At 39.6% G+C, this 1,153,433-nt stretch overlaps 15 protein-coding genes across 66 annotated transcripts; 7 read left to right on the forward strand and 8 right to left on the reverse strand.

Moving 5' to 3' along the window:
- Positions 1 to 8,334: 8,334 nt before the first annotated feature.
- LRP12 (LDL receptor related protein 12) lies at positions 8,335 to 57,649 on the forward strand. Its single transcript, XM_064706333.1, has 7 exons — positions 8,335 to 8,659; positions 37,273 to 37,329; positions 44,138 to 44,273; positions 45,722 to 45,924; positions 50,026 to 51,127; positions 51,959 to 52,091; positions 54,422 to 57,649. Exons 1-7 carry the CDS (start codon positions 8,581 to 8,583, stop codon positions 55,274 to 55,276), a joined length of 2,565 nt encoding a protein of 854 aa, XP_064562403.1. The 5' UTR covers positions 8,335 to 8,580; the 3' UTR covers positions 55,277 to 57,649.
- A 7,666-nt stretch (positions 57,650 to 65,315) lies between these two features.
- DPYS (dihydropyrimidinase) lies at positions 65,316 to 96,326 on the forward strand. The gene is made up of 10 exons (XM_064703568.1): positions 65,316 to 65,741; positions 68,914 to 69,072; positions 71,190 to 71,369; positions 72,212 to 72,401; positions 79,036 to 79,192; positions 80,175 to 80,316; positions 82,175 to 82,317; positions 92,339 to 92,546; positions 94,046 to 94,151; positions 95,966 to 96,326. Exons 1-9 carry the CDS (start codon positions 65,472 to 65,474, stop codon positions 94,118 to 94,120), a joined length of 1,524 nt encoding a protein of 507 aa, XP_064559638.1. The 5' UTR covers positions 65,316 to 65,471; the 3' UTR covers positions 94,121 to 94,151; positions 95,966 to 96,326.
- A 9,937-nt stretch (positions 96,327 to 106,263) lies between these two features.
- On the reverse strand, positions 106,264 to 111,505 carry DCSTAMP (dendrocyte expressed seven transmembrane protein). Its single transcript, XM_064703569.1, has 3 exons — positions 110,480 to 111,505; positions 107,065 to 107,385; positions 106,264 to 106,335 (listed from the first exon to the last, which is right to left on the reverse strand). Exons 1-3 carry the CDS (start codon positions 111,503 to 111,505, stop codon positions 106,264 to 106,266), a joined length of 1,419 nt encoding a protein of 472 aa, XP_064559639.1.
- Positions 111,506 to 152,533: 41,028 nt separating this feature from the next.
- RIMS2 (regulating synaptic membrane exocytosis 2) lies at positions 152,534 to 598,963 on the reverse strand. 48 transcript variants are annotated; one of them, XM_064706375.1, is made up of 35 exons: positions 598,418 to 598,963; positions 536,343 to 536,375; positions 535,851 to 535,937; positions 510,158 to 510,368; positions 503,367 to 503,378; positions 483,277 to 483,584; positions 407,257 to 408,182; positions 364,791 to 364,999; positions 363,317 to 363,436; positions 361,379 to 361,478; positions 360,532 to 360,655; positions 355,774 to 355,820; positions 354,520 to 354,632; positions 348,880 to 348,927; positions 341,371 to 341,501; positions 338,527 to 338,698; positions 337,827 to 337,980; positions 330,110 to 330,136; positions 323,063 to 323,131; positions 312,515 to 312,671; positions 309,284 to 309,400; positions 284,922 to 285,101; positions 283,696 to 283,805; positions 282,832 to 282,864; positions 264,579 to 264,668; positions 255,991 to 256,023; positions 245,853 to 245,888; positions 240,774 to 240,874; positions 221,031 to 221,203; positions 205,288 to 205,529; positions 159,323 to 159,464; positions 157,883 to 157,995; positions 157,037 to 157,138; positions 155,940 to 156,079; positions 152,534 to 155,485 (listed from the first exon to the last, which is right to left on the reverse strand). In XM_064706375.1, the coding sequence occupies exons 1-35, from the start codon at positions 598,585 to 598,587 to the stop codon at positions 155,267 to 155,269; spliced, it is 5,049 nt and encodes a 1,682-aa protein (XP_064562445.1). In that variant the 5' UTR covers positions 598,588 to 598,963; the 3' UTR covers positions 152,534 to 155,266. The 48 variants fall into 48 exon arrangements, with proteins under 48 accessions (XP_064562445.1, XP_064562404.1, XP_064562405.1 ...); XM_064706334.1 differs by lacking the exons at positions 264,579 to 264,668; positions 282,832 to 282,864; positions 503,367 to 503,378; XM_064706335.1 differs by lacking the exons at positions 255,991 to 256,023; positions 264,579 to 264,668; positions 282,832 to 282,864.
- Positions 598,964 to 619,115: 20,152 nt separating this feature from the next.
- Positions 619,116 to 644,774, reverse strand: DCAF13 (DDB1 and CUL4 associated factor 13). Its single transcript, XM_064706385.1, has 11 exons — positions 644,641 to 644,774; positions 643,455 to 643,654; positions 641,250 to 641,357; positions 639,417 to 639,506; positions 638,375 to 638,530; positions 637,594 to 637,671; positions 633,669 to 633,751; positions 631,582 to 631,746; positions 628,337 to 628,472; positions 620,459 to 620,622; positions 619,116 to 619,661 (listed from the first exon to the last, which is right to left on the reverse strand). Exons 1-11 carry the CDS (start codon positions 644,708 to 644,710, stop codon positions 619,574 to 619,576), a joined length of 1,338 nt encoding a protein of 445 aa, XP_064562455.1. The 5' UTR covers positions 644,711 to 644,774; the 3' UTR covers positions 619,116 to 619,573.
- Positions 644,775 to 644,813: 39 nt separating this feature from the next.
- Positions 644,814 to 661,779, forward strand: SLC25A32 (solute carrier family 25 member 32). Its single transcript, XM_064706390.1, has 7 exons — positions 644,814 to 645,008; positions 647,755 to 647,905; positions 648,927 to 649,012; positions 650,226 to 650,386; positions 656,175 to 656,288; positions 656,831 to 656,976; positions 658,440 to 661,779. Exons 1-7 carry the CDS (start codon positions 644,834 to 644,836, stop codon positions 658,573 to 658,575), a joined length of 969 nt encoding a protein of 322 aa, XP_064562460.1. The 5' UTR covers positions 644,814 to 644,833; the 3' UTR covers positions 658,576 to 661,779.
- An 18-nt stretch (positions 661,780 to 661,797) lies between these two features.
- CTHRC1 (collagen triple helix repeat containing 1) lies at positions 661,798 to 668,296 on the reverse strand. Of its 2 annotated transcripts, XM_064706392.1 has the most exons (4): positions 668,127 to 668,296; positions 664,936 to 665,157; positions 663,360 to 663,576; positions 661,800 to 662,214 (listed from the first exon to the last, which is right to left on the reverse strand). In XM_064706392.1, exons 1-4 carry the CDS (start codon positions 668,265 to 668,267, stop codon positions 662,072 to 662,074), a joined length of 723 nt encoding a protein of 240 aa, XP_064562462.1. In that variant the 5' UTR covers positions 668,268 to 668,296; the 3' UTR covers positions 661,800 to 662,071. The 2 variants fall into 2 exon arrangements, with proteins under 2 accessions (XP_064562461.1, XP_064562462.1); XM_064706391.1 differs by lacking the exon at positions 668,127 to 668,296 and having other exon boundaries at positions 661,798 to 662,214; positions 664,936 to 668,078.
- A 9,094-nt stretch (positions 668,297 to 677,390) lies between these two features.
- Positions 677,391 to 745,014, reverse strand: FZD6 (frizzled class receptor 6). 3 transcript variants are annotated; one of them, XM_064706387.1, is made up of 7 exons: positions 705,292 to 705,349; positions 704,436 to 704,816; positions 688,011 to 688,207; positions 684,158 to 685,175; positions 681,672 to 681,820; positions 680,016 to 680,444; positions 677,391 to 679,521 (listed from the first exon to the last, which is right to left on the reverse strand). In XM_064706387.1, the coding sequence occupies exons 2-7, from the start codon at positions 704,613 to 704,615 to the stop codon at positions 679,365 to 679,367; spliced, it is 2,130 nt and encodes a 709-aa protein (XP_064562457.1). In that variant the 5' UTR covers positions 704,616 to 704,816; positions 705,292 to 705,349; the 3' UTR covers positions 677,391 to 679,364. The 3 variants fall into 3 exon arrangements, with proteins under 3 accessions (XP_064562457.1, XP_064562458.1, XP_064562459.1); XM_064706388.1 differs by lacking the exon at positions 705,292 to 705,349 and adding an exon at positions 705,194 to 705,256; XM_064706389.1 differs by lacking the exons at positions 704,436 to 704,816; positions 705,292 to 705,349 and adding an exon at positions 744,945 to 745,014.
- On the reverse strand, positions 718,356 to 745,290 carry BAALC (BAALC binder of MAP3K1 and KLF4). Its single transcript, XM_064706393.1, has 3 exons — positions 744,945 to 745,290; positions 727,233 to 727,402; positions 718,356 to 722,022 (listed from the first exon to the last, which is right to left on the reverse strand). Exons 1-3 carry the CDS (start codon positions 745,108 to 745,110, stop codon positions 721,918 to 721,920), a joined length of 441 nt encoding a protein of 146 aa, XP_064562463.1. The 5' UTR covers positions 745,111 to 745,290; the 3' UTR covers positions 718,356 to 721,917.
- Positions 745,291 to 764,228: 18,938 nt separating this feature from the next.
- Positions 764,229 to 783,642, reverse strand: ATP6V1C1 (ATPase H+ transporting V1 subunit C1). Its single transcript, XM_064706394.1, has 13 exons — positions 783,505 to 783,642; positions 779,593 to 779,775; positions 777,455 to 777,522; positions 776,292 to 776,377; positions 775,545 to 775,639; positions 771,758 to 771,849; positions 770,585 to 770,683; positions 769,203 to 769,271; positions 767,804 to 767,896; positions 767,622 to 767,715; positions 766,997 to 767,094; positions 765,752 to 765,878; positions 764,229 to 764,839 (listed from the first exon to the last, which is right to left on the reverse strand). The coding sequence occupies exons 2-13, from the start codon at positions 779,722 to 779,724 to the stop codon at positions 764,744 to 764,746; spliced, it is 1,149 nt and encodes a 382-aa protein (XP_064562464.1). The 5' UTR covers positions 779,725 to 779,775; positions 783,505 to 783,642; the 3' UTR covers positions 764,229 to 764,743.
- A 28,526-nt stretch (positions 783,643 to 812,168) lies between these two features.
- Positions 812,169 to 838,331, forward strand: AZIN1 (antizyme inhibitor 1). The gene is made up of 12 exons (XM_064706395.1): positions 812,169 to 812,484; positions 818,076 to 818,213; positions 824,929 to 825,126; positions 827,157 to 827,330; positions 827,592 to 827,764; positions 830,398 to 830,532; positions 831,998 to 832,079; positions 832,898 to 832,972; positions 834,034 to 834,199; positions 834,728 to 834,846; positions 835,021 to 835,235; positions 835,879 to 838,331. Exons 3-12 carry the CDS (start codon positions 825,025 to 825,027, stop codon positions 835,988 to 835,990), a joined length of 1,353 nt encoding a protein of 450 aa, XP_064562465.1. The 5' UTR covers positions 812,169 to 812,484; positions 818,076 to 818,213; positions 824,929 to 825,024; the 3' UTR covers positions 835,991 to 838,331.
- A 23,141-nt stretch (positions 838,332 to 861,472) lies between these two features.
- On the forward strand, positions 861,473 to 866,762 carry KLF10 (KLF transcription factor 10). 2 transcript variants are annotated; one of them, XM_064706396.1, is made up of 4 exons: positions 861,473 to 861,595; positions 863,142 to 863,381; positions 863,489 to 864,365; positions 865,274 to 866,762. In XM_064706396.1, the coding sequence occupies exons 2-4, from the start codon at positions 863,151 to 863,153 to the stop codon at positions 865,531 to 865,533; spliced, it is 1,368 nt and encodes a 455-aa protein (XP_064562466.1). In that variant the 5' UTR covers positions 861,473 to 861,595; positions 863,142 to 863,150; the 3' UTR covers positions 865,534 to 866,762. The 2 variants fall into 2 exon arrangements, with proteins under 2 accessions (XP_064562466.1, XP_064562468.1); XM_064706398.1 differs by lacking the exon at positions 861,473 to 861,595 and adding an exon at positions 862,946 to 863,010.
- Positions 866,763 to 898,938: 32,176 nt separating this feature from the next.
- On the reverse strand, positions 898,939 to 899,910 carry ODF1 (outer dense fiber of sperm tails 1). Its single transcript, XM_064703571.1, has 2 exons — positions 899,559 to 899,910; positions 898,939 to 899,370 (listed from the first exon to the last, which is right to left on the reverse strand). The coding sequence occupies exons 1-2, from the start codon at positions 899,753 to 899,755 to the stop codon at positions 899,058 to 899,060; spliced, it is 510 nt and encodes a 169-aa protein (XP_064559641.1). The 5' UTR covers positions 899,756 to 899,910; the 3' UTR covers positions 898,939 to 899,057.
- A 23,135-nt stretch (positions 899,911 to 923,045) lies between these two features.
- UBR5 (ubiquitin protein ligase E3 component n-recognin 5) lies at positions 923,046 to 1,007,882 on the forward strand. The gene is made up of 59 exons (XM_064706399.1): positions 923,046 to 923,361; positions 940,547 to 940,591; positions 941,058 to 941,139; positions 941,315 to 941,391; positions 942,181 to 942,300; positions 945,327 to 945,516; positions 947,238 to 947,397; positions 953,831 to 953,980; positions 955,960 to 956,171; positions 960,442 to 960,558; positions 960,638 to 960,748; positions 961,439 to 961,593; positions 963,440 to 963,557; positions 964,378 to 964,562; positions 965,364 to 965,473; positions 967,078 to 967,190; positions 973,799 to 973,942; positions 974,040 to 974,151; positions 974,357 to 974,511; positions 975,345 to 975,542; positions 976,650 to 976,860; positions 980,586 to 980,712; positions 981,635 to 981,786; positions 982,185 to 982,280; positions 982,695 to 982,818; positions 983,135 to 983,232; positions 984,032 to 984,180; positions 984,613 to 984,704; positions 985,625 to 985,771; positions 985,870 to 985,988; positions 986,086 to 986,212; positions 986,312 to 986,441; positions 986,666 to 986,826; positions 987,335 to 987,574; positions 987,727 to 987,850; positions 988,453 to 988,564; positions 989,617 to 989,748; positions 990,377 to 990,634; positions 990,956 to 991,224; positions 993,031 to 993,242; positions 993,614 to 993,844; positions 995,632 to 995,705; positions 996,264 to 996,436; positions 996,536 to 996,649; positions 997,199 to 997,419; positions 998,065 to 998,185; positions 998,290 to 998,388; positions 998,648 to 998,891; positions 999,473 to 999,584; positions 1,000,106 to 1,000,250; positions 1,000,545 to 1,000,675; positions 1,001,540 to 1,001,600; positions 1,001,890 to 1,002,065; positions 1,002,441 to 1,002,525; positions 1,003,435 to 1,003,590; positions 1,003,971 to 1,004,084; positions 1,005,360 to 1,005,504; positions 1,006,093 to 1,006,178; positions 1,007,273 to 1,007,882. Exons 1-59 carry the CDS (start codon positions 923,300 to 923,302, stop codon positions 1,007,483 to 1,007,485), a joined length of 8,397 nt encoding a protein of 2,798 aa, XP_064562469.1. The 5' UTR covers positions 923,046 to 923,299; the 3' UTR covers positions 1,007,486 to 1,007,882.
- Positions 1,007,883 to 1,013,320: 5,438 nt separating this feature from the next.
- RRM2B (ribonucleotide reductase regulatory TP53 inducible subunit M2B) lies at positions 1,013,321 to 1,035,249 on the forward strand. Its single transcript, XM_064706400.1, has 9 exons — positions 1,013,321 to 1,013,565; positions 1,017,990 to 1,018,142; positions 1,020,894 to 1,021,010; positions 1,021,918 to 1,022,051; positions 1,023,621 to 1,023,715; positions 1,025,693 to 1,025,826; positions 1,031,153 to 1,031,257; positions 1,032,353 to 1,032,466; positions 1,032,940 to 1,035,249. Exons 1-9 carry the CDS (start codon positions 1,013,455 to 1,013,457, stop codon positions 1,033,090 to 1,033,092), a joined length of 1,116 nt encoding a protein of 371 aa, XP_064562470.1. The 5' UTR covers positions 1,013,321 to 1,013,454; the 3' UTR covers positions 1,033,093 to 1,035,249.
- The last annotated feature ends 118,184 nt before the right edge of the window (positions 1,035,250 to 1,153,433 follow it).

The raw sequence follows: 1,153,433 nt of genomic DNA on the forward strand, positions 1-1,153,433 counted from the left end.
GCAGCATAACATAGCAGGACTAAAGCTTAAAAGGGAAAAATGGAGTGCCAAATTGCCTAGCACAGTGAAGAAATAAAATGTAAAACAACTGAGTCTAGTCCTAAATGTATTTTTGGTATGTTGAAATGCTTCTCCAAATCATTCTAATTGTAACCCACTGATATCTGTAGCTACCAGGAAACAGAATATTAGGACATCCCTTCTGCTGTGAATCTCCCACTGTCACTCATGGGAGATGCATTGAAAGGAGCAAATGGGATTCAGACACTCAGGCTTTAATTTACTCCTGTAGCTCTAATGACTAGAAGTAAAATGTTCAGTTGATATGTTCTCTGAAGAATAGGTGACAGAATGTGAATGTGATGATCTTAATCTTCCTTTCACATTTTCTTGTATATTAGTCAAAAGATGGGGAAATGCTAAAACAAAAATGTAATGCATCTTTCTTCACTACAAGATATCACCCTACCACAAGGTCCAATTAGAATACTGAATTACTACATTTAGGACATTTTATTTTAACTTATATTACTTGAATATACTAAGGTACATCTTCAGGGTCTTGAAATGCACTTGCTCTGTCTTATGAGTGTTTTAATACAGGTTTGCTTTTAGAAATAAGGATGTGTATGGAGTTTCAAATAAAGATGGTTTTGTCAGAGTGAACTAGGATAGTCTATAAAATACCTTTGTAAATGGAAACAAACTGCAAAATTAAATTTGTCTTGAGTTCTAATTTACATACATATTTTGTACATACTTCAGAACTAAAAAGTTTGTATTCACCTTGGGGACATCCAATGCTTTGTAAATCCCTGGCACTCCTAACATAGTAGCACATGGTTTATGTTTTAGCTCTACTGAATCACCAAGTTTTATGAGTCAAGTCATAGGCAAAGTTTTATTGAGAGCCTTACAATTTTTAATAGCCATGTAATTTGGGGCAAGGGAAGGTGAGAACTAGAATAACTCCTAGGATTTTTTGAAGTAGGTACTACTAAGATTAAAGTACCTAAGCAAGAATGGAAGGTGGAACGGTGTATTTTAATGTAATACATACACACACACACTCAGAGAGGTGTGTATGTGTCTGCTATAAATTTGGACTTTTGACAGAATAACTGTCATGCTCATTTGTTTAGGCAGAAAAATGTGGTACTCCTTGCAATGCTTTTGCTCAAGCCAGTAGCTGATAGTTGCTCCATCTGTATTTAACAGATGACAGCTTCTCTTGAGAGAAGCTCTTAGAAGACCCTCTCACCTAACCCTGGGTGTCCTGTTGCTTATATTAAGGTCTTACTATAGTTAGATTATCTGACTCAAAGTTCTCATGAATGTAAGAGATACAATTGCTTTTTGGATTTAAGACTGTAGTTCCTCTCGCCAAATCCAGTTCAGTCATGCCTTAAGACCCAAATTATGATTTTGAAGGATAGTTTCCACTGGATGGAACGATGGAAAGGATGAGCAAGACTGAAGTAATGTAATCCCACTCTGAATATCTGGCTCCTCTAGGTGTTCCTCCCTTTGAAGTTAGCAGTTATCCTACAGAATGCTTATCACCACCTCTACATTTTTAGACCCTGTGGTTTTCTCCAAATCACAAATCACATCAATAAAATGGCACTAGATATGGCTAAGTCAAACAAAATTTGGTAAGAATTTTAAAACAGCATAATTTCAACTGCCATCATGTAAGAAAAACAAACCACTTCATTCTTGGTCCTGGACAATTGTAGACATCAGTTCTGGCATCTACTAAGGAAGGAGACTGGATTAAGTTCCTGAATCATCATAGAATTGGATTATTGGGTTGGGTTGGAAGGGACCTGAAAGATCATCAAGTTCCAAGGCCCCTTCCATGAGAAAGGACACCTTCCACCAGGTTGCTAAAAGCTCCTTACAATCGGGCCTTAAACATTTCCAGAGATGGGACAACTTCTCTGGGCAAATGGTTCCAGTGCCTCACCATCCTCACAGTAAAGCATTTCCTCCTAATACCTAATCTAAACCAGCCCTCTTTCAGTTCAGATAAATTCTCCCTTGTCCTATCAATACCCACCTATGTAAAAAGGCCTCCCTCTTTTTTATAAGCCTCCTTTAGCTGCTGAAAGGTTGCTCTAGGGTATCCTTGGATCCTTCTCTTTTCCAGGCTGAACATTCTTACTTCTGTCAGCCTGTCTTCATAGGAGAGGTGCTCCAGTGCTTGGATGATTTTCATGGTCATGCTCTGGGCTCACTCTAAGAGCTTCACAGCTCTCTTGTGCTGAGGACTCCGATGTCTGGGATCCTTCCATCAGACTCAAAGTCTTCCACTTGGAGGTTATGGGTGCACAGTAGAAACAGATGGTCTGGAACCATGACCAAATACTAGCTGCACTCAACAAGATTAAAAAATCTGTTTGGGCAAAATATGAACATATTACACTTACTGCCTTTTCTTCCAGGTCTATCAACATGCAGAACATAACTATCACTATAAAACTACAATTTATTGTGCTTCTTCAAACTTTAATAAATTCAGTAACTTTAAACTGCCGTACTTCAGAAGTAGTTCACTACTTCAGACTTTGTGCTGTTTCTGCTTTAATGACCAGTGGAGACATAATGAGCGTGTGCAGGCCAGATAAAGGTTCTAATTTAACCTAATTAAAAATCAAGAATATTACCAGTGTCAGTATGGAGCTTGAAAAGATAATTGCTTCAAAAATTGTATGTAAGAAAAAATAAATTTAATTTAGAAAATGAAAAAATCACAAAAAAACAACTTGTGGGCTTTTAAATAGTTCTTTTCACACTAACTAATTAGCCTCTTAGGTTTAGAAAACTGCTCATGAAATGTTCTGTTAGTATTGAAGAGATTTTTTTTTATTTTCTATGCAATCATGAAGTCTTTTGCTTTAGCTTTTTCTTTCTTTCTTTCTTTTTCTTTTTTTGCATATTGAGGATTTTTTGCCTTTTTCTTCCCTTTGGTCTTTGGGCTTATTCTAAAATTAAAATAACAGTTTAGTTCTTAATTTCATCCATGAATCAGCAGAACAGTTGAACTCCTTCTGTGACTGCATAATTGTTAAAAGATATTTGAAATCTTTATACAAATATCTTCAGCTATAAATGCATTGTTTTTACTAGACTTTAAACTCAGGCCTTTGTTATGGGTTTATTATGCTTTATTCAGTAATGTGTAAAAATCAATCCGAGATTTCAGTGATAGAAGTTTCTCCAGGTATCAACAAGCAGATCTGGTTCCTTAATCCTGAGAAGATAAATTCAAAATATGAGAATGGCTGTGAAGAGCAGCCTAAGGTCTCTAACAACTGGAGCGAAAGACTAAATCTTCTGGGGTGCAATGTAACCATAGACTCTGATTATCTCCTATTTTCTGATACTGTTCAACCACTTGAGATAACCACTGCTGTTTGTCTAATACACTGGAAATTTTGTAGTAAAACAATGCTAATATAATGGTTCTTAAAGCACTTCAGGGGCTGTTATTCAGGAAGCAGGCAGAAGAATGAAGATATCACCACCCTTGTTGATCTTTGCCTGTCATTTAGGTCCACATTGTCACAGTAAGAGTTAAGCTGCTTTACTTAACAGTAAGGAATGCCCTAAAGCAGTTTTAATACCAGCGGTGTTACCACGTTGTACTTATCTAAGCAATAGGTTATGTGGTGTAATTGCAGGCTGAATTAGGTCACACTTGGTCACATGGCTTATTCCAAATTGATGTTACTTCTGTTTGATTGTCCTTTCAGGAGCAGCAATGTACTTCAATAAATGAATAAGTTTGGGCAACATTTCCAGAACTGTTTAAAACTACAAAATTAGGCAATTGCAATTCATGCAGCATATGACAGAAGTACTATAACTGTCAGAGAAACTACAGAATTTATAACCACAACTCATGATTTATTCTGCAGAGTTAGATGAACATAAACCAGTTGTAAAAATATTTAAAGTATAATATCTGATACATGTAAGAGAGACAGTCCAGATTTGGATGATGGGCAAAGAAAACCCAACTACTGTCATGTTAGGGAGATGAAGTACTTTTAACTGAAGTAAGAAATTTTGTAGACAGTTCTTAAAACTTGTTTGTACAAAAATCCCTTTCTCCTGAGGGAGATACAGCTACTTTGTTTAGCTTCTAGGCAAAGAGCTTACAAACTGTCTGCAAATAGGTCCTCGGTCCAGAAAGCATGGAAAAGGAGCAGTGGTTTGAAGAAACAAACGTGAATCCCAGAAGCAGCTAGTGGAGTATAAGTGCTTAAACTAATGTGCCCTACAGAATTAGTTTGGGTGGGTGCAAGCTACAAGGATGCAGCTACACTGTCACTGTCTCCAGGCACACTTCATTTGCTGTGAGCTGAACTATATTTGGACTACTTGCACTGCTAAATGTACAGCATGTCCTGTGTCTGTAGAGTCCTTAGCAAAATGGGACCCTGCTCTTGACTGACCTCTAGACTGCACAGTGATACTAATAATAAATACCAGGGAAATAAATGATGACTTAACACATTTGATATATTTCCCCCAGTATGAAAGAGCAATATGAATATGTACACCAGCACACTGTAAGCAGATTCTGATGTATGCTATATATTTTTAGCACAATGGCCTTGCTCCAGACATTTCTGACAACATCTCTACTGTCTTTCATCATTTTGTAGTGGAGTTATGTAGGGTGCTCTGGATTCTAGGTAGCTGTGGTCTGGTGTTAAAATTAAAGCTGTATAAAAATATAGTTTAGTAGCACCCTTTAGACAACTGCTGTGCAAACAATCATTCGTTAGAAAAAATAAATGACTGAATAGATGGCACAAATAACTTTTGTCCCAATGTTCATATGTTGTGCTGCAAAATAAGTCTAGAGGAAAAATTCAGTTCCTCTGCTGCCTATTTTCTATGCTTTACTGTTTATAAATAATTGGTTTTACAAAAACTAATAAGAATATTTAGAATTCCATTGCTGTCCCTCTTTGATAAACTTCTGCAAAAAACAGAAGTAAATTCAAGTAAATTCAGATGTGATACAGGGCTCACCAAAAATTTAAATACTGGTACTGATTACATCAATATTTCTTTTGGCTTCATGTAAAGGGAAGTTATGGGGCAGAAAATAATGAGATTGCTAAAAGAAGAATACTATTACTTTATTTAGCTGAGATCTAGTCAACATCTTAAATTTTCCTCATTCTCACTGTGTATTAAAATGGTGCTGAGAGGTTCCAACCAGGAGTTGACATTAGGGAGACACTGTAAGATCTTCTCCAATTTTACACACAGCCAGAGCAGGAATAGAGAGAAAGGAATTAAATATGGAGTAGTTTTACAATGGGCCATAAAAATGCTGTTAAATCTGGGGATGGCATTTGCTAACACCATAATCTGAACTGGGAGAACTGATGAGAAAAAGGGAAAAAAACAAGAGCAAGGATGGCAAAAAGGAAGTGCATTTAGTAGGAAGTAAAATGAAACTGAAGTGACTATACCTAACTGATCAGTAAAAACATAATAATGTTGCAAAGAAAAGTACAGGAGGAAAAAAAATCATATGCTGATATTGTCAGTGCCTGACAATTCTTGCTGAAGCTGCCTCAGTAACTTCATGTGCCAACCTAAAGCATCAGACAGAAGAATAACTGCCTGTAACAGCAATCTTGATTTGGTTCAAGGTGAAGCATGTGTGCTTTCTTTTATCTTCACCTGCCTTCAAATACAAAAGAAAGATGCTGTCAACATCTGTGCCAGCATTTAAAATTATTCCTAGTAATAAACTTCTATTAGTCATCTTCAGATAACAGCACAGAGAAAAATCCAAACAAAAATGCAGCCATGATTAGAATTTCACGTACATAAAGTTATGACTGTGATTTACAACATACTTTTCAGGCATAGGAGTAACGATATTCTCCCAAAACATCAAAGAGATTAAGAAAGCTCTCAGCAGAGACCAAAAAGAGTAGCAAAAAATGCCAAAAATTAATAAGACTTTTTATTTGGCTAGGAAAGAAGTTTGTAGATGTGGTGGACCTACTAAGGGCATTGTGTGAGTAGATGTTGGTGACATCCTGAGTGTTTTATCAGGACTTCCCTGGACTTAGAAGATACAGCTCATTTCATATGCAGGCAAAGTGCTCCTGCAGTTCTGTTGGTTTTTTTTTAATGGTGAGATTTTGGTATCTCACCATTAATTTGCCAAGCTCATTTAGGACTGTACTGAGGCAAGGCTATTTTGCATATTAGTCTTCACTCTGCATCTTTAAGAAGGATGTTGGAATTAAGCCCCTGATGCCAGGGGTAGATGCTCTGCTCTCTGTCATGAATCATCAACCTGGGTACATGGTAAAGCGTAGCCACTTGTTTGTGGAGTAGGCTGAAAGAAGTTTTGCCAACAGAGATATTTGAGTTGTTTAGAATTGCATGTATTCTTAAAAGATAATTAGTGTTGTCTTCTTTTTTATGCAACTAAAATCTATGGAAAGAGAATCATATCACACCTCTGTTTCAGCTGTAATTACTGTGGAAGGGTTAGAAGTCCCTGCATGTTCATAGGTTTTGTGTGGTGTCTGTTCATAAAAGCAGTAATGCCTCTCTCAGAAGCTACAGACCAGACCTCCTGAGCATCCCTTCAGTGCCCCCTTGTTAATAATTAAAAACAAATAAGAAATGGGATAGAGTGTATGAAATAAAGACTACCTGAGGTTTCACTGAAGAAGTTAGCCAGACTTGTGAGTAAAAAGAAACCTAAAAGATTGTTGGCCAAGCTACTGTGAATGCTTTACATATTTTTATAAAACTATAGGCTGTGTATTCTTCTTCCATGAAATGCTAATTTTGTGTGCAAAATCACGGCTTTGGAGAGATGAACACTCATACATTCAAACAGTGAGTAAAGGCCAATGTACTGAAGACCAATCCATTAAGAACTGTTAAATGCAATGATGCCACCTCAGGGTGTTTCTGGACCACAACTTCCCAGACCTGGAAAGAATTCATGCTTGGCTGGTTTCCCTTCCTTCTTTCATGGCAATTATTAATGCTGAATTTTCATCCCAATGCTCACCCTTAAACAAACATCTCCTCCTTTTCAAATGAGACATCCCCCAACATATTTCTCTTCCTTCCCAAATAGATGGGGATTTGGAAACAAATGCAGGAGAAATCACAGTACAATAAATGAAGGAAAGTGACATCAAGTTGTGACAGAAAAAGTTACTGTGTACTAGGAAACATTTCTTCACAGAAAGGCTTGTCAGGCACTGTAACAGGCAAGTAATTGACTCTCCATTCCTGGAGGTATTTAAAGGATTTGTAGATGTGGCATGTGGGCACATGGTTTAGTAGTGGACTTGGCAATGCTATATTTACAGTTGAACTCAATGATTTTAAGGGTGTTTTCCAACCAAAATGATTTCATGATTCTATAAAAAACTGAGATGAATGAGAAGAATAGCATGGAGTACTCTCCATAGCAATGACCATTTGTGGAGCAAGAACTCCGATCTGACTCAACACGTCTGCTTTCAAGGCGTAGCTGTAAAGCCTTACCAAAGTAAGTTTTGCTTTTCTCGGGAATGGCAATACTTTGTTATTCCAAACAAATGGTTCTAGTGGAACAGGGTCAATAAACACTTCTCACGGTCTGCAATAGGCACGGCAAAATTAAAGCAAAACATCAAAATTGTCCTGTGAATCCCTCTTGCTTTTGACAACAGGTAACTATGCAGCAGGAAAACAGGAACTGTAATCGAACAGGAAGTGTCACAAGGAATTTATATGGGGTCCATAATTTTGCATGTACAATTGTGCTTTTTGTGCTCCCACGGTAATTTTTCGGTCTCACTGCTGAAATGCAGATTTGGAGGTCAGAAGCACAGCAGCCGCCAGCTGCCAGAGTACCCCTGTGCTTTACAGACTGCGCTTGGATTCAGGCAGTTTTAGTCAGGGCGGAGAGCCAGGGCACTCAAACACGCACTGGGGTGTCCCGTGTGGGCCGGGGATCGGCGCTGCTCAGCAGCCGGCACATTCACCCTCCCTCCTCCGGATGCGCCCCCAACCCCCGCGGCTGGCGGCGGCTGCCTCGCTGGGACGGGGCGAGCCAAAACTCGGCGGCTGCTACCCCGACGGGGTGGGAGGGGAGGGAGGAGGTGCCGAAGGAGGAGCCGGAGGAGCGGGCAGGGCGGCGCTGCGCCGAGCGCCGCGGCTTGGGCCCGCCCCCGCCGTCTGGGGGCCGCCGCTCCGCCCCGCTCGCCCGCCCGGCCCGCGGCTGCCGGGAGCGGCTCCATGCGCTCGTGCCGGCAGTGCGCAGCCGCGGCGGAGCCCAGCCGGGAGGAGGAAGCGGCGCGCGGGGAGGGAGGCCGAGGCCGGCGGCGGTGGCGGCTCATGGCTCGGCGGACGGGCGGGCGGCCGAGGCGTGCGGGCCGCTAGCGCTCCCCGAGGCGGCGGCTCCGGCGGGCGAGGGGGCGAGGCGCCGCCGGCCCCTCCTGCGGCGGCGGCGGCAGCTCCGGCTCCGTGTCGGGGGCGCGGCGGTGGCAGCTCCGGCTCCGCGCCGCCTCCCCGCGGGCGGGTGTTATGGCCCCTTGGGGGAGCGCAGAGGGCTCCCCGGCTTGGAGGTCAGCGCAACTCCTGCTCCTCGTCGTCTCCTGCTGCGGTAGGTACCGGGCAGTGACGCCGCCTGTCCGCCGCCGGCTCGCGGGCCGGGAGGCGGCCGCGGGGGAGGGGGAACAAAGCGGCCTTTCTCCCGGCCGGCCGCGGCGGGGTCCCTGGAGCCGCTCAGGACCGCCGCCACGGCCGGCTGCTGTCCCCGTACTTCCCTGCTCTGCCCCCAGCCCCGTCTCCTCCTTCGAACTCGACTGCTCCAAAATACGCTCCGGGGGTTTTTGTTTGTTTTGTTTGGGGGTTTTTGTGTGTTGTTAATTTATTTATTTATTATTTGTGGGGATGGACGGAAATCTCCTCTGGGAAGTCCTTAAAACTGCGGCCGGGATTCTGGGATTTGGCCCAGCTGCCCCGGGCTTGTTCTCCCGCAGATGTGCGGTGCCGGGAACTCCGGAGTTGGCGCGGGGCCGCACAAACAAGCCAGCCCCAAATCCTCTGAGTCACGAGTAATCGCTGCCTGTGGATAATAGGGATGGATGCTTGGGAGATGTTCCACGTCCGGCCGGGACGGACGAGGCCTGGTGTCGGGGCAGGGCGGCCCCTCCGGGCCGCGGAGTCGGGGGCTGGCACTGGTGATGAGTTTGTGACACATCAGCACAGGCCTGCAAGACCTTCCAGGGACCTTTGCTTCTGCTCAGCCTATCCGCAGTTCATACCCGAAGAGGATTTCATTCCTGGAAATAAACCCATCTTTAAAGCAGAACTGCTAATGAAAAATATTTGTGTAAATGTACTGAGGTTGGTTTTTACAGTGTAAAGGTGGCCCAGTAACACATGACGGATCAAAAACACAGATGCTTGACAAAGAGAGTAGTCTCACGTTTTCTCAGGGAGTTGTGTTTGTTTTATGAAGTGGAGCATAGGTTGTGTCCATGGGCCTCCAGCAGGAGAAGCAGCCTTTGGCACAGAGCTGGGCATGTGCCTTGCCCTGAGGAGGACAGCAACAAGGGCTCTGCTTCAGCAGTTCCTGAAGTAGATGCCTTTGCCCTAAACAAACGATTGAACATCAGAAATTGGAATCTCTTTCACTGTTAAAAAAGCAAGCTTGTATTTGGAACATCAAGATAGTTCAGATTTGCCTTTGCAAAGTGTTATGTCCAGCACATGCCTGTGCTGTAACAATCAGTCCAAACTCTAAAAATGTAGATATACTACATAACCTTGTAGGATTGTTTACCATTTCATATTTACGTGAGTAGAAGAGTAAGGAAGGTTTCTTCAGACAGAGCTACAGCTATGCCAGTACCTGTAACCAAATAGATACACTGGTAAAGTTTAATTTTTGAGTGGGTATATTTGCATGAACAAAGTGGGGTACTGACTAGTCTTAAATGCATATTAAGTAAAGCAAAAGAATTTCATGTCAAAAGGTAAACTACAAACACAACTGAAAGGGAGTCAGCTAATGGTGGAGCAGGAAGCGGTAGCAAAAATATCAAGTTTCGATATATTAAGCTGTTCTTCTGTTTGCATACTTAATATACTTAAAAAATTAATTCCTGTGAAAAGATTTTTTAACAAACTCAGTGTTCTGGTTTTATTATATTCATCACAGAATTGAAATTAAAAGTCAAAATTATAAGTGTGATATTCCTCATCAGCCTGACCTAAGTAAAAAGTTTTGAACTGTGATACTGTAACTTAGGTGTTACTGTCAGCATTTCCCTTACAAAAACTTAAATCACAAGCATAATCTTTTGTTAGATAGAAACCAACCAAATTAAATTTTTTCTGGATAATGCTATTCATAGACCTTTAATGAAGACTTTTGAAAGTTCAGCCAAGAAGGCTTCATAAGTTTCTTCTGCCTTGCTAAGAAACACATCCCCATCCATTAGTGCCGCTTCCAGGAAGGAGAAGGTGCTTCTGATTTTGATCAGCATGCTGTGTCACTTCATCCTCATGAGGAATTAGTTTCTCTTAACAGGTTTTGTTAAAAATGTCCTAAGTTCTGACCAGTTTTACTGCTCAAAGGAAAGGAGCTTTATCGTCCCTAGGCTATAGTATCTGAAACAAAAGCAAGCATTTATTGTGTAGCTTTCTCTAGCTTTCTCTTTGATTTCAGCCATTTATTTATTTTGAGAGAAAAAAGTGAGACTGGGAGCTATGTCCTATTAAAGCATTTTGACTTCCTGTACAACTGCTTTTTGCTCTTCCAAACTGATTTAGTATTGACATGAATTTGATCGAGACTGCTGTCAGCATAGCTCTGGACTGTAATGTTGATGCTGAGCAGAGCCTTGCAGGTATCATTATGTTAAGGCTTTGAATGCAGTAGGCAGTACCCAAGGTAAATTCATGCTTGGGAAAGCAATGGTGCATCACTTCAGTTGCCTTCCATTATGTAGTTGCACAGCTAAAATGTCTAGAATTTTCTGCTAATTAAAATACTAAATTCACCAAGGTTGTTATGTGGGCATTGAGCTCTCCAGAGAATGTTTCTGTTTCCCTGTAGTTGGTGAATTTTCAAACCTTCTTTCTGATGATGACTGTAATTATAAAAATTTGAGAAGGAGGAATACTGATGAGTGAAATATTGGAATAGCACTGACTAACATGAATTACAGCTTGGTAGGGCATTGGGCAACAGTATTTTTTGGTTTATATTTCCAGCCTTCCTGTTGGCCTTGAGAGTTTTATATCCAAGAAGTAATTGATTTTATGTGTCTCTATATAATCCTGGCCTAGCTTTTACTGGGACAAATATTAAGGCATTTCTGCTTATCTCAAAGGCCATAACAGTTATCTGAGTTTAAAATAGAACCATATGTTGTGCAAGTAATTATTTTAGGGGAAAAAATACTGCTTTAGAAATCAGTCCTGTTCTTGAGGGAAGTATTTTTCAAACCAAAGTTCCATGATTGATCAGCTGTAAATTAAGTAAATCTTGGAATCATAGAATCGTGTAGGTGAGAATAGACCTTCAAGATCATAGAATCCAACTGCAAATCCAGCACTGCCAAGTCCATCACTAAACCACGTCCCTGAATGACACATCTACATGTGTTTGAAGTACCTCCAGGGATGCAGATCTTATTTCTTTTTTTTGCTGTAACACGAGCTTCAGTTAGAGAATTGAATTTGTAATGTTACCACTTTGTTTGATTTTTATTTAACTCTTGACAGGATGGTGGTTCATATCTGATTGTACTGCGATGGGGCACTTTTAGGAACAGTTTGTGAGGGATTGGTGTTCAGAGCAGAGGCTGAGTTATGAAAACTCTCTGAGCTGGTATAGTGCAGAAGTTAGGACATGCCTTCCTTTGGAATTGAGTCTGGAAACATGGATATTTGGCTTCTTCAGCTTTCTGGAAATCCAAACTTTATATAGTCTTGACTATATTTGTCACCCAGATATATTAATTTGAATTTCTGTCACAGTGAGCAGAAGACTATGGGCAATTTCTATTAAGTTTTGTACAGTTGGTAGCAGTCAGTGCAGCGGTACAGTAGATGAATCTCCCTGCTTCTGACTTCCAGGTGTAAATGTTAGTCAAAAAATATTTACAGTAATAGGACAGGGACACTAAAAGAGTTCCAAGGTAGAAATGGCATCAGAGAAGGTCAGTCTTAATTATCCTTATCTCTAGGTTGGTCTTTGGTTTGGTGGGTTCCCTTGGAAGCACTAATGACTGAACATTAGTAGAGATCATAAAGGAATTATTCCCCAAAATTGTGATTGAAACAATGTTTTATGTTAGACTACTGAGACTACAGTGCTACTGATATTATTTTACCCTGTTAAAGAAAAACACCTATATCAGCTTTAAAACATTTAATTTTGGATTAGAACCATTCCAGGTTTCTGTACTACAGATGTTGCTGGAAGTGATAACTATACTGTGTATATAACTCATACTTCATTTGGTTCTTAGGGAAGATAAGTAGAATTGTCATAAAAGTTCACTTGTCAGGACCCAAACTTTACCTGCATGTCAGTTTGTTAATGATGGTGTGAATGAGGAAGAATAAATAGTTTTTTGGGTTCATTCACCTTGTTTGAAATAACAGCCTGAATCATGTAAGCCATTAAAGTCTGCCAGCCAGTTTATTCAATTTTCCAAAGAAGTTGAACTCTAAAGCCAGAACAGACTGTCCTAAAGGAATCACTTGACTTAATAAATTATTATATCTTAAACTCTTGACTTTCAGTCTTTAGTGATATTTTGTGATATACTGAACAGATATTTTGCTAAGCTGTAAATCTTATTATTGGCAAAACCACTGCATTTAATTTATTAGAACAGTTTTGTAGTCCTTTAAGAGAACGTGTTCTAATTTTAACGCTGTAGAAATTTGTTGTCTAATAAGTTAATCATATGTCAACTTGTTCAAGTACATACACATTCAACTGACTGTTCAGAGCCAATATTGCATCTATAGTCAAAATGTCTATAAGGTTCATGTGGATAATATTTAAAGCAACTTTCATTCAAGGGGAGAAAAAAAAACATATCTTAAACAACGTCATAGCAAAAAGTTTGAAAATTGAATATAAGGTAGTTGGTGTAATTGTTATTATGCAGTAAATGAGAATACTGTCAGCCAGAGAAAGAGCAGAAGTGTACTTGTAACCAGAATCATGACAGAAGCCATCTGACTCCATTCCTGTCATCAGAGCAGAGCATGTAATGAGGATGGCTTTTTCATCTGTTCTGTCACTGCTAGGAGAGGAAGAGCTCTATTGCATTGGTGTTGGAAGGACCCTACAGGTGAACTTACTTGATTCATTTACTTCAGTCACTGCTGTTTTAATATCAAATAGATGTAAATTGTATCAGTATTATTTTCAGCTAAGCACTAAATATTTATTGTTTTGTACTTGGTCTGGCTAAAACTTAAAATTATTATCAGTGTTGTGATTTGTTAGCAGATCTCAAATTTTTAAACTTTGTGCCTTTGGTATATTAGGTACATTCCTTCACGCAAAATATACCTTTGACCAAATTCCTCAAGTTTCCCAAGGTGTAGACATTATTTCCATACTTACTAAGTATAATTCACTAATTTCCTTACAGGTTTTTGAAAAATTAATGGGTACTGTTTGTACTGTGTAAATAGTGTGGTTTTGTTTTGTTAGATGTCTCTTCATTTTCTAGTTTTAGTGTTCCATTTATACTGTCCCAGATAGTTAATGATTATGTTAAAATACTGGAACAGCTGAGATATCTAGCTAGGCAGTAATTGAGAGAGTGTGATTTGTTGACACCCTGGGATGTTTTTAGCTTGTATGCATTTCAGAATTACTAGCTGTGGTGTTTTTGCAGTGCCAGTTATTACTTGAGGTGTTTGTTGGTTGGCAAAATTGAGCCTCCATAGTTTACATGGTTTTAAGAAAACACTGAGTACCAGTGCATTGGGTACTAAAACATTTGGTTGTAGATTTGAGTTCCTGTGTTTATCCCCCCAGTAGAAATAAATGCTCAGACTGGTTTATAGTAGGCTGTATGATACCATACTCTGAAGTATTGAGAAGTATTTGTGTTGTTCTGTGTTACTTTTTTGTTCCCTATACTTGATTTTTTGATGCAGTTGTTACTTCACTGATGATTCATTATGCAAAGCTTTACAATTGCTTTGAAATATACACTATTGATTCTTGTGAGTATCTAAGTTAAAACTACTGAATTCAGCATAATTGGCAGATCAGTGCAAACACTTCAAAAACGCCCTAATCTAAGTTGTGGTTCGGACTTGTTTCTCTGAACAGCTGCTTTAAATTTGGATATACTGTTAACTTTTGATACATTGTAATCATGGTAGTGGTGTCTTCTTATCAAGGCTAGCATATTTAATAGCTATGTACTAGATTTCTTTTTCCTGCTATTCTATTTGACACTGAATTTTAGGTTATGAGGGAATTTCTGCATATCTTTCTCAGCTATTTAGTGAGGAGCAACTTTTTGTAACTAGTCAGGAAGTTAGCAAGCAAAATTAGAGCCTCCCCAAAATTAAGAAAGCTGACAAGTAGAGCAAGTTTCAAAGGGGGGAAGGGAGTCACACAAAACAGTTTGGTTTAGTACCTTGAATCAAGGTGGTCTCTCACTTAAGCATCTTGTGAGTTTTGGTACTTACAGGACTTTCCCAGATACATTTATTTGGTCGCGGAATTTTTTGTTGTGCAAGAAAGCTCAATGTGGTTACACTCAGTAAATCATAAATTCCGCAAAGCAATGAAAGTGAACTAGTGAACTCTCCTGGGCACTGTTTCTCTGTGAGGGGAAAGTACATTTGAACTAATATACATTGAAACTGCATGTTTCACCCATGTGATTGTGTGTAATTCATGACTACCCTTTGCTTAACCTTGCAGATGTTTCCTCTGTGAAGTGGAAGCCCCTGGGACTGGCTGTGGGTAACCAGAGCAGACATGCAAAGTCAGTTGTAGCCATATAACAGTAGAGTGATCCTCTAACAAGCAGTGTGAGCGCACTTTGGCACGTAGTAAAAGTGTCTGTAATGAAGTTCCTTGTATTTAAAAGTTAAGAAAAAAATTAGTCTGCTAGAGAGTCCTGTATCTTGGTTTTATTACTCCAGCTTTGTATGCATGTATTGGGAGATAGAGATAAGTCCCTCTGTAAGTACAGAAGGATTGTGAGAATAGTTACTTTGTGGAAAAAATAATATTTTCTTCTAATTTATATCTAGTGTTACTAGAAGTAATTTTGTTCTAGTCAATAGTGTATCTTGAAAATTTAATGATGCTACTCATTTAAGGAGCTGCTGCTTTAGAAAGAACTTTTCAATAACTGAAGGCAAGCAGTGTACCACAGAAAAATGAAATCTTGTTTGATGTGCCTTGTAGTGGGAAGGCGCACACATTCATATGCTCTGACTTCTTGATTTTAGCTGTATATGAATTTTCATAAGACTTTGCTTAATATCTTTTTTCCTATACTTCACAAAGTGTATTATCATTCAATGAATTAGTATTCTCTGGTAGGGTGTTTTCCTTCTAGAAAATTGTATGGAATAGCTCAAATAAAAGCTTCCATTGGGGATATTGTAGTAACTAGGGCTGAGATAATGAATACGTCACATGCAGTAAACAAATCCATATATATGTGCTTCTCTTATCACATAGATTTAAATGGAGAATTTAACCTTCCCTTTCTTTATTTCCTGCACATAGAGTTCAACAGAGTAATTTTCAAACAGAGATTCATTTTAGAGTCCTAATTAACGTGGATTTTTTGTTTGTAATATTGTTGTATTTACTTATAGTAAATACAACAATATTACAAACAAAAAAAGCACCTTCATTTTACCAAAGAATTGCATTTTTCCATTTGCTGTCTTCTAGAGAAGTGCTTAGGAAGAGTGCAGAGGGATTTAACTCAAAATGTGTGTTTAAACAACTTTGAAATATTTGTAGCTGGAGTTGAGAGAAGACATTTTTTCCAATTTTTAGTTTTTTAAAGGTATGGAGGAAGAACATATGTCCTTTCCATGATCTAAACATCAGTTAAAGTTACCTGAGAGAGATGTCTACTCCTAAGTCAGGAAGATGAATGACATCAGACACATGACTCTTGATCACAGCAACTTGCAGCTGGAAGCACTGACGGGGATGGATTTGGGTGATTGTATAATTAGCAGAAATAGCTTCCTTGTCAGGGCACCTCCCATTTGTCATGTTTCCTATCGAAAGGTACTGAACAAGCAGTCGATTCCATGGCTAAAGTTCAGCTGGTGTCTGTGGTTGGAGAGATTCATGATGACAGAAGAGCTGGCATGGCAAGGGAGGGAAAGATTGGGATATCTTGTCAAGGCACATTCACAGCTAAAGGTGGCAGAAATGTTTTTCAGAGTGGAATAGGAGGCCAAGATGTCTACAAGAACAGCTGTTTTGTAAGAGGTTGGGCAAATAGAGGGAAGGAAAGGAACCATTCTTTTATTTTGAGGGTATTATGGTGCCTGAGTGAGCATCTAATCAGTCTAAAAGGTTACTCTTATGGGCAAGGAAAGAAAAGGTTTTGAATGCAGAAAGAGCTTGGAAATTGCTTGAGATCTTGATCTCTGGCTGTCCAAGTATTCTCAGGCAGAGGGGTATTACAGGAACATTAGATTCCTGCATTTGACCTGTACTTTAGCAAATAAGTGAATAAACAACTAGTAGAGATCTTTGAACATTTTGTAATTCAGCAAATGGTTTTTGTCAATATTTTTAAGCTTCCATTTTTGTGATCCCTTTTCTGGCTGCTACTGGCATTTGGCATTTCTGCACTCCAGCAGCTTTACTGGAGGATGTGCCTGGGAGCTGCATGTTTATAGAGTCCAGCTACTAATAACCTACCTCCCTGTTGTTGCTCATCCAGCTAATGCTGTTTCCAGTGCCTGTTGCCTAGGTGTCGTGTAGTTTGTCTCACTTCAATTCCAGATTTTAAATTATCTGTTGTGTCTGTCATCTATGCATACAGTAACAAAGCCTCAGTGGATTCACAGTTCTCATGCACATGACAATCCAATATTCCACAGCTGAGAGATAATGTTACTAACTTCTTTTTAGGTCCTCAATACTAGCTTTCCAGTTTTCCTCATCTGTTGTGGAAATGTGGGATAGTACAGAGGCCATTTGCCTTTACACTGTAGATGAGTAAGGCCTGAGGGAAAGAACTATACCTTTGTTGTCTTGCCATACTGAGGAGCAGAGTCCACTTTCCCCACTGTCACTTGGAATTGCAAAGCTTGTGTGAAGAGCTGTAGTGGGCTGATTCTGACTGAATACCAGGCACCCACAAAAGCCACTCTTTAGCTCCCTTCTTCAACTGGACAGGGTAGAGAATGTATAACAAAGGGCTGATGGGTTGAGATAAGGTCCTTAAGAGAGCTCACTCACCAAATATGGTCATAGACCAGACTCGAGTTAGAGATATTAACTGCATTTAACAAAATTAGAGCAGGAAAATGAGAAGTAAAAACAGACCTTAAAACAACATCCCCCACCGTTCCCTCTTTATTAGCTCTACCTCATCTCAACCAGTGGCACAGGAAGACAGGGAATAGGGTTTAGGTCAGTTCATCCCTGCTGCTGCTCAGGGAGAGGAGTCCTCCTTCTGCTTCAGGATAGGGCTCCTTGCACGAGAGACAGTTCTCCATGAACTTCTCCACTTCTCCACAGGCAATAGTGGGAACTGCTGCATCATGGGCCATTCTTCATTGGGGTGCAGTCCTTAAAGAGCAGCCTACTCCAGCCTGGATTCCCCACAGGGTCACAAGTCCTAGCAGGAAACCTTCTCCAGTGTGAGCTTCTCTCTTCATGGGGTTGCAGATCACTGCCAGGAGCCTGCTCCAGCATGGGCCTCCCATGGTGTCACAGACTCCTCTGAACATCCACCTGCTGCAGTGTGGGTCTCCTCCAGCGGTGCAGGTGGATCTCTGCATCCCTGTGCTCCTCCATGGGCTGCAGGGGCACAGCTGCCTCACCCCGGGCTGGCTGCACCGTGATCTGCTGAGGAATCTCCTGGCTCCTGGACACAGTGGAAGCTTCCAGCAGATCTTGGGGAAAGCCAACTCCTGTAACCAACCCCCTGCTACCAAAACTTGGCCATGTAAACCCAATATAGGTGCTTTTAAGGTTCATGAGGAGTTTTCCTGGAATAAGCAATCCTAATCGTGCAGATTAGTAGGAGCAGCAGTGCAACTGTCCTACACAGTGATGACATCCTTGAAGTCAAATCTGCCCAGAGAGTAAAGTTAAAGTCATTGCTGAGGAGTCCTCACTCCTACAGAACAGAAAGTTTTATTGGGGCTTGATAGTGACTGTTTTTGAATTAATATCTTGAAATATTCAGCTGTACATCAGTCTTAAATGTTACATAACAGCATGAGAGCCAGGAATATGTATGTGAAAATTAGGTTAATAGGTCTGTGTTTGACTTCCTTTCACTAGTTTTCTGAAACCATCTGTATTTTGAAGCTTTACAAAGGAGGTCTATCTGAAGTCTGAGATAGCAGTTTCAAGTGTTGGTCGTGAAGGAATTCGGCATAAAATATGAAAGTTTTCAGAAATGATTGATGATTAAAATAAAGCTGAATTTAAGATTTTAATCTGAAGTCTTACTGACCATACTGCACATTTGAGAGCCAATAAAGTGCTCAAAGTATCTAATTTGAAATAAACATGTGCAGTTTTTCAGGCATGTGTGTTGCTCAACTAAAATGATCACATCAAACAATTTTTTTTGAGGGAGATGAGTTAATGTGGTTGCAAGGAGGTCTGAACTAGCTTTAAACTTGTTTGAATGTGGTGTATAAATTACTGAACATAAGGATCATGGCGTTAGATTCTTACTAAGCAGCTCCTTTATGCCTGTACAGAAATACATTGTACTTTGATGTATTTTTGAAGTGTCTTGATGATACTTAAATTTATTTAGACAGGTAATCAGAGTTTGATTTGCACTTTATAGAGTTCCATTGTCCTGGGAGTGCTTTTCTCCCAGATCTGGAAATCTGCTCTTAAACAGGAATGATATGTACTTAAATTAGCAATATACTTCATTATATAAAGGCAGATAAATAGGAATTTGAACGTGTAGGCATTATGTCTGACATTGATCTTGTACTTGTCACCATACTGTGTCACATTTTTTGCTATTTTAAAATACAGTGCCTCCCTTTAAAAAGGCCGTAGGAGCAAGTGCTGAATTTTGTTATCAGGTTGGCTTTTAATAGAGTGAAATGTATGTAAAATGAAAGTATTTTTTTACCCTTTATTTTACAGCTGAATTAATGCATTGAGGCCTCCTCTTCCAGCTACATTTCCTAAAAAGGAAAACCATAACTGTTGGAACCTTAGAACTGCTCAGATGCAGAATAAAGTATCACCTGTTGAGGCATTTAAAAAACCCAAAGCATTTGTGACACCTATACAGTGGTGAGGACAAGGGCAGACAGAAATGCCATCAGTGTGGCTGCCTTTAGGCACAGTAAGCCTAACCAGTTACCTTCCGGGGACTGAACCAGCTCAAGTACTTTGAATGAATACACAAATGTCGTGAGAAATCCCTAACACTGATAATGGCAGATGCCATCTAAAAGTTACCATGTAGTGTCAGTTCTTAGCCTCTGAGTACTTCTGTAGATGATACAGAAAGAAAGGGGAGTAAATAGTCAAGTGGATAACAAGCAGAGTGAAGTATAAACAGTGTAACAATTTGCAAGTATGCTGTCTTCACAACATCTGCTTTATCACAAATAAGCCTTACTCTTCAGTTTTGTAATCTCTATCAATTTGAAATTTCTCCCTCATTGTAGAAAGTTGTATATGTATCTACCATCAATAACAGATGAAGAATGAAAAACTCTGGTACAATGAAATATTCCATGTTTTCTTTATACTTGTTTCCCAGAACTGAACCTGTTCTTGAGATACCCTTTTTGTTTCTCAAAGAGCCAACACACAGCAAAGCCAATGCCCTTAAACTGTGACTTACTATTATTATTCATTAGACAAAGTTACCAGTAAGGAATTGTAAGGGATGTAATCTGCTTTCATCAATGCAAAAGTGTAACAGTGCTTTTCATGTGCATTGAAAAGACTCTGCATCCAAAAGAATACAACTGCCTGTCAAGTTTGGTAAATGGTATTAACATAAGAAAGTAATGTATTTTTCACTTAGCTCTTTTCCCAAAGCATTCTTCATCTCTTTCTTCAAAAAAACACACTTTTTTTTTCTTTTTTTTTTTTTTCAGTCTTACACAGGTTGAATGAGTGTCCCAACAAATGGCTGTTGTTTCTTTCCCTAGCTGGCTGTTAACTTCTCATGTGATCTCTCTTTATAAAGGAGTATGTATGTACCTAGTGGTGACTTGCTGGTACTGAGCTTTCTTCTCAAAAATAGGCTTACTCCAAAAGCATCCTATAAACTTCACTTACATGTGAAATTACTGTGCTCCAAGATGTGACACAGTTGGTAGCAAACCTTCAGTAAATATTTTTGTTTTGATATATTCTTTGCATAATCTTCTAAAAGCCCTTTACTATCTAAATAAAGTTTAATTATTAAAATAGACTAATACTGACAGTATTCCTGTAAAGTATGTTGAGCAAGGTAGAAATGAAGCACAGAAAATACGTAGCTGTTTCATGGTTGTGTGTGCATAGAGTTTGTTGCTCCACATTTCTGATCCTATACTGTGCGAGTGAACCGGGGAATCTTGATTTGGTGTAATTTAAGGCAGAGTCAGTGTGGGAAAAGACAGGCTTATTAAAGGAATGCGAGGCAACAGGAGCATGACTTAATGATCTGAACTCCTCTGCAGAGAAATCTCAATTCTCAGTGTAGGAAGATTAGTCTGGCCCTTAGAGGGAAGATAGAGAATGAAGAGTTGTCCTAAATTATTTAAATGCCAACAGCATCCTTCTGGGAAATACCCAGTTGCTGAGTTTTGTTATGGAAGTGGAAATAGGTTACTTTCAGAGCAGTGTCTGTTCTACTTTATTTAAAATTCCAGCTCTTGTCTGGTTTTACAGTTGTTACTAACAACTGATTTCCTCTCATCTGCTTGTTAGAAACACAGTCTATTGTATAGTTCAGCTGTGTTTAAGTGAGTGGATGCAGAGTGCTTTAAGAGTTCTAGTGATGATCTGCTGCTGCCGCTTAAAGAGCTCCTTCAGACCACAAACATTTTCTTGGAAGCAGAGGTAGAACATTCTTTATCATGGATTACTGTATTCTTTGTGGAATCTGTTACACTTAGTAACAAATCAACAATGAATCCCTATATGTTGGAATACATATAGAAATGTTTTGCCAAACGTAGAAATAGACCAAAGTGTTTGGAAGTTGTGGGGAGTGTGCAGATATGCACAGCTGAGTGATCCACAGGAAGTGAAGCTTGAATGGATAGTTAAATTGTTGGGTAACAGTGAATATACTCAAACAACTGAAGTGTCTCTTGGAGGATGAGGTGAACTGGATGGACAAAGGAGCAAGCAGTTATTACGTAACTTGACATTCAGTCGTCTGGTGTTTATCAGAATTCTGCTTGTCAGGGTTATCCACAGAGAGAGTTAATTTTTTTTTTAATATTATCCCATATATTTTAATAAGTTCTTTTTAGGAAGCTGGATTGCAGAAAGAAATAGTTGTTTTAAAATACCCTTAGGAAGTTGATGACTTGTGTAAACAAGTAGTGAGAATGTTTTTTGATCAAGAAAAGCATAGATCTGAACAGCTTGTGTCAAAGAGGTGAGGTGTAGTAGGTGTAGGGATAGCATACTGGAAGGTAATTATAAATATGAATGTAAGGGTATATGGTGATAAGCATTTTGGAAATACCTGTTAGATGGCATTCTCTTCTCCAAGGTGTTCATTCCTCTTACTATGTTTAAACCTCACTTCCTATTTGTGCTTTTGTCGTTGGAAGCCTGCCCTAGAGCAAATGTGTGTGTGTTTGTTTGTTTGTGTGTGTGTGTGTTTGTTATTCCTGGCTGCCTGCTCCCCCCCCCAGGAACTGATGGATGGTTTGGCAAGTTTCTTTGAACCTCCTTTCCTAGTTCTGCTGGTGGGATAGGCATGTGGGTGAACCTGAGAACAGGAGTATTAGAAATGGGCAGCCTCACGCTGGCCTTGTTGAAGCTGAGGGAGATGATATGGTTCTAAGTACAGCTGTGTTTCAGTGAAAGGAGGAAGCTTATTTCTTTGTCATTCATCTCCATAGGCTTTTCCGTGAAAAAGGGAGAGTGGGCCAATTCACACCTCTGTAAACCTATTTCAGCTATCTGACTCCTGAAAACCTCTTTGCTCTTTTGAATTGCAGTGAAATTGCCTCTAAAACATGATGGTTCAGTGTGCAATGTACCACCATATTTGAGTTAATTTTACCCTGAAATAAACATGTAACATGAATTTTATAGATGTTTCCAATTCTTTGCAAAGCACTTTGATAAAAATTATGGTTCTGCTGCCCAGGACTACGTGGATGTAGTTGACAGACAGATGGGAATATCTGTGCATATTTAAGAAGGAAATCTGGATGGAGTTCAAATTTCATGTTACAGAAAAGAATGAAAGATTCTTGAAGGCTTAGAGCTACTGTAATGTAATAAAATTTGGGGGTTTGTGGCCAATAAAATGTGAGACTTTCTCTTACCAACTACTGAGAGTAGGCACAGAAAGTGCTTTTAGGGTCATACAAACAAGCCTTCATTTGTAAGCGGTGGCATCTGTGAGTAACTGTGATCCTTAAGTTTCTGTGACAAATACTTGATATGTGGAAAGCCAAAACCAGAATCCATATAGCAAATTACTTGTGTGTCTACTTAAACACAGTTATAGATTTTCAGGGGTAATTTGTGAGTCTCAGGAATGTAGTTTGATAGTAGAAAATTACGTACTTAAGTGTTTTGAAACAGTTTGTTGTGTTCTCTTCAACCAATGTTAGGTATACTATGGCTGTCTTGAGCTTGAGCGATACTCTACTGAACTGCAGTAGAGTACAGCTCAAACTGTCTATCCAGTGAGATGCTTATCTAGCTCTACAGAAAGGATTTTATTTTTCTTTATTTTGCAATTGTGGAGTCATCGTACTATCCAACACTCATGTTTGTAGTGACTAATAATAGAAGATTATATTTATCTTTTCTAACTACTGGGAACCCCCATGGCAAGAGGCTGTGGTACCCTGCAGTCCTGCGCAATAAGAGAAACAGTATTCTGGCTGTCAGAAGTGCACTTGTTTTTAGTGCATGTAAAGGTGGTAATGTTAACTGTGCTTATCTTAGAATTACTGTATTAGAAGTGTTTTCACGTACTCTCTCTTGTCTCTGTTACTACCTCCAGGACAATCAATGTAATTCAGGATTTCCAAACGTTTCCTGAAAGGGACAAGCCTTTCCCTTTGGTGCTCAGAATTTTGTACTTTTTTCTCAGTGACTTGGGAGAGAGCGGGAAGGTGAAGCGCAATGAGGGGATGGTTGTTAGTACAGGATAGCTGTGTGTCAGTTCTGTTTCACTTGGCTTTACTCTGTTGTTGTTCTGTATTTCTTTAGTCCCGATAGCTTTATCACTTATGAACATTACTCAAGGCTAGTCATTCTTTCCTTTGTGCTTCCCATCACCTGGGTAGTTCTGTCCATGGGAAACACAAAGTCATCATATGTGCTTTCTTTAACCCCACCTATCTCTGCTGTGCTTCCTGTAAAGCACAGCCATTTGATTATGTTTTGGAACATGGTGGGCTGAGATTTCCAGTTTTTACAGAGCAATGAGGTCTGTGGAGCAAGAGTTGTTTTTCTTGTTTGTGCAGTTCCTGACACAATAAAGCTATAATAATGAGAAAAGCTTATTTTACTGTTACAGGAAAAATAGCCATGCAGTGATATGTTACTGTATCATGAGCCAAGTAAAGAAAACTCCAAATTTATCACAAATTTATTTTGAAAATTTATTTCTAAGATACTCCGTGGTGTTTGAAATAAAACAAGTGTACTCATGCTCATGTGTGAGGTACAGCACCAGCATTATTCTTGCAGGACAAGAATCACAGGATTTATAGCAAATAGCATGGAAGGGAAGGAGGAAGAAAGGAAAAGATCTTTTCAAAGAGAGGGAGAGAATTTGGGTCTTAGTGATATGCATCTATTTGTCTATTGATTTAAAATTTTTTTGAATACATATAGACAGTTTCCAGACTTCTAAAAAATTATCCATGAGGCTCTCAGGACTTTCCTATTTGGAATCAATGACTTGAATTAATGCAGTAGCTGTAGTGGAGTTTTCTCAAACAAGAATATAGATCTTGCATAAAACACTGCAGACAAAATAATTTTTACTAAATCATAAATTTTATTCGCCATTTCCCTTATCATGTTTGCTTTGATGGATCAAGTCTATTTGAACAAAAGAATCTAGGATGCCCTGCACAGAATACTTTCATGGGTGCTGAGTGTATCCATTTAAGTATGTGCACACATGTTAATGTTAGGAGTATGCTTTAGCAATTTCAAGATCTGATTCTTATTTAAAGAAGCTACTAATCTGGGTAAAATCATGTCTTGCAGGCCATCTATCTTCTATTAATGTCTTGTCTTTTTTTACTTGTTGCCATTCACAGTAGGTTTTGAGGAATGCAGTATGTTATGACCATCAAGTTGTAGCAAGTTCATCTCTAATTCTTCCTGAGTCCTGAGGATATTTAATAAGCAGCACTGTTTAGACAACTCTAGAAAGTTAGTGTAGCTAATTAATAACCTTTCCTATCATAGCAATTGAAATTTCCCAGCTGACACTGTTAGAGCAAGAGCTGTGTCAATTCAATGGCTTTTCCGTAGTGAGAACAGAAGCTCCTGTGGTTGTCTTTAAACTCAGTGACATCTCCACGTCTGTCTGCTGTAACTAGAGTAGATCAAATAGCTCGTAATAAATAATGAAATTAATTTTGCACAAGGTTGTTTGCATGCGATTAACAAAAAGTATTGTTTCTCACATGTTGAAGGGACAGGGAAAAAAGGTGCATTGCCTTAGATGCAATGCACTCCCTTTCCCCCTTTGGTTGTGCCTTTTACACTGGGTGCACAATGGGTGCAGGGTTACACTGTGCAATGTTACTTCTACATTTTAATTAGTTCAGTGAAGCATTAACAAGGGACCAAGAGTATGTCTTGTGTTACTGGAAGGGAGCTGGGCAGACAGCGTGACACTTGGTTTAAGTTCAGTTTCAGTGTCAATAGATGCGTGGGGTCTAAAAACTCCAGGTACCACACTATGCATAAACAAGTCTGCACAAGTGTTTGCAAGGTCTGTAATTTCAGTGAACTTTTTCATACATTAAAGGAAATGAGTTTTCTTGGGAACTTTACAGTGCTTTTTAATTCTATCAGTAAGAAAACAAAACACATTAAAAAGTAAAAAAGTTGTCAAAATCAAAGTTCTATTTTTAGTAATAATAGGAAGAAGGAAAGAAAACAGTTTTATCTTTCAAGTGAGGATATTTTTCTTCGATGCAATAAACATGCAGTGTTTTTATGATTTTTATATTTGATATATGTGCAAAATGTGCTGTAAATGTACTGTTGCTTCATTGCCCTTCCTAGTAAACTGCTTGCTTTCAAGTCACTTATGCCACTGCATTCATCTGGGATGTGTTGTAATTAATTCTAACTTATTGTTACTGTCATAAAGGTGGAGTTAAAGCTCAGCAGCACTATACTACTGATTCCAGTATTCCCTGGTTTGCTCAGGCCAATGTTCCAAAAAGAATATAGCAGATCTGGAAATTACGGTTTGATTTCTCAATCCCTTATTTTTGCCTCTATCAGAACTATGAAATTTTCTCCTTGATCTCTGTCTGGATTGTGATATCTTCGACTTTCTGCTGAATAAAGGCTTGAAATAAATTGATGTTATAACTTTATTTTATTAATCCACTTAGAATTCTGAATATTGAAACTATTATTCTCTAGATGTATCTTAGGCCTTTTTTTTTTTGGCACATGACATGTAGGCTCACTAGTAAATGTGCAGCAGTAGAGCAGTGTTTTCCTTCTTTTCAAAAACCCTTGTGATTCTCCCCCACCCTCCAATATCAAGTACTCCTACACTATTTCAGTCTTTTTTGGAAAAAAAATCAGTTGTAAATTTGAGTCATACTGTAGTCTGGAACCAGAAGCTTGGATGTTTTGTGGGTTCCTGGTAGAGATTCATGGAGTAATAGGAGATTATATTTTCAAGCTTATAAGTTTTTGATGGTTGCAGTTATTATTTATGAATTATTATTTAATTTCTTCTGTTAGCATTTTTTTCAGGATGGCACAGGCCCAGATTGTGAGAGGAAAAGAGGATAACCAGCAGTATTTTATTTCAAGAATATAGGACCTGATGAAGTCCTTTTGTTAGCATCTAACTTGGGACAGAGTAGTGAAATCTTCTTTTTGTTTGTATATGGTTATGGGGTTTTGATTTAATTTTTTAAAATACAATACACCAGCTCTGCATAGCTTGTGTGCTAGCATTTGTTCCTGTACTTACAAAGAGTCAAGATGAGAAATAATTTAGCATGATGTAAAAACAAAACCAATTTTTTTCACTGCAGCCGTAATTTAAAGAAACCAGTAGGCAAAAGTACGAAGCATGTGAAGAGTATGAATCAAATTTGCATTGCTCTTCCCTCTACTGTATAAGCACTGTGCAGCCCACACATCAAAATTTTCCCCTAGTCTGGCACTTCTCAAATGTGACGTAGTTTAAATTCTGAAATGGGGTTTTAGAAAAGGATAGCTATAGCCATTGAACACGTACAAGTGGGCTAAGCAGTTCTTTCATAACTGTGTTTTAATATTTTAAATAGCTGTTTAAAATAGCTAGAAACTTGGGGTTTTTCTATTTTTTTAAGTAATATAGCAGTGGAAGTTTCCAAATAGGAGGGCAAAGTGTTAGATTCAAATTAGTGATAGGGTCTAATCAATTAAGAATAGGCTTCTAACCCTCATAATGGACATAGCTCATTTAAGGATGGGTAGGCAGTATGGTCTCTCTTGCTTCCCCTGCTAGTTTGGATCTACTCCTTTCTCCTCTGATTTCCTCACTTTTTTCATTGAGATTTAGTTGTAATTTAGGTGACTGAATTCACTGTTTGAATTGTTTGATTTTGGTTTAATAATCTGGGTTTTTTTCTACTCTGTCTGATGCAAAGTTAGATTACCACCTGAGAACATGTAGAGCCTTCAGGCAGTGGTCAGTCAGGTAACCTCCCTTATACCTGGCAGGGCAGAAGTCGGGTAGGGTGTGACATGAATAGAGCTACTTATGTACTTTAAATCAGGAATCTTGTTGAAGCTGAGCCAGTGTCTCCGCTAGATTTTCAATTTCCACTGCTTGCTGCCAAGTATATTAGAGCAGCCTATAAATAGTTTGTGGAATTTTTGACTGAGAATAAAAAATAATGTCAGGTTGTTTTCTGTCTCTGCCTTTTAAAACAACAACTGAGCAGCCTTAACTGTTTTGTTTTGGGGTTTTTTTTGTTCTGAAACTTTCACACAAAAATCCCACAGTCAAATCAGTTTAGCTGCTACTTTAAAAGTATGTATTTTAATGGTAGCAGACTCAAAATACAAAGAAGAGTGGAAAGTGACTTAGACACAAGAATGTGAATCATTTGTAGACTGCAGCATCTTCCAGATGTTTGCATGATGTTTCCTGATGGTGCTTTGGACTCTGTTTTGAGACTTAAGCGTCATCTGGATGGCAGCATGTATGTGAAATTTGTATTATGCTAACATCACAGATGATAGGGAATTTTATACAGTTTCTTATGTGTGTTGCAATGGCATTCACAAATGGTGTAATATTGGTGAATAATGTATGCAGTGCCTAGTGAATCCAGAATGAGAACTTGTGTAGTTTACCCTGAATGGCTTAGAGGCTGAGCTTATTCCTAAAATTGAGCTGGAGCCTCCCTGCAGCTGTGGTGAGTAGAGGACGTGCTTGGGGTTTGTCTTGGTGGATCCCACAGCCTGGCAAGAGGGGATTTGAGGAGCAAAACGAGTTATGCTGAAGACACAAGTTTGTGCTAGGTATGTTTCTAAAGGGTTTTTCTTGGACTAGATCTAGTGTGGCCCAGAAAACTCGGTATCCCTTACAAATAGGAGCATATTCTCTAAAAGAAATCCAGTTTACTGGTTCCAGGGCCCCAGTGTAATGTGCATGAAAGAACAGGAAGTGGAGCAGACCAGGACATGCAGAAACATGTCCCTTACCTGAAACAAAATACTAATATAGACAAATCCCACGTTCACACCATAAAACTATCAGGAATAAAGAATGTATTATGTTTTGGTAGAGAAACTAGTAGATTTGTAATTTGTAAATTCAAAGCATTTACTGATGTACAAACTTAGATTTTTAGAGTATGGATTGTAATAGTCAATTTTCTAAGAAAGAATGCAGACTTTTTTTAGATTTGGAGGTAATTACAATGTTAAGAAACGTGAAAGTAGGAGGACATTTGTCTTTGTAGATTTTTAGTTCGGTGTTACAAATCATGAAATATCATCATAGAATGGCCTGTGCTATTAAAGGACCGTCTATTTCACCTGCTGTAGGCAGGGGACTTTCCACTAGACCAGGTTGCTTTAGGCCCCATCCAACATGACCCTGAACACTTCCAGGGATGGGGCATTTTTATGGAGAGAATACATCTCTGTTCTTCACCAGCCTCACAGCAAAGAATTTCCTCCTGGTATCCAAACTAAGCCTGCTCTCTTTTGGTGTAGTCATTCCCCTTGTCCTGTCACTGCAGGCCCTCTCCAGCTCTCCTATAGGCCAGCTTTAGGCACTGAAGTAACCACAGCTGAATAACCACAGCTCTCACTCAGCCTTTCCTCACAGGAGAGGTGCTCCAGCCCTCTGATCACCTTTGTGGCCCTGCTTATGGCAATAAAAGTAGATGTGATGTTCATTCAAGTGCTGATTAACTTTTGAGCTTAGGCTTTTTAGAGCAAATGTGGATTTGGAAGCTTCATGACTGTTTTATTCATCAAAAAATAAATTAAGACCCGTTTTTCAAAAGTGTCATGCAATTACATGTTGTACAAAAAGTTCCTCGGAGAAAAGGAAAGGACAAGGTGAGAGAGTGATTAATAGAAGACAGTGTTAGACAAGTTTTGAATGTGCAGTGCAGACTTTCAGCAGCACCATTCCTATTATTTTGTACCCAGGAATAATTGTCTAAGCACGAAATGGTGGATACTGGTTGTTGCAAAAGGTAAAAAAAAAAAAGTCTAAAATTATTCCATTGCAGAATTGATCCTTTAGTTTTTGTCTTAGTTTACTGAATAAAGTTGCATCACAGTTGGTCTAAAATGAAAATGGTGCCACGTAAAATAATAGCATTGAGTACTGTAAGCAAATTCTGTGCTTTATCTGCTTTTACATTGAAATTGTATGTGCTTATTTCTGGATTGTGTATTGTTAAACATTTAAATAAGCACTGTTTCAGTATTGTTTCATCTGTTAGTCATTTTTATTCTTAATTAGAGAAATTACCTATGTCACTGTAGTGTTTGCATATACAACACTTTCTCATTTTTCTGAACATTGGCTTTCACTCTTAGAAATTTTAGATATATTAACTGTATCCTCTTTGTGGCAAGTGTTCTTCTGTTACTGGAACCTGCAATAAAGGTTGTCACTGTTGCTCTGCATGCCTTCAGTAGAAAATCCTGACTGATGCCTATATGGCAGTGTTTCTGTATATTTCATGTGTAATTTTATATTAAAATAAATGGTTGTTTAATCCATCCCTCACATAAAGGATACTTGGCATCTTGCTCCACATTTGAAATTGATTTACAAATCATCACCTGAAATTCTGATAGCTCCAGTACTTAACCCTAAGGAAATAAGGGGAAAAAAAAGTAAAACTAACTAGTTAATGCCAAACGGTTGATTTAAAAATAAATAATATAAAATTTATCAGTAACTCTTCTAGAGATTCCTCAGCTACACTGGAGATTATTGATCAGTTAATTCCTGAAAGTACTATCCCTTCAGTATCATCCCTTCTCATGATACTTTTTAAATTGCTTTCTGTGATGAGTTGCATGTTGCCCTTTGTCAAGGAAATAAGCAGCAGCTGGGTGTAGGACAAAAACTAATGATCAAAGTGCAATACACAATGTAAAAAGTCAGTGAAGACAGGAAAATATGAGATTACTGTGATTTGTGAATCTTATTCCAAGTAGTTGATCCAAATACATATTGGTGCACAAGCTAATTTTATTTCATGCATATATTTAATGGAAGGGATGTAGTGATTGCAAACTAAACCGTCAGAAGGCAGAAAATAGTAGAATGGTGGTACCTGTAAAAGCTGGGACAGGTATTGTAGAAATTTGGGAATGATCCTGCTAATTTGCATTTCTATTGGATCTGGAGATATTACAAATAGTTGCCTGACTTGAGTGGACTGTATGTTCTGAGCTGTGCTCCACCTTAGTTTCAAGCATTCCTGGTAGCAATAACTCCATATTTCACAGACTGTTCTGGGGGGGGGGGGGTAAGTTTCAAACTGATAGACTGTTCTTTTTTTTTTTTTCCCCTTTTGCTCCACTGTTTTCTTCACTTTCAGTTCCTTCACTCATGTAAATTGAAGTGCACATGTGCTCTTCCTGTCTTCTCAGGAAGAGAAAATTTGAATTTCTGTATTTTGATTTAGCAGTGGTTGGAGAACACATGGTGCACAAATAGAAAAGAAACTACAGGAGAAACTTAATTTTATAGACTGAGTTATAAATGAGGGAAAAACACATCTAGTCCTTTTTGCATGCTCATGTCCATCTGAGATTACAGAAAGTATTTCTTTCATTTGGTACTTTCAGTATACTGAATACTGATCCTTCTGCAGTGCAGGAGAGCTTGGCAGCAGTATGGCCATGTACCGATGCATGTGTAGCTTTTGGCTGTGGATACAGCTTTAAATTCCTTCAGCTGATGCATTTTATTCTAAATGCACATTAGTTTAACAAATATAAGGAAAGTGTTCAAGAGATGAGGTTGTAAATAATGGGTCAAAAGACTGAGAAGGCTCCTAACTGATTGGTTTTTTTGGCTCATTAAATGCAGGTGGCCCACGAGTAAGTAATTCAATAAAGTATTTTGGGTTACACACCAAACTAAGGCTTTTATCATAGAATGGTTTGTGTTGGAAGGAACCTTTATAGATCATGTAGTTTATCTGAAGAGTAGTAGTACTTGTTTTTCTGTTGGTCTTCCACCTGCCCTGCTCTGAGCTGTAACATCATAACCATGGATTAACCTTAGGCGTGGTAGGCAGGCAGTGGCCTTTGCCTCTTTTCTCCCGCAGGCTTGGCAGAGGAGCCTGACTGAGGCTCAGCAGGACACATGGCATCTTCAGTGGAAGCTTGTTTCTGTTTCTGCTCAGCTCTGCTTAGGTGTTTGCAGGAAATGGGCCACTGGCATAAAATGTGCTATCAAAAAGGGTCATTCCAAGAAGGCATCATAGATTTACCAGCTACAGTAATCTGTAGATGAAGAAGGTTATTTTTATTTTTTGTACTCAGTAGTCAAAGTACCATTGCTAAGTGGTTTTTTAGGAAGGTGATATGGGAGGCAGCACCAGTTTGTTCTTGAAAGCATATAGTGATCTTATTTTGGTCAATAAGAAGCATAACTTAGTGAAGAATAATGCAGGGTAACTTCAGGACAAGGGACAGTTTTGTAAGGTACAGGGTGAGAAGAAATTTTGGGGTAGGATGAAGAAAGGATGTTTGGTTGTGAAATGCATTGTCTAAAGTAAAGCAAGTTGAACACTTATCATGATAAATGGTGTTTAGAAACACATAATATACAGGAACTGTTGTTGATCTCTTGCCCTTGATAATTGTGATTCAAGAAAAATACCCTGTCCAGACTGCTTATGTAGCATTCATTAAGAGGTACCACTGTACCTTTTAACTCAAGGTAGTTTAGAAAAAACTCTCTCCTCATAGCTGTTCAGTTACAGCACTTCTTCAATTTGTACAACTCTATTTATAGGGGGTTGTAATTTGGCTGTTGAGGATAATGGCACAGGCTTAATCTTGATACAGAGGAATTTAGCTTCAACAGAGATAGGTGTATGTGATTTTTCTTGGTGAACAGTAACTACTTAGTGTAACAGCAGAAATAAAGGTGACTTAAATAGCCTTTGCTACTATGATTTTTTTTTCTTTTAATTTTTTCATTTCAACAATCAATTTTTCTGTAAAACGCCATCTGGATTTAATTCAGTCTCAAGATACATGATGTTATTTCAAACTGAAGTTATAGAGTTTGATTTTACAATCACAGTGGACAAAGTTGCATGTACCAGATCTTTGTGTGTGCTTTTGCACTATTTATCATTTCAGTGTATTATATTAGTATCACTAATTTTAGCCAATCTGAAATCAAAACTGCTTCATTTAAGAGTCATTATTTGCTGTCTCAAATACATCAGCATTTAGGTAAACTTGTTCTTTGTTCAAATCCTTCAAGTTCACCTATATATATGTATTTATATATCTGGAGAGCAGAAGGTTGCCTTGTTTAATCTGAATATTTTGACTAAGGAACACTTAACTATAGGAGGGTGGAGATTAGTGGGGGTCTGTTTGGTTATGCTTTTTGTAAATGCATGAATTTGGATACAAATCAAAGGAGTAGCTCATATCAGGAGTGTTGGCTTAGTTTTATGCTCTGAAGAAATATCTACATAATCCTTTGAGTCTGATACTCATCCCATTTTGAGAGAGCTGTGCTGCATAGGCTGTGGGGAAAGATGGATGCAGGGGTGTAACACCCTAAAATGAAGGCTGCTGCATTGTGGTTAGCCTCCAGAGTGAGGCTCAGCATCACTGCTACTGTCTGGGTTTCAAATATATAGAACTTGGCAGTTGATTTTTTCAAACATGTCATGTTTTTCTAGTGTGAAAGCATTCTTTTCCTTTGCTCTTTAGTTGAAGTGTTTGCTGCTGCAACATTTTCTTTGCTGCCAGCCCACTCCCCAGGCCTGTATTTAATCTCCTACCTGTGATGAAATTCAGAAGTAGTTAATGAGTCAAATACCTTCCAAGGCTATGGGTGTTATCTTTTGCATAGTTCTGTTCACCTCTCCAGATTACATGTAGGAGTCTTGGACCAGGATATTGGGAACTGATGTTTTGACAGTGCCAGGATTTTCTGGGTGGGGTATGAGGTGTTTGCCATAGTTTCATCTGGATTTGTAGGGGAGAAATTCCCCAACTGCTAGAAAACCTGAAAGCAGACCTAGTGTAATCTTACTTGCTTCTGTGGTCAGTCAACTGTGAGACATGAATCAAAAGGAATTAATTCAAGTGTCTGTGAAGCTACTTGTCTGTCTCTGCCTGCTCCTTAGATGAGGTGACATTGCAGCCCAGAGGATTTGAGTGGAACAGAAAAAAGTGGTGGAGGTCAAAAGGTCTGGCTTTTGCCAGTGCTGTGCTGTGAAAGTAAAATAAAATTTTATGGATACATCTGTTAGAATGGGTGAACAACTTTGAACATAACCATTCTTCCTTTGAACATTTGGGAGATTTTTAAATTTGTTGAAGACAGAAAGGTACCTCAAATGTTGGAGGTTGTTCCATGCTGTAAAACATTCTATCAAGAGTCCAACTCATTTAGTGACAAGCTGGGTGTGTTTTTTTGTATTGCAGTCAAGCAGTCTTCAGAGATATTACCATGAATGGTGGCAACAAACTCATGTGCACCTCAGTAGAAAGCCATTAAAAGCACTTTCCATAATTTTGCTTAACCTATAGGCTACCAGTAGTTTAAAATTTCATATTCTGTTTATGAATTTATTTTGTTTTGTTTAGAAGAAGTATATTAAATGCTTGAATGCTTGATTTTATCTTGATCCTTATCCACTTGAATTTTTTTTAATTTACGTGCAGTTGCTGACCATATCTTAAGCTGCAGGGCTAAAGTTGACATATCTTTCTGTTTTGTATTTGTACTGTGTTTATAAAAGGATGTGAATAAAGTGGGTATAGTCCTGGTTACACAAGTGATGGAAGATGTTGATTTTAAAGAAAACAATCCTAGTTTTTCACAGGCAGCACAGAAGGCAGGATCTTTTTGGTGTGTAGCTTCCAGTGCTGTGCTGTCAAGACTCCTATAACTGATATGGACCAATCTAGTGCTGAGTTTTGTTAGGTAACAACTGCTTCAGTTTAAAACTTGAGGTTGAAATGGGCATAAATAGCAAATATTTCTTTAGGACATAAAGAAATATAAAAACTTACTGTTGACCTAGGAAATTTTATTTTATATATTCATATTCTGCTGTGTTAAGTAGATTAACAGGAATTTCAAAGATAATTATGTTCCCATGTCTTAATGGAAGTTACTGATCTGTTACCTGATATATTGGTCTTCTAGAAGGCTAACTTTAAAAGGAACTATGTGATTATTTGTTGAGATCATACAAGGATCACCGCCTAAAAATTTCATGAGGTTGTCAGCAGTTAGTAACATTTAAATGGCATATGAACACACTGTTTCAATGATAGTTTTCAATAAAAGAGGAAGTAATAATCTGAAAGATTCCTCATCTTTAATGTAATGAAAGTTTAGTGGTAGTTTATTTTTTTAAAAAGACCAAAGACCTTATTTCGATACTGTAGTACTTGGATCTGAGTTTAAGCTTCATCATCACACATTAGTGCCACTTCTGATTAGTCATTGAAGTTAGTTTGACAATAAATATGACAACTTTTTATCTCAAGAGATTAATTGTTTGATTGTAAAGCATATTTGGATGGAAAATATTCAAGTGTTCTCTCTAGGTATTCAAGATTAAATTCTTCCTTTGAACATTTGGGAGATTTAAGTTTTCTTAACCCATTAATTCTGAGTCAACACACAGAGGATTTCGATGCAAGTTCCCATTTTAGAATGCTTCTCATTATTACTGATTTATAGTTTTTGTCAGTCTTTGATACATATATACTTTGTTTTGTTTTCCATCACGTCAGTATTATGTCAGTCTTTTCATGTTTCATTGTATTTTTATCAGAACTGATTTCATTAGTATTCTGGGGTTTTTGTTTTACTGGTCTTTGCGTACAGGCAGCTTGTCAGGAATTCATATTCTGGGAGCATCAATGATGTGCTCAAATACTGACTGTCTTCAATGTAATTACTTCTGGGTTATTCATATTTCTAGATGTTTGTGAGTTCCTTCTTTTTTTGTCATGATACTCATTTTCAGTGTTCAATAACAACTGCAGATATAACTGTATGTGCTAATGCCCCTTTTTAAAAGTAAAAAGGTGAATAATCCCTGGTGTACTTGAAAGATGAAATGTCAGCGAGTTATTTTTAGGTTAGACAAGAGGTTCTGAAATGTGTTAATGTTTTCTTTATGCTGATGGAAATAGTGGAAAACAAAACAATCAGAAATATGCTTCTGTGTAATTAGTTCCAAGTAAAATAATTTTCCAGCAAAGATGTTTATTTTGTAAATTGAGAGCTAAGTGTTACTGTACACACAAAATTAGAGTGGCAACATCCTTTGGCATGTCAGTGATATGCAAAGCAGAGAAATTATTTGGAGAACAGTTTTTTAAAACTTAGATGTATATTTTACTTTGAAAATAGTTTAATTGAAAAATAGTTTCTCACCAACACAGTATTTGAAATAGCATTTGTTTTAAAAATACTTCAGTGTTTTGAACATTGAGGAGAATTATTGCAGTGTGGAATTTTTTAAATAACTGAGTCAAAGCAACTTGGTATGTAAATATATGCAGTAAAATTAGTACTTTGAAAATGGAGTAGGAAACATGTCACTTTGAAGAACCAAGGAATTTAGTTTTTAAAAATAAAAAAATTAAACTTACTATTTTTCTACAAATTATGATCATCAGGTTTCTAACTGTATTGTGTCTCTAAGAAGCTAAAACTTACAGCTGTCTGTATTTGGTGTCAACCTTGGGAGCAATTTCTTAAACATCCTGTGTATAATCACTGTACCGGGGGAGCACTGGGGTATACTCTGTTCTTGGTCAGCTTGTACAGTCTTTAAATTGGTATAAAAGGAATTTGTGTTTCCTGCATATATTTAAGGTTCTTGTTCCCAGACATAGTACCCTGACATTGCAGTGCTGGTAGAACAACTGACATCACATGCATGAAAATCTGTGTGGCATGGCAAATCTTAAGGACTACAAAACTTTGAAGGATTAAGAGTTGTGGGTTTTTTGCTTAGTGAAGTATTTTACATCTTAGATTCACTGCCTGTGTTCAAAGGAACTTATGTATCAAAGTAGCTGTTTCCTCCTGATACTTCTGAAAGATTTTACTAAAAATTTGTTGTAAAGGTTAAAAGAAAAGATAATGAATAAAGGAGGGGAGAAATGCACACAAATACAATTTGATGTGTCACGTCCTGTACCAGGACTGCCACCTGCCAGCAAGTATGTTGGCTTTACCAGGCTTCTTTTGCTTTGGAGAGTACAAAGTAGTGTGGTGTTTGGAGGGATACCCTTCTTTGGTCTCTTACTCTCGATGGCCACATGGGTCTTGTTCTTCTTTGCAAGTCTACTTTTTTTTACTGAACATTGTGGGGGAGTTACTCTCAAAGCTGGCTGGTTCCCTGCTGTATCTGAACTTCTTTCTGGACAAAGAGTGTAGGCTGCAGTTTTTCTGAAATAGATGGGTATAGTCCCCTGGATGTCTTATTTGCATAGCATTTACTAGCAATCTTGCTCTAGAAGGAGATGAGGAAGATGCATGGAAAGAGACCTTTCTTGAAAATAAAATAGCACTTGATGCAAAATACAAAGTCTACCATCTGACATGCATAAGGTTTCTCAAAAATGACAGTATCAGTCTCTGCTTTTTCCTTAACTTTCTAGTACATCTAATTGTTCCTAGTAAACTAACAATGCCTGGGTGGGGTGTTTTTTATTGTATGGTAACTTTCTCTCTAGTTTTTCTCTTTAATTTATGATAAAACTTATGTTGGACCTTTCATGTTTAATATTAATTAAAAGAACTTCAGGTTTGTTCATTCTGTTCTGTAAAAAGGTATCTGAAGAATTTTTACAAATTTTATCTTGGAAATTAGCTTATTCATTATGTTTAATTTTAGGAAATGGTGCTCTTGCAGAACATTCTGAAAATGTGCATATTTCAGGAGTGTCAACGGGTAAGTCATTTTTTGTAATGTTTAAATTTCATGCATGACTTAAATAGTAAATATTGAAAGCCACCTGGTATCTTATGAAGAGATATTTGGCTATAAAAATTATTACTGCCTTTTGCAGCATGTAATAAGGAATGAAGCAACTGGAACATGGAAAAATTCTCATAAGATAAAACTGATACCTGCATGCTCATGAACAGATTATGCCTTTCTAAGTGGACTGCTTAATTATTTTTCCATACAAACATTGAACTAAGAGAAAAGTTGGTTTAAGTTGAATTGATATTTTCTTTCCACAGTGAAGTTTTTGTGAAATGAAATTTACTGAAATGTAATTTTGGACACTGCTGCTATGAAATAACGTAAATCCAAGAGTTATGCATTTCACCTGATTAGATTTAACTGAAATGACTGTACACTTGGCTGCACAGTTTCTTTAATACAAGAAAAAAATTTAGAAGTCATGAAACTGAGAAACTGATGAGATGCTGGGAGCAGAGAGGGTATAAAAGCAGCTCAAAGGTTTCTATGTTCCCTTCCAATAAGTCCGTTTTAGGCCTTTTCTGGGCAGCAGCTGCAGCCACGTCTGTTGTGTGTTAGTGATGGGATGTGTGGCCATTGAGGCATTGGTGTGCAGTCTTTGTTCTTCAGATGCTGTGCAGTGTCAGCAGCTGCTGGGCGTGGTTTATCATACAGATACCCAGAATATGTGCAAACAGGGAGATAAAGGCTCCTCAGCAGGTAGCAGAATACAAGCCTGATTTTTTCCCCAGGAAAGCTGCCTCTAATCCCTAGAATTCAGACTGATTTCCATACCTCCTTCTCCTAAAATAAGAGTCAAAATGCAAAGTTGTCCTTTTTGAGAACAACTTGTACATTTCACTGTAGTTATCCTTGTGGTATTGCTTTAAACATTACGTTGCTACTTCTGCTTCAGTGGTTGAGTTCTTGGATAAATTTATGGTCAGTGGGTGGTCTCTGTTACACCTACTGCTTTCTATTTGCCTTTTATTGTTCAGCACTCAAGGACTGTTAAAAGTCTGTTTATAGAAGATCTTTCTTACCCATTCTTGTGCTGCATCGTGAAGAATGCTGTTGCCTTTCAGTAGTACTGGTTAACCAAGGATCATATGTACTGCATTTATGGCACACTGTAAAGAAAAAATGCCTACATAGCTACTTGCTTCTCTTTGAGCAATTATTGCTGGAATTGGAATGGATGAGAGACGCTAAGTCAACTTAAAATCTCGCTATGCAGCGTTCAGAGTATGTTTTAACAATCCCTCACACCTTTGTTGACTGCAATGGTTGTGTCAAAAGTCACAATACAGGCAGAAAAGCATCTGCTGGGCAAGAGGTGAATGGAATTTTTATTTTTGACTCTGCTTCCAGTACTTTGGCCAGCATGCTTGAATTGGCAGTGCCAAGAAGAGCAGAACACAACGTACTTTGTACGCAAGATAACAGCAGCTGGTAGATAGAACTTTAACTACTGAGAAGAAAGATCCATTTGGAAATAAATGATAAATGATAATAATAACAACAACCAAAAAACCCAAAACAAAACACCAAAAAAAACCCCAAACCAAAACAAAAAAGGTATCTCTGATATTCTTGTGTTTTTAAATAGCTTTCCAGATGGGAAAAGTACTGTACTCATGAGTTTGTTTCTTAATACAAAGTGCAACTTCTTCACTGGGGAGTTTTGAGGTAATAGGGAAGGGGTGATCTGTTGAGAGCAACCTCAAGAAAGCATATAGACTGACCCTGTAGCATTTTCCTTACTGCTCTTTGTATGTACATCTTAAATTTTAAGCTCATAGCCCAAGTATAAAAGATGGTGATGAATAAAATTAATTTTTTATTTCCTTTTAAATAAATTGGGTCTCCCAAATGTATTTTCTAACTTGCAGATTATATGTTTCATTAAGCATACCTGGACAACTTTATATTTAGCAGAACAATTTTAAGTTGAGTTTCTGTAAAATAGAACAAAAGACATCTGGCTTTTAATCTTTCTAAATCCAGCTTTCATCTGGTGTTGAAACCAAGCAAGCAATTGTCTTGGACAGTTGTACAAAGACAGGATTTAAAATGAAACTTTTGTCTTGATGGTAGATTTCCTGTTATGCTGCTGCTGTAACACTACATGACCTGCCTTACTAAATTACATTTTAATAGCACAGACCTTTGTGGCCTTCAGTATTTATGCTTCTGCTGGATATTACATTGCCAAGTTACAGGTACCCCTCTATATATGAGCATGCTTTTTCTGCCAGCAGCAATTAGTGGAATGTTGTCTCTTTGCATATAAGTGATCACTACAGAGCTCAGAAATATTTTCATGTCTGTCTTTGAGGTATGTTGAGCCATAATTGTCATGATTGCAAAACCAAGTCCCCATCTCCCCAACCCCTCACTCTACATTTTAAAGAGCTGCAGCACTGTCATATATAAATAAAATGATTTCTTTTTACTGCAAATGTCTCTGTATTGCAGAGCAAAGGGCATTTTAAATTAAAGCCTTTTGGCTTGACCTGGAGGCAAAGATTCCCATGCCTTCTTCCCCTGTAGTGCTTCACATAAGACTTTCAGTGGCTCCTGAGAGTTACAATGCAATAATTATCCTCTCTGTTCACGGTTTAGACTTTATCACAACATTATTCTCTTTTTACTCTAAGCTGTTTTAAACACCTTCAGATCATTTATCCAGCTGCATTCATGTCCTTACCATGTCCAATATAATGCATACCTTATCATCCTGTGGTTCACATTGAAAGCTAATTCTTTTATCTTTTCAACTAATCTCCTGGCATTACTGTGAAGATAAATCCCTAATCTCCCTCTCCCTGCTTTTCTGAAGTGACTTTTTTCCTTGACATGTTGTTCACTCTTAGTACAGGTACTTTACTTCTCAAGATCTTGCTACAGAATTTTTGCATAGGTTTCTTAATTATTTTCTTATAACTTGCTAGTTGAATTTGGTACAGTAAACTTTTAATTGGCTCCCTTCTGTTTGCCAGTCAACATCCTGTAGTTTACAATAATGTTCTGTAATCTGGGAGGGTAAAAAAATTTCAGGAAGAGGGAAATTAGAAGAATTGTTTTGTCTGTTTTTAAAAGGTCTACAGGAAAATCCATATACACTAGAAAATTACGTGCAAGCTCTTTTCACCATTATTTTACACTGTAATATGTGAAACATCCTCAGTCCTAATTGCAGTATTGCAATTTTCTGAACAGTTATATCAGAGTAACAAGCAGAATTGCAAATAGATTTTTTAATAGAGTAAAGGTTATCAAAGGAAAGAGTTTGAACCAGGTAGGAGATGAATGAACAGAATTGTGCCAGAGAATACTAGGGCATTGAAGGGAATGGAAGCAGACACAACACTCACGTAGAAATGGTTGTGCAGGAGGAATTTGTTCTCCCCTCCAAATATTACAGCCACCAGCATGAGATTTGAAAACATCTTGGGCGTGCATCATTGGATGTCTTTGCTTCTTTGTGATGCAACCTTCTCAATTTCTTTTGTGCTTCTGCCTTGATTGCAGACTCATTTCCTTTTATCCTGACTCGTCTAATTTTCATTCTGCTGTTCTCCTATGTATTTTTAATACTTTAAATAAATTATTCTAAACCTAATCAGTTTACCTGTAGTTTTAAGTTGTCCTAGACACAACTAACCTGTATGACAAATGCTTGTAGCACTGCTAGCAATCCAGATTAAAAGTCCAAGTTTTCCTCAGCTTAAAGTAAGGATGTTTGCCTCTATTGATGCATTTCTGTTTTACTGCCAGTTGGAATTTTTTAGTCCCATATCCTTCGTGATGTTGCTTGCATTCTGCATGTTTACAAATACGTGAATAAAATGTATTTTACACTATAGTCTACTATGGTGTAGGAGAAGCATCCTTGTTAGGCAGAGAGTCAGGAACTGATTTTAAAGGCTTGCTATTATCTTTAGAAAGTATATTCCTTTAAAGCTGTTCTATTTCAGAAGGTTATCCTTGATTTAAAAAATTTATCTGAGAAATTATTCTCTCTCAAAAAGACTGCACTTCTGAAGTGCAGTTTCTGCACAGTTATCTTGACCTTTATACACTTTTTAAGCAAACAGATTTCTGTTGTCTCTTGAGTAATAAGTAAGAGATTTTTAGTGCATGAATATATATCAAGTATGTAAATGTGTTTAGCGTGTCTAGCCAACTTGAAGTTAAGAAAGCTGTAATTGGCTTTTCAAGTCCCTTCCCTTTTTTTGACTCCCCACTGTCACAGGAATACTTTCTTCAGTGTTTTCTCCTCTACAGTACTTGTACAGTTTTGTTCACCTTGTGTTACTGTGCCTGTGGTCATTCTTGCTTCCTTGTGCCCTCCATAGTCTGCTTCTCTCTCCCCATGTTGGGTGCTGTTGCAAATGATCATCTTTTGCTCTCAGCTCAGTAGTGTGAGCTTTACTGCAAACAGAGAAAAAGACATCTTAATAAAAGCATGTAGAAATTACAGGGATAAGGTTGTTTCTGCAAAGGACAAAAAAATCCTGAGTTTGAGTAAAACTGGAAGCTTTCATGTGCTCTGGAAGTACTACCTTGGTTGTACAGGATTTCCATGTGAAATTTCTTCCATTCACACTTGTGTAGAAATACATTACTGTTTGTAGTGCTGTAGGGTTTAGCATGTAAATGTTTTTGGAGGTGAATGCTGTAAAACTGAATAAGCCCATGTTGAATGGATTTTTTTAAATGTATTTTAGTGCAAAGTTTCCTTTGTCAGGTAAACTTAATGGCTTTTTTAGAAGTTCTCAGTTACAAAATTTTGTCCGTCAGTTTGGAAATATCTGATAGCATGTGTATGTTGTAGTGTAAATTTTACTTTTAGGCAACTTCTTTGAAGTTGGGGACTATTTCAGTAGTAACCAAGTAGTATATGGATTTGTTGCCAGCATTTACAAGCTTGGTATAAAATGTCTTACGCATTCTTCTACTTTTTTGTGTGTTTTTGTTCTGTATGTTTTTTGGTTTTGTTAAAACTGCTATTTTACTTTTAACAACTGAATAACCAGCTTTTCTTTCAAGTCCTTACATTTATTGCCTGAACAAATGTTAAGTATCAAAAGATCCTTACACAGGAGCTGTGTTCCAAATTATCATGGTGTTAGAGCACCACCTATAGGGTTTGCTCAAAAGTTAAAAAGAAAGAATGATTGCATATTCAAATTAAATAATATCTTTCTGTATTTTGTGACTTTCATCCCAAGATATTAGGGCAGCTCCTGTGTCCTACAGTTAAGGTATGTTAATACTTAACTGTGAAGTATGACTAAAGCTCTAAAAACATGTGAAAGCATGTGAAAAAATATTTAAAGCATTTTTCTCTTACAGATATACAGGAAAATAGAAAATTTCCTGAGTTTTTGCTGTGGTATTTAAATTAATTTAGAAAATTCAGACATAACTCAGCATTTTTGTCTTTTAGTCCTTCTAAAATATATTTTAAAATGTATTTGTTATTCCATACAGAAGTACTTTAATAATAATTTAATATTATAACTTATTATAATTTCAGGTCCCTATAGTACTGCAAAATTATTTTAAAAGCTAAATAATTATTGATTATGTATACAAATCTATTTGATTATGTATACAAATAGAAAAAAGTAACCTGTCCACACATTACATTATTGCAACTTTTCCACTGTTATAAATGCAGTTCATTCTTCATCATATTTGTTTATTCATCAGTTCTGATTGAATATTTTAATCAAACAGGAATTCTTAAAGGTTTTGATGATCAGACAATACTGGGCTACCAGTAAGTTTGGCAGCTTGGCAGATTTTGGACTATCAGTGATAAAATTGAAAAATAAAAACACAGAGGGTAGTTATTTTTAATGTGTTTTCTCTCCACTGAGGCTTCCTCATAATTTGAAGCTCTGCAGTGAGAGTATTCCAGCCTTTCTATTTATGTGAAGGTTGTGTATATGCTCTATGACAGGTGTTGGATATGAGGCTGTTAAGAGGGGGGCAAAACAGGAAAAAAAATCCACAAAGTGTAAGTATGTACTTGAAATAAAATCAGAAGAATTAAGAACACTCCAGCTGTGGAAGGAGCAGCAGCTGAGTTAAGGCCAGTGCAGGAAGCTACACCTATAATAAAGTAAGAGTACAAATGACTGAGCTATTTCAGTTGCATATAATTACACCTATAAATGTAAGCTTTCTAGTCCATTATCAGAAATGTAGTTGTGCAGGTCTCTCTGCTGCAGTAAGTGCTCTTTTCCTTTCAAGCATTTGGAATCATGTATGGAGATCATTTCCATGCCAAGAGCTGGAAGGGGGAAGATATTTAATTGATGGTCAAACACTGGGTCTGCCCAAGAGAGGAAATCCCATCTGCTTGATTATTTAGCTTTAATTTGTTTTTCACCTTCTAATACACTTGTCAGTAAAAGGTGTTGATGCATGGTTAAATTGAACTGAATCTTTATAAAGACTAAAAATAAATTTTAAAATAAAAAAATCTTTAACCTAATAAAGTTATAAAAGTTCACATAGAATAATCTTTTTTAATCTGTAATGGTAATTGACATAAGTGCAAACTGCTGCACTGGCAGCATTGGAAAACATCTTTTGGCCGCCGTGTTCCATTACAAATTCCTTTAGAAGTTGTGGGTCTTTTAATTGGTATGTCATCTAACTCACTCTGTTCTCCCTGATTAGGTGATGATTGGTTGGACGGGGTTTTTTGTCCTACTGGCTTTTTTAAAAAATGAATTAATCAAGATGCTTTCAATATATATGTCTTTTTTAGCTTGTGGAGATATTCCAGAACAAATTCGATCACCAAGCGGGACAATCACAAGTCCAGGGTGGCCCTCTGAGTATCCTGCCCGAATTAACTGTAGCTGGTACATCCATGCCAACCCAGGGGAGATCATTACTATAAGGTAACAGTGCTCCTGTAATATCCATTGTGGGTGGAAGAAGTACTAACCAGACATTTTTAGCTGCCACTTGTACACATACCAGTTTTCTCTTCCTTCCTGTAAGTGAAGGATTTCAGTTCTGTTGGGGTTTTGCCTTTCTTTTTATCTGATTTGCCTGCACACAGTCATGTAGCATTTGTTTTTAGCTGGACAATCACTGACTAGAAAAAATTTTGGTGTGCTCATTTAATTGCATTTTTTCTGTGTGTCTGAAACATAGGAATTTTTCATTAAAAAGTATGTAAGTAAATGTGACTAAATGCTGTAATGCTTCATTGCTCTGAGGTTTCTTGATGTGTTTAAAAACGTTAGAGACAAATAGCAAGTCAATAGATAGCAGCTTAGGAAAGGCTGAATTTTAATGCAGGGAGTTCCTCACAGTTTCACATATCTTGTAACTTTTCTAGAGTAGTAATGAAAAAAACTTGTGGATTCAAGTTCTCATGAGTTCATTTTTGACTACTGATTTCTTTTAGCATCAACATACAAATTAGTAGTGCTTCATAGACTTGATTATGAAACTGCATTACCTGCATATTTTTTTCAGTTTCCAGTTCAGACTTGCTGACCTAAGAAACTGCTCTTCATTATGAAGTATTTACTTTGACATCAGTTACTTGTTTAAATTCTGCCTCTTAATTTAAACAGTCTTTCTACTAAATATTTGACTGGCATAAATGCAGTGTACAGTAGGTAAAACTGTTCAGCTACTAGAATGCTTTCTAAAGTTTTCATACTGTTTATTTTTAGTAAAACTCTTTTTTTCTTTCATGTTGTTTTCTTCCACTCATACATCCCACATTTCAGTTCTGATAGTGCTCTGTTGTCTGTACAGACCTGTTTTGCAGTCTCCTCCTCACGCGTCATTACCATGGCAGCTTGTCTTGACCGAGTGCTGCCATACCATGGCAGTCCATGACATAATGCTGGGATAGCCAAGTAGTGCAGCTGGGAGAAAGTCTTATCTGAAAACATAATTTTGAACAATTTAGATGTATTTATAATTTCAAATCATGCTACTGCCATAAGTGTAGCATTAGCTAAAATTCTGGTGAAAATTGAGTTAAAATCACTTAGTAGTGTATGAAAGTCATTAAATGGGACACATAAGGACAATTTCATTACCAGAATTTTAGATTAAGACAGTGTGTGTTTTTGTAGCAAAATTGTATTTCTTTAAGTGGTGGGTGCAATATTTTGTTAGACATAATAGATCCTTGCTGACCTCATAATATAAAAGTATCAGCACAAGGTTAAACCCTATTTCTACATGGGTGGAGAGAAGCTACTCTTTTTATTTCAGAAGAAGAAGTATTTATTTCAAAAAGAACTTCAAGCTAATTTTCATTTAGCATCTTGTTTCTGTTATATTCAGTTCAGTAGCAATTTTGACCTTTTCTCTTTTTCAGCTTTCAAGATTTTGATGTTCAGGGATCTCGACGATGCAGCTCAGATTGGTTAACAATTGGAAGCTACAAGAACGTTGAAGGCTATAGAGCATGTGGCTCTTCCATTCCCTCACCATACATCTCTTCACAGGATCATGTTTGGATAAGGTTTCATTCAGATGATAGCATCTCCAGAAAAGGCTTCAGATTAGCCTACTTTGCTGGTATGTTTCAAATGATACCTTGTATAATTTTATGGTTTCACTTTTTCTTTCCTGTTCCAAGAATTACTTTCTCCATCACTTCCTCCAGAATTAACAGAGTGCAGTACTGACTACGGGTCTTTCCTGTAGTCACCTCAAGGTCTATTGAAATCAGAGAAAATACAGATTAGGTAATGTATTTTGATCCCATGCACAATGTGAATATTCAAAGTAGGAGTAACAATAAGCACATTGAATAGTATTTGGAAAGAAAAGGTTAGCCAGTTGTTGTAGGCACCTGGAAGTTCTTTAAACATAGTAAGATTTGAAATGTTTTCACCAGACAAAAAATTAATTTATTGAAGAAGTTGGGTAAACTTCTGAGTATCATAAATACAGTGAGAGAGGAAATAAATGGCAGGATTTTTTTGTTTTGACATTTCTCACAGAATTTGCATCATTTTTCCCATCTCCAGAAGGCATACTATCTTTTAAAAAATAAATCTAAAAAAACTCCTCCCCATTGATAGATTCCAACCAAGTGCAGACATGGTTCTGTACATGCAAAATTTTTCTTATGTAATTACAGGATGTGATAAGAACTACTTATCAGTAGTAATAGTTTGAGACTGGTTTGTGGCCCAGCTTTCAGGGCAGTGTTCTACCTGGGTTTTGTGCACTGTCTCACCAAAAACATTTCAGGGAGCAGGGAAGAAGCCCCTGGCCAGTCAGACATCCTGTGCTGCCATTTCTGCCAGTGGCCAGGGGAGCACTGCTACCTGTGTCAGGCATCAGCTTCTGCCCTTTTCACCTCCCTCTTGGAGCAGGTGCAGAGGAAAGGCAGCATTCCTTCCTGAGGGGCTTTGAGAAGGAAAGATACCTTGGATAAAAGTGTGGAATGGGTAGGGAAGTTAAGCCATGGGCTTTGTAGAATTTTTCCTCTTTCCAAATCCTTTCCTCTCTTTTTCTCTGACCTTGAGACAATTACATTATGTAACCCCTCTTGGAAGAAGCTCTAACATTTCCAGTAACAAGCAGTTTTTTCTATTAATTGATATCTTCTATTTTGTGTTGTAGATTAGAGTGCTTAAGACTTTAATCCTATGTTTATAAATGTCTTTTTCTAAAGAAATAAGTTTTATTTTGGGGACATTTGTTAATTTTTTAGCAAGCAAGCTTGCTGAAACTTTGGCTTGAGTTTGCTCCCTATGTTTGATACAATACTTAGGAAGTATTTCACAGTTGAGGTGTAAGTATAGTGTCTCAGTGATCAGAGTGGTTTTTTTATGTTTTAAACTAACCTGTACATGGGGGAAGAGTTGACAGTTGCTTTAATAATCATCTGGTCATTTCTGCTTTTTAGTGTCAAAAAAGGCTCCTGAAATGCTAATGCATTTGCTATGCATTCAACTATGCCATTATGTTTGGTTTCTTCTCATCAGCATCATGCAGTAGTGCTCAGATTAACACCTCAATAGATTATTTGATTCAGTGTTTTTAAGGCTACTCTCAAAGTTGGCAAGTCATCGTAGAAAAAGGGGGAAAAAAATAATACATCAGTTACTTGGATGCAAGTGAGGCCTATCTGTGCTGGAATGATCAAAACACTACAGATTCCAAGTACAAAAGTGATCATTAGGGAGCCCCATGTTTAGCATCTGATGTGAAACACAGATCTTGTGAATTGTTTGAATTAATTCTTGCTTAAAAAAAAATAATAGGTAAATATTCATATTTAACTTAAACCAGTAATAGGAAAGAAAAAAGCTTTACAGGTAGTAAGGGTACTGGACTAGAAAGTAAATTTTGGGCCACTTTTATTTGTCTTTCTTCCCTCTATCCTCCTCCCACTACTTATTTATCAGCCTTTTAAATTACAGGAGTTGAAATGAGATAGAGTTTCCTAATGGTGATGTAGAGTGGAAAATAAAGTTACTTAATGCACTAAGAGGTCAATGGCCCCTATAAACGCAGGGAAGAATTGTGTTAGTCCTTTGGCTACAACTGTGTATAGGTGCTGCTAATCATCTTGTGCTATCCTGAAGTCTTTTGTGGTACAGCTCCCAAAGTTAGTACGTATTTAGTACGTCTCTTATCTTTTTAAGACTCTAATTTTTGATTCATTGGTAAATTTTCTTCATGTAAGGATTGCAGGATTGGTGATTAAAAATGCTAAACCGAGATCAAGTATCCCTGCTCTTTTCTGGGATGTTTAAAAGCTTGTTGAAGGAAGAGCTTGGGTTGAAATTGTATTTGTTTTGTTACTGCAATATTCCCATCCCAATATTTATAACTCTGTGTTACAGCTTTCTTCTCAACCTCTTCCAGGTTCTGCAATGCATAAGGACTGAGCTAGATTATAATCAGTACTGGAAGGTTGAACATGAGGTTCAATGATGCATCTTCTCCTACCTCTTATTCTACTACCTCCTACCTACTATTCTATTACCTCCAGCTATAGAGCTTAGTCAACCAATTTAGGTAGGACTAGTCTGGCAGTTCAGTTCTACAGGTTCTAAATTCAAGGTCAAGGTTCCAACTTTGCCATGCTAATATTGTCAACCATATGTATGTCTGAATGTACTATAAATACTTACATATCTATAACAGAACAAGAAGATGGTATCCTTTATACTGCATCTGTTCTTTGGATTTTTTTGGTGTGAAATGAACATATTCTGAAAATTAGTCACTGACAACACATACATTTTGCTCTCCTTTCATTCTTCAGTCTCTGAAAGCAAATTTGTAGACTTAAACATTCTTCAGCAGTACATAAAACATTTACCACTCTTGATGATTTCATTTTACCATGCATTCACTTTTTAAAAGCCTAAGCATTTGTGAAATTTTAAAACTGTGTTGTACTTGTCTAAAGAAAAATTATTATTTTAAGCTAGTGTATTTATTTTCAATGCTTTCTAAGTATTAAAGAAAGAAAAAAAAAAAAAGAGAACAAAAGTGTGATATGACTTGACCTATCACAGCAGATTAGTTCCAGCAAGAAAAACTCAAGCTAGCTGTGAAAACTTTTATCATGTTGTATAGCAAAGCACTGGAACTTTAAAAATACTTGATTGGAGAAGGCCCTGAAGAGCCTAATCAAACACCATTTGACCCTGTTTTGAGCAGATGATTTTATTAGATGGCCTCCATTCCAATCTGAATTGTTCCCTTGTAAAAAAAGATAAAACATGCTTCTTCATGGGCATTAGGATTCAGTGAGTTTATCATGCTGCCTTTCCTGTTTCCTTATTAAAACTTTAGGTAAAGTGTTCCTTAGAATGAATGTATCTTTGTCTAGTTTATTTTCTGAATTACTGTTGTGTAGGACCATCTGCATTGCAGACTTGTTTTAAATATTTTGACCATGACAGTTTGTTTTGTAGCAAATTTTACAGTCTGTACTGTGGTTTGTAGAAATAACTGAAAATTATGCAGCAGTGTTTGACTCAGCTGAATTGTTGCAGAGTTGAAATAACTTGGATTCCAGGTATGCTTCTGTATTCAACATAGCTGGAACTTTAATAAGTAAAGGCATGCCTGTGTTTTTGCATTTGCTGCACTCCCATCTTAGTTGCTGCAGGAGAGACAGGAACAAACAGTGGGAACAGGAGAGGGCAGAGGTTTCTTTTTGTGGTTGGTGATAATATGTAATCTTTAGCTGTCAGCTTCTCTCTTGCCTTAGATCCTTTGGTACAAAGTAGGAACCTCCAAAAGTAGGAGACAGTCTCTCTGCTTTTCTGGGAAAGAATTTGAGGTGATAACCAGTACTGCAGCACAAAATGTTTCTGTATTTTGAGTGATAGATGACAGAGTGTTTTTCTAACTTACGTTTAACATATTTGAAGTCAGATTTCTCAATAGCTATAAATGAGCATTGTTTTCTTGCTTGGGTTAAAGTTATTTGACTGAAATCAGCTAAGGATAAAGTCCATGCTGATGTGTTGATGGAATTTTGACTTGAAAAACCTGTTTTGTCTTGAATTTGCTAAAAGTTGCCATGGTTTAAAGGCACTTCAGACATTTGCTTTGCCCTTCTGGAGTACCTGGTGCAGCAAATAAACACAACACAAACCATAAAGGGCTAAACTCTAAGGAAATATTTTTTTTAACTTACAGGGAAATCTGATGAACCAAGTTGTGATTGTGACCAGTTTCATTGTGCTAATGGGAAGTGTATTCCAGAAAGTTGGAAATGTAACAATATGGATGAATGTGGAGACAACTCGGACGAGGAAATCTGTGCCAAAGCTAATCCTCCGACAGCTGCTTCCTTTCAGCCTTGTGCACCCGATCAATTCCAGTGTCTTTCCCGCTTCACCAAGCTTTACACTTGCCTTCCAGAATCTTTAAAATGTGATGGTAACATTGATTGTCTTGACCTGGGAGATGAAATAGACTGTGATGTGCCAACATGTGGACAGTGGTTAAAATACTTTTATGGTACTTTCAGTTCTCCCAACTATCCTGACTTCTACCCACCTGGCAGCAACTGCACCTGGCTGATAGACACTGGTGATCATCGCAAAGTAATTTTGCGATTCACCGATTTTAAACTTGATGGTACAGGTTACGGAGACTATGTCAAAATATATGATGGATTGGAGGAGAATCCACGGAGACTGTTGCGGGTACTGACAGCATTTGACTCTCATGCTCCCCTCACAGTTGTTTCATCCTCAGGACAAATAAGAGTTCATTTTTGTGCTGACAAAGTGAATGCTGCAAGAGGGTTCAATGCAACGTATCAAGTTGATGGCTTCTGTTTGCCCTGGGAAATCCCATGCGGAGGGAATTGGGGGTGCTACACAGAGCAGCAACGCTGTGACGGCTACTGGCACTGTCCAAATGGAAGGGATGAAACCAACTGCACCATGTGCCAAAGAGATGAGTTTCCCTGCTCTCGAAATGGTGTTTGCTACCCTCGTTCAGATCGCTGCAACTACCAGAATCATTGCCCTAATGGTTCGGATGAAAAGAATTGTTTCTTCTGTCAGCCAGGCAATTTTCACTGTAAAAACAACCGCTGTGTGTTTGAGAGCTGGGTTTGTGATTCTCAAGATGACTGTGGCGATGGCAGTGACGAAGAGAATTGCCCAGTCATTGTGCCCACTAGAGTGATAACTGCAGCTGTCATTGGGAGTCTTATTTGTGGATTGCTGCTTGTCATCGCACTGGGATGTACTTGTAAATTGTACTCACTCAGGATGTTTGAGCGAAGGTAAGTAGAACTCAGCTCTATTAAATATTGGGGTGTTTTCTTCTGTTTGTACTTGAAGCAGTTTTGTTGCCATACAGATATTGTTGCACGTGATTTGTAAAGACATTGCTCCTTTGATAGTAAAAAGAGGTTTGTTAATCATAGACTTTATCAGATTGGAAGGGACCCATAAGGAATATGAAGTCCAACTCCGTACTTCTTGCAGGATATCTGAAGCTAAAACTTGCTAGGACCTATGGCTGAGCATTGTCCAGATGCTCCTTGAACTCTGGAGGCTGGGGAGCCAATTTTCTGGGGAGCCTGTTCCAGGGACTGACTACTACCCCAGTGAAGAAAAGGGGATAGAAGTATCCTGATCACTTCGCTATAGAGGGTTAAAGCTCCAGATGGTGTTACCAGAAAGGAAGTTTGGGGAAACTGCAGTTAATGAATTTGCAATTGGTATCACAGTTCTGTATATAACAGCATGTTTCTTCTTTTGTAGGCTGGTTCACACCAGGATTACATATCCTTCAGTCCTTTACAATAATACAGGTGTTACTTGTGGTGCTTTTTATATTTAGCTCATGGGTTTGGGCTGGTTTGTTTATTTTAAAGAAATTTATTGTTAGGTTTGTGTTTTTGCTCTCATTTCAGCTGGACAGACTCACAGGAATGCCTTTATATTCTTTGCCAATTAAATTTCAATTAAATTAGCAAAACTTCATCTTCTGAAGTTTTTATTTCAGATTATAATAGTCTGATGTACTTTCATTCATTCATATATATATATATGTGTATATATATAAATCAGTGTCTTATGTATTCGGGAATTTCTTTTCTCTTTGAAAGGTCATTTGAAACTCATTTGTCAAGGGTTGAGGCTGAGCTGTTAAGAAGAGAAGCTCCTCCATCCTATGGACAATTAATTGCCCAGGGTTTAATTCCACCAGTTGAAGATTTCCCTGTTTGTTCCCCAAATCAGGTAAGATTTAAAGTACCAGGCAGACCCCTTGTATTTTAGGGAGACTGAAATAAAAATATTTTAACTTTCATCTGCTTCCTTTTTCTCTTTAGCATTTCCTTTTTCTCCTTTCAAGTCAATAGTGTTATACAAATGATTAGCCCTTGAACAAAATCAATGGTACAGTAACACCACAGTTTCTTCTGCAGGCTTTCTTTTGTTGGCAATGCCAGTAATGCACACTATAGAACCCCCTCTTGCATGAAAAATAATAGATTGGCAGATCTAATTGTATATTCTGTGTTACTGTTGTGAAAATAAAGATTGCAAGATGGCACTTTGCAATTTGGGAAAGAAGACCTAGACTTCTAATGTGGAATGGTAGTTCACATGCACAGTGTGTAGGTATGTTCATGCTTGCTGTGCATAACAAGATGATGGGGAAAGACAGGATGTCATATCATATAAAATTACCATGAATGAGTAATAAAGCAAAAGCTAGTAAATGGCAGTCAATAGTTTCTAGTCACCCAGATTCAGAGATGGATGATTAGTGCATTTCTTACTTGGTTGATAAATGAGTTTCTCTCAAAAAGCTTTTCAAGGAGTTAAAAAATGTCTTACAGTTATAAAGCTCTTGAGAGAAATAGAAGTCTTAGTCTGGGAATCCTGGTGTGTTCTATTAGAGTTGGCATTAATTATATTGTGTTGCAGTTAATACAGCAAAGTTTATGGTAAGAAAAGATTGCATTACTATTGCATGTTCTTTCATGCTCACATGTTCACAAGCAGCTGGGATCTGCCACAAAAGATTAGAGGAAAAGAGGAAAATAAATTGCAATTTGCATGAGAAGCTTTAAGGAAACATTGTAAAGATTTTTTGGATAGCTAAATTAGCACTGAACTTCGTTAATGAATCTAATAATTGTCTGTAGTGAACACTGTAGAATCCCTTGTTCTTTTTCAGTAGATTACTGTGGTTATAATAAAGATCAGTATGTTCCTGTTTCAAACCAGTTCTGTACTTTTACAAATTTGTCTTGCTGTCCTCTTTTCCAAAAAAATTAACCTTCACTGGTTTATGATGGATCTGTGTTCACAAGTCTCTTGAGGTAGGGTTAGCTTAGGAAAGTCTCTGGAGACAATGCAGTTGTCATGCCCAGATGTGTAAGTCCTCTAGTACAGATAACTTGGAACAAACCAGTGCTTCCTGAAGAAGCACTGTCTGAAGGATGGTGGAAGAGAGATGAAGGTGACAGCATGAGAACACTAAATTTCAGTTTTTATAAATTAAGGGAAGTACATGCATGTATGTTAAGGGTTTAATCAGGGAATGACTCTTCTGAAGAATATTCTAATTTTTTTGCCATAATCTTAATGAAAAGTCGTGAATATGGGCTTTATCCTCTAAATTAAACACATTTGTGAATATTTTTAGAATGATGGGCACCTGGAAGATCTTATTAGCTGAGGCAGTGCTTTCTCTAAGTTAGAGTCAGGGATCTCCAAGATAAAGGAGTTTGTGTTCTTATGCTTATGTTACCTTACAGTTGAATAGTTGTACAAGATTTTAAACAGGAAAATTCAGGTATGCATTCTTCTGTAGCTGGATAACTAGAAAATGTATACTGAATTTGGGAAATTTATAGTTTAGAACACATAAGGTAATTTTATTTAAACAGAAGCATTAAAGCATTTTGGAACTGGAATTAACTGATTACATCAGAAAGGGAGGAAAAAATTCAAACTATAAGCCTCTGCTGGAGAAGATACTTAATATAGTCCCTTTGAGGAAGCCCTATGGTAGTGGATAAAGAAGGTGGCCACCTTTGTTAAATCTTTCTGGAAGACTTTGTTTACAAATCCTAAACTTTTTGAGACACATTTCTCTGTGCTGTACTGTAAAATCCACAGTGACTATCTTTTTGGTAAGACTGTAACAGATTTTGTGTGCGTGCTCTACTGGCTGTGGTTGTATTTTTCTTTAATCTGTGTTCCATATCCAGACTATAGTGCCTTGTTTTCATATTGTCTTTATTTAGAGATCATTTTTTAGGGCAGAAATATACCTTGTATTGAAGTCATTGCTCTTTTATCGCCTTTGCATATGTATTTCCACTTAATTTGCCTGTTTATGTTTTTCCTCTAGAGCATCTAGACTTTTGTCATGACTTTTTTAAATAGTCTTTTTAAATAGCCTTTTGCTGCATATGCCAGATCCTTATTAAGAAGGATGCAACATTTTGTAATATTTAAGATTCTGCATTTAACTTTGTTAAATGCTGTTTTGCATAATAATAGTTATACCAGCAGACTATCAGTGCTTGATTGTTTCTTGTCTTCTTATTTAGGCTTCAGTTCTGGAAAACCTCAGGCTGGCAGTACGATCTCAGCTTGGATTTACCTCAATCAGACTTCCTATTGCTGGCAGATCAAGTAACATTTGGAATCGAATTTTTAATTTTGCGAGGTCACGTCATTCTGGATCGTTGGCATTGGTCTCGGCAGATGGAGATGATGTTGCCAGCCAAAGTACTAGTAGAGAAGGTGAAAGAAATAATACTCACAGAAGTTTATTTTCAGTTGAATCTGATGATACAGACACAGAAAATGACAGAAGAGACACAGCAGGAGCAGTTGGTGGTGTTGCTGCCACCTTGCCTCAAAAAGTCCCTCCTGCAACAGCAATAGAAGCACCAGTGGGAGCGTGTGGGAGTTCCTCTGCTCAGAGCAGCAGCACGGATGGTGGAAGAGAAGTGACAAGTGTAGAGCCCCCAAGCACAAGTCCCGCACGCCACCAGCTCTCGAGTGCACTAAGCCGTATGACTCAAGGCTTGCGCTGGGTACGCTTTACTTTAGGGAGATCAAGCTCAGTGAATCAGAACCAAAGTCCTTTGAGACAGCTTGATAATGGGGTAAGTGGAAGAGAAGAGGATGATGATGTTGAAATGTTAATTCCAGTCTCTGATGTAGCATCAGACTTTGACATGAATGACTGTTCAAGACCTCTACTTGATCTCAGCTCAGATCAAGGACCAGGGCTTAGACAGCCTTACAGTGCAGCACATCACAGTGTAAGGTCATGCAGTCGAGATGGCCCCTGTGAGAGCTGTGGCATCGTACACACTGCCCAGATACCCGACACTTGCTTAGAGGCAACAGTGAAAAACGAAACTAGTGACGATGAGGCATTATTACTCTGCTAGGTACGGATTGTTTAGGAAAGATTGTGTACAAGTTGGAGCAATATCTGTCATTGTTTTGTACTTCACAGTTAAAATTAGTTTTTAGTTTTAAAAAATCCAGGACAACATTATGTTAAAGCTGTTTTAGCCTGTGTGGTTGATTAGACTTTTCTTATACTGGATGACATTATGGAACTATAAGAGTGAACATTTTAATGGCTCTGAATACACAATGTGTGTATCCAGTATAATTGGATTACTCTTTAAACTGAAGTTTTCCCCGTTAGTTTCAAATTTAGTTTATCCTGGTACTATAGTTCAAACCCAAAACACGGCTGCTCAAGACTTAGTGGCTGCCTGTTTAACCCCATATTAACAGGTGAATTTGTACAGAATTATTTTCCTTTAGGAACTGACTCTGTTGTATTATTGCCAACATACTTGTAACTTAATATACTAAATATGGTAAGGATTGTTACTGTAAAATATGTACTTTTCTTTGAGTTTATTCAACACTTTGTCTAAATATTCTTGAATTTCATCATAATGTGAACTTACTTAAAGGGAGGAGAAACTTTCTTCAGGAGTATTCTTTTTCTTTCAGAAGTACAAAATGCAATGATATATGAAATTTAGGCATAATAGATAAAGTGATGGCAAAAGCTTTTTTAGCACTGACTTTCCTAAACTGCAATCTAATATGGTACAAGCCAAATAGTATGTAAAATCCCCAGTCATTAGTCTTTTTGATTTGAAGTAAAAAAGGGCCGAAGATATTACAATATGTGTTAGTTCTTTAAATATCCAATATGTACAAATACACTACAGAATAAGTTCCAACTGGTAATAGATCTTTCCCTAATACTGTAGGTTATAAAGCTTGTTTGGTCTCAAGGGATTTGCACTAAAATCATATTAAGGTCTCTAATGAGCTTAGTGCACAAGCACTATCACTTTAAGTACTATTATTGTCTAATATTGCAATGGCTATATATTTCCATGGCTCTTTTCTTGGGGTGTTGCATTTTTGTTGCAATTGAATTTGCTTTACTAATTCCCTATTTATTCATTGTATTTAAAAACTGGTTTACTCGGTTGCAGACTGGTTGTTTAAAATAAACCAAAAGAAAACCCTTTTAGTGTACTTTTTATGATATTACATGTTGGAGCAAAACAGATCAGTGAGGAAAAAAGCTCGTAACTTCCAATTTTGTGATAAGCAGGTTAATACGTGGCTACTAGTGTGACAACAAGAAACTACACCTTTTAAAAACAAAACTGTCAACTACTGTTTTATTTATTCTTTGCCAGTCTGTTTTTAGTAGGCTTAAAGATCCAGTATGAAATGTATTTGTGTGTGATTGTATGCTATTTATTAAATTTTAAATACTTTGTTGAATGTCATTTTAAAGCATGTTTAAAGTCTTGTGCATTTCTGTCGTGTTATGCTGTCGGGCAGAACTGACTAAAATTTTAATATGTATCAAAATTAAATTGAATTTTTGTTATGTTTTTGAGGTACTTTTAAAGATAAATCCAAGGTCTGTCTGGCTTTTTATTTTTTTTAAATCCTCATCTCTGAAGTACAAATCACATGCAGAAGGAACAAATAATTGAATGGATTCCAAAGTGTATATATCTTCTCCCTCTTCTCTTTATTCACAGACACTGGGATGAGAAAAATAAACAATTTTACCATCTGGTTGATTTTTTTCATGTGAGTTAGCAGGTAAATTCTGAGTTCAGGATGCAATGACATAGATTTGTGCTTTTGAGGAACCTTATGTGCAATACAATTGTAAAAGATTTTATTATAACAACCCATGCGGTTTCAAGTTTCAGAACAGATCACATCACACTGGTACCAGATCAGGTACAAGTTGGCCCATAATTACACATACTCAAGTAAAAGTCATCAATGGCCATTTTTATTCACATTGAATAATATCTAAATCTGTGGGTAAGCTCTAGTCTGATTTCAGTAGCATTGCTTATAGAGCAGACAGCTTTGCAATAGGAACATGGTAACATACCCTGAAGTATATGTGAACAGTATGTCCTGGTATAAAATACTGGGTTTTTAAACCTTCCTGATTAATTGTCTTTAGAAAGTGGTTGTGGAAATGCTTGTCCCTGAGGCAGATAAATTTTAAAGAAAGAGTCTTCACAGAATACCTTCAGTGTTTAACACACTAAATTTGTTCCATTTGTGATCTAAATTTGTTCCATTAGATGCCCCAAATAGCATGTACCTATGGACTCCATATTGCAGATGTAAAAAGAACACAATGTTTAATTTGTTTTAAAGGAAAAATGCTACACATTTAACTGAGAAGTTGGATTTGATTGATAATTTGAAAATTGTAAATAAAATTCATATTTGTATGAGGTGAATTTGTTGCAGTGATTTTTTTTTCTTAGTGATATTAAAGGGAGTGATTGATTTTTCTTTTGAGTAATGCATGAGTGATTGGTTGCATTTGTTTTGTTTGGTTTTATTAAGGGTTTCGATAAGACATTATTACCCTGTTTCTTTTTATGCTGGAGAGCTTGAATTAGTATTTTGTTTAATTCATTCTTGATTTAGCTGTGCTACAATACTAGGGCAGTTTGAAAAAAATGTCAGAAATATTTACTGTAGAATTATCTTGTTTTCTGTAAGAAATCACTTTCATCTGCCAGCTTTAAAGAATCTAGGTTATTGTGAGGCAAGTTTTCTCCTCGTGTAAAGTTATTTAAACATGGAAAGAGTTTGTCACCATTCTTTTTCACATACCACACTTTTTTTGTCATTTGAAACATTAGGGAGGGATGACTGAGCTTCAGATGGTGCAAGGGCTTATTTTGTTTCCAGAGTTCATTTTCAGTACAAGTTCAGCAAGTGTTGCTGATAACTCTTCTTTCAAAACAGGTTCCTGGAGCGGATGCTGGAATTAGTTACTGTATTATGTGTTCACTTTCTGTCTGAATGTCAAAGCATGAACTCATGCCAAAGCTTGGATTCAGTCCAGGGAAATCAAGTTCAGGTTGGGACACAAATACTGTTTCAGTGAAGTTTATATATTAAATACTCACTGCAGATCAAATCATGGCTTTTTCTGTTGGGATGAGGTTTTGCTTCCTTTCTGAAAAGTGAGTGTTTTATTCTCCTATATACATCTCCAGATATTCAGCTGTGTAGGTTGTCCTGAGGAAATGCTGCACATTTCCTATAAATCTTGGTTTAATTCAAAAGTTTTAATCCTCCTCCAGTTGTGATGAAGCTTTCTGTGAAGTCTTTTGTCAGTTTGTGGGGTTTTTTTGACTGTATCTCTTTTCTTCCTCCCTTGTGATTTTCTGAAAATAAGCAGTTGGTAACTGAATTCCTCCAGGACATCAGCTATAAGTCAATTGCCCAGAATGGGGTGTGTTCTGAAAGGACAAGGGAGAAGACTGTCTTGTCCCTTTGCCATGTCACCAAAAGTATATAGAGGTAAGCAGACTGATATTTAAAACTCTTTCCCTTCTATCCTCCACTGGGATTTCACTAGTTAGCTTTTGCTTCCTGGTGATGTCCATAGTTGCACTTGGACTTGATACAGAGAAGTTCTATAGCACAACATTCAGGTCAATATGTCAGTTGAGGTTTCTGTTCATGTGCTGTACCCACTATCTGGTGAGTAGTAACCTGGGGGAACAGAATGTGGGATTCACTAAACTGAGGTATTATCTAAGAATTCAGATGGACAAGACTCCCCACGTCATCAATGGAGGGAAAAAGAGACATCGCTCTGAGCAGTGTCAGTGATTCCTAATCACATTTTGAGAAAAGGCATTTACAGTAAACAAAATTTAGCTAATCTCTGTGAATATCTGAGCACAAATTAGTGTTTGTGATATTTTTACGTGCAAACTGAAAAGAATTTAGCAGATGAGTTTGGTTTCCAGCATTAATTTCTCCTTGTGACCAAGTGACATCCTTTTATCAAAGAACCAAATAAAAGACTCAAATGCAAGTGAAGTTTTTGCAAGATTGAGGTTATTTTCAGATCACAGTTACCTTTTATGCTGTTTGTGCAGGAAAGAAATGGGTGGAAAACACAGGAAGCAAAAAAGTCACTAGTTGAGTCACTAGATTTTGAATTTGAATTTTAGAAAGGTTGTAATAAAACAGACAAGACACTCTAAAGGAATATAATTATATTACATTGCACAAAGGTTTGTTAGTTTTTTTTAAGACACACAATTGCAGGAGACCTTCCTAAAAATAAGTCATAGTGGGTAGGACATGTCAAATCAGGATATAAGAGAAAGAAGGAAGGAGTTATGGTTTAGTGTGAACTTCCTTACAAATAATAAAGGTTTGTTATGCAAAATGTGAAGGACAAAGAAATAAACTTGCTTTAAGGAATAAGGACATGATCCCTGAAATAAGCATACATTGTACATATTATCTAAGAGGCAGGTGTCTGAATTCAGAGCAGAAATCTCAATTTCAGCAGAACATGATGACTTATGGTGTTAGAGAGGTTTAGTAGAATTGCATTTGTACCTTTGCAATGAAATAATCATGCATCTGAAGGTGTGCCAACAGAACTGAAGAAATAGATTTATCTGCTTCTCCAGGTTTGTAAAATTGGGGAAAAATTGGTAAAATACATTGGTTTAATCTGTTGTCTTTCCTGTGGTTAGTTAAGAACCACCTTGAACAGTCACAGTTGGAGGAAGAAGTTTTGGTGCACCAAAGGAAAAACAGGAGCAATATACAGGGTAGTGAGGAATGTCATAAACTGACAGCATATTTCTGCAGTGGCATGGCAAGGAACAGAGATGTTCAGTTTTGCTTTCTCTCATCCTACTCTGTTAGCCAGAAGTTTTTTTTGACTTTGTGTTCCTTCAATAGATGCTGAGTTTGAGAGTTGGAGAAAATACAACTAATATTTTGCAGTGGGTTTTTTTTTTTTTTTTGACAATGCATGAGTAAAGATAACAGTTTCCAAAGATAGCTAATCCCTGTGCTTTTGTGGTTATGTTTCTTGGAGTCTGGAAAAATCCCACCTGAGAACTTAGTTTCTTTGACTGAGGTTGTGCACCAGGAAGTAACTGACAGGTATGATGAATTGGTTTTTTTTTTTTTTCCATAGTACTGTGAGACTTAGAACTTCAATGCCTGAGTTGAACTGTCTCACACATATTTAGAAAGTGGACATTTCATTGGACCCTTATGAGCCAATGAATAGTGAAAAGAGTAAAGAGCACTTTGAGAGAGAGTATGAGGGTTTCTTAGTTTCTCCTCTGCTGGATTCCTGGTCATTGCTTTTTCTTTTTTGGTTGTACTGTCTGCGGTTCACCATTTGTGTTGATCAAAGAGGAGGAGGCACTTGGCCTTATGAGAATCAGAGAAAGTCATTACTTATTGTTTCTCTAAAAAGTAGAATGGTCTTCAGCACACACACACCTTTGGCTGCCTTCCCTTGTGTCACATGTACGGGACCCAAGGCTGGGTGCTGCTGGGCTTCAACACTGCTGATGTATTTGGGGAAAGACTGGCACTAGGGCCTTGGATGTAGCCTAGTATTTAGGAGAGCATATTTATAGTTTAGGTCATGTGGAACTAGAGGATTGAATTCCTTTCTTAATGTTTGTTAGCCTTGTTTGGTTGTAGAAAACCATGGGGAATGCTTGCTAGTTTTGGGAAGCTTTTACAACTGAAGAAGGCTTGGGAGCTTAGGTTTTGAAACCTCACCACTTGTTTGTGTCTGAAAATCCATCTCATGAAAGTAGCCAGCAGACTCTTCTGAAAACTTGTGAGGTTTTGACAAGGGCACCTGACTCATCTCACAATTACGAAGACTTTACAGGTGCCATTACATTTAGACTGTCTGGCTTTTTTGAATGTGTTAAATTCCCACTGCAGAGAAGAGTGTGAAAAATCCCAGGTAAACAGGCATTATGTATTTTTTAAGAGGAGTTGCAAAGAAATGCTTACTGAGTATTCAGTCCTTCTGATTTTCTGAATATGGCAAAAGATAACAATTCTTTCCTTTCTGCAAAGCCAGAGTGCACCTCAAACTCACCAATTCTCCAAAACCTAGTGCTTTATCCATCATTACTGAAAGCTGTTGATACTGGTTTTATTCATTTTCTCACATTGCAAATGTTCATGATCCACTTGTTCTTCCTTGGAGGAAAGTTGTCAAAAATAAGTAATACTATTAATCGCACATCTTCATTAGCTGAGCTGTCTTTCTGCTGCTCATTATCAACCTCTAGCTTCCTTCACAAAATGTCTCTGTTTGTTCAAAAGCCTATTTGTCTGCTGCCCCTGCATTTTGAGATACATTTCAGCTTCACCAACTTTAATTTGAAGGTTAACACCAGTAAGAGTCCTGGAGTTAAGAAAAAGCTGAAGACTGTGTGGTGGTAGTAGAGTTTTACAGCACTAGGGTATTGTAAGAAGAATGTGAAAATGGACACAAATGGAAGATAAGAGTAAGGTGTGATAATTAAAGGAGAAGTTAAAAATAAATAGTATTTTATGCAGGCAGGTAGCAATTAAAGGTTCCAGGATGAAGTGGGTGAAAGTATGTGTCTCAGAGGACTTTAAACTGATGGTTTCTGCATTATAATGACTTTTAGATGTCCTCAAGGTTTGCTGGATGTTCCAAACTTCAGTCCTCTGTTTCTTGCAAACATATTCCTGAATTTGCTAAATTATTTTCATTTGGTAAATCATGGATGTGGATTCTGTTTCCTTCAGAGTTGTTTAAATGGAATCAGTTTATCATTAGGCTACTGAGAAACCTCTTATGATTGTATTTCTGTGATAGTTACACTATACAGTCCATGTTTAGATTTCTAGGATTATTTGCTTTACTAGACACAAAAAATGCATTAGCATATGGTTCAGCTTCAGATTTGTGAGCTTGAGAAGACATTCTGCAATGGCTCTCGAATTGTTGAGCTACTGTGCAACATTTTAGGATCCGTAAATGTTTCCTAACAGGAAACTTCTCTGCAGGGTTATGGTTTTATCCCAGCTGGTATTTGATCACTGCACAGCCACTCACTCAATCAGCTTGGAAGGGAGATAGTGTGAAAACTTGTGGGTTTGAGATAATGACAGTTTAATAGGTAAAGCAAAAGCTGCACTTGTGAGCAAAGCAAAACTAATCCATCCCTCACTTTGGAGGGGCAGGCAGATGTTTCTGGAGATGTTCCATCTCCAGAAAAGCAGATCTCCACCATCCACTAAGGGTGACTTGGGAAGACAAATGCTATATATGCTGAATGTCCCTCCCCTTCCTTCTTCTCTCCCCAGCTTTATATGCTGAGCATGACACCATATGGCCGGGAGTGTTCTTGTGGTCAGCTGGGGTCACCTGTCATGGCTTTGTCCCCTTCCAGCTTCTTGTGCACTCCCAACCTCCTCACTGGGGGGGCACTGTGAGATGCAGAAAAGCCCTTGACATAGTGCAAGTGCAGCTCAGCAATAATGAGAACTTTCCTTTGTTACCAGCAGTGCGTTCAGCACAGATGCAAAACACAGAGCAATACCAGGTACTATGACAGAGTTGAACTCTTCCAGCCCAGACCACTACAACAGAGCAGAGTCAAACATTGATTATGGGGCAAAGATTTGTTTGAATCTCTGCAAAGAGAAGGATAAAACAGTAAAATGTTTTGTGGGTAAGTAAATACTCCAAAGTCAATTAGGAGCCAGAAGCCCTGTTGGAGCAGCAGTAGATATTCAGTGATTCCTAAAAATGTAGGGCCAGTTGTCTTCTCTGAGTATTTTAAGTATTATTTCTGCTCCACCAGTGGTATTTCAGGCTATTTTTTCAAGGGACAGCTGAGCTGTGAAATATTTACCAAATATACACAAATGTAACTGATGTGAGATTATCTTTTTGGTCCAAATGGTTTAAATAAAAGAGCTGCTTAGACAGAATCTTGCTATATACCAATATGTTGTTTAATGTGTTCAAAACCACCTGTGGGATAAATTCAGTTTTCCTAGGCACAGCATTGCAAGATGTTATGTTCCTGGTTTGTGGGCAGTTCTGCAATTTTGAGCTGGGCATAAAATTACAGATAGGAAGGTTTGGGCATTTAAGAGTAGGATCCACAAAGTCTAAATTACCCAGGAGGAAATCAGAGGAGAGGAAACAGAGTTCAAGCCTGTTCTTGTTCAGAAGCAGATGTAAATACTCTTGAGCTGTGCTACTCTTCATGCATTTATGTATGAAAGTTGTATCAGCTTTTTCCTGTGCAACGCACACAAAAAGGGAACCGGATATCCCAGTGCACACTGCAATCTGCTGTGATGTGGCTGATCTGCCTTCAGATCTCCCTCCCTCCTCCCAATCTGGCAGAAGGATTTGAGCAGAAAAGTTTACGACTGCCACTAGCCCAAAAGCATACTCAGAGATGACTGTCTAGGTCTGTCATGTCAAAACTCCTTTCATAGAAAATACTAAGTAATCATTGGCCAGGGAGAAATTAGAAGACAGTGACTATTTTAGGTTGGCAGTTTAGGCACTGAAGTGATGCTGAAAAGTCTCTTTGCCAATAAATACTGTAAAGTCTGTTGATGCTGTTCTACATCAAATCATTAAATATCCATTGGATAGGCATAGGAACTTAACTGCTGTATACCACATGATCAGATGAACCTCTGACTTTGCTACCCCCTCTCCTCACTTCACAAAGGTCACTTAATTTATGGAAAGTGAAGCTGCTTTCCCAAATGAGTTTTGACATGTTTTGTTGCTGTGTCAGGTCATAAATCCCATTAAGTCTCTGTTCCATTGCAGAAAGGTGAGATGTAAGACAAGATACTTTGGGATGAGCAGATAGAAAACTAAATGGATGGTAATTCTCTCTTACCCATCATAAGGGAAGGAACAAAGGTGACATGCTGATGGGAAGGTGAGATTTTCCATATCTTGTGTCCATTGTCTAAATGGCTTTTTGGTATCCTGTGTGTGCACCCTCTCACAGCCCACAGAGACAATGTTCTCTCTTGCTAAATCATCACCACTAAACTGGAAGAGGTGAGGGGATGAAGATGCAAGTGCTCAGCAGATTTGAGCTGTGCCATGTCACTGCTGAGTTTGCAAATCCAGGGTTATGGGAGAAGTGGGAAAATACCATAGAAACGAGTGCCTCTGAGATGGTACAGAGCATCTTTAGCTCATTTTCCAGTTGTCTTACTTCCCCACCTCTTTTTACAGGTGTATATTCTGAACCACACAAGCCCCCTCCTGCCAAGGTCACACCAGCCTTGTGTGAAACCCGCCACAGAGGACCCTGACTTTCCCCTGGCCCTCAGGAAGGGCTCCCCTGGGGCAGGGATGTTTGAGGGCCAGCACAGCCAGGCCGGCAGTGGTTGTGGGGGCAGCAGTGTGGGGTGTGGCGAGCACAGGCTGAGCCTGCTGGGTGGCACAGCAGGGCCGTGGGGCAGGTGGAGCATCAGGTACTGAAATGGGATTTTGGATGCTGACACACACAACCCAGCTTCCCCCTCAGGCTGGAGCGCTGTCTATGTTGCATCATTGCAGTAGCAGCAGAGAGCCGTGTTTGGATCCTGAGGGTGGTGTGTCCCAAATCCTTTGAGAAACAGCCTGGGAGCGGTGTGGACCCCCCCATCTCCACTGAGAAGGATGCAACACCTGGGTCACCAGAGCACTGCACTCTGCCTTTCCCTCTGCACAGGCTGGACCCATGGGCTCCCCAGCCATGGCTGCAGGAAGCTCAGGTCACCCCTGGGCTCTCTGGCTGCTTCTGTGGAGAGCTCAGGTCACCCTTGGTTTTCTCAAGTGTGGCTGCAAAGAGCTTAGTTTGTTTTTGGGCATCACAAGATGATAAAATAGCCACATTTTCAAAGCAGCTCAGCTAGCTGCAAACCTGCAGGTGCACAGGGCAGGCTGCAGGGTGTGCTTTGAGAACACCCAGACCCCCTGAAAGCCTGGCTCGCTTTGTCCAGGCAGAGTCCGCAGCAGGAGGGGCCCAAGGGCAGCGCTGCTCCCACCCGCGCCACTGGGCCGCACAGGAGGGGGGAGGAGGAGCTTCCGGGGGCAGAGGGGGCAGTTCCATCGGTGTCCGTTTAACGGGCATGGTGTGCGGTGCGTTTAGGCCCGTTTGGAGAGAGCTGCTGCTCTGGGAGGACAGGGCAGTGAACTACTCTGAGGCAAGAGCAAGTTTCTGAGCTGAGGCCTCGCTCTCACCTACTGGCATGCTACCCCAAACCCGGGCTCAGCAGAGACTTTTGATCAAAGGGGGAAAAGTTGTGAATGATGACGTCTCTGTGGTGGCTGACGTGTACGTGGAAGATGGAGTGGTGCAGCAGGTGGGCCCGAACATAAACCCGGAGCCCTCGACTGGACTTGTTGTGCTGGATGCGACCAACAAGCTGGTGATCCCTGGGGGCATCGATACTCACACACACATGGAGTTCCCTTTCATGGGTAGCAGGTCAAAAGATGACTTCTACACTGGAACCAAGGTGGGTGCACATGTGCATGTCTGTGTGTGCATCTGGGCTTTCTTTCTCAGAGAGGGGTGCCTGCTGGTCCTCCAGGATTATTTCTGAAAGAGAGAAGAGAATGTGAATCAAGCATGGCCAGTTGATCCTGTCCCTTTGTCTGGGACATTGTCATAAAGCAGGTGGGATACTCAGAGGTCCACCCCCAGCCAGAATGTTATTTGGGCTCCTCCAGAAACGATTGTGATTGCAGGGGTCAAGTGGGGCAGGCATTTACCCTGGCTGTCAGCATGCAGACTACAACCGGCTTTGGTGCTTCAAGCTTCATACTTCTCTGAGCAAAGGTTAACTAAAGCAACAGTTTAATTCCCCTGTGCTGTTTAAGCATTTCTCCGGTAAACTGATCTTTCTCCTCTGTTAGCATGAGGGAATGCAGGCTTTTCTTCTGCCATTCACTTTGGTGCTTACTGTGTGTCTCAATGAAAGTCCACTTCAAATACACTTTATGAAAGTACATTATTTCTCCCAGTCTTGCACTTGGAGTGGGGTTTTTTTCAGCTTTTTAGCTGATCTTATTATATACCCTGAATATGAAGAGTGTATCAGTTACTCATAATAGCAGTATTACGCATCATCTCCATACAGTTTCCATAACCAAAACTTTCAAGGCACTTTTCTAAGAGCTTTGTTGTGCAGACTGAAAGCCTTTGTTCACAGAAAGGATCACATTGCCCCGGTTGGTTTGTCTGCTAGCCATCACCTTCACAGAGATTGTTATACCCAGCTCCTCTCACAGGAGAACTGGGATTTACTAAAAAGCAGAAAATAAGTTTTTAAGGTTTTCTCAGTAACTCTGAAGTACTTAAAGGACAGGGAAGCTTCAAGACAGAGGCCGCATACACAAAACGGGATGGCCATATAGTTGCTTCAGTGCCTGCAAGAAAATTCTGGATCGACCTTAGCAGTCAGATGTCAAAAAGTTAGATATTGTGGCTATCCTTAACCCAGGTCAAAGTATGGAAAGTGTTCAGACCTATTCACTGAAGGTCATTCTCTGACAAATACTTTGGCAAGAAATTCAATGAGACAGAGTTGTATTCCAGCTATTGCAAAATATGCTACAATGATTAGCTAAGATTTACCCATTCAGTTGAATAAGTAAAGGCATCTCTCTTTACAGACAGAGGGGGAAAAAGATGTAGGGAATAAAAGGAGATTCAAGTGGAGTTGTGGAACCCATGACTTTTTTCTTTCTTGAAGTCTATAAATTTTCTTTAAATCCTGTTTAACAAGTAAGTCAATCAATCTTGTTAAAAAATATTTGACAGTTTGAACAACTTTTCTGGGAGAAAATGTTTTGCTCAATTCATTAGAGATTACAAATACTTGTGTCACTTTCCAAACTTCTCTTTTTGCAAAATATACTGACATATTTACAATTTTTCTTCTGAATTCTAAATGAGCAGAAGGAAGAAAGAGACAAATCGTCATAGAAAAAGGAAGAGTAATACAGTATGTGGGACCTGGACTGGGTGGATAGATGGGCTGAGTCCGACAATACAAGGTTTAACAAGTCCAAGTGCAGTGTCCTGCACTTTGGCCACAACAACTCCCTGCAGCGTTACAGGCTGGGGACAGGGTGGCTGCACAGTGCTCAGGGGACCTGGGGGTGCTGGCTGACAACAGACTGAACATGAGCCAGTGTGTGCCAGTGGCCAAGAAGGCCAAGGGCATCCTGGCCTGTACCAGCAGCAGTGTGGCCAGCAGGACCAGGGAGGCCATTCTTCCTCTGTACTGGGCACTGGTGAGGCCACACCTCGAGTGCTGTGTCCAGTGCTGGGCCCCTCAATTCAGGGAGAGCATTGAGGTGCTCAGATGCATCCAGAGAAGGGCAGCAAGGCTGGTGAAGGGTCTGGAACACAAGCCCTGTGAGGAGCAGCTGAGGGAGCTGGAGCTGGTCGGCCTGGAGGAGGCTCAGGGGAGGCCTCGCCCTGAGAGGAGGGTGCAGCCAGGCGGGGCTTGGTGTCCCAGAAAAGTGGTGACAGGACAAGAGGACACTGTCTTAATCTGAGCCAGGGAAGTTTGGGCTGGACATTAGGAAAAAATTCTTCACAGGAAGAGTGATTGGGCATTGGAATGGGCTGCCTAGGGAGGTCTGGATGTGTCACTTAATGCCATGGTTTAGTTGATAAAGTGGTGTTAGGCCATAGGTTGGACTTGATCTCAAAGGTCTTTTTGAATCTAGCTAATTCTGTGATTCTCTGATCCTGTGAATTTGGGCTGTGCACATTTTGATCTGAATTGATTTGTTGCTGTTTTGCAAAGGGACATTGTTCAGAGCAATAGAGAGGATTTCTTTTGCTAATCTGGAAGAAAGCAACAATTTCAACAAAGGAACTTTTGTATTAGATCAATTTCTTTTAGTCAAGAATCTGGCATCTGTGTAATCTGGCATCATTTTTTTCCCTCCAGAGGCAAGAAAAGTAATAATTCAGTTTTCCATTAAGAAGAGTGGAAATTATTGGTTAAAAAGCAATTTTTGATCACCATTCATCTGTTAAGTAAAGTTGTAGTTTATTACTTTGCAACATTTATGTAGAGAATGTAAATTCCTCATTCTATTTAAAACCCTCTATACAGTTTTACTAAATGATATTCTGTTTCTAATAAAAATACGTTTTTTAAACACTGTAAAATATTTTAGTATTAGTCAAGAGTTTGGGGGTTTTCATATTGTATTTTCAAACTCAATGGGGTTTTTTTGTTGTTGTGTATTTGCCCCTTAGTACTTGCCTGTCACTCAGGCTTGTTTTTTCCACTGCACAGACTCTGAGGCAGCACATCTCAAGCTGACTGTGCTCTTCTTCCTCAGTGATTCTACACATTTGAGGAAACTCGCTGATGCATAAACACTACAGACACATCTCCACTTCTTTCATAAGTTTTTGTACACAAAGAGAAGCTTCTCCTTCAGTGTGAGAATTTCACTTGGATTCTCCTGAACATGTTTTTGAGAACATTTTTCTCAAAGCAAATGAAATTAATCTCCAAAATAATTTTTCGAGTCTGGACTTCACTCAGGGGAACTCCTCAGTGGCTTTTGGCCTTTCAGTCCAGATGTAAGGGAGTTGGACAGGGTGGAAGGAAATCTGCATTATTTCTGATTGCTAAATATTAACTTTCTTCTTTTCAGGCAGCTATAGCAGGAGGAACCACTATGATCATTGACTTTGCCATCCCTCAGAAAGGTTGTTCTCTTATTGAAGCCTTTGATACATGGAAAAGCTGGGCAGACCCAAAAGTTTGCTGTGATTATTCATTGCATGTGGCAGTTACATGGTGGAGCAACAAGGTAGACACAAGAGCTTTATTTTAAATTCCATAAATTTGTACTATGCCTGTTTGGAATCAGTCTTCATGTGCTAAATACTGCTTGCTGGTTAGTGATTTTGTGATTAAAAACATTTTAAATAACCCGCACCCTTCTGAGAGTATAGGTATTTGAAAGAAGTCTGCAGATAGGCTGTGTCTCTGGATAATACTGCACAAAGTTAAAGGTAGGGATTGTGCAAGACAAAGACCGGGCAGGTCAGAGGGGGAAAGAGGTGTTCACAATAATTTTGTCTTTTGTTGCTTGAACACTTGATATTTTATGCTTCTGATGAGTTTTAGTGGTTTTGGTTGGTTTGTTTTTGTTTTTTTTTAAGTGCATACATAAAAAATATGGTACTTGACTTCATTTGTAGAAGAAGATTTATTTTCCTGGGTGGCTGCAGTAAAACCCATGTAAAGTAAAGCAGGACTGCAGCCAATAGTACATTGAATGTGAAATAATCTAAAAAACCTTTTTTGAATTTACATATGGGAGAATCATCTTAGCTGAGGGAATGTTTGCTGATACCCTGAAAGCTTCACTGATAAATTAATTTTTCAGGTGCTTGATATTTATCAGAATGAGACCCATGTTTTACAAGATGACTTTGGATTCTTGGAGAACTATGCATCAGTACACAGATATACTAAGTAAATTCCTATTTTATATATGAGTACTTTTTCTAATTTTTAAATTCTAGAATATATGTACCAAAGCATTCACTCTGCAAGCAACACATTTTTGGTATTCTGTGTAGAGTGCTAAAATAGCCTCACCACAACTTCTAACTTAAGGCAAAGGCATAAAATAAATTCTTCAATGAAATATGAGTAATGTGCATTTGAAACAGGCTCAGCAGACAATCGTGGAATTGTACTGACAAATCCAATAAAAATAGGGAGATGTAAATCAATGAAATGTTCTAGTTTATATTAAGAATGTAGCTGTTTTTAAAGGCCAAGATTAAAAGTTATAGGTTGGGCATTTTGTAGATGCAAAAGGCCTGGGTGAAAAAGACTGATATGCCATACCCATGTGATCAGCTCTCATCTCATCAGAATTTGAACTATTAATTAAAAGCATACATTCTTTACAATGCCTTCTGTTAGTTGTAGTAAACAGTGAAGAGGATAAATGACATGCCTCTATATTTGTGCCATTTTGTCAGGTACTTATTTGATAACTGCCACTCAAAATGTGCTCCCATCCCTCCTCTGGATAACTAAAATATTTCCTTGAATTTTTTATATATCTTACTCTTCTTGGGCAGACTCAACCAGATTATTAGAGAGAAGATGAAAAATAATATTTTACTTTTTGAAAGGAATTAATCCCATGGAAATTTTAATAGCATTACAGATGCATATCAATTACTGTAACCATCATTTTACTGGGAGGGGAGAACCAAAGTTATGTAATATACGTTTCTAGCTAACCAGTTGTGCAAGAAGCCTTGAGACTAGAATATGTGTCTTACTTTCTTTGTGATGCAATGTTTTGCTGGGCTTCATAGGCTCTAGCAGAACAGGGAATCCTATCAGAAGTGAATAAAAAAAAAAAAAAGAAAAGGCAGGCCTTCATATAGCATTTTGGAGCTGTTTTGTTTGACAACAAAATGTTTCAAAAGGCTCTGTGTGTTGTTTAGAGTCAGGACAAAACTCTGTACGATGAAATCTTTTCTGTCACTGTGTTGTTTGCTAGAAGCTGCAGCCCACTGCAATGCAATTTTGAAAATGGGTTTTGCATAAATGTCCATGTTGTGAGAGTTTGACACATTGACTGTAATATTAGAATGGGTGTTTCCAACACCAGGAGGTTTATTTGAAATAAAATTCTGCCTCATTACCTTTTGTAAAAAGCATTCCCTCCTGCAATTAGTTTGTGCTTCCAGTATTTGCACTGCAGTGCTACCCTTTTATATACTTTAAGAATCAATTTGATACAAGAAGAATAGTCTAATCCAGTCTTTAAATATGTGACTTGGGCTACTTGTACTGAACATGTGTTTGATGAGTGAGTAAAGGATCACCTTCCATACTTACAATTTCTTTATACAAAATTATTAATATGTAAAATACAATTGCTGTATTTTTCAGGTGAAGCAAGAAATGGAAAGTCTTGTTCAAAACAAAGGTGTCAACTCCTTCAAGATGTTTATGGCCTATAAAGATGTATACATGGTCAATGATGAGGAGCTGTATGAAGCCTTTTCCTGCTGTAAGGAAATTGGGGCAATTGCTCAAGTCCATGCGGAGAATGGGGAGCTAATTGCACAGGTGCACATTTGACATTTTTTCCATCCAAGTCAGTAATATAGATGGTCCTTGGTCTAGGTCTGTCCAGGCATAGTCAGCTCATGCAACAGAAGCAGATCCAGAAGTATGGAGAAAGCTCCACTGGCTGGGCACAGAAGTCTCAACATCCCTCTGTGCATAATTCATAAATGCTTCACTTCATACCTGCTTCTGCCACCCTAGTGCTGAGTGGAGACACTGAGAGCTCTGGGGCCCTGAGGTGTAACTCCACTGGTAATACTCGACATCAGTGGGAACTTGAGTGGCTCTACAGAATAGTTCCTATTCCAGTCAACAGCTTCCAAGTCCTGTATCAGAAATTAATTCTTTGCTAAATAAACTCAAATCAGCAAATCTTAAATTTAGTCCCAACATAGGGACCAAACCTTTTTGCCTTTTAAAACCTCTTTGCCTCTTGGAGTTTTCAGATGCTCTGGATATGCATCTTTGTATTTAGTAAGAATTTTTCCTTTTTTTTCCTCCCCAGTGAAGGTTAGTAGCATCATTGGACATCATTGGCCATGATATTTCAGTGTACGTATTGAGAGAGGGGTAGGATTTTCAAGAGCTGTGATTTAATCCTGCAAGCCAGTGAAATGTCTTCTCTGAATTTACTTAAGTATTCTGAGACCTGAATTTATTGAGAGATATGTTAGATTTCAGATAAAACTACAGTAACTTATTTTGGAAAAAAATCACAACTGCTTAGTTGTTTTTTTTCCTTAGCTGCAATGGCTGCTTCAGTATCCATTTGACTGGCAGCATGCTCATGACACTGTAGATACATTTTAACTGACTCTTACATGCTTGTGGGGGGTCTGCAGGGTGCAAAGAAGATGCTGGCAATGGGAATAACTGGTCCTGAGGGTCACGAACTGTGTCGTCCTGAAGAAGTGGAAGCTGAAGCTACACAAAGAGCCGTTACCATAGCAAATGCTCTGAACTGCCCCCTTTATGTCGTCCATGTCATGAGTAAATCTTCAGCTAAGGTGATAAGTAATGCACGAAGAGAAGGTAAAAGTTGTAATTCTTTTATGCTTGGACAGTGGCATTGGGGGAAGGGTCATGGAAAACCAAACACAGCATTAGTGTCTTACTTTTCATGGGTGTTATAAGCCTCAGATCATGGGTGAATTTCTTGGAGCAGGATGTCTAAATTGTGTGTGTGTGTTTCTGTCTGTCTGTCTGTCTGTGTGTTGTTGGGCTCAAGGGGAGCAGTGTGTAAGAACAGCAACCACAATTCTCCCCAGAGCAAATTTTTTTCTTTTCATATTGTACCTCCAAGGTCAAAGTGATGGCCAGAACAGCATTATTGCAAAAATGATGTGACCAGTTCAAGACAATACTCTACTGTTCTTCTCTCTTGAGTTTGTCTGCAAGGCTTTACTAAATATCTTGATGAGAAATTCTATAACAGAGACCACACCATATTTTTACAGACAGTGCCATGATGACTCCTATTCGCTGGGCATTTAAAAGTCATGGTGAAGATGACAGTGTTGAAAGCCCACCAGTGCAGAGCTGCTCAGGTTTGCACTGCAGTGTTCACAAATAACTCTGGTCAGCCAAGGGGGCCTGACTTTGCTGACCATCTGTTGGGTAGGCCAGAAGCAGCCTGAAGGCTGTAGGTATTCAGGATGCTTCATCTCCTCATCTCTAAATTCATCCAGAGCAGCACGTGGAACAACAGCACTGTGAGGAGACATTATCAAGGTGGAAGGAGCAGGATAGGAGCTCAAGATTTGGTGGATTTAAAATTATCTGTCCTCATTATCTTTTTGAATAATTTTTACTATGATTTTACATCTTTTGCATTAACAGTTTGTTTTCACCTGACTTGATATGAATTTCATATAGACCTCAGTTTTGCTATTTCTTTTCTTTAGATAATGCCTACACAGGAGGTATAGATTATTAATATTAAAACATAGAGTATGAGATCATGATAAATCAAAGCAGTGTGATGTCATTGTACTAATATAGATGTATATGTTTATGCACAATATGTATGACTGTGACTTCTATAAGATTTAGCAGTAATTCAAGTTTGTGAAAGAATTTACCAGAATATATTTTATTGGCACATTTTCTACTGTGCTATACTGGATTCCTCCACTAGATGCCAGTGCTGCCAGGAATGTGGATTATATCCCTGGGTTGGTTGTACATTCACAGGGTGAATGTGTACATTCACAGGGTGCACATTAACTATAAGTTATGGCAACAGTTGAAATACCCAGATTAAAGATGAAAAACATAGAAGAGATAAGATAGTGTTTTATAATACTGTTCGAGTAAAGAATTTTATGCTAACACTAAATACTGTAAAACATTGATGAGGCATGTGTTGTAAGAATAGTCTGCAGTGCCAGTTTGATTACTGAGGATGATGTATGCTTTTCCAATATGTATACTTTCCCAATATTGCTAAGAAAAAATTGGGACAATTGATACAGATTGGGGAGCAAATTGTATTTTATGGCCTCCTGGGCTGCTGCAGTCAGATTCACCAATGCTTTCCTTTGTGCACAGCAACATATAACATATCTTTATAATTCATGACATCTGCATAGAAGTATACTGTTTGGATAAATGAAATCTAAGATTGATTAAGAAATGTCAAAAGATAAGTAGGGTACCACAAAGGTAGTTACAGGAATTGTAGTTTTTAATGAGATTGATCTGTATGAATTTTGGTAATTGAAAATTCACTACTGTTGGTTTCAGTAGAAGTTATTTTTCATTTTGCAGTAAAGAGTGATAATAAAAAGCAAGGAATTCCAGACAAAAAAAAAATCTCAAAGTATTGTATGAATGGCATAAATAAAACTCAAATATTTTGATGAAAGACATTCAGTTTGGACAGGTTAAAAACCACTCTAAATGTGAAAGTTGTGTAAACTTTTAAATACTGGAAGCCTCTCAAGCATTTGAAATATTCACTCTAAAACAGTTTATGCATCTTTTCAAGATCATTTCTCCATGTCTTGATGCTAGCTTCCTGCTATTCACAATTGTGAAATTATTAATGTTCCTTTTCAAGCACTTAGCATGAAATACAAAGTGTGTGTACATATTCATCCCTGCCCATGTCAGAGGAAGATTGATATCCCTTCCAATTCCATCACTGACCTCAGAAGGGGAAAAACAGATTTTCAGTGAGTGAAATCTATTTTCTGGTTGACAGTGTGATACCAGAATTGAATTGCAATTGAAGAGCTCTTGCATTGCTTCTTGAATTCCATGAGACAGTGATTTTCCTAGTCAAAAATGTAACTCAGAGCCCAACTCTTCCTTGTCACTCATTTAGCTGCACAAGGTGAGAGCTAACATTAGAGGCTGAAGGCCTGATAGAGCTTGCTCTAGACACTAGGCATAATTCTGTTGTCTTCAGTGAGCTATGGCTCAGACCTCGAAGGTTATAAATCAGTCATACATTCTGTAAAGGACCAGCAGTTCTTATTCTAGATTAAGCAAATTTAAGAGAATGAGGTGAGCAAAAGTCTTTCCTTCTCTCTTCCGTGCCAGAGTTCACCATCTATGTCTCCTCTGATCTCCAGCAACACCACTCAAGGAAGGAGAACTCCAGATTATAGCAGCATGATTTTCATGTACATCTGTAATAGCTGCTGAATATTCAGCAGGGAATCCAAAATTCCACACTGTGGCCATGTTGGAGAGGGACAAGCTAACTCATGCCCCTATCCTGTTATTTCTGTGGGGTCCTACCAGCCTGTTTGCCAAAAGCAAGGCTCCACTGAGAGGATCAAAGACAAGCACCTCTGTGAGAACAGCAGTGTGTGACAGGTGTGACAGCACCTCTGTCCTTGCTTGTCTCAGTGGGCTGTTTCTTCATCCCTGTGCAAAATATAGCCTTGTCCTTGAATCTGGACAGAGTTGGTAGAGGAACTGTATTCTTCTACATAAGGGCAGTTTGATATATTTGTGTGCATGACACTCTCATTCCCTTAAGTGGGAAGACAAAAGGGATTCTCTTCCTGCTATTGTGTAAAATCTTCCCTCCAGTGAGAATAAAAGGCTGTAGAGCTCTCATGTCAGGCAGTGCAGCTCCTTCTCCTTATTAGGATTACCTGATGTGACCTTGTCAAGCACTCCTGCCACCAGAAATGCTTGTGGAGAGAGCAAGGCTAATAAAATGGGATTTAGGGGTACATGATTTGTACTGTCTCCTCCTAAGAAGTGCTTTCAATCTAAGCTAAATCTCAGCTAAAGGTGGAGACCATAGAATCATAGAGTGGTTTGGGTTGGAAGGGACCTTAAGGATCTTGCAGTGTGATGATTAAAGGTCAGGTCCCTTTTCTCATTTAATGTGATGCTACAGCTAGGAATGGAACTGTCTAGTGGAAACCTGGAGAGCACAATCTTACTGAAAAAGTAATTTTTAATAAAAGTTTCTCCTTTTTAAAAAGGTGCATAGAAAAATATGTCCTTGGCCAGATTCTAAGACGCTTACTTAGGCTTACAAGATTTCTTCCTGCAACAGTCACGGGTTATGTCTCTTCTTGGTGAGGGGAAAGGCATGTCCATTGCTGAGGGAATACAAACTCTCAAGCTGATTCTGAGCACAGGAATGCAACTAAAAATGTCAATTTTTAGCTGTCTCATGCGGGACAGCTCAGGTCCATGCTGTGTATAGGCTAATGGATGCAGTGCTATCTGTGATTCAGTAAACCCTGCCTTGCAGTTCTGCTCCTTTCAGAGCTTGTGAGTATCTTTGCCCCATATGACCTTATCCTAAGTGCTTCTGAAACTTCTACTAGAATAAGAACATATGGACCAGTTTTTCAAATCTGTCAATGTTAGTTGGTGTTTATCAGTATTTCAACTCTTTTTGAGTTCTGGTAGGTGGTACAAAAATAGCAATTGAATGCTCTTCTTTTTGATAAAGCAATCTATTAAAAATAGCCCTGGCTAGCCAGCTAGGGCATGTGATAAAAAGTCACCAAATATACAGATGTTTACCAGCTGCTCAGAGGTGTCAAGAAGACCAAGCAGCAGAACACTTAGTGGTTCCTTTTTTAATTGAATGCTGGAAAATATAACAAATTGAAAGACATGATTTATTACTGCATTACTTCACTTCTATGCCTATAGGCAGAAGTCAATCAAGCTAGAAGAACCTTAATGCAGAATTCCCTTGTTGCCAGTTCAGCTGAAAGAGCCTTAGTGCAGAATTTCCTTTTTACTAGGCTTAAAGCAGAATCTTGATATTATTGTATCCTTCAGGCTGGCTTGTCATGGCCCAAGTGAAATGCAGGAAGTTGCACATTCAGCAGAACTGTCCAGAGGTAGTCTGTTGAAACTGCAGTGTTCAGACTCAAAATCACTTGAGGGAATAACTTCTATTCCTCCCCACTCATGGGAACAAAGGGAGCTGGTCAGCTCAAACTCTGACTGCAGAAATACTGTCATCAGCTATGGTACATGAGCTAGAATCGGTTCAGCATATCCAACTGGGAGCTTGGAAACTTCTTTTCACTTTCATGTTGTGAAACTATGATGAGAAAATTATTTTTCTATTATTCTCTGAAGTATTTATTAAGCAAAAAATTATTCTTTTCCTACAATTTTAATTTTAATAATTTGTAGCTATGTCCTAATGATTTATAGCTCAAGTTTACTTTGGATGAAAGCTTCCTTAGCTTGTTTAAATGCAGAAGAAGAGACACAAACCACATGTCCCCTCCCTCCCCTCTCTGGTGGCTTTGAAAATGAAAAATCTGCCAAAAGACTAATAGGTAAATGTGACAGATTGGTTACATATACCAGACTTCTCTATATACATCTAGTTTGGTGGCAGCCTACCCTCAAATACAGTGTTTGGAGTTGGCCAGGGAAGGCCAAGGGTTCCTGCAAGAGTCAGGGAAGACCTTGAACTAAGGTGAACCAGGTTTCATCCTAGTTTCATCCATTCTCCTGGGTTTATCCATGTCTCTTCTTAGGTTTCCTCATTCAGCTCTGAATTAAGAAAACACTGATCTGCTCACATCTCCTCATCAGTGAGTGATCGTATCACTTCCATGCATGGCCTCATAGTCAGTGCTTTTGAGCTCCAAAAATAAGATGTAAAAAAACCAGTAAATATCTGCCTAAGTCATGTTTTCAAGTCTAAAAATGGTAGTCTCCCTCTGAGCCCAAGTATTAATCTATAACATATGTAGGTAAGTGGGACTGAGAACTTAGAATGCTCCAAGCCAAAGCATCAACATGAGACAAGCACATTGAGCATGTCAGAGTGCACTGACACCGAGGTGGTTGTAGCAAATTAGTAATGCTAGCAGGGAGGCTTTAGGCTGTGGACAAAGTTTTACTTGGTTGTACTTGGAATAAATGTACAGTTCAGTAGTACCAAAGCAGACCTTGAACCATGTAGAGATAAAGTTGTTTGAGGCCTTTTAGCAAATCTAGCAGAAAAGATTTCAGGAATGGCACTAGTGCAATGAGAAGTGTATTTTGAAAACAATTGAGCTCCTCAGTATCTACCTATGCCAGTGCAGGAGTTACAATCCAGTAGCTCACACAAGTAGCAGTCTAATGTACAGAGAGAGATCTGCAAAGCTTTGCTTTTTGTTTCCCCACAGTACCATGACTGCATGACTTACACCTAGAAGTCAGAGAAGGGTCACCAAGCAATCACCAGCTGTGACCTTGCTGGGACAATGCAGTGGTGGTTCCAATAGAAACTGTGTCTGGAGTGAAATCTGGCATTCAATGCAAAATATCCACTGTCTGTAGGGTTCAGAGGAGGGAGAAGGCTCTTGCTGGGACCCAGCAGAGGCTGCATTTTACCAGCCCCAAGTGGCCTCTGAATGGGTGTGGAAGGTCCCAGCTCATCCTGGTTCTTTAGTGACCATTGCAAATGCAGGCATTTCCACCTGTCTGCTGCAGAACTGCAAAGTGTCTGGACCACTTGCTCAGGGAGTGAAACATCTTGTTGTGATGAGTTTCAAATCCATGTTTCCCAGGATTAAAAAGTGGCTGTGTCCAAAGGCTAACAGCCAGTCTAGGTTGGTGTCCTCTTCTGAGGAAAATAGGATACTGTGCAGCAAAGGATAAAAGATTAAAACTTGGGAGATAATTTTAAAAATTAAGTTATTTATAGTTTCTGATTTGGGAAATCTTTCTATACTTTCTGGTTTATGTCTCCTGCCATATTGTTCTTCCTGACAATTAAAAGTGCCACCTTGCAAGATCTGTATGCTGTATATATTAACTGACACTGTTGTGTAGTCAGTAATTTCAGAGCACTAAACAGGTACTACCAAGTATATGAATCTTAAACATAATTAATGCAACTGAGGACTGCTTTCTTTTTGAAATCTCAATCACATTCCTAGTAAACAATGTGTAAAACCCATTATAGTATATCTATCAACATTTTAATTAAAAAACTTGCCCAAGCAATGTTCTTAGGAGAAAATATATTGGGAAATCACTAGCAGAAAATTCAGAACAAAGATGATGTGTTATAGCTTAGTTTATTATGTCCTTCCATATGTAGGTTTTTAATTTGAAGCACTCATTTAAATTTAAATTCATTGCCACCAAAAAAATCCTTAGCAGAGAAAATACAAGTTATGCATTTCTATGTTGTTTGATAATGATACCTTTGCTTTATATTTTTCAGGAAAGGTGGTTTTTGGGGAGCCTATTGCTGCAAGTCTTGGCACTGATGGCACCAACTACTGGAATAAAGACTGGGCTCATGCTGCAGCATATGTGATGGGACCCCCACTGAGACCAGATCCATCTACTCCTGGTTTCCTCATGAACTTACTGGCCAAGTAAGCAGATGAACAAACAGTCACCACTGATACCCAAATGCACAGCAAATTTTGTCAGGAGTACATAATAGCAGGCTGATGCTCTGGAGATTTTCTAAGTACAGAATGTTACATTATCAGAAAGGAGAAATGGGGGGTGAAATCACAGATTGAAAAAAATTTCTCATTTCATATTTTATTTCTCTGAACTCCTACAGCTTTCTATCCACATATGATTTTATTCAATAAACCTTGCCTTGCTCATACCACAGCAAAAATTGTAACATGACCAGGAAGACAGGCTGTAAGTCAGTGGGAAATGTGTAAAAGGTGAGGTCACAGCTAGATTTCTGGGGTTTGTTGTCTGATGTCTTTTTCACTTGAAATTCAACTGCTGCGTAAAACTAAGCCTGCTAACTTCTGAAGGTACATATAAGATATTCACTTCATAACATCTACTTAAGAAGGATGTAGAAAAAGAAGTATCTTTGGGATATCTGCACTTAACAAGATGTGTGGTTTGCTGATATCTCATTACCAGTAAGGGTTAACTGCACAAAAGGGTTGAATTTGACAGAACAGCTTGTAAAGGTATGCCTGAACACAGAATAACTGTTGTGCAGATCCATAGTAATTTCAGAGGTCATATAGAGTGACGCAGACTAAAACTGCCCAAAGTGAGGATGAAACCAGGCTGCTTGTTCTGGGCAAAGTGGACAGTTCCTCCATTTGTGGGATGTCTTTGACATATCCCGAGTAAAAGAGTCAGTGTTGGTGCTTGTTTTCTTCTGAGGGGTTTCTGAAGAGGAAACTGCTTCATAGGGTAACTGGCTGTTACTGTGGAGGCAGTCTTGGAGGATGGGACTGAGGGCAGGCTGGCAGGGTATATCAGTTTTTGTCTTGAAGGATGGATATTTTGGTCCACCCAGCCTTACAACAGGTTTTCCTCTGTGGTACTGTCTGGTACATGCACTGATTCATAATGAACTTTGTTTCTCTGCAGTGGTGATCTGTCTGTGACAGGGACTGACAATTGCACCTTTGACATATGCCAGAAAGCTCTGGGCAAAGATGACTTCACAAAAATCCCTAATGGAGTGAATGGTGTGGAGGATAGGATGTCAGTCATATGGGAAAAGGGCGTGGTAAGTAAATCAAAATGTCCTAACATAGAGGTAATTGATTTCTCCCACAAAACATGATCTCTCAGCAAGTATTAACTCTTCAGTTTTATCAAGTGTGTTTATCATAGGACAACTCATTCAACTGAAAATTATAATAGTTCTTATTAGCTCTCACTTTATGCTCATGGAACATGGAAGAAGATTCTTAGTGTCTAAAGTATTTCACTGAAGAATCATTTTGATTGTTTAGCATTAAGGGATTGCTATTGTTTCAGTGGTATTGCAAGTATATTTCCTTGAAGCATTTTTTTCAGCTTGTGAAATGAAAATAAAAGAGGTACCTACAGCTTCAACTCTATCAGCTGTGTATTTTTTCCTTTTTTGATCTCTCTCCAACTTAGCTATTGGAGGAGTTTGCACAGTGGTGTGCCTGTCAACTTGTAATTTATGTTTTAATAAATGTTTCTCAAATGTGATAAGATGAAACGAGCAGCTTCAAGTCCCACTGACTTCAGATTCTCTTGCCAACACAAGAATGGTCAGTGCTTCTCAGGCAATGTCTGATGAGGAGGGAGGTAAGGAAATCTCTCAAGGAATCTGCTGCATACTAGGTGTTATGATTGCTCTGGCTAATGCAAAACTGTGACGTTCTGGAAGTTCTAGTTCTATTGAAGTTCTCTTGCAGTGGTGATGTCACCTTGACAAGGCACTGTGAAACATATTCACTTGTCACGGTATAATTACCTACCTCACACACTTGGTAAGAATGTGGTTCATGATATCTCTTGCTTATCTGGGATTCAGCTTCAGTTGATATGTTCAAAACACACACTTGTGCCTATACTTCCTTGTGGCACAGCTCTAGTGAGATTTCTTATGGTGTAAACAGAAATCTAGCTTGTGGCTCACATGAAACTGAGACATGAATGTGCTCATCAGTGCTACTTTTGAACAGTGCATCCTGTTGGGCAAGTTCATTTTTTAAAAGTTCTTCAATTGATAATATCCTCCCTTTTCTCATTTGTAAAATATTACACAGTTGTGTGAGTTTGTTTGAGCAGCTTCTCTCTCCTCCCACACACTATTACTTAGAAAAGCAGTGTTCACCATTTTCATTATACTTTTCTTCTCAGATGACTGCTCACAGACCACCATAAACATGTTTTTATGGTAGTCTGATTCCCAGACTCACCTGTGCACAATATTACTGCCCGTGTAGTTGGCTTTCCAAACAAAAAACAGTCATGGCAGCTGGATTTAATTAGTGACACAGCAGTGGACAGTCTCAAGACATGTATATCCATTGTTATTTGCTATTTTGCTGAAATGTCTCGTCAGCAATCCGTTTTTTATACTACTTGATTGCAGCATTTGCTGATCGCTGTATTTGCAAATCAGTTTTCCTGTATTACACATTGTACCTTGCCTTGCCTTATCACCTTCTAGGCTCCCCTTGATACTGTGTCACCATTTTCAAAACCAAGATACTCCAGAGATGCTACATTTCCTGAGGAAATTGCTGAGCAGAACTACAGATTTAAAGCCACCTAAAACATTTCATTTCAGCTGACTTGAGGCTGGATCCACAGAATGTTTGGTTCAAAGTTGTCTTTTTTTTTCTGTTTGCTGTGGGATAAAGTAAGATAAAGTTACTGTATGTAGTGAAACATACAGTATGCATTATGGGCATCTGAGACAAATAGTTTTTACTTCTAAACACTTTTCCTTCTAAATTCTTCGGTATGACCTTTAAAAAAAATGATGGATGTCACTCATCCTAGTTTTTCAACAGAAAAAGTTTTTCAACAGAAAAACAAGAACATTTTTTCATTCCGTTTTTAAAAAAGTAACAAGTTTGCTTTTGTGTACTGTTTTGCAGCACAGTGGAAAAATGGATGAAAACAGATTTGTAGCTGTTACCAGCACAAATGCAGCAAAAATCTTTAACCTTTACCCAAAGAAGGGCAGAATTGCTGTGGGCTCTGATGCTGACATTGTAGTTTGGGATCCTGAAGCTACAAGGTATGCATGGGAAGTTGTTCTCCCCCCTCCCCCCCACCCCCAACCCTTCCAGCTTTTCTGCAGGAAAAAAGCAACACAAAGCCTTTGTACAACAAGAAGCCTTTAGTTGAGGTTATGGTAGTTTTAAATAGCACCTCGTGTGAATTAAAATTAAAGGGTTTTTTCTCCAACAATAGTGTAGGTAAGGAGAGATCTTTGATCTCTAGATGGATTAAAAGGCATTCTCTCTGATTGCTGACCAAGTACAAAAATTAAAAAGTCTGTACATTATGCAACCAGAGCTTGGTATCCTAAGAGTAAAAATAACTCCTTTGGGATTTTAGAGCAACTCTTTTTAGTGCAGGAGTATGTTTGAATTCCTCCACTGCAAAGGGCATGGAGAAGAGTCTGCTGCACCGTGACCCGTTACAAACTTGAGTTTTGAACTTAGAGCCACTTAAAGCATGATCAAAGGTGGATTGAACTTACTTCTGAAGCTCAATCTTTTCATGCTTATACTTTTATTTAAGGAGTTTTCTGATTGTGTGCACAGTAATTCTGCTAGAATAGAGCTGGTGGCACTGACAGATGCACAAACAGTGTCCTGGTGTGTCTTGGTTTGGAAAGACAGGAGTCTAATAAGGAAGGCAGGAGCCTCCCCTTAAATGGAGAATGTAAACCCCCCTTGCCCCTCCGAATCGCTATAAATTTTAAATTAAGGGGCTCTCAGGCAAAAAATATGGTACCAGGAAATAACAGTTCTTTAATAGGGAAGAAAAATAAAAGGATAAAGCAAACAATGCAGTACACTAAAACAGCTCTGAGTCAGAACTCAACCTGTCACCCTGTTGATCAGGGTGTTGGTAGCAGTCCAATTGCAAATGTGGCTGCAGTCCTCCCAGCGTGTCAGGGGTGGCTCTGTTGGAGCAAGGGGGTCCTGTAGAGAAGGATGTATTCTTCCTCCAAAGATCCAGCAGAAGAAGAGGCAGGTGCTGTTCCTCTGGGGAATCCAGTGGAGAAGCCATGCTAGTATGTCAGAACTCTGGATTATATCTGGGTAGCAATGCCTGGCTCCTCCCTCTGGGCGGAGCATATCACAGTGGAATATAGTTCTTAATAGCCATGCACTGACATCCTGATAACTGCCTGTTATCAGCAGATGTCCCCTCCCGAGGGAGGAGTGATTGTGAGCACTCAGAGAGAGAGATAAAGCAAACTGCCTACTTTACAAAAGACAACTGCCATACAGATGGTAATAGAATATGTCTTGCCTTGCAATCTGGAACATGGTGTCTCACCCTGCATGACTTGAAGTGAGCTCACACAGCATAGTGTGCATTACAGCTGATTCCTGTCCTCAGGTGTATTCACACCATCAGCCAACTCCATAGTCAGGCCTCTGTAAATATTTCGGGAATTATATCTTGAGTCTTGCTCTGGCTCCTGTGCCCATCCTGCTCTTGTTAAAGCTGCCTGGAAATGGTCTGAGGGCTGTCTGTCAGAGCCAGATCTCCTGGGGAGTTGTATCTCAGCTGAGCTGCCTAAGAGCTCTGTGAGTGCATCTGCACTGTCCCAGTGCTGTGCAGGGTAACTCAAGTCTGCAGGAACTCTAACAGCCAAGCCCTACCTCTGATCACCCGTGCACACAGCAGCAGCAGGTCAGGAAGTGTTCTGCAGTGGTGGTGTTCTTCATGGGCTCAGCTCTAGTGAGCAGTGTGACCACACAACTGTGCTTTCAGCCTTTGATTTTTGAGAAGGAAAAAGTTGAATACTCTTTTCATGGTGTAGGAAAGTTCTGAATTGTAACTGGACATGTCTGATTTTGGTAGCCAAAAAGATAACATGCTGCACACCCTCTGCCCTCCTAGATTTACCTTACACAAGCAAATGTCCTTTAACCAATCTTCTGGGTTTTTGATCTTTGATATGTAGTGCTCACTCATTTCAGTATATTAATGAGTACCAAAAACATGTGTTTTAAGCTACAACACTTGAGCATACAGAGGTTGCTATTCAGAAGTCCCATAAAAAATTGACAGTATCAGCAAAAGAAGTTTCAAGAGTGTCGACAACCCAAATAAACATAGAGGCTTGCCCAGTGCTGGGTCAGGGAGATTTTCATGTGCATTATGCCTTCTGGCATGTTGAGTAGGCATATTTTGAGATACCAGCACTGAGCTATTTCAGGAGAGTGGAGCTATGAACTCTGATTTAAAAAACCCCTGAAGGATTGTTTTCTGAACTCTCTTCTGCTCTGCCTGGGGACAAATTAATCTAGAGGGATAACAGAGTTCTGACAATGTTCTCAAGGTGCTTTGTCAGCTCCTGTAATTATTTAATTTTTTTTCCTGTCAAACATTTCTTCTGCTCCCCCCTTCCCTCTCTCCTGAGTGCTCTAATTGCCTTTTCACCCTCTTTAGCTGTGAAGGTGCAGTTTTTCTTTAAGCATTTTTTAAACATTTGAACTGCATTTTCTTATTGAGCAAGCTTATTTAAAGTTCAGCCAACATTTTTCTTTGGGATCTGGTACTGTTTCCATTGTTTATCCATTTGGTATTCCTGGGAACAGTCTCTCTGCAGGTACAATTTTGTGAACTATATGAGACAGTATAAATAAATCTCACTGGAACTTGTCTATTAATTTCACTACAAATCCTGAAGAGGGCATAAACAGCCCAGCAGAAAAAAGGGATCTAGCTCATGGAATTCAGCCATTTAATATGTTACACGAGGCACAGCCTCCTGTGCTTTGTTGATTCTGGGGAGTGATTTTTGGTTTCACAATAGGCTTGTTCCTCTTTCTTGCTAAGTTCTTCCTCTTTTGTGCATGATTTTTTTTCTTACTTGCAACCATAAGTCTTGCAATTTTCCCATTCTGGTTGGAGGTTGTTTTGCTGTAGTCTTAGAATTCTGATTGATACCAGCCTAATGAGTTAGGCAATTGCTGAGATATTGCTGTGAGGAATTGATCTTATCACTGTCTGTCAGAGGAAGTCTATACAGAAGATTCTAGAGTCATTTAGAAAGGTAGTGCAGCTCTTTCATACAAAAACTTGTATCCCCACAAAATCAGTGGCATTTCCCCACCCACATCATTGCCCAATAACGTCGGGTGCTATCTGAGCACTCAGGATTTTCTCTCTATGTTACAAAACCCCAGTGAATTCAACGTGACTGCTCTGCAAACTGGGAGCAATTGCAATTTAACGTTCTGCTTCCAGCACTGCTGCTCTAGCTGAGGCTTTCAAGTGTCAGCTTCATTGACTGGCCTATTTCTGTAGCATTTTCTGGTAATCTCTGCAGAAAATACTATATCAACAATTATATCATTTGCTACTCTGTTTAAAAGCATCTGAATATTGGTTTTAGCAGGTCTGCATGACAGCAAGCATTATTGGGAAGAAACAGTAAATGTACAAATTGGTTAGGAACTGCATTACAAAAGATGGGTTGTGAGTCATGCCCCAAAGTAGGTGTTTTTGTTAGCTTCTTTATACTTATTCCATTCATTAAAGGCCACAAAAATACAAAAGGGATCTGTTGGTTTATTGCAAGCCATGTGCTACCAAATATCATATTGCAGACCTCAACACCCTCATCCCAAGGGTACAGTCTGTGCATACAGAATTGTTCTGTGAAAACTCCTTGGGAAAATGCATGTAGGCAGCAAATGTGTACTCACTGTACCATCTTATTTTAATCTGTGCTTTGATCAAGACTATTCACTGACTTCTTTTGTGGCTGCACACAAATAATATAAAAGCCTCAAGTCTGAGACAAAAGCAACTGTAATGACTTTTTTAGGAGGAGAAAGCAGGGTAAGTAAGGGAAAGGGAATTTCACCTGTCAGCAAGTCAGTGTCCTCTGTAGCTGATGCCTTTAGCTATTTGAAAGCAAGAGTATAAAATCTCTAGGATTTGTTTCAGAAATGCTCAGCAAGGAATCCAAACACTGCAGTGCCCAATTCAGGCAGTGAAAAGAGCTGAGCATCCCTTGTAAAACAGGGGCAGAAGGTCCTAAAAATCTTGTAAAGAGACATCCAGCTCCCAGCAGATATTAGAGCTCAATTAATTCACTGTAGCCTGTCAGATCCTTGCAAGTAAACTCTGGATCAGGTCCCAAAGGCAAGATCAAACACCCATAAGGATAAAAATCCTGTCTCAAATAGAGTTTAACTTTCTAAGTCCAGCCACTTCATTATAACAACATGCAAATTGGGAAGCCACACTCCCCAGGGTTTTTCCCTCATTAAATATAGCTGAGAAGTTAGATACTTCTGATTGCAAAGGCAGGGCTGGCTGTGCAGGTAGCACCATCCTCTCTGGGCTTTGCTGGAGTGGCCCTTTTGGCAGGCCCAGGGTGTGCCCCACACCTGCTGGGGGAGCTGGGCTGGAGCCCTGAGCAGGGCAGTGGTGGCTGCAGCCCCAGTGCTGCTGCCAGAGTGGGGCCCTGGCCAGCAGGAGATGTGGGAAAACTTTAGTGGGGATGGGAGGAGGAAAGGGACACATCACTCTGTAATCTACCTGCCTGACATGACAGAGGAAGAGGTTTGTTTCTAGTTTGTTTCTAGTATTTTTGCATTTTAAGGGAAACAGTGACTGGATGTGAATCAGCAAAATGTCAAGAGTTCCCCTGTCTTGTGGCATATGTTCCCTCAATGCCTTTGCTTCCATGCAGATATGTTCATGGCTAAATCCTTTGCATTTGTTAGAACCAAAATCTGTAGCCTATGTCTGTCTCATTTGTAGTCAAGTCTTCAGCCTCAAAGGCTTAAGTGGGGACTCACAATGTTTAAGCACTCTGCCAAGTAACTGCCTGTAATTTTTAGTAACATAAGAGAGGAAGAAACCAGGATGTTAGCAGATTAGAATAAATAATGCTGTATCTATCTTACTCTTATGATGAATGAGCATAATTTTGAATACTGAATATACAGATGACTGCATCTAATCACAATGAGACAAAATGAAATAATGTGGTGTACAAATATCTATGCATAGAACAAGTATGTTCTGGCATTTTCAATAGCCCCATGTTCTGCACAAGTGAAAGCAGTGTGCATGCATGAATGTACACTAATTCACCAGAATCCTGCCAAAGACATCTTATCTCAAATTAAGAAAATGGGGAGAAGGAAACAATAGGCACAAATTAAACTATAGGAAATTTCATTTCAACATGATAAATAATACTGCTTTTCTGTGATGGTGATCAAACACTGGCACAAGTTGCCCATAGAGATTGTGGATGTCCCTCTTTGGAGGCACTTAAAACCCAATTTAACATGGCCCTGAGAAGCCTACTTTGACTGACCCTGATCAGAACAGAGGGCTTGAAATAGATGATATCCAGAGATGTTTTCCAGCCTCAGTGGCACGGGTTCTGTGGCCTGTAACAAGATGAGCCTCTCTGAGAGTGCTTGATGTTTGTTTCCCTGGTAACTTGCTGTCTCCAAAATGTCACTTGGTCTCTTCAGAGAAGCAAATCTCAGAAATGTTACCCAAAAAATTAAATAATTCTTTATTTTCCCTTTACATAATTCTGACTTTTTCCCCTTGTAAACGCTTCAAGATCTTCTCTAGTCATTGTATAGACTAATTTGTGTTCTTCTCTTTTTGTATGCTTTTCTGCAAGCTATTTTCTGCAAGCTATTTTTTCATTACTGCTTCTCTTCTGCCCACAGTTTTTCGCAAACGTTCACTTCCATTCTGTATCAGCTTGCAACAATTGGTAGGACCAGACTGGATAATATTGTTTACAAATGAGCTACGTACCATAATAAAAAAAATATTTTGTTGTCATTGTCTAATCCCCTTAAAATGATGAATTTTAGGAGATATGATTGCATGAAATAAATATTCCATTTCTTCAGATAAGTCACTTTGATCTGAAGCTCCCAAACATTAACTTTCTCCCTCTTCTTGCATCTCTTTTTATCTACAGATCTTCTCAATTCATATGACTACTCAAAAGTAATGTTTATTGAAGATATTTTTTAAGGGGCTAGGAACTTTACAAATAGTTGCCTGCCTATTTTTGCATATGCTGTTATTGCAATTCCTTAATATAAAGTAGGTCATAAGGTTTTTAATCCACATTATAGGCTTATAGCTAGAATTTTTACACTCAGATTTGAATAGTTTCTTATATTTCCTCTATTTTCTTTTTCCTGTTCTTTGCTTTTCTTTTTAATAAAACTCTTAATTCTCATTATAAATGAGTGGTGACTCAGAAAACACAGAAAGGCGAAAGGTTTGTTTTTTTCTAGATTTTAGTAAAGCAGGTTAAGAATATGTAGAGTTCAAAGGCATGTGAAGGTGAAGAGACAACTCACAAAGGCTGATAGTGTCCTCAGCAAAGTGGCTTTTCTCACCTACCCCCAGCTCTGAACAGCTCAGAGATACTGCACTATAAGCATTGAGAGAATTTACTTACAGCTCAAATACTCACTCCTGCATAAACTGGTTTTCTTTGGCAGCTGTCAACAAAGCAGCTGTTTTCAATTACAGGCTTTGTTATTACATTTTAAATTAGGTAATTAATTGATTATAAAATACGTGTCCTCCCTTTATTGAAATGTTGAACATCTATTCTTGCCTGAGGGCTGTCATCTACAGCATTCCTTCATATTCCTGTCTCTGAACTTTGTAAAGAAATCTGAGTGAGGTATGTAGCCATTTCTATTGAATGTAATTAAATTCTTCATTTGTTAGCTTATGTGACCTTGAAAATTCAAAGGACAATCCTTATGATAGTCAAAGTTTAGGTTCTAGAGCTGATGTAGCTTCATGTCCTATGCATTAGGAAAGGTGTAAGATCACTCTAATATCCAATGGTTCCCCTTCATCCATGCCCCCTCCTGCCCAGCTGTAACTCACTGTTTGCTGTTTCCATCTCTGACTGAAGCGTAGACATGTTTGTTGAGATGAAAACTGGTCCCTCTAACTCCTTAACAAAGTTTTAGGTCTTAACTTGAGCTGACTGCCTGTATAGTTTTGAATTTCATCTTATGTGTTGCTGCATTAGTCTAAGCTGCTGCTCTTTTTCAAGTTTCAAGCTGCAGTCTGTATTTAATTAGTTGCAATACTCTAGGAGTGGCTGTAAAGTCCTTTCCCATGTACAGCATAAATAAATACAGTACTGCTTGTCACTGCATCTTCATACAGAGCAAATCTGTCAGTTGTTCTTAGACTAAATTATTCTTTGACTCTAAATTAGTTGGACAGATGTATGTTGGTGAAAAAAACACAATTTCAGAAGCATGTCTTCCTCTTTGGTACTAGGGAATGGCAGTGTATATATTAATAACTTCAAATTGCTTTGCAAGTCAGGTGTATCAAAAGCGGCTGAAGTGAACTGCATGGAAACACTGATATAAGTAAGAGCAATATAGGACCTGATGTCTTTAGAGTATCCTCTTTGTAGAGGAGAATGTTCTTTGAAATGTTGAAGTAATTGTTCTGATCTCAGCCTCCATTTGAGAAAGGGTTGTTTGAAAAAAGAGCCACTGCAATTTATAACCAGAATTAGGTAATTTTACAAGTCTTCTTTTAAAAATACAATACAGAGTTTTAAAAGGAATCTGTTTTCATGCTGAGTAACCCCAGCATCACTTGGGATGCTGGAGACAGCTGTTAAGTTGTACTCTACCATGGTAGCAGCTTTGGTTTCTTGGATTATTAGTGGGTTACAACTGTTTTTGCCATTAGCTGAGAATAAACATCAGAACTTTGCTAAGCTGCCTGCTGCTGAAATGGGTGATACATCTGTAAACAGTCTGTTGCATCAGGTTGCTGAATTGTAAGCTTCAGACCCACACATACCATCTAGTTCTATTGGGTTGCTTGCTTGCTATCTGAAACTTTTACTGACATTGATAATGTCAGAGGGTTAAGTCACAGGCAAATTTTGGTCATTTCCATCAAGGAAAATGCACTTCACCTTCAGAAAGGGCAGCATGATCAACAGCTTGTTTCAACATAAAAGCTGTAAATGAATTCTATTGAGGTTTGTTGCTGAAGCAAGCTCTGGAAATGTGTTTTGTCCTATTGCAAAGTTTAGCTGTACAAATGGATATTACCTTAAAATGTGCCAACTTCCATTCATTTTGTTTCTTTAAATGAAGGACGTACTTACCTTGGAGGCATGGTAACCTCTAGTGGTCCTGTTCTAGCACATTTAAACAGCTCACATGTTGATGAAGAATCTTGCTTATTTTTCTGTGTTTCCTCAAATTACCCTCTTCATTTTTATTTTCATGTCCTGGTGCTATTGTGCAAGTAGATAGGATATATACACAGAGAATGCTGAAGATTATTATATTACATTTGTTCTTACTTACTGTTCTAGCAATTGCACCCATAAGGGCAATGCAATAAGCCTGAGGAATATGTTCAGAAACTCCTAATAGGGCTGTTATAACAACCATGGATAAATTTGTTTGATAGGACCAGTGAAAACAAGAGAGGTTTGATTTTTCCCAAAGTGAACCTACAAGGTGATGCTGATGTTGGTGAGCAGGCATGCATAAGTTTTCTGTTCAAGGTGTGTTGTATAAGACAAAGTTTTTACTCCTATGGGCAGACTGGTCATAGACAGTATTTACATATGCATATATATAGCCTTTGAAATGTCAGTTACCACCAAGATTTAAATGTAGCCCTTAGCAGAACCAATTACTCTTAGTTCAACAGAATGATATGAAAGAAAACTAAGTGTCCCTCCATGAATACTTTTTTCCTCTTTATATGTAATAATTTTGAATATTTAGTATGTTTGTTTTTGAAAATGGCTATACTTCAAGTAATATACAGTTTTTTGCATTTCTCATTTTGGTAAGGATATTGACAAAAGTTAAAAAAATTCTTCTCCAAATGGATCAATATATTAATCAATTAATATTTCATATTCCTTTTGACTTTGATAATTCCTTTGCAGAAAGATGCAGTCTCTGGAACAATATGTATGCACATATATGCATCATAATATATGCATGATAGATTTTTGATTGCATGAGCACCCATCCTGGAAAAAGCCTGATTAGTAGTCAAAAGCCTGATTAGTAGCCAAAGGAGGCATGAAGCCTCCTTCTTTTCAGAAACTATAAATGATGATAAAAATATAAACTCTCTAAATAATATATATAATCTGTAGCTTGGATACAGGAAGCTAATAATATAGTTAACTGAAACTCAGAGTCTGTTGTTGCAGTATATAGTAAGTAGCTTAGTAGGGAAAATGGACAATAAAGGAGGTATAAACAGCCTGGAACTTCCAGACAGTAATGTCATCTCTAGCATTGGCTCTGCCTTTAAAGTAGCCAGCTGGGATTGGAAAAATGGTCTAGAAAAATGGAAATCATATAGAATGAAGTCTATATATACAAAACCCAATAATACAATCAGTCAAATGAATACTGCTGAAGTCTGAATTCTAATTTACTTAATACCCTTGGAGGAAAGATAAATAGAGGTGTGATGTCTTTATTATTTAGCAGCCTTAAGATATTTGGGCTGTCAGTCATTGAATCAATTGAGCTCACACCAAGCATTACCAAAAATCATTACCATCTACTGACTTTCCAATGAAATGGTCTTTGTGTTATTTGTGAGACTCAATCTCTGAAACATTGCAGCCATGCTTTTCAAACTTGAAATTGCAAGTCATTCCAGCTAAAAGGTCAGAGCTTTTTCTGATCGAATTGTGCATAGATATTTGCTTGACAAGGCAAAATAAAATCATGTTATCCAAAGAAAATATTATAACCTGGGTTTTTTCCACTAATCTCTTTTGTAGTGGAAAATTTTGCATTTAAAGGCTGCTGAGTTCTGTCCTTTTGACTCCCTCTTCATTCTTTTGAAATGCAATTACTGTTCAATGAAATGTTATTGTGCTATCCTATTTTTACAGCTGCTCTCTGATGTACTGGGCTGTAGTTAAATAATGTTGCTAAATTTTCTTCCTATATCAATTTATCAACATTTTATAATGAAGTCAAATGCACGAATCATAGTAATTTTTGTGTGTTGTTTTGCAAACACAGGACAATATCTGCAAAGACACATCACCAGGCAAATGACTGCAATATATTTGAAGGAATGGTCTGCCATGGAGTTCCAGTTGCGACAGTTTCTAGAGGCAAAGTGGTTTATGAAGGTGGAGTTTTCAATGTCACAGCAGGAGAAGGCAAATATGTCTCCCGTCCACCATTCCCTCCATATGTCTACCAACGAGTCAGACAGCGGGAACAGGTTAATTAAACTAATAAATCTCTGAAATGCCTTGTACAGCATGAGGATAACTAGCTCTTGAGAAAAGAAGTTTGGGGATTCAATGGTAATTTTCCTTACTAATCAAAATATGCCAAGGTGGGAGGAAAGGAAACGAAGGACCCAAATTTTATTGCTCTTTATATTACAGAAAAATATTGTAGACTAGTTCCTGCTCTTACAGTAGTCTGTCCAGCTCGTGAACTAAGCCTCAGTACTTTTAAAAATAAGCATGTCCTACTTGCAATCAAAGTGGACAAAGCTTTGCTTCTGGGTAATCTGCTACATTTCATCACTGATTTCACTGAAAATCAGAGAGCCCAAATTTCATATGGAGGAAGAAATATTGCACCAAGGAAGAAATAAAAAATCTTCTAATTATTTCATGGATCAGATATTTTGATATAAACCCTGCAGACCACTGAACATTTTGCTGTGTTCCAGCAAGAATGTGTTAAAACAGAACATCTGCAAAGGGCACTGCTGGGCCAAGCAAGTAGCTCTGTTTAGGCTTTTGTTTTCTTCTATTTTTTAAAGAGAAATATTTCAAATACATAAAGATTGGATTTTCAGTGCCTATTTACTGTGCAAGCATCCATGGTGCTTTTGCATCCTTAGTGTACTGTGAATAGTAAAGCACACTGAGCAAGTACATTTTAAAATCACCACCTCAATCAGTGGGATTCATTGCAGGATCTAAAAGCTGAGTCCATGTGAAATAAGGCCCAGTGAAATGCCTCCAAAATAATTTTGTATATTTCCTTTTTTCTGTTGTCTTGATGGACTGAGAAGGGCATGTGAAAGTGGCTGAAGGATGCTTTCCTCCAAAGAACACAATTTCACAGCATGTAGTGAGCTGTCTGCATGTTTATACATACAATACAATATCAAAAGCAAACTAAACTGAAATTTATAAGAAATTTGATAATTACACAATTCTGAAAGACTTCCATGAATATAGTGGTTACCATTTCCGATCAAAGCTAGAGAGAATTTCCCCTTAACCCAAATATCAATTGCAGCATGTCTTCAGAAGTGATTTTTCAACCAGCTCAGCCTCCTGCAGCCAGCAACTGGAATAGTGAGTGATAGATATCTACACAAGGCAGAAGTTGCTTTGTTTCATTGATATTTATTTACCTCTCTTACCTGATATATTAAAAACATCACTGGAAAATGTGAATACTGTAACAAATAGAAGAATCCATAAAATGAGGTGGCACATGTTGTTTCTTAAAAATGGATTTAGAATTGGATTGCTGCAGTGTTGAGCAGATTTAGCCATCATCTCCTGATGAAAGCTGAGAACTGAACAGTTTAATCCCAGTGCAAGAGATCTTTCCCAGAGAGAAGTTAGATGAAAATATTGGGATGCTTTTCATAGAAAGACAGATTATCATAGGACTTCTATTTCAATTTTGTCCAATTAGTAATTGCAAGAGAAGACAAAATAGTGAAAGATTTAAAATATTTTATTGCAGGTATGTCAGCCTGTTCCTGTCAAGAGGGCACCATATACAGGCACGGTCGCAGGAACACCTGTCACACAAAAATAACAGGCTCATTCCTCAGTTTTGGCTGTTACAGGTAACCATCTCTTTTTCTTAGTAAAGACTACTTATTGCTTCTCTGAAACCTCAAGAAAAGAAAAGGGTAGCAGGCTGTTTATCTGGTGAAAGGCTTGTCTGAAATAAGCCCTCTCAGAAGCTAAGTTGTCTTGGTATCTGTAAATTCAACAAAAAGGTCTGGCATCCCAGGCATGGAGAACCTCATTTTGATTGGAGCCTTATTTAAAAAGTTCAGCTGAAAGAAACTGATAAGTTTAGCTGCTAGACTGAGACATGGGTATGAAGGCCCATACAAAACCTGGGTTCAGTTAGTAACAAGAGAACAAAATGAAGCATGACTGTTTGACTTGCAAATTTACAAACAGCTTGATGTGAAAAATTAAATTTGTTATTGTCCCTGTGTTACAGACAATAACCCCCCAAAAAATGTGCTGTTTGGGTTAAACTGACAGATTTGTTTTGCAAAAACAAAAGCTGTCTTCACAGAAAGAGAAGGCTCCAGGGAGACCTTAGAGCAGCCTTTCAGTGCCTAAAGAAAGCCTATAAGAGAGATGGAGTGGGATTTTTTTTACAAGGACATGGAGTAGATGGACAAGGTAGAATGGCATTACACTGAAAGAGAGAGTAGATTTAGATTAGATATTAGGAAGAAATTCGTTACTGTGAAGTTGGTAAGGAACTGGAACTAGTTATCCAGAAAATTTGTGGATGCCCCATCTGTGGAAGTGTTCAAGGCCAAGCTGGATGGGGATCTGAGCAGCCTGGTTTAATGGAAGGCATCCCTGCCCATGGCAGAGGGGCTGGAACTAGATGATCTTTAAGCTTCCTTCCAGCCTACACCATTCTGTGATTCCACAAATAAAGGTGCTGCAGGCAGTGCCAGCAGTGTTTGAATTAGTGTGAGCTCATCACTGCTAACAGGAGTAACACCCAGCATCTCCCTTTCCCTCCTCTGCAGTGTTCACAGTGTGTAACTTGGTATTGACAGTCGTTGTATGTGCCCTGGTGCTTGGCAGATCTTTCTGTGAGCAGAAATCAATTAGCTCTGTTTTCTGGGTTAGTTTTCTGTTGCCTTGGTGAGTTGAAGTGTCTCTTAGAAAAGCCAAGGAAAGACCCGTGCAGTGCAGCATGTGAGTGGGGTGAGGCACTGGGAACAAGGACTAGTGACAGCACCACACTCTTCAGCTGTTCAACAGGCAGAGGAAATACTTCAGGAAAAGGTGAAAACCAGGCAAGCCCTTCAGGAGGCACAGTCAGGCCATGCTGCTGCTCTGTGCCAGCTGCAGCTGAAATGATGTCTGCTACAGCAGGGGAGTGGGTTAGTGTGGGCAGGGGGAACAGTGAGTGGTGGGAAGCATGCCAAAATCCAAGCTGAAGTTTTGGGTGTGTATGTGTTTCAACAATGTTTCAACTAGTTTGGGAAATGATTTCCCAATAGGTGAACAGAAAGCCCCAGTTTTTACCTCAGATAAAATGAGTCTGTTCTTAGTGCTAATTAATATGGGACAGGAACAGACCTGCTATGGTAGGAGGGTGAAATTAACTTTTCCATATTTCATGATATCATTCTTTAAAGCTACCTTACAGTGAACCTCATCCAGGGCATCAGTAGCAGCAACAGAGTGCAGTATCCTATTTGTTTTTCTCTGTCCTAGGGGAAAAGCTTTTCTAATAGAGAGGACTAAAGGCTAAAGCTTCAGCAGAGTGAGGGAGCAATAATCATTCTTTCTAGCTCCTAGCACTCCTTCTCCATTATTACCTCTGAGTGACAAATTGCAAAGAAGAGATTTTCTTTTGAAAGATGATATTGTATTGTCTTTTTCTCCTCTGTAGATAAAAGCAAATGAAAATGACCTTGCTGCCCCCACCAGCAGTTCCTTCTGGGTCCAGCAATCCATCCACAATCAACTTCTCAAGAGCCAACATGAAACAATAGTAACCAAGAAGCATTATACTTGGTTTCCTTTATAAAATTGTCATTGAAATTTATCTTTAAAAATACTTTTGCTGTAAGAATTGGAAAATTCTTGTTAGAAAATGGAGTAATAATTTTAAAACCTTACAGTTATAATGTGGCAACAGTGCTGTGCATTCTTAAAATCTTGTAAGTTTTGGGATGGTATTTCTTAATGTTTATCTTTAGAAGGTATCAGCTACCCAGTAAAGTAAAAACAATGAACAGTGGTGTTTAAGAACATTTTTTAAACTCCTGCTCCGTTGGGTCCCAAAGGATGAATCCTAATCCATTAATTTTATATGTTAGGAAGGTCTCTGTTGTGCTTGGCAATGCAGAGAATTCTGAGAGCAAATGCTGGATTTTATTTTTTTAATTTTCCCTATCTGGAAGGGGTCAGTACAGAAAAATGCTGATTCAGAAGACTCACTGTTTTGGAGCTGCTGCCCCATCTCTATGTTACTATCTTTAAAGAACTGTATATACTATGTCCCTGCCAACTGCACAAGCTTTTTTTTGGTGGGTTCAGTTATTTCCTTTGTTGAGAAACAAGGGAAAATGGCAAACCTATGCCAACCATACTTGTGAACTCACCTACAATAATAATAGTTTGTGTTCTGGTTTTATGGAGACACAATCATCACCTAAAGGCTTATGAATTGAGATCACCAGAGTAAAACTACTATGCATTAGTATAAAAAAACCCTTTTAACTGAAAATTAGGTTTTTCCCCAATGTAACTAATAGTTTGTTTCTTGTAGGATAGGATTCTTAATTTAAAAAAAAAAATCTCTTTTGCTCAATTTATCTAATTCCCATTTTCAGAGGTTATAGTACTTTCAGAAGCACTCTTCTGCTACCATGTCTAGAGAAATTTTGATTTGGAGAACTGGAATGTTGTTTAAAGTTGCACTTTCATATGTAATAGCTCTTTTTAAGCAGCCGCCACTGGGAAAAATTTGAGAATGTCATGGGTTAATCCCAGCTGGCAGCTAAGTACTACACAGACATTTGCTTAATTCCCCCCCCTACCATGTAGGCAGGGAAGAGAATCAGAAGGGTAAAAGTTATAAAACTCTTAGGTTGGGATAAGGACGGTTTAAATGGTAAAGAAAAAGCTATGCCTACGAGCAAAGCAAAACACGAAATTCACTCTCCATTGTCAGGCATGAGCTCAGGCATCCCCAGGAAAGCACTCTGAATGTTCCCCCTGCTTCCTCCCCCAGTTTTACCTGCTGAGCATGAGCATATGGCCTGGAGTATTCCTGGGGTCAGTTGAGGTCAGCTCTCCTGGCTGTGTCCCATCCCATCTCCCTGTGCATGCCAACCCGTTGCTGATGGAAGGGGTGAGAAACAGAAAAGGCCTTGATGCTGTGTGAGCATTGCTCATTGATAATGAAAATATCCTTGAATTACCAATTCTGTTGCCAGCACAAATCCAAAACATAACCCCACACTAGCCACTGGGAAGAAAATTAACTCTACCCCAGCCAAAAACACCACAGAGAGAAATGAGGCCAACACAAAATCACCTGTAGAGTTGGCTGTCCTATGTGTATAAACAACATAACCTGTACTGTGCAACCCACAGGCCAAACAGGCACAGGAAGTGCTGCTTATTTTAAGACACATTAAACATATTAAGTACACATTAAACATATGATAATTAATATTATTTTTGACTGTGGAAAGCAGACTTGCAGTTTCTGCTATATTCATAGGCATACAGTGATGTATGAGCTTTTATAAAAAATAAGCTCCTATTAGGGCAGTAGTTCTTGTGTCTCTAAACAGAAAAAGAGGGTTTTCCTTGTAGGATGATTGAGGATAGTCATGGATATGGTTGAGAAATTCCCGTTTCTCAGGTTTATCTTTGGGGTGGCAGAGCAGCAGAACCAACAATCCAGCACTATTATAAGGAAACAGAGTTCACTGCTCAGTACAGACTTCTGTACTGTCACATTCTGCATCTCAGTTTGTTGTCCAGTCTCCCTTTACAATCAACAGAGAAAGAGATACTTCTGCAACTGTTTTTTTTTGTCTCTGCATCAAGATCTCACATAAGTTAGATAAACCTGTCTGGAGCTGTTCTTTGGGATGAGGGGGGGCAGTTTTCTTGCAATGCTGGTTTGTCTCCATTGATTATCTCCAAAGTCTGTGTAACTGTGGTGCAGGCTTCTACTCTGCAGCTGCCTTCCACTCAGCCCATCTTTGCCTCTCAGAACTGGAACTTCCTTGTATGAAAGGTCCCTGTCTTTTCTTATGTTTTGGCTCATCAACAGTGCAGGTCAACCACAAACCCATTCTTCCTAATTAATCTTTTGCTACATTGGAAGAAGAGCAGAAATTTGATAACAGTAATCTCCAAACTATGAACTTGTATTTTCTATGGAAAAATGTATAATTCCCTATGTTTGTACTTTAAGAAATACCTACTTTTTAATTCCAGTGAGTCTGAACTATTGTGCAGATGAAAGAAATTACTTGCATATTGTGAACTGAGATTTACACCAAATAATCTGCTGTATTTTTGCATCCTTGTGAACAACAAGCTATTGAGGCTGTCAGGTTTGTTATATTTATGAATATTTGTTTTGCCATGACACGTGCTGGCCCTAGTACCTGAATCCTGCCCCAAGCCACAAGGTTCCAAGCAATAGCCCTTGAGAAGCTGTGTGACATCAAAATAATTTCAACTGTGCTGTTCAGGCACTCCTACTAATGTTGAACTGTCAGATTGCAGATCTCTGTCATCCTTGTTCTTTTTCCCCTTACATGGGCTAGGCTGTAATGTTGGGATCTTCATAGGGATGTAATTTTGGGACTGCCCAGGTCTCCATTCTGAAACACCAGCAAGGAGTGATAGCAGAGCCAAAATAGTAGCATGGGATTTTTTTTAGTGGGCATATAGTTTGGGATTCAATGGGATTACAGTTATGTCAGCACCCTGAACTGGAGCACTTGGAAGAAGGACTGACTGGACTCTCAGTTGTATCTCAGTCTCTAGACCCTGACAAGACTTCTGAATTCATTCTATAATCCATCCTTGAGCTATCACTTCCTCATTACATTCTCAAGTCACTGCTCTGTTCTATAAATGTCTTGCTAAGACAACAGATGCCACACACCAGGTTGGAAAGGTGGTTTAGAGATGGCTTCTGCAGCCCACAGTTGTCCTGAACCTTTCATGGGAAAGCAAGACAAAAATTGCTTTCCCAGATGTTTGAATATTATCTTTTTTAGCCATAATCCTCAGGCTTCTCCACCCCCTACTGAGAAAAAGGTTTGCTTGCTTTGACTCTTCCTTCAGTCTGTTGGTCACTCTGATTGCTTTGAGAGGGGATACTGCTGCATTAAACCCCTTTTTCTCTGGAGCAGTGTCTGTGCAGAGGAGCCAAGGAACTGTTTTGTCAAGGCCAAAACACAGAACATCCTTTTGTTGCTTAGCACTCCTTGGAATGCTACTGGTTTCCATCTCTTTATTGTATGGAAAGGTTTGTCATCACAGGTCCCCAGCCAGGTAATAATTAGCATTGAGTCCATGATTCCAGAAAGCTGATCAAATATTCTATTCTATTCTATTCTATTCTATTCTATTCTATTCTATTCTATTCTATTCTATTCTATTCTATTCTATTCTATTCTATTCTATTCTATTCTATTCATTTATTAAGAGACACATCCCCTTACAGACAGTCCAATACAGCTTTTACCTTATTGGTCAATCAATCCAAACACCATCCAATTAAGAAATCACCCTTTGGTAAACAAATCTTCATAACACATTTCACATGTGCACAACAACAGGTGCAGCAAGTGGAGATAAGAATTGTTTATCATTTTTTTTTCTGACCTTCTCACAGTCTTCCCCAGGAAAATACCTGGGGAAGTCATGCCTGCTACTCTCTATGGAGAGAGCTGCAGCTACAAAGCTAAAGATTCAAACACTTTGTTAAAGTAAGGAAAATATTCTGTTAACCATATTTTCATCTCTCTCCCCACCCAGACAGAAATTTGGGCTCTTTAGTATTCTATTGTCCCCAGTGATATGGATTCCAGGCAGGAGCAGAAAAGCAGTTTGGGAGATCAGATCCCTGATTGCACAAAGTGCTTTCATCACCATCATTTGCCAGAGCAAGCCTCATATGGACGGTCTGTGCTTATTGCTGGCACTGAGCTCGCCACCCGTGACACCCACGGCTGCGGTGCGAGCACCCACACCTGCAGCATTTCTCTCCTCAGCTGGAGCATCCCGGCTGGGGCTCTGCAGAGCAGCAGTCCCTGGCCCTGTGGCTGCGCTGGGCCACTGGAGGGCAGGGCAGGAACGAGGCATCAGCTGAGAAAGGAGGAGGAGGAAGGCACTGCCATGCACAGCAGCACCCGTGAAACGCGTTCACGGCTGGAAATCCGTGCCCCTAGAGCCGACAGAAACATCCCTGTTTCCAGGCTTTGTTTTATCAGCAGCAGAGAGTGATCCTTTGATCCTTACTCTCCACTTTTGCGAGGAAAAACAGAATTAGAGGAAAAGCTTTGATTATCCATTTATTTTTTAACTGCATCTCTGGGCTATTTAAACTGGGATGAAAGCAGTGAGTCAATGTGATAATATTGACAGAGCAGAGATCACAGTGACAGCAGTTGTAACCCAGCACCTTCGGCACACCGAGCTGCTCACATGAAATGCTGCAATGAAACCAGCACAGAGGAAAAGAAGCCTTTAGCTTGGCTTGGCTTTACAAGCCAGCCAGGTTTGGGGTCTGGGGTGCTGATAAGGAGAGGTCCATAAACGCAGCTGCTGAAAGGAGATGTCCTTGTTTGTCAGGAGGGTCAGGAGCACTAGCATGTCTCTCTGAATTACCTTCACAAGACAATCAGGTCAGCCTTTCATTAATTTTACAAACCAGATTTGATCCAATTGGAGGATTTTCTTACAGTAAATCAAACAGCTCCTCCACCAGTGAAGGATGTTTAAAAAGGAAGTTGAGTTCTGCTGTGAGCTGAGAGAAGGACAGGGATGACTGAGTCAAAAGTCAAATCCAGATTTCTCAGACTCTTGTTCTTAGTGCTGAATGTGTTCCTGACAAGTCCTAGAGAATCATTTAGAGACATAACCCAGTAGCATGATATTAATAGACATAAAAAATTATATTACACCAACAAATGAATAAAACTCCTTCCTTTCAACTGCACCTATAGTTCCCTTGTGCTCAGCAGAAAGAGAAGCATTGTATGCTCTTATGTATGAGAAAGAATGATCTGTTGGAGGTGAAGAAAACATACTAAAAGAGGAAAGAAGACTATGAAGGCAAGAAGAGGAACAGAAATAATTGTGGGTAGAACACTGTTATATTGTAATTCATCGACTTTGTTTTTTAAGAAATAGGAACAACTGAATCCTGTGGTTGAGCGTTATGGTTAGCAGAGAAGCCAAGGAAATAGCTGAACAACTTGCAGAGGAGACAGCTGAAGATAAACAAACCCTAGACTTCCCCTGCTCATATGACATAAAGTAATAGAAGAAACTAAAAAGAAAATAACGTCTAGAAAGAAAGAGAAGTGTGCCTCTGTGTAATTTCAGGGGAGTGACAGACCTGCCTTTTCATCTGTACAGCTACAGAAAGACACTGGACAACTGAAGGAATAGGTCTAGTACTGTAGGTCAGGGTAAGAACTGTCCTGTTGCTGAGATAAAACTCCATACCTCTGAGGCATAGAAGGAAGATTTGATTTATTAAAAAATTATTTTAAAAAAAGGTGCAGAATGTGCCATTTTCCCTGATAAACCAGGTTTAGGGAGATGGGGGGAGAGCAAACTTACCTCTTTTTTACCTGCCATTTGGGTCATGTTAAGCATACAGGTATGCATGTGTATGATCACAAACAAACTGTGCATTAGTCCACTCAAATATGTGACTCTTTTCTGAGTGTAATTGTAACAATATTTGTCAGGTGGCACCCTTGATGCTGGCACAGCATATTCACAAATTAAAACAAGATTTTGCTGTGCATATCTAGTATTTTTCCTGAAATGTGCTGTGTTAAAATCAATACTCACAACATGGCTGAGTCTGTTGGGCAGCTCTAGAGATATCTGCTCCAGCTTTGCTGCTCTGAGGTGCTCAGAGCTATGTCTAGTGGCTTTTAAGTATCCCCAAGGCTGAGGATTCCATAACCTCTCTGGGCCTCCCATTCCAGTGTTTAACCACCCTCACACTAAAAAAGTTTTCTTGTGTTTCAGTGTTATACCAGTCAGCTTCCTGGCCTTTATGTTTGGAAGCAGCTACCAGGGGAAAATTTTCTATCACCTTCCCATTGAGATTGAGATGAGTCTGATAAATCTGTAGTTTCTCAGATTTTCCTTCTTGCCCTGATTGAAAACGGGAGTGACATGTCCTTCCTTCCAGTTGTCCGTAATGCCTCCTGATCACCAAGATGTTTTACAAAAAATCAAGATACCCTTCAGTGACATCAACCAGCACCCTCAATAGCCATGGATACCTCTCCTCATGTCTCATAGTGTTTGAGTGCTCCTGTGTGTTTGAATCATCTTTAACTACAAGGGGTAAGTCTTCCTTGCTCCAGCCTTTCCTTCAGGTCTGAGAAGTCTGTGGCTAAAGACCAGTCTTACCTGCAAAGACCAAGACAAAGAAATACCTTGGGCTTTCCCATGTCTTCTGTCACTGGTAGTGAGGTCAAGCATCTGGGTAAAATATTTACCAGAACTGAACGTGTTTTACAGAATTACAGTTAGTTGCCCCAGAAGGATTGGTTTTTAATCAGTTTGAAGTGCAAACTAAGCAATGTTTAATTGTCCTGACAGGTAGTGGGGTGAGCATCCACATTCAACATTGGCTGAATTTCCTTAAGTAAATGAAAAATGCAGAAATGGCACTGTCCTGAGAGTGTACTATGGAACTCAAAATCCTAATAGATTTAGGCATCTCTCCCAAAGATACACCAGCATCTGAGTAATTTTGGTGAACCATTCCCATGGGCTGCAAAGCTTTTATGTGCTCCTCATAGAACAACAGAGTGAAAAGGTATTCTGAGTGGCAGCACCATCAAACAGGACATGCAAGAAACTCCAAACCAAAGTTTTCCTCCTGATAATAAGTGCATGGTGTTCTGTGATAGTGCTGTCAATCAGATTTGCCCCTATATTGGGGCTTCTCACCAGCTTGTCCTTTGGGATTGAAAGGAGCACATCCAACTCCTGCCTGCAACTAGTCAGAACTCAGCCAAAAATATTTAGCCCTTATTGACCTGCAACTCTTCCCCTTTCATCTGCAATGATAACAAGAGTGCAATCCTCTTATCAATAGTACCTGGATAGCTATTCTGTTTTGGGTCCAAATTTAGAGCAACCTTCTAAATGCTTCTCTCACCAGAATGCTTCTTGCTACTGGTGCTTGACGGTAGCACCTAAAATACAAGCTGACATTCTGCTACTATTCAGGGCTGTCCCACTTTAGCAAAAAGGACATAGGCCTCTCAGAGACATTCAGCACAACCCTCAATAATGAATGGCTTTAGTCCAGCACTGTTTCCAGAGACAAATTGTTGTTACATCAGCAACCTGAACCACCTGCGTGCATGAGACTTTGGAAGGCCCAAAGAAAAGCAGTCTTTGTATTTTTCAGTGGCTTAAGTGCAAAATAACTTCTGACACTTGCTACTGGAGAGTTTTAAGTCTTAATTCATTCAGATAACAGAGACATTGATCAATGGCTGTTCTGAAACCATGCATGTATTATAGAGGAAGAGAGCAGAATTTCCTATTAATCAGACTAAAAAGGGAAGTTGGCTGTGGGTGCAAATCAGAAATACACTGCCTGTTGGGTACATTTTTTAGCTCTACATTAAATCTCTAAAGCTACATAAGTCATTCCTACGTCTTTAGGTGTTTTGCATTTGCTCTTGTATCATATGAAGGTCACATCAGCAATGTTGGTTGAATAGGTGAAGCACTTCAGTATTGGCTCCATTTAATTGAATTGAAGTAATTGGTGCTTATGCAACGTGATTAAGCCCATGATTAAGCCCATTATTGTCCCTTCTGCAAATTTTCTCAGTCTGCAAGATCTGAAACATTGTTCACCTCTACTTACATGCCTCATCCTTTAACGATACCTTGTTTGCCCCCACAGAACCTGATTCCTCTCCATCCTAGCTCTTGTGACCATTCTCACTTCTACCTGTTACCTGACCTTTGGTGTCATGGTTTAGGCCTGGAACAGAGCCAGTGCCCCCATGAGAATACCCTCTCCCTGGTGTCTGCTGTGAGATGTGACCAGGAATAAGCAAAGCAGGCTCCAGCTTAGAAATAAAGAAAACTTTATTAACTAAACTTCAAGAAAAGAAGAAAAAACTATAAGGGAAAAGAAAAAAAAAAATGAAAACCTTACAAAAGCACCTTCCTCCCCCCCCCACCAAAATTTCCTAATGCAATACATTCCCCCAAATCACCAACTCTCAGTCCGGCACCAGCCTTTAGAATACTCAATCCTCAGTTCATGAAGAGGAGAAGAGTCCTTCTTGCACCATAGGCTTCCTCTGGAAACACGTTGAAACCTCGTGTGCTTCCATGTCACTCAGCACCGCCCAGAAAGTCCTTTTGCCATTGTGACATCTTCCTTCCATGCCCAGTGCTCTCACCACTGTGCATGGACCAGAGCTGCTTTTAGGGTTGTCTTTCAAGGATGCCTTGTCTCACTCCAAAAAAGGCACAGTCTCTCCTTCGGGACATCTGTTCCCTCCCATTTTTTTCACCCCCTGGGGCCCAGGGGTACCCACACTGAACCCTCCCAGTTCTGAGGCACTGCCTCCCCCTAAATGCAGTCTCTGTGTCACAGGAAAAAAATGGTTCAGTCTACGGCCACACAAGAAAAGTCCAGCCAAAAGGCCACTCCATCATCTCTCCCCCCACTCAAGAGTCTTCTCCACTTCCCTCAGGCCTAGTCCTTGTTATCTCATCCCTTATCTCTCTTCTTATCCAGCTCCAGGAGGATCAGCATTTTGCAAGGTCTCAATCATGTAAGAAAAGGGTTAAAAATTTCAGTCTCTGCCTGTCCCAGAGCTCCGGAACTCCCATGCTGCCTGCCGGGCACCTTCTCGCCGCACTCCCCTCTTCTCCTCCTTGGCCGGCCGCTATCACATTCCGTCGCTGGCTCTCCCTCTCTCTCTCCTGGGGGGGGAGTGGCTGCCCGATGCCTCCTGGGGCTCCTCCACCTTTCCATCCTCACCCTCCATCTCTGTCCAGGCCCAGGCCTACCGCATGGCTGCCCCTCCCCTGCCCAGCAGCAGCAGCTGGACGGGGGAGGGCGATCCGACCTCTTTGCTTCGAAGTCCTAAGAGAGCCTCCCAGAGCCGAAGCTCTGGTTTTTAACCCCTCTGTGTTCTCAGAGGTGTGTCTGAACCCCCCTGGCCACATCAGGTGCCAGTATCAAAATCTGAGCACCCATTGGTTTGACCACAGCATCCCAGAATTCCCAGTTCTTCCTGGTCAAATCAGCACATTTGGTAATCACCTCTCATGATTACCAAAGGCATTGAACAATCTGCACTAATGATATAGTCTATAGATATGTGGAACTGGGGACTAAGACCAAGTAAGGAATTCTGGGTGGGAGACTAGATAGGAGATTAGAAACTAGGGATGGCAAAGATCCAGGCTGACGGGCTTGAGGCTTGAGAAATGGATAAAAACGTCTAGAAACATCTTAAGTCCCAGTTCTTGGCCATTCCAGAAGGCAATGGATGCACAGCCTCTGCTGTGTCTTCTATCTTCAGTGTCTGGCAAACCTGAAGAAGACAAACCTGCTGCTGTCACTACATCATCTGTTAGCTCAGTCCAAAGAGGTTTCTGTTGTAGATCTAAAAGGTCCAAACTATTTTATTGCTTTAGACAGAATTACAGATCATCCATGATTTTCTCAATACCAGATAATGCAAACCCCAAGCTGAAAAACAACTGTTAATGCAGTCCATAGCAATCTGTGGTGTACTGCACACTATCCACAATGGCATCTTTTCCAAAATACTGGTACACAGCCTTTGAGTGTGAAATTTTTACATTTTACAATTGACATTCTATAGGAAAAATGATGCAAAACACAGGTGGAGCTAAAGCATCTCAGCCATATCCAAAGATTCACTTGGTCTCTTTCACATCATCCTGTCATTCTGCTACACTCCTTTCTTTCTTCCTCACTGCCTCTCTTGCCTTGAGTATTGGAAACCAAAAGTTGACCTGAAAAGACAGAAATATGATCTGTAGGATAGTATTACTGAGTTAAGATCACCCAGATTGATACCCTGTATATTCAGTATTGAAGGCTGTTAAAAAAATGAACTTAAACAAACTATATGTCTGCAGCTTTCTGTCTGGATATGCCATAGGTATATGCATGTGTGCTAGTTATTTCCATTAGTGTGTCTGTGTGTGTGCATGTGTGTATATATATATATATATATATATATATATATATACATACAGGATAAATGTTTTTACAGGCAAAAGTTCTGTTTCCTAATAGTGTATGCAGTCATACTGTGTTTTGAAATAGAAATATACCACATTCCATATTGCTAAGCAATATCAGAATATCTCTCTCTACATTTAGGGCTACTCTTACTTCCTGGCACTTGCTATCTAGATTCAGGAATACTCAAAGTGCTTTTCATATGTTCATGAAAACAAAGTTTCTTCTCTGGAGGACTCTGAATCTGAGAAGTATTTTCTTGCCAGCACATAGTCATTTGAGCATACCAATGTCATGTCTGAGGCATGTGTGCTGAAGTACAGAATAAAACTATTAGATGATCTAATCTTACCATTAGGCAACTTGTGTCTGGCTCCTGAGCATTGGGGAAAGTCTATTAGCACATAATTGAAGTTAACAAGTGTTCAAGTATTTCCTGGATCTGGCTACCACCCAGTTGGAAGGTTTATTTTTTTTCCCCAGAGCTCATGGCTTACCGTTCTTGCAAACATGTTCTTCTCAGTTTTCTCTTGTAGCTTTTTTCTTTTTTTGAGTAATTTTGCATGTAAATAATATATCCGTTTCATCTCAGTATCAGGATAAAAGGAAGTTGACACGAGTATTTTAAGTTGGGTCAGGAGACCAGAGAATAACCCAAAAATTACTAAGAAGAAGATGATGACTCCAAGCTGAATCCATGTTGTGGAGAGAGCAAGCTCGGGATGAGGGATGCAGTTTTGCTTAATCAAAGGGATCTTGAAAGAATCAGTCTTGGCAATATGCTCTTTCATAGAAATTATATAGCTTTTCTCATTCTTCTGCACAAGAAAAGTGGAAAAAAGGTGTTGATTATAAGACAGATTCCCTCCTTTCTTAATATTTCTTGCACTGTACATTCAGATTTACAAAGGACTCTAAATCATCTAGACCATCCAGTGTCTGTATACAGTATGCTCAAAACAATATATATATTGGCTATTTATAAATGTTTTGGACTCTATTTTCACAATTTCTCTTGGTGGACAATGTCCAGCACTTTGGACTGTTAAAAACCTTCAGAGCCTTCTCAGTGGCTCTGACAGGGAAATATTTAGCTAATGTGGATATAATAGTTTATTATTTTTCCACTCCTATGACTCTGCTCAGATGCCCTGTTGGAGGGTCCTTCGTTGAGAATAAAACTTCAGAGCAGAGTGTCTGTCCCTTTGGTTTTGTCTCAGCACATGATCAGCAGTGCTTCCACACCATGGTGGCTCCACACCAGCCAGAAATCAAGCTCCAAATAAGCCTCTCCCCTTCCAGTGAGAGAGGGACAAAGGCAGAGACTATGGGTGGAGATAGCAAGTTACTGAAAGCAGCAAGCAATGGAATAAGACATGCACAGTAACAGCAGCAATATTATTAATGAAAGTACATAAAAAGAGAAGGTGGTTTACCTACAAAAGGTATTCACCATCTCGACTTATTTCCACCTGGCCCTGGGACAAAGCCAGGATGGTGGCTCTTCCTATGCCCGGCACCACGTGGCTGTCCCCCGACAAAGACAAGGTGGCAGTCACTCACCACAGCACTCTCTCTGTGCCTGAGCTTGAGACAGCAGAAAACAATGACAGACAAACCCCTGAAAGTATGAAAGTATGATTGTCCTCGTCACACTGCGCCACCGCTTCGGACACTGGACTCAACTCTGTGCAGCAGTTTCCAGTACTGGTGCTACTGACTGCTCCTCCCAGCTCCAGTCAGCTCCTCCCAGTTCCTTTCAGCCCCTTTCAGCTCCTCTCAGCTCCTTTCAGCTCCTTTCAGCTCAGCTCAGACTTGGCTGGGCTCAGGCTCACTTCTGCCGCTCTGTTCCCCACAGCAGCCACCCACATCATCGCTGCTTTCAGCACCGTGTGCCTGAGTCAAGTCTTGGATGAACAGGAGGGCAATGGGCAGCAGAGGAGCAGGGCTCTGATCCTGACAACCTTCCCAATGGAGAGAGGGAGGCAAAAACATTGCATGATCAGGGATGCTCACCTTTTCTTCCCCCTGAAACCACACCTGCAGTGATGTTGTAGGTGGCCTAGAACCGCAACCCAGCCATGCCCACATGGCACTAAGCTCTGTCCCCTCTCTGCAGCTGCACACTTGCCCAGGCAGTGCTCTGACCAAAGGCTGTCACACAAATGAGGCTGCCTGACCTCCTCTTGCAGCTGCCTCTGCTTAGCTGATGTCTTTCACTGCTTGTGGACTGAAATGCTCAATAAGAAGGGTAAATTAGACATGCTGCTGGGACCATACTCTCAAACAACTTTCTGTTCTGTGAATTAGAACACTGTAGAGTCACTGAATAACCCAGCCTCTTTTCTGATCATGTCAAAGGAATAATAAGGTCTTCCTTGTGGCTTTTCTAATCACCCTACAGAGGCCAAGCACTTGTGTTAGATGTTCATTGGACAAATGAAGTTCCCAAAGCATATTACCCATCTTCAGTCTGTTAGCCCTTCCTTGACATTATCCTGTTCCAAACTATCTCAGGCCATTTTATCCCTAAATTGAACTGATGTATAGGCAAGAAAAATCTTCATTAGGAGCTCAGTATGAAACAGGAGTACTAGTGCATGAAGAACTTTACTGTTAATGCTAATTAATAAACATCTCAAGTGTCTGAGTCTGTCCTGCTCACCCAGCTTCCTGGACTCCCTGGGATCAGCAGCCCTGAGGCATGATATAACAAATCTGTTGAGATTAAATTTTACATTTTAATGTAATTAGCTTTCCTTGGGGAACTAGAAACAATCTGATGATGGCATTTCTTTTTTGTTTTGAAGGAGTCAAGCAGCTTTCCACGTGAGTGAATGATGCACACAGAGAGAGAATATTCGTAGCGCAGGAGCCATGATTCAGCCAGACATGGTGCTCAGGACTTCTGTCCATGCGTAGTGGGACTAAGATACTTTGCCCTGACTCGGGTCACACCCAAGGCAGGTCATGAAAAGAGGCTGCCTTCAAGGTACAAAGGATAGAAACACAGGCAAAACCACACACAACACTACACAGCAAACAGTGAGTACACAGCAAAGTGCACAACAACAGGTTGATTAAGGTTGTGATCAATTGGCTCCTTATCTTCAGGAATGGACATCCCACAACCTATCTCAGAAACTTGTTCTGTTGTTTGATCAACTGAAGAGTAAACAAAAAAATGTATTTCCTTCACTTAGTCCTAATTTTCTCTTCTCCCTGAATAATGCACCACTGAAAGGTCACAGAATCATAGAACAATTAATGTTGGAAAAGACCTCCAAGATCATTAAGTCCAATCTTTGACCAAACAACACCATTAAAACTTGGTGCTATTAGTACCATTCTCTAACCAGTTGTCCTTGGTTTGAGCATGAGGTTGGTCTTGATGGGCTCCAGACTTATCTTCCAACCTAGCTAATCCATGGTTCTCTATGCTGCTGCTCCTGCAAGAGGAACCTGGAGATTTTGGCAACAAGTCATTATTTTGTGGTTATGCGCCCATCCATACAAGCAATGATGCATCCTCACAACACTCAGTTAAAGAAAGGTAGACACCTCTTACATCAGTGTCAGAGTGACTTTTGACTATAAAAAGTAGTGCTTCACAAATTTCAGTTCTGTGAGTTTCCAATTGCAAGCCTCTGGTTTTCTTCATATATATAAATGGAGGAATTAAAATCCGTCTTCTTAAATTTACCGTTCTCTAGAAATATGACAATGCTCTGGAAAGAACTGTCTGGTTCCATCCAACCAATGTATGTTGAGCAATGACCCTTTTTGAAATGAATGATATTCCAGGAAAGAATTGATGGCTCATTGCTATATGTTTGCTCTTGCAGCTGCTGAAGATGAAGAGAAATTTTTCAGCAATAAACTAAGAAATATATGGTACTGAAAAGTACTTACATTCTGAGAGAGTCTGAGTTGAATGTCTAGATCCGGTACTTCTTGGAGATATTTGTTCACAGAAATAATTAACAAATAAAACAAAGAGTCTACTGCAGCAAACAGAAGCCAGATGCAAAGATGAATAATTATAGGGAGAAAATAACGCAGCATTTTTTTCCTGTCCTTTCTTGTGAAGAAGAAAGATGGGATCATCACATAATCTTTCCTCTCTTTTCTGTTAAGTGGCAGAAGACAGGGTCTTTGCTGTTGCTTTTGCTGCTCATCAAATGCAATGAACTGTTTTGTGATATAAGCATTCTTAAATTTGATACTATGAGAACCCACAAATTTTTTGATAAAGAGTCCAGTTCCAAAAGAAACTAGAAAAACTCCAAATACAGGCAATATTTTCTGACCTATATAGGGCAGTATAGTCAACATAAAAGATATCTGGTTAGCAATTCTCTGGATTTCTTGCTCTGTGTCATTTAGCTCTTGTTTTAATACATCATCTAAAATTGAATAAGATGGTGTGAATTCATGCTTTAGGATCACTATATCTTTAAGTTCCTCAGCAGGAAGGTTGGTCACCTCATAAATCCATTTTATTGCCTCAATATAATATTTTATCAAGGCAAATTGCTCCTGCTTTAAATGACAGGTTATACTGTCTGCCAGAACCTTTAGATTGTGAAAAATATTTTGAATGTTGCTGGCCACAACAACACCTGTGCCAGCAGTAATAAGAGCATCCCTGCCATTTTTCAGTCCACAAGAAAGGAGGAACAGAACGCTGAAACAGCGCAGGTGCTTGAAACAAAAGAGCATGATAGAAAACAAAATCCAGATGAATCCCGAAATCAGTAAGGGCCCCAAGGAATGGTGTGCCAAGGAGAAGTGCATGCTAAGGAAGAGCAGAAAGCTGGAGAGGAAGCCAACTGCAGAGCAAACTGCAAATAGCTGCGTCTGATACTTCCAGCCAGGCTTCCTTTCAGATATAAAAATTTCCCATGCATTCTGAGCTATTGAGATGAATTTTTGCATTTTCTTCTGATTGTTGCTGACACTGCAATGGCTCAAACTAAAAGGAAAGGAAAAGAAAAACACTGTTATTTACAGGATCACACTAATGACAATAATGTGCTTTTAACTGACTCTCTGATACTTCTTCACACTGCAAAATCTGCAGGTCTGACTGACATGAGGGTGAACCACTGCACAAGACCAAAATATTTGTCTCCAATGTCACAGATATAAATATCAAGGAGGTGACTCTAAAAGGATTTCTATCTTTTGCCCTTTTATATTTTGCACACTTTGATTTCTCATTAGCTGTGTAGAGACCGTGGTTCACATGTGTATGTGTGTGTGGGTGTGAGTGCATGTATAAGAAAGAGACCAGCCTCCTGTAGCACCCACTGCTCCCCACAGATGCTAGCTTTGCCTTGTAAGCACCAAGAAGGGAAAGAGAGGCGCACAGAAAGTTCCTGTTGGTAGCCCCATGAAGGGGAGCATGGCTCAATCTGTGGGGAGCAGCTGGAGCAGCTGCCAGGGAGGAAGGAGCTGGCAAAGCAGCATGTGCACACTGCCCAGGGATGGGGAATGAAGCACAGCTTCTTCTGGTGGAGGTGGGTTAGTGCAGAGCAAAGGAAGAGTGCCTCAGAGGCACCATTCCTTCTTTGGGTCTCCCCTGGGGTAGCACCCCTGTCCATATCCAGCAAGCTGTCCATGAGCCAGCAGGGTGCCTCACGGCCAAGATGGCCAATCCTGGGGTGCATTAAGAAGAACATTCAGAGCAGGTTGAGGGGGGTGATCCTGCCACTCTGCTCTGCCCTGGTGAAGCACATCTGGAGTGCTGTGTCCAGTTCTGGGCTCCTCAGTACAAGAGACTCGGAGCTCCTGAAACAGGCTCAGTGAAGGGCTTTGGAGACGATGAGGGAACTGGAGCATCTCTCTTAGCAGGACAGGCTGAGGGAGCTGAGCTTGTTCAGCCTTCAGAAGAGATCACTGAGAGGGGAATCTCATCAATGTATACAAGGAGCTGAAGGGAATGTCTCAAGGCTCTTCTCAGTGATGCCAAGCAACAGGACAAGAGCCAATGGGCAGAAACTGATGCACAGGAAGTTCCACCAGAACTTGAGGAAAAACTTCTTTACCTTGTAAGGTCCCCAAAACCCTTGCTCAACATGGCTTTAGAAGGGCTTACACTTGTTCATGTAAGCTCTGAGTTAAATGCACAGGACAAATATGGACAAGATATTCTCAAGAGGTCAAAACAACTAAAAAATTTTGCTGGCAACTTTAGAAAATCAGAGAACTTTGGCAAAATGTTTAGTGCAACCTTCAATCAATATAAAACACTTCACAAAGCATTAACTTAGGAAATTATGCTTGATGTTAAGTTACACAAAAATTCGGAGAAGAATTAGAAACAGAAAGACAGAAAATACATAGATACATAGAAGAGGAGCCCCAAAACTCCCACTCTTGGATTCCAGTGGTGTGCAGCTGATAGAAATTCCAAGAGGCTGTAGAGTCAAGACATGCTTGCCTCATGTTCCCCTTTAAACACCCCTTGGCCCTTTCCCCAGGGGGACTCCCAGTCATTTGGCCACTCAGGAGGTGGGGAAGGGGCTCCAGGGGTGGGGGGTGCAGCTTTGCCTCTGGTGTGCCAGGGACTGGTGCCCCTGCCAGGCTGTGATACAGGCTCTGGGGTGGGGCTGTAGGGCAGGGCACTGCCTCGCCGGGGCAAGGCTCCACCTGACCCTTCCCCCGCACACACGCACCCCAAAACCTCTCCAGACATCAATCATTCCAGCCTCTCATAACTGTGAGGGTGACCAGGCACTGGGAAAGGCTCCCAGAGAGGTTGTGGGATCTCCATCACTGGAGATACTCAAGAACCAGCAGGATTCAATCCTGTGCCACGTGCTCTGGGATGACCCTGCCTGAGCAGAGGGTTGGAGCAGATGACTCGCTGTGCTCCCTTCCAGCCTTACCATTTTGTGTTTAACCCTTATTAAGCCTAATAGCTTGTGCTTGTCACCATCTGTCCTGCTTACCAGTAAGCTCGTTGTGTAAATTACAGAGTATTTCTGTGATTCAATTCTGTTTGATGGGAGATGTTATAATATAATATTTATAGTGCAATTTGTCCAAAGATGCAAGGTCAATTCATATGCATATTAGAATTTTAACATTCTAGAGTAAATGAGATATTAATTAAATAAAATAAACAGTGGTAAATTTATCTTAAATAGGAAACAGTTGTCTTTGTAAAATACATCCTGAAGATATTACTTTGTCTTTTGCTTTGCTTGAGCACAGCAGGTAGCCAGGAACTAAACTATAATTTTGTACACATACTGTATTTTATTAGCATTAGCCTTTATGAACCCTGCTAACATTCACTGCACCATTTCTCCCTCCTTCTCATTGTAATTAGTTATTACTTGTGTCATTATCTCCTTTGTGTGCAGCAGGAGCTGAATATTATGGGAGCAAGCATCCATCACCAGCTGGGACCTTCTTGTACTGATGTACTGCTTTTCCTTGGCCTTACTTGGGCTTGATCCTTTATAGTGCTGAGGACTATTCTGAAAAATGCTGAGTGTTTTTTGTGTTTAACCACTTCAGCACAGGCAAACAGTGGGCAGCAGGCCGTTGGGGGGTTTAATTCCTAGCACTATGACAGGGCCTAGGAAGGCTGAGAAAATTGCTCCCCTCCAGGGCCTAAGTGAACTCAGCTGTGAATGAAGTACAAGAACAATTAACAGCTCCTTCACAGAAACAAAATTAATCAATGCCCTCGAAGTAAGTAGAAGTCACCATGTTTGGGAAGGTGATGCAAGTGAAATGGGAGGAGAGTTAGCGCACTCCAGCTCTGCCATGAGCAGAGCCGCCCTTCTGCTTATGTGGATGGTCTGCTTTGTCCTTTTTCTACTGAAGGATGTTTTTAGGAAACATAATCAAAAAGCAGAGGTTTATGGTCCTGAAATCAAGCAGAACCAGACCTAACAGCCAGCAAACCTTGTCAGCAAATCCTGCACCTCCGTGATCAGATCATTAAACAGTGTGTGCTGCCCCAACTTCTTTGTAGATCTAAGAAAATTTGCCTTGCACAGTGAATACATCTGGCATTCTGTTCTTGATTTAAGAAACTTAACAAAATAAAAAGCAAGAAGGCTTTTACCTAATACTGTCCTAAGAAGACAGTATTACCTAATAAGAAAGCATTTACCTAATACTGTCCAAAACATCTGTACAAGAAAATAACACATTTTCAGTTTTCTTTAGCAGCACCAATTTCAGAGCTGTTCTCAGGCACAGTTTTTACATGGTTTTGAACATTTGTATGTATGGGTATGGTGAATTTGGGTTAATGCTTATAAGAATTCAGTAAAACAGCTGCAATATGTGACTGGGATTTTGGCATGACTGCATCGTTAGATTTAATAAAATACTTTAATAAAGAACTGGACTGGGAGGCTGGAGACTTGCAAAATATGGACAGAATTCAAAAAGAATCAAAAAGTCTCCTTTTCTGAACAGATTCAGTCCTGTTACATGAGATTCCTGCAGTATTCAGAACATACATGATAGGTTTGTCCTTAACCTGCATGAGCCCAGAGCTTTAAGGCAGGAAAGTCATTGTAAATGCACAGTGAGTTTTGGAGCCTGTGGCATGGATGCTCAGGTGTCTCTCCATGGTCACTGAAGGTCACAAAGGGAACATCCTCATCCCCTCAAGAGCCCATCTCTGAGCTTAAACCTTTCCAGGTAAGAGTCAGGCTCACAGTGTGCATTTCTCTGGCTTGTCTGACACCTCAGTTTTCCCCACATAAGGCATCAGCAACAGGTATAGATATTCAGCACTGAGTACAGAAGAACCACTCAAAGGATGAAAACTCCAAACCTGAAAAAAAATATTTGGAGGCTGAACATTCTTCTATCACTAGGCACTTTTACAGCTGTGAAAGCTTGGGAAAGGAAAATAATACTCTGGCTTAGAGGTAGAAATAAATTCTTGGCATCACTAAAGAGGCTAATTCAGAAGTTCAAGAAATAGTAAACTTTGCGAGCTTTCTGGAATGATTCTTCTTAAAAACATAAATCACAAAATTTTCTGAAGCTGTTTGGTGCAGTTAGAAATTATAACAGGAGGCTGACAAGAACAAAACCTTCGTTTCAATTGCAGTCTGAAGCAAAGTACTTTTTCTCCTGTCCTGTAACAAGAAATAAGGTGGGGGCTGCTGCCACTATTTATGTAGCATAAGGAAAGAATGATTCTTGGAAAGCTGTTTCTTGCTCTGAACTGCCAATTTCTTTCCACCATAGTTTCTAGTGATGAAAAACTCCCCCTCCCACAGAGGAGAGCTGGAAATTCTTGTGCTCTAGTTCTGCTTCTGTAACTGATTTTTTAGTTGAGTCCAAGGGGAACCTCTCTATGCTTTTGTTTGCCTCTCTAGGAAATATTTACTCAACTCTGAAAGCATGATATTCTTCTACCATATGGCATGCTGGCAGGAGTAATTATAAAAACAAATTCTTCAAAGGACCTTCTCTGGCAAGGAGGTTGGGCCACTGTTCTTAAGACTTGTAATGTACTGAATTTAATGCAACATATTTAAAAGGTGTTTTTCTAGTTTCATTTTAAAATAAACAAGAAAAATTAAAAAGCATTTTAAGTTCCTGTTTGGTTTTTTCAGATATGGCTACAGATTTGAGGAAGCAGAAGATAACTACAAAGCATCGAGTCCCTTGGAAATGTCCTTCCAGTTCAGCCATGACCCCTGTGCTAGAGCTATGTAATTTTTTAATAGCATGTGTTTGTGTTATGTATGATTTCTTCCCTGCCTTCTGTGGAGACTCCTCCATATTCATCCTCAAGGCAGTTGTGGCTGCCTCTGCTACCAGCTTTGTCCTGTCCTATTCCTTGCTCACCCTGCAGCTGATGATGGCCTTGCTACAGATAGAATGGAATAGAACAGGGCACTTGAGTTGGAAGGGGCCAACAACAACCATCTAGTCCAACTGCTATAGATTAAAACTCTAAATATTTTCAGAGAGTATTTGTGAAATCTTTTCTACATAGGTTGCTTGCTTAGAGATGAGCAGCAGGTCTACATGTCTAGTATGTGAATTAGTCACTCATGCAAACACCTTGCCAATTTTTAATATAAAGGAATAAGCAGGTATCTCCTAAAAATATATAGTGAATAAAAGGTTGGGATTTACTAAATAATTAGGGGTTTTGACAGAGACACAGCTGACTTGTATGACAAGCATGACAAAAGGAGTCAGATCTCTAAGTCTACTTTCTATGTTGATCCAGACCTAAGTCAGGAAAAGCCTGGGGATTACAACTGCCATTGATTTAGGACTGAACAATACCACCCAGTTTTTATACCTTCACACCAAGTCTGATATAACTTTCTCTGCCCAGCACTGTTGTTTGGGCTAATCTCAGGATCAGTATGGAAGTTTGGAAGGCCTTTTGCCCAGAACAGTGTGCAGGATCCTTATACATAAAAACCAAAATCTTATTAAGAGAAACATTAGATCCCATTGATACCCAGCTTCACAGTGATCTTTGCCTTCCTTCAGCGACACAGTGATCTTTGCCTCATAAATCATGTTGGGATTTTATACACGAATTAAAGAATAGAAAGCACACAATAAGGTTTTTAAAAAAAAAAAAAATTTCCTTTTTTGGCAGTTTCAGGAGCCTTCTTTTCTCGCCTGAATCAGTTACATTGAAATGCAAGAAAATTACTTCCCTTTTTTGGATGTCGTCAAAAATCCAGTGCTGAACTATGGCATAGTAAAAGCAAAAATACAGGAGGGAGTCCCACACTATTTCCTTTGGTCAGTGCAGGGCATTCAACTGAGAAATAACAGCCCAATCAAAAATCCAGCAACATTGCTGCAGCTATCCCCAGGACTTCATTGACACCCTCACAATTTCTCAAGTTCATATTATTTGCTTTTAACTGCATGAGGAAAGAAATTAAGTGGAACTAAACACATTACACAGAAGGGATGACTAAAATATCTAATCATGTATGTGCACATAGGAACTTGAAAGACTAAAAAACACAGCAGCGCAAATATTACAATTTATACACAAGGAAAAACAAACAAGCAAAAATAGCAACTGAGTGAGATCTTTTTTTCTTCATGTATTGAAAATAGCTTGGGATAATTCTGAGTACTGCACGAGTGTTCAAGTTCTCTAGGATACCACAAATTGATTAAATGTCATACATATGAGATGTCTATAGCTGGAGGTTGCACTTGATGATCTTCAGAAACGGTTCTAACCCAAGTCTTCTGTGATTCTGTGATGCCCACATCTGAGCTGTCTGTATGGCAATGAAGAGAAGAGGGTAGTCACCCAGAACCTTTACTTCAGACCTGTTTTAGAGGCCCACCCTCACAGAAGATGGATTGCATTGTATGAGAACTTTAGCTCAACTGTGAAAAGTGTCTGAGTTACTCAGACAGAGCTATCCAAAGCCTGGCAAGATGAACCTTTCCCTGTGTTCCCTAACTTCCAGCACAGGCTGCATTTCACTGAGCTGGGCACTCAGAGAAGGACACAGAAAAGGTATTTTGGGCACCCACAGAAGATGGACAGCTATGGAAGGGACATAGAACAAGAAATCAAATTTTCTCACAACCTTATGGGCTGTGTTAGAAAGCTGTGATGCAATAAACCCTCAGACATATTCTTCCCTTAAAACACAGCAAGGAATGTAGGCCCAGTTTGGGAAACCCAAATGGCAATTTGCCTATTGCCAAAAACACCTCTACAAAACACAGAAAATTCTAGTGTTAGGGAAGGGAGGGAACATATGAGATTACATAGTCCCTCTCCTACACAGAATGGCTCTACACATACTTTTGGGAGAGTTTAGGAGTAAACAGTTTCACAAACTTTAGGAATAGACTCTCCAATCAGTAAGGTAACAACAGTTAATTTAAAGCAAGTCCTTTTACCTTAGAACAGCTAGCTCAGTCCATGATCACTGTCCAAATTTCCTTATTAACCTTAAAGTGTTACTTACAGGCGCTGCTGTAAAGCACTTGAAGGTTCTTCCTAGTGCTGTGTGTTCTCTTTACTTTGGTGGGGAACCGAGACAGACAGTAGTAAAAAATCTCACATGAGTAATTTTTTTCCTATACCCTCCCCCAATGACTCAGACACACTACAATTTTGAAATTGTTCTGGTTTTGACAGAGATTCATGAGGAAGTAACTTATGCACAAGACCAGAATAGCATATAATTTGCAAGTTCCACTTTCTACCTTTTTTTCTGGCAGGGTAATAGATATCAGCAAATGAGTTCAGGGCCCAAATTTCAACGATTTAATATTATGTTGAGTAATGCCTTAGGTCTAGAACATTTTAGCTATTTTGGTACTTCCTTTGAAACTTGCAGAAATTCAGTACCCAAATAAATTTAAAGCTCTAATAATTTTCACCCCAAAAATGTTCCTACTGAGATCTGTGCAAATACTTTCGTAGACAGTCTGTCAGAATATGGTCCTTAGAATAATACAATCTTAAATATACAATGAAGACACAAGTTACATAAAATAAAGATAATTTATATACAGGAGGGTAGAACTGTTATGCAGAGGAACTTCAATTTTTATTTTAAATCTGCTATTGGCTTTTGCAGACACAGTTTTCATATGCATTTGTGTGTACAGAGGAGAAAGATAATTCTGGACACCCAGACTCCCCACTTGAAATGTGTCACACACATCCTACCAATTATTGGATTGATCTATTGAACCAGTCAGTCATTTTATTCAGTTGTCATCAGGACCATCTGATAAAGAAGACCACAGATTTAAAGCAAACCAAAGGCTTATACACAGCTTCACAAGGGCAACAGCAATGAAAAGAGTAAGAGGATTGTTACATACCTACGATACCTTTTCAATAACATCCTTCATACACTGCCTTTTCCAGCCATTTTCAGAACTAACTTGCAATTATGGTTTTACTGTTTATGTTTAACCTTTCAGATTCATTTTTCTCAAAAATGTCGTAGATGGTTTGGTCCATTGCAGAGATGTTACCTGCTACACGAAAGGAATTCTAAATTGGAAACTGACTCTCGTTTAGACTCTGATTTCAAAGATCCAGAGCTGTACACTAGTCTCAGTTCTGTCCTTGGACTCTTTGCAGAATCCAATCAGTAGCTACTGTAGTGCTGGCATGCATATTATCTATTTGCCCTTGGTTGAAATGTCCCTGCATGTAATTTTCCAAACAGCTGGTTTTGCAGCAGACACTGATAGTACACTGAAGTAGCAGGTTGAGCCCAGGTTTCCCCTCCACAGAGCAGCCATACCCCTGCTCTTCCAAAAGCAGCCACTGAACAAGTTCAGAAAGCTGGCAGACAGAATGGTGAACATAGCACAGTGTTCATAGCATCTAAATTATGCATAATGCAGGGCTATAATTAGATACAGTGGACCATCTATAACTGGAGAAAGTCTCATTATTATAGGTTGAATAGATGAAATGATCTTTTAGCAGAACATATTGTTCATATTATGAAATAAGGGAATATTCTGTTAAGCGATGCAGGTAGGTGCATATTAAATCAGACCAAGTCTCCATTGAACCCAGCATCTCAGCCTTAATAGCAGCATATAGCAGATGTTTACAGAATCCCACATGGGCAATATGGACCATTTGGACATGGTCAAGGTGACCCTGCATGGGGGGGAGGGAGGGGTGGAGGTAACCTCCAGAGGTCCCTTCCAACCTCAACTATTCTTTGATTCCATAATCATTGACATTCCTCTTCTGGTTTTTCTATTCTCTGAGGCCAATCCAAATGGCAGCACAACCATCTGGGATATCAGGCACCCCTCTTAGGTTATTGTCATCTTCAAAGCTTCTGAGGGTGCACCCCTTCCAGGTCAGGAATGAAGATGTTATTATTACTGTATTGGCCCCAGTATCTGCCCATGGCACACACCACTAGTGAACTTTGCGTGACTGAACTATGCGTGACTGAACTGTGCCTGGCCCCTGGGCTCATCCAGTTTCCAGTCCAACTCACCGTCCATTATCTACCCAATACTTTCTCAGCTTGTCTATGAGAATATTATGGGAGACACCGTGGAAAGCCTTTTGGAGGGTGAGGTAAACAGCATCCACTGCTCTCCCTCCCCCACTTAGTTAGTCACCTCGCTGCAGTCTGTCACACTGAGTAAGCATGAATTCCCCTTTATAAATGCATGCTGAATACTCACTGCAAATGATTCACGAGATTAGTTGCTTTGCATCCTTCCCAAGGATCAAAATGAGGCTGACCAGTTCCCCGGATCATCCTCCTTCCATTCTTGAAGATGGGAGTAACATCTGATTTCTTCCACTCTCCAGGAACGTCTCCCAAGCCCCATGATGCTTCAGAGCCAGTCAAAAGTGGCCTCACAGTGACATCTGCCAGTACCCTCAGCACCCATGTGTGCCTCCCATCAGGTTCTGTTGTTGCACACTTGCTTAAATGTGCCCCAACATGGTTCTCCTACACCAAGGTTAAGTCCTCCTTGCTCCATCCTTGGCCTTGTCTCAAAGGCCTGGGGCTCCTAAAGGCTGGTCCTCCTAGTAAAGGCACAGTTGAAGAAAGGCATTTTTGCATTCCCTTGGGCTATATATGAGAAAGAAAGTAGTTTATGGTCATGTGGATGGACTATTTTGACCCCTTGCATTTTCAAGAAAAAGGAGTTGTATGGGCAGGCTTTACGCATACCCACCGATTTGGATCAAGTGCTGGCAATGACTGGCAGCATTTCTAGTGTCTTCTAGAGAATCAAATATTCTGTAAAGTACATACAGGCAATGTAGAAATCAACCCCACAGTCCAAAAGCTACCTAAGGCCACAGCTCCCTTCAGAGATACAGCATTCTGATAAAGAGCTTCAGCTGGTCTTTCTCAACACATATGGTGCAACCAGATGTGCTGGTGTCACTGCATTTTTTTTCCCAGGTTTTTTAATAGAGAATATTTTAGTGACCCACTCACAGCATGCCCTCACACACTCTTGTTAGTACTACAATTTCTGGGATCAAGGTGGATGCCTGCTGGCTGGTGGTGGCTGAGGGGGCATAATATTCCCTCTGCTGGGGGAATATTATCTCTAGCAAACATCAGCTGCTGAGGCTGTCTGGTTCCTGGACTTCCCTGCTGACATTGTTGACTATTGGTCACTGTAAAATGGGAGGAACTGACAGTTCACAAATTTGAACAGTACAGTAATGGTGTCGCAGACATCTTTTTATGAAAATCCTTCCCTTAGGATTTTTTTCCTCCTGAGAAGCTGAGAGGCCTCAGGCACAAAATGTAAACAATGGTTATCTGCTGCTGTGGAATGCATCAGGTGTATCTGTGATTGGTCTCATGTGCCTCTTTGTAATTAATGGCCAATCACAGCACAGCTGGCTCTCTCTCTGTCTGAGCTTTGTTATTCATTCTTTTCTATTCTTAGCTAGCCTTCTGATGAGAACTTTTTCTTCTATTCTTCTAGTATAGTTTTAATGTAATATATATCATAAAATAATAAATCAAGCCTTCTGAAATATGGCATCAACATTCTTGTCTCTTCCCTCATCTGAAAACCCCTGTGAACACTGTCACATAATGGCTCCTGGTTTTTCTTCTGCTCTGTCTGCCAGTGCAGTGTAGATGCTTCTGCACTCAAAAAAGTGACAATCATTTCAAAATTAGTGTATTTATGACCATTTCTCCAATTTTCTTCTTCATCACCACAGAATGACTAGCAAAACTTGCTTGCACATAAAAGGTATTAAAAATGTCACTGCTTGAGATCCTACTGTTCTGGCAATTGCTCAATGCATTTCAACAGATAATGATGTGAGTAACACAGTATGTGTATTAATTTCAACTGTGATTAGCATAGTTTGGATAACACTGTGCTTCAACCATTGTAACATGCAGGCTGGATGAGTGGTTTTAGGGCTTTTCTTTAGGATACTAAGATTGCTTCCTTTTGTGGCAGCTGTGTGTGACAAAAACAAAGCAAGCTCAGAGCTCTGAACACCACATCTCATTGAAAGCACTCTCTATTCTGCTTTGCTTCCTCCTACCTAAGGAAGATTAGCTAGCATCTAATAGTCCTTCCTTGTGGCTGGCTTCCAGAGAGCAAGGAAAGAAACAAACATAAGCATTTGTAAATATTTGCACCCTTGTTTTTGAGTCATGGCTCTAATTACTGTTTCTGTTTTACTGCTACAGCAGGAATTCTGATTAAAAAAAGACAATTGCATTTTATTTTCTAAATATCTGAGGAAATGAAATAATGACAGTGGGTTGTTATTCCCAATGAGCTGCACCGGATGAGCAGCGTGTCTGGAGCCAGCAACAAAGCAGCTCTGAGTAAATGGTTCTTGGATTGAATGAGGAGTGTAGAAACTCAGTTCTGAGGGGCCCCAGTGAAAAACCCAATCCAAATACTGCTGAGCATGGGTAAAGTTTGTATTTAATGCTGGTAGCTGAATCTAATCTTTATATGATATACAAGTATTGTTTGAATCTTTGAAAACACTGACTGTTTCTTTGCTATAAGGAACTATTCCTGTAGGCAGAGCTGAGGAAGGTTCCTAAAAGCCTCCAGGAAAGCAGTTAAGCAGGGATTTTTCAGCTGATTAATTGTCATTGATAGCCACATAAATGCTTCTTACTTGGTCCCAGGAAAATGCGATATTGATACCTCTCCATGGAGTCTTGATTGAGTGTCCAAGAGGTATCATGAAGTGACTGCCCAAGGTGCAGATTTATCACATCCTTCTTTTCATGAAAGCTGGAAATGTCTCATTTTGCTGCTATAAGTTATTTTACTTTGCTTATATTTCATAACCTCCTCTATGTAGGAGATGCCACTTCCAACAAATTATAGAGCCAGCTGCAGCTGCTACCTCCAAATGCAGAGAGAATAGGCATTTCAAATGGAACATAAAATCAAAGATTAAAAAAGCACTTTTAGCAGTTTCACAGTTATAATTAGGAGCTGCACCTGCCGAACTAGCTCTTCCAAAAAACAGGATACAGCATCTGTGAGATCCTGGATTAAGGGGTCTGTAACAACAACCTTATTTGGAAATAAATGCTGGTTGGTTCATGGCTGCCTGTGGGATTCCTGCCTTCGCTCCACATACTGAACTGTTGAGCAGATTCATGGGCACATACTTTTGGGCTGGAGTTTTGCCTGGTGTAGTCATGTACCTTGTTTGGGACTCATGTGAGTCCCTGCCTGAGCATCCCCACCTTCCTTAGCACTATGTACCCAGCTGCTCACTCATTCCTGCTTTAACTCATTACAAAATCACACTACTTAGAAAAAATATTTTATTAAAACCTCTTAAAATAAGTGGTATCGCTTTAACACTGTTAGACTGGCTAGAGACTGAACAAGAGATTATTCCAGAACATTTGAGAGGGGAAGTGTTCTCTGCTGAGCCACAATAATGGGAATGGACTGGGAAGAGCACAGAAAGTTCTCAGTCTGAAGATGCTGTGTGCACTCCTGCTTGATGGGGGTACACCTGGGGGTACTCACAAGACACATTTCCAGCAGCAGCTTCTAGATTATTTTCAGCTTGAAGGGACCCTCAAACTATTCATACATTGATAACTGACTTTTCATTCCTTTTTTTCTCCTTTGTGCTCTCATCCAAATATTTACTTAATATCATATTAGCTTTTATACCAAAACAAAAATACAACAGACATAAGACCTGAATTCTTTAAAAGACCTTAAGGAAGTGCAAAAAAATAGGACGTGCACAAAAAGTTTTTACCCCAGACAGAGCACACTGTAATGAAATACCAAACAATTCCAATCTCATTTTTCTATAATATATGCTATTCCAGATAACTGAAGCCAGCATTGCTCCAGTGAAGATGCCCAAACAGCAAAGACTGACCTTTATCAAAAAATGATAAAGGAAAAAGGTTATATAGAAAATAGAGTAAAATATAATAACAGCATTTGTTGGACCATATCTTACCAGGAAATCTGATACATTACTAATAAATTTCTTACTGTATACAATGAAAAGAGTCAGTGAGATAAGAAAAGAAATAACATATCCAAGGAACAGCAACTAGATAGAAATCTTAGCTTAGAATAATGTAAGTTGAATTTATAAGGGATCTATCAAAGCATCTGGCAATGTTGCTATAAAATAGATCTGGCATTTCCATTTTTACCCCTCAGTTACTTTGAAGGCATTTATAACTTTGCTAACCTGCTTTAAACTTGCAGTAAAGTATTATTTTCCAGTCTTGCTTGGATGTTTGGGTACTGTTAGTGACTAATAAGAGAGTGCCTTCTGACGGAAAAAAAAAAAAAAAAAAAGAAGAAGAAATAAGGCAGACTGAGTGCTACAAGGCAATACTTGCACAGTTCTTTCCAAAGCCTTTCCCTGTGTTGCCTGCTTTTGACCAAAGACTTAAATTTCTGCCTTCTCTTCTCTGCCTTTCACATGGTTGTGCTAAAGAATGGCTTATTTATATTAAAAAGAAATTACAAGGCAGGAAATGGTTGATGCAATGAAGTTAGTTCTTGTCCACAATGAATATATTATACTAAAATCGGTATAGAAATAGTGTGATGAGAAAGAAGAAGTGACAAAACAAAGAGGAAGACAGAGAATGAAACCCACAGAGCATTATAAAACCAAACCTCAACACATATGAATTTGCAGAGTTATGGAAATAGTTACACTTCCATGAGATACTAATTTACAGGATCCCATCTGCCCTGTAACTTTACAGGACATGCTGTCTCCCTGGACTATTATTGCTTTGGGTTAAAAGGGACCATAAAGACCATTTAGTTCCACCTTCCCTGCCGTGGGCTGGGACACCTCCCCCTGGACCAGGTTGCTGAAAGCCCCATCCAGCCTGGTCCTGAGCACTTCCAAGGAGGAGACAAGGCATCCACAGCCCCTCTGGGCAACCTGTGCCTCACCACGCTCACAGTGAGGATTTTCTTCTTCATATCTACTCTAAATCTACTCCCTGTCAGTTTAAAATATATTATTCCTTATGGAAGCAAGCAGAGATGGCACACAGCCTCCTCACTGGAAGTTGCGGCTCATGGCAGTTCTGGTCAGGAGAAGGAAAACTCAAATATGGAGAAGTAAATGTGTATTTATAAATAATATTATAACTCTAGTAAAAATGAGCTCCCAGTGTGAAAAACTGAAAGGTGGAATCCTGCTTTTCTTCTGATCTGTACAGAAAGTTTTTGACCCCAATATTTACTAATAAAATCAGAGGATTTGCTGTATGACACCTTAAAAGAAATTTGGTGTAGTGAAAAAGTAAAAGAAAAGCATTTTCATATTGGTGATATAAATACTGCTAGTTGTCTGCAAAGAGTGGAAAATGAAAGAAATTTCCTGTGGTTATACACTTTTTTAAAAAATCTTAAGCTGATTCATTATAAGTTTTGAAGTAAGTCTCATACAGTGATTGCAGCAATTAATTATTTAAGTTGTTACAGGTAAACAGCATACATCAAATGAAGCAAAATATAAAACCCAACATTAAATGGTAAAGTATATGATTTATAAGAAAAGGGGCTTCTATTCTTGCAGATATACTTCCTTCTGCATTTTTATGAAAAGCAACATTCAGGCTTCCCATATATTATCCTTTCTTCAGTAATCAAAACTTCAATTAGCATTTGTCAACATTTGGACTTTGTTAGGAAGAAAACAGCTCATGAGCCATTTCCTTTCTTGCAATCAGGCAAAGATTGTGTTCAGGGTGGGACAAGCCCATTCGGAACTGCAAAATTTTCTGTAAATATGGGAAAGATTAGGGGGAAGCAGGTCGCAGCATGAAAGATTTCTCAGGTAATAGGGCATTTGACAGAAAACAGAGGAGTAAGGAGGCTTTTAGGAAAACAACTTTCCAGCTGAATTTAGGCAGTCAGAGCCTGAGCTTTCTACGAGCACTCAACACAGATCATACTCCAACACTAGGCAAACATGGTTAAAAACTGATTTTAACAAAAAGATTTATAGGACAGGTAGCTGTTTTGAGGGCACTTTTGTGTTGAACTGTAACGGCTAATGGGATGAATTACACTTTGCTGAAAGAGCTCAAGAATAGCCATGACACTGCTAAGGATTGTTTAGACGCCAGCCAGACTGCCTGGAAGCAGGACAGGGAGCGAGCCTGAGGCTGGTTCCTCCCTCCCCTTTGGGAACCCGAGGCAGTACAGAAGAGAGCTTGCAAAGAGAGTTAGCCTGGGATGTGCTCAAGATCTAAAATATAGGCTATACTACATTTTAAATGCTCTATAATTGAAGCAAATAATTCTTGCTGAAAAACTTGCTCCTAGCTGGTAAATGCCCTATTTCGTACTTTTCAGTGTTCCCAAAGAAAATATCAGTGCTATGACATAATTATTTATTTTCTTTGCTTTTGGCATGCTGAAATGTTTTACTCATTTGGATGAGGATGAAGAAGATGCTCAATACACTGTAATTACTTTCCCTATTTCTTGATTTACCAGTTCTCAATGGATCTTCCCTCTTCATCACCATTATACTGAAAGCTCTTTATTTCTATATCTTTTCCATAGAGATTGTTTAAATATGAATGAGATTAAATGACTGTAAAAGGCAGTGCAACCAAGCCTTTTCAGTAACAGTCAGTGAATGTCACCCTTGTTTCACTTAAGTATCATAACAAGATTTATATCTCAGTTACTGGAAAGAAAAAAATCTTTGTCATTTCTTTAGTCAAAATTATTTGCTGCCATTTATTCAGAACACCAGTGCCATGAAGAATTTAATCTTGCTCTAGCATAATAAGTAACTATTGAAGTTTGTTATGTATGAACCCTACATTTCATGTAGTTTGCTAAATATTCATTAAAATACAATTAGCTTGTTTCATTTTTTTAATGGAAAAACTTTTTTTTCCTAAGTGCCACAGCTCCAGTGTCCCTAGAAGGGAAAGACCTAATCCACATTAGTGGAATTTATGTAGATGGTAGTCAATCCTTTTGCTTTCTTCTTTGGCAAAAAACACCACCTTGGACCTTTTTCTACAGCTATAGTCCTCTATTCAAGCAGAACATCCAGGTTTTGATTTAGACACATGATGTCTCATAGCCACACAAATTATGATAACATTTCTAATGCACAAATGATTCCTTTCGTCATGCAACCCAAACAAACCATAATGCAAACAAACTATACAATGCACCTTTCCATGCCTCCATGCTTCCCCACTCCTGATTGTTCTTTGGGCTTTTATCTTTCTCCCTGGGAAGCAAACCCTATGTTCCACACAAGGCATTTTCTTCAAATATGGAGCATCTCATATCCTCTCATATCCTTCTCCCTTTCTAAAGCATCCAAACTTCCTTTCTGTATAGTTTATAATCCATATCAAGATGAAGCCAGGAATAAAACCCTTTTCAGATTATTGTTACTGACCCCACCAGACCTTTGGCCCCACCAGCCAAGCCAGGTGCCTTCTTGGTCTGGCCATGCCCTTGTCCAGAGATTCAAGCAGAAGTGTTTTGGAGCTTCACAGAATTCTGGCTTTAGTCCTGTGTCACCACTTCCAAAAAATTTCAAAGGTGAAGGCAAAAAATTTGCAGATTTGGCTACTTCAGTAATTACATAGCAGTGGCAGTTCATGTCTTCAACTGGAAATATCACCATAAATGGGCTGGAGATCACAAAATTGCAATGCAGAGCTGGTGTATTCAGTCCGGATACATTAGAAACTGGCTGAAAATGGGCTTGTCTCCAGTGCCCATGTGGAATGACCCAGGCCAGACCTGCCATGGTGGGCAGATTTCCTGACACCCTGCTGCAGGGTCAGAGCTGTGTCCTGCATCACAGGAGCACCCAGTGCTTCAGCTGGATCACAGAGGCTGCCAGCCCCCAGCCCAGTCAGTGGCACTCCTGCAGCACTCAGCCCTAGCAGCTCCCACACAGTGGGAGAGGAGATGTCTGTGGGGAAAGGTAGCAGGAGAGAGGAAAAACTAAATTAGATGGTTTTAAAAACTTTCTGGGGACAGGGGAGGAAGGAGAAATTTAATCTTGGCTGGTAGTCTTGGTCCACTCTCATATCATAGTCAATCACCTATGATATCACCTATAGCTCCCTCCTTAAACAGGACTGGAGGATCTCCCAAAACCACAGCTGGGCATCAGTTTGTCTGGGGATTTTTTGTGTTGATTTTTTGTTGTTGTTTTTGTTTGGTTCATCTGGGTTTTTTTCTCTTGGTTTTTTTTTCTTTTTTGCTTTATTTTTTCCCCTGTCCAGGATACATATCTCCTTTTTCATATAATATAAAGAAAACTCTCAAGCTGCCTGTACTTATCAACAGCTGGGCTTGTGGTGGGAGTGTGGAACTGGCTTCCCAAGGATTTTGCCCCACACATGTGTAAAGCTGGGTAACAACTCTATGCATATTTCAAGTTTACTTGACCTTGTGTCAATAAAACACTTGCCCAGTCTCTAGGGCTATTCTTTGATGGCCCTTTCTTATATGTCTTTGCATCTCATAGGTTGCTTTTCTGTTTAAGAGTGGCAGGGTGTGCCTGTGTGAGGGTGTGTGTCAGAAGAAACATAAGACTCTTTTAGAGCCCAACTAAAATGTCTTGTTTTCACTTGTCTAAGAGTTGTAAGGAATAAGAAGATCAAAACACAGCTGACCATACCTGGTGGGTGCCAGTGGGATACACAGTGTATGTGTATCCCATTTACATGTACATTTGAGTGGGCATACTCAGGGTCTTCCTGGGGCATCCAATGACAGAAGAGTCCACGGCACTTCCTATCCAAAATCAGGGTTACTCAGAATGTACCACAGAGCTTGCTGCTGATCCTTCACCCCAATGTGATTGAGAAACACATTCTTGAACTACACTAAACTGATTTAAAACCTCTGTGCAGGCAAAACTCCATGCAGCTGGTCAGGATGTGTTCTCTCCAGAACCCAGGGTTAAATAACAATTTCAGTATAACTGTGACGTTGTATTTTTTTGCAGAATATTGTGATTTTATTTATGAAGTGAATGAAATTATGACATAAAATACATAGATTATATATTTTTCTCCCTTCTAACTATAAAGCAATACTTGAAAGACCATGTAAATGGCCTGTGGATGTTTTTTCCTCAAAATTAAAGTTCTTTACTTAAAACAGGTTAGGATAAATGGCTTTGGTGGCACAAATGCAGCATATTAAAACCAGTAATTAGCCCATGTGGCAAAGAAGAATGGAACATGTTTCTGTTTCCCAAACTCAGAATGATTGTGTGTATTTTATTTTGTTTTTGTTTTTAATTAAAACTCCAGTACAGCATCTTTTGTGTTTGTGGTAATTACGCTGAACTTTGTATCCCAAAGGAGAAATGTGTAAATGGTTCACTCTTTTGTGGCTATTTGTTTGTGCCATTAGCTCAGGAAATATATTTTCCAAACACTGCATTAGTTTAGCCAACTGGTGACAAAAGCAGTCATTTGTGTAAACACAAGCAAGCAGAGTTAAACAACAGAACAGACTACATTTTGAAGTAATATAATATGACCATCTGAGGAAGCAGTAATTGTACAGAATGACTTAAGTTTATTCTTTATTATTCATATACTAGTTGTCAATGTGGATGGAGAATGGCTCATAAATAATTTACAGCTGTCTCTGGAAATGTTTATGTTTTGAGAATTTTTCAAGCTGTCCTACTGTCCTTGAAACCAGCATGGATACTACTCTTAACTTGCACTGTAACAGGGAATTTAGGCTTTATCAGTCAGACATAATACTGTCTTGAATTTGAAGGATCCACTAAAGATGCACCTGGACATGTGGCTTAGGCTCTGAGCCAGCAATGCTGCAGCACAGAAGCACTGTGTGAGGGCCACTTACCATCTTCAGAGGGGAAATAACTCAGTGATCCTTCACCGGCACAAATATAACTGGTAGGGCAGCATGGCACAGGCATCCATGAGCTACCAAACCAAAGATTTTGGAGAAAAAGGGGTGTGGATTCCAAGACAAAAGTATTGAAGTTGGTGCAAGTCCATCAACATACAGCAAGTTCCTATGGAGGTAAATATTACAGTACAGAGAGTTTGCACTCTTAGGGTCCATGGGGAATACAGGACAGATCTGGATTCCTGTGGTACAATGGAATTCAGGAGAGTGATACCTGCCCACTGGTGGTGAGCCACATCCAGAACTGCACATGGTTGCTGGAGGGCCCCACGGTGCTCCTTGGTCCCCACAAACTCACTGGGACACAGAGAGGGACCTTACACTGTTTTTACAAACTCCCACAGGGCTCTGGAATTACAGACACCTGCCAAGCTCACCTACTGGCCGCCTTCCTGCTCCCTTCCTCAGGTCCTTTCCATATCCCAGTTTCTCCTTTGGGGATCCCAGAGCTGTCCCTCCTGCCCCCTCCACTGTCAGCCTTCAGTCTTGGCTGATCCTGCTGAAAATCCAGCCTGAGTTTGGGCTGGCAGCACCCACATCCCTGCGGACAGTCTGCCACACCCTGAGCTCCCTGAGCTCCCTGCCCCATGCTGTGCCTGCCCACCCTGCCACAGCCTGTGCCTTATGCCAGGCAGCTGCCTGCTTCTGCAGAAACGCTCTGGAAATACCTTTCCAAAGAGCTTCTCCACTTAATATCAAGAGTTGACATGGAATAGTGCCAACAGATTATTTAGACTAAGACTGGCAAACACTCTCCCTGTAAAACACCACCACTAAACCCCTTCTGTTCTACAGTGTTTCAAATACTCCTGTTTCATGCTAAAACCAGGATGTATTCCTGTAGCAAACTATTCCATGCAATAAATCCTGAAAAACATACTTTTGCAGTAATCCAGTAAGTTTAAATTTCACAACAGTTTGCCCTTCAGAACTTGAATCTCAAAAATGGTGCATGTTTTCTCAAACATGTGCCATGTCAAACTGAGGAACCTCCCATCCAGCTCCCCCAGGTCACATCACCTGTACAATCATGTCCATATCCCCTCAAGTCTCCTCTCCAACAGGAGGCTGGACTAAAGTCCAGCTGAGGTCCCCTCCAGTCTGAATTACCCTACTGTAATTCTACTATTCCTTCCCAGGTACAGGTCTTTGCATTTGTCTTTGTTGAATTTGTGCTTTTGGCCCAATGGCACAGAGCTCTCAAGCATGTTGTGTGATTCCTGCCCCACAGTTGGGTGTTGAATACAAATTTGCTGAGAGCAAACTCCACTATGTCATCAGTAAAGATGTTTGAGTTGACAGGTCCCAGGACAGACCCCTGAACTCTATTCCTGCATCATCCAGAATTCAAAGGATTATTTCCCATTAACCACTGCTCTTTAATCCTGACTGCACAATCAGTTTTTTACCCATCTAGCTGTTTATCCGTTTAGATGGTCACATCCTAACTCTGATACTTGATGGATTTCATGTTTGCAAAACAGAGCACATGCTCTGTCAGCTCTTCTTGAGCTTTCTAAGAACTGCCATGAGGATCTATTGATCCATTTTTCACGTCAGCTCTACTGTCTTTAAGAGCTTCATTGAGTGTCCTTTCCTTGTCTTGGATCTGTCTCAAATGAGTCTGAATCGCTGATTATCCAAACTTTAACTTGAGTTTAAAGTCAGAGTAATCTTATGTGTCAACTACGTTTAGAAAACCATTACATTGTAAACACTGTAGACAATGGCTGTTTCAATGATTATTTTATGTGAGCTCTAGTTGACAGTTGAGAGCTTTCTCCTGTCTGACTGCTACCACTGACCTGCAATGCTTGTGTTTTCTGTAATGGCTCAAGGACAGGTGAACAAGAGGCTATTCTGTCCCTCACAAAATACCAGTCTTTGTAACACAGTGCTAAGTAAATCAGACATTTGAAAACTAGAGACAAGTAATGCTTGGCTGGTTGTCTGCTGCTCTGACAATGCAAGCATGGTTTTGCTGGCCAGTGAACTCTGCCTGCTATGGACTGTTCTGAATATTTCCTTAAAAGTTGAAAAAATTTGAATGGTTTTGCCATCAGACTCCATAACAGAAAACATTAAAAATAGCAAGGGATGTTGTTCAGTGTTTATTTATAGACTCAATGGTAATTGTTAAAGCCCAAAGACATTTCTAGACAAGAATGGAGATAAAGCTGCTCATCAGCAAGATAGGGGTAACAAAGACACACTCCAGATTACCTGCTCTGAACCCAAACAATTCAAAGTCAAGCCAACAGAACTATGCTAACTACTAGTGACACATCACTGGGACATCCACAAAAGCTTAATGCTTCCCAGTAGTGATAATGTGAAAGCAAGATTTTTTAAAGACAAGTCTTTAAAAAAAAAATCACAAAATCAGAGTACTTGAGGCTGACAGTCATCTCTGGAAACCATCTAGTCCAGTCTCTTATTCGGAGCAGGTTTGGCAACAGCAGGTTTTTGGGACCATGTCCAGTCAGGATCTGAGTATCTACAAGGACTGTCAGTCCACCACCTCTCTGGGAAATCTGCTCAGTTTGACCAACTGAGCAGTAAACATATTATTATCCTTATGGGGGAGTGGAATTTCCTATTTCAATGTACCCCTACTGCCTCCTGTCCCCACACTGGGCACCACAAAGAAGAGTTGAGCTTCAAGAAGAGGTTGGACTAAGTAGGTTGGACTCAAATTATCTCAGAGGTATTTTTCAACCAAAGTGATTCTTTGATCCTGTGATTATAAGTCTGAATCCTCTTCTTTATACCCCCTCCCCATCAGATATTTACAAACACTGATGAGATCTTTCTGAGCAATTTCTTTTCAGCTTCTCCTCGTATCACAGAGGCTCCTGCTCTTTCCTCAACTTTGTGAACCTGCACTGGGCTTGTTCCATTATGTCCTTGTCTCTCTTGTGCTGGGAAGCTCAGCAGGGGTACAGCTTTCCAGATGGGCCTCCCCAGTGCTGAGCAGAGGGGAAGGATCCCCTGCCTCGACCTGCTGGCAATACTTGACCTAATACAGCCTGGGGTACATTGGCTTCCTCGCCACAGTGCTGGCTCATGATTAACCTCTTGCCCACACTCATGAGGTTTTCTCTGCAAAACTGCTTCCCAGGCAACAGGCCCCCAGCAGCTGTAAGGGTGCATGAAAATCCTTTTAATCTGTCAAGAAAAAAATAAAGGTAACATTCACCAGATGACCAAAGTCATGTCGGAGGCCTCCTTTTAGGGTGCACTGAGTGTCTCAGACATGCTGACAACACATGGTACAAAAGCACAACCAAAGAGGTGTGATGCTGCCTCTTACTGCTGTGGCTGTAGTGTTCAGGGCACCAGAATGTGTTACTTTCCCTTCACTCTTCAGCCCTTGCCCACGTTGTCCTGTGCTGAAGGCATGTTATGGGGAAGAAAAATTATTTTTAATCACCTTAGGCAGTGCAAGGATCTGACACAAAGCCTCCTTCCACTGAGGCACTGGAGAAAAGATACATACAATGGCTTCTTTCTAGTTCACTTTTTAGGGAAAGAAATGTAAGCCAGTCATTCCCATCCAAAGAATATGACAGTGCAAAATCCAGTCCCACAAAAGGACCTCAAGGTTACAGGTAAGCACTTCTGCCCAAGAAAAAAAGAGAGAAAGAGGGAAAAAAGTCAGTTGCTTCTTCAGAATCATAATTCCTTTTTTCTCCCTCTCTTTGCTTTTCCTCCCTCTCTTGTACTATTGTCATCTCCCTCTCAAGACAAATGGGATGGCTATGGGATTTCGTCTTTGCAGAGCAGAGCCAAAGATGTTTGGATGTTCTAAGGATATTACAAGTTACTTCATCTCAAGTTACAATCTGGATACCATTTTCCAGGTTGTATAATTTTTAGTTATAACTTTCTGATGCTCTGTGCTTACTTTTCTTTCCTTTTCCTTCAATGCCATCTTAACATATCTGGGAGCATCAGCAAGAAAACTAATTCCAGTTTTTCTGTTGTTTTGCATCTCACTCTACAAGTTCTTCTATAGATACGTGTTCTGTACTACTGCTAGGAACTGCCCAAATTCTGACTATTCTTGTCATAAAGTATTTTTGTTCTTGTAGCTGTACATTCAGGAATGTCTAAGCTTACTGAAGCAAGGACAAAAGGTTGGAGGCTTTTTTGTCTGGAATATGTATGAGCCACCGGGCAGTGCAAAACATGAGGGCCAGGGTCAGGCTACAACAGGGCTGTACCCCTACAGAAAGTAGAAGTTTCCTGCACAGAAGCTGCAATGACTCAGCTGCAGGGTGCACAGTGACTGCAGGTATTAGGAGCAGCTGATTTAGAGTGATCCAAAAATATCGTCTGAATCACCAAAGGATCCTAAACTGCATTCTCTGTGATGCCGTGGCAAAGCTTTCTGTTTCTGTTTCAGGTCTTTTCTGAGAGTGGGTGAAATTCATGGTATGCCTTTGACATGCTGCCTGAGCATGTAAAGACAGTCTTTTCCTCTCTTCAACTACAAGCAAAGATACTACAGTCAATCAGAAAAAATATCACCTAAATCAGTGGATCATGCTGATGGATTTCTAAACTCTGTGTGGATTTCACTTTCACAGCACTTGATTCTGTTGCAATCAATGAATTTCATGTCAGGACTAGGTATAGAAAACAATATATAAAAAAAATATAATATATTGAATTAATATAATCAAATAATTGGTCAATGTGTTTCCTAAGAAATATAATATATTCATAATATATTATAAAACAATAGATTATTGATGAAATATTATTATTATTAATAATAATAATAAATTATAGAAATGTCACGTCAGATACTATGACTGAATTTTTAACAGAGATTGCTGAAGTCCTTGTCCTTGTGCTTTTTATGTGTGAGGCACAATGTAGTGATATAAATCAGCCACGTACCGGTGAGGTTATTTTGTAGGAGCAGTAAATGACTCTTTAATCACATCAGCCACTTCACAGGGACAGAAGCAATGCAAAGCTCTCTTCACAGCTGAACTTGCAGAGATCCCTATGCCAGGAAGATACAATTGTCTGGGACAGAGAATTCCCATCACATTTCTTACATATCTCAGTGTCCAGAATGGTTCACCTTCAAACCCATAAACCAAGTCCACTCCTTTAGGAGAATGCTGTGCATAAATTCAAGCACAGCATCAGTGCAGCAGTTGTCAGTGGGAAAAGTCCGTGTCCTACATTGACAGCGCTGCTTTTCATCTGTGTTGCTCAGAGCTTTCCTGACAGCCTCCTGACAACCTTGAGATATCCCACTCAAACAGTTCAGCTCCAGAGCACACAACCATACAGCTGGAGACCATCTTCTCTCTGGACTTAATTCTAGGCAGTAGGACCTACAGATGTGTCAGCACAAAGCAGAGAACAAGAAATTGTGTCGGTAGAGAGGATGAAGATGTGAATGGGAACAATTAAATAAGTGCAGAGGCAGAAGGAATAGTGGAAGGAGTGCAGGATGTGTGGAAGGAGTGCCTAAAGCATGAATCTTAACAGTTGTGTAGCAGTGCCATGGTCTGGTGCTTCTCTCTGGCCAGTGAATATTTGATTCTTATACACCAAAATGAGGATACCCATGCACTTAATAGTATGGGCAATGTATTCTGAAAATGCTTTTTAGTTTGTGACCCCTGCCAATGTACACAGAGAACCCAGGTAAGACTTGGTAACAAGCAGTTTTAACTAAATCATCAGATGGCAATGCAGCTTTATTTTTATATTAATATTTATATATTTATGTTATTATTATAACCTGCCTGCCCCCTGTTTTGAGTGAGGCAGCTGTGTGTGTTACTGTAGGCAGCTGCAGAATGGGGATCCAGTGCTAACAGAGGCAGCCAGCAGAGGCTCAGGGTACATGTGCACCAAGACTGCTCTGTTGCTCAGGAGGTCCAGGCAGGCTGCTCCAGTGTGTTGCCTGAGGCCAGGTCCCAGGACCATCCCCGAAACCCCTGAACAGAGCCACCCTTAGAGTGCAGCTCTTCAGCCAGAGTCCAAGCTGCTTCCAGGGAAGGTGATTCCTCCCTGCCCTTACTCTGTGCCCATGTATTCTCAACACCATCATCTGCCAGCCCCAGATTCACGCAACTACATGGTTACTGGATCAGAGAACTAATGAGATCTACTCCTGGGCATAATGCAGTTTTTATTGTCATATGACAGAGCTCAGCCTAACCTACCTGAAATCCCACTCAGATTTGTATGCTTTGCCTTGAGGAACAAGGGGTTCCATGTCAAACTCAATACAAAGTGTGCAAAGATGACCTGTTAGCATTCCAACGCATCACATGATGACTGTGTAAGTAATACCTGAACTCATCTTGTCCCGCTACCGAAATAATTACCAAGGAAATTTGCAGATTTCTCATGTGAGTTCTCTCTACCAGTCCCTGTCTCAGATTTCTGCTCAGTTTTTTTTAAGGCCTCTTCTGGGCTTATTTTCCCCCCTTTAATTTGTAAGAAAAAACTTAGCTTTAAGTTTAAAGGGAGCAGAGTAAGGTCCGTTTGGCAAATTTCCTCATGTAAACATAAAATTACAAGGGTGTAGGTAAAAAATTGCAGTAAGCCCTTCTAGTCACATCAGAACATGATTTTGAGTAGCATTTATCTGCTAATGATCCCTTAATGATTATGTTTGGCAAATAAGACAATGAGAGGAACTTAAAAAATGTCTCTGCTGCTGGTTATGATTTCTGTGGTGAGAGATACAGATCTGTCTCGGGTGAGTCAAAGGTAGGCTATGGGAAGCATTACAGTGACAAGAACTTGGGTTCAGATGTTTCTCATTGCTTATGGAGAAACACCAGTTATGGAAGTGTTGAATTTCATTTGACCCTGTAGGAAGACAAGCTTTCACAGACTGTGGTGAATCTTTGTCCCTCTGCTTTAAAACACAATAGCTGGCTCAGGCAACCTTCACATTTTTGGTCTGGCTACAGAACATGTTCAGCTGCACAACATAGCTGTGGTTTTCCTTCCTATTAAAACCAGGATAACATGTATTCAGCTATTACATTCCTTTATTTTTGTTATGTAAAAGCATAATACCAGGTATTACAAGAGGCTGTCCCCAGCCTACAGCATGAAACTCCATGCTATTCAGAAACCTTCCCAGCACCATGAAGAAGTGTTGATAGCCCTGCCAGTTACCTCCTGTATGCCACTGTCTGTCTGTCACCACCATGGTGCTCTCACAGCTCTGGGGGAGGCTGATAAAAGTAATTCCTTAAGCCAGGTACATTTACATAAAACACATGTGTGCAAGATAAATCATGGCTTTAGGCTGCTCAGAGCTGTATTTTAGAGGAACCTTTTTGTAGTCTTTCTCTAGTTTGTTTTATAGCATTTCTGTTTTCATGGCTGACTTAGCAAAGCAGGAAATCATGATTTATAAACATGGGAGGAAAGACTGGGAGCAAACACATATAAATATAAATAAATAAAATAAAAGTAACAAAATATAAGAAAGAATCTCCTGGATACAATCCTGTGTAATGCATTTTAGGTCAACCCTGACTGAGCAGGGAGGTTGGACCAAAGGACCCCCTGTGGTCCCCTCCAACCCTACCCAGTCTGTGATTCTGTAAATGGAAGATCTGGTGCCTCAGGGCTTTGTAGGCTTTGGTACTTAAGGTGATTTTCCAAGCTATTTGCTCTAGGTTATAGAGGCATTTACCTACAGACAATTGATAGGCATAATGTGGGTCACATATGTCTTACCAGGAAAAAAAATTCATGGCTGCTTCTGCAGTTGCTTTTGGTTTTGCACTGTTTTCACTAAAACAGGCTTAGAGCACCACACTTGGACATCAGGGAACAGTGTAAGCGCAAAGCCCTGGACTATCCTATTGCTACCCCTAGTAACAGACCATAAGCTTTGGTACAAGTCTGAAAGCCCTCAGGACTGAGCATGGTCATGCCTGCCTTGCCTGAACTCTTCCTCACCTGCCTCTAGCTCTGCTTACTTGGTTAAGAGAGCAACTCCTCTGACTGTTCAGATGTCTGTGGCTAATATCTTTTATTTTGTGAGACACAGTCAGAGTAACAAGCAGCTGCTCTGCCCTGGGTGAGATGCACCATTCCAGCAGCAGATGCAGTGCAGAGAAACACAGACCTGGGGCAACAGCAGAGATCTTGGGAAGCAGGGACATGGAATGCAATGTGGAGAAGCACAGGCAAGGCATGATAAGAGTTGGGGTGTAGGCTGTCACCAGAGACACTGTGGCTATAAACAGTGCTCTAATGGTCAAAGAAACAGAGAGATAAATCTGGAGAAAAGTGGGTTTCAGGGTAACAAAGAGACTAAAAGGTAGTACCTAACAAATGTAAAAGTACAGTATTATCTACATTATCTATTCATTATCTACAGTAAATATGGACACAATGTGAAGTTGCAGACTGGTGAAGACAGGACAGGTGCAAGAGCATGTTAGCAAAGCATGACCTGGGTGGAACTTGGAGAGAGGAAGAAGAAATTATAAACATGAACATTAAATTCCTTCAGAGAGGCACGCCAGGTGTTGAAATCTCCCCCACCAACAGCCACCAGCCTTAAGATCCATTGGAGCAGTGGAGGGATGAGAAGGAAAAAGGGTAGAAAATAATGTGTGTGTGTGTGTGTGTGTGTGTGTGTGTGTGTATACAACAATTTTTAATTTGATTCTTGTTTTGGGAATCACCCTCTAAGCAGAAAAGTGAGGTACACAGAAATCCTCTGTGTTCTGAAGTATGGCATTATTATTATTGTTGTTGTTGTTATTATTTTCTTCTAAATTTGGAACTGAGTTCCACAGGAATGTCTATTGTATTTACATATGGCTTCAATGACTACTTAAGGACTTCACAAAATGTCTGTGAAATGGAGGCATCTCAGAAAGGTCACTGAATATGGTCCTTCCAGTTGCAGTTCCACATCCATCCTATTAGATAACTCTGAAACTCCCCATGGTCTATCCAAACAGAATTACTTCTTCATTTACAGAAAATTGAACTAGTTATTCCTTCCTCTTGACATAGAGTTTCAGTTCCTTCAGTGAATATTTATACCCTCTGACTTGATATTAATATTATTAACACTATAAAATATATTATTGGCACTAAGGAAATATGGGGAAAATATGTTCATGGCTACTGTTTAGCATCCAGAAATCTTATGTTTTATGTCTCAGCCTTAACAATTAATGAATGCATTCAGTTCCTAAAAGAGTCCCAATAGGCACAAAGAGTTGTAATTATTTCTGGTGCATTTGGGAGGTCTGGAGCCAAGGTTTTAGTGCAAGACTGCTCATGAGATGTTTTCTGGAAACAGCATAAGTGATTTAAAGTCTACTAGCACTTAAAGGCCACATGGGGATATTTCTATTAGTGCTTTACCTACTACTTTAGTAGGTAAAAGGAAAGCTTCAATGCCCAAGGCTATTGAGCTGGCTCTAAGAATGTCTCCAGCAGCTTTGGTGCAGTGTTGGCCAGAGAAGAATTATTGAAATCAGTTTTAATTATCCAAGGTGATCCACCCAGATGATGCAGGGGTAAAAGCCCCTTGCATAGTGACTAGAAATACTCATGTAATTTTCAGTAATGAAAGTTGTGATTTGGCATTTGCCTTCTGAGTAAAGCTTTCAGGCAATTTCAACCAAGTAGGCACTGATATTATAGCCTAGGTTTTAATTATCTGGAGCATATAGAACATTGAATGCCCATACTTTGACTGCATTTTTGAGAGTTTTGATACCCAAACCCTTGGAAATTAAAAAACAGATTTGAAATCCAGTCCAGTATTGCACATGTTTTGTACACAGTCACCCTTGCCTCATAGGTGTCAGGGAGATACATCTGAGAAGTGAAACTGATTGCTGCAATTATTAGAGAGCAGTGACTGAAAAACAAGGACACCATCTTAACATCAGGGGTTTGTAGATCTTAGGATTTAGCTAGCACTGTGTGTGATATGAATAACTGAACAAAAAGTAGTGCAACCTGAGGAGGCTGCAAGAGTTTATCTTGTCTTCCTTTCTTCTTTTATCTAATTATTTCATGGCCTGTATTTGTAAGTATTGATTCTTTAATAAATGTTAATATGGGATTCTCCTCCAAGAAAAAGGTCAGAATATTAAACCATGTATTTTAGTGGTCACATAACAGGGTTAAGTGGGGCAGTGATACATCTTAAATCTACCAAAGGGAAAAAATGTCATCAGAGCCAGAGGATGGGAACAGATTCAGTGTAGTCTTCACTGTCCCTGTGTGTGCATGGCTGGCTTCTGTCTGTCAAATGCAGTACATGCAAAAGATAATGCTGAACAACAGGTCAAAGTAGAATGGAAAAAACCCACAGAGAAATACATAAAAGCCCATTGCTAAATAATGCCCTTTCCTAGCTGGAAAAAAAACAGTGCATGTAGCCGAGTTCAGCAGAAAGCATTTCAGAGAAGTGCTGTGGTGGCTGAGCACCTCATTGCAGCCACCCTGTCCATGGAGCCTTGCACTTGAAGGGTGAGATAATCTAACCTGAAGTTCATCTCTGTCCTGCCCACCACGTGCCTGGGAGTGTGACTGCAGGGCCTGGCAGGACAGGCAGCCAAGGGCTGTGTGTGTGCTGGCAGGAGAGGCTGCTGCCAGCCCGCGCCTCTGCTCTCGAGTGCCAGCAACGCTCGGCACAAGCATCCAATGTAGAACTCCTTCCTGCAATTTGAGTATGCTGTGATCTGCAGTGGAATAACCGAATCCTGCAGCTCAAATATGACAAGGAAAACCTGTTTTTCCACAGGCGGCGCAAAGCCCTTAGAACTAATTTGCAAAGAACAAACTAATGATAGATAACTCTCCACTTTTCCTTTCTTGGGCTAAGCAAAAATGTTCAGAAATGCAAAAATGCTCAGACCGTTAAAACTGAAATTTATTTTAGAGATCAAACCTTTTAATATAGGAAATGAGAGGTTTTAGTGAAAATGAAACATTTTACATTTTGGTTTCCTGTCACTCTTCATTGCACAAGGCAAGCCCATTATCTCCCACCAGTTTCCTGGGGCTCTGCAGGGCCCCAGGTGACTCAGAGCAGAGGCTGCAAATCTTTCTCCAGTCAGTCACCCTCAAATGATTGCTTCTCTCCGTGGCTCTGTCCTCATCCACACTGGAAATTGTCTCCCTGATCAGTGTGACACTTTATTTACCTTTGTTACATTCTGGAGAAACATTCAAGAAAGTATCTTTGTGTGTTGCTCATCTTAATAGTCACTATATTAAAACAACCAACCAACCAACCAACTAAAAAACATTGGATACTTTTCTCCACCCAGAGGTTCTAAAGCCCTTAAAAGTCAATAGACAGATGTCCACCAGATACAGTTTTAACCGCAACAGTCAATAGGAATTTTGTTGATGACCTTGATTAAAGAAGGAACTGAGACAGAGACAGTCTCAGGGTAGGCTCCTCAAGTTTAAACAGTAAATTGTTTTAAAACAGAGGGTACAATTCCTGCATGGCTTTCTGTATTCCCAGCTTGTACTGACTCGCAAGTTCCATTATCTTCCTTTATTCATCTTTTCTACAAGCTTGGGTTCAAAATAAGGCTCAAGTTATATAGTAGCCAGTTCAACCTAAGGTTAGTAGCAGAGGCATAGAATGGCCAAAGAGAGTGGCATAGGCAGAAATATGGCATTCAGCTTAATTTCATCTGCTTTAGAAATAATATCTAATATTACAAATAAACCTGCACAAATTTGCTCTCCAAGGTAACAGTTTTATTTGTTTACAAACATGCTTGCACAAATCTGGTTTCAAACAGATGATCAATTCCTCATCCTCTGAGTGCAGAGGAAAACAGAGGAATGTGAGAATGGGTGAGTACATTTAGGCCACAGAACCCCACTCTGAAGTTCCTGTATAAAGTCAGGGGTCTTCCCTCATGCTGAAGGTAATTTTTCAGTACAACAGCCAGGCCCTAAAAACTAACAGTAATGCTGAAAGCATCATGTCTGTAGGCTAGCAGCATATTAACCAATAATATCCCAGAAAAAAAGAAAAGAAAAGAAAAGAAAAGAAAAGAAAAGAAAAGAAAAGAAAAGAAAAGAAAAGAAAAGAAAAGAAAAGAAAAGAAAAGAAAAGAAAAGAAAAGAAAAGAAAAGAAAAGAAAAGAAAAGAAAAGAAAAGAAAAGAAAAGGCTACCATTTTGTTATCAGAAAGTGCTGAAAGCCGTACCACTTTGGTCTTGTTGAGCCTTTTCTGTGGGCCTGGAGACCTGTCAATTAGCAGACATTTTGTTCCTGAATAGACCAGGTTTGAAAATTTGGAAGGAAAGCCCAGGAGTAGCATACAGGGAGAACTTTAAGAAATACAAATAATGCATTTCCCTTAGTGTGTTCTGGCTTGCTTTCTTCCAGCACCTATTTGGTTGCATGCCTCTGGAGCAGCCTCAGGAAGCAGCACCCATCCTCTGACCGTGCTCTGGACCTGGTGCTGTCACCTCCTTGCGCTGGACTGGCCTGTTGTTGTCCACAAGACTCATAAAGAAATGTTCCTTACATGCCTGTGATTTTCTCAACCAATGTCATGTGTATATTTTAGGCTAAGCTCTGTCTTACAAAAATGGTCTGCTAAGATCAGGCTTAGCCCACAAGTGTAGCAGTGATTTCTGCAGCTCACACACAAACCAGATTCCCTTTAGCACAATACTTCCAGTCTCACAGCCCTGGAAGTGTCAGTCTGGACAATAACAGCACCTTCCCCAGCCACAGGTTATTTCAGCTGCTGTCCTACAGCACTCAGTATGTGTCTCCAGGGGCTCCAGAGGGGATGCCACAGTGGGGCCTCTTCAGTGCTAGGGCAACATAGCAGGCTTCAGTCAAAAGCCCATTTGAGTCAACAGCAAGACTCAGTTTATGGGTTCCAGTGGACTAGATGTGCATCTGAGCTACTCCCTTTATAGCCAGGGCAAGAATAGGCACAGCTAAGCTATGACTCATTTTCTTCTTAAAGGAGTGTGCTGGTTTGAATGTAAACCAGCAGGAGAAATGAACCCCACACAATTGCCTTGAGATTTCAGGTTGGAGTTACAATGCAATAGAAAGATTTTAAAGGAATTTTAAAGGTTTAAGCCAGGAAACTGGCTTAAACCCACTAAGTCAGAGTACAGCCTCACACCCTGTTGGTCAGGATGGTGGTTACAGTCCTGTTGAAGTGATGGTGGTTGCAGTCAAAAGTGGTGGTCTTGTAGAGGTTCTGGTCATCCTCTGGATCCATTGAGAGGTGGTAGTGATGCCCCAGGTTCCCAGTTATATATGGTCAGGTTCAGGTGGGAATGCTCAGTACCACTCCCACTCAGGGTGGGATTTTTACAATGGAATGTTGTAATCCAGTGAGTCATCTGCCCATTTTGGTGGTGCCATTGAGTCCATGATAGCCCACTAGCAGAACTGACCCCCTCAGGAAGGGTGACTGTGCTGGTGCTTCCCCAGAGGAAGTTATCACAGCTGAGCTGTTTGTAAAGAGAAAAGAAACACAGCCCTGCTTCGAAGGGTTGCCTCTTCTCCTTTGTCTCATTTGACACCCAGCTCGTAGCCTGTGTGTACTGGGCAGCTCCTGCAAAGGACCCAGGATTAACAGCTTGTCAGAAATCATACAGAGGGGAGTAGAATACACAGTTTGGGTTACACCCACATAGTGCAAAACTTTTCCTGTAACCAGGACAGGAGATGTCTAAAATATGTTTCAAAAGTACCAATTCCACTGCCTATACAGAGAGACCACAAGACACATGGCCATCTGGCTGACCACTGAAATTAGGTGAGATGAGTTCATACAGAAGTGCCAGAGGCTGCCAGAGGAGCAGCCTCAAGCTTCAGTACCTGGGTGAAGGCACTGCAAAACACAGGGGAGGTGTTGATACAGTTAAGGGGCATGCATAACCCAGGCAAGGCACTTGAGAAACCCACACAGCAGGGAATAGAATCTGATGTCAGGGCAGGCAGAGAGCCCAGTTTGTAACAGGGATCAACCATCACAAAATCTGTCCAGTGCCATTAGATGAAAAAGCTGGAAGAGTCCTTTCTCACAGGGGGACTGACAGAGGGAGGTAATGCACCTCTTTTATGCAGATACCAATGGATAGTTTATTTGCCTGTCATGAGGGGTCCCAGTCTTCCAGGGTAGTGGAGCACTTAGCAGAGGGCACTCCTCAGACCTTGCACAGAAAGGGTTTGGTAAGACAATAACATCATTCAGTGCTGACTGGAGCAGTGATGAGAGGGCAGGTCTTGTCTCAAAGCTACATGCTGATCAGCATCCAACACAGCCATGCCCATCATCCCTGAAGACCTCAAGGGATCTGTGTGGTTTCACAACCCCACAAGTGGTTCCTCTGAGGCTGGCTTGAGCTCTTCTCCCAACAAAGAAAAGTTCCAGAGAAAGCTCAGTGGGAGATGACTGCATCACAGCTTCTTCCAGCTTATTCTTCCCCTGCGGAGTTTTGGGTAATAGATCTTCACTTCCAGGGAAGATGATGTATGTGATTTGGCATCAATTGACAATGGCCTATTGTGGAGCCTTGCAAGGCAGGCACTTATTCCTTAACTTTCCTTTTCTGCATGAATTGTGTGCTGTTTCCATCCAATTTGCCATGTTCTTCTTGGCCCTTACTCAAGAAACCACTTTTTTTTTTTTTTAAGAAGAACTTGTCTTGCACAATTCAAGCTGTATTAACTGTTATGACCTGGGTACATGTTGTCAATAAATAATAGCATAGTAAAATATAAAACAAAATCACATTTGGATGTAAGGATGATTGAGAAAGAAAGCAGGTGTCAATTGATGACTTACAAACAAGTCATCTCACCTTTGGGCCATCTAATTTCACTGTTATTTGGCATCCTTAAAGACAGACCAGCAGCAAGACTAAAGCTGGCCTTGAAAAACATGGGAGTCACCACCCTGGATCCCAGTCTCCTGTTTCACTTTGGTTTGTCAAGTATCCTTGCTAAATGCTTCAGAAGAAAGTAAACAATATTCTTTGGATAGAAGCAGGATAATCTGACCTAACAAAAGAATTTATATTCTCTTGTGCCTAGAAGCCATATTCAGCCCTGAAACTTGGGTAATTGCATCACTTCCAGAAATTTGTCAGGAGTGGTTGTAATACTGAGATCAGTGAGGGCTCTTTATGAAAAAACCCACCAGCATGCTGCTTGGTTTTCACCTGTTGAAACAATAATGGGGTTGTATCACAGGTGCTGAACAAGACAAGACAACACCGTGGTTGTAGCCAAGGGATGGAGAGGAGACAATTAACACCTCAGCAGGTGTTTTGGTTTTTTGTCTTTTCCTGGTCTGCTTGGTTCTTTCATGTTATCCTTATTAATGATGACTAATTGACTGACCAAGAGTCTGTTCTCCTTTTGCAAACTTGTACAAGTAGGACCAATTTGAGCAAGGTAAATATTCAGCCAGGACAGCAGACTTCTGGAAAAGTGGAGAATAGATCCTGTAATTTACTTTTCCTGCAGCATCTCCTCAGGAAGCTTGTTAGTACCTTCTTCTCCTCCCAGACCTTCCATCTCTCCTGTGCTGGCAGCAGCACACTGCTGTCCTCAGACACCACCCAGATGTTTCACAATCACAGAATTGTTGGAAGGGATCTCTGGAGATCATTCAGTTCAGTACTCTGCCAAGGCAGGGTCACCTACAGCAGGTGACACAGGAAAGTGTCCAGAGCGTTTTTGAGTGTCTCCAGAGAGGGAGACTCCATGACCTTACTGGGCAGCCTGTTCCAGTGCTCTGTCACTCTCAAGGTAAAGTTCTTCCTTATGTTGAGGTGACACTTCCTGTGTTCTAGTTTGTGGCCATTGCTCCTCATCCTGTCTGGGGCACCACCAAAACCAGTCTGGCACTCTTAGCACCTGCCTTTGGGATATTTGTATGTATTGGTGAGATCCCCACTCAGTCTTCTCTGGACTAAACAGGCCCAGCTCCCACAGCTTCTCCTTATAAGAGAGATGCTGCATCCCCTCATCATCTCTGGGGCCTCTGCTGGACCCTCTGCAGTAGCTCCTTGTCTGCTTCAGACCAAAACTTCCAATTTTGCTCACAGTGCCCAGGAGCCTGGCCATCTTACAATAGCTTTTAATTTAAAAATTCTTGTTGATTTCAGCCTTTCTCCCTTAACAGACTTGCATTTATTTGCAGATTTGTCTAAGACCACATGGAGTGAAAGAACAGGCTTCAAATCTGGCAAAAGAAGTGCTGTGTTCCCAGTTTAAAAAGGACAGATTTACCCTTTGCTCACCCACTTGGACTCCCATCTGGCTCTGCCTCCCCACATGCCCAGGTGGCCAGGCTGCAGCTGTAAGCAGGGACAGGCCATGTCCTAAAGCCCTGCACATGTGCCTGTGCCACACTCACTGTGCCATCTCTGGCATGGCCCCTGCCATGGCTTTAACCCACAGCAGACAGCACTGTCCCAGGAAATGCTTTACGGTGGCATTGGCGAGCCCTTGCTCCCAGAAATCTGGGACAGGAAAAGTCATTTGGGGCAGGGAAGGAGCAAGAGGAAAGGAAGAGAGAGTTCAGGTGTATGGATGGAAATCACACCATTCTGCTGGGTCTCCAGGCCTGCAAAATGGAGCTGGCAAGCTTCAGTGAGCAGTGCAGATGTGACCCAACTGAACAAGGGCAAGAGGCTGGAGGGAGGTAGGGATGCCAGGACAAGGCTCTTGCAGGGCTCCAGCAGCCAGCTGATGCTTTGCTGTCTGCAAATGGATCTCCAGTTGCTGTTTGAGAGCAGGAGTATGACCAAACCTCATGCTGTGACCTCTCACTGAGGCCAAGGTCAGCCATGGTGTTGGTCTGAAGGGCTGAGGTTTGCATGAGAGGATAGAGAAGCTTCAGTGGATCCAATTTTGCTCTTCCCCACATTTTTGCTTTCACAATGTTCAATTTCATTGCAAGTTGATTCTCAGGAAGGAGATTTTCCCAGGTGTTTTCTGGGAGCAAAAAGTACTGAAGGGAATAAGGACCTGATATTCTTCTATGTCTTATCCATAGTGGCGTCCTCATTTTAGCAGCTATTTGCATTACCTACCCTGGAAGCTGAACTGCCTTAGACCTCATAGGCAGCTGATACTGAAAAGTGTTCACAATGGCTTTCCAGAAGATCCTAAATTAGGGTTACCATGGAGGTTCTCCTGTCTCTTTTCATTGAGTGCAGTTAAATAGACTATTAATTTTGGCCCTCTGAGTTTCACCTAAATTAGATGTCTGAACACAGCCTGAGTATCCATCTTGGACTGTAACTGTGGCTTGACCCAGCTGTCACAACTGAGTTTATAAACCCAACACTGGTTAGGAAAGCAAAGCTGCTGAGGGTGCAAGAAAACTGTGTTCTGAATCTGTTGCCTAAGGCACCTGCTCATATTTTAAGTATCAGATATGCATGAGATGTGGAAAAGTCACAAGGAAGCATTTTGGTTTTGGATCCTTCTTAAAGAAAACAAGGAAATAAAAACTGTGCCTAAACAGGTAAAGAAAACAATATAAAAATACATTCTTTGTTAAACATGTATAACTAAAGAAACTAGTCCTACAGCTGCACAGATACTGTGATTTCTACTGATGTCATGCTAATTGAAAACAAAAAATCCTGGGTTAGAAATGACAAGAATTAGCCGCAATCCAAAATGCGAATTCTTATGTTAATTTTCCTTAGTTTTTCATCTTAATGAAACTTTCAGAAACTGGAATTGTGCCAACACTGTTTTGTTTTGTTTAAGATTCTTTAAGGGCTGACAGGAATATGTCACCTCTGTATAAATGGAGATTCAACATTTCTTTGTCTATCACCTGACTCATGTGTTTGGGGGCAACTTAGAAATGCAGTTGCATTTTAAGTGATTTAAGTGGCCTTTTTCCCTTCATGCTACCCAAATACTTCTTGGCTCACTCTGAGATCCCCCCTTCTTAGCTCTCACTTTATTTCAATGGCCAAAGCGCATGAGGATATATAAAAAATGTCAATTCTCCAAATTGTATTTTTGCTAGCGAAGAATAAAGTTGTTGGTGAAGTGCCATCCTACCCCAGGGCTGTTCCTAGAGAGCCAGATCTGCTGGCTTCCAGGCTGTTGAGCCAGAGCAGTGTTTGTACAGCCAAAACACAGCGAAGGACAGGACTCACTTGTTTGTGCATGAGGTTGTGTAGCTGTGTGCACTGACACCTCAGGCATGTGGCAGATGGTCACTAAGGTGTCTGGAAGGCCAGGTTAGCAGATTTGAGAGTAAGCAGTTCCTGAGAACAAATTCCAAAACACAAAATCATAGCTCAGAATTTGGTAGAGAATCAGAACATAGGCTAAGAAACTGTTAGATAAAGAAAATATTTGTGTCATTTCTGATGTGTGGGAGACTGTAAGAGGAAACTTCATAAGTCCTCCAGCTTCTTAACTGAGTTTCTTGCCAAGCAGCAGAACTCGCAGTATGCTGGTCCCTGAGAGATGGTGCCTGATATAAATGATTCCTCCTCATCTTCAGGGATCTGTTTTGCCAGTATTCAGGAATGTTGCAGCAAAAATACTAATAAACAAGAAACAAAATGGGGGGATCAGAATACATATCAATAAAGTATCTGCTACTTTGATAATTTCACATTACTATTTAATGCCTCAGTATTACTTAAATCTCTTTTAATTCTCATCAAGGGGATAATAATTTTGGCTGCCATTGGCACTCTGCGCTGGCAAAGGTAATACTGGCCTTTTTCTTCATGTGCCAGTTGCACTATCAGCATAGCAGGACCTACTGGTTGAGATTTGGCCTATCAAGTTTTGGTGTTTTGGTTTGTTTTCGTTTCAGTGAATGGTGTGACCTTAATATAAATATCATCTTTAACATTCCTTTACCAAAACTGTAGCTAGACAGAAGGACTTTGACTAACAACTCTTACATGAGCCCTAACATCTGTCCAAAGAAATCACGGAATATCTCAAGTTGGAGGGGATCCCTAAGGAGCATCAAGTCCAATTCCCTGCTTTTCACAGGACTACCTAAACCAGGTGACTACGAGGATCCTTCAGACACTCCCTGAACTCATGACTGCTTCCCGGGAGAGCCTCTTCCAGTGAGTGATCACTCTTTTGTTGAAAAGCCTTTCCCTGATATTCAGTCTGAGGTTAGACAAATGCAGCTCCGTTCCATTTCCCCATGTCCTATCACCGCTCCCCAAAGAGGAGATCAGCAACTCCCCCTCCACTCCTCCAGTGGCCCCTGGGAGGAAGCTTTAGACTGTGGTGGAGTCACTCCTTATCCTTCTCCAAGCTGAGAAAGCCAAGGGACTTCAGCCACTGCTCGTGAGTCTTGCGCTCGAAACACTACCAGTGCCAAACCTGCTCCCACCTCAGTAAGATATCCTAAACCTCCATGTCTATAAAATTAATGGCATCCAGCACCACTCACCTATTCCATCTTCATGCCAACATCACTTCCATTATATCTACACTTTGGATAGCACTTGATAAACTGTTCTTGGTTACAAGAATAGTCACAGAAGACAAGCACTTTTGACAAACTTTTCCTTAGTCCTGTGCCCTGCACCCTCTGCACATCTAGGATGCTGTTTCTTTTCCATGTGACCTCATGGCATATTTTAGGGCATCAGTGCTCTGTGGTTTAATTAGTACAGCTGCTTCTCTTTCTTCCTGGGGCTGGGCTGAGGAGTGACCTGACATGACAGTGTGTCAGATCTGGGAAATTATTTCACACCCATTTCCTCCTTCATCAGTTATTGGCTGCCTGCTGCCCTCAGTCCTGATAATTATACAGGCAGCTCAGAAAGGTCTTGCTACTGAAGGTCTATGTAATCCTCATTCTTATTTCTGGCTATTATGCCTGGATCTGCTTCTCCTAAGCACAGCTGCTGTGAAGGTAGAAACTCAACACAAGCCAGTCATCACTTTCTGCCTCTGTGGCCAATGGAGAGAGAAGGAGAGAATCTGATGCCCCCAGCGTGACTCATCTCATCCTAAACAAGATATCAAAAACAGGCAGGTATTAAGCAAGTAATGCCAGAAGTTAATTTATCTTTGGTAATATGAGCAGATAGCTGTAATTTTTTTCTTGCCAGCTAAGCTAGGTTCCATAAACCTGTCCTTTGAAGGTGAACCATTCTTTGCTGGACACGTGCATCTTCTTTCTTTCATTGCTGTTTGCTCCTGGTGAAGCTTTGCTGTAAATACTTACCAAGGAAGGGACAGAGAGGATAGTCACAACTGGAAGCTGATTGTGACATCTACAGATGTGGTGTCTGCTCTTTGCTGCTTGGGTATCAGAGAGGTGAGATTTGCGCAGAAATTGTGATGGGAATGTGGCAAGGGAAGAAGTACAAACTGTTCTAGACTCCCACACAGTGTTATCTAACTTTGTGAGGAAGCAATGAAATCTATTGCTTTCTTATCTTTTATGCCATATTAAACCTCTATATAAAAAACTATAACATTTTAGGTATTATACAGTTGTGCACAGATATTTTATAGTAGTGGAAACTGTGAGAATGCAATGATGTGCTGGTTAGGAGGCACTGGCCCCATGCTCACTCTCAACATGGTGCCTGATATACCACTATGCCACCATGCCACTTAAACCTTCTAAAGCTGAAGCAAAGGCATGGAAGCAGAAAGCCCCACAGTTAGGGCACCATGGTGTTTTACTGCATTTTTTACAGGCACAAACTCTTCTCAGCATAACCAGATGAATCAGCCATCTGAGCCAATGTTGAGTAGTCATGAGTAAGGTGGTACTGTTAATATTAAAATGATCTAGTTTTGTTTTGAAATTAAGTGGATATAGACAGAAAGAAATTGGAGAGGGGAAACAGCAAGCAATCTTGAGAAATTGTCTCAGAGAATAGGACCCTTTAGAAAAGTACATGTTGTAGCTTTCTTGCTCTGTACAAAGGGCCTTTTCAAGGATTCGCTGAGTGTAATGGAGTACATTTCTAACAAAGACAGACACAGTCTTATGCTCAGCTGTGGGAGGAGGTGTTTTGCTGCCATCCCACCACAGGGCTGGAAGTGATGTGCTCCAGGGCATGGGGCAGCCTCACCTGCCCCCATAGTCCAGTTCCCACCCCGAGACTTGCCTGACATGCAACAGCAATGTCAGCATCAGCAGAAGAGGGACCTGCTGGGGTATTAGTAGTTTAACACACCAGAAACCTGGGTCTGTTCCTCCTGCAACCCACTGGCAGATGCAATGCAACAAATGGAGTTTGTATCGTCACAGTTCCCACAACTGCTCTCGGCCCGAAATACATTTGCTTGCTTTTTTGGAGGTTTTGTCTCATGACAGTACTGCAGTGCTTTTCTTTCACCTCATATCTAGAAATAAATACACACACTTTGCTGTGCAAACTGCCAGCCACTCTTCAGTAAATTTCCAAGTCATAAGTGCTTAAGTTTTGCCCAGTCACCACTGCCTGTGCTGATGCTGCCCCTGAAGGGTCAGGTAGAGATCAATCCTCTACTCTCCCACCTCCACCCACCCCTCTCTCATGGCCGCAGAGGTGTGGAACCCCTGCTCCCCTCTGCAGAGCCTGCGTGAGCCCTTGCAGGCACCACTGTCAGGTGGGCATTCTGTCCTCATTTGTACCCTGCTCATGAAGAAAAAAGGCAGCTAACATTAGGTGGTATCCAGGGATAGGGTGGAAGTCTGACTGGATGGTGCAGCCACTGCACAGCAGCTGAGGGGACCTGCTCATGGTCTCAGCACATTTAGTGCACTGGTTATATCAGAGCTGGAGCCTGTCCTGGCAGGTGGGAGCCAGCTCCATCCCGGGAGCCGTGCACTGGGCACAGCTGCTCCCACTGCTCCTGAGCCTGGCAGTGACAGTGGCACCTTGGCACGGCATTGCACCTGCAGCCCTGCGGGAGAGGAAAAGCACAGCGCTCTCCAGCTTGCTTTCCCGCTGCGTGAGCTGCTCGCACCAGCTCCACCGAAGGGCGCGGGAGGATGCTGCTGACCACCTTAGAGAAAAGCAACAGAATTCTGCACACAAATTCTGTAAAGAAAATGTTTTATTTAAAGTGTTAAATACCATCACCAGAATGAGTTTGATTTACATTAGTTGGTGTTCATTACAGGCCTAATCTGCCCTTTTTTTTCCCCAACTGTAATTCCTTTTAACTTTTTAAAACGTACTATTTACAAGACAGCAGTGATCACTGGAATAGTACTATTTACATGACTAAACCATAAGTAGAATTGCAGACGTGTGAAAATTAAAAAAAATACATTAATTTTTTTTAAAATAAATACTGCATAATGACAATTATGTACAAACCTTCCATGCGTCATGTCCTTGATTTTAAAATTTGAAATAATTTATAGAGGACTATGCATACAAGAATGTGTGAGCACATCTCACAGTGTCAGGAAAATGGTTATGTATTTCTGTTTAATATCCTAGGGGATATTGTAGACTGCATGTTAGTAGCATTTATTTGCTGCTGGTAGACAGGTGTCTAAATTATTTCAATAAATATAATTTTACCAGTCTGTCTATTAACTTAACAATAATCCATTATATAAACTCTGCAGACAAGACACAATCTCATTTTCTATGATATTGCACAAAGTAAAAGGCATTATAAGTGATACTGTTATTACTTTTTTCCTCTTATGAGGCATGTACAATTTGTTAATGGGAAACTTCAACAGATTTTCAAATAAAATCAGAATAATTCTGTGTGGCCATAAAGGTAAATGTAACATACTTCAAAAATTATTGCAAGATTTCAATATTAAACCTTAAGTAGGTATTAAAGGCATACAAAGACCCAGGAAAAAGAAAAAAAGAAAAGGATATTTTGTTATTAAACATTAGCCAGTTACATTCCCTTTAAATAACGAAACTTAATGAGAAGCTTGAAGTTGCAGCACCACCCAATGGTAGTTACTGTCTGCTACAAAACCCAGGGTTCCGAAGATCCATTAACTGCAGCGAGGTTCTGGCAATGGTGTCAAAGAGCTGACAGAGTGGTACTGAGAAGTTTTCTTTAAGGCTATTTTACCAACCAAAGACTGATACTTTCCAGACTGATATTATCTAATTATGTCTTTTGCAATGCAAATGTAATTTATGAAAATTGAACTTTACAGCAGAAGAACTGTATGGATTTGTAACCTTTGTTGCTTCTGTTATTTCAAAAATGTAGCAATCAATTTGGTTTAGTGCAAATAAAAGTGCTTAAATTTGTTTCCTAAAAATCAATCAGGTACTTAATTTTTCCTCTTTCCAAAAACCTTCAAGAAATAATAGTTCAGTCTTTGAATGAAAGATGCTGGTGCTGAACACAAATTTATTGAAGACATCTTACAATGGCCACATGATTCCAGTATTTTGCTGTAGAATTCAATTTGAAGGTGAGAAAAAACGAAAATAAGTTACCATGCACTGTACAATAAATTGCAAAAGTTCAAATATCTTCTTTATCAAATACATGCTGAATTACATTAATGTACTCCCAAGCCATGTTGCAAAATCCTTTTCAACATGCTTGAAAAAAAGTAAGCTCTTAAACAATATTTTTCTCAAATAATTCAGAAATGCAGAACAATCTGCAACCCTGAACCAAATATGGGCCATAAGACAGTAATAAGTCAAAAGGTAGCCATTTTAGAATATGCTGATCATCCTGGGAGGTAGAGGGGGAAAAGAGCAAAAGGAAGAAGGGAGATTGGGAGGAGAGATAGAGAAAGAAGGAGGTAAAAGAAGTGTACAATTTGCACATTATGTTGAACTTTACAAGGCTTGTACCTTTTACATTTAAATAAATTTAATATATTACACTTATTTCTTGTCACATAAACAGAATTTTAAATATTTGCTAGAAATTATTTTTTATTTTTAATATAAGTCTGCAAAAACACAGACCATGACTGGTTTAAAGAATGATAAACATGGTATGTCTTTGTATCACCCTGTTGCATTCTCTTCCCTTTAAAACCATGCACTAGTGAAATTTATCTTTAAAAATAATATAAACTGTTGAAAATGGCTGATTTATTCTTTTTTTTTTGTTTTGCAAGTTGCAGCCCCAAGAAAATAATTTAAGTGTTCAGCTAAATCTGTGTCCATGCAAAAAAGTTTCTTAATTTCATACAGTACAGTATATCCACAGAACTTTATTTTTCAGAGAGTCCATCATGTCTGGGGTTTCACCGTGTGAACAGCTGGAGGTATGAAGCCCACCACTTTAAGTCTTGAACCTTTTCAATATGAAGAGTTTTCAGATCTCAAGCAACTGCTGCAAGTGCCAGTTGACTTTTCCATCATCCTTAGATTCTTCTTTTCTTCCAATGTCTGCTAATCCGCTGACTTGTAACGTGGCTCCATGGGAGGGTAACTCCGTTTCTGTGGCATAACCAAACTTTAGGAGGGGAGGGCAGATAAATAAAGAAAAGGGAGCAACAAAATAGATATGCCATTGAAAAGGACTTTTGTTGCATGAAACAGATTGATTTTTTTTAGTTTAGTCCATGGCTTCAGATTGGACCAAAACTGAGTCCCTGAACTCCAAACCTATCAGTTCTTCATGATTTCAGTCCATCACCTGAGGGCCTTCCGTAGGGCACAATGTGTGCAACTTCCTTGAGAACACAGGATCGCGTTGCAGCCCTAGAAACAGGCTCAGAAGACACAACATTAAGCATGCAGTGTTACCAGGGTTTGCGACCTGTAATTTTATTTTTTTGTAACGCTGGTTGCTATGACAACAGTTTCACAGCTGCTATGAGCGAGCATACGAAGGTCCTGTTGAACTTTCAAGAGATGATTGGGAAGCTCTTCTAGTGAGAGGAGCTAAGGTTGGGTCTACTAGGGAAGAAGGAGGGAAAAGTTTGAACCACCCAATCACCATGTTGGACAGGTCCAGTTCATCTAAAAGTATCTGTGCCACTCCCATGAAGGATTTGTGATCCATACGTCCATAGTCTCCCCAAACAATTATCTGTTAGGTAAAGAAACACAAGAAAGTAGAAAAAAATTAGTGAAAATGTCAAAAGCTTTAATCTGATTTGTCAAAAATCTCTGGTTGTTTAATTACAGTAAGGAATGAAATATTCAACTGCTGCCATAGTTTAGTTCTGTGTATCCTAATCATGATGCAGTGACAGAAATGATCTGGGCACAAACAACAATTATCCACGATAGCAGGGAAAGCCCAGTGAGAGGAGCCCATACATACAGCAGAAGCAAAATAATCTATAACTCACTTTTGCTCCCTTCTACTTGCATACTCAATTTCTACTGGCATAAATAGCTATTACTGTAGTGTTTATTTGCTCAGCAAGTATGTAAAATATGAGCATTTACTGCCAAATGAAACCTGAAAGAAGTTTGAAACTCAGTGAAAACTGTACAGGTGACATTTTCAGGTTCAGAGGAACATTTATGCAAATTACCTGTAAAACTTTCCCTTGGGGACTTTCTTCAAACGATAGAAGTTGCTGATAAAGTGGTTCCAGCGTTTTTCTTGCTACCTTTGTTTTCTTTTTGGCTATGCAGACTCCATTTTCTAATAGATACACCTTTACATATGGTGCTTAGAAGAATGAAAATAGAAAACAGAAGGTAAAGAAGAAGTCCAGGTTTTTTTTGCATAACACACACACTTTCTATCACCATATAAAAATCTGCTTTTAAAGGATATATAACTTATAAGAAGAAATATCCACAAGCAATATTAACAATTATTCCCATACAAAGCATCCATGCATTTTCTTTACTGTTCTCCTTGGGTGTATTTTTTTCTTGACTTCTTTTTGTATGTCTCTTTTACCATGGAACAATTCAGATTTTGACCTGAACAAATCAAGTATTCCTATATATAGCATCCCTATACTGTACAATATGCAAAATAGGCCTATTAAGTAAATGCAAGACTTGCAATGACTTTGGTGAAATCTGGATCAACACTCCAAATTGTTAATAATTTTAAATTATCTACAAGGTGAAAATCAGTGAAGAAAGGACTCTGACACAATTTCTATTTTGGCAGAAGAGCTTGCTAAAAATATCATTATATTGTCCTTTTTACATAGCGTTACAGGACATCAGATTATAAAATAAGGAGTAAGTATCAAACTTTGGTCTACTTTTTGAGTAGATACCTATTCCACATCTCTTAATTCCCTCTTCATTCCTGAGACTTCTATATAAAATCTTCAGTATATACTTTTCTTCCTACCCCATAACTAAGGATGCCTTTGCTATTACCAAAATACTTTGAGGTCTTCTGGCAGCCTGATTTTTCATTTCCTCCTCAAGTAGGGCTGATTTCTGATTTCAATACAATATGCATTTCAGTACACAACATTATAACCTACTGGGACTTGAACTTGTTAAGAGTTGGCAAAGCTGAACAGAAAAGCCAGACTTTTTTGGTAGAATGCCATTCTCAGAATCATAGAATATGCTGAATTGAAAGGGACCCATTATGATCATCAAGTCCCAGCCCTGGCCCTGTGCTAAGATTGTTGCTAAGGTTTTTCTTCCTTACCTGGCAGTGTCTTTGAACCTGGTTTTACAACAAGGCCACGGGCTCGGATTATTTCTACTTCCAGTTGTCCTTTCTTATCCATCATTCCCACCTGAATATCTCCTAGATAACAAAAAGAAACCCCAGCATTGTAATTCAGAACTACTTTAATATGCGAAATGTTGAAAAAATTTCTAGGATGAATACGTGGTGACTTTTATCACCTGTTTTCCATCAATAAGTATGATCTGGATTTTAACACTACTATGTAATTTAAGGTTTACCCTCTTCACTGCTATTTATGTTAGTAAACAATTTAAAAACCTCTGCAATAACACCTTCTCTCCCATCTTCCATAGCCTCTATTACTTCAAAATAATTTCTACTTCCTGAGAGTTTCAAATTAAAAAAAAGGCAGCAAGGGAATTAATACAAAGCAGCTCCGTAAAACTGCTAGAAATCTCTTCACCATCGCTCTAGTTAAAGACAAATTATGAAAAGAAAACTTGTGAATATACAAGCCTCTAAACACAGTAATAACAAACATTTTGCACCTCAATTACCAATTTTTGTACAATATTATCCAAATGATTCAGAGAAAACTTTGGTCTCATTAGTCCCATTTTAAAGATGGAAAACTGAAGAAGAGGTAAAAGGCTGAACTTTTCAAAGCAACTTTCTACTTTTGCATGTCTTCATAAGCATCCATGATTACATTCAACTTTGGCTGAGGTTACAGCTTTGGTCTTAATTGAGGGGTTCAAAACCACACGAGAAATCCATATTTAAAGGGACTCTAGATAAATTTTATGTTCTAACTACCTGACCAAATAGAATATATCCTATCTAGAGAGCATAAACACTTACCCATTGATGGTGTTGCCAATGTCTGTCGTCCTACAAGCTGGGCAGGACCAAGTCCATCCAGAAAATCACTGAATTGGCTGTCTGCAGCCAACCTCACACCAGGGAAGATCAAACTAGAAATAATATTGAAAAAGAAACCAAACAAAAATACACTTAAATTTGCCCTTTCTTTGTGTTTTTATTTACTTGTTTGGTTTTTTGTTTTGTTTTGGCTTGGGTTTGTTTTTTGTTTTCTAGATGTTTTGCACTTAATGTTTGTGGGTTTGGTAGTACTGTAAGGAACTTACAAAACAATTACTGTAATTTTTGAAATCCCACAGTGTTCAACAAGCAGCAATTTAGCCTCCAGCACATAAAGAAACAGGTAAAGAAAGCACTCCCCTCAATAATTTCCAAATTTGTATTCTTCCATAATGTTCTCCTTTTCTAATGCATTAAAGACCATTCTTAATTAGTGCTGATATGAGACCAGTTCATTAAGATACTAACACACACCCTTACCAGTGATTTAGTTACATGAACGTTACATTGCTCACACTTCTCAGTTACTGTGAATTCAATGGTTAAATAGCAAATGTACACAGTGAAATGATGACATTACACCAAATACTGGTTGCTATTTTCAAAATTGCCATTCATTCAAAAGATTTTGTTGAAAATGTCTTCGAGAATGACGTCTATTCAATAATAGAACTGAAATCCCTTGTGGCAAAGGACCAAAGTAACTTAAAATTAAAATGCTTGCCATAAATTATCTGTTACCCATTACAGAGCAACAAGAACTAATGACATTTGTAATGACCAATCTTTAAGAAATGTCCATTTCAAATGCATATAGTGCACCAACTTGGAAGCACAATATATAATGTGCAGCACAGATGAACACCACTAATAAATCAACCCTCAATAACACTTCTCTAGGCAATGTCTCAGATACATCACTCAGAAGTTTTAACTTGGGCTTTTATGATGCCATGATAGCCATGATACATGACAGACTTGTACTGCTGCCCAGGTAATTTCTTCAGGTTAAGAGCAGCAGAATCTTTGAAAAACTCTTGTCTAGTTTCCTGGAAATGCTCTGGAAATGCTTTGCTCTGCATACTACTGACATATGCCAGGAGTTTTTGGAAGAGAACTTATCTGTATCTGTGTTTTACTTGGTGTACTGCACCTGCTTGCCCTCCTGACACACCTCATGATGATGATCTGCCCCCGATGTGCGCTTCTCATGGCACAGCAGAAATGATCCTCCTCCTTCCTGCACCAACACTGGGAGATCTTTTCACTCACAGGGGAAAACTTAGGCTTAGTCCATCAATGACACTGGTTTGTGGAGGGAGTTCTGACTGAACAGGACCTACAGCACTCACTGTGCTTCTCTCTAACAACTAGCTTCATGGAGAAACGTCAGGAAACCACAGTGTAAATGCTGCTTACTTTCCCTCGGAGCTGTAGCTGTTCATGCTCCCATCCGTTGACTCCCGGCTCGCCTGGCGAGTCATCCAGTTCCTCATCTCCACGGCCAGCCCTGTCTCCGTGCTCCTCTGGACGGTGCTGCGCAGCTTCTTGCCCCCTGCTTCTGTTGGAGACACAAGAGAAGCCCCCATGCCACTGTGCTGCCGCAGCTGGGCAGCCGTGCACACCCCTGCACCACGTGGCACCGACAGTCACAGCCACAAATTAATGACCTGTAACAAATCTTCCATTTAAAATGCATCAGATTTTTAGTAACAGGAAAACGGCAGCATAAATATCCTTACAGGATCTTGGCTCTGTCACCACGTGCTTTCCAAGGTCAGACAACACAAGTCTGCCCACAGAGGTAACCAGATTCAAACAATCCATAGTCTAGGGCGTTTAAAATATATTTTCCCTGGATGAATAAATCCCTCTTAGGAATTAAATTAAAATGTTACCATGATGTCAAAACCTGAAGAGAAATGTTCTAATTCAGATGCGTTATTGTTTTAAAAGCATTTGGTCATTATCTCCTAAATCAAATTACAAATATCCATCAGTGAGGATAGTAAACTAAAAATCAAGAAACCTTCCTATGCCTTCTTCTCTATTCATTAGCTGATAAATTTTAATTTATATTTAAAATATACAGTATTTATATGCACAATAAGAAACTTTATTACCACCTTCAAGAATAACATTTTTCTATCTAGTTGCATAGTTTAATTTTACTTAGACAAGGGAAAAAATACTCAAACAATATAATAGCATTGTTTAGTGTAGGAATTTTGATCAAGACCTCAATTGGATAAAATGAGTAGGAATGAAGCCTCAGTTTTTCTTTCATGAATAAGACAGATGTTCCATGTAATTTCTGATTTTAAACGCTGTTCCCTGCACTGGGACAAGGAATTCTGCATACCTATTTCTTTTAATCTGCTCTATGCACCTCTGAGTGCAGCACAGTTATGTGTAATATACTGGTATTAGAGAAAAAAAGTTTAAAACACTACAATAATAACAATTCTTAAATACTGATACAATGAGGGCAGAGTAATATCCAATATCTTAGGACATCAATGGACTCAACTTCCTTGTGCAATTATTTGTAGCATCTGTTACCCTTTACACCTTCTCTGCTTTGTCGTGTGCTAGAGGTCAGAAGAACTTCTGGACCTGTGAGGATGGTGAAGCATTAGGGATTTGAAAAAGGAAATGAGCAAAAGGAGGAGATTGTCCTGGGATGAGGACTATCATGTGTGAGCACAGGAACTGGCTTAGAGTAAGAGGATCTGCACCCTTGGCCAGGGAATGGGAGACTCAATTTCCATGAGTGCACTCACTGTCCTAAGGGCTGCAGCGTGGGTTGAAGTCTCCCAGGCCCCTCAGTCAGGAGGAATATTAGGTCAATAAAGAACATGGGAAATGTAGTGATGTGGGAACTAGACACCAAAAATACCTTGAAAACCACTGCCTCCTTGTCAAGGAAGATTAATAACTCTGCAATATAGCAGCAGTGAGACATTTCTACAGCAGGATCACGAGTGGTTCAAATAATATTGCTTATTAAAAGCCTTCCACATATTCCCTAAGACCATCACTTTGAATCAGTACATACAAATAGTAACAATAATAGAAGTAAAAGTTTTCCTCACGAATTTCAGCTACACAAATGAATTCAGTACACAGGAGAATGAAAAATAAATTTTATTGCATCAAAATTACTTCTAAAAATGCCCATCATCTTACATCATGTTACCTGATGTAAGAAATGCAAATAAAAGAGGCACCAGGCTACTACAACACACAAAAATGAAGATCAGAAATCAACAATTTCATTTCTTTTGGGTTGTATCATTCCAAATGCCTGCTGGTTTATTATTTAAATTCAACTAATGAAAGCTGGCATCTGACTTCCAACAGTGGTCCAGCTGTTCTAAAATACAAGCACTCATTTCAAAGACATATTCCCACAAACTGCCAGGAAAATATCATGCTGTAGTTTTGTAGAAAAGCTACACTGCATCATAGTATCACGTGAAAGGCATACAGCTCTGAAGCCCCACAGGACATTACTCCTCTGTTCTAGGAACTCTTTTGATGAGTAAGCATTAATTTTCATTCAGCCTCATTGAATGATGGTCATTCTCAATTCATTATTGTAAATATGAAGCCCCTAATGCAAATTTAAAAGAACATCTCCATCTTGCATGATTCTTCAGTATCTTCATACATCTTTCAAAGATTTGGGAATTAGAGAGAAATATATGTTTGATTATGTAATATGTGAAGGAGTATATAGTAATTTTATTAATTTGTAAGGCAGATTTTTTTTCTGAACTAGAAATGTAAGTCTTTATGCCTTCATTGTAAAAGAACAGAACTAAAAAATGAACATAACCATTGCACATCAATTTACCGAGAAATCAAGGCAGAACTCATGCAACTGCCAATCAAGTCTTCATAGAGACACACGCGTTTACAGCATCCTTCTAAACCTTAATTTAATGCAGTTTTACTTTCCCACATTCATTCCAATTGAAATAAGTGGTCTGGTTCATATGACAACAGGCACACAAAGATACAACTTCGATACAGCATGAAAGTTAGACAGTAATTATTTTGACCTTAACATGGAATTTAAGGAGGGCTGAAAGGAGGTTATGTGAATAATTATTTCCTAATTTTCAGTAGAAAAAGGCAGTGCTCTCGAATGGTCTCCAAAGAGAAAGATCTGACCTTTCATCAATAAATAATCCTACAATTCCTCAAACCATTTAAAAGCAAAGATGGTATTTGTCATCCATACTTTCTGTTTCATAAATTCAGCATTAAAAAATTAAAAAGGTTTCAAACAGCAATGAAAACACAAAGTAGCTGCTCAGCTTAAAGAAATAGCCTTTGGTGCCAGACTTCCAAGCTGTAGCTGGTAGAGCATCTGATTGAAGATCATATCACTCTACTAAAGCCAAACTGTTTTCCTCATTCCTGTCTGGAAATTGAAACCTCTTCTCTTGTGTTAATTCAACTACTCATGCAGCTGCATTCCATACTGGACCCAAATCAAAAGGAACAAAAAAAAAAAGATTTAAAGTTGTTCTTTTTCTTTCAAGACAGATAATTTTGGAAAAGATATTTGTCAAGACAAGCATTCGTCAAGACAAGCTGAAATGAACCCAACTACAGCAATACTAACCTCTAGCTACACAAGTAACTTGGGAATGAAACACTCACTCAGAAATAGCTATCTAACTAGTGTAACTGCAAAAGTGAGGGTTGGTTTTATAATCTCAAAGTATATATACTAATACACTCATGTTATGCATGCTGTTTTAATCTTAAAAAATGAAAATATATTGAAGTGAGAGCTTAGAAGTGTACTTTGTTTTTATGTTGCTGAGTACCTACAATCAAAATCATTTTACTTATCATTTCCTAAACTCTAAAAAGTAACATTGAAAATGTTCTCCTAATTAGTATAAGCTAATTGCCCTGGCAAAAAGAAATTTCCCTCAAGTCCCCCAACAAAATATGGAATATATTATCTGAAAAACACTAGCTCAGATTCTCGCAGCCATATCATAAGGAGTGGAATAAATTACCAGAAATAATTGCACTGGTATTTATGAAAGCACACTCATTCTTACAGTTAATCACACTGGTAATTTAACTAATATGGTTGCTGCAAATAAACTCTGCAGGCCACATTTTCTAAGTTATGCACAGAATTATTTGTTCCCACAACTTGGAGTGCAAATCACTTACAAATTAGGGATGCAAAACTACTGATACAATCTTCAGCAGCAGATGAGAAGTCAAAAACTGCAGTGAATGCAACAGATTACCTTCCATCATCTGGGATCCAGCCAGATGAAATCCACTGCTGGTGGTGAGAGTGAGAGCTCTCAGCTTGCTCTCGGCAGGAGCTTCCTACAACTGCTCCCCAGCAGGCACAGAGCCATGAGAAGACAAGGCACAGGCACAGGCAGGCTGGCTATGCCAGTCCCCAGCTGGTCTGTGATCTCTTGGTAGGATTTGTAGGGGGTACAGAGCAGCTGTGGCTTCAGAAACACACTGAAGTGCTTGAGGCGGCTCTTCTCTGCTCTCCCCACCTCATCAGAAAAGCTGCATAAAACCTCCTTCAGCCTTGTCATCTCAACTCAGGAGTTAGATCCACAAAGAGAACAAGCTGCCTAAAAAGTGCCCATTTTTTAAGACTAGAATTATTTACACACCTAGTTACCCACTCCAGATATGTTAACAACTGGCTAGATAAAAGATAGTCTAATAAAATGTGAACCTACAGAAGAAAAGGCAGACAGGGTAGGTCTCAAATTCCCTTGCAGCTGAACAGCTCTGTTTCTGGAGTAGCCCAAGTTTTGTTTGCACTGAAGAAGGCATTTAGCTCTTATTGAAGCACTAGGAAGCACAGCCAAGTTATTTCTTTCTCTGTGTTACCCACAGACCCCAAGCAGAAGACACAGTTTAGAATCTATTAATTTAAGCAGGATTTGGGCAACATGGATTCCATTGCCACTTGAGTTTGAGCTCATTTCACTGATTCTCTTGGGCCAGTGCCAACAATCAGTTTATGAAATTTTGGGTTACAGTCCTTCCAATGGATATTTTCACAGTGCATACTGTCAGCATTTCTGAAACTCAAAGAGCATTTCAGAGCCAGGGGAAACTTTTATCAGGGTCTTTGTCTTACTTGCAAGGAAGAAAGGAAGATCTGCATTCTAGTTCTTGCTTGTATACATGAATATCTGAATGTAAAATACTGATAAATTGTGACTGGGACAAGAATGGCCTGCACTGATATGCCCAAAGTAGAGCTGCCTTCAGCAAGAAAGCTCTTCAGTATGGGAGCAGCCAGGTCTGGAAGGTGTGAGAGTCTGGGCTGTGAGTGTCAGTCTGCCCCATGCGTTTTTAGATTTCTTAGTTTGTCATATTTGGTCAAGAAACACTTTTTCACTCTTGTCCTACTCTTTTTTTTTTTTTCTTCCTCTGGCCATAATGGAGGCATGGTTAATCAAGATAGCATGTAAGAAACTGTAAAATATAGAACTGAATTAAATAATCAACAATAATCAACTGCAAAACTGTTGCTTGCACTTCTGGTCAAAGGCTGGTACAGAAGATTTGGCATGCCATTCTTGATCAATTTCCTACAGGACCCAAGAGGCATCATGAACCTCATTTGCTCCTGGCCAGATTGCAGCATCCTTTGCCTGCATTCTGCTTCCCTGCCATGGCAAGTCGTATGTTCAGCCAACTCTGTGCCTTGGTGTGGCCATGTGATGTGAAGTCAGTTTGCCATGTGGTTTCTGAGCAATCCTGTGGTTTAAGGCAAGCACCTGCTCCTTATTCTCTCTCCCACATCTTAATTACATCTTCCACTGTAATTTCACTGTTGCTCTGATGCCCATTCTCCAGTTTTAACTGATCCTTCAGCAAATTGTTAAGAGCATCAGAAAAGAGAAACTGGTTTTGTGTGCGGCACCCATCACTTCAGGATCTTCAACTCATGGTTTTATGTTCCCAAAAAGGTTTTTGAAATATTTTTACAGGACCGAACTGTAAATAAAGAGCTGTTTTCCTGCATGCTTTAAGTACAATAAGTACTAAATGTTCCTAAAACTTTAGTAACCCCAGCATTATTATTCAGAATCACATGCTACATATAAAAAGCATAAATAACTATATTGAACACCCTATGGTTTGTTTTCAAGTACCAGTGCTAAGTACCACTCCTGGTAATCCCAGAAAAGTATATACAGCATCAGACTCATTGTAAATATATATACAGTATATGGAGCACAGAGGTCTGATGCTTGGCCATTCCCTTGACAAAGAATTTACCCCTGATAAGAGAGGCTGTCCCAGGGAATCAAAACTAATTAACCACAGCTGCAAGGAAAAGAACAGTTAGTGCTGATGTAATTCCCACTTTTGGTTATCTGACTCTGGTTATACAACAACAAACAGGCTATGCAGGTCTGGCTGGATCCTTTGTTTTCCAGGTGCTGATTACAGATCCTGACAGTGAGATGCAGATCAGGAACAGAACTACACACAGCCACTCAGGCCCTTCCAGCACCACTGCAGAGGTCACTGTTACTGATAAGGCCCTCAGTGTTCTAGGTGTGGTCTGAGGATTTACCTGCTAAAAGCCATTTACCTGCTGTAAACCTGAACACAGAGGTACAACAAAAAGCACACGTCTTTGTAGCCCACAGCTGTATCTCCCATGTGACAAGTGACCTGAATGAACAGTACTTCAAGAGCCCTCATTTAGACCAGTTATGATCTCCACACAGATAAATGTTCTTATCATTCAAATGTAACAGGCCTATAATCATTTGTACATATTTTGTGCATGTGTCAAAACAGAATGGTAGCATTTTATATCCACTTTGTACATCCTGTACAACAATCTATATAACTACAAAAAGTGCAAAGCAGTGGAAAATCAGTCTCATCCCCAATCTATTAAAATCCTGAAAAACAGAGAAAGCAATTTTGTGGAATTACATTCTAATTTTGTATACAATTTATATAAGGAATATAGATGTACAACTAGATAGGTGTACATCTTAACCACAGGAACTCTTTACATCCAGTCTCTGATTTTGCCAATGACAAAGGATGATCATCCAAAGCAAATGGAAACCATTTCTGCAGTTTCAAGAGGAAAGGATTTCTATGTTTACATGAACACTCAATTTTCTGGATGTATATACCATTCTTATGTATTTTTTAATAACCATTATTTCATGCATTGTCAAGAGCAGATTAAAAATGCTTAAGCAGCAAAGAGTACATATATTGAGGAGCTTAGAACTGCTTTTTTTTGTTCATTATATGAAGTGAGAGATACTTTCTAAATTTGGAATAATGGAAGTAACATTATTCTTTATCCCAACCTCTATTATTTTTATTGTAGCAAGGGTCATTGCATACACTATCAGACAGATCTAGGCAGCGTTTTTGAATGATGTAGCAAATGTGTTGAAACAATTCAACACCCTCTATTAAGGCTTAATGAGGTAGATGGTGCCAAGAACTTGGATGGCTACTGAGATTACACAAATTAGAAACAGCTCTTCCTCCATTTCTTTGTCTAAGATGAATAATGATCCTATGCAAATACCATTATTTAAATAACCACAGTTCACAAAAAACGGAGCAAATTTCACATTGTAACGACCTACTTTCAAACTACTGTTCTTAAACATTTACCTCTCCAAACTGAAACAATGACAACCCAGTGCATTGATCTTCTGACTACATTCTTGACCTTGACATTGAAAAATGAAAAGTACGGCACATAGATAGGAGATGGGTTTTTACAACTTTATGTAGGTACCACCAGAGATGCAACCTATCATGCACTGTAGCTCCACTACTGCTGCTACAGCCACATCCAAATTATCTGTCAGCTATTCACATACATGCTGCACTGTAATCAGCAGCTCAGAGGAGAAACACAACTATTAGAGAAATACAGCTTTAAAAATCTACTGGGCATTTCTAACTCAGTTTGAAGTATGCTGTGCTTTGAATGCCAATCTTTCTGCAGTTTCTTCCACTTTTCCCTTAGTTTTCCAGAACACATATGATTTTTTTTGTCACGGTCTTTGCTTTGCCTGCAACAGTATAGTTTTTTCTATGCTTATTTTTTTAAAGGTCTTATCAATTTTGGCATCTACAGCCACTTCATTAGTACAGTACCTGAGTATACCTGGTAAAAACACTTGTGACTAGCTTGAAATGCCTGCTATACTGCCCCCACCCTTGAACTCAGCCCATGCAGCTGCAGAAATGGGACAGACCCACCACCAAGATGGAAAGGCTGACCCAAGACAGCCCCTGAACTGGGCCCTAACAGCAAACAGAAAAATTAATCAACTATAAAATTAAATGTCATGCAGATTCTTACGGAACAATTATTATTGCATATTCAGAGTGCTTTTATCCTCCAAGATGAGTGACCCCACTGTTGCATGCAATGTGCAGCAGACAATCTCTGGTGTGTGAGCATCAGTCGAGCCAAGATCTTTAAAGGTTCATCTCTTTCAGGATAACCTGTCACAGGGCATTATACCCTTCTTTCATATCCTTCCTTGGCTCTGCCAATGAACATTCCACATAAACAAGGTCATCTTTACCACCAAGGCTAAAATGTAGGCCAATTCCCCCAAGATGATGTAGTTATTTTCGTTTTCTTCACTGCCTGATACTCCTGTATTACTTTATTCTTTTTAAGATGGTAATTTTAAAGGATAACTACTTAATCTTCAGAATTCTCTTCACTTGAGTAATTACTGTGCTAATGAATTTATTGTTACTACTTCCCCCATTTTCTATTTCTGGTCAAATTATTGTCTGCTTGTTATTGTCTACTGGGACCTCCAGAGGGACACTGTGATCTGGCGGTCTAACCACAGGAACAGAATCCAGGAACTGCTGAGTTTTATTCCAGCTGTACCAATGTGCAGTGATTAATCAGTGAGAAATGCCACTGAAGCCATTACCAGTGCTCAACTGAGCAGCTCCATGTACCTTTAAATAAAGTCCTGAGTCTTCACTCAGGGGCAGCACTCCCGCTGACACCTATGTGGGATCCAACAACCCTTCCAGCAAGTTTCCCAGCTAATTATCAGCCCGGTGACAGGAGAGTGCAATGTGCTTCTATTCCTGCTGAACTCCTGCAGCAACACTCAGATACTTCTTTCCGTAGACATCAATATGCAAAACTGTAACATAACTTCTCCTCAGCTAACGCAACTAAGTTTTGCTATTTTTGGCACGATTGTCTTGGACAGAAGAACATTCTCTGGCTTTTTTTTTTAATTGCCTTTTGTTTTTCTAACATACTGGGAGACCAAGATGCTTTCCAGCTCTTTCTGAATTAATTTATGTCTTAAATTATCATAAATTATCTGTTGAATTGTCTTCAGCACCTGCAAAGCATTTGGCTTTCCCCTTCAATCTCATAGCTTCACTACCACCCAAAAACTTCAGCAAAGGAAGATATTAAATTGAAATATACTCCCTTTTGGTAGGCACAGTTCTGCATGCAGACCTTGCCATAACCAGCAGCTCCACAGCTGCACTCCTGGCAATGTGCTATTTAACTGTTTATTACAACACCTCAGTGTAAATGCAAATCAGAAGTGAAGTATAAAAAGGAAATCATCGTGAAAATTTATTACAGTAAACAATACATAGTGTAATTTGAGGAAGCACTAAGTTATCAGTCCCATTCATAAAAACAGACATAGGCTTTCTAGTGATCCCATCATGCGACCTGAGCTTCTCTTCTTTTCTCTGCATGTTGGGTAACTCTACTTCTTCTCCAGTAAGCTTCTTGTACATAGGAATTCATTTGCTCAGTTGTTCACGGGAAAGTTTAGTGCACTCATGCACTACTTGTAAATATAGCACATGCATGAGACTTTGCACTATGACTACACAGACATCTAAAAGGATATCACATATATTTATAGTGGAAATTCTCTTATCTTTTGACAGTCACAAAATTTCTTTAACATCAATAAAGCCAAGATTTCAGAAAAAATATGAATGCTTCCAGAGCATTTATACAGATACTGATTTGCACTCTGTCCCCATACCTCTTCAACAATTCCACGTAATAAATTACATTTCCATGTAATTCCAAGTCTGTTCTAAGTGGTATTTGACACCAATTCTCACTTCAGTATGCAAGCCATACATTTTATCATTAGTGAATCTAACAAAATAAAATGCAAGACATCTCTTTAAAATCCTTGATACTTTGACAACATAAATTTCTGGTACCATGTTAGTCCTGTGTGTATACATGCACACATGCCAGAAAGAAATGGATGATACAAAGAATTTTTTGCTAACACCTTTTACTAGATGTGGTTAAGAATAATAAACTCCTAAATAATGAATGTGCATAAACTTGAAGGATTCATCCCAACTGATCAGCAGGTAAGAAATGCTATTTTAAATAGTAGCTCCCTGTACTGCAAACCAGGCCTACCATGACAAGTTAAGGCCTAGCCATGACAAATCCCCCTGTACTCTGCACTGGTGAGGCCACACTTTGAGTGCTGTGTTCATTTTTGGGTCCTCCAAGGACACTGAGGTGCTGGAGGGTGTCCAGAGAAAGGCAACAATGCTCTAAAAACAGAACTTATGAGAAATAGCTGAGGGAGCTGGGCTTGTTTAGCCTGGAGGAGACTCAGGGGGACCTCATCACTCTCTACAAGCACCTGACAGGAGGCTGTAGTGAGGGGAGCTTCAGTCTCTTCTGCCATGCCTGCAGTGACAGGATGAGAAAAAATGGCTTTACACTGAGACAGGGGAGATTCAGATTACATACTAGAAACAAAAATTCACTATTAGGGTGGTCAGGCATTGGAATGGGTTGCCCAGGGAGATGGTGGAGTCACCACCCCTGGAGGTGTTCAAGAGGTGCCTGGATGTGGCTCTGGGTGATGGGGTTGAGGTGCTACAGTGACAGTGCTGGGTGGGCAGCTGGACAGGATGTTCTTGAAGGTCCCTTCCAACCTTCTGATGATTCTGTGATTCAAATTCATGGCTACCAAAACCAGCAAACAGCAGCCTTTCCACAGCCCACTTCTTCAGTACACCACAGCTTGGATGCCAGGGCTTAAGAGATCTCCTTTAATCAGCCGACACATAAAGGGATCTTCTTAATCATCATGCTCAAAAATTGCTACAAAAATTATTAATTTGTTGTATTGAGTTACTTGCTAACAAATTACTTCTGACCTTGACAACACTCATATTCTTTCATACCAAAAGATACACCTCTGGACCAGTTCAGCAGTTAATAAAAAAAGTCTTCAAGGGAGTATCTCAAAGAAATGCCTCAACGAGTCAGATTTTCTAGATTTTCTATTTGTATTAAAAATATGACTGAGTGTGAAATGTAAAAAAAAAAAAAAGAAAAAGAAAAAAACAAAAGCACCCTTGTAACAGTTTATCTTTTTTTTTAAGCTATCCACTACATCACGAGGATAATTAACTTATGAAGTGGTTTTGACACCTTTTTCAGATTAAACTGTAAAAGAACATTTGTATGTGAATATGGGAGTATTACCACAACCACTTTAATTACATTTCATTAATATAATTGTATAAACATTCGTAAGATAACAAATTCCAATTTGAGTGCAGAGGTAACTTGCCATCCACAGAACACATCACAGTTTTTTCTTTCTAATCCCACTGAGGACACTTGGGAAATGATCTTTACTTCATGGCTGCCATTCCCTCTGTAACCTGGTATGTCTAAACTGAGGTAGCAGAAACTCAAATCCATAAAACTGCACAGCAGTTCCATTTCTGCTTTTTTCATGGGAATTAATGAAATGCATTTTCAAGTGTAGCCTACATCTAAATAGGATCAGATAACATAAATCCACACAATATGTGACATATTCATCATTATACAATCTTTTAACACTTTGAATAATTTGCCAGCACAAAATAAATAAATCATTACAATTATCCTTAAATTTACAGATATTTCTCTGCTGACTTCCATCTACTTTATATTTCTTTGAACCAGTGAACAGTTTTAAGCAAACACAGATTCCACCAAGGAATAAATTAAATGCTTCCTAGAGAAGTAAAGAAAACCAAGTAGAACAAAACAAATCACTACTCTGATTTCACACAGGATTAATGCAATTATTGTATCTAAAAATCAGGAGTAAAAAGAAAAAGCTTCAGGAATGATAAAGAAAAATAATCTCTAAAGAATACCTACACATTTAGTTTAGGATAATTTATGATCTTTTAAGTGTGTGCTTTCAGCCATAGTGTTTATTAGCACATCAATAGTATTAAAAATGCCATCTGAAGCCTACCCTGCAGTCTACTGGCAATATTTCGCAGTTCACTTCATTGTTCAAGGCAGGGAGCAGATGAGAGTACTGAAGGACAGCAGAGTTTGCCCCAGGGGGAAGCCACTTCTCTTCCACTGAAAGGGGCAAGCGGGCCAGCCCAGAGTAAGAGCAGGGAAAAGGTGAGGAACCATGCCTTGGGATTTAATCAGAATTGAGAGGTGCTTTGGAGAAAAAAAATCACAGACCATTGCACATGAGAAGATAAATCAAAACACACAAAGACAGACATTACCCACTGAACTCTCAGCCTGAAATGTGGAAAGTGATAAACAAACATGCAGATATTTTAAACAGATCATGAATGGTGTACACACACAGCTGATACATGTTTGCATGGCAGCACTGGATATTGGTTTTCTCTCTTTTATAGTGTTCAAATCTACTGAAGGTGCAATTTGCTCCATTAATTTTAATGGAATTAAAAATCTTGAATTAGTTCTGATAAAACAAGGGAAATCCCATCAGTTCATTCTATACATAAACATATTTAAACACAACAGATTGCTGTCTTTATGAAACCAGTATACTCAAAACAAACTCATGAAATACAAGTTCCGTCCTGGACACAGTTTGGTGCCATGCATAACTATGTATGTACATTTGCACATTCCAAATAGCAAGTCTCTTTGGGGGCCATGGCTACACACAAAATCCACTGTATTTCTCCTGTTAGCCTTCCACCTGCACTGCTACTCTAAGGAAAGGATACTTGGGGCCAGTATTTAATTGCTCAACTCTGGTGTTCTATAAAAATTCTGTTGTAATGACAGGCAAGGGATACCTGAACGACCCCGTAGATTGTCAGAAAAGCACCCGCGAGGAAGTGTGGTTTGCTTTTCGTATGAATGAGCAGAAAATGGAAAGAATGGAAAGACCCTCTATCCTTTACTTCTCCCCCCAACGTAACTAAAGTTCAGCTAGCAACTTCATTCTCAATGTGACGATAAACATCATCCGTTAAATCCCACCTCACTCTCCAGCTACAAGCACGGTGATACCAATCTCTCTCTCAGCCCAAGCCACTCTCCATCACTCGCGTCCCACATCCAGCTCCTCGCCCAGCCGACCCCCGGCCCTTCCCGGCGGGCGGCCCGGTGCGCCCGCGGTCCCCGCGCACACCTGCGGACACCGTGCCCCGGCCCTCACCTCCGTCCTCCTCCTCCAGGGAGTTCATGCAGGGAAAGTAGACGGCCAGCGCCTCGAAGGAGGCGGAGAGGCTGCTCCGGCTCTGCGACCGCTGCATGGCGCGCCCGCCGGCCGCCGTCTGCCGGCCCATCTTGGCCGAGCGGCACCCGCCTTTGGCGCGGTACAAGAAGCGCGGCGTCTTGGCGGCGGGGGCTGAGGGCGGCGGGGAGCGCTGGGCGGGCTGCGCGCCGCGGAGCTGGGCTCTGCCCCGCTGTGCCCGGCTCTGCCCCGCTGCCGCCGCCGCTGCTCTCGGCGGGGCGGGCCGCCGCAGCCGGCACGGAGCCGCCTACCAGCGGGGCGAGCAGCGAGCCGGCGGCGCGGGGCTCCGGGGCGGGCGGAGCGGGACGGCGCCGTCGTGCGAGACTCGCGGGCGGGACGGCCCGGCCGCGGCGGCTGTAAATACTGAGCGCGCCGGAGGCAGGACCGGGGCACGGCGCCGGCCGGTAGCGGCGGGACGTCCCGCAGGCACCGCCCGCAGACTTTGTTCTCCGCCCGGTTCCCGCCGGCCTGCGAGCGGCCCCTGCGCGGCAGCAGGCGGGAGGGGCTCGCCGGGGCCGGCCGGGGCTCGCAGGGATGCTGGAGGCGGGGGGAGGCCGCAGAAGGGGCGGCCCCGTGGCTCGGCACGGAGCGGGGAACGCAGCGGCGGCCCTGGCGGGGAGCGGGGCTGGGCAGCGCTGCCCCCACTCCCGGCCGGCAGGACACACCTGCAGCCTACGGGCGAGAGTCCGCTCTCGGGTGGGATCTGTAAAAGAGGGAACGAACCACTGGACCAGAGAATGGCTGAGCTGGGAAGGTGTCCCTGGATCATGAGGCAGGGTCACTGGGGCCAGCTGCCCTGACTGGGGGCCAGACGGCTTTGAGTCTCTCCCAGGATGGAGACTCAGCCTCCCTGGGAAACCTCTCTCAGCAATGCTCACTCATGCTCACAGTGAAAAACTGCTAATGTTCGGCATGAGGCTTCTGTGAGCGAGCTTGTGCCCATTGCTTCTGTCAGTGGCCCAGCGTTACTTGAGGAGCTGGCCCTGCAAGGCACAGGCAAATCCTTCATCTCTTCTCCACTTTAAGCCAAGCTGTATTTCTCTAAAGCACATCTGCCTCCTTAGCAAACATGAGTGTACCTTTTCTAAATTCAGTCCTTAGAGGATTTGCTTATAGCTACAACACATAATTTTGGGGCTTTTATCTAGTCTTACTTCCATATTTTCCTCAACGCCATTTAATGTTACCTTTTTTTTTTATCCAGTATGTTACCTTAATTGAGTATATAGCAATTGGCAAACTTTTCCCTAAAATGCTAAGAAATTAAAGCACTGGGCATGATTAAAAAGAGGTACCAGCTACTGTACCAACCTTTTGAAGCATCAGTGACTTATTCCACTATAGCTCATGGCAGTGCAAAAGTGCTATCAAACCTTACACATGCTTGTTGTTTCCTTACTTGCCCTTTGAACAGTAATGACAGTAAATGCAGGACTTGGGGTGCATTCAGTTTTCTTTCAAATAAAAAAAGAATTATCTCAAAATAATCAAATCCTAGCTCAAAATTATCAAGCCCTAAACATTAAATATAATTTTGCAGACAGAATGATGGTTTGAAGTGAAACTGAAACTCTTCATAAAGAAAGTATGTAGAGTGAAATACACTTCACACCCCTCATGTGTATTTCCTTGAGCTGATGATTGGAAAGGATAATAATAAGACTTTAAAACCAGCCAACACTATCACTGACATACTTTGCTGAGGAATGAAAACTAGTTGGAACTTTAGTATTCAGGGATGGAACCATCATCACTCAATTACATCACATCAACTACATCAAAGCAGTGAGTTTTTACAGGTATTTTTATGATTTGCCCAATAACTTGATTTCTAGATTAATATAACAAAGCAAGTCTCATGTAACATCATAGGAACTTATTTTAGAAGAACATAAATCCCTTTTTTCCTCTTTACGGGCTATAAAAGATGCCCAGGGCAGCTTCTCTAGGCTCTGACATCTTTTAGATGTCTCATTCAGGTCATGTTCCAAAATGTGTGTTTAGTTGCTCATCATGTTTCTCTGGCCACATGCCCAATTTTGTCCCCTCCCTGTGATGTTTTTCTGATTAACAAGAAGGTGAGCTGCCAAGACAGACAGACACCTCTCTTGTAAGCCACAGGCACTCCATGATGGCAGAGACCTGCCAAGGTCTGTGGAGGACACCTGGTCAGCCTGCAGTACCTCTTCCCCTAAAATCACCCTTTGCATTACATCCCTTTAAGGTATTTTCAAGTGGTAGAGTGAGCTTTTCCTGTTTACACTTCACTCTAAAAAGACATTATTGAAATACTATAAAGCAAACAACTCTAAAAGAAAGTGTAATGGTAATAATAATAATAATAAATGTCTAATATGCAAAATCATATAATTGGCAAAACCCAATAAAACGTGTTGAAATAATTGCTAAAGATATTTTTAAAAGACTTGGTGACTACAAAATTTTCTATCTATAAACATTAAAGCAGACAAAATAACTTCCCTCAACATTTTTATGAATGTAAGATTTCGCAGAAAAGTAAATGTCTATTAAATAATAATTCATTACTGCTTTTGAGAAGTTGGATGATAAAAATGAGTTAATGTTCATTACATTTCAGATGAACTACTGGTTTCACAAAAACAGTTGAATAAAACTGAAAAGACATTGAGAAAGCAGAGAAAGGCAAAACAACAGTTGGGTGACTTGGAGATACAAAAATATAAATAAACTCTAGAATATATATTCAAAAAAGAGAAACTGACTTGGAACACCTGTTTCATCTACTTTCACTCACATTTATAAATATTCTTGTGTAAGTACTCCCCTTAGAAGTATCTCTTGTAGAAGAAATAATACCTGGTTGGAAGCCAAGAGGCTTCTAAGCCATTAATAACAAATTGACATTTTTGCTAATGTTGTCAATATAAAAAACCTGTTACTGTCATTGATAAAATGAGCCTATACCAAGGAAAACACTTTAAAACCTCAACCATCTGTAGTCAATTACAAATTACCCCAAAGAGACACTGGGATAATAGGCACCTGTGCAAAAAAATCCGTAACAAAACACTGGATCACCATCCTATCCAAGCTTCCTCAATATGCTTCTGTCCTAATTTTCTTTCTTTAAAATAAATGTTTAAATGGAGAATGAAAACAGACACAAAGAACTGAGGTGACAAATCCATAAATTCTCATGGCATTTTGGGAGGCTGTCCTCAGTTTCTAATGATTGCACTATACAAATAATCTAATTGATGGCAATCTAGACACATCCTGAACTGCAGAAAACAAGTTTACTACTCTGACATTGACAACATCCCCCAGCTGTTTTGCTGACTGTTTAAATTTTAACTGACACTCATTGATTTGCTTCACCAGGTACAAGTGAATAAAAATCCTGTTAAAGAATAGCGCCCGAATTCCCATCTCAACGCTAAATATTAAGACAAAGCAAGAGACTCCCAGGTATGCTATTTTGTTAACATTTATATAGTTTGCTGAAAGAAACCATGTTGTTGGAATCGAGGTCAAACACCTTCTATAAATGTATGTACTGTCCTAAAGAAATGCTATTTGTAGGGTTGGATTTGTTATCAAATATTTTGGTGGCTCATCTAAAGAATTGTGGAAGCAATTGCTTACTAGTTGTGTTCCCTGAAAATTGCTGAAAGATGAATTTATGGCACTGGATATTTGGTGTCAATCTACTGTAAATACAGTCAGCCAATAATAGAATTCTGAATTTAATAAATGTACCTTTTTCTTTTTATGTAGATATGCTATGTGAGGTAATTTAAAAAGTAGCATGGAAGTTAATGTATTCCCCATGCTTTTCCATGTTTCTTCTGTAACTGGGTGCATGTCAGCAAGCTTGCTTCAAGTAAACACTAAATATTAGACTTAAAATGGGGATGCTTCAGAAAAATAATGCTTTGATGATTCCTTCATGAAACCATAACTTTTATCAAGGACAGCAAAATCAAAAGTAAAAACGAAATTTCTTCACTTCCCATTTCTACTTCTATATACTGAACCCAGAGGTCATAATTCCCTGGAGTGAAGAATTCAATAATTTCTATGGCAATTATTTTTTTATTATTGCCTATATCATGGAATAATTCCTAAAGCCTGCTTCATCTTCTGAACACAAGATAAAAGCATACATTGCCATAAAAGAGTTCCTGAGCCCTTGTGCACATTTTGGAGAGGATTCTTCAGGGCAGTCACTATGAAAGGGTGATCTAAAGTTTCTCCTTTAACCTGGAATTAAGGAAGGTTTCCTGGGAATGGGACTAGAAAGGAGTTATTGACTTTTTTTTTGTCACCTCTTCTGTCAAGCATTGCCCACAGACTTCTTTTGTTGGCTACAGAAGGGATTTATTTTGTTCATGATTGTCTTCAAAAAGAACCAATTCAGCTGCTGAGCTTTATATGCTGGTTAATTACCTCTAACTTGCACCACACCTATCAACTACTAGGCACAACATACTAAAATTGTAATTCAAACTCTAAATGTATTCCCACTTATAAGAAATCTTTGTGCAACATGCCACTACAAGAAGGGCTTCCTCTTAAAACAGGAGGGATAATCCTCCACACCTCCCACAGTGTTTTATTTCACTGAGTTTTTGTCTCCTCTCATGCCCTCAGTCTTCACTAATCAGAGACAGCAAACGTGAAAACAGAGAAGAAATACTTGACAAGGGCCTCAAAAAGAGTTAACTTTGAATTGTCTCCCACTCCAAAAAATAAGCCAGTTTGAAAACCCAGCATTTATCTGATTCTAGGAAGACACAAAAGGAAAAATAAATACCAGTATTGGTTGGAGGAAATGTTATTCTCCAACTGAGTCTCCAATTATTCAAGCAATTTCCAGTAATTTGTCCAGATTAAGTATCACTGGAATATACAACTGCTATTATTACTGAATTGAACCTTTTTTTTTTCCTTTGTGTAAAGCTAAAACAATACATGGAAAAGATCATTAAAACCATGGCCCAGTTAGTGTAAAACAGGGTTTATGTATAACAACTTGTAACATGTAGTAACAAGCTGCCATTGCCTATAATATGCTAAATGTTAGGACTGTGCTGGCTGTCCTCATTCCCTACAGAGATGGCCAAGTGCCAACTCCAGCCCAGCACTTTGAAAGGGCAGATTCCAGAAATGTATAAGGTCCTTCACAAAGTAATGGCTGCTTTTACTGAATCCTATCTTATAAAAATTCACTGTTCTTGACTTAGTATTTTTTTGATCATGATCAAAGAATCATAGAATGGTTTAGATTGAAAGGGACAGTTAAAGGTCATCTAGTCCAATGCTCTTGTGACGAGCCGGGACACCTTCCACTACACCAGGTTGCTCAGAGCCCCATCCAGCCTGATCTTGAATGTTTCCAGGGTTGAGACATCTACCTGTTCCAGAGTTTTTCCACACTTGTTATAAAAACCTTTTCCTTATATCTTATCTAAACCTACCCTGATTTGGTTTAAAACCATTACCCCTTGTCCTGTCACAACAGACCACGCTAAATAGTTGTCCCTGACTTGTCATGACCTTTGTCATGAACTCCATCCCAAGGGCCATAGCTTCCATGCAGCACTGACCTTCAGTGGTCTTGTACTCTTCTTAAATTTTCATGATATAACGATAATTCCTACATTATTTCTACATCTAGCAGTTAGAAATAAGTTTTCTAAATTCTACTTTATTTAAATCTTACATTTTGGGTTTTCTGAGCATCCCCTACTAAGCAGTCCCAGAGAATGCAGGTACACTTTTCTGTCTGCTTACATGGTAACAGTAAATTTTTCCATTCTCCCACTTCTTTTGGCATTTTCTACTGTAAGGTCAACTCCACCCCAAATATCAAGCTAGGTACACAGTACAGATTTATACCAAAATAGCTTTGCTGACTGACACAGCTGTTCTGGGAGAATTCCCTAGTTGTTAGTGCAAGTGCAGTTATATCAGCAAAACAGGATTCTCCTAGAACTGCTTGTTTTGCATGCCCACCTTAGGACTCATTTATTGGTACACAATTCCAGCATTCCTGCATGGGAATAGGGGTTCCACTGATCCCATCACCTTCACAGTCTCTGCCAATGGGACTCTACCTTCAAGTAATTCAGCCTGTGTGGAGATAATTTCAAAGTCTTGCACGTTTTCAAAGGATGCAGGTTTGAAGAGCTGAAAGAAATTACTTTCACTACATCTCTTTCAAACACTCAACAAATTTCAGTTTCTAAAAATAAAATCTGGAAATTTTAACATCAAATTTGTTTTAAAAGGTAGAAATAGAAAAGTCTTTTGGTTTTTTTCTTAGAAACAGGCTGCTTTCAGATGCATAAAGACACCAATTTTAGTTTCTTAAACAACATAGTTGGATTACTTGTCCTGCAGTTGGCATTCTCTTCTGCATTAAGCTCTCTATAATGAACATAAAGGAAATCTATAAAAGTAACACTTTTTCTTCAATGCTAACGTTAATCACATGTGAAAGCTGTCTGTTCTTATTTACACAAAATATATTTACTTTCCCCTTCAATATTTATGAAAAAGCCACAAAACCAAAATAAAGTAGTAATTTTTCTGGATAACAAAAGGAGTTTTTAATGGACTAGCATGAAGCAACACAATGTAGATAGCTCACAAGTAGCTAGGAGGTTGGAGAGAGAAACTCTACACTGCTATTTCTGTTTTGATTAAAATAATTTCACATCTTTATGATCACAAGGTGATCTGCAAATCACAAGGTGTCTTAGCGCTTGGCAAAAACTACTACTTCGTAATGCTTCATCAGGGAAAGAAACGAAGAGCAGAGAAATAAAAAGCTACATGGTTTTTTGAGGAAAGAAGTGTTGAGAAAAGAAACCCATAGGAAAATATCAAGCTGTTTGAAAAGCTAAAGGCAGGTGGTGGGGTGTTATTTGGTTTGGGTTTTTTTTTGTTATAAATACATACATTCTATCTGCTTCCTTTGTTTTGATCCCAATCCACCTTTTTGCCTCTGAGAATGACCTTCATAATTCATCACACCCATCAGCTTAAAACCAAGCTGTAGTTATTCATTTATATGCTCAAATTATATTATTGCAGCTGCCTGTGTACTCCACTGAAAGTTTTCAGAATGTCTTAGAGGAGGACAGTGTAATTAGTTTCAGACACTCTAATTTCATGAAACAAGATTTGTTTCCCTTATAATTCCATCTTCAGTAGAGATGGGACAAAGCTGGTACAGAACTATTGGCACTTGAGTGGCCTGTGGAGCACAGTGTCCTGAACCTCTGTTGGGAATGCAATCTGCTGATTCTACTGAAGAGGATGTACTGCAGAAGAACACTCTATGATCTTTATGCTTGTATTCTGCCAGAAAAAAAATACAAAGAGCATCCTGCTGAAATGAAATGTGTTTTGCAAACAACATGTAAAATAATGAACATGTAAACAACAGGGTGAAAAGCGAGGTGTGTACCTGTCACACGTTGTTCTCTGCACTCAAGAACCACAGTGATTAGAGAGAACATAGTTTGTCAAGGACAGAGCAGGTCTGGTTCAATATGTTTGCCTTTTAAAAGTAATATGTTATCATCAAGTGTCAAAAGCCTTGGGGAGTCCAAATGTCAGCGTTGAAGAGACATTTGTCTTGCAAGTCAGTCAGGTAATTTCAAAATACCCAGTAGAAGGTTAATATATATTAAGGTGGTGTGATGTTGCAAAGTTCTGTGCCCATTAGGTTATCTGTTTTCCTGAGACCACAGACTACATTCACTGAAAACACCGTGTGCCAGAGTCCTGTGCATGACTTCAGTGCAGAACAACAAAACAGGATTTTCTGAGGCTCCTTATGCTCTGCAAAGCTCTGCAGAGACTTGCCACACCTATTTGGTAAATCATGCTCTTTCAGACTGCCTGCACTGTGCAGTGCACAGGTAACCAGCTCCATCCATCATCAATGTAACCATCACATGGTTCCATCTATAACCTTATGGGTACCATCCATATGGTTACTGCTAGCTGGTAGAGTGGAATCTCTGAATGCCTCATACTTCCAGAATGTCAGTGGAAGCTACACCATTTTAATGATGTCATAAATGTCCCTTCTTATGGGTACAAGTGTATAGGGTGCAAATACTTTAAACCTTAACTAGGATTCTACAAAGGGACCATATTCACTAATGAAACACCTTAATTTTAATGGTCAGCACTGAACTCACTGTCTAGAATCTGAGTCAGCTGGTGGGCACCAGAATCTATCTAGAAATAACGATGAAAATATTTTCCAAGCAAAGTTGAAATATATTTTTATCTGCTGATGTCATTTTTATCTGACAAAATCACAGATTTCAGTTTTATTTTGTAAGTTTTCATATTATTTATAACTCTGGCAGAGGAATGTGTGCTGTTGTCATTAAATGTCTCTCATTTCCATGGTGTTTTAGTCATAGCAGCGTCTCTTCAGACATGCTCACACAATCCATGAATCTCAAAATGCCAATAATGAAAAACAGTTTTCTTTTTCTATTTCATTTGTTTATATCTGGTTATCCACAGCTATGTCTACATGAGCAAATACAATATCAGGACACATTCTGATGCACAGAATGTGTTGAGCTGGAAGGGACCTTAACAATGATCTGGTTCCAACCTGCCTGCTGTGGGCAAGAACACCTTTCACTATGCCACATTGCTCCAAGCCCCATCCAACCTGGCTTTGAACACTTCCAGAGGTGAGGCACCCACTCAGCTTCTCTGGGCAGCCTGTTCCAGTGCCTCACCATACTCAGAGAAAAGAATTTCTTCCTAATATCTAATCTAAACCTTCCTTCTTTCAATTTTAACCCATTACCTCTTGTCCTATCACTACATGCCCTTGTGAAAAGTCATTCTCCAGCTTTTTTATAGGCCCCCTTTTGGATACTGGAAGGCTTCTATTAGAATCTGGATCATTGTACTGCTACATTTTCAAAAGAGTCTCTAGCACAGTATCAGCTTAAAGTTGTAGAGCACCTCCAAAGGTGCTCTGATTCAGGAGTTCACATGGGCCAAAAATCACATCTAAAGTCTCTTCTGGTGTATCACAATCTGGATTTGTGTAATTGTGCCACCTGAACTCAGTGCCAGGGTTCCACCCTGTGTGATTTAGCACTGTAATACCATAGAACCTTCTCTCAGGTATGACACTGGCAGGGAGGATTTGAATTGCAGATGTAAAATATGAAGTTTTACAACAACTTATTTGACCCCAGAGTCACTGTGCTACAAAGAACATTTCCTCAGTTAGCTGTTTGAAAGGCAGTTAGCCATACTATCACCATATTAATGAGTTCAAATGGGATTTGAAACACCATATACAAAGGCTTAATGTGTGTGCATAACCTGGAACTCTTTGAAAGCTTTCATTCACATTTCATACATGTAAGGCCACACTGGACATCATTTCACAATCTTGCATTTCAGGACTGAGAGTAACAGATAGAAAGCAGTAAAATTTCATTGACTAAGATTCTACTACTGCTACTGTTGTTACTAGTGCACTAGTAACAACATATTGATTACAGACCAGATGTGCTGATACAAATTTGGCAATGCATTTGGTGTATCCTACCAAATACGGAATAACTTAAACTTCTTTACATATGCTGACCTTTAAGAAATAAATTTTACTTCTCCAGCCAGTAAGATGTCCCATCCAAGAGGATCTAAATATATCATACTTTCCAAAGATCCCTCAGATATGAGTTTCATTATCTTCCATGTACAATTTAGGCTGTTACCTAAAGAGTAAATAACTGAAACCAAAAGGTGAGAGGTGTATAATTGATATCAACCTGAAGATAATTTTGTTCATCTACAAAACCACTTATGAGCATAGGTCTGTGAATAATCTTCTCAATTTTGATCAGTTTTGCCAGGATTATACAATGCTTGCTATTTGTATTTCAGAATCTGGCTACTTTTTGCTGCATATTTAGTTAATGATAATGCTAGAAAAGCAAGAAAGCTTGGACATGAATATAGAAAACATTATATGAACTCATAATTTGAGTTTTTTCCTAAAAGAGTTTGCAATCTGGATGCTACAGTAGATAAAATCTTCAGGCTGCAGCATAGGAAGAAATGGCACCAAATTTACACTATCCCAAGTAAATCAGCAGCAAAAACTTCCTGCCATCTGGATAATCTCCATCAGCATAGAATATTTCAAATGTACCAGCAAATAACATCCTACAAATCTTTTCATATGTTTCTATATTAAGAGAGAGTTAGTATCAACTTCCTTTTCACTTGTTATTTCAGTTATTTCAGACTGGTGTATTGAAGTAAGGATTATGATTTCCTCAGTGGAAGGGACACTGAAATGTGTGCCTCTTTCTTTATCTCCTTGTATTAGCTTTTTAAAATAAAAACCAGCACCAATATAATTCAAAGAATTCTATTCTTTTCCAAGGGTCCTAGCAGTCCTCATTGTTAGTGATAACCTAAGGACTCACCTAAGGACAAAGGTGTTTCTCTAGTTTAGAGAAGAAAAGAGTCTCTTAACTAGAGAGAAAGGGAAAAAAAACAACTCCCAGTGGTTCATGCTGAGTGACATAATATGTTTACTTAGCACAATGGACCCAGTATTTTAGCCCCAGCTCAGGTACTGGAAACTACATCAGTGCTGGGTCTGGCCAGGCTAAAAAGCTTTGCAGGAAGTCACTTGTTTGCCTGGAGTTAGCTCAGGTATTTGCAACCCTACTGTGCTGTGTGGCCATGATATGCACCAGGAGTCATCTCATTTCACTTCTGCATACCAAAACTAGGAGTCTAGTCTAAACCAGCTGCCTAGGCTGCCTCTGTACACAATGGACAAAAATTTGAAACAACATGACTGCAATGCCAGAGTACCAACTATAGCAAATGAATGAGTTTTCAGTCCCAGAGGAGTTGACAGCCAATGCCAACTGAAAATAGAAAGCCTATGGACTCCCACAGGAACTACACACAGCCAAAAAAATATCAGAACCAAAAATGACAGAAGAAGATGACAGAACCCCAAAAATCTGACTCAGCTGGTGACTGCAAGCTGTGTAAAAGGGCTTCTCAAACGTTTTTGGACTAGTAAAGACACATCCTTCCTCCATAAATTTCAGCTAAACAGTACATAGGCTATTTCAAACAGGAGCTAAGAAATATTCCCCTTCTTTTGGAGTGATTTTTTCACGAACTCTGGGTTTTCAGAACCTTAAGAATCAAGCCAATAATTCTTTGCTTATTTCTTTCCTTCTATCCTGCTTCTTCTGTTTCAGAAAAAATACACATTTTGTTAATTAAAATTCCTTTTTTTTTCTGTATGAACACTGGCTATTGTTACTTTCTAAAATAATCCTTTGTGGATTTAACAAATGTCAGGATTCTGCACCAGCATTCTTGTTTAGAGAGCTCTTCAAAATTCAATTAGAATAGAAGCAACCCACTAAGTTGAGCAAATTAGTTATTTGAATACTTTTTTTACATCTGCCTATTATGCACTGCATTAAAAGTAGTTGACTCTTTTCTTAATTTTGTAATGCAACTTCTTAGTTAATGTTTGAATGAAGTTTAGTTAATAAACTTTAAACTTTCTCTATAGCTATCCTTATTCAGTCTGTCCATGTATAATAATCTTAATATCTTTTTATTTAGTTTGGGGAATATCTTTAGATTCAGGGTCATTTAATACACAGATGACTTCAGTTCTGTATGCATGGAAAGAGAGAAGAATGTTCTCCAAGAATGAATGTGACAAATGAGCATATGAGAACATTTTTTTCCCTGTAAATATTTAGAGAACATTTTAAATTTTAATTTAAGCCTTATTTTAATCTATGAAATGTCATATATAGCCAAAAGGTACAGACTGCACAGCTAAACTCTACTAAAGACACCTCCTGTCAGCGTGTACCCATGCAAATATGTAGCTACTCCATGAACCTCTCTAGATGATCACTAAATTTGAGGTTTCATAAACGTGTGTCAGGTAAGCACAGCAATCAGTTGAGTTATGCACCTATTTGATTTAAAATAATTTATAATTAAGGTAAGATCATAGTTAGAATATTGTTTGTAGGAGAAATATATTATTGAGCAGTAGTAAAGATAAAAAGCTTAATGAAATGTTAAGCTTTTTAACTGGGATGATGAAAACCAGCTTTGATATTAATTACTTAGACTTTTGCCAAAAGCCAACCAAAATTTATGAGATGAGGACTTCAGAGTGAGGAAAGAGATGTGACTTTAAAGACCTGAATCTACCATGCTAGATAAGTCACACAAACTTCTGGTTTCCAAAATCCACACAATCTAGCAGTCAGACTGCTTTTTTCAAGTCCCAGACCAGAGACAAATATGAACAAAACATAAGAAAATCAAAATGGCCCTAGCAGGAAAAAAAAAAAAAAGATCCAATTATTCAGTATCCTTTGTCAGCATGGCTAATACCAAAGCTTAAAAAATATATGTAAGAAAAGAAAAGTATAGGAAAGAACACCTTTATTTTGCTGACTGCTGATTTAGAGGCTGAGTTAGACCTCTTTGTATTTAATCGCCATTGCTAGATCAAACCCAGCTCACTGGTCTGATCTCTTTTTGAGCCAGTATATACATCAGGTCCATGCAGTATCCTATAGAATGGGTTCCTTAGTCTAAATTTGTGCTGTGAATTACTTCCTCTGGTAATTGTCTGCAATGCTCTAGTTCTTGCATTGTGGAAGCAATAAATAAATCATTCTGTAGTCACCTTTTTCACAGTATCCCTGACTTTACAGGCCTCAAATGTCTCCTTCAGTCATTTTTTTCCTGTACTGAAAAAATCCTGTTTCACATTCTTCATCATCCCTGCTGCAATCTCTTCCTACTTTCTTTAGCTCTGTGTCCTTTCTGAAGCTGTGGGGCCATTACATGTGCATACATCAGAATAATTATATTTTCTCTGCTGCTTTGTGATATTATTTTCGCAACAATTGTAACTTCATATTTTGGGGGAAAGAAAGCACATAGGAATTTGAGTGTGGAGACAAAACAGAGGGGAAAAACATTAAACCACATCTTCAGTTTGAGATGACTAAATAAGAAGTGAACTCTCTCATTTTTAAAAAACTTTTAAGCTGTAAAGAATGATGAAAATATTTCTTTTCTGTTTTGGAAAGGCTTGACACAAAAAAATCTCTGTTCAGACAGTGAGCAAACTCTGAGTGCTTGAACTCAGGGATCCATGCCTCTTTCAGCACACAGTATTTGACTCAGGTCCTATGCTTACTTCATATTGCATCCAGCATGACTGAAGTGTATCAGATAGATAATCCCATTTCAAGTCCATGTATAATTGACAGAGAGAAAACTATAAACTCAGACCATTTTACAAAATGAAACTATAGATAAAAATGGGAAACCTTTTGCCTTCCTAAATAGGAAAGTCTTTGAGTGTAACTAGAATTTTGTGATGGGATTAAGAAAAATAAGTGGCTAAATTGTTGCCAAACAACTAAAGAGATCTATGAGTAGCCAGCAATCATGTCTGGAGAGAGAAATGTTAGGTGATGATCATATATAAGTGAATGATAAAACAAAAGCATTTGCTTCCTAGGGTGCACCCCAAGAAATTACAAAAATCCAAATGGAAACTGGAAAACACTGTAAAACACAGGAAAATACCTCGGTCTGTGGTTTGACATAGATTGTGCAATTAATTTCTACATCAGATTAGGAAAAATCACTGATCCTCAGTGTCAAATTTCAGTTGGAAGGGGAAAAAAATTACCATTCATGCAGTTCAGGATAGACAGATAAAAATGAATTAAAAGAATGACTGTAGTCAGCTACCCAGGAAATCTGCGGCCCAAATAACATAAAGGAACCTGTGGACAAAATCCCTAATGCCTCCAGAGGGATGGTGATCATAGTGAAATGTGCAGGGACATAAGGTCAGAATAGTCATTTACTAGCTCTGCACCTTAGGAAAAGGATTTTTTATATAGGAAAGTACATGAAAAGACCACTCGGAAGACAGATAATTGATTCAGTATTTGGATTCAATATGTCCAAGGATGGGATTTCGTATGGAAGAGAAACAATTTAAAATAGCAAAAATTCACTGTGAAAGGAAACTTCATCAATCATATGAAAATTGGGAGCATGAGGAAGTTTGCAAAAACTGCAGAGGAAAATAGACTGAGGATACTGCTGAAGGCAGCTTCAGAAGATTGTGCTGGGTGGGTGACCTTGTGAGATTTGAAGTCACTGTAGGGTTCAGAATTTATCCTTTTGGATTGGGTGAAACCAGCAGAGAATTGTGCCTATTTTTGTTACAGAGAGCACAGAGGCTTTGATTATGTTTTGGACTCCTAACCAAATGTCCAGATAACACACATAACTCACATTATAGGAAATTTGACTTTGCTTTCAACTGGCTAAAGCATCAAGTAGTGTGGTCATTGCCTTTTCCACTGCCTGAGACCCCAGTCCATGTTCCCTGAGGTGCAAGGAGGCAGGTCCTTCCAGCTGGTACCCTGGCCAGCTCTGCCTGCCACCTGTGGCAAACTCTTGGGTCTGAGATCCAACTACTTCACTTTAAATCACAACCTCCAGTCACTTTGAGGCGGTAAAAGAGGGAGTCTTTGCTCAGTGGCTAAGGTTTAGCAGTTCTGACTCCAATCTTTTTCTTTTTTCTGCAGTGCTTTTGCAGGTATCCTGCCCATGGCAGAAGGCTTGGAATTACATAATTTTTAAAGTAAAAAACTATTTCAAACTATTCCCTCATCCCATGATTTTATGATTTTCAGTAAATATTTTCTTTTGTTTGCTTGTGCTTTCTCACTATGGTCCTACATATTGGCATCATATCCAAGGTGACTGCTAGAAGGCTGTTTTACCTACACATGAAGGCTGTTTTACAAGATGGCATCATATCTTTGATTCACAGTTTAAACTCAAACATACAAATGATCACACCAAAGCTACCTAAACACTCTCAAATTAGGAAAACTTAGGCATTTTGTATCATGGCTACCTCATGAACTGCTTCCTCCTTTTGTAATGACTCCACTAGAGAGTGTCAGCTGTACCTAATCTATCAAACAGAAAAGATGCCAAGAGAAGGTTACTTTTAGAAAAGAATTCTTCACTTTCTACTATATTTCTGCTTGAAGATCAGGAATGACTAAATTTTAGGGGAGTCTGTGAACCTTTCCTTCTTCCTTAGGATTTAATTTTTAGAAAAAACGCTATATGAAAAGAATCCTTTAAGAAAATGTAAGAAATTTGTGGAAGATCATAGTACTAAATAATGTTTGGTCTGTGAGATACTGCATTTATAAGTCAACTATTTCGATAGAGAGGATCCTTTAACCTCAGCTTATATTGGGTTCATTTTGAATAAAAAGTCTGATCGAGTGCCTTGGGCACTGCAGGGGGTGTCAGTCCAAAACACTTCTGGAAAGGACTTGGGTCATTGGAGCTGCAGGTTCTTTGCTGCAGGACTTTGGAATCCATGAGGTTTGAAAAGACAGCATTTACAGGCGGCCACATTGCTATTTTTCAGTCTCTCATCAAGATGCACTAAGTGTTTTGTGCCATCTGCCCTGCTTTCCTTGGACTTCCACAGAAGGGCCAAAGGTGCATTAAGCCTCAAGATCTGTTTCTTTGCCACAATCCTGTTTAGGAGGATTAACCAGTAAGAATATGGGAGGAAACAGTCAAATGCAGATTAATTGGGGTAAGAAATAATGATGCTGAGGTAAAATAATATTAGCATCATAAGTGCTGAATATGATGGATCTGGATAAACAGTCATATGAAAATCAGGTAGACAGATTTCTAAAAGAGCTTTGGAGTTCAATAGCAAGGAACACATCTGTTCTTCCCTGCAACTTAGGTACTTTTAGTGACCTTTCCTTTAAAAAGGTGCACTCTCAAGAATACACATTTATTATTTAACATTTTATTAAATACTTCTGCAAAATCAAAAGATAATGTACGTGCTCTGAATGTCTAAATGATGAATTTGAGAGTGGAATGAAGCTGCATTCCTGTTCCTTTTATGGTTCTCTGCACTGACAATTTATTTTCAGAACAATAAAAGTAACATTGCAATTACCCTTTTATGCTAACAGTTTTGGTATTGTATTAAAAATGTTTTAAAAGGAACACATGGTATTCACTGACATAAACACATGTGAAATTGCTCCATTCTGCTTATGCCTCCTTCTTCACTGATATAATTTTCTATCAGTCTGTCAATATTATATTTCTATTTCTGCAAGTTATCACTTTTATGAGCAAATACAGTATTGTTTGACAAAAAATAAGGAAATAGCGAAGTCCTGATCTACATTACTAAGATCATATTATGTATTTAATTGCCAATAAACTTGATAATTCTAATTTAATATGACCAGATGAAGTAAAATACAATAATGTTCAGAAAAGTATCAAAATATTGCATGTTAATAGTGAGGATACAACTCAAAAGGAGTGTGGTTTTCTGGCCTTGTAAGACAAAAGAGGGTGCAAAAAGAAGTGCATGAAAAATAAGTTTACTGGCATAATGTTAATGCTCATCAGATTATATGAATGAAGGTTCAACATTCATTCAGGAAGTGGGAAAAGCACCAAGTGTGCAGAACACCACATTTCTGTCAGAACAGCTGGGGAGCCAATGACATAACAGAGCTGCAGGTTTTGCAGAATAATTTTAGGCACTCAGTACAATCTACACATCAACCATGCATAGGACTAATCTTCTAATAAAAGTTAATTCCACTGAGCTCTACCCTGTCTGACAACCTTATATTAATTTCTCCATCACTGAACTAGTATCTTCTCAAAATTTCTTTTTTTGAATGTTCACGTTACCTCCCTTGTTGAACTACATTAATCTAAATATTTTTTCTATGACATATAGTGGTGTATATGTTTATGTAAACAGAGTGAAAGAGAGAGCAATTGTCTTCTCTTCCCACAATAAACCTTCTTCATTTCCTCTCTTTTTTTAAATGGAGACAAAACACTTTGTTCACATGCTGCATTGTTTTCTAGCCACTGAAAAACCATGAAACCCAAACCCGAGGGCCTATAACTGTAAAAGAGAGATTTTTACCTAAAAGAGAGATCATTTACTTCGTTTATAAATATGCAAGGCTGTTTTTTGTAATGGAGCAAAGGAACTTACTCAAAAAATCTGTATAAATAGATATTGATAATACGGCCCTTGCCATGGTCTACCCAACATAATTTTCTAGTTTTCTTCAGTCTAAACTCTATCTGTGCATCTAGCTTAGCTGTGAGAGTGAAAGGAAAAGTAACTTGCTGAGAAGCAAAACTCAGGACAAGAGGATGAATCATGAGGGATGTTGAAATTCAGGACACTGAGTTTAAATTTATGGACAGAAAAAGCAAGAAAGTCTGTCAGAGCAGTAGGTAGGGGAAATTATTTTAACTACCAAGTACATGAGGGTTTGCTGACAGACAGGAGAAACCAAAGCATGCTGGGCTGCAGGACAGAGCTGCATTTACAGCACAGAACTCTACAGTACAACAATAGAACTTGACTACTCTGGGAAAGGGTGTTACTGTAAAATAGTGATTGCCTTCAAAAATTAATTGTTTGCAATTTTCCCTACAAAAACTAATCTTTTTACACAATATCAAAGCTCATCATTCCTGTGTCTGTCATATTCTATCCTAAGAAAAATAAGTATTCTGCGCTTATGAAGCTAAGCAAGAATCTACAATTAAGTCCTGAAGGAAGTCACAGGAAAAAACAGCTCCAGGAATAATCAATGGTGAAGTCTTTAATTTAATGTAATTTAATTCAGTTTAATTTAATTTCAGTCATTCTTTCAATTGATCTTCTTCCTGCTTAGGGCTTAGGGCTTTTGCAAAACAAAGCTTTGTTGTGTTTTCAATCTGGCAAAGAGTGGGTGGAAGTAATAGTCACCATTAAGAAATCATTTCCATGCCTTCATGTAAATCTCAGTCTTCTTTCTTGGAGCACTTCTATGGCCTTCCTCACTCATGACTGAAATGTATTAAATTTTGCATATGAACTGCATATGGAGATTGATCAGTAGATGGTCCCTGAAGCTGTCTCTTGACAAATCAGAAGAAAAAAAATCCCATACCCTTTTAGTGCCAATTTATTGCAAAATGAACTGAAGACCATGGTGCAGACAAACTTGCATGGATGAGTCAGAAATTAAGCTGTTGCTTGGCTTCCAGAGAAAGCATAAGGACAGGTACTGTTTCTTTCTCATAATGGCTCAGTTTGGAAGATGGGAGTTCGGTTAGAATAATATCTATCACATATATAGGATATATCACTTTTCATCAAGAAAATTACAGAAATTAGAAACAGAGAACTCTCTTAATCCAGCTACCCACTGCCAAGGCCAGAGACAGCTTGTATACTCTCAGGAAGCCCATTCAGGAAAGGAGCAAAAATGCTATCAGCAATCGGTGCAACAACATTACTGTATGTTGCACCAATTACATTTTTAAAAATAACTCAGCCTTTCTACAATATACTATTAATTATGTAAGGAAGACATTAATTTCCAGGCTTCACTTACATACATTTGGCTTTAAATTTGGCTCAGAAACCAGTTCATGGCATAGTCCCTCAGAAAGACATTGCAAACTCCATGATCAAGCACCTGAGCCAACTCACACATTCAGCTGGCAACTCTGTGCTCAGCCCAGAAGTGAAAAGTGATGGTGACAGTGAGAAAAGCTCCCTTTCAGGACTGAAGTATGCCACCAATATTGGTTATCCTGTCCTGATGCGCCAAGAACGCAGCAGTGCCCAGTGCTGCAGCCAGGGCTGTAATTCCTCAGCAACCCCAGTGAAAGGTTCTCACACAGTTACCTGCCTGCCTACGTGGATGCTCCTCTCCTCTAACTAACTTTTCAACCCAAGTAACATTTTTGTTTACATCCATGGTAGATAGAGGTAACTTCCTAGGGCTTCAGTGAAACCAAGGAGCCTAAGCTCAGGCTGGACTGTGCCAGTCACCATTTGCACAGCTCATGTCCTGCCAGAGGGAGGGCGTGTGGGAGGGAGCTCAGGGACCTCCATGGATGTAGGAGGTTTGAACAAGAACTGTAGGCTGAATAAGAGATGTGATCTTACTGTTCCAATGAGAGACGGAACCTCCAATGCTTCTAATATTTGTAGAAAAACTGAAGTTAGGAAGAAATAAAAAACTTAAAATAAAATGTGTACGCAGATAATACATATGTATGTATATATGTGTATTTATTAAAAATCCATGACAGAAGTGTGTTCCACTCAAACACATTTAAATCTGGTAGGTATGCTTTGAGACTGTTGAATCTAATTTTTTTTTTCCAAGTAATCAAATATTTTCTATTTTTCATTATAAAATTAAAAGAGATACTTCAAAAAAAAACCACCTCAGAGGCATCTTAAGGTAACATAAAAATCCAAATGAACTTTTAAATCAAAATAAAAAGAGAATTTAACACAGCTGTCTAATTTTTTAATGTGTTGAGTGAGGATGGCTTTGTGAAACTATAATCTCATTTCCTGTCCCCAACAAAGTAGTGATTTTCAATTACAAAACAACAATTTTTATTATTTAATTTAATAGTAATTATTTAATAATTAATAATAAAACCAAAAGGGGATACATTAACAATATGTAAATATTTTTACTGAGCCCAAACAACAGCAGAAAGCTAATTAAGTCTTACAAGGAATGGGGAAGAAGAAAGCATAACACTGAGGAAAGAAAAGGAACTGCTTTCTGAGTTGCTCTTGTACTCTGCTTTCTCAGGACTGCCCTGGTCACTCCAAACTGTCCTACACAATTCTCCTCCACAAAAGCTTTTGTCTTTTGCTATAATTTTTTCCAGCTGCTAGTCTTCCTCTAACTGCCTTGTTCCTGATTCCCACACTCTAATGCGCAGCCAGAGCCATGCTGTCTTTTAGTCCCCTCCTGTGTGTGCCTTCTTCTCCCTCTTTCAGTGCTATAATTGCTGAATTTCTCCATACTCCACTTCCCTCACCTCTTGACTTTCTCTCACATTAAAGTCTGCATTGCTGCCTCCTGCTGCGGTTCATCCTCATCAATCACTGCTGCTCTCTGACTGTGGCTCATCTTTGCTGAAAATCTTTTCAACAGGCTCCCTGCTACAGCCACTGACCCTGAGCCCTTCAGCCTGGACCTGTGCACTTCTACTGAGCAGGTCTACCTTGCTGTCTTCCTTTGATGCTAGCATTATCCCACAAAATTAGCAACTTCCTTCATACTGATTTAAGGCCCACATCTTAAAGACCTGTTTTCACAGAACAGAAAAGTTTCTTCTTAATATTTTTAACTATTAAGGCTTTTTTTCTAAAATCTAGAAAATTCCTGGGAGGACACTTTTTTAATATCTGATACCATGTCAAGGATACTTACTTTTGGTGAGATCCAAACTGTCTGTGCTGAAAACAAAAAAGCAACCAAATATGCTCACTTCTTTCGTGTTTAGACACTGGAGAGACATGCCATAACTCAGGATGAGAGACAGAGAAAAAGCAGGAATTGATGGGCTGAAGGTTGAACTGGAAAACACAGTTAACTCTGCTAAAGGGAAAGTGCTTAAATTAGCTGCAAATGGCTAACTAACTGTCTACAAAGTATTTTCATGTGGAAACAGAATTCTTGGTGATATGCCAAAAATTTAAATGGAAAATAAGGTCAAGGATTTTAATGAGTTTTACCTGTGTGATCTCTGACTGATTTTGGCCACTTCTATCCTGTCCACACTTATATATATATGAGAGTGTGTGTGTGTGTGTGTGTGTGTGTGTGTGTGTGTTTGTTTGTGTGTAAAAGAAAAGAATTAGGAAACACAAAGCTATAAATCAGAATAAAAAATGTGGAAACAGAGACTGCAATAGGATTTATATGCAGGTACTTACTATGAGCACATTACTCTGCCATCTACCTTATTCTCCTCAAGTTATTTATTTTTGTGGTCTATTTATTCATATGTAGATGAAATTAACCAAGGCATTATAAAATTGTAAGGAGTTATGGACAGTGCATGCAGACAAATAAATCCTCCATCATGTAGGGATGGCTGCACAAAAATAATTTTCTCAGTCTGTGTTTAAAATACCAGAGACTGTGCTAATTTTATTTATCCTCACAGACAAAACCTTAAATGATCATAGGATTGAGAGCTTTAGTGGTCTTTCCAGAAGGAGACCTTCAGGTTCCTTTCCCCATATACTGCATATCTTCAAATGCCAGATGAGTATAGGATTGACACTAAGGTCAAATCAAATGACAAAAATTTTCTTTTTTAATCCTGAAGGGGTTAGGATATGCAACTTGAACAAAACTGGCACATGATAAGATTCAGCTCCCCACTGAGAAAAGACAAGCATGGTTGTAAAATCCAGGATCCAGCTTTAACCATCTGAAAAAAATTCATTTCAAAATTGCAAAGAATTCTTTTCCCAGTAGGGTTCTGTTCAACAATTCCTATAATCAGCCAACACGCTGCATGAAAGCATTTGCTTCAATTGAATAGCAAAAGGCATGCAAGTTAATGACTTCTACTGAGCACTGAGCACTTAAGGCTTCATAGGAAAGTTGCTGAAATTGATCTGTGTACTTCCATGCAGCCTGACCTCTGAGGGCTACCAGCTGCTGGCACCTGGCTTTGGCAGTGCAGAAACAGAATGTGAGGAGGCTCAGCCTGCTCACTGCTGAGAAATGCTGTGAGGTATTACAAAGGTAACTCCTACGGCAAAATGGTCTCCTTGCAAGCATAGGATGGATTGGCACCGTTCTGTCCAGACTTTCATGTGCATTATTTAACTGCAAGAAAACTGCAAGATACTTGACTGCAATTAATTTTCTAAGCTTCCCTGCATTTCTGTCCTTCTCCTGATGAAGACATGACTTTAGCTATTGATTGGGTGGTGAGGTTAAACTACAAAGCATAGCAATGGCAGCAGTGACAGAGATGAGGAAGATTCATCTAATTCTTGTCTCTTAGTGGTCTTACCAAAGAAAGAGAGAGAAGAGAAAGGGGGTTGCCTGTATGTGAAAAGTGGACTCATGTCTTCCTCCCCTGTGTGAGGGTCAGATTTCCTCAAATGAACTACTAACTTAAGTGGAGCTACTCATTTGCTTTTTAGTAATCACTGTTCATAGCTAATTTCCAACATAAATAAATAATATTCAAGCTCTGAAATAATACCAACATCAGAAATAAAATCAGAATGTCTGTAAAGCGGACAAACAATAAAAAGTCTGCCTAAATGTTCTTCTTCCTTCAAGTTATGCAGATTCATACAAACCAATTTTATTTTCACCCTCTGGATGTGAGCTCAATTTTCAGTCACTAATGCAACTCATGGCTTGCAGAGATTAAAACAGAAATTTTTCAGTTACCTACAAACTCAACCAAGGAAAGAACCAAATGCTTGCTCTGTAGGTAGGTCCAAGAGCAGCAGGGAGATCAGCACTGCTGGTGAAACAAGAGGACATAGCAACTGGGAAAGAGTGACAGATCAAGGAAATACAGATGGTAGCAGGGAGAAATTCTTTGTCCTTTTCAAGAAAAAGAATGCTTTGGTGAAGCAGGTAATGCTTCTCACTAGATCTTCAAATTCAATGGTATTTTTATGATGTTCATATATCATAGCATATTTCTATGCTGTATTGAAAAAAAAAAGTAGAATATTGCCTTGCTAGAACATGTAAGTTACAAATTTTAGGACACCTAAAATAGAAAGTTTCTATAGAACTTAGCTTTGTTTTTTTAATATGCTAGTATGTTAACTTTTCTATATAAATATTTAAATTGGCTGTGCCTTAACACTGCAGGTTATAAAAATGATATTGCATTAAATTAAAATTTAAAAAATATTAAACACATCCACCTTATGAAAAAAATCCATAATGCTGATAACTATGAATTAATTTAGTTAATCAGAGGGAAGTAATTTTTCCTTCACAGTACAAATTTGTTCTTGACAGGTCTTACTGCAGCAAATAGTAACAAGAACAGTACTTATTACTGTGAATATTTTCAATTAAGTCTCAACATGATTTCATAGACTGAGCTAAAAATAATTTTTGCTGGCACCAAATTCTAACCAGACAAGGGCAAACCCAAAATATTAGAGTACTATTGTTACAAAGATGAATAAAATATGATTGTAACTTTTGGAGCAGAAATTTAATTAGTACAAGAAAACACATATAATTTAACATTTCATTAAATTAAATTATCATGACAGTAAAAAAAATGAATGTCATTCACACAAGCACTTGCAAGCATAGGAAAAACTCTTAAAAATAAATATAAAAGGACAATCCACCATTAAGGAAACTATGTTTTGCTCACTTTACCAAAAATAATGTGAGACTGCTAAAAAAATATCTCCCAAAGGAAGACATAGAACCATGCACAAATTATTTAGGTGATAAGGAAAGAGGTAAATTTTGCATTTGTTAAGAGGCAATTAATCTTTTCCCAGGTAGACTGCATTACAAATGGGTTGCAAACAGCTTAAATGTTTTTGTCCTTCTATGAAATGTTCTCCGTGACAAGTTTTGGCTCCCTGAGCATGACAAGCAAGTTTAACTGAACCCACATATGCCTAACATATTAGAGAAAATTGTATCACTTTGTTCAAGCAAACTCAAAAGGCAATAACAAAACCTGTACTGACATATAAAAATAATATATGAAAAAATCTTTCAGTTGTAAACTGCCAGAATATAAAATACTGCATCAAAAATACACAGTTAGCCACTGCACTCCTTGAGCTAGATTCTCATGTTTCCACTTAATTTAGATGCACTTGGGATGTCTTTAATCTATCCATTTCCTAAGTATCCACTGCCAAAGCATTTGGTATTTGTAAAGTGTAAGGATATGTTTTACTTTCTCAAATTTAAAAAAAAATTAAACTTTAACCTGGAATTCTCCAATAGCATAGCTAAGAAGCACAATGTGCAATCCAGAAGGACAGAAAATATAATTTCACAAAATCTTTCTTGTTGTGCTAAAACAGAAAGTAGAGTATTGACGAGTTTTAAGTTTATATTATGGCACTCCATTGACTTCTGCTGGTCTCAAGCAATTTCTCTTTTCTGTTCTTTTCTTATCCTCCCCTGTGATTATCTCACTTCTCTATAAAGACTGCAAAATCACATATGAATGAAAAACAGTTTGGTATTGGATACAAATTCCTAAAATGCACAGAAATCAGTCATCTCATTCCAAAGTAAAAAGAAAGTTCCTCAGATTCAGCATTTTAATCCTAATTTTCCTTCTAATTTTCGTTCTATACTAGCTGAGAAACAACTGACTTGCCACCATGGAGATAGCAGGGCCCTACACATGAGCATTCAGAAAAAACAGGTCCTGCACATTCTGCCTCAGGGACAGGTCTGGCAAGCCTTCAAAAATGCAGCTGCAGAACTTGGCTCAAGAAATTTAGTTTTGACTGCTGCTTTATTTTATTATGTCTCTAGAGAAGCAGAGACCAAATGTCTGTCTCGTATTGCAAGTAACCAACATGTATCTGTGATTGCAGATCTGTGTTCAGAGCCCCTCCCTTGCTGAAGGAAAATAAAGTTTCCCAGTTTCCTGGGCCATAGCTGGCATACACCATCTGGCACATACCTGAGATGCACTACTTTGCAAACTGAAGTTTTTGCTAGCATCCAAAAAAAGAGAAAAAGGATGACCCAATATGACAAATAAAGCATGGATAAGAGACTTGAATGTAAACTAATAGTTAGGGTACCTTGATTGTGAGCAAAAGTTTCAGCTTCCTGATAAAATGGTTGCCTGTGTATTTATCAAAGCTGCACTTAAATAATTTTAAATTACTCTGTTAATTTAATTTCTCCTGTAGAGTTCTCTGTTAAGAGTTTACTGTTAGTTTTGGGTGATAGTATCATCACACTTGTTCCGTGGCTAAAGAGCCTAGAGGTGCACTGTGAGTCATAGCCCAGTTCATTACCCATAAAGTGCCTGCAAGTGTGAATAGCACAGCTGTGTGCTCAGCACCTCTGTGATTTCCCACAGGCTGCACATCCCGTGGGGTGTTTAAAAGCAGGAATTCTGTAACTTTTCCCTCCCTGTTTTATCCTACAGACCCTCGGATTGTTGTGCTGTAAGGCAGAGCCAGCAGCAGCTGAAAGGGGCAGTGGGAGAGTGCAAAGGAACTTCTGTGACACAGCAACATCCATTTAACTTGGATACCAGTCCAGGCCAGAGAGCTGTTCTGAATTAGTCTGCACAGCATGCCTCTATTACCACCTTTTGTTTTGAGGCTATTTTCATGATTTTTTTACTTCCAGGTAATTATTCTATAAATTCACTTCTATCCTTAGAAAGAGAATTCCATTTATCAAAGGGTTATTAATAGCATTGATAGCATGGGTGGTGTTAAAGACATAAATTTAAGATACCAAAAGATTGCCAAAAGACATTTAATACTGCATTTCCTTTAAGTACAAAGAAAGAATTCCTGTATTATTACAAAATGTTAAATTAAAAAAATATGCAGCTGTAATGAATCTGTAAATATAACTGTAATATTTATTTTTGGTGTGCAAACCATGTCTCTGATAACTGTTCAACAGTAAAGTACTGCAGCCCTTTTCCTGCTGGCCTTTGGAGATCTGAAGTAAATCTCCCTTCACAGCCCAGTGTTATTTAGTGACGATGGTTCACAGAGCAATGGATAAATTAATATTTTCCTTCTAGAATAATACAAAGAGTGTTCATTGAGGTGACTGTGTACAAAATTGACAAAACTAGAGATATTATTTAAACTGAGAAAAAAACCCAACTGAATTTTCTTTCTTGAAGTATAAACTACATATATACACAGAACTGTAACTTCAGATAAATATCACAAACATTTCAGGCAAAGTGAAAACTGAATAATTGCCAAGGTATGAGATTGCCCTATAAAGTTGTTTTTTTTGACTCTCAAGTTTCAGTAGACTGAAATCAGTGCCTTCTTTCACAGAATAATGAAAAAGAAATTTCATATATTATATCACATGCTAACTAAGGGATTAAAAAATCCCAGAAGGAGTTTCTAAATGGAAACTTTCTTAAGGAAAGCCTAAATTTTTCCTTATGTAACAACACAAAAAAACCCCAAATCTTGTTTACTGCAAAACCAGAAATAAAACAGCTTTATAGTTTGGGGTTTTTATGAGATGTCTATTTTTTTTAGCAAGGATCTTATGAGAATTCTTCCACTCTGAAAAAGAAAAATAGTTAAGCAGTATTCTTACCAGGAAAGATCACCCTACATTTCTGTCTATTTTTGCCTCTAATTATGGAAAGAAAGAAATCTTGTAGAAGGTCAAGCTAAATGTTCTGCTCTCACTTGGAACTTTCTCCTTTTTCCTCCCCTTATTAATGAGTTCAAGTAGTAATATAAGAAGCTTTCTTTTTAGTAAAGAAATGCAGAAAATATTTTTTAAATTATAAGTTAGGATTTTTTATATCATAAATGCCTACAGCTTGGGGGATTAGTTCTACTTCTACCACAGGCAGGAGAAACTCTTAAGGTGAGTACCTCACTGAGTTGATAACTATATTACAGAAAAGTTTGATGAGTTATTTGTGACTGAGGCAGTAAGGCTCAGCTGGTGAACATGATCTGCACCTTTTTTCCTGAAATAAAGTCTTTTATTCTAACTCTCTAGTTTTACCACAAGGATTCCTTCTCATTTGCCTGGAGTTTCTCCTCATATATGGTGTAAGGTGTCTCCCACACTGTGTGTGAGAAATGTCTTTCAGAGGACTTCTGTGAGATCACAGCTAGCATTGGCTGGAGTTCAGTTCTGGCATCTCAACTCTGTGTTTGTTTTCACTGCATCCATCTCTCAGAAAAGCTTTGTGAACATGTGAAGATTCAAATACACACCTACTTCCTTTACAGAAAATCTGCATAAATTTTTCACTGCCATATCTCCTTTCCTAGTGTTTTCCTACGTGTAGAGAAAAACAACAGAATTTAATGACATTTTAAAGCCTTTTTAGTTTGCAATTAGAGTCTCTTTATTTATTAGCATACTTTTCAGAGCTTATTTAGTAAAAGCTGATTAATGCTCTTGGTAATGTATTTATTATAATAATGCTTTCTCTTTGGTAAAGGATTCAGTTCACAATTCTCAACTAATGAGTAAGATAAATATGCCCTAATCTCTTGTCAACTGCTAATCCTATATTTCTATCAATGCATTATGTGTTAATTTTGAAAGTAAATCAGATTAGACATCAAGAATATTGATGCAAGTGTAATACTACACATTAAGCAATCTATTAAATTAGCAGTCTGTCTCTGGGATAGGAGAAGAAGCAAACCTCCAAACAAATAGCTTGTTTCAAATTGCCTGTATTATATATATGATTATAAAAAAATTAAAATACATTTCCAAATTAAAAGTAGTGGATGATAATTTCGGTTGCCATTTTGATCACATAAATTAATTCTAGGGATAGAAAATAACAATTATGTAAACATTGTAAACAATTATGTCTATTATGCAAACAAATACACTTTTATTCAGTAAATCGTATGCTTACCATATACTATCTAATTTTAGATAATGAAAGGCAGTCAGTTTCTCCTTTAGTCACCACAACTCCAAGTGATTAAGCACCCTCTTTTTAATAGGAACATTGACTCTAGGTGTAGTAGAAGACTATTTTTATATCAATCAAGTTTTGAATTGAGAAATGTGAAGTTCTATACCAATATTACCAATAGATTCCTCTCAACTATTCCATAAGTTGAGAAAATTCTTTTACAGGCTATGTCATTGGTTCCTAACAGACATAAGTGAGACTGTTCTACTTATAAGACTGCAGTTTCAGCTCTCTTCAAACCATCCAGAATCCACAATTTGTTTTTAAACACAAATAAAATAAAATTTCACTCAAATGTTTTGCTCTGAGACCTGGTTCTCTTACATTTCTTCTAAGATGAAGCCATGAAAGATCAACATTTCTAAATATGTTTATCTCTTTTCACGTGGGACCTCTCCAGAATTTGTTAAAATGGAAATACCTCATTTTGATAAAAACTATTGAGTTCACACAACATCAATCATCATTTTGTTGGCACAGAATCAACTGCTGTTTGTATTTTTCCCATTGAGAACTATAATTTCAATAATATATGGCAAAGTTTACCCTCAGCAGAATGATGAAGGATGTCAAAATATCTCCTAACACTGTCTCAAAATTCCAATTTCACAGCCCTATAACTTCATGCCACATTTGGCATCCTAGCAAGGGTTCTTAGGTGACATAGAGCAACATGTTGGCACAAAGCAAGTGCAGTTCATGCAGCATCAGCTGCCCCCAGCACCACCTGCTATGTTTACATGTGCAGGGCCCTCCGGAGCGCGGCGCCTTGCAGCAACGCTCTGCAGAGACACACGAGGGCTCTGATTTCTATGCAAACATAGTTACACCTCTCTGAAGGCATTCCTGCACTGGGCACTCTCAAGTTGTGCTGTTACTTACTTTTTTCATCTCTTTTAATAGATTCCATCTATTTGTAATTGCATTCCCAAAGACATGACGGGTCTCAGTCCCTGAGAGTGCGCTGGACATGTATGGGTCACCCAACACACACACGTGATGTTTTAGTATATGTGATCCATGGAGTGCCCCAGATTCTGAAAACATGCATTAAAGTGCTTTGGCTCCTGGCTATAATCAGCCTACAAACACAATAGGCTTTGGCTAACTGAAGAAAAGACAAAATATTTACCTCACTGAAAGAGAAATGTCAGCTAAATAAGGGCAGTGAAGGCACACAGGTATCTGCCTGCCAGAGACAGTGCGTGTAAATTGAAAGGGATGCCTAAGGTGGCATGATAAGAGGATGGCAGAGACTTTACTCATTAATGAAATATAACTGAGAATTAGGTCTGCATCTCTATAGAAGTCTGATCAGTTCCCTCAGGGCTGACCAGCAGGAAAACAATTTCATTCCAGATATGAATAGCTAAGCAGTTAAGTATTGCATTTTGAATTCTGTCTTCCTCAGTATAGAAAGCAGTCTTTTCCACAAGGAAAAATGCCTGTTACAACATAAACTTCTAACCCATCAAATTTTAGCTTCTAGAATTGATTGCTTGACTCAAGAATGTCGAGTATACCTTTAGCTATTTTTGGAGCCCTGGAAACATACAGGAACCAGAAATAAAATAAATTCTAATTTATCTTGCTGCTCTACTCTTCAGAATATTGTCATTTACTGAAGTCTTAAGTAAAAGCTACCGTATGAAAAATTACTTTAGTGTCATGCTCTTTACCCATAAAACAACTGTTCCTACCTGAAAAGGAATTCAGAGCAGAATAAAAAATAAATTTCTGTATCTATTTTGAGTGTCAACTTCTTAACACTATGAAATAAGAAGAAACATTATGAATATAATTTGAAAAGGCATTTAAAACTGACCTTATAAGGCATGTATTGTAAGTCTGATACACAGTCCTGAAAGCAGTTATGATGACCTACTTTCAGAAAAACTTCTGGCATAGATTTAGTTATAAAATATGAATGAAGAAAACCACTGAAGTAAAACTGTGCTTTACAAAACACTTGAAAAAACTTCAGAGATACAGATAGTATTGCTGTATGCTCATATGGAAATACTATCTGTATCTCAGAGATAGTATAAAAAAAAGTTATATGTATATATATATATATATATATATGTATATATAACTTTTTATAGAAGTAGTGTTATCTTCTGATACTGGTATGCTTTTTCAAGCCTGATCTGTAAGGAGATACTTAGCCAGTCATATTATATGATATAATATCTTCAGAAAGTACCTAGGAAATTTATATACTTAATCCAGTTTCTACATGGCACCAGTACTCTGACACCTGAATAATTCCTGCCTCTCCATTACAGAAAACTGTACTCACAAGACACCTGCAGGAAATTAGTGTTTTGGGTCCAGATTGTACCAATACATGATTCCTTGTGCAGTCACCCACCATCTGAGAAAAGGAACATGATGAGACAAGCCAGAGAAATTTATAAATTCATTAAACACCTTATTTGAAAGTTTTAATTCTCTGGTATCAACATACAATGCTGGTGTCCAGCATTTTCTGTAAGATGTACCAATGGATGGAAACAGAGCACTTTGTGTTGGAAGGGACCTTAAACCCCATCTAGTTACACCTCCCTGCAGGGGGGACAGGGACACCCTCCACTTGGGCTGCTCAGAGCCCCATCTAACCTTGCCTTGGACATTTCCAGGGATGGGGCATCCACAAGGCAACCTCTTCTGGTGTCTCACCATTCTATTTGTGAAGGATCTGAAGACATGCCAGGTATTTCTTCATGGTGTGGCCTCACACTCACCAACCCAACAGGCCATCACGTTGTGTCACTGTAGACACAGCACCATGCACACACCTCATCCAGGGCCTGACCTGTGGTCACAGGCCTGCTCAGCACAACCAGCAATGCTTGTGTGACCCAGCTATTGAAGATGCTTGTGCTGTCCTGCAGCAGCAGCTACATGTGGCCACCAGACAAGGCCCCTTGGAGACACTTGTCCAATAGAGCAGCAGGGGCACATGCGCAGTACCAGCTCTACAACACAACCCTCAGGCCTTACCTGCACCCCTGTTCCCAACCAACAGCAGGGGCTTTTCCAGGAGAAGGCAGCAGGAGCTGCTCTGGCTGCTCTGATCAGGGCCGGGCTCAGGCCAGCCCTGAGCACAGGCCAGTCCAGGGAGCAGCCAAGGGCCAGGGGCTGCCAGCCAGAGCCATGCCAGCTCCCCAGCTCCTGCCACTCCTCTAACAGCACCAAATTACAGCTCCTCACTCAAGAGTTTGTCTGAACACCCTACTCACAGTCAGTGGGTCTAAAGACTTTGAGTACTCTTTGAGACAGTTAAATTTCACATTTGTCCCTGACTGGAGCATCTAATCAGTCATTGGGCAGCTGATTGGATATAACAGAGAGAAAACTTCAGCTTAAAAGTACCAAATAGCAAAGACAGTGTGGTATTTAAATCAGATCTAGACCAGACACACAGTACAGATTCTCTCTAGTGCTGAGACATACTTGAGCAATGTACAAAGAGCTGATATCCTTCATTTAATAGCTCTTATGGCAAGAGAGACCAGATTAGATAATAAAAAGTAATGTAGTGCATTGTATATGATTTGATATTCAAATGTATCTGTACAGTTACATAGCTCTGTACTATCAGAAGACAAAATTTTAGACTTCTAGGTAAGCAAGAGATCAATTTTTTTTCTTGACTAACCAGACACTTTCCAGAATTGTCCAAAGGTGATTTCATCTTTTATCTGTCATTTATTTCAAAGAAAATAGAAATGTACATGGACCTGTCCTGCAAGTGAACTGGTAAAACACAAGGTTGCTGCAAAGTCTTGTCTATTAACAGACTACTAATGGAGTCATCAGTGTCTGCATGGTATTCTGGGTTTTCTCTATAGACATTGTTTTTCCTCTTCTTCATTCCCTCCTGTTCATACTGCATTCAATAAGTCACAAAGACAAGTTTGCCACCCTCTTCCACATTGTTGCATCTCCTTCTTTCCTTTATTTTTTTGTTCTACTCTTTACAGTACTTGAAATCCCATTCACAGCCCCCAAAAGTTTACCTGAAAAATTTACCACATTTTCTGACAGTGCAAATCATTGTTTTGCTCCATTTTGTTGTACATTAAAACTCTTATCACTTTGGTTTGGAAAGAAAATCTCTTATCTGTGTTTGAATGGTGGTTGGCACAATGGAGACCTTCAGATCGGACCTCACACAGCAGGGCACTGTAAACTTACATATGAAAGCATTACAACAGTTTTTTCTTAAACACTGAGAATACAACATATCTTCTGTATATACCTTGAAATATATATTATATATTTTTATATGCATACCTATATAAAGTGATTAAATACTTCTTTTATATTAATATTATTGAAACACAAGTAACTTTTTTCCATGTAAAATACACTTCTCCTATACACTGTCATTACTTGACATTGAGCTTTTCAGAGTGCATTATATGGATTTTCCCCAGAATAGGAAGAAATAGAAAAAAACATGTAAGATTTTAAGTGCTTTAGACATCAAAGCAGAAAAACTCTCCATTTTCCTAGGCAGCACATTGAAGTATCCAATTTTAATTGAGAGAAACAGAAATGAGGAAAATTTCTACGGATGACGAGTAGGCTTGTAGGCTGAAAAGAAAGTAATCAAAACACAATAAAACATTTGCACTAAAGTAATAGAACATATCATTTTGTTCAGGAAAATGTCTTTGTTTCAAAATAAGATTGCATGTTTAAAGGTGAAAAAACCTCATGTTGAAATACACAAACACTATCTGTGACAAAACCAAAGGCATTTTGCAGCATTTCAGCGACCCTTCACAAACTTCAGTAAGGAATCCCCCCAAATGAAAGTACAGCTCATGCTGGTTCCTGAAAAGCTGAAAAGTAAGGAATTAGTGTATTAAGCAGGTTCCAGCGAACAGAAGATAAAAGCTTCAGTCCAACCTGAAAAGGATCTTTGCTGAAAAAAAAAAAAATTAGCAAATGTTCAGAGGAAAAAAGATAATTGACCATTTTCTTCATTCCACAGAATATTGTTGATGAGGCAACTTCAACAGGATCTTCAAATGATTGAACTGTAATACATAAGTATTATATTATGTACATTTAACTGACTAATTGAGAGAGAGAAAATAATGTAGTTCCTACCAGTTTGGCTGAGTTGTGACGTGCTACGGCTCTTTCTGGACAGCCCCACGATGGCGACCATCTTGGCACCAATGCTGGAGCGCCTCTTTTTGCTGCCACCACCAACAGTGCCCACCGCCGTGTCTGACTGGCTGCCATCGTTCTTCTCCAGTGTGTACATCTCCCCGCTGATGCTGGTGCTCTTTGTCATGTTCTTTCCTGAGATGGCCATCTGTCTGCTTTGCATTTTGGATGTAAAGACACTGTCAGCCAGTTGATGGATAAACAGTGCAGACAAAGAGTAAAAAGGGGAAGACAGAAAAGGACAGGTTTCAGATGGAAGGTTTTGGGAGACTAGAGGGTAAAAGCAGCTAATCACACAGATAAGGTTTGATTTTAAGAGGTAAAAGGAGAAACTTTAATTCTAGGGTCTTGGTTGGTCCGCTGTAAACATACTTGACTCATCAAAATTGTGTTTTAAATAACAAGCTCTTATTAACTGATTGACTAAAAACTTATTACCAGCAAAAGCATACCAAAGAATTAATGCATCCATATATCATATAATACTTCTTGCTTGGGAAATTTAAGTTCTGGCTCAGTGCTGTGTGCCTCCTCACATATATACACACAAATAACCTATATTCCTCTGGGAAACAGACACTTGATTCTTTACTGAGTGGAAAAGAGCCTCGGTCTGAAGCCCAGTTTTGATTACTAGCCATCCAGACATTTCAAGGATGTTCTCATTAATCTGGTTTATCTCAGTTCATCATACAGTAATGAACACCCACAGGTTTTTCCTCCATCTCTGCATCAACAGATACAATACAAGTACTAGATATGCATTTCACAAAACACTTGACTGTTATGTGGCACAGATCATCAGTACTGATAAAATGGAATTCAATTCTAATGCATCTTTTGTACTTGTTTAGAGGCTCTGTAAACCTGTTCTATGTGGCTGCATCTGAACTGTCTGATGCAGCATTTCAGGTGTCCCAGGGGAACCTGATCTACCAGCAGGCAAAGAGACCTTTCCTTTCCTCAGAAATGGCCATCTACACTGATGACAACAGCACTTATCCAAATTTTGCCCTGATATCTAATTGGTAGGTATCTGAACAAATATCCAGAACTGGAAGCTCTGGGAGACATGTGGGGCTGAAAATATCTAGAGAATTTTCTATATCAATGAAGATCTTGCACAGAACTTAGACCTTTATTATTCTTTTCAGTACAGTACTTCTCACCAAAAAGTCCCCATGAGATTCCATTTTAAACAATCCACAAAACTGTGGAATATTTCTGGAACCCAGGGGAAATTTTTTTTGTTAAATCACCAATATATAAACGCTAAAATGAATAATTTTTTCTTCTTAAACAGATTTTCAAATGCATGCAAAAGCTGTTGCTAGAGCTTTAGTGCTCAGCAAATGTCTCTAGAACAAATTTTTCTGTGTATAGAAAAACATATATACTCCTTTTCCCTTACCTATAATGGCCTGAAATCAATTAATTAAAAGGAAGGAATTATTGTTACTTTATGAAGTTTTTTTGCAATACTCTCTCAGTTTTTTCCAATTTTCTGTCAGTAACTTGTCTATGGAATTAATGCAGTGCACTCAAAAGTAGATAAATACTTATAGCTTAGCCACAACCCAAAGGGAAAGCTAAGAGTTGGTTCACAGCAGAAGTAGACCTTTGCCATTGAAAAATGCTGAGTGTACTTCTCAGGGAAGGCACAAGGAAAAATATGAATAAGAGTTTGGGTCAGCAGATGGAGAAGCACAAAACAAAGCTGAGAGAGAGTCATAGTGACCTTGCCTGGATACACAATCACAAAATACTGAACACAGTGGTAACCTGAAAGCTTTTTTCTTGCTCTCTATTAGCTCTCTGTGTTGTTGTGTTAGTACACAGTGACTCTCATTTGTACATTTATCACCAAGGGACGAGTGGGATAGGATGTGGGTAAAGAGGAAGGCAGGGAAACAGTAAAAGAGAATTTGTATTTCTGTGTCTTATTAGCACCATGTTAACTTGTTTGTTAGATGATAGCTTCACATGCTGTATTTTTAATCAAACTAACACCTCTAAGAATTCAGTCAAAGAAAATACATGACACTGAAACCATTTCTCAGTTTCAACATTATCTTGCATGTAAAAATACTAGAGGTCTAGGAAAAACATGGCTGTGAAGACCTAGTATCTTCAAATTTATCTTAAGCAAAATTTAACTAAGAATCAGAACATTAGAACCCCTTATCCAATAATGCTGTTTATAATCCAAATTCTCAAAGGAAATATGATTAATGTGTGCTTTCAGTCAGGTCTCTCTCTTTTCAGTATTTTTTTAAATCAGATAAATTTGACGGAGAAGTAGGAAACGAAACTATTTAGTTTCTAAAACTGTTTTGAAAACAGATCCCTGGAGAGAGATCTTATGCATGTCTCTTCAGGGAAAGATGGCAGAAGAAGTCATAGAATCTCTCTTAGTGGAAGCTAATTCACACATGCAGGCTGGTGGAGGAAGTAAGTTTTTCACTGCTTGCAGAACAACCTATTTCAGTGATCCATTTTTTCAAAAATAATACCCAGAAAATCAGTGAGTTCCTATCATATAGCAAACAGTAATCAATGCATTGTTTTGTAAGTGTTATTACCATTCAATAAAAGCCCTATGTCATCAGTGGAAACAGAAATATTCTGAATTTTAGTACAAAAGTTACACTGAAAAGAAAGTCACCATTTCCTGTGTTGAATGTGTCTTTGAGGTGCTTTTTTGTGTCCTTTCCAAGATTTATAGTTCTATTTAAGTGGAATGGATTACAGTAGCTGCCCTTATTAAAGAAATCAGTGTCTTTAAAGAGGCTGGTTGCTATAGTTTCACTGTGCACTTATCTATGAAATTGTTTTGAATTACTAAATTTTGCTTCTTGGCTTCTGTACCACAAAACGTTTTGCTGTGTACTGCTGCCAGTAATGATGTAGGCTTCAGTCAGACACCTTCTCTTGGCCAGCTTTTTAAGAAAGGTAGGAAAGGGAATTCAAATGAGAAGAAAGGAAGGGATTTAGATTTAAGTGGATATACCAAATACTAGTACAAATGGCTGATATGAAAAATTCATTCACAAGCCTCTATTTTTTTTCCCAGTCGAACTCTAAAACTATTTTCTTCACTTAAAGGCTTGGGGGTTTTCCCCTTCTCTAAAAGCAGCAGGGAATACATCTTTGCTACAGTCCTAACCAGCAAACAGCCCTTGGGGAAAACCATCCCATAGCAGGGACTTTGGTTTTTTGCAATTCATCTCTTAGCAAAAAAACTTTGAGAAATACATACTAGGAGAGTTATGAGTGGTTTATAGTGCCTCAAAATAAACCTAAAGTGGTCATGAGCACTTCCTCCATCAGCACTTTGAATCCTTTCTGGCCATCCAAACCCTCATTTACTAATTTTTCTTGGCAGATACTTGATACCCTCTCCAGCAGAAACCATGCTTCTACCCAGCCCACCTTTTGACAGTGCCACAGATGGATCATTCTCAGAAAAACTGGGTATTGTATGTCAGATTTGGTTTCTTTCTGAACTAATAGAAATGTTGACCTCAGAGTATAATTTAGAGAGTAAATCATACAGTCTTTTTCCTTAACAGGAAACAGAAATTACTGGAAGTTTTCTTTGTATTACATATACACAAATCTAATCTCACAGACTTCCAGCTAAATACATGCAAGAGTATTTTAAAATAGATATTATATAAAAGTAATTTATGAAATTGTATGAGGTAATGAATAGATATGAAGTAAATATAGCGTTCTCAAGGTGTCTAATAAGATAATAATAATTTTAAAAATATCCTCAGCAAAGAAAATATGCAGCCAGATGCTGGGGGGAAGAACAAAATAAAGGGGGAAATAAAGCAATTATCCTAGTCCAAATAATATGTGCATAATGACATAATAATACTATTATTAGAATGAAAACAAGAACAAAATCAGCACACAACCCCAGCTATGTGGCAGCCCACAGCCTAGAGCAAGAGCAGAGTGAAGGTGGCAGCCAGGCCACTGCCTTTGGCTTAACAGGACCAAACAATCAACAAGAGTAGGATGAAGGACAAAGCTCACACAAGAGCGTTGCTTCACACACTATCCCAAAATCCAGGAGAACTCTTGAGGAAACCAAGAGCTGCAGACAGGTCTTAGTGTAAATATCTTTTCAGACACTTCAGTTTTCCAGTGAAAAAAGCAAAAGGAAAGATGCATACACTTTAGAGGAATATATTCTCAAAGATAAGGAAGAAAGTCCTTTAAAATATCACAAGAGAAAAATAAGACTTTAGAAAATAAATTACAATAGGATATCTATATAGATTTGTAATTTAAAGCCAATGGTGGAGTATGAGAGCCCTAGCCACTATACAGTATTCTTAAAAATATACTATGCTAGCCAGCTGAGGAGAGTCAGACTGACAGAGACCTGTGACGTCAAAGGTATTCCAAAGTTTGCTGATGATACTAGATTAAGAGAAGCTCCTGATTCCCTTGAACACAGAAAGGCTCAGCAGAGAGACTTTGACAAATTAGAGGTCTGGGAAATCACTAACCATATGAAGTTTAACAAAGACAAGTGCTGGATTCTGCACCTGGGATGGGGATTGTACATGCAGACTGGGAAACAAAGAGTCTGAAGACCGGCACCACCAAAAGGGACCTGGGGGTCACTGGCAAGCTGACCATGAGCCAGCAGTGCCCTGGCAGCCAGGAGGGCCAAGAGTGTCCTGGGGGGCACCAGGCACAGCATCACCAGCCAGGCAAGGGAGGGATTGTCCTGCTCTGCTCTGCTCTGCTCTGGGCAGTCTCACCTCGAGTGCTGGTGGTAAATTTGGGCACCACAATGTAAGAAAGATATAAAAGCATCAGAGGGCACCCAAATGACAATGAATAGTGAAGGGTCTTGAGGAGAAGCCATATGAGAAGCAGATCAGGTTACTTGGTGCGTTCACTCCGGAGGAGACTGGGGGGAGACCAGTTTTTACAGCAGTATCAGAAATCACAATTTGTAATCTCATTGCTCTGCCATAAACACATGTATCAGAGAATCAGATTTACACAAGTCATTTGGCAGACCTTGCAGGTTTCTTTATTTCTTTATTTCAAAGTCAAAGCAAAATTAATATTATTGCTTTCCAGCTTAGTTCTCTGTTAATGATCCCAAATGAAAATAAGGCATCCATTATAGTGAAAATTCAGGTTGCCAAGTACAGCTGTGGGCTGTGATGTCCTAGGGAAAAGATTTTAACATTTTTTCAGTTGTTGAAAAATATATTTTCTAATATATATCTCCTGTGAGACTGGAAGACCCACTGAAGACTTTGTTTACTGCTTTTTACAAGCAGGAGATGAATTTTAATGCCATTCATAATAGACCTGCTAACTCAATCAGAGATGCTCTTATTTCATTAGTTTACTGAAGAAATTTAACAAAACCAGCATTATGGGGACAGCTGTGATGTAGGAAATAACATTTCCATGGGAACAGCGCTTCCGGCCAATACTCGTACTCGTCTGCCAATTCACATCCAAGAGAGACACTGCAGGTTCAAAATTATAATGACTTAGTCTCTGGAGATCCATTTTGTCAAAAATTCTTCTATTAACTTATTGGTGGTATAAATCTCTAATAGCTACTGGACTGACTTAATTATTAGGTTCATTTTATTGAAATTATAACAAGAAATTTGGGAGGAAAAATAGAGCAGTTTTTATAATCTATTTTGTTATGTATATTGCTATTCAAATAAAACCAGTGGCCACATCTCAAAATATAAGTAGCAATATTTTGATATGAAATTTCTTTTTTCAAAACTCTCTTTCATTACTAATCAGGAATACCTCACCTGCTACAATACATAGGTTGACTTGAGCTGTATTTCCCCCTTTCTGGTAGATGTAAAGCTGTCCACACTGCTTTATTATTATAAATTAATGGAAGTATTCCATGACATCTCTGGCAATTTTTTTTCAAATAGGAATAAATGGCAGAGGCAGGGGTCAGAGCATAAGATTATTTCCAAATCATAGCCACAGCAAATGAATGATGCAGAAGAAACACTGTAACAGCTAGCTGTTTCCTAATGCTAGCAGTTGAATTATACACAGAGCTTCAGAGATTTTTGATATAATTTCTCTCCTTCTCTGATAGAATAATTGGATATTTTTAAAAGTAAAACATACAGTTGATATTTTCTGTTAATTTAAATAGCAATTGTAATAAGGATTATATTAATATTCGTCTAAAATAAAAATTTTCAATTTTTCCTCTACAAAGTTACAGAAGAGCTTTATTACCCTGCTAACAGTAATAAATCTTTGATGAAATCCCTTTTTTTGATACAGTGAACTAAACCAGTGATTTACTCTGCAAAAAAAAAGTCTAGCAAGAAAATTAGTTGAGGTCTAGAAGTCTTGTATTAGTCAGCTGTCATATTCATTAGTAAAAAGTCCATATGAGCTCTGAAGGCTTGGAAATAAAGTACATTGCAGTCAAAGACTGAGTGAACTTTGAATAACATCCTAATTCTTTGAGCTTAGAAAGCATCTTCTTTAACCCAGTCTGGCAAAGAAACAGTTTGTAAAAGCTGGGTACCAACTAGCTTGCTAAATTAAAACTGATCATGAGCAACCTGATTTAATCGAGACTGTTCTCTTGCAGAAATGTGCCTTGCACGTACTTCATCTGAAATTTAAATGTTGTGTGCCTGTTCCAGCCTGCTATTTAATTAGTCTTACAACAGGGAGGGATGAGAAGGCCCCGTTTTCTGTATTTACACTGCTATGTCACAATCTACACTGCAAACTTGCTTAGTGCTGCTCCGTGTTGTTTCTCCAAGGGCTGAATAGAGCTCTATGAAATGGAAAGCAAGCAGTGAATAGCTAAACCAGACATTAAATCCAGTATGTGTCCCAGACCTCAAATCACCAGAGAAATAATGTAAAATTAAGTCAGGAAAGTGAAAAAAAATTCAGACTTGAAGGCTGAAGTGCTCAAAAATATACAGAGGTAAGAGACATAATGTTTTGCCTGAGGGTAAGAAGTACTATGATTTATCATCTTGCTAAACTGAAATTGCTGTGAGGGAGATTTACTTATTTAGAAAACTCACTGACAGTTAGAAAACTTTGTAAGATAGACATAGGGGAACTAGACAGGATGAACTACTGAGATTACATTAAGAGAAAAATCACACACTACATAGGGAAGATCCAAATGTCTTGAAAAGGCTTTATTTAAATAAATTTCTGTCAGCAATATGGATCTCACCATAGCTGCATCTATACTTAACTCATGAAAGAATGTATTTCTTTGATTAGTACTGCACAAAGGGAATATGCTCAGGCTCATTTTAATGCTTATATGCATGTATGTGGAAGTGGCTGTCTAAAGAATAAAACAACTCTAACATTTCCTTCATCCTTGTGAGTGCAGGTTGCTTGAGGACTCTGAAAAATCAGGGTCAGAATAGGCACTGCTAACATCTCCAAAACTCAAAGCATGTCTCTGAATTGATCTTCTGGGACTGAGAACTAAATGGACACGAGCAAGAAATCTGAAGCCGTAATTACTTCAACCAAAGAGACATTATCTGGGACACCATGATCTTGCCTGTCTGACTTCTGTCACTTTGACAAAATGACTTTGAGTCACTTTTGGTCTCTGGGGGAAATTATAAAAGCATACAGAAAACTTAAGACCATCATAAAAAAGAAAATGTGAGGAAAGGTGTCTCACATGTTTCTGAACATGAGCCTGAAACCTTTGTTTTTCTGAGCTGGAGAAGGCAGGTCTATGACCAAATGTCCCTGCTGAGACAGTGTGTACATGGCACACCATGCAAGTTTGAAGCAGCTTTCCTCTTTTTTACCTTGGGCCTCCACAGGAGTCATGTTTATGCCATGGCTGCTGTCTGGGAAGTGCTGGGCTCTCAGTGGTATTTGTAAGGAAGTTTGATTTCCTCCTGGGGGCAACCTGATGACAAATCTCCCAGCTTGTTTAGCTGGCACCTTACGGGCTTTAGGAGAAGTATGAACATCAAAGAGGTGCAGTGAACTTACTGAAAATGTTAATATGTTTGGTCAGAAACCATTAAAAACAGATATATGGGCAATGCCCAACCCCTGGAGCATTATCTTTCCATAGCTATAAAGCACACAGTAGTAAGAGCAGCACTGGGCCCCTTATCCTTAGTCAAATACAGCACTTGCTAGATGGGCCTGGCAATGTGCTTCAAAGGCAATAGCACAAATCCAGCAACTGCATTTTAGAAATACTTCCAAGAAGTAACATGAAGGAGTTTATGTTTGCTTCTTAGAAGGCTAAGTGATAAGCATATTCATAATTTTTTATGAAGTACATTTTTAGCAATATGTATTAATTTTGCAGAATCTTATTCTTATTAGAATAATACTCAGGTAAAAAGAGTGAAAACATGCATCACTTAGACAGAGCTATATCTGTTCAATTATAATGTCCAAAAAAGAAAAGCCTTATAATCTTCAATATTCAATCCCTTGTTTTTATGTGTTTCTACACCACTTTTTGCTGTTGCTAGTCTTGTCACCAGATCTTTTGTGCTCAATCCTGTACAAATAAATATTTAAAAGTCTGTCTATTAAAAATCTTGTGATTCAATCTAGCTTTAAGCTAGATTTAAGCTTTTTAATAATAAATCTAGCTTTAAATATTTTTAGAAAATTAATCTTTTCATAACACACTTAAAAGTGCAAAAACTAATTTCAAAATTTATATTTGCTCCAAACCCACGTTTTAATTTTTTTCCTTCATCTCTGCTTCCTTGAGTGTCTACAGGGCTTTCTCCCTTCATTTCTTGTGGTTTTGTTTTCTATAAACTACTGATGCACTGTTTTAAAATAAAATTTAGTAACAGGAGTGCACCATGGATCAGGAGTGCTTTATGGATCACAGGTCTGAGCTGACTCAACAGAGGTAAAATTGCAGGCTTCATTTCATGGAGAGAGAAGCAGTATCAAAGATATTGCATTGCAGTCAAAGTAAAAATGTCTGAGTTCCCTGCTGGATGCCTTATATCAAAGCTGCAGACTGTTTCAAATAACTTATTTTTACTGTTCACCTGTTAATAATGTGTACTTCCAAATTCATTAATTTATGATATCTCAGCGTATCAAAATTATTTTACTAACTGTAAAGGAGCCTATATATCTTTTGTATTTACTCCAAACTAGCAGGAAAAAATAAGTCTCCAAGGGTTCTATAGACAGTGACAAATAACTTAGAAAGAGGCGACTTTACTAGATTTCTTAAATTATTTTTATTCTTTCCTCAGTACAGATGTCAAAACAAATATAACTGTTCATTTAATTCTGTTTGGAACCATTGATCTTCTGCATATTTTTCCATAGCATTTTTCTAGAAGATATAGATAATTTACTTCTAAATTTCATCTATGAAAATGTAAAAAACCAAATGGCCGAACTATTGTCCATGTGTGTTGGTACAGACCAAGCAGCTCTATGAATTTATAGCTTTTGAATATTTGCCCTTCTGTAGAAAATTAAAGGTAAAAATCTTACATTGAAAAGTAGTGGCCTTGAATGTAAGCTTTAAATGGGGAAGAGTTTTTTCATAAATTCCTAACAGAATCCACCCAGATGAATAATATGAGGAAAATTTTACTGAAAAAGCTTTTTTTGAGTCCTCTGTTTTTAAAGACACAGACTGGCAATATGCAAGCAGCTCTGCTTATCTAGTCATAAGAGCACAGAAGAGTTATGTTAGAGAGACAGAAAGCTGCTGCTTCTTGTTCAAGGACCCAGTGCATCACACCTGCCCCTATTGCCTGGATAATGCAACATTTTGCAGCTGAAAAGAGCTGGTGAACATTGTACTGCAAACTGCCATTCTCATCCCAGGAATGGCAAGACCACTTGGCTGTCACGTTAAAAAGTTGAAAAAGACCAACATCTGCTGAGAGCTGCAGGCAAGCTTTCCCTGAAAACTACATGAACATTGGCATAACTGGACCCAGGTTCTCTCTCCCTCCATGGCAGAAATGACACTGGGTGAACTTCATTTATCTATCTGTCTATCTATCTATCTATCTATCTATCTATCTATCTATCTATCTATCTATCTATCTATCTATCTATCTATCTCTGTTGGAGGCACAGACTACCTGTACTGCAATTCTGCCAAAAGACTGATCATGCAGTTTCTCTTCCAACCATGTGGCTACAAAGGTTAGAAACAATTAACTTCTTTCATTGAATAGTCTAGTTGAAGCAATAAATGAAACACTTTTGAAATAGCTTTAAAAACCAAACAGCCCATACAATTGAAAATGGATTCTTAGTGTCTGTTATCTTTTGTACACTTTTTAATATTTTTACCAGAATAAAGACTTTCAAAACCATTACTGGCTTCCATCCCTGTGAAGGAGCTTGCAAAGACTGCATTGACATGCTTTTTCTTCCAGAAAAAATACTGCATTTAACTGTTAATAGCTGCAGTCACAGTGGAAGGGTCATAAAACCTGAAATACTAAAATTACAATTTAATGATAAACTAAGGAACAAATACTCATCAGGAATCAGTTTTAAAACCTACAAATTAAATTCTCTAAAGTCTTTTTTTACTGAATGAAGTAGAACTAGAAAGTAAATTTGAAATTAATCTTTATACCTAACAGTGGAAGGGGCACAAAAAGCATTAAGAACCTTTGGAAAGAAATAAGGGTTCAGCTGAATAAATACATTACTTAAAGCCATGCATTGCACTCTGTTTCTTGAATTTTTAAGTGCTCTGCAAAATTACATCCCAGCTGAATTTTTCCACAACAAATTTTTCTTTCTTGGATGATTGGTTTTCATCTTCTTACTTAATCAGCTCTATTCCTTCTACTATCTTTTAGAATTTACTTTTTTTTTTCTAACAGAATATCAGCTCTATTCCTTCCAAATATATAGCAAAACTTTGTGACTTGCACATGCTTTTTATTTCCCATCTCTGCCCTCTCTGTCCACCCACATAGACAATTTCTTTGTCCACTCTCTCACCCTTTCAAATGACAGATACTGCAGTGCTTTTCTCCAGCCCTGGCAATTAACCCAATAACCCCTTCCAGGACACTAGAGAAAAGGTAAGTTTCATAGCCTTTCTATTTGGTTGTCTCATCTTCCTCTACATATCAGTAAAAAGTTACACTCTCTTTTACACAATTGTCTATAATTCATCCTTACTTCCTAGTATCTTGGCACTTGTTCCTTATCACATTTATCATCTCTCATTCAAGACTGAAAGATCAACTCCTGATCATCAAGCTTGCCCCTCATGCACTTGATGTATTTTTAGCAAGGACCTCATGTTTTGTCCTCATTGTCTTGAATGCTTGAAAATAGCTCTCCAGAGACATTCACAAAGATACCTTATTTTCTCTCCCCAAATCTCCCCTTAGTATTCATTCTCTGTTGTCAAGATGTCTCCAGCACTGTGTTGTACCTATGTTCTGTGGAACATCTCTTTGTTCTTCTGTGCTTCCCTCTCTGGACTCATATGTTATTTCATAATTTAGACTCTGTGTGCTTGGAACAGAAGTTGTATTTTTCTACTGTATTTCAGCAGTGAAATCCTGCTCTGTCACTACATTTGCTCTGTACTCTCATGGTAAAACAAAACTATTGTGACTATCAGAATTAATGCTTGGGATTGACATTTTAAAAAATATAAAGGGATAAAATTTAGGGCAGTCTAAATCAGATTGCCTTTAATAACAAGTATCGATGATCAAAGATTATAGATAAGGAGCCTTTATTTTTTGCCCTGAGATTATCAAGGAGATGGAATAAGAAAAAAAGTTAGTGAACTCTACATAATAAATACCCAACATCAAAGCTGGAGCCACTATTTTTTTGTTAACATGTACTGCAAAGAACACAATTATGATTTCCCTACATATCAAGTATATGCCAAAGTTTAGTTTTACAAAGTTTAATTAAGGCTAAATCTAATGCTGCAACTGGCAAAAAAAAATTAACTGATTTAATATACACCAGGGCTCCAAAAGCTAACGCCTTTTATTGTGCCAAGGTACTCTGTGAAATAGGCATGGGATGAATTAGTGATGAATGTCTGTGCTCACAGTCATTTCAACCCACCCATGATCTCAGCAGATTGAAGACCTCAGTGGGACTACTACCATTACTCCTGAAGTATATAAACACAGTAACATCAAGAGGTATGAGGTATCCTTAATAGGGTGATTTTTTTGATGATGGAATGATTGTGAGCAGCCCCTGCATTCCACAGTGCCCAGAGGAAAGGTGGCTGCTGTCCAACTACAGATGCACCTCTGAAGTAAAAAACATCTTGAAAATTCCCATCTGCAATATATCTTTCCTTGATGCCCAAGATCTCAAGAGCTACATTATAATTTACTACTATTCTATCAAGGGAGAATTGGCCGACTTTGTTCTGCTGGGCATCTCAAATACCTATTGATATGTTTAATTGATATGTTTGGTTACTTTTAATATTTGTGGTGTGTCTGAAAACATTCTTTTTTGGAAGCTGAAGTCATTACCTTATCTTATAAATTTCCAAGTATCTGTTATTTTAAAAATTGCCAGAGAAATGAGCAGAAGGCACTGAATTTTCAAAAACTGATCCTGCCTTTGGGCTTGTCCACTGAACACACAAGTCATAATATTTCAATATGCTAATGAGACACAGCTACGTGTGTATATAAATGTGTATACATATCTATACCTGCCCATATCCAGGAATGAATCTAGCTTTTCTGTTTCATTCTTACCCTAGAAAAATGCTCAGACAATGCTAAAACATGAGCACTGACTCTACCATAGTAAAGGAGGTGAATATTAACTTTTCTGTTCATTCCCAGCTTGAATACTAAAATGGTCAAAATGGGCAAAGTGGGGAAATAATATTAGAGACTGATTTCCATGAAGGGAGCCAAACTCTAACACAAACAAAAGTCACTACACAACAATCACTTAATAACATCTTGTTTCTTTATAGAGATCCCTGACTTATGTCACTTCTTCCTGAAGGCAGAGAACAGCTAGCAACCAGAAGAACAAGCTGGCACAGGAAACAAGAAGCTTTTCCTCAAAAAGGATGTTACTTTCTATGGGGGACAGCATATTGGCTAAAGACCAGCTTGAGTGAAATCTAGAAACCTGAAACAGTCATGCTGTTGAAAGGCAAGACTTTCAGATCCATTAGACTGGGAAATTAGTGGGAAATGGAAGAGAAAAAGGTCCTCAAATAATCCTTTCACACACCACCATACTACAGGCCCCAGAACACATATGCCAAGGCACTCTTAAAGACGGCTGGTTCTAAACAACTCTTTTTGCTAAAATCTAAAATGCATGAATATGAGTGAAAGGAATGATGGCACAATACATAAAGGCAGTAGTATGGCTGTTAGTTCATATACACTAGGCATCTTGATTCTCTCTTTGAATCCCCTTTGTTTTGAGTACGTTATGTATGTCAGTATCTACAAACATGCACATGTGTAAGTTTGTAGCAAGGAAAGAAAATGGATTTCCATGGATTGCTCTGCGCTTACCCTAATGTGTATGACCACAATATAACAGGCATGTTATTTAGAGGTAGTGCAGAATTGTCAGGCTAAAAGAAAAAGTATTTTTTTCTGAGATTTTCTGCCATTCTTGTGTGAAAGAGAATGGGTTCAAAAATATTCATCAAATTTGAAACTCATTTATTCTAATGAGGAAAAGAGGAATGTTGTATTTCTCTCAATGGGACATACATGGATTTTGCAATACAAAAAGTCAGACAGTTACATTGTTTTAAGGATTTGTGGCAAAATGTATAATTCTACAATATTATCTGATAAAGACAGAGCCAGTTGGGCTGCAATGTTTCTGGATACAACGCAGCAGCTGAAGTGCGTGACCCTTCCACAATACAGCAACCCTTGCCAATTATTCACATGGAACAAAAAAAGAAAAAGGAAGAATCTGCTTTATCCACATAGATTGTCAATCAGTATGCACCACAAAGAGGACTGAAACAAAAAAATCCAGATTTTCTTCTTTAGTATGGCCGTAAATATAAGTAAAGTTAATTTTGATATTGCTGAGTTTTCACTCAACAAAACATTTTTCCATTAAATAATAATTCAAGTAGGAAATCTAATAAAGAAGCTTACAATTTCTACTGTTTATTACAGTCAAACCCAAACTTTAGTCTAAACTAATTTAAAAAATAATATGCTGCAGTTGTATGCATATTAATGAGTCAAGTTTATGTGCTGCCTCATTTGGTATGCAGAACAAGTTCATTGAAGCTGAGAATGAAACTTGATTAAATATGAAAGCATGATGACTGAAAGCAAAAACAAACAAAAAAAAGAGCTGCAGAGAGCATAGGCAATATGCAAGCAAAGGGAATAAATAGGGAAGACAAGTAGGGTGCTGGTACAGGAAAAAGAATAGATCTACATAAACAGAAATATATTTTACCTGTCTTCCTCTTTCCCTTCCTCAGCTTGGTCTTCTTGAGCTTTTTCATCATGCCCTGATTCTTTGATCTCCTCCTTATCACAGTTCTCTGTCACCTCTTGCCCTTCCCCTCTTTCATTAATTTCTTGCTCTTTTCCTTTTTCCTCCTCCTCCTCTTTTTCTTCCTCCTCAGGAAATACTTCATCTTGTTCATCCCCTTCCAGCCCTCCCTCTTTTTTCCCCTCTATATCCCTTGTTCTTCTGAAGTCAACAAAATTGAAAAAGGCATGCAAAAAGGAAAAAGAAAAGAATAAATTAAAGTCAGGAGAAGAACATGCATGAAGAAAGGAAATGCAAAAGAAATTAAATAAAAACTAAAGGATAGAAGCAGACATAATGTAAGTCATGCTTGCTAGGAGCCCAGCCTACACTGGAGAGCTTTGGAGCATTTTCTTAGTAAGTCCCTATTCAAATAAAACTTGCATGGCAATACCTCACATTTAGAAAGAAATGTGTGACCGAAACAATGCGGACCTAACAATGTTCATATGAGCAGATGCTTAAATTTGCAAATACTTTCTTTTAAGAGGACAATTTTCTGAGAATTACTATAGGTGATGGAGGTGGTTTACACCTAGAAAAATTATCTTTCATTTGTGCACCAAATGAAACCCAAAGCTCCTCTGAGCACACACAGGGTGCAGGCAAAAAAAAATGCTGTGTTTTAGTCACAGATAACAATGTACATCTTGTTGAAGAGCAGCTCAATGATTGTACACCTACAGTTAAGTTGGACTAGTGTAAGTATTAAATAAATTGAATTGGTCTCTCTAAGTATTAAATAATACATCTATAAAAGTTCAGCGTTCTATTTAAAAGAAGAATAAGATGCCTCTGCTGGCACAAAATTTTTGAGTTAAACTGTCTTTTCAGTCATATTAAGTATATTTTACAAAATGGTTTTCAGAAAGCGTGTCTAATGCTTCCTGACAGCATATGTTTGTTATTTCAGTGTATGTTAGATAATCCAAGACAACAAAACTTCGCTAAAAACAAATTCCATGAAGACTTGAAGAAGCATTGGATAAAAAAGACATTTGAGCCAGTATTTTGCAAAATCCCTGCAAATGTCATTCTAGGCGAAATGCTAAAGTCAAAGACAATATTGATAAGTATTCCATTACTAAAGTTACACAGCTATGGCTGCCACTGCAGCTGATGGTGCTCACCTTATTTTCTTGCTGCCCCTGGGGCGCTCTGACTGCACAGACATGTAGCTGGTGCTGCTGAAGCGGGACGCGCTGCTGGTGCGGGACACGGCCGAGACGTCGCTGACATCGCTGTCCGAGGACTTGTTGGAAACGTTGTCCGAGCCTCGGTGAGGATCCCGCCCCGACCGATACTGCAGGAGCAAAGGGACAGAGAGATGGTGTTGTTGTGACATGCCACCACAGAGCAGCTGTGGACCTGGTCCCTCCTGCTATCTAAACTGCCTGAACTTTTAAAGGAAGTTTTTCCCTGATACAGAACAGAAGTTATGTCTTGGTATCTACTAATTATAGTCTGCTTTGCTACCCCGGTCCTCAGTTCCAACTTGTACAAAATTTCCAGCATGTCCAAAAGTTTCACAAAGCTTAGAAAAGACATCTAAACCCTCAAAGAATATTCTTACCACAACTGCTTCACCAGTGCAGAAAGGAAAGCAGAGAGATTAGTGACTTGCCTATGATTACTGAACTCATGAAAGATTAAACAGGAGACAGAATGTGCTGCATGCTATCTGTAAAGTACAAGTCTCTTTTGGGGCCTAGCCTGTTTACAAGAACTTCTAACTGACAAATATAAATTTTTTTCTTTTCCAAGTAAATAGATAGATAAGGTTATCAAATCAAAAGACAAAGTGATGCTGCAGCTGTGCAAACAAACCCTCACTTTGCTGAACTACTGGACTGAGAAGTCTGAAAGGATGGGAGTGTACTAGAGGTGATTCGTAGAGAAAATGTACACTTGCCTGAGGAACTAAAAGATTGCAAAGGTATTAGAGCTGGTTAACAGTAATATCAAACATAGAACTGGCAGGTGACTGGTGATCACCAGTCAGCCCATACAATATAAACAGTATCCTGCAGCAATATTCAGGTTAGATCTGAATAAAATATGATAGACATTTGTTTTTGTTACACATTACACTAAATTGATGTTAAGTCTGTGCCACTCTGCATGGCACTATATATAAATATAGTAAATACCAGAAAGATATTCTTCCTTCTCTTTATATACAGGCATGCCTGTGTATACAGAAATCTGATGGGCTGCTACTGGTAACCTTTTCAGGAAAATAGTACTTCAAGATGAATTGTCAATGATCACCAGGTGATTCTTTGGAAATAAGACAGCACAGAGCAGTACAGATGAAGAGCAGCACAGACAGGACTGAAAGAAAACAATAGGAAAAAATAATCTACCCAACACACCAGTGGCTTGTTAAACTCTTGGGAATAGCAACATAATACTCAGCCACATGTAGAAAAGAAATCATAATGTAAAATGGCAGAACTGTGTAGTACTGTGGAAGAGAAGGGTGTCCAGGTTTAGCTCTTAAATTGGTCCCTTTTTTATAGATTTAGAAGAACTGTCTTTTGTGAACTACGCAGATAATTTGTTTTTGTTCTCTTGCAAGGAATGTTACCCTGGGAAATAGTGTGAAAAACTGTGCAATATCTAAATAGGATTTCAGATATATTTGAATAGGATTTCAAAATATCATTTCAGTGCCTTTCTCAGAAATTACTTTTACCTGTAGAAATAGTAAGTTATTTTGCTCATTTTAAGACAGGGAAATGAACAAGACAAAAATGCTCATGCAAGTTAGACTGTACGTCTGCTGCAGAGAGTGACCAATCATAGCCCTAACTCCACACTTACAAAAATGGTTGCACATTCTATGCCAATCTTTATCATTTTTCCTGATCTGTACTAATTTACCATACTTGTGTTCATTAACAACCACTCAAGTCCCTCACAGCCTTTAAATGTAAAAGTGAACTTAGCCACCCATAAACTCAGAGTACCTCTGTGATTATAACATTCAAAAGTTTTAATATTTACTGACTGCTTCTATTGATGCCATTCATGTTTTTGCTTGATGAAGAAGACAGTGCATATTATTACCTATATATTCTATTGGAAATGTAAAAGCAATGATTAAACAGCTGTCCTGATCATCAGAGATAATGGAACATTATACCAGAATAAAAGGAGTATCCTTTTAAAGGAGCAACTATTTAGCTACTACCTATTATTACTTATATATTTTATTGGAAATGTAAAAGCAATGATTAAACAGCTGTCCTGATCATTGGAGATAATGGAACATTATAACAGAATAAAAGGAGTATCCTTTTAAAGGAGCAACTACTTTAGAGAAATAAAAAATAATATACCTAGAGAAATGGTCATGTATTGAGTCCTGTCTCCCCACCTAACCTTCCCAAGGATGATTCTTCATTTAAGACAAGGTTATGAATGTGGTTTCTGCTGATTTAGCCTAAAGCTACCAAGGCTGGGAAGTGCAGCCAGGTGTGCTGTGCAACCATCACACACCATGGAAAAGGCAATGCAGAGCTGCCCTCAGGCCTGCAGCACTGTCTGAGCCCTGGGCAGATGTCACTGCTGTGCCAGGCCCTGTGCTGCCATGGCCACGCTGCCACTGGCTCCCACCAAGCCAAGGGACAGCAGGACATGGATGCCTGTGTGAGCAGGGCTCCTGCTTTGGTGTGGCTTTGCTTGGGGGAAACACAGCACCACGAGTAAGCCATTGATGGAATTGTTAATCCTATCACAGTTGGGGGACAGACAATTAGGTGTGGTGACTCATAGAGTAACAGGACCTGCAGATCCTACACTGAGCTTGTCCAGCAGCCCATGGAAATGAGCCCTTCTAAATTGAACATGAAGTCACAAACAGAATCAGCATTGCACAAAGTTGTTCGAGAGTCATTCTGCAGTACACAAAGTATCAAAAATATGTGGTTTTGACTTTCTGTTTCATTTCTACACCTAGAGAATATCAGTTTTTAAACTACTACATAGCAATGTGATGTAGATAACAAATCAGACATTTCCATAAATAAAAAAAACTCTTATTGTGTTGGTTTGGGTTTTATTTTTTTTTTACTCATGCAATAGTAATAATCTAGTGATATAGAATGAAGACTGAGAATTGTTTTGGCAAGAAAAGCAACCTAAAAGTAAATAATTTTACAAATATAATGTGGAAAAGGTCATCAAATCATTACCTTGCCTCTTTTTTCTCAGTTGTATATAAAGATATTTCCTATTAAATGCTTTTTTTTTGAGACAGATGTCACTGAAACATTATTTCACTGTTACAGCTTCAGGATGTTTTAAGATTAAAACTGGGAAAGTTAATTGAACCTTTCCTTAAACTGGAATGTCTCAATATACAATATTTTTTAAAGGTTTTGTTTATACCTTGTCTGAATTACAGTGTCTTGTACCTTGTCTGAGTTAGAGCTACTGGTTCTAATATATACAAAAATGCTGCCCACCAAGGAAATGTAAATTAAATGTAAATGAAATTAAATTGTCTTTCTTGCTGGACAAAGTTCAGGTACCTCATATTCACTCATTAACTGCTCCTGATTACCCTTTATTCTGCTGCTGAGGTGTACTTTTAACCTTATATCTGACTTAATTTTGTTTAGGAAACTGATTACAGTAGGGTATTGCACATTAGCGTTTCTGTTACTCCAGCACAGAAGACCAAAGGAGCCATATTGCTTGTCGGAGAGAAGCTATGCTGCCACTTTAGTTTCGAATTTGTTTCTTAAATTGCAGTTCTATACAAGGCAGCTTTTGAAGTGCTCCTTTGCTGACTGCCTCAAGAGTAAAATTGCACTTTCACTGTGCAAATATTGATTTTTTCAAAAGCATTTGGTCCTCGTGTCATATACTTCAACTGTAAAATGCAATAATTTCTTTCAGTTTTGTGCTACTGCTTTTTCAGCTTTTGTGTGGTTAAAATTGCCCCAAGGCATCACATCATATATTTCACATGCAAATTTCTTTCTTCCTCCAAATTTCACTTTCCTTTTTTCCTAAATGTCACCCACTGTATGACAAGATCAACTAGTGGACTGAAAAAGTAATTTTTAACCAAGTGCTAGCCCACCATTATATCTGAAAAACAGATACCATTTTCCATCCCTCTCCACTGCTGTTCCTGTGTCTTGTGCTGTAGGATTTGCACAATCTGACTGCACATTGACAGGGGACTGCAGTGCCCATGGCTGGGTCAGCATGGCCACTGATTCTGATCACCCAGCAACTACCCGTGTGCTCCAGCATCCCTCAGCAGAAAACATGAGTGCAAGCACATTAATGAGCATCACACCTCCCCTGGGTTGAACAATCAGATTATCAGGGTGAGGTGACATGTACCTGCACACTATAAAGATTAGCTAAAATGTTTCTTTCAGATTCTTTTTTTTGTTTGTTTTTTAAATGCCAGCCATGACAGTAGGAAAATTATCTCCTGACTTTCTCAAGGCTGGAAATAGTGTTGGAATATGGCTAAATTTTCATTTCCACCCCAATAAAGACTCATATAATAAAGGTAATATTCTGGACTTTATGACCCAGTAAGCAGTCAACCCAACCTCTTCAAGCTGCTTCAAAAATGGGAAGTCTGCTGAAAGCAGAGGGATTGATTAAAAGCTGCTTTTGAAATTTTAATAGTAAGATGGTTTTGTCCTATTTTGCAGTGTTGAAGAATGAGAAAAATTTCATTATTACAGATTCTATTAAACAAGTATTCCAAAGTTTCTAAAAGCATTTTTATATGTGTTAGCAGAATAATCAGCTAGGGAGCCTAACAAAAGGACAGTTAGGTGTTAGTACCTATGGCTTTTAACTTCAAGAGGTTACTGTCCTTTAGTGAAAAATTCATTATTTTTAAAGCTGAAAAACAAATACTTACTCTGCTTCCTAATACAACAACCTCTTCAAACATTTTGACCTCCTGGTGAACTACCAGTAAATAGCTGACAGGACACATAGAACTGCAACTTCTCTGTCATTGATGCTCTTTTTTCTGCAAAGAAAATGGTTTGGAACTTCTAGTTCAAAGGGAGTTTTAAAGTGTTTCATGTTGCTTTACTCTATTGTTACCAGTCTTCTATCTTGGACTATACAGTCATGCAGTTGTCCAGACAATTGACATTGTCAGAGATTTCTAAATGTCTTTCTATTTTATTATCTTTTCTTTTTTTATAGTCTACTCATCAGGTTTTATTTGCTAGCATTTACATAGGGACATACAAATCTGGTCAATGTTTTCAGTGATCAAAATGTTGGGAAGATGTTTCAGACAATTGTCTGTTGTGCTACTACCAGAAGATTAAAGAACCATTCTGGACTATTTCAATAGTTCTTTGGCTCACTAACAAAAGCTCTCAAGCAGCCAGAGCACAGCAATTTGAAACACTGTATACCTCTTGGTGTGAATTCACAACCTCTAAAGGCACTGCAAATTTTAGTTATTACCACACATTATTTGAATAAATGTTACTGGATTGTTTGATTCTTTCTAAAACTTTCGTTAATGGCTGCCTAATGAAGTCTGCCATTAAAATTAAAGCCAAATACTTACTAACAATTACAGCAATAACATTAGACTTATATAAAGCAAAAAATTCAGACATTTTTACAAAATATCACATACAGATGAGTACATATGTTTATCTTTAGCTTGCATACACACAAACTCAAGATGAAGGCTATGATTAATCTGCCCTTTTATATAATTTATACATAGCCAGCTCAATAATCTGTGTTTACATTTGCCACTCCTGTCAAGATCAATCAAGAAAATTGAGGTACAGCCAGTCAGGTCTGCCTTTGCCAGTTCTGCTTTAGCTATCACATGGCACACAGCAGTCCCTCAGGACATTAATTCTTGCACTGCTCTTGCATTAGATGTTAGGTATATAATGAGATCCACAGTTGCCTTGGGCTTCTCAATATGGAGCTGCAGTCAGTCCATCTTAGACTCATTCTTGGCTGCTGATCCTGTCTTCTGCTTTGTAGTCCTGGATCCTATCCTATCTTCCTCTTTTTTATTTCTTACTCTTGGATCATACTTTTTAACCCTATAATTTACATCTGATGAGTCATTGGAACACTGGCATTGTTCCAACTTTTCTCCTTTCACCCAGTTCTTGCTTTGTAATCAGCACCCTCTGATCTCCTGAGCCTGTGCACCTCTCCTGGCATTCTTGCCTTGCACTAACATAAAGGAGAGAGCTATGGTGTGGCTACTTCTGAGCAGGACAGTGCCTGGACCATAAATCTAAATCTAGCTGGTTGTACAGTGGTTCTCTATACATTCATCCATCACTTCCATTCCTTATGCAATGACTTTTTTCCTCAGTATTCAAAACATTCCAATCCACTTCTACCTTGAAGAAAAAGAACTGACTGTAATCTGATTTGCAAACCCACCTTCTAAACCATCCAAATTTCCAATAAATTTAGACCACCAACTAAAACATCAATAAAAAGGAACATTCATATTTTTATTGACCATGTGAAAAAAACTTTCTTCAAAAGTTTTCACATCCTTTCCTTTGTTGTGTGGTGTCATCTATTTATCAATTTCACTAACCAATACTCACATATGCAGCCTTACGGAGTTCCTAAAACCTGACTTTATTATGGAATTAAGCAATGCTGCAAATAGCATCCTACAGCTAAATTAGGGAAGGAAAACAACAATGAAAAAGATCGAGTCAGCAGTGGGCCTTTGCAGGAGAGAAGGGAAGCCTTGGTTGTACTGACTTGAGCACAAATTGAACAAGAGGAGAGATTATTCCCCTCTATTCAGCAGTCACTAGCCTGCATCTACAATATTGTAAGCACTTTTGAGACCCAAAGTGAAACACTGACATGGATAAACTAGATTAAGTTTATTGGAAGGCCGCCAAGCTGGCTGGGGGTGCTGGGCTCGTTCTGACTGAGCAGTGATGGCCATGGAGTACCTAACAGCAGATTGCCAGGTCATTCTCAGGGAAGAAGACAAAAAGACAGAGCCAATAAATTTACAGCAGCTCTGAGTGGTATAAGGCCCATTTTTACCATAAGCAGAGTGAAGTAATGGATCAAGTTACCCAGAGTTTTGATCCTTGAATATTTTCAAGACCTGACCAGCTAAAGCCCTGAGGACCTGTATTGATGTCACGCTGACCTTGCCTTGGACCTCTGCTAAAGGTTGGGCTAGACAGATTTTGAGGTCCTTTCCAACCCAAATTACTCAGGCTGATCTAGGAGTTGAAGCTGAAACTTCAAGGGCAGAAGTAATACAGAAGTCCCCAACGTATCAGTGCCTAGGGACAACTGGAAATCTAGAGGGAAGTAGTCCAGAGGCAAGCCAAATCAAAAGACAAAAAATCATCAGCTTCACATATGTTTGCACATGGCGTAAGTTTTTTAAAGAACTTTCAAAGGGCACAATGTTATATAAATACAGGAGAGCACTAGAAAATATTCTGTCATTACTTCAAGAGAATTTACAGACCCTGTAAATATTTGTTAAAGTAGGAGCAGTAAGGCAGCTCTTCAGTATTTGTGTCTTTAAGTGAGCTTGAAAATTAGCTTGCCAACAAGTTTGTCTTCCTACAAAAGAATATGTTCCTACAGTAATTTTCAAACACCAAGTAGCTTTTTCTCTCATGGGTTTTTTTCATATATGACTTTTGGAATATCAAGGCAACCTCTAATTTCAACTGCTCTAATACTTGTTCTGAAATCAAGCTGTTATTGATGCAGAATTAATTCACAAAGATTCTTTCATCTAGTCTAGGGAGCTAAATGTTATTATTTAATCTTACTTTAAGTCAGGACCAAATTTAAAAAATTTTGGAGGGAGAGAGAACTGCAAAATTTCAGCTGGAATATATAAAGTTACCACTTTATTCCAGACTGTTCAAAATCACAAAGGCATTGTTTAAAATCCCATCTCTTCTTTGATAAACACAGTGGGTGAAAAACTGTTGCTTAAGATAAAGGACAAATCAAGAGAGGAATAATTATAATCATCACCACAAAAAATTCTTAAAAGGCAATCTAAGTTGTGCTACATATTGGAATGAAAATATAGGGTTTATGATAGCCAAGTTTATGATATTAGGTGTCTCCTAATATCTCATCAAAAGCTACCTTAAAATAATTACACATAGAGAGAGCCTCTACATCAAATCATAAACATAATTGAAGTGTGGGACATGACACCACAGCAACACTATGGACCCTTTTGGTGGTGTGCCTCATCTACTGGATAACCAGACATCATCTTTAAAAGTGAAGGTAACAGCTTTCTATTATTTATCAATGAAATTGAGATGCTTAGGAGGAGTTTTGACAGCTGGAATAATGGAGGTGATTCTGACAGATTAAGTGAGGCAAAAGAGAGACGCAGGTACAGCACATGGCTAGGGTGAAACATCTATAATTGATATAACTACAAGGAATAGAAAATCTCATGTGCCCTGTGGATGCACTTCATCTTGTTACAAGAGCTGATGCTTTGTATCAAGTTAAAAGTGAAGCACAGAATGCATTTCTCTAACCATAATATACCCAACATTTCTTGAAAAAAGGCCAAGATCTTGAAGAAATATGAGTCTACCTAATACGAAGGTGAACAAATAAGAGCTTCAAAGGAAGAACCTTGCAATCATACTTAAAGGTAGAAGGATATCCAACAGTTACTCCTCCTTTTCCATGTGAAAGGAATTCAGAAAAGTATACAAAATAGAAAATAAAACAAAGATCTTCCAATGATTTCTTTGAAACATTTACTATCCAATTTCCCTTTCATATTGCTGATCTCCACCAGAATTTTAATTGCTATTTAAAACAGGGCAAAGTCAGTCACCAAGTTTCACTTTAGAGAAATGGGTCCACAGTCTGGCTATGTGATGGTGGGTAATAAACTCTAAAGACATCTTCTCACACTTCCCTGAATCTTTTTGACTGCCACACATTAACTATTCTGCCTTACACAGAAGGCAGAAATTTTTTTTTAAATAGACACCAGCAATCCTTTAGCATTCCACAGCACCACGTCAAGACTCCTGAAGATGCATCACCATGGACACAATTCACTTTAAAAAGTCTGGGCTGTTCCAGTCAGGGCAATTGCAAAAGACAGGTCTCCAGGGACATCCCAATTTACTGTGCAATTACATTTGACAGTATCTCCAGTACTTTAAGTCCTGTTGAACTTCAGAATGTTTGTAGGACAGCCTGGTGAGCCTACACTTGCTCAATGGGTCCAGTTTGAGTGATAACTCTGTTTTTTCTGCTCCTCATTGCTCTTCTAACACTACTACATCCTCCTCACATTGGATAAAATGAATCAAAGCATGCTTCCTGTATTTGTTTCCATTCCTCAAGTGGTTCACATGCCATTTCTGCCACCACTGCACTCAAAATCTTTTGCACTTCATATAGTCCTGGAATGCAGTCAACAGCTTATTTTTTAAAGAGTAACAAGGCAGAATTCCTGTTTAAAAAAAATATAAAAACCACATTTTTGTATGGTTGTTATACCTAATTTGGGCTTCTTTGAGTTGTTACTTTGCAAACGCTAGCTAGGACATCAAATCATATGCAGTTTATGCAATTTTTTTATACATTAACCTGGATTTTAAAATCTATTTCCATAAATTGATTTCAGTCCTTTGGTCTCACGAAAACAAGTACAAATGAAATAAAAAAGATGGCAAGGCAACCATCTTTTCTTATCACAGAATTTCTATTTCATTGCATTTTATTTCAACCCACAAGCCTGTTAACTATTTCAGCATACCTGATGACTTAAGAACAGAAATAAGAACTTTCCCCTTAATCCCACCTTCATTATGTAACATTTAATATGCCTTTCACCAAATTTGTCCTGGGACAAAGCACCTTCAAAAGAATTCATGCTGAAGAGAACAGCTGGATTGACACATGGCCATCTGGTGAGTGCTTATTCCTGTAAGCAGAAGTGCCTAAGGCCACAATTGTTCAAGAACAGGATATAAATATATCTTTATACATCTATGATTTCACTTTCCAAGTCCTTAAATCCACAGATATCAGAGGATAGCCTGTAAAATCAAGCATGATTTGAGGGGTCATGACATAATCTTATTTCTTAATGTTTTGTTTTCACTGATTATTAGGATACATCTTGGAAAATCCATGTACATTAAGAAAATGCAAGCTCAGCTGATAACATTCCTGAAAATTTTCTGCTGATTCGTGTCAAGCTAAAGGAGGAACCAATCTGCAAGATAGATACCATAATTTCCTTATCAATCCATAAACAAGGTAAACTGCTTAGAAAACATTATTTTCCCTAAAACATATTTCCTCAGCAGCTTTACTCTTGTTTTATTGCAACTAGCAAAACAAAGGCTGCAGGGAGATCCTGAGCAAGCAAACTGCTCCTACAGATCAGAAAAACTGAACTCTCTTTTTCTCCCAGTCATTGTCCTTGAGGGAGTAATTAGAAAACATTTACTACTTATGTCTCCCATATCTCATTTTAAATACTGTGATTTACCTTTGCTTGTTTGTAAGGTTAATCTGAGTTCATTTTTACTGAAAACATGCAACATCTATTCGTATTATTTACAATTTCATCTTCACCACAGAGACCACTTAAACAGTAGGGCAATAATACGTAACATTTGCAGAAAAAACCCAATTTAAAAATATCAATTGAAACCACATGAAGAATTTATTTCATTTCAAAAGACAGGTACTTAGATTGGAGCTATTCTGAGATCAAAACTTCTGTAAATATTTTTGAAGGTTTTTAATGTCTATGAATTCTTAGAATAACTTCAGATCTTGAAGTTATTTTAATTTTATAAATGTTTCCTCAGAATAGCATTAACATAATATTTCCCAAATTTATGTGACTAGAAACTAGCTTAGATTAGGGAAAGGAAACATTTTAAAATGCTTCCTAAATATCACCCAATCTGCTTCTTTACAATTCTTGAAACTCAGAGTCAGCCAGAAATTAATTTAAGGTTTTGTCACTTACTTACAGAACTCTATGTCACAGTGTTTTGATTTTTTTAAAATAGAAAATCAGATGCTAATTAAAGTTCAGATGCTAATTTATTAATTAGCTGGTAGTTTCAGGTTAAACTGCAGAACTATGCAAATCACGAGAATTGTTTTTTACATGATGGTATATGTCACTCAAGAGAGAGCAGAAACAGAGCTATGTATCCTGGTTCTCTGAACTCAATGCATCTAAGATGCTCTATATGTTGCAACAAATATAACATCCTTCAAGGATTTTACACAGTTTGAAGAAACAAGATATATTAGAATAATTTTACCGTGATAGAACAAGCAGAACCTCAGACAAAATTGTGTTATTTCCTGCCATTATTCACTGACTCCAGCCTGTCAATGAAATCACTGGTAAAACAATGATTTCCATCCACAGGGGAAGGATAATACTCCTCCTGATAAATTACTAAAGAAAATATTCTGTTTCCTAGCACTAAAAAATACTAGTTCTTGTAAGTAAAGCCTTTATTTCCCAGAAACAGCAGTAAATACCACAGGTTAGAAAGGACACAGAGGTAATTTCATATCTTGGTAACATTCTCACTGTGAGTGTTGTTGAAGGCATTGAGGCTTTACAAGAACCTCCCTATGCTGAGCTGAGACTCCAAGGTCCTGACCCCACTTTGATTAGCTCCATTGTGCAGAACCAACTTTTCACAATAATGGCTCTGTGGAACACCTCTCTAAATCCTTCACATGAGCTACTTGCAGTACAGGTGCTTGAAGCCACAGTTATATCAATGAAAAATAACTGTAAGAGTTTAGATAGTTAAGGTACTTACTAAAATAAGAATCAAAAATCCACAGAGAAATCTGATAGACACACACACATAGCATTCTCTCCCATGTATCAGCAGGCAAAAATTCCTCAAAACCACAAACCTATTGCTTGGGAAAAAGTTGATAAGCTGGTTAAATTTTCATTTATAATTTTGGGGTTGCTATCAAAAAAAATCAACCTATTTAATAAAGAGGAGCACTCCCAGATGTGAATAAAACATCCGGACCACTAAAACATTATTATTATAGTCAGAGTTACAAATGATAACAGCAATCTCTGGGCAAATCCTTCCTGTAAGGATTCCAGCTAAACCACAGGAGCAGCTCTCCAGGGGCTGTCCCAGGAGGGCTGTGAGGTGAGGGCAGCCTGCAAATCTGACCGTCCCTTCCGAGCCACCCTCTGTGCAGCAGACAAAGGTCCTGCTGCTTCAGCCTGGAGAAGAGAACGCTCCAGGGAGACCTTACAGAAGCCTTCAGTAAAAAATGACAGCAAAGGATTTTTCTATAAGACTCTGTAGTGATAGAATGAGGGGTAATGGCTTTAAAATGAAAGAATAGATAAGATATTAGGAAGAAATTCTTTACTGTGATGGTGGTGAGGCACTGGAACAGGTAGCTCAGAGAAATTGTGGATGCCCCATAGGTGGAAGTGATCACGACAGAGCAGGGTGGAGCTTTGAGCAGCCTGGTCTAGTGGAAGGTGGCCCTGCCCAAAGCAGGGGGATAGGAAGCAGACGATCTTTAAGGTCCTTTCCAACTCAGGCCATTCTATGATTCATTCTATGGTTAATTTTGAATCCTATACATTTAAACAGGCTCTGTGCAAGCCCTGCACTGAGATTTCAGGTCTGTCCTTTCTAAGTGTGTGCCGCACTCTCCTTGATTTTTCAAGGGCAGCAGTCTAGCAGATTGATCTGGCAAACCTGTTTCCATCATGGAGCCACTGCTCTTTTGTACTTCAAAGGTGAATAATGACTTTTTTGTACACATTTGACATGGCACAGAATTAAGCAGCACAATATGGTGTGATTCACGTTATCACAGATTATTATTCCAGTTTCTTAGAGTTCCCTGATTGTTGTAGCAATTCAATTAACTTCATAGGTTCTCTATTTTTGAATCCCACACCTTGGCACCCAGATATTTAATACATATTTCCCAGTTAATTTTTTTCTTTTTTTTTCTGTAGATTTTCTCATGTATTATCAGCATAACAACAGTTTCATAAAAATTTAAATCATTAATTCAAGCATAGTCACAGTATTTTGCACACTAATTGCCACTTAGTTCAATAGCATCTTGGAACTTTACAGCTTAAATTCAGATAAAAACTGTACACAGAAATAATTGAGTTTACTATGAAAAGATAGTAGCTCTGAACCAAAAGACTAACAGTTTAACAATTCACTTGTCTATACAAAGCCATTCAGAAAGGAAAACACATTCTATTATAAAAAGGATAAAAGGATTTAAGATAGATTGCAGTGATTGCTCTGGATGGAGGTTGATCAAAACATCTCCCAGGTGAGTTTAAAATGTGATGATTAAAGCAATGGTTACAATGCTCAATTGAATTTGGCTTTTACAGAAAGCTTTTGATATAAATTTTGCTGTATATGAGAGATCTATGTGCTTACTAAAATATTTTTTTTCTTGAAAATACTTGCTCTTTCCAAAAGAATATTTAACTCATCACTATAAAACACAGGACTGTGTTACAATTAGAATTTGTGCTTTTTTAATGGAAACCCAATTCTCTGTGATTGAAAAGCCCTTTTTTTCCCTAGTAGACACCTATAACTGATGAAAATTCAGAGCCAAAATAGAATGATGGTTTTATTTTTTAATTTTGGGGTAATTTTTTCTCTTTGAGATTCATTGTGAAATTATAAGGTACTTCTTCAATAACATTCTATAAAGTATTTAACCTCTTCTTTCTAAACATGATTACCAATAGAAGCTTATACAAAATCTAAGAAAATGTGACAACAGAAAGTACCTGTTGACAGCTAAAGACAGCCAGCATCAGCCTCCTTTCAGATGTTTAAATTTCAGACACAATCATCATATGTGAATGCAGTATTTTTGGTAATCGCAGTACTAAATTTTAAAATACCAAAAATTTCAGATAGAGACATGGACACTCAAGATTAAAAAAAATTAATTGAAAAATTATCAAAGCCAAAATAAATAAAAAGAGTGCTTAAATTTAAGGAAAAGGAAAATGACAGCAACAGAAATATTTTCTAAGAGCTTGCCACAACTTTTACTGAAGAAGAAAATACTAGAAATCACAGCAACCCCTATCTATATTCAAAGTCACTATACTAGTTCTAACACATCAGCAAAATACAGTTTGATAAAAATAGAAATTAAAGAAGAGATATTTTCTACATTACCATGTATATAGAGTTCAGTTCTAGAATTCTGAATTTATTTCATCTAGATATATTTTTGAGCCTTATAACTGAGCTTTAAATCATGTACTTATAGGAACCAGAACTTCCATTTCAGCAATTTATTCCCAAAAATTTTTCTATTTAAAATATAATTAAATACTTGATTGAAAATATAAATGCTACAAGCACTATGGGCCAGAGACATGCTCTGCCACTGACCAGCAAAATTCATTCCAGATGACAGACATGAGTGATGGATTAGATGACCTGAGCACCCACAGGCTGTTGGCAGTGACAGGACCTGTCCTTCCAGACCAGCTGGTGGAGCTACCAAGTTTCTGCCCGAAGAACAATTCTCATTAGTCCTCAGGAAAGCACAAAAGCCATGGAACAGGCAATAAGGAAAATGTTTCCTCACCTGGGAAGTTCTCAGTTGGTGTAATTGGTGTTTGGTTTATTTTCTGAAGACAAGAGCTTATTGGTGCAGAAGAGGGCAATGGGAAGGAGCAGGGAACTACACAGTGCTCTTCCCTTTGGAAGCCTACCAAATTCTCCTGGCAGGGCCCTCAGCTGAATGGGCATTCTACAGAAATTTATTGCACTGAATATTTGTGGGTGGTCCTATCTTTGTTAGTCTTTGCTTTCTTAACTATTCTCCAGCACAGCTCCTTTAGAATTATTTTGTTTCTCCAAGTTTTATTCAGATACTTAAAATTTTAAAATTTAAACTGGTATATTAAAAAGAAGTATCTACAAAACAATTTATGAGCTGTTTTGAGGGCATCTGGATATCTAAATAGCCTCCATTTTGTATTTAGTATTTTGAATATTTCTAATTACATCCTTAACAGCATCAGTTGTAAGAAACAATTATAGATCAAATAGGTATATTCATAATTATCATAAATTTTCAAATTATTACTGGGTATCTCATGATCCTCCAAGAACTCTAAAACAGTTGTCAATATAAAACCAATATAAATCAAATACAGCTCATATGCAGCCAAATGTCAAAGTTCCCAATGTCCCTTTAGTTGAATGTTTGTTTAACTCCCTTTTCCACAAGAGTTTCAAGAAGAAATGTGGCAAGTGTTTCTGCTAGCACACTTTGCTGCTCTGTGTAAGGCTCTGCTTTGATTTTAAAGGAGAAGACAAAGGGATTTCCAAACCACCATTATACGAAATCTTTCAATTGACAGTAAAGGTCAAAGGATTCCACATGTACCGTACCCATGGCAAAACTACTTCCTGCAGGTTTCAGAGGGAAAAGGCAACTCTTGGCAGCACTTTTGCACTTTACAAGACCTTACAATTACGATCTGCTTCTGAGGCATTCAAATTCAGCCTCTTCCACCTCCAGATCTTACCTTTTCCACATTCTCTCACACAGGAATCCCTTAAGGTTTTATTTGATTCACTGCTGAATCAAAGTGTCCCATTCTGCAGAGCTGCAGCTGCATCTACACTACTCAAAAAGCTAAACACATGCTTGACTCTTCCACAGTTCAATTTGTCTTGATCTTGTTATCAGGCTAGAAGATCACAAACTAGCCTGCTAGTATGCCTTATAGTACACCAAACACAGAGAATTAGGCTTGTATCTAAAACTTGAATTGTGCTTGTTGATTATCAGGAAATTAAGCTTTACATATATCTGATGATGCAGAAAGTTCCAGTATTATAATCAATATGAATCATTAAAGGTGGAGTAGGAAATCCTCTTTGATGTTCTGTATTATTCTGTATTTGATGTAGTCTTTTCTACATTTGGCTAAATAAGCTTGTTCAGCAAAAAAGTGAAGTTTTTATCTGCTCTTTTACCTCTTTTATCCCAACTTTATTCCTTGGTTCTCTAACATACTCTTTTGCTAATTACTACATTACTGACTATTACTAATTGCTATATTATGTAACTGGATTTCTCTGCCTTTTTGTAGGTCATTTTTTTTCCTAATAAAACAAATAAAATGAGTCTCAAGATACTTAGAGGTTTAAATGTGTGTCAGCTAGTTGTCAGTCTGTTTTACCTTTGTTCCTAAAGAAAGACATAGTTTGTCACTGCTGCTGCTCCTACATAATTCCAGCTCCCTTTACTTTGACATCAGTGACCAGACTTTCTGTAGGGGCTAACATTAGCCCGAATTATTAGAATTCTCTCTTGATTTCACTCTGATTGCAAACACTTCTAGGGTTCTTTATACCAGAAGTATCTTCTCTCTTTTTTTCTCAGCAACAACACAGCTTTTAAACTCTCCTCAGCAGATCCACTGTGCACGATCTAGTCATGGGGCAAGGAGAGAGGAATGACAGGATTTCTCTCATCCCCCATCCTCAATTTGTCAGCAGGAATTCCTGTATCTGAGCACTGGTGGGAATGGCCAGAGGAAGATGCTGCTCACCAAACACAGCACCACCAATTTGTTTGCCAGAATGGTGGGAGTGAAAAGCAGGGAGCAAGGCAGAGAGGTTCAGAGAGATTTGATGAGGGAGTTTGGGAAGTGATTCCAGAAACCAGCTCTACAAAATGGGAACTGTGTGAGTCCAGCATGTGGCTCGCTCAGCTCCCATCTTGCCCTTCCCTCTTCAGAGTACATCTTGCTTAACAATTTAGAACTGGGAAGATTAGCTCTTATGCCAAACAATAAACTAGTCACAGAAAAATTCTTTTAATTGAGGGAAATTACACAAATCAGGCTGGGGTTGCAGAGGCACAGTATGGTAAAGGGCTAATTTTGCCTCTGGTGCAACACTCTTGTGCTACTGAGCATTTTTTCTTTATTTATATAGTTCAGGTTTTCCATTATGTCAGCATCTACCAGCACTGAAATTCAGACTTTAGTATATATATCCTATTTAGTACAAGTTTACTAGTACCCAATAAGCAGAAATAAATAGTTGTTCCAATACCAGAAATTAATTTACCTCATCCTTAATGCCTACAATGTTTTTCTCTCATCTGCTTAGCTGTAAATATTCCTATGAAAGTTAATATATTACTTGCTTTTCTTATGTCTGTCCTGAAACCACACTTCAGCAGCTTCTGAAGGAAGTTATTTAAGGAAATGTCTTTTGAACCCTACTAAACTAATGTATACAAAATATTATGGAAGCAGAATAATTATTGTTCCAAAAATAATGAGGAATGTATAAGAATAATAGAGATACAATCTTTATCAATCCTGAGTTAAAAATATAAGGAGAATAAATTTCATATTTCAGCAGCTTCTAAAAACACTGAGATCTGGAATTAAACTTTTCCCACAAACTTCTTAATGCATGACTATGCACCACAGAAGGGGATGTACCTTCCTCTAAAGCCTCTAGTACTGACTTCCAGAGGTAGAGCAAAGCTAGAGAGATACAACACTGGGTGCCTATTTTAATATTTCAATATTTAATAGAACTTATATTTTTATAGCTTTTGCCTTCTCAGCAAGGAATGATATTGGATATTTTTTCTTAAGTTAAAGTAATCAAGAGAGACATAAAGATGCTGTTGACCTGTTGACTTCTATTTAAAGGAGGAAATAGAAAAGTTAAAAGAAAATTCTATGTGCTAGCTTTTCTGAATGTGGCTTAATGCCTACTTAATGATAATTTTCTCAGGCATGGCACTCATGAGTGCCTGCTTGTGCCAGCTGAGAAGTCTAGAAAAATCAAAGTCACTGTGCACTGTACAGAACATTACAGTCACCATTCAACATACATGTTTCAGTTCATGATTTCCAAAGAATTTCTGTAGAAACCAGGTAGATAAATTTTACTTACTTGTTTTCTGTCTCTAGATAATATAGGAATTTAATTAAGGGGAATTGAAGTAGTGGTAGTAAAAAAATGAAGACAGAACTCTCACTTGGCTTATGAGATTTATGGTTCTCACATGGCTTTGAAACTACACAATGTTAAGAATGCATGTTGAATTACTACATATATGTGAAAATTCAGTGTCTAGTTCCACAGGTTCGTTGATAGAATAAAAACTCACTTTCAAGTACTGAAACTACACTTAAGCAGAAGAATAAATTAACTGTTTATTTCTGGAGACATTGTTTGATATGTGCAATAAATAAACCACCATATTCATCAAATAATTCCATTTATAATTTTCCTCTTTAATACATTCCGATAATACTGAAGGCAAAATTTTAATTAAAGAGATAAAAGATGTTGAGTGATGCCCAATAATATGGTGTAGGTGAAATGGAAAAACAAGGGTAATAAATACTTCCTTAGGTAGTCATGTTCCATCTCACTCCTTTACATGAGAACCAATTTAATCTGCACCAGTCCTACTTCTGAATCAAATTTCAGCTAAGCATTGAGGGAGCAGGAACATCAGCAGATTAATTCTGGTTGTACATACAATACATAAAGCCATATTTTTGTGGTGCATACAATCACAACACTTACGATAAAGGCCACTCACAGTGTTACGCTCACCTCTCAAAGGCAACACCTTTCACAGCCAACAATATAGAAATACTTTCCATAAGTGTCACATAGAAAACAGCTAAACACAACAGTACCCAAGTCCCTCTTACATGTTAATAAACATTCCTATGCTTTGTGCAGTTAAAACTACATTTGCAAAACACCCAAATAACCATGCAGCACATCTACAGAATTTTAAAGTATCTTAAGCCATTTTCGTGGTTTTGGTTTTGTCAATTCTATTTTCAGTAGTAGGGCTTTCCATTTGGACTTTGCTAAAGTGCTTCTATTTTCCCACACTGAAATGTACACTCTAGAAAGTAATTATATGAAGTGTATTAGTCTAAATTATCTGCAAAACAAATAATTAATTATAATAATAGTTAATAATTTATAATTAATAAATTTGATGGTTTATTTGCATTCAAATACTAAATGTCTCATTTTACAGTAGCTTTGCCAATCCTGGGAGCAAGGAAAAACAACCTGGAAATAAAAGTCTAAACCAGATATCATTTCCTCAGCCAAATTTTATAGGTCAGAAGTCTCGTGTTTTCCACTTAAAATGCGACCTCAATTAATGAAGTCTTTTAGAGGACATTAAATTATTTTTGCATAATAGAAATTTAAATTGAAAATATCTTGATTATTTTAATTAACATACTCTATATGACATGACCCTGTTCCAGATAGCAGGAAATTTGGATAGTATATTTAAGGTTATACTACTATGTAGATATTCAGATTCTTGGCAATCTGCCACAGCTGGGGTAAAAGCTTTTGTTGATGTATAAAATACTTTTCCAAGTGCTAAAAAGCCACTATTAAGCTAAGTAACACTGCATCTTCCAGTTCTCAGTGGATCAAGATAACTCTCTGTTCAACTATATAAGAGCCATGAGCAAGTTTCATTAGCTCTCATGCCATCTGTCACTCAATAAACATCTTTTTTTTCTTTCTTTGAGTTTTTAAATCATGGCACTATTGTTCATTCTGATAGACAATTACACTGGTTCTTTCATTTGCTTTAACTTATCCTTCTTAAATTTTAATAATCAAGAACACTGTATGTTAAGGGTTTTGCTGCACATTTCCAAAATTTTATTGAAGAAACAACCTGGCACTCATCTATTACTTTCTAATAGGATGTTGGATATTTCAGTTTAGCATATTTTGTTGCTTTTCAAAATAAAACTCCCTTGCCTTAGAATGATAATCTTGTTCCAGCCTGGAATCTGATCCTGCTACCTGTTTGTACTTGCTCATTTTCATTTGGCGATTCCTTTCTTCTACATCCAGTGCACCTGTTAAGTTAAAAACAGAAGGAAAAAAAGAAAATAAATACACATGCAGTCATCACTTTCAAGGTTAAAATTATGCTCATGGAAGTTTTAACAGAAAGAGATGAAATTTGATTTACTTAAGTTCCGTGCATGTAATTTTAGTTCCTGAATTATGATTTTGCAGAAAACCAAAGAATTGCAACAGGAGGAAAATAGCAGATAAGTATTTCAGCAGAATCTTAATAAGTGTTGTATTATCTACACAATTCAAATGAAGCCAACTTTGTGAAAAAAACTCAATATAAATGAAACACAGTGTTTCCATGGAATATAATTCTATTATTTTAAGAATATTCAAGAGAAATTGAGTCTTTTATTTAATAAGGAGGAATGCAAAGATAACCTGTTTATTTTGGGAAGAGATTCTGGTTCTGCATTTATCATTGTCTGACATATCAAATTAATAATCAAGTAACAGCCATGGACTAGCAGACCTTCCATTTACTATTTCAGTATATTCTTAGTATGCTCCAAAAATTCAAAGAATGACTAAAGGAATCTTAAAGAGCCACCCAGTGGCATCACTGTATTACATTCTAATGAAGCACAGCTTCAAGAACAATTCCAGGATTCACTCATCTTGGACAACACATGTGATTTGCTTTAGTCAGGGATGGGGTCTCACTACATGACTCAGCCAGTAGCTGCTTTCAACAAACTGATATTGTACCACAATTTACAATGTAAAATAATAAGGAAGTGCCAAAGCTGAGGTGGAAGATTGAGAAATAGAAAAATGAGAGGAAGACAACAGCTCAGAAAAGATTTTCAAACATAATTTAATTCGCTATCATACCCACATAAGTATGATTCTTTTCTACTTTAACCTGGTATAAGTCAAGAATAAATCATTATCCACCAAATGCTAAAAAGCATTACTTTTGAATGACATTTGTCCTAAAATATCCATAATTTTAATGCAAAAGTTATCTAGGATAAAAATTTCAGGATCCCGCTAATCATAAACAGAAGCTTCTGTACATTGTAAGTATTAAGCAATATGGATTGCATTTATGGAACTGAGATGGGAATGTTAGGTGCCAGTGTACTACAGAAACCTGGTGTAAACTCTAAACCTCAGTTGAAAGTCATGATCTAACAGCAAAGTGGGGCTTGGGACAGAACCTGGGCCTCTCAGCTTTGTGTTTTCTTTTGTGAGAACAATAGGGGTGGTAGCACATACTGTGAGAGCTGCCAGGTAGGGGTTGTGGCGCTTCATAGGAAATCTGGAAGGAGAGGAGGTAAAAGGAAGTGGGAATACAAAAACACTAAGCTCTTCTGTTCTCTATAAACTCTCTGGCTTCTAGTTTTTGTATTCTGACTCTCGAACTTTACACTCTACAACATGAAAGAAAAGACTGCATGAAAAATTATAAGAGAAATTAAAATGAAGAAAAATTAATGAGAAAGAATAAATGGTGCTTTATAGGAAGAAATAAATTGAAAGAGAGAGCAGCAGATGAAAATTTCTAAAATAAAATAAAATTTTTCCTATCATAATTTTCCTCAACCATTATAGAACCCATAGCCCTGTTTCTCAATTTATCATTAAGTGAAATTTTTAGGGTCTAGTTTTAAAAGCTCTATTTTTTTTCTCTTGAAAATAAAAAGTTACACTGGAAATTTTTTTTTTCAATGACAGAAGTAACACATATGTTTTTTGAAGTAAAATACTCCAGCCTCCTCTCAAAGAAAGAAATCATCTTTTGCTGAAATCAAAATCTTCTTGTCATTTTTCAGTAATGTAAGAAAGGAGACATTTTTCTCAAAAAGGGGCATTTTTTCAATTTTTTTTAATGTTTTATTATGAAACCGTGGCATTTTTTCTCTGTCTCCAGACATTCTGCCAAATTTCAGGAAAGTGCAAGTGAAGAAATAACAGGTCCTGAGCATAAACTAGAAACTTCACAATTACTTGAGAAAATATTCATTCTTATCTATGATCAGTTGGCAAAGTGAAAGTTAGATTTCCATAAATCCAATTGCCTATGATATGTACAAAATATGCCATTCAAAAGGGAAACAAAAGATATAAGGCCATGGTGTGAGTCCTCTGCAATAAAACAAACAAAATTTGTGGCTTATTTTTTCTCAAGAGAAAAACAAGACAGAAAAATATTGAAAAAAATTATTCAATTCCCATAAAATCTTATTAAAGGAAAATCTAACTTCCTTTGTATTTTTGAAACTGTCTTTAACATGTGAGAGGATTCAGTTATGAGCAAAAAGCGGAAGGGCCGAGGGCAGTGGATAGTTCATGAGGAGCAGAGAGCTCTGGCTCTGCTGTGCACGGAGCTGACAAGCAGAGAGTGCAGGGTTGCTGCGTGCCCCGGGCTGAGCTCGCTGGCACTGCAGCCAGAAGCAGCTGGGACCTGCATGGCAGCAGGAAAGGCTGCAGAGCATCCTGGCACTGCCCATTCCCCTGGCCCAGCATGAGAGCCTGTCACACTGAGCGCTGGGAATGCAGGGCTACCATCACCTCACTTCTGCTGGCAAACCTCTGCTCAGCTCACACCTACGTGGGAGGGCTTAGCAGGAGAAAAAATACTTCTAGAGGGCTCAGTAACCCTCTGGGTGCATTAAAGCTTCAGCTTTTAACATGAGTTTGGTAACCAAGGCAGAACATTAGTCCTACCCAAGGACTCCACTGCAGGCAGGAGCTGTTCATGGAGCATGAGTCAACAAACCAGAACTAACCTGAATCTAACCATTAGTTATAAACAGTGCTTTAAATGTAGGAGCATAGCTTTCACACACCTGAATTACAAGGGCTGACTGAGCCCTTGTGTTATTAGATCCTGAGCTGGAGCCCAGTACAACACATTTTCAGGGCTATAAAGACTGGCACTAGAAAAGTTAAAGCTGCTTCTGATATACTGAAGTGCTGCCACAATATATTGAAGTGTATGCAACCAAATTTTGGCCAGGTAAAGTGAGTTCATTTCTTCATGAACATCCTTCCAGAATTTTGCTTATAAGCAGTAGTTGTGCCTCCAACAGAACTATCCAATGAGACACTAAAATTCCAGCCATATGAATGCAAAAAATTAAGACTGAAGGGAAGAACAAAGCCTGGTGCTGCTCACCAGACATAACTGGGGGCATTGCACTGTAGGCAACACTCTGGAGTTTTGGTTATTTTGAACTCTCTAGCATTAAATACCCGTGGCCTGAAGGTTAGTTCAGTGGGGTTTCCATGGGCACAAGGCAATTCTTGGCTGACAGAGAGACAACTGCTGATTCATTACCAGCTACTCCCCATATTTTCAGAACAGAATATGCTAAGGGAAAGTAATATAACTACAGAGCAAAGACTCCTGAAATGCCAGAGTAAGCACAGAAGAACTGTGTAGTGCAGCCCTGTAATCTCTCAGATCCACAAGGACTGCAGTGAGAGGCTGCTGTGCCAGAGCTTAGCTCTGGTGATTACAGTAAATTAAACCTTGGGCCATGTGAATTTGATGCTTGCTTTTATCTATGGAAATGTAACCACTAGACAATGAACTGTAATTTCAACTTTAGCTATAGGATATTTTGTAAACAAAAGTAGGGATATTTCTCAAGACACAGACAAAAGGGTGCCTGGAGGCTGTGGGAATAAATCAGAAGAGAAGAACCCAGATACTGCAAACAGGATTGTATGAGCAGGAATGCAGTCAGAAAATGAAGCCACCTATAGAGACTATAAAATCCAGTAACAAGCAACAGGCAGGGCCCCAAATAAGAGGCAACCAGCTTGAACTCCAACTACTATTGCCAATTAAACATAGTAGAAAATGGAACTCTACTTGATTCTTTTATTGAACTGGAAGCTAGGGAGAAGTCCTATTGAGGTAAGGTCCACATAATTCCTACCATGGTCTAGGTGGTGGCTGTATAATTCCATTCCTGCAACAGGACTCAGTACAGGCACTAAAATCACTGCTCCAGCTTCAAATAAAAAACATTATTTTCATGTTTTAACTTGAAATAAGCTAAGATGTGACAAGATTCAGCTACTTCACCACTAAAGTGAAAGGCTGCAATCAGTGATTTGGTTAATACCTAACTTTTCTTAACCCCTGAGCTGCTCACTGAGTCATAGTTTTACAAGGAGATAAGCCATCATTGAATTCAGCCTAGAGCTAAAAACTGGTATTTTCTCTTCAGGTCAAATACTCGCTACTCTCCTGGGTAAGATTCTTCAGCTGATAGCCTGTGAGCTACACCAGAGACAACAGGGACAACAAACTGGCCTTATCATCCAGCTAAGGCAAACCTATCTGGTTAAAAATCATAACCAGCTGTGACCTCTGCTCTTTCATTCTTTCATTGTCTTCTCCAGTGGGACTTACTAAACCATTCTAGTTCCTAGAGATGCTGGTGATGGAGATCCTGATGCAGGAACTGAGTTTGGAAGAGGAGTTTGCTGTACAGTGAGGCATCTGTAGCACAAAGAATTAAAGGGAATCTGGTATGGGAGAAGAGTGAAGTTTCCCTTATAGTATTAGAACAGATTTAGTTTTGAATACATATGGGCAAAAGGGATAAAAAATTTAAGGCATGGGGAAAAAACTCTTGATGAGGGGACTAAAGTCTTATAAAGACTGATATTTTGGAAATCAGAAACCTCTAATAGAGCAGAAAATCATGTGCAGATGAGCATGCTCTATGTCTGGAGAGGGGAGGACAGAACAGAGATCTTAAAGTGTATGATATCTGCATTTAGCTGATTCTGGTCTCTTTCTTACCATTTCTCACCCTTATTCGACACCCTTAAAATAGCAAAGGAAATACATTTAGGAAAGTCCTTTCTTAGGTTCCATTTCCTAGTGTCTATTTTGAAATCTATAAAATACATAAAAATTGCACTCCAACTCTTTGCTACATCTTTGCTCAACATAACAGATCAAAGAAATTAAGAGAAAAACACAAAAATATTTTTAATAAGTCACCCTACCTGTATCCCCATTCTCTGGATCTGTTTTCTTTTCTTCTAAAACAAATGAAAGCAATATGTAAAGCAAAAAGAAGGGGAGAGAAAAAAAATGCAGAAATAATAATAATAAAAGTAATATAAAATGCATTAAAAAGGAAAACATTAACCAAACTCACCAAATTAATATAACATGAAGAATTTAGTCAACCAACCAAGTATGGTGCTCTGAATCTAGAGGCATATTTACTGTATGTTAGTGTATACATTTGTGTACTGATATTGAACATTTACTGAAGGGAACCCATGGATATTTTGTGCACTTCCAGAATCATTAACACACTCAAGAAAAAGAGAGCAAGGCAGGTGTCAGGTAGAGTTACTTTCCAGTTTCCTTAATCAGGATGACACAAAAATAGAAGTTAAAAAAAAATTTGCTTGTGCTGTAGGTTTTATGCAGTGCACACACAAGACACAGTCTAATGGTTCAGGCATAAAAATTGAATGTGTCAGAATGGCTTTTGGCAATTACTTTAAATCTTCTTTGGTTTAATCAATTCTCATAGCTTCTACAGGTTAAAAGGTTTAATAACGATATTACTGTAACTTGTCTTAGAGTTAAAAATTATGAAGAACCAAAGACACTACAATCAATACTCAGAAACCCAGTTCATGCACTAAAACTCAGCTGACTGATGCCAACTCTGAATACATATCAAAGGTTGTAAATGGCTCAGGGCATTCATCTGTCACAAAGAAATGAAAATATATTGGATCCCTATCAAATAATTTGGCAGCCCATAAATAATCTGAAATCCAGTTTTGGTAAATAATGTGAAAGAATTTTAAGTCAGATGAAATTTACTTAAATTAGAAATGCATTAACTTTGAAGTAGGTTCTCTTTCCTTTTCAAAACTATATTAAATTCAATTAAAACAATCCCATGAATATAGAACAGCCCCCAGGCTACACACCAAAAATAGTATGCATTAGTAGAACTAAATATTTTTCCAGTTATTGGTTATTGAGGACTGCTCAAAAAAATAAGATCTAATTTACAGTACACAGACTGAAGAAGAAATCAAGAGTTGTTGTATTTTAAGGAAATATAATTTTGTAAGTGGGTATCAAAGCAGAGGATGAAGTCAAATTCAGAGAGAAATCATACTCAAGCAAGGTAGAATCATGAGAAGGAAAAATGTGTTCCTACAGAGAGCATAAATAATATGCTACACTCCAATAGATCTGGCTTCCTATCACGTGTGGGTTCAAGTTTATTGTTCTGCTGGCAATTTCTAGTGGAACTATTAGGCAAATTAATGGGAAACAGATATGGCAGGTCATAAGCCTACACTTTCAGCAATCAGTGGCTATTGAATCAGTTCTTGGAACTTCTCCCATTCCCTGACCCTTCCTGCCCCACACTCTACACCATTTTTAAATAAGGCTTTTTGTGTTCTTCTGAGTTGGCCTTTGGGCAGCCTGGCCTCACTATCTATGTGGGCTGTGGATAGTGCTAGGAAAAAACAGAGAATGATAGATTATTTTGCTCTTCAACCTTTTTCTTCAACCAAAATATTTTTATTTTTCTTTCAGTTTTAAATTGCTGTTACCAAGATAAAATCTACAAATACAATGCCTTTTATTGCTGCATTACTTTCTAAAGCAGAAAGCAATTTGATAGCAATAGCACTGATCCAACATAATGCACAATAGAAGAAAGTGAATTGAGTCATTAAAACACCCATGAGCTTGAGCTCAGAGAGAATGATGACATTTCTAGGTTGGTCCATATGCATAGTGAAAAGAAATATTTACTTTGCCTAAATATTATCTTAACATAGAAAACTTATATAGAGTAATAATTTTTAAGAGGCTTAGAAGTCCATTTACCCTTATGTCTAGATGTCTTTTAAACATGTATCTTTAAATAAATACATTGTCAAAATAAAGAAGTTTGAAACCTGTCAGACTTTCACTCATTCTTGTTCTAGATATACAAAGTATATAGGAAAATATTTTCAAACCAGACCATAAAAATTAATATCATAGCATTTGCAAACATAGAAGTCTATTTGATTCTTGAATTTTAAAAGTGTGATTGAAGGGCTGTAACAAATCTCTTCAATAGATATAGTCTTTAGATTTTTAGTAGAAGGCTCAACAGAGTAGATCCGACTCTTCAAACTGAGGTTCCATATGTATTGTCAAGAGCTGCCTGAAGAAGTACTAGAAAGGACTGAAGATTGAATTTAGAAAGATCGGATTTGGGTGGAAGCAGCAGAACTGAACAAAACTGATATCATCCATTCACCAAATAAAGCAATATTAACATCACGGCAGCAAAGACCTTCACTGCAGCTATGGGCCTATACCTCACCTCTAAAGGAATTCAGAGCAGGTTCAGGATGTTGACACTAAAGCAATTAATGCTTTAGTTTGTAATGTGTTCAAAACAAAAAAGCTCTAAGGACCCTTAATGTCTTGAAACTGCTGAAAACCCATAAATCACTTTAAGATTATTTTAAAATGTCTCAAACTGAAAAATATGAGAAGACAAAGTCACTCCTAAAATATCTTGATCTGATTTTTTTTCTATATATGACCAGTATCATCACATTAGTCATTATTTTTCTACATTATCTAATTTAACCTTGATTTACAAAGTGAAAAGCATATATTGTGTCTGTGGTGTAATGTTCTCAATTCAAGAACTATTTTTTTTCAGAGCACTGTACTTTGAAGAAAATAAATCAATGCTCTCATGAAGGACATATTTCTGCACATTACAGAAAATAACTGTATGTTTTCTGCTTGATCAGACTACAGATATATTTAAGTATATGGATGAAATATAGAAATGAACTATAGATATAGAGAGACTGAAATGCTAAAATATTCTCTCCCACAACCTTCTTCTACCATCACAGCAGACATTGCTATTATAATGACCACTGACATTTTATTTAATGGTAGACACAGCCATGCTCCCATGGTCTAACTCCTTGTTTTTTCTAGCTGGTTCTAATATCTCTGAGAGAGATCTAATAATCTAATATGTATCTGGAAGATAAAATGAATGGAAAAGAATACAAGAGCAGACTTGTCAAGAACTAAAACTGATCTAAAGTGGCCTTGATTTTCTTGGAAATGCCTTAATTCAATGAGCTTTACTCTTCTGATGGGTACCTGGGGGTGCCAGGACTCCATCAGACTTCACCCACATCACACCAAGAAGTCTCATGTAGCAGGGACTCCAAGTTCCTTGGAACAGATGAGAGAATAGAATAACAGCTCCACAGAAGAAGCAGGATAGCAGGTTTCTCCCTAGTCATAGATACCGTGGCAGTATTGAACAATTTCTCAAAAATTACTGATGGCAGCATTGAACAACTGCTCAGACTTGCTGGCTTCCTGGTGGAGATGAGGGGCAACCTGATTGTGTAGCCTTCAGATTACACCTGTGAGGTGCTGGGCTTCCCAGGGTTTCTCCCTTCTCTCACAGCTGACTGCTCCAAACTTAAGGTTAGATCCTGGTTCTCTCTTGACCTTTCTCTTCTCATTCACCTGGGATCCAGGTGAATGAGATTTGCATAAACTGAACAGCGGTCTAAAATAAATATTGACCTCCTTGCTTTGATGGGAAAAAATGCAGCTTCCAATGCTGGAGGATACACGTGTCACTGCAAGAGACAGATATGGAAGTCCTAGTTTGTTTCTGAGTTTAGGCACAAGATATGACAATGACATAAAAGATTTTATCCTTTTATTTTTCATATTTGCAGACACTTAATATCAGCAATATGACTATGAATTCTATTTCTACAGCGGGTAAATTACCTCCTGTACTTATGTGCTTTATTAAAAATTGAGTCTCATTTCTCAAGGTAATTCAAATTATTAAATAACATTTTATTTTTAAAATTAAGTATATATGTAGTATCCTAAGTTTGGGTAAGTACTTCAAAAAATGCTAGCTGAATTTCTTACTAGAGATTTCTCTTGAAATGTTATTCATGAGAATATGGGAAAATCAATTTTATTCTGGGAAAAAAATCCCTGAAACATCACAAAATCACAGAATATTCTGAGCTCCAAGGGACCCATAAGGATAATTGAGTCCAACTCCTGGCCCTTTACAGGACAGCCCCAAGAGTTTCACCATGTGCCTAGGAGTATTGCCCAAAGATTTCTTGGACTCTGTCAGGTTTGGTGCTGTCACCCCTGGAGAGCCTGTTGCAGTGCCCAACCATCTTCTGGCTGGAGAACCTTTTTCCTAATATTCAACCTAAACCTCCCCTGACACAGCTTCAGGTTCCCTCAGGTCCTGTGATTGGGCACCACAAAGAGAGATCAGTGTCTGCCTCTCCTCTTCCCCTCACCAGGAAGCTGTAGACCTCCCCAAGGCCTTCCCTCGGTCTCCTCCAGGCTGAACAGACCAAGTCACCTCCCTGCATGGCTTCTTCTCAAACCCCTGCACCATCCTCATAGCCCTGTTATCAAATCAGGCAAAGGAAAGAAGATTGTCTCCTAAAAATAAATAATAACATGTAGAAGTATTTGCTTTGAACATCAAAACTTGCCACTTAAAGGTCTTGTACTCAAAGGATAACATTTCCTCCTGTTTGCTCAGCTATTAAATTCCAAGTCTACCTCTAAGGAGTTAGCCCTAAATTTTGTCCTTCTGGCTTTCAACAGTGTGAAAAATTAAACTGCCTAACTGGCACAGGTCTAGCAAAGTATCAGATGCTGAGACAAAAATGGTTACTGAACTTCACTCCGGGCGTTTTTGTCTGATGTGTGGCAAATATAAAAAAACTATTGCTGCAGCAAACAAGTTCTTTTCAAGTCTGTGATCCACATCACAGTCTGAATGAAAAGAAAAAATAATTAATGGTTGCTGAAGGGTTCTTCAATATATATTAACTTATATATTCTTGATACTTAATAGTACTGTTTAAATGTAACTTATTTCCCTTAAAAGGACATGCTCAAAAAAAGACTATTTCAGCCAGCCAGCTTCCTAGCAGGGAACGTGGCTTCATGTTCCTGTTTGCTATTTGAGGATTGCTTGACAGCTTTTTTCTTTCTAATTTTTTTCTTGTTGGTTTCAAGCTTGACGCACCAAAGAAAGACTAAAACCTGGGGGACATTTCTTGCCACTTAAATAAATTTTTATCACAATGCTAAAAGCATGTTAACAATGTTCCTTCGGATTATTTGCAGAATACATGGCACTGTTTAGTAAAAGAACTGAATAAAATCGTGTGGTAATCTAAACAGGGAAGTTAAAGAATCTCTACAATCCTGGTTTTATAAATTGACAGGGTCAGCTAAGCTCTTCATCATTAGGTACAGATCAGTGCAGATGGTAAAGGGCAAATATATTTTTAAGCAAGTTGGAAAGTTCTATTTTGCATATTTATTAAAGTGATGATTAGGGTTATGGCTAGCCCTTTTTTTTATGCTGCCTAGATCCTTTTCCATTACGATTTTTGCAGGGTAGCTGGTGATGTTTTTTTCTGTGCCTCATACAAAGGTGTACACACATTTTGGTGGCTTTCATAAAATACTGAGGTCTACATGGAAAATCATGGAAGAAAGAAGTAGTAAGTCAAATATTAGCTAAAACATCCCATTTTGCTTCTCCCAAGAGTTCTAGCACATCCTCCCTACATAAATGACATGAAATAGGATTTTGAAAGTGTAAAAGAACAATATCTCAGTGGCCAGTAGGTCCTTATACTCTGTACCCATAAAAATCAATTCAGATCAGCCACATTATAAGCTCTTCATTGTTTTCAGGAAAACCTGAGCAGTCTTATTATAAAGCTTTCCAATATCCTGCTTGCCAAGCATGCTTCTCAGAGTTCCCACCACTGGTACACTCCACAGCTTAACCACAGAGAATTCCACATTCTGATACAGCCACTTCCAATCATAGGCATAAACATTTGGTAATAACTGTGCCTCTGCTCTCAGAAAAGCTAACAGGTATTAATGAAGATTCTTCAGCAACAGAAGAATGCAAAACACCTCAATTAGCATCTCAATAACTAGAAAGACAGTCAAAGGTTTAGCCAAAGGACACAAATGATCACCTGCATTTAGAACTCAGAATAGTTACAAATTAAACTAACAAACATTTTGCAAAATTATGCTGTCATTTTAAATTACATAATCTGATGTATTTACTATTTTAGCTTCAGCAGACTGATCATCAGCATTTATTTTTGTGGTTTAGTACAGATGGCTACTTCAGAAGTCTTTGGTTTCTGGATTTAGTTCTAAACAAACTAAAAAATAAGGACAAAGAGCTGCCCAGCCATCCAATGTGATACATCTATTACTATGCTAAGTACCTGTAGATTGAATTCAGAGTTTAGAAAATGACACTGAATTTGGAGTTTACCCTTTGGGTTTTGTTGACCAAATACAGATTTAGATGCTTTAAATGTTTCTTTCACAGTCTAAGGCACCAGATTTTAAATAAGCCTGTCAAACTAAATATCACAGAAGTGTTCAGAGATGCACAAGTAATTTAATCATAGTTGTGCTAAAATGTTACAAATCCTACCCAGAAATGTTTTTTCAACATAGGGAAAATGGAAACAGAACAAGGCATCATCCTGTTCTATAAAGGAAAGTGTGTCACAGAATACTGACTGTAATAATAACTCAGAAGCAGAGGGGTGTTATGTTCTGTTTATAAAGGGTAAGTATATCACAGAAGATTCTCTTTTGGAAGACTTGAAATACCTCTCATGGTTCTGTAAGATAAGAATGAATCAACAGACCTGTGCTCCTTGTCTTCTACTGCAGTTGATTTCTTAAACCCTCTGAACTGTGACTTTTTTGTCCTTGTTTTCTCATACAGTAAATTTGCCACACCTGTTCACTGTTTGGCCCTTCACTGTCCAGGTTTTTGAACTCTTCCAATTTGGTCACTCATCCTCAGTAGGGTTTGTTAGTTTTTGTAGGCTTCATTTCCCTCAATCATGTTATTACAAAGAAACTTCATAATAAAGCACTAAAAAAATGGTATTTCAAAGTCCTTGTCTATTTGAATTTCACTCTTAAAGTCAACAAAAACTCTAATCAAGCCTTTGTGTGCTCTTAACATGACAGTTTTATGCCAGAGGTTGCAAAAAAGGACTTCAATATCTATTTCTATTCCTTTCATGGCCCTTTAGAAATGGAACAGTCCCCACTCTCTTCTAACTCCATTCATGTTAGAAAGTTTAGGATGGGTATCACTATGCCAGCCCTTCTCATCCTAGAATTACTCACTCAGCACTATTTCTGCTGTATGTGCCCTGACTGCCTTTGTACTGGCATGGATTTGCCTTTGCAATGCTTGGATGATCATTTTTTGGGTAGTTACTTGAGTCAGCTAGATCAATTTTTGGAATTCTGAAGAAATGTTCTCTGTATTTTATGTTTGAAGAACCCAGTAAGTATTATGTGCAATTGCCAGTAATTTTTGCCACGATGATAACTGGTTGTTCTCACCCATCTTAGAGATGAAAATAAAGATGTATGCTTCCCACTAAGGCTCTTGGGCAGACAAGGGCTCACTTCCACTTCTCCTGAATGGAAATACTCTTAGTGAAAACATTGTCAACAGTTTCGACAACATCTAAACCTATGAAACGTGTTAATTTGAAAAATATGAAAACCCTGCATCTCAAAGCAGGTTTGTGAAAGGCCTGGATCGCAAAGCTCCTCCTTCACCCAAGAAAAACAGGGTTTAATCATTAAGGATGCTATCAAGCTCTACTGTCAGATAACAAAATTGATATTAAAATTCTTTTGCTTCTTATCTTTCTGAACTCGTTTTGTTTTTTGTGCTTGAAATATACAGCAAAAGCTTTGCACACACTTTCATAAAACTTTTCAACAAAAAAAATCTAAGTTTTTTCAAGGAATTTTTTTTTTTACAGTTATAGATTTTCATATCCAGAGAGAGAAAATTGCAGCATTTTTCTATCAATGCAACTGTAACATATTCAGATATTTAGCTTTCACAAGACTTCTTGGTCTAATAACACCTCAAATCAATAGCTAATCCTCTGAAATACATCAATGTTTGATAGCATGAAAAATAAACCATGATAAATAAACTATGTGAAAACCATTTCCTAAGGAAACTTGTAAATTGATAATCCTAGATTCACACTTTTTAAAGCAAATCCTAAAGCAATGGGAAAACACTTTGTTCTAAAGTAGGCATTTGAAATGAATCCCTTGCTTTTTAGCTGCGCTCAGTGCCTTGTACTGAAATGTGTAACCTAATTTGTTACTAAGGCAAACATGGAAGAGGACCTGTTTCAAATGTGCATCTGAAAATATGCTACTATTCACACAACAATTTTCTCATGAGTTTAGGGGTAGTAATAACAATTATTGCAACTGCAGAGCTGATCATGCTTTTGCAAATGTATGCTAGACAAATTAATCAGTGCCAAATTACATTTACTTAATACTTTGAGCTAAGCAGTGTTTTGTAGAATTGCAATGTCAAAAAATTTAATAATAAAGTGTATTAACTACTTATATATGTTCAAGAAACACAGGTGGTGAAAATAAATGTTTTTTTCTGACCATTTTAAGGCCTGATTTCTTCCAGCACTGAGAGAGATATGGACAGATTCCATATTCTGATTTAATATATGGATTCAATAAATAACTCAGAGGAAGGTTTTGGAATAAAAAGGCCTACAGCTTTTATTATGAACAGATATGAAATGGGTCACCCAATCTTCGAAATTCATTTTTGTAATAAAAGAGATTCAGAATCATTGCACAGGAACTGGCAGTGAATCATAAGTACAAGATAAGTAAACTCAGTCTTTCCACAGCAAAATTTATTAATTCCTAATATAGTGATTTACAAAAGAGCACTTTCAGAAAATCCTGCCAGTTATCTTCCCTACCTATCCTCAACTTTTTTTAACCTGTAATTTTAACAATTTCTATATTGAGATTTGTTTAACATGAAAACCACAGCAAATAACATCTGCAAGATTCTGTAAAAAAATCTATGGTTCTAATTAGGACAAGACCAGTATGAATGGTAAAACTGAGCTCTGAAGGAGCCAGTCATAGTATAGAAAAGACAAAAATGTTTCACTAAATATCACCTAAATTTAATGGACCAGTCAATATACCCCCAAACTTCTCCAGATTTGCTAACCTAAATGGCATCCAAGTGGCTTCTCTAATTTGTTGGGATAATAGCAGATAAACAGGGAATTAATTAAAGCTTTTACACAGTAATTGTAAAATTTGAATTTTATACCTGAATTTAATTTAATTAAATTTGGGGAATTGTGGTATATTGTCCTACATACCCCAACTGAAGAAGCAGAGTAATGTGAACAAATACTGCATTTTCAGGGCTAGGATGCCTTGACAGATATTAGTTCTCTGCCAGTAATATAAACTACATGGAAAATTCAATTAAATGGCAGCTTAAAATTTGTTATGAAAGAAACCATAAGTAATGTACAATATGCCTCATAAACAATGCAGCTAAGTGAGGACTCCTTCAATGTTCTGACTTCTTGCTCTCATGCTATCATAACTTTTTGATTTGCACTTTTTGGCATGAGAAGAGAGCTTTTGTTCACTAAAAACTCTACTTCTAATTGAAACACGTTTTATTCAAAATCAAACACTAAGTTTGGAATTCCAGTGCATGAAATTTAACTTACTGAAATTATTCTGCTTTGAAATTATATCCTCCCAGAGTCAAAAAGAACTAGGTATAGAAGAGCTTCTGCAGTTTTTGTAGCAGTTTTCAAATGTACAGATAAAACAAATTATAGATTGTTTTCATGTGTTAGCTGGAACTGTAAGGGCTAATTTTCAAATTATTTGAGATGGGAAATAAGAACTGATGTGACAGAATTCAAATCAGTTTAAAGTCTTAAGGTATAGCCTATTTGTCATCAGCTACCCTTCATGACTTTTATAGAGTGCATGGTTTATAGGTAATAGAAATTACATAAGTGTCCTAAATTCTCAAACCTTGTCAATATTTTGCCAGTTTATTGAGGGGGAAGAGAGGGAAAAGTATGTGAAGTGAGCTGTGATAAAATCTATAGAAAAGGTAAAATGAAAAAAATAACACAGAGAAAAGCAGTAGAAGAGACAGACCTGAGTTTGTTCTCCTTGATGATTCCGCTTCTTCTGTGATCACATCGTGTAATGTACAGACATAGACAAAGGAGATGGGCGTGAGAGGATGTATTCAGAAGGTTAAAACTGACACTGAGGGAAAGGGCCAAAAATTGTTTTAGAGAGAAGTCTGCAGAGCAGAGTTAGTAAGTGGAGAAAAAAAAAAAAGACACTAGAAGAAAAAAGAAAGCTGAGAAAGAAGTGGTTAAACTACTGTTGTTGGAAAAGAACAGGAAAGACAGAGTTAGTATAGAAGCTGAGGAAATAATAAAAGTTATAATTGACAGCAAAGTCAATCCCTGTAATGATGCTGAAGAAAAAGCTGGATAGTAAAAGGTATGTTAACTAGCATAAATACTTTTGATCATGACTGTTCATTTTTTTGAATGTTATCTACTTGAATGCAAATATTATTTTTCTCTTTCAAGTATTGACCACTCAGTTTAATGTTCAAGGGACTTCTGTTGTTAGATTTTTCAATTATTAAATTATTGTAATTTATGCTAAACCAAACTTCAGATACCCAAAACAGAATTTATTTTTTTTTTTTTGCAAATGTATGTACAAGCTCAGACATTTCAGAATCCACATAACACACTCTGGAAAGGACTGCATTATTTAAATGCTCTGCCAAAGGCAAAATTATCAAAACCAAAATACAGAACGTGTGAAAAGAGAATGTATAGCTATTAACTCTCATGGTCAACTCAGGATACTTTTTCAGAACTAATGCTGATGTCATCTCACACAAGTCTAAGTTACCACAAATGCATGCAAGTCAAGTGCCAAAGCAACTATCTCATCACTTATATTGTTACTTTGCATTCAAAAGCACACTGCCATTTTAGACATGGAAAACATCTGAGGGACAGTGTCTGCTATGTACTGGAAATCTATTTGTAGCAAAAGAATGGGAGGAATTCATCTTGAAAAGTAAGAACAATTACAAAGAACTGTGAAGCCACAGGTGCTAGCAGAACAAATGCTTTCTCCCCAAATCATCAGAAATAGAAAAAAAAAATCTATAAGCTTGGTCAAATTTCAACATGCAGTTTTCTAATAAGTTACAAAACACTGCTCATAAATTATTAATGCTGAAGATACTAGATAAAGAAGTCCAGAAAGTTTTACACACTGCAAAAATATCTGTAATTTTATCATCGTTTTACAGTCAATATCAAGATACCGTTGAAAAAATGCAAAATTAGAATAAGCAACATAAATCAGTAAAACAAAATTAAAGACAACACCAAATTTTATCTGATAACCATTGTCTCCTGTACTTCAACAATTTTATATTATAGTGTTAGATTATATTTCAATCTACTGTCAAATGCCAAGATGCTACCAAAGTTGTTGCAAAACCAAGCAGCTTGAAATGTACATAATTAGAATGCATTTTTAGGCAATTAAATTTACTTGCAAAATGAACACACATTAGAGCTATGTATGAGAAATGTAGTGTGAAAGCATAGCAGCTGTAGTTTTGACAAAGGTTGCAAAGTTTTTGCACGTTAAAAAAACAATAATGGAGTATAAATATTTTTTTATCTGGGCAAGTACAAAGAATCCATTGGAAGAAATACAAATAAGCAAATAGAAAGATCTACTTCTCCACGTCATGTTACACTCATACTAATATAATGTAGCTATAATTGCTGTAAGTGCTAAATACATAAATAAATCATTTTTAGCACCACCAAAACACAGCTAAAAGTATTCAAAATGTTCTGAAAATATTTGATATTACTTATGTATAACCCTGAAGTGAGCATTCCTACTATAGCAAAAGCAGTTATTAGAAAGTCCCTACCAAGACCCCCACTCCTTGGTTTATTTTTTTTAATATCCATAAGAATTAGGAGCTTTGAGACATATACTGCAGTAAGAGAAATCCTTCTCTATAATTTTTCAAAGTATTGAATCATATTATATCCAAACTTGGAACATGTCTGGTAAGATAATGCAAGGTATTCTAGTAATGCCAGACAAACACAACTGAATAGCAAGAAAGCCTCTGAATATTTTAGGATCAAATTACCAGTATTTACATGCATATCACTCACGTATACCAATACTTTTTTAAAATAGCCTTTTTTAAAGTCCTCATGCAAAGTATTTGTTATGAAAAAAATTTACATTTCAAAGTGGAAAACAAAAACCATTCATAATTACAAATATTTTTCAGTTTTAGATTTTTACTTATCAAACATATTAGAAGAATATTTCTAATAGAAGCCAGAGGGGAAAAAAGATAATAGTTGTTGTCTCACTGTGGATACCTGATCAACTGCTACCTCATCTGTTGAGATAAATGGATTATAATATTTTTGTATTTATTGTTGGAAATATTAAAGAATTCGTAGAAGTTGTGGCATGGCAATGCACCAACTTCTTACAAATAATGATGTGAAGAAGAAAGTTCTAACAGAATGATTAATTTAAAAACAATTAATGAATGATTAATTTAAAAACAATTTAATTATGTGAATCACTTTTTCTCTTGATTAAGACACCATGCCATAAATCTCACACAATAATTTGAAAATTTTCTGGTTTTGTAGCTTTTAATCTACAAAATAATATTTTTGATAGAAATAGGTTTAAATGTAAGAATAAAACCATGTCACCAATTCTATTAAATTTACATCATGTATATAGTCAGTCTTCATTTGTAGTTATTGCTTTTTTTTGTGGAACCATCATTTATTTTCACCAATTGTTCATCTCAATGTATGAGAGTAGTATGTATAAGGCTATTATATGCAGATTTAGAAACAGATGATAATCTCAATAAATAAACATAAAAAGTTAACAAAAACTTTAAGTCTGAAACCTGCCCAAAATAAGTACCATCTCTTTTATTATGCTTAAACATAGAACTGTTCATCGTAAGTAATGTCACCCATTGAAAAGAGGCATTTAGGAACTCAATGTTCAAAAAATTGTTACATGGCAAACACACCCAACCAAAATTCTTAAAGCAGCAAAGGACAGAGAGATATAAGTTAATTACTGGTGCTTTTCTTTTTCCCTCAAGAGTTTTCTTAATTTTATTTGTATTTTTTCCTAAGAACCAACAATCTTGCACTGCAAACAGAAGCTCAGATTTGTAAAGTCTCATTTCTGGACACTCCTCATAAAATATGATCTGCAATAGTACAATCAAATAAGCATCATCTTAAAACATGGAAGAAGAGACTCTAAGAGAGAAATGCTCCATAGAGTCTGTATGTTCCATAATTATATGTCATTAATCTGGATGAGATTAGACCTGATGATTGATATAATACATTTAACTCTCAGGTAAGATATCCCCTGACATTATTCTAACTCTGCAATGCTAAGGATACATATATACAAGAGTACATAGAAAAGCTAAGAGTACAAATATTTGTTAGCAGAAGATGTAGATGAAAAGGCCATTTTACTACATTGCGATGTGAAAAAAATCAGTATTACTTAATGTCCTCCAAAAGCAATAATCCACAATTAGATACAGAGCCTGTCCCACACTTCTGAACTTTTTAATGAGGTAGTTCCCTCTTAGTTAGAGTTCTTTACCTTAAAGCATAAACATAAACACACAAAATAGCATCTGTATACTGGATTGATGCTGACATTTTAACTCAAAAATACAGCAAGAAAATAGAGGAAAGAATAAAGTAATACATTTAATTCTACAATTACATAATTTAGACTATATGTAATACACACTACATAAAAAACACAATAGGTAAAGACAGTAAGTATGAAAAATCTTACTCTTATCCAAAGACAAGGATAGTAGAGACAATAGTAGAAAATCGCAGAAGGAATTGTAAATATTTTCAGTATTGTAAAATCTCTAATTCAAATTAAACAAAGTAGATTGAATAACTTTCATAAATCTCAAAAGATAAACTAAAGGAAGAATCCAGAGAGAGCTTTTATTGTTTTGCTTCTCTGAGTAAAGTTCACATGGTAATTTTATAAGGGGGGAAAAAGACAAAATAGTAACACTTCAAAATATTAAAGCACTATAGTTACACATTGGATTGGAATTATTATGAATCCTGAGAAGGCAATTAATTCTCTCTCTCTCTCTCTCTGCCCTATCCTTACTTTGCCTTTTCCAGCTCATTTCTAACTCTTTCCCAACTCTATTTTCCAACTCTTTTCTCCCTTTCTATGATTTTCAATATCTCATACTGTGAATTCTGACTACAAACTTCTATTGAAATAAACACAATTTTGAATGATTTTGGACTACTGTTTTAACACTACAACTGAATTCATGGTAATGAATAAGCTACAATTAGTTTTCATTACATAACATCAGATTTGTGAAAGTCTTTGTCTGTTCAGGTGTCATGGCATAGTCCTACCCATGAGAGAGACTTAAATGGTCCACAGATAAAAATAAGCATGATTCCCTTTAAATGGAAAGCAAACCTACCCATATAAAGACTTATCATTTTTAAGCATACATTAACTTTATATTTTCTGATGTGTTTAACCTACCATTGCTATGATTTCTCTAAGACTTTCTTTTACTTCCATATTACAGAAATATGTCTTTCCCCAAAAAAATTACAAGGACACTCAATTTTTACTTAATTCCAGTCCAAGATTTATAAATCCATTTTAACTACCCTGTGTTCTTTTGTTCAATAATGTTAATATATGTTCAGCACTTTCTCACCGTTCTGTTCTTCAACTGCTCCTTGGAAATCAAAAGTTTCTGTTGTAAAGGTTGGATATGTGATGACACTGCAATGTGCTCAACAGCCAGTGATAATGAAACCATTACAGGAGTGTTTCAAATAATATCCATCAAATCCACTGCCTCTCTGTTGGAAAAACAAGGGAAAGCCAATACTGTCCTCTTTGCTATCCTACAAAGGCAGTTTCTGTATTGTCACCTCTGGATGGAGACACAGGTTGCTAGGCTGTATTCAGCTTCCAATATTTTGGATCGTGAAATGGAACAGAAATTAGTATCTCTGCCATGGTACCCTAAACTATGTCCTTTTCCCATTTTAATTACTTTCATGGGGTCAAAAGACACTAGTGATGATACTGATGAAAAGAATTGCTTTTTAAGAAAAACAGTATCCTGCCTAGTTTTATCCGTATCAGTACAGGACACATTCTCTACACACAACCTTCTTTTCCAACTTCTTCTCTTAAGGCCTCATATATAAAAATGCAAAACCACGTGAAAATGTTTGCCTCCTGTATTTTTTTTTTCCTTTTCTTTTCACTGAAAAACAAAATCTGATTAGAGGACAAGAGTTTTATTCACTTTCTTTCAAATACCATCTATTACAGCTCAGATGCAGTGGTGAGCGCTGAAGGTACTTAATAATCTCAGGGATGAACAAGGAACTGTTTCTCATGCTTTTTGATGTAGTGGTGTCTAGAATGCAGTATTCTGTGACATAGTACTGACATCAGATAAAGGAAGGGGACAGATTCAAAGTATAGCTTGAATTTTTATGCTATGCTTACCTATGAATCTGCAGTTTTACCCTTCCAATCCTTCAAAATCTTTACATAAATAAAACTGAGTCTTTGAAATATGCTTAACACTAATTCTGCAAATTTCATCAGAACTTAAAATTTTAAAACACTTTTAAAAAAACCCATCACTTTGGTTTCTGATATTCAGGAAGAGAAATCTTATCATCAACTTCTATTGAAAAGTCTGCAACACAAGAATAATTTTGCTATGTAATTTAATGACCTTCAACTCCCCTCCAACAAATTTGCTAATCCCGTTTCCAGTCATGCATATTTCTACAATATTAATGCTTTACAAGGTACAGTATTACTGCTATTTTGTCTGGGGTTTGAAATTACTTTTGTTATCTATTCATTCTTTTCTCCACAATTTGCTCACAGGTCTCAGTTCTGCACTCATGGTACTCGTGTAATCAAAGCCTATTTGTTCTCCCAGGTTTTCTTAGCTATACTACTGCCATGGCTATTTCCATGGCACTGGTTAGGTTAAATTCTTAACAGACAAAATGCACTTAAAGACAGTATAAGCTTTCATAACAGATCAAATCAGAAAATTCATCAACAGATGAAAAGGCAATCAAAACTGGGGAATATGAGGTGTCCCTATTCCTTCTTGCCTCCATTGCACCCTCTGAATTCAGGAAATAAGTTTCATTAGTATCTTTTCACTGTCTTCTGTGCAGACCCAACATTTAGAGCATTCACAGATGAAAGAAAGTGCAGTCCTGTGCAGAGGGTAAATCCTAAATTGTAAGGGTTCAAGGAATTTGAAGCTTCCTTGGGTAGCTTCTGTCAGGCTGCATCACGATTAGATCATGGTCATAGATACAATATAGCTCAACATCCAGACCTGAGTACAGTGTTGTGGCACCTTCTTCTAGATGTCCTGACTGCTATGCCTTGAAAGGTAACTGAAATGATACAGGGATGTCTGTAGGGAACAGTGGTGTGCACACATGGCAGATTATGCCAGTCCTGGAAGTTGCATTACTCCACTCCTACCACTGAAGTACATAAAGCTCTTTGAAAGACTCAGTTTGGAAAAGCATCTGAGGCATGTAGGGATGTGCCATTTGAGGCCTACTGCAGCTTGCTCAGAAGCACCTCAATGTCTCTGCCTTGTGTATCACCATCCCATGCATTACTGATTACAAGACATTACTGACAATGCAAATTAAAACAGAAGTTATGCTCTTATCAGGCATCAGCCCTCACAGAAAGACTTAAGACTGTAAAGTGAAGAACACAAGTTTTACTAAACTTTGTATCTATTCTAGATTTTGATAATGGTGGCTGTGGCTTTTCAAACCAATTCTGACTGGAGATCACTGGTTCTCTTCCAGACAGAAAAATAGGTAGAAATCAGATGACTACCATTTTAATATACAGAACACCTCTAAAGTGAGAATTTTTTGTTGCCATATTTGATTCCGATTTCTATTCTTCTGCCTGTTTTTGTCTTTCAATTATAAGATTTTACTCATGTTCCAAAATGTAGAATACCCCATCTAAAAAATATGGTACCTCTTTCTAAAATATGGAGAAGGTGGCCCTAAAAGTACTGCCAGTAACCATAAATGAATTATATGTCTAGATCACAGTCTTAAGCCCACCTCAGCTGGAAGATGGAGTTAATGTTCCTACCTAGATACAACATAAGGGAAAAGTCAGGGCAGAGGCACTATTGTGCTCAACTCTCCCTGGAAAGACAAGAGTGTAGACACTGTATTTTGAATCTATCATGCAACAGTTAAAACAGCTAGAAAAGAAGATATATGATATTCTGATCCTGACTGTTATAAACAGCATTTGTTTTATCCTGCAACTTCTTCTGATGCATCAAAAAGTTGGGGAACAGGAAATGCAAGGGCGCATCTGGGGTTGTCTAATTCCTAGGTTAGAATCAAGACAGATTTCACTGGTTTTCTTCAGTTCTGAGTCTGGTACTTTCAGCTGTACAATAGTTGAACTTCAGCAAAACATTTGGATATTATCAGTAATATATTATAATTTAGGTGAGATTACATTATTAATTTAGGAGGTGACACAGCCAGCCAATCTTGTAAATTTTAATTTGTGCAACTGGGAGAAGGGTGGTTATTAGAGTGAGACAACTAATATGCCCAATAGAGTTATTTGCAATACAAAACTGAACCAAGATATTCTTGCAACTGAAAAATCCCATTCACTTGAGTAGATTCGATCGATATTTAAATACAGGATGAAACCTGCAATATAAAGATCCCATTTCCCTTTCCTTTCCCTTCCCCTTCCTTCTCTCCTCCCGATCTTCTCCACTCCTAAAGGTGTACTAGCCCTTTGCAAGTGTATAAATTAATGTGATTAGGACCTTTTATTCTCTGATTGTGAAGACACAACAACACTATTGTTATCATCATCGTTATTATTACTACGTTTACATTTTATTGCTTTGCATTTGTAGGAACAAAGATAGCTGAATAATTGAACTTGCCATTTGGGGTGAAAAGAGTTTGAGATAGTTTTTAGTTTCAGAAGAAATCCATTTGTGTACAGAATGGAGGAAAGAAGAGATTTTTTAGATTTGAGAATTTCCAAGTATGAAGGTATAAACTGCAGCTTGCATAAAAAATTACACTGGAACATTATTTGTGCCTTGTGTGATGGTGAAAGAAGGTTTCAGAGATTTAAGCCTGTAGAAGATGATTTTTTCACCATACATGAAGTAGGTACCTTGGTTTGGTCAACTAAATAAGAATCAGCACAGATTATACTTGGATTCCTGAGGCTTGCACAAACTTATTAAGTCATAACAAAATTCAAAACTAAAAGCAAATTATGTCTAATACTGTGCCAGAACAGTTCTTTTCTAATGTATGTGCATTCTAACACAATTGTTTACAAAAGCAGATCTATTTTCGCTATTCTAAAACAAAACTATATCATCTAAATGGTCTCTACATGCTAAATATTTCACACCAAAGTGAAAAAATAAGGTACATAAAGCACACACGCATTACAAAAGCATGAAATGTGGTTTTATAGTCTCATGCTTTCATGTGGTTTTCCAAACCCTGACAAACCTGTCTCAGAATGGTGTTTCTTTTTCGGCAATGGTTTGTCATCAGTTATTGTACCATTCACCTTTTTCTGCTGGTCTTCCCATGTAACTTCTAGTGTAGATCAAAAAAAAAAAATCAGAAATATTATGTAACTTACATTGTAATACACCTAATATCATTTGGGGCAACTTGATCTAAACAAATGTATTATAATTAACAATAAAATTTAGATTAGTTCTTAGAGGCCTGGGGTGAAGAGAATAATTACACATCTTAAACATTCTGGAACAGAACATCTTATCCAAAAGTTAGTGCCTACGTAACTTTTCAAATATTCTGCTGTCTTTAATAATTAACAACTGACATACAAAACAGGGGCTTGTTTACACAATAATGTGGTCCATTTTTAAAAATTAGTGTTCTACATTCTATAGTGTCTTACTATAGATTATAATACATATATAGCTTATTGTTTATACATAGATTATAGTATATGTATAGCTTATTACTATGGATTCTTATTATCATTGTGTTTCTGTACATTATACAGGAAGTTAGAAATATTTTGGTGAAAAAGTCTATGCAAAGATATAATTAGCAAAAATAACCCACCAAACAAAACAAATTAACAAACAAACAAAGAAGCAAACAAACAAAAAACCTGAACAAGCAACCATGCATGCCTAATTTAAGTTGAAAAAGTGTTTTTAACAATTAATTCAGATTTATTTTCAAAACATGGAACTTGATTTAAATTAAGTTTTTAATTTGGGCAGATTAAACTACTCAATAAGAACTTTTGCACCAATTAGTCCTGTATCTGAAACTGGCATTTCTGATGTAACTGCTCAGGAAAAGAGCTACAGACAGAACCAAGTACACTGCTCCACAGAACTACATTCTCCAGACTTCAGAGCTGTTAGCATTTGGAGGTTGTCAATTTTTTTTACACTTTAATTCTCTTTCTTCTGACAAACTAGGTAGTTAGCATAAATACTATCAGTTTTAAACCCTTTGGGATCTCATGGCAAAACCAAATCTACACCAATTAATGGGAGAGATCCAATACTCCAAGCTCCATTTTTGCTTTGGGCTGTTAAGAATCCACTTACTTTGCGTATTGTGTAAAGTGCAAAGCTCCTCACAACCATTGCCCCCAGATGTTATCACTTTTACAGTCACAGAAATAGCCAGTGATGGAGAATAACATGACAGATATGGAAAACATTTTTAATCTTACCAATTCAAAGTAAACTGACACAAAGTATTTTAGATTATGACAACATTATTATTATTATTATTATTATTATTATTATTATTATTATTATTATTATTAATAATAATAATAATAATAATAATAATAATAATAATAATAATAATTTTCCTTTTGCAAGAAAATGGATGGATATCTAACATTCAAAATGTAAACTTGTGAAAGTGTTATCTGTGTGCATCCTGCAGCCTTTTCTCTGTGGCTGTTGATGGTCCATGACAGGCTGCTGTCCTATAAAAGGCTACTTGGATTTTTAAAATGGGTGGAAATGTAGGTTCAAGTACACTGCCACTGTAATGATTTCATGACACCACAGATATGCAAGTTGAAACAGACCCTATCATCTTTGAAGTACCATGTGTAGTGAGTACTAAATGAGAAATTTCAAACAGAACATTTTGTTACCAAACCATGGAAATAAAATCCTAATATGATTATTCCTAGTGAGAATGTGATTCTTTCTTTTTCTCTATGAATATACACAGTTCACAATAAAATATTCTTTTTTCTCAAATGAGTCCAGAAGTATCTTCTTAATTTGCAAATCAAAAAACTCAATGACCTTACTAAAACTACTTTTTAATTTAAGGAATAGTCACTGCTAGACAAAAATACCATTAACAGTAATTCAGGCCAAATAGTGGAGATTGTACTTAGAATAAGATAAAAAGTAGGCATAAAGTAATCCAAAGGAATTTTTCATAATATACAACAAATAATCTAAATACTGGAGAACACTGAAGAATATCAGGAAGTCCACTGTTTTCCATGCTATTTTAATGCAAATTTTAGAAGAGACTCTCTCTCTCTCTGACTCTAGGTGAGTGTCCTTTTCAGACTTCCTGGTTTAGTTCTGAACCTAAAAACTGTAGTTGTCTCAGCCACCAAAGTCACTTATTATAAAAAAGTTCCCTATCAAAAGAAAAGCTTTACTAAAGCTTGATAATTCTTTGAGAGCTCAGCATCTAGAAAATAGTAAACCCTCTCAGTAATACTCTGTAATAACTTTTGAACTGACAAGAGTGAGGAAATAAAAATCAAATAAAAATATAATTCTTTGAATAAATACTTTTGCTTCATGTTAACCTTAAAAAGAAAAAACAACAACATTACAAAAAGCAAGACAGGCTACTGTATGTTTTTGAGGAAAGTCATAGCATGACCGTGCAGACACTTCCAGAAAAGGTTCCAAATGACCTCTTTTCTATAGCTTCAGTTAAATTTATGGCATATAAGCATTACATTCAAATGGCTGTTTAGTTTTATCAGCAGTTAAGTACAACATTTAGATTGAGTATATGGGGTTTGGCAGTACTCCAGATCAAGTCAAAAACTTCACTAACTTCTAGAATATTGCAAGAGTTTTTCTAACAATGGTTATTGTTTCAACTGAGAAATAAAAATAAATCTACCCATTGGAATTAACCAAATTAACAAATTTGACATTTTCTTCAACATTTTCTAATTTCATTTCCATTTCTATGTTTTACAAAGATGAGAAAATATGTTTTAAGGAAAGCTTAAAGGACAGCTTTCTGTTTGGGAACTAGCACAAGATGCTGATGTTTATTCAAAGCGCCAAAATGTCAGTGTTGCCCTCTAACTCTCTGGTTAGACAAATAAGTTTAGTTTAAAATGTACTTTGCACAATGTAGTTTCTAAAATCTTTTTTTTTTTTCCCCAAGGCAAAGCGCCACCATCTATCCCGTTGTTGCTTTAACCAAAGACAACTTTGGTCAGATAGTAAATATTTTGAAAGAAACCATACATTTTCTAGATCATCAGTCTCGTATTATCACTCTCACTTCCCATAACGTAAACTTTATCCTATCATCTGTTGTGATAATCAGCTTTGACTCATGTATAAAGAGAGATGAAAAAATATTAAATATTTATCCAAAAAGATCTTATGTGGATTACATAAAATATGGGATTCTTGAGTCAGAGTATTTCAACCAGCTGGTGCACCTTTAGGTCTAGAAGGATTTGACAGGTGCCCACTGCAGATTTTTCCCACCAGGATGAAATGGACAATCTTTAGATGCAGTTGTTTCTCTAGATTGAATTATTGCACCTGCCCCTGGGCACAGCAAGTGAATAATGCAGCTGGGGTGACACTTGGTGTTGTGCCATTCCCTGTGAGAGTGACACTCACCTGTGCTGCCTGGGAGAGGGGCCTGGTGTGCTCCAGCACACAGTGTCAGGTACAACCTCAGCATTTCTTACACTTTTGTTTAGAATATTTAATATGAAAAAAATTTAAAATGTGGAAATAATATATTAGAAGAATAGTTGCATATTTCAGATTTTCTGAATTTCTAACCATGACAGCTTAGCACCAGGAATGTTGCAGTTGAATTGGAAATGGTGCAGCAAACTGCAGAAGTACAAGATGATGCAGCAAAATACCAGACACTAATGATGAGGTTTTCTCTTATGCCAATACTCACCTCCTCTCTTCTTTCCTCAATACTACAACCAGTAATAGTGTTTCTCACAACTACCCTTCACTCGAAACATATTTTTATATTTTCTCTTTTACTGGATTGTCTTTTTTTTTTTTTTTCAATTAAATCCACTTCAGGTTTTATCTTTTTTTCAGCACCTAACATTTCTGGGAACCAATTTTTATCAGTGCATTTCTAGTTTTAGACTTGAAGTCTTCTCTTTTTCATTAGGACATACTTAATTTAGTCATCTTTTTCTGCAAATGAAAAGTATTAAAAGTACTCAGAACTTCTTTCTATTTTTAATTTTATATGAAGAATGCTCAGAAAGAAATTATGTTATTAATAATATATGGTGACAACTACTGTAAAAATAAGTCAAAAGTGGATTTGGCTAGTGCTTCTTAAACCAATGCAGCACAATAGGAAGTCATTAAAACTGTGGGATAAACTGTCAAAAGATGAGAAACTGTTTTGAATCATATACTTAAGATCTCAACTCATGCATGCAGGATGCAAGAAGAAGAATTAATTAAGACTAAATTCATGGCATACAAGTCTTACATTTTGTGAAACAAGGTCCGTAAGAAAATTAAAGAACATCAGTCTCTAGAGCTCACACAGAGAGAAATATTTTCAGTGTGTCAAACCTCTACTAGGGGAAAGCAAATGGCTTCAAACCGTGATGTATGAATTGTCCCAGATGTACTGAATTGTATCTGGAATGAATCCAGGCCCACCTTGCAGCACCAGTGTGCTGTTTAATGGCACAAAGGCCAACTCGAAGTGACACAAAGTCAGCAGTCAATATTTTATGCCAGCTGCTGATGTTCCTACACCAGAGAAACCTTCAGGTGCCTCATTAAAACAGTGTTGAGGCTTCCCTACCCTGATGTAACAGGAACAAAACTCATCCAGTACCCAAAAACAACACACGTAGGAGCACAGGAGGAACACACGTAGTCTTTCTCTGACAAATACAGAACAAGACCTCCTGCCTCCCCAGGTAACCCACAGCCAACCTGAGGACATAATCTTTTAGCTTCCTCTTTTGTCACAGTAACAGTTGATCTACATTTTTTTCTCCAGCACTGGAAGAATACTTTACAGAATGTTTCTGTACCTTAGAGATCAAGGCATTTATCTGAGACACGATGATCTGTCTTTCCTTCAAAATCATAAATGCTTCTTAACACATTGCCCTCAGTGCTGATAAAGTGTGGACAGTATAAAGGCAGGGAGGCAGGGACACACATACACATATGTGCACACAACCTTCATGTGAAAATAGTTTACAAATTAGTGCCAAATCAACCAATAAATGCTAAGAAATGTTCTAAAATTTTAAAATAAAGAAATTGTTCAATAATGGCTTATATAATGATTTTTAATGAATAGAGTGTTCCGATACAATTTCTGACATATCTCAATTATTTATTGTTTTGATTTAATCTTTCTTACTAAACTACATACACATTCTTCAAAAAAAGTAAAAAATAAACAAAAAAAACCCCAGTACCCAAACCCTGAGCTTCATTTCCCAAGGCTGAAGTTGGAATACATCAAAAGAACTTCAATGTAAATCATCAGGTCAGCAATAAAAAGTACTGCAACATATCTACATTTCATATTGTTGTTACTAACATTAAAAACATAATAATGCACTGTAGATTATTCCTTACTCCAGAAATGTTTTCTTCAAGCTGACTCCAAGGCTACATTCATTATTTGTGACAGCATATCACTTAAGTCTAGTCCAGTAGCAATCTCTTCTTATAATTTTCTCTACCTGCAAATTCAGTCAATTATATTTTAAATTTATATTTTAAATTTTTTTTGCTAGTGGATTTCTCTGTATGGGCAATAAATTGATTTTAATCTTCTGTTCCTTATTTTTATAAAAAGAAATTAGATATACTCAACCAAGGTCTCAGAGAGCCCTTGTTGAAATATCAATCAATAAAGTCATAGCCTATCTTTAGCTAAAAATCAGAGTAACATCTTGCTACTTTTATAAATACAATGGATTTGTAAAACATGAAGAAACGCCAGAAAATAAATTAATCCTCCAGATGGCTGAGAAGAAAACAGTCAATTAAGGTTACATTAAACATGAGTAAATTAATATTTAGTAAAGTATATTTAAATAACACTAAGATATTATTTGTAAGCCACTACCAAGACTTTTTTTTTCCAGTACCATTTGGGGCACGGGGAGGAGTTGTTTGTTTGTTTCACATATTTTTTCATGTTTTTAAAATACGGCAGCTTTGCTCCCTCTTCTGGTTAAATGCCTGCACCACGGCAGGCTGAGCTGGAGGGAGGTCACTCAATTGGCTCCTCTGGGACGTCTGGAAGGACAGCTCCCCCAAGTCCCTCGTTTGGATAAGCACTCCGGGGGCATTTTGAAAGGACTCATTTAAGGAGGAAGAAACAAAACAGAGAACCTATGAGGGAGATGAAGACACCCTGCAAAGATACCACTGTTGTTTATGCCGATTCCTGAGGCACAAGGCATAGGAGACTGGGCAGACAGGATCCTGGATAAGCTTCACTACACATTTGAACAGAATTCACAGAATTCACAGAATGACTGGGTTGGAAGAGACCTCTGAGATCATCAAATCCAACTCACGCCCCAACACCTCAACTAGACCATGGCACTGAGTGCCACATCCAGTCTTTTCTTAAACACATCCAGGGATAGTGACTCAATCACCTCACCAGGCAGACAATTCCAGACATCACTCTTTCCATTAAAAACTTTTTCCTGATATCCAACCTATATTTCCCTTGGCACAGCTTGAGTCTGTGTCTTCTGGTTCTGTCAGTTGCTGCCTGGAGAAAGAGACCAACCCCCCCTGGCTACAGCCACCTTTCAGGGAGTTGTAGAGAGTGATAAGGTCACCTCTGATCTCCTTTTCTCGAGGCTAAACACGCCCAGCTCCCTCAGTCATTCCTCATAAGACTTGAAGAGTTCCAGACTCTTCACCAGCCTCGCTGCCTCCTCTGGATGCTCAGAATCGTCTCAAGGTCCTTTCCAAACTGAGGGCCCAGAACTGGACACAGCACTCACGGTGCAGCCTCACCTGTGCTGAGTACAGGGGAAGAATGACTCCCTGCTCCTGCTGGCCACACTGTTCCCATACAGGAATACTTGTCCTGCTTATTTCCCTTTCCCTCAGCATCCACACCTGGTCTACTGAAGACCAGACACTGGGCTACATGGATTTTTAGTGAGGAACTGGTATGGGAATCCTCATACTGCTGCAATAGATAAACACAATAAAAATCAAAATATCTCCAGAATTTAATGAATAATGAATTTTTAAAAAGAAAGAAAAAGAAAATTACAAGTAATGTCCAAAATAAATATGGATATAAATATGGAGCAAAGAAAAAGCTTCTGCTCTAAACCTCTTTTCCATAGGGCCTCCTCAGTTTGCATTTCCATGCCCTGGATGTCAGGGAATACTCTGTGCATACAAGAAAATGTGAACAGCCTACAAATTCATTCTGCAGAATGCAGAAGGTAAGGTTTAGCTTGATATAGGGTTTAGTATTTTCTTTCCATGTTATTTTTATATTTATTGAAAAAGATGCAATCTTATTGCAAATCCTCAAATATTTTCTGAGCAGAAAGATAATTTTGTATTATATGATTATGTATCTCTCACAAACACACCACACAAAAATAAAAGCTCTGCAAGGTGCTAAGATGCAGCTAAGATTGAAGCTTATGGTACCATTCTAAATTGTAAAAAAAGTCGTTCTGCTCACAAAAGGGGTCTGAAACTAAGCCAATAGATGTAAGCAGTAATACCAACCAATAAAGGAATTACAATAAATGGCTTACACAAAGATGAAAAATACATATTTCTTTCTTCAGAAAGATCTAGGTTTTTCTGAATGTCAATTACTACTACTTAATAACATGAAAGTTTTCTTATTGCTCAAATTTGCATGCAAATTCTACATGCACCTTTGCATGCAAATACTGTCTGCACCAAAAGGCCCGTTTCATTCTTCTGCATTACTTCTGAAACATTAAGTTAGTTACCAGACAAACTGTGTTTGTGTAACAGATAAAATGACATCCCATTGTCACATACCAGTCTCAGAAATGCCATGTGGTATTGCCATGTACTTTTGAAAGATGAAAACTCAAATTTGTTATAAGTAAAATTTGAAGGTATTTATGGACAAGTTAGTAGCTAGACTCTTTCACATCTGTAACATCTCCCTGGCAGTTTTAGAGCTAAATTTGTAAAATAGCCCCCTATATCATAAGGAATTTTAGCAGAATGTAGGTACTCAGTCTAGAGCATTTTACTGGTACTTCATTTTTCCTGGTTTTTGTTATTGTATTGTGGGGGTATTCTAATTTCACTCCTTTCCTAGCATGCAAACTGAAGTTATATGCCTGTCCAAAACCAGCACAATCTAACCAGGTCTTTACTTTATTTAAACCTTACTTTGCTTGAACTAGAATTTAATTAAAATGCAGTGTTTCTCTAGGTACTCATAACACATAGGAATATGTTAAGTATTCTTACAGCCCACGTAAAACACATCCAGTATAATTTCTCATGCAAAATTCAGAAGCTGTTGTGGTCTTTTAGTGAAGTCTGGAGTCAGTGAGCCAGAGAAAGAGAAAGCACCTAGGAGACTCACAGCAGTCATGTTCAGTAGTTCAGGCAAAGTGTAGGCCCCAATTCCACAAATCCAAATGGTTTTAGAATGGAAAAAGATGCTCAGATTAGCCATCAAGATGGGAATGCCCTCTGGCCTGACAGGAACCTGCTTGGTTTTCAAAAAAGTGTATTTGAACACTGCTTCTGCAAGTCAGTTAAGCAGGTCCATCTGTCATCATTTCTTTGACTGGAGCCCCTCTATTCTGCCTTGTTTGCCTTTCAGTCACCTAAATTCTTTAGATTGTGTCTAAACTGTACAACAGTTCAGAATAATCTGGAATACAGCACAGCTTCGATTCTATTCCTTCAGGCATCCAGACTGCTCACAGAGGAGTGGGACTCCCATGCATGGGGAAACCAGAGTGCACAGAAAGGGTAGAACTCAGATTCTTGGGTCTTGTCTTGCTATAAACTCAAGACAAAAATATGCTCCAGACACTTCTCAGTCTGGGACATGAGAACTGCAAAGCATTCTTAATTCCCATAATATAGACAAAGCTGTAATGTAATTCTATAAAATATTCTCAAGAGTGAGGGAATATGAAACACTTATAATTTTGCTTTGGTAACTTCATCATCTTCTATGCACCCTAAATTAGGACAGTAAAGGCCAGAATTACCTGGATCCTTTTCCCACAAACTCGAATGATTAAAAGAGATCATACAAAATACATGAAAGGGAAATGCTAAAGACCTCAGGAACATTGGAAAAGGATGACAGTTTAGGTAATAAATATTTGCAAATCAATAGTAGACACTGATCATTCTTTTGGAGAATAAGAGCTCTGCAGAAAAAAAAACTTCTAAAACATAAAATGGATGCCTTATAGAACTTAATAAAAGTATGAAACAAAATATCTAAATAGAGGTTAGTAGTTTATTGTGCAATCTACATCTTTCAGGCTTTATAAGTGTATAAAATAATGGTTTTGTTGAAGGAGTGGGAGATAAACCAAGAACAAAACCAACTTTAGCCAGACGAAATCACTGTTAATTGTTTTGTCAGCTTTGCCAGGTCAGTGGCAAAAGTCTTCAATCTTACTATGATTGGAATTTAGATCTTAAAAGTATGACACTGAACTATCTGGTTAGTAGCACAGATTGCAGTTAAAACAGCAAACCCTCAGACTTGAATTCATTCAGGACTGTGCTGGCACAGCCACCAGAGCAAGCAAGGTGACCCCTCAGGCTGGTGACATGGCTCCTTCTCTGCAAAGGCACTCCACTTGGTCGTCTACACTTGATATGAGAGACATTAAAAATGGTGTGGCTGTCCTTCCCAGACAAGAAACTAGCACAGGCAAAACAGAATGCCTGCTCTGCTGGTATCTGTATTCCATCTGCTAAGTTGTTCTGGGGAATAGACAGAAATGGTCCATGACAGTGTAACTGGGTCTGTACCCCTTGCAGGCTCCTGTAGAGATGGAACTGTGAGTACCCAAATTTTAATAAATCCAAAACACTAACTAGTTCATATTTCATTCACTGGCAGAAGACACCAATGACACAAAATATACATGTAATAGGGTCTTAGAAGTACATGGGAAAGTAATAACATACTTCTTCAAAATTATCAAAGCAGTTTAGAAGCATGAACTCCAATAAAACTTCAAAGTAAGCTATGGTTGTTCATTGTAACTTTCTTGTTCTAATTTTTAGATAAGAAACCTAAATCTCCATGTTAACATTTTAGTGCTTTGAATTAAGCTTATTTCCACAGAATTTGAAAAAGAACATCAAGCAGGACTACAAACTAGACAATAGAAATGACTGCTAATAACATAAGCCTTTCTCCAAAAGTATATGATAATTAAAATGGTCAATTTTTTCTAATCACATTAAAAAGTGCCAAGCTTGTAAAATATCCAAGCAATGTAAAAGAATATAGACCTGGTAAAAAGTGGAAGATAATGCAGACAATTTTGCAGCTGTCTGCAAACTTTATTTGGCCTCTTAGGGCAAGGCAGCCTAAGAATTCCAAAATAAGAAGAAATAGAAACCTAACCCCTTAGCTCTCCATAGCCAACCTGATCACATATCAGCCTAGTGCAAACTTTATCTTCAGTAACACAGTTAGCTGCAAAAACATAAACATCTGGAGGTTTTGATTCCAATAAATATTTTTAAACCTCAGTTGAAAATAATTATATCCAAGAAGTAAAACAACACACTGGAATTGAACATATGTGAACTTACTAATTTTGAGCTAGTAGAACTATGCAACACACACACATGCAGCAAAAAAAAAAAAAATTAAATTTCTCAAGCACCCACAATTCATAAGCAATATCATAATCAACTTGCCTTTTCGCCCATTAACAGGTGGGGTTTGATGTTTTTCCTCACAGTCTTTACAACATTAAAAACAGACAATGATGATTAACAGTTGGAACAGGTACTATGAAGAACAATGTAACTACAAGCACACACAAAACTGTTGCAAGCTATGTGAGCAAAACTCCATGCACTAGGCTAGAGTTACCACAAAACACACAGAGAGAACAGCACACAGCACACAGCCCACTGAGCACCACAGAGACAGAATCCTAACAAAAGCAATAAAAAAGTAAACTGTACTATAACAAAAAATGGGAAGGCAAAGATCTTAAAGGACAATTTGGATGCCTAAGTGAGAACTAAAATTCAAAAAAAGTAAACCTACTTTCCACCACTGAAATCGTGAAATTACTCTAGCATCCAGTGTTTTGAACAAGTAATAAATCCCATCACAGTAATTACTCCTGACTTTTCTTCATAGAAAAAAATACTAATCTGCATTTTCTTCTCTTCAATGGGAAGAAGGTTCTGGGCACAGGATTCAGACACACTTTTAAGCAGCATTTAGCATCTTAGGCATGTGAAATGTGTTTCTTGATCCACTCATCTTTTTTTTTGTGCACCGGGCTTCCACCACTTTTGGCAATTATTAACTGTTAATTCATTATGGACACCAGAATGTAACCTATTAACAAGGCATATAAATGCAAATGTATGCATTTATAATTCTTCCTTTGAAAAGGAACCTGAAGAACAGAGAAATTATATCTTTAGATCTCTGCATATCTTTGAACCAGTACTGGGTGTTTCCTGAAGTTAGAAGTTAAATTTATGTTTTAATCATATCGTATTTGAATGAAAAACAGTATTTGTAACTGTTTGATTTGATCATGAACTGTTGGTTGTCATCACACCACCAACTGTCTTCTAAGCAGGATGGAGGACATCATACCAAATGGTTGAAGTATTTCTACCTAATGCGGTTGCCTGCTATTTTTGTCCAGCATCAGTCAGCTAACACAAACTAAGGGAAAAAAACTGTCATGATACAAAATAATTTACTTCCCTGCATGGAAAAATTATTAATGCAAAGTACCACATCTAAGAGGTACCCACCCAGATCTGCCAAGGCTGGTACTTGAGCATAGAGACAGAGTAACTTCATAAAAAAGAATAAAAAGAGTAAAATAGTGGGGTACTTTTTTTCACATTTAATTATCTTAAGCATTCACAACTGGCAAATAAACTCAATTAATTTGTTTGTATTGTTCTTTCATAAAAGAATATAAATGATATAAATATTCTGTGGGGTTTTTTTTATGTTCAATATATTTACAAGCTAGCTGGTAAATCTTCCCTATATACTCAGGGGACAACATATCAAAAGGAGATAGGCACTTGTGGTCAGACAGACCTGCCTCAACCTCTGCCTCCTCAACTCCAGCATGCTTGTTTTCTTCAGCTCCTGCTGCATTAGATAAGCAAGGGATGGGAGAGGGAGAAAAAGCAAGACAAAACACGCATGCTTTGTTACAAGCTGTTCAAATAAAATAAAAACATCAAACAAAAGACATCCACAATAACATACAAACCCTCAGCCTGTGGCAGAAATGATATTTTTAGTGAAGCAAAGATGAAATAAATTGTTGTGCTATTTTTCATTTATATCTTTAGCTAATTCCAATGAGATCTTTCTGCAAGTAATGATGCTCGTATGCAGCCCTTAATGTTCTTTGTCACCAATTTCTTACTAAACTTTTAAGCACTGGAAAGCAGAAAATAACTAGCAAAGCAGAGAAAACAGAGATTGGTAGATAATTAGTTTAAATCTTCTGCTTGGCTTTATTTTAGTTTATCTGGGAAAAAAGTCCAAGCTTCCATTCTCAAACACCATATTTAGAATTGTATATTAATCATAAACTAGTGGACATACTTGGTACCTAAAAAGAGCAGAAGAAACAAAGCAAATGCTTTTTCAGCTTGGGAAAAAAATCCCAAATTTGCCAGATAATATGCTTCTTTATCTGGATTTCAGAGTAGTTAGAACACAAAAAGACAGTAGTACCTACAGTTGCCTAGAGCATATTTAGATACTGGAGAATACTCTTGGAAACAACAGTGAAAGTGCTATTAATGATAAGAAACACCAATATATTTTTAATGTCATTAATAAAGTACCACAGCTTTCTTTAGTGACAAAGCTCATGAGGGTAACAACAGTAATAATACTGAAGAGTGTCAAACTGAATTGCTGATATACCATATGCCTGCTTTAATTTAAATGTCAATTATTTATTAAACAGCTTTGATTTGATGCAATATAGTGTAGTTTTTCAAGGCTCAGATTTTGATTGCTTATTGATTTTTCATGTTTTCTGTTTCTAGAATTCTTTCCAGTTCTCTCATTACATGTATACGTTTATGTTCAATTAAATAGTTCATTGAATTATTTGACTTTAGGTTTAGCTAGCATGTAATAATAATTTTAAAATTACTGTTTCTAGTAGGGTATTGTTAATAGAGAAATTCAGGCTATAATCAATGCAGTGCAATGCAAACTACTCTGTGCTTAGATTTCTGTTCTCCAACTCCATGATAAAACCAGGACATTTAAATTCCAATTGAAATCAGGACATTGAAAATTTCTATTAAAATATTCAGCTGGGATGTAATCTATACAGTCAACCTTCTTTCATAAAAAAAAAAATATATATATATAGAAGATGTGCCTAAGATTTTAAAAAACCATTTTCAGTAGAGTTGAATTAAAATGTTTTTGGCATGTAGGTACCCTGAAAGGTAAATGAACAATGGCTGTCATAAGCACAGTTGTATGACTTCTCAGTCATTTTCCTTCTATGCCCTTTGTAGTCTCCGACCTATACAGCAAGATCTTCAGATTTCATAAAGCTGTTTAATTTCCTCTCTTGCCAATCTAAGAGAAATTTATAAGCTATTACTTCCCCTGAAAGATCAGAATTTTTAAGTAAGCACTTTAAACTCTAGGTTATAGGTAATGTTTGTTCAAGTTTTTCTATGGAAATTGTACCAATGCAGCTTAAATATTTTAATACTCCTCAAGGTCTGCTGCCTCTCAGGGCAGTGAACTGAGCATCCACAGTCAAAACCCAAAGGTGTATTTTTGCAAAATCGTAGTTGAAATCAGAACCCAAGAGTAGACTCAGAAAGTATCCTAAGGAAGCCTTACAGATGTTAACTAACCTATTCTGTTTACTTTGCTGTCAAGCACACAAAATGCAAGTTACACTGTCCAAGTATGAAGGGCAGTACCACAGAAGCAGTCACACAAAAAAAGGATAGTGCAAAGCTTTTTATTTCCATTTTTTGGGCTGCTGTGTTTGCCTAAGACATCAAGTCTAGATTACTTCACAGCCAAGTTGAAGTAATCTAAGATAATATCCTATATTTTATACATGTGATCAATCAGTTTTATAAAACAAAATATCCATATGCCATATATTTTTAAAACCCTGAAAAATCATAGCTGATAGAGTGTGACTGAATTATGACCAGTCTTCATTCCGGTTTTCTGCATTAGAACCACCTTTCTGTGTCTCCCATCAAACTAGGGTAGGGCAGTGTAAAACATAATAAAATTCCCTTTCATTTTGCAAAATGAATTCCCATTTAATGAAATTGCATTCTAAATGAGATAAAACCCCTTAAAATAAATGGCATGCACTTCTGTCCGTAGAATCTGTGCCTTCCTAACCATCAGAATGTCTCTGTAGCTTCCACTCCAGACTGCATGAGTTGGAAAGGTGTTTGCCACTATACATCTGTCCCTTTTAAAGATTTCAATCTCTATCTGAGAGATTCAAACCCTAACTAATGGCTTCTAGCTATCCCTGATTAAACTTAATCAAGTATTCCTATTAATCCCATATTCCTGCTAATTTTAATATCTAATTTTATTCTGGAAAAAGATTACCCACACCTGAAGTTAAGAGAGGACAGTTAATCAGCATTAATTTCAGGCCTAACAGGTTCTGAAATAATTTTCCCAAGACACAAGATTATTATGAGATCATATAATTCAAGTCTTTATGATAGAGCATAAATAGAAAGGCAAATCCTTACTGAGCTCTGTGATTTGTTAAATTTCTGAGTACTTCATTTCCAAGTTCTAAGGTTTTATTACATCTGTTTAGCCTAACATGATTTTCTATTTTTTTAATGTTGGGTGAATACTTGGGGGATGTTTTTGTGAAAAGAAGAAAGAAAGGGTCATGTTTGTTTTTAAAAGGAAAAGTAAAAACCTATATCAGGAAAAAGTACTCTCTCTCTCTGATTAGTAACTAACAATGAACTGAAAGGGTGAATACTGAATACTTTCACTTTATGGTGTTCCATTTTAATTAGGAGCAAGTGATCAGTGATTTCATCCTTCTGCCAAGGTGGGTAAGGTGAAAGAAATACATTGTAGCCACATATAAATAAAAAAAAAATAATGCTAGCCCATAAGAACTATAAATACTGCACTTTTCACTTCCTGTCAACCAGTGCAAAAAATACAGAACACTTGAGAGTACATCATCAACATGCTAGCACTAAAACCAAATTCAATTTAACAATACTTTCTACAAATGTTCATTTCAACAAGATATTTCTATCTCTCATGTAATTTAAAAACATACAAGCAAAAGTTTAGCTGAAAAAAAAGTCTTCTGGCATTTCAGTAGTGAAAATTTGTTAGCTGGTCCCAGACATCTTTTCAGAACTATTTTCAAGCCTCATAACATGAAAATACACCCAAGTAATAAACTCTAAAGCAAAACCCAGACTGCCTAGATGCTAAGGTATAGCCTGGGTACACAAGGCAATGACATGCATTTCAGAAATACCCAGTCATTCTTCTCAACAGGCAAATCTGATACTGCAATAAACACAGTAGTGACAACCTAAGGAATTAGCAAAAATATCACCACCATGAAAGGCTGTAAATGCAACATAACTAAGGATATTGTATGTTCTACTGAGCGTGTGGGACACTGATTAAAATGTTTGAATGAGTACAACACAGATAGGTGTGGTCCTTCACAGCTACTCCCAGGCAGCTTTCTTGAAAGCAAACAGTTTGGGCTATTTTGAAATAAAGTATTCAAGAGGAACCTTCTTGTCCTGAAGCAAACACTCCCAACCACATAACACAGCTCACATAACTAAATCTAACCCAAATCAATGTTTTTTACTTCTGATCCTAATTTGGAAAGCAATTACCCAAAGGATTAGGGTTTTTCCCTGTAGATTCCTTCCCTTCCATTTCTAGTCACAGCCATAAGCACACCATAATCCACATTCTAGTCAATGCTGCCCTGTAACAAAAAAATATCTCCAGCAGCAAATTACTCCCTTCTTTCTACTTGAGTTCTGGCATTTGTACAACATTTAAAGAAAAGGTATGCAGATACAACGTTGTAAGAAATACAAATTATTCAAATGTATGCAAACTAAATGAGCCCACGGTAGGAGTCTGCTACAGATAAGTTTTTCCTTCTTTCTTTTTCTCTTTTACAAAGCTAGGATGACTTCCAATTCATCATTGCCTATAAGGTACCTTTAACTAACTCTTTTCATCAGTTTGATTTTAACTTTATCTAGTTGACAATTAAATCCTTGATTTCAAAATACAGAAAGTTTAACCCTCACAGCACGTTCCCATGCAATATAGAAACACCTTTCTGCTTTGAGTCTAGTATGTGTTCTGTAAGACAGAAAGGACTACTCTGTGACAACATTTTTAGGTATGATCATACAGCCTCCCCAAACATATACAAAAGTTTTTATTATCACTGGGGCTTAATAAAAGGCATTTAAACTTACCCAAATATCTACAAAACTTGCAGGTTTACTTGGTGCTATATTTGCTAAATATTAACATAAGTTCCTTCTGTGATAGTCAGTGTTTCCAATTCTATTAAATTTCAGTTTTTGTAACTAGTACTTCATTTGCCTAAAATAACTTTCTGTAAAATTCAATTCTCCACAGTGAAAAGACTGCTATTAATCTTAATTATTTTTGCCACTGAAAAAAGTTAGGTAATCTGCTGTTCTTGCAGAGCACTATCCTTTTTAAAGAAAATTATTAGAAGATCCTAGAGAAGGACAGGGAAATCCTCAAAGAAAAACTCTATTGGTATTAGAATATGAGCTCTTAATTCATGACAGAAAATTACATAGAATGCTCTATGAAAGCTGTAGCTATGAATTAGGTTTTTAAGAGTGTTTACCATCTTTGTATGTGTAAGTTCAATATGAAATGCACCTTGTTATTGTATCTTGATGATACTTATGATGCTTTGGTTGTATACCAGAACATCAGAATCTGTGGATCTGACAATTTTCCATAATCCAGATTTTCCAAATAACTACTTTTTTCAAAAGAGAAAGTAAAAGGAAAATATTACTCAGTTTTCAAGTAAAAAGAGATTTCCTCAAGTCCCAGCAATACTTACCAGAGGAAACAATTCTATAATTCCTACAAAAAATAGTTATTTTACTATATTTATTACATTTCTCTCTATAGAACTCATGACATAAATAATAAATAAGAATTTTTGCCCTCTCTAATCAAACACAGCAAAAGGACAGCACTTCACAATTGCTGCTCTGAGGAGCTCACAGTCTAAATAGATATACTAAGCAAAGAGCAGGGAAGAGTAGTAAAACATAAAAGCATATACAGCAATGACAGCAAACATCATGTGATTAGACGTGATTATTTCCTGGAATATCTAGACTCTATTTTATATAAGCAATTCACAACACATAAGGTGACAAAGAAATTAATATAATAAGAGTGATGATCCGAGAAAACAAGAGTTTTCTTTTAATGAAGTTTTGTTTCCAAAATGGAAATAAATATTTTAAATATTGGAAATACTAAATTAAAAAGTCTGATGAGACAAACACAGTAATACTACATAAAGACCCTCAGTGGTATAACCAAGGACTGCAATTGATATCTTGTGGCTTGCTATTAAGCAAATTAAATTGTTTATTACTGTAAAATATAAGGAGATTTTATTTTAAGCAAAAATATTTTAACTTTTTGAAAGAGTACCTCAATTGAATATTTTTTCCCATAATATTTGCAAATTACCTACTAATTCGGCAAATCTATCACACTACAAAATATTTGGGATAAAAACATTCTGATTAAATTAATGGCTAGCATAAAGCATGTCAAATGTTCTCCAATGGTTATATAGAAACACGTGCCTGAATATCTGCTAATCCGGGAAATGTGCATACATAACTGCTGAAATGCTTTTATTTGCCATAGTGTAAATGCTAGGTTTTTAAAAATGGGTAAATGTCCAGGTACTTTTCTCATGATAATCATATTTAGATAGCATTATTTATATTGTCTTTTTTTCATACAGAATCCTGTAGAATTTATGAGCCACAGGTCTAAAAATAAAGACTAACTCATTATGACAATAATTCTGACTATGTCTGTGCAATCAAGTAACATCAATTGCAGCTGGGTTTGTTTTTCCCTATACAGCCTCTGAAAAAAGGCTTCCATGTGAAAAACAAGCCCTTCTTTATGTACAGACCTTCATAAGACTCTATCTCCTTGTCTCCATTGTCTACGGAAAGTCACAAAAACAAAACAAACAAAACAAAACAAAAAAACCAAACAAAACAAACAAACAAAAAAAAAAGGAACCAAAGGACAGGGGTTAAAAACAACAGAATTTTTTTAAAGATACAATATACATGTTAAGAAGGATCAAAAAAAGGAGTGTATATGTCCATTTAGACTGATTTTGTATAGCACACCTAGTTACTAAAAACAGAAGTGTGAAAATGTATTTGCTGTCAAGAATGCACTTGTATACCTTTGCTTCTAAACATTTCAGAAAATATCTCCATCAAGCAGTGCTTTTAATAGACATTAAAGGTAAGCAAAATTACAGTACCAGTAAAACATGAATCATGAAATATCTGAAATTTCTTATTTTAAAGATCATTACCTGTCTTCTTCCTCTTCCTGTTTCAAGATGCAGAGGTTTTATATCAGCATTCTGTAATACACTCCATGTGAGCCCACAAATTATCAACTAGGCTCCTGACTCCCAAAAGAGCCAGAAATTTGTCACTAGACACATACTCATTTCTTGTGCCTGTTGAAGTCAATGACCAAACACCTACTGACTTCAAAAGGAATAGGATCTTGCTAATAGTTCACCTTGTTTTGTGTGCATTATACTGCTAATTATTCATGTCAGCCAAGAGTACCGTAGATGTTAAAACATAATAGAAGAAAACAGTACAAAATGCAATACCATTACCAAATCCCAACTCTGTACACAAAAACTCGAGAGACTTCAACTGTAATCACGAAAGAAAAATAATGAATACAATCAACCTTCATGAGCAATTTGGCAACGTCATTAGGGAGAAAACCATCCACTTACTTCTCTCCAACGTCCCCTTTGGTGGGAGCTGCGGTAGCTGCCTGCCCCTTCGCCCTACCACTGGAGTACTTGATGGACTTGTCTGGACAGACCCAGTTCGAGGATGTGACCTATGAGACACATATCAAAACAAACCACAGCCATTAAACAACAAAGTCATTCTTAAATATCCTCAAGAACTGATAACGTAACTAAGTAGATTTTACATCACTTGGGACCCTTGCAGTCCCAGAGGGAAACTATTATCTCTATTCAGAAAAAGACCTGATTAAAAAGAGAAATCTCTCCATTAAAAGGAAGCCAAATTGAGGCTGAGGATGCTTCCATAAGATGCTTTTTCACACAGTCAAGCCAGAAAATATGTTGTGTGCATATTCATGTGCATATGGATATGATAGCCACATACACATAAATTTATTCACAAGTCAAATTCAATTATCTTTACTCAGCTTGTATTTTTTAAAATTACCATTGAGTTGCAGTGAGATTACATTAATTTTTCTAAACAGAGTAATGAACTGAGGAAAGACAATGATATTTGACTTAATTTTCACTGGGGATTTGATGATACTAACTCTAACTTTCAGAAAACAAAGGAATGTATTCTGCAGTTCTAAAATACAGAGAGGCTTTCCTGAACACGATCTAGACCAGAATGTGCTCATCTTTTTATTGTATTATGTTTGTTTAAGCTAAGACTTATGTATAGAAATCCTCAAAATATCAATAAGGGGTACTCAAACAGGAACAGTACAGACTATGGCACAGTAAAATGTAGTCAGAGAAAATGGTGGTTAAAATGATAAGTAATAGACAAAGTTAGTACAGTGCATCTAAAGAAACTTTTTTTAAAAAAAAAATAGTTTCATTTGATGTTATGATGATTGTTCCATAAGCAATGTCTGATGAACACAAATAATTTCTCATTCTGTAAGAGAAGAATATGATAGTTATGAGGTGCTTTATGTGGAAACCATCCAGGATTCCTGACAAATGAGAAATCATAAACAAACGTAGTTAAATACTGTTAGCAAGCAATTTGCAATGGTAGTCACACCATTATATCCAGAGTAGAATATAAATAGTGTGTTCACACTGAAAGGGTTAGTATCTATTGCTGCTAGTGATCGGCTAAGGATGAGGCGATACCAATCAGCTACTGGGAAAATAAAATGGTGAGCTGGTGGGGCAGAAGGGGTTTAGTCCGATTGATTTGTCTGTTTCACCTCGGTAAGGCAGGTGAAGGAGGGGCAGATCTTCCAGTCATTAATGAAGGCATCGACCTGATGAGGTTTGAGTCAGGACGCTCTGTGGATCGGGAGCGGGAGTTGGTCCGCTCTAGCACAGGACGTTGCTCTGTTGATCTGGATCTTTGATATGGCTGTCTATCTGCTGCTTCACAATTCCTGTAACGTTAGTCAAAAAGCAGCTCAGTTGAACTTTAGCTTTTCTATTAGTTATAAAATATGCTGCATGATACTGGTTTGGAGCAAATCATTTTATTACAAACATTTTTAGGGGGAATAAATTTTCTGAGATAGCTTCTTGATAACATATAGTTTGTTTACACGTATGATTTGACTTGCTCCATACTCTTGATAAATGGGCTGAAATGTTTCCAATGTCTCAGTAATGACTATCCATGCAATAGTCTGTTTCCTGACAATTTCTGGATTAAAATATTGTTATTTTGTCTATTAATGTATCAACCTGTGAATAAAAGAGTAGCTGACATAATATTAAGTCTCAATAAAACTAAGAACTCATTAATAGTGCAGTTTAATTGTGCATTTCTTTCTCATATGAATAGGTTTCTACATATTTCTTAGAGATAGCATTCTCTCTAGAGGTAGTACTCTTGTTTGTAGGAAAGTCCACAATCTGGATGTTATAATAACCATGTAGCACTGTTAACTATTGTTAGACTTGGGGATGTCTGTTATATAGAGGCTAGTCAATAACTGATAGATTCATGTGTGGTGCTGAGACTGTAACCAGGTGAAAATCTACATCATTAGTACTTACAGAGGTTCCAACAACTAGAAAAAAATTGGTTTGTAATTCAAAAATTCTTTTAACCCTCAGCCTATGGAACTGTACCAAAACAGCAGTGGAAAGAGTTATAGTTAGAGATGTAATGGGAAGAAATTAGACTGAGTTAAAGAGATTTTTTTGATCAAGCAGTGATATCTTCTACTATCTTAGGCTATTAATTAGACCATTACTTTCAGAAATTAATCAAGCCCCACCTTTTTTCCCAATGTAAATGGTCTGTTTTCAAGGAGTAATATTTGTTAGCAATATCCTGAAATCCATTAAATCAAGGCTATTTAAAAAGTAAAATCCATAGCCTAATGGAGCTATTTATTAAAACCACACACCTCCCAGCTCTCCTTGAGTAACTGAACAGATACAGAATACAAATGGGGAATGTGTACCCTTCAGGACTTTTCCTTGAGCGAAGTCATGCATTTTACAATGAAGTCAGTTAATACAATGAGTGGCTTGATGGTGATTAAGTGTAACAAGAAGTCAAATTTTAATTAGTATCAAAAAGGAGAGAGACATACCACAGCCTTCTTATGAAGACTTTTGTGTTAGTAACAGCATTTTATTTCTAAAAGCATTGAAAAAGAGTATAGTGGCAGACTTTGCTGAATGTGTTTATAAAATATGCATTAAAAACAGTCTTTTCAGGCCTTCCATGAGGTCATAATTGCACTCCTAGAGCATACAAAGGGCTTGCCACAGACAGATTCAGAATAATACCATACATCATGAACCTACATCTATAAGCTCCTAACAAGCAAACACACCACAGTGACACATAAATGGTAATTATAAGCTGAGGCACTAAAGATTGTAGGAAAAGTACAATGAGCCTGGCACAAAACCACAACAAAATTACCTCACTTCTTCTTCTATCAGTTCTGTTTCTGAATAGGAAGCTTCATCAGCAAAAACATCCACTGTCTCGCTTCTTTTACATTGTTGATAGACAGAGAAACACAACCTTAGCTTTGATAGGAATGCTGTTTAGTTTAAGTAACAGTTTAAGTGAGGTTTCAGTTTTATGGAAGGTGAGAAAAATGTCATCCATCTTCATGATGCCAAGAAATGACCATAGAATACATTCTTTGACTATGGGAATAAATTCCAAGAAAAAATATTCCTAAATTCAACAAAATTGCAAATAATTATATCCAGGTCTTGAAAAACCCACCCTTATCATGTTTATCCACATGTTTAAGAATATTAATGAGCTGAGACTTTTTTGGGTCTGTCAGCATTTCTCCTTTCAGTGAGTAGAGGACTGCTGGAGCACCCATCAGCAGGACATCATTCTCTTTAGCTCTACAGGTATAAAAAGTATTTTTTAGGATATTAGGGGTCTGACCTACTGCCTGATTAGAAGGAAAGTAGGCATTCTTACCATTGGGATCAATACTAATGTCTTAGTGGGCAGGTTTTGTGCTCTGCAAAATATCATTGAGCAAATGCAGCTAAATAGATAAGGCCTCAAAAATGTTGCACTCAGTAGCTAATATACTGTTTGCCACAATCTCCAGTGGGCATTTCCTTCAAGTGCAAAAACAACCAGTAGTTCCCTAAGTGAAGGAGAGGGTGGATTTTGGCAGTAAACCTTGGAAGCTGAGACAATGCTGTTTTGTAGACTGAAGGATTTGAAGGCTGAGTCCTGAAGCCAAACTGATTGACACCCTCAGGTTCCAGCCTACAGGCTGCAATCCTCCCAATAAACCACTACAGCAAACGGAGGGCTGTGTCAAGGGGGCAGCCTTCACCTTGAAATCTTCACTTTGTGGTTTTGCATCATACGCATATAAAGAGCAATTAAAAAACAGTTTTACTCTCTTCTCCTCACTTATTCTTTTATCCTTTTAACAGCAAACACATGTACTACATCATCCCAGTCTTCAGCAACAGTCCCTTTTACAGGAAAACCGTCTGATTACCTGCTTGTGCAGGGAAACCCCTTCCTTAGCACTGTAAGTCATTACAGTGGAACTCCTTCCTCACCAATTATGCTTGAATATCAAAACCCAGCCATACTTATGGGAGGAAGTTAAATTAAAAATGGAAGTTTCTAAATTTTCAGATATCATTCTTAAAGATTTAGGCTTATGAAATATCTAGATGAAACTTTCTTCTCTTCTCATTAGAGATCATATCATATGAATTACTGATTTTTAAAGAGGGAAATATGGTAGTCTTAGTTAAACTATTCAACATCCATATAATATTTTAATGTACACTAGCACTGTTTACCTTTGCTAAAAGACTTTCATTATGAAAATACAGTTAATGAAACATCAAATAATTACTTCCTCCACCTAATACTACCTATTGAAGCACTCTTCTGTTTTTGCTGGGGAAGACAGCCATGGTAGATGGCTAATTTCCATGCTAAAGTCTGCAAGACTTGTAAGCATAACAGTCCCTTACTCTGAGGAAAAGGTACAACAGTGTTTGCTTCTAAACCAAGCAATCCCTATGAGACTGTTTGAGCTCTCTGTGAGTCACTACACAGAAAGCTCTGTGAGTATTCACAGTTTAACTTCTTGTTCCAAACCCATCAAGTACTAGAAATAGAATCTAATATCATTTAGGTACCACTGTAAACTTTAGCTACTGTAGTACGTAATCAAAGGTGCTCCCAGATTTTATTTTATATACTGATTTATCTCCATTTATATATATATATACTCCAAATTTCAAATGTGAACTCTTTTCCCAACACAGTAAATAACTTTCTGATTTTTGGTTTTTCAGATTTGTTACTTTTCTTCACAAATAAAAAAGAATTTTCAGCAAATTACTATAGTCATTTATCTAAATTTATGGATAGAGAAAGCTTTGTAAAAGATTAAAATTTTCCAACAGTAAGCAATTGTAACAGCTTACATAACAAATAGAACATTTTTTCCCCCAAAATTACTGAAAATCATTTATTTAAAAGCCCATCTTAAATTTTTTTAGTCTGTAAAAGTGATGAGATCATGTCAATCACCATTTTAGCATTAGGTGTTTCTTGTAACAAAAAAACCCTGAATAAATAAAAATAGAATTGCTGTAGGATTACAGTACACTACAATTCAGCTCCTAGCATATCTTTTTCAGCTATAAACACTGCACAGAACAAGAAAAATACAACAACACACTTTCTACGTATCATAATTTCAAACTCCAGCTAATATACAATGGCAATACCTGTCAGTGTCTGTGGATGGCTGCTGGATTTCAATCCTTGGACATGTTATTCTTCTACTATCTATAGGAACTTTGCTGTTTAGTCACAGACACAAGATCCTCTGTTAGCATAACATAGATAAGCACATCTAAAAACAAATGATATTTCTAGTACCAAGAAAACTTAAATTTGAGTCATAAATATTGCAGTGGAAAATGGGAAGGAGCAGTACACTGTCCAATCTCTAGAAACTGGTGACAGGATATCTCAGCAAGTAACTAACTCATCTGTACTCATAAAGGAAAACTCATCTATACTCATAAAGGAACTTAATATAAAATCATGTGCTGCTATAGTTTTTAAAAGACAGGAATGTAAAGCTTTTAGTTACTCTGGATAAAAACAAAGAAGGTAAATAAAAATATTTTGGTTGCTGTAATATTCTGTAATGTTTTTATATATTATATGCACACGCACACACACACACACACACATATATATATATATATATATATAGATAGATATATATACATATATATAAATATACATATATACATGCATCCATACACTGATATGATCTGGTCACATGCATTATTAACCTGTGGTATATGGGATAACTACCACTATATCTCCATGCCAGTGACAGGCATGATTAAACTGCAGCATGGCAGAGTCTGAACTAATCTGCTAACTCAGCTAAGCAGACAAAGCAGGGAACTCTGCCATGATCCCAGGCACGTTGTGCTCCACTCTCCTGGGTTCTGCTGCAGCCACAGAATTGCAGTTGCTCCCAGCTTGCTCAGGTATCTGGACGTGACACTGTGGTCACTTCATGACCATGCTAACACATGGCATGGTATAATTATAAAAATGCTTAAGGAAAGCATATATATCTACACCTGTGGAGATTTCCTCTCCAAAATATGTGTCATCACTGATGTATTTGCTGAGGAATAGCAAAGTCATGCTTCACAGAGGAGTTAGAACAGACAGTGTTTTTTCCAACCCAAACTATTTTATGATTCTTCTGATGCAGTTAGAGCTTTATACTAGCTATTACAATCAAATATATACCACTAAGTAATGTAAATCCTTGGAAGACTGAAATTATATGTATTTCATATCATTTTTATCTCCAACAAAGTTGTAGAGTGTTTTTACTTTATTGCTTCTGGTACTTGCAATGTATCTTTTGACTTATATAGCCAGCTGCCTTATATAATATCTTGTATTTTGCCAACTACTTCTAACTTTCAACATCCTTAAAACAGACCCTCCGCTGACACATGTAAAAGAATCATCCTGCAGGAATAAGCATCTCTATGTTCATGAGATGACTCACTGAAGATCATGATAAAGCTGATTAGGATTGAAAAGCTGGGAATTCAAAATTCTCAAAGATGAGAGCTGAAATCCTCTCCTCTCCTTCACCCCAGCTCAGTTTTATAACTGAATCTACTGCAGTGATTCTCTCTAGATAATAATCTAAACTTCCATTAAAATACTGGAAATATTCCAAAATATAACACTTTCAGCTTTATATTATAAATGTATTACACAGTTTTTCCCATTTCAGAACAAAATATTTAACTTGAATATTATACTACAATGTATGAGCAAAACCAGGAACATGCCTGGGTTTTAATTAACATGTCTCATGACTGAAATATAGTGGTACATAAGACAATGCATAGAGGATCTTGAGAGGGAAGCAATGAAAAAGAAGAATTTCCTAGTAGAGCTTGAGTATTCAAATATAGTTCAGCAGAGCACCTAGACTATAGACTAATCCATTGCGGTAGTTGAAGGCTTAAAACTAAGCATGAAACTTAAATATGCCTTTTAAAAGTGCAGTACTAAATGCAAAATATGAAAAGTACTTGGTTCTTGATGGATTTTGTGAGATTTTTTTCCTCAGATCTTAAATATAACTTTATTTCTATATGGCACAAATACATGGTTGCCTTTTTTCCAGAAACATTTTCAAACACCAATAATATGGCAGATGTTTAAATAGTAAATTACCACAAGAGTTGTAACTATGCAGTTACTGTATATATACATGGCAGCTATGTATTTATCTTCTTCTTAACTTTTGGCAACAGATCCCTCTCTGATATCAAGGGTCTTCCCCTCTCTGATATCCAGGGTTTTGTCCCTTGATGAGACCAGGATTTCAATCAGATCATTCAAACAGGAGCAGCTATGCAAGATTTTATAATCTTTAGAGTTCTTAAATGATTAATGAACAAAATAGCATTCAGTTTTTGTTAAAGGCATTCTCTAAATCCATTGATCTGTACAGAATCTGATCCATTTCAGATGTCTTTATTAAAGTATTTTCTATGCCTTATGTTTTATTTAAAAGTCATAATGGCTCACAACAAATTATTTTATCATTTTTGTTTTCCACCAAACATTTTAGGAGCTAAATTTAAATGGAGAAAGACAGTAGTAACTAATAAGTTTCTTTTTCATGTTAAAAACCTATTTTTAGCTATTTACCCCTGATATTTACCTATGTTAGCATCTATTCAGCATAAAACGTAAGAAAAGACAGGACTATTTCACGTGACTATCAAAAGCAAAAGCTTTAGTTACACCAAGCACTTTCCAACCTCCTTTAACTGCTGTTCATTTTCAGTTTGCTTATGTAGTTTCCAGGATGAAGTAGTAAGTATGGCCTTTGCTGTGCACTTAAAAATGAAGAGCCAAGGAACAGTGGCACTGTGGTTCAAAAGCTAGAGAATATACATGGTCTCAAGTCTCTGCATCTGCACTAATGTTTAGCCAAAAGACCTTCACAAATCTCTCCTCTCTAAAGAGGAGAGAAGTCCACATTAGAATATGGATTAATTAATTCTGGGTTCTATCAGATTTTTTACACTTCAATTTAACAGTCTCTCATGTTCTCTGCTCACATTCACAAAGGAAGGAAGTGAAAAAAAAAAGAAAATTCTTGCAAATGAGGGAGAAGCAGTAAAATCAAAGAACTAAAAGCAAGGAAAAATTGTGTGCTTTCTTGATCAGAAGCCAGCACAACTGGGAAGAGCTACAGATTCTAAGGCACACAGCACTTTGCATGGGTTATGCATCAATCACAAAGGAAGATAGGTTAGACAGATAGAACTGGGGTTATTTCTAAAAGTAAAAATGTATTAGGTTTCAAAGACACCTTCTCCAACACTGCAGATGTAGGCAGGTATCACTAAAAAGCTGCTTTTCATTAAAGCAGCCCTGAACAGTGAGAACATGTTTTAAAAATAGTTCAAACATAATTAATGTTCTTTTTCTATTTGTAACTGAATAAAACAGTTTAATCTTGGAAAAAAGACTAGAACATAAATGCCTTAGTTCTGAGCCAAAAAAGAAAGACATCAAGAAAAAGACATTTATTAGGAATAAATTTGGTACATTTATAAAAGAACTCTTATTATAAAGATCCAAAATACATTTTAGCTTTATCTGTAACACTACACTCTTTACTTACCCATATTTTTCAGCTGAACCATTGACTATATCATCTGCCCATGAACTTGCACCATTGTACCACCTTTACAATGCAGTCAAAATAAAAGAAGTGTTATTAAAAAATTATGTATTACTATTAGCACTCTAATTCATGTGACATGACCACTTCTCAACAAAATAGGAAGATTTCCAAATGTTTTCAAATAATTTTGTACATTTCATATTTTCTTTCAGGTATGAAGAAAACCAACTTTTTCAAAACCAAACATCAAGAAAATTATAGGGCTTTTTTTCCTTATATAAATTTTATATTTTATCTCTAGTCTTTTCAGCAGTTAAGCCATAAACTTCAGTTACATAAAGACTAATTGATCTCTTATCTTTGCTTACATAAATGTCTTCATGTTTTCAATGGCCGTTGAACTTGTGGAATAATAAAAAACTAATTATGATGACAAAATATTAACAAAAGTAACATAATATCCATTAAGAGTTTAAAATATTGCTTTTAACTTCAAATACATGACCTTTCCAGTTGTGATCTTTTTTTTTCCTTATGATAGGTTAGATGGTTTCTCACAGGTATGTAACAAGCAGAAGAAAATTTGTTTCAATGATCAAACAATGAAAACTAATTAAATTTTTTAGTGGTATTGTTCTTCCAAGTACTGAATATGGGCTGCCCAAGCATCTGCAGCAGCACTTCAGCACATCAGTTGAAGAAAACATAAAACACATCTAGAAGTATTTTATCTTAAGAAAAAAATCGAGAAAAGAAATAATGCGACAAAAAGTTGCTTTAAGAAATCAGGAGATAAACTGCTTATGTGCCACTACTCCAGTACATTAAAAATAAATAGTAGATAAAAATCATCCACCATTTGGCTAAGGAGTTTCAACTAAATCTCTGGAGTTTTATACTTTCAGGATCTCACTAGGGTAAAGCCAGGGAATTCCTATGTATTCAATGATTTCCACATGACAGCGAGTGAGAAGATAGGGATTATCAGAAAATATCAAGACACCACTATATCATCAATTTGCTTGTCTGCCTTTTCTCCAAACTTCTCACACTGCAGAATCTGAGCATTTGCAGTATGTTTACAAACTTAATAACCCCACATCTCCTGCATATTATGTTGAGGGAAGACCATATGGGGTGCAATATATGTGAATGTCAATTAGCTGCCCTTGTTTATTCTACATCCAATTGGATGGTATGGGGAGCAGCTTTTTTTTTTTCATGGTATATAGCCAGATCAATGGCTGGATGAAAGTCATTTCAGTTAAATCTACTTGAGTTTTAGATTAGATTTAGACTTAATGCCATATAAATCAGAATAATGCTGAAGTATGACAGGTATATTTTTATACTCTCCCTGATAATCCATATCCTCAAAAGCGAAGCCAGTCTCTCCAGCTAGCCAGTATTTTAAATGAGTTTTTGATAAAACTACTTCATAGCAGACACCATAAATACATAAATATGGGTTTAAAATTGCAGTGCACTTTATTTTTTCTTAAATATGACTGTATTTATTTATAGCAATCAAATAAAAACAAAATTTCTCACTATTTGTTAGGAAAAGATCCTTGCTTTACCTGTTCCCATAACATAGACAAAAATCAGGCATTTAAAGAGGGAGAGGAACATTGATTTGCTCTTTTCTTCAGATTTCCTTCTCTTTTGGCCTAGCTCTTTAAACATGAACGGCTGTTATCAAATAACTATTTCCAGAGACACTCCAAAACTTTTCAGATAACTTGTCAGATTTTAGTGATATTATGCTCATTGTGACACATTATACACATAACAAAATTTAGGAAGAACAACAGTACTTTGGTTCCTAGCTTGGTAAACACTCAAAACCAATTTGAAAGCATTTGGGTAGTCCTTTTTTAAGTCAGTGTGGGCAGTACCGTGCTAAAAACTGAGTACCATCTTAGGGTACTCAGGTTACTGAAAGAATGAAATTGCCCTAGCATCACTTCTAGTGACAGAAAAGGTTAGCCATTAGAATTATGGTGCAGTTAAGTTTAGAAAAAACCTTCAGTTGTACCTAAGCTCCTCTGTACTATTCAGTTTTCCTCCCACATCTAACGAATAAAAAATTTTTCAAGCTAAGAATTATGCTTTAAAAAATCCAAAGTCAAATTAATGGAGGGCTAAAAAGAAAATGAGGTACTTAAAACTATGGAGATTAGTTGTTCTGTATTTAGAGAAATATGGCATAAAGTGCACTGTAAATTTAAATATCATTAGTCTAGGTCAATTAGAATTTTAGACTACGCTTCATAAAAATTTATTACTCAACTCTATCTATTTTTACTATATAAATTAAAATACCTTTCAGGAGTATAGGCTGTGTCATCATAATATGAATTAGGCACTCTTCTCTCCTGCCTAGTCCTCCTGAATGTGGAATAAATAGCACAGATATTTCAGACATTTTAGAGCGTGCTTTTTTCATTATGTATTCCCTTACTGTATTATTAAGATGTGATGAAGATGGAGCTCATTTATCTTCAATTCAGCTATATACTCAGAACATATATTTTCATATATATATATATAAATATATGAAATTTAAAATCCTGCTTTCAAATTCGATTCAGAAATAATTAACAACTTACTGAGAACAATTGATCAATGCACACATATTTCATGGAAGTAAAAAGTTACATTGACAGAAAACTGGTACTTGAACAACAGAGAATGTCCAATAAAAGTAGGATTTTGATGTTAGAAAATATCTGCCAGGTAAAACAAAAGCCAGGAAAGAAAATGGAAGCAAAATCTAATTTCCTTAAGTGAAACAACAGAAATTCTGACTGAAAGAAACCTCACATCCTGCACAAAGCATACACAAATCAGCTTTTATTGACCTAAAAATGCTAAACTCAAAGGCTAAGCGTCAAAAATAAATTGCACAGTGTGGTGTTCTTGCTGATAAAGCTGAGCTCTTAGGTAGGGAAGTTGAGAAAGAATTTCATACAGTGAGGTTTTCAACATAATTTTATTTGGAATGAACTGCTAATATATTTTTACACACAAGAAAAAGGTCAAGAATAAGAACCTGGAGAACATTACTTTGTTTTTGAGATCAATGGTGTGTCAGACAATTTAAAATGTTACTGTCCAATCATGAATTGGCCCATATAACTCTGCAGGATTCTGAACAGGGGGATATAAATAAGTGTGAGTACAGCTCAGCACATCCAGCCATGATGCCTTGTGCACCTGCAGTGTGAGTAGCTGCTGCAGGGTGAATTGATCCCTGCTGGTGCTACCGTGCTGACTGGAACTCTGAACAGCCAAGGGACCTGGGGTGTGGCACAGAGCAGCAGGATCCTCCTGGGAAGACCCCAGCTCCTAAGGGCTCTGAAGTCACTGAGCATGCACAGGTGCTTACTGCCTTTCTTAGGCATATGTTGGAGTAATTATCTTGTCTATGCTGCTGTTCCTTTTGGGAGGGAAAGAGCTGGACTTCTTCAAAAGGGGGGAGCTATCAGAAAAAAAAAAAAAAAATAACCTAAGAATGACCTCAGAAATTAAGGTTTTTGATAATGTAAATGTGTCCTAGAACCAATGAACTGAAGTCTGTCATGTCAGATAAACAGTGACTGACACAAACATCAGCAGAGAAAAGACGAAAGAGAACGAAGTAGTCACTCTGTGGGGAAAAAAAAAAGGAAAAAATGCTAGAAGAGACCACAAGAGTTAATGGAGTGGCTGTGAATGACTACAAGATAAGCAATAAAAGGAGCCATGAATAAAAAAGGCAATTTTGACTAATATGTTTATATCATTTATTTGCCTGCAGGACACAGACACTGATGGATTCAGAGTGACATGAGATAAAAAATCTCTCTGTCCCCGATGAGAGACTCTTTCCTGAATGCTGAACTGTACAGAGCAATATTTGCTATTTTGGTGAATGGTGGAAACTGGAAAGTTGCTTCATATGCATGATAAAGTGAAAGTAAAAGACAGGAAGAAATGTGGTTGCTTGATATCAGCAAGACATTGATTAAGAAGACAGAACAAAGAAGACAGGAAAAACACCTTGGCCTACAAAATAATGTATTTTAGAGTAACCACTGAACTGGGAAAACTGTAAAGATAAAAGAGGAAATACTGTTTAAAAGTAATTATTCATATAATTACAATGAAATTGTGGAATTGAAAATTACTTAGTGTTTTTCAATGTCTAAGGAGAAACTGGATAATGATTACGCTATAAATTGTTCTTAAATTGCTGTTAGAGTACAGGAAGACAAAAAAGATGAAAAATCCAGGAACTACAATTGTGGCTTTGAGGTATTGAGAAGAGTTCATATCTGGTAGGATGACTCAAGTAACCTGAACACCAATGTTACCCTCAGGCAGCCTGGATTCCAGAGGATAGAATCCAGGATCAGTTCCTAGGCCCAAGGAATCTCGAGATACTGTTCTAACAGTGAGCTAGAAATATTCCACTTCATGTCGGATTTTCATTTCTGATCCAGGCAGAATTAGCTTTAATAACTTTCTGTTCCATAAAGCCCTGGAAAAGATTTTCCCGCTCCTTAAATCCTAGCTTTTTCATCTTTATTAAGTACTATAAATTTTGTTCTTTATTTTCATTGACTTTATTTTTGAGAGAATAATTTCAGAATCAAAGATAGAAATTTACAGTCAAGAACCTCAAAGTAAACCAATTTGAGAATAGCTCCAACTTTCACTATTATCTGAACAGTCACAGACATAACCAGTAATCTGAAACAGGTTCAGAGAAACTAGTGCAAATCAGAGTATATTTCTGAGGCAAAAAAAAGTGTATAAAAATTCATTCTTGAAATAGCATTCAGATGAACACACTTCATCATGCATTTTAAGAAAACAAACAAAAAATCCCTCTCCTTATTGAAGTTTTTACATGTGGACAGAAATATTATACATTTCCTTTAGACTAGGTTTCATGTAAAACAGAGTCATTTCAAAACAAATGCTTGACTGAGTTCTAAATGTTAAAATGTTTAATATACCATGGCTTTGGAGAATTTTAAAAAAGAAATATTTCTTTCAAAGTACTTTTCAAATCCTTTTTTGTTTCTGCATGCAAAAGTAATTTCACATTCACTTAAAAATATGGTGACAAATGATCTGAATACAGAGCAGGAATTAATGAACTTCTCAGACTCATATCCAGAGGGCAGCCATGAAGTTAATATATAAAGAGTTCTTTACTTGCTTTGGAAATTTTTTACATGGCCTCTCTTTTAAAGCAACACCTCTACCAACCATTGTATCTGATCTGAAGTCTCCACTTCCTTTTTACTGGCTCACAGTTTTCAGTTTGATATTCTTATTTCCATTTACACGCAGCTATGTAAACTTTTTTGGTTTGCAACATCTTTGAAAATATCTTAATTACAGTACTTGAGCAGCATAACTTAAAAGCCACTGTATTTCAAGTGGCAAGTTATTTCAGAGAAATTGCTATGGGCTCATATTCTCTCTCCATATATTTCATGTGTAAATTGGAACTATGATGTTCTGCGATCACACACAGGTATTGTGAGTGTGTACAAGTATTCCTAAATCACAGAATATGCATTATACAAATATAAACAACATAAGCTTACATAAGCATACATTTTTACTTTTCACTCTATTTTTCAGTTAATCAAAGTATAAGACTTCAGCAGACACTCTTTCTGTGTACTTTAAAGTAGATAGGCTTTTCCTTGTTATTTCAAAGAGAATAATAAATACTACAAGTGCTCTGGAAAATTCCAACAAAAATAAGGGTTATAAAAGACACAGATATATAATATCCATATAATCTATTTAAAGCTGGCTTCTGCAAAGCTGTTTGGTACCTCTTGGGATTTACCCATGGCCCCAAGTAGTCAGTTCTAAGATGCATACATACTCATCGAGTACTATAAAAACATATTGATTGCATGTGTTTATCTCTTAATACACAGATCACATTCCCAGTTTGTAAATCAAACATGGCAGTGTCAGTGGCAGAGCTAATGGCACACTCCACATCAGTTATACCTCTCAAGATCATAGTAAGCACCCTCAGAATAGGTACGGCACATCGTACGGGAGCGGAGCAATCTGATTGCATCTTCGCAAAACAGAGGATACATTGTGTGATCCTGGCTGCCAAAACAGAATGGGTGAACACAATGAAAAGCAACAAAAAGATGAAACGAGGACAAAACAACACGAAAAGCAAGCAATGTCAGCAACAGAACAAAACACTGGAACAGAACATGACTGGAACTTTGGTGAACTTTGCAAAACTACTTTTAGAAATTTAAGTATATTGGCTCACAGCTACAAGAGCTACTAGAGTGCGAAAGGTACCACTCTCCAGCTTTATCATAACCTTTAGCACAGCCACTCATATATGATTTTATGCATACTAAAATCACGGTATTAGCAGGTATTAGTGTTTGCTGGTTTAAATTATTTTCTTTATGTATTCTCTAAAAGACATCAGAGTGATGTAAATAAAGCATTATCTTTGAAGACCATCAATTATAGCCTATTGGAAGTGATAAAATATTCAAGTGAAGCACAGGAAGAATTACCCAGTGTTTGTGTGCACACTATATTAACAAATCTAAGGATGATACTAACTCAACTTCTAAGTTTTCTACCCCTATACACAGACAAATAAAACCAGAAGGGAACATGTAGGTACACAGAAGTACATGCATTACCCACACATAGTCACACAGAGGAAAACATATACCTGACATCCCTGTAATGGTGATCTGAGGACTGGGTGTACCGGGAACGAGGTAAAGTAACATAATGACTGAGGTGATGGCAGAAAGAAAAATACAGATATGAGACAATAAGATGGAGAAGGAATGATATACAACACAAAACAGAAAACATTATAATCATAACATTATGGTTAAAGAACACTGGACTTATTAACAAAATAATATGATATATGGTTATAAACATAAAATTATCTAGATGATTCGCATATTTATTCTGAGAAGCCAGTTTATGGAGATTATGGATCACGGAGATAGCTAAAATTTGGGATTTTCTACAGTAAAATGAAAGCAACTCAAGAAGTTGGATTGCTTATTTTTTGAAGGCAGTCATAACTGTAGTATGAATAATATCTTTGAAAGGGATTTACCTAATCTGTCTGAAGGGCTGCCACCATTTTGAAATCTGTCCCCACATAGCTCCAGAGCTTTCACATTTCTAAGTTCTCCTAATACTGATCATATTGTGATAAACGGTGAACTTAGATCAAAATGTTTCATTATTTAAATAAATAATTAGGAGATGTAACATCAGTATCAGAATATGCCAAAAAACCCAAATGCAATTCAAATAATAAAACTAAGTTATTTATATTTTGTATTATGAAACAATGTCAAAATTTATAACTTTTAAATATATTGGTTACTCTACATATCTCCAATTAGCAAAAATAGAAGAAAGTAATTTTACTTTTACTACAAATATAAGCATGCAGTACAGGGAAAAGGGTTTGGAAAAGAGAGGGTTTTACCATTAACAAGGAGTAAGTGACTACAGTTTCCATGAAGCTGGGATATTTCAAAGGGAAGTCTAATCACAACTGTCCACATTGGAAGTGTAAACTGACTTCACAAGAAACATGGAAAACCTCACTCTTCATTTTTATTTCTCATATCTTAATTTGCTTATGATTACTGTTTTCCCAGTAATCAAACACACTGTTACCAGTAGGCGTATTACATACACTTATTATATTTTCCTCTTTTGCATGAGGATAAAATGCAGCATCATCCACATGAAAATATTCCTTATATTAGGTCAATTATATATAGTATGAGATGTCTTTGTGTTCACTTCTTGCCAAATAAATGCAAAGGAGTTTCCAGTATAAACAACTAACTTTAATCCCTGATTATGCAATTTAAACTTCGCGGCTTGTTACAAGAATGAGGAGCTGTAGACAATTCAACGGGGCCCAATTTAACATGGTGTAGTTAAAATTTGAAGAAGAACTAATAATTATTAAAATAGTCACAGAGTTTACACTGCAAGCTGTGAAAAACTATGGATGTTTCTAAAGTAATATAACGATCTAAGTATCAAAAGCAGTCTACCCATAACTGCCTGTCAGTCAGCATGTTGTCAAGAAACATTAAAAAAATTCACCATGATCTTAAAATATTCTTTGGAATATATGCACACCCACAGGAAGAACAATCAAATAAAAATCTAGGAGTCTACCCCCCAGGAGCTAAATGTAGGATGATGGCAAACAACTGCACACCAGGTTATTCTCTCCACTACATGGATACATTGCCAGGCTATGTCCACATCAATATGGCTTTAAATTATGCAGGTGCAACCCTGGAATTAACATCTCAAAACTCTTGCTCTACTATTAATAAGCAATGAAGGGTTTCCAGCTGGTAGATGACATTTTAATTTTAACAATTCACTTTATCTTTCCAGCGAACTGCTGACAAGTTTTCCTGGTAGTTTTAGAAAAATGTATGACATAAATAAATGCAATATATTTAACCATTATTTAAAGAACAAAATCTTAAACAAAACTAGGACTTTAGGCAGAACATGTGCTGCAGAACATGAGTGTGCACAGAAATGCACATGCTATTTCAATAGATTACTTACTGCCCATAAGGAACACCTCAGACTGTTCACTTCTCTGATTTGGACATGAATGAGACACCATCAGTTGATGTTCTGCTTAGGATTTCAGTCCTAACAACTTTTCATATCTCCACCAAACTATGTTGATTGTCCAATTTCTGGTATTGAGTTTTGTTGTAATACTTCTAGAAACTCAGAACTCCAGCATCCTTACCATGTTCTGGGAATTTTTCTTGGGAATTTCTGGTAGGAAGTTCAACCTTTTCCCTTTTTTTTTATTTTTCATTCTGTTCAGGATTTCAGAATCAGTATGATAGCATTTAGATGGCATTTAGATACAACCACTTATGCAATTTGATATGCAATAACTTGCAACAAGTTTAAAATAAGCTTCTTCATCACCCAGAACTTTGTCTATCTATATATAGGAGTGGGGTTAGCTGAGCTTATACTTGACCTGACCCTCTGGAATTACTGTCTATTCATACTTTCCCTTTTTTCTCAGAGCCCATGTTAACCATGCTATGTAACTTGACAGAATCATAGCATCACTACAAAAGATCATTAAACAAAACCCTTGAACAAATACAATAAGCCCACTAAACTATATTGTAAAGTGTGACTTCTACTCATTTTTTGGACACTTTCAGAAATGGTGACTCACCCATTTCCCTGGAGAGTGTGTTCTAATGCATAGACTGTCCTCTCTTTCAGTGAAAAAATATTTCTTAATATCCAACCTGATTCAACATGCAGAGCAAAATGCTTCAATGCCATTTTTCTTCTGAGCATCCAGTCAATACCATACTAGTTGATTTTTACCATTAAACATAGTATCATACATTTTTATCATTTTATATATTTAGGTTCAAATAAATTCCTTTTGCTTTTATAAATATGTTAGCAACACCAAAAATGCCCTTGACTTATTCTCAATGTCAAAAACTGAAACATACACCATATTTATTTGGCTAATCCCCAGTACAAACTGCTTAACATTATGAAGTAAATGTATTATAATGTAGTAAAAACATTAAGCTTTGCATTGCCTAAGTGCAAAAGAGCTCCAGTAATGTTCCAGATCTCCATCTCAACTAAATATATCATTTGAGCTGTTAATAAAAATCATTACCTTATATGCACATATACATGGGAATGCTCAGAAGGCAACGGAGACTATGACAAAAGAACTCCAGGATACCTTTTATTCTTTTTTTTTTTTTTTTGCAACATTGATTTAGATTTCTAGCCTCTTATTACACATTCTTTACTTCCTACATTATATTAGTTCATGGCACTAGTATGTAAAATGATGGCATGGCCAAATGAGCCTAACCCACATCCTAACAGACTTATGAAACATTACCTATTTTGTCACAGATAGAATAGAGAGAAAATTTGAAGCAACAATTAATTTTACTTAAAATAATGAAGTTATTCTAATAAGGCAGCATTATAGGTTTTGCAATATGATTATTATTATAACACCCACACAACCATCTCCCCTTCGACACCATATCAGATGAAAAGTGATTTCCACTGTTCTGACAAGAAAATTCCAGGTACATAGGTAAACAAGGTAGCTTTCCTTTTTTTAAAGCTGAACAGAAAATTACTTAAAAATTTTCTGGTTTTTCTCACCTATTTGTCCATTTTCTTACAAAATTCAGTGAACCATTAGGGTAAGAAATCAGTGATTCAGCAACTGATTAGATTGCCAAATTGGAAGTACTTAGTATCCAGGATCAGGCTTAGAAAACCAGAAGAGTCTCAGAAGCATGCTTGAAAACACTCACACACAGAGTACCTCACTTGAGCCTCATGGAATACCTTTTTGTTCTTCCTATGCAGCAAGGGGAGTTTAACCTGCTCTCTATTGCTTGGGATATTGTATTTAATCATGGAAAAGAGGCATTTAGGAGATAATTTATTCCATTCAATTTTCACACTCTGTGACCAGGTCCTAAAATTTGACTGACATTCCACCTTCACCAGTACAGTGGGCAGTAGAGGCCCAAATGTTTTTGTGGAAAGGCTAAAGTGCTGTGCATTATTACACCCTTGTGCTTATTGGAATATCCTTAAATAATTCTGAATGCAAAACAAGCCTTTGTGTTCCTTTCTGTTAAAGCCTGCATGAATGAAACTCAGTTGATACATGAAATTTCTCTCATCCTATCACTGTTTACCTATTCTCATATTCAACTCTTTCCAATGTATTATCTAGTTGCAATTAAAGCAATATATTGTATCATTTGCAATAGTATTATCCCCTATTTTCAGTAACACTTCTTTACATTTTTTCAATTGAAATAACAAATTAAATGTAGGGAAATTATAAAATTCTTTAATTTGTTAAAAAATAAATACTATTTTTTACTGGTATGAACTTGTCTTTAACCAAATACTCCCCAATTTCTCAAGTTACAATTTTCTGAAAAAGTAGCAATATGATAAAATAGAAATTAACTTAATCAGACTGCAGAGCAAGAAACAGGTGGCTCTTGGGGTCAACCAGTTGGAAATTTAGGGGAAAAAGAGCCACTGAAAGTGGTAGAAAAGAGAAAACTGCCGTATGAAACTTAGGGAAAGTACTATGGTAAGGAAGGAAGTGCAAATTTGTGCTTGGGGTCACATTGACTGTGAGGTTGAGCACAAAATTTTTCAAGGGAAAAGGAGCCAGGAATAATAAAGTGATGTGGATTCAGAGAAATGGCACAGCTCTATGAGGAGCTTACTCATTTCAACAATGGAAAGCAACTACTAAAACTAGTTACTTTTTCCAGGGTCCACTTATACCATTCTAAAAATTATATTCTCATCTGAATAAAGCAACACTTAATATTCTCTGTGGTAGAACGTTTTCCATGCTGCTTCCCAAACACCTGGCAAATCACATCAACAAACTATGTGAACAAAATGTGAAGTCAAGCTGTTAACTCTTAGAAAATGTCAAATGCCATTCAAGAAGAAAGCACTGGTTATGTAATTTCCCCTGCTACATTTCATTGAATACATTAATAGAATAGTTTTATTTAATAATTGGTTTTTTAAAAGAAAACAACAGATTTTCTTTACTTATAAACATCAATAATTTTTCCACCAATAATGGTATGGACGCTTTTTGCTACACTGATTCTATAGAAATTTCTGCTAATCTCCTGGAGTAGATGAAATCCTAGAAATGTTCCATCTGAATGTAACTGAAAATTTGAAGACCTTAGTTGTGAAACAATAGCAATTATCAGCAGGAAATTATCAGCTGACACACATTCAATCAAGATGACTTTAAATAAGAAAATCAGTATCACATTATCACAGTGCTCCCCATACTGCATTTCAAATCATTGCTCCAAAGGTGCAACACTGAATTCTTTTATCAGAACTGCATTGTTTTTAACACAGGCTTGGGTTTGGTTTTTGGGTTTTTTTTTTTTGGTTTTTTCTTTTTGTTTTGTTTTTTGGGGTTTTGTGTGTATGTGTGCATTTTGTGCATTTTATTCTGAGGAATATATCTATGACACTTGGTGGTGGGGTTTTTTTAAAAAAATCTGACTCAAAGCTGCTTCTTTACCACCTTCCTACTCTGCCATCCCTGTTGGAGATAATCATCCTTCAGCATACTCATGGAGGTACCAGGTGGGTGGTGCAGATAATTGTGCAATTAAACAGTGATTTGAAAGGAGAAAAATAACTTAAAGACACACTGCAATTATTGAGATTCAAACTGGTGCAAACATTTTATACCATAGCTATAAGCAAATTTTCAGTAATGCATTTCTTTTACTTTACTGGGTATTTGAAGAAGCAAAGCAGTGACATTACATATCCCCATCTGAGCATGTTACCCACACAGTACACACAACTGAAGCCTGAAAAAATTGTCCCAAAATTTCCAAACAAAACATCAGGAACTCTTTATAATATCTTTGTATTTCAATTTGCATTTGAATGATTTTGCAGTAAAATTTAACTAAATAATAAATAAATGGCTACCTAGTTACCTATAATTCAGATCTGTATTTAATAAAGACTGGGGGCAAAAAAAGAGTTCTTTTCAGTGTTTTAATATGGAAAAATGTATCAAATACACTTTACCTACTTTGACCTAATCTGGCATCTATTTAATAACAGTATTAGATTAGGAGTCTGCTACCCATAGATGAAGCAACTGCACAGTTTAAGATGACATTTAGAGATGTAAAATTTCTGTTGCTCTTGCACACCTTTAACTTTGTGTCAAATAATAGAAGAAGATCTTTACACTGTGTTTTAGCTAATATTTAACAGCTCATTGTAGTGAATTATTTTGATCCTCACTGGTTTGATTATAGTAAATGGAATTGTTTGGCATGTATTTCAACATTCACTTTATGTTAAAAAAATCCAAGTCACATGGCTTCAACAGAATAAAAAAACAAAACAAGTGTGTATTCAAATATGTGAATGAAATCTCCTCTCAGTCACAGGGTGTGATAGTCCTGCTAGTCCCAGCACATCCAGATAACATCTTTAAAGTGATTTTAAAATAATGGACAATATTTCTCTAAATAACCATGCTTATGACTAGCCAATTAGTTTAACAAAACAGGTAGCAACTTTTCTTCTTTCAAATGGTAAGTGTGCAATAGCTTTGATGAACAAATAGTAGTTGGATAATTTCCCTTTTCTCTTGTTTTCTTGGAAGTGCTTCTCAGAAAAAAAACTTACTCCATAAGCTTTCTCATACATTTCTCCTGCAGGACTACTTGAGTTAGGCATTCTCAGAATGCTCTACTTATGCTAAATTCCCCATAGAAACATTATTCCTCAGGGAGAAGCCATCTTGAACATCAAATACAGTTAAATCCATACTTGTTAAATAATATCTAAGTTTGTTGAAGTTGTGGGCCTGAGTACAATTTTCCCACACTGTCTTGGTTAACAGCTGTTAATTGCTATTAACAGTTGTTAACTGTTGATATATCTTGCAGAAAAGAACACATAGATATAGTTAGGTGTTTTTGTTGTTGGTTGTTTTTTTCTTTCTGTAACTATGCTAATATTATCACATTTTTCCTCTAATTCACCTAATTATATTGATTGTTTAAATATAAAACTCTGAGGTCAAATCCAGCTGTTTCCAAAATTTTCTCAATAGTTTCTATAGTTTCAGTTTCTCAAGGGAGGTAAAATCAGTTTTAGAAAATTTATCAAAACATGTCAAACTGACATTTACAAGGTTATTCCATTACAGAAAATATTCTTATGGAAATTGGGTCCATATTAGGCCATAAGCATTCATATTTCTTTACATTGCAAACCTTGGCTATTTTATAAGAGTGTGAGTACCCACAAAAATCTTCACATTTTGATAACAATTAACTAGTAGATCTATATTAAATATACAGGTAAAAATTTGACATGGTTTCTCAATTTGAGTTAGCAGTATACACAGTGCAATTTCACACTTTTGTTAATATAGCAACAGATACAAATCTAAACTGTTAATTTACCGTTACAGTTTACAAAAATAATTATATTATATGGCCATATTTTACATAATTAAGGGTGTCTGAAATTAAAATTATCTCCAAATGTGTCTTTCAGAGTTTTTAAATTTTTTTTTTTTTTTCTATTCTAGCTATGCATTCAGTTTTGAAAGAATGTTTCATTGCCATTCGACTTAAGGTCAATAGACCTTTTTGTGTAGTTTCAACTAACTCCTCAGTGCAATATACTTTAGAGAACATAATGCTGAATTATCTAGAAAAGGAAGGAAAGAATTTTCTTACTCATATTCTCAGTCACACTTTAACTCAGCACTGAGCATGTCTACAAGACTATTTCAAAATCCTCTTTTTGCAAGCAGCTTCAAAAGCTGTTTCATGGAAACAAGAAGCCATCAGAGCTGTGGGAAGGAAATATGTGATTTGTTCTCAGAGCCAAGTGCGGATAACATGTAGACAGATTACAAACCTGGGCAAAAATGCAGTTTTTCAACTTCCCCCAACTGCCTGCCATTCTAGAAGTTTTCAAGAGCAATGCCATTAAAAGCTACTTTAGGGATACCATTGGGTTTTTATTATATAGCAGAGACAGTATCATAAATACTCGTTTAAAAAATTGAAATATAATAATTTTTCCATGCAAAAAATCACTGTCAAATTAAAAATGAATATAAAAAATATAATATTTGGAAATAGTCTTTTCCTGTTCAGAGATTGCATGTTGCAATAGAGGCATAGCTAGTCAATAATTTGCTTGCACAGGCGACCACTCACCATGTGAGAAGAGGGGATGTTACAGACAATATATGCAGTACACAGACAATGTATAAAACTGTGTTCAGAGACTCAGAGCACCCCTCTCAAGCAAATACCTATTAATCTAGAACGGTCATGAAAACTCAATAATCTCATCCCCAACAACCTTCTGACATTGTTTTTCTGATGTGTTCTAAAAAACCCAGTTATTTTTCTCTAAATCAAGTCAGTCCAGGAGGGATTATTTGACTGAAGGGATGGAAAAACATTGTGGTACTGAAATTCAAGCAGCCTTTCACAGCTACGTATTTATCTGGGAGGCAGAAAATGAACTTGCACAGTGAGCAAAGGCAGAGCATTCCATAAGGCATACACAGGCTGCAGGGATGAGTTTAGATTCTGTTTCAAGGATGACTGGTCTAAAAATCAACATAACATTGCATCCCAAAAGGATTCTGTAACCATCTTTTAAAGAAACAGCACAGAATCTTCAAGTTATTGCCTTCTGTATGAAAATCATATTCTAATGAATCAAGTGAATAGATTTTTTTCCATAATTTAAACAGAAATATTAATTATTTTAATGCAAAAAAGAAGTTGACTTATGATCTACCCTACTTGTGGTGAATACACTTCCTGTTCTAGATGGTAAACATTTCACTGTTTTTTCATTAGCTCTATTTTTGCCCATTTAACTTTTTTATTCACCAAAATAAATTACAAATCACTTTTAATAGATTTGGGTTTTAATTCCATTTGATACTTTTTTGTAACATGTCTTTGGGAAAAATCAATTGATTTTTTAATCTTATGAAATTAAGATATTATAATATTTTGAAAAGTATTGTCTTGCATCCCATACTATCATTGAAGATCACATTACTTAGGAAATACAGTCTCTTAAGAAGTATTTATCTTTTCTGTTCAATATTGCTAACAAAAAGCCACTGATTTCTCAAATTCTTTGTATTACTGTAAGAAACCCCAAAGATGTGTTTTGATGTCACTTGAAGAATAACCTGTGATAGCTATCTGTAAAAGCATTAACTTCAAATGCAATTCCTATATTCCTCAAGATTACAAAACATATCTGTATTACTCCTTGGTATATGCAATTATGAAATAAGACAAAAGCTAGCATTATGCCTCTCATTATAAAGGGCAGGAATTTCAACTTGGTGCAAAACAGCTGAAATATTTTTAAAATTGAAGATAATAAATGCTTCCTGTTTTGATTTTCTACCTGAAGACAATGAAGCAGAAAAGACCAATATTTTTTTTAACGTAACAAAGTCATTGCCACAATTAATTCAGCTAAATTAACTATATTGTTCAATTATTGCTGCAATTCTTTTTTAGATCATTAAAATTCATAGAGGTTGCTGAATCCCTGTTTACTGTTTGGGAAGTTCCATTAGGCAAAACATTATTCATAGTCAGATGTGCTTCTAAACACAAAGACTCTGATTTCATACATGCTGTCCTAATAATTTTTTCCTTTTCTTTTTCACCAAGTGTTTCAGAAGGTTGAGCAAAGACAAAAACAGAACACAGTACTAGACTACACTTTTGTTACATATGTGAACTGCACTGTATCCAAAGGGAGCATTACATTTCTACTGAGCTGAAATTATCTACTTTTATGCCTCTTTATGCAGCAGCAAAAACAATCAAGTCTACCAAATTTTTTTAAAAAATATTTGGTACTTAAAGAATTCACTATATAACACACAAAACAAAAATATTTTATATGAAAAAGGACAACTACACTATTCAAATTTTATATTACACATTTTCTCATAGATTTTTTTAATTCCCTCCTGGCAAACATACACTCACTGGACAGTTTTGTCAGCCTTATGTGCACTGATATTTTGTAATGTATGTCATGCGACCAGTGGATAAAGGAGAAATGCTAATCTCTGGGATTAGGTGTGTAATTTATTTTAGCAAGCTACCATAGTGAAGTTACTCACACTGATGCCTGTAGGCTGCAGCTGTTCCTAATTGCAGCCAGGTACTTACCTCTCTCTGTCTGGGGAGTAGTGGTCGTCCACGGCTCGGTGTCTGTCCATGCGGTTCAGGGTGTTGTAGTGCGCAGGGGTGGATCGAGTCCCTCGCAGTCCCTGATCCACATTCCGACTGAGGATAAAACACATCAGATCCTGAGTTTTTAGTGTGCCTGCATGAGATCCTCTCACTGCTTTGTACAAACAATTATCAGCAATCATGCTGGTAACAAGATCTGTTAGCTGAACAGACTTTTCTATACATCTAAAGGAAAATAATTTTAAATCTTAAAGTAAAAAAAAAAAAGTCTCGTTTAGAAAATGGCACCAAGTCCATGATAGGGATAGAGTTCTGGGTTTTGTTCCAATGTGTTTCTTCTGGAAATATAAGGAAAGCTTTTTCATTTCCTTCATTAAAAATGTTAATCTCGCACAACATTTCATTAGTCTTTCCAGACTTCAAGCAAAAATTCATTTCTGATGGAAACATACACTGTAAATCATTTTTCATGAGTTCTTGATTTTGGCTTTACTATAAAGATGTAAACTGTAGTAGGACACAATGGGGACTTGTGGCTGTTACAGTAGAGTGCAGCCTGATGAAAACATGGTCATCTGAATTTAAAAATAGGACTGTATGTGGTACCCATGTAGAGGCTTAGTGCAGGCCTGGGTAAAAATCACCCGTACTAATTGAGACCAAAGCTTTGCCAATCGATTGTTTTGCTCAGTTTATCCATCAATACCTACTCACACACTTTACTTTTTGTGCTCTGTAAAACAAATCCACAAGAATAGGAAAATAGGAGACAATGGTTAACTGTAATAATTATTGGATAATAAAAACATAATTGTTTTGTATCGAATTCAAAATAACGAATTGGATGCTTCCCTCCACACAAGTTCAAGACCAATAAATTCTTCTGTCTCCTGCCCTTTATTACAATCTGCTCTAGTGTGAGTCTCAATTTCCTTTATTGTTTTGGTTTTGTGTGGCTCAGTTCCCTTTTCCTTTCTTGCCACTTTGTCTGCCCTTTTGGTACCTGTCATATTTACCCTTTGTCATTTACCACTTTCTGACTAATGTTAACTTGTACATGTATCCTTCACTGCTGCTGCCATGACATTATTTATTTCTGCATATAAGTGCTATACAGATGTTGCATTACACATAAATTTTTGCCTTCAGCTCTACCTCATTTGTCATAAAGCATTTTCCGCTCTGGCATTCATGAATCCAAATACTGGGTTTACTCTGGCTAGTAAAGAGTAACAAGAGCAGCAACAAGATCTTGTCAGCTGCAATGAAGTGGACCTTTGGAGGAGTTTATTAAAAAACTAAATAGAATTGAGGACTGCAAAATGGTTTCTAAGAAATAACAGCAACTTCTGTGGCCCAAAACCTCCTACCTACAGAGATGTCAGCAGTGGGAAATTTCTGGGCATACAAAATGCTCACTGCAGTTTGGACCTCTATAGAGTAGCACATGTATAACAAATTCACCTGATCAGGGTGCAAAATGTGAAAATTCTTATAGATTTCCTGAGTAGAGCTGCATTTTCAGTAGAGCTAAATAAGATATTTCTGTAACCCATAGCTTATACTTCTCTTCTGCAAATGCTCAAACTCTCATAACGCAATTTTCTGAGCTCAACAAGTCCTCAAAGAATTTGTTTGGTATGTGGGCAGGGAAATATTACTCAAATAATGCCTTTGATTCTGACATTGTAGGAAACAGCTGCAATAATTTCAAAACCATATTTAAAAATTTAGCTTTAGGAAAGTTAAAAAGCAAGAGATTTTCAACATGTAAAGAAATCCAAGACTACAAGAAAATGAAAAGTGGATTTTTCAATGGTGTTAAACAAGTGTTAATCACCAGCTTGGGTAAAAATTCTGCCAAAAATGCAGACAGCATGCATGCAGGCAGAAAAACATAAAAACACAAACACACACACAAAGAGATTTTGCTCATATTTATGTCTATATCCAAGACAAATAGTGTAGGCAATTACTTAAGCTGAAATCAGTAGATTAAAAATCAGAATAGGCCCCTTTGTGTCTACCACTTATGTCTCATTTCAAGTCAGGCTGACTTGGTTTTAGATGGGTTTAGACTACAAGTAGAAACACACAGTTTCTGCCTCTTAGCTGTATGAGATGATGGGGGATAATTTGAAAGTCTAGTATCTCACTAATGCAAAAGGCTATCATAGAGGCTACATCCATTAGAGGAAATGGTAAGTAAAAACATAATTATTATGAAGCCAAGAGAATTTTAACTTAAAAAAAAAAGCAAAGATAACAGAAGGGAAAGCAGAACAAAAGAGAATTAGGATTTCTGAAAGAAAGGGAGATGAACATGGATCTGCCAGAAAGTATTTCATAACAGATCTTCAGTATCAAAGGGGAATTGTGAACATTATGGGCAAAACAGAAAACTTCCACTTTCATTTCAACTGAATTACATCATCTGGAAACCTACCCATACACAGCAACAAAAGGGCTGGAAAACAGGTTTCATTCCCATTTACATCTATCTCTCTGCTTCCTTTCTCTTAAGAAAGCTTATCCTGCAGAGTACTAAATGAATTATTACATGTTATCCAAAAGTACCAGATTGTTGGAAGAAATTTCCTGGTCTAATTTTCTCAAGATAAATACTTATCAGAGATCTCCCAAGACCAGGAGTTCATACCTTTCACTATAAAATTGTATGTCTGTCAGTTTATTCTTGGTGATTTAGAAGTATGAAAGAAATAGTAGAAAGGAAGCTACTCTGGGCAGCAAGGGAGGCTCCCCAGAATCCTAATTCTACAGAAACAAAAGGGTTGAAAATATTCACTGTCATATGAATGTTAAGGTAATGTCAAACTATCACATACTATAAAACATGGCACCTGTAAATAGCTCTAGGAAATGAAAATGTGGAGAGATATTTTTATTTTCTTAGATTGGACTGTACTGAATTTTTATGAAAAACGAGATATAAATAGGCAGAAGTAAGATACAATTGTGAAATCATATAAGAATATTAAATAATGTAGTAAAAATAAACCATAAGTAACATAGAATTAAATATAAATTAGGCACATGACTATAACGTAAAAAAAAACATTATTGGCTTTATATAATTTTGTAAGATCTAACCAATTCATTTTCAAAAGTCTGGAGATTATCTCCAGTATTGGTACAAGATGAATACCAGTTTAATTTATTTAGCTGCATAGTTGAACAAGAGTTTACCTTTGTGGGGGAGGGACACTGGGAGACCACGATCTAGTCCGTCCTATACTATCTCCACGGTGAGGGGACCCTGATCGAGAACAATGATTAGATGACATTACTTGCTCAGGCACTGACAGTGTTGAACTTTGAAGATCTCTCCCGTTATGTCGGTAATCTAAAAAGAAATGTAAATATTCAGTGAATCTGAAGTTGCACTTTCCCACTTCCTGCCGTATCTGTAGTAATGAGTTTCTCAGTAAAAGATAGGATTTGATCAAGAATGTTATAGTGTGTTCTTGGGTTTTATAATAAAATATACATATGTAAGTTGACTCCTGCTGTTATGCTTTTTTTAAGTACAATTACAGTTCCTATAGTTATACTTCAAAAGTATAGGAATTAATACCATGCACCAAACTGGGGACTTACCATTTATGGTTAATACAATGTATTAATAATAAAACAAATTAAACTGATTTTTCCTCAGAATAAAAAACCTAATTGTTGCATTTTTAATTAAAATTATATTTCAAATGTTGTGTAAAATGTTTTTCAAATAGAAATGTCCATAATTAAAAATTAATCCAAAATTTAGTTTAAAAATTTGGGATAGGAAGCCACTATGGAGTTAAATAGTGAGACTGAGTTCAAGAAAGATTTGTATTTCAGAAATATTTAAGGTAACAATGACTCAATGATATCAGATTTCACTCACAACTCTGAATTAAAAAACACTGTTTCTTCACAAATAGCTAGCACCCTGGACTAATCTTGAATAAGCCTAAGAGAAGGCATAAATGGTCTAAGCAAAAGCCTCCAAGTTACACTGGCCTAAAAGGCTACCACATGGACAGTTAACACAAGCTTTTAATAAAAATCTTTTTAAAAGCTGTATGTGTTAAAAATTATGGTCTTCATGTAATTGAAAAAGTTGAATTCACTGTCCCATGGTGCAATACTCTCTGTGGAAAAAAAAATACTACATATACAGCAATTTCAAGTAAGTTTCCCAAATTTTGTGATGATGAAATTAAAACATAATGATAAGAAATTGAAGATTTGCAATTGTTAACCTGATTATAACATTTAACAAGAATAGGTCTTCAGAGAGTTCCTGGTGGCTATGACAACTGATAGAACTGATTTCTTTGTTCCAAAGACAGTAACCAAAAAAAGAATACTTAGAGAGATCCACCCGGCACTGGAAAAATTCTGGCTCATGCAACTGTTAAACTTTTCCCATGAGAATCTTCCAAGAGTAGAATAATCTTCTGCTCATGATTTTCTTATTTTTCTTCCTGGAAAATGTTCACTAGAACCTAAACAAAACCTTATTAATTCATTCCGCTTTATGGTTCCAAGTATGTTCAATACTTTCACCTGAGTACTCATATTTACTATATGGCCTTACAACCAAGGATATATATAAACAATTCTAATTCGTAAACAACTTCTTCCTTCTATGTTTAGTATAAATGGCTTTGTGTGTATCTGCCATATGTACTAAAGGGGAAAAAAAAGCACATCACCCTTACATTCCACTAATATAATGATGCTGAGGATGACATAGTCTCTCCTCACTACATCACAGTCAAATCATGTTATGTGTACCTTCAGCTAAGAGTCAGTACTGCAATACCAACTTTTATCTTATATGCAAAGTAAATTTATTATTATAAGCACTGAAAAAATATATAGGGGCCAGTGGAACATAATTCTGAGATCATCAAAGGCAAGATGGGAAATTTTATGTGTGTTTGAAACGCTGTTATTCACTCACTAGTAAAATGTAGGAGATAATTTAATTTTTTGCAATTTGGAAATTAATACAGTCTGCAATTCTGCAATTCTTTAAGTAAAAGAGCTAAAGTAACAGTAGTGAAGAGCCCACCCTGCAGCAGACTCCTGGCAGGACCTGTGGAGAGAGAAGCCCCCCCTGGAGCAGGTTTGCTGGCAGGACTTGTGACCCAGCCTGGAGCAGTGTGAGGGGCTGCGCCCGATGGAGGGATCATGCTGGAGCAGTTTGTGAAGAACTGCAGCCCATGGGATGAACTGACACTGGGGGGGTTTGTGGGGGACTGTCTCCCATGAGAGGAACCTCCCTCTGGAGCAGAGGGATAGAGTGAAGGGAGCAAGGAGCAGCAGAGACAACGTGTAATGAAGGAACTGCAACCCCCATTCCCATCTCCCTGTGAGCTGAGAGGGAGGAGGTCGGGAACCAGGGGTGAAGCTGAGACCAGAGAGAAGGAAAGGATAGCGGCAAAGCTTTGAAGTTTCAGGGGCTTATTTTCTCATTATGCTACTCTGATTTTATTTGCCACAAAATAATATCTCTGAGTTGTCTGTTTTGCCCACAACCAGAACAAGGAGTCATCTCTTCCTGGCCCTATCTCCACCCACAAGTCTTCTGCTGTATTTCCTCTCCCGTTTCCAGCTTGTGAGGGCAGTGATGGAGCAGTTTTGGCAGCCACTTGGAACCTAGCCAGAGTCAATCCACCACACATAAATGAGCAGCAAGTTATTATAAACTTCTAGATATTGAAATAAAAAAACATTTACAGTACAAGAACTGAAAGAAATATTGTCTTATTATCCTAATAATGCATATCTATTGACAGAAAAGATAGACATAGTGTTCTAGATAGACTATCTCTATCTTTTCTGTCAATAGATCTCCTTGCATACACAAGTAGAATTTGTTGAATTTGGAGATGAAATGCAATGTAGAGTAGTAACATGAAGAAATAGGTAAATCCTTTGAAAAAATCAGTAGTTTATATAATATTTGGTATGTACAGACATCAAAGTATGAGGGGAATGAGCAATACTGTAAGATTTTCTAGGTGAATAAACATAATGAAGGGTAAGGTAATCCATTAACAAAACACAAACAAAAACTGCCTTTAAAATTCTAAAAAAATGCTTAAAAAGTCTAAAAAATTCCTAGAAGTGAGAACAAGTAAATCAAAATTATTGAATTTATTACATATGCACACAGAAACAAATTAATTACTTTGGAACAAAAAGCCTCTTCCAGCTCTAATTTGTTATTGCAGTTGACCAAATGAGCAGTATTGTTGCAATAAATCAAAATATATAACTTTGTAATTAATTGTCAAGTCTAATCCTGATCAAATATGTGCTTTACATTAATTTTGAGGTAGTCATGCAGTGCTTTCTGGTAACTAACACTGGTACTGCTTCCTTATAACAATAACAAAGGCAGAAACAACCAGCATTCCTAGCAATTTTGCTAAATCTTGATAAACTTTTGCTACGTTTTTTGAAGAAAACTAGAGGTGTTTAGCTGTGATCAAAAAAATAGATTAATGTTGTCTAATAATATTGTTACAAAAAAATTGACATTTATAATCCATTTACCTAAAACAAAAATAATTATATTTACAAACTCCTCTTTTTCCAACAGGCCACACATTGAAAAGCAACTGTTTAAGTAAGACAACCCACCAACATGGGTTAATGAGGTAATTTCAAAGTTATCCTTCAGTTTTGTAGAGTTAATGTAGCTCTGATTTAACTGCCTGTACTGTAGGTAATTTACCTTCCAATTTCAAAAACTATTGCACATCCTGAAAATAAGGTTAGAGAAGTTAAGTAAAAAACATTTTCTTGTGAAAAGAAATTATAGACAGAAAAGACAGGTCATAAGGGCAGCTTGACCAATGAGTTGCTATTGAGCAAAGCAGATATTTATAGCAGTAGTAAAAATAGGATAAACATTATCCTGCTTGCAGCTATAAATATTGAGTCATTACCATAGAATCAAAGGCTCTGTAACTATGGCAAGCCTCTTAAATCAACATAGAGAGTACACAGAACCTGATAATCAGTGTAGACATAATCAGTGGTAAACAACTGTGAGCTGCAGACACCTAAAAGACAGACACATGACAAGGATAACTGCAATGCCACCACCTTCTTCTGTCAGGGGAAGGTCTCTTTAAAAACTGATACATGTGAAAAGAGGGATTTTACAAAGTACATTAAATACAGCTTCTTCAGACCTGAAGTTTTAGTTTTATCTGATTTAAGAGAGACTATTAATATATTTGACTTAAAATATTAATCTACACAGTATGTACTGTGCTAATATTATGCTATGCAGGTTACATATTCAGTAAATACTGACAATTGAATTGTTATTAAATTATGAATCTTTCAGGTCCAAAATTGCAGAAAATCACAAACTTCCAAATATTAGGTTCATATCAACAGCCCTAAAATAGGCCTAAAAAGAATTAACTGAAGTATATTAATATAAGATTTTAATTTAAATCTTGCTGCTTGATTTACTTGAAAGAAACTCTTAGCATGAAAATTGTTCTAGAAAGGCAGTACTAGAATGGCTGCTCATCATAGGCAATGTAATTGACTTGCTTCTGACACTGATATTAAGTGGTGTTTTCTCCACTTTAACATCTGTATTTGATTGAAGCATCAAGCTTTCAGATTTTTAACTTTTTAATACTCACAGTGGTTGGGCTTTGAACAAGCACTAATTAAAAACAATTATATAATCAAATTGCCAGAAATGCTTAACATACCAACATTTCACATATGGGCACTTTAGAGAGAGTTCAGTTCTTTCATACAAATGTGCTCGGCTTCTGGGATGATTTGCACATCTAAATGAAGATTTTAGATGTTCTCTAAAAAATTGCTGACAGTCACTGATCAAATAAATTGAATTATTGATATCTGAATGCTTTATAAGTTGAAGATACATTATGGATTGCTTTGGGAAATTTTTCTGTATTAAATATTATTCTGAAAACATAGGAAGGATGAATGTACAGTGAAAGGAATCAGTAAACATTACAGTGGGAATAACTGGTTACTTGCTGCATAGCAACTCAGTTCCTCACAGGTATATTTAGCTCTCCAGCACTAATTGTATTTATGGGCCCATTACACTTAAGACAATTCTTTTCTTATGGAAAAGCATTCCCACACAGTCACTAGAGCTAGCTGAGTTTTCAGTGCTGTTCCTATACCCAGCATGACATGAAAAGCTTGGTGGGAGGGGAAATACCTAAACCACCACAGGCACTAAAAAGATGTTTCTTCCTAATTGAGCATTCATCCATGTATATTTGCATCTGTCCAGTAAGTCCCTCAAATTAGCCTCCTCTTCACACTGTTGATTGGAATTTATCAGTCTTTCTTGCTATATTTCCTTTTTAGAAGTGCTCTTCTAAATTGCCACAATTGCAACTCATCCCAACCAGTGATCTCCTTATGTGAGAAGTATCCACAAAGAGCATGTCTAATAGGAATGCAATATTATTGCAATTTTCATTGCCTTTTAATCCCTTTGTTACTTCACAGATATAGGACTATGGCAAAATATAAACTAACACACCAAGTTCATATTTCCTTAACTTTCTTCAAAGAGGAGAGTTGATAATTAGTAATTATCTGAAAACAAAACTTGAATCAAGTTACGTACTTACTTACAAACTGAAGTGATATAGCTTATATTTAAAAATAGTTTTGACTAGTTTTTACTAGTTTAAAGAAAAGCATTGAGAGAATTTGGATGTTTGAGGAGAAATATGATTTTTCAGCTGAGGAAATTATACTGAAGAATTTCTTTATTTTGTAAATAATAGAAGTACTACATTCAAAATTTAAATAAGATAATAAACATGAAAAATGGAAAGTATATATTAGGAAAGAAAACTAAAATGAAAAAAGCTTAAAGAATTATAATAATGTGTAAAGAACTTTAGGCAAAAAGTTATAAATAATATATAAATTATTTGTTTGGAAAAAGGAAAATGGTTAAAGATCCATTGATCAAGGCATTCAGCATAAGGACTATTTAACATGGCTTGATTTTCAGTTTGGAAGGGGGATTTTTGTGACACGCAGACTAACATTTTTAAATCAAGGGAGAGCCTAGAAATAACAGATTTTAGAGCAAGGCATTTGGTATCAACATACAATAAAATAAAACTCTTGTCAGTGTTTAGGTCTGAAGTTACTGGGCTTTTGGGTCACAACAGGTTCCCATTTAGGGCTAGCTGGTAATCTGGTAATACAATGAAATCTGTATTTTAGTAGGGATAAAAGTAATCCACTCTGTGTGCTAATGCTGTAAGATATCTTTCTATAAGCAGTGGTAAATTCTAGTCGATTTTAATCTGTAACCAAAGTGTGTTTTCTGCATCTGCTTTGAGAAGCAATCATCCACAGGATTCAGGCATAAAAATTCAGCCCACGTTATCAACAAATAGAGAAAAAGACATTTCCTCTGCAGCAAAGGCTGCAACATGACAGTGAAAGTATTCTTTTAAACAAAGAATTCCTCAGGTGTTTTGAGAGGTGAAACAAAAATTGATAATTTCTTTTCATTCTTCTTCAAACACAGAAATATTTTTGAAGGTTTAGTAATAACTGCTGTACTGATGGTATTCTGTACTATTTTTTCATAATTTACATGGACCCAACTATCTGAATAAGTATCTTCTTTGCATTCTTATTTCCTCCTGAAACATACAGCTATCTTCTGCCAAATGACAAAAACTTATCGCTATAAATGTTTTTCTTCTCAAAGCCGGAGACTGTACTCTTTTACTCAGAAAAGTTCTTCTCTACATAGGCTTGTAATGCAGTCTGTGCAGAATTCACTGCCTTACATTCTCCCATAATTCATTTGTCGCTTCTGTTGAAACATATTTCAGATTGCAAGTGTTTCATAACACATAATCTGTTGTAATGCAGATGAGATATGGGTGTAGAACTGAATTTTAAACATTATTATCTTACTTAATATTTTAGTGTTACAAAAGCAATAGGTGAGAATTTTAAGATTAAATGGTCTTGACAATACATGTCTCTGTTCATAAAGTCAGACTCAGTAGGCTGCTTGTATTCCCTAGGTTCAACATACACTAGAAAATATCTGGGAAGAAAACTATTTAGAAATTATAGTCCATATTCCTTGGATTTGTTAACTGAAATGCATGCTTAACTTTGGACACTAGAAAGAAAAATAAAACACCCAAAAAGCCAATCTGCCTTTCACTGAGTTGTATTTATTGTTGTAATATAAATGATGTTTTGTAAGGCTTTCTGGCATTAAAAAAAAATCAATATAAAAATGCTGTATAGCTTTTATCAAAAAGGACACAAGAGCATTCCAAAGGGCAGGTGTAGATGCTGATGTAATCTCACACAGAACTGCTGGTGACAACTTTGAGGGCCCAGGTTTATTGTTCAGGACAGCAAAATAGATGCTTCAAACTGTTTGAGAGCTATGTATAGCCAATCTAAAGACATAATCTGGAACTGCTAACGCTGCTCATTCCACTTACCTATGGTAAGATTAATGCTAGCAAAGATGAGATATTAATAGAGATTCTATTCTAGTGCTTTCCAAGATGAATGTACATAATATTTGAAGACAGATATTTTAGAATCTAGTAAAAATTTTCTTTTTAAATGAGTAATATGCTATAACTCTTTGTGACAATTGGTGTTGGAGAAAACATGTAGCCAGAAAAAAAGACATTGAAGTTTTTCAATCTGTTTCTCACTATTTTTTAAAGGCCTTTCCTGTTGACCGAAACAACAGACTGAAGTTTATTACATTTGTATAAGAAGGCTAAGATCCAATCCACAAGAAGTGATAGATTCGGTAAATAATTTTTCCAAAAGATCATAAAATGACAGAATAGTTTGAATTGGAAGGGAACTTTAAAGGACATCTAGTCAACCATTATGAATAAAAGTAAATTGAAGAGGAGCAAAGAGTTAATTTTTCTTCCTCTTAAAGGCTTCTGGAGTTTTGTTCACAGGTGTGATACTAGGAATTAATTTTATGGAAAGGATCACTGAGAGTACTTGAAAGATGTTGGCAAGCTTACTTCATGTAATGCACTATTTATATAGCAGACAGAAGAAGAGCAAAGTGTCATGTTAAATAAAACCTGAAAATACAAAATGAAAGAACTGGGGTAAGTAAGAAAGAAAGAAAACTAAGAGAGACAAATGGTGCATAACAGTGCATATATTCAAACCAAGATTGTGATGAGTTTACAAATGAAGAGAGGAACTTCAAACGATTGAGGGAATCATAAGGAGAGTGGATGGTAAGACAAGACAAGACTAAACAAGAAGACTTACAAACATAGTGGCAGCAGCACAAAAAAGTAAGGCACTAAAAATTTCAAAACCTAAAACCCATCAAATTTCCTACCCACACAGCCCAGCTGAATTAAAATGCAAATAAGTTGTAGAATTCTTCAGCAAAAATTCAATAGCTTAAAGATCCTAAAAAAACTAAAGGTATGTCAGAAACTCAGGTAAGGAAAGTACGCTCATGCATAGACCTGTAAAGATCATAATTTTACAAGTTGTCAAAAGATAAGTTTATTGAATCAAAGTTGTAAATCTAGATGCTCCATAAGAATCCTGCTGATGTTCAAGCACCTGGTAAAAAAAAATCTGCAAAACTTGGTACCTTTTTCCAGGACAGGAAAAACATTTCACTTTCAAAATGATGCTATACTGGGCACTCTAGAAATATATCCATTAAATCCAGTTATTTCCAATCTTATTTTTTAAGCTCCTAAGTTAGATTGATACATTTTAATTTAACTGACCCACAGCAATATGAAAGCTCTTATTTTTGGAAGGACAGGCAATTTGAATGTCTCAGTGACTACTAATTACAGACAGCAAGCTCATCAAAGATTGAAAGTACAGTAAAGAGGAACAAAGGGCTTCTGAGGATGGTTGCCTCTTTGGCTCCAGTACTTCACGCCACTCTGGCTATCTATCCTTCCTGTGTTCTGACTGCAATAAAGCAAACAGGGGAGTGGGAATATAAAAATGCTGTAAATTTTCCTTAATAGTTTTCTAATTAAAGTAATAATCTGAAAAAAATAGCCTGTTACTGTTTGAAGATAAATGTTTTAAGGAACATAGAAACTTTAGTGGTTTTGCAGGCCTAATGTTCTTTCTTTTTTTAATCTGGTAAAACTCCTGGAATCTTAGCACAAATATGACTTGCCCTGTTTATATCACAAAGTCTGTAAAATTTTATCAGTTATTGAAAATATTGAAAATAATAAATTTTAAATAAAATTTACATGTTGTTTATCATAAAAAAAATAAAAAGTTATCTCTTTATCCCAGCAAGTGCAAGACCCATAGCACGGAATAGTAACATACCAGGGTCAAAAATGTAGCACAGCCTATGAGCTAACCACGAAATAGCTGGAAATAAAAGCATGACTATGTAGACAAAACAGAAATGCATCTGAGCTCAGACAGGTAACCGATTTTAAAACAGGACCAGGCAAACTCATATAATTAGATAGTTCACTAAATGTCTGGATTGATCAATACTTGGCTTCACACCATCTCACAATATTCAGGATTGCCTACCTCACCTCATTTATTCCCTCTTAGTTCTGAGGTGAGCTGTACTCCCCTCACTCCCCTCTCCTGTGTCCCCTCCCTCAGCCTGAGCAGAAGGCCCTGCAGCCCATGAGCTGATGGGTGCTTGGGCTGAGCTGAGCGGATCACGCTCCCACAGCTGCTGTGTGGAGCAGACAGATTAAACTGCTCAGCCTTTCCCAAACCCCACTGTCTCACACTGGAGCTGGACCTCACCCAAGAGAACCAGAAGCTGTCTAGCACAGAAAACGCTGTGTGTTAAAAATCTCAGAACAGCAGCAGGGCAGCAGAACACACACTGGGAGGAGTATCCCACTCTGTGCTGACAGTAGCACTCAGTACTGGTTAGAGTTAGCACAGCTGCCTCCTTTGGACTGGATACTGGGAAAAATCTTCCTGAAAGAGTTGTCCAGTAATGGAACAGGCTGCCCAGGGAAGGGGTGGAGTGACCACTCCTGCAGGTATTTAAAAGACGTGTGGCTGTGGGCTCATGGGCAAGGTTTAGTAGTGGATTTTGCAGTTCTAGCAGTTGGACTTGATCCAACCTAAAAATGTCTTAAATTATAATTCTTAAATATATTATCTGTTGTATTCATCAAAAGTATATGGTTAGGATTTTATTGTTTTCAGCAATGATTATTTTTATTTGGTATTGTCTTTTCTCTTAGAAAGGGAGACATACTCTTTGACATGATAACTTTTTTCTCCAATGGGCTCCATTCCAATACTTAGTGAAACAGATTATCTGCTATCTCCTGTCCTGCCTTAAAATGCTCATGTTTCAGACCTTTGGCAGTGTTATTAGTGCATCATGAAATTTTACAGGATATATCAACATATGTCTGTTGAAAAAAGAGAAATGTTCATTTCTGGACATTTATTAAAAAAAACTACCTTTAAGCTATTTTTATCATTATATAAAAGCACTAAGGACATTCACACACTGAATTTTTTCCCCCATTAGTAATTTTTGAGATTAGACATGCATTATGCACAATATTTATTCTGTGTCTCTTAGAAAAATATATACTTAAGTTCCACTTATATTTCATCAGAAAAATATTGCAAAATTCATAACAAATTATAAATAAGAAATATTTCTACTGAACTTGGAGAAATAAATTTAAACATTAGTACCTGAAACAACACCAATTCCATCATCACAGTCATAATCAGAGACTTCACTGTCACTGATTCTTTTGGATCCTGGAAAAAGAAAAGACATGTGTCATCTTCCTTCCTGTAAGTTAAAACTATCCTCTGTCAATAATACCTAAAATAGTGTATGAATTTCATACTATACCATGAAGCATTACCATCAGCATACAAAGGTAATTATTCATGTTATAATTGTTGAACATATATGACTGCATCAATTATTTCAGCTAAACCTTAAAAGTAATATAAAATGAAATGCTGAAATACATCTCTACAACATAGCTTTTATGAAATATTTTATATAGTTTATATTAATTCCATATACACCGATATTTGTATTCATTCTGTACTGAAACTAGCATCACACTGTTCATCTTCCAAGTTTTCATATACAAGGCACCATTCCTCCCCAAAGTCTCTGAATAACAGAAAGATTATTAATAGTAATAATATTAAATGCATGTAGTACTTTCTTCAAGTTCTTAATAAGGATTATCAGGAGAAAGGGCAGTTCACACATATAGCGTGCCATGGAACATAATCAAACTATTAAATGTATACCTGCCAAAATATCTAGAGCTGAGTTGGCTAAAGCAGATTCCACTTCCACAATTAGAACCCAAATGTAGGTCACACAGGAAAAGTAAATATGTCAGGTTTTGTTCAGCCTAAATTTACTTCAGTCTTCTGTGGCATATTTAAACAGTATTTTATTGTTGATACCAGGGTTAAACACTGGCATGTGACTGATAATTATTCATTCACTTCTTTTAAAAGTGAAAAAATCCCTGCTCTTCAGCAAGATGGTGTGTTTATTTTAAGTTTCTGACCATCTAAAAATGGGTAATTGGAAGGCAGAAATTTTAATTGTCACCACACCTCCAATCACATGCAAGAATTTTTTCCTGCCTCAGGACAATTTTTCTGAAAAATGTAGACACAAAAATATCAGTAAAAAACATTGAGTAAACCTGAAGAAGTCCAGGACAAAGCAGCCTTAATGCTCTATCTGAGTGACTAGCACAGAAGGATGTCTACACTCCTTTCCCAGCAAAAAATGGGAGAACATGTACTTAGAGTGGTTTTGACAAAAAATGAAGAGTTTTCAATTTAAAGAAACTTTAGAAATTATTTTAATTATAAGAAATGCTGTCATTTTAGACTGTTGAACATCTGTTTACCTACCCACTAAAGGATAGTGGAAGGTTTTCTTTAGCAGAAAGAGTGTGCTTGCAAGATCTGAGACTTCTCCTAAGCCATCCTTATACAGTAATTAATCATCTTATTCTCTACAAATTCATGTAATTTCATTTTTAGTCACAGAATTCTCTTGGCCTTTGCAATATTCTATATGAGTAAATTCTGCAGTTGGAGTATGCATTGTGTGAAATCAACTTCCCTATATTTTATATCCATTATCTCAGACAATGCCCTCCAAGCTTTTGTATTCTGAGAAACATGAATCAGCATTCTGTGTTCTGCTGTAGTTATCTCTTTGGTTTGCACTTTTTTTGAGCTGCAATATCAGTCTTTGGTTCCTCTACACATGCCAACCTCTCCAAATTTCTGATTGTTCCTGCTGTATTTGTTTGTACATTTTCTATTTCTTCTCTGCCTTTTGTGAGAAGTCAGAAGTCACTGCAGCATTTGAGATGTGGGTGTATGAATTTGTAATCTGGACTGCAGACTATTTCTTTGAGGATTTTTATTCTTTGAGGATAAAAAGTTCTCAGTTTAAAACTTATTCAACTAAAACAAGATGTGTGATATGTGCTAATTATTAGAAAACAATTTAGCCTGCCAATACATTATGTAATTTCAGTAAAGAAATTTTAATTGTCTTTATTTAATTGCACTAAAGGCTGATGTTTTCCTCACAAATAGGAAATTAAAGCTCAGGGAAAATCATGCAATTCTTATATGGTAGCTCAATTTATTATAAAATTTTAGAAATAGCCCTACTACAATGGGTAGGGGAGAAATATTTTTGAATTCAAGAAATAACAAGTCTTTCTCTAAAACAAATAAATTACAAGCAAGTGATGACAATTAGCACTCAGGAAAACTTAGATGATGAGAGCAGAAATGAAGGAAAAGGTTTCAACCTCCTCTGATTATTTTCTTAATTACAGTATTAAAAGGCCCACTCTCTCTTTTTCCCCAAAGAAAGGATCCATTCCACCTGTGATGCTGTCCCTGTTGCCATTTTCAGGAGAAGCTTTTGATGGTATAGTGATACATGTGCCAGTGAGCAAGAAGGATTAGTCTCCATTCTCAGCCGCTGATTCAAATCCAGGTCCATTAAAAGAGGGCGATATTTGTGACCAAACACTAAGCAAGAGAGCCCTACTAACTGGCTGGGCTTTGCCTGGGACCTGGAAGGCAAAAGGCCCAAAAGGAGTGCAAAAGAGTGGGATTCTGTCCTTTGGTAGCCCTGACACTGGTGTTGCAGCAGGTCTGTGGCTGCTGTGCAGAAATGCCAATAAAGTCACCCAGGCCCTGTCGAGAGGGGATTGTGGCATGGGAAGATGAGGGCAATTGAGTTTGCTGATGCTCATCACATGGCTGCTTGGAAAGGTTTCATCATGAAAGATGTAAAAAGGCTGAATCAACTATGATTTGAATAGATGTCATTTACTCATCAACTAATTCATTCTTATGAATGAATCTAATTAATTACAACTGAGGTTGCTTTTTATTTATGTTTATATTTACAGCTAAGTACATCTGCTTTAACATATTTTTAGAATATTATATTCTGTATTCAGGAGGAGATATTTGCATCTTTGAGGATGAAAATAGTCAGCTGTTGTCACAGTGGGCTCTACACTTCCCAGCTGTGTAGCTAAAATTATATATTGTTGTAGTCACAGGATACATCTGGCACAAAAGAGAGATTAGGAAGCTTCAACAGAGCACAGGTATAAAAGACAGGGTTCTCTCTCTCTCTCTGTCCTCTCAACCACATCCACCTGTTCCAGAATCTCCTAATACTTCAGCTCCACATCATCTTCCAGGATCTAGAGATCTAAGCCTCAGGAAAGAGCCAGTGCAAGAGAAAGTGAATGGGCCAGGATTGAGACCTGCCCGAAGCATAGGAGTAGAAAAAGAATAAAGTAAAGGAAGAATCAGATTTCAGTGATTTCTCAAACTGTCCTTGCCACTGAAAAGAGGAGAGTCTCTTGTAACACCTGACATCCTTAAAATATGAAACTTGATCTGTAAGATGAGATATGAAGCTTGTTCAGCTCAGATCACCCACTCTATATCCTCAAGCTGCTACAAGCCAGCTCTAACTACTAACAGAATTAAACCAATTGAAAAAATAATCACGTTTAAGGAATATTTTTCATTTCCTTACAAATGTAAATTTAAATAATAGTAAAGAAGTCAGAAGAAATTTAAAGCAGAATTAATGACTTGGTTTTATCTTTGGCAATCAATTTTTTCAGGAAGGGGGAAGGAAAGCAATGCTATGTCAATTAAATGTGTAATATCTAGAACTACTGCCTGGAATACATAATTTCTGCAAAGGAATCAGATTATACCTATTTAAAACATTTTCCATTAACTTCAGAAATGGAGCAAACTAGAAAGTGCACAGGTCAAAACCTTTTATTGAAGTAAGTATTTGAAATGTCAGTATAATTACTAGCAGAATAGTTTAATAGTTCTTGGAATTTTTGCAAGAGTGATTTCATCTGCTTTATATTAATTTTAGATGGTACTTTCCTTTTTAACCTATTGTCAATGTAAATGTGAAGATTTAGGCATGTGTCCCACCTTAGCCATGTCTTTTCAAAGTACTACTTCACTAAGTAATTTGGAACACTGATTACAAAAAAGAGAAAGAAAAATTCATATCTTATCTGTGAAATGGGACATTGAAGCCTCTCACAAATTATTGCAAATTAATATTGTGAATGAAACTGTTATTTAGTTAATATCTTAAACTCTTTGACATATACATTATAAAATATGGTCCAAAAATCAAGAGCAAAGAGTTTAAATCCATTCTTGCATAAATTCAGAATTCAGTAAAAATCTTATATTCCAGGATACTGTCTACATTAAATGAATGCATTGGTGCCAATGGTTTGCCTGTAGTTAACTTTCTCTTTGATGCCATTCCACTAGTATGTAGTTTATTTATAAAACTTTATTGGAGGTATTATTCACCTTTTGTCTAATAACTGGGCAGTAATAGATGGTGAAGACAAACTTTCAAATCCCTTCCACCCAGATTAACAATTATTACAGTTATGGATTGAAGGCAAAATAGATCCCAAGATACTGTAACCCTCAAATGCCTTAATTCAGCATAGCCCCAGGGAAATAAAAATGTATTTTTTTATTCCATTTATCAAGTTTGGGTTTAACAGCCTTAAACTATCAATAAAACTTTTCAGGGGAGCGTTGATATTGGGGACAATGGAAAACCTCTCCAACCAGAACTTGCCAACGTTCAGCATCCTCCTGACCTTCCACACTCCCCTACTCCTTCCCTGCAGTGCTGCTCAGGCTACCACCTCACCCAGCACGAGAGCTCTGTGAGAACATGTGCACAGCAGGACTGGAGGTTCACAGCACTTGCAGGGTTGGGAAAAAACCCTGTCACCTAAAAACCATTAGAACCATTATTTTTAATTTCAATTTAGCAAGTACTTTCTATTTAATTTTTTACTATTTGCATTTTTACTTTCTCTTACACAGAAAAGGAACTTATAATACAGTAGTTTCTTAGTATAAAAGCATTTCCATTTTTCATCCTCGGGGATGAAGTAATAGGAAGTAAAGAAGTAATAAGAAGTAAAGAACAAAATGAGGTGTTTCATTCAATTTCATTAAGGAAACAGTTATTTATTTTTTGTAAACTTTTAATGGGATGCAGTGTTGATGGCCATGGAAAGCTTTAACAACTTCTAAATAAAAAAGAATATGGGGAAAATTGAAAAAATGTTTACAGAATATTCTTTGGTTTTCCCAAAGCTGTCCATGTTTAAAAAGCATTCAGACCATGTATTTAATAACTTGCTTTAGATTTTGGTCAGAACTGAATGGTTGGGCTCTTGGACTAGATGATTGTGGTAGGTCCCTGCCAACTGGAATATTCTATTCTATTTCACCAGAATCACATTTCCCTACATAACAACATTCTAAATAATTGGAACTCTCTCATATGAATGAAACAATATGCAAAAAAAATTATTTTCTTACAAAGCAACCAAAATCTGTGGAGGGTTCCAAAAAACCTTCTGCCTTCCACATGACAACTGCAGTTGGCACACAGCTTTTCTTTGCTCTCTTTTTAATATACAGAGGAAATAATACAAAATACCTTCTGCACTTCATAAATTCCCCACAGACATTTCTGATAGACCTCAAGAGAAGATTAACACAGGAGGTTCAAAGCTCTACTCAAGTGCATTTGACCAACCAACATAGCTACCAAAATGAACTAGGACAGGGGGTAGAATGAGAAATAAAATTAGTGTGCATCAGCCTAAATACAGAAGAAAGTGGCAAATTTATGGCTCCGTAATTCTGTGCTTTTCTTGTGGAGACAGGAAAAAAAAAGGAAAAAGAAAGCAGACCAGGCTCCCAGTCCTGTCCCTTACAATGCAGGAAGCTTTTACAAGGTTTTGTGGACTCCCTGGGGCAACCAAGGGTAGTGAAGCATGCTTGTAGTTCCTCCCTGGAGCTCACAGAAGGCCTTCACAACCACTTAAAGTCACTTAGCATAGCCTGTATTTCTTCTGTGTTCAGAGCTGACACACAAGTACCCCCAAAAGAGTCTCACAACAACTGTTTTAAGAATTTGCTCTCTGATATTCATCCAGCCTGTGCCCGAGGGTCCTTAGTGTGAGCTAATTTCTCATGCAGTCCTGCTGTCTCCATGTCAGTCTGTCACTTCATCTTCCTGCACATAATGGTGGGGTTTAGAGGCTTTAGACCAGTTTCATCTACACTGACAGAGGAGTTTAAATATAAAATTCTATTAAGTTCCTACAGGTCTTTGAAAATCGTTAGACTAGGATAGATGAGAAAGATAAAAGAGAGAGATACAAATTGGAAGTCTTTAATCAAAAAGAAACTTTATCCATATAAAATTTTAATCTAATCTACATGTGTGCAAGCCCACAGATGCCACACCAAACTTGGTCTGTCCCCATGTGAAGATATTGTAAAACATGAGAAGAATTTGGGATTATTTCAGGAGAGAAGGGAGTAGAAGAAATATAGGAGATTGACATTAGATGTAATCAAAAAAGGATTTTATTAGTACTACTCTCAAGAAACTTCTGCCCTAAGGGGCTTTTGTTTCTCTCCATCATGGTATGGATCTATTTTCATAACAATGTGAGTTTCATTTTTTAAACATAACTAAAAGATAATTAGTTGAACCAATTCTCAAAGAGATTCCAATAATTAAAACTGCAAAAACTGCAAAAAGTCCCACATGAAATGCACTACAAAATTTAAGTTGGTAAAAACTGTATGTTATTAATTTACTTATATTTAATTAAGGCAAATTCCTCAGATAGCGCTGGATTTGTAATGGGGATTTATATCAACAAGAAACTGCAAAAATATATACCAGTGTAAATACTGATTTTGCCAGTACTTCACTTACCCCACATCTGTATTCTAAATATACTTACACTAGTTCTCAAACAGCTGTAATATAATAGCATTCCTTTTAATCCAGTTAAAACTAGATAGCATTTTCCTAGTGGAGTTAATAAAGCTCACTACAGCTTTCCTACCATATCTCTACCTAAAATAAAGGCAAGCAAAGCAAGTGTGGTGCTACAGTATTGCTCCAATATCAATACTGAGACATTAACAATAGAGAAAGAAAGCCAACAAAAGACCTAATACTCAAAAGCAGACAAGAAAAGCCAAAGAACTTTTATGCAATTTAGTATCTGCACAATAGGTAGCAAAAGCACACCAACAAAATATCAAATTAAATTTTGCACATATATGGAAGCAATAAGCATTTATGGCATGCTGAAAATTTACCTGAATTATATGAATATAAGCCTTTATCTGGAAAAAAAATATTGAAATGAAGTAGCATCAGGGAAAAAAATATATGAATCAACACATGTAACAGGGATGATTAGAACCTTAAACTTTTCTATAATTGCTGCCAGAGATGCAAGAATTTGATAGTGTAGCCACACTACTTCAAAATTATAAAACTCAAGCAGCTAAGAGAAATTAAACCACAAAAATGCCAATCACTTCTGGATCAACAGTTATATACAACAGCCACAGAGATCTAGTAGAGCAATTTCAGTCATTTCCAATTTTGAAATACAGTTGCACATTTTTATTACAAGTGTTTAACTTTTTAAGGGCAAAATGTATATTCAGCTGGGCATACAATATGAGCTGCTACCCTTAAAAATATTGCATGCTTCTCTTGGCCCTGCAGCACTAGCAGAACTTTCCCAAGGTGTAGTTTTGAATGCTCCTTTAAAATTAACAGACTCTGAAGTGATGTGCCAGTCAATCTTCTCCCTCCTGCTAGGTCTTGACCTGGTAAATATGTACATACATGAGAACCTTAATTAGATACTGTTGTTACCACTGAATTTTAGAACCCTGATATGAGCTGAATGATAAAATGCTTGCCATAACTGACTTATTGTTTTCATTACTTAAGTCTGACTGGTTTATGTATTTTAGCTTTCCAAACAATCATACCAAGTTTTCTAAACTGAGCCAGGGAATAGGATGTGGATATCTGGACAATTCTGGAAACATGAAATGTTCAGTGGATTTGTAGATTTTGAAATATGACTTCCATATTAAGATGCCATAATACAAAGAAGGCAAGAAGCCAGAATAACATTAACAATATCTTGTCATTAGCAAGATTTTGTAAATATTTTTATTCCTTGTAGTTGAAAAGCTCACAGACAACTTACTAAACAGAAGAGTGCCAGTCTGTAAGTAAATTATGCACCTCAGATTATATGATATGACAGTGTTAGAGAAAATTTCAATTTCTTGCCAAATGATGCTGTTAATGGATTCACTGGATGACTAAGTGCCTTCTGGCAAGTCACACTTTTTCTGACATCCAGGTACTAGCCATTTTAATATGTGGATCATATTACTAAATCACCTACTACTTACAATTTCTAACTCTCTATATTTTCAGCTTTGGTTTCTTGATAAATGTAATACCTTTTTATGTCTCAGAATTCCGTTAGTCAATGAAATTTCAAAGTAAATTATAGGGTTTTTTTCAGAATCACTTACAACCTTTTAGATGGGATTTATTGTGTAAATTCTCTAATATTTTTATTCCTTAATGCTAATCTCTTCTGGTTATGGACTTCATTAAAAATGATACTTTTTTGGCTACAAAATTATGAAAAATGCAGTTTAGAGACTTTGTCTAGCTTACCCTGACAACATCAGGTGTTACCTGAACACTAAAGGTGGAAGCGTGCCACGTGCCCACAAAATAAATCTATTAACACAGTGTAGAAATTATTCATCTAGTTAAAAATTAGGGACTTTCTGAATTTAACTGCTGGATAGATCTTCAAAAACATACAGTTTCTTGAAGAGAACATGAATATAAAATTAGTGAGATTATAATGGGATTGAGGACTAGGAAAGCAATGTTTGTTTCTATATGGTCATAACAGAGGAAGAAGTCAGAATAGTATTAAAACCATCTGAAAACTTCATTGCACAATAGAAGAGTAGTTTAATAACAGGATTTTGTCATAAACTTTTCAAAAAAGCTTTTTAAGTATTTTTGTAGTTTAATTACAATTTAGTAAATTAATATTCTAAATTAGTTTCTTTTACTAGAAAAAGAAAAATATTTTGATAGTTTAAGGCCTTTTTAGACATCCCTGTATCATGTTAAATACCTTTTAATTAAAGTATTTAAGAAACCATAGATGTACAATAAAATATAATAAATAAATAATAGATGTACAGTAAATACAATACTGGTATATATCTCCATATTCTGTGAACAAAATATCAATGCATGCAAACCAAGATAACATGCCCAAGGCCTATGCTTCATTTAAAGAAAGAGAAAAACTAAGGAAGAAGCATGAAGGAGAAAATTAATTGTCATTTTGACTCTCTGGGATAAAATGCATATAATAAATTAAACATGGCCTGTGCCACTGACCATAAAATGCTCCATATTATAATTTGGAAAAAAGTCTCTGACGCCTGTGTCCATTAGGTACAATTCACTTACCTACAAGTGAACAGCATTATTGTCATTTCCTCAGGTCAGGTTCAGTGACATTCATTGAAAATTATGGTGCTGACTTCCCAAACTCACAACAAACTAAAGGAAATTGCTGAGACAGCAAGATCCTGATTCTGCAGTGAAATGAGCCCCTACAGGGCTCTAAGGAAGTGAATAATTTTCAGTGGAAGAAGATTGGCCATCATTTCACAGGTGCTCATATTTCACAGATTAAAGTTTCAGATACATTTGTAATTAATTGTTGTTAAACTTTAATGATTTTGGTACTACGAAATGTATATCTTGATGTTCTACAATATAGACTTGATAGCTTTACCATTTAAATAATGGAAGAGAGGGATTAAATTAACAGTTATGACATTCCTCCTTGATCAGATGGTAGAGCCACAGAACATTTAAAAACTAAAAGCTGTCAGCACTCAGCATTGATGAGTCCCTCTGAAAATGTTTTTCAAAAATTAATAAGCAATGGGATTATTAATTTTTTAATTCAGTCTATCAGTTTGATTTTTTTCTAGTCGGATTTAATAATTTTTATCATGTTAAGGTCTCAGCATTACTGCAGAAAATACAGCCTGATGGAAAAATGTAAAAAGTAAAAAATTGAAAAAATTTTTCATGTTACTCAAAACACTTTGTTTACACATCATAGCTTTTCTTTATTCCCATTTAAAGAATGAATAAAATTTAAAGAAAAAGAATTATATATAGCTTTTTGCACACTATACGCAGATTTTTTTTAGAACATAACTGCAGTCAGATTTTGTCCCGACAGTTTAAACTCTCATTATTGTAATTTGTCTCCTTCCAGATTTTTTATGGACCTGGTGAATCATGAAATTCAGTGAATGGAGTCATTGATGAATTTCATTCTAAATGTAATGAAATTCCTTTTACAAGAAAACTATTCCAAAGTATGTTTATTTACATTTACTTTAATTTTGATTTATTTTTTCTGGTTTTCAGATCTTGGGAAAAAAAAAATTGACTTCTACATGTTGATTTTCAAACACTGTAATTTCTAAAATCTTTGAGATCTTGTTCAGAGCAGAATTTATCTCCTGTAGATTTATTACTTTTCCCTTACTGAGGATGTTCAAAATATAATTTTTTATTTTTCAAACCATATTGTGAATTCTCATGGTATTCAAAAACTGTAGAGACCTGCTGCTGTACAGACCTATGCTGCAGCAAGAGATCTGAAAATGTCTGGGTTTATTGCTATATTCACATTTCTTCTCATTTGCACACTTAGCTGTTACCTACACTGCACATTGCACTCTCTGGGGACTGCAGATCAATAATTCAGACAGTTTCACTTTAAAGCTGCAGAATCTGACTTAGAAAACAAGTGTCAGTCACTTTTCAATCCTAAGTATTTGGGAAAGTCTTAAAACACTTGGAGTAAAACAAAATCTGCTTCTGAAACAAATTCAGCATTAATAAAAAACTAAAATACTGTTGTTCTTCAAAACATAAAATATCCCCATATTCTTTCTCAATTCACAATACCAGCTCACACTTCAAAAATGCTCACATTACATAGATAAAAGATGGAATAAGAATGCATCATATGCAATTTGATTTCTATCTCTATATTCTGGGCTCATGGAGAGGAACTAATTTTAGATACATATCCCATGGTATAAACCTTGTTTTATTTCTGTATCATTTCTCAACAAACAGAAATAATAACAATAACTTGCACATCCTAATAACCATGGACCCAGCACCCAAAGCACATTAAATTTTGTATGTATTCTCCAATAAGATTCTTAGCTAATGTGAGATGGAAAAACAGCCTACCAAAAATGGGAATTCCTAAATAGTGTCTAACATTATTTCAAATTTTCTGGCTGCAATCTTTTTCAGAGGCAATATAAAAAGAACTTCAGTTTGGCTGTAATTCTAATTAATGCTGGAATTCTGGGTGTATGGCTGATTTTATGGTAAATATTAGAGAAAATGAATTCTAAAAACTCACTTTTAAAGCTGAGCACAATAAGTAAAAGAGACCTACTCATTACCCCACATTTCTCATTAGAAAAAGTTTAAAATATACTCATTGGATCAGGTTATGAAAATCTCAAATATAATTAGCTGAAAGAGCTAGTAAGTCATAATCCTATGTTCTATATTAGTTCCAGTTTCTAAGTAGATGTCTGTCAAAAAACACAAAGGAGAAAGTATGGGAATGATTCTTTATCACTAGGAAATTAATGGAATGTATGGATCAGAGGACTGGGAAAGAGAAGGTGGACAGCTGACTTAGATCAGTGTGTACCACAACACACTGCCCACTCAAAGATATTGAGAGATAAATATATGTAGAAACGAAGCTACTGGCTCTGAAAGCTGGCTCCTAAAAAACCAGCATATGGGGCTCCGTGGGAAGCTTGCACTTTGCTACTGGCAATCTGTAAATACAACTTCACTCTTCAGGGCTGACAGTCTGCTCTTCTTCAGGAACACTGCATTCCAGGGATATTAAAAAGAGAATAGAAGTGCTAAGCGTAGGTGGTTCTTTTAAACTACCTTTAGAGAGTAACACTTAAGTATTGTCTTCAAATAAATATGCTTATCCCTACTCGACAATCATAAAGATAAAAAAGCTTAGATGTGTAATGTGTATTTATACAAACAAAAAAGAACCTTGTAATTCAAAATATCTCTCCTGTCATTTCCCACACTAGCAATTTTTGAGGGTAAACAATAAATTCTTTCATCACTAATTCTATACATAGAGAGAATGCAGAAAAAACAAAAGGTAGGAGGACTGAAATGCTGAGATTTTGCATCCCCAAAAATTGAAATCAGCCTGCTTAATAACAGCCCAGTACATGTTCTAAGAAGTGCTTTGAAAAGCATTGACAAACATGCTAGACATGCCTTGTTCTAAGACATTTTCTGCACGTTGTCATAATGTGCTGCTGGATAGCATCTTCTGTTTCATCATATATAAGAATGTTATTGAGAGATAAAATATCTTCAGACACAAGAAACTGATCTATTGACTTCATACTCTTTTGACATCTCAAAAAAAGGTAAAAATCCTAGACTTGTATGTGTTATTAATATAGTATAAATATTTTACTTAGTGAAGGCAAACAGTCTTCAGAGTGCTGTCTGCCCTTCACCAGTCCCTGGTGATGACATTTAGATTGGGAAGAGCATTTTTGGAGCCCATCTGGTGCAATGCCTGTCTCAGGCCTGGCCAACTTACACTGCACTGTTTACAGCCTTGTTCAGTTGGGTACTGGACCTCTCAGTAGGATATTGCATGACCTCTTTGGACACCAAGAAGTACTTTTATTTTCATTTCAGAGGTGTGACAGCAATAAAAGAAAAATTTTATTTTCCCACTGCTAAATGGATTCTCCTGCCATAGCTGAGCTCTGATCAGATGCTAAATTTCCAATTGTATACTCTTTCAGACCCCAGAAAGCAAGGATTTTAATTCCAGGATAACTTGTTCTGTACATTTAAAACTATCTGTTTAAACTGCAAAGTATTTATGACAAACAAGGATTCAAGACATTAATATATTCCTAGACCACTAGACAAAATCCTTCTTTTTCAGGTTCCTATATCTGTACAAAAGGAAATAGGATTATTTAGTGTAGGAACATCTGAATTCTCCAGCAATAATAGTGAACATCTGAAATTGCTTATTTGATCGGAGTTTTTAAAACCAGAGGCTGAAAAACTAGTGCTCTGGGAACAGCCTAGCTAAACCATCTTCACTGAAAAGCAGGATTTTTATACCAAATCTTAGTATTTCACCAAAAAAGAAGATTTGCTAAGTCCTTTCCTTTATATTTACAGGCAAGCTTGTACAATTGTTCAGTTGAGCACATTACGAGTATTAGTATTTATTAGTTTTTTTTATTATTTATTAGTACATAGTAAGATTGCTATGTAAAAAACCTGAATGTCTTTCAAATTGTGAGCCAATATCATCCAACAGAACTTTACTCAAATATCACTAATATTTGTTAAAAAACAAATCATAAATTCATTCTTAATGTCAGTTATTTATTGCACAGACAGAAATTCTGACAGAAAAATAGTGTTTGTTTGCAGGATTGGATATTTCCTGAAAACCAGAATTTTACTAACTTCACACACAAAGAGTCCAATTGGTCTGTAAAAATAGTTGTAGATGGAAACATCTTAAAATGTATTAAAAATGGCATAGACCATATGAGAAATATAATTTAAAAACTTTAGTTAAATAACAGTTGTGTCATGTAAGACTGAAGAGGATTGAATTGCAATAGAACTCCTTATCTTTTAACTATCTCTTCTTTCAGCTTTTTGGGGACAAGTATAATCTTAAAATATCAAGGCTACGCAGTGTGAGTCTCTGACAGTGTGTCTATCCCAGAATATTATGATATGGAGCATTTTAATCCTTCTCACCATCAAGTGCACAGAAGCAAAACAGATCAACTGCTTGAAATACTTGTAGACAATGGGTTATGTAATAAAAACTCTACATAGCACATATGAACTATCCAAGCTTGTTTTCACGACTACACGCAGAAGTTTTTGTGAGTTTGTGTGAAACATGCACACACACTCACATACAATGACTCAAAGAAACTCCAGGTAAATCTTAACAATTACATTTGGGCTGTTGTCGTGTTGTTAGGGGTTTTTCTGTTTGTTTTGGAGTTTTGGTTTTGTTTTGTTGGGTTTTTGGAGTGGTGGTGGGTCTTTTGGGGTTTGGGAGTTTTATTAATTTGATTGGTTCATTTGGTTTGTTGGGGTTTTTAAATAACTGCCAACTGGTATTTTATAAAATTTATTCAGTGAGGAAGAGCTTTAAATCACTGGCAGTATTGAACAGTTAAACTGGAGAAACCACGAAGTATTGAAGAAGCAGATTTTTCCCCTTTACTGTCTTACTCTCATGTATTTATTTTTATTACCATACTTCATATATGCTAGTTTCAAAATAAAAACTGATAACTACTGCGGACCAAGTATAAAAAAATCTACAAAGAAGAATTTTTAAAGAAATTCCATTTGTGAATCTAAGCACATAATATAATATCAAAGCAAGACAACAGGCCATGGTATTAATTTATCTACATATAATGTTAAATACACGTTACTTTAAGAAATACGAGCTAAAGAGAGAGGTCCTGCAAATCTACTTTTGCTTAAACAATGAAATTATGAACATAATACAAAAGAAAGAGCTTCATTAAAAAAAAAAGCCCATTGCAAAAAACAAGATAATTTGCTCCAACTGAGAATCTGAACTGAGTTATAAGAAAAAAATGGTGCAATGCACAGTGGTTGATACCATTTGTAGCATGTCACTCTCATCAGTAACCACAATGATCTAATTCATAACAGCTACAAATTAACATAAAAATTCTGTCAGCTTTCCATTTGCAGGAATTTAATAGATTTTATTATGCATTCATTCAAATGAACTATACACAGAGTGAAAAACTAATAATAACCTACTTTGTAACCTCCGTGTGGGACTCTCGCCATGGAGTTGTCTGCGTGGCAAATATGGTGAGGGATGGGGAAGTGGCAATGAAGAGACATCATGTGTTTGAAGTTTGTACCAGTGGGGTTCATCATCTAGTAATGCTGTCTCTAACTCAATAAGAATCTAAAAAAGAAAAAATGGTTAAAAGCAGGAAAGCATTGTGCAACAGAATATTTTAAAATAGATATACCCATGAAATTTATTCTATTATTCTTTTACTGCTAAGGACTTTGTCTGAAGTTATATAAAAACCTTGCTTTAATATGCAAGAATCTTCTGTGCCTTTTAGAACACTAAATATACCCAAAAATCGTTCACAAAACCCTTATTACCTTATGAGAGCTTTTACAGCTTTCAAATAGGTAAATGAGCAATGTTCCAAAGCTTTAGTAAAATATGACTATGGATAATATAGATTTGAATGAGCAATTAGAAATTAAGAAACCACATTCATGCTGTTACTAAAACAGAAAAAATGCAGAAAGAATCTCATATCAGGATTATGTAATTTGTGTGAGATCACTGTTCGTTTACTACTAAGTGAAAGAAAAAGTAAAACAATAAAACCAGCTTTGCTTTGGGCAGTTAGTAATTTTTTGAAAATAAGTATCTATACATAAGTATGAGAGAGCAACTGTATTTCTATAGCAACTACCAATACTTGTATACCTCTCCTAAAAATTCACTTTCTTCCTCTCGAACTCGTGCTTGGTCCCAAAGAGTGATTTCTAACATTCGTTCTCTAAACTCTCTCCGATGAACTGGAGAATAAATAAATGTCTGATTCCACTTAGGTTCCAATGTTTTCTTTACTGTTTTTGTTCTTCTTTTATTTTTATCACTGAAAAAAACAGTTAAATATTAAATATGTTCAAAACAACATTAAACTGCATTAAGTATATAATTGGAAAATAGGAAATCTTAAATCAGCAGTTCAGTTTGTAGGATCAGGGGTACTATAATCTACATCACGTTATAATGGTCAGTGCATATATTGAGGATAATTCATAAGCTCACATTAAAAACTCAGGTTAGGTGATTTCAAGTTTATGTGCCAATTCCAATTTTAAGATGTTTCCCAAAACCCACAAATGTTTTAATATGATTTTGCATGTATTCTCTTTTATTTTGGAAACAGCATTTTATAAAATAAAATGTACTTCCATAAATGGGATTTCCACAAGGCACAGCCTGACAGTAGAACATCTCTACAGACAACATTGGGCATTGAGCTGCATTTCAAAAAAAATGAGCCAGCTGGTTCACTCAAGTTCCAGTCCTACAGCGGCTCCCTCCAACTGCAGAGCAGGAAGGAGCAGCTGGCCCACATGAAGGATGGGCAGGGAGCTGGGGGCAGTGCAGGGCTTTCCTGGCTAAGGGCTCCTTATCCACCTGGGAAACCAGAAGCCCCAAAAACAAGTTACATGTTCTTTTCCAGCAATACTGGAACAAACAGCCTTCTCAAAACAGCTTCCCAAATCCTTTGGTCACTCCAGTGAATCACCAGGCCGAAGGTGGGCCTCCACTGTGAGGTGAGGTCTCCAGGCAAGGCTACCCTGGCAGCCTTGGCTCTGGCTCCAGGGTGCCGTTGAAAGCAATGTTTTTGCAGAATATTTCTGATAGAAACATTTTTTGCTGGAAAACACCCACACTGCTCCTACTGAGAATACTGACAAGAGTCCTCATAACAATGCTTATTCTAAACCTGCTGATTGCTGCATAATGCAGCTGCCAGACTAATTTATAAGGATTTTTTAATAGGCAATGCAGATGCAGTCCATTCCTTAATACTTGCAATTTTAATAAAGTCATTGTATTTCTGAACTGTTACTTGGAAGTTGGATCAAAAAATTACCTAAGTAATAATACTTTTAGACACACTGTTAAAAAAGACCATAAATTATTTCTAGCATACTAAAGGTTTGTTTACCCTTGTGAACTAAGTTACATTGTACAATATTTTTCAATTAAACTTCTTAATTCAAAGAGAATTCAGCATCATCATCTAATTAAATGCTTAACTTACTTAAGTGTATTTTACCTCCAGCATGTTTCTTTCTACTACACAAGAAATATACTGTTGCTTACTTAGCTTTTAAATCTAAGGAAACAAAATGAATTTCCACACCAGAAAAAAACCAAAATTCTGTAAAAAAAAAACAAAATTGCTGATCATAAACACATGAAACAACTAAAGAAAAGTTCTGAATGTTTCTCATAAATGGGAAAAAACATAGATTAATAAAATTTAATGTCAATATATTTTAGTTATCACAATTTACATTGTAAAACATTGTGAACACACTTTTGTTAGCCTATTAATAACTCATTATTATGGAAAAAGCAGGTAAGATAATTGGAGCAGACCTGATTCTCAGTTTAGCACAGCTTCAGCAGCTACAAACACACTACAGCGTTTTGAATAAAGTAGGGATCTACACCAACTGTTCAAATACTGGTGAGCCTGAGAAAATCTATCCTTTTAATCATCAATGACACAGCAAATTAGGTAGTCACATAAAATTTGCTTGTCAACATACGGTATACAATAAAAGTGGAAAAGCCACTTGGAAAAGTCTTCCAAAATACTAAATAGCTTTAATTCCTACTGGACTCAAATGGTAATGGAGATAGCTAGCATCTTCCCAGTTTAGCAATTTGAAAAAGCAAAGGAAGTAAAAATACAAGTTGCATTCTGTTCTACAGATTCAGTAATCCAATGATCTATTATTTTGAGTGGCAGTAAAACTTTGGATTATTTGGTTAGTACATTATAAAATAAAAGTAAACATGTCCCCCTACTGACACAATCTGAGGAAACATCAATTAAAAAAATAAACTGGAAAACACACTATCTCTTCTGCTGGTCTTCCCAACACCTAAATTGAAACACAGAAAATCATGGACTAAGAAGTGAAAGTGCTTTTCAGGAATAGGGGTCCTACTACAGTTTAACTTTTCCTAAGTGCATCTATGATACCATCCAGATTTACACGAGTCCTGTGCTCTAGGGAAAGTTTTCAAGGTGCAAATGTGAACTCTCAGTTAGGTCCCCTTCAGCCTTACCTCAATTATACTGTGAACAGGTATCTGTGTGTTTCAGATGCCAAACCTGTTACTGCCTTAGTGTGTAAAGGTGGGGCAAACCAAACTGCTGGACTCATCAGTCCAGAAATTTATGAACCCAACCGTGTAGCAGCTTCTTTGCTCTAGAGAAGAATAACTGGCATAGGAAATACAGGCACTATAAAACACTAATAACATTCTTTGCAAATAACAGATCCCCATGTTTACCTTTCCTTTTCTTTTCTATTCAGTATTTTATAATACAACCAGGGAAAGCAAGTTTGTACTTAGTGTTCAAAGACACCTTGCTGTTACATACTATGTTCAACACAAGAGCTCAACACTGCAAGCCATTATTCATTGTAAGCATGGCTGACAAACTCAGCTGTGCATGTCACCTGAGTATCAGACTAATTCAAATATTCCTTGTTTTTGTGTTCACCCTACCTTCTGTCTGGAAGAAAGTAAATTTTAACATAAGGATTCCTTGGCCTTCCATCTTCCCTTGAAGGAAGATCCTTTGCTCCCAGTATGGTCACTATTAACTGATGACCAACCTTGTCATACCACAGTTTTATCTGTAGGAAGAAAATATTAATTAGTGAACTCATTTCCACAATGAAGTTGTATAGTAATCCTTAAAAATAATTTTTCTCATGAGCTTCTATTTATACTGGTTACTTAAACAGAAAATATTATATTCTACTTTTCATTTATAACAAAGAATAAAAATAAGTTAATGCTGTAATAGCTTCAGTATATACCAGGAGTTACTCTTTTTTTAAAACCCTGTACTATAAGTACCTTACTTCACACTAATTGTTTTTCACATGGTGCTCTGGTTAGGATTATTCTCCCTTGTATTGTATTACTTGCATTATTAATGTATAGTATTCATATATATACATCTCTGAGGAGTTTATGTACAATGAATTAATTTTTCATCGGCTGTTGTGCTAAAGAGACTATGGGATAAACCCATAAATATTTCATATCACTTAATGTTTTTCAACATATATACGCTTATTCTGAAATAATACAAGTCCTCCATAAATACTGAGAGGAAGGCTCAGTAATCCAACCCTCTTCATAGTCCAACTCAGTAACAAGATAAAAACCACTATTATTCATTTGTAGAAATTGTTATTAACCAGTGTAAGGCTTGATTTGCTATCCTTTTTTATTACAGTCATTACAAGCTGCTATTTATTTCAGTTTGAATTCTATGACTGCAAGTACATCAGCCAAGAAAGAGATATAACTACTCCAGAGCAGTCACTGCAGAAGGGGGAAATGGTGCAGTTAGGGCAAAACAAAGCCTTCCAAATAGCCAGGAAGCCACCGCATGCTGGTAGCACTGCAGTTCCTCTAGCTGCAGCTTACTGAGGAGCCTCTCCTCATGAGGACTTTGCCCGAGACAGGACAAACCAGGACATTTAAAGAAAACAGTGACCCTGCCTGAACTTAAGGGAATCAGAGAGGATAATGCCCAGCTCTACACCTACCCAGGCAATACACCTTTAGGCATGAATATACCCTAGCACAGGTAGATATAAAGAGGAGAAGGTGCATTTTCTGTGGAAACAATCTCACTTAATTCCAGCGACAGGGTTTTCTTCTGCTATCAGAGCTCCTCATCTTCAACATTTCAGTCTCCTAAAGAAAGGTCTTGATGTAATTCTCAAGACTTTTAACCCATAAAGAAGAGGCTAATTTAGCTCTCTGCCATTCCTAATACCTCACTAAGTGAGATTACACTAAGACACACCAACTCAGTTATTGGTGGCAGTGTACTTCTTCCTTCACTGCTTCAGATCTTGCAACTCCTGTAGCCGCTAACCATTTGAATCGATATTAAAAATGGGATATTTGTCCTCCATTACCCTGTCATTAGCCCTGCTACAGACTTTAAATGTTTCTGGTACTAATAGTGAAAGGGCCCTGTGGCTAATCATCTCAGCGTGAATTTTAGATATTGTTTCTACATTCTTACAAGCCAGGGGCTTTCAGAGTATTTTTTCTACACTGAGAATTATCTGGACTTCTAGCTATCTACATCCAGCTACGGATGAAAAGCAGAAAGCTTGTATCAACAGTACACCTTTAATGACCTCTGAAGTGCAAGTCAACTTAAATGTTCTTTGACACTAAACCCACAGGTTTCCTTGGGAGTCCTGAAGCAAAAGACAGACTTGGCTAGTCCCACATCTCAAGGGGAATAGCACTGAAGAAAATCTTCTTCATTTGTTTTTTGTGGAAAAATATGCTTGCTTAAGGAGAATGAAATATATTTGTGATACAGATACTATCAAAAACTGTGACTGATGAATGTGAAATAATCTAGATATAGGCACCAAGAATACAACCAGAATTATGTGTTCATATGCAAGCTAAATATATTTGTTTCAGACTGATTTTTACAGGAAAACTTCAGTCAAAATATTTAGAGAATTACTTAAGCAGAAACTGAAATAATCTGACACCACTTCATTGAGATGCTTTAACAACTGCAGTTTGGATCAGGAGCTCAAGATTTGCATTGACTTGTACCTTCTACTTTTCCCTTGATGTTCTGAAATAAAAAATTGGAAAAACTTGAACTTAATGGGCATATTTTCCCTGTAATGCTCTTTAATTTGCCTTGTTACAGGAAAAGCCAGGAGTCAGAATTAAGACCAGAAAGCTCTCTCTCCTCTGCATTCACACTACTAGCACTCCAATACACAGCACAGGTACTTGTGACCCAAGGAGTCGTTTGACTAGGATGCAAGGAGAAGAAGGGAAGAAACTGTGAGAGAATGGTCAAAGAAGCCCATAGAGGGGAGAATGGGATTGCATTCTTATGGGATTAGAAGAAGGAAGAAGGGACAAATAAAAAGCTGCTTTATAATTACAGTGAAAGTAAAATAGACAGGATACTTCTTGGTGAAACACGGGAAGAATGAAACCTTCAGGGACCAGAGATTAAAAGAAGGGGAAAAATAAAATGAATGAGAGAAATGCTATGAGGTGACAAAATAACTAGCCATGCTAACTGGCACAAAATTTGTTGAAAGACAGACTGGGATGAACAAGAATCTAGCAGGATTTTTTACAAACACACACACTTGTATAATTTTAGAACATCTAAGAAACTTCAACAAAGCAATCCTGATCTAAATGAAGGAAAGGGAAAGCTAAACTAACAACACATAAAATATGCTATATAAAAAATCATGCTAGCTGATGCTAATGTTGAGACTAACACCTGAACAAAACCTTCTTGAATGGGATTTTGTCTGTCTGGGTTACTTATGATGTAGGCACCTAAGATTTGCTTGGAAGTGGTGCAACCTGAATACTTTCCCACTTTGCACTGAAGTCCTGGAGACAAATGAGCCATACACATGCTCATATACTTTCCTTCCCTGGGCTCCTTCAGCAGCCAGACATGCACCTAATGCTTTATTAAGCTTTTGCTGTGACCTACATTCAGGCAAACAGGCATCTAAATTCAGAGCATCCTGATACTGAGATGGTCTGTTATTCACGGAGGGGTGCATCTGCTGCAGACAGGCTGCCAGGTAGGAATAACTGCCACAGAGTGCAGGAAACAGGAACTCTTCTGCAATCAGAGGATTGAAGGAAACAGAGATGTGGGTCTGACCCCAGCTTCATTCTTTCTGGTTTTTAACCACTAGTGTTCTAATACAAGAACAATACATGTCTGGAACCAGCCATGCTAAACTGAAGCATGCTTTGGTAACACCACACACTCCCATTCCCAACCAAAATGTGTCTCAGCTTCAGATGAGACTTGGTACTCCAGAGAAGAATGCAATGTGGCATAGCTTGATAATAAAGGCACTATTTTGATACACAGGTTCAACCTCTTCAGTCTAAACAGTATTTAAACAGCAGTATATGTCCTGCTTCTGGAATAAGCTTCCTACACAAACAGTATATAAAAGCTGACTGCTGCTGCTGAATTTTGAGAAGTGAGGATGCAGGTATCTAGTACATCTAGCTAGCATTCCTGGTTCACAGAGTCACAGAATAATGGGTAAGATTGGTCCTCTGTAGCCTCAGTAGAAGGTGCCTCCCCTGGAGAATCAACTCACTCTCTGGAGCAGCCTTAGTTTCAAATAGATTTAATGGGCTTAGGTGTCTTTTATTTGGGTTAATCACCCACTGCAGGTATTGAGGTACTTAGATCTTTCCTTCAACTGTACAAGTGAAAGATCTTCCTCAAGGCACCTGTCCTGGGTTGACTATATGATGCTTTTATCCCCAATCATCTCATTCTGTTTATGTTGAATAATAGGTTTTGCACCTTTATTTGAAGTTAGTATAAGTTATATAAATTAAGGGTATAAATTCAGTTTACTAGATTTCATCTTTTTCTATTAGATCTCATCTTCACTAAAATTTTAGAGCACTGACTGAGGTCAGAGATTAGAAAAGAAGTAATCATGTATAAGAACCCCCTACTCTTATTCACCCTGATAAGGGAATCAGTTAAGAAATTCTAGAAAGTATTATTGTTGCACTTCCTATACTCCTATCTCATAAATGTTTGACTGTTTCCTCAACTATGCAATTCTATGTAGTTTTATACACAGGACATACAGGCAAAACATATCTTCAGCCATAATTTAGATTTAGAAACAGAGAATATTTGAAGTTTTAAATCCTATGCTACAGTTATATCTTTGTTATATAAGGGTTACTTTACGAATCTCATGAAAAGAGATGAAACTTGTGCCACTGGGAGAGACCATCTGCCCTACAGCTGATTTTTACCACACAACCTACTCAAACATCTCTGGCTTTTAGAGACAGCTGGCCAGGCATTTTTTTTCCTTCTGTTGCTCATTATAATTTTTCATGTAACCTACACAGATGTTTATTATGTTTATTATTATTTTAAAATTATATACTACTTTTCTTTCTCACATTATTCTAAAACTAAAAATATACCAGCAGGATCTGTTGTTTGACAAAAAAAATCTCAGTTTATTTTAAAAAATACTTGCAATAATCTTTTTTTGGACTTAAGCTTATGTAGATGCTGAAACTGCCCTGAGGTGTTGATGTCCGTGGCATAGCTGAGGCCAGTTTTGAATGTTGTTAAACACACCTCTAAAAAATCCTGAGCACTGAGGGTTGCTAATTCAAACTACTATTGCTTTCTGCTTCAGCTGCTGTCTAATATGCTTGAACAATTACAAGAAAAGCCTGTCAAATGGAAAAGCATGTAGGTTATAAAGGCCAGGAAATTATAGAAGTATTTATGCTGCCCTAATCTATGTTTCTTTTTTAAATCTCTTTTTTAGTAGTTTCACCTTTTACATATTTTTATACATGATCAAATAAATTGATGTTCTGTATTAAGCCAAAAGGATGGCTGAAATTTTTGAAGTTAGAAAAACCCAGAGGCAACTCTAGCTCAAAAGAATGCTTTGCCAAGTAAACAAGAGATACTGCATAGAAAACACAATTTTAAGAACAGATTTTTCCCTACAGAGATTCATAAAGCATCAGTCTGCAAGTTTGAAAATTACTGGTATGGCAAACTGAATCTAAAAGTTCAGGAAATAAAGATGCACTTTTACAAGTAATGTAAAATTAGTAAAAGCTCAGTGGGCATTTGATAGGAAAGAAACTGAATGTCTTTCTTCCCAATGAAATAATGATGATTGTATGAAATCACCCAGTGAGCTAGAAGATGAATGCAATGTCATGGAGGGAAGTGTGGAAGATAAGCTTTTGCCAGAAAGGATCAGTTTCAGAATAACAAGTAAAGAAGATGCAAGCAAGAATAAAGATACACATTTCCTGTTTAGAGTGATGAAACAAATAAGTATAAACAGAATGTTTGGAGATTTTCATTCTTGTAAGGAGTTCTACAGGCACAGCTATACCTCAGCCCACAATGAAATGTATACTTCCTGACAACCGTAAACAGCAGCTCAGAGCTCTGATTTAGTGAATTTGTCAAGCCAAAAAAGCAACCAGAGTTCTGCACTGCTGCTGGACTGCTCCTAATACCCTTGTTTGAAGACCACTGGAGAATTCCTGTTCTTTCAGCAGCTTGCATGGTGACTATATCTAACATTAATCTTTTTATACTATCTACTATCACCACTAGAAGTGGGCAGATGGATCACTTTTTGTTTCAGAGTAGATGCAATGATTTTGCCAAGGTCATAATTTTGAGCTCTTCGGGAACTCTTGTCAAAACCCTTATGTTTAGCATGGACTGTTACTGGGCTCTGCAAAAAAAAACTTAGATATGTCCACAGGGACTCTACAGGCACTGATTGTTTAGACAAAACCGGGGGTAAGGACAATTATTACCTACAATATAAAAAATAATGCATCCAAAGGGTGAGCAAGTAAGCCTTAAACATTTTCACCTCTTGTTAGATACTTTCTAGCAAACGAATTTTTTTTCTTTTCTCAACTACCATAATCATTTGAGCAAAGTATTTTTTTGTTTCATGAGATGATATTAGTCTAAGTGGAACAGACAACATTTATGCCTTTATTTTGTATAATGGAATTAAAATATGGAACGACTACATGTTATTTCTACATTACAGTGTTTCATGAAACATGCAGATTTCAGGCAGAGATTTCCTTTTTAACTTGAAGAATAAGCTTTCATATAATTTATAATTTATTTAGCACATATATAAAAAGAAATAAATATTAAAAAACTACTTATATAATATTTACCTCTATGAACTACTTAACAACTTGTAATTGTACCTCTACAAATTCATTATCATGAACAGAATACAGCTTTCTTAATCGTGCTAAAGGAGGTTTTAAATTTTTCATACAAAGCCAGCTTATGTCAATAGCACATAAATTAGCTTTAAATCATACAATCAAGGCATTATTTTATAATCTCTTTTTTCTTTGGAAGTTCTTAATTTTTGAATTTATATTTAAGCAGTTGTAAGGAATACTCTTGAGAATACTGCATTGTGAAAAAAGTGTACTTAATCAAATATGAGTCATATCTGATGTCTTAATTACAGTCTTATTTAGAATTCCTTTATAAAAAAAAATTATCTCTTTTCCATTTCATAATGAAATTCAGTCATCTCTTTCTGATCACTTAGGTCATCCTTTACATTTTGGTCAATTAATCAAAGAAAAACATTTATAAAACTGCCACACAAAAGATTAACATCTCCATAAAGATATTTTGTAAGAAAATCAGATAATATTCTGGTTAAAAAAAAAAAAAATAAAAACATGCAGCAAAGCAAAAAAAGCATTGTGAAATATTAGTAAAACCTATTTTTGCATAAATCTATCATACCTTAGAAGCTTCCTAATGAAAAAAAGGCAAACAACTTGTACCTAAACAGAATATCAAAGCTGAATAAATTCAGTAAGACAATGGGAGAATTTTTTTTTTATTCAAGTAAAGTTTTGGCTATATTGATGTACTTAAAAATGCAAGAACCAAGTTCCATAAACAACAAATTTGTTTATTTAAACAAGGTACAATTTTTTTGCCCATCTTCTACTCAAGGCGCTACTATTATGAGGAAAATGCAAAAAAAAATATGTGTTAAGTAATGATAATGAATTATTTAAAGAGACATTCATCTTTACATAATAAACTCAAGCACAAAATTATTTATTGCCTAAACAATGCACAAATATTTTATGTGGGATGCATAGTCATCATCACTATTGAAACCTGTTTAAGTTTAATATTGGGCAACTAGAAAAAACTAGATGTCTCTTTAAATTAAATTTAATATTTTAATCCCCATGCAGAATTTTACAAGCTGATCACAAGATGACATGAAAGTTGTTAATATGGTTTAAAGCAACACACTCAAAATATGGGAAAACGGACTATAATGTAACGTTTTCCTACTATGCATTTTCCATAACAAACAAAAGAAAAACCCACAACTTTAGTTTCTGTCAGGCAGACGAAGTCTTTACCTGAACCCTAGGAACAAAAGGCGTTGTTCTTCTACTAAGGCTTTGGCTCTGGTAAGCAAAATTAAAGAAAAAGCAATAAAACAAAACCAAAAACGACAACACGCTGGAAACTAAAAGACCAAAAGTAAAAACAAAGACACATAACTATTACTTTAAACACAGCTTTACACCAACAACATATTTATCTAACAAAAAGTATTTTAATGCAATGCATAAATTAAATCTGCAAATCTGTTACCAAATCATATCAAAACTCTTTTGTGGAAATTCTTGCCGTAGGGAAGTCAGCAGGAATTTTGCCACTGATTCCCCACGAGCAAGGATTTCTCTTTGCAAGTCTATAGACAACATTTACAATAGATTTAGAAATAACATGTAACAGAAACAAAAGGTAAGCAAAGTGTGATTTAAAAGTGGGGTTGGAAACATAAGGTTGATCATCTCTTTCAGGGAGATTGTACATGCACATTCAGAGAGAAACAAGTACAATTCACATACTGACAGCTTTGGTTACTTAGGAAAGTGAGTAAAATAAAAGGTTTCCTCTTTTTTGCAACTTTAAGAGTCATGTCTTTGATAAGTCCTCCTAAATACTTAGAAAACAATTAAAGAAAGTTTGTGCTCTCTGGTATTAACTTTACTTGAGGGAAGGTACAATGTATTTATATTCTCTAGTAATCACAACAGAAATGACATATGGTATACACACAAAATCCTTGCATGAAATGGGATCTAGAAAATTTAACAAACTGCATGTATAGATGCATTTATAACATATTTTTGTGCTGTAACACTTCAGACCCCATACAGCCTTGTGGCCACCAGTAGGTTCATCAAGACTACATTGAGTACAGGCAACACAAGTTCCTGGACTAGCTGCAAATTCCAAGCAACCACTCCCCACCTTCAGCTTAGGGCAATAGCTAATGGAGTGGCACAGAATTAGTACAGAGTATAGGGCATGGACAGGAAAAGGAGCATCTGTTGATACCTCAGAGGGCTGGTGAGTGGGAGAACAGGAGCATGGAGTAGGTCACAATAATCACAGCCATCTGAAAGGTTGGAATCTCCTTTACTTATGCTCAGTTTTCCTGATATTATTGTTCTAATTCAAAATGATAGAAAAAAGCTACTACTCAATATTCACTTCCATTAGAAATGTACTCAAAGCATGGAAATAGGCACTGTGCTGATGCTTCTGCCACCTTCCTTGCTTATTTGGCATGCACAGATGATCAAGAAATCTGTTCTATAAAATGTGTGAAATAATCTGTTCTTATACCAAAGAAAGAGGATACATAATAAAATTTGGCAGTCTGGATCACGGGTTTTGTCTGATGTGCTCCCTGCGTTCTGCAGGGTGCAGCAGCTGCACTGTACCTGCCACTCTGCACAGGCAGGACTGCAGAGCCCGGAGTTAAGGGTGTCAGAATGTGACCTAGTCACAATAAAAGTAGACCTTCAGCTCGTTTCAGTTCAATTTTACAAGGGAAAAAAAAATATCACAGGATATTGCAATCCCAAGAGGGACAGAATCTCTCCCACCATGTACCAAGGGCTCTCACCTGTCATATTCTGCCTTGGAAATGGAGGAAAATCAATACATTGTGTGCACCACCTAGAACTTTCCAGGTTTTGGTGTTAGAGCAACAGCAATTTAATTTTATAGAGGTACAAAGGGAAGAAAGGAAAGGAAAAAGAACACATGAAGGGGGGGGGGGTAGCACGTGTTGTACTTGATCTCATCCCCTCAATGTGCTGACATATAGGCCCTTATTAATGTACCATAAAGGCTTTCAATTATGTTGTATATATTACAACCATAATTACTATAACTTTATTTTTTATTGCTTTATAAACTGAATATGTATGGAAAATCCATTGAAGTGGTTCTATGGTTCAAGTGTACAGGGATATAGATTAATTTTACAAATGATACCCTTTTTCTGCTAGAACTTCCACCAGCACAAAAATTTAATACTGTGATTTTATACTGGTATTCATTTACATGGTCTTATGTTGTTATTCCCCAAACCTAACTATTGGAAAAGAATTTCAAGTTATACTTTTCATACGGTATCAAAAATGTAGATAAAATTCAGTAGTTAAGCTAAGAGCACCAACATACAAGGAATACTTTTACTTTTTCAAAATTATATTAAAGGAAAAACAACTCAGTGAAAAAATACAGAAACAGAAATGAGACAAAGCAAATAATAGAAAAACTATAATTGCAATAACTATCAGATACTCCCCTGAAAAACAACATGAATAAAAAGTGCTATAAAATAAAACACAGATAATATGGATAAATTATATGAGCAAGTTATAACACACAATAGTTTACTGTAGTTGCACATAATTTGTTCAATTACATATGTACTTGACCAGAATAATTATTAATGTAAAGAGGATTTTCTGTCTATGTGCAATGGTTTACTTTGTGGTCAATCCTATTAGTCAGCTCTAGACTGACACTGTGACCTCCACAAAGAAAACATTTACACAGACCAGTGCCAATACAGAGGAAAACACGGAAGACTGAACAGACAAAGACATCCCTGAATGCTACAGTGGCATTGCTGCAGCTAAACCAGCCAAAACCATACTGAACATAAAGAAATAGATTCCAAATACCAACTTATATATAAAAATGCTTTAAGCATCTATAGTACTGTTTGAATAAGCCTATACTCCAGTATTCATTCAAATACTTCAGACTTTCATCCAAACTGTTATTTCCATTTCTGCCTACAACTTTTGTATTTCACTGCCTATGCCAGTAACCACAGTTGCACTAACAGCAATCCCTCAGGATACATGCTACTGTTCAAAGGCACAGAAAATACAGAAAACACTTCCAAAATCTTGCCTTTTATCTGTTCCCCTCAGATCCATCACACCTGCTTGAATTCAGCCACCATCAACCAAAATATCACTGACCCACCACTTCCACAAAAAACAACATCCTCATTTACTAATTTACAGCTCGTTTGTTGCCAGGATTCTGTAGTTATTCTCCTGTCTAGGCACTCCCCACATAGAGCACATTCGCAATTACATTCAGAATTTAGTATTTCCTTTCATTTCTACCTTACTTAGCCATTTTTAATGAATATATGATCCATCAACTGTTCTGCTAGAAAAGAGACGATTAAGACATGGAAAACAAAAATACTGAAGCACATCCATTTTGAAGCAATCAAAATAAAATATTTTTTGTAACTTTAAAATTCAGATTTACCTTACTACTTCACTTTTGTTAAAGATCTAAAATTAGAAAATCTCATAGTTTATTCTAATTTTTCAAAACATCTCTAACTTTACAAACAGGATTTTTTCACTATCTTTTCTAAAGTTTCAAAACTTCCAAAAATGGTAGAATGATAAACCCAAATACTAAAAAGTGAAGGAAAAACTATTCATCATACTACTTTCAAGAACATAAACACCCAAATCTGATGTCACAACATTTTTAATTTTTCAAAACTATCTTAAAGGATCAGACCAAAACGAAACTACATTGATTGTTTTGAAAATACTCATCCTGTAGAATACTTCAATTCTCCTGAGGTCCTCTATTTCTAAAAATGCATATTAGCCTATACATCGCCATTTGCTCACCTAGACCCCATGTTGCCATCTATGCAGAGCATCCTCAGACACTATGACAGCCATCTTTGCTAGCAAAGCAAAAAGTTTAGTACTTCTCTCCCAAAGTCTTGACCCAACAGCAGCAGGAGCTGGTTTGTGCCCTTAACATGATTAACATGAAATACAGCTATTTCCATTGTTTCATTAGCTGGGCAGACAAGGCCAGCTTCCAAACTTTCAAACTGCCTATTAATTTTAGATGTCTAAATTGCAACTTTAGAGAGTTACAGAGGATTTCTGACTTCAGTTTCATCCAGCTGGAGCTTTGTGTTCTCAGATAGATATCAGCTGCTCTCTGAGGGAAAGAGATAATATGAAGTAGGGAGTATTGAACATAATTGCAAACAGTAGATAAGAAAGTACTAAAAAAAAGGCAAAGATTTTCTAATGCCTTGTAATGTTATTGGGTTTCCTTAGATGGAAAAAACATTTTAGAATAGGCATTTATATATTGAAACACTAAAAAAATAAATAAAAATAGGAATTATGTCTTCTTGAGTTAAACACTGAATTTTTTATGCCATTCTGAGAAATAAAACCTTTGGATTTCTGTTACTCTCAATAAAATAGAATATACCTCAAAATTTCCCAATACTATGATTGTATACCTTGAACTTCAGAATCCTATGAAGCTCCTAAATCAAAAGACTTACTGACTTTACTAAAAAAATCCTAATCTTAAACTCATGATTTTGATCTGAAACTGAGAAAGTGAGAAAGTCAGTTCTATGTGGTTTCTATTTGGATAATTATTCCATTGTGTGTGTGCACTGGTCAACTGAGCAGCTAACTCTGGCTCTTGAATTTCCTGCTGGGAGCTAGACGCCACAACTTTTTGATAGCCTAATCTTTTATGAAGTTTAGAAAAAAGGAATTTCTTCCTTGTCTCCCCTATCAACAATTTTTACTGTCTTGTAAAAATAAGGTTTTTAGGAAGTTTGTTCATTGTATTCTGACAGTTCATGTTCCCTTGTCATTGTACTTTTGCAAAGCACTTTGAATTCTGCAATCAAGATTTTTAGTTTTCCATTTATCCAAACGATTGAATATTTGAAAGTAGTTAAGTACAACAACTACAGAAAATTATGTATTGTAAATGTTTCTTCTGATGAGCAAACAAGTAATGTCTCATGCACTGCAAGATGGAGCCAACAAGGCCACTGAAGAGACAAAAATATTCTCTGTCTCCTCTATCCATACCATAAACCATTTCTGTGAGACCTAGAAACAGTCTGCTTGGATTTTATGCATATTTTTATGGCACACTCAACATATACAACTTGGAAGTAACATGAATGTGACATTTCCAAACTTCTTAAACACCAGTTTTGCACTGCTTCCCTTCCATTTGCCTTTCCTTTTCAATATGTCGGGCTTCACCTGAGCACTTTTAAAAAATCACACTTTGGAATTTTAAATAACATGGAAAGATGCACAAAACCCAACTTTTTCAGTTTATTACAAAAAAAGTATCCTTTAAAAGAAAATATTCATGTAATGAACTTTCTTCTCAGTGAGAGTGAAGAACAAAACTGAGTAACATCAGTACAAAGAATACAACATGAGTAAAATATCAGAGGGATATCTGGGGAAGTTATATATGAAAGTTAGTGCATAAGAAATAACAAGTTGTAACATCCAGGCACACAGGTAATAAAATCTACCAACTCTACACACAAGTATGACAGTTGAAAAAATGTTTACTCTCAACAGCACAAACATAACTGGAGGCCAAGATAAGACCTTTAGGAAAATTTGACTCTACATGTCTAGCTTACCAGATACATATACATGTATATATCAAATTTTCAAAAGCTAATAAAAGGAATATGATTATGAAATTCTGTTCCTGCCTAGACTGAGATGTATAGCATTAAACAAAAAAATGTAGCTAGTTTAACAAGAAATTTCTGTAGCTAGCACTACAGTAAGAGTTGTATATGCTGCAAAAAGTACAACATTAAAATCAATGAAATGTTTACATACTGAAAGTTGTCCAGACAAGAACTGTGGAACATCCCTTAACATGCCAGGACTCATAGGAGAAGTCACTGAAATAGAAGGTCGGTCCATTTTTTGAGATTCAAATGAACTAGAACCTGTAATTATAAACAAAAATATTTTATACATAGTAGAAGTTATGCATATATTTCAACACTCTTTAAACAGAAATGGTAGAAATATAACCAAACATGCAGTAACATTGTGAAAAATATCAGTTTTTAAAATCTATTTTAAATTACCCAACGATGATACTCAATCTTTTGGTGATCAGATGCAATCAGGAGCTTTTATTTATAGAATGGAATATAGATTATTCAGATATTTGTGACTGTAATTATGTCAGTAAGTTGAAGGTCCAAAAATAAACACTTCACTGTGGTCAAATGAATTCAGTCTTCTGAGTTATTATCTCATACAATCAACTAATTTTTAATTAGATTTTTACAAAAATATCAAGACGTACGCAATGGTTTTGTACATTTTGTTTCAAATCTACAAGGTCTGAAAATGGTCAGAGGACAAATTTTGACAAAACATAGAGGAAAAGTGAAGTATTTTTGTAAATACAAAAGACAATCCACATCTCACAAAACATAAAATTAATTTTAAAAACTGGGCAATGAGTAAAAACTCATTGAAGGAGTTTTTCATATTATTATAATCAAGCTTATGCCATTTCATTTATTCATGGCTTCTATTATAATAGCGTTCTGAAACAATGATAAAAAATAACTCCAGGCTGAAATCCATCTTATCAGATCCAAGCCAAAGAACAAGTTATTCTTCCCTACATGAAATATGGGTTTAGTCAATTTAAGTACCAGTGATTGGCTCTAATAAAGTAAGGGTATTCTGAGTTCAAAGTAGCTATCACTCAGGCTGTAAGCAAAAAGCATTTCTTTCCCATTTTTAGTTTATAAGATACTATTGAAATGCAAAGAAAGAGAAGAGGAATTTAAAATTGCTATTAATGTTTTTTTTTATATTATTTAGAATTACATTTTCTTCAATCAAAACTCATCTTATCTTATAACCAATGTTGAACCTAAATCACAATATTCTGTTTTGATAGCTTATTATTAAACAAAGGTAGATAGATAATACAGTAAGATGACATATGGAGACAAATATAGACAAAAAGACAAGACCTATACTGATTGCAGAGGACATTTTTCATTCTATTTGTGCTTACATAAAAGAGAGAGAAGATTTTCCTACCCCACAATTGAAACTTACTGGACTCCAGCTGTGCATGTGTGCTGTCGGGTATTCTGGGAATGTCCCTGAAATCAGGAAAATTAAGACAGGCTGATCCTTCATCTAACAACATATTTAAATTTCAGTTACACTATAACACTTCCCAATCCATCATGGAATGCCTCAGGAATGGTGCATGATCTGCTGGCTGCCTTCAGCTACTGGGATGATTATCTGTTATCCAGTATAAATAATTTCAGTGTCAACTTAAATCCTACAGAAAAGATTTGGTGGAAGTAGGAAACAGGCTGCACAGTCATAAATAAAATAATTCAGTAAATAAAAGAACAGTCTCAGAGTTAATTGTAGACTAAAACTGTGAGTAGTAGCTTGACAATGACATTATACATTAATTAAATTTACTGGACCCTCATCAAAAGATACTTGGCTGCCAATCATGGCTATCCCAGCACATTCTTTACTGAACTTGAACCACAAATTCAATCTATCTTACCTTTTCCATAACCAAATAAAATGTATAAATTCATCTGGCAAAATTGCATTCGTTCATATACAAGACATGTTGCAGCACGTGCATTAAATTGTGTGCAGAGCCACATAATTTTAAATCACTCAATCACATCCCCCCAAGCAAAGGAACATATTATTCCTCTGGAGGGGCAAACATTACAGTATGCTAATAAAAATGATCAATATGCTAATAAACAGTTTCAGAGCTATTTGAGCAAAACTGAGCAAGATGAAGAGCTTCAGTTCTGAGTCACAGCAAAACCAATATTTACAATCCTGTTGTGTGTTTCAGTGCAGTTGGTTTCTCCAAGGCCACAGCCAGTCCTGAGGGGTGGCCATGGCGAGGAGAGGCTGTGGCTGCACCGTGCTGGGCCCAGCTGGCTCCTTGGGTGCCTCTGTGATAACATATTTAATAAAGGACAAAACAGCTGTGCAGCAGCTGTGAGAGAAAACAATGAGGAAAAAAAAGGCCATGAGAGAAAAGTCATTGCAGACACCAAGGTCAGGGAAGAAGTGGAGGGGGAGGACTGGCTGCAACTCCCTTTCCCCATGCCATGGACTGCTTCGTGGAGAAGGAGGCAGAAAAACCAGGGGGAAATGAGTGAATTTGATCCTGGGAAAAAGAGAGGTAAGGGTAAGGGGGCTTCAGTTTTGGTTTTATTTCTCACTATTCTTTTATTTTATTAATTCCTAGAAATTTAATCTTCCTCAAGTTTGTTTTGCCCACAATGGTAACCACTGAGTGGCTCATAAACATTTTCATCTTATTTCCTCCCCGAGTCCTGCTGAGGAGGGAAATGGAGAGAGCAAGTCTTTGGTGCTCAGTCAACCCACCACAAAGGTAAATGAAAAGGAAGGGGAAATGAAAAAAGTTCCAGTGATATCTACTGTTTCGTACAATGAAAAAGTCAGTATGATACATAAATAACTTATCTATTTTCTTTAATATCTATTTGGTTTAGAAAAACTTTTCCAGAATACTTTCAGTATATCTTTTCCAAATGTTTTTCAAGACTCACTAGAAAGACAGCTTTACTAAGTAGACGAGGAATCTTTCCAAGTGAGTTGATGCACAGTATCCAATAATTGAAATAAACCAGAAGGCATGAAACTGCTCTAAGTGCTCAGTACAGACAAGAAAAAAAAATCTCTGTTGTTAGTACCCAAAATTTGTGAGAAAATCACAAGCACTGTTGAAGAAGCAAATATTTAAGTTTGTATATAAGGAGAATTTATAACAGGATCCAATACTTGCCTAGTAATTGACTCAGAGTTACACTCTCGAGCTTAACTCATAAATACAAAAAAACTTCTACCATATGAGTCTGACAAGAAAACCTTGGGAAAAAAAGATACATATATATTACATAAATCATTCTGAACAGAATGAATAGGAGTTTTCTATAGATAGCTAAAAAAATAAACTTGAGAGCTTTGAACATTATCATTTACACTCCTAAAGCATACAGATCCCCATATTTCATGATAGTGTGAATGGTTTTTCTTATAAGGAACTCTCATAGAGATAAACAGATGGAGGAGAAGTATAATTAGTTTCATAAAGACTCTTTGCATAGTAAGTCATGTTCCACTGCAAGCAGGTTGTATAGAGTAATTATTAAAACATAGTGCATTATTTCTTCCAAATGCAAAACTGAAGAAATCATGAAAATAACATGTTCCCGTGCATAAGGGACAGCCAGCTCACACTGATTAGCAATTTGGCCATCAATTTTATTCTAAGATTTAAAAAGTGATAAATTGCATGATAAACTGGCATGTTTTGTTTTGTTGGGATTTTCTCAGAATGGCTTTCAATTTTATCTGCCTTGTCAGCTTAGCTTGTCATCTTCAGTTTTCATAAAACTCAGCCCGTAATAAAGAGAAAAACAAATAACTGTCTTTACTTGAATTGGGTTTTGTTCTCAGAATATCAGGATGTGTACAGGTTTTCAGCTAAGTTCATTTCTGGTAACTGAAGATTTCTTGCACTATTTAAAGTGTTGCCATGAAACCATCAAGAAATTCTCCTTATAAATAATAGGATTTATCTCAATCCAAAAGTAAAACCCTTCAACTGGGCATTGATAATTCTAATAAAATAAATATCACTTCTGATATCTAGGAAATAAGAACTTTTAAACATTGTGCATACACTGAAACTTTACTTCCCAGAGCAGAAGAAAATCTTATGAAGTTATGGTTCCTTGGACAAACATAACTTATTAATTTTTGTTGTGCATTTGATTCTGAACATAAATCTTCTAAACTGAAAAGAGTAATAGTCTTTCTAGTTCACCAGCTCTAACCTCATGAAAAACATTTCTGACATTATGCTGTTAATATCAAACTCCTAAGAGTTACACACACCTAACCAAAATCTAAAACCTAGCAATTTGTAGGAAGTATTCATCACTGAGACTCTTTTACATATACTGCAAACTGACACTGGGAATCAAATACACTGATCTTTTATCACTGATCTAGCTCCGTTCTTCAGACTATGAGGTAAGTGGTTATGCAGAAAAAGGCATCTTGAGAGCCAACAACACTTGGTTTAAGGAATTATAGATGAGCTGCTCAAGTGACAGCAACATAATGGAGGGCATGATGATAAGGAAGCTGAAAAAGAGACAGCAAATATAAAAGCACAAGAAATAATACAGGAGATTTTACACAATGAAAAGAATGCAGAAGGATTTTTAAAAATAGGTTTTTTCAAGATGTGAGTTGTTCTGAGAAACTTTTGCTCTAAACTTCTATTAGAGAGATACTATGGAAGATTTGTGCATGAAATTAATTTGAGACCTTCTTTTCTGAGACAAGTAATGTAGTCTGTCCCTTAGCATTACTATTATATCCACACCTCCCAAGTTGTGCAAAGACATGACAGATGATACAGTCATTACCCTAAAGGGGTTGCAATTCCATATGTATACAGGACATAACCTCTCATCTCAGTGACAACATAAAGCTAGTTTTTGTTATTATCAAGTTTGTTTAAAATTGTCATACCAAATTAAATTCCTACACCTTAAGTTCCTGATATGTCCAACCCAATAAGTTCCTATTATAGCTGAAACTCTAACAGTGTCATCCTCACTGAAATGCCATTCTCAGATTATATAGTTCTAGATTTTTTTTAGTACTTCTTAATTTTTAGACATGTTTTCTTATATTAAGTTAATGTGCGTCTTATACAAAATAAAGGGATACATATATTTATTTAAATGTGATTATAAAATCCTTAAACAGTCCAGGTTGGAAGTGATCTTGAAAGATCACCTGGTCCAACCTAAAATGGAAAAGGGAATCTAGATGATATTACCTATCACCCTGTCCCATATATCACAAAAAAAGTTCTATGTCCCATATATCACAAAAAATTCTGGGGAAAAAAAAAGAAAATTCTTAATAACTGTAAATATCTTCAAAATCAGTGATAATCATTCCCCTCTTCACAACCCTGATGTGACCACATACGGAACTTCCAATGGAGAATTAAAAACATGATACATATGCCTTTAGGGTCTAGGAATTTGGAAGAAAAAGAACAGTTGAAGAAGAGGAAGTACAGTCCAATACAACAAAGCAGCTACTGCTATGCAAGAAAAAATAAAGTTTAGACATTGAGAGGTAGGTTTGAAGCTTAATAAAAATGGGCAATGTACAGCACTAAAGAAAAAGTCCTATACAATTCTAACTATTCATTAAGGTGTGTTCTGTATTGCATAACAAGCGATAATTTAATAGTTCCATAGATGAAGGTGATGTAAATGTGGATTAAGGCTTTCCAAAACATATTGATCTTTTCATTAGCATATTATATTTCACACAAAATTCTACATTGCAGATTGTCAATAAATGGAGTTCATCATCAGTTCATAGACTAGTTATGATCTCATAATTTTACATATGTATTATAAAAAATGGGGATAGAGAAATAAAAATCAACAGTCAAGAATCCCAACAACCAGTATAACCACAGTTTCAGTGCCAATATAGGCTGGCTTACCAACTGAAAAGCCAGAGAAGGGAACATATTTTTAACCATAACAGCAGATGATGCCCGAGACTCTGAGAACACAGGATTTCACACCAGCTCTTTTTACTCACTGGCATGATCTATCATTCTAGCTACAGTTTTGGTTTACAGAATTTTGCGTAAGATTTTTCTTTTTACAATGTCAATGAATGTTTGATATACTCCATCCTAAAAGTGAACAATTTTATAATATTTAATATAAAGCACATGAAATTACTTACCCTATTGGTCTTGAAACTACAAGCTCTACTTGTGGCTCAGGTTTGGATTCTAAAATGATATTATACACCTCCTCAAAGGTGGCTCCTTGTAGTATCCTTCCATTCCATTCTAATACTTCATCACCTGTAAGTAATAACACCTTGCTTAGGAAGTTTGCTGTGGACAGCACTTACAAGTACTATTTAACCCATTCTACTCTCAGTTTATTGGATTGTGAAACCTGTATTATAGAACAAGTTTGGAGGCCTTCATGCAGGAAAAACCTGAGTATTAAAGGTTTTCTGCAGCTCAGCCTCAAACATGTAAAGTTCTGTGAAACAATGATATAATCAGTAGGACCCCTACTGACTCAGATGGTGCTCTTACTTGCTTTGGCAGCTGTGGCTTACAGAAATCCCAACATGCTCTTTAGAAAATTCATAACTAAAACGTCATATCTCATCAATTTGGTTCAGATTGTTCATATGCTAATATTTCTTGAACATCCAGCGTAGCAATCTATGGTTTGTATGTTGGAACAGAAGCAGCTTCCTAGGTAAGGTGGTTCTGCTCATATCTTTGTCATAGCTTGGTTTGCTCTAAACAAAATATACACCACAAAATGACTGGGGAGGGCATCAACAGAATATTACTTTGAGTATAAAACTGAGCAAAAATATTAAAATATTTTTAATAGCATGAGAATTTATATTTTATAAAAGCAACCATCTAGTAACAGTGTCAGGTCGAATTCTGCAGTATTTCATCACATCTATTCAATATAATTTCACATGTAATTAAACTTGCTCACTTGTTATCACCTTCAGAAAAGAAACTCAGCAGTATAGATCTGTAGTAGATACATACCTGGTCTAAGATGCCCCACTGTATCAGCTAAGCTTCCTTTTTTAACTTTGGTGATAAATGCGCAGAGTCGACCTGATTCAGTCATCTTTCCTCCTACTACCTGTTTCAAATAGGAAGTATTTTCACAGTATGAAAATTACTTTAGATTTTTTAAATGTTCTGGCAATAGAAAGAATTCAGCTTTTTCCTTGGGTTTTACATAGTCCAGGTAATACATATACACTTGGAAAAAACACCACACAAGTTTGGCTATGGCAGGTTATTTTTGTAGCTATTCTGGCAATTTGTACAATTGAAAAACAATGCAAACAGAGAATCCTAAAGCTCTTAAATTTTAGCAAATACATGTATAGTATCTCATTGTATTGTAAATTACCACCCAAAACAATGTAAGTTATTGGTCATTTAATTGCTCACTTTGCTATTTTTTTAACTGGGAAAAGATATATTAATGTAACTCAACTCAGGATGTTCATAGTAAGCAATGAAATTCCCTTTGGCTTGGCAAGTCAGATGAAAACACTTGTCACACTGAAAGTCCAGACAGGACGTGGCTTTCTCTACAGGGAACTTCAACAGGTTTGACCTTAATATTTATCTTACAATCAGACTTACATGTCAGAATCAGTAATAACTAAATAATCTTCAAATTCTTGAAGTTTCTTAATGGCCTTCATACTGGGATTTAAAATTTGTAATACTAAATCCAGTTTAGTTTACTTTCAATATGTGAATACTTGAAAATTCAGGTCAGGGATAACTGTTGGAAATCACTCTTTCCAGATGTCTATTGAGATTAAAAAGTAGTAACTCTTGAATCTGAACTATTAATAAATCTCACTGAAGAGTTCATCTTCATAATATGAGATTTGAGAAATTTTAACATAGATGTTTAAACAAAAAGTGCTTCCTAATGGCACTGTTAATCTTTTCTCTTGCATTTTCTGACAAGACAGAAATAAACATTTAAAACTTGATGTTCAACTGGCTTCTCCATTGACTTCAAATAAAATTATTTATTAATTAAATAAAAAATTTAAATCTTTCCAAAATACGTTAGCATATGTAATACATAACCACACTGATTCAATCCTTACTCACTGGGTGTGACAATAACATAATCTGTATACCTGAGGTGAAGTAGGACTCATGCTAAAGGAGAACAGAAAATTTAAACTCCTTTATAATTTCTCACAGCAATTATATGGAATCAAAATAAATACATGTTTGTTTCTTTCACTGTTTATAGTTTGTTCTCATTCTTGTACTAGCATTTCTGGGACTGCAAATAATAATATCACAAAAAATTGAGATTAATATATGAGCTAGAAATAATTAATAACATATTTAAAGAGCACTGCATCATGAAAAAGATGTTAACACATTAAAAAGAGTACATTTTGTGATAAAAACCAAAAATATTAAACAATTTTCCTTTTTTTGTTTTTAAACTGTGGCAAATCCAACAATCATTGGAGAGAAAAATTCAAACAGGAAGTTCAATTGGCATACTCTGATCTGGACTGAAATGTCATTAACTCACAGATGGCCCCCAGGTCTTCAAGAGGGAAATTTTTTTTTTCACTTCTCTTTCTTGGGAAATAGAAGTAATACCATGGTGCAATGCTCCCTACTGAAGAAGACAGACAGGACTTGGCTTTCCTAGCAAGGGTGAAATTTGCACTTTGCTGAGAAGACGTCCTCAGAAAACATCTAAAAAAATGTCTGGTCTTTCAGAAAGACACAATTTTTTAGTTCTGCCAAGGACCCTACAAAATTACTCTAGGTAAATTAATATATTATGTCTATATTGTAATTTTGAGAATGACAAGGCATTATCAATATTGGTATGCAGGCACTATATAGTATGAGAATACTTTAATTATGAAAGTAGCTAGTTTAACTGAGTTGTTAGTTTCAATATTGTTCATCACCAACCTTCAATCCAAGCATTGCTCCTGAATCTCTAGGCACACTTCCATCTTTCAGTCGCTTATTTAACAAAATCCGACCAATGAGACGATCCCCATCTTTGGATGGCTGCCAAGTTACTGGATGCTATCATATGGTGTTAATGGAAAATACAGTGAATAGCATTTTAATGAAAAATATTTCAGTAATACTTTTCATTTGCTGATATATTTTAAAAATGCTATGAAAGTATTATGATTACGCTAAACTTTAATATAAAAATGACAGAAAACTGTGCAGGAAAATATTTATTTGGACATATCATTCATCAAAATGGATGTCTAATATTTAATACCATTATCTATTTTACTAAATCAAATTTGTAAACATCTAGAATGATCTTTCAATCTTGATTTTACAGATATAGACAAATACCCAGAGTTATCTAGACACAATGAGATTTACACCTGAGTACTGAGAAAAACTTTGCTAAAAGTCTAGTATAAGAATAATACTGAAAAAGAAGTTTAACTCAAACTGAAAGTTTGATATCAGAAATATCTTATTTTTCCATACTTCAAACATTTCAATTTTTATCCAAGACCAACAAATATTTTTAGTGTTTTACTTTCTCTGAGTAGTAGCAGATTCAAATTTAAAAATACTGGTAAAAGGTATATTCATTGATTAATTTGAATACTTTGTTTCTTTCTTGGAATAATTAATTCACACATGAAGCACAGTTACAGTGAGCATTATTATTCCATTACTATACATGGGCACAGTTATACTTGTCTATTGGCCTAATTAATGAATTGTTCAGATTTTCTTCTGTGTAATCATAGTACTTTCTCACAGAAAAATATTATTTCATGCTCTATTTCATGCAAAATTAGCAGGCACAGATAAATTTGCTCCCATTACAACTAATAACTCTAAAAAGATTTATCATAATCTCCACCAAACAGAAAGCAAAAATAAAAAATACAAAAGCAGATGGCAAAGCCTTTAATTCTGCACAGTACTGCACAAAAATTACATGGCAACAAAACAAATGAACAACTATGACAGTGAAAGGGAAAAAAGAAAAACAACTTTTCTGTGCAGAGAGACCCAATTTTCTCCCTTTTTCACCTGGGGTTTAAGCTATTAATTTAATTTCAGCCCCAGGAGTTTGGAAATAGTAAATCAAATAAGCCAATTGGTAGAATCCTTATTGTTAATTACTTTGTTCTTGAAGGTAATATCAAGATATGCTAATTTGCAACCATAAGAACAATATTCCTTTATGCCTCTCAATTTTTTTTCTTAGTCTGCCAAACAGTAAAAGCTGCAAGCATGCAAAGACTTTTCATTTGTTTTTCTTTTCTGCACCTTAAGAAATGCTATATTGCCTCTAGAAACACCCTATCTTTTATTTTATGCGCTATTTTAATGAGTGACAGAGAGCAAACAAAGACCAAATGAGCAGGTTAAAATGCAGGCTCCATAATCTCAGTACCTTCTCACTATGGCTATGTTCCTCGTTTAGAGTGGTGCTACTACACGTATCTACCCCAGAGTCTTTTATCTGAGGCTCAGACCATTCCAAGTCCTCTTCCAAAGAGTGGCCACCAAAGCACACCATTTTCTTTTGCCTCTCGGATAAGGCGTTAGAATCCGACAAAACTGCCTGCTCACTAGTTTTTCTTTTTCCCCTTTGACTGTCCCCTATAGGTGTGGGATAAAAAAGGATACAAAAAAAGAAAACATGCAAAGGTGTAAATAAAACCAAGGAAATGTAAAATGATAAAGGCAACTAAATGGTAAGGCTCCACATGTCTCACCAAAGACATTGGGGATGCCTCACTGCTATGCCAAGACGTATGGTCCAACCAGTTGTAATCCATGTCTCCTGCGAGAATCAGACAGACAAGATAGTGCAGTAAAGGAAAGGTGAAAGAAAGGACAAACAAAGATACAGTAAAATTGTAAAGACTTCTGATCTTTCTATCTGATTCATAACCTCTGCCAGGAGGACTTGCAAAGGGCTTCCAAGAAAAAGTTAAGGCTTCAACAACAGAGTACATGGAATATGAAAAACAGTGAGGAAGGAGATATATTTGTGTGCAAAGAATTATGTACAGAGCAAAGCATTCTTGTGCCAGATTTATTAACTGCCTTGATAAAATTATAAAATTAAAAGGCAAATTGTATTTCTAATAGAATATCCAGAAGGGGAAGCATTTGAATACAGAATATCTTAAGGAACTTATTTCTTTGCTTTTCTAACACAAATTAGTATTTATTCTAATCACATCAATAAAATACTTAAAACAATGGCACACTGCATTCCTTTTGCAGTAGATGATGTTAAGAAAGGTTAAATGAAAATAAAAATCTAGAAACTATATTGAGAATAAAAGCATATTAACTTTGCTTTGTCTACTGGTCAAATATAAGGATGAATTCTAGTAAGTGCAGGTACCCCACAAAAGGGAGTGTTTAGGTTTTTGACAAAACAAATATTTCATAGAGTCAGAATTTAACCTCCATGGCAGACACACAGTAGAAAGAAAAGTTTGAAAAACAGTTTAAGAAGAGAGCTAAATTAATGCTGCTGTCCAAAGAATTAGGGAATGACTCATGTATTTTAATAAAACATTCTCTTTTATGTAGGTACTTTAAACTGTAAATTATGCCCACACATTCTGCACTATTACGTTTATCTCCTTTTTTTCCCCTCACCATTGTTACTACATGTAATATGAAAAATATTTTGTTACTGAATGTTGCATAATATTTTTATATTACTATGTACAGGAAAAAAATGTTTCATTTTCTAGCAAATTTGACCAAACTAAAGCAAAGTAGTTCAGGGTTCCTTAAGACAGACCTCAAAAAACATTTTTCTATTTCTGTTACTTCAGATCCTGCTTCAACATTGCTCAGCCTATTCCTCTGGAACTACATCAGTAGGGTAGTGAAATATAACTAACAGGTCTTAGCACTGTCTTAATACTTGTCTAGAAAACTTTACAGAAAGGATGTGAAGATACAGCCCCATAAAACTACAAAAAACAAAAGAGACTTCAGTAAAGTAAAACATTCTCCTTGGAGAGGCATCCCAGAATTAACTGGGTTGGAAAAGCCCTTTGAGCTCATCAAGTCCAACTTAGTATATTGTATATGTACAATAAGAAATACAATTTTTCAATTGTTTCCTCTGAAAATAGAGACTTGCAGATACTGTATGGAAATAAAAAATCAAGTCTCATTTTCATTTTAAAGGAAATATTCAAAATACAAAGGCTTTGTTTTCAAAAAGATACTTTGAACTTAGTCCCTTACACATTGCAGAAATCTTGTAGCATATTAAATAACCTCTTCTTTCATAAAAACAATGATAAAGTAACTTCATAGAATTATTTTAAGGCATCAAATAATTAATATTTTCTAAATAATAAATAGGCTGTAAATCTTTAACTATGTTTCTTGACTTTTGAAAGGAAGATAACACTTAAAAATGGGAAATTCTTACCAAAACTGCTTTGCCATGAATGTTAATATCTTGCCTGTATTACAGATAAAAGTGTGGCTATCCTGCCAAAGGGGAAAGAAATACTCTTTTGAAAGCTAGTAACATTTTGCTAAAGCTACTTCTGCAAAGCAATTTCCAGGTCTCCTTTTGCCTCCAGACACTGCTTTGAGGGGTACTGAGTGAAATCATCAGTGAGCTCATGAAGATCTAGCCCTTACTCACAAATATACATTTAGAGATGCTGGAAATCATCAGAGGATAGCAAGAGTTCCAGCCTACATATTCCCTGTTTTACAAATTCCCTGGGGCCCTTAAGCATTTGTCCCAGGCTCGTCTGCTGGTATAGCTGTTTTCTGCTTATTCCAAATCCTGTTACCCATTTATTACTGTAGGGTGCATCCACAAACAGTATGTGTCCAAGATTAGATTCAGTCATTTTGCAAAAATAGTTACTCTTCATCAAATGATAAACTCTGGAACTAAATCTGCACAGAGGAACACTTGCAAAATTGAGCCTGTTACCTGATAAAAGCACTCCCTCTTCTTGCTCCACCATTTTCCCTTCCCCTTCTCAAACAAGATGTAGAAGGCTTTTTTTATTGTAGTTGTGTCTCACAGTAAATACTAAATAACTGGCATTTATAAAATAAAAAATTAAAATAAGCAACAACTCCACCCAAATACTGTTTTGGTTTTATCTGTGTAAAATATGTAGTTACATGTTTCCAAAAATTATCATATAAATTAGAAGTTGTAAAGCTACTGTACATCTTATAGGTTTTGCCCTTAATACTGTATTAATTGATCTAAATGACAGGCATAAATACTATGCAAGTTAATAAAAGGATGACTGTCTGGAAGCCCTGTAGTGTATTACATTTCTATGACAGACATGTATGGCTTACCATACCTACAACTTTTTGAAGTAAAACTAATAGCTTGATAAAGTCACTGGACATCAGTTTTTTAATGGAAGTTCTAGAAATATTAAAATCTTGACAAGGTAAATGATTTTTGAAATCTTATAAAATTTAAAGTAATATATGTAAAGCACATAGGTCTTTGCATACAAGAAAAAAACTATAAGTAAATAAACAAAATAAAAGTAAAGAATTAAAATAAAAGTTAAAACATGATCTTTTGTAATATAGACACCATAGCTGTAACTCTGAGTACCAGAAAATACACTTGCTGCTGTCTTAGAAATTAATCATCCACCATAGAAAATGCTTTATTATTGAGAATATATACATTTAGGGTATGCAGCAGAAATTACACAGGAAAAAATGTGACTTCATTGATAAATTAAAAAGGATATAATATCAAAATCATGATTCATGGAAGAGGAACCTAATATATTACTAAGGAAGATACAGTCCTAGTTTATGCCATTATAACAATATTCAGATGCTTTTTGAGTTCAGGAGTACAGCTGGATATAGGAAAGGACATATGTGAGGTCTGCTCTTATTAATGTCAATGAGTTCTATGTGTATATGGAGAGCTTCCATGGACTAATCAGGTTGGGAGAATCACAACATCGGTAACCTTGCCCTTCTGCAGAAACAGGGTTAAGCTGAAGCCTTTATAACCTTACTGGTATTCAGTGTGCTTTTCTTATTTTCTCTTTACAAAGCCAAACAGGCAGTGGAAAATATTTTTTTCTTCTACATTCATTCAGGACCCCCCAGCAATGGGACCTTCCTGTAGCAACGGGAACTTAGAATTTTGATTATATTTTAAAAGAAATTTGGTCAGTTTCTGCTTTTTGTTTACTATAATGACTTTCGCACACAGAAATACTCATAATTGAGTATTTTTTTATAAAGCATTAAGGAATTTGTATCTAACATACAAGGTGCATGTGTACTATTTTTTGAATGCTGTTTAAGTTCATGGTCAAGTCCAGAACCATTTATCTTCCAAACAGGCTAGACATAGAGCACTCCATATAATTGGCTGTTCTACTCATACAGAGTTATTTGGATGCTCTAAAGTGCCCAAAGTGTTCACATAGGATATAAGCATAACCCAGGCCCTTTCTACCTAAAGCAAGACCTCTTTAAACTGTCAACTGTTTCCCTTGGTAAACTAAAGACATAATCTTGTTTTGAACCAAAAACTTGTCCTCAAATTCAAATCTCATCGCCAAAAAGGACAGGTCACATAACTTTAAATTCTTCAGGCTGAGGAGACTACCTGACTACATGGTGTATACTGAACACATACTTCTGACTACTTGAGCCACTAATGGTACATATATGTCATTACTCAAAACTGCAAATTATTTAACCTTGCAATTGAGTATTTTCCTCCTCAAAGCTTATTTTCAGCATAAGGTACAGTGAGCTGAACACATCCCATGTGTCTATATCCTTCACCTAACTGCACAGCTCCCAGTGCAGCCCTGTACCAGAAGGTCTCTGGAGTGAAGTAAGAAGCGAACTACAGCTATTAAGAGCTTCCATTTAAGCAGGTTACTTTCTGTGTTTGCAGTACTATCCATCCAGAATGCCCCACAGTGTGTGACTCCAAAGAGGAGCTACGCAGCTAGAACTGCCTGGAGGTGATTATATGAGTGCTTAAACAATTGCTTTGTCAGCTCTGGACATTTCAGGGACATTCTAGCTTTTGGTGCAGGAGCAAACGTAAAGCTGCCTGTCACACAGCTGACTGTAAAGTACAGAAATATTATCCAACACAGTCACTGATAAAGTCTGAGTGCTGATTAAAAAAGAAGCACCTTCCTGCAGGGCTTGCAGCAGGCTTTGAAAATTCCTACCATGCATTTCAACATTTCTTCTTGGAAAACTATTATTTCTCTGGATTTGTCAATTTTCAACATGGAACAGCCTAGGAAAATGTCTGAAGCATCTGATCGTAGCAAAGAAAAAAAAGAGAAACTGTTCTTTATGTAACGGATATGAAGTATATTTTGACTTCTAATAAGTGAAACACAGAGAAATATAGCAATTAAGAGAAAAATGCATAAATCTCCATTAGTGAATAGCAGAGTGCTGCATTCCACAAGGCAGGTGAGAGAAAAGACTGAGGGAGGTGGGAGCAGGTAACAGTGCATACCCCTGTGGCAAGAATGATGACATTGACGCCGTATAACTATTGAATAGAGATGCTGCACCAAAGAAATGTATCAGGACCTCATGGGCTAGTCATTGAAAACTTAATTTTTGGGTTTTTTTGGTTTTTTTTTGTTTGTTTGTTTTAAGTGATACTGTTCAGGGGAAGATCTTACTAAGAGATTTTATTTGAAGAACCTGGTTTACCCTCTACTACAAGAACTGCTTAACAGAAAAGTTATTACTCTTGAAGTAAAGATCACCTAATGGAAAGGTGAAAGGGTTTCAGCATGTCTATTTCATTGTGCTTCTCTTTCTGAAACTGAGACTTAGGATCACTATTAATAGAAGAATATTTACTGGAAGTATTTTTTTCAATTATGTTTTGCTAGAAGGATTTAAATTGCTTTTCTCAAAATTACATGTTCTAAAACAAAATTATGCTCAGTCTGTTCATCAAACATATTTTGACAGATGTTTTTCCTTGGAATAAATTGAAAGAAAGCATATCAGCATGGCAAATACACTTGGTCACAGCTCAGTACTCAAGCTGGATGACCTTAGACACTTACAATTATGTCACTCATATGACACCTGAAGTGTGACACTGTATGCCACACCATGACCTCTATCATATGATTCAGTACAAAAACTTAATCAACAAGAAAATGGACAGGTACAGTTTAGTTATGGGAGACAGCCAGACATTTTATACTGTGGTTGCAGTCTACCACGGCCAGTTTGTTTCCTAATTAGGATTCAAATTTTTCAGGTTTGCACACCTTTGTTATATATTCCCTGCTACTCTAATGAGGAAGGGAATATATAACAAGATGGGGGAAAACTAAAATGAATTAAATATAATTTTCTGTGGGTTTCTCTCTTGCTTGATTATCTTTATAATTTTACCTTAGGAAGATACTTATTTCAAATTATGCTTTTGACCCTACTTGTAGTATTTTCATTTTTTCTCTTCTTCCTTCTGCTGTTAGGAAATTTAGAGCCTGTACCCAAAAAAAGGAAGTTCTTTTGGCAGAATGCAAAGGAAAACACACATTGAAAAGTTTCAATAAGACAGTATTTTTGGATCCTGCTCAGTGGTAAGTAATCAAATGCAATTTACTACTCTTTCATTATTATTTTTAAAATATTTCTTTATCCCTTTTTTTTCCCTGTTCACATCCACAGAGACCACAGGTGTATTCCTGGGCTGACCTCACACATCTTCCCTGATTGTGTGTTATAACCATGCATCCTTTCACCTTAGGGTTGCAACTGACAGCTTGATCACAAGTTCTTCACCATCTCAGGCCTGCAACCAGTATCAGCAATACCAGCTTGCCTTCATCTGAATGACGGATTCATATAAAGAGGAAACAATGCAGGGGAGAATAATCCTATTAAAGAATCTCATATCTGGCCCTTGTTTCAGCATCTTAGAGTTGTATATTACTGTGAAAATGTTCTCATCATCTAAAACCAGATAGCCTATTTAGGTGTTCCCAATGAGCCCAACCTTTTTCACAGACTAGTCTGCTGAAAGTCAACAAGTTCTTGGATATAATGCACAGAGGAATTGTTTGGTGTCTAGAAGGTGAGGAAAATCCCTGTATTTCCTGAATCACTGAAATCCTGATTCAGAAAAATGAGCCATCTTGACAACTGCTAAGGAAGCACAGAATCCAACATTTCTGTGATGTGCTGGAGCTGCTGCACAACTGGGAACCAAATGGCACATGAACAAGAAATTCTGTCCTCAGACTTTGAAACCAGTCCAGGCAAATTCAACTGTTTTGCTGCCAACAGGAAGGTTATAGTAAAACCTGACAAGCCAGTTGGAAACAAGCCTTATAGCCCCCTGGAAGTGAAGACAGTTCATAATTGGAGCACTTTGAAAATTTGTGAGAAACAGCTGCAAAGTTTAGGAAACAGGTTTGGGGTTTTGTGTGCTCTCAATACCTATTTCCATTAGACTTTTCATTACCATTTTATATACACTCACTGAAGAAGGCTTGGTTAAACTGAAGAAATAAGTAGCTTGATGAAAACTCTATTTAGCATTAGTAGACATATTTGCTTATGCAATTCACTTCGTGCTGGCTTACCCTATACCCAGCTTTCTGCAGATACACACTCTTTCTACATCCTGAAGTTGTGACTGTGCCAAAATCACTGTCAGAGTAGCTACAAAAAGGCTGCCTGGCATCTCCAAGTCTCAAGGCCATAGGATTTAATTCACATGAACTGAATCCTAAATGCAACCCTATTTCTATTTGGACAGAAATAAGCTCTCTACCTTCGAGAGGCAGTGTATAACCGGGTGCATTTTCATTCCTTTTAGTAATGGACATATGTTGACAGGGAGCCTAGAATAATGTTTTCTATATGCATAGTTCCTTCTAATACTTATTAACAAAAGAAAAAAGAAACCAACAAAAAAACCCAAAAAAACCCGTCCTCTATATTGTGTACTTATTTACTTTCAATCTTTACTGCTTTGATGCCAACACTAATTACTACAGAAAATACCCCCAAGCTACTTTGAATCACTATATCTTAATTAATAAGTAAGCTTCAAATTTGCAAAATTAAAACAACAGGAGACCAAGAAAAACAGCAAAGGAATAGATTCTTCATGAGGCACAATATCAAATTCACAAATAAGGACATGAACTTAACATGCGTGCTGTACTCATGACAGAGCTGTACTGTCATAAGTACAACTGGCATGTTAAGAGTTCATCAAGAGAACTATCAACCATGAGTAAAGCTGAAACAGTGAACATGTCAAGAAGTCTCCTTAGCTCAGGTTTAAAGAAACATAAATATATTTATTCATAACAGTTTCCTATCTTTTATCCCATATAGAGCTATTCCTAATGAAAGGAGACATTACTAAAGTAGAGATGCCTCCTCTCAGAGGCACATCATTATCTAGAATCAATTTCCATCACCAGCCCAGCAGCCACCCATATATCATGACTGAGGACCACCCAGTTGTTTCACTGATCACATCATTTTCCTTTCTCTCCACTACTTCCAGTCAAGATCACTGACATCTTGCTACCAAAAGTGATATTAGGAGTAACTTATTTTGTGATTTTTTCAGTAAGAGATAAACAATATAAAAATAAACTATACAATTATTTTTATCTAATAGAAAAATTCATCATCAACAACAATAATAATAAATTTAAAATATAAAGACTTCTACATTTTTGAGGTGAAACAGTTTTCTAAAATAAATCAAACCAGTATCTAAGTTCCAGATACTTTCTGCCTTTTTCTGTTAAGTTCTTAGATTTTGTTTGGGATGAAAAGACATTCTTACTTTTACCCTTAGACATGGCTGTTATCCTACAAGGACAGCTGAAGGGAAGGAGTAATGCAAAAAAGGTCCAGTTCATGTTTTTAAGCATAGCATTAACAATAATTTCTTACAAACTCTCAGTGGGTACAGAACACTCTAAATTCACTCTAAATGTCTTGATAACTGATGAGGAAATGCACATTTCAGAATAAGAATAAAAATTATTTTTAAAACAATCCTCTGTATTACATACTGGTATTCAATAGTAAATCATCATTCAGAAGTTAAACTGATTTTCTTGTCTGTAACTCTCAGTTTACATTATGCAGAAAGACATGGGCAAATTTCAAAATTCTACCTAAAAATCAGGTGGAAAGTAAAACTGCTGTGGCAAATGTCACCTTTTACACTGTGCATAACATAAAGAAATGCAGCATTTCTTTACAAGTCATAGCAGTTTTTTGGGTTTTCTTTTCTTTAAACCTGACCTAACATTTCTCATGCAGACTACAAATAACTTTCTGGTTGTCTAAACAAGTATAATTTTTATCCTTCTAGCTTCTCAAAACTGAACTGCAGGAGACACAACATACATTCACTTTACTTTTAAAATTGTTTGCTTTAAGACACAAGAGCTTAATGGCAGGTGTAAGTCCAAAGCATCATCCACCCCTGGCAGCACACATGCCATAAATGATCTACAAATATGCAGTGCATCTGCTGATTCAGTTAGCTGTAGTGGAAGCAAAAATAAAAACAGTGCAGGAGGCTCTTTCATCACCTTGACACTGCAATAAAAGCCTTTGTAAACTAGTAATTGGATCATTAATTATTGATCTCCCCTTTAGCAGTCATGATGAAGAAAGTAATTTGGTATATGTAAAAACACCTTTTGTTTTGAGCTTGCTTACATGTTATTTTTGTCAAACCATCTTCTTTGAAGAAAATTAATTACCTCTTTAAAGAGAAACAGAAATCTGAAAATGAAACTCAAGTGGATCCCAGAAGTAAAAATCATATCCAACTGTCTTATTACTTTCATACCTTCTGTGTATAGGCTTGACAGTGTGATACTGTATAATCAAATTAGTTTAGAGCAATGATCTGTTACACCTGGGTTACAGCTTAAAGAACAGATGTGCAAAAATAAAATACCAATGATGGTAGTTGGTTTTTAAGACACATAAGCACAATGAAGGTCATTTTGCTAATGTTCACATGTTTATACATACATGCAGGAAAATTCCCATACAGGAAGGGCAGGTTGAAAAATTAAATATTCAGAAGGTAAGGGTGGTACAAGACTTAGCTTGCCATGGAGCATTTATTTAGTCCCTATACAAATGTCTTTACATATAATATTTCATAATACTATGGTAAAGTCCCCCATCCTCTCAATGGATCTTCTGTGCACAGAGGGAAAGGTGTAACCTAAATAAGGAACTGGTTCATACCATTGTTTCTTCAGTTAATGACCCCTTTCATTAGTTACTGAACATAATCTAAATGCAAAATTATTTGTCTCCTGAGAGCTCTGGTGCTGTGAGAATATTCTCCAGGAGTCAGGGTTAAATTCAAGGAATTGTTCTTTGTGGACTGTCTGCATAATGAAATGAGCAAGATGCTACAATTAACCTCTCAAAATGAGCTGCTGACATGCAGATGTGCCATCAAACACTTTGAAATGTTCCAAACAACTTTCAGTGCCAAACATGAGAAATACAGGGCATGTTTGGCTTTTTTTTCCCTCGGATTTTAGTTCTGCCTTTTCCCTGCTCTATTATACCTATTCTTAGAAAATGGAAAGAATTTACACAAATCTACTCACAAAATTAGCAGCAAATTTTATTATATGATTAAAACTGACAGAAAAAAAATCATATTCCCAACATTTATCCAAGCCTGCTCATGTCTACGTATACAAGCTGGATGGAAACCTCCTTCAAACAGAAATTCCCTAAGAAAACCAAAATGGTTTAAAAAATGTTGTGGAGATTTAAGGGTAAGATTGTTAAAGTAATAAATAGAGAGAAACAGATGCAATTTGCATTTTAAATTAATTTAGAATCCTAACGTAAAAAGGTATATTTTTTCATTGTAATTTGCACTGACTTCATTATTTCAGAAGAATATAGAACAATGGAAGAAGTGTCCACAGAAGAATAGGGGATGTTAGCTCTGCAATTATTTCATTTCTCTGAATACATAAAGAAGCACATTGCTCAGGGACCTTTCCACAGTCAACAAGAAGTACACTCATAATTATAGCCTTCATGGTAGCTGAAGCTGTAATAAAAGTTACATAAGGGATTTAATCTCAGTCTCTTGTTTTTCTATTACCACAATTACCCAAAAATATATCTCCTGAGGCTAAATATTTCCAGAACGAGTTTAAGTAAAAGGTCAGTGTTTTCCACTACTTTTCAAGGAAAATTCCCTCACATCCTCTAGTTGTTCATGTTCAAATTTCTGCAAATTTGTGATAAGAGAAGAAAACCATCAGGGTTTTCAGATGTATCATCAGATGCAAAACCATCAGGGAATTCTGCCTCATAAATTGGACCAGGCCCTACACTATGGAGGCTCTGATTGCTCAAAGCAGTTCTTCAGACAATGTAATTTGTGTGGGTCACACAGAGGTTTTCAGAAGCAATCACATTGTGTAGCAAAGGGTGGACCAGTCTTCTCTTCTTCAGGTAGAAGAGCTACATCACAAAATAGAAGGTGAATAATTGTGATGCAAACACAGAGGCTACTGCTTAAAGGGAGGTCAGTAACTTATTCTAGTTACAAATGTATTTAAGACAACAAAACAATATACTCAAAAGGCTTCAGTTGACTTCAGATAGAGTAAGATACTTGTAGGTACAGCCAGTTTGAAGCCATCCTCTCCCTTGCTTCATTTGCTCATTTCCTTAGGTGTGCACCTTCCTTGGTAATATAATTTATCCAGATGAACAACTCTTCAAACCAAAGTTTTACATTTCCCTGGTGACTGTCCAGTTCAATTTCATTTTCAGATAATCTGCTAGCAAACTAACTTGTTACTGCCTAAAGAAGACTACCAGAAAAGGCATCATGTTATCTCCATATGGCCAAACACTTATGCACTTCACTCATGAACTACTTATTCATCTCTATGCAGTATGAAGCTGAAAGTCCTTAACAAGGAAATATAGCAAGAAATATGAAAATTACATGTAAACATTTTTGATTGATTGGAGGATTTTGGTATTTTTTTAACTTTAAATTAAAGAGGCTGCCTCTTTTCATTATGTGTTCTTAATCTGAATGAATATAACACTCAGATGTGAAAAAAAACACGTGTGGGATACAGCTGGCACAGGTGTCAACACAATGACCGTACCAGATATGGCCATCTGACTGTTAAACAACAAAACAATCATTCCCCTGATTTAAATCTGGTGGTGAACACTTGGAAATGCCTCCATTAGACCCTTGGAAGACTGCTCAGCAAATTTTTCTTGGAGTTCCCAAAACATTCTTCTGCCCCGTCTGCTCAGCACAGACAAAATTGCATCGAGCATCTTCACTGTACTGTAAGTACTGCTGACTTGTCAGAGTGAAGGTTTTATAAAAATGCAGAGCATGAATAAGCTATAATAAATTTATGATTAGACTATGTTATTACCTAAATCTGCCATTTTTTAAAAGTCTGTGATATTATTTCACTTATTTTATAGTGATTAGAAATAATTTTAGCTGTCAGTATTTTTCTTTGCTGCTTATTATTATGCAAGTAAATTTGGGCTATTCATATCTATCAAAAGAAAATAAAATTGTATTCAAATGAGATTTTGATTGGTAATACTGAAAATCTACAAATATTAACACCATTAACATTTATTATTTTACATTTTACAATGGACTATGATTTGTAATTCCCTTTCTCGAATTTGTTGAAGTAAGGAGATACCACAGGATTTTGCAAATGTAGAATTAGCTATGCTCACAGATATACACTGTATACAACACAAGTAAATGACTTTTTAGGGTGACATTGCTGTTCTGCTTTTCTTTTTTTTTAGATCATATTCTGTCAAATCTGATAAAGAACTGGAAAGTACGATATGCTTTGGGAATAACAACTTTGGCAAACTACTCATCTCAATGTGAACAGTTACAGATTTTGACTGCTTTTCTGCCACAAGTCAGCATCTTTTCTTTTTTATTATTGATTTCAAATGAGATCTTATGCCATAAAAAACCAGTTTCTACATTTCATAGAATCATAGAATTATTTGGATGGGAAGATTCTCTAGTTCCAACATTCAACTTCATAAATGACTGTGTTATTAAGGTGTTTCTTGGAACTTTCTTCTTTGCTGGTTTTGCAACATCCTTTCTTTTATAAGGAAAGCATAATAAGGAATTATTGTTATTTCTTCAAGTAAAGTCAGAAGCAACAAAACTGTACAATTAAAAAATCCTATTCCCAGCTTCATGTATTTCCAAGTATAAAAGTATTCCAATAGGGAGAAACGAAAACTTCACAGCACTTTGTCTTTCATTTCAGCTGCTGCACACCCCACTAACTTTGTAGGAGATTTGCCTGTTCCTAGGGAGCACAGAAGTTCAATAGGGATCTTTCAAAGGGACATTTAAGTGTCCCTTGCAACCATAAAATCTTTTCTACTTATTTTCAAAATTTTTTCTACTTATTTCCATATGCAATCAACATAGTGTGATCAGACATGGGAGTTAAAAAAATAGGTGAGTGCAATCCTAGAGCAAGACAATTTTGGATGCAATTTCTCTCAGCTACTTGTCCCAACCTACATCAAACCAGTACAATGCCATAGTCTTCTCACTGGCAGCTGCTGCTTTCATCCTTCATTCCTTGTGTCCCTGAACATGACAAGGAAGCATTCCAGGTGACACCTTAGAGTAAGCCATAGCTTACGAGTTACCAATCCACAGCGTAACAGAGACCTACATGACCATTGACCTCATCCTGACAGCTTGGGTACGCTGAGGAATGGGAGCTCTGTCGTCTAAGACAGGCATAATAAAAAAGTTGACTCTGCAAGATTCATGCACTTTTTAGCTTCTGTGGAAGCTGTCTACTCCAGCAACAAACACTGCAGAACTGTTGTGTAACCAGCAAATGGGGTATGGTGGATGTCAGGGCTGCAGTTCTTTCCCTGGTTTAAAGGCACCCGTCAGGAGAATGAGCGGGCAGACGGCACAAGGAGGCACCGGTGTGGGCTGTCCTTCCTCAAACGCTGTGTAACAAAGGCAGACATTCCCCACTGGAGACTTCAGGCCCTGTTCCCAGCCCTGGCCTTGTACAATGCCCTAGTTACTTAATCTGCTAGAAGAGATTAATCATAAAAAGAGCAAATTTGGGAGAGCTTTGAATGCAGAAAAAGGGTTATGAAGTTGATGCACAGGAATGAACAAATGCTTATAGAAGAGAGTGAAATGCATATCACAGTTTGAGAATTTAGAGATTTTGATTTTTGCAAATTTTACAAGACCCAGAAGAAGGAAGAGTGTCATGCAGAAAGTGGACGGAGCAAGCCTGGCAGTTAGAGGGAAGTGAACTGAATGAAGGAAAAAATTGATCTTTTGCTTTGTTTAAATGCTTTGTGCCTGAACAGAACCCAGATTTTAGCAAGCAACCCCAACTGAAATCTAATAATTATAAAAATAGTTAGCTGAAATGTGGATCTTCAGTTCTTCATAAAAGAGTAATGAGCAAAGGACTCAAAATACAAGGGATTTGAATGCTAAGCTGAGTTCTGACAGTGATCCATTGATTTGCAATCCATAAAACCAAGATAATAAAGCTTTCTTCCACTTATGGAGATAAAGGAATAAATGCAAGTCATTCAAACACTACTGTGATAAGTGTTCTGCAAAGGACCGTTAAAAGACTGGACCATTAAAACAATCCAGGCTCTCTTAATAAGAATAAAAAGAATAAGTATGTCTCATTTCTCCAGATACCATCCATTTCCTACAGTGAAAAAGGCAGATGCTGAAAAAGGACCATGGGGTAATAAGCAGAAAGAGATTGGTACAAATGAAATATTTCAAGAAGCAAAATATAGCTGACCATGCAATCTACTTACTTACATTTTTTAATTCATATGTGATTCTGAAAGACAACAATGTTGTTCAAGGGAAGTAATGAGAGATGGGCTCTGATTCTGTACAGAAAGGAGCAAATACCTTCTCAAAGGTGAATACTCAGAGTTTTGATTCATCTGGCTGATATGTAGAATCTTTTTTTGGCACACTGTGAATTTAGTTTTCAAGAGTAACCTTAATTTTTTTGCACCAGTAACTTTTTTTAAAAGCTCTTCTTTACAGTTCTTGTTTGCTTTTAAGTCACATTCTAGAATGATAACTTGGAAAAGAGAAAGAAATTACATTAAAAATTCACCTAGTTCAGCTATTTCACAGAAAGCTAATGTAAATTAAATTAGTCTATGTATAAATAAAATAAAAGAATAAATAAATAAATGTGATCACAGCTATGATGCTTGGGAGTATACACACACACTTTTTTACTCAATTCAGATATTGTTAACTTCAATATTATAATAGCATTAATTATACCTCAGCAAGTATTATGCTGTATTTACTAACATCAAAATACTGTTCTTAGTCCATATTTGACATCACCCAGAATGTTGTCAGATTGCATTCCAAATACAGATGTGAAAATAATTTGGTCAGCATTTCTTGCATTGTATTTATGGAGTAGTTTATTTCTTCTGGCTTAAGAAAATACTTGGCTTTGTTTTATATAGATATAGCCTTTTAAGTAAGTATTGATGGGGATTTTTTTATTTTGCTTTCTGCTAACATTACAAAATTGAGGATCATTGAAAGAGAAGTATGTCCATCATTAAACCACATTAAATAAACTGTATTCATGGGCACATTTTTTTTAGAATTGAGGGGAAAAATGTGTTTCTTCATATACAAAATTCTCATTTTTGAATTTATAATATAGAGTAAGAATTAAATACATCACTTTCATCTGTCAAGAGTAATTACTTTTGTAGCTTGAAACAATTTGCCTTTGGTGACTAGGGTCACATGAGGTATATTATGCCAGAATGTGCATTGTTACAAAAGCCTTATGTGAAAAGTTGCAAACTTTTGGTCTTTCTGTAAGCAGCTAATGCTGTATTTAATGGAATTTTTCCAGGACCTCACAATGAAAAAGATCTGATTGCAGTAAAACAATACTCATTTTTCAGATGTTGAATACTGCTTTGTTAGTCAGTTCTACATCAATTGTTTTCAGTATTTAGCCCTTCTGCACACAATGAACATAAATCCCCAGCCTCTTTCTCATTAGAACTTCCTCCAAAATCTGCACTACACTGTGCACACTATGGAGAACACAATGAATTTGATAAAGAAAAATTATAGTATTATGTCTGCTTCAACATTACTATAAACAGTCAACATTTTAAAATATTACCACAATGCTCCAATACTTATTCCTGTTTTTTCATATAACCATATTATTTCACATTGTTTCTGCTGGGACAACCGAGTAAGTTGCAGATATAAACAAGCTCACTAGATTTGTAGCTTTGACTATGCATGAACATTATACTTAGTAGAAAAGACAACCATAATCAGTATAAATGCCTCCAAAGGAAATAGAAAAATTCTCAGCTGACTTCTGAATTCATGACTTGCATGTTTTGCCCTTTGCTCTGCCTTGTTCATTATTCATGATTCAGGATAACAGATACCAGGACACATTAACATTTAAAATTGAAAAGAAAATTCCATTTTTGTACCCTTTCCTACCAGTAGAAATACTTCTCAACTACAGGCAAAAAGTATCTTTCAGTGCATATTAAAATCTTTCCCTAAAGTGAGTTCCATACTTTAATGAAGAGCTTTCAGTCTGCCAGCATTAAGTATCACATGCACTTGCCATGCTGCATTTCCACGACCAATTGCTGGTACTTTTCTGCCATTTTCTTTGCAGAGTTCTAAAGGCCTGATGCTGGGTAAAAGACATGTAATTTCTTAGAAGCTGGCACAAGTGGAAATTCATATAACTTAATTTTCAAAACAAGAACTTCAGAAAGTCACCTTCGCTCAGACAAAACGCAAAAGTTGCCAATGAACATCACAAATAGGACTACGAACAAATTGAACTAAGATTTCCAGTCATTGTTCAGCTAAAAGGAACAATAAAATGTGAAGCTCCATACTGAAGTCTGGTGATTTCTCGATGAAATCTGCCCCTACTGCAAGCTTAAAAGGCACTGTTTCCACAGGAAAATCTGCCTGTACCTCAAGACCCTCTTCAAGCTTGTACAACTCCAACTGGAACTTGCTTTGCAACCAGAACTTTTCTGATTTCTGGAATTGAGAAATAAGCCATCTTTTCCTCCCACATCTCTGGGGTGTTTACAAGGACACAGCAAAAGAACATTAGTGAAGAGATTTGACAGGGATGGCAGCTTTTTTCACTAAGACACCAATTTTAAAGTCATCTTATAGAGGAAATGAAACACTTTCAGCTGTGGCTAAAGAAGGAATAATACAGTTGTTATTAAACAAATACATTGTGCCAAGAATACAATCTCATAAGATTAATGACCACTTCGCTTTTCTGAATTTCTTCATTGAATGAGAAAGTAACTGCAGAGTTTATTTGTTCCCCATGTTTTAATTTATTTATAAATTTGCATATAAATCAAATAATAATAGGACTCACCACTAAGACTAACATAATGAAATACATGAAAACAATTTTTGTTGTAAATAATGACAGTCACAAAACAAATTAATAAGAAATGGCAAACGCTTTGGTAGTGTCAAGTTCTCTGCTTTGTCTCTAATTTCTATTTCTTTAGTTGTGAGTTCTGTGTAACAATGCAGAGATGTAAGCAAAACAGGTGAAGTGTATAGCAAGCTTAGATTATTGCATAGTATCCAATCTGCATTTTTTTCTAGTGAATTGACTGTTTAGGAAACATTTCTAAAACCATGGATTTTTCTGGATGTTCATGAATTTACTGATGCTAGTAAACATTTTCTTTTGAAATAATACAAAAATATTCATATTGCAATTCAGAAGGCAATGAGGGCCTTAACAGATAAATCTCTCTGGTATAATGGACTCATTTCATGTGTTTTAAAAATTGTTTTAAAATGCTGGTAGCATGCAACATGGATTTACAGCATCACCAGGGCCACTGTCATATACTTGCCTATTTTCTTCATCAAATACCAGTATAGCAAATTTCACCCTTAAATCTCAGTATACTTTGAATATATAAATCTGTAGATTCATAGAATAGTTTGGATTGTAAGAGATCTCTAAAAGTCCAAGTCTAACTGCACTCCCCATTCCCATCTATCACACCTCTGGACATCCTAGTTCTAGTGTTTTACCACCCTCTTTTTAAAAACCTTCTTACATCTAGTTTAAAATTCTCCTCTTCTGCTTGAAAACAATTCCCCCTTATTCTATCATTACATGCCCTTGTAAAAAATCCATCTCCATCTTTCCTGTAGGTGCCTTTTAGGTACTGGAAGGTGCTCTAAGGTCTCTTCAGAGCCTTCTCTTCCCAAGGCTGAGCAGCTCCAATTCTAACAGCCTCTCTCCACAGGAGAAGTGCTTCAGCTCTCTGATTATCTTGGTGGCCTCCTCTGGACTTTTTCCAACAGGTCCATATCCTTATTTTGGGACTCTCAGAGCTGGGTGCAGTATTACGGGTGGGCTCTCAGCAGAGCAGAGCAGAGGGGCAGAATCCCCTCCCTCCCCTGCTGCCCACAGGATCTGGATGCAGCCCAGGACAGGTTTGGCTTTCTGGGCTGTGAGTGACCATTGCTGGGTCATGTCCAGCCTCTCACCCATCAGCATCCCCAGGTACTTTTGGGCAGGGCTGCCCTCAACCTGTTCATCCCCCAGCCTGGATCAATACTGATCTGGTGTAGCACAAGCACTTGGCTTTGTTGAACCTCATGGTGTTCCCATGGATCTCTTCTTGAGCTTGTCCCGGTCCCTCTGGGCAGCATCCCATCCTTCAAGTGTTTCAAAAGCACCACTCAGCTTGCTGCTGTCTGCAGACTTGTGAGAGTGCACTGGATCCCACATCTCATTCACAAAATATTTCAAATTAGAAAGATTAGGTAAGGAAGAGCAAAACAGTGGAAATTTGTATAGACTTACTTAAGACTATAGAATCTAACAGCATTGAAGGGAAATAAACTGCAAATTTTGCTTCCTTAATTCTCTCAAAATTTATCTTTTCAACTTTTAAAAGTTGAAAAGAAAGAAGGAAGTATGCCTTTAATTTCTTTGTATGCATAACTGCTTATTTGTAACTCTCTTTTAATTGCTGATCTGTCAGTGGGATTATTTTGATCTGATACGCACAAGCAAAAGAATAAATGTTCAGAGTAAAACATATGCCTCATCCCCACTGCAATTCACTTTCTCTTCAAAAACATGTCATTCCATCCTGTTTGTTGACCAAACCAGCACTGAACTTCAGGAAAACAGAACAGCTGTTTCAATAAGCTGAAACTGCTAAAAAAGACACAAAGTTCCAGAAACAGATCATTTGAATTGTGTTTCACAAGGGCCGTGCAGTAAGCAGCCATGAGAGAACTTGGAAGATTTGCATTAGAAATGCTTTTAGCCGTTTTATCAGTCTGACTCATGTCAATGGCAGGCATTATCTTCATGACTGCTCTGTTTGCTGCACTGCAATTCAGCGCTCTGACGTGCGAATCCAGGGTGTTAGCCTGGATTTACTGCCCTCCTGTCCTACTGCAGAGACCTACATCAGCCCCGTGTCCCAGTTCTCTGTGCTGCAAATGCCTCTTGCCAGGTCCACACTGATCCATTCTCCTCCCTTTTCCTTGCTACCACTATTATTTTGTTCTTCTCTCTGCTCTCTGTTCTTTCTTTACTAGGATGCCAGAAAATGCAAAGACAGATCCTGCTTTGTGATTCTGATTCTCCAGGTTGGCAGATACTTTCTGACTATTTCATTATCCATATTTTTTCATATAATTAAACCATCACTGTTAGGAAATTACTTGCCAAGTGTTTTACCACCAAAGTACCATGGGAATTAATCCATTGAGAACAAATCACAAGCAAATGAACATAATTTTTATCCATAATATAAAAGTTCTAAGTTGTTTGTTTCCTAATTAAATTTCTTATGTGAATATGATTACTTTGTTTGATCCAATCTTACCCTGTATCAAACTGATGTTTTTTGACATTTAAGTCACAAAAGCCTTCTTCTTCCCCTCAAACTAACAAAAGTCCTAATTTCTCTGTTTGCTAAGAAGTAAAAATATTCATATAAGAAAAAAATATTAATATAAGAAAATGGTGGTGCTTACATCTTCCAAGACAGTTATTACATTAAAAGTCTCTCTTAAGGGCAATACTTTCACCAAGACTAGCAGGGGAAAAAGGCTGGAACATGAAAAAGACTAAAGACTAGACACAGAAATATGGTTGGATAAAAGGTGGTTAATCCCAAAGACTTGAATTAGAGGATTATAGGGCTTCTGTAGGGCAGATGGTTGTTTATTCATGTCACAGGACATAAAAAGTAAACAGAGGGAGGAAAATGAATAATCTTTCACTGACTAAAGACTTCAACATCCTAGATACAACTAGTAGTACAGGCATTCTTCAAAACCACTCAACAAACTCTGGTTTGCCTACAGACTGCAAAGGCACTAAGGAGTTTTGTTTGTCAGTTTTCAGTTATATCCCCCATCTCTTTTCAGCAGTTTACAGCTGGCACACTGCAAGAGTCCTGTGTAGCAAATATTCACAAGACGCATTCATAGGGAAAATCATTAACACTCAGAAAAATTATAGCATAGAAAGAAGGTCACAACAATCCAGTCTGCCCTTTAAAGTTCACCTCAGTGAATGAACACTACATTATAATGATTGTATTCTCTCATCCTTTCTATTCTTAACAAATAATGTGCTGCATTGTTCTCCTCACTGGCTTAGGAGAGCATTCCATCTCAAATGAACTTGTTCTGCAAATGTGAGTAATGTCAAACTAAAGATAAGAATGTGTAGGTTGTTTACTAATAAGTTGAATCAAGAAGCTAATTATGAAAAATTAAACTCTCTGTAGATATAAATATCTACAACTGCAAAAATAAAATCTGGGACAGAAAACCTTGAGGTTAATTTGGATTAAACACTATATTTTATTGTCACTTTACCTGAGCATAGTATTAAAAATTTAAATTCTGAAATTACATTATCTCAGCCTTATAATACATAGGAATTTGTAGTGCTGAAACACTTTTTTATTATTTTCTAGCTGAAGCACCTGGCTAAAAGCAACATATGACTTAGATTTTTTCTCATCTATCATTTATGCAGACTGTGGGCCTTTTATTTTGTGAGGAATGCACATCATGGAAGCAAAATATGCCATATGCACAATTTCAACTGCATTAAAATCCCACATTGTATCATGATATAAATCAAGTTTTACAGCACAACCTAGTTTAGAAAAAAGAATGTAGATTACATGCTTTTTACTGCTTAGTCATATGTGTGATGCTATAAAAAGATGTAATCCTTACAACCTTCTTATCAGAGAGATATTTTAACCCTGGACTTCAAAAGTCCATATGCTATTCATCACCATTCAGAATTCCCCTGGTTTGAATCTTACTCTTCCACCAATACAATTCTCTTTTGTATTGCTGAAACTATATTCATGATGATACTTTTTTCTATATTTGCTCATGAGAAGAAACTTTCATAAAATCATAAAGATAACTCACCAGCCTTCATATTGAAGTTTTTGTATAGATGCAATTCAAACACCTCCTCAAAAAAAATCAATGTATTTGGAAAGAAGACTAAAAATTTCAATCAATGATGAGGCAGAGCTTTGCAAAAACATTGCAGTCTTGGCACAGATGCAATTAATAATTACGTGCAGATGATTTTCACAGCGGATGTATAAGTACTTTACTTAGTCACATCTGCACAAACATTTGAGAGCAGACCTTATCTGGTGTGCCAATACATTATCATAGCAAAGGTTTACCATACTAATAATTAAACAAAGTTTTGGTTTCCTCTTAAAGAAATTAATTCAGGCTTTCTTAAAGGCAAAGAAATATTTAATTCAAAATTATGACTCCCAGGCAAAACATGTTTGACTTTCAAGACTTTTCCCAAATAAAAATTAGGAAAATATAAATACTGTCATTGAAAGTGCACAAGCAAGCAAAATACTTTCTTCTTTATTTCTTTTTTAAAATTTTGTAGTATATAGCAAGCAGAAGTTGTTCCAGGTATTTTACAGGTCCTCCACATAAATGTGGATGTGTTTCCAAGTCAGTTATTTAAGTATTTATAACTTAACAATGTTTTTTATTCATGCTTGTGCCTGATATTAAAATTTTCTACCACTTTCAATTTTTATGTTGTTTTACTTGAGAAGACTTCTTAAGAATTTTGAGTCAAATGATCCCTTAAAACTTACACAAGCTGTCATGTTCAGCTTCTATTGGCTTCTAGCAGAAAAATCTAGTCTGCAAACATTAGTCTCTGCAAAAAAGCTGCTGAGCATTAGCATTTGTTAAAATAGGTTATCTTGTGTGGTGGTTTGACCAGGAAGGAGTGGGAATTCTGGGAAGCTGTGGTCAAACCAATGAAGGTTTTGGGTTTGAGACTGGCACCCGGTGTAGCCAGTGGGGTTTGGACACACCTCCGAGAATACACAGGGGTTAAAAGCAGGGCACTGCCCTTGGCACTCTCTCTTGGGACGTCGCTGTGAAGAGGTCAGATCTCTCCCCCGTCCAGCCCAGCCGCTGCTGCTGGGCGGGGGAGGGGCAGCCATGCGGTAGGCCCGGGGCCTGGACAGAGATGGGGGTGAGAAAGCTCTCAAGGATGGAAGGGTGGGGGAGCCCCAAGAGACATCGGGCAGCCATTCCCCCCCCCCCCCCCGGAGGGAGAGAGAGGAGAGCCGGCGTCTGAATGTGATAGCAGCCGCCCAGGAGGAGAAAGGGGAGGGAAGAGTGCAGCCTGGCCAGCGGAGCAGCAGCACCTGTGGGAGTACCAGCATTCTACCAGCATTCTGAGATAGACAGAGACTGAAAACTTTTAACCCTTTCTTTCATGATTGGGGCCTTGCAAAAATGCTAATCCTCCTCGAAGCTGAATAAGAAGGGAGATAAGAGATGAGATGAGACAAGGACCTGGCCGAAGAACGTGGAGATGATTGAATGGGGAGAGATGATTTGGAGTGGCCTTTTGGCTGGACTTTTCTTGTGGCCATGGACTCAGTTGTTCCTGTGACACAGAGACTGCATTTAGGGGGAGGCAGTGCCTCAGAACCAGGAGGGTTCATCGTGAGGAACCCCCGGCCCCAGGGGGTTGGAAAAATATGGGGGGGACAGATGTCCCAAAGCAGAGACTGTGCCTTTTTGGAGTGAGACAAGGCATCCTTGAAAGACAACCCTAAAAGCAGCTCTGGCCATGCGCAGTGGTGAGAGCACTGGGCATGGAAGGAAGATGTCACAAGCGGCAAAAGGACTTTTTTCCGGGCGGTGCCGAAGTGACAGGGAAGCACACGAGGTTTCAGTGTGTTTCCGGGGGAAGCCTATGGAACAAGAAGGACTCCTTTCCTCTTCATGAATTGCAGTTTGAGTATAACTAAAGACTGGGGCCAAGGCTGGGCAGTTGGTGTTTTGGGAGAATGTATCGGATTGGGAAAGTCAGATAGTGGGGAGGGGGAAAGTGGTTTTTGTAAGGTTTTCAATTTTTTTTTTCTTTTCCTTATAGTCTTTCCCTATTTTCCTGTAGTTTAGGTAATAAAGTGTTCTTTATGTTTAAGCTGGAGCCTGTTTTGCTTATTCCTGGTCACATCTCACAGCAGACACCAGGGTGAGGGCATTTTCATGGGGGGCACTGGCTCTGTGCCAGGCTCAAACCATGACATCTTGAAAGTGCTCAAGTTAACTGAATTCATTTTTTGTAATTAAAACACAAATCCTCACTCCAATTGATGCATTTCAGAAACTTCCTACTAAATTCAGGGAAGTCAAAAATATTCTGACCAGGTTGATTCTACAGAAAATAATCTCATTGTCTAGGTCTTTGTGCAAACCCTTCAAATACACATTTAAAATATAAATTGATGTTAAATGTAGAAAACACATTTTGATGGTTTCATTATCAATGATAATGCCCCTCTCAACAAATAAACTTGGTTACATCTAAAAAAGGAACAAAAACTCCCACTGACTGCAGAGCCTAGATTCCTCTACTGCAGAGCACCGTGGAGAAGCCACTGGCCATCAGGGATCTGCAGCTCCCACCTTGTCATCCTGGAGACCAAACCTTTGCTTTCAGGCTGCTTTACTCACCATTCCTGATGGCACTGCTCTTCCTGCTGATTACCCATGTGGGCCACACCAGAAACCTGTGAGGGGGCTGGCTGGCTGAAACAGCCTTCAGCAATACACTCACAATCACTATTACACTTTCTCCTTCACCATATTCAATTTCCTTCTCCGACATTTTCTTGACTTCTATATAAGCAGTTCCAAAACTGCCCAGTTTCTGAATTGACTTCATGCTATCACCACCATCATAACTAGCATGAGAAACTCATATGTAGTTGTAATATTGTCCAGACTGATAGCAAAAGTAAAGGAGGAGAAAAGCAAAGCAGTTAGTATAACCCCAAACTAAAGTCTGGAGATTAAAAGCCTGCCTATTCTCAAATATTATGTTTTCATATTCCTGTAACCTATTGCACCAGAAAAAAAATTAAAACCCCCAAAAACTAATGGGAAAGAAGCTTCCTTATTTTTTTATGAGTAATAAGGTCCTAAACTGAAGAAACAAAGTTAGCCAATACAAATGAGCCCAAAATCCTCATTTTATTACCTCTCCTTTTCCCCAGTAGTAACAATTTGCTCTTGTGACAGTCCCTTTAACAGGTAGGATTTTTTCCTTCTGAGGATGTTAGAGAATATGAAAGAAAAAGAGTCATTCATTATTTCACTTTAATATTCCAGTCATCAATTCATCTTCTGTTTTTGACTCGAGATATTATAGATGTCAGTAGCAATAACTTTTAAAAAAATTCTTCCTGTGGAAGAAAAAACTATTTTTAAGGGCCCATCAAACATAAAGAGTTGTTCTGTTGCTGCAACAGTACTTCTGCACATATTTTTCCCATCCTTATAATAGGTATCATCTATAGAGACAAAGGGAAAGTGGTCAATGTGCTGGGTTAGATTATGATCTGAAAAAATTAATTAGAAAGACATCTACTCATCCTTTGATCCCCTCTGTTCTGCAGGAGACCAGAAATGTTAGCAGACACATACAGAGCCAAAGAAAAGTTTCTCAATTTTGTAGAGAGAAGTGAAATTTTCTGCACTGAGGGCTAGTGGTGTCCTGTATTTTGGGAGAAGGAGGCAGAGGACATGGAGGTGAGGGTTAAGGATTCAGGATCAGGTTTGTTGTTCCCGCTTCCTTCAGGCCACGGCTGTCACTGCAGCCTGAGGCAGCCACTCAGCTCATCCTCTCCCTGTCTTCAGCAGCAGCCACTGCACCAAGCACAAACCTCTCTTACAGCATCAACAGCAAGCTCAGCATGCAAAACAATCAACTGGGCAATTTCACCAACCCTAATTATTCTGGGCTGCTGCCTACTTAGATTAGTACTGAAACTCATCCAAGACATTATCTCCACAATCAGCTGCAAAGTCCGACCTGCTTTCTTCTTCTACCACTTCTGCCAAAGATGCACAAACAAACCCCCAGTTGGAAAGGGCATAATTGTATTTATGCAAACTGTGATCATGCTGCTAACCCCAGCCACTCTATTGAGTTTATTACTAGTCACACACAAACGTGTAGAAATGTCTGATGGCAAATGCTGCTCTAGTTCAGAGCACACAAGGGGATGGCACTTACCTCTGAGGATACATTCAATTGCTAATTTTACTCATTTGCATCTTGTTAGAAATTCAAGCCAATCCAAGTAACACAATACATCAGTCTTAGAGACACAGAAAATTCAGTTCTTTTCAGTAAACATGAAATACTTCATTTGTTTTAATAGTCTCAATATGTCACTTCTACATAAAAAGGCCTCATAGGGCACATGACGCCAGGTTTATTGAGTATCCACAGTTTACATAAATATTTTTGCTTTAATTCATTGCAAGTACTTTAAGGTAGAAGTACCTTCACCAAGCATTTCAACCTGCTCCTTCAGGCAGATGTCACCTGCTCACTCTGTCAGGAAGGAACAGTTTGGTACAAACCCTCCCTGGCATCAGCCTGCTGCAGGATCCCCCGTGCCACCAGGAGCTCAGTGTTTGCCCCATAAGAGCTGGCAAGGGACAGTTTTCCCACTTCTCAGCCCATCCCACCAGCAAAGAGGCTGAGGGTGCATGAGAAGCTGGGAGGGGACACAGCTGGGACAGCTGGCCCCAGTTTGACCAAAGGGGTGCCCCACACCACACAATGTGTTGGTCAGCAATAAAAACTGCAGGGGAAGATAATAAAATCTGAAAGAACAAAAGTTCTGCAGTCCAGAGGAAAAATACTTCATGTCTGTTCTCACTCTTTGACAACTACATTAATCAGAAAATAGATGATAAAATTGACCTATTTTTCTTTCTTTCTTCAATATTTGACTTTCAGTTGTCATAAAAACCATTTTTTCTCTTTTAAATATGATCTGTTTCATCAAATTAATACAGCTTCTAGATTTGATGTAGTAAAATATTGTATTAAACTTCAACAGTCATGAATTCAACAATTCCAAGTAAATTTCCAGTTTTCAAGTACACAAAAAATGAATCATTTGAACCCAACTTATGAATCTCTACTTTGTCCTCACATAATTTTAGAACTGCCTCCTCTCACTGATTTTAAATTCACTAAGCATCTTTTTCTAATAAAATAAATAGTTAAATAATTACATCATATATCTTATTCTCTCTTATTACTGGAATGGTAATGATAGAAATAACCATTTTCTTGGATACTCATTTTAAAGAGCAAGAAAGCTGTTACTCTAAATGCATTTGTTTTTGAAATTTTCTTCCAAAGAAACCTATTGTTCTCTGCAGGTCTTTTCCTATATAAACTTTTATACAATTTTGATATTCTTCCTTAAATAATATTAATCTATTTACAGGTTTTTAGCTCAAAACATCTAGACTATCTTGAAAACATAAAACAAATCAGTCAATTCATATGATGCACACAGCAATGTATATTCTCAAACATAAATATAATTCGATAATTAAAATACCATTTAATCTGTTCTGCTTATTTCTTCACATCTTTTAAATTCAAAACTTCTCATATTAAAAGATGGAAAAGACATCTAGCTGAACTCCAGAGCACAGCAGTTAGGAGATCTGTTTAGGCATTGAACTAAGGTTATTTTGTCTTTTTTAGATAGGCTCAGTCCTCATAATTATTAATGAAGATATATTCAAGTTTGATGAGATGAAGTTTTACCATTTGCAACAATCCTAGGAGCCCAAATTACATGTAGTTATGAGTGTTGCTCTCTATTTCTGTTTACACACAGTCTTGGGCAAATGCAGAAACTTACATTTTAAGATTAATTCCACTGACTTTACCAGGATGCTTTAGAATGCATAAAATTAAGACTGCATCTTTCAAGATGAAGGTTTAAAATACATGCAAGGCTAGATTAATGTTTTGAATGTAAATTCTCACCTTAAATGGCAACAGAAACCATCTATTTAAATGAACTTTTAAGAGATATCATAGATTCTCATCTCTCCTTCACACAAACGCTGGATGCCTTTCAAGAAATGCCCTTTGATCAAGTACGAGATGTTCTTCAGTAATACAAGTTATTGAGCTCAATAGCAAATTAACAGCATGTCACTGAATGGACTGTGATAAATAGCAGGCTGCATTAGATGTTGTAATGGTAATTATTCATTCTAAATTCTGTGAAGCTATAGAAACAGTTTAGAAAAAAGCAGCAGAAACACTCCACAAGTCCTAAAGCAGAGCTCTCCTGCTCAATAAAGCATTGCCTGTTCACCAAGTTAGACTCTGGACAGCACTATATTGGTTCTATTGCAATAGTAGCTAAAAGCAGCAGTCAAGGATTAGGACTCTCTTGACTATTCCTCAGCCTGTAATTTGGAAATGCAGCTACAATTTTATGCTTATGTTTTTATCATAAATAGTTTGCAAGTACATGATCCGATGGTGCTGTCTAGTTCAGCAAAATCTGCTTTATTTTTACAGGGAATATAACAGCCAAAGCATTTGGTGGATTATGCTATGTAATACCAAATTTAAACCTCTGATAGGCAGGCCAGATCCCTGGCCTTGAAAAGGACCTACTGTGCACTCCTAAGCCATCCAAGCAGGCTTAGCCAGGCTTCTGATGAGCCAGAGGGGCTGAGAAAGTTTTGGGGTAGGTAGCATGGAAATTAGAATGCCAGCTGCTTGGCATATACTTGTGCAACCAAAATATTTCGGCACCCCAGCAAGGCTCAGCCTAATAAAGAATAAATTGGAAAGGCAAAAGTATGTATCTACATTTCTAGAGGACACTAGGACATCACAAGCTGATGTGACACAGTCCAGTCACAGCTGTGCAACACTCGAACTGCAGCTGTATCCTCCAGGAGTCACACTGACACCCTACCCACTCTGTTCTCCAAGAACAGTAAAGCTTTTGGGAGCTGTTGTACATGTAACTTCAGTGACAGATAAAATCAACAAACCTCATGAAGTAGGATCAACAAATGAATACAGATCCAAAGCCTAAAATGCAAGGGAAAACTCAAATCCATCAATCTTCTACAACTGAGTTGAATTCCCTTTTGTCACTTGCTATTAGGCAATCCATTTGAAAATTATTTACAACCCCTCTTGACAAATATGATTAGAAAAGATTTGGCAACTGTACTAGCTGCAATCATACAAAGATAAATCTTTAATAACTTCTAACCTTACAGCATCAGAGTTTTCAAAACAAAATTGGAGAAAAAACATTCAGCTAGAAAGATCTAAAGAATAGCAAATACTGAGAAAAATATAGAGCAGCTAAAAGAATGATGAAATATATTAAAAACTAAAAATTTATTGAAATTTGTTTCACAAATTGCAATTCCTGAAGTTTTCTTTTTTGAGCTTGCTTATCCCATTGCAATTAACTGACAAGAACCATGTAATAGAGAACAGTAGAGACAGTTTCCATGGCTTGTTATCGCCAAAGAAATCACTTAATATTGTATTTTAGTGCATCTCTGCCAGAGGTCTAGACTGCAGGAATTTACTTAAGGAACAATATTATTATAAGTACAAATAACTTATAAAAATGATTTTAATTAAATTGCAGAGACTGCTATCTGAACAATATTTAACATAATTCTCACCAACCAACATAAGGAGTCCCGGGGTCAGCAGGATGTAGAAGACATATCAAGAATACAAAATACATAGTCTTTAATTTGTAATCCTGTACTGCCTTGGTTCAGAGCACTTAAAGGGAAAATGCTCTTGTGGCTATGAGTATGCAAGACAAAACAACTTAATTCCTTAGGAAAGGTCCCTATGTATTGCAGTTATACATAGCAGCCTCCAGAAGTTCAGCAGAGCCATAGATATGAGCAACCAAACACTAACAATTCTCTCCTAAGCCTCTGTGAATTATGATTTTTGTTCAGAGGTTTACAACAAACTCTGCCAGTTTTCCTCAGTGACATAAAATGCACACCCTCAGAAGGAAGATTATGCACCACTTCAAATTAGTGTCTTAAGTATTTCAACATGGACAAAACAAGACATTTTCCTGAAGATTCATGCTTCAAAATGGCTGAATTACCTTTACTGAATTGTTACGGGGATTAAAAAAAAAAAAAAAAAAAAAAAGAAGAAGAAAAAAAATCAGCCCACAGCACAAATCCAGCACATACAGCCAAGTCTCACTGATATAGAACCTAAAGACAAAGCAAGTCACGGACAGTGCTACAATCTGAGGTTTTTTCAAACAGGTGACCTGCAACTGTTATCTATAATTAGGAACAAAATTACATAAATACAATATACTTTCATAGTACTTCTTACAGCACAATTTACTGTCAATAAAAAGGGAGCTTGAGCTTCACACAGCTCTGTCAAATGCTCAGCGAGCTGAATCTGCACAGTCACTGAAGGTCAGCACCTTCAAAGCGTGATGGGATTTCACACTCACAACACAAATGTAAACCACTCAAAGAGACAGGGCACTGTGTACAAGTCTCTTTCCAGATATTTAAAAAGAACAAAGGTGTTGACTAAAGCATTCTGTGCTTTCACTGAATTTCATAGACACACTGAGGCTTTACCACTTCTGAAAAATAAAGCTTTTATCTTCCCCTGCAATGCATGTTGTGTAATCATCTGATCTACTGTGGAGTGAACACAAGGAAGGTGTTAGTGTTAATGCTTGCAAATCAGAATATTAATTTTTTACACCCACTTTTTAGTTACTTTGTACAGATAAAAAGAGAAGGGAGCAACACTAATTCAGGCTCAGAAAATATTGAATGAGAATCATGTCAAGATTCCTTAATATGTATCTATTTTTGGTGCATTTTTCCTTTCTTACAAAAAACTATTAATAAAAAAGGCAACAACATTAAGTAGATAATACATTTTTCTGGTACAAAGTTTGCCACAACCATATATTTTGTGAACATATCCTACAGTAATAACACAAAGTACTGGCATTTTCCTAGATGCTTGTTCTCATCTTACACAGGTGCCATAAAGGACTCTTATTTGCACAAGCTTACTGCTTAGAGTAGTCATCCTTTTCCAAGAGGCCAGGGTTGAAAAGCTGCTTATCACACAGGGTATCTGTACACCAGCAGAGCCTCTGTAGTAACAAGGACATGGACACAGCAGCTCAACACACACTCATCACGTGAATATTCACCCAGGGTCTCAGCAGTCAGCACTCTGCAGCTCCAGACATCAGCATTGTAACTGCTGCCCCAAAAACTGGTTTGCATCTGCCAAGATGAGCTGCAGTCATGCTTTGGGCTGCAGTGCAGACCTATCTTTAGATAAGATATGTGGTTTCAATTTTAGGAAAATAGGAATACCAAGAGGTTCTCACCTACTCTGTCACTTCTCAAGCTGTCACTTACATCAGCCTTTATAATTTGCAATTTTGCCTGTGATGTTGCCAGTGTTGCTTGAAAGTCACACTATTATTTACTGCCCAGTGGAAATGTGGTCCATTAGGCAGCTGAGTTATCTAAGAGCTCTTTGTCCCTGGGCATGGCTCTCGCTCTTCTCCATGCTGCTCCCAGCAGTGTGACTGTGCTCTTTTGTGCCAGTGCTGGTAAAGGTGATATGCCATAGGAATTCTTCAGCTTATTAAGGTGAAAGGAATGTGTTCATTTGTTGTAGCAGCTTAGTTTCATACCAGTGTAGTCACCTAAAATGGCTCACTAAAAGTCAAGTAAATTATGGATTTAGTCCAGATAAGCAATCATGAGGTAAGATGAGGATGATAGGATGATTTCCTTCCAGATGACAATGAGCTTCTGGCTCACCACAGCTCACCTTTTTGAGCCACACTTCAAGAAAAACCTTGTGTTCTCAATCTCTTGAAGTGACACCCTAGCACTTGGTAACTTTACTTTTTACAGGGTCTTTAAATTGGTTCACTCACTCAACTGGCCTGAGTTTGCATGACAATTTTATACATTTACAATGAAATTCATGGGTTTGAAGAGATTAATTTTTTCTTGCAATACTACAAACACAAAGCAAAGAGCAGAAAACCTTCTCCAACTACCTCTGGTTATACTGAATTACATCTATGAAGATTTCAACTACTGATCAGCTTTGGGTTTTGTAAAGGTTCATAATGATTGACTTGAGGCAATGGACTACATATGCCAGAAAAGAACTTTCAGCCTCATAATTATACTTTGTACACTAAAAAAAAATTTAAAAAGTAGCCCTTTAAATTGTGCTGGGATATTCTGATGACCTTCCTCATTCAGAAGCTTTCAAGAATAAATTCAATTTCTTCAACACATCGATATCCTAGCTTTAAAAAATGGTGACTTTGTAATATTCTTTTTTAAAGTGTGTTTAAATTGTGTGATTAAAACAGAACATGAAGACTTCTCAAAGAAACTCATCTTTTAGAAACTTTCAGTATGAACAGATTTTCAGAGTTAATCTTAGAAAAAAAATTAAAACAAAATGATACTATGAAGAAATGGCAAAATTATTAGAAATTATAAAATCTAATGAAACATACTGCATACATTCACTTCCTAGGACTAGTAAGAACTGTGGTATCTAAACATCTTTCATAGTGCATCACAAGTTCAGCCTTTCCTTGTTATAGATGTATATAGAAAATGGCCTATAAATAGGGAAAACAGTAAATAGTCGTGGAGGTTTGTGATGAAAACTTTTATTTTATTCTATTTAGATTATATAACTAATGCCCATATATTTACATTTTCCAAGTAAACAGATTATATAACTGGGAACCTAAAAGATATTCATAATCTAAATGTTCAGAAAGGCAGAAAGTATGAACACAGGAACTATCTCTTACAGAATATTTCTCTAGAATAACACTGATCTGAGTACATTTTCATAAGAATTGGTGCCTTCAGTCTGGTGTGAACCTCAGTGTGTGACACAGGTGTTTTTTATGTGCATATTCATTCAATTCATCTGCCTTTACACATTTCAAAAGAACATCTTAACACAGAATATAGTGTTGCATGAATACAGGCTACTAGGTTCACTTTTCTATTGCAACAGATGAGACAAAAACCAGGAGCTTCAATACCACACACTTCTTCACAATCTACTTCTCCATGCTCATAAAAGCTACTCAAACATTCCTTGGAAACAACTTAATCAGTGAGGTGAAATGGAGAAATCAGATGTACCTGACTTCTACAGCACTTTTGACAATTTAGCAAGTTAAATATTAACTGAAATAAACTTTCAAAAGTATCTTCAAGTCTGAAAGCCTGTTAAGTGCTGCAGCATGATCAATCAAATCCTTGCCTAAAGTACATGGCTTCAAAAAAGAGGGAAAGGTGAAAAAATTATAGAAGAGGAAAATTGAAAATTCAGTAAAGGGAAGAAAAACCACTGAGTAATGTAAAGCCTTTGATGGGTTATACAGAGGGACACCAGGCTGCAGTGTGAGTATTGGGGTAACTCAGTGAAATTTCTGAGAGGTATTTCTCCATTTTCCCCCTTATTTTTTATTATGTAATGGTTCTGTAAACATGTGACAATGACCAACTACGTTCAGTACTAGTTAGGACCAAAAGCCTGCTTTGTCCTCAATACAGCTGAATATTATAAGATGCCACTATTTTAGTGGAAAAGCATGATATATTTTGTGTGAAATATTTTCCAAAGTAAATTAGAAATTATTTTTTTTTAATCCTTTCACATTTCAAAGCCATTTAGTTTATGGCAATAAAAGTTATGATTTACACCCAAGAAAAAGCAATGGGGGCTAAACATTCTTATTTTCTTTGTGCAATAGTCTTTACCTTTTCCATGAATTATGAGACTACTTCAGTAGAAAAGGTAAAAATATTATTATATATGTTAGCATGAAACTTCACTCTTAAGAGAGATGAAGATACCTTTTATTTCAAAGCAAAACAAGTTGCGCAACACAACTTTATAAAAAAAACAATTAGCACTAATTTGATAGACTGCAATGACCCAATCCTCTTCAAAGAGTTTCATTTAATATTTTCTTAATTATCATAAATTTCATTATCATTACATCATTTTTTTCTATCTTCCCCCTAAAATAAGGATTTCATCATCAGTGGACCATCAGAGTAGAAATGCGTTAATAATTTTTTTATGTTACTGACAAACACCAAAAACTTTAAAACACATGTATAGGGTTTTAAATATACTTTTGACAGAATATTACTATTGGAAAAAGCTAGCTAGAATTTTCAACTTAGCCAGAAATAGGGTGAAATTCCACTGCTAAATCAATAATCAGATTCCTAGGCAGATGGCCTGATTCTTGAGGCACTCATCGCTCGGCACCTGCTGAGGCTCTGGCTGGGAAGGGTTTCTGTGGGACTGCCCCAAGTGTCTGTCTCACCCATCACCCTTGTGCCAGGCCCTTCCCCCAGGAGCAGCTTCACTGTTGCACAGAGCTCCTGAACAGCTGAAACTACAGCCAGGCAGAGGAGGACACAGAAATTGACGCCACTTTGCCCACATTATGTATATAAAAAATATTTCTTCCTGGTGCCCAGATTGTGAACTGCAATGGATGAGACTTGGATGGAGTGAGAACTGCGAGAAGATGGAAAGAACATGCTTTCCTCTGACAAGCATATGCTTCCAGGTCTCACCCTTGACAATATTTAGTTTAATCTCAAGCAGTTTCTGTGAACAACTCCAGGTCCTGAATGGTTCATTTTGGGGAGCTTGGGACAACAGGGACAAAGGATAGAGCATCTCAGGAACAGTTCTCACTTGAATGACATATGCCAGTTCTGCTCATTTCCCCTTCACTTTGGTTTCTCTATTTCTTCCATACTGATTATCCTATCCCTAATGAAATATACATCAAAATAAAAACAGAACAAGAAAGACATGTTTTTACATAAAATGAAGAAAAAACCAACCCAAACCACACAAATGATAAAATACAACCAACTAAATAATCATTTTTTTATTAATTAAATTTATTTGACAGTGACCCATTTAGTTTATGACAGTTAACAGAAGAAGTAACAAAATTACCTGCAAAATCAATTTAAATATGCCATAGGAAAGCACTAACATAATCTAAAATGACACAGAGTATAATCTGTGACAGATAGATTTGTTTTGTTTCATTAGAAGAACAATGATTTCATCAAAGTATGAAGAAAATTATAATTTGAAAAATACACCATGTATTCTGGAGACAGTACATGTGGGGTTTTTTTTCTTTTTGTGTTGTCATTATTTCTGTTTGTTGGGACTCTGTAAAAAAGACTAAAAAATCCAGTATCTACATAAATATTCAGAAAACTTCAAAAGAAAAACTCCATGATGTTTTTTTGTTCTAGCATGGCATTGTAAAGAACTGAAATGTTTCACATAGAATCCAGTAGGTCTTCATTTTGTCTTATATGTGCCAAATCTGTATTAATTATTAGCACTTAGTCCTGATGCAAGATTTGATTATCAAGTTAAACTTTCTAATTTAGCTAAAGTGTAATTGCAGTTTGAAATAAGTGGGGCGGGTTGAATAAGATAAGAATTCCCTACATTGGAAGCCTTGCATTTCATAGGATGACTCCCTTTCCAGCCATGTTTGTATAAAAATTTCTTTCATCACTATTAAAAAGTTTATGGATATTTATTGATTTTATTCAGCATATATTCCACCTGCCACAATGATAAAGGATAGTGAAAAAAGAACCTTGGAATGATAATTCAAGTTTCTTTTGTTTTCTATTTAAATTTCAAAAAGATAAAAAAGGGTTACAGAGAAAGCAAAAATTGTTTATGATACTTTTAATATTGGTCACTCATATGATTCAGTGGTCTACAGTTTCAACTGAAAAACAACAATCTTTACCTTAAGAATAGCATATTTTCATAAATTCCAGGGGAAACTACATCTTGCAGTTAGTGTTAAAAGGTAAACTACAGCTAGGTTACAATGATCCATAAGTTAAAAATATTAAAAACCATTTTGTTTTGTTAATAAAAAACTTAATCTCACCTTAAACCACAGATAACTACAACAAATACCAAAAATACTTTAGTAATAATTCATAGTTCTTGTGTTACACTATCTCAGAAGATTATTAAACTTTTGCCCAGACAATATTTCACCTACACCATAGTTCCAGCAAAGTCACAAAGTAAAAGGAAACATGATTAAGGAATTATTTTTTAATAAGTTTTAATTATTCCTGTACATTTGTATACAGAAGGTTCAGATTGCAATTTAGGCAAGGTTTTAATCAATAAAATTGAATATTAGACATTTTTGTTTGAATTTACGTGCTAGGAAATTATTCAAGTTCATTTAACTATGATAAAATATTCTGTATGTTCTGATTACTACATGAAAATATTTCTTCTTCCTGACTTCAGGAAATCCCTCTCTATCCTCAGATTCTGAGAATGCATAAGTTACACACCATCTTTTCAGCATGTATTCTACAATCTTAGAGGACAACCACCATTTTATAAGGAAGCTTCTAATGGTAATATTTACCATCTTTTCACCTAGTTAGAGTTACCCCCAAAGGTTTCCTGGCTTGATGCAGTGTGCACCTGCCAGAATGCTTCTGCCAGCAGGAGTGATGATAAGGATGTGAATATGCAGCCAAGAATAGGGAAAAGGCAGGGCTTTTTTCAGTGAGGGATGTTATTGTCTTACACCAATATTTTAAATTACTGCAAATTTAAAATATGTTACAGTAGAGTCCTCTAAATGGCGCAAAAGATCACACCCTTTTCATATATTCTAAGTACCATGGAAGTGTGTAAGTAGGAGAAGGTTTAGCAATACTTTATTTAAAAACTCTCTACAATTAGAAATTTCTGTAGCTTTAAACATTCTAGTTCTATTCTCATCTATACATCTGTGAAAGATATTTTTCTATAAAAAATATCATAGGCAATACTAAGATTTAAAGGCATTAGGTACTTCTTAGTCAATGTTATAAGAAGTACTTTCTAAGCAGTGACTTTTTATTACTTAAAAATAGACAGAGAAAAGTGTAATATTTCTTATCTCTCAATATTTCTTATATTTGCACTTAAAATAGAGGTAGTTCATAGGAGTAAGATTAAAAAATGGAATAATAGCATTCTGAATTTCCAGTCAAAACTCTTTATATATTTAAGTTATATTTATCTTACATAAGAGGTAGAGGTGTCTATAAAAATAAAAGTTATTTAATCACAAAAACAAAACACCATCTCCTAAACTACTGCAATATTAAGTGAAATAATAAAAGGAAATTTTGTGACTCTCTGAAATCTGTTTTAATAAAACATGCCAAACATTTCATCATTTTAAATAACCATTTTTCTTTGATCATTTAAAATCTGTACTTTGAATTGCAAGATATTTCTATACTGAAACTGTGTGAAAATTCAAAGTCTTTTTGTTCAACTGCTGCAGCTCAATCCTGAAATTTTGCCTTCTAGTATAATTTGTTCCAGAGAAGTTAGACTTTCAGGAACTCTCTAACCTGAATGAAACAAATTTTAGAAACAATGACCTCGTTCTGATCTAATTTAGCTCAGTGTAACTTTGAAGCCAAAGTTGTTGAAAATGTATGAAACTGGCACAAGCGAGATTGAAATCAGGTCCCTTATCTCTCTGAATTTAAAAGTGAGAGCTCTCTGATGGAATCCCACTTCCTTGGCATTTCTGCTCATCTAAGACACGCACTATTCTTGCAGTACCACTCAGGAAATGTGCTTTCTGCTTCTCACACCATGAGCTACCACAGTTTTTCTAACTTGTGACAAGCATATTGTTTTCAAATAGACCTAATTCTCCATCAAAAACTAAACTGGATGTCTACCAGATTGGTTTCAAATCTGCAATAAACAAGTAGGCCCTGGAGGCTATTCCAGACACGGGGATGTTTTAACTTCTATCACAAAAAAGGGCAGTTCTTCACAACTTTGTAAATGACCACAACATAGCCAGTGCAAGGTTATGTATTTATGTTTTAATGTGCTTAGTGACAAAGTGTATTTTCACCTGGTCCTGCAAGCACACATTTCTGCTCAGACAGCCTGCACTCTGCAGCTTTCAATCAACAACACACGGATGTTTAATGTTTTAAGATTGCTCGAGTCTATCCACATGTTTTGTTAGGGGGTTGGTGAACAGCTGGCTGAATATGAGCTGGCAGCATGCCTGGATGACTAAGAAGGCCCGTCACATCCTGGCTGGTATCAGCAAAAGGGTGGCCAGCAGGACCAGGGCAGTGATCAGCCTCTGGTACTCAGTACTGGTGAGGCTGCACTTTAAACACTGGGTTTGGATTGGGGCCCCTCACTACAAGACAGACATGGAAGGGTTGGAGCGAGTCCAGAGAAGGGTAACAAAGCTGGTGAAGGGTCTGGAGCACAAGTCCTGTGAGGAGTGGCTGAGAGAAATGGGGGTGTTTAACCTGGAGAAAAGGAGGCTCAGGGAGTACCTTATCACCCTCTACAACTACCTGAGAGGAGTTGTAGCCACGTCGGCGTGGGACTCTTCTCCAAAGTAACAAGCAACAGAAAGGAGAGAAATGGCCTCATGATGTGGCAGGGGAAATTTAGACTGGATATAAGCAAAAAAATTCTTCACTGAAAGGGTTATCAAACACTAGAACAGGAACAGGCTGCCCAGGGGACTAGCTGATTCACTAGTCCCCTGGGTAGCCCTGGAAGTATTTAAAAGGCATGGATGTGACACTGGTTTAGTGGTGACATTGTCATTCTTAGGTTAACAGTAGGACTTTACCCCAAAGATCTTTTCCAACGTAAAGATTTCTATCTTTCTATGCATGTGAGTTTCTTTGACAATAAAAAATAACTAGCTATGATGTTTTAATTTAATAAAATAAGAGCGAAAGCAAACACTAAATTTAAGAACTGACAAAACGCAAACACATTTCACTTTCCCACCACAGATTCCACCCACATTAGATGTCAGCCACCATTTGTGCAAACAGATACCTTTCACAGGGTGCTCTGAAAAGTGCTGGGAGCATGGTTTGCATGTATGCCTGAACTGTTTACCATCATTGGAGAGTCTACTATGTCCTACTTTCTATTTAGAACAAATTAGGGCAATATTTAGAACTATCACACACCTAGATTTCCTTGAATGAATTCTCTTCTCCCATGTGGAGATTGTCTCTTGCTGAATCCCTAGAGTTTGAGAGATTTGTAGAGACTTGTTTTTAAGACCCTCAAGTGTTTGGGGAAGGTGCAGACAGAACCCCAGCTTCAGCGCAGGTTGCCTCTCTCGTGCCTTTCCTCTGAGTGGGGGTAAAACAACCCCAGAGATCACAAGCTTTCCTGAGTCTCTTCAGATTGGTGCTTTGGCAGACTGCAGGTGTGACAGTATTGCCACAAGGAACACATGGGCAGTGGTACTGTTTGATTTTCTAAATTTATCTGTAAAGCCTGTGGACACACAGAATTAGCCACTCTGCTTCACATCTGCTTCATGCTAACTAACAAATTATGGAGGCCCTTTCAAACCTCCCCTCAAGGCCTCCTCCTTAGAATTGCACTGGAAAACATCTAACTGAACATGAAGGTAAAAAACTACTCTAATTGTCCCTCACAATAGAAGACAGTTAAATTGGACAATCAATGTAGAAAGGTTGGCCTGACTTGCACACCACAAAATTCAGCTTTATTTGGACCTCTGTAGGTGACATAGTTGACTCTGCTACAATACCATCACAACTGTTCTCTTTTTATAACTCACATTTCTCAGAGCCTTCAAACTACACCATGTAAACTGAGATGGTTTTGGGAAAGAATTGGTGATTTGAACAGTCTAGAACATTTATAATATCATTATAATACCTGGGTTTAGTGATGGAGGAGGCATTTTACAGCCATTTAAAATTCACAATTTCATAAAAACATTGACATTTCAATAATTGTTTTTCTCTAACATTTTAAGCAATTTTGATCTTTCATTATTACAGAAAATAGCAATATACCTGATATTTTTGTCCAAAACGTATAGGCAACTTCTTTTTTTTCCTCCAAAGTGTATTTCCTAAGACAGCCAGGAGGTCCTGTCATGGAGATACAGCTTTGAACTGTCTGCTACACTGATCTCAGGACTGGCAATAAGTGTTGTAAATTGAGATATCTTTGCAGTTACAGAAGCCTGGTATTCACAGCAAGAGTGAAGAAGGGTCTCTTACATAATGCAGAGAAAATATTATTCGTTTCAGAAAAATTTGAATAACACAATAGGAAAGAATTGTTCATCCTATTCACAGAAAAAGGCAGAGGCCATCTATTAAATTGGTGCTCGTTTGTGTCACTAAAGATAGTTTCAATGTCTATGAAGATCTGCACAAATTCTCTCTGAAAAATATGTCTAATTCTGGCACAACCTAAGTTTCAGGTAAACTCATTTGTAATCTCAGCTATGTCCATTTAACACTGTTCTCATGTGTTGTTTCCTGAGCTTCTAAAGAATGAACTCAGCAGTCAGTGTCAGCTCCTGACCATGGTCTTAGCACATCTCATCCCACCAAACACCATGCCAGCCCTTCATGTCAGTGCTGCCAGGTCCACGTTTCTTGCACAGGAGACCCAGTCCCTCTTTGCAAAAAATGCCAGTCCAGTGGTTAAAGAGCAGGGGAGAAGTAGGAGGGTCTGAAGATATTATTTGGTTGTGTGACATGGGCTGCTGAGCCTGGCACAGCTGGCTCTGGTTCCAGTACAGGAGTTACTCCTGGAATGACTTCCTGTGCTATGCATGGTCTCTTCCCCCAGCCCAGGATCCCCAGCACAGGCTGGGAGCAGACACAGTCAAAGCAGTCACATCCTTCCCCAGTTCAAGCAGTTGCCCTTCTCCTTTATGAAAAACCAAGGTCTTCTCCACATTGGTTCCAGCTGCAGGCCACCACTAGGCCACTTTGACACAGTTATACTCTGTATGTCATTAAAAAGTGCTTACACTAATTTAATCAAGATGAACAAAGCATAGTAAAGAATTTTTTTTCCCTGCAAAATCTTTGCAAGTTTTTTAAATTAATTTGTATAACAAATATCTAGCTTCATTCATTCCCTCAGAAATCAGGACAGACACGACACTGTCATTATTATTTACTATTGTTATCAGTAAAAATGTTTTCTTTGACACCTAAAATGAAAAATTATTTAAGTGAAAGCTGTAAGTTTCGTAAGATGACAAAGAACCTAGAATTTATTACAGAGAACCTAGAATTGTTAGAATTGTAGAGGATGTTCTAAACTCTCATCTGAAAGGAGCAGAAGGTCCAATATGTAGACCAGGCCCACTTCTTGTCAAAGTCCAGTGGATCCCTGAGACCCAGACATGAAGGGAAAGGTTCCTATCCAGGCAAGGCCTTCAGCAGTTATGGATTTTTCAGGTGGGCAGAAAAGTGGCAATAAGAAATCCAAGGGCAATCAAAGAGAGACATCAGTGCTTTAGGATGACAGGTAAAGGAACCAGGAGTACAAGTGGGCTTCTACTCTGTTCTCCCAGTTGCAGGAAATGAGGAGGGAAGAGAGGGAGATCCAGCAGACCAATATTTGACTCTGAGCCAGTAGAATTTTGTGGGGTTTTGATCATGTTTACAGTTTACATGACACCACGCCTGCTGATGACAAATGGGGATCGCCTGTCTCAAAAGAGGAAAAGGATTTTTCTCAGGCATTAGCAGGGTTCATGGACAGAGCTTTAAACTAGGTCTGAAGGGGAAAGGCATGAAACCAGACTTGTTCCAGATAAATTAGGCAGCACCCTTCCAGTGTCTGAGAGACGTTGTGCCAATGAGGTCCTTCATTCTGCTGTCTCCATGGAGGTAGGGGATAGAGAGCCGTGCAGCAGCAGACACAAGGGTTATTGATGTGTTAGAAGCCATGGAAGTGCTAAATTAGTGGAAATCAATAATCTTGTAGATCTTTTCCAACCTAAATGATTCTGTGCTTTTATAATCCTCAATGTATATGCTTTGTTATGTGTACAAAAAATATATTGTCTATATTACCTTGTATAATACATTTCCTGCACTGAATTGCATTAAATAAACATTTTGTTACTACTTCCCCGGTATTGATTGGTCCTATCTTTCTCAAGGTTGCTTCTAAGACCAAAATCATGAACACCATAAAGTTGGTATAAGTTTTTTCTACTAATCAGGAACACTAAGCGGGTCAAGATTTCAGCACAGTTGTTTCACATAAGTACATGCAACTGTCTACTTTGACATGGTGAAAATTCCTTCCATTCTACACAATCTTGCTTCTTACTTATCAGACCATGGTTGTGGATATTGACATATGAAAATTCAGAGTTATTACACTTACTCAAGTTAATTACTTGCTTCAGAACCAACTTGATAGCAATATTAATAATAATAAAATAAATAGTAGTAAATTTTCTATTCACAATCCACAACAGCAGATAAACATTTAGAGGAAGTAACAAAGGTTCACTGGCATAAGAATATTAACTCAAAAAAAGCTTAACATACATGAAGGTAAGTGAACTCATAATATTAATTTCATTGAGTTTAAATTCATGGTCCCCAATACTTTCATATTTAATTAGAAATTATCCTTTTATAGGCTGGGAAGTAATTTCAATCAATCTTAGTCTTCTTTCTGAAAGTAATTCCAAAAGTACTTCTAAAAAGCACTAAAATCAAAATTTATCATAGCACCACAAGGAAAAGAAACCTCTATTGGTGTAAACAGCATCAGTCATTTTAAATTTGTCTCAAAACTTCAGTGTGTTAACCTTACACACACAGATCTTTTTGCAGATCAGACATTCTTTAACCTGCAGCAGACAGCATGAAAGTGGCATAAGGGCTGTATCATGTGCTCCAGTTAATTCAACAAAAATGCGGTCATGCGCCCACACTTGATCCAGATCAAATATGCACTCATTGTGATCGAGGAGCACGCAAATCTGGTATTAAATAACATGAAACCGTGGCCTTATATGACAGCCCAGCTTTAGATATTTTGCAGATTTCATTGATAGGTTTTTCAGTAGGCATGTTTTTTCCTTTAACTAATCCAAACACTTATAGGAGCTGTGATGATCTTTTCCACATAAATCATCACATTTATGTAAATGAAACACAAAATCAGAAAAAAATCCCGATTCCCATCACAACAAAGTTGAGTCATCTGTGAAGGGCTGTAGATGTGTGGTTGCAACCATTTTAAATAGCTAAATGTCCAAAGCAGTAGAAACCAAATAAAATCTATATAGTGAACCAATAAAAAAATTAGAAATCTTACCTTTTTCACTAACACTTTCACTTTCAATCTCTACATCATCACAGCTTGTATATTCTGGAGTGGATGCCAATTCTTCTTCTGAGCTACTTAATGAAACCTGGCGCATTTTACCTCCTTTTTTCGTTTTATGGGGCTTTGGTGGAGGAGGTCTGACGGATTCAGACTGGTCCGAGCTGAGCGAATCATTCCGTAACATGGTCTCCATCTTTTCACGCTTTGTTTTCCGAACAGCAGAACTGGGATCCAAATGGTGCTGTTTCCTTAAAGAATCAGAGCGCCTCATGTCTGGTCTTTCCAGAGGAATTGGACTCCTCCTAGGTGTAGGAGGGCTATGATTTGTGGTCCTCTGACGATTGGGACTTGGTCCCTGAGCCTCTCGAGTTCTTTCCATAGAGTATGAACGTTGGTTTTCCATGGCGGCCCTGCGCTCAGACACTGATCTTTGTCTTGATGGCCGTTCCATCCTGAGCATGGACATCCGAGAATCTTCCAGCTCTGTATTTGCCAGCGAGACATCGCTATGCCTGCGTTCGTGACGTGCGCGGGACACTTCAGCGTGGATACGCATTTGTTCCTCATATGGCTGTGGCTTGACTGGATAACGAGCCAAATTAGGATCACTCCGGTATCGTGCCTGGTATTCCTCTTCCCTCCTTTGCCTCTCATATTCTTCCCTGCTTTGCGCATCTTCTTCTTCTACCGGATACTCCTTGGAACGCCTGCGGCTCCTCCTGTTGGAATCTCTATAATCACCCAGTTCAGGCTCTTCGTACAACTGGGGCCCACGCTGTGACCGCCTATCTGAATAATCTGATGGTGACCTGGGCATCGCACTGTCTGATGTAGCATACTGTGAGTATTCGTCTCTCTCGTCCCTTTGGTCGTATCTTCTGCTCTGTTCTCTTGATATTGAAGGGCTTCTTTTCCTAAATAATCATGGCAAGAAAGCAGAAAGAGAATCCTGTCAATATTTTATGTAGCACAAATATACAGTTAATGCTAGTTAAAAGATAAAATGACCAGCTGATGGAAAAAAAAATCCGTTCATTGCATTTTTTGTGAATATGCTCCCACATTTTCTGTACCAAATTAAAGAAAGGATGTCATGCTATAAATCTGCTTACAGTGCGCAGTTTGAATAAAAAACAGCTTTGAAGGAAAAACGCTGATGTGACTTTATAAAATATAGAAGACAAATACTTAGGCTACTTTGTAGTCATGACTGCTTTACTAGTACCAAAATTTTATAATCCTTTAAATCATTTTACAGCAATATAACTTGACCATATACTTCTCTTCAATGGAGTTTTTTAATCACCATGAAAATTAGGGCTAGAAGGATCATTCAGTTAGTTTACTCTTTTAGCAGCTGTTATTGCTCAAAAACACACATTTCAGTTCCCACAAAACTATAATTTGTGCCAAGGGCAGAAAACAGACAAAGATTCAATGGCAGCACTTTTCTAAATCAGATGAACTCAGAAGTCCTGAACTCAGAAAACAAACCACATATTTTGCTGTGAAGGGAAAGAGTTTCAAAGTGCTGCCTCTGTCTATCTGATAGGAGAGAAAATATTATTTTCACAGCCAGGAAGGAAATGTAGTCTCTGCTCAACAGGGAAAACCAGCAACTGTCAGTGCAGAGTGTGCATGGCCTGTGGGGTGTCTGGCAAACTGGCATCCTGTTCTGTTTTAGGTACCATACAGAATTATTAAACTGTGCTTGATAGATTTGGACACAGTATTGCCTTGTAAATAGTAAAGTACTTTAGCTTTGCAATGGCATGTAAAAATGAGGAAACTAATTAAATCTTGCAAAAATGAAACTCTTTGCGTGAAGCATGACAAGTTCTGTAAGCATCATGCAAATGCCTATTTGCTTACAGTGGAGCTAAGACATCCCATCTGTGTTGTTACAGAGGTGTGTTAGTACCAGCAGAAATTATAATCTCTGTATGTTTTGCAAAATCTCTACAGACTCTGCTACTGGGGACTCAACTTGAATCATTCTAATGTAACATGAACAGAGTTTCAGAAGGCTGAAAACCAGAATAGCCAACAGGAAGGGACAATTAGAACAACACAACTACCCAAATGCAGTTTGCAAAGACATAGAAGCTTCATTAGGACAACAGCAATTAGATGCAGAAGTGCTTTAAGGAAGATAAATATTTTTCACTTAAGTACTTGAAATGATGAAAAATTATGCCACATCCCAAAATAAGTTGTTCCAATAGAAAATTACCCAATTCCTGAAAATTTCTGTCATGGCTATAGCAAAAGTGTGCATAACTTCCTCTCCCCAGTTGTGTCCCTCATATAGGAAAAATCTGCATTCATCAGATACAGGCATTAATCCATGTGAATCTCATTGCAAAATCAAGACAAATACATGTACACATGAAATGTACACATACTATACTGCCAATACTCACACTGTCTATACTCAGTCTATATAACCTTCATGTGTCTTTCGAGCTACATTGTTTACATCAATTTGATCCTCCAAAGCATTCAAACTCTCTAGAACATACGGTTTGTAGGATCAACTTCATGATGAACAGTGCAACACACAAAGTCATACAGATTCTAGTTTGACAAATCTCATGTGTGCCTTGGAGCAGCCTGAGTGTACACATGCTCCAGCATTAAACTTCTACACACTTGTATCTACAGCAATACAAACAACACAGCAGTAAGAATTGGTTTAGCTACAAATAGAAGATTATATAAACCGACAAAAAACATGCACACATGTTTATATACATAAAATAAATAAATATATCACTCCATGTCACAGCAACCTCATATGGATACAATCCTCTTCTGATGACATTACAGCTATAATGTCATGGTGGGGAGGCTGAGAGGGATAAAAGATATGGATTTCTGTACAAGTGAAAATATTGTTGTAGACTTGCTGCTGAGGAAAATGTGTTTCTATTAAGGAAACACATCATCAGATGAACTGCCACAAGACTTACCAAAAAGTACATCTGTTTTTTCTATGTTAATGAGAGGAGAATGTGCCGATTTAGCATTTTATTTTTATGCATTTATACAAACATTCTCTAACCTCATGTGCTACATTTACTACAAACAGTAATTTTCCTTCCTCCATTTAAGATATAAAAATAGGAAACCATCTATAGCTGACAGTAATGTGAAGAGCAGCTGGGTCCTCAATCTACTCTAACCTTTAATGAAGGAAAAAGCTTTGCATGGCTGGCCTGTGTGTGGCAACTACTAGGGCACATGCAAGAAAAAGGACTTACCTGCAAATATAGTGCTTTTCTTCAGAGAAAGCAGCCTAATAGAAAAAAAGTAGCTAATTGAATTCCTGGCCTAAGTTGACTGACATCATCAGGCCCTCTTTCTAATTAATTTCATTCCTGTTGAAGTCAGCTTACTTCACTACTGAAGTTACTGAACTAACCAGAAGCTGTAGTACTGTCCATCAGAACTAAATTAACTGTACTGTACACCTGATCAGCCAGAAACCTTCTGCAGGAGAGGGCTCATCCTGCCCCACAGTCCCCAGACCCTTAGCACTAAAGTCTGCCATTCTCTACTGAACATCAGCACAATTTGCCTCCCTTTAATATTCAACAATTTTTAAATTTTAAAAATACCTGCTATATACAGAGTTGTACAATGAATGCTATACATTTCAAATCAGAGTTATGAAATCACAGTAAGAGGCAACTAGTACTGATGAAAACTTATGGCCTGTCCCTACTATTAAAAATCTGCTGCTATTTTTAGATCACTAGCTAATTCTCACTCACCTTCGTCTGTCTAAGCCATTTCTCACCATTAATTACCTTAAGGATGCCTTAATAAAACCCTTCCATCAAGTACCTCCAGCTGGATACACTATGGAAAATGACTACTCCTGTCTTCCCAGGACTTCCCTGAAACCTTAAAAGCTAAGTGAACTTTAAGGGTGTGATATGCACCCTCCAGCTGCCAGCTGAACTAAGCACTATATATCTCTTGTCAGAAGGATTACCACCTTTTCTGAAAAATCCTCCAGGCCATTGTGATTGCTACTTGTTTGAAACAACCATAAAATAAAATCTCTATTATGGTTTAAAAACGGCAAAAATGTCTTTGTCAGGCACATTCTATAAATGGGGTTTTTTTTCAGATACAGAATATGAAACTTATTTTTTCCTACTTATTACTGTGTATTTATTTTTATTGTAATTTATCAATACATGACATTTGGTCTTTTAATACACAACCCATAACCCTACACTGATGGAAACTTTATTTGCAGTGCACTACAGATATTACCAATATTATGGAAAAGCAAATAGCTTGACTGTAATCTGTACTCCTGCTCATGAAGTTAAATTATTCAACTCCCCCACATCACAATAGAACTCAAGTACTTAAAATATAGCATAGAAGAATATAAGACAGCTATTCAACTTTGATGGCTGTGATTTCCATAATGGAACTAAATATCTTGAAACTCTTTGACATTCACTTGGATTCTGCCTTAAAGAGAAAAACTCTTCTGCTTTGATTTAGGTTTTTAGAAAATTGACCCAAATGTATTGTAGAAAAGGATATTTTAAAAATTAAGTCTCCATCACATTTCAGAAGTCAGAGCCATTAAAAAACATTGTAATATGTAAAGTATTTATATCACTGTCAAAACTAGATATCAGACCCTCCTGCTAATAATCTTTTCCTCAGACTAACAAAATATACATTTGAACTGGAGAAAACCTTCATGAAGATATAATTCTAAAGTTGTATTTGACCACCTGAAGCAACCTGCAGTTACTTGAAGAGTATGATTTATCAGAAGCTTTGGGTCAATTAAAAAATGACAATTTGGGTCAATTAAATAATGCTCTCAGTGGGCCTGAGCCATCAGCTACTTGGAAATGAATACTGGCCATCTACTTGTAAGACCTAATTATCATTTACTAGAAAATACTTCCAAATTTTGTTCTCTCTTTCCTATAAATTATCAAGGAATAAAGTTGAATGGAAAATTAAAACTGAAAATATCTCTCCTGCATATATTGTAATTCTGCTTAACTCAAAATGTGATCCCTTCAATACATGAAAGAATAATTCAGAGAAGGTAAAAAATTGACATTTGCCACCAGAACTTTTTCACAAAAGCCATTCAAGATACAGAGCTCCTTGTTAGAGACCTCATCAAATACCCTGAACACAGCTTCATTTCTCCTTTACTGTATGGCTTCTGTCAGCGAAAGTGCATTTGTGGGCCCCTGAGCGATCGTTTAAGAATAGTTCTTCTACTATTTGGAATTTTGTATTTCTATGTGTTGAATTCAACAGTCAGGACACTTGTTTTAAAACAACAGTGACGGGGAGCAGATAATGCACTTGTCACACAGTTCCCAGGCTGCCAGGAGCTGAGCTGGGCACTCTCTGGACCTTGCACCCAAAGCCCCATGAGCACAATGAGCCCAGAAAACTTGCTGTGCAGCTTTAGAGTCTGCCTGCCTTTCACAGGGAACGTTCTACTCTCTCTTTTAGGAAATGATCTCCACAGACTTCCTTTGCCAGACTGAAAAATCTCCAATTTTTTTGGCAGTGGTTTTAAGAGGCTATCTGGTAATGATTTAACTTCATTCTCCTCATAACTTCTGCCTCTGCTGAGTCATACTGTGCAGGACAATTCATTTTGCACATTCTACGAAGCAGCTATGGCTCCCTTGTTGAAAAAATATGTATTTTTTGACTTCAGAGTAGTTCCAGTTTTTACCAAGATCTCTCTTTACAGTTACTCTATGCTGTCTAGTTTTAAACTAAATTAAACTTGTGATTTATCAGTTCCCCTTTTCTTAGTTTCTCACCCCTCAAAAAAATGAAGAATGTAAGCAACCAGTGCACAATTCACAAGTTAATTAATTTAAACAGCCTACTTTGATAAATAGAAAAGGTGTTTATTGCATTTGACCAATATGGCTTTAAAAATTTGTTCCGAAGTACATCTAACACTCACATATCTAAGGAATCCACTAGGTAAAGCTCACGTGAGACAATATTTCCTTCTTCATTTCAGCCATGCCTTGCAATTTTACCTTATAGAAACCATACTTAAAAACATTATAATACATTCCAGCTAAATATCTCCAAAGAATATGAATTAAGCTTACAATGAATATGAGTTGAGTTTACAATTCAATAAATTTCCTGAAGCATGAGATTGGTAGAGCGGATGTTGATCTCTATTAGATTTTATCTGAAAATAAGAATTCACTGACTGCAGGCTTGTATCAACAGAATGAAAGGAAATCTGTAGTAACAAAATGTTAATATAATTAAAGTCACCACTGATAACAATTTTGCTTTGAACTTGACATGATTGCACAGACACATGAAACAATACGTTTTTATTCTATACAAGAAATTCAGCAAAAATTCAGCATTGCAGCAGGGCTACTTTCAATTTGTATGAGGAAAAGAGTTACAACATGGGAAAAACTGCTGAACAAAAGAAGTGATTTAAGTATCAATTGCTAATTTACAAATTTTTAGGTAATACATTTGTTTCACTTTTATTTTCTTTAAATAAAAAACAACACAGATAGGAAAACTGGACTAACATTAGAAATTATTTTGTCCTCCTTTATTTTGCCTGAGTATTCAGCAGTTCTCAAATAATATAATATGATTTTAGAGAACTGCAAGCTGAGAAATAAAGCAACAATATTTTACTGAGTCTTCTTTCAGATATATTAAAGAATGCTTACCTCTTAAAAATAGGTTAAACATGCCAAGATTTTTCATTATTTCTACTTCTGAACATTTTCAAAATTAATATTTTGCTAATTATTTCCACTTAATAGATAAACAAGCAATATTGCACCTTTTCTTTCAGTAAAAATTTTGTCTCAAAAAAGATAATAATAAAAACTATACTAAAGAGCAAATTGATTAGTTTTCAAGAATTGGTAGGAATGGGCATTCTTGTTATCTGCATCAGTGCTAACACTACAGAAACCATTTGCAGAAGGGTGGAATCAACATCTGTCTAACAGCAGGATTTAAATTACTTTAAAACACAGGGTGTTAAAAGAATAGTAGGTCACAAAAACACTAACATAAGAGTGAGTAAATATAATACTGAACTGTTACTAAAAAGTACAAATAATATAAAATAAAAGAACATTTCAAAATTCTACATATACTATTTTTATTAAATTAAATATAATGTTTCAAGAATTATTTTTATCACAGAAAATAGAATACAATTTAAGAAACTAAATTATAGAGTAGCAAAAGATTTTTTTTAAAGATAATATTTGCATATACTTGAAGCAAAAGAAAACGTTTTTCAGTGCTACCATTGAGTTTTTTTACTAAAAGTAAGAATCTCCCTAATCATCCCCCCAGAAGTACAAGAAACGCTGAGCTGAGACACTGTTTTCACACAAGACATTCGGCATCTTTCTTCCCTGCTTTACCTTTTGATCAGCCACTGCACATCTGGGTAGTTGGAAGCCTCGGGTTCATGAGAATACATCAATTTCTGCTCTCGCTAGCGCTTTCATTTAATCCTCTAGGTTCAGTGAAATCACACAAACAGTCTCTTCATTTCGAGACACAATTTTTTAGGCATGTATTTTGCAAACCCTTCCCTGGCACCAAAATGCACTTATAAAATATAAGGCATCTAGGAAAAAAATAAAGTTCAGTGTCTGCAACAACAGCAATTCAAGTCAGAGAGCTGACCCAATGGGAAGCTATTGAGAGCATGAGGGGAGTGTTATAGTTTAATGCTGTTACCATGTGCTGTATATAGCTGGAGGTCAAGTAAGAATTTACCCTATAAGGAGGATTATGGTACTTAGCTGATTAGTGCCTTGCTACAGTACTATTGCCTACAAATGTACATGCTGGTCAGGACATTTCATTTAAAGTATTTTTAAAATTCGGCAGGTCCAGTATTTCATATTTTGTGATATTAGTTCCAGCATTTTCTTTATGTTCTAGGTCTTCAATAAAGTTATGTATTATCATACTTTTAGTTTGAAGTTTTAGTTTTAGTAAGAAGTCAAATTTTGGCATAATTTTCAACTATTAGGCTAAAATAGTTGTGGCATCTATTCCAGTCTGATGTGTTGCCCATACTGTAAATCTGAAAATGTTTTTTCTTACACAGTTTAAAAAAAAATGAAAATCAATTAAAAACAGTCATCAAAACTCACATTAAAAATATGTTGAAAATGTGAAAATAATAGAAAGCAAATGTATATCTTCATTTGCCTTAAACAGCTTATAAATACATTTTTGTACAGTTTTCCACAGCATTTTCTACCTATGCAAACTAGCTTATGAATACATTATTTTAATATAAAGCACCAACCAAATCTGACTGCAATATATTTAAGTCAGGATAAAGTAGCATGACATGGAAAAACTAAAGACTTAGCAGAAATCTAGATTTTCTTCACCTCAATAAGAGTTCAGATTCCAAGGAAAGCATGCTGCCATCAAAGTTTATTTGTTCAGCCATCACAGAGAATATATTATAATAGACTTAATAATTTCATCTAATTTTGAGTCTAATCTAAGTGTTTCAGTTTCTTACCACAAGGATTGTTCAGCAGGTGCTTTTACCAGCAGCTGGAAGTATCCTGGTTCTTCAAAGGAAATCTTTAAGTTTGATGACAGGGAGAATTTTCTTTCAAATAAACACTGCATTATTGTGTGGGCATTATTACCATTACATAAAAATTAAAGCTATTTCAATAATGACCAAACTAAGAAATATCAGTGACATGAACTGTCACTTGAGAATTGTTTTTCCTAATAACATTAGGAGGCTATTTTGGACTGTTGAACTTTTAAAACTCTAACTTTACTAATCAACTTGAGTCAGTACATATTCTGTTTTTTCTCTCTATCTTCATTGTGTCCACAATTACAATATCAATGTGATATCATACAATGAACATAAGTCTTAAAATATCTCTGTGATTCATATTTCAGTCTGGAAGAGATGAAATAGATCATACTGAGCTGTTTTGATGCCTCCATAAAAGAGCAAGCATAAAATAACCGCTGTGAAAACGTCCAGTTGCCTCAGTAATGGGAGGTAAAGACCCGTTATTAAATCTTGTGAATTAGATCAGTGGTGGCTCATCAGTGAATGATGGGCTGTCTGCACCAGCTTCTCCAAGACCAAGATGTCAGGGTAAATGTGTTCCTGCTAGGGAACATCAGCTGGACCACTATGGAATGAGACAAGTGCATTAAATAACTCTTGGAAATTACCTTGGCAGATAAAACTTTAAATTTCTGGTTCAACTGTAATTCTCAACATACTGCTGAGACAAGATTAAATGTCTGTATTTTAAAGTAGCACCTAAGTCTATCATAGAAGCAGACCACAAGTTTAGATGAAATTAGATTGTATTTCTGTAAAAACTATAGCACCTGTGTTATGTGTTGTTAGGACAGGATTTTACAATGTTTTTTAAGCAAAAGAACTTTCCCCGCAGTAGTTTAAGCAGTGGGCTCACAATCCACAGCTGTTATTCACCAAAATGTTCAGGATCAAATGGTTATGGCTGCCTAGACAGAACTCCTTCAGTTCAGAGCCCCTCAGGCAGGAGGTTAGGATGGAAATCATGTCTGTGTTGTTGGGTTTTCAGAGACACTATCTGAAAAATTTCCTACCACACTACCATGTAGTAACAGCCTCACAGGGGATAATAACAGCCTGGTTTTTGAAACATCAACAGGTCAAAGAGCCATCCTTAGATACTCAGATCAGATCTCTGATGTAGGTATTTCTACCAGCATTACTTTGTTTTTCTGCAGTGCTGAGACCAGCTCTGGATATTCCTCCCTTTTATTCTCTTATCATCTGTTAGAGATGTCTGCACTAGAGCAAGCCTTCCCTAAAGAGGCTCAATACAAAGCTTTCTAAAAAGAAAATATATTCATGGATGCTTGCAAAAATCCATATGGAAAATCACTAAGTACTCTAGAAAGTGTGTGGAAGTGAACACTTGGAAATGAAAAGGGTAACATGGCATCTTAGCAAAGTCTATACAAAAAGATGGCACTCAGTTAACAGCACAACAGTACAGACCACATAGAGGAAAATAGCAACCACTTCTAGCGGGAAGCAAAACAATACTGAATAGTCTTTATAGAACTACTAGCAACAAAATAGCACTGAATAAAATTCACTGAAATGTTGACTATGTTTCTTCCAAGAAACAAAGAAACGTGTGGAAATCTAAAGCAATTTAAAATGAAACAACTAAGATAAACTTCATCTTGTAACATAAACAAGTCCACGGATGTATTCTACATTCTACTGCAATGAAGGTAGACTTAGTTACTCTAGTTTTACTTCTAAAATGACAGCTTTTTATATTCCACAGGAGAAATGAATACACATTTTGTAACTTCATGTATTTATAAACAGCCCAACTCATTCATGTTTTACAGTTCCTGTCACCAACATTATCTGCTTTACCCAATAAACTTGTTTCCAGCAGGATCCTACAAAGTCGAATGATGAAATTCTGACTGAAGTTCAGACTGTGCTATTAGCGGATTTTTGACATAACTTTTTCCATCAATTACAGAATTACTGTTATTGTCAGATTTTAGGGACCAGAAGTATGTTTTAAGTTAAGCTTTACTTTCATTGTTGACCCGAGCATGAAAGGTTAAATGTTTGCTCACTGAAGCACTTTTCAAGAATGAGATCAACTGGATAACAGGCTGGGGAGCCAGGCTATAAAAATTATTCAAGATGCTTGAGTTGACAGAGCAGAAAATCACAATCAAGTTTCAGTAATTTAGTTACTGTAATTTAAACAGTAGAAATGGATAGTTGGACAGATCTGACTTTTGCAATTAGCACAGAATATTTCATGTATATAGTAATTTTGAAATGCTTATTGAGGTGAACTAACACAAAATAGTTACAATATTAATAGATTCATATATAAAAAAGAGAGAAGAGAAACCATGATCAAGTAGTTTGATTTCCTTCTTCCTGGATACTTTTACAGAAATGAGATTTATTCCAGATATAAATGAAACTTTGCTGACAAGGAATAAAAAAATCAAATTAAAATCCTTATATTTGGCCTTACAGTGGCACCAAGCTCATTTACCATTATCACTAGAGAGATATATCTCAAAACAATGGATTCAATTATTTTGGATGATTACATGGATGATATGCTATTAAAAGCACAACCTGAAGAACTATTACATTTCCACTAGCTGGCCATTTTCCTACTGCTGTAAGTCTTGTAGCAAGGTGAGAAAAACCAACACTACTCTGTTAGAATTGAGTTTGATTCATAAATACACAGAAATTTGGAGTAGAGGGTGGAGGGAGAGGCAGAGGAGAAAAGGAAGTGAATAGTTATAGCCATGTTAGAATGTTCTTGCAGCATATAAAAACACTTAAAATACAGGGAAATTCTTAAAAGAATTATCATTATCATCATCAATTCCTCATAGAAAAGAAGAGGCTTTCTAAGGTCAAGTTTTTGTGAAAAGTGGACTGAAATATATCACTGGGGTAGTGGCTGTGGACATCACTTCTTTGGCCCCTTTTTGCTTTTTTTGACTAGTTTCAATATCTTCAATAACATATTAGAAACTGACTGTGAGTGAAGATCTCAGGTGCAGCTGCTGATCAATAGAGTGAAGGGTAAAAGCTGACATTATTGATATAGAAGCATTTTCTATTCAATGTTAGAAAAATACAATATTAAAACACAAATTTTGTTTCAAAAATAGAGAAATATTATGACATATTTTCTCTTCCTCATTCCTTTAAGCTAAGAGGAAGAACTTTATGTATGTTTTATGATGTAAGAGTGCCCTGCCTGGCTGATTGTTTATTCTGCACTTGCTCTTGTGCCTTGTGATGTCTGTTCCACAACAAAGTTACACGGCACCAGCATTAGTTGGGAGAGGATAGTTCCTCCCAGTGCAACATACCCAGAGACCTCCAGAGACAAGTGCCAAGGCAGATTCACCTACTCTGCTCCAACATTAAGGTAATGTCAAGTGGAAATTTTTTACACTGAAATACGAAAAAAAAAGTCAAACTTCTAAAGCCATTAGGAATAATACACATTTCTGCAAGACAGAAACTTAACATGAAAAACTCTTTCATAGCCAAGAGATTCAACATTTTAGCAGACACTCTGAACAACGTTTGTCAAGAATCATCAAAGATTGAGACCCACAGGCTAGTACAGCAAAATACCTGAGGACTTTGCAAGACTGACAAAAGTGGGCAATTATGTAATTCATCCTAATTCAACTTAATGCAAAATTCTGTTTTCTCTCTTTCTCAACATTTTCAGGTCAGGTCAACCTAACATTAGAAGGGCCATGTTGTCTCACTGACTGCAAATGGTAATGTTTTCTTCAAAAACTCTGGATTTGAAAAAGAGCCTTTAACTTGTACAAGAACATGGAAGACTTTGTTTGGGATTATCAAAGATAATGGATCTATTTATCACAAAAAATAAAATCATGAAAGATTTTAATAAAGACAATTATATGATTGGCATTTTATGCAAATTATGTATAAACAGAGGAAATACCTCAGGGGCCTGGAAATGCTGCAAGAACCTGGACTGGGAACTGCTATTATCTTAAAAATACAGGGAAGCTACAAACAAACATAGGCATAAGCATTTCAGTGAAGTGGAATAAAATGTTTGCATTAATTATTTTATATGGAAGGCGTATGTCTTGCAATCAGTATTGATCACCAGTTGGTACAATAGGCAAAGGATCTCATTAAGGTAAATTCTTAATCTAAGGAAGTTGTACTCAAAAAGGTAATGAAATTGTCATTAATGGTGATTTGGAAAAAAAAAACCAAGAACAGTAAATTGAGACTACAGCTTTTCAAATACTGCCTACAGAAATCAAAAAATAAAAAACAGTGCCTTGGAAGACAGATACAAAATAAAATATAAACCAGGATATTTCTAATCTGATAAGTTTCTGTCATTTCATCCTCTGTAATAATAATGCCAGCTAGAAACAAGAAGGAATGTTGTACATTCTACAGGAGCTATAACTTGCTCAGTGTAAGTACAGGCTAAATACCTGTGCAGGAACAAATCGTGATACTCTTTTTTATTTAGTTACCTAAAGACATGCTCAGAAATATTCCTGCTTTCAAATGTTTCCTATCATTCCCACTCTCAAGTTTTCAAATATAATTTTGTTAGGCTTTATATGATTAGGAATGATTTGTCCCTTATTCTTCCTACTTGGAATGGATATTGCCCCAAAGAATCTTCTGGTCTGGAATGGGACAGCATTTCTTCCCAATGGCACCTTCTTGTCTATCAACTCAAAGGAAAGTAGGGAGTTAACTGAGAAACTTATGTCCTAATCAGCCTTAAACTAGCATCAAGATGATAATAATTTACTTCTCATCTTAAAAGAAAAAGGACAAACAAAGCACACACACACAAAAAAACCAGCCCTTTGTCTCTTAAAAAATATGGGGGTGGCCAAGATTAAGAATTCAAGATCCCAAAGGTCCTTATGATATATACTCACAAACTCTAATTTTCAGTAAATCTCCATGATAGAGTTTAACAAGAAGGAGTACAAGTCTCCATATTTCATTGTTTATGGCAAGCTTGCAGGTGCCTGAAAATGTCTCTGTGGCAATTATCTTATAAAAAATAGGAACAACTGCATGACTAAAGTTAGGATAAATATACCAGCACTAGGAACCCCAACAGAAATGCTCACATGAACAGCCTTCAGAAGTGAACAACAACAGGTAATTTTGATGAGGACATGTGAAAAATCAGTGGTATAGCGTGATTCCATGACCAAGCTCAAGCCCTAGCTTAAGAGGGGTTTTTAATATATATTACATCCAAAGATCAAGTGACAATTAATCCCCTGAACTTCTTTCTTAAGCTCGTTGACTATTAAAGGGAGCTTCAAGTCAGACTTAATTTCCTTTCCTGATCCCCTCTGCTGTCAAGCTACCTGCTGTCTAACAATAATTATGCTAATTTCATATACCACACCAAGACACAAATACTCCAAATATTCTAACACAGAAGTTCATTTGTTTTGATGCCCAAGACCCAAATATAGGTCTCTTCCAGCAACACAACCTGAACACATATTGTATTGCAAAACTTGTTTGCTGCTCATGCATTTTTTAAATGTTCCAATTCCTTTTATGTCCAGTAGTTCACTGGCATACTAAGGCACATAATGCCAGGTGGCAAAAGAGATAATTAAAAGAAATCCACTTTATATGAACACACTTTTCATATTTCAGTTAGCCTTCCTGAATCCACATGTATTCTTGTTCTTTGCCATCAAAAGTATCTTGTGACCTTGGTTAAACCACAACATTACCAACACAAGGGATCCAGGACCTCTACGATCTTACACCATTTTTTACAAAGGGGTAAAAAATGAGGTTTCAGATGCAGTGCAGTGAATCAATTCTCTTCCATCAGAGAATCTATTTGCAAATCAGGTCTTTCAACAAAATATATTTTTAAGCATTTCTCTTCAGACCATTTTTCTGACAAATGCTACTGTCTTTCTGGGTCATCTTTTTTCTGAGGTAGGCAACAAAAAACCAGGTGCTGGACTGAATGGTATCCCCTCATATGAACAGGAATATGCAGACTTTTTTCAAGCAATGATTCAAGATCATCATGGGGGATAAAACTGAAACACATTCATATAAGAAGTGGATAATAAGCAAATAGAAAGATTAAAATCAGCAATTTAAATTAGAAAACTCCCAGAATTCTTGGTTTGAGGTGACCTGTGTGATTATACTACAGTAACTAGTACACTGAGGAATAATTGTACAATTACTCTCCAATTTCTAGCAATTACTCTTACAGCTAAAATTATTTAACACGCTATCTTCACTATTCCTATTCAATATTGTGCAGAGTGGTGCCTAGCCATGAACACAATTTAGGTGAAACCACAACACTTAAGCAAAGCCTCCAATGCTGCAATTGTATGAGGGAGTTTCAATGCTCATTGCCCATTTTCTCCTGTATGGAAACCAAGATGCATAGATCAACACACACATACTCTGATTAGAAGTAACACTTCATTCTTCTGAATTTGTTACTTTAGTAATGGATCAAAAAGTAGTAAGTCCATGGGAAATTTAAAAGCTTTATTTGGAATTTAGATGGAAAATGTAAAGTATAAGAATATATGACTCAATCTTCACAAGCTACTGTGGTGTCAGAACAAGACCACAGATTACTCCTCAATGCCTTCAGCACAAGAAGAAATGGAGAGAAAGAACAAAGAGGGAAGAATACATCTGCACAACTTCAAAGAGGAGGCTGTAGAAAAAGAAATAGGAAAAGAAGCCAAAGAGCGTGTGCATCATAATCTGCACCTACTGTAAATGGCATTCTCTTCATTACTTTTGGAAGCCTATTTAGTGGCTCTGATATCAACAAATTTAATACAGCAAGTAGTCTGAGATTCTCAAAAATGCCTAATATCTCAGTCCATATTTCTTTACTTTTCCCAAAACCATTACATTAAGACAGATAATCTTCACCAGAAAAACTATTTTCCTCTTATTACTTTTATCTCAGTAGAAATGCTGTAGGGGATTTAAAACCTCTTTATAGCTGGTCCATAACACTCAGCCAAATAGCACTGTGAACGTCAGAAATCTAAGCAAAAAACTGTTTAAAGGCATGTTCTTTAAAATAATAAGTCCTGACTATTGACCAGACCATTTTTTCTCTCAAAAAAACTTTAATATAGAAAAACATTAATAACTCTAAACATTCTTTGTGAATATTCAGTATAAAAAATTTATCTTAATAGTGACTGGTTGAAACAAAAATTTTTCTTCTATCCAGACTACTGCTTTAAAAAATATTTTTTTAGACTTTATTATACCAAAGAGTAAAAACTACTCTAGGATCACTAGCAATTTTCTGTGACTGCAGAACATGCATTGTCTCATCTTTGAAGAATTAGTCACCTACTCCTTGAAAGCTGATGTTCCTGTCACACATATTGTAGTGGTGGTTAATAACACAAAATTTATTCAGTCAGGACAACTATCAGCAGCCAGTAAGTTTCAAAGCCTATTTAAAATGTAAGTTATGAAATCAAGTCCACTTAGTCATATCCAGAGAATTCAAGATATTTCAACAATATTTAAAACAGAACTTTTAAAAAAGGAGGACTGGCAACAGGAAATAATTATTCCATCTGTCATTGGATGGTTTATTGTACTTGACTTTACTAAAACTTTTCATTTTCTCCTTCTTTTTGTTGTGATAAAAATAAGACAAAAATAAAAGTATTGGTTGAAATTCAAAACGATGCATTTTAACAAAGCTTAATCTGACATTTGTTGAGTGTCATCATCTCTTGCTGATATCACTATTAACAAAAATGTGGCATCCTCTAAAGAGTCCAAACCCTCTACATCTGGAAAAATAATCCATTTTAAAAAATCTCATACTAGGTTAGATTTTCTGATGGAAAGCACAATATCAGGGGGAAAAAATTTCTATATGGATAACCTCAGCCTTTATTGTAAGTGGCTAAAAATAAGTATTGGTGGGAAGCCTGATTTTGGAAAGACAGAGATGTCCAAGTAGACATAACTTGAATTGCAATTCCAGGCACAACAAACAGATATTGTCAATTTTTAATAGACGTCCAGAGCTCTGTCAGGATGATGAAAGCTGGCTGAGACAATAGGCAATCATGCCATAAGTTTAATAAAGTTTCAAATCTTTTAACCAGCAGAGTGTTGACAATTCCATCAGACAGTTTGGTTTCACTGTAAACCAGTTTTCAGGGCTTAAACAGCTAACATCAAAACATTGAATAAGTGCATGTTTATGAACTCTCTGGACAACTTTATATAGATTAAGATTTATACTTTTATATAAATCATAATATTGCTATTTTACCGCACCCTGATCAGATAAAACAGAGTAAAAGAAATATTTCTGTTATGTTTTCATAATGAACACAAAACCAAACGCAGCAAGTAAATGTCTTTATAATTCAAATCTTTTTTCCTAAATCCCAGATTACATTACTTCTGAAATACAAAACAATTTACCAGTGCTTCTAAAACATTTTGAAACAAAGGACAGTAAAATTAAACACGTTATGCTGTTGTAGTTAAAACTGCAGCTGTTTTTCTTCTCAGGATCTAAGGGGGACATTATACAGGATATAAAATGACTGCTGGATCAAAAATGTGAGAGGGAGAGATGCTTCTTTATCTACTTTGCAGTATTGCACCTACATTTGTCACTTTTCCAAAGACATTTGTATGGAAATTTCTCAATTATCAAGGTTCAACATGCCCCTGAAGTATGCTCCTCAGAGTAAGAAAGCCCTGGAAATTTTTACATGTATTTTCTCTCTTGAAAATCATACTTCAGTGAATTCATTAACTTGAGGCTTCTACACATCACATCTTTTTAAATCCATAGCATCCCTTGCTTCCAAGACAATGACATTGGACCATTTTTATTATCAGTTTAGAATAGAAAATATATCAAAATACAAGTAAATTATATTTTTCTAGTATTCAGAATCAAAATTATTTTTTACAATAAATGCATTAATACATTATTAAAATTTCCATCCCTCTGGCATTAAGTATTTAACTACTTTTACCTATCTTTCCCCAGTATTAATTATACAATGAGATAATTATATCAAGCAACTGGCATAGTGTCAAGGTGATTTTCTGTTCTGCTAATGCATGTATTTTTTGAGCCTTTAAAGGGTTAGGATTTTTTCCAGACAGTTTCTAAAAATCACCATAGTATTTAGTCTCTAAATATTCTCTAAAACTCCATACTTTTCTACTGGAGAGTACATGCTGGGGCTGTATTGTACTTTCCAGTTGAAAGAACAGCAAAAGGAGAGAACTGCACATTTATTCTGATATTCACTAGAAAAAAACTTTAATCCCTGCAAAACAAAAAACATGTTCACTCTGAGAAGCACAATAAAAATGCGAATAAAAAATCCTTTCAGCAAATAATGACTCATGCATTTAGTCTTTGTTCATTCTCTCTTATGGCTCATACGAAATGCTACAAAATATTGGGTCACTGAATATATAAAATGTAACTGCACACTAGTATCACAAAGACATGTTCCTTTACAGACTCCTTTAATAACAGGACATAGCTAACAAATTCAAAATATGCAACACAGTCTACTGAATAAACCATAAAAGTGATATGTCTCAGTTTACATTTGTGGCTGTACTTAAGAAATGTGATTACATGATGAAGAAACAACAGAATCTAATCAGAGATGGCTTTCTGAGAGAATTCAGTGCCCGGTACAAACAGAAATTTTCAGAAGAATTCTTAGAGAAAGTCAGTGAAAACAAAATCATCAGAGGAAAATATACAGTAATACATAAGCAGTATGATTTTGGTTTATTTTCCAAAGAGCAAACACCAAAAGAGAAGAAATATCTGCAATAATTAAGGTTCTGAGTCACTTATTTAGAAGCATTATATTACAAAAAATGTAAGATGACCACAGAATTTAAAACCTCAAAAGGAGACTGAAATCTTTTAAAAACTATTATCTTTACTCTTCTGTGAGTCACCAGATATTATGCAACAGCTCTGGATATTTGAAAGCATACTCAGTTCTTCCACCTGTGTATGCAATAAAAATTTCATTTATCTACTCATCATTTAGTCACTGCAGATCAGGGAGATCCATAAAATTTCATGGGAAGAGGCAGACTTTTTGGTAGTTTATTTTTAAAACTAAAGGCTAAAAGAAACTAATTCAAAATTAGTTTTACAGAGAGCTTTTGCAGCCATCATTTTTTCAGATAAGCCCTTTAAAGCACACATAGAGACTTAATCAGTTTGCCTGTTTGTAGCAATAACCATGGGAAGAGGGAAAAAAAGAAGAACAAAAGAGAGAATAATTCCTTACCTTACAGTAACTGGAGCTCTGCAAGATGAATGGCTTTGGTGCACAGACACCTCAGGCACTCACCATGGAATCCTAAGGCCATCAATACGAGTGGGGGCTGCACCTGGCTGATCACACCCTGCTCCCTACGAGCACTGAGAGCGTGAGGTGTGGTCCTGGGAGATCCCCAGTGGGAGCAGGGAGGGAGCACCGTGCCTCCACGGGCACAGGATGCCTCTGGGAACCACAGGTATTGACATCTGCTCTCTTTGGCAAATGACAGGTCATCAGCAACTCATTTTTGCTGACTCACCAACAGTAACCTGATATGCAGAGCCTAGATGCTCCAAGTCCATCTAAAAATGACTCATGCAATTCTGCCAAAATGAGCAGCATACCTATAAGCCTTTATAGAGGAATACTATCCCACAAATGTCCATATTAATGCCAGAGAGAAGCGTTTTAAGAAAACCTGCAATCCAGTTCAGAAAGTAAAGACTCAAGTTCCAGCATGTTCATGTTCCTTAAAAATAATTCACTAAAATAGTAAAAAACAAACAAATAAACAAAACCAGAAAACTGCCAAGCAAACAAAAAATCCCTGCCCCCAAAATACCAAATCACCCAATGATTCACTGTGTTGTATTCTAGACAGAGTGCCTTCCCAAAACAAAAGACTTAAGAAGGGGGGAAATGCTGAATTTCCTTCTGTAAGTTTGTTTAAAATTAACTACAGGGAAGCATCACTGAAAGCTTATAACTCAGGGTTTCATAAACCTGTACCATAAAAGTGATGAAAGGGTTAGTCACAAGCAAAATCTTTCTTGTCAAATTCACTACAATTTTAAACTTGAACATAAAACTGATACTGTCAAAGGTACATTAAATTTCAGTATTGCTAACAAAGAAGGAGTGATTTTCAGGACAATTTTGCACATTGAGCCTTATGTTGCATTCACCCTGTTATCCCTACCAGTTTAAAATAATTTAATTTCTATTTTACTACCAAATGACATCAGAAATACACAGGAATTATATTTTTTCTTTTACTTTGAGGTATCTATATAATGGTATTTTAGTAAATCGTGTTTATCTATTAAAAATGAATAAATACTATGGCTAACATTATTAAGACTATATAAAGATCACATCAGATAAAAGTCATTAAATTCAATAAATATATTTTTGCTGCGTTCAACAGCAATAAAATTTGATCTGTCAGATAACGAGTGTGTGTATGTATATTTGAAAGCCCCTATCTGGAATTCAGAGTATAAAGAAAAAAATCAGAACTAGAAAACTAAACAACACATGCACTCAAACCACTATCATTCTGTATCTTAAAATAAAAATGAAGTCTATTATATTTCACCCTGGAATTAACAGATTTTACTCCATCTGACATGCTACAGTGTGATACTGCATTTAAGGATGCAAAGAAAATTGCCTGTGGTTCACTCCCTCTATAAAATATGGGACAAGAACCTTAATTCCCAACATACCCCTCAAAGGATGTACAATGCCTGTAAAGCTTCCAGAGCACTGGAGCCCCCTCCCTGTGTGCTTACCTGGGGATATTCACACAGAGTCACACCTGAGAATCTGCTCTCCCAGCTCCCCACTACAGTCAGGGGAGAGGGAGGCACAAGTTTCCAATGGGCAATTAAAAACAGAAAACTAAGTTTAGTTTAGGTTCTCTGAATGATCCACTCAAAACCCTTTCCCTTGACTATAAAGAGAGCCAAAGGAGACAACCTTCAAGCTAGAGTTAACTTTTATGAACCTGTTGCATTTTACCACATTGTGTAGGGTCTGAATGAACTACCACAGCTGTCATGGCTAAGAGCTGATATCTACATCTCTTTTGGATGATGTTTTGTGAGGAGAAAAAAAAAAAAAAAAAAAAAAAAAAAGAAGAATCATTCATTTACATTGGCAGTTTCCAAAACTTCAAAATGAAATTGAAAGTTTTGCCTGATATTGATCTTTACATGTTAAGATGTCCAAACTAGAAACCATCATCATCATTAAGACTCAATTGAAAATCCAGAAGGAAAGCAACCTAAAAACATAATCAATGTTGTTTTCAATAGAACTAGTGACCGTTTTACATTAAAAAGAATGAAAAATTTCATAAAACAAAAGGAAAAAAAGAAACTCCAGACCCAAGGGACCAGGTGATTTTACCTTGTTGGAAAGAACCAGTAGTTTAGGCACTTCAGAGCAAGCTCCTTAAGTCATCTGTGAGTTTCTTAAACTAATAAGAAAGAAATGGCACTTAGAGAATCTAAATTTCATCTCTTTCATAGGAAGAGATGACTTTTTTTCCTAGACCTGCTTATTTATATCCTTCTAAAGGAAGACCAGACAAGATACAGACTTCTACACTGTAGTCTTATAATGTCAAAAGAGAAGAATCTAAACTGAAGCCAAAAGCATTAAACTATCCCAACCAAAAAAATATCCTAAACAAATAAAAACAAATCAATAATGTAAGAAAACAAGAAAAATAGAAATAGAAAAGCCATGTTCTAAGATATAAAATAAGTTTATAAGAAAAGCAAGTTTTACTAGGATCAGAGTACAAGGGAAAAAAAATCCTGTTCTTAACTTTCACACTGTGTAGGTGAGGTATGTGTGATGCAGCTTCTGCATCATGAATTGAGATGAATGGCATATTGATCTAAAACTAAACAAGTCTGACATGTAGTCATACCTGATCTGGATGTTGTTTAAGAGTCTACTTTTAATACTCTGCCAATGATTATATAACTTTTCATTACATGAAATTAAAAAATATTAAAATAATTTGTGTAATAGAACCCCTGTGCATCTTGGTCTCCTTTTCCTCGTGTTTTCACTGAGAAATAAAAATTATATAAGCAGGTTATTTACTGCTGGAACAGGGAGCATTCCACAGCAACACTGAAATTTTTGGGTAAGAGATCTTGAAGATCTTCTCGTTCCATTCCCCCTGCCATGAGCAGGGACACCTTCCACCAGACCAGGTTGCTCAGAGCCACATCCAGCTTGGCCTGGAACACTTCCAGAGATGGGACATCCACAACATCTCTGGGCAACCTGTTCCAGAGACTAATCACCTCCTTTTTTTTAACCCTTTCGTGCAATCTACCCTATTTAGGTTTAAAACCATTTTCTCTTGTCTTGTCGCTGCAGGCCGTAAAAAAAGTCTTTCTCCATCTAGCATGTAAGTCCATTTATATATTGAAGGCCCCGATCAGGTCTCCCTGGAGCCTGCTCTTTTTTATTCTTTGATATTTCTCTAAAATCTTTCAAGCAGCATTAGAGTCCTTGAAAGCAGTAAAATCTCTCGTAGAACAAGAATTAAAGTTGAGGAAAATACAGTGTATTTTTGCATCACTATTATCCTAGTGTTGCCCCTTTATATGTTGTAAAGCCCAGAATCAACATGTATGTGGCTTTTCAATACACAAAGGATACCTGCCCTGCATTGGTCTCTATTCCATTGTTCTACAAGACAAAAGATTTAAAGTAAATTTTTGACATCTATATTTCTTGCCACCGTTCTTGTTTCTCTTCTTGCTGCCCAACTCACATGCTGTCTATCACCATGACATACCTGATAAAAGGATGAGACCATCTGGCATGAGTGTTCTTTTCTCTCTCTGAATAACTGGCAGACAGGATGACAACACTGCCCTCCAAATGTCCAATGTGAATTTTGAAACAAAAAGAGAATGGACTGAGACCTCATCAGGTTTAAAGCAGGATCTGAAAGCAAGGCCTTTTTCATTGATAGTGCCTCACTTGGTTTGTTGGTTTTGGCTTATTTTCCAAAACAGTATCAAATAACTTTTCAAAACAACCTGGAGAGCTTTAAATTTATTTTAATAAGTGGCTTCATGAAATAATTTAAATGTCAGGAAACAACAAAGGACTAATAAACAGTTGTTATAGGATTTATGTACCTTGAGCAAAATTTTTAAAATTTAAAATATGTCTTTTTAGTTGATATTAAAAAGAGTTCATGATTTTTGAACAGGAAAATATTCTTTTATATATTTTAATCACAATTTCATTAAAATTTACAGGGAAAAGGCCCTAAGTCTAAAGACGTTTTGTAAACTGAGAAAAATTGGAGTATTGATTAGTTAATCAATAGTGTTCCTGAAGGGTTCTGATTTTTGAGTTGATATTAAATAAAACTATTTCACATTATTCAGTTAATTTTTCAGTTGCTAACCCTGCATTATGAGTATCTCCAGGCTCTGCCTACAAATATAAGAACAATGCTATTTTATTTAGTAAAAAATTAGTGTTCTATATAGGTTACAGAGCTTTAAGTAACACAGAAACTGAATTTTAGGGTCATAGATATCTTCCACTACACCAGGCTGCTCAGAATCCCATTCATCCTGGCCACAAACAGGGATGGGGCATCCACAACCTCCAAGGACAACCTGTGCTAGTGCCTCAGCACCCTCCTCATAATTTTTCTTTCCCTTTTGTTTTATCTTAATCTAGCCTCTTTCAGTTTGAAACCATTGTCTCTCATTATTACTGCACTCCTGATAAAGAGTCCCTCTCCATCTTTCTTGTAGTTTCCCTTTAAGTACTGGAAAGTGCTATAAATTCTCCTGAAGCCTTCTCTTTTTTTTAGTTTTCTTTTTTTTTTTTTTTTAATGCAAACTCTGCAGAGCACTGATTTTTTGTCTTTCTGGCTGTCCTCTGGAAGAGGTTTATGGGTTTCTTTTGCTGAGAACCCCAGAGCTGGGCACAGTACTGCAGGTGGGGTCTGTGAGAGCAGAGTAGAAGAGCAGGAACATTTCCCTTGACCACACTTCTCTTGAGGCAGGACAGAACAGGACTGGCTGTCTGAGCTGTGAGCCCGCATTGTCTTGACTAGAAAAATACATATTCCTGAGCTGTATCAATGCCTCGTGAATCAATCCGTATTGCTGCAACAATTGATACCAGTTTAGATAAAATTAAGTGAATCTTATTGCATCAAATTTTACAAGAAATTCTAAATTTTTATTAAATAGAGAAGACATTGCTGCAGTCTGTTGTGTTAGACTGACCTGCCAAAAAAACCCCAAAGAAATAAACTTTAATAGTCAATGATTTTAGATAATGTGCAATTTTCCTGCCAGTATGTGTTTTTAAATAGTTTGTTGAAGCACTATATTATTATCCCAAATATAATAGCCAATCCAACAGAACAGTTCTAGCCAAAGCTCTTTCTAAATGCTGGTGAGTATAAAAATTTTCTTAAGGAAATGCTAGTGAAGTATATATTCATTATTCTTCTGAGAGACATTCAGGCACTGTTCGGTATTATCTGACTTGAGTAGGGAACTCTTGCAGTCAGTCTTGAAAACCCCATTCCCTAACAGGGTCTGAGCTTGGATGCCTTCATTAAGATATTTTACTGAGTTTAAGCATTAATGTGAGCTGACAGAGCAACTGGCTCATGCTCACAAGGTCAAAATGCAGGGCGATGTAAAATACACACAGTTAAACAGTGCAGGGGAGAAGAGGTTCTTGTGGGAGTTAATTCCATTTCAATAGAGCTTGTGTTGTTTTGCTACGAGATCTGAGCTCCTATATTTCCTAAGAGATTCTCAACTGGTGAGACAAGAAATGTCCCCTAAACAAACAATGTTTAAGTGTACACTTGAAAGTCACACATGGTTATTAAGGAACCATTTTTGTATTGGCATCTATAACTGTTATTTGCTGAGATTATAGCAAATAACACTCACAGCTCTACCAAAAATCCAATTTTCTGTATCTCCTCCTTAATAAGCATTCTCAATCACCTTTTTTTTTCTCTTTATTGAAGATATTTAGTAACAGGAAATACCTTTAAATTTTACTAAGGAAAAAAAAATGCAAATCACTTGCAAACTTTTTGTGTATGATACAATGCAAAAACCAATTTTGTATCATCTAATGTACATCAAGTCAAATCACTTTGATAACGGTTTTTAAATTGTTAAACTTCTATTTACTTTTCGCCTTTCAATCAGACTGCAGCACCTTCTTTCCCAGTTTCGACACACTCTCACACTGGGAAATTATGGTACTACTCTAGTTTCAAAAGGACTACATGGAAGCTTGTGCTCTTACAAAGACCTTTGAATCCAAATTTAAATATTTTCTTAGATTTTGAAAGGTAAAATGGGAAGTTATGTAAGCAGCTAATGTTACACCCAGCAGGTATAGGGATTAGAAGTGCAAATATTCAGAAAGCTGTGAAACAGCTTAGATAAACATTCCTTTCCTCATCCTAGTCGAAATATACCCCAATATTATTTGCCCATAGACCTTCACAGTAAGAAAAAAAAATATATTATCTCAAACGTAATTCACATTTTTATGGGAATCTAAAGCCAAAATGAAAATTAAATCTCCATACTAGTTCATTTTTTAATGCTAAGATCAAAATACAGAACTGTAATTTTTAACCTTCATCATAAAAAGCTGTGGAAGCTACAATAATATATATTTAGAGCCCATTATAAAAGAAAGTAAATGGACTTTGTGTCAAAATTAAATAAAACTGCTGGAAACTAAAGGCTTTTATAATAGCACTAAAAAAGGAATAAGAATATTTTAAGAGCAAATCATTTCTTAAAGACAAATGAAGGCTCAATTTCTAGTAGCACTTGCAGCATGTACAGTGGTTCTTCTGTCATTTACTGGGAACAGGTACATGTTCTATTGTAAATTTCAAATACGCTACATGAATGTTCTGGTAATACAATTCAACTTTGTTCAGAGACAAAAGGATGTTTCAGTAATGTACAGCCTAATTTCAATACAGTATATCCAGATTAGCTGGGCAAATAATGCAGGCACTCCAAATAAAGAAAAACTTGTAGTTACGGTATAATGAAATCTGAAATATTTTGCATTCTGATCATTCTTGGCATTCTCAATTGTGCTTTCACAGTTCACTGCAACCTTAGTCAGCTATTCATCTCAAAATAAAATCAGCTTCAGCTAAAATTTTAGCATTTACATTTTGTTCATTCAAGTTACTGTAATAATTCACTTTAAAGCAATTGACAGGGGGAAAAAAATCCCAACACTAAAAACTTGATTAAAATTCCTTTTTTCATGTCACTACAGAATAACCTTCACCTTTTTGGTAATGGAATATTATACTGTATGCAATATTATGATTTGCAACAATCTATATGCTGTTACATGAATATTAGCATGCTTGTGCCCCACATAGAAAACCTATTCAACCATTCAGTATTCAAAAATAATGTGTGGAAAATAAAATGTCTTCATAAAATATGCTTTATATCTTTGGTCCTTTATACTGCAACTTGCCAAGTAAAAAAAAAAAAAAACTTGCTCTGCAACCAAAAAGTAAAAGAATAAAAAGATCTAATTATGCTTTTCTTCTAAAGCTTCTTTTCCTATGTAGGAATAGCCCATTTAAGCCAGAGGCTACAAGAATACCTTACCAAGCAGAATACATGACTAACTAATTAATTTACAGTGTGATCTCATTTAAAAATTTTCTTCCCAAAAATAATACTTCAGCAAGTAAGGATCATTTTTGACACATTTACTTAAGAGGTATAACTATGAGGAGCTTGTTATTAGTCAAAGAAAAAAAAAAGACAAGTAACAAGAGAAGGCAAGAGACGCCCATTTTAGCTGTGTAAGCATTATATGTATAGCAATTCTTAACTCAGCCAGAAAAATTAAATTAAAAAAAAAAATACAATGGTTCACATGGGATTTTTCTCCTAAATGAAGCTTCAAACAAAAGCTCAAGTTGCCTATGGGAGCTAATTACACAGCCTTCAAAGACAGTTGGTATAGGTGTTTAAGGGCATTGAGGGTAAAAATAGAAGTCTGAACAACTAGTAAAGTATCTCTAATCCAAACGTTTTTCAAAGGGGAAAAAAAAGTCACTGTATAATGTACAGCTGCATAACTAACAAATTATCCCTAAGCACTACTACAGAGTTACAATCTATGAGAAAGAGCAATGTAAAACAAATTTAGTTTATGGGGTAATTGCATGAAAATAAATAGAAGTCCAGCAATGTATAAGCAGACTAACACATTATCTCTGAATTTTATTTACAGATATTCTCTTTACCATGATCAATATCAATACTCAGTACCAATAACAAATAATGGAATAGAAAGCCATGGTACTGCAGGACCCCAGTGAGAGCACAGAAAGTACAGGGTCCCCCATATCTATGCTTTCCTTCTGACTTAACTACTGGTTTTTATTTATTAAGTATCTATAAATTCCATAGGAAGTGGTCCAGCATGCTGCTCAGGGATGCACCACCTAAAGTGAAGGAGCAATGAATGAGCACTTGCAGCACATCTGTCCAAAGGGATGGCAAATTGTGCCTCTAGAGCTGGGGATGTGTGAGATGGGATGTGGGACTGATGAGAACAGACCAAAAACTCTTCAGCTATCAAAGACAATGTGTCATCTAAACTATATTCTGAGCAGACTAGTTGATGACTCACATATTCAAACTTAGGCCAAACACTTTCTTATGTTCCTGCACAAGATAGTCACTTGCATTTTTAAAGCTGTATTTCATCATATTTGTTTCATTATAAATGGTATTTTACTAGGAGTCATCCTATTTCACTCCTTTTTTCCAAACTCAGGTGTTAGCAATTTCTCTCATTTAGCATTATCAGCATATTTAATTCACATAATATCAATCTCAACATACTTTAATAAAAATATAGCACAAGATCAGATTACACATTGCTATACAATGACCCTGCAATAATGTTTGGATAATAAGCTGGTTTATAATGGTAAATGCCAAAAAGCATAAAAGGGCAAAAAAACCAGTAAGCAGATTTAACTTCTAGAAAACCATAAATAAGCTATTATCTCAAAAGCCTGAGACATTGTGGTCATTTTTCTGAAATATCATCTTAGTGGTCAATAGTGGTCAAAAGCATAGAAATAATGCTTTGAAATGTTGAAAAGAAACTGTAGGCTGATGGAAGAAGCTTTCCGTTTATAAAGTCATGTATAAGAAGGAAAAGATAAACAGAAAACACATCATCTCACAAAACTGAAAATACCAGATGAAACTGTCAAATTACAGATTTCAAAACTAGCAAAAAGGAAATAATTTTATTCCACAAAGGATGTAACTCACATGTTGTAGTATTAGTCTGTGGGTGCTAAAACACTACATGGAATAAGAAATTTGTTTAAAAATGGGAGAACAGATCTACCAGACACCATCTATGTATAACAATGCCTCAAAAAGTCCCCGAATTTTTTGTCAGTGAAGCTGTTCTCCACTTTCACTGCTGTTCATATTCCTCCCTAAATATCTGTTGCTCGTCCCGGTCAGAGACAAGACATTGTATGGAAATCTCTGACCCATATGGCCTCATTTACATCATGAAAATGCCAAAGGATGGGAAAAGAAAAAAAAACAGATCATTCTTTAACAGGCACAAGGAACCAGACTTTTTATACAGCATGGTCCTATGGCATTAGAGTAGGAGCACAGTTATAAGGGGAACTATACAGCCAAGATAGTTTCTCTATTTTCTCCAAATATGTTTGCTTTCCAACATATCTAATAAATTTTTTGTGACTGAAGTATCAGAAGGTGATTTCTGTGTAGTAGACCATGTTTTACCCTCTATTAAGTGATGGAATCATTGCTTCTTAAAAAATTCATGTAAGTTGAATATTACTTAGATGATCTATTTATTTAGCGGGGGGGGGGGGAAGAAAAAGAAAAAATAAGGAATCTCAGCTCTCTTATTTAAAAATCAAATGCATAATTTTTAAAATAAGTTTAAATAGTTCTTACAGTGGACCCTGAATCCTAAAAATACCAAAATGAAGATTTATGACATTCACTCTTGGGATCAGAAGAAAAAAATCCAAACCTCTGATTTTACAACCAACCTGAACTGAGTCCTTAAACTTTAGTTTTGCTTTTCTTAGTCATAAAACTTGGTTGTGCAAGTGTTGTTTTATAAAGTTATATAGAGTCTGGCAACAACTAAACACAGCAAAGTGCAGTCCAGAATGATTCATGTTTACCAGCCAAAATTGAGAGTTTCCAGATATGAAAGACAATCATGGTCCTAGGAGTAATCAGAAAGTTACTTCTGGCAACAGAATGAAGTTTGGTAACATTGTATGATGCATTGTAAGACATAATTTAGAGTACCTCATATACTTTGAGTCACCTTTAAAAAATAATAAGTCACAAAACCTACTGGAATGACTTAGAAAATTAAGGATTTCACTAAAAATTATTTTAAAAATAGCTTGGCTTATCTAGCTATGCAAAATGAAACTCAAGAGAGACTATTATGACTCCAATTAGAGATACATATTGAGAGAAAGGAATAACTTTAGCAGGATAATGCTCTAGCAAGATGAAATACATACACATTAGTCATGAATAAACTAACACTAAGAACCGAAATGTAACCTAATCATATAAGAATTATTTTTCTGTGACTGTGTTCCAAATAGGGTAATAGAGGCATGAATTCTGCATTGTTTTACAAAGAAAAAGTACTTTTAACTAAGGTATCATCTGACCAAAGTATATGAATATGAGCCTGAATTTTATGCACATAGAAATCAGTTCAACATTCATAAGGAAATGTTGAAAAGCAAGGCTTGGATCCTGCTTGTTCCACCATCTTAATTAACTAGTCCTGCACTTCATGGCTTTCAGTGATCTAATTCTTGTTTCCAAGAAGCATAATTTGATTTTAGTTTTGCTAGACTTTAGTTTTCACCAATGTGTGAGAATCTGGCTCTATCTAGCAACAGATTTTTGAGAGGAGGACAAGCATGCTCCAGATGGTATGAAAAAAAAAATCTCAGCTGTCTTATTGTTGCATCTTCTTTACCCTTTCATGGATAGCCTAATGGATGCAATTGGGGTCAAGAATGAATTTTAGGTATGTCAGTCTACCAGGGACTTGTTTATTCTTTCTCTAAAGTATTGTCTACTTTTAGGGTTGTCATTTGGTATTCTTATCTATGAGTGTTTTCAAAAATATCTGATACTGGTAAAGCTCTTGGTCATTCCTTCCCTTTCCTTGAAATCTCACACAACATGTCTCATTTTTTTAAGTGTAAAAAGAAAAGACAAGACAAAGAAATAGAAAAAAGCAAGCCACAGCGCTTTGTGGCATGCAGTATCTTGTAAACCTTCCAGAAGTATCAGTTTGCATCCTAAACAGCAATGAAAGTGATTGGACTCAACTACAATACCCTACGTTGTATTTGAAGATCTATGATCTCCTTTGAAAACCTTTATGCAATTCTGAAGGTAAGACACTAATTAGCAGCACAACCCAGCTGAGAAGGGCCAAAGGGTTCTCATGCAAACAAAGATGTACCACTGAGTCAAAGTGTATTTATTAAATGGGTGAATTTGACTACAAAGAATTGTTTCATAGGCTGCAATATTGAACGGGTCTCGAATAAATGTGGCCATAGCCCTGCTTGGCTGAGCTCTTTATACAGAAGAATGTTCTTGTAAGTTTCATTACATGATCTCATTGATTTGGAAAACTTTAAATGCAATCACCTTTGCACTTTTCCCCATAGGGTACATACATTCCATTTTAGTTTTTAAAGGTCTTCTCTCTCTTTCTCTCTCTCAAAAAGGATTCTTTTTCACATTAGGGGCATGCAAAGGTTGGTAGATTGTTGCTTTGTTGGCTTTTTTCCTGAGTAGACAGGAGCCTACAGGAAAAGGACAGAAAGAAAAATAGGCCGTTTGACTTGAAAGTGTGCAAATAATAGGGAAGTAGGAAAGTGACCTAAGGGACATTTTGTTTATATGTCCTGTGGCAAGTAGTAAAACACTACAAACCTCAGTCTTGCAAAATATCTGCCAGATGCTACTATGGCTATCAGAAGGCAGCTTTAAGTAATAATTGTGCAAAGGAACAGTGTTTTGGAGAAAAAAGTGCTGCTTGCCTTTGCATTTTAATCCACTGAATTTCATTTCAGATAAAGGAGTGCTTTTCTCACTAGTAGGAAAGCATAGGTAAGGTATTTGGAAAGCGTCTAAAATTTTTCAAGATGTCAGTGAAGTGCTGAAGAACGAAACCATATTTTGTTCACATACTTGTTTAAAGGTCTATTCAGCCCAAAGAGCAAGCCAAACAAAGATGTCCAAAGAGAGAGAGGAGCAGGAAATATTCAAGAGATAGATATGGTCACTGATGATCTCTGCTGATAGAATATAATGTAAACTTTTTTTTTAAAATCAGTCAGAAATGAATACACTACTGGATGCTATACTGCCTTCTAAAGTCAACTTACAAGTTAAAATTATTGCCTGATGGACTTCTGCCACTAGTAATGATATATATTAGAATTAATGACACTGCCAACACAACCCCTTCATAGGTTAGAAGAGTGCAGAACACTAAGAACTAATGACTAATTTTGAAGACATTCTTGATCACATTTTGGAATTGAACATTGGTCTAGATGTGGATTTAAAGAATAAATACATCATCTCATAAAAGACTCATTTCTTCATACAATTCATGTCAATGAATGGGGGTCAGATAATTTAAATAATTCACTTTTCTAAATTACTTTCCTTTAATTCCTTCACCTGTTTAACATTCTCTGAATAACTTTCAGTAAAATTATGTCAAACGTTTTAGCATATAAAACAAGAGACAGAGTACAAGCTTGCGATAATTTCCCAGTCATGCATGAGCATCATCATGCACATGCTTTGTGAAAGGGCATCAATCAGTTGTTCCACTTTCATGTAGCTTCAGCCTATCTACAAAGCACCCAGTCATACCAGCTGAGTAAATGACAAATTCATTAGGACTATAGACTATAACCTACAGAGCAACAAAATAAAACCTTTTCAATAATGGGGAAACATTAGAATAAGCAAATATGCCACATACTGGACATCTCAGGCTATCAATGCCAAAATGTATTTAGAATTTTTTAGAACACTGTCAATATTGAGAAAAAAAATACTTCATCAACAGAAGACAGATGTCATCCTGAGAGGATGATAAAGAACAGGAACTAAGTCTGAGTAACATCCAAGGTACAACTGATCACAATTACTTTGTATGTGTTACATGATTGGCAGTCAAATCCTAGTCTTAAATACAATGGGGTTTAAAGTCATCTGCACTCCAAAGCTCAAAACAATTACAAATCAGGAACCAAATCTAATGATGGAAAAAAATATTAACTGAAATGATCTATTACTCTCAACAACATTTTAGCACCTGACCTTTACTTGAATGGTTAGTGAAAGCAGTTACACAAATATAACACACATAAAAGAGGAAAATATGAGTAATTGACATAAACCTAGAAGTTATCAAGAACCTAGTAATTGAGCCAACAAACTATAAGGAAAGTCCCTTGTCAGATGAGATTAGAAAGGCATGAAGTATTTCTGCAAGTACATTAAGAGCACAGGAATTCTAACAATTATACGAGCCTTGTTATGAAATAGAAATTTTTTCGGCTGGCAGAGAGAAACACCCAGCAAGTATTGCTCTGCTCTCCTGTAGTTTGGAAGGAAGTCACATGATTTATAGATATTAGGTACTATTAGGTGGCATGATCACAGTATTTCCCATTACATCACTACCAACATTACCCTAAGGTTTGCAATGATTGGCTTATACTTTTTAATGATACAGAGTTTATAAGTTTGTACACAGTAGCTTCAAATGGGGTACACAATGAGCAAGGTGATGTGTTAGCTGTGATTTCCTAGACCCTGAAGCACTGGGGGTGTTTTGCCAATAGTTACTTACACATTGGCATTTATGTATCTCCCAAAAAGGCATGTACTTGTCAGGATGACACTAAGTGAATGACTAAAGGGAGGAATAACTTCAAAAATCATGTTGCAGAAGAGCTAAAAATGCAACTCTTAGCAGCAAGATAAAACAGGCAAGTCACAATATTAGAATGGAAGACTCCAAACTGGGAAGTGGTCACTTCAATTTTCAAGAAAGAGCAGAGGGACTGATACAATCCTTGAATTTATAACAAAGAACTGAGGAAATTTAATTTATTACAGAAGTTGTATTATTATATTAAATTTTTATTGCAACTGCCTTTGAAAATCAGGTCTTCATCTAATGATTGAGCTCCAGGAAGCACAGATAGGCACAGTCCTACCCCGGGAATATGTCACTTAAGAAAGACTCCATCAATGCAGTGTGTTTTGTTTATCAAAAGAAAAACAAATTTCCTAGGTTTCCCTTGATTTAAGAGAAATAGTAACATGATCTAATGCATGGAAATAGAAACCAAATGATGAGTTGTGTTTCTTTAACAATAACCCCGTTAGAATTGGAATGATTTGGAAAGACTACAATGGATTGTAATGAAAGCTGTTGCTTGCAATATGAATATTTTCTGAACAATATAAAAGCATGAGTCCCATTGAGCTTCAGTATTTATGAGATTAATAAGGACAAATAAATTTATGAGTATCATCATAAATACTTTGATGGGGGCTACAGGAAACAGCAATACACACCCCCTTGGAAAAGCTTCTTAAAATGCACAGAAACCTACTACTAAATCTACTACTTAATTTATACATAAGGCATGCAATAAATACAATTAAAAACATACATATATTTAAGTAATACATAAGATATAAAATTATATTTTCAAGTAAGATTGCGATGCCTTAAGGCTTGTTTTAAAACAAAATTAATGATAAAATTAATACTATTTGAAATGTCTGCTATGGAAAATTTTCTTGAATTAAAATATATGTTCTTGACTGCTGGCAGCTACAAAACACATTAGTAAGGATGTCAAAAGGAGAGCAAAATTTTCTGAAATCCAATAGTCTTTCACTGGAAAAAAATGGATGTCACACAAAGCAAATGTCTAAGGAGAAAAAATTAAATTACATCATTGTGTATAATATTTTATTATCAAGATGAATTCTTGAATTCAAAATAATTTCTTAAATTCAAAAATTTTGCTTCAAAAGTGAAATCATATTCACCAGTTTGTGCTCAATCAATATTGCTGGTTTTTCATGTTATTGTTGATACTGTTCTTATATATAGACAAAGTAACAAAATAGAAGGAATATTACATTCACAAAAAATAAACTTAGTGACCATTTCTCACAGGAATATCTTGGGGAAAAAGATCTATAAGATGACCATGCTGACTGATATATCTCCAGCTGTGGAGTACCATGTGCCCGTAGGCTGACTGCACTACTGCTATGCCCATTTACACTCTGCTCCTATACTAGCACGGTTTTATCTCCACCCAGACACTTACTCCCTTACATTTACTACAGACTTCCTTATCTTTCTTTGTCTCAAATCTCTGAGGATATAGATTTTTGTAGGTTTATAGCCTCCACTTGGTCTTTAGTTACTATATAAATTATATTGTAAGGAAATTATTCTTATCAACATCTGAGCTCTCACAGATAACAAAGACTAGAAGATTTCTTACACCACGACCACAAATTGCATTCCAGTTGAAAAAAAATTTCTGAAAAATATTCAGTTGTTATTTAGAGTATTTTGATGTCAAATCTCTGAATCCAAGAACAAAACTTCCACCTTATTCTAGTCTGAGATATTACTTTCCTTGCAGATAATGGATTGTGTTGCACCTAAGAAAACTTTTCAGGGAGCAGACACTTATCAACCATTGCAAAGTGAATATTTCACCTTCTTTAAATATGCTGCATCTTTAGCCTCTTAAATTTTAAGGTAGGTTTTCCAGACTTTGAACTCAAATGTAGAGCTTTCTTAAGCTCTTCCCAGGAGGGAAAATCCCTATGGAAGATCTGAATCTAAAACTGGCTGCAGGTAATGATCTTACTCACATTTTTCACACTTATCTCCCACATGGGTGAATCTGGTCATACTTGATTTATATTCACTTCTCTCAGAAAAACAGAATTTTATCTAAATGAATAACTAAGTCATGAAACACAAGCCAAAAGTCACCCCCAAAAGAAAGGTACTGACTCATCAAGCCATTACCCCATTGTCAAACTCATCCATTTGAAACTCTAATTGTTCCTTTATTAGTATTCTACCCAACTAATTTTCCTTGAATTTTACCCCGATCATGAGTGAACTTCAGAATTGCAACATTCCTATGAGTAGTTCCTGAAATGTTAGTAATTCATTCAATTTTTCTGATACTCATGTTCTTGCTCCGAACTGTACCTCATCTCCAATCCTGATTGAGCATCCTCAGTTCTTTCTCTTTTCTCACATGTAAAATTTAATTACAGCAACCATAATAATTTAGCACAATAACCATAATGATGATAATAATAAGTCACATACTGCTGAGAAGATGACAGAGTTTTTGCACTTCACTTATGATATCCACAGAGAGGCTTCTTCCTATGCCAAAACCATGGGAAAGAGCCTTGTGACTCTGAGTCCTGCCTCTTTCACTCCCCTTCATTAAACCCAACACATTGACTGTCTTGACTGCGCTGTTTGGAGGCCAGCTGGATATCATTTAACCACTTCCACAATATACTGTACTGGAAGATGGTCTGCTTTATTACTCTTCTCCACAACTTGTAAGTGATTATTTCTGGTAGGGTTTGAGCATCTTGGAGCTGCAGAATTGTACAAGGCTACAGTGAATGCAGTAGTGGGTCAGCAAATCTATACAATAATAATCTATCAATTTATTAAGTAATTAATTATCTATTTATGGATGACAAAAATAGTAAAATATTTTTTATGCTGGACCATTATTATTATTATTATTGTGTTGTTAATACAATACTTTTATTTAAAATAGAGAGCTTCATTGACATTTTTCACTTAACTTATGTGTACAATTAAATGTTCACAAAGCAGTTTAGATCAAACATCAGTATCTGGAATCTTTCTAACCTAGAAATTAATCTTCTAACAGCAAAAATAGAGAACAGAGTTTCTTTTAAATAAAAGGATATATTTGCACGATACAGCTTTGTAGTTGCCAAAGCTTAACTTGTCATCTGTAACCTATGGACAAATGGTTAATACATAACTGATAATAATAACAACACATACTCCTTTTCTGCTCCTTAGGAAAATCTCAAATGCTACTAAGATATCAAAACCCAAAAATATAGAATTGTTTGGATTGGAAGTGACATTAAACACCATCTAGATCCAATGCCCCTGCCATAAGCAGGGACACCTTTCATTACATCAGGTTTTTCAGAGCTCTATCCAACCTGGCCTTGAAAACTTCCAGGTATGGGGCACCTCTCTGGGCAATATATTCCAGTGCCTCACCATCCTCACATTAAATTACTTTTTTTCTAATGTCTAATCTAAACCTACTCTCCTTCAGTTTGAAGCCATTCCCCCTTTCCCTGTCACTACATGGCCTCATAAAAAGTCTCTGTCCATCCTTCTTGTAGATTTCCTTCAGCTGCTGGATGGCCTCAATTAGATCATCCTGAAGCCTTCTCTTTTCCAGACTGAACAATCTCAGTTCTCTTAACCTAACCTCCTAGAAGAAGTGTTCCATCCCTCTAATCAACGTGGTGTCCCTCCTCTGGACTGGCTCCAACAGGTCCATGTCCATCCTGTGCTGGGGACCCCAGAGCTGGGTGCAGTGTTACAGGTGGGCTCTCAGCAGAGCAGAGCAGAGGGGCAGAATCCCCTCCCTCCCCTGCTGCCCACAGGATCTGGATGCAGCCCAGGACAGGTTTGGCTTTCTGGCCTGTGAGTGACCATTGCTGGGTCATGTCCAGCCTCTCACCCATCAGCATCCCCAGGTCCTTCTGGGCAGGGCTGCTCTCAATCTGTTCATCCCCAGCCTGGATTGATACCAAGGGTGGCCTTGATCCAGCTGCAGCACCAGCACTTGATCTTGTTAAACCTCATGACATTTCCACAGGCCCATTTCTTGAACTTGTGCAGGTCCCTCTGGCTGGATCCTGTTCTTCATGTGTGTCAGTCAGTGTCAGCTTGATGTCAGCAGCAAACTCCCTGAGGGTGAACTCAGTCCCTTCATCTCTGTTATTAATACATTTTATTACAGTCTGAGAACACATTCTAGATAAACCACTTCATTTAAATGAAAGTATTTGAATCAGTCCTGTCACTCTCATACTGCTTCTGACAACAAACCTGTTAATCAGGTTATCAAGATCAATCTCATACAAAGAATTTTTACAATTATTCCTTCATCCATCCCACCATTCCCCTGCAGTAAATAACCCAGTAAACAGGAGAAAACAGAAAGAAGGTAACTTTTCAGTATCTCTAGGTAGAGCCTGAACTAAACACACTACCATCTAGAGCGAAAAATTAGGAAAAAAGCTGCTGATTACACAGAAATTACTAACGTTGTAGATTAAACTCTAGCAGGTATCTTTAAACTTCCCTGATAACATCTTTAACTATGAGAATTCATATAAGGAGATTCCACTGGTAGCTAAAGACTCCACTGGTAGTTTAGGATTCCTTTGAGCTCTTTTGAGTAGAAAAGAGGGAGAAAGAATGATTAGAAAGGAGGGAGAAATAATGATTAAATCACTCACAATTTATCTATGTGACCTGCTGATATTCTTATGATACAACACTTCGCCCATTTGCTCAAAAACCTGGACTTATCTTGGTATGATAATTTTTTATCCCATATCTTCTTTGAAACTGCCCTTCAGTAGAGACCTGGCATATTATGTATTATTGTATCTTCCTACAATAACTTATCTACAACCTATTGCTTAATGTGCTTAGCAAGTAAATTTCATGCAGTCCATATCAACAGTTTTTAATTACAGTTACCAAAATCTCAGTTACAGTAACCAAACTATTTTATGTAAGAGGGAGTATATAAAACAGTGTATCAAAGTAAAACAAAAAAAACCCCAACAAATTACTCATCAATCACTTGCTATTAACCGATACAGATTCCTTTATTTTCTCCAATTTCATGGGGTCTATCTTCATCAACAGCCTGCTTTCAATATAAAATTTTTTGCTTGAAATTTTATAAGCTTTACATTCACAGGAAATGAACTGAAACAGAAACATTTACTTGTTCTTACTCTACGAGATAATGATATATTTTTACATGTGCTGCTGTCAGATTTTATTGCATATGTGCATAAATATCCATTACACATAGGAGATAAAAATACATGCAACTGTTTGTCCCACCTTCTAATAAATCATATCTTAAAATCATAAAATAGGGTCTGACTACGCTAAGGTTGCAGAATCAAAAAGGAGAAAACAAGACAATCTTCCGTCCTTGCAAGAACTTCGGTATGAGAACAATAACAACTTCTTCCTAAGTAGTTTATGAAGTGGAAGTAAAATGCAAAGTTAATCATTAACCACTCTTATATTGCAAATTAGAAGATTAAGGAATCTGAGAATTTGGCTCTTTGACCAGATTCCTGGCCCTAATGAAGCAGGTCATATCACCAGCAGAGAAAATTCTTTGTAGGTTTTGGCATTTTTGGTATATGCTTTCATTCCCTCATCTCCTGCTTCCCTTGCCTTGAGCATCCTCCACCTCCCTGGTGCTTCCAGGAATAGTGACCACTGCCTGCAGAGCTTTGCTTCGTGTCTCTCAACTCTGAGCCTTTGACTGTGGTCACCTTCTGGGATGTCCTTATTCTTTCACTAACAGGGGGACAGAAGATGCCAGCCTGCAGCTGTGCACTTCTCACTGAGCTGTTATGAGGGTTCTGTGAGAGTTTCTGTCAAGGTCAGAGTGCCTTGTGCTGCCTGCAGGTCTGGGAGTGTCCTCTGCCTCTGAGCACTCCTACTGCCCCAGAGTGCTCCTCTTGATGCCTTGTCAAGGCTGACAGAACAGAGGCTAAATGGAGTTAAAGAATGAAGCAGGTATTTGTTAAAAGGCCTCAATGGACACACCTTGGGCAGTACAAGAGCCCAGCCAGGGCTACACCCAAGATGAAACCAAAATGGTCACAAAATGACAACAAGTCACAAGGTCTCACACTTTTATAAGTTCTGGTCCATTAGCATATTGGAGTTAATTTTCCAATTATAGCTTCAGGTTATGAAGTCTCATCCTTCTTGTTTTTCTCCCTTCAGTCCACAGTTGTTTATTCTCTTGGGCCTGAAATTTGGATCATTTGTCCTTGGTCCCAAGCTAAAGAAGGAATTGTTTTGTCCACCTATTCTGTGAAGAGAGCTTACCATCCCCTAAGATGAAGCTCAGCACTGCACACTAAAACAGTAAAGAATCTGAAAAATATAAAAGCTAAAACCTGAGGCATCACCCTCAGGAACCTCATACAGTACTACCTGCTTGTTAGGTGACAAGCCATTGCAGAACTGGCAGGAATTTCTCAGAACTATTTCAGAATTATGCAAATTGATTCATAAAAATGTAGGTGTCCATGATCTATCAACTACCTACGTACTTATCCACAGATCTCTTTTAACCTGCTTGATTTACAAAATGCACACATATTTATTTTTCAAAATGTATTCCAAATATTTTAAAAAAAGTAATTCTTCTTTAGGATAGTCACAATTTTTTGTTAATTATTATATCTATTTTAAAAAATGTGTACTAGTGTATGCATACATATTCTGAAAAATATCCTTGATGGATTTTTACAATCATTTACAGTCTAACATTGCATCTCTAAATGACTGAAGAGAAAACTTATCTGGAACCAGACAGTCTGGCAGTGCAGTTGGATATGTGTTCTGAAGCATTTGGTGAAGTATGCTTTTTGTTTGAGTGAATTAATTGCATAGTGTTTCAGAGCTATTAAACTAAATTTAATGCTGCCTCTACTTTATAGAAAAAGCAAAAAAGGAGAAATTTCTAGAAACTATAGCTCAGGAGATAAAATGAAGTTAAAACAGAAATAAACAGAAAATGATAAGTTTAATTTTAAGCACTTATTACATTTTTCTCCTGTGGCTATTCTTTAAACACGATCAGAATCAAGGCAAACATCTTCTTAGAGAAATAACTATTTGACAAGCATTGCTTATCACTTTTAATTAATTAGTAATATTATTTTTCTTTTGGTGCACAGAGCCTAAATTAATATTCTGTAAAAAGTGACTATATTTTATGCTGATTCTTTTTCATTTCAGTCTTTGCACCAGCTACTGTTGACAGCCATAAGGAAAGCAAAGGTAGGCAGCACTGTAGTTATCTTTAGGTTATCATGGATGTAGAACATATTTAAAAGAAATTTAAACAAGCTGAAATAGACTCATTTAAAATGTATCTCATCGGGAGTATGATGATTTTTTATGAGTCTGAAATATTTTCTGAGAATTTTTTGTGCAAGATTATATTTGAAGTTTTCAGTTTAGAAATCAATCTCTGTAAAGTGCCGGAAGTTGAATGGTGTTAAAACAGTGAAGGTGTTTCAAAAAATAACTCTGAGAGTTACTACTCTGATATGTAGTTTAGTTGAAAATAATCTGCTTCTATGGCAAGTATTACAGTATAGAGCTCACTGTTGGAAAACCACATGAAATTGTGGTTGCAGTGATAGATTTGATAAATTTACCTTCTGTAAAGTTCCAATGCTCTCAAAGCATACAAGGATAAACAAAAGTTGCTGCCGGCTTGGATCCCTCATAAAAAGAACATTCAAAGATTATTTTTGGATTTTAATAGATATATTTGAGTAGCCTCAGTCAGCATTTTAGTTTTCACAGACTCAGGCTGTGGTAATACGAATTTCATTATTCTTATATTATGTATTTCATTTAACTGTTACATAATAAAATTTTAATGTTTATTCTCTAAGCAGCATCATTGCTCTTATCAACAATCATAGTAGCAAGAGAAAAGAATATGAGGGTTTTTAATAGACACTACATATCAACTACTAAGGAAAAAGATAGCATTTTTCTATCACACTATTTGAGACATGATTTCTTTTCTCTGTATGAATCCTACAATCTAAGTAGAGGCAATTGCTTTACTTAAGCAAAAATACAGAAACTATTAATTTTATAAACAAATATTTATTCATTAGCAACTTCAGTTTTCTTCAGAGTTTACATTATCATTTAATATTTCCATGCATTACAATGCCAAAGCAACCTCTCAAATCCCTATAAGGAGGATACACTGACCTCATTTAGACGACTGATTCAAAAGCTGGGTGCATCTAATGGTCATATTCATATGAGATAATTAATATTTGTGTCACAGTCCTTTTCTCAGATTACTCTGAGTTTCATTATAATTGCCATTAACTGGTTAATTATCTTCAGCATGTGAAATGCTAGATGGCAATGTGAGCCAGGAGCATGAAGTGGGGATCTAGGCATCAAGGAAATTTTCAAGGAACAGTAATTGCATCCCTTGCACCCACATCCCTCTGTAAATGAGCTCCCCAAAACAATGAATCTACTACTGCCTCCCCTCTTCAGGTCAGCCAAACACTTCAATCAATGCAGCTGCCTAAAATACGGCACGTGGCTCTGCCCTTAAACACTGATGTGTCTCCACTGATTTCTCTGGAGGCCTGTGGTGCTTCCAAGCAGCATGGGATGTCAGGTGAGACAAAAGCCTCATTTCCTCCTGGGTACCTGATACCAGCCCCTCAAACACTGTGCTAGCTTTTGAAATATTCCTTCTAGATTTTGAACTTTTAATATAAGCTCCATTTCATGTGTTGGTAAATACACTGTCTGACTCATAAAGTTTATATAACTGAAAATTATTTTAGCAATGCAAAGGGTAAAACCTTTCTACTGAAAATTTAGAAACTGCAGATAAGTGTAGCAAGCACTAAGAATGGCTTCATAATCTCTACATTCTGTCCCTGGATTTTTTTACTACTTCTTTATATAGATATTTGATTTCAGAATTAAGTTGTGTGAAGATAGACTAAATATACAATTAGAATTTAAGCAAACACAACTGCTGATGATGTCTCAACTACTGGTATGACCAGGTGAAAGTTCCCTTTTTGGAAGAAAGAGTGTTAGATTGGTGCTAGGTCAAATTAATTTTTAACCTCATGGGAAGAAACACATATTTCATCTGCAATATTATTCTTTAGAGAATCCTCCAAGCAAATAATTTACGTTATAAAATCTTGTGTAATGGGTAACATGCAAACATGATAAACACATTTTTCTGAAAACTAGGTCTTTCTTGTCAAAGGGATAATTTAGATAAAGGATAAATAAAAATAATTAATTTTCATTTCAGGTCTTTGGCTTGCCTTGCATTGGACTGAGAGACAGCACAACTAGACAAATATAACAGAACTCACAAATATAATTAGATGCTCAGATAATTAAACAAATATAATAGATGCTCACATGATGCAGAAAAAAACAGGAATAATAGCAGCAATATTTGACCTATTATTAATGAGATTTAGTTCATGTATTTTAATTAGGCATTTATGCTTTGGAAACAATAATTCCTAGCTTATGTTAGTGAAATATAAACTTCCTGAGATAGCGCTTAAATCTCAGCTGTTGTATACTATCCTGTAATGCCAGACAGTGAAAATAATCAAAAATACCTCCATTTTCTAAATTCACCTGAAAGTGAATGGCAGAAATAGAACACAGCTAGAGATGGAAAACATTTATTAGATCATCTAGTTTGTTTCCATGACAATGAAAGCTCTTTCCCCACAGTACATTTTCTAGAATTTACTCAATCTAATTTAAGGCTTATACCATTTCCTATGGGATGAATTTTATACTGTGGTAGGTTAAGAAATTTGCATGGGCATTCAGTGTAAGCCTTCCACTCTTTACACCACATTCCATGTTTGGTTTTTTTAATATCACCTAAATAAATCTTTTTTCTTCTTGTGGTTCAAGTAATTGCATACATATAGCTGCTGCTACTCTGTCTCTTTTAAATGCTAGCTAAACTAACCTGGACATATTTCCGCCTCTCTTTACAATTCTCTCCTGAAATTTTTTTACATTATGCTTTTTCTGAAGCCCAGATTTGCTAAAAATGCATGTCCAGAATTATGCACAGTGATCCAAATATCAGGGTCTCAGAGACGTGTTGGACAGCATATTACCCCTTATAGCTGACAATTAGAAATACTATGCAAAACCAAAGACAGTCTTCAAATCTTTTTATTTAGTTGATAACCCACCAGCCACGGTCAGCCCCAGTAGGCATCTGTGGACTTTTTGTGGAAAACATTAAATTGCCATGCTACAAATTATGTTTATCTAAAGTTCACTGTTGTTTCAAAAACATATTCCATTAGTTTCTAAGTGATATACAATAAACATATGTTCATCTCTAAGAGTTCAGATACAAAGTTCCTTTTTCCAACTAGTTCTGTAGAAGCCAAAATTTTCATCAACATATACAAAGACAGTTTACAGAAAAATATAAGGCTACTTGGGAGAGGTACTGATTTTATGGCAAAATGTGCACCTACTTTGTTGAATTATGTTTTCTGAGGACAGCAATACTTAGGTACATTGAGGAACCTGATCAAGTGGAAGGTGTCCCTGCCTATGGCAGAAGAGTTGGAACTGGATGATCTTTAAGGTCCCTTCCAACCCAAACCATTCTATCATTCTGTAACAATAAATATTGAATCCTCTTTTATCAAATAAATTATTTCTGAATATAAAAATTAAAATAAAACTAACCTCCAGAGTGAAAAAAAAAATCTGAATTGACTAATCAAGGTCCATAATGATTCAGGGAAAGCAGCCTTAGCCAGCGACATTTTTTCAATTAGCAAATCGTATATTTAGAAAGAAATTGGGAAAATTTATCCTAATACCTTATTCCTTTTACTGTTTGTACAGAGTTTAAAATACAAAGAGACCCAGTTTATATATATCTATAATATTATTTTACAGGATTAAAGATGAGATTTCAAAATACTCAGATAAATTTAACTTTCCTGAGAGAATGTTAGGAATACCTGAGAATGTTTTCCTTCATACAAGTAACAAAGTTAAATATTCTCATTCGGAGGAAAAAAAATATTACATTACCTATGGAACCATAATTAATTCATGATAATTTATGGATACCTGCATTAATGTAGTGTCATTACTGACTAAATATTCAAACAGCCTTATTTATTATACATGATTATATAGCACAAATAAAATGCAGCAGCCCTGCAGCAGAAAGTAGAGCTAATCAGCACACAGTGCATCACAGATAGAAAATATAATCATGTGAAATGAAGACTATGCTTTCACTGCAGAGTTAATACAGACTTCTGCTGTGATACTGCCGTTATTCTCCATCACAGCAGCTCTCAGAATCCCCTTTTTCCTGTTTAGTAATGCTTCTAAATTGGACTTCACAATAAGTTTAAAGTATAGCAAAGTCTAGGTCTATATGCTAAGGTCCTTACTATGTCTCTTTTTGTTCTGTAGATGTATATAGGTATATAAACATAAAATCAGATTCATGCTGGCATTAGTCAATTTGCAATCAGTATAAAGTGCATTCAGATTGATGATTGTAGCATTTCTTTATTTAGTAGATCTAGTTCAGTCTTTCCTAAAGCATGCTCCAAAATAACACCGTATGAAGTAATTAAGTATAAAACATATCCAAATAATAGAAAATAAAATTTTCTTCCTAGATCTGCTCAGTATATAGACTAATCCAGTACAGCACTGAAAAAAAAAATTGAAATTAATTTATTAGGCTGAGAACATGTTACCTTCTCTTGGTTTTGGTTATATAACTTAAATTAGTGCATTCTCTTCTGGTAAGTTAAAAGATCTACCAATGGCCATTAGTGCAAAATCATTTCAAAATTTTAAAGAAAGGTAAGTTATTAGGTCGTGGTATGAGCAAAGAAAGACACTGGACTTTTAGTTCAGTGCTTTTATGTAATAAATTCAGATTCAACCGCATACAAAGTAATAAGGAGAGAAATTAGTTTCTGTAATATCTTATTTAGGTACATGGAGATAACGAAATCTTCCACTCTGTTGCTGTAGTTTAAGTTCTGCATTGCACAAGGAACACATGACATAGGATTTAATGAGATATTCTATTACTTTGAACCTTTTTGTCACCAAAGCAGGAGAAGAAAATAATACAGAGAGGCAAGAGACAGAAATAACTGCAACTCAGTGAATAGGTCTATACAATAAATTCTGTTTCCCATCTTACCTCTGCCCTGTTGCACTCCTTACATTGCAGTCTACTTTTTCTACACATTTTCATTTGAGTTAACATCACGTTCTGGAGAAAAAACCATATCACATAAATACCACATCACTCCATATTTGGAATTGCTATAATGAAACTCCCGGAATTCAAGTAAAGCTGATGTCCTCCCAAAGATGTATTAAAAGAAATGTAATTCTTCCCTTTAGTTAGCTCTTCTCACTTGAGCTGAAAGAGCAGTAGATTTGAGATTAGTTCTCAACCTGATCTGAGCTCTGGTTTCAATATCCACTTGTTCCAATCAAGGTGAATATATGCGTCAGACTTCTTTCTGTATGCCAAAAGTGCAGGTCAGATATCACCCATATGTGATCAAAACTAAATACAACTAATGGATTTTGCATCATTTCCATGAAAAAAGTGATTTTTGAGACAGCATTTAGACACCAGTGATTATTCTAAAACCTTACCAAATAAAGGTAAGTAGGAAATGGGTTTATTTCTATATTCAGCCATGAACTCCAAGATACAGACTTACTCATAGTGGATTACATCAGAAGACCAAAATCCAATAAAAATCCCTTTGCATTAGTTACATGGAAGTAATAATAAAATCCACAAAAATGTAGATTTGCAGTTTTTCAGTTTTTTGACCAGTATACTGTCAAGAGGCCGCACAAAATTCTGTGCAGAATTAATAACAAATAAATAATTATTAATTAATAATTAATAATAAGTTTTTGTCTGTGCTTAACAGAAGAACAGAGTCTATTTGTACACTACTGCAGAGACTATACTCTTGTGAGCATAGTCTCTGAGTATCTTGTATGGTTACCCAATTTTTAGTGCCTCCATTACACTCTATATTTTATATTACAATGTTTATAACATTAATATGTGTTTCATATATTGCATGTGATATAATAAACTTTACATCATGTTATTATTATCTTTCAGGGACATGACTTAGTGGTGGACTTGGCAGTTCTGGGTTAACAGTTGCAATTGATGACCTTAAAGGTCTTTTCCAACCTAAAGAATTCTATGACTCCACAATTTTAACGTGCTTACTGTACATTCTCACAATTGCTACAAATTTCTTTGTGAATTGCTTTATTTGTATATGAATAATGTTCAATATTTGAAATTAAAAGTTCTGAAAGACCTATCTCAAGAAAAAAATCTCACTGTATTGAGGATACATCAGCCATGTAGCTGGCAGTACCAAAGGAAACAATCTGGTTAGTAATGTGAAATAATGTGCAGCTGCTAAGACTAAGGGAGCAAATGAAGGGCAAGGCACAAAATCCAGTATCTCTAAGGTACATAAGTTACTCTGCCACATGTTCTAATGCCTAGAGATGTACCTAAATTCCAAAAGAAAAGGGAAAATTTAATTTGTACCTTCATTTGTATATACTCACAAATTCATGATCATAAGACCTCTACAAATATTTATAAATTAAAATTCATAGATGCACACGGGGCATTAAATAAGACATATATTCCTGAGGCATTAAATAAGATATATATTCCTGGGAACTCCAGCTGTGAAGTTCACATGATTTTCCTGGCACTACAAAGGAGATGTTGACAGTGGCAAGGGTAGAAATCAAACCTCTGTACTTGCCAGAGTACAGTTCTTTGACTGAACAACACTATAATTTCTACTCATGCTTTATTAAAAAAAAGATTTGGATTGATTTCAGGTAGTCCTTCTACATTCTGATTATGCTGTGTCTTACAAATTAGCAACTTCAAGATGAAATATATCTGTTAAGCACAAGCAAGCTTTTGTGGACATAAATAATTTTAATTATTCAGGTTTTTATATTGTAAGCCTTCCTGCATTTTAAAATATTTTCTGTCCTCCCTGACACTTTTCAAAATCTTGCAAAGTATGACAGGTAGATGAAGCATGTCTTACTGGAAGAGTTTTTACGAACAGGGCACTTAGAAGATTTTACTGTAGGTTATTTGAATAACGCTTGAACTGTATTAGAGTCACTGTGATACAGAAGAGCAATAAAAAATGAGCTTTCTCTAAAACACTCATTGTTCTGGTAATTTTGTAGCAGAACAATGCCACCATTAGCAGGGGAAAAATGAAGGTCCTTAAGTGAGTGAAAGACTGACTGCCCCTGGGGTCCTCAACTCCACACAAAATGCACTTGCTCTGAGTGCCATCTGAAGACACAGGAGCAACAACCTAAAACATAATATTAGGAAAATCAAGAAACATGAAGAGAAGCATCATTGTATAGAAGAGGAGAGGGTAAGAGGGGAGGAGAGATTTTAAACATCCTGTTTCAGGCAAAGATTTTAATGTTATTTTAATTTAGTTTGTATATCTATACTTGAAAACATACTTTGTAAGATAAGAAATAGTCAATATTCCTGAAATTTTGAGGTTCCATCCTTTACTAATGTTTTATTCATCATCTCCTTTGGTCACTTTAAAACTATTTTTAATATCTTACATAGAGAAAAAAATACTAAAATTTGCAAAAAATATTCTTATTTCATTATTCTACCATTTATTTATTACTGAAACGATGTGTTATCTATGACATGTAATACATGCCAAAAGGTCTTATATTTGGTTCACAGTAGTCAAACCATAGACTAAACTTTTTGATTTAGAGCATTTCTCTTTGACTATATGTTCTATTTTAAAGTTTAATAATGAAAACTATCTTAAAGGAATTATAATTGCATTACTTGCTTGTCAACTTAGTTTTGTATACCTTTAGCAATCAAAGTTTATTATTCCTATTATGATATATGTGACTACTACTTTCTAAGGCACAAGGTTTAAAACTTATTTATTCAAATGTTGATGAAGTTTCATGACAAAAAATTGACTTGAATACCAGAAGATGTGAATTTGGAAGTATATCTTAAACATAAAGGTGACTCAAATATTGCAGCAAGGATAAAGTGTATTAATCAAGACATATTTTCATTCTTATAAATACAGACACCATGCAAATTCCCTCTGACTTGCACTATATCCAGCTCAATTCTTATTATAAAACAAAGTTAAGGTTTCAGCATTTCAATCTCTAATCTCTTTCAAACTTAGGCAACTTTGGAACAAATTTCTCCAATACATAACATTTTTATTTCATTTCTCAATCTCATATTTTTCCATCTCAGGTTCAGAACCCAAAAAGTAGCTTTCAGAAGGCTGATTTTCCCTCCCGATCACTAAGCACATGCTGAAGTGAAGCCAAGGACTTGAAATACCTCCAGCTTATGCTTCAAACCTTTTATCTCAGGGTAAAGTTAAAATTATGCCATTACCTCCAAACTTATCTCAGATTTCACAATTTTTCAGGGGTCGATATCATATTCATTGATTCCTTTCTCAGAACCCTATAAATCATTTGGGGCTCAATACCTATCTTTCTTGAACCACTTTGAAACACAGTGTTTCACACAGTTCTATGAGTAAACCTTCATTCTGCTTTTATAGTGAAAAATTCAGAGTATATTCCTGAGAAATATAAAGGGATGATGGGTCCATAAATAGTGACTGACAGTCCCATCACACCTGACAGGAAAGGAGCTGAGTAACTGCAGTACTCCTCCCTTCCATTCTCCCAAGCTTAGCCAGACCTACACAGCCAAACATCCCAATGTTATTTGTGCTATTCTGTCCATCTGTGCTTTCTATCCAGAAAGAAATAATGAAGAAATGTCCAAACTCACACCAGCAGAAGTGGTCCTCTTTCCACTGCTTCAGTAAATAAGTAACTGTGGTAGGAACAGCAGCAAAACTTCTCAATCAAGGAACAAAGTGAAGACATAGCTTTTTTTTCTGGTAAAGAAAGTTTTGCTTTTCAAAGCCCCACATTTCTACCATGCAGTATAATTACTGCTCCTGACCTGCTAAAGGGATAGAGCCATTAGTAGGCACATCTTACCATAAATGTGCATGTGATTACTAACCCAAAATGGAAAAAGCTAAAAGGATAAAGGAGTGTAAAGATGGTGAGGGCTACACGAGTGCTGTTAACCATCATTTTGTGCAGTTTTGGACCCAAGAATATAAGAAAGATTAAGCTCTTAGCATCCAAAGGAGGGAAACAAAGACAGTGAAGGGCCTTGAGGGGAAGCCATAGATATGAGGAGCGGCTGATGTCACTTGGTCTGTTCAAGAAGAGACTGAGGGGAGACCTCATTGCAGTTAAACTTCCTCATGAGAGGAAGAGGAAGGGCAGGCACTGATCCCTGCTCTGTGGTCCCAGTGACAGGATCTGAGGGAATGGACTGGAGTTGTGTCAGAGGAGGTTTAGGTTGGATATCACAGAAAGGTTTTCCCCAGGGGGTAGTGGGGCACTGGAACAGCTCCCCAGAGAAGTGGTCACAGCATCAGCCAACTTCAAGGAGTGTTTGGACAATGCTCTCAGACACATGGTGTGATTCTTGGGGATGGAGTTGTGCAGGGCCAAGAATTGGAATTTTATGATCCTTGTGGGTCCCTTCCAACTCAGAATATTCTATGATTTTTTTAACATACTTGGTAACACGCAAAGAAGGATTGGTGAAGACTCTCACTAGAAGCTTTTGACCATATAGTTGGGGAAAATGAAATATTTATGCATATGACTCTGACCCGTTACAGGAAACAGTCTGGGACATTGACTTTGCTGCACACCAATACAAAAAACTAACTCCCATCTGAGGCAGGATTTATTTAGCACTCATGCCAGTTTTATCAGAGTGACAGCACCCTGAAGAAGAGTAAAATGGATACATAAGGCTACTTATTGTTGTAGTCACCACAGCTCTGCCCTGCTCTGCCCTAGTCTTGACTCTTGAGTGGATAATAGGATGCACCTATTATGCACTCAAGGGTCAAGACTAGCAACCTTGATTTCTGGATGTTGGAACATGCAGTTCCTATAAAATACTGGGCTCTTGTCATTGAACAAATCTCTTAAATGCTTCAACTATAAAATATCATAGTCATTTTTAATATTGTGCTCTCTGCCTTTTCTTTTTCCAAAAAAAGAAGATAATACCCACATCTTACTGGGCTGTTCTGAGAAATGACAGGAATCATCTGAGTTATTCAAGAATAGAAAGAGATTTTTTTTTACATGTTCTCTTCAAAAAGTTGTACTTGGTAACTCAGCTATTCCTTAGATTTCTGTTGCTCTCACCCAGGTGAGGAAAAAAAATCAAGTTTTAAAGCATATTTAATCATTTCTAAATTTAGGATTATTTAAATTTCTGAATTTAACATACTAGCTGAATTGAGACAAATTATCCACCTCTGATCCATCCTCTTTTTTCTTCCTGGTGGGAGGTTGGTATCATATGCCAGCTAGGATTTTATTGCCATCATCAGATAACAGCAGTTGATGCACAATGAGAATAGAGAGAAACCTGTTATGGCTGCAAATATCCACAGCTCTGCGAGATGCATGGAGGAAGCATATGTCACCTTATTAAATCTGTAGCAACTGAGGTGGAAGTAACAGAAGGTATCTCTCCCCAGAGCTGGAAGAGATGGGAAAAGAAATGGCTCTGCAAGGAAATCTCTTACTTTTCTGTCTCTGAAAATATCTGTAACAGAATGTTACAGGGATGGTTTTTCCTAGAAATAGGGACTTAAAAACAAACCCAAAACCCAACAGCCACCTAGATGGGATGGAATACACAACTTCCTGTGAGAAAGAAATAGCTCTGAGGCAAGCTAGTACGTTCAGCTGCTTCCTCCAAAGAAAACAGAAACATGAGAAGATGAGAAAAATCATACTACTTGTCCCACTTTGTCCCAAAGGAGCTAATCAAGGGCCAAAGGACTGATGAAGTTAGATACACTTATTCACAGCACAAAGAGGACATAAGAGTTCTCGGTGAGGAATGTTTGGCAAAGGTGCAGAAAAGACCAAATACACAGCTGTATGAGTTTCTCTCTGCCTTTTATACACAACTTGCTGTCCCAGCTGCCAGTCTTCCCTTTGTGTTCAGAGAAGTTCACATAGATATAGATGTATATGCACATAGGGATTCACCTGAATATGGCTTATTTCTCTAATTTTAGGAAGAAAATAAGACAGAGGACTATTTGACATGGACAAGTTTCCTACAGTAATACAGAGATCTAGAACTGGAATCAGCTTAGTTTTGGAATTCTGTTTGTGTCTGAGGCAAGACACAGACAGTTAAGAACAAGAGGAGGAAATAGCTTTGCTATGTCTTTAATACATTACATGGAAAAATTACATGGTAGGAATACAAATAAATGTATTTACGAACACTGTGTATGTTTTACTTGAGAAACCACATCAACTACAAATTTGAGGAATATACTTAAAGCACGATTCTATTAATCTAGTATGGAGGTAAAAAGGAGCAGATGTGAAAATCCCAGCAAACTAAAATTTTAAAGGTAGCTATAGACAAGCCAGTTTTGAAAGGGAGGAGAGGCAACTTCAATCACAGTATTGCACAACAGAATGTGGACAATATACTGTCAGTTCTAACACCATTATCATGGTTTTCTTCTTGGCTCTTAGAATAGTAATACTTGAAAATGCAACATTCTCTCAGAGTATTAGAAAACCTCTTGCTATGTTGAACCAGTATAGTCAGGGAAAAAAAACCCTCAAATCTATTCTACAGAAATAGTCTGACAATTTTTTTTCCCAATAGGAAAGAGAAAATTATCTTTTTCCTTCAATGTCAAAGTAATAATTGTCAACACCAGAAAAAATAACAATTGCCTGTGACAGTAATTCCAACATCATTTGATGGCTTCATTATAAAATGGACCTTTGGTAAATAGCTACTATATATATTGGTTAGATATATTGGAGGAAACAAAACAGAAAATTAAATAATGAAAAGAAATCATATGTTTCTGCTAAAATGAAACTTTCAGTGGAAATGTCTAGTTTTGCCAAGTAACTAATTTATTTTGTCATTTTATTCATCTTTTAAAAATCAATATATATATGTAAAAGATGCTTATCAAGGCATTTCAAAAGTGAAAACTCTTAAGAGTCTTCAAAAACACTGGGGTTTAATTTAATGAAAGAAAATACAATTTGTTTTTTTAAGCTAGGTGTTTCTAATTTCAAAATGAGACAATTCCTAAGTCTCTATTGTACACAGAATTTGATGAACAATCTTTGTACTGGTTCTAGGCTCAATATATTAGTTATCTTATGCCCCTGTGTGGCCAAGCTAGACAGTAAACTGACTTTCACAGAACTGTAAAAAAATCCTAACAATATGTCATGTGAGAAACCAAGTTTAGGTAAATTGACCGCTTTCCATTTGATGAGAAAAGCTTCTAATACAAACTGCAATTGCAAAATTGGATTGATAGTCCTCTGTACATTTTGTACCAAGTTGAGTCACAAAAGATGCTTGCCATTATGCAGTAATGTGTTAATCTCAATACTGCCCAAAGCAATAGTGACTTCTCAAAGCATGTTGCTACAAATAGAGCATCCAACAGCACAGTATTTGTACACTAAACACAAAATGAAGAATGGAAATCTGAAAATCCAGCTTACTAATTTACTAAAGGTTTAAAATATATTTTAAAACTTTATTTCATTGTTTTTGTCACTGAAAGTAATCAGAAAAAAATTAGACTGCACAAAAAGCAAACCTCCTTTAGATGCTGCTGTAAAATCTGGATGTAATGCAAGTACATACTGTGTTTTCATAAAAGATCTCTTGGTTTCTTTTCTGGACACATGATGAATTTATTCCATAAACTAGTTATTTGCCAAATGCTCAAAATACAGAACAATTCTTATGGTTTCCCAACATAAGGCCATTCTAATAATTTTTCCATAAAAAAATAACTTATTACCCAGGAAATAGCACCCCAACCCCCAGCACAATTTTGAGGTAAAATGATAGGTCTTGCTGCTTCATCTGGCTGGAGCTGGTAATGTCAGACAGAGCTGTGCAGGAGCAAGAGAGAGGCCCAGCAAACCAGCTTTCTCTTTTACACTCACAATAGCATCTTACAGCAAAGTGCTGCCCTGCAGCTGGCAGAGGAGAACTCAGCAGCAATATTCCTCCATTAGAGGCTGCTGGGAGGGGACAACGAAACCCATTTAAGTACTAAAACCAATCTAACTCACAAGCACCTTAATATCATTTGGGCCCTCTCGCATCAGCTACTGCAAAGCCAGAACTATGCAAATAAAAACCCAACTCAAAGTTTTTATGGGAAATCATAAAAAACAGTTTAATGTATGTTTCTGTCAATGGTTAGCATAGCTAGAGAAAGCAAAGCCTAAGATCCCCATCTTTCCCTCAAGAAAATCTCAGTATATCTAAACTTTCTGAAGAACTGAAGAACAAGAACTCCAAGAAAAAATGATGTGAAACTTAAGAGGAATGTCTATTCAATTAAAATTATCCGTATACTACCTCCTCTCCCATGACTTTGTTTTACACTCCATTATCTACTGTACAATTTGTATGCATGAAGCTGTTTTCTTGACATTATTACTTCGTGGCAGTAGCAGTTAATCACTCTGTGTGTAATGTCAGCCGTTATCTTTCTGGACTCTGACTTGTACTTTTCAGATGTAAAAACAGAAAAAACCTTATTCAAAAGAGAAAGGATCATCAAAGGACAAAATATATAACTTTGAAGACTAAAGAGATAGAGCACACTATACCTCATCAAAGCAGACTCTGACATGCTGGAGGTACACCACAGTTCTGAAGCATTAACTCTTAATGCATGAACAATTAGTTTTTAGCAAGTGCCTTACATTTATTGTGCAAAGCTTTAAATGAAAAATCTATCTAAATTATATACTACATTCATTTAATTAAAAAAAAATAAAACAGAATTTTTAAATCAGTAAGACAATCAAAGGACTACCCTCTGTAATAAATGCCAGTGAGATTTTTTTAGTGACTAATAGATGACTTCTTCAAAAACATTTTATCAAGATCAGATTTAAAATACAAATAGTTCTTTGGAAGAGGGAATCTTTTTACTCAAAACGTTAAAATACTTTCACATAACTTTATTATCAGAAAACAGAGAAACATGGATTAGTCTCTCACAATTACTGCTGCATATTTTTTAAAAATTGCACAATGTTTTCTTGAGGCCAAAAGCATTGATACCTAGAAAAACACAACATTGCTCCTTATAAACACAGGAATATTTTCATCCTAAGCAAAACAGCCCATACTAGGTAGGAGGCTCTATTTCCTAAGAATCCTTTCTTGTTTGCCAGTCTTCTACAATAAATATACTCCTAATCTAAGGCACAGCAAATGAATAAAATAACTCTGTCTTTTTATCTGATACTGTATGCAGCTTTTGCCCAGGTCTCACAAGCAAAATAAACAGCAAAAACCACCTTGTACATGTATCTTTAAAAAAAAATTCAAAAAGCATGCACCTTTATCTACAAAAAGCATGTACTCTGATCTGCAAAAGCAGATCCAGGGAATCAGGACTGGGATGGTGGCTGATAAAAACAGTTGCTAAGGGCTTTGCTGGTTGCTGCAGGCCTGAAACTATGCACTTGGAAATATGCAGTTTTACAATCCCAGCTGATAATACGTAAATTATTGCTCCATTTTGAAGAGCTTCAAATATTTCACAGTGTACCAAAGGGATATAAGAAAAATCTCATTGAATACAGATTTCATATATACCTAAAAATACCTTAATTCATAACTGTGATTATGATTGCTAAAACTACCTACATAATTTTACATACCTAATTAGAAATTCATAACCAAGATAACAAAACTTGAGAACAGTAACATAAAATAAATATCAACAGATTTTAAAAGGAAATATCAGCAGTAAGGGAGAGAATCTTTACAACAAAATTATGGGAAATAAAATTATAACCATCTTCTGAAGTATCAAGTGCAAATATCCCTGTAGTTAAGAAATTATATCCCATTTAAAAGAGATTTCTCCCACAGAGGCAGAGAAGAAGATTAAAATGCTGGATATAGTCTCTGCCTATTACTTCCACCCTTTTTCCAGAATGTTTCCATCAGTGCACTATCTTTATAAAAAACTACAGGGTTCTTTTGCTTCCTGACCTGCACTTCCACTCTCTTAGATAAAATTATTAATATTTTTATGTTTAATATTTAATAGCAGTATGAAAAAGTTCTAAACATCAGCACTATAATATGTTTACTGAATAATGACACAGAAATGTGGCATTATTAATTCATTATACCCCCCCAAAAGTCCTAAGAAACCTATTCAAAAATTCTCACACCAATAAACAACAACTTCACACTATCATTTCTAATTCCCACAAAACAACAGCTATTCACAAAAGGATACCCTACAGGGCTGACTGACCTGCTGCAAAGCATCCACTAATCAGCTATAATTTGACCAGTTAAAAACATTATTGAAAAGCATTACACATAGGATCTAAATCTTTTAAAAATAAGGAACTGCTTTCTATTTTGCAAAAGGTATGCAGGACTACTAATTTGCATCTTCCAATAAATTATGCATGGTTAAACAGACACATCTCTGAGCATTTAATCTTTTCACTGCCATATCCACATAGAAATCATTTTCTCTGACAAATTTGTTTATGAATATTTAATATGCTTTAAGGATTACAGCTAATAATGCTAGCTTCTAATGGCAGCTAATGTACTTGAAAGATACATAACCATCTTAAATATTTTATTCTATCTTTGCTAGCTTTATTTCTGCAGATTGAGTTCTCATGTAAATCCTTACATAAAACATAAAAACACTAACAGACTCACTGCTACCATGAAAATATTAATATCTAGGAATGTAGTTATAAAAGTACCCCACTGAAAAGCATGCAGATAGATTGCCATCAGCATAAAAGGAGAAATGATAAAGCAAAAATACTTCATTTCTACTTACCTAGTGTTGTTCAACGTTTGTCCAAAAAGATCATTTTGTAAAATATTTGGAGGGGATGAGAAAACCCCATGAAAATGAGATAAAACAGAATTGCAGACCTGGCGCAGTGTTTCAAATTGCATTTTCTCCCTTTCTTTCCCTTCTATTTTTCTTCACCACCTGTCTCAAAAGTCATCTATTTTGTACACACCATCAAATACAAATATGCCAATCAAGTTCCATATTTCTCCTGATCTCTGTAAAAACTGTGCCTAAATGAGCAGGGGCTGATAGTTAATTGTACAGTCATTATTCTTCTAATTCAGTCGTAGAAGATTTAGTACCCGAGCAGCTTTCTCCTGACTGTAGCAAGAATTCTAAACAGCAGTAAGCTTTTTGGGCATTCCCAGCTGAAGTGTGAAGCTGAGCTGCTTTCATGTACTCTACTCATATTTCTCTAAGCCTATTAAAAACACGCAGTGAATAGATGCTGTCGTCAGGAGTTTCAGCACATCTGGCTGCCAGCAATAAAATCTCAGAAGTAAAAAAAAGGAGGACAAGGCATCCTCACACTGTTACTACTATCTAAAAGGAGGAGGATTTCTGCGTCTTCCCCTCCTCCTTCCCTCCCCTGTAAAAATGACTAATATCCGTGACCATGTATGTAGAATTCTTAATTTTTTCATAATGTAATGGCAATTCTAAAGGACCAAAAGACCACTTTAAAAAAAATCTGCACATAATAAACAACATGTAGCACTGAGACTGTAACAATAGATCTTTTGTCTCATATCTGAAAAGCTATACTGTATCTGAGATAACAGGATTTTAGTGCAAACATTTAAATGTAGTATCAATTCACGACTGAAGCAAACAGTATACATTCTATACCTACCCACTCTGTCAGGGATTGTACATACAGCATCGAGGCAATGATTTGCCATGCAAACTTGAACAATTACTAAAAGGAATGGCTGCATTATATATAAGCACTGCATTACAAAATGAAATGTCTTCAGTATCTTTTAAAAGTTTATTGCACTGAATCAGCCATGACATAGCCGAGAAAAATCAATCACTTCTTAGGGTGCTCCAAACCCATCTGCTTCCAGGAAAACCCACTATTTTAGGAGCCTGTGTACTGGTACACAGAAGTATCAGATATCAAAGAGCAAGAAGCAGAATCAGTCATCTAACAGAACAGAGTGAGCTTTTGCAACACAGTATGCACTGTGAATACCATGAAACGTACAGAAAATAAGTATCCCTGACTAAAAACCATTTTTTCTTTTCCTTCAATGCTTGTGCCAGAGGATGACGTTACATAACAATACAGAAAATAGTTTATCATTGTCAAATAAAAAAATAACAATTAAAAATATTTTCTTTATAATACCTCATTTTTTATCCACAGCTTTTAACATCTTAGCACTAATTACAAAATCTCCAAGTAAACAAACATCAAATGAGGTCTATTATTATACCTCTTCCACTGAAAGCAATTTGAATCTCAGATGATATAGGAAAGAGCATCTTTCCAGCTAATTCAAGTGTGTTGATGTGCTCAGGAGGAAGAAGCCATCCAGGCTTCTTTGGCCAGAATGATGGCAGCTAAAACACAGATTTTATAAGAAAAAAAAAGAAATGGGAACAAATTCATCTCCTGGCCCCTGTAAAAGGGATATACTTGTGGCTCCCACCTTCCACCGAGGTTAAATATTTTTTTAGAAATCATGAAAATATCTGCTAATAAATCTGTTTGCAAAACTCATGTGAAACCCTACAAAGTACTACCCAAAATAGCTTTAATACCTATTTTTCTGTCCATAGCATACTGTGCATTATGAAAGCATTTGTATTTGAGCAATGTATTACAATTTATGATAAAAGTAATAGGCTCTATGTCTGCCAAAGCTGGTAACTTTTGAGATCCTAAAGTAGGAACCAATGGATATTTGTGGCTATTTTACTATAATAAAATGAAAAAGTAATATTTGGTAACCACCTTACTTATATTACAGAGAATTCATGTATGTAATGCAAGAAAATTTGCCTTTACATTCATTCCACCAAAAAACTCAAATTTTCTAATCTTCTCCAAGAAACAGTGGTCTTGTCACAAAAGTTCAAGTCATTCCAATCAGTATAATATGCACCACTTCACAAGTCAGAGGCAATGTTGGCCATGGAGTAGGTACAAGACCAGTGTTTTATCATCCATTTCAAACACATTATCCTTTTGCTGCATGCCTTATAAATGGGCATCACAGTCAAAATGCTCTTGTTGTTGCAACAAAATGCTGAACATTTGACATCCATCTTTCTACATCTTTATTCTCAGATATTTAAAATGGAAGCTAGGGCATACACTCTTTTTATTTTTCTCTTTCTTATTTTTTTTAAGATTTGTCCTAAAACTACAGAGAAAAGAAACATATTTAAAACTTTAAGTTTTCAAGTTTTATTTTGGAGTAAGGAATAAAGAGTACCCTGCAGATGCTCATGCATGTAAAATGTTTTATAGAGAAGTAAGAATACTTTTAAAGGCAAATACTTCAATTTTGTGGCTAGCAGAAAACTCAGCTATAAAGAAATGGCATTTGTGCAAATGCATATGTTTTTGGTCATCTAGAATGTTCATCAAAATTCACTGTACTACTGATTTAAAAAACTATTTTTTATTTCAAAAAAAAGAATGGAACAGAATAAAATAGAATCACCTTTCTCTCCTGACCCTTCTAACGCACTCCAAGAGACCCTTTAGCCAATAAGCAATTGTTTCCTGTATTTATTATGTGGCCTAGAGTAGTATAGTGACCCTACTATGTGGACTTCTACTAACATCTCTTTTAGGTACTTCCACCTTTTCCAAAATGTCATCATTCATCTGGGAAGAATCAAGGAAGTAAGGAGACCTAACAAGAAGAGGCTGGAGGGAATGGAATGAAGGAGCAGGAGCAAAGTAGGCTCTGCCCACTGAAGTACCTGACCTTTGAGAACCAGAATGAAATTGACAATCAAAAGAAGTCAGTAGAACCACATATAAACTTTATTCTCTGTACATTGATATTGTTTGTGAACAAAATGGAACAGGTACTATTTACCATATTTCAATGCTTTTACAGATCTTCAAATGTGTCACTGTTTCTTACACTAAAAAATTCCTGTTGGGAAGGGCAGTGATTCAGCGTAATTTCTAAGGCTCAGGAAATTATACCCTCAGCGTTCCCAAATTAAAAGCTTCAGATAATAATGTTGAAAAAGACAGGGATTACTTTTCTGCCTATCTGATATTTAACTTGAGATCTCCTTTTATGTTCTTCAGGGCCATCAGTCTATACTCTCCAATATCCACACTAGAAGGAAAAGACGTCTGATATGCACAGGCTTCTTTCTTTTGAAACACCCCTATTTGTGTACTTAATGAGCATCAGGTAAGCCAAGTACTGCTTAAACACTTCTGTTTCTAGCATTTCCTATCCTTTGAGGGCCTCATTAAAATAATTTTGACAGTGATCTTTATCATGGTATTTGGTGTATTTATACTTGCAAAAAGGTATTTGTACATGCTCTTGCTATTTATGGTTTCATAATAATATATTTCATTTTCACACAAATTTTATCAAGAATTTTATGGAAATGAAGACCAAGTACTTTAAAGATACTGCAGAGAAAAAGTAAAATGAGTACTAGATAGTCTGAACAACTACCTGACATGGTTGACAGCCTATTTCAAAATGAAAAGACAAGCCTGAGAAAGCATCATTGGATCCATTAAACCAAGCTACATTGAGGTCCATACAGATACCTGCCTCTGTAGCCAAACTGAATCTTAATAAAGGTCCACCAGATACAAGCTTTTAAGACAAAAAGTTATCTAGAAATCTCCCAAATGTGAGGTTTTCAAATTTATATAAAATATTTCTATTTCAAACATAAGATTAAACTTCCTTAAATTGATTCTAGATTTCAGAAATGTAAATCTATTATACAAGTAAGTTGAAAATATATATAAATATGTTATCTCAAACATTACTTACATGCATCACTTATTATAGGCATACAAAAAAGATTTCACAGGACATTGTAGTTTAAACAAAGTAGAGTCATACAGACTTAATAAAGCTATACATTACAGCTTACAGGACAAAGACTTTTCTGGGATTAAAGATACTATCAAGAACAATTTTGGTTTCAATTCCATTCTAATCTACTGGATAGTATGTAAGTATAGTTTGATGGAAATGCAGAAGAAAATTGTAGAGCTGAGTCAATTGGAGTTTGGGGATAAAATTGGGATTTTTGAAATGTATAGAAAGTCTAATGTCTACTGTTTTTTCCATCTAGATACTGCATAAAACTTTGTAATTAATAGCACATAAGTACCTGTATTACATCACCATCGCTCGCCAATATGCCCTTATTAAAGCACTTCGTTAAATACTCATGATCAAAAATTTTTGACTGACATCCATTATGAAAAGAATAAACCTCTGAACAAATTCTTTTCAAAGCGGTAAGTTAACAACAGTGGCCTTGGACATTAGATAGTGTTGTATTATTACTGTTTATAAAACCACTCCTTTTGGTTCAGCAAGCTGATGCTCCGAGGTGGGACACGATTTTAAGGACTATTGGAAATTCCATTCAAGGATGGGCATTTCCCTTCACTACTGCAAGTGAAATGCAAGCAGACTTTCTTTTGGAATAAAGCACACACCCATTTGTATTTCATCACATCAATGTTCAAAGGTTCAGTTTCACAAGAAAACTTTATCTAATGCAAAATCCATAACAAGAAATTTAAACACATAACAACAGGACTCATAAAAGACAGCATTCTGAATACTTACTATAGAAAATAATAAAGAAAGGGACCCTGATAAAGCCTCAAACCCAAAAAGATAAAAGTACCTAAATCCAGGCTACAGGGGAGCATCAGTCTCTGTCCAACACCTGTAAAAATGAATCTTCTTGTTCTGCAGTCATTCAAAATGCACCATTCTTATTGCAGGTAGCTGGGCCGTTAGAACAGTGTGAGGAAGCATGGAAAACTGAGCCCCAGGTTTCTCTACTGGCTTCCTAAAATATGCCCACAAAGTTCTTATCAACATGCCCCTGGTAATTCCTAAGGGAATTTGTCTTTGCTGTTGACACTGTTCTCTCTCCCGTAAAATAATTAAATATTGAAAGAACTATTTAATTCACTGAGTTAAACATTAATCAAGAATGGAAAAGTGATACTGATTTTAATCCTTGGTAGTCAGGTCACAGATCTACAACGGAAGATACTGAAATTCCAGCTAAGAGAGCAAACCTCGTTACAGAAAATATCCACTACTAAAGTATAGTAATGTAAAAAAAAGTAAATTCATCCTCATCTCACACCCTAACATATTGGGTTTTCTTCTTGTGTTTTATTCTCAGCATCTTCGCATTTCTTTATTTCCTTTTTGAGGCACTCCATTTAATTCTTCTCAGTATCCCTCTTCATAATTCTCCCATGTAGCCATTTAAATTAATCATACTCTTCCTTTAGTGTAATTTACACTGTTTGGGCCAATACACTGTTTGAGTCCAGAACTCAAATCTGGACAGTCTCTTTATCCCCTTTTTCCTCGATGCTACCATCTACCATGACTAATATGCTTGAGGAGACTGGGTAATTTCATAGGGCATAAGTATTTATATAGTTAAATTCCAGCAATCTCTGTGAAAATTTGTGTCATCACAGGAGGACAAAGACCCAAGTCAGTGTGCATGGAGTATGAGTGGGTAGAACTGAGAGCCATTACTCATACAGCAGAAAGACAGAGCATGGTCAGCAAATAGCCACAACACTGCCATCTGAACTTTGGCAGAATTATCAAAAGTGATAGGAAAAGTTGCTGAAGTTATTGTTGTCCTCCACCATATCACAGAAGAATTAGGATGAAAAAATATGATATTCCATTATAGGCTATACTTATTCTGAAGCTCATGGAACTGCCTCCCAGGTGTATTTAACTCTCCCTTCTTCATTTTTTATCAGATTTTCTATTAGAGGCATCCCATGCAGAAAGAACTGACAGAAGTTTATCTCCTGTTCCACCAACATTAATATTGAACAATGAAATAATAATAACTTATTCTTAGAATAAGTTTCAAAAAAGAGTTAATTATTACAAACCTTGTAAGCACATTCTCCATTAGATGCTCTAGGATATGAAGCTTAAGTGATGTGATTAAGGTTGCAGGTAAGAGTAATGTCAGTAATCCACACAGGAAGTGTGGAACTCAAGCCCTTGCCTAACTTGCTGTGTAGGATACTAGAACTTTGCCATTCCAAAGTCTGTTGAAATACATTCCTTGTAGCATCAAGTGTTAAGTAGCCTGATTCCAGTGAAATCAGGGATAACACTGCATGCCAACAGCCTTTGGATTAAGGCCCAAAAGCGCAGTTCAACACTGTGCCTCTAGCACGTTCCCAGATACTGGGAATTGCTCTAGTGCCAGCGGAAGCAGCCTGTGCTCTGCTCCTCAGTCAGGAACTCGCCCAGCAAGTACAACAACAGCCAAAATGGTAAGGAGGATGCTCTCATTAACCTACTTACATTGAGGATAAAGTAAGCTGTCAGTTTACCTTTAGCACTTTTACAGGTATCTGGATATTCCCATCTCTGAAAATTCTCAGTACTTATGTCTTCAACACACAGAGAAAAAGGTAAACAACTGTCTATTTTTTAATAAAAGACAAAACTAACCTTGAAATCTATAGATTCTCAAGGAAGTCAAGTACACCAGCCCAAAAAGCGAAATCTTGACAGTAAATTCCAGGCCAGCTTAGGACTCCCTAAGTAGAGAAGTGCCAGCTGTCCTTCATTAGATGTGCTGAGTTCTGTGAGGACACAACTCATTTCCCTGAATCTCATCACGGTCTAAGTAAATGAAAGAAACAATCATGATCCACTAATCAGGACGCCTTTAAAACTTCCTAGAAAGTCGCCAACATGTTAAACATCATCTTTTGCCTGCATACTTACTACTTAGGAAAGAATATATTCTACAAATAAAATACTTGGAAGCTGATATTTTGTATTTTTAATCATTTTTTTAATAAAATTTTAAATCTGTGAAATGAAAAAATGAAGACTTGTGAAAGTTAAATGTCAGATGACTTACAATAAATACTTTTACTGATAAAATAACTCTACATTTTTTAAAACTCAGATAACACAATGGTAGGTCTAACTTTGTTCCTTACACAGATACTAGGAAATGTGCCATATGTTCACTTGGGAAATCCTACTGTTAGGGCTGGTATGGACACATACAGAAGCTGGCACTGACCACACACAAATTGCGCATTTGAGGATGAGTAAGACGGGAAACAAAACCAAACAAATTAGACAAAGGATATAGGAAAATTATAATTTGAAAACCTATTGTTATTTATTATGATAGACCATACCACAACATTACTAATTCTTGAAATGAATAAGTAAATATGCCTCACAACTGAGTATACCTCCCAGTATAATTATTTTTGAGACATCTCTAACATGAATATCTTTGACTTATTGTTTAATTTCCTTACCTCAGTATAGATTATGGCTTCTCAAATCTCTCTGTGGAATTCTCTTTAATACATGAAAGGCAGCATGGAAAGTATTATTTAAATATGACAAGGCATAGAATACTTGCAAATAATTACATAAAATGTATAATTTTAATTATTCCTCATATCTTTTTTCTTCTGAATATTACACAATATATACAGCTTGCTTGGTCTGCAATAAAGTTCCAGTGCTGCCTTCTACCTCATTTGCCAATTCTGGGCTTTTCTAAGTATTCCTTGCTTAGGGAAGTCTATGCTTAAAAATGAAGATGTTACTGATTTTAGAAAAATTCAGAGGTTGAATTTAGATTGTTAAAGACACCCAGATTCATCCCACCTAAATGTAGATGACTAAGGAGTGCAATTTGGAAAGCTAGCCACCTTTTCCTTCCTGTATGATTAATAGAAAGAAAGAGGAACATGTAGGGGGGAAAAATCATGTGACCCAAAATTGCATGAGCACCCAAAAACAGATTTAATGAAGTGTTCCTCTGCTTGTCTAATTACTTTATTTTTGGTTTCATTTCTATTGCTATATCTGAGAACACTTTCCAGTTCCTGCCTTAGCTGTGTTCTAACACCAAAAAAATACAGGTGTGTGCATCCTCTCCCTTTTTCCAACTCATGCATTTTCCCCACATATAACACACGTGTTTTAGGGATCTTCACAATTTCTAGCAAAACTCCTATTGACGGCAGATGTCATATATAAAAAAGAAGCCTTCCAATCTAGGGAAATGGGGTTTTTCAAACTATCCTGACCTAAGACATAATTTATATAAAGAGCTACTGAGGCAGAAATTGCATTTGACAAACAAGAAAACTAACCTGTTTTTCTAATAAATATACAAATCACTTCTTCAATCTGTAAGAGCATGATTCTACTTTTTACTAAAATAACTCATAAATGTTACTAATTTTTTTTCTGCAGGGCTGATCAGCTTCCTACAGGAGAAACACATCTCCACAAAATAAATTTCTTGAAACTCTGGATCAAATTATGGTTCTATAATCAGTTCTCTGCTTTCCCAGACTTCTGATAGTTTACTGAAATTGCTAAGCATCCTACCTTTTGTGTGAATGTATACACTTGTCCATGTCCATACAAGTAGTATACAATATATAAATAATATTTCTAAAAGTATGGAAGGGGTACTATTAAGGTGAAAGAATCAGAGTTAGAAAAGATCTAAGTGAGACCTCATTCCCCTTGCTAAAGCAATAGCTCCTTTTCCAACAGGAACATCAAATTTTCTATACACTGGTTGAAGAAGTAGAGAAGTCTGTGCAATACTCAAGGATGCAAAAGCTCGATATTCAGTAGATGCTACACCTTGTAGAACATGTGGTTTAGAACAGTATATTTCAACCAGTTTTACCTTCAGCTGACTTACAATCAATTGATATTTTCTTGCACCTCATTATAGTACATGAATCCTGCTTTATGCCTCATTTGCAGTTCTGGATGGTTCACCAATAAGATGTGTCTCACTAGACAAGAACTGCTGGCCTAGAACAGAGATTTGATTGATTTTTGAAACAGTGCACTGAAAACTTCATCTGCTACAGAAGATATTTCTGTTCCTCACTTTTATAAAAATTGATCATTTTTCACGTTTCAAAAACACAAAAGTTGATTTAAACACTACTAAAAAAGTATTATGCATGATTAATAATGTAAAATACTAAAAACAGGACCTGAAAATACACACTCACTAACAGTTTGCAAACACCTGTCTTTTCTCTCCATTTCAGGATGAAGTATTTAAGGTGCAAGTTAATTTATTCAGTGCTCACAGGCAGATTGTACTTATACCCATTATTCTCCAAGTTATAGAAATTCAAGCAAACAGTCAGCAAAAACTAAATCCTACAACAATCCAACGATGATTATCAACTATGTAAATGCCCCCAATGGAAATGATTCCAATATATACACTCAGATGAAGAGATAATGTTTTCTTCATTAAAGACACAGTTCCACAGTTAGCACATCCTTTACACCAGCGCTTTTTTGGTGAGCAAGCTGATCATAAAGTTCCTTGTTATGTAAAGAAAATAACAATTGCATTGATCCTGAAATCCATGGTAGGTATACATTGCAGAAATTATTTCTCACTCACAATAATTTGGGAGTTTAATAAATTTTAGAAATTACTTTTTTTCACTTGGAAAATATCTTGAGATTTATCACCATATCTATTTTCAGATGACTGATTTGGTCCTTAAAGGTCCAAACTTGTGTTGGATGTCAATGTGTCCAGGTGATCTGTGATGGAAACAAAGACTAATATATGTGCAAACTGAAAGATAAATCATTGTCCAAATGACAATAAGATTAAAATCAGTCTTTTTATTTAGTATAACAGAGGCTATGACAACACATCTATGCACTGGATTGTGCATTAATTTTTGCTGCTCAGTCCACTGGTTAAAAATTCGAGCCTTCCATATCTTGGGGATGAGTTCAAAGAGACTAATTTATCTTCCTTTCATGTTATTATGAGATTTATGGTCTCCTGGGTTGCTCCTATATTCAGCTGATTGGAAAACCAGAAGAATATTTTCCTGATGATCACACACTTCTGGAGTTCAATTCCTTTGACAGTGCCATGGAGCCTGGATTTTATAAGCATTAAGGCTGTATAAATATTTTACTTTGGAAAGATTTCCATTTCGTACAAGTTCTATTTTAGTGGAATAAAGGCATCATTGGTCACTTGGGAAAGGAGTAGGGGTTAATTTCATAATTGATTGTTGTAACTGTAAGGTTTCATGATACTTGGTGACATACCACAGAATACATTCCTAAATAAATTTCATTTTCAGACAGAAAAAAAAAGTGCTTCTGAAAGAAATATCTGTATGCCACATAGAGAGTCAAATTTCAAATCCTTGTCTTGAACAAAATCTCCTGGTTGGCTTTGCCAAGCTTAACACTGAAAACAACTGACAGCTTTTGGGAATCTCTACCAAAAGGACACTAACATTCTTATGTATGCTCTTAATCACCTGAAGGAGAAGTAAAGCAAAGTAGGTGAAAATTATCCAGATCTATGTTAGGGCATCAATCATTACTGCAATGCAGTTTATCACCATCCAAAGCGATTTTTTTGAAAAGTTGAGACACTATAAATACTGTACTTAATATCCAAAGCTCGAGAGTTTGGGTTCCATCTACTAAATATTCCTATCTTTTCCATTATTTAAGTGACATATCTTCCTCTTTTCCTTCTTACTCTGGTTCTCAGGGTCTTTAGAAGTGACATTCTAATTTTGGAAAGAATATCTGCATTAAAAAAAAATCTGCTGAGTAGAAATTAATTTATACTTTACTTCAATTTTACTTTATTCAGAAGATCAAATTTCTTGCTTCAGATATTGATATATATTTTTAAATGAAAGTCAGTTCTTCAGTCTTCATTGCATGTACTTGAGACACAAGAAGCACCCAAATTATACATTTTTTTATAAGAAATGCATATCCAAGTTAAATTTGGTTTTTTCAAGAATACAGTTTTGTTCTAGACCCTGTTAATAAATGGTACAGGAAGATTAATCACTACAGTCCATTTTAGGAATAAAATACAATTATCTGATCCTAGTGAGGAGGTGGAATTACTGAACTAATCTTTGAGTTGTCAAATTTCTTATATTCAAGGGTTGACATTGTTGAACTAATTTTGACTCCTCTTCCAGCTTAAATATTTTTCACAGTTCTAACTGCAGCGCAAAGATGCAACTCAAGCAGGTCATTTTTTGTCAGCCCAGCACCTCATGCCAGGTTCAAAAAGATTCAATTAAAATTAATCTACCTCTTCAAAAAAATCGGGTTTGTGCACTGATTTGGAACTTTAGAAGGCAATGTCCTTCTGAAGCTTAGCAATTTATTTGGCATTATAAAGCAAATCAGATGTTTTTTGCTTTAATCTCCTTGGCCTTGCTAGGTATTTTTAAAAATTTTTTAAGTGATCATCAAGAACTTATTTAAAGTCCAGTATTTTCACAAAGTCATTACAAATGTAACTTCTTGCAGCTAAAATGCATTTCTTTCTATCACAACCTTAACATAAGAACTCTTCTTCTTGCCATTTTCTTTTTACAAAGAAAATGGGGTTTCTGCAGCAAAGTTCATGGTTCGTCCTATTGCATGCTGCATAATGGAAACTTGCTTAGGCAGATAAATTACATCTGGGGGCCAATTCAAGCAGATAATACCAGCTGACAAAACAGTGGAGCAGAAATCTGGAAAGCTGCGTTTGGAGCAACTTAACCTCTTGATATTCTACAAAGATGATAGACTTTCTGAGGTCCCTAATAGCATTTTCAGGAAGCTCAGCGCTGCAGAACCGGGCACTTGCTGAAGTCATTTTCTAAAAACATCAGGGCATGGTTACAGGGAACAGAGCTGCATAGTGCAGGAAGTCAGAACAAGTTGCACATATACACAACCCACTGCATATCATATACAGATATTACACTGGATTTTAGAACACCACTTTAAGAGTCACTGACTTCAGGTCACCTACATTTCCTACTTAACTGGAAATGACATTGCACTGCACTACTTTGCTGCAACTATTCCCTTAAAATGTCTGTGGCTGTCTTATTCTTGTTAGTAAAGAATGGAGACCTCTGTTTTTCTGAAAAGCACAAAATTATGATTTCTCAAAGCTTGGGAGAGAAGTATCCAATTAGTTCACCACGAAACTGAAAGGACACTCAGGAATGGTCTCAGAATTATTGGTTGTGAAGTGAGGAAAAGAAGCGAACTACATCATGGAGAAAGTAAAAGAAGCAGCATAGAGAAGAAAAGAATGTCTGTCTTTAGGGTGAAAAAAGATCATGGCTATATCTTTGAAACCACTTTCAATGTCTAGCCAGAGTTTGGTTTTGTTTCTCACACTGGTGGAAAAGAGATAGTGATACACAAAAAAATAAGTTAATAAAATAACTAACTAAATAAAAAATTCTATAAGGACATTCCAGAGTAGGCAAAGGGATGAAAGGATATCTCTTGAAGAAGGGCAGAAAAAGAAATGGAATAATCATGCTAAAGAAAAGATATAAAGAAAATTGTATGGCTTAATAATGTAACTTTGAATTATGAAAAAATGGTCACCCTGGTCCTATTACATTCATTATTGTTACTTTTTTTCCTCAAATCTGACTTAATAAAATAGACTGACAGGTACTAAAATTTTTAATCTTACCATCTAAAAGACAAGTGACAACTAAATTGCACTACAGAAGTGATTTCTTTATCATTTGTGACTTCTAGAGACACAAAGGAAAAGCCAAAGAAATTGCACCAGTCCATTTGGACCAGACCATTTGCATGCCATCTCACAGTTCTAGATTTTTCCTTTTCTCTTTCTCTCTTTTACAAACAGATTATCTTTCTCAAAAATAAAAGGATCCAAAATTGCAGCTGACATTGGTAGGAAGCCCAATGTTACTCAGTATAGGTTCTACAGCTAGATAAAGGTTCTGCTTAAAATAATGATAAAAGGGATATTTTAATAAATCATAATCAGTTAGAGAAAATAACAGGGGAGGAAGGGAAGCAAGGCACAGCTCAGACAAACCCCACAGAAGTCACAGGGTGGCTGCACGTCCTGAACGCTGTGTGAGAGATGACACTGCCCATGCGAGCAGGAGATCCACAGAACCACAGAATATTAGGAGACGAAGAACTGTACAAGGAGTTTCATTTCTCAAAAAACAGACAGTTCTGCAAAGGTAATGGAGAGAAAAAGCTACGCCTCTTTTTCAGAAGTTAGAACAGAATGAATATGCTACAACCTGCTGCAACCTAATAATGACAGGTAGAAACAAAGTGTACCCACTATGGGTAGTCTGGACTGTTAATGGACAATGTAAATATCCTTCAGGAACTCCTTACAGAGACCTTGCCTTACAAAAATTATCAAAATCCTTACTCATCTTCATGAGTGGGTGTAGCTTAATCCTTGTCGTAAGTGTCTAATTATTTAATTAAAATTTCTGCGCTAAAGGATTTCTGACTTTCTTAGACCCAAGGTACTTCTTCTCAAAAATTAAATACTGTACTTTCTCTGGCTCTCTTTCCACAGATTTCAATTGCTTCCTCTGGCCATAGTTATTATTAAATTATTTTTTAATGTCATGTGAGATTGAGACTGCAGATCAACTTAACTTCAGTTTCTACCTAAAAACTGGAACAGCCATGAAATGCTGATCCACACCTATAATCCTTTGTGTAGATGAATTAAATAATTAGAAGAGCAGTTCTGTGAAGAAAAACCTAAATTATTATTTGTTATAAACTATTATCTCAAGAATCATAGAAAGTCTACAATGAAATGAAAGCACAAGAAACACAAGAAACAAAAGTAAAACTACTGAGAGTAGTTTTCAGATTGACATTTTACTTTACAGCTCTAAGGACTACTAAAGTGGTAAAAAATGCTGGATTGGGAGTAGAAAAATGAAAATAAAACCTTATTCAGATGCAGTTCCAATTCTGTAAAACTTAAATATTTAGTCAATATGTTAAAAATACTGTAGAGTACCTCTACAGACCTTTGCATCCCATTCTAGCACCAGGGAAAGTCATTGTGAGGCCTTTGCAGTCATGCATGGAAAAGAATACCGATTCAATTTTAAACACAACCTGCAAATTTCTTGTATGGAGTATTAGACTAATTCATTAAGTGAAAGAATATAATTACGCTTATCAACAATTGTGGGGTTTTGCTCCTGTGGTAGTTAAAATGTCTAAAAAAAAATCAATTTTTTTATGCCTTACATGAAGGATTCTAAAAGGTTTAGAGACACTGTTGTCTGAGCATGAACAAATCTGCACACAGCTTTATCAGTCTGACTCTTGAATGACAACACAATTTAAATACTTTCTCTGCATAATTATTTAAATATTTCTCACTGTATTTAAATATGCCAGAAGCTAAAAGAAATAGGTTAAAAAATTTTAAATGCCTCTATTTTATTTGAAAATCAGGTATAATACTTTGTTTCAAATATGCTTAGTCTCCACGGGTCCAAGTAAAGGGGTTTTGATACATCTGGCCTAGAAATCTATCAACTCAGGTACTCAGAAATAGAAACAATCAAAACCAGAGGTTGCACTACAGCGATATGTCATAAGTCTTGCAGCAGAAAAATAGTGATAATCTTGAGAAATGGGCAGTTTTCAGCTTTTCAAAAATAAGCATAATTGACTGACTTTAATGTTACACTGCCATATTTTAAGTTGCAATAAACTACCATCAGTGCTATTCTCAGTGTCAGTTGTTCATGATCCAGCAATTAAAGAAGAATCATTTTAAAAAGATATAAACATGAAACAGATGGACACACATTTTCATTTTCAAATTCATGCTGCTCTTTCATGTTTCTTGTCTCACTTATGCCTGCTTTTTTCCTCTCTCCTTCTTTTTCTCTCTTGTTTTGGTCTCTTTTTTCCTCTCTATTCACACCCTGACATCCCCAACTGCAGTCCCCAAAGACAGATCCTACGCTGCCAGCTCATACTGGCATTCCTCCCAAGAATGGAAGGAAAGGGACACAGGAAACCACTTCCAATGCTGCTGCTATTTGGTGACCCAACAGAATAAAGCCTTTATATGTGGGAAGCACATGTATACATTTCATAAAGAATACATGCACAAATCCTTCAGACCCTAGTAGCCTCTTGTTTGCATTTCTCACTCAGAATAAAATACGCCCTCCAAGCCTCCTATATCGTGTGTGGAAACCACCCTAAAAATCCTCTTTTTTTTCTGAAGTAAGAGGGTTGATAGAATATAATAAACCCCCAAATACATATGTATCACTGAAAGGAGAAAACAAGGGAGAGGGAAGTAGGATATATCTTTACTGTGTCTGCTGGCCTGGAAAATAAATACCGCTGTTGTGCAACTCTGCAGCTGCTCACTCTCTCAATTTGTTGTTTTCGTTCTGGTTTTTATGATTTAATCTCATATCCTTACAGTTAATCTGAAAAGGGTTCAGGCAGCTTTATTTATTAGTCTTCCTTCAGATCATGAGCTTACAGATCATGATCTTTTCCTGTACCAAGAACCAATTCTCTCTTTGTGACAAGGCTCAACCTCTGATAGATGTAGCAGGAATACATTGACTCATAACACATTAAAATGAATATTTTCACAATATTTTAATTTTCTTTTTTTCATTGAATTTCATGAAAAATATCCTTGAGGAAGTTTTTCTTCCATTAATATAATGCCTGAAAAATATATATTGTAAAATTAAAGTCATCGTTTTCAAATTTTGAAGAACATTTTGGATTCTTAAAATACAGACTGGGGAAAATAATAATAATTTTTTAAAACCCTCAAAAATCCACATCTACCTGAACTACATAACACCACTTCAGATATATATTAATAGCTGTGTCATTGTAACCTTGCTTTGGGAAGATGCATGAGTCGTTTACTACTTTTAGAGAGCTATGTATATGTACAGAATAAAGGTTTGTGAAGCAATACTTCTGGAATGTCACAAAATATTTACAGTTTAAAACACTGAGTACATATGTGGAAAATTACTGAAATGGCTTTTCAATGGATCCTACTGAGAGGGAAAAATAATTATTTTAAAAGCTAAGTATGGCAACACCACATAAAGATCTAACAACTCAGGCAAAGAGAATGACAAATTAAAAAAGATTCATAGGTTCCTTGTTTCCCAGATTTTAATTTTAGGGTGTTGTACACATTTTAATAGGACATTATAAACATGGGCTTGGAATGAAGAAAACGACCATTTCACAAGCTGATTGCCTCCTGCAGAATGACTGAAGAAAAGAGATTATGTCTGCTCAAATTATTTTTCTGCTAGAAATAAAACACATATTGTATGATGAGTAGTGTATATCTTGGAAACAATAGACTACATGAAAGATCTTAATGAAAATATAATAAAATCAGACCCCTTTGCCTAATCCAGAATTAATGTGAATCTGCAAATCAAAGAACTGCAGCTACAAATCTACCATCTGTGCTCAGCAGACCTCAGAATAGACCTTATGAATCTATGGATTACTTAAAATAATATTTCACATTTCTTGGATTCACGTCATTTTGCAGTTTTCAGGGAATCTGGTGTTACACTGTATCAGCATTCATACAACCTGCACACAAGGTTAAGTCTGTGAAAACCACTACATATGATCACAGTTCAACTGTCCTTAGCACAAAAGATCCATGTGGGACAAATTCCCTTAGTCTCACCCCAAACAATGTCAAATACACCACGGGCATTTAGTGAATCATACCCGTGTGCCTGCTGGCCCTGCCCTACCCACAGGTTTACTACACAAAAAGCAGTAAAAGCACCATGGGCCAGATTGTAAACACTATGGTAAAGAATTTAAACTGAGAGAGGGTAGATATAGGCTAGACATAAGGAAGAAAAGCTTTACTGTGAGGTTAGTGCCACACAGGAACTGGTTATCCAGAAAAACTGTGGATGGCCCCATCTCTGGAATGCTCAAGGCCAGGCTGGGCGGGCTTTGAGCAATGGTCCAGTGGAATCTGTCCTTACCCATGGCAGGTGGGGGGGATCTAGATGATTTTAAAGTTGCAGTCTAAGTCATGCTATGATTCTATTATATGAACTAGAAAAAATAAAAATGTAATGGAAAACTGTTCTGCTCTTGTTAAGTACAACTTACTTCTGAACATATTTTTTTTTTACATTTTGCTTTTTTTCTGTTATAGATCCCATATAAGAAACATGCTCCTGGAGAATGTGTAATCCAAAATCATTCATTCCAGTCTTCTTCAGGCAAAAAAATATAGATCAGCCAGAGAAGAGCTATAAACAAGTACCTATCTGTCTGTCTAAACAGGCTGGTATCCATCAATTGCAAATGGGACTGTTGCTTACATCAAGGGAACAGAATAGTAGTCTAATGGTTGAAACAATAAAATTTTAATGAAGGACAATACTAGTAAAGAGAACAGGAAAAAAATATGGTGAGTACTATTCAAGGATGGAAAAACAAAAAAGCACAACCAGAAAAGACACAGTAAGGAGTGAGACAGAAAGGACATTGATGACCTTGAGATTAAAGGAGTGAATGTTGCCCTTTACTCTGTGACCAACATGTTTCCAGATGACCAAGATAAGATATATGACACTTGATTTAAACAACTTCTAAGCAACGATTGCTGCAACACCCATGGAAGCTACAAAAAGAGGTAAAAAAATTTGACAAAAAGAATATATTTTACCTTCATAGTCAAATCATAACCCAAATGTATAAAGTCTTAGCAATACCTTTCTTTTCACAAGTGGTTATTGATTTTAACATTTTTAAATTTTTTTTCTGTCAAAACTAACGTCCTTCTGATGAAAAATAAGGTAGAAAATACAGTTCTCACTTTCTACTTTTGTTTCTATTTACATACTTCCATTATTGTGATTATACAAGGCAAGCAACAACCACTTCTAAATACTTGAGATATTTTGTTTATTTCCTTATTATTTTGGACATTTTGAATGGCCAAGTTTTTCTCAAAGAATTCCTTCATGTAGACAAATAGTCTAACACTAGTTAGTGGCTCAATTTCTGCAGATACCTAGTTGAATTCTGGGACAGTCTTTCTCGGAACTGTCGATATTCTCTTCTAAAAGCCCATTTGACCAGTAAGACTTTGAATGGGCATCACAGAGGAATCTTTTAGACCTTCCATTAAAACCAGAAAAAACGTATATGTGAGGAGCATTAGGGAATAAAATTATTCAGAAGACTCTCTATCCTTCAGTAGCCTATAATATATATCATATTCTAAGCATATTTGTATATGTAAATTAGGGAACATCAGTATTATTATCCAAATAAAATATGAAGAGGCAAATGACTGAAAAAACTATCTGAACTTTAATAATATATCAAGTAGAAGTTATCACAATCAGCAAAATAGTTCTGATTTCAGGCACAAAGCCTACATTCATCCTGTTGGAAAGTATCATTTTATATTATCCATGTTTATCATTTAAGTCTGTTTAGGGTAAATACATATTGCATATCTCAATTATACATTTATTCATATACTACTCTCTACCTCCATATTTCTGTGTGCATATAATATAAAAACACTTTCAGAGTTAAATTGCTGCCAACAAGGGTTTGGGATTTTTTTTATTATCATGTTATCTATGATACCAATTTCCTGGCAAAATTAATGGGAAAAAATGAGCCACAAGAGAATCAGCCTGTCTCTCCTGCTCTCTAATGTCAGTTTAGGGTGCCAGTTGTGTTTTTCAGACACTATACATGTAACTGAGGAGCACTCAGGACAACTAAGTACTGAACCAAACAGCCAAAATCAGACCAAACAGCCATAGGCACAAGACATTAAACAAAAAAGGTTAGATTCATTACATTCAATTTGCTCTCATCTAAGACCAAAAATAAGAAATAAAATATGGGGGAATACAAGATGTAAAGAAAAACGGAAACTCTTTTCCTTACACTGAATGTAAAAGATACTATATATGTCTAACTTGTTTCAAGCTCACAGAATAAATGCTGTAATGAGGTCATTTCTGGGCAGCAGAGAAAAGCTGCCAGATTATACTGCTCTGGCTGCCAAATTCCGAGGCAGTTGGAGGTCTCTCACACACGCGTGAGGATATCATTTCCATGGAAACACCTGAGCAACCGCACTTTCCCTTCCCACCATATTTAAAGTTGTATAGCAGTGTGGTTTATGAAACAATTAAATCAGTTCGATGAAACCATTTTTACTTATGTGTTCCCATAAAACCTGGCCAATGAGCTTGAGAGTTTTCTGGTGCCTTTGGAATAATCACATTAGGAAAAAGAGAGGGAAGTTCTTGTTCCAGTCTCTGGCTAAACCAACACTTACTGCATTAGCACTCAGAGTTACAGTTTCAAACAACACAAGCAATACCAATTTAAATCAGGGAAGAAAAAAATATTTATACTAATGACAGTAGCTAACAGCAAGAAACTGAGAAACCATGAAAAGACTCATGTCATTACACAAGGATTTCACTATCCTCAATGCCATGTACTGCAGGTACAATCAGATGTCTTAATTCAGTAGTCTGAACAGATGCTGTCTTCCATTAACCTGCCTTTTTGAGTCCTATTTTGGGTTTGCTATAGTGACCACAAAAGAAATATGGCGACATTCTGCACAGCACAATTACTGTAATTTGACCAAGTCGGAAGCACATGGACAAACTGTCACACCGCAACTGTCATGCCCCACATTTTTTGAGTAAGAAGGAATGAAGAGCACACACTGGCTATGACCATCTGAAACCAACAAAATGTTTCTCAGTCCTGCTTCAAAATGCCAGTATGTATTTTATAGGCTACAGACTAAAAGCAAGGCAAAATTATAAAAGATAAAATCAATTCTGTAGCATAAATTCATCAGATCTTATCAGGATAATCATTAAATATTTTCTTACCTGTCTGATGTGTCACTTGTTACTGGATGCTTTACTGTTGAACCATTCTTAATTGAGTCTTGTCTTGTGAGCCCTTGAGATCTGTTTTTGTCCAAAGCTTGTGTGGATATGTCACCTGGAGGTCCCTGGTACTGTGGATGCTCCTGCAGTTTTGCTTTTTTCTCCTGAGGTGCTTCCTCGTTCCTCAGAGCTCTCCCTCCCTCCTGGTCCGGCGGCTGCGGCGCGTGCGAGCCGCTGTTGTAGAACCAGGCTCCAGATTTCGTGAGGATTTCCTGTTGCTTTCGGCACAAGTTACAGACCCACATGACCTGTGCAGACACATTTAAATGCAAAATCCGTTAGCTCCTGAACACTGTATGCAACCTTTCCAGCAAGCACACATCAACTGACTGTTACCATTTCCCAAAGCAGAAAGACTACAGCTTTACTTCTATTAAAACTACAATATCTTAGCTACAATATAATAAAATATGTCTGTACAACCTTGGAGTAACTGGTTTTCAAAAAAAATACAAAAATACTTTTAGTCTTTTTTTTTTCCATTATTGGTAATGCAAGGAAAAGCAACAGGTAGTAGCAACAGAAATGAAAACGTTAATGCAATAAACATAAGCTTTGAGAACTAACACTATAACTTGAGGATGACACAAAAAATGAATTAAAAGTTATTGAAATTTTAATCCATTTTAATTCTCTCACTAAGGAAGGAACTTCATAAAAAGTCATTTGCTGTTGCAAACAAGTCATTTTATAATTCTCCAAAATGCTCTGCTAATTTTCTTCCACGTTGCTCTATAGCCAATGCTTACTTGAAGATGCTGACTTCAAGATGCAACTTCAATTCCATAGCAATTTTAATTTAAAGCTGTTTTATAACTAAAATAACACAATGTGTAAGGCGGTGTTTTTCTCCACTTCCCACCCACAATTTAGCTTGCACTATATGCTTACTAAATTATAAAAGTACTACAGCTTCCCAGTTGTGTGATCCTGCATATAGTAATGAGATTTTTTTAATATTCTAAAATGTACTTCTTTGCAAAGCTTTTTACTCTGATCACCCTAAGTCACATGGCAGTTCAGGAAATCAACACCAACTATCTGTAAGCTAATTTCATAATAACATACAGTTATTATGCTATATGAGAATAAATCAGAATGCAGTGAATCAAAAACAACACACCAGCTACGAACACATTCAAACTGATTACTGTGTTACTCTAAAATTTGGATTGTAGACAGTATTAATTCACTGCAAGTTTCCTCCTTCGCTCTTTAATCTTCATTTTTCTTAATCCTTAGTTTTCTTTTCTTTTTCTTTCTCTTGCCTTTATATATTTTTGTTTAAGTTCACAGACAGAATTGTACTAGTTTTACTACACATTCCTTGATTGTCTATGCTCAGCCTTCAATCTAGTTATGCCTCCAGTTTAAATTCTACAGCAAACTGCCTTTTTTCCAGTAGTTTAGAGTTTAGGACACGCAAAGGCTTACATCAACATTCATCACTCTTTTAAATGCAGCTAACTCCATGGAATCACATGGAAGATGTAGTTTCTACCTCCACCATAAATCTAGCTCAGTCCTCCAGGAAAGATTTCAGAAGTTGCAATCTGCATCTTGCTTTCATTCTCCAGGCTGTTATCTAATAGATAATTTGGGCCATGCTCTCTAGCCAAGTCTCACAAAACACCTTTCAATGAGAGCTTCATGTGGTTATTTGGGCGCAAGGGTCAGACTCAAACTAAAGTCACCAACGGCCTCATTCTCAAACTGTCGGGCTGGGGCAGGAAAAGGAGGCGTCACTTGCCTGTTTAATGGTGGTGGTATATGCCCCATCCTAGTAAACTTCCTTCGTATCTTTTTACGGGGCTGTTATAATTTATGAGAATTCATGTCTGCTTACATCAACAACATAGAACAAATCACCAAAGCACTGAGGGCAAAAACAAGAGACTCCTCAAGAAGCAGCTTGCTCTCTGAGGTACATTTGATGTCCTTAGGGGACATTCAAAGGACAAAAATGCATTTGCTTCAGGCCTGAACATCATTCAAATACACATTTAAGAACAGGTCTGTATTAGCTTTGCTAATTAAGCTAGAAAGTACATGAGAAAGCAGCAAAGTGAAATTTCAGATCCCAAGACAGAAGTACTTTTGCCCTCTTTAATCAATAGCAATTAAAAGGCTTTAATATTTCTGCTAGGTCTGTACACAGCTGAAAACAGTTCTAAACTTTCCATGTATGTGTCAGAGCAATGAAAGGAACAGATGTCATACAATTATGTAAGTATACAAACATATAACAACTTGAGTAACAATGAGATAAAATCCCCTGAAGTTCTCATTTGCTATTTTCACTTCTTTTAGTAGATGTTAAAATATCAGAAAAGCTAGATACTACAGTCAAATCACTTGGGCAACATTTTCCTTGGCTGACAGTCATAACTTTGTCCCCAGACAATGGACTCCAGGATGACCGGTTTTATTCTCCTTTACCAAACAGAATAAAAGTTCCCTCTGAATTTATATGATTTCCTATCCCCTCATCTAAAAGCAGAATCAGGAAGAGTACTCCTGATCTAACCTGATTCCTGAAAAGTTTGTTTAGGGTATTTCAGATTGAAAAAAAAATCAAACACATGGCATTTAAAATACAAAGATGTATGAATTTTGCAGATTTTTTTTCTGCTTTTCTAGAAGCGCTTAATAATTCCAAGTTACACTTCTGATGAAGCCTTATTTTCAACATAACTTCAACATGCAGGATTTCATAGTGTTGACCCAAACATAATTTTAGCTTCAAATATCACACACAGTGGGAAGAATGGGAACTGTCACAAAGACACAAATGTTTGTGCTTTCAGTGAGCACAAAAATTACAAGTCCACAAATAGCTCTGGACAAAACTGCCTTCCCCATCTTATTGCAGCATGTAGAAGTATTCTCACAATTTAAAAAGTACTGGTAATTTATGGTGCAGACCTCTCAATTAAATCCAGACACACTTGTAAGAGGGTGTCAGAAGAGCACAGAGGGCACAGTGGCATCATCCTGGACAGGATTTCTCTGCCTGGGACACAGTGCTCAGCAGCTCCCACATATGCAGAGCAGCTCTGTCCCTGCCCAGTCCCTGCCAGGCCTGAGACTGTGACAGCAGCACTGCAGAGAGGCAAAGGCCACACGAGTGGACTGCATGCTCAATACAGCCATTTTGGCAAACCTGGGAGGAGAAAACATAGAATTTTCCCTTCTAAAACTGAAATAAAAAAGGACTAACCCCTTACATCAGAAATCTGCACTCCAGGGTAGGCACGTTATCTATTACACACATTTGCAACTCCGCTAACCACCCTCCTAAAAACTGTCATAAGCACATTTTGTACACAAAAATCAGTGTTGCAATCTGTGGGTGTCAATCGTCCACACGAGAACAGTGCCAATTTGAGAAGGAAAACATGGGGGGAAATCTCCTCTCCAACGCTAAGTACTAGTTCAAAACTAGAACCTCAGGTGCTAGTGGCACTGGATCGGGATGTTCTTCTCCATAGGAAAGGCTGAAACTCCACCTAGTGCATACATGAGGCATTGCTCAAGTTCAGGTAAACTTCTCATTGCTGAAAAGAATGCGCTAAACATACCTGACATTTCCACATTACCTCTTATATCCATTTTTTTCAAAGAATAATTTGTTTTTTCATATACAACACTGAAATAAGTATTCCAAATTTGGATTAGACAGATTTACCTTAAACCTTCCATCTGCTTTCCATTCTCAAAGGTTAGCTCTATACAGTGAACTAATAAATTCTAATTCATTTTTGATTTCTTCACTGTTTTTGGTAAAATTATTCATAATATGTTCCCATTTCTAACACTGCCCAGCAGCTTTCATCACATTATTAGCCCTTTTTATTATATTGGCCCGTAAAACAAATTCTGCAAAACCTACAGTAATCAGCCATTTCCATCTACATGTCAGAAATAAATAATGCCCAAAATATCACTTCTTTGTATTGTCCTAAAAAAGATACTAAAATTTTTTGTTCTTAGATAAAATTCTTCAAAACAGATTTGAGATACCACTTCAATAAATGTGAAATATATTTATCAGGAAATCACATCCACAGATATTTCAAGAGAAAACCAAACACAATTTAGTAAAAGGATATAGTATGACACTCATTTTAGTATTTTCATATGGATCATGTGAAAAGACAGCTATCTTAAAAAACACTATTCACTATCCCTGTAAGTACAGTTATTGATGGTCTAACCCTAAATCCTGAGAAGAAAATGGAAGCCTTATTTTATTGAAGATGAGATTAAAAGGCTCAGTATATTTGATTACGGATAAGCTTGAGTTTGATAGCTGTAACACTACAACCTAAGAAATAATTACACCAAATCCTCATCAGTCTTTGGAACATTGCTTCGGATTACAGGTGTGCTGAGGTGAAAAATCGTAGTGCAATGCTTGCACAGTATTTCACCAAATGTATTAGAGTCACCTGCTTGGCAGAAGCATCTAACATATATTAGCATTATATTAACTGCTGCACTTGCTGCTAGTAATCTTAAGCAAATTTCATATGTTTTTGTTGGTTTTTTGGCTCTCATATTTCACATAGGATACAATTCTTGAAAAATCATATAAGGTAACAAGACTGCAGCACTGAAAGCAAGAAGGGCACAAAAGGAGGAGTAAAAAAACTCTGCTTGGGTCATCAAGGTAATTAATCATGATTACAAACACATTACTGGTTTTTTTTTTTAACTAATTTGTCACCAGTACAAACCTTCATTGCATCATGGAGCAGTGCAATGTTTGAAGCCACCCTGTACTAAGTTTCTTCAGGGGCATATACATCTCTCCATTAGGCACTATGTTGATGACAGGTGCACAGAATCGTTAGGGTTGGAAGGGACCTCTGGAGATGATCCAGTCCAAGCCCTCTGCCAAGGCAGGGTCATCTGGAGCAGGTGACACAGGAACGTGGCCAGGTGGCTTTGGAATGTCTCCAGAGAGGGAGCGACATCCCTGGGCAGCCCCACAGCAGTTCCACTGCTCTGCCCCCCTCAATGTTAATAAGCTCTTCCTCGAGTTGAGGTGGAACTTCTTGTACTTTACTTTGTGGCTGTGGCTCCTTATCCTGTCCCTGGGCACCACCCAAAAGAGTCCACATGCCAATGTGGAAGGGACACTGCCAAACCAGCACCACCACAAAGTAACCTGAGTCACCCTCCTCTGTGCAGTCAGGGAAACCACAATTTACTGTAGCAAATCTGTCCATCTTCAGGGAATACAGACCCAGTATCAGTAGGGGTCAATGGTATCTTCTTTACCTCCAGCCCCCATTTCTGCTAATCTTTCTTCATTTTGCCTTTTTGAAAGGCAAAACTGCTTCCAAGGAAGTGTAATAAGTGAGCGTCCTGGGTTTAGGACTGTGAGGATTCCTTTGAACACCATCTCCCCAGAAAATTAGATGGAACTGCTTTTCTGGTTTTTGGGTTTTCTTCAGAATACATTAAGATCTCCCAAAATTTTTCAGTAAAATAAGAGCATTATTAGTTGTCCCTGTCAGAAGTAAAACTTTCTAGTACCCTACTTATTACTTAGATTTCAATCTACCTCAAATCAGACTAGAAAACTTCTAGAAGTTAGCTAAAACTTAAAATCTTATCTACTTGGTTCTATATACCACGAAAACATGCTTCATGTTTGCATTAAAAACACACTTTTGCTCTCTGAAGTCTTTGTTCTCTCTTACAGCCAGAAGTACTGATTTCCACTACTGCTGGAGGAAAATTTGTGCTGTTTTCTATAAAGTGTTTCCTTTAAAAATTTCTGGGTTGACATTCTTTTTTAATGAAAGTGTCTATGACCGTGGAAGACTTATATATAGCATGTGTTATCCATAGCCAACATTTACATTTTTGGAAAACACAGAGCCTTTTGCAATGTCTGTACGATCTCTCTATAGAGATATAATTCTAGAGGTTTGGGTCCAGAATACAGACGCATCTTTTGCAGCTGCTAAGATCTATTTTAAAGACACAAAACCATTATTTTGAAGTTATTGGAATAAATCTTTATGCTCATATACTCTAAACAGCAGAGTCTGGTTATAACTTTAATGAAAAAGAAAATCTTTCATTTTACTGTTCTGACTGTACAGACAAGTCCCCTTCACATTTTCTTCTGTTACTTTAACACATTTAGTCAGTGAAGTGCATTACATAAGCAAAGTTAATCTCTGAATTTGTGACTTTTATAAAAGTTGATAAAGATTACATGCTTTTTCAATATTTTTCTATGCCACTAGTCTGTGCTATGCTACTGACTTTCATGTTATAATCAGTTTGCCTGAATATCAAAACTGCTAGGATAATTATTTGTCTTATATCTGTAATGACAAACAGATATCTAGCGCTCAAATTTGTATTAAATACCACAAGAATTCCAATACCAGCTAAGAAAAGTGAGAATGTTTATAATACTGGTATGAGACAAACACCTTTACATATATTTTAAGAGATACGTGTATTTGCACTACGACAATTCTTTGTACTGGGGGAGTGATGAAATTTGTTCTTGACTTTGTAGTGAATGGATACATCATGTATGAAAAGTTATAATGGCTGTAAACAACCAAGTCAGAGTGAAATAAGCATATCATATCTTGTGCATGCATGTGATACAGTATATATTTACATGACACTACCCTTCCAGCAGAAAATTATATGACTAAAATTTTTAAAAGGTACACTCTTTGGTACAAATGGTGACCTTATTCTAATGGACAGTGTATCTCTTTTGTATCACTCTTTTACTATCCTTAAAACATATGCTAGTAATTTTGTTCATACTTTTTTTCAACGCCTCTACACGCACAGTAGGACTAGAAACTGTTAGAATACTAATCTAGCTGGGTTAATAAAAGTCAAAGCACATCCTTGCTAAAAAATACTGTATTAAATGAAGAAGTTCATGTATAAAATATTTGATATGCTTCAAGGCCTGTAAAGGCAGCAATTTGGGTTTTTTCATTATGGCACAGGCACAGCTCAAAACTGTCCAGTGCATGCCAATGAAGACAGTGCAAAATTCCTACACAGTGCCATGTTTACCATACTTAGTTCCTTCATGAGCTTTCATGATTTCATTAAGAACTAGAATGCTGTGCAGACTTCCAGTGAGAAAATGGCTATTGTGACATGGGGTGTGCTTTGGACATAGCACAAACTGGTCAGTATTATGTCTCAACAAATTCTGCTGCACTTCTTCCAAAATGGAATCCATTAACCTACACAGTAGTCCAGAGGGCCATGAGGGTTTATTAAATTAGTGCACTGGGGTGGGTTTGACATGAAATAAACCTGCTCTAAGTGAACAGAGTTTACAGCATGGTTCACAAAGAATGTCTTTAACTTTGGAAATTAAAATAATTACTTAATATACTGAGAATGTACAGTTGACCAAGCTACATGTTTACCAAACTTTCAGATTTGTAACAGTCTCAGAAAAGCAAAAGAACTGAGTACACAGTTCCTGCACTTTTCTTAGTAGACTTAAGCTCATTAAGTGTACTGAATAGGAAGAAACCTCATGGATTGCTCCCAGTTGCCTGCTGCTTCAAAGAATTTTTTTAAAACTTCATAATGTAATAAATTTTCTTAAAATTAACTATAAATAATGAGCCCAAAATCTGTCAAAACACTTTTCCAAGTCCTACCGCTACAATGGAAAGAATGCCTTTCAACTTCCAGTGCTCATGTGTTCCAAACTAGTTTATTGCTATTTATTCCTGTACCAGTATTGGCACTGGCATTTCTCTCCTGTTTGCTGCCTGATGTTTTTACAGTTACCAATCACATACCCTCTCTGCTTTCATTTTTCAAGACCAAATAGATTTTGCTCTTTGAGACTACACCTATATGAGGAAAACATAACCCTGTCACAGGGCCAGGTGCTGGCCCAGGATTCCTGCTAATTCTTGTGCTTCCTGGCACAGACAGGCCTTTGCTAACCAGCATCCCCCAGACAATGCCAGCACACAGTGTAGGAGAACAGCATGGAGCAAAAACTGCTCCTAACAAGCAGCTTGGACTCAGTTACCCTGCTATGGAAAGCAGAATTCAGGACTGTTAGTCAAGACTGAGCTACACAGGAGTCCCTGGCCTGTAGTTCAGAGAAGAAAACCTTATAAGACCTTAAATTCCTGATTTTACACTTAGTGGTGTTTTATTGCATTCATTTTCACTATGGGAGTTCAGAAGGTCATCTGGTTCTCTAATGTGCAGTATCCCATTGCTCTCCTGTGCTGATAAGTATCCAACTTTTTGTAATGTATTTAATTACAGCTTTCTTGTTCTCTATGCCAAAGCCACTAGTGACAACATTAAAGGTCTTCTCCAGTACTAAGGCTTGAAGAACTCATGTAGGAAGTTGATTACAACTTTCCCCTCTTTTTCTTTATTCAATTAATTCTCATAGTTTCCGTTTAACCAGTAATTACTGTTGGTCGTCTATAATTTAAGCTTCTGCAAAGAAGTTAGTTTTTTTACACTAACCCTTAGCCGTCCCTGCACAAAAGTTACTTAACTCCTCAGCCCAATTGTTTTTGCCTATTTGTTCCCTTAATGCCTCAAAAAATAATTATCTCTGTAAAGACTGTTTTCAGAGCAACTTTGCCCATTAGAAATTAGGATTAGAAATTTGTGATGGAGAAAAGGCAAATTTTTTTGGTAAAAAAAAAAATAGGCAATTATGATTGCAATAAGGAAATTCAAATAGGCATTAGAATTACTATTTTTCAACATTTTTCTAGCAAAGTAGATGCTACTAATAGCTTTTACACAAATATTGAATGTCTGAAAATATTAAGGGTTTTTTAAAATAAAATATTATTATGATGTTTTATTAAATTTTCAATAAAATTTAATTATTATGAGCTATTATTATACTAAATACTTGTTTTCCACCAAACTTGGGACACAGGAAACAATCCAAATGACATCTCCAAGCTGTTTTATTTTACGAAGACTTTTGCTCTCAAAGGCAATGTTAAATAATATTCAAGTATCATAAAATTATTTCATTCTGAGACTTTTGTTTCTTACAATTCTCAATTAATGTTATTTATGCATCTTCATGTTCAAAAATTCTGTAATAATGTCACAGCTTCATTAAGGGATCAGCTAATAAAAATAAATTATCTACAGCCCAGAGGTGCTGAGCATATTTGTTAATTAACACGTGTAAACTGTCTGAAGATGAATGCACTAAGTGTTCACAAGTTATTTATAAATAGAAGACACAATATCAACATCAACAAGGGACCAAAAGGGAGGAAATGTGACAGGACCACAATAAGCCTGGGGTTTGTATGCAGATGGCACTAAATTGAAATGAACAGAATTACACCATTTGCATCATCTGTGTCATCATTCATTACTGAAATTGTCTGAGAAAAATGAAAGATCCAACTCTAATGAAGTGTAACATAATGGCAATAGAAAAATTGAGATGCTTATCATGTAGTTACTGCTGTATTGAATCCCATATAAACATTCTTCAACTTCACATGAACTTGCTGCCTGAGCTCTAACGATGTAGTCACAGCAGCATAGCTCTCAGACAAAATGTAAAACATTTAAAATCATAGAATATGCTGAGTTGGAAGGGATCCATAAAGAGCATAGACTCCAACTCCCTGCTCCTCAAAGGACTGCCTACAACCGACACATATCACTGTGGGCATTATCCAGATGCTCCTGGAACAGGCTTGGTGCCATGTCCAGTTCTCTGGGGGACTGTTCCACTGAACACCCTTGCTCTGGTTGGAGAGCCTTTTCCTAATGTCCCATCTGAAGCCCCCCAGCCCACCTCCCAGTGCCTGTGAGGAAGCCATAGACTGCAATGAGCTCACCCCTCTGCCTTCTCTTCTCCAACCAGGACAAGCCAAGTGACCTCAGACACTACTCTTAAGGATTGTCACCACTTCACTCTCCTTCCCCTGGACTCACTCGAACAGTCTGATGTCCTTTGTACAATGTGGTACCCCAAACTGCACCCAGCACTCAGTGAGGCCACACCAGCTCATGGTATGGTGGGACAATCGCCTCCCTGCACCACTCTCAGTGCTGTTCTATCCAGCCTGGAAACCCACACCAAGCTGCATGCTACAACAGCTGCACATCTTATGCCTGCAATAGATCCAGCCATAGCTAACCCTGACACAACAGCAAGAAAATCTAACATTTAAAAAAATTATATGTATGTCAGTATGTTTGTTTCATGAATTTCGAAATAGAATAGACTACAGGTAAAAAAGCAACAGACTTAGTGACACCTTAGGTATATCTGCCTATCAGTATGCTGGACAGAACAATTGTATTTAACAAAAGGAAAAAAAGAACAATGAAATAAAGCTCTTTTTTTTTCTTTTTTTAAATCCAATGTCAAATAGTCCCCTTTGTTAGGAAGCAAATATGGTTAACTGCCTATACTTCTATTTCATTTCAATATACTATACAATACTTGTATTTCAGTTGTGCACTTCCATAATTACTTCTTCCTTTAAAATAGCTACAAATTCCACATATGCAAATCCTTCTGCTACTTCAGCAGTGGCAGATTGGTGAATGTTTCCCCTTCTCTGCTAGTATAAATTAGCAGGCTTTGAAAGCAGTAGTAGTGAGAATTATCACCTTCCCTAAATTTAGTTCTATTTTAACTTCTCTCAGATAATTGTATCTACAGTTTAATGACCACTTCTTGCTTTATAATTCTTTTGTATCATTCCCTCTGTCAGGAAAAGTTAAATATATCATGATAGAACTCTTCATGCACATATTCTGTGTATGTGAACTGACAGTCCAAAGGAGTCATACTTTAATAAGTCCTTCATGTTCTTCCAAACTCTTAGTATGAGAATCCAGATGAAGCAAGAACAGCAAAAAAGCCATGGACAAAGTGTCTTGAAGAACATCAATCACTGAATTTCTCTTCAAAAAACAACCCACACTACAATTGCAATTTGCAGCTAAGTAAGTAGTAGACTTTCCGAAGAATATTAAAGAAAGAATTTTGTCCTGAAAAACTTTGCATCAGTGTTTGAAGCTCTCACAAGAATAAAAGACTTTCTAGAAGTATATCCTGGAAACTATGTCTGTGCCTTAGAAAGGACATAGAATTTGCCTAAAAAACCCATGTAATTTGTTGGGAATTCTTTCTAAATAGGCTGTGTAGTTTTACATTCCAACTCACAGCTGGAAGCTCCTATCAATTTACCCTGTTAAACCACTGAATCTTACTATTTATACATCTCCATGTGGCTTCTGCTTCTCCATTTTTTCAATATTCACTACAGACAATGTCAAAGTCAGCTCTGTGAAGACACCACATGCAGCCTATATAATTGGGCTAGACTAAATGTTTGAGGCTTTAGAAAGAAAAGTGGTTAAACAGCCACTCTTGTTGAGATTAAATCCTGACACAATGGTTTCTTTATGCAAGAATTTTTAATCTCCTCAGAAGGTTAAATTATATATGGCTGAATTCTCAATTCTATTCAGTTCAATTCTGGACCAGACCTAACCCACACTTAAGTCCGTGGAAAGTGAAGATGGTGGTCTGCTGCTTCTCTGTTCCTTCCATAACTGCAAGTTGTAACTGGTGGCAGGCTCTCCTCTGAGTAAGGGTTTACACAGCAGGCAGCCTTTTGGTGGACTTGGGGCATGAACAAACCCTTACCTAAGATGGTATCAGAATCCCATTCATAATATTAAATATATCTACAGCATTTTTTTAAGCTTATGGCACAAGAAAATTACAGAAGTCATTCTAGGATCATAGCTATCCTATTTCAAAGTCTTTTATAAATAGCCAGTTAAAATCAATACATGAATAAGACATAAAACAGAAACAACCATATTAATCTAGAAGGAATCCGGAAACACAAATTATGACCAAAAAAATCTTTTGCAATGTGGTCAATATTAATAAAGCACTTTCTCTTGAACAAAATATAGCTTTTTTGACATTTTTAAATTAGTACTTGAGATTGGTATCTGAATCTCTACACTACATTTTTAACTAATTTTCACTTTTTGCTATACAACAATGTTAAGAACAATCTAAAGAATTATGCTCCTCCCGAGTTACTGAGGCCAGACATTCACTACATGGAAAGTTTTCTTTGGCCACCCACAATGATGTCAATAAAAAATAGAAGTCAAACAAGGATTAGTTAAAACTAAAAAATAATTTCAAGCAAAGTAGGAGGAATTTGCTTCACATCTACAGAGCAAAACCAATTTGTTAAAAAAATATAATCATCATGGTGTTATAATCTAAAAATTAACTAATATTGAATGCAAGGACACTAGGCAATTGCACACATTGGGAGAAATAGGCATTTGAATCCTATCTTAAATGTAGAGGTTAAACTATTCCAATCCCTTAGAAAGATCTCATACTTTGTCTACCTAAAATGGTAAGAAATCCAAATCCTCAACAGTAATAAATATCATCTTTCATAATCCCACGATCAAGTATCTGAGAGCAAGAACACCTTAATTAAACAGGTCATGACTCTGAAGTTATGTAGCAATTACACTGAAACTGAAAGATGAACAAGTTAAATGAACACTAGTGATTAACACTGACCAACTTTAAACATTTACAGATAAATGGGAGGTATATGTATACATAGGAAAAAAAATTACTCAGATGCCCACTTAATGAAGATACATCTGGATTCTATCAGTAATAAAACATTGTAGGGATTTATTTTGTGAAAGTATATTATCCCCCATATCAAACAGAAATCCTGTTAATATGTATTTGATTTACAAACCTTAGGTATTTTATTTCTTGCAGATCTAAAATGCTAAAAAGGACTTGTGAATTACATGAAACTAATTCTCAAAAAGCCACAAACATTAATACATCTAAATTGACTGAAATTGAATTAGCTACCTGAAATCCAGGCTTTTCTGTAGATCTTGATGCTGAATGATGGCATCTTTATAATAATTCAAACCAAGCTTTTGGTTTTAATTTTTTAATACCCCGTTTATAGCTCATAGGTGACATCTTGTTTTAATACAGAATTTTTCACATTTATTTAATGTTTTTGTGCATACAGTATTTCACATATCAACAGATGCTAGCCATGCAAATTCCCTTTTTCACACAGCAGATCTAGAGAGCAAACAGATATTAACCCGATGCAAGGCCTTTTTCATTTAATTCCTAAACCTACCACTAATCTGTTCCTTGAAGGCACTAGCTAAATAAAGCTCTAAATAAACACCTTGGGAGGTTTGCTGCTTTACTCTATTACTAGCAATGTCTTCATTATTTATATATATAGGCACTGGTTTCCAGCCACTGAAGCTGAATCTAGATAATTAAACATTTATACCATCCCCTGCTGTGCCATAAAGTCTAACTGTGTCCAAAGAGTCCTAGGTGTGCTGTTACACACCTGGGACTGAAATGACGAATTTGCTGAGCTACCTTTGATAAAGGTCTACACCTGGAACTTAATAGCACATGGTAATGTTTCTGAATATTGCAACAGGTGGCAAATAAAACTTACTGCTCAAGAACTGTTTCATCTTCTGGTTCCAGAATTGCTATTTCTAACTGCTCTTGCTCTATTAATTTGAACAAAAGTGAAAATTTATTGATGTGCTATAGTTTTTATTGTTATAGCAATGTTTCCATACATGTTTTAAGACAAGATTATTTTAGGATAGCTTGAAGAAGAATTTCAATGGAAAATTAATCTATTTTGAATAATTTGAAGTTAAAAGATAAAATTCTATTGCTACCAGGATGGGAAAAATAGCTAGCAAAACAAAAACAGGTCACTCTAATTTCACCAGACTCTCTCTAAATCACCCCTAGGGCTTTTCATAAATTCAGTACACCTAAAACCAAACCAGCTACTTCTAATTTCTGTACTGTAAAATTATACCACCATAGTATATATGTAAAGGACGAGGTTTATAGGAAGGACTAGCATCTTTTACACATTCTATTGTGAGTTAAAAAAAATTATTCAAATTTTTGGGCATTTAAACCCTTGCTCATCTAGTACAGAAGTACAAATATGCCTGTAAAAAGAATTTTAGACTCGCTGTCATTTTTTTCTGTATTTGCCTCTGTTCTTAAGCAAGAAACATATCTGAGTGTGTTCTTTAAGCACGGAGCATAGATAATGAAAGAAAAGTCTCCTTACATGGATCTAAAACCCCATGTACCTATTGGATTGACATAGCTAAGATCATTTTAAAGCTACATCACGTGAAGGAGTTGTCTTATTTTTATTCTCCAATTAAATTTCAAGCAGAAGCTGTAAAAGGAGATTGGCAGTTCCTAGGAAGACATTCCCCTTTCCTTGAACCCCTCCTTGGAGCCAATGATCTGTGCATGAGAAAATAGGGCAATGGCAATTGCAGAAAAAGCAAAAAGAAAAAAAAAAAAGGAAGAAAATAAAAAATTAAATCCTCCAACATCTTCAACTCAAAGAAGTTAATATTAAGTTGGACTATGGACTACAATGTAGTGTAATCTCCCTGTATTTTGACTGTGACGGCCAGCTGAGAATGTGTTTTGGTATGACAGTAAGGCCCTAAAAGTTAGCAACGCATTAGATCTAATTCAGAGAAAACATTTGTATGCCAATTTAACCATTAGTAGGAGGTATTTACTATGTATTGTCTTCACCAGGATTTCAGGCAAGTTTAAGTCTGCTACTTGAAGATTTAAAAATCTATGTATACTGACTACATTCTATCATGTCACATCATGGTAGTCCTGAAAACACTGAAAATAAAGCTGTATAACATATTTTGAGTAAAAGACATGTCTTGATTGCAGGATAATTTTGATAGGCAAAAGGAGAACCTAGTATTGAAATATGTTTGGCAATCCAAGTCCAATTTCAACGAAGAAGTTTGTTCACCTTCTGCTACTGGAGGTGCTTTTTGTTAGTGATCAAGGAAACAAGAGTGCAGTCTGAATGCAGTAAGATAAAGGAGAGCAACGTAGACAAATGGATATGTGAGAAACAGGATCAGAGAACAGGCTGGGACAAGTGGCCCAAGTGGATTCAGAAAGATCTAAGTTGCCAACTCTCTGAATGACTTTTAGAGATCCCAATCTGAAAGACAATACTCATGAGCTGAGGAAAATCATTAAGCTCCCCACAGCAAAGAGGTATCTCAGAAAACAATCCTACGTAATAGCTGGTACAAGAGACTTTTCTCAGAGATATTCTAAGTATAGGAAATATTATATATTTTATAGTGAGTCTCTTTCTAAAATATTGATTTTTTTTCAAATTTCAGTGATCTGTAAATTAACATATTTCTTTGTTAAAAAAAGATACACAGAGCATACACAGGCCACAAAAATCTTGAGACTCTGAGTCTGTTTCTTCATAAGACAGAAAATCAGCTTGAGTCAAGTGTCGAGAACAGGGCAAGAGTTTCCCCAAGCAGATATTTTCCAGAAGCAAGAAGGCAGAGGTAGGAGAAACAACCCATGGCTTCTGCAAGTATTTCTTGCATTCTTTCTATTCCAGATGAGAAAGTTTTCAGGTGCTGTGGAGGTACAGAACTACAACAGTGATGGTTTAGAAATAATACAGAGCTTGGTAGGGCCCAAGACCTCCTCAGAATGCCAGAAGTAAAAGGAGAAAAACTTTCTTTTTTAGCAGTGAAATTTTCACAAAAGTGACAGAAAATACCTAGGTCAACACCTAGGTCTCTCCTGACTGGAATAACAATGTTGATTACTTTGGAACATGGTGAAGTAAAGCTGGGGAATAGGAAGTTTTAACAGCAGTAAGATAAAGGGATAAAGAACAATGCCCTATGATAATTGCTTTTTTATTCTTTCTACTGTAATTTTATATAGAATTGTTTTAGGAAGAAAAAACAGTTTTTAGGACTGGTGGAGGTTTCAGAATAGATTTTTAAATACAAGTTATTTGTCTGTGTCTTAAGTATTTCAAAATTAATAACATTAGAAAGGTAGAAGACTTACTTCAAAGAAAGTGCCAAATATTTCACTTCCTTGCACAGAAAATAGAGACAGAACAAAAAACAAGGTCCCTTGCATTCTTCCTCAGGTTTATCCTGTACAAAATTATAAACAGTCTTGGTGAAGGCTTTGATCTGTAGCAGTTTAAAACAGATTCTCTAAAAACAAGATCCTGAATCCACTGGAAAAGAGGAATTAACCAAAAAAGTATCAGAAGTTCTGACAGCCATGCCACTACTGATTTCATGTCACTACAAAACTTCTCACTTGAAAACAAACATTCAAAAATATGAATCAATGAATCTAAACCTCAAATGTCCATAACAAAGAACTCCACTGGAATTTTATCAGCTTTAAAAAGCCAGATAATAACAAGCAAAGTGAAGGAACCCCATTTTCTCCTGTCAGCTCTTTCCAAAAATGCATTAGGTTGCTTACTTATTTGTTGTCTTCAGAGTACCAGTGGTTACTTTAAAGTCATGGTCTCCAATGAAAGGTAGTAAGTCTATAACTTCATTTAAATTCGAGATAAAATTCAGTAAAAATTTAGAAATTCTACTACTTTCGCATTTCCTACTATTTAAAGACATATTTGCCCAAACTGCATTGCACTTCCTAGTTCCTCATCAGTTTAATCACACTTTCCATGATTTTCAGTGATATCATCACAAAATTTCACTATTGTAGTGAATGTGTTGCTCATTTCAATAAAGTTATTAGATTAGGAATATAATTGTCAAAGTATAAGTAAAAAGGAAATTATTCTGTATACCTTTCATTTTAAATCAGCTTCATTTTTAAGTCTTAATTTACTCTAGTTTCTCAAAGAAATCTCTACCTCATAGTCACATTTTGACTGACAATTAGTGATTGAAATGCAGGAAACCTTTTTAAATGTACCTTTTTTTCTTAAAGAAAAAACATCCAAAAGTTGGAAAAAGTTCACACTATTTTTCAATTTTAAAACATTCCCTGTTTTCCTTCTCAGACACTATCTAACTCTTTTAATCTTAAATTATTCCTTTCTGGCACACTGGGGTCTCAATTTTGTAAAAGCACTTCTTTATATACCTGACTAAGGAAGGACTGAGACATGAATGAGTCACTCCCATGTTCTGTGTGGGAAGAGGAACAGTGAGCTGCAAACTCTGAAGTGATATTTAATCTCATAGAACCAAAGAATGGTTTGGGATGGAATGGACCTTTAAAGCTCATCTAGTCCAACCCCCCTGACATGGGCAGGACCAGCTTCAACTTGACCAGGTTGCTCAGAGCACCACTCCACCACCTCTCTTGCCAACCTGTTCCAGCATTTTACTTCCCACACTCTAAAAACCTTCTCCTGTACCTAAGTAAACCAACCCTCCTTCAGCTGAAAACCATATTCCCCTCGTCCTATAGCAGCAGGCCCTGCTAAAACTATTTGTCCTCATCTTCCTTGTAGGATCCTTTCAGGTGCTGGAAGGCTGCTATAAGGTCTTCCCAGAGTCTTCTCTTGGGATGTTCATCTTGGAGAAACATCTCAGCCTTTCCTCATAGGAGAGGTGCTCTGATCATCTTGGTGGCCTCCTCTGGACTCACTCCACGGTCCATGTCCTTCCTGCGCTGAGGACCCCAGAGCTGGATGCAGCATTCCAGGTGGGGTCTCACAAGTGGAATAGAAGGACATCTGGTTTAAGTTCCCTTCTGTGTGTGTTTAAGGGTACAACACTAAAACACAACCAGGATCCATGTCTAACTCCATTCCCCATCACCATTAATAGCACCAGTAAACTGCTTTATGGTTGTCCCAATTATTCAACTCCATGTGCAGTCCCAGCTTTACCCTGCAATATTATTCAAATGATGTAACAATTACTTCTACACTAAAATATATTTCTTACTCTTTACAGACCTGATGCTTTGAATACATCCCATTTTCCAAAGCTATTTTTTAAATTGGGTCAACAAACCATCAACAGTCACAAAGTATCTTCAGCTTTATCTAGGAGCATTTTCTATTGAACTTGCCATTCTATTGTTACAAAATACAGAATAGGCCTCCTAAGAAATACTGGAATTCAGACCTTCTACACTAACACTGGAAAATGAAGGACAAAAAAAAAATATTAAGGCTTCACTGGGTGTGTTAATCTCGTGGTAAGTGCTGTAGCATACAACAAAACACAGTTTATATTGAAGGTACCTATTTTGATACATTACACTGCATTCAATACACCAGGGCTTTTAACCTTACAGTTAGTACTAAAATATAAACCAAAATATCCCTGCTGTTCTTACTTTACAATGTTTATAGTTGAAAAAAAGTTGACTTAATGTATTTTTTGTTTTTTCTGCCTTCTAAAACATCTATTTCAAAATCAGCAGAATCAGACATTACATAATGCAACTTAAGCCACTGTCCTTTTCCATGGAAAAATCTAACTAGTTGATTAGCTAGAGACATTCCTGTCCCTTTCCTCCTTAACACATGCACATGGTAAAGCCAGATAATAGTATAACCTTCACATGTTTTTTCAAATTTTATTTTCCAGGTGAATTTAGTATTTGACATGGCTCCAGCATGGATGACATGGCAGTCATCAGTTGTTGGACTGACTGTGGGAATAAGCACTGTTAGCATGCATCAGTTACTTGCAAGGTTATACAGAAAGGGTACATTCTACAAGGAGAAAATTGTTCCTTTTCTTCATCTGCTTTTTCTATTCAGCAGCTACCTCTGTATTCTACAAAATGCTGTTACTTTACAGCTTTTGAACCTTCTCAGCCTTTTAACTGTGAGAAACACTGATGAAAAAGGCCAAAAGAAAGCTGTGTACCCTTCAACAGACTGGGCCACCAGGAGATGGCCCACCTCAAATGTCACTTGCCTGCTACTAAAGATATGTCCTCAATGGTATCAACAGCACATGGCTTACAACTTCTGTGTGAAGCAAACTATTTCTGCATGATATGTGCAAGTCAAATGTGAGCCTTGGCACTTCTATCAGGAAGAAAAAATTACATTTTATTATAGAAAAAGTCATTCTCTGTATACATTAACTAAAAGTATACTAACTTTAAAGAATTCCTTTACTCCATTTCAATCCGGAACTTATTTTTCAAGCATTACAGGGCAAATTGCTTTTGTAATTTAAGTTATTTAGAATGCAGCAGAGAGTTTGATGGACAAACAGATTTACACCAGCTCATGTAGTTTTCTCAATTCTCTTATTTAGAAACCATTACACTAATTTGGTGAAAATATTGAAACCTACCCAGGCTCATTCCGAAATTCAGATTTATACTACCATTTAAACCCGGCTAAACTAAAAGATAAGGGTAAAATATTTTTTCTATGTGTATTATTATCAAGACAAACAATGTCAGTGACATGCATAACATTTAACATTATTTTGACTTTATGCTGAACACATTATGTGCACTATATTTTAGGAAAGCCTACAAACCAGTTTGGAAAATAATTTATATTAGTGGATAACTCTGTGACATTGCTGGCATATTCCTAAACGCTTAAGATAGATATTTTTTCTTAATATTTACTGGTATCTAATTGTATTGTCATTGACAATCAGAACTGAATTACCATGCCAAAAAAATTACAACCTAAAATGTGGAGAGCATACATATCAGTGATACAGAGTGTAAAAATCATTTTGATCACTTTATGCCACTTCTACAGGAACACAAATGAATTTTATCAAAGAAACACCTGTGACACAAATGACATTTAACTATTTTAAGCTGTGCACATATATTGCAAAAGCAAAGGAAAGGCAGGGGCATGCTCACAAAAGCTGCAAACAGAGAGGAATATCATGCATACTGTTCACAACAACTCACAGGTTATTAGAAAGCCATTTGAAAAACAGTTAAGCCTTTTATGCCAAGCATTGCTTTCATTTTAATGACAGTAATTCCCCTCGCCTTCAGTGGGAATTACACCTGTGTAAATGAGAGCAAATGTAGGGCAGGAAATAATTTGACCATAAAAGAAAAGAACTTTAAACAGAAAAAAGGCTCTAACCACTTTGTCCTCCTGGAGTTCATATCCACGAAAGCAAGAAAGAAAGGACAGGGGGGAAAAAAAACACAAATAAGGAAAGAGTCACATCCATTTTAAAAGTAAGTACTAGAATTTTTTAGTAAGATAAACAAATAAATATCAAAGGAAGTAATGTATATATTTCTTATTTTCCCTAGTGGTGAAGGAGATATAGTGAAAATAAGTAATTTTAATAATTTTCATGATCTTTTCATGAGTGAAATTGAGACTATCTTATAATAAAAAATTGTAGAAAAAATGCTCAAAGGAAGTAATTTTCATAAAAATAATTTGTGAGTCATTCCTGAATTACCTTCACAAAAGAATGGGTCATCTCATCAAAAGGATGCAGCATTTAGCTCATACCTTGGACCCGAATACTGCAAATGATTAGCATTCATCAATCCTTTGCACTTGCAAAGAGTTCAGTGAAATTAAGAATGTTTGTTTACTACAGACAACTTGAGGGTATTCAAATGGCAAAACTGCATGTTAGTCACTCAAGATATCTGTGAAATCCTGGAGTTATAAATCACAAGGAGACAGACTTTGTCACAAGTGCTTGCTGCATGTCATGCCAGGTCTATAACACATATACTTTCCTTTTCATACCCATCAATATTATATACAAACATTCCTATTGGCTATTTTCCTCAAAGAAATTGTTGTCTTAGCTATCTAAATTGTAAATGGAACAATACTTTAGAAAAATAACTTTTAATATTTTTAGTCAAAAATATTCCCTCTTTCACTGAATGAAGAATGGTGATTTTTACCTGGTATTTTAATTTCATATGCCAATAGAGAGACTAAATGAAGGCACTTGGTTAAGCATTGACTGTGCTGGGAATACAACTGCTTACCAAAAAAGGGTGACAATTAATTTGTTTTTCCAATACCTGTATGAAATGTAACTTTATAACACCTAACTCTCAGAGAAGGCTTAGGTTCCCTCCAATCCTAAAGTTACAAACAAACAGGAGAGAACACAACAGAGGCCAAACAAGACAGTCAGGCAATAAAACACACAATATACAAGGAGAAACTGAGGGAGACAGGATTGTTTAGCGTAAAGAAGGCTGGGATAGGGAAGGATGTGGGAAGACAGGAACTACTTGCATCCCTCAACTATTTGAATTTTAGCTATAGGAAACACAAAGACAGAATTTTCTTGAAGATGCACAGGAAATAAACAAAATGTAAAAATTAAGGTATTGTACAGCATATAAGAAAAACAGAAAATCACAAGAGTTGTTAATCACTGAAAGAGGTTGTCTCATGGAGTTTGGGACTCACTCTCTTAGGAGGTTTTTACAATTCAGTCAAACGAGGTCCTAAAAACCTCATCTGACTGAAATTAATCCTGCATGGAGCAGGAGATTGGTCCAGAAAAACCTCCACGGGTCCCATCTGACCCAATTTATTCTATGATCCTATGTTCAGTGGCAAAAGATTAAAGCATTTTAAATATGCTATGGGTTTTAGTGGTATTCTCAGTTATACAAATTGTAAATAGCATAGGAAGCTATCTAAATCACAGGACATCCATGCATTATCACTCTGTGGGCAGAGAAATATTTTTCTGCTCAGTACCAGGTGGTCTCATACTTTCCTAGCAAGGTTTCCTGTCCCATTGCAGTAAGAAAACAAGCAGTGTTCAGAGACATTTTGTATGAAAACATCTACAGCCTCAATTTCTCATACTCACCTCTGAAGAAATACACTCTACTATCCAAGACAATTATAATCCATAAGCATAATTCAAAATACTGTCATTCATACTTTGATCATAACAGTAACCAAGACTTAATTCACACAATCAACTTGTGTTGAATAATGTCCAGGATAAAGAATCTCTTTTCAGAAACAAGCTACAAAATATAAAGATATGTGAAGAAGTTCAAGGCACACCATCACACTTTACCAAACACCTATGACCTCCTCCAGCCTCTCAGCTTCCTCCACACACACAGTCAAACATTTTTGAGTTCATAGCAGTACACTGCAAGCAATTACGTTATTTTTGAGTTCATAGCAGTACACTGCAAGCAATTACGTTATTGAGAATCTGAAAGACAGCCTCATCAGGCATTTCAATAGCAAGGACATTAGAGAAATCATTCAATTCAGTTTTCAAGGAACAGGGGTATTTTTCCTGTTCCACATGAAAATGCAGGTATATTTTAACAGTGGTTTTAAGGAGAAAGGTCTTATCTCCATGAGTATTCAGTCACACAGAAATGTTAACAAAATAAGTGGAATTCCATCCTATACTCAAAAAAAAAAATGTAGAATGAGTCAGTATTTATCCCTTATCCTTTTTTTAAAAGATCTATTACAAGGTCAATCTGGCATCTGACTGCATGAGCCAAAGCTACTCTTCAAGACTGTACGTTTCTCACTTTAATTGCCTAAAATTATAAGTCTTGGTAAAACTTTGTGTTCTTCACTGTATCAGGATCATAACAACCTCTAAGGTTTATGAAAGCTTTATAGTAAAGAATTCAAACATGAAGCTTCTGTTGAAATTCAGACCATCATTTGCTGTTTATTGAGATCAAAATAGCTATCCAATGTAAATAAATAAATAAAACTAATAACATAAATAGTTTGTGCAGTTGCCATTTGAAGGACTGATAATATCAACAAAGCTTGTATTAAAATCACAGGGTTTTTTAACAATCAAGAGAATCCAAAGAATCAGAACAGAAATGATTCTGAATATTAGTTCTGCTAGGTATAAGTTTGCAAGCAAAGTAGTTTTTAAGTAAAGTTTACAGACTAGAAAGGAGCAATATCTCTTGGTTCAAAATGGTAGTTTACGAACTGTTTAGAAGAATCCTTTCCTCATGTTTGCAGTGTTATGTGTCTTTTGTAGAGAAATGCAAACTCAAACCATATTTCCTAAAGACCAGCTTACTTGTATGCAATAACAAATCATGGAGTTTATTCCAAATCCTAGTGACTTCGAAAACCTGATTGTGACAGACTAATTCTTCAGTGCTTGCTAATTCTCCACAGAATGGAAATGATAATACATTACCACAAGTACGCTACAGTTTCGTGCTGCAACTCCACACAGATCACACTGCGAGTCCAGCAGTTAGAATCATTCAGTAAAGGGAGCTTGTTTTTTGCAAAATCAAACAACCCCAAGGAAATTATCAGACTGCAAAGCTTGCACTGAACCAGGGGAACTGAGAGAAGTTCCCTACCTACACCTTACATGTTTCTCATGTTGTTTTTGGGTCCTAGAAAATGACTGAAAATCTCTTACTATTGTTCTTCAAAGACAAAGAAATAAGGGTGTTTCAGAGGCTCCAAGTGCTAGTAAGTTGCCAAATACTATAAAAGAAGGTATTCAGCATGCATTAGGTTAACTTTCTAGATAAGCATTGTTTCCTTTCTGTACAAGTAAAAGGTTGGTTTAGTGAACTGCCATTCTGAGGTGCTAAAATTTATATTTGCTGCACAAAATGTTGTATCAAATCTCGAGGCTGTATTTTAGCATTTAGATTTCTCACCTGCCTAAACCTCATTCTGCTGTCTACTGACTCATTCAATGTGCATTTCCCTATAAAAATTAGCATATAATAAAAAAAATAACAGGAGTATATTTAATATTTCAGTGGTACTCTTATTACTAAGAATTATTACTGCTTGCTCTCACATGATTTATTATTTAAATTTTAATCAATCTGAAAGTGTTCATAAACAAAAAAAGATGACTGTTCAAGGTTTTTTTACTCCCTTGAAATTTAATCCCCATTTAGCTAAATACACCATTCACCAAGATAAAAAATTGTACAGAAGAAGTGCTACCATTATCATTTTTATTTGTTTGAGCTAGAAGGAACTCCCACATAATGATAATTTTGTACAGCTTGAACTGAATGCTAATGCTCGTTAGATTTAAGGCACGTTCCAAAACTAAAAAAGGAATAAATCATCCAAACATTTTGAGAATCCTAATCTAATGCTCTGACAACTGTCAAAACATTTCCACTCCCTGCTCCTACTCATGGCCATGAACCATGAAAGCAGTAGTCAGCCTTGAGACCTTTGAAAGAGGAGAATTCTTTGCAATTCTCCATCATCTGAGGTGCACGCTGCTAATACTGGTCTGTACTAAACAATTTAGGAGAAGAATCTGGAGTAAAAGGCAAGAGTTTTGCTTGAAACTTGATATTATGAAGATCTCAAACAGATCCACCAAAGAACACTTCAGACAGCATAAGTATCACCTTTTATAAGGTCCAAGGCAGACATTAAATATATATATAATGTCTACAGAGACCAAAAAAAGCAAATTTAAAATACAAAATTAATAGAATTCATCTTTTCAGAAACTGAAATTGTATTCAGAAGAGAGATAAGGATGAATTCTGGTAGACCAAAATAGTTTTAATAGAATAATCAGTGTAGGCATAAAGCAAGGAGACTGCCACACTCTTTCTGAATTAGATCTTTTTTGTTCACATTCACAGTGATTAGGAAGGTATTTACTCTACAATATTATTTTATGCAGAATAAACTGGAGGACATACCTTGAACTAATATTTCAGAAAGAAGCTATAAAGTGAGTCAACAAAAAACATTTTTTAAATTAAATTATAGTTAAAGAATCTCCAGTCTAAAATAATTAATAACCGTAATACAGTCTTTCACTGATAAGTATAAAAGTTGGCAAAAATCCCAAAATCTTTTTAAGGAATTTCAACATTATATCAATTGAAGAATAGACAATTGAGTCTGACGTCCACATTGGACAGAGTTTTAGAAACTCAAATACACAATAAAATTACCAGCATGTGAATAAATTATGATAAAACATGGAGAAGTCAGAATGGATTTAATAGAGGGAATTCACATCTATTACATGTATTAGAATTCTTTCAAGTTGTCACAGAGAAAGTAAGAAAATGGGATTTAGTCCTACTGCTCAGCTGGAATTACATGCTTTTAAAGAATCTCAGCTGCCATGGAATAGGAATAAATTCATCCACGAGAAAATTTAATTAATGAAAGGACAAGAAAAAAAAACAGCAATAAATGATCAGGTTTTTTTTAAGCAAAAATTTCAACAGCAAAGCCTCACAGGAGATCAGTCCAGAGATACTCTGTTCACCTTATTCACAAATTATCTAGAACAAAAATGAATGAGGTGCAGGGAAGCCTCACACTACATGAGCAAAAAGAAGAAATAGAAGAAAATGCCAGCTGAGAAGGGTTGCAGAACAGTCTCAGACTGAATGGAGAAGTTGACTTACTGAAAGACAGATTTGGGTTAGACATTAAGAAAAGCTGTCTGTGGTGAGCATGGTGAGTAGGAATTAGCTAAGACTCTGTGGAAGAATCTCATTGGAAATCTGTCAAGAGAAGTCAGACATATATCTGTCTGTCAAGTTCAAATGATCCCTCTCAAGGAGAACCTAAATGGTGTATCAGAATGTGTCATTAGGAAATGAAGCATTTTTCCTAATGCTATGTTTCTAAGGATGTAGGCATAATGATATGCCTACATCAAATATCTGTCCTAATTGGCTTTTGTAATCAGTTGAAATGAAAACAGAAATTCTCTCTCTTATTACCAGCAACATGACTTAGTTATGTAAAAAAAAATAAAATATGTAAACATATTGAAGGCACCATTTTTAAGTTACCTTAATGAAAACCAAGGCGATTTCACACATTTAGACAATCTCAGTTACTTTAATTATCAGGAACTATTATTAAATTTTTATAATTTTTTATTTTTTTATACTTTGGTAATCAAAAACTTCAGTCTGTTATTTAAACCTACTTTTCAATCTTAGGCCAAGAAATACATAACATGCATACTATTGTCTCCTACCTTACAAAAGATAATATTTACCAATTGCATGGTACTTGTAATGAGCATATTACTGAAAAAATTGACTTATGTAACCAAATTATATAAAAATATCACATGAATAAACATTAAAAATAAAATTGTATTGCTCACAAAATACATATTTTCAAAAAAGACTAGCATAATACTTCCTGAATATTGCCATAAGTCTTCTACAACTATCTGTCAGAATCTGAGAAAGATTCTGTGTATCAGATATGAACATTTTATCTAAAATGTTGAGTAAAATGATCTCAGAGGAGTTTTCCGTGATTACATCAGTTGTGCTGAATTTTATACTCTATCCTTCAGCTTTTTTAACAATTCAGATGGCTGTTTACCACTTGCTATACTATACTCTCCAGCATATACAGAACAATATATCTTAGTGCATTTAATTATTTCCCAGAAATAGGTTAACATTTGCATATGTATGCACATATAAATATGCATAATATGTGTGGATATGTACAATAGCTAATAAATATTTTAAAGCACAATATTATATTATATAAAATTTTCTAACACTAATTCTACAATAATCTTGTACAGAAGAGCCTTAGCAACAAAGAAACAAATCCTTGCTCTAGTTTGTAATAATCAATATCTCAATATTAGCGTCACTAGATCATTAGATATACTTCTGTTTCTCAAATAGAGATTCATTCTCCAATTAAAGAAATTTACTTGCTTGTTCGTCAAAAAAGGATATGTATTAACATAAAAGCCATAATCACAAACTCATATGCAATTGGAAATTACATGAAATGAGGCCAGGTATCTTAAAAGGCCCTGAAGTAGATTTCTCCATAGAGGAAATCCATTTCAGCAGTTATGTGATTTGGATTCATAAGCAATGAGTTTGGGAGGAGCCTGCTGCCCAGCTCTCGCAGCTCCATACCTTGTTGGACCGCAGGGACACTCTTCCTCCACAGCGCGCGCAGAATTTCGTTTGGCAATAGGAACAGTTATGGCCACAGCCATCAGCAAATTTGGTTTTGTGGCAGATGCCACAGGTTGGGGCATCACCCTTCTGCTCCTGGTGCTGCTGTGATTCTTCACCCATCTTCTTCACTTGCTCCTTATACATCTCAAACTGCTGATGTAATTTTCTGCAGAAGAGAAGACATCATTAGTTGTTGTTTACTTTTTCCCACAAATACTTCACAGTCACTAAATTATAATCATTTTTACAAATCAGAGAGAAATACTGCAGTAAAGAAAACATATTTAATGTATGGTGTTCCAGAAGTGCTACATTCAAGAATTACTTCTTTTTCATTATAACTTAACTCTAGGAGGACGCTCAACATTGATAACACTGAGCTCACAGTCCAGCTATTACAAAGAGATGAAACTTTGCTTTAGGTTGGACCAGATGTTTGCTATAAATACAACAGCTGGAAACACAGGATAAGTGATTCAAGACCTCAAGTGTTAAATAATAAACTAGCTTAGAGGAGGGGAAAAAAAATCTAATTAATTCTTTAAAGTATACCTTTATCTAATCCCACCAGATAGATGCAAATATCTTCTCTTGATCTAGCTTATCTTCATTTATCTAACAACACTGCATAGAATAATGATTCCAAAATTATTTTCAATGACTTTCCAATCACCAGGTTTAAGCTCATAATAAGTTACCTCATATTAACAAAATCATAAATCATTTAAGCCATTCATATCATTGGATAGGAACTCTCATCTCAAGTAAAATGTAAAGTAGAAGAAAGCCTTAGATGTAAAATCCAGGAAAAATTGCTTAAGATACACACATACATTTACCATCTATTTCCAGAACTAGAAACAAATGCAGTCAGTGGCCATGAGTGTCCAGAGCTGCAATGTTAATTTGTCATGTTAATCCATTCATATTTCTGAGTCCACAATCATCTAATCTCAATACATGATAATAGGAAGTGTCTCATGCTGACCAAACCTACAGACACATCTAATGCTCTATAATGGTAGTTTTTCTCAAAAGCTCTATTTCTAAAGGTAAATTATGTCATGGGAAATTTAATTTTCACTGCAAATAGCCATAATATTTTAGTTTTTGCAGATTCTGAAAAAGATGGGAAGGGTGGCATTGCATATCACGAGAGTTTCAAACCCATTGAGAAAAAAAAAAAACTTTTACTTCTTTTTTTTATCACTGTGATTAAAAGGGGTCTGAACAGTGATGTTTAAATTCTTAGCATGGAATTCAACTTGCCTAATTTTGCAATCAAGACTTTAAAGTTTAGTAAATTAGATGTTACTTATCTAATTTAGGCAGATTTTTTAGTTCCCTGAATAAGTTCACACAAAACCCAAAAAATTAAACACTTTTTATGAAACATTAAAAATGTAAAGTAAGACCAAAAAAAAATTACAGAAGGCATTTATTTTTCCTTAGAATTATTCTTCTTGAAAATATTGAGATTAAGTTAAGAAAAAATACACATGAATCATAAAATAGAACAAAAAACGACCTCCTAGAAAACAACAAAATCCAGGAGACCAACTTCCTTCAGCATAAATACGCCATTTATATAGATCACATAAATTAATGATGCAAAACTATTTCATCAGAATTTTCAGAGGTGCCTACCTAAACAAATATTACCCAAGTCAGTTAAAAATTAACTCAAGCAGTTATTTACCATGGATATTCACACATAGGGCAAGAATTGTTGGGATTCACTTTGTTTTTCAAGCAAACTCCCCTAAGAATGTACTTTACATTAGACCACAGAGGAATTGTAGGAACAGGCAGGCAGCTCCCTCTCTCCAGCAGGAAGGACAGGAGGCTGGAGTCATGCCTCTCCTCCATACTAACCTGCAGCCTGAGCTTCCAGCTGCCACCAGCCCTTTCCCCGGAAGGGGAAAAGAGGGTTACTTCACTTGCTGCTGTGTCATTTCAATGTGTACCTGCTCTTGTCACTTCAAGGTCAATCCTGAGTACAGCAGTGTGGACACCCGGCAGCAGTGGCTCCCTTTTCCCTCGCCTTCAGCCCTTTCCCACCCGCAGCAGAGAGAGGGGCTCACTTGGGACCTCTGCAGGAGGGATGGCAGGGCTGGCATTTCCCTAAAAGCCATTTGGGCAGTCAGGAGTGAGGAGCTTCCTCTGCCTTCTCCCTGCTTCCAAAGAGCTCACTGTGGAGTGCTCTTTGTTGAATGTGGCAAGACAAGTTACTAATAAGCAAGAGCTGAATGAAGTTGAAAAAACTGGAAGTCTGGAAATGTGGCACATTTCAGTTTTTACACTGACAACACTATATAATTGGTAGTTGGTAGTCTGGCCTGTTTCCATCAATAACACATGTAATCTCTGAGACCTTGCCTGCCTTTTAATTTTGCTTAACACTGCATTCTTCATTTAAAGCATATTATCTATGCTGAACTCCAAGTTTATTTTTAGGCTGCATTCAGTTTTGTGGCTTCCTTATAATCTACAGCCTTTGTTTGTATGATTACTTGCTTACCAGTCTCACTGATGCATAAAAAGCACAAGGCTTTTGCCAAATCTTAAGCCTCATGTACTGAAATAATTTCACTTGTATTTCCTCTTGGGCACAAGAATCTATGTAAAGGTCATAACTTTTCCTTTAAAGTATAAACTTTCCAAGGTTATACAGAGTAGTTTTCCAAAATCCTTGTTTTGTAGGAGACACATAATCTGCCAAAATTGTTCCTTATTACATATTTTTCTGTTTTGAGAAAAATATTACATGCCTTGATAGCTGTCAGAAAAAATTAAAACTGAGAAGACCAGAATCTATGAAATATTCAGTTAGACACAATATGTGTTCTATTTACTAAGCAGAACCACCTAAAATGAATATGTACCCAAAACAAAATACAGAGTATTCATTTTAGGAATTTCATTTTAAACATTTTTAAATGTTGATCTGTTTCGTAGATAAATATTTTTTTTTATCATCTAGCCTGTACAGGTTTAAGCCAAAATTTAAGCTGAAAACACATAGCAATAATTAGGTGCTTAGAATAGTACAGTATCTGAAACACATTTAGCAAAATATTTTCTTTTCAGAAAACATAATACAAAATAAAATTCCATTTTGTTCAAGCTGTCTGCAGTCGCTGCTGCCTGAGGGGCTTGGAAGTTCACTTACTAGGGAAATGAAAGTAACCAGTACCGAGGCAAACTTCAGAGACTGAAACCAAACTCAAGTATCCCAGGACTACAAGTTCCAGTCCCGATATCCAGTGAGTTACTCTGTAATGCAAGAGGTCAAGATGGCAAGAGCCATCCATGATAGCTTGGGTTGGAAGAGACTTCTAAGATCATTGAGTCCAACTGTCCACTCAGCACTGCCAAGGTCACTGCTGTTCTATGTCCCCAAATGCCACATCCACACATCTTTTAAATACCTCCAGAGATGGTGATTCAAACACTTCCCTGAACAGCCTGTTCTGATGCTTGAAAACCCTTTCCATGCCAAATTTTTTTTCTTAATATCCAATCTACACATCCCCTGGTGCAACTAGAGGCCATTTCCTCTCATCCAGCCACTGGTTACCTGAGAGAAGAGCCTGACCCACACATGGCTGCGCCCTCCTTTCAGGCAGAGAGCAACAAGGTCACCCCTGAGCTGCTTCTTCTCCAGGCTAAACAACCCCTGCACCCTCAGGTGCTCCTCATGGGACTCCAGACCCTTCACCAAATTCATTGCCCTTCTCTGAACACACTTCACCACCTCAATGTCTTGCTAGTAGTGAAAAAATGGGTTCTGACTAAGAGTTGTATTACAGGCCAAACTTTTGTTCCACAATGAAAGCCTTATTTTTAGAAATTATAGAGACTTTCTTTGTTAGCAAATCCTTATAGTTATATTAAATCATAATTAACTGCACATTTAAGTAGAAAACTCAGAAATGCGTATCCCTGACCCTTATATAAGTGTAATTTTGCAATGGCCCCTGTAGCACATGCCATCTAGCTATACTGACGCAAAGCCTCACTCCATTACTACATTTGTTTCAAAAACACAAGTATGTACTTTAACAGCTGCTATAAATTTTAGAGGAAAAGAAGAAGTTGGCATGAGTTTACACATACACCTAATGATACTCAAAAATTTAGTCTGGGAAACTGGTAATTAAGTTCTGTTCTTGTGAGAATTACTTCCCTGAGCCACACTTGTAATTGGCTGAGAGTTACAGCGGTGAAGTACATGAGGTTTATATGACTAGAAAAGTTTGTTTTCTTTAAAATAACATATCTAAGATAACTTCGTAAGAAGACATCTTGGTGTGAAAAGCAACTGTTTGTAAGAATTTGGATTGCTCTGCCAGCATCAAGATATAGTTCACATTGGAATACTTGCTTTGTTCTGGAATGGAGTTTATTTAATTCTGCTTTTCCTGATTGCCCACACCTCTCCAGAAATGAAAAATTCAATATCAGTCAAAAACTCAATATCAGTGAGTCTCTCCTGATCCATGCCAAAGGCCAGTAAGAAATCCAAGTTTATTATTGACATTTTATTACTGTCCTGAAATTTTAATTTTCTCCTCCCTTCCAGAAATATCCCTAAAACTTTCAGCATTTTACCAAAACTAAAAAAAATTTACTGACAAGAAGTTCTGAAACTATACCTACCTCCCAAAATTTCACATAAATGTTTCTGAAACTTCTAAATCTGCTAAAAATCTGCCACTAAAAGGGCAACTGTTAAGAAAGAATCCAGGATGTTTAGGCCAGATGTGAGTGTAGAAGCCGCTTCTCATTTCCTCATTTCTCTCTCAAAGTTTTATTACAGATGTAGCACTTGCCTCATTTCGTATTCCCAGGCACGGAGCACGGATGTGGCTTTAATTCAGCTTCAAAAAGGGTTTGTTCACTTTCAGTTCTGCCAAGTCCATTCATTTAACAATTTTTCTGCTGGTGGCAATGACTGGTAGCATACGACATTTTTCCTGTACTGTACTCTTGAAGTTCTTGTTTTTACAACTGTGCCAGCTAACCTGTCACTGCCTACACCCACTTCTTAATGGACATTACTCTATATATAGAACCCCATGTGTTGGTAAAGGTTGGGAACAGTAGGCTGAACAGCAGTTCTGCTGATAAGAACCCCTGGAATGGGTTGGAAATGGGCAATGGGTGGAAACCAGGCAAGGAGCCAGTTGTGTGTGTGCTTGCATTACAAATTGGACAAATTACATATGGTGCATATTAGCAAGAGTATGAGCAGCAGATTAAGGGAAGTTATTTGTTCCCTTTGACTGGCAGTGGAAAGGCTGCACCTGGACTATTGTGCCCAGGATGGTGTCTGCCTACTATTGATGGATGTGGAAAAATTGGACACATTTGACAAGTCCAGTTTGTCAACAAAAAAGAAAATTATCACATCTTAGCTCAATCCAGTGAAGAGGAATAGACTAAGGAGTGATTTAACACCTGTCTGAAACTAGCTATCTAATCTAAACATTACCTGAAAAGAAAAATTACAGAGCCAAATTCTTCCTAGTAATCAAAAATCCAAGTCGAGCAGCAAAAGGCACTAACACGTCACTTAGTGAGGAGGTTCAGGCTGGGCATTAGAAGAAGCATGTACATTTGGAAGGCAATGCAGCACCGAAAAAGTTGTTCCAAGACACTGTGGGATCACTATGCTTGGAGCTTTTCAAAACTTGCCCAGATAGAGCACCAGTTGCCTTAACTGAGTCTTGGCAATAACCATGCTCTGAGCAGGAGGTCAGTTCAGAGACTCTCTTCAGAGAGCATTCCTGTTGCTACATCTTTGGCAAGAGCTCAATGCAATCAGACAAGAGATATGAAGTATAAACCCAAGCAGAATCATAAGGAAAACTATTCAACAAGAACTATTTGGCTTAGCAGTTTGAAAAGAAAAAAGTAACCACTTTTACTAACAGAAAAACCCCAGATCTTTATGTTTCTCATAAACTACTGTGAGAATAGCTCTCTCAAAGTCTGACCAATGAACCCACATTTGCTTTAAACTCTATGAAGTGCAAAGGGCACAAAATCCTGGTTTTGCTTTATGCTTTGATATGGATATGCATAGGCGGTAAAACAGAAATGAAAACCAAAAAGCCCAACAATGTCCAGCAATGCAAAATAGGACATGTATTAATTGAAAAATTATCATTTTACCAGTATTCAACTGAAATGAGAAAGGGCACCACACAAAACTCCTCCTCAGAAGACTGTGATTCTGCTCTAGTTCTACCAGATAAAGAAAAATTATTCAGCAACCAAAGACTCAAATCTAACTTCAAACAAAAACCTTACATCTAATTCTACTTGAAATTAATGGGTTATCACACCCAGGCAGATAACACAACTAGAATATTGAAGCCATTCGCAATTCAGAGTTTTCAGCTTTCATATCAGTGAAAATGAAATATTGACAGAAAGTAGATATCAGCAGAGATCTCTGCAAACATTCACTCAATTCACAACACTTTAACTTTCTTGCTGGCAAGATCTCAACAATCTCATTGGAATTGACGTAGGATTTCTAACTGTCTGACTTCCTTAAATAAAAATTAACTATTTTCTACTGTCAGTAGGTTTAACTTCAGGAGCACCTAAGTGAAATATCTGAGCTTGGACCTTAGATTAAAAAAATATATTTCAAATTGAAAGGGCTTAAAAATACAACTGTCAAGTAAAAATGCTGCTTTTTAATCTATGCACTGGGATTTACAATACGTAGAAGAAATCTAAGATATTGAAAAGAGCTAGACAAGCGCTTACTTTGATTTCTGATCAAAGTACCAGTTTTAGCTAAACTTTCACAAACTTTTTCTTTTAAAACCAAAAGATACCATAAAATCCAATTCATTTGAATCTCTACCTGCCCTGAGTCCAAGAAATCTATTCAGAAACAGCAACTCCCAAGCTTATCTCAGAAGTGCACATAGTTTCTCCTGTGAGTTGTACTTGGCATAAATATTCTGATTTTCATCTATTTAAGCAAAGAATATAGCAGAAAATGAACTCTACTATTTTTTTTTCAGGAAGGAAATGAATTTTCCCTACTTTAAAAGTTAACAGGCAGATTTTTTCCTAGCATTTTCAGTATTTTGTTTAGAAAAAGAAGGTTAAAAGCCATATAATGACAATATTTACTGCTATTCAGCAGTCTCAAACAGTGAGATATTTCATTTTGACATTTTTTCTTAATAGATTAAATCCTCCTGAAAATTTCAGTGGAAACAAATCTGAAATTTTTAGCTTTTTCACCTATTATGTTTTGAGTTGGTTTACGGGTGGAGCTACCTAGGAAAAGACCCATGATTTTCATGTCTTCTAATCTCTAACCTATTAAGGAGTTATTCTTTACTTTAATTATTCTGTGATATTCATTAACATGAAAGAGACACAGAGGAACAGTGACGTAATTTTAAGTGCAGAACATCTTTAAAGAGCCTACAGATTTGACCACTCAGAGAAAAAGGCGGCCCTAAGCATAGTAAAATATTACTTACAAAAAATTAAATTTGTTCATGGCAAGAAAAATACTACCTGCCTCTCAATCAATGAGGTATTTATTTTTCAATATCATTCTTAACAAATTCACAAAAAAACCTTTAAGAAACCAAAAAAAACCTCAAAAAAAAAACCCCTCTCAATATGGCCAATGTCTGGACCCCAGGTAAAAGGGGCACAGAATTAAAATAAATTCACACATAAGGAACTTGATGTCTTCCGATAGTTTCCCTAAAAAAATACTGTAAAATTCATATAATTTTAGTCTAATGCGTAAATATATTCTAAATCTAAGTGAATTACACTGACTGTGCCAGAAATGCTGAAGAGTAGAAAAAGAGCTAAGAGAAGGGAAAGGAAGGAGTGGCTGCTAAATGATCTTGCCCTTGGTTCATACCAGTGCTGCTGCTCACTTACAACTCAAGTGGGAAAAGCCAACTATATCAGAGCTAACGAGCATCCAAAACTACCAGATCTCTCTTTCAGTGTCTCTTTTCCATGCAAGGGAGCAGATGTAAGGATATGAAGATGTAAAGAATGTAAAGATGTTCTGTTATGACCTAACATCACTTGCTTCATGCTGGAGAATGAACCCAAATATTCTCTGTTGGTGGGAACCTCATAACAGGCTGTTCTTAGAGGTAAAATACGCGGCCAATATGATGTCTTCAAGTTGGCCTGGCTCCATTCTCTCTTTTCCCCACTTACTAAGGCTTTCTGCAAAGGCTTACAGGTCACACTGCATCACATTTGTTCACAGTTTGACCTCCTTAACAAAATAGAAAATATTCTCCCATTGCATTCTTCCTGACATCAGAATGAATTACTTATTTTGGTATGATCCTAAATAAATTTTTGGCTACAGATGAAGTCACATTACTGACTCTAGTTTAACTTAAAACAGTCAGAAAGTCTTTAAAAAAAAAAAAGACAAGCAAGAATGTGGAAAAAAAGACCCTGCATTTTAATAAATGAGGATATGACTGTAAATGAATCAACAGAAAACACACCAGCTAGACAAACAGCCTACCTGGAACAGACAGGATTACTTTACCTACTTTTTTTTCCTCTTTATAATGCTCAGTATTGAATAAAACTGCAGCCTTTGTTTATTAACTTTGCTTATTAGCAGAAGTGAAACTGCTCTTTATTAACAGGGGAGCAAGGAACAATAGCTAAGTACAATAGTCCTGTGAACACAAGAAGAAGTGAACATGAAGAAGATTAACATATGGACTAAAAAGGACTGACATAATTAATGCTATCATATTTCTGTGTGGGTTTAATGATATTGAGATAAGCCAGACAAAATGCATAAAAAGGAAAAAGGAAGTGGGTAGCTCCTGGCTGTACCTGTTACTCCCAGTTTTCCTTAGAACAACAGATACTTGCTCCTAGCTTTCCCTCAGCAGTTCAAAGATTAAACTGCAAGATTGTTTTTTGTGTCTTTCTAATTGTTTCTTGTTTATTAAAATTCATCTTCTACTGAACCATTTATTCTACTTTTACAATCTATAACAGACATAAAGCTAGAAAGTTGCAACTAAGTTTTAAACAGACATAATAGAGTAAAACATCCAATTTATCAAGATCTTTTCCAACGCTTGTTTGGTGATAAGAAATAAGGGAATTTAAACTTAAAGACAATACCACATTGCTCCAAAAGTTTAATGGCCAAATCATTCAGACAAAGCTCCCTAATTTCTCCATAGCTGATAATTATGAGAGTAACCACCTGTAAATAAGTAAGGTTCCTTCATAAGTCCATATGGAAACTACTTTACACCTTTGAATATTTTCACACCACTCTGTTTTATTTGAATGTAACCGAGAAGGGTGTAATTATTCTTTTCTGGATCTTATTTAAAATTCTATGTTACAACAGAAATTTCCACAACTTTCATGCAAATATTATGGTGATTACACTGTGATATTTTTCCTCATGCTCCATAGCTGCTTATGCTGCTCATAGTTAAAAAGAAAATCAAAAAATCTTTTTTTAAACCATTGTGAGTATGTCTAGTGCTACCATGTTTTTCCTATTTGACTCTAAAATAAACATTCTTAGCTGCATTTTTGATTCTTTCTCCATAAACAAAGTCTTAATTTTTCCTCTACTGGATTTTTTCATCTAATTCTTTACCCTCTCCAGCTGTACTGGAAGTATCAGTGTGACTTTGGTTTTAATGCCTAAGAATCAAGAGGGTAAGCTAAATCCATACTGTTACACATAACAGTGGTAGTTTTCCTTCTGCTCTTTACCCTTGTAACAAGGCCAACACTTCCCAGGTAATTTTAGGTCTCATTTAAAGTAAGATTAACCATGCCAGTTGTAATTGAAAAAGTGCCTGACTCTCCAAGGAAACTCTCCAAGTTCATTCCACAACTGCATTCATGCAGTTAAAAATATGTTATCTCCAGTTCCATGGCCTCGTCCCTGTGTTTGTAATCCACACTATCCCAAAGGAGCTGCTTTGATAAAGTGCTGAAGCTGTAAGAACTGAACCTCAGCTGACAATGAAGATCAGGAGCAAGCAGTTGAACTTAGAGCAAAAGTAGGCTTCCAGGAACTGTAAAAATTACAGATAATTATGGTCAATGTTTTAACTAACCCATTACAAAAAAATATGTAAAAAGTCAGTCTGTACGCTTTACATATCCAGATACCTTCAACTTAACATAAATAAGTTTTGCCAATTCTGATACAAAAAAACAATTGTCTCAAATACAGCTGTGTTTCAAGTTTGGAAAAATAGTCCTAGTGACAGAAGGAACCTTTTAGAACTCTCTCATTTAACAGTAACAATGCAACATGAGCTCAAGCTTTACTGAATATTAAAAAGGGCTCCATCGGAGACACCTTTACAATAGGTGATACTCTTTGAATTTTCAGTTCTACTGATGCCATGCTATTATCATGTACCACTACTGCTAAGCACTTTGGACAACTGAAAGTGGAGTTTTCAAAAATTGTGCATAGGAATAGTGAACCTGTCTTTCTGCATTCAGTCTGATGACAACCAGCAGCTGTCCTTAATTTCTATAAGAAAAGGCACAATGGACAGGGAAGATCTTTAGCCTTATATTGCAGTAAAAGAAGCACATCAGGCATAGCATTATTCACATCCAGAATCATGACACTCTCAACTACCACCACTTGCAGTTGTCTATCTATTAGAAAATCCCAACCAGAAACCAAAATGTCTCTAGACCTACAAGTCAATCAACCACAAAAGATCCCCAGGTAAAAAAAAAAGCAGAAAGGGTCAGAGCTCCTTGCTGAAGAAAAAGGAAATAACATCTTGTGATTTTTTTTTTTTTAACAAAAAGACAGAAAAGTGTTTTATTTTCTAGAATTATGCTTCTTTTTCAGCTATTGCAGCACCCTTAATATGTTATGAGCTTTATGCAAAACTCAAGACTCCTACTTGGATATTTTTCACACACAGTTGAGATAGGATGTCTACAAACTTTCATACCTTATACAAAAATTCTCACCTGAAATTTAAACTCCTAGAAATACACTTAGCTCCCATAAAAATTTCCTTTTACAGTCTATTTTTATACTACCATTCTACTTTTTGTATCTATGCTGATAAAAATATGCTGATTTTTATAGTTAGAAGTTTCTTCCTGATTCACTTGAATGCTGTTTTGAAGCAGAAATATTACACTAATATAAAAGCATTAGAAATCCAGTTGTCCCTTAATTATCTCTACATTTTTGCAGATACTGCTTATTTTAGGAATTGTATTAATTTTAAAGAAACCTGAGGCACATTTATAAATACTTTAATTACTAGAAGTTATTTTTATACAGCCTTATTATTTAAAGTATACAAATTACTGTTCTAGCTAAATTATTCACTCAGAAGAAGTTTCACAGTTTATCTTATATTTTACTTGTTTGCACAAATGACACTTATTAACTTTATTCTAAATTTCCTTCTAAAGGGATACAGTATTTACCAAATGTGACAGAAAAAGAGGCTAATTCATATGCTGGCAATTAAGCACATTGCAACATTATTACATTTATAAATGGCATCTCCAGCAGAGATAGTATTTCTCATAGTAACTCGGGTTACTTTTTTTGGATCATCTGTTGACTTACAGTAGGAAGTCATTCACTTCACAACTGTAGTTTTAGAAGTGTCCAAAATAAGTAACGTACTGTGATCAATGTTTTTATCCTTACTATAAATAGAAAAATTACTTTTTCATTGGACAATTACACACATAGCCAAAATAAACACATGCTAAATAATAGGTCAGACTGTCTCGGCTCCGAAATGTAACACCTCTTGACATTGCAGTATCATGATTAGAATGAGTTCATTCCACATTGTTTACAACATTCATGAGCATTTTCAATTATTAAGTAGCCCCTATCTTTTTACTTCTGTGACAGGAGTGTTCCTATCTTGATTATTTTCCTTTTCTAACAAACAGGAAATAAATGTGACCAATGCTGGGAAAGCCAGTGTAAGCAAGTCTTGGCTGTGCTCAACACATGGTAGTCTCAACTTCACCCAAGCAAACTACACCAACATGTTTGATGCTGAATAATCACCACCAGAAGTGGAATGTGCAAATATTCCTGATGCATCTCAGTTTTGACTGTGTCAGAATTCTTACTGTAAAAGTAGCACCAATGAAGCCACATTGCCAGCAGCACTCTAGGGGGAGAGCCTCTTGAAAGCTTGCCAGTTCTGAACACTTATTTTCCATACTGTTCATATTTTTAAAGTAACAGGAAGTAAGGCCAAAACACAATTTCATCATGCTAATAGATATATATATTTTTTTAATGAGAAAGGAGCTCAGTGAGACTGCTCACCTGCAGAAGGGTCTTCTTGTAAGTGTGTGAACAAGGTGTGTAATGATTTTTGCCACACTAATTATATCTAAATCCATGCCTCCATACCTCCCCTTTACTGTAAAAGTGCACTGAACTCAAACTTCGCCTCTCAGAAGTAAAATATGTCAGTTTAGGTTGCAGCAGTATTTCTTCACTTAAGATTAAAAGTATTTGATAAAAAGTATTTTTTATTTTAAAAGATAAATTTTGGCACCAAAAACTGTATAAATAGTAGTAAATCTAATACTATTTCTGACAGATAAAGCTTGAAGTTAGAACTTTCTTCCTGATTCACTTGAATGCTGTTTTGAAGCAGAATGTAGTTGTACAAAACCACCCTAACTAATCAGTGTCAGAGAGAAGATCAGAATTTAATCCTATATTGAAATCCTTTAACCTCTTAATTAAAGCCTATTAATTAACCATTAAGAGCTCAGAGTTACTGGGTACACATGAGGGCTGTAAGAGAATGAAGCCAGGCCGCCAGCTGGCCTGATGCCCATAACCCCACAGAGTGAAGGAAGCAGCAGCAGCGGGCCTGGGAGCTACCAGAGGGAGCAGGGACACTGACAATTCTGTGAATATCTGTTTTCCTACAAAGCTTGAGTACTGCTGCAAATATAAATAAATTTTACTCACATTTGTATAAGCACAACTGCACTTAAACAAGAAGAGTAAGTCTTAGCCTTTTTTTTTTTTTTTGTATTTTTATTGCTCAGGACACATAGATTACTATCTTGTTATGCCATCATGTAAATTGCTGAGAAGCCTTTTTTTCCATTTTTTTTTCTTTTTTTTAATAATAATATCTGCAGGCCTAATCCCTGAGTGGGTTCAACGCAAATCAAACTTTGTAGACTCTGGCAGAAGGAAAGTCTTACTTTATTAGGTGATTTTCCTTTTGCTCTTTCTCAAAGAGATACCCTCAACTGCCATGACTTTGTAAAAAATCTACTATCCTAATTGTAGACATTGTGGAATAAAATCTGGGGGGAACAATATTTATTATCCTCCCTACTGCAGAACGTGGTCAATTCCATCCTGCTCAAAATCAATTGCCACTCTTATTTTGTATGTCTTTTGTATGCAGGACTGACCAGGCATCACTATTCAAAGATGAAACAATATCAGTACTGATACACTTCCAATTTTTTCTGCTATTATAACTAAGCTGCTACAACAGGATCTTTGTAACAGTCTGTTTCCAACCTTGGGAGAAAGAGCCTTCTTTAAATATGGACACCTGAAGAAGCAGTTTATTATACCTGCATCTTACTTTCATCTTTCCCTGGCCCCTAAAGGTAGAGCCAAAAGAGAAGCAAAGGCACAGCTGGGCTATCACAGCCAATACCTGAACAAATCACCAGAGAAGATAAAGTTGTGATCCTAGGATTATCACAACTTACCAATGTTGCATGTCTAAACAAAGAAAGAATATTCATTTAGTGTACATAGGTAACTAGTATTGTAACAGCTAGGAAATGGGAAATGTACACAATGGAGTCCCAAATCCAATAGTTAATCTTTCAAAGAATAGTTTCCAACAGATCCCACAGCCTAATATTTTCTTAATAAAATTCAATATAGATACTGTAAAGAGAAGACGGCAGCAACATCACTAGACATGATTAAATATGACTACAGTATATTTGCTAATTTAAATTCACATTTAATCCTGAAACCGACAACATGCTGCTGTTTCTGAAGTTACCTGTTCATCAGATTTTTGTCATACAAATATTAGTGGTTTTCACCCTGTTGGTGAACACTGCACTAGAAACAATAAAATGTTTAGCTCTTAGGTATATAACTGTGAGAAGGGGCATCCACAATTGTTCCAAAACTGTTTTCTGTATACATGGATAAAGTAGACCTGAGATGAGAGGCCTGACTCCTCCAGCTGACAAAAATCTAAGTTCTCGCTGCTTCATAGCCTCACACTGAAATAAGAAAATCCATTTCCTACAACAAACCTATCCTTACTAATCAGCAGTTGAAACAGAATATACACACGGATGCAAAACTTCCTAAAGGATGAGAAAAAGGTGACATGTGAAAGAGTAACTTGAGTTACTGACCAGTTTTCAAATTTTGGAGCAACTGAATCATGTCAGTGACAAATCCAAATTCCAAATATTCCTCAGTAAAAACTGGATTTTTGTTTCTGTGACCGTGCCTTTTTTTGCTCTGTGAGAATCTTCACCGTCTGTTAATGTTATTCATAGATGAGACTTTGTACCCAGTAGTATTCCTCCTCACCCCAGGCTTCTGATCAACTCACTCTGGTACCATCTGTCTGTGTTTGTTCTGAGTCCAAGATACTCCAGGAGCCACATCACTATGAATTTACTTTCTCTCTCTACAGAACAATCAGAAAAACATTTTTGGAAGACATAGGTAAATTTCCTACTTTGTAAAAATCTATATTAATTCTTCTATCATCACAGAAAGCACCCATGAGTGCACAAGTAAAAGCAAATGGGATGATGATGATGTTGAAAAAGTAAAAAGTACACTCATCTGGAAATAGAAGGGCTGGTGGAGGGTTTCATGATAAAAATATTCTGTGGACTGGCCTCCTTTTGGAGCACACCTGAATGTTCTGACTATCTGTTCAATTGTCCTTAAATCTCTAAAACCACAACTAGAGTGAAGACTACCATCACATAACAAAAATCTTCTCCTGGTGATAAAAGACAATTGTCTCATCTAGAAGGTCTTCTGTAAGTAAACATGGCAGAGCTCCACATCCTGTAGTCAGCCTTTCTAAATCAGTCCAATCCTTTCCTGCCTTAAATAAGGGAGAATAGACACTTTTTTCCTCTAGCCTTACTGCCCCTCAACAACACTTCAGTCAATTATAAAAAATATAATTAAATGTTCATTCTTTAATTGAGAAAATACTACAACTATTCCTTATCAAAAGAATAAAACAAGACAACAGTGATAACACTTGACTCATCTTCACTCTGAAAATTATATGACAACCACTGCAAATACACCAAAATAAAAGTACACAAAAGAGACTAAACCCTCCCAAAGACAAACACAGCATTAACTCACAGGTTTCAATCTAACAGAAAGGTTGTTGAAAGAAGTTGGGAATTTAAAAGCATGTAACCAACATTACTGAACTTTCACTTGAAAAGCTCTGCAGCTGGGAAGCCTAATTGTATTTTCAGCAAGCCTAATTGTGTTCCCTGACTCCAGGGGACAGGAATTCCCCAGATACTCTTGACTGACAGGTCTGGTTCTGCTTTCAACCTGCAAGTAAGCAAAAATACCCACTGCTAGTCAAACTAAGTATGAAAAGCATCACGGTTTCCACTGGTATCATTAGCAGCTGGAAGTGCCCATATCAGCATTCAGTACTGGCCACAGCTGGGTCATTTGTAGAAGTCATTCCAGAGATACAAACCAGTCTCAGCACCAGAATTTAGTAGTAAACCTTAATATATATGGCTTAGGCCACACAGGAAGACTTTGTGAAGTACCAAACATTTTCCGTATGAAGCAACTCCATAGAGTTAAAAGATATCCACCAGATCCACGTCTAGAATTACTGACATTGTTTCAGAACTTGCTTCCTGGTTCTGAAATTTGGTATTGTTTCATGAACCTAGTTGCTGATTTTCCAGGAATTCAATCCAACATCTTGAGGGTATTTATGCAGTTATGGTGTTATAATTGATTCAACCATGGTCACTGAATCTCTCCTCTTTCCTGAATATTTATTCAACATTTTTCATTATGCTTTGATCATGATATCGCTACCTGTGGTGCAAAATAGAAATATTTAGAATATTTTTAATATCAAATTACTGTCCATTAAAACTACCCGTTGAAAGTCTTTTTTATTGCACTAATCACTACTGATTTAAGAAGCCTGATGTATTTGATACAAATAGTTAAAAGTAATTAGTAAAGACAGATTGTTTCAGGAAACATATAAAAGTTTATTTAGTGGTAAAAATAACATCTCTGACTTCAAATCTGTGATCAGAATTGTCTTCAATTAATCTTTTTGGATGAATTTTCTTCCCAATTCATACAATAATTAAAAAACTTCTAGTTATTTCCAGAAATTTTTCAATCACTCAGTAGTATGCACAGCAGAAGAAATGAAGGTATCTTCTGTTCATGTTTTCTTACTAACAGTTTATATGGAAAAAAACACCCACACCAAACAAAAACTGGAATTACTCTGAATAAAGATACGGCTCTCCAAAAACTATACAAGTTAACACCTTTACATTATTCATACCCTTACTCATGTGTGATTCCTCAATAACCTCAATACCCTGGGAGGTTATTCCTCTTTGGTAAAAGCCATGCTGAGATTTTCCAGGTAAAATGTCAAAAGGATGAAACAGAAAGAATGAGATAAGGAGAAATATATTGAGGAGAGGAACCAAAGGACTGTTTTGATCTACAGCCTCATGCAAAAAGTCTAGAGAATCATCCCTGGAGAAAGTAGTTCTTAACTTATAATACCAGGTGAGCCTAATTACAAGTATTGAACACTAAAAAGCTCAAGTTAGCAATTTTCATAAAAAAAACCAGAAGCTGTATTGCCAAAGCAAGCCCAAGTCAGTCACAATTATTCTTCCTAAGTGATGAAAACAGACACTCATAACTCTGCTGTCTTGTGTGAGTGCATCCTGAACATACTCTTTACATTTACAGTACTATGAGGGTGGCTGCATGACTCACCGAAGCATAGCTTCAGGGAAGAGAGAGATCAGCTCCATTAAAGTCTGACTAGTTCCAACATCCTTTGATTTTATGATTCTGACTGCTAAGCTTATTATTTTCTCTTGGAAAATTCAACCAAAAAGAAGAATATTAACCTATAAGCAACTATTTTGGCATATTTTCAAACTAAATAATACAGAAAACACTATAATGTGTTGTTCTATTCTCCAAATCTAATAATATTAAATTAAATTTAAAATGTTTAGAATACAGAAAATACTGACAAAATAACAAATATCCATGGTGAGGAAAACTTTATCAGAATGCAGCAGCACAGAGAACCAAAATAAAATACATGGGAAACTTGCCAAAGGGAGCTAAGAAAATCTTTAACTAGGAAAACAGTAGTCTTGAGTTTGAAGAAGACAGTCTATGAAAACAATATTTGTACTATTAAAAGTAATTGTCTCAACTAACTGGCACCCAGAAATCCTATACACGAAGCACAGCCTGGCTGGACATTCTGGTTCTCTGTTAGGTTTCAAGCTAGGATTCTGTCTGTGCACAAAGGCCAGAGAATTGCTGAACTCTCAGGCTCCCCTTCAGCTTCAAGCACTCTAACTGCTGTTCTACAGCAGAAAGTTTTTGTGCTGGGCTGTTATTTTTAATGGGAATATTAATTCAAAATGCAAAATTACCAGAGGGCAAATACTGGCAGAAAACATCCCATGCAAAGTGATTCAGATAATACAAAGCCCACGGAAGTTCAGATTTTGGTATTTGCTATGTTCACAATGAGAATCGTGGACCTGACCACAATTCATCAGCATACTATCACACATGTGTTTTTTATTTTTCCTGAAGACAATTGTTCCCTGCTTGAAGAGAAAGGCAAACATATTCAAAAAGCTGATGAAATTTTCTACCAAACTAACAAAACATAAGAAATAGAAGATATTCTCTTTTTCTTTCCTTTTGCTTAGTCTCTGCCAAGTCATCTCCATGAATGTGACTAAGAGGTTATTTTATCAAAATAGAAACTTCATAAGAAAGCTAAGAATGTCACTTCTCACAATATTTCCTTTGTTAAAAGAAAAAACAGTTATTAAAAAGTTACTTCCATGAACTTGAATTTCCCTCAAATTGACATAAATAAAAATTGATGTACCATGAATGGTTGAAAATTTATAGATAGTCCATTAAAAAAACCTCTGTACATCATAGCAGCTGTTTGTGAACTGAATAGTCACTTCTCATTAAAGAAAAAAAAAGATTTCCTTTAGCAAGTCAAAACCATCTTATGCCACTTCTTGGAATAATCTTACTTGGGAATAGTAACATTCCATGTAAAATAGGGTTCGCATCACTTCCACTCACAGAATACAATATTTCCAGCCATTTTAATGAGAGTGACATTAAATTATCATGAATAATGTAGAGCCAGTAGAGTACAGCAGCTGGGGTCTGATTTTCTCTAGAAGTTTTGACCTTCCTAATATCAAGACTTGATAAACCATATAAATTGATGCATGATTTTTAGCATCAATTCTTCACAGAATGAAATGCATGATTCTTCTTTGGAACATAAAAATTTAAGCGTTCATTAGGGTTACAGTTAATGCCAAAATGAGTGTATAGAGCCTCTATGTCTTGCAAGAACACCTTTTGCTTCTGTCCTAAATGTTGCATTTGAGTTCACTGATTCAGTGGCAGGCTTAACATGGTTTCCTCTTAAGATAAGAGTATCATTTCTGTCTTAAGTTAAGCTTAAGCCAGCATTTTCTAAATCTATTTGCTTATCTCATTCAGACAACCTGTCATCCCTCTAGGGGTACTGTCTATTTATTTTTGAAAGCAGTTCAAATCAGGATGTTGTCAGCATATTAGTAGTGCCACAGCCTGTGACATTCACAAACCCTGAGAAATTGCAAAAATAAGAGTGAAAATATTTCCCACAAAGCTTTTAGGAGCAGTTCTATGTTAATATATTGTCTAGAAATCATCACCTTACACCTTTATGCATGTACATATGGAAACACTCCCTTCAATCATATTATATGTTGTACTACTTCTGTTATATAACACAGAACATCTAGAGATTTTAGTACACAAAATAGATCAGACATAGCTCCAATTCAGCCCTACCTTATAAATAAGTTGATATTTTCTCTTTTTATTCTTTTATCTAGTTTATTATTTGAGTAAGGTATACAAACAGATTATGTCATTTTGGGGGACTTCTTTCACCTTTTCCTTGCCCCTAATGCCAACTGCTGGCCAGGTAAGTACTTCTGATTGTATTCTTTCTATATGCAAGTCTGTTTTTATAACCCCAGATCCTCAAGGAATTCTTCATTATATCATACTACCTTGTTTTTGGTTCAAGTTTAGCTCTTTCAAAAACAGACAATAGGTTTCTTACATTTTCCCTGATCTTTTTAAAATTCTTTATTAAGTTTATTTATAAACTTCATTAATTTTTTAATGCAGCATCTATTCCTTTTTAATTAACCATATTCTGTGGTTCTACTGAATTACAAAACCATGTATGTTTCAGGATTTAAATAGATCAGTTGGGTTACAATAAGAAATATATTTCTTATGATTACTATATTTACCTGTACCAAGCATTTATTCTTTATATAATGTTTTATACATGTTTGTCAGCATGTCTGCTGATGAAACTTAGTTTTACTATATTCATAGAGTTGTTAAGATTGGAAAACACCTCAAATATTGAGTCCAACCTCTGACTGAACACCACCATGCCAAGCACCACATCCAGTCATTCCTTGACCACTTCCAGGGATGGTGAGTCCATCTCTTCCCTAGGCAGTTTCTTCCAATGCTTAACAAGCCATTGCTTCACTAAAAGGGTATCCCAACCTCATAAACATTGTGAACAATCCAAGCAACATAGACAAGTTTTTCTTGTATTGAATATTTTGAGAAAAAGGTCCAGAGCAACCATACAGTCAGGAAACTACCACATCATGTTGCAAATGGTAAATTTAATAGTCTCAGTAAGAGATGTAACAAGCCATCAAAACTACCTCAGAATGACCAAAGCAACAGAAGTTCTTTTGGTACCTCATATTTACTACATTAAGGAGACAAAACCAGTTTCATAGTTAAGAGGTATTTTGTGGATTTCTATTTTCATTTAGAGTAGCTACAATCTGCCTGTATTTTTTTTAATATACTGCAAATTATAATTTTAACTCATTTACTCTATTTTCTTTCTATCTTACGGCCCAAGAAAACAGAGCAGAATGTTAGACTTCTCATGACTCCAATGTCACGAGTATGGGCTGCAGAGACCTATTTTTCTCTTTCCTGAAATTATTTTTCAAGTAGAGTGTTTTTAACAGGTTCTATAAAAAAGCAGCCTGAACAGGAACTGCACTGACTGCAAATAAACCCACTGAGTATATATATAGCGTAAATTGCATTAAATAATGGTTGATGTGGGCTTGCTACCACATGCCCATTAGATAATTTGAAGACATTCAAAATTACCTTGTGGTTGGCAGACATTCTTTATGCAGTAATTTAGAATTCAAAATTAATGATCCATTGATTTCTGTTAAGTATGTGAGAAAAGTCAATCTAGTTGAACTAGAATTCATTAGAAATTCTCACAAACAGAAAATTTTACTGTTTTGCTGATGTAGTCTACCACGATAGAAAAATTAATTTAATTTACAGAAAAATATGCACAAAAAGGTTTTACTAGGTATCATCTTACAGTAATTTTCAATCTTCATTTCCTTAAGTGATAACATGACTTCCAGAAAAAACAAATATCTATTTATTTACAAGCCAGTTTTAGCAGAAAAAAATCCCTGTTGTGCTAAGCAATGTACATTTTTCAATCGCTCCTAGAATTAGTCTAGTAAAAGTACAAAAAGGCAATAAAATAATGTATTTATTTTGAAATCATTTGGCTACAAAAAGCATTATCTTTAATAATTTTTGATGCTGACTCTATTTTGTCTACTGTTCATTACTAATGTGCTCATCACTACCAAAAAAAAAGAAGAGAGGCTCAATTTCTGCTGTCAAATTGAATGATGGACCTCTTACAGTTCTTAGCAATTAACCAAACTTTCAGCCTGAAAATAAACAAAAATGTTTATGGGAAAAGGGATAAAACCCACTATCTTTTCAATATTTGGATATCTTTAAGCAGCAAACATTAGAAACTTTCCTAAATCACTACTTAAAAACACAGAGCTCTCATATCTTGAATGCTGTGACACTGATCACAGTTAACTAAAAAGATCTAATTGGGCTTTTAAAAGGAGATAAGAAAACATCAATGACCATAAGCAGTTCCTATCATAGAAGGAAAAACTCTGACTCTGCAGCTTAAAGGGATAACTATGAAATATAATAGACTGTGTGGAGCATAATAGAAATGTGGAAAGGTTGTCCATATTATAGATAAATTATATAACACTAGCACTTCCCATTGAAAATATCAGGAAGCAGTTTTAAAACAAAAAAGTGACAATTTCTCCATACAGATAATTAAGTTGAAGAATTCAGTTTCACCAAGTTCTGAAACCAAGAATACAAGTAGGTGTAAAACAGGACTGCAAATAACTGTGGCAAACAGATTCCTTATTGCCAGGGAATAAATCCAGCAGTGTGCATGCAGCCACTGCCTCAGGAAGTCACTAAAATATCTGTATCAGAACCATTCTATGCACACCCTTCTCCTTATGTGTGTTCTCAGGTATTCATTGCTGAATACTGCCAATATACAATATTGCAATAGTGGAATCTTCAGTGCCTTCTAGCACTGGAACTCCTTTATTGTGATTGGAGATGAACACCATTACACAACACTCCAAGATTCACTCAGAAGAAAGATACAAATCCAAGTCAAACAAGACCACCACATCCTAATGAGAAACAACCCGAATACACCTTTTACAAAACATACACCCTATAAATCTGAAGAAATAAAAATTGGTAGACTGATTGTTAAGCATCAAAACAGTTGCTTCAGAGGGCAACTAAATTTCTACTCTTTAAGGATTAAAATAGGGAAATATCTCCAATACTGCTGATAAAACTCATGATGAAGTACACACATGCTGGAGATAGAAGTATTCTTCATCAAGCCAAGATATGCAAGACCACTCTCAGTATCAGAATGATCACAAAAATTGGGAGAGGTGCCAAACATCTGTGGAAAGGAAAACGTCACTTCCATCTTGAAGAAGCATAAGGATCTACAGAGCCACAGACTGGTCAGACTCATCTCAATTCCTGGGAAAGTGATGGCACAACTAATCCTGGGAACTATTTCTAGGAACATGAACTACAAAGCAGTGATCAGGAATCAGTAGGCATTAACCAAGGGAAGTCATACTGGACCAACGTAATGACCCTCTACAATGAAATTACTGCAATGAGGGGAGAGCAGTGAATATTGTCCATCTTGTCTCAAATAAAGCTTGTCCCGTTGGCTCGCATAACATCCTCATAGAGAAGCTGATGAAGTACAGACTGGATGAGCAGACTTGAAGTAGAACTGGGACCTGGCTGAATGGCTGGGCCCAGAGCAGGGAGATGAGTGGCACAAAGTCTAGTTGGAGGCCAGTTCCTAGAGGGGTCATTATTGAGTCCAGTCCTGTTCAATAACTTACTTACCCAGACATTTTCTAGAGTCTGCATCTCTAGATATAATCAAAATTCAGCTACATGTAGTTTTAAACAGTGTCCCTAGGTGACAGCATGAAAAGAAAGGTTGGGCAAGATGACCTCCAGAAGTCTCTTCCAAACTCAACCATTTTGTGGTACAGAACTCATGTCCAAGAGCATCAGACTAATCATACCTCTGCCCATAGGCATACATGGTCAATGGGTCTACAAAAATACCTTTTCCAGAGCAAAAGTGAAACCTATAACATGATACCTTGTTTTCAGACACTACTTACTCCTATTCTGCTATTACTCACCACATTTTGTTCTCCCCAGATTCACTGTAAATAAGCTTTTTCATCAGCAAAGGTGGACAATCAGTATATCTCAAAATTAGACTCAGATTCTAACAGCAATTTCAAGTGGAAAATATTCTAATATGCATGAATAGCAGTAAAAGTTTCTACAGACATTTATTCTCCTCCCCAGTGTCCCACAGTGCTCCCCAGTACAACACTTTTTTGCAAACCATTAATGTCAGAATAAATAAAATTTAAAAGCTGCACCATTAGTATTTCTGTTCAATTTTCTCCCTGAATGTTTACAACAATCACAAAAACAAATCCTGATAATTAACACATTAATGAAATTATCACAAATAAACAGCGCTGGAAGACACTTTTAAAAGTCATTTAGTCCATTCTCTTGTTCCAGCACATGACCAGCTACACTTGGGTCTCTTCTAACAGCTATTTGCCAAACCTGCTCCTTAGGATTTTCACAGCTTCCAAACAAGGCCTAAACAAAGTATGCAAGCATTTTAAGTTTTCTTTCCACTAAAAAATTCTCCCTACCAAGTTCAGTCCTCCCTCAACTTAAGTTTACTCCTTTCAGCTTCACCATGAGATGAACATGGAAAAGTGATAATTTCCTTTCACTTGTCCATCTCCTTCATTCCCTGGGATTTTCTTTTAGGAGGCTAAATTAACTCATGTGTTTGATTATTTCCTAACACATACCATGGTTTTTAGACATCTAATTATTCATTCCTGTTACTCTCCACTGAATTACAACTGCTCCACATAAATTTTTGAAGGCTATGCTATTCCAGATGAGACCATACCAAAGCCTAGCAGTGGGAACACTTTTTCACAGTGCTTCCTGGCCAGTGTCTGGACATTCCTGTATGACATTAATCTCTTTCAGGATACGGGCTACAGCTCAACTTACGTACTATTAGGGCTCCCTGATTCTCTGCCAAAGATCATTTCCCTACACAATTTTTCTTTGTCCTATGTCAACCACATAAACTACCCCTAAAGAACATCCCTTTGCATTTTTCCTTTTGAATAGCATCATAACCATTGTTTGGGGTTTTCAGGATAATTTTTAATATAATCATGCCATGAGTTGTTAACACAAGAATGGGAGAAGTGTACCTAAAAATTCAGTGAGTATACCAATTAATTAATTTCTTAGTAACATAATAAAAACACTGAACAAAACTGGTTCCCAAAGAGCTCATCATTCAAAAAGATCCTTCCATTCTAACAGTAATAATTTTTTAATATTTTTGTTAACTATAACTCATCTGTTTACACTGCCCATATAGTATTTTAAGTTTCTTGAAAGCCATATGGCTTCATATTCACAACATTAGTGAGCAGAACAAACTTTTACTGTTAAGAAAACAGGGAATACAAAGTATTGTATAAAAAATGTAATATTGCCAGTTTCTAATAGTAACCAAAAAAACAACTATTAATATGTACACAATTTTATAAGCAGTTAAGTGAGAATATCAGAAAGAGAGCTCACAATAATACATTGCTTTACGGAACATCAATTTTATGTCCTATTTTTCCATTTTAATTCATGAAATGTTTTCACCATGTATACTCAAAAAAAAAATCACAGCTTTCATGACCCACAAGTATGAAGATCAATTTAAATACATATATTAAAAAATAAACAAAAATTAATTCTGCTTGGAAAGTAATTAGCAAGTTATACGCATGCTTTAAACCAGTTATGCATGAGTTCAAAAGTAAACATTTCTTTTATCACATGAACTCCCAATGTATAAACCTCTAGAAGAAAGAAGAGAGCAACTTAACTGTTTAACGCTCAAATAACATCCAAAACACATTTTAGCAATTTGAAAATTTATAATAAATATTTTTAGTTTCTCTTTATGAAAGGGATATTTTCCTCCCCATGCTTTAAGTGCTACTCTAAGACTCAATGCCCTAGCTTTGCCAGGTTCAGTTAAAACTTAAGATTTTCAGATAGCAAAAAAATCATAGAAAAGGTTCACAGATGAAATACTGGCTCAATCAAAGTCAAAATTTCTTCTGCTTTGATTGACCCAAGATTTCACCTTATATCTGTTGAAGTTCTGAAACATTACAGATATTCTAAAAGCATTAAAAAATGACATGATATGTTCCTGGTACTTAGAAAGCTCTTCTGACATTATGTAGATTCATATAGCATTCTATGCATGACTCAGACCACACATATGCATAGACATGCTATAATTAATGCTACATGTCTTAGCATTCCAGCTTCTCATGCACAGAAAACATATCACTTGACCAGAAGTTTCATTATAAGGAACGTTTGCCAAGAGGCAGACCAAAAAAAAAAAAAAAAAAACCAAAAAAAAAAATAACCACAGTAGCAGTAACTCCTTAAATTGTACTCTAATGCAATCACTTAAGTTACTGATAAGGAGAGTAAGACCCTGATTTTCAGTTTTCCCTTTGCAAATGAAGGGTTGGAAAGCAAATAGTGCTCAGCTTGTAGAATGCCCTCACCTGCATGTTCTAAAGGGGAAATTATTTTAAACATACCCTACATCATGTTCTAATGCTATACAGATGTTACTTAATCTACAGAGAGCAGCTTACTTACGTCTGGGGCTCCTTTTCATTTTGCTGTTTTTGCTGTGGTTGAAGAACGTTATTTACCAGCTCAGTGATCCCACTAAAGGGAAACCACCTGTTTAAACAAGCAAATAATGTGACTGAATAACCAACAAAACCACACTAGTTGAAATGTTTTCTTATCCAACATTAGTAGAAATAGACAGGCGGAAAAGCTAGAGCCAATGGGAATGTGAGCTGCAGAACTACAGAACTAAGTCAGCCACTAAGGGTGTAAGGAAAGTAAAGTTCTACAAGTCACCAGTTCACAAGCAGGCAGCAAGAACCTACATCCAGCTAACATGTGGATGGAGTAAGAAGCTACAGGCAGCTCTCTTACAAGCCAGTCAGGAAGCAGATGACAAACTACCTGCAGCCTACCAGGTATCAGTGAAAGCTAATACCATCAAAGGTGCAGAGAGCAGAACATGGCAAAGGTAGAAAAGTCAAGCCTAGTGCATCTTGAAGAGACTTTACTTACTGTGTCGGCTGTGGTTTTTGCTCTTCTTTGACCCTAAAAAGATAAGTTTGCACAGCTGAGTGCAACATGTTGAAAACAACTACCCTGAAGTACTAACATCTGTATCAAATGGGAAGGGAAAAGTTCCTATTTTGAATTAAAAGGATTTGCTTTAGTATTTGTTGCATGTTTATATTAAGTGGTACTATGGGTTTGTTTTTATTTCCACTTATTTTTAAAAATGGGGAGCGCCAAGAATAGAAAACTTTAATATGCAACTAAAATTAAATCAGTCATGTTACCTGACTTCCAATCTTTTTGCACATAATACCATATTAAAACATTTCCAGCAACACTTTCAGCAACAAATACAAAGGAAGGTGCTTTGATTATGTGAACTACAACCTATTTCTTTTTTATTTCCAACCAAACTGCCTGTCATTGTTCAAGGCAAATTTATAACATCTAATATGCTATTTAAAATACAATAGATTAAAGGAAAATCTGCATCATATTTATTAAACTACAGTGATGTCAGAACCTGAAGACAACATAACTAAAAACTAAGGAAGGAAAGCAAGGAATTTTACTCATCAGTGAACTTTACTAGGACTTGCTTAAAGAAATAACTGGATAATACATACAGTAGATCTGTTTTGTACTGATTAGTACTTGTCCACTGTCTTAGGCAAAATATTCCAACTAAAATACATGCTTTAACTTACATGAGCAAGCTGATGTTCTATACCAAACCTGTGCTGGTTTCAGCTGAAGTAGAGTTAATTTTCTTCCTAGTGGCTGTATGGGGCTGTAGTTTGACTTTGTGCTGAACACAGGGTTGATAACATAGAGATGTTTTTGCCATTGCTGAGCAGAGCTTACACAGAGCCAAGGCCTTTCCTGATTCTCCCACTCTAGTGAGGAAGTTGGGGGTGCATGGGAGGTTGGGAGGAGACAGAGCCAGGACAGGTGACCCAAACTGAGCAAAATTATATTCCAGACCATGTGACATCATGCTCAGTAAGTAAAGTTGGGAGAAGCAGGAAGAGGGGACATGTGGAGTGATGGAGTTTCCCTTCCCAGGTAACTGTCACACCTGATGGGGCCCTGCTCTCCTGGAGATGGCTGAACACCACCCTGCCCATGGGAAACACTGAATTAATTCCTTGTTTTGCTTTGCTTGTGTGACTAGCTTCTACTTTCCCTATTAAGCTGTCTTTATTTCAACCCTCAAGTTTTCTATCTTTTACCCTTCTAATTCTCTCCCTGATCCTACTGCTGAGGGAATGAGTGAGCAGCTGCCTGGGCCTTGTTTACTGACTGGGGCTAAACCATGCCAAAACCCAAGAAGAGAGACATTTACCCACAGGAATATTTACATCCTCTAATTGCAGGTATTGGTCTTAAATATCAAGTTAGGATGTACTTTCCCTGTATGTTCAAAAACCCAAGAAGGTTCCTATATAGATATTTTGAATGTCTCTCTATAGAGAATACTCTCACCTAACTAAACAGGAAGAACAGGCTCATAAATTTAAGTGGATGCTTGGTGTTGCACAGAAAAATAAAGCTCACCAAAATACCTCCATATCTTATCCACCATATGATATCACAGGAAATAACTTCATAAACAGGATTCAGTGACTAAATAAGATTTAAATAAGTGGATAATGAGAAACACTAATATCTTTCCAAAACTGAGTACCAAAAGGGAAAACTGAATATGCAACACACAGTAAAATGTCTTCTAACATGCTTTTGCCTCTTCAGCACTTTAGAAATGTATATTAAAATAACATTCCAGTACAAAAACCAAAATAAATAAATAAACAAGGCCCACAAAATCAAGCAGGTATATTAAACAAAAAAGAAAAACAAAAATGTCACATGCCAGGGCAATTCAACTCTACCATGCATCTTAATCATATTATTATCTACAATCAAGATAATCCACACTTGTTTTTCAATGTAGAAAATTCAAAGCAGGAGAAATGGGAGGGATAGGAAATCAAAGCATGCCCATACTTTTCTCACTAGGTAGCTCAGGACATTTAATTTAGATCCCCAACATTATGAGCCTTGAGGCTCTGCAGTCAGCTGTGAGGAGAAAATTCCTAGATAATGATTCAGAATACTTCAGTTGCCTACACAGAACTAGACACTGAAATGTGACCTGCCTGACAACTGGACATTGAAAATTGAATATATCACTAATCTAGACATTCCTTTCCATACATGATTTCCAAACCTTTGTACTCGACTCTTTTATTACTTCATTGTGAATTGTTCTATAGATCTAAACAAAGTAAGTCCAAGCCCTTCACATAATCAGATTACAACCAACATCCTCTTTTTGGATAGTGACCATGGTCAGTCATTTTTCACATGTGGAACTGAGATCAAATTACTGTAAGATCCTAAGTGTGTAGTTTGAAATCTTTGGTACACTTTTTTTCAACAAGATCTAGCATATTTACATCATAGTATATATATATGATGGCTTCAATTGCAGCTGGAAACCTTTAGTATTTTTGAAAATCTTACAATCAATTTTTAGTTTTCCATCATCAAATAAAATACATTGTCCATTATCAGACATGTTGAAAACCTACATTTAAAATTAATTTTTCAGCATTTTATAGAAACACTGTGCTCTAAGTCAGGATATGATATGACCCTAGAATTCAAAAGATCTTCCTTACAAATTAATCTTTTTGTCTCCTAGAATTCTGTCTCCTTCACTATCCACTTTCCAACACTGCAGTTATGTGAGGACAAGAGCTTCCATTATTATATAACAGTGACGCATTCCTCGAGCACTCTCCATATATCCTTCAGTCCCTGGATTGGGAAATTATCTTCCTTGACTTTATAACAAGCATAGAAGACAAACTACAATTTGAAAAGAAATTATTAAGAAATCTATTGAATTAATAGATTCTACCATATGATTTTAAATTAATATTAACCTTGTGGATCAACAGGCCTGAAGCCTTCAGGTGTGCAGCCAGGTATTTACCTTTCAAGGTCAGAGAACGGATACAGATTCTGGATCTAAATACAAAAACCACTGACTAATTTCTGCTTCTTTTTTTTCAGAAGACTTCATTCAGATGAAATTACAAGTTGTAGCAACTGATAGAAATAATTATATATTAGATGAAATGCACTGAATGTATTTTTAGCATTGCTGTGGTTTAAATATCTTTTTCTAGACAGAAAAGGACAAAAGAGACTCCATATAACTTGAACCCTGCCTTCATGTACACATACAGTCGTATTTCCTTTGGTTACAAGAGCTGGTTTGTGTTTCACTGGATTGTGTACTCCCATATTTATGCATTGTTTCTTCCCTCCTTTCAAAAATCAGCAACAAACAACTGCTTAAAAGAAGTGCCTTGCCAGGTCAGCAAACCTCCAGACCTTCATTTTCTCAACAGACCAACTGAAATACCCCAAGCAGTATAATTCTGCATTCTGTAGTTTCATAAAACTACATCCTGCTCCTTCCAGGCTACCTGTCTTCATTTAACCTTCTTACATCTTTCCAGCTCTATCCACTCAAAACTCTACCAAGAACAGTGCCAGTTCTCATTATTCACTAGAAACAAATTCTGCTCTAAAAACACCAAGGGCCTGCAGATAATGTGTCTGATCGACAGTAACTGAGACAATGTATTCCAACAATGCAGAATACCAAGTATTTTACCACCTACTCTAAAACATAAGAGGAGCTTGAACATTTTGTCACTACTTATTTTTTGAAAGATCACAACTCCATTCACTACTCCACTTGAAAAGAAGCCAAGATTTTGCTACTTGCCAACAATAAAGAATTTTTACACCTAGCACTTTGTTATGGGGAACCTCTGCCCTTTGAAACACACACAGCACCATTACTCTTGTGTTCCTCTGCAAGCCTACACAGTCCAAGTGCCAGACCCCTTTGATCTTTTCCAGTAGCTGGAATCATTAAGCTAAATCTCAAGTTACCGTGAACAGTTTTTGATGTTAGATCCTCTCTGTGTACTAAAAATTTCCTCAAAGATTAAGGCTATTCCCACTGGCACAGGGAATGAATATGAGAACAGAACAGAAAGAAGAGGGAAGAGAACAAGAAAAATGGAAGCAGAAAACTAAGTAATGAAAACATCAATATAAAAATTATTATCCCTTTAAACTCCTAATACTTTTCTATTTTTCAATCCATTGCCACCAGTAAAAGCTTCTCTCTAAAATCTACTATGGCAAAACCATAAAATAATTTTTCCACAAGGTGCTTTGGAGACAGGTAAACTAAAAAGCACTCTGTTACCAGAGCTCATCTGTATTTTCACATACTTCACATGAATAGCCACAAAAACATAGGGGAAAGCTCAAGTGCCTCAATCTATGAAAATAACACTTAAAACAGACTCTATACCTCCTAGATATTTCTATTAGTTCTTCTCAAGTGATGTTTGGGGAATCTGTATTTTAGAATCAGCCATCCTTGGCAGGGATAAACATAATATTTACCTCTAACCCAGTAATACTCACAAGATTCACAACTTGCCATCCATGGACCTACAAGCACAAGGAGATCAAATGTTCAGGAGTGTCATGGTTTGAGCCTGGCACAGAGCCAGTGCCCCCCATGAAAATGCCTCACCCTGGTGTCTGCTGTGAGATGTGACCAGGAATAAGCAAAACAGGCTCTAACTTAAACATAAAGGACACTTTATTACTTAAACTACAGGAAAATAGGGAGAGACTATAAGGAAAAAGAAGAAAAGAATTGAAAACCTTACAAAAAAAACCATTTTCCTCCTCCCCACCACCTGACTTTCCCAATCCAATACATTCTCCCAAAACACACCAACTGCCCAGCCCGGCACGACACTTTAGTATACTCAAACTTCAGTTCATGAAGAGGAAAGGAGTCTTTCTCGTTCCATAGGCTTCTCGTGGAAACACACTGAAAACCTCGTGTGCTTCCCTGTCACTTCGGCACCGCCCGGGGAAAAAAAAAGTCCTTTTGCCGCTTGTGACATGTTCCTTCCATGCCCAGTGCTCTCACCACTGAGACATGGCCAGAGCTGCTTTTAGGGTTGTCTTTCAAGGATGCCTTGTCTCACTCCAAAAAGGCACAGTCTCTGCTTTTGGGACATCTGTCCCCCCCATATTTTTCCAACCCCCTGGGGCCGGGGGTCCTCACGAATGAACCCTCCTGGTTTTGAGGCACTGCCTCCCCCTAAATGCAGTCTGTGTCACAGGAACAACTGAGTCCATGGATACAAGAAAAAGTCCAGCCAAAAGGCCACTCCAAATCATCTCCCCCCATCCAATCATCTCCACATTCTTCGGGCCAAAGTCCTTGTCTCATCTCATCTCTCATCTCCCTTCTTATTCAGCTTCGAGGAGGATTAGCATTTTTGCAAGGCCCCAATCATGCAAGAAAGGGTTAAAAGTTTTCAGTCTCTGCTGTCGGTCCCGGAGCGACTCCCACGCACGCTGCCCACACGCTGCCGCTCCGGCCGGGCAGTCTTCCTCCCCCTTCTCCTTCTGGCTGGCTGCTCTCCTGGGGGGGGGGGGGGGGGGCGCTGGCTGCCCGAGGGCCTACCGCATGGCCGCCCCTCCCCCGCCCAGCAGCAACAGGCTGGGCGGGGGAGAGAGATCTGAACTCTTCGCCGCGATGTCCAAAAGAGGAAGTGCCAAGGGCAGTGCCTTGCTTTTAACCCCTGTGTATTCTCGGAGGTGTGTCCAAACCCCACCGGCCATACCGGACGCCAGTCTCAAACCCAAAACCTTCATTGGTTTGACCACAGCTTCCCAGAATTCCCACTCCTTCCTGGTCAAACCACGACAAGGAGTAAACTGGGTGTACCTAGAAACACTTAGTTGAGTGTATAGCATATAACACTCTATATCACTGTCATTTAAAAATACACAGGTCAGTAATTTCACTCTTTTGCTCAATAATAGCCTATGTTTACAATATTTCCTAACTCCATGGATTAGGATGGACCAGGATAGAAGTTTTTTCTAGCCCTTTTGTTGAAATTGAGAAGATTGGAAAAGCGAGTCAATTTTTTGCTTGGAACTCATCCATGAAAAAAAATTCTATTTTATGATTACTGTTAATGCTGTAATGTTGTGAGTATCAATTTAATGAAGCTGTTGATGCTTCTAGAGTAGTTATTTTTATTAAAAATATCACCTAGGAAATCCAGAGAGTTGGAAACTCGTATGAAATGTTTAAGTTCAGAGAATGTAGATCCTAATGACAAAGCAGGATATATGTGCAGTAGTCTCAATGAGCAATGCATGTTACACTAAACTTGATTAAGAATCAACATGAGATTAAATATTAATGCACCAAACTATCTGGTTTTCCTGAAGCAAATCATACAGGAAGGATGAGGGACAGTCTCAGATCTGTATAAAGAATTGTCACGTTTTGCTTCCTCTGCAGATACCATACTGACATTGACCTCCAGCTTTGTTCACAACAAAGAAATAGAAATAGTTGAGAGAATACAGCAGCAAATAATTACATCTCAAACCCAGATTTACATTATACGAAATAAAAATGTGTAAAGCTGCTATTTTTCAAATAAAAACAGCAGCATGAATGCTAACTAGTTCATAACTAACTGTATTATAAGGTGAATTAAACTGAATACTATTCTCAGGATTAGTATTTTCATTTATTTGCATTCTGGACCACACTAACCCAGAGGAGAGTACAGAGACACAGCTTTCTCAAGAGTCAAGGCACCAACATCTTTGAAGCGTTCTCTCTCTCTTCAATAACTGTCCACAATTTTAAGCAGAATTTGAACTATTCCAGAATCACTTCATAGTTAGCAAATGTCTTTTCAATGCAGAACTAGTAAGATTTTAAGGAAGGGACGAAACTAGCTTCACCTGGAATTTATATACTCCCATTGTCATAGCATTTGAACATAACCTGTAAAAGTATTTACCATTGGCAATATTTCTTAATTTAGAACAACTTCCTCCCCTGGAACTTATACCCTTGAAAATGGCACTGAAAATAATATAGATTTAAAGAAACAATGATAAAATTCTAACCTCCCTTCTCTCTTGCTTCCCTGTGCCTTCCATTATTTCTGTCACAAAAATTGCATTCCATGCATAACTATATCCAAACCACTCTGAAGATAGCCATTCCCTCATTTTAATTTTTCTGAACATCAGCTCCAGCAACATTTAGAGGTTTCCACACCCTGTCTTAGAAGGCAAGGTCCATTAATCCATTTTCCTAGATTGCCTGCTGTGGACTCTTTCCTTTTTTAATTTTTCCTAAATCTTCATAACAATATTTCAATTATATGCCCTGGACCAAATGAACAAAAAAAAAGGGCTATTTGCAGTGACTACTCTCACACATTGGAAGTCAAGACACAACACAAGCACAGTATATAACTGTGCCTGCATCCACCCTTGACAGAACAGGGGAGTTAACACAGACATATATTCAAATACAACCAGCTATTTTCTTGAGAAGGCATCTCTACAGATTAATTATGTTAAATTACATAAGTATGCTTAACTCCCAGAAAGGAGGTCAAACATAAATCCATGGCAATTACATAACTTTAAAATACTATATATTACTGAATTGATTCTTTGCATTGATTATGATCATATTTAAGAACACACACATAATGACATGCAGTTTAACTAATTTGATCAAACAAAGTCTTTAATTTATATTACTGTTCCAAGCGTTTCATTAATTTAGGGAGTATCAACAGTTGAATTGAGGAGGATCATATTTTGGACAACAAAGTAATGTCTTAAGGAATATTTTCCTGAATATATACACAGGTGATTTTACCGTAATTTTGTTCTGTTTGTAACAAACATACCAGTAGTTTCCAAAAAAGCACTTCCACAATCAGTAGATGAGTGGTTATTGGATAGTTGATATAAGTGAACAAGCAGGTGGAGAAGTTGGGTACTTGGGCTAGAAACAATATTTTTTCTGGTACACAGAAAAAATATAAAACCTAACTAAATCCAAGCTTAAAAGGTTAAACATTGCTTGAAGTCCAAACTAAATTTACTTTGAAGATATATGACAAACAACAAGAAGGCACCATACATCCTTTACAGATAAGCACAAAAATATACATGCTCCTGTATAACAGTCTAAGCTGAATGAGGTCCCTGAATGAGCCTCAGATGAACATCATCCATAAACATAACAAGTTCTGTGAAATAAAGCCTACTCTGACATTTAGATGTTAATTAGAAATGGGATGGTTTAATCTAAGGTTCCAGACAAGGTGCAAAGTGATATTGTGACACTAATATTTTTATAAAATAGCTACTAAAATGTGGTTCACTGTGACCAAAACCAGTGCTCAACAGCCCTGTACTTTTAACTCTAAAACTGAAGAACTGACAGTATGTTTTGATTATTTCAGAATCAGCAAAACAAATCAGATTCTGCTTATCTTAGGACAAGAACTCCTCAGGGCAGAAATGTTTCCTACCATTCATTTCTGGGATGGGAAAAGGAGACACTGTGTTCTACAAAAGAAAGCTCCCTTGCTTCTCACACATCCTAACTCAGCCAGACTTCTTCCCTGCTGTTTGTTATGGTGTTCAGAGTGAAATGATAAAAATCAATGTCAAACTCACCAATCAGCACATGAGAAAGTTATTATAATAATATTAAATAAAACCTGTACTATTAAATAAGTAGTGCAATGAACAGTAGCCATTATATTATATACAGTTATACATACACTATGTATGTATAGTATATACACATACTATATATAGCTATACATATGTTATATACAATCCAAATAATTCATTCACCAATCAATGCTCTCTTTTGAAGGTTATACAAAATTGCAAGCAGGAGGCTTATACCAGGGAGGTGATATTAAGAGGTCTATGGGTTTGTCCAAACCTACCACAGTTGAAAGTGAACTACTGCAGCTTTTCCCTATATTTAGTAAGGAAAAAAATATTTTAGTTATCACATATTAAGTGGGAATTTCTAAGACAGATTTTTAAAGTCCTCAGCATTATAATTTGCTGCCCAGTTGCAGCAGGCCAGCTGCTTCCCACATAGACATCACGTCTGCTGAGGAAAAGAGGCATGTAAAACATGCTTCCAAACATTCTGGAAAAACTAAATTTTAAAGGAAGAAATAACAAAGTCATGGATCACACAAAGTTTTCAAAGAGGGGCAACAACCAGAAAACAATATAAACAACCATAACAAAGGAATTATATTGGGTGAAATTCTATCTTTCAATCCTAAAACGTCAGACGTTTTTTTCAGATTGTCACATTACTAATATTTTTGAACTAGTAGTCCCACAGATTTGCTTTTTTATCTGGGTAAAGCAACTGATATCTGTCAGCTGTTCATCTCTAGCATCATATATAATAGCGGCAAAATTGGACCAGCTAACTTGCAACACATAAAGCCAAAAATTAGCCTGTTTTAGAAATGCAGTAAGAACAAAAAGATCAAATTCATGCATAAGAAGCATGTCAAGAGCAGCACAAGTTTAAGGAACAATTAAACACACAAGTTTAAGGAATCCTTGAACCATAGTAGATATTTCTTTAAAGTAGTTTACCTGTTCAGTTTTTATCAGCTCATTTAAAGAGCAGGTAATGTTGTGTCATTCTTCACTATAATGAATTTCCAAATGCATTTCAAGGACACGAGATACGAGTAAATAACTCCTTGAATGCAATCAGTTTGTTCTGTCAGCAGACCCCTTTTCAGACAATTTAAAAAAAGGCAATGTTCCTACAAATAACTTTCCATTTCTGTCAAAAGTCCAAATTTGAGACAACAGTCCCTGTCCTGCTGTATATTTGGTCACACTGTCTCCCTCACACAATCTGAAAAGCTCTGACTTCTCTCTGATCTCAGGTCTCATATTTTAAACAGGCAGAAACACCTCCCATGGGAGCCTGACGCTTGTTCACAGCCTCTAGGTAAGCAGCAACTGCCTTCACTCTGGATGTTTGAGCTGATTGAACTTTAGGCACATGCATATTTCAATTAATTGGAGGAAAATAGTTTTATTTGGACTTAATTTTCTTCTCCAATTTAGTAAATGTTACTCTCCTAAGTCCTGTAGATATGTGGATATTTCAGGCAGACGACTTACAGTGAATGAAAGAAATCACTCTGAGACAGCAGGCATCAAATCTGAAAAAAATGTTGGACTTTCCTCTAATTTTCCAAGAAGGAATAGAGACAAAGTTGTCCAATTATCACATAGCATTTGTTATTAGATGCAATTTTCTGTAATTATGAGGACCTCATAGCAAGCCTTGGGTGAGATTTTCATTGAAAAAATGAAGATACAGATATCCCTACAAACTAAACTCTAGCAAAGATTCATTTTTAACAGCTAGCATTCATTTGACTGTATCTATTTTCAAAAAGTCAGGTTTCTCCAAGGAAGTGCTGGAATAGCACTTAGGTCTGCCACATATTTTGTGTAAAGAGGAAAAAAAATTCTTTACATTCTTGCCCACAGGATGTGTGCAATGTACCACAAGAGCTGCATTACAGTGAGCCATATTTTACTTCTGGAAAAAAGAATGACTGTAACAAGGTAAATTTTATAGTCTTTTTCATGACCAAAATGTAAACATTTCCCACTATTATAGTAATAACACATGCATAAATATATCCAAATTTAGCATACACATGTACAAGGCTATTCAAACTTTAGTAAATTATCTCCAAACACAGTTTTACCAGAGTGAACTTCAGTAATGGATAATCAAATACCAAATAAAGTTTTGTCCAACAACAGTTTTTCTTAGAAAACACTCAAAAAAGGCTTAAATATTTTAAATTAGAATTTTAATCATAAGGATTTCTAAGGGAGATTTATTTCAGTGTTGGGATCACAACTTCCCTTACTTAATGCAATTTTTGTTCTTCCTGTATTGGAAAGAGAAGACTTTATTTTTTACTTATGCTTCAAAATGTTTTGCAATTAACCAAAGTTCTCAAGGAATTCATAAAATGAAACAGAATCCTAATTTTAAAATTAATACAAAAGCTACAACATTGAAATCAAACACATTAGGACCTTTTTAGAACATGAGTTGAATTCTAATGTAATTAAAGTGTCCATTAATATAGAAATTTCTCCTAAGGGTTTTGAGTTGCTTTTGGATTGGATTTTTACTTTTTCAACAGTAGATGGCATTCCAAGCATCTCCTGCAGAAAGTGCTTTTATAGATGCTTGTTCTGTCACCAGCTGCTAGTGAAATATGCAACCCTGGGCTCAGATGCTAGCAGGTGAATTAAAAACAATTTATTTTAACTCTGTAATTAATTTTAAATGCTCTGGTAATTACTTTGGACTTGATATGTTATTTTGCCTGTTAAATAGCTATTTTATAATATCTCTGAGATATCCGCCAGCTGAATATCTTATACACTAGAGCTTAAAAACTGCACAGTACACAATAAGCTAGCATTTCTCAGACTGCGACATTTAATTGTGTGAAATAGATTCCAATTTCTTCCAGAGTTCAGGCAATCCTAGAGAAGGGTTATTGCAAAGGATGAAACAGGAATAGAAATAAAACAAAATCAATTATTTGCTCCTGTTCTCTTCCAAACCAGCTTTAACAACGACCCCCTTTTTGGAGCAGACTTGTGTCCTGCAGCCCCTCTGCACACGAAGCTCCAGATCACTATTGCAGAACAAACAGGGTGTTGGCAGGACAGCTTCAACTGTAAGGCTGGATTAGTAAATGGCTTGAAAAATTCAAGTTCCCTACCAAAAAAGAAACACAATATAACTTTTACTACCAAAAAAAAGATTACATTCCAAGATTTAAACAAGAAGTGAAAAACCAGGAAAAGAAAAATGAGTGAGAAACACAACAGTAATGCATACAAATTCAATGACAATACTTTCCAATAGTCTATTTATCAAGAAATCATCCATTTTTTCTGATTTGGTGGTGTTGTTCACATAAATCTTCAGAGTTAAAAAAACTTTTATCAAATATATTTTTTTAATATTTTATGAGGTAATCGTGCCTATGTTATTACCTTGTTCTATTATATATTCTATATAATATAGAAGCTATTATACATTATTATGCTGATGGTGGTATTATGATGATAATATCATTATAGTATGATGCTATTAAAGTATTAATACCTCTTTTGTGAGACTAAAACATAAAATACTGGAGTTTTTCCTGAGAATATATTTAGTTGAATAAAAATATAAATGGGAATACTTGCAGATAGCATTGAATTCTCTATTCACATATTCTATGTAATTTATATTTCATATCTGGAGGCCACAGGAAATTACTGTGATATAATCTTATCTGTGATGTAATGTCTCTGACCACATGAGATACTAGAAGTAAATACAATGCCCAGTTTACATGCTACTCAGAGAAAGCATGAGTGGTTTTCTTTAAAAACAGATGTTATCTGGTGATTCATTTGATGACTAGAAAATTTAGAATCATAAATAGAATTTTATTATAAACTGTCTGCATGACTAGTTATAGCAACATAGTTACAATAGTGGAAATGTTCTTTTCCATTGGTTTTATATGCCTGAAACAATGTTCCACTAAGAAAGACAATATTCCAGAATTGTTTACTATTTCTGTCTACATTTCTCTTTTTATCACTATTCTGCTGGGGTTTGCTTGCTATTTGCACCTTTATTTTGAAATGAACCAAAGTTCGATGATACTTGGAAGACCATTTTCCTAAATTTTTTTCTGATGCTTTGTTTTTTATGCCCTTGTCTTCTATTTTTCGCATGAGTAAGGCTCCCCTAGTTTGAAGAGTTTATTTTGATCATTTTTGTGCACATTTTTCCTTCCCATATTGTACAGACATATTTACAGTGAGCAAGCAAAGTGATTCTAGAGCTGCATCATGGATGCCAACTAAACTGGGGCTTGTGTTTGTTTTAGTGAGCAAACTTTGGGCTCCAGAGACAAACGTAATCCAAACCCATGAGCACAAACAGTTTTGAAACTACTGACAATTTTGCATACATTCCACTCTCTCTGCACTTAAAACATCCAACTCTTAAGGCTTTAAAAGACAGATGGTATTCTCTGAATATGGGTTTTAAAAAAAGGAACTACTTTAGAAAATGCCTTCTAAACAGAAAACAACTAATCAATAAAGGAAATAACACATACAAAAAAAACTCATACAGAACACATTGGCAAAATTAATCTTTAACAATTTTGATTTTTTTACCGGAATTAAAATTCTTTCAAATCATTTCTATGTCACAAATAACGCTGTATGCAGAAGCTTAAAAGCATTTAAATGACCTGCTATTAAAATTAATCAAAATATTTTCTTTCAATCTAAGCTGTAAGGGCTTCTGACCAAAATATCTTGTCTTGGCTGAAAATGCCAAGTTTTAGTTTTAAAAGCTAAAACTATATTAACAATCAAACTATATTAATCATTTTCATTAATTTGCGTTAGGGCCTGCCACATATAGGGCCTCTGTAGTGGCCAGTGGCTGAATCAGAGACATTTCCAGGTTGAAGGAGTTGTGGATTTACTCAGCCTATGAAAATCTTGGGGTTTTGGGTCCACTGGGTTTGACATTCCAGAGTACAATGCAGGTTGATGTATCAAACTGTTCTAAATTTCAACACTGCAGTGACATTATAAATTTATTTTTGCTTTGGGTGTTAATTTCCTTCAGTGTCTTTTTACAGTTTATTCAGAAAATTGCTTTAATAAACGATGAAAAAAAGCCTTAAACTGCACTTCTGCCTGCATCATAGAATTAAGAATGAAGTGAGAATCTGATCTGTGTAACTTCTCATTTCTCAGTGAAAACACAATATCTATTCTCTAAACAGGCTCCAGGAGAGACCTCTGGATTCAAAAAAGGCAAGATCACAATCAAATAAAAATGGTACTACTATTTAGTAAATTCCATGTTTATTTAAGCTTCTTTAACTGGCTTTCATAGGGCAACTACTCATAAATTACTGTAACTATTCCTCTGAGCAAACTATCTAACCTCTGAGGTCATACATAAATTACAGTTTAAATCAATACAAGTTGTTGGGACATTTCCTTCTTATTCTGATTCAAAAAGTATATCCCAGTGGTTCCTGAAAGTAGTACATTCATTTCTATAAATTTCAAAATTCTCCCCCGGAATAAAGAAAAAGATTGATTGTGTGATTACTTTTAACATAGATTCTGAAATCAAATACAGTATCCCTGAATTTGTAACAATCTTACCATTCTCTGACTTTTTTCTATATATTTACTAAGATTAACTTTCCTAGTCAGGCTGCAAAAAAACTTCAAACAATCTTCAAGAAACAAACTCAAGTGCTAACGTAAAGGTAACCTCTAAACCTTTTCACCAAAACTAATGGAAATTTTAAGTGTACAATTAAACTCCATACACTACTTAAGAGTACAGTATTCTCTCAAAGTTCAGCATTTTGATGTTGAGTCCATGCCTAAATTTCCTGAAAGGATGCAATGTCATTTGTATGACATTACAAAGTAGAATCTGAAGTTTTCCCCCTTTGTTTTCTATTTCCTGGGAATACATTTACTAACAAATTAAGAACTTAGAATGCTCTCCCTGAGACACATCTCACCTGAAATGCTCCTTTATAAGAGTGATCGGTCTGGGATTTCAGAAACTTGGGGCTGGCTATAATAGGTTAAAGGCATTTGTAACATGGGGGAGGCAGGGATAGAAAAAATAAACTTCAGATCTCAAATTCCTCCTTCAGAAGACTACACCTGTTCTAGAGGCATTAACAGAATGTTACTTGTAGAAATAGTAATTTTGTGAGCATCATTATTCCTAAACATATGTTACTCAAACTCTTATCTCAACAGAAGTTCTAAATGTTTAATAAGGGAATCCTGCATAGCAGCTCTGAATGATCTTGTAACTCCTAAATCTTTATTGTAATGCAGACACTCATTGTTCTCATTCCTAGTGAATTGCAAACATTCATTCATGTCTGTTTGCAATTAGAATACATTTAAAATTAATAGAACTGCCATTCATGAAGACAGCAAATATAAATGAAAATTAGTAAACAAAGTGACATCAAAACCAGCTGAGATGATAGTCCCATGATTTAAAATGGAGCACATGCTAAACACCCTTGAAGAACTCACAAGTTAACAAATTCTGCAGAGCTACAATACCAGCATCAATCTCCAGCTGGGACTATGAAACTAAATTTTATAGATTCAGTATTTTTTTATACCTATACCAATAAGTATAAATGAGAAGTAAAGGCAATCTACAGAAAACAAGTTTAAAAGCCATTTTCAAGTTCACAAATTGGTAAATGTCTGTGTTGCTGGTTTGTAACAAAAATACACAACCCTTTCTTCTGAGTAAAGATGTGCACGCATTTTTGTTTAAAGAAAATGTATTTCTTAGATTAAAACCCTATCCAAAACAAAAGGACTCAATTTCTCAAAACTGCAGAAATTAATGATGGAATGATGAGAAATGGGTATTTTCATTAGTCGTTGTCTACCCCAATCATAAGTTCAATGCACTAAGTTGTGTGAGAGGCAAATGAGAAAACAGTACATTAAATAGCTGAATATCTAATAAAACTTAGATCTTCTATTTTCTATCTTGTCTGAATCTCCCAAACTGCAAGTTAAGCTCAATACTTCTTGTCCCATAATCGACTCAGGGCATGAAAAACAGCAGCCTTTCATTTCTTTGAAATATTGAAGTCCCCCTAAGTCTTCTGTCCTAAAGCTTATCAAAGAGTTTAGCCTTTTCTCATGGCCTGTTTTCTAGAGATCTCACCTGGACTTACTGTCAACTTACCCACTGCTATTTTCAGCTGCAATTTTGAAAACTAAACTCGTTCTAGCTGGGCATTTAGTGATGTTCATTATTGCCTGACAGCTTTGTAGGACATTGTAATGTTTATGCAACTTATGATAGCAAGTATCCTTTCCATAACCACATGTGCAATTAAAGCTCATTTTCAGCATAAGAGGCAGTTTGGAGCCTAGATACTGAACTTGGGAATAGCTCCAGAGTCAGTAGCTAACTTCAATTTCAATGTATGATTACATGTAAGCATAGTACTTACTGAATAATGTCCTTGTTGAATATCATTCAGTAATTTTAGACCATATCTCTATTTTCTAAAAATAATTTATAACTTTTCTTACATGCTTGTAAGTGCACTCTATTCCATCATTCTTAACATTAATGGATGTGCTTGACAACTTCAGCAAAGTTTCGTTTGGTTAATCTTTGTTGAGACAGAAAAATCATCCATATATAGGAAGTAAAACTTTCTGGTTCATTACTCATGGGTAAATATTACTATTCTACAGTAGTTTTCTCTGTAGCACCTGCCCTGGATTACTTAGGAATGTGTTTGTCAAGAAGATATGAAAGCCTTCCTGAAGATACTCTATTACCACTTCTCTGTCTACAGAAGCTGATATATGTTGCAGAATTAAATCAGATTTTTCTGGCATGATTTGTTCTTGATAAATCCACATTGACTACTATTCATTTATTTCTTATCTTCTAGATACTTACAAGAACTTAGCTTATTTCTTTCCCCTGGCTTTCTTGGAATTTCAGTAGACTGATTCACTGCTGAACCTTGGCTCTTCTGCCACTCACACCACCCCAGTTTTCTAAAGGGGGATTCTGTTCTTGCTGTTTTCTCATCTTATATAAAAGCATACCCAGAAAAGTGATTCCATCACTTTTTCTGAACTCATAAAATAGCTTACAATAAAATCCACAGGACCACAATAATCAGTAATTTTATCTTTGGGACTTACAAATGAATTTAAAGTCACAATTTTAGAGACAATCTTAGCATCTCAATTAAAATACTACTTCAGTGTATTTTCCAAAGCCCTGTCTTGTTGTCATTATATTACAAGGGTTCCATATTGCTAGAGTTTCACACCTCCTTGATGTTTCTCGTAGGCAGCTCCTCCAGGCACTGACTCCTCCTTGTCCTCACAGCAGCCAACCAACTCCAGTTCCCTCAACCAACCAATCCACTCTTTTATAACACTCTTCTGATTGGCTGCAGCTGGGCCTGTTAACACCAGGCCTGCTCCTAATCCTTAATAATTGGCCCAGCTGCAACTCTTTAGGGGGTAAGATTATTTTCTATACTATCTTCATTTACTTTTATTGCATCCTCCTACACCGTCTATTCAGATAGATACCTTGATCTGAATAAAAACATTAATAGGACGCATAATCTTGACCTTCTAGAATAAGACAAAGTATAGAATACCTGCAACCACTTCTGAAATTTTTCTCATTCCCATTGCAGAAAAAAAATTGCAATGGTCCTGTGTAGGTACAATGTGCTCTCTCTGAAAACAATCATTAACCAATGAAAAAAATTTAAAACTGATTAATACTTCTGGGCAGCACTGTCTAGGAAAGCACAATGGTTTCATATTTTTACATATGATCCCTACTCACCAAAGACACAGCAGGCACATGTATCATAACCCTGTGAGGCCTGTCTGTGGCACTGCTGGCCTGTACAAACATTCTAGATTTCCTTTAACTTATCTGGTCTATTCCCTCAAGATCTCAGTATTCTTAGTCAAAGTTGAACTCTTACTTGAAAAGCCAGCCCTGATTGAGAATAGAAAATGCAGATTTATGGATGTGCTTGTCACAGGTGCAGAAATAACACATTTTGAAACTGATAGCCTCAGTTTTTTCATATAGTTAATAATGTACTTCTTTTCCCCTTTAAAAGAGATCTTAACTCTAAGAAAGACAAGGGCATCTAAGCTGAATCCCAAAATTCATGAACAGTGTACACAATTCAAAAATTTACTTAAACCTTTTTTTCCAAACCATGTACAGCAAAACAGGAGTGAAAACTGACAAATAACATTAAAGAGTTCAGAAAAGATGGGCAAGAGTGACATGAGAATTGGGAAAATGTGAGACCTGAGTTCAGAATTTTTTAACCTTATTGGAAAATTGATAAAAGTAGGGTTTTGATTTCCATCTTGTCAATTTTTATGTTCACAGGAGACACAGGCACTTTACCAGGCGTTTTGACTGTTGGTTCATTTTCTCTTTGGCACTGCAGCCCCCTGACCATTCAAAGCATGCACATAGCAGTTTGTAGCCAGCCCCATTATGACTGAACCAAGCTGCTGCCTTGACTCAGGAAAAGCAGCTATGGAGAGAAGATAATGCAGGTTGGTCTGCATGATGAATACAAGTCCTCGCTGGGTTGGATGCCTGGGTTTGTATCCTAACATATAGAACAGAATAGGATTGATATAAACTGAAATATCTGTTCGTGAGGAAGAGACATTTTGAGGAAAGAGGGAGGAAATTAGAACTAAAATGCAAATTTTGAAAGTTTAAGTTTTGTAAATTTTGAAACATTTTACTCATTAATAATAGTGAAACTTAAGTCAATATTGGTTGTATTTAAAAATATGTTCTATTTCAATCTCACGTTCCTGAGCTTGATGCAATTGCTCAAAGAGATTGATCACATTTGTGATGCAATCAGATCTTAATGGTCCCTCAACTGACTTTAAAACGTACTCAACCACTCTTTCCTCCTCTTACTATGAACTCAGAAAACTTCCTCTGTGGGATTTCAAGTATGCAGCCTTTTTCAATTCATCACGCCCTCTCATATAAGTCATATATGTCACTATCTATGTCCCAATGATAAATTAACAGCCATTTAACTGAAAAGTGAGATATATTTGATATTAACTGTATGTGAGTACTTTTCACAGCTGCTTAAATATTTAGAGGGCAAAAAAGATGCACTGAAAACAAAATAAAGATTGCATTCTACACATGAGGCATATGTTATGTTAATACAATACCACCACCACAAAATTTAAATCTATTTCAAATGCATACTATATAGATATTTTAAAAATTATAATTAATTAATAATATTATGTAAAGTTATATGGGGGTTTATGTGCCCATTTTTCCCATGAACTATCCAAACAAATCTCTGTAGTTTGCATAGCTAAAACTATGAGAGTCCTTTTTTTAGTTTGCTTAAAATTGTTTCAGCATTTTACTGATAATAGTAATAATTTTATTACTATCAGCATAACAATATGCTGATAATTTTCAGCATATTACTGATAATAGCTGTAATACAAATGATGTAATACAATGTAATACAAACAATGCCCTTCCCAAATAAATGAAATATTATCTCACTGCCTGCATTGATTAAAAACAGTAGCACTACACAAAAGGAAGGGCTACATTTAATAAGACTATAAAACTACAAAACTACTGAACTTCAGAAGGAGAAATTAGCAAATTCTTCCAAGTTATGAGAAAAGAGATCTTTTTACTTTCTGGAGAACTTGCATACAGTGGCTCCTATTGCAGCTCAAAGAAGAAACCACACCTGGTTAGCATATTACTTTAGATAATGGACCTGACTTCTGCAAAGAATATATGATCTATAAAAAGCACAAAAAATTACTACCTAATTAATTATACATAATGTATCACACTGCTAATACAATAACACTGCAGAATAACACTGATTTGCAAAATATTCTTAGAACAGAAAGCGGTGCTAGAAGTACTCTGCCATCTTCCACAGTTCTCAGAAGGAAATAGCAAGCTCTTTTGATTTCAATAAAAAGACATTCTATAAATAAAATGTATTTATATCTTTGCAAATAAGCAGAAGAGTTGCACTGATCATGGCTTTAGAAATCTTGCCTAATTTTTTAAGATGCTTCAAAGCTCAGCTTAGCATCTGGATGTGCTGATTTTTATCGCTTTTATAGTGATAACAGTGTTTCATTACTTAAACAAGATCACCTCAGGAATGAAGAACAGCTGGTGCAAGCTGAACAAAAAGTAAATGGGCACAAGAGACCACTTTCTGTATCTCTATTTTGTTGGACATCTATATTATTAAACTGTTAAATTAATCAATTTAGTCAATCAGAATTCAGAATTCTCTTGGAATTCCTCCTGACAATGGCTTACTATACACACCTCCAGCAGTTTTCTCCTTTCCTCATTTGCTAGGAAAGTTTGCTATTCATCTTTAATTGTGCCAGTATTTATCAGCTGCCATTATCATTACCTACCTCACCACAGTAATCCAAAATTCATCAGCAAGAAGCCATCAGCCATTATCACATTCCCTTTAACATTTTTCCACCATAAGCACTGTGGCCTACTTTTCTACTCTCTGCATTGATTTTTAAGATAAGAGAGCATCAAGTGGGACATTTCAATTCTTATGTTCAAAATGCTCAGCACCTTGTGTCCAACATGTCCAAGATAAAGATCATGGTCAGCAATTTCCCCCCTCAGGCATAATAATGGGTTTAGTCTATATAAATGGAGACAGAACTTTCCTACAACAATCCCCCACTCCTGAACCATTCTGTCTTTTGTTGTAGGTGCAAAGTGCACTGATCTCACCTCCTCTAATATGAACACAAAGAAATAGACATATTTTTAAAAACCCCCTCCATGTTATAACAAACCCCACTAACTGCCCATGAAATTCCTCCCCCAGGGAGAGAATGTGAGAGAACAAACCAAATGTAACAGATGTTAGTCATAGCATTTAATGCATGACTGAAAGAATAAAGATATATGTTGATGAGGACAGCATAAGAACCTCTGCAGAACAGAATGGGATCAGCACTTCAGTATCTGTTGTTAAAATAATGGAGCAGTATAAAATAGAAAACAAATCCAAACCTCTTTTTCACATTTAATTAAATTGAGAACTACAGAATGAGCAACAAAGGCACATCAGAACTTCTAATTTGCTATAAAGCCTGTCAAAACCCCAGAAGCCTATAATTCAAAATGAACATTAAATCTGCCACAGATGACTACACCACAACACTGTGGTCAAACTTACTGACACTAATAATACCCTTTGTCTTTTGCTGTTCCTGTGTATAGTTTCAGGATGTAAATGGGTAGACTTCATCATAAGCATTATCTTAATTAGTTACTGAAACAACAAGTGAATGCCAAAATTCCTATAATTATTGTATTATTAATTACAGATATTATTACAGCAGGTCAAAAAAAGGAAATTTGCTCTGTACAGCAGTAACAGTAGCTTTGAAAAAGCTATAATTAAATAAAAAACATTAAAAGCTATGTCTAAAAAACCTGTATAATAATTATATTTATTGGCAGTTACCTAAAAACATCAGAACTCAACATGAACACCCATGAAGAGAGTACATAAATTTTAAATGTCTTTAAATATCTTTAAGAATATTTTTAAATGCTAGCCATTTTCCAAATATTAGTTGAAGTTAAGAGAATTATTAAAGTAGGTGGTCAACTAGCAATTAAAAAAATATGTATTATGTCAAACATCCCTGTGGAATAGCCACAGTAGCCTTTCCTGTTATGAAACTTCCAATAGGCAGGAAATGTAAGCTATTTTCTATAAAATGGGTCAGAATAGTAGCATCTGTGATGACACTTATAATTAATGTATTTTATCTAAAAATGCACCTTCATGATAACTCTACAAAAATATATTCTGTTTGGAATGTCAATGACCACTTAAAATTTTTATAGCTCTTTAAATATAAATCAATTTTGGATACTGCAAGCCCTTCTGAAACAAACAAAACACAAATTATCATTCATTCCCCAGGAAAGAATGGCAAATTCCCTGTAATCATTCCTGGAAGGAATTCTACCCCAGGATTACTAGTCTTGTATACAATTGATAGCTTAGACCTTTTAAGCACTTAGAGACAAAAAATCTTACTGCAAGAGCCTTACACTTCTCAGGTTTCTCATTTAAAAATAATAGCATTATTTTATACATGTCTGGTATTTTTTACTCCATCAGGGGCATACCCATATGCTGTAGCCATAATACAGATATAGCTATCAGGCAAGCAAATACAAAAGTCTTACACAAAACAAGGCTAAATCAACCCTCAAGAAACAGAGCTAGAGCTCCAACAAAAAATATTATTTCTCTGCATAATGATACAACATGGAGGCCACAGGCAACTCCTTTCCTCCACTTATATGTTAAAGCCCATAGATACAGCAAAAAACTGCAAATATTTAGGAACATCCCTAACTTCACACAAGTGCCTTAACAGACAAGGACTAATAGCAAGATTTAGCACCTACTGTGCTGCACTCTTATGAGGCCTAAAGAGTACCCAAGAAAACTAAATTATGCACTAATTATAATAAAGGAAGTATACTCAAAACATAATGCAGACACCCAAAATCCGACAAATAAGCTTTATAGATCTAGCCAGCAGAAAGATAAGGACACTACTCTTCTGAATTTCAGTCTGAATTTCCATGAATTTGGATACCTGACTGAAGCCTCTCTACATGTATGAACTTTTAATTATTACCACAGATTATCTTTTCACAGAATATTCTTGTAGAAGTCAATATTTAACTGAAGAAATTAATTTGTTTTATAAATATGGTATTGATCCTTTGGCTAATAGCTTCTCTGGCCAGAAATAAAATTAATGGGACAGAAATCTGGATTGTTTTGCCCTCTCAGATGAAGTCTGTACTTGTAGGACTACAGAGCTTGCTTTCCTGTCAGCCTCTGCATTTTCTACATAATATCATAGGTTCAACACCTGGGAGAATGAAGGTGCTATCAGACACTCATGGAAGGTTTTGGGACATATCCTGGTGGATGCCATTTCCAAGCACAGAGGAGTGCAAACGTGTTTGAATTATCTGACTGCCACCTCTGGCTGTGTGAGGGGACTGCAAGGCCTCGTGACCTGGTCTCCCATGGCATCCTCCCAGACAGACTGGGGACACATGGGTTGGACAAGCAGATGAAAAACTGGTTGGACTGCCAGGCTCGGGGGCAGTGCACAAAGACTGGAGTCCAACTGGTAGCCCAGAACTAGTGGTGTTCCCCCAGGACCTTTTGTTGTCTGAGCTTGTATTCTGGTCACCTTCTTTCATTTCCTTATCAAAATACCTTTTATGACAGACTCAAAACCATAGGTTTTAGTAGGGTGAGCCTGCTGTATGTCTGATGATGCTCAGACAGAGTTTAGGAAATTTTCTGGCTGTTTTTTGATTGTGGCAAGCTGAATCTACTTTTTCTTCCTGTTAAGACACATCTGTGCACATGCTAAGACACGCAAGGAGCTCTAGAGCAAACACCAGGTTGCATGGTGATAGGTAGGCATAGGTCAGAAGATAAATTTCTTTGACGTCCTGATCTTGCAAATATTCCTAGGACTGTGAGTAACCTTAGAAATTTTGGAGATTATTCACTTTTCTCGAGTTAATCATGGCTGTTCAAAGAAAAGTAGTACATTCATTGTTTGCCTGCTAGTATAAGCATTGCTTTCATTCTATTTCAACAGAAATGGCTCATTCCACAAACAAGTATCAGCTCCACTTTTTAAATTAAATTTTTTTCTGTCATCATTCATTACACTACCTATCCATTTCCAAATATTATTACAGTCTATAAAACCAAATATTTGAAGGAGTATTCAAAGAAACTTCTAGAAAAATAAGATTGGCCATTTTTCTAAATTATAGATAAGTACTAGTGTAAAAAAAAGTTATTGTGCTTTTCATTTAAGTACATACTGTCCAAAAGAAAGAGTTGGAGTATCACCTTTACTTTTTCATCTGAAAAGCTGAAACAGCAAAATCTATGCAAGTTCAATTTTTTTGATTGTTGGAACTTATTACAAAAATGTACTAGCTGTAAAAAAAGTAAATAAGGTAATGAATATTTGTGCTGAAATGTGCAAACACAGTTCCTGTAACTGTTCTTACCTAAAGTAAAACGCATCTTAGAAATAGCTATATCCAGTAACGTGGCAGGTGGGTTCTAACAAATGCTGCTGATCCTTTTTTGTTTAATACAGAGCAAATTATCACTATGTGACAAAGTGAACATAACATTCTTAGAATCATTTAGGTTGGAAACGGCCTTTAAAATCATCCAGTACAACCATTAACCTAACACTCTCGAGTCCACCCCTAAACCAAATTCCTAACATTTGCTTTGCAAAAGATTCACCATAACTGACAACAAGTGGACTGGCTACTTCCATTTTTAAATTATTTTTATTTTCAAAATCTGCTGTAAAAAAGAGATAAATTCATCATCTTGATGTTATGGATATCAAACAGGCATTTCATCTTTGACTGTTCACAGAAGTTCACACAAGTTATCTAAGGTGTTTCAGTTAGTTGATATATAAAAGACATCTTCCTTTCTAATCGAAAACAAGAGATTTAGAGTTCCAACAGTTGTCCCACTATGAAAAGTTGCTCACACCTAAGGATTAAAATAAGCAGGCAAATGAAACATGCTAAGGAGATCTGGACAAATTTTTAAAGACTATGTTTCATGATTTTTTCAATTGACCAAATATGTTTAAAATATGGGCTTACACTAATACCCATTTGGAAGACAAGAGATCCTGTGATGTGTATTCATAAAAGTATGACTACTGGCCTTTAGCAGTATTTCTTTTTAGTTTTACAATGAAAGGACACAATTCTGCTAGCAATCAAAGCACAAAGTTCAATATCCAAAAAAAGGTGAAGATATAGAAGACTAGCTGTATAATTTTTAACTAGCTCTCATGGCCAAAGTTTTTACCACAGACTACTACAAAAATCTGCAATATGTTATACGGAAGTTAGACCATATGGTCATAATGACACCTCTTTAGGAGGGTCTTCTCATAGCTGTAAAATCGATGACCAAACACTTTAACTACGAAATGTTAGGATGCATGATGAATTAAGTTTACAGCAGCTTGACTTTTTTTGAGTAGAGCTGACTAGTGATAGCAATTTTGTATTTCTTTCTGAAGAGGGAGCCTAAAGTGTCACATGAAAAAAACTTAGCTATGTCCAAAAATAACTATTATTTCAATAGCGATTTTTTTTAAATAAAGCACAAAAAATTCAATTCTCTCCTAAAGTAGAAGTCATTCTTAATTTTCATTATGATTTAGTTAAGACACAAAAGGATACTGATCTTTCATTATGAATTTATTATAGAACCGAATTTTGAAGTAATAATACTGATAAGCAAAATATTTAGAAGTTATACTAAATAAATCAGTACAACTATTTGCCTCTAAATTTTGTTTGAATTAACTTATTTCTATCAATTTTTTTTTATTTCCACTAAAATATATTTCTTTTTGTTTTGTAATTTTTCATTAAAAACAATGGAAATCAGCAAAAAAATTGAGTCCCACCTTGATTAAGTAATAATTACACTATGTATAACTAATGTATACATTATTTTGTTCTTTTTTTATGTTGACTGGTAGAAGAATAAAAAGAAGGGACTCTGAAGGATGAAAAAGGTCTGCTTGCACCACTGCAAGCACGCAGTTTTCTCTGTCTTGAGTAGAAGGTTTATGTGACAACTGATACAATGACAACTTTAGAGTAAAAAAATAAAAAAAAAAATTCTAGGTGTAAGAGTAGTGTAAATATGAATCTGACAAGATTTGAAGACTTAAATTTCAATTTAAAATAACCAGTTAGGTTATTGTATTAGAACAGTGCTTCTTGAAGTCTCAGCTGTGCTGTCACTGTGCTTCATTCCTAATCAACTCAGGACATGAAGATACTGTACAAGAAGGAATCGTACATTTGCAATAAATCATAAGTCTTCCATGTTGAATTACTCTTAAAATTTCAACTGTCTTAGAACAATTGATATTGACAGGAAAAGATACAGTAGACAGAAAAAGCAAGTTAGCAACTGAAAAGAACATTTATTTCAAAATATACTTCTATCACCAAAGGACAATGTGTTAATAATGCATGGTAAACTAAACAGAAGATCAGAAACTAGCCTTAAATGATGGGAAAATACCAGCTGAAGAATGGGCTATGTTGGATTATGTCTTTAGCCATCATTTGCCAGAGGACTATTTGCATCCCTTCATCTCCTTCGACCCACTGACCAAAGCATCAGTAACAAGCATTAATTGGACTGATCCTAAGAAATATTCCAGCCAGTCCAAAATTGTCATAAAAGGCATCTCAAACAGGTGTTCATAAATCACAGAAAAAACATTGAGGAAAGACATATAACCTGTCCATCTCTTCTTTGCCTTTTACTTCCTCTTTCATTTCAGCTCCCATTGGCAGCAGGTCAGAAACCTCCTGCAGAGCCCCAGAGTCATGACTGGAGCACCCCCATGAGCCAGCACCGAGTACAACAGCGAGTACCACATACTCCAGGCCAATTGTGCTCTGCTCTGCTGTTAAATTATTTGCTAAACCCATTTACCCCCTCAAAACTGACTGAATATCACTCCTCTATGGCAGCTCAGCTAGTCTATTATTATTAACCTGAGCTCTGGCAGCTTCCTGAGTGCTGAATGCTGTATGAAGTATAAGACAGCATGACCCCTCCTACACCAAATCACAATTTTCAATCACTAAACAGAAAAAAAAGACAGGGGAAAGTAATACAATATTCAGTAATTTAGTAATACCATATGAAAACAGGGTGGCAAACCGCCACCAGATCAGAAACAAAACTTCCTAACGGAAGAACAAGCAGCAAACTGATTGGTTTCATAATTCCATTTGAGAAAATCAACACAATTTAGTGAACAAAAAAGTGAAATTGAATTTATTCTTCCAAGCAATTACATTGTGATGTAGAAGTTATTGGTTTTCTGTGAAGACAGCAAGGCCCATGAACTAAAGTTATTTAAGGCTTCCATTTTATCAACAACTACATAAAGTATTCAAATTATCTATTTTTACACTGATATAAGACAGTGTAAATACAAAATACATAGTATTATTTAATTTTTATATAAATACTACATATACTTCAGAAGGCTAAGTCCTTTAAATAAAATTTCCATCTCAAAAAAAAAAATATATACCTTGACACACTGCAAAAACTTTTCAATAAGATTTCAGAATTATTTAGAATCTTAGAAAGAAAATCTGGAAATACATTTAGCTGGACATAATGGTTCTTTGTGTGCTTTAAAGGCCATGTGCATCACAACTGAGATACAGCACTGCTCCTCTAACCAGGAGCCATCCATGGGAAGTGACCATTCCTGGTCCACATTCCATAGTGCATGCGAGCACATGCCAGGTAAAACAGAACCTCTGTAAGCACAGGCTGCTGTGAGAGTGACACTGATATGTGTCCTAAAAGTAAGAGTCAGAAAATCAATTATTTTATTCCATGTTTACATCAGTGAAGCTAAGTGCTCTTTTAACTTCAAATCTCATTATACCTCTCTCACTTGGCATTCTTTAAAAATCTGGCACACTTTCTTGCTTTGTTCTCCTTAATAAAACAAGAACATTTTATATAAACATAAAGAATTAATGAATGTAATGCAGAAATTTAAGTGTACTATCTTACCTACTCTCCATAACAACGTATTTCATTATGCAAAAGGTTTTCTTCAATGCACAATTGAAAAAAACTGCAATTCTCTTTTCACAAATGTACATTTCATTTTTGTAATATGTGAGGCATACCACGTTTGTAGTATAAGTGTACATTCACAGACAACAACCTCCCACAAATACATTTAGAGTGGGAAAAAAACTTCCTTTACAGTTGTGAGTTATTCGAGAGTTCTCCCAGTGTTGTCAGAGACCATGAAAATGGCAAATTTTTGCTAATAATGTATAATTTTTTAAAGTTAAAATTACTGTCTTAATATGTTTTCCCTCTGTTTTAAGTCACTTTCCTACATTAATAAGTATGTTTTCATGAATTTTTTGGCTCCACTAATTTACCCAGCTAATTTATTTCTGACAATGAAATAAATTCTATTTCAATTTACAGCCTAATTTTTCACTGTGCTATATTTTATAACCTATATATTTAATAACTGTGCTATATTTTATATATTTTAACCTCTATTCATTTTTAGGAAAATTATTTACTGACATTCCTTTTCCCGATACAGGAATTTTCATATGATAAAGAACATAAGTGAAAAAAGCCATGAGTTTAATTTAAAATTCCCAGGATTTCAAGTCTAGCAGCTATAAAGCACTAAGATTTTGTTTCAAAGGTTTTGTTTTGTCCTTTTTCTGTTTCCTTAAAGGTAACAGACTCCACCACACGTACGTGGAACTCCATACTGTCATTTCCACTTAGCCATTTTTCAAACATGACCACATGATCAGTTGCCTTTAGCCTCTCCTGTTCTCATTCACTGCACAAAAGAGATACTATTTCATACAGAGAACATCAGCCCCTACATCCTACCAAATGTAAAATTAATCTTATTGAGTGTTCAGAGTAGATCATGGACTCTTTTTTTTTAGCAACATCTGTGCCCTGCCCCTAAATTATTTTTCTGTGGTAAGAAATCAAAACTAATACACTATAATTTTAAAGGGAAAAAAAAATATATATATACACATATGAATTCAGGTATGTTTAGTTTAGCCAATTAGTTTAACAAATATTCTTCATTATTAATAGACAGGATTGATAATAAAGATTGATTGAACAGAATGTTATAACACTTTCTGTTATAAAATACTGCTTTCAATTGCATAAAACTTTATCACTTTTCAACCATTCAACCTGACATTCTACATCACAGGTTTTAATTCACCCTTTCTTTAAATACCTCTATAATGGCCTGCATTTACATAAATAAAACTGCAAGAGAACCAGCTGCTTTATTTTTTTTAATTAATTTTTTTTAATATTATATCATATTGAGCAAAAATCTCCTGTGGAAGGCCTTAATATTTAATAAAGGATGTTCCACTGGACATCATACAGAAACCAGGGGGAAAAAAAGTTACTCTGAGAGTAACTTCAGATCACACATACTAAAGAGAATTCTTATATTTTAGAAGACAAATCCTCCAGACATTTTGTCTGCAAGGAGAGGCTTCTAACCTGGGCTGAGCACAACCATATCCATAATGATAGGTCTGAGCTTCTGTGAGTCATATCAGGTTTTGATCCAGACAGTTGAAATAAGAACAGAAGACTTTTTCCTGAGCTCCCTGCTGGGTTCAGGCATCTTACAGGAGATGCATTATAATCCTCTATAAATCCTAATATGTGTTACACTTATTTCCCAACTCAGCTAAACCCAGAACCCACAACCCAGGGCATTCCTCTGCTAATACTGTTGAGAGTCACTGGCAAAATATCCCATCATATGATTTCTGTGCATTCAGGAGAAATCAAGAACAGCCAATGCTAATTCTTCATTAGCTCCTGTAACAGAGATCAGAGCCGACATTCTAAAGGTTCCATCCTTATGAGGACCAGTGTAAGGCAACCTGATGCAGTATCTTTGTACACCTTTACTTTTCTTTATAAAAGGAAGACCTGAAGAGTTAGAAAACATATTAGAAAACTGGTGGGTTTTCTGTGTTCTTAGTGCTTTCATACTAGTCAAGAATTTTTATGTGCTTTACTGTGAGGGTCTTTGTTTGCCTCCAGTTCAGAGACAGAAGGGCAAAATAGTTTTGTTTAATATATATAAAATGTAAATTATTCTTTACAACCCATATGGAAAATGACATCCAAGATGTGAAGCCATGTTCCAGTTTGGGAACAATATACAATTTTCAATTATCTTAATTAAACAAATGTTTAAGAACTTATCTTGGATCCTTTTCTAAATGAAATCTCATTGAGGAAAACCTATAGGGACAATCTTCTATAAGACTTTCTACATTTCAGACAAAAATTGCAGCCAAAAACCAAAAAAAACCGCACTGGTCCAGAGATGAAAGAATTACTGTATTGCCAGAGAATAAAACACAGTGAGGAACACGGGCACCAAATGAACCCACCATCACTGATACGATTTATCAATGTCTAAATGGAAGAGAAAGGTCACCTCAGGGTATAGTAAGGAAAAAAGAACTGTTGGGGAACTGGGAGTAGAACAAAGGAATGTTTCTTCACTCTCCAAACCACCTGAATAGCTGTGTGTCACACGTAAAAGGCACAATTTGTTCTACACAGCACTAGGGGATTCTAAATAATCCCCTATTCTCCTGTTCTTTTTGTGGAGTTTTTTTAGATAGGATCTCTGCAGGTGTACTGAATTTGGCTGGGATGGAGTAAATTTTCTTCACAGCAGCCTGTATGGTCCTGACATTTTTTGCATTTGTGACTAACACTGTTGATAACACACCAGAATTCTGGTTATTGCTGAATGGGGCTTGCACAGTGCTAAGGCTTTTTCCCAGTCTATCACTCCAGAAGTAGGCTGGCTTATCAAGAAGCTGGAAGAACACACAGCTGGAAGAGCTGATCCTATTGATAAAAGGATGTTCTATACCATACAATATTTTTCTGAGCCATAAAATCCTAAGAAAGAGGCATGGAAGCAGGGAAAGTCATGGTTACACCCTGAGGCCAAACTTACCAGAAATCGGTTAGATATCTGGCTGCTAGTGGAAAGCAGTGAATAAATTCCTTTATTTTGCTTGCAAATATAGCTTTTGCTTCACCTACTAAACTGCCTTTATCTTGATTCACAAATGTTAATACCTTTCTTTTGTTTTTCCCCCCATTCCACAGGAGAAGGAAGGAGTGAGCAGCTGTGTTTAGCTGCTGGCCAGGGTCAAACCCCAAAGCAGAAGAGGAAGAGTATCTACTAATGGCTATGTGCAATGGGAAAGAACGTGGTAGCAGGGTCAAAATTATGCTCTAAAGACTAGTTCTGTGCATGAAACACACTAGGTATTAAACTAATCTTGAAAATTCCTCACTTATTCAAGCAAAATTCCAGAGAGAAGCCCATATTCCAATTAATAAATTCATTTCCATTCTGACCTAAGCTGCCAGAGTGGAAAATATCTGCTGAAACTCTCAGACAAGAAGTTTTGAGATTTTTTTGCAGTTCTTTCCTATTTCTGAGCTCGAACATCTGGCAATCACTGAATTCTTCCAAACATGTCTGCTCCCAGACACACATCCAAGAAGGTAAGAATGGCTGTCTGACAGAAGGTTGCTGTACTGCATGCCAAGCAAGGCCAGAAGCCAGAGCACTTTTTTAAGAAGCAGATTTGTGAAGAAAGTAAACTAAAGTCCAGGGGAAAGTTGTAAGAAATGAACTTTCCAGGGAAAAGTTATAAGAAATTAACTTTCCCACTGTTTATGAACAGATAGGAAAGGAAAAAAGAGTAAATAAAACATAAGTAAATAAAGCAAATACAGGGGGGGAAAAAGTAATGAAAAAAAGAAAGAAAAAAAATTGTCAGAATTAAGATAAATTTTCCAGCTTAAAGACATGGCATCCAGGATGTGCCTCATTTATTTGGATTTCTGAGGAAAGTATATAAGTCTGAAGAGGAGTATGCTGCACATAAGTCACTAAGGATAACAAAGTTCTTGAGACCGTTATCAAAATTACTCATGGCCAGGGACACCTTCCACTAGACCAGGCTGGTCAAAACCCCAACCAGCCTGGCCTTCAAGTCTTCCAGGTGTGGGGCATTTACAGGTTTTGTGAGCAACCAATTCCAGTGTCTAACTTCCCACACACTAAAGAATTTCTTATTAATATACAATCTAAACCTGCCCTTTTTCAGCTTAGAACCATTCCCCCTTGTCCTGTCCCTACATGTCCTCATAAAAAGTCCTTCTCCCTCTTTTTTGTGAGCCTCGTTCAGATACTGGAAGGTTCTATAAGGTGTCCCCAGGGCTTTCTCTTCTCCAGTTTGAACTACCCCAAATCTCTCAGCCTGTCTTCCAGCTCCAGAGGTGCTCCAGCCCTCTGAACATCTCTGTGGCCATTCTCTGGACTTGGCCCAGCATGTCCATGTCCATCATATGCTGGGGACTCCAGAACTGGTTGCAGTTCTCCAAGTGGGGCCTCACAAGACAGGAGTAGAGCTGTTGACCTGCTGGCCACACTTGTTTAGTCACAGCCCAGGATACAGCTGGCTTTCTGCTCTGCAAGAACACATTGCCAGGTTGTGTCCAGCTTTCCATTCAGCAACACCTCAAAGTCTCCTCACAGTTTCTCTCTCTACAAGAGACTTCTTGCCCAGTCTACATCTTTGCATGGGGTTTTCCTGACCCAGGAGCAGGATCTTTCACCTGGACTTGTTGAATTTCATGGGTTTAGGAACTATAGAATCACAAACTAAAAGGAAATAACTGTTTCCTCAATCATCAGTATTATTCTGATGTGGAGCTGCTGGAGCAAGTCCAGAGCAGGGCCACAAAGATGATTAGAGGGATGGAGAACTTCTCCTATGAAGACAGGCTGAGAGAGTTTGGATTGTTCAGCCTGAAGAAGAGAAGGGTCCAAGGAGACCCCATTGCAGCCTTTCAGTATTGAGGGAGGTTTGTAAAGCAAGGAGAGCAATTTTTTGCACAGTAAGACAAGGGGAAACAGTTTTAAAGTAAAAGATGAAATATTTAGATGTTAGGAAGTTCGTTAGTGTATGAGTGGTGAGACACAGCAAAAGGTGAATTATAGAATTATAGAGAAATTATAGATGCCCCTCTCAGAATTGTTCAAGGTGAGGTTTCATGGGGCCCTGGGCAACCTCATGTGGTGGGTGGCACTCCAGCTCTTGGCAAGGGGGTTGGAGCAATATACCAATGATTTTGAAGGTCCCTTCCAACCCAAACCATTCATGACTATAATCTCTGCTCACAGGGGACCATGTAAGGAACTGTAGTGCTGACCCCCAGCTTTGCTCCTAGGCCTTGCCCTCTACCTGGTGGAGCAGGGAGGTCACAAAGTTCATTAACATCAAATATATCTGTGATCAAGTGTGCTGCTTGTATACAAGATCATTTAGTCTCCATGCTCCTAGTTCCTTCTCAAAGTGCTACAGCCACCTGTACCCAGGACAAGATCAAGTCTTTGGAAGCCAATGTACGAAAGTCATTCATACCAGAGAGCAAGCAGGAATGGCAAATAATTTGCAGAATAAAAGAGGAGAGCAACTGGAGAAAGAGAACTAATCCAGCCACTTATGGTAAAGAAAGAAACTAATCCACCAACACAGTGGTCCTGTAAAAACTTTGCCTTGAACACCACATACAGTCCTATTTATCTGTCTTCAAGAAAAATGAACTTAACACCTGGAGAGTTAGCAGGATGACTAGGGGATACAGAACATGATTTAAGAAATAGGAGACATCTGAATTGTAGCAAAATAAGAAATAAAAAGTTGGAGTAAAGGTACAGCCAAATAGAGAAAGAAGAAAAACAAGAAAGAACAGGCATAAATTGTCTGGGACTGGTTTAAGCAGGAAATTAGAAGATGGCTTCTAGCTGTAAAGAGAATGATATTCAAGTAAGAATAGTGAGAGCAGAAGACAAACTAATCAAGCTCTACCTATAAAATAGTTATGAAAGAGGCTATTAAGACTGCTTGACTGAGAGCTAGGGTTTGGACCTTATGACCTAAGAATCATCCATTCTGTCTGGGGATTCATCTTCCATTCATTCCATACATACAAAAAGAACAGAAATAGAGAATAATTATCATGTTTCCTCTTAAAATAAAAAAAAAAAATAAATTTTTATTTGGTACCAAATGTGTGTATACCAGTAGAAACTTGGCATTTCTCCCTTTTTCCTCAAACACTTCCAGATATTTTTAAGTACACATGCCCTCACCCACCCATCCCAAAAAATCTACATTTTCAAGAGTCAGCAATAACGGTGGCTTGGATATTTAAACATGCTGGTGAGACTTAGGTAATAGTCTTCAATAGGCATTTCTGTGTTATGTGGAATCCTCTGGTTGTACGAACCTTGTACATTTTTCAAGCACGGCTCTCACAAACTGCAGTGTAAGTGCAACACAGCAAGTATATTATAATCTTCCCAAAACTATCAGAAAGCAATGTAATGCCAAATTTTCTAAATGTTACCAAAGCAAACCAACCAACCAACCAACCAATTAAAAAAAAATCCTTGAAACCCCAGAGATGAAAATGGATATTAAATAAATAAATTTTAAAACCTTAACCTGAAAAGAACAGCACTCCATCTGTTCTGTTATCTAAATTATAGTCACATATATCATTTTAACAGGAATTCCAGCTAAGTAAATAAATCTTGTACTATGACCATATACACATATGTCTATATTCTCTAAATTGTTCCACTTAGTGGAGCTTTGCTCTTTTTAAGGCAAACCAAATACTTGGCAAAAATTCTAAACAAAAAAAGGGGTGAGTTTTACTGCATAAAGTCATATTTATGTTTAGACCATTTTTTCAGAATTTCCCTTACATTTGCATATATAACTAATAAAGTCTAACACTAATAATAAAATAATGTCTTGCAGTTCTGAGGTACAAAACTATTTATGTTCAGTAACTGGATCATTAGAAGGCAAGTGAGTAATATTTGTATTCAAATCTACTTCAGGTCATATCAATTTAATAAAATTATCAAACTACAGGAATTTCTCATCCAGACTGTACCTAGGACAAGAAAAATCTGAGAAAACCTTCATTGGGAGCATTACAAAGTTTTAAATTAAATATATGTGTTCAATTCCGTATCTAGTACATTCTTATTTCAAGAGGGTAGTTCTCAAAGCATGAATATTGTCATCCAAACACAAGGCAAATATGAAAATACAAGTTTTGGTGAATGAATTCCCCAATGGTACAGACTTGCTGTAATTTTGTAACTAAATGCTACATAACAGTCAGTGTGGGTACATAAAAAAGTAATACATGTGACTAAAACAACCCTAGCAACAGATGTGAAGCTCTCTGATAAATTAGCTATTATATTTCAGGGAAAAAATATCAGTTTCTAGTAGTAATCAAGAAAAGCAATAACGGAGCTTATTATGAAAGCCAATATACTACTATATTACTTGATAAATATGTGGTATTCTCATATCTTTAACCTTTCAGATCTACTTACCACCCCTCAGAAAAAAAAATATATTTAAAAAAACTTACAAGAAGGACAGTAAGGGTGATCAATGGCAGAGAATTATTTCCACATTAGAAAAATCTATGCGTGGTACTTTTAAGAACCCAAGATCAAACTGAGATAAACTGAAAATATCTAAACTGTAAAATCAAACAATTCAGGGGACATGTAGAAAATTCTCTTTAAACACAATGAATTTGGTCAAGGCAAATTTGTTTTCATATAGAGCAAAAAAGACTATAAAACTGCCTGGTGAGATATTCTTTCTTACGTATTTATGCATGGCCCCTGTCAAAGATATCAGCCTGTATATGGGTGCAGGGGACCAGTTTGGTAGGTTGGACATCTTAATCATTTAGTCTGTCATTCTACATATTAATCTTTTAGTCTCTCATTCACAAATAAAATTGTCTGTCTTTTGCATGACTGAGAAGGTGAGGCAAAACAAAGCATTTATTACAAAAATTCAATGAGGTTTACAATCCACAGGGCAATCCAGATCATTCTCCACTCTGTAATTGACTGTAACACCAGTGTAGATGGACTAAATGATATTTCATTCCAACTCTTACAGAAAAACTAGAAAAAAATTGAAAAAATATTTTTATTCCTGTTCTGTGGAGAGGGAGGAACAGACAGATCACCTCTAGTATTTAAAGATTTGTTCCTGAATACCACTGTAGGTTCTTACTACATCAGAGAAATCAGGGAAATTGGGGTTTCTCTTACTATTTCAACTCCTGATGTCTCTGTCCTTTGCAAAATGTACATCAGAAAACTGAGAAAGGCACAGTGCACCATTTGTTTCCAGCATATTTATTAATGAATGATCAATAATTACTTAGCACAGGACTTCAGGTATTTATCTACATAGTAAATCACATCTGTATTAACCTCATTTTCTTATTGCCCATCCATTATTTTCTCAAGAAAATGGCTAACTTAGCACCTCGTATTCCTGCAGAAGTTGACAAATTCTACCTATTTCTTCATCACTATTTGAGGTGAAAATATTAAAAGTCTAAGGATGCACTCACATGACATCCCTCATGTTGAAGGTTGTTTATCTTGGTGCACATGACTGTATCATTTACTAAATTACTGAAAGTCTCCTTTGGCCCCAAGCCAAAACAAAGTCATATCTGATTCTTCTGCAAAACCTCACTTTCTTCCCCAATACATCCGTTATATTCTATAGCATTTCTCTTGAATAAAATATTCCATAGCAAATAGCATCCCACTATTAATACAATATGTGCTTCAAAAATCATAAACAGATATCTATATTCCCAGCTTCAATCAAGAGGTTTCACATTATTTTTAATTCTATTTCTCACCAACCAGGGGAACAACAGGGCCTACTGTTACAGGCCTGTTACCAGATGATATTGCAAACTACATGACTTGTGCCCAGAAAAGAGATCTGTTGATAGGCATTACCGAACATAATTGGGTTAGAAACCCCTTCAGTTGTAGTGCCAAATTGTAAAGCACTGTAGGAAGTGAAAAGAGCAGTCTGGAATTAGCAAACTTTTTCTTAGCATGCATTTACACATCTGTGACTATTTTGGCCCATAAATTAGTGTTTTGAATCTCACCCATGTTAGCTTCTTCAATCCCCTTTACCATAGCATATCCTACAAAGTTTGAGAGATGTCATAACATTTCTTTGGTGTCATGTTCCTCAAAACAATGGCCTATAGTTTTCCCCTTAGATTCTTCAATCTCTGATTCTACTATATCCCTTTTCACATATATTTTCTAACACAGTCCTGGCAATATTAAACCAAGTTCCTAGCTTTGACAGCTATCTTGGGAATGCATACTAGCAAATGTGACTGCTTTCTCTATCATCTTATACCCTTAGCTTGGAAAATAATTACTTATAAAAATTAGAAACTGAAATTCCTAATGTTCCTGAGACACAGGAGCCTCATTAATTTACAATTTTAAATTTATAACTATTTTAGCAACTGAGGAAAAATTAATAGCTTCATTTTTCACAGGTATTACGAGCCTATGAAAGCAATCCCAACTCCTACATTGTGGATTTGGCAAACAGAAAGGATTTTCTGGTTCTGTAATCAGACAGAGGTAAAACAACACATCCAATCTGTCAAGGCTAGAACTTACAAGTGAAGCTACATCCATAGGGATCCCAGAAGTGGCAAAATAGCATTTAGGAAAGACCCACAGAGTCATTCAAACATGACTGGCAATAATATGCCAGTTGAGCTTTGGATCAATAAAGTAACATAAAGCAAACAGGTGAAAATGGGCTAAATATAGGCATAGCTATAGCAAATAATAAAAATAATTATAAAACGTGGTGGTGATTTTACATGGCCACATTACCAACAGACTTTCTGACCTATGCCACTTCGAAACACAACAAAACAAAACAATCCCAAACCAACAATCTCTCTAAAAATCTATCTTCTGAGAAGTTCTTTAAAATATTTGTGCATAACATAGCACGAAATATTCCTTGTAGCTGGTTATAACCATAACCTTTTGGGTTGCCTCTTTTCTAAACGTTCTGTAGATGAAATAGAAGACACCAGATGAACATAAAATTAAATAGAAATCCTGATTTCATTAGATGTTCTCAAAAAGTAAGCCTATAAAATTTTATTACGCTAACACTTCATAATGATTGGATGTCCTCAATTTCTTCATTCTCTTCCTGGAAATGGGCAGAGACTAGACTCTGCAAAGGTTTTTGGTGAAAAGCCAGAGATTTCCCACTGTACTTCTGTTACCTTCTAACTTGTACCTGGAGGAAAACCACCTCCTTTCCAAAACAGTGGAATCACAGAATCATTAAAATTGTAAAAGACCTCCAAGATCATCAAGTTCAACCTTAGACTGAATACCTTAGACTGAATATGAATACCACCCTACCCACAAAACCACATCATGATAATATCCAAACTGAACCTCCCCTGATGTAACTTGAGGCCATTTTCCCTTGTCCTATCCCTAGTTGCCTGGCAGAGAGGGACAACCCCCACCTCAACACAATCTCCCACATCATTGCAACAAAAAAGAACACAAGGAAGTTTCAAATATTTTACTTATTCAGAGTTCTCCAAATGTCTCTTTGTTCAGCCTAATCTTCTGACATTTACCCCTTCAAAATTTTTGGTTGGCATGCCATATTATAATAGAAACTAAAGAAAAAGGAGGAATTTAAATAACTAAAAACTGTGAAGGACAGAAAGAACATGATTTCAGTTCCATTGCTACATTGTTGTCTAGAGAGAAGTCCTGAAAATCTTCTTGACAGACTTTCCATCACAGAACACACCATCAGAACACATAGCCCTTCCCAGAAAATCCAACTTTTATTTAGAATGAGCAAGGAATTCCAAATGTGAATTAAGTGTCAGATTGAAAGGTGAAAAGTCCGGTTTGATCCAAAATTTCTTTGTATGTTTTCAGTCTGCTATGGATATCAGGGAAAGAGATTAATGACAAAAACTTTCAGAACTTCCAAACTGATCACCACTCCCCAGATTAATTCCAAGATAATAAAAAATCCTCCAGTTTCAAGGATTTCAGCCTAAAACTCACTTTTCTTTCCAAGAAAATTGCTTCTATATGTATGAAACAGTCTGTCAACAGCACCACAGCACCCCAACATTTAACGCAGATTTGCATGTGTAGCGTGCAACAAGGAATAAACACAGTTCAGGAAAAACATGCCATGTTAGCCATGTTATGTCAGGCTTAAAGCAAGAATGGTGAAAAACAGAGGGAATTGGTTATATTCTTCCAAGTATAGATGAAGCACTTCACCCACAAGTCAAGCTTCAAGATTTCTCACTTGGAATGTTAAATAAACTCAGAGAAAAAAAATGAAAATAAAAAATAAAATCTTCCAATGTTTTAGGATGTTGTGATCATTTCCTCAATGGAAAGAGTCAGTAGACTGCAATTTATTCTTATCCTATAGATATAAGACCACACCCTCAGCATCTTCCAAAGCATTTTTCTGACTAGAACACTTGGTCTTCATCATTTAGAAAAAATTCCAAAGATAGTACAGAAGAATTTTCATTTTTCTCCAAACTGTTTATCTGTGAATACCTCAAAGATCTTCCTCCTATTCTCTTACTCTTTTACCTCTTCTTGTGCAGCTACCTATTCTTTTTTCAGAGACTGACCCCTGACTAAAAGGGCAGGTGTCTGAGGGTGTGGAACTGCTCCAGTAAAGTAGTCCTGGGAGAATAACCCAACATGAAATTCAGATGGTAGAGGAATTTATAAACCAGGAAACAGAAGGGTGTTATTCTCTGGCCCCAACCTTTTTTAGTGAACAAACAAAAGTAAAACCCCTAAACTAAAAAAAAAAAAAAGAAAAAATAAACAGAAACCACCCCAAAAAACAGGTGAAAGTGTGAAACTACATACTTTTTATCTGAATGTCTTTGAATATCTGATGATAAATGGAAAAAGAAAAAAAATCCACCATGTGTCTGACTTAGCAGTTTGCCTCAATCATATTTTTAAAAATTTTAACATGGATTCACCATTCGAATAAATTTAAAGTTGAAATTTGTGCTAATTTTGTTTACTATTCTCCTATTACATTTGTAGGCTTTCAGAGATCTTTTCCAGATTGCCCAAAAATTAATGAAAGCAGAGGCTTATTTAAGATTAGATCCTTTGGGGAATGCCAATCACAGTTATGTTTAAAAAAAACCTTAAAGGCAAATGGTTACCACAAATTTAGCATAACCCAGAGTAGCCATGAACATCTAAAATAATAAAAACTCCTGAGAGCTGCCCCCAGATGCTAACAATATAAATTAGACAAGGAAAATCAGGAAAGGTAGGCAATTAAATTTTTTCTCTACTATTCTGTAAGGATGGTACTAATTTAGTTTTCTGAGGGGTTAAAGACATTTCTAGTTCTAAATTAGACAACAGAAGGCTACTTGTTCAGTGATAACAATAATTAGAAGTACGTTTTGTTTGTTGTCTGTGTTGAATACACAGAAAGGTATATTTAAATACTATATGGTATAGGAAATATCAAAGTTTTCACAGCAGAGGTTTAGCCCACTATGCTGCCAGATTAATATAAGAATGAACCATTGGTTCATTTTAATCAAATATTGGAACAAAATCAATTTAACATTTTATGCCTATTCAGGATGAAAACTTAGTTAGTTTATGCAGCTTCAGTGGTTATTTCAGAGACGTCAATTCCCAGTAAAGAGAGAAGCAGTCAGACTTAATAAGAATCTCTCACTGTATAGACTAACTGGGCTGAAATTTTCATCTTATCTGAAAAGCATGTCAGATCATACATTCCTATATTTTCAGTATTTCATTTGTGAAAGTACTCTTTAACCGTACACATTGTTCTGCCACCGACAGAAGAGGGAAAGGTAAATGAGAGAAAGGCATTACATTCATTTGAGATACCAAAAAAATCCAGAGAGGAGAGCACTCAAAATTCACATAAGGAAAGGAGTATACAAGCTGCAAACCTAGCAGTGATTCTGTTTTATGAAGAATCAAGACCACATATTTAGAATTTTTTCACAAACTGGCATTACTTTTTTTTGCCCCACTTTAATTGGGAGTTGGGGTTTTGCAAAGCTGCCTGACATGCTGCCCAGAATTCAGGGTCCTGGAAGCTCCAGCTGTCTCTGCTGCTGAAGAACCAGGGACTGAACAAGTCAAAGGATGCAGAATATGGCTTCCCACCAGCCTGCCAGTGAGGCTGCCAAAGAGCTGGGGAAAGGACCTGGCAGAAATTCAGGTTTCTTCCATCAGAATCCAGATATTGAAACCTGTCTGGCTTTTAGCATCACATGAAAAGTTCTGTCAAAAAAAAATCCTGGCAAAAATTGAAAATAATCTTTCATTACTTCAACGAACATGCAAATTCCCAAAAGAGTTAAGAAGTAGTAATGAAACTTTGAGTACATCAAGACTTTACTGAGGATCTGGAAAGATTCCAATGAGCTTAAAACATGCACAATACACTACAGTAGAAAAATCTGTCGGTAGAATTTGAAGATAAATAAAACCCTGAAAACTCTACACAAAAGAAAGGTGTTTTCTCCTCTCAAAAATTTCCTAATATCACTTTTTACCTGGAACTGGCTTTCAGTGGTTGCAGTGAACAAAACCCAAACACTTCTCCTCCTGCCTTCCTTCCTGACATCTCTCAAATGCCATATCTGATGCTGAATTCCTTGTCATTGTAGGAGTGGAGTAACACCTGCACTAGACAAAACCTACCTGTATCATAAAAAGCTCTTACAAGGAATAAGCAAAACAGGGGGAAGAAAAAAAATAAATATGAGAAAGAAAACAAGTTCTAACAAATTCTTTTGAAGTCAAAATAGACATACCCATCTACTCAATCCCTAAATATAACGAATCGAATAAAATCTTGTGTTTATCCTATTTAAAAAGTATACAAGGAATTTTTGTTCCTATTTTAACCAGACAGATTTAGAAAAATAATATATATTGAAATTGAGTGTTAGCCCATAAAAGAAATTGACAAGTACATGGAAGCTTCCAAGGCTCACTGATGAGATCAGGAAGGAGTAATACTTTGTCACAGATCACTTCTTTAGTCACTTCACATGAAACCTGAGGAATTGATAGCAACTGAGATTTCTCCTTTCCTTGCCCTTTTTTCTTTATTTTTTTCTGTTTTATTTCCTCCAATGTTATATCACCTTTATTTCTGAACCAAGGAAATTTATGACAGCAAGCTAAATTCATCTATCATAAATGTCCTTGCAACAAATTTCCTGACATATAATAACATTTTTTTCCTGGAATGTAATAGGCCTGAAAGAACAGGTCAAATAAACTCCACCTAATAGTAGTCAACAGCAAAACTGTTGAAACAAGAATAAATGTCATTATTTGCTCTTAGATTACAGCTAGGGGCAGAGCAAGCTGATTGCTTCATTACAATGTACAGATTAGATTATTAAGAGTGAAATGATTATCAAGTGCACTATCATAGAGTTATTCTGGATTCCTCCTGGTGGCACAGTTGTACTGATGGCAAAATAGTGTTTTTAAAACCATAAGTATCCAGGAGGCTGAACTTTCTGTTTTCAAATGAGAACAATGTCACCTTTTTTCATGCTTTAATCATTTCCTATGTAGAGTATTTCAACTTTTCCTAAAAAATATGAGAAAACATAACTTGTATAAAATTCAGCAACCTCCATGTCCAACGAGAAACAAGAACAACCTGAGAAAACCACATCACCACACACTACAGTTAAAAACATGACTGCAGGGCAAGCTACAGGTTTTGCTGCAATGGAAACTGCTATATTACATGGGTAGTAGATACTACAATGCCATGCACCCTGCAGGTAATAGAATTTCGGAGGGGACCGAAGGTAAACCTAAACAAATCCTTTGTGATGCATCAGGACTCAGATATCCTCACCTCTGTGATCAGCTATTTTTTATAGTACACTGTAACTGCCACAGAGAGGTTTCCTTTTTTGTGGAAACCAAGACACAGGAAGCCTGGAGAGACTTCACAGACATTTTAATTTTGTGCTATTATGGAGTAATACCTCAAAGTTGAGTTGCATATCTGAATCCAGAGAACATGGAAGATGTACCATGCTGCAGGTACTGGGAAATGTGTTCTGAGAAGCTCTTGGACTCTCAGTACTCAGTAGAGAATAATATTCTACCTGAAACACAAGTTTCTCAACTTTATTTTCAACCACTAGACTTCCCAGTGAAAACTTTTGCAATAATAACATCCTTCCTCAAGGACAAAAAATAAAAGAAGCAGAAAGAGAGAGACAAAGATGAGCACACTAAGATATGAGTCTCGTGGATGATGTGCTTTTGCTCTATTTTTACCAAAAGCCCAGAGAAAGGAACAAAACCTACTTGTGCTGCTTCAGGGGCAACATTTGTTCAAGGCAGTAAAAATGTATTTTGGGAGTGCAAAAGGATAATCTAAGTCAGATTTGTTCTTGTTTCTAATCACCTCCTTCTTTGTGAGAGTGTAGACAATTACAAAACTTGCTAACAAATGTTAAGGTCAATTCCCTCTCCACTTTTGTCCAGGAAACACCCACATAACAACTGGAGATGGAAAGTACCAGTCCTCAAAAAAATTTCGCATTCCTCTTCAGTACGGGCAGAAACAGGATTAGGTGATTTCACTGTACCTTCAGCATTTTGGTGTCATTCTTACAAGCACCTTGCCTCAATCTATCCACCCTCCAAAGAATGTAGATCAATCTGCACTAACCAAAACTGGATAAAACAGATTGTTAAAATAAAGAAACATGGGGAAACAAAACTAGGGTAGAAATGTAGAATACAACTTCCTTTAAGTGCATCTGACAGATTGAGAAAGCACAAGTAGGTTGTAGCAAAGCAAGGAAGTGAATAAGCAAATGAACAGAAACTGATAGGAACCAGGCTCACGCATTTTGACTGGCACGGCTGTCTGTCAGAAGCAAATTAAAAACAGTACTTCAGTTGGAAATGGTGCAGCTGACAGCACAAAAAAAGCTTCAACTATCAGATGCCAGCTCTTAGAAATAACATTAAATAAATAGGCCCTTTTAGGATATTGTTACTTTGATGCTTACTTGACAAAACTGGATAAATTTATCAGGACAGCAGTTAATTTTGTTAGCACCCATTTCTTTGGTAAGAGAAATATAGGGATTTTCCACCAAAAAGAGCTAATAGAAAGCTGTAGGTACAAAGATCATTCTAGGCAATACAACAGCTATATTTACATATTGTGTACTACAGATAAAATAGTGTTAAGACATTTTAAAAGGCAAAGTAAAAAACTTTGGATCAGAAAGATTTTCTTAATGAGATCCCAAAGGATACTGAGTAGCTATTGTTTATTTTTCAAAAATAGCTGTAATGTTTTATTAAAATTATGTGTACAAACATACAGAGGATATTTCAGACTTTTAGTAATAGTCAAGTGCATTCATAACTTCTACTTTGCACTTTATTATTGAAATAACATTCTTTTAGCTTTAAATCAGAAATGTTCTTCAAATATTTTTTTATTTCCAGAAACATTTGTATAAAAATTGATTCATGTAACTCAAATAGTGTGTGTGCTCTTAAAGGTGAGCTAACTGTAGAGAGACAACAAGAACCACCGAAAGCCCTACTGTCCTCCCTTTATCTACTGTAAACAAACAAAAACCTAAAGCTGTATCTACATAAAAGCTGATGTCATAAGTGAAAATATCAATTTGCAATTTCCTTCAGCTCCTTCACTTTCTATTACTGTAAGCAGAATACTTGCTACACATGTGATTATTCTTGAACTTTAACCTAAAGCTTTATCATGTTTGTGAAACACACACTAATTTCAGTTTATTAAATTCTGAACCTTCATACTGTGTGTATTGCACAAATTAATGTTACACAAAAATATCCAGAGGTAGCAGAGTAGTCAAAGATGTATGAGGTTAATCAAGTAATTAAGTCTAAAAAAAATAAAGGAGCATGCTCTAGAACCAACAGAGAAAACCACTGAGTGCTGATACTACAAGGCTTGCTAATGTCTTCACCTTTTACAGGTACAGTGGATAGCTGGATGAATTTCAACAGTTGTAATGGATAACTGTAATTTTACTCTTTCTAGGTTATTTCTGGACAAGGTGGCTCAATTTTCATTTTATCTATTTTATATTTATCATACAAATATTTACATATAAATTTATATAATAAAATTGTATTATCATATAAATATTCACATATTTTATCTATTTATCTACATTCGGCAGAACACTAGATATTATGATGTTTATCCACTTCTTAGAACAGGAAATAACATCAATCTTAACAGAAATTACCAGAAAACACCTTGCTGTGTAAGAAAAATAAAGACATCTGCAAAATATTAGGAGTCAGTCTACAATCCATGCTTTCACTACATGCACCTCCTGCTCCAGCAATGGTAACAGTAAATGTTAATTTACTGCTAACAGGAAACTTCGAGGCCTGTACAGTGAATATGAAAATGAAATAAGTATCCTTTTTATCAAGTAAGAAGGCAAAAAATCTTACAAAACCAAAGAATACAATTCCAATGTGACAGATTGTGTTTTCATTTGTTTCAAGATTTCACCAGGATGGGCACTACACCTCACTTCAGATTGCTGTTCTCTTCACTCTTCCTCAGGCAGCAAAGACAGTGCAGGAAGTACAAATTCATGGCTTAAATTCTACAGGGCTGGAGCAAGGTGGTCTGCAGTCTCTCACTCCCGCCTGGCCCTTATAGGTTTTGACATAAATGATGAGAAATGATGGGTGTAATTTCTTTTCTTTCACAATAAGATTAAATCAGAAGTGATCTAATGACATTAGTAGACTTCTAACAGAATAAAAGAATTCAAGTTAAACCAAAATTCAGCTCTATTGTTTCATTATGGAAACAAAATTTTCAGGAAAGCAAAACAAGAAAGCCATGAAGTGTTTTACTTGCCAGTGAGAGGGTCTAAACCAAATATTTTCTTACAAGCTTCACTATATCTCTATAAAATGAGTTGGAGGAAGTGAACAACTTTAAATAAGTGTATTAAAATACAAAGAACTGACAGACTTAAATGGTCATTTCCCAGAATTCTTCTACCTACAAAATGGATCTTAAATGAAAAAATTTGGAAATCCTATCTTGTATAACTTAAATGAAAGTCAAATAAAAATATTAAACTAGAATTTACTTTATTTAAAACTTATTTGGAGCACTGGAAGAAATATATAACTTCTTCTGTAGAAAAAATTCTTGTTAAACATGTACATGTGTTTCACAATATCTGTCATTTTTCAGAATAATCCCATTACCATCACAGCTAGATCTCTATAGACGTTCTATTCTCATTTTTTAGAGAGAGAAACATCCAATATAAGTGCTCCTTCTTTACATATAGCATTAGGAGGAAAGACCTGTTGGTATTTCATTTTACACTAACACACACATTCTAGGCACCAGTACTACAAACCAGTAATGGAGTCACCGTACGGTCAGACTCTGGAAATTTTTAACCAGCCACTGGAACAGTCCAAATATTAACCTGTGAGAAGGTAAAAGCTCACTATATCCTCTGGAAATGTGTGTCTGACATTCATAGGAATAAGTTCTAAACAAAGTTGTAGTAAAATTACTGGCTTCTGAATGAATATGACCTTTTTTAAATGTATAATTTATTCAGATGTGGGGGCAGCAAATCTTTCCAGAAGAGTGGGCTTTGATTATGAAAGGAGGACCATCACAGTCATTTGGGGATATTACACATGTTAACATGTTAAAATAGTGCTTTTGTAGTAATTTTTACCAGGATTCTGGAGGGGAGACATAAGAAAGGGGACAGCTGTTTTATTTTTTAATACAATGCAGATCAAAGATGAAAGTTCCAGCAATCCAAGAGAAAAAAATTCTAACCAATAGTAGAATGTAGGTCCTTATGAATACTGGGCTAATATTAGCAACCAAGTGGTACAAAATATGTGAATATTTAATATTCCTACATAATAGTCCTAGTCCTGATAGATTCATTTCTCTTCAGAAAGAATGAAATGTCCTTCTAAATATAGCATTGCTTAAAAATAAGAATGCTAGGTAGGCATTCAGAAAATTGCTACTAGCATGGCAATATTTTTAATTGCTACATTTCTCAGACATTTTTTTAAATTCAATTAAGCCAATGAGGCTACATCTCAAATGCACAAGTAAGTCTGCAAGCCTGCAACTTAGGAGAATCAATTACTTTTATTGTGATTATAAAAAAAATTAAATGCTTTGATGCAAGGTCCATCTTTTTCTTATGTGTCGGCATAGACAGCAATGGTAAGTTCACACCTTGTATTTCTCTAAGTAATCTTAAAAACATTCAGCAGTTAATGAATTCATGACCCTAGCATATTGAAAGTCAATCATAATTTTTGTAATCTACAAGATCTCTATTTAAAATTATGTTTCAGTAACAGATTAAATTAGAACAAAAACTATTTCTGTGTCCTCTTTTTAAAAATATTGATGCAACCTATATTTCAAGTAAATTGCAAACTTAGAGCCAAAGCAATCACACAGTTTAAATGATCAGAAGATCTTCCCATATATAATCTGAAATACTAGGGGTGAAGCAGCTCTCCCATTTTACACAACAAAAAGACTGTCCAGTCACCTGTGAAAATACAAGTGTGCATGTGTGCAGCAATTACAGCTATGGCCTTTGCTACATATCTTTCATTATTTATGTCCCAGATCGTATTGGAAAATGCAACAGCTCATTCACTTAACCTGAGTCATCTAAGTATTTTATCTCACCTATGTTTCTTTTTCCTGAGTGCTGAACTAACTTATGCCCGAAAATCATAGATCTAAAAGTGTTAAAGAAGAAAACCTGCTGTTTAATATGAAGATACAAAACCTAGTTCTATCTAAAGTAACAACACTAATGACTTTCCAACTCCAGTTATTCAGCAGAAAAATTTTATGAACATTTTGTTTTCTTCACCAAAAATTTTTTCAACAATAATTTTGGTGGCATTGATTCACAGACCTTAAACAGCAACTTCAAAATCAAAACTTAGTTTGTATATGTTTATCCACTGGTTTTCTCAATGACAGCCACATAACCAGTCTTTGCAGACTGTGGAAATAGTGGTGGAATAATTCCATTGCTCTCAGAGACTCCAAAAGTACTGGAGCTAATCTCTCTCAGCCCCTCAGCTGTGCTATCTCAGCATTTTGTAGGACTGTACAGTAAATCAGATGAGTTCCTTTCTGTAGCTTAAAAAGATGCTCTGCCAAAGTGATGAAAGGGGAAAATATTTTTTCATTAGTTTAACCTCCCTGAAATAGTTTCTCTAGGCAGCCCAACAGATACTTGCACCAGGGCCATGATGGTGCCATGGAGGCAGGGAGGAGCAGCTGGGCTGGCAATGGAGCTGCGGGTGCTGCACTGACAGCACGGAATTGCCTGGGGCTTTGGAGCTCAATTTAGCCTCTCAGATCTGCCTTCTAGAGAAGCCTCTCTTTTTCATACTGTATTGATTCCACAGGGACCCAGGAAGAGTAGTATCATCTATGTTCAAGTTAGACTTTGCAAATAAAATTGCTAAATAAATATTGTGGTGGATTAACCTTGGATGGCTGCCAGACACCCAACAAGCTATTCTTTCATTCCCCTTCCTCAGCAGGACAGGGCAGAAAATACAATGGAAAAGCTCATAGGTCAAGATAAAGACAGAGATACCACTCACCAGTTACCAGACTCCAATTTTGGAAGATTAATTCAAGCTATTGTCACTTAATAGCAGGGTAGGACAGTGAAAATAAAAAATCTAATAACAGCTTCACCCCCTGCCTCTTCCTTCTTTTCAGGCTCAGCTTCACTTATGAATCTTCTACCTCCACTTGGAGCAGTGCAGGTGGAGGAGGCAGGGACATTGTGGTCAGTTGAGAGTTCTTCATCTCTGTGACTCCTTTTCCCTCATACTTGTCCCCTGCTCCAACATGGGGTCCTTCCCATGGCATACAGTCCTTACTGAACTGCTCCAACATGGTCCTTCTCACAGCCTACAGTTCTTCAAGAACTGCTCCAGGTCTCTTCCACAGGGCACAGTCCTTCAGGAACATCTGCTCCAGCATGGGGCCCCTGGAGAATGAGAAGTCTTGCCCACAAACCTGCTTCAGTGTGGGTGCCTCTCTCCACAGGCTGCAGTACCTGCCAGGAGACTGCTCCAGAGTGGGCTCTCCACGAGGTCCCAGCCTCATACGAGGTGCATCCACCTGCCCTGGCACCAGGTCCCCCACAGGCTACAGGGGCACATCTGCCTCACCATGATCTTGACCTTGGGCTGCAGGGCAATCTCTGCTCTGGTGCCTGGAGGCACCTCCTGCCTCTCCTTCCTCACTGACTTTGGCACCTTCAGGGCTGTTTCTCCCATATTTTTCTCACACTCTCTCTCTCACAGCTGTTGCACAGGATTCTTTATCTTCTCTTACACATTATCCACAGAGTTAATGTATGACTGTCCAACAGTGTCACTAATGGACAATATAGCCAGTGGCAGATCCATTTTGGAGCTGGCAGAAACTAATTTTTTCTGACATGAAGGCAGGTCTTGGTGTCTTTTGCAACCCCTGCAGCTTCACCCCAACACCTGGACATGTCAATGCAGCACAAATGCTTCCTTCACACCAGAAGAAGTGATATCATTTTTAGTTATGAATCTAGTGAATTATATGCTTCCATATAGGTTTTTATATAAGTTTCCATTTATTATAGCAACATAAACTTAATTATAAATTAAAAGGCAAAGAATAGTTGGGTTGGTGAGCATCAGTTCAATAACCCCTTTCCTTCCTTTGTTTCACATACTGAGAAAATTTTTGAAGAAAATCTTTATATTAAACTGAAACTAAGGGTAGAATACATTTCGGTGATGTAATTAGAAAAACTCTTACGCAGATGTTCAAACAGTCCCTAAAAATATATTAACAATGTCCAAACATACCAAGTAGTAGAAAGGCACTGTAGAATTTAAACTTCCTTCCACATCCTAATACCATTTAGGAACTAAATGAAATATACTTATGCCCAAGATAGAAGATTTTTAATGGCAATTTCCCTCTTTTAACAGAAACCAACATCTTTCTTTTGGGCAGCTTTACTGAAAATCCAGCAGTTTCAATGGCAGGCAAGAGCTGTTTTAAATAGGTCATCATGTTTAGTCTTATTCATGTTAGGACCTGCAGTCCCTTTGAAATACAAATTTTTTGTGGATTACTATAATAAAACGCTCCTAAGCCCTTATCAAAGAAAAACCTTGTGGCTATGAAAAGTGACAAAACATGTTACCAATTCTAAATTGCTCTTTCTTATTTAACCTAAAAATAAAATTAGGAGCATATCATTAATTACTTCAATAATAACAAGAAAAAATACACATCAGTGCTTTTACTTATTATAATGATGACATGATCAATACCTATTGAATTATGACTTCGTTTCCATAGTGAAACTCCAGATTCAGTGAATGATTTTTGATTATTGAAGTTTTATTAGGAAAAATTATAAATCTAAACAAAGGCAATATTTTAACCCATATTCCTTTTAATAAACAAACTTCTTACTTGTAACTAACTGGTCTTACTTAATTAAGCAATAGTTATTTATGTCTGAGACATTAAGTTAGGACACAGTGTTGTCATTGACTAATTCTATCCTTTTTATCACTCTTCTTTGTGCAGAACAAATATAACCATTCATACTAAAAGTTGAAAATGTAACTAAATGTTTATTCTGTCTTTCTCCAAACAAAACCTTCTTCTATACATGAGAATATCTGTGTGATAGAAAGCTTGGGAATATATAACTCAGACCAAATTTTAGGCAAGAACACTCTGCAAATTCTGCAGAAGACAAGCTCATGTAAACTCTACACAGCAGCTAAAAACACTTATCTTCCACCTTGTCTAAATACATAAATGTACATTAGTGCTCAGCTATAGCACATGAAATTTCATTCAGCTTTGGCCACCTGCATTTTCAGATATCAAACAGATAGAATTCAAGGCTTTCAAATAACAAGTACTTTCTCTGTACTCTACCCTGAAAGCACCTTTTCTTGGCCCAGTGCCTTCAGAGCATCCTCTACACCAATTTTTCAGATGAACCATAAACAGGGCAGGAAAAAAACAGATCTGGATTTTTTATACATATTTTTAAATTTGGAAGCTACAGTTTATAAAGAGAAATATGGATACTAGGTAAAAATACAGTTTTCTTTCAATCATATTGGGATTTTGCTTAACTTTAAAATCTGGTGGAATCTTTGGTAAAGTTCCACAAAGAAATTAGAATTACTGCTTCACTTGAAATGCCTTCTGATGTAGTATGTATTAGCATGGAAGTAATATCAACACTTCAGAAATATTTACCATTCACTTAAACTTAGCCCATCAGATTTACTACTTATATGTAAATCAGACTGTCATCAAAATATCAACAGGAATAACTTTAGTACCAATCCAAAAAGCTAATGCATTAATAAAAACCAGAAGAAGCTGCTTCATTCTATCCATAGAATAAAATTAAATTCTTAATTTTAAATTCATAGTGTTTGCTATGCTATTTCATCATTTCATTACTGCAATGTTACAAGTAGTTTGAAAAAATATTATATTTCCCTGAAGCATTTTAACTTTAGTAAAAAATATATGTTTGATAAAAGCATAATCCTCAGCCTTCTAGAAGTGACAGTGATGTTATTTTTCTAGCTGTTGGATAATACATAGTTCAGCTGTCACTTACTGTGCAGCAGTTGGTTACACAGAATGAAATGAATCATAATCACAATGACTAGCCAAATTAATGAAAGCATGCTGAATCAAAACTCATGCTCCCAAACTGTCTTAGGGCCTGATTCAGCAAAAATATGTTTGACTTAAACACCATACAACATATTCCATAGATACTTGCTTATCAAGATTTCCAAAGCAAGTAAATGCTGAATCCAGAATGCATAGCAGGACAACAGTATGTTTTTAACACCCTACCATCAAAAGAGACCTATCAGCTTGTAAATACACAGTAGCTAAACAAATCCCATTAAAACAATACATAGCAAAAGAGAGATGGTGTGTGACTTAAGGAAAGAAACTGTCAAACTGAGTTTATAGAGCTTTCTTTGGGTCTTAATGTTACATTGTTTTAATCCTACAAGTAGTAGACAAATCCTGTTTGTGACTCCCCGTCTAGCAATCTGACTAGCTTAATCTATGAGATTCTACCTCAAAATATCTGTTAGTCATTCTTAGGGAATGGCATTGGAAGGTTTTCTTTGCAATGTTATTTTGATGATGGGCATGCTTAATCCCACATGCTGGAAAGATTTTATATTCCAAGGTCTTCTTTTAGATCTCATTCTTCAAAGGCTTTCTGAATTCAGTATAAAAATTTACCAAATCCTAAGAATAACCAGGGACTAGAAGGGAAGCATACTCAGGTTCCCAGCAGTGAGTCTCAAATAGTAAAGTTATAGATAAATGAGCACATCCTAATTAATAATTGATAGAAATATAAGCAAAATATGCAGATTCACAAACAGCTTCTAGGGAACCATAAACATCAGTGTCAGCTGGCAAAGTGTCCATGGCATTCTTACAAGACCAAATATATAATGAAGAGTTACTCTCAAAGGCAGAACTAGGCAGAACTCTGCAAGGCAGACTTAACTGACCTAGCTCCAGAAGTCTGTGAGATAGACCTCTACATCTGACATATTCACTCTATCTTATTTTTAAGTCCACAGCCAGAAATAGGCTTTGCAATTCATCTGGCCCATTTGAAATGTCTAATTTAAGATGAGATGGATCACATCCTAAAGGCACCTCTTTATTTCCATTTGCTTCCAATTGAACCTAAGTGATTTCAGAAATGGATGTCTCCCTCTGTAGGTATTCAGATCTGGTCAGAAGAATCCCAAAGAATTTCTGGACTCAAATAGTGTAATCCAAGCTTTAAACAATGTAGTGTGGAAATTAAAAAGATATCAAAACTGAGGCAATGATGTTCATTAGCTGAACAGTTCTATGCATGCTGAAGTCAAAGAAGTCTGATTTTGTGGGGACTCACACCTCATGATAGATTTATTTTGATGCCAGTGGTGATTCTCCCCTGTAAGAACTCCTCGGTATGTAGAATGGTGTGAGTAGTTTTTTTCAATCAGGAGTATGGACAATCACTTCCATTATTCATCTTATTATCTTCATTAAACCCCTAATAATTATGTATTTTTGAGACCTCAAATTTTTGTCAAATTTTTTGTAAGTCAACCAACATCTAGCACCTACTGAATAAATATGGCAGCAGATGCAACTGTTTCCCTCAAAATAATATAGCATTTGTGTATTTCCAAATTGGTGAAAGACCTCCTTTGTCAGGAATAGATTTGAACACAGCTCTCGCTTCCCAAATGAACCAGTTATGGGTTCTGGAAAAGTTTATTCTGCATCCTAACAATGAAGGCATACAAACATGCAGTCAGGAGTGAGAATGGACAGCCAAGAGGAAGTCAAATATCTCTGTGATTAGGATACTCTCTCTCCAGAAGCAAGTCCTCATTCCTGCTCCAAGGGCTGTTGTGCATTTTATTTAAGCAAATTGAATGCAAAATTCATAAGAGGCATCTGATATAGACAGAATACAACTCAATGGCACTAAAGACAAACAGTGCATAGCTGAGGTAATCAAATTCAAAATACAAAATGAGGAATGACTGATTCAACAAGAGCTCTGCAAAAAAGCATGGTGAAAGGATAGTAGATCACAAAATGACAATAAATCCGTAAGTGCTGTACCACAACAAAAAGCCCAAACACATGTGACATTGTCTATACAAGGAAAGAGTTCCATGCAAGACAGTTTTATCATCATGCTCTCCCCATACCTTTGGAATATGCGTCTGGGTTTGGACACTGTATTTTAAAAAAAAATCAGTCAAAAAGTATATATGAAGACAAGCAGCAAGAATGGTCAGCAGTCTAGAAAATATGACTTGTTGAATCCACAGAAAGGAGTGATGAAAATACACAGGAGAAGATATTATCACATTTATGAAATACATAAAGGGTTGCTGCAAACAGAAAAATAACAGACTGCATTGCACTCCCATTGTGGATAGAGCAAGTAGCAAATGGCAGGAAAGAGATTTAGGTTTAACAGTAGGGGGGAAATTCTAGTGGTAAGGATAAGGACTTTGAGTAACTGAGACAAATTATCTAGGGAATTCAAGAAATCTCCATCCCTGGTTGAGCAGGTAGTGTAGTCATTCTTCTCACACCTTTCAGTAGTAATTTATCATTTGAAAAATGTAAAATTTTCGTACTGTAGAGAAGAGCTTTACCCTAAGGTCTGCTTGTCCCACTCTTCACTTTCTGCTATATAGGCAACACAGCACTTGCAGAGATGCTTAGCTTGAATTCAGTGCATTGTCTGCTATGTGCCCTTGCCTCGGCCAGGAAAGCTATTTATTTCACTGGTTAGGTGGGGTCTCACAATTGCAAATCACTACTTCATATAAATAAGTGTCAGACACTTCTGTCTTGAGAGCCGGTCATGCCTTGGAGCAAAGGATGAACTGCATGACCTGTTGAGGTCACAACCAGCTATGTTTTCTATTATTCCATGTGTTCTCTGGGCTTTAAACAGCTTTAAAATCACTTCTTCTCACTCCTCCTTTCTGTAATCAGAAAAATGTATAAATGCACCAAGAGTTAGATAATCACTCTATGGAAAAGGATTTCTTGATAATACACTGGAGTACACATTTCTGAAAAGTTGTACAAAAGATGGTTGTAAACCATTTTCCAAAACAGGTTAGCTTCTTCTAACTCACAATTTTACTTAAAGGTGAAAAAATTTTATGTCCTTTGTATGCTTAAGATAGTACACATTCTAAAGTAAGTCTGCCCTCAAAAATACACAGAACCAAAATGCCATGTTATATTGAACACCTAGTGATGTTATGACCTGTTAAATATTCTGAGTACAAATATAATATTATATTTGCTATAAGAAATGATTCACCTTAAAAATATTAATGTCAAATAAAGAATAGGTCATCAGATAGTATTTAAGCAACCTCATATGAAAGAAGAAGAAAGAACCAACCCCAGAGAGACAGTAAACAAAGAAAATAATAGGCTTTATGTGTTATTTAAAGTTTAAAGATTTTCTTATGAATTTTCAAAATAGAAGCACTCAGACTTGTTTGAAACACGAGTTCAACTCTTGCTAACTGTTGCTAGAACAAACTCACTTTATTTTTAATAAAAAGTATATCTCACTATATTTTTAATAAAAAGTTTAAAGTTTAAATCAAAGATATTATTTATGGCCTCACATCAAAACTTAGAAACTCCTAAAGATACAGATACATAAAGTCAACTATTATGACTATTACTTTTCCTCTATCAAAATGCATGAGTTTGATTTCTTTATCAAAATGCAACTGAGATCACTCTGCAAGCATGTACTGTGATGACAGCTGATACCTAAACTCAAGATTATAAAAGCACTGTCTGCCACTTTCAATGACATAAACCAGCAGAAATTGCTTTGAACTATTACTATCCAAAAAATTACATGCATTTACTTCTTATATGCTCTGCTATTCCCCTATACAATCTCTTACTGTTTGTCACATTAACTCTTACAGTGTCAGTCCTTACTGACATCCTCACAGCTTCAAGACCATAGCTTGGAAAAACTACATGAGGACACAGCCACCACATGATATCATGCAGAGGCAGCTGTTGAGCACAGCACTGATTTTGCAACTGAATTCAGAGCATTGTCTGCTATGTGCCCTTGCCTCGGCCAGGAAAGCTATTTATTTCACTGGTTAGGTGGGGTCTCACAATTGCAAATCACTGCTTTATACAATAAGTGTCAGAAACTTCTGCCTTGAGAGCTGGTCATGCCAGCTTCTGAATCACCAGAAGTACAAATAGCTCCTGAGATGAAGTTGTTGGGATTTACTGAGTTTACAAATGCACTACCAGATTTGGTGTAAACTGTTTTTATTAATAAATTATAACAAACCCTCAACTGAGTTACTTCAAGGGTGTAAGAGCTCCTCCTGTTACACCATGCAGTCCTGCAAAAGAGATCTAAACTCGGTAAGCATTGAAAACAATATAGGTCAATATGAACTTCAGATTTATAATATGAATAATTTTGCCTGAACAACAACTGCTTTTGAATGCCATTTGTAGACAACTAGTATTTCAAGAGATTCTTCCTGCTTATGAGTTTAAATTAAAACAAAGACTTGGCCACTCCTAGAGAGATGAGGTTGTCTAAGGTACATTGTAGCAAATAACTTTGATATAGTAAAACATGTTATTAAAACAGGCCTTGTGCTCTAAACTTAACTTAAAAAATCATCCTTACCTCAAAGCTCATTGTTAATGTATAATGCCTGTTGCAGTAAAACAGGAATAGATGAGATCATAATGTGGGCACTTAATGTGTTCTTGGGATTTTATCTCCCCCAGTTTCTGTCAAAATGCATCATCAGTGAAGACACTGGGGGAAAAGGAAAGATCATACCAAAATAATCCTTCTTGGAAAAAGATGGTCAAATGGTCTTAGAAACTGCCCTAGCATTCTGACTGACTGTAAATATGACAACAAAACTTGAAGAAAGCCACTAAAGCAAAAGGGTGAGGGGTGGCACTAAGCTGAAGAAAATCCCATTCTACTGGATTAAAATTGCAAGTTCAAACTATCAGTTTACTTTTTCCTCCTTATTATGGAACTTTGAATATGTTGCAAGTATTTTAAAACTTCACTGGCAGGGTAAAACCACATTTTACACCAGTTCTGAAGTAACCAATAACTTCTGTGTATTTTGACACTTAACATATATACACTAATTAGGCATTGTTTCAATGGAAAAATCAATTCTTTGACATTCTCAGTTATTTAAATGTTACCCAGCTCAGAGATGCTGAGATGCAGAGATGTGGACAAAATCCAGAATGGACCATTCAGTCTCCTAACCTCACCTCCAGAGACCACTGCATTTCACCCAGTCACTGCTTTCTAGGATACAGTCCTAGCACCTTAAAATTATGATCTTCACTCATCTCTTTCAGATGTAAAATTAAATGGTTTTTTCTCTTTTTTTTTTTTTTTTCAAAGAAGTGCAGAAAGATATTAATTTGACATGACTGCAGAAAGCACATACTATCTGGCATTGAATGTCAATTTTGGGGGGTTTTTTTAACTAAATCCTGTATCTGTTAGACTGTTTCTCAGCCCCGTATGATGTCAAGCCTTTCTACATCCAACTGATCCTACTTGTACTTCCTGAATGTGGGAATGCCAGCACTATTGCAGTCTTCTAAAACTTTACTCAACATAAAAATTATCAAGCCAAATAATTAGTGTAACTGGCACTCTGTATAATCTCCAAATAAATTCTGCTTAGTCACTAAGAGGAAGTACTACTTTAATCACTTGTAGGCAGTGTCTAAAAGTGAGTTAGGTTCTTTAGAGAACAATTGTAAACACTGAGTCTTCTTGAAGAGCAAATGGTACAAGCCATAACAAGCTGACAAGTATTATCTACAGTACAAAATCCGTCATCAGTCTACGCAAGTGATAAGAGTGAAGAGCAAGGAACAATGACAACTTTGAGAGAGGCCCAAAAAGCAGCGCAAATTATTAAAACAGAAGAAAGGAGAGACTGTAAAGAATATTACAAGAGAGCAGAATAAGGTGGTTGGAAGAGAAGAGGACCTGGCAGGGCAGGAAAGAGAGCAAGTATCCTCCTCAACTGTATATATATATATATATATATATACATACATACATATTTGTGTAATTTCCACTATCACTTCTTTTATACTGCATAAAGCTATAACTTTTGATGTCATTTGGACCATATTTGATTTTATAACACACAGAAACAAGAGCAAAATTATGAGTGGTATAGCAGTGAACTGTTCTAATCAGCGCTCCGAATTCAGACAAAATGTGGTGCAAAATTATGGGAGCATAACATAACTAACATTGCCTGAAGTCTTAGTTTACTTTTTAGTCAAAAGCAAATCTTTTTGCCTTTTACTCTAGAAACTTTAGGAATTCCTATACATATCTCTATTTTCCAAAAGCAAAATCAATAATCACCACATATATCTTCTTTCCAGCCCTGAAATCCAAATCCAAAACATACAATGCTTTTAAGACAGTGTAAATCAGAGCTGATTATTTATAAAGTAGGATAATAATTTATAAAATAGTACAATAGCTTTGTGAGTCTGATATTTACACTTCTGTGAGTCGTGGCCATCAACTTATTGCTTCCTCTTCTCCAGGTGAGCATCCTGCCCCACACCTCACTCACTCACAGTGTCATACAGAGCTCACAAAGCCCAGCTTCCTTGGTTTTGTTTGTCACAGGTTTTGTTTCATCCAGTGTAGCTACCCCATTTTTATCACATCTGTGCAATCCCTGCCACAGTAACTGAGCCTGCAGTCACTTGTGCCTTCCTAAAGTTCACTCTGGGCTTGACAGTGGTGGCTCACAGAGAGCCACCATCCTCTAGCTAGCCCACTATGCTTCCACCTTTCTTAGGTAAATCAGCTGACAAAGCCACACACTTGTAAAAGAAATCTTTTACCAGGACCTCATAGTAATGCTTTGCAAATATATGAAAAGTTGGATGATTTCATAAAAAATTTTTTTCTTGGGAAAATTTGTCTACTACTGAGCCAGACTCTTGTGAAAAGTTGAAATACATGTCTTTTCAGAGCTATGAGTTTAACTTTATGAGGAGAGCATTTTATCTTTAGAATTGCTCAGTAAAGAAGATGGAAACCTGTGATATTTCAAGTAGGAAAGTGCAGATGCACATCACACAGGCTGAAACAGAAGTCTTAATAAATAATGGCAGCACCCTAACATCTATTTTTATTCCTGTGTGCATTCTATCAACACAGTTCTTCCATACAGAAATAAAGTACAAATTAAAAGTAAAAAAGCACAAGACTGATCCCATAAGTCAGTCTGTATGGAGGAAATGTGCTGTCTAAAATCTGTTAAAAAGCTTACACACACAAAACCAGATTTTATAAGAGGAAAGATGTGCATAATTTAAAGGAAAAGTGATCATCAAAAATTCTATCCTCCATCCAAGACAGTAAAATATCCACAAAGAAAAAAGTTGAAAGTATGCAAATACTCTTTAAACAGCAAAGACTTACACCCAGAGTACAGACATAAATTCACTCTGTCACACATTATGCATATTAAATATTATGCAAAATATATACTCAATAACCTTGTCAAAAAGACAACTTCTTAGCCCACAACACTCAAAATGCACTCCAAGAGTCCCAAAAATTCCAGAAGAGAGACAGTCTAAGCAGCAGAGTTTACCACCCATCCTTTTTAAAGCAGAAGCTCCACCTCAGGAACACAGTGCACAACTGTGGCTCAGCGTATTTCACAGATCAAACCAGGCCAAAGGACAGAGCAAATCTGGAAAGCTTCTGCTTTCCATGCCATCATGTTCCATCAAATCCTGGCAAGAATTCATGCTGACCCGATCACTATTAGTTGCTACAGATTACAACTCAATACCATCTGTATTTCCCTTCTCCAAAAAGAGTAAAACAAGCATAAGGAGAAATTATGTATCTATTTTAAATCCACACATCTTTACCCCAGGGAGTGAAAGGAAAAGAATAAATAGTCCACATTACAGATGTGAGTCACACTACTTAATGCTCTTTTGGAAAATGCTCAAATACCACAGTGATGGGAACAGCATAAGAATTTGAAAAACACAAGATAGAAACAGAATGGAGAAAGGAAGTAGAGCCCAGGGAGTAGCCATTCATACTGACAGTCAATCACCATAAATGATTTAAAAATAAATAGAGGGAATACATGCTTGCTGCTTTCTTCAACATTTGAACAGTTCTTGTGTTAATATCTCTAAATGTCAACTCTTGTTTTCAGCATTTTTTTAATCCTGCTATATGTCTCCATGGAATGAAATGACACAATTTTATTGCTGAGGCAAAAATACCTTCCACTTCAAAAGAAGCTTGCCTTCGAGGAGAATTACACTTGAACAAAGACTGCAGGATTTAGCTCTATATTTATCTCTATGCAATAACAGTAGTTCATTCATATAAACATGGGAGGGGTTTTTTTTTTATTCTTTCTCAGAAGGAAAATATCTCTAAAGAGAATTAAACTCAGTAATATCTACATAAATATGCTTGGGTATGACTTTGGTGGAGGGTTGTGCTTGATAAATCTGTAGATATTTTTAGATTAAACATGTACCTGATGGCTCAAGGAGACACTTCATTTTAAGAAAAATGAAACTGATGAGTTATTCATCTGACACCAGCTCACTTCTCACTATCCTCTAAAATATTGTGGGTCATCTATTCAAATTCCATTGACAACAGCATTTTCCTAATAGCACTGCTTTAGGCTATCCTTTATGTATAAACTTTACACCTTACCATCTCCCTCGCAGCTTACACAGAACTCAAGAGGACACTTTTAGTGAGACATAATGGGAAACTAAACCCTACATAAATTTTATCCTAAGATATGATAAAGACCTTTTATTTGCCCATTGTCTGCTTCCAAGATTCTCACTATTAAAATGAAAACAATTCTGCTTCATTTCTTAAGTTAGTTTTACCTTAGCATTACTTGAGAACAGTTTATTCTTCATTTGCAAGTTTAACCATTCAAGCTGATCCTAGTATTGTACTGATGTTTTACTTCATATTTGATCATAAATATTACTCTCCACAGCAAAAGTTGACAGGAGACTTCTTTAAAACTTTATTACTATTATTATATATTTAATAAAAATAAATGCAACCTTAATTCCTTGAATTCCTGCAGCTTCCAATTTGAACTTCTATTTTTACTAATAATTTTTAAGAGTGCAAAAATTTTAGACAAAAATTTGCATTTATTTTGGTATATCATGTAACTTAATATAATAGTCTAAATTGTTTCAAAATAAAGTATCCCAATAGCAAACAAACTGTAGAGCAAGAGACTAAGATGTGGTGACAAAAGAAGGTATAGTACTTTATTTCCAGTGCTCACATTACACTGACGTGCTTCAGAATGTTCATCCAACAAAAAACCTTTTTAGACAGACTTTGAAATGTTTTTAGGAGATCTCCTCAACATTTAGGAGCTGTCACACAAAGTATATTCGAAGTTTTTGGTATGATGCAGTGAATCTTGGAAGCAGACTTCCAAAGTCAGCAACTAAAGCCCAGAAGACAGCTTTGAGGTGCTGAGTGTGAAAGACCAGCTGCAATTAACATGTCCAAGACACAACGCTAATTTTGGTACAAAAAAACCCGCTTAGAACTTAGAGCTTCAGCTTCACCACACTCATCAAAGTCACATCCACGATAGCGGTAGCTTTGCTTATTTTTAAACCACTAGAAGTCAGCGTGGTTACTCCATCACTAAGGCAGAACAGTTTTCTCGACTTTACTCGGTGTCTGCCAGCCGACTGAGAAGGGCGTGACCCATGCCGTGCACGGCAGCGGGACCCCCGGGCCTGCAAGGAGACCGGTGTCACCCCGGGAACGGGGCACGGCGCACGGGGAAAGCTCGGGCTTCCCGGGCCCCGCGCTCCTGCCCGGACACTCCCGGTGCAGAACCGGGTGGCTCTGGACAGCTCCCGGTGCTGAGCCGGGCCGGGTGGCTGTGGACAGCTCCCGGTGCTGAGCCGGGCCGGGTGGCTGTGGACAGCTCCCGGTGCTGAGCCGGGCCCGGGGACTGTGGACAGCTCCCGGTGCTGAGCCGGGCCCGGGGACTGTGGACAGCTCCCGGGGCTGAGCTGGGCCCGGGGACTGTGGACAGCTCCAGGGGCTGAGGACAGCTAGCTCCAAATGCTGAGCCGGGTCGCTCCGGACAGCTCCCGGTGCCGGTGCCGGTGCCGGTGCTGGGGCCGGGGCAGCCCTCACGCCGGCGCCGGGCAGGCGGAAGGCGTCCTGCCTTCCCCGGAGCTGGGGCTCACGCTTGGAAAGAGCAGCGGGGCGGGGGCGGGCGGCAGACACGTTGTCGGGGGAAGATGGCGGCTGTGGCAAACCCACCCAGCCGGGCGGCCGGAGCCCAGGCCCCGGTGGTGCCGCTCCGCCCGGCAGGGCCGCCGCCGCCAGCGCGGAGCCCGCCGCGCCCCCGGCACCGGGCCCGATGCTGCCGGTCCGCCCCCTCCGGCGGCGCCGACCGCCGCCCCGACCCACCCGCGTCCTCCCGATGGAACACGCCGGGTGAGGACGGCACCTGTGCGGCCATGTTGGGCGCCCGGTTCCCGCCGGCGCCGGGGCGTGCGGAGCCGGAGCCGCCCCGCCGAGCGCGACTAAGGCAGGCGCCGAGCGCTGCCGCGTCCCTGGCCGCTCCCGCGGGTCTCTCCCGCCGTGCCCCACACTCGCCCGGCGCCGAGCACTCATGCCCGACCCCGGCAGCCCGACTCCTCTCTCCCGCCCTGGCCGTGCCACCCCCGGGGCCAGAGGAGAGACTTTCGCGGCCCCGGGCCCGGGAGGACGAGAAAGGGGTGCGCCCGCCCTTACTTGAGCACGGATTGCTCCTTCTCCTCTTCCTTCTTCTGGCGGTCCATGACGGCCAGGATGATCTTCCGCTCTTCCTCCGTGAGGTGGCTGAGGTCCGGCATCTCGGGCTGCGGGGCCGGAGGAGGCTGAGGAGCGGCGGGGCCGCTCCGGGGCCCGGCGGGAGCCGACATGTTTAGTAGGAGCTGCCGCCGCCGCTACGAGAAGCTCTGCCCGAACTCCAGCAGCACCAGCGGGAGCGGCCGGCGCCGGGAGAAGCACATACAAATCAATACCCTGTAATCAACCGGCAGCCTAATGACGGCCCCGCCGGGGAGGGGCGGGGTGCCCGGCAGCCCCGACCTCGCACCCACCCGCCGGGCCGCCGGCGGCAGCGGGAGGACGGGGACGGAGGGGCCCCGGGGGGCGAGCAGGGGGAGCGGGGAGGGGAGAGGGCAGCAGAGGAAGGGCCGGGGGCGGGGTGGGGAGGGAGAGGGGAGAGGGCAGGATTAGCCGCGGGAGCGCTGTGGTTTGGGTGCGAGCGAGATTATCCCAACCCCGAGCGCCAGGCAGAGAGAGGGGGGACGGAGCGAGCTTCGGGGAGTCAGCAGACGGGGGCAGCGACTGCCGCCGTACGAGAGCGGAGCCCCGGCGCCCCGGGGCGCGCAGCGGGGAAAGCCCCAGCGGGCGAGCGCCAGTCCCGGCCGCCGGCCGCGGCTCATAATTCCTCGCCGCCGTCCATGGAAGGGGCCGCGGGGCGCCGCGCTCGCCTCCCGCCGCCGCCTCCCGCCTCTCCTCTGCCGGACGGCGCCGCTTCCTGCCGCCGCCTCGCTTGGCTGGTGCCCTCTCGGCTGCGGGATGGAGTCCGCCTAACCCATGGCATGGCGGAGAGCCGGAGTCACGGGAGGGGGCTCCGCATCGCCCCGCTGCCTCCCTCTCCCGAGCCGAGCGGCGCGGGGCGATGCGGGGCCCGGCTGCCGCCCCTAGCGGCGCCGCGCGGGCTGGCGGCGGGGGGTGGCGGGCGGCAGCTGCCCTTATTTATTTATTTATCCCCGCACAAAAAATGGACGCGATAAAAATCACGCGAGGAAGGACAAGGAGGAGCCAAGGCGCCGGCGACGCGCTGGGAGGACCGAGCCCGGCGGCCGCGGGGGGGCAAGGGGGAGGGCGGGGAGACGCTGCGCGGCCGCCGCTCCCGCATCTCCCGCCGCTCCCGCTGCCCCTGCCGCCCGCAGGGAGGCCGGAGAGGGGCACCCGCTCGGCCGGGCCGGTCCCCGAACGCAGCCCTAGGGAGGAAGATCTGGCGGGGGGGGAGCGCCGGCTCCGGGAGGAGGAAATGGAGGCAGAGGGAAAGGCGAGGGCGAGCCGCCCGGGAGGCCAGCAGAGCACCCATATCCCCGTCCTCTCGTAGCCCCACGGCACGGTCCGCAGATCGGGCAGAGAATCGCAGAGCAACATCAAGGGAGACGTGGGGTGTGCGCCGGGCCGGCCTCCGGTTCCCCCGAGCCGGGAACCGCATCGCTGCTCAGCCGTGCGGATCCAGCCCAACAGACCTGCTGCTCCACCATCGCCCACATAAGGTCCTGCTGGAGTGTCCTTCACCCCACGCTGGTGTGAAATCTACCCCAGCCTCTGTCTGGACAGATTCCTCTAACCCAGAGCAAGAATGTGACACCCATTAGAGAAGATTGGAGAAGAAAGTCCTCCTCCCACACGGGCACCAGGTAGTGGTGAAATAAACCTCTCAAAACTCTTGCTACCTATAAATCCCCCACCTGAGCAGTCATTTTGTGGCAAGAAATAATTTCTGGAAAAAGCATCCAACACTACCCAAAATGCCATTCAGACGAAATAAATGGGAAATACCCCATCCAAGAATGCCAAAGAAACAATTCAATCCAAATCTGTATGTTTTTACTCTGTAAGAGACAATAGATTTCTGCTTGCTATTCTCTCACTTTATGAGACATAACATCAGTGCTGGATAACATGGAAGTGTATACAGCAATAATAAAGTGATTTTAAAAGGTTTCATTTCAGCAGTTTGAAATCTCATCCCAGATCATATAGTCTTGGAGCTGGTGTTGTTATCTGCCATGACATCAATTTATAACCAAGTATAAAGACATGGGAGGAAAAGCAATCTTTCAGAACCTATTGTGGTCCTCATTAGCTGTATTTCCACAAAGAATAAATTCTAGGATGTAGGTCCACAAGCTAAAGAGTTCTGCCTGCATGTGAAAATACCATTCCTTTGTGGAAACAAATTCTGGAGGAACAGATTGTTGGAAGGACATGAGACGTTTGCTGTGGTAAAGCAGGTCTTAACAATAATCTCTACCTATTATCAGGCACATATATTAATTGAATTTTAATTTTTTCTAAGAAATGTCACGGCATCCTTAGCTAAAGGAGACAGTTCTATTTCTTGATGTAAACTTGTTTATAATAGACCCTATGGTAAAAACCGTAAACCATTGTGTAAGACACTGAGCATATAATATTTAAGCAGATATCCTTGTAAAATAAACTGTATAATTTTTCATTCGGTCCTGAAAGCATTCTGCTCCTCCAGTTCACATCACCTTCACCTTTCAGACTGGATTCCAGCCAGCTGGCTCTCACCGAATTCCTGGTTTCTTCCAGGCACTAGATAAATCTGGCATCAAAATCAAAAAGAAGAGGAAATTTAGAACCATGTGTCATCAGATTCCCAAAGATAGTACATTCTTTATCAATCTATGAATGTTGAATGGAAGAATTAACTGTAGAGAAGCCTTTGAAAAATACATTTTATCCCAGGGAAGTGAAGAACATGAGAAATCAGTCAATCACTTCTAAGAATGATTACAAAAACCAGACCAATTGAAAGTAGTCACTCCAGTCAGGTTACACAGTTGGTTCAAAAATATTTAATGCCATGCCTCAACCATAAACACAAGCAGTATTCAGGCTGCAGTCTTGTTGCAAGACATCACTACAGTTTTTTGTGCATTGCGTCATTCAGCTGAGATTCTTTCCAGTGTATATTTACCTTTGAACTCTCTGGATTTACAGTGCCTGCTTCATTTCAATGTGCCTGTGATGTTTCATCCACAAATGACAAATACTTGCTCTCAGCATTACTGTAGAATTTCAGAGCTTTCTTTTCTCCTCAGTATTTGCCTTGTTTCCACTAAATCCCCTGCCATTACTGGGCAAGTGTAAACAAACAAATACAGGGACAGGAACTGTAATCCCCATATGTTATCTAGCTATTTGTTTTGAAAAGAGAGAGCAGATTCAGAGTAGAAGACATCCTGTCTTGATGACAATGAAAAAATGGTTCAGCTTGACCTTTCTAAGCTTCTACCTTCCTTTCTCACAATCAGTTCCACCTATCATTCCTCACATTTTTCTGCAATTGAAAACAAACATTTTTTGTTCACATTCCTGTCAGCCTGCACAGAATTGTCTCATGTTGTTACTGTTATTTACATTACTCAGGTGATATATTAATGAAAATATACAGCACAGACTTCCCTACCCACTCCAGTGTAATGGGGTCAACAGCAGTTTATAATAAACCAACAAATGATCATACTATAATGTAGTATGATCATTTACAAAAATTATTTATAAGGAGCATTCAGTTTTAATTCTGACCTTCCCATTCATGTTTCTCCAGTTTCCCTGTCCTTCCTGTTATTTTCATTTCTCATTCTGAACTGACTAACATCCTCCAAAAAAGATTCCCATTCCTGGTTTACAATCCTCTATTGAAATTGTTCTTCACTGCAAAATCTGAAAATTCACTCTAATTGTATGTCAAAGTCATGTGATACTTTCTTTTAGTGGCTTCTGTAAGTCATCTAAATGTACTGACACCAGCAGTGTTATTAATATAATTTTTCTGATACCCTTTTTTTATCTGTTCCTTTTCAGTTCTGCTAGACATGAGGGGTTCCCAAGGAAACAGTGATATTGTAACCTAGTTTTATATATCATCACAAACTGTCTTTCTCTAAGGGTCTCATTATACCTACTCCCATTTCCTTCCTCACAGCAACTACAAGAGTAAATGAGTTGGTAGATTCATTGTTTAATCATGTCAAGTATAAGTCTTCTCTGAAAAGGAAGTGCTAACATCTGCTTTATAATGCTTTGTATAAGGGGAAAAATCCAGTGTAACTAATTATTTATCATTTCTGTCCCAATTTGAAGCTCAGAAAACATTTTTATGTAGCTGACATGAAGAGAACTTTAAAATATTCTATTATGGATCAGTGAATGGAGGAAATTAAAGACATATTCTTGGTTGAAAATGACCAGTACTCAGACTCTCAGTGGATCAAATCAGATGTATAACCAGCAAGAAATGTTTCCTGCAGGACATTTCATGGAAGCAGTCTGCAGGGAACTCCTCAAAGTCCCATACAGGAAGGAAAAACTACACTGCAACAAATTGTGTTTTCCAGGTCCTGTACTAAATGCTATCCAACCATCATGGACTGGTTTTCTGGTGCAGTCTTGGATCATTCCCAGCTTTCTCCTGTCTAAATTGAGGAAACATATTATATAATGTCATCAAATTGTCATTTGATTGCTTTCAGGAGGATTTTGCTAGTCTCTATGCAATTTTTTTTTTTTATGCTCCAAGCAATTTCTATTAGTTGGATGCTTCCCCACAGGTGATTTGAACAATACTAGATATTTATGGGTAGAAGTTAGATTTTTTTTATTTGTTAATCTCATTCCCTATAAAAGAGTGTCATCCATAGTATACACAGTATTGGCCATAACGAACTATATTAGTGAAATACTTCCTCCCAATTTAACTGGTGTTAAAGATCTGTCTGCAGCAGATGGAAAGGTATTGGTCTTTTATCTACAGAACACATTTTTTCCTCTAGACTATGAATATGATCAGTATCTTCATTGAGTCAGAATGGTAAATTTCTTAAGTTGCTCTGAAATGTGTAACTTCATTTTTACCCTCTACCAAATCCTTTCCCTGCTCAAGGAGAACCATTAACAAAACCCTTTGTTTTGGGGAGGACTGTGGGCTCTCCATGGGCATCATGGGAAGTGCATTGGGTTATAGAGGATGTCCAACCTTATTCCTAAATTAGCTTTGCTAGGAAGAGATTGATTTCCCTTCTCTCAGTGGACTGAGGAGCTAGGATCCAGGTTGTACTTTGAAATGCAATATAGTAGAGGCCTTAGCATGTAGGTATTCTGTAAGCACTGCTGGTTGAAAACTGAAGAGAGGTTCAGATCAATTAGATAGTTTTCTGGTTTAAGGTTGGGAGAGTTAGGGCAGCTCACCCTGGAGAAGAGAAGGCTCTGGTAACCTTAATGTGGCCTGTAAATACCTTAAGAGGGTCTGTAAGTTAGATGGAGAAATATGTTTTAGCCTGTTGTAGACTAAAGCAGATATATAGAAGGAAGACATTTTTTTATCATAGGGGTAGTAAAACTGGAATGTGTTGCTCAAAGAGGTGGTGGACTAGATGACCTTTAAAGGCTCCTTCCAACCTAAACTATTCCATTAATGGGATACTTGCTAAACATGATTTCTGCAGCTTGGATGTTTTGTCCAGAAAGTTATACACAGACACAGGGTACATAAGTTTGTAAATATGATCAATGCTATAAACTTTATTATGTCTCATTCCTGCAGTTCTGTTTCCATGCTCAGTTTGAAATATTTTGTCATATTTGTGACATAAAACATGCTGAATTAAAGGTGCAAGCTAAAATCTTTACAGGATCTTAAACTCAGTATTTTCTGTCTGAATTTGACAGTTCAATTTTGATTATTCAGTTAGTTGATTGAAAGACAAAGGAGGAAGTTTTGAAAGAACCTAAAAGTTCCCATGTAATGACAGTTCTTTGGTTATACATTTCGATTTGATTCTCTTCATGAACCAGCAATGTTTCTAAGTAACTGGGCAGCAAGTTTATTCTTATAATCTGACAATCCTGATTGTAATAAATCAACAGTGTTGCAATTGTCCAGCGAAAAGAATTGTAGAATCAAGAATCCTAGCAAAACCATACATGTCTATTTCTTTTGGTCCCTTACAGATCATTCCTTGATATTTAATACCTTTATTGGTATTAAAAATTGTCCCCAGCTTGAGCACTCTGGCTTCTTTTCAATTGTTCTGAGTTGTCAGATACTACACTGGTTTCTAAATTATGAATATATAGGCACTATTCATCACATAAAGCACAGGCTAACATTAGCACAGCTGGTGCTTAGAACATTATCATATGTTTCTGTTAGTTATGGATGCAGCATTGTCTTCCCTCTTTGCTGCCTTCTAATCCCTCTTCCCTGACCCCTTCTGCATTTATGAAACTCAAGCTGTTTCAGAAGAAACACCAGTATTCTTACGTCCCATGTGATTTTTTTTTAATTCAGTCATAAGATTGTCCTCCAGAGTTGGTACAGAATATCCTGTTCCAGATCTCAGGAATATATTCATTTCTATTGTAGTGGCATCTTGAAAGTCCCCAATCTCCTGATTTTATACAAGATAGAAATGACTGCTTGCCCTTTTTCTTTTCTTCTTTTTTCTTTTTTTTCTTTTTTTCTTTTTTTTCTTTTTTTCTTTTTTTCTTTTTTTTTCTTTTTTTCTTTTTTTTCCCTTTTTTTTCTTTTGTGGACTGCATTATGTGATTCTATCTCTCAATTTATTATTCATTATTAAAAGTATTAATGGTATCCTTAAGAATTATTATTATTATTGTCATGCTTAGAAAGCCTAGTCATGTATGAAGGGTCTAGTGCCCTAGAAATCAATAGAAAAAGTAGCACAGGCAACAGCCTATTGCCATAGAAAACTCAGAGAGCCACAGACAAAACAGAGTACATGGGTAACTCAGACAAATGCAGTTGAAATGAGAAGACAGCAGTAAGATAAAGGTAGCAACAGTAGAGAAATGGAAGATGACTGTTTTTTCATGGACATTACTACAAGATGGTGTTAAACTGATCTTTGAAGAAAAATGAGACACAATTTGGGAGACAGAGCATCTTTGCTGGAGTAAAACTGTTTAGAGTTTTCCCAAAGTAGCATTTGAGTGGAAAGTTCTCAAGGTAACATCCATTAATGTAAAACCAGTCCATTACTGTGGTTCCTTTTTTACTGCATCCAGTTTAAGTTCTGACCTCTCTATTGGGAAGAGATAGAAAATACTGGTTTGACTTTTTGTTTTCCTCAAAATCTAAAGGCAGCAGGTCTTTAGCTGTTTGGATTTTCAACTACAGTATATTCTTACAGACCGGGATAGCAGTTTTGATAATGAAAACATGCCTGAGAGGGATGATAATTAGTGTTTAGCATCTGGTATTTTGTATCTAGAAATCTTCCTTTCTAGGTTGCACATCTGTCAAATGACCAAAAATTATCAGGAAGTTCAATTAATTCAAATAATAGATTCAGGCAGAAGGGGTAGCCTTGTGAAACTGTTCCTAAAAGCACAATGGTACAGGCAACTTAATTTTTTTTAATTCAAGTAAGCATACATGACAACTTTAGCTCCCGTACATGAAGAAAGGAGCCAGTGTCTTGTGAGAGTTCATTTTACACTCCAGAGACAGAAGGCACTAGAATGGCAAAAGCTAAAGTCTAATTGGAAAACAATTTCTTTCTTGTACATTGAAATCATTAGCACTTATTTGACACTTTCTAGCACTGTTACCCTGAAAAGGCTCCCCATGAGATCCTAGTTGACATGCCTCAGATAAAATCAAACTGTGCAGCATGAAAAGTTTATGAACAGTCTTAATCAACGTTAATCAACTTTGGCATTTTACTAGGCTAAGGGGAAAATTGCATTAGGCCAAATGAGAGTCAGCAATCGCGTAGTAACATGATGATGGCTGCTTTGTGTTCTGCTCTCCAGACCAGGATTCTGCCATACTTAGAAGTACAAGTATGATTAAAACAAGATTCATTCACTAGCTACATTAGTATAATTACATTCATAATGATTTTCTAATAAGTAGAAAATCAAAACATTCTGAGAAGGGATTCACATGCACAAAAGCTTGGCTATTTTTACTAGCAATATTGGTCTCAGAAAATACACAACCTTTGAGTACAATTATTACCTTTCTCATGCTACAGCATCTTACAAATTGATACAAAAACTGTATGTTAGGATTGCTGTGAGACAAAGGTATTTAAAATATAAATGGATTACAAGTTACAATTTTATTTCCAGCTTTCCTGATGATAGTGAAGTATAAGCAGCCACACTTGAACAAAGTCTGTTTTTATAGTGGACAGGAAAAAATTCTCTATAAAGAAAGGTCTTACAAAGGAAGGATGGAAGGGAAGGAATAAAATATGAGATCATTTTTGACATTTCCTCTTGCATTTCAAAGAGGTATATCAAAAAAGAAGGTGTAAGGAATCTCCTACTTTGAATGCAAAATGAGTTATTCCACTGCCAGTGTGCAGAGAATCTTTTAGAGAGACAATATTTTAGACTTATCAGCTGCTAAAGTCTGCCTTGTCTTTTATAAAAGGGACTACATCCACTATAAAATTAGTGGATGACACTTTCAAAAACAGGGGGTTTATGAGTTGGAAAAGAAAAGAACAAGACCAGTAACCATCCTAATAGCCACAAAGTATGAAACACTGAGTTAACACAGCTGCTTAGCCTAAATGTAATTAACCACTGTACTACAGTTCAGGTTAGTGCTACAGAATTTATATAGTACAAAGCCAAAGAGGATACACTTGTGCAGAAAGACTTCCCAGCCTTATCTTTACTTTTCCATATGAAATATTTTCACAGCAATTGTTCATTCTCTCCCATAGAGCAAACTGAGCTGGTCTGATGAGTAGCCACGTTCTGTGTGCAGTCTCCCCTGTGCCAGCTATTTCAAAAGCTACCAAGCAAAAAAAACGTCAATAACAGCTGATGGCATTTTGTTAGTGATACTGTGGATTTCATAGGTATTCATCCATCATTCACAGTTGTTTTCAAAAGTATTCATGGCTGTCAAGAGTTCAAACCCTATAAAAAGAGTCTGTAACACATTCAAAATTCAGCCATAAAAATACAGAAAACTAAGTTATACACTAAAATAAAGCATTGCTTCTTATGTGCAAATCACTGCAGTCTGTGAGGTGTGTAGGACAAATCAACATTTGACAATTTTGGATGCAGAGTGAAACAGTGACATAGGATGAGGACAAGGCTGAGGTACTTAATGGCTCCTTTGCTTCAGTCTTTGACAGCAAGACCAATTGTTTTCTGGATATCCAGTCTTCTGAGCCAGAAGACAGAGACTGGGAGCAGAATGAAGCTCCCATAATCCAGGAGGAAATAGCCAGCAACCTGTTATGTGATTTAGATACCTGTTATGTGATTTACGAGGCTAGATGGGATCTGTGGAGAGAGTCCCTGTAAGATCTATGTATTGGAATAACTGGGACCCACTTATCCATTACATAGATCTTACAGGGATTGTCTCTACAGGGATCCACCTAAGCGTACCGAGGGATCTGGCGGAAGAGCTTGCCATGCTGCTTTCAGTCATCACCAGTAGTTCTGGGTAACTGGAGAGGTCCCAGTTGACTGGAAATTAGCAAATGTGTACAAGAAAGGCTGGAATGAGGTTTCAACAAGGTTTCAGCCTGACTTCAGTGCCAGAGAAGTCATGGAGCAGATCATCTTGAGTGCCAACATGGGGCATGTACAGGACAACCAGGAAATCAGGCCTGGCAAGGTTGGTTTTATGAAAGGTAGGTCCTGCTTGACCAACCTGATGTCTTTCTGTGATGGTGACCTGTTTTGTGGATGAGGGAAAGGCTGCAGACATTGTCTGCCTGGGCTTCAGTAAAGCATTTTAGCCTGGCCCCTAACCTGCAGCAGCAGATGACTGCAAAAAACTCCAACACTGCTGACTCACATCCTGAGAGCAAAGAGGACTTGTCAGACACATGGCTGCTTGCTTCTCTCACAAGGAATTACTTCTCAGAAAGTTGCTTCCTGTGACTTTGTGCACCTGATGTAACATCTTCAGCCTTCATAGAGTTACCTGCTATTGCCCTACACTGTTACTGTCCATAATTCCATATCCAGCAAGCATTTAGTTCCATTGTTTTATGTCATGTTTCTTTCTATCAGTTCATAGGATGAGAAGGACATGCAAAGATGTCTCAGCTTTGCTTTACTCTCTCACAGAATATCTCAAAAAGAGGAAAGGAAAACCTGTTCACTAGCTGAGGAGAAGTACTTTGTCTCCCTAGTGGATGATGTCCATGTGTCCTTCAAAAAGACATTTTGTTGTGCTCAGACCTTCGAAGCAGGAAAAAGGTAACATGAAGAAATCAGTACAAATTATTCTGTTTGTGTATACTTGTTTTCATATTTGGTTCTACATCATGTATATACTGACTGCCTCTTGTACTTCTCCAATTTTGGTACAACGAATTCTACACTATTTTTGAAAAAGAAGAAAAATTAGCACAGTATCTTTTCCCCAAAATGGTGAAGTTAGATGAAGTAAAAAAATATATGACAACAGTGTAGGGTGAAACAGAGCTAATCACTAAAGAAAGCAGTATCTGGGGTGATAGGAGACAACATTTGCATGACTCAAGAAGGTATAGAAATTTCTACAGGGCATGAATTCATGAGTCAGAATCACATATTAAAAATAAGCAATGGACAAAGTAAATATTTTTGATATATAGAGGTATTATTCCATTGAGAGTTTCTGCTAAGTGGACCATAAATTATCTGAACTTTACTCCTGTGCTTTATTACACCACTGAAACCTCCTGGTATAGTCCATTATGTGTCTTTATTTTCCCTTATATTCTCACACACACAAATGTCGCAGTCTGCATAACCTGAAAGATTACTTAAATACTGAAAGAATTTCTCAGATTTCTAATCACATGCCATTTAGAAATATTTTACATCATGTGAAGAAATTCTAAAAAGAAACCAATCATATAATAGTCCACCGGACAACATATAACAGTTGTAGTAGGTTCTATGAAATTAGCTGATGGCTGAGAATAGGATTTTCCAAATCCTCTAAGCACCAGATATGAACAAATAGAGGAAAAGATAAATTAACCTGCTTAATTCTAAGTACAGTAGAATACAAATTGCCAGAATTATGCAAAGTACATACATGCACACATGCATGCACATGCACCCCACACAGGGGCAAACCCACATTTTCCCCCATTTCTGAACCTGGTACCTTGCTCTGTTGGGCTGCTTAGGAGACTCTGATCCAAAGTTATGTCAAGCAGGATTGTGGAAGCTCCCAACACATCTACCAAGGCTGGGTAAATCAAAGATAGAGGCCAGACAGAAATTTCTCTCTTGATTCTTCAAGCATGGGAGCTGGATGCAAGGCTGACCACCTTCCTCTTCAGAAGTATTACTGGCTAAGCCTTCACTTTGTCTCCATGACAATATCCATCTCGTTCCTTGATTAGTGGATAGCCCCAAGTGAATCTGTACAACAAGCATCAGTCCAATCCCATCTCAGCAAGAAGCCCAAACCTTGAAGTATCTGCTTCTCCATGTTATGTACAAGAATCTGGCATGTACATCCAATGCTGCAAGCTGGAGAAATCAGCTCAAGTTATGAGAGAGATGGAAAATTACAGTATTGATATTCTCAGCATGAATGGGTACAGATGGTCAGGAACAGATTGTATCAAATTGAAGAACAATAATAAAATCATGAACTACTGAGGTTCCCCTTCTGGAGGAAAACAGATAAGTTGCACTGATTGTGAGTGACACCACATAAAGAGCCCTGTGAGACTGACGAGGAACCAATCAGCAGCAAAGCAGCAGGTACACAGTTCAAGTAAGTGAGGATGAAAACCCTCCAAATGTACCATGATACAAAAACACTTCCTAAAACATCTTACAGAACCTTTTTAACAGTAGCACACCCTCATTGACATGGCTGGGCATAAATGGGAAAGTAGAGAGAACTAATTATGGACAGAACATGACTGGGTATCTGGAATCTGTTCACACAGCAGCACTAATAAAGACATTATTCAACTTTAGTAACTAAATTATCTCTTGATGGCAAGAGCATGTTCTTCTGCCCACAAAATCACATCAGACTGGTGATAATAAAATATGGGCACAACATGATTTTAACCTGTATTAATTTTTTATTGTTCCTCTGAATGTTTGGGCATGTAAGTTTTAGATGCCAACAGTGATGTGACATATATGCTGCCATTGTGGAAAATAAATGAGATAATTGTAGAAGTAAATAAAAAATAGCCACTCAAATGTATGGTGTTTAAATGTCAATTCTTTAAAAAGCAATTCTTCCACTGAAAGGCGTAATTTTCAGGTTTCACAAAAACAAAACTTGAGTATCCTCAGCAAAATATGTTAGTAGAACTAAGACTTTTCTGATATTTTTCAATAAAAATAGGGCTGGGTCACTGCAATGCTGTGGAGTAGCAGTGCCAGAAAGGGACCAGCAAAGCAGTACTTCCAAAGTGGTCAGGACAAAGCCTCATTAAAATGGAAAAAGTGAATCAATGTTTATGAAGAAAAGACATCACACTGGCAGACAGCGAAAAGGGGGCTCCTGATTTTAATAATAGCTTAAAAGGGAAGAACTGGGAGGCACAACACAGTGTAGGGTAAAACAGATCAGATCTGCTCAAAGGCAGCAAAAAGAATCACAAAAGGATGCTCTAAATCTTGAACTGAGAACAAGAGAATGGATCCACTTTAAAAGAAAGTAGAAAAAAACCATACAAAACTACCTGAAAGACAATTTTCATGACTGTAAGGCTGACATAGCATCACAGTCCTCTCCAGAAAATTATCCTACATACTTACACTGAATTGGATTTGCAACATCACTGCATCATCAGGTACCTTAAGAACAGCAGATTACTTCTGGCAGCTGCTCTTGTGCTGACCGTATGCTCACTGTCAGTGAACAACCAGTGCACAGTGGGACACAGGGCACATTCCAAACATACCTAGACTGTGGTCTTTGGTACTGACTTCCAGGAAGCTTTCAAGAGAATCTCTGAAATTTTTTAGTGAATCTGTACAATACCCAGAAAATGTTATGGTGTTCATTAAGACATGAGATAGATGGACCAAGATCTCTAACCAGCTGGCTTAAAGTTAATAGTGAATTTACTGTATTTTGGAGGTAACACATCTTCAAGACAGTGAAATTCTGTGGTCAGGTCACGCACATGTAGGTCTGGACATTGCTGATGGTATCTGCTTCCTGGAGACATTGATAAAAAACACACTGCCTGGGAACTGTCAGAACTGAATAAAATGTCCTGAAGTCAGAAAGTCGATAAACAAAGGTGATAAAAACCAGTGTGACCTCAGAGAATTGTATTGCTCCATAAGAGGGAAGTCTGAAGTATCATTACCTCACTAAAACAGCAACTTCTGCACGATTTCAACTGTGAGCAAATGACTCAAGTGGAAAGCTTTGCTTTGCCATGGCTGGCCTCCAGCAGGGAAATCTAACGCCCTCCATGACAAGCTAAGAGTCTTTTGTAGCTATGCATTAAACATATATCTGCAGGTCAGGAAGGAACAGATGGAAAACTGCTGTCAGCATTGGTATTCCCCTTTGCTACTCAGAAACAGTTGCACAGAATAAAGCAGGCCCTGATCTTGGACTGGACATTGTGGCCCAAAACACCTAACCTCTGGCATCCCCAAAGACAAGAAAACCAGAGACATTTTCAGCACAGTATTCACTAAAGCAGCAGTTTTGCAAGAGAATTTGGGAAACTGTGATGGCGTTGGCTTCTGATAGTACTTCCTCAAGGCAGCTGAAATCTTATGCTTCTGGTGATATGAAAAGTAGGTTGAATTAAGACAGATAAAATGAAAACCTGACAGATTTGCAGTATCTTCCTTCAGGTATTTCTCACTGAAATATGTAACTGGTTAGTTTAGCAATCTACTGCATACAATTTTAGCTTTTCCTATCTTATGAATAAAATCTTAGGTTACTAAATATTTTAACGAAACTCATTTTAATAGGTTTTTTAAGAATTTAGTTCTGATCTGTTCTGCTACATTTTTTCCGTGTCTGCTACTGGGACTCCATCCTTTAGTGTGACCATCCATTTGAATTTTGGCTCTGCCCAAAATTAACTATGACATTTATTCAACATAGAGAGCTCTGTCAAAATCTCTGTCTAGGGCTGTTCACACAAAAGATTCTCTACAGAGTAAGGCACAAAACACAAAGGTATTTGTCTTTTGAAGCAAATTACTACACATTGTCCATAATACAAGGAATTGTCACTAAGCCACATTTCTGGTTTTATTCCTTTATTCCTGGAGGGAAAAAAACCCTCTTGTGACTAAACCTTAGTTTCAAATCACATTTGGACCCAATTACTGAATTAAGTTTATTCCACAGTTTGACATCAGTATCATAATCCAGTTACCTATCCCATGCTGCTTTAACTTGTGATAGTGAACATTTTCTGTTTGAGATATTGTACCGCAGCTACTGGACAGCCATAACTGATAGGATTATGTAAAAACAGCAGCTTATCATGAATGTCCTAACGTTTTCTGATGTTAAATACTCACTTGAGAATGATGCAACTGCAAATATTGCCAGTGGTTTTGTTTGCCAAGGTTATATTTTGCCTTAAGTGATGCAAAAGAACACAGGCTCTTTTCCTGAAATAGCTGGTCTATAAATATGATACCTTTAGATACCCAGCTGAGCCAATGATTCTTTTGCCTTCAGACTTAAATGCTGGATTATCCCATTTGTGAGGGAAAAAAAATAGGTGTTTTTTGATATTTCACCTTACATTCTTATAGCATAAGAGGGATTGAATTTTCCCTTTCGTCTTCATTCAAACTAAGTGAGAAAACTGCTGACATGTTCCTTTCTTTTTGATCTGTGTTTTATAGCTCCCCCATCTCCTGCCATGCCAAACTGCACCCCTTTGGCCAGTCTGCAATTATATTCTGGTAATAATCTTTCCCCTTTGGTTCTCCTGGCTTCTCACCCTCCATGAATTTTTGAGTCCAGGTTTCCTTTCCCTTAATGCATCCCAAATACAGCACACACCATAGTGTAGATTCACAGGCATCTGCAAATGATTAAAGCAACCATAGGTCTTTAAAAGCAAAACTATCCTCATTTTTGGAGGGATTAGGAGTAATACTGCCCCAGATATAATACAGTAGAAATTGCCTCAAAAAAGAAGTATTTCTATTTTCTGATTAGCAAAACCTAAGTCATTCAGCCAAGTCAAAGATAACCACAGAGAAAGCAAGAATTTCTGAGGTGCTATTTTAAGAAGCAGGGATGTGAAGAGAACAAAAACAGAAGAGAAAGAAAACCATAATGCTGGAAAATCTGGAATCCTGAGATCAAAAGAGTTTTACAAATAGGAAGAAGTGATTTCATCCTCAGGTACTGTTCGATCTCTACCCTAGATCTCAAAGTGCAGAAAAACAGCAAACAGCTGTTCTCACAGGACAGTGAAAGGGAAATGAGTAATGACGAATGCTGCTGCTTAGCTACCCAGGGATGTTTTGCCCCAGATAGCAAAATCAGGAGTGCCCAGACTGGGACTCTGCAGCTGTTGATAAGGCTTGGCTCTGTCATGAACTAGTGGAGTTGTTTTAGGCAGTTGTTTGATGCAATGGCCTCTCTTAGCAGGTGTAACAGATCCCCTATCCCTTGCTACACCCCACAGCCCACTTGTATTTTACACCACTACAGCTTTCATGTACTGTTTTGTAAGTAATTGGGATTTTCAGGTTGCTGGAAAAAATGGTCATATTCTACAATAAGGCTCTTAGATAAAATCCCACATCTTCAAATAATTCCACTCTGACTGAATACAAGTTCGAGGTTTGGATGTCAGTATTGTAATAAATACATGAACACAATGTGTCTACTGAATCTATATTAAATCTGTGGGTTTCTATCATATTATGGTTTTTAATCACATTTTTACAATGACAGTCAAAATACCATCTCCATCCATTTATCTTCTTAATAATCAGCAATGCTCTTTTGTCTGCTGAAGGATCTTTGGTTTTGCCCACACAAGCCATAAAAGAAGAAAACATTATGCAACATGCTATAAGCTCACACTTTTTGTACCTGCTGAAACTGCTCCAGTCCTGAACGAAATGAAATCATTAAATATACTAATATTCATTAATATTTAAAAAAACTAAATTCAAGATATTCCACTTTATATTCCAAAAACTTCAGAGATAACAGATCAAACTTTGAAGGCACCAGAAAACAGCAGCTCTGCCTTATGTTAGTCTAACAGTAATTACTCATTACCTTTGAAAATAAGTCCTTAAGGTTGTTCCAAACTGTTTATAGAGTACATGATCTTCAACTGAGAGAAGCGTATATTTTTTTCATTTATTATAGTAAGCAATGACACTTTCAGCAGTTTTTAGTTGGTGGTATTTGAACTGTGATCTTTGATTTTGTGCTAGAATTCTTCGCGTACCTTCTAAGGCCCCAGAAGTCTTGGGTGAGCACATCACAGTCTTTTCCTTCTAATTAAAGTCCCTCTTCTTCAAACACCTTTCTATCTTTCTCTAGTTTAACACTGAGCTTGTTTCCCACAAACCATTATCCATATAAATTTGTCTTCAGTTACAAAATTTCATTCATCTCTCTTCAAACATTTTTAGACTTTTAGGTGCAGAATTGCAGAAGGTACACAAGGTGTTCGTTTGTCACTGGTTCTGCTCATCTTAAACCTCATTGCCTCTGTGTGCAATTGTGTCCAAACCTAGACAGATACTCATAAGTTAAATAGTCATATTTCACATCATAATGTTAAGTATAAAAATCAAGTTTTAACTAAAATACAAATGTCTGAAGCATGAGACAAACACCTCTTGAAATAAGCATTTACCCCCATCGAGTACAGATCAGGTATGCAAAGCTGTGCACTAGGCCTGCACTGCAGACATCTAAAGTTAAGCAAGTTGAAATCCACTGCCTCCACCACATTCTTGGTCCAGTCACTGGGAAAGTACTGCAGAGATACTTCCATATAACAGAGCATGTTACCTGACTAAAAGTTACCAATTAAACACAAAGCCATGGCAAGGATCTGAACAATTAGAAAAACCAAGTGCACACACTCACCAATCCAAAAAACATGGAAGGGGAACGATACAGATTACTGCTCCTAGTGCAAAACCCACTAAATAAGTGTAGGAAACTCCCTAGAAAACTCTGCAAACTGAGGGATTATCTAAAGATTGTAAAACTTCAGAGGAGAATGAATTTAGGGAGTGTGTAAAATTTATTGGAGGATTATTTTTTTTAGTGGATTGCATTGTGCCAAACTTCCTCTGGGATGTTTAAGGTAACCACGAAAAGTGTGTAAAGGGAGTGACTGAAGTAGACTGGAGAGAAAGAGGCATAGGAAAACCAAGGGCAAAGAGGATAAAGGGGACCAGTCCCATGTAGACAGCTTACCAATTACACTGCAGTAGTCCATCCCATATTAGTATTGCACCCTATTTCCAACTAGACTTGTGTGCATGTACCTGTCAAGGCTAGCAAACCTCAAGTGAGACTAGCCCACCAGCAGGACAACAGGAGCATGATCCACTGGAGCAGGACCACATGGCCAAGGCACTTGAAGGTCCAGGGGCCTGCAAAGGGGAAACATGGCAGTCACCTCTGGAGTGTCCCCAGAGCAGCCACCGGAGCCCCACTGCAGCTGCGTGCACACCCAGAGGCGAGGCTCAGCCTGGCCAGCCGGAGGAGGAAGAGGGAGGAGCAGCAACAGCCAGCCCAGTCTGTGTTTACACAGGTGCCAATACAGGCACTGCACTCTGCCCCTGGGATTTGTGGCTGGCAGTGTTTATTGTTTGTATTGTGTGTAGGTGTGCACACAGGTATTGTTTGATATTGTTACAAGCTTGCTGATACAGGAATCACAACAGCCTGGGGTCCTCTGGCTTGGGAGGGGAAACTAAAAAAAGCCCTCATCCCAAAAGCCAGGCTATTGCTAAGGTATTGTTATCATGAGCAAAGTGAAGAAGAGTCATGCAGACATAGGCAAAAAAACCTCCTGTTGAAATTTTCAGTTGGTCTAAAGGTTTATATATTTCCACATACCTGAGTGGTCATTTAGTTTGTTTTAGGCATCTGTAACATATGGAGAATAAAAGAAATTACTTTATTCAAGTATCTGTTTCATTATGTAATTTGGCTATGATGAAACAGAAATAAAACATTGATGACTCCATAGCTGTTTTACCATGAAACACCAAGGCTATCACCAATGCTATGAATACTGTTCTAAGTATTTATGCAATAAAGAAATTATTTTTCTTTCAAATCACTTCTTAGGTATGTTCCCAAAGAAAGAACATACACAGAACTGTGGAGGCTTTTTTAATTAGCAGGTCTGTAGGCATTGGTTTAGAAAATAATGTAATTTTCTTTTACTTGAATCAACAACACCAAAATTTTGAAGGGAAACATTACCAGTTTCCTTTGATTTTCAGTATTTTATGTGGTACTAATGATTTTACTATACACTTGGGTACACATACATGCAGATGCATGTATCCATAGTCTTTCTACATACAGTCATTTTGATAAATCTAGGCAGCACCATTAACGTGATTAAGATGAGGTCTGATTACACCCCTCAAATCACTGAAGGGAAAAAATAATAAAAACCCCTGCCAAATAAAAATTTATTAAGGGCTCCTGCTTCTTTATTTTAATTTCTAAACCATTTCAGCAATGGCCTGTAACAGACTTACATGAGCACTTCTTGCAAGCACAGCTACCACCTGGCAACTACTACATTTACATAAATGTTTTTGAGTGTTGTTGCATTACGTACTTCAGGTGGATGACCACAAAAAGCACCAGATACAAACTCTAGGTTTCCAAAAGGGATAAATCAACAGCAGATGGCCCAACAGCATACAAATCCATTGCCATGGATCCTCTGAACTGAAAGAATATCCGTGCAAAACTCCAATTAACTGATTTCCAAGCAGAAAGTCCCAGCTCAGACCTACACTGATTTTGCACCTAGCATGTTTCAATAAGTCACAGCAAGACTTGACTCTGGAAAACAGACTTTTTCCTGGAATGGTAAGAGTGTGCCCCACTTGATGCCAAGACAAATCTCTGTGTAAAACTACATCCACAGATTTTGGAGAAGGAATTCATAACCGAATGCAGAGACTCTGAGTACTCTCCTAACATTAAAATTCCTTTTTTCAGCATAGTTACAATCTTTCAAGTAATTTTCAGCCAACCCTGATCATTTGAGTTGCACCACTCGGATTCTCTCTGAAAGCAGCAGTTCACAAAGGTGTTAGAACATGAGGAGATCCTTTGGACACGGCTCACACCCACTGCTCCACACCAATGCCACATCACCACCTAACCAACTCCACAACTGAAAGCTCTCAGTACATTCAGAGTTCTGCAGCAAAGCTAATAAATTCCAAGCAGCAGGGCTTGCTCACACCAGGGGTTACCATGACTCAACAAATCAATAATCAACGGCTTCAACTCACGCAGAACTGACAAGGCTGAAAATTTTTAATCACATTTCAGGAGATTAGTCTGGTTTTGCAAATCGTGCAAGACTTGACTACAGCTGTGTCACAAGCCATATTGTGGGCTGCATATTCTCCCTCAATTTTTTCAGTATTTCAGGAAGAAAATGAACTGTATTTGGCACAGAGTGCACTGTATTAGTACAACAGGCACACAGCCAGGATCAGCCTATTTCCTGATCTGTTCCACTTCTTCTCATCATCCTACTTATAGCTCTTCAGATCTGCTTCTCTTCCTGCATCACCCCATAAAGGTAAGTGATCCAGAGAGTCAAAGATACATTATGGCCTCTTATCACCAAAGAGCCATAATTTTGCCATGATGATTCAGGAATCTTGCCCAAACAGTACTGTAAGAGACAAGTTAAAGAGTGAGAACCAGAAATGCATATGGATTAGTGTCAGCAGAATCATTAAACAGGATACTATATGAAGGCAAATGCTCAAAGTGCTCAATTTCCAGATTTAAAAAAAAAATTAAGTTTAATTGAGTTCACCTCTTTTTTTGTGCATAAGCTCGGGGTAAGGGGAGAATCATTACACACTGCAGTGTTAAGATTTAAAAAGAGCTTTTTGTACAGATGATGTTAAGCAACATTACAGTTATTACATCTCATATCTCTCTTCAGTCTAGACAGCCTAGTTTCATTCCAGCAGAATTTTCTCATCACCTTGGCAACTTCAATAAAAGGCTGTTTATTGCATGGGAAGAGAAACAGGGTGTTTCCCAGGCAAACTGTAAAGGAACTTTGGGATACAGATACCTTGTAAAGTGTGAAACTTCCATTTTTCTTCTATAAATGTAAAATAGAAAGCTTATAATGAATCTCATACAAAGGAGTTTCTGTGGTTTATAAAATATATGTAATTTTTTAAATCCAGATTTTGCAAGTTTTAAAGAGAAAAAAATTATTCAACTAAGTAATTATAAATATAGCAACTTAACAGTCTGAAGTTTGGTCAGTTTATATAACAACAGTTAAAAAAACAGAGCAAAACTATAAATATTTACAGATGTCTGAAAATCCTGTTGAATTTCTTTCTGGATAAAACAAAAATAATTCATTTTTCTAATGTAGACATTAAGAATAATCAGTTGAAATAATCAAAATCCAGTCCATTGCTAAAGGTCACTTTATTAAATTTGTTTAAATAAAAATTTTTAAAAACGACAGCATAAGGACAATAATTTTTGTAACTCCATGTGGAGCATTTTTTTTTGCTTTGACAAGTATTAACCTATTTTATCCCTTTTTTGTAGTAACAGTATGGAATTACAGATATTCTCCACCAAGTTATCTGCTTGTATCAAAAGGGTCAAACTCCACTGCAATATGCAGTGTTGGGCCAGTAAAATCAGACAAATGACAAAAAATGTTACAGGGGAAATTCTCATAACTACTCAAAACAGATGATGACTTGAGAAGTCAAGAGGATGAACAAACTTGGAAGAAAAGTCATGTTTCTGGAACCACATGCTGTCTTACCAAAGTCCATCAAATTGTACAGTGTATTATTTCAATTGTGACATTTTTCTTTCATTGTGGCATTTTGTACATGTGAAAACAATTATTTCACTACTGCCACAATATGCTTCTTCCTCTCTGGCACGAGGGGCACGGATCCTGGCTTGCTGTGCTTACGACGATTCAGTTCCCTAGGAACAAAACAGAAAAATGAAACTCAGTAGTCAGCACAAATGTTTAAGAAATACTGTCTTCCTCCTCAAGCTACTAATGAAGTCATCCTACAAAGACAGCCCAATAAGTTAAGAATTGCTCTGTTTCTAATAACCAAAAGCCATATACTCCTTTGGGAAGAAGGACCATCCCTTTTGAAAGTAACTTTAAAGTTGGCTAATTTAGAAAGGTTTCAAATGAGCCTTTCTTTGGGAGCTCAGCTTGTTTTCATGTCAACACGATCAGCTGCTCAAGTTTGTGGAGTTTTTAGCTAATCAAGATGACTAAGACCCACCACTTTACTGTTAATTCAATGGCTACAGCAGAGTAAGCAACCTTCTACTCCTAGAAATTCCAACATGGCAATAATCCAGGAGCTATAAAACACTCATCCTGGAATCTGGCATTATCAAAAAAGGCAAAACCAGAAACGCACAAAAAGCCATACAAAACCCAAAAAACCCTCCCCATACACCCTGTAACAGCCCATCCTATTTCCACTGCAATGGGGCACCATGTCATGCTTAACTCAGCACTGTGACTCTTTCCTTTCCAGCATGGCATCTGTTGCCATGTCTTCACTGTGCTTCTGGGAAGCTGCCAGCCCTCACTGCCACTGGCACTCCTCTGCGTTTGCCTTAGCATCAATCCAGTAGCTCATGATCCCTCACTGAGATGCTCAAAGGAGCTCCATCACTCCCACAGGCCACAGCAGCACTGCAGGGATGGGTTTTATTTAGAGGAAGAGAAAGAGAAGGCAAGGAGGAGCACGCACTTGCGGCGCCGAGCCTCCCTCATGATGCGCTGCTCCCTGATCTGGCAGTAGATGCTCTTGGGCAGGTGCCGGTGCTGAGCAATGCGCCGGATCTGCGGGTGGAACTGGAACTTCTCCTTCAGCTTCTGATTGTAATTCATGGCTGCCTTCTCTCGGGGTGCAAGCTGCAGGGAAAGCAACACAGACAAGCATGTTATAAAGGAACAGGGATTTAACTGTCAATCTCCTCTACAAAACAAAATTTTAACTTTTCATTCAAATGGCTTCTTTCTAGTAAATTCCTCCAGAATACGGGTAGGTAAGTATTAAAAACCCTAAAATTCCAACAATATCCCAATGCTCAAACACAAAACATTATCATTTTAAAGCTGAGTGGAGTAACCAAATTTAATTCCAGAGAATTAGATTTTAATGTGCTGTAGAGTGAAAAATGAGAACATAAATAGCTGATTAATCTTTCCTAACCTCGGATGACAACCAACTTTCCCTGTAAAACAAAGATTTTCAGGCATTTAATCACTAGCCAGTGCAATTATAAATGCTGTAGAGGAACTGCCCTCATGAACAGCTTTACAGAAAGCTCTTCAGGTGGCCTGAATCTTACCCAGCACCCTGATCCCTTGGGAAGCACAAAGCATGGATCAGATTTCAAGTATTAGCTTCACTATATGGCACACAGAGAGCTCCAACTTTCATCAAGCAGCTAAAAAAGTCTTGGTATCACAACCACAGGAAATACAGGTGAGCTGGTACTGCCATAAAAGACTATTTTTCAACTCATGTTTAAAATTCTGTCCAAGCCACCATCAACAACACCAAAAGTAAGAAACATGTTCTCTTGACAGCCAATCTACAGAAGATTTTTTTTTTTCAACTAGGCTTTTTCCCTTTGGTCCTAATGTCTATTTATCAAAAAGAAAAATATGTGTTTCCTGTGGTTTTGTTTAAAGCATGAATTGCTTCATGAGCAACCTCTATGTATTTTGGATTTACTTGGATCTTTGGGAATTTCAGCTGCATTTCAGTCTAGTGAGTTTTCACATAAATATAAAATCTGTTCATATAAATTTAATATGATTTTAATCCCATCCACTTTTTCCTACCCTCCTGCCCAAACTATCTAACTCCAATATTTCAGACATTTTAAAAACCCTTCACATTTTCCATTAAACCATGGCACCAGTCTTTTGCCATCCCACATTTGTGTCACAATGCTATCTCCACCTAAAACATTAAAAGTAAAACAATAGTTCATGCAACTTCTATTTATTCAGCTTTGCAAATGACTTGGTGTCACTAACTTCTCACTTTCCAGAAAAGACAAACTGATTCTAACAAAAAAAATAAAAGAAGCACTAACAAACCAAACAACTTTATTACACACACAATTGGAAATTTCACTTACAATATAATGAGACACATGATTTCCCCCCCCTTGAAATCAGCAATTGGCTATTTATTCTCCACTCTGGAGATCACTTTTGTGTGTGACTTGTGGTAGAATTTTTCATGAATTCTGCATAAATAACACTCAGATTTTGGTCCAGAATACCATAAATGGTCTGAAAACAAGTATTGATAAAAATTACCCCAAAGGAGCTTCTGATTTGGGACATTAAGGAAACCAGGTACCAGATACAGAGTTGCTCATGGCTCAAAAAATTCTTATTCAAACATCAGAGATACATGATGCTCATGACCTGTTTCTCCACACCCTCTTGTTCATAAAATCCAAATCCTTCTGCTTTACTTACACTCATTGTGGCCTCTGAAATTGAAATTGAGTATATTTTACAGCCTTAGCCCACTAAAGTTACCCTCCCCCTTTTACTGAAATTCCTCCTTGTGAGCCAGCCTGTGAATAGCTGGTTCACTCTCAGTAAATCCCAGGTGTTCCCAATTTGCAGAAAACTGCCAACATAATCCAAATTAAAGAGCTTTATTTTAATTAAATGCAATGATTTTTCTTTAATTTTAGAAGACCAAATTGCTGCCTATTTAGTATAACCTTGATGATTCTACAGACAAGAGGTGATTCTTTAAATTAAAGATACATCCAGGACATCTTATTTAAAAAAATAATATAGATTAAGAGGTGGTGGAGCCTGACTCCATTTTTATGGGTAATGTGGTATAGAGAAAGGGACACAGCTGGTGACTTCCACCTAACTACCAGATGCCAGCAGCCAATACACCCAGCTGTGCCAAGTGCACCCTCATCCACAGAATGGGAAAAGAAAATGTTGCAGTAATGACAAGTTTCCTTCATGAGAGGTAGCAGATAGCTAAGAAAGCACATTGCAATAATGCACTGAATTCCAGCTTTCTCTTGTAAGTCACTTTACAAAGCTCAGTGTGAACAGCTCAAGAGAACTGTGTTACCTCCCATTCTGTTTTGGGCTGGAGAAGATGCACAGCAGGATTAGAGATTTTATTTATAGGGACTAGAACACTTTCCAATTTAATATACATAATAAATTAGGATTTATGTGACATCATGGGGGAAGACATACTTAAAGGTGACATATGACTGTTTTTTCCTATGTTCAAATAATGAACGTGCTATTTCTTTCCTACATGAGAAAAATGAAGATTATGTGGCAGACTCCCTTACACAGGAGGACTTCACAGCAAATACTTAGGGTGCAAAAAGGGAGAAAGAACTCTTAAAAGCAACCAAGTTGTCAGCAATAGGAAAATGCCTCTTCGAGTAAACTGCCCATGCCTCTTCTCCTCCCTCTTGACACAGACCGCTTATTTTTCCATCTAAGCAGAAGGAAAGTAAGCATTTTTGCAGAGCCCTGATTAGAAGCTAAAACCACCCTTAAAAAACTCTTCTCTTCAAGAGGGCTGTATTTAAAACTCCACACTATTAAGACTTCTGTAATTCAGCATGAGAATATGAAATGAATGTTTATCTGTCCTCTTCAGGTTGCCCTTCTGGGGTAGGGCAGGCAAGAGCACAGATGCAATATATTTTTAGAATCCAGAAAAATCCCAGCAATTTTCTACACTATAGCTTGTCTTATTTTATTTTTCTATTGCTCTGAGGAAAACACCTTCTAAATTTATAGCCATGAAGTTCATTATTCATTCTTTCCTGGACCAAAATTTTTGATCTCTTTACATCTAAATGGATGACAAAAGCAAAAAACCAGAAAGGTAATGTAGGGCAATGTAGATGTTAAGAGCATAAAATCATAGCTACAGGGCTGAAGTTGCAGGTGCACTGAATCACAAGCTGAAAATCACTATGAAAAGAATGCCATGACCCACAGTGTCTGGTACTGCTTGTTATCAGCATTATCTCAGAAAATGGAACCACATACTAGAAACAGACTGAAAGGATAAACAATTGCTTAAGACAGTTTTGACGTGCTCCTGCTAATGCACTTTGCTAGATCAAAACCAAGACTTCTAACAGCACTTTCTCTACTAGCCCATACTCAAAATCTGCTATTTCTGCATTTTTAAGGAAGCAGTAAACCTATGCTCCACTACTGTTCACTCATTCATCAATAGTTTCACTAAAATTCTAAGCATCCTAACCCACTGCTCTGTACTAATTCACAAAAGTAACAGAGACAAAATTTTGCAGCTGCTACTCACAGAAGTTAAGTTACTAAGAATTCACACTCTAAGAAGTGCAGGTATAGTTTCTTTTTTAATGTGGTAGACTGAAGAGCAATACAGCTTCTACAAGTTTTACTGATGGTTCATTACTTTCAGTACAATTTGGAGAAACCCAGTCTATCCCTTTCTTTCTATCAATTACATTAATTGTACACTATTAACTGAAATCCACTATATTACTGCTGCTTTTTCAGCCTTTCCACTCAGATCAGGCTCTATTTTCCTCCTCAAAAGTCAAAATCATTTTCCTTTTCATAAATCCCAAACTTCTTCAAAAGCGCAGGTTAAAAAAGCATCAAACATACCTAACAAGCCACATATTATGTATTTGAACAGTCTAGAGTTTCTCAAGTCTTAACAGAGTCTTTTGCTTCTGGGCATGCTGAGATAGATGTTCACTGCTTTAAAAATAACACCTGTTACATCCTATTTAATAATACATACTAATCAATTAATGAAAATTTATTAAAAGCTAAATGTAGAAAATTATTTTGAAGCAACCTCTGCAGTAGCTCCAACACAGATATTAGGGTTTTGTTACCCCTATGTAAAACCTGTGCTGACTCAATTGTCAGTGGAGTAGAGACACAAGATGCCTCTGGCTCCTCCAGAAACTTTTCTTCTTTCTTTCATGTTTCACTGACTTTGAGTAATGAGTGCAGTGCCAAATACATTAAAGCCCAAAAGAAACATGCATGTCAGAACTGATGACTGCTTGGGAACAGCTCAAAAAGTACAACTTTCCAACTGGATAAATGTTCACCAGCCACAACATGAGTATCACATATTCACTATAACTTCCTTTGAACTCAGCAAGGTGAAAAAACAACTAAGTACTCACCAAAGGAAAAAAAAGTTTGATTACTATTTTTCTTTCTCAGTCAGGATGTTGATTTCTATCCACCCCCAGCACAAAAAATATCCATCTTAAAATACAATGTATTGCAAAATTTTAGCATTATATCAGAAATACAGTGACCTTTGGATGAGTCATTCAATCAAATCTTCTCAGCAAAGAAAAACAGCAGACCAAGCAACTAAGCATTTAAGACATATTTTGACACTTCTGACAGAATTACTGAATGTTCAGCTTTGAATATTCAAAACATTCAAAAAATAGCCACAGACTGTGGAATGACTGGACACTTATAAAATAAGCAAGCATATGTCTGTGAAGATAAGAACACCAACACTCTAAAAAAGAAGGAGATACTAAAAAAACATCAGTGGAACCTGCTAAATAGCCATTAACAGTTGCATTCTTAAGAATCACAGGAACTACCAGGCTGGATCAAACAGGGATTTGCACTGAATCCAAGCAACATTCCCAAGATATATCCAAGAGCATGATAAGCCATGAGGACTCCTGAGTCCTATTAGCTACAATTGCTCTCTAAACATCTGAAAAATAAAACTTCATAGTGCTTCTAAAAAAATTTTAAACAACTATAGCCATTTCAGACAGCTTCAAATTCTGTGTCTTGCTAAATTCACGGCTTCAACAACACCATGCTTGAACACATTACCACATAAGATACAGAGGTGTGAAATGTTCTTTTCTCTTTATAATGTAATTTTTCACAAATTCTTCTCTGTTCTCTGAAGTGAGAGCAATTTTTCTACGCCCCTTTTAAGTTCTTCCTGTATTTCTAAATAGTTTTGCCTCTTAAGATGACTTTTTGATGTTGCAAGGTGTTTTGTCTAAGATAGGATCATAAATTATGGGAGGATTTTCACTTCTGACAGTAAAAAAAAACCCAACCAACCAACCAACAAAAAAAAAAAAAAAAAAACCAGGAAAAAATCCTCCCAAGAATAATTTAAAAAACAGGGAAAAAAAAAATCAAATAATAAACCACATGTCCCTTGACCTGTGTCATAGATAGCTATTGATTTGGTTCTCTTGGAAGCCGACAGCCCAAGTGCTGTGACAGAAATACACACCCTTACAGACATTACAAAAACTTCACTGGAATGATCCCACAAGAGCAGAACCATATTGTGGGTGCAGCCCCCAAGGGGCACATCAAGCAACAACACTGTACTCACAAGGGAAAACAGCAAAGGCTGTTTTTTGTAGGACTCCTGCCAGGTCAAGGAACACAAGAGTATTAACATGCAGACCATATCCAACAGCCAGTAGTCACAACTAAGTACTGGCTTTTTTTAGGCCCATCCATGGCCAGTTTTTGCTGACGCAAATACTACAGAAAAGAGCAGAATGTCATTTACCAGTCTGTGTCCTGAACACTTCAACAACAGCTAAGCTGTCCTTTTGGTATGCAACATTTCTGCAATGTAGGAGTAGCTGTGCTCGCCTATTACTTCCCAGAGTCAATTATCCTTACTCTTTCATAACAAAAGCAGCCAATGCCATCTAGTAGTCAGTGCAGTGAACTTTTTGTTCACATCTGAAAATATCAGGAACGCTTCTACACGAAAATGATATTTGTGACATTCTTTTTACCCACTTGTCCTTCACACGAAGGGCTCAGAGTAAAGATGAACGTCAAAAATACCAGACAATTCTGTTACAGAGCAGCATTATAGAGAAACATCATGATCTCTTGCTAAAAATACAGTGAGCAAATAGAGAAAGCGTCAGTTAATATAATAAAATTAGGTGAAAAGGGTGTTGCCATGGGCATATGGATATAACAGAAGGAACACAGACAATGTTTCTATCCAACACTGCACTATCTAAACAAATTCAACATGAACGTTAAATCCAAAAGTAAAGTCTCAAAATAAGCAACTATGGAACTGATAATTAAGTCTTTGACCAAAGCACCAATGGGAAAATACCAATAATCAATGCAGAAGAGCAGGAAGAAAAAAAAAGAAAAAAAAAGTATCCATTAAAAAAATTAAAATAAAAAATTCAACATAAACAATCATTTGTAATCAGAATTACTGCAGAGACCACAAAGCTGTGCAGTTTTTTTATCTACTGCTCTGTAGCAAAACTGGGTATACTAACAGGACTTCCCAATACCTATGGCAGGCCATGGCTAAAGATATACATGTTATTTTAACTGTGCTGCTCCACATGCAGTGCTTCAGAGAGCACAGCAGTCAATCAATTATCCTGTGTCCAGTGTAGCCCAAAGTACTCCTCCACTCCCTCGACCTGCCACCTCTCCCAGCTCTGTTTCACTTCCCTCCTACAGATAATTCACATTGATGGAGCTTCAGGTAATCAGTATGCAAGAGATCCAGCATCTCAGCTGTACCACATTCTTCCCCGAGTCACAGCTTCCCTTTCCTCTCCCCACAACCTTTCACAAGACCAAGCAGAAACTCCCCCAGACATTATCTGACAGCTCTGCTGATGGGCTAAGAAAAGGCAATGTAAGCACCTCCAAAATACCATAACAATATAAAGCTACATAAAGGGATTACTCCTAGCACACAAAGTGCCAAATTCATTCTCCCAAATCACTCAGGACTTTGACTCAACTGTGCAGATGAATCTATGCAATTGGTAACTGAAAGAGAACATTTGGGCTTTGTGTGTACACAAACATTTGAACAAGTATAACAGAGAAGTCGTCTCTAATGAGGCTGGTGATCGCTCACACTAGGAACACCCCGACCAAACAGACTTACACTGAATTAAGCAGACCTCAGATGGTATCTGAGAGATACCTCTAGACCTATAGGTATCTGAGAGTTACAAAGGTTAACAAAAATCTTGGTGTCAAACTACACATCAGTGCAAATAGCCTACTTTACAACACATATGCTTATCACAGCATGATTTTTTTTAATATACTTTTTTTTTAACAAACTGCATGAATGAATACGAACTAATCACATTCCAGTCAAAATCTTTAAAAGTAGTGACTCTAAACTTCAACAGAATTATCTAAGTATGGCTAAACACAATTTATTACCTTTTTCCCAGTGGTAAAGGATGAATTCTAACCATTAGTACACACGTAAAAAATTCAATTCTAGTTTAGCTAGAACTGATAATTATTGTTACCATTAAAATAGACGAAAAGAAGTCATCTGTATAGTAATAATGAGGCATCTCATTTTCTTCTCATTATTATAAGCTGCAGTAAATGCAATGAGCTGTACTGCACATGTCAATCTACAAATTAAACACAAATGTCATAACATAATTTTACAGCTTCCCTTCATAAACAAGTTTTAAAAGTTGAAACGGCTAACTGGTTGTTATAATAACAAAAACCCCCAAACATCTTGTGATAACAAAAAGCCAAATGCAACTCTTACCACTCCCAGTTTTTCAGAGGCATTAGCTTTCCACAGGCGAATATTCATCTCATCTGAGCCACACAGAATGTATTTGTTATCTGAAGTCCATTTTACAGTGATGACGTGCTGCATTCGTTTGGTATGATAAACCTCCCTAGAGCAGAGACACATTTTTAAATTATCTACCATCACTTTTCTCACCATTACCTTTCAAATAGCAGAGAGCATTCTGTTCAAGGCAAAATATTTTTATATTTTCTTGCTGTTGTTTTTAAATAAATCTGACCTTTTTAAACACTGCTGATCTTACCTTTCTATAGATAGAGATTCAAAAGAAGTGTGATAGATTGATAAAGGACTACCTAGAATAAGATGCTTTTTAAAAAAGTGCTTTCACAGAAATCATAGTAATGAATTATTATTTAACTCTTTTTGCAAATCATGCTAAGGATATACAGTATGAAATGCATAGTGTTCCTGAGGTAATTTTGATTAATGTGCTTTTACATTGAGAGTATTACAGAATGGGAATGCCGAAAAATAGGTGCCAAAGAATCTGACACCAAACAGCAATGAAACACCTCCCAGCTGTCCATTTATGATATGGCAATGGATTTGCTACTCTTTATTGTGATTTCCCTCCTTTACCCAAAAATGGACTCCATTTCTTTTTTAGTTTCTGCTGATCAGTCTCCTGCTCAACAAGTGCTGTTGAAAAATGTTTCTGCATGCTGCATTTTAACCAATATTTAAGTTAAACTTTTGTCTAAACTTTTGTTAAATTTTTGTCTAATATTTTGAAGTATGTATCAAACAAGTTAATTCTTTTATTTCTGCTATAAAAAATAGGACTAAATACACTTTTTTTGGGAATTCTAGTTATTTATTAGCATTCTGAAAAGAAGGAAGAAGTAAGGTCTATTTATTGTCTACCAATAGTCATTCTTTTGATGCATCAGTCATGCACTACAACTTATTCTCTTTCTTCCATTCAGTTATTTTTGCAAGGAAAACCCAAGTAATAATGCAAAAGAAACACAGAAGCAACACCTATTCAAGTGGTGTGAAAAAACTTGACGAGGTTGAGCTGAAATGGTTGCAAGAAAAGTAATCAATATATCAGAATAAATAAGCTTTAATAAGCCTAATCACCTCTTTTCATTCACCAGCAAGCAATACTCTACAAGAACAACTATGTGGAAGACTGAGCACAACTACCATCAGAAAACATGAATACTCACATCAGCTTTTTACTGTTCAATGGCATGTGTGCACATCTGCACCTTCACAAGAACTTCTATGTTTTACCTGGCTTCTACCACATGACTCAGTAACAAAGCTTTTCTTCACTCACCTTTGGGGAACTAAGTAATTTTGCTTTTCATACTTTGAATTTGCAGCCTTTGCCTATCCTGTGGCTGTCATCACAAGGTATTAAATGTAATTTTTCAGGGACAGGAAAAACTGAAAACATGGCCAAATAACCTGGATCTGTCATTTAGAAGTTCGCACAGAAATACAGTTCTGTTTGTTAAGCATTTACTAAATTTAATCAACTTCATAAAAATCTTATTTCTTAGGGCTAAACAATTTCACTATTTGAATTTTCATTTAAAAATAAAATAGAAAGCAACTGCAATTAGGAGTTTTTCAGACTGGGAGGACATCACAAGTAAAAACTAGAACAGCACCAGGATCCTTATTTACAGGTATTCCTAAATGCCCTCTCAGTTTTCCATGCAGGATCAGATCTTCTATTTAGAGACTTTCTCCATTCTGTGAGATTAATATGAACTGTGCAATTCTAAAGAAGCCCAGCTTGTAAAAAATTTTAAGTGTACCAGAACACTCTAATCAGCTTACATGAGGCAAAATTTTTAATTTGTAAAGCTTCTCCTCACTAGATTTATGGCTACAACACAAAAGGGGGAAAAGTATGGACAAAGAAAAGCTCCTTCCACAGGCCCTGGCAACAATGTGTTAAAATGTCAAATAAAGCCTTTACCTGTTGTGCTATGGGGTCTGAAAATTTCTCCTCAGTGATGTGTGTTAACTTTACCTATCACCACTTCTGTGAACATTCTTAATTCATACAAGGAAGCTGCTAACCATATTTTTTAGTAATGCAAGTCAGAAAAAAACCCCCAAACCTACAAAGAAACTGCACCATCTAATTACATTTAAAGTATTATTGCAAGACAAAAAGAACATGAAAACTATCAGTAGATTAGATATAGAGGGAATGTAAATAGCCCCTCCCACTATTTAATGCAGCATAGGAGCACAAACAGTTACACAGTATGCACAATTTCATCAATCAATAATAAAAATATACTCCTTCACCAAACCAGTATTTCAACATTTTCACCCTCAAACCACCTAGAACTTGACTTAGTAACAACCTTCTGGGAGGACAAGGTTGGAGAGAGGAAGTCAAGCAGAAGTAAAATAAAGTTAAGAATAAAGAAAAAGGAGGAAGAACTGACAAGAAAGAAAAATGAAGGCAGGTTTATGAAGATCAAATGATACCAGAAAGATCAGATAACTTGCCCCAGTTTTCATGAAACTGAAAGAAAACAAAAAAAAATAATGGAGACACAGTAGATTCAATCTGAACTCCAGCAAAATATTTAATATACTGACTTATGAAACCTTACATGAAAAACAAACTCCACGTGAATTGTATTCAAAGAGCTCTATTACAAATCAAAACCAGGTTAACAAAATATGAACAAAAGGTAGTAAGTGCACTGAAACAGATCACAAAAGGGTCTCAAACTGATCCTCAGGAATTCATACAGCAATCTATTTTACATAATGCCTTCAGCAATCATCCACACAGGATGAAGACAATCCCTAGGAAAGCAAATGCTACAATGCTGTAATACACTGCAAACTTAAGTGGTGACAGAAACAGAACAAAGCAACCTAAAAACATTAAAGATGCATCAACAGGGAAATCAAATGGGATTCACCATGGTAAAATACAAATGACATGAGCACAGTAATCCACTCTAATTTTAATTCCATATTGTGGAAGTACTGCCACTTGTTAAGTAGTTTACTCTTGATCCATACTCCAGAACAAAGTCAACTACACAGCCTGTCAGTTTCAAACTACCAACAGAATAAGATTTCAACACAATAAGATTTCAACAGGAAGGAAATGCCCCAATGAAGATGTTAATGAATGAATCAGTAATTTTGAGGATTTGGGAGGAAGTCACTGGAATGAAGAGAGAGAAAGGTGTAAAACTACTCACCTGCTGTGGCCTTTGTCTACAGGAAAAATGCGGATGGACTTGTCAAAGCTGGCAGACACAAATTCTTTCCCAGTTGGTGAATAATCCACATCAAGGACAGCAGACACGTGATCCATGTGCACCATCACAGGTGATTCAAGAAAGCGCATATCAAAAGTATATAAGCTTTAAAATAAATACATCAGTAGCTTAGTATCAGAACAAGTCCTAAGTAAACAGTACATTTTACATAAACCACACTTAAGGATAGAGCCATATTGCAGAGGAAACTCCTTAAAACAGCTCATAACAGGTGAAAAGAAAGAAAATGGCATTGTTTAGGGTTTGAAAGAAGCTTGTTAATCAAAGGATCTAGTTATCAGATCAGGTTTCTTGCTCCCTATCAAAGGACAGATAGGCTCCACCTCATCATCTGTCCATGGGTCAGATTGCAGGCATCACACTGGCCTCCTTTACTCCATCCTCCCATGTAAGTATGCACCCTGAACTTGTAAAAGCACCTCTCAATCATTACAGCAAGCCCATCACTTCTGAAAGGTTTCCTAATATTGCCATGCTGTGACCTCCTAGTACTTCAGAGTCTGCTGTAAAGTTCCATTTGGTTGGCATCCTTTGTTACTGCCTAATTATCTTAGGCAGACAAGCGCAAGGAAAGCTTGGTGTAGCAAGGCTAGGAGTGCAGGGAAAGCTTGGTCCTTACCCATGGAGATGCTAGTTCAGCAGAGCACACTATCCATAGAAAAACATGGAAGGCAGGTGTTTTATGTTAAAAGTAAACATCCAGCTGCTGCACCACAGCTGGTTTGCTCCTAAGGACTTGAAAGCTCAGATAAAGCCTACCTCTACTCCCTCAGAATAAAGCAGCAAGGCATAATCAATATGCAGATCATCAAATAAGCATATGTGTTTTACAGACAATGCATTTATTGGAACCTGATTAAGATATACTATTTAGTAGGACTATGATGATAAAAAATTAATTCAACAGTTTTCTCACCTTCCTTTCTGCAGATGAATGCATAACTGAAATTAAATATATCTTACTGAATACTACAATGGTGATTATTGCTTTTTCCTTCTAAATTCCCCAAGTATGCAGCATCTTATTCAAAATTGCTACTCCACATAACCAGCAAATACTTGCATATGCATTTTTGATGTGTGGATTTGCCTTTGCACACTAAATGCTTCAGGCTGCAAGAGAACAGTTGTCTCTGACAGCAACAGCTATAATTTTTAGTTTAGCAAGAGGAAGAAAAAAAAATTGAAAAAACCCAAACCAGACAAAAACCAAATCCATAAACAAAAACCTCAAACTTATAAACAAACAGATTAGGTAGTCTAATAGTTTTACCATAACATAAATACAAGAAAAACAGCACATTGAATATAACACCACTTTCAAGGTCTGAGCCAGATTCCATTTCCTTAGAAAAACAGCCTTAAGATAAGTGATAAAATTCCTATGTTCTAGAAGAAAACAGTGATCTATTGTTAGATCACTGACTTCCTGGAAAAAAGGATATGGAGCATATTTGCAATGGCCTAGTTTTGAAGAGACAGCTTTTTCAATATCAGATTAGCTGTTCACATGAATAGCATTGTTCAAAAGTAAAAAACAGCTCCGAGACATTGAAAGGATAAGTACTGCAGTCTCCAGAACTGTCTCACAAAATATTAATTTATTTTTTTTTAAGAAATGTTCTCATGAGAATGGCTGATCAGTACAATGTATCAAGCTTCACAAGAGCTGGCAAGAAAATAAACATTTATATTGCCTCAGACTGGACCAATAGTACTTATTTTCCAGGGCCCATCTCAAGTTATACTTGCATTTAGCTGCATTTATTCTAAGTTACACTGCTTTTTACCCCCCAGGTTCACAGAGATACACAGAGAGAAGCAGTCTACTATCAATTCATATTTCTTGAAATCAGTATTCCTGTAATTCTCTAGGTTATAAAGCAATTCAAATTTAGAGTTTGAGTAGTCTTTTAAAAATTTATTTTAGCACAATCATAAATAACCAAGATACAGATGAAAAATATAACTTGTCCAGGATTATCAAAAATCAAGGTTACACTTACTTGTAATCTTCATTGGCTGCAGTAAAATTGAAAGCTTCCATAGGGTTCCAACACAGTGTATTTGTCCTCATGTTCAAGATAACCTGAAATATATTTACACATTGCTACCTTGTTAAAGGCAATAAAATACTCACTGCAGTTCAAAACTTCCTTCCTTGTTCCCTGAAGACAAGGACTTAGTAGATAGATAACTATGGCAGAGAAATAGTACATGACAGAATGTTTCCTCAGCAGTGTGAGAAGTGAAACCCAAGAACCTCCTGTCCCTCATTACATGCTTCTGGCTTTGGGCTACACAACAATTAAATTTTCCTCTGTAAATCACCTTAGAATCAAATTCTTCTAAGTGGCCATTTAACATGGCAACCGGTTAGTGGTCAACAAGTAAATCTGGAACTTCTAAAAAATTTCACTTCTCTGTCCTATTTACAGGAACCTTTAGTTAAGTAATCTATAGACACACCTAATTAAATGGTTATTTCAAGGGACATAGTCATTAATTGAAGCTGTGAACCAACATTTGCAAAGCAATTGTAACATGTTTATGTTCTCCCAGTAATTACGCCTTCATTATTTTATGTCGAAAATTGCAGTTCACCAATTCTCCTGGCCAGCTGCCATTTTTTGTGGAAGTGCCAAGCAAGGCACACAGAAGTTACTGTGTTGTCAGGTACTCAGCACTCTCCCTGTACCAGCAGTGAATCATATCTCACACATTTGTAAGATTTGCTTGCTGCTTGTAAGCATATGGCCAACAAAGAGGCCAGCTGGCCCTGAAGTGGGAGGAAGGCAGCTGATAACAGATTAATAAAACCCTTCTGCTTTCTAACTGCAGTATGTTGGATGTCCCCACCTTGGAGGACAGCTGGGCCCCTGTGGGACAAGGCAAGGCAGGGACAAATCTGACACATCAGACACTGCAGCTTTGGCTTCTGCCGATTCTGAGAGGAATTTCCAACCATTTATTTGAAAATAAGAGCTATACAGTATGCCTGACACAAAGTGGATGTGTAATTACAGAGCAACTGATTAACAAACTGAACAACTCTATAAACAGGATTTTCTACAATGCTCCAGGCCAGCTATAATCCTACTTAAAAATCCTGAAATTTGTTGAACGGTATGGTACTCAAATCTCATTTTTATTCTTGGCTTACTACACTTAACACCATAAATTTACACACCTATTTCAGAATATAGTTGTACAATTATAACCCTTACGGTAATGAACACAGTCTCAAAACAAGTTAAGTGATGATTTTACTGAACATTCCCTCCAAAAGATTGCAATGAATGTGTGTCTATTCCTGTAATTCTCATTCTCCCTAAATCCTCATTCCCTAGGTGACACCACCCTGTTCATTACAAAGTTTGTGCTGCAGAACACTGCTTAATTTCAGGAACTGCATGCAACCAGAAGGGAATGTAACCATCAGATCTCTAAAGTGATCTCTAGTTAAAAAGCAGACACGGAGATGTCCTCTGTTTACACTAATGTGACTACTAGAATTTGCTCAGATTTCAGTATTCTTCTAGTTATAAAACTTGCACAAAACTGGGAAGTTAATAATCAAGGACTGTTCTTTATTCCTTCCTGGTACAAGTTCACCGGCCACTGCAAAATGAGCATACAATTAATGTTAGCCCACCATATCTATAAGTACTTTAGGTCATTTTACAAAATAACTTCAATATTGCTAAAATCCAGCTCTTTCAAACGCAGTCAAGTCCTGTCATGCTCTGAATCTCTATTTTACACCAAAATTTACAAGCCTTCAGCAGTGGCTTTTGGAAGTAAAATAGTGCCTAAGAAATGAGATTGACTCTACAGTTCTAGCATTAGGTTTAGTAACAAGTATGTAAGGCAACCTGGCTGCAAGTGATTTAAGTTACTGTAAATACATTAATAATGGCATTTCAGAACTATCTAAACCCATGCCAGAGTCATTTTAACTGCTATTTTTAATCTATTGTACATCTTCTTAGAAAATGGGTAAGTTTAAGTCCCCATTAAGACAAGTCAAAATTGTGAAGTACCTGAAGACTTGGTTCTCTGGGTTTAATTATTTTAACTGTGAACAGTTGCTTACAAAGAATGTCAGTCTGGAAATGCTGACATTATTTTAATACAGAAACATTACCCAAATAATTAACCTGTCTTCCTTTACTATCAGCAAGGTTTTTGGTTGAGATGAACACCTAAGAATGTAACAAGCAAGAGAAAACACAGCTCCTGTCAGCTGCTAAAATGCTAAAGTCTATCTTTACAACCCCCTAAGCTTTCCTGATCCCACAGGTTGCACAAGAATGACTTTTAAAGTGTACCAATTCCTATCAAAACATTTTCCTCTTGTCTCTCAAGAGAACTGCTTTCATTCATCTTTCCCAGCTTTTTTTAGACTAGCTCTTCTTTTGAGCCTAGGTAGCATCTCACTATCTCATCCCTCCCTTTTAAACTAAAGGCTTTGAAACCCACACTCAGGACAAATGGGCAACAGAGCTACACAATGTGAGAATTGTGTGAATAGGAATGCATGTGTGATGTACTCCTATTTCCATTCGTGAAGGGACTGCCACTGAGTTCCAACTGCTCTGCTGATCAAATCCCAGGAATGCAGCAGCGCCAGAAATCAGTGCCCATACATAAGTATGGTAACATTAATAAGCAAAACCAATCTCTTAGGAGTTCCAAAGCTCTTAGCTCTCAATGCAGAAATGGACATTTCACCTCCTTTCCACAGGAGAATTATCCCTCTCCCAGGAGGAAACGCAGTACTGTGCCCATGGAAGCAAGGAAGTCCTAACCTAACCTAAGTGCATAATTCCTACAGCAGGAAATGCATCTCAGCATGCTGCTTACATGAGATACACATACACAAACATCTGCACACAGTCTACAGAAATTCTATATGCACACGTATGTACAGTGTAAGCTAAATATATATATTTAGCATATATACATATGTAAAATTCTCATAGATTCAAACTTAGTTCACAAAGGACTCAACTGCATCCTTTGCTGTAGCTCAACAGCACTGGCTGGGCTCATTTCAACATTCAGGTCTTTAGCTGGCATCACTGACAAGTTTTTATAAGCACTGCCTCAGTGGTCCAAATGAAACTTCACTAAAAATTATTGGGGCGCAGGGAGAGAAAGAAACACTGCTATGCCAACAACTTTCTTTTTTATAACTAAGTACCATTTTAATGTTGTAGTGTGTATCAGCTCAATGACACTGCAGACAGCATGTAACACTGAGTGCATACTCACAAGCCAGAATATTGCATTTCAAGAAGAATATTGTTAAATAGATCTGGGGCTTAGAACTACTGAACTTGATTGAGGGTTGATAGGTGTGTATGAATTACCAGCCTCTTATCTAAATAAATACAAATATTTTGTTAAATAGGAATCTTTAGGTCATCGGTATGTTCCACATATAAATATTATTTTGATTACACTGCAAAGGATTTCTGAATGTTTATGGTGGGTGTATAGGGAAGGGTTTATTTCCCTTTGAAGGAAAAAAACCTTTTTAAATACAGAGCAAGGCTCTCCAATGGTGAAGTTAGCTTGTTTCCTTCTGGTAAGGAAGAGGAAAAAAAAAAATCACACATACATAGACAGAAGGCAATACAGGAACATAAAGTTCTTAATGTTAAATTGCTGTCAGGTCAGGCACTTGATCAAGAATTACAACAGAGTGAGCATGACAGCCTGTCTGAATGCAGAAAAAGGCCCTTCTAACTCTGCATTGTTTAAATCCCAATGTTAATTCAAACTCAGAAGACTCAGACAATGAAAACTCAGTTAACTCAGGTTTCAGAGCTTCCCATTCTCTACTGTCACCAACAGTTACATGCCATTAATATATTCAGTATGATTATTAGCACCAGTAACTAATCTTAAAAAGAAAAATATTACCTTCTTTAATGGAGTTGATTTTCTCATATCATACAGCACAATATTTCTGTCAGAAGCACAGCTTCCCAAAAGGTAAGTCTGAAAAAAAAAAGCCCAAAACCAGTGTGTATGGTCTTTTGAATACTTCAAGAGTGGGTTAACAGCTTACATCAAATACCTAAGCTATTGCACAAAGCTGGTCATGAGTTTGTTTCTTTTTCAGTCAAGGAAATATCTTCATCAATTTTTCTGTGCAGCTAATTACCCAGCACAAACATTTTAAATAGCTTTCCCTGTAAGATCCAGAATCCATGCAATGCCCTCTGCTTTAAAACTAACAGACAATTCCTCATAAACACTTTTTCTATGAGCACAGCCCAGCCAAGGGGTATAACAGAAGTGCTGTAAAAGATCAAATGCAATTGTTTTGCCATGGGAAGGGTGAGAAGTCACAGGGAGTAGAATAGTGGAACAGATGAACTGGCAGCTCCACAGCCACTTAACTGCTACACTGCATGACTGAGGTACCAGGTATGCTGTTGTTGTGGGCAGAATGGAGACTGCTCTGCTTTCGTTTCTCCTCTCCCACACTAGCAGAGATGAAAGATAGGAAGATAAAATTGTATGGTACTACATTCCAAAATAATATAACCATCAAAATCTATATATGCATCTCCTTACATATTCCATTAAAACATAAAATCTAAATTTGGAAGAAAAAAAATCAAGATGGTGTAAACAGAGTTTACATTTCATATTGTTCAAAAAAAGACTAATTTCCAATATATTACACAATCATTACCTCAATGGGATTAAATTTTACACTGCTTATGCTATCAAAACCCCAAGTCAGAGAACACTTGGGGCTTGTCCTTTGTTCATCCCAAATGTCCACTTGATGGCCACAGGTAGCAAAAACAGGCTCCTTCCAGTGGTGATCAATTCCTGTATACACTGTCTTTAAGGGAAAATAACAAAAAACAAAGCAAAAATTTTAAAACTCAATTGTATGTACAAATATTCAACTATGTTCTGTTAGGAAAAAAAAATCAACAAATCTTTGCATGTGGAGTCTCACATGGTTTTTCTCATTTATATTACTGAAAATTAAGTCACCATTGGTACTAGAAACTAAACCTTATCAGATGTACCCCTTCCAGTAGGCAAGCTTTCTTTTCCATTTAAGGTGCATGTATGTATCTTTTGGTAATTTACAGTGGAGTTGGCACTAAAGGCATATTTACAAAATCCTGGCTGGTTTTAAACCAAATGAAAAATTTAAGAGTGCAACTGAATTTTCAGTAGGGACTTGAATGGATTTCACAGACACTTAACTAAAGACTTTCAAACCATCAATTTGAAAAAAGCATTTAATGTTTTTCTTAACACAAGCTTATCATAAATTCAAAGTGCCAAAATATCTATTTTTAGACTGCTTTTGTCAATAAGGAAGATGTAAAGTTAGTATTTTGTATTGAATGGCTGTGAGATTGGTATGAAAAGTAACTTATTTATGAAAAGTAATGCAGACTAAGCACTGACAATACCCATCTGAAAAGACTACAGAGAAATGTGACCAGTTTGCAGGAAAGGGATAATTAGCACAGACAGACATAAGCAGTCTCTGGTGGCATCAGAGGAGTCCTTTCTGGTTACATGTAAAGTAAGCACAATAAAAACATGAAGATACTTTAAAAATACCATAATAAAATTTGATGCCAGCAAATTACAACCCATTATGATGATATCAAATTATTGCTCTCTCCTTCAAAAGCTAGATAAGATATGATTCAAACTAAATTCAAAAGAAGAGGTCTGGGAAAATCAAAACTCAGATTTACTACCTTTCCAAGAATTGTATGAATAGGTTCTTCTTCTTCTCCATATTCTGGGCTCTCCATTTTCCACTGTTTTATGGTTTTGTCATCACCAACCTGAAAATATTGGAAAAGTTTTATGTAAATATATTCCCTTTTATTTTGCTAGATGTGTTTTGCAATTAAATATAGGCATCCTTTCAGAAAAATATTCTGTGATATACACAAATGCTTCCTCCTGCCTGTTCATTGTTCCATTTTATACCTCCAAGCAACAGATTAGCTCTCCTGGTCATAACATGTCATTAAAACATGTCCATGGTCTGGCTGCAGTGAACATTCTTCACAGCAGCCCACATGGCACCGTGGTTTTGATGAAAAAAACATCAGGGTTGAAAAACATATTTGGGCTGAAACGGGCCTGACACAGCCCCCAAGCCCTGGCTGTGCATTTCCCCCTGCTCCACTCTGTCTCCACCACCCCTGCCTCACCCTGCTGCCACAGGCTTGGGTGGGCAGCACACTGGGAGGGGACACGGGCATGACAGATGTCCTGACCTGGCCAAAGGAGTATTCCATAGCCCAGAACAACGCTCTGCAATAAAAGCTGCCGTACTGGGAGCAGGAAGAGGAGGTGGGGGCTGGCTCCACAGTGGCTGCAGCTCAGACACTGTCTGGGGATCTGTCGGCTTCTGAGAGCAGGCGATGGATTCCCAGCTTGTCACTTGTTTCCCACCACCACCTTTCCTTCACCTATTCCACTGTCCCATCTTGATCCACAAGGCTTTTCCAGTTTCCACTATAGATAGCTGAATAGGAAAAAGGTGAGCTGGAATGATGGCTATTTTGTAAGGCCGAATTTTGTGGTTTTTCATTACCCTAAACTGCAAATTATCTTCTGGAAGTCACTTTGGTGAGCCTGTAATCAGTTAAAAGGCACTTTCCACCTCAGTTGCTCTGGTTGCCTGCCCCAAATTTTGTTCTACCTCTTGCACTAATGCCAGCACAAGCTTTTGCAGGGCTGTGCAGTGACCTGGATCAAGAAAATAGGCCTAAAAAATGTTAGCTTTACAAGTTTATCCTCCCCTCCATGACTGCACTACTACTATTTCTCTCCCTCTCTCAATTTTCAGGCAGACATTGTCAAAAGGGGAGTAACTAACTTGGAGTCACTTAGGATTTTTTACTGTGACTTTCCCTATATCCTAACTACTGTCCCTGTGACCTAGTCCATACCTTAGAAAAAATAAATATACTGCAGTGAAAATGGCTCTTCTATGACCAGTTTAAACAAAGCACAACTTCAGGACACTTCCTGTTTTCAAAAACAGTTCTTGTTGTGTTATCTCAGAACTGTTTTGATGCCAACAGGAAGACATACTATTTCCAAGCAGTTTACATGCAACTGAATCTGTTGTGTATGAATTAATAAAGCTTTATTCATCTGGAATGGTCTTAATTTAATCAGATTACTTTTAATCATAGTATATGCAAATGGTTACTTTTTTACATGGTATATGTGTATGCAAATGGTTACTTTTTAACTTTTTTACATCTTGCAATAAACATAATCCATTTACTACTTTAAAAAAAAACTAGTTTACTGGAGTTTTAATTACATGACCATCTGTTAGCTCTTTGCTGGTATTTATCCCTTCCATGCTCTTAAACGATATCCATATCCCAGCATCAGAAAAAACTTCATCCTAAATAGAACTGTCGGGTTCACCAACACATTTAATAAGTGCATTCATACAATATTTAAATGTTGGATGGCAGAGAGCAAGCTTCTCAGTGGAAAACAGATGGTGAGCAGGTACTGTGTGCTGCTGCACTGCTGAGGAGCCCCATAATACTCACAGTGAAGAACGATGTGCCACAGAAACGGGCACACATGCCTCGAACAAAGCCTTCGTGGGCTTGTATCGTGCGGATACACTGTCGTTTGGTCAAGTTCCAAATCTTAACCTGACAAAAACAAAAAGCAAATATTCTGTAAGCTTTCCACAGCTGCAGTTCAGTATTCAAATACAACAGACCACACAAGTTGTAATGAAATGGCAGAGCTGGCTTGGACACCGGTCAGATTTTATCATGTTCAAAACTAATTACTTCTTTCTTGAAAAATAATTTTAAAAGTGAGGCTCTTTTGTTTCTACCTCCCCCCTGACTTAAGCTGTATACTTTCTGCATTTTGTACTCCCATGTTTTTGAACTAGAATTCTTGCTAAAAAACAGCAGCAGTTAAAAAATTAGCAAAAAAATACCCTTTTAAAGACAAAAGCACAAAGAAATTTGGAACCAACAGAATTTTTTCTGTTCAGCTGCTGTACTACATTGTCTATAGATGTCCACCTCTCACAGGAGGTGGACAGTTTCTGTTTAAAAGCTTTTGGGCTCATTTAAAACCAACAACAAAGAAATGGAGCTTGCTTTTTATATTTTTATGTATTTACAGCACCCAGTACTTTACTTGCTCTATCAGTGGATAAGAAATTTGCAGAAATGTGTTCCCCTTCTCTCTGAAAAGGTTAACACCCCCTTATAATACTGCATGACATGAGCACTTTCTATAAAAGCAACCAACTGCCTAGAAGACCTTTAAACTGCCCTTGATACCTTTAAAGTATTCAAGTACTATCAAATGAGCCATGTAAGGGTGAGAAAAGACAGGTAATTCAGAAAAGACAGGTAGTTATTCCTGCCACTAGTTCCACTAGTCCTCGATTGCTATTTAAAATAGTTATGTAAAACAATAAAATATATATATACATAGGGTTAGCCTTTTTTAGGCAATATGAAATCCTGCTATTCCAAAAAAGTTTTTGGTTGTATGCCCCTTCACCCTAGCTAATCTGGCAGTTGAACTTCTTTAAGGGGAGCAGTCCTAACATGTACTGGGTTTGCGTGGCCAGGTTTTGGTAGTGGGAGTCTACAGGGGTGGTTTCTGTGAGAAGCTGCTGGAATCTTCCTCCATGTCCAGCAGAGCCAATGCCAGCCAGCTCCCACACAGACCCACCCCTGGCCAAGGCCAAGCTAATAGGAAATGGTGGCAACAACTCTGTGGTAACACATTTAAAAAGGAATAAAAGTAACTGCACTCAGAGAAGAGAGGAGTGACAATACAGGAGAGGAATAACTGCAGACACCAAGGTGAAGGAAGAAGGAGGAGGAAGAACTGAGGTTCCTGAGCCTGCTGTGAAGACCATGGTGAGGCAGCAGTGCCCCTGATGCCCATGGAGGAGGTTCATGGGAGTGCAGAGATCCACCTGCACCTGTGGAGAAGACCGAGGCCAGATGCACCCAAAGCAGGCTGTGATCCACAACAAGCCCTAGCTGGAGCAGGCTCCTGGCAGGGACCTCAGGACCCATGGACAGAGGAGCCCACACTGGAGCAGGTTTCCCAGGACTTGTGACCCTGTGGGGACCCACCCCAGAGCAGCCTCCTCTTGAAGGACTACACAATGTGGAACAGTCACCCACACAGCAGCTACTCATGAAAAGCTGCAGCCTGTGGAAAGGACTCACACTGCAGAAGGACATGGAGAACTGTCTCCCATGGGAGGGACCCATGGTGGAGCAGCAGAGCACCTCCTCTCCCTGAGTAGAGGCAGGAACAACTCATATTGAACTGACTGCAAGTCCCTTCCCCCATTTCCTTGTACTGATGGGGAGGAGAAGGGAGAGCCTGGGAAGGAAGGAGGGAGGGGTGGGGGGAAGGTAATTTTAAGGTCTTCTTTTACTTCTCATTATTCTGTTCGGAGTTTGTTAATAATAAATTCAATTATTAACCGCAAGTTCAGTCTCTTTTGTCCCTGGTGGTAATAGGTGGGTGATCTCTCCCTGTCTTTATCTCGACCCATGAACCTTTCACTACAATCTGTCTCCCAAGTTTGTCTCCCCTGTACAGTGGCAGAGTTACAGAGCAGTAAAACTGCGTGAGGATAGAGGTAACATGCTGAAGAGAGGCAGAAAAGCAAGGTGCGGCAAAACCAACCAAACAAGCCAACAAAACACAAAAGAGAAAAAAGACGTGTGTGTGTTTGTGGTGGTTTGCAAGCTTACCTCTCCATCACAGGCTCCAGACAGCACAGTAGACAAACTTTTTGGATGTTTGGCCATGCAATTAACGCCATCTCTGTGGCCATCAAGTGAACTAAGAAAGGGTTTTGCAAACACACGTTCCAGCTTTGTGGCATTCAGAGCTCTTGTGTACTCTCGTGCAACCTCAAATGGATGCAATGCAGGGTCATAGTTCCTTGGAACTGCAACAGAAAGAACACACATTAGAAACCCATGCTGGAGCAGGTCCAGAGGAGAGAAGAGCAGAGGGATGAGCAGATGGACTACCTCTCCCATGAGGAAGGGCTGGAAGAGCTGGGGTTGTTCAGCCTGGAGAAGAGATGGCTCAGGGCAGACCCCACTGTGGCCTCTCAGTACTTAAAGGGGGCTATGAGAAAGATGGCGACAGACCTTTTAGATGGTCTGTTATGATATGATAATGAGTAACAGTTATAAGTTTAAAGAGGATAAATTTAGACTAGATAGTAGTAAGAAGTTTTTTACAATGAAATGGCACATGGCCCATCAAGGTTCTGAGCAGTCTGATCTAGCTGAAGATGTCCCTGTTCTCCACAGGGCAGGGTGTGGGACTGCTCACCACAGGGACTTATCTAGTCCAACCTTCCAACCTACGAAACCCTATTATTCTGTGTGCAAAATCATCACAGTTTTTGGCAGTTTTAATAATGAATGTGCAAAAAGCGGAACTCGATGCACTAGGAATGAAACAGCATTAAGTGCAAAAAACTGCAAAGGGTAACCTAAGAAATACCAAGAACAATCTCGGGGTACCAAGTCAGCGATTAAACCCCCAGCCTCGCACTCCTGCTCTGACCAGGCTCTGGAATCCCCAGGCTCTGCCGCGCCGATGGGAGCTCCCGGCAGCCGCCGCCCCGGGCCGCGGCACGGCAAAGCAAGTTCAGCTCCGCAGAGGCCCCGCACGGGAATCCCCGCCTGGGAGCGGCACCCGCGGGCAGAGCTCCCGGTGCCCGCAAAGAGGGAAGCGCAAAGCCCCTGCCCGAGCTCTCCGACTCTCGCTGCCAGCGGGCAGCGGCGGAGGGGACGGGACCGGAGCGGAGCGCGGACGACGGGCGCTCGAACGCCTTCCTGGGCCGCCGGCCTCACCCCTTCCGGGCGGGCCATGCCGGGCCGCGCCGAGGGCCGGAGCCGGAGCCGGAGCCGCACTCACCGCGCTGCAGGTCCAGCTTGGTCTCCCTCACGTAGTCATCGGGGTTGCGGCTCAGCACCTTCACCCGCATCGCGCCGCTCCGGCACCGCGCGCCCACGTGACCGGATGCGCCGCACGGGCCGTTCTCGCGCGAGGCCGCGAGCCCCGCCGCGGTCCCGGCCCCGCCCCCGCCCCTGCGCGCGCGCGGCCGGCGATGGGTGCCGCGGGCCCCGCGTGCACGGCGCGCGAGCCGCCGCTGTCACGCGAGCCGGCGCTGCGCTCCGTGCTGCGGCACGTGCGGCTGGAGAACCTGGCGGCGGGAATGAGCGGCGGCGTCCTGTCCACCCTGGCGCTGCACCCGCTGGACCTCGTCAAGATCCGCTTCGCAGGTGAGGCCGGAGCGGCCGCCGTCCCGCGCTAGGGACGCACCGGCATGCCCGAGCTCGCCGAGCCCGGCCCGGGACCTGCCGGGCTTCCCGCCCACAGCCCGCGCTGCTCCGCCCGCCCCGTGCGCGGCTGCAGCGCCCCGGTGCCGGGGGCAGCCCCACGGCTTGGAATAAACCGGCCGTGAGCCGAGAGGGTGTCCCGTTCTCTCCCCCCAAGGAGCTATCCCGAGGTGCTCCTTGTCCCGTGTGGGGGCTGCCGCCTGTGCGGTGCCCCGAGCTGTCTGCGGGCACGTCGGGGAGCTCCAGCCTCGCCCCCTCCCGTGGCCGCCACTGCCTGAGGCACCCGAGCGCTGCCCGCTTGAGCCGGCGGGCTGCCCGAGCCCACGTTCAAAGTTCACCTCTATGCCAAACATTTTCAACACTCAAAGCTAGCGGTGGTTCTGCAATAACCTTGGCTGTTAACAATAGTGGTATTGTTTTGCAGAAAACTCTGTAACTGGTTTGTTTCTCCACAGGGAAACATGGCAACTTCTCTTGACTTTTCTGCTGATTTGAGAAACTTGTCAACCATTTATCATATTTTCTTTCAGAGAGGTAGAAACATTTTACCGTATCTTTGGATTGTTTTCTTAAATAGATACATGGATGTTTTAAGATCTGAAAACCAAACTATCACAGAGACATTTTCCAAAATTCAAAACGTTGCATGTCCTATTTGGGCACATCCTGGGCTGCAACGTGAGAAGCACAGCCAGTAGAAGGGCTCTCTTCTCTCTGTTTTCCATTTGTAATACTATGTCAGAAGTACTGTGTTTATTTTGGGGCTCTCCAGGACAGGGAAGGAAGACAGTGACACGCTGGTGTGACTGCAGTGGAAGCCACCACACTAGTGAAGAGGCTGGAGCACATGACAGAACAGGATCCCTTTGGCCTCAGAAAGGAAGGGCTGAGGGGAGCTAAAATTGCAATCTATGACAGTGTTCTTGGAAGACACAGAGAAGGGAAAGGCAGATTCTTGGAGATAGTTAGAAGGAGCCGAAAAGGAACAGGCACAAGCATGGATCATTCCAGTTGTTTTACTGTGAGAATGGTCAAACACTGGAAAAGGTTGCCCAGACAGGCTGTAATCTCTTCAGCCATGGAAACATTCAGGAGTCAACTGGTCGTGTCCCTAAGTAACCAGATCTAATTAGATCTGGTTTAAATACAGGTTTGGATTAGATGGCTTTTGGAGGTCATGTACTTTCACATGCTTCTTTGGGTTGAAAATAATAATTCCTGTGTTTTGTCTTCAATGAGGGAGCAGGAGCTGATATCAGAAATGAATTTTGTCAAGATTCTTGACAGCATCATTGACAGAAAGACTTGCATTCATGTCTCTGATTTGCAATCTTGTTTCATATGTTTATAAACTTGACCTAGTGTCTGCATGGTAAAAATTTCACAAATGTCTTTGGGAAAGGTCTAGCAGCACTTAGGAAGGAGAAAAGAGGTGTTTGTATTCTAGCTTTGAATGGTTGTCAAGGTGTTGAGGTGTTGTCACACTGTGCTCAGCAAAAGCATTTTGTCCTTAATGCTGAAGTCTGTCACAATGTCTATGGGACAAAGAGTTCAAAAGAAATTAGTAATAATGTGGCACTGAACAGAAGATGCCTGTTTACCAGGATTAATTTTGGTGGGGCCACAAAAACTACACTTCTTGTAAAACTTTGAGATCAATTTTCAGTACAGTTGCAGTCTAGCCATCCGTCTGTAGTAAGAATGAAAGCTGCTGCTATGCTGGCATCACAGAGTAATTTAGGTCAGAAGAGAGCTGAGGAGTTCACCCCCTACCCAGATAAGCACTGCTTAGATCAGTTGTTCAGTCTTGTGCACTGGAGTTTTGAGTAGCTCCAAAGATGCTCTTCAGGCAACTTTTTCAAGTATTTGGCCATTCTGCTGGATAAAAAGTTCTGGTCAAAATTCCCTGTATTTCAGCTTGTGTCTGTTACCTCTTGTCATCTCACCATGGACTGCATCACATAACCTCATCAGTAATCAACTTACTCCTTTGTTATTATGGTAGGAGCAATGGTAGTCACCACTCCAAGTTTTGTAGCCATCCATGTTCTACATGATCTGTCAGACAAAAACTTGTTGTTTTCTGTATTTTTGAAGTGGTATTTTCTGAACATTTGGACAACCAGCTGTTAGGTTATTAGGTGGGAGAAGAAGCCTTTGTGTATTCTGGTAAAAACTGACTTGGGAATCAGTAAGACGTGACCCATTGCTTTATAGAACATTTTAAGGAGAAAATTTGAATTTAAGGGTTGTTACTTAGGACTTGTCTAAACAACTTAGAGAAACATGTCAAGGATGCCGTCCATATCACTTGAAATATGATGCACAATTGCTGGAGTGCTAAAAAGAAGAGACAGAAAACTTCAGATCTGCTGCTCATCAAAAATGTACAAAAGTGCATTTACTTAGCCTTGTCAGATTAATAGGAACTTTCCTCTTACTGAGCTAAGTAGTTATCTCTGGTTTTTATTTCTTTTTCCCCCCTTTTTTCCCTAAGTTCTTCAACTCTAGGCTTATAAAGCTGTAAACCTCAGCTCTTGCATACTTGTGAAATAACACTCATGTAATGCAGTTGATCAATTATGTTTCATGTTCATTTATTGCTTTGGAGGCTGTGGACTCCTGGGTTGGCTTGGAGGCAGTTGAACTTTATGCTTCCCGAAATGTTTTCCATTTCTCTCTTTTGTAGTAAGTGATGGATTGGAGCTGAGGCCAAAGTACAATGGAATTCTTCACTGTATGAGCACAGTCTGGAAGCATGAGGGGCTTCGAGGCTTGTACCAAGGGGTGACTCCAAACATGGTGGGAGCAGGAGCCTCCTGGGGACTTTACTTCTTCTTGTAAGTACAACTGTAAAATGTGTCACTGCCTGCACAATGCAGTGTTCAGATATACATTGCATCTTCTTTGTGAGGTATAAAAATGTGCTAAGGGTCTTACAAACTTGTCATTCTCTTAGCTAGTCCAGGTTTGTTAACGTTTATTATGGTTTGCTGTTTTAGAATTTAAGCAATTTGAGTCAGAGAGTTGTTCCTTTGTCAGGTACAGTGCATTCCCTTGCTGCTGTGAAAGTACTAAGGAACTTGAGAGGTGGTGATACTATTCAGAAAGAATTCTCTAAAAGTGCCAATACACTGTTCTTAAAACCCCATGAAAAACAAGAATCTAAATTGATTTCTTGAGAATAAAGAGTGTGAAGTTTTCTACTAAAACTAAATGTTTGATTGTTTTATCATTTTAGTGACAGTTTTTTCATTGGTTTTGTCAGTTCATAGGCTTTGCTTTTAAAGCCCATTTTTTAATATTCTACTTTATTAACTCTGTTAGTACTTATCCCTATTAATTCAAACATTTTAGGGACTAGTTAGCTGCCATGCCTATGCAAAGCTCACTTGTCAGTTGTCTAGACTCTATTATTGTTGTACTTGAGTCCTTAAGCTTTGCTGTAGATTGCTATTGACACTTTATCTTCTGTTGACAATTCCTTAATTCACAAAGATTGCAAACTGGATCAAGAGAAGAATGCTCAGTGTATTTCTGAGCTAGAGGGTCAATACCTAGCACTGTGGGTCCCACTAAAATTCTTTTACAAGTTAATTCTGGATATCTCATCATTTTCAAGATGCAGTCCCATTGATACTGACAGTTTAATTTTACAATTTAAATATATATTACCATAGTTCACTTTAAAGAGCTGACTGCTCAGAGACAATGAATCAATTAAATAACAGTAGTTTGGATGCCTTTTCTTCAAAGGCTGTGTACCACCATGATCTTAAGTCAGGTATGTCATTCTGGATTGGGTTTTTTGTGATGTGGGTCTGTGTTCACCTTCACTAAACTATGTTGTACATTTTCCAGTTACAATGCCATCAAAGCTTACAAGAAGGAAGGGAAGATGGAAAGTCTCAGTGCGAGCGAACACCTAGTGTCAGCTGCGGAGGCTGGTGAGGTTAAATGCAAAAATTAATGTTCACTTGTAGCTGTTCCATATGCTGCTACTTGCCTTTCTGTGTCAGTGCAGCTTTTTCTTACAGATGGCAAGGGTAAGTGTTCCAGCCCAGATGCAATAGTTTGTTGTCTGTAGATAAAACAAAGATGTCTAGCACAAATAGGTGGGTCACTGTGGTCCTCCAGTTTTGTGCAGAATTAGCAGTTGACAAAATGTCTTTTGTCCTAGTTTTCATTCTGTGTAGGCACTTTACATATTTAGTACTGTATTGGGTCCCAAAATGTAACTATGGAAATCTGCTGCTATCAGATTGTTAACTTGTTAAATATTTAACACCTGGACCTGGAAAGGAGGTGGCCTGTTGAATCATGGAATGGTTTGGGTGGGAATGGACCTTAAAAATAATTCCAGCCCCCTGTCTTTGGCTGGGACACCTCCCACTAGACTAGGTTGCTCAAAGCCCCATCCAGCCTGGTCTTGAACACTTCCAGAGGTGGAGCATCCACAGCATCTCTGGGCAGCCTATTGCAGTGCCTCACCACTGTCACTGTAAAGAATTTTTGCCTCACATCTAATCTAAACCTACTCTCTTTCAGTTTGAATCATTCCCCCTTGTCCTGTCACTACATGCTGTACAGGCAATTTGGAAAACTTCATTAGGATTTTGAAGCATTCATTTAACGTTGAAATATAAGGCATATTGTTTGAATGAAATGTCATAATGGATTCTGTGTCACAATGGTATTTTTAATAACCTATAAAGCTATAAGAGGTTCTTGCTATTAACCTGTCAAAATTATTAAGCAAATCTCACATCACTGAGGTGTCCATTAAATTTTGAATTATTGTATACTGAAGAATAACTCAGATAATCTGTGGTGCATTAAGAAACTGCATTTACTGTCTACTCAGATTATACTGCTAACTGTGGAAAGGTGAAGCAAAAAAGGGACTGTACTAGGAATATGCAAAAATATTTGTGCCCTGCAAGAGTACCACAGCAAGTGCGAATTGGACTTGACTGTGAGCTTTGAAGGGGGAGAAAGGGTGCAATAGAGGCATAAACTTCACCTGTTTTGAACAGTATGAGTATTCTGGTAGGAGAAGTAGTTTTGTCATTGTAGAAGCCTGTGTTATATTGGACTGAACAGACTGGGACAATCTGTGGATTTGGCCTAACAATGAGAGTAACTTCTGTGTGTTTCCAGGAGCCATGACCCTGTGCATTACAAACCCAATCTGGGTAACCAAGACTCGACTTGTGCTACAATATAACGCTGGCGTGGATCCATCCAAGCGGCAGTACCGAGGAATGTTTGATGCTCTCATAAAGATATACAAGACAGAGGGCATCCGTGGCTTATATAAGGTAATCACTTTGCAGAAAAATTCCATGATTGCCTGGCACCACCCAGTAGCATGGTGAGACTTCTAAATATTTGTCTACAAAAAAAAAATTGTGATAGCTCACTTTCATTCTGTGAGTCTTTCCCACTGAAGAACTGCAGCAAAAAGGCTTAGTCAGAAGAAAAGCCATTATACTGGTGATAAACTGCTTTGTAATTTTTTTTGAATCTTCCTATAATTAGAATTTGGATAAGCAGGTCAGCAACAATGTAACCTATGTTGCTGGCAGTGCTTCCTTGCATTTTATCCCTTATCTCTGTATTTCTAACCTCTTCTAGAAGATAACATGACTAAAGTACTTGCTAATTTTTTCTTCCACAATGGATAGTTTCACAACTGCTTATTTGCCCTCTGGTTATTGATGTCTGTAATCTGTCAGCTCTAGATACATTAAATTTGCAGACTTCTAAATAGGGCCTGCATATGTGTGGGGGTTTTGTTCCCTTTAATTTAGGGAAACAGATGGCAACAAGATTTGGACTTTTTGCCTCCTCCTCTCTTCAGGTCATGACATCAAGATGCATTCATCAGTGCCTGGAAGTTGTGAAGAAACCTATTTTAGTTCAGGCTGGCTCTTCTCCTGCAAGTAATGCTGCAGAATCATAGAATCATAGAATGGCTTGGGTTGGAAGGGATCTTAAAGATATTCTTGTTCCAACACCCCTGTGATGGGCACGTGTACCTTCCACTAGCCCAGGCTGCTCAGAGCCCATCCAGCCTGGCCTTGAACACTGCCAGGAGTAGGGAACAAGACCACTTTGTCTTAGAAATTATCCTGACTACTGAACATTAGCTTATTTTATTTTCAGTGAAAAATGTGATCCTTCCTATTCTTGCATGCTTCATGGCAATGATTGCCAAATTCTAGCACCAGGAACAGGGCACCTTACTTATTCCTAAATTGAAATTGTCAGGTTTGCCTGTCTGGATGTCTGCTCTGTTCCATGTAGATAAGTTCTGATTTCTTGGATCTGTTAGGTTTTAAGATGTCCTTCCGCCCTTCTTTTCAGATTATTCCTGCCAGTAGCAGGTGTTGCCTTTGGCACTAGACACTTCTTTGTAGTGTTAATCTGCAAATGTGGGACTAAAGCAGCTACTTCCTTTGAAAGAGCAAATTACTTGCCTAAATCTGCAAAGAAGGTGACCTAAATAGGTCCTGAATGACCTACATAAGTATGCACACTGTGCAGCTTCCATTTGACGTCAGGACTGTCTCAACCTTGTCTGCACTGGGGAAAAAGGCACTTCTTCAGGTGGCCCTTGGACTTGTACATGCTTTAGCTTCCCGCATTTCAGTGTTTGGGGGAGCTTTTATTTTTCGTGCTCTATTTAAAATTGTACAGCTAAAGCTTTGTTAATTGCCCTGAGTCAGTAGTACATGCAATTGTCTTCTTTTTCCTTATAATCTTCATTTCAGATAGCATTCCTTGTAGCAGATAAGGGGATATCAGGTAGTACCACCTTATAGTAAATGAAGGGATCTCAAACAGAGCAACTGTCTCAGATAGAATTGGAAAAAAATCTGGAAAGAGTTTCTGTTTGAGATTTGTCTCCTTAGACAATAAAGAATGGAATTTCTGACCAAGCAATTCAATATTGCTCTTTACTACACAGATGCTGTTACTGATCTGAGCAAATCCTTTCAGTCCTTTGAGGTACAAACGAGTTATGTCAGGCTACATCAGTCTTTCTAGCAGGGATCAAAGCTGTCTTTATTAGCTCTGCTGGGTATTGATTGTTCATCAAACGGTTTGTCTGAATCTGGGTTTCTCAGTAAGTTGTTCCTCTTGAACTTGGCCTGGTTCTGAAAAGGCAGGAGGAGTCTCCTTTGCTCATTATCCCAGTAATCATCCAGTCAGTGATCTTCCACACACTCCATCCACTGGGCTTTATCTTTTGGCCCCCTGGTGACAGAGCTGCTCTGCTGCACACCAGGCTGAATTAAAAAACAGCTTGGGGTTATGTACTTTGAACACACCCATGGATCTGCTGGAGATTTGAGCTCTAAACATTGCCTTGCCATTAATGAATGTAACCATCTCCATTTTATGAGTGCTGTGTTGTTCTTTTCAAGCATAAGGTAGGAGTGCCCAAACATGGTAAAATAGTTGTAAGATTGTAGGATTGGTGCTCTTAGGAAAACCTAAAATATCTCTGAGCTGTTGCAAAACTGTTAGATGTATATTCTAGAGTGACTGGCTACTAAGACATCAGTCAGGAATGCAACTAGCATCCTTCATGGCCTCTGTATTTCTGTATGTGCATTTTTTTTATTCTCTTTTATTGATGATATAGAAGCAGCAGTTGGAAATAGAGCAATGCGTAATAAACAAGAGTAAAATACACGGGAAATGTATAGAATTTAAGGAGATTAAAGTAAAATCCAGGTTCATCAAGACTGAGAATAAGAATTTAGCATGCTGACAACAAAAGTCATAACAGTAGTGTGTGCTCGTTACCAAGTGAAATATATTTGGGCACTTCTGTGTTGGCATTTCACTTTTGGTAGGCAAGATTCTATGCTCTGAGGATAAAGTACTTTTCCTGGCCCCTCAGTGGCTAAGGCACTTAGCTCTCTTTATTTTGCATGCTTTGCTTCTGTTGTTTTTCTTCTTGTAAATATGAAGCTTGTAAGCTTTCTATATCTTTGTACTTGTACATAGCAAAATCCATTGAGATTTAGACATCTTGATTTTAATTGAAGTTGCAGGTTCTACACAGAGACATAAGCATAAGTGGCTTTCACATAAAAGATGGTAACATTTTCCACCATGAGGGAATCAAGATGGTAATGGCAACTTCAGTGTCTTGTCTGCACAAGTTGTCAGAGCAGGGCACTCAGATGCTGCAGGTCTCTGACACACTGAGAGCCCAAATGAAGGCAGCACTGGAGAGATTACAAGAGGTATTTGCTGCATTCTTTTGAAACAGACAGCAGAGGCTGTTCTGGCTTGAGTGCTGTCAAACACTTGAGGCAGTAATGTGAGTACCACATCACCAAATGAACCTTGTTCCCCTCTTTACTAAGAAGCACAGGTTTTCCAGTGTGTACATTTGCCTGTGTTTCTTTTTATTGTGATGGGTAACCTTTGAAACACTAACCAACAAGACATTTTCTTCTTGTCTGGATTTTCAGCACTTAAAACACTTTACGCCAACTTTAAAATATTTCTTTATTCCCACTGACTGCTACTCAGAATTATATGCATTTAAATTTCTAATTATAGAATATAAATATAGAACTATATTTAATTCCATCTATTGTTCTAATCCGTTGAAAGAGAATTCAAGTAAGACTTCTTTGAGAAACCATTCATCTTGTCATGTTTTCATTGGAAAAATCTTCTAAATATATATTTCAAATATTAAAGTAGAAAATAACAAGAAGTACGTGAAGTTATTATAAAATTTCTCTTTACAGTCATATTATGTATTAAAAACATTAAATTCTATCAAATTTTGCGGCAAAAAAGAATTTTGAATTCAATTATTCTAAGAATAAGAAAATAGAATATGTTTCAAAAACTTCCCCAGCCAAGATATTTCAGTGCTGTGAAGTCAGTTTTGCTTTGAAACATTTTTCCATAAGAATGCATGATTTTCTATGATCAATAAAGGTCTGGGTCAGCTCCTATTTTACTGAGGCACATTGGCTGACAGTTGCCCCACTCCCTTCTTGCATTTTTTAATATTGGCCCGACATTAAAAGTCCCTCAGTCTTTGGAAGCTCAGCACAAGACTTTAAGCCTGCTGGTATTTGTGTATGAAGTACAACCAGTAGATGCTTTAGGACTCAAGGGTGCAAGTTATCCAAATCTTCTGGCTTAAGTTTAAGAGTTTAGCTCTCTTAAAGGTTGTTTAACATTCTTCTTTTGTTGGCAAGAAAAGTATTACCTCATTTTTCTATGATATAAATACATTGTTCTAATTCTTTCCAAGTGGAGAACAATTACTTCCACTGTCTTTTAGTTGTTTTACTGATTAATCACCAAGAAATGTTTGTGAAGATTTTCCCTGCTGTCACTATCACTGAGTTTCATACTGGTTTTGCTGACCCAGATAATTTTTTCTTTGACATTTTTGTATAGTTTTTTTTTTCTTCTTCTGTTTTTATATTGCTTTTATTTTCTTCTCTGATCCAGGATTTCTGAAAACCAAAGTTATCCTTTCCCCTCTGTTGGGCCCTTTGGCTTCAACTTCACTTTGTGCTTACAGCTGACAAAATACAGATAAGTGGTTTCATTCCACTTGTTCTCATTTGAGGAAGGTTTTTTCCCTGGGACTTTCACTAGCCTTTAATGCATTTCATTAGTTTGTGATCACTGATGTTGAGTTCATGAGCATTTTTTCTTACTGTGAGAAGCAGAAATTCTAAAAAATCATTTCCTGAAAGACTGAAAAACCTTAGAAATCTATATGTAGTATTTGGAAAGCTGATCCCTGAAGTGGTAATTTGTGTATTATCCATGCAGTTTTTGTGCCTGCTGTAGTTTTAGTTGTTGGGGTTTTTTCTGCAATGTAGGAGTTTTATTATTTTGTCTTGTTAACACTAATTCAGCGGACTCCTTCAGGGATCTCTTCTCCTTTTCACCTTCTCCAAGCTTTTAATCATATTCTGATTAAGTCAGACTAAGTCTTCAACATTTTGGGCTTGACTTTTAGTCTAACACAGACTTTGGCATCTGAACACATTTTTAAATTCCTTTTTTTTTGCCCAAATGGATCATGGGAAATAAACTTTGATTCTTTGAGTCCTTTTAACCACGTTTTGAACACTTTACTCTGTTGTAATTGTTCCCTAACAGTTTGCAGCAAGCTTTTGAGTCCCTTTCTGGCCAAGATGATTAATCCTCCATTTATTTGTGTTTTTCAATGCAAGTGACCAACTCTTCAAAAAGAATTAGTGCTTTTCAGAACCCCTGCAGCTGGCAACTCATTTTAGTGGAGCTAGTCCTGGTCCTGGGGGAACTCCTGTCTTCTCTTAATTGTGGACACAGTTCAGAAAGTACCTGTTTTCCCCCTTCATTTCAACTTTTTTGAACCTAAAGGTTGTGTATTTTCATGTGTTTGTGTATGTAAGAAAGACACTTCTGGAGCAGCTCACTCTCTTCTCCCACAGGGACATGTTATGGTAGTGGACATGGCAGTGTCAGGTTTATGGTTAGATTTGATAATCCTAAAGATCTTTTCCAACCAAAATGATTCTATGATTCTATATAGGCACAAACATTTTTAGTCTAGAAATATATATATATCCCATAGGCACACATTTTTGTAGAGACACACATGCAAACACATGCATATCTATTTCCCAGGCTCAATCACAATAATGTTTTGGACTTCTGCTCCTGGTGGCTCTTCTCTGAGCTGCCAGCATCTGTCATTGCTTTACCAGTCTCAGGTGGAACCAGACCCCTCAGTGCCAGTCTCTGGAAATGTGCACTGAGCTTGATTTGTGGTCTTGCAGTCCTAATCTGTGTTAGCAGCTTGTGCTGTGTGAGGTGGAGTCCCTGGGCCACTTGTTTCATCTCAGTGACTCAGGAGGTGACTTTGGGCTGCCTGTCAGGAAAGCAGCATTCATTGAGTGTTGGTGTGATGCCTGCCCTTAAGGACACTGAGTCAGACTGCAACTGCTGTGCAGGCACAGTCTGTACATTAAGGGAGGACAAATGTAGGGGTGGGAGCTGTGCTCTGTCAAGTTGTTTAGGTTTTGTGCATCACCCTTTAACCTTGTTTTATCCTTTTTTTAGGGATTTGTGCCTGGTCTGTTTGGAACATCACATGGAGCGCTTCAGTTCATGGCCTATGAGGATTTGAAAGAGAGATACAACAAGTATAGAAACAGAGTATCAGATACAAAACTGGTAGGATGCTTGAGAATAAAATTGTGTTGTGGCATGTAAATAAACAGAAGTAGATTCCATTTGTCAGGTTTACAGCAGCCAAATGTGCAAAGTATTGGTACATTAATTAAAGTGCAGAATATATAGAAGGAAATAATTCTTTCTCACTTTTTAGGAACAAGCAACTGGTTTTCACTGGTTTTGAAAACCAACTTCTTATTTTAGCAAGTGTTTTGAGAATTTTAGAAGTTTTTTCTTATGTTGTGGAACTAGAGGGGATGGTATTAAACCTTGGAAAACTGTTCAGATGCAAGTTGGGCAAAGGTAGCTACTATTGGAAGAAGTGTTTTAATGGGAATGAGAAGGCACAGCACATGTTTTACAGTCAGTTACTTGTAGCACTGCATGTAGTAAAAACTGACATTTCTTTTAATGTGTTGTATCATAGGAGGGAAAAATCTAGAGTATTGTTTGGTTGTACATTTAAAAATCAAGTAAGATTTTGAGAACTGGCTAATTTAAACCATACCTAAGGCAAGCCTGACAATTTTTCTTGCTTTTAGAACACTGTGGAATACATAATGATGGCAGCTGTATCCAAAATATTTGCTGTGGTAGCAACATATCCCTATCAAGTCGTGCGGGCTCGTCTTCAAGACCAGCATAACACATACTCTGGGGTGTTTGATGTGATCCACAGGACCTGGAGGTAGGTGTGCAAAATTAAAAGCCTGCATGCTGCAAACTGAGTTTTACAGAATCAGAGCTACCTTTACTGGCTCCTGTGCTGACTGCAGAACCAGAACAGTTCAGGGCAAACTAAGTGTTAGTTGTACAAAGTCATGTTGTGCAAGATGCCACCAACAGCACTAAGCTAAGGAGAGAGGAGGAGATTGGAGAGAGCCAATGCCCCCTGCAGGTTTCTGTTGTTTATTCTGTCTCCCTTCTCTCTTCTCCAGCAAATTTCAAGGCTAAAAAATAACATTGTCATGGCTGGTTTGGGACACTAAATGAATTCTCACTTGAACTGCTTTGACTTATCACAGAGGACAGGAGCATTGTGCTGCTGGGAGTTGTGGCTAATCCAAATTCCTGGCAAGGTGAAGTGAGCTAGCCAGAGCTGATTATACTGATGTCCCTGGTTACCCTGGGGCCTGCCTGCACTTGTTGTCTGGTCCCAGCTTCCTGTAGGACCTTTAGAGACCTGTGACCTCACACCTGTTCATATCTTCTCACAAAGCTTCCCTGAGCTCTTGCCTGAGCTGCACAGTGCAGGGGAGAGTTTTCACACAGACCTGTGTGTTTACCAAGGGTGGCCACCTCTGTGTGTGCATCCATGGCTTTGGGCAGTGCTTCTGGGTTGTGCCATATTGCTGCAGAGGTGGGAATGGGCTCCTGGCTGTGAAGAGGGGCCAGCTCAGTAAGTGCCTGAGGCTCTGTTGTTCCAGGAGCACCCCTGGTTCAGAGCTGTGCAACCATTTCAGCTGGAGGCAATTCAGAGCAAAAGTAGCTCTGCTGTGTCAGTGCTGAGCCCTTCAGTGCTGCAGCCTGCAGGAGGGTTTTTAGTTCTGCTCAAGTGTAGTACAGCCATTCTGGAGCCACTGCTGAGCTCATGATGAAACAAGTGGGACTTAGGGAGGGTTGTGTGAACCACTCCCAAGCATTTCTTGGGATCTCTGTTTGCTCCTCCTTCCAGGTGTTCTATGCCTGTGAGGTCTGCACCTGAAGAGCTGAGATTTAATGTGTCTAAAACCTTTTAACAGCCCTAGCGTGACACACTGATTGAAATTGGGTGAAATTAGGTTCTTATTTATCGGCCAGTAGAATCAAAATTCTGGAAGGGGTGCTTAAAATCTCAAAAAATGAATGGTGACTTTTCTTAGTTGTTGTAGCATGAAGAAAGATAGTAAATTGTCTTACTCAGACAATACCCACAAAAAACACTTAAAGCCTGGGCTAAATAACTGATCTACATAATGCTATTATATGTTTAGAAGAAAAAACAATGGGTTAATACTTGATGCATTTTAAACACTGTCTGAAATTGTTATTTCTAACCTGAAGTACATCTCTCAATGGGAGTGTGAGAAATAAAATGCCAGGCTTTGTTTTATGTCTCATTTTTTTATATTAAAAGGCATTAATTAAAACCTTTTTTTTTTGTCTTTAAAGGAAAGAAGGTGTTCATGGATTTTACAAAGGAATTATACCTAATGTAATCAGAGTGACTCCTGCCTGCTGTATTACCTTTGTAGTTTATGAAAATGTGTCTGGCTTTTTACTTGGTTTTAGGAAAGAAAATAATTAAAGGTATGGACTTTGTTCCTAGGAAGGAATCTATCCTTTATTTTTTATATTCATGATCTGGGAGAAATTTACTTCAGCAGTCTTCTTTGACACTGTGAATTGATCTGGTGTTTTAAGGAAAGAATGTAGAGACAATAAACCCTGCCAACATCTCTCCTGTTGAACGTTCCCGCATTGCTGCCTTCCTCTCTGAATCAGCTGTGTCTGCTTGAAGCAGATGTCTGCAACCCTGAAATAAGAGTGCTGTGACTGGGTGAAGGCAGCTGCTCTGCAATTCCATTCATCCTGGCCTGCCTGGAATAACTCGCTAAGCAGTTTCAGCAAGTCTCAAGATAACAGTTGGTGAGATTCTGCTCCTGCACAAGTGGAAAACTTCATATGAAAGCAACCCTGGGGCCTGTCAAAACTTTCTTAAATCTCTGAGTCTCATTAAAACAAGGAATGTCATCTGAATCCACCTCTGTGTTATTCATCAGATTTTAGGAAGTGGAATGCTCCAGACTCCATTGTTCCTCCAACACAAAAATGTGTGTTTCAGTGGGGTGCAGTTTGTTTTTTTTAAAACAGCTGTCCATTCTTGGGTTTGAATAATTGCAAGTCTGATGAAGCTCAGTTCTTGTCTCATAGCAGGCCAGGTTTGCACTGTGGTTTTTGACTTGGTTTTAGCAGCAGACCAACATGCTGAAAGTGCATACATTGTTGGCAAATTAATTCATTTTCTCTCTTTTATTTTCTCTCCATCTCTCTCTGTGCCAGTGTCTGTCTCTATTAATCATACAGCTGACCACATATTACTAAGTAAATGCATATTTTAAAGTAGGCTTACATTTTAAAGATGAGGAATTTTTTCTAGTAATCCCATAGTGATGCAGTGTTCAAGCCAGTGTAGCAACAAATAGGACCACGCTTACTTTCAGTAGTATTCTTTGGGGAAAAAAAATGTTTCTAGTCTAAAAAAATCCGTGCACAGGACTTTATTTTAAAAACCAGCACAATCTGTTAATGTCTTCTGATTTGGTTTAAGGAAAAGATTGTTGATATATTGATTGCTAATTTACTGATAAATTAAATTATTGTACATATCAGTAAATTTGCATAATAGTTATGGGGTTTTTTTCTACACCAATAATTGCCATCAAGGATATGTACTTTTTAGAGTTCTGGGTTTGGTGGTTTTGGGTAGTTTATTTATTTAAGAAAGACATTACTGACCTTAACATCTGCCTCCTGCTGTTGGTAAGAAGATATTAAGTATCTAGTAAGCATCATTTAACTAGGAAATAAGTTAGCAAAGGCTATCAACGGGGGAAAATCATCAGTTTCAGAGGGAGCAGAGTAATCACTTTGAGAAGTTTCCTGTTTACCAGACTAACCTAAAGCAGAAAGAACAATTTTTAATAAAAATTTACAAGATTAGGAACTTGGTTTAAATTTTAAGTTAAAATCTGGAAAGCTACAGAAACTACTCAGTATTTTGAATCTTCATTCAGTAATCCACTCGCTTGTTTTTGTAGATACTGCTGCCAAATACCATATTTTGTGTATAACTAAATTTATTCATAATTTACACTTTCTCTTCCACAATGCCATCCCCTCTAGTGATAGAGTTGATCATCTCATTGGAAAGAATAATCTCATTGGAAAGAATAATCTCATCTGGGGCCAGAATGGCTGGCTTTGGTTTTTATTACGGAAGGTTCTGTGTATGTTTAGCTGAAGATAAATTTACTGGAAGTTTACCATGTAAATAATGTAGATCCAAAACAGCAGCTTCTGCCTTTGGAGGGTGCTTACTGGGCTTTGTGTCTTTTGTGGTACACAGAAGAATTTAATGGAACGCCAAATTAACTACCACCCAGGATCCCGAATATATTGTGAAGACATATGAAAACATGATAAAAGAGAAAAAGCTGTGCACATAATCCAAGCCTGAATTAATGTGCTCTGGGCCAGAACAGCTTACCCATGCTTCAGGATAAATGCAGGGGCAGGCTGTGAGCATGTGCACAATCACTCACTGTGTGTTAGCGGACGTTCTGTAAGTTCACACCACAGCTCAGCTCATAGTAACTTGTTTGTGTTCAGGTACCTTAAAACCATCCTCCAAGCCAGTGAAAACATTGCAGTTCTTCAGAGACAAAATACCAGCTGTGTAACTCGCTGGCTTGCAGCAAATCTCACACACCATCTTGCAGTTGGGCGAGCCCAAGTGCTCCCCTCGCTGCAGGTGTCTTCCCCTGGTATCTGCAACAACAGCTACAGGCAAGGGCTGCCCATCCTGGGGCAAATCGTACAGCTTGTTCAGAAAAGAAAATGAGATTTAATTCTAAATAGCTGAAATAAATTCATTATCTCAGATTTAATGGGTTTTTTTCCTTTTAATTTCTGGGAAGAGTGGAGATTTTTGCATGTTGTACATGCTTTTCATGAGTTTTTTTTATTTTGTTAATGTAAAATTGGTTTTGTAATACAAACATGATTGTTGTTTCTCTTTAGAATGTGTACAAATTTAAAAAATGTTTGAGTATGCCACTTGCAGCATTGGGAAGAAAATACTTAAAACGCTGAAGTTTATGTTCTGTGTTAGCGTGATCGGTGTTGTCACTTGTCAAACAGCTGTGACATCATTGTTTCACTTCATCAGTTCAGTTTTGGAAAGCCTAGGCATTTCAGCCTGTCTTATGTCTGTATCTTCTAAACAGTTTAAAACATCTAGCTTTTAACCAACACCAAAGTGACTCTGTATAACTGAAAGGCTAAATCCAGGAGAATTATTTTATTGGAGCAATGAAATTAAGTGTCGTAACTGTAAAATTATTTAGTGTCTGCATCTTAGTAATGGAGACCAGTCATAGATATTACACTGAAATACAGTCTATCAAGAAGCAAGAGAGGGAAGAAGAGCTTAGGTAGTCTGGTTTTGCTCAGTTATTCATAATATGAGGTATTTAACACTTACCACATTGTCTGGGTCACAGTTAAGTCACCAGGAGTTCATTGAGATAAGACTGTAACAGCAGAGCATCCTATTCTGCAGTCAGGTTTACAGGAGTACATTTTATGTGTGTTTTCTGAAGGCTAAAGCCAACACCTGATTTTACTTTCTTTGAACTTTATCTACAAAGCCTTCTAAAGAAATCGTGTATCACAACACCATGTAAAATACTTTAAACACATTAATGTTCAATAAAATAACCCAGATTTCTTTTTTGTAAAAGGTCTTATTTATTTGATACAAAAAGTTATGGTTTATTCTAAAAACAGTGGTGGTATTACATCAAAAAAGAAATTTTAAATGTTAATGAACTTGGTTTTGATATTTGTATTCTAAAATGATTATTATAAAAATCCTCTGCTGTGTACAAAACAAGACAAAGGCTACAGATGCAAGGCTTTGGTGCCTTTCAGTCCAGTACTTGTGTCCAACTCTATTGAACTAAATTCTGAAAAAAATAGTACAAAATTAAAAAAAAAGGTATTATAAAAAGAGAGGGAAGTTATTTTGGCAGTTCTTCAATGATGATTCGGGAGACTGAATTCCATCCAGTAGAAGCATCTCCCCGTGGATAATCTGAGCACGTCCCCACCCAGATGGCAATATCCACCAAGCCAGCGTTGATCCCTTCACACAGACCTTCCACTGGTTAAAGACAAAAGTCAGGTTACCTCAGCAGACACAATCCCTTTGTGTTTCTCAACTGAAGGTGGACTCAAGTGCTTAAAAACAGCAACTTGTTGCAAGCTTGTGCTATTTAGTTAAAGGTGAAAAGGTTTTAGAATTTTAAAACAATTTCAGCAATAAAAACTCTTATGTAGAGATGCGGCAACATCAGTTAAAGGCATGCAGTGCCTCTGTCTGTGCTGCTCTTTTACACTCACTGCAGTACCTGAAGCAGATTACCATCCACAGGATGGCAAAATGGGAGGTATAGCTGCTGCCTTAAATGCCCAAATTTACACACTGGGAGCTGGAATATGGCTTCATACCCTTCCTGACATCTTTCTAGCAGTGATGGGAGGGGGTGGGGGCACAGCCATGCCTGGTTTACAGCCCAGCTCTGTAAAGGTGATTGCCACACCGTAAGCTTTTCCACACGTCAGTCACTGCTTCTGCATGGAGTTGCACTCCTGATGCCCCGCTAGCACCACTAGATGGAGGTGGGGTAATGAAGACAAGTCAGCTCTACCCCTATGCTGAAAAAATCCTATAACAGCTCTAGACATTAGATTTCATGCAGTCATGCAGTACAGGGAGAAAAATGGAGAAAGGACACAGACTTTACGTTCCTTTTTCTTAGTATCACATCCTTTTATGTTGAATGAATTCACTAATTTGCCTCTGCTAAGCAAATGAATAATTGCTCCCAGATTGCTCCCCACTTTGGAGGTACTTTTGCACCCCTCCTGAAATAAGAGTAGAAATTGCAGGAGGAAAGTGTCATTTTTGCACAGATAATGTGCAAATACCAGTATTTTAAGCCAGGATGACACTGTCTACTTGGCAGTAAGGCTGTTTCTCCATAGGTTAATACAGCACAGAATGTCTCTGTAGTCACGTTGTGGCAGAGATCAGTAGACCTGTATGGACAGAAATCTCTTCCATTTCTAAATCTCAGGATATAGTACCACGAAAAGTGCCACAGCAAGAAAGTACCACTTAATAAATAATTATAATACTATTACTTATCAATAGCCAGCAGAGTAAGACAACAAGTGTGAGTTGGCCACTCTCTGTGTTTGCTGCTGCTGCCTCCTGCTCCATCTCTGTTCCCCCAGCATACATACCTGAGGAAGTCCTGTGTATGTTAATGGTAGAGTTCAGCTCTGGGCTTCCTTGATCCAAGTAGATTATGGCCTCGATGGGCAGTGGGCCAGCACACTCGGCCCCGTTGAAGGTGAAGTACCAGCGCTGGCAGCAGGCGCTCCTGCACTTGAGCCGCAGCGAGCCGCTGAAGAGCACGCGCAGGGCGCTGTTGGAGCGCATCTTGGTGAACGTGCATTCCTGCCAGGAGACAAAGGCGCTCTGGCACAAACCTCTGAGGTTGAGCCCATTTATTTCCTATATATTTATATTTAGGACACAGATTTAGGAATGTATTTATTTCAAAATGTTTTGGCTATTCTCTTTAGGCCCCTCTGGGAAAAAAAAATAAAATTACAGCCTGGAAATCCCTTGTGGCGCAAAGATGCAAATCAGAACAGCACCTCATAGATGGTAAGGGAAAAACGGATTGTGGAAATTCTTAACTTTATTTAGGTAAGTCCTGCTGTTAAATTGCTAGCCTAGTCACCTTCTGGGATTTATGTAAAGGGATAAAAGCTCTCTGAAAGCTGCACTCAAGCCACAGGATTGCACAATCGTAAGGATTGGAAAGGACCTCTGAAGACCATCTAGTCCAACCCCCAAGTCCTTGCACGACAAGACAGCACAGTTTCTGTCTCTGCTAACAGAAATCCTGGGCTTAACGATTATCACAAGACTTCTGAGCAGTTTATACCCAGCAAAAGCTCCACAACTGAAAAATAAGCACTTTCAGGTTTTTAAGTGGTTGTTAGCCTGTCTTCAACATGCTGGATTTCACAGGAAAAAAAAGAAAAGACAAAAAAAGGAAAAAGGAAAAAAAAAGAAAGAAAAAGAAAGAAAAAGACAAAAAAAAAAAAAAAAAAAAAAAGGGAAAAAAAAAGCAAAAAAAGACCAAAAAAGGAAAAATTTAAAAAAAGAAAAAAGCTAGGGACAGTTCTGCAAGTACAAGGCAGGCAGTAAGAAAAGTCTGCTGAAAAAGTTGATTCTCTCTCTAGCCACAGCACAGCAGTTAAACTGCTATAATCACTCTGGGCTTTGCTACATAGCTGGGATTGAGCAGGGATTTTTTCTAAAGTTTTACACCCAGGGCTGCAGTGAGGACAGAGTGTTTGTGTCAGTCTGGGTGACACTGGCAACTCTGCTCCTGAGCAATGCTGATCCTTTGCAGAAGCATCCTGCAACTGCAACTGAGTTTCAGTGAGTAACCACTATGAAGCAAGAGTTATAAAGACGGGTACAAATAACAGATTAAAGATGTTCATCCCTTCTTAGGATTGAAATGGTGAAAACCTTGCCCTGTTTTGGGCAAGCTAGAGGTACTTTTTTGGTACTGTGACTTTCAGCCTTACAGTGACAGATCTGGTCTACTGAACGTACTCTTACACCAGCCACAAAATTCTTCCGAAACCCTATTCCAGGAATGAAAGAGGCACAGAGCTGAAGCACAGCTGAGAGCAATCCAAAGTAGCTAAGCCTTTGAGAAGTTCACCCTTGCATGCAGGAAAGCAGGAAATGTGTGAGGCTGGAGCTGTGCAGCCCCGGTGCGGCGCCGCTTACCGCGATCTTGCCCAGGTCGATGCCGTAGTTCAGCGCGCTCCACGAGCACTGCTTGAAGTTGGGCGTCCAGGACTCCTCGATGCTCTCCCGCATGCACTCGCCCTTCTCCCCCTTCAGCCCGTCCCTTCCCGGGATCCCGGGTGTCCCAGGGATCCCGTTGGCTCCCGGGTTTCCATCCCGGCCGGGAACGCCGCTGGGGCCTTGCAAGCACATGCCATTATACTGGAAGAGAGAACAGATCTTGCTGCTCCCACCCCTCAATTCCGAGGCTAACCAAGTCCAACACAAGTGAATAACAACAAAGCACACCCCCCCTGCTGTGCCACAATGGGCTATTTCGCATCTCCCAGAAAATGGTTCCACTGAAGTAAAAAAAATAAAGGAAGAATAAATTTTCAAAGATAAGCAGTGCCAGCAGAATTTGCTGTAAAATAGGATGCACCTTTTTTTAATGAAAAGATGCATAAATCCTAGCATTAAAAAATTATCTAGTCCAAGAATTAAAACTGTTGGGAAACTTCACCAGAGTCAAAACAGAAACAAAAAAGAAGTCGCATGTTAATAGTTACTTTCTCCTAACCCACCATTACTTGTATAACTGTCTATGCTAATACATGTTCAGTATGTTTTTTTTTTTTCCTAAGAAAATTTTCTATTTCATAGAGAGCAAAGGTTCATGCCACTTTTCTTCTGTCACTGCTCCTCTGGTGAGGAGGTGACAACCACATGGTGATAATCAAGCCCCACGGTTCAGACTCCAATATGCACACAAATGGATGGTGATATGGATGTGGGAAGCTGCATCCTGGAATAAAGCTGAACTCAGGAAGCCTGTTTGTAACAGTGGGAAAGCAGACATGGGAGGAGGGCACACTCACATCCTTCCTAACATCACAGCATTAGGAAAGGTCAAATGTTGCCCTCCCAAACTCCATGTTAACACACATCACCTTCTCACCTTCTGCCCATCTTGGAGAGTAAGTCTGTGAAGCCCAGAGCTCCCTCCCTCAGCAGCCTGAGGGCTGGGATGTGGGAGGAGCACTGGGCATGGGAATGCTGAGCAGGAACCTGCAGGGGCTGGGCAGGGCTTTTACTTCATGTGCTCTGTCCTATCTGGTGCTGCCTGCTTCCTCCCATCTTCATCCCAAGTCCTCACAGATAGCTGCACTCTGCTCTTCCACTTTCTCATATTTATTTGTCTTTATCTAGTTTAAACCACCTAATGCCCGTCTGTTTCAAAAAGAAACAGTGCTGCAGCTATTCCCCCTCAGGCCAACCATGCCCCTGTCTGCCCTGCAGGAGCTGTAAACTAAACTGTAAGCTGTAAACTGCCTCTGCCCTCTTTCCTTTGTCAAATTGGCGAATTTTCTTCACTGAGGCTGTGCCTTTACACGGGCTCTGGTGCAAAAACCAGCAGAGCCATCACAGGCTTAGCTGGAGCCACACCAAAAGTAAAATCAGTGACTACATGGAAAAGGTCTAGTAAGAAGTCAGATGAGGGTGTGACTAATGGTTGCCAACTTTCCCTTACTACCTTCACCAAAGAAAACCCTGCTGGCTAAAGGCAGTGGAAATATTGGAATATTTTCACGAAGAAAACCATGTTTCAGAAAAGTTCGCTGAGAGAGGGCTGGTTGGCAAAGCACCAACCCAGGAGAACAATGCAGGGACATTTCTATTTCACACAGCAACAGTGATCTGGTTTTGCTGTTGCTTTCCCACTGGACTCCATTTGTAACAGTGACTGGCTCTGGCTTTCGCATGTGGTTCCTCACCACAGAAATCCTGCATGTGGAAATAGGCAAGAGCTGGGTCAGGCCAAAGCTGTGGCCGATTGCCCCCGTCCCCAGAGACACCAGGAAGGGCTGGCCTGTCCCCACACAGGAGCTGCCACCCACAGCCAGACAGGGAGAGCCCCTCAGCCATGGCACATCCCAAAAAATAAATGGGAGCAACAAGAATCACCTGGGCTTTGGGCTCTACTCCAACTAAAATTGTGTCTTGCCAAGTCAAGACTTTTTCATGTTTTCTTAAGCTGGAAATGCATAAAACATACTTTAAACATCCACTGAAGGCAGGATCCCAGGATCCCCCCAGTCCTGCCTCCACTTGAAGCATCTGTACAGCTGGGCTGTGCATGAGTCAGCTGCCATTGATTTACCCACACTTTGCTGCTCACTCTGCTGCACCCAAAAAGCACTGAGCAATTTCAAAGCACTGAGGGATCCTGAAACACGGCTCAGAAAATGTTAACTCATCCATGCATACAGACTCCTTATTCTCCATGCAATTCAACTTCCACAATAGAAGTGAAAAGACAATGAAGTGGTGTGGAAGGGAAGGAGCTTTGCCAGCAGTGGTGCTTCCAGCACATCCTTTAGGGGATCTCTCTGGAGATCATGGAAGAAATGGTCATACCACTGATTTTTCTATAGAAGGGGAACGGCAGTACAGCAACTCACAGAAATACCTTCACATCTGCTTTCTACATTCCAAGGACTGGAAAATTTCCCTCCTGTCATCTATCCCTGAGATGGGATAGTCCCAATGCATTCAGGTTTCTAGTAGCAGTGGAATTTCAAACAATGGTGTGCAGTCCCTGCCGCCCAAGGAAATAATGCATTCATGCCACTCCGATGGAAAGTGTGCTCGGTGAGCATGCAGACAGCTTCAGAGCACGCAGATAGTTTTTCTCATTACTATTTATCCACTAGCATTTTAGGAGCTAAGCAGCAGTTAAGTGCTTACGTTGGAAGGAGCTAAGCCGCATTCACTACTGATGTTTGATTGTGAGGTTCCGGCGCTGCCCCTGCAGTGCGGGGAGCGCAGCGCCAGCCCCGGCACCGGGCACGGCGGGGAGCGCGGGCTCGGCCGGCGCCAGCCGCCATCCCGGGCCGGTGGGGCAGCGCTCACACACACACCGGGCCGCCGAGACCCCGCGGTTTGTGACAATGCCCATCCAGCGCCTTCTCCGCATTTTCCTGATTCAGCACAACAAGGGCTCGATTAACTGAACCGAGAGATGCCCAGCGGCGCGGGACCGGCGCTGCCCTGTCTGGAGCGGCCGCCAGGCTTTTCGAAAGCCTCTGATCTATCGCCTTTTTGGTATCTTTGCAATAACAAAGCGGCTGCGTGGCTCCTCCAGCCGCCCCCCGCCCGCCCCGCTCCCGGTCCCGGCCCGCCGCTCTCACCACGTCCACCACCTCCCGCTGGCGGAGCGCCTTCTGCTTGCCCCGGGGGCTCTCGGAGCCGCCGTGCGGCGGGGCCGCGGCCAGCAGCAGCGCCAGCAGCAGCAGCAGCGGGGCGGCGGCGGCGGCCGGGCCGCGGGGCATCGTGCGGGGCGGGATGCGCGGGGCGGCGCGGCACAGCCCGGCTCCCCGCTCCGGGCGGCAGCGCGGCGATAAATGAGCCTTTCAGAGCGCGCAGCCCCAGCTCCCTCCCCGGGGAGGCCGGGAATTTCCATCCTGTAACCGGGCGAGACGGCCCGGCAGAGCCACCCCCCTCAGCCATTGGCACGGGGCCGGGGCCTCCCGCCCCTCGGGCCGGCCCCGCCGAGCCTTCCCCGGGCAGCGCCGGAGCCCCCGGCCGAGCCGCGCCGAGCCTTCCCCGGGCCGCGCCGAGCCGAGCCGAGCCGAGCCGAGCCGAGCCGAGCCGAGCCGAGCAGAGCCGAGCCGAGCCGAACGGAGCGGCGGCAGCGCTGCAGGGCCATGCCCGGCTCTCCTCCCGGCTCTCCTCCCGCGCTCCCGCAGCCCCAGGCAGTTCCCTTCCACGCCTTCAGGTGTTTGCTCGGCGCTCGGTAGCTCCTGTCCGATGAAGGAGCTGTGTCTGCAAGACACCGCCTAACGCCACAGCGGGATGCTGATGCACCGCCAGGGGAAACTGTGATAAAGTATCAGCTGGGCATCAGTCACAGATTTCACTGCAACAGAACCCAAGGTAAGGACGCAAAATCCTTCTGAACAATAAAGGATTTTGGGCTTTTTCGAAAAACCTGGTATTGCCAGACTGAACATTGGCAATTTAGTAACAAAGGGAAAGTTTTCGGCTACCCAGTGTAAACCATCCCATACTGCTTTAATTCCAAATCATAATTTGCTTTTCATCATTCTCGGATTGAAAGCACTGTAAAAGAAAGGATGTGATATGTCCTCAAGAATTCAAAATAGAAATAACAAATGTTTGAGGTAGCTCCTGTATACTGCAAACTTCGCAGTATTTGTAGAGTTTCCAGAAGGGGGAGATAAGCTTCAACATTTTTTTTTTCTGAAGTATTTAACAAAACCACATATTTGTCCTGCAGGAAAGAATGCTACAAGAAGTTGAGTCATTCAAACAGGCTGCATGGAACCACATTTTTGTGTGGACTGAACCCCTTCATGTGGCTCTGCACTTAAGTCACTTTCCGCTTTCCCTGTCTGTGCCGGTGGAGCAATAGCAGTGAAGTGAGAGCTGCAGCACAGGTCAGTCACACTGCTGTCACCAACCCCGTCACACGCTGTCCTGAGAGCTGCGACTGATGTCACCCATACTGCTGAGGTGAGGGCTCCTACCTTGTGAAGAAGAGCAGCATTCCACCCTGCCAACTTCAAAAATACAGCTGGTAAATCACAATGGTTCCCTAAACCAGCTGGGAAATTTTATGGAATGATGTAAATCCTTAATTGTAACAATTGCTTTGGTGACAGCCTCAGTCAGCATCCACAAACACGGGCAGAGGCTTCATTGAGCAATGGCTCGGTGCTGTCAGCAAACCCTGCTGCCTCTGGGCTGACGGCAGTGCTGTGAGGGCGGTGATGCTTGATTTCTGTGTCACCTGCATGTCCACACAAGCGTCCTTACCGAGGGCTGGGGATCCTCAGCATCAACACAGGCTGTTGCTAAGGTGTGTCCCTTCACAGGGTGCCAGACTTCTGCATTACAGAATTAATTTCCTCAGGCAAGGTGCAGCAGCTGAAGTACACAGTGCAGCAGCCCTGCACGCCTTCCCAGGCAATCACTCAGGGTTTTAGAGAACAAAATTTCCATGGATGTTCACAATTATTTCCCCACCTGGGTTTGCTCACCATATGTTTGAGTGTGGTTTAGAAGCTTTGAAATTCCAAATGGCTTTGCCAGAGGAAGCAAACTGAGGAGCACTGTAAGAGAAGGTCTCAGCAAACAGCAGTGGCACATCTGCTTTGAGCTCTGGTGAGAGCATTGTGCAGCTCCTAGCCCTTGTTTGACTTGCAGTGTGCATTTCCATCTGGAAAACAGAAATGTCAACATCCTGCTTAGCCTTCTTCAGCCCAAGCAAGCCTTGCCATCTGTTAGGCTTATGTTTTGTGGTCTTCTGATATATTTAAATGCTTCTGAGGGCACAAACCACTGCCAAGTGCTGGTGAGATACTCAAATTGAATCAGAACTACTGATCTACTTTGCCTTAACTATTTCTCATAGCTCAAAGGAGTGATAATAAACTTGCCTGAGCATCCTCTGACCATGATCCAAGGACTTGCCTGAGCATATTCTGACCATGATCCATATTACATCAACTAGTGATTCTTTCATTTTATCCATCCTACCATATGATATAGGCTTTATCTTTTATATATGGCCCCACAAACATATCAGAACATATTAGGAGTTGTTATTGATGTCACTAAAATCTCCCAGATGGCCAGTCTGCTCCTGCACAGCCTGGGCAGGCTCACACAAGGTCACTGTGGCACAGTCAATGCATCTTGCACCACAGAAGCTCATAGATGAGGCTGATGCCATGAGTGCAGTCTCTCAGCTGCAGCTTGAGCTGCTTTCCCCCTCACGCAGCCTCTCAGCATCCCAAAAATGCAGACACACAAGTCTGGAGAGAAGGATGTTCACATACACACATGTGTTTCCATTCACCTCAGCTCTAACATATTTAAATTCAAGGGACTGCCCATGGGGTCACTGGGTCTCTCTGCCTTTCCTGTCCAAACTATTCCAGTTTATGGATCCTGTTTGTTAGCACATGGGTTTGACTTCAAGCAGTGAGTATTTGTTATTCAATTTTGTTGTTATTCAGTCCTCAGTCTTTACAGTGTGAAATAACTGCAGGGAACCAGGAGCACCAGACTTATGTGTTCATAAACATTACAGAAAGTTCAAGGCTGAGGATCCTGAGACAAAAGAGGCCCATTAAGGTAAGTGCCAAGACTTGGACTTTTCATCTTCCTTTAACTCTTATTGCTTCATACATTTCCCTGTTCTGAGGATGTCTGGGGATTTTGACTTTGGCTGGCAGCCTGATCTCTGCATCACTCTGGGGAACATGTTGTTATACCCTGGGCAACACTCAGCATCCTTGCCAGCCTGTCCTTGGTGCTTTTAACTGTGAGTTCATCGTTTTAGATCTTGTTCACTTTAATACTGGCATTTTAGGGTGAGTTGTAAGTTGGTGTAAAAGGCCGAGATCAGGGAAAACTGCTGAATTTTTCAAATGGCTCTTTGCAGGCTGCCTGTCTGATCAAGGAGACAAAGAGCTGTCTGTACTGCTGTGGAAGAAAACCAAAGTAAGATCTCTTATGTAATTTATTACAGATTTAAGAAATTGATTCCAACTTCCACCAAAGAAGCCTTTGGAACTGCATGAAGACCAATAGGATTGTGGCCTTAGTCCTTTCTAACACCTCTTAATTTAAATATATGATTGATATAGCATGAGTAAGATTTTTTTAAAAATCCAAAACATCTCTCCATTTTATTACTTTTCTAGCACAGATAGACCTATTTAAAAAAAAGTTCCAGTAGCTTCTGCATAAATGATAAAAGCATTATAGCCCCAGCAGTGCTTTGCAGGTACACATATTAACATTTGAATCTTAAAAAATATAATTTGGGGCATGTGCTCCCCCTTCAGAGGCTTGTCTGCAGAAGAGAATTCTTGTGTTCACATGCATGAGGACGGCATTTTTTGAGTGTGAGGAAAAAAAATCCTGATGGTAAATGTTAATTCTTTTTTTCTGAATAAGCACATGGCAGTTTTAATGTTACTATAGGAAATGTATTTTTACATAATAAAAACACGAGAGAATCAACACTTTTTGTTATTCATATTAATTATGTTTTCTATGGAGAGAAATATTTAACATTGTCTCTGACAAGTGAAGACCAGGACATAGGTCAGATACTAGTGAAAACTTATGGAAACAGTTCCTTCCATTGCCTGCTGGGGTTCCAGGCAGATCTGGTTTTTTCTGTCCAAGTCATCAATTGATTTATAGTTGCATTTGCTTGTAGCTGTGTTTCTACAGTAATAATGGAGGCACTGAATATTTTAAACTAAACACTATTCACAAACAATCAGAGAGAGATAAACTTTAATAAAACTATTAGGGAGAACTGTCTGCCTACTGATAAAGGATAAATCAGGACATCCAGATGTTTCCATAGTGCAAACTTTATGATGAAAAGCCCATACTGTTTCCATTAGTTGCTGGTTGCAAATTTCAGACCCTGAAGGGCTCTGGTCTGTGCCTCTGCAAGGCTGCTCCCAAGAGCAGCTGGCACAATCCCAGCTGCAGTCACGGAAACATTTGGGTCTGCAGGGACATCAGGAGCACATCTGGCTGAAGCAGGTCCACTTGGATTGGGTTGTTCAAGGACTTGTAGGATGGTAAAATTATTTCAGTCCAGTTAAAAATTAAATTCACTGGGTGTCCAGTGAATCATCACGTGCAAGGGGAGAGCTGAGTCTCAGGAGGAACATTTGCTCATTAGAGCGGCTGGGAATCAGCCAGTGCTAGAAAAATCACTTGGCTACCTCATGAAACCTCAATGAATAGAAAGGCTTACACAGAACTGAAAAGCTAACTTTCCTTAAATCCTGTGCTAATAAATGGTTATTAGGATGTGAAATACAGTGCTCCATTCAGACAAGAAGGCTTCTTCAAATGAAGGGCACAATCTGCATTTTTCTACACCATTCATCAGATGAACTGCCAGAAGTTTGTTCTTCCAGTTTTGGAAGGTAGTAGCTCGAATTAGTGATAATCCTGAAATTAAAGGAATAGACTTTAACTTTGAAGGTTTTATTTTATTTGTGTCCAGTAAAACCTTTGAAAAGAAGTTGCTCAGGATAAGCAAGCTATGAGCAGGGCTGAGGCAGGGCTCTGCAGCCCTTCAAGGTGGCTTACAGAAACCAGAGGTCTACAGCCACCATAACAGGCACACACAAAATGCACAGAAGTAAATGAAAGATTTGGTCAAAGAAACAAACAAAATTTGGCCCATTTGCACAAAACTCAGATGAGAGACAGATGAGCAGAGCCAGACAACAATGACAGAGGGGAACACACGTGATCACTGCAGCTCTGCTTCTCGGATGTAGTGGTGGATCTTGAAGCCTGTGGCATTCCTGTCACCTGGCTCCCCGTGCCCACAGTGACCTCAGTGTAAAAGTGCCATGGCTTGAGGCAGGCAGGGCTGTGGAGCTTCCGGGCACCAGCTCCAGCATGTGCTCACTCATGACCCACTGTCACTGAAAGGGCAATGCATGGACAGGGGCTGCTGGGTCAGGCACAGTGAGGTTCACCACAAGTGGCTGAGTGGGGTCATCCTTCAGCCCTGAGGATACTGAAATAGGTAAACTCTTGTATTTAAGTTGTTTTATGTGCTAATATAGGAATCATATTTGACTTGCATCAACAAGAGTCTGATAGAGTGGCCAGGAAAGGATCAAGCACCTGAATCCCTGGCTCATGTGGAGATGAAATTGTGTTTGGCCAGAATAGCAAAAGACCTGCCTGGTTCCTGTGAAGAAAAATGTGGTTTTGAGCCCTTCTTTAAGTTATATTTTTACAGCAGGTGCACATCTAACTATGCTTTTGTGAGGCATAACTTAGTGCTTGTTTCCTTGCTTCTATCCTTGTAACTTTGCTGTAATTACAGCACCTCTTGGTTGATTACAGATCTTATTTATGAGTCCATCATTTTCCCATTGTCAAGTAGACCAGCTTTCAGGATGTGTGCCCTAAAAATGCTGTTGAAGTAATATTAATTTAAAAGGCAAATTCCTCTTTTTTTTTTTTGTGTGTGTTTGTGTGTGTGTGTGTGTATGCATGTGTGCTTTCTTGGCTTTTCCTGCAGGTTTGGTGACTGTCCATTTCTCTCCCTAGAGAACCTCATCACAGCTATCAGCATCTTTAAGTTTTCCTCAGGATAATCTTGCCTACTAAAATTTTGAGAAAAATTTTAGGAAAAGTTTTAGGAAAAATAAATTAATTTGCATGGTGAGCCTTGATTTCAGCCAGCCCAACACATTTGCATCTCATCCACCCACTGGCACATCAAATCTGTCAGTGCCACATCTCCACATTTCACAGATTCATGTGTCTAGATTATTTATCCCTGCAGTGCATCCACTTTACTTGGAATTCTGGATCACAGCCATGCCTGTAGGAATCTGGCAGGAGGAGAGCAAGTCCCAGACAGGACTGTGTCCAACAGCAACACCAGTGACTCCAACCCAGTGCTCAACTGCTTCAGCTTCATCAAAGCCTCCATCTTCAGTCATCCAAGACTTATCTGCATTCCTGGATAGTAGGTATGATGCTACTGGATTTGGGTCTGGAGGGAATGCTTCCCAGACAGCTTAAGCCTCCAACTGATAAATAATTGACTATTAATTTCTTGTGATCCAGTTTCATGTGGTAAGGTAAAACATCAGGAAGATAACTGGGACACACATTCTCTTCTTAGTCCTTCATACACAACCAACATGGAACATCCTTTTTCCTGTTAATCCTTTGATGGCCATGTCTAATCACCCCCCCCTCACCTCTCTGACAAACCTACTCAGTGGTAACAAAACATCTTCTTGCTGTTTCTCTTCACCTTGTATGGCAAAATGAGTCCTAAAACACCTTTCCCCTTAAAATACCTGATGTTCTCTCATGACTATCCTGCTGTACATGAGAGTGCTCTCTGGGAGGGAAGTCAGCATCCCTCCACATCACCTCCACCCAGTACTGAGTGCCTGTTTAGCATTGCCCTTCCACAAAAAGTGCTTTCTTCCAAACAGCAGGAACTACTCTCCTCTCCAGCTCATGTCTGTGCTAAGAAACCACTCTGACCCATTTAATGAAGGTAATTTGTTTAAATAGCTCATTGGCCATTACTTTATTTCAACTAAAAAAACTTGAAAGAAAGCAAACTTTTATTTCATATTTTGTTTCAGTGATCAAAGTTTGAAATGCAGGGAATAAACATTAACAAAGAGCTCAGATATAAATGTCCTGGCTTGTTTTTAATTATAATTTAAATTATAATTTTTTAATAATTTTAAGATTATACTTTTAATCTCAAGTGCTTTTTAATAGGAACTAAAAGCCAGTTAATAAACAGAAGTGGATTTCATAGACATAAATCAGAAATACATTCTGAGCTCCACTTCTAGGTATACAAAGCAGAAAGCTCATTAATGCATTGTATAAGTTGCTTTAATTAAACTCCAGTCCATTAAAAAAATACAAGTATGATAAGTGTAAAGGCATGAAAGAATAAGTGCAAAAAAAAAAAAAAAAGAAACTTGCAGGAAATAACATCTATACTCATGAGACTCTGAAATACCTTTGGTGCCAGCCATCTCAATTACTGCAAATACCACTGGTTAATACTGGCAGTGAGCTTTACCAGTGAATGCAGGCAGAGAGCAGCCAGATGCCTTCAAAGACTGATCCACAAAGTGGCCAGTGTGAAGGGAAGGATGCAGAATCTGTCCTTTGATGTGCAGCCTTCTGAAACAGCACGTTGAGACTGGGTGGTCAAACTCCACAGCAGAACAGGATTTTCATTCTCTTCAGCTACTGCATTTTTCAGAATGCTAAACTTATTCTTATTAAAGAAGTTCAACTTTTCATATTACATTTTTTTCTGTTTTGCTTCGGAATTGCAACTGGATTTGATTGTTTAAACCAAATATATTCTGTATCCTGTAAGGAAAAAGGAGCTACGGTTCTCTGTAAATCAGCTGAAGAGCTGTCAAAGAAAATTGTGTGATATTTCAGCTTGTTAGTACTCCACCACTGAATTGTTGGGGTTTTTACTCTAAAAAAAACCAGGAAGTTTTAAATACTGCAGGGTTTTGTGGTTTTTTTTTCTTCTCTAGTAATAACACATTTAAAATGTTACAAACATTATTCTGTTTATCTTTTAAAACTTAGACTTATTTTTTCAACTATATGCATAGATTTATGCTCTAGGTAAAGTCTAACCCGGTTTTCACCAAACATATTTAGAAAAATAGAGCAGTAAGATACAGTATAAACAGCATGTACCATAAAAGTATCATATTGGTAATTTCAGGTGCTGTTTATTTCACAAATCAAGTATTATTAGATATGCTAAATTTATCTTGTCCTTTGAAAGATTTTCTATGCAACCTGAAAATCAGTGCAATGCATAATTTGAACTGATTTATGACATCTTAATTCAGAGAAAGACTCTTTGGCACACATAATTCCTGGTTTGGAGAAGCTGTCAGTATCCTGCAGTCTAGCTTCTTGCAAACAGTGGCAGCAAACAAGAGTAAAATGGCTGTATCAGTGCAAATAGCTGGATTTACAGTACATCTTCCAGAAGACTGCAAGCCTCCATTAAACAACCTCAGCTGATGGAGATCAGCTCCCTTCTTCCCAGGGAGAAGTCATTCTCACAGGTTCAGAAACGCCCTTTGAACATGAATGGTTTAACTTCATTCAGATAACAAGAGGAAAGCAAATAAATACCTTTTGTTAGAGAAGCTGCTTATGAGATTCTGCACTGCCCCTCACCATAAGGCAGTCAGGCTCCCAGGCCCTCACTCATCTCCGTGCCCCTTTTCTCTCAGTTTCCTTCTCCTCATCACTGCTGTGAGCATTCAAACAGAACTTTAACTTCCCATTCATTGCTCGGGTACTTGGTGGTTAAAGCACCCAGAGAGGTCACAGCCTCTTTGCCTGCAAGGATCATCTGGGAATTCCAAGTCTGTTTTTTCTGGTGCAGCTGCCCTGGAACACACAAAGTGCTACAGTCTCAATCTACCACTGATGAGTTTCACTGCCAATGTTTGGATTATTGCTTCGTATCTCACACTTCTTTGATAATTTACCTATTTTTAAGCCCACAGTATTGTTATAAGTTCAAAATTACTTTATTTTTTGTAGAGCAGTTACCACAAAAGGAAATTTTTTTCAGAGCTTCCTAAAAAGGGGGAATAGCACTAAAAATTAAAAATCAGTATTTTAAGAAGATGGCAGCATGGGCAGTCTGGAAATACACATTCTACATAATCTAAAGGGGGTCTTTAGAGGTCATGAAAGAAAAGATGCTGTAAGCATTAGGATGAAAGAACTAGTTCAAGTTCCTCACTGTGTTCATGTGCACAATTCCCAGCATTGTTCTGTCTCAGTTTCTCACACAGGAGAAATAAAAACATTGCAATACTTACTAACTCACACAGCCCTACTAAAAAATACTTGTGTTTTACATGCAAAAATACTACAGTAGTGGGTAGACCAACAAACATGCCACATGTAGTTACTGAGAAATATCCACTCAGAAGCTCTTACTATACAACAGCATATTTTATTACTAACAAATACAGTAAAAACTACTGAACATGTGTATAAAGTTACCTGGTTACAAACAGAAGTAGAAAAATGAAGGGTATTTAGTGCACCTTTTCACGGGAGGTTTTTCATATCTTACTGTCCACTCAGTAGCAAGAATTCTGTGTACTTTTAATGGGAAAATTCTAAAAGAAAGAGCATATCCGATTGATGGCAATAAATTACAAATGCTAAAATGCAGATACTGTAATATAAAGGTAAAGAAATTTCATTTTTAATGCATGATGGATAAAACAAATAACTTTGGTTTATCAGAACCGTAGTTCCTGTTGTTTCAGCACTTACATGTCCTTTGTACCACACAATTTTCATTGTTCAATGCATCACCATGAATGCTGTCCCAGCTCACAGTAAATTCTCTGCCTAATACCATAACATTGAGACATATTACTGGTCAAATGCAAGATGCTGGGCAGTTTTACAAAATGCACTGACATTTAGGTTTAGAAAACAGCAAAATCTGTCTCGAAATTATCTCAAGTAACAAATCCCATTGGCTCTTAAAAAAACATTGACTCAAAGTCAGACAATGAAATTGTTATCCACATCAGCAGTACTTGCTCCTGAGAACCACCTAGCATAGGAAAGGCTATATGTATTAAGGCCTTTTTGATTTAGAGAAAATATATTGCTGTAGCATAATAGAAAATTAGGCTTTGTAGAAAATTAGGCTTTGGAGGAAAGGTACTAAGGCTGTCTTCTCTGTAAATAGATTGTTAAAGAAGCCTGCATATTCATAACTCACCAGTTATTTGCAGCAGTTATCTGCAAGATATTTCTTTATAGCATTTTTAAAAAAATGAAGTTACTCACATAGAAACAGCATGAGATGAGCTGTCACTGCAGCTCAGGACAAAAGCCCCAGGCCTGCAGGTCAGGCTGTGCCCACTGAGCCCAGGAGTCTGAGGTGTCCCTTTGTCACCATGCCCAGGATCACCAGGCCAGGAGAGGCTCCAAGAGGCATTTTTCTGAGACAGTGCTGCACCTTCTGCAGCATCCCTGCAGCAGGGCCTGCCTCACCCCAGACATCAGTGCACGGTATGGGTAAAGGTCCAGCCTGCTTTTCCCAGAACTGTGTCACGTTGGCTGATCACCAGGGGACTGCTGGCTTCAGCAACACCCTAAGGGGAGCACGGGAACTTTCCCAAGTTTGTACAATACATACAAAACAGCAGTTCTAAAGATTGACCTTATGCAGTTACTTATTTACAAAATTAATTTTTATGTACAAAAGAAACTGCTATAATTTCAGATTCCCTTTCATATTCAGTGTACAAGCTACCATAAACCAGTGCTATAATTGATACAGCATGATGTATAATTTAGAGTGTTTAGAAATTTGTGCATCACTTACTTAAGTGATACTGTTGTATAAGAGACAGTAAAAAAAAGAAAAAAATTAACAAATTTTGAAAAATATTGAAGAGGCTGATGGAATTTTATACCTTGAGAAGTAACAGTGCTTTTGAAGCATTATTTTAATGCAATTCATCACAAAGTGTTCTTTATATAAGGAATAGTATTTGTCTCTCATCTTTTCCTTACATTATTGCCATGTCCTACAGAACTTCAATTTCCATTAGTCCTGGACAGGATTAAATACAGTACATTATTGCTAGCTGTCCCCACGACAAAACATAGATTTTTAAGTGCAAAGCAGGATATATGTGTTTTTTAATAAGGCACAGAATATCCATTATTTCCAGTGTAACAAAGAACTCATGTCAGTTTTATACAATGCAAATGTTCATATAAATTTTCAGTCTTATGCAATACAAATGTTGATATATATTTTCAATCTTTCAAGGATTGGAACTGTTTCCTGAATCCAACTCTCTTCTGGTGTCTGAAGCTGAGTAGACGAGTAGTGATATGGAAGGTGACTGTGGGACATCAGGTATTTGGGAACAGCTCCTTTGCAGTGAAGGAGATTCACTAAAATCATTTTTAGGAGTTATTCTGTAAGTAAAGAAAAATAAAAGACAGTAAATTTTAAGCACGGTTTAATTTCCATTACACTACTCAAAAAAAAAGAGTAGTGAAATCATAATATATATATATAGATATAGATATATATTCAGCTGTATGAATGCAGTACAGTTCTGTACACTTTTCCAAGCCTACAGTCATCATTGTTCTTTTTCAGACTCATCACCTCTCAAAGTGATTGCAGTGCAGACACAGGTTTCTTGAGGGTCACTGTTCAGCAAGGCAAGAATATCATACACGCTGAAGCTCCAGCACACAATGCTTAAAAAGAAAAACCCTACAAAAATACAAAACAGCCCAGAGGCTAAACACACATGGCCACAGTCTGCAAGTTCTCTTGACAGCTACTGAAGGTCAGGTGCATCTTGAGAGTACCCTGATTCTTCAGAGAGAAGAAACAGAACCCTTACAGAAACAGTGGTAATATGCAGAAACAAAGAAAATACTGAGTTCAGGAGCCTTACCTTCCTTCACCTACTCTCTTAACACTCTCAGCCAAAGTACCCATGTGGCAGGTGCTGTCTGCTTTGTTTCTCCTTTCCAGCTGATCCACGGTCAGTTTAGCACTGGGGAACATCTGATCTCCGCTGGTTTCACCTTCCTCCACTCTTCTGGCAGATGCTCCATCTGCCTCCATCTCCTTCTCAGATGTCTCTGGAGAGCTTTTAATTTCTGCCACAGTTTCTTGGCTCAAGTAATCATGATTAGTGATTGCTACTGCAGAAGTTCCATGATTTGTTGTGCCACCTGTACTGGTCCCCATTGACTTTGAAATGACTTTCAGTCTGTGTGAAGTTGACTTGTAGTGCTTCTTTTTATGTTTAACTTTGGAATTGTGCCTCAAGAAAAATTCACATGATTCTTGCAGCACCCTTCGACTCTCGCTAATTGGACTGGAAGAGAGTACAAACACATCACTGAACAAAGAGGATAATGTTAGCTATAATATAATAAAGAGTAGCACACAAAACCTTGAAAGAATAGCAACCAGGGATGCAATCTGAGCTGGGTGTTAATGAACAAAGGGAAACAAATTGTATGTGAAAAGAGGAGGAAAAATCATAATGGCTCCAAAGTAACTGTCTGTGGAACAAATAAATAAAGCACATTTCTATATTTCTTACTTCTGCAAATAGGTCCAATGACTACAGTGAATTAATGATCTACTAGAGAGAAAAGAAGAATTAGCTCATAAGCAGTTGCATTACCAACTTTATATAGAGCCAACCTCCTCCAAATGAAAAAATATTAGCATTGTAAAAATAACTTCATTATTTTTAAATCCTTGTAGCTAAAAGCAATTAACATCTGAAACACAAGCAAAAATTATACAGGAAATGGAAAAAGAGGAGAGAGGGAAAGGAAGCTATAGATTCACCATTGAGGAATGGAGATGTAAAATAAAAAGAGCTTAGAGACTACTGCCTTGGGAAAACCAAAGAAACAAAATTATCTAAAGCCACACTATCATTTATAAGTAACAGATAATCTGAAAAGAAATAATTAAGACATAAAAAAGAATTGAAAAAAGCAACAACTATAAGAAAAGGAGACAAAATTTATTAGCTATTTAAATCCACAGATATAAATTTACTTAAATTAGGTAATGAAACTGAATTCTTCTGTTTAATTAAAAAAAAAAAGGAACACTAGATTAATGCAATAAAAGTGGTAGTAAGGAGGGTTCAATGAATATTAATTTCAAAAGAAGACAAGCCTGGCAGAGGAGAACAGAGAATATTATTACTGCATGACAGTAAACGTAGTACTAAGTACTGTGTCAAATGAAGTGGTCACAACACATGAAAAGAACTAAACTGATGGCTGAAATTAGCTTTCTTCCTTTGACTGTGAACCAAATCTGTATTAGCCAACACACTTTCTGCTCTACAAAAGAGAAATCAGCAGAGGAAAATATTTTCTGTCTTCTTGAGACTGTTGTTAAAGGGTCACTGTGTATTTAAAACTTCCCCAGATTCCAGTGGAATTCTGCTGATTCCCAAAGCAGCATTTATAGTCTGAGGACAACATTTTGATTATCTGAGCTATATATAAAAATACATGTCTGAAAGGCAAATTTAAGTATACGCTTTAAAAAACAGAGAAAAAAAAATTCTTACTCTCTTTTGCGGTTTCTGTTGAAGAAATTGGCCCATTCGGAGCAGGTCTTTTTACTTCCCACCCAGAACACTGGAGATATGCCAACAATTAATGTCAGCAAATATTTCATCAGAAACAAAAATATTTCTGGTCTTGCTAGTGCCTTTGCCTAGAAGATAAAAAAATTTAATAAATGCAAAGAAGAAAATATACTCATTGATTTATTTTTTAAATGAAGAAAACAAATACATTTCTTAAACGAGAGACTTTCTCCTTATGACTGTTGCTCTTTGTTGAGGCTTGTGCTGTGGACAAACATCAGACATGTACAGACAAGTCAGATGTGTTCAGCTGAATATACACACAGAAGAGATCTGCCAGAAGGAATTATTTTTCTTTTAAATTTAAAGGAAAGGTAATTTGGGGAGTAATAGTATTAGTAAAAATATTCTCCAGAGGCAAGCGTGAAAGATTTATCCCTTCAACTTAAAAGAAACAATAAGTGGATCACAGAATGGTTTGGGTTGGAAGGGACCTCAAAGATCATCAACTTCCACCCCAGCTGCCACAGGCAGGAACACTCCCACTGGACCAGGCTGATCAAAGCCCCATTCCAGCCTGGCCTTGAACACTTCAGGGATGAGGCATCCATAACTTCTCTGGCAAACCTGTTTCAGCGCCTCTCCACCTTCAAAGTAAAGGATTTCTTCCTAATATCTTCCTAATCTAAACTTACTCTCTTTTCAGTTCAAAGCTGTTCCCCCGTGTCCTGTCACTACACGCCCTTGCAAAAAGTCTCTCTTCCTCTTTCTTGTAGGCTCCCTTCAGGTACTAGAAGGATTAGTTGGGAGTTAATCTGATTAGACAGCATCTTCAAGGAGCTGCAGAGAACTACACAGTAGCTGTTTATTGCAAAATTAATCCACCTATTTGCAGAGCTGTATCATCGGAGCTGAGACATTTAACCCAGTGGGAGATCATTATCTTCAGTTGTCATGCTGCAAGTTTAATTTATGCCATTTGTTTTATCTGCTAAACCCATCTAGCAGATGGGTCTATGAAAGCAACTATTTTTGTTAGCCAGGTAACATAAGCTACTTCAGTTTTTATTTAGTTTTCATCTGGCAAATGTAACAAAAGTCTACAAGCCAGCTCAGATAAGCCAAGGCCAAGCACACCACTTTGAGCTATTCCACAATTAGCACACACTATCATAGGGACAGATCCCACAAAGTAGATCTTTGTGTAATATTCAATGTTGATATTTCTTCCTTCCAATGGGTTAATTAAAGGCTAAAAATACATACTCTGTGTTATTTTGCCAAGCTGTTATATTAAACACCACAAAACAAATTTATTGATTATTTTTAAAGCATAAAAGTCTTGTTTTCAAACTTGTATATTCTGAAGCATTTAGGTTTATATAGAGCTCAGAATAAAACCCACTGAAGTCAAAATACACTTGTTAAGAAACAGCATTGGAAGCCAAAATAACCAAGTTGTCTGTGAGCTGTGCTACTCTCAGCCTACACTGACCTCAATCCAGAGGATACTAAATGGTGTTTAAGAATGAAAAAGGTCAATCCTGATCATTCCATTATGCCTGTATTTCTATTCCTCATTTTTAATGATAGTTTATTCCAGCAAAAAAACATAGTTGGGAAGTGTAATGCAATGAAAGATGACACAAGACACTTGCATTTTTAGTGATGCTGTCTTCTTATATATTTGTTCTTAAATGGAAAGAAATAATATTTGTCAGTATACAAAACTACCTGCAACTGCAGCAGATTTAATCTACTGAACATGGGCAGATTTCATTTAAAAGTCTTTCCAAAGAAGTTGGATTTTAAGAGGCAAATATTAAACACAACCACCTCCACAATTTTAGTTGAAGTTTTTTTCTTTATCTGCTTTTTTTTGTTGTTGTTGTTTTTTAATAAAGAATTCTTTGCATTTCTGAAAATCAGCCTGCAAACTACAGCTATTGTGGAAAAAACATATGGGAAATTTGTTCTATAATTTCACATGGTTTACACTTCTATACTTTAAAGAAAAAAAAAGTGATTCTAAATCTGTGGTTATAAGCAGCACTTAAAAACCAATTTAGTCTAGATTTTTAAGAATCCTTATTTCAGCTTCAACTAAAATTGATGAAAATTCAACTTAAGTACTTTGATACTGAGCTTGGCAATGAAGTACTAAGCCAATGCTTTCAGAAACAAATATTGTGAAGAACAACCCTCCTCCATCACAATTTCTAACATGAAGTTCAAAGATCATAAAAAGCTATATATTCTGTTAGAGCTGCAAGTTGAATTTAATTGCTGAATGCTACCAATTAGATTAAAATTTTCAAAGCAAAAATAATATTCCATTGTTTTTTGACTTAAAAAGGAACTAATCACTCCATGTTTTTGAACTGATTACTCACTGCATGGCAGATACGCATAAGTTTTTGCTAATTAACTTTACAGTATTATTTATAAAGGAAAACGTTACTTGCCTGGTAAGGGCAAGGAATATGGTACTGGTCACAGTGGTCAAACACCCAAGTGGTTTCCCAGATTTTCCGATTCACCAGTTCATAAACGTAACATCCAAGAAGGGCTACAAGAGGCACCAAGTACAGCCCACTGAAAACCCCAATGCGGATCATGAACTTCTTGAGCTTCTCCTGGTTCCTGCCGTCGTGCTGAATGACCTGCCGCACGTGGTTCAGAGAGATGATGCCGGCTAGGAGGAGAGAGAGACCGAAAAACACACAGAGGCACAGCGGCAAAAGCACGAAGTACAGCGAGGCGTCCAGGTCGTAGAGACCCACAAAACAAACTCCACTGATATTGTCCCCTTCCACTTTGTTCATTGCAAGGAGCATAATGGTTAGAAAACCAGGTATTCCCCAGGCAACTGCATGGAACCACATGGCCTTCTGTGCAATCGCTTCACAGCTCCATTTTCTTCCCGCTGCAAGGAACCAAGTGATGGTCAGAATCACCCACCATATAGTTCCTGCCATGGTGAAAAAGTACAAAACCATGAAAAGGACAGTACAGGCTTTGTTTTGGGAGCCAAGAACAACCGTTTCACCAATTTCTAACTTCTCATCTGCCTCATTACAGGCAGTTCTGTTCCCAAGTAAAAATCCAATAAAGTACATTAGAGAGACTATGCTGTAACAGACAGAATAATAGATGATTGGTCTCTCTGGGTATCTAAACCTTTTGACATCAATCAGAAAAGTTAGGAACGTGAACAGTGTAGCACAAAGACAAAAGATTGAAACTATTCCAATAAAACTTTTTGCCACATCCAATTCATAATTCTTGAAGTACATATTGGGACATGGGGGTGCACACTGATCAATTCCTAGAAACTTGTAGCCTTGTCCATTGGTAGTGTGTAGGTGTCGGGGACACCAGAATCCATAATCCCTTCGGATTTGGCTTGGGGTCTTCTGAGTTCCATGTACATTTGTGGTTACAGCAGCAGTGGCAGGAGCAGCCTCATCACAATTGATTAACCTGAATAAGTAAAGAGAAGAGGAAATATCTCAATAGCCCTCATTCTCAACTAGAATTGATGCCTTAGGTTTTAGCTTTTATATTTTTCAGACTCTGTACTGCTTTAGTGTGTAGTTCTGAGCTTCATATTATGAGATGGTAAGCCCTCTTCACAGAGCAGCTAGACAAAAACAATTCCTTTCCTGGCTTGGAACCAAAGATAACTACCCAAATTTCAGGACAAGAGCATAAACAACGTGGACTGAAGAGAGAAAAACAAGAAGGGTGAGACTTCATAACCTAAAGCTAAAATTGGACAATTAACTCCAATATGCTAATGGACCAGAACTCATAAAAGTGAGAAACTTCGTGACCAGTTGTCCATTTTGTGACCATTTTGGGTTCATCTTGGGTGTAGCCCTGGCTGGGCTCTTGTGCTACCCAAGGTATATCCATTGAGGCCTTGTAATAAATACCTGCTTTATTCTTTAACTCTGTCTGGTCTCTGTTCTATGTCAGCCTTGATAAGGCATCAGAATCACTTCTTATAAATATGAGAAAAATCTGATCCTAAGCACTATTAAATTTTATAGATGATGCAAATGTGAAATTATGTGAAAAAAAAATAAGATGACATTATAAAATCCAAACTTCAACTATCTCAATTTCAGAAGATTTCAATTGCATTTAACTATTGCTCTCTAGCTGTTGGTTTATAATTTATGAAACACTACTCAAATTGCAATCATTCTACACTTTAAAATTATTATTATGTAAAATTTTACATATGTAGATAAAATATTTACAGTACATATTTTAAAAAAAAAATTGATAACTTTGTGACAACAAAAAATCTTGTGAAAGTACAAGCTTCCAATTAAGGAAGAAGACAGACATCATACTTGATGACTAGTACATAATTATTAGAATTTTTTGCGTTGTACTGCTATTTCATTACCAACAATAAACAACCTAACTGAAAAAAGAAACCTAAGTAGAAAATGCAAGCACTGTCAAAATTATTAGTATTGTCACAATTTTCTAGCGCTGTGCTGTTGATTTAAAAACTGCTCCAAGGTTTAACTGGACACAGGATGTGATCTTTTTATAATACTACCATATTAGTAGTGCTGGATGTATCTTCAAATAAGATTATATAGCTCAAGCAGGTAAGCATTTACTCAAAATGGGGTTGATGGTCACATGCATTCCAAGTTTAAGTGTACGTTCAAAGGAACAAGTTTTGCATTCTAGCTTTTAAAGTGAAATTCTGTTACACTGACACTCTTTGTCAAACACTATTACAAGAGCCTCTCAATTCAGTATCCAAGCTCAGCTCCAGCTAAAAACTCCTTCAGTTCTGTGGTTTACTGCCTATCATGCTGTCCAACTAAATCCAGACTCATTGTTAAGAAAACTGATTCTATGGCAGATTCTCTCATTAACCACAGGCTGGAGCAGTGCATGTGGAAAGAGAGTGAACTTGATTCACTCATTGTCCTAATCAGCTCCATGTTCATCTGTAAGAATACAGAAGTGTGGACTCCAGTATTCCAGTTACATGTTCACACCAGCTCCTCTTCCATGGGCTGCAGAAGCAGGATCTCTGCTGCTCTAACAACATCCTGGACTTCTCAGAACATGGACTTTCCAGTATTGGCTACCAGGGAGGTATCACTTCACATATGAACAGGAAAGGTTCATTTTCAGTAAATGATAACAGTATTAAAATAATTTGAAGTTGCACTGAATCCTGCAAAAAACATCATTTGATTTAAAATGTCATTTTAAAGATACATTGAATAATTGGATTCACTTGTAATTGTCATACTTTTTCAAAACAATCCTTGAAGATATCTGCTGGCTGAGGGGAACTATTGTCACATAGAACCCCACAAAAGATGGGAGAAGTTAATGCCTTCTTGTCTTAAAACTCCACAACTTCTATTTTTCTGCAGAACTATGGGAAATGGCATTAATGTCACTTGTCACAATGACTGCAGTACTGATTTCTACCAGAAGTCATCCTCAGGACAACTGTCCCAGCTCTCCCTCAGCCCCACCACAGATTAGCAACTGCTAAAAATTGAGTTTCCAGTCTCTGCTCCTTTCCTGCACCTCTTGACTGGATGTGTGTTAACAAACAAAAAAATCTGGCCTTAATCATTTATAAATATCCACAGTTGGAGGTCATAATCTCAAAAAGACTGCATTGGAGTGTTTCCAGTGGTTTCCATTTAAAATATATAGACATCTTTTCCCCAAATGAAGTATTAATTGTTCTCTATCACGTGAACACCTTTGAGGAAAAGGTGACACTTCAAAAAAGGGAGTTTCGGCAGGCAGTACAGGTAAAGCAACACAAGACTAGGCTGGCATATTTAAACAGTTAGGAGCAACAGAAGGTTTCTACCATGCAATGTTCTGGGTCTGTTGAAATACAGAATATTCTACATTCCACTATCCTATGAGCAGTTACTTCTAAAACCCCTAATAAAGTAAGCATGATCATCCCTAGTTTAGAGATCAGAAACCAAAGCAAAATCTCTGCTGTAACATTTAATATTTTAAACTTTCAGAAATATACAGCGAAAAAGCTACCTCTTGCCAGGATGTGATTATTGAAAACCGCCGTAGAGCTTTGTTGCAAAAACTGTCACAGGCAGAAAATGCAGGTGATAATTTGAATAACAAAAAAGTTTTAATAAAGAAATGGACCCGTGCACAAGCACTGCAGGGTCAGCATACTAAGGAAATTACTGTGAGGTGATATTTAACAGTCTGCCTCAGATTTTCAACTCAGTTTGTGTGAAACATGAAAATACCACTCCCACCACCTGTCAATATGAAAAATACCTGGTACATTCCAGCTCTTCAGGCCATGCAATTCCAAAAGTGTCCATCAACTGCTTACAGTCAGAATACACTTTCTCACAGAGGCTTCGACAGGGGTGAATCACGTGAATCTGATCTAGGCAGGCTGGGACAAAGGCTCTGCACAGAAATGTGTGGACGTCTGGTGAACAGTGAAGATTCATAAGAATAAGGAAAGGCTACAGGGAAGAAAAAGGCTTTGGTTAGCAATTTTTAAAAGATAATTCAAAGCATCAAAACTAACTTTCATCACTAGGGCTTACATTTAATCCTATGTAGGTTTTGAAAAAATACTAGAAAATAGTGTTTGTTCAGCAGTTCTGAAAAAGCAAAACCCACTGCCTTGAGTGGCAAGAGGCTCTGTTGGCACTTCCAGCCCAGCCCTTGTCCCTGGATCTTGGACAAGAATCTTTGTATTTGGCTATCCAAACTTCATTTTTCCTATGTGACAACTTTAGAAATCTGAAAGGTATTATGAATGCCCAAGATATTTAAAAATAAAGTAAAACATTGAGTTTCTTTGTACACCAGTCAGCTTCTAAACAAATGCCCTGAGGTTTTCCAAGGTGTGTCTGTTCCTGTAGTTCCTGTTAGATTACATTTTCAGTCCTAAGTGGTGTGATATACTCATCTCTCACGCTAATTAAATTTAGGGCTTTTTTTTTTTTTTTTTTGTTAATGAGGTCTAAACATTATTTCTCATTTTTAAACGTCTCATTTAAAATCTCTCTCAACATGACTGAGAATTTCTTTGCCAGGATTATCAAGTACCAGGCAGTGAGTAACTGATGACTGTTCTTACTAAAGAATTCATAGAATCAAGTTTAACTTTTTCTGCTCAATGCATTCAATTGCTTATTCACAGTCAGACAGGCTTTCAAGTAAAAAACCCCAGCCTTTCCACTTTACATTTTCTCAGCTTTATTGTTAGGGCAAATTATTTTGCCCAAAATACTACTGTATGTGCAAATGTTATGTGTGATGTTAACAGGGACAGTGCATGCAATTTTCAAAGTAGGCCAAGCTTTTAGTAAGATTTTTGTTTAGTAAGAATTTTACTTAATTATTTGCCATCAATATTTATGTCTTTCAAACATTCAACCAATGGCTATAAAAGGAAAGATTAGATTGAGTCCAGAACAGTATCCTTACTTTTTTCTAGCTTTTAAGCATTGCATATCTATCTATCTATCTACCTATCTACCTACCTATCTCTCCTTACTCAAGAAGCAAGTCTTGCTACTGAACATGCAGTTTAAAAGAAAAGACATTGCTAAATAAAATTCCCTTACAAAATGGAATACCTACAAGTCCTTAAAGGACCTTGGTAATAAATACAGGAATGTATGGGGAGGAAGGAAGAAGATAAGGCAGAACAAAAATAACACACAAGTTCTTCATGACAAACCAAAAACTGCTGGCAGTACCCTTCAGAGCACTCCAGCTGTGTGCTGCATCTGCACAAGCCATTACAAGAGTCACACATTAGTTTGACCCCCTCTCTGAATGTCTCCTCTTGAGCTGCCTTTGCTGGAACCCAAGATTTGAGTATTTCATGACAAGGACAGAAGTGCAGTTGTGGTATACTGTGTTCCAGTTCCATAAATTGGATTATTTCCTAAAGTCTGCATCGCTTCAGATGAAAAAAGTACTCAGGAGTTTACCTTAAATGAAACAAATTCCCTTTGCATAATTATGATGCTTCTTTTCTTCTCAATTCTTAATTTGTATTTGCTCTGGTCTTCCTGGAACTTAGGATAAACAACATAGCCTGGGTATTCATATTCAATTGCTACAGAAATTGAGTTTATTTTTGACATTGTCTTGCAGAATTTGTCTTGATTGTTCTGAATTCTTCCTTTTTGTCACTCACAGTTCATCTCATTCAATAAGAAGTAAAAGTCATTTTCTAGATTTCTAAATTTTGGACTACCAGCCAAAAACTTTTTCATCAATTTTATCTAGAAAAGTAAAGATTTTTTTAAATCTCAGTATTTATATCAATGAAACTGAGTTTACCTACAGTGATATTTCACCAACTATTTTTATAAGCAACTTGACAGTTTCTAAATAGCATTTTCCAATACAGATAATAGGCTTACATATTTTAAGCCGGCTCCTTTGATACAGAAAATGAGCATGAAGAAAACATCCAGAGAAGAAAGTCAGGACATAAAACCAACCTCTACCACTCTAACAGAGTTTCTGTCATATGAAGCTACCTAAAAGCTAAAATAGCACAAAAATCACAACATGTATAATGATATTGTATATTACAGGCAGATAATGAATGACAAGCAAGAATAAAATGTTTGCATTTGCATAAAGAGTTTTACTAAAACATGTGGTCATTGTCTAAACACTCATTTAAAGAGTATATTTCATTTAAATGAAAAACCACCCTAACAGATAAATTTAAAAATTTTTAGGAAGAATGCCATGTTTAGCCTATAATGTAATCAGAGCAGTATTCCAAGGACTTGGCGACCAAGAGTAACTGTCCTTACAATATTTCTTTTATTTCTTTCAGCTTGCTAAAAACATTTACCTTCTGACACTTGAAAGTATGAGCACAAGAGCAAGAAGTTTGATGTTCTGAAAACACAAGCTGACCTCCTGAGTCAGACCATTCAGCTGGACACCTCATTTTCCCCTGGCTGGTAGCAAGGGGGCTGTAATAAGACAAGCTGACATCTCTTCCAGTTTCCTACTAGCAAGGGTTTAGGAAACATGCTGCACATTGCAACATAACTACTGTGTTGAGAAGAGTGACAAACCTTTCTTCCTAAAATGCATCTTCTCCCTTTTTCAATCATTTATGTTTGAACCCTTTGTTAAATACTACAGCAATAAGTTGTCCTGCATAATTTAAACAGACATTGGTAAGAAAATACTGCATTTTATCTGCTTATTGTAACTCCCAGTTTTGCAGCCTAATGTGTGTTTTGACAAACAGGTAACAGATTGCACTATACTTTTTCCTTTCCATTTTGTCTTCCTGCTATAATTTTTATAATACATTTATATATTAGTATAGTAAAGCTTTAAATTTTGATTTCTGCTCCTTTTCATAGTATACTTTGTCTTCTATTTGCCTTGACTAAATTTGAAGACTGACATCACATTTCCAGTGACAACAAAGACTTTCTGAGTGACAGTAACTGGTAAAATACTATGCCCACCCAACTAGTACAGATAGTGGGTGTTACTCTTCCCCCATATTTATTACTTGGCGGGTTATTTTCCCCCAAACTTATTATTCTGCATTTCCCCATCCTAAATCACACCTATCATTTTATTGTCCAGTTGCTTCTAGAACATGATCTCTCTGCAATTCTTTCATCCCATTTTGTTTTCTCAGCAAATTTCAGTACCTATCCCTCTTCTAGATCCATTTATGAATTAGTTTGTTATCAGAAGTTTCAGTAAAAGTAACGAAGGGGAACCATTCTAGAGATTTATTTGGTATAGCATGAAACTATCAGCTCAGGACTTAATACCTCTTATTGGGAAAAAAACATTTATCTATTTATTTATACCTACTTTTCTTCTTGTTCTTTAAGCAGGCATTAGAAAAAAAAGTCTACAATGGGTTACCAGCACAGTTTCTTAAAATAATATAGGCTGTGACCATATTTTTGGAAACTGAAGTATATATAATCTGAATTATCCCTTAACAGAAGCATGGAGTCCCTCAAAAAACTAATAGATTTTACAGTCAATGAGTTTTTCAACTAAAAAGAACCCTCTATAAAACGTAAAACTTTGCCTCAAGCACACACAAATGGGATTTGTAAATACAGATATATTTCCAGCAACTGCTTACTTTTACCATTTAAGAACATCAGAAGTGTTAGTGAATTGTGCCTGGAACTCTGCTAAAATGAAGTATCTTTAAGTGTGGGCTTCACTTCCAGCTAGCCAAAATGGAAAAGTCTGCTCATAGAAAATAGTATGTCTGCATTTCCTGATGGACCATAAAAGCAAATCTTACCAAAACCAAAGTATTTGCTCCTCCAGCTTCACAGTCTGGAAGCACAAAGTAAAGCCAAGATCAAAAGCTCACTGACAGTAAAATTCAGCTCCTTCAAGGACACTTTATCTGAACCGTGGATGTCCCAACCACAAACCACATTTTACCCACGTGGTCAGCTGGGTAAATTGCATGCATGCTCATGCTGGCGTCCTAAACATGAAAGTCTGGGATTAAACTCACAATCTTATACCATAATCTTCCTCTCTTCAGGAAGTTCAGGGTCTGCATGTGGCACAAACAAACAAAATTCGCTCTTCCAGGAAACCAAGGCATTTGGCATTTTAAGCATTAGCAACCACTGCCCTGTCATATGAAGAAGAGATGAAAATCTGCACACTGGGTGATGAGAATGCTAAAAATAGAGTGAAACTACACTCTTGAAAAAACAGAAAGGGAGCCTCACACAGTCAGTGTATGTTCTAAAATATAAATTCCCATCTTCTTGACAATGGAAAACAAAACTCAGTAAATGTAAGACAAACTAGAATACAGTAACAATCTTTTAAAAACAACAACAACAAAACCCAAACCAACAATCTAATAGCAGCTGTAAAGTCAAAGATGATGTAGCCTGTAACAGCAAGAGGGGCATGCCTCAAGCACTATCAGTGAAGAACCAAGGACTGTGGGATGCAAACTTTCCACTAACATGAACACCTTATGAAATCCTAGGGTCCTTACAAGGTGTGTCTATGCTATATTATCTCCAGCAGCAAAGACAAGCTACCTCAGAAATCCAGTTATGGTGTGGTTCTGCAAACAGTAACACCACAGAGACAAGTAAAGACAAATGGCTCAAAACACAGAAAAAATGTCTAAGTGCAAACATGTCCTGAAATGTGCTTTGCCAACAAGTAAATTGCAACCTAGAACTATATATGGATCCTGTGCTCACCATGCTTCTCTGTTTTGTGCTTAGCAGGCTTACAACTGCAAGACACAAGAGAAACAAGTTCATTATTCCATGCAAACATTTCAAATGCTCTGTTGTACCTCACCTCAGTCTGATCCTAGAGAGAAGCATTACCAGAGATGATCAGTCTCTGGGGTTCTGATGTATGATAACTACCAGCATATACCAAAACAACTAAGTGAAAATACTCTCCTGTACTCTGCTGATTAGTGTCACAGAGACACTTTCATAATATAGAAAACTGTGGACTGAAATATCGAGGTCTTTGTTACAATCATCCATGGCAAACCTTCAATGTAAAAGACAGGAAATACCTTGAATTGCTGAGACACACAGAGGACTTGAGCCTTTGTTCAGCCGCTGGAGTCAGATACCTAAGACAGTAAAAACCTGCTTTCCCAACCACTGGGCTCTACCCACCATGTGAAAGCATTTAGCTTCATTAATCTAGTTAACATCAAGGTTCACTGAGTTAAACAATGACAGACACTAACTGTCGTGGTGTTAAGCCATGTCACCTCTTTGATACATATATTTTGATTAAAGGAACAACACCACAACCTTGCTGCTTACAGAACTCCATATTTCAGTCACCAAAGCAAAGGCAGGCTTAAATCTGTATTTCTACAATTGTACTCCACTGTGTACCTCAGATTCCTACCTATACTAAATATATAGTTCTATATATTCCTGCCTAAACTAAATAATACCTACACATTGCTACTCATGTAACTATGTATCTGCTTTACAGGGAATAACACCCACCTAAATAATGAATAATTAGAGTCATAGAACATCTCAGATTGGAAGGGGCCCAGAAGGATCACCAACTCCCTTGCTTCTTGCAGGGCACTTTCATGATTAATAATTAAAAATTAATTGTTAAAAATTTACAATACCATACAGAATTCAGTCACTACAGAATTGAAGTATAGTCTCAAACTCTAAACCAAATATATTTATAAACAAGTAACTTTTCAGATGTGATAGGAAATACAGCCACTGTCAATCACAGTGCATATAAACTATCTCAGATATACTATCACAGTGCATATAAACTATCTCCTCAGAAGAGGAGACAGTAATTACTCTTTCTACTCCCAGAGCTACACTAACAATCTTCACAGTATCTTTAGCCACTTTTACAATGATAATCTGTTTCCATTAAAAACAGTGGAGCAAATATGGCACGGCTGATTTAATCCTACACTATTGTTACAATGGAGTTATTCTCAGATGGATGCAAACAAGATTAGCATCACACCCAGAGGGATTAATGCCTTCATGCAATTCCTAGACAGGCTGGCAAGGGTGGCAATTTGCTGATGGCCATAGTGAATCAGCTGCCAAGAACCTCCGACTTCTGGTTCATGCACAATTAACTAAGTCATGATAAATAAATGTCCCAACACATGAAACTAAATGAAGGATGAAATGTACAAGTCCAATAGATTCAAAGCAAGGTTGAGAAAAGACTAGGTTTTTCCCATTGGAAGTTACATTGAGGAATTTAGATCAAAGGCAAGTTAAATACACTTAATTTGGTATGTAAGGATTTTGCAGGAAGCTGAGGCACTTTAAGTGTCAGTGCCTTGTTGCTACATGCCTGCTAAAAGCTGCTTCTTAACAGAACTGCAAAACAGGAACCTGGGAATGCACAGAAACATTAGTGCAATGTCAACCACCCTTTAAACCAGCAAGGAACATGGTATGAGCTCATTTGAGAGCTCATATACACCATGTCTCTACCTGAGCTCTGAGTAATAATCAACTACTGCTGCCAGCAGCAAGTATCAGCTGTAATCTCTATTTTCTCAATTCAGTTAAAACTGCATGGGTAAACCAACAAAAGTTTTTCAGGACTAAAAGTCACCACTTATATTTTAGCTATAAATGCATATAAGATGTATATTATAAATCTGAATGCTTTTAAGTTTAATATGCATTATTAGTGCATCTTGATTTGACAGAGGTAAAAAGAAAACCATCAAACATACATGAATTTGACTTTAATAAGCTGCTTTAAAAAAACAGCATTACTTTCTGCAGCTTCCACAATAAACTAAAAGTACACAAAGTTGTGTTTAATCTAAAAGCTTTTCAAACATTTTTAAAATGTAATCAACTTAACATTTACATAGATAAGAATGAAGTATTTTGTCAGAGTACAAAGTAGGTTGCCCCGTTAGTTTAAAAGACAATAGTTTGTGTTTCCTTCTCCAGGAAATCTGAAGTTCAAAGAGCTGGTAAGAGGCTAGGGGTGGTGCAGAGAAAGAAATGGGCAGTAAACAAGCAGTGGGACAAACGATGCCGTTCTGCAGAAAGATGTTTGCAAAGATATAAGCTTATTTTTGTCCTTCAACCACACAGCAAAGGCAAGACATGCACTTAGACTGTCAAATTATATATATATATACACACACATGTGCCTGCATATACATTCTGGTCTGAACTTTCATATTAGCTTTTCAAAGGTTAAGGAAATATGAATCAAAAATCCTACCAGGGCAAGGATAAAGCACGTGGGGGAATGTTTTCAAAGGCTGATAGGACAGCAAGGCACTCATGCACTTTCAAAAAGAGGTAAGACAAACTCCATAAAACTACTCCAATACCACACCTTGGTACTAAGGTTGCCATTGACACTATAATGGGCACAGACACAGAAGGATAAAACAGGCTATTCTGCTTTTTCACTTTTATACACTCTGAATAGTTTTGTACTAACTATACAGAGCTGCAAGATATTCTGAGTTGGAAGGGACTCACTAGGACCAACTCAGAGAATGGCCCACACAGGGATATAGCAACAGAATTTCTTTCTGCAGTAAAACAACTTAATTCCATACTTTCTCTTTAAGTATTTTCACATGCAAAATAAAAATACATATATACCTATATTTTTTAAGCATAGCAAATATATAATTCCTGTCTATATTATAAACAATATAGACAGGAATTTTACATCTCACTATCTGAAACAAACTTAAATGCAAGCATTTCAAATACTTTTCAAAATAGCTTATGACCAAAATCCACTGCATTTTTTGTTCTAACCTAAATTATAGCTTGACCTAAATTATAGATATTCCAGCCTCTGCAATTTACAGTCTTTAACAAACATGAGAGCTTTTTCCCAAGCGTTACAGAACTGAACTATTTTTACAAAGATTTTCAGTTATACATTGTATCTGATTTAGGTTTTGCGTAAACTGGACAGCATAAAAGACAGAAAACTGTAAGTTAACTGAAGGAAGGTATACTGCAGGCCCTCAGACATCTGAAGTCTAGACAAAGCTTCATTACATCTGGACTGCAGTAGCATAAGAATCTCAAATCTTAAATTCTCCTTGTATTTGCTATGTGTTACAGGAGTACGTGGATTTATTGCTAAACTTTTGTGCAGCGTTCAATGTAAAGGACTACCTGTAATAATGTTGATAGACAGTCTTATCATTAAAAAATCCCCCCATTTCTAAGAAATTCTGGCAGAAGTTATTACTGCTCTGGTTCCAAAAGTCATCCAGATTTATGCTTCCCCTTCTCTCTGTGAGTGTGGAGACACACTTCAGCACAACAGCACCACCCAAGTTACCAGAGTAGTAAACCTGCACCATTTCTTTCTTGCCTACTGCATTTTTAAGTTTTAAATGAAAACTTTAGTAGTCTTTAAAAAAACAACTTTGTTATGATGTAGGAGATATCAGTCAAGTCATTTGCACATGCTGAACCAATATCAGTTGGTCAAATGCACAAGTCATTTGAGCAAGCTGAAGCCCATGCCTCAGCATCTGCAATCATTACCTCTGTCTGCTGCTTTCACTGCTTCCAGTTGGTCACACTTTGAGACACTCCCAGTTTTGAATGCCTTCATTAGACACTGTTTCCTTATTGTTAGCCCAAAGTGCTCATCTTGGTGACATTTCCCTCATTATCCTCCCTATTTCTCCTGTTCTAAAAGCTTAAGGCCACCTTTTCTTTCTCCCTGTCACGTTATGATTTGTGGGCCACGTTAACCACGACACTTAATGTTCTGTTTGCAGCTCTGTGTATAATCCCCAGCCAGATCCCCCACCCAACTGGATTCTTAGAATGGTGCACCTTGTACCTTCCTTGCAAGAGCATCAGCTCAGGTGAAACAGTATGCAGCAGGGATGTGGCATCCCAGCAAACAGGTATTGCTAGGTCACCATGAGGCTGGATGGGTACAGTCCCTCTCCAGAAAAGCAATGCTTTTAATTTTGTATGCAGGAAAACTGTGTGGAGAGTTTGGCCACTAAGTGCTTTGTGGCAGTAGCTACTGAGTCTAAAGAAATCTGGTTATGCAGGCCCTCTGGGCAATACAGCATGAGCCAAACTTGGAAGGATGTGGTTACTCTTTGAAATAACTTGATCTACCAGAAGTTTAAGTACAGGAAAGGTGGATTTTATTTTTCTTCCCAGGAAGCTCTTGTCTAGAGGAGAGGCATCTTCAGTAAGAGGACATCCTTATGTCCTACAAAGACTGATCATCCAGGCCTCTCTCCCCCCATATACTGTAGCTACTCACACAGCTCTTACTCACCCCTGCCCACCTCTCCCAATAGCTATGCAGAAATCCAGCAAGTCTCCACTCGTCTACACCACACAGCTCAGAAGAAGAGGGCAGACATATGCATCTTTTACTCTGGCAGGCAAATTACCAACGTGCAACAGCAATCACAGATGCACACAAATACACAGAGAGGAGCCAAAAAGGCAACCATGTGACAAAGGAACTATGTTTGCCCCTAAGGGCTGGTGAATCAACAGCTGAGAGAGAGAAAAAGGTAGCAAATTTTGTGGTGCAGTTACTCCCACCCCCTCCCTGTGGAATACAGTAAAGAACTAAAGAGATGACACAATAGTACTTTGAGAAATTGTCTGCTTTAATCACTGCACTGTCAAACTAGAAAAGAAACCATGGACATGTGACCACATTCCCCATCCAATGTGGTTTTTTTCTGGACCATTTGCTTTTTATGGTCTTTATCAATGAAGGCATAGGTAACACCTTGTAGCCAAGCTGTCACCCTGAACATCCATCCTGCAAATGGAAAACTAAGCCTGCATTCCACCTCCACCAGCACACAACAAGGGCCTGAGCTCCATCCAGCCTCCTGACCCATGCAGCACTGTGGGCAAAGAGCACCTCACACCCAAACACCACAAAGCTCGCTTCAGAAAGACATCAGGATCCTCTGCCATTCTTAGATTTGTAGATGACAAGCATGAGGAGCCTTGCAAAGATGTCCCACAATGTACCTTGCTTCACCAAATCCTTCAAGACTGCCCATCTGCTGTTTCCAGAGCTGCTGTGGGGCAATGCACTGGGTGTGAGTTGTGACCCAGTTGTTGATCTCACACAGTTTGACAGCTCACAGACAGCAGAGGGCAGACAGTGTGGACCACCAGCACACAACAATATACAATTTTGTCCTACTAGCCTACTATTAAAGAAAGATATGTGAAGAAGACCTTCAAAATCATGGTCAGCACATCACCCTCAGCACACCTATCCTACCTAATCTAATGCTAGGTTTTACTAATGACCACGTGAAGTTCACAAGGTTCCACTGGGCAGCAGCCACTTCCACAAAGACACAAAGACAATTTGGAAATTGCATCTGTGTCTCAAAGCTTTGTACCCACTGCTGACTCTCCCCAATGCCAAGGATGATGTGTTCTCAGCAGACAGCTCAGCTCCCAGGCCCTAACTGTCCTCCATCAGTGAAGGCAAAGCAGTTACAAACTCAATAGCTCTGTTCCTGCTTTCATTCTCTATATAAAAAGTTTCAGGGAAGCTGTTCTGTTCATGCACAGGTCCTCTAGGAGTAGGCTACAGCCACAGGACTAAGTCCATCACTGCCTTCATTTACCCAGTAATTGCAGATTTGAGTGTGATGAAGAGGGGATTGGAAACAAGGCTGCACAGTAGGACTAAGAAACCACCTACAGCTGCACTTGAACATTAACATCAACTGCACTTTAACATTAACCTTCTGCACTGCAGAAGGGACATCTGCAGGAGACAAACAGCAAGATACCATGGTATTTCTCAGAAGCTGACAAAGATCTGCAAGACAGCCTTCCATAGGCCAGCTTCAGACCCCGTGCACAGTGAAACTGGCCAAAACCTAATCCAGAGTAGAACTCCTCTGTCTCAGGCAGCAGTCAGGTAAGAAGTGTGCTGACTTCACCTCCTGATCCACTCCTGTAACACCAAATTACTTGCCAGAGGAGGCATAACCTCTGAAGATGGATAAAGAGGAGGCTCTTGGAATCACACTGTCAACACCACCTCCAAGAACACCAGCCACCATCTCTTTGCCAAGCAAGCAGTATTTGGACCCCCATGCATTCTAAACAGCATCCCTGCAGAACAAAGAGCAAGGCAGTACTATTCACATTTTCAAATGGGCAAGTCCTGCTGCTCAGAGAAAGCAGCAGCAGATTTTGCAGATGACTGATATGCTCAGAGCCAGGATAATGGGATTACACTGATTTGCCTGCTTTCAGTCAATCTGCACAAGCCAATCACACTTGAAGAGCCTCAGTACTACTGAGGTAACAAACACTTTTTTAGTGGCTGTAATTTACTGTACCATTGGAACCAGCAAAAATGGTTTATGAATGTTGCTATAAGCACCACTGTAAGAACTAAACATGATGTATGTTTCTTTGGAATACCTGAGAGCAAGAGAGTACAACAAATGAATACACATCCCAAATTTTTATGTTCTTTTACAAAATTACACAGATAATTCACATGTTTTCAAACCTTTAGTCAATGCTTTTCTGCAACTTCCAAGGAGATGTTCAAATCAATTACTCATGTCCACTATTCCATATTTCTTGAGACATAACCAACAGAGAAGTCAGTTGCACTGCCTTGTATTTCCTTTGATCCATATGAAGTATGTATAAAAAATACTTTGGCATCTGCCAACTTCCATTTAACAAGCATCAATTCAGCTGCTTCATCACCACAATCTTTTGTGACATGCACTACACTCTGAGAAGCTAGAAAAGTTTGTAAACAGTAACACATGATGTTCTAAATTTACCACTTTTTACAAAGGCCTCCCCTGCTCTTTAGTACCATGGTAAAGGAACAACAAAAATGTTACAACCAAAATATGAATTAAAGACTCCTTTGTGCTTGTTCCATATTAGTGTTTCATGTATTACACCAAGCACTGCTCATGTGGAGCACAAGCAAGAAGCAAAGATGGCTCTCTCCAGAGATTAAGTAAATTCACACCTGTGATACTTTGCAGGCTATCCCAGTAATAACCTTCTCATAAAACACCACTTATTTGCCCTAAACTCCCAACCTACAGTGGTAGACAGCTTTTTCCTTCCTGTGTGTATACACACACATGTACCAATTTAAGCTTGCAGACACCAGGTTTGCAGGTTTTTATAAGTATTGTTATTTGAATTAACTGTAAATTTGGATTTAGTGGAAGCAAATGAAGCCATTACATTACAAATTTTAACTCATGCAACTTCAGTATTAAACTTTGGAAGGTACTTTTTAACCCCCTCTAAATGGCTTTAAACTGACCACAGTTCTCACACAATTTCTGCCACTGCTGCAGCCAGCTGCATTTAACCCTCCACAGACATGCACACACATATTCTGGCACGTGGCCATGAACTCAGAAGTTAATGGAAAACTCACTACTGAATCATTTTTTCAATCTCTCTGAGGTACTTCATTGTTCTCTGTGCAACATTTTCCAATGTTTTCTACAGTCTGCTCTAAAAGCTCACTGGCAAGCCTTTTCCCTTTGTACTTCTACAGGCCTGGATCTTGCCCACATCAGGAAGTCTTAAGGGCTTGTCTCCTGTGGACACATTCCAGAACTGCAGCAGAACAGATTAAGAGATATGAATGTAAATTACAACACAGGAACTCTCTGCCTTGATGGAATAACGCCTTCAGTTGACAACCTATTCCAGGATAGTTAAAGCAGGAATTACTTTGGAATTCGAAGTGACTTGTTTTTGTGGACGACCACGAGGGGGAGTTACACCTATTTAAGTACAGCTGTAATGAACCAGATCTTCTGTTATGTCCACTTATTTTCCTCATCAGACAAACCCTACATCTTCCACCTCCCAATCTGAACTAGTAATAACAAGAGCAGTTACTGATAAACTGCTTTGAGATACAGAGATGGTAGGCATCTGCAAATAATCAGATTCCACAGTCATGCAGCTGTTTAGCAAACATACACAAAACTTCACACCACAAACCATGTGGTTTTACTTTCCTAAAGCCACCATCTGTTGTGTAAACAAAACGAATCCAAATACAAAGTAAAAGTCAAGAAGGCAATACTCGGTCTGTCAAGTTGAAAGCTCAAAATTAAACTAAATAAATAAACATGTGAATGGAGGGAGCAACTGGAACTTACATATTTTTTATTGCAGAAAACAAGATCCCAGAGGGACTATCCTCACTAGCCAGAACATCCACACCAGAGGCCCTAGGACTGAGTTAGTCATCTTCCTGCTCTAGTGTTGCAGTGTTCTGGTTTATAGCACATCATTATGAACAGCTGATACACGAGGCAGAAATGTAAAACCATCTATCAGCTGCTTTCCTTGAAGACAGCAGCTCCACATCATCCTCTTCTGGAGGAGTACTGTGAAGACACCATCCAGAAATACCAATTTAACACATCCCCAGCACAGCTCTTCTTGTTATACAACACTCCCATGCAGCAGAACACACCTGTAGAGCCTTCAGAGCAGGGCATGGTGAGTTACCACTGTTCTGGAGAGTGAACTTCACCTTGTGGTGAGACTTGCCCCCTTGACAAATCATCATCCTTTTGGGGAGCAAACACTCCCCAAAAATTCTTAGAGGGGGCAGAAACGTAAACCTGCACTAACACTAGGGCTCTCTGCACAAAATATTTTTGATTTGTGGAAGAAGCCCCTACATTATTCCTTAGGATTGCATGATCCTACTAAAAGTCAGTTATGATACAGGGAGCAAAATACTGCAGGCCTCAACCTCAAAACCCTGTGAGACCTTACATGCAAATATGTAAATCTCATGCCCAATTTTGAGAACAGGCAAGGGGAAGGGAGGGGGAAGAGCAAGACAGAATTAAAAAAGAAAGCCTTCAAGCATTCCTGCTGAGGATCAAAGGAAAGCACTTCTATAGAGTGAAAACATGCCATTAAAATTCTTTCTTTGGTATGAATGAAGTTTGGACTGAAAATTGGAAAAAAAATTAAGCTATTAAAACAACAGAGGTCTCCTCCACCTCCTAACACACTGCCTTGTTATGGCTGCAAACTGAAATTAAACACTGCTCCAAAAGTTAGTGACTCCTCCTCCCCTGCTGCAACACTGAAAATCCCCTGAAAAGCAGAATCCTTTCACAATCCTGAGAAGGTTCTCAGTTGCAATCAACTATGGACAAACTGGCACCATTACTGAATGATATGGAGAACGACATCAAAATATATGGCACTGGTACACACTGGTCCCTCTCAGAAAGAAGGCCCAGCAATGAACCACAGTAAGCTTTTACCATATTAATGCCAAATCTAACCACTACCAGTGGATTCAACACGAACTTCATACAGAATGGAGCAAAGACCCTTTCACCTGTAAAGCAGCTGCCTTAAAAACTCTCTTTGACCAAGAATTCCATCATCACTGCTGGACCACAACAAAGGCAGGCAGCCCACCACACAAGAGGCAGCTCAGAAATGTCTGCACAGCACCACAGTAGTTAGGAATATCAAATTAGAGGCCAGGCAGTGGGAATGACAGGAGACTAGGAAGCAAATCAAAGAGGGTAGGCAAATTAAACCCTAACAGACACTGTTGCTCCCTGCAGCCACCCAGCCAGTTGGCTGAGTAGTAATGCAACACTAGCAGTCAGGTTATAAGGGCGACAGGATAGAAAAAGAGAGAAAACAAGAAAACTTCTCACTACCACACAATTTTTAATGAAATAGCTATACAAGAAGGAAGTTGGTAGCTATATGCAAGGCAAGCCATGAATACTTTCCAGGAGGAACTCCCTCCACACATGCACTAGGCAGAGTTACTGACAGCTGAGAAAAGTCAGCCATGGCAACCTAATAAAAATGGCTCTGTGGCCTCTCTGCCCCAGCAACAGCATGACTGGAAGGCACAAATACATTGAGCCAGGTGCTGGCTCGATGGCTGCAGTTAACACACACCGAGTCAGAAGCAGCAGCGTACCTGAGGAGATAAAGTGGCAGACACTGCAGGAAGCATTCCTGGGAAGTGATGGCTAGAGAAGCACTGCACAGCTCACAGCTGAAGCCTACAGCCTGCCTTCTAGCTAAAAAGCCCTCAATTTGTCAGAGATCTGCAGCAAATTCAGTTGCCCGCATACAAATGGCTTAACATTTGATACCGGAATTTCCCACACATCTACACTGGGTTGATAAAACCAATGTGAGACCAAAGCCTGTGCTATCCCAGGCTGGCAGGGAATTGTGATCATCCCAAGCAACACTAAAAACATGTTTCAGCAACTGAATCAAGCTCCTCCTCCAAGCTCAGTAAACAGTATGCAAATAAGATTTTAGTAGCAGTACCTTCAACACCACATTTAATTTTTTTAAGGACAGAAATTTAATATTCACCTCATTTCTGTTGCACTCTTTGCATAGCACAAGACACTCAGCTTTTCAAGACCTGTGTTAAGATTTTCCCCCTCTCTTACCACTGAAAAGCCATTATTAAAACAGGTTCAAAACTTGTTTTACAAGCCTCTCACCCAGAGAGGCTCTCACCCTTCACAGGTATTGCTATGGGCAAAGCCTTTCCACAACGTGGCATATTCTCAGAGAGCCACACTTGCAGTCAGTTCAGGTAAGAAAAGTGCTTATTTTCAGTTTAAAAGAGTAAAGTTCTCTTTCAGTCAGAAGTTTCAGCATCCAGTCAGAAGACATCAGAATGCAAAAGCCACAATGGAGAACAGGGCCAAGAATAACTTCAGGTGATCCTCCTTAGTAGATGTAAGGCGACAGAGGAGCAAAGAGCATCTTCTAAATGTGATTTTTGCACTGAGTTCAGGCAGGCCAGGATATCCTAAACTATTTGTCCTGAGAATTTCAACAATTGTTCTGTCTAACAGTAAAGTGCCTGAGCTATATGTGATCAGCTCTGCCAAAATGCTCTGAATAGCCACATTGCTGTGCTACACCCATTCCTCTTCCACTCTAATACAGGATCCAAGGCAGGGTGGGGGGAGGAAGTCGGTAGCTCCCTTATATAGCACTTTACCAGGAGCTCTAGAACACTCTGAAGACACATCTACTTACTAAACATTACCAGTCTTGTCATTCAGTGCAGCAGGTATCCCAAATAGTTTCCTAATGACAAATTTGTTACATACAATTTGGTGGGGGGAGACGGGGGTGAGAAACTTACGTCCATTTTGCGAGCAGCCGTGTCCTGATCATAGTGTCCCATGAGGTTTGGGAAAAAAGTCATATTGTAAGGCATTCCTGAACATCTGGAAATAGTAATTGGCTCACAGGTGAATAAGCTGTGCCCTTGCACCAGAGCTAGAAGTAAGCTGCAGGTCGCAAAGAACACAAGTGCTCCCATTTTTTCAGGATCTCCAACTTCAGCACATCGCTCTGTTCAGCAGTTACACAGACCGGCGTTGCACAGGGATAAAAACACGCATCTTCCTCTGCCAGCTCCGGCGCAGGGCAGCAAGGCACACAACCAGACTCCTCAGAGCCGCTTTAGCTATTGTCCCATTTTAGCCGAGCGCGACTTTGCTCAATCCCTTCTTCTTCGAGTCTGTGCGTGCAAAGACGGGACAGAGAAGTGAACAGCAGAAACAACCCGACCGCGACCACCCGTCCGAAGGCCGAGCTCGGCCTCCCGGCCGGCCTGCAGGCGAAAGGGCGGCTCCGGCCGGGCCGGGTGCCCCCGCGGCGCCTCCCCGACCCCACACACCGCGCCGGGGCCGCGGCTCGCCGCGTTCGACCCCCGCTCCCGCCCGGGCCCCGGAGCCGCCGCCGCCGCCGCTCCCAACGCCCCGTTCCCAGCCCCGCCCTGGGAAGCGGCGCCCGCGGGCTCGGCAGGGCAGTCGGGCCAGGACCCGGGGCTCGCCGGGCGCGGCCCCGGCGCCGCATCCCCGCCACGCCCGGGCCGCGCCCCCGCCGCCCCCTCACCGGGACCCGCCCCCGGCGGCCACCCCGCGGCAACGCTCCGAGGTGGAGTCGCTGCTCCCTGGGACGGGACGGAGCCCTGACCCGCTGCCCGCACTCACCGGTGGCGGCCCCTCCGCGATGGCCGCCCCGCGGCACCTGCAGGATGTGGCGTCTGGCGGGCGGGGCGGGGCGGCTGCACCTTCCCGCCCCAGCGGGGCTGCGGGCCGGTGGCGGCGGGCGGGGCCCCGGCCGGGGCTGCGAGGAGCAGCGGCCCGGCCATGCGGCCACGGCCCCGAAGTCGTCCGTGTTGTCCCAGCGCGCCTCGCATGCCGGGGGAGCCCCGGCTGAGAAGGGCTCCGGCACTGCAGCACAGACGGAAACGGCGTGAAAGTCCCTTCAAACTGACTCGGCACTGGGTTTTCCTAAACATCTCTGTAACGCAATGTATAAATTCTCAAGGCAGTTTACAGAGTGTCGGGTGTCGGGGCATGAACCTGTCCCACTATTGGATCTGATCTCGAGGATTGTTTCCAAACGCACCTCGGCCTCTGCCAGGCGGGAGGGCCCCGCGGCAGAGGGCGGCGGGCCCCGCGCTGCCACCTTCACTGTCGCCTTCACCGCCACTTTCACCTTCACCACCCCCTTCACTGACACCTTCACTGACATCCTTGCTGCCACCTTCACTGCCACCTTCACTGTCACCTTCACCACCACCTTCACTGACACCCTTGCTGCCACCTTCACTGTCACTCTCGCTGCCACCCGTGCTGTGTCCTTCACTGCCACCCTGGTTGCTACATTCACTGCTACTTTTGCTGGCACCCGAGCTGCCATCCTGCAAAAGGCCCAAATCCTCAGGAGATGATGTGTGCAGACACTCAGTAGATGAGGCTACAGCTGAGGAAGAGATTGATATTAGAAGTTGATGTTCAACAATTGAATTTAATGAAGGAAAGGGAAGTAATCAGAAATATTTGGTGAGGAAAGGGATGCTGTGGTAAGAACAAAGGGAAATGACTATTCAAATGAAGGAGGAGCATTGTGGTGACTTTGGTGCTCAGACTAGTGCTGTCTTCCAGAAATGCAGCTGGAGGATGTGTGAACTGTCCTCCCACTGCTCCCACACCCGCTGCTGGCTGAGACCACACACACCAGACAAGTACTGGCCAGTAGTGCTCAACTGTGTTCACAAACACAGGCCTGAGCTAATGAGAAGTAAGTATAGAAATTCAGAATGTTACTAAGCAGAGGTGACCAAATTTCTCAGCATGGAGCCATCCAAGGTCTCATCAGGCTGTTGTTCAGCCATGCAAGTTGCTCCATGACTGGAACAGGAAACACCAGATGCCGAGACATGCAAACCAGATTTAGGGATGGTTTGATGATGTTCAGGCAGCACTGCTTCTCTTCTAATGAGCCCCTGGATAGTCTGTGCAGTCTGGCACATTCATCCAGAGAATCCCTCCATGGATTGTGCTTGGAGAGCACGAAACCTGCATGTGGTTATTCAGAAGACAATAACTATCTGGAAGCTCTCTATTCGTGCAGGTATTTTGTGTGTCGTTGCCTGTGTCACCCTAAAGAAACATAAAACTGCTCCATGTTCCCTTACACCAAACCATTTCAGCACCTCTGTGAATCATGAGGAGGATTATATCTACCTGCTGCATATTCACATAGTTCTGGCACTTGAGCACATGGAGTAACTTGATACCTGGAATTAAATTTGCTGTACAAACAAGCAAATGATGCTAAATTAAATGTTATTTGCAGGTTGTGGAAGTTATTGTACTTCACTATTTGATAAACCCATCTGCATTATCCTTTGTCATTGCTCCATTTCTCATCTTCCAGCTGTCTTCTGTCCTAGTCTCTCAGTAGCTCTACCTATCCTGGAAATACTATATTTTTCTTTTCATGAGCTCTGAGAGGCCACATACTCCAGGGGTCTGGAAGTGAGAGCCTCAGGAGCATGCAAGGGACAGTTTCCCCGCTCCACTTCTGCAGAAGTTCTTATTGGGAAGTTCTTGATCAGCCCTTGCTGAAGTTCCAGAGTTGCTCTCAGCTCTGGAACAGCATCAGACACACTGAAACCTTGCAGAGACAAAGCATGTTCAGTGCAGATTCACACTCCACCAGATTTCTAATGAACTCTATTTCCTTTCTAGTTCCATTGACTAAGGCATTATATAAAGTTATGGCTTAGTTTGTTCCATCAGAATGCATTTTTAACATAAATCTCTGAAAAACAGATATGGTTAAGTAACATTCTTTTCCTTCCATAAAGACTCTCATGGTTTTATTAGATGACAGGAAAAGGCAGAGAACAGGAAGCATGAAACCTTTTTTCAGTCACTCTATTAATATACTTTCTTTGCTCAGAACCTAATTGTTAAGCAAGTTATTCCAGAGGCTGGTTCTCAGAGTGTGATCTAAATATATTTGTTTCTGGCTCTATTAAGGTCTTGAATAACCAGATGGGGGAATGTGAGCACTCTCTTTGGTATCTAGCAAAGCACCTTGCAGTATGATTAAGTATTTTAAGCATGTGCTCAGCTGTATTGCTGATTAGGGAAGCAGCTACTCAGATGTGTAAGAAAATACTTTTGTTACCTCGCACTGGAGATATTGTTAACATTCCAGTTAATATTGATTTGCTGATCTTCCCTGGCACTGCCTCAAATAATTATAGTTTAACATTTTTACTGCAGAGAGTATAAGGTATTTAAAGCCGTATTTAAATCCTAGGTCATCTTCAGATGTCTTTCATCAAATTTAGCAGAAGGGAATTCAGCAGTCATGCACAGCAGATCCCTTCCAAGCTCTGCTTGCTCCCACCATCTTTGCAATGGATGTTCTGGAACAGGCTTTGTGCCATCCCCTCCATGCCCATGCTCCCTCCAGCTTGCTTAAACCCACCCTCAGCAGAAACATTCACATCTTGCCTGGGCTATGAGCTAAAGCACCATTTTCTCCGTCCAGTTTTTTTGTGGTGACATCCCTCCAGCCATGCAAACAGCAAGGTGACCATGTTTGCCTGCTGCATGAACATGTTGGTGCCCCATGTGCTTTGTGGAGGAGAGATCTCCAGCAGTGGCACTTGTCAGGAAGAAGCCTTCCTCTCACACACCAGGATGATGTGCATGGTGGTAATGCTTGAGTCTGCACACTTGTACATGAGCTTTGTCCTCCTGACACATCTAAAAGTTTCATAATTGAATTGCACTGAAGGAACATCGTACCGAAGTTTCACCTAATGTAATTTAAATGTTACAGATTTGCCAATTACACAGCTTGATATTGGCTGATTCAGTTATAAGACTCATAATGTTCTTATTATTCTGCATTTAAAACACATTATTCATAATTTTTTGGAATTTAAAAGGACTAAATAGCCAGTAGATGGCACCAATCAATCCTGTTGTGAGATTTAGAATGGCAAAGTGTAGTTCTTGTCTTTTTTTCAAATGCATTTTGGAAATGAAAAAAACTAGACAAAACAGCATTACTGACAAAATTGTACTTTTTAATTTACAGTAATAGTTTTTGAACAGAATGTTTGTCTGAAGTCAAAACCCTACCGTGTTATTGAACACATAAACTTGTGAGGAAGAACATAAAAATTTATTTAGCAAATCCAGTCTTTGATGGGTTAGTCCCTTCTGAGTACTTCTGCAGTCTCATTCAGCTGCATCAGCTTAAATCTTGTTTATAACATTTTCTTCCATAAAGCCTTTAAACTGTAACTCACCCCTCTCAACTCACTACAGCAGTGAAGACTAGAGAAGGAGTCATATAGAGAAAGCCAGAATGTTGGTGCATTGCTCTGTATTAATCTCATTACTGGGTACTTGGAACCTATGTCATGTTCCTCCCCGAACAAAGAATGTTATTTAGACTTTAGTCCTTCAAAATATTACAGCTGTGTGGGTTGTGGCACCCACACACAAGAAGATGTTGATTTCTTTGATGTAAGAAAGATCTCAAGAAAGATCTCATCTTTCATTTGTCTGTAAATGACAACACCATGCCTTCACAGCATTGCTTTAATAAAACAGTGATTATGCTAATAGTATTTCTTTCCAAACAGGTTACCTCGCCTAGCCCCGGATATTAAGCACGATGCAAACTAAACAGGAAATACGCTTGTAAAGAGAAAGCTGTCCTAACAGTTTAAGGCCAAGGACAATTCATTCCTTGTGGACCTTTAGCAGCTGCCTTCACTCCTGATCAATCTGCAGCCCATCTGGGTGGGTGACAGTAATGGTAGCAGCAGCAGTGAGTGTTTTTCTTGACAGAGCCCCTCTTGTCCCATTGTTCCTGTGTCTGTAGTGGAACTCACCTTAGACAATGTCACACAGGCTGGGGAAAGAGAAATCTGTGTTTCAGAGCATGAGTGATTTCCTATGGAAAAGACTGATACAAACCAAGCGATCTCTTGGAGTGGACAGGCAAGGTATAGGTGATTCTGACAGCAAAGCAGAAAATCCTGGCTTAATGAGGGATATTGTAGCTTTGGGTCTTACTCCCTCCAAAAGACCAACCCATTAATTTTAGGTGAACTGTCCATTTCAATACAGTGTGCAATTATCAAGGCAGAAGTGTCACACATAGGTAAAACCTTACCAAAAAAGGCCTTGTAAAACCATGGTTCAGGCCTGTTACTTCAGCTAAGTATAGCTAACAGCTAGCCTGTCCCATGAGAACCTGCAAGCACGTCAGCCATTGCTCATGAAAACCTGTGAAAATAAGAAGTCTATCCTGTGAGAATCCGTGAAGAATAAACGTGAGCATCTGTTGAAGAAGATGGCCTTAGCACATACACACATGAGCACCTATGAACCAATGAATTGAGTGCAAGAAAGTTACTAACCAATTAGAATTAAACACAAGGCTTTTGAAAACTGTATAAAAACAGGCTGTGAACATTAAAGTGCAGCTTTTGCTGCTTGACTTTGAAAGTGTCGTGTCCATCTTCATCTTCCTCACAGCTACACAGGAGTGACTTCACATAGATTTCCAGTGCTGCTCTTTAAGTTGGTAGTTCAAGATATTTATTGAAATGTGAGCATGCTAGAGATACAAGAAAACCATAGCTTTGGAAGTTCAGAGGCACCTACTGCAAGGTGATTCATGTCAGCCTGTTAAAGTCAGACTAATGAACATCCTCAGCAGTGTTCCAGGACATTCATAATTATATCCATCCCTTAACCAGCTACTGTATCATCTCGCCTCATCATACCACTCCTGTGCTGCAGGGATTTCCCAGGTTCTTGTGAACTACATAACAGAGTACCTTGTAAAAATAAAACAGATCTGCCTGTAAATACATCCTCTCAACACCTTCTCCCAGTGGGAATTCTGGAGTAGCAGATTCACTATTTGCTAAAATATGAAGGAAGAAGTTCAGATAAGAAGCACAAATCTTTCATTATTATTGCTTCTCAATTTCTTTACTAGCATTTCTTTTACATCCCGTAGAATAAAGTTGTTGTTAATATGTGGAAAATTCATTGGAAAGTGTCATGATCATTGTATACATCACCCTTACAAACAGAACAGCAAGTCATTTTCTGTCTTTTTTTAGTCACTGCTTATGACAACAAAAACTTATTTTAATAATGGTTTTAATGCTCAAAAATAATGTTTTTCCTAAGCTTGCTTGCAGGTGCTCCTAAACTATTATAAATAGAAGCATCATGCAGAATACTAAGCATGTTTTCAGCTGAGACATGCAGTTTTGCCTGAGATCAATGCACAATACAAAAATGAGTCACACTTTAGATCTTATAGTAAGTATAACCACGTAAGAACTAATTTCTCAGGTTAATAAAACCTGCTACACTCCAGGAATTGTGTCAGCATAACTTTTAAATTAGGATTTGCAAAACAGGGTTTGAAACCAGTTATACCATGTTCTGGGAGATAGTGCTGACCACTTTTAAGGCTTCCAAATTATACAAACCTCATTTTCTTAGCCTCCTTCCATGTTTTTTTATCCTTGATGTTTATGATCAACCATAGTAGAACCAGTCAATGTCTGGAAACTAAGATTTTCCATCCGGACATTTGTAGTCCGATGATGGAGACAACTGTGTGGGTGTGAAAGCATCTCAAATACAAATTATAGCAAAAAATAAAATCATGGAATTATAGAATGGCTTGGGTTGTAAGTGGATCTTAAAGATCATCTCGTTTCAATTTCCCTGCCATGGGCAGGGACATCTCCAAATAGACCAGGTTGCTTAGAGCCCCATCCCACCTGGCCTTGAACACCTGCAGGGGTGGAGCAACTGGAACATGGAATATTGTCAGGCAAAAAAATTAAAATAGACAAAGCCAATAATGAATGAGCTAGGAAAGATTTCAGTATGCATCAGTAGTAATCACAGTGGGTCATAAACAGAAAAAAAAGCTTCATTAGCAAGGGATTGAGTCTAACCATAAAAATGTTTTTCTGACTACATCTAGTTAACATTCAAATTTGTCTTCCCACTTGCCAGAGTTTCAGTAATTCACAGATATCATCAACTGTGACAACTGTGACAGCAGGCAATTTGGGACACAAGGAGGCAGACAAGGGGCTAACCACTCTCATGTGTTTTTACATGACTTTTGTACAATGTGTACTGATTTCATGTCTGTGCCTTCATTTCCCTTCTCAGACTTTCTGACATATAACTGAGTGTGTTCAACCTGAAGGTGGAATAGGAGGCCAAAAGTCAGAAATTAAAGCTTCAGATAGAGAAGGAAGGTCAGGAGCCAACAGGGACAGAGGGGCACGATTCTCTGATGCACAAATATGAGAAGCAGAGGAGGTAGGCCAGGAGGTTCTTTGCTTCACTGAGAAGAGTGTATGTCATGCTGGGTGAGAGTTTACACGCTGGATGGAGATGGAAATTGTAAAGCTCAGCTGTGGGCAATTGCTAAGAATCTTACAAAGCATCCAAAGTGGCAAAGCAAAGCAGAAATGTGGCATATAAGCAAGAAGAAAGGGGAAGCCTGAGATGCCAGGTGGGATTTATGCCTCTCTGTGACACAGGAATCCTAACCCACCCTTCTCAGAGCCATCAGTTCCTGAATCCTAGAGACCTTCTGGGAAAAAGGAACGCTTAGGATTCATGGGTAAGTTCTCAAGGCTTCCTTCCCTATTGGAATATGAATCCCAATATAACCAGTTAGATTGTGCCTGGGTCAGTGTGACCCTCGCTGCTGAGCCAAAGGCGGCTTCTGTGGTGCTTTACCCCAGAGATACCTTGGCTGCTGGAGATTGCAGCGGGGCACTGGTGCAAGTCCAGGCTTGTCAGGAACTCTGTTTACCTCAGGAGAGAGAGCTTCTGGCGATGGTGAAGAGAGAAAGGAGAGGATTCTGCTGGAGGGTTATATCCAGATGTTTATTCCATGGTTACAGAGGTCTGAACCGGGGCAATTCCTCCAACAGAATGGAGGCCGCATGGTCTGATTAACCTTTTAAGCTCCGGGACAGGGTAAGGGTAGGGGACAGGTGAGCTACCAACCAGGTGAAAGGGGCAGGGTCTCAAGGGACTAGGGACACCTATCCAATGTCCCCCAGGCCTGAGGGACCAACCACACTACGCCTTGCTGGTATGTTAGCCTGATTGACAGGGCACACTCAGCAAGGGGCGAGGGGGAAGGGAGAAGGTATAGGCACACCTGGGAAGGGACCCGGAAGTTTAAAACAGGACATTGCAACACACCGCAACACTTCCCAACAGCAGCCTAATCATTGTTGTTATCTTTGTCCTCAGAGGACCCAAATTGCCCTTGAATGAGAGAGATGTCCATGTTCTCTTCCATGGAGCATGATGTGATGCCCTTGTCCTGCAGCAGAACACAATTCAGAGCCTTCCAGTAGCAGAGTACAGTAACTTAGCAATGGATAACTGCTCATTATTGTATTTAACTGTTTTCCAAGTCCGACTCAGGACTTTAATTTTAGTCCTGCACTGCAATAAGTTGCATTCCTACCTGTGCTGGGCCATATGGGCACACAAGACCACAGTGAGTCACCCTGTGCCACCAATTGCCACCTCATGCACTGATGATCCTTTGCTCAAGCTGCTTTCAGGCAGTTTAAGAACCTTTCAAAAGGGTCAATGATCATGATATGCTAGAAGTATACATTATTCTGGAGCACTGTTTTTCATGGTTGCATTTAGGGGTAGGTTTGGAACTATGTTCTATGTCTGATCTAATTTCAGAGTGGTATCATTCTGTAGAGCTAAAACTTTCATGGTGGAAAGTGAAGAAAGGCAAAACAATCCCAGTGTAGTAGCAGAGGCCATAGGTCTGCTGAGCAGCAAGATGGAAAGGTTGATCATGGTTGGGAGCCACTCCAGACCTAAGGATACTGACAACACTTAAGAGAATAGGCCAACCAATCCATGTAAAGAGGAGCATGGACATCCAGAGATGGCAACCCTGTTTACAGAGGTCAGAAAGAGAAAGATATTCCATAGAAAAGGTACTGTAATACACATCCTGGGACCCTTTCAAAATGTCAGTAGAGTAAAATCAATAGACAAGTAAAAAATCAGTTTAACTCACCCAATTCAATTTATGATGGAAATTCAATTGGAATAATGTTACTAGAATTTGTCAGCTTGGCCCTTGGATTCATAAATCCTTCATAAATTCAATTGTCCTGTGTCTTCTGTGTGCATCACCACTCAAACAGTTATTTGCTCTTGAGCAAAGGGACTGAAATTAAATAACAGCCAAAGACAGCATTTTTTTTCTATTCTCCTCTTTGCACTTGCATTATACAAACATATGTCTCATATTTTGCACCAAATTGATTCAACTTCCTTAGGAAAACTCAGATAAAGCTGTTTAAGCAAGTGTTGTGGAGTAATTTATCCTAAAAACAGATACTAACAATTTCAATAGAAGTTAATAACAAGTTCTGTTATCATATGAAAAATTTAATGTATTGTTTGATTTATGCAGATGTAACTAGAACACCAATTTAATCCAAGGAACCGACATTCCTTTAATTTCATGATTTGTATGTTTCCCTTGTTGCATTCTCCCCTCTGGGCCTTTTCTGGCAAGATATACATGTTTCTGCATCTCTGCCAATTGCATTGTGTCTTTTCCTCAGCCACTAGCAAATACAAGGTTTCTACACTCCTGTGAGTAAAGTGAATAATTTAGCTAAGCTTTTGTTTGAGCTCTACAAGAACTGTGTGAGTGAAGCTATTGAATGCCAGGAACAAGTTCTCAAATCTCCACCAATTCAGAAGAATCTAAAGTTGCTTTATATTCAGGAGCTCTAGCTGTGTCAGTTGAAATGCTGCTTTTAACCAGTATCTGAATTTGAAAGCCATAAAAAGGGAAGAAAATCAAACCTGCATTACTAGAGCTTTCTGCTTTCGCACTTATTTGTAGTGAAGTAACATGGTTTCTTCTAGATTGTGGACTATTGTAGGAGAACAGCAGCAGCATAATCCATGTTGAATGAATGAAACCAGAGGCTCACTAATGAACAGAGCAAAGTAATTTTTTGGTATAAAAATGTTTATAAAATATTGTCTGAAATTATAGAAAAGTTACTTTTTATGTAGTATAAAATTATATAAGCAAAACTGTAGGAAAAACTACAAATGCACTGATTATTATAAATGCACACATTTAAGTTACTTTATAGCACAGTGGCAATATAAAGTGTATAGAGTGTGCAAGCCATACTCACTTTGAAGTTTTTATGCTAAGACAATGGGGTATGCAATGGCCTTAGTAGTAGTGAAAACCTGTGTCTCTTGAATCAGAACTTACCTTTGCTAAATGCAACCAAAATGGTCTGTTAATGGAAGGAGAAAGATATCATATAGACCTATTGCCACAGAGTTTTAGATATATGGAAGAAAATCACAGAGTAGAAAAAATTTATACTGACTTGCTCTGGTGTACTCAAAGCTGAAACTTGTCTGTCACGTGAAGATGGAAGTCATTATTTCTTTTGATCTCAAAGACATCCCAAACACCCAGCAGAGGTGGGAGGTGCTCTTACTTTTCTAAGAGTACAGCAGGCAGTCTGAGAACACTGTCAAGATATATTTTATTATACTACACATGTCAAAAAAGTGGTCACCTGGACCTGCTCCAGCAAATCTCCAACAGGTTCTTGAGAGCCCAGAAATATATCTGAGTGGCACTGCCTCTTCAAGTATGTGGGATAAACCCCACATGAATTTGAAGAGAAACAGTCCAAAGAACTGAGCAGATATAAGTGAGGTTATCTTGAGCTAATAAGATCATAAATTTGCAGCTGAAGATGTCCTGGAGCAGCACACTTTTATTGCAGAGGGAACTGGTTGTTTTGTTCCTGTGTGTTCTCCAGAGGTGAACTTGCACATGTGCCACATGTGCACAGATGGTTGGGACTAGGATCCAGGAGCAGGTATTGGAGCTAAGATATTTGGCAGCATAAGTTCAGCCTGTGATAAAAATGCATCTGTAACATGAAATACCAGCAAGAGCTTATTAGACAGAAATTAAAAATACCTATATGGTAAAGGCATAAGAAATTATTTCTCATCATGGATGCAAGTAATCAATGAATTGTAAGAAAAGACAGCATACAGACAGATGAGCAGCAGTGATGACACCAATTTTGTATTGGAAAAAAAATATATACATATACCAGTACATATTCTGGAAGTTATTCTGTTATACTTGTTAAATATTCTTCGAAATTGTCAAAAGATATCAGGCACAGACCAGGGACAGAAAATCCTTATCAGATATGAAATTCCAGCTAGAGCAGGAATGGGCATAAAGTGTTGGCTTCCACATGGTTTTGAACATGTTAGTTCATCTGAAAGATTGTTTTGAGTCAGAAATATGAATAATGAATATCATTTGCATAGGACACCACACATGAACATTAATATTGCACTCCCTGCATCCCAACAGTTCCCAGAGGTGATACTGCTTGGGTGGGGTAGTGGCTGTTCAGTGAGTTAATGAGAATTAATTTTGCCCCTGTGCTTGGCAGTTGTGCTCATGAGCTTTATTTTTCAGACCCATGTCTGAACTGGTAAAATTATGCTCTCAGTAATATAATAATGTGTCTAGTAATGTGCTACAAAAATATGTCATATTAATAGTAAAGAGGAAAATAATAAAGTGGAAAAAATCTTCTAGGAAGGAACTAATTTGAGGGCAAAGGAAATGCTACTGCACTGCAGAAGGGCTGTTTAGGGACCTGGACAGGACACAACACCCAATGTTTTAGGTTCAAATCAGTCCTTGAGTCGAGCAAACTGAACATAAAGCCACCCACAAGTGTGACCTGGAAAGTTCTCCTTCCCTTACATGAACAACCCCAATATTTAATTTCCTGGTAAAACCAGATGAACATGACTAATTTCATGCCTTTTGTATTTGACAGCTCTTCATAGCTGATAAAGAATAGGCTGCTGCTTAGCTAGGGTGCCTTTTCTTAAGCTGCTTTTTGACTGTGAGCAATCTGTTTTTTCTATCCGTGCAGCAATATCCCAGACACGTTTCCCTGTATCCAAACATGTGGGTGTTTTGCAGAGGTTAATGGAAATTAAATTAAAGCTGAATAATACTAATTATAATGCAAAAGTGTGCAAGCAAAGCTAATTAATACAACTGGCAGCATAGCTTAGTCTTGCCCTGTGACATCACTCTCTCTCTCTTTCTCCCTCAATCCCATTTTTTTCCTAAGCAGGGGCCCACAGCAACCTAAAGCTACTTGTTTTACACAGTCTTGAATGGACAGATATACAGCAGCATCCCACTTTTTCCACTCAGGACTTAAATGATATTCAGTCCTCCAGAAATAAATGAAAAGCCATTATGCTCTCCCTTTTTTCTTCTTGCTCATGAACATCCCAGTTCCACCATTAGGATTTCAGTATTTCCTAGATTTTAGTGTTTGCTGAGTTTTTCTGTGCAAGGAGTTGTTGCAAATAAACTTGGATTTTATCTTGATTAAGTGACATATGTCAACAAATGTAATTTCTGGTAGACCACCTCACTTTTTATCTTATATTAATGACCCAACTTTGCCATTAGTTTACCAAAGGGCAGAAGAATGGCTTTTAACTATGGATAGGATGCACAGGCTACCTGAAAAAAATTTGAAAATCAGAAGGAAAGACTTGAAAACAGAATGAGATCTTGCATCCCTGCATCTTACAGTACACCTTATTTCTTGCTAGCACCTTTTCCACATGCTTCACTGAGCCAGTCTGGAAAGCAGGCACCTGAGAAGGCACTGGTGCAATGAGGGATGCTTGGCCTGAGGACAATGAAAATTTAGTGTTTCAAAACTAAACAGTGTATTGAGTTCAAAGGCTCCACTTGCAAGGTATTGTCTGATCCCAGATTTTGAAGCATCCTGTTTGTAGGGTTCCCATGGGCTGTTTCACGCCTGAGTGCTGGACTACAGCTTCCTTGTGTCCCTAAATCCTTTTTTGGCACATCTCAAAGCCATTCCTTTGATACTATTCTTCTTTTTCCACAGGATACAAACCAGTTGTTGTGTCAGCATCCTGGCCAGGAATCAAAGAGAACAAGCAACTTGTCAGGCAACACCCAGGGCACAGACAATTAGTATGGGGAGGATATTTCAGCAATTGCCTTTTTCCTAGTAAGGAAAAATATAACGAAAATTTCGTGCAATTTTGGAAAAAATAAGAAGCATCATCTGTAAAAGCTATGAGTTTATTTCTATGGCAGAGGTCAAACAACACCACAGCCACTTTTCCATCCTGTGCTCTCCAGTTCAGGCAGGAATAAGAGCTTTTTTTAGTTAGGTATTCTAGTTGCCTCATAGCTGCCTCATGGCATCTTAGCAGACAAATTGTCTCAGATTCCCACTGTCTTCCACTTTAGCCATGACAGCAACCACAAACTCTCCCATTTATAATTACAGAGGTACAAATGTATTTTGATCTCATAATCCCTCTTTGGCAAATACACCAATTTCTTATGGGAATATATATATTTTGCCTTCTTTCAAATGGCCAAACAGTCCATGAGCCACAGCCTGAGGACATCAGATACAGAAATATTCTGATTCCATGAATAGCAGATGTGCCATTCATTACACCTTTGCCCTCTTCGATCTCAGCTTTAAAAGCCCAACCACAAACACAGAAATGTGAAATAAGTGGAGTAATAAACAGACACTTTAAAAATGTTCTTTATTTTATTTTCAAATTTAAGGTCAATCTTCATTAATCTGTAGAGAGTACAAAAATGTTCCCGTTAGTCTAGTTTGAATTTAGATGTATTTGTAAATAAAACTAAGCCTGCTTTTTCAAATACCATTTCTGCGCACAGATGATATATCTCATTCTTTTCATAAAGCATGTAAAACAAATTTCAGTTCAAACAGTAAAATATTTTACACTTGGGTATCAGAATTACAAACAGAAATTAAAGGTTCTCAAAAAAATGTGCCTGAAGTGCAGAAGTACACACTAGAGACATTACAATATACACATGCAGAGACATGCACAAATAAATATGTATATGAGCATACTAGGAAGATCAAAACTACCTGTGTCCTGGTTTTTATGAAATCTCAGTAATTCTACTAACAAGAATGCATGTTTAATGCAGTACTCATATATTGCTTACACAATAATTATAGTTTCCTATTTATGTCAGTACAAAATCATTTCAGTCACACATTAAAATTGTGTGTCTTCCTTCAGTGTCCTACAGTGATGCTGAAATTATGAAATACATTAAGGAATCATAAGGGAGAAGATGAAGGAATAGTGCAAGATAAAGCTGTACTGAGTCTTTGTGAACATTAATTTGCCTCATGATGAATTGGTAACTGTAAATCCTCTCTCTTTAGACAATATCCTCTTGCTTTTGAATGATTCCATTTCTCACATAGTGGAAGAAGATCTATCAAGATATATAGGAAAATCCTATGTATATATTATCTTAGAATTGTGGAAATGTGACAAAGTTCCTTTCTGTTTAAAATCTGAACTTAGATAAATCATAAGAACTCACCATCTGTTGGCAAATCACTCCAGCAGAAAGTGTGTTGTTTCAGTGTGCCTGTAGAAATCTTCACGGGCAGCCAAGGGATATCAAATAAATTATGTGGCAATAATGCCTTTTTGGGGAAAATTACATTTAAAAAATCCTGACATATAAGACAGACATGCCCACAGGTCCTTCATCTGAAAGTCCACGTCTTTTAACATGGTTATTTTATTTGATGTCTTTGAGTCATTTATATTTGAAAGATGATGCTCAAAGAACAGACCCTGTAAATAAGATTCTTCATTTCTAGGAAGGCCACTGGAGTGAAAATGTCCAGATGATCCTTTGGGCTTGCTTCTTCCACTAAAACTAACATGGGAATCTATTATGAGGACTTTAAATTGTCTAAAGTGGTATACACTAGATTCTGTCACCCTAATTATACAGAGTGGGGTATTATTTTATAAATTGGTTGTTTCTACTTGTGGTGATCTCTAGTAGAAGGAAAGTAAACATAAGTACATCCCAATCTGTGTACAGAAGCAAGATCTACATATCCACAACACGCTCTTAGTTTTATTAAGGTCATTGGAAGCTTGCACATCAAACACTAAGAAGCCACCTAGGACATAATGTAATTTCTTTTCAGTTACTAATGCCTAATGAATGAGAACAGTAATGTATTACATGGGGAGTGTGGATAAAATTGCTTATTACTAAACATGGCTTTTGCCACAGAAGTTGGATCCAATCTTTGAATGTCATAAAGTTAAGTTTCAGGATACAAACAGGTTTAGGGGATCTTGGAGTAGCTCAGGAACATTATCATGAGCAGGCCAGGGCAGGCAGCATCCAGCACTTTGCAGCTGCTTCCCTGATGGGAGATGTGGGCAGCAAGGTCTGTGCTGTTGCCCAGATAATTGTGTACCAAGGCCCTCTCCTGCAAAGCATCCTGTCACAGCTCATGCTGGGAATAGAAGGCTCAGGAGCTGTCTCCCTGATGGCTGCTGGCATGAGCCAGGGCTGCCTCATGTGCAGCTCATGGGCTTCCTCCTGTGCTGTGACCCGAGCCGTGTGACACATCTGCTCAGCAATCCTCACTAAATAATTCCTTAGCTAATAAAGACTCTCACTGCCAGGACTCCTTTGTTCTTGCATCTACTCACTCTAATGTGGTATCCACCCAAGGCCACAATCGCTGGAACAGCTTCTTACCCAACAAACCTTCCCTTTTGCCTTCCTTCAAAATCCTGTTTATCCTTAAACACATCAGGATCATTAATCACTTTCTGTAGCTTTCTTGTATCATATAAATTTATACTGCACTCTCTCTGACAGTAAATCCTTTCAGAATATGCTATGGTATGCAAAATTCTGGCTCTAACTCTGGATTCCAGTTTGCCTTTTTGTTGGAGTAATTAATAAACAAATCCTATTGCATAGACTTGTTGTACAACAAGGAAAGTAACTCACACACATAAGCAGCAGGCTATTAAAATGATCCTAATACAGAATAAACTAGGGTTCAGTTCACAATTCTATTCTTTTATGCTTGTTTTGAACAGTTCTTTTGAATGGCTCTTTAAGGATACTAATATACATCCATATATATATATATACATATATATGGATGTATATTATGGATATATGTCTGATGGAGGAGGCAAATAAATTTACCTATTTTATCTTCATAAACATGCAAACTCACAGAGATTATATATTATTACTTCCATATTAAGAAGTAATATGTTGAATTAATTCCTAGACTTTACTATACTGAACATTTATATTCTTTTTAGATATATATTTATTGTAATCATAGAGTACTGTGGCACGGTATGCTCACAATGTATTAAATAAGTTCAGCACAGTGAATTTATTATATCTTATCAAAGAAAGTTAACTTTTTTGAACTGACATTAGAATATGACTTTAAAGATTGTGGTTATTTTCTTGTAATATTAATGGTAACTTTTTTCCTAGGCAGACTGGGCTCCAACATAATCAAAGGGGCATTTATAAAACAACCAAGTAGCCACAACTCTACTTACTAGTTGAGACTAGGACCTTCAAGTAAGGCTGATCAATATGAAAGTTACTATTTTTAAGACCAAAATTATGTCAATACAAACAATAAATTAAAACTAAGTAATTGAACATTTACTATATAAAAACATTACTGTATGACTTAACTATATTTAACCTATATATATAATTGAAAAGAGATTTAGTGGAAGACTAGACTTTAGTCTCACTTTCTTGAGATGTCTGGGCTTGTGTTTTAAAATATGTGAGTGCTTTAAATGAGCCCTGGGTTTAAATGTCCACACTCAAAACAACTTTATGACTAAAAATTCAGATTCATTTGTTCATTTCCTGGTTTTAATTGTGATGAGCTGTACCCCTTATTATCCAGCCTCATCTTAATAGCAATGTGGAACAGGACATACACAAGGGATAACATGAAAGTCAGTAAAAAACAAATATAATGGATTTTATGTGTACGTCTGTGCAGTGCCACTGCTTTAGACAAATGACTATGTCTGTCTTTAGACAAACACTGTAATGTCCACGGTGCTTGCAGCTGGTTTCCACAAGACCTGCTTCTGGAGGCACTCAGTAGCAGCTGCCTGCTGTATTCAACCTGGAACACCTGGAGATCTTCATGTCTTCAGTGAACTGACATTTAAAGTGCAGTGAAGCTTTGTTAAGTCCATCCTCACCTGCAATTTTCTTCATTAATTGGCACAATTCTTTGTTTTTCTTCTGTCACTTTGTCTGATGCCTTTTGTAACGTTAATGGCGACTTCTTGTGTGGACGTTTTCTGTGTGTCCCATTTACTCTGTGAGAGTTTTAAACAGTACAGTGAGTTCCACAATGACAGCAGAAAGAGTCACTGGTGATTAACCCCTAATTTACAAAAACAGTTCTATGTAATAAACAGAATGTCTCCAGCATCCTTCTCACAGCACTGTGGTGCAGAGCAACTGTCTCATTCAGCGTGGACACAAGCTTTTATCTGCTGCAAAGGCAGTGGATGTCAGTAGGCTTTGGATCAACACTCTTGCCTATAATTATCATCTCTGCATGTGTGTACTGTAAAGGCAGAGCAAATAAATCTGGTTTCAGTCCAGAAGTGAAAATTAGAGATTCCTTTTCATATCCCTGTGAATAGTGCATCATTAGCTGAGCTTGAATTTTCTGTACTTGATTTTATGTTTCTGATGTGAAAATATAGTTTTAAATTACCACTTCTGCCTGCATACAAGATCCAAGCACAATATATACCTTTCAGAGATTCATCAGTTTATTTTCAATATTCAAAAAAGTCAGTCTGTCCGAGGCATGCAAGTGCATCCCTAATTTAAATTTGTACTTTTCCATCTCCCAGACTGCTTGTTGCCATAAGCAACACACCATAATGCACAGGAAACTGGATAGGTCTAATAAAGTGTACCCAGATCTGGGCTGATAGAGACACATAGCTGGGTTAGGTGGGTTTGATTATTGCATTGCCAGTGTTCTATGAGACTATTTGTCACTGTAAGGAATGCCAGGTAAATTAGGCATTATTTACATGGTAAGAGTGCCAGGTAAAATAACATCTGATAAAGTTCAGCCATTGACATAAATGGAAGGTTCATATATATCACAGAGAAACATCTGGAGTTAATTTGTTGCTGTGTATTATTTCACATTTCTGCAGCCTGAATACACCAGCTCCTTTGCCATTTGCTCCCCCTGTGCTGCTGCTCATGCAACTCCTTGCCAAAGATTACAATGAGAATCAAACCAGATTATTGTCAGTCAGGAATATAATCTGGGTACCACCTTTTCTTTGGGGGGATATCTGACCAACCTGTTACCTTCACTGGCATTACCACTCCTTTCTTTATTACCACCATCATCATCATCTTTTACTTCTAATTTGTTTTGACGTTACAGTCATGAGAGTATAATAAAATTTCTCTGACTCAGTCGGTGTCAAACCTTTTCCCCTTCAACAGCACAAACTGTACCCTGTCATAACCAGGTATCAAGGGATAAGGCAGATGGTGCTTTAGAGCTTGATGTTGGAAAAAGTGAAAAACAAAGAGGTGACATGATTTATCCCCTGCTAGCCCACAGGCTGATGGCACAACCCAAGCCTTGCAAGGGCACCATGTGCTGCATTGCACTGTATTCCACAGCATGTCGAGACAAAAGGAAAACTCTATTAAATGTGAATGCTCAGGGAGATAAAATGGGTACATTTTGAGCTGCAGGGGAAAATCACCTTTTCAACTCTAGGCATCTAAACTTAAGGTGTTCACATTATATGCTCACCTTATGGTTCCCTAAAAGTGGAAAAACAGAGATGCAGAATGGCAGACCAGAGCTGGAGCCTAAATTAGATACTACTCTTTCTCTCTAGGCATATATATTTCTTTTTTTACTAAAAGAAGTTTAAACAACATCTTATGTACCTGCATTGGATGTGGAGAATAATGTAAATGCTTTAGTTATTATCAGAAATTGTTTTGCACTGAGCTGCAGCAGCAGAGATACGTGTTACTGAATGTATCTCAGCTAGAAAATGCAGGAGGGTATCTTCAAAGTCATGGAGGGGCCTCAGGGCAGGAACCCACACTTCACTGAGTAGTACCATCACAGTCAACACTCACATGATTAATATGTTGTGGGAATTTGCCCGTACTTCCTACTAAGTGCAATACAGAAGTAATTTTCCATTCAATTACAAAATAAGACAATTTTCTCTAACAGTAGGACAGGTGCAAACTGTAATTATAAATTGTGACCAAGTCTTTTTCAAATTGGATTGATAATTGTGTAGTTCTCTTTGACCATATCCAACGTCACCAATTAAGATTTCTCTGTGGGCTAGTGGCTAGGACAAGCATTTGGGGTTTTCATTTACAAAAATCCCATGGCTCTAGATGTCATGCTGCTGTGGATGTGCCCCTGTCCACCTGGAGGTGCAGTATCTCATGAAAAGATACAGCAGTATCTGATGAAAAGATACAGTATCTTTTATGTCAGCTGGGAATATCTATGTACTATAGCAATACAAAAGATAATAGTACAATGGAGCTATAAAAAAAATAGACAGGTACTGATGTACATGTCTATCTATTTTATAGCTCCATTGTATTATTATCTGATTTACATGTGTTGCGTGTTGGCAAATGCAAGGTGACGTTCAATCCAAATTCCCTTTTTCGTTTGCTCAGACCCCTTGGTTTAAGGATGTGACTCTCAAGATGGGACAGCTTCTGATGGGGTGGGTGCAGCTGTTCTGCCACATGCTGTGCTGAGGCACTTTCTGTGGAAAAATGTCAAAAGACAAAGCTCAACGAGGAGGAGTGCCCACACTGGCAGTAATTCAACCAACTGTGCAAGCCTGAGGAGCAGAGACACCAGGGGAGCTTGTTCATGTCTGAGAGAGGCAAGAAACAAAGGATGGAATTGCACAGAAGTGTTGCAGTCATTCTCTGTTTAAAACAACACACCTAACAGGACTTAAGCTGAAGGAATGACCCAAATGGTGACCAAAAGCTGAAATTTGCTTGAACTTAAAAATACATCTTCCTTTTCATGCCCCATGTTGTATGCTAGCAAAGTAAAACCTGTACAACCTTTACATGTATATAAAGCTACTCAAACTCCATTTAAGTGCAAAATTATGTCAACTGAAACTTCTTCCCCCATCCTTGAAGAGAACAATATAAATATGACTTAACAGGGGAGGGAAGTCAGAGGAGACTTTTCCTTTGTGTCCTGGGATGCTCAACAGGCTGTACCCTCTCCTCCCCCATGGGGACTCCTGTCAGGTAAGCTTTATTCCACAGTAATACCATTGCTTATGCATTCTGATGTCAGTGCATTTATCAACAGCAGTTTGTGGACCTTACTGTGTCCAAGAGGCAAGAAATTGCCCTGTTTGTGGATGTGGAGTCTTACTGCGTTTGCCCAGACTCACAGTGCAATGCACGTCAGTTCTGCAGCAGGGACTGCACTCCTGACCAGAATTACTGTGCCACCCCTCTGTGCCTCTGGCACCTCCCCAGGCTCAGAGTGCCAGAGTGCTTACTCTGAAATATTGGCTGTGAAGGTCTCCCAGGATCTCAGACAGGCAGACAATACTGAGTGAGGAAGGGAGGGCCCCCAGGCCCACTACATCTGCAGACAACACAGAAAGCAAGGGGGGAGTTTGCCTTTCTGATTTTTTATGTGACAGAAGAATTGGTGTAATCAGCAGGATTGCCATGGATAAACAGTTACAGAAGTATGAATGTGCTCCTTCCCAGTTAGGAAAGAAATGGGCCCAAAAATTCTGGAAATACAAAGCAATTATTTATGCAGTATTGGAGACTCACTTATCTTACATGCAAAAGGGAATTAAAGGTCCTTCCCTCAAATATATACAGAACATGTTGCTTTGAAATCAGAAAATGGAATATTAAAGTCATCACTGGCTTTTGAGAGGGAAATAAAAGAAAGATTGGAAACCCAATAACAAGCTTATAACTGAGAAAGATAATTTTAAGGTTCTGTTCGCTTCAACAGAGCATAGGGAAAGACAATTATTGTAGAATTTAGGTAGGAAAAAAACACAGCAGTGTGAAACAAAATCAGAGAGGAAATAGAGGGCAGAAAAACAACTGAATTGTTACTATCTTTGGAAACTGAGCAGCTGCACAAACAGTTGCAGAAAGAAAAGGAGATAAAGCAAAAACTGGAAGAAAAGGTAAAAATTATGCTTAAGAGGGCTGCCATTCCAGCCAGCATTGTACAGATAAGAAAACCAATTTTATCCCTTGGAGAATGGTGAAAAGCTGAGGGGACAGTGGCCACTCACCATTGTCTGCAGGAGACTGAATGCCAGTATTAACCCTTTAACTACTGCTGTGCCAAATTTTGTGGAACTGTAATGCAAATTCAGGGAGCAACCTATTCACAGAGGGCAAAACTGGACATAAAAGATGTTATTTATGATTCCACTCTGGGAATACCTCAAGGCTCAATTCATGCTCACCCAGAAGGAAGTGCAGTGTACTTTTGACAGATTCTCACAGGGATTTAAACACTCACCCATGACTGCACATTCTGTGATTGCCAAACCTTTACAGTCTCCCTCTCCCCAGATGTGAAATTCCATTATATTGTAGCAAGAGGAGACTCCCCTGAAAAAGTAGGGGAAGCAGCAACAGCAGCATGGCAAGCACTTCTCAAAGTAGAAATTGAGATTCCCCCAGAAATGCCAAGGGCCATGTAAAGGACTTTATCTGCTACATCTGCAGACAACCCAAAAGACAAGGAAGCCTTCCTTCCCCAAATTTTTAGTTAACACCATCTCATATGAGAAACCAAGGAAGCAGTAAACCAGCCATAGATTTTGGCTGTCTTTAGTCTGCAGCAGCTCAGCAGCTGCTGTGCAAACAGGGCAGGAGTAGAAGGAAGGCTGTAGGAGGCAGGTGGGTGGGTAGGCAGCTGTGGCAGGAGAAGGCTGGATTTTGGTATAGCCCCAAACCTTGTCCTTATAATGTATACAATGTACACAGCACATAAGTCAGGGGGAAAAGGGGGAGAATCTGATCCAAAGCCTACTGAAGTTACTGAAAAGACACCCACTGACTTTTTCAAGCTTCCTGTCCAGCTTTGAATGAACCAGGGTTCATGCAGTGCACATATTTTAAGCAGAACAGCAATTAAGGGAAAACATGTTCCTTTTCAGATAATTAATCTAAGTAGTTTGTATGATACATGCCACAGCTGGACTGAGTTGGAAAGAAATGAGCATGGGGGCTTTTTTTTCCTGTAGCAAGTGTGTGTTACACTGATTGACAAATAAAACATCAATTCTGTGGCTGTTCAGGCATGAAGCATTGCCAGAGGTGCTCAGCTCAAACATGCCTGTAGTGCAGCCTGGCACAGTTTTCTCATACCTCAAGACACTGAATACAGTTTCACTGCAAAGAGAAAAGCTGTCACAAAAGTAACTTAGACCTGGTTGAAGCTAGTGCTGGGCAATAGTGACCATAATTCTCATACCTCAGTGGTCCTGAAGCCATTCTGTCTCTGTGCTGTAGCTCCCATGTTGTGGACCATGGGGTTTGCACACTGAGAGCCACAGTTGCTCCTCTTCTCAGCATTCAGCATTCCAGCTGTGGCTGATGCTGTAGGTACCCCTGTGTGAGCCAATTTGCCATCCTCCAGAAGACCTAGCAGGGACACATGGAATTGGGCAGTTAATACTGAGGAGCAGTTTGAGCTGGCTCTGGGGTGCCCCTGTTTTGCCTCATTTTGTGGTGGTGTCAGTGATACAAGGTGTGGTACAGTACCCAGTGAGAGCAGTCCACCTCCCTGTGGCATCTTCATCCTCACATTTTACATCATTTGGCCTTTTTCCTATGGTCCACTGCTCTGGGAACCATTGGCTCAGGAAATCTTGGGAAAACATTCAATGAGAGCAGTATGTCAGTGGATTTTTGTCACCTGCAGGTGTCCACTGGCCTCTCTACACACACACCTCCTTGCATGAGCAAGAGTTGAACTTAAGACCCAGAGAAGGCCCCCTTAGATCTGTTCCAGTTCTGGGAAATGAAGGGGTTAGGTGTGAGCATGGCAGATGATACCAATATGGATGAAAGGCTGCTCTATGCATGGCCTTGCTTTGAATATTTTTTTCATTTGAAGTTGAGAAATTTAGAAAAAAATTATTTCATGTTGCTTTGCCTATCAGCCATCAAATAAGTGAGTAATTTGCTTTGTGCTCTAGCTGTGTGGATACACATGAATTGTACAATGTGATATTGGACAGCATATATGAATTTTCCCATCTTACTGCATTAACAAAAAACACTTGTCATTTATGGTGGGTGCAGAGCACTCAACATCTGGTTGCAACAATGGGTCAGAAATCCAAATACAAGGAGTAAGTGGGATGCATGACTTGCTCTCAGTTTAGTTTTTGTCAAGCTTATTTATGAAGAGCTTTATGTTAAAAGAGAAACAAAGAAGGCAAATTTACTCACTGGCAATGCAGGTATCAAACCTAGAAAAATTAAGGAGTCACAGACACTATATGTGAAAAAGTATGTGGGAAAACAATGACAAGCGATGGCTGTATGAAGTGACATTGTGTCATCAAGACCTTTTACATTAATCAGGCAGGAATTCAAGTGCTGTGTTAAAGATTATTAAAAATGAAGCAAAGTCGTGAATTCTTTTTCAGAAATCTGTAAGAAAAGATGATTTTTCAGTAGAAAGCAACATTTGTCAGTATTAGCTAGCAAAGGAAATTACTGAATTCAATAAAGTTTCACCCTAATATTCAAAGCTTTGGTCTTGAAAAGATATAAAATTTTGTGAATAAAAGGTCTTTAAGATCTCTTCTGACTCAAGCCATTCTATGATTCTGTGAGTTAATGTCTGACTACAAACTAGTCACTGCATTTCCCTGAGCAGTCAGAAGATGGAGGCAGAGTATTCCAAAGACACTTCAACTTGTAGTGGTAACTAATAATGCTGTCATGTAGGTTTTGATTGAAAATATTTGAACTGAAAGTTGAAAATACTATAATTTATTTTTTTTAAAAATACTTCTATCTTTGAAAACTGCTTTTCTGCTAGATATAAAAACTGGTGTCGTTCTTGTGTCCAAGTTTAGATGCAACATCAGTAAGGCAACAGTAAACTTCACCTCTCCTGCATCTCCCAAAATTCCCCTCCTAGCTGTGTTTTAGGCCTCACCTCTCCCTGTCACTCCGCAGGAGCAGAGGAGAGGCACCAATGCCTTGGTGCAGAGCAGTGAGTGGCACAGACTGGTGTTGCAGACAAAAGCAGCTGTCAGGGAGGGAGATGGAGAGGCAGCGAGCCACTGTGAGTCAGAGCTCCAGCCAGGAGCTCACTGCTCCGCCTTGCAGTGGAGCGCTGAGAACCAGCTTGAGCAGAGCTTTCAGCAGGCAAACTGCACAGGAATTACTCACTAATTCCATTAATTGAGTCTTTGACATTTCAAACTTCCAAATGATGAGTTTTTCCTTCTGTGGAGTCATCCTATGAAATTACTTTCCACCCTGTATCTCTTTGGCCATCTGGTCTCTGACTAAATTGTCTGGTGAAACATCTGTCAGCTAAAAAGCCATTTTGTTATTAAGTCCAATTGTTCATTTATCAGATTGTGTTGCATCTTTTGGTCTTGCACAGAAAAATTTTTCTTACATTAATCCATTTCCAGAGGCAGATGGAAAATCTCAATCCTGAAAATGTATATCTGGATCATTTTTTGTCTCTGTTAGTTTGCAGCCTGAGCATACTTGCTGCATCCTGTGTTGCAGGGGTGTGACTTTTTTTGCAATACTTGTCAAATATAAACCAAGTATCAGTATTGAGCCTTCCACTATCACTACTATATTTTTATATGGATGACCTAGTGATCACCAATACTAGGCAAAAAGATTTTTTATTTTATACTGTAATATGCTTGCTGTTTTGAAGTAAAGGAACTATTTTAGAATTCATTTTCATTGGCAAATAGATGATTTAGACAGTGGGCAACAGCTTAGAGGCTTCAGTGACTTGCGCATTATGTATGAACACCAAGAAGAAATTACAGTGAGCATACATAAGCAGTGCTGTTAAGAGCATGAGATTTGTTGGCAATCCATAAAGCAATACCTATTTTATAGATTAGATACATAACACAAAATGATGATTGCAAAACAGAGATGATGTTTAAAAAGGATGAGGAACACAGGGTTGCTTTTAAAATAGCAAATATTTTTGCATAGCTCTTTAGGATTTGCCACAGTACACAAAAGTGAAGAGTTAACTCTCTTATGTACTATTGGAATTTAAAAGCCAGCAGGGTGGCAATAGTAATTTTAAACCTCACTGTGGTTTAAAACAAGCAAACTGTTGAGATATTTACCATCCTCACAGTAGGGGTTTGGTAAATAATTTCCTTGGTCTTTCATGGTAGAGCTTCACTTTACATCAGTGTTGTTAAATCACTATAAACATCTGAATGAACGGGTTCAGTAATGCTGTTTTCATTCTCATCTTCTCATTCATGGCACCCCTGCCAAAAGTCTGTGGGCCTCTTTAGGCCAGGGGAAACAGCAGATCCCACCTCAATGCTCTGTCAAATGCACGTTTTACTTTCAAATGAACTGGCAAGGCTGCCATATTCTCAAGGTTCCATTCCCAAAGCTGAGTTTCTGGGTGATTATCAAATGCCCATGAATGTGATGGGGACCCTTCCTTTGGGAATGGCTGGTTGGGGTTTCGGGAGTGCCAGGCTGCTCCCTGTGTGGGGAGGAATGGAGGACAGGGGACAGGTATTTCACTGCATGTAATCAGGCTTATTTGGAAGGAACACACACACACGAGTTGTGTGTCAATGGCCACAGGGAGAACAGCTCTGCAGCAGCCCCATTGCTCATAAATTCATGAATCCAAGTCTACCTTTCCAGCACAAAGTGTGCCTAAAGTCCTCCCATGACAGCGTTTACCATCTTCCCCTCTGCTTGCTGGCCTGCACAGGCACACTAAGTCTTGCCTTTCTTACCATGCCAATAGAAATCCCTTAGGCTGGGGCTTGACAAATGCTTTTTTCAGCAGCATCAGGGGGGAAAAGGGTTATTTCAAACTGAAATCAATCCTAGACTTTATTCTTCCCCCAATGATGCAAGCAGTCAGACTGGCACAACTTGGGAGGTAGCGCAGGAATCAGAACAAGCAGCTGAAAGCAGCTTTGCTTGGTGAGTTCTCCAATAAAACAAAACAAACATGATAATTTTAAAATTTTGAATGAGTTTTCATAAATGTCAGATAGCATCATCCCAATTTTGTGGTTTAGGAGCTATTTAAAATTGCAGTCTGAAAGATTGCTCACGGACTTGCAAGTTTATGTCCATTCAAAATGTTTAAATCATATAGCTCTAAACCTCCCCCCACACCATTTACCTGGGGAGGGAGCTGCCTAAGAAGGCTTTGAAAATAATTATTTTAGTAAATAGGGTGTTCATCACAGAGAAGTTAGTGAAAATGTCAAATTCAGAATGAAAATTTAAGACATTAGACCTGTATTTCTTATTTTTTCTGGTTTCTTTTATTATAAGGACAACACTAGTGAAAACCTAAGGGAAACATTGTATACATGCTGCTCTAGTTCTTCATAGAGCCTAGTTACATCTAAGAATTCAAATTATTCAATAACAGTATTTCATAAAAAAGAGAGGAAATTTTTACTCTTAACTCTTTCTAACCAGTTTTGTATGAATATTTTTGTATCACCTTTGTGCAAAGATGATGTGCAAAGGGGGGAAATAACCTAATTTATTAAGGTTTTGAATGTAAAACTGGTCTGAAAAGCAAAGTAATGTCATGGATTGACATCTGGCACAGAGAGACACAAAAGAGATCTAGGGGGAACAATTCTGTAGCCCTAAAATATCAGGACCACAGGAAACTTCTCAAACCACAAATAACACATAGGTAGGTCTGCCTGGATCTCCTGCACAGGCTTAATCCAAAGAGTAAATCTTAGCAGGGTTCAAGGTGACCTGAACATTTCTGTGACTAAGAAAATCAGCGATGCTGCAGTAGTTAATGCTGTTGAGAAGTTTGGGCAGGGTATGAAGCCTTGCAGTAAGGAGACAAAGTTAATCTTAGCCAGAACAATCAACTATTTGTGGAGAAAATCATTCCATGTGTGTTTGCCACAGTATTCTTCCACTTCATCTTAAAGCAGGACATGAATTCTGACCCAAACCTGCTCTGGGTCTGACCCCGTACCCAGGAGACCCCTCTGCTCTCAGGTGTTCTGTTATGGAACAACAAGCATACATTTGTTTAAAGCAGGTAGCTTTTGATTAGCTGAATTTATACCTTTGGAACTGACTATGAACAAACCAGTAGAGTTCCATTTTCTAGTTCAGCAACACCCTTTTTTATTTATCAGCACTGTTATCTCATGTATAATGCATAAGATGCTGGTTTACAAAGTGCCTGCCTAAAAAGGTGCTGCACTGTAAAGATGGACTCTGAGAAAGCTCACAGGGAAGAAAAATGGAAAGCATTATCACCACATGCAGGCACTTCCAGAGGAAATATGAGCTTGCAATCATCATCAAGTTTCTTGATTTTAATGTTAGAGTGATAATCAGCACAGAAAGCAGTGAAACATTTGCTTTCTCTACCTATTTTCCTGATTTGAAACTATATATTTTTGGGAAAGCCACGCATCTGCAGGCCTGAGGGCTGGTGCACACTTTGGCTGCAAAAACCAGACATAGCAAGGATCCAATAAAAAATGGAGTGAGGACTGTGACAAAAGTCAGGTTTAAGTCATTTCCTCCAAAGCAGTAGCCTCAGAGATGAAGCCAGATGCTCAGGAAATATGCAATAGCTCTTTTACCTAACATGAAACAATTTAGAAACTTTGACACATAGCAGAGAGTGGGTTTGTGAGCTAGGATGAAGGATCCAGATTTACAGAGGGATGTCCTACTGCAGCAGGAAAATATTATCCCGAAAAAATGTTTTGTATCAGTAAATACAATAATGCAATAAATTTTCTTCCCAGACATTCAGAGTATCCAGAATGATTTCTCTGAACTCTAATATGATATGAATTTTAGACAGTGAAGCAAAATACAACAAACACATTTCTACTTTCCACACATTTTGGGGGTCTCTCCCCAGCTGTCTCCAGGCACAGGGCTGGTGTGGGGAGGCAGCCAGGAGCTCTGAGCCTCCCTCCACACTCACAGGGGGAAGCTTATTTCAAGTGAGCTCATCCTAAAGCACAAACAAACTCTCCAGCTGCAAACCTTGATATCACCTGCATGGCCTAAAGTCACAAGTACATGCTAAATCTGTGCATACTGGTATATTTCAATTTCAAATGGGGATACAGAATCACAGAACAACTGTCTTGCAAACAAATTTAATTGTGTTGCAACCATGTCTGTGAAATAAAGGTGAATATAAAAATTTATATTTATTCCAAATAGGAAAAGCATACTGCAACACTCTTTAACAAATATGTGATCATTTCAAAGCTCCAGACAAAAGGTTCTTCATGGCAAATAGAGTCCAGAAGATGAATTAAAGGGAATTGGCTTGACAATCAAGGGAAGATAGAAAAGGTAAACATGGTGCTAGGCAAGGACTTTACACCAGAAAGACAACAGAGTTTAATGCATGAAGGTACAAATTTTGATAACTGGAGCAAGATAGAAGAAACAAATTTTCACTATATTTTGGAATAAGCATCAGCAACATTTTGGAAGACCTTAACAGCTGAATACATCTTTTGCCTGGGAAAAATAACACAGAATGGATTAAGCAACTAACTAGTGCCACATGATGTGCCAGAAACAGATCACTCCTTCCTCCAACCTGAAAAACTAACACAAAATAGCAAATGGTACTGGATTTTAGAAGGATAGACAGTGGGGGTACTTGCTTTTCCACATGCAAATATACTGGCTGTGTTTCAGTAAAGCCCATGAAAAGTACATGTTAAAAATTATATACTCCATGCACAATACCTTGATTATGACAAATCAGCCTGTTTTCCCAAAGTGCGGGCTTTTGGCTCAGTTCCTGTCTAAACCTTTCCTTAAAATGCCAGGAAAGAAGTTTTCCTCACAGGAGAGCCCTGTGTGACATGGGAAACAAGCAGCAGGCTGCTGGCCCTCCCTCAGTCTCCCTTCCCACCGCAGTGCCCACCCTGTTGTGAGCAGTGCCCACAGCTGTGGGTGCTCACAGGCTCCTTCCCTCCCTCTCCTTTACCCAGGCTTTCCTTCTCCTTTGGGATGTGGGAATGAAACATCTCTCATTATGGTCTAGACTAATTTCCAACATGGACATGGAAAGCATTACTATCAGTCCCATTACTTAGCTTAACACACCTGGAGTTTTATGATGAGCGAAATTCATCATTTCACTTAATCACACTGAGGAGCAGCAAAAGTATTAGGCAGACTAAACAGAAATCCTCAAGAAAAGCATTTAAAGGTACATGAAACATGAGCTGAAATGAATCCCCACTTTTGCTTACCAAGGTTCAGCAGCTGGAATTGAAGTTAAACATTCCAAGTAGTACCTTGCACATTTGTCACCATGATATTTTCTGAAAAATCCCTTTGCCAGGATTTTTCTCCTGAGAAGCTGAGAAGCCACAGAAACAAAATGTAAACAATAATTATCTGATTGCTTGGAATGTGGTTTGGAGGTTGCTTACCAACAGGTGCATCTTTGATTGGTTCCATGTGAATTATTTTTACTTCATGACCAATCCCAGTCCTGCTGTGTTGGACTCTCTGATCACTCACAGGTTTTATTATCATTCTTGTCTAGCCTTCTGAGGTCTCCTTTTTCTTTCTTTAGTGACATGACATGACATGACATGACATGACATGACATGACATGACATGACATAATATAATATAATATAATAATAAATATATCAGCCTTCTGAGAACTTGGACTCAATTCTCATCTCTCACCTTGTCCTGGGGACACACAACACTGCAGCACACATTTATTTTTTAAAATAGTGATTGACTACTGGGATAATTTGCAAAGGCTTAGGCAAAATGTCAACCACTGGAAAGCTGGAAATTCAGTCTCAATGTTCCAAAGGTGTGTTCCTTGTGGGAATTACCTCAGGGAAGCCCAGTGGGCTGTATGGCCTGGTGCCATTCCCAGCCTTACAGCATAAATATACAGAAGGATACTGCTAACTTAACCAGTGTAACTGTGATCATAAAGTGCTCTGGCTTTAATGCATCTGTATGCATGTGAAAAAGTCATCACTCACATTTATGTTCACTCTAAAATGAAGGCAGGAGCTACATTAAAACTTCATGCCATCAGCCATCAACAATCTTCTAGACAAATCCATTGCATTTTTCCATCTTTTCCACACACAGTGTAAACACTCAGAAAGCATTCAGGCATCAGCATTGTGCAAATGTCAGATATTCATGCTTTTAGTACTGCAAGTGCTTGAAACAATTCTGATGGCCCACATGGGAAATGCTAACAGTTTACTAAAATGAAAAGTGCAACATGAGGACAATATCCAGGCAAAATGTACAGAGACAGAAACACAACTATAAACACTGTTTGGAAATTGGTTAAAAAACCCACAATCAAAATATTTCTGTCAGTCAATGAAGAATGGGCTGGTTATTTTTCTCTCCAGTAGCTAGCATGCATCTGGACCAGCTAGCCTAAATCTTCCATCTCCCAAGAGGAGATGGAGCCAGGAGGAGGCTCAACATTGCTTTGTTTTAATCAGCTGCTTCAAATGTGAGGCTCAGTTAAGCAAACAGCAATGCAGAGGGGTCAGTGAACTCAGGAAAAACTTAAAAAGTAAAGTCCTGGCTCACAGCCTCCAGCTGTCCATGTCAGTTGGTAAAACACCACTCCTTCATCTGCCTCTTTCACTTACTTTTAACCTGTGTTTTTCCTAAACAGAACAGAAAAGGCATTGTGGCAGTCTAGGGAAGCAGACTGGTGTTTTATTTTGTAATGTATTCATCAGAAGATAAAATTGCCTCATTGCATTATTTCTTTGTGCACAGCAAAGGACCAAGGCCCTTGTTTCATGTGAGACAGCTGCTGAAAAATGGACCCACTCACCAGAGCCAGAGATCTGCTCCTGTGCAACAGAAAGGAGGGGTGCTGGGTGCAGGTCATACAGAAAGCCTTACAGCAAACTGCTGGCTTTGAGCATTCTGTTCCTGAGTCTTAAATATTACAGATTCAATTGAAGATAAACCCCAACTTTCAATCCCAGATTTCTTTTAACTGGAATCTGTTCTAAACTGCAGGAACATCTCAGGGAAAAAAAGCTGGAACTAGCAATACCATTTCTGTTTCTATGAAGAGATATATTTTGAGAACTGATTACAGTTCAAGAAAAAGAGATTTTGGCCACTTCAATGCTGAACTATTGCCATATGTGCTTTATGTGGAAATTTTGGAAATTTTAATCAATGAACAACAAGGCAAACTGCATTCTGAACTGTGTTTCCTGTATGCAATACATTGCTCTTCTGCTTTGAGACTGGCAGGAATCTTTCCTTAAATCTAATAAAATTTTTAAATTTTTGCTGCGAATTCTACATTTCTAAACTGGAAAATGCAGAATTAGGACTATCTGTAAAGTGTAAATACACTCCCAGGGAAAAGAAAAAACAATTTTTAAATGTCCTGAATCAGGATATAAAGGCTGGGATGGGGCAAAGAGTGCTGTTTCCACAAAAAGAGTAATTTTGCAGAGCAATTTCCTTCTCAGCATTTTGCAGGCAGGATCTGCCATTGACAAAACCACGACTCAGGTTTCCTGCTCAAACCCTTTCAGGCACTCTCTCACCATCCCTCCTCCCCACCACCTGCTGCAGAGACAGAGTAAAATCCCTTCCTTTTGTTAATGACAGACCTTTGGCTCTCAACAACTAAGAATATTTTTGCCTTTAAAGATTTCAGTGCTGCAAAAAAGAGGGGTTTTTTTCACAGGGAAGCAATTTGGAGAGATGGTTCCAGTTCATCTTCCTGCAAATCATCTCTATTGATGCTCAACAGCCTTTCTGCTTCCTGGTGCTGTGACAGCTGGGAAAGTCTTTCATGTAATTCAATCCTGTACGTGACATTTTCAGTGAATTTACTTTATCAGTGGGTAAATTATTATAATGGGGTAAACTGTGGGAGATCAATCCTAGCAGGTCTGCTTTAGACTGTAGGGAGGGTTTATCAAGGCTGTTGGCCACTCACTGAATGGATGCTAATCAAAGCCTGAGAGGTTTTGTGCCAAGATGATCACAGTTTAGGTTGGCCGGCATTACAACTCTTGCAGAGATTTGAGAAAATCACAGAGCAGACAGTGCAATGAAGAGGCTGCTGGGGAAGGAGGAAGCACCTGGAGAGCCCTGTCCTGCCCCTGCCCTCCCTTCTGTCACAGGGCTGGGACCTGGCTGCTCCCCCTGAGACACCAGGACTGCTCAGGAGGCTTCATGCAGTATCAGAACCACCTACTCTCAAACAACATTGAAGTTTTCCCAGCAATTGGGTCTGATATACCTCACAGAATAGCAAGCTGAAGGGTCATAGAAAAAAATTTCTCATCTCTCAATTACCTTTGACACTTTTACTTAAGTTCTGCTATCTATGGATGCATCCTTTTTTTATGGCAGTCAATATTTATTAAAAATCAATTAATTTAAAAATACTTCCAGAGGTGGTGGGGTAGATTGCTTAGCATAATCTGATGGGGCAAATAAGTATTGGTGCCATTTTATAACTGAAATGTGAAATGAAACCATTATTGCACTATCAAATACAGCAAAGGTGAAAATGTGTGGAATGGAAGCATTAACAGCTAGGGTTGGGCTGAAAAATATGGTCATTACAAAAAGCTGTATTTATCATCTGAGTCTGATTTTTTCCAATAAATTCAGTGATCTCTTGTGGAGCAACAAATAGTGGTTTAGGCCAACACTGTAATCCTTGATCACCTTCTGCACCAAGCAAACCCCAAGTATATGATTACTGTACAAGAAAATCCAAACAAAAGTTGTAGTGGAGTGTAATTTTCCTGCCAGAGAAGAGCAGAGTGAGAACACGTGAGAGGAACAACCCTGCAGGCACCAAGGTCAGCAGAGAAGGAGGGGCAGGAGGTGCTCCAGGCACCGGAGCTGAGATTCCTCTGCAGCCCTTGGTGCAGCCCACAGTGAGGCAGCTGTGCCCTGCAGCCTGTTGTGGTCCAAAGGGATGCAGAGGTCCACCCACAGCTGTGGATGAGACCCTCACTGGAGCTGTGGATGCCTGGAGGAGGCTGTGGCCCTGTGGAAGAGCCAGGGCAGAGGGGCCCTGCCCCCAGGCTGGAGCAGCTGTCCTTGGAGGGCTGCACCCATGGCAGGGTGACCCACACTGCAGCAGTGCTGGGAGCACAGCTGCCCATGGGATGGACTCACCCTGCAGCTGTTCACACAGAGCTGCTGCTCCAATGGACTCACTTTGGAGAGGTTCATGGAGAACTGTCTCCTGTAAAAGGGACACCCCCCTTCTCCCTGAGCAGCACGAGAAGCCTCAGGTGATGAACTGACCATAAACTCCATTCCCTGCCTCCTTGAGCCACTGGGGGAGGAGGTAGAGCTGGGAAGGAGGGCTTATTTTACTTCTCATTATCCTGCTCTGATTTTGTTAGTGCAGTAAATTCATTTCATATTGCTAAGTTAAGCCTGTTTTGCCAGGGACAGTATTTAATGAGTGATCTCTCTCCCAGTCCTCATCTCAACCCATGAACCCTTTATTGAATTTTCTCTCCTCTGCCCAGCTGGGAGGGGAGTGAGGGAGTGCCTGACATCTGGCCCAGGTAAACCCACAACAGTGTGTTGAATGGGAAATGGCAAAGGCACTGCTCTCACACATTCTCTCTCCTCTGTCCTCTCTCCAGCTGCTCTTCTGCAGGTTCTTCTCCCCATTACTTCTTAAATATATCCCAAAGGTGTCCCCCTGACTGCTGATGAGCTAAGCCTTGGCCAGTGCTGGGTCCATCTTGGAGTTGCCTGGCTCCTTAGGACATGGGGAAAGCTTCTGGCAGCTTCTCACTGACACCAACCCTGTACCCTGCTCCCACTACAAAACATTGCCACACAAACACAACACATTATTATACCCAGGGTCTGGACTAACATGGAAAGGGAATGGCTGCAATACGTCTACAGTCCAGAAGAACTGCATTTATTCACTTTCACCGTAATTCTGAACTGTAATAAGGCTATCTCCTGAAAATATCACATCAGAATCACTGCTATAGTTGTTTATTAAACATACCGGATTTTGAAACAACTCATTAATAAAAGAACATAAGGGCATAAGAGCACAAAGAGATCCTGATATTCCTATGTAATGCACTGCTCCATTTTTGTCTCTTGACCTAAAACACATGGTTTATTAAACACTTCTCTGCAGCCCAGTTCACGAAAAACACTCTGCTGCACCGGCTTCTTAATTGACAACCTGATGTTTGCTTATTTATGTCTGTGGAGCTCTTGACTTTACGTGCACCTGGCGAGGGCGGGAGCGGATGACGGCAGCGCGGTCCGAGCCAGCATCGTCCCGTTGTCACGGAAACCGGAGCTGGCACAGCCCGGCCCTGCTGCGGCTGCCCCGGCACGGCACGGCCCGGCCCAGCTGCGGCTGCCCCGGCACGGCCCTGCTGCGGCTGCCCTGGCACGGCACAGCCCGGCCCGGCTGCGGCTGCCCCGGCACGGCCCTGCTGCGGCTGCCCTGGCACGGCACAGCCCGGCCCGGCTGCTCGCAGCCCCCGCCGCACGCCGCCCAAAACGGACGGGCCAGAACTTCCCCGCCAAAGGCTGTCCCTGAAACGCCGCATTCAGCATCCTGAGGCCCGGCCAAAGCCGAGCTGCAGTGACGAGCCCGGTCCATGAAACACCCGGAGCTGTCAGCCACCCGGGAGCAGCGGAGCAGCGGCGGGAGCCAGCACTGAGCCCCAGAGAGCAGGGCACGAATCACTCACAAACACACAGGCATGTCGGGGCAATTGTGCAAGATAAACTGTTAGCCAGCCAGACTGCTAGACAGTGATAACATTTCCCCTGTATTCCTCTGATTCTCTCTATTTATTATACAAAGGAGTCGATTGCCCTCCCATTTCATAGCTGTTCTGCAAATGTCTTCATTGATCCTAAATTGCAGGTTTCATTCCTGGCAGACCACTTACTGCAGTTCTGTTTGCTGATGCCGTGGGCAAGCTGTCCTTCTGAGTGCATTAGGTGAGTCTGTGTGAAATATGGATAATGTTTTCTTTAATATGCTTCAGGAAAAAAAAAACTACTTCACTAAGGAAAAAGTGTAAAGTTCAAAGAATAAAAAGCAATTTTTTTAGCTGATACTGTGGGTGACGTCATGATAAAAAATCAACAAGTAATTTAATAGCTGAGGAACAAGTCAGCCCTGAGGCAATCCGTGTTCAGCTTTTCCATTCTAAGACAAGAGAATTATTTTTTACTTGGTCGCTACATCATTTAAAAATTAATTACTTTTATTCGCATTTCAATAACAGTCCCTATTAAAGACTGGGGTCTTACTGTGATGGTTGCTGTGGAAAAACAGTGAGGAGAGATCCTGTCTTAAGGCACTTGCAGCCCGTGGGGTAAATGGATTGTAAAGTCTCTCTGACCACAAGACAATGACCCATATCCATTCTGAGGGACTTTCAGGTATAATAAAGAAAAATAATTGAATACAGCAGCTAACCTTATCAGTGAAAATAGAAAGAAGTAGAAATAAGATGGCTTTTAACCTGCTGTAAAACAAACAACATTAATTTTTTTTGTTCATATTGAATGTGTTCATAGAGTACATTTACAGTTCTGGCTTCTGGCAATAAAGTATACATCTTAAATATGTAGGATATACATCTACATCTACATCCACATCTACATCTACATTTCAGCAAGTTATCCCAACATAGCATAACAGGTTGTGCAAGCATGTTCCAAAATACTTGAGAGTTTTTGTGTGCTTTTTGTGAATTCAACCTTTTCGCCGTGGTTTGCGTGCAACCCATGGTGGCTGCCCTGGGGACTCATCTGTACCCACAGATTATTACTTCCTCTGAAAGTCATTACTTTGCTAACAGTTCCACTTAGCTGAATCAGACCCTCTAAAGAGAAAGCAATTTGTGCAAAGAGTTGCAAGGATCAAGGAACGGTTACTAAGCAGAAATGCAGCCTATTATTTCCCCCAGCTATAGCCTACGCAGTAGCTCAGTCCTGTGAAAAGTTCTTTGCTCACATAGCAATGGATGTTCTTCCAAGAAATGGCTTTATTCTAAGGGCTCATTGTGATTCTTTCCTTTTTTTCTCCCTCACAGAAGCCACTCATCCTATGAACAGTATGTACACTTATTTTCCAGAAAATGCCTTTCAATTCCAGCACCTACAGTGCTTCATGGAGTTATTACTTTTCTGTCCCTCCTCATCCATACCTGGTTGCCCTGTTCCTCATTGCCAAAGCCTCAGCAGAGTACTGCAATGCTATCAAGTTACATAATACACATTACTATATAAGTTAGAAGCACCTATATTTACGTCTGTTGGTGACTTCTCATCCCCTAAGTCACTTCTCATGAACCTAAGACCATCTCTCTTATTTCAGGTATGTTATAGCAAGTAATACTGGCCTCTATGTCTTCCTTTAAAAATAGGGAGATTAATATACACTTTATAGAAATGGATGTAAAAAATAAAGTAGGGGAATTAACAAATAGTCTAAGAAGGGATCAATTGAAATTGGAAAAATAAAAAAGCAAATAAGAAAATTATAAAAAAAACTCAATACTTTCCTATTAATTTAATAATATTTAAGCTTTCAAAATGCTTTGGTAAAGGTACAAACATTTGGCTACAGAAATACATATAATTCCAATGAAAGCAAGCATAGAAAGCTGAATACGCTGGATGAAAAAAGAGAAGCATATGATGAAATTTGTGGTGGTATGAAATTACTAAGATTAATGTATGGGAGTTACTTTCCTCACTGCTACACTCTCTGGTTCTGTATGCACAACATTCTGTCATCCCTGAGTGATTTACTCCTTTTTACATTTTGATGTGCAATTCTGCTGTTTTTTCTACAACTGAGATATGTTGGCAATCATACTGCTTTTGTCTTTTCCCAATTTTTTTTTTCCCCAAACATTTCTTTCATCCTATCTCAATGTCTCTCTCTTCACAGAATTTCACCAGTTTGTTCCAAATGAAAAATGACAGAGAAGAACTTCATCCTCTTTCCCCAACCTCGTTTGGTTGGTGCCCCCTTGCCTGGCTGCCTCCTCCCTTTCTGTGTCCCAGTTACAGCTCCTTCCTGCCTTGCCTTGTGCCAGTGCCATCTCCCATTTCCCCATCTCTCCCATCCTGCTCTTGTCCCCTCCCTTACCCTTCCTGTTTGTCTCTCACTCTGAGGTAGTTTTCAGTTCTCACAATAAAGTCACGTATTCCTCTTCATGTCTTAAATCCATATTTTACCCCATTTGCCCCTCCAATTGCTCCTTCCTCTCCCTTTCATCTGTAAATTCACTTAAAGTACTGTTATTGTCCCTGGAGTACCTCTCCTTATCCCTTTTCCTTCCCTACCTCAAACCTTACCCTACAGCAGCTCTCCCTGAAGTACTTTATGAATTTTGAGGCACTAACTGGGAGCAATGTGTGTTCCTCAGGCTCCTTAAACTGCTGCCACCACAGCCCTGTTGAAGAGTGAATCTCTGTTGAAGAGTGAATTGTTTTTGCTTCTACTCTGTCCTTTCCTCATCACTTTCCTTCTGATTTCTTCTGCAAGGTTGTCTTGTAAAGTGTTTCATGCCCTCATCAGTCTCTGCTGGTCTCGAGTGTTGTTCTCTTCTCCTTATCTCTGGTATTCTCATCTCCAAACACAAAGCCAATTACCCCATGTTTCTAGAAGAATACTTACTGATCTACCTCTTTATTACCTCCTGTTCAGAGTCAGATCTTGAACTGTCTAGCTTCTGTTTATGATTAGGCACAACTCCAAGTAAACATGGCTAAGATAATGGTAAGTGTGGGTAAAAAGCTAACACTCTGTTTAGCTTTCACTGCTGGAGACAACACTTACCTACAATTTGAAGTTACTGCTCAGCATCATCTTGAGCTTCTTTAAATTTCTTATCTAATCTTCTTTAATATGGTATCTTATAGACTCATTCACCTTCAAATTCTCATGGTTTCCCATGTGACTACTGCAGAGTCTTTCTTTAGCCTTTAGGAGCACAACGTAGACCCTTTGTGACTTCTCTCTCTCTGTCATATTTGGGTCAGCAGAGAGTTTTGGTCTCCCTATTCCAGCTGGCCTGTGATGCCCACCTTTGTGAATTATCACTCCTGCACTTTCATAATTTCTTCCTGATGATTTGTTACTTTCTACAAAGGCTGTAAAACTACTTATTTACATCTGAACCTGCCTATATGTCCGGTTTATCTCGGCTGTTTGAGAGGCCTGGAAAGGCCCGGGGTGGCCTTGGGGCAGCCCGCGTATCGAAGGACGAGAAGAGGCTTCAGTTCTTCTTTCTGGTTTTATGTTTATTAATTGTTTATCTAAAAGATGTTCTTTCAGCCACCAGAGATCTGCACAGCAGTCAGCCATGGGCACACTGTCCCGTCCCCCGGACCGCCACGTATCTTTATACCCCTTGTTACGTATACAATATTTATCATTTTTCCCCAATACCATCTATTCTTATAACTCGGTGTACTCTCAGTAATAACCAATCCAAGAATGCCACCGTGGCCAAAGAAGATGGAGGAGAAGAGGAAGAAGAAGAAGGACAGGACACACCCCAATTCCTCCATCTTACTCCTCTAAACCCCCCTGTACAAAAATCCTAAACCCTGTTTCTCACCCTCTAATTAACTAATCCCTTCACCATTCACCCTGTGAAGCCCTCATCCTTGTCGTCTCCTGTGTAGGACCAAAGTCCAGCCACCAGACACTTCTGGCAACATTCCAGGACTCCCGAGCCCCCCAAGGTGGTCTCGGAGGCTCAGCATCTCAGGACTGAGATCTTGAGATCCGACACCTATAGGCATTTACTGCTTTACATGGAAATTGTAATTATTCTGGGCAGCAACCATTTGTACAACATCTAGCGCAATGAATTTCTGGGCTTAAGCTGAGATTTCTAGATACTGCTGCAATACACAATAATTCTTACATCAATTTAAACTGCACATCAGATCAGAGCTCCTCAATCCCTCTCTCATATCTGCCCCTTCTGTAACACCTCAGGTGCACAACTGGGGATGTAGCATACTGACAAGAACTGGGAAATTCAAACTTACAGGTCTGCTTCTATCCAACCCTATGGTCAACTTCCTGTATAACAGAAGGCATCAGAGGTAGTATGGAAGAAAGCTGCCTCTTCCTTAATTTCAATTTATTTCCTAAGTTACTTGTCTCGTAAAATAAAAAGCCACGTATGGGTAGAACCTCAAGAGCCTCAAGGACCGAGTTCTCTTCCCTCTGATAACATTGCTCCACAGTTGACGGCGTCTGTACGCTCTCGCTCGCAGCCGAGCACGGCCGTGAGGGGGTCTCGAGAGCCCGAGCCGGCTCCGGTAGCCCAGAGCCCGGAGCGCATGGGGCCGCTCCCGGGGCCGCTCCCGACTCTGCCCGCTCCCGGGGCCGCTCTGGGAGGGCCGGGCCGGGCAGAGGCTCCGGGCGCTCCGAGCAGCTTCGAGCGCCTGCATTTCCCGGCGGAGGGGCTGGAGCGGCGGGGTACGCTCTTCTCCCAGCAGGAACACGGGTACACCCCGCTGCATGCACACACACACCGAGTGTGTACGGGAATATACAGCGGGGGCCGGTGCGCACACGGCGGGTGTCGGTGCACACACAGGATCTGCAGGTGCGTACACAGCTTGTAGGTACATACACAGGATGTGTACGTGCACACACACGGTGTGTAGGTGCACACACACAGGGTGTGTAGGTGCACACACAGGATGTGTAGGTGCACACACAGGATGTGTAGGTGCACACACACGGTGTGTAGGTGCACACACACGGTGTATAGGTGCACACACAGGATGTGTAGGTGCACACACAGGATGTGTAGGTGCACACACACAGTGTGTAGGCGCACACACACGGTGTCGCCGCCGCTCCCCTCCCCGCGGTGCCCGCCCGCCTCCCCGCACTCACCGGGGCGAGGGCCGCCCTGCTCCCGGCCGGGGCCCTCGGCGCTGCCGCCCTCCTGCGGCGGGCTCTCGGAGTCCGTGTTGGTCAGCCAGGTGGACTCGGTCTCCCGCGTCCAGCTCTCGTAGTAGCGGGGCTCGATGGCGTCGGCCCGGCTGCCCCCGCAGCCCATGGCGACGCCCGCTCAGAGCCGCCGCCGCCGCCGCCCGGGCAGCATCGCCCCGCCGGGCACGGCCGCCCCGCGGCCCCGCTCACGCCCTCGGCCCCATCCCCGCTCGTCCAGCTCTCCCCGGCTCCGCTCTTCCGTCTACCCCTTCTCCCCGGCTTTATTATCTCCGCTGTCCCCCCGCACCCCACCCAGGCTCCTGGCTGTCCCCTCCCCTTCTCCTCCCGCAACCCTCATCCCTCCCCTCCCGCTGCTCTCCCATCCCGCCGCCTCCCGGCTGTCCCCGATCTTTCCCCACCGCGGGGCTCTCCCAGAAGCGGGGCCGGCCCTGCCCTGCCGAGCCCCTCCGGACCCGCGGCCGGGGGCAGACGCGGGGGCAGCGCTCTCCTCCCCGGGCTAGGGTCTGCATGGAAAGGATTTACACGCACATGCTCCCGTGCCACGCACAGCAGCCCCCGGCCCGGCCCTGCACCCAGCTCGTGTGCCCTGGCTGGGTCTTGGGCTCTGCTCCACTGAGCCAGCCGGCCCCTCCCTGTTTCAGCCGGGAGAGCCTTGCTCCCACTTTGGTGCTGCAGTTTGCTGCTGCATAATTGGGAACTGAAGCTGCAATACTGAGTGCTCAACTCCACTCTTTCCTCTTGAATACTCAGTCTGGGAAACGACCTAGAACATGAGACTCGTGCAAAACAGACTGTAATTTAAACTGATGCTCGGGTAATCGAAGTGACAGGCAGAGATTCTGCACTGAGTCATATTGATGGTGGTCGCAGTTTGTATTGCAAGAGCTGCTTCACAAGGTCCCTGCAGGGTTGGAACCAGCCCCATGAACACTAAACACTGTGGGATCACATCCTGAAGGGGAGACTTTATCCCAGGTAAAGGTTTCTCTCCTGGAGTAATTTTGCAGTAGAGCAGCAGGAATGACTCTTTCACCTGTGAGGACTTACAGAACAATATGGAAGTCATGTTCTGCATTTCATGCCATCACCCAGCATGATTGTCAGCTGTAAAGGATTCATCCACTGAAATCCAAAATCAAGCTGTCCAGTGTTTTGGGAGCTGCAAGTAGGAACACAAAGTCTCTGGAGTAAGAGCTCTTGTCCCTAAGGCTGGCTCAAGATCTTTATGAGGATCCCACAGGCCTTAGCTCTGCATCCCAGGCAGTAGGTCCTGTTTCTTGTTCTGAAGGGATTCAGGTCAGGCACTGCTGAACAAGCTCCCAAATCACCCCCTGTGCTTCCCAAAACACATGACCACTGAGGTGCTTCTGAGCAGTTTCCCAGCCAAATACTCCCTCCCAGCAATCTTAATTTCTGACTGAGATCTGCTGAGTTCTCTCATCCATGCGGGTCCTGCAAGCATAGTTGTGCTACCAAGGCCCCAGGGTGACTGTGGCAGTGATCTGAGCTACTTTTTCATTGCTGTGGTAATGTTTTGCTGATTAAAAATACATCATAAAAAGCATAAAAAAAGAGATTGTATTTCAATCAAACTGCTCCCCAGCAAACAGTCCCCAGGGCAATGGGATATAGTGGTGTCTGAGCCAATAAAGGAACCTAACACACATCCTGACTCCCTTCCCAGGAGCTGTGTGTGCCCTGGGTGAGCACGGGGCATGGCCCAGGAAAAACTGCCAGGCATCCCTGAGTCTTTGAATGAAAACCTGACCAACACATCAGTATCTCACACTGTAACTGTGCAAAACTTCCTAGACCAAGAGCTCTAAATGAAGAACACACTGGAGCACAACCTTGGGGGAGCCTTTGTATATCATTTCATTTTAACTTGAAAGTTTAAGGGGCTCTGGCAGCTGCTCCCTGCTGGCATGTGTGCTTTCACATCACTTTGATTTCAGTTCTAGCTCTATTTGCAGGAACTTTGTCTTCTGACACTTATTTTTCCTAGCAGTTTTCAAACCCTTGAAAAACCAATGGCAGAAGAGCAACAAAAGGCTTTCTTTCCTGTTATTACCACCACCACTAGAGAGGAATTAGACCATAAATGTGGAGTCCTAAAGCATTACATTGAGCCATGTTCATTTTCCTTGCATTAGTATTTCGCATCACCTTCCAAATTTCCACTTTTGGTGGAGCATTGAGAAAATTACTGCAGAAAAATAATAATGGAACTATTACAGATTTCATGTTTAAACTTCTGGTGTCATTTTGATTTTGAATTGAAAACCAAACTTTCAAATAAGATTTTTTGTATGACTAAAATAAAATGTTTGTTTACTCTAGTAAGTAAATGATTTTGTTTTATTTTCATCAGCTCCTAGTGGGACTGAGAACTACTTTTTAAAACTGTAATTTTTTCCCCATAGCTAAAGGAAGTTTCATTCTTTGGTGTGTTTAAAATAAATTTAAGTGACTAGGAGAAAAAAGATGTTTGCATTGTTTTATTAAAAGTGCCAAATACAATTGTGGGTACCCTTTTATCATAATTCATTCTGAATTATTGAAAATGACTCCTCACTGCCAGGTGTGCAGGGCACAACACTGATGGATCTGCCCCATTCTGACTCCCTGCTGAGCTAAAGAGCAAACTCTGAGGCACAGAGCCATTGTGCAGAGGGTGTGTGCTGTAGCCATAAAATACCACAGCCCAGGGCAGGGGAGTGCATGTTGGCTGGCATGAAACAGAGATGGCATCTTTAATACAGCAAGGGTATGAATTCAATAATGTTAGCTTTGTACTGAGAATTGCATAGGGAAAGGAAGTGGGCAGACAAGGAAATCTGCCTCCAGAAACAGAAAATACCCAGGATCAGTTGAATCCTTGGCCTGATTCCATCTCTTCCAGGAGGGTAATCATATGGGAACCACTCAACTGCTCACTACCCCTGTGAAGCTGGGTGGAGATCAATTGATATAGGGTGGGAAGAGGTTGATGGCAACGTGCAAGTGAAGAATTAAAATCTGCAGAACACTTAAGGGGAAAAACTTCACAATTTATTTTTCTTCCTTTACTTCAGCACCTGAGGTGGTGTAGCCTAGCAGGAGAGGGATTAAAAATGCAATTTTTTAGATCAAGTTTAATTTGTCATGCTGCTACCCTCATGCTTGGAGATGATTAAGGCATTAAAATCTGACCTCTCTTCATTAATTGCTAAAAAAGGGTGGTCTCCCACAGATCCTATTAGTGGAGCTTGGACTGTGCTTTAGCTGCTCTGGTTTTATGCTGCCTTGTGCACACTGCAGTGATGCTTTTCCTCCTCATGCTGTCAGTGATGTCTGCTCTGTGTATGCTGGTTTCAAAAAATGCTACTTGAAGTTATGGGAGTAGGAAGTAAAAGGGCAGGGTGGGCAGGGGATGAACAAGGGAAGGGAATTTCAGGGAATTTACATTTACATTAACCTCGAAAATAGGTTTAAAATAATGAAAAGAAACTCTTACTCATAAAATCCATGCACAATTGTTGTAGGACCCCCTATTAATTTTCCCTTTGGTGATACTGATTCCTTTGCATCCCAATGACCATTTCAGTGTTAGGTGCAGAAGAAGCAACAGGAGATTTAGGAGATGTCCTGCCTCTTTTCATTTTTTTGTGTGGCATCTCTGCTTGTTTTATTAGATGGTATTAAATCTTATTTCAGACCCCAGCTTTTCTCACAGATCTGTTCTCTTCCCCCCAGAAAGTACCCAGCAGGTCAGGATCCCTGTGGTTCAAGAACATTATTAGAGGAGGGAGAAGAATTTGAATTTAAAACTTTTTCTTTCTAGTAATGTATTCCATGTATCTGAGGAGAATGAGAATTATTTAGCTGTGTTATACGCTCATTTGACATCATCACTCCAAGCTTGCAATATGCCTGGAAGCAAGATTGCCTCTGCAGCTTTCACATAGTTTATATGAGTAAATTATTAAGCATTCCTCTTTACTGCTGTGAACACTTGAAAGATTTAATTTGCTTGCCTTGATTTCTCAAATAATTGTCTTTACAAGTTTTGAAATTTATACCATATAATTTCCACATTGCTCTGCATTAATTATGCATTTCTTTCAACAAGGAAATAGTAGCCTTCATTTATCTGATATGGCAAATCAAACAAGGCAAGTTTTCAGTTTAGTATTCTCAGCTTCCTGGACATGTGTGGGTGATACTCAATATTAGCTACATGTGAAGGTTTGGTAAGCTAGCTCCAAACAGCTCATAAATAGAGAGAGGTGAATTAACTCACTCGTCCACTGCCTCTTTTTCATGTTTGAAAATTACTCTGAAACAGAACCTCAAATTCCAATTTCACAGAGTCAGAGAGCAAGGCCTTGAATTCTCCCATCTGAAACTTTCAATTTAGTTTCAGAATAATAATTTACTAGATTCTCAATTGTGAATAACTGTAGCCTGGCAGCACAGAAGTTCCCTGTGATGGAGTACTATCAAGGAAATTTTGTGGTCATTTCTTTTCAGCTTTCTCAGCCTTTGAACCACATCTGGACTCTAATGCAGACCTGAACTTGCCAGGGTCCAGTCTCCTTCCCTTGTGAATAGTGAATGTTTCGCAGGGAACAAACTATAAGCTTTGCATAAGTGGTAAGTTTAGAATCAGTATAATCATATTCACTTTCCCAGCAAGTAGTGAAAAACCAATACACTGCAGGCATCAAAGTGTCCCCACTGCATGGCATCTCACTGATACCTTATGAAAATTGGGGCAGATGTGCATGTCTGTACAATGTGCATCCTGCCCTTTCTGTGAGCTGTGTGAATAGAAATCTTCAAAATCCGTATGTGGAAAGACAAAACCTCAGGTTTGCCTCATCTAACTTCTGACACATTGGGAGTTCAAACGTTCCAAAGTTGCATGAGGATCTTTGCTCCATGTGTGAATTGAGCAGCAGTGCCCTTTGCTGCTCTTGGAATGCAGAGCTACCCCATTTGCAGTCAAGGATAGAAAGTAGATTGCAACCACTGCACAGAAGCAGAGACTGGGTGATGGTGATGGAAAAGTGGGATGCTTGGGGGATAGCATGCTTGCTAATTGCTAGCTGTATTTGTCCTCATGGAAAATATCTCCTACTTTCCTGTGAGTTCAAATAGTTCAAAGGGATCAAAAAAAAAGGAGGTAGGAAAAAGGTCATAATGGAGAAACTTTGGCTTGGATGAACTTTGGATGAAGTTTGGATGAACTTTGTCACATTGAGAGCTGCTGGTTGTTCTAAACAGCCCTTGCCTTCACCAGACTGTTTGGAGGGTGCAATGACCACCTATGGAAACACATCCTACAAAGTATTGCTAAGCTGTGACAGGTTGAGATCTGTCTCTTAAAGAAGGTCTAAGGTCTTCCACCAGTCCCTTTGGGTTGTTCAAATAAACAGGTAGCTAGTGAAATAAAATTATTTTCTGGGGAAAAAACATTTGTCAGCTGTGCACCAGGCCTCATTTGAGAGTGTTTAAATATCTACTGATTAGGGCTCCTGAATAAAGGACATCAAGTGTAATATCCAGCAAGGATATTAAGTCTAAGTAAGAAAGGATAATGCAAAGAGAAGCTCAAAGTACCTGGGTGGTGTTCCCCAGCAGAAAGAGCATTGAGTTTGTTCCTAAAAAGTGCAAATCTGTCACTGCTGCCCTGCAGAAGCCAACACGGGCAGCGACCGTGATGTCTCTGGAAAACTCAGACTGCAAACAGAGCTGTAGCACAGAGCAGTGATGGATTTATTCTCATCTACCCAAGTCTCTGTAGAGCTCCTCCACATCAAATTTGTTTACCTTGTACTCTGTTCCAAGACTACACTTTGTTCCTAATTAAGAAGGTAAATCATAAAACCTAGTTATGAAAGCAATATTTTATGTAACTAAGTGTCATACTGGGTAAACATTTAGCACTTCAGTTGTTCCTGGCAGAGCAAGCCTGAAATTTTATGGCCCTAATACCCAAGTCTTAATTAAAATATATTTGACTTTTTCCTTTGGATGCATTCTTCTCTCTGTGGATATTACAAAATTAAGCATGTACTGCCACAGTTTAATTGTTTACAGGTATTTCGTTTGTTTTGAAATATACTAGATGCTCTATCAGCCCAATGCAACAGTGCAGGAAAATGTAAATGCAATTAAAAAGGAAGTAGTCAGACACTCCATTAGTTGTGTTCTACATTAGGAAAGCTATGTAATTTCAGGAGTTTCTAGTTCTACATATACAGGGCCTACTCAGTCAACTATAAACCTGACAAGTACAATTTTTTTTGCTGTCTTCTTTTCCTAGGCTTTTTTTCTGTTCCCTACAGTGCCAGGAGGACAGGAAAAAGGAGATGGAAACTGGCAGGACTTAATTGCATTTGTGTTATAAGTGTGTAAGAGTCCAATTAAGAGCAATCATGCTGAATTTTAAACCATATTTTGTCATCTAAATAATAAAATGTTCAAAAAAACGAGAAAAAAAATAATCTCCATTCAATAAGTACTTGTGAATATTTCTAAGCTTCAGCACAACCTTTGATACATGTGTCTTCCTTTGAGCTCCACTGCTTCTGCTGAGCTTATTTGAAAGTGCCACTGAAAGTTTACCTCAGTGCAATTATTCTGAATTCAGTCTCACTCTTTATAAATGCTAATTCTGAAAGATCCTGTCCTGCTATCTGTCCTCTTTTATTCTGTCTAAACACTGTGGAGCCTAGAGCAGCATCTTCCTAAGATTCCTCCAAAGTTCTGACTCCTGGGTTGGATGTGGTCAGTCCAGGGGAAACCAGAATAGCTGTGCACCACCCGTGCCCACTCCCAATACCTTTTAGCGCTGAGATGTGAAATGCAACTGTAAATATTTTGAGGTTTCCCCCCTTTTAGGTTGGTACACAGCATATGACTCACTGGCTGCTGCACAGAGCCGGTGTTTGCTGTTGCAGAAAGCAGATGATACTGTTATTATGCAAAATCACTTCCACCCACCCTGGTGACTCACCAGCACGTCACCAAACAGGATTTACATCAGTTTCAAAATATATCTCCATTACCATTCCCATGTCAGCAGATTACTGATTTCTTCCTTGCACTCCTTCTCCGAATGACGACAACGCGGCCGCGTTTTCCCTTGGAAGCAGAGCAGGGCTGGAGCTGCTCCTGCCTGCTTGAGCTCCGTTTGCCAGAAGGTTTCACTTACAGGTGGAGCAGAAATGCTGGCAAGGGCTGCCTCTCCATCGAATGACCAAGCCCTCTTCCTATGAGGGAGGTTTCCCTCTTCAGCTAAGATTTTTCTTGCTCTCTTAAGATCAGTTCCATTAATTTGTATCTTAAAGAGTTGATTCACCTGTGAATTAACGTAAGGTAGCACTGATCTCAGCTTGCTGTGATGTGACAGTCTGTAAATGGGGATAACTCAAGGGCTGTTTGACTTAAACAGATTCATTTGCCTCAGTCTAAAATTGTTACACTTTTTTATTCCATAGTCAAAAAAACTGCAGTGAGAAGCCCATCGATTCAGGAAAGGAAAACGAAGATAATCCTCTTTTAGAAATGTTAGTTATTCTCCTGTGGTAAGACACTACCTCACTCTTGTGGAAGCACCTGGTGATGATAGTAAATAACTAAATGCATTCCTATTTATTTGAGGAATTCTATTAAATTATGAATTTCATGGTTCTCCACTCTGGCATGTTTTGTGTCTCAAAGTGAATAGATAATATTTAAGTGTCATTGAATATTTGGGCTTAAATTTAATTGAGATTGGATGGATTTGCAAACCTGAACATACTCAGAAATTTGGAAGTTTAGCTCTCTTATTTACAAACCTGCAAAAAGGGAATATTCCAGCCCATGTTTGCTGAAAAAATAAATAAACACATTGTATGGGATACCATGTCAGTACACCAACTAGGACATATGTATAAAAGCTAGGATATGTATAAAAGTAAAGAGGTCCCTCAGGAAGTTCTATCCTGAGGAGTATCCCAGCTGCTTTTGAGGAGGCATGGGCTCATTTAGGCTCAGAACATTCTCTGAATGTTTGATTCACCCAGCTGCTCTTTTCAGAAGGAGCTGTTCTGTGGACCAAAACACTGCTGGAGGGTATCATCCCTTTATCCATTAGGTCTATCCACGGCATCCTTGCAGTGCCCAGGTGTTCATTCAGCTTCACTCTGCCCCTGCTGTGCCTGTGGCTGCATTGTGCAAGCAGAGCAGCCTGAGCCAGCTGGCCCCAGAGGAGAGCAGCAGCTGGAGGGCACCAAGTGTTCGCTCTTTGCACACCTGATGGCTGAGACCAAGCCACGAGCCTGAAGCTGCTGTGTCTGACCACAGCTGGATCACTGATACAGTCCCAGTGCACTCCTCAATGCTTGGCTGGCTTCACACTTGGCAGCACCTTTGTTTTGTGTTCTGTGTGTGATTCACCATAAAGATAGGGAAAACCCCCACAAATTTAAACAGCAAAACAGTGATTTACAGAGAGCTCCAGGGAAGAACTGCAGCTTGAGGAGGTTGGAGACATCACAGTGTGGAAATGAAGCCCTTGGGATTCAGGATGAGATGAAGACATGTAACCCTATCCATGGCCCACTACATTCCATGGGGATCTAAGGAACAGAGAAGTTCAGCTGCTCAGCCAGAGGGGATTCAGGTAGACAAGCAAAGCATTTCATGATCCAGGTAGGATCCAGGTGGATATGGGCCTCCCACTGGCCCCATGTCTTACCTATCATCCTACCTTTGATGATCTTAAAGGTCTTTTCTAACCTAAACAATTCTGTGATTCTACCAGCAGATCTCAGCTGCCTTACGGTGCTTGAAAGAGCACTGGCCACCCCTGCTCACACAGCCCTGACAAACTGCTCAGGCTGCCTGTGCTGAGAGCTGAGCCAGCCAGCTTACATGCAGACATCACCCTTTTTGCTGTTTAGAACTGAATTTCACACTTTGGTTAAGCTGCCTTCTGTTTGCTAACCCTGCTTCTCCCATTCTTGTGCAGGAAATGCTTCACATCCTGGTTCCCTTGCCAAGTTATGCAAAAAGGTTGGCTACTTCAGAATGTATTGCTTTTAGATATTGTCCTTTGTCAATATTTGCTTAAGATAAGACAAGGTGTTAGTAATTACATAAAAAAAATAGTTCTGTAAAGCAGCTGATCCATTTCCAGAGGTTGTTGTGAAATTCACAACTATCTTCTGAAACTTGAATTTCATTGTTGTGGAAAACCACTTGTTGTGGGTTTGTTGGTTTTGGTTTGGTTTTTTTTGGTTGTTAGTTTGTTTGTGGGTTTTCAGGGGTTTTGTGGAGAGAGTTTTTGTGGGGGTTTTTTGTTTGTTTGTTTTTTAATTTTAATTAGGAAATTGTTCAAGAGGAACAATGTATCCACACAGTTATTTTAAACAAAAATGGACTTTGTATTATTATTCTCATTTGGCTATTAAATTTCTTGGGGTCAGCTGTGTGAGAGTCAACAAGAGATACAAAGACCTGAATTAGGAGCCTGAACAGTCCTCCAGCAAAGCACAACAATAGGAAAATTATAGGTTTGATTCAGCATTTTGAGTGCAATCCAAATCTGACAAAAACAAGTGGCAAGAGACCATTAACTGAAATGGGGATGGCATAACCTGCTCATTTTATCTCCAAGTTTTGAAGCTTTGAAGTTTGAAGTGCTTCAATGAAAAATGTACTTTTTTATTACAACAGCTTTTTTTTTTCACAGAAACAAAAAAAGAATCCCTAGCTATCTTAAGCAATACCTTTTAATAAGGCCAGCTGAAATATTTAATAACTAAACCTGAATTTTAAGAATTAGAAGTGGGTCTTTCTAAAAGAATGTTAAGTTATTTTTACCTAATTATTGTATTAATATGTTTCCCATTAGGAAATATACTAAAATAATTTTAAACCACTACTTTACAGCACTAACCACAGTAATTTCTAGAAAAATACCAAGATGTAGGTACCATAATCCATTCTGGTATCAGCTGGGCTAATTTTTCCTAAATAGTTTAATTCTCAATTTTCCACTGAGTTTGGTCTCACTGAAAAACACTGAGTATTAGGTTTGAAAGTGTTATTTGCAGTACTATTGACTGCCACAGCAGTCACAGTGCTGAACACGGTGGCAGTAAATGCCTGCTTATCATCTACAAAAAATACACCCAAGCCCATGAGGTGTGTTGGTGTTTCAAGATGGCTTTAGTGCTGTCCCTTCAGAGACACAATTTCAAAAGGTTTGGTTCTTTCATCCATCTTCATTCATCTACAGTGCCATTGCAACACCTCAAATCTTCAGAGGAGGAAAAAGTTCTTTGCAAAGGATTCAGCCAAAGCTCTCTCTGCCACAGGTGGGCAAAGATGTTTTCCTAAACCACAGCATTTCTGCAAGGTGACAATCCCAGGTGAAGACCAGAGGGAAACTGGATTAAAACCACCTCTAGCTGGTAACAAAGATGCTCATAGATATGTACTTACAAGCATTTTTCTAAATTCTTAAGAAAATTTAGCCACTACAGGTGTGTCACACATTTCTAGAAACTAACCATTTTGGACAGTTTAAGTGAAGAATTCTTATTGCACCCGTTTGGGAAGAAACTTGTTACTTCATTCTGATCAAGTGAAATTGATATAAGCTTTATTCTTCAAAGTTATGTACCCCAGTTAAAAATATCATTGATTTACTATTTAGGAGAAAATAGTTCATTATTATTAATTTCAGATTTTGTTGCCAGCAGGAATGAAAATCTGCTGGTTTTCAGTTTCTCTGTAAGTGCAGACACGGGGAGCCTTACAACACTCTGCTGACACAACAGATTCACTGGTGTAGAGCCAGGATCCACCAGCACAGCAATGGTGCCAGAACTGATCCATTTCAAAAGGGGAAACACTCAGCAAGTGCTACAGTGGCATGTTAAGGCAGACCCTACCACTTCACACCAGGCTGTGTGCAGGTAACAGCAGTGGCAGAGTAACAGCATCCCACTGCTTCAACACTATTTGATATGGAAAATTATCTGCTGGGAGAAGGAGGAAGCCAAAGATTCTTATTAGTTGAGAGCAAATGACAGCAAGAAATTCCTACAGGCTGGGCTCTGCATGGCAGACATTCCTCTCTGTGCACAGATTACTCATCATGGTCCGAAAAAGTACATTTAAATTTTCCTTACAGTGTCTCTAAAGGTGCTGAGCCCTTCTAAGCCATCTGCATGCCCAGAGTATCAGTGCCAGGCTAGCAAAGCCTCCGTGGTGCCACAGTGGCACTGCCACCTCTCCCACACAGTCCCAGAGCAGTACAGCCCTGTCACCTGGGGATAAACTCTCTCAGGATGCACCTGCTGTCTATTTCCTATTGCATTCATCTAAGCTCATGATGCTTGTTTTCTTGGGGTTTTTCTGACACCTGTTTAACTCTGAATTAAGTTGAAAGAACACTGACATAGCTAACTGATCCACAGTTTCACAAGGGGTAAGTGGAATTTTTATGGATAGTTTGACTCCAATAGCTGGTGAAAACAGTGTCTTTTAATCTTGATTAGTTGCTGTAGCATTAGTAGCTGAAAATCCCTATGTAATTTAGTATTTTCAGACTCTTAATCAGTGCAGCATAATGAGCAGATTGGCCAAATAATCAGCCTTTCCTTTGCTTCACAATACTTTGGGGCATTGGTGATGGCTGCAGCATGATGGGATTTAAGTCACAGGCTCCAGAGCCTGGTCCAGGTTGGATAAACCCTTATAAGCAGGTTGCAGGTCTCTTGTAACAACACACAACACAGTCAACAAATACATTGTGAAATATAACCAATTCTGAAACAGTATTGTCCAAGAAAACAGTTTTAGTAATGACTACAAGCTTTCACAAGGGTGAATGTGGCAAGGTAAACTGTTATTTAGCTATGGGAGATAAAGACAAAAATGCATCTGAATTTAGGGCAGCTAATTGGGAACTGCAGGTACTAAACACTTCTAAGAAAACCAGGCTGTTGAGAAGAGAGGAAAAATATCACTTAGCAACATGGAAACATTAAAAAATGCAGCCTCTGGTAGTGTGGCAGTTTATAAATACAAGAGGAACAAGGAAAGGGAGTAGCAGAAGAGTGTTAAGAAGTGGGAAAAAGGAGAAAATGGGAAAGTTGCAGTTGCAGGAGGACAGAGAATTAAGAGATTCAGTAAGGAACGTGCAAGGACCTGTGACAGAGTAATGTAACCAAGGTCATGTGAGAGAGCAGAACAGGACTGGGAAGCCAGCAGGGCTGAGGCCCTGCTCCTGGCTGCTCTGCTGTGGAAAAGCAGGGCCTTACCACGTGAGATTGTCCCATGCAAGCCAGAGTGACACTTACAGCTGCTTTCTCCATCATGTTTACAGGTGAAAACAGCTTTCTGCTTTCCCTTAGCCAAAGGAGGTAACCAGGACATGGGGAAACAGCTGGGGTTCAGCTGCACCAGCTGGCAGATCTGCTTTGGACTGATGCTGTTGCTCACACAAGGCAAAACAAACAGGTGCCAGAGAAAGTAACTGTGTCATGATTCCCACATGTCCCCAGAGAGCAGGAATTTCTCCTGAAGAGTCTGAAAGGAAAAGGCCAGGCTCTACTAGAAGTTATCAAAGTCCTCCATTTTGAGTATTTGATTTTAAAAATCTAAGTTTGTTGTGGAAATAAAACTTAGTAGCTTAGGGACTACAGGAATATTTTCACACATCAAAAACCTCACAAATCTATTTAAAAACTATTTAAAGGCCTGTATCAAAGTCCTACAGCCTTCACCTGCAGGATCTCTCCTGTTGCCATGGGTGTGGAGCAGGGCAGAACATTGCAAAAGGAGATAGTACAGAAGGTTGGAAGCTGAAGACTTTTGCTTTGATGGAAAGTACATGAGATCCCTCAAATTCCTTCATTTAATATTTGGTAAAATAAGCAGTACTAGTAAACAGTGTAGCCAAAGAACCTACTTTTAAAATATTGAAATCTTATAATGTACCTTAAATTACACATATACCATTTTAAGTAGCAATTCTGAGTCCACCAGAATTCTCTTCCACCATTGGGACATGCCAGTTGCTTCAGGCTCTTCAGAGAGAAGCTGGATATGTGCCTGGCACCATATCAATCTTTAGGGAGTATAGAAAAGCAAAACATGGTAATTATGGAGAATATTAAAAATCTCCTTGGTACTATGAGACCACGAGACCATTCAAAGACCAAACACTTCAGTTCAAACTCAAATCATTCAGCAAAGGCTCCGTGGGAGCTTTACCCCGGCAGTTATTTGAGAGCAGCTCGAGGTTGCTCTCTAGAGGTGGAAAATACAGATTTCACTTCTGCAGAGGATGCAACCAAAGCAACTCGTCAAGGGCATGTGACAGCGCGCACCCAGACACGAGAGATTAGACACGAGAGATCCTTGATGAGCCTGCAGAGGACAAAAGCTAAACCCATTTCATTTCCAGAAAAGTGATAGTGAGGCCAAAACCAAGCAATCAGTCCTACGATGGTGGGCACACACACTGCTCTTCGTAACTCTTTAGCATGACAGTGTTGTCATCTGCTCAAGGCTGGCTCTCCACCACCTCCTTTTGCCCAAAGTAGCTTCCCCTGTAGTTTTCTCATTGGCTCTGTCCAATGTAGGATTGTCAAGAAGTGTCCACACAGCCACAGCTTCCCAGGTCTCACCACCACCATCCCACCCAGTGTCTCAGGGAAATACAGCATTGCAACAACCCACTCACAGACTTCAAAGAACCTCAGGAAAACCACATTCCACTCAGTGAAGCTGCAGGAATACAAACATTACACCTGTATTTCCCCAGAGCCTACAAAATGTGAGCTTCTTGGTGAAACAGAAACCCCAGACCTCTGCAAGAGGAAACATTCGTGATTTAGTGTATCCACGATTCTTGCCATCAATGCCATGGTACAGAGTGACAGAGTTCATTTGTTTATACTGAAGCAACATTAAATGATCCCAGGCAGGGATCCTATCCCCATGAAGTGAAGTGTGATACCATTTGCTTCTGACTCATCTCACCAATTGTGCTCTTGAAGATATTTAAGTCAGTAGAAGATAAACTACACACTGTCTGCCTGGAAACAAGCACTAAGCTGCTGGCAAATACTGGAGTCTTTCACTCTAAGAATCCAGTCCTGGTTGGGCGGAAGACAAACACTGCAATTGTTGACATGGAGCACAATTCAAACATCCCTTCTGCAGTGGGAATTCTGCCAGAAATCCACAATTTAAGTACAAAGATATCTGGGAAGAAGTTACTTTCTAAACACTTCTGAGAAACCAGACACTGCCTGAACTATATCTAATAGCTCAGAAAGCTTCCAAGATCATCAACATCTTTATGAAACCTGAATTAATATAGAGGTTTAAATGCTAAGCATTTCAGACTATTATATATTAAAAAGAAACTGAAACAAAGATCCCACATCTGCTGGTCACTGTGCATTGCTATATCCCTTACAATAGAAATAACCCAGAAGACAAGTGCTTGAACACTGCAGAGGCCTCCAGTACCCTCTGCTCAAGAAAAGAATTCATCTCAAGAGCACCTTATCAGTGTTTATTCATATTGATGGGAGGGTGTAAGGAGGGAGCCTGACTTCTCAGTGGTGCCCAAAGAGACAATGGGCACAGAGATGCATCTTATCCTGCCTAAACTGAACACAGGTTTATTACCTGGATGTTTGAACCCCAGGGAAGATGGCACTGAGAGGGCTGTGGAGTATCCAGTCTTGGAGGTTTTCAACCCCTCACTGGACACAGTACTGAGCCATCTGTTCTCCTGACCTTGCTTCAGGAGGGAGGACTCGATGATGGTCCTCAGTGGTGCCTGCCAACCTCAGCCACTGCCAAGCTGTGGTGTCTCCTTAGTGCTGAGGTGAAGGGAATGAACCACCCTCCTCTACCTACTGGCAGTGCTCTTCCAAAGGTGTGCTGCTGGCCTTCTCCATTGCTGCATCATACTCAGCTTTTGCAAATGGAGCCCTGGGTCCTTTTTCTGCAAGAATGCTTCCTGGCCAGTTGGCTATCAGTGTGTACTGGTATGTGGCCAATGTGGCATTCTCCTCAGATGTGGGACTTGACATTTCCCTCTGTTGAACTTCCCAAAGTTCCCATGCTCCAACTTGTGCAGTGTACTGAGTGCCTCTGAACAGGGACCATTTGGCATATGAGCCTCTCCTCTCAGTTTTGTGTCACCAGCCAACTTGGTGAAGGTGCACTGTCCCATCATCCAGGTCACTAATAAAAATGTTTAAAAATACTGGCCCCAGTATTGAACCCTGGGATATACCAGAAGTAGCTGGTGGCTTCTGCATGGACTTTGTGTCACTGATTACAAACCTTCAGCCCCACAAATTCACCTACTTCTCAGTCCACCTCACCATGCATTTACCTAGTCTGTAGCCCATCAGATTGCCAATGATGCTACAGGAGAGAGCATCAAGGGCCAAGATACACAAACAGCTACTGCTCTGCTCTCATGCACTGATCCAATCATCTCACTGCAGAAGTCCATCAGGTCAGTAAGGCACAAATCCAGGCTGACTACCCTTAATCACCTTCCTGTCCTTGGCACAGTTTGCTCCTTCATCCTTCCCAGAGATCAAGGCCAAGCTGCCCAGACCTCAGCAGTAAATCTGGGTTAGTAGTTCCCCAGATCCTCCTCTTGGCCTTCTTCAAGACAGAGAGATGCTTATTTTCTTCCAACAGGTTTGTCGTGGTTCATTCTTAAAGTTCACTGAAATCCTCTCCTGCTCTGACCTCAGCTATTGTGATGCTCCCTCATATCCTTTCCTGTTCAGTAAGGAATTACTGGGTCTGCTTAACTGCCCCTCCTACAAGCTCCTGGCTGCACATTCCTACTGCCTCTCCCCAGTTCCCTGCTCACTCTTCTTCCCAGTCCTGGTGATCCCAGAACTCACTGCAAGTATTGCTTTGTCACACAATTTCATTACTGAGTTTTATCTGTGAGCTTTCGAATGGCATCCATCAGCATTTCAAGATCTATGTTAAATTTACTAAAAGACTAGTGTATTGCTACTGTAGACACTTCTCCTGTGCAGCAGCTATCTCCCCTTCTCAGACTTTGACTACAGACTGTAAATTGTAACAATCCAGTTATGTCTGCTTTTCCTATTAAGACATAAATCATCTGTTGTTACTTAATTATAAGAAAAATAACATTCCCATATTCCTCACATTCCAGAGTGTACTATGTTTTTCATTTCTTCCACAAATTATTCTCTAACCTAATCACTTGCCATGCTTTTTGGAAACAAAATGAAAAATTTCCATTTCTATACAGCTTTAACTTTGTTTCAGTTGCCAGGAATCTTTGAAGAACCACAGAAATACAATAAACTGTAAAATTAGGTGGGTCTGGTTCTAACTTTTCCCTATAAATCAAATCTAACAGACTGACTAACTAATCAAACTGACTCCCAGCTCCTGTATCCAAGGCATCTCACTTCATCACTAGAAAGGCCCAACAATATCCAGACATCAGCTATTCCAGGCTGGTTACTAATATTTAATACTCTGCAATTTTCCCTTGTTTTAAACAGCAATTTTGAGTCTACTCAGCCACAAGTAATGCCAGACTAGATACATCACTGAAAGGAAATGCATTGGAGGTTATTTATTTCCCTGTAGCCCACAGAAGGGACCACAGGGGAGCAGGAACTGTCCTGCAGCCTAATTAGAGGTGTGTGCCAGAGCACATATCCACACTGCAGCCTCTGGAGGACCCAAATCAGACCAGAGGAACAAGCCCTGAAGGAAATGTGACTCACAGAGGATCTGTGCTAAACTATGCTTACTCTGGACTGCAGCCTGTGGAAGGAGCCATGCTGGAGCAGGGGAAACGTGTGAGGGGGAAGATAAAGCAGAAAGAATTATTAACATCTCTCTAAGCTGCTAGACAGAAAGACAGAGGTTAGAAGTAAAGGAGTTAAGCTGAGCCTCAGGAAAAACAAAAGGGATAAAGTGTGCCACTTTTTGCCTGCTTCTCATAAACCAAATCTTCTTGAACTGGCAATAAACTCCTGCAACTCCAACTCTCCCATCTTGCCAAAGCCTCCCTGTTATCCTGTGACAGTAACTGATCTTTATCTCAACTCAGGAGCCTTAGCACCCTGTTTTCTCCCCGTCCCATCAAGCAGGAGTAGTGAGAGAGCAGCTGGTGGGTAACTGGCCATCAGCTAAGGTCAACCCACCACAGCCTCCAGTGAGCATTTCCCACATTCAAACTTGCATCCTTTGCCTCTCCTTAGTGCCATTTACCTCTGAGAAGTGCTCAGGCACATCAGAAGGCTCCATCTTCTCTGTATTCTCTGTTCAGGCAGCTGGAAATATCAGTAAAATCTGCTCTTTGCTTTTCCCATCTCTTCCCCAGCATGGACACACACGATTCTCCCTGTCAGTGTCTCATGCTCCACAACCCTGACAAGCTTGGGTAGCTTCCACTGGGCTTTCTCCATTGTGGTGCTCCATTTTCTTGCATTACAGAGCCCAGACAGGACTTTACAAGTGCCAAATACTAGGGAAGGATGGCTACCCTCTAGCTAGCAGCCATCCCAGGAGAAGGCTGGCCACAAGCACAACTAGTTTCCATGAGCAATCCTAGCTCCTTCTCCGCAGTGTTGCTTCCTGCCTAGTCCACACCCAGCCCACACTGGGGCATGAGAGTTATTCATTCCCAGCGCTGGACCTGGCAATTCTCTTGGCTGCAGTCCCTGCAGGGCCTGTCAGCCCATTTCTCCAGCATTTCTACATCTCTGTTTTTCAGCGTATTGACTGCTTCCCTCACTTTGGATGGCGGTGTCCTTTGCCTCCATTCACTTCAGAAGGATCTAAGGCTGATTAAGCAAGCACCAGTATCTTGAGCAGGGTGAAATACACAGCAAAGCATTTCATACAGCACTTACTGGAAACCTAAGCCCTTACCTGCACTTGTTTGTAGAACAGCTTTGAAAACAAAATCAAAAGAGAACTAAGGTGAAGAACAGAGACAACAGTTCAGCCTGATTTCTCCTGTGATTAGAGGCAGGACAAAAAAACCCTCTTTACCTTTAAGCAGTGTGTACATGTTATAGTGGGCTCAGAACCAAGATGACAACCTTTGTGAGCAGCAGTAACAAAAGTCAGTGGAAGAGGCAGAGCTGGGTGATAAAAGGGAAAACCTCTTCCACTTGGGCACACTTTTAACAACCTGGACAACAGACTAACAGCTGTTATCTTCTGTAAGGAACTGAGAAGTGGGAGAAGCAGAAATGTGACCACAACAGGACACCTGATCTCACTATTTCCCTTTTTGTCTGTAAAAACAGGAAGAAAAGCAAACATAAATTTACACAGCAAATATTTTCATAGATGTCAAACCCCGTCAAAATCAGTAGCTAGATGCAACTCTTGCACTCAAAACCCAGACTTCCCTTTGAATAATTAGAGATATCGATGTAGGCTTACAAAGTTAGCCAATTCCTCCAAGGTGCTGTTGGGTTATGATTAGAGATCCCACAGCTGAAAGCTCTCTAGTTCTTGGAGCTCTGATATTTTCAGTTAGGGACTAAATGAGAAAAGAATACAGTGGTTACAGTACTTCAAATACTAATTTTGATAAATCAGAACTCCTCCAGTCTCACTCGATTCAAGTCAGTTTTAAACAATACTGCAGCTTTTACTGCATATTTAGCTACTGAGACAGGCAGAATACTTGTAATAACTGCTACTGAAATAAACAACTCCTCTCTACCCACATGAGATGGAAGCCATCATATTCCCTGTGTAGAGAACAGATATTGCAAAAAAAAAAAAAAAAGTGAGCATCTAATAGCACAGTGTGCAAAGCTATAAAATTGTCTCAAGCTTCAACTGACTGAAAAGAAAGAAGAATTATCAAAATCCCAGCTCAGCCTAGCTTGTTATTATCCCAGCTTGCTGTCATCTTCCCAGTAATTGTCTCACATCTTTTCTTTAGTCACAAAGACAAACATGAAAAGCATTCATACATATGTGTGGTGGCCAAACAACATACTCGAGCCTTTCTGCACAAAGCAAAATTAGTTCCTGCATCTCCTACAAGTACTTGTGCTGAAGCCAATTCTATTTCTGTACCAGTGCGTGCAGGATGCAGCACTGTTAAAGACTTAACATATTGCTTCAGTTTAGACACAAGTATCTGCAATTTTATGTGGTAGAAGAAAGTGACACATTTGCACAGGTATGTTTATTTTCCCTGTGTTTACAGTGCATCAATTGTAATTTTAAACCATTCAGAAAGCACGATTTCATACCAATTTTACATACTTTACATCACAGTTCAACAACGTTAACACAGTCATATCTACTAAATCAAATGAACAAAATGGCCATGAACATTTACACTAGTCTTCTGTAAACAAGTTTTTTTTTATAAACAACAGTAAATGGAATTAACACAGACCACCATAGGAAAGAGGGATAAGCTTTTCCTTAAATAAATCACTCTGTTTATAAATACTTCAATTCTCTCAATATACATTTACAGACATAGTCGATTAAAAGCTGGTTACCTACACTGCTCTTTAAAAAGAAAATGTCTAGAGATGGACCACAGTGTGTTCAATTCACCTAACATAAGAAGCAAGCATATGATTAGTAGAATGTTAAAAGTATTATTATACTTCAACCTCACTTCTGTTTGTTTACACCAACACTGAGAAGATTGTCATGTTAGGGAACTTTTACTTGAATTCCAGCAAATTACAATCGATCTTGTAGTACACATATGGGTAGTACTCCTGTTGGCTGAGGTTTAAACCTGGAATATCCATAGTTGCCTGCAAATAAAGTTTTGAAAGCAGTTATACTCTTACAATTCAAACTCCTATTAAGAAGTAACTGAAATATTAATATGTTTTAGAAGCAAATAGGCCAGGTAAGATTTCAAGGTTAAATTTTCACATTCAAGTGACTGTTTAAGTAACAGGTAAAGTTAGAACCTTGACAAATGACTAACAGTATTTTTCAAAATTAAATACAAAGTGCTTTTTCAAAGTCTAAGTAGTTCTGTACCAATAATTCACATCCATTGCTATAGTAAACACATCATCACTACTACATCTAAACACTGTCAGTTTCTGATGAGAATGCTATAGGGTGCTGAATGATCCAAGGCATTATATAAGTTCAGCATCTTTCATTTTCACCTAAATTGTCTCACATCCTCTTTCCACAAAAAGGCCTGGAAATACATTACATTCAATATATTGTTAAGAATATTTTTTAATTCAGCTAAACTCATGGTATCTTCAGTTACCCTTTAACTACGAACATCACCAATTTTCAATAAAAAGCCAATTAGCAGAATAAGCCTCCCAACAAACCAGTTTTTACACATGAAAATGAGACCTCTACAGATGGAAAGGCTGATTCCATTTTGACAATGATTCAGCCTTCTACAGCAGAGGACTACTGTGCTAACTTGCAGTCTGTATCTTTCCATCAGCAGTAGGAAAGAATGCAGTAAGAAGAAATTACATGTGACTTTTAAACCAGACAGCTCTTCAAATATATTGGATGCAACTTTAAACACCATCTGCCTGCAAAAAGTGTAAAACACAGGCAGCATTTTTTTATGGAGACAAAATTCTCTGTACTGTGAGAAAATGAAGAATATGGAGAGGTACAGCTTTTTAATGATGCCAATAGACTTTCTTTAAACACACTAGTAGCAGTTAAATAGTACTTACATCAATGATAGCTGCTGCACTGCTGTCAAGGTGTTTGTACAAGTCATACAGAACTTCCCTCAGTTTCTTCATTGTTTTCTTATTAGGCTGAAGCAGCATTGCCTGGAAGTTAACTGGCAAACCGTACCTGAGGAAGTCAAGTAGAAAACCATGGAAACACTGAAATAAACCTTCTTTCATAATTCAAAGCAGATTTTTTTTGAGAAAGAATCCTATTGCTGAAGAGGAAATTCTGCTAATTTCCATTTTTGCAAAACCATTCTGTGTCTACAGTTCATAAGACAACAAAAAAGAACTTCAAGCTTAAAATAACAAAGCAGAAGCCTAAATGTTTTTAAAATAATTTTAAATCCTTGAGTATTTAGCATAATTCTCAATGTTACCTGAACACAGACTAAATTTTGAACATTCCATTAATTTACTTTGCTTATCACACTTGATGGACAATGTAGTTTCTACTTAATCTTCCTTTCTAGGAGTGTGGAAACTGCTGCCAACATTTCAGTCAGGTTCAGCTTTCTTCTTTACTCTTTACTCAAGTTTTGTCTTCACAACAAGGCCATAGCAGCAAGAATGCAAGTTCATGTGATTTGTTTTCTTTTTCTCCTCTGCTTTTCTCCTTTATGACAGCTGATCAAAAAGGCTAAAAACACCTTGCCCTTTACTGACCACAGTAGGAACATCTTCAACTATAAAAAATAAAGGTCTTTCCTTTGCAGAACAACTACATCTGTTCTTGACTAGTAACAACACTTGTGGATAGTATGAAGGAAAAAAAGCAGATAAAATTTCTAATTAGAATATTGAGTGGTTTAAAACTGAAAAATTTAGATTACAAAGGCATGTCTTAAAGAAAAAGCATGGATTTCATGATGCCAAGCTATGGTTATTCTGAACTATTCAAATTTGCCATTTAAATATAAGATGCAGTTAGTTCTTGTTACAAGCAGCTCATAAAGTAACCTAAAAATCAGCAAATAAGTCTCCCTGCTATGTACAGAGTGTCTGTAACTCCTAAAGCAATAGTGAAAAGACTATCCACGGGGAAGATACACAATTATCTACTTCAAATATTGCACAACTGGCAACAAGAGCTATTGCCACCAGCTATTCTTACTGCCCTACTTTTAGCTTCCTCCTTCCCAGAAGAGCAGCATCCACATGCTTCAATTTGGTAAACCCAAGCTAGATGTAAATTCTTACCAAGTCTAGGAAGAAAATCACTATTCAAATCTGCCTCATTACCTTAAAACAGATTCAACAAAAACACGCAATGCTTTCACATGAATCCATGCAATGAAAGCTTCACTGAAATTAACTTTCAGCCACCGAACCAGAGGCCCCTGTGAAAGAATAGAGAGGGGAAAAAAAAATAAGCTATTCAAACATCAGAAAAGACTCAGCCCATTATGCATGTTTGAGCAGCTACTCAATATCTGTACCATAATAAAAGACAAGATAAAGACAGAGTTCACTATGGATATAATTGCTCAAGAGTGTTTTGATATAAAGTAAAGAGACATTTAATGAGACTTCCCATTGTCCCTTCAGGTCCCCATCTCAGTTGTCATGATCTAACTATATTAAAGATCCTTTTAGTAATATCTGATTATGCAATTCAAACACTTGTCCATTTTCAAACTTCAAACATTATCAGCTGCAATATCAGCCCTTGGTTCAATGCAGTGAGGAGCACTTGTGCTGCACAAAATTCAATTATCCCAAAGTAGATTAGCTGGGTGGCAGGCTGCCTATATCATGTCATCCTTACAATGCTTTCTCTGAATCACAACTTCATGAAAATTTTATGTAGCAATAACAAGTCTTAGATGTCTCACACTTTTGAAATGACCAGTTTATTAAGACTTACAAACTGTTTCTTCTTGTCAGTTGACAGTCTATTCATTTCTTCTTTATCAGCTTTCATCTCTTCTTCATTGTACTGGAAGTCACGGACCATAAATCTGCATTAGGAAGTGAATAAAATCAAAAGTGTCTGTCTAGAGATCCTTCAAAGCATGAGAGACAGAATGCACACAAAATAAACCTTACTTATATTCTCTGGCTTTGTGCTTGAAGTCATCCACTGCCTTCCTGAACAAGGTGACATTACAAAGGTAGCTGTCTTGGTCCTCAAAGAGTACACTACACACAAAGAAAACAAACCAAGTGTCAGAATTAACCAGGTTCAAGCCAGCACAGTCACACAGTACCACAAGTTGTACTTTATTGCTACAAGGCAAGACATAAATGTAGATAATTATACAGGATTTAGTTCCCAAATTAAGCACCTCATACAGAATGTAACTGACTGCTCTTAATTGCTCCCTTCATAAATGATGGCAGCTTACAGTTCACATTCAGAGACTTCATCACACAAAACCACTTCATATGGTATTTGTTCAAATTAAAACTTATTTAACAAAAAAAGTAACTGAAGCTGGTTTAGTACTGAAACGTTTGGACTACTGTTTTATTAGAAATGTGTGTTTTAAAGAAAAATGAAATGGATATAAAATAGAAAAATACACAAATTAAAAATATACAGGTTGGCAAAACAAAATGTTTCTTAGGCTGCAAAGATGACCACTAGATTTACTATTTTATAATTAAAAAGAATATTGCTTATTTTGAGGCTTTACCTTAGGGAAAAAAAAGCTTGAACAGATTTAGACTGTTCCTCAATGTGATACTGTCTTCAATACAAGCATTATCCAACAGTTTAACAAGTTGCTTTTTCTTAAGCTAGCCCTAGTCCATGGTTTCCCAATAATTAAGAAGCACTAGCATGTCTTCCAAATGTGAAGCTATCCAGAGCAAGTTCAGATTTTTTAAGTGGCACAGAACTGGTGGCATCAGATTTTCCTGACCAAAACCTCAGTCTGTCAGTTAAAATGAACCACAAATCAATGCTTTGTGCTACATGTGGACTTTATCAGTCAAAGTGGTTACAAGGTTGTTAAAGTGGTTTAATCTTGCCCACCACAGCACCGAGCAGCAGCCTGATACCAAGGACCCAAAGAGACAAGCTACCTTTCTTTGTACACAACAAATTTACACTTCCAGTTCTCCATTCTTTGGAAGCTTTCAGAGCTCATATAACTTGTTTCAAGTCCTGTGAATACAGACCTAAAGCTTACAGGCCAGCAGCCAGCATTTGTTGCTTATCTCCACCACACTCCAGCCAGAGGCTGAATATATCTGACCAGAATAGATTAACTCTTCAATCCGCTTACTCTTCTCACATAAGTCATGTTTGATAACTTTGTTAACCCTAGAGTTCACTTGAATCTTTCCTCAATTATTTGATCAGATTTGATCAGATAAAGCTATAAAGCTAGACATACTGACAAGTTTTGGACCAATCTTTAAAATTCAAAGTCTTTCTAGATAAAGAACACTCCTGAAACACAGCACACACAAATATGAGATTCAGCATTTCACAACTTACTTGCTGGAACGTGGTACAACCATCTCTGCTAGTGTTTCATACTGCTTAACCCAGTCATTGTAATTTAACCTAGAGAATGCACAGGTTATTGTTAGACTTTTAATCCGAGATTAATGGATCAAGGCTTTTTTTTAAAGGTAACAACATTTAATCATCACATCATCAATCTCAGGTGCAGGTTTTAAGAAATATGCAGGACTCAAGAAACACTCAGTTCTCCTCATGCTGTTTTTGTAATTATTGATAAACTACAGCGATTGCAAAAGTAACATATTTTCAGTCTTCATGTCAGTTTACAAGTGCAACATTTTTTAAATCAAAGAACTATGAAATTAAATCATCATTAAGTAGAGATCTCAGGGGACCAAATGGAATTAACTGTTAAAGTTAATCAGAAACTCCTCATGCAACTCTGCTCTTCTGAGCAGAGGAATACTTCTTCCACAATTATACACAGGTTCCCTAGAGTCCTGCACTTGCCTGAAGGACTGGGAATTTTGGAAGCCCTGTTATTCTGTAGTTAGTTGTGAAGAGGTTCCATCCTCTCAACAGCAAAAACAAAACAAATAACAGCAGAGATATTCTAACCACTTGCTTTCTGCTAAAGCCACTGCAAAACTGGTTTTCCTTCACCAGAGGAAAAACATCTGACAGACTCTAATAGCTCCTGTGGTAAAGAGAGCCAGTGGGCTTTTCACAAATTAGGAGCTCTCTGCTTGCAGCTCCAGTCAAGGGCCATTTTTTCATTTTACAACAGTTTTGAGGGCATCTGTATGACCACTTCCCTTGGTCAAGGGAAAACATGAGGTTTCTGTTGTTCACATATTTCAAATAAGAACAGCCTGCTCCCCCAGCAAGCCTTTCACAGGACATAAGCAGGGTTCCAATGGCACAGACTTAGTTAAGTAAAAAAAAACCCCAAAAAACAGTGTTCAGGCAATTTAAAAACGTGCAGAGCAAAGCAGTAAAGAGTTCACTCAGTAAATTATGGAAGTTGGCATAGTTCTAACCAAGATAATTTAATGATTAAGCCTTCTAATGTAAAACAAGTCATGTTTTGACTCAGCCCTTACTTTCATAAGGACACCATCTGGAGCATGTCTACTCATAGCAAACACTGAATAAGAGACATAAATCTAATTTCCAGTTTCTTCAAGAAATTCACGAGCACCCAGCAGTCTTTATAAGAAGTTTTTGTGAACAAAGGAACACAGGCACAGACGCTCACTTATCTCTCCTGAGCATCTTAACAGTTCTGTTTGCTCATCCAGGAAAGCCCCAAGTAAATTGAGATGTCATTCTGACAGTATTATAGAGTTCTGAGATCTATTATTTGATTTATATTTCTTATTGTATTCTACTCTTAGGATGAATAAACTTACTTCGGCACAATCACTAATAATGTGACCAAATATTCTGAATCAAGTACAAAGTCCTCTTTCTTCACAATATCAGCAAGACTTCTGGTAAGCAAGCTTCCCCTGCAGAGAAACAAAGACAGAACAATTACACATTTAAGAACTGAATTTGTCTGGATAACAGTTTCCAGTGCTTGATAATATAGCATTCTCAAAAATACACTTTACCTACATAATTGCTATTAGCAGAGCAAACAAAATGTCCTTATATGCACTTTATATCTCACTGTCCAAAGTGACTGATGTTTTTATCAGCAGCTCCACTGCTGTGCGTCATTTCCATATTCCAAATACGTCACACGCTTAAGGGGCCAACTTGTCTTTTAAGAAGTGATTTAAAATGGCAAGAACCATTAAAACCATTAACTGTGGATTCAAGCACATGGAGCCTCAGAGTTATAACTAACATAGTACAGACCCACATGCAGAACATCAATAAAAACTTAAAGCAGTGTATTTCCTTGTATTCATTAAAGACCAAGAATGTACATAGGTTTAATGGCATTCAGCTGACAAACTGCCATGGCTTAGCACAGAACTGATGTCTCACTCCTAAAACACCTTGTCATGTACTGTCATTGGCATGACCCATGGCTCTGAATCAGCCAGCAGGCTTGTGCCATCCACTGTAATGGCAGGGTTCAGGCACATTAATCAACTCCATTTGCACAGAATAACTACTGTACCTCAGTACAGACAATCATCACACGTACGTGACAAGACAACACACAGTCCTCGTTTAATTTAATATCTGTGTGTACCCAACAGCTATTGTACCCAACTGTCTCTGCTGGTAAATTCTGAGGGAAGAAAACCAGTTAAGGTGGTGTGAAGGAAAGACTTTCTTATTTAGACAAGACATCTAAGTAGCAGTGTTACCACTAACAGCAAGCTCCTCTCAGAAGTTCCAGCAATTTATGCTATTTGTACATGCTTTTGAGATTTCTTAATTGCTGTTCAATCACAGGTAAGTTAGCACCAACCAGACAGCTGGTAATAAATGTTCTTTTATGACAGCTGCTCTTCAAGACTGATAAACACCTCAAAAATACATTAAGCTTAGAGTTAACATTTTCTTAAGTTTTCATGATGAGATAACGTTCCTGCACTACATTAGCAAAAAATAATACAACTTACGCATTCTTTCTTTCCAAATTCTGAAGATTCCCTTTGAGATTATTGTATGCCGAGGCTCTTGCTTTTAGATCATTGTCAATCTGGTTTACTCCCTTAAAAATGAAAAGAAAAGGAGCTGTGTCTAAAGAACTAGAATAGAACTTATGTTCAGCTTGCCACTGCTGCTCAAGTAATCCTGGAGGATAGATTTGAGAAGGATGGCTTAATTAGCATGATTACCAAAAATGATTCATTCCCAGCTAGATAACTTGGCAGCAAGTGGAAGACTACAAAACAAATGAAGCACTTTAATTAATACATGTTAAACTGCCAACCATACTCATATCAATGTGTACCCTATACAAGGAAGTGTTTTAAAATCAGCACACTCAGTAACAGTTGGGTAACTGCAATGGCACAGTGTTGGTCTGGGATTACAATGCTGCCTACTGCCTCCTTCACTGCCTCCTCACTGTAGTAAAGAGGTACAAGCATGAAAAAATCCCCAGGGAAAAGCTTCTGAACACTGTCAAGGGACTCTCCCTTTATATAGACTTAGACCACTGACAAAACATTTTGTTTGCATAAAACACTTCAGCTTGGAGATGCAGATATGATTTTGTTTCCACAAAATAAATCTCTCTTAAAAACAAGGTCATTTAATTAAATAGTGACCTTGTTTATGTTAACACCTAAGTTGGCTTGTCTGTACAGGAAGTCCTCAAAAGCCTGAACATTCTGTTCGTTTCAGGTAGCAACACATTAACAGCTTGCACCTTTACAGATACAGAAATCCTTTAGACAAAATACTCTGAAAATGACAAAATTAAACAGATGAGTACTTAAAGCTATTTAAATCCTCTGACTGATACATCCTTTAGCAAAGCAACATGCAGAATATTTCAGCAGGTGTCACACAAGGCATATACCTTCATGAAAACTTTTTAACACTACAAGAAGTAACACCAGCACCTTTTTTTTACATCTAGAGGACACCATAAGGGGAAAATTAATCAGAAGATATTAAGCTACTACCTTTGCGCATTTTAGCTCTTCCCCAGGCTGACAACGCTTTGCCTCTTCCAAGGATCAAAACTTTCAACAACAGTATAACTATGCATTATTAATGACAAAACCCAAAAACCTTTGATACCAAACACTGCCTTTACAAACCAGTTCCATTCAGCATTTCCTACTTGACAATACTCTTAACTGCTCTCATTTGTAGAGTCAGTAGTCTTTTAAAAAATGACTGCTTAGATAAAAACCTGTTACTGCTGCACTGACTGAAGTTTATTGTGAAAAACAACCAGCTTTGCTTCCTCCTGCATGTTAGAGAATACAGAACCATAAACCTCAACGCCACAACAGAGCTCTTGAAAAGAAATTTTTGTAAAATTACCAAATGAAGCAACAATACAAACTTCCTTCTGCAAGGAGAATTAGTGAATAACTCACAAAGGTCACTGCAGAAGGAGGCAGACTCACAGTATTGCTAAGGAAAGTGCCAGTCTAACATAGTGAGCCTATCTCTACACAGAGCAATCCCAGATATTTCAACCACTTTGGTAGTCATTAGCCAGTGTCTTGCAGCCATACAGCTGAGCTGTTGCACTTGGATGCATGCCTGGGCTGCTGAAAAGGTTGGACATGGGCACTAAAAATATTGAGGCTGCCTCCTTGCATAAGTCTGATCACTAATTTCAAATCCAAAGACTAACTTGATTAAGTGACAGCTCTCACACAGCACAGATGCCATCTCAAAAGTCTTCTGTATTGATGCTGGGGTTCACAAAACTTCTGCAAATTGAAAGCTGAAAAAAACTGATGAATAGTTTCAGGAGATATAATTTTATTTTAAATGTTTCTGATACTGCTGTAATTTCTTCTCAACTGACAAATCCCCACCGCAATTACCATTACTCATTTTGACAGACATCAGAATGTGCTGCCTGAGTGAGTGAGGATGACATAAAGCCACACAGGAAATGTAGTAATTCATTATTTGACAAACTTTTCAAATTATTTAACATCAACCTGTCAAGAGGCTTCACAGATTTTAATTAATGTAGCTCTATCAATTTTCCTATATCTTCACTTTGGCATGTGATTACATGAAGACTTTATCTCTGTCAGGACTCTTTCTGCCTTGGGACAAAACTGTTTCAAGTCCTGTGATATGATCTCCTTGGGGTCATTTCTACAGAACATAGGGCATCTTCAGTCATCTTCCTTCTCTTCTCTACTTTATGGACATACATCTATGGCTCACAGTTGAAAATATTTTATAAACTATTTGAAATCAGATTTATTACACATTTATGTCCTAAAGCTGTTCCTATGGAATAGAAGCACAGTTAAACATGAAGCAAAATGGAAACCCCCAACAGGATGACTCAAGCTGAACTCCAGCAGACCTGTTTGTCTACATTTACTATCCAACACAATAGGTCAATGAGGTCCCTAAAGTAGATGAAGAATGTAAGACAATTGAAGTTCAGGTTCTAGAGCTTTGTTGAAGCAGATTATTTATCTAGCAGACTCTGGGACACAGAATAACATGCACCGAATATTTGATACTTTTCAAAAAAGGGGCATATCTCTTCATGTCCTAGGTTTCTTTTTCAACAAATTTAATTTCTGCAAAAACAATTGCTGCACTATAACTGCTGTAGAAAGTTCAGTGCTTCATTTTGGTACCTTTTTCTGAAGAAGTAAATATGTGCTAGTGTCAGATGTTAATATTTTAATTTTATATCTGTAAGATATTCTTAATGTGCAAATCTTCAGAGCCATAAGACAGCCAGTCATCCTCTAACAAAAGGCCACACTGCAGGTGCTTTCCAAGAATAGTTACTAAATGTAATTTGTGAAATAAATTCAAGACACAATGATAGTCCCAAAGAAAATCTCAAAAATGAAAGTACTAATTGCATTTTCAGTCAGCTTTGTAGCATACATTAAAATTTTGTAACCTCTGCAAAAAAATTAATGTAACAGTTTCAGGAATCTGCAGTAATAGCAAAGCACAAGTCTGCCAGCACTTACCACCATCCCAACCCCATTATAGTCCCTACACATCCACCACCAAAGACTGTCTCTATAGTACCCAGAAGAGCCTCCTCCTTTTTGCAAGTTATGTACTTCCAGTTAGTGACACAAGGCAGTTCCAAGAGCCAGTCTGCAGCTAACAGAAAGCAGGGAAGGGGAAAAAACAGCCTGAAGAGGCTGGGAAGATCTTAAAGCAAGGATTGTCTACAGAGAACTCTCTCACTGTCTAAACCAGTCACTCCTGAGGACCCTGTAGAGGCTCACAAGCAAGTAAAAAATAAAGCCCTCCATGTATGAAACACTTTGCCTAAGTACAGATGAGGAAAACATGGCAACTCTCAATGAGCTTTCTTTACATCTAACAATGAAGGCTTATTTCTCCCCTCACAACTGAGTGCCACAGCTTTCAGAATGTAAATAAGTTCCCTGGTTCACTGCTAACAGCCCACAAGGTTTGAGAACATCAGACAAACAATATGCTAACACAGCAAAATTGAAATGTAAATATCATTTCCTGGCTATTTATTTGTTAGCTCAGTGATCCTAGGAAACAAAAATCAGCAAAGACTGCATGATGGCCTTCAGAGGGCACTCTCCAAATCCTAGCCACATCCCATGTATTTCTTTGGTTACTAGCTGCTACAAAATTCACTACTATTGTTTGCTGACTAAAACAGACAAATTGCTTTGAGAGCAAGTTTTGTGCATAAATATCCCAAGTTCAAATAGGGAAGTTTTATAAAACAAGTTACCTTACCTTTGCAATAATTTCTGAAATATTCTTCAAGGATTGCTTGATTGGGTATTTGGCCATATCCCACTGGAACCTTGTTATATAGGTGACCAAGTCAACTAAAATTTTAAAGAACTTTGTTAAGATTGGCAATAAAAAGACAACTGTATTATATTCTATGTAGAACTGCTCTAACAGAAGAGAACTGTAACAGACTGGACCTTCCCATGTGTGTACCCTGTTGCTTAAGAAATTTGAAAATAAACAAGCTGTAAATTATCCATGACCTCTGCCTTCAGATATTGGTTTCACCACCTCTGTAGACTGTAAATGACATTTATTACCAAGTCAAGGATGGTTGGAGAACTACAGACAAAAGCAACTACTTTTTGCTCTGTGTGAAAAATGGGTGGGAGAAGGGAAGGTTATGATGGCAAAAAAGGCAGCAATCACCATGTGGCTCCCCTGAAGTGACAGGTTTGTACATCTATCTACAAAAGTCACTACTCCAAGCCCTTATCCACTCATACTAGCATCTCTTCCATCAATACAAGCTGTGATAATTCTATTAAATGGCTCTGAAAATAAAACATTGGTTCAGAGAAACGTGCAGCTCTTTACTGAAATAAAATGCACACTGGCACCCAAGTCCTTCTCAGCAGGGCTGCTGTTGATCCATCCATGCCCCACCTGTACTGATGCTGAGGGCTCCCTGACCCAGGAGCAGCCCCTTGCACTGAATACATTAGGATATCATGGTTAACACTTTACCTCCATTGGCCAGAAGATTCTCCTGAACTTTATCTTTACTGTCTTCTAGAACATCAGCCATATATTGGGCCACCTTCTTTACAACACTGAAAATTGGAAGAAAAAGATAAAAATATATTTTAAAAAAACCAATAAAGCCCTTTGAGAAATACCTGCCATTTGAGAAATACCATTCATAAAACTCATTTTAAATTGCCTGAGACTGGATCAAACAAGGATGATGACTGCTCTACATCCAAACTTTCTGAGAGCACAAGCTGGGCTCAATAGCTGAAGGAGACCGATTTCTCAGTATTCCACAACTTTATTTAAAATCTCTACTGCTGCTACTCACCAGATCTCAACAAGGTGAGGCTAGCTCCCTCACATTGGTGTTGACTTCAAGTGTAAAGTCACTATATTGCAATTTTTTTTAAAGTCTGTTGTACTTCCAAAATTCTAACCCCTTTCTAGAAACAGGTAGAGAGGTAGAAGTCAACAGTAATACAAACCAAACACAGGATAACCCTGACAATGCAATCTGACACTCAAGACCTGTTTTCCTAACTTAAAAGCCATGTATAATAGTAATCAGTGCCAGGCCAAATAGTTTCCTTTTCCAATTAAAAATGTCTATATAAGATTGCTCTCCTTGAAACAGAAGATGGCTCCATGAGTTCTGGTTATGTGAAATTTTGCTACTTTTGCTTAAAATCACTTTCAAAAAGTCATTAGTTTCTTCAAAATGAATAGGTTTTGCATTTTAATAATAATACTTTTAAGTATTTCTATGGATTAGGAAATTACATGGTTACTTTCTCAAAGTGTGAAAACAGTAATCCTGCTAGAATTACAAGCTTTTACTTCACTTCCTCACCACTTCCTGCACCTGTCAGGCTCAGTTTTTAACAATTCTCCAGGACCCAGCACCACACAGCACTATTGAAGAGAGAATGCAAAATGTTCCACTATTTCAAAAGAAGTTCAGATTATTTTCCTTTTTTCAAGAACAGATACTGTTCTTGAAAACCAACATCTTAGCTTTCTTAAATCTGAACTTGCTGACTACCTGCAGAGGATCACTGTGATACAAAAAATGCTGAAAATAACTTGTGTATTATTAGAACTCAGCAAACCATCACATCATTCTAATACTCTGCATCCTAGTAAAAATGAACTGTTACCTCTCCACAAATGCATCCAGTTTAGCCAGCTCATCAGACAAACCAACCAAAACATCCAGTGTGCCAACCTAGAAGCAAAGATCAAAATGCATTAGCAGATGTATATAAACATAGAAAGAGAAAACCAGCTAACAGTAAAAGCTACATCTCCCAACAAGTATCTCTCCAGAACTACATAAAATGCTGGACTCTAAGATTTGAGACACCTTGGTTTACCAAAGCCACACTGTTTCACTTGTTAGATATCACCCCCCCTCAAAGCACCACAGGATCAGATCTAACTCTCTAGTTTGGTGCTCAGTTTCAGTTCTGCAATCCAGCCATCCAAAACATGTTAAAACAATGTCTATGCTGTAAATTGGCTGCATTTTTCACAAAGCAGTTGCATGAGCACTTAATTCACTACTTTAGATCAAATGTGAAATTTCACTGCTCAGGAATCTCAGCACTGAAGGCAACCTGGACATTAAAAACTTTGACAACACCAGAGTACTGCAGCAGTGAGACCAACAAGAGTCTGGACTTTTTGCATCTTGGGTAATAAAATATCTAGCTTGTCTACAAGCTTTCACTCTTTCTTCCCTTCTCCTCCAGAAAAACACTTTCTTCCCCAGTCTCATGTATCTAGAGTACACATTTCTCACTGAAATATTACAGGGCTATTAACATTTAATATATTTGTAACCTAGCATCTACTTTCTATATATCTGACCCTCAAATTCACATTAGTCCTTTTCTGTTTAGTTCTGAAGCAGAAAGCAGCAGAATTACTTAAGAAATATCACACAAATGACTTTCCATGCCTCACCTTCTTGTGGGCCACAAGCAGAATAAGGAAGCTCATTTTAACTAGTCACTTAAAAGCCTCAGGACAAGCAAGTCCTTAAGCAATAAGACTGCTGTTCAGTGGAGACTAAACCACTGTTTTAATGAGTTTTAACTAAAGGATCTCACTGCTTTAACAGTCTCACCAGGTCCACAGAAGCCAGACTATTTCCCACTGTATATAAAGTATATTCAGCTTCTGCCCCTTTTAGGAAGCACAGTAGAAGCAAAAGAAATTGCTTCTAACCCTGATAGGCCCCAACAGTTTTCAGCAGTAACTCCTCTAAATGCTGCAGGCACCCTACAGTTTGAAAGCCATCCTGATTCATGTCCAAGGATATCCTGGGAGGAGACAGACATTTGTTCTAGTCCCTATTCTAAGTGAGGACAGTCCAAATGTGAACACAAGTTATGGCAGTTTGAAGATGTTAAAAGGCACACTGAAGCACTCTGTGCCCTAGGCTCATTCCTTAGCAGAGACAGGAAAAAGGCATTATGCCACCTGAACTTGATGCACTCAACAGACCAAGACTGATGGCATTTTTCTCCTCAATTTTGTAAGCCTTGAAGGGCTTTCACTGAGCTCCAATTCTTGTTCAAGAAACATCCAGGCATCAGGAAAGACCTTTCCTAAATGAATACATTGGCTCATAATTTTTCCGTGTCCTGATGACTGTATTAAACCAAGAATAACTACTTTCAGATTTTGTTACTATTTGCTTCTCACAGAATAGTTCAAACAGTTTTTTTTCCATTTTCCACAACACACTGGCAGGTCACACTGGAATGCTCAGCCAGAGATAAACCACTGCTCTAATGGAAGAATGCTACTTCTGGACAGAGAAAAGGCAGAGCAGCTCTTTGATCAACTCCTGTATTTTAATTTGAACCTTTCACTGTATCTCAGACAGAGAAAAGGAGCAGACAATTCAGAAGGGAAAAAACTTAAAATAATTTTTAAAAAGGCAAAACAAAACCATCAAAGGAAACTCTCAATAATCAGATCACAAGTTCCTATTTTTCTTCTCTAAGTAACTGCTACCATCATGAGATCAAGACTACTATCCTCAGAAAAAAACTGCATTATTTGCTGAAAGAACACAGGTTGCTGAATTTTGAAAACTTATAGTGTGAACAACTAACTTAGAAGTTCAGAAAAAAAGATTACTGTTGTCTGAATTATTTCTTAGATCCACAAATAAACATCAAGAGAAGTCAGCTGCTCTCTCTAAAACATCTGCAGGTTTTAATCTAGAGAAACAAAGATGGTGCAAAACAAACACTTCTTAGGACATGACACAGGGTTTCCATACCTTCAAGTCCGGAATATTGAACTTTGAGTTAGTGGAAAGGTTGTTGTGTTTTGTAGTTGCTGCGTGTAGCTTCTCCCATGTCTGCTGACAGGTCTTTTCTCCAGGAGCAGAAATCAGCCAAAACTCTGTCATTTTTGTGCCTTTATCTTGATGGCTGTTGATTCAGAGGATAAAGGCAAGATGCTAGCAGAAGGGAAGCAAGAGAAAGAAGAAAAAATATCTGCCATTAATACAGCAGTCAAAGCTTTGCCTGAAGAAAAACATCTCATTCCACATTGCTAAAGTGCTGTTACAGCCACCGTAAGAGATTTTACCAGAAGTATCATATGGTTTCAAATTCATTTTTTCTTTTTAAACTGCCCATCCTGCATGTTAAAGTGAGCTGAGTTTGCAACATCAGCACCTTTCATTAGCAACTGCAATTTCATAGAAAGATAACAAGCAAACAATCTAACTGAAAAGAAATCAAATAGGACCCACATTATATTTTCACAGCTAGATACCTTTTCCAGTCTCAGGAGGTTGCAGTTTATTGCAGCCCCAAGACACAAAGTCTCTGTGAAAAGTCTCTGTTTGAGCCCGCACGCTCGAAGAATGAGTCGGAGCTCTTCAGCTCTCGGTCTCAGAGTTATTTCTTGTTTCTTATCTATAAAATTCCTTCTCCTGCCCTGCCAAGATCCGTCCAGCAGGACAATGCCAGGCACTCTGCCTGCCCCCAGGGAGGTGTTATCCCTGTATACAATGTTTACAATTGTTTTCCAATACCTATCACCTATGTTAGACAGTGAGCTTCTACTCTAAACCAATCTGTAAGTGCCAACACCACAGCAGAAGATGGAGGTAGAGAAGAAGAAGAAAGGCTGGATACACCCAAGGCCCTCCATCTTGTCCCCAAAACCCCTATTCTAAAAACCCCAAAATCTACTTTTTCACCTAGTGATAATTTTATTATTACACTACTTAAACTTCTGTGGCTTTCAGGTCTTCATACAAAGCTGGCAATTTGCTCCATGGGTCATAATCAAACCCACAGGTGTTCTGGGCTGTGTGCCAGGGTCTCTGAGCCCCCTGGCAGGGGTCCCAGCAACTCTGGACACTCAGAGGGATGTCCTGAATTCCAACATTCCAGTGTCTGTATAACAGACAACTTTTTCTGAAAACATCAGAAAAAATAAGAAAAACCGAACAAATTTCAACTCTGATATCTCTTTTCCAATCACTTTTCAGACTAGGACAGTGTTCTAAAGTAAGTAAATACCTAAAATTATTTAAATGCAATAAACTCTAGTTTATTCTTTCAAGCAGCTTTTCCTGGCAGCTTAAAATTTCAATAAAAAGGAGAACAATTTCTAGTCTTGGTATCTCTGTTACAACTGCAAACTATCAATAAGATTACACATACTGGCATCAGTCAGGAAAGTGTTGGTACTAAATACAAATGATGTTGGTTTATTTTGCAGACAAGCTCAGGAAGTTAAGAGTATTTATGTTCTTTTGTCACTAAGAGGCAGAAACAGCTGGTTGAGAGTTACTGGATGTTTTCAAGAAGGGAATGAAGAACGAAAAGCGTACGGAATCTAAATTTTGATATCTGCAATGTCTTCTGTAGCAGCTTTGGATGAGCAGAGACTAACCTGTATTTCATGAGCACAGACTACAGCACTCAATTTTTTTGAGGGAGAACAAATCAAATGTTGTATTTGCTAGAACCAGTATGTGATAGCAAACTTTGCCCAAAACAACACATACAGGTCCTTCCCCTGTGTATTCATTCTAGAGGTAGCAAGTTATCAAGGGTGTTGAAATTCCAGGTAAGACACAGGCCTGGTTGCTGATTCTTTGCTCAGCTCCTCAGGAAGCCTAAAGCTGAAGTCTGCCAGCCATTGAATCACTATCATGAAGCACAGCCTGGCACAGCAGCCATCCATCCCCCTTGGACTTAAGGGACCTCATTTCCAGCAGGAGATGATGACACCCAGTCCTGAGGCCCTTGACAGGACACACTCTGTGACATCTGGCACTGCCCACCAGGCCCAGCACAGCAGTGCCAGACAATGCCAGGGCAGGTGCAGGTAGCTGAGAAATCACAACATTTACAGGACCAGACATACAACATCAGTTATCACTACCCTGCAGGGCTTCTTTGTTTAGCAGCAGCTGCAGTATCTCACATCACAGGTCTCCACAGCAGTCTATTAATTACTGATGATTTGGAACAAAACAAAATTTCCTCTTATTTGGACTACTATGATGCATTATCTTCCTTAATGCATGCCAGACTTGGCACAAGAGAGATTTTTCTGCACTCCACTGAACTCTGGCCCTATAAAAGGCACAGGAAAGGTTACAGTAAACTTCACCTACTCAGGGAGACACCACTGCAGCTGACACACACTCTCAAAGTATTGAAGCTTTAAATTGTTTTTGTCTGGATTTGACAGGACTAGGACTAGAAAAAGTTGTTGGGTAAACTAAGCAGTGGCAGCAGCAACTTGTAAATATCCAAGCAAAAGACAGAAAAGCAACAACACAGAAATCCAAGATCCTTCTCAGGAAGACAGAGGAAACGTCACATTCTCATGCTTTCCACAAACATCAATACTCTACAGAATATTTATAAAATTTCCAGAAGAAACAGTTGTAGCTGCCAGGAATCATTAAGTCACTGGACTTCCCTTTTTCCCTCACCATTTTTTGTCTGTGTGGTTGTTTTCCTGAAGCTGTGTTCCATCTCTAACAGTCATGGGAAGTAAGATCATTTCCCATTTCAGGTGAAATGGAGGTATTATCAAACACACACAAGGGGATAAAAAACTTGGTAGAAGAGTTTTAAATGTTTTTTACATGAGGGGCCTTGAAACCAGAACAATGGAGAATACTAAACAAGAAGTGAAGAAAGGAGAAGTGCTACAGAATGATTTGAAAGACAGATAAAAATGCTGGTCAGACAAAAAATACATACACAACACACTGATTGTTAAAATGAAAGCCAAGCAAATTAAAGAAAAGAACCACAGGATAAAGCAGGAAATACCAAGTGTTCAAAATAAAACCTAGAATAAGCAGTAAGAAGGGGTAGCCTATTCACACAATGTACCTCTATGACCAGGACTTTTTCGTAATGTGCACTGCTTCATTTCCAAAGAAAAATCTGTCATGCAGTACGCTACAATCTAAAATAAAACTTATGAACAAGTTTTTTCAGTGCTTCACCCAGAAAAACATACAGGGATGTCCAAACCGAATCTCAGCTACAGCATCATATTTTTCAAAAAAACCAAAAACCAGGGCAAGGGGCGGGGGACAATTGCTTTAAATTGACTATTTAGCTCAACAGGAAACCTCCGTCTACTGCTGCGGCCCAGCACGGAGTCCCTAGAGCGTCACTTCAAGCTCGTTTTCAGAAATCACGACTGGTGCTCGGCCTCCACGTTCCCTAAGCAGAAGCGGCCCCAGCGAGGCAGCGGGGGCCAGTGCTCCGTGGGGAGTGCCCACGCTTGTGCGGAGCGGCCCGGGGCTGGCCCGGAGCGGGGGGCGCTGCGCTGGCTCCCCACGGAGCCGCCGGGCCCATCTCAGCACGGAATGTCAGCTCCCACAGCCCGGCACCGCCGGCTCGGGCCGCGCTGTCCCTTCGGCCTCCCCGAGGTAAACAGCCCTGGCACCGGCAGAGCGGCGGCCCGGCGGCCCTGAGGCCCAGCAGAGCCCCCGGGAGCCGCGGTACCGCCGGGCCCGGCCGGCGCAGCCCTTCGTGCCAGGCCCTGCGCGGCCCGGAGCCGGGGGAGGCCGTACGCCGGGGCAGGCCGGGGCGCTACCGTAGCCGCCCGGGGTAGCCCAGACACTCGTCCTTCTTTCCGTCGTTCCCTCCTTGCCTGCCCCTGCCCCCGCCCGCCCCGGGCCCGGCCCCGCCGTTACCGTCACTGCTCCATCCCCGGCGCCGCCGCCCGCTCACCCGCCGGTGGGTCACGTGACCCGCGGTCAGCTGACGCCGCCGCAGCGCCGGGCACGAGGGGCGGGAGGAGGCGCTGTGCCGCGGCTGCGCAGTGACTGCCGGCTGCGCCGGGGCCACGGGTTCGAGCCCCGCCCCGGCTGCGTGGCTGCTTTCCTGGGTGCCCTGCTGTCGTCGCAGGCACCTCAGGGTACCGACTGCCTCAGGCCCCTTCTGATTAATCTGGGCTTGATTAGGGAGTTGGTGTAAAACTACATGTGGCTCAGGGCGGCCCAGTGTCAAGGAGGCTTTGTACGATTCTGCCCTTTGGGCAGAGAAGCATGGTCGGGTTTGAAAGCGTGTGTGTTTGTTACTGCTGCGGCCAGTAGATTTTCTTCAGATTACAGAAACACAGAGTCATGGAACTATTTAGACTGGAAAAGACCTCTAGGATCATCGAATCCACCACGTTGAATACCACCGTGTAAACCAGACTGCCACTGGGTGCCACATCCAGTCTATCTTTAAGCATCTCCGGGGATGGCGACTCCACCCCCTGCCTAGGCATGGACAATTCATTCCAGCGTTTAATCACTCCTCCAGTGAAGAAGTTCCTCCTGATGTCCAACCTAAACCTCCCCTGGCACAGTCTGAGGCCTTGTCCTCTTATTCTACTGCTTGTTACCTGTGGGAAGCGCCTGACCCTCCCCTGGCCTCAGGCTCCTCTCAGGGCTCTGCAGAGCGCTCAGGTCCCGGCCGAGCCTCCTTTGCTCCAGGCCGAGCACCCCCAGCCCCATCAGCCGCTCCGCTCAGGGCTTGGGCTCCAGAGCCTTCCCCAGCTCCGCCGCCCTTCCCTGCACTCGCTCCAGCTCCTCAATGCCCTTCCTGAATGAGGGGCCCAGAACTGGACACAGCACTCGATATGCGACCTCACGAATGCCCAGTAGAGGGGAAAAGATCAGCTTTGGGAAAACACACAGGTCTGGAAAACAGAGTGTACTTTAGAGATCTCAGCTGTGGGAACGTGCTGGAATGCTTAACTGCTGTCAGTCTGCAGTGAAGGGCTTGAGAAAAGAGGAGGCTTGCATGCAGGTGACAGTGGAAAAACATGCACATGAGAAGAAACTGCTGCTGTTTTATTTTGGCACCTAACCCCATTTGTCTTAGCTTAGAGTAGAAATGCTGAGTGAAAAAGAGCAGGTTGTAAATTGTTCTATTGCTAGTTAAGTTGTGTGAAAATGCCTGTCATTGTAATTCACAACATTATCTGAAGAAAGCAGAAACTGTGCACAAAAGACAAACTGTTTTGGTTTGCTGGTTGTAGGTTGTAGGTTGTTCCTATTTTTCTTCAGTTTTTTGTTGTTTTTTTTTTTTTTTCTTTTTCCAAATAAGCAAGAGTTGGAACCATTTTATAGCTGTAGGTGGCTCTGTAGGCAGCAGAGAGAAGGCACCAATGTGACCAGAGATATCACAAAGGTGACTTTACACAGTTCCAACCCAGCGAAGGATGTGGCTTTGTGACTCTGGGAGCAACTTCAGACCTCTAGTCCTGAGCTCTTCTGCCTTTAAGTATTTAAAGATGCAGAAGCTCCAAACTCTGCTTAGTCAAAGTGTGAATGTTGTTAAACAAGATCTGATCTGACAGATCAGTTTTCCTTCAGCCATTTATGTTGTCCTTCAACCACCAGAGGCTGCTGAAAATGTTCCCATTGCTGGAGTGCCCACAGCCCTTTAAAATGCTCTTACATGCTCCTACTGGTACAATTTTGTTAGAGAGGCTTTTCTCATAGCAGTATAAAAAGGCTTACCCTAAACTAACACAGTAAAATAGAAACTTGCCTGCCTTAAAAGTGGACAGACTTATTTTAAAATCCCAAATTAACAATTGCAGCAAGAAAAATTTCTTAACAGATGCATTATTGAGTTTTCAATGAAAAATCCTATAAAATTTCACAATAAGCACATTTTCGCATTAGTATTGCGAGCCATTTCCTCAAAATGTGGCAATAAATGCCATATGCAAACACTAACCAGCAAATGCAAGACATTATCTGTGTTATTTTTGGAACAAGATAAGATTTTTTTGAGTGATCTGTAGCTCCAAGCTATCAGACGGAAACTTGGCATCGACCTCTATAAATAAACAGAGTGGTTAGTAAATGATACTCTAAAAGTCTTTAAGAGATGAACAGCAAGCATTTCTAACCTGCAAAGTGACAACGTGCCTGTAAAACTGCAGGAGGGGATTCTGAGGACAAGGACCTATGATCTGCTACCTAATGTCCACTGCCTAATATGGTTGGTTTTATAATGATATTTGCCATTTGATTAACTGATACCAATGAGGTACAAAGCAAGGCTGTAGGCAATCTATAACTCTTCACTAGAAAACAGAAAAAAGGAAAAAGTGATTAGCACAAATCAAACTACCAGAATATTATCACTCTTGGAATAAATGCACAGTACAGGTGAGCTGCAGTATGGTCATTACATGGGATATTGGTGAGAAACCCAAGCCAGATGTGCAATCATTATAAATGCTGTTAGGGAGAAATCTGTAAATAGTAGCATTTAAAACCACAGCTGCTACAATAGGAGTGGATATATGGTAGATTAAACAGATATGTTCAATAATATTTTTATACTACTTTCCTGTACTATTACTCCATCTGGCCTGACAGGGATATTTGTATGAAGATTCTGAAGCCTGGAAAAAAATAGATACTTCTTCTTTTCTTATGTCTTGAGAAATCTATTTGTTGAAACTTCATTCACGGAGGAGGGAACTATTATGTGTCTTTTTGATCTCAGTTATTTTCTGGTTTGATTTTTGAAAAATAATTATCTCTTTAAATCATTGTATAGAAGTTTTGTTCTATAATAAAAATATATGTCAAAAATTACTTTGGGTCAGGTCTCTGTGTAGGCCTGTATTCAGCTTTGAATATCTGAGTGAGTAATTTTTGTTGAATACACTTAACATGCACAGGCTAAACACAGATTGACTTGAGTGTGCACTGGGCTGCACAGAGGTATTTGAGATAAAACTACTTAGGATTGAGGAAGCTTACCTGGGAGTTAGCAAGAAGTGGTGGGGGCAGGGCTGCCCTTAGACTTGATCTTTTACCAGCTGCATGAAGTGGTTGCTCTTTTAGATCTCTAGAGTGAAAATGAGACCACATGAGATAGGTTATGAAAGTAGCTGCTGCTGTTTAAATATCCTGGTGATGACAGTAGCCCTACTCAGGGTTAGGAGGGTCCCACAGGATTTTATATGAGCCCAGGCACGTGTGCTGCAGCAGTGGGGAGTCCCCAGGGAGGGAGGGAACCCAGGGCAGCTGTGCGGGAGCCTCGGCCAAGGAGCAATTGTGGGCAGTGCCAGAAGCATCCAGGGCTCTGTCCTGCAGAAACCTCTCAGCTGTGAGTGGGGACTGACATTCCACATTCCCTCACAGCTATGGATGAACGTGGTGAACGCAGCTTTCCATTCTAGCGTGGTGGGTCTTGACATCTCTGCTCATTTTTGAAGGAAATACAGATTTTATTTGAGTTCTTATTCACCAGGTTATTATTCACCTGTTCTAAATTTATTTATTTGATTTTTAGCCAAATTTCCTCCAATTATTATTGCAGAGCTGTGTGTTCTTTGATATGTGGATGTATCCAACAGAGATCATCAGAGATGGGACAGATTTCCCTTGCTTTTTGGTGTCCTCTGAGGCTTCTCTGTTATACTAAGAAAAGCTGACAAACTGACTTGCTGTAGACAATGGGAATTTTATCATCAGATTTAACATTATCATAATTTTGAATTATTTTTTATTTATATGTCAATGGGATTATTTTTTTTCTGGTAATAAAGGTGGTAAAATAAGGATTCTATACAATTTGCAGGACTAAAGCCCTAAAAATTGAAAGTTATGATTTTAAAGCTGAAAAATATCTGTAGATCAAAAGATAGGGAAGAATAATGTTGCTGTAGTTATATTCCAGTATCATGTTGTGCAGTATTCAAATATCTGAAAAATAAATGCAATTAGGTAAGGTCATAATGTTCTCTGTAACATGGGTAAACTGCAATATAAAGCCCCATCCTACAGCTTCCATCAGTTTGGCTGATATGAGAATGAGATAAAAAACACTATTGTTTTCCCAAAATTATTCAAAGAAAGCAGAGAAAAAAAAATTCCATTACTTTGTTATTTATTTTTCCTGGAGGTGCTCTTTTGAAAGCATTTTAATAAAAAATACCTATCAAAGCACATTGCTCTTCAATCTTTCCTGATGTTGCCTGGGAGACACAAGCCTTAAGATTGAAATGTAAGTCTTTGAAAAAAGACGTTTGCAAACTGTAGAAAATATTTTTTCATCAGGTAAGCTTTGTGCTGGAGACAGAAGGTCACTTTCCTAGCTGCTTCTGTTTTAAAACTTCATCCCTGACTTTCAGCTTCAGTTCAAGTACTTGAGGCAGATAATAAACCTGAATTTTCCAAATTTTTTAAATTCCTAAATTACCACAATTTACATTGAAATCCCCATTTATATGTATTTATGCATATGAACATTTAGTTATTCTCTGCAATGTGGGCAGCATGTTCAGGACAGGTGCAGAAGGATTTAAACCATCATGCCTGAGAAGCTGTGGGGCAGGCTGTACTCTGACAGAGTTGAAATCCGTGTCCAAAGCCTTGTTCCAAATCCAGCTGAGGGAAGCTATGAACAGCATTTGTGATCCCAGTTGCACACTCCACATGGACAGCACTGACCCTGCCTCCCTCCTTCCAAACAGGACAGAGTTTTCAAATACTCTGCTGAGATTTGGGAGAGCACCTGATTTATGGAAGGGAAGCTCAGTATTGCCATGGGTCTGTTTCAGAGCCCTTCATTGAGAGTTCTGGTGTAGAGACCAGCTGATGGGGGCTGCTTGTGGGGCTCCTAGGCTGTCGCCCTGCACAGTGTGCAGCACCTGGGGACATGTTCAGCCCCATGGCTGTGCAGCACTTCCATCCACACCTGCTGCATCCAGATCTTGTGTTAGTCCCATTCCCAAATAATCCAAAGTCAGGCAGTTCCCTCTTTGTCAGTACACCTGTACCTACAGCAGAGCCCAGCTGCCGGGCTCAGGCAGCAGAACTTTGCAGGGTGCACAGCAGAGCAGTGCACAGTTACTGATCTGAGCAGTGGAAGGAGTCTCCAAGTCCAGAGGGATCTGTCAGCAGAATGGCTGGATGCTTCAGGAGCTGGGGGAGAAGCCATGAATAAGGTCTTGAGACACCAATGATGCCAGGTATCACTTCCCTAGACTTTAATGCCTGAACCCTACTGTGAGCCTACACTGAATTACAATTCCATTTAGGTAATTTCATTATCATAGAGAAGGATTAAGTGAGTTATATGGCTGTATGTTCTGAAAAATGGAAACCATATATAATCACATCAGTAATAGCAATAATGGGTTGGCAATTTATGTTTTATGACAGATTCAGAAGATATGAGTGGCAATAAAGTACCAACTGTTATAACTTGGCACCCAGCTCTAGAAGCAGTCATTCAGCCTAGCAGGATGTATGTCCCTTGTGCCTTTGTGGATGACACATTGGAACAGAAGTTGCTGACTAAAGAAGACATAATACACACTACCACCACAGTAGTTTTGACAAGAAAAGCAAAATCCCAAAATTTGAAAAGCAAAAAAAACTGTCCTAGACAGCTTTCCTTTAAAATTATTTTTTAGAAACCAGTATGAGAATTCACTGTATTCTCATAAGTTCTCCATTTCCCCTCATTTAAATCCTTCGGTTATAATCCTGGCCAAATATTTTCCTCATCACAGCATTATGTGAGAAAATGTTTTAGGGCATATTTTGATAATGAACTGCTTGATATCAAATTGCAAAGACAGATTATAATGTCATCATCTCCCTTCTATGTTCTTGTCTGCTGTTCCTGCCCCACATTTCCTCCCCTTTTGACCAGCATGAGCAATCTGCAACCACATAATTGACTCATGTGGCTGGAAAACAGCCTTTTCCCATCCCCTCAGTTATTTTTCAGTGGAATCAGTTCTTTAACCCAATCTACTCAGTAGTTGTAAGTGTGCCAGCACTTGAAGGACAGAGCTGGTGGGGGAACAAGAGGCTGATCCATGCAGCACTTCCTCTGAATCTTGTCATCACATAAATAAAATTACATATGTGTTTGTGGTTTATATGATGTTATATGTTTCTTTTGCTAACTACTAAGAGTAACATCTGCTACATACAGAATTAATAAATCATGTAAGTTTTGTCTTTACTTCAAATTTCTGATAGAGGGCAATGTTAGAACAGCTTTTCTTCTGTCCTTGTTTTTCACAGTCTGTAAAGGATGGTATGTCTGGCTCTTCACAGACGTGCAGCAGAGCTAATAATTCACTCCAAGTTTCTGGGAGCTGAAGTCCCATTTTGTCACACATACCTCCAAGGCAACCACATGGACTTTGGACACTTATCACTGCCAGTTTATTTTTAATTTGCCAAAAGGGTGGTGATTTACCTGCTGGTAAATTTAGATCTTTGAGTATATTCCCCATTTCTTTACCAAAATGAAATTATCTCATAGGAGGCACTGAAGTTTATGGTAGCACTTACTCCTTATTTATGAGGATAAGTGATCACTAGCAGCGGCATTTTGGATATTTTATCTTTGAGTCTATTCTACAAATGTATCCCAAAGTTCAGACAAGCAGTACATTTTATTCTGTCTGACACCTGGAATGCAGAAACACAATAAACATTTTTCAGTTAATTCCATCACATCCCTTGCATCTTTTTGTCTTTTGTTTATTCTGGAGCTAAAAACATTGGAAGTCTCTCTTTTTAGCTGGCTTTTCTGGAGCTGAGCTAAATAACATACTAGATTCTTCCATGTCAAATTCCTTTCAATCACATTTGTTCTGCTTGGATGGATTAGTAATGAGATCAACAGTGTTTCAATTAAACAATGAAGATAACACAATCTTGCACTGAATTCCCTGGATTTGGAAAGTACAATGAGAAACAGCACCTTCTGAAGATAAGGCATGCATTGAGAAGAAAAGGGATAGCTGGAAGAACTGTTGACACTTGTTACCTGTATTTGAGGCAGCATTAAGATACAGAGGCACTTTTTCTTGCCTAAAGCACAACCTGGATGGCAAAAAACCAAATTTGGTAGATCCAGTTCCAAGTTTCATGTAAGGTAATGCCTAACATGTTGCAGGTGAGGAAGGATATGTAAAGGTGTGAATAATAATAAATTACAATAGCAAAGATATCTCTTTAACATTACTTTCACTCTTAAATCTCAAATATGTCTCTCATATATGTTTATTTTATGAATGAGGAGAATGAAGCATTGGAAAGGGATCTGACTTGCTCTCATTCAAGCAGTGTTTGAGTGAAGATTGAATCCAGACTTCCAGCCTTGAGCACATGGTCAGAATGGCCCTGTGAAAATTGGAGGAATTTGCTACCTTCTGTGGAAACTGCCACCTTCTCCAGGCTGTCTTTTCTCATCAACAGCAGAAATCTAGATTTGTATTTGAGGATGGACCTTTACTAATAGGACTGCTGGTTCCTACCATGCAAAGGCTGGCTGAAAGGATGCACTTCCCAATAAGGAAAATGAGCACAGGAGAGCTTCAAAAAGGACAGAAATGGTGCAGTTCAACTTGGGATCATTATATTTGAAATTAACTGTCTAAATGCTGTATTTTACCTATGTTTCAGGTAAAAATGTATTTAAGAAGGGCATAATTGCCAAAGGAAAGAAATGGCCTTCTCTGGCTATGACAGAGGGGAAGGTCATCTAGCTGGTCAGAAATTCATGGAAAACCTTATTTCTTCACATTAGATATATATATATTTAAAGAGATATTTTGGCAGACAGTGCTTGTGGCCATGCAGAGCACATGCTGCTCACAGAAGTGCTTAGTGGATCACTTCCCTTCCTGTGTAACTGAATAAGATCCCCATGCTAACTTCAGCAACTGCTTTGGTTTATAACTATTATTGGGATAGTAACTACTTTTTTTCTTTCTTTAAAGGTGTTTTGCATGTTTTATTTCTTTTTTGAGCAAGTTAATTGATCTTGACTTCTTCACTCTCATGTGCTTTTCTTCTTCTCAGTGTGTTTTTCCTCTATGCCCATTCTTCCTCACATTTTGCACACTGATCTGCTCCTGCCCTCCACGAGCCCTCCAGGGCAATGCTGTCCTGCAAGTGGGGGACCACTGTGGTTGCTGTGATGTGGTAGCCATGATTTGGAGGTAGCTCTTGAGTTTCTGTCACCCCTCTTCTTTAATAATGACAACTCCTGGGATCTTTTGGCCCAGAGGCTTGTGGGTTTCCAGGCTACCATGAGCAGGAGTTTATTCTGATCTGATCTTCTAGTTGCATCACTGGGGTTTGAGGAGTCATTGTCTGCTAATAGCTGGAGTTACATTTATATAGTAGATTGATAGGAGCTGTGTATGCTGTGGTCACGAGGACAGAGTGCCTTGGGAAAGCCTGGATGTGCCTCTAATGCATGCCCAGACAAAATGCCACAGCTGTGGGACCTGTGCAGAGCAGTGCAGCTCTGCGGGATGAAGCAGGTTGCTCAGAGAAGATGTGGATGCCCTCTTCCTGAAAGTGTCCAAGGCCAGGCTGCATGGGGCTTTGAACAACCTGGCTGAGTGAAAGGGGTCTGTGCCTATGGCACGGGGTTGAAACTAGGTGATCATTAACGTCCCTTCTAACCCAAATCATCCTGTGATTCTCTGATTCCATTTATGTCTCTGTGGTGAAGTAGATCTCGTGTGTGTATGAAGGATACACAGCTGAGCAAGGGCTGGCTGGCAGAAAGAGTAGGTGCCATTTCTGTGCTTCCTTGCTCTGCACCAAAATAGTGATAGCAATGTACAATCTGCAGCATGCCAGCTACAAAAACTACAAAATGAGTAATTTTTAAAAAACCCCCTTCTGATTACATTTTATTGATATTTGCTATTTTCTGATGCCATTAACAATCCCCACCTTTGAGTTTTTCTACACAGCCCATGATTTTTTCTTTTAATGAACATGCAGTGAGTGGGTAAAAACCAGTGTAATACTGTGTGCTCCTCCAGTCCCTGTTGCAAGCATTGTGACACCGCCTCTGTCTCCCCACATTTGCAGAGAGACCTTTTGCCTTGGTAGCTTGCACATCCCATTGGTCTTAATGGCACACAGCCAGTCTGAAGGATTAATGCAGACTGTGACAACTGATAAGAGCTGGTGCTTGCAGGGAACCCAGGGTATTGGAGATCTAATACTTGATATGTCCTTTGCTGAGCTGGAGATGTGCACAGACTGCTGGATATTTCTGTTAGTGTGATTATATTTTAAATTTGACTTCTAAGTACTCAAAGTAGGCTATTTTTACAGAGTTATATATATTTAAATAGGTTTCTTTAAAGTGTCCCTTTATGGAAAGGAAATGTGCAGGGCTAATTATGGTTGAGCACTAGCCTTATATATCCAAGGCCATAACATACCTGTAATCTAAGCCATGCATCTGATTTTTAAGGGCAGCGCACACAGGCTCCTGGCAGCTTCCACCTCCCATCCAGTCACTAGATAGTTAATTTTCCAGATTTTACATTTCTTCATTTTTATTTTCAAGTTCGTAATGAATTTATACAAGACATAGAAAACACAAATGGGTGAGATACTCCTTAAAAGGAAAGCCACTGCCACCAAGGCCTCTAACTATTACAAAGTCATGCTGTTTTTAATGCAACATTCATGTGTATGTCACACCAGCTGTTTTGCTGGATTAGCCACATGACTCACATAGCATTATATTCTTTCCCTGACAGTATTCAGCAGAGGAAGAGGCAAGAAATATCCTAATCATGTTTAGCTGAGGACTGGGGTAAACCATGACTGATTTCAAAATTTCAGTGTGTTGCAACTCTGAACACTGGTGTTGGTGTTCATGCCTTTACCAGCTTCTACAGAGTTTTAGCCATTGGTGATGTCTGTCAGCTGGGAGTCCCACAGTTGAACTGTCTCTCATGAGAAAGAACCTAACTTCATGTCACTCCTAAATGGGTCACATTTTGGTTTCTTCAACTCTCCATTCCTCCTTGTATCAGAAAAGAGAATAGAAATCCACACTACACATTTTCTGTATTGTCATTATCTGATGCATTTCTGGTACTCATGTTTCTGTGCTTAAGGAGACTTTTCCGTCTTCAGGCTTATCCACCCTGGAAATAAGCTGATGTTAAGGAAGTTAAGAGTGTGAAATTGAAGGTCAATATTATTTTGCACAAACTTTTTGTGCAGCTACTCCTTCTCTGCACTTGGAGGGCTTTTAAAAGTGTCTTCCAGATTGCTTCTGAGAGCACGTTGTGAAGGTGCCAGCTTACTCCCCACAGCTCAGATCCTTTCCCACTATACCTCAACAGGCAGGGCAGATGTGCTGAGCCAGGTGCAGGGCACAGCAACACCATCTGGGCAGGACAGCCATGTCCCCTGGCAAGCTCCACTGCTAGCTCTGTGCAAGCAGCCCCTCCAGAAGGTTGTTGATGACCTCCCCCAAAGCCTCCTTTAAGCCCCTCTGGCTCTATTGTTCCTGAAATAGGGCGAAGTGCTGTCATTGTGTGCATAGACATGGCTGGGCACAGCACAAAAGAAAGGGCAGACAGGGTTGTAGGTAAATAACTTGGCTGCGATTTCACAAATTCTGCATAATATGGAAGATTTAAGTGATTTGTAAAAGGAGAAGTAGAAAAAAGATTAGATTTTAAAAAAGGAGAAAAAGAAATGTCCCTCCATTTTTCATGTCTGCATTTGCTGTGCAGTCACAAATGCTTTGGTGCTCTGATTCAAGGAGAATTTTGTCATATGGGTGATTTTGGAGGTAATCTTAGTATAATTCTTTAGCTTGTAGAGCAATAGCATGTCCCAGATGGAGCTCTGCAGAGCTGTCAGTTTCATTTGTTTGTTGATGTGGTTTTTTTGTGTGTTTTTTTTTTTATTATTATTTACAGAATATCTGAATATTTGAGCTACAAGAGCAATGCAGAAATCATTTATTCTGTAAGGATTTTTCCCTTAAAGGCAAGCTCACAGCCTAAAAGGTCTCCCAGGCTCTGTGGAGGGCTGGCAGAAGTTTCTGAGTGAAGGCCAAAAATATGTTCTTGCAGCAGTGTTTCCAAACTGATGGCACTACAACAGAGGCAGCTCCACTAGAGACGAAGCAAGCAAACCCACGCTTTGGCAGGCTGGGGAGTTCTGCCTGCCTAGACGTAAGGGTAGCTGTCATCTTTTCAGTTTTATTTGTCTTTGCCTAAGGCACTGGGAGGAATTATGTTCATATGGTAAATAAAAATAGTCCAGGTAAAAATATCCTGTGTCTTTATCCTCTCACTTTTATCTTACCCAAGAGTTATCTGCATCACTTGGGAAAGCTGATACTCTCTGAACACAGCACAAGCCCTATATAGTGTTGGGTGCTGTGACTAATTACTGGGTAGTTACAAGTGCTGAAAAGAGCAAAGAAGAAGACAGACCCCCTGAACTTTCCACTGTTTTTGTCTTGCTTTAGCTGCCATGGGCTTAGCACTGCTTTCAGCGGGGGCCAAGATGAGGTTTCAAATGACTGGTGCAAATGGACTAAAATTTCAGGGTAGCACATGCCTGGGAGGACATTCTCTTCTACCTAGCTAATTCCCAAAATATAATCAGCAGGCATCGGCTGAGCTGAGGGAGCCTCTCACTTGTACAGTGCTTTACCCTGCTGGTTGACCTAGTTGCTGATGCAGAGAGTTACACACAATGCCAAGCCTGTTAAGTGACTGCAGCTTTCTTCGCACAAACAAGCAAACAAGAAATTAAAGAAAGGCTTCAGCAATGCTGATAAGCTTGTATGGGCGCTTAGGGCTTGTTTGTTTGGTTTGGGATTCAGTTTGGCCTTTCTCTGAACCCAGCTAAGATGGAAAGCTGTAGTAAGCTTCAGTGCAGCACATGAGACCGGAGGAGGCCAGAGGTGGCTGCAGCTCCTTGGCCATTTGGGGCTTGCAAGAGCACACACAGCCATCAGTCCTGCTCTGTGTGTCAGCTTCCCCAATGCCCTGGAAGTGTTTGCTCTGTCATGCTGGTGTTGAAGAGATAAAAGGAAAGATTGAAACCATCTGTGCTATAACACACCCTAGCCAAAGGTGTCCCAGGGTTTCTGGAAATGAGCAGTGTCAGTGACGTTGCCATGCCTGCTTGCCCATGATTGTCATATCACTGAACATTAAAGAGACTTTAATGTTGAGGAACTTTGAAGGGGCCTGAAAAGTAGAAAAGTGTGTAGCAATTTGTGCACAGTAGCTTGGTAAGGTCTACATCATCCTTAAAGGATCATTTAACTGCTGGTCTAAATCCTTTTCACTCCTAAAAGTACACAAATATGGAAATGCAAATACATTTAGTACTAGCCACATGTATTTTAGACCTATATTTAAGTGCCATGTAAATGTTCTGGGGTAGCAGTTAAAAATAATTTCAGTAATTTTAGAAAATTTTTTTCAGTAAATAAACTTTGTTTTTAGTACCAGGCATTTAGTACCACAAAGTGTAGGAGATTATGGTAAAACATGATGATGGTGGAGAAATGAGGCTTGCTCCTGTAGGAGGCCCTTATCCCTGTAACACAGATAGGCAGGAACTGTTTTTATGTTCTACTTTGAAAGATTATTTGTGAACAATTTAAGAACTGAAGACAGGATTTATGATGCACAAAGAGAAGATAGTTCTTTGCTCAGTAGTATTACTGCTCAAAGAGCCAGACACTTTACTGGACCATTTGTTGCTCTGCCTTTTTCAGAATATTTTCATCAGGTGTTATTCTTATTTTTAGTATGTCTTCAGGCAGGGACAAGTGACCGCATAATTTTGTTTTATTGAAAAGAAGGACCATGAATTTTCCTTCTCAGTTTGACTGTATATATGAGGTGTATGCACTGTGGTACAGGGTAGAAGGCTACAACTTGTGGATAATATTCAGGGCTGTGATGCTTTAGATATGTAACTGCAATAAGCTGGAGGTAAATGAATCTGATCTGCATAAAGAATATTCTCTTAATGAAAAAGCACATGAAAGTAGACAGATCTTGATGGTACATCTACATTTTTAGGATCCTGATGACGATCACAGACTCTTTCAGCAACATTTTTGTGAGACGTGAATGATCTAGAAACCACTCTTCCTACTAAAGATGAAACTGTGGAAAGAATCTTCTCATCACCAGCAGCACAAAGGACCCCCCAGAACTGCTTTTCATTTATAATATATTACCCTGGATAAACATTAATGGGCCACGTGTGCTAGAGCCAAACCTTCTGAAGCAGATCCAACAACCGCAGGCGTTACCATGGCAGTGTCTCCACCAGCTTCTGAGCAGCTCCACCATGCTGGCTCTTGTTCAGAGCCTGAGGCCTAAACTCAGTCCCACAGACCTTCTTTTCCTACCCAGCTAATTACCATCCTCTCGTACCATTGCTACACAATTGCACAACCACAGCTAAGGTTTGCACTCTCCATGACAGTGCTGTCAACAAAAGGTCTCTTTGCATGGTTTTTGGGCTGAATGCTCAGAGATCTGTACTGCAACAAGGTCCCCAGGGATGTGGTCATGGCCCCAGACCTGACAGTGGGCAAGAAGACTTTGTACAATGTTTTTAGATACATGGTTTATGTTTTAGTCTGCTCTTTGGCAGGAATTGGATTGAATGATCTTGAGTCTCTCCCAGCTCAGAATACTGTATGATTCTAAGTTTCTAGTGTTTTCTGCTTTTCCCACTCCTTGATATGTGACTGCAAGGATATTAGCACAACTCTTTGGTGAAAACTTTTGAGATCACTAGCTGCAAGAAATAAGAATAGAAGAGGGCTTAGCTTTCTTATCTTTTAATTAAACCCAAAACCCCAAATAATGTTGCTCACTTACAATGCAATAGAAGTATCATCTGTTGGAGAAGGACAAACAAAGAAGCTAATATGCAAACTCAAGCTGTCCTTCAGTGCATGTTACTATGGCTGGTAGGATTTTTACAATCTGCCTCCCCTGCTATTGTCACTTTATCCTGCCATGGAAGTCTTGCTCAGCTTTAAGTGTTAGTAACTGATCAATGCCCTGCTAGAGCCTGGATGTGAGCCTGTTTGCTGGATGAACACAAGCGCCAGGAGTAGCAGCTGGCCAAGGGCTCAGCAGGAAGAGGTGTCCCTCCATCTGTAAAGAAAATCCTTAGTCATAAATGAATCAAACCAGAACTATTACACTATCTTATGCAATGTTTTTAGAAGGGCATTTATCCTGATATATTGTGAACCTGGAAATCTCTCTCCTCCCACTCCCCTGAAGATATGTATTAAAACATTAAAAATTGTAGCTGCTCATACTTTTATATTTGCAGAGTTAATTTCTAAAGCAGAGTGATTCTTTTTACTGCAAGATCTAACTAGAGGGTACTTGACTCTGCACCTCCAGTAATAAAAGAGGCACTGTTTCATTTATGAGAAGAAGCAACTTCAAGGTTTATGTTTCTTCCTAACATCTCAGCAGCTGCATTACAAAAGACCATCACTTATACTGTCCATATTTCCATATTCTAAATATCACCAAAGCATGTAGAATACAAGAATCTGGACCTAATGTCAGAGAAGCTCCTTTATCTCACTTCTTGCCATGCATAAGCCCAGTCACGGTAAAATGCTCATTGCTGCAAATTACATTTTAAGCACAATTGACATTCCAGGCTCAAATCTGGAAAAAAGTTCGAGGAAGGATTCCTTTCCAGGGGTTCTTTGAATTAATTCTTTGTGTATCATTGTAGCTATTAAGTCCTTAGTATTGGTCTTGTATATGTATGAAATTGTGGTTACCCTGTGGTGAACCAAAGTACTGGTTTCACACAACATAGAGGACTGAGATTATGTCCATTATCACATTGGTACTGATTGTGGGTAACACTGAAGTAGCTTTTATTAAATGGACCACTTCAGGAAACAGGCAATAGGTCACTGAACTTACCAAAATGAGTTATTTCTTCAGGGTTTATTTGAAACCTGATTGCTTGCAAGAGATGAAGCTGAAAAATAAGACAAATGTATTTGTGACTAAGACCACATATCTGAAGCATAGTTTGTCCTTGGCCTTCTATTGTATCTGTAGTTGTTATGACAAGTTTAAGGGATGTGTGGCCTTCTGGGCCAAATCCTATTTTAATAAAGCTGATGTATCTGAAGCTTCTGTAAAATTACTGTGCTGAAATTGAGCAACTAGGATCACCTATGCTCAAATATGATTTTTTTAAAATTATTCTTTTGCTTTAGGAGCACAAGTATTCCCACAAAATTCTCACCTAACTGAAGGAACACATCTGTGTTTTCAGAGGTCTGGACAGCTAATATGCCGTGTTTAGGACTTCTTAATTTAAATAATTGAAAAAGAGAAATTTAAATGTTTCTAGTGTCATCACATCCAACTGTAATTTCAGGGTGACTTTGATCTTTCCCAGCCTCCCAAAATACAATGTAGTGGCTTGAAACTTTGTGTACTTCTTTCCAAAGAGCCCCCCTGGTGATGGGAGGATATGAATGGCTGCTAAAGCATTTTCTGCCTCATATTTTATCCCCTAAAATACTGCATATAATTTGGTTGATTTTGCAATTACTGCAGTGGATACTAAACACTGGGAGATGGGGATGTACTATTATTTAAATAATGTTATTCCTAATAGTGTATCAACATATCAAACTTCAAGCATATTCCAGACAAGGAGCCTTTGTAGCCAGTAGCTCCTTGTCTCACAGCTTAGTTGCTTCAGTTGGTGCTGTGACTGCCATTACTGTGACACTTTCAGAGCACCAGTCAAGCACATTAATGCAGCTTTAATTACTGATACAGTTACTCTACAAGTATATAAACCTCACTGTACCAGCCAGTTAATTCTTTGTGGGCATTTATGTTTATGATTTAACCCACAGCTCAAAATCACTAATCCTTTAATAAAATTTGTTGCTTTATCTCTATATATCATGCCCTATACAAGTCTTTCAAAATTTATTCCTCACGGGTTTAGAAGTCATCACTTCCACTATATTATTAAGAAAACCTGAACTTCTTATCTGGGGTTCGGGTTGAATTTTTCATTTTTATCTTCCCCCGCAGCTTCTTTGGAATATCAGGTCTCTGATCTGCCTGCAAACCCCAAGCAGTTAAATACTACTTTGGGCAGCTTTTCTACTTAAGGGCATGATTTCAGATTGTTTGCTATGACAGCCTTGCAGTACCAGTTGTTATCTGGCACGGGTAAGTATTTAACTTTGTATTTTCATTGGAATCACACTCATTTATTCTCTGTTCAGTGAGTACTGGAAGTTTAACATGTCATTTGGATTCTCTGTGGTATTTTGAAAAATATCAGCTGAAGCATTATGATACAAGGAAAATAGGTGCCTCCCAAATTTGTCTCCAGTTTTCCTCCTCTTAGGGCATGCAAACTATGTGAAAACTTCACTTTTGGCTGGGCACAAAAGCAGTTCCACATAGAGCTGAACATTAGTGAAAACTAATTACACCATCCTCGGCTTCCCAGCAGTGAAAGAAAAGAGGAGTTATGAGAGGAGGATGAGCCAAGAGAATGACCTGGTTTTCCAACAGTGTGCACAGAGAGACATAAGCTGTGGCTGATGAGGAATGCTAATGGTATCATGCAGCTGGCATCCCCTGCTAAAGCAAGCAGCCACAGTGACAGCTTGGTCTGCCATCAGAGGAAATCAGTGCCTGTCTTGCAGGAAGCAGAGCTGCCTGCTTTCTCATCAGTGTCCTGAGGGATTTCGCTGCAGCTCTTTATTATCACCTTTATTTTATACTTCACTCATGGGGTCATTAAGCATGCCATGTGAATGTGTGATTTAGATCTCCCCTATGGGGCTCTGGTGCATGGTAATGGAACATGAACTGCATGGCTTTGTGGTGTCATTGTCCCACAGAGGCTTATCTAAGGTGTGGTAGGAGGAGACAATTTGCCCCATGGACAGCAGCAGTAACCACGTCTGTTTCCCACAGTTCATGCAGAAACCCTATCTCACCTCATCGCATCCTTGTCTCCTCCTCCTCCACAGCCCCAGGTTCCCTCCATATCTCCTAACATCCTTTGCCCCAGCAGCCTGCCAAGGACTGGCCAGGGAGAAGACAGTGTAGGCTGGGGCTGGTCCAAGCCAGTGCTGTTTGGCTAAACAGAGCAGATGATCACTGAGCTCCTGCTGATACCTCATCTCGGTGCAAGCAGCCACTTGGCTGCAGAAAAAAATGATGAGCAGAATGTGTTTACCCAGGGCCTGTTCTGCAAAAGAAGAGGACTCTATTTGCTAAATAAATCCTTTTTACTTGCAAGAAAAAGCTGAAGACAAAACCTTCTGCAGGTGGCTCATTTTAACATGACTTCGTAGAAAAAGATGAGTGCTGCTCTGGAGAAATGCAAGGACTTTGGAGTGCTAAAACCACAGAGCTGTATCTGACTGGAGCTGAGTGGAAGGCATAGCAAGTATGATGGATTGCCTTTGCTGCAATGATAGACTGCTACAATATAGCCTGCAGCTTTCCTCAAACTGAAAGAGAAGCAGCTCTCTGCCACTTTCTGATATTTCTGTTGGAAAACCAAAGTTTAGAAGGTATGTATCATCTGTCAAAAATCTTTATAAATCTTATTAAGATAAAGATGAATAAAGATGATAAATAAAGATGCAGGGGTGATGAATACATACTATGGAGTGGAGGGGCAGAGTTAAGCAGAGCTTGCAGCTTCAGGCAGCCCTAGGCCAGTCATGCAGAATTTGTGGAGGTCTCATTTATCTAGATGGAGAGCCTCAAGGGAAATGTTATCCCAGCCAAAATGTTGGCAGGAGACAGGATGTCATTTGGATGATGTGAACATACATCTGATCAGAATTTAGAGACCAGACAGTTTACAGAGAAAATAATGAGGCAGAGCCTTAAAGTAAAAGCAACCAAGCACAGCAGCGTATTAGCTGTGGTCCTGCAAGTGGAATTTCCCAAGTCAAATCTCCCTGTTGCAGCTGTTTTTATTCAAGATTAACAGATTTATGAAGACATTGTATGGACAACAAAATCGGAAGGATGATTTGAATGTCTAGGGCTCTTCTTTTTCTTCTAAGGAAAAATGCCAAGATACCCTTTTTATTTCTATGTAATCCATGGTTGCTAATTTTTAAGATTTTACTGAGACCAGTATGATATTTGTGATTTTTTTAAGTGTTCATCATGGAACACTGGTATATTTTCTATGTTTCCCTTCTTCCCTAGTGTCAACTCTTCCTATCATCTTCAGGGGGATTGAGCTGTTGAGAAGAATAACCCCTGCATACAAGGAGCAAGAAGACATGGAGCTCAGAAAATGGGAGAAGGTACTAGAGTGAGAAAAAATCTCTGAGGAATGGCAGAAGAGTGTAAGATTTAGGGATGTGCCTGGAGGGGCTGCAGCCAGGTGTGGGTGGAAGGAGGGGAGGAAGAACAGGGAGTGCAGGAGGTGTTTGGGAGGGGGCAGATAAGCGTGTGCAGGGTGACTGGGGCAGAGCAACCTGATGTAGGCCTGGCTTGCTGTTGCTAAGTTAACCACAGAAATAGTAATTAATTGTCCATTTCTGTAACCCATCATGTTATGGAAGTATTTTCTCTAACAACAACCAGAATTTGCGGTATGCATTATTTTGAAACTTTGAATAATATAAATCAAGATGGGACAGACCTGCCTTTTGAAGATAGAAGAAAATTTGGAAATAAGTGTGTCATGGTTTGACATTGGCCAAATGCCAGGCACCCATGAAAGCTGCTCAATCACCTTCCCCTGCTACAGCTGGACAGAGGAGAGTAAAATTTAACAGAGGGTTCATGAGTTAAAGACCAGGAGAAAACACTCCAAGAGCAAAACAGGCTCACCAAGGAGATACAGAGTGAGTTTATTCCTAACAAAATCAGAGGAGGATAATGACAAGTAAAATACACCCTTAAAAACACCTTTTCTTCATCCAATGCCTCCCTCCTTCCCACTGACAGTGCAGGGAGACAGGGCATGGGGGTTTTGATCAGTTCATCATCCGAGGTTTTCTTCCACTCCGCAGAGAGAGAAGTTATTCCCCTGTGAGACCATGGGGTCCCTTCCCACAGTTCTCAATGAACCTCTCCAACGTGGATCCACTCTCATGAGCAGCAGTCCTCCCAAAACTGCTGCAGCTTGAGTCCCCTCCCACAGGCACACAGTCCTCCCAAAATTTCTGTGGTGTTGGTCACTTCCTTGGGGTGCAGTCCTCCAAGGAAGGCTGCTCCAACCTGGAAGCAAGGGCCCTCTGTATCTCTTTGGGTCTGCCATTGGATCACAGGCAGAAGTGCGTCAGGCATCCACACACTCCGGCATGGGCACCTCCCCCATGGGCTGTGGGTGGATCTCTGCATCCCCCATGGATCCCCATGGGCTGTGGGTGGATCTCTGCATCCCCCATGGATCCCCACGGACTGGGGTGGATCTCTGCATCCTCCATGGATCCCCAGGGGCTGTGGGTGGATCTCTGCATCCCCCATGGATGCCAAGGGGGTGCAGATGGATCTCTGCATCCCCCATGGATCCCCAGGGGCTGCAGGGGCACAGCTGCTTCACCATGGTCTGCACCATGGTTATCACCATGGCCTGCAGAGGAATCTCAGCTCTGGTGCCTGGAACACCTCCTCCCCCTCTTTCTCCACTGACCTTAGTGTCTCCGTGTTGTTTTCCTCACATGTTCTCACCTCCTCCTCTTCTCTGGCTGGAATTAGAACTGCACCTCCCACCTTTGTTTTGATTTCTTCTTAAATCTGATATCACAGAGGAGTTACCACCATTTCTCATTGGCCCAGCCTTGACCAGCAGGATGTCCATCTTCTGAGCCATCAGGGGTTGGCTCTGCTGGACATGGTGGAAGCTTCCAGAAGCTTCTCACAGAAGCCACCTCTATGGTCCTTTTGTTACCAAAAACCAGGCCATGCAAAACCAACACAAAGTGAAAAATTAGGAAATTACTTTTGTCTTCTGAAGTACTACACTCTGTTAATTTTTCAATTATCACGGTAAGCTCATAATAAATTTCTGGAGGAAAGAAAAAGTAATAATTTTTTTATTAACAATTAGAAGATGCATTATGCTAAAAATGCCATAAGAACATTTAAATTTGAACATTTTCCTTAAGATTAAATATCCATTAAATGACTGCAAATCACTAAGAGGCAGCATAATTATTTTTTATTTTTGCAGTTATGAGAAATAGATATAAAACTCTTTCAATTTAAGGTTTTATGACTTGAGTATTGACAAGGATTTATTAAATGAAACTCATTCATGGAATCACTTTTTTCTAGCCTTTAGTATCTAATTTTGAAACTTATCAGTTTGCTACAGTTTAATATACATTAGATTTGTTAAATGCAAGAGTATAACCATTAGCTTAGGATAATAAATGGTCTGTTGTAAGAAATAATTTAGCATATCATCAAAGCAAATAGTAGAACTAATTGCATTCCATTTATCATTGACCGTGTCAAATCCGGCATGGTATTTAAAAGCAAACTTTGTCTGAGAATTAAATGGAAGTCATTGACATTCATTACACTTATGATTGTGTTTACATGTAGTAAAACCTCAGAAACACACTCTGCAGTTATTATTATAATCATTCGTTTTAACTCTGCTGCTGTCATAAAAAATGGTAAGCATGCCTTTGATTTCTCACAACAAACCTAAGCCCAAGGCCCTGCCCCATAACTAACAACATATTGGGATGTTCTGAGTAAAAGGCCATTTGGGAGAGGGTAACCTTAAATACACACTGCTTTGGGCAATTTTCCCCACGGTGGATGACATGGGGGCAGCCATCTCTCCTTCCAGCTCCTATGGCACCTGAACTGATGATCCAGCTCAACCATGGGACTACAGCAGCTTCCTAGATGCTGTGCTGGGTCCCTACCCCACATTTCCCATCAGGAGAAAAGAGAGGAAACCAATTCTAAATCATGCAAGAAAATTATACATGACAAGAAAGCTGATAGTGGCTTTGCCTATTTTTTTTGCTTTAGTTTCAAGATGGAACAGCAATTATCTTTCCCTTTGGAAAACTGTATCAAATAAAAAGAAACAAATCCCATTGTAAGAGCATCAGGCAAAGCTAATGGCCCAAGTCCAGTTTAGGTGGCATTTTTCATGAGCAGATGCAGAGTAAGTATGCAGGAAGCAGCCACTGCAGTGTGCTTACTGGTACCAGTAATAGCTCCTTACATCAGACCATCTCCCTGCTCCTTGCAGCAGCGCAGCCTGCAGGGGCTGTTCCTTGGCCTGGGAGCTCTCTGCAGGGAGGTAAACAGCAGACACATGGCAGAGCACCGTGGCAGGGAGAGGGCCAGGACCCCTGAGGACTGGCTGGGGCTGAAGGCTCAGCTCAGCTCATCTCAGCAGGTCTTTGCCCTCTGCTCTTCCTGCTCTGCAGCCACCAGAGGGGCTCTGGCTACAGCCCCCACTGTCCTGGGGCTTCCTGGCTGTGTGTGTGACCCCATTGTCCTGCACCATATCCTCCTTGGCTCTTGCCCTGGGGTTTAGGAGATGTTAAAAATAGGTGAGACCTTCTGGTTTTGCACTTACATCTTCTGGTGTGAGTGTGCACAAAAGGCTGTTCACTCTTGCTGAAACAGGGCAGGACAAAGGGCATCAAACACAAGACACTGCTCCAGGCTTGTCTGGTGCTCACTTCAAGTTCAGTTTTCACTTGCATTTCTATCTGATCAGATTTGGAAGGTACTGAGTACTTTGACCAGCTGCAAGGAAACGGAATGTAAGAAAAATAACCCAGCACTGTTTGCCTTGCTTTGCTAACTTTCCTGTTGCTTCTGCAAACCTGGCTGGAAATAGCAAAGCTGGGGAATAGCACTGACACAAGTACCCTGTACTCCTATGATTTCCACAACTACTGTTTCACCTCCAACAATGTATCTGAGCCAGGACATAGCTCCATATTCTTGAGCCAACGATGTCTCGAGTCCTGAACAAGATCAGGGATCTTAATGGCAACAAAATTTAAAAGAGGTTTCCTTCCTCAATTTTGAGGACCACAAAAAGACTGAGGCTGGGAAAACAAATTGCAAGCTACAAATCTTAGCATTAAGACCCAGGCCCTAGAGAGAAAGAGTAGAAGGTACATGGACACAAATTCTTGAGGTGAAGATCAAATTTGATTGAGTACAATAAGGGACTCAAAAGCATGTTGACAAACAACTTGTTTGAAGACCCTGAGTACCAGCAGCATCACACCTGCAGTGCTCTGACAACCAGACCATGGACATGACAACAGCCTGTTCTTTCCTGTGTGCAGGTGACACAAACGTGACAGATCCTTCTGCATCTCTGAACTGTGTTAAGGAGGTAACTATTCCATGCTGGTCACTATTGCCAACCTATAATCTGTGGCTTTTCTGGTTTTTTTATGTGGAAGAAAAAAATAATTGTTTTTTTTAAACAGCCTTCAATTTCTAAGGGAAAAATGTATATGTCACAGAAAATTCAACTGCAGAGGGAAGTGAATAGTGCTACATGCTGCTCATCTTCCTCCTGCTAACATAACAACTCTAATCATGCAAGCAAAGTAAACAAGATTACAGGATTTATATTAAATGGGTCAATTTTTCTTTTCAAATGTGTTGTTGCTAGCTTTTAAAATAGCAGAGGAGTTTGCTAGAGTTTTGTGTAAGAGTCCTGCTCTTTTCATTCTAGTGGGAAAGTCCTCTGCCTTGACTTGTGGTTCTCTCAACCCCAAAATGTGTGAGACAACATTGTCAGTGAGAGAGAAAATGCAGGCACACATTTGGCGGCATCTCCAATGGCACTGGAGTGCAATCTCAAGAGACCACTTCCCTTCTTGCTGCTCTTGGATAACAACGGGGAGATCATCACCACCTCTCAGAGCTGGGAAGGTGATGAAAGACATTGACAAGTAGAAAGTGCTTCTCCAGGGGTTAGCTGGAAATCTTTCCTTTGAAGACTGTGAGTCTTCACTCTTGACAAAATGCCCTAGCAGCCTGGGGAAGCTCAGCAAAACTGGAGGCTATCAGGGGATGCTGTTACTAGAAATCATGAGACAAACATGTGCATGTTCAGAAAGCTGAAATGTGACTGTCACTGAAACTAGGAAGCCAAACAGCCTGAAAAAAACTCTTAATCATTGCATAAAGCTAGGATCACATTTGAGGAAGACTGCTTACACAAGAAGTACAGGGCTGAGAATAAACATCTGGGAACAAAAACTTCTTGCAAATGCAGCCAATGATGACAGAGAGAGTATTCATTCTAAAAAAAGTTAATAAGAAGAGTCTCCCCATTCAGTAACCATCACTCACAGCACATGATATGCATACTTTTGACCTCCTTGCATGGTACACAGACCACTTCATCCTGCTTTAGTGTTTGGACTGTTGTGTTTTAAAGTTGATTTATTGCTGCTGTTCACTCTTCTGGGAACCAGCGCCTCCTGTTTATCTGCACAGGAGAACTCCATGCCACTTCTCCAATTCAGAGATACTTGCAATGAGAAATGATAAATTCCACAGAGGCATAACCTTTGGTCTTCAGCTGACCATTCAGGTATTAGTGATGATCCATTGCACCTAGATAACAGGAACTGGAATGGGTGTGATTAATAGACAGCTCAAAATCTATCCCATCATGAACCAAATGAACCCGATGAACCCTAATTTCTAACCTGATTTCAACCTGGGCACATTTCCTACAGTAAAAAGTCCATATCATGTTGCAGATACTTAAAACTTTCAAGTTTCCTTTACTACTTAAAGTGGAGTTGGCATGAAGGTGGCTAGACTCTCAAGTAATGCTCATATCTGAATATTCTCTTAAATAGGCCTCATTTAGTAGCTTGGATTGTGCTGTTTTGGCTAGGGTAGAGTTAGTTTTCTTCACCATGGCTGATGTGGGGCTATGATTTGGATTTTTGCTGAACACAGGGCTTCAAATATAGTGATGTTTTTGTTATTGCTGAACAAGGCTTACACAGAGCCAAGGGCTTTTCTGCTTTTCATGCTGCCATGCTGGCAGGGAGGCTGGGAGATTGAGAGAAGACACAGCCAGAACAGGTGACTCAAACTGACCAAAGGGATAGTCCAGACTACATGACATCATGCTCAGTAAAAAAAAGTGGGGGGAAGAAAGAGGAAGGATTTGGAGTGATAGCATTTGTCTTCCCAAGTAACAGTTATATCTGATGGAGCCTTGCTGTCCTGGACATGGCTGAACACCTGCCTGCCCCTGGGAAGCAGTGATTCATTCTTTTCTTGTTTTGCTTTACTTGTGTGAGTGGCTTTTGCTTTACCTGGTCAACTGTCTTTATCTCAACCCAGGAGTTCTCCAGCTTTTACCCTTCTGATTCTCTCCCAGTCCCACTGGTAAGAGAGTGAGTGATGTGATGTGATGTGATGTGATGTGATGTGATGTGATGTGATGTGATGTGATACTCGGTTTCTGGCTGGTTCTTTTCTCTCAGTTTCTGCCCATCCAGTCTATATTTTTTGGTGTTGACATTGTTCTAGCATTGAACTGCAATCAGCTTATGGTAAATCACTGAATCACTAAACTGAGACTGACTTTTCTCTTGCTCTTTCCCTCTTTTTATTTGACCTTGTAAAACAACACAAATTTAATTTTAATTGCTTGTGATGTCTCTATGTAGTCCTTTGAGCTGATGTTTCCATTAACTTTCTGTAAACAACTTGGTTTGAGTATGAGATCTATTCTGTATCTATTCTCCATGGAAATTACATTAAACCAATGGAAAGGTGGAACCCTATTTTTGCCCCAGTTGTTTTGATTCAGAAAAACAGTCAGTAAATATAGGTGAAAGGTGACTGTCCCTGTGAGTTAAGGCAGAGATGTCTTTCCTCCCATTGCCTCTGAGCTTCTAATAATTATGAATCATCCTCCAACTGGTTATCAGCATTCTGTCAACTGGCTGGAACACTAATAGCTCCAAAGTATGCAGTATCAAAAGAGGTCTGAAGATCAGAGTATTAATTGGTACTATTTCTACAAGGTCCTATTTATACAGATTACTTTACTAAAAAGAGGAATTACTGAAGTTCTAGTGTTTCTATGTCATTGTTGGTGTGAGGCATCCAGAGCTATCACAGCCTTCATTTTCTTTTTCTCGTAACTCTTCCCTGTGCACGGGCGTTCCTGCCCTGAGCAGCTCAGACAAAAATGCACTTTGGACTGATTCTTTCCTCCCACCCCAAGAGCTGAGTGCTCCAGCTGGATGGCAACAGATTTTTAACTATACCCAGTGTCAACCATACCGAGTGCCACCACATGTAAAAGGAGATGGAACAGGGAACAGACTCTCAAGTCCAAGCATTCAGAAATTGAAGCAACCTTTTCCCTAGTTTGGGAGGTGGATCATTATTTGTATTTGTCTTCTGTTGCACTGAGCTTGCAGTAGCTAGGAACATTTCATTTTCAATGGAAGATGAAATTCCTGCATAATCACGTAATTCCTGCACCTGAGGCTTTAAGAAAACACACTGACCACTGCAGGAGTTGGCAGCAGTGGGGGAAGAGGAAGAGGAGATGGAGGAGGAAATAATCTCATTCCCTCACTGCAGGAGTGGAATCTGACCCTGCTGCTGATGAGTGGCGATAGAGGGAGAGGAAATGGGAGAACCAGAGGAGAAAAGAGCCCTTAGGACGACATCCTTAAGAGAAGGAAATACTTGGGATTAGCAGGGAAGGTCATCAGGCTGGGCAGCCCTCAGACATCTGTCCAAACCAATCTGGAGCTCCTGGCCACTGGGTTGCCTCATTAGTGAGTATTTTTTGCACTCCAAAAGATGAGGAGGGGAAGGATGTCTTTCCTGCTCCGGTTTATCTGCGTCATAGGGATAACACCTGATTTTGTCTGCATCCAACTGTGAACCATACTCAAAAAAAAGTGTGGAGGCAAAAAAACCTCCAAAAATGGTAGAAGTGCCTCACAGTTGGAAGTAAAGGAAACTTAGAGCTGGAGATGCATTTTGTGCTTTGTTCACTTTCTCTCTTTGGAGCAGAAAATGAAAATTTTTACTCTACTTAACCTATGAAATGCAGATATGGAGCCATACAATGTTAGGAATCCAAGTATTAAAACTGAATGCAGAGAAATGTGGCAGAAGGAAATTTTATGTACGCTTTCTTTTATATTCTGGCTCTCCAGACAAAACAGGACTGCTAAAATATGTACATATACATTGAGCTGTGGCATCAGTTTTCTAGTTCTGCATTAATATCATCTGTAGTAGCAGAAGCACTATATAAAGCATTCATCCATCTTTTTTTCTCGTTTTGTGTAAGGTGACTACACAGTTCAGTCTTGTACTCTCCCTAATAGTGTGCCACTCTTCTTAGTCCAGTAGATTTGAGAGGATGAAGTTTATGTTTCTGTTTTCAAGTGTTGCTTCCTTCATGAGCAGGAAATCCTCCCTCCCTCCATGCATTTTTAAAATAGTTGACAGATCCCCCAATTAATTGCATATCAAACTGAAGTTCTTTTTCCTGTCCTACGTGACTATGCACTACTCTTAAATAGTCCATCTGTTTTCTTACTCCCAATAAGAATACTAAAAACATCCCCTACCTACCAAAACAAAAACTCTCCTGGGAAGATGAATGTGGCAGTAACATGTGCCAATAAGATCACTCATATATCAGTGGGATATCTTTGAGTATTACCAACGGGAGACTCTAAGAACATATATAAAATACATAGTAATATCTCCAAACTAGTCAAGTCCTTTTCCTAGTTTATATCCCTTCCAAAGATGTGTTTTGAAAAATCTACCTTTCTAATGAATGCAGCTTTCTGGGTTGCTCTTCTGTATATATCACTATAACCTTTGTCCTCCCCTCTATCCCTTCCTCCTTTCTTTGCCTGTTAATAATTCACAATTACTGTACCATAACCAAGCTCTGCCCAAATTTCTCTTCCTGTCTCTCTATAGCTTTTTCTGGTTTGTTTTTTTTTTGTTTGTTGGTTGGTTGGTTGGTTTTGTTTTGTTTTTAATATAATCTGATCCTTCATCCTGCACTTGCATTCTGGAATGGGAACTCAAAATACAAGTAAGTCACTGATGAAGGATGTAATACAGAACACACCTGAATAAACAGCATTGTAAACTGTAAAGCTGAATTTTTGGTCTTCAATACAGGGTTTGTTGCAAGTGTATGTAAGAGGGTTTTCTGACTTTCTAATCAATGTACCTGCTTTAACTAACTTCATCTATAACCTACTAGTGCTTTTATCACACAAAAGGAGACATGATAATGAGACTGCATATATTTCTCAGTTCTCTTCCTCCTCATTTAAAATTATTTGCAAAATAGAACATGGTAACAGATGAAAAGAGTAAACAAACTCCATCTCTGTGTGCTGTGGAACCTCAATCCCATTCTTTTACTTAAGATATGACAGGTGTGTATCTATTCACTCCTTTTCTAAATTCTCTCTGCTATGTAACTAAACAAACCCAAATTTGCTTTGGGAAAAAATGCAAACTGTACTAACATACATTTTTAAAAGAACATAAATATGCCCTGAGAGGAAAAAGTACTTTTGGGAACAAGTGTGTCTTTTGGTAGGTTTCAGTGAACTGCATCCCTACATATTTTAGTATCTGGAAAAAATTGTGATTGTTGGAATGGATTTTTTTTAAAAGCAGCTCTGTGAGGTTCAGTAAAATTGACATAGCAGAGCCAGTCTGGTAGATAAGGGTTCATCCACAGCTCCACCATGAAACAGTTTTGTGATTTTTAACTGAGGCACCTCATCTCTGGGTGGCTCTTTTCTACTTGCAGCTGAGCAACGTGACCTCATAAGGGCCTTGAGAGAGAACTAAAGGCTTTGAGGTGTGCTGAAGATGTCCCAGAGCTTCAGTGAAACTCTGTGTGAATTCTATGGGACAGCTAAAGGCTTCAATTCATGTATTTACTTACAGGATTCTTGAAGGCCTGAAATTGCTGGAAGACTGAGGCTGCCAGCTATGCAGTGTAATTAGTTTCCTCTGCTGAGCATTATGAGCAGCTTATCAATGCCCAGGGAATCAGGGCGAGCTGTCAGGCTGTTATTAACTCGGTGAACGAGGCCTCTGGCTGAACATTGAACCCTGCGTTCTTTTTCCACCTGCTCAAAGCTGTAGTGACACAGAATAGGTCTCGAGTCAGCGGAAGCCATGACAGAAGCACAGATCCCAGATGCCGTGTGAAGACACGTATGGTAACCACCTGCCCGGGGTCGCGGCGGGATGCTGACGGTGTCCCTGCCCTGGCTCGTGTCAGGAACTAACCAAAGACCTGGCCGCTCCTGCAGCGCTCTCGGTACCAGCCAGGCCGGGCGGCCCGCCGCGGACACGCCATCCCCGCCGGGGGGACAGAAGCCTCGCTGCCCCAGCCCAGCGCGCCCGAACGCCGCGGCGGGGGAAGGCGGCGGATCCCGCCCCCGGTGCGGTGACGACGGCCCGGGTCCCGCCCTCCCCCGCCCGCTCTATAAAAGCGCTGCCGGCGACAGCCCCTTCTTCTTGCTCCGTGTCTCCGCTCGCTCGCTCGCAGCTCATCAGCCGCGCTCCCGTCTCCGCTCGCCGCTACCGCAGCCCCCGGCCCGCTCCGGCTCTGTCTCTCTTCGCCTGTGCCCTCTGGTCCCAGCGCTGCGCTGCGCTTTCCCCGCCGGCCGCCCCCGCAGCCTATGGCCCTGGAAGGCGCCGCTGCCGCCGCCTGTATTTCTGCTGTAGGTTCCCACATCCCTCTTTAAAAATTCCGCCTAAAAAGAGAAGACGATTTACCAAATCTTTCGGGCCGTTATCTCACGTGAGTACCGGAGCGGGAGTCCTGGGGCTCTCGCCGCCCGTGGCGGGGGTGGTGGTGGGAGTGAGGGAGGGAAGCAGTGGCGACGCCCACCCCGAGCTCCGAACCGGGCCGGAGGGTCCGTGGTCACCGGCGGTGGGTGGTTGCGTTAGGGGCTTCCCTCTGCCCAGGCCTGGGGCTCGGGGCAGCGCAGGGACGGACGGGCAGCAGTGGTCGTGGTGCCCGGAAAGGGCGGAGGGGCAGCTGGCGGGCAGTACCGTGGCGGTGACTGCCGGGGAGGTTTGGGGTTGGGGCCAGTTCCTCCCGCTGCCCTTTCTCCGCCCGCCGGCGTGGGGCGAGAGCGGCTGCCACCGGCAGCGGCATATGGAGAACGGCGGAATGAGTCAGAGCCGGAGCTCCCCCCGTCCCCCGGCGCGCCGGGCGGTGCGGGGCCGCAGTGCGGGGGCCGAGCGGGCGGGCAGCGGGACCCCCGCGCCCGGGAGGTGTCGGCGGCGGCGGGCGGAGGGTCAACGGCCGCCGCGCTAACATGGCGGACAGCGCTGCGTGCGAGCGGTGACGGGGCGGGAGTGGAGGCCGGGCACTGGGGTGAACGCTGCGGCGGTGCCGCCGGTACCTCTCTCCCGCAGTCCTCGGGAGTCGGAAGGGCGGCGGGACCGCCGGCTTCGCGGCCGGCGGGGGCTCGGCGACCGCCCTAACATGGCGGATTCCTGCGGAGGGGGGCTCTACGGTGTCTTCCCCCTCGCAGCTGGGGCAGTGCCCGCGGCTGGAGACCCGCGCCCACCGGGCGCTGCTGCCTCTCGCAGGACGCCCCTGCCTGGGAGTGGGGGCCGAGGGGCGTCCCTCGCCTGGATCCCTCAGGGCGAGGGGCTGCCCGATGCCCTGTGGCAGCAGCCTGGGCTGGCAGTACGGGCTGCGGTGCGGGTGCTGCAGGCTCCCTTCACGCGTGTGACCCACACGCCGTGCTCTCCCCCGAGCCCCCGGGGACAGCCGTGTGTGACAGGCTTCAGCGCGGGCAGCCTGACGGGGGCAGAGGCAGAAGTGCTGGTGGCATGGCCGCGGCGTCTCCTCGCCTGCTTCTCAGGGGCCATGTTGTGCTTCTGTGAGCGTGATTATCCATCCGGGCTCCCGCTGCCATGCTCCACTTTTCCCCTTACCTGAGCTGCACGAGGCCTGCTCACCTGTCCCCTCGGCATGGTCAGCAGGGGCCACGCCGAGGAGCGGGGCGGCAGCGCCGGCTGTCAGAGCGACGCCCGAGCCGTAAGGGCATTGCACAAGTGACGCTTTCCGGGACTGCCTGCACGCTGAAGGGCCGTGCGGTCACCCGGCATGTGGAAGGGGAAGCCTTCCCTCCCGTTAGCAGTCCCCCCTTTGCCCGGGGAGTAGTTCTCTGGTCATTTCACGGGTACACCCTTTACCCTTCCCCTTGGTCCGACCCTTAGTGTAGCAGTAGCAGGTTTGGTGCCGCTGGTCCTTTTGGAGGTCTCTTGGTTGAGCTCAACCTTCTTGGCTTGGCTGTCTCTGCCAATGTATTTTGGTCCGTTTGGCCACTGGTGTACTAGTGGCCTTTGGAAAGTATGGAGAAGAGATTCTGTTTCAGCTGCCAGCTGAATTCTTGTGTGTAAAGCGTGTGCACCTGAATGTTGGGGTAGCCAAAGTGTGTGCATGTTGCCTGCTGTGCTGTTCCCTGTTTGATAGGAGATCAGCAGCGTTATTATAGTGGTGGGAGATCAGTAGAGGTGTCTGTTGTGGTGGTAGGGGAGCTGAAGGCATGGTGAGCAAGCGGGCTCATGCGTGCAGAAGTGGAACGGTGCAAGTGCAGGGTTGTGATGTGGCTGAAGAGGATGCTGGTATGGCTGAGTACTGGACAGCGCTGCAGATCTTTTCCAGTCATCAGTCTGAGCCCATGAAGATGCCTGTGTGTGCTGGGGGTTGCCTGGTTGAGGTGAAGAGACAAGAAAGTGAGCTTAAACCTTTTGAGCCTTTCTGAAGGCATCCCCTGCAGTACTAAATCCTACACGGCTGCCTTGTGCCTGGTAGGCAGGAGAAGCGCTGCATTTCAGACCTCTGCAGCAGTCTCTGGTGACTAACCAGGATACAATTGTGTAGTCCCAGTCCGTTGTAGCCACCCTGAATGAAAACACGGTGTGAAGGCCAGTAAAACAGTGTAGAAATGCCTACCATCTAGTCAGATGCGTGACTGGGTCTCTTGTGTGTGAGTGGATTGGGGGGTAGTCCTGCCCTACTTCTTCTGCCCTCCCCGGCTGCCGGATTTTTGTCTCTGAAGACGCTGCACTTGCCCATTATTCTTCCTTGGATAAACGTGGGAGGCAGTGGTGTTGGGGGGGAGGTGGGGGTTGTGAATAATGGTGATGGTAGGAGGGGTTTGTTCCAGTCTGGACTGGTCCAGTCTAGTTCTTTCCTTCCTGTCACCGTGTGAACAATGCTGCTGCTGCTGTGGCTGATGCCTGTGACAAGGCAGCCCCTTCCCCGTGTGCCTCTGGCTGTGGCGAGCTCCCTTCGCTGCCTCCCCTAGGCCGAGAGCCCCGGCCTGCTCCCCCCATCCCTCCCGCTGGGCATTGAGCTCCAGGGGAAGCTGTTAAACCCCAGAAAAAGGAGGCTCTTTGGGAGGGGGAGGGTGTTGTTTGCTGGTGAGCAGCTGTGGGAATGTTTCTCCTGTGGGCACAGTTTTACTGGAGGCCAGAGGCAGGATTACTGCCTTTCAGCACTGCGGGCGGCCCCTGGACCCGCAGCTCGTGCCTCTCTCTGCCCCTGGAAGGCTGCTGCAGGTGTGTGATGGCAGCAGTGTGCTGGAAACGATTCCAGTTCTCCAAATTAAAGGGGAGACCGAGTGCTCTGGAAGAGAATTAAGACTGTCCCTTCCTAGAAGCGAGGCTTAATCGTGTAGTGCGCTAATTGAGGTATAATGGTAGATTTCAGCTCTAGATGCTGTTGATGTATCACAGGAGCAAGAGTGTGGTTCACGCAGAACTCCTCAGGGACCTGTGCTTCCTTCAGGACCTGCTCCCCCCCAGGGATCCCCTTGCCACAGTGTCTTCTCCCTGCTCTGGAAGAGGCTTACTGTAACTCAGAAATACCTAGGTTTTTCTGGGAACCAGAGTAAGTTGGTGCCTTGGAGTCTGTCACTTGCTGTAAATGTGCAAGGTCATTGTAATTCCAGATTTTTTGGGTTTGGTTAATGGATATTTTTGCTCAAGCCACTAAAGGGTCACTTCTCAGAAACAGATGCAGTGGATTTTATTTTTTTTTCAAGAAAATGGATTGATGCCTGGTTTTGTAGGCCTGTTGTTATCACACATAGGGAGGTGAGAGGGGCCAGTGAACTGGAAAAAGCCCAGCCTTGCTGGGCACTTTTGGGCTTTCTGCAGGGGTGCAGGTGCTCTGACAACTGTGTGCTGTGGACAGCTGGGGGGTGATTTGGGTCCTCAGGTGAGTTGTGACTGTTGTTGCTTGAGCTGCAGTCAAGCCTCAGGAACCTGCTAGTAGAGTATACCAACAGATGAGAGGTAAACACGTGCATATAAGGTGCCACTTGAATATTAAAAGGCAGATCTACCTTGCTAACTATTCCCACAACTCAAAGCTCACTGCTTAGCAAAGAATACTTTTATACCCGCTTTAAAACCCTTAAACAAGGAATGCTTCATTGTGGTTGATAACACATGCAATTTTTTGTAAAACTGGGTTTGCCCATAGGGGTTGTGGACATCTAACACACTTGTACTTAAAGCGGTAGCCCAGCTCTGCCACTCAACAGCAAAATCCCTTTCTGCTGGTTAAAATAGACTAAAGTGACTGCAATTGGAAAGGCTCAAATTGTTCCATTTTCCTCTGAATGTTTAGAAGTGGCAAAGCTGCACAGAAAGAGCAGTCAGACTATTTTGCATATGTTTGTGGAGATCCTTTACATAAATACCATTTAGGAGAAGTTCTGGAAAACAATTAGAACTTGGCACAACTCAAAGTTAACTATTGCTACAGAAAATTGTTGGGTTTCATTCCTGCTCCACAGGAATTTTCACTGTAAACTTTCCTCCTTGGGACATGGGAGAATATTTATTGGCATAATATTGCAGGTGTTATTTGGCTGAAGCATTGCATTTTAAGTTTTGCACTGAAGGTCGTGTGCTCTACCTAGGAGCACTTGTGTTTAATGACTTGTTTGGCTAGGAAGGTAAACTTAATTCCTGTCACTGGAAAATTTGTATGTATCAGAACAGCAATAGGAAGTAGTGTAACTACCAGTTAATTTTAAATGTTGGCCACACCTTCCTGTTGTGTGCAGAACTAAATGTTACTAACTTCTTGCTTTAGTGAAAGAAAAGGATAAGCTTAAATGTAATACATATGCATTAATTCTAGCTGGCAAAATTCCGTAATATCTCAATTTTGAAGCATTGAGGTTTGTTTTTAATGTTGCATGCTAGTAAATGCTAATTTATGTGGTAAAGCTGCAGGGATTGCTTGGTGGGAGCTGCTGTGAAACAGCTACCCTCAAGTTGCATTACCTCTGTGTGTTATGCAGTACTTCATGGAGCTCACTAGTTTAGTTTTCCAGTAGCAAGAATTAAGTGAAAAAGTGTATTTCAGGAGTTTAACTAACATGGCCATGATCTTGTGTTGGGTGATTCCCAAAAGTCATGCTTTTGTAGTGAGCCCATGTAGTATTGCTTAAATGATGAAAGTAGCAAAGGTTCATTTTTGCAATAGGTTGGTATGCTCTATGTTTCATGCCATATGTCACAGTGAATTTGTAGAAACTTTATTGTATGTTGGGCTTACATGTGATCAATTCGGTAGTGTATTTAATTGAAAGAAAATTATTGTTGCTTTTAGGAGGAATAGCTTCTCAACAGGCCTAATAAATGTTTCCTTGACTGCTTTTATGCTCATTGTTCTGTTTGTGTGAGTGCTTTACCTTGAGTAAGCTAGCCTTGTACTTTAAAATGCTGCTTTGCTGATGTGTGTAATAGCCTTTAAGGGCCAGCTGAAATGTTTTCTCATTCCTAAAGGCAAGCATAAGTTACTTTGTTTTTACTGTCTTGCTCATTTCTGGATTTGTCTGTGTGGTGTTCAGTTTCACTATATAAAGCACTATTTTTCACCCACATAGCTTTTTCACCCACATGCCATGTTCATTCACATTAGAGGGAGTAGGAACGTGGCAAGGGAATTCTAAAATAGAAAGGAAGTGGGGAGGGGAAGAATGCAGTGGTTACAGGGTTAAAAACACTTCTGGGAGAGTAATCCAGTGTTAAGGCATGCTTACCCTACAGTAGGATCATGTAGAGATCTTTGCCATTAGTTTTGAAAATCTTCTCATTCAGACTGTGAAAGATAAGTAAAATAAGCAGTCTCATGTGTTTTAGCAGTTCTTTGTACATCTGCCTTGTTCTGGCTCAGAGTTTATATTAACTCTTGAAAACTGGGTGTGTGATTATAGACTTTCATGGTGGGATGTTATAAGCCTCCTTAAAAGCACTACTGAAAAGGCATTTGTTACATGTTTTTATGATAAAGCTTTTATTCTGTTCTGGCTATGAAATTTATTTTTGTGTGCATTTTTCTCCCTACAGGGCAAAATCTCTGATCAAGTTTACAACTATCCAGAGGGCTTAGGAGAAGTGCTTTATAGAGAGCAGTTCGACTTCAACGCTGAGCCACCTTGGGAACCTAGCTGATGATAGTAGGGTTCCATCTCCTAACTTGTCCATGTAAGTCTCTCTTCATCTGTATGCAGGAGGATAAGCACTTGCAAAAATACAGCTTGTTTTTTGATAAGCAAGGTCTGGGTGTAGATTAACAAAATTACATAGGACTTTCATTCAGGATGGCGAGGGGGGCTAAACTAAACATTTTACTCAGCTAACACATTTCTCAGTGCAATTATCTGATGAAATTCTGCAGTAAACTTGGTAAATAAAGCTATTTTTCTGTATTAGGGGTGTTGGCTGTAGAAATCCTGAAATAAAATGCTGTAACTTCAGTCTCAGTGATAATTCTGAAGTCAGGAATTAGACTGCTAACATCAACTCATGACTTGTTGAGTATGGTATAGTTTGAGTAGTTTATACTGAAATAGTTAAGATTTGCTATTGTAAACAGTAACTCAGGCTGGTCATGAAGGGTGTGCCTTCCCAAATGCCTGTCTCCATTATTTGTTAATTACTATCCATTTCCACAAATAGTTGTAGTGGGGTTACAGTAGAAGGTGGAATTTAATGTTGGATGGAAAATGTGTACCAGTTATAAATGCCTTTGTATTTTGAAGTGGGAAATAGGTATTAAAGGAAAACAAGACCATGATAATGGAAAACAAATGAATGCACTTAGCTGATCTTAAGGAGCACAGAAAACTCTGAAATGTATGTGATTATCATGTTCTGTTAACTTAAAATAGTTTTGTGGTTTTTAACAATAGTCTTAGCTCAGATATTCAAAATGCATTCAAGCTGACTTTATACTGTATTAGTACAGTATTACTTTTTTCTTGTCTAGCTGAAGGCATTTTTGTTTGGCTTACTACCTATAAATTATGGAGTGCTTTTTAATGTAGAACTTGCAAGTGGTTAAGTACATCTTACTGAGCCAGGTACTTTTTAAAGGCCACAAAGATTCCAAATGCCAGTTGTGTTAGTATGCATCCTAATAAGGTACTTAATGTAGATAAACTTGTTCTTTGAAAATACCACAATTGCTGAGGCACAGGATGAGCTTGGTTTATTCTGACTTTTGGCTCTATCTCCTGAGGTTTTGTTCTTTGTTTTGTTTGAAACTTACTGAATTAACTGCATATATCTGGTTCTTTGTCGTTGAATACTCTAGTCAAGCAAATTCAGTTAACACTGAGAATTTTCTGAATATCACTGTTATGTTTGAGGTGTGGTTTTTATAAGGAAAATAGCTGAGAAAATTGCCTCTCCTGTTCAGTTTAAGTTTTGGTTTGCTCTTGTAGGTGGCTAGAACTCATGCATGACATTTTGCATTTGAACAGGAATAAAGTAAAATAGTAAAAAGCTAGGAAAGGAAGAAGAATTGTTAGAAGGAGTGAATAAAGTATACAGTCTTAAGGTACTATACGTGCATGTTAATTTCTAAAACTGAAGAGAATTTTGGCTCTGACAGAAGTTCTTACTCTTGAGATGAAGGCTGTCCTGGTACCTTCTTTGAAATATTCCTTCTCTAACTGGTAGACTCCTCTGCTGTGACAAATGATACAAGGTATAAGTTGCCCTAGAATGGAAATGCCACTGAATTTGCTTCATTTGCAGCTGAATGTTCAGATAATGTGTATTTATTTTGAGGTTGGATCTATTTAGTGTTCAGCAATTATGTACTGTACACAAATAGAAGCGATTCAGTATTGAATGTAGTGGTGATGTAGGTAGCAGTGGTGTTTGCCAGGAAATCTGCACCTGTTTTGGTGTGCTGAAGCACAGGTCTTTGCCTCAAATGCAGCTAGCATGCAAGTTAAAGAGCTAATTGGTACTTTGTCTTGTTCAACTTGCAAAGTGATTTAATGGGAAAAAGGTCGAGTGAGCTTTTAAATGTAACTGTTATGTTATATGTTGATGTTCCAGTGGAATTAAATAAAAATCTTCTGTCTGAAGGTGTACTTACATTTCCATTAAACTCACTTGTTACACTGGCAGGGGAAGACTTGGGGTTTACTTCTGTCTGCTCTTCAAGCTCTCACTCCCTGAGCAGTCCAGCAACTGTGGCCTGAAGTCTTGCTCCTTTACAATCTCTTCTATTTATTCCCCCATCTGATTGGCCAGAAATGCTGGAAGTCTGATGTATTAGCAAGCCCTGTCTATGCCAAGTGGAAGCAGTAGCTGTCTGGAGTCACTAATTGCCAGTCCAGGACATTAATTTGAAAGCCTTAGACGCTTAGTGTAGATGGAGCAGGAGGGCCGGGAGTCGTGGGGGCAGTGGGGAGGCCAAGCACCAACACTGGCTGAGCAAGTAAGGAGCTGGAATGGGGAAGTGACTGCTTGCACTGTTATAAAAGAGAAGTGCTGGTCTGCTGCCACGGAAGTATATGTGCACTCAGAAGAGTAACCATTCTTTTGTAAGCTTTGTGAGCTTCTTGGGTCTGAATAATGTATTCAGACTTGAGGAATGCAGAAGGAGGTTTTTGTTCCTGTACAAGATGCTGGATGGGCCATTGTTTTTTCAGTTTCTATCCCAGTTGCTTGCTTCAGCAGAGTTGTTCTTTCTACACTGCTCACTTAACTGTGTGCAATGCTGCTGAGAGAACAGAGTAGGCTGCAACTGACCTAAGCTGTACAGGTATCCTACTTACGACCTTCAGTGGATTTGTGCTGAGAGGTAACTTGAGTAATGCAAAAAAAGACTCCTGTTTCAGCATTTCCATCAGCTGGTTAGTGGTGGTGTTCACATAACTCAATTACAGTTGGTGAAATGGTGTCTTAGATTTTTTTAAAAGATACTCCCATTTTAAGTAGGTATTCCCTGCACTGAAAGCAGAGGACTCATGTATAGGGAATATATATATATATATAATATATATACTTTTCTACTAATACCTGTTCTGTACTGAATTGCTGGTGACAGTGACAAAATTTCTTATTTTGATTTATTACCCCTGAAGAACCAGTATTGCAAGGAATGAGAAAATAATTTGGTTTTAGCCCTTTTTGATTTTTGCATCAGCATAATTTTTATTGATCATAAATACTTTTGTTTAATAAGATGTGGTTGAGAGGCATTATTTGGAGCCCATTTAATTTGCAGAAACTTTTTTTGCAGAGGAAGTTTTTAATGAAAGACCCAAACCTATAGGTGTTTGGAGTTTTTAAAGTTCTTAGGCCAAACAATACCTAGTTTGGACAAGGTAAAGAAAAGAAAATTGTGTGTGTTGTGGATGCTTACATGTGACAAGCATGTGTTTAGACTCTGTTCAGAGAATTTTAATTTTCTTTTATTCCAGATGTCTGCAGTAATTGCAGTGTTTAAATATGTACACTTTTATCTTCGAGTTCTTCATCTGGGAAGCCATTGTGTTAAAGAGCCTGAGGATGTACTGCTTACTTCAAAGAAAGCAATTACATGCCTATGTAGAAGTCTCATACCACTTGACAGCTTTTGTTTGACTTAAAATATATGTCCTGGAGCATTGTGCAGACTAACATTTCAGGTGTGAGAATGGGTGGTGTTACCACACCAAGTCTGTCAAATAATGACTTGCAGTAAGTCAGCATTTCCAGCAAAGAGTGAGCTCTGTGCTCTAATGAGTTCTGGCTCATCTTACAGACATCAAAAAAGTCCTAAACCATCATTTAGATTTCCTTCTGCAAATTTTATCACTGATTCTCCTCACCCCCCTCAGGAGGGAACCAGTCAAAACAGAATAAGGTGACAGCAGAGTCCCAAATCCTATTTTGAGGTATTAACCCCTTAAAGAATTGTTTCTCTAGCCACTGTCTTGTAGTAGTGCTGTAGCAGTGCTTCTAGGAATTTGTTTTTTCTTTGCAGAATATTCTTCCTTTCAAGACTGAAGAGATGTAATTTATTCCAAAAAGGGGACATTGGACAGTAGTCAAACATTAGCTTTTTTTCTACTAGATTAATTTTGTTAAAAGGAGAAGCTTCCATGTCTTGGATGTGCTTAGAAAAAGCAATCACTGTTTAGCATGCTGGGAGAGGATATATCAGGTTGTTTATGGTTTGTTGCAGTTGTCATTGAATCTGTACTGGCATATATTCCTTTTGGGACCTGCCTCTTGGCCATAAAATGCTTTTTGATGAATGAGCAGGAGACAAGTCTTGTTTAGGAAATAACCTTTATCAAAACTAACTTACTAGATAATTGTTCTTTTTGTTGGTGGTGGCTTTGGGAGTTGGTGTTAAAGAATCCTCCCCCCATGCTTCATGTGAGCTGAGTCTCCCCAAAATTAAAGGGGCAGCTTTTGAAGGAAAGTATACTTCTACACCATCTGTCTGAAAGCTGTGGACACCACAGTCATTAACTATGGAAAAAAAGCCTCTCTTTTAAGACTACTAAACAATTAGCTTAAATCTACTCCACTGTAGCTCAGATGAACATCCACACTCAGAGAGGAAAAGCGTGTAGTTGGTTAGATTGGGCTGCTTCATTTGAAATACACGGTACAAGCAATTAGCTGTGTGTGTCTGGTGAGTGTAAAAATCATTCAGGGCTGTGACTGGTTCCACTGGGTGTGCTGAGACCTTCCAGTAGGGCAGATCTGGGGTGGAAGGGACTCTGGACTGTCTGCAAGCTGTGGAGTGTAGGAAGTGGCTTGTAGCATGAAAAAAAACCTCAACCAAAATTTTAAAATCTAGTTAAGTAGCACCCTTATATATACAGTAATTCCTTAAAATGCTTCAGTAAAAAGCTGATGACAGCATTTATTTCTTGGGGGGAAAAGATGACTCAGCTTTTTGGTCCTCTGCAAACCATGGATATTTTATGAAGATGACTGTAGTGTCCATCTTTGTTGGACTGATTCTAAGGCAACTTAGTTCACAAGCTTCTTTTGTTCAGTGGTGGTATTTTTTTAAGGAGGTTTAGCTATTAGTCTCATTCTGAGATACGACTGACTAAAGACTTTTCTGGTTATTATAGTCTACCACCTAGTCATTGTTTTTATAACTCATTAAATCCTTACATCAATGTGATAATTATCTTGCTCTTCTGTGATTTGGATCTTCAGGATTCCCTTAAATAATCATAGGACTCACTATATATGTGTGAGACAATTATTTCTTATCTGCTCTACTTGTCTTTATCATTCAGCTTCTGAACAGAACTGAATATTCTTGCTGCCCCTGACTTAGCTCACCTGGCAGTAAATGCCTCTTGTAACAAACATAGGGGGCATGTTTGAGTTGTGCAGAAAGCATATAAAAAGCCCTGCTGGCTCCTTTCCCATTATTTGGCATAATGACAAGCAGGAGCAACTGCTGCTTAGTTGTGGTAGTATTAAACTACAGCAAAGTAACTTTGTTCCCGTTGTTGACAACATTAACCAAACCTATGTTGCAAATTGGGAAGTTTTTTTTACTGTATGGAGGTGGTGGATGAAACATGAGACTGAGTTAATACCATGGCCCTGTGATAATTTGAAGCCAAAATTATCTTATTTATATAGTCTTAATGAAGTATTTTTGGCTTTCAGCTATAATGGTTGTGGTTTCTATAAATACTTTTAATTAGAAAAATAATTCTGCTATTGTAAATCTAAGTGCAGGTGGCTTTAGAAAACAACCATCACTTTTTTTACAAGTACTATGCAACTTCTGTTGAGATATTAAAAAGCCTTAGGTCTTCATATAGAGCAGGAATCTTGTTAGCTAGCTGGTTTAGATCAATCTTGTGTTAGTCACAAAGATGACAGTTGAAACAAAAATGTGGTCAGTGGGTTGATGTAAGCTAAGAAGCTGTTTTTAAACAAGACCCACAACTCCAATGGAATGTGAACTGCAGATTGTTCTATTCATCAAGTAAAGCAAATGAAGGTATATAGTCAGCTGTTGGTAATTCTCTGCTGGTTTTTACTTGAGATTAGTCAATCTGCATTCTAAGACTATATTTAACAGTATTTTCAGTGTTTTGACTTTGTTGATTTAGATTGTCTTTTGGAAAACACTGTATAAACTACTAACTACCAAGTTAATTTGCAGTGAAGATCTGAGGATAAACAAGATGCAAATAAAGTTAGACTGTAACTATTACTTTATTTTAATAACAATTCTACATGCTCAGATTATCACTTTTTAAATTACTTCTAGCCTAGTTGCTTCTTTATATTAACCTCTGTTTTGCAATTAACAGTTTTAAATGTTGTAGCCAATGTTATGAACAGAACAACGAAATAAATGTCTAATAAATACAATGTGTAAATGCAGTGCTTATAAATTAGCATCAAAAGAACTAGAACATTAGTACAAATATATCACTGCTAACATTTAATCAACAAAGGTACAAGTTTTCTTTAACAAATTCAGGAATGTTCTGTTACAGGCAGTCTTCCAGTTGCACATTTGAATGCTAGCATTGCTTAAGATGCTTTATTTGAAAAGAACCGAGCTGAGGCATTTGTACAATTATGCTGCACTTGCAGTATTTTCATCGTTTGCATAAGCTCAGTGCAGATCAGTGTGCATACAGTCTGGAATTCTTCTCAAGAACAGCCTTGCATCAGTTGTTTCTGGAAGTTAGTGTCAGATTTAAAGTACCCAGCTTCTGTTTTATTCTTGGCTTCAGTGGAATTGTTCTAGCCATATCTCTGACAAACGCAGAGTGAGCAGAGTAAAAACATCTTTGGTCTTTGTAGAGGATGTGTTACTGTTTGTAGGACATCAGGTATAGAAAGCTGATTTTTAAACAGCAGCATGGTGTGCTTTGTGCCTCTTTTTCCATTGACACATGTCTTCTTTCTGCAGTTTGTTGCATAATTTAAGGACCCGGATTTAAGGCTTGGAAGCCCATCCCTTGTGTTTCTTGGTTTATGACTGTCGGCTTTGTGGAATACGGCTGAGATGAAAGGATTTCTTGAGGATGCAAATTACTCCATTGGTCTGTTGGATGAAGGAGCAACTCTTGCAGATGTTATTGACAACTGTATTTATGAACATACTCATGTAAGTTTGCTTTCCAGATCTTTTGATTTAGTTCCCTAAGTCTTCAAACTAGGTCAAAGTAGTTTAGAGCTGATGAGCTAACAGCAGCAGAGAAACAGTCAGCTAAGCCTCACTCACCTTATTTATAAAGGAGTTTCCTCTTCTAATTCTGCTGCTTTGCTGTTTTTTTGCTTTGGGCAGAATTCTGTTGGGGAAATTTGGGCATCAACTCTTACTGCCCTGAGTGTGACTAGCAGGGAAGTAGTCTGGATGATGTAATTAAATGCAGGTTCCATCTCACTGTTTGAAGAGATTTTATTAGCAATGGGGTTTAGAACAAGCACCTAAAATTATCCAAGTGGATATATTCAGTTAGAACCTTTTTGTTATTTCCTTGAAAATATGGCGGAGTTCTGAAAAACGTTTATGTGAGCCTGTTTAAAGCCATGTTTAAATTTTTTTGTAGGCCATCATGGTTAATATTCATACATCTTCCTGTTACCCTTCTCCCCTGTGGAAACTCTGGTACAAGCACATTGTGAGGGTTTCTCTTTCAAGAAAAACTGTAAAAGCTACTGAAGTTTAGCAGCCAACTGGAAAGAAAGTTGAATAATTCTGTGTATACAGTAGTAATTTTTTGAATAAGGCTTCACTCATTTCTTAGGAGGCAGGAAGATGTAGCTTTTGTTCTGTAGACAAAATTGTAGAAAGAGCAAACTTTAAAAATGTTTCATTAAGCAAATCCTGTGTTCTTCATATGCCATACCTGCGAGTTGCTCACTTTTCCCTTGGTTTATCAGAACTAATATTCATGTGCAAGTGGTCAACTATAGTACATCAAATAGCTAAATTCCATGGCCTTCTGAACTCAGGTGTAGGATTCCCAAATCCTGATTCCTAATATTCTTTTTCTGTCTAGCAAATAAATAGGTAAACTACTGGCAACATGTCATGTCTCCAACCACTGGCTGGCTCACAGAGGATAGCTGCCTCCTGCTGCTTTCATTTACTCCTTTAGCTCAAGGGGTAGAGGCCTGTGCCATGGATCTAAAGCTCCAGATCCCAATCCTGCTGGTGACCCGTACAGGGGGTCAGTATGCTTCCACCCGATGGAATTTCTATTTGTGTTTTTTAAACAGAAATAAAGACTTTGTATAAAATAAGCCACAACATGTAGAGTTTCAGATCTGCAAAAGTCAAGTGCTAGAATTGACATTTGATGTACAGTCTTGATTCAGATCCATCATGTGTTTTGTGATGGTCTTTAATTGATTTACAGTAGGGCATTCACCTACAGTGCTTTTACTGAGTGCACATTACGGACAAATCTGGAATGATCTGTTTGCAGTTTGATCCACTACACCTGCATCATGACTCCATAGTGAGAAAGACTATATTGTAACAGATGTGCAGAACTTTAACATTCCAGAAAAGTCTGTGCATTTTCTTAAAAATTGTGTACTTGATTCTGTCACCTTTAACATGAAGTCTAGTTCTTAAAATTCCTTTGAACTTCATTCTTCACAAGATGTGGAGAACAGTCTCAAACTTGACTGCCTGAACTAAAATACCATCAGACAAATTTTCAGTAAAACAAGCTATTAGATGTTAAAATAATGTTAGTGCATCAGATTTTATTCCATTTATAATAAGATATAAATTCATTGAGACTGTGGAAGCTTTCATCCCAGTGGATCTTCTTCCTATAAATAGCTGCAGACTTCTGAAAATAAAAAGTTGAAAAAAGTGTGTAACTTAATCTGTGTTTTTTATAAAATCAGCATTTGGCATTTAAGTAGAATCTTTTATTCAGGAATCTCAGAATATTGTCAATAGCATTCATAATATCTCTGAAGTGGTAGGTATTCCCTTTGGTTTTTTTAAACTAGTTCAAATTGCTAGTTGAACAGAAAAACATTATTCAAGGTCAAATCTAAAACTTAAGAGCAGGGTAAAAAAAAGGTACATAGTTCTTTAAGACTTGGGGTTGTTTGTCTTGACAGCAAACCTACAAGTTCAGACATTTTATTTTCCTATTCTTCCTTTTGCAGACTGGAAAAAAGGCATTTTATGTTGGAGATCTTGGAAAGCTTGTAAGGAATAACATGCAATGGCAGAACGTGATGGCACCAATAAAGCCATTTTACCCTGTAAAATGCAATTCTACTCCAGGTGTACTCGAAATTCTGGGGACCCTTGGTGTTGGTTTTGCATGTTCCAGTAAAGTAAGTTTTCCTTGCCTGTGTGCCTTATTTTCTTTCATATGTCTGCTGGTGTAAATTCATCTCTTTGGTGTCAGGTGCCATGTTTATAAATCAAATTTGAACTGTGAATTCATTTGTAACTGGCTGTTGAAAATCTGTACTTCTGCCCTAGAAGCAGTAGGTAGTTTTCACTTTAGTGGGGTAATAGAGCACATCTAATAAAAATTCAGGAAAGATGACGCTGTGCACTTTGTCAATCTCTGGTATGCTCCTGCTTTTCAGTCTGAAATGGCATTGGTACAAGACCTGGGCATTTCTCCTGAAAACATCATCTACACAAACCCTTGCAAGCAAGCCTCTCAGATCAAGTATGCAGCAAAAGCTGGGATAAACATCATGACTTGTGACAATGACATTGAGCTGAAGAAAATTTCACGTAACCATCCAAATGCCAAGTAAGTGTCAAAATCCTAGTTTTGCTTTTAATGTGGGGGGAACTTTTTGCCTGTATTCTGGGTGGCTTGAGTTGCAAGCAAAGTACATGGCTTCTTTAGTACAAATCACTTGTATCTGTTCTTCTGTCTCCTTTGAAAATAGCTTTTTTGCATCTTTTCCTACTGAGTCTTGGCTTCCTAATACAATGGCCCTTGGTTTGGGAAAAATCTTGAGAGAAAGTTATTTTTTTAGGGCAATCTTGATGTAAAGGTTTCAGGGATTAAAGTTCAGAAGGCTAGTATTTCATCACCTGCAAATAACATCTTCCTCCTGCTCTGTTTTGGCTTCAGTGTTATCTTCCAGGGAGTTGTATTTGGGTATTAGTGGCTCTGGCTGAAGTCAGGGCTGAGCTACCAGCGAATGACCATGTGCATTGGATCCCACCTGGGGTTTGGGCACACTCTGCAGGTCTATTAAATACACCTACAGGCATTTCCACATCATTAAAACAGTGAGAAATTTTTTCAGTCACTTTGGTATTAGTTCAGCTGCTCTCTGTAGAAAAGTGGTCAAAGCTGATAATCTAGCTGTTAAATATGACAACTTTATTGCTGGCAATGTATAATGGTCTCTTGGACTGACTGGCACTCCTGTCATTTCACATCACATCCCTCACATATGAATGCTTTAGCTTTGGGCCATGCCTTTAAGAAATATGGAGCCAGAGTGAAGTGAATGTTACAGTGAGCCTAAGTGAATGTTACAGTGCTTTGCAGTGATTGAAGATATAGCTTTCCATAGATGTCATTGGAGAAACTGAATTCCTGATATCCTTAACAAATTCCTTGGTTCTGAACAGTCATGATTGAAGTATTGTGTCATCTGCCAGAACTGTGACTTGTTTTGGTGCTTTTTTTGGGGGGTGGTGGTATTTGAGAGCGTTTGTTCTTTGTTCAAGACTCAAGATTTAATATTGCTGTTGCTGGTGATTAAACTTCGTCCTCGTGGAAGTCTGTCTGTGCTTTGCATAGTGGAGAGAAATTTCTGTGCAAAAATGTTATGCATGATAAGTAAACTTTTCTGTAACTGCTGGCCCTGGTATACTTAGTGGATTTGGAAGCCTTGGTAGTGCTAAAACTGACTGTTAAACCATTAGTGTTTTACCAGTTATTCACTGGTGCCTGGAGAGTTTTGTTAGTTTTCATGTTGATTTATTTCCATGATTCTAACAACTTCTTAGATTTCTAGAAGTCAGATTTAGTGGGTTTTGCTTGAAAATACCTTGATTCACATAAATGGTGCTATAACAATTTGTCAATTTAACATTGGATGTCTTAAGGAGGGGTTTTGACTAGTCTTAATATGAGGTTACAAATCATAGTATGGATTTGAATTTTTATATTACATTTTAAAGAGTTTGACTTGTAACAGTTTTTTGCTTCAGTTAGCACATTTTTCCAAATGCTTCACAGACTATTGTTTGACTGCAGATTTTTTGAACACAGTTTTCTGTGCTAGTGAGAAGCAGGAAAGGAAATGCTCATCAGTTTCTCAAGATGAAATGGTATAAATTAACAAGGATTGCAGGGCAACCTGTTTGAGAACTTAGGACCTTTTGCTCTTTAGAAAATGCATTTTAAACACACCAGGAAACATTTGGAAAGTACTTGTAGAAGTCATGGTAGATGTTAGGCCAGCTGTAGTGGCCAGGCTGAGTTCTGTTTGCTGCCTGTCTTGTAAAGAGCTGTTTCACTCTGGGTGCAGAGTTTCCTCCACTCATTTACACTCCCCATCCTGGTTATCTGCAATGTGCTCTGCCCAGTCTGCATGTATGCCATGACACCACCTCTGTTTAGTTTACTGGATGACTAAATTACTTGATCTTATTGGGTGTGTGGCTTTCTCAGTGGACAGCAGTTTGCATTTGGGAGGTATGGGGGTATGTCTCTAGAGGTTTGCATGTGACCATGCCTTTGCCTCTCAAATGTTACTTTAACTTAGAGACAGGTCAGCATTGGCACTACAGTTTGCCAAACCTACCCAAAATGAGGCTTTGACCAGACAGAGGAAGGTGTTGCACTGCATGAGAATGTAAGAAATGGTACCTGCTGCCTCTGTGCCCCACAGTGTCTTGGAAGAAGGGGCAGGGAATGGTCTGACCACCCTACCCCCTCATCCTGAGTCCATGTGCTCAGCCACAAGGGGAGGTTATGTGATATGGCCAGGGTGTGCTTGCTTTCAGCCTGGATGCCGAGTTTAACTAAATCTGATACGTGTCTGACTAAATGGGAACCTCTGGGCTGGGGAGGGGTGCAGAGATGGGAAAAGTCATCTTAGTCTTACTGATGTTATGAGGAACTATGCTTTATTAGAAGGTAACATTATTTTTTATTACAGCACTCAACAGACTCTTGCTGCTGCAAGAGTCTTAGTTGCTGCATTTCGAAATCCCTTGTCCTTGTTGGCTCCATGTTTTAGCCCCTAATTGCTAGTTTTTTCTCTGTACAGGATTGTTATTATTAGGTTGCCTTGATTCATCCATCGATGGAGCTGGAGTACTGACAACATAATCAACACACTTCTGACAATCTTCAGGCTTCACATGTGCTGATGATGTAAACCAACTGCCCCAATCATCTTCCCCTTCTCTTAGGCTCTTACTGCACATTGCCACAGAAGACATTACTGCTGGTGAGGAGATGAATATGAAGTTTGGCACCACCCTGAAGAACTGTAGGCACCTTATGGAATGTGCTAAGGAGCTGGGAGTCCAAATAGTTGGGGTCAAGTGAGTAACTTCATTGTCCTCTGCTGGCTGAGTAGATACTTGTATGAGGTACTTAAGATGTAAAAGAGAAAAGGATTTTTCCCTTTGATACTATTTTACAGGGTTTTTAAAAAATCAACAAAAACCCCAGACAAACAATATCATATTGATTTAGAATCATGAGCTTTTGCTTGCAAGCTCAAACTAGTATGAAACGAAGTAACTATTACAGGCATCAAAACTATAGGAAATGAAGTCTCATAAATCCTTCTGTCAGCATGAAAACTAAGTAAAACTAAGTTTAGAAGCCTCTCCTATTCTCTAACTGTACTCTTGAACTTCTGTGGTAACTTGATTTGTATTTTTCCAGCAATAAACATCATAACAGAAGTGCTAGTACAGCATGGAATAGGTTGGATAGTTTGAACAAGGTGAACATGGGGTCAAATTTTGTAAGAGTTAAGGTTCTATGTCACTCTTTGATCATATCAGGACTCAGATAAGTTGTTGGCTTGCAGATAGCAGGAATGAATCCTAGAGTTCCAAATTTGTACAGATCTGTGGTATTTTACCTGGAAGCTTGATGGATATTTTACAAGTCTGCTCTGTCTACCTTCAGCTACAAATCCATCACATGTTCATAACTGTTTTAGGAAAGCAACCAAGCAAATAAATGGGTCATCAAGACAATAAAAAAATGTTAAGCCAGATTTTGATGATTTAAACCACAAATGTTTTGTTGTGTATCTGTTTGAAATGGATGTGAAAGCATAAACTGCAAATATCTTAAAAAAATAGATACTACTGAAAAAAAATTCCTCTTTGTATAGTGTCTTAACCAGCTTTTATAAAAACAATGTGGCTCTCGTGCATTATTTTTTATTTAAATAATTTTTAAATCCACACATGGATTCATGCAAGTAAGTTTGAAAAGTGACCTTTGCCTCAGGATGGCATTCCTTAAAGGAGTAGAGAACACTGTGGCTCGGGTGTGTGTATGGTCTGTCTAGAACCAGTGGACCATATGCCTCTTGAGGAATCCCATGGGAATGCTGGCACTTGTTTTAGCACCTCAGTGAATAAGTGCATATGGCAGTACTCAAATCTCTTGGACAAGGAACAAGAGGGGATTCAGGAGATTGTGGTAGGCATCAGTACTTCTCTGCAGCTTTGGCACTACTGAAGAACAACTTTCAGCCACTTTGATAGTGAAGACTGAAAAAATTCATTAAATCTGTTGTTTCTCAAAGATGAAAATATTGTGGGACATTCTTAGGATTAAGAGAAAGACAGTTCTCAAGTACAAATCAATAGCAGGCAGTGGTGGTCTGAGCTTCTTTGCGCAGTTGCTGTATATTATCATTTAAGCTTGTTCAGGAGCACTTGGGAATGAATTGCTTCTGTTGCTGTTTTATATGATGAAATTATTTGCTTGGTCTGAAAGCTGCATGGTTCAGTGTATTTACTGTGTTTTTATTTCTTTCAGATTTCATGTTTCAGGCTCTTGCAAGGATCTGCAGACGTACATTCATGCTCTGTCTGATGCTCGGTGTGTGTTTGACATGGCTGTAAGTACATTTATACTCACATGCAATTGCTACAGTAGAGGAACCATTCTATTCCAATTATATTAGCAAAACAACAACATTCTTTCCAAAAGAAATCCTTGGAAATTGAACTTTTAGTAAGGGACTAAATACTGTTTTGTGATGTGTGATAGAAGTAAAACCAACTTTGTCCTAATTATGGTAATGAATGCTGTCCCACTGACAGGCAGTAGCCTTACATGCTGTTTAAATTAGTTTCCCACTTTGGGTCAAGCCTTTTTGATATTCAAATCTCAGTCCTGTAAATACACAACTGATGCTTTTAGGTTACATTAAAATTGAACAATTCTATGCTGGCATCTGTTGTGGTATGAGGAGTTTGTAAACTAAACAGAGAAGACTGCAAGTCCTTTTACTCTTATTACTGCAGTGCCTTAGCTGTGGCTGGTAACATGTGGGGGCAATAAAACTGAGGATCTTGCTGATCTTTGTGCAAATTTGTTGCAGTGGTCTTGGCACAAAAGTTGTGAAATCCTAAAATTTTGTCACAATACACCACCTGTTCAGCAAATACTGTCTGAATATAACAAAAGCCACAAGATGGGAGTTGACATTGCTGTGGGGCTTGCAGAGAATTGTATAACCAGCCTCTATTGACATCCCAGTGCTTTGTTTCTAGATTTAATGGAGCTGTACTATGCCCTTACTCCCTCATTAGATGTACTCAGCTAAATAGTTTCAAAAGCTTAAATACACAGAAAACAACCACAGTAAGGAGCAACAAAATCTTTTTGCATTTACTGTTGTTCGTGTACTTACATTCTGCCTATGCATTTTAGGAAGAGTTTGGCTTTAAGATGAACATGTTGGATATTGGTGGGGGCTTCACAGGTTCAGAACTTCAGCTGGAAGAGGTATGCAATGTGTTAGAAATTGAAACTCTTACTTTTGAAGAAATTGAAGTGTTTACCCTTCAAACTGCAGCTTGAATTGATAGCTGAAACATAGTTAAGTTCCATGTTAGACTGTAACTCAAGATCTCACTAGTTGGGTTTGTATTCTTGATTGCTGGATAGTCTAATCCCTTCTTGGAGGTGATTGTGACTTCTTTTTAATCCTGTTCATCTGGGCTGCATGCTCATTTAAGTGTGCTAGAGATTGAATTGCCATCTGAAGCAGCCTTAGCAGTAATAGTTCAAGGTTTTTCTTGACTGTTGTTGTCCAGCTAGTGACTCTTGCATGGTTTGGTGCAGGGTGCCTTAGCATGCTTTGGATCATAAACCCTGTTGCTACTGGATGAAAATTTTCAGTATTTTGCTTAGGAACAGAAAGCTAAAGGTCTTGATTTGGCTGGCCTCTGATTTTGCCTAAATGCCACCTTTAGTCTGAAGTGGCACATAGAACAGGATACCCAGTTTACACTGGTATGTTGTCTTAAACACAGGCTCCATGAATTCAGCACAGTGGAAGTGAGGAGTTCCTAACAGCAATCAGGGCTTTTTTCCCAATTCTAATGGTTCTGTTAGGTATCCAAAATATTTGTTAATCTTGACATATCTGTCCTAATATATGAATGTTAGTATTAAATAATTCTGTTTCTACGATACTATTCAGAACTGATCATGAAAAGGTCCTTTACCCATTCTTGTGGGTTCATATGTAATTTTACATTTTCTGATGTGCTGGATGGGCATTGAAATTACTGGTGCACTTGTGAGTCTACCACAGCTTGAGCTTCAGTTGTGAAAAGAGACTGTGTAGTACTCAGACTCATGGTTCTCAATCTAAGTGTTTAGCAGAATGATAAGTTTTCTTTTTTTTTTTTTTTTTTTTTAAATTGTGGACCTCCAGTAAAGGCATTTCTCAGAGATTGGAGGGGCAGAGTAAGCATTTGGTGTGCTGCTGACTGGAAGTGTGTATGTGATACATCTGTAAGCTGAGTTCATTGGCCTTACCTCTGACTTCGATTTCCTAGGTTAATCATGTCATCAGGCCATTGCTGGATGTCTACTTTCCTAAGGAATCTGGTGTTAATGTGATTGCAGAGCCTGGATGTTATTATGTTTCATCTGCATTTACCCTGGCAGTGAATGTCATTGCAAAGAAGACTGCTGAGTATGATAAACTTCTTCCTTCTGGAGGTAAGGGTTGGATTTGTTTTCTGTGTTATGTCTCAGTACAGGTAACTGCCCTCTATTAGTTGGGATTGACTAGTTTGTTTATGTGTTTAGTGCATCCCCTAATTCTTACACTGCAATATGCCTTCTGGATTCTGACCATATGTTATCTGTGTGTCTCGCTGGTACTTTTGTGTGGCACTTCCTGTGTCCTTACTAGGTTAAACCTATATTGGGTGCATCACAGATGCTGTGTTAGAAGGTTCTAGAACATTAAAAATCATGTCACAAAGCAAGCTACTTCCCTGCTTCTCTGGATTTATATTCTTAGCACTGGTTATCACTGAAAGTATTAATTTTATTAAGCCTCTCACTTAATATTATAAATGAATTTATAATCTGGTCTCATACAGATTACTCTGCTTGTAATTCTCCTATTCTAGTTTATATGGAACCCCCTTGTCAGGAGACAGCAGCTGACTTAAGTAGTCCTTTTGCAATCTAACTTATGACAAAACATGCATGCAAGACAACTTCTTTTTTTACTTCCAGTGGAGCAAACCAGGAATGATGATGAACCAGTATTTACATATTACATAAATGATGGTGTTTATGGTTCTTTTGCAAGTAAATTGTCTGAGAAACTGAATACTATCCCAGAGGTTCACAAGGTGAGTCCTTCTATATTCTTCAGAGGTAGTCCTTTCTATCCTTGTCTATTGAATATATATTTAACACTTCATACATATATAATTGCATATTATTTATTAAATTAACCTTCTGTATATTTGAAAATTCTTGTTCAATAAACTGAAGCCTGAATTGCTTCAATCATTTCCATATAGAAATACAAGGAAGATGAGCCTCTGTTTGCAAGCAGCCTTTGGGGTCCATCCTGTGATGAGCTTGATCAAATTGTGGAAAACTGTCTTCTTCCTGAGTTGAGCGTGGGAGATTGGCTGATCTTTGACAATATGGGTTCTGGTACCTTGGGTGAACAGTCCACCTTTAACGACTATCAGAGGCCACTGATTTACTACATGATGTCTTTCAGTGACTGGTAAGCAAACTGTCTTGGTAGTGGCAAGGTTACTTTTGCTTCCTTCAGGAGTGTACACTTATGAATTCCATTCAGTGGCAAATACAGAGAAATGCTGAGTGCAAGAATGTGCCTCTTTAGTTTGTGGGGGGTTTTTTTTGGTTTTTTTTTTTTTGTCTCTGTTGTTTTACTGATGAGACTAAACTGAGATCTCTGATAAAATGCCTACTTTGCTTTAGGGCTGACAAAGGAAAGCAGAATACCTGAGTGATCTCACCTGTGAGTTCAGTGGTAGTTGTCAAGTCTTATACTGACTTAACAAAAGCTGTTTAACATCAACCTTTGAGCTTTCCTAATACACATATCCACAGCTTGTGTGCAGTGTTGGTACCACCTTGGGAGGGAAGGGCAGTGATGCTCTTTTGGGGATGGGGAGTGTGGTAGCCCATTGCTGCACCCGGGCAGGCAGGGCCCTGTGCTCCCGGCCTGGCGAGTGGCAGCATTTCTGTGAGTGCCAGGCACTGGCACAGCTGGGCTCCCTCTGCTGAGCCAGGGCTGAGCCGTGCGGGGGCAGTTGGCTGCACACACTGCGTGGCGCCTGCTTTCTGAAGGGAAATTGAACCTGAAAACCTGCTGTTACATCTCTTGACCTTTTCTGCTGCAGGGATGAGATGCAAGATGCTGGAATTGCTTCAGACACATTGATGAAGAACTTCTTCTTTGTGCCTTCGTGCATTCAGCTGAGCCCGGAAGAACGCTTTTCCACTGCAGCTTAAACAGGCATTAACGCTTCAGTTAGACCTGCAGTTGCAAGTCTGTAGTTTGTCTGGTCAACATTCCAATCTGGAAGAAATGGAACAATCTTCAATTCAATTCATTCTCTTCAAAACTTGAAAAAATAGTAATAGTAATGGGGACCAGGCAAAACAAGCTACAGCTACAATTCAGTGGGGGGTGGGAGGGTTAGATAATGGTGTCCAAATTTAAAATCAAGTTCATTCAACCCCTGAGCGTTAAATATGCAACAAAATGGATGACTTAGTGGAGATGGAAACCCATCACTTGGGTTCTTCAACAGTTTACATACAAGTACACAGTTTTTATACTAAGGATTCCTGTTAGAAAAGTCTTGTAAAGTTATTGTCTTTCGCCCAGATATATCAAATGTCAGTGGGAGACCAGTGTGACTTCATTAGATGTTTTAGTGTATTTAGAATGTGTAAATTTGTGCTTTGAACTGTAGTTTAATAAATGTAAAATTGCATCATAGTATTTGTTGTATTTGACCCGTGATGTATCCCTTGTATGATTGCAATAAAACTTTGTGTAGATTTTACTGTTTTTCAGGCTAACTTTGGGAGGAGCTAGGCAGATAGCTATAAAGTAGGTGTATATGTGATTGATTTGAGAAGCGTTCTTTTCTCAAGCCATTGGTTTGGCTTTGTGTTAAACAGTGAAAATTTTAAGATTGATAAATCTGTATGAAGTGAAAGTCATGTAAGTTCCTGGAAGGCTAAAAGGCAATTTGTGGTGTGTTTTTAGAGCATGACCTTAGATTCAGTTCTTCACACCAACCAGCTAGCCTGCACTAGGCATGGGTGTGCACGGAGAGGTTGTCCCAGCTTGTGTGCATGCAGTGCCCTGAGGCAGCATGGGTTAGTCCAATTCTGCATGTTGTCACAGAACCTTTGGCTCCTTTTTTAATAGTGTTTGTTTGAAAATTCTTAACTTTCAACTTTAGTTCTGTATAGTGCTGATTCTAGGGTAGGGCTGCACAAGACTACAGAAACCTCAAATGCTCTCTTGCACTGGACTTCATTTCTGTATCCATAATGTAAAGGTAAATCAGACTGCTGCAAGTATATGTGCATTGAGTAATGAACTGCTTGAACTGGTCAGAGAATTTCTTTATTGTGTTACTGCAGCCTCTCAATTTCTTCAAGGTCCTTTGCTTGCTTTCTCACTTTAACTTTCCGTACTTGAAGACTGGGGGGAGGAGGAGAGGGGGCTTTTAGGGTTTTGAAATAATGCACTGAGGCCTGGATCCTACAGGTAGAAGGGACTTTTTGAACCCTTTAGTTGGAGGTAAAATTTATACCCTTTGGCTGCAAGTGTACTTCACATGAGTGCCAGCTAGGAGAAAATTTTATTTTCTGACTCTGTAAAGGAAAGGCTTTATGAAATTTAATGAACTTTTACTTGAAAGTAAATTCTCAGTTTGGATTTGTCAGAAGAGTTTTACAGGCCAGTTAGGAGATAAAAAATGGCTTATGTGTTGGAGACACAGTCTTAAGAAACACTCATTACTGTAATTAAATGTACAAGTGAAACGGGAGTAAATTCAAGGGGGAATGTGTGGTTTGGTTTGGTTTTCTGTTTTTTTTTAACCTGAAGTTACTAGCTGACCCATGTCAAGCAGTGATAAGCTCTTCCATTTACTGTTGAGGTCTTTCTAGACAACACAGACTGCTGTGTGGTTTTTGACTAAATGCAACTACAGTTGCCTAAGGTTAGATAATCAAAACAGGATTCTGTCATACAGTCTTTAAAAGTTGTTTTATGTTAACTTACAGAGAAGTAGAAAACAATTTCTCTATAAATGCAGCAGTGGTCAGAGCAGAAATAGTTGCTGTACTTGAAGACAGTCTGCCATTAAAGCCAACCTGGAGTCTGAACACAGTATGTATTTCAGTTTGATTTGCTGCGTGCTGTTGTTTATGTTATAACTGCAGTTGAGAATTTTTATGAGCTGTGAAAGCTGGATGGTTTCTTTGGAATACTTGGAGGTGATGTAGCCCTGCTGTGCTCGCTGCCCAGCTGCAGCCCCTCCTGCTGCCGAGGCTGTGGCAGGAGCAGGGGTGTCTGGCACGGCCGGCACACGCTGCTCCCGTGTGCTGCCATGGTCCTGCATGGCCTGGGCGCTTCCCTGGCCCAGCCCTGCAGCCTGCCTGCATTTCCTAAGGAAGATCCAGGGCTGTGGTACTGGTGTTGCCAGTTACTTCTTAGGAACAGGAGGAAATGGTTCCAACTTTTCATTGTGTGCCCAAGCAGCTGCACGACTAGCTTACATTGGATATATTGGAGAATAAAAGTGGGTGCCCTGGATCCACCACTGGATATTTTGCTGCTTCCTATGTATTCTTGTTTCTGCTTTTTTTGGGGGGGGGCAGGGATGTGTGGAATTGTCTATGTCTCAGGTTTGAACCCTTGGGGTTCTTTTTAATTAAAAAAAACCCAAACAAACAACACCTAAAACCAAACTAAAAGAAAATCTGCCAACCAAAAACAACACCCCCAAAAAGTAGTTGGGCTAGAAAACAGCTTTTAATGCTTGACAGCCAGGTGCCTGCCCTTGGTCTGGTCCAGCCTGATCTTGCTGAGCTAGGACTGTACCTTGTGAGTCTCCTCTTCTGTGAGGAGAGGAGGGGCAATGCTCTCAGGGCTTTGCTAAGGTCTTGGGCAACAGCTGGAAAGCAAATGCAGCCCTAGGAAGCAGCCTGGATGCCAGCAAGGGTGGCAGTGGGTGCTGGCAGAACCAGCTGACTGCTGCAAGGAGCCAGGAGAAGGAACAGGGTCTGTACCAAAGATGGCTTAACTGGCCTGATCATAATTGAAGGAGAAAATAACTGTGGCTGCCACATGTACTGCAGGAGTGTATCAGATGTTACCTAAGTTTTCCTTTTGCTGGAAGTAAAGTACTTGCCCTGAGTTTTAGGGAAAAGCATGATCTGTTGTGTCCATTGCTGAGGGGAGTGGGGGTGTCTGCAGCACTGCCAGAGGGGCTGCCAGGTGAAGGTCTCTCTAACCCAGGACTCCTGGGCTATTCCCTAAGAGCTGTCCTTTCACAGATGTGGGAAGGGTGGGACCTTTCCTATTTACAGTCCTTATACTTGGAGTAGCATGCATATTCACTTTATTTGCAAGCTTGTTTCCCTCTATATTTCCATCTATTTGCAACTCAGTCTCAGAGCTGAATTAGGGACATTAACAGGATTACCCTCTTGGCTCACAGGACAAAGCTAATTGTGTTTGTCAGCCTGAGTTTGGATGTGGCAAGCAGGGATTCCCTGCTGATCCCCTGTCTTCAGCCGGCTGCTTCCCATAAGTTCTGTTAAATATAATCCTTTATTTTAATGTTCTCTTGAAATGCTTGAATGCTGCAGTGGGCAGTAATGCAGAGCCCAATCTGTCACATGTGCATCGTGTCCTGTCCTACTGTGCCATGTCAATACAGGCAACTCCTTCATATCAGTCAAATAGGGGAGAGAATTCAAGCCCAAGATTTTGCCTTTAGATCCTGGCTATATTTTGCTCAACTACCTCCTCTCTGAATTCCCTTCTTCATACCCTTAAGCAAACCACTTAACTATGTGTGTCAGCAGCTTATTACACCTTTCCAGTGGAAATCCCCGGGTGGAAGGTGATGAGGCAAGGAGAAGCTGTGCACTACAGGTCACTTGTCAGTCGCTTGCTGCAGCTAGGGATGGCCGAGGGATGTTCTGGGCAGCAGTGCTGGGCTCCACGGTGGGCACCCTCCTCACAGTAACTCTCCTTTGGAGCACCAGCAATACGCAGCGAACTCCAGTGCGAGTAGTGCCGTTCGGAAGCAGCGGCTTTGGGGCACTGCTGGCTGCCCCGGCCCCTCTCCTTCCCCCGGCGGCCGCGGGAGCTGCGGCCAGCAGGGAGCTCCCGCGCCCGCCCGGAGCCGCTGCGGGGGGAAGCGGCGCGGAGGGAACGGCCCAGCCCCGCTCCCGCCCGGGCCCTGCCCCGCTCCAGGCCCGGCCCAGCCCAGCCCCGCTCCCGCCCGGGCCCTGCCCCGCCCCAGCCCGGGCCCTTCTCCGCCGCTCCCGCGTCCCGGCGGCGCCGGGGAATCCCCGCCACACGCTGCGAGCCGCCACGTCACTCTCTAACGCGCTCCTTAAATGCCCCTGGAACAGCGAACGGGGAAAGCCTCTGGATGCGTGAGGCAGTGCCAAGGGCTGCCCAGACAGTCTGTCGGGATCCTTTCCCAGCCCCGACGGGACGCAGCCCTGGGCAGCCTGGTCTGACCTAATGGCTGAACCTGCCCAGAGCCCGCAGTGGAACCTAAGACCTGCCGGGCCCTCTTCCCCACAGAATCACCCGGTGAGTCTGACAGCGGATCGCAAACCCCCTTTGCACTTTGTGCTGCACCACCGCCCTGGCTGAGCGCTGCTGGCCCACACTGCTGGAGCTGTGCTGGCAGGTGCTGTGGGCAGGGCTGGCTGGAAAAGCCATTATTTTGAGCTGAGTGAGGATCCAAAGCCTTTCTGTGTGAGAATGGGGACTGACCTACCCGCACTAGTACCAGACAGAGGGGAAGGTGAGAGACACTACAGGACCAGGGGACTCTATCTCCCTTACACATACGAACATTCCCATTAGAAGTTGCAATTTCGACAAATTACTACTCCTTTCCAACAACGAACACCTGAACAGCAAGTTCCCAGCCCGCCCTAGGTTTTAAAGAGCCTGATCCTGGGATATCAGCACTGAGGGGAAGGATGAGGAGCGGACGCTCCCTTCTCCAGCTGGGCTTGGCCTGGAGGCGCTCGCCCCCGCCGGCTCCAGGCCGCGGTCCCTGGCCTCGGGCGAGCTCCCCTGGCACGGCTTCAAGGCCGGCGCTAAGGGCTGTGCCGTCAGCAGGGCTGGTGACATGGCCCATGTTATTCCTGCACGACAGGGATTAGCCCCGCCAGACACCGCACCCAGCGTCCCTGCCGCTGCACCGAGGGCAGTGGCTGCGGCGGGGAGACGGGACAGGGTGGAAAGGCAGCCCTGAGCACCCGGAGAGCTGGCGCGGTTCATTCCCTGGCGGGGAGCGGGAACAGCGGCGGCAGCGGCCCCGCCGTTTGAGGGCTGCATCCCAGCCCTGCGCTCCCCTGGGCTCAGGTTTCCTTCCTCCCCACCGGAGCCGCCGCCAGACCCGGCCCTGCCCGCGTGGCAGGCACGGGCTCCTGTGGAGCCGTCCGTCTGTCCGTCCGTCCGTGCTGCAGAGCCAGCGGCAGCTGGGCCTCACCTCCCTTAACCCCGCCAGCTGAAATCAGTTCAGATGAAATTTTCCACTTGACAATCGCGCAAGACCAGAATAGCTTTCCAGGGTATTCTTGTTTTTTTCCCTGCTAGCTAGAGGAAGGCCAGGCAATGCTTTGCAATGTTTGCACTTAAAACTCTCTAGATGGCTTTAGGGAGTCTCTACTACATGGGCAGCCCCACAAGGAGGACCACTCAGGCTCCAGCATGGCAGGCTGTGGCCGCTGGCTCAGCCGCTGTTCCCCTGGCAGTCCTAGCCCTCCATCCCTTGGGACCATCAAGCTGAGTCCTACAGAGCCACAGTGCATTTTTCCACAGTGCTGCTGCAGCAGCTGTGGGGGCTCTGTGAGATCCTGCAAAGAGCTGGACAAGTGGGGAATGGACAAGCAGGGAAAAGGCAGAAACACAAGAGCCATTCCCAGCTTCTGCTCAGCCCCCAAAGTGGTGTTTGTTTGGTGGCTTGAGAAAAAAAAAAACAAACAATCCACAAAGCAAAGCTGGTTTGGCTTAGCACATTTATCACGCTGTGCTTCTGCTTCTGCCAAATGTGTTTTGCAATGTCCCTGGAACAGGGGCTCTCCCATCGCTGGTGCTGCCAAAGGGCTGGAGCCCCTCTCCAGCGGCCGCAGGCACCCACAGCCCCAGCCCCACTGCACCCACGGCATGCACCATCCACGCCCACTCCACGGGCCACTGCTGCTCTGCCTGCATGGCTGGCATGCGGCTGGCTGCTCTCCCCTGAGCCTCAGGCCTTGGAGGATGCCACCTGCTTGGGCATTCCTGTGGGGTTCAGCCATCTCAAACCTCAAAGCCAAGATAAGGGGAGTCACCTGCAGCCTGGCAATGAAGTGGAAGGCACATAAAGCCCAGAGCAGCCTTGCAGCCCATGGCTCACACATAGCCTGGCTCCAGATCCTGGTGCTCTGGACGACCTTCTGGTGCCTCTCACCTGGCTGCAGGCATGGAGGGCTGTGGCTCCAGGCACAGCACACAAAGTTGCTGCTGCTGGCCCAAGCAGTCTCTGGCAACCATGAGGTAACACCTCCTGCTCAGAGCAGGGAGTTTCTTTGACATTAAACCTATTAAACTATCAGACTGGTTATACTGGATGCACCTTGGCAAGGATGAGTCCTGCTCTAGTGCAAAACCCTGGAGGACACCAGAATTAGAGAAGTTTTAGAGATCTCTGTCTCACATGCCAAGTGCCCTATTGTGCACTCACACAGGACTAAAGCACTCAGGATGAGATGGTGGCCACAAGCCCCAGGTGCAGGAATGCAGACAGCCTGCATGCCACACCAGGGCCACAATGCAGCCACAGCCAAGCTGTGTGCCTGGCTGCTGAGGCACTGGCATCCTCCACACCCGCCAGCCAGAGCCTTGCACCTGCCAGGACAGGGCAGGAGACCACTCTGGATGTGACATGGCTAGCAGGGAGAGGAGGGAGGGGTTATGGTGCCACTGTCACACCCTGTCACACCACAGCCCTCTGCAGTGCATCACAGCCCCTACCCCAGCAGCACTGGGTTTCCTAGGAGCTGGTGCAGGCTCCCTGTGGCACAGACTGAGCCCATCTGCCCAACATGCTGCTCTGGGCTTGGAGAGGGTGCAGCTGGGCTTGCTCCACCTGCCTCTTTCTATATGATCACATTTTCTTTCTACCTGTGACTTTCTGTTGCCTCTCCAGTGACTACTAACAATCCCTCAAACTCAGACTGACGTTGTCCCTTTGAGCTTCTGGGGTTTGTCTCATACTGCAGCAATTTCACCTTAAAACGTTGTCTTGTAAGCTTCTATTTCCACACTGTGCATGTTTTACACACACAGCATACTGGGCTTTCTGCAGCATGTCCCCAGGGTATTCAATAAACCAAAAGCTGTTTCTTTACCCAGTACAGTTCCCAGCTTCCCACATAAATAAGCTCTAAGGTGATTTGTTTCATTTTTAATTCATTCATTTAAATGAATGATTGCAAGTCCCAGGAGCAGGGTTTCAGATAAGATGCACAAGGGAAAGGTGAAGCTGAGGACATGCACCATAACATATAAGGCATCATGGGCTGGAATAAGCTACACTCAAACCAGCTGAAGGCCCTGACAGCTAGTCAGAAGGCATTGTTTCAGCATTAAGTAGATTGCTAATTTTTTTCCAAAGAAAATAAATTTCTGCACTAGGCTCCCTTGCCCAGTTGAACAAACTGATAAAAGCAAGAAGCAGAACTGTAATGCTCCAGATGGAAGCACAGTGTTTGGCTTGGTATCTAGTCTGTAATTCACACAGAATGTCTGTAGTACTGTCTACAAATGGCAGGACCAGCTCAGGAGACAGCTTATTAAATGATTGTGGCTTCTGTGGATGTTTTAAAATCAGTGATTGTGGGATTTCACCACAGATCTCCTAAAGGTCCTTTTGGATGGTGCACAGGCTGTCCTGTGCCCATGGAAAAACAGCAAAGGAGGAGGATGACATGGTAGTATGCCTGTCTCACTGTTAAGGAAGTTTCTCTGTCCATTTGGGAGCCACTCTGGGAGTCTCACTCACATCACCCAAAGAGGGCAGCTCCAGTGAACTGCCAGGTGCCCCACCTGACTCCAACCACACACCACTGACACGGTCACCGTCCTCACCCTGCCTTTCCCATAGCAGAATTTCAAACATCTGGCTTCTTTATTAAAATACTTTGATTGTGGTGCAACAACAGCTTGAGCGTGTGCCTCTGGGGAGGGAACCCCCACAAAGAGATCCCCAAGGTTTCGTTCCTTCACAGTCTGTGCACCTGCTCTTCACATGCCTTGCAGACATCTCTGGGTCCAGTGATGATCTTTGGTCTCAGCTGTGCTGGTCATCGGCCCCGGGTGAAGGCATGATGAGCAGCGGGCACACCCGGCTACTGGCACTCAGTGTGCTCCTTAGGCCTCTCCCGAGCTGGCATGGCTTGTAGATGAGTAACTGAAGGATGATAATGCAGCCATGAGCTGTCACTCCCTGCATGTGCTGTACCTGCTTTCAGCCCTCTCACCTGGAGCAGAGAGGAGCTGCTGGCCACTCCTCATGCCCCTGGCAGAACATGGGGCTGCTCTTGCTGCAGGCAAGAGGGAGCAGGCCCCTGGGGATGGGGCTGATGCCTCCAGCCTGCTCTGTGGCCACTCCTGTTCAACCAGAGTCAAACCAGAGTGTGTCTGCGAGTGTGCAAAGGAGGCACACCCTGAGCCTGGCCAAGCAAGCCCTGCAGAGGGGATTACACTCATGGCAGGGACCACAGACATCAGGGACAGCCACAGGCTCCCCTCCTGAATGCCAGTGGCTCCACGTGCCAGGCTACAATTAAAAAAACAAAAAGGACTGCAGGAGAAGGTGCTGGTGCTCCATGGAAGTTCTCAGCCCTTTCAGTCACAGGGACAGCCGCAGGGCATGTGGTCCTTCCAGGGCTTGCAGTCTTGTCAGCTCTTGTTCTTGGGGCTGGAGAGGAAATGGGGAGGGAAGCACCTTTGATAAATTGCTGGGGACAAGTGAGTATTTTCTTTAACAAAACACCTACAGCTTTTCCATCACTTGCAGACAACCAAAAAACTGAGGTCCATGGCTTTTCAACATGTACAGGTAAGGCAAAGTAATGTTTAAAAACCAGTCTAAAACTACTGAGTTACATCTTCTTTTGGGTGTGTGCCTAAAGCACAGCCAGTCAGTCCCACGCTCACTCTGAGAATAAGCAAATTCCCAAGTTGTGTTTATTTCAACATGGTACTCCCAAGGAAATCCTCTCCTTGGTGGGAGTGAAAGAGGAAAATGTTGCCCTAAACTAGAAGTCAGACCCAACAGAATGACACCCAAAAGATTGGCAATGAGATCCAGGTCAGGTCTGGGGATGGGCTGGTTTTCCCCACACTTGGGCTTGCTCCAGCACTCCGCAGTGCCCCAGCCCATCTCCATCATGCAGGCAGCTCAGAAAGGCATCACTCACCCTGTGCAGCCTGGAGCCGCGCTGGGCAGCCCCGCTGACAGAGCAAGGAGCCCCGTGTCCACTGCCTGCAGCCGCTTCCAGTGCTGGCACTGGCCTCCCCTGGGCTGCGAGCCGGGGTTTTCCTTGCAGCAGAGCAGCTGGGAAGGCACTGGGATGGATGGATGATGATGGAATGGAGGAGAAGGAAGGAAGGAGGAAGGAAGGAAGGAAGAGGAAGAAGGAAGGAGATGGGGAAGGAAGGAAGGAAGAAGGAAGGAAGGAAGGAAGGAAGGAGGAAGGAGAGGAAGAAGGAAGGAGGGAAGGAAGAGGAAGGAAGGAAGGAAGGAAGAGGAAGGAAGGAAGGAAGGAAGGAAGGAACACCCTGCGGCTGAGGCTCCTCCAGGCTTCAAACAGCACTTTGCCAGATATGGAGCGTGGCGCAACGAGCCGCCTGGGGAAGCAGCACCGAGACAGGCTGTGCTTTCCTCTTCCTGCCCGGCCAGAGCCGCCTGTGCAACACGAGCACTTCCCGCTCGCACGGTGTAAACAGAGCCCCCGCAGCCTTTCACCTACTCCGCTCTGTTTACAGATTCCATCCTCGCTCTCTTCCCAGCGCTGCACAGCAGCTCCTGTCTGCGTGCGCGGTGTTGCACTTGGCAGGGCCGTGTGGTGCTCTCCTGACATACATCTGAGGCCAGATATGTAACTGTACTGCTGGGAGATTTAAGATGAGAAAACCTTTCCAGGACATTTAAGCTGTACAAATAATGATAATAAAAGGCCTTTATAGATGTGTAGGCTTAGTCCAGACAAACCCTTTCCTACTCTGCTCAGTACAAAATATAAACAGTGTGATTTAAGAGCTTCCTCAGTAAATGAAACAGCAAATGAGTAAAATAAACTGATATGTCTAGAAAAACAAATGCCTCTTAAAATTCCACTAAAACACATTTTTATTTCATGGCAGCAAGAAAAGAGCACTTAGAAATTATTTTAACATGGAAAAGGTCTTGCCCCAATATACTAAGATAAGCAAAGAATTATGGCTAAGATTTTCAAATCTACATAAGGGATTCAAGTCTCCAATTAAAACAAATAAAGTTTTAATCATTAAGCAGCTTTGAAAATCATCCTATCTCTGTGCACAGGTCCATGCATATAAAAGTATATAGAGCTTCATGAGTAAAGATCTAGCATAGACCAAAGCAAGCATTTCAAAGCATTCTAAGAGTATAAATACATAAAAATGAACTCTGGAGAGTTGCGGTATTTGAAAGAGTGCTCATATGATCTAATCAATACTCATTGTTTATTTAACAAGAGTAAATTTGATCCAAAAGTTTCTAAAACCTCAAGCTCTCCAACACCCAGTGTCAGCAGGATTATCCAAGGGCATTCACCCAGAGTTGCCAAATAGCTCTTCAGTAATCAAACAGACCCACACACCACTTGAATTTGGGCTGGTCAGATACTGTGCCAATAACAGTCATCCCAAAGAGAGGAGAGGGGTCTGTGCATGCAGGCTCACTTGTAGATCTGCACCTGAAAACATCTTTGCTGTATCATCTGTGTCATCCTAATTTGGATCCAAAAAGCTTCCTTCAGCATGGGTTGCTATGCTGTGTTTCTTTAATTTAGGAAATGCTTTCCAGACATGGTTTTATTTCACATACATGTACTTTAGTGTCTCAGCTTTGCCCTCCATGGGTGTGCTGACCAGGATGGTACAGCACTGATTTCTATGACAGCAACTCCTCCATTTGCTCTTAAATGACATCTGAGCTTTTAATTAACTGAGCCTGAGGAAACAGACCCAAACTGTGACAGGCTGACAATATGTGACAATGCAGCTCACACAGGACACAAAACACTGGGGTGGAGGAAAAGGAGGTGTCACACCAGCTTTAGGAGTTCCCAGTACTTCACCAGAGGCAGGAAGTCTTGGGAACCTGAAGCTCAAACAGCGGGCCAAGCTTTCTGGAGAATTGTTATGGCTATTACACGTTCCAGATAAATTACAGCTTAGATCATTCACTGTCTCATGAGACTGACCTGGATCTGAGGTTAACATCAAAGCTTCCTGAGGACAAAGGAACCCAAAGGGCTTCCACCTTTCTCCTTTTTTCCTGTACTCATGTTGCAGCACTGGTCCCAGACAGTGCTCACTGATTGTGAGCAGGACCCCTGAGGGCGGCATCCACCACCAGTGCATCCAGGTTTGTGCAGCTGAAGAATGAACACACAAGCAGAATAAAAGTGTGGAAAATGTGACTCCTGACACATCCTGACTTCACCTGACAAAGCCTTTTGCAGGCACAAGAACCCCCTGACCCTCACTTGCTGCTTTCTCTTCCACCACACCCACACTGATGCTGGGAATGCCCTTTTTTGGGGAGCTCTGAAGACTGTTCCTGGTGAGTGCATGACCCTGACTGCACAGAGCAGGATGTAACAGTTTTCTGATAGTTAAAACTGTTCTAGTTGCAAAGCAAACACATGTGTACACACAGACATTACGACATCAGTGAGGTTTTTTTACATCTAGTGCCATCAAATATATGAAGATGGTCTTCAGAACCATCTTGAAAATTTCTCAAAACTAACTAAGGCATCTTTAAACTAACAAAAGCATCTTGTTAGCTTCTTGAAACTAACAACTAGATGCAAGCTTTCTTCTGGTGGACACCTCTTTCCCATTGCCTTTTAGTCCTTGCTCTTTACTGTTGATGCCAGTTCACTGCACTGGCATCAAGAGCTGCAGAATCACACCCTCTTTATTTCTGTCCAATATCTGCATTTTCAGTACCTGAAAAAAGGGAGATGAAACAGTATTTTGCAAGAATCATTTTGTCCTTCCACTACTGCAAAACAGTAACTTTTCAACAGCACCTGTGAAAACGCTTCCTGAAAGTCTGTGATGTAAATGAACACATCAGTCCATTTTCAGCCAATTCTATTTGTGTAGAAATAGAGCTTACCTTCAAAACCCACCTTAAGCTAACTCAGAAAGGAGGAAGATACTAGAGAAATGTTGAAAGAAAAAAAAAATTTTACAAAATCAAACGTTCCTGGAAGTAGCGAGAAATTAATGTCAACTCTCTCCTGGGAGAATGGAGCTACTTACACACAGGCTGTCTCCTGACTTTTAAAATTATTTTTTACTACAAAATATACTTGTGAAAACTAAACTGAAAACTGAAGGAATCACAAAGTCTTTTACATCAGTCCTTCAGCTTCACCCAAAGAGACCAAGTCAGGGGCCAAAGAAGAGATTCACAATGGACAAGCATGTTCCTGAAAAACCTGGAGGAACAGAGCCACTGCCCCTCAGCAGAGCAAACCTGCAATGACAGCTGCCATGCTGTGCAGCACATCCAGGGGGAATGGGCACAGTGGAGGCTTCTGGTGCAGGATAAAGGTAACCAAGCTTTCCCTGAGGCAGCTGCTCTGTGAGACCTGGTTAACTACAGGATCTGAAACTCTCCTCTATGTGCCCCATCTCAATAGATACACCATACCTTCTTCTCTGCTTCCTTGGTGCCCTTGCAAGTCCCTCAGCCTTTTCACCTTCTCTAAATCTGAGTGCCCATAATGGTGTCTCCTCTCTCCCCTCAGTTTTTCCCCAGGTCTCTTGGCAGCAAAGGGTGGTGTGTGCTATGTTTGAGCTGCAGAGGTGGATGTGAACACCTGCACACCAACAGCCAGCACACAACCTGGACCTCCACAGGACTCTGCTCTGCCCAGCTGATGGTTCTTGTGGGCTTGTGGTGGGATCCACCTCACCCCACCTGCTTTGCAGAGTCACCCACTGAGGCTGCTGCCCAGGTTTCCATTATCATCAGGGAGATGGAGTCAACAGAGCTCAGAATGTAGTTCATTCCACATCAGGGAAAAACATAACTTGCTTGAACCTGGTGGTTTATATTTATTAGCACTTCACTGATGATAAAAAGAGCTATAAAACCAGATGCTTGTGTTATAAACACCTAATCTTAAATGAACTCAACCCATAGTGACTCTGGGAACACTTATATACACTTTGCTGCTGAAACCCAAGAACAGTTGTGGGCCCAGGGTCAAACACTGCAAACTGGCTCAGTTCTCTGCTGCAGATAAGGATCCTTTGGAGTAGATGATTTGTACCTACAGAGAAGATGAAGGGGAGCATGTCAGCATAGGGCCCACCTGCCCAGGCCTCCTTGGCTTCCCATGCCTGTGTACTCTCCATGCTCAAGAGCCTTCCATGGCTGTTTTGCAACAGATGTGTGCCCAGATATCTACACCCGTTCAGACACTGACCTTATCCACTGTCCCTTCCTCCCCTCATGGAGAGGAGACTTTGGACCAGGGCAACAGCAGTCAGAGGCAGGTTCAGGCTGATGAGCTCTTCAGAAGGCTGCTTGCCAGCCCTTTAATGCCAACACATCACTCACAGGCCCTGCAGAGTTGTGGTACCATAACCAGCTACATGGACCCAGTTTGCACCACAGATCCATTTGGAAAAATGTATCCTCTCTACTATGGACAAGACAGTCCCTCTTCTAGAAAAGCTTCCATTAGGTCAGGATGCCACTGTGCATGTCACCTCAAACAAGGCTCATACTGTCCCTCTTCTTCTTACTGTTTGTCTCAGCTGGCAACTAAGGACCACATAGGTGTTTGCTCACTGCTCCCCCCACCCTGTGGGATGAATAAGGGAATTGGAAAAAAAGGTAAAACACTTTAGTTGAGATAACAACAGTTTAATAATAATAATAATAGTAATAGTAATAATAATAATAATAATAATAATAATAATAATAATAATAATAATGGGAGGGAACAAAAAGAGCTATAAATAAACCCAAGAACGACAAGTGATGCATAGTGCAACAGCTTACCACCCCTGTCCATTACCCATCCCACTCCTGGGCAGTGACTGGCAGCTTCCAGACAATTCCCCACAGTTTATGTACCAAACATGGTATTCTATGGTATGGAATATCCCTTTGGCCAGTTCAGGTCAGCTGTCCTGGTTGTGCTCTCTACTGCTTCTTGTGCAACTCCTCATTAGCACAACACAGAAAGCTGAAAAACCCTTGATTTTTGGCAAGCCCTATTAGCAAAAACTAAACCACCAGTGTGTTATCAACATTATTCTTATCCTAAGTTGAAAACATAGAACTGTACCAGCTCCTGGGAAGAAAATTAACTGTATACCAGCCAAAATCAGGATACTGTGGCTCCCATAGAGTGGGATGTCTGTAGGACCAAGGATTAGCTGTGGGAGTGAGGTGACTCTCTAACAGTGAGCTGCAAGACCAAAGTGTGTATGTCCCATGCAGAGCTGCAGGAATGAAGGGTGTGTTCCCAAAATTGAGCTGCAAGAGCCAAGTGAGACACACAGAGGAGAATTCAGGGAGCAGATGGATGCTGGCAGCCATGCAGGGTTTGGTATGCATAACCTGCTACACCTGGGATCCCAGCTACACCTAGGATCTTGCAGATTGATGAAAATCTTTGGGCAAGTTTTTCTGGTCGTGAGGGCAACCCCACTGACAAGGTTCCCTCCCTGTAGTCTCTGACCAAGCCAGCACCATCCCTGCACATTGTGCATTTGGAGAATAAAGAGGGATCTATCTCCTTGCAGCCCCACATGCCAGCTGAGCTCACAGTGGAGATACTTGCACTGAGGAACGCCAGAGCTGGCTTTCACAAAGGCTCTTGTTTTAAAGATTTAAAGTAGAATTGCTTGGTCCTTATATTGCTGCTAAGAGACTATGTGAGCAGCAAAGGTGTGGCTCTTATGATGTCTCTTTAAATGAAACACAAGGCCTTGATCTCCACAGGTCTCACAAGTGTGCCCCTTGCCTTAATTCCTGTGAAATCTTAAGAAAAATAAGGAAATCAATTACTAATAGCAAGTGGGTGGCTTAACAGCGTGTCAGTGATGTGTTTTGTACCATGATGCCAAGGGTGTGGTATGTGAGCCAGGAATTTGGCAAGAGACAGCAGCAGGGCATGGGAGAGCTCAAGGCCTGTGACACATACAGAAGGAGTGTATCAGCTGCAGGGGGCCAAACTGGATGCAGTTCAGTCTGTATCAGATGAAGGACAGGCCACCTGCCCCTTTTCACTTTAATTTTCCTATCTAGAGATTGTTTGTTTGTTTGAATATAAACTAAGAGGTACACAGTGAGTTCAGGTATTACATTCATAAATTAACACTGTGGGAGCTATTAACATCTCTATCTCATTTGTCATATGAAGATTAAATTAGTCAATAGTCCAAAAATAATTAAAAGTAGATTTAAAGGAAAGAAGATCCTTAGATCCCATGACTTCTGTCAAAATACATGTAATGGCTAAAGCCCTGCCAGCGACTAAGCACCACACAGCCACTTGCTTATTCCCTGGCAATGGGATGGGAAGATAATCAGAAAAACGAGAAAATTCAGGGACTGAGATAAAGACAGTCTAATAGGAACACAAACAAAGCAAACCAAGGAATTTGGAATTCATTCACCCCTCTCCATGGACAGCCAGGTGTTTAGCCATCCTCAGGAAAGCAGGGCTCCATCACATGGAATGGTGACTTTGGAAGACAAACGTCATTGCTCCAAACATCCTCCCCTTCCTTCTTCCCCCAGGTTTATATGCTGAGCATGATCCATAGGGTGTGGGATATCCCTCTGGGATATATAGCTGGGATCAGCTATCCCAGCTCTCTGTGCTCCTCCAGCCTCCTCACTGGGGGCATGAGGTGAGAAGCAGAAAAGGCTTTGACTCTGTATTAGTGCTGCTCAGTGATAATGAAAATGTTCCTCTGTTATCAACACTGTTTTCAGGACAAATCCCAAACACAGAGCCAAACCTGCTACCACAAAGAAAATTAACTCTACTGCAGCCAATGCCAGCACCTTCTCCACCCCTTGTTCCACACCATTTATGCCATGCTCAGGTCCCACATGGTGTGGGAGTGTGACGTTCTATGATCTGGAATATCCCTTTGGCCAGTTTGGTTCAGCTGTCCTGGCTGTGCTCCATCCAGGCAGAGCATGGGAAACGGAGAAGTCCTTGACTTAGGGGAAGCACTACTTGGCAACAACTAAAACATCAGCATGCTATCAATGTTATTCTCATACTGAATCCATAACACAGCACTGTACCAGCTTCTGGGAAGAAAATTAACTCTATACCAGCCAAGCCAGGACAATACCTATAGCGGGAGGTCTGGAAATTCCTGTTAGGAAAAAAGGCAAAGCGCTCCTGCTGACTTTTATATTATAGTGCTACATCCCAAACCACCACCACCTCATCTCCTTCATACCTTTACGATGGCAATTTAGGATTTAGCCCATCAGATCATCTTAAAATGAAGTAGCCTTTAGGTCACAGTGTAATAAGCAAATTCTGTTTTGGCAGGAAAAGGACACAAATGTGTTTCTAACACTTCCATTGGGAAAAACATTTATTTGATCATAGCAGGAACAGGTGGATTTGTTAGCTACACAAGCTTATTCTGCAATGTTTACAGGGTGTCTGCTTCTCATTTTACTGGCTGACAGTTCAGCTTCTAAGTAACTGATTTTTGATAGCACAAATTCAAATCGATCATTTAAGTTTTATACTGAATAGTTAAATCAATCATGACACTGAGAAAACTCAAAATATATTAAATATGCCTTTCTGAGTGGTGAAATGCACAGACCTGTACGTTATCCTCTCATGCAGAAAACATTCTCTGTTGTGTTTTCTGATATTTTCCAAGCTCTGTCTGCAACAAAAGCAATGTCACTTTGCCACACTCTTCCACAGCTCTCCAAAGGTACCTGTATTGTTGTGAAATCACAAACTCCATGTGACACAGCAGTGTTGCACTTCACTGGAGGTTATCGACAAACTCACCAGCATTGCACAAGTGAAGAAAGATCACACAAGATACTAAACAAAAATAAACACATGGTCACACCATGGGAAGGGAAATAGTAAGCACTGAAGGAATTAACAAATCATTCCAATATTAATTCCTGATTGCCACTGGACTCCCAGGATTTCTTGGGTCGAGACACCCAGTGAGTATGTGACTTTCCTGGTCTGAGCTGACCACACTCCTGTTTTGGTTCGCCTTCCAAAAAGACAGATGGAAGCAGGGCTGTAGCTGTGCAGGACCAACCATCCTGTACAGTGTCATCAGAAGAAAACAGCCACAGGAGCCAAGGAAAGTTCTTGTTGGCATACCACCTAATCCTGCACTGAAACAGTTGAGTATAAAACCTCTCACAATTTTTTAGTGTGTATTGAAGCAATCATTTACTTACCTGGGTTCTTTCTGTGCTGACTAAAATAGCCATCTTGTCCTACAGTCTCATGTGAAATATGTACTCATCAGAAGTAAAAAATACGCCTTGATGTCCTGACATGAGAAGTGGAAAACATCTCTTGCTTATTTGTAGGTAGAAATCAAAGAGTTTAGGATAAAGGAACAACTTAAAACACCTTTTTAATTCTGCATGCCAAAGCCAAGATAAGCCACAGATAACAAAGCTGTTTTTCTGAAGTGAGGAGTGAGATTCAGGAGACTGTAGTTTCACCTGACTTAGCCTCAGCCCCTAGACCAGTTAGAAAGCTGGCCAGTACATTACTACTATTACATTACTGTGTTCCCAATTTTCTTTTCTAATTTATTGTCCCAATCCCATGACAATTTAGCTTTTCAATCAGAAAAATAAGGTACTCATTCCTGGAAGAGTTCACAGCCAGGCTGGATGGGGCTTTGAGCAACCTGGTCTAGGGAAAGGTGTCTCTGCCTCTGGCAGGGAAGTTGGAAACAGATGATCTTTAAGGTCCCTTTCAACTCAAATCATCCTATGACCTGCAGGATAGACAAGTGAGTCTTTCGGAAATTTAAACTTAAGATGTAGTGTAAGAGGCATACATAATAACCAACAAGTGCTTAACAGTCAAAATCCTAAACATTTTCCTAAAGAAACACACATTTCCTCCCGGGTGGCATAAAACCACATTCCCAGCTTCTCTGGGAAACTGAAGGGAAAATACTTGTGAAATGACAGTGATCCTTTAGCTGCTTCCAGTGCTGCCAGAGAAGATCAACTTCACTGGAAACAGCTCATTTGCCAAAAAGAAGTTTCTCTCACCTGCCTTTGGCTTCACCAGTGATATTTGGGGTTTCCCCTGACCCCACAAGGCTGTCTCCTATGGCAGCAGTGCAAACATCAACACTGCTGACAGCCTCTGAAGCCTTCCACTGAGCAGGCACAGCAGGACTGGAACTGCAGTGACTCAGGCACAGCCACAAATGCTCCAGAGACAAAGGGCCATGAGCAATAATCTGTAAAATGCACGTACACAGAAACCAGGGTGAGTATCACACAGAGCTGGGGAGGAACATGGCGCTGCCAGGCAAACAGGATTTGCTCCATCTGGCAATCAGACTGGTAAAGCACAGTAAAACCCATAAACTGAAATCTTAATGACAAGTTGTTTTTCACTTGGTATTCCAATCAGCAATTGAAGAACCAGGATGAAGCAGATTTTTCTTAAGGTTAGGATATGTGAGGAAAATGGGGCATGAAGAAGAAGGAAAAAGGAGACAAAAAAAGCACCAAGCTGTCTTGTTGCTGGCTCTATGCTCCCTCTCCCCAAGTTATCTGATATATCAAGCTTGGCAATTGCTGTCAGTAGCAGCAGAGATACTTTTCTAATTCAATAACTGAACGGGAGCAGTAGAAGGACAGGGGGAAAAGAACAGCCCCACGGTACAACTCTCTCATGGCCTGGACTTGCTGTCTGCTGCCTCCGGCCCTCCTTCCGCCCCCTCCCCGTTCTTCATTTGCTCCCTTCCTTCCGTCCTTCCTCTCATGTTCCCCAGCTGCCATTTCAGAGCTGCCTGTCCCCGGCCACCCCCTCAGCCTCAGCTGCTTTCAGACACCCACTGCATCGTTCTGCATATGAAAATGAGCTGTCACATTTTCCAGCCTCTGAAGCAAGAGATTATTTTTGGGAGAGGTGGTTTTGACAGTTCTGCTCTGTAATTCAAAGGCAGAGCACAGAGCAGGGGGAGAAGATACAGTGTATGAACACACACAGGGCTCCAGACTGTGCATTTAGAAGGGACTGGAGGTCTCTCGGGGGACACCAAATTCCTGTGGACTGTGGAGTCAGGGAACTGATATGTCTCCTCACTTCTGAGGACTTGCCCTTTCCTGAGCAGCAGCCAAGGCCAGCTGCTACCAACACAGCTACAGGACATGCCACTGAGATGACAGTCGAGCCTGCCTGTGGAGGACAGGCACAGCAAACCCCCTCTCCACCCTCTCACAAAGTCCTTCACCCCACCTGCATCCTGATCCCCCACACCACCAGGCAGTCTCTTTTCCAGAGCCCATAGTCCCTGCCAAACCCAGAACTCATCTGGAGATCTGGCCTAAAGGAAGGGAAGTAAAACAGGTTTTTGACCTACCAGTCCAAGCCCAATCTTTCTGTGTATTTTGACTGCAGCTGGTCAGTGCACAACACAACACCTGCAGGCCCTGCACCTGGATGGCAGCAGCAGCAGACAAGCATTGACACGGTGGGAACAAAGCCCTGGGGTGAGAAGGATCTCCCACAGGGCAGAATGAGCAAGAGGCTGCCTGAGTAACCAGACAAGCAGACTGAGGAGAGGCGTGGCTGCAGAGGGCTGCTCTGGAAATTAAAGTTGAAACAAGCTGGTTTAAAGAAGCAAAGGGGGCAGTTGGGGAGGCAGGGCTGGAAACATCAGTGGCTGGAGGTGTCAGTGGAGGAGGAATACATTAGGGAGGACCCAGAAATGGTGGAGGAGGCAGCAGGATCTGAATGGCCATAAGTGATGCAGAGCAGGCTCTGGCAAGTGCAGCTTACTGGGAATGGTCACAGGGAGAGGCTTTCATGGAGCAAAAGCAGTACAGACATCATGGAAGGGAAAGTGCACTAAGGGGTATTAAGAAACACGGTGTGTGCCAGGGGCACATGAGGTTGGCAGCTGGGACAGGCAAGCCAAGAGGACCTGTGAAGAATCACTGCTGACAGGGGTGCCAGGGCAGCAAGGGTGATCCGGCAGCACCCACAGCAACAAAGAGCTGAAATGGCTTTCTGGGAAGCCAAGAGGAGATGGGCAAGGAGGTAAAGCAAGGACAGGGCAGAGAGAAGTAAGAGTGGGAAGAGAACAAAACAGATCAGGCCACCTGAAGCATGAGCTGCCATTGCAGGTCAGCCTTTCATGGTCACACCATAGCAGAGTCAAGAAGTACCTGTCAGTGTTGGATCCTAACTCACTTCACATCACATAAACAAACAGATATGGACAAAACTCCAAAGTATTTACAAAGATGAAAGTCACCCTTATGATAAATCTGAAATGCACATGGATCAAGCTTAAACATCACTATGCTAATTTCACCTTTCCATTTTATACATTAAAATAATTGCATTCCCTCCAAAGAGCACTTTACTTATAGAAGATTACTGTGGAATCACTGTAACTTCTTCCAACAGTCCAGCACACACCTTCAACACGTTGCCATAGCAAGCAAACCAAAAATTGTGACAGTAGTTCATGTTACAGACTTCTGTTCATGTTGGAAACTAGATTTTTAACACTAAAGTTCTTTATGTATCAGTAAAATATTTGTATATATGCATTACATGCAAGTAAGGGTGAAAAAGTGACAATTTTCTGAATGTACAGAGAAACTATTAGTTTTGTGAGTGGATTTATTACATTGGCTGGTGCAACTTTTACAGATTTAGTTTTAGTGGCAATAATTTGTTTCAAATGAGATTTTGGAATGTTTTAAATAAAACAACTTGCAATCACAACAACGACAGAACTTGCCATAAACAGCAAACACAGAATTTCACCAAGAACTACTGAGCATTTGTTCCACAACCTTTATTTCAGCCAGGGCAGACGCATTTGTGAGGCAGGAGCTCTCTCCCCAGCTGTGCCCTGTGTGACAGTAGCACCTTCAGGCAAAGGACAGCATGTTCTGGGAGCCAAGCAACCATTTTATCAACATTTTTTCCCCGTTGCTTTCAGTGTGAAACACACAGTAAACACACTCTCCTTTCTCCACCCAGAGATGTGGGATCCAATGGAGTGATTTGCAAACAACTATTTGCTACTAGTAGTGAAAGGAGTTTGGATCATCCTGAAGTGAATTCTCTTTTGGGAATTCCCTCTAAGATAAGGCAGCCAAGCCAATGTGTTTCCCTGCAGGCACTGCAGGGATCTTATAAAACCTGTCAGAAAGTCAGGCAGATACCCAGGCTGCACAGCAGGGACAGGGGATGGAGATGCAGGTTTCTCTCTACAGCATGCTTTCCTTCAGGTGCCAATTGTGGCAGCTGTAGGAGCAAGGAGAAAGGGATCCCACCACTGGCAGCCTGGTGCAAGGGGGCATAGAGGAGAGCACATCCCATCAATGTGTCTGGGGTACCACTGTGAAGCCAACTAACAGAGACTCCACCTATACAATGTATCACCTGAAATACTGAAATTAAAGCAATAAATAAATGAATTAATAAATAAAATTTAAAAGTGTATTCCTGGGAATAAAATGACCACTTTACCACTCTTGTCAATACATGTGTGTGAAATGATCAAGTATTACTTTAAATTACTTACATCTCTGGTCAGGTTCTGCAATATTTTATATCCTTTTTTATCTTCAGGCTGGAGAAACTGCTCATTTCTTGCAGGTTGGTTTGGGTTTTTGGTGTTTTTTTGTTTGCTTGTTTTGTGTTTTTTATTTGTTTGTTCTTTGTTTTGGGTCTTTTTTTCTCTTTCAGGCATAACTAAACTCTCTGGATGTTTCTTGTTTCCTTGTGTTCCAGCAAGTTACAGGAACACATCACCTGCTGCCAGACCCCAATTGGGATTGGCTGACATGGAGAAGAATTAAGCAGAATGAAAGAATAGGACCGTGACACCATTGAAAAGGGGAAGGACGGGAAGAATGACATAATCACAGAACAATTAGGTTTGAAAAGGCATCTGAGACCTTTGACTGAACACCACCATGCCAACTGGACCATGGCACTGAGTGCCTTTCCTTAAACACCCCCAGGCATGACTCCAGGACCTCCCTGGGCAGCCCATTGCAGTGCCTAATCACCCTTTAAGTGAAGAAATTCCTCCTAATGTCCGACCTAAACTGCCCCTGAGGCAACTTGAGGCTGAATTCTCATCCTTTTTCTTGCTGCCTGGGAAAAGAGCTCAACCCCCACCTGGCTACAACTTCTCCTCAGGGAGTTACAGAGTGATAAGGTCACTCCCAACCCTCCTTTTCTCCAGGCTAAACACCCCAAGTTCCCCCAGCTGCTCCCCACAAGACTGGTGCTCCAGACCCTACATCAGCTTTGTCCTCCTTCGGACTCTCTCCAGCACCTCCATGTCCTTCCTGAATTGAGGAGCCTTGTAATGGACACAGCACTCAAGGTGTGGCCTCACCAGAGCTGAATACAGGGGAGGGGCCCTGCCCTGCTCCTGCTGGCCACACTATTGCTGATGCAGGCCAGGATGCCACTGGCCTTCTTGGGCGCCTGGGCACACACACTGGATGATGTTCAGTAGCTGTTGAGCAGCACCACCAGGTCCTTTTCTTCTGCACAGCTTTCCAGACACTGCCCACAGCAGGTAGCGCTGCATGGGGTTATATGGACAAAAGTGTAGGACCAAGCAATTCTCCTTATTGAACCTCCTACCACTGGCTTTGGGCCATGGATTCAGCTTGTCCAGATCCCTCTGCAGGGAATTCCGACTCCACAGCAGACTGACACTCACACCCAACTTGGTGCCTGTTATGAACAAAAATTCGGTTAATATTTTTTTTTGTGAGAGGGAGTTACAGGGACGCAGCCAGATCTGTCTCTGCCAGGGTTCTTAGTGCTTTGTTATTGTAATACCGGGTCGTTGTAGCTTATCTCCTCTTTTGTATTAGTAAAAGCCCTGGCTGGGGCGAGGTAATGGCCCTTCTCCGAGACAGTAACGGGTGGGGACCTCCACAAACAGTGAGGAGAAGAGACCTAGAGGGAGGGGTTATGCAAAGTGGCTCCAAGACCAGCAGGCTTTGGGACCTCGACTCCAAAATGCAACGAGAAAACCCCAAAAACAACGAGCCAAATAAGAATTGAGAGACTAAAGTGGTGTCTGGACATGAGGAGCCTATTGCTGAGCCTGCAGAGATGCGGAGTCCCTCTCGCCCTGAGCAGACAGTCGTCCCAACGCCGGGACCAGGCGGCCGACGAGGCTGAGAGGACCAACATCTGACGGGGACACCACACCCTAAAGGCTCCCACGAGGATTGCATCCCCCGGCTCTGCCCCTGGTGGACAGAGCTGCGCATATCCTCCTCCTCTGAGTTGCCCTGGTGAGACGCGACGGGGACTGCAGCCCTGCCGGGCTGCCCAATCCTGAGCTGATCACTTTTAATAAAGGCATTAAAAAGGAGAAGAAGTCTCCTGGCCTTATTTATTTCAGTGCCATCCACAAATTCATTGGATCCCCTCATGCAGATCATCAGTGAAGACATGAAACAGGACTGGGCCCAACACTCATCCCTGGGGGACACCACTGGTGACTGGATGCCAAATGGATGTAGCACCATTCACCACCACTCTCTGGGCCTGGCCATCCAGCCAGTTTTCAATCCAGGGAAGAGCTTGCCTCTCCAAGCCATGGGCTGCCAGCTTTTTCAGGAGTATGCTATGGGACATGGAGTCAAAAGCTTTCCTGAAGTCCAGGTAGATTACATCCACAACCTTCCCTTATCTACTAGGCAGATCACCAGGTCATACAACGGCAATCAGGTTGGTAAGGCAGGACCTGGCTTTCCTAAACTATCCTGGCTGGGACTGATCCCGTGGTTGTCTTGTATGTGTCAAGTGACTGCACTCAAGATGATCTGGTTCATAAGCTTGCTGGGCACTGAAGTTAGGCTGACAGGCCTGCAGTTCTCTGGATCCACCTTCTGACCCCTCCTGTGGATGGGTGTTGCCAGCTTCTAGTCATGTGGGACCTCCCTGGTTAGCCAGGACTGTTGATAAATGATGAAGAGAGGCTTGGTGAGCTTTCCCACCAGCTCGCTCATCACCCTAGGATGAGTTCAATTCAGTCCCATGGACTCATAAGCATCTAAGTGGCACAGCAGGTCTCTGACTGCTTCCCCCTGGATTGAAGGGTGTCCATTCTGCTCCCTGTCCCTGTCTACCAGCTCAGGAGGCCCACTGGCCTGAGGATAACTGGTCTTACTGTGGAAGACTAAGGCAAAGAAGGTGTTAGAAAGAAAAAAAAAAGAAAGAAAATGCAAACAATGCTGGACTGCTTAGGAGGAGAAGAAGGAGGGGAAATCTCTTAAGTGAGGCTAAATAAGCAGGAGGAAAGAAATTGAACCATAATGAAGCATCTAAGCATTTCTAGAGCCCAACAGCAATCACAGCTGCAGCCTGGCCTGGATCTGGCTTCTCAGCTCCTGACACACACAGTCGCTCTTTCAACTCTCATTACAGCTTTCTGACGGGAAAGGGCCCGCCCTAAAGCCTACATGGAGCAGAGCGGCTCACACGGCTCCCGCCCTGCAGGCGCGCCGCAGCCCGCGGGGTACCGCGATCAGCAGTGACCCAGCTAAGCCGCAGCTGTTCGAGCCGCGGAGGCAGCGCGGGCAGACACGGCCGAGCCCCGCGGGGCCGGCGCGCCCGGGGGCTCCTCACGCTGCGTCTGCCTCGGGTCCCGCCAACAGCGGCGCCCGGGGCTGGCACGGACAGTGCCGGTGCAGACCGGGGTGGTCCCGACGCGTGGCAGCGACCTCCCCCACCCCGAGGGTGCTGCCAGGACACAGCAGCGGCTCCCCCGGGCGCGCCCAGCCACGGGTACGGGCCAGAAACGCCCGAGGAGGTCGGAACGACCGCGCCGCTCTCTCCCCCCCCATCCCCCGCCCGTGGCCCCGCTTCACCTCAGCCCTGCGGGGAGCGGGGGCCGCACCGGGGAGGCTGCTCCCTCCCCCGCCGCCGTGTGACCTCATGCAGGAGGAAGCGCCGGGCCGCCCCCGCCGCTCCCACACGGATGCCGGGGAGGGAAGGGCACGGCAGGGGGGCGGGGGCGGCCGCCCTGACTCAGCCGCCGCCGGGGACACGCCGCGCTGACACTCCGGCCACGCCGCCGCGCGGCCGCCGATCACGCGCGGCAGCCCGGCGCCCATTGGCCGCCGCCCCACACACCTTTGCCGGCGATTGGCCGGCGGGCGCCCGGGGCCCCGCCCACCCCCCCGCGCGCGGGCCCGGGGGCGCCGCCGCCCGAGTGGGGAGCGGCGAACAAAAAGAGGAAAACCGGGAGAGCGGCGGCGGCACCTTGGGGCGAGCTCGGCTCCTCCGGTGAGCAGAACCGGGCATCCGGGGGGGCCGGGCGGCTGGGACGGAGGGAGTCCCCGGGGGTGGTGCGGCACGGGGATCCCTGGAGCACGTGCGGGAGCGACCCCCAGAGAGGAGGGACGGCGGGCGGGAGGTCGGGCTGGGGCAGCGGCTGGAGGGACTGAGTCGCGGTGGGGGACTGGAGCTGCTGGGGTGGGCTGTAGGAGCGCCGCCCGCGTGGAGAGCCCTCCGCGGGGCAAGCCGGCGAGAGAAGCCGCGGGAGGGACAGAAGCCGCCGAGAACCTGTTGGCAGCGCTGGTCCGGCGCCGTGCAGCCTCTTGTGCCTGCGTGCCCGACCAGATGCGGGCGCTGGCCTCGGGGGCTGCATGTACCGGGTGGCAGCGGTGAGGGAGGAGGAGAAAGCCGGGGGGATCCCGGCGCCACGCCGGGTGGGCGGCGCGGCGTCAGGGAAGCGGAGCGGCGCTGCGGGAAGAGCCGGCCGTCGCCCCCGTAACCCGCTTCCCGCAGGGTCGCCGCTTCGCTTCCCTTCCCCCGCGGCGGGAGGCATCGGGTGTGGCGGCGCTGACCCCGGCCCGGCCCCCGCCCGCGGTGACGGCTCCTCCCGCCCGGGCTCCTTCCCCCGCCCGCCCTCACAGCCGGCCGCCGCCGCGCGCCGGAGGCGGGGGCGCCGCGCGGGGGAACTGGGGGAAAGGTCGGCGCGCGGCGGCGCCCGATCACGCTTTGTTCAGGTGCCCCGCCCCGGGCCGCGCCTTGCTCGGTGCGGACCAATGGGCGCCCGGCGCGGCTCTGGGGGAACCAATAGGGCAGGGCGGGGGCGGTGCGCGCGGGGGCTGCCGGCGGGGTGCGCTGAGGTGAGGGTGGCGCGCGCCCAACAGCCGGGGGCGGGGCCCGCGCCTGAGCCCCGCCCACAGCCCTGCGTGAGGGCCGGGCAGGGAATGCACCGTGTGGGGGTGCGGACGTGTGTCAGTGTACGTGTGTCTGTGTACGTGTGTCCTGGTTCTCCAAGCAGGTGATTTCCCTTTCACGTACGTGTGTGTGTGTGAGAGAGATCCTTTGAGTATTTTCTAGAACGTTTTTTGTTGCTAATACCTTTCGAAGAAAATGTGAATCAGCCCCAATGCGGTCCTTTCTCATGTGCCAAAATAAGCACAATCCTGAGGGCTGTGTGTTTCCAAAGCAAAAATAGAAGGAGGGTGGGATGGTGGAGGAAGCTCTGATTTACTTTTTTTGGGGGGGTGTGAAGATTTTTCTTAAGTTCTCAGACACAGCTCTTGCAGTGTGGAATAACTTCAACATACTTAAGATCCAGAGTAGTTCATTTGTCTCAAGTAATTATATAATTTTCATGTGATGGTCAGATTTCCTCGCTAGCAGCTTCAGAGAAATATTACATAAATAAGAAAGGCGGGAAAATACAGGTACACAAAATTTATTTACCTTGTACACATTGCCATGTTTGTTTTTAGCAATGCCTTCTTACAGGCAGCTGCAAAATACTCAAACTTAGCATCAAGTTTAAAGTTTCTCTTCTTTTGTCTAACCAAAACAGGAGTAAGAAATGGAGATGATGACTGAAAAACAGAGAGATATGAAGTATTTCTGGAACAATACGCCAGAAAAAAGTGATTATGAGGCTGTAGAAGCCCTTATTTCTATGAGTTGCAACTGGAAATCAGACCTCAAGAAACATGCAGAAATGAGACCTATAACTCCTGCATCTGACATGTCAGAAGAAAGTGACGAGGTTCTGCTTCCTGGAGCAGCAGATTTCAATGCCATACCAGCATTTGTAAGTTTTCCAATTTGTGTGTGTGTGTTCTGTTCTTGTTTTTAACAGTTAATGTGGTGATATCGTGTTAGCATCCCCCCCTTACTGTGTCTCTCTCTCCCTCTCAGTGCCTGACCCCTCCCTACAGCCCTTCTGACTTGGAGATGTCGCAGGTGATCCATCCTCTGGGCAAGGCGCTGCCCGAGGCTGCCAAGCCTCCTGTGGCCACACCTCAGAGAGAAGCAGAGAGGTCTCCAGCAGCCAGGCCTCTGAAAGCTCGAGTGACAAGTGTTATCCGCCACACGGCTGATGCCCAGCTCTGTGACCACAAAACCTGCCCTGTGAGAGCAGCCAGTGTGCTCCAGTACCAGGACAGTGCTTGGAGGGCAGCAGACAGGAGGCCGAAGGCCAAGGAGGAGCCCTCGGTGTGCTCTGCCGAGGCGCCGAGTGCAGCCAGCGCTGAGGCCAGCGAACTGTCCGAGGCAGAGGGAAGAACTGCAGAGCCAGCTGCTGCTCCCGTGCCCTTGCCAAAGCCCTCGGTGAGCAAGGAGGAGCCTGTTCCTGAGCCAGCGGAGCAGCCAGCAGGGGCGGCACCCCTGTCCCCTGCCCCAGGCAGCGGGGCCCCCCCTGTGCCAGTGATTTGCCAGATGGTGCCGCTGCCCACGAACAACAACGTTGTGACGGCCGTGGTGCCCGGCGCCGCGCCCAGCCAGCAGCCCGCCCTCTGTCAGCCCATGGTCTTCATGGGCACCCAGGTTCCCAAGGGTGCCGTCATGTTTGTTGTGCCCCAGCCAGTCGTGCAGGGCACAAAGGCTCCCATTGTTAGTCCGAATGGCACGAGACTCTCTCCCATTGCCCCCGCTCCTGGCTTTGTACCTTCTACAGCAAAAACCACTCCTCAGGCTGATTCTTCAAGAATAAGAAGTCACATTTGCGGCTACCCAGGATGTGGGAAAACGTACTTCAAGAGCTCCCATTTGAAGGCTCATGTCAGAACACACACAGGTTGGTTACTGCTGCTGCATGCTAAAATCTAATGTACAAAACTGTGGTTGTATATACAGCTTGTTATAGTTGTGGCGATTTCTGGGTCTGTTTATTGAACAAATGGTGGGCCAGCAATGAAATACTCTTTTTGCCAGCATGCACTATAAAGCTGCCTGATCTCTGACGGGAAGTCTCCCTGAGGGGAAGTTGACTCAGCACTTTGTTTGTGCTGGACTCACTTTGGGTCAGAAGGTGTTCAGTAATGCATCTGTGGAAGCAAGGCCTTGCCCAACAAGGAGTATGCTTTCCAGAGTTAAAGATGCCTCAGTAGGCTTTTCCTCAGGAATGCTTTTGCCAGAAGTGGGTGAAACTTGGAGATTGTTTTATGAGAGGATGTGAGAATCCACTCCAAACTATTCCTGCCTTGGTTATTCTAGAGTAACTTCTCCAGGCTCAGCCCTTAACTGCAGTAGCAGAAAGAGTTCCATGTATTTTTACAGAGGCTCAGAGTGCACTTCTGGAGCTCAGTTACATAAAGCACCACTGCAGGCTGCGCTTCAGAGGGGAGTTTTGGGCGTGCTGAGTCATCATTATCCGCAGTTCACACGGAGCTGATTGTTAAAATCAGCTGTCTTGAGATATGAAGAGCATTTCAAACAATTTGGTTCTGGAGAATTTTTAACCTTTAACCCTTTTTAATCCCTTACCCATACTACTTAGCCTTGGAGATAGTGAGTTTGCATGTTTAAATATTAGTATATAAACAATTTTCCACCTTTTGTGTGTATAATGCTTACTTAGATTTTTGGCTCAGATGCCTTAATAGAAACTTTCCTGCCAATTAAGTGAAATCCTGCTAGTTCAGGCAGCGGTGTTTATTGCTCAGTACTCACTGGGTTTTTCCCTTTGTACTTTTTCCCTTCCAGGAGAAAAGCCGTTCAGTTGCAGCTGGAAGGGCTGTGAGAGGAGGTTTGCCCGCTCTGATGAACTGTCCCGGCACCGCAGGACGCACACCGGCGAGAAGAAGTTTGCCTGCCCCATGTGCGAGCGGCGCTTCATGCGCAGCGACCACCTCACGAAGCACGCGCGCCGCCACTTGTCAGCGAAGAAATTACCCAACTGGCAGATGGAAGTGAGCAAGCTCAGTGATGTGGCCGTGCCACCAGCCTCTGCGACCGCCCAGTGACAGGACTTGATCTGAAGACAGTGGAATTAACTGTTGTTGCTGGGATGGGCTGGCTGAAAAAAGGCTTTTTCTCCCGGTCTGTGGTTCTCCCGCACTGGCTGCTGACAGCAGTACAGAGAGGCAAAGGCAGCCTGCGCTCAGTCACAAAAAATGCTGCTGGGAGAACCAGTGGCTGACTGGAATAGCGGGTGTCTTTTGCACTGGTGAGGAGAGAAAGAAAGGGAAGGCTCTAGAGCAGAGCAGCCACATTGTGCCAGTTTTCAATTTTGCAAATCACTTTTGTATGCTCTAGATCCAGTCCCATGCAAGTGTTTCTGAGGGTTTGCTGCTCATGCCTGAGACCAACTCCAGTTTTAGCTCTCAGTTGTCTATCTTCAGTAGGCGCAAATAAGGACAGCGGCAATGTTCAGGCACAGGCTTGGAAGCCCAGGACCCACCTGCGTAAGATAATCTAAATCTGTTTTGCTACTTCTGCCACCTTTGCTTGGTAGGAGTCTTTTTCTCCTGACTTCTCCAGCCCCATCGTAATCGATGATTTGGTGCCGGACTCCTGGAGACTTTGGACATCTCCTTCTGCATGGGGTAGTTAACACACCCAGCTTTACACTGCTGTGTCCAGAGGGGCTTGGGATGGGCATGCAGGGGCAGTGCATGGGCAGCCAAAGGGCAGGAACATTTCTGAATCATTATTAGCTTTGTCATGTTTTCCCAGCTGCTTTGGCAAGCTTTGTGATTGTTACAGCTGGTTGTAGCTGGGCATCGCATGATGCTTCTGCTTTTGTGTTGCTTATGGTTTCCTTTCCACCTCCTCACTGCGCTTGTCATGAGCGGATAACGGGCACCTTGAAGACAAACTTGGTAGCTGTAAACTACTCTGGTTGATTAAAGAGGAAAACCAAGAATCTTAGGCTTCTTGATTGTGTTATTCTTTGAAAGGCAGTTTATGCTACAATTGAAAGGGATATATTATGTATTGTATTAAATTAGAAAGTTGTGATTCAGAGAAGAAAACAAGGCAGTAAAGACCGGCCTAGAATTTAAACCAGCTTTTGTGACAATGCATCTATTTTCACTATTTGTATTTTATCATATTATGTTGAGGACACATATCAGAAAGTGAATGGTTTGAAAATAGTGTATTAGATCTGCTTTTTGTGACTACTTTAAAGATTTGCACATTTCTTACGTTGTACTTTATACTTTGTTTACAATAAACCAATTTTCTGTAATGTTGACCTTTTTTTTTAATTCATAGTGGAACTTATCCCTTTGCAAGGAAAATAACCTCAAAATAAAATTGTCCTGACCAATGGAACACTATCTCTTAATTTTTAAATATTTTTAAAGCACTATAAAGCCCACTGGAATGGAGTTTCACGTCTGTGCTTACTACTGTGCATTTCTTTTGGATTGATTTTGGGTTTTTTGTCCCAGCTTTTCATCCCCCTGCTTTTCTTCAGCACCCAAAGCTAATCATGCCTATGTGGGCCACTATGACTCTGTTGAAAAGTATTTCCTTTACGTTGGTGATTGCACTGGCTTCCCCAGGAAGGATCCTGCTTGTGTTCCTGATGGCCTGGCTGTCGGGCAGGGGTGGTGGCTGCCCCCCCACAGTGTGGGATCTGGGTCCCTTGTGGCCCTCCCCAGGACCACTGGGCATGAGGTGCTGGCACCGAGATGGGCTCCAGGCTGGGGGCTTGCCTGCCCTGTTACAGGTGTTGCTGCAGGAGTCCCCTGGCAGGAGGAGAGCGGGGAATTGGGGTTCTCAGGGCAGAGGCTGGGCAGTCTGGCTTCTCTGGTGCTGCCCTGTGTGCCAGCGGTGGCCATTGGCACTGCTCATGTGGGCTCCTCTGCCTCCCGCTCAGATCCCTGCACGCAGGGATCTCCACATTTCCCAATCCCACGGATGCTGACTCAGTGCCCTTCCCTGCTGTGGGTTTGGGCACTCCTTGCCTTATCCTGTGTGGCACAGGGCCCTGCGTAGGGAGCCTCTGAGTCATTGCCCTTCTTGTTCCAGGTGGGATATGCCATCATAGCCCAGTGCAAAAGAGAGGCTCCTTCCTCAGAAATGTGAGATGTGAGTCCCATTCCACCATCTTGCTTCATGGTATTTCTCATTTCATGGCCATGAGATAAAATATTTTAACAGCTCTGCGTCTGAGACATTCCATATTTGCAAGTAGTCACTGGACTGGGAACGAGGTCCCCTCACCAGCTCTCCTGTCATGCTGATCCTTGAGTGCCATTTTCTGCTGCAGCCCTGCAGAAGAGCGTACAGAAGGTGCCACCTCCCCACTGGTACTGTGCCCGTGCAGTGTCACTGTCACATACAGAAGGTGCCACCTCCCCACTGGTGCTGTGCCCATGCAGTGTCACTGTCCCTCTCCTCAGCAGTGCCTGCAGTGTGCTTTGAAGCCCCTCTCTCTAAGCATGGAGCTGGACATAAATCTGACTTTCCAGGCAAACACCTCATGCTGCCATGCAATAACAGAGGAAGACAGTGGGTTTCCATGCCGCGATCTCCACTGCCTGTGTTTTCTGAAGGAAAAGCAGCTGCTGGTGCTTTCTGAGTAGCAACGCACTCTGGAGGTATGCAGGGGCTGTGCCCTGGGACCACCCACTGGCTGCACTGCTGGGAGGCTGCTGAGGGAAGCTTGTTCCTGGCATGCTGTGAGCTAAATAAAATACAGCTTCTCCCTCTAAATACAGAACTTAACAGCAAGAAGTGAATTTCTGGCTGGTTCCAGCTGAAGACAGAGTCATAGTTGTGAATTTACCTCATGCCATTTTTAAAGCTTAACTGGGAAAGCCAGCTGGAAATTACATCAGCTATTTTGGGGTTTAATCCAAGGTTAACCTGAAAAATGTAGTTGAAAGGGCATTATTAGACACCTTTTCAATGCTAGCTTTATTGTGCAATCAAATTTGGCTGCATAGTAGGAAGATTGATTTTTATGGATTTTCTACAGATTGCTGTGAATAATTAGAACCTCCTTATTCCTGTATGTAAAACAAAGGCACACCTCGTATTTTTTCCTCCTGTTTGGGTTCAGTGATGAAGCCAAACAGAAATACAAACCAAGACGCTCCCAGCAACGCCCACAATTAGTGCTTGGATGCCAACACGGGCTGGCACTGGCTGTGGCAGGGCTTGCCAGCGTGGCCACGGCTGTCATTTGCTGTGCAGGCATGTGGCTCTGGGGAGTTAATCCAAAGGGAACCAAGAGATAGCATACATTCTTGGTAGAAGATTTTGGAAGTCTTGATAAACCATCCAGCTTGCAGCTTAGCACTGCACTCTGGAGTGATGCACACACAGAAAAGTTGATGCTGCAGGGCTGACAAGGATTACAGGAGCTGGAGTGAGACACATTCCGTGTCTCCGCTTGCAGCGGGGAAGAGCAGTGGGTGTGTCACAACAAACTGTCCTGGGAAAGGAGGGAGCTGTGTCCACAGCAAAGCAATACCACCCCATGCTCGGTGTCCTCTCCCTTAGGGGAGAGCAGGAGAGGGAGGCTGAGGGTGCCTGCCTGCCCTGGGTGTAGCACATTCCAGCCACAGGACTGGCATCAGCAGGATAGGTTAGGGGGCTTGAGGTCTGCTTATCCCACCCAAACAGATCAGCAGTAGGGCACTGCAGTGCCAGGGTACCCTGCATATGTCCTGAGCACTCTGTGAGTGTTCAGGGATTTCAGTCTCCAGAGAGGAAGGAGAGAAGGCTGGAAAAAGCAGGCATTTTTCCTTGTGGTTTGGAAAAGAATTATTTCCATTACAGCAGGAGTATTTATGGGAGACTTAGATGCTCTATGAGTGAACTAATATGTATTTTAGAAGAAGAAAGGTCCTGAGCTGGGTCAGCTTGTCTGGACCCCCAGATGCAGCTGAGACAGGAACCAGGGCAGCCTGTCTACCCCTCCTTCCTGGTGAGTGCAGCTCTCTGAGGCTTTTCCTCCTGAGCTTTACCACTCAGCAGCGCTATTTCGAGACACCCTTAACCAGCCAGTCCTGTCATCCTGGCACAGTCTTCCTCAGCCTCTGTGCCAGGGTGGGTGCCACAGTGCAGATGGGGCTTGTGCCCAAAGAGCTGAGAGGGAGGACTTGATCATCAGCTGGCCTGAGACTTGCATGCCACATGCAGCGACATCAGGTATTCCCTTGGCAGTTCCCCACTTTTACTGTAAATGGATGATTCATTTGTCTGCTTTGGCAACAAACTTGGATAACCAAGGAAACAATCTGTTGGAAAAGCTGGAGCACAAAATCAGGTCAAGAGAAATGATGAATGAATATGAGCATTATGGGCTCAAGATTTTAGTTCTGTATCTCATATTTTCTGCAGGACACTTTGCTTCTCCTGGAACATGTGGTCAGGGAGAGTAATATTCAGCTAGAACAATTGGGTTTGGGTCTTAGAATGTAATTTAACACATCACACAGAGCTTCCATGTGTAGGGATACAGGGATCTGGAATGCTTTCTGTTGTGCCCGAAAGAAAATGTGATACTTTGGCAGTAAGAGAACAAGAGCAAAACACATCTTTAGCTACCTTGTTATATTAATGAGAAGACAGGAGATAAACTTGCTAACTCACTTCCTGTGCTGTGATATAAGTCAGGTAATCATCATATAAAATGCATTAAACAATTCAGAAGCTTTTTTATGATAACACAGTTTTGATGAAACTTCATACTTGATTGTGTAGCCTACTCTGAAAGTCACAGTTGTCTGAGGAAAAAAAATTCTGCTGTTATCATGACTTCATTTCAACTACTCAGAAGGTTTTGGTGGATGTCAAGGTACTTGCATGGCAACAACTTCCTAAAAAAATGTACACAGCTGTGGTGGGGACTGCCCTTGCACTAACAGCTGTGGAGAGGCACAAGCACACCCTGCCTTAGCCAAGTATTCCCCAGAGCCTCAGCAAAACTTAAGTGGCTTTGAATAGCTAGGACGTACAGAGTCCTCTCTGCCCACCTCATCTCCTGACTGCTTCCAACACATGCAAGAGGATTTGACATTTGTCAAGTCTACCTTAAAAAAAAAAACCACTAACAAAACAACAAAAGCCTTCACAAACTTCTCTTTATTGCCATCCGGGCTGAATTCCATACAATTGTCTTTGTTTAATGGTGAAGGCTGGGATCTTCTCAGGGATAGCCAGGAAACTGGCATGGGGTTCTTATTGTGAGCAACAACCTCACGCAGTTAAAAACCTTCTGCTCGTGAAACAGAGCCTTTAGTGCTTAATTGCCTGGCAGTCACTTGGAAAGAGCAACCCCCACCTCCCCTAAATCAAAAGAGAGAGTATCGCATGCAACCTGCCTGGAATGAAAGAAAAACAGGGTACAGAGAGTACCTAAATGGCCTAAAATGCAGGGTTATCAAAACGTGAATGAAACTGCCATCCAGCAAACAAAGCAAGTCCCCTGAGCACCCATCAGCCGTGATGTAACATCACCGGGTCACTGCACAGCAGAGGAACAGCTGCTAAATAAAAAGGCATTTGGGAGGCACAGCATAACAAGAGGACAGAGCAGCCATCTTCAAAAAAGCTGTGCAATCAGCTCAATGAAGACAGAACTCTTATCAGCTGTAATCAGTATTCCTCAGGTAATCCTGACTGAGGCAGTAGGGGCTGCAAAAGCAGAAGTGAGGGCTAGGAAAACCAAAGGGATTCCCCTGTTTGCATCTGAGTGTGTTGTGCTGCTGCTGGCATCTGGTTGCTATGCAGGTTTAGGGAGTAGCTGCCTCTAATGCTCTTGGTTGAGCCTAAGCGGTTTTACTTCCTTTTCTTCTCTCCACCGTGACCTGCCCTCACAGTGCCATGCAGGTGCTCTGAGATGTCAGGATTCCTGCCTTCCTGGAGATGAGAGCCCCTGCTCCTACCTGCAAGTGGCTGAACGCGGTCCTGGGAGGAGGGGCTACCCCACCCTTGTGCCGTGGGACACCTTACCAGAACTCCCACCACAGGGAATTGGGTTTCCCACTGGTACCACATTCCTTCCATCCGCAGGTGACAGTCACCCTGTCATCCCACCTTGTGGCACCACTCTGCTCCTGGTTCTTCACCCGCTTCTGCAGCCCAGAGCAGGGCTTGGGGCATGGGAAACCAGAAGCAGCTCTGTGGCATGGCAGCCTTGCTGGGGGCACTGGAGCAGCTTGAACCTCTCATTGATGCTGCTGGCTGCATCCCTCACTGGCCCTGACTCATGGGTTCACCTTCCCTTCCAGCACTGGCACCTCCAAACCCCCAGCCCAGCTTGCAGCTGTCCAAAACTGGGGGCTCTTCTTCTCCTGAAGCCTGGGAGATGTTAGTTAGTGTCTTTGGGTCCTCACCTCCTCACCTGGCTGCAGCTGAGGTGTCCCGGGAGCTTCCCAGGTTGCCAGCAAAGCTGATGCTGCTCAGGAGGGTGGTGTGAAACCTCCATGTGCTTTTGCTAGGAAACCATGCTGGCAAGAGAGTCATGCAATTTTTTGAAATAAAGGGAAAACTGTGGCATCCATCCATGCGAAATTCTCAATGCAGTACACAAGTCAAAAATGCCAGTCGTTGAGCTAAGGAAAAGAAAGAAATTGTTACTGTCTGGAAGTACCCAAAGGGAAGCAGGGCGGGCAGAAAGGAGGAGCACTCACAGACTGGCTGGCCCAGATAGCATTGCTCTGCCTCGCACTGATTCATCTCAGCACGAACCTCCCAGCCGTGGGACAGCAGGAATTACTTCAGGTCTTTCAGGATGAAGTGGTCAGTTGGTAATCTGCAGCTGGGGATTTCCCCACCCCCCCCCCTCATTTAAGCAAGGGACTTTTCAATGCCCTATTTAAGTGAAGCAACAAGTATGATGAGTCGATGATGAGTCACCAGGCCAGGAAAAAAGCTGTAGGAAGGCTGGACTATTTATAAAATGTAAAAGAAAGAAAGGAAATACATTCTAGATGCAGTTAGATCTGGACGGTGACTCCAACTTCTCTTGTGGGACAGCATATTCCCAGGCGCCAGACGGCAAATCTCCCGGGAGGGAGGGAGGGAGGGCAAGCGCTGCCAGGGCGTACACGGATTTTCCGAGAGGATTCATCGGCGCTGCAGGGATGGAGGCGCCCGCAGAGCCGCCGCCTGCTGCGGGAGAGCTCCGCGGTCTGCCCCGAGGGGCACGGCCGGGCAGCCGGGCTGCATCCATGCAGGGGAGGGACATCGGGCAGCCCGGCTGCATCCATGGAGCGGAGGGACATCCGGAAGCCCGGCTCCCCGGCGCCACGGCACAGCCGTGGGCTGCGTGTGCCGAGGCGGCTCCCGGCGAGCGCAGCCCGGTACTCCCGTGTGTCACTGCTCAGTACCACCATGTGAATCCCCTCCCGGTACTCCCGTGTGTCACTGCCCGGTACCCCCGTGAATCCCCGCCCGGTACCCCCGTGGGTGTCTCCTCCCGGTACCCTTGTGTGTGTCCCCTGCCAGTACCCCCGTGTGAGTCACCGCCGTGGCCGCGCAGGCGTCGCGCTCCGCTGGAGCGGCGGCGGAGGAGGCTGGAGGGGATTCCATCTCCTCCTCCTCCTCCTCCTCCTCCTCCTCCTCCTCGTCCTCCTCCGCCGGGAGGCCCCGGGCCCGAGCCGAAAGCTTTCTGTAGCTCAGCCCTGCAGCTCGGCTCCTCAGCTCACACCAGAGTACCACAGGGAGGGCTGCGGAGGTGCCGCGGGCGGGAAGAAAACTCGACCCAAAGAGCTCTTTGGCAGCAATTGTGCGGGGCTGGCACGGCTGGCAAGGGCAGCAGTGCGTGTGCAAGCGGGGATCCCACAGACGGGAGACAGCGCTGCCTGACAGAGCCTGGGCAGCAGAAAGCAACGAGAGCTGCACCTCCGGCAGGCACCGCCCGAGCAGACGCCAAGGGCACAAGGTGGCACGGCCTCCTGACACCGCAGATATTTGTGTATAATGTACACATTCCTTGGCCTTTTGACACTTAAATTCAAAACAGTTGTAGCTGTTCTGGAATACAGCTGGGCAGGGTCGGAGGGAAGGACCCATTGCCGGGAGGCAAAGAGCATCTGAGAGTTCCAAAGTCCCACTTGCAGAACAAGATCCGTACCTGTGGGAAGGGTTTGGGCTGCAGGAACACCTCGTGCTTTGGGTGCAGAGGGGCCCTGAGCACGGGGCAGTCCCGCGGCTGACACAGCTCTGCCCTCACATCCCTGCCTACGCTCACATCATCCCTGCCTCTGGCACTGTGTCAAAACCCAAAAGCCTGTCACAAAACTGTGTCATGGCACGGTCAAAGAGGTGCTTAAACAGGGCAGGGGGACCAGAAGGTGACAAGCTTTCTTTATCGCTTTAGACATGGATTATGTGCTGCTGGCTTGATCCAGCGTGATCCACAGCTCTGATTCAGGACATGGCTTGGTGCTGATGTTCAGCACGCCCCAGTTTGTGAACACCTGCACATCTAATGAGATTAATACCTTTAGGAGTTTATTTAGGCTCTAGTTTCATAAAGCACAGGATCTGGGGAAGAAGGAGGACACATCTTGAGTATTTAGGTGGCAGTGTCTCTTGACTGACTGAGTGTACTCAAGGTGAAAATATGGTCAGTGCTGTTTCACCCACTTCAGGCTTTGAATGGGCAGCAGCAGTCTGGTGAGTGAGCGGTGTGAGCTGTGCGCAGCTCCTCACCTGCTGTATCTCTAAAGAAACCACACAGATCAGCGTGTTTCTAAAGGGAAATCAGTGATGCCTTACTGGGCAAAGTTAGTTTTTTTGCCATAGTTAAGAAAGTTGGCTGCCCTTGTCAGCTACAGCTTTTAAGGAACAAAAAGACGAACCCAATTTGACGTATTTACAGTATTTTTGGTGTTAGTAGGTAGCAAGACAAAATGTGTTCCTGTGAGGCTATTTCAGTGGCTTTTACCACCACCACCATCAATAGAAGCTTTGCAACAAAGGATTAACAGATTTAATTTTTCAGTGCTGCTGCTGGAGAGGAGAATTCCTCAGCAGTATGACAGTGCTGTCTTGTGTTCATCACATCATGTCCAAAAAATACAGACCCTGCCTCCTGAAAGAACTTCAGCCTATGTTGAAGACCATTTCAACACTAAAGCAAATTTTAATTGACCTCAAAGATGTTGTTTTCTTGAATTACTTCAATAAAAATTATTTTTTATTACTTACTCCCAGTAAGGAACTGATCTGCTTTATTTCTGCATGTTGCTAATGTTGGTTGGCTCAAATAGGCTGTAAATAAACATTTTTTTTTTGCTCGCATTGTTGCAGCATGCAGTCTGTGTTGGTTTGGAGCTCTTGGGAAGGCACTGCCTTACTCCACAGAGGCTCAGCAGGGGCTTGCAGGGTTTGGCAGCTTCAAAGCAGGTTTTAGATGTTACAATTTCTGCTGCTTGAGTTTAGTGCCAGGTGGGACAGCCTGAAGTGTCTGCAGGCTGGAGACACCTCTCAGTGTCAGTATTTGGATGGCTGTATGTGGTTCTGGGTGTCTTTCCCCAGGACTCACCTTCCTGTCTGGAGCTCTGAGCCTCTGGTCGTTACTCTGTGAAATCTTTGGTTCTTGCCTTACTGGCAGCTGCCCTGGCTGTGCTCGGCAGAGGGGATTGCCTGTGCTGTGTTGGAGTCAGGAGGGCCAAGCACTGCTTGGGCTCAAGGGCAAAGGGTGGTTTCCATTGCCCTTCTGTTTTCCTCTGCTGGGTGTAGATTGACTGGGGAGAGGGAGGTGCACTTTGCCCTTCCCATCGTGAGCCTCTGCATGGGTACAGATGGTATTGGTGTATTGGTACCTCAGGAGTGGGGCTGGGGAGAGGAGAGAACCGGGCAGGAGGAGCAGAGGTTGGGGGCCAGCCCTGCACCAGAACCACAGCTGAGGCCGTGCCACTGTGAGTGTAATTAATGCCCGAGTTACAGGGGCACTTTGTAACCCTGAGTACCGACTGCAGTGTCATTTCAGGGCTGGGCTTGACATCACAAGACTCTCTCTAAGGGTCACCAAAGTAAACTAAATTGTTGCTGTTAATTAACCCTTTTGCCTTTTGGCCTGTTTTTTTCCCTGGTACTTTTTGTTTACACACTGATGTTCTCCTTTCTGTTTTACTTGCTGCTGCCTACTTTCTTCCCTCTTTAACATGTATTGAGCAAATTTAATTTCCTAGCCTCTGCACAGTTGATTTGCCACCATTGTAATTTGTCCCCAGCTTTGTGGGTGCACAAGTGGAAGTGGGATGCTTTGATACACTGGGTTGGATTTTAAAGTTTTGACAAACACTGATATTTCCCATGGCAACAAGCTCCATACAATACTCAGCACAAACCTTGCTCTTGCAGAAACAAATGCAGCTCTGCAGTGTCAGCTGCATTCTGTTTAATTGCAGATGAGATATGAAATGGGGTTCTATGTCTCGGGTAGGATGGGGGAAGCCCCAGGGCTATGCTGGATACCACAGAATTAACCACACAAATTTACTGGATGTGACCTGAAACTGTGCAAGATAAAGAGTCTTTGCCTTTTGCTAGGACAGTAGTTGGTGCAAAAACCTCTTCCTGAAAGTCCCCCTTGCTCTGGCACCCTTCTGGATCCCCCAGAGAGCAGGCACCACTGCCAGAGTGTTCCAGGTGTGGGCACTTGCTGCCTGACCTGCTGACCTGTGGAACTGAGCACCCCTCTGACAAGGCATTTCCAGAGCAGCCCAGGATGTGCCCCTGTGGAGCCAGCTGGGCTCACCCAGCTCTCTGGCCTTGGTTTCCTCCTGGCTGGCCAGGCTTGGAATGCCACTATGCCATGCTATTTCCTTTGCATCCAGTTTCTAAGGACATCTAGGAAACCCTCCTGATCCTGAGGCCACAAGAAGAAATTTAAATCTGTGGTGGAACTCCTTTAAGCTCTCCCTTTTTGTACTCCCAGCATACCAGAGCCAGGACTGAACTACCTTGTGTTTCAGAGAGAAACACACAGAACTCTCTGTGTGTGTGTGTGTGTGTGTGTACCCACTTTTTCTTACTAAGAATGTCCAAAATTGTTTATTCCTGACATTTCATTCTGAAGCAGCCCTTGCACCGCTGCTTGCTGAGAGGTTCCTGAAAGGTACAGCTTTCCTACAGGACACATCATTTGTGTAGGACACACCATGTGTCTTCTAAGGCCTCATAAACCTGCCTGAGCAGAGGGAGCATGTCACAGGGGCAGCCAAGGCTTGAGCAACGGGGGAGAACTCCTGGGAGGAGGCAGCTGTCAGGGGAGGGCTGTTGCAGAATGTGTTGGACAATGTGTTCCACTGGGCAGCACCTGTGCTGTGAGCAGTGGGGGCTGGCTGGACACAGCAGCCCCAGCCCCAGCTGTTCTGGCCACTGTGGTGCAGCAAAGGGAGCTACAGAGGAGGAGGTTGTCAGTGTAATGGGCCAGGGCCAGGTAATAAATTACATAGGCTCCATGCTTTTATAGAAGGCTGAATATTTTTATTAAAATATTTTTTATAAAGAAACCCAGGCTTTTATACCTTTGTTTGTTACAGGTTGACCTAATTGGTCCTTCAATCAAAACATTGTCACCATTGGCTAATTAAAAAAACACCCTTTGCTAAACAAATCTCCATAACACAATCCACATGTTCACAATACCAGGTGTAGTAAGTTAAGAATTGTTTCTCATTCTTTTCTCTGATCTTCTCACAGCCTTTTCCAGAAGGATGCCTGGGAAAGTTGTTTCTCTCTGTGGCCAGGGAGCTGTTGGGGGTGCCAGGGCTCTGCTTGTGGTACGTGAAGATTGCTGCCCTGAAGAGAGGGACTGGAGGAAGACTGAAGAGTGAGAGGCTGGGGTGGGAATTGCAATGGGTCCCCGAGGGAGCACAGGGTATGGGTAGGGCAGGGTGTCTCCTGGCACAATGCTAGTTTGGAGTTGTGGCTCATGGGGTTAAAAAATATGCTACCCTAGGACTGTGCAAAGCGTAAAAGTTGTAAAAATGACAAATTTAGTTGTAGTTTGTCTTCCCTCTCTAATCAGGCCTTTTTTTTTTTTTTTTAGCTTCCCACAAAAAAATAAGCCCAAGTAATGTTTTCCTTTTGCTGTTTTCTTCCCATTCTTAAGTGCAGTGTGTTGGCATTCCTCACACATTCCTCTTGTTGAGTCAGACCCCGGGGGGAGAGAGCAGCAAGGGCCAGGCCAGGCCAGGGCTGCAGGATCTCAGCTCCAGGCCAGGCCAGGGCTGCAGGATCTCCAGCTCTGCTGTGTCCATATCCAGCAGAGGCCAAGGCCAGTGCTGTGCTGCAGGGTGGCAGCTCAGTGCCATCCTGTCCCTGCTCCTGCCTGTCACACACTTGGGAATGACCTGTAGGGAGCAATCAATCATTCAGGGGCTGTTTTTGTAGCTGTTCTTCCTTTTTCCCCTTTCAGAGTTTTGAAATCAAGGGCATGAACTCTTCCAGCAGGGATCTAAGACCCTTTGACAGGAATGTTGCATGTCCCTGGTGCAGGGAAGGATGGGGAGGAAGGGCTGGATGTGCCTGTCAAGAAGGGAGTGGAGAGCAGCAAAAGCAGAGGAAGTTTTTCTGCTGTGGCTGAGCTGGGAAAGCTGTGCCTGTGGCTCCTGTAACATCATCTGCAACCTCCTTTGAGGCAAGACCTGCAGGACCTGCAGAACCTGCAGCTGGGAGCTTCATCTTGGCAATGTCTTCTATTTTTTTTTCCTTTTTCCTGTCCTGAGGTAATTTTTTTCACCTTCCTCCAAGTAGTCCTAAAATTAAGCAAAAAGGGGCAGGGAGGAGTTTTGTAACACACAACATCCCTGCAAAGCAGGAGACATTCTGTGCTGCCAAGGCTTTGCTCCCCATCCTTGCTGGAGCTGCCTCTGCCTGTGTGTCATCCCCAGGAGCCACCGAGGTGGGACAGGACAGGTCCTGCTCAGAAAGGGTCCCTGGAGCCCAGAGCTCCTCCCGGAGACTGAGCCGCGCTGCAGGCGGCCACCCCACTCCGTGTGCTGCCCTGAGACAGCCCGGTGTGCAATTCAGGAGGAAAACAGAGAAAACCTGCTTCTATCAATTTTTGTTTTGGCATTGGAAAGGCAAATTGCAGTTCTCAGCAGATTGGGCTGATCTGATTAAATTCCAAGTGGTTCCTATGCTGATGGCAGTGCTTCAGGTAACTCAGGAACCAGCCAAAAAAATCCTTCTTTACTGGGAAATATGGGAGGTTCATTTTTCAGTCCCTGTAGCTGCTTTAAGATTTTTTTTTTTAAACAAACAAACCAACCAACCAAACCAAAGTAACTAAATTCCCACCCCCCTTTTCTGAATCTGAATATACTGATTTGGAAATGAAGCCATAAACTATGAAGTCCTCCATCCCAAGACCTTGGTGTCTGGGACATGGACACAGCATTTTGTTTCATGCAATGGGGTTTTCATTAGTCAAAGCTGACAAAAAGCCTCCAGCCTGATTCTTATCATTCTCCTGGTGTTTCCAAGGGCATTTAGGGGATCATAAACACAATGAGGGCCTTTAGGAAAGTTTACAAAGGAACAGAGGAAGTTTCTAAGCTATGGTTGACCCCCACAGGTATAAAGAGCACTGGTAGCTATATGGAAACCTGATTTTAGGAAGTTAGTTCTGTAGTAAAGTCTGTGCTAGTAAAAGATAGAAACAGATATTTACACAGTGACACTGTTCTCTCTGCCATTGCACTGCTGGAAGAAATCTAAGCCAGCTCAGCAGGAGGGTGTTCAGCAAGTGGTGCCACCCGTGGGGATGTGGGTACCTCCAGAGCAGCCCCACAGCGAGGGCTCCCCTCTCCCAGTGAACAGCCCAGGTCACTCCACCTGCAGTTTGCAGCTCCTGGTGCTGAGCCTGAAGATGCTGAGGCTGCCCAGCACAGGCTGCCCAGAGACATTGTGAGTGCTCCACCACTGGAAGTGTTCAAGGCCATGTGGGATGGGGCCCTGAGCAACCAGATCCATGGCTGTAGGGTTGGGACCAGAGGGATTTAAAGGTCCCTCTTCCCCAAACCATTCTATGATTTATCAGCAGGAACTGGTGTGGGGACATGCTGGCCCCACTGCCAGGCACTTGGGATGTGAGCTGGCTGGGCTAGGTCAGTGGCGAGCAGCATGGGGAACAGCCACATCCTGCCCAGGGAGAGAGCCTGGGACATTCCTGTGTGCCTGCCTGCACCCCAGCCCATGGATTGCACTGCCCAGGTAAATGCCAGAGCTGCTGGAGCAGCAGAGTGAGGAGGACAAGCTTGCTCTCTCCTGGCATTGGTCACAGCACCCCTGGAAAGGTCAGCTTTGGGTGGTGGAAGAGAGCCCAACACCTCAGCCACAGCACCCTCCTGAGCACCTGGTGTAGATGCTCCTAAATGGCAAACACAGGAGAGATGCTCACCCAAGGCTGCAGTCAGGAAGACTTTGCCCATTCTCTGCTGTGGGTTTTTCTTGCCCAGCTCAGCCTTTCCTGCCATGGAGAATTGATCTAGGCTTGCCCACTGTCAGCTGGTGGGCTTCCCTGAGCAGTGGTCCTTTTAGGGCAGGAGGTGGCCCAGGACCAAATGTGCAGCCTCCTCTGTGTGTGATACTGAGATGTTGCTGCAGAAAGAGCCCTGCCAGCACCTGCAGTGGAGCTTTGGAGAGAAAATTATTTTAGCTGGCTGGGCTTAGTGCTCAGCAGAGGCTGAAACAACCTCTCCAAGAATTTCAGCCCTGTCCAAGACATCTTCAGATCCTGGGAGGCCTGAGCTAGGAGCAGAGTGTGACAAACTGCCATTCTTCTGGGCAAACACTGGAGTTGGTGAGGAGGCTGTGGTGAGCCTGGTGCTCCCTGACATCACATGGATGTTCCTGGTGCTCCCTGGCACCACCTGGATGTTCCTGGTGCTCCCCAACACCACTTTGATGTTCCTGATGCTCCCCAACACCACCTGGATGTTCCTGGTGCTCTCTGGCACCACCTGGATGTTCCTGGTGTCCCTAACATCACATGGATGTTCCTGATGCTCCCCAACACCACCTGGATGTTCCTGGTGCTCTCTGGCACCACCTTGATGTTCCTGGTGTCCCTAACATCACATGGATGTTCCTGATGCCCCCTGATACCACATGGATGTTCCTGGTGTCCCTAACATCACATGGAAGTTCTGGTGCTCCCTGACACGAGGGTGCCCTCGGTGTGCTGAGCGAGCACGTCGCTGCGGCGTGGGCAGCTGCCTTCAGCCTGCTGCAGTCTGGCTCCCTGCAGAGCAGAAATTGGAGCCAGGTGCAGCAGTGGCCCAGGGAAAAGACAAATTTGTTTTCCTTTTAGGCCCATAAATTAAACAGAAAATAATTTTGAGCTGCAGATGTTTTTGAATGCTTCTTTTCTGTAAATATACCTGCATCCAAGATCCGAACTGCGGCTTTTCTGTGCCAAGAGCAGACCATGAACAGCAACTGATGGATGCCCTTCTGTACCAGGGGTGAATGTCCTAAAATAAACAAGCAAAAAAGGGGAAGAGAAAGTTTGATCAAAAGGAATGTCAGTTGATAAAGTAGCAAATCCATTCGCTTATGTAACTTTTACAACCCCTTAGAACTGTGGCCAAAAATTGAGCAATTCCCTTACTTCTCTCTGGTGCCAAGTGACTTTCAATCTGCACTATCTATATTAGCTCATATGAAACTCTTTTGCTACTGCTTTGTTGATTTAAAAACCCAACTAATTAGGTGTTTTGAATTTAAATTACTGCGGCATTTGCTGGTGGCAAATACAATGAATTACTGTGGCTGGTGGAAAACACGAGCCTGTGTGACTTGCTTTTGTTCTTTATTTTTCTTTATTTGGAAATTTTAAGTTTATTTCTTTGCCCAGCCAATGACACTGGTGATGGTCACTTTTATTTCAGCTGAAATGTGTCTTAAAACCTGCTGGAAAGTCTTTTTGGCAGCGTGAATGCCTTGTCCTCTGAATGCCACCTGCCCCAGCCTGGGGTCCCTATCCCACCTGGAGGTGACAGGAGCCAAGGTTTATCTGGTCAGAAGAACCCAGCCTTATGTGGTCAGCAGGGATGGATTTGTAACCATGTGCCCTCTGTCCTCAGCCCTTGGTGTGGAGCTGGGCACCTCCTGGCAAGCATTTATGTGGTGTAGGAACAAAAGAACAGGTGGGGTATGTGCAAAAGGATTTACCAGCACTTCCTTTAAAATGTTAATGCTGCCTCGGGCCTCTTGAGGGTGTTCAGTGATGTGCAATAAATTGCTTTTATATGGCTTTGTAAGCAGTTGTGAATTTAAGACTGTTTTCAAGGAGCAAGAAGTGGTGTGTCTATAATCACAGTCAGGGAGATGGAATAAAAACCTTTTCAGCAAGTGAACATAAAAATATCTGGCCTTTACCTTTTAAGTCTTCTTGATAATGTTTGAAATCCAGTTAAACCTCTATACCCAGGAGAAAACTAGCACAAATAATGTCAGAGAGATTGATGCTAATGCTAAGCAAGGGACAGAGCCTTGGGCTCTTCAAAAGCATTCAGTTACCTTTCCTTCTGTAAAAATAAAAGAAATATTCTAAAAATGTTATATTATTATAGGTCAGATCATCTCCCTACTTGTGATTTGTCATGCTCTGCTCTGGCATAATAAATGTAAGTGATGAGCTGCTGTTTCTGCCAGATCTCATGGGCCTTCCCACATGAATCATGGGGAGCAAACTGAACTTCATCTCTAATTGGAATTCAAAGAGGCTGATGGACAGAAAGCTGTTAATAGGTCAGAAAGGATAAACTGAGGCCTAGAAAGGCACCTGAATTTGAGTGGAAAGTCTGGGTCTCCCTGAGGGGGAACAAAGTGGGTGGGAGGGGGGAATGTTTCACTTCCAAGCCAGCCCCATGATGGCACAGATGAAGTCAGGTCTCTGGGGGCTGTCAGGAGACACTCCTGCACAGATGCCAAGCCTCAGACTTACATCTCCAAAACATGATGGGCCAGGACTGACCCAATATTGCTGGAAGAAAAGAGATTAAGGACCAGAATTCAAATCCTGGAGAAACCAGAGGCTTTCTTGGAGCACTACAAGATGTACAAGATTTACAGACAAAGAACCAATTAAGCTTTCTTGTATGAATATACCTGTTGTGCAAGAATGTGAGCGTTTAACTGGTAATTTCATCTATTTCTGATTTGAAAGACAAAATTTCCCTTACAGAATACAAAATGTGCTGGGATTCAAGCTGCTGCTGTCATTGGCAGGGGAGGAACAGGAGCTCCTTCCTGCACCCTGTGGTGAGACTTCCCCAGGATGCTCTGTAGAAGCTAATGAGCCTTTCAGACCAGCAGGCACATCAGGCCATCTGTTCAGCACACTGTGCTTCAGACCATTACATCTCAGCTGCCTGTCCCTGGGTTGAGCTGAACCTTGGGCTCTACCCCAGTTTTTGTCAAGAGGAATCCAATATTGCATGATGCACCACCAGCAGGGGGAAATGCCACCAAAGCTTTTGGTACATCAGCCATATTCCAAAGCCTGTTCCTCTCCCTGGTTTTGGGGCAGGCTATTTATGTAGCCATGCCCACTATTTTCCTGTTTGCATTGCTCCAAAGTCAGCTTTCCTCCTAACATGCAGTTTAACGCTCTTACTTTAAATTTGTCCCTCACTCTGATTCCTTCTGATGTTGTTTGGAACCTTTACTCTTTTAATATATTTCCATGGTTTTTTCACTCAGATGAAGTACAGACTTGAGCACTCTCTGTACCATACTGTGCTGACTCTCAGACACAGAAGCTTTCTGCCAAAACAGTTGGGTGCTGGACATGGTTCTCAGGCAGTCTAAGGGGGCAGCATCTCCCAGCACAATGTCCTCAAGCCTGTGTTTATCTTGTCTATGGGAATTCTATTCTGATTTTTTTTTTTCTGACACCGTTGGCCAACCTTATCCTTGTTCTGTCAGTAAAACATTGCCAGAGCAATGGGCAGAAAACCAGAAAGGCCTCTTAGGCAGCACTTCTTCTCATCCTGGGTGTCTCCAGTAGCTGTGGACATGGCACAGCAGAGGCCCAGCTGCTCCTGGCACAGAGCAGGGAGCACAATGATCTGGCTGCAAACAAGGTGCAGCTTTTGCATTGGGGTCCCCAGCAGACAGGGGACAGTCTATTACAGTCCATTATTACTGATAAATTCCTGTCATAGAGGCTATTAGAGGGCAAGTTTTGGTGGTGCTGCCTGCAGAGCTGCCTGCTGCTGCTGACACCAAGAGGCAAGGCATCCCCCCTCTCCCCAGCTGCACGGTGCTCCATGAGCTCATTTTTAAATGGCCTCTTTTAGACCAGATTTTACCTAAATCTAAACCTTACCATCTCCTGGCTGGAGCCAAGCTCTGCTGCACTGTCTCTCCTGCTCCCTGGCAGCACATGGCCCTGAGGCCCAGGCTGGGGGCTCAGCAGAGGGTGTGCAGCCCTGGTGAGCTCTGTGTGTGTTTTCTCCTGTGCAGCTCAAGGGTTCATGCAAAATGAACCAGGTCTGCAGAACATCCAGCTGCATCCCATGCAGGGTGTCCCCTGTGCTCTGGTTCCCATGTTCTCATGCTGACATCAAGACCTACATTGGCTTTTGGCTCAGTCCTCTCCACTTGCTGTCAGGGTGATGGAACACCTCTTTAAAGGCTTGTTTGTGCTTTAGAAAATTCTCCCCAAACACAGCTGGCACATTTGCCCTCACTATATCCTCTCTGCAAGGGCTCTGGGTGCATGTGGTGGGATTGAGGTGGTTGATCCCACTTCCACAGCAGGCTGCAGGCACTCTGGGAGAAGAATGGGGTCCTGCTGTGGTATTCAACCCTGCAAACAAAGTGGGGACCCAGGTGCAGGAAACTTGTTCTTCTCACTAATAATGTCCTTGGGTGGCTGGTGCTGAAGGAGCTCAGCACTGAGGGAGCAGAACTCGCACTGCACCTGCCTGGGAGCCAGGAGGATGAGAGCCAGTTTGCAGGAGCTCCCATGAGGACAGGGCTCAAGCTGCAGGCAGCAGGACCCTGCCTGCAGGCAGCCCAGAGCCTGTGCACGGCTCTGCTGGGTACAGCAGACTGCCTGGCCCCAGGGCACTGTCTGGCCAGTGGTTACTGACCTATTTACTGCTGCTCCCTCCCTGCCTCCAGCAATCCTCTGCTATGTCAGGACTTGCTTTTCCTCTGCTTTCCAGATGAAGCAAGCACATAAATGGCTGAATAGTGCTATAGCACAAGCATTGCTCCTGCTCCTTTAGTAGCTGCTCTGAAGAGTAAACAGTGAGTGCTTCCATCCTCCAGGTTGTTTTGGTGCTTTAATCCGATATGAAGCGTCATCCTCTGCGCACACTTTGCATACCTCTCCTAGAAGAAACCTACCATATTGTCATGGAGTCAGCTGCACCACATTTGAAATCTCCTGCTAGCTGGGCACCCAGGCCAGACTGGATGGCTTAGAGTTTATGTAGGTCAGTCCCTTGGGCTGTTTTTAAATACTGAGGTGAGGATTACATTACACTGGTGCACTACCATCCATAAATCTCTCTGGGTGCCAGCCCAGGATTTCAAGCTGAGTGTCTGGCTCTCCAGGCACACCAAGCAGCCGAGAATGGGAGGGCACATGGTCAGACAAGGTGGGATTTTGACACTTTCCCCCAGATGACTGAGTTTTCCTCTTAGCTCTGTGTCCTGGTCATGTAAATATCTGTGTGTTTCTCCAAGGGTGCTAACTGTGTAGGTGTTCACAGTAATGGTGAAATTCTGCTGTGTGCTGATGTTGTCCAGAGGATTTTGTGGGAATGCAAAGTGCTCAAGACATGGCATGAGTGGGCTCAAAGTGCTGGAATTTAAATTTATTCACATCTTTTCAATGTCCTGGAGCCTTACTGAATTTGGAGTCAGTAAAACCTCAGCAAGGCTGCATGACTTTTAGCTGCTACAATCAGCTGTTACTACCTGCTACAATGCTGGTTTTCTTTTCTTCTGCTGCCTTGCTACCAAAAGATGCTCAAATGTTGTGGTGTGTTGCAATATCCTGTTTTACCTTCTCCCTTCCCCCTCGCCCTCGCTGAGTGTGCCCTGTCAATCAGGCTAACATACCAGCAAGGCGTCGTGTGATAGGTGTCCCTAGTACCTTGAGACCCTGCCCCTTCACCTGGTTGGTGACTCACCTGTCCCCTCCCCTTCCCCTGTCCTGAGCTTAAAATGTGAATCAGACCATGCGGCTTCATTCTGTTACCAGCAGTGGCCCAGTGCAGACGTATCTGTACTCATGGAATAAACATCTGGCTACCTTCTAGCAGAATCCATTCCCTTTCTCTCCACCATCGCCAGAAGCTTTCTCCTGAGGAGAACGGAGTCCTGTCTTGTGCCCCGCTGCACTTTGCCGCCAGCCAAGGTACCTCTGGGGTTAAACACCACAGTGCTGCCTCTGGCCAAGCAGCGAAGGTCAGAACTGGCCTAGGCACCATCTAACTGGTTATATTGGGATACTTATTCCAATATATTGGCGTCCCTGTGGGTGGCTCGACTCTGCAGCCCGAAAAAGGACTCGCAATTCCTCAGAGAAGCTTCTGCCAGCCGTGCATCCAGCTGAAAGGAGCCTGGCTTCAAGACTCCCAGCTAGAGACTTTGGGAATATTCCCAGAAAAAGTTTCGTGGACTGTTCGGTGCCTTCTGGAAAGCCCAGCTTCATTGTGGTGAGCAGATTTTCCAGAGGGAGAAAAGGGCAGCCTCTCTTGCACCCAGAGAGAGGTCCTTTTCCGGTGGAGACCTGCCTGCCTGTACCCAGCCTACAGCTTCCATTTCACGTGAGTATCTCTGCTTTCGGTAGAGCAGAAGCTCAAAAACAGACTCTGCCGCGAGTTCTGTTCCTTTTTTGCCTTTGCATTTTGCTGCGCAGCCCCACAGACGAGAATTCATAGCGTTCTAGTTTAGCTTTCCTGCTGCGTGTTTCACTGTTTTTTAGAATTCGCGCCGGAGCGGGATCGCTCTCTGCCCTTCCCCCCCCCCGGCTCAGCAGCGTGTCCAGACACGTGTTAGGAGATTTTCTTTCTCTTTCTCTTTGCGGAGGAGGGGGGGGGCTCTCTTTCCACGTGGCCGGGGGACCTGCGGGGGTCGGGCGTGCTCTGCACACGCGGCGGCGGGGGGGGGGCGGCCCGGTTTCGGCTGCCACGTGGAGTGGCTGCTCCCTCTGCTCCGCGGGGGTGTTGCATTCCACCGCGGGGGAGGCTTTGTTTCTGCCTCTGTTCAGCAGAGCGTGCCCTGCCGCTGCTGCCCGGGAATTTTAAAGGCAGTATATACAGCTGCATTGTGAAGCTTTTGTCTGCTCGTTATCGCTTTCTATCTGTGGTTTTTTTTAGAAATTGGTAGCTGATTTTAGCTTTGTTTTTGGTCAGGCGGGATTAAGTACTCTGCTTTTTTACATCTATCATGGGTTCCAAACTTAGCATTGTACAAAGGGGAGTGTATTATCATATTGTTAGCATTTTAATCAAGAGTAATGTGAAATTCTCTAAAGGAAAATTGAAACAGTTTATAAGATGGCTTTTTCTGCAGTTCCCAAACATTTCCCTGAAGAAATCCACAATATTCAATTCTGGGATAAAGTTGGGAATGAATTGATAACCTTAGGACAATCTGGCAAATCATCCTCAGCTAAATTTGTGTTCTGGAGTTTACAAATTCGAACAGCATTGCTCAAACAAAAGGAAATGGAGAAAAAGCCAAATGTAAAGCATGTGCCTCTGCTCTCCCTGTTCCTCCCTCTCCCTCTAAAACCCCTAAACCTCTTTCCCCAAAAAAATCCCAAGCACGTGTTGGCTTTTCGGAGAGCAGTGATGTCCAAAATGGCCCCAGTCCCTAGGGGGTGCACAAGATGGTGGGTGCCACGTGGCATCTTCCCAAACCTGGTCTTCTTCTTCCCAAAATCCTCTTAAGCATCCCAAAATTCCTGCCCCATCCCCCTCTCCTCCTGTTCCTAGTGACACCTTCCCCCTCCCCCCGCCTTTCCTGCAGTACCCTCAGCTCCGCCCCTCTACTCCTGCCAGGGGGCAGCTGCTGACGTGATGTCACCAGGTGACCCCGCCCTCTGTTCCCACGGTATCCCCCCCCCCTGCCAGCCCTTGACCCCGCCCTTGTTCCCACGGTTGCCCCGCCCCTTGCCGGCTCCCTTTCCCCGCCCCTCCCCGGGTTCCCACGGTGGGGACACACCCACTGCCTGTCCCCAAACCTGTAGCTGTGATCCCAATGCTTCTGATTCAAGGGATACAGAGCAGGGGACAGCAGACCCAATGCATGGTGCCATGTTGTCACTGGCCCCTGTTACGTTTCAGCCTGCAGCTCAAGCTGGAGCAGCCCCAGCTGCTAATTGGAGTTCTTTTGGACGACAATTGATTAAAGAGATCTGTAAATCTCATAAAGAATATGGTCAACACAGTCCATATTTCCGTGGCCTTTTAAATTCTGAATTAAGTAGGACTATTGTGGTTCCACATGATTTAAAACAATTGTTTTCATGTCTCATGACATCCACGGAATTCAAATTATGGGAATCAGCATTGAAACAACTGCTAAAAGATGCTCTCCCAAGCTTACAGGCTGATCCAAACACAGCAAAAGACAACAATGGTAACCTTATTACTATTGACCACCTCTGTGGTGAGGGTCAATGGTCTTCTCCCTCAGTCCAAGCTGCTGCAATTCTGCAGAAACACTTGAGAAAGTAAAGGAAGCAGCTGAAAAGGCATTCTTTTCCCTCCAACCTGAGGGGCCTTTTGAGCCCTATAGTAAAATCAAACAACTACCATCAGAACCTTTTGTGAAATTTGTAGAAAGGCTAACTAGAGCCATTGAAATACAAGTTAAAAAGGAAAATGCAAGGGAAGCAATTTTAGAAGAAATAGCATTTACAAATGCAAATGAACAGTGTCGAGCGGCAATCCTGAGCCTTCCTATGGAACCTCCCCCTACACTAAAAGATATGCTTCTAGTCTGTAACAGGAAAGTGCCTCTGATGAGTGTTGCTGAAGACACCAGACCAAGGCTGCTACCAAGACCACCTCAGCGTGTTGCTGTTGCCAGCCCTGCACCTTCTCTTTCAGCACAGCAGCACCCTGGGCAGCAGCGGAGACCGGCAATGGTTGAGCCCACTAAACCATGCCTGCTTTGTAATAAGCTGGGGCACTGGAGTAACCAGTGCCCCTGAAAAGGGAATTTGATGAATTTAAAAATAGCAGGGGAGGAGAACTGCAAGCCCTCCCTGGGGGTCAACAACAAAAAAACGAAGAATAAAGCGCCAGCCTGCCAGGCGTGCAGACATAAAAGGAGCAGGCCAAGAGAATAAGGGTAGCAAAATAAATCAAGCGCACGATAATATTAACATTTGTGTAAGTGAAGCAGGTGCTTCAAAGACTAAGTCCGCTAGTCCACTGTTAAATGTGAAACAAAAATAACCTTTGTTATGATTTAAGTGATTCTGTATTAACCGCATCTTCTGTCAATGAGCCTTACAGGTTGCAGCTGACAGAGTCACTCCACCTGAAGGACACTGACTGGCATATTGTCTCTGTAAATCCTGAACAGAAAGGTACTTGGAACCAAATTCGTTGTAAGTACATCATCACTGGGGACAAAAACACACCACAAGAGATCGAAATTGCTCGGGAATAACAACATCAGATCCCAAGCAATTTGTTCTCAGCCTGCACTGTTTCCACCCACCCCTGTTTCTTCCCAAGGGACAAATTGTTGCTCAAGCTATCCCTGTGCCATCTTTACCTGAAAATGTCGATAAACAAGGGCCCACAGTCGCCCGGGTCCAAGTTATTGGGACAGATAAACCCAAATTGTGGTGCAATGTCAGTGGGGGTGGGGAGTCTAAACGCATTGAAATGCTTGTAGACACAGGTGCAGACTGCACCGTGATTCCAGTACAAGACTGGCCAGCACACTGGCCTTTACAAAATGTTGCTGGTCACCTTCGAGGTGTAGGAGGTCTGCAATTGGCAAGGCAATCCAAAAGCATTATTCAATTCGAGGGTCCAAACGGACAATTGGCAAATATCCGTCCATTTGTGTTAGATTATTCAGAACCTTTGTTAGGGAGAGATTTAATGGCCCAGTGGGGTGTCACAATTAATATTCCAGACTCTCCACAGCATTTTTGTGCAGCAGTCATTAAACAACAGCGCCCCACCCAAAAACTGAAGTGGAAAACAGACGAACCAGTTGATGTGAAACAGTGGCCACTCAGTAAACAAAAAATAAAGGTGCTTGAGGAACTAGTACAAGAGCAACTAAGAAAGGGCCACATTGTAGAGACCATGTCCCCATGGAACTCTCCAGTGTTTGTCATCCAAAAAGCTGACAAAAAGAGGTGGCGACTTCTCTGTGACCTCCGACAAATTAATAATGTAATTGAAGATATGGGTTCTCCTCAACCTGGTATGCCATCCCCAACAATGCTTCCTCAAGATTGGAAATTAGCTGTTATTGATATTAAAGATTGTTTTTTTCAAATCCCATTGCACCCTGACGATGCACCGCGTTTGGCATTCTCTGTCCCTTCTATCAATTCAGAAGCTCCTATGAAAAGGTACCATTGGACTGTTCTTCCTCAGGGCCTGAAAGTATCTCCAGCTATCTGCCAGTGGTATGTCTCTTCCCTGCTTTCCCAGTGCGTGCAGCCGCAGAGAAGGCCATCATCTACCATTATATGGATGATATCCTTGTGTGTGCCCCCAATGATGATTTACTAACACATGCGCTTGACCTAACGATCGATGCATTGATTGTTGCAGGGTTCGAGCTCCAGGAACAGAAAATTCAAAAGATGCCACCTTGGAAGTATTTGGGCTTAGAAATTGGAAATAGGACCATTGTTCCTCAAAAACTAGAAATCAATCCAAGGATCAAGACCCTTGCGGATGTCCACAAGTTGTGTGGGTCTTTGAACTGGGTAAGACCATGGCTTGGTCTGACTAATGAAGACCTTGCCCCTCTTTTCAATTTACTGAAAGGGGGAGAGGACCCAGGTGCTCCTAGGTCTATTACCCCAGAGGCACGGAAAGCTCTAGAAAAGGTTCAGATTGCAATGTCCACAAGACAGGCCCACCGATGCCGGCCTGACCTGCCATTCAAATTTATCATCCTAGGTAAGTTGCCACACCTCCATGGAATTATTTTCCAGTGGGAGGAAAAACAAACACCTAAGGCAAAGAACACACCAAAAAGGACCGGGACCAGAGGGACTCTCTCTTGATCATAGAATGGGTTTTCCTCAGTCACAAAAGGTCCAAGAGGCTGACAAAGCCTCAAGAGCTGATAGCAGAACTGATCCGGAAAGCAAGGACCCGGATCAGGGAGTTAGCAGGATGTGATTTTAAGTGCATTCACATTCCAGTTGAGTTAAAATCAGGTCAAAATACTATGAAAATACTCGAACAATTGTTTCAAGAAAATGAAGTGTTGCAGTTTGCTCTGGATTCCTACTCAGGACAATTTTCGGTAGCACGGCCCGCTTGCAAATTGTTTGAACAAGATGTTCAATTTACTTTAAAATTAAGAACTGCTCTAAGTAGGAGACCTTTAAAAAGGGCTCTGACTGTCTTTACAGATGCGTCCGGGAGGTCCCACAAGTCTGTTATGACTTGGAAAGATCCTCAAACCCAGCAGTGGGAGACGGACATTGCTGAGGTGGAAGGTTCACCTCAGGTTGCTGAATTGGCTGCAGTTGTTAGGGCTTTTGAAAGGTTCTCAGAACCATTTAATCTGATTACAGACTCTGCATACGTGGCAGGAGTAGTATCCAGAGCAGATCAAGCAATACTGCAAGATGTATCTAACATTGCACTTTTTGAATTGCTCTCAAAACTGGTAAAGTTAGTCACTCACCGAGAGCAACCCTTTTATGTGATGCATGTCAGGTCACACACTGACTTGCCAGGGTTTATCGCTGAAGGCAACAGAAGGGCAGATGCTCTTGCTGCGCCTGCAGTGATGGCCACTCTCCCAAAGGTTTTTGAACAGGCAAAAATCAGCCACCAGCTTTTCCACCAAAATGCACCTGGCCTGGTTCGTCAGTTTAACATCACTCGAGAACAGGCCAAAGCGATTGTGGCCATGTGCCCAAATTGCCAACAACATGCACTCCCTACAGTGAGTACGGGAGCAAACCCAAGGGGAATGAACAGTTGTGAACTGTGGCAAACAGATGTAACACACATACAGGCTTTTGGACGGCAGAAATATGTTCATGTTAGTGTAGATACCTTTTCTGGAGCGGTCTATGCTTCTGCCCACACAGGAGAATCATCTATTGATGCTATTAAGCACCTCTTACAGGCTTTTTCTTTCATGGGCATCCCCAAGGAGCTGAAAACTGATAATGGGCCTGCTTATAAATCCAAGGAATTCGGGAGCTTCCTGCAGCAATGGGGAGTAGAGCACAAAACTGGCATCCCCTACTCCCCTACAGGTCAAGCCATTGTAGAAAGAACTCACCGTGATATTAAAAGGGTCCTGGACCAGCAACAACAGGTTCTGAAGGTAGAACTCCCCACATCCGGTTATCCAGGGCGCTATTCACAATAAATTTTCTGAATTGTTCTTTTGACAGCCTGAACCCTCCCATCCTACGCCACTTTGGGGGGAACAGTCACAGGTTGATGAAAGAAAAACCTCCAGTTTTAGTAAAGGACCCTGAGACTTGGAAAATGGTGGGACCTTACAAATTGGTTACTTGGGGACGTGGATACGCCTGTGTGTCCACCCCCTCTGGTTTAAGGTGGGTTCCTTCCAAATGGGTAAAGCCCTATGTTCCCAAAGTCTCAGAGAAATCTGCAGAAGCACCCCAGGTTGCTCACGCTGCCTGGAGAAGAAAACGCCGCGCACGTTCTCTGGAGGAAATTCCATTTAAGCCTCCTATCTGGAATAGCTTGTAATATATGTTTGTCTCAAGTTTTTGTACCAGTTTAGATCCCACTGTTCGTGTGTAGCCTCGAGACGTCATGAGACTGAGCCTGCTTCTCGTCCTACTCGTGATCATCCCACCTGCAATCTCCTGCATAGTGCCGCAGCCCAAACCACATATGGACTACCTTGACAAAGGCTCTCAGACATCAACAGAGAAACTGACAACGGGCTGAATGGACTTTTCAATGGCTGGGGACTCTCGGGCTGGTTGGGATCTATTCTGAAAACTGTAATTTTAGTGCTGTTTATTTTAGTTGTAGTTATTGTAGTTTTTAGCATTGTTTTTGGAGTAATCAGACGCATGGTTCTCAAGTTAATCTCAAGCTCATCTCCCCCTCCTGAGGTCTACCATTTAGAAGCCCTCAGTGCTCCAGTGGATGACCTGGAAGCCTCAGTAGAATCATTCTGCACCATAAACACCGTCCTCTTCTTTTTAAACAAAACTAGGGGGAGATGTTGTGGTGTGTTGCAATATCCTGTTTTACCTTCTCCCTTCCCCTCGCCCCTCGCTGAGTGTGCCCTGTCAATCAGGCTAACATACCAGCAAGGCGTCGTGTGATAGGTGTCCCTAGTACCTTGAGACCCTGCCCCTTCACCTGGTTGGTGACTCACCTGTCCCCTCCCCTTCCCCTGTCCTGAGCTTAAAATGTGAATCAGACCATGCGGCTTCATTCTGTTACCAGCAGTGGCCCAGTGCAGACGTATCTGTACTCATGGAATAAACATCTGGCTACCTTCTAGCAGAATCCATTCCCTTTCTCTCCACCATCGCCAGAAGCTTTCTCCTGAGGAGAACGGAGTCCTGTCTTGTGCCCCGCTGCACTTTGCCGCCAGCCAAGGTACCTCTGGGGTTAAACACCACAGTGCTGCCTCTGGCCAAGCAGCGAAGGTCAGAACTGGCCTAGGCACCATCTAACTGGTTATATTGGGATACTTATTCCAATACTCAAAGATTTTAATTATTTATTTGCATGAGGTCCTTATGCCCAATTTGTTCTCCACATCTCCTACTGCAGTCATCTCTTTTGCATTCTGCAGATTCTGCTCATATTTAAACATTTCTAGCAAGTTTCCAGAGGAGAGGGAAAAGCCAAGACACAAAGCAATGGTGGTCACAGCTTGGCATTTCTGTTACAGCTGGCCGAGCAGGAGGCAATGGCTCTGAAGCACCTTGGAGTTGTTCTGAGTGGCTGTGCTCAGGTCTGAGTGTCTTCAGTGCACCTTGCTGTGACCCCAGCCTCTCCACTTCCCCATCCCTCTTCTGCTCTGCCAGAGGACAGAGCCTTCCCTCGCTGCTGGGCTCTGCAGAGTCTGTCCCAGTGGCTGCCCAAAGCTGGGCTCCAGTGCCGTGCCATAGCTGGTGTCAGGCTGCTCGTCCCTGGGTGTGACAAACTCTGCCAGGTCCCTCTGCCTCCCCACTGACTTCTGCTCACACTCTCCTGGAGGTGCCTCCTGGGCCACAGCCCAGCTGCCCTGGGTGGCGTTCCAGGCTCTGTGGCGGCAGGAGCAGGGCCCTGTGTCCCACAGGCACGGGCAGGCGGGGGCTGGGGCCGCCCCGGGGCCGGGCCGCGGGAGGGGCCAGGCCCGGCTGCTGGGGCTGCCGCGGGCCCTGCTCCTCCCTTCGAGACCCAGGACCCTCCAGGGCTTTGGGGCCCAGACCTCGGCAGAGAGGATTTTGTTTTCTCTTTTGAAGTGTTGTGAAGTGCCACATGCACTCGTGTGACTGTGAGGCAGAGCCCTGGCAGCTCTCCCTTTTGCAGGCTTTTCTGCAAAAAAACCCCAAACCCAAACAAGCAAAAGAGAGGAGGCTGTATTTTATTTTTATAGCAAGTTAAAACCTGTTCTAGTGAGGTGTGGGTGCTGATGATTTTTAGTTTTCAGATTTTTTTAATTCTGTCATTGTTGTCACTGGCAGGCCTTTAAAGACTCTGTGTAACACCCCAAGATAGGGACCAGCACAAGCAACCAGAGAGTGCAGGAGAGACCTGCTGTTATTTATAATTGATGTTGAAATTGAGAAACACAATTGCATGGAGAGCATTTCACACCACATAGCAGGGCAATTGAAAGGATAACCTCCAGGACAGCAAAACTTGTTTCATGTAGAGTGGGGTTTCAAGAGAAGAAGCAAACCCTCACACATCACTTGTCAAAAGAAAGGCCTGACCTACAGCAATTGGAGGGCAAAAATGGGATGGCAGAGTGAATTAGAAAACAGACAGAGAAGGAAAACTTCCTTTTCATTCCAGAGACCAGGAAAAGGACCTGTAGGGTTAAAGAGGACAAGCAAGGGCCAGTGTCCCATGCTTGTGGGGGTGGCAGCTTCACGAGAGTCATGCCAAGCGTGCTGGAAGGATCAGCTTACTCCTCACCTAAATTCAGTGCATGGCTATTAATGAGGTGGCAAATGCAGAGTCCAGAATGACAACAAATCTATGGAGTCTTTGGAACAAAGGCAGAGTTGAAAACATGGGTCCTGCTCTCTCTTATAAACTCTTAGGGCTTTCTCCAGGGGAGATGACAGAAAACAGGCTTGGAAAATTTACCTAAGAGACTAAGATGCCAAACAGCTCAGCAAGGACAATGGTTAAATTTAACTTTAAGCACAAACACGATGGATGGATGAAGCTTCTCACCTCATGAGGAGGTGCAGTGGAGGGCAGCTGCACCAGCCCCACCTGGCTGGGGTGATGCCCAAAGCCTGGCCATGCTGCTGCTTGAGGACGAGGACAGGAGGTGTGAGGAGTGGAGCTGGCCCCTGTGACAGGCATTTAATTTAGTCCTTGGCAGAAAGAGCCCTGCCAAGTAGGCACTGCCCACTGGGAGCAGCAGCCCCCTGCCCGAGCAGTGCTGTGCTCTCAGGAGCAGTGGGCACCGAGGCACTGGGGGAGAGGAAAGATGGGATCTTTTCACCTCATGAAGGCACTGCTCTCCCCAGGTTTTCAATAGCAGGGAGAGAAACAACAGTTCAACACAGCCTAAACCTGTGTAGAGCACAGCAGAGCACTGCCTGGCTGCAGGAAAACCCCTAGAAATTGATGCCTGAGGAAAGGTCTGGATTTAGCATCCTCAGATGACCTCTTGTTACAAATTCCTTGGCTATTTATAAATGCCCCCCATAAGACTAGAGTTCAAGAATGCACTAACATTTAGAACTACAGAGCCAATTCACCCTCTCTGATATCTTCCTCGTGCTAGGGAATTCAGAGAGAGTATCTGCTGCATGAGGATGGTCAAGATTGGCCCCAAAAATAATTTGTTGCAACAACATGCTGAAGAATACATGAACCACTGAAGCCCCTGTTGGGCTGATAACTGTGGCAGACAGGATGCTGAAGGAAATGAAAGTGGCCTTAAACAGGAGCCTTAGCTCCATGGGGGAGAGCTGCAGGATCAAAGGTCAATACAATCCAGAGTAGAAACCTAATGTGATGGTGGTCTGTCAACAGGTGGTCTGTCCTGAGAGCTCTTGCACACCCAGGATCACAAAACAGCACTACCTCTTGTCCTCCTCTTCACTTGTTATTAGTGTTACAGAAAAAAACGCCAGCTCCAGTGTCTGCCAGCCTTATTGCTTTGTGACACCACCCTCAGTGTGTTTGCTTTGAATAGAAGAGTTGCACGGTGGTAAATTTTGAAAAATAGTATCTGCCACCTAGTGGTAAATGATTTTTTTTTTTAATGGGAGATGATGTTACAGCTTGCTGGGTTAATATTGGCTTTCCAAAGGTATTTTCTCCTTGAAAACTCTCAGTATATGTTTATTATAGATTTTGGGCTAAGTTCCAAATTGTTTACAGCATGTAGGTATTAACAAAACCAAGTGACTATTTCAGTGATTTGCTTCTATTACAGAAAGGTCTCCAAGATGCTCCTAACCAGCCTAGACTAGCAACTCACAGGATGTAATATGAATTCATAATTTTCCTCAGAAAGTCATATCTGTCAATAAGTGCTCAAGAGTGAAATTTAGTTTCAGGAGCACGAGGAGCCTAATTCAGGAACAGCGTGTGAAGAGCATGTGTTAAAGGATGAGCAATGAGGATAAGAGCAGCCATAGCCAGCGCTGTGATTGCTGTGGGACTCGATGTGTTCTGCAAGTCACGGGTAGAGGGGAGGTGTTGAAATATGCTTTCCTTCTGCATGCTTAGACAGCTTCTGTAGAAATCATTACAAAGGGCAAAAGTCCTGTCACAAAGGGGTTTTGGTTTTATTACTTGGTGGGTTGCTTTGTAGGAAACTGGTCTTTCCCAGTCCATCCCCAGTCCCTATCCCTGCTGTGTGCTCTCACTGGAGGCTCCCTTGCAGCCTCCCAGGTGAGAGGGGTGGCTTAGGTTTAACCATCCTTGGCCAACACCAGCAGGATCAAACTACCTGTGCATGGGCTTCCTTTCAGTATATTAGGAATGTCTGTAAGAATGATGAAGAGACACTTGACACCAAGGCCTGTAGCGACTGGAGAAGCAGTTTTTAAATGGAAAAAGATTAGATTTAAATGTGACATAAGGAACTTTTTTTTTATTATGATGGGGGTTAGACACTGTAACAGGTTGCCCAGAGCCCAGGTTGGATGGGTGCTTGAGCAGCCTGGAAGATGTTCCTGGTCATGGTAGGGGCATTAGAGAAAGTCACCTTCCATAACTATTCCATGGCTGTGTGGTTCTATAGTGACCCAGCTATACACTAAGCCCAAAAAGTTTAACATTTATTAACACATGTTACTTTAAGTGGTAGCTGGATGCTGAAAGTATCCCAGAAGCAGTTAATTTCTTGCACCACAGTTAAATCACCAAGCTGTTTATAGCCAAGCTAAACTGATTCTCAGCTGATCTGCGTGTAACATGTCTGACTGAAGGAGCTCCCTCCCACCCAGAGGACAGGAGCAGGTGGTGATGGAGCCAAGGGCCTCCCCCAGCCATGGACTCAGGGCTCTGTAACCCATCCCCTGTGATTCACCACCCTCATGAGGTGAAAGTCAGCTGTGAAAGTGAGCCTGTCTGTTTGCAGGCTGTACATAAACCACTGGCTTTGTTTTCTTCAGGTGTGAGTGTTTCCAGGGGAATATTCCCTGCTGCAGCAGTGAGTGGGTGCTTTTGGCACTGGGGACCCCTTGGATGCACTGAGACACATTGATCCAGTTGGTGTGAGGGTCCTTTAGGAGTCAGGGTCCCCACAGGTGACAGCCACCAACTGCATTTCTCAGGCAGGCTAATGGCAGGGACAGCACTCCACTCTGAAGAGTTTCAGCTGGGCAGCGCACCTGCACAGCAGCAGCCCACAGGTGCTCACCCTCTCCCCTGGCAGGTTAGGGAACAGCATATTCTGTGCCAGCACAGCCTAAAACATTGAGCTCCCTGTTAGGAAAGTCTGCTGCAGGGGAGTGCATCACATGAAGAGGAGGCAGCCTTCCTCCCTCCAGCCCCAGGGGCTCATGAAGCCTGAAGCAGGTGGTGCTCACTAGGGAGATGCTGGCCCAGGTGGCTGGTAAATGCAGGTATGTTCTGTCACACTCCTTTCTGCAGTGGGAAGTAATGCTACTTCCCACAGGAGTGCATACCCAAGTGCTGAGGCTAGGGCAGCAAAATTAAAATTGCCTTCAAGCAATTATATGACAATTCTCCCCCTCTCCCAACATGAAAAATGTTTTCTTATTATTTTGGAGCCATTGATTCAGCAGGAAATGGTGTCACTCCCTCCTCAGCTGTTGAGTTCTACCCTAATCCCAACTCTTCTAAGAAAAAGCTCTCTGTCCTTCCACAGCTTTTCCCAACCAGGCACTCTGTGCAAGAACCAAGCCAAGGGAACAAAGGGTACGGCTTGATCTTTTGGGGAGAAGGCTCCACCTGTAGTAGATAGGGCCTGGCGTTCGGAAGATCTCGTGATGTTACGGGAAGACAGGGCCCCTGTTCCCTTAGATAAGAAAATTAACATAAGAATGCAGCCCCCTAAACCACATGCCAGTAATTTTCCACTTTCCCTGTAAGTTTCCATTCCCTACTAACCACAGATAGTAAAGACAGACCCTCGCCTGACGTAGAAGCCCCTTAAACTATAAAACCCCACGAGAAGAAATAATAAAGGCCTTTGACCATCCACCAAGTTAGTGTTAGCCTGTTTCTTAAGCCCGAGCGGCCCTAGAGAATGGGCCGCCGTGCTGTTTCTTGAAACCAAGTCGCCAGCCTTGTATCAGAAAGCAACACCACCCCTCAAGGTGTTTCAAGATTTTCCTCCTAGAAATACCAAAGGCTCAAATGGAAGAGGTTGGATTGAGAGAAGTGTCCTTACAGAAATGTGACTGATCAGAAGTGGTGCCTCTCAGCTTTTAAAATCCATGAGATTGTACGCCCTGAATCCACCACCTCTAGCCCTGCCTTCAGTACCCAGCAAGTGACCAGTCATGTATGCCCAAAAATATCTGTGTTTTCCTGATGGCACTTCCCGTTTTGCCCACCAAGCCCCTTCAAAATGAGGCTCATACAACCTGCTCAGTATGATGCTTTCTTTAATGGAAGAGGTAAGAGAAGCTCTGACACAGATCCAAATGTCATGAAGAGAAGGCTTGAGGCAAAGGAATGGCCTGGCTGGTTTGGTTTCCTGCTGCAGCTCAATAAGGGCAGAGGTAAGGGTAGCACTTGGGTGGTGGGCAGCACTTGGGTGGCGGGAGGCACTTGGATTCCACGGAGTATGTCACCTCCTTGTCACACACCCCTGGCGGCAGGCAGAATTCCTTCACGAACCTTTTGTAGTTACTGGTCTTTGCCAGGGGGGTGTTGCACTCCATCTTGCGCTCCGCTGACACCGTCACCTTCCCGTCCTTCACCGTCACCGTGATGTCTTTGGGGTCAAAACCCTTCACATCGATCAAAGCCAAGTTCTGACCACTGCACGAGTTCAGCATCATGCCAAGTCTTTTCGTTCTGGAATTAAAACAAGAGGTGGATCTTTACTTTCCCGTATCCCTTTCAATCTATTTCTCCAAAATGGCTCTTTCGCTCCCACCCTAGTTACCTGTATCAACCTTTGCTCCCGACAGCAATGTCAGACCTCCCTTCATCCTACCCTAAAGGCAGCCAGTGTCAGTGGAAAGCAGGCAGCTCTCTCTTACCTGTCGTTTCTCACGGCGACGCACCGTCTCCGGAAGCAGGGGCTGGGCAGGGAGCAGCAGGAGAGGACGCAGCGGTTCATGCGGGCCGTGCACAGCCTGTCCCGGAGCAGCTGCAGCCGCAGGTCCAGCAGCCTCATCTGCCTGTTGATCTGCCGCAGGTTCTGCATGCTGTCCTCCTGGAAGTAACAGTGCGCCATTGTCAGGCTGGAGGTGTGTCAGGGCAAGAGCGATCTGGAGTGCCCCGAGAGCTTCATCTGCTGCCGAGCCTGGGGCAGCGCTGCCGTTGTTGCCGCGGCCTCCCGGCGCTGCCTCACGGCTCCGCGGGCCCGGCCGCCACCGTTCCGCCGTCACTATGGCAACAACGGCCGGGCCCGCGCTCAGCCCAGGGCCTGCAGCGGCCGGCACGGCCCGGGATGGGCACGGCAGGGACAGGCCGGGGATGGGCACGGCAGGGACATGGCAGGGATGGACAATGCAGGGACAGGCTGTGGATGGACACGGCAGGGACAGGCTATGGATGGACACGGCAGGGACAGGCTATGGATGGACATGGCAGGGACAGGCCGGGGATGGAGACGGCAGGGACAGGTTGTGGATGGACATGGCAGGGACAGGCCGGGGATGGACACGGCAGGGACAGGCTGGGAATGGACACGGCAGGGACAGGCTGTGGATGGACACGGCAGGGACAGGCCGGGATGGACACGGCAGGGACAGGCCGGGGATGGACACGGCAGGGACATGGCAGGGATGGACATGGCAGGGACAGGCCGGGGATGGACACGGCAGGGACATGGCAGGGACAGGCCGGGGATGGACATGGCAGGGACATGGCAGGGACAGGCCGGGGATGGACATGGCAGAGACAGGCCAGGGATGGGCATGGCAGCAGGGACAGGCTGGGGATGGACACGGCAGGGACAGGCCGGGGATGGACACGGCAGGGACAGGCTATGGATGGACACGGCAGGGACAGGCTATGGATGGACATGGCAGGGACAGGCCGGGGATGGAGACGGCAGGGACAGGTTGTGGATGGACATGGCAGGGACAGGCCGGGGATGGACACGGCAGGGACAGGCTGGGAATGGACACGGCAGGGACAGGCTGTGGATGGACACGGCAGGGACAGGCCGGGGATGGACACGGCAGGGACAGGCCGGGGATGGACATGGCAGGGACATGGCAGGGATGGACATGGCAGGGACAGGCCGGGGATGGACACGGCAGGGACATGGCAGGGACAGGCCGGGGATGGACATGGCAGGGACATGGCAGGGACAGGCCGGGGATGGACACGTCAGGGACAGGCCGGGGATGGACATGGCAGAGACAGGCCAGGGATGGGCATGGCAGCAGGGACAGGCTGGGGATGGACACGGCAGGGACAGGCCGGGGATGGGCATGGCAGGGACAGGCTGGGGATGGACATGGCAGCAGGGACAGGCCGGGGATGGACATGGCAGGGACAGGCCGGGGATGGACATGGCAAGGACAGGCTGTGGATGGACATGGCAGGGACAGGCCGGGGATGGACACGGCAGGGACAGGCCGGGGATGGACATGGCAGGGACAGGCTGGGATGGACATGGCAGAGACAGGCCGGGGATGGGCATGGCAGCAGGGACAGGCCGGGGATGGACACGGCAGCAGGGCATATGTGCAGTGGCTGGGCTGCAGAGCCCCCATGGGCCTTGGGGAGCACAACTTGCATGCAATTTTGCACACAGTGTTGCTTCAGTGTGCCTGCCCAAAATTCCCACCAATGATACTGACCATCAGCTTCCATCCCATCACCACTGACAAGTGCTGGAGCCCAAGACACGAAACATACTCGCTGAGGCTGGCCAGTGACACAAAAGTTAATTCTAGGCTCAGCAGCACCAACACCCTTGTCTCTCAGGCATCTGCCCCGTGGCAAGCCAGATGATGTGTTATTTTCCCAAGGTGAAATATGAATTTGGCTTGTCAAAAAATCAAAAGAGCCATATTATTTTATATTTTTATATTTTATATTATTTTATATTGAATGGTAGCCTCATCCATAAAAAGTAATAAATTGCTTTGTACTTTATTACTCATAAAGGGCATCACTTTTTTGGTCTGAAGACAAATCTTTTATTTAAAAGCTGATTTCAAAGGCTGACAACATGTGAAGTGTCCCTCCTGTGTGGAGCCTGCACACCCCTCTGATGGCACTACTTTGTCCTTAAAACTCTGACACGCTCTATTCTCTTCAGCTCTACATGAAAGAGTCCTTCAGGAGGTCTCTCTTGCCTGCTGAGCCTGAACCCTTCATTTCCTGGAGGGGGTTTTGTTTGCCAAGGCCAGTCTGAAGAGATGAGGTCTGGAGCAGATCACTTAAACTGAGCTGATCACTCTAATCAAGCTCTGTCTCCCTTCTGATACACGAGTAGGGACCACAAGTGCCCTGCAGAGCAAAGATGCTGAACACAAGGGTGTGTATCAAAACAAAACTTCTGCAGGGAAAGCAACAGCTCAAAAAATAAGTTGAAGCTAAACCTTCCTGGTACATGAAACTGGGGTGTTGAGGATTTGCCATGTGCCCCACAGGAGATTGAGGAGGGTCTGCAGGCAGTGGGTTGCTGACTCCATTGGGATGCATGTTTATGCCAAGGGATGTGAGCTTTTCCCCACAGGCATGCTCATCCAGGGAGATTGTCCCCAGAGCAGGGGAGCATCAGCATGGGCTGCAAGCAGAGCACTGAGCAGAGGGACCTGCAGGCAAAACAACCTTGGGGGGCATCACCACATACCATACTCAGGATAAGCAGGTGTGTGTGGACACAAATCAACCAAGCAGGTGCTGGCCAAGCTCTGCTCTCCTCCACTGCCCCCTTTCCCACCATCATCACAGGCAGAAGGGCAGTTCCCAGCAGTGCTGTTGGCTTGCATTGCCTTGGGAGCAGTGTGCTTTGCCTTGTCTCACTACGTCCCAAAACCTCCCAGGAAATCCTGCAGTTGGATGAAACACTGTGCCCACTGTGGAATTAATTAATCCAGGGATGACAACACTGGTTTATAGAGACTTCCCAAAACACCCTTGTGTGGAGCTCCTCATCCCCAAGGGCTCTCTCACACCAGCCACATACCTGTACTTGTGTTTGCAAACAGTGTTTAAAAAACATAAAAGCCTATCTGCAGGCAGGATGTTTTTGTAATGCTCTGAAAAAAGGGCTATAGCTTTTAAAACAATGGAAATATAGAGCTCTGAAAGTAATTTGTAGCCTTGTTTTCCATTACTGCAGCAACTAAGCAATGTTGGTAAAGAGCTTTTTTTCATGCTTCTATTGCTGTTTTTTGTTACTCCCACACACTTTAAACTTTTGGTCTTCTGCTGCAAATTGTTCATTTTGCACATATAAGAGATGGATGAGTGGCTAGACTAGACAATAATTATGTTTCATCTTATATTTTATGAAATTTCTATAAAGATCTGCATGGCAGTCATCCTTAGTGTGACTTCCTAGGGGCTGAGCAGAGGGGGGCACCTGCTCTGGCTGACAAGTGACTCTCTTGGTCATATGTACTTGGAAAGAGCTTTGGAAGGTGATTCCTGCCTCTTTCTACCACTTAACACTATTTGCAGATTACAGCAGCTGAGTATTACAAATTTAATTTCAGAGTTCTCAGACACATGTGGTCATTCCCAGTAGTGCCTCCAGAGATCTTACAGTCTGTAGGTGTCATTTTTAGGAAAGAGGCCCTCAAAAGCATTCAGAGAAGAAGGGCTGATCTGTCTCTCTTGGCAAATGAGGATGGGTTGCCTGGTATCCCTTGACAGGCTTTCACTTCCTTTGGGTGCTGGCAGCACACAGAAACCCATGCTCTTAACAGTTCCAAGGAGTCAGGTCCCACCTCAGGCTGGTACATGAAAGCCAAAAACTGTTAACAATAAAAATCCCTGAATTACAGCGATTTCTGAAAATTATGTGACCGTAATAAAGGGCTGGGCTCCTTACTCATGAGAAGCTATTTGATTTACAGAAACAGCTCACTCCTGAGGCAGGCTGATCTGCCATGTGTTAAACAAGCATTTCTTGATAGGCTGCTTCCCACAGCCACAGCTGTGTCCTCCACTTCCTCCCCAGCTCCTCTGCATCAACATCAACGTGCTGTCCTGGGCTGGAGCAGCCTCAGAGGATGGATGGCTGAGCCAGGGCATGAGGATCAGGCTGGGAAACATCACCCAACTGTGAGTAATCCTGCTGCTGTTGCCTCTGGGATGTATCAGGAAGAGAGTTGTACTGCAGGAAGGTGAGCTGCTCTGTAATTATTTCCTGTGAGCTGTGGCACAGCTTGCCTGCCCTTCTGGGCACGGAGGGGTAATTATGGGCCCACACTAGAGGAATAAGCAACCTCGTGCATGTGACTTGGCCAATGTCACCACTGTGGGGCTGGTGATTCTCAGGCACAAGGAAGTGGCACTCACATTTCTGTGGGTCTGCCTAGCTGGCCCCACTTGAAAGGAGCACCAAACACTTCCTGGAAGGTAGATGGACGAATAAGAATTGTTTTGAGTACAGCTCAACTCCACCTTGAGGATGTGCTCTCTGTCATTTCAAGAACCAACTCAGCTCCATTTCCCTAGGGGAAGGAGGGACTTCTGGCACACAGTGTGTTACTGCAGCTGCTGGTGGGGTAGTTCCAATACTCCTTCTGGTAGAGAGGATTTCTTGGTGTTTCTCTTTCACTGCAAGTCAGCTGGTGCTGTAAGTGCAATGTGGAGTTGCTGGTGGCATGCTGGTATGTGGATGCTGCATGTTACTGGGACATGGAGAATCAGCAGGGTAACACCACTGTGGTTTCAGCTTTAACAAGTCCCTGCCCAGTGAAGCCAAGGTGAATTTTGACTTCTATGAAGACCAAGCACCATGTTTAGGGATATTAAGCAAGGGAGTCCACTAATGAGCCTAACTTGCAAGTGCTGCTTTGAAATTGTCTTTACTAATCAGTGGAATAGGAAATTCTCCTGTTTCATATCTGCTGCAGTCTCAGGGAGTCTGCACAGTCAGATCTGACCTGGCATGAGGAGGAGGATGAAGGAGAACATGTGCTACAACATCCATGTCTGATCCAGCCCTTGTCAGTCTCACAGGTTGTCCTGAACCCACTCCCACAGTGGCCTCAAAGACAACAGCTCAACACAGACAAGTCAAACACAGTATAGATTCTTTGGCTCCTTAAGCATCCTTGGCTGTCAAGGTCTTTGTGATACCCATGAAGCTGAGAAGTTTCTCAAATCTAAAAGCAGAATGGAGCAATGGAATCTGGCAGATGTCCTTCATTGCTTACTGTCAGGTGTAACTCTCTCCCCTTGTTCACAGCCCAGAGCCAGGGACCTCTCCACTCTGAGTCCACTGAGTTCACAGACCCCAGTGAAACACTGGGGAGTCCACAGAGATGGATTTGAAAATACTCCATATGACCTGAAAGTCAAAAAAAAGCTCCTAAAAAAAGTCCTCACAAAACACCCCCCACAACCTGACCAAACAAAAACCCCAACCCTAAACCTTCAAAAGCCCAAAATCTAACTCCCAGGGCTGGAAGCCCTGCTATCTTCTTTGCCCTTTCAAACACAATTCCTGAATTAACCATTCCTTCAAGGTTTTTCTTGGTCTCTTTTGAGTAAGAGCACATCAAGTTCAGCAAGTACAGGTCAATTCAGAGTGTGGTCAACATATTTTCAATACCAGGTTTTGACAGTGTCTGAAGCACTGATTTACAGGTATCAGGCAGAATCCCTTAACATCCCAATCACCTTCTTGAGTGGGGTATAAGGATATCACTTGAAGCTGAGTCTGGACCAACCCTCAGAAGAAATCCAGGTGTTGTTTAACTGAGAGTGCAATTGCATACAAAGCACTGTAGCCACACGCTGCACTCAGGTAAGCATGTGCTCAAATGGATAATAATGATCATTTCCTCCTCCTCTCATTTCCATATGGAACAGAAGCAATTAGCCATGTAACTGTGCCCCTAGGTCCAGGCAAGTATTGCTGAAAGGCTTGGAGCAGACCCAGGGGTCAGGCTCCAGCTCAGCCTCCTGCTCCTTGGAGTGGCATTGACTTCCAGTATGAACCTGTGGAATTAACTCCTGGGATGGTATTTCTGGATTGACAACACATTGTTTATGTAAATGAGACATCCTTTGATATTCTCTTGGTTTTACCAACATATTTAACACTCTTTAACCTTCATAGGAAAAAATACTCATGCTATATCAATAACTGCTTTTTATACCTTTCCTCAAGGAATTCTTCCTCCACTTGAAACCCATAATGGAGCAGTGGAATTCCTTCAATTCAGATTTAAATTATTCATTAAATATTTTGCACTGACTCCTCAAGCTACTGCTCAGACACACTGATGCTGAGTCAACTTTTAAAAAAAAGAGTTGTCTTTTCCTTGTTTTCCTAGTGCTGTCCTAACATGTCTTCCTACTAAATAACATTCCTGCATTATCCTGGCCTCTCTCCCACTCCTGCTCTCCCACTGGCACACAGTGGTGGGGATCTGAGAGGCAGGACTATATTTTGTTACACCTAAGTGAATAAATGTCCTTCTCCCTAACAAGGTCTGCTCTAAACAGGCCAGGTGGAAGAAAAGCAAGGGGGTACCCTTCCCTTTAGCAGCAAACTGGTTAATCAATTCCTCACCTGCTCATGGTATTATTCACTCTAGCTGTGCCTGTTTGAATGTAATTAAAGCAGTGACAGGTCTTTCCCCAGCATACTTCAGGGCACCACACTACCCAGCATCATTACTAAAGATGCTTTGTCCCATGTGCACACGGGATCTTGACTAAAACACCCTGCAGCACCATGCCATGGAGAGCAGAAGCCCATCAGTGGAATGTCAGTGGTGCTAATTCACACAAGGGCCTGGCCTTGCCAGCCCTGCCATTGCTCCTGCACTGGTGGGGCAGCGCAGACTGCTGGCCTTGCAGCGGCTGCTTGCCACCCTGCACCAGGAGTGATGCTGTGGGAGAGCTCCTCACTCCCTCCATCAAGCCAGTCCCTCTTCCCAAAGGTAGTATCTGAAAGCTGCTGCAATGCTTAAGGGGAGCAGCCTGCTGATAAATCGATTTTTTTTTCTATCTGTCACCACCAGAGTAATTTCTAGGACTCCTTAACACCTTTCTGTAACAAAACCAGGAAGACTGCAGCAGTTTTCAGGCCCTAAAGCTGCTCTGAAAATCCCCTCGCTTCAGCTTTTGTTTTCAGCCAACATTACTATATTCCTACTGTTCCCATTTAGTGCAAATAGCTCAGCTAACTGAGCACCCAGAAGAGATGTAAATTGTGGAGCAGCTGAAAATGGTCATTATTTGTGCTTTCCAGTCCTCAGAGGTATGAACAAGGTGAATGGTATTAGCCAGCCATGTACAACACCCTGGGTACAAACCCACATCTGTGAGCAAGTGCAAAGAGCCACGGGCGCCTGAGGAGTTCAGTGTGCAATGTATCTACTGGCTCTTGTTCTTCCATTGTAGGTATCTTGTCCACCTAAGTGCAAACAAAAAGTTATTTGCTACAAAATCTGCATTCTATGTTAGTCAATAGTCTGACATCTGCTTCTGTCCAGGAGAGTCCTCTACAGAAGAAACACAGTTTTGCTGCAGGGGTAGAAATCAATGTGCTAGTTGTCTCAGTTTGAAAAGACAGGTGTCTGCTAAGGAAGACAGGAGTCTGCCTTGAAATGGAAAATGTAAACCCCCTCCCTGCAAATTATTATAATTTTGAAATTAATTTGGTCTCAGGCAAAGATGTGGGAATAGGAATAACAGTTCTTTATTAGGAAAATTAAAATCAAAATGCAGTAGTACAAAAAAACCAACCAACCAAAAAAAACCTACTGACAGAGTCAGAATATAACCTGACACCCTGTTGGTCAGGGTGTTGGTAGCAGTCTGATTAAATGGTGGCTGCAGTCCTCCTGGAGTGACAAATGCAGTTCTGCTGAAGCAGGGATTCTGCAGAACCAGGGCACAGTTCTCTGAAAGTCCAGTGGTGGTGCAGACAGTCCAGTCTTCCTCTGGGAATCCTGTGGAAAAGGCTGAAGGTGGTGTTCTAAATCTCGGTTATATCCAGTTAGGAATGCTTGGCTCTTCCCCCTGGGCAGAGCATCTCACAATGGGATGATGTGATTTTGTCAGCCATGCAGTGGCACTCAATGGCCCATTAACAGAAGCTATCTCCCTGGAGGGAGGATGGTGGGGAAGACAGAGAACACTGCCCTACTTGGCTTTAACAGATGATAACAGAATACATACTTTCAGTTACATCTTGCATTGCAGCCTAAGGTACTAGCGCAATATGAGAGAGCTCTCTTTTAACAAGAACTCTCTCATTTCTTCAACATCCATGTTCTCTTCAAAAGAAAACAGTTTGCATGTGCCTTTTGTTTTCTCTTCTAAAAGATGAAGGTAAGGCCTACCCACTTGTCAGAGATGTGTTCATGTTATTTGAGCAGTAACAGCAGACCTTTACCTTTCCATCAGTGTGCTTCAGAAGGTACTCTCCCAAAAGATGGTATTGGCAATTGGTGCTGCTGCCCTGGAAGGTGACTGAGCATCCAGGAGGATGTGAATGAGAATTCCCTTTGTGGCAGGTTTGCTGGACGTTTTGCAGCATCACTGAGTGCAGGGAGAGACTTGTCCATCAGCAGAGATCCTTGAGACTTATGCAAGAATGGTCAGAGCTGTGTGAGATGTCACATTTTCCTGGGAGAGGTGATTATTTCATACCTCCTTTCATTCCAAATTTGGAATGTAACAGAAATATCAAAACTAAGCTTCTTGAAGTCTTTTGTTTACATCCTGGTGTTTGGATGTTTTATGGGATTCATATAAAATCAAAAACATTAAAAGCCCTTGATAATGCTGTCAAAGCTTCAGCGAAATCAGTGATTATGTGAAACATTTCCACTCTTGTCTGTTCTGCTAGGAAGAAAAAAAAAAGTCAGCTTGAATAAGAAATTAATTACCAATTAAATTTATGCCATTCATCAACATCAGCTGTACACTCCAGGCAGTGTCTTCCTTTGGCAGCCAGGTACCACCACCAGCTTCCCATCATTTCTGTGACAGCTTTTCTCCACACAGATGGAACAAGGCGTGGGCTCTTGTGCTGACAAGAAAACCCCAATCCTATTTTGCCTTCTTTTTCATTCTTCCCTGTTTTAAAGGGGGATGAGCAGTTCTTGTTTGCAGTGAGGATCTCCTTGGCAAGCTGCAGCAACAGCAGTGGCCCAGAAGAATGAGCTGTGAGCTTACAGGCCCTACCTCACAGCACTAAGCATGGTGAAACAGGATGTGCCAGCCTTGCTTTCTTCTGTAAATCTATCCTAGGGTCTCAGAGGTTTTATCTACAGTATCCTCAGAGCAGAGGTAAATAAGGCTGGTGGCTAAATTCCAAGGGCTTCTGTTATCTTGTTTCTGCAGTGGTTTAGGGCCCCTTACAGGGATGTGAACATCTACCTGGAAATACATCCTGATGTGTCACTCTACAAGAGTTGTTTACCCACTTAAGTACTGTGAAATAAAAAGTTCCTCAATTTTTAAAAAAAATTGTCTTCTGTATTTTTTCTCTTTTCAATTGCTGGTTTCCAGTCTGGAGAACACCTGGAGATTACCCAAGGCTCGTGGAATCAATTTTTAGCCTCTGTGAGTAATTATAAAATTAAATAGTTTAAGAAGAAAATATGGAAAAATTCTTTTTTGAGAGGAAAAATGAATTAGCCTGGGAGCTTGGTGTCCTCTCCCAAGAAACTTGTGAAGTGTGTCTTACAATGTGGGAACAGCAATTTGATTGTATTATAAAACAGACTGGAAAAATGCACAAATCAGACTGACAGGCACTTCCAGTCAGCAGTGATTACAAAAACTCCAGCTCACAGCATGAGCCCTCTCTAATCACATCCAGGGGGTTCTATTTTTGAAAGGCATCAAAGACCTGACAAAAACATTCTCACCATCTCCATTTTAGAAGAATTCTGAATCACTCCATATGCCACGGTGTAAAATTTCAATTCTTTCCCTCCTCCTTTGGCAACACTGCTAGGGCGTGAGACAGGGTCAGACAGTAACTACTTGTATGACTGAGGAGTTTAAAGTTAAGCCTGAGCTGTGATGAACCGTAACAATCACACCCTATTTCAGAAGCACTGATCTCTGAGATGGCCCAGATGCTTTGCACCTCCCAGGCTCAGGTCTGTGAGGGCTGCTGCTTTGGAAGAGGCAGGATGTTGTGGTGATGAGCAAGGCTTAGGTGTGCTCCAGAATCCTGCCTCTAACAGTCCTGCCTGTGCTGGATACTTTGGGGAAGACCCCTTCTCATTTCCAGCTGGAGCCATGGTGCTGCCATAGCATGTCCTGATGGGAGGCTCCAGTGGACACCAGTAGGCTGCACAGGGCTGTGCCTGCTCACTTGGTGTTACTGCATCACCTTTTCCTTTGTGTCACACCAGCCTTTGGACTTGCCTTTCCTGTTTCTCCTCACTACTCAGCTGTCCTGCATCTGAGCAAGACCTGCCCAGGTCCTGCCTGCTCTGCACCAGTCTTAGGCCCATGGCTGTGGGGAGCACAGACAGCAAGAGATGTAGTGACACATTAACTGGTGTGGCTGAGGAGATGATTCATGGGAGGAGCACATCCTTGCTTCGGGGCAGCTGTGCCTACCAGAGGGGCAGGATGGACAGCACAGCTGCAAGGGATGCCTGCTTCAGTCACCCAGCACAAGGGGAGCCTGCATCTCCCCACCCCATCTGGGCTGGCTCTGCCTTCAGAGCAGGGAAAGCTGAAGGCTCCCCAGCTGCAGTCAGCAGGCACCTTGATGGGCTCCAGCCTCTTCAAACCTCTTCAAACCTCTAGCAAACACATCCACTTCCCTCTAAATTTTCACTGCAGCTGACAAAGGAGAGGGGTGCTGCTAGGACATGGCTATTCCCATCAGCAGCTATCCAGCTGAGTCCCTTGGGTCCTTGTTTTCCTTACCTGCCATAAGGAAGGTGCAGGGAACTCCCTCAGGTGTGGATGTCACTGCTGTAAAAGCCTGTGACGTGGGTGCTACTTTCTGAGTCACCAAGTGTGGAATCTGAGAGTCTTTGGATGAGAACTTGCTCCAGTAACACCACTGGAACTGCTTTCTGTGCATGCACATAATCCTTTCTGAAATGCAGAAAAACCTTCTTTGAACCAAGAAAGCTCCAGATGTTACTATAGCTCTTACAGTTTTCTTGCTCCAGAAACTAAAGGCTTTTCTTTAAATTAACAGCTGAGCTCCTGGCCTTACACACTGTTTTGAGCCCTCCCTCCCACAGCATCTCACAGGGACACAGCTCAAAAGGCTGCTAGACCATCAAGTACAGAGCTAGTCTATACCTGTCAGGAACATACTGTGCTGATTCCATACATTAATTATATGCTGAGTAAAAAAACATTTCCTAAGAGATTTTTTTTAAGTTAAACCGAAGATCTGGATCTTTTTTATGTGTCAACAAACTAGATAGACCAGAATGGAAAATCCTGTAAGAGCCATACTTCATGTATCAGTATTTCACATCAGCATCACATCTTCTCTGGAGCACCTTCTTTGTTGTGGAATGAACCGTGTTGTTATAAAAGGAATGTTTCTTTGAAGGAGTGCCCTCAGGTTTAACATGTATTTCTTATTTCTCCTAATTTATTGCTTATCTTTGAAGGAGCAGGAAATCCCCTTGTCCACCTTTTGAGTGCTAATGGCTTGTAGCAAGATGTTTCACCAGGTGGGCAGGGAGGAGTGCAGAATGAATGACAGGAGGTGACACACCTTCAGGGGGTTCCCACACAAAGGGAATTTCACAGCCTAGAAATTTCACAGCTCTGGTCATTGTGCTCACAGCAGCCATTTCTCCATCACTGTACCTCACATCACCCATTTTTGCAAAATGCTACCAAGGAAGTATGCAGACAAGCAATCCTTAGCAACCCCTGATAGACATTGCCTGTCTTAATTCCGGTCATGAGCTGCACTGACAGATGACTTCATGATGAAAGAAAAACCTGGTCCCTGTTGATTCCTCAATCTTTTACCTACCAGTTTCCTCATAGAAATGGGCTTAAATGGTTAAACTATGAAGTAGCCATACAAAAGAAATCAAGTGTTATAAGGATTAAGATACCATCCTTAAGATTTCATCACAATTACAACTCCTTGGTATGAAATTGGGGTTTTAGCATGTGCAGGCTGACATTGTGGACCTGCAGTAGTAACATTTTTGATTGATGCACCTCAGCTTTCTGAAGCATCCCCATGCAGAGAACCCACCCGAGCTGGCAGTGTGCCTGCAGGAAATCTCTGCTGGCAAAGCCACCATGCAGGTCAGTGCAGAAGCAAAGTGACTCCGTGGCTGTGCCTGCAAGTTTACCTTCTTGAAATCTCAGCATGGGCAAGGTTGGAGCTCACAGAAGCAAAGATCTTTGCTAAGAACCTAATTAAGATGAGTGCAGTCGGGGCAGACCTTGTCTGGACACAGAAGTCAGGGTTTCAGCGTTACTGTGGACAAGACCTTAGTGTTGAGTCTTCAGAGATGGTTCTGGGAGCAGTCCCCTGAAGCTGCACTGACCTAAAATGAGCTGTAAGGCCTTTCCTGGTGCTGCATTTATAGAAATCAAGGTGTGTGCTACAATTTTACACCCCTGCTTTTAGGAAATGCCAGGCTGGCAGGTGGTGACAACTCTCTTATAGGTGCCTGTGCTGCAAAACTTTTCCAGAGCACCATAGAGGTTTTGTAGCAACTTCCTTCCAAGGTATTGGTGCTCAATTATGTTGTTTGCCATCATAAAACAGTGTTTCTGCCTATTTAAAGTAGTTTAGTTCTTTTAAGCTGGCCAGGCATTGGCAGTACAGCAGCAGTGTCTGATTTATATCCTTTTCAGCTTTCTATCCTTATATTCTTTTCCTCCAAAACTAACAAAACATGAACCAATGTAAGTGGGTTTCAAGCTTTTTTTATTTTACTTTACTTCAGCCCATTGCTTAAATATAAAAACTGAGCAATAGATAAACTCCAAATTCAAACCAGAAAATTGAAGTTTAAAAACAAATATACACAGCAGCAATGTATTCTCTAATCTCTGCATCTCTTACATAGCTCCTCTGGCATATCAAAACCAACAGATGTTGATCATGTGCTTTGGACAACTCTTTCCAAATACATGAGACACATCACATTTTTGAGCCAAAAATGCTCTTAAGGACAAGCAAAACCAAAGTAGCTAAACTGAGATAACCTTTGTGTGCACACGTGTATCCAGTTTGAAAATGGTCATAGGTTTTAAGCCTGTAAACTCACCAACAGCATCCAGGTTTGAACATATTGAAGTGTTTATTCAGTATTGCTGGTTGAGACAGGCAGCTTCTGACAGGCAGCTTGAAATGACATCTTTAACTAAAAAGAAAGTGAAGGAGCAATTTGGTGAGTGGAGAAAACTTTAAAGGGTTTGGGTGTAAGAGAGAAACCCAGATTACTTCTGTGTCCTGGAGCAGCACTGAGATGTTGGTTCCTGAAGTAATTCACTACAGAAATACATATTCTGGTGTTTTCCTTGAAACCTGCACTGCTCTGTAAGCTCTCACAGAGAGCCATGAATAACTAGCACTGTATGATTCTATTGTATGATTCTATGAACTGGAGTGCAGGAGGAAATGTGGATTCAAGTTCTCCCATACTGAAGCCAGAGTCCCTCCTGCCCTCCCCAGGATCCACCCCTGCCTGATGCTGAACAAATCAAATATTCCCAGGGCATGGCATCCCACATGAGCATGACTGAGGCACAAACCAGGCCTTCCAAAACTGCCCAATGTGAACTGCCTCCCTCTTTCCCTGGGCTTGGCTGCCACTATTTTAACCCATCATCAGGCACCTCCACTAGGGATCAGCTGCACTTACATCCTCGTGCATGTTGGGGATTTGCCTGCTCTTGCCATTTGCCAAACTTTACTGCTATAAAACACTGGATCTGTTGCTCAGCACTGGTGCTTGCACCAATGTGGCTATGTCAGCTGTTGGCATCAGTTGCAGAGATCAGGGCAAACTTCCAGAGCAGATCAGACCTTGGATTTCTATCAAAACCCATCTGTTCCTGACTGAGAGTTATTCCCACCACCTTTATAGCTGGGTAGGATAATGAGCCATTGAACCCACAAATTAGCACAACATGGAGTTCTTTTAATAGCTTTCCTCTACAGAAAGTCAAGGCTGCTAGTGCATCTTGTGTATACAAGCCAGGCCAGCAAGCTGGAGGACTTATAGCTGACAGTGTCAATTGTTTTTGAAGTGTTACTGCAGTGCTGGCATTTGAAAAGCAATTTAATATTTCTCCCATGACAGTCACTTCAAATATTCTGGAAACAACCCGTATGAAACCACGGATGACAGTTGACAACACTCGTCTTTTCTGAGATGCCCAGACCAGATTTGTGTACAGCTTGTGCTGGGCAGGAGTCTGAGGTGAACAATGCAGCAAACACAGCTCTTCCATCCACCTAAATCCACTTGGCACTGGGGGTATGCAGGGGCTGAGCCTCACACCTCAGGCCCTGCCACAGGAGCGTTGCAATTAAAGAGCACAAGGGCTGGAAGGAATTCACGCAGAGCTGCAGCAGCACTCCCTCTGCAGCAAGCTGCAGCACCAAGGGTTAACACTCTGCTGCCTGCCTCACAAATCTGCATAATGCCTTGCTTTGGCAGCTCATTTGCATAATTTTAAATTACTCTTTTGTCTGGGAAATAAAATCTAAAACATAGGTTCAGACATAAGTGGTAGATACTAATGTTTCATATGCTAAGAAGGCTTGGTTAAGTCTATTTGTCTGAACTCGACAATACAGGTTGTTAAAATTATTTTAACAGAGAGATGTTGTTTCTTTATTGCACAGCCTTGAGTGCCATTTTGACTTCCTAAATAAGGTCTAATGTGCTCACCCACCCCTCACAGAGGGGATGAAGCTTGCCTCAGACTCTCTGGCTCTCCAGAGGGCTCTGCAGCTCCATCCTTTGCCGGGGAGGCCCAGCCCACCCCTCTCATTAAACTGCAGAAACAACGCAGCAGCTGGAGACTGAATCCCTGTCATCAGCACATCCTTACCAGGGACGGGCTTCCAGGCTGGAGCTGTGTACTCAGAGGTATGGACACACGATGAGCTCCGTGTCCCACCTGCCACTGCCAGGAGGGATTCAGCTTAACAGAGGATGGATACCTACATTTCCTCAGATGAATCACACTCCCAGCTCATTCACTGCCATAACTAAGTCTCCAGTGTGGGAGATTAGACACCTAAATTCAGGTATCTGTTTTCTGGATCTGATTCCCACTCCAAATTCAGCCGACAGCCTGTGAGGTGGTCTTTGTGAGCAGAGCCCCATACCTCTCAGTTATTGTCTCCCTCATGCTGGGAGACAGATACAAAGCACAGTGTCTTTACCCTCCATGATGTGTTTCAGTGTAGGAAAAGGGGCTGTTTGCCTGCACTGGCACTTCAGTGTGTTTTAAATCATAGCTTATCAGAACAGCAGAATAAATCCTAGGAAATAGAAAGCCAAATGGATAAGCTGTCTGTCATTATGACTGAAGCCTATTTGAGCTCCTGCCCTCCTCCTGCCTTACATACTATAAACTTCTGTACATTCCTCAGGCAAAAGCCTGTAGGTTGTGCATTAAAATTCTAAATGGGACATCCCGAACCAATGTATTTGTGCTCTTGCCTCAGTAGTCCCAAAAGCTAGGTGACACAAGAAGACATTTCCCAATGGACATCAGCAGTGTGCCCAGCAGGCATTCTGCCCAGAAGAGCAGCCAAGGAGTTCCCTGCCAGCTGGAAGGCAGGGAGGGTGACAGGGAAAACTTCAGGCAAATTTAGCTGGGTCTAGGTAGGTTGTACAAAGTGTATGGGGGTAAAGGCCAAGTGTGAGTACGTAATCATGAGTGAACAGATCTGCCAAATCCTAACAAGTTTATACCTGGCTTACCTGGCAAATTCAATCTTTGTAGTTTCCTGCAAGTGATAATATACTGACTGCCCTCCTTCAGATTCTAGTGGCATTACAGTTTTCATGAAAATGTTTCAAAGATGACTTAGGGCCATATTTCTTCTTCTTTCCCATTTTGCAATACCTAAACCTTTTGCTTGACACTTTTGTTAAAAAATAGACAATATATATAGAGTATTAAATATTTAAGCCCCAATAATTAAAGTCCCAGTTCACAGGAAAAGGCAAGTGAAACTACCTGTATGTTCAGTTAGTAGCAAGTAATTCTGAATCTGCCTGCAGTTTCTTGTCCACTACCTGCCTACAAAAAAAAGCTCACCAGAACATATGCAGGCACATGCAACAGTGTTGCAATTGCTGTTATTCACAATCAAATGCTCAGCCATCAGTTAACTGTGTACCTTTCCTCTTAACTGCAATGGAAGAAAAAACTTTCACACTATTTATTAATATTTTTTCCCTCCATTGGTTTCAGTGAAGCTAAATGTTAACTGCCAAAGCAGTTCCCAGCACAGTCTTTGTGTGCTGCATTTCCTATTGACCACTGTCTCCACTGCAGTTTTTTTTCTGCCTTTGAGTACTGAAGCACCATCACCATAAAAACCCTGTTTTGTGGGATTCCCAAATGTTAGAGCTACCTCTCTTCACATGAATTTAACAACTACTTTTTTTTTGACATTTAATCACTTCTGTGACTGGTTGCAAGACCCACTGCAACTGCATCCTCATCTAGGGAAGATGCTATAGGGAGATGGAAGAACAGCAAAAACAATCATCCTGTTCTATGAGAATGTCCTTAGTGATTGAAAAGGGGAAAACAAAGAAGAAAAAAGCTCATAAGATTTTTAGCAGAAGGCACAATCATCCCTGGAAGCAAAACTCATCCCTTAAAGAGAATGGGCTGTGTTTGACACTTTGCCTGCACCTCCTGACGGGAACCTCCAACTGCTGAAATATGGCAGAGATATTTCAGAAGGGATGGTGGATTTGTAGCCTCTGTGTACACTCCTTTTGCCAGGCCAAATTTCTCCTGAACTGTTCTGGCTGTTTCTAAGCCACTACTCAAATGACACAGCCTCTGGTTTGCTTCAAGTGCCAGCTGTAAACGGGGGCTGCTTTGGAGCCATTTCACAAGCAGCTATTTCACAGACAGGTTTTCTGTCTGTGTGCCTGTGCTATTGCTCAAATCAGCAGTCTGGGCTCACAACTCAGCTTCCTCTCACCTCTTCTGTTTGATATTGTGGAGCAGCCTGAGAGCACACAACGTGGCCTCCTTTGGGGTAAAACCAAATGGGAAACTCTGCTCCCAAAGTGCCTCATTATCTCTGGGAAAGCTGTGGATGTTCAGTCCATGAGGAACAGTAAGAGCTGGCCAACAAAACCACCCTCAAAATGGGGATGGCTGGGGACTTGGCACCCACTGCTTTGTGCTACACTGAACTTCTCTGGAAATGTTTAATTTTTAATATTTTTTTCAAAGGGAATTAAAACCCTTTGAAAAAGTTCTTTGAAAAGAACTATTTACTGTTTCTTCCTATATTATAAATAGCCATCCATGACAAATGGCTATTTAATGACAGAGGAAGAGCAGCTAAAAAGTATGTATGGCTGAAAGTATGTATGCTGAAAGGTAAATCCTGGCCCCACTAGAGTCCATGGAATAATTCACTTGCTTTTGACCTGGAAGGTCTCCACTCCTTTCCCTGCCAGAAACAAATTTACTCTGCAATAATTTTAGAAGGCAGTACCTGAATCAAGGCCACACAGAACTATTGCTGTGAATGCATTTCACCCACACATTTTATAATCATGATTCTTTTTTTCAAAATTGCCACCTTTGAAGGTAAATATGGTTAAGACAAGAGTAACTAATACAATCAAATGAAACTAAGAGGAAAATAAAAAAAACCCAGTCCTAGTTAATCACCTGGACTCCCTTGACAGCCTGCAGACCGATAAGAAGGAGAAGGCAATTCCCTAGGGAACCCAGAAAAGCCCCCAGGAACATATACCCACCTTAAAGTTGCCAAAGTTCCAACAAATTCTGTCTTTCCTTAGCAGGAACTTAAAGGAAGCTGCTCTGATACAAAAGAACACAATTCTGTTTTACAGCTGCCTGCGCAGGAACGCCTGCCCAGGTGACAAAGTCTCAGAGATACTCCCACCATGTACACTGTGCACACCAGCCGTGCCCATGGCCCCTTACAGGGACAGTCACACAAGGGGCTGCCCTCAGCCTCTCCTCCCTCAGCTCCTGCACAGTGCCCAGGGTGCCTGGTGAGCTCCTCTTGTCACACTCAGCTGCATTTGTCAGTGGCCAGGGCTGGTCTACACATAAGGAGGTGATGATGTAAACTTTGTGGTGGGGCCTGGACAAGAAGAGATGTCCTGGATGCCCAGTCAGAAGGAACAGATGTTCAGAGGTCTCTGTGGGAGCTGGAAGAGAAAGATGCAAGTAAGGGGCTACAGCCATGGTGAGAAGCAATGTCAAGTGAGTGTCAAATCTCAGGCCACCAGGTTCTGGTGGATCTACAAACTGCACTGAACACTGGGCAGAGACCTTACTTGATCCCAGACATGTTGTGCCAACATCCCTACACAAAGAACACAAACCATACTGTAGAGAAAGGAGAAACAGAGCATGGGTTCCTTGAGTTATTTGGGTTGGAAGGGACATTAAAGAACATCTAGTTCCAACTTCCCTGCTATGGGCAGAGATACCTCTCACTAGACCAGGTTTCTCAAATCCCCATCCAGCCTTGAATGCTTCCAGGGGTGAGACATCCACAGCTTCTCCAGGCAGCTTGCTCCAGCACACCATCACCTTCACACTGAATAATTGCTACCTTATCTTTCACCTAAATCTGCTCCCTTCCAGTGCAAAGCCATTATATGTGCCTTTGTAGAAAGCCCCTCTCCAGCTTTCTTGGAGGTTAAATTTCTTGCAGAATCCTAATTTCTGTCCCTGGAGTCCTTCACTGCAGAGCTGAAGAGAGGAAATGCAGAGTAGATAGACTAGGGAGGAGAAGGGAAATCAGGCACCTCCAGAACTGTCTGATTTTAAACAATGTATTTCAGTCCGGGCCATGTGTCAAAGCTCACCATTTTCACTTCTGAATATCTGAGTCTCAGCCAAATTTTGAAACAAATTTCTGGTCTCAGAGATCTCTGCTAGCTTCATTGACCTAAGCATTGGAGAGTCAGCAGGAGAACCACCTAGTCCTCCAGCTAGGGGAAAGATAAAGATCAAAGCAGAGCTCAGCTTTTTTTAGTTTCTGAAGAATCTGAGGACAGAGAGAAATGATGTGTGCACTATTAGACATTGAAAATCCCAGTGCAAGAAAAGTTCCATGGAAAATGAGTTTTCATCAGCTCTGCTATGAAAGAGCTACCTTGCTTCAGTCTGTGACACAAGGTGATGGAAACTTTGCCATGTACTTTGCTGCTCATTTTAGGAACTTCTTTTCAACCTTGGGAACAATCTAGAAACTGCAGTTTTCTGCACAGCATTCTTGCCTGACATTTCTAGAAATGCTGGCCTCATTTCTTCCAGAGCAAAATACAATCTTATGGTGCCAGCCTGATGTCATCTCTGTGGACATGTGGAGTTAACAGCCTGGAAAGGGCACTCTGGAGCTCTCCTTCACTGCCTGAAACCTTTACTTCAACTCAGGGCCTCTTCCCTGACTTCTGCAGGTCCCATCAGCCACAGCCATCAGCCTGTGGTACACCTGCTGGCATCTGCTCCCACTGTTTACAGAGCAAAGTCCGCTGCAGTCTCTTACCCCAAGCCTCTCATCTTCAGCAGGTCCCCTCCCCTCAGAATGAACAGGCTCCTGTGTAACCCGCCAGGCCTGCAGCTGCTGCCTAGCAAGAAGCTGGGAATAAATCTGTCCCAGGGAATGTTGTTCAGAAGCTCCTGATCCACTGGAACTGAACATTTGTGGAGCAGGAGGCTGGATAAGATGACCTCCAGAGATCCTTGCCAAACTGTGCTTCTACCAGTCTGAAACCCTCAAGAAACACTGAATCTCATCAAAACTGAATTTCAGATGTGACAGCAGTGATCCCACAGGAGTTATTTTGTATGGTATTTCCAAGTTGACAAAACTCTTGCACAGAAAATCTATCAGCAAGAAACTTGCTCTGCTGGTTGGGTGTTGGTGTTTATAGCTGCACCTTCATGAGGAAGCTGCTGCTTTACCTGTACACCTGAAAATAGCACTATCTACACATAGAGGAGCTGTGCAATGTAGGCAGCCAAATTTCTTAGGCCAAGACATACAGTGTTGTCTTAAAGATATATTTTGTAAAGAAAAAAATCTGGCTTGGTTCTTAAGGACTTTTTCATGACTTTGCAAACATGAATTTAAAATATCATTTCAGTATTGGATGCTCACATCCAAGAGAGAACTTCAGACAAATCTTCTATTTTGAAGTTCTTAAAAAATACAAGTTGTAAGAATGAGTGGTTCTGCAATCAGAAAACAATTCTATTGAAGTCAAATTCAGATAATCAAAGGGCCATCAAGCTGTAATTATCTTCCAAAAACAAGTGGCCAAAGCAGTTCAATGCTTGCCTCTTCCTGGTAATGCAAAAGTCAACCAGTAAGATGCAGCCTGACATCCCTGAGCTGGAACTTCTTCCATATTCCAAACTCCTGTCAGAATAACATCACCAGCTGAGCACTCGGCTTTGTGTCCTCTCACCTGTGCTTAGATGCCATTTTAGTCAGCAGTGTAAACTTCCTATGAACAAGAGCTGACACTTGCACTACTCCAGTTTATTCTGGCTCTGAATACAAGTTCCAGTGGAATCCATTTTAATTTTTTTTTTCAGTTTTGGTCACGCTGAGTGTTTGCATTGGCAAAGCCACAAGCAATGCTAAAACTGGGGTTTAGACACAATGTAAATAAAGCTACAGAAAAGGATTGCTTGGAAATGGCCAGCAGCAGAATGCTGAGGCCTAACAGATGTGCACCCCCTTAGGACTTTCCCAACTCCTTTCCTGTATCCAGCATATTTCCATAACCCATCAACTTTTAAAGGCTGTGTGTTAATGGTTGAAAGGAGAGAGCAATGGAAATCTCTTCCTTATACTCATCCCCTTGAAGCATTCCAATGAACAAGTCATTGCATTTGGAAATGTAAGGGCTTTGGAGAGCTACATCTTGATCAGAAAACCAAACATAATTATCTGGAACTTCCCAAAACCTACCAAAAATTCCTGACAGCATTCAGAAGGGCTCTGCGGGAATTCACATGACCCATCTTCCTACTGTTCAATGGAAAAAAGAAATGACTGCCAAAGGGAAATACTTACTTTTTTTGGCTGGGAAAAAAAATCAAATTGAGGAGCAAGGCTTTTCAGGTGCTTATCAAAACATGGAAGTGATTCTGATAAAATAACTGAAGTCAACATAGCTCATGAGAATCACTGTGATAAACACCACAAATATTTTCAGGGAAAACATAAAGACTGATTTCGGGGAAAAAAAAAAGTTAGAAAAAACCTAACAAACTTAGGTATAGTCAAACACAGACCTAAATAATAAATAAACTCTATGCTCTGTCCTAACAGGGAAAAAATGTAAAAAGGTAAACATGAACCTACTAGTTTTTAAATGCACAGCTACTTCACTGTCTCACTACCAAACACAATGAGTGCTATTCCATGCCTTGTAGACTTCCAGAAATCTGTTAGTATTTCCCTCCCAGGATAAGCTAAATTACTTATTTGTATTCTTGAAGGCATTCGAGTATCAGTGCCACTTGAGAACAGAACATATGGGGAAACTTCATCTAAGAAATCTGGAATGCATCAATTGAGTATTTCTTCTCTCTATGACATTTCCTCATGTTAATGATAGTTTGGAAAAAACCTTCACAAACGCCCCAAATCTCTGGGCAGCAAGCAGCTGCATCAGCCTATTCTTGGATTAGCTCCTTGCAGCTGAACTGGAAAAAGAGCCTAGGAAGAAAGGGGAGTGGAAGATGGGAAGTTACAAAGTTTCTTAAGGTCTGAAAGTGGGGAAACAAACTGAGATTTTTAGTGTTCATGATTATACAGACACAGAAATCAATTCTAACTCACTGAACTAGCTTCCAGAGGTTTTTTGCCACCGCTATCATGTGATTACCATCATTCTTCACATGCTAAAAAATTCCAAGTCAGTTTTCCAAATTTCTGATTTCCTGAAAACAAGCAAGAGCAGGCTGCAAAAGCAGTAAATTCCAGTTAAAAAAAAAAATCACCAAAATCAATGCTTGGTACAATCCCTGCTAAGGTGTTTAGTTTCTATAGAAACAAATGGCTGTTTTATTGACTTTGCTACTCAACCTTCGGTACATTGAGATGTTAATTTGTTCAAAGCAGCTCCATTGGCAAGGTGTGGAACAGTTGAAGCCTGTCCAGAGGGAGGGCATGCAAGGCCAGAGGCAGCGGGAGTTTCTCAGCGTGGCAGCTCTTTTTATTCTTATATACCACCAACCCACTGCTTAGCCTGGAGAAGATTGAAGAGGGACCGCATCAAAGATATTTATATCTTAAAGGAATGTGTCAAGAGGATGGTGCCAGACTCCTTTTGCTGGTGCCTAGCGACAGGACGAGGACTAAAGGCCAGAAACACAAGTGAGAAACAAGTTCCACCCCAATGTAAGGTAGAGCTGCCTTACGCAGAGTGGCAGAGCAGTGGAATTGCTGAGGGGCTGCCCAGGGATGTCGCTCCCTCTCTGGAGACATTCCAAAGCCACCTGGCCACGTTCCTGTGTCACCTGCTCCAGATGACCCTGCCTTGGCAGAGGGCTTGGACTGGATCATCTCCAGAGGTCCCTTCCAACCCTAATGATTCTGGGAACCTCCCTGAAAAACCGTGAAAAATCCCGGCTGCTGCAGGGAAGGCTGACTAGAAACGCAACAAGAAAGGCAATTGGAAAGGACAGAGCCGGCCGCGGAGAGCGGGCGCCGAGGGGCGCTGGGCTTGAAGCACCTGCGGGCATCGGGGGAAATCCCTGTGCTCCCCACAGGGCACCCCTGGGGCCGGCACATCGCGGCCCCACACGCCGCCGCCCCCGCTTCCTCCCCGGCCCAGAGGAAGCGGCTCCGGCTTACGCTCCCGCCCCGCGCCTCAGGGGAAGCCGCGCGCGCCGCCCGCCGGGGAGCCGCTCTGGACGGGGGGGGGGAGGGGCGGGGAAAGAGACCAGGGGCAGGCACGTGGTGCTTTACGTCCCTCTTGCGCAATGACGTCATCGCGGCCCGCCATGAGGGCGACGCACCGGGCCAATCGGCAGCGCGCTTAGTGGCAGGGGAGGGAGCCGCGCGCGCCAGTCAGCACGAGGCTTGCACGCGCGCCGCCGCGCGCGCCGGTCGAGCCCCGCCCCTTCCCCGTCGCGGCGCACGGAGGGCGGGGGAGGGGGGAGGGAAGAAGGGCCCGCTGGAAGCCAAGATGGCGGCGCGTGCGTGAGCACGGCGCGGGCCCAGCTCCGAGCGGCGCCGTTGCGGCCGTTCCGCCCCGCCCCGCGCCCGCAGCGCCGCGGCCGCCGAGCGCCCTAGACTCCGCCGGGCGGCCCCGAACCACCCCGGGGGAGGGACGGAGGCCGAGAGCCCCCTCCCCCGCCGCCCCCATTGTGTGCCCGGCCCCCGCCCGCCCGCCTCCCGCCGCCGCCGGGGGGGGCACCGGCGCGGAACATGACCTCGATCCACTTCGTGGTGCACCCGCTGCCGGGCACCGAGGACCAGCTCAACGACCGGTGAGGGGGGGCGGAGGGGAGGGGCCCCCCGGGGGCGAGGGGAGGGGCCCCGGGGCAGCGGGGCCGGCCCGACCCCCCCCGCCGGGCCGCGGTTCCGCCGGGTCCCGGCGCGTCCCGCTCCGAGCGGCCTCTCCCGGCCCCCGGCGCCGCCGGCTTCGCCCCGCGCGGGGCTGGGGGGCCGCCGCTTTCGCCGCGGGCCCGGCGGGGGCTCCGGCCGGCCAGGGAAATCCCGGCGTCCGGCCGAGGAAGGGGGTTCCCTGGCCGAGGGAGCGGGTTCCCGGGGATCCCTGGCGGAGGAGCGAGAACGTGTCCATGTTAATGAGGGATGGAGCGAGGCAGACAATGCGGATGGGGGATCGCGGTGTGAGAGAGAATGACGGGAGCGGCGATAAAGGCGGCAGCGCTGTCACACGCAGCGCCGGTGTGCGCTGCCTTCCCTGCTCACGCAGCCGGTGCTCCATACAAAAGGAGGCCCGATCTCCGAATCACTGGTGGTGTGCGGCTTGGCTGAGATGGGGGTGACAGCTGCCAGCCTGGAAACCACGCAGCTAACTTTATGTAGGATTGGGGGAGAGAAATTGCGGGGAAATTGGGGAGAAACTGGAATGCTTTGAGAGAAAATGAATCCATGAACCAAATTTTCTTCACTGCTTGACGTTTGTTTGACAGATCTGTGTGGCTGTCAAATATTTCTTCTATAGCAATTGCTAATGGTGTGTGTAATGGCTTGCAAATTTTACTTCTGCGGTTTTATACAGGAATTATTAAAACTTAATCTTTAATTTCTCACAAATTTATGTGTGAATAAATCGTGATGTTTAATCATCACTGGATAGAAATCTAAAGTGTTTTTACACTAAAGATTAATGTTGTTTATTGATTCTGAACAATATTTAAGTATTTTTAAGCCTTAAAAAGCATGAGCTCTTGGTTATACTCTCTTGGTTTTGATACTACCGTAGGTCAGGGTCCAGGTCGCTTCACAGTCGTTTGTGGTTAGGTCACTTTTCCTGCAGCAGTCTTTGCTGAGATGCCTCTTAGAGCAGGTGAGGTTTGAGTGTGTACAATGAGGAAAATAGGTAGTTTTGAAGACAGAAATTCTGCCTGACTACATAGTCTATATGTTTACACAGGGAAAAGATGAAACAAATCTAAAACCTGAAGTGTGTTAGTGTGGACTGTACTTTTATCCCATAGCCGGATAATGCATTTTACAGAATCCTACTTCCTAGGAGGCCTAGCCATTCTTACAGAATTGATTTGCTTTCTCCATAGGTACTGCATTCAAATTTGGCATAGACCATCTTCCTTTAGAGTGACAAACTGAGAGATGATGCTGTATTAGGACTTATTGCTTGCACTCTTTTGGTTTGGAGTAAGATCTAGGCCTTTGAACTTGAAAGGACCCCAGTGGGTTTTCTTTTTTTTTTCTTTTTATGTTGATAGGCCCTTAGAAAACATTTAGCATGTAATTATCACACTTTGCTCCAAGTGAGAGAGCTCATCTGTTTTTTCTTTCATGTTACCTCTTCTGTTGACATATTTATATAAAATACCAGTCCCTTTCAGTCTTCATAATGCTTTCTTGTTTTTTAAATTTTTTTTTTCTTACAATAGCAGCAGCTCTTACACCTACTTTTTGATACAGGAAGCTTCAAAATGGGTGGTAATTAATATATGGAGAAAGCTGCAGCAGTGCTGTTAAATAGTGACTATTCTGAAAAATCAAGTGACTCCTTGATCTGAGCTGAAAGTCAGAAATTTCAACTTCATAAATGTAATTTTACTAAAAGTGCAGTAGCTGTGTATCAGAACTTGTAATGCAGTGAAATCAGAATGATTCATAAATAGGGTTGAGGCACACACATATGTGCTGGAAATGCCAGTTCAATTTTATCAGTAGCATTACTGCTTATTACTATTCTGTCAATGTTGATCAAGATCTGGGTAGCTTGATAAATTCTCATACACACAGAAGTTAGGATCTTGGAACATCTTGTGTCTCTGTGCTGGTTCTTTTCTCTCTCGCTTTATGGGCTTTTTTGAGTCTGTGCTGCAGCCAGTGGTCAGTCAGGGTTTTTTTCTGTCTGTGTTCTGAATGATAGTTGCTTCTCCAAATCAGATTTTGGGATCATATTTCTGTATTGTATGCTTTCAGTAATGGATTTGTGTTCTGCTCCTGAGGAGTAATCACTTAAAACCCAAGGCATTTATCGCTGCAGTTCCATGTATTCAGGATCCAGGACACTGTTGAATTTTGTAATTAAGTATTTAATGCATTATGCTTAATAACCAGTGTAGATGTGTAAAGGCAGTGGTTTTTGGAAATCATCCTTCACTTGAAGTGTTGCTCTGCTCTTAAGTAGTTGAAAAAATGTGAGGAAGTAGTTCTTTCCAGTTTGGTTTGGTGCATTTTCTGCCATTCTGTTCTACAGTTCTTATTAGGTTTTCTGTGTAATTTGTTATCACACTTATTCATGCAGCAACTGTGAGAATGGCAAAACACTTCAAAGAAAAGAGGAGAAAGTAGCTGTAGAACCACAAATAATCAGAGGACTCCTGAGCGCATCTACTCATCATCTGAAAATACTTCTTAGCTAGTGTTTTTGAAAATGTAGGTTAATATTGCACCTTGATGGTAATTATTAGTCCTCTCTTGAATAAGCTGAAACGCTCGTGTCTGGGAGCTGTGACACTGAAGAGAGTTCACAGAGGACAAGGTCATACTTAATTTTGTAGTTGTATTAGGATTCATCTTTTGAAATGGATACTAGGCTAAGCTTTTGTTTAGGATGAACTGAGGTAATTAAGGTTTTTCTGGTAAGTTTATTAAGGAGGACAGGTAACTTGGAATTTTTTCCCCAAGCTGTGTGTTGTCTCTAAATTGAATAAGAGGAGTTTAATGGGAGAAAAATTCAGTATGGCCTGCAGTTTGAGAAACGACTCCATAGGGTACTTGGGACGTAAATAATTAATGGCTTCAGTATTTGAAAAAGAGGTGTCCAGCTTCTGTTGCAATGGGTGTGAGGTATATTTTGTCAATTATCCACCTCTTTCAGGGTGGGAGACTTTGTGCTTTGTGAAGGAAGTTTGACACAGTTTCATAGATAAGTTAATCTGAGTAAATTCTTAGTATATTTCTTAATTTTATATTGGGTGAGGAAGTGGGTGTAACCATGACAAATAGCCTTTTCTTGGCTGTTATGAAACCTCACAGGAGCAGTTTAACTTGCTTCTCTGGGAAGGAGAAGGGGAGTCTTTCACCTTACAGAAATGGCTTTCCATACATGAACTAACCTTCACTGACAGGATTTATCTCAAAGCTTTGACTTTGTTTTTACCTTGTACTAAAAAAAGTCTTGTCAGCTAAACCATTTAAGTCTTAGCATAGAGGGAGATGTAATTTTTGAAGTGGTCATTGACACAATGTTAATGTGGTCTTTTCTCTCCTGAAGATGAGATGTAATGAATTTGGTTAAACAGAGGGTATTCTGAATATGAGGGTTTAGAAGTGTCATGTTTTAAGTTTTCTGGCAGTGACATCTTTGAAACCAGTAGCACACCTGAGAAAAGTTAATTTGAAGCTTCAGTGAGTCTGTATGTAGAGTCAGCTTTGGGGGAAGAAAGGATGATCTCGTTCTTTACATGACTTTGTTTTCCCTTAATAATACATTCAGTGCCTGTCTCTGTTATTTAAATGTTACTTACTTTAGGCCGTGCCTGAACTGAAAATTTAAGTTGTATACTTTGCATTGCCTGCATTGTTTGCACTCTCTGAATTTATGTGGAAAAAATAGCAAGGAAGAACCTACCTTTTTAATCTGCACATCAATTGAAGGTACTGTGCAAGTGATTTGTGGATCTGTGACTGCTGCCCTGGCAAACACCACCCCCCTTGCATTCACTGATGAGCAAATCTGTTAAAAATCTCAAGCAGATGTTGCTGGAAGGAGCTGGCGTAGGGTGTGGTGTGGCAGTGCAGGGAGCCAGCAGGGATGCGGAGCTGCTGCCCTGGCCCCACACGTGTGCAGCAGCCGTGCACGGCGAGGGAGAGAGCTCCTGATGATGGAAGTGTTCCTGTTACAGTGATCCTGCACGGCCTGAACCCCCTCTGCTGCGTCTGCTGGGGGAGTCCCTGTCCTCTTTGCAGAGGAAGGCAGCCTGAGCACAAACTTCTCTGCTGGCACTGATGTGTCATCTGCATCGCTGCCCCGAGCTGGGGAAAAGAAAGGATTGACAGATGTGTTCTTAAATAGAGAATCTGCAAGTTTTGTGCAGATAATACAGTACTTCTTTTATCTTAAGTGATTTACTTTGGTGTGCTTTGAACTCTTCTTAATCTACTTAGCAAAAGTGCAGGTAGCCCACCTCAAACAGGAATAGGTGGTTTAATTACCGGGAAGCCATAACTGATGTATTAGTTGAATTCCCCAAGTTACAGCTGCTTGATAAACTTTAGGAACAGGCAACGTGTTGAACTTGGTTTTAGGATTAGTTTCTTGAAAGCATAGCCAAATTTAGATTGTGCTGTTTCAGAAGAGAAGAGGGGAACGGTATGACTGTCATGACGTTATTATTATCATCACACTCTTAGATGGAAACACTTTTAAAAATATCAAATGGTTTGGCAGCCTCAAAAGATTTGCACCACCACTGTAGTAATATAGACTGTTAGAGGATTCATATGTGCAGCAGTGCGTTAAGATTTGATCTTAGTATTGTTATTTAAGAACAGTAATTTGGGAGGTTAAGCATCAGAATGTACAGTGTTATTTCATGTCTGGTTGAATGTGGATGGTTACTTTTACATAGGCCGGTATTCTAGGCCTTTTTGGACTTTGCTCTGCCAGGGTCCTCTTGTGATTACAGCTGCGTGCTACACGCCAGATGCTGCTCTTTAGAGAGTACGTATGTAATTGTCTGTGAATGTTCTTGCTGAAACTTTGCTGAGATGTTGTAAGTCAAAGTAATTGCTCTCCTCTGAAGGCGGAGGTTTGTTTTCCCCGCCTCTTACATTGCACTAACTGTAAGTTTCTGATCCCGGAGGAAACTGACTTCAGTTGCTGAAATGATACAAAGATAGCCCTGGTAAAGTCAAGTTAAGATAATTTAGTGCATTAAGAAGTTGAACTGGTTTATCTCCTTGTTGGGTGCACATCAGAATATTTTGAAAAGTGCTGCAGGAGGGAGAGTTGGTAGTGAAGAACGGGAAGGAGGAAGCAGGGTTGAGTTCCTTCCATTTTGAAAGCAGCAAGTTTATTTTGGCTACTGTAATGTGAAACTGTACTGTGAATGTGATCTGGGCTGAGAGTAGTTGTGACCTGTCACAAGGAATTTGGTAAAATAGTAATTGGGGCACAAATGTTGTATTCTTTTTCCTTCTCAAATCGGATATGTAAGGTTTGAGCATATTTGTTGGACCAATAATAAATTGACTAAGCTGTTAGTAGCTGTATATTAAGGTTGGCACTGCAAGTCAAAGCTGTCAGAGAACAGCATTTTAAGTCAACAACATTTATAGACTAAATATTTGTAAAAGTTAAAAACTATAAACAATGACATGCATTTGAGGTAATTTTGGTATACTATCTATTTATGAAATATTCTGATTTCCATGTAGGATCTTTGTCACATTTTTGATTCAGTCAAAAAATAAATGTGAAGGGTGTGACGCTTTCTTTCTTAAACTATCTAAAGTAGATAACTGTTCAGTACACAATTATACTTACATGAAAAATGACTTGACGCTTGAGGAAAAACAACCAAGGATGTACCTAAGCTTGGCAAACTGCAAGGTGTTTTAGCTCCCTTTTCACATTCCTGGCACAAGTAATAATTTGTGACTTCAATAGGTGACATTATGTATTTGAAACTTATATGAAGAAGAGAAGGGGGTTCAAGGTATTTTGTTTTAGTGATTACACTAACAGCAATCTAATTTGCAGTTACTTTTGCAAGATACTTAGTGTAAAAGCTGCTGTTTTGTCTTTCTTTGCATCAACAGCCATTTATGCAGGAAAAAACATATACAGAAAAACTACTTGTGCTTTTCAGTATACGGATTTTTTTTTAAACCTTGAGTTCATTGAAGTCCACTAAGGATTTGGTTCTTAGCAACAACTCCACATAGGAGACTGCAGTAGTTGGCATCTGTGTGTGCCCCAGAGAAAAGGTGAGGACAAGGCCTGGTTGCAGTAGTTAGAGGATTTTAAATTGGGAGGAACAATTTGGAGAAAAAAGATGTTGAAATAAATGCACAAACCTTTTCACAGTGCACACATGTATTTTGTCCAAACCTTTAAGCTTGACCGTTTAAGTGAGGATGACACAGCATTAGTTACTCCATTACAGGAATAATTATCCAAACTTCAGATCGTATTTACTCTTTCTGGCATAGAACTATTTTGACAATAAACTCTGTGATCTATTTCTAAAAATCTTTCTGTGCTTAAAATTGCAGGTCACCAACATTGCTTTCTTTTCTCTTACCCTTCCCCTCTAGGGAAATTAGTATTTTGCTTCAATTTAAAGAATGTTTTAGTTTTATAGGAGAGAGAACACATACTCACTGATACAAAGGCATGAAGTGTGACAATTCTAAGCAGTTGAAACATACTGTAAACCCAAACAAAAAGGTTTAAGGTGGGAGCACTGGTTGTCTGCATTTACACCTAAAACTGCACTTTGGTTCCAGGTGAGGAGTGATGTAACCATTCCATTTGCTGTCTTTGAAAATTTCATCTTCATCTCACAAGTCTCACTGCTACACCCAGCACTTGTCAGGGGAATTTCTCATACTAAAAATGTTTCACCCAGTCTCTCAGCAAATCCCAGCTGCTGCACTTTAAAGTTCAGTGTGTTTTACAGCAGCAATCCATGTTGGTACAGTGAATATTTAACATCCCAACTTGATCATTTTTTTGCAGTTCTAAAAATGATTTTTGGTGTAGCATCTATCAGTTTGTCTAACTGGCTGGTTTTTGAGGTGATTTCTCAAATTGCTTATATCTACAGGGGAGATGAAACATGTATTTTCTGTAATGTTGTTTTGGACAGCTTTTGATCATTAAACTGGTTACTGCCTTTTATCAGAAAAGATGCCTGAAGATATTTTGGTCTGTCTTTCTGATTTAGTTTTTACATTATGGTGTTTATGAAAGAGTGCAGAATAAAAACTTTGAAAACATTTCCATGATTAGTACTGTTTTGGACACTAGCTGTGTTGGGGTTTCTTGCTATCATTGTTTTATTGCCAGCCATGGGATCTGCCAGTTTGGTTTGTGGCAGCAGTAGTGTAATGCAGCAGATAAGGTACCAAGGCTGCTGGAGATTTCAGTAATCTTACGAAATTTGTTTTCAGCAAAAAAAAAGCCCCAAAAATAATCCACATTTTAGAGAGTGTATTTTTTGTTTGTCAGAGGAATCAGCTCAAAATATCTCAAATAGCTGAGGGTGATAATAACCATGCAGCTGTAGTTTGTCTATTCATTAGGAGCTAGCCCAGAAACTGCTCTGTACCCAGGTGCTGCTGGTGTTACTTTCTGCAGCGTGTAGTTAAACTGGATGCTAATTTTGTTGTTGTTTTTTTTTTTTTTTCTGTGTTCTATAGAAGTAGTAGTTGACTACTTGAATCCAAACCTGTGATAAAACAGCATTTTTAAAATTTACTTACCATCTTTCATTGTGTTTCATTGTCTATTATCTGTTATGTTTCCTCAACCTCTCACCTTTTTCACCTTTGGGATGAATTATCTCTCTATACAGGTAGCAAATTCTGATACAGAACTCTATATAGGTAGGGAGTTCTGAAATGAATCTTGGTTGGCATCTCTGGATTCTACTGAAAATTGTAATTTCACTGGATAGGTGTCAGTGTAGAGTCTGACATTGACTCTACATAAACAAATGTTTGTGTTACAGTGTTTTTCCAGAAACTTAACTGGAGAATAAGTATTTGCCTATGGGAATAATTTGAATGTACACCTTACTCTGCTTTTGCTTGAAGCCATTGGAGTTTGTCACTTCCTTCAGTAAAGATGGTATCATTTTAATTTTTTGTTCATTTTGCAAAATTAATTTTTTAAAATGTGTCTCTGTATTTATTCTTTCATTTATTCTATTTAATTCTTGCTATTCTCTATCTAGCCTAAAAATAGTCAGAGCTGTATTTTTTTCTCTCTAGTAAATATCAAGATACATTCTTCTAAAGAGAATTTATGGCTTTTAATCTATTTCATATTTTTTTAGCGTGAGTTATTGGTGTCTGATCTTTAATGAAGATCTTTCTTAGGTTGCTGGAATTCTTCTGCTTTGAACACAGTATATTATTAACAACAGTTTTTCTTCTCTCATTTTTCATTTTTTTAAGTCATGGTATACACAGTTCACTGACTTTGACAAAATGTATCTGTCTCTAGAGCAGTAATTTAAAGGTACTTAATTAAACCTTCAAATGAGATGGATCATTACATCTTGTCATTGTGGGGCAGATGGGGTAGGCAGGAGGTGATCTGGCAAGGAGTGCCCTGTTCCTCATGGGAAGGCTGGGGACTAACAGGCTGTTTTGCTGGAATGGCTAAAGTTTACTTTTTTCTCTTGTGGTGCAGAATCTGTATCTGGCAAGATTGTTACCAGAAATACTGTGGCCCTAGGCAAAATGTGATGCAGGAGGGACTCAGTGTGCTGCTGCTTCTAGGGGAACCAAAACACTGGTTAGTTACACTGAGGGAAGCACCTGGGGTTTCATGGCTGGGGTACAGGCAGATGGAAAAAAGATTTTTTTTTGGCAGTGCAAAAAAGTATTGGGATGAGCTGTGCACCTCAGAAGCTGGGGCTTCTTACTTTGCCTGCACTGTGCATCAGACAAAGTGGTTTGGCTGCTTGTTTTTCTGGTGTGGTGCATGCTCTCTACTCTTTATTCCAGGCCTCAGTCCATTCCTAAATCAAAGATGTAGTCTGAGAGAAAGGTTTTGAAGTTGTGTTTTTAGTGGAAGACAAAGCACTCTGCAAAGTGAAGAGGAGGTCTGGTATTTAAAAGGCAGTTTTTAGCAAGTTTGCAAAAGTGACATGCAGATAACACTGTGATATCAGAGTTTTGTTGAATATTTCAGGGCTTGGAAGTGGAAGAATTGGCAAGTAGAGGATTGGACATGCTAAGTGGTCTTTCCCTGTTGCTAAAACTAATTCAGAATGAGAATAAGGTTGTTGGACTTCATAGCAAAGCAATTAGAATTCAGTTCTTGCTTGTGCTTTGTTTTTAATAAAATCACTTGTACAAAACATACAGTTGCTTTTCTCTAGTCAAGACACCGAGCATTTTACAATGTGGCAGTTCTTACTTTAAAAAATATTTTTATAGCAATTGAGTGCTCTAATCAAAGAGCATTTTCCAACTTTGCATAAAAAGTGATCACAGCTCCCAAAAGCTTAGAGCAAAGGAAAATGGTGAAGAGATGATTTGGGTTCCTGCAGTAGCCTCAGCTGGGACCAGAAGCTGGCTCTCCAGGTTTCAGTTGGTATACTGGGAAATTCACAGCCTCCCTGGTGCCTCGTCATGAGCTCCTGAAGGAACATCAACAATCTTATCACAGTGGGACACAAAGAGGTTCTGTGATTTTCAGTGACTGGATTTTTATTTTGATAGCATTTTTTAATGGAATCACTACAGCACTGTTCTGACTGTAAACATGGGATTTTTTTCTTTTCTTTGCCTTAATGGGGTCTTTTAATTTTCACTCATTCTAGTTCAGTATACAAGTATACAGCTTCCTAGCTGTGTTTTGATAGCTAGCATTTTTTTGTTGTTCAGTGTAGTAACACTGCTCATGCTATTATCATGGGTGCATTTTTCAAGTATCCTTGAATTTAGAAGCATGGGGTTCTAAATTCCCATTATTCGTGTTGTATTATCACAAGAGGATATACTTCCTAAAATGATGGATAGTTGAATAGCTTACAACCTTAGTTTTAAGAGTCAGAACTCACCCAACTGAGGTGGTTAATCCAGTTGTTTAGCTCTGGGGTTCTGGCTAAAGAAATGGTCTTATGCTAAATGTTAAACAAAACAGCTGCAAGGACTTTGTGCAGTTGAACAGAATGTGGGACCACAAAATGATGATTTGATGCATTCTGCACCAGAGAACAGATTTCTGTCTGGATTTGCAAACTATACTTTTGGAAATCTACTGCCATAGAAGGACCTCAAATTGAACCTGACTCATTCTCCTGTAGTGTATTTTTCTTTTTTTCCCCCCAGAAATGACATTAGGTGTTTAGGCAACTTGTAGCTACAGATATACTTCACTGCCAAATCCTCTAGATAAAGTGCTAAATAACATGTAGGCATGATGGTAACTTCTCTGTGGCAGTCCTGTGAGGATCATACCATTTGTGATTTCTTCCTGTTTGTATTCAGATTGTTAGCTGAAATGGTGCCATGCTGTTTCATAGTTTATGGGTATTTGCTTATTTAAAAAGCATGATTGACTTTGTATTCCCCTTGAGCTAGGCTATGGCCATCCTCTGCACTGTGGTGTGGGGTTATGGTTCTGTCTTTTTTTTATTCAGAGGGGGTTGTTTTGGGTGTCACTGAAATCTGAAGAAGGGGTGTAAGTAGTTTCTGAGCTAGAGGAGCCAGTCACCCAGCTTAAGAATTCATCGCTAGTTAGAGGCATTGCACAAATTCTACAGGTGTCTGCCCCTGGAGCTGCTGTTCCTGCTAAAGAAATAGAGTACTTCCAGCTGGATATTTAAGTACCTATGATTTTTTTTACTGAATGTGTAACTCTCTGACACTTTCCTGACTCATTGGTGTAACTTGTTTCCTGTGTTACTGACCATAGAGGGATTTTATGCAGCAAAACATGAGCTCCAAGCTTTTCAATGGCAAATCCCCTCCTTTTGCTGTTGTGCCTTCAAGTCAAATAGATGGAGATCACATCCTGAAAGCATTAAGTCCTCAATATCAATTGCAGAATGGCTGAGGTTGAAGAGACCTCTGGATATCATCTAGTCCTATTACCAGGCAAGGCCATTTACAGCTGGTTGCCCAGGACTGTGTTCAGGTGGCTTTTCAATAACTCTCAAGGGTTGGTTGGGACTCTACATCCTCCCTGAGCAGCCTGTGTGAGTAATTGGTCACCCTCACAGCAAAGAGAGTGTTTCCTGATGTTCAGACAGGACCTCCTGTGTTTTGGTGTGTGTCTGCTGCCTCTGGTCCTGTCACTGGGTGCCACTGGAAAGAGCCTGGCTCTGTCCCCTTTACTACTTTTGCTTTAGGTGTTCATATATGTTGAGAAGATTCCCTCCAGAGCTTTCTCTTCCCCATGCTGAAGTCCCAACTCTCTCAGCCTTTCCTCTTGAGAGAGAGTCCCTTAATCATTTTCGTGTCCCTTTGCTAGACTCTGCCCAGTGTGCTCATGTCTCTCTTGTAGTGGGGAGTCCAGAAATCCAGATGTGGCCTCATGAGTTGTGAATAAAGAGAAGGATTGTGTGCCTCAGTGTGCTGGCAGCACTTTCTGTATTGCAGCCAGAATGCTGTTTACCTTCTTTGCTGCAGGGCATGTTGGCTCATGTTCAACCTGGTGGCCACCAGGACTTCCAGGTCCTTTTCTGCCATGCTGTTCTCCAGCTGGACAGTCTCTGGCCTGTGGTTGTTCCTGCTGAGGTGCAGGGGTTTGTGCCTTGCCTCCCCTTGGTTCTCATGAGCTCGCTGGATGCAGCGATGTCCTGCAGTTGGGTGCCATCAGCAAACTGCCCCATCATCTGCATTGTTAACGAAGGTGATGAGCAGGACTGCACCCAGTACTGACCTGGGGCACACAGCTTGTCACTGGCCTCCAGCCAGACCTGCTGACACTAATCACCACCCTCTGGACCCAGATGTTCAGACAGTTTTTGGTTCACCTTGCTGTCTGCTCATCCAGCCTGAACATCAGTCACCAGCTTCTATGTAAGGATTTTGTGGAACACAGCACTGTAAGCCTTGCTAGGCACTCTACACTGCTCTCCCCTTGTTCTTCTGTACAGTGATACAAAATCTGCCTTCTTTCCTTAAAACTGGAACTAAAATACATGTTCTATTTCTGCTAATTTTTCTTGTCATGCTTTAACCTTTTTGTGGGCTGGCTTATACCGAACTTAGGTCATTGTCTATATCAGTGTTGTTATTAAATAGTAATGGTCTACTGTTGGAGAGTTTTCATTCTACAATCACTGTATTACCTGAAGACTGTTCAGTGACAGAAAGCTGTTTTCAGGACATTGTTTGGTCTTTTCCATTAGCATTCTACTGCAGGTTCAGCACAGTGTGTTACCGTTGCTCCAGAGAGAACTGTGAAGTGATAAGAACTACCTTTATCAACCAAACTGACAGTCCTGCAAAATAGGAAATAAAGTTTGGGAGCCATGTTTTGTAAACCTGTGTTGGCTGATACTATGAAATAAAAGAACAGCTGTTCAAGTCAGACAAGAAGTCCATCTTATTTTCCTCTGGTTTTCTGCTGACAGAGACCAGTGCTAGGTTAACAGGAGAACAGTGTTAGAATAGGGCAAACATACAGTGATGCTTTTCCAACTTCTAAGAATTTGCAGCCTGGGGATTTCCTGAGCAGCAGGTGTTGGTTTAGTATATAATAACCAAATAGTCCTAATTTATAATTCTTGAAATGTAGAGAGGACACAGTGTAAGTATCATGGTTCCCCTGAGTACTGAGTAGAGCAATGGGTTTCTTTTTCATCTAGTTCATCTAGTTCATTTCAGTGATCTGTGTATTATAGTCTAAACACATTATCCCACTGCCCTGATGAGCAGTATGGGTTACTTTGGAGCCTGTCATTTTGTACTTCTGTGTGGGATTTCTTTTTTTTTTAATGTGCATTACTTTATTTTTACAGATAATCTTGTTGCCTGCTTTTGTGTGGTAGTTTAGCATTTGATTTTATGGATTCTTCCCCCTTTCTACCCAGAATGACTTAAAGCACACTCTAAATCTTCATTTATTCCAGCAGTAGAAAGGTGTAGCTGTTGAAGGCTGCCTCCTTGGAAGCTGCTCTCTGATGTTTGAGATGGCAGTCGGGGTCAGGTTCCTTTTGCATGCTGTATTGTGGCACAGAACATAGCTGGGTGTGACTTTGCATCAATGACAGTATCTAGTGTCAGAGTGCTATCCTGGGATTAGGAAACAAATGTATTTGCTTAAGCTTTTCATTGGTGTCCATTTTTTGCATTTTTGAGACATTTTGTGACGCTGATAGAGTGGCACAGGAGCTCATTTCCATGTGAGTGAGGACAGGCAGGTGAGAGAGGTCCTTGATGTGGGGGCTGAGCAGCTCTGCTGGGCCAGGTGCTGTGAACTGGCCCAGAGGGGCTCCCCTGGCTCTGGCTCACTGTGCTCAGAGCACTTGAGGATCAGGGACAGGGATGAAGCTTGGATTCACCTTGTAAGTGTTGATAGGTATGTGATACTGTTCCCAGTGCTTAAGTGGATTGTGTCATATGGGTGTGTCCCCTTGGCTATCTGCTTGTTATTTTTATTAGTATTAGTGTTCGCCTTCCCTTGGAAAAGCATTGTAGTGGTACCTGAATACTTCTGCCTGCTCTAGTGTGGAAGTGCCATGTTTGTTGGCATACAGATGTCATTGACATATTTAGTTGTTTTAAAGATCACTTAAAAAAATCTACCAGGTCTGAAGTAGCTTTATTTCTTTTTTCCCTACTTGAAGTTGTTCATCATACCAAGCTGGTTGGGGGTTTTAGGGTTTTGAGATGTGTTGGTTTTTTGTTTGTTTGTTTGTTTGTTTGGTTCTTTCTGTGTGTGCCTGTGTGGTTTTTGTTTGGCTGGTTTATGTTTTGTTTATCTGGCTGGTTTTAAAAAAAAGTGCCTTTTCTTCCTCTGCAACTCTTACCTTTAGTATTTTGAAATTGAGTTTCTCTGTAACTCTTTTGCATTTTTGAGCCTAACTTGCTTTTGTAAAACCAGATATGGTGGAAGGATGGCTCCTGAGATGAACTTGTCTGGAAATAGAAATCTTCTTTGAGAAAAGTAATGTCTTGTGATGAGTAAAAGTGCCATGTCAGAAATCTGAGCTGTGTAGTCCTGACCTAGAGCCTTTTTGGCTGCTTGGTGTGAGTGTAGATCTCTTCTATTCTGATCAGTTTCTAGAGGATAGAAATAGAAGGAGGATTGAATCTAGAGGATTGAAATAAAAGAAATCTCTCCTTGTCTTGGACAAACTGAATTTATTTTCCTCACAACTGTTTTTGGATTAATTTCACTAATAATATTTAAAGAATGTGTGTCTTGATAGAAGTCATCATCACTAAACTTCTTGTCTAAAAGTGTTGCCGAGGTAGTGTATTTCTTCAAAAATGTTTGTGCTGAAAAAGCCTGTTGCTTCTAACTTTGCCCTTTGAAGTAGTTTAATTGCCTTTAATGAGACCTTTTTGAAGTGTAGTCTGTGAAGGCATTTATATTGGAGATTTCATTTACCACAGAAAGGTCTTATGACCTTGATGTGAGAATTGACTAAATCATCTCTGCATTTACCTCTTCCTCCAGAGCACCATCAGTTGAAATTACTGCACTGTATAATTAAGATTAACCTGATCTTAAATAAGCTTTTCCCTTCAGAGGGTCAGTGGTACAATACCCTGCAACTGTGCAGGTAGAAAGGCTTAGATTGCTGCAGGAAATGATTTCAAGTTTTTATTTTCACAGAGAGACTCTCCATAGAGAGTATACAAACACATCTTTCTGCTTTGTTCTTGTTTTCCTGCCGGTTTGGTTTTGTGATTGGTGTTCATGTGAATGCTGACGCCAGCAGAAGAAAGGGGAGGAATGAGGGTGGAACAGCAGCTCAGCAGGAACAGCTCCAGTGGTGTTCTGCATCAAATTCAAGTCCTCGTGGACTTACAGAGCATATGAGCAGTACTTGATAATTTTGCTGTTACAGCAGTTGCATAGGAGATGGTTGAGGCATGAGATAGTTTTTACTTTTATTTTTCTTTCTGTAGAAGAGTTTAGTGCTTTTAGCATTGTTACTTATAGCTTTCTCTGTTCCCTCCTGTTAAAGATTGACAACAGCCTTTTTTCAGCAGTATTAGATCTCTTTTGGTTTGTGCTTGTTGCAGATAGACCTGGCTCTCTTGAGATTGATGTTACTCATGGATTCATTGCCTATTCAAGTTTTAGCTTTCTGAGCATATTTCTTTCCTATTATTTCATTTTTTTTTACAAGTATAAAAGGAATATGATGATATTTTTCAAATTTTAATGCTGATGTCTTTGGTAGTGGTCTGGTCTTGTGACCAAGGCTCAGTAAGGAAGCTTTAAATGTTCCCATAGACTAGTCTAGTAACCATCTCCAATAAAGTGCTACTTTTTTGCCATCAGTTTTTCTTGAAGGCAGTGCAATGAATTTAAAGGTAGGTTTTCCTATTCTGTAATTATTACTCCTGCTTGCCAGGAGAGAAATGTTAATGGGAAACTGCTCAGGATTCCTGTGGGAAATTGTTAGGTGATAAACTCAAGACATGGAACTTCAGGGATGTTTAACTTGTCAGATATCACCCAGCAATCCCTGCTTGCTGTATAAAACCATGTGGTGAGGTGAGGAGTGTATGCTGTTCAACTCGGGGTTCATTCCATAGTCTCCCACAGTAGTTCACTCTTGTGGGGTACCTTTTGCACAGATAGCATGGGAAGTTTGTGTTTTCTCTTGCTTTTGTGGGTTATCTTCACAGAAACCTTGTCTGCCTATGTACTCTTGGCCTGTGTGAATTAGTTGTGGCTGGAAATTGGGAGTGTGAAATCGCCTACTTACAGATTGGCAGCTTGGCTTGGATAGCAAAAGGCAATTCTAAACACATTCAATTCCCTCCTGCTGTCTTCTTTTCACTTCTCCCTTCTTCTTGGGCTTGGAAGTTACTTGTATCAGTATAAAATACCTTGTTTCTCAAACAGATTTAGAGATTTATTTTCTTTTTTTTTCCCCCTTAGGACAAGTACTTTGGAGTTAAACACTGTTGCTAATGTTAAGATTTCACTGTTTGGACCTCTAGTCTGTTTTCTTTCTCATGCTCAGGGTTTGCCAGTAGCTGAAGTCTGATGTCCATAGTCTGTGTGTAGAAACTGAAATGAAGCAAGTAAAAATGGAGGATTTTAAGGCATGGATTCAGAGGAAGACAGTGCTGGTGTGCCTGTCTTTTTGCTAGGTTTAGAAACATGTTACTGATTTATGCTAGGATGAACATAGTACCAAAGCTGAGATTTTTTAAATCTTTTTTAGAAGACCTTACACAATTTTTACAGAATTAGTCTTGGTTTTATATCTTGATAAAATGCAAGTTGTCTGACTATAATTGGAAGCTCTTTGGGGGGTTTTCAGGTTGCTTGTCTTCTTTGGGAAGAAAGGGACCCGAGCTTTAATTGACATGCTTCCCTGATAGTACTCCAGTGTCTTTGCTGCCCACAGAGGATCTTTCCTCAGTGGATTGGAAGTTACCTCAGAAATCACTCCGTTGCTTTCTGGTTTTGGAGGCAGTATCCTGTAAGCAGGAGTAGTACATGGGTTGGCCCTTTCTTGTGCTCTGATATTTTGAGCTTTTGGAAACATTGTCTACCTTTAGTCAAGGTAATGTTCCACATAACCCTATAAATAGTGATGCTTCTCTGGTTTCTTCTGTTAGTCAGAATTTGTTTTTGTCCCTTTTGCTGTGTTGACTTTTGTTCACCTATTTCTTTGTGTTTTCTGTTTTGGGGAATATGCTGTCATATTTTTGGCTCTCACGTGCCACATACTTGGATTTCCTAGAAGATTATAATCCTTTCTCCTCTGGGATAATGTATTCAATCTTATACAAGGAAATACAAGTATATCTACAGTTCCTGGTCATTGCTTTTTATGTTTATTTTTTGCATGAAATTGTAAATGGTTGTAACAAGGCAAGAGTAGTTTTCTTGATAGTGACTTGCAAAACACACAGAAATGCAAGCAAACATTGGTTCTGTGGCAAGGGTTAAACTCCAAAGTAAAACAGCCTCCCAGCACCAAGTAGTATTTATATTAAACTTCAATAAATGTGGTGGTAAGTTGTTCCCATAACATCATAAATATGCGGTGTGAGTGGATGTTGTGGACTGTGGAGTACATAATCAAATAACAGCTTTGTTTCTTTCTGTTTCAGATTAAGGGAAGTTTCAGAGAAGCTGAACAAATACAATTTAAACAGGTAAGGCATATCATATGCTGCTGTAAATAATTTAGGAAAGTACATTTTTTCTAACAGCAACAAGAAGCAGAAGATTTTACAATAGGTGATGGAGCCTTAGAAATCCTCAGTGCTATTGATACTGAAGTCCAGACATGCTTCAGATAACACAGGAAGAAAATGAGGGGTTCTCAGTTATGATAAATTGTATTATTAAAATCTTCATTACAGAATGACTTCTTAATATGAGGTATAAACCCTGTTGTTTATTGCTGATCAGATTAAGTGAAAACTATCATCTTTTAAGATCTTTTCCCTGGATTTTATGTGCTGTGTGCTTCAATTAATGCATGTTTAGTAATTTTTGAAAGTTTCTTTTGTATTTGTAGCCACCACTGCACATTTTTCCTTTCATGTACAGCTTGATTTTTTTTTTCCAGACTTCAAAAGTTCTAAAATACTATAAATTCTCACTTTTTATTTTCAGCCACCCGCCTTTGAATGTATTGGAACAGGCCACTATTAAACAGTGTGTGGTGGGACCAAATCACGCTGCATTTCTTCTGGAGGTAAGTTCCTGAAATCTTCTCAGATAACAAACTTGAAACCATACAGTTAAATTAGTTATTTTAATATTAAAATGATTAATACTCTTCAATAACTGAGGACTCATGTTTTAATTTTTTGGGTAAACTTGACTTACATTTCAGTTTTGAACACTTGCTTTTCTTTTTCTAAATACAGGATGGTAGAGTCTGCAGGATTGGTTTTTCAGTTCAACCAGACAGATTGGAATTGGGTAAACCTGAGAATAGTGATGGGTAAGGAATGCTTTTCTTCTAGGATATTTTTTGAACTCGCTAAGCAGCTCAGCTGCTTTTCTGGTTTTGTTTTTATTTGTTTGTTTTCAAAGTAGATTTTGGAATGGGTACTTTGAGTAGAGACACGGTGGTTATGGTGATGCAGCCAAACAGCCTAGCTTGACAAACTGGTGTAGGAAGAAATAGTATATGTAATTCTGAAAGAAGTGAGACAGGCTCTCTTCAATTTGAAGAAACAAGCTACTCCAAAAATAATCCTTAAGAAAGAAGCTGTGTTAAACTTTTAAGCTTAATGTAGAATCCACTCTGAAAGTAGTCCCATCTGGCAAGGCTCACTTTCTAGATCTGTGGTCCTTAGTCCAGGTAAGTCCCCCTTAATAGGACTAATTAATGGTTCACATTTGAATTTAAACCACCTAATATTGAAGTAGCATACTCAGGCTCAGGTTTATAGATAGAACACCTGCTGATTACGATTTGTACATATACACTAATGGAAAATTCAGCACAGTGGCTAACTCCAATCACTAATTAGCTTAGTATGTATTTGCATCTGTGCTATTATGGATTGCTGATGTACGTAAGGTCTGTTAGGCATGCTTTCCACTTTCTTTTTCCAGTGTACTTCTTAATATACAGTTAGATTAGTTTGGAATATTCCCCAAGGGTGTTGCTTAAGCTGGTATGTTACCAGACTAAGTCCCTGAGAATTTCAACCTGGGATTCCAGGTTTTGTTCTTAACCCATTTGGGATTGTTTTGTGACTGATTTACCATCTTTTACTTTCAGTTCAAAGTTGAGCAGTGGCTCAGGGGCAGGAAGGACATCCAGGCCAGGCAGGACTAGTGACTCCCCATGGTTTCTGTCTGGTTCTGAAACTCTGGGCAGACTGGCAGGCAACACCCTTGGGTAAGTTTTGATAGGATTGAGGCTGCAATCTGTTTGTTCCATATTTGAGTATATGTGTATACACATATATAAGTTGTATGCAGTATGTCTAAGGAAACGTATAACCACAGCAGTTGTGTAGGTAGGGTATAACAAAAAAAAAACCTTATTGACTTGGTTAAAATAACAGACATTTAAGTGACCCTTCAGCACATGAAATACAGAGAATTTTTCATATATGTGTGATGAATAACTTGGTTTGGGCTGTGTTGTCTTCTTTTGAATGTTTTTTTAGTTCCTTGATTTTTGAAAAACAGTCTTTTAGAGGGACACTATCAATTTAAACCATGATAGGCCAGGAGAATACAGTGACATGAGTGCATTTGTGCAGGAAGAACCTTCATTATGGGCTCCATTGTTTTGTGCCTTCCACTCCCTTGCCCCAAGTCATAAATGGTGTTTTGATAGCCAGGGTCCTATTCATAGTAATGAAAAAGGAACATTTGGAAAAGGCTGTTTCTCAGAACCTTTAAAATTGTACTGTATGCAAAATGTACTGTATAGATCCAGATTTCTTGTCATTACCTTTAAATTGATGGTGTCCCTTTTTATAGAAATGTGATTTACATTCCATAATGACAGTGATCTCTTTGTTATGTGTTTTTGTAAGACATGTCTAACTATGCTGCTTCCTAATTTTACTGACTGCAGTAATAAGAACTGTGGTTTCTGCATGTGAATGATTTGTTAAGAGGAAGGAACTACATATTTTCCATGATTTTCCAGAAAATTTTTTGGTTTTTTTATTACCAAATCAACTAATTTCAGTTGGGCCTTAGTTGCATGAAGAATAACCCATAACCTTCCCATTTTTTTTCTGAAATCATTATGCATCTTAACCTAAAAATCCATGTGTTAAACATCAAAGATAAACTAGTATTGTCCTGTTTAAGAACTTATTGTGGGACATGTAACACTTTTTTTTCCCCTCCTTATTCTTAGCTAAGCATAATGTGTTAAAATTGTTTGAATCTTAGAGATTAACCCTGAAGTGTTCCTAATGTCTTCTCTTAAATGTCTCAGAAGTAGGTAGTTGAAAGTCACTGAACTAGTAGAATAGCAGTAGGCACTATAGCTAGTCTGTTAAATGGAGGGAGTAATTATCTTAATAAATTGAATTTAAACCCATTCAAACTGTAGTGCCTTTAGAGTAGGTAACTGGATTTGGAAAATTGCCAGCATGCTGCTGCGTAGTAGAGAGATGTGGTAAACTAGTAGGTGAACAGAAATGAGAAAGATTTCTATTCTGTATTAATATTTATTTTAGGTTTAGATGGCTTTAATAGCAAAGTTATTTGCCTTAACAGGGCCAGGGTAGGACTCACAGGGAATATTTGGATTGTTACACAAATAGAAATGGTTTTAACTGTTAGATGTCTGAATGATGCCATTGATAGTTTATAACTTAAAGTAGAAATCTGTAGTGAGTATTAATATCTAATATAGAACTTTTTCTTTAACCCCACACCTCCCTGCAGAGTGTTGAATTGAAAGTTGCTCTATAGGTAGAATTTGACTTTCCCTCACCCCAGTTCTTTTCCTCTCAGGCACCTTCCCACCTTTGGAACAGTTTAAGTGGCTCATTTTATTTAAAATGTCACATTCTTTAGTATTTTTTCTTTCTTTTTTCTGTTTTCAGTAGTATTTTTTTATTTTTTAGAATTCTGTTTCTAACTCTTGAGACAAGACTACTCCTAAAGACATAATTGAACTGCTTTTTGTCTTGTCATTGTCTGTGGTCGCTAGCTAGAATTCTGAAAATGTAGATGTCTGACAGAGCCTTGTCTTAAGCAAGACACTCGAGTTACTCTGTGATTGCAGGGGCTTGTCAGGAGGAAAAAGAAAATTCAATTAAAAAAGGGTGCTAGTAATCAACTGAAGGCATACAATACAAGACAAGTATTCTTACATAATTAGCTTTTAATAGCTTTTGATAGACTTTTAATGTAAATTTATTAGATACTGTTTCAGAGAACATATCTTTATTTTCATGTCTAATTTTAAATGTATTTATTGAAAGGAGTTTGAGACTTCAAGTGGTTGATAGCAGGAAGGGTCTGCTGCTACAGATTAAGTAGCAGTAATAGCATATCCAGTAACCTTTAAGGTGTATTACAAGGTAAAGCTTAGCTAACCTTGAAGAACAAGCTAGAGTCTCTCATCTTTCATGGCAGCAGATTATCTTGTCTTAAATTCAGAGCAGATTCAATTGACATAGTTCTGTGGTGATAATTATTAATGGATAATTGTAATGAAGGTGAGATGTCTATTTCTACAAATCACTGTCTTTTTGTTGCCTTATTTTGATGCTGATTTGTAGAAACAAAGAAACTGTTCAGTCAGTTAAGGCATGTTTTTGCAATGTGTGCAGTTGTTGATTTCTGCAATAGGAATATGTAAAAAGTAGAGTATCTCTTGAAAACTATTCCTGAGGATCAGAGAACTATCTAGTGTAAAATTTCTTTTGCTGTAGAGAAGATTACTTGATTTTTCTAGTATAATCTTAGCCAATTTCTTAATGTAAATCAAGTATCAGAATCTTTAGAAGATCCACCTAAGCATAGTGATGTTCTGTCAGAGGCACTGGCAGTGAAGTTGGTGCATGTGTGCTTTTATAGCAGGAAATTGACAGATAAGTGTTAAATGTTATGCTGCTGCTACTGCTGCTTTTAGAAAATCTGGGAATTGATCCTTTTATGTGTTCATGTATGTGTACATCCACGCAGCTATATGAGTGGGAAGGAATGCAAGTTCCAGCTGGAGTCCTTTTTTTTATTTCTTCTGCATATTTCAGAGCTTTATCAATTTCCTGGTGTTCTTGTTCTTTCTAGTTTTGAGAGTTACTTTTATAGCGTTTGTCTGTGAAATCAAGCTGCAGGATTTTTCAGAGGGTGTTAATAAGTTATTAGTAATAAAACTAAAGATGTTTGAAGTAGTCCCTGAGGTATGCTGCTGTATTAAAAAACCAAATAATCTGAATCTTCTAGAAGTCGCTGGAGTTCAGGGGTTGGTGGAAGTGGAGGAGGATCTTCTGGTAGATCATCTGCTGGAGCTCGAGACTCTCGAAGGCAGACCAGAGTCATACGCACAGGACGTGACCGAGGATCTGGACTGCTGGGGAGTCAGCCACAGCCAGTGATTCCAGCATCAGTCATTCCAGAGGAACTCATTTCACAGGTGTGTGAACTAGAAACTGCTTGTTGCCAAAAACTTGCAGAGCTTCTCAGAGCATGTGTACCAGAATGTGTTGCAGTAGTACCTGTTCTCCAAGGAGTAATGGCATGCAATTGAAGAAATTGACTTTCCTTATCTGACTTAGTTTTATTCTTAAGTACGTAGTGGAAGTGATAGACTTTTGGATTAGAGTTAGAATTTTCATTTCCAAACGTCACCCAAGACAAGGTATATGTTTAATGTAGGTGAGGAGGGCTGTGTTTGATTGCAGAGGGGAGATTTAGTGAGAGAATCAGATATTTGAGAATAATATCAAATATGAAGTTTCTTGAAGGAATGTAATGAAGGAAGGCAGATTGACTTTTTTTCTGTTTGATAGAAAGAATGATCCATTTCAGATGTAAATGAAAGATAGAAAATTTATTTATTCTCTTGAAAATACTGATAATATTTCTTCATGGACACCTCTGCTTAATTTTTTATAAATGTGACTTTTATGAATGTTGGGTATATATTGCTCTGCTTTTGCCTTTTAATGCACTAAAGTCTGAAGAGGCGCTTCAGTCTATTCAAACATTTTCTTCTATATTTGAAGAAAAGAATACATTCAAAATATGTGACTAGTTAATGCATTTTAACTATTAGATTAAAACTAGTTCCTGGTTGACATTTGAAATACAGAAGTTAGTTGCTAGGCAAAAGATAATCTGCTTTACTTCCCTTGCTGTGATATTTTGCCTTCTTTATTTAATTTTATTTTTAAATAACGTACTTTGTTTACCTTTACAATAGAAGGCGTCTGAAACATTTTTGAGGTAACTTGAAAGCAGAACAATGGGAAAGATCTTAGCAGATGGTCTGTAGACTCTAGGAAGTCTCAAAAATCTGTAAACTTCTGGCATAGAAGTTTATGACAAAAAATTTACCTTTGTGTGCTATGAGAATTTGGTTTTTTTTGCTTGCCAGCAGACCATTTTATTTGGTGTCTTATTTTTACTCTGTTGTTAAAGTACTCAGTACTTGTTTCTTACATTTTTTTGTTTCTGATCTTTCAAAACTCTTATAATCTCTGACATTTGGTAGAGGCTAGTCTGGAGAAACAAAGTACTCTGAGTCCTAGGGTCAGTGGAATAAATCAGAGTTTCTCTCTTTTTTTGTAAATTTGTTGTACTTGATGTTTGGGAGGTTTTATCTACATTTGCACTTTGTTAATAAAAACTTCAGTGTTGCAGAAACTGCTGATGATAAGCCTTTAGAAACAGAATGATGAGGAAAATAGAGTCATTAAAGTGGTTTTGTTTGAAGGACAGTGGAAAGAGAAACCCATGTAAAAGGGATTGAAGTGTAGTTTTGGCACAGCAATTGATTGCAAACACTGTTGACTGGCATACTAAGTTTAAACCCTTTTATAGAAACGTGCAGAAACTCTCAAAACCAGATTATACTTATTATTTAACTGCAGCATTAAACATTCCAAGAAGTAGATTCTAACATTCTGTTAGAAAATTTAGTGACAAAGTTGGGGTTCAGTGACCTAACTGGAGCTGAGAGAAGGCTGGATATCAAGTACATGATACTGTGAAAAATTGATAGGAGCCTTTGTCTGTATGTACTGTTATTGACTTGTGATTCTTATTAGACTTTCTTTAGACTTTAGCATTTTCTTATAAATAGGGGTTGCTGATCTGAGAATGGCCAGTAACCAATTCACTCTGCTCTTCTAGGCACAAGTTGTTTTGCAAGGGAAGTCCAGAAGTATTATTATTCGAGAACTCCAACGAACAAATCTTGATGTAAACCTTGCTGTAAATAATTTGTTGAGTCGTGATGATGAAGATGGAGATGATGGGGATGACACAGCAAGTGAATCATATCTTCCTGGAGGTTTGTATCCTGCAACTTTTGATAAAAAATCACCAACATGTTCTTATTTTTCTGTATTTGAGTACTGACAGTGAGTTCTGTGCTGTGCAAGGTACACAGTGAAGACAATTGTTGCTTATAGGAACAAAGTCTAAAGATGTATAAAACAAAAGATGGACTGGGATGTCTTGAGGGATTAGACTAGCCACTGAAGAATAACTGTTGGTAGTGTTTGTTGAGGGGCATGAAAGTTACGGGGTTTTTTAGGATCCCAGGCTTTGTAACACTGGCATTACTTTCGTTTATTTTTCTGCTCAGTGAGATGCTGAGACTGCTGTGTGGCTTGCTCATAAAAGCTAATTCTAAAACTTTCTAGTGACTTGCATGTTTTTTACTACTAACATATATTCTTAATATTCATAAAAGTTTTTAGAGCAAAAATTACGTGCTTTTCTAAAATTAAGAAGCCTTAATAGAGGGCAAAACACTTTACTGTGGTTACAGTTAGATCGAGACTTTACTCTTCATCTCAGGTTCCCCTTATAAATGCTGTTCTGGCTATAATGGCAAAATCCTGTAATGTAAGTGCAGCTGTTTTTGAAATACTCCCTGTCCCATAAAATTGCTTTTTATAAAAGACTTTGAATCTTCTTTTACATTGGCTAAATAATTTAGGCAGTCTTTTCTTGCTGAGAGAACAGATTGGAAAACATAACAGCCAAATCCAGGGTTATGTTAGTTGCACTGCACGAAAAGAACACATCTGAACTCTGACTACATAGTAGCTTTTCTTCTGTGTGTCAAAATGATGTTTTGATATTTTTCTAATAAATGGTTGTATTTTGGTTTTTTCTTTCTGCTCATCTGGTTCACCAGGAAGGTTCATGGGCTTCGTCCATCTTTAGCTTGTCAGTCATGTGATTAGAGAATGAGTTTTTTTTAATTTCTGCAACAAAAGCTTTGCATTTCATTTTGCTTATTTTAGTTTTAGTTGCATCTGTCAAACATCTTTATTTTGCTGTAGAATCAAGACTCTTTTGGTGAAAGGGGTGAAAAATCTTTAATCTCAGTCTTATTTTTTGGTGATCAGCTTAATAGGATTAGACAGACGCACTGGAGGAAGTTAAATCGCAGATGTTTCCAAGTGTTCAAAGCACTTCTCAGTCTTAAGGATACCCAAATGCATTCCTCCAGAATTGACCTTAGGAAGATAAATCACAGTTAGGAACTTCTACTGTAAATTAGTGCTTTTAACCATACTAGCCAGCCTTCAACAGCATCAGCTGTTCTCCAAGTACCGCTTGTGATCCTAAGGATCGATTAATAGGGACTGTCTGACAACCTGTGACTGGTAACATTTATTTGAAGGTGCCTCCACTACAGTCTATGAGATGGGTTAAAGTGATATGCAGAGTTTCCTTGTCCTCACTGGATGTCCAGAGAAAAATTTTCTCCTTGGCTTAATCTTTAAATCTTCTTCCCTGTTTGGAGTAAATTTCCTGTAATGGATTGCAATGTCCTAAAATTAGGTTTTTTCCCTGTTTTACCCCACAGAGAAATTGGGTTATTTTTTTCCCAGTTTTTATGGGAAAATATATGGAAATGATGGCTGAAATGACACTTGATCTGTCTTAACGCCACTCTTTGGAGATGTAATTTCTGATTTGTAGAATGTGCATCCTAAGTTTTACGGGTGAAAAACAGTTTGTTGCATGGAAATTAATTAGTTTGGTATGATCAGTTTGAAACTGATCAGAAATCTAGCTGAACACTAGGCAGTGCTGTTTCTGTTGAAACCTTGAGTAGTAAAAATTAGCAGCTTTGCTTGTGTCACATGACCATGCAAGCTAGTTTTCAGGAAAACCAAAATGGCCAGAGAAAGTTGCCTATAGCTCTTTTTAAAAGTATTTTTGCTCTAGAAACTTTGCAGTCTTCCTGCTTTCACTTGCCATCTCCCATCTGGGTGCCCCTTTGGAAATATAACATCATCAGAGAAAACTGTGGATAACTGATACATGCTATATGCATTCAATCGTTAGGCTTTTTTATTGTTCTTAAAGTTAAAGAACCTTTTTTAAAATTATGCCAAATTATGCTTTAAAGCTTTTTGATTTTCATTTCAAGCACAAAAAAGCAAGCAAGAAGACAGAATTTGCCTCTGGACTTTTGAGGCTCTTGCATTTCAATTAAAAGCATATGTTAATTTTGTCTTTCTGCCTTTTGCATGTCTGATGCTTTGTGACCCTTAAATTTAGGGGTTAGTTCTCAAAGCTTTCCAAGCTAGAGAAATTTTTTAAAGCACTTTACATGTAATTAAAAAAAAATCATTAATAAGCTGAGATACTTTCCAAGTACTGTGAAATTAATATATTCTTGTTTAATAGATCATATATTATTAGTATTGTAAACTTTATGCATCTGACTTTTTTTTGAGGTAGCAAAGAACATGTTTCAATCCTTCCTAAATTCTCAAAATGTCTTAAGTGAAGAGCAGAAGGTTACTTTTCTGTACAGATTGCTATCAATGAGTGTCTCTTAAATATTTATTTTTGGGTCTCAGTGTACTTTGATTTTTGGCTTTTCTAATCGAGTCCTGTTTCTTTTGTTCTATGATAGTTAGGAGAGAGGACTGTGGGTTCATTTGTTTCATAACAAATACATAAGGAGAATAATCAAGGTAAAAATATATAGAACAAGTTCATTTATCGTAGGAAAGACTCAACAGCCTCTATGAGGCTCATACCAGGCTGTATTAGAGGGTTCTTGTAGGCTTTATGTTCTGGTAATGGTTGGGATAGAGATGCTGTAGATGTTAGAAGTTTTTGTTGTTTGTGCAGTTCAGAGAAGTGTATATTTGCTCAGTAACTTGTGCATGGTACAATGGGTTCTCACTGGTGGGACTTGTGAAGTGTGGGTTTGACAACATCCAGGCTGCTTTGCAGAGGAGAGAGAGATGGGCTGATGTTGCAGCAAGGCTTCCTGTGCTGGCTTCCAGGGAGGGGAATGGGAGCTACAGCCTAGTGTAGGATCAGCTCAGTGGTTTGCCTTTAGGGAAAACAATTAAATAATGGGGTTGGGGGTTTTTGTGGTTTTGTTGTTGTGGTTTGGTTTTCTTTGTTGTTGAGTTGGTTTTTTTTCTCTCTGTTTTTGTGAACTTCAAGTTGGGTAATATTTTGAATAAATATTATCTTATCAAGAATGAATTCTAGAGTTCTGTTTTAGTCTAGTTTCCTAGGAAACCAAAACAAATGTTTCTCTCCCTTCACTGTCACAGTTTTGCCAATTTAATCCAATCTTGAAAGAGGAGGAGGTACTGAACACATTGAATACTTGAATATTTCATAGAAGTGTGCAGCTGAGAAGAGGGGAGAGAGCTTATGATTGCACCCTTAAGGGAGAAAGTTTAAAGGGAGCTCTACTTGAGATCAGAATTGATCTAAGCAACGCCTTCAGTTAATGAATCCGGTGATAATGCTATTTGATGTTTTGTTTTTTTCCTCTGAACTGGATATCTTTTTCCTTCCAATTTTCTTTGGTATTTAGTAGTGAATCATAGATATTTTCTTACAAAAATAGGTTCATCAGAAGTATCACACCTAGATGTGAAGGGAATAGTCTGCTTCTGGTCTAACACTGCACAAGATGAATGATATAATCCCACAGGATTTGTCTGAAGAGCAGGAAAATAAAGACATAGAGAATGTTTTTTTGTTTTTTTTTTTTTTTTTTATTTTGTTTTGTTTCATTTTTTTAAAACTCTGGATTCTTAAACTGGATGTAGCCTTGCAGTATCTGTGTTTTCACAGCGCTAAAAAAATTCCAGTGATGTTTGAAGGGGAGTGGATTTGGCTCCTATCCCTACTGGTTTTAGCACCTTTCTTTGCTGATATAGAAAATGGAAGAAGGGGGATCTCTTTCAGAAATACTGGAAGAAAATTAAAATCTGATTTGAAGCTGAAATAAGAGGGTAAGAAAAGGCTTCATTTCGTTACTCATCTTAATGCGTATTTAGCCCAAAGCCACATAGTTTTGGTTCTTACGTCTGATACTTGAATTTTTACTTTTTTTTTTTGGAAACACAGCTAAACTCAAGATGCCTGAGCTGGTGGAAGGTGTGTGTGTATGTGTGTGTTAAAAGTTAGTGTGTGTTTTCTGTCGAGAGGATTTCTCACATAGCTTACCTTAAAAACTCCAGTATTGTCTGTTTTGAATGAGGGCAGAAAGTTCTTTTCTGTACTGGGCAATTTGGTTCCTAGAAAGAGATCAAAGTTCATTGCAGTTTTTTTTCCTGGACACTGACCAGAAGATATCAGAACTAGTTGCCTAGAGTATGGAGGGGTTGGAGCTTACCTAGGAAAAGATGGTTGTGGGAGGAGGGAGCAATATGTCAATATTGGGAAATACAGCAGAATCTCATCTGTGTTCCCAGCTCTGAAAGTCTGTTACTTACAGGTTGACGCTGAAGGTGAGGTGTACTGCATGTTTATAGTTGTGGAAAGCCAGTAGCAGGCAGGGTAAGGGTACTCTGAGTGATCTGAACTGTTTTAGATAAAGCCTGTTTGCCAAATGTGAATTTTCTTTCTAAGATCTCCAAGCAGCCTGTCATGGATGATTTTGTAAAGTGTACTGTGTGAACTATGGAGTCACAAATGGTGTGCTTTTAGAAGCCCAGCCTACACTTGAGTGGATTACTTAATTAATGCAAAAAACATTTATGTAGGTCTTACCTTGAACCCACTGTGCTCGCTGGTTTGCAGTGCTGGTTTTCTGTGGACGTTTCGTGGTATGTGTTGCATTTCTTGTAGATGAGAGTTTAGAAATACAAGGATGAATATTCTGGTGTTCAGGAATCTGAAAGTCTTAAGTGAATTAATACCATCTCTAAGAGCAGACTTCTGGCTCCTTTCAGTTTTTTGATACCCTCTACTTTGGGTTCCTCCCTCCCTCCATTTCATTCCAGACACTGAGAAAAAGACCCATAATAATCAGATTCTGCTGTCAAGAATGCTTGTTTTCTAGCCACTGTTTCCTTTTATGCCTATGAGATAGAGGCTGAGAACTGGATGTGCAGGAATCATGCTGCTGCCAGGTTCCCTGAAGGGAGTCTCTGTATAGCCTCACATGGGATTTGTGGGTGGTTTAAGCTCATGAGGTTGTCTTGCTGCCAGAAGTCACTGTCCTGCCATTCCCTTGCTTGGGGATGAGATTTTTGGGCTTGTATGGGCTAGTAAAACCTAATTTAGGGAGCCTGATTTTTTTTTTTTTGTTCTGTTTTTGTTTTGTTTTTGTTTTTTGAAGTCAGATTTGCTTGAAGGTTTGGGAAGGGCAGAACTATTTCCTTTAGCAGGAAGCAGCAGGGTATGGTCAGCTTTGCAGCATGTGGTGAAGCTCCACATTTGGGCCTCTGATTACTCCATTAAGTCAGTCTGAAGATCCATCCTCACCTTACTTCTAAACCTAGTGAACTTGTGTTTCAAGCCAGGTGAATGCACTAGTTAGATTTAGGAATCCCCCCTTGTCCCAGGGAGGTGCCTGCCACAGGGATAAAGGAGGAGGGGAGTAGGACTGACCTTTTGTGGTAAGATGGTGGTCAGGCTCAGTTGTCTTGACAGTCCATATTGCTGGCCTTCAATGAGTCACATGAATTTCCAGTAGCTTCTTTTGTGTGTGGATAGAAGCTTTAGGTTAGTTACTGGAAGGAGATTCTTTTGCATTTTAATGATGATCATTACTCCGGGGAAACTCAAGTTTTCCAGCACAGAAGCGAGGGTACTCACAGTATTGAAGTTCAGCCTTTAGGTTTGGTTAGGTCTTCTTTTTAAACTGCATGGTATTACAACATTGTGCTTTTTTCAGATAACTGTTGTTGTTCATGTAGCTACCATTTAAAGATTTGTATTGAGAGCTGCAAGTTGCTGGCTTGTGAATTAAATGAGTACATGATTCTCTGAAAGAGACATTGCATGGGGAAAGGTGCAGTCTTTGGCTCAAAGACGCGGCTGTGTGAAAGCTGCCTTTCTCTGTCAGCTCTGTCCTCCCTCCATTCTAGGTCATCCTGGGAGTTCTGCATCGCATGCCTGAGTGTGTGTGCACATGTGTGTATATGTCTCCATCTTACTTTAGTGCCTTTAGTTCTTTCAAGTGACAGTCAAAAGTTTGAATTTCTGGGATACAGAACAATATGTTTTGAGAAAGTCGTGTTTGGGAAATGTAGTTAGGTAAGTGACAGAGCAGTTCTTGCAGGGAAGCTGGTTTTGTTCACTAGTTCACCAAGCTTGATTGTAAATGTGATTGCATAGGAGGCACATGAGTTTGCACTGGTGAATCTGAAGAGCAGAAATTCAATTAATAGATAGGATTTTTTTTTTTTTTTGATATTTGTTTAGTGATGGTCTCTCTAGCTGATGTTTTAAGTAGCTGATTATTCACTTAAGACCCTTGTCTCCTCTTATAGAGGATCTTATGTCTCTTCTGGATGCTGACATACATTCTGCTCACCCAAGTGTCATTATTGATGCTGATGCTATGTTTTCAGAAGATATTAGTTACTTTGGTTATCCATCCTTTCGGCGCTCATCACTTTCCAGGCTAGGCTCATCCAGAGGTAATTTTGCACCTTTTTTCTTTGTAATATGTAGTTTGCTGTGGGAAAAGCTAGTGATAGTAGACACTGGTGGTTTAGATGCTGATTTAATGTGAAAGTAGACTCTGCTATGTTGTCAAATATAGAGTAGACAAGTAGATTGCTGCTCATCAAAATTTTTATGAATTCTAACTGTTAGCAGGTAAGTTCTGCAAGAGCGTTGGTAGTCATATATTAAAAATATAATTGTTGATCATTGTAAGGTATTATAAAATTATTGCATGTCAAGTTTATTTTAAACTGTAGTGTATGTACCTACTAACATAGATTGCCATATAAATATATAATTTGGCTCAAAAATTAGAAATAATTGATGACATGCAGCATTCTTAATACTTCCTTTTTTTCTTCTTCTTCCTCCTCTTCTTCTTCTTTCTTTCTTTCTTTTGGGTTGCTCTTTGTACGCTGTTCTTCATGTTTCCTTAGTTGTTCCATTACAGAAGTTACCTTTATGGAATGAGGAACTTTAGATAACAAGGAGGCAGAAGAAATCTAAATTTTACTTTCTGAAGGATTTTTATAGTTGGATAAGGAGAACTATTGGCAGGTGATAAAAAAAGCTCCTTGAGCAGTGTTAGGGCATTTTTTCTTTTAAGCATTATACATTTGAAAAATTTATAACAGACCATGGAGCAATTTCTTAGCTTTTTGAGGCTGTTGCCAGAAATACCTAGAGTATTTCCAAACTGTTAATCCAGCCTCTGATGTGATTGTTTATTTAGTACAGTTTTGTTGCCTTTCATGAACATGTTTTAATATATTAATTGCTGACTATGTAAGTTCCCGTTACAAAATTATTAGTCAAGAGCCAGTGTGATGTTTGTTGGAAAGTAAGTACAGTACTTATATGAAATACATCTGTAAGACAGGCTGTCGTGTTTGGCTTATGTAAAAACTTTCCCATTTGTCTAATACAGCAAAAGACCCAAGACTTGGTGTAATCCATTGAAACTATGAGATAATAATGCATCATCTCATCAGTATATGTAGTTCCAGTTGATTTTTGTGAGCATAAGTGAGGTACTTCATAGGTTAAATACATTTATGTGCATGTGCGAATATTCAGCATCTGACATAACTCCTTCTAAATTCCTCCTTTTTTTTCCTTTCCTAAGGTTATTCTGTATAAAAGGTTGTTCTGTATAAGATGTTACCACGATTTTCATAGTCCTTGTTTTCCATGTGTAGTTGACTTGTGGAAAGTTAGTTTGATTACCTGATATAAAAAAATTTTCTGCATGAGCAAACTGCAGAGTACTGGCTTTAGACAGTTTATAGGCTAGTTGGAGGGGAAGCATTTTGGTAAGAACATTTTTCTGTCAGGATCCTTTTAAAAACTTGTCTGACTCTTGAAAAGTTTTCATTTAATCTACTCAAAGCAGATACACTTTAATTTATTAAATCCAGTCCTATAGTATATTGCTTTAAACGAAAGGGGTTGGATTATCAAATATGTATGAGAGCTTTTTTTAATGCTTTCTTTCTTTAACCTTCTCAAATTACTGTTTTTTTCTGGGAAAGTTGCTATGAAACTCTCTAATAAATACTCTTTTTTGGTTTGCATAAAGCTATCTGGCAGACTGTATAGATTTAAGATTCTTCTGTTATTGTAACTACATTCATAAAACTGCAAAACTGCATATTGTACTAGAAAACTTTAAATAGAAATGTTAAATGTATTTGGCCTCTTATGATGTAAGTGAAATTTCTCTAGCATTTTCATAGTGCAAAAAACTGTAAGCCTTTATTTCTAGCTTATTTTATGTTTAGTGATTCTAAAGTACATATTCTTGAAAGAGTTAATATGTTGAATGTTGCATGTCAGGACTATGTTTTTAATCTGTGTGAGTAGATTAAACTGCTGTTAGTTGCATCCTGAAGGGTCTTTACTAGAGAGTGGCTTACTTTTATCCCACTGGTGTGACCCAATTGCATACCAGTTCTCCTTCTTCCCTTAGAGAGAGACTCTGAGCTGTTGCGTGAACGTGAGTCCGTTTTACGTTTGCGTGAGCGAAGGTGGCTTGATGGAGCCTCATTTGATAATGAAAGAGGCTCAACAAGTAAGGAAGGGGAACCAAACCTGGACAAGAAGAATACACCTGTTCAAAGTCCTGTTTCTTTAGGAGAAGACTTGCAGTGGTGGCCAGATAAGGTATGGAATTCTTTAATCTATTATTTGTATGCTGAACAATTGATCTGTTTATTTTTTTTTCTGAATAAATACTGTGAGTTGCCTTTTTGACTATGACATTTTAGTTTTGTGAGATAATGTAATAAAGCATATTCCTTATTATGCACATAGTTAAATTACACATAATTATTGACACCCTTCTAACTGCCCTTCTGTTACTACTGTTTTAATTTTCTTCTCTGTGTATTTTCAAGATATTGCTGTAGATCATAAGGCTTAGGGTTTTCTGTTTCTTTCTTATATTTATTTAGGTGCTCAAAGCATTGGCAGTAGGGAACTCATGAAACAATCTAAACCATGCTTCATCAAAGAAATGTTTTTTGTTAAGCATTATTATTCCTAGAGATACTTTCAGTTTGAGTGGATTGGGCTTTTAAACTACAGTAGTAAAAATTTGCATTTAGTTGCAATTGTGTTTTGAGTTTATCAGTAACTTGGTTGCTCCTTCAAAGTCTTTTGGCTTTGATTAGCTGTTTTTCTTTATAACCTTAATTCCATTTTCAAGGCAAGAAATAATAACTGCAGGAGATAAAAGTAGTAGAAACACCAGCTGTATGTTGGTAGTTGAATACCTGTGGTCATTGTCTTTGTGAACTACCTAAATGTTTGGGGAGATGAGTATTTAAAAACCTAAATAAAATAAAACCCAAACCAACTAACCAAACCAAAGAGCTTCCTCAGAATGGAAGTGATCAACTATGTTTAGTAGACCAAATTTTATTGACTTGCTCTAGTGTTCCCATTTCTGTCTGTCCATGGGATCTGTGAGGTTCCTTTTTTGATCTGTCACACTTTCTTTCTCTGTCTCTGTTCATTTCGGACTAAATCTAGATAGAAAGCTTGAAAACAGAGGTGAATATAGAGGCTTATTTCTGCTAACAGCAGCAAGACTTCAGATGCAATTGTCTTCTTCTGGGCATTCAGACTGCGAAATTAAGAGACCTAAAAAGAATGTTTGTCTAGTAGTTGCTCTTTACCAGATCTTTTATGTCTAAAGTGTTTTTCCTTTGTTTTGGGTTTGTTGTTGGCTTGGTTTTGTTTTGTTTTTCTTTATCTAGTAACATTGAACTTCTCTGTCAGTGAAAGTTGGCAGCTTTCGTCCCCCTAGCTTAGAATGAGAAAATCTAGCTTGTTAGAGAGACATTCCAGGAATTTAACATCAATGAATAAACGTAGTTTAGATTTGGAATACTGACTCATCATCTTTGTTTTGGTAACGTTACTATGGCCGTTGTTACCAGTGTGGGTTTTTTTGTTTGTTTTGCTGTGATATCTGACTGTATTCCTGTGCACTTTGTGTACTGAACTGCTTCCCACTTACCTGTTTGCATATGCACTCATATAAACCCCAGCTTCTGGGCTTCCAGATAAATCAAGGTGTCTAACTGGAAAGGCTTTCCATTTGTATTCAAAAGTAATTTAATTTTGCATCATTTCTTTCAGTTGAACATTCATAAGAAATGGTTCTGTGTCTTCTCCTGCTGTAAATCCAGTATGAATTTTTGTTGGTAGTATTTTTCAACAGAAATTCTTCAAGGGGAAAGTCCTGGGAGAGATGGTTTAGCAGAGAGATCAGTTCAGATGTCTCTTCCACTTTGGAAAAATGAAGGCACAAAGGAAACCACTACAAAAGAAGCAGTCATGTTTGCAAATATTTTTTCCTTTGTTTTTCATTATTTGGACCTTTAGCATTTGGGACAGAAGTCTGTAGAAGGCTGTGATGAGGGTGGTTAACTTTTGTTTGCGGGAGGTGAAGTACCAACCTGGAAGGCACGGGTGAAACTTTTAGAAAGCTGATAGTGCTCCCAAGTGCATCAGTTTCACCAGCAATCTGAGACTGACAGTGTATAGACATGTTGCTCTGGTACTGCATTTTCTCCACCAAATAAACATCATCAACTGCTCAGGAATCCAAATCAGTGAGTACATTCTTCTGATATTTCAAATATCAGAATATTTGTTACTCTGTAGCACTGTCAGTTTGCACTTGCACTGTATCAACCTTGTGCCACATGTATGGGTAGTGTAGTAAAGGCAAGTATGGCTGGGCTTTCTTTTCCTGCTTGACTGTAATTTAGGTGCAAACCAAGCCTTTAGTTTTTTCAAGTAGGTGCATTCTGCTTGAGATACTAAGATTTTGCCAGTAGTCTGCATCATCTTCATGTGTGTTAATTTCTCTGGTCTGAAATCAGAATTTGTTGAACACGAGTCTCAGGTTTACAGAAACAGAGCTGTTGTGTTGTTTGTGCATCTCTGGGCAGTTGGTTGAATGGCCCTCTAGAGGTGAATGCAGCATTGATCCTGAAGCACTTAGGTCACAACTGCTAGTATTTTGATGGAAGGGAATGAAAAAATTTCATTGGCAGGTCTCTCTAGTATTCAGCTTCTGGTACAAAGCTGTTTGTTTTTAAAAGATCTGTTAGCAAGATGAAAAGTCAAAATGAGAGTGTCTTGGAGCAAAAATTAATTGCCTTCCATACTTAATTGTGAGGCATTAGGCCAGCTAACTTCTGAAGATTCATCTATGCTGATGAAGTCTAATGCATCTCATTAGACTACAGTAGGTTCTGATGACAGTTCTTTCTCAGAATGTGCAATGTTTATGTCATAGCATGTATTAATAATCATGATGTGGATTAGAAGTTGTGTTACTTCTTTGCTATGTTGGTAGATGCCCTCCCAGAACAAAATAGTTCTCTAATGATTTAACCAATTATAGAGACTCTTCTCAGGGTATAAAAGAAAATTGCTTGTGATTGCTTCTGTCCTTTCCTCCTGCTGCTTTTCTTTTTTCCAGAAATACTGGTGAGCATTTGGTAAGAGCTGTACTGAATGAATCCTGTGTCACTCAAGGACACATTCACACCTTTTGGAATGTGCATTCTGGGCATGAAAACTGTAAAAAAATAGTGTAAATCCAGCCTTACAAAACTAAAAGTGTTTCCACTTTTAAACTTCTGTGGTGAAAAGTCTGCTAATTTAGAGGACAGGTAAATGTACTAGATAGTGGGACTTTTTAAATAGCTGACTGAGTTCAGTTTCCCCTCAGATGGCTGAAGTACTTAAATGTGGTGAATTGTAACCTGTGAGTCAGTTAAAGATACTGATCTGGGGAGATAACCACTGCAGAGAAGACCAGATATCATCTTTCAGATCTGTAGCTGTAGAAGACAGCATTTGATTTTATGCTAGTTTAGGTTGGGTTTTTAAAAAAATTTTTGTGGAGCTGTAAGTGGAAGAAAAATTTGAGTTATTAGTAGTAAGGAACTTCAGAAAGAGCATGTTTGTCCTATAGCTGCACTTGCTGAGGAGCAGTGAAATGTTACAAATGTTTCTCGGTAAACAGAATTTAATATTTTGTGAAATCATTCCAATTCTCTGTAGCTTGAGATCGGTTTCAATGCAAAGAGGAACAGGAATTTGCAGAGGTGAGGTTGTAACATTGTAGAGTTGCCTTGATACAAAACCCAATCCCAGAGGGAGGAAATCAGACCGGTGAGGTCCCCGTAGGTACAGGATGAAGCAAATGAACAAACTGATGCCATATACATAGTAGGAAGATACCAGCTGAGTTTTGATAAAATATTAAAAAGGAGGAAAGGGCAAGAGGAATAGCCAATAATTAGAAACTTCCCCAGCATGTCAGGTTATAATGATGCATTATTGAGATATAGCATACTGATTTTTTAAAAACTTGATGTTGTTTGCAGTTACTTACTTTCGGAAGTGAAAGATAAGAGTTAATTGACAAAGCAGTGAATTTGATAATTGATTTCTTGGGTAGCTTGGAAGATACTTTCCTGACTATACTTAGCAATGAAGTAGTGGAATTATGTTGCTTTTTTGTTAATTTCGAACAGCCAGAATTTCCAGCAGAATTTTTTTTCAATGTTGCAAGTCAAGAGATCTTCTCATCTCTAATTTTATGGGCTGTGTTGTGTTCTCAAAGCACCATGTAAGCTCTTAAAAAACTGTCCAAGTTAATTGCCATGTATATGCTATTGATAAAGGTCTTGGAAATAATAGCTTTCTATATTCCCTCACTTCATCAGAAACAATGGTGTTTTGTGTGAGGGGGCATGATGATCTTGAGACAGTCTGGATATATCTTTATTTTCAGGTTCAGCATTCGTGTATGCTCTGAAAAAAAACCAATTTCAAGTTCATATTTTGCATTTATAGATATGTTTATAATATCATTGTCTTAGATTTTGTATTTCTGTGTTTGTAGGATGGAACAAAGTTTATTTCTATTGGAGCTCTATATTCTGAGCTCGTAGCAGTTAGCAGTAAAGGAGAACTCTACCAGTGGAAATGGAGTGAATCAGAGCCTTACAGAAATGCACAGGTACTGTATAGCTTTAAATATTCCCCTTCAGAATGATTTATATGCTTTGAATATCTAAAATACTTTTTTGTTTCTAAAGAATCCTTCACTACATCATCCACGAGCTATGTTCTTGGGGTTAACCAATGAAAAGATTGTGCTCCTTTCTGCAAATAGTATTAGAGCAACTGTTGCCACGGAAAATAACAAGGTATGAAATGTTTGCTGGTTGCTGAATTTTTTCATGCTTGCAGTATATTGTAGAGAAGTTGTTTCTTCAGCTTCATCTGCACCAGAAAGTACTCAATTCATTTGCTCATTCCTTTCCTTTCCTGCCCATGAAATGCAAAAAGTTTTAAAAAAAGCTATCTGTCAGATTTAGAGCTGAAACAGTGAAAAGGTTGCCTGATGATATGAAGCACTTGACTTTTTGCTCTTACAGTAGAAACTGACTCTGGTTTGAGAATAGAGAAGCTTGTTAATGTTCTGTAGAGATTTAGTAGAAAAACTAAGGACATTGAAGCTTTCAGTGATGTAAAGTAAGTTAGCTAAATGTGCTTTTCAGCCCAGTTAGAGTGAACTTGAAATTGATTTGGTAAAGACACCCACACATCCATATACTTTGACAGGTTTCTCCTTTGTTTTCAACCTTTTTTGTTAAGGTTGAGGACTGGAAATAGAGGGGAAAACTAATCTGGAAAGCTTTCTTCTGGGGAAAGAAAGATGGTAGGGGATAAATTTCTGAAGGGTATAATTGTTTCTTTGTTTTGTGATACCTTTTTTCCCCCCATTCCAAACCCAATAAATATTACATTAAAGATGCAACTGATGTGCAACTTTTCTTTTTCTTTTTTTTTTCCCCCCTCTACCTTGTCTGTTCCTTTCTTTCCCTCTCCCCTAGGTTGCTACATGGGTAGATGAAACTTTAAGCTCCGTAGCCTCTAAATTAGAACACACTGCACAGACATACTCAGAGCTTCAGGGAGAACGGATTGTTTCTTTACATTGTTGTGCTCTTTACACGTGTGCTCAGCTAGAGAACAACTTGTATTGGTGGTAAGTGAATACTTGGGTTGTGTACAACAGTGTGGATGCTCTGGATGTCTTCATGTCTCTGGCTCTGAGAAGTGTTGCAAAACTGCTGAGCCACCATTGTTCTTTGGTTCCCTTTATAAAATATATTTATTCTCTTTTTTAATGCCTAAAGCTTCCAATTATAACATCTTTAACAGAATAAGGTCATTCTTTTAGGAGATGTGTGTAAGTGCTTTAGCATTCAGATGTATCAGTACTACACAGGATCAGAGAGTAATCTCTGTGCCTTTTGGGTCATTCAGATTATAAATATGGAACAAACGTACCCACATATGAGGTCGATGTTCCTCTGTCTGGCTCTGTTAGAAGATTTGGCCTGTTAGTTTGTGGTCTAAATCTTAAAGAAGGGAGAAATAACATCAAATGCTCCCTCTGGAGTTTGTTGTTAAAGTATAACCCTTTCAGACCCTTTCATAAAATATGAAATGTTAGTTAAAACATTTTAACTAATAGCTTCACGATTAAGAAGCTTACACCAAAGAACCACAGACAAAACAAAGCAGAAAATGAGCCCTCAAAAATAATACTTCCAAAGGGCTCTGAAATGAGTTTCTAATTTAAGGGAATTAATTGAGTAATACTAATGCATTGTCAGCATGCATTATTTTTCAGTGTGTCAGGAGTCATTGCATTATGTATCATGCTTAAAGTTCAAGTGGCTTTGAGGCATGGATGAGCTCAATACTCAATGATAAGCTGGAAATGAGAGCATTGAAAATTAATTGTATGAAACAGCTTTCTCATTAAATTCTACTAACTCTGGAAAATATTTAAGTAGACTTGAAGCTATACTTACACACTTCTGGTTCTTGGCTCTTTCATTATTCCATGGCTGACATGGCACACTTTAATTACTCTTTGTAGAGATACTGCTAAACTGTAGCATTGGAGATACTTGGCTATTGAACCTTCTATACTTATTGGAATAATCTGTGCCAAGTACAATAATACTTACTAGTGTTTACATGCAGTCTTTGGAAGCAGTTTATGATGTAATGTGTCCTTTTTGTGGTTGAATGTCAGCCGTGGTGATTTTATGTTACCAGATTGTTGCAGACAGAAGCTTTTGTTACTATTGATACCCTGAGTTACAGTGATCTGTAGTACATGAGACAGGATTTCAATTTTCACTGTTTCACAGGGCTGATGCTTTTTACATTTTACTTAACATGAAGGAGCTTCTTGAATCAAAGCTTCTAACTGCATAAGCCACTGATTGAAACATGAAGTATCAAAATAATAAGTATGCTTAGCTGTGTATGCAGGCATGATTTTCAGCTAAACCAAGCAGATCCAATTACAAAACAAGTGGGGTTTTCCCCCACCTCTTGCAGTGGAAGTTGTAAGAGCCCCAGACACCTTCAGCCATGTACCCAGAGAGGAAGTGAGGCTTTTAGAATTTAGAAACAAAAATCATGTTCCCCAGAGGTTGCAAATTCTGGAAATTATCACTATTTATGGGAAAGATATCCTTAAGTTCATCTTGAAAGCTGTGACTGGAGTATACCACTTGTAACAGAGGTTTTGCAGCACTTCAGACTGGAAGGAAAGACATTTGACAATGAAATAAATCATGTGCTCTGCCTCCTCCTCTGTGTAAATTGGGGTAGTCAAGATGAATTCGGAAAGTTGGGGTACATATGGAAACAGATGGCATTTCTGCAGTGCTTTGAGATTTTGGAGAAGGTGGCGCACACACTTGAATGTTTGCTCATGATTACATTAAGCAGAAGGAATAAACTGTTCAAAGTTCTGAACAAAGCTTTTCTTTCACAGCCTTTTAAAAATAACATGCATTTTTCCACAGGGGTGTAGTTCCTTTCAGCCAAAGGAAGAAAATGCTAGAAAAGGCCAGAGCGAAAAATAAAAAGCCGAAGTCTAGTGCTGGTATCTCCTCTATGCCAAACATAACTGTTGGAACCCAGGCAAGTACAGCTGTCACCAGTGGCACTCATGCTATATGCTGAGCTTACAACGTGCTCTTAAAAAAAACACAACAAAAGTTATTAGCACAAAAAGTTATGCACTAAAGTGATAGCAATAATGGGAAAATAAACTAGTATGTTTGAATTATATGGCTGTAAATGGCTGTGTCCTATTACTATTGTTGCTGTTCTACAAGTGTGACTCTTGCTGCGCAGAAGAACAAGCTGTACTCATGCAAAGTACTTCTATTTTAACTTACCTACTGATACTATATTGTGAGAGAAAGTAAGTATAGAAATGCAATTCCCTGTAGAACAAAAGGCTTTGTAAATGATGAGGCATTTAAATGCCTGCAGTATTAATAACTGGGTTTGATTTATTTATGCAGTGTGACAGACCTTTGGTTTGAAGCCTTTACCAAAAAGACTAATAACTGATACAGAGGATTTTTTTTTGATAAGTACTAGAACTAATATTGAGACAAAGCAGCCCTTTCCCAGGGAGCACATTTCTTTTGATTGCAGAGCCATTCTAATTGACACTGTGATGAGTCTCTGTTATTGGATTGATTGTTCCTTTTGTAGTTGAGCATCTATATATTGTATGTTAAACAGTTTCAATGCTAAAGCTGTTGCCTTCAGCTGTGAATTTCACAACAGCTTCTTTTTTCATACATAATGCTGACTTTTCCTCTTCACCATAATTGTTCCATAAGTTTTCTATTTTGACTGCTGCATATGCCAATGAGAAAATAAGGTACATATGATTTCCCTCAGTAGAATTCATTTTTCTCATAGAAATTAATATTTCTATCTCTAGGTATGTTTAAGAAATAACCCTCTCTATCATGCTGGAGCAGTTGCTTTTTCAATCAGTGCTGGAATTCCTAAAGTTGGTGTGCTAATGGAATCTGTTTGGAACATGAATGACAGCTGTCGGTTTCAGCTTCGGTCCCCTGAGAGCCTGAAAAACATGGAGAAGGCCAGCAAAACTACCGAGGCCAAGTAAGTGTGGAGACCATGGGCACATAGACAGAGATTGTTCATGTGGTGCTCTTCTGAACTGGGGAGCAATAATGGAAAAGGAGGGCCAGACTTTGGTAATTTTGAAGATTTTGTGATCTTTATGAGGTATTAGGTTTCTTGTAAACTTGGCTAGATGTGCAGAAAGGCTCACTGCAGGAAAGGTGTCTCACTTCTGTGAAAGCACTATGTGCATGTGAAATGCAGGAGGAGTATTTCATGGAGGCCTCCCTACAGTGTTTCAAATGAAGGCCTCCCTACAGTGTTTCATAAGGTTTCCAAGATTTTATATTTTAATAGCTGAAAATGGAACCAGCTGTTTCCTGGCTCTTCATGAGATTAAACAGATCTCTTTCAGCCCCTCCATAGCTTAAAAAAAAAAATCTTTTGAGTTAACAGTGCCATTTACATGTTTCTTAAAACAGATTTAAGCAATTTCAATTAAAGCTTGAGAATGTTTAGCAGCTCTGGAGTTTCAGGTTTCTGTATAAAGCTAATAAAAAAGCTCAAATGAAGCTCATCATGCTTATTTTCTGTAATAGTGTGTCTATGCTCAGTTAATGTTAAAAAGCTAATCCCTGATTAAAAGCAGCATTGTACCATCCCCAGCTTCAAGGTCTTCAAGGCCTTGTCAGTTGGGATGGTTGTTTGCAAGTGTGGAGTTACTTCTTTAAGGTATTTTTAAAGGAACAATGCTGGGATACCCTGGTGCTTTGTCCACTGTCACAGAAAAAATTCCACTTTTTTTCTTTTTTCATTTCTGAGTGCTAACTTTTGTTCTAGACCTGAAAGCAAACAGGAACCAGTGAAAACTGAGATGGGTCCTCCACCGTCCCCAGCTTCCACTTGTAGTGATGCATCTTCAATAGCAAGCAGTGCATCAATGCCATATAGTAAGTAATGTGTAGCTCAGAGTAAACTTAAATAATTATGTAGATAAGAAGTTTCCATAAAAGGCAATTCTACAGTGATTCTGTACTAATTTCAGAATCCTTTGGTCTTTCAGTCTGTACTGCTGTGTAGGTGAAGGCTTTTGTAATAGACTTTGAATGATCTGTGAATTGTCAGTGTTAAATAAATGTATAAGCAGTGACTCCTTGATCTAAGGTGTGTCTGTGCAAGCGTAACAGAATCAAAAGGATCTTTCAGGAGGTGATGAAGAGGAAATACTAAAGATAAATTTATTTTTAGTTGCAATGTGATAATGAGTTTCTTTGCAGCCAGGAAGTTGAACTTGTTTTGGAAAACTTCTTTAAAGATTAAGCTGCTGTCGAACAGCTTGCCTTGTTGTTGAAAGTCAGTGCAGAAAGAAGTAGTTTGTATCTATAACAGAAAATGTCTAAAAGGAGACATTCTTTACTAGCATCCAAAAGCAGTCAGGGAGGTTTCATAGTACAAGTTGTGCTTAAAAACCTGAAAGGCTACATGTGAATTTGTGCAACTGGACTCCTTTAAGCATTTCTTTCTCTCAATTTAAACACATAAATAGATAAAATGCAATTACAATGTCATCATTTGAAGAAATCTTCTCTCTACAGCTTATTCTTCTAATTGTTCACAAGCTGCAGTTTTAAGCAGCATTGACCTAATGACTCAAATGGCCTTGTCAGTGACTGAGAATCTCATCTGCTTAGATCTGCAGTACTCACTTATTTTACTAGAAATCTTCTACTATTGATTTCTTTTGCAGTTCATTTAGCTGTAATTTTCCACTGACTACAACTTTGCTTGGGCTTTTGAATTAGTGCTTGGAATTAACTGTGCAATTAGCTTAGAAGTTCTCTGCTTCTTACTTTAAATATGTTGGTAGTATTAATTACACTATATACACAACTTGGAAGATTAAAGGTTCTTTTCAGTGTTTATTTAGCCATGTTATGTATTTAGATTTGATTCTGAGTGTTATACAGTTGCTGTTCAGATAAAGTCTGCAGCAAATCTAACTGTACTGCAATTGCCATTAGCCCAAATAGCTATTTTCTGCCTCATTTGCTGTTCTTCTAGAAGTTTACCAAGTAATCCATATGTGGTAGGCAAGCAGACTTTTTGTGAGGTTGATACAAAGCACTGTAGCAGGGGTGACTGAATGTTCTCAGTGTCAGCCATTTCACTTACAGCATGAGTATGTGTGAGCCCTGCCAGAACGGAGCTTGTTCCTTGTATTTTAATTTTTTGTATTCTAGTTACTGTATTATTTAAGATTTTAAAAAAATACTGTACTCTAATCACTTTTCTTAAATATCTTGAAAATTGCTTTGCTTAATATATAGGCTTTATTAGTTTCCAAATCCATAGAAAAACATGAAAGTGACATGATATCCTTGTTAGGTAGCTCTGACTCCTAAAGTTGTATTCTTATTAACCTCTTGTTAATATCTACATTTGACTGCTGATAATCTTTTTGGGGGAAAGGTTTGGTGTTTACTGAACATTGCATTTTGATGCTTTGATGGATTATATCAAGTCTTTCTTTTTGGTGCTAACTTTTCTGTGTCAGAGCGGCGACGATCTACTCCTGCCCCAAAAGAGGAGGAGAAAGTGAATGAAGAACAGTGGTCTCTGAGGGAAGTTGTATTTGTGGAAGATGTTAAGAATGTTCCTGTTGGCAAGGTTTGTCTAAAATACACTGCCTCACTGTTTTGGGGAGGGGGGAAGAAAGGGTTTTTCTTTTAAGTAAGCTAACTGTTAGAAAAAAAGCATGCTTGAGAATGTTTCTGATGAGTATGATTTTAGCTGTGTTTATATTTGTCCATTATGGAATGATAATAATAGAGCGGGTGTGTTGTGAGTAAAAGGTGATAAATCTTAAAAAATTCTTGTATTTTAAGTTGAACCACAATATTACAAAAAACAGACGTGGTTTTATCCAAAATACTATTTTGTTGTCTTGAGAAATAACTCCCACATGTCCAGTGATACTGTGAAGGGTTCCACCTGTTATGGCTGACTTTTACACACACAGAGGTAGAAGGTTTGGATGAATCTCATGTTCTGGCAAGCAAAGAACATAAGTATTTTTGTTAGAAATTACACGCTTCATTAATATGATTAAAAAGTTATTTGATTTATTACTCCAGAAAATCCCTTTGTTTCACCTTTGTAATATTTTCATTTTTTCTGTAATAAACCTTTGCTCTGACTCAAGAGCCATGTAGAGGAAAATACTCCCTTTTCTGCTTTGGCAGTGTTGTGTGATGTTAGGAGGGATTAGGTCCTCTAGACAGTTCTTTGGTGTGCTTTTCAAAAATAAAAGCAATGAGAAAACTGATAAGGTTTTCCTCAAAAGGAAAAGATTGGTTGCTTTCTACTTGATTCATAAAAGATGTAAAAAAATGTTATCAGAAGAGGATCAATAACTGTCCAACAGAAGGCAGCTGAAGTTAGTAAGAGTTATTTTACTTGCATCCCTAATGGATTTACTTGTGTGGCAGTGTAAGATTTGCCTTCAGCAGTATCTTTGAAAGGAGCAGGCTCACAATGAATTTTCATTATCAAATTTAGGTCATTTCTGCAGAAGGGAATAGGGAGCAACTTAGCTCATTGTAACACTTCAATTTCTCAAAATAAGATTTTGAGATCTGGTTGAAGTTGCTGAATCCATTGTTTTCCTCTGACACCATCTTTGGGAAAGTCCCTCTTGTCCTTATTCCGTCCTTCTTGTTTTAGATCCTAAGATTTTCAGTACAGAGACTGTTCCACTATTTCTGTATACAGTTGCAAAGGTGTCTATGCATTGCATCAAGAGCTACTATGATCAGTATAAAAGAGCTTTAATTTTTATGTTTACATTTTCACTGGAGTGCTAAAATCATTATGGGGCATGTCTTCTGAACAGAGTTCAGTGGTGCTGAGTCTATTCTAGATCAGTCATTTATGGCAAAAATGCTTCTTTTCCTTTATAAAGCATGCTGTCCTTTTCCAGTGTTGTATACTGCCACTCATGTTTTTCCTTTTGCAGTTTTGTAATACTTAATCTTTAGAGCTTAGGTAGAATCCAGCAGACAAAATTAACCACTATTTTTTGTCTGGTGGTGTCCAAGTTAAAGTCAGAAATGCAGTTTATTACAAGGCAATTAACAAGTTTGAGCCTCGTTAGATGTTCTGTTTGTAATTTGGATCAGCTGTGTGATTGTAAGAAGGAAAACCGGAGGCACCTCAGTCTGCAGAAGAGTTATCCTTGGCAGTTTTCTCCTACAGATTCCAGAATAACTTGTTCAGTATGGAACAGTAATGTTTGTAATTGAGCTTGTTGTGAGCTGAATTATACACAAAGAGGATTTGAATTCTGAATAATCTGACTATTGTATCCATAAGTAATTTTTGAATGTGTGTGTACAGAGGTTCAGACTGCAAAAACATGGTTAGGTGGGCTTGGGTTCTTACGACTTCATGAGTTAAGAAGTTCTACCCTTTTATAGCCCACCCAGATATGCATTAGTCTGGTCTTCCATGATCTACTCTTTACTGACTGACAGTCTGAAAGGTCAGATTTTGATGTTTTGTTATGGGAAGCTTCAGTGGTATGAGCATCTTGCACGAGAATATCCTATTGCAGTGTAACCTGGGAACGTGTTAGCCTTGGTGTTTCAGAAAATTGGAAAGGCTTTGAAACAACTTTGAGTTTTAAGAACTTGATGTTACAAATTGTGGTGTCAGTGGAGCTGCACTTAGCTTCTCTCAAAGTGTCATTCAGTAAAATACGTGGTCATGGAACATTTGGATACTTGGGCATCTTTGAGAAATACACACTGGTAATTTGGTAGATATTTTTTGAGCACAGTATGAAGTCAATTGTACTAAACGAATTGATTTCTGAGGCCAAAAATCTTGCTGCATGTAATGATTCAGATTTGAAGGAGTAAGAGGAATAAAGCAATTATATTTGTCCTTTTACCTGCTAGAGCATCTGAAAGTTTAAACATTTATATTCTTTAAAATAAAATTAATAAAGTATGTTAGCAGTGAGCTTCTGTCAAAATGTTTGCTGTCTTTTAAAATTATTTATATAATTCTTTGTTTTACACAAATAGAAAAAATTTCACTTAGTCTTCAGGAGGTGGAATTTAGAGGTAGGAAAGGAAGGGGTTGAGATTTATTGATGTACAGCCTGTGTTCCTGAAATGGTTTTGTTTCTAGAAATTTTATGTCCCCATGCTTTTGGATGTATGCAGCAGCTTCATGAAGTCTCTAAAAAACGTCAGTTTAAAATCCTTCCATGACCCTTGCTGTGTTCTGTAGAGTGATGGGCAGGTAGAAGGTGGTGACTACTGAAGTGCCCCTGTCTCTCTGGGCACTTTGTTGGTGATGTAGCAGCTCTCCCCTGTGTGCTGAGATCCAAGATAAGTGTTTGAGATCATTCTGATACCAGTAGATTGTGCAATCTGCATTTTACACACTGCTTTGTAAGTGTGGATTTCATATGATGCCAGAGCAGTGAATGCCCAAAGAGTCTGATGAGAGTGCAAAGTCTTTACACTGAGGTGGTGTTGAAAGAGATTAAGAATGCATGTCTGCTAGATTCTCTCTTGTAGTCAGTCATCTCCTTGCTCCTTGGAATTTATTACCTTCCAATCTCATTTCAATTTAAATCCTTCATGGCTTGGAATGAAATTAAGTCTTTATTCCTCCACATCCATCACTAGATGGAAGAGATAATCATTCCAGGATTATCTACCTGATGAAAGACTGATGGAATGAAATAGCCTTGCACTTGTCCCATCTCTTGTCTGCACTGGTGAGAAGTCTGATGGAGTGTTCTTTAGTGTTGTTGAGAAAAGATATGGCTGAAATAAGCCTTTGTTACTGCTCACTAGTATCAGAGGGATAAAAGCTTTTTTCTGTTGATCCTGTGCACTTTGGGATATTCTACTTCACCACATTAGCTTCTGGATCTGTTCTTCTGAAATGGCTTAAATGGTGTCTGAAACCACTGCTAGAACAGAGGGATGGGGAACCTGGGTTGGAGCTGCTTTTTTCTTCTTTGGCAGCTGCGGTTCGTTTTGGTCTGAGGCTTTCCATTGGCAGTGTCCAAGGCCTCCCCAAACTGCTTCTGGTCATCAAAGTTATCCTCAACCAGGTGAGAATCCTGTGTATTGCCAGTTTTGCAGTTCCTATACCCAGAAAGCCTGTCAGCTCCTAGGAATTTTGTAAAACATAAATTTGGATTTAGTAGTTTGTTCTTGCTTTGTATTGCATTTTTTCAGTCAGTCACTTGATTTTGTTTGTTTTCCTTTGATTCCTGTCTGAGATTGAAACCTTCCAATGATAAGGATAAATTGAAAGAGATCAGACTGGATCTTGCCCTAGAACAGTTACCCACTCCCTATTATGAATCTGTTTGTAATCTTTCAAAGTTAAATATTTTCTAAAATTGTGTCAGTATATCTTTGAAGGTGAAGAAATATTTCTTTCTACCTTTGGGGTGGAGATAGAAGCCTTTTCTGTGATGTTAAAATTTCTTCCATTTCAGAAAGAAGATTGGATAGGAAGTTAAAAATTTATTTTCCCTGGTCTTCTGCTGTGGTGTTTTGAGGAAGAATGTGGTGATTTTGGAGAGGGAAAGATTCAATCATTTCCAGTGGCATTCTGGTGTTAGGGACTGTGGAAGTGGATTGATAGTAAAGATAAAGGAATTAACAACTGTGTTCATCTTTCAGTTTCTCAAATAATTTTTAAATTCTATTAAAAAGACCAGGTGTTGTTATCTTGTTGTTGAAAATGCACTTAGAAGGTATTCTGCTTTTCAGAAAAAATTCTTTAGTTTTGTTGTGTGCTTTTTTCATTCAATTCATTCTCTTAATTAAGTCCTAGTAAGGCACATACTGTGTATGTAGTTATGTAAAATGCTTGTTTCTAATTGGTGAAACTTTTGCATTAGCAGTATCAGCAGTACATTACTTGTGTAAGCTAAAGCATCTCAATCCTTTCAGTTTTTGCATTTGATTTTTGTAATGAGTTTTAAAATGATCTCAGACTTGCATAAATTCAATTAAAGAGGAATGGTTACGTTGCATATTTATCTTGTTTGGTGCTGGCTCATTATGCCACATCTTTGCTTTGGAGCTTTCTGTGTCCAGTTGCTATCAAATGCTTCACTCAAGCTCATTGCTCACCACATCAGGAGATAGTTTTATTTTCCTTCTTTATAACAGCCAACAGCTGTAGTAGTAACTTTAACTAAAGAACTGATTTTAGGTTTGAAGGTAAGGTATCTTCTTAGCAAAATCTTAATAAGCATATTTTCCAGTTTTTAAAGATACATGGTTTTCCTGGTGAATGGGAAAGAAAAAATATTTGTCATGTGGATGCCGTAAGAGTTCCAGCACTTCAAAACTGTTATCATTTCTCTGAACACATCAAAAGTAGTATAAGTGAAAAATGATGTAGTTGGTAACACTAAGAGCAGCCAGAAAGCATGCAGTAAAAACCTTTTAATTATGGAGCTATGTTAAAGACTGGGGAATTGTACCTTTTCTTAAGGTGTGCTTCCATCAGAAAGCAGCCCAAATTTATAAAGTTCTTGTAGCAACATTTAGTCCTTTAAAAAAAGAAAAAGATTCTACATGTTGGACTAGAAGCTCTGAATGAACCATTGGCATGCAGTTACAGGCCTATAACTTAGTCTGATTATCTTAGAAACATCTAAATGTACATGGAATAAACTTTTTTTACTAAGCCACAGTTTTTTTCTAGAGAGTTGTCTTGCCAATCTCAGTTGAAAGAATTCTGCCTTTGTATAGTCCAGATGATGGTTTATGTTTGTGAATCTTTTGATTAGGTCTGAATTTTGAAATTTTTGGGTAGTGTTCTTACAGCTGTTAGTGATGCTCTACTACTGGAACTTGTAATTCTGCTTCCAGAGTGAAGTTTCAGCATGTAGGGAGCAGCTGCTGTAACTCTGTCCACAGTAATCTTTGTTACAAAAAAATCAGCTAATGCTTTAAGGTTGTCAATATATCATTTTCTCTAGTGCACTTGATAGGCTGCACTTAGCTAGAAAAAATTGGCAGAAAACATGGATTTTTTCTTACATACAGTATCTTGAAAATTTGAGACATGCTTTTTATTGTTGAAGACCTTTTAGATAAGTTAGTTACATCTAGACTTTTGTTTGTTAAGCACTTTCGTTGTAGAAACTGTTGAGAAATTATATTATATAATATCTAGTTTTATATGCTTATATCTAGTTTTGATCAAGACTGAGAGCATACAGAGTTCTTAATTCTGCTCATAATTAAAACATTGTCTCTTCTTTCCCCATCTCCTTCTGCCTTAGCTTTGTTTTTGTTTTGGGAAAACTATGGTCTCAGCTGGAAATTCAAAGGGCCTTGCTGTTTGGTGATAGCACAAGAAGTTCCTGTATCAAGGAAGCCTGTTTTGACATGATTAGATATGCTTGGCAGCAACTCTTTATAGATGCTTACAGTCTGGGAAATGCCTGTGCCAGTGTAGAGTTGAATAGCTCCTGTTTCCTTGAGGGGTCAGAGAGCAACAGACACACACACACACACACACACACACACGTGAAGAACATCTGGATACACTTGTGTGAATCCTTCAGTCCTAAGGGACTGAGTGAAGAACTTGATCATTGAGTGTACAGAGCAGGTGCTAGACCAGTAAACTAACAGGTCTCTTTTTTCCGCTGTGTACAGTCCTTTTGAGGAAAGAGCACAAAAAATTTTCAAGTGGGGCTAAAAGAAGTTTTCTTTATCTTGTAATATAAGATCTAATGGGCACTTGATGAAGGAGACTCAATGTAGACTTTGTTGTTGTTGAATTGTTGGCTAAAGTTTGGAATTCATTGGCACAAAAATAATGTTTAATTCCAGAAATGATTGCACAAGTCAATAAGAGAAAGGTCTATCCAGGCCATTCAACATGAAGTTGTCCTCCAGGAGGTGGAAGTTGTAAAGAGACCAGGGGAGTACCAGCAGGGGCTTCTCTAGTCAGTTGATGTTGGCTTCTCTTGGATGTAGGATGCTGAAATGGAGGGACCTTGGATATGAGTCAGGATGCTTATGAAGTCATTGGGAAATCCAAGTTTTTAAAATTTCAGTAATTTTAGCAAAATGACAAGTCTAATGACCAAGAGCTATACAATTTTATCACTGGATATTGCAGATTTTTTCCTCTCCCTGAAAAATGTGTGGTTTATTTTGAAGTAAATCAGATTCTGTTCAGCCTTTTGGTAAAACTCTAATGTGTTCTGCCTGTAGGTGCTAAAAGTGGATGGTGCATATGTTGCTGTGAAGTTTCCAGGCACCTCCAATAATGCAAACTGTCAGAGCAGTTCTAACTCCGATCCTGATCCTTCTTCTCTCCTCCAAGACTGTAGGCTGCTCAGGATAGATGAACTGCAGGTATGTGTTTGTGAAACATGGAGGAAACAATCAGTATTTACAAGTGTCAGCACTGTGTGTGCTTAATTGCAGCTTAAAATTTTACATCTGTTTTCAGGTTGTAAAAACTGGTGGAACTCCAAAAGTTCCTGACTGTTTTCAAAGAACACCCAAAAAGCTGTGTATTCCTGAAAAAACAGAGATCCTAGCAGTAAATGTAGATTCAAAAGGTAAGTAGGACTTACCCTGTTAGTCCAGATCTGTTGGTTCCTTCATTACCTGTCTCTCATCCAAGTGAAAAATACCTGCTTTCAAAGTGACATAAACAGGTGATTCCATTGATATTAGTACTTTCTTGAAAGTGCTTTAGTTGGGAGTTCTTTTACTGGATGCCATCCATAAAACATTAACTTTTTTCTTCATGTGTTTTTGAAGGAGTGCATGCTGTTCTGAAAACTGGGAACTGGGTTCGATACTGCATATTTGACCTTGCCACAGGAAAGGCTGAACAGGAAAATAATTTCCCTACTAGCAGCATTGCATTCCTGGGTCAGAATGAGAGAAGTGTTGCTATTTTTACAGCTGGACAGGTTTGTGGTTTTGTGTCTCAATCATTGAACCTCACTGCACATCTGTCATATTTGAATGAGATGGTACAGCCTTCTGTAAGGCTTCTCCAAAATATGGCAAAGAAATAGTTTTTCAAACAAATTATGAATAACTTGCTGCTACCTTTAATATTTTGATGGCATAAACGCAATACCAAACAACTTACCTAAGCCCATCTTATTAAACTCTACCTTGAATGTAAAAAAGGGGAGAAAAATGGTGACAGAATGGTTCTTGGATTAGTATCAACTTGTTATCTAGCTGTGTTTTGGAATGTGATCTAGCTATATTTTGGAGCTGGGTCAGATATAAATCCACTCTTGAGAATAAATGGAAATATTAACAAAGAAAAAAATTAATCTGTAATTGACTGAAAGTACAGATTCACTAAAAATGATTGAGGTTTTGTGCAACTCTTGCACAAATGTGGTATACTTTCTTTAGGATAATTAAAAGAAACAGTTTTTGCAAAATAATTGAATTTGAATGTTTCATTTCAATATATTCAACTTTAAGCATTTAAGTAAGCTAAAAGTATAGTTACTATTTGTTTCACTGGTAATGTTAATCAATAAATGATTATCAGAAAGAAGATATTTCTAGTAATATTTATTATGTTAAACATGTTTCAGGCATTTGCAAAAGGGAATTTCCTATTTTATGTTACATCACTTCCAATGATAGGAGTTAATGACATAAATGAGAATCTTTGGTAAACTGTTGTAATTGTTGTCAGTCAAGAACTGATCTTTTAGGAGGAATAATATTTATAAATTGTGGAGACTTAATAATGAAACTTTTTTCCCAAATGTAGGAATCACCTATTATTCTTAGAGATGGAAATGGTACAATCTATCCAATGGCAAAAGATTGTATGGGTGGGATACGAGACCCTGACTGGCTTGATCTTCCACCTATTAGTAGTCTTGGAATGGGTGTTCATTCCTTAACAAATCTTCCTGCTAACTCGACCATCAAAAAGAAAGCTGCTATTATCATTATGGCTGTTGAGGTAAAATATTTTCTCTGCTACCGAATTATGTGCTTTTTTTACCTCTTGTTATTATAAATTTATGTTTAAAGCAGATTCATGTTTAGATACTGATTTATGTTTTCACTATTTGAAAGAAGCTAATTTCAACTGAAGATTCTCTTAGAAACACAAAAACACCAACAAATTTGCCAAGTAAAGTGAAAGACCCTTTTTTGGGGGGGATGTATGACTTCTCTATCAGGCTTTTAATTAGTGGGGTTTTTTAGGCATTGATTTTGAAATTGTTACCTTTTTATATCTGCTAACACCATGCAGTTTAATTTGTGTCATGGGTGTATAGTTTTTCTCAGAGATCCAACAACTAGTTTGGGTTGGATCCCTGAGAATGCAATACTTCTTTATTTTTTTCTATTATTGTAAAATTACCTATTTGGAGCATATACTAGGAAACTAGGAGAGGAAAGTGAAGGTTTTTTCACTTGAAACACCTGTGGAGTTCTGTCCTCATCAGTGATGTTGTATGAGTAGTTCTGCTGTGAATTTATATGTCATACTTGTAAAATCTTGTCAGTAGTTTGTTAGCTCTGCTGTATGTTCTGCTGCCCCCCGGAGGTACTGTGTACCTGTTAGACTGAGATGGATTTCACAGTGCAGCAGTATTCCATCATTATGGAAAAACTGGTTTTATATGGGGTGAACTCCCCAGACCTTCAACAGCTTCTAATCATTCACTTCTCAGCACATAAATCATATGTTTAAAAAGAACTAGGTTAGAACTCATTCATGTACATCCTTAAGCTTTTTCAGTTGTATCACTTTTCCCATGTTACATGGAGCTATGAAATGCAAGCAATCTATCTTAAGAATCCAACTGTGAAGCCAGAGGAATGCTTTTGTGAACCTGATGGCATGTGCTGCTCTGTTCCTTTTGCTTGTCTGTGCCTGAATGCACACAACTCTGTTTTTAACAGTGCTATAATTGAGATGATGAATATTCTGAACAGCTCCTGCAGTAACTTCCAGCCAGTGCTGGAGATGAAGACCTGAAAATTAGAAGTATTTATGGAGCTTATATCCACCTCTTGTGCTTCACATTTCTGAAATATTTTATTCTTTTGAATATAGAAACAAACATTGATGCAGCACATTCTTCGATGTGACTACGAGGCTTGCAGACAATACCTGATGAATCTTGAGCAAGCAGTTGTCTTGGATCAGAATCCACAGATGCTGCAGACGTTCCTTGGTCATAGATGTGATGGAAACCGTAATATCCTACATGCTTGTGTGTCTGTATGCTTTCCAACCAGCAACAAGGAAACAAAAGAGGAAGAGGGTGAGCTCAACAATATAATGAAAATAATTTGAAAATAATATTTTCATGCATTTTCAAGAAAATACGAAATAAAGGCTGCATTCTTCATGTATGGGTATTATTAAAATTTAGCACCTAAAATGTACCCTGGCCTTTCAAAGGTGCTAAAAGAACATTTTTATTACTCTCATAAAATTTTATGAGAATTTTTAAAGAATTCAGTAGTTAGGAGTACTAAGCTGTTTAAATTGACTGTAAAAACTTTTGACATTCACAAGTTAATTATACATGGAAAAAGTATTTTTCTACCTTTGTATCATTAGTATCCCCTTTACATCACTAGTAAAATTTATGAGAAATGGTATTTAATAATTTTGAAGTGTTGTAGAATATGTTAATAGCCTCAATTAGAAATGCTACTTGTCATTGATATGTTTTAAGAAATGTGGAAGAAAAACCTGTTAATGCCAGTTACTGACACAATTTTAAAATGTCTGTTAAATACTGTTATGTAAAAAGCATGTTAACAGAACAAGGTTGCTAAGTCAAGCACTCAAAAATTAGGGAATGGCAGAATTAAGTTTACCCAGGTGCTGTACATGGGCATGCATTGTGGAATGGTCTTTAATTACACCATCATACTATTTTTTCCACAGGACTACCTCATTCAGTGCACAAGATGGACGGTGCTCACCGAATGGGTAGCTATTCAATATTTCTTTTTATCCTCATCATTCAGTGTGTGGCCCCATTCCTTACTCTTGCACACCATACAAACCCTGCACTGAATAATGAATGAACTTCCTTGTGGGATTTTTGTATGGTGCTGTCATTGAATTTTAGTCATTTATAGACCTTAATTGTTCCTCATATCCCTATTTATAAAATGGGGGTAATGTGCAGCTTTTTCATCTCTTGCTTGGAGTTTTATTATAGCTTGAAGTTTTTCTGTATTCAAAGCTATTAAGTAATTTTGAGCATTCTGTTTGAGAAGCCTTGGGCCTGATTTTGAGTAGGTGTTACTTCAAAACACTGAGTTCTATGACTGGATTAATCATAGTTTTAGTTGTGCTGTGAATGTTAATTATTTCTGTGAGTCAAGCACCTTTTAGGTGTCCAGAAATGAGTAAAATGTATCACGATCATCTGTAAAAACTTGTTTCACAAAGTTCTGTGTGCTGATAGATGTGTCAAATAGGTTCTGGTTTTCCAGAGCAATGTTCAGTGTCATTAAACACAGCACAGTGTTTCCTCCTCTCTTTCCCAAGCTGTTGCTGCCTTACTACACCCCTCTCTAAGGCTGCAGCAAACAAGGCACAAACAGCCTGCTCTCTGTACAACCCTTCATCTCCAGTGTGTCGTCCATCCTGTGCACTGACTGAGGCAGGGGTTTTGTTGCTGGGGAGACAAAACATTCTGAGGCAAAAAACCCAAACCAAAATAAACAAACAAAACCAAACTGTGTAACTGAAGATTGTGTTACTATAAACACACAAGGAAGTTGAAATAAGGATGCATGGGCAAACTTAATCTGACTTTTCCTAATTTGAGTGCTTGTCTTTGCAACCTTGACATTTTTTTCAGTAACTTCATTTGGGTGTAATCTAACTTCATGGAAAATGAAAAACATGAACCTGATAGACTTGTGACACTCCTCTGCCTCTCTCTTTCTCCCTCATAAAACTTGTCCTTGTGGGAGACTCATGTCTTTAGATTCAGGTCACATTTAGCTTCCACTGTAACTGTTAGTGATGGATATTAGGACAAGCTTTTTTTCTGTTTATCATCTGGAGGGCAGTGGTGACTTATGTTACTGTCTGTGAGTTACATGGTTGTCTCTTAAAATGTAAAAGAAGTTTAATTTAGAAGCAAAGGCTGCAATTCCAGACATACAGGCATGATGTTTCTTAAAAATTCCTTAATAATTTAGTGCCACTTCCCAGCTAGTACCTGCTTGAGATTCTTCACTCTTGTTCATACAGATTTCTTCTTAAGTGCCAGAAAGGAAATATTGAGGGCTGGGATAAGCTCTTTTTTCCTTCTCTTCTTTCTCACATCCTGTGCCTAGTTTAGCTGTAGCTCCTGCAGTGTTGGATAAATGATAAATAAATTGCAGGAAATGTGGCCCCAGAGCTGAAAAGCTGGGGTAAAGCTGCTCTGCTTCTGTGAATTGATACATCCTCAGTCTTGCCAATAGACGGGATCTTGGGAAAAGCATCTGTAAAAGAAATGTCCAAAACATGTGAAATCATAAAAAAGTTGTGATACTGAATTTCCGCTAATGTCACTGAACACATAAAAACTGAGGGGTTTTGCCTGGAGAACTGGGAGAGATTTCATTAGACAACAGAACAGCAAATCACCCATTAGAGCCAAAGCATATACAATTGATGGTTCTCCAAAGACAGATGCTAACTTTGTGAGTGGAACAGTGAAAATTCAGTTACAGATCACTTTCTCCAGAACAGGTGAAACCTCTGCTGCAGAGAGTGCTTGTATTGCTTGAGGGATCACTCTCCAGAGCTGTGACCCCTTGTGTGAGAGGTCCAGAAGTGATGGCTTGTGAGTTATGAGAGCTGGTGGGTCTGAGAAAGGAGTACAGCGCAAATTCCATGGCAATTCATTTACAACTATGAATCAACTTGTAGCTAGGGGCACAAGAATAGTATTCTCTCACTGCTAACTGTTTAGTAGTTGTCTGCTTTGAGTAGTTGGTAATCTTTGTCGAAGAAACCTGCACATGCTTGTGAACAAGCAAAACCAAGGATATCTTTTACTTAGGGTAGTGGTGAGTGGAAATACTTAAAGAATAACCTTACTGTAACAGCTGACACACACTGTCAGATTACCATATTCTTTTCTTTCTTTGACTGAAAGGTATTAATAGCACTTTCCTGTTAAAAAAGAAAGAAAAAAGGGAACTGTCCAGGCCTTTATACTGTCACTTGTGAAAATAAGTGTGCAGGGAATGGTGACTCTCAGTTTGAAAAGCCTTTGAATAGAAAGTGAGTTGCAAGAGCACTAGCCTTTGCAACTTTGTCCTGAAAGAACAAGCAGAATCACTTTAAGAATATACTTTTCTTTGTTCCGAAATACACAGTTTCTGTCTACTTTGTACCAAAATCATCATCTGTATCTTGCTTTAATATTCTGTATCATGCTTCACAAAATTCAGTCGTCGTAATGAGTAAAACTGGTAGGTGTTATGATGCTTAGGGTTGTAGAAGTTAGAAGAAATGCTAGTTCTTTCTGATATAAACTCATTGTACTGCCTTCTTATATTCCCAACATAGCTCTCCTAAGCAGGTACATACTTGGAGTGTGTATATTACGAGCCCACACATTTGCATTGTTCATGGATGCTCACTGTGAAGTGTGGTTTGTTTTCTTGTTCTCCCGGTCTGGTGTTTTGGTGGTTTTATTTCTTTATTTGTTTTTGTGTACTTTTTATAGTTGTTTTTGTTTGTATTTTGTTTTCTTTGTTTTTTATAATTTTTATCAAGGCTTTTTTGAAGCCTTGACTCAGCAAGTGTCTAGAATCATTTACATGATAGGACCTTGTCTGTTGATGATGCTGAAAGCTTGTTCAGAATCATTGTTAAGCTCATCCAAAATAAAAATTTGTATATGAGCCTAGTTTGTCTCTCTAAATGGGGAAAAAATAATAGTGATGTTCCATATTTTATACTCCTTTCTTATAATTTTCCCAAGTAAAATTTTAGCACTGAATTTTCTTAATTTTTCAGAAGCAGAGCGCTCTGAGAGGAACACGTTTGCTGAAAGGCTCTCAGCTGTGGAAGCTATTGCAAATGCAATCTCTGTTGTGTCAAGTAATGGTCCAGGAAATAGGGCAGGATCATCAAGCAGCAGGAGGTAAACTGAGTAATGGCTTTCTTCTTGTTTCCTGAATGCTAATTTTTGTATTAATTATCAATCTGTTATTAATTCTTTTCTTCAGTCTAGCTTAAGAATTGGCCTCTGTTGCTAGCTTAAAATTGGATTTCACTTCTTTAAGCACCAAACTAGAACTCTAGTGTTTTTTTGAACCTTTTTTTGTATCAGAACTAATAGTGGGATATTTCTAAACTAATCCTCTTTTCTGGGGTTCATACTTTGTCTGTCAGTTGTGAAGTGGAAGTGTTCCTCCTTGTGGAGAAAAGGAATTTGAGGATAAGCTCTGGTGTTCTTTACCAAGAAGTATTAAGTATGACAGAACTACTGTGGTGGTGACCAGGCTTGTTTTAAGAGAATTTCTAAGGGAGATGGTCACTTAAACAGATGAATAATAGTGAGACCAACAGAACACCACTGGGGAAGAATTTAAGTGGATTCATTTTATTCTAAGCAGTCATTAAAAAGAAATTCTATCAAGACCCATTTTTTTATCCTTTCATTAACCTCTGTTTGTAGTTAGATTTTAAAAAGCAGTAGCAATAAGAGCAAATCCTTGCAAAAGCTTAACACTCCTGGCAATGAGCTTGGGCTAAAAAGAATGTCAGATAGCAGTAAGAATGCCCATCAGCTGCTGTCTGCAAGAGGCAGTGCTGTGTTGCCTAGGGATATGTTCTGGGTTCAGATCTGACTTGAAGCGTTGCTGAGTGACTCCTCTTCCAGGGCTAAAACATTCTGGTGCAACAAAATATAAGCAAAAATTCCTCCTGGCTTATTCTTACTTATGCTGAAATAAAATGGTGGTAAGAGGAATTTAATTTCCTTTTTCAATGTGAAATTTTTCTTAAATGTGTTCTGATTATAAATGAAAATGTTAATATTTCTGCCTTGGTTTTGTATTTAGTTTGAGATTAAGGGAAATGATGAGAAGATCCTTGAGAGCTGCTGGATTGGGCAGACATGAAGCTGGTGCTTCATCAAGTGATCACCAAGACCCAGTGTCTCCACCAATAGCTCCTCCCAGCTGGGTTCCAGATCCTCCTGCAATGGATCCAGGTAAGTCTGCTCATATATCACATTAGACTGTAGAAGGAGAGATTTGATAAAGAATCGATGGCTTTTAAGGTGAATAATAACTTATTTTAGTCTCACACTGTAATCTGTCCAATGCCATTAAGGTAGCAAGTGTTCATTGAGATAACTTGAAGAGTTTACTGAAGACTTAACAGCTGGTTTTTAATCCAGTATATGTGTTCTTAATGCTGGTGTCAAACTGCTGGGAAGTCTGCTTTGTAATGCTGAGTTACATTACAGACCTAGGAATGTGGCTGTTTGTGGGAAAGATTGCCAGTTAATACAGAAGACCTGCAGTGTGTTAGACATTGCAGCAAGAGCGTATTGTTAGGGATGTTTTTATGTATTGATATACATCCTGCTGTTCTGTTTACTGAAAGATGGTGACATTGATTTTATCCTGGCCCCCGCTGTGGGATCTCTTACCACAGCAGCGACTGGCACCGGCCAAGGACCCAGCACCTCCACAATACCAGGTGAGGACATCCTGCTTATTTGATTATGCTTTAGAATGGAAATTAGCTCAAAAGCTGTCTCTGCTTGCACAGACTTTCTGCATATGCAAATGCCTCTTATCAGATGAAGATTGGATTGAAGCAGAATCTCTCAAGTGTGCAGAAAGTAAATGAAGCACCGTACTATGTTTATGTAAAAATATACATGGAGAGTGACAAATATGTAAAACTATGGAAATCAGCATGGAATTGGGATTACCCTCTCTATTTCAAATATAATTTGGAACTGAAATTTACAGTACTTCATTGAAGTATTGCTGAAACCACTGAATAGTCAAGTTACCAGTTATCCACCACAGTGAACTACTTGCTTTTAGCAGGTAGTCATTTTTTAAGGAAAAACAGTTTCTCTGCAATTTTTTTTTCTTACTGCAGGTCCTTCTACAGAACCATCTGTAGTGGAATCGAAGGATCGGAAGGCAAATGCTCATTTCATACTGAAATTGCTGTGTGATAGTGTTGTTCTACAGCCTTATCTTCGAGAATTGCTGTCAGCTAAGTAAGGATTTTCATGAGAGTTCTTTTGTAATGTTACACTACCTTAAATCAATTACATAGAAGCCTTTTTAAAAAGGTTACATCAAGGCCTGTTAGTTAAAATTGAGAATGTTAGAATACAGTGTTGTGTCCTGCCATCCTTTAAAAGTATGTCTGTTTCAGAGGAGTAAAATAAACAAGACTGCTTATTCACTCTGTGTTTTTTCTGTTTGCACAAACTCAGTGGTGCTAAGTTTTCGTGTATTTGCATCCTATTTCTCCTGTTACAGTGAAAAAACTCGGTGTTTTAACTTGTCTGTTGGGGTTTTTTTGCCTAGGGATGCGAGAGGCATGACACCATTTATGTCAGCAGTTAGTGGCCGGGCATATCCTGCTGCAATTACAATTCTAGAAACTGCACAGAAGATTGCTAAAGGTACAACAGTTTTAGTGACTGCAGGTGTGGGGCTTCCTTCTAAACTTCGGCATTTGTGCAGAGTTGTTACTAACACTATAGATTGCTGCATGTTTTGCAAATTTTGCTGTTCTGGATTATCTTTCTCTTTTGCAGTTTGTATATTGCAGTAGATTTCTATGAATATTATTGCTTTTGTATTCTTTATAGTATTTTTGGCATGTCACTGTTTTATAAGTGGATTAAGGTACTATTTTTTGGTAGCACAGTTGTATCACATGGAACTTCTTTGTTGAAATTCAAAAAACCTGCTATGATACAGTGATATGCCAAGCTAGATCCTGTTCCTGAAAAGGCTTATATGCAAACAAATATTTTGTGACTCTCTTGTAATGTTGGTATTTAATTTTTTGGGAGAAATACGTGAAATTGACTTTAGGGAAAAACTTAAGCACATTAGACCTTGTCATACCACAGTTCTGTAGGACTTTGTGTGGGACAAGAATACTTCTTTTAATAATATGGTTCATAGTCCTTCAGAATGGTGATTCATTGAATTGACAAAAGTATTAGTGAATTTAAAACTGGGGAGGAGGTAATGGTTGTGTTTTTCAGTCAGGAATTTGCAGGGGCTTCTATAAGAAATAATGTGACAAGCAGAAAGTTTTCTCAAAAAGCTCTAACAGGTTTTATTCAAACTTCTAATGCTGTATGAGATTTTGTAATGGCAAGCATCCACCAAGAATGGATTCTTTTGCTGGATATTTTTTGGGGTTTTTTGGGCGGGGTTGTTTTTAACACTGTTATTCTATTATTTTAGCTGAAGCAACTTCCAGTGAAAAAGAAGATGATGTGTTTATGGGAATGGTTTGTCCTTCTGGTACAAATCCAGATGACTCTCCTTTGTATGTTTTGTGTTGTAATGATACATGCAGTTTTACCTGGACTGGTGCAGAACATATTAACCAAGTAAGCTTTTTTTTTTTTTAAAAGCAAATAGGAATGTGTTTCAGCCATGTATTGTGTTAGTCTACTAATCTGATTTTTAAATTATTAATTGCATTGTTTAAATTTCTGTGACTTTTAAGTCTGGTGTAAGTACTGCCTCCCCAAACTGCTATGTAGTCTCAAAGCTGACTGTATTCCTCACAACATGGTTGTTACTGGGTGTGGCTTTTCCCCTGTGGCTAACTTTGGCAGGAATTGTGATGGACACGGCTCTTTGAAATCACTGAATATTCTAACGTAACAACTAAGTTTCACTTTCCAGAACTGACCTACTTCTGAGTTTAGGCATCAATTTAAACAAGTGCAGTTTCATTGTAACCTGAACTAGTGTGAGATTGCAAGCACTGTAAGGAAAAAATTATACATAATATTTCCCCCCCCTCATATTTTTAGGATATATTTGAATGCCGAACATGTGGCCTGTTGGAATCACTTTGTTGTTGCACAGAATGTGCGAGGGTCTGTCACAAAGGACATGACTGCAAGTAAGTATTGCGTTCTATTTCTTAAAATTAAATCAGTATTTTGTGGTTTCCTTTGTTTACTGATGCTTAATAAATTTTTTCATTGTTTGAAGTGTTCCAAACTTAGAGAACAGAAGATAAATGAAATAGTTTTGTATCTACTGTGTAAGATTTATTTAATAGGTCAGAATTGAAAGAGGAACCTGAAGTGGTTTTGTACTTTCCATTTTGTAGTATTTAGAGTAAAAGAGTAATTCTCAAAGTGCATAATATTGTGAGAACATTATATCTAAATAATGCTGTGTTTTCATTTTGGGTGCCCCTTAGTGTTTTATGAATCCTGGTGACGGATCATTTTTACGAATTTTTGGAAAGAAATGTAGGATATTAATCTTCTGAAAATCAACTGTAACAGAGGGAAAAGTGAACAAACAATCAAGAAATCTCAAATCAACCTGGCCCAAAGCTTTGAAGCTGTTTGTGTTCTGTGCTGCTGTTGCAGGGTGTAAAAGTTACAGCATTAATATCCTAGCTATAATGAGCTAACAAATACAATTATAAAGATATTCTCAGCAACATAACAGTTACTGAGATTTTACTGCATGTCATGAGTATTTTCAGTTTAACTTTCTTGGATGGAGGCTGTTTTAGGGAAGAATAAATGACCTTGGATGAGTTTTACTAAGACAGTATGAAAACCTGTGTAGTTAAACTGTTCTCTTAAGATGAGTGTAGGAAATGTGGATGACAAACGTCAAGTGCTGCCACATATAAAATCCGTATTTCTCTTTTTTAAGCTAGGTTTTGGCATTTTGCTACTATCAGAAACAAAAAACTGCAGAAAGAAACCTAAGCATGTAGACTAACACCCTCAGCATGTGTAGAAAAGATTTGGTATGTAACTGGACAGTGTTGCAGTTCACCTTTTCTGTTTCTTGTAGGCTCAAACGAACATCTCCAACAGCCTACTGTGATTGCTGGGAAAAGTGCAAGTGTAAAACACTAATTGCTGGGCAAAAGTCGGCTCGCCTTGATCTCCTTTACCGCCTGCTTACCACCACAAATCTTGTTACCATGCCAAATAGCAGGCAAGTTCATGTTAGCATTGACTAGGGCAGAATTAAAAAAAATATTTTCTAAATATATGTGGTATATTGTATTTCCACTAACAATTTTTTCATTACAGGGGAGAACATCTGCTGTTGTTTTTAGTACAGACAGTTGCCAGGCAAACTGTAGAACACTGCCAGTACAGACCACCTAGAATCAGGGAAGATCGCAATCGTAAAACTGCAAATCCTGAAGGTAAGAGCTGTTTCAGTGAAATAAATGGCAGATTCCATATTTCAGTATCTCTTCCTTATGCTTTCTTGGTTTTTTTTTGTTTGTTTTATCTTTCTAGATTCTGATATGCCTGATCATGATTTAGAGCCTCCTCGTTTTGCCCAGCTAGCTCTGGAACGTGTTTTACAAGACTGGAATGCACTGAAGTCTATGATCATGTTTGGCTCCCAGGAAAATAAAGACCCGTGTGTATCTACACATAGTTGTTGATGTAAAGTTTGATCCGATACTTGACACCTGCTGGCTTACATACATTTATTTCTTTTCTTTTTGTTTTTTCCAAGTCTTAGTGCAAGCAGTAGAATAGGTCATCTTCTGCCTGAAGAGCAAGTTTACCTTAATCAGCAAAGTGGAACTATTCGCTTGGACTGTTTTACACACTGCCTTATTGTCAAATGTACAGCAGACATTTTGGTAAGCACTCTTAGCCATGTTTTACATAGACTTTCTGGATAATAGGATATTGTAAGGTATCTCAGGTCATTTGTTCGGAAACTAAGTTGAAAGTAACTTCAAGTTAATCATGGCTTTGTGAATTTATACTGTTATGACTGTGATCTCCTTTGAGTCTTAATCTCTCTTGTTTGATGCTTCAAAATTGCATGCAACTAATGAGTTGTAATGACCTCTTTCTTCAGCTGTTAGACACTTTGCTGGGTACTCTGGTGAAGGAATTACAGAACAAGTACACACCAGGCCGCAGAGAAGAAGCTATTGCTGTTACAATGAGATTCCTGCGTTCTGTGGCAAGAGTCTTTGTCATTCTTAGCGTGGAGATGGCTTCCTCCAAAAAGAAAAAGTAAGTGGCGAAGATGTGTGTTGGTTGTGGTGGTTTTTTTCCTTTATTTATTTTTTTTTCCTATATAATGAGTTGATAAAAATCAACAATAGGCAGAAACATCTCAATTATTTTGTATTCTGTAGACAGACTTGGAAAGATGCACAATAGCTGCTGGTATGTCATGTAATTTCTTAATGCAATGCTTGTTAAACTTACATGTTCATACCGAACTTTTTGTTTGTAGTGTATGAGGTTTTTGGAAATAGTTTTTCTAAACATATTAAAATTACAGTGTGTGGTTGGTTGTCAGTAGTAGATTTAGATATCAAGCCTTAGTCTTGAATTATTGAATGATAAATGTTTTTCACTGACTTGAATAGGTGCATATTGTTTCTATACACACAAATGCATGTCTCTCTTAAAAATTATTTTTTGAGAAAAAAATTAGGACAATTAATATTGCCACAAAGTTTTTGGGAAAAAAAATATGTGTTTGACATTTATCTTTCTGTATTTTATCCCCCAGCAATTTTATTCCACAACCAATTGGAAAGTGTAAACGTGTATTTCAGGCATTATTGCCTTATGCTGTTGAAGAGTTGTGCAATGTAGCAGAATCTCTAATTATTCCAGTCAGGATGGGAATTGCACGTCCTACAGCACCCTTTACCCTTGCTAGCACTAGTATAGATGCCATGCAGGGAAGTGAAGAACTGTTTTCTGTGGAGCCTCTGCCACCCAGACCATCATCTGACCAATCTAGCAGGTAAAACTTGTTAAAGCTTGCTATCTGTTTTTTTCAAAGACTTCTTAAAGGCGGTTTTATTTTGGAGTTTTTGTTAGCTTTGCATTAAGTGATAACCAGAGGTCCAAATCGACTTTTTTTGAGGATTTATTTTTATATATTTTTCTTTTAAGTTCTAGTCAATCTCAATCATCCTACATTATAAGGAATCCTCAGCAAAGACGAATCAGCCAGTCACAACCAGTTCGTGGCAGGGATGAAGAACAGGATGATATTGTTTCAGCTGATGTAGAAGAGGTCAGTTTTATTTTTGTACTTTTTTTCTTCTCAATATAGCAGACCTAATACATTAGCCCATGTTTTGACATCTGAATCTGAAATCTATGCATCTGATTTGAAAAAGATATTAAGTAGCACTTCATGAAATCTTACTGTGCTGTAAGCATTTTTAATAGAACTTTGTAATTGTTGTTTTCTATTTTATTTCTCTCTGTTAAAAAAGTTTTAAAGTCTTTCAGCACATGACAACTATTATGTAGGTTCTGTTAGAGAGCTAGAGGGTTTTCCAGGAGATTATAGCAGGTAATACCTCTTCAGTGTTTAGAAGCTAATTTTTGATTTTGTAGTCAGTTTTATCCTTATAGCATTAAAATCTAATATCCAAAGCTGTTTTATTTGTGATTTTTTTTTTCCACAACACTGTAAACTGTACAGCCACGTACAACTACTGTGGTTGTAAGTTCATTTTTTGTTCATATCAGCTCAATTTTGGGGTCATCTTCATCTTCATCTTTCTAAGATGGGGTTTTTTTAAATCAAACTTTGCACTCTGTTTTGGAAAACTCATAGATTCTCTGATATTGAAGATAGTCTGGCATAATATTACCATCTCTTTCCAGGTTGAGGTGGTTGAGGGGGTGGCAGGTGAAGAAGACCATCATGATGAACAGGAAGAACATGGTGAAGAAAATGCTGAAGCAGAAGGACAGCATGATGAACATGATGAGGATGGTATGTATAATGTGCATCCTGCACATTTACTGCTCGAGTGAGAAAACTATGCATCAAAAAGAAAAGCATCTTTGGAGTCACCAGTGATAATGATTTGGGAGATTTGCAAGAGTAGAGAGAATCCAAGGGTTCCAGACTGTTCATCTTACAGAAGGAGATGTATAAAATTAGAGAATACATGTAGTAGGCAACTACATGAACTTTTTCTGGTTGAGGAGAAAATATTAAGTTCCCAAAGGTATCAGATGTTATTATATTCTTGGTTAACAGTGTATTTTACCTTTTGTATTTACTACTGTAAAATGTTGTCGATGGTTGGGCCAGTGTCAAACCATGACAATGGTAGGTGTGTTCTCAAAAGCAGTTTGAATCCTGGCAAGCTAATTCTCAAACTAATCACAAAGTACTAAATTATGATTCAATATTTTGTAGACATAATTAATCTCAATCCTGTATGAAAATGTTTGAAATTATTATGACTTGTCTTGTATTACTTAGTTTGGGGTTAGATGGCCCAAAGCTATGATTTTAAAAAAGTTATCTTCTTTCTGTCTGTGCTTTGTGTTTCCAGTCAATCCATTTGCAATATAGTAAATCTGTTTACTGATTTGGTGAATATTCAAACATTTAATTCTTAAAGCTTAAAACTGGAATAGAAGCTATATATTGAATAAATTCTTATTAAGTTTTCAAATATTCCTTAAATACTATTGAAACAGCATATGGTAAATTGTCCTAGTACATGTGTATGAAGAGTTGTGGAATGTTGTGGCTGGAGTGACTTATTTTGAATCCTAAAAGCCTTTATTTTCCCTGTGTGTTGAATGTACATGTGCAGTGCAGAATGAGAGCAGGTGGCTAATTGCTGGAAAATAAGAAAACATGCTCCAGGTATTGCTGGGTGTCTGCACTGCTTTTATGCCCCCCCTGCATATCCATTAACTTCTGCTGTAGTAAGAGTGTCTGGGGTTTGTTTCTGACTTATATGAGTCACCACAGTAATTATAATTTTATCTTCTAAACATGAGATGTTTTGTCCATTGTTTTTATAGGCAGTGATATGGAGTTGGATTTGCTGGCTGCTGCTGAAACAGAAAGTGATAGTGAGAGTAACCACAGTAACCAGGACAATGCCAGTGGGCGCAGAAGTGTTGTCACTGCAGCTACTGCTGGGTCAGAAGCAGGTACACCACATCTTTTTGGGTCTATTCTAGCTGGTTCGATTTAGATATTAGGAGTAAGTACTCTCCTCCTTCCCTGGATTTCCTGTTTTTCCTTTGCTCTAATAATAAGGTACTGTGCAGACAAGTAGATGGATTAAGATGTGACCTACATTTTTTGCTCTTTTGGAGCAGCTGCATGTGTTTGAAATTATCGTGTGCTCTTGTGTAGTGAAATTAAATGGTCTCACTTATTTTCAAGTGTAGTAGTTGAAAACAATGGTTTATGGTTTAAATCAATACATAAAACCTGAGCACTCATTGTACAGGTTTTTGAGAGCAACTACCTTACTGCCCAGTTTGGAAACATAATTTTTAGAATTCTTTTCCTAGGGGTAGATCAGTAAAGTATTTTTAAATCCAGTTACTTCTTAATTTATGTTTTGAAGTGTAAGTAATCATACTGCTTTTTCATTATACCTGTGGATAATTAGCAGTATGTTATAATGATAATTTATTGAATCTTTTCAATAGTGGTATTTGAACCTTTTTAGTATAGTGTCATTACTCATGGAAGAAGTCTATGCTGACATGATACACGTATATGTGCACACATGTGGAGCTGTCAGTTTTTGCTTATTTTTCTCAACAGGAGCTAGCAGTGTTCCAGCATTTTTTTCTGAAGATGACTCTCAGTCAAATGATTCCAGTGACTCTGATAGCAGCAGCAGTCAGAGTGATGACATAGAGCAGGAGACCTTCATGCTTGATGAGCCCCTGGAGCGAACCACAAACAGCTCGCATGCCAACGGAGCTGCGCAGGCTCCCCGTTCCATGCAGTGGGCTGTACGCAACACCCAGAACCAGAGGACTGCCAGCACTGCCCCCTCCAGTACGTCAACCCCAGCAGGCAAGTCTCAGTGAACTGCATGCATGAGTGCCAGCTCTGGCTTTGTTCCTTCCTCTGCTTCTGTTTATTCTTTAAGGATGAAATCTTATCTCTTTGCCGTACTGCTGACCTACCTTGACTGTTAGAGTTCTAGTTTTGAATTTAAAAAAAGTTAAGATTTGAGTGTGCTTACTGTAGTTGGTAATTATTTGCTAGTTACAGTTGTGATGTGAGTAATATTTACAAGTTTATTTCTGTAAATCTTGATCATGAAATCAATGCACAAACGACACAGCGAAGATTAAATGAGTTCATTAATGTAATGTTTTCTTTTGTATTTAGCAAGTTCAGCGGGCTTGATTTATATTGATCCCTCAAACCTTCGTCGGAGTGGTACCATCAGTACAAGTGCAGCAGCAGCTGCTGCAGCGCTTGAAGCCAGCAATGCAAGCAGCTATTTGACATCTGCAAGCAGCTTAGCGAGAGCATACAGTATTGTGATACGGCAGATATCTGACCTGATGGGTCTGATTCCCAAGTACAATCACTTAGTGTACTCTCAGATTCCAGCTGCAGTGAAGCTGACGTACCAAGATGCAGTTAACTTGCAGGTAAGAACATGGAAATCTTCATAGAAAAAACGTAATTTCAATACAACTGGGGTTTTTAAGGTAAAATTATAGAATTGTTGAGATTGAAAGTGACCTCTGCATATTGGCTAATCTAAATTTCTTTGAGGGTCCACAGGAGCAGGCTGCTCAGGACTGACTGTTTAGGTTTTGAATATCTCCAAGGATGGAGATTCCACAGCTTCTCTATTAAATATTTGACAGCTCTCACAGTGAAAGAGGATTTTTCTTGAGTTTAAAGGGATGTACCAAGTATTTCAATTGTTGCCCACTTGTATATTCACTTGGTGTCACTAAGAGTCTGGCTTTGTATACTTCATACCTTTTTGTCAGGTGTTTGTACACACTGGTAAGATCCTCCTGAGTTTGTTTCTTCAATCTAAAGTATTCCCAGCATTCTCAGCCTCTTCTTATGTTAAGAAAGAGTGTGGGCTAAAGTAACTCTGGTCACTTCTTTAATTAAATTGATTGTATTTCATATACATATATTCTTTCAAAAAAAGGAAGTTATGTTGATTTTGTTTAAACAATGTCTGACTGGTATGTAATTAATAGTTAAGTGAGAATTGACTAGGGATTTCTGCTAGACATCTGTTGCCATATTCTAGTTGACATTAACTGTTGAGTCTATATAAGAAGAAAGTTAGTAAGGGCCAAATAATTAAATTAAATTAAAGATTTGTACAGGTAAAGGTACTGTTCACTGTCCTTTCCTTCAGGGACACAGTCATTATTTCCATGTTATGCACGTATTTTTTATACTGTGTTCTTGACTGACTGTTTTTGAAAATTTATGTAAAATGCATCTGTAGAGAAAATACATGTCAGCAGTCTTCCCCTTCATGTATAGACGTTAGTTTCAGAGACTGACAAGACTGGAGGGACTCCAGTGTGTTTAGAAAGTAGGTATCAACTTGTACCTGGGCATAGTGATAGGGTAAAATTGCAGGAAAGGACTTCTGATTTGGGAGTGGAAGGTTAGTAAGATATTCTGGGATCAAACACTGGGGTAAACAAACAGGGAAAGAATTAAGAGAGTGTAGTTTTATTATGGAGGAGGCTAAAATAATTTTTTGTTCAGGAGATTTTTAATGGGAAAAGTGAACAGGAGATCTGTCCAGCTGAGGCAGCAAGAGGTTTGTATTAGCACAGGAAACTTGAACAGTGGAGGTTTTGTTTGGACATAGAAATAAGGTTGAGACAGCATTTTGTTATTTTAGTGCATTAGAAGTGTGAGGGATATTTTTGAAGACCAGAATGCAGAGGAATGAAGAAAGCAGACTAATGTTGGATCAAAAAAAAATCCAACAGGTCAGTGGAGTTAGCAGATGATAAGAAAAGCAGACTGCAGAGCCAGTAGTGGGAACAGGTGAAGCAGAGATAAGACTAGGAGGTGAGACTTGTGTGTAGACATAGTTCTCTGTGCAGGTCTTAACTTTGTTGTCTTCAGTGAGTAATTTGCAAGGGGTAAAGAATGCTACAAGAAAGTCAGGAATTAAGCTCAAATCATCAAGTTGTGCACACCTGGGAGATGCTGAGTGGGGAGGAGTAGAAGAGATGCCCAAAAGAGAGAGAGATGGTGAGAATGCTTTATAGATATCAAAGTGGTAAGCAATGACAGCTGCATACCACCACTGTGCATCAGCAATCTCAAGAGAGCTTTCAGAAACTGATCATCAGTAATTCTTGAGCATGGTTTTACAGCCTGTTCGTAGGGAATCAGGAAGCTTTCATTCTTGTCACCTACTTCTATTGTTTGCAAAGCCAATTAAATATCATTTTCTATAGAATTATGTGGAAGAAAAGCTTATTCCTACTTGGAATTGGATGGTCAGTATCATGGACTCTACTGAAGCTCAGCTGCGTTACGGTTCGGCATTATCATCTGCTGGTGATCCTGGGCATCCAAATCATCCTCTCCATGCTTCTCAGAACTCAGCTAGAAGGGAAAGGATGACAGCCCGTGAGGAAGCCAGCTTGAGAACGCTTGAAGGAAGAAGGTATGAAAATAGTTTGATTACTGCATGCAGTATGAATTATCAGTTTTATAGTCAAATCTTATTCACAGACATCTTAGAAATCTTATTATTCTGCTGCTCTAGAATGGAGTTGCTGTTTTGATTTAAGTTGGCTTCCTGTGTTGTTGCTACTATTTGGTTTATTCTGACATACTAGATTCATCTTGAGCATTAACTGTTTACAATGTACTGCATCTGACCTGCTTGTTCTATGCTTGTAGCCTGTTACCACTATTTTTGTGTAGAGTTCATTGACATTTTACATCCACATTTGAAATACAGGGCTTATAAATAAAATATGTGTTCTCCTGTGATGCCTGATGTCTCTGTATTCAATCCTTTTCCTGCACTAGACGTGCTACCTTGCTCAGTGCCCGTCAGGGAATGATGTCAGCACGCGGTGATTTCCTGAATTACGCGCTGTCCTTGATGCGTTCTCACAACGATGAGCACTCAGATGTTCTTCCTGTTCTGGATGTCTGCTCACTAAAGCACGTAGCATATGTGTTTCAAGCCCTTATTTATTGGATTAAAGCAATGAATCAGCAGACAACATTGGATACTCCTCAGCTGGAAAGGAAAAGGTACTGAGGTTGACTCCTAGAAACAAAACCTATGTAAAAAAAAAAAGCCCTTTTGTTTCAGTTATTGCTGTTGTTCCTCAGCATCTTACATAAACAGATGCATTAATCTGGATGTCTGTGTGGGTGTGTGTAGTAACATGCATATCATAAATGTGTGTAGTAACATACATAATATAGAAAGAATTTCTACAATGGTATATAATGTACCTGTATTTGATAAGCCTGTTGCAGTACCCTATTCACTTATTTTTATACTGTAAAATGTTTTCCTACTGTTGAAACTTGAGTTGGATTTTTAACTCCATAGCAGTGCCTCTAAAAGACATACTCAGGACAGTTTCTCAGTTAGTGATGTGAGACATACATTTGACATGACAGTAACTTACTTAGATATCTGTCAAACATGTTAGAGATGACATTGGAGAAAATGTCATTGTCTGATGTAATGGGCTTTGTGATTTTGTTTTCTATTTGGTTATATGCATTTGAGACTCATCTGATATTTAAGGCACAGGAGAGAAATTAATAGCTGAAAATGTCCTTGAGTTGGAAAGCTGCTATTTCAACTATCGCATTTTACGAGGCGCATTTATTAATTTTAAGTTGTTTTAAGATTTCTTTTTTTTTTTTTTCATTTCAAATGCCAGTTAATGCTAATAGAAATGTCCACCCATTGGTAGTCTACACCATCTGTTCCCATTTCTTAGCTAGGTTTTTAGGTGATGTACCCAAGCAGTCATAATCAACAGTTAAATGCAGATTGTGCCCCTTTCTGCTCCTAATTTTCAATATTGCAGGTCAAGCTTAACATTACATTTTCTCTACAAATTTAGTAACTGTAAAATATGAGATATTAATATCTTTGATATATATAGGACTGCACAGTTACTTATTGTGTTCTGTTTATCTTGGTAATGTAAGGTTTGTTATGACCTCAAAGGTGTACCAAGAGAGTGTTATCAACAGTAGTTTCCTCACAAGTAAGAATGATATAGTACAGTAATCAACTTTTTGTACTGATTCGAGTAGTTATAGCCACAGCTTTAGCCCTTTTCCAGGCAATTACATACTTCCAGAAGCTGCTTTTCAAAAAAAAAAAAAAAATTAATGTACTGAAATCTGTCAAATAACTGTTCATAAAAGAATTGGGAAATTTGCATGAAATGCTTTTAAAACTGTGAAGTCTAGACATTTTCAGTTAAAAATGAGTGGTTCACAGTTGCTTCCATTAGATTACATATTAGTAGTCTGTTATCAGTTTATCAATTTCATCTAGTTTCAGAACACGTTTCACAATGCATAAACTGCCAGAAAGTAATAGTAACCAAAGTTCTTGACAGAACAGTAGTATAATACAGTGAAATCAAGTTTTTAATGTGCAGCTTGCAGACTTACCTTCTGGAATTACCTCAGTGAGATTATTTTTAAATTTTGAACTGGTATTCACTTGCATATTTCTTCCAGTAATGCTGGATTCCTAGGATTTTATATTGATGCAGTGTTTAAAACCAAACATCAATGCCCAAAGCTGATTTTGATCTTAACTTGTAAGATCAAAGTTGGTAGGTGGCTCTAAGGGTAACTGTGTGAGTGATGTAGTGAGTACGTAATGAGAAGTTCTCTACGGTGCTTCAGTTTTAGTTGTGTTTTTGTTTTGTGTAACTCTTAAGTACACTTCCTGATTATGCTACAGATATAGATGTTTTGCCAAATAATTTCTTCAAGATGATTGACTCTTTTTTATTCTCTTCTGTTTTCTTGTTGTTGTTTTGGATGTTTTTATTAAGAACTCGTGAGCTTTTGGAACTGGGTCTTGACAACGAAGATTCAGAACATGAAAATGATGATGATACCAATCAAAGTTAGTATACAAAAATTAACATAGCATACAAAATGCCAGACTTTCTTAGTGCTTTTTCCCTTTAGCTACTTGAGATTTTGAATAAATTTTGCTGCTTGTATATGTAAAGTTGGGTTTAGTAAGATTTTCTTAGCATTGTTACTTCACCAGTTTTCTTCTACCATTGCCTATTTCATTACTTCACATTTCAGGGCCATCTTTTCATCTTCTTTCTCACTAAACTACAGTATTAGTTATCTACCATTCTACATTAAAATTTGAATCATAGTTAAACTAATCTTTTTGATCTGATGAAAAACTGTGCTGAAAAGGGTAGAATACTCCTATATACAATGTAGGAGTGATGTTCAGTAAAGCTAGGTATAGTAAAAAGAATAAAAACTATAACTAAGCAAATTAATATAGATACAGCATCTGCAGAAGCATCCTGTAGAAGTGCTAAATTTGCAGAGGTTCTCCTCTAGTCAGGTATCTAAGAGGGAAGGATATTAATTTTTGGCATTTTAAATCCTTATTTTTTCTAACTGTGAAAACTGATTTGAAATCTCTGATATTTAGGTGCTACACTCAACGACAAAGATGATGACACCCTCCCAGCAGAGACTGGCCAAAACCATCCATTTTTCAGACGGTCAGACTCTATGACCTTCCTCGGCTGCATTCCACCCAATCCTTTTGAGGTTCCTCTGGCAGAGGCCATCCCCTTGGCAGACCAGCCACATCTATTACAGGTGACATCAGAGATGGTGTTTTGGAAGAAAACTGCAGTTTGCTTTTTCATTCCTCACTGAAGTGCATTATTGACCCAGAGCTCTTTTGCTGCTTTTCAGCCAAATGCTCGCAAAGAGGATCTGTTCGGCCGGCCCAGTCAGGGTCTGTACTCGTCTTCTGCCAACAGTGGCAAGTGCTTAGTGGAAGTTACAGTGGATAGAAACTGCCTTGAGGTAAATGTAAAGCTTTATTATTTTAAACAATATGGTAATTTAAACTAGAACCTTTATTCTTTAAAAACACACTTTAATGTTTTCAGAGAGGATTTTATGTAGCTTTCAGAATGATAATTTAAAAGCCCAGCGCCTGTGAAAACTTGAAGTCTTTATGAAAAGTGTGCTTAATATAGAAACTTGATGATTATTGACTTATAGCAGCTTTCAGGTAGTATTTTTAAATGCAGCAGTACAATTCTGAGCTAATTTTAGAATGCTAATTATATGATTATTTTTGATAAAAAGATTTAAATCTTCCTTTAGTTCATCCAATAAATTTGACTTGCCTTCAGACTGAACATTAAATGGCAAGCATATGAAATGCAAACACACAGTGGGGAAAATAGGTTTTTTTTTTATTTATTGAAATGATTGAGGCCACTGTGTTTTAACAGGTCAATTGCAATGTTCACTTTTGTGTGATTTAAAATATACACCTGTGAATATATGTGCTTCAAAGCTTCTACTCTGCTTTAAAAGTGCAGCTAAATTTTACTTCTCTTTTAGGTTCTTCCAACTAAAATGTCCTATGCAGCCAACTTAAAAAATGTTATGAGCATGCAAAATCGGCAGAAGAAGGAAGGGGAAGAACAAAATGTGCCTACAGAAGAATCTGAGAGTTCAAAACCAGGGCCTTCAGCTCACGATCTTGCAGCACAACTGAAAAGCAGCTTGTTGGCAGAGATAGGATTGACAGAAAGTGAAGGGCCACCCCTCACATCTTTCAGGTAGCTGAGTTTAAAATTACAATTTGAAATGTTGCTGCTCTTCTAAGTGGCTGTTTGGGAGTCTGGAAAGTATTTTTGAAATGAAAATGGGTAGCTTAATTTAGTTTACATTTGTAGTTTGTAGTTTAGATTAGTAACTTCTAAAGTGAATAGTTGAACAGTCTTCAAAGAGGTCTGTGCAAACTGTAGGCAAATTCCTTTACTCCCTGACTTCCTGCTGCAGACCTGCTGTGACATCCTTGGTAGCCAGGCTGAGCAGTTGGAATCCACAGCTTGCCATCTCTGTCTGGTGGTGCTGCCCACACTTAATGCAGTTATGAATTAAAATGCTCTCTCTTCAAATTACAGCTATTTTAAAAGAAATTAAGGTCTTGGTTGATGGGAGACCAGTAACAGTGCATTCCACATAGCACCAAAAGTTACATGCTTTTGGAGTAATTATCCTTTGGAAGCAAGGCTTGTGTTTCTGCTGAAACAAAGCAGCTTCGTGTGCTTTTGTGCACAGCCTTAGTGTACTGTGTCATTGTTTATCAGGAATAAAAACTTAGTTGAATGCAGAGGCTGAGAAAAGGCTGAAGTACACAAAATGTGTCTGAAATTTTATTTGATTCCACATATCTGTCATTTTTTTCTTCTTTCTGTCAGGCCCCAGTGTAGCTTCATGGGCATGGTTATTTCTCATGACATGTTGCTGGGACGCTGGCGCCTTTCTTTGGAGTTGTTTGGTAGAGTATTCATGGAAGATGTTGGAGCAGAGCCTGGATCGGTATGTATTCCTCAGTGTAAGGACAGTTCCTCTTACAACTAAATTGTGACTCTCCCTAATTATTCTGATTTTGGGGTTTGTGTTTTCTTTTTTTTAATTTTTAGATCTTGACTGAATTAGGTGGCTTTGAAGTAAAAGAATCGAAATTCCGCAGGGAGATGGAAAAACTTAGAAACCAGCAATCGAGAGATTTAACATTGGAGGTAAAAAATCTTCTAATAAACTTTCATTAAAAGTTGAATTACTACAGTAACTTGATAGGAAAATTTGTATTTCAGAGTCTGCAAGCAGGTGTCTTAAATCATACTTTGTGAGTTATGTTGCAATTACTGTGTAGTTTTTTCCCAGTCTGATTGTTATTTTTTGAATCTGTGGAGCAGTGTCCAGAAATCTGTTGTGAAGCTGAAAGTCTCTTAGAATGATAATTGGTAAAGAAAGAATTTTTTTGGTATTTTTTACTAGGTGGATCGAGACAGAGATCTTCTGATTCAGCAGACCATGAGGCAGCTGAACAATCACTTTGGTCGCAGGTGTGCTACCACTCCGATGGCCGTACACAGAGTGAAAGTTACTTTTAAGGATGAGCCCGGAGAAGGCAGCGGCGTAGCACGGAGCTTTTATACTGCTATTGCACAGGCTTTTCTGTCAAATGAGAAACTGCCAAATCTAGATTGCATTCAGAATGCCAACAAGGGTACCCATACAAGTAAGTGATGCACAGCAGTTAATCTACAGAAAATATTAATAAAAATCTTGGGTGCTTTATTTACATAGAAATACTTGGCCTTGTGCCAGAGACATCTCTTGTTAGTTTAGCCTAGAATCCATAAAAATTATGCATTCGTTCTCTGGAGCAAGGAAATGGCTTTCCCCCCCTCCATACACTTTCAGGAACAGGAACTTCTTTTCTTGCAACAGCAGCCTGCTTTAGGTGTGCTCAGATTTTTTGAGTGTCCTTCTCTCCGGCAGGTAATAATTGTCAAGATTTTAGCTACTAAGAGCTTATATATTTTTTTACAGCTGCTCCATCTGACTTGCCACAAACACATTTTAATGGTTTTGAAAGTTTATATAAGCTCTTAAAGTATTTTATCATTTTTAAGTTGGTACAAACACTTCCGGTCCTTTCTGAAGTTTGGCTGAACCCAATCACTGCTTCAAGTGAAGTGGTTCTGTCTCATTGATGTCTGTCAAACTCTTCCAAACCTTAGTTTTCCTTACGCTGAAACTTGGGTAGGAGAGAGAAATCTAAAGATGTTTAAGTTTATGAGGTTTTTTGCCCTTCAGGTCTGATGCAGAGATTGCGAAATAGGGGAGAGAGAGATCGGGAAAGGGAGCGAGAGAGAGAAATGCGGAGAAGTAGTGGCTTGCGAACTGGTTCTCGGAGAGATAGGGATAGGTAAGTGATAATCTTTATCTTGATGAAGATATTTTGTCAAATAGAGTAATTGTCTTGGATATTGTCAGGAAAGATACTTTTACTTCCTACAGTTATAAAAGAGTCTCTTTCAGGAGTGATTTGCAGGTTAATTTCTTGAAATTTGGTCTCTAGTTTTAATTCTTTACAGAATTATTAGGCCTACTTTATCATTAATCGGTTATGTCTCAACCACAGGCCATCAGTTTCTTCTGGTAAAACAATAACAAAAACTTGTGTACTAGAATAAAATTGTAAGGTAGTGTAGAAACAACAGTGCCATTGGTGGCATGTCTGACTGCTGTATCCAAAACACAAGTAATACTAAAATCTCTGGTTTATTTTGATTCTCTCTTTCTGATTCATTCTCTCCAAGCAGCTATGAGCAACACTACTATTCCGGCAGTAAAGCTAATGCTAATATCAATCTGTGTGCAAATAATATTGTTCCAGAGGATTTTTGAATTTTTCCTCTGAGTACAAACTGCTCTGATTATCTTAAGGGACTTCAGAAGACAACTGTCCATTGACACACGGCCTTTTAGACCAGCCTCGGAAGGAAACCCCAGCGATGACCCTGACCCTCTCCCAGCACACAGACAAGCCCTTGGAGAACGGCTCTACCCTCGAGTGCAAGCAATGCAGCCAGTAAGACTTCCCTAATACACTTAATGATTGTTCTTGTCAACTTGTAATGTAAAAATTTAATTCCTTATCCATAATTGAAATAATTGAAACATAATTGATAGTATTCAAACATGTAAGACTGATTTTATTTTATTTTTAAATTTGTTAAGATTTTGTTTCTCTAATTTGTTTTTTAGCTTAGGAGGTATCTTGTAATGCATTCTCTATTTAAAATACCAAAACTTTCATAAGATCATATTTGAAAATAAGAGAACTGGAGGAGAATAGTAAGACCTATCACTCCTTTATCCCCAGGCATTTGCAAGTAAAATCACAGGAATGTTGTTGGAATTGTCTCCTGCTCAGCTGCTTCTGTTATTAGCTAGTGAAGATTCCCTTAGAGCAAGAGTTGATGAAGCAATGGAACTCATTATTGCACATGGCAGGTAAAGTATCAAAAGTGAGAACTGATTTTGTGGCCAAAGCACTTGTACTGTTCTACATCTAACTCCAATACATGCAGCTTATTTCTTGATAGTCTAGATATTTCTCTTTAGGCAGGTGACTTTTTGGCTTTGGTTTAATCTATTCTGACTGGTTTCAGAATATGACAGTTCCTTATTGAGAGCAGCCCTGCTGAGAAGGACTTGATGGGTGCTGGTGGATGAGAAACTGGACATGAGCTGGCCATGCAATGCACCAGATGTGTTCTGGGCTGCATCACAAACAGCGTGGCCAGCAGGTTGAGGGAGAGGATTCTGCCCCTCTCCCTGCAGAGACCCCACCTGCACTGCTGCATCCAGCTCAGGGGTCCCCAGCACAGGAGGGATATGGACCTGTTGGAGCAAGTCCTGAGGAGGTCACCAAGATGATCAGAAGAATGGAGTACCTGTCTTATGAAGAAAGGCTGAGAGAACTGGGGTTGTTAGCATGGAAAAGAGAACGCTTATGAGTGACCTAATTGTGACCTTCCAGTCCCTGAAGGAAACCAACAAAAAGATGGCAAGGGACTTTATACAAGAGCATGTAGTGACAATTCAAGGGGAATGGCTTCAAACTGAAAGAGAGGAGGTTTAGATTAGTTAACAAGACGAAATTCTTTACTGTGAGGGTAATGCAACAGGTTACCCAGAGAAGGCGTAGATCCCTGGAGGTGATCAAGGCCAGGTTGGGCCTTGCTCTAGAGGAAAGTACCCCTGCCCACAGCAAGGGGGCTGGAACTTCATGGTCCCTTTCTAACCCAAACGATTCTATCATTCTGTGAGTCTGTGATGGTGAAATTAAATCTGCCTTTTTATTCCCTTCTCAAGGGAGAACGGTGCTGACAGTATATTGGATCTTGGATTGCTAGACTCTTCAGATAAAGTGCAGGTAATGAATCACCTGTTGCACAAAATTCATGTAAGATTCAGTTTTATCAGTTGATTTTAAAACTGGAAGTGATTGGAAGCTTTATCATGCAGGACAAAGTTCTGTTTAATCATTTCATTTTGAAAGGATTAACAGTAATTAGTCAAAAGTATAAAATGTCATTATTAGGAAATACCACAGGAATTCTTAACCAATGGAACCTGAATCTTTGGGTCCTGTAGCAAATAGCTTGATGTGTGTCAGTAAATAGAATGAAGTGTGTTAATTGCTGTTCTGACTTTGAAACCAGGAGAACAGAAAGCGCCATGGATCCAGCCGCAGTGTAGTAGATATGGAATTAGACGATACAGATGATGGGGATGATAATGCACCACTTTTCTACCAGCCTGGAAAACGAGGATTTTATACACCAAGACCTGGTAAAAACACAGAAGCAAGGCTGAATTGTTTCCGGAACATTGGCAGGTATTCTACCATTAACTTCTTAGTCTGAAAAAATGTAAAAGACAATCATGCACAACACCAGGGAGAATACCAATGATCCAAGCTGGAAAGAACTTGGTTTTTAAAATTTATTTTTAATGTTCTCTATGTCTCACACTGAGCCTAAGTAGGGGGCAATTTGCATATGTCAACTTGAAGTTTCTTTTCCTGTTAAATTTTAATTTTTTATCCTTCTTTTTAAAAATTATGTATGCCCATGATTTTCATTTTTGAGCAATACATTTGGAAAGCTGACTCCAGCTTAATTCTTAGATTATAAGAACTCTTAAATGTGAGTTTGCTGAAAGATCTCTAGTGTAATTTCTGCTGTACCAAAACAAGCTCCATTTTTTTCAGAATCCTAGGATTGTGCTTGTTGCAGAATGAACTATGTCCCATCACATTAAATAGACACGTAATCAAAGTTCTACTTGGCAGAAAGGTAAGTTGAACATAAAAATTTTGATTTCCTGTAATTACTTAAAACCTAATCCATAAAACTGGGCTTTTCCCTCTAACCACATATGTATTAACTAGCTGAGCTGATACTGGGACTGTATGGAGGTGTTCAGTTTGAGGACTGTTAATTTTTTCATTTCCTAGATTTTGAACAGAGTAGATGTTCTAGAAGTCAGGTATTTGACTAAGATGTAATGATTTTGTAATAAGTTAGCCTTCAACTTTCTTCAGAAACTATATACTGTCTCTGCTTTTTTTCTTCCTTAGACTCAGAAACCATAGTGTTAGAAAATACTAGGCAATAGCTTACAGAAAAGCATCTTTCTGGATATTTGAGAGAGCTCATGGAATTAATTTGTAATTAAAATTTTGTCTCAGGAGTAGGTATAATTTAATTCAGAGCAATAATTACTTAAACTTTTAAACAAAACTTCTACCCTGGCCCAGTAAAAGCTAATCATGTACTGCACTTTTGATGCATTAGTCAACGGCATTGTAAGTTCTGTCTGATCCAGCAAATTTAAACCAAGGTTTGTTACTACTGGTCTTTGCTTAAATTCACTTTTGATCACATAATCAGTTACCCAACATAGTATAATCTTTAATGGAAAAGAGTTAATGGGAGAAATGGCCTTTAAATACCTCCTGGTGTCTTCCAAGAGTGTTTGCCTTCTAAATATTTTCTTAAAGTTTTTCTTGTTGAATATGTATTCTTTTCAGTATTCCAATGTACCTTCTAAGCAGACTGAAAGTAGGAGTTTACTGCATTTATTTCTGTGTGTTTGTATCTTCTGTTGCTAGTGCATAGATCTGGCACAGGTCACATAATTTTGAATACACTCTTAAACACCTGTTGTGTTTCAAACTTCAAACTTGTGTCCTTTTTTTATAGGTGAACTGGCACGACTTCGCTTTTTTTGATCCGGTTATGTACGAAAGCCTTCGGCAGCTTATCCTGGCCTCCCAGAGTACAGATGCTGATGCAGTGTTTGCAGCAATGGATTTAGCCTTTGCAATAGACCTGTGTAAGGAGGAGGGTGGAGGGCAGGTAAGCACAGCTAAACTTGTGGCTCTCTAGTTTCAGAGTTTGACAGCATATGCAGGGTGTAGTGTGTACATAATCCAGGCTCTTCTCAGATGGCAGATAAAACATTTTATTCTTCTTGGATTCGGTGCAGTGTTCTTAGATATTGAAGCCTGTATTTTTTTCTTTGAAAATGATCTGGAGGGTACCATAGACCCTGGTAACTGTAGTCAATCCTAGGGAATTTTTAAAACTAACCTGTAGTAGTGAATTATACTTGGGTTTGGAGGTATATTGAGCAATAAAATGCTCTGCAGCATACTGTAGTGGTTGTAATGATCTCATTTCCTTTATATCCCTTTTCTTCTTCCCCTATTCAAATGTTCCTTATTTCTTTGCCATAGGTTGAACTTATTTCCAATGGTGTAAATATACCAGTCACTCCTCAGAATGTATATGAGTACGTCCGGAAATATGCAGAACACCGAATGTTGGTAGTAGCAGAGCAGCCTCTACATGTAAGTCTTTAGTGGAGTTCTTTTAAAAAGAAGGGAAAAAAAAATCTGTCATTTTTCAATCAGTTAATTATTCTCCTCATTGTGGTGTTGCTAATCAGGTTTCTTTAAAGTCTTGACAGCTTGATTAAAAGTATTTAATTTTTTTTGTAATTGTATAGCTGTTTATGTAGTACTGTGAAGACTGAGTAATTGATCTTATAGAATGAAAGATAATTTATTTTATTGTTGTGGGTCTCCTTGGTTAAATATATATGTTTATTTCTTGAGCTCAAATGGCACAAATCCTCTTGGAATTTTGGCTTTGTATTTGGCAGCTCCTTTGTTCTTAATAATTTATTACCTTTGATTTGTTGCATCCTTGTTCTAAGGAAAAATAATTTATAAAACCACTTATACTAGCCTGTCAAGAAACATAAAAATTGACTAGAAAACCATATTAAAAATTATTTGATTTTTTTTTTAAGCCCTTGTCAAATAACACTTACAGAATAATATATTTTTGTAGACAGTTAATGAAGACCAGTCTGTCATGATGCTGCTACATGTAAACTTCGTTTCTTGTGCTCATTGTGGTTTCCTGCTGCACATCTGAGATAGGGCAGCAGGCCAGATTACCTCTGTGCAGCTGAGGTCTAAATTCTCACAGAAAGAACATGTTCCTGGAATTAAGATACTTGATCTCTGTGTCTGCATGTATTACTAATTTGGCTCTTGTTTATTTTAAGAGTTGAAAACCCTTACACTTGTATTCATTTTGAAATTTTCTAAAGCAAGTTGATTCATAGTACTCCATTTACAATATGGAATTTCTTATCTTTTCAGGATATTACTTATATAGAATATATGTGTATGTGTGTCTGCGTGTGTAATATTTTTGAAGCAGAGTTGGCATGTGTCTGAGGAAGCAAAGTAAAAGGAACATGCAAGATGCATTTTTTTTTGCTTTTTTTGAATTGCATCAAATTCAGCGCAGCTTAGCAAAATACCTGCACATTTTAGCATTAGAAGAGTTCATGTGCTTCTGCTCCTGGTGAAATACAAGCTCAAGCCAGTACTGCTTTCTTTGCTCTAGTAGGTAGGGTTTAAAAATTGGTGCAGTTCTTTGTTTCAGAATATTTGCATCTCAGATGATAAAGCTTAAAAAGAAAAGAGCAGCTCAGAGAATAATGAATCTTGAGTTAAAGGGAATTTCACATGAAAATTTTAAGTAATGTGTTTAAAGTCAGTCTTAAAAGTTACAGGGTTACAATGTGCATTTTGTTGTTTTCACTTAAGGCAATGAGGAAGGGGCTCCTGGATGTACTTCCAAAGAATTCATTAGAAGATTTGACAGCAGAAGATTTCAGACTTTTGGTAAATGGCTGTGGTGAAGTAAATGTGCAAATGCTAATCAGCTTTACCTCTTTCAATGATGAATCAGGTATGAAATAACCTAGTCATAAACAGAGTTGCAGGTATAACTTAACACTGTTTTTTCTGTGTGGAGTAGTTACTAGCATTAAACTTGAACTAGTAAGTCTGCCATTAGTTAATAAGCCAGTGAAAGCTGTTATAAAGTTATTACTTGGGATATTTTTTTACATTCCTTAGAAAATATTTACCTTCAGTTAAATGAGGGTGGAGAAGGCATGTTTTCCAACTTGACTGTCATGAGATGTTAAATACATGGATTGTATTACTGGTAGTGTATCTTTCTTGTGAAAATTCTCTAGGACTATAAATGTGATGGATGCGAGTTTAATACTTCTTACATAATTTTTAAACTGTGTTTAGTTGCAGTTGGGATTTTTGGTAAGGAGGGAGGAGTGGGAGTGGTACTAAGTTATGTCAGTGTTGGCCTTGCTTTCAAAGCTATTCATTCAGTTTGAAATTACTGATCTCCAGTATCAGGACTTTATGAATATGATTGTAGCTGAGATCCAGCTTGCAGCACATGTAAAACAGGTATCTTAATGTTACTGTCCAGTGCAGCAGCTGAATTGTTATTTCACCTTGTTATTTCATACAGGAGAAAATGCTGAGAAGCTTTTGCAATTCAAGCGTTGGTTTTGGTCCATAGTTGAGAAGATGAGTATGACAGAAAGACAAGATCTGGTAAGTTGTCCATTCCCATTGGAAACATGCAGGAAGAATTGGAATAAGTGGTGTCAATACTGTTCTTGACTGTGTCTACTTGCAGAGACTTGTTGAAGAGTTAAGGTAGCAGAGAGGGTAGTAGGGTTGGGTAAGACTTGGTTCTGGAAACAACAGGTGTGAATGCCAGACCTTCTTGTAATTGAAAGTAAGCATGGTGTGTTCTTCTCCCTGTTCAGAGGTCTCTTACAGAAGCACAGTTTCACTCTGCACAGTTGCTCTTAAGATGAGTAACTGTGGTTATTCAACTGTGTTGTGGGCTGGTAGGGTTTTGAGGTCAAGTTCTCTTCATGCATCATCTACTCACCTGACTTCTGTGTATCCGGAGGGCAATATGTGTGTCCTCTCTGTAAGATGTCAGTAATGAAACCATGTCCTTCTCAAGGCCCTTTAGGAGTGAAAAGCTGATGAGAAGCATGAAAGAATAAGATACTGTTTGGGGGATTTCATTTTTAAAAACTTGCCTGTAAATTTTATTCATTGTACACCTCTTGAAATGGTTTGTTTTTAACTTCCTACTCTGTAAGGTACTATCTCTCCCTTACAGTCTACTAAAAGGAAACAGAGAGTACTCTGAAAAGTGCAAACCCTAGAGCATATTTTTCAAGGAGTGTCTATGCTTACACCTTGGTGGTGACTCAGTATTTCACACTTGAGATAATAAACCAAATGCTCTCTGTTGCTCCCTTTTGTCTGTACCAGTACTACATCCTGTAGTCTCTGACTGGTTTGTGAGACCTTCCTGATTCAATTTGTATTGATGGGTGTCACCACCTTCCCAGATGGATATTTGGACATGCCATTTACTGAGGATTTGTTGATACAGGATAGTTTTGAATGCTGCTTTTATCAGTTTTATGCATGAGCAGTTGATGAAGGAAGTGAAGGAAGCTACTAGAGAAGAAAGTAGAATAACTGTGGAATTTAGTTTGGCATATTGAAGAGAACATAGTATTATCAATCTTGCTGTGATTGTGCAATTCTTTTTTAACCTATCCCTACACAGTTTGTAGGCAGTATGAATCTTAATTTTAAACACTGTCTTCTTTTTTCAGGTTTACTTTTGGACCTCAAGTCCATCATTGCCCGCCAGTGAGGAGGGGTTCCAGCCTATGCCATCCATCACAATAAGGCCACCAGATGACCAACATCTTCCAACAGCAAACACTTGCATTTCTCGCCTTTATGTCCCACTCTATTCCTCTAAGCAGATTTTGAAACAAAAATTGTTACTCGCCATTAAGACCAAGAATTTTGGTTTTGTGTAGAGTATAAAAAGTGTGTATTGCTGTGTAATATTACTAGCTAAGTTTTGTAGATTTTTCCATTTGTCTATAAAAGTTTATGAAAGTTAATGCTGTCATACCCCTGGTGGTACTTCAAAGATTTAAATGCAAACATTCCTGTACTAAATTTGTAACATAAAGGCCTAAGGAGCACTAGCAATATGTGATTGCAACAGTTTGCTAGTCAAGAACTCCTTTGCCTAACCCCAGCCAAAGATGACAGCAGAACAATATAATTTACACTGTGATTTATCTTTTTGCTGAGGGAGAATATGTAAAATGTTCTGAAAATTCACTGCTGCCTTTGTGGAAAGTGTTTCAGCAAAGGTTCTTGTATAGAGGGAGTAGGGAATTTCAAAATAAAAAATTAAGTATGTTCTGTGTTTTTAACTTTTTTTTTTAATGGTGTTTAATTTGTGGTTGGCTGCAGTTGTGTATCATGTATATTGAACTTGTAAAAAGTTCCTGACAGCTCAGATCCCAGAGTTGGGATTGCTGACTTATGAAACCACTTCCATTGCAATTTTTGTTCTATTGCATTGAACTCTGGCACATCAGTTACCATCACTAATATTTTGCATGTAATCTGTACCTTTAGTGGGTTTTTTTTTTCCCTGTACATATTTGATGAGGCCAATGCACAGTATTTCATAGTTCACAATCAGCATTTTTGTATCCTTGTTACAGTGAACAGACAGTCAGGAGATTGTTCCACTACCAGTCCTAACCCAACACTTGTACTACATTATCTAACTATGTAAACTCAGCCTGGGCACTTTCTGGTAACTGTAAAATGTTTATAAGATCATGATTATTGAAGATACATTTTTTGGAAAACTTTAATGTTCGTGAGCTGCTTAACTTCTTTTGTATCTAGCCTTTTTTTAAGTATCTTGTTACAGTTTTTTAATAAAGAAATTACAGACAAAATACCAAGTCATACTGAAGAAACAATAGTTTTTATTTATTAAGCCATTTATACTTTAGCTAACAGCATACACTAAACATAGTTGGTCATTAAAAATCTGAATTTTGTAGCTGAAAAATTGACATGCAGAAGACATTTAGCCCACATTTTACAGTTAGCAGAGAATCCTGAAAGAAATGGGCCAGGCAACCCCTCCTTTTAACAGAATTGGTTTGAAGGAAAAGTGGCTTGTTCTGAAAAATCTCAAGGCAATTAGTTTAGAATAAAATTCTCAAATTTCATTGTAGTGAGTTCTACTGTACTTTCACTTATGAAGTGCTTGGTTAGTTTTGGGGAGGGCAGTCTTTGACCTTGATGTAGGATTTCTTTTCCCTAAGGCTTGAGAGGTTTTGAGTTAGAAATTGGTTGATGAAGAAAGGAGCTACTTTTTTGCTGTAAAACTAAATTTATGAAGCTTAGCAGACTGAAATATTGAGGGATAAGAACTTCTGTGGTGGTGATGTTCTTCTTTCTTGCTTCTCCAACCCTATTAGTCCATGTTAATGATTTTTTTTCTCCCTTTTGTTGGGAAGAGCTGAAGTAATGTTCCGTCCAAATCCTAGCAGAACTCACCTCTGTCAGAACTCCTCTGGGTTTTCATTTCTGTCAGCTAGTTGTAGGATGACCAAAAGTTACCTACATCTGATTTTCAAAAAAGCCTCTTCATTTTTTTAGTTGCTAAAGGTATGGAGTACAGTTGATACCACAAATTCTGATCACCAGTTGCCAAATTGATGCTGAAAATCCTCTCCTCTAAATAAGGTGGATTGTTTCAGGCTTGTGTACTTAAACTGCAGATAAATAAACAGATGCAGAATTATTTCTGCAGGTACTAATGCTTCCTCTAAATCGATCATCCTAGAAAAGGATAGTTTCAATGTATGAGGATTGGAGCTAGACTTCCTGTTGTGACCTCCAGTGTATCTTAAGTTCAAAACTGATTTTACTATGCTAAAAAGAAAAAGCAGTACAGCCTCACAAATCTAGCTAGAGGCATTTTAGTATAGTGGTGTGGCTGTTCTCTTATACTAAGGAGGATAAGTTACAAAGGTACAAAGCAACATCTACCTTTTGCCTGGCTATCAAACTGCTGTGATTATTTCCACTACCAAAACTGCCTCTAACTGAAATGTGCAAGGTTAGTAGAAAGCAACAAAAGAAACTGTTTAGAATAGCATCAAAACTCCAGTCTGTAAAATAAAGCTCCCTCCCTCACAAAGCTTTGTGAGGCTTGATGTACTAAGAATTATCCAAGGCCCTTGGATGAAAGGCCACATATACATGTAAAGTACTGTGTATATATATATGTATTGTGTGTATATGTATATAAGTGTATGTGTATGTATAACATATAAATATATGTTATATGTATATATATTTCTGTATATAGATTAAGCATTTTTTAAGTCCTGTAATGTATAGCTAGACAAAAGCTTTGCAGATAGCACAGTAGCTCACCCTATATACACACACAAGGCATTCTGGTAAGCAGAGAGGGAATTTAGAATGATATATACTGTCGTCATTGACTTGAAATATGTATGTAGCTTTATAAATAGCTTTTTTTCCTCTGTATGGTATATTTCAACTATATCAAGATTTTAATAAGAAAAATGTTTATTAAAATCATACACCTCCTCTCCCTTTGACTTAAGCCCTTCTGTTAGTTCACTTAAAGTGTGGTAGTGAAACTAGTTAAATTCTGTAATGTTTACTCTTTTTAATAGTCTAAATCCTTAGCTGTTCACCATTGCTGAAAGAGGCAATAAAGGTAGCTGCTAATAAAATATTATGACCAACTACTAGAGTAGGTCCTAATCTGAATCTAGTGAAACCTTGATACTTTAGTGCTAATTTCTGTGACTAATTCTTGGCTTTGGTTTCTTTTACTTAACTAGCTGTATCCAACACAAGGTAAATCACTTGCTCCAGCTTTGATAATTTTCCAGGAAGGAAAAATTGTCATCGAGTGGTCTTTCCCACCTGTGTGGTTTGGAAGTGATTTTTCTTTCCTACAAGTGAGTAATTTGGTCCCTAGATAACAAGCAGTGATAAAGCTGGAAACTGGCAATCTTATGAATCCAACACCATACCCTTGCAGAGCAGCATTCAGGGAGGTAGAGGAAAGGAAATTTTCCTCAACTCTTAAACAAGGTTTATCCGTGTATGCAATTATGCAAACCATACAGACTTGCTGGTTTTCAGAAGTTTACTTCAATGCATCTGAAGGGAAGTGTGTAGTGAGCAGGGCTGCAGCTCTCCATGGTAGCTGGAGTGCAGGTGGGGGAAGTTGCCCAGCCACCACCAACCGCCTCCTGTGCAGTTGCTTCTCAGAGAGAGCCAGGACTCAGCACAGCTCCTGGTCACCCTTAACACCACGTGAATGATTGTTCACTGAGTCTGTGCTAACCTCCTCCTTTCTATGCTAACTGCTGTGCCCTAACTCCCTCTTTATAGGTCCCACAGCCTGTGCATCTGTAAATACCATGCTCTTCGCTTCACTTGGATTTTTCTGGCTTCCTCTCTGTAAGGCAAACTGTGGATACCTCGTTTAGTTGCTCTGATTCCCTTCTTCTTTCAAGCTTTGTAGGATTTGACCTTTTTCCTGAACTCTTTTGTTTGCCTATTTAGTAACAGATCTGCTAAAACCAAATAGAAAATTCTGCATGTCCAGATTAGCTGGATTTCAGCATGTGTGGCATTATCTTACTCTGAGGTAGAAGGCATGTCCACACTTTAAAATATGTCAGTGAATGGGTCATGAGAAAGCTTCAGTGAGTGCCTGGAACTCACAGTGCTGGAAGTTTCCACATGATCTCTGTGGGGAGGACGTGAACAGGCTTCACAACTGGAGAGTGGCCTCCATCACAGTGCAGTCACTGCCCATCAGGACTTCTGGCATTATCAGGAGCTCTGATGGATCCTTTGCTAGTTGGAAATTGCTTTTGTGGCTTTCATTTGCAGCTATTTCAGATTTGTTGAACTGAGAAGTGTGGAGGGCTTTTAATCTTTTATAAATTTTAATGGATTTTTTGTGGAGTTGTCTTAGAGGATAACTTCATGTCTTGCTTGAAACACAATCCTGTTAGATAGTATTTTCCACAAACTACTTTTTTCCAATTATCACCACAAACTGCTATTATAGTAATAGACTGTTTAGCATAACAAGAGGCAGCTGGTTGCTCCCAGGGGTTCCAGGACTTTTCCATCATGGTGAAACTTCAATATCCCTTTGTCCAGTGGCAGTGGCAGCTAACCAAATGAGTATGCTTGAATACTGTAGTCATGTTGGAAAACAGATTGTTGCCACAACCTGTGGTAAAGTTTCTCTGCACAGAGACTGCAAGGAGACTTAAAGAAATTTTAGGCTTTAGACATACTGAAATGATTCACAAATTGATTTTCTGAGAGTGAACAGTGCTAAGCTGAAAAGCAGATTTTACTTAAATTTATAAATGAAAATTCTTCAACTTACCTGAAATGGCATTTTCATATACAAAATTAGAATTACAACCAATTTTAAAAGGCATCTGAGTATTCCCCCAAAAAGTAACACCTTTTGGAGGAGGGAAGAAAGAGGTAGGATGGTTGAAGCAGTGAAGACTACATTTGCCATAGCAGGACATCTGCCATAGCAGTGAGGAACTAGGGGAGGAATACAGCTTCCACCACCTGTCAAGGAGCTTTTTCTAAACAGCACATTGTAGGTACAGCTGAGTAATCTGAAATCTTGCAAAATTGTGCATAATGCTGTATTCCATTTTTATGCACTTGTCTGTATTTTACTGTTGTGTACATGATTTAATTTTTATAAAACAAAGCTAACAGAAGTTGGCAGATTTTTGTGGAGGTGCAAGAACAGCCACATGCTGTTTGGTTAATCCTTTCCAGTATTTTTCTTTTTCTGTGCATCTTTAGGCACCATGTAATTAAACATAAGGGCAGGCATTTAAGAAGTTATCTCCAAATTCTTGAACAATTTTCTATTGCTAATTATATTAATTTATAGTAGATCTTAATCCCTGTCAGGACAGGGCATTTCCTTATTTAGGGAATTCTAAACAGTAGGGCCAGGACAATGAGATTTGGGGCTAAGACAACTGGTAGACCAGTCAATGTCATTTAATACAAATAGTGTGCTGCTTGTTGGTTTTGGTTCCACAAACTCATGCATCTCCCCTTAAACCACCAGCAAGCTCTGTATTGCACACACCAATAGAATACACACCAATAGGTCTGTAAATGGGTCAGCTGGGTCTGCTCTACATCAGTCAGTGTTCCTCTAATTGCTCTGGACAAAAAGCTGGAATCCCTCGTACTCCATGTACTTGATATGAGTGGAGCTGTTGGACATAAAGATTAAAGAGCTTGTCTAGGTATCCCTGGGAAATAAAACTTCAAGGATGTCTCAGAAATAACAGTACTCAGGTAACAGCAGATATTGTTAATGTGAATCCACCTTTTCTCCTTATGTGTTCTTGCTGTGCTTTTAAGTTGCTCAGTCACGTGTTTCTGCTCCTCAGAAAACTCCATGGAAGAAAACAGGAACTGTTTTTGTGCTCAGTCACAGATGTCACCACGGAACTTTTCTTATCCCCTGCCCTGGTGAGGCTTGGGCGTCTCTCACAAGACATCAAAAAGCCGCAGGAAACATTGCAGTGCGGAGGAGCGCAGCTGGCCTCACTCCCCCTTCCCGTGCTTGGGGATGGAGAGAGGGGGCGTCTCAGTCACTGTGGCAGCCAGGTGCCTTTAAAAAAAATACCCAAAATTCTTAACGGCACACGAATTCGTAAAGCAGCACCGAAAGTTACCTTTCTGGAAAGGGGACATCCGAATCTTTTGAAGCTCCCTCTGCTCTCAAGAAGGGAGAGAAACAAGCATCCATCGTACCGCCAGTGACGGGCCCTCACGGAGCGTGGCCAGCGCTGCGGCTGTGTTTGTTATTCAACTGCTGAGTCCGCCCCGGGGCGGAGCGGCCTTGGCCATGGCCGTTCCCCCTTCCTCCGCCGCCGCCGCCCCTCGCGGAGCAGTCCCGCCGGCCATGGGCGAGCGCCGGGGCCCGGCGGCGCCGCAGGAGGCGGCGGGCCCGGAGCGGGTAAGGCCGGGCGGGGTGGGGAGCGGGGCCGGGCCGGGCCGAGCGGGGGCTCCGGGAGTGGCGGCGGCAGCGCAGCCCTTGCCCGGCCGGCCCCGCGGCCTCCCCGCCCCGCCGGGCGCTGTGCTGCGCTGCCTCCCCCCCGGGCCCGGCCGGGCCGCCGCGGGGGGACACCCCGCCACCGGGGACCCGCTGCTTCGGACGGCCCTGGAAAGGGCAGAGGCCCGTCCCCCCGTGCCCTTGTCCCAGCCGGGCCGGAGCGCTCGGACACCGCGGCCCGGGGAGCGCTGGCAGCACCTGCGGGAGATGCGGGCCTGCGAGCGGCGGCCGCGGGCTGCGGCACGGGGCCCGGGCGTGCCGCCCCTGCCGCTCCGGCAGCTCTGCGCCTGCCGGGGCCGGGAAGGTAGAGCTCGTCCTCCTGCCCCCAGCCGCCACGGAGGCAGGTGTGGGTCTTGGTGATGCTCCCGGCTTCCCAGGCCCTGCTGACCAGGGAGGCTGCCCCTGGGAGGCGTCTGAGCTGCGTTCTGGTGTCCTCAGTATAACCATGCTAAGCCAGGCTGAGGTGTTCAAGGAGAAAGGATCATCATGGCAGGGAAAAACCCACGTGGTCTTCCTGATCCCTTGTGCCTCATAAGCACTCAGGTATCCAAAACCAGGTGTGCCATGTTAAATACAAGTATAAGGAACCCATTACTGTGTCTTCCTGAAAAGTGACGTGCTGTACTCTTAGTGCAGGTGCATGGTAGTCCTGTGATCCCCTCAAGCATGTCGAACGAGCAGGTGTTGTGCTCCTCGGACGCTGTGCAGTGCAAACCATCTCTCCCAGGAATTGTGATGGACTTCCCAGTTTCACTGCTGGCGTGGCCTGTGCTGCCCAGGGCTGACCTGGATGCTTTGGGAGCTCTTGGGATGCACGTGCAGCCTTTTCTAGGGTGTGAGAGGGTTCATGGTCACAGACCACTGAGTGTATGTTCCACATCACAGTGCTCTGCCAGCACCTTTAGCTTTTTCCCTGGCTACAGCTGATGTAACTGTGATGCTTGCACATGTAGCCCAGCAGCTGTAGCTGTGGGATCATGGTTGTATGTGTGTATATATATGTTAATTATTTCCTGGTTTGCAGAATTTGAAATTAATGGAAGGTGTTTCAGTACTCCTAAGCAGTTTTTGTTGTCCATTTGGTTTATTGTCATCACCAGAAGAGCTTGTCTCGCAGTTGCAGCGTAACTGGAATATGATGTACTGAAGTGTGCCCAGCAAAGGGCTGATGATTAAGAGACTTCAGCATCTGTTATACAAAGAGAGGCTGTGGGTGTTGGGACTGTTCAGCCTGGAGAAGACTCCAGGGGATTTTGTGAGTGGGTGAAAATACCTAGTGGAGGGAATAAAGGAGACAGAGCCAGGCTCTTCTCAGTGGTGCCCCGTGGTGGGACTAGAGGCATTGGTCACACACTGAAGTACAAGAGGTTGCATTTACGTGTGAGAAAACACGTTTTTTCTGAAAGTGGTCAGATGCTGGCAGAGGTTGCTCACAGAGGTTATGTAGTCTCCATTCTTGGAGATACTGAAGCCTCATCTGGTTGACCCTGCTGGTGCAAGGGTTGGCCTGTTCCCACCAGCTTCAGCTCTTTTACACATTTAAATCGTGTTGTCTGAACAGAACGAAGCATGTACACTTTAGAAACTCAATGCCCTTTGTCATTATGGTGAGTGTTCACTGTTTTATGCACCATTATAGCATTAAGAGAAAGATCTGGGGTGCACATTGAAGGTGGTGTTGACCTAGTGACTTCCACCTTCTCCTGCCCCTCACACTCCTGCCAGTGCCTCTGGATCCAGGAAGGCAAGGCAGGAAATGCATTATGCTCCTTCAGCACAAGGTGGTGACTGCTCAGAAGCCTCAGCAGTGATCAGAATGTGCCACACACTTGAAATTGAGTTAAAGAGGATAGGATTGCCTTGTAGCCACTGCCTTCCTGCCAGTTTAGAGCCTGTGAAAGGCTCCTTGCACAGCAGCCTGCCTGTGAAACTCCTCTGCGCCCTGAAGGTGATAAGGGAGGTGGGATGTAGATTATGCAGGAGGTTCCAGTATGGTGTAGCCTCTGTGACTGTCCTTTCCTTTTTTAAAATTAAAAAACCCTTAACAACCAAAACCATCTATTTAACAAAATACTGGTACAGTTTTTAAAACCTTGGGCCAGTCAGCCTCACCTGAATCCCTGGGAAGATGATGGGTCAGTTCATCCCACAGTAGAAGACAAGACAGTCATCAGGAGTAGTCACTGTGGATTCACCAAAGGGAACTCATGCTTAACCAATCTGATGACCTTCTGTGATGGGACAATTGGCTGAATGGACAAGGGAGAGCAGTGGATTTTGTCTGCATGGGCTTTAGCCAGGCTTTTGCCAGTGTCTCCCATGGTACCCTCATAGGCAAGCTCAGAAAGCGTGAGCTGGATGAGTGGATGCTGAGGTGGATTGAGCACTGGTCAGGTTTCAGGGCTGTCACTGGTTGTGTCCCCCAGGGTTCAGTGCTGGGCCCAGTATTCTTTCACTTATCCACCAGTGACTAAGATGGAGGGACAGATGCCTCCTCAGCAAGTTCACTGATGGCACAAAGTTGGGAGGAGCAGCCACTACCCCAGAGGGCTGTGCAGCCCTTCAGAAGGACCTGGGCAGGCTGGAGATGGGCAGAGGAATAGTCTGAAATTCAGCAATGACAAATGGGGAGGAAGGTCTGGGGAGGAATAACCCTGGGGACCAGTACAGGATGGGGGTGACCTGTTGGAAAGCAGCTCTGCAGAGAAGCATCTGGGGGTCCTGGAGGACAGCAAACTGTCTGTGAGCCAGCAGTGGCTGGGATAACAGGGAGAACTTTTGCAGTGTTTCCATTTTCAAATGGTGCGAAAACAGATGGAATTGGCTGGATGCCATTCCCTGAGCACATGGAGCCATTCCTCTATCTCATGTAATTGAGCAGTATTTAGAAATAGAATAAATTGGTAGAATTGTAACCCAGAATGTGCTTCAGTGATGTACTCACTGGGCATCTGGGGTATCTGTGCCACCTGTGCAATGTGCATGGATGTTTGGGTTTTGTTTGTTTTTTTAAAATGTAAATGGCATTATTTGTTTGAGAGTATTTTCCAAATTGAAGTAAAGGAATGTTTTTTATTATGTGAGTAGTTACAATCAGACTGGGTAGTGAAAAGACTGCCTGATACCTCCAGGAAGGTAGAAATAATGGTGTTCAAAACCTTCAGCTCCCCTTCTCTGCTGTATTATATGGAACACCTTGTATGCTGCCTGTGGTTAGTTATCCTCTCCAGCAGTGTCAGTGGCATCTTGGAGCAACCCAGAAAGGCATCCTGCTTGCTGGACTTGTGATCAGTGTGTCACCAGCCCTTCTGCAGAGCTTGCACCCTGCTATCCTGACAGCTCTTCACAGCAGTTGTTTCTGGTAGGTGCTTGGTGACATGTCTGCAGGGATGCAGGGACTGATCCTGGGAGCAGATGTCTCCAGCCAGAGGTGAGGTGAAGGCCCTGCTCAGACCAAAAGAGCAGAGAGAGTGCTCTCTCTGCTACTTTCCACTGGCCTGTTTTCTAAATATCAGCTGTCCACACCTCCCCAGTTTGGCTGGGCTGGAGCTCAGAAGAAGAGCTGTGTGCAGATGTCCTCTGGAAGGCCATTACAGAAGGATCAGTGTGGGATGGGTGACTCCAGGCAGAGGTTTCCCTGCTGCCAGCTGCTGGGAAGAGGCACTTTGGCTTCATATTGAGGGAGACCCTCCAGGGCAGCCTCCAGACCACGCTGTTGTGTGGGCTGCCCTCGCAGGCTGCATGCACAAACTCCGTGCTGGGACTCGCTGTGGCACAGGCCTGTCCCCTGCCAGTTGGGATTAGTTACTGTCATCTCCTGGCTTTCTTAAGGCAGTCACTCTATCCAGCCCCTAATGGCTGAGCATAAAGCAAAGCTGGCAGGTACCTGGGCAGTGAGCTGGGTGGAGCTGTGCTGGTGGCAGCTGCAGCACCGTGCCGTGACCTCACTCGTGTCTCTGGTGTGTGGGACCGCAGCGGCTGATGTGGCCCCGGGCAGATTTCCCCCCGTGTGCACAGGGCTTTTTGTGTGGCACACGGAGCTTTGTCTGTGCCACACAAGGCTTTGTCTGTGGCACACAAGGCTTTGCCTCTGGCACACGGGGCTTTGTCTGTGGCACACAGGCGCTTCCTGGAAGGGGGCGCTTGCTGAGGGCTGTGCTGGTAGAGCCGGGCGGGCAGCGCTGCGGGAGCACTGATGGAGGGCGAGGGGACACCGACTCCGGGGGGCCAGGTCTGACACGGGTGAACTTCAAACCACACCTTTGGGATAGTGTGAGCAGGAGGAATAAATGGCAGTAACTTTAACCAGAACTGTGCTTTATTTTTAGAGCTCATCGAGTGCTGCTGAAAATGGTTCTGACCTTGATGAAGAACCTCTACTCAGAAAAAATCCCCGCCGGTTCGTCATCTTCCCCATCCAGTATCCAGACATATGGAAGATGTATAAGCAGGCTCAGGCCTCCTTTTGGACAGCAGAAGAGGTGAGCCCTGGGCCAGTGGGTTGGCAAAAGACAGACCACTGGGGTCCTGGCACATCTTTCCTAGCTCCGCTGTTGGCTTCTGTGTTGCAAAGGTTGGAGTTAATTTCATCACATCATTCATGGAAAGCAAGCTGCTTTCACAGGGTGATTCAGCAGAGCTGTTTTACTTGCTTAGTTTAGGATGAGATGGAATCATGTCCTGGGTTGTTTCTCTGGTTATAGAGCAATCCTAAGTCAGATTGCTCTGATTCATGGTCAGACAGCTCCTACCATGCTGTGGTCTCTGAACCTGCAACTGACTCCTTGCCCATGTAAGATGCTTTGGGAAATTTCATGCTGTTCCTTAATATTAGGTACCTAAATTTCCAGACAGACAGTGTTAGTTTTGCTAAAAATGCGTTTAACTGACTCCTGATTGCCCTGGTGAGGTTCTTGCCCTGGTGAGGTGCTTGTCCCATGTTACAGTGCAAGCTCTAAGTTCTTCCCCAGGGTTGCTGGTTAGCTGGACCTGAGTTTGTGGGCAGTGGTCTGGCAACTGCAGAGGAGTGAGATGAAAGCACTGGCAGCCTCTAAATAGAACAGAAAGCATCATGGGATGATGAGGAGCTGCTGGTTGTAGAGGTGGTATTTCATTGCCTGGCTGGGCAGCTTGCTGCGCTGTTGCAGCAGATCTTCATTTAAACTGTTAAAGAAAAAGCATTTGAACTCCTGACTTACCAACTGTCATGGTTTGACCAGGAAGGAGTGGGAATTCTGGGAAGCTTGGTCAAACCAATGAAGGTTTTGGGTTTCATACTGACACCTGGTGTAGCCAGTGGGGTTTGGACACACCTCCGAGAATACACAGGGGTTAAAAGCAAGGCACTGCCCTGGCACTTCCTCTTTTGGACATCGTCGGGCGAAGAGGTCAGATCTCTTCCCCCGCCCAGCCCTGCTGCTGGGCGGGGGAGGGGCCGCCATGCGGTAGGCCTGGGGCCTGGACAGAGGTGGGGGTTGAGGGGGCTTTCAAGGATGGAAGGGTGGGGGAGCCCCAAGAGACATCGAGACATCGGGCAGCCAGCCCCCCCCCCCCCCCCCCCCCCCCCCCCCCCCAGGAGAGAGAGAGAGCCAGCGGCACCGAATGTGATGGCAGCCAGCCAGGAGGAGAAGGGGGGAGGGAGCCTGGCCGGCCGCAGCAGCAGCACGTGTGGGAGTATCATCTCGTCCCAGGACAGACAGAGACTGAAAACTTTTAACCCTTTCTTGCATGATTGGGGCCTTGCAAAAATGCTAATCCTCCTCGAAGCTGAATAAGAAGGGAGATAAGAGATGAGATAAGATAAGGACCTGGCCCGGAGAATGTGGAGATGATTGGATGGGGAGAGATGATTTGGAGTGGCCTTTTGGCTGGACTTTTCTCGTGGCTATGGACTCAGTTGTTCCTGTGACACAGACTGCATTTAGGGGGAGGCAGTGCCTCAAAACCAAGAAGGTTCATTCGTGAGGACCCCCGGCCCCAGGGGGTTGGAAAAATATGGGGGGACAGAGGTCCCAAAAGCAGAGACTGTGCCTTTTTTGGAGTGAGACAAGGCATCCTTGAAAGACAACCCTAAAAGCAGCTCTGGTCCATGCCGTCAGTGGTGAGAGCACTGGGCATGGAAGGACGATGTTACAAGCGGCAGAAGGACTTTTTTTCTTCCGGGCGGTGCCGAAGTAACAGGGAAGCACACGAGGTTCTCAGTGTGTTTCCACGAGAAGCCTATGGAACGAGAAAGACTCCTTTCCTCTTCATGAACTGCAGTTTGAGTATACTAAAGTGTCGTGCCGGGCTGGGCAGTTGGTGTTTTTTGGGAGAATGTATCGGATTGGGAAAGTCAGGGAGTGGGGAGGAGGAAAGTTTTTTTGTAAGGTTTTCAATTTCTTTTTTTTCTTTCCCTATTTTTCCTGTAGTTTTAGGTAATAAAGTGTTCTTTATGTTTAAGTTGGAGCCTGTTTTGCTTATTCCTGGTCACATCTCACAGCAGACACCAGGGTGAGGCATTTTCATGGGGGGCACTGGCTCTGTGCCAGGCTCAAACCATGACACCAACATTTCCCTTTTACTGTGTTACTGGTTCCTTCTTACACTGTCCTACCATCTGTGGATGCTCTGCATTTTTCACAATCTAGCTCTACTTTAGTGCTGTTTTGGTTCAGAAATCCTACAAACAAACAGAAAAGGCCCATGTGAAGGAAGCTGTGGTTTTCTCTCATGGCTGGGGTTTGATCTGATAGACAAGAACAGTTGCACAGCATTTGCTCCCCACCATTCTTTGACAACATGGAGGCTGAACACCTGCCAAAGGCAAAGTCCCCTCAGTCCATCTTTTGACCCAGTTGGGTTTGGCTTTCTTGGAGTATCAGCATTTATTTTGAGTAAAGTTTAAGTGTCTCAGAATGAGCTCTGGTTACTGGTGTGTGTTCATACTTGTGGCAAAAAGATACTAAGGCTTTTCAAAATCTCATTTATTTATTCAGTAGACACCAATTTTTATTCCAAAATACAAAAGTATGAACTGTGAAACAAGTACATGATGTTACTGTTGCAGAGAGAGGCAACAGTATTGCAGTGTCTCTGTTGTATTTACAGTCACAAGTATTTAAATTCCCTACATGTAAAGATTTGAAAACAAATGCCAAAACTCTGCCTCAGTCACTTGACTGGGCTGCTTGTTTTTACAGAATGATAAATGCAGAAGGACAATAATGTTTTCCTTTTTTTCTTTTCATTAGGTTGATTTGTCAAAGGACCTTCCTCACTGGAACAAGCTGAAAGCAGATGAAAAATACTTTATCTCTCATGTTCTGGCATTTTTTGCAGCCAGTGATGGAATTGTAAATGAAAATCTGGTGAGAAAGACTTACAGAGGGCTTGAATACTTAGTCATCTTATTGTCTTACTAACTTTTCATTTTGGCTTTTTCACATTAATTCATAGGTTGATTTAATGTGTACTTTTTTTTCTTTCCATCTCACCTTTGTCAAATGGAACAAACAGCTTGTTTGTCTGGGAACAGTGTTTGAGTTAAAATGAGTCAGCTGTGGTCATCAGGACTCAAATCACATCACCATTTTGAAGTTCAGTCCCTGGTTGGCTGTGGGATGTGCATTTCTGAATGAATGAATATAACCCCATATTTTTCTTGTACTCATGTTAATTGAAAAGTAGGGAATACAGATCATGGCTGTGTCATGTATCCCTCATTTTGGTAAAATCTGGTTTGTTCTCACTGAACAGTACCCTAGAATCTCTTAGGGCTGCAGGTGGGTGCTGCTAAAAAGGTGGGGAATTCTTCCTGTTGATGTCTGTTCTGGGCTGGAGAATATCTCATCACAGGTTAGCAGTGGATCTGTCTGCAAATGCCCAGTTTAAATCTGAAATGTTTGAATGCTTATAACATGTAGTATTTATGTGCATGTATTGCATGAAGATGCCTTATGTCATGCTGTTTATGTTTTTAATGATGAACACAAAGTCTGAGGCTTTGTTCAGTACTGTTTAGTACTGCATTATTTTGTTGTTCTTCCCCTGTGTGCCCTTATGCTTCAGCTCTTAAGTGTATTTACTTCTGTATTTACTTGCTTTATTTTCTTCTGCACCACAGCTATCCTATTGACATGTCTGTGAACAAAGCAGGACAGAACTGCTCCCATCCTGTCTCTGTAGCAGAGATCTGTTGTCTCTCCTGTTGAGCTCAGAGCAGTGACATGCAGGACTGTGTTGTTGTACTCATTGCCTGCTTTCTGCTTTTGGCAGGTGGCACGTTTCAGTCAGGAGGTGCAGATCCCAGAAGCTCGTTGTTTCTATGGCTTCCAGATTCTCATTGAGAATGTTCACTCAGAGATGTACAGCTTGCTCATAGACACCTACATCAAAGATCCCAAGAAAAGGTAAAACTGGATGTGTTACAAACCTGTGGGAAATCTGTGGCTGAAGCCTGTGCCACTGTTGTAGGGCAGCATGGCAGCTGTCTCCTGTTTTCGTACTGGCTTTCTTGGGGAATTGGGGGAAGTTCCTTAAAGCTTTTGAGGCCTGCATGTCCTACCCCCAAAATGGAAAGGAATATTTCTGACCAAGGCTTATTGTGGGAGTATCAGAAGGCTAGTTAATATGTGCATAATCTTTTATTGCTGGAAGCACGGAGTATGTGAAATATTAAAGGTTGGATGAGCTCCTTGAGGTTATGGTGCTCCTGCAGTGCTTGCTCTTACATCAGCAAAGCATCAGCCTGAGGAAGTTGAGTGCTCATTATCAAAGTGGTGTTTCCAATGTACAGCAATCACTGTATTGCATCCTTTTTGTCATCAGTGCTTTTTAATGCAATTTTTGAACTGCTTATTTTTGAATGATTGACTTCACCTTTTTTCTGTCTGAAGAGCTTCCTAGTCCAAACGGGACATACTTGAAAAGCAGCACTTTCCCTCAGAGACTCCATGGTGATGGTTGGGCAGACATTGCTTTCCCACAGTGCTTTCCCATCATCATGTGTTGGTGATGGTGGCAGGACTGCAAGGTTTCCTTTCAGGTTTTCAGCATAGGAACAGAGTCTGTGCATGTGGGACCTGTCCTGTTTCTTTGTGGAGTTGGGCAAGATGAGGTTTTGCTCTATGGATAGTCTGAAGTAGCTGGCTTCAAGTCTGAGAGAGACTGTGCTCTGATGGGTGAGCACTCCTGGGATGGGATGTTTGAGTTCACAGCCTTCCTCCCCTGAGCCCGTGGGGATGTTGCATTCTGCACATTTGCCTCCCTCTGCCCTTTTTGTCACAGATGACATTGTGGTTTAACCTGGCAGGCAGCTAACAGCACACAGCAGCTCACTCACTGCCTGCCCCTCCCCAGTGGGGTGGGAGAGAACTGGGGAGAAAAGTAGGAACTGGTGGTTTGAGGTAAAGGCAACTGGATAGGGCAGGAAAGTAACAATATAATACCAATAATAATAGTAACAATAATAATAATAATAGTAGTAATAATAATAATCAAGTGATGCACAATGCAGTTGCTCACTGGCCCCTGGCCAGCTTTCCCCTAGTTTATATTCTGACCATGACGTCAATGGAATATCCCTTTGGCCACTTGGGGTCTTCTCTTCTGGCTGTGTCCCCTCCCAGCTTCCTGTTCCCCCCAGCCTGCTCACTGGTGGAGTGGGGTTAGAAGCTGAAGAGTCCTGGACTTTGTGTAAACACTGCTTAGCCACACCTAAAACATCAGTATGTTATCAACATAATTCTCTTTCCAAATATAAGATACAGCACTGTCCAAGCAACTAGGAAGAAAATGAACTCTATCCCAGACAAAGATAGGACAGATCATCACCTCTTTGGGGTGGGAGTGGTCTCTTACTTGGGTTAGTTCAGAGCCTTGCATAATGGGATCCTCTGTCTGGTGGAGCTGGAAGGGACAGCCAGGGCAGATTTTCCTAAATCACTATTATGATGTTTTGTCTCTGTTTTCTTCTATAGGGATTTCTTGTTTAATGCTATTGAAACAATGCCTTGTGTTAAGAAGAAAGCAGACTGGGCTCTGAAGTGGATTGAAGACCGAGAATCCACTTTTGGTGTGTAGCTTTTTATAAACTTGTTTCTAGTGCATATCACAAACTGACCTTCTGTGAGTAAGCTGCACCCCTGGAACAAGAAATTAAATTCTCCACAGATGTAGTGACTTCTGGGTCTCTGGTTTAACTAAAGAACTAGAAGTAAATTCTGGTGAGCTTGTATGTCTCTATCTTCAGGTAGATAAATAAAGTAATGGCAGTGCCCCCTGAAATCATGTTATGAAAAATGCTCTCTTTTATCTTTATACTGATACCCAGTATTAATTTATACTGAATAACTCTGGTTTCCTCAGTTTTTGCTTGTATACCTTATTTTCTGGTTTTGATTATTTCTTCTAGTTGGTTCTTATTTTTCACTCAGTGTTCAGAACTGGGCAGCTGAAGTTTTTGCAAGTCCAGGTGTTTTCTGTGTTCATGTTCCTATAGAGAAATCCATGGGTTTTTTTGTAACTGAGGCATGACTGAGCCTGGACAAAAAAGATTCAAGAACCATCTATTTCTGGTGTTTCTGGTTTGCTGTTGGGACCAGGTTTCTAGTTTTTGCATCTCATTTCACAGCTGGGACAGTGGCTCAGTTTCCATCAATGTGCTGCAGGACATCCTTAGAAATGTTCTGCATTCAGCATTACAGTGTTGACTTGGAAGGGTTTGCTGTAGCTGAAATGCTAATGTGTGCACTCTGGTGAATTTTTTAAAGCAAACATCCTGTGTATTTTGAGAAAGTGTAGGAGATGGAGAGATTCAGCCTAAAATAAATCTGAACATTGTTCTTTTGCAGCATCTGTTCACAGCTCTTGTTTGAGAGAGGTTCTTTTTTGTAGCTGTACATTGTTCTGTCCTGGCTCCCACTGCCTCCCTGGTCTGGCTTTGCTTGCTGTGTGTGAAACCCCTTCATCATCCCTTTGTTTGGCTCCCAGCAGTGTGGGATGTGCCAGGAATCAGAAAGTTCCCTAACTCAAAAAGCAGTGTGCCCCCTGCTCCCTGCCCCCAAGCTTAATGCATTTTATCCAAATAAGTAATCAGTCTTCTGCTCCATTAAACCTATATTTTATAAGCAGCCTTTCTCCATTCCTGTATAGCAGTAACCTACAAGACTTTTAGTGTTGCCAGAAAAAAATCTTTCTTTAATAACTACTGTGATACTTGTAAGTTGGTATTGCTCTCTGTGCTTTTTCCTAATTTGAATTTCTTCTGATGAGCCAGCAGTTGACGTTTGTATCTCATAGAGGAACTAGAACATCTGGCTACTTTGGGTTATTTTTAAAACAAAATTCTGTGCAGTTCTTAGTGCGAAAAGGCACCAGAACTTAGTGCCAAAGCTCTTCATGTCAGAACATACACAATGAGCCTGTGAAGTTGTTTGAAGTAGTGTACATGGAGGGATGTGGCTTCACTAAACAGTCAGATGGTCTTGTAGTCTGAAGAAATACATTCATGTAGAGAACAGGGAGAACTGGGACCAATAATGCCTTGCTTTCCTTGGACTGAAGGTGGGATAACACAAGTAGTTATTTGTGTCTTGACTTATGTTCTGTGAAAGGACTTTCACTCCTTTAAGAATATGGTTTATGTAGATTCCCAACAAGAAGAAATTGTGGTGTAGGGTTTTTAGTGTAATTTATGAGATTGGCCCTTTTCTCAGTTTTGGCTGTCAGTTACACAGCTGCTTTCCTGCCTTTCAGGAGAAAGAGACAGTGGAGTACTAATGTCCAGGCCACTTTGGACAATTACCTTCTTTTGCTTCTGACCTGTGGCAGTTCAGTGGGTGCCCTGGTTCTCCAGTTCTGCTGGGGTTGTTATGGCTGAGTGCTGTGGGGTGTGTAGACCCACTGTGCATCAGGATGTAGTCAAAAAGCATCTGGTGCTGCAAGGGAGATTACTTTTCTCCAGCATCACTCTGTCTGATGCAAATGGTGCCTCTTGCTGATGAGCAATAGAGCAATTTGTGTCTAACAAAAAATGTGTTATGTTAAACAGGTGAGAGAGTGGTTGCCTTTGCTGCAGTGGAAGGCATCTTCTTTTCGGGTTCCTTTGCTGCTATATTTTGGCTGAAGAAGAGGGGCCTGATGCCTGGATTGACTTTCTCCAATGAACTTATTAGCAGAGATGAGGTAATGTGACATGTCCTACACACTATTTGGGAAGAAAAGTGAGTTTCCAGGGCTAGGGTAGAATTATATTTGTGAAGAACCTATAATCTTGACAGAGGAAGGGGAAGGAAGCAGACTTTTACCAATAATTACAGAATCATAGAATCATTTTAGTTGCAAAAGACCTTTAAGATCACTGAATCAAACTGTTAACCTGCCACTGCCATGTCCCCTGCTAAACCATGCCCCTAAAGTACGACATTCATATCTTTTGGTGACTCAACCACTTCCTTGGACAGACTATTCTAATACTTGACAGCAATTGCCATGAAGTTTTTTGTAATATCCAGTCTAATCTCCTGCTTGATGCAACTTGAGGCTGTTTCCTCTTGTCCTGTCGCTTGGAAGAGGGTGACCCACACCTCACTACAACCTGCTCTCAGGCAGCTGTAGAGAGCTCAGGTCTCCCCTGAGCCTCCTTTTCTCCAGTCTAAATACCTCCATCTCCCTCAGCCAGTCCTCCTAAGACTGGTGCTCCAGACCCTTCACCAGCTTTGTTGCCCTTCCCTGGACTTGCTACAGCACCTCAGTGTCCTTCTTGTAGTGAGGGGCCCAAAACTGAGCACTTGATTCAAGATATGACCTCATCAATGCCAGGGGGACAATCACTGCCCTGGTCCTTTTGCCACGCTATTCCTCACACAAGCCAGGATGCTTCTGGCCTTCTTGGCCACCTGGGCACACATTGGCTCATGTTCAGCTGCTCTCAACCAGCACCCTCAGGTCCTTTTCCACTGGGCTGCTTTCCAGCCACTCTGTCCAAGTCTTTAGCACTGCATGGGGTTGTTGTGGCACAAATGCAGGACCTGGTGTTTGGCCTTGTGGAACCTCACACCATTGTCTTCAGTCCACTGATCCAGCCTGTCCACATCCCTCTGCCTTCCTCGCCTCCAGCAGATGAACATTCCTACCAAACTTGGTGTCATCTGCAAACTAACTGAGGGTGCACTCAATGCAGTTTACTACTGATAAAGGTATGAAACAGGACTGGCCACTCAGGCCAGTAACATATATATGTATATATAGTGCACATAACATAGCACAACTGAGCCCTAAGGAGCACTGCCTGTGGCACCATCTGCCTTAATTCTTAAGGCAGCCACCAGCTGCCTTTAATTCTTACCATGTTTTGTGGCCTGGCCATCCAGACAGTTTTATACCCAGCAAACAGCACTGATGAACTTAAAGCCTGGGTGCCACTGGGTCCCTCAGCAGAAATACCTGTTTTTAAAGGGAGTAAATATAAACACTAGTGTCCCAATTGTGATTTAACCCCAGCCAGCAATCAAGCCCCATGCAACCACTCTCTCACTCCCCCACAAGTAGTATCAGGGAGAGAAACAGAAGGGTAAAAGATGGAAAACTCATGGGTTGATGTGAAGACAGTTTAATAGGGAAACCAAAAGTCACACACACACGAGCAAATCAAAACAAGGAATTAATTCAGTGTTTTCCATGGGCAGGTGTTCAGCCATCTCTAGGAGGGCAGGGCCCCATCAGGTGCAACAGTGACTTGGGAAAGCAAATGGCATTACTCCAAAGGCACCCCACCCCCTTCATTGTTCCTTCTTCCCCCCATTTTATATTCTGAATGTCACATGGTCTGGAATATCCCTTTGGTCAGTTTGGGTCACCTGTCCTAGCTCTGGACAGGTATTGTGTCTCCTCCCAGCCTCCCATGCACTCCCAGCTTCCTCACCTGGGTGGCAGTACAAGAAGCAGAAAAGGCCTTGGCTCTGTGTAAGCCCTGCTCAGCAATGGCAAAAACATCTCAATATTATCAGCCCTGTGTTCAGCACAAATCCAAAACACACACCCATACTGTACTTGAAGAACACCAACCCTACCCCAAAACAGCACACCAGCCAAAACCAGCACACCAATGTATATAGTATTATCAAAAAGAGGGATTTTGTAGATTGAAGGGGATGTTTGTTTTCCTGTGCTGTGAAGGGAGGCAGAGGCCCAGCTGCTCAAGTGGTGGGGTGGAATTGCATGGCCCCAGCTGGAGGGGGGGGCTGGCTGGAGCAAGGACCTGGATAGTGTGTGACTCTGAGATGTGCTGTGCCTCAGCTGCTTCAGGCAGGTTCAGGTGGGCTCCAAGTACCACTCCTCACTTGCTTCTGGTTGTGGGTCCCAGAGCTTGCAGACAGCCACCTGCATCCATCACCAAGGCAGCTGTGGCAGGTTGCTGCAGAAGCAGCAGATACCACTCCTCTCCATGGGCTTGTGTTGCTGCTCAGCAATAAAATCTCCTGGGAGGGGGCAACCACAGATCTGCCTTTGAGGAGAGTGCATCTTAACTTAGGATGTGAGATATGTGAGGGGCTGCATGTCAGCACACCAGATATGACAGACCACTTACAAGTGCCCCTTCTTTGTACTGCTTCCTTCTTTCTTTTTACTTTCTCCCTGTAAGTTTGCAGCTGTTGTTTATGGCTGGGGACTGTGCACTGCACTGCTTACATCACTGTCAGCACTGAAAAACTAGAAAGACCAGTTTTGTATGCAGTATAAACTTGCTAGTGGTTGTAACTTAGCAGAGTTGGTCTTAATGTGTAAAGAGCTTTTTTATAATGGAAGTAATTTTCATGGGTTAGATAAATTGCTTTGAAATGAGACATCTTATGATATGTCTTTAAAAGACACTTTTGAAGAAAGTGATATGATGAGTAAGGAAAACCAAATAGTTCTTCAGCCTTCACCTTCCTTGTGTCTTTTGTGAGTCATCATGAACTGATCCATTTGAGTGAGGCAGGATTTGTTACAAGGATCACTTGCTGGTGAGTGAATGTAACTGTACTTTTCTGCAGAGTCAAGCACCAAAAGACTAAAATTTTCTTGAGCTCTGCTGGCATAATTCCAACTGCAGTTCTGTTATGAAGGTTAAAGCTTGGTGCACAGAGCACCTGCATTGAAACCCAGTGGCAGTAAAAAGAATCCTCAATGGAAAACTACAAACTGTTTTTTGATGCACCTGAACAGATAAATGATCAACGCTCACTGTGTTTTTTGAGCTGCTGGCTCTGCTCCCAGGCTGTTCTTGAGCTGATGCTTAAAGGTGCAAAGCTGGTAGGAGCCCCAGTCAGCAGAGCACATGGGTTCGTGGAGAAGCCAGGCATGTCCTGCATCCTGCTTCCCTGGATAAGACCATGGGAAGCCTTGCAGCAGGCAGCTAATGCAGTCACTAGAGGGGAGGATATTTCCAAAATTACATAACTTCAGGGCTGTTTCATGACCTTAATCAGAAGGATTTTATAGACTTTCCAAAAAGGTTTTCACAGAATCACAATGTTGTTAGGGTTGGAAGGGTCCTCTGGAAATCCACGCAGGGTCACCTGAAGCAGCTGACACAAGAAGGTGTCCAGGTGGGTTTGGAATGTCTCCAGGGAGGGAGGCTCTGCAATCACCCTGGGCAGGCTGTTCCAGTGCTCTGTCACACTTGATGTGAAGAAGTTCTTTCTCATATTGAGGTGCAACTTCTTGTGTTTTAGTTTACAGCCATTGCTCCTCATGCTGTTTCTGGGCACCACTGAAAAGAGTCTGGCACCCTCCTCTTGGCACCTAGCTGTCCTGGCTTCAGCCAATGACAGGGTTAATTTTTTGCAGTAGCTGTAAGGGGGTAGAGCCTGAAGCTGTGTGGCTAAGACCCTACTGTTATTGGGTACCATCTCAGGTCATTGACAGGGGTGGGGAAAAGAAGGGACTCCCTCTCTTGCTTTTGAGAAGAGGGTGTTCCTTCCAGTGGGAAAAAATGTAGTTGGGAATTTGTCATGGGTTTCCATGTAAATAGCTTGTCTTACACAGTTTGTTGTTCATATTGCTGTTACCATCCCTTTTCTTATCTCACTGTTGTTTCCAGTAAATTGTTCTTACCCATCCTGTGATTTTCACCTTTTGTGCCTCCATTCAGAGCAGGAAGGGGCAAGGGGAGGCCAGGGGTGTCTTGGTGGTGGCAGGGGGCAAGCAAGTGGCATCTGGTTTGGGAGAGTCTTGGTAGGGGCACTGAACTGGGGAGTACCATTCCTAAACCACAACATCACCTTTGAGATAAGTATATGCATCAATGAGATCCCCTCTCAGTGTTCTCCAGATTAAACAGGCCCAGCTTCTGCAGTCTCTTCTCATTAAAAGATGCTCCAGACCTCTCATCATTTTTGTGACCTCTGCTGGACCCTCTCCAGTAGCTCCTTGTCTATTCCATACTGAGGATCCCAGTACTGGATGCAGCAGTCCGGGTGTGACCTCACCAGAAATGGTCAGAGGGAGAGGATCACCTCGCTTGACCTGCTGGCCACTCTTCCCGATGCACCCTGAGATACCCTTGGCCCTTCTGATCACAAGAGCACTGCAGGCTCAGTCACCTTGTTATCCACTGAGACTCCCAGGTCTGTTGCAGCAGAACAGCTCTCTAGTAGGTCAGCCCCCAGGTTTTGCTTTGACCCTTGGTAGTGATAATACTGGATTGTCTTGTAGCCCATAGTCTGCCAAATTCTTTCTGATTGGTTTTCACTCTGGATGTGCCCTCTTGGTGTTTATTGGCTGTAATCACCACCTTGCAGTTGAGAGGAGAGATGGTAGCACAGTGCTCCTTTAGGCTGGCAGTGGTAGGTGTGGCTGAAGCAAGTTAAAGAGAAGCTGAGGTGCCTCTTGGAGCAGCTGTCTGGGGTTGCTTGTCTCCTGGTGTTTTCTTACCTTGGCAGGAGACTTTTCTGGAAATCCTGGAAAGGAGCACAGTTTACTAGGCTCTGTGCAGGATAGCTGGGTGAAATAAGAAGGGAACTTTAGTTGGAGAAGAGATGATTTGTTAATCTTGAGTTTGGTGACTTTAATCTGAATCTGCCTTTCTGAAAATGCTATTGGGAGAAGCAAGGGAAGAAATGCTACTGAAAGAATTTAAATCAAGTATCTCAAAGCAAAGAGCAGGTAAACAGCGTGTTTTAACTCACAAGTAGTTTTGCAGATCTTGATGTAGAAGTCTTTCAGCATAATCATCCCTGACAGGAGGCAGAGACCAGCAAGGCTCTGTGTAGGATCACTCACAGTAGAGCAGCCCTCAGAAAAGTTTTAACCTGAGAAACGTGTGTGCTGAACATTATTTTGGCACAGGTGGCATGTGTTAGATTTGAGATGTTACTGGATTGTAAACTACAAGTGATAACATTAAGGCTTTCATAAAAGCAGGAGGCTGGGAAACTTCAACCCAAATGACACTGCCTGAAAATAAGAGCAAACTATGTGGAAGAGCAGAAAATTGACTGTGTTTTTCATTGTTCTCTTATTTCAGGGTCTGCACTGTGATTTTGCTTGTCTAATGTTCCATTATTTAGTGAACAGACCATCAGAAGAGCGAGTGTGTGAGATCATCGTTAATGCTGTAGAGATTGAGCAGGTAATCCTGGCTGTGACAGCATTGTGGGCAGCACAGGCTTAGTCTGAGGTGTGATAATAAACAAATTAACTTCTAACTTTTGGGATTCCATGTTTGATTCTTGGCTCAGGCTTCATTCCTGATGCGTTATACTGTTCCTTCCCTCTTCCTTAACAGTGACAATAAGAGTCAGAGACTTTGTGATTCAGTTGTCAAGCAACTGGGGCAAGCTGAAGCTGGCAGCTGGTTTTCTCTTTAATGACAGAAAGGAAGAAAAGCTGTCTTATTTGATGTTGAATAGAATAGTTAGAGTTGGAAGGGACCTACAATAATCAACTGCAGCTGTCTCTTAGAGAGCAGTTTGTTTACATCTGTCCTTTCAGGATCTTTGTCTCTCCCTATTGTATTCACATCTCTGCTTGTCCTCAGGAGAAGGCAGGGTCTGTTCTGGCCACGAGCATCGTGCTGTCTTCTGGCTTTTCCTGAGGTTGATGTCAGGTTCTTTCATGTGAAGTGATGCCCTTTCTGCAGGCACAAGTTTCTGCATGGCTGAGTGTTTGGCAGGATTTTAGTTTAGCTTTCTTTCCTGTTGTTATCTAACTACTGTGATGATGACAAATGCCCTGCTTTGTCTCACAACACTGAGACAGGTGTGCATTGGTGCCTGAATATACACATGACTGGGTTCAGCACTCATATGTATCACTGCCCTCTCATCTGTCACTCTGTAATGGCTGGAAGCCAGGAAAACTGGTGTTTTCTTGATCTATCCCTGCTCCCACTAGTATGGTCTGTAGGTTTATTGAAGTTGGAGCTTAAGTTTACACTGAAGCTTATGCAGGGGGATTGGAGAAAAGCAGATTAGAGGGGCAGTGATAAAAATCTTATGCCTTTTCCAGAGTAACAGGCTAAAAATAAAGGAAGATACAAACAGTTACTGAAAACAGAAGGTATTTGTTGAATTTAGTGATGCAAGTTATTTATTTAGACAACTTCCTGGGGAGCCTGGAACATCACAAAGTATGTTACTGTGAAACACAGGTGTCTTCTCTCCTTTTCTCCTATTTTTTTCTTAAATTTCATTTCTCTAAATGTCATCTGTATTTTAACTTCTAGGAGTTTCTAACTGAGGCATTACCTGTGGGTCTGATTGGAATGAATTGCACCTTGATGAAACAATACATTGAATTTGTTGCAGACCGGTTACTGATGGAGCTTGGGTTCTCAAAGGTAAGAGATGGAATTGCCCCAAATGCTGGCCTGCCAGTGCAGCCCACAGGAACTGTCAGCACAAAGCAATCCCTTGTCATGCTGGGGAGCAGGTCATATTTAGCACATGGACTTCCTGTGAGTGACAGCCGAAACCACAGCATTCATACCTATGGTTCACTGTAAAAGAGTAAGAACAATGTAGGCCTTTGTTTCCCTTCAGCTGCTCAGCAGGTTTGTAATGGGAAATGTAAGCTGTGCTCAGATGCTGCAGTGCTTGAGGAATAACATGCACCTTGCACAAATGAGCTAAACCACAGACCAAACTCCTGGGAGCGGCAGTGCTGAATTTGCTTCAAGAGGGGTCCGTGGATCCTATAGGATATTGCAGCCAGAGGTGGTCTAGTTTGAAAGAGTTCGACAGTTTTGTTTGTGGTGGGGTTTTTAAAGCATTATTTCCCTGTCAGAATCACCAGTGTGTTTTCCTTCCCCAGGTCTTTAATGCAGAAAATCCTTTTGATTTCATGGAGAATATTTCTCTGGAAGGAAAAACAAATTTCTTTGAGAAGCGGGTTTCGGAATATCAACGTTTTGCTGTTATGGCAGAAACAATGGACAATGTCTTTACTCTGGATGCAGATTTTTGACAAATTGGCAAATGAATGGTGACTGTTTCCCTCTCCTCATCTCCCTTTATGCTGTGAAGTTGATTTAATTTCTTCTCATGGAAATCAGAGTCTACTGGGATATTTTTCCTGGGTTTTCATGTTGTTTGTCAGAGGAGTAAATATATTTCTCTCTGTGTCATTTGAAAAACAAAAGGGGGATCGTTTGTAAAAACTTTTGGCTTTGTAAAAGGATGGCCTTTTTAAGATTCCCTTGACTCATCTGCTGTTAATGCTGTCTTTAAAAATGACATGGAATGGATGCTACTACTTTTTAAAGAGTTCAGTAGTGTTTTAAGAAAGCAAACTGTATATTTACCTCATGTTATGGTATTTTAATCTGAAAACCAGCTGAGGTATCACTCCATGTAAAAATGTTGCTATAAATTATTTTCCTCTTTCCTGTTTTCATGTTTATAGATTTGGTATAGAGTAAAAGCTCTTCTGTTTCATCCTGTTGCAGATACAGTAATAATTGAATGTGGGGAAACCTTAATGAGGTCTGAACTATAGAATGTTATTAAACCTGGGAATTATGGGCAATCTCCCCATTAACCTGGCTTCTGGTCTGAAAAAATTTTTACTCAGATTGGAAAACTGGTGGGTCTTGGAAGACATTTAATTCAAATGCATGTGATTCACAGCTGTTACTGAACAGGTCAGTGGACTTTGAATGGTCCTTGAAAAGGCACACCTGTTAACAGTGGAGAAATACCACATCCTGTAGTTCTTTGGCTTGTGCTGCCTGTTTTCCCATGCTTCACTGATCAAGTGCCTTATTAAGCAATCTGTAGTTGTATTTGTAATCATCTGACACTGAAACAGCCAGCTCCAGGTGTTGTCCATCTCCCCTTGTCGTGCTGGGTGGTTTGATATTCTCCCTTTCTTGGTTGCACTTGTGCACTGAAGGGGTGAGAAGACATGTCATTCCAAGGGATTATCCCTTGAGGTGCTACAAACAGACTCCTGGGGCTGTAAGGAAGCACCCAGTAATGTATGCAGGTACATCAGGTTGTGTATCTGATCTGAATCATTGGAACCATTGTCACAGAAGAGCTTCTGAAAGAAGGTATTAAACATTTAAAAAACAAAACAAAAGTAGTATGGAGTAGCAGCATCTTACAAAGGACTGTTTGGTTTTTGATTGTGTGCCTGAAAACTGTTTGTAATTTTTTGATACCACATGGAGAAAATAGATTGAAGAGTGGTTAATGCACTGCAGTGGTGCTTGGGGTGGGACGGATGCTATTCAGCTGTACCTGACTTATCTGCAAATAAATAGGCTCTTTTTTCCAAGATGAAGTGAATATACAAGAGCTAGGCAAAGGGTTCTGCTTTATTAAACCCAAGCATTTTTCATAATATTCATAATTTTTGGAAGAGCTTTTGTAAGTCTTACGGTTGCAAATATCTTGTGCTGCTTTTGATATACCTGGCATGAGCCAAACTAACAGCCCAGGGTTATCAGTGATGGGGTAGCACAAGTGTTATTTCCCTGCCAGCCCAGATCAGCCATAGTCCTGGGTACCTGAGTTCCATGGAACAGGTCCACTGCCTTAGCATAGTTCCCAGTGAACAACTGTCCCTGCTGTAAAAATAAGCAGCAAAATTCACTCTGTTTTTTTAGTCTCTTTTTAGTAAAAGATCAGGAGTATGTACTGAACATGGAAATGGAACAGCTTTTTTTTTCCTAGAGAAGAGCCTGCATCATGTGACATAAGGTACTTGGAAGAGAGCAGAGTGGAACATTGAGAATACAGAGAAAAGCTGGAGCTTGGTGGCCCTCACTAACATCCTGGAACTGCAAGAGAACTGTGGACTCAGTGGGAAAACTCAGTGCCTTTTGGAAATTCTGAGTTGATAGGGCAGAAGGAGAAAATACTGTAAATGCGTGTGTTGTTGGAGTAATGGAACTTATTATGTCACTGAAAGTACTAAAAAGTATTTATTTTGAGTGTTGTGAATTATGATGAGAGTATAGAGAGTGTTCTAATATGAAACTGCAATGTGCTCAGGTTCTGTAAATGTCTGTGAGATACCAAAGTCTGGTACAACAGCTCCCACTCGATTTGTATGTAAAATATGTGTTGTTCAATAAAATCTGAGTGTGGGGAAACCCATGCCTTCATTTACAAATTACATGCTTCCTTGTGAAATCCAAAGTGATAAAATTGGGATATGACAGAGTAAGTCAGTATTCACAGCTTTTGGATTGTGGGAGAAAGTTGTGAGTGCTCTATATATTGTCTTGCACTTTTTGGAGCTCTTGACTTGCTCTTTCTTGTTCCTGGAAATAGGTTTTGCAGTCTAGTGAGCAAACAAGTGGGTTTGGTGTTTGTTTGTTTTGTTTTGTTTTTAATTGGGATTTTCTGCCACAAGGAGAAATCTTTTGGGTGTCTGTAAGGTTCAGTGAAGAAACACTCCAAAAATGTATTGTCAGTGGGTGGTACCTGATATATCAAGAGCACCATGCCCTTGGGCACAGCATCATCAGGTTCAGGCCCCGAGCTGGGGCCAGCCAGGCACCTGCCTGAAGCCAAACTCTGATCACCTGGCTGTGAGCTGGCACAGCTTCACACCTGCTCGTGTAGGCACTGTCAGGGCTGTCATTTCAGAAGTCTTGTCCCTGCAGCCTCCTTGAGACAGGCATGACAGGCAGAAGGTGCCTTCTTCCCCCAGCACTGGGCACTGGGCAGAAACCCCGGGGGCTTCTGAGGGCTCTGTGTGTCTCACACTGTGGCCATCAAACTTAAGAAAGCCTGGTGGGTCTGTGTGTGGGGGAGAAGGTGCAAAGCATCCCTTCAGTGTACACATGGTCTCTGTGCCCCGAGTTGGAATAAAGCTGGTGTGTGACTTCAGTGTGACAGAGAAGGGGCTTCCTTGGAGGTGCTTGTCTCGTGGTGAAGAACATCTGCAAGGGTCAGATGAGTAGAAACCTCCTTCTAGGGTCTGCAATAGGAGCTGTAGCTCATGGGAAGAATCCCCACTTTTAATTCCAGAGTGGCCTCTGTAGTTCCCATTGTTCCCTTTCAAGCAGACATGTGCCTCCCAGCAAGTCCCCTGAGCTGGTTATCAGTAGCCACAGGCAGACATGGTGCTCCCAACGCCCTGCTCTGGCTGTGAAACCACTGCCCAGTGCAGTAGGTCAGTGAATATTCCCAGCCCTTGTTGGGAAATCAAAGAAAGCAGAGGAAGGCAGGGCAGTTAGCAACCTTTTTCTTAGTTTTTCTGGACTGGTGAGATTTTTGCTGCAGATGAGGATGCTGTGTGTGTGGCAGCACCCTCAGAACTGCCACCTGCCTCTGGCCAGCTGACACTGTGCTGATCCACTTCCACCACATTTCTTGTCCTTGTCTTTGAGTGATGAAAGCTTTGAAAGAGCAAGCATGGTCACCCAGCCTGCCAGAGGAGCATCTTCCTTCTGGCCTTCCTAGGGGGATGATCTGGGCTGCTTTTTCCTCCTGGTGGAGCCCTTGAGTCAGAAAATATTAATGTTTCTGTCGCTGTTACCTAGCACTCCTTCTGGGAGTCAGTCCCTGGCGATGCTGATGCGTTGCTATTTCATGCAGCCGGGTCTGTGTTTGCCAGGAGGCTGCTCCTGTGCCCGGGGCTGCTGTCAGCCCTGCACGCTGCAGGGGTGCTCCCGTGTGTGCCCTGACCCCAGGTGTGTGTGTGCGGGTGTGCTCGCCTGGCACACGGGTGTGCGTGCACACCACACAGACCAGCACGGCTGAGGAGAGGAGCTGCTGAATGGCAGCTTTTAGCAAATAGGGCAAGGTGGGCACTGTAATATCACTGTTAAGAGATGCTACTGCTGGTTTGCCAGCAGCTGCTGCCTTGCCCTGCTTCCCGTGGCCTGGGCACAGGTGACAGCAGCAGCACAGCCTGGGCGCAGATAGGCAGTGCTCCCATCCCATCGTACATAATCTGGCTGTAGCAGCCAGGGCTGCCCAAAACATAGAAGAACTGTGCTCTGCGAACTTCAGCTGAAGTTTTCTCAGCTTGAAACACAGGTAAATCTCAGGAATGGCTGGTTTTGGCCAGTGTGGAGCGCACATTTCTGCTTTGAACAGTAATTTTGGCATTTGGCTATTTGAGTGTACTCATGTGGGCAGGCTGGGAAATTCCCTGATGAATTTTGACCCTTCAAATGAAATTAAAGGATTTGTGAATGACAGACATGAGATTTCCATGACAGGCAGCAGTGCTGCCAATATCACAGCTTCTTGTGGAGTGCTGCTGACTGGGGACTCCTGCCCTGCAGAACCTTTTTGACAAATATGCTGAAGGGCTTACCTGGGAAATCTTCTATTGCTTTGGCCAGCACCTGCTGATGGGTTCAGAGGAGCGAATATGTATCATCCATCCTTTTTTATGCTGTAGCACTGTTTGTTACTGTTACTCTGGGAATGGCTCCTGTAACTGCTGCAGCATCTCTGGGAGAGCTGTCACAGAGAAATGCCTGGCATTAGGGTGAGCTGTTGACTCCTGCCATGGGGACAGGCCATCTCTGGGGCTTGTTCCAAGGCCTTGCCTGTTCCTTTGGGAAATGCCTAAATGCCTCTTGCTGCAGAGGCAGGGGGAGGTCCTCACCAGCAGATAATGAAAAGAGATAAACAGACTAGTGGAAAGTTAATTTGGATTCCTCTGTGTCTTCATCAGCAGGGACCGATTTTGGATTCTGTCCCTCTGGTGCTCAGTAAATGTCAGAAAAAATATCTGTGCTAGCCCAGTGGCAGCTGGATGTGATTTGCTCAAAGGCCATCCTTGAAAGCCTCCTAAATGCCGTATTCCACTCCTACTCCTACCCAAATCAGGCCACTGGGATGCCATAAGCAGCTCTGCTGCTTGCTGCTGTGCCCACTCTGTGATGGCTGGCAGGTGCTGCTGTGCCCTTCCAGCTGCAGCTCAGGCTGAATTCCTGCCTGGCTCTTGCTGGTCCCAGTGTGCAGTGCCAGAGCCAGAGGAAAGGCCTGCAGTGAAGCACTGGCCTCTCAGACTGGGGCAGATGCTGACCACAACCTTGTCTGCTTGCCCCAGCCTGGGCTCAGAGGGAGCTGCATGCTCAGGAGGCTGGTGTGGTTTTTATAAGCCCCTCAAACAAGGCCCTCTTTTAGGTCATCCATAAGTTACTTCTTTTAGTGAAGAGGCTCCCAAAATCACACTGGAGGCCCTGGGTAGATACCAAAGGAGTTGGTGGAGTTTTTTATTTCTTGTCAATGGGCAGATCCAAGAGAAGTGTTGAGAACAAGTCTCAACATGCAAATACTTTTTACTGATCTGACAAATGCCTCTGGCAGTGCAGCCTAAGCTGAACTTGAGAGCTTCAGGGAAAGTCTGCCTCCCCATCACTACTCCTTAGCCCACAGACATGGCTCTGAAGAGATTATACTTGGGTTGCTTTATGAGGAAATGCAAGAATCCTTTTCCCAGCTGGTGGCCTTACCGTGCAGGAGGTTGTCCGGGCTCTGCAGCTGGGCTGTGTCTGCAGGTCTGTTTCCAAGCAGCCTGTCCAGGGCCCATCGTGTGCTGATAATGGTCCCCAGTGCTGGCCTCTGCCATGGGGGTCTCCAGGATGGGATGGGCTGCCTGCTGCTTCACAGGCATTTTTGAGAGGTTAATTGAAGGCAGACTCCTGTGGCACATCAGCCACCTCCTAAGAGACTGGGACCACTCAGGAGGGGCTGGGGAATCTTGAAAGCAGTGACATGCCTTGGGTAGGAAAAGTATGACAAGCAAAAACTGTGCTGGTGGCAGTGGGAGTGACAGTGAATTTACTGCTCATTGCTTAGATGCCAGCAGCAGTGCCACAAAAGTGATCATCATACACAGACTGGTGTGGTCACTCATGTCCTGCAAGAGCCTCCCTGAGGGCTTCATCACCCAGCTCTGGGGAACTGAACCCAATGGTGAGCAGCACAAACGCTAACTAGTAAATATCTAATAATAGTACTGAATAATCACACTGGTGCTACCATCTGCTCACTTGGAACTCATGGCAGAAGTAGCTTTTGGGGCCTGGAAAATCACAAGTTCTGGGAATATTGGCTGCCAGTGTTAAACATGAGGAGCCCAGAGCAGACCTGGGAGGTCTGAGCCCTGCAGTTTCAGCCCCACCATGGCTGTTGCTGTTCTGACCTTGGCAGCAGTGATGCAGAGGACTGAGATGCCTCTGCTGTGAGCCACAGCCCCTCAGTGGGGAGATCCTCCTTGCCCAGAGCAGGGCCTGTGCATGAAGACCAGCCCTGGCAGACACAGGAAGCTTTAGAGGCAATTTACAGCTTTGGAACAAGTGTGGTTCTCTACTGAACAGAATGTTTCATTATTAGGTCTCTAGCATTTGAAAACATTTCTATGGGCCTTTACTGGTTTCTTTGCTACTGGGTTAACTTTTTCTGAGCTCAGGCTTGCTTTAATCCCCACAGGATGGAGCAGGACTTGGTGTGTCCTTTGGAAAATGGCAGCTGTGGAGCAGCTCCTCCACACCAGACCTGAATCCAGGTGCATCTAAACCATGTTTTGATGCCCAGAAACTCCCCCAATACCTGCTTCTCTCTCAGGCATCTCAACTCTCCAGGTGGGAGGAAATCTGGGTTGCTGGAACTAAAGGGGAGAATGGGCATTAAATGAGGCTCCAGGAAAGCAGGGAAACATCTTTAAAGTTTTCCTCAGCTGTTGAGTTCCTCTTGGTTAGGTAACTATGGAGAAGAGTTTCCATTAATGAATTTAAGCCAGTTTAGTGAATAGAGGCTGTTCCAATCTTGGTTGCAGGGTCCCAGGGCAGTGATAAAACCCATGGTGCAGAGGAGTACTAGTTTAGAGTTGTTATAGCAAGCGTTTCTGCCCCGTGAGAAGAGGCTTGCCTATCAGTTATTGATTTCTTTGTTCTTTCCATTTGAAGGGAAATAGATTTAGATTACAGCTTATTAGACTGGCTGGAGAACTGAATGTTTTTATCAAATCGTTTCATTCACAGTGTGTGCAATTGCTGGCTTCAGAGACAGGTGTTATGATAAGCCCTGACAGAGCTGCCTTGCTCCTTGCTCAGTCATCCCTCTGTCTCCTGCTCATTCATCCCCATGTGGGCTGATGGGATGGTGCCTGGGGGGCTCCTACAGCCACTACCACACATGCCTTGGTTTTGGATTAACATCATCATGGAAAAAAGGCATTGCTTGGTTTGTTTCTCCAAGATTCCTGATGTTAGAAGCCCCTTCCATGAAGCTGGTCCAGTTTGCTTAATTCCTCGTTAGCAGAGCAGGGTGTAAAGCCAAAAGTGTTTTCCCAGCTTCCCCCACACTGAGCAGGGTTTGAGGGCAGAGTGAGGATGTCACCTGCCTTTGGGGCACCTTTGAAAGGACAGCAGCTGGCCAATGCCAATGCCAATGCCAATGCCACAAGCCCTGCAGCCAGACAGAGGGACAAGGTGATGAGTCCTCCTCCTTGTAACCCCTCATAGCTCTTGAGCTGTGAGGCTGTAGGGTAGTGGCCAGAGCCATGGGATGCACATCCTGCATCTAGTGCAGGCAGGAAGTTTTATGGCTCTCTATAGGCTGCTGAGGCCAGACAAACTCGCGGGGAAACATTGCATGCTGCTGAGATAATTGCAGGGATTCTCACAGCAGGCCATGGCCTACTGCAACACTAACTCACTGGATAAGAATTCCTCTGTATAATTAAAAATTTAAAAAAATTAAAATTATTATTAAAAATAATTGTATTTTTAGCTATCTTGATTTTTTCTTTTTCTTTCCCCAGCCCCCCCCACTGGCTGATTTTATTGACCTTAAGCCCATTAGATGTGCATACTTTAAAAACATGAGGTTCTTGAGATGTGTGTTAAAGTTCTGTTACTTTGAATATTAACCTACATTTACTCTTGGTGCTGCTGTACCTTGTGATGTGATACCTGCATAAACAAATCTTTCTCTTCCACACCCATTAGATGGAATTAGCAGCACTGGTACATGCTAACTGTATTTTAAGCTCAAATGGTGTTTCCCAAAGTCCATAAAACAGAGACCAATTGCTGCCACTTCTGTTTCATTTGTGTCATGCTAATTCATTTCCCTGTTGCTACTGAGTGTAAGTCCAAATTAACAGGGTCTGGTTGGTCTCACATTGACCACACAAAAAGTCAGTGGTTTGGCCAGAAGTAGGAAAGGCAATTTTTCCCTCCAAACAGGCATTTTAGCTTGTGGGGCTGAAGAATGGAAGTTTACCACAGCTGACATGCATTATCAACACAAATACTGCTTGTGCAGATGGAGGGCTGGGGCTGGGGTGAGGAGCATTTTCCATAGACCTCAAAGATGGGAAGGCAGATCCTTACACAGGATACTGGTGAGTACAGAAGCACAGAATCGCAGAATAGTTTGGGTTGGAAGGGATCTTAAAGAGAATCTAGCTCTAATTCCCCTGCTGTGGGCTGGGACACCTTCCACTAACCCAGATGGCTCAAAGCCTCATTCAGCCTGGCCTTGAACACTTCCAGGCTGCTTCTCTTGGCACCCTGTTCCAGTGCCTCACCACCCTCACAGTGAACAATTTCCTCCTACCATCCAGTTCAAGACTGGCCTCTTTCAGTGTCATGGGGAGCCACTGGAAGCACTGCACCCAGTCAGTGCCTGATGATGTGAGCCTGGGAGCGTGGCCTTGGTGTGCTAAGCACCTATAGAGCCCCATTCTCTGCTCTTTCTGCATAAAGCAATGCTTACACACAGGTGAGGTGTAAGTTAGAATGGAGTCTGTGCCATGCTGGGCAGGTGTTCACCTTCCCTCAGGGCCAGCGGTGTTTCAGACTACACTGGAACAAGCATCCAGTGAAAATAAACTGAGAAACCTGTGAACTGCAGCCCATTGGCAGAGAGTGCCAGCCCTTGTTCTGTGCTGGGCTGTGCTGGGCTGGTGGGGACCCAGCCCTGCAAGCAGAAGCCAGCAGAGCCCCTTGTTTGACTGCCTGGTGCCTCCTGGCAGGGTGAGGTCTGGCAGAGATTGCCAGGGGCACTTTACAGTGCTGGCTTAAGCAGCATTCATTTATTTACCAGTGACCACCCTGAAGACCTTATCCAAAGCTAATTAATTGGCAGCAGCAGCTGTCCCAATTTAATCACAACTGCCTGGCTTTTGCAATGAAAGGCAAGAACATGAGATCATGAGAGGGTGGTAGATTTTGGTTCAGGGACATCAAATACCTCCAGGGCAGTGCCCATCCGTGTGGGACACCCCAGCTGCCAGCTGGCCTGGGTGCCACCCCAGCAGTGGTGGCTGAAGGCAGCTGGTGGTGCTTGTAGTGAGGAGTTCAGCCTCCCTGTTCACAGCTTCCCTCCCTGTGGCCCCTTGGAGCAGCCTGTGCCACATCCCAGCACTGCTCCTCTTTAAGGGCTGTGGGAAAGCCCACACAGGTTATCCTTGGCTCCCGGGGCTATATCATGGCAGGGAGCATTTACAGGCTCATAAACTTTATTTGAGAGCATTTGTAGATTAGCCAATAAACTTTCCGGGAGTGAAACATGATTCTACCCAGGGAGGGGCTTTGCATCCAGAGGTTTTCCTCAGTGGCCAAACGTGTGGTGGCCTGGGACCGTGCTGTGCATGGATCTGTCAGCCAAGATAAGCAGCACGGGCTGAAAGGTGCCTGTGGGGCTGCCCTGCAGACTCTCCTGCTTGACCTTGCCCTGGGTGTGAGGAAAAGGAAGGTGTCTCTGTGGAGTGCAGGTGGGTCTGTGAGACAGCCACAGCAAACGCTGTGATCTGCAGCAGCTCCTGCTCTGGCTCAGTCTCTTGGGACCTGAATGTGCCATTCACTGTCTCTATTTACATGTGCTGGGAGAGGAAGAATGAGAGAATCATGTGGAAGGCAAATATACTTTACAAAATTAAAAATAAACCACAGCCCCCTGCTCAGCTGTTCTTTAGCATCCACTCCTCCATGGTAGGAGCATCTCCTGTGGCTCTCCATTTGTGATTGATGAGTTGTTTTTCCTGGAGTCACTGGCTTGCGTGATGTGGCATCCTCCCACGTGGAAGTGGATGCCAGCTGCTCCCAGGGGCCAGTGGCTCCTCCTGCTCAGGGATGAGTTGTGCCCATGGGAGGGAAATGCCACCAAGAAACCTGGTGTCTCCTTCCCTCCCTTCATCCCCTTGAGCAAGGCTTTCTGCTCCTGCCCTGGGTGAAAACCAGCCCCTAACCCTGATGGCCCCTGGGGTGGGTGCTGACCATTCCTTCCTGCTGTTGTGCCACTGAAGCACTTGCTTTTTGCCCAGAGAAGCTCCCTAAGGAAGCAGATGGGCACTGTGCCATAGCACTGGGGTGTTCCATGCACCACTTTTGGTTTTGCAGGGCACTAGGCTGTAAGGTAGAATGGAGCATGGCTGCTGGGCAGTCATTCTGTAATGCAGTAAAATTGTATTTGTATTTCTGCCTACACATTAGCATGCATCTTGCTTTAGGGGTCTAATTAGTGTAAGTTATGAGCTGGGGTGCTTGAGGCAGAAGCTGGAGTGGGGTGGAAGCCAACTCTGCAAGCACTGGAAGAAGGAAATTAGAATAATCTTGATGTGACCTAGCTTAATTTACACCTTCCTCACATCCTTGCAGCTCTCTTCCAAACCCACAGAGTGTCAGCCACACAAGTTTAGGCTGTTGATTAAGAAAATTATTGGAATCTGTTATGTGAAGAAATCAGAGGAAGTTTTACACTTAAATGTGTTCCCTTGGGATACACAATATCCTTCTGGACTTCTAGTAACACTCAGCCTGTAGTTCCAGCTGATGTTCATGGCACAGGATTCCGGCTCCAAGCTAGGAAAAATGTCATGGGTACTGGGACATTGGTGGATGCAGAGCAAGTTTGACCCTATAAGTTTCCTGGTTTTGCTGCAGGACCTGTGTTATCTAACAATAAAGTCAGAAGAAAGCAGAAACTGTAGAGTTTTCAGAGTACTTGAGGTCCCCTGGGTAAACTTTGCCTTTCCTGAAAATGGCCTGAAATGGAGCAGTTCAGTCACACTTTCCGTGTTAAAAGCTCCAGAGGTGAATCATGAAAGGTTTCCCAAGCACACTGCTGAGCAGGAGCTGCAGATACCAAGTGCAACAGGTAACTTCAGCCATGGCTGCTTTGCAGCCACTGCATTGCCATCATTTGTTTAGCGTGTGCATTCTCCTTCTCTTCTTCTGGGGCCATGAGACAGCCTTCCCCTACAGCCTTCCCCCTGCACCCTCACAACCCACGGCAGTTTGTCTGTCTCTACCCAGCAGGCTCTGGTGCAGAGCAGCAGCTGGAAAGGTGCTGGTGTGGCTGACAGGAGCAGGATCCATGCTGGAAGGTTGAAATCTGCACATGGATGCAGGATAGTGCCTGAAGTTTCATCCCCATACAACCCATATGTCTGGCATTGCCTCAGCCCCGAATCCTGCCTTTCAAATGTGGAAGTGGCTTCCTGAGGAACAATTTGGGTTAAACCACAAGGTACTGGACCTGTTTGAGTCCTCCTGAGAGAAGTTTTGGCCAGTCATACTGGAAGTTGGAGCAGATGATGAATGTCTATCATTGAAATTATTAGTTCATCATGAAGAACCTCCAGAAGTAGAAATGGTTCATTCTACTTCTTCAATCAAGGCGATCACAGCTGAGAAAACACTTGGTAGATGTGAGGGATAAAATAACGTTTTGCTTCAGCCATTGTAATTAGCCACAAGAACATGTGTTCATGTCACCTTTGCAAAGGTGTAACTAGCACAAGGCCGGGCCTCATGAGAGTGAGGGGGAGGAAAAGGGGAGCAAATGATGCTGGCTGCTGTGGAGAGAAGGGAAAAAGGAAGAAGGTATTGGTTTGAGCACAGTAGGTGGTTGGATGTGAATTCCTGAGTACCCAGCCCAAGGAAAAAGGGACAGGGACCCCATGGGCTAGGGAAGGCACAAAAGTCTGTGCATTTTGAGGGGAGGTGTGCCTCCTCAGTGAGAGGCACCTGACTCAGCTGACTTGTTTATATTAATAAATAGTCTTCCTTTGACAACTTTTGTCTTTTTCCAACTTTATTGGTAAGTGAGCATTTCCCACAGTAGATGCCCAGCTGCAGGTCCCTTCTGAGGAGCACCAAATCTTGAGTGCAGTCTCATGTCTCTCAGGGAGCAGTACCTGGAGGAAGCCGCTTTCTACCACACTTATCTCCTGCTTTGCTTGGGAGGTAGATTATTGTTCTGGAGATGGGTTTGTCCTCTCTGCCTTGCAAAGCAAAGGAGGCTTTCCAAGAAAGAGGAAAACCAAACCAGCATGAAACTTCTTTTTGGTTTTCTAAGCTGGGCCCACTCAAGGCCAGGCCTCACTCCCCAGTTACCAGCTTCACATCTTGGTTCATTAGCTCTGTCACATCTGCCTTATCTGGTCTGTCAAACCAACCTCTTGGGGTGACAGATTTGTCTCTGCTTGGTGCAAAGTGCTCAGGGAATTTATTTTAGCTTACGTGGTCTTCAGCGCCAAGAAGCCTGATCTGATCTGATATATCTGATCTTTTCATGTGCCAAGTGTGTCTCACATTGTGGTGTTAGGAACAGCTCTCACTGCTCTTGATCTTTCTCCCTACTTTTTAGCACATTTTCTTCAGTGGCTCCCATGTTCTGGTTTGCTCCTCTGGGGCTGGGAGGGGAACTGGCACATGCTCTGCAAGTGATGAGCTAGCTATCCCTACTTCCTATTGTCACATCCTTCTAAGGAAAAAAGCTCCCATCTTCTTGGAAGGTGGAGATGTTAGTGTTCTATATACTCTAGCAGGAGAAAATAAATGTCTGTAAGAGACACCAGCTGGGACCTGGCAACCTCTTGTTACACCGGTGTAAGCTGGGGGAGAAGGTGATGGATGCTGGGGATGTCACTGGAAGGGATTGATTTCTTCCATATGGAACTTCCATTCATATAAAAAAAATCAATCCCAGCTCTTTTTAAAGACCACATGCATTACTACCGAGTCGTATTACGAAACTGCAAATTTAGTAATGTATTTGAGCTCTCAGATGTTTTTTATTACAGTCTTAGTGTACCTTCTTTTCCTCTGAAGTGTCCTTTTTGCAAACAATGTCTTTCCCATTGCTGTGTGTCCCCTTTCCTTCCCAGCTCCACCCCTTGCACCAGGAAGGCACCATGGCCAGGCACAGGTAGGCTGATGTTGTTGGGATGTTTGCAGGAGTGAATTTTCTTCAGTAAATTGAAAAGGGTCTCAGGTAAGTGAAAGTTGTCTCCAACTGTGAGGAATTGACAATCTCAGCTGGAAATTTCCTCACTGCCTTTAGGCTGGGACAAGGCAGTTTAGTTTTGCTTTTAGGGTCATCCTTGTTACCATTCACATAGAACAAGCAATGTGAAAAATGTATTAGGTAAAATAAAGTGTATCAAGGAGCTGTAGCTCTTTTCATGGTGAGTAGCAAAACCACTGTAACTTAAAGCATAATCTCAATTTAATTTTTAATAAATAACATCCATTTAAAAAAATTCAATACCTGTTCTTGATTAAGTTTTGAAGAACTGTGTGTACTGGATAACAAGATGGAATTGCATTAACATCCAGAATTTAATTTATCATCAGACTTCAAAAGAATTTTCTGCTCATGTGAAGCAAATTTCAAAGTTGTTATGGTTCATCTTCCAAGAGTCCCATCTTTTTGATGTTAGTGTAAAAATGTATTGCACAGACCATGGGACAAGCAAAGTATGAAGTAATTTTCTTCAGCATCTTTCTTAAAACGCCATAGAATTCTGACTTTTTTGTGAACAAGCATATACCTAAAGGAAAATCTTATGGTTAATCCAAGTAAAAATGTTTATTTATATTATCCCTTTTATCTAAGTAGTTTTGAAATATCTTACAAATAGGCTAAAACCTGTATTTTAAAGTAAAACTGCATTAGTTGAAATGTAACTTCATCTGTAAATTATGGCAAAAAGAGTGGAATTTTCCAGAAATGTAATTCAACAGTTTAGTGTTGGTCTGAGCTTTAGTTACCATCAGGAAATTTAGAGAGGTTCAGGAAGGCACGCCTCAGATACAATTTCAAAGGATTAAATCTAGGTTTCCCAGGTTTCCAATGGGTCTGTAACAACCCTGCTGGACAGGAATGTGTCATTGCTGATGCTGTCGTGCCCAAAACTAATAATTCTGTGGTTGTATTATATTAAAGCTCTTATCTGTCAATTGCTATCTTAAAAAACAAAAGTTTTTTGTTCTCAGCAATGTTCTGAGGTGAAAATAGATGACAGGAAAGATAAACAGTCTCAGACTGCAATAAAATCCTGTGAATCAGGAGAAAAATTTGGACCTTGTATTTTAAGGAAATAACATGTGCAGAAAGTAATATGTAAAAGAAAATAATTTTGAACACATTTGTAGGATTATCACTGCAATTTGCCAATATATTATTCAATAGCTTAGTCTAAAGGCAATGTCCAAACCCATAAAATGTGTAATTGGAATTTGTGGGTTGATAGAGACCTATTTTGGTCTGTGTGAACTGCTCTTGTTGCATAGAGAAGATAAGGTTTTTTGAGAACTCCTAACAAGAAGACTCATGAAGATAAATCTGACTGGCTCTAAATAGCCAAGAAAACTCATCAAGATAATTCCAGCTGGCTCTAAATAACTGGGGGTGTACCAGTTACTTTGCTAATAAAGGTCATGACCATGAAGACTTCTATAAACTTCAATGGAGTGTGACTCAAAGAACATTAAATTTTCATTACAAGCAGGTTTGTGCCTTCTAAAACAGGTTATACAGTGAGTCAAATTTCAGCTTTGGCAATCTGTGCACATGCAGCATGGGTCAGTCACCAATGCTGCACCGTGGTGCTGTGGGTAGGATGTTTAGCTGAGAGCCAGGCTGTAGTGGCACTGCATGGAGTGGGGTAACAGCCCCTTCAGCAGCCACTGAGAAGCTCTTCAAATGTGTCAGCACAAGGTAAATAATCCAAAACCTGGTCCTTGGGGCATAAAGAATGTGTGTTTTGAAGCCTTTAGGGTTTGCTTCATATGAAGTCCAGAAAAACCTTCTTGCTGCACGATCTCATTTTTCTTGAAAGCCTTATTCAATTTTCTAGACACCTTATGTTTAACTACTGAGGTTAAATAAATACAGAAATTCTCACTTTTCTTGATCCTGTGGTGACATTTTTCACTGTGTTGCTGCATAAATCTTTTGGTTGTGAAAATCATCCATTCCATCTTAGACTGGCCACATCTACAATACTAAATTAAATGTGCCCATGGTTTTTAGCTGTTCCAAGATCAAGTTGAATGGGGCAGCCTGGTCTTGCCCTGTTATCATCTCACCCTTGGAGCAGGGCTGCATCCACAACACCTGCTGGGACAGCACTAACTCCCACATTTGGGGCTTGTTTGGGACAGTATTGCATGGTGTGGGGCAAGACCCTGCCAGGGACTCCAAAAATAATTGAACATCCCACAGTGTTCACAAGGCATCCCTCATGAAAGTATCTTGCAGTTCTTTCTCTTTCCAAATAAGCAGCAGCCTGTCAGTCTGGAAGAGAGTGATCTGGAACAAGGTAAAGATCAAAGGATGGTCAAACCCATCTGAGGAGAAATGAGGCCCAGCTCTTGCAGTGTTGCATCAATGATGTTTTCAGTTGCTGCTTAATGGAATAAGTTTTGTATGGTATTTAAGGCATTCCTCTCACCCTTCATGTTTTATGTATTTGTGTATTTGCGTATGTGTCTGTACCTTTTTTGCTTGATTTGCTGCCTATCAGATGCTTTCTGATGTCTTCCATGTGACGGGATTTAAAAAAACTATTTTCAGCACTTTTCTTTAATCTTGTTAAGTCTTCATCACTGCACATCTTCTCCAGATGTTTTGATTGGACTAGCACATTATTTAAATCTAAGAAAAAAATAAATTTGTTACTAAAGATATGAGAAATAATAGCTCAGCTGGACATGGTGCAGGGCAGTCTGCTCTGGGTGGGCCAAGCAGCGTCTTGGACCAGGACACTTCCAGAGATCCCTTCCCACCTCAACCATTCTGTGAGGGCATCTGTGTGGGGATTAAACTTCATTATTGCTCCCCAGCTCCCCAGATTTGCCATGGGTCATTAAAGTAATGCATCAACATGTCCTGGGAGAGGATCTTGGAAAGTGTTGAAGGTAGCCCAGTTCCCATCAGGCTTATCCCATGCTGACCCCAAGTGCTGTTGCGGAACAAATCCTGTCTTCCTGTTAGGGACACATGGCTTCACTGCCTACTGATTGCCAAAAATGCAGCAGGGTTTGGCCTCATTTGACAGCCTTGTGGGTGATTATGCTATATATGTATTGATTGTGTGAATAATGACTATTTCTCCAGGTTTTGTTTTGCTCTGGACTGCAATCTGTTTCCAGTGTGTAACAATATTCCTCTACATATGGACTTCCTATAAATACCTTGCTGCAAGTCTTTTCTGCAGTACAAACACAGCAGAGTCCCGCTGATATGCTGGCCAGTCTGTGATCAGCAGAGGCATGATTTTAATGCTGTTCAGATATGGCACAGGAAATATGCAGCTTAAGTCAACAGTCAGGAGTAGGATTTTCATTACTGTAACTGGGCAAAAGGGACAGAAATAACAATTGTGAGACATGGAAGAATAGGACTGGTAGGGTCTTCAGGAAACCACCCCAGTCATTCCTGTTGGCTAAGGCAGCACAAATCACACTTCTGTCAATCCTTATGTAATAGCCAAGCCTGTACTTGATCCAGGCTCCGGTGCTGGATCCCACCATCATCCCAGGCAGTGAAACCCAGTGTGTCACCTTAGGCACTCTCAAACAAGCCTTCCTTCACAATATTTTAAAATTCCTTTACTTTTTCCTCACAGGAGTGCAAAACAAACCCCCCAAAACGTAAGAAGCTAACTCATTGCCGCTGTGTGGTTTTTGTCTGAATAAGCTGCCCAGCCTTGTCTTCCTTGGCTTTCCCCATGGGTTATGGTGAACGACCCAGCTGCCTCAGCAGTCCTTCTGGGTCCCCTGGCCATGCCTGTCAGTGTTTGGTTCATCACAAACCACGAGTCTTAGGGATAAATGTCATAGATGGCACTGCTCAAGACATCTGGCTCCTCTATCAGCACACACAGTGCTCTGCCCACATGCTCTGGCCATGGTGGTTGGGACACATTTTCTGTTGGCCACTGCCAGAAGAAGCCTTGGAGCAGGAGAAAAGGACAGGCAATTTTCCACACAGAGCAATGAAAAAGACAGAGGACTCAACAGGGATAGAGGAGAAAAAGCATCTCAAATTTACACTGCCCAGAATGAGTTTCTCCATAATTACAAGTGACCTAATACTGCTCCTAGGGGACCACCTGCCACCTTTTGATGGTTTTCTTGAAAATATGTAATTTTCTGCAGAAGGAAGTCAGCTTCAAGTGCCCTCTGTTGAGATCCTTTGGGAATTGAGGGCATTTAGGCTGTTTCAGACAGAAACTATCATCCTGTTATTGGCTCCTCACCACTAACTCACTTCTCCTAAAGCTGACTCAAACCATCAGAACAGAATGTGATTTTTGGAAATGGATTTTTGAGAATGTTTTTTTGGAAAACCTAATTTCAGGTATTTTTCTGGAAGGATTTCTGAAGGACACTCCCCAAAGGCCTTGCTCTGTTCCCATCTCTGCCCCTTGTGCAAGGACACTGAGGTAACCTTAACTGCTGTCCCCTGCCCCTTTTGCCAAAGCACCCTGATTGCTGGAGTCAGGCCGGCTTCCCACTGACATCCCTGCTGAATTCAGCTGGAGCTGCAAGGCATCTTTGCTTTACTTCCCTGTTCTTCCTCTTTGCTCCCCGCAGTTTTGTCTTGCCCAGATGGCCCAGTGCCATCTGTGACCATGGCCACCACACTGCCGTGGGGTTGCAGGGCGCTGCCCTGGGAGGGAGCCCGTGCTGCCCGTGGTGTGCCAGCAGCTTTTCCAGAGGGAAAGCACCACGGGCACATGAGGGGTGCTGCTCTGCGGGGTGTGCCACACAGCAGCTTTGTTTTGTCATTCTAGGGACACTATTGGAAATGACATTCATTGTAATGTGTTCATCCTACTGGATTTAATTAGAAACATTCAGCTTTAATTAAGTGTTTGTTTTGCAGTCCCAGTAGTTCCATTTTGATAAGGCTCTGTCATGCAAATGCCAAATGAAGCTGAGGAAGTAGATTATTGCATGTCATAGTTCCTGAGTAATGATTAAAGACAATGCAGGGTGAGATACAGTTGCTGAGAGTGGGAGGCAACTCTGCCTTTCTTCAAGTGTTTGCTTCATGCTTTCCAGGAAATTTCCTGTACTATTAGTTCTCTGTGTCCTCAGACTCATTCTTGGCTTTCCAGCATCCTCCTCCCACGACATTTTCAGGGACTGACAGGGGTGCAGTGGGGACAGGGAAGGTTGTGCTGTGCCACTGACTCTTCCATCCTTCCACCCAGGACAGGGGGAGCAGGAACAAAACAGAGCTCCATGCCAAAACTGTAGCCTTCCTTTTCTCTCTCCTTTTCTCAGTAAACCTGCAATTTTTCCTTTTTATACAAGAGTTTGGGTGCTAATGCTGCAGCTGTCTGACTTGCCCATGCATGGGCCACTCTTTATATATAAAAAAGCTGCATATTCTGTAGCTGCTGCCTCTGTTAATGGTTTACTTACTTACAAACCTTTGTTGCTTGAAGTGTAATTTGAAGCTTAGCAGAGAAATAGGTTCCAGTTATAATAACACATAGGGAACAGACATAAGCAAGAGTTTTCCCATGAGGCCATACTAACGCATGAACTCTTGCTTTAGTAAGAGTTCATGTAACACAACTTCACAGATGAAGATGTTTTCCACATCAAACATCCTAAATACTATTTTGGGGGGTTTTTTGAGAGTGTAACAATGAGCAGAGAAAAGAATTCCACACCTCAGACCCAGGAACATAAATCAGCTCTGACTGAGGAATTTCTACCTGTGAAGAGCCACACCACTCCATGATGACAGTCTCTCTTTCCCTTGATTAGAGAGGCCATCATCAGAATGAACCCTTTGTTGTTGGCCTTGTGTCCTCTCCCTCTGGAAGTTCAGTCCTGAAGGAGATGAAAGATTATCAAAGGAAGACAAATGCCCACTCAAACAGATTTTGCAGTCAAACTGTGATTTGTGAGCAGATGAAGCAGCTTTGTGCAGAGCTTCTGGACCTCTGGAGGTTGCTTTTCTGGGGAGACAGAGCAGGTAGAGCACCCAGGGCAAGACACCCTCCCCAGTGCAGTGCCCTGCAGGTAGAGCTTGCCCTTCCCTTGGAAGTCCCTCAGTCTCTGGGTAGGTACACAAGCAGATTGTTATTTGTCTTTTCTGCACACTCTTTTCTGTGCTAACAGTCTCTTGCTCAGTCTTCCTACTTCCTACTCTCACCCTGTCTTTCAATCTCTTCATTTTGCTCTTGGGAGTTTTTCTGCTTTCCTTCTGTCCTTTCCCTTTTCCAGCTTGATTTTCCCAAGGTGATCCACCTTCTGTAAACAGCTGCTGATCTCAAGAACCTGCTGTTGTTCCTGGCAGAGACATCCCATATAAACCACAGACAGGAGTTCCCCAGCCAAGAAATTTCCACAGTGGGAGCTTCATGACATTGTTCAGAGCCAGATCTCCAAATGTTAAGATACTCAAGCAAAAACCATAGTTTAATATGTGAAATGTTAACAGTAGTTACATTTTATGCCATAGCATAAAAGAATTTGCATTTTAAGAAATGCAAATATCCTTCCTTGAGTTTATTGTGTCTTCTGTCTTCCAGCAATCCATCATGAGAAGCAGGCATGACAAACAGCCACAGAAGTTCCCATGGTGGTGTGAAGCCTGCTAAATGCACCACACACAGCAACAGAAGCCTTTAGAAGTCAGCTTTGTCTCCAGATTTGAAGTGCCCCTTTGTCTCTGCAGTGCTGCTGGCCAGTCTCCCAGCCCCTCTGGAGAGCAGCCTGATATGGGTCACACGCAGGAGCCAAGCAGGAGTTCCTCCTAGCGCAAAATATGGTGGAAAGAGAGAATCTCCATGCAGGGGGTGCTGGGATGAACACATGGGCTGTGCACCATCCCCACCTCACTGAAACTCATGCCAGGAAAGGAGCTGACCTTGCCTTGGCTGTGACTTCCCTCCCCACAGGCAGTCATTGAGAAACATCCACACTTTGAGGTAGAAACAAGTGAGAAAGAATGTTTTGAAAAGTGGGAGGTGAGGACTACCACACAGCTGCTCTGCCAGCTCAAAAATGTTTCATTGCAATGATAACAACAGCCTTTGAGTGAAGCTTTTTCCTTTCCCTGATGGAGCCTGAAGCAACTGTGCAGCTGGTCTGGGGAAATGGAGGAAGATGTAGGCCTGGGCATGGGCAGAGGTACCTCCTCCTTCTCACAGAAAATGGGATGCTGCAAACCTCCCTGGTGGGTGTGTTGCAGCTTTGTGAGGGAGCGCCTTGGTGCATTCCAGGAGTCACAAATAGCAGGTGGCATACAGGAGGGGACCTTTGCCACAAGGCAGAGCAGACCCCCTGCTACTCAGTGAGAGCAGGGGAACAGGGAAGGGACCTGCATGGAGGCTGTGGCACAGCTGAAGGATGTGCCACCCAAAGGGCAGAAAACAGTCATCCATTCCCACCTCTTTCCACTAATTTGGGGGATGAGCGCTTGGGCATCCACCTAGGAGAGGCTCAGGCTGTGCGGCACTGTGGTTCCAGAATCTGAAACCCTGAACTTAATAGTGAGGGCAAGTAGGACCTTTCTAAATAATATTTGTTTTCTGGAGCTGACAAGTGATCTGAAAAAACATGAAGCCTTATGTAACTCCATCTGGGTAGGTGAAAGTTTTCTCCTAACTCCAGCCTAAAGCAAATTGCTTGCCATTTAATTTCTTTTTGGTTTGACAAAGTAGCTGTTATTAAAAGCAGATCTTAACCATGAAGAAATGCTCTTTGCACTATTGTCTACTCCCTTCCCATGCTGCAGAAGCTGGATGGGATTTCAACAGCACGTTCTGGCATTCTGGGGCATTGGTAATGTTAGCCTGTCTCTCCCTTCTCACACTGCCTTCTTTGCTTGTCTGTGGGATACATTTTCCACAGCACTTCTTCCCACACACTTCAGATTTGCTCTCCCAGCATTGTAGCAGTGATTTATGTGCTTCTGTGCTGGCAGCCCACCACTGTGTATTGGTAGGATTACATAAAGATGGGTGACAGGGAGACTCTTAATCACTACATGAAAAAAGTATTTAACTGTTACCTGTCTCGCAATGAGGAGCAGCACCTTTAAAGCACTTGTGACATTTCCACGCTTTCCATGCTTCAGAATTTTATTTTAAATTTTCTGTCATCACCTATAAGCCTTGATATTTGGTACAGGAATTAAAAATATTTATGTATCAGCCTTCAGGGAAACAACATGCAGGGTGTTAATGGCCTTTTGAGTTCAGGTTTTGGCTCCCATTCTGAGTTCCTATTCTCTCTGGATGTCCTGTATCTAAAACAAAGTCTCATTTTCCTTTGATATGTGCATAGACACACACAAACACTGAAAAGCAGATTGCAGAAGTGAACTGACATGCTGCCTGTTTATGAATACCCATTTCTCAAAAGCCTTCTGGAATAACTTCCTCTGTTAACTTTTATTCCAAAATAGTGTTTATACAGTGGATTATAACCAAACAGTTAAAATACAGCAGGGTGTTCTTTTGCCTCATAACCAGACTTAAATGTGCTCCCTTTCTATTCCTAATGTGATTTATTATGTGTACAGCCTCCCCCCAAGGCAGACACCTAATCTTCTTTTGTGTCTTGAACACACAGCAGATGTTTAGGACGTAGCAAACTTATAGTGCAACAGCAAGAGCTAGAATATAAAGATATGTGACTGTAATAAATGTTGTGGTAACAATATTAGGTTTTTGTGGTTTGTAGTTTCAACTTTGACTTTCAGAAAGTGACATTTATATGTGCTCTGGGAGTGTGATAATAATCTTGGTACTCCAAAGGAGTTTTCTAGTTTGAATGGTAATGTAAAGCAAATGAATTTGTGTTCTTAGATTAAGCATCTCCCCTTCCCTAGATGGTAATGAGTCAAAGCTACTACAATAAAATTTATTGTCTGCTGTCCTGTTTGTGAGGTTTTTCCTGTAGCTCATATGCATTCAGTAAAACTAAAAATCCAGAACTGTTGATTAAACATCTTTCCATACAAAAAGCTCCTAATGTTGACCATTCTGTGCACTCACAAATTAATTATCAAACGGTAGTGTTTAAGAAACAAAACAAACTAAACCAAAATAACAAAAAACTTTATTATGCCACACCTCTGTTTGCAGACTCTACTTTTCCCCCTTCAAAATATTTACAAGGACATTTTCCATTCAGTATTTTCAATGGAATGCTGCCCAAGAAGTGGTGCAGAACCCAGTGGGTGCTGACTGCAGATGGCACTGAATTTGATGAAGGTGGAAGACAGGGTAAATGCAAAGAAGACTGACAGGTGCATTACTGGCTGGAAATAGATAGCCCATTTGAAACATTGATGTTCTTTAGCCTCTCATCAGAAAATTCAAATCTGGAGGAGCAGAAGGGATGATAAAAGTGTCCTAACAAAGTGTCCAGATGACTATGTTAAAAATCTGATCTTGGTTTCCAAGGAAGCTTTTTTTTTGTTTCAGCTATCAGAAAGATGCTGTCAGAAAGATCATAAAATTGTTGCTCCATTCTGGAATGAAATAGAGATGTTCTATCCTGGGAAGAAGTTCAGATTGATGTCTTTAGTCTGGAGACCCTGCAGGGAAAGGATTGGTCCAGAGGCGTGTGGAACTCAAGCTCCTACCAAGAGAAGCACAGATACATTTGAGTATATTCTAAGGTTGTCATATATACACACAGAGCCCTGGAATCTGCTGTTCACTTTTGGGCCCCTCACTACAAGAAAGACATTGAGGTGCTGGAGCGAGTCCAGAGCAGGTCAATGGAGCTGGTGAAGGGTCTGGAGCACCAGTCCCCTGAGGAGCGGCAGAGGGAGCTGGTGGTGTTTAGCCTGGGGAAAAAGAAACTTGGGATGACCTTTTTGCTGCCTACAGCTGCCTGAAAGGATGCGGTAGCCAGGGGGGATCAGTCTTTTCTCCCAGGTAACAGGCATAGGACAGGAGGAAATGGCCTCAAGTTGCACCAGGGAAGGCTTAGGGAAAAATTTCTTCATAGAAAATGTTATCAAGCACCTGAAAGTTGTTCAGGGAAGTGTTTGAGTCACCATCCCTTGAGGTATCCAAAAAATGTGTGGATATGGCATCTGGGGACATGATCTGTTGGCAGATTTGTCAGTGTTGGCTTAACATTTGTACTTGATGATCTTAAAGGTCTTTCCCAATATAAATCATTCTATGATACTGTGAAAAGATGCTACTTTGGATTGGGGGTCTGACATTGTCTTACTGATGCGGTTCCCAGTATAAAAAACTTGTTTATCAGCAGAAAAATGAATATTGAGGGTATTTTATAGTCATAAAGAAGAAGCCTAGCTACATTAATAAACACAAGTATCCTAGCCAAGGCACACAGGGAAAGCCTAGTGTTTTGTTTACAAAGAGATAGCTGCCCTTCAAATATTTACAAAGAATGAAGGCAAATTCAAGAACAGTTGGCAGAAGGACTGGAAGCAGTATTGAGGATCTTCATGCAAGCTTATTATTCTTGGGGTGAAAAAAATTTAGACTTTACAAAAATAGTTAAGCCTGAAATTATGAATGTAACTATGAAAAAAAAAATCGAATACAACAAATGCCAAACAAGTTCTGGATCTGCAGTCACATTACTTGATATTGCCCTTTCAGTTTCTTTGATCAAGGAAGATTATGTGCTGGAGGGAATAAATCTTTGCGTTAGCAAATGTGAGTTACAAAGAGGTTAGGAATGTTCACACCTACCTGTGGACAAGGACAGTGTGTGCTACACATTTTATTTAAAAAGGCATGGCAGGTAAGAAGAGAGGAATGTCTATTTACCACAGCCTGACTGAACAGGTTGAGTTTCCATGCCTGGGGATGGAAAGCTGTGCCTCAGCTGGGAGGAGGGTGAGTAATTTAGGACAGGGCAGAGAGGAGTGGAGAGAACGAGCAAACAGGGAACTCAAGCGCATGGATGGACCAAGGCACTTGGGGAGGAGAGGACCATGTCTTGGCCTCTGGGATGGTGGAAAGGAGGGGGCCTTCCTAGGGGACCATGCAGACTAAACTGCTGATGGGCAGAAAACAGGAGACTTTCTTCACCAAGCCAGAATGGACTGAGGGAAATTTGTTTTCTGGTCTTCGTTATTTAACATTTTACTTCCAGCAATTCTGATTATTTGCTTGTTGCTGTTTTTGTTTACAGACAGCAACTGTTTGCCTGGCTCTAGTTCATGATTTTGCCTCCTGATGAGTCATTCCTGCAGATGTCAGAGGCATTTCATTGTGCCTGTTTGAAAGCACAGGTGACCCAGGTCTGCCCTGAGGCTCTGGCCAGCACAAGACCTCACTGAGGTGTTTTGGCCATGCTCTGCTACCCTGTGTGCAACTTGGCAAACATGGTGCCATCTCTGCCAGTCTTACTGTGGGTGTCTTGCAGCTGTGTTCTCTTTCAAAGACTGCACCATGGATAAAGAGAGCGATAGTTATCTGCTTTCCACCTCACATGTAGATTTTTCAGGGCTGTTTCTGTTCTGCTTTAAATGTGAGTGGAAAGTGCTTGGCCATTTCATGTGGCTCAGACTGAGCTTTTTTTTCCCCCCACTGGTGAAATATCTGCATCTGATTGCTCTTCACACTCATGAGCATGTAGAGCTGATGGCCACAACCTCTTTTATTTCTGCCTTGTGACAGAGGATGCCAATGCATGCCATTTGTCAGAGACTAGTTTCATTTATGTTGTTTGAGGATCGTCGGACTTTTCCCCCAACAGATTTAGAGGAAGAGCCTAATCTTCCTCCTCTTGATTTCCTTGAGTTTAAATTGTTGGAATGAATTAAGGACAGAAGGCATTTTCCTAAACATTTAGGCTGTGAGATTAGGTACTTTACCTCAGTCTTGCTGGTGCCAGATCCTCATGACTGCAATGGCTGAAAACTCAGTTTCCATCCTAGAACTATTTGAGGCCCATTTATAACCATTTGTTCTTGTTCCAAGGCTGTCTTCCAGTTTGAATAGCTCTTTTAACTCCCTGGTATTCCCCTTCCTCGAGGGATGTTTATAAAAATCTTTCCTATCACCTTTCAGCTTTTGCTTAGTTAGAGGCAGAGCAAGGACATCTTTCTTAATCTCCCCTGACAATTCTGGTAGCTTTTTTCCTGCACCTCTTCCCATTTGAACCCTTCTTGGATATGGCTGATTGGAGTGATCAGCAGCAGTTTACTATCTGAGCTGCTGTGGATTGAGGAGTGCTTGATTTAAGATCTGCCTGCTAGAGCTGCCTCTTCACTTTGAGCCCTGTTGTGCAAGTAACAACAGGAGTTCTGTGGGAATGAGCAGCCCCGCTCCCTGCTCGAAGGCAGATACATCCATCTCAGGTATTGGATAGGGGAAAAAGGAAAAAATAATACAATACAGCTGACACAAGCAGATCTTCACAGAAACATCTTGGAGCCATCGGATCTTGCAAAAAAAATATCTGAAATCCGCACCCTGATAAGCAACCTTTGGGCAATGCACTTGATAAACAAACAAGATGAGCAGGACTGTCTCATCTGACTGGAAGACCCAGAGGTCTGAAAATCAAACTCTTACCATAGCAGCTCCAGCAAGTCTGCCTCTGTGGGGTCAGGAGCATGAGACATCCTTTTTAAGCGAAGAACTGGTGAAGCAGAGACCTGCCATGGAGCAACCCAGACCTGTGTCCCACTGACACTGCTGCAAACACCAGAAGTCCTGCCAGCAGACTTTGGCCCTGCCCTTGGACAGTGGCTCACTGTGCCCTGCTCCAAAGGAAGAGCTGCAAAGGTCCAGCAAGACCAAACCATCCTCTGCCACAGATATTTTTTTCCAGGAGGAATTTCATGTACTGAGCTCTGAATGTACAGCACCATGGCCAGATTCTCACACTGCCCTACATCCTACTCTCCAACATATCCTTCCCTGCTGCTTGGCCTTGCTGCTCCATGTCCAGCTGCCTGTTCTTGCCACTGAGCCTCAGCTTCACACCTAACGCTTGGTGATGCACTATGGACCCCTTCTAGCCACTGCAGGGAAGACAGGTTTGGTGTTGTGAACAAGTGGGATACAGACCAAGGTGGAGAGTGATGCAAAGACCACTGATGACATGTTGCACTTGGAACAGGCCAAGTTCTTGGCTGCCTTCCTGGTGCTCAGCTGTCATCTTGGGATGCAGTTGTGCTTGGTCTAATATTTGGTGGCAGTATTTTTCAAGGTTTCCTTGTGCCCAGAAAGCTACAGTGAGAGATTTTCATTCTGTGGAAGAGATACTCAACTATTTTTTGAGAAGCTGCCAAACATTGCAATTTAACTGCTTGATCAGTCCCCAAATTCAGGGGACCTAGGCTGTAATTTCTGTTCAGTCGGTGCATTTCCCCAAACCTCTCTGCGGAAAAAATTGTATTTGCTAGAGGCAAAGTGCTGCTGGATAATTGAAAAAACAGTGGCTGATGAAGTCAGTGTTTTCCACTGCAGTATGGACTAAGTTCCCATTCTCTCTGGAATCTGAGAAACCAGAGAAGAGCAGATCTTAAACAGGCTGATGTCTACTCTGATAAGCTGCTTACTGTACTGCCTGCCTTGCAGCACGTGTTGTGAGTTCATAAATGTAAGTTATTCCTTTCCTGCACTGCACAGTTTCTCTTGGAAATGGTTCTCAAAGCTTCAATGCCATGAGCTAGAGTAAGACTGACCTGTCCCTATTACACAACTTTTTGTCCCACTGTCCCTCCCCACCATACAAGACAGCTTATTTGGTCTCAGGGAGAGCTGAGTTTATCCCACCTTGAGCACCAGTTCTTACATGGTTCTGGCCCTTGGTTACTGTGCTCAGGATGTTTTCACTTTGCCACACACACACACTTGTCCATTCACTACTTCTCCTTTCCTCCTTGCTCCTTGTCTTTCTGTGCTGTATCTTTCCACTCTTTCCTGTGTGTCTTTGACAATTTGTGCTGTCAACCTCCTCTTCCAGATCCTCTTTTTCTTCGTGCTTTCCTCCATTAAATTAACGTTAGTTTTGCTTGCCTTGGTGTCTTTCACTGCACATAATTTCTTGGTTCCTTTATGTTCTTTTTTTTGGCTTTTTTTTGGCTGTTGTTTTTCACACATTGAGGGATCTGCTGCTGGCTGCCACACTCACCAGTTCCCATGGGCATCTTCTTGGATGCTCTTTACAAAAGTGGCCATTGACCACTGCTTTTGCAGGAACCTTCTGTTCCAGCACAAGCAAAAGCTCTGGCTGTCTCTGTGCACTGTCCCATTTTGTGGATGCTCAGGGCTGCACACCAGAAAGCCAGAAATGGGGGGAGTAGAGAGCCCTGTGAGCCCTACTAGTGCATGGCAGCAGCAATTCTTCCAGCACCATTCCTGTTTCTGCAGGGGGTGATGGTGCTGCTTGCTCTGTTCACCCTCTGCAAAGCTGTTTCACAGGCTGACACAGGGACTGATTTATTGCCAAGAGACAGACTGAGGGGAGAGAAGAGACTGTGGGTGGTGGACAGAGGATGCAGGGGGAAGGATGGTAAAGAACAGCTTGTGAGGGTCCTGCTTGCAGGACCAGGTTGCTCTGGAGCCGTATGTCAGGCAAACAGAAAAATAAAAGGGTAATTCTGGTCATATTTATAGAAAAACACAGCAAGGCAGAGTTCTACTGGACAGAATGTTGGATACATGTTGGAGTGGGAAGTCTGGTACTAAGATGTTCCTGTTGGAGATGTGCAAAAATTTTAAGCAGCATGGTTAGGAGCTCATGCAGTTTGCCAGAAGAGACACGTGTTCCCCTAAGGAACAGACCTGCAAACTGTGGGCCTGCTGTGCACAGTAGCTTTTCCTTCTGCTGCTGGTTTTCTTGACTTTATTCCTGCCTGTCTTCACCTCTACCCTTTGCAGCTCTTGGTCACAGCTTATCCTGATTGCTAAAGATTAAATGCTATTTCACATTGGCCTGTGCAGGTCCTTGTGGTCGTTTCCTTTCAGGTTGCTGTTTCAGATGGAGTGGACATAAGGCCTTGGTAGGAATTTAAATAGGATTGAGGTGCAGACAGAAAATGTTCATTGGCATCAGGGCAAATCTAGAAGCAGGATCTGCTGCAGGATTTCAGTCTGCACATGAATGTGGCCTGTTCCTGAAATGCGGATTCTTGTCTCTGCACTACAGGGAAGGTGATGGCTAATGGGAAAGATAGGAAAGTGGGTACTTTTGGTGTGTAGTAGCAACTCTGATTAAAACCTGTGTATAGAATTGGATTAAACTTGAAGTGATCACCTGAATCAAAACCAGAATATGTTGCCATCATCAGTATTTCAACCCAGTCCCTAAGAGTGGGTGGCACATCCATACTGAGGTATGCATTTGGTTTTCTTAACATTTTAGCAGAGGCAAGTGGTTTTCAGATTTTTTTTCTGATTATAGCTATCTGCTGCCTGATATCAAGGTTTTAGGTCTGTTTGTTCTGAAAAAGAAATTATGAACTTGAAGATGAGATTTTACCTGTTCCCACTGTTTTTCATTAAATCTTTGACTGAGCTCTTGCTATTATCAACAGAAACTGTCTTTGGAATTGCTCCAGCTGTTTTTTATGAAAAGTGTTTTGTGTTTCCAGGCCAAAGTATGACACGATCCTGAGTCATGCTTAGAAATCTAAACTGCCATCATTTTAATAAGATTTCAAGGCATTCATCACTTCACCAAAATTAGTAAATAACATAAGAAACATTCACAGTTTTACTCCATAATTTCATAAAAGTGCAGTGGTTCCTTCCAGTGATTTCCTAATGAAAACACCCCAGAGTCTATGTATTTGTGCTCAAATCCCAACATTTCAATATTCCTGATGATGTAACTACTGTCTGCCCCAATTTAAATGTAGGAAGAGTTTCAGATTTTATTGTGACAGCTTCCAATTAGAGCCTCCCAAGAAAGGTGAAGCATTTCAGGGTCTCTGTAAAGCTTCTATCTCAGTTGCCCTCCTCTCTCCACAGAAGTAGTTGCAGAGAACACACATTACTAAATGTCCAGACACATGAGATTAATTTCTGACATGTACAAATGGACCAAAAGTTTTCATCTTGCTGATCTCTGCATCTCACCAATTATTCTGAAGCTGGCTTAGGCACATGGTAATTTGTGGGCGTTTTATAGCACAAAGAATTGTCTGCAAGTCCTATCAAAATACCAGTTAGGCAAAAATATTCTTAAAGAGAAATCTCTATTAATTTTGATGCTTCAGTGTAAACTTGCCCATATCTGCAAGGGTCACCATGTGATTGTGATATTTTTTATTCTAAAATCTGGCAAACTGAAACATAAAGCATTTGAAAGTTATTTTGATTTTAAATTTCTGGTAACATTTTAAGAGAAGAAAAGAAAACAATATCCTTTAAATCTCTATAAAGCAGGGTTATGATGGACTTTTCATGTGTCCTCCCTTTTGTTCAAAAGCCTTTGTTAGTATAGTACAAAATTTACTTTTGTATCCTCTTGGGAGGAAGGACAATCTGAGCTCACCAAAAGGCTTTGGGTAGGGAAATACCACTCTCCCAGAAGTTACTAACCATGATGTGGGCATGAAAATGTGTAGGACTGCAAATCAGTAGGGATTTTATAGTTTATAAATACTGCCACCAGTAGGACTGGACTGGATTTTGTTCTTGATGAACAAAGAAAGATTAGAAAAGTAAGGAAAATTCTAAATTCAAAAGAGTTTTTAAAAATATCCACATCACCATTCCAACCCATGAATTAATGGGACACCTTCACCTAAAATATTTGTTTCAGTTCTAGTTGTCCTCAAGAAAAAACGTGCCAAACTCTTCTGTACATTGGAGGTGGTGAAAATTATTTAAAAGACTGGAGAAATTTCTGTGGAACCAGACTAGACTTTTCAAATGTGAGTAGCATGAAAAAGGACTTAGTAAGGATGCATAGAAGAACAGGTCACAAGGAGAGGCAAACAACATCTGACCTACACGAAATGGAGTATGACAAAGCATTATATGTCCAAAAAAGTGGTAAGAAATACAGAACCCAATCTAACTGTGGTTATGTTTGTAGCATTGTGCTGTTGATGACAAGTATCTGTACAGCTTGAGACAGAGTGTTCACAGTGTATGGACAACAGAGCAGAAGGGAAGTGGGAAATCCCAGAGCATCCCTTGGCTCTTGTTTTCCTCCTAAATGAAGCTTTGAATATTGTATTGAATAGCTGCCATGAAGTCATAGCAAACACTGTGTTTGCCTGTTTTGAGAAATGTGTGCAAATGCAGTTCAGTGTAAGCTCTGGCATGTCCTGTCCCCACCCAGCTGCTGCAGCACTGCAAGGGCCCCTCACAGCAGGGCATCCCCACCTGCCCCTTGCTCTGATGCTGACCTCTTCCAGGAGAAAGGCTGTTGGATTGAATGGACCAGGACCAGGGTCTGTGGGATGATATGACAAAAAGAGGAGTGGGGGTACTGCAAAATGAAATCCCTTAATCAAAATAAATATATTTCAAGCAAGTTTGCCCCTGTTCCTGGCTGCAGCTGAGCCTGAGGAGCTCTCTGAGTGTGTGTGGCTGTGCATGCAGGGTGTAACATTCACTCTGCATCAAGCAAATTGCCTTGGCAGCTCCTGACAGCCGTGCTCCTCATGCCTCTGAGGCCAGGTAAGGAGCCTGCTCTGTGCAGCAGCATCAAGGGTAGACTTTCATTAGTGACTGCTAAAAATATCAGTGGATGCCTACAGGTAGTGGTGGTATCCAGTCACACATGAGTTTGTTTTTCAGCTGTTTCTTCCTGGAGTGGATACTGGCTGGATTCTAAAATTATATATGTTGTATATTATCCAAGTGTCTGTGTATGGGTCTCTGAACTGTAAGTTACTGTTTTTTAAAGTGTAATTCTTTCTTTCTTTCGTACAATGGGGAAGGTTTTATACAAAAATGATAAATAAAATTGTTTTAAAGCCAATTCAAACATAATTTTTATTTCCTAACTTCTACATTTCCATATTCAGCCTCCACATCTGTTAATGTATGAATATGTAAAAGCAGTGTAGTGTTAACAGTCGTGGGCAGGAATGCAAAAGCAGAGCTAGCAGCAAAGGGCAGTTAGTCACCTACTGACCCAGAGCTCTGACAAATTCTTAGTTTTTCTGGGCCTGAGAGATATATTTCTTTAAAAATGGATGACTTCCTGCTGTATTTCTTGATAATCAACTTCACCCAGCACTGAAGTGAGATGTTCGCACTTCTGCTTCCCCATGTCTGTTTGTAAAGAGCATATCTGCAGAAGAGAGAAATTAATCCACCAGTGCCTCTCTCTCCTCTTTCCTGTCTTTTCCTGACCTCCCACTCCCTTCTGCTTTCCCCTATGACAAGACCAATGGACTGAGAAGCAGCCACTGGTTGGTGCCTGCCCTGGTGCTTCCCAGGCTCACAGAGCAGCAAGGAGCCAGGGTGAGGTGCGCTCTGGCTGTGGGACCTGCAGGTGCCTGGCTCCTTGTCTTCCCTCTCACACTCCTGCGTGCTCACAGGCAGCTTCTTTCCCTGCCTATGGTCCCCAGAGCCAGGCAGGGAACTGTCCTTAGCTGGCAATGACAAAGCAGTGCCTGCAAGGTAGTATCTTTCTGGAAAAGTTAATTAACATCTTCCTATATAGAGTATTTTCAGCTACTGTATCTGCCAAGTGACTCTCAAAGCAGCTTGACCTTCAATACTGCTGAGGATTGGGGATTTCAGTTTAAAGGGTTCCAAATACCATTTTCTGCCTATTTTCTGTCACAGAGCTCCACTGTCCCCAAGGTACATAGTCATTGTTTTGACACCACTGAACACAAAGGAAAAAAGGAAAATTATTATTTCTGGATTTTTTTAAAAAGGATTTTAGTGTGGAAGCGAAAATGCAAGGGAAAGCTTCCTTTTGCTGTTTGGTAGTGTGCTTCCATGGCAAAAAATAAAGATGTTATGAGGCTTTTGCAAAGCATATGTGTGTGATCAGGGGGCAGAGAGGTTGAGAGGAAGATATTATTAATAGATATAACATGGGAAAAATTCAAATTACAGTTCCTCATTTAAGCATAAGGAAATAAAATAGAGGAGACTGAAGAATATCTTACCCAAAATGAGAATCTGATCAGACCAAATCTGTCTGAATCCACAGTTCAAGCAAAAGAAAATTACATGTCAGGAAGCCAAACAGCAGAGAACATACCTGCCTGAGTTTGCACTATTTTTAAGCAGCAGAAGCCTCAACAGGTCATTCTCTATGGTCACTTCACATGGCACATTGTCCAGCTGGGAAGAAATGTGAAGAGTGATTTTGGGAAGAGCAGAGCCTCTGCCAGGTCTCAGAGCAGGGATGGAGGGGCAGCGTGCCTCTCCCTGTAACACCGAGACAAACCAGGCTGGAGATGAGCTCTGCTTTATCCCAGCAGGAATCCTGCTTGGCAGCCAGCCCTGCCTCTTCTGAACTGCAGAATCAATTTGATGCATGGCCTCAACAATCAGGTTTAGATTATGAACATCAGGGATGCTCTTTCTGTGTGACACTCAATCAGGAATGAAAGATGATGGGAAGGAGTGAATGGCAGTGCATTCCACAGCTTATTGCACTTCTCCTGTGGGTGACATCCTTGTTAACCCACATAAGTATCACTCCATCATTCAGCTCTGCTTCCTAAGGCACCTACCAAATCTATTGCTTTCTTTATTAAATCAACAAAGAATTGTGAAAACTGTAGTCTGGGGGCTTTTTGTTCCTTAATGACAGGCATTAGTTCATAGGAATCAGTGCTACAGACAGAAAGAGTTTGTGTATATCAAATCTGCAGCTTTTTTGGAGCCAAAGACCTGTATATTGTCTCATAAGCTTTTAACCACAGAGATTTGGTGTGTGGTGAGAAATAAAGTCTTTCTCTACTAGGCCAGGATTTCACCCTCTCTGAAGTGGTACTTGGTTACCTACCTGTAACCTCTACCATACAGAGGTGATTCAAGCTGTTCTTATGGGTCTCAAGACCATTCATGGGGTGGGATTTTGATTTTCCTCTGATGTAATATATTTGAGGACCCTATCTTGGGTAACTACCTGCTGGTGGAACTGGCCAAGTCTCTGTTGACAACTACTGTGGGACAGAGCTGGAGGTGTGGTGGAAAACATTGCCCTTTCTCTGACTCAGACATCACATCTGTGTATTATCCTTTCTGGAATTTCAACTCCAATCATCTGCTAGCAGACTGTGCTTCTCTCTCTGAAACATCATCTGTTTTTGCCTTCAAAATGATACCTGACTCCCTCTGTGTTTCATCTGCTGGCTGTTAATGAAATAGTTAATTATGATGACTCTTGGCAGCACTCAGTGCCCTGCTGGGCTGGACAGCCCCATGCCACAGAGCTGGCATGTTACTTAGTCAGGAGCTCCTTCTGGGCTTTTACACCTATCTCTAAGAATCCATTCAAGAACTTGTATCCTTTTCACAATTATTACTACATGGAGAATTTTTAACCGGAGTACAACTCATGGAGAACCCTGTCTGTGAACAGGCTGCTCACAAAAATGCTTTCTTCCTACACTTGGAATCAGATTCTTTCAGGCAACGTTTGGGAAAAGTACTTCAGTTTGGTTAAAGGCCAAAATTCCCACATGGAGTTTTCTGTGTCAGATTAATGTTACCCTGCTAGAACAGGGCAATATATCCAGAGCATCATTTAAGGTAAATGGCATACCACCAGCTGGGACACCAGCTAACACATTGGATTTGTCTAGTTAAGTACTTATTTTGTGGTTGATTACATCCTTAAAAGGAGATGCTGAACTTCCATGAATCCAGCTGACTGTAGCACAGATTACAGATCCTCAGCCCTTCACAAGACTGAGTTCCATCTCTGGCAGATCCAAACTGCAGTTTGGTCTTCACACTGTTGGTTGCTGCTCTCTTTTTGAGTACCAAAGCACAGAGTGAGACTGAAGTGCAGCAAGCAGCAAGCACTTGGCTGACCTGTGCTGTGGAATAGGTTGGTAGCCCAGAAGAGGCTTTGCTGAGGGCTCCAGCCTCTGTTCCCAGCAGTACCCTGCCTTGGCTGTGCCTTTTGCAGGATCAACCTTTCTTTGTGTCTGCTGCCATGAGGGGCAGACAATGAGGTTCATTTGTGCAGCCCTCCAGCAGCAGGAGCAGGGGCTGTTCCATGTTCCCTGTTTGCCTGTTCCACGATCTTTTGCCAGCAGCCTGGGCTTGCTCCAGTGCTGCTGAGAAACCATTTTCATCATTCTTCTGCACATTTTAGTGTGAGCTGTGACTGACAGTGCCTATGGCTGGATGCAATGTAGCAGGGCTAAAGCAGCACATGCATGATTTTGAACCTGACTGTGACAAAAGACAGGGAGAGTTTCCTTGCAATGGTTGGTCAAGCTGTGTTAAATGATCAGATCAATAATTTGAAATGTTTATTTTCTAGCCAAACTGTGGCTCCATTTTAGCATGCCCAAGAGAGAGAAGTACCTGAAGATAAATGGAAGCTGCCAATAACACTGAAAAGAATCCAAACTCGGTAATTATCATGGCTCATTGAGTTGTTGAAGCATCACAGGAAATTCTCAGGGGTGTGGGAAAGACTTGTACCTGGCTAAAAAACCCAGAGAGAAAACTGGTATGTGAGGATGTGTCCTAAACCCATTCTCACTCTAAGATGAAGGTCTTGTCTAAAGACTGAAAGCTGTGCAAGGTTGAAGAAAACAAGATGGAAATCCTGGAGCTGAATACATGTTTTGAGTAAATATTTTGTCAGCCTTCAAACTGAAGCAGATAATTTAATTCTTTACTTCCCCATAACATTAATCCACTGCTAAGAGGGATTTTCAGAGAAGATGGCAACCTAGGATTTTGTATGCAAGGAGAGGTGAAGCATAGGTAGAACTAGTTCAGTTTCTTGCTGCCTGCCATTCTTGTACAAGGTCAAGGGTATTTCAGAGTAAGAGGTTTTCCTCCAACAACCAGTACAGGTCACTGTGGAATCTAATCATCACTTCTGAAGAGGTGTTTTCCAGTGACAAGCATGAACTAGACTCTCTCTGACGTTTAGCAAAACAGTGAGAACTGCTCCTGACCTCTGAAACTCCTCCTTACCAGTTTGTGGTTGAAAGTCAACAAGATATACTGTAGTCAATAAAATCAACAGATTATTCATAACAATATTGAGATGTTCTCCTGAGTCTGCTATATTTTGAAAATCTAAACGTGTGTTTTTCAGTAATTACAGTTGTATTTCATTTAAGTAACTGGCATAACTGACCTGTTAAAATATGTATGTACACAGTTACTTTGTGAGGCTAATAATATGTTGCTAAAGCCTAGAGTTTGTTGATAAAAGTAAAATCTAATTTTTGAGGCTTAGTCTTAAAAAGAACAGTGTGAAATGTATTTTACAATATTAAAAGAGGATGAGGTGCTTTCCAGAGTAGACCAAAGTTTTTTCCAGGGAATTTATGAGATCACATGTTACAGTGTATTAATAATGTGATGTGCAGATGAAGGTTACAGTAAAAATGATCTACCAAATCATGTATAGACCTTGGTAAATTAGCTGAAGGAAACTTGTACTCCATTTGTAGTTCTTATGGTACTCAAAGACTCTTTCTTGACATTTCATTAGAGACACTTCTAGCACGTTATGCAGACATGCACATCTGAAGCTGGATCTTGCACTGTTTCTCATGTCCCTCCAATGGTGCACCACAGTGGTTGAGGGCACAGGAGGAGCAAAGCATCTCTTGTATCCCCAGCATTCAACTGCAAACAGCAAGGTCCTGTGAGACTGGATAACTCCCAGTCAAGACTGCAGTTAATGCCAATTCAGGGAGTCAGTTGTTTTGCTGATTGTTTTTATTTAAAGCCTTTGCTGTAAGCAACATCTGTCCTGCATGGGGCAGGCCCTTCCAGAGAGCCACTGTAAGTGTGCACAGCAGTCCTGTCAGGATACATTTTTCCCTTTGCAAAGGGAGCACCTTGGGGTCTTCCTACGAGACAGCACATCTGTTCCAGTTTCAAAGCATCTTTCTGAACATCACCAAAGCTTCCATGGCCTCCTCAGCACGAGGTTCCTACCAGTCAGGAACTGTTGGGGGCACTGCCTCTTCAGCTGGAAGCAATTTAAGCAAGCAAATGGGGGCTGTGTGCCCAGGATGTGTAGAAGCTTTATTTCTATTTTTAAATGACAGCCATTCCTCTCGTCTTGACAGGGCAAGATCAGAAGTGAGGCTCCTCCTGTGAAAGGATCCTCAGGGGTCTCCAGCAGGGCCTGGGAAGTTCTCAGGCGGCTGATGGGCTCCTACAGGGCTTTGGGCACTCCAGGCCAAGCTCAGCACGAGTAGGAGGAAGAGCATCACTTGCTGAGATCAAAGGAGCAGTGCCTGCTTACACCCTGACTCCACCTGGCCCAACAGCCAAAAGCACCTGAAAGCAGCTGTGCTTGCCCAGAGCTGTCTGAAAAGTGACTGCTTCTGATATAGTTTTAAAAATAGGGGTTTTGTCATCATAAGTCTTAATTCTGTGCTGTATGTTATAGAGAAAAAACCTGCATTAGTGCCAAAGGATGTAAGGAGCTAAAAGGAGGAGCCCTCTGCAGAGTGCTATTTCTCCTGTTCCATCCCTGCCTCCCCCAGCCTGGAGCAAGGAAGAATGCTAAAAAGCACCTGTGTCTCCTGGGAGCAGCACAGGGAAGCAGCAGCCATCCTGAAACCCCCATTCCCTGTGTGGGTGTTGGGAGCCCTGCCTGGCTCTGGGAGGTCTCTGTGCTGCTGCAGCCTCAAGGGCAGGAGGGAGAGGGTCAGCTCCCCACCCAGCTGGGATGGGCTCCAAAGGTTTTCCATCCTGCCAGGACAGGAACGTGAGTGACAGCTGCATCTTTCTTTCATTCAGAGCCTGACAGTCCTGCATTTAATTTCATGGAATCATGGAATACTTCATGCTATCATTTTTATTGTCAAAGTTCCACTGTGCATCCCAGTGAGCATGCTTAAGTAAGGTGTATGTATATGTAATGCAGCCTACTTCAGCATGTATGCTTAAGCAAGATGCATTTCACATCTTACACCACTTCAGATACTTTCAATGGGAAAAAAAAGTGAGGCAAGGAACCCAAAAAAAATGAGGCAAGGAACCCATCTCACTCCCTTTACACAAAAATTACTTTAAATTTGACATTTAAAGAGCAACATAATAGTTTAGTGGTTTTAATCTCAATTTATTGATATTTTTCATCAGAAATCAGAGCTCCCCAAAAGTTTCCTTAACTATGAAGTATTTTGAAAGCTTAGGTATTAACAATGCTTTGAATATGTTGTATTTTCTGTGTCACTGTTCAATATTTTGAATTTACCATCAAGCTGTATGCTTCCTCACTGTCAATAGAATTCTCTGATGAGCAAGCATTGCTGTCAGAGATATTCAAATCTATAAAGCACTCAAGTGTTGCAACATAGTTTAAAGTCACCACCATAAACACCAATCCCAGCATGCAAATTCATAGCTTTCAGCCCTCTCCATAGTATGTTGCTCTGTGCTGAAGAATAGAAATCTTATTTCTGCGCTGTTTACTCTTTAAAAATGCCTAGTTGGATATTTTAATAGAAAATGAGCACTTCTGAAGTGACTGACCCCTAAGCAAGTCCACTTTTCCCTATTTAGAGAATAGATACTCAGAGACTAAAATAGACATTATGCTAAGTTAGAGAAACCAAAGCCATGTGCATGCACTTGTGTTATTTTTTCCCATTTCTGAAGGCAAAGAGCAAGCAGTTCCAGATCCTTAGCTGTCCTGCAATTATTTGAGCAGAAGAGGCCAGGACAAAATACTACAAGTCTGGGAGAAAATCTCTGTATACAGAAGCAAAATTTGTTTTCTTCACAATGAAGGGAAAGCAAAAAATACTCTGACCAATGCCACAGTAGCCCTGCAAACACAACCTCTTTGTCAGACAGCCCTGACCCGGCTTTTGCTGGTGGGGATCCCTCTTGCTCACCAACAGGAGGCTGAACATTGCAATAGAGATAGAGCAGTGAAAGATAAGAGGCAGCACAGGGAGTGGGAGTGGGGGTGCAAAGTGAAGAGCTCTGGGCTGTAGTTCAGCTAACCTCACATTCCTCTGGATGTGAGAGGGGTCCATGGAATGGTGTGGATGGCCAGGATGATGTGACCACCCATGTCTTGCTAGTGGCCAGAGATCTTATTCGGGAGCTTGGTGGACACTGTGACTATCCAAGTGGTGTCACAAATTCCACCAGGATATTGTGTGGGTGACACACACACAGACACCAAAAGAGAGGAACTTGCCACCCTCAGCTGCAAAGCTGTGCCACAGATTTCCCACATTTCAGTGTGGCTGTTGACTTGAGCAAAGCATAATCACTCTGCTCATTATGCCTGGTGGCTCATGGAGGTCCCTCGTGGGCTGAGATGAAGCAGACTATTTGCCAAGTGCATGCAGCATGCAAAACCCACTGGAATATATCTTGTTTGTCTGAAATACAGAATGGGAAGAAGCCTGCAAAACTCCTCACAGGTTGTTTGGTTATTAACAACTTACTCTACTCCCAGAAATTTTACAATTCATCCTCCTGGGTAATTTTCATTATTCAAATGTCATTATCTGTGGGAAGAGGAGGTGGGAACCACTTGAGACACCAGGATGAGCCAAGAGGGAAGGTGTAAGGTGATCTGAGTACTTACACAGAGCATTGGCTATGGCCACGTGGAGAAGATGGTTTATTGGTGCCTGGGACCCTTCTCCAGCCCATCTCACTCATGGCAGCCAGAAGAGTGGAAATCCTTCCCATATGAATTAGGCGTTTTCACTTCAACTTCCTTGCTGACAAAACAGACAGAAAAATATTCAGATCCTGACCCTGATATGATCTCCCAGCCATGATAAGGGACATCTCCTGTAGCTTCTCTGGACACAGAGAGGCTTGAGCCCTTCACTTTTGCATATATTTTAACTGTCCCTTTTCCTTTGCAATTTTTGCCTTGCAGTCTTTTCTGACTCATCAGTTTTGAATAGGAAGTTGTGAAGGAATCATTAAAAGGAGGGTTACCAGAAATATTTTTTGTACAGGATCTCTTCAGGCCAGACCCTTCTGAACATCTGGCAAATAGAGTAGGGTTCCTACTGAACAGCCCCACATCTATGTTGATATTTCAGCCCAGGCTTTGTATAAATACACATCCAGTGGAGGCATCTCTAATGAATTATGCTTTTTTCCAAATGAGAAATCTGTCTCAAGAACGGATTTCTACTGTGACTAGCTGAAAGCCTATTAAACAGTGCAACAATTCTTTAAGTTACACTATTATTGAGGCAGACCTACTAATAAGTTGGATTTTGTATGGACCAGAGCATATCTTTTTATTGAGTTTGTGCTGTGCCTGTGTCCTTGCCAGTCTCAAGCAGCAGGCTCTGGGGGCTGTTCTGAGAGCTTCATTAAAAAATGCTTTATGGAAGCCCTCAGATCTCAGCAGCAGGCAGGAGAGACCATGGCTCTATAACCTTGCCATTTGTACAGAGCAGGGGGTAAGCACCTCTCCCTAATGCCCCCTTCTTTTCATGCTTTAAATAGCTCTCCCTGACACATGGCAATGAAAATGGCTTACTGACATGTTTCTCTCAGCCCTATGGCTATAGAGTCTGTTCTCTAAAGAAAAATAGATGTGCCAACCATTTGGCTTAAACCCCCTTAAGCAAGTGAATAAAATTAATCAGCTGTCTTTTAACTCTGATTCATTTTGCCTTTAATTCAATTTACAAAAATGTACAGGCAGAGTCTGAGCCTGTGGGCATATTAACATTAATAAAACACAATTAAGCAAAAGTTATTATGTTGCCAGCAACAAAAGGAATGCCCCTGAGTATAGAGCTTCCCCTTGCTGGAATAAATACACAGATACAAGAAATGAGTCTGCAACCCATTGCTTACGTTGTATTAAAAGCCTAAAATACCCACTTTGGTTAGTACAAAGGCTGAGAGTTAGCACACCAAGCTATAGCTCCCTGACGGGGAGAAATGAAAGTGACAGGTAAAAAAGTTTTGCCTTTTGTAAAATTTAAAGGTTTGGACTTGATTGATAAATGTGAGATACAGAGCTTTTGGCTGAGACCTTTGAGAATGATCACATTTTCTCACTGCTTCTAGAGTGGGCCACAATCAAAACTGCACTCCCAGCAAGAACAGAGGAATAAAATTATTGAGCTAAAAAATCAGGCCCATAAATAAGTAAAAAGGAAAACAGACATTTTTTAAAATGAACATTAACTACCTAAAGCGACTGAAATATAGAATTATTTTTATAGTTGTATACATTCAAGTATTTGATATGTTTTGGAAGAATACCTAATATATATATATATAGATATTTATGAAAGTTAAGTTTTTGTGCTAATGCAGACTTTGTACGTGCACAGTAAATATGCACATGCTCTGAAGGGTCTAGAAGAGTCCCAGTTTATGAAACTCAACAGTGAAGTCCATTCATGATTAGCCCAATAGCAAGATTTTACACAGGGACATCCCTCTAAAAAGCACTGAATTAATTGTTGTCAGACGACTGTTAAAAATATCAACAAAATGTAAATATCTGGTCAACAACATTAAAATAGTTTATTTGGAATTGTGTTCTGAATTAAAAAATGTGTGTTTCTAACGACTGGAGTTGACAGCTTGTGTTGAGCAGCAAACCTTTTCCCAGTGTTTTAACCCTAGGAACTGAGATTCTCTATTATTTATTCCTTTCTTGGACTCTTTTCCTTGTTACTTCCAGCTCTGCCAAGTTAGGATAAAGGTTTATGCTAATCCACTGGAAGACTCTGAGTCCTTTTATTGTTTAATCAAAAAAAAAAAAGTGATTCATTGTTCCTGAGGAGGGACTAGGGACTTTGTTTTGCCAGGATGCAATCTCTAAAGGCATTCAATTGTAATTCTTTAAAGAGTTAGTCTTTTGGGCAAACCAAAATCTGTGTATGGGTGCTCCTGCCCACAGCCATCGCTGCCCAGGGCAGCTGGGAGCTGCCATGGTATCCTGGTGCTTTGTTGGACTGAGGCAGGGAGGACACATCCCATTGGGATCCCAGGGCTCCATCTGCAAAGGAGCAGGGCTTTATCCAGAGATAAACTGGCTGGAGTGGATGCAAACCTGGCCACAACACTCCTGGTCTGGGCTCATTCCATTGCCTGACCCGGCGGGACTGCAGGGCTGGAGACAAAAGCACACTCAGGGTCTTGCTGCCTCCAGCCCCACATTTACCCTTTCCTGGGGAGAAATGGGATCTCACACAAGGGGAGGGTCCTGCCTGCGTGGGCAACTCCAGCCTTGCTAGCTCCTGTTCTTCTGCTGGTGCCGTTTTCTGCATGAAAGGCCAGAGGTGAGGATTGATCAGTGACAAGAACAGCATCAGCCACAAAAGGGACGTGAACCCACAGGAGGAGCGAAAGAGAAAGAGAAAGAGAAAGAGAAAGAGAAAGAGAAAGAGAAAGAGAAAGAGAAAGAGAAAGAGAAAGAGAAAGAGAAAGAGAAAGAGAAAGAGAGAAAAGAAAAAGAGAGAAAGAGAGGGAAAGGTCCTCTGTGTCCTGCAATGCCTGGAGAAGTGATGACCACAGACATAGAGCTATCTCTGCCAATGTGGATTGGGAAGGTGCTTTTACTTAACATGCAAGGCAAGAAGGAGCATAAAGAGTGGGAGGAAGGACCCAAAAGAAATAGGAAGCAGGCCAGTACATGTATATAAGCTATCTAAGGAAAGCCTGAGCAATGCTGGAGTTGTTTGTCTGATAGAAGATTGATACATGATAGCCATTTCCAAGCACATCAGAAATTCCTAAAAGTGTGTATTTTTCTTTATGTCTGCTCCACTGCAGCCAGCAGGATTGGAGCAAGGGAGGTTTCCTGTGAGAAGAAATTTTTTACTGTGAGGATGGTGAGGTACTGAACAAATTGTCCAGAGAAGTTGTGGATGCCCCGTTTGTGGAAGTGATCAAGGTCAGGCTGGATGGGGCTTTGAGCAACCTGGTCCACTGGAAAGTGTCCCTCCCCTTGGTCAGGGGAGGTTGGAACTTGGTAATCTTTAGGGTCCTTTCCAACATATTCTGTTGTGTTGTGTTGTGTTCTGTTCTGTTCTAATCTATTCTTTTCTATTAATGTTAGAGATTTCCCAACATTTTCTAAGTTTTGGGAGTCAGAAAACTGAGCAGAGTGCCAAGGGAAGCTGTCTACTGCTTAGGTTTGCAGGTTTTGGGAAAAAAGTAAAGTGTTATTGATAGGAATGGTTTATATATAATTTATCCTAACCTGGTGCTTGTGGATGGACTAAACAGCTTAAGATCATTCCAGCTCTATTTGCTGAGATTTCTGTCTTGTATAAGCTTCAGTGTAGGTCTAACCTAGCTGAAATGTTTTTGCTGTTAAGCAAAACAAAAGGCTTACAGATGTGAAAATCAAATTAAGTATTGTAAATTAAATCTCTAAGTAATTTTGCATGGCCTTTTCATATTGTATTTATACTACATGAATGTTATTTTAGTTCACTGCATATAAATAACAAGTTGAGAACTGCTGTCCTTAATTGAAACCATCTCTTCTTGTCTGTGAGAGAGATTACCATTTTTAACAGACTCTTTGTGATCCACTGGGGTTATTGGAGGATTCCTTTGCATTGTTGCTAGGCAGCTTCCTTCATGCCAGCAGACAGATACTGCTGGGTATGTCATGGCTAATTAAAATTCTCTGTATTTCTGAGTATACAGCAGCCCAGGTTTTCAGAGCTTGCTGCTCAGGATAAGGTCAATTTAATTGGTATGAAGACTGATGAGACAAAATAACAGCAATTGTGCCTGTTGTAAAATAATTTGTTGCTTACTGTCCCCTGAATTCTCAGGGTGAATGAAATGGAAAATATCTAAATATTTATTTGGAAATAAAGAGAATTGACCTGAACTATTTTGACATTAGCTTTGTACAAGTAATTTCAAAAAATGGGCTATCACATTCAAATATTAAAATAATTAATATAAGAATATTTAGCATGGGACAATAAAAAAAATTAAATGGATGTAAATTATTTCATTTCTACAGTGCCAATTGCCACTAACAAGCTGTTCCTAGTTATTACCAGCTCCACAATGGCCATATATTTTGAATATTGGCCAGCACACTAGGTAAAAGTCCCTCTGCAGAATGAGCTGAGGGGGGTTTACAGCAAGACAGATCAGTGCTAGGTGCTAAGCAAGTGCAAAGGCAGCAGCCTTTGTGCCGGGGTGGCCCAGGCAGGGGATGCTGCTGGGCATCTGCAGCTGTGGCACTGAGCATCACTGGAAACTGCCCCTGTGCAGGGACACAAGGCTGCACTGTTCAAAGGATTGAAAGCCTTGGGCAGCTGTCCTTCAGGTGACTCACACTGGGAGTCAGTGCACACAGTTAGCAAACATTAAAGAAGAGTCCTTGTATGAGTTAAATGTGTACAGAATCAGTTGCAGCCGCTTTGACCTCCATTCAGCCTCAGGAGAGCATCAGAAACTGAACACTTCTGCACAGAGGAATATGGGTCAAAGAATAAATCTTCATTTAATCTCTTAGGAAGTTACCATTTAATAAAATTATTGAATGGCAGGCTGAAGTATGGGGATTATGGGGACCAAGGACACCTGATACAGATACAGAGATTTATTGGAGGGAATAGATTTAATAGGTGCTCGGATTTTCTTTTTTCCTTAGAGGGATTGTTTTTAATCTGGATCTACTTCAAGAAAATGAATAGACTGAAAGAAGCTTTAAACTGCTTCTTCATCTAGGCAAGAATTAGATTTGTAGGGATCTTTGTGGAAACTTTTGAACTCTTTACAAATGCCTTTTACATAAGGTAGGTGAATAGTCTTACAAGGAAACTTTGAACAGACAACAGAAACCACCACCTTTTTTTCTGCTTTAAAACCTTTTTTAGTCAGTTGTTTTTTCTGTGCACCATCCCTTTCTCCCTAAGTATATTGCATTTCTTTTACCTGTTCATATAAAACACACTTTGAGGGAGACACACTGCTTTTTCCCAATTATATGGCAGTTGGTCTTTGTGCCCGGCACCGCTTTCAGGGGTGGAGGTCTGCACTGCTGACCTTTCTCTCTCTCCTTGACAAAGGTATTTATTTTAACTGTTGCGTCTGCCACTGGTCCCTGAGAGAAGAAAGTTCAATCTCTATTAAAACAAGAAAACTGTGTTCAGGCAGAGCTTGTTGGTTTCTTGGGAATCCCTGATGATTTTAATAATAGAATTCATGTGAACTGTGTCTGTAGAGAAGTGTACACTCGGTCCCAAGCCTGGACTGGCTGTGACATGAGGACAACTTCAGCAGTGGAAATTGAATGAGGTCAAGCTCTTGATGAAGACAAGATGCCTAGCTGAGAAATAGGAATAGTCCTAATCAGTGGAGCAAAGACTGCATATATCTGTTAGCTATAAAAAAGAGAACATCCTTGCTTGATCTGTGGTGTTTTGGAGGAGCCACGTGTGTCAAGGCACTGTCAATGAGTTGCCTTGTCTCACCCCAGCACTGCTGTAAAGTGAGCACTGTGTGTGGCAGTGCTCCTGCAACCCAGGGCGGAGGAATTCACCCTGGCAGCCACTGAATGATTTAGAAGACATTGCATTCTGTAAGAGTGCAATTATAGGGCTTGAGGGATGCTCTGACAGCACCTTTAGGATTTATACAAAGTGGCTGTGGTGGATATGGCCTCTGCAAGCCCCCACCCTCCCTCTGCAAACTGGGGTAACAGAGCAGGAGCTGGCAGTACTGGCAATGGGGACAAAGGACAGGCTTGGTCACAAAGCCTGGTCTCTTCTAAGGGGAAGTTTGGGCTATTCTCTGCACCACACTCTAGCTCAGCGCACGTCCATAGCTGGGGGGATAAAGGGCAGATGGAGTGGAAAAGCACAATGGAATCTGTATGCCTGTTGGATTGTCAGAAGTGCTGAGGAGACACAGTTCCTCTTGCCACGAAGGCACTGTACTTATATTCACTATTTTTAAAATGTGATAAAAAGGCATTTATGCTTTTAATATGCTATTATGTATGATGGCATATTCCATTTTCTGCAAACATATTTACCTCCACCAACATAGGTATTCAGCTTAGTGTTTGTGTTATTTATTACTTTGAATTCTGCTTTAAATGACAGCTATGGTTGCTTTCCCTTATTCCTCTTCTCAAATTCTTCCTCTTTCTTTCCTGTTGTTCCTATAGAAAAAAAAGCAAATAACCTCATTTTTTGCTGGGATGATTGACTCTGTATTCCTGCAAAACTCCTTTCTCAGCAGTGAGGCTGAGGCCTGGGAGCTGGAGGATGGTTTCTTGACACGCCGTAGCTAAGGCACTGGGGATTTTTTCATGCAGAAGGATTTTTAAAAATAAATTTATAAATCCTGTTAGTATTAAATTACTGCAGAAATGCTCTCTCAAGTTCATTTTAGGGCAGTCTCTGAAGATCTAAATCTCCTGGCAGGGATCTTTCACATCCACTTAGCAGGGCAGTAATATTTTGGCACTGTAATGACTCCTCCACATCCTCGACACTGCACGCTGTGCACTTTCTCTTCAGAAGATGCTTCTGAAGGAGAGGCATGGGGTACTGGCTTTCTCCAGCCTCTGAAGCCAGTGCCCAGAAATACCACTGACCTCAGAAGTGGGGCAGGCAGTGCTGGAACTGCCCTGGCAGTGCTCTCAACATGCAGAGAAGGAGGAGGAAGCTTAAGCACCCCATCACTGTCAGCCCAAACACAACTTTGCCTAATTAGGTGGGTGAAATGGATCCAGTACAGCAATCCTGTTACTGAAAGGGTGTTTGATGTCCCTAAAATCTCAGTAAGAGGCAAAAAGTAACCTGATTATGTTAGGACATAATTTAATTACAAGAGGCATGCTGTCCAAAATCAAAGACTGGCAATTCTCAGTACATTTATTTAACATTAGGGTCTGTTTTAACTTTCACTGTGGAGTGAAGGATGGGTTTAATTAACTCCCTGATTTCTTGTGCTAAAAGAAATTAGATTTTCTTAAACACTATGGGGAAGAAAAGGCTATCATTTTATATATCTCTAGAGTGGTAAATTATTCATACCAATTTCATTTTAGTTAAAACAGACTTTGCCCAAATTGAACAACAGCTCTGATGTTCTGCACTTGCCTGTGTTTGCAGGGATGCATCAGATGGTGTTCTGTGCCCAAACTGAGCCTGGCTTCCCCAGCCAGTGCCATGAATGGCAGCACCCCCCTGTTTGCTGAGAGCCACAGGGGAGCACGGGCTGCAGACACAGCCTGGCCAAGCGGCTTCCACACCAATGGGTCCCTGTGTGTGCAGCCCAAAGGCTCCTACAGCAAGGGGGGTCTGGGCCACCCTCCTCAATGACAGCCCCAGGAGCATCCTCGGGTTTGATCTTTGGTGGCCTGTGGGGCACCAGCGTGGCAAACACACGCCCCCAGCCTCGGCAAGTCAGCTTCCAAAAACTGTTCCATAATATTCCTTTGCAATGGTACGTTCAAAATCAAACATCGGAACTCAGTTTTCTATAATTACACCAGTTTATAGAGCTGTCATCAGCATGTCAAGACAGCTAAGAAATTAGTTTGGCTTTTATTTCTAAAAAAATTAAGACTTTTAAGGAGTAAAAGCCTTTCAAATATTTAAAAAGAAATAGAACAATGCCAGTATAGAATGGGCTGCCAGTTGTTTTAATGACCTGATTTATCTTTAATTAACTACCGATAAAAATGAATATGCTCTGTCCAGATTTTGTATGAATTAAATATCTTTTTCTGCTTTAATTGTACCTTTGCAGATCTACAGATGGAATATATTAATTACAGTCTTGTGGCATTATAACTGGTGAAGCAGAAGTCTTTGCATTTTCTACATTGAAACATGACTGAAATAACTGTTGTCCCATCATAAAATGCGAGCCCATTTCCTTTTATATTTTGTTATTTATTATAATATTGTAATTTTTATTTTATTTAGTTTTATTATATCTATTTATGTATTTATTATGCCACCTGTACATGCACTTGGTGATAGCACCAGTGGGAGTGTGAATACTAGACAAAATAAATAATTCTCCACTAAATTGCTAGTTTTATTTATTTTAAAAAACTGGTTTTGCCACATCAATGAACACTTTGATGAGGACCTTTATTCCTTAATTTTCTTTTTGTTTTTAATTTTGCTGAGAGAATCATATTATTTAGAATACTTTGCTCCATACTGAAAAAGTTTAACTTGTTGAATTATGTCAAAGAGAAAAACTCAACTCTCCAATGAAGTGAGAGTCATAATTTGAGTCTGATACCCTCCTTCATCTCTGTTATCTTGCACTTTGGTTGATGATACCTCTCTCAGTAATTATGCTGCCAATTTTCCCTCTCATTTTTTCTTTTTAAAAGGCTAACACAGTGGTATTTACAGAACAATAACATTCCAGGAAAGATATCTTTGTGTAAAAATACAGCAGCTGGATTTCCTTAGCTAGGGGTGGTCTACTGGTTGTACCAAGTGGTGGAATTTGTACCCACAAGAGTTAGAAAGCCTCCAGATCCTTCATGATAATGATGGGGGGACAAAAAAGAAAAAGAATCTGACGAAAAAGAGAAAGGTGTGCTTACACTGACTTGCCTAACAAGTTCCTCAGTTAGACAAAAGCATTTGGATGAGAAGGATTTGAGAGGTTGCAGCATATGTGCATAAGTGTTGGGGTTCTTCTCTGTTCTGCTTCCTTGCCCCACCTCCAGCCAACTTCTTGCTGTTATGTTCTTCTGTCTATCTCTGTGGGGGAAGGCACAGTGCCAGCTTTGGGGGTGCTGATAGTTCTCTCTGTCACCCCTTACCCAAAATCAGGAGTTGCACAGCCCCAGCATTGCTCACCCACTGTCCTTGTGGGACCTTCAGAGCTCCTGGCCAGCAGCTGCTGGGAGCAGCCCAGCTTGTGCTGCAGGGCCAGGAGAGCAGAGGCTCCTGAGCCTTCTCCTTCCCAATGCCCAGCCCAGAGCTCTGCTCACAGGGCAGGAAGGGAGGAGCTGCTGCACAGGGGCAGGCACAGCTGCCCTCACCCACGCTGCAGGAGCACAGGGGGAGCACAGCCCTGTGTGCTTTGGTGTCACATCTCCACGGACTCTGACATTTTGCCATGGTTCCACTCATGAGCTCTGCTGTCAATTCACCAAGGGATGTGGAGGAGGATGGGTAGAGGTTAGGCTGCACAGCTGGGTTTGCAGAAATGCCAGTGCATAATACTGCAGCAGAGAGTTCATACTTATGCTCGCAGTGAATCACAGAATCATCAGTGTTGGAACACACCTTTGGGATCATCCAGTCCAGCGGCCCACCCAGCACTGTCACTGTAACCCCTAAACCCCATCACCCAGAGCCACATCCAGATCCAGACACCTCTTGACCACCTCCAGGGATGGTGACTCCACCATCTCCCTGGGCAACCCATTCCAATGCCTGGCCACCATAACACTGATTTTTTTCCTTCTATTTAATGTGAATCTCCCCTGTCTCACATCAGGGCTATTTTCTCCCATGCTCTCACTGCAGGCATAGTAGAAGAGCCAGACCCCACCTCACTACAGCCTCCTTTCAGGGAGTTGTGGAGAGTGATGAAGTCCTCCTGAGACTCCTCAAGACTAAACAAACCCAACTCCCTCAGCTGTTCCTCATAATGCTAATTATTTATCTTGCTGATTTTTGTCACTACATCTTAGATCACAATCCATGGAGGTGCCTGACTTAAAGACAGACTTTAATATGATACCAGAAATTTTTCCATGAAAAGGTAAGATCTGGAGAGAGATGCTTTGGCAAGGAAGCAGCCAAGAAGTATAGCAATGAGGTGAAGGGTAGGGCAGGGGGGAACTAAATGGAACAGAGGAACTAAGAAGAGGCAGAAAAATGCTTGTAGTGCTGTAGAACTCATGGAATGTGTCTGTTGCTGCAAGTTGCAGTGATGCTGCTTCAATGCCCAAAGAAAGTGTGGCTGTGAACCACAGATTTTGAGTTTGGTAATATTGTAGTCAAGGGCTCCAATATAATTCCTGCAAGCAAAGCTCCTTATGATAAAGTAATTAAAGTGAGGAAATGAGACAGCTTAAAGTAACATGTCAGTACAAGGATATATTTTAAGAAAGTGCTTCATTAAGGGACTTCTCTTTATAATGTAAACAGGGCATTTTTCCAGCACAAATGCATATTTGCCAATGTACCAAAAGCAGTCTGGTAAAGCAGCAGTGTGTGTTCCCATTTCCTTGACTTGGTCAGGAGAGTGATTTAAAAAGGCACCTGTGGGAAAGAGGAAGGCTACAGTGAGTGTTTGAGTTGGAGACCCCATGCAGATTATTCCCATCATGAGCTGCTGGGCCCAGATTGTTCCCATCATCAACTTCTGGGCCCAGATTATTCCCATCAAGAGCTGCTGGGCCCACTGGTGCCTCACCAAGTGTCCTGGGAGCAGGACCTGCCTGCCACCCTGGGCCCCAGCCCCTGCATCCCTGCATGAGCTTTTTGCAGCTTGCCTAGGGCTGGCTTTTCACCATTACCCCTGAAATTTCAGCTGCTGGATGCCAGACAACATGATCTATTTTTTTCAGAAATGCAGATCCTCTGTGCCTGTGATTCATAGTGTCAAAAATAGCCATTAAATCTGGAGTTTCCACTAAACTGAAATCCAGCTGAAGAGCTGTGGATGGGTTTCACAGCCTTGGAGGTTAATATTGGTCTTTTAAGAGTGATTGCTGGAATTGCAGCCATTTAAATAAAAATATATTACATATGAAAAACCCCATACCAAAACCACAACACTATCAGAAATAATCATAATTTTTTCTGCACTTCAGCTGCCTCCCTGGTACCACAGCCTGCTTTGGGTTTCTCTTGCAGCTTTATTTGTCAATATTTGTTTGCTGCCTCCCAATTCTTATGAGAAAAATGCCTTGTTAACAATGACAGCAGTAACAGTGGAGTTATTTGCTGTTCAAATATCCCACAACACTCTGCCAAACAATAAGTAGGAAATAGTTTAATTACCAACTCAAACCAATTGCTCCAGCCTACAGGAAGATTTTTTGTTTCTTGTTATGTAGAGTTTCTTTCTCATGGGTCTTGTTACTGATACCATTAAACAGAAATTGGTAGTGAGGTCCCAGATTGTCTTAACCAGGATTTATATCCCATTTGATCTGAGTAATTAGATGCTGCTGGGCTAAACTTCCTGATGCAATTTCAATGGAATACTGCTTCCTTATGTCTAACCCTGATTTATCATAAAGTGTCAGGGATGATACTCATTGGCAGGATGAACATGGTAGGAGGAAGACAGATTTCTTATCTAATAAGGCCTAATGTAACATATTAATTTAAAAAAGCTAGCAGATTACAGCATTTTAGTTCAGAAAAACACTTGTGATCCTTACAGTGATCCTCCCATAAGAAGAGAGCAATATGTTAAGATGACAGGTACTTTTTCAACATGTAAATAAATTGATTGAAGTAGGTCACTTATGCAAGGAAAGAATTCGACTTTGGAACCACTTCTTTTTCTAATTGTGAGCTGTGTAATGATATGTAATGAGTGCATCTTTTAAAAAATGCATGAGGCTTAAGACTTGCTCCAATCTTACATATTTTTCTAATAGAAGATTCTCTGGTTATGTGATCTCTCGCCACGTGCAAATTTTTCCTGAAGAATGTTTGTTTCTACCATCTTCCAAGGTTTTTTGGTTTTTTTTATTTTGCTTATTATTAATATGCTAGTGATTGGATTAAACAAACCTGAGGGGAACAATCTGCTGCTGTTAGATATGGAAGCATAGCTAGAGGTATCTGTAGTAATTATTTTTCATCCAGTTACCATGGAGACTTATCTATGTGTTTTAATTTGGTGTGATTGGTGTATGAATTTTAAGATTTTCTAGAGGCTTGTCTGGACCCAGGCAAGGCCAAGGGCTTGGCTGGGCCCCGAGCAGGTGGGATGCTGAGCGTGTGGAGCCAGGCCAGGGAGGGGCCCAGCAAGCAGCATGGCTCGGGCAGGGACCAGGGCTGGGTGCCCCCACGGCTCCAGGAGAGGGAGCGGACTTCCCAAGGGTGAATGCAGCCCCTGGCCATGCTCCTCTTTCCCCAGAGCTGACCCTGGTTCCAGATGCACCACATCAGAGCTGTCCATGACCACAGGCTCATTTTGGGCAGTGCACATGGCTGCAGAGCCTTGTCTCTGGTTTTGCTTGTGGAAGAGCTGAAACCAGGATGTGGTGTCAGCAGAAACTCCTGCACCCGTAGGCTTTTGAGCTCTCATGCTCTGCTCGAGTGAAAGCTGACCATCCTTCACTCTCCCCTCTGGGAAAGCTGAAAAAAACCAAAAGTAAGATAAAATCTGAGATCTGGGGTCATCCATCTGTTGGGTGCCCTGTTGGAAGGAAGGGATCAGGGATAGGTGTGGAGATAGCTGGATTTTGTGGGAATGAAATATCTGGCTTGAAAGGGAGAAGAAAAGGAAGAAAAGCCACGGTCAGAAAACTGTACTTGAACTGTCTGCCAATGAAAAAGGCAGTGAGTCCTTGGAGGGTTTACCTGAAGCTCCTGGGCAACTGAGCTGGTGAAGGAGGTGCTTCCAGGGCAGGTCTGGGTGGGTCTTGTCCCTTCTCAAGAAGTGAAGTGATTCAACCAGAAGCAAAAGTGATTTGTGGCTGGATGCAAGACCTGTGTGACAGTCTGATGCCACAGGCTTCTGGAGGACATGAAGTGCAGATTTGGTGGCCTGGTGGGCTGCCTGTGTGGGGGCAGAGGTGAGTCTGCCACACTCTGCAGGGCTGTCACTGCAGATGGGCTGGGAGAACCACTCTTTGCAAAAGGGTAAGTGAGAAATAAACAGTCTGTGCTCAGGCACACAGAGGGCCTGCCTGAAATGAAGGAAAGAGGTGCAAGTCGCTTCAGGACTTCAGCATTTAGGTAAATGATGGATTTATTGTTTTGGAGCTGCTGCCTTCCACCTCACCCCAGCAAAACCCATGAGCCTACTGGCTGAAAAATGTAATTTCTTTCCAATTTGTAGAGAAATTCTTCCCCCTCGTTTTTTAGTAGAAGGGAAACCTAAAAGATCGCTTTAGATTGGTTTTAAGTACATCACTCAGTCAAAAATTAAAATTCTTTTTCTCACACCGTAATTTAGAACTAAAATTTTAAGTGAAAACTGCCATTTTGAATGAAGTCAGGTCAACTTTATAACTAAGAAAATGAGACATTACATCCTAAAAATGCTGAAATTACATGTTCTGATGCTCAGTCTCTTGGGGTAACTGATTCTTGTTTTTTTTTCTCTCCTACCCTTAATTTCCTTTGCAGCTGTATTTATTGAAACTTTTCTACATGCTCTAACTGTATCGTAACACATCAGTCTTTTGAGTGCCCAAATAGTGAAGTGTTACTGATAGTATGTGACAAAGGTATGTTTGTTTCTCATTTTTTACTGATCACAGAGGACAAAACAACTGGAATTCCTAAAACTGGGCAAATTTTGTTCTTGTTCATGAGTAGATGTGTAGGTACTCTGTTTATACATTGCTTAAATTATATTTAAATCTGAGTATTTAAAACTGTGCTTTGGTCTCTGTCTTTAACAGATAAGGAGGAAAAAAGTCAGGTGAAGGATTATTGTGAAAGTCCATCAAGCAGAAGTGAAGAGCTATGACAATTATTTTCCAAGTAAAATTAGAGAGAATTTAGCAGTAGGGTAGTGCCATAATAGTTTGGCACTATATGAAAAACCCAGAATAAATAAACCCTCTACAACAGGAAGACAGATGATGAAAGATTCTGTGACTTACTAGGAGATATTTTTCATTAACAAAATCAGTAGTTCATCCACATTAGACTTAATCATTTATTAACAGGAAAGAATGGGTTTGTAGCTGAGTCCCAGCGAGTTTCATGATCTGAGGTTAATTACTTAATCTTTCTGCATCCCATATATTTCCTTTGGGCTCAAGAGGGATTTCATAAAAGATTTATAGTGTCTATGATAGTGATAATATTTACCTGCTTTGAATAAATGCTTTAAAACTGGATTAACCATTTTGTAAATAGATTTAAAACTATTGAGGAAGATGGATTATTATCAGTTCTGGCAATTTCACTATTGACTTTACAAGATCTTAGGGCTTCATTTTTGAGGAAGTTTAGGTAACATTGAGCTGGGCACTTTTAATCCTTTGTTTTACTTTGTGTCTGCTAAATAGTCCTACACTCACTATGAAGTTGTTATCTGCTTCCCACCTTTGAATTCCCTTCAGAAAATGCCTCAAGACAAAAGATAGGAAATGGTGAAGAGAAACTGTGTGAATTCATTGTGGTAAATTTATCACATCTACAGAAAGCAAAGAACATACTAGTAAATATGCTGCAAAGGGAAAAGCAGTAGTGGCAGAGGTAGAGGAATATTTAGATACCTTCCAGATGTAAACCATCATGCTACTGAGGCCTTCCCAAACATGTTCATATAAAGGTCAGCCAAAAATGGTGAGGAAGAAGGATGAGAGAGATCAACAGAAGACAAGAAATATTTAAAGACTTTTGGAAAGAAGCTTGCTGCATAAGGACCCCAGGACAAAAGGAATAGCACCATTCTCAAGAAGCTGGATACCTTGCTTCAGAGCAGGCAGGGAGGTACAGGTCCAGGTGGCCTCTTCATGAGCAGCTATGTAAATATGGGCTTAAAGGAGGTGCATGACTTTTTTGGAGGAGGAAGAAGACTGGGGCAGAACAGACTCTGTAAAATTAGCTAAAACTCCTCAAAAACAGACTGGAAAAGGAAGCCCTGAAAATATGCCTGGCAGCATCCACCCCATGGAAACAACAGTGCTATAAATACGGCCTCATGAGCAATGTTGGGTCATCCATGCTTCCATGGAGCTTCATTTTCCAAGATGCAAAAAATTCTCTTGAAAAGTTATGTTGATATGGTAGCCCTGCTTTACATTGCAAGCCAAACACTGGGAGAGGCAATGGGGAGAGAATGGAGAAAGATTGAGAGCAGCAACAGGGTCCAGGCTAGAATTATCAAAGCAGCTTGTACCACAGGCCAGCATCTGGGTGTGGGGCTGGCTCCTTTCAGCAGGGTGAGGAAGACAACCAGCCCTCGGGCACGCCAGGAAGCAGTGTTGCCCTTCCCTCCCACTGACAGCAGCACAGCTGGGCTCTGTGAAGTTGTGGGGCAGCAGTGCCAGCTGTGCCCAGGGCAGCAGTGCCTGCAGTGCCCAGGGCAGCAGTGCCAGCTGTCCCATCAGGTGGAGAGTGACCAAAAGGAGTGAGGTGCCACATTTGTCACAGCCAGCCATGGCTGCAGCCCTCTTAAGGAGCCACAGAGAGCACAGGCAGCTGCCTGCACGTGTGTTCGAGCTGCCAAGGCTTGGCCACCCATCCCACACCCAAGGATGCCAGATTGCAGGGATTTGTCAGAGTCTCTGGAATTTGATTCACTTGTTTAAATTCATCCTTAGGATAAATCTACCAGTCTCAGCTTGGTTATGTAAGAGCTGAGCTTGGCTGGGCATCTGAGGAAATCTCACTTGCAGAAGTAATTCAGACTGGCTTTTATGTGAGCAGTTTGCAGTTTCTTGTTGATTGAAAATTGGCTGAGAAATTGTAAACAATGTGTAGTGATTAACAGCAGGGAAATAAGCCACAAGGACTGGCCAAAGGGACTGGAGTTTTGTCTTCCTCTGCATCTTTAATTGTAATTAAAAACAAACATTTAAAGGACGATAAAGTCAAATTTCCACTCAATAACCAGTAGCTATTGCATTACCCTACTAAAAGAATACAAAAAAGATTAAAAGGTGGGTCAAAATTTAAACAGGATTAATGTCTGAAAGCACTGAAGTGGCTCCTGGGGAAAGAAGATTGAAATGTTTACTTGGGGAGAAGTAGAAAACTTAGGAATGAGTCATTCACCCAACACCTCTTTATAGGACAACAGGAGTCTGCAAACTGATGCTGACAGAAATCCAACATGATTTTGGGCCTATATATGTATATATATTTGCACATACACACACATACACAGAGCTCATATGGACACTTCCTCTGCAGGACTGTACAGGCCTTTTGTGCAAGTACATGGCATGGACCTCACCTCAGGTATCAGATCTTCCTTGGAAACTGCTGCCTAGCAATAGCCAAATGTTCCCCTACCTCTGCCACATCTGATTTTCCCCTTGCAGCATATTTACTAGTATTTTGTGTTAATTCTGAATTAGCTCACTCACGGTACCTTTGGTTTGAGAAATACCAAATAAAATTTTGGCAAGTTCTGGGAGAGCTTTGCCTGAATTGAGATAAGCAGTTTGATAAGACAAACTGCTTTTTCTGATCTACTTTCCTGGCAGTCAGCTGTGTTTCCAGGCTCCATGCCTTGGGACCAGAACAATGCACATGCACTTGCCATGTAAACTTGCCTCCCATGTTCCCTGCAACAAGGTTTGACAGCCCTCAAGCAGATTGCTGAGGCTCTAGGGCGTGCAGCCTGCCCTGAGAGGAGAAACCTCAATGCTTCTGTGGTCTGCAGCTGCAGGGGAGGAAGTCTGGAGTCCTGCTCTAGGTCAGCATGGCCTCTGCCTCTTCAGATCATAGGATCATGGAGTGATTTTGGGCTGGAAGATGCCTCTAAACATCATTTAGTCCAACCCTATTGCCATGGGCATGGACATCTTCAGCTAATTCAGATTGCTAAGAGCCTGGTCCAACCTGACCTTGAATATTTCCCAGGATGGGGCACCTACCACCTCCCTGAGCAACCTGTTCCTGTGCCTCACCACCCTGATCATAAAAAATTGCTTCTTTATTTATACTCTGAATCTATTATATTTTACTTCAAAACTAATAGCTCTTGTCCTATCACAAGAGGCCCAGCTAAAAATTTGTTCCCATCTTTCTTATAAGCCCTCTTTTAGACACTGAAGGTGCTCTAAGGTCTCCCTGGAGCCTTCTCTTCTCCTGGTTGAACAGCCCCAACAGCCTCAGCCTGTGCTCATGGGAGCAGAGGGATGGAGCTGAGGCTTCCAGTGGTGCCCACCGCACTAGTGATTCCAGGAGTCAGGAGCAGCTGCAAAAGGACTGGCCTCTGTAGGAAGACTAAAAGCTTCTCTTTGATCAGTGGTTTTACCTACATGTTCAGGGCTGTGGGTTCATCCCAGAGAGGAAGAAGAGAGTGTTTGGTGCATGTTTTCTTTCCTGACACCAGCCAAAGAAACAAAATCTACAACACACTGCTTGCTGTGCTGGTCTGTAATTCCCTGCCATTTCCATCCTACAGCGTAGATGGTGGAGATGGGCCAGGCCTGAGTGTGGGCTCTGCACAAGCTCATTGCACAATGTGGGCAGCACAAAGACACGACTGTAGAATGCTGGGTGTTGAATTAGAAACTGCACCTGTGTTCAAGTCCATGTACATCTAATTTTGAAACCCTGCACGGCAACAGTGTATCACTGGTTTTCCTAATTTCCTAGTATGTCCAGAGCATTGTGAAAGGTGCAATAAGTGACAATGCAGCGCTGCTTGGTATTTGCCTGGTGTGTTGTATGAAAGCTGAAGACAGTGTTACTGAATGTCCTTAAACTGTCTGACACTCCCCAGTCAAGGAGGAGGCAGCTAGGGCTGGAGCAGGAGAACCTGTGCGCTGCACAAATGAGGGCTGCAGCAGAGTTGTGCTGCTCAGGGAGTGAGCTGGTGTTTCCTGGCTTTCTGCCATCCAGACTGTGTCCCCAGCCACAGGTAAACCATTGCATAATCCTGAAGGAGCTTATTTGGAGAACAACTTGTGAAAGGTAAAAATTAAAATGGAAAGTAAAGGGTAAAGGTGGCAGAAATCCAAACACTCATTCCTAACACTGGCTGCTGTGAGTGGGTGGAAGCTTGTCCTCCGAGCCACGCTGCTTCGTGATTTCAGTGCCTGCATTTTCTCCAGACATCTGGTACTGGGCTTCTGACTTGATATGATACTGCAGCACAAGCTTCATGAGCTATCTGGCTCTTTTTCTTCTCCCTCCCTAGTGTGAAATCCTCCTCTAGCTTTCCCTGTCCTTGCAATGGATGGAAACCCACAGCCATGTGTAAGTGCTGTCCATGCAGCAGTGTCAGGCATGATGTGAATTGCTGGTGCTTTCCTGGCCCTGTGAGGAGGTTTCAGTTGCTGACTGCTGTTGGCAAAGGAGGGAAAATCACAGAATCATGGAATGGTTTGGGTTGGAGGGCATCTTAAAGGTCCAGTTCCAACCCTCCTACCGTTGGCAGGGACATCTTCCACTAGAGCAGCTTGCTCTGGGCCCCATCCAACTTGATCTTGACAGAGGTCAGAGGAATGAGCAGAAGGCTGAATAATTATACTGCCAAAGGAGATGAGGAGCTTGGAGGGGTTTGTGGAGGTAATGAAGGGGAGGATGGGGAGAATGAGAGATGGAGGGAGGGAGGGATGCAGCTAAGTCAGAGAGCCAGCAAGAGCAGGAGAATTGGTGCAGGCTTTGGCTGCTGATGAGGCATGACTGGGAGATGGGATGGGCAGCTTAATGCTATGGGGACAAAAATAGAAGAGTTCTCAACCACCAGAAGGATGTTTGGGGGTTGTATCTGAGCCTGGGCAGGTCCCACATTGGCCACTGCTGGAAGAGTAGATAGAGAAAAATAATATCCTGGCAATATCCTTGGCACGTGTTTTCCCGTCTGTGTTGAGAGACCCTCCTCATTGTCCCTGGTGAGGCTGAGGAAGCAGGTTTTTCTTGGGTACCCCTGGACAGGTCCTGCAGAGGGGCTGGAAGGTGCTGGCAGTGCCCTGATCTGCCCCAGCCCTGGTGCTGTGCTGGTGCTGCTGCCGTGCTCCTGTAAAAAGGGGAGTGCAAACAGCTAAACTGAACCTTGATAAATCAAAAGGAGAGGGGCTCTTCAAATATTATATTATATAAATGCTGTAAAATGAGCTTTAATGCCTTGCTTCTGTGACTTCCAAAATGAATTAAAACAAATTGCTTTTACACTCACCCATGGAACAAGGCTTGATTAGTTACAACTCTCTTCTGTTTCAATACATATTATGATTGTCCACAGGATTAACAGAGCTTCTGTTTGATGAAGAGATAACCAACTAGTGAGAAGCATTTGGTAAATATTGAGACCTAAGAAGAGTAATTTTTTCAAGGTCTGTGGTGTTCATGCACTGGAATGAGTGGTTTTCAGGCCTAATGAACACATAAGGTTTCCCACTGGTGAAAGGATGCAGAATTGTGCTGCTGGTGGAATGTGTAGGTCTGCAGCCAATCTCCCTCTGCTGTCCTGGCAATGTGCATGGCACAATGGAAAAGTGCTGTGCAGGGTATCAGCTGGAAATGGAAGTGCTAAAAATGTGCTTTACTCAAAACAGCTCTAGTGAGCAGGCTGTCCTCAGTGGTTGCAAAGCCAGATTACAATTTTTGTGTGTAGTATGCACCAGACAAAATGAGAATATCACCTATCTGACAGCTGCCCCCAGCTGACCGGGGGATATCCCACACCATATGGCACCATGCTCATCATACAAGGCTGGGGGAAGGAGGAGGAAGAGGAGGATGCTCAGAGTGATGTCATTTGTCTTCTCAAGTCCACCATTACCCATGATGAAGCCCTGCTTTTCTGGGGATGGCTCTTCATGGAAACCTCTTTGGAATGAATGCCTTGTTTTGATTTGGCTGCGCATGAGGCTTTTGCTTTCCCTGTTAAAATGTCTTAATCTACTCTTATTCTTCCAATCCTGTTCTTTATCCCATGGGGGAAGGAGCAAGCAGTGGTATGGGACTGGGTGACCATCTAGGGTTAAACCACAGCATATGTGAGTCTTGCTCAGTTTTGTTCTTAAAAGCTTCTGTTCTGTTTTGATGGTGACTTGATGGTTCTTGGATGGTGACTTGATGATGTAATACACAAAACCAAGAATTCTTGTGTTTATTTTGTCTTTAAGAAATTGTCCAAGCCAGAAACCAGCATCTGCCATTTTCTGTGTCTGCCTGAGCAGTGGTTACCTGCAACAGGGCCTTGCTGAGTCCTCCATGTGGGTGCCCACATCTTCATAATGGACAGACAGTTACAAACAGAAAACAAGCTATTTTCTCAGTATTTCATTTCCTTTATGCTAAGGATTTATTATCCTTTAGTGATGCTGGAGAGCAAGGAAACCAGCAGAAATTACCTTTCTTCATTTGTGTCCAGAACACCTTACCATTTTGCAATCTCTGCCAGCTGTGACGCGCTGGCAGGCTGAGACCCCATGGAGAGATGAGCCCCTGCAGGGACAGGGGACATGGCTGAAGGCTGGCTGCACAAGGGCCTGGCTGAGCTCCCTCACAGTTCATGCTCAGACTGAGCTCTGCTCTTGTGTTCAAATGCAACACCCTACTGCCCTCTCCCCTTGAAGCAGAAATCAAGTGCAGGTGTTGGCTGTGGAGACCTCATCAGCTTGAACTTCTTTCTTCAAGAGGGGCACTGTACCCCTCCCAGCCCAGGAGAAATGACCTGGCAGAGCTGAGGTGGATGCTGATGCCAGACCTGAAAGAGCCCATTAGATTCACCCTGCAGCCCAGATGGCCAAAGCATGGGTTGAGCTTTAAACAACTCGGAAAATTCTATGTGGTGGTGTAACCTGCCAGTGTCCCTTTTTCCAATCTATCACCTTCTGCTGATTTCCAGCTCCATCTCAGCTGGTGAGAAATGGGATTTGGAGCCCAGAGGCTGGTGTGGGTAGCTGTGCAGGGTGCTGCACACTGAGTTTGCTGGTGTGGCAGAGCCAGGCACCCACTCCCTGGCTGTGTGCTGCAGCAGTGCCCAGCTCCTGGGCAGGAGCAGGAGCAGCCTCGGTGCCTGCAGAGGGCTGTAACACAGTTTGCTTTGCTTAGAAAACACCCAGCTCTTGGCTTTAGTTAAGTAAGGAACAGTTTTTGAAAATACTTACTTGTTGTTTGAAGCTTTTAATTGACTGCAGTTTATGAGATGGTATGTGAGTGAAGGAAGAAAAAGCTCTAAAAATGCCCCATTTCATGGAAATACGTCTAGACTGTTTACAAGTGGTCCTTGTTCTGCATTCAGAGCCCGGATCTTTGACTTCCTTTTGGACTATTCTCCACTGGAAATGGGGATTTGCTGCCAAAATAGTCCACCTTTTCCTGAAAGGTTTGGTATTAATAGTTTTGACAGAACATCTTGTTCCTGTGTAATGCTGGAGTCAGGCTAGCAGTTGGTTCTGATCAGAGGTAGAAAATGTGGTTGCTTGACTTTCATTTTGAGATGAAGTATCTGCAGTTTAGCAGAAAAAAGTCTGAGCCTATGCCAGCATGCCTCTCTTGAAGTTAGGAGGAAAGTGTTGGCGTTACTGGTGCAGCAAATTACTGTTCTTGCTTTTGTTTAGGGAAATGAGTATTTTTTATTAAAGTGCAGTGTGTGTGATTTGGAGTATTTCAGAAATGGAGTTGTGGTGCTTCAGGTCCCCAGAGAGGTCTTTTCTCATCCTGCCCTGTTATGAATGGATGCGGGGGTTTAGATACATCTTTGCCTTTTGCCCAGGCCTCTGGCAGCAGGCAGTGGCTCTATTGAGGCAGCCAGCACCCCAAAACCCACCCTCATTCACCAGTTCTTTAATAGGGAGAGCATATTTGTCTAGTGCCACACTGTAAATCAGAAGGTGGAAAGCAAGGGGAAATCTCTCCCCAGGAGTTCATGATGGGCACAAGAGAAGCTCTTACATTTTGTGTTTTAAAAGCAATTGACAGTGTGCAGTCACCCCTAAGGATGTTGGAGGCCTGCTGATGAAAAGAGCTGCTACCCTGAATTTTCATCTTTTGATAATCACACCTGAGAAGTGGCATCTGTTTTTCTATTGTGTGCAGCACCAAGCAGAAAAACTCTTTGTAGTTTTTTATAAATTATTTGGTCTATTATAGAATATTATATTCTATTATATTATAGAATAGAAAAATAGAATATGATATATTCTATAATTCTAATTATATTAGAATAAGATATAATTATATTATATAATATCATATATTCTATATAATAGAATATTATAGAATATTCTATTATAGAATAAATTTTTTCTTTAATAGACAGAAAACTCACAGACATAAGACTTACAACAAACTAATTCTACACAGGAATAAAACCAAAAAGGAAAAACTACTAGTAGATATATACAGCATGGGGTTAAAGGTACCTATTAATGTTACAGCTAGCAAAGAAAGAACATAACTTAGGACTCAATGTACCTTACCATCCAATGTTTGGTGGGGCACACATCAAATCCTTTCCTCCAATCCCCAGAGAAGTAACCACAGAACCTGAATCCAGGCTCTGGGGAGAGATCTCCCACACTTTCAGGGTGTGTGTAAAAGCTTCTCCCTCTGTGATAACTGTTGAGTCTTTTATAGTTTATAAAGCAGAGTCTCTTAGTCAAGAATATTTCATTTAGCTCTCCCCACATCAGCTCTCCAGGCTAAGAAGTTGATTCATAGCTGCAGCCTGAGCCCTTTTGGTGCCAGAGGGAAGTGCTTGCTGAGCCTTCCAGCCCCTGGGTCCTCTCTTTTGTGTGCAGCAGCCATCAGTGCACAGGGGAGGGGACGTAGGCTCCTGCACAGAGGAGGGGATGTAGGGGATGTAGGGGATGCAGGCTCCTGCACAGAGGAGGGGATGTAGGGGATGTAGGGGATGTAGGGGATGTAGGGGACGTAGGCTCCTGCACAGAGGAGGGGATGTGGGCTCCTGCACAGAGGAGGGGATGTGGGCTCCTGCCCAACCCCTCCTGGCCCTGCCTGGGTGCCATCCCCAGAGCTGCCCGTGCCACCTGCCTGGCCCAGCCTGGGACAGGCACAGACCTGGAACCCCAGCACAGCCACAGTGAAGAACTCTGCTGATGCCTTTGCTGAAGCATCATCAAGCTTAGATGCTCTTGACCTGGTGCATGTAATAAAAGCAATTTCAGACTTGGCTAAAAGCTCCTTTGGAAATGCTCCTGACATCTTCTAATTTATTCTTGGTTTCCACTGTTTGATTTTGGTTGCTATTTTTAATGAGCAGCCACTGCAGCCATGTGAGAGGGAATGAATTATCTTTGATAATGATAATTTGTTTCTTGTGGTAGACAAAAAAAAAAGGCAATTTATATTCTTTCAAGAATTTTCCCAAGCAGAGCTCAATAATTAATGCTGCAGACTGTAACACACTAAGTGAAATGGCATTTTGTGAATGTTTTCCTGAATGTTTTCAGGCAATTTTACTTTGCTCTGTACCTGTGATTGCTGGATAGCTGTATACAATTATTGCCATATATAATCTGATTTTTCCAGCAATTAAACAATATCGTAATTTATTTTGCTAGATAAAGATTTCTCTGCTCGTACATAAAATCATGTTCGCACATGTCAGAAAATGCATCCTTTTTCCACTCAAAGGATGAAGTGTAATTATAGAAAGAACAGTTAATAATGGCTTTAGGGGAATAAAGTTTTTACCAGTCTCTGTGACTGGCAAAATTCCATGAAGCCCTTCTTAACACTGTTGCTTAAGTTTACCTAAATTAATGGAAGGGACCAATCCACCAGTTCGGTCAGGCTTCAAGCTGCTAACAGTATGTGTTAAAGAAAATGGGCCCAAATTTTTAGTTTTTTGTAAAATTTAATTATTTTTGTTATTCTCTCTCTTTTTAAGGTATAATCACTACATCAGTGCTACTACAGTTTGGGACTGGGCTTCTCCTCCATAAGTAAAAATAAGTTCCTAATTCAAATAGAAAATTTTTTGTGTCTATTGATTGAGCAAAATCAGAAAGAAGATACCTGGCATTATTAGAGCTAAGAACTAAAAATTTGCTTTAGCAACAAAAAGATGTAATCCTTTTTTTCCTACTATGATTTTTTATTTAGAGAGAATCTTTTCTAAAGAAAAGACCCTGATAACTAAGTTGAAAGAAGAAACAAAAAAAAGTATTAAATGCCATTTGAGAAGGGGTATAAAGTGGATAAGGAGGGAGGGTAGGGGAAACCATGCTCTGTTCTGCTGGTAGCTCTCAGGTTGCTGTGTTGGTTTTGACCTTGTTTCTGAAAAGGACAGCTGCAGATGAAAGCACACCCAGCAGAGAGAGGGGCACAGCACAAAGCACAAGGCTGCACTCTGGCTCTGCTCTTTGCAGCTGCTGCAGCTGCAGGAGAACTGCAGAGGTTTCCAGCACAAATGCCCATGGCCCCAAAATTCCCTGCTTGGGTGCTCACCCTCAGTGCCATCAAGGCACAAGGCCAAAGATTTACCGACTGATTTTCAGAAAAGCAGAATTGACTGCAGGAATGACAAATTTGTCTGGTCAAAATAGGTCAATAAAAGCATATTTCTCTAATGCCACGCTGTATATCAGAAGGTGGAAAGCAAGGGAAAATCTCTTCCCAGGATTTCATGATGGGGACAAGAGAAGCTCTTACATTTTGTGTTTTAAAAGCAATTGACAGTGTGCAGTCACCCCTGAGGGTGTGTTGGAGGCCTGCTGATGAAAAGAGCTGCGATCCTGAATTTTCACCTTTTGATAATCACACCTGAGAAGTGGCATCTGTTTATCTATTGTGTGCAGCACCAAGCAGAAAAACTGTTTGTAGTTTTTCATAAACTAGACCTATGTTTGTAGCCCTACATAGATTTGTCTTAGCTTTCCTGTCTCTGCAAATATCTCCTGAGCAGCACAGGGCCAGTGTGGCCCAATGGGTTACAAAACACTGTGAGCATCCTGCTCCTGGGGATAAGAGTGCACATCACTGCTGGTTTCACTGGAAGCCAGGCTGGGACCAGAGAGAAAACAGCAGGATAGAGCAGATCTATTAGATAAAAATGGTGCTTCTTTCCGGCAGGGGAATAAAGTCTCAGAAGGATTGAATGGGCCGCAGAGAGCGCATCCCTGTCCGTCCCGGAGGGCCCTCCCGCCCGCGCCGGGTGGCTCTGGGGGATGCAGGCTCAGGATCCGGGGGGATGCAGGCTCCAGAGCCGGGGGCTGCAAGCTCGGGGTCCGGGGGGATGCAGGTTCCGGGGGATGCAGGCTCCAGAGCCAGGGGGATAGAGGCTCGGGGCCGGGGGGATGCAGGCTCCAGAGCCGGGGGGATGCAGGCTCGGGGTCCGGGGGGATGCAGGCTCCAGGGCCGGGGGGATGCAGGCTCTGAGTCCGGGGGATGCAGGCTCCGTGGCTCCCTCCCACCTGGGATCGAGGGGTCTACCGAAGATAATGCTGGCACAGAAAAGTTGTTTCCCACGCAGGCAGCAGCCAGCAATGAGGAGCTGAGGGAAGGTTCCTGCTGGGTGGAAGCCCAGCAGCAGACCACGGTGCTGTAAGTGGCTGCAACAGGTATGAATCATTTCCACCCCAGTCCTGCCTGGGGACTTGTGTATCATCTGCTTTAGATTTTAGAAGTGTTCTTGAACTGTGAAAGCACCTATAAAACCTGAGAATCTTTTTGTTGTTGTTGTTTTCAGTAATTTTCAGAAGCATCAATCTTTGGTAGAATCCTATCAAGTTTCCTCACTGCATCTCCTCTTTAAATAAGTTTTTTTCCCCACAAAGTCAAGTTAAAGTAATTATTTTCCCAAAACAGAGCTTCCCATCTCTCACAACTTATTTCTTTTTATTCAACTTATAGACAAAGTTTAGTTTCTTATAGAAAGAAGCTAACAAAACCATCAACACATGACGAAGAAGGTATTTATTAGTTAACTGATGTATGAATAGGCAGGAGGAGATAATTTTGGTCTAAGAGTAAATGTTTTGGCACAACTGTAGCCAAAACTCTGCTGTCTACTTCCCCAGTGCACAGGTAGCTCTACCACATGGCTACTAGGGAATGCTGCTAACAGAGTTTAAGACATTATTTTTATCTGTAAAATTAGATGGAAGATCTGTTTAGTCAGGACTGTATTATAATTATGAAAAGTATATGCCATTTCTGCTGGAGGGAAGCATCCTTTGACATCCACATGGTTCCCACTCAGGTGTGTGGGGGATGCAATCTGGCCAGAGACCCCAGCCTGCAGAGCAATATGAGAGCCCGGGCACTGCTTGGTGACAGTGATAATGCTCACTCTCAGTTCTGAACTGTCTGCAGAGGAAATTGTTTTCCACCTCAGGAGCAAGAAAACCAAGCAACTAAACAATCATTTTGGATTAATGTCCTCAGACATGTGCATATATCCACCCACACATTTACCTAGAGAGGGAATCAAGTCAAATGCTCAGTCACACTGAGACCAAAAAGTGACAGGGACACTGATGATGTCCATAAATAGACATCAGAGATCACAGTGAGCAGCAATTATTTGGGAAAGGACAAGGCTGGCCCAAGACCGTCTGTGTATGAGCTGTTGTAAATAAAGCAGATATTAGAGACGTGTGGGTGAGTATCAGAGCAAGCTGCCCAAACCATTAACAATGCAACAAGGATTTTTACAGGGTAGAAGCTGCAGTGCAAGGCAGCTGACTTGCTAAGCTGATCCCTTTCAGTCATACAGTTTATGTTTTTAAACTGCAAATAATTAATGTATTTACACACTAATTATGCCTATATATCTGCATGTTCTACCATACAGACTGTGATGGCATCTCTTGCCTTCCCTCTATAGGTAAATGTGTGTGTGGATGTATGCATCTGTCTGTGTAGAGGATGAGAAATGAAGGATACTGCCACTGCAAATGTTTACATGTTTGTCATTAGCGTCAGAGAATTTTAACTCCCTATCTGCTTAATCGAGTGTCTTTCTTCTGCAGCAATAAATACTCTGTTTTTGTAACACTCTCTGGCTGACAAGAAGGAAGGGTAACCACATCCTGCATTATTTTTAAACAATGCTCACTGGCCAACACTGCTGAGTACTCTGGCTTTACATCTGTCAGCCTTTCTAAGATATAGATGCTGTGATTAGTCATTAGTCCAATGGGTCAGTCTCATTTCCTCATCCAATCTCTTTTTTAGTTCTCTTTTATTTTGTTTGCACATTTTCTCCTATCACAAGGGTGGATGCTCCTTCTGAAGTGTGCGTACATCCCAAAGCCATAGCTGCAGAAATACTGGTAAGGAAGGAAGACTTCTCTGACTCCAAGCTGAGTTTTCTCTCACAGATGTTTTATGAACAATCTTTCTGTTTCCGTAGCAGGTGCTGGAAACTCAAAAATTGGCAGAGAATCCTATTCTATCTCTAGACTGGTGAAAAATGCTGTGTGTTGGATGTTTGTCATATGTTCCTTAAGATACAGTTTAAAAAGATATTTTTTTGATGAGGTGCTGACCCTCTCTGATTACTGTCCTGATTATAGGATCCTTCCCCATTGGTGTGCTGATGGGAGCCTTGTGGGGAATCACAACTCCTCTTGTACAGCTTCAGCAATGTGCAGGAAGAATTCTAAGTCAGCAAAATATGAACAGTATCCTTCATCTGTGTGAACGGGTCTATTAACTAACAAGGTGTGTACAAAAACCACTGACAGGATTTAAAGCTTGAGAGTATCAGTGTCTGGAAAAATGAAGTTAAGGTGGTATGCTTCCTCTTTAGAGGAGAACAGGAAAGAGAGAATGTGAAAGAAACAACCTTGCAGTGAATCCTTCACTTTTTGTAATTGCCACTAACTGTTTTTCCTTGGTTAAACTGTTGCAGATCTAAAATTTGGTATGTATTATGTTCATCTGCTAAAACTAGGTTAGAGTCAGTTTACTTCCCTGCAAATAGGCATTACATGCTTACATCTTGGTTCTTCCTAAATAGATGAAAAAAATGATGACTTCTGAATGGTTGTGTCATTCACATAATGTTTGGATGTGTTTGTTTTTGTTACAACACTGTTGATGTTTCTGTTATTTTTATTCCCCAAGTGTTGTGTTACTCCTATGCTGCTATTTCCTATTTTGTCAGTTCTTTCCTGGAGGAGGTTTCTCTGGAGTCTATTTATCTTTCAATTAGAAATGTTTTCTTTGCAGCCCTACCGATTAATTTATTTTGCTTAAGCATGAAACTAGTTGGATATGCAGCATGGCAAATGTAGGAGTAAAACAGCAAGGACACTTCAGAACATTTTTTTGAGTTTTTATTTCAAATACTTTCCTGGATTCTTCTTTAAAGCCTTTTGTTAAGTGCTCCCAAGGGCAGGATGCTGGTTTTGTAAATTTGTATATCTTGCACCTCATAATACAGAATGCAGTAGCACCTCCTGTGGGAGAGCTGTGCAGAGCCTCTGCAATCTCATCAGTAGTTGTTCCTGTGCTATTTCACTAATAAGGATATTAATTACAGTGTGGCAGAGGTTCAGTTCTTAAAACACATTTTGACATCTGGATGTACGGATATGAAAACCCTGTAAGCTCCTACACATCTCATGCAGATGGAGTCATGGTAGGGAGGTGCTTTTGAGAGGTTCAGGGAGTGCATAGCCCAATTTTTAGGTATTAGCACCCTGTTTTCCATGCTCAGTCACAGGCAGTGGGGAACAGGGTTTCTGCACAGCTGCACACAGGAGCTCATTGGCTTTGATACTGTGTGTTTCAATTGCCTGGACCATATAAGTGACCTTCCACTTGTTCACCCAACCAAGCCCTTCAGCCAGGCCTAGTGCAAGGGACAGGTTTCAAGCCTTGCAAAGCTTCTTTCATTTGGGATATTTGTTACCTTTAAAAAATCAGTGTTGGTGGGGCCTCTCAGCACTCCATTTTTCTTCAGGTTGCCCTGACACAAAAAGCGTCTATACAGCCTTACTTTGCGCAACCACTCTTTGCCTTCTTCCAGGTCTTCTCTGGACCATGATTTTGATATCCTACCGTTGAAGAATGATAATAGAATAAAATCATAAAGCTATTCTAAGGTCTGTGGATGCAAAGCAAATTCTTTCCTGAAAACTGCTCTTTGCAGGAACATCAAACTCATTGCAGTTCTACCTGTCCACGTGGTTCAAGTGTAATCACTAGCATTTGTCATCACCTTTATTTCCATCCAGATTTATTATAAATAGCAGTGCTCCTTTCTAGAGCAATTTGTACTACTCCTCATCTCTGTTTCAAAGGCATTTTCAGTAAACAACCTTATTTTAACAAAGCAGATGGAAACCTTTTTTTAGCTGTGAGGCACTGGCAGTGTATACACCCCTGAGCCAGCTCTGTTCTGCAGTGCTGCTCTCTGCTGTACTAAGGAAATGTCTGAAGCCATTAAAGTGTTTGCTATAACTCATCCCACTTCAGATAAGGTGGATTTTCAAGGTTATAATATTGCTGAATTAGTTTTACAGCTACTCCAGAGGTACCACTGAGCAACTTACATTGATTTCTCTGGCTTTTGTTAGAAGCTGTTCTCTGAAAGCTGAAAGCAAAGTAAAGCATTCAGACTTCCTTGAGAAAGGCCCTGGAAAGTGCTGGGGCTCAGGAATCAGGTATGTGCCCACATTGTGCTGGTGCCTCTGTGCTGGCCTGGCCATTGCACCTTCCCACCTGCGGTACCATGCTCACCTCATGCTGGAGCCTCAGCAGTGGCAACAGGACAGTTGCTGCTTTTGAGGAATTGTCCTCTTGCAGTGCAGGATGGACAGGTGCCACAGGAGGTGACAGTGTCCCTTTTTTGCTGTTTCCACCTTTCCCATGGGCAGCTGCAGGTTTCTGACTTTGTTCATTGTTGCAGGACAGCATCCTGGCCTTCAACAAAAGGAGTCTCTTATTGGGTGGCCACATTATTAAACATGTCTGAGTGGGTTACTTTAGTTCATCCATGCCTCACTGCACAAGTCCTTCATAGGTAGATAATTTCTAGAAAAAAAGAAAATACCCAGAAGAGAATACTTCTCATTCCTCTGTATTAAGTCAAATATGATCATGGAGCTATCCCCAGAGCTCCGGTTCTGGAATTCTCCTTCCTGCCCAGTCTGGAGTCCCTTTGGTGCATCCGAGGAAATGCTTGGCTGCTATTCCAAAGTCACAGGAAGGGTTTGTAACATTAGACACCAGGATCTGGTGAGTGGCTGTTTTGGAAGGTGATTTGAGAAGCGAGGGAGCGGCAGGGCACGCACTCCACGGGCAGTACGGCAGTGATGGGCTGGGCTGAGAGGTCACCACAGCTACGGCGATTGGGCATCAGTGCTGCTCTGGCCATGCCTGCTTCCTCCTCAGCCTGCCAATTATTAACTGTTATAATGTGGTGTCTAATCAAATCCTTCTTTTAGCAAATTTATCAAATGGCAAGACACAACTGACATTCAGATTCCCTCCCACTGAGCTTCTTCAGTAATTTTTCCTCTTCAAACCCTACAAGAGAACCAACGTGCATCCCTGAGACCTCACAGTGTTGGGCTGGCTTAGTTGGAGTAAAGACTTCTATTGCTGAGGCCAGGATTTTGAATGCAGGTTAATCATCTGGCCTGCATTTGTTTGAAGTGAAAAGACAAAAGGGGAGGATGAATAAAATATTGTTATTTTGTCATGTGAAGTGACTTGAGGTAATTTCAATGTTTAGTTTCTTGCCCATCATGGAAGCATTCATGAATTACCAGCTTTGTCAGGAAAATATAACTTTTCTCATTGCTGATTACCCTCCTGGTGTGAACTGCACAATTTCTTACTCAGAAGAAGATTACTGCAGCCATTTATTTTCTGGTTAAACTGGTGTAAATAAAACAATTGCACTGAAATGACTGCATTTTCTCTTTAAAGCATGAAACACAGATGCAGAATACACAGTCCATTAAAAAAATATTCTTACTTCCAATCAAATTTATATGAGAAAATTTTCAACAAAAATATACATTTTTTGTTCCTGTTTGGGGAGAAAAGCAGAACAAGGCCATATGCTGAATATGCTTCCACAATTTATGGAGAATTCATGCAAGATAATGAGCTTCTGCTCTGTGCTAGGGGACGTGGGGTTGACCCTTTATTCCCACTGAGGGGCTTTCAGTGTTCACACTAATTATTCCCACTGAGAAGGAACCCCAAGGAAGTCAGGCCATGAATAACAGTGTAGACACCACAAGGGCTGGATTGCTTCTGTTTGGGGAGAAGAAAGGAAATGAGAAGGGGGTAGGTAGGAACCCCCTGTGCTGCTGCTCCAGGGCTGGGTACGCGAGCAGATCCATCCACTGCAGCGTTGTGGTGAGTGAGCAGAGACCTAACTCACTCTGAGCTCCCAATTACACGTCTGCTTTACTCCTTTGATGAAGGCTTATATGACTTGGCTCTTCTTCTTTTGATGTCAAACTAATTCTCATTGGCCTTTTTCTGTAGCTCAGGGCAACAGACATCAGTTCTTTGCAGGATGATAAACAGCAAGCAGCCACAGTTGCTCCTGTGCAGAACGTAAATCAATGGCTGTTCTGCAATTGTGGTTAGCTAAAGATGCTGTCCTCTGGTTTCTTAAGAAGTCGTTTTTCTCTGGGGAGGCAGAAATACAGAATTCCCTAATAAATTTTTGGACCTTTCTTCAGTAAATCAAGATGTGAAATTGACTGTTCATGACAAGGTTCTGGGTAGGTGAGAGGCTGGTGACATTTTCTCTGCCTGTTAATTATGTGAAATATCTTATCCTAAATTTTGCCAAAGTGTTTATTGGTCTCTGGAGATTGCAAATCTCCATTGCTTATGGTGAGCTTTCCAGAAAGCAGTGCAGATGCCTCCCTGGTGTTGAAGGGTCACAAGCAATCAATTCACTCGTGAATTATCTGCACTGCTTGTCATCTGGGGTTCATTAGCATGAAAATATTTAAGCAATAAAGTAGAGACACAACACATCTCTCTCCTTTCCACTTCAGTGGATATTTTGGATTTTCCACCTGCTCAGTGGATGACATGGAAACAAATGCCATTCACCTTTTGTCTTGCTCGAAGCATTCTTTCTCTCCATGCTCTCCAGAAATAATGTAGTTTGATTTCTTGCTTTGAGGCCTAGAAAAGCCATTTCTAAGAGAAGGAAAACATTCAGACAATGTTTTTCCATTGCTACATGCATCATTATTTTGTGTTTTTCTAATAGCTGTAATCAACTCTCATACAGCTCAAGAACTTGTACATAAAATGTGTGAGATAATACATATATAAGTATTGTTTTCTGTCAGGGCCTGTTGACCTGCCTGTGCCCTAAGAGACCAGCACTGCAAGAAAGTATTAGACAAAGGATTTTTCAATTACAATTGCTTATATAATTTTTCAGACACTTTCTCTAGCTGTACTGGAAAAGTCAAGCTGGAATGTGAAACTACGCCTTTACAGAGAAGTGTTCTTTACCTTTGGAATGCTGTATTAAATGGAATTATTTTCCTCAAATCTCATGAATGCCAATACATTTCAATGTACAAATATTGAAAATGTGGGAAAGGAATCTACAGCCATCAGAGAATACACAGCTTCCTGCAGGTCATGAGCTTTTCCTGATCCAGGGCAAACACCTGACTTTTATACCTGCCTGACTCTGGGCTTGGTTGCAGGCACCTTGCTTCAGTTACAGCAGCAGCAAAAGCCTTTCACTAGGCTGCCCAAAGGGTGTGGGAAAGGCTGCTCAGATGCACTAAGAATAATAATTATTTTCTTTTCTGTGGCCAATAAAGTTGGCTTTTATTTGGGCTCTGCTCCATCAGGCAACTAAAATATGGATTTAACATTTGATTAAAATGTTTACTTACCAAGAACATGCACTGTGGTGGTTTGACCAGGAAGAAGTGGGAATTCTGGGATGCTGTGGTCAAACCAATGGATGTTCTGAGTTTGATACTGGCACCTGGTGTAGCCAGTGGGGTTTGGACACACCTCCGAGAATACACAGGGGTTAAAAAGCAGAGCTCTGGCCCTGGGAGGTTCTCTTGGGACGTCGAGGCGAAGAGGTCAGATCACCCTCCCCTGTCCAGCCGCTGCTGCTGGGCGGGGGAGGGGCTGCCATGCGGTAGGCCTGGGGCCTGGACAGAGATGGGGGGTGAGAAGGCCCTCGAGGATGGAAGGGTGGAAGAGCCCAGGGAGTCAGCCCTCGGGCAGCCATCCCCCCCCGCCCCAGGAGGGAGAGAGGAGAGCTGGCGACGCCGAATGTGATAGCAGCCGGCCCAGGAGGAGAAGGGGGGGGGAGGGGAAGAGTGCCCGGCCGGAGCGGCAGCGTGTGGGAGTGCCGCAGCTCCGGGACAGACAGAGACTGAAAGTTTTAACCCCTTTCTTTCATGATTGGGGCCTTGCAAAAATGCTAATCCTCCTCGAAGCTGAATAAGAAGGGAGATAGGAGATGAGATGAGACAAGGACCTGGCCCGAAGAACGTGGAGATGATTGAATGGGGAGAGATGATTTGGAGTGGCCTTTTGGCTGGACTTTTCTTGTGGCCATGGACTCAGTTTGTTCCTGTGACACAGAGACTGCACTTAGGGGGAAGCAGTGGTTCAGAACCAGGAGGGTTCATCGTGAGGACCCCTCGGCCCCAAGGGGTTGGAAAAATATGGGGGGGACAGATGTCCCAAAGCAGAGACTGTGCCTTTTTGGAGTGAGACAAGGCATCCTTAAAAGACAACCCTAAAAGCAGCTCTGGTCCATGCACGGTGGTGAGAGCACTGGGCATGGAAGGAAGATGTCACAAGCGGCAAAAGGACTTTTCCGGGCGGTGCCGAGTGACATGGAAGCACACGAGGTTTCAGCGTGTTTCCAGGGGAAGCCTATGGAACAAGAAGGACTCCTTTCCTCTTCATGAACTGAAGTTTGAGTATACTAAAGTGTGGTGCCAGGCTGGGCAGTTGGTGATTTGGGAGAATGTATCGGATTGGGAAATTCAGGTAGTGGGGAGGAGGAAAGTGGTTTTTTGTAAGGTTTTCAATTTTTGTTTTTCCTTTTCCTTATAGTTTTTCCCTATTTTCCTGTAGTTTAGGTAATAAAGTGTTCTTTATGTTTAAGCTGGAGCCTGTTTTGCTTATTCCTGGTCACATCTCACAGCAGACACCAGGGTGAGGGCATTTTCATGGGGGCACTGGCTCTGTGCCAGGCTCAAACCATGACATGCACTTGGTTTGTTTTTTCCCAAATGAAGTAGGAACAGAGGCTGAAACAGAGGTCAGTTTTATTGCACCTGCTCCCAGGTCCTACTCTTGTCCCAGACAGCTCCTCATCTTAAAGATGCTTGACTTTGTTTTCTGTCTGAGATATGCTCCCAAGTCTTCTCCTTCACTTGGGTGACCTCCTGGTGCTGCTCTCTCTCTGCAAAAATCCTGCCCTTACTTAAGACATTTCTCACCTCTCTGTGTGTGATCTGTGTTTTGGAGGCAGTTCCTTGGTTTGGGTTTTTGGATCCTACAAAGCAAATTTGGCTGCATCTTTCATTCAGGTGGGATGAAGCCTCGCTGTCATGCTAAAAGGTTTCAACTACAAGCACAGGTCCTGTTAGAAGTCATGCTTACCCAAAATCAGCAAGGATTCCTCATTTGCATAGGAGGTGAATTTGAACTACTTTCCTACCTATTGGAATATGAATCCCAATATAACCAGTTAGATGGTGCCTGGGCCAGTTCTGACCCTCGCTGCTGGGCCAAAGGCAGCACTGTGGTGTTTTACCCCAGAGATACCTTGGCTGAGAGTGCAGCGGGGCACAGGCACAAGTCCAGGCTTGTCAGGACTCCGTTTACCTCAGGGGAGAGCTTCTGGCGATGGTGAAGAGAAGGAAGGAGTGGATTCTGCTGGAGGGTTATATCCAGATGTTTATTCCATGGGTGCAGAGGTCTGCACCGGGACAATTCCTCCAACAGAATAGAGGCCGCATGGTCTCATTAACATTTTAAGTCAGGGCCGGGGAAGGGGAGGGGACAGGTGAGCCACCAACCAGGTGAAGGGGCAGGGTCTCAAGGGACTAGGGACACCTATCACACGACGCCTTGCTGGTATGTTAGCCTGATTGACAGGGCACACTCAGCGAGGGGCGAGGGGGAAGGGAGAAGGTAAAACAGGACATTGCAACACACTGCAACACCTACCTACACTGGCAAAAATTTAATTTTCAGGCATATTGTCCCTTTTCGTACCTTATTCTTTTCCCCTTTCTCTTAACACATTTGCCATCATCTTTCCTTATGTTCTTTCTCCAAAACCAGCCTCTCTCTGCACACCCCACTCCCTGTAAACAGCCAGCAGCTCTGGAATGGGCTCTGGAAGCACTGGCTCAACCTGGGCATCTTCCTTCTCGACACCCGTGGTCAAACTACCCTCCCCACTTGCCACCCCTCACTCCACTCCTCCCACCCTTCACACAAAGTAAATCAACCTCCCTCCACCCCATGTCTGCAGGGAGGTTGATTTACTTTACATCTTGTTCATTTTTGTTTCAAACCCCTCTGCAAACAGACTTCCCCACCGCAGGGTTTGTGTGGCTGAATACATTTTCACCATGAAGCCATCCTAAAAGCTTTACCCCTTTTCTCTCCAAATCACTCCCCAACCAAGTCCCAGCTGTATATCCTCCACAAACACACTACCAGCACATCCTCCTCCACTCCCAGAGAGGCAGGCTGCTGAAACCAGGAATAATAAAGCAAGAAAAGTAGGTCATCCACTCTCTGAGAGCATGGAATACAAAACTCAGCCACTGAGAGCTGGGTGAGCACAAAGAAGTTAAATCAACTATCACATCAAACTGATAGAAAGCAGAAGTTTTCCTGCATTTTAATGCAGAGCTTTTCTCCTCAGCAGCCTGGCAGTGCTGGTGCTGGCAGGGCTGAGCTGCCCCTGGCTCTGCTGCAGGCTCCAGCCACTCTGTCTGTGCTCTGCTGGCTGGACACAGAATCATGGATATGGATTTGAAGGCACATAGTTTTACTGCAGTTTGCTACTTCTCAGCATTGCCAAGTTTATTTTTAAAAGTATCATTTTGCTGCTCTTTGCCTCTTCATTTTGCTGGGGAGCATTCTGCAGTACAACATTTTAAATGTGGCCAGAACCACTGAATTTTCCTGTGTAGGAATTATAGGAAGGGGGACGGAGCATACTATACACATATATTGCAGTCTTTCTATTCCAGCACGATGTCTCCTAGGCTGATATGCTTCTGAGAGATTATAAAAACCATGAAACAGTCAGAAATTGAATTATCTGTTGAGCAAGAAGGAGTCTTTCTAGCTTTCATTACTTGGCAGGGACTTATGCCCTAAAGCTTGAAGCTTTATTGAGGTGCATGTGCAAGGAGCTGGAGCAAACTGTGCTGCCTTGAACAAGGCTACAATTTTACAACCACACAGAGTGAGTACAATGTCATTGTGTCTGGCCAAAGAGTCCCAATATGGTTGAAAAGCATTATAATGAGTGAATCAGGGAGCACCTCTCCACTGTAAGCCTGCTGTGAACCTTCTGAACAGCATTTAAAGGACTTTGGAGATGGATTTCCACTGCTGTGTTATCAGTGTGTAGCTCTTTGCCTGTTCTTCTTTCTGCATGCTGCCCTTGTCCAGCAGAGCAGCCACATTTCCCCACATCTCATCTTTGTGCCCCATTCATGCTCTGCAACCTTTTTCTTTCACAATGTCCTCTGTGTTTTTTTCCAATTTGTACCAGACCCATCTCATTTTTTGAAATGCGTACTTTCTCCCTTTCATTGAGCTAAGCTCTGGGGGATAAAGGAGCATCTGATGTGATGGTGCAGTGTTGTAACAGCTGAGGAGATGTGAACAGTGTAAATAATCAGACATGAAAGGGGCAGAAAAACAGTTGGCCTTATTTTCATGCTTTCATCAATATTGCACATACTGTAGTTGACTTTGTATTTTCCTTGGGAATGGTGTAGAGAAATGTTGGCAGCATGAATGAAGTTACACTTCTTCTGTGCAAAGCAGGAGTTACAGGAAGTAAAATTAATGCTTCTTCCATCAAACCTTTTGCTGAAAGCTTGATGATTCACAATTCATAGTTTTGGGGTTTTTTTAATCCTTAAGATGTATAAGCAGAAGGCATGCTCTAAGTAGAAACCACTGTGGTACAGGAATAATGCACTTCCCTGTGTCTTTGGGGATGGTCAATATGTTGTTCGTTGCAGGTTGCCATAGAGATGCAGTAATATTTTCTTAGCTGAGTGATGTGCACTGAATTATAATGCTTTCATAGGAGTGGCACAAGTTAATAAAATTCCTTATGGCTCAAAAAAATCATCCTTCAAATAGCATTTGAATTCAAGGGGTTTGTTTAATGTCCAGTTTCCCTCAGCCTGACTGGTGCGGTGAGACAATAGCATAACTAAATCTATGCAGCTGTGTTTAAATGTTCTGCCACACATTTTGACTTCTTTTGTGAAGGATGCTATTGTACAAAGGTGCACTGGATTCACTATAATGGGGAGCACAGGGTAAGGAGGAGTGAGAGCAGTGGAGAATACAAACCTATAACTTTCCAGAACAAGAGTGCTTGAGTTCCTTCCATGTGGCCTGAGATTCCATATGGCAAACCACTTTCTAAAAGCCTGTGAGCAGTATTCGATTATGGACATGAGTCTCAGCACTCCTCACTATAAAATCACAGAATGGTTTGGGTCAAAAAGGACCTGAAAGATAACCTAGTTGCAATCCCTCTGCCACAGGTAGGGACACTTTCCCTAGCCCCTTTGTTGGGCCCCATCCAGCCTGGGTGTGAACACTTCCAGGGATGGAGCATCCACAGCTTCTCTGAGCAATCTGTTCCAGTGCCTTATCCCTTGGACAGTAAAGCATTACTCCCTAACATCTAATGGAAACCTGCCCTCTCTCAGATTAAAACCATTGCTCCTTCTCCTGCATCTGTCTGCCCATATGAAAAGTCCCTCTCCCTCTTTTTTGTAAGCCCCTTTAGTTACTGGAAAGCCACAGTAAGGTCTCCCCAGAGTTTTCTCTTTCCCAGTGTAACTACCCCAGCTTTCTGAGCCTGTCTTCATAGGAGAGGTGCTCCAGCCCTCTGAGCATCCTTGTGGCCCTCCTCTGGACCTGATCCAACAGATCCACATATTTCTTGTGTTGAGGACTCTGGGTCTGGATGTAACACTCCAGATCAGTCTTGTGATGGCTGACAATAGGTGGAAAACCACCTCCCTCAACCTGCTGGCCATTCCTCTTTTCACAGAATCACAGAATAAGCTGAGTTGGAAGGGACCCTGAGGGATCATCCAGTCCAACTCCTGGCCCTGCACAGCTCCATGCCATCCACAGGAGTCACACCATGTGCCCCAGAGCAATGTCCAAACACTGAGCTCTGTCAGGCTGGTGCTGTGACCACTGCCCTGGGGAGCTGTTCCAGGGCCCAAACACCCTCTGGGTAAAGAACCTTTTTTGATATCCAACCTAAACCTCCCCTGACACAACTTCAGGCCATTCCTTGGGTCCTGTCACTGGGCACGGAAGAGCAGGGATCAGTGCCTGTCCCTCCTCTTCCCCTCACAAGGAAGTTGCAGACTGTGACAGACCCAGTTACAGAGCTCCAGCACCGCTGCAGATGTCAAGCACTGTACCCTCACCTCAACAAACAAGGAATGGAGGAAAGGCTTTGAGCTTGTCAGAGCCAGAGCTGTGGCTTTGATACATTTCTGGAGATAAATCTGAGGGAGGGGGAGGTGCAGAAAGCTCAGGCTGATGAACGCACATCTCTGCAGACTGGACTTTTTTTGTTTGATGGAGGAGATATTTTGTTTGCTGAAATGAAGCCCACTGGCTGGACATTAAGAGGGTACAGATAGCCATTGTTGAGTTTATGACTTCCACATCCACTCACCCCTCATGGAAATGTTGCTTGCACAAGTTCTCTGGATTGTTTAGCATCACAGCCACCATGGTTACCTGTGCTGCAGCTGCCTGGGGCAGCAGGCCTTGAGCTAAACAGAATTAAATACTGACTTTTAATTTGCCAAGAGTAATTAGAAGAGGTAGGAAATTAATTTTTTTAGATAATATTGAAGTCACTGCCAGAGCCGGAAATGCCAAAATATTTCTTGGCAAGAAAAATTTGTACATCACCAAGCCAATCTTTGCCCAGAAAACCCCCAGTCTGGGGCTGTCCCCTTTCCTGTTCTGCAGGGGTGAAGGATGCTGCAGGGAAGGGTGTGCTGGGCTTTCCTGCTGGGCTAATGGCTGCTGGGACCCCCTCATCATAGCCCATTACGGTGCCACTCGAGCACTTGTGTGTGTTGGGGAAGATGAAACAGGAAAGCCTTATAAATATTGGCAAAAGATTTTGAGAATATAGAAAGTATAAGTGAGATTGAAATGAAAGCAAGCTTTGAGATACCTTAGTTACTGAATGACAGGGAAACAATGGTGTGGCCGGCTGAAGGTAATCCCCTTTTGATGAAACAAAACCCTCTGCTTGCAGACAGGCCCAAGGGTCAGAACAGACCCCACTAACTTAGCAGAAGGGGTCCAAAGAGTAGTTTTCAGGGTTTAAAATGTAGCCCAGTATGGTAATGTAATGATTCTTATAGGCTGTATGGAAATGCTATAGTATTTGTATCTTGTACTAGATTGGTTAGTGAGAATTAGAATATTCAACACAGAAGATGATTTATTGCATTGTAATGGGAACTTCGCTCTCTTGCCCTTCTTGCCCCTCTTAGCTCTCACTCTTAGCTCTTGCCTCTTAGCTCTTACTTTTCTGTGCTCTTACCCCTTTTACTCTCTCATGCTTTTACTCTCTCACCCTCTCATCCTCTCTCCCCCTCTCTTCTCTCGGGCCTGCTCCGAGCTGTGCCTGGCAGCTCCCAGCAGGCCCTGCCCCAGGCCCTTTGCAATAAGCCCCAAGTTCCCTGACCTGGCTGCAGAGATCTCTCGTCTCCGTCCGTCCCGACTGTCCTACCCCCGATGCTCCTGCAGTGTGTAAGATTGGCAAGTCAGACACAGCCCAGTCACCCTGTGGGCAGGTTTGGGATTCCCTGGGTGTGGCTAATGAAAGCCTCTGCCATGGAGCACAGTGATCTGCGTGCTGTGGGAGGACTGGGACTGTCCCACTCAGACCCTGCCACCACCAGCTATTGCTGCAGCCTGGCCATGGGCTTTGGGTGCTTTGTCTTGTTCTTGTACACCTCTGTAAAGCCACCTGTGTTGTGTGCCAGGTGACAAGCAGAGGTGACAGTCACTGTGTTTGGTGGCATTTCTGTGAAACCAGATGTTATCCATGAGAGGGTTTCCTCCTTTCAGGATTCAACAGTGCAGGGTGCTGAGCTCTCATTCCTCTGAAACTGAGGTTAAGAGGCTCACAATATTTCAGGATAGCTTTTTGTCCTGAATAATTGATTTAATAATTATTTTTTAACTATTTGGTTTCATACTGAATGACTACATCAAAACTGGATCATGCTGGCTCTGTACAATGGACAGGCCATTCCATGCAGGTAAAGACATCCTAGCCAGAGAGAAGAGAAAGTAAGTGTATTTTATGCAAGATCACAAAAATGTTTTAGGAACCTTATCCCCCTCTCTTGTGCGCCTACCTAGGGCTCCCTTCCCCAGACTGAAGTTTCTTTCTAATAGGTGAGCAGGCACACTCTGTGTCCTTACCTGAGGTTCAGAATATACATATATGACAGAAAGGAATTCTCTAGTCTTATATGCAATGGGAAGTCAGTGGAAAAGGTGGGGTTAGTTTTAATGTCTATTAGTTCTTGGTCATGAGAGCATTATTTCAGTGTATTAGAACTGCTGACATTTGTTTAAGTGCTTACATACCAACTTAAAATTCTCCTGGTAGTTATTTCCAGAATTGTGAATGGGTAAAAGATGGAGTTTAGTCTAGAGCCCAGACTATAAGTGTAGATATGATGGTAGGCTTCCTGTTTTTTAAATAAAGCCTTAATTTCTATCAGCTCATTTGACTTCCTTTACAAATAATACCAGCCCACTATTTTTTACATAGGGGATGAAATATTGTCAGTGACTGGACACCAGTGTTGCTTCATATCAGATTTCTGAGTTTGTTTACATTTTCTCTTGTGAAACCATCTGCTAGGAGGACACTTGACCTTTTTTCTGGTAGTAACCTAGCTCAAAAGCATGGGGCTTCACAAATATGAAACCTCAAGGTGATAGTTAGTATGTCTTTGCTACAGGGAGTTAAATTTAAAAGGTTCCTAAAACGGAAGTATTTTAGGAATGCAAACTCAGGCTTATAAGCTCCACATGATCTAGCAATGTGCTTTTCTCCTTTGCATAACTCAAAGCTGTACTTTCCCTCCCTGGAGCCTGTGAAAGATCCAGCAGCACATAAGCCAGCAAAAGGCATGCTGTTGCTGACCAGTTTTAATACAGAAAGAGGTCCCTGGTGAGGGACACCCCATGGGTATTCATTCTTGGGTGCATCATCCCCATGGACCAGTTTGAATTTTTCAAATGAGCCCCACTTTGGGACCCTTCTTTCACTGTTTTGAGTGGCCTCACTGCCTCTGTGGGCATGGGAAGAGCTCAGGACCCCACAGTGGGTGCTGAAAGTCCAGAGCAGGTTTCTTCTCTGGGCTGTTTCATGGAGGATGGGTGTTGTAAAGGCACGCTGCAGCCTGGGGTCTGTGCTGGAGCCCATAGCCTGCCCCTGCCTGCCATGCAGGGAGCCCAGCAAGGTCTGTGCTGTGGGGAGCTCGCTGCAGGCTGCAGGCAGCACTGACACAAGCTTAACTCCAACTTTTTAAAGCTGACTTAGCAGCAACTGCTTCACTCTCCAGTGTACGTCAATAAAATCAGTCAAGGCTTGTATCTGACCTAAATCTGTGTGACTGCTGCAGAGCTCATACCCGCCTGCCTCACACAGGGGCTTGCACTGCTGCAGCCAGCAGAGGGGTCCCAGATCAGCTGAGAAGCCCAAGAACTTGGCATTTTGGGTGCTTGTGGATAGGATACAAAAGGCTTACATCCTGGCATGGCTGAGACTTGGCACATACTGCAGAGAGACACCTGACCTCCTGCCCTCCTAGGCTGTGTGCCCCTCCACAAACCTGCCCCTGTGACATCCTCAGGTTGCACACTTGAAGATGTCCATGCTGGCCCATGAGGGACTGTGCTATTCACATGCCCTCTGAACAGAGAGAAGCTGTGACACAAGCAGAGAAGAAGGAAAACGCAATTCTTACCTCACTTGCTGTGCCTGTGTTGTGCTAAAGTAGAATGCAATATGGAGATTGTTTGCCCAAAGTGAGGATGTTTTGTTCCCTTGGCCTATCAGGGCCAGGTGTGTGTGTGTGTCAGACTGTCACGGGACAGCTGTGGGAGAATCAGAGATGAGTGCAGTGTGAGCAGTTGTGAGCAAGAGTGAGTGCAGGGCAGATTCAGCTCAGATACAATGTACACAGTATAGTACAATAAAGCAATTCTTTAGCCTTCTGATGATGTAGTCAGATGAATCATTCTCTCTACCCTTTGTCGGAGCTGCCTTTGATATACAATAAGTGACCATGCTGGGGAGGGGGGCACCTCTCCCACCTGAGGTTCCATCACTGCTGGGTAGGAGCCAGCTGTGCTGTGTTCAAGCCTGCTGGGAAAATCCAGATGAAGTAAAACATGTCTGTCTCTTGCCAATGACTTCAACAGGTAGAACAATGGCACAGGGAAACAGAAAGCCTGGAGTTTACATTAAGAAGTCTTAATGGGACAAAAACCACTGCCAGTAGGTAAGAGAGATAAGATCTCTGTAATTGCATATCTCCTTGTAGATCCAGTCCTACAGCAAAACTGACAACTTCATATCAGTAATCTCTGTGGCTGCTTAGAAACACAACTAAACACTGGGTTGACTTGTGGGTTTGCATCCCGCACCAGAGAGTGACACAGCTGGAACTATGGTGGAGTGTTAACATTGCCTGACACTTTCCACTAAAGAATCACCATTTCTCTTTCTTTTGACTTTGCCAGTTTTCAACTGTTGGGGCCAAAATTCTGCACACCAGGTGTTTGCCTCAGGCTGAGAAAATCTGAAACATTTTAGCCAAAAAATGTGCTCCTTTTGTGAATGGATGAGGTAAAGGGAGAACTCAGGTGAGTTGCTCATCCAAGAAACTCTGGAAGGGCTTCCTCTGTGTGGCTCCCAGACCCTGACTCTGGGAGCCAGGTCTCCATCTCTGCCGTTCCACCACGTGTCAGGGAGCAGCTTTCTGCCTGTGACAGTACAAGGACTCAAATAAGACCAAGTCTGCGCCCACACTTCCATCCCAGCAGCTGAAGCAGCTGAGATTTCCCAATTGTGATGGACATCTGCCTAATTTTGGCACTGCACAGTGATTGAGTATGTGCTGCCCTGGGCACTCCAGTGCCCTGAAACAAGGGAAGAGAAGCTGTTTGTCTCTTCCCTTCCCAGACACCATGCAGTGCCAGAAGGAGGGCACTGGTCTTGGAGAAGGCGCAGGAGATAGCAAGCAGTGGGTCAGAGCAGTGCATAGATTTTGTTTCCAGGACTTCCAGAAAAATTGCTGCTCCTCATCCAGTCCTGCCCACCTGGAGTAGGACAATGAGCAATGAGCAGTTGTAGAGTACAGCACCTGGGGCTGTCCTCTACAAAGGAGAAAACAGAAAGTACAGACAGGGCAACCCAAGTTGGTGCTCATTGGTTCTGCCCCACCAGCAGCACCCATCCCATGTCCTGCTTAACTCCTCATTCACTGCCTTCCCACTGCCCTGTGTGATGGGTGAGGTGGATAACTGCTTTCAGGGGCACAAAGGTGGCAGCTTTGAGCCTTCAGACACCAAAGAGCACCACAGGTAGTGATGCCAGCCTCCTTTGCTCCTCCTTCTGTGCCCCCATGTTTTGGACAGGCAGTCTGGGCCTTGCCTGTGTACCCATCTGCAGTAATCCTGCTCAGGGTGGGCAACTTCCCAGAGCAATGCTGGGGATATGGGAGAGAGCTATTTCCTAATATAGATTAAAAATACCATTATCAAGTCAACTGGACAGTCTGCCAGCACAGAAGAGTTTGGCAATAAGCTTTTTCTTGTTCTTTCTGATTTTCTTTTCTGTTTCCCCATGACTATATCTTGGCTGAAATCCTGCATAGTGGGTTTTGGAGGACTTCAGTACTGTACCCAGCCAGAAACAAATGCAGATATGACTGTGGCAGTTATAGGCTGTCATCAAGGAGTCAACCCAAATGCCCACCACCAGAAAGTGGCAATGATGCAGGTTGTTTCAGAGGATACTGAGAAGATGGGCACCAATGGGCACCTACATCTTGTTTCTCTGTGTACACATACATACCCCTGCACGTGCTACTGAGTCCTACTGCATGTAAGAGTGCTGAATATTGCTTCTAGCCCAGCTGGGGAAAAAAACAGAAAGAGACATCATTAGAATGCCCAAGGGCCTGTTCACCAGGCTGTGTGTGCTCTTGCCTTCCTTTGTTTCTTTTTGATCTCTCCTCATCTTCTTAGGCTATGCTGTCAGCCCAGCCTTGCTCATTCATGCATTCACAGTTTATCCAATTATTGCATTACTGGCACTGAGGAGCTGCAATAGACTCTTTCCTACTCACTGCTAAGAGCAAATGGCAGGGGAAAGTGTGTGTATGTAAGTGTGTGAGTGTCTGTGTGTGTGTCTGTGTGTGTGTCTCTGTGTGTGTGTGTGTCTGTGTGTGTCTCTGTGTGTGTGTGTCTGTGCCTGTGTGTGTGTGAATGCAGATTGCTTGGAGCATTCTCTAAAGCTGCATGGTAAATTACAGAACATGCTAGGTAGGTAAAAGTGGGCAGGAAAGATTTCTTGCTAGAAAGACTCTGTTTAGGGAAAGTAAGTTGTATTAATTAAAACGCATTCACTAGCAGTTTTTTGGGTTTTTTGGCTGAGTTCCCTGCAATTTCTAACTTGCTTCTATTTCTGCAGAATGACCCTTTGGTGCAGAAAACTTTCCCAATCAATAAATTTTTTTCTAAGAGAATTTCTGGACAATTACTGGTACAAGCCTGCCATTGCTCCTAATGCTGACCACACCTCAGAGCTGAGGCATCATCCCTCAAGGTTCACTCTAACACTCACCTGCCTCAACTCTCCCTCCCACTTGCTCTTTAGCATCATTGTGGATCCCCAGTTTTGGGTCCAAAACCTGCTAGGGAATGGTAGAAAATCAAGAAGCTCATCAATTGCTGGACTGTGCTTTGATAGAGGTGCTGAAATCACTCTCCAAACACAATTTCTTTGCTATGTTTTGGCCATTGCTGGTGGGCTGGTGGGGTGTCATGCATCACTGACTCTGGCATCTGAGTAGCAGCCTTGGCTTTGAATCAGTTTCTAAATTGTTTCACTTTGGGGCCTCGGGGAGCCTTTGTCACCCACGCTGTGCTATTAACAGTGTCTGCTGGGACTGGGGGAGGCTTCAGCCACCACCGCAGTCACATAACGACAACCAGAGCTGGGGAGGCACAAAATAACAAGCACAGGGGCTCCAGCTCCTTCCCTGGCATTCTCTCCTGTCCTTCTGCCCCTGCTGCATCTCTGTCTGGTGGCCAAACCCTGCAGCTGAGGTACCTTTGAGGTGCCCAGTGCCCTCTCCAGAGCTAAATCTGCATCTGCTCTGGGCCCTGCCACGGCAGAAACTACAGCTTCTTTGAATCTGTCCACAGAAACCTGTTCCCTCTGTGCCCACCACAGCGCTGCCTTACTGAGACTGACAAAATCCAGCTCCTCTAGAGCATTTTCCTCAGAGTTGGGACCTTTTCTGTGAGCAGCTGATGACTGCAAGAGCTAACACACACACACCTGGGGCTCCAGTGTCTTCCCCACTCAGGTCACAGGCTCTTTGCACCTCTTTCTTTTGACCTCAAAGATGTCTTACCAGCTTGGGAAGTTTGACCCTGAGCTGGCCAAAGTTGTATGGCCAGAGAACTGGGATAGGTACTCAGTGGTTTCTGCCGCCAGTAGGATTGTGAGTGTTCCTGGAAACACATTAAAAACAAATGTTGGCTAGGTGAGATCCCCAGATCCTTAATATGTGTAAGAGACAAATCCTAGCAGGATTTTCCAGTGACCCTTTGTCAGATCTCTGACTGAGCACTCCTCTGCACTTGTGCTTGCCAAGGAAACACCTTTGGGCCAAGGTGTTTCCAGGAACACTCCAGGAGTATTTGCTTGTCTGCAGTGTAGAGTTACTGTAACCTGTGGTGGGATGCGAGCAGGCAAAGGGGAAGATGACCTTTTGGTTTTGTTTGTTTTCCAGCTGCCTGCAGTATTTTTCATTTCCATCTTACAGTGTGCTCACTTCTGTCTTACAGTCTGCTCACTTCTGTCTGAAAAGAAATTGAAAGCATATAATTGAAGAGCTGGTTGCTAGCAAGGTGAAGTCTTTATGCTTGTCACCTCAGAAGAAAAAACTCATCCTAAAACACTAAATCTGAAATACTCTGGAACAATTTATATTCTCAAAAAACCTCCCATATATTGTTATACGATCAATTTTTTTATGGTAGAGTTAAAAATAATTCAGATGTTGGTCTGACTTGTGGGTGACACTGAGAATTTGCAGCTGTGGGAATTAAATCCCAGAAGCCAAAAATGATACTTTCAAAAAACCTCATCTGAAGCAGGAATGTATATAAGGAGGCCAGAATAAGGCTGAGATGAAAACCAGATTTCATGTCTGATGACATCTTTAGGCTTCTGTCCTTTCCAGGAGAGAAAACACCAGTGAGTGCAATAGCAACTTGTAGCTCTCTCCTGGCCATTTTAAAGTATTGCTGATCTCTGAAGCTCTTAAATGAGATTTATTACATCTACCAGAGTAATGTACAGTGGGTTTTCTGCTGAGGATTTCTCTGTCTGTGGAATATTTCTTCAGTTGCACCGTTATCAAATTATTAGAGAAAAAAATGCTACCCAGTCAAAAGAAAACATAAACTAGCTTAGCTATTGTAGAGAGAATTATTTGAAAAAATATAATTTATCTGTTAGGGACTGTTTTGTTTTGGGTGATTTAGCATGCACTGCATGTTTCCTGATTCAGCAGGAAGATCAGCATCAAGAAGTCATTTTGGAAAACAGATCAGGTGAAAGCAGTAGTCTTCATTTTTAAGCAGAAATGGCAAATATCGTACAGGTCAATCTGACCAAGTACTGGATATTCCTCTAAAAATAAGGACTTTTGCTAAGGTTTTATCTTGTCATAACTTGGGATACACTGAGAAAACAATGTTGTTGCTTCAAGACTTGCCAAATAATTTTCAGACAAATGTTGAAATCCTCAAGGGCTCTGTTAAACTCTCATAATTTTCAACACTGAAATTGCATCTTGCAGAGGTGAAATTGCCTTCAATCTGATGAGCATCTGGCTTCCTTTGATCTAAAAATAGCCTGTCTGAGCCCCAGGCACCCATCACCACGCTGCTTCACCTCCTGAGGCAGGCGGATGCTGAAGGGAGAGAGGCACACCGGGGCTGGGGAGAGGGGTGCCCTGTTCCAGCTGGCAGGCACAGAGCAGCGCCCTGCAGCCCAGCCCTTCTGCCCTGCACAGGGAATCCCAGCTCCAGCTTCAGGGCATACCAGGAGCTGCTGTCAGGAGTTTTGTGTGGTACTGCAGGATGCCAGCTGTGCGTCGTGAACAGTCACTCACCAAAGAGTCCTTGGGTCAGAACAGAAGGATGGAGCCCTCTGAAATGGTTTTCTGATGTGAAAAGACAGGGCTGAGGGGGAGCTTTCTCCCTGCAAGGGTCCCTGAGCATCCCCTGGGAACGCCTGTGTCCCAGCCAGGCTGTGCACCCAAAGCTCCAGGTGCCACAGAGGTGACTCTGTCCTCTTCTGGGCCCTGGGAATAGGAACAAGAGGGAGCTACACAACAGGACATGAGAAACACTTCTCATGGATGCCTGGAGCCAGAGCAAGTGTTCCCACTGCATCCCAGCCCCGTGCCTTTGGGAACCCTGCCTGTTCCAAGTGATGTACATAATGATCTCTGAGTGAGATGGCTTCTGGGCAAGGCTGGGTTTAACCCTGTGCTGAAATTTTGCTCCATTGCCTATTCTTTGCCAGCCAGAAAATACCAGAGAACTTTCTTAATTATTTCTTTGGTTATTCTACGTTTTGTGACAGATCAGTTTCAAACCAGATCACAAATCTGTGACTTCACAGCAGCTGGATCACAATTCCTGTATTTTTTCCTGTAGGTAAAATACCCGTATTGATCTCCAGTATATGCAAGTATATGCAATTTCCTTGTTCTGGCAAGAAAATTTCCATAGTCATTGAGTTTTCCACTGGATGGTGCTTTTTCTAACCCATCTGAATTTGTTCTCATCCCTATTTAAGTTGTTGATGAAGATGTAATTTACATTAACCAATTTGCAGGGAACACCAGCCTGGCCGTGAGTCAGCATGTGGGTGCCAGGACATTTATTTCTGAGGCTGTCCTGCTGTGTGAGATTGGTGCTTGGGGCTGTATTTTCTAACATCTGTGAATGTTGTTTTCCTTGACGCCTCCAGTAAGTGGACAAGAACACTGCTTAGACTTAGGGAGACAAAATCTGTACAAACAAATTTTCCTCCAGCATTTCTGCAGAACAATTCTTTCTCTTCATGTCAGCTTTATTCAAAGCTCTGATAAGAAAGAGCTTCACTATTGTTTCTTAGATTGCAGCTGCTAATGCCAAAACAAAATCTTTTAAATAGATATATATAAAAATATGTGCTGTATTTGCTAATTTGGTCCATGGATGTTATGGCAGTAGCCCATTTTTGAGTATATACCCTTAGCTGACTGGCACACTACAGCACCCATGCTCTTTCCTCTATTTCACCCCTGTGAGGCCCTTAAAAGGTTTTTCTTCAAACTTTTAGTAAATTAAGATGCCATTAATATTTTTTTCTCTAGTCAGGTGCGTCCTTTTTACTTCTGCCAGTAATTCTGACAAGGCACACTTACAAGCAGGTAAATTTGCTTCATGTATTTTCTGCTCTGCATTTCATCCCTGATAGATGCTTGACAGTTGCCTGTGTATGGAGTTTGGTCTCCTCTCTGCTTGGTTAAATATGAGAGATTTGTACCTTGTCTCAGGCACATCTAAACAGCTGCTCTCAGAACCAGGAGATTTGCCTGCTGAGAGGTTTAGATCAGTGCTCATAATTGTGGTGTGCTAAGGGCTCATTTTCAGTAATTCTTTTTCAATAACAACAATTGATTGTTTAAGATAAAACAAGATGCTGTTTTTCCAAGATGCTTGAAACAGATAAGCAGATATACATATATATATATATATATATATATACACATCATACATATATATACAAATGTATATTTGAGGCCTCCATGTTTTTTAAACACATTTATTGCAGTTGATGTTAATGAATCACCTTAACCGTTAAGCTTTGTCTTTTAAAAAGAGCAATCACGTCTTTAAGCATTAACTAAATGTGGAATATTTTGTCCCAAACAGTGATAATCACAAATTATGTTTAAATAGAACCAGAGCTCTGTAGCAGAAAATGTTCCACACCATCATTATATAATGCCATGTACCACCCCCTTTTGGCTTAGGACTCCAGTAGTGCAGAAAAGGGTGGGACCAGTGGTATTCCTGTGCCTGATGGTCCTGGCAGAGCCAAACTGGTGTCCTGTCACTGAGGCACCTGCTCTGCAGCAGCTGTGAGGCAGTAGGTTTACAGGACCTGTTTGCACTTTGAATTAGAAAGCCACAACCTGCTCTGTCTCGTGTGAACAGCCTTAGCAAGAGCAGGATCCCGCATGATCCACCAGCAGGCAAACCCTACTGAGCAGTGAGTCTATGGACTGGCTTCTCATGAATATTATTGAACTGATTTATTGTGTTTGCATGGAAATACAAGCCTTGACAGGAGAGATGTGAGACCCCTCATCACTTCTGGTTGACTTGTTGCAGTAGCAAAGAGCTGCAGCAGTTATCTTCAGGCTGAGATGATTGACTGGAAGTGATTTTTCACCAGGTGATATTTGCAATAATTACATGGTGCTTTATTTGCTTGGGAGGAAATAATCAGCACGACCTTCAAAAGGATCTGTGGAAAGCAGCTCTTGCAAAAACAATTATTTGAACCTCCTACTATGACAGCTCCTGGTACAGCTAGGAAATGGGAGGGCTGTACTGCATGTTTGGGAGCTGCTGATGGCTGCCAAAAAGACAAGCAGAGCCAGGAGGGAGAAGTGGTAAACTCAAGGGAAATCAGCTTTCCTTCTGAAATGCTGTGTCTTCTCAGCATCTGCTTCTCTCTGCCAGGCTGCAGGTGGTGGAAAAAAATCAGAGTGACTGGGGAATCAGGTTTATTGCACAGGCTGGAGCAAGGCTGGAGATCTGACTCCCTGCTCCCTTCAAAAAATAAATTTTTTTTTGGTACTCACCTATTTCAGATTTTACAGCATCATGTGAGACAAGTAATTACCTTACATGCTTTCTGCCCTGAGGACAGGACTTTCTCCATGCTCCCTCATCCTGTGGCCCTGAAAAACAACCCATTTGTACCATGGTGAAACTGGGCAGATTTCTGGTGATGATCCTGCGGGGTCAAAATGCCCTGTCATGTCCTGGACACAGCCTGGTCACTTGGGGGCACCTCTCTGCTCCAGCCTGCAGGAAATGCTGGACCCAGGGGGTGTTTCCACTCCTCTTCCAAGCCAGTGGCAGCCCAGGTCTCACTTTTCTGAGCTTATCCCTCTGTTAAATAAGGTAATGCCATATAAAAATAGCAACCTATGGCTAACTGGTTTATTGAAACTCCCAAAAGAAACAGTTAGCAACAAAGTTATGCAATATAAATAACTTTTCTGACATCCCCACACCCACCTTCTTGCTGTCAAACTGAGACCAGCCTGGAATATTTAAAGTGGAAATTAAAAAAAAATATGAAAGTATACTGAATTACTTTTAATGAAAAACACAAGCCAGAGAGGCTAAACAACAACAAAAATCTGAAGAGACTTTAAATAAACAAATATATTAATAATTATTCTCAAGCCAAGAGAAAGTTGGAAAAATTACTCATTTTGGGTAATCCTGAAAAGGAAGCCAGTAAAACTTGCTGTCTCATCAGAGAAATCTAATTAACATTTTGTTTTAAAGGAGCTTGTTAGACATCTGTGACTAATGTGTTAGGGATGTGTGCATGGCATCAGGGCTAGTCACCCTCCCACTGCCCCAGGCAGTCCCTGCCTCAGTTTCCCAGAAGAGGTGCCAGCAATCAGCCTGTGCTGGGGTAGTGGATGGACAAGGGACATCGTTTAGGCTTGCAGCTGCTTGAGAGAAAGCAGAGTGCTGCCTTGGGCCTCCCTGGGTTTTGCACATCCCATGGGAATCCCTGGAGCTGGTGAGGGGCTGTGCAGGGCACCAGGAGCTGCTGCTGGGTCACTGAGCCATGCCAGCACCTCACTTTACCAAACCCAGGTGTACCATGAAGTCACCAAAGCTAAGGGCATCTGAGGGGTGGCAGGTTAGAGGTTTGGATGATTTCCACAGCACCTATCGCTGTAGGCACCATTCCCATCACCATCGCTAGGGCTGCTGGCTGCGGACACACAGCCACTTAGGGGAGGGAGTTTGGCCACATTTCTGGCTTCTTGCAGCACTGGGGCAAGGTCTTGCCCAGTGCTCTGTTTGCTCAGCTCTCTGGAGAGCACTGGCTGTGTTTGCTTACGGCTGCCTTGTGCAAAACCTGGCTGCATTCCAGCAGGAGTGCCCGACCTCAGCCCGAATGTGCCCTCTCTGCTCCCGGGGAATTCCCCCCTTCTTTGGGACTGCTCCCACTCCAGGCTCTGCTTCATTGCACAGATCCTGAGGGCTAGAGAAGTTGCTTTTACCTGCCCTGCAGGTAATGCAGAGCCCGTGCTGGTGCTCCCTGATGCCCAGCACCTCTGTTGTAAGGGTGTTGCCCATCACTTTCCAAGTTGCACACCCTTGTAAGGCAATGGATGAGGTCTGTGAGTGTGCCAGTGCTGGGAGTTAAACACCCTGCACCTTCTGAACTGGAGCCCAACCATCTGCTGCACAACTGTGGATTGGTCAGAAAACTGCTGGTGACTCAGTAGAGGAAGCAGAGGCATGGGCAGTCTATTTTTAGCTGTCAGTAACTGTACTAAAGTGGCTTACTGCTGAGTTGAAGAAGGGACAGACAATCCCTGCTTGCCCTATTTAGGGAATAAATGTGAAATACTTGCATCCATTTCTAAAATCTAAATTATAGGTGCTGCTGGGGAGAGGTGTGCTTGGGAGGACAAATCTCTGGCCATCCCTCTGCATGGCTCAGGACAGGCTTTGCTTTACAATGCAGCAGCAATTTAAAAGGCAACCAGCACTTTTGCAGGAAGAAATGTAAAGGAGGAAGGTGGTACTCATTTGGAAGCGTGCTGCAGCTACCTGACAGTGCTCAAGTCTGCTCAGCTCTTCCTGAAAAGGATGTAAATAAATTATGAGCAATGAGCCCAGGGGGAGTGTTAAGCTTTTCTTTTACAAAGGGGAGCAGTAAAAAAGAAAATTGTAAACCAACTATGTATGTCTTGAATCAAAGATAATAAACATATATAAAATAATCATAAAATCATAGAATCATAGAATATACTGAGTTGGAAGGGACCCACTGTCGACTATCACAGTGCAACTCCCAGCACTGCACAGCACCCCTCTGGGAATAATACCAAGTACATCTATGTAAAAACGTTTGTGTTCACTTTGTATCAGGACACGAGAAAATATTTGAGGAAACTAAGAGTTTGTATATTCACAGCCAACAAACACTTTTGGCTTACCCAGTGAAGAATTGTCTGCAGATACAGCAAACTTCAAAAGTATTGTAAGGTTGCAAGGAAGATGAGCTATTGGTGGATATAAAAAGCCACATAGAGATGTTAGTAAATTTTAACAAATCCCATTTTTGCCTGAAATGTCTCCTGCTACCATAGACAGTAACTCCGACTTTGATTGAAATGGAGAAGAAAGAAGTCACTTTTCTTTGTATGTGGCCGTGTCACAGTTCTTTCTCTGGTCTTTGTTCTCAAGGCTTCCACACATCCTTTCAGAAGGGGTAAGAGTTGACATTCAAGGGACGGATGTTGGCAGGAATAAATTTGCCTAGAAAAATGCACTGGCCAGGGCTGTTGCTGGGATAAGATGCCATGAAGGAGTGACTGGATCAGTGTGGGAAATGAGCCAAATGGTAAGGATGGCAGAAAATATATCTCAGCAGGGCACCTGCATGAGAGTGTTTGGGGCTGGGCCTGCAGGAGGGGTTTGCCTGATGGGAGCTGAGACACAAACTGGGGGAGACTCTTGCAATTTGATCTGCAGATTGTTGTTGCCATTACATCAGTTCTCTAAAAGGAGACTTGGAAAGCCAATTCCATCTCCATCTGTCAGAAGCAGTGGGAAAGGCTGCTCTGCCACAGGCACTGCTGCTCTTTAAAAGCTTCCACACACTCCTTGGCTGAGCTGCACTGAGGCCGCTCTCCCTGCGGTGGCCGCGGCCGCAGGGCTGCAGGACGGGCTCACGGCAGCGGGAGGCAAGCATCTGCACTGAAACAACTGCAGCATGGCAAAATGATTTGATACGTGGGAAAAAGCATCTGGGGGCGATAGAAAGAAGGGATGACCCGTAAAAGATAAAGGGAAGAGGATAAACAGCCTCTTGGGTTTTATTCATCATATTCTAAGCATTAGCAGTTACTAATGGAGGTCTAGGGGAATCTGTGCAGTGCAGATCAATGTTCTAGGGGGAGGGTTAATTAAAAAGATGCATTTTCTCTTTGGCAACATTATGTGCTGGAGCTGTAGGGATGGTCTGTTGCCTCTCCAGGACTATTCACACACAGTCACTTGCAAATCTTGCAGAGACTGTAGCTTTTCCCAGCAGGTACCTGTGACCTACCCCTGACAGCCCACAGAATTTGAACTGGGTGTTAAAGGGCTCTGCCTGTGCCTGACTCAACCATGTCCAAACCCACGCTGTTCTCCTGGGAATACCACTGCTGATATTCATCTTGGCATCTGCCTGTTCCTCATCCTCACCTGCCCACCTCCCATCACCTCTGTGGCTGGAGGAATAGGGCTTGCTTGTCTGCTTTGGCAGAGGAAGGCACAGGAGCACTTTGAGTTTTCCTCATTGTATTATTGGAGTAAATGTTGGTGAGAAACCAAAGACTGAATGTTTAAAAGCATGGGAGATATTAGAGCCACATGGGTTTGGTGGTTGAATCACCCAAAAATAATCTCCTTAACTTGCTGGGCCAGGATAAAAGTCACATCTCTAGGAATACCACATAATAAAAAATCAATTTAAAAGTCAATACTCTTAAGTTTTCCCTGCAGAGAGCCTGTCTGGATTTGCATTTCCTCACAGCTGGTCTTTATGCACAAGATGTTCCTCATGCAGAGCTCCAGTTTCTGCTCACTCTGTGCTCCCAAAGCTCCAGCCCAAGGCTGGCAAGGCAAGGCTCTGGTGCTAAGGAATCTTGTGCTGCTGTGAAACATGACATTTATGAAGCACCAGTTCCCTCTTTTCAAAATCAGCCTTGGCAATCCTTTTCTCTCTGTGTCTGTAGAAGACACCGTGCTAGGTGTGAGCAGGCTCCTGGTACCCCTTTGCTGTAGCTGTCCCTCAGACATTGCTCCCTTCCCTCCTTTGCTTTTGGGTCTGAAAGGGTACAGGGTTGCTCTGCAGCACACTCCAATTGCTTTTTGTAGGTGGCTGCCCAAAACAGGAGCACTTGAATGTTTGCATTTTTTAGAGGGTGATTTCAGTCCTCAGCTCTGACCACCTACACTCTTTATTCCCTGCTGGATCTTGAATTAGAAAGGATTTTCTTGTCATTTTGCACTGGAAGAAACGGAGCACTGGTAAAAGCAGCAATTCTGGTCAGGGGAGATGAGGGAAAGGGTCACTCTTCTCCTTTTGCTGCTACTCCCCTGGCTTCCCTCCAGCTTCAGTCTGTGCAAAATCAGAGGGAGGACTGTGAAACACCCCAGCATACAGTGGTGAAAACATCTTCCTCTCTGGGGCTTTGGCAATTTTGAATGGAAACCTTGGGTTATTCCAGGGCTGGACATTGCACAGGCCAGCCTTATCTCTACTGATATTTCAGTTCCTGTCCTAGAACCCAGCAAGACCCTCAAACTTCACATTGCCCTGGGATCTGTCCTTAGGGGTATTTTTGACTTTGAATCACTCAGTCTCATAACTTGGCTCTTCTCTTGCACTTGACATGAAGTTGTATAATCTGGGTCTCTTGCGCTGGGATCTTTTCACTGATGTTTTCCTTTGGCTTTAGTTTTGTGCAGTTTTGTTTATCAAATCCTTCATGAAGCTTCCTGCTACTGCAGGCAATAATTATTCTTATGTGTACAGACACTGCACTAGAAAAATTTCCGCTGCCTCTGAACATACCTGTTTAGTATTAAAATATGGACTTTGGCTATTTTTGGCAATTGCCTCGTAATAGTCTTTGCTGCAGAGAAGTTTTCTGACCACTGATTTAGTAGTCAATGCAGCCTTCTCTCAGACCTGGATGTTCTGTTGCTTGTGGGTTTGTGTTTTACCATTGCCACATCTTCATCTTTAGACATTCATTTCCTTCTATAGCTCTGAAGAGCAGCCCTTTATTTAATTATTTTTCTTCTGTTATGTGGGAAAACGCTTCTTTGTTGATTCGACCACTTGCACTTTGAAACTTTATGCCTTGTTTTCATTGTTTTGTTATGTCTTGGCTGAGCCAGTGTAGCTCATCAGCTTTAATTGGAGAGAAAGCACAGGGTGTGTTTGCTTTTCCCTGAAAACCATTTCTTCTTCATAACAAATTTTAAAGGCCTATAAAATTAATTAATAGCCTGCCTGAGTGCAGCTGGTGCTGAGGGGAAGCACAGCCTGCCCTGTCACAGAACAGTAGGGAGTCCACCATCCTCTTCCCCCATTCTAAAGGCACTGTGTGTGTTTTGGGGCTAGAAATAATACTCTAGGAGTAACTCAGTGAGCAGCCAACCCTCTGCACATCAGTGGGATTTCTGCTTGGAAAGAGAGGTAGAGTATCTCCAGGAGTGGGTGCAAGTTGCCTTTCCTCCAGCAGCCCCTTCACAGCTCCCATTGCAGGCCTGGGGGACCAGCAGGACTGTCTGGAGGGGAGCAGGAGCTCCCCTGTGGGGGCTGGTGGTGAGACAGTATGATTTCAGTTCTCCTGGGGGCTAAAGGAAGAGAATTTGCCTTTATTTTAGTTTGGTGTAGCTGGGCCTCTGGTGCTGCCAGCTCAGCCTGTGGTGTGCCCACACAGCCACCAATTGCTTATGAAAGCTTCACAGGAGGGGATGGTGGCCTCGTTCTGTGCCTTCCTCTTTCCTACACTGCTGCAGCCCCCCAAGGGCTCTGCTCAGGCTGGCTCTGCACTGGGCTGTGCACAGGAACAGCCCTGCATGGGCAGCCCTGCTGCACTGTGGGGCAGGAATAAGAGGTGGTGTGGCAGGAGGGAAAAATGCCCACTGGGGAGGAAGATGGCATCTGCCTTGTTGCAGACATGGTGCCAATTTTTTGCCCTCTCTGACGTAGACACAAGGATTTCCTTCTGAAGGAGAGCTTAAAATGAGTTTTGGACTCCTGGTTTAATATACCAAGGATGAGCACCTTAAGCAGCTGTGTTATTGCCTGCTCTGGGCTGAGTTCTCTTTTAGCCTTGCTCCATCCCAAAGGACCACAACTCCTCCTTTCTTGCAGATGTGATTTCTTTCCTTAAGTGTTTCCATTCAGATATTACTGCTGCAGTGAGTGGAAAGGTCAGTGACTTTAATGCTTTCCTCTGGAATGCAGATGGAGGAGTGCTCCAGCCCCTGCATACCTCCTTCCACCTTCTCTGTGTGAGAGATGCACAGTTTTCCCAGGCAGGTCTACAATGGTCTCTTAGTGCCTCCTTAATGACTTATCCTGACTCCAAAATCTTTGTTATTTTCTTGAAGGCTTTGTGTTCTCAGGGACCTTCAGGACTTTTGACTATGAAGTTGTTCCAAAGTGTTAATTTGCTGTGTTAAACATTAAAAAGAGCAAAGAAAAGGCTGCAGTTGACTCTCATTGTGTAGCTGACAGAAATAAAACCAAGCATGGGCTCATCTGGATCTCAAGAGATGTGTTCCTGGCTGAACAGCCCTGAAGGGTGATGCACTGGGTCTGCAGAGCAGCGCAAGTAAGGGTAGGGCTAGGGATCAAGGCAGGAGTAAGTACAACAAGAGGGGCAGAAAGCAAGCCCTACTTGGGTGTCTGCAGCTGCTGGGCCACCAGGGTGATGGCCTAGGTGCCACAGAACTGGATATGGATATGTACTTCAGGAGATCAACTGAGAATTCCTGAGCTGTCCTCAGGTGCTCCTTATCACTCCACCTGAGTGTGTGATGGCCGGTGCCTTGTCTGCTCCTCATCCTGCAAGGTGCTCATCACACCCTTCATCTCTGGCACTGCTGAAAGCCCCATGTGGTCTGAGTAAGAGCCACAATCAACACACCTCTGTGGAATCAGAGAACAGCACCTGGCCATGCCCATGAGGCTTGAGCAGAAGCCAGGCTGTGTGGGTGGAGGGTTTCCCCAGAGGTCTGGCAAACGCGGGGCCAGGCCATGGATTGATTACAGCTGTGTGTGAGGGGGGCTAAAAATAGCTCTGCAGCTTTCCAGAGGAATGTATTTGTTATGGAGTCACTGAAAGGCTGTAGTAAGAGATCCAGGAGCAGCCTCTGGGAGCGAGCCAAGAGACAGAGCTTCTTCTGGGCACAGTGCTCCCTGGAAAGGCAGGCTTGGGCTGCTGAGCAAGGAACCTGCTCCTGTTTGTTTGCCCTCTGTGCTCAGGGAAACAAGACTCTGTATGTCTCATACGATAAATAAACATTGCTGCACCAAGGATATGCATGACGTATCATCCCTTGTATTGTACTGGAAACAACCTGGCAAGACCCCACTTATTGGCTAATCCTCAGCCAGATGGAGGTAAAAATATGTTTCAAATGTTAATTAACTACTTCATTACGTGTCTGATTTTCTGGTTTTAAACAAATAACTAAGAAAGCTTGTCAGAATTCAGGACATCCCTCTGGCTGTCCTGGATTGCCAAGGACCCTGCCAGGGGGCTCAGAGACCCTGGCACAGAGCCCAAGACACCTGTGACTTTGATTATAACCCATGGAAAAAGTTACCAATCTTATATGAGGATCTGCAAGCTACAAAAGTATAAGTAGAATAATAATCAGTTTGTCACAGGGTGAAAAATAGATTTTTTGGAGTTTTTAGAATGGAGGTTCAGGGGGCAAGATGGAGGGATCTGGGCATGTCCAGCCTTTCTCCTTCTTCTTCTTGGCCACCATCTTCTGCTTTGATGGTGGCACTTTTTGATTGGTTTAGAGTAGAAGCTCTCTGTCTAGCATAGGTGATATGTATTGGAATAATTGTAAGTTTTGTACACATAGTTTTTAGTATAAAAAAATAACACCGCCCGGGGGCAGGCAGAGTGCCTGGACTGTCTCGCTGAGCAGACCTTGGCAGGACAGGAGAAAGAATTTTACAGATAAGAAACAATAAACAACCTTGAGACCAAGAAATTAAGAGCTTTGACTCCTTCTTCGACTACTAGGCTGGGAAAAGAGACTTTCTAATGCATCTCGGGGTCACTCTGACCAGCAAAAGTCCCGAGAAAAGCTTGGTTAGCAAATGTATTTACTGGTGCACCCTGGTTCACTGCTCAAACCCACGAGATCTCAGCCTTAACAGTGAAATTATGAGCTTGGGTGTAAGAGCAGAGCTAATCACTAACTCGTGGGGAGCACAGAGCCAAAAGTCTGCAAATGGGCAAGGACCACGGCAGGGAACTAAAATAAGGGGCACATGTTCTGCCACTCTTCTAGAAAAAGAGGTTTATACCTTTCAGATATACAGAGGTCCTAAGTAACTGTTCATGCTGGTGATGCATTGGGATGAAAGGGGATCCCATGAGTGTGGAAACAATGCACAGGTTCAGGTGAGTGTTTTCCCAAATAAGATCCCTAAACCACATCTCCAGCATACACACTAGGATGGGTGGGAAAGAAGCAGTGACATTCAGGCTGGTCAGGGCAGAAAATGTGTATGGCTTCAATGGAAAGGGTAGAAATCCCCAAAGAAAGAGCAAAACAGAAGCAAAGGTTATGACAAGGGAGAAAAAGGAGGTGGAACTGTGGGGAGGTCATAGAGGGCAGGCCAGGGGAATCCCAATACAACACCATGGAGCAGCAGGGTTGTGGTCAGAGTGCCAGAATTAACTCCAGTGAAGTGTGGACTTGACAGCACAGAGGAGCAGAGGCACTGGCCGTGTGTGCAGTGAAAGGTAGGTTAGTCCTGGTAGGAATGAGAGCTTGCTGAGACAGAGGGCAGTTTATTCAGATCTGTGGTTTACCCTGCCTAAATCCCTGTAACTACACCAGCCTCACCAGCATGCATGAAAGAACTGTTTGGGCTTAGGAGGCATTTACTGGTGGACAAGTTGGCTTTTTATATCAGGGATAAGTTTTTGGAGATGGTCATGAGGAAAATAACTTTAGTTGCAAGCAGTAGGCATTTGCCTGGGTGTCTCTGAGAGACCAGAGCTCTTGCAGAGCATGGTTTTGCAGATAACCTCCTCTTCCGGCCACAGCCTGCTGTGGTTTGCCTGCAGGGTTACATATGTTCAGGAAATGACAGGGAGATTGATGTGTAGAGATAGATCTCACTGTGTTGACTGGTTGCAGCAAGCATCAGGATGGCTGAAGTCTGAAGGCTTTGTGCCTGCCTTTTGGGACCCTCTGCTAGAGGACACATTCCTCCTTTTGGTGCATCTTACACCCCAGAAGCTGGCACAGAAAGTCAAGGCAGAAAAACATCCATGCTGTAAACTGCACATCCTTCCAGTGGCACCAGCCTGGAGCTGTTATTTAGTCTCACATTTCAGCGAACAGATTTGCCTACTGCAAGAAGACACATGGAGGAAAGGGTTTCTCATAGTTACAAGATGGTGTTCATCAGCTTCCAGACCTGCTGTATGGAGGAGTCGATTTGTAAGACATGAGGAACAAAATGAGGTCATATTTTTCCAAAGAAGAGATATTTTTCAAGTCTTTTATGATCAAGTAAGTGCAGAAACACGATTGTTTCTTCTCAGGTTGAGCCTTGACTTCTATTTCCTGGAATAAGTGCGTGCATGGAGGTCTAAGTGCTCCAAACGAAATTACATAACCTTTTAGCCTATAAATCAGCATTTTTGTGAGCACTGCATCAGATTTGTTCTGAGAAGAGCCTTTGAGCGGTCTCAGAGCTATACAAATATTTCAGAATCATTATTTTTTTATTTTAAAAGAAAAGAAAAATATAAAAAGAAAAAAAAAAATTTGCTGCAACAAAATCAGTTGAATTTTGGGATGCCAGTGGGACATGATTCTCCCTTCCATGGCTTTTTCCAGCATCCTCCTACAGTGCAAACACAACTTTGGGTCTGATTGCTCCCAGAAGCCCTGCCAAGCACCCAGCATCACTGGGAGCATCCTCGCACCATCCATCCATCCATCCATCCATCCATCCATCCATCCATCCATCCATCCATCCATCCATCCTTCCTTTTCCTGTCCTTGAGCACCCAAGGAAAGGGACACATGAGTAACATACCTGGGTGCACAGAGAAGCGAAGTAGTGCAAGATGTGACTTTAAGATATGGGTTAAGCAGACCCAGGGTGCTTAGCTCACACTGCATTTCCATAAGCAAGGGCACTTCCACCCTGAGAAACAGCCTGTTGGTCAGAATTCTGGCATGCTGGGCAGCAGAGCTGTATCTATCCTGGAAATAGTGGTGACAACAGGTTCAAAACACTAGGAACAGCATTCAGCAAGATTACTTAGGTGCATCAGTGACTAGATATGCCATGTTTTGGAAACATCTCAGCAAGACAAGCTTTGAGAAGGAATTTTCAGGCAAATATGATAGCTGCAGGTTATGTTTTCCTGGAGTGGCCTTCATCCCATTCCTTCTTCTAAGAGGAAAAAAGTAGAAATGAAGATAAAAATAGAGGTTTTATGTTGGCCAAGCAGCCTTTAAAGGGCTGGAAGAAAAAACCCAAACAGCAGAAGTGTTGCTTAAAAAACCAATTTCATGACATTTCACAAAATCTGAATTGTTCCATTGCTGCCTTCAGTTACATAAAGGCCTTTCATATACCCAGGTCTGTTGATCTCTGATAAAATTGCACACAGGAGTCAGCTCATTAACTCCCACTCTGCACTGAGCATGTTTTGATGTGCAGATTGCTGACAGCACAAAAAATCCTTTCTGGCTGTGTACATAGGGATAATAGCAGTATTGATAATGGGTACCTGCTGCAGGCAAAACACAGCGGATCCCCATCTCCTCAGCACTTCATCTCATGAGTAATGACCAGGGAATGTGAACAGTGATTGTGGAGGTAAACCTAATACAGATCTCCTGTAATTGAAAGCCCACTCAACATCTCAAGTCAGACCCTTGAAATAACCACTAACTTTTAAAAATTCCTGCCATTACTAGCTGGTTATTGATTAAAATAATGATTTTATTTTCATAAAGGTTTTCAAGCTCTCTTGAAAGAAGACTTCTCAAACATTTAACAATTCCAGGCATGAACAGTTTATTTGAACATTTATCTTGCAACACTGGAGACTACAAATAACTTTTGTGTTGGTATAAGGGAGGCAGAGAGCAGAACTAACTCACCTGCTTCAGTCGACTAAACTGGGTGGAATTGAACAGCATAAGCAAAAAGAAAGTTACATTTAATGGATCACTTTTTAACTAGAGGATGTTGGACATCAAAACTGGTATCTTTTAAAAGACAAATTGTTGGCAGCACACCTGAGTGCATGAATGATGGGCATGCAGCTTTGTGGCTGTGCTTTGATTTCCTTCTCTCTGCTCCAAAATCATGAGGATCATTGAGAGATGTAAAATGGCTCCATTAGAGTTAAATGCTGATGTTCACTGAAAGAACAAAAATAGAAAGCAAACAACAAGTGCATTTCTACAATGCTTTGGGTGCTTCATTGTCCTAGCTACTGTCCTTCTCTCTCCCTAAACTAGGAGAAGATGGTTTCAGGCCCATTTCAGGTGGGATCAGTTTGCCTCAGTAGATATAAACATGATGGGTTTGCAGTGGTGTGCAGCAATGTCTCTGCAGTTTTGGGGTGGCTGTTGCTAAGCTAGAGCTGCTGGGCCAGCAGAGATCATGGTCTACCCTCCCCTGTCCTCTGCACTGCCCCAAGTCAAACGCCAGAAGTGTCCACGCCATCACCCTGAGTGGGAGGCACACCGGCAGGGAGGGACCCTGGGATGGGAACACCCCATAGCAGGGAAGTGGTGATTGCACAGGGACCTCTCCAGTCCCCAGAAATCCCAGTCCTGCTGGTGGCACAGCTCTCCAAGCACAGCACAGGGAGGGGCTGATTGCTGCTGCTGTGCCCTCGCTGTGCCCTGGCGCTTGCTCCAGGCTGGCACAGCCCTGCTGCAGCCATGGCAGCTTGTGGAGACAAACAGGGTCTGCATCTGTGCTGCCACATTCCCAACTCAACTGGTCCAAAAAACTTTGCCTGTATGAATGTCCGTCAAAATTAGACCTAAGGAAAGTTCAGCTTTAATGTCAAGTGCCACTGTTTCATTATGCGGATTTTTCAGAGCTGCAGCCAGATCTGTCCAGTGCTGCTTAATTGCTTAATATGATAAATTATGTCTTTTGCCAACTGCTTGCCTAATTATGTATTTAATTCCTTGTAAACATCATCTCTGAGACGATGTAAGGGAGGCTGTGCAGTTTCCACAGCCAATCTGATGGGCTGGAGTACAGCAGCTATTTCTGCAGCTATATTTATGTTCCTCTCATCAATGTGACTGACATGGACCTCCAAGAAGTTATCTTTTATACCCACTCTTCAAAATGAGGGCTCTCTTTGTCACTTCTCCAGGGAAGTTGTTTTTGAATCTATTATAAAAGGTTGTTTATCTCATCTCCCAAGGACTTGCATATTTTCGCAAAATATCATTTGGCCTCTTGCCGTGTTTTCAGTCCACAGTGTCAGAGGCCAGGCCAGAATCAGGCAAGAACTGGGAGGCTCCTCTCTGTCTGAACTCCTCCTGCATCACACCAAGACACATGATTTTTGGAGAATTTTTTGGTGGATTTTAGTCAGGACCAAGGAATTCTGACAAACTGGAAAAATATTGTTTCTGAAGCCATTAAAAGTTGAATTTCGTGTCTGACCAAGTTTAACTTTTTACTTGGGAAATGGAGGTTGCAGGTGGATTGCATGTGATGATGCCAAGCACTCAGGAGCCCAGAAGGGCAGCAGCCCTCTGCCCTTGGGAGCTCACAACATGATGTCTGTTTGTACCCAGGGAGGTGTATAATGCTGTACTTTAAAGTGATGATCATTAGAAATAACTATTTGGGACATTGCAGCTGAGGAGAAAAGGTTCTAAGTCATCTGTATCAGCACTGTAAAATATAAATGTGTCTGTTTCATATATCAACTGCTTAAAACAAAAGATGTTTAACTTTGCAGGATTTAATATTGGTTTAGATTTTTTACTTCTGATAGTGCACAAGATCAACCATGCCTGGCTGAATTTTGAGAGCACAGTTCCCCTCTTGCAGATACACTGTACTTGGTTAAAAGAGAGCAGCTCAGAGAAACGAAGACCAGAGTTCCATTTGCAGAAATCTGTATACAAAATGTGACCAAAACTGCAGAAGCAGCTATCAGAGTCACATGTGACAGCTGAACAACCCTGCACACAATTAGGATAAAAGGGCAGTTCCCCCTGGGCAGCAACTGCATGATGGATGGCTGCAGCTCGCTGCACCTCGCTGCACTGCAGCTGCACAAGAACCTTCAGTATCTTTTTTTATGCACATTCATTTCATGTGAATGGAGGCCATGCTTCCTGTGTTGAAAAGAACATCAAAATATATTTCCATCGAAATTCCAAAAGCTATTAGATTTATTCTTGCATTTCGTGAGTGATATTTATGTGCTTCCCAGCTTTCTTCTTCTTTCCTTCTTTTGTCCCTTTTTCTGTAGGAGCTGAATAATTCATCATAGAAGGAAGCACATGGATTTTCATTTTTTATTTTAGTAAAACAATACTTCAAAGAAAGTAGTGTCAGAGGTTTGCTCATTCTGACTCAGATTTATGGAAAAGGCACTGCAAAGTCTCTGGGATCTCATTTTAGCATGGATATATTTGTAGGTCTACTCTCAGTCTTAAGTTTTCTCAATATAAGCTTGAAAAATTTATCCTCAAATTTAAGAAATTCTGCCACTACAAAGTCTGTATAATTTGACCAACAAACATCATAAGATTATTTATTTTCATTGTCTGGTCACAATAGAAAAGTTTAAAATATTATATTGGCTTTTTTGTGGGGGAGGGGGCATGTGTTAAATTCATGCTGAATAACTTAGTAAATTTCATCAAAATCAGCTGAGAATTCTTCAGCTGAGGAAACTGCATTTTTGGAGACTTTCTTAGCAATAAAACTGCCAATGCAAGATTAAAAATCTTTATCTTTTTTATCTCGGTCACACTTATAAAGCAACCCGTGTTTGTAGGAGAAGATCAGAAGTTCCAAAATTCTCAGTTTAGAAGGTTGAAGTTCAGTACTTCATATGGGACCAACCCCAAAAGCAAAATGTATCATATTCAGAGAGAAGGCTTTGGTCAGCACTGGTTGACTTCAAAGTTCTCTCCACTGCCCACTGTGATATTTAGCTCTTAAATCTGTCTGACACTTGAGGTTCCCAATAACCCACTATGCACATATAAGCCACTTGGAAAGTGTAAACACAGCAGGTCCCTACCAAAATGTAAATCTCGTGCTTCTAACAGGGCTAGCTGGAGTGAAAAGGTCTGGGGAAGTGAGGAGTTGGGACATGCAGACACCGCAGGGACCTCTGCTGACCACACAGGCTGGGAAACACTGGTGGCAAAGCTTGCCAATTCAGATGAAGTAAATGGCAAATTGTCCAAAAAGACTGGGTGTTCATGGGTTAGTTTTGTTCATTCTGTGTCCCACAACAAAGATGAAGAATTTGGGTAGGAGATGCTATAGGTAGGAGGGTCTCAATCCAGCCTTTCCTTGGAGTTTTCCCTCCTGTTTGTCCATGCCACAGAATAGTCCTGTTTTCAATAATTCAGGAATTTGATCACACTCTTGGAGTCTTTGTTGTGTAGCTCTTCAAGACAAAGTGCCAGGCCCATGGAGAGGTCTGAAATAATGTCTCTGCAGCAGTAGAAAAGGTTCCTTGCACCTTTGCAGTCCATGAGCTGTGGGGTGTTAAGCCCAATGCACTCTTCTGGTAGGAAGAGGCTCCCACATCAGCTTCTCCAGGTTCTGCACAGTGTCTTGGCAAAGCTACACTTGACAGGGACCAGCTCAAAGCCTCCAGGGATAGCTCTGTTGGGGTTTGGGCTTTGCTGTTTCAGGTAAGTACAACACATACTTAGGTACTCATTGCATATCATAGGTACCATCTCTTTTCTTGAGTATTTACCTTTTAAACCATACCATTTAAATACCTATTTTTTCTCCTAAAGACTAGCAAATTCAGCTCACCTCCTGCCTCTTTGGGCATTGCTGGCATTTGTCAGGGATCTGACACACTCAAGTGCATTGCTCTTCAAGGCACAAAGATTCAGCACTCCACTGGGAGCTATTATTTAGGGCTCAATTAATCTTTTGTCCATGTTTTGCCTTCAGCAGCTCAGCAAAGCTCCTCGCAGTGCACACTGTGCCGTGTGGTGGATTGTTGCAAGGACTGTGCTGGCCTTTGTCTAACACACCAGCTTGTCTCACACTCTCCTGGATTATCTTCTGACCCAGCAGCTCTCATCCAGCCATAGCTGTCCCAGGATTCCTCAGAGCCAGCAGTGCGTATGGTGTTTATATGGGCTCAGAGGGGAACCCTCTGTTGTGAGTTCATGGGGGTTGACAGGGCCCTTTTTGTCCTCCTTATGCTTTGCATGTGAATTTTGTATTGTTTCCAGACAAAGTGAGACTCAGTTGTGCGTGGTGTCAGGAGCCCAATACATTTTTCTCTTGGAATCGCAATGTGAAAAATGGTTTATGCTCCTTTGAGAAGAAGCTGAGCTGATTTATCTGACACCAGGGATGTTACGTGGGCAGTGAATGGAGCCCCTTGTGCTTCCAGGGCACTGGAGGGTTTGGAGCAGGGCTGCAGGCTCCAGCCAAGGGCCAGCTGTGACCAACATTGATTTTTCTCACCCAACAAACTCTCCAGCTACATCAGATGGTTTTTTAACTAGAAAACTGAAGGCTTTTGTGATGGTTCAGCATTTGAGTGAGGGCTCTTACCCCCTTAAGGAACAACTGAAGCACATTTTGAAGCAAATACACTTCACCAAAGTGCCCACAAATACTGCAGTGAGGGAATAGGCTTTAGAAAATCTAAATTTGGATTGTTAAACTTTGGTTTGGTGTGGCTCTTACTTTGAGACTTACCAAGAAATGAAGGCAATGTAGGCGGTGTTAAAAAAAATGTCTTTCAGTAACATTTAAAGACTTCTGAATTTTTCCTTGTAAAAGTAGATCATTCATTTTCTTGCAGGCTGGGGTGAAAGCTGGGTTACCCTGAGCCATGGATGGCAGCTGGGCAAGTCTCCATGCCACTTGTCATCTGGCATCAGCAGTACCCCTCAGAGCATTCCTTCTCAGGTGAATGGAACTGGGGTTTGTGCTCACCTCTTGCATAAACAACAAATCAATTAAATACTCAGTCTTTGTGACTCTGGCAACTTCTCGAGATGTTTGTAAGCTCATGCATCTTTTCTGATCAATTTTGTGTGAGTTTTATGCAACAGAAAGCAGAAATATTTTGATCTATCAAGTTGAGTGCTCTTCCTCATGCAGCATCCAGTTGTGTCTAAGCCAATTAACCCTTTTTTAAAATGCTGTCATCCTTCTTACATAAATAAATACCCAAGACACAGTGAGGGATGCAGGGGGCAAAAAAATGGTGTGGATATTAATGTAGAAATTCTTAATGGTGCCTTTGAGGTAGGAAACATGGAACTTCTGACTACCATTTCCTCTGTTCCCTTGCCTGGGACTTGTTTCCCCCTACTTATGGGAACACAGAGCCTAAGCTATAGACTGAAAGCAGCAGAATGGGCCAGAGAAGCAAAAAATCTAGAAGAGAGAGTCTGGCTTGTAATGCCTGTGGGAAATCAGTATGGTGGGAATGTTAGTTCTTGCCCCCCCAAATTCTCCAATTGAAAATGGCTCCATTCTTCACATCCTTTGCTCTCAGTTTGCTTGATAGGCAAAAGAGCAGGTCCTGCTCCCCCAGAGGTTCTGGCACTCCCACCAAGCCAGCTTCTCCTGGGCTTTGCCTCCAGAAGGCAAATTCCCTCCAACCATTCCAGGAGGGAGCTGAGCAGGAGTGCTCAGAAAATGGGATTCCTATCTGGGGTACCCAGGAGACAACACAAAGTGTTGGGAACCTTTGTCACAGGGGATTTCTAGTTTCCCAGAGGGCATGTGCCCTATTCCACAACATACAGGAATAATTGAAAATACAGAATGTAATAACACAGCCACCATGTGTGTGAAAGGGAACTGTAGGCTCCCAATCTTGGGGGTGAAGGTTCCCCAGCCTCTCTGTGGTTGTGCTTGGTATCACCAGAAACCACCAGGACATCAGACCAAATGATGCATCTTGTGTGCAAAATGTAGTCAAAAAAGAGGGCAAGAGCCACACAGAGGCTCCTGTAGGAGGAACACAGAGAGTAAGGACATTCTCGTGCTTGCGAGGGACCACCACCAAAAGCAGGTTCTCAGATGTGCTCTCACTGCAGGGAGGTGTGTTGGTAAAAGGTGGCTCTGCATGCCAAAGCTAAAGTTTGCTTCTCCTTTTGCACCTGACATGAATGGCTTCCTCCCTTCTAAGAAAAGCCAGCTCCTTTGAGAGACCCCATAAGCACAAGGAGTATTTACATTTTCCAGGTGCCAGCCTTGCAGCTGGATATAAAGTGAGAAATCCTTCCCTTGTCATCATGTGCTTCAAACCAACACCTTTGACTTTTATGGATCTGGTAAGAGATCCATGGGATCTCCACTGCCTCTGACTTACCAGACTGGTCTTCTAGCAGTGGCTTTCACCCACCCCAGGAGCCCCCTATGGAATGGACATCAGCCTGGTGGGATGAGATGTGCTCTGGGGGATGGAGGTGACCCCTTCTGCTTGGCTTCCCATGGATGGCAGCACTAGGGAATGTGGGGAAGGCTGCAGCCTAAAACAAGCACAAGTTAACGCAGATATGCCTGTTCATCTCCCCATCCCAGCCAGCACCATCCCTGGTTATGGAACAAACCTGTTTTTGCCCAGAGGAACCATTTCCAACCATGGACTGTCTCTGTGTTAAATAGACACAGTGAGCCCTGTGCAATGCTCTGTGTGCCTGCTGTCACAGCTCTTTGGTTTCATGCTTAAAGATAGCTGATGAATACTTAGACCCCTTTGATTTTTCTATTTCCCTGCTCTGTTTTCTCCTTTGTTCAAAGCTCTGTTAATTCTCTGTATCACCTGATCCCTTGAGCAACTTCTCATTTCATCTTGGGAAGGAAATTAATTTAGCAGTGTTTTTTAAATTCTTACCCTATGCCAAATAATGTGAACAATGTGTGTGCTACCAAAGCCATTTGTAATTAGTGCATTGTGCTGCTAAACAAAATCTTAGGGTTTTGATAACAGCAGGTAGGAAGGCTTTTGGCAGGTAGGAGGGCTTTTGTTGCTCTTTTTTTTTTTTTTTGTGCTTCACTTCTTTGGTCATATGCTTTTTATCTCTGCCATTGTCTGACTGGTTGATAGTTTCTGTCTGACTGGTTGATAGTTTCTGTTTCTAAAGAAGAAAATCACTCTGGATCCATGATAAACAAAGGCCTCAGATAAGTGAATTTCTGTGGGTAATTATGTCACATTAGCAGTAATAAAAATGAAATCCAAAAATCCTTACAGTCATTTAAATGATGTAGTGGCTGGGTGAGTGAATATCTGAGCCTCAAAGTGTGCCTCTGTTTTGCTAAGAAGTGCTTGAATTCTGTTTGATTATTTTAAATGTTCTGATTTATTTCTCATAAGCTCATAACAGTGTGCCAGTCATCTTAAAGACATTTACCAGTTAATTTTTGTGTTCTCTCTCTCTCTCTCAGTCAGGATTCTGGCATCAAGACACATTTGTGTGGGCAGTTTGAGTCTCCTCTGCAGCCAGCCGTTATCCAGGAAATGCCCTGAGAAAACTTTCCTGATAAATCAAAAAACATTTATACTTCCAAAATGGCCTTTTCAGTTCCTAGAATAACTATTTTAGGTACATGCTCCATTAGCCCAGTTATGCTCATTAACTACACTAAGACTAATAAGCTTCAGCTAATAGGATGCAAAATTTGAGCCTCAGGATCTTGTCTAGTATTGAAGAAAATATGAATATTTATCAGGAAGGATCTCTTTTAAAAAGAAAAAAAGCAAAAAAAAAAAAAAGGCAAAAAAGCAAATGCTAAAAAAAAAAAGGCAGCTAATCATGTACCTGAGGTAAAATGGTGACCTAAATGGCCATGTTTTTGCCCTGAATCTTTTGCTTTGTGCTTCTTTTTAATTCCTAACAACAACAGACAAGGATGATGCTAAATGCAGGGCTGTACACAGTTTCCAAAGGGCCCTGTGGTATCACAGGTCAGGCTCCTGCCCCTCTGCTTTACCTGCACCAGGGAGGGGCTTTGTTTGATGAAAAGCACAGCACTGCCAGCCCCTTCTGAGGCCAGTTGTGTGTTGCTAAAAACACTTGTCTAGCTCACAGGCAACCTGCATCTCATGCTGCCCTTTGAAGTAGCATGTGTTAACTTGGTTGTGAAAGGCTGAGCAGGGACAAGGCAGAGTTTTAGAAAGTTGAGGACCAGCTGGGCACATTTCCACTTTCTCCCCTTTGACATCTGGTAGGAGTTTTTTCCATTCCCTGCTCAGATATGCTGCCTGGTTAATAAACTCAGGTGCAGGGCAGCAGCTTGCCTGATGAGAATGAGTAATTATGTTTCACTTTCCCTGACTGGAATTTTGATTGCCACAGACATGATTAATAGGATTTTCTGGCCATTGCTTAAAGAAAGCTTTAACTCCTAGGAAATAATTTAGTATGTGGGAACTGTAAGCAGGCTTTAAACCATCAGCAAAGAGGAGGGATAGTGAGAGACTGAGAAAGCAGTATTGTGAGAGGAGCTCTGACATTTTATAATTGTCTTGGAGAATAAGCTGATGGGAAAGAACGCAAACAGCCCAGCGGCAAACTGGACACACCACACTGTATCAGGTGGAGCTGCAAGGCATGGATATTGTTCAGGGGACTGGGAAGTAATATCAGATATGTGATATCTTGGAAAAGTAATACCATCCCTCCTTTTGGAGAGTTTGGGGAAGAGTTAACAAGAGCCAGATGTTCATTTATCAAATAACTTTATTACAGCAACCAAATACAGTTGAATAAACCATAGTTGAGTGTTGGTATACTAAGCATGAAGAAATTGCACTGTGTCCTCAGAAAGCATTTTTTAAAAATAAGCACTTTATCTTGTTCATGTTTGAAATATCTAGCACTCAGTTTTGAACTGGCAGAGTGGGAAGAAGCAGGACTCAAGAGCAGAAGTTCTTGGAACCATGGTTTCCATTTCCAGCTGTGCAGTTCTCCCATGCACGACATGCTGCATGTGGGGAAATCTGTCTTAACCCACACAGCTCCAGTGGCACTGGGGCTATCCAAGCCTGGGTTTTAGGGATGTAGGGCCTTGCAAACCTGATTTTGGTAACCAGGAAAGGGCTAACTTTGGCAGGAATTTTCCCTGCACTGGGGGTGCCCATGGAAACCCAGGAACCCTGAATCATTGGAGGTCTCCTGGAGGGAGCCAGCAGCACTGGAGCATGTGAGGAGCTCTGCCTGGCTGGGCGCTGGCTCAGACCTCCTGCCTGTGTCAGGGCATGTGCCACACTCCCACCACCCTCCCTCCACTAAGTGTGCCTCAGTGCCTCTGCAGTTATGCTCACAACAGCCTCTCTCAAATGGTGTCGGCTCCTTATCTCTTGGCCAGGCAGATGAGGAGCTCTGGATCAGTGCAGTCAGTGCCATCCTTTCCTGTGCTTGGCAGGGGAAATTGCTCTTTATTGACACAGGGGAAAATCCAGGAGTTGCATTTCAGGAGCTATAATTCCTTTATCTCCTTCTCTTTCACTAAATATATGGATGATTCTTTGTCAGGAGACATGACTTTAGACAGGCTTCTAGCTTATACTTCATTATTTTGGGGATTCTTCATTCCTCCACTCAGACTATTTGTTCCTTTACTCTCTTCTAAAGGGGAATCTTTCCACCAACTTCAGTGAGACCTCAGATCATGTCCACCCCTTCCCACCCACCACATTCCACTCTTGCATCCAAGCCTGCTTTCCCCACAGTGGTCCTGTCTCCTTAACCTGCCCCTCCACCCCACACCTCTCTGACTCCCAGACTTTCAGCCTTCTCATGTCCTTTATGGTCCCCACCTCCATCCATTTTCCTGTGTCCCTCTGCCCAGATGTCCCAGGATCCCCTTTCACCCCCTGCTGCAAATGGCTCACTGCCCCTGCTGCCCCTCCCTCTGTCTGGCCCTCATTGACCAGCCCTGACCTGGCTCCTCCTCAGCTGCAGCAGGACAGGTCCATCCTCCAGGAGCTTTCTGGTCAGGGAAAAGACATGGCAAAGAGACTCCAACTCCCATTTTCAGGGCTTGATTCCAAAGGGCTCAGCTGTTCCTGAAGTGCCTGGTTTTCTCTGTACTTGTGAAAATGCTCCCAGAGAGGTCACCAGCATCTTCACCAGGATGGGACAGGAAGCAGACAGGAGCAGGCACCCACCCAGCTGGGGCAGGCTCCCAGAAAAGCTTTAGCTGTTGAGACCTTGCAGCTTTTCCTAAGAATGTGCAAGTGGGGCTTTTCAGGCAGCCTGGATTTGGGGCTCTGCATAGGTGGGACACAGCCCAGAGTTTGTGGGGCTGGCAGCTCCAGATGGGTTACATCTCCAGCAGAAGGGCAGGAGGGTAGTAGTCTGATGGGAGAAAATATTTGAACATTTAATGCTGGAAAACAGTTTTGTCTTTTACTTGTTTATATCAAAACAGCAAGAATAGCTTGGGTTTATTTTCCCCCCCAAAAAACCCAAATTCAGCCTGTAATATCTGGAAAGGCAATCTGTAGCCCAAATGGACAAGTGCTGGCATTCTTCTAAACATCTCACTGTGTCACCTCACAATGAGAATTCTGGGCACGGTTAACATCAAATGTACTCCAGCAATCTTTCAGAGGGATTTGGTGTCACCTCTCCAGCCTAATTGGGGGCCTTCAGGAGAAGTCTCAGGAATATGTCTAAATAGCTGGAAATATGCTGTGACACTCAGTTAATTCTTCAAAATGTACATAATTGTGCAATCATGATGAAGGCTGATAAAATGTACAATTACTTAGAAAAGAGAAATCTATTGTGAATATTCAAGCTGAGTCAGGCACATGAGATGATACGAGAGGGTTTCCTACTCAATAATAACATTCTTCTCCCAACTTCAGCAATCCAATATCAGTTATGGAGGCTTCATGATGCCTCCAAAGACATTTGACTGAATTTCCTGTGCCAGATAAAACATTGCTGATAAAATATTGAACTATGTGTGGGAGCATTTTAAAAATGTCTCTGTAAGACCAGAAACAAAATACTTCAGTAAACAAAAGTATTTTCTTTACCATTGGATAGGATGGAGGCAGCCGGCAGGGATATGTATGGGTGTGGCAGGGGCAGTGCATGTGACTGGGGGAACTGGAACTGTTACAAAAAGGTTTAAAAATTCTGAAATTAAAACTTGGTTACATTTCTGTAGCCTGTATGACCTCCTCCTGCTGCAGCAGAGAGATGCTTGTCACTGTCCTGTCCCAGTTGGTGGCCTTGTCATCCTGATTAGAGGAGTTCTGGAAATGAAGAACTCCTTTGAAATGTAGCATGTATTCAGAAAGCAATCACAGTCATCACCACTCCAAAGACACAGTGCAACACCCCTGCAGTACTTGGCTATTATGAAGAAATTGGCCACTATTTGGTATTAATATATGTCTTAAAGACCTTTTTGTGTGTCCTGTAAAATTACCAAAATGCCAAAGTGAGGGACAAATAGATTAAAATGTGGATGAACAATTCTATGCGATGGTCCGATGTACTTAAATTCTCTCAGCTAAAATGCCTGTCAGTTTGAATTCTGCTGAATGACACTTTGTAATTAATTTTTGTCTATCATTCTTTGCCTCTTGTGCTATAATTTGATATTTTTTCTGGAACAATTATTGAAACCTCACGATAAATAGGAGTTGTAATATATTAGTATGAGAGCACCTAGGAAAACACTCTGCAGCTTGTCTAGGTTTGAAGGATAATCCTTGTAATACAGGTTTTGAGGGGAGTTTTATGAATTTCTGCTGACTAGGTTAATTATTTTGTATCACATGCTGCTCCACTTTTCTGAGCAGCTTTGGTGGGAATACAGCAAACTGATCTTGGCCCTTCACATGTGGGACTGAAGTGTTTAAGGTGATGCTCTGAATGACTTGTGCTTGCTACACCAGGCATTCCAGGTTTTTCAGCTTAGTGAGTTGGGAGAAGAGCACACCACAGCTCTCCAGAGTGTGCCCATCAGTCTGTGCCTGGGGTGGGCACAACCAGAGGGCTGTGCACTCTGTATGTCAGCACACAGATAAGCCATTGAAGCCACAACAAAAGAGGTTTGTGCTCCAAATGTACTCATGTTCTTTGGTTTTAGTGCATTTTATCTGGTTTCTTTGAAACTCAAATAGTCCCAGATCTACATGGAAGGGAGACAGCCTTGTTCATCTTCCAGGGAACCATGTGAATGGTTTTGTATAGGAGAACAGCTGATACAGAGTGAAGCAATCATACTTTTTTTGGCAGGCTTGAAAGTAGGTGGTTCCTGCTATGAATACCAGATGTGTCACCAAGTGTTTCTGTGTAAAACCAGCCATCAGTCCTGAGGCCATATCACCACTTTCTCTTGGCAAACAGAGTTACATCTGTTAGGTCTGCCTGGCTTTATCCTGCAGTGTCTGAATTTGGAAGACAGAAGGTGTAGAAATCTCACCTGCAAAGAGGTTTCTGTCTTGCTCTGGACCTGTGTACACTTCTAGCCATCCTCCCAAAACCTTTTCCTATACCGCTCTCCAAATGGGCCCGCTGAGGTTCCTTTATTGCCTCTCCTGTGCTCCCTTGCCTGCCCTTGGTGAGAAGAGCCATCCACACCAACCTGTGTGAAGCTTACATGTAAATGGAGGAATGCAGTGTGCTGTCTTGCAGGTACTACTAGAGAACATGTAGGGTTAGAACCAACCCAGCCCCTAAATCTCAGTAAGTCAGTTATTGGTAAATCAGAGTATGTTATTAAGGTTATTTTCATTAGCCAGTGAGAATATGGGATAGTGGTTGGAAAGTGACAAAAAATGCCTGCTTTCATTTGTGGTGCATGGGGACAGTTGCCTTGCAATCCCAAGAAATAATGCATGCAGTCTGTATCACATTTTGTGAATCAAAAATGTAGCCAGAGCTACACTAGAAAGAAATGCATCTCAATGGGAAGTGAAGAGAGTGCAGAAGATTTATTTTCTGCAGACTCAGCTCTTGTCACTGCCTCTGATTCTACTGTAGGTTTTTCCCTACATCAGGATCTTCTGAATTGGCTGTACCATTAGATTCAACTCCCATTCCCTTTTGTTCTTATGGAGGTGGAACAGAGCCTTCATTTCCTTGGAAAAGGAACTTCCTGCTGATGATTATGTAACACCAACATTGGCTTCTCGAGCTTTTCTCTTCCCACTACTCACAAGTCCACCCGTGGTATTTAGAGGAGTGTCCCTGGAAATTACAGAAATGGTTGTGTCCTTGCTCCTGACATGTGTCTGATGCAGACTGGCTTCCTTGGCATGGTGCATTTGGCTACTCAGGGTATGGTGAGTCTGGCTGCTATCTGCCAGGAGCAGGCTGCTTTTGAAGGTGGCCTTTTCCCTCTGTGGTTGGTGGAGATACAGTGACTCCAGAAACCAGTGCTCAGTGATATCTCTTGTATGAATTTGACCCCAGGAAGTTTTTTCCACAGCTGATTTCTACAAAGCTGCATTTCTGTTTCAAATATACTTGCTCTAATAGTAGTAGTATCTCTACTCTTGCCATCAACACAAGTTCAGGATGCCTAAACCACAGTTTTTGGTCTTCCCATTAAACTGCATTTTCCTCAGATATTGGGCATACATCTTCATCCTTGTGCTTTCAGTCTGGGCAGCATCCTCATGTTGAATGTCTCTAAAGGTCCTCATGTGCAGGCAATACCCACATCTTGCACTGAAATAATCTTGCAGATTATTTCAGTGCAATTTTCCTCATTTCTGTCTGACTATTCTCCACCCTAATAGTCTCATCCAGATTTTCATATGTCTCAATTGTTGCAAGGTTTTTGCCCTGCCAATGTATCCATCCAGATCCTGCTAAGAAGATTGCTTTCCTAGCTTGCTGTTTTGAACATGCCAGCTCTCTCTATCCAGCCTACCATCAGCTTCCCTCCTCTCCTACAGTGCTATTCCATTCCTTTCCCTGGCATCATCTCTCACATGCTGTCAAAACATCCGTGCCTGCCCCAGCAGGACTGCCTCCCACCCTTTCTCCCACCACCACTCACTGGTTCCGTTTTGTTATGAGCACTTACGTGTTGTTTGTGCTGGAAGAAGCTCCTCACAGTCATCCAAAATGCTTCTTTCTCAGCCCTGAATACTTTCTGAGCAATCTGTTTTGTTCTGACACCTGTAACCAGCTTAGGAGAGGAAAGTGGTTGGGATATGGACAGAAGAGAGCATTGCCTGTTGTATTGACCAACACTTTTGGGCTGCTTACCTGAATTTATCTTTTTTTCTACATTTAAGGGCAGATGTTAGAGCACATGTGATGCCTAATGGCTAAGGTCCACATGAAGTGGCTTTTTGTGCCAATAGATCACTTAAAACAATGCTTAATTCCCCTAGGCACTGTGCTAATACCAATGAGGACAGCAGATAGCTCTCCAAACACACCCTTCCCTGACACATTTTGTGAGCTGTCCATTGCTTCCCTGCAGCCCTCAGCCACAGGCTGGCCTTTCCCCTGCTTTTTGAAGCAGCATCCTTTGGCTCAGAAAGGCTTCACTTGGGGTTTTGGCTGCTCAGCAGTGCAGATGTACTGGCTCAGCACAGATGCAGAAGGCAGTGTGAAGGAGAGGTGTGCATGTCATGCTGCAAGGCAGCTGCCCTTCTCCTCCTCTGCTGGCACCAGCGCAACGTGTCCTGCTCCTGTGTCACCCACTGGGGCAGTGGGAGTGCAGCCCCCAAACAGGACAGCCCCCTCCCAGCTCCCTTGCTCATCCATGGCTTCATCCTGGCATAAAGGGGGGATATAGCAGTGCTAGGAATTGTTAAAGGCACACATAGAACCACTGAGGTCAGAAAAGACCTCTAAGGTCATCAAGTTCAGCCATTAACCTCACACCACTGTGTCACCACTAAACCATATCCCTACAAACCACATCCGTGAGCCTTTTGAACGCTTGCAGGGATGATGATCTCACAGTTTGAAATTGGTTAGAAGGCCTTTGTGTTTTATGAAACAAAGACTAAAATACTTTGGCTGTGTAAATAAAAAAAATCATTACTAGATTTTAAGAAAATCTCCTTTCCTTTTAAAAATTCATCCTTCTATTAACAAACTTAATGTTTGTTAATACTAATAGTATTAATTAAAAATGGCTAAGTGTTAAATTCTTAAATAAAGTGCTTTTAAGAACATTACTCTAAACCTTAATTGAAAAAAACATTTTTAAATACTTCTGTTGTTGGTGTCTGCATAGTTTGCAGTATATTATCACATCTGGATCATCTCCTGGCCATCACAAGCCCACTCAAAGCACCAGCCAATGTCACTCTGTACTAGTGTTCTGCAGGTACATGGGAACCCCTGCACAGAGCTATGCAGAGCAGCCCACTCTGTGTCTTACAGTAACTGTTCTAAGCCACCTCTTTCCCCATGGTTTAAGCAGTCCCTATTTTCAGCACTGCTGGGGAAGGTGATACCCTTGGGACAAAGCAGCATGCCTGACTCCTCTGAGTCATCGTGGTCGTGGCTCCCATGGCTGAGTGGTGTCTGAAGCCACAGCTCTGCCAACATGAGACTTCAGAGCTGGCCTGAGCACCCAGCTCAGACATTGGGTCCTCCTGGTGTGTCCTGGGGTGACATTATGATGCTTGTAAATCCCCATTCATCTGTTCTGTGCCTTTAAGACCGGCTCTGAAGAGTGGAAGTTTTGTTTGGGTTTCTCTTATCAGAGACACAGAGACAAGCGGTACATAAGGCTGTTTTTTCTCTTCCAGCTTCAGCTTGCTGCTTTTGCTTGCTCTCTTTTTCTGCTCTTGCTTCTGCTCTGCTTATTAGCTAGTTCTAGCTAAACAGTCCACATTGCTTCCTGGACTGTTTCTCCTCTCCTGTTTCTGTGACCATCTCGAACCTGCTCCGGACTGGGACCCGGGAACACCGAAGGTTCGGCTGCAGCAGCTGGCCCAGCGCCAGAGGGACTGAGAACAGAGCAACCACCCCCGAAAGAGACTTTCTGATTTTGCCATCTTTCTCAAAGTGGTGTCATCGGGTGTTGTTCATTTGGTGTGCTGGGGGGTGCTGGGCCAGTCAAATAAACAGGTTCTTTCCACCTCTCTCCGAGGAATTTTTTCCCGAACCAGTTGGGGGGAGGGGCCGTGTGGATTTCGCTTTCTGGAGGGGCCCTCCTTTGCAGATTCTTTAACAAATTTGCCCTAAACCAGGACATGGTGTCCTGCAGTGCTCTTTAATGCTGTGTGAGAAAGATGAAATCAATTAGCAAGGGGAACATAATCACATAAATGGCTTCATGATCTTGCTTAGACCCACCCACAAGCATAACTGGAGTGCCTGGCAGTGCAGTGGGGCAGGTCCAGATCAGTTGGCAGGGAAAGGGTGTAAGGGCTGACCTTCACACTAGGAGTGTCCCAAGCCTTCTGCTCCTTGAATGAGTTTGTATCAGATGTTTGTAGAGTCAGAGGTAATTGTGTTGGGGACATCTCTGGGAGGACAGACTGAGCTGATCTGGCTTGTCAGTTTGAAAATGGGGTTACAGGGGAGTGTACGGTGCCTCATGAGCCTCTGGTGAAGAACTCCTGCTTTGGTAATGTTTAAACAACAAAGAACATCAAATATCTGATCATTCAGACACTAAATGATCAGATATTTGATACTGAATTTGGGATTGCTATGGGATCTCATGCCTTGAATTTTCCCTCCTGTTTCCATCCTGCAGGCTGGACCGATGACTTAAGTGGGGATTTCTTTTACCCTCTAAAAAACACAAGTGAAGTCTTTTTTTTAGGGAATATTTCTGAAGACAGTGAAGCTTGATAAAACAAGAGAGGATATATGGCCTGTGTTGGAATATCAGTATATTTTTGATATGCCTACAGAGAAATTTTTGTTCTCTTAGAGCAGAGGAGTCTCCATTGCAGTGCTGGCCTACCTGCATTCTGCTACTTCAAGAAATCAGACACACAGTAGGTTTTGATGGGTTTGTCTTGTAATGGAGACTTGTTTCTGGAATGAATCTCTCTTCCAGTTTAAAGGTAGTAGAAGCTGGTCCTGAGTTTTTAGGCCTCCCTTAGCAGTAACAGATGCATGAACTTTGAATATATTGCTATATAAATTACAGCCTCATATTGGTACTTCTTGGCAATTGATACACAAAGGAGAGAGGACACAGCCTAATAACAATGGAAAAATTGCTTTATATAGCTTAACTTTCTCTTTTTGAGCACATTTTATTTTTAACATTATGTTGGTTATTTTCAAATATAGACTGTGGTGAAATGCAGCCAGGGGAGAGAGAAATGAGCACACACATTTGGCTTTCCTGCCCCTGTTCCATGCTGATGCTGTTGGGAATGAGGCACCTGTCCTGCTGCTCCTCTGGTTTCTGTCCCACACGCTCCTCTCCTTCCCAAAAACGAGGAGCAGATCTTGGAGCTGCATTTTACACCTGCCCTGTGCTGGGCCCATTGCTCCCATTGCACACACATTTGAAGGAGGTTGCAAAGCAGTGTGAGTGCTGGGGGGCTAGGAGAAGGAATGTGTGGCACAAGGGTGGTATTTTGGCACAAAAACCAGTGAATCATGCAGCGAGAAGTACTGTTCCTCCCACCCAGACACTGGTGGGTCCCACCCTGCTTCCCACAGGGTTTGGCTGGGTTCTGGTGTGACCCCGAATGACTCCACAGGCAGCAGCAGCCTTGGGCTTTGACTTCAATGATACCAACCTTTGCTCTTCCTTGGGACAGACCAGCCATTTGTGCATTCCTCTTCTTTCTCCTGCCTTCCCACCCCAGCAGCTTGTCTCATCCCCTGGCCAGCAGCTGCAGGCATTTTCATGCACGAACATCTTTCATTCCCGCACACCTTCAGCCCCATCAGTGGCACGGGGGTGCAGAGGGAGGGAGCACATTATCCCTCTCCAGGGCAGGACCTGCCTCTCAGCAAGGTGGAGGCAAGGCTTACAGGAGTCCAGGAGGAAGTGCAATGCAGTAATGAGGGAGGGAAATCCTTGTGTGGGTTTCTTCAGCACAGGACACAGCTTCAGTTAGAGCATCAGAACACATTTCCTCTACTTTGCTTGTCCATAAGCTGGTGCTGGGCATTTTCTTGGGAAATGAGCTTTCAGCCTTTCCATCCAGCTGGCATTTTAACACCAGGGATGGATTGAAGTTCTGCCTGGGGAGATGTCAGACTTCTGCCTGTGTCCCTGCTTCAGGTGAGCAGACCTACTGCATTGGGTGGGCAGCACAAGCCTGATGGGCGGAATGCTGGGCTTCAATACTTGCTCTGGTACAGGTACCACAGGGACCTGAAACTGAGTTTCCTTCAGCCTCATAACAGTTTGGCCATGCAATATCATAGCCTCCTCCTCTTGCTCATTTTTGTCTCTCTATGATGGGAGTGCTGTGCAGGCTCGTAAACCAGCTCAGCAGAACAGCAGCACCCTGCGGGCTGTGGTCCCTAGTCTGGCTCAGGGGTGGAAGGCAGCACTGCCCTGGGGCACCCTGAGCTGTGGCTGCTGGGTCTGTCAGATGTGTGTGGGAGGCCTGGGAGAACCAAAATTTGCTGGGAGAATCAGAAGGGGAGGACTCCTCTTATTATGAGCCGTGTCAAGCGATGACAGCCGCACCTCAGACGTCCACCCACAGCACTTCCCCCTCCTCTGGGCCAGCTGCTCGGTTTGGCTCCGTGGGGAAATGCTCAGCCAGAGCCTCATCATCCATACCTGACTCCTCGGTGTAAAATTAAACCACCCTGCTGTAAGAGCAAGGAGGAAGGCACAACTGGTGCTCAGCTTGGGAGTGATGGGGAAAAAGGGCTCCTCATGACCAGAACTGAAGGGTTCAAGGGCAGTTGGTGGAGCAGTGGCTTTTCTGGACATCCATCACAGCAAAGTCATTGCTGAGCTCTGTCTCTTCCCTCTTCTTTTTGTTTTTCTGCCTCTCCTACACTTAAATTTATGTTCAGCCTTACACTTACCTCTAGGAATCCCTCAGCATTTGGGATGACATCCAGGATAGCTCTTTTTGTTTGCAAATTGATTTAGTCACCTCTCAAGTTCTTAGCACAGGGGCTGTGTATTAGCTGGCAATGCTACATGGGTTCTGCTGGGGAGTTGGAGATAGATGAGAAGTTGGGAGTATTTTATGAGCTCTCCTTACAGAAAGCCTGGGGGACCATCATGGCTATAAACTCTAGTGAGAGTTCCCCAGTGGCCCACTAGCAAAGATATTTTTTAAAAAACAATTTATAATTAAGCTTTCCTTGAGCTCCTCTTGTAATGGTGCTGGTGCTTCTAATGCTATAGGCAGGGAATTAATACTTCTTAAAAACTCAGTTCTGCATGACATCCTGCTCATCTCCTGGAAATCTCTGGGCTGCAGGATATGG

The sequence above is a fragment of the Zonotrichia leucophrys genome, chromosome 2, assembly GCF_028769735.1.
Source record: "Zonotrichia leucophrys gambelii isolate GWCS_2022_RI chromosome 2, RI_Zleu_2.0, whole genome shotgun sequence".
NCBI lineage: Eukaryota > Metazoa > Chordata > Aves > Passeriformes > Passerellidae > Zonotrichia > Zonotrichia leucophrys.

Excerpts from the sequence above, each read along its gene's own strand:
- LRP12 (XM_064706333.1), top strand. The coding sequence starts at position 8,581 with ATGGCCCCTTGGGGGAGCGCAGAGGGCTCCCCGGCTTGGAGGTCAGCG. Across the intron at positions 8,660-37,272 it reads CCTCGTCGTCTCCTGCTGCG|GAAATGGTGCTCTTGCAGAA; the intron begins GTAGGTACCGGG and ends GTTTAATTTTAG. Across the intron at positions 45,925-50,025 it reads CAGATTAGCCTACTTTGCTG|GGAAATCTGATGAACCAAGT; the intron begins GTATGTTTCAAA and ends TTTAACTTACAG.
- DPYS (XM_064703568.1), top strand. The coding sequence starts at position 65,472 with ATGCTACCCCAAACCCGGGCTCAGCAGAGACTTTTGATCAAAGGGGGA. Across the intron at positions 72,402-79,035 it reads AAGTAATGCACGAAGAGAAG|GAAAGGTGGTTTTTGGGGAG; the intron begins GTAAAAGTTGTA and ends TATATTTTTCAG. Across the intron at positions 79,193-80,174 it reads CTCATGAACTTACTGGCCAA|TGGTGATCTGTCTGTGACAG; the intron begins GTAAGCAGATGA and ends GTTTCTCTGCAG.
- DCSTAMP (XM_064703569.1), bottom strand. The coding sequence starts at position 111,505 with ATGCAAAAATTCATCTCAATAGCTCAGAATGCATGGGAAATTTTTATA. Across the intron at positions 107,386-110,479 it reads AACTCAGACTCTCTCAGAAT|AAGAATGAGAAAAGCTATAT; the intron begins GTAAGTACTTTT and ends TTTCTTGTGCAG. Across the intron at positions 106,336-107,064 it reads AGAACATGTTTGCAAGAACG|GTCAACTTTTGGTTTCCAAT; the intron begins GTAAGCCATGAG and ends CTGTCTTTTCAG.
- RIMS2 (XM_064706375.1), bottom strand. The coding sequence starts at position 598,587 with ATGTCGGCTCCCGCCGGGCCCCGGAGCGGCCCCGCCGCTCCTCAGCCT. Across the intron at positions 536,376-598,417 it reads AAGGAGCAATCCGTGCTCAA|GGTCAAAGAAGAGCAAAAAC; the intron begins GTAAGGGCGGGC and ends TTATCTTTTTAG. Across the intron at positions 535,938-536,342 it reads CAAAAACCACAGCCGACACA|GTGGTTTCCCTTTAGTGGGA; the intron begins GTAAGTAAAGTC and ends TTGTTTAAACAG.
- DCAF13 (XM_064706385.1), bottom strand. The coding sequence starts at position 644,710 with ATGCGGGTGAAGGTGCTGAGCCGCAACCCCGATGACTACGTGAGGGAG. Across the intron at positions 643,655-644,640 it reads CAAGCTGGACCTGCAGCGCG|TTCCAAGGAACTATGACCCT; the intron begins GTGAGTGCGGCT and ends TTTCTGTTGCAG. Across the intron at positions 619,662-620,458 it reads AGGGAGGCTCGGCGCCGCAA|GGAACTGAATCGTCGTAAGC; the intron begins GTGCGTGCTCCT and ends TTTTGTTCCTAG.
- SLC25A32 (XM_064706390.1), top strand. The coding sequence starts at position 644,834 with ATGGGTGCCGCGGGCCCCGCGTGCACGGCGCGCGAGCCGCCGCTGTCA. Across the intron at positions 647,906-648,926 it reads TGGGGACTTTACTTCTTCTT|TTACAATGCCATCAAAGCTT; the intron begins GTAAGTACAACT and ends TACATTTTCCAG. Across the intron at positions 656,289-656,830 it reads GAGTATCAGATACAAAACTG|AACACTGTGGAATACATAAT; the intron begins GTAGGATGCTTG and ends TCTTGCTTTTAG.
- CTHRC1 (XM_064706391.1), bottom strand. The coding sequence starts at position 665,412 with ATGCTAGGATTTATGCATCTTTTCATTAAAAAAAGGTGCATCCTATTT. Across the intron at positions 663,577-664,935 it reads TCGACCTGGGCAAGATCGCG|GAATGCACGTTCACCAAGAT; the intron begins GTAAGCGGCGCC and ends GTCTCCTGGCAG. Across the intron at positions 662,215-663,359 it reads CATACACAGGACTTCCTCAG|TGGAAGGTCTGTGTGAAGGG; the intron begins GTATGTATGCTG and ends GTCTTTAACCAG.
- FZD6 (XM_064706387.1), bottom strand. The coding sequence starts at position 704,615 with ATGGGAGCACTTGTGTTCTTTGCGACCTGCAGCTTACTTCTAGCTCTG. Across the intron at positions 685,176-688,010 it reads GAAGAGCTGGAATGTACCAG|GTTAATCAATTGTGATGAGG; the intron begins GTATTTTTCATA and ends TTACTTATTCAG. Across the intron at positions 681,821-684,157 it reads ATATTCCTTGCCCTTACCAG|GCAAAGGCACTAGCAAGACC; the intron begins GCAAGTAACGTT and ends TTTATCTTCTAG.
- BAALC (XM_064706393.1), bottom strand. The coding sequence starts at position 745,110 with ATGGGCTGCGGGGGCAGCCGGGCCGACGCCATCGAGCCCCGCTACTAC. Across the intron at positions 727,403-744,944 it reads GCAGGGCGGCCCTCGCCCCG|GTCTTCTGGAGGATGGCAAA; the intron begins GTGAGTGCGGGG and ends TGTCCCTGCTAG. Across the intron at positions 722,023-727,232 it reads ATGGCTTCAGGACCACTGAG|AGTAAATGGGACACACAGAA; the intron begins GTATGAGAATTA and ends AAACTCTCACAG.
- ATP6V1C1 (XM_064706394.1), bottom strand. The coding sequence starts at position 779,724 with ATGACAGAGTTTTGGCTGATTTCTGCTCCTGGAGAAAAGACCTGTCAG. Across the intron at positions 775,640-776,291 it reads GAATCTTCTGGCCAATGGAG|TTGACTTGGTCACCTATATA; the intron begins GTAAAGTGTTAA and ends TTAAAATTTTAG. Across the intron at positions 767,716-767,803 it reads CACAAAGCCAGAGAATATAA|ATTTATGGTCCGTGACTTCC; the intron begins GTAAGGTTTATT and ends TTCCTAATGCAG.
- AZIN1 (XM_064706395.1), top strand. The coding sequence starts at position 825,025 with ATGAAAGGATTTCTTGAGGATGCAAATTACTCCATTGGTCTGTTGGAT. Across the intron at positions 827,331-827,591 it reads GTTTTGCATGTTCCAGTAAA|TCTGAAATGGCATTGGTACA; the intron begins GTAAGTTTTCCT and ends CCTGCTTTTCAG. Across the intron at positions 832,973-834,033 it reads CAGAACTTCAGCTGGAAGAG|GTTAATCATGTCATCAGGCC; the intron begins GTATGCAATGTG and ends TCGATTTCCTAG.
- KLF10 (XM_064706396.1), top strand. The coding sequence starts at position 863,151 with ATGGAGATGATGACTGAAAAACAGAGAGATATGAAGTATTTCTGGAAC. Across the intron at positions 863,382-863,488 it reads TCAATGCCATACCAGCATTT|TGCCTGACCCCTCCCTACAG; the intron begins GTAAGTTTTCCA and ends TCTCCCTCTCAG. Across the intron at positions 864,366-865,273 it reads TCATGTCAGAACACACACAG|GAGAAAAGCCGTTCAGTTGC; the intron begins GTTGGTTACTGC and ends TTTCCCTTCCAG.
- ODF1 (XM_064703571.1), bottom strand. The coding sequence starts at position 899,755 with ATGGCGCACTGTTACTTCCAGGAGGACAGCATGCAGAACCTGCGGCAG. Across the intron at positions 899,371-899,558 it reads GTCGCCGTGAGAAACGACAG|AACGAAAAGACTTGGCATGA; the intron begins GTAAGAGAGAGC and ends TTTTAATTCCAG.
- UBR5 (XM_064706399.1), top strand. The coding sequence starts at position 923,300 with ATGACCTCGATCCACTTCGTGGTGCACCCGCTGCCGGGCACCGAGGAC. Across the intron at positions 965,474-967,077 it reads CAGTGCATCAATGCCATATA|AGCGGCGACGATCTACTCCT; the intron begins GTAAGTAATGTG and ends TTTCTGTGTCAG. Across the intron at positions 995,706-996,263 it reads TGATGATGATACCAATCAAA|GTGCTACACTCAACGACAAA; the intron begins GTTAGTATACAA and ends TCTGATATTTAG.
- RRM2B (XM_064706400.1), top strand. The coding sequence starts at position 1,013,455 with ATGGCCGTTCCCCCTTCCTCCGCCGCCGCCGCCCCTCGCGGAGCAGTC. Across the intron at positions 1,021,011-1,021,917 it reads GAATTGTAAATGAAAATCTG|GTGGCACGTTTCAGTCAGGA; the intron begins GTGAGAAAGACT and ends TGCTTTTGGCAG. Across the intron at positions 1,022,052-1,023,620 it reads ATCAAAGATCCCAAGAAAAG|GGATTTCTTGTTTAATGCTA; the intron begins GTAAAACTGGAT and ends TTTCTTCTATAG.